Source organism: Furipterus horrens, unplaced genomic scaffold, assembly GCF_987537825.1.
Source record: "Furipterus horrens unplaced genomic scaffold, mFurHor1.1.pri manual_scaffold_5, whole genome shotgun sequence".
Lineage (NCBI taxonomy): Eukaryota > Metazoa > Chordata > Mammalia > Chiroptera > Furipteridae > Furipterus > Furipterus horrens.
In genome coordinates this window covers 163,574,379-164,570,489 of record NW_028327175.1, presented here as the reverse complement: position 1 = coordinate 164,570,489, position 996,111 = coordinate 163,574,379, and the positions used below count along the sequence as shown (strand labels likewise).

At 37.9% G+C, this 996,111-nt stretch overlaps 6 protein-coding genes and 4 pseudogenes across 8 annotated transcripts; 5 read left to right on the top strand and 5 right to left on the bottom strand.

Moving 5' to 3' along the window:
• Positions 1-113,013: 113,013 nt before the first annotated feature.
• ADK (adenosine kinase) lies at positions 113,014-761,666 on the bottom strand. Its single transcript, XM_090278245.1, has 11 exons — positions 761,483-761,666; positions 711,926-712,000; positions 664,677-664,730; positions 525,342-525,420; positions 444,815-444,987; positions 440,298-440,406; positions 313,717-313,887; positions 232,597-232,632; positions 216,078-216,192; positions 157,902-157,988; positions 113,014-114,181 (listed from the first exon to the last, which is right to left on the bottom strand). Exons 1-11 carry the CDS (start codon positions 761,545-761,547, stop codon positions 114,057-114,059), a joined length of 1,089 nt encoding a protein of 362 aa, XP_090134371.1. The 5' UTR covers positions 761,548-761,666; the 3' UTR covers positions 113,014-114,056.
• LOC150010314 (large ribosomal subunit protein eL42-like) lies at positions 165,993-166,353 on the bottom strand. The gene has a single exon (XM_090279480.1). It carries the CDS (start codon positions 166,343-166,345, stop codon positions 166,025-166,027), a length of 321 nt encoding a protein of 106 aa, XP_090135606.1. The 5' UTR covers positions 166,346-166,353; the 3' UTR covers positions 165,993-166,024.
• Positions 284,360-295,826, top strand: LOC150010313 (large ribosomal subunit protein eL18 pseudogene; annotated as a pseudogene).
• On the top strand, positions 350,918-351,616 carry LOC150010312 (kinetochore protein Spc24 pseudogene; annotated as a pseudogene).
• Positions 625,032-625,507, bottom strand: LOC150010311 (large ribosomal subunit protein uL24 pseudogene; annotated as a pseudogene).
• On the top strand, positions 696,944-699,841 carry LOC150010309 (antizyme inhibitor 1-like). Its single transcript, XM_090279478.1, has 2 exons — positions 696,944-697,821; positions 698,540-699,841. Exons 1-2 carry the CDS (start codon positions 697,530-697,532, stop codon positions 699,589-699,591), a joined length of 1,344 nt encoding a protein of 447 aa, XP_090135604.1. The 5' UTR covers positions 696,944-697,529; the 3' UTR covers positions 699,592-699,841.
• LOC150010310 (cellular retinoic acid-binding protein 1 pseudogene) lies at positions 697,825-698,506 on the top strand (annotated as a pseudogene).
• A 212-nt stretch (positions 761,667-761,878) lies between the features above and the next one.
• On the top strand, positions 761,879-780,656 carry AP3M1 (adaptor related protein complex 3 subunit mu 1). Its single transcript, XM_090278243.1, has 9 exons — positions 761,879-762,074; positions 770,575-770,850; positions 771,513-771,684; positions 773,385-773,522; positions 774,470-774,555; positions 775,223-775,356; positions 776,241-776,448; positions 777,792-777,936; positions 778,381-780,656. The coding sequence occupies exons 2-9, from the start codon at positions 770,578-770,580 to the stop codon at positions 778,479-778,481; spliced, it is 1,257 nt and encodes a 418-aa protein (XP_090134369.1). The 5' UTR covers positions 761,879-762,074; positions 770,575-770,577; the 3' UTR covers positions 778,482-780,656.
• A 1,466-nt stretch (positions 780,657-782,122) lies between these two features.
• VCL (vinculin) lies at positions 782,123-889,880 on the bottom strand. The gene is made up of 22 exons (XM_090278242.1): positions 889,577-889,880; positions 850,908-850,978; positions 823,926-824,076; positions 823,642-823,750; positions 821,270-821,392; positions 819,388-819,548; positions 811,845-811,935; positions 810,884-811,031; positions 808,048-808,201; positions 807,115-807,290; positions 805,001-805,191; positions 802,784-802,983; positions 801,576-801,704; positions 798,124-798,273; positions 796,387-796,495; positions 794,986-795,288; positions 793,631-793,755; positions 792,185-792,370; positions 789,293-789,496; positions 787,106-787,309; positions 786,602-786,706; positions 782,123-784,191 (listed from the first exon to the last, which is right to left on the bottom strand). The coding sequence occupies exons 1-22, from the start codon at positions 889,742-889,744 to the stop codon at positions 784,045-784,047; spliced, it is 3,405 nt and encodes a 1,134-aa protein (XP_090134368.1). The 5' UTR covers positions 889,745-889,880; the 3' UTR covers positions 782,123-784,044.
• Positions 889,881-966,406: 76,526 nt separating this feature from the next.
• Positions 966,407-971,405, bottom strand: PLAU (plasminogen activator, urokinase). 3 transcript variants are annotated; one of them, XM_090278241.1, is made up of 11 exons: positions 971,296-971,405; positions 970,898-970,985; positions 970,411-970,444; positions 970,144-970,251; positions 969,663-969,837; positions 969,380-969,471; positions 968,982-969,192; positions 968,612-968,760; positions 967,854-967,994; positions 967,354-967,502; positions 966,407-966,685 (listed from the first exon to the last, which is right to left on the bottom strand). In XM_090278241.1, the coding sequence occupies exons 2-11, from the start codon at positions 970,952-970,954 to the stop codon at positions 966,509-966,511; spliced, it is 1,293 nt and encodes a 430-aa protein (XP_090134367.1). In that variant the 5' UTR covers positions 970,955-970,985; positions 971,296-971,405; the 3' UTR covers positions 966,407-966,508. The 3 variants fall into 3 exon arrangements, with proteins under 3 accessions (XP_090134367.1, XP_090134364.1, XP_090134365.1); XM_090278238.1 differs by lacking the exon at positions 971,296-971,405 and adding an exon at positions 971,079-971,187; XM_090278239.1 differs by lacking the exon at positions 971,296-971,405 and adding an exon at positions 971,079-971,187 and having other exon boundaries at positions 970,916-970,985.
• Between the last annotated feature and the right edge of the window lie 24,706 nt (positions 971,406-996,111).

Sequence of the window (996,111 nt, the reverse complement as noted above, 5' to 3'; positions counted from 1 at the left end):
CCCTCTGCCTCTAGAAATGGATTGGGTCTACTCACAGGAAAGGCACTTGGCCTTATTGGCTACAGACAATGCCAATCAGAGGGCCTTTTCCCTCTCCCCTCCCCCACTCAACCCCAAACCCCCTAGCCCGCAGCTAAAGTTTGTGTGAGAGCTGATCGCTGGCGGCGGCCGCAGATTTAGGGGTGGGCGCGGGCGGGCGCGCGCGGGCGGGCACGCGAAGTTAAAATTCGAGGTTCTCAGTCGTCAGCTCCCGCCGTGGAGCGTGCGGACGGGCGCGCCGCCTAGAGCGTTCCATCCCGCCCCCTCCTCCACCCTACCCCGTCCCGTCCCGGGCGACTACTCGCCCGCCCCCTGGTTCGCATCCTTACCCCCCACACACCCCCTAACCTGCAAGCCCCAGGCTGAGTGCTGGCAGAACGATGCCTCTGCAGCCTCCTTGCTATCCCATGCCGAGGGGGAGCAAGCACCTACCCGCCGGGCGTGCACCCCCCGGCTCCACACTCGCCCGTGTCTGCAAGCACGTGCACCGTTCGCCGCTGCCTCCAGCCACCCAGGTCCCCGGCTAACCTCGCCTGCAGCCCGGCCAATCGTTTGCTGCCCTTTGTTGCTGCAGCCCGAGTCTCCCCGCTGCCTTCCTCAGCCTCCGCCTCGTCCTTTGCCAGCCGCCCGGGTCCGCAGCGCCGAGCTCCCCCCGCCCGGGACCCACCGCCGCCGCCTCCTTCTCCTCCTCCGCCTCCTCCTCCTCGTCTCCGGGCTGCAGCGCACAGAGCCCGAGGCAGCGCCGCCCAGCCCCGCTCCCCCCGCGCCGCCAGCTAGCCCGCCCGGCCCGGCCGGGGGCGCAGCCTGGACCCCGCCCGCCTCAGTCCCCGCCCCAGGGATACCTGCCTCCGCCCTGGGGGGCTCCGCTCACCGCCCTCGGGGGAGGGCGGGGATGCCGGTGTCCACGAGAGGATGGGGACGCCTGGGCCGTTTGGGGCGGGGAGTGTGCTCGCCAGGGCTGGGACTGTGAGGTGCGGTCCTCGCCAACGCGCCCCCCCTCCCGCTGCTGTGGGCCCCAAACTTCGTCCTCCTCCTGGGCCTTGCACCCTCGGGCGATCGCAGCAGTTTTGGGGTGGAGGATGCCTCGGGAGCTGTGTCTGCCCTGGTCAGGAGGAAGAGGGAGCAGTGACATTCAGCGACTGCGGACAGGGCACGGCAGCGGCATCCTTGGGTGGGAGTGGGGATGTCAGACGCGGGCTGGAGGGGGAAGCTGCCCCTCAAGATGCTCTCTCCCGGCCTGCGAGCAGCTGGAGAGCTCTGAGCTGCGTTGTAAGTGCTTTCTAGGGCGGTGCAGCCGGATGGCAGAGGTGCGGGAGGAGTTGGGGGAAGACCGCTGGGGGGCCCTTCCCCCCTCTCCTGTAGCCAGCGCTCGAAGGAAGGCTGATGGCGAAGGTCGGTTTTCCAGGCTTCCCCTGGGCCCCCCGAGTTCCTGAGGCCCACATGGGGGAGCCTGGGGGCTCCTCTGGCCGCCCAGGCAAGGCCACTCTGACGCTGCCCACATGCCTCCCAGAGCCCTCCAGACTCTGAAGAGTTCTTCCCCGGAGATGGGTGGGATGCTGGCAGGGGGCACTTAAGAAAGGAAGAAAAGTAGACTCGATGAATGGCTCCTACAGAGTTTGAGTACGAAGTTTCCCTTCCCAGGCGCCATTTCTTTGAGGGAAGGAGAACTATGGCTTTGTAAATGAACCAAGTTTCAGGCATGGTGGCCTGGGTGGAAAACCACCTGTTGACTTAAGTCGGTCCCTGAAGTCAGGGAGATCTTAGGCTTTGGCAGGATGATGCAAGGTGCCAGGGAGAGGAGGCCCCAGGCTTCCTGCCCTAGTGACATTCTGGCCATCCTGCTGCCACTGATACTGCAGCCACAGCATCTTCGACTCCCCATTAGAAACCACTGTACAAACTAGGTAAGTACTCTCTTAAAGCAATTGATCTCAGACAAACAAAACAAGCAGCACAGCCTTGTCCTCAAATACAGACCACAATACATCCTTCACTTTTTAAAGATGGCCTGCTCCTTTGGAGTGTGAGCTGCCCCTACTTCTATGCTTCTTGTCAGCAAGGTGAGAAAGGAGCTAAAACAAAGGGCACAAAGTTGGATGAAAGGATAGAAAAAGGGAAGGGCGAGCAGAAGAGTTGTAATTCTACACTGAAAACTGTCACCGATTCCATTATAAACCCCTTTTATAGGTGTTTTATTACTTGGTTGTTAGTTTTTAAAACACAAACCTCTTTAGATTAAATCTTGGCGTTCACAGGCTCGGTTCAGGGAAGCCAAACGGGAAAGATCCCCCTCCCATCATAGGCTTGGCTACTTTTGAGTTACATTACTGATAAAATAAACAAACAAACAGCAGGTTGGGTTTCCTCAAAGTCGTTCTGCTTCTTTATTATCTTCAGTAGCTGGATTAGGTGAATTTTTACAAGCCATTAGTTCATAATTCAGTCTAGTTCATTTAGATATTTCAAAGAGAAGGACATTTATAAGGTGTGCTTTTTTTTATAATGCAGGTGCTGGAATTTTTATTTTCCAAGAAGTTACTAAGTAAACTTAAGAATCCTGGCAGACACTTTAGCCTTTATGTTCTTTTTTTTTCTTTCTCCCTATGGTTTGCCCAGATGCATTTTATTTTGTCACTTAGGTTTGAGTCCCTCAGACTGCATTTTTATCTCAAGCAATAAAAATAAACCATGCCTTAATTAAAAACAAGTTTCAAAACCCCAAATCTGTACACTCAAACTAGACTATGCTAAAGAAGCAACCAAAGACAATAAAAACCAAGAAGTCCACATTTAAGATGTCTTCAGCCAATGAATTGTGGGAGATTTATGAACATTTAACACTGGTTATCCCTAATGAGTTAGCCACATAGATTTCCAGTGCATCAAGAAGTGAAGAGACAAGGAACTAGTATAAATGACCCATGGATGTGGACAGTAGGGTGGGGATTGACTGTAGGAGAGCGGACGGGGTGGGTGGGGCAGGGGAGAGCAATGGGAGAAAAATGGAACAACTGTAATAGAATAAAGTTTTAAGGAATTAAATTTAAAAAAAAAAAAAAAAAAAGGAGAAGTGAAGAGACACCTTAGAGAGAAATGGGACTTGTTTGCCTAAATTTGTGATCATGTAATCTCAGGACCTAGGGAACACAGAAGAGAAAGCTATCTTTATTTAATATCTTGATGTGTTTTCTGAGATTCTCTTCTTAATAAACAAAGTTCTCTAACAGGGACATGGCAAGGAAAGGGAATCTGTTGCTTTCCCATTGATACTCCCCTCTAAGGTTACTTGTCCTTTGAGAAACCCTGGCTCTTCAGATAAGTGGGACTGGAAAGGATAGCAGAGACACAGCCAGAGATACTTAATGCTTACTCCTAAACCTCTCTCTTATCTGTGGTATCTCAAGTCCTCTGCTGAGCCAAACAGCTCAATTAAGAAGTTAACCTAGAAATAACTTGAATTGAAAACCAAACGTCTTTGTGCAAAATTTGCAAGCTGACTATGCTGAAGGATTAATGAATTCAGGGGCTCATCTGACCAGTCCTCTATCCCCCAAACATCGGTCTATGTCCACCATTGGCCATAACTACTGACAACTAGTTATACTGTTTGATTCACAGATCACTGGCATCAGAATGATCTGGGAATGAGAGCTTAAAACAGTTCCTTTGTCCTAACCCCAGAGGTTCTGATTTAGTAGGTCTGGAGTAGGGCTCCCAAATCTACATTTTTAGCCCATGACTTTACTTGAAACTTACTGTCACTGAATTTGAGAAGCACTGGCCTTGGCTGAATCCTCCTCTTCCCCAACTGCAAAGGAATGTTTCTTCTGTGAATGTTTTAGCCAGAAGGTTCTAGTCCCTGGTACTGGTCTTCTGTGAGTGTTTTAGCCAGAAGGTTCTAGTCCCTGGTACTGGGACAATTCCATGGACCTATATGTCCTTAGTCCTGAGTAAAGATTTAAAAAAACTGCAGAGGAGCCCTGACTGGGTGGTTCAGTTGGTTAGAGTGTTGCCTCATGGACCAAAAGGTTGCAGGTGTGATTCCCAGTCAGGACACATGCCTAGGTTGCTGGTTCTATCCCCGGTTGGGGCACATATGGGAGGCAACTGATCAATGTTTCTCTTATCGATGTTTCTCTCGCTTCCTCTCAAATCAATAAACATGTCCTCAGGTGAAGTTTTTTTGAGGTTTTTTTTTTTTTTTTTTTTTTTTTTTTTAATGCATTGGAGCTAAAGGAAACCTGGGGGTTTGATTTGGGGGGGTTTTCACTTGCTCTGAAGCAAATCAGACAAACAGCCTAATAAAAGGTATTATATCCACAGATGCACTAATAAGTCCTTCTGAAGGAAATTGGGTAGGTAGGCAGCAAACAGGGACCACGATAGAATTCAGCCCATGATGAATTCTATTACATCCAATTAGTTTTAAAAAACATAAGCTCTGGCTGGTGTGGCTCAATGGACTTGAGTGCCCGCCTGTGAACCAAAAGGTCGCTGGTTCAATTCCTAGTCGGCACATGCCTGGGTTGTGGGCCAGGTCCCCAGTTGGGGGTGCGTGAGAGACAACCTCTCTTCCTCCCTCTCCCTCTCTCTAAAAAGAAACTTTTTTTTTTTTTTTTTAAATCACCCACCACCCCCTTCCCAACTGTCACATGGAATCCTCGCTCTTCATTGACTGGAAACTATCCCCACAACATCACAATATTTGGTTACATCAGTCAATGGCAGAGGGGTTGGCGAATAATCAGTAAAACCACTCATTCAAAATAGGGTAGTAAATCTAAGTAATAGCTTTACGTGTGAACAGTCTGTAGTATCTTAAATACAGGTAGTCTCACATCCCACTTGTACTTTCATGCTGAAAAACCTTTAATATCTTTTAAATGCACACTCTTTAGTCTACCTGTGAGGCCATGCACATCTGCATCCAACCAATATCTCATCTCTAGCTTCTGCCAGGCTACCAAACTCCTCCACGCTCAGCATACACTTCCCTCTACAGCCATGCCCACCCCTTCTACCTTATCTGATGAAGTCCTTCAGGAAGGATTCTTCCAAATCTTGCCTGGCTTCTGCAACCTCTGTGACGTTTTTCTGGTCTTTGAGCATACCTTCACCCCAGCCCTGGCACGTGTTAAGTGCTCTGGTAATATTTGTTGAATTACAGAATAAATAAAAGCACTTATCACACTGTGTTGTCATATTTTGCCTGTTTTCCTAATTAACTTTTCTACTGCGTAGACCAGCTTGTTCATCTCTGTAGCTGCCCTAGTGCCTAACACACAGAAGCTATTTAATAAAGAAACACCATCCACAGCTTGCTGCACCTAAGAATCACCAAAGGAACTTTTGAACCAACCTAGCACTTAGTCCCATTTGAAGCCAGTTAAATAAGAATATCTGGGAGTGGGGCCCATTCATCAGTATTTTTTAAGCACCCTGTGCAGAATAGAGAATCCATTGATTTATATAAATTAAGGAGGATGCCTTAGCATCAAGTAAAAATTTCTGAAAAAGAAAGGAAGTAGTAAAAAATCATAAACTTAGCTAAATGTTGCTGAGAGATCTGAGTTCTCAGAGATTTTTGTTTTTGAGACTCAAAGGTGTGGTGGTCTTTCATTAATCATCATAAGAGAGTATTAAGAATCAGTTTTTAGCACCAAGCTGTCCAATATTTAATTTAATGATTCTAGTTATTTGGATTTTCAAATCTAGGAGAAACTGACAGAGTTGTCAACTTGACATTTTGATGATAAGGACATTTTAAAAAGGAACTAACTGCCATTCACTATCTGCATTATTTCAAAAAGAAAAGATATTTTAATTCCCAAAATAGTAAGAACATACTCTCTGAATAAAAGATAATCCCTCCCATGAAAGTAAAGTGGTTGACTTTATATCAATTTATACATTTTTTCTTCCTCTTTTTTTAAATTTTAATTTAGACATTGAAACTTGAAGTTTGGCTATGTGATCAGAGTACATTTAGGAACCGCTGAACTATTTTGTACTTTTCCAGGAATACGGAAATGTAAACATGTTTAATCTAACCACTAACAATTTTCTCCAATATTCCTAACCCGAGGTGCTCAATTTATCAAACATGGTTTTCTTTTATTCTATCTTCAATGCAGAAAGAAAATATATAGCTGAGAGGGCCAATGGCAAATAAATATGGAAGAGAGCCCAAATTAAAGGTAGGACACCAGATTTTTATTCATCTCTGCCACCCACTAATGTGTGTCCTTGGGCAAACCACAGAGTGGCTTCCTTAATACTTGAGTTTTCTATGAGACAGTGAGCACATGTGGGCAGCTATGTCCTCAGAGCCTAGCACATGAACATGCTTGGTAAATATTTGATAAATTAATGAATAGATTAAATCCAGGGAGTAGTTTTACATCATCTATAAAGTGTTAGCCAAGCTCAAAATTCTACAATTTCTTTCAATAGTAAACTACAAATCTCTCTGTGATTCCCAAAAAGTAATTATTCTGGTATATAAAGCAGCTAAAGAGCTCTTGCTGGGTAGCTCATTTGGTTAGAGCATCGTCCCAGTACGCCAAAGTTGCACATTCAATCCCTGGTCAGGGCACATGCAAGAATCTAGCAATGAATGCGTAAATAAGTGGAACAACGAATTGATATTTCTCTACTCTCTCCCCATTCTTCTTTCTAAAAATCAGTAAAAATTTTTAAACAATAAAGTAGCTAAAGAATTGATGAAAGAAACTTCTCGATAACTTTATTTTTTCCTAATGCATTCTTTAATTGTATTTGTCATAGAAAGTGTGGATAATAAAGAAAAAGAGAGGAAAAAGGAGAAAAATTAGTTGTAGATCCTGACACTGAAATATAATATTTTGGCATGTATTGTTCAGTCAGTCTTTTTTACCCCAGTCAATATTTCTATTGTGACTAAAAGTTCAGCTAAAACTTTCAGCTAAGAAAACTAGAGTATTAAAAAATAACTTTTGAGGAAAATACTGACTTCCGGCCAAGATGGAGGCCTAGACAAACAGGCTGCATCTCCCTCCACAACTAAGAAGGAATACAACTACCTCAAAACTAGATACAACCAGAAGTTCCAGAAATTCGAGCTGCATGGAAGTCCAACAAACAAAGAAATAAAGAAGAAATACTCATCCAGACAGGTAGGAGGGGTGGAGCTGGGGCAAAGAGGACGCGGTGTGGCAGCAGCAGCGGTGGCAGCAGCAGGCCGGCGGGAAGTGCAGTCACATGTTTTAAAAAGTCAAGAGGGACACCTGGGGAGTGTTTCTAGCTCCTAATCAGACCCTGCAGCTCACAGTCCCAGTGCTGTGGAAAATCAAGCCTCATTGCTTCTGACTGTGCAACCAGTGGGGGGGGATTGGGGTGGAGGAAGAAACGGCTGGTTTCAGCAGAGTCCACTTATTTAAAGGGCCCCCCATGGTCCCAGAACATCCGCAGACCCACCTACTCTGGGAACGACAGCCAGGGCAACAGCTAGAGAGGCGCCAGTCCCATATGGAAGTGAGAGAAGTGCCTGGAAAAGGGGCGAGTGCTGAGCAAGAGGCATTGTTTCCTCTTAGACCTTCCCCACATAGTGTCACAAAGTGGTGAAACGGTTCGCTGTGTACTGACGAATACCTAAGGCTCCTCCCCTTAAACGTAACAGGAGTGACAGCTCTACTTAACACACAGAGGCAAAGAAGCCCAGGAGCCTGTCAAGATGAGGAGACAGAAGTGTGGCTCAAATCGGGGAATGGATCAAGGTTCCAGTGGGAGAACTAAGCGATGAGGAGATAGCCAACCTAAGAGACAAAGAATTCAAAACACTGGTGATAAAGATGCTCACTGCTTGACAGATATGCTTGAGTACAGCAAATGCATAAGGGGAGAAGTGAAGGCTATGCTAAGTGAAACGAAGGAAAATCCACACAAAACCAATGATGAAAGGAAGGAAATCAGGGTTCAAATCAATGATTTGGAACATAAGAAAAAAACAGTCAACCAGTACAGAATGAGGAAACAAGAATTTAAAAAATTAGGAGAGGATTAGGAACCTCTTGGACAACTTTAAACATGCCAACATCCGAATCATAGGGGTGCCAGAAGGAGAAGAGGAAGAACAAGAAATTGAAAGCTTATGTGAAAAAATAATGAAGGAAAACTTCCCAAATTCAGCAAAGGAAATAGACATACAAGTCCAGGAAGCACAGAGAGTCCCAAAAAAGCTAGACCCAAAGAGGACCACACCAAGACACACCATCATTAAAATGCCAAAGGTGAAAATATAGAGAGACTCTTAAAAGCAGCAAGAGAAAAGCAGAGCGTTACCTACAAAGAGGTGCCTATAAGACTCTCAGCTGATTTCACAAAAGAAACTTTGCAGGCAAGAAGGGACTGGTAAGAAGTATTCAATGTGATGAAAAGCAGGGACCTACAAACAAGTTACTCTATCCAGCAAAGCTATCATTTAGAATGGAATGGCAGATGAAGTGCTTCCCAGACAAGGTAAAGCTAAAAGAATTCATTATCACCAAGCCATTATTATATGAAATGTTAAAGGGACTTATTTAAGAAAAAGAAGATCAAAACTATAAACACTAAAATGACAACAAACTCACAACTATCAACAACTGAACCTAAAAAATAAAAACAAAATCCAAATAAACAAACCAGAATAGGAACAGAATCAGGTATTTGGATCATTTGGAGGGTTATCAGCTGGGAAGGGGGAGAAATAGGAAACGGTGCAGGGATTAGGAAGCATAATTGGTTGGTACAAAATAGGGGGAAGTTGAGAATAATATAGGAAAAGGTGAAGCAAAAGAACTTACATGCACGACTCAAGGACATGAACTAAGGAGGGTGGGATTGCTGGAGGGAAGGGGGTACTGGGCAGAGGGGAGCAAAGGGGAAAAAAATTGGGACTACTGTAACAACATAATCAATAAAATATACTTTAAAAAATAAATAACTTACTAGGTTTGGCCAGGTAGCAAAGTTGATTGGAGCATTGTTCTGATATAGCAAGTTTGTGGGTTTAATCCCTGGTCAGGGCACATACAAGGAGCAAGCAATGAATGCATAAATAAGTGGAACAATAATTAATATTTCTCTCTCTCTCTCCCTCTCCCGTCCTTCTTTCTCTCTCTCTTAAATCAATAAATTTAAGAAAAAAGAATTTCAGAAGACACAACTAACAAATACATTAATGGGTAGAACAGCAAGTTGATGTTTCTATCTTTCTTTAAAATCAATTTAAAAAATAACTTACTGGAATTTACTAGACTGTTGAGCCTCCCCAGTAGATTTGCATGTATCATAATCATTTCGTTTTTGGAAATTCTTCAATTTTTCAACTCAATTGCAGAAAGAGGGCCTAAATTAACCTTTCTACCTATAAGGTGCTCAATGCAGTCAACATACCATCATTCAAATTATCATAGCAAGTCTAAAACAACCCAAAGAAGGCCAAGGGGATCAGCCTGGTAAGCCATTTTACCAGCTTGATACCTCTTCTGGTATTAGGAACTAAAGATAGCTTGTGGGAGAACATGGTTGAGCTTGGTCATGACAACCCTGTCCAGAAACAATGTCCTTCAGGTTTGAGGTTGGGTTTGGTTCATCTTATATTCTACAAATTGCCTTGCATGTTGTAGTAATAAATAATGTTGTAAAAGGTTAACGATCTGTTAACTATCTGCTTATCTAAAGCCTATCTTTTAAAATTCATAAATTAGACTGTAAACCTCATAGCTTAAAGATTTCTTGTATAATGTCTTATACATCATAGGCATTCATGAATTATGATGAAAGCATGATAAAAACATTTCCTAACCACTGTAGTCGAATCTAAAACTATGTATGTTTGTTGGGGAGTGTCTTCAAAACATTTAACAGTTTAGCATTTAACCAGTTGATGTCTTTTATTTATAATATACATTTTTTTTTTCTAATGTGTATATATTTATATACATCAACTTGGAACCACTCCCATTTGTTTTTCTTTCTAAGATCAAGAGTACCATACTTTGAGGAGCTCCTCTCTCCTTCCATAACTGTTTTAGCTGTCTCTTCTGGAGTTTGTGGCCTATTAATTTGCTCCATGTGCCTTACCTCAGTGGCTGATGTGACTTGACATATATACTAGCTGGAACTGAGATCTTCGGTTTTCCTTCTACTGGAATGCCAAACGTCAAATGATAACCTTTAGTAAATAGTCTACAGTGGCCCTAGATTTTGTTTGCTGAATCATAACTAATGACCTAAAATAACAACCTCTAGTTCAGTTTATTTGGAATCTATAATATCTCAGTTTATGGCAGGAAGATTGTGTTCACCTCCCCTACATTTCACAGCCTTCCTTTCAATAGAGCCATGTGGCCAGTTTCAGCCAATAGACAATGAACCAAAGTACTAGGCTTAAGTAAGTGAAGAACCAGGGTGGTCATTCTCCATTCCTCTCTTTCTTTTCCAAAGCATCTCAGAAACCATGTGTCCCAAATGAGCAAACTACAAGTTGGCAGAGCCACTATTCAACTGGACTCCTGAGTGACCGAATGGAGCAGACTCCTCCCACCTGTCACTTGCTCTGACATATGACAGGAGAAATAACTTTTGTTTTGAAGTTTGTCTACTACAGTAGGTAGTAGTGTTGTGTAACTTAAATTAATGTATTTCCTAAATACAGTACTTAACAAGTAACTTTTTTAAATCTCTGTGACTATGTCACTGAGGTAAAAGCACTTACCACCTCCACCACCACCACTAATGAATCCCTTTTTCCAAGCCCCCTTACTGACTGCCCATTGACCATGGCTGTGATGGATATATCAGATATAGTATGTTATGTTGGAACCTTCTCTGTAGTACCTTAGTAAAACTATTGATGAAATGGAGCAGATTAAAAAGTGGATCATTTTCTCTATGTGAATAAAAGCTGTGAAATCCTGGGGCAGCAACCTCATTCTCAGGATAGAATCTACTGTCTTCTGCCCTGAAGGGGAAGAAAAGCAAGTCAGGATCACCTCAGTACTTCAGCATGACTTTGTTGGCTTCCAAATAATTAATTTCTCACCTCTCATTTAATTGCTATAAGAATATTGTATTTTGACACCCTGGCTGGTTTGGCTCAGTGGATTGAGCGTCGGCCTGCGAGCTAAGTGTCGCTGGTTCGATCTTCCAGTCAGGGCACATCAGAGAAGGAAAACTCTGACTCCAAAAAACCTCCGCTGCCTTGCGGCATACCTCTTCAGGGGAAAGGCTAAGGGAGTAAACCCTGACAGAAAATCCGGAGCCGGAGTCCCTAAGGCGGTTTGACGTTGTAGTCAACACCGGCAACTCCTGCGGCGCACCTGAAGCCAAGCTGTATTGACTCCGTCTTTCCCTTGGACCCTTCAGCTGCGAAGAGAGGGGGGGTCTGCTGCATGGGCAACAGCAGACCCTCCATATCACCCTGCCCAGGCTCTGTAGCTTCAGCTTCACTGGAGAGGACACTCCAGCGTCATCACAAGATGTCGATTCAACACAGGAGGAGACAGATACCGTGTCACTCCCGAGTCGGACTGCACAGCCATTCTCAGCGGTGCAGATAGACTCTTAAGAAGCTACACCATCGTCTCTCGAGACGGACGGCTGCCGATTGTATTTTGGAAATATGGCTGCTTCTTAAGAGAAAGAAATTCTGATTCAGTCCATTCAGTGTCCTTTTTGCAGCTTCTTAGCTTCATCTTGGAGCTCTAAGAAATGACAAATGACCTAAGAGCTGATTTTGCAAGGTGGCTATGAAGAGCACATTTTATTCCTGTCAATTAAAAGAATAAGGGGATTCATGTTGTGCATGTTGTTGTATAATCCTGTGGCTCCACTCAAAACCTCTAAGAATAAATAGTGTGGGAACTCAGGATGTTGAAGTGGACTGAGGAAGAATGTTTGCTGAACATGGCTTTAGAGTGCTTGGTGTAACAGGATTGTTAATAATAGCTACCACTTATGTAGTACTTAAAATGCTAAGTAATTTCCTTTAATTGGCTCATTTGATCCTCACAAAAATCCTTTTAAAGACTGCTATTATCCCCCATTTTACAGACAAGAAAACTGTGGTCCTGAGGTGTTGAACAGTTGGCCACAGGTCAGAATTTCCACGTAACTTCTTCGTCTTTACACTCTATCTGCCGCTCAGTGAGATATGAACTCAGAGCTGGGGCCTGAAGCCACTGCTCCCTGAGGGGGAACCCGTGGGGTTTTCAGGAGTCCAGGAAGTCACTGAGTGACCTGCTGTCCCCCATACTGCCCACATGGTGTCTGTGAACCAGAAGCAACCCCAAAGCACCCATGACCTCACCCTGGCAACTTGCCCAGAGAGGAGGCACAAAGGTGGGAGCCCAGGGAAGGAAGGCTAAGTGGCCTCTGAGGCAGAAGGAAGGAGTCCTGACCTTGGTGGAAAAAAGAGAAGATGCTGCTGTCAGTGACAGAGAAAAGAACTGTGCCAGGCCAGGCCTTGGGGACGACTGAGGCCCAACCACTTCCAGGCAGTTGATGACACAGAAATAACCACTTTTTGGCTTGCTACAAGAATATTTGATAAGAGAGACGGATGGAGCGAGGACACGACTGCTCCCCCAGGCAGATGCAGGAGGGGGGGCCCCTCGTACCAGCCAGGCGCCCTGAGTGCCCACCTCCACCAGCCCTCACGGTCCCCCGCCACCGGGCGATGCTCTGCGCCTTTTTCATTCCACATCCCACGGTGCCAGCTAAGTCACTCAGCTGTCACAATCAGGCCTGGAGCTGCGGGGTACAAAATAACTCCGAGGAGACCTCCCCAAGCCAGTGGGCGGGGCCGGAAGGCCTGGCAGGCTCTGCGCAAAGGAGCACCAGCTGCATCTTGAAAGTTGCTAAATTAGCCGAGCTGTTGTTTTGCCTTGAATTTTTGTGTGAATTCAAGAATAGGTCGTGGATATCTTGGCAGTATGTGAATGAGACCTTGCCTGAAACAATTCACCTTGCTTAAGGGCCGTTGTCAGGCGCACAAAACTGGCAGTGAGCAGCAGACTTTGACAGCCGCCTCCTGCTCACTCTCCCCTTGCCAGGTTTGCCCAGGAGCCTGCCGCACGGAACCCCGCTCCTGGGGGCCGCCATCTGCCTTGCCTCATCCGGTGCTCCGGCTCCCTTCCAACTGGTAGGCCCGGTGTGGCCTGTGGGCGTGCCGCAGTCGCAGTCCGGAGCCCACAACTGGTCTTTCTCCTCTTGTGTGGGCGTGACACTTAGGGGCCTGAGGGGAAAGAAGCAGAGAAACGGTGTAGAATGTTCTGGAAAGTGACAGCCTAGTTCCTGGAGGAGCTCTGCCTGGCCCTGAAAATGGGCCTGTTTCCCACTGGCAGCCTGATGTCACAAACCCAGCAAAAGGAAAGGGCCATTGCAATGATGAGGGCCCAGACATTGGTTGCTCTAGCAGGAAGCAATACACCTTCATGTTGGTTTTCTTTAAGCATCACACCCAACTCCTTGCTGCCACCTTTTCTCAGTCTGAATGAGCCTGATTTTTCCCACTCAGTTACGGGCCCCCTGAACTTGGATCTCCAGCCTAAAGCCAAGGACACACCAGCCAGAATAACACATCTGGTTGCCTTGGCTTCTGTTTTTCTCCACGTGAGCTTGGCATTCCTGAGACTAGATAAGAATCGACATATTCCTTTAAAAAAAAAAAAAAGTTTTTATCCTCACCTGAAGACATGCTTAATTGACTTTTGAGGGAGGGGAAGGGAGGGAAAGAGAGGGAGAGAAACATTGTTGTGAGAGAGACATCAATCCTGGATCTGTTGCCTCTTGCACACACCTCAACTGGTCACTGAACCCACACCCTAGGTATATGCCCTGATCAGGAATCAAACCTGTGACCTTTTGGTTTACCGACTGAGCCACACTATCCAGGGAGGCATGTTACGGTTTAAAGAAAGTTTGATATATTTTTTAAAATATGCAGTCCAAAATGAACACTTAACAAAAAAAGAAAAGTACAAACATGAAAAATGTTCAGATTCACTAGTTATAGACAACCTGAAAGTTGCTATTTTTTGCCTTCCAAATTAGGAAAATTAAAATATGGCATTCCCCCAGAGTGGGCAAGTGGGGGGAGAGGTGCACAACAGGGGTGGATTAAGGTTGGTTGAGGCCCTGGGCGCAGAAGAAAATATTGGGCCCCTTAAAAAAAAGAGAGAGAGGGAAAATAAAAAATACAGGCTAACCATATTTTTAAATAAATAGAAATATTATGTACTATTAATGTTTTATTTCCAATAAAATTTGAATATAATATATAATTAATAATAGCATAATAATCACAGTTTGGGTGTTTCATTTTTCTAGCTACCAATGAAAAGAAAAATATAAAATTTAATAGTCTGAATGATTAGAATACTAAAGATATTTTTCGTTAAAGTGCAATAAATTAATGATTAATTAAAATTCAAAAATTATTCATAAACTACAAAAATCCAGGCGCTGATTTAACAACAGGAATTAATTTTAATATAATTTCAACTCACCTGAATATTTATTTATACACACAGAAAACTATTTTTAAAACTGTGAATGAAACAAGTACACATCCACAAACTAATTTACATCCCTGCGTATTTATGTACATGGTAAGTCTGCACTGCAGTAGAACCTTTGTAAGTACAAAGTAGCAAATACGACTATTGCTCTGTTGAGCAGTAGCGCAGCCGCGCGGGGCCTATGCAGAGTAGTATGTGTGTAGTATGCAGCATAGTAATGAAATAATGAAAATAAGTGAATATAAACATACTATCAGGTTTTACTGCCAATTGTAAACTTGTACATAATTAAAATTGCACATATGAAACCAAACTTGGTGTCGTTAGAAAAAACTGTAAAGTTGGGGTTTTGCAGGGCCCTTCAGAAGTTGGGGCCAGGGTGCACACCTGGTGCGCCTGTCATTAAATCCGCCTCTGGTGCACAATGGTATGAGGTTTCTGTAAAATAAGAAATGTCCAAACCTGTAGAGAATTTTCACAGAATTTATTTGGGCCAAACTGATGACATATACCACCTCTCTGTCCAGAAAGTCTATAGCCATGTAATATAAAAACAAGACATTTATTGAAGACAATACAAGACACAAGAAACATTGTACATAGGATAATGACACCTCAGTTCCCTTCAAAGTAGGCACCTTGGGACCTTGCACAGTTCTCCCAATTGCCATTAGCTGCCCCATCATATTTTCCTGAATCTCATCAACAGTCTGAAATCTCTTCCCTTTCAAAGGTGATTTTAGTTTTGAGAAAAGCCAGAAGTCACAGGGTACCAAATCTGGGCTGTAGTGGGGCTGAGTCACCTGGGTAATTTGATGTTTTGCCAAAAAACTCTCTGCATGAGACGTGATGCAGGAGTGGGTACATTGTTGTGATGAAGCTGGCAGTCACCAGTTGCCCATAGCTGTGGCCTTCTAAATCATCTGAATACTTTCCGTGGAGGAATGTTCAAGCTTAATGCAAAATTTGATGCAGATCCATTGCTCTACTCACTCAATTTTGAATGCGAGGCTACACAATACACATACTCACTTAATGGTGTCCACTGCCCCCGCTGACTAGTATAGTGAAGTTGTGATTGTTCACACATGCACATTCCAGTCCATTCTCCTTAACTATTAGGTTACATTGATGTTGTGCAAACCATTATCATTATTTTAACAGTGTTTGGACTTTTTCTGGACAGAACTCATATGCTGGGGAACAAGATCTCAAATGCTCTGGAGAATAGCAGTTTTGATGTTTCTTTCCTGCATTTGAGATAAAGGAGGGAACATAAGGAAGATTACATAAAGGTGGGAGAAAGCAAAGACAACAGGCTAGTTAAACTCACTCTTTAGAAGGAGGGGTCCGAAAGGGTGATCAGTTATTAGAAAGTATTAGAAATGGTGCATTTCATAGGTGTGTTAACTTAGATGCACAAAAGCAATGGACAGGGCTTGGTTAAGGCAAAGATAAACCTTTTACTAAAAAGTTATATGCTTGAGGCATGATTACCTACCATGACCTGCCCAGTTAGGAATTTATGATCAGAACACCCTATAAGGTTACTCTTTATAAAACCCCATTTTTTAATCCACAAAGTAATTTGACAAGAGCTTTTAAAATGACCTATGCAGATGAGTGGGCTCTAAAGCAAGGACTTAGGAGCCAAGCAGATGTGAGTTCTGATCCCCACGATTCCAGCAGTGTGCCCCAGAATAAGCCACTTTGCCTCCTTTTAAGTCCCTTTACTCAAGTATGAGGAGAATGGAGGTTAACCTCTCTACCTCACAGGGCTGTTGTGAGGATGAAGAGCAAAAATACAGTCTGCTTAACAAATGGTGATAGTTGCTGCAGTGATTGTTACTATGAAGTTTCTTTGACCCAGTAATCTGGATTGTCACAGGAAATAATCTGAGATATGGACAAAGATTCATGCACAAAAGATTTCTATCCAGCATTACTTATGATCATAAAAAGCATGGAAACAGTGTACCCAGCATCAGGGGGAAAGTTAAGAAAATTATGGTACTGTTATATGTTTTATATATAAGCTCAGTCGAAAGCATATTATATGTACTGTTCTGTATCTTTCTTTTTTTCTTAACAGTATGACATTTTGCAAGTTTTAAGTGTGCCTGCAGGATTAGTGCCTAGCATTGGGATTGCTGGGTCACAGGATATGCATTTTAAATATGGACAGCTAAGGCCAGTTTGTCCCACAGGGAGGTTGTTGCAGTGCACACTCCTGGTAGAGAGATCTTGGGAGAGCATATTCCCCAGGTCTCCTCAACAGTGTAATCAACCTTTTGTTCTTGGCCAAGGTGAAAGTGGTATCCCATTGAAATTTTAATTTGCATATCTCTTATTGTGAGTGAGGTTGAGCACCTTTTCATATGTTTAAGAGCCATTTGTGTTTCTTTTCATTAATTATCTTCTCAAGTCCCTTGGCCTCCTTTTCTATTGTGTGGTAGGTTTATTTTGCATTGATTTAGCCCTTCAGCTAACATACATGCAAGTGTTTTCTTCCTCTAGTTTATCACTTACCTTTTAATTTTTGGGTGGTTTTGCTATCCAGTTTAAAAAAACAAATATATTGTCTAGGTTCTAGGCAATTGCTCTTTGCGAGCTGTGACACACTATATTATATTGTCCTAATCTACTGACTCTCCTTCTCTGAGTTCTTGAGGGCAGAGGCCATGACTATCTCGTTCACTACTTGAACCCCTGGTAGGCACCCAATAGTTCAGTGACCGTAGTTCTATTTTGTGAGTCAGTGCCAAGAACCTGTGGCCTAGTAGGTAAATTTGCAGAGTAAACAAGGAAAAAAACATTTTCGGGTTCTATCAACTACTGCCATGAAGCAATCATGTTCAACTTGTGACAAAAATGTAGTGAATTTTCAAAGTATTATTGCAACCTCAGAAGTCAGCAGTCTCAACATTCAAGGGCATGTGAGAGTCAAGAAGTCCACCTTCATCCAGCCTCCCATCCTGCTGAGTCCCAGTCCAGCCCCATGTCTGACACACTCTCCTACCCTCACAAATTCATTGTGTTCTGCCTCCCCATTCTGTAGGCTGACAGGCAAACTCTCATCCATGGGGCCTAGGCAGCTTCAGAAGATCCTCAACTTCTCGGGGGGCCTAGAAGGAAATGAAAAGTTCCTTTCTAACAGCAAAGTACAGGGTGGCCCAGATTTTGTCATGCAAATGATTAACTCTAATTGATGGAAACTTCAGAGCATTCCTGGCCTCACCAGGAAGAGCCAAGAAAATTCAAATTTAAAAAAGAATAGAGTACGGAACAACTCCAAGCCTTTAGTGGAGGTGAGCCAGGCTAGCTATTGTTGCCAAGGTCTCATATATCGCTTGCTGTTCAGGGCCAAAATTGGGCAGATACAAAGTTAAACCTTACCCCAAAGTTGATTTCATTCTGAAGTTTGGTCATTGGTATTGTTTTTCTAAGAGCCACATTCCATTAGCAAGGTGTTAGGGTGGTCGGTGTAGACAGTCCAGTTTTTATTCACTCTCCAAGAAAGGAGAGGGGCATGGTGTGGAGAGATACACCAGCATTTAGGGGTGTAGGGGCTTTGAGCTTGGATTATAATTTAATTTAAAAAGGGTGTGGGGGTTGCTGTTGTGTGGCCCTGGGCTGTTGGGGCGTTGTAACAGGAGGCTACTGTTTGTTTCAATGTTATCTTCTGCCTGTGGCTGTAGCGAGTGATTAGTCACATTCTGTTCTTGCTGTTCAGTTATTTCCAGTCTTGGGGACAGAAGCTCAGAAGAGTATAGAGGCAGTCATGTTTAACAAGGTCATAGGCTTGCTCGGCAAATGGTGCCACAATAGCAAACAAGGGAAGTCAGTGTGACATCAGAAGGGCTGTATTCAGGCACCTAAAACTTCTTTTCTCACATGGTTAGCCCCCTCTTCCCAGAAAGCAAGACAGAGCCACTCTTAGACAATGACTCCAATTGTTACAGAGCGGGGTCCCCAAGGAGATGGGAGAGGCTTTAACCATAAAATAGTGATGAAAAGCTTATGGGGCCTACGTAAAATTCTACAAGTGGTTGCAATTAGTCACCCTGCCCACTGCGTCACAGGATGCAGTCAGGGTTTTAAAAATAAGGCGGCAGGCATTTTGGCTAGAAGAATACCATGTGGCTTTGAAAGGAAAGGGAAAACTCCATGCAGTTTACAAGGAAGCTGGGAACTCCAATTCATTCTGCATTAAGAGCTGGAGAATACCACAACACAGGAGAACCTCTCCAATCAGGCTCGAATGATTGGGAGCTGCTGGTAAAACTATATTGTGTCTGGGAAGTAGGAAAACTGCACATCTGACTTTTCTAAAAGTAGCCTGGTTTGGTAGGGGGAGGCAGAATTATGTGTTTGTGGGTGTTTTAAAGAAAATAAGACTTAACGGTAAAAATCCGCCAATAATCTAAATCTGTATAACCTTTAAATAAACAATTCTTTTTCTTTTCACCAAACTCTGGTATTGAGAGTTATGCTTCTGGTGGCTGGCAATCGGGCCCCTCATAACTGAAAAGGCCATGGGTTTTGTTACACAATCATACCAGATGTCTGTGATACTGTGGTCGAAAAAGGAGCTGCAATACAAAACCTGACCAACTCAGGGGGTCCACATGGTGGGCCGTACAAACCCAGAAACCAAAGTAACCTTTTAGGGTGATCTAAAGGTAAAAATTCCTAAATCCTGACTGGTGTTGGCTCAGTGGGGTAGACATCGCCTCCTGGACAGAAGGATCACCATTACAATTTTCAGTCAGAGAAGGTGCCCAGGACCAAACCTGCAACCCAGGCATGTGTCTGACTGGGAATTGAACCAGGGACCTTTCACTTTGTGGACAACATCCAACCAACTGAGCCACACTGGTCAGGGCTCTTCAAGGCTATTTTTACTCTTAACTTTTTATGTTGAAAAACATCAAATTTACAGAAAAATTGCAAAAACTATTTGGTGAACTATGATATACTTCTCACTAAGATTCACCAATTGTTTTATTTGCTACATTTGCTTTATCACAGTATCATTAATTGTCCCCAATAAAGCCCCTTTAGTTATCTTCCCCAGACCTGGATCTAATCCTGGTTGCATTTAGTTGTTTCCTCTTCTTAATTTCCTTTAATCTAGAAGTTCTTCAACCTAATCTTTATGACCTTGATGTTTTTAAAGATTACAGGCCAGTTGTTTTGTAGAATTTCCTTTAGTTTGGGTTTGTCTGATGTTTCCTCATGATTAGATTCAGATTATACATTTTGATAAACATTTTAATTGCTCATGATTCTTGTATATTATAACTAAATTATTAGATGAGTCACATTTTGAAACCAATTTTTTCATTAGTTCACATTCATTTGTAACTACTTTCTAAAACATTATTTTCTACATTTTTACTAATCTTTAAACATGGTAAAATAATTTTTTGCATTTAGTGTTTATTCATCTGAACATAGACCAGGGACCCACTCTTGCTAGCTCATTCTCTTTTTATTAGATCTGTTTTTTGAATCTGTTTATAATATTTGGATGTTGACAGTTTATTTTGAAATTAAAACATCTTTCCTCTCAGATCAAGTCTCTCTTGTTCTGCTTTAAATCCCCTCGCCTAGTAGCAATACCTGGCAGTCCTAGGGAACCCTTCAGGAAACAATGGTTGACTCAGTGAATTTAGTGACTAAAATGCTGCAATTTTCTGAATTCAGGTTCTGTGTAGGAAATCATTTTGGTTGCTATTAATTACTGTATACATTAAGAAGTATAAGAATTTAAGTATTACAGGTTTACAAAAATTTCTTCTACTAATGATTTAGGTGTCTCAATCTTTCAAAGTCCCCATCTTTGATTGAAACCCTACTAGAGCTCCAGCACACTTAAAGGGAGAAGGCTTGGGGTGGGGGTGATTGGTCTGAATCCAGGTTTCTCTGGGGAAAGGCTCCTCCCAGAAATGTAGGCAGAGGCATGCTTTCTGGCTCTACTGGAGGACAGCAAGTCTAAAGGCAGAGAATTTGACCTAGACACTCTGGTGTGAGCTTTTTAAAAATTTATTTAAATTTTATTTATGTATTTTTTTAGAGAGAGGGGAAAGGAGGGAGAAAAAGAGGGAGAGAAACACTGATGGGTTGCTTCTCCCACACCCCCTAAGTGGGGTCCTGGCCGGAAACCCAGGCTTGTGCTCTGACTGGGAATCAAACCAGCAACCTTTCAGTTCACAGGCCAGCACTCAATCCACTGAGCCATAGCAGCCAGGGCTGAATTGCAAGTCTTTAATATGCTCCAACCATGTCAGCCTGATGCTCAAAGCACTTACCATCTAGAGCCAGCCCACCATTGTAGGCTGGTTGTTACTGAACTCAAGGGATTCACCGCTCTGTTCAAAAAACTAGACATGATTGTGGGAAGGTAGTTTTATTTACCTGAAGCAAGTAAAGGAGACAGGGAATTAATATCCAAAGCTGTGCCTCCTCAAACGGAGGCTAGCCATTGCATATACACTGGTCAATTACATGTTGATTGATTCTTTGCAGTTCACTACAATTTTCCTGTTGAGTTCCTGTCAGCTCATCCTGTTTACAGCTGCATCTACTGTGCTACATTTTAACATTTAGCAAGACGTAATTTTTTAGATCTGGCCAGGGGCTCTGCTGGTTGGAGCAGTTTTCCCGTTTTCAGTACACCTGAGGGTTGCTGGTTCAATCACAGTCAGGGCACATACCTAGGTTGCAGAGGCATCCGATTGATGTTTCTCTCTCTCTCTCTCTGTCTCTCTCTCTCTCTGTCTCTGTCTCTGTCTCTCTCTCCTCCCCCTTCCTCTCCCTCCCTTCCTCTCTCTAAAATCAATAGAAACATATCCTTGGGTGAGGATTAAAATAATAGTAATAATAATAATAATTTTTAAAAAAGAAATAACATTTAGAACTGCCAGACTTTGAGATCCTTGTCTTAAGAAGACTCTCGCTCACCATTATTTCCTCACAGTAACACAGCCTTCTCTGCCCTTCTCCCTGGACTTCTGTTTGGTTAATATATAGAAAGATGCTCAAACTCACAGAGAATTAAACAAATTTAAATTATAATAAAATATCAGTTTCAGTTTATCAGACAGGCAAAGACTGATCAATTAATTATACCTAGGGATGTAGCAAAAGAAATACATTTATATACTTTTCCTCATTTTACAGCATCTGTTTAAACTTAAGATGCTTCTACCTGTGGACCAAGCAATTCCACTTCTGTGACTCTTTCCTATATTTGCACAAGTGCAGGAAAAAAAAAAAAAAAGTTAAGATGTTCACTGCAACCTTTTTTTAAATTACTTTTTTAATTGTATTTTTTCCCATTACCATTTATCCCCCTGACACCCTCTTCCACCTTCACCCCTTGTCCCCCAACAATCACTACACCACTGTAATGTTTTTGTGACGATGAAAAGATAGAAACTCAACTGTCTACCAGTTAGGGGCTGGTTAAATAGATTATGGCACCACATGTAACATAACACAACCTGGCTGTTAAAAGAACAAGGTAGATGTGCATGATCTAATATGGCATATGTCCAAGATACATTGTTAAATGGAAAAATCAATTTGCAAAACAGATTAAATATGGTTATTAATATTTTGAAGACATTAATTAGTTTATACGATAAAATATATAGAGCAAAAAGAACCTGAAAAAACCTACCCTAAACTATGAACAAGTAATGTTGGATAATGGGAGGTTTTCACATTCTTTATTCTGTACATTTGTGATGTTTGAATTTTTTATAAGAAATATTATTTGAAAGTCATTTTTAAAAAAACAAAGATTTTAAAAGCCCATAATATAAAAAAAATGGTACGTTGGGGAGGGAGTTGGTTGGTTCCCAGATGCAACAAGATTGACCATATGCTGACAACCACTGAAGCTATGGAAGGAAAACATAAGGGTCCCTTGTATTTTCTACTTTTGTATATATTGTTTCATAATAAAATGTAAAAAACAAAATACAAAATAACCTAGGACAGATAGGAAAAGAGCAAGCACTGCCTGTATGTCAGTGTGAAAGGGTAGAATTCTTTGGAGTTCTTTAAGCATCTAAGTTTAGATTTTAGTAGATAGAGAATGAGGCTCATTACTGACTTTTTAAAAGGAGGAGAACTGATTTTTAGCGAGATTACTTTGTATAATTTGGATTGGAAGACAGAAGGATTAGAGTTGTTGACCCCAGAAGAAAGATTCATTTGATGTGAACCCTAAGACGAACTCACCATGGTCAACTAAGAGCCCAAGTTTTATAAATAATAAGAGCCTAGTGGCCATTTGCTGAAAGGGGCCTCTCATGTACTCTACACACTAGGAAGAACCTCAGACTGAACTCTCTGTTTCCTGCACAATGTTCTGGAGTCTGAATCAACAATTGCAGAGAAGCCCTGGTTTTGTCTTTTGACTAATGGACTAAGATCTGCACTGTCCAGTCAGAATTATACGAATTATATCCTCATTTGCATCTATACTGACCAATCAGAACTGCACAATTTAGACCTATCAGAACTACAATTTGGAAACCTCATTTACATGAAACTGGCCAAAATGGGAATTATGGCCAGAAAAATTCTCTATTAAAAGGTAACTTTGTTGCTCTGGCTGGTGTGGCTCAGTGGATTGGGCATCAGGCCTGCAAAGCAAAGGATTGTTGGTTCAATTCCCAGTCAGGGCACATGCCTAGGTTGCAGGCCAGGTCCTCTATTTGGGGTGCGCCAAGAGGCAGCCACACATTGCTGTTTCTCTCCCTCTTTCTCCCTCCTTTCCCCTCTCTCTAAAAATAAACTTTTTTTTTTAAAGGTAACTTTGTCTTGGTCTTGACTGAGCACATTTTTGGTTTCTGTCAAAAGCTGTGTCTGTTTGGTTTGCAAACTGTTCCTTGCTCCACTACCTTTTGGATTTCTTAACAGAGGAGACCAATTAGAAATCATTATCCTACAAATCAATGGCAATTAGTAGAAAGCAAGGTTCAGTTAGAGGTGCGATAGAGGTCTTGTGAAAAAGTCATGGCAACTGTTGGGTAGTTGGGAGGCGAGAGAAGAGTCCCAAGTAACACCTCAGTTCTTCCTCAAAGGACCTAGGAGTCTGGTGTGGACATTAACAGAATCAGACAGAGATGAGATTCCTGAGTGGTGCCACATTCCTTTTGCTTTCCCCTCAGAACTCTGAGGCAGCCCTTTAGGTGGCCTTTGCTTATTACATGGGCTTGATTCCTTATTTTCCTCTCTATTACTCCCAGAACCATTTTCCATTTCTTATAAGGTTCCCTATTTGGTTATAGGAGTTAGGAGGATTTTAAAATTTATATTCACATGTTCATCCAATATCTTTAAGTACCTACAACAAGCCCAGGTATTGTTTTGTACACACAATAATGAATAGAATAAACAGGTGACTGGTTTCCTGAAGTCCATGTATAATTCATTCTTCCACCATCACATAAACAGTTTTGTTTGTGTTCTTCTTTAAAAATGCTATTTTTATTGTGGCAAAACACATATAACAAAATTTATTATTCTAACCATATTTAAGTGTACAGTTTTGTGGAAATAATTACATTTGTATCTTGTGAGACTGAAACTGTACCTATTAAATAATAACTTCCCATTTTACCCCCTGCCACCCCCATCCCCCACCCCTGGTGACTACCATTCTTTCTGTCTCCAAATTTGATTATGCTAGGTACCTAATATAAGTGGTGTCATACAGTATTTGTCTTTTTGTGCCTGGCTTATTTTACTTAGCATATAGTCCTTAAGGTTCATCTATGTTGTAGCATGTGTCAGAATTTCCTTCCTTTTTAAGGCTGAAATAACATTCCATTATATGTACAGTTGACTCTTCAGGAACAGGTTTGAACTGTGTGGGCCCACTTATAGGTGGATTTTTCACAATAAATATATAATGTACTGTAAATATGTTTTCCTTATGATTTTTCAATAACATTTTCTTTTCTCTTACATTATTGTAAGAATATAGTATATAATACATATAACAAAAAATAACGTGTTAATCAACTGTTTATGGTATCAATAAGGCTTCCAGTCAACAGTAAGCTATTAGTAAAGTTTTGGGGGAATTAATAGTTATAAACAGATGTGTATGCGTCTGGGGTCAGTGCCCCTAACCTCCACATAGTTCAGGGATCAACCGTAAATTCCATATTTTCTTGGGTTGCTTCTACCTTTTGGCTATTGTGATAATGCTGCTATGAACATGGGTGTACAAATATTCTTTGAATCCCTGCTTTCAAATCTTTGGATATATACCCAGAAGTGAAGTTGTTGGATCATAAGGTAATTCTATTTTTAATATTTTGAGGAACTGCCATACTGTTTTTCATAGTGACTGCATTATTTTATTCTAACACATACCATAATGGTTCCAGTTTCTCCAAATCCTTGTCAACACTTATTATGTTGTTTTTATAGTAATCATCTTAATAGGTGTAAAATGGGAGAATGGGTTTTAAAACATAAAATTAATTTACAATTAATATTGCTCAAGGATATATGATTTTAAGTATATTTTATTGATTATGTTATTACAGTTGTCCCCATTTTCCACTTTTGCCCCCCTCCACCTGGTACTCCCCTTCCCTCCAGCAATCCCCCACTTAGCTCATGTCCATGGGTTGTGCATTCTTTGGCTACTCCACTTCCTATACTATTCTTAATATCTCCCTGTCTATTTTGTACCTACCAAGTATGCTTTTAAAAAATATATTTTATTTATTATTTATTTTTAGAGGCAGAGGAAGGGTGGGAGAAAGAAAGGGAGAGAAACATCAATGTGTGAGAGATACATCAATCTGTTGCTTCTCCCACACCCCCAACCAAGGACCTGGCCTACAACTCAAGCATGTTCCCTGATGAACCAGCATCCTTTTGGTTTGCAGTCTTGCACTCAGTCCACAGAGCCACACCAGCCAGGACCCAGTTATGCTTTTTAATTCCTGCACCTTTTCCCCCATTTTCCCCTTTCTCCTTCCCAGCTGATAACCCTCCATATGACCTCCATACCTATGATTCTGTTCTGGTTGTTTGGTTAGTTTGGGTTTGTTTTTTTTTTAAAGATTCAGTTGTTGATAATTGTGAGTTTGTTGTCATTTTAATGTTCATAGTTTTGATCTTCCTCTTTAAAAAAAAGTAAGTCCCTTTAATGTTTCCTGTAATAATGACTTGGTGGTGATGAACTCCTTTCAGCTTTATCTTGTCTGGAAAGCGCTTTATCTGTCCTTCCATTCTAAGTGATAACTTTGCTGGATAGAGTAATCTAGGTTGTAGGTTTTTGCTTTTCATCACTTTGAATACCTCTTGCCAGTCCCTTCTTGCCTGCAAAGTTTCTTCTGAAAATCGGCTGATAGTCTTATGGATACTCCTTTATAGGTAACTCTGCTTTTCTCTTGCTGCTTTTAAGTTTCTCTCTTTATCTTGAACCTTTGTCACTTTAATTATGATGCGTCTTGGTGTGGTCCTCTTTGGGTCTAGCCTGTGTGGGACTCTCTGTACTTCCTGGACTTATATGTCTATTTCCTTCACCAAATTTGGGAAGTTTTCCTCCAATATTTTTTCAAATAAGTTATCATTTCTTGCTCTTCCTCTACTCCTGTTGGCATCCCTATGACTCATATATTGGCAGTTTGGAGATGTCCCAGATTCTTCCTACACTATTCTCTCTTTTTTTTTTTTTTCATTCCTGTTTCTTCTTTCTGTTCTGGTTGAATATTTATTTATTCTTTATGTTACAAATTGTTTACTTGAATCCCAGCTTCCTTCCCTCACTGTTGGTTCCCTGTAGATTTTTCTTTATTTCACTTAATGTAAACTTCACTTCTTCCATTATATTGTTGCTGTACTCAATTAGTTCTTTGAGCATCCTGATCACCAGTGTTTTGAACTCTGCATCTGATAGGTTGGCTATCTCTGTTTCATTTAGTTCTTTTTCTGGGGTTTTGTTCTTTTTTTTTTTTTTCTTTTCATTTGGGCCATATTTCTTTGTCTCTTCAATTTGGTAGCCCCCCTGTGTTTGTTTCTGTGTATTAGGTAAAGCTGCTTTGACTCCATGTAAAAGACACCTATAAACTGTGTGGGGTGGAGCCTTAGTTAATCACCATGGTGGGGAAACCTGCTTCACTACTTTGTGGTTCTGTGTGGGGAGATGGCTTGGAGAAGGGACTGTGCTGCTACCTGGCTTCTGGAGATTTCTCTAGCACTCGCCTCATTTCCAGTCACTTCACCCATTCCTCATATGTGACTGGCACCCTTCCAGTGTTGCCCTAGTGTTGAATCCTAGAGTGGGTGGGTTTGCGTACGTTTTAAGACCATGTGGGCCCTTTAAGTGGAGTTTCCTAAAAATCCAGCAGTTTCTTCCACTGCCCAGACCCCCACTGTGTTTTAAAGCCAGAGGTTGTGGGCTCTGTGTTCTGACCTGGGGCGGGGATCTCTTGCTCCCAAGGTATCCCTCCTGATTTTTATCCACCACACATGAATGTGGAACCATCCATGCCTGTTCCACTGTCACTGCCTCTCCGCCCCATCTCTGTGTCTCTGCCCCTCCTACTTGTCTGGGTGAATGTGGCTTCTTTAAAATCTTGGTTGTCGGATTTCCATACAGTTTGATTTCCTGACAGTTCTGGCTGTTATTTTTTTTGAGATTTAGTTGTAATTCTTTTTCTGGTTGTGCGAGGAGGCAACGTGTGTCTACCTATACACCTCCATCTTGACTGGAAGTGTCAGATATGATTTTTAATTCAGAAGGTTCTTTCCCCCATATTAAACTATAATACTGCAATCAGAGGCAGAAGGCTTTGGGAAGGACCAGCCATTGAATAACTTCTTTTTCCATGTGCCTAAACCAAGTATACTGAATGTAGCACACCTGGAGGGTTCAATTCACTCTGTATAGGGTTACTGCTTAGATCAGTTTCCCCCTATATGAAATGAGAATAATAATAGTATCTACCTCATAGCATTGCTATGAAGAGTCAATGAATTAATTAACATAAAGCACTTAGAAAAGGGCCTGACATAATGTAAGTTCTGTATATGTGCCTGTTAAATAGAATAATAAAAAATATTTTACAATTTTGTGGCTTCTTTGGAGGTGGTAATAAAATCTAAGAATTGTGTATTGCACTAGAAAGAAACATTAATTTATCAAAACTTTACTGAAAGCCTGTATGTCCAGGATTGTTCTAGGCACTGGGAGGGGACATAGGAAATGCCCCAAGACTAACCTGGGGCTGTAGCTCCCCAGTGAAAACAACTTCTAAATTTCAAGTTTCAGCTTACCCAGAGTTAAAAACTTAACTGCTCAGCTTACACAGAGCCCTGGACAATGTCTTGGGCATTCTGTGTGCCATTTCTAATACTTACCAACAACATTATAAAGCAAAGATTATTAATACCAATTTACAGATTATAAAATTGAACCTCTGAGGAATTAAGAGATTTGTCCAAGATGGGGACCACGGTGGGAAATGAGTCCAGGAGGGAGGCAGGGCCAGTTCACCCCAGAACCTAAGACCTTCAGGTTAATGAACTTTCACCATTTACCGAGTCATACCACACGCCAGGCCCATGCTAGGCTTTCCACCTGGTACTCACCCTGGAACTCACCACGTGTGGAAGAACTCTTGCAGGGATGGACTTTTACCAAAGAGGAGCCAGAGGCAGACTGGGGCTAAATCATCAGCCATCAAGAGTGAATTTATTCTCAAGTGAGCAAGCACCTGGAAGGGTGATTAAGGACTACCTGGTAGTTCAAAAGGAGACTTCTTGCTTCAAAATCACCTGAATTACATATCAAAATGCAGATTCTTAGGCCTCACCCCAGTCTCATTAAATACAAATCTGCCTAGGCTTTGGATCCTTTAATAAATCTTTCTCTGGAACTTGGAAATAAGTGCCTACAGAGCATAGAGTTAAACCATGAAGTCAATATTAAAGAATTTAAAAATATTAAAGAATACAGGCAAGACATGTCACCATGAAAGGGACAGATCAGTCTTTCCCTTTCCTCTTATCACTAACCAGATTGATTGTATTAGCAAATATAAAAGAAGAATGAATAGAAGAAAATGTTATGACCTTGGGATGGAGAAGCATTTTTTAAATAAGACACAAAAAGCACAGCCTTAAAAGAAAAAGATTCAAATATTCAACTATATAAAAATTAAAAACTTCTGTACAACAAAAGATGTCCTTAGAAAAGTGAAGACAAGCCACAGAAGGGGAGAAGATATTTGCATTACATATAATCAACAACAGATTGTGTATAATCAACAAAAGATCAGTATCTAGAATATACTATAAAGAACTTCTAAAAATTAATTTTAAAAAAGAACTATGTCCATAGGATAATGATCAAAGGGCATGAATAAGCAATTAGAGAAAAAAAAAAGATGAAACCACAAATAAACATGTGAAAAGGTGTTCAACCACACCAGGAATGGGGAAATGCAGATCAAAACCACAGGAAACATTTCAAGGGCTGGTGAGGCTGTGCAGCAACTGAAACTTCTATACACAATGGTACCAGTGTAAAGTGGACATGCTCTTTGGTAATAGCTAATAACATTGAAGAGGCAAGTACCTCACAATCCAGTAATTTCCCTCCTAGAAAAATTCTCCCACATATGCTCCACGGGACAAATGCGAAAATGTCCCCTACGGCATTGTGTGTAATAAAAATACAGACAATATAAATGACCACCAGTAGAAATGAATAAGTAAATGTATGATCCTACAATAGAACACCATGCAAAAGTTAAAATAAATGAATTAGAGTTACATGTATCTATATTTTAAAATGTTAAGTCAGCCCTGGCTGGTGTGGCTCAGTGGATTGAGTGTTAGTCTGTGAACCAAAGAGTTGCTGGTTCGATTCCCAGTCAGGGCACATGCCTTGGTTGTGGGCCAGATCCCCAGTTGGTGGCATGCGAGAGGCAATCACACATTGATGTTTCTCTCCCTCTCTTTCTCCCTCCCTTTCCTTCTCTCTAAAAAATAAATAAATAAATAAAATCTTAAAAATGTAAGTCAGATCACATCTCTCCTCTGCTCCAAACCATGCAATGGCTCCCCATTTCATTCCAATGAAAACAAAGTTCTCACAATGGATTATAAGTTTCTCCATTATTGGCAACCCCCATTCCACCTATTATTTTTCTGACATTACCTGGAGTGCTCTCCATGGCTCCCTCCTTCACCACCATCAAGTCTTGGCTCAGATGTCACCTTCACTATGAGGCCCTCCTCAACCACTCAGTTTACAAATCACAATCACAAGTGCCTTTCCCCTTGATGCTCCTGAATCCAGCTGCCCTGCTCTGCTTTTCCTTTCTCTGAAGCAAGATCTTTCAAACATATAATATACTTCACATATATTTAATGTTTACCTTCGTCTTTCTCTGCTAGAATATAAATCTCATGAGTACAGAGATTTTGTTAGTTTTGTTTACTAATATATCCTGAACACCAAAAGTGAATAAACACGGCTAAATCTCAAAATCACATTAACCAATAAAATCATGATGCAGAAGAATACCTATGCTACAATATCATCTATATAATGTTTTAAGACATGTAAAGTAATACTACATATTGTTTATATATACACACGCATGTAGTAAAATTATAAAAACTAAAGGAGTTATAAATTTAGGGCAGTAATTATCTCTGGTTTTAGGTGAGGGGATGATTGCAATTGTTTTGTTTATAAAATTGATCTGAAACAAATATGACAAAATGTTGAGACTTGACAAAGCTAAGCTGTGAGATATGGCATCAATTCTATTATTTTTCTCTTCTTTGTGTAGACTTCAAATATTTCATAACTTCAGAGGAAAGAAATAAATGAATCTGAAAAGTTTGATTGGCTATGCTGACCTATACAGGAACAAGTGCTGGAGAGGAGCTGTTCCAGCAGGAAATCACTGCAGTTTCCTTAGCTAAGACCACCCTTTTCTGGGTGGCTACTAAATATCGAGCCACTAAAGACCATGAAGTGCTGGCAGGTATGTGGAGTGATTGACATTCTTGGAAAATTGTCAGTATTATTAAAGCTGAACAGATCGTGTCCTGTGATGCAATTCCACTCTCAGGGATAGAACTAACAGAAATGCATGTGCAAGACCACAAAAGATGTGTACAAGAATATTCATAGCAGCATTATTCATTATAGCTCCAAACTGGAAACAACCGAAATGTCCATCAAAAGAAGAAAAGAGCCCTGACTGGTGTTACTCAGTGGGCTGGGTGTTGCCCCACAAAGCAAAGGATCACCACTTGGATTCCCAGTCAGAGCACATGCATGGGTTGCAGGCCAGGTCCCCAGTTGGGGGCATGCAAGAGGTGACTGATCCATGTTTCTCTCGCACATCAATGTTTCTGTCTCTTTCTTTTTCTCTTCCTTCCCCCCCTCTAAAAATCAATAAATAAAATATTTCAAAAAATAAAAATAAAAGAGAGAGAACAGATACTAGCCCTTAGTGAATAACTCAGTTAGTTAGAGCATGTTCCTGATATGCCAAGGTTGCAGGTTTGATACCCAGTCAGGGCACATACAAGAAGCAGCCAATGAATACATAACTAAGTGGAACAACAAATCCATGTCTCTCTCTCTCTCTCCCTCTCTCTCTCTCTCAAATTAAGAAATAAAAACATTTTTTAACAAAAGAGAAGAACAGATACATAAACTGCAGTGTATTCGTGTTGGAATACTATATGGCAATGAAGATAAATTAACTATAGCTACATACAACATCACAGATTAATGCTGAACCCAAAAAGCCAGACACTAAAACAAATACTTAGTGTATTATTTCATTTATGTACATTTAAAACCCAACAAAACAAATTTGTGTTAGAAGCCATAGAAGTGTTTAGTTTGGGGAGGAGAGAGAAGGTAGTCATTGGCAGGGGTTATGGTGGGGCGCTTCTTGGAAATAGGAGTGTTGGATTTTTTGAGTGGGGGGTGGTTCCAAGGTTATATTCACTTTGTGACAAGTTGTTGAGATAAATTTTACCTGTACCTTCTATGAGTTTATCAGTGACAATAATAATCTCTGCTTGGTTCCAACTTCAGTTTATACGCTGTCAAGGGGAGTCCTGTTTATATGTTAATATGTCACTTCAAATTTTTTCAATAGAAGATCTGATTTACATAACTAACTCTCCTTGTTCCTATTCCACCAACCAACTTTCCAAGTAGGATTTAGTTTCTTAAGGGAGAGTAAGTGCTAGTCATATTATTTGGGTATTCTTTCTTTGCATGTTATTCATTCAACAACTGTGCCTCCCCTGTGTTGAGCCTTCTGCTTCATGGACATATAACAATGAACAAAATAAGATATAGTACTTGCACTTATGGGTTTACAGACCTTTTCTACAGGCAGTGCTAATGCAACATTCACACAAAGAACACTATTTTTGACACTAAACACATACTGGCTTTTGGCTGTAATGAAGAATGCTGTTATAAAGTCGACATACAAGTTCTTTATGTGAACGCATGTTCTCAGTTTTCTTCATATCTGCCCAGGAGTGGCTGTGTCATATGGTAACTGTTTTCTAAAGTGGCTGTGTCATTTACGTTCCCATCAACAATGTACAACAGTTCCAATTTCTTCACATTCTTGCCAACATTTGTTATTATCTGTCTTTTTTATTATAACCATCCTAGTGGGTAAAAAGTAGTATCTCACTGTGGTTTTGATTCACAGTCCTATGATGACTAATGGTGCTTTCATGTGCTTACTGGTCATTTGTAGATTTTCTTTGGAAAAATGTCTATTCAGATCTTTTGCTCAATTTTAGTTAGGTTATTTATCCTTTTATTATTAAGTCAATAATGTTTTATATCTTTTAACATATTATGGTTGCACATCTTTTGTTAATGTATTCCTAAGTATTTAACTCTTTCTGAATAAAATTGTAAGTTGTAAGTTTGTTTTCTGAAGTTCATTTTGGATTGGTCAAAGCCAGTATATTGATTTTGTATCCTGAAACCTTGCTGAACTTGTTTATTAGTTCTAATTGTGTTTGGGGGGAATTCCATAGGATTTTCTTTTCTTTTTTTTTTTTTTTTTTTAAGTATATTTTATTGATTATGCTGTTACAGTAGTTCCAATTTTTTCCCCTTTACTCCCCTCCACCCAGTATCTCCCTCCCCCAGCATCCCCCCCCCAAGTCCATACCCATGGTTCGTAAAAAATAACTATCCCTCCCTCTCAGATATTAAGACCCCTTGTAATCTTGTAAAGGACAATGGGCGAAGGTCTCAAGCTCCTCTAGCTGCTTCAAGCTGGACATGGTCGTCGTCCTACCTACCCTTGGGTCCAGAAATCCCTAATAACAGTGGGGGTGTGGAGGGGAGGGTGGCCTTCCCACATGGGGAAGGATTGTGCAGACTCCAGGTCAGTTGGCTGTCTCCGGACAATGGCGTGCTTGGTTTAGCGGGCTGGCATCCTTGTTGTGTTCTGGGGGCAACAGATTTGGCAAAAAGGGTTAAAAAGCATCATTCAATCCATAACTACTAGGTGGCAAAAGGCAGGGATTAATTTTTCAATGTTCCACATTAGGAGAAAAAAAAAAAAAAAAAAAAAGGGCTTCTTTGGAGGAAGGTGTGCTAGGCACATCTCTCCTGTCCAAAACCCTTTTGCCCATTTTATTTAGTTTGGGCTGAGGGAAATAGTTTCTGTTTCCCCCCTCTCAGACCTCTGGGCCCTTTCTGTCCAAGCCATTAGGATAGAAAAGAGAATTCAGTTTTAAAGTGAAGCCCACAGACCACCCCATTCTTCACCAACTCAGCCATTTAGTTCAGCCAAACTGTTGAGTCTCCGGAGGCAGCGCTGCAGAGAGGATTAAGTGAGGCTTATGCGTACAGACAATCACTCAGGTAATGCGGTCATAGGCTTATGCCCTTTGAAAACAGAAAACACATGTTAATTTATGTAACATAACCAACAAAAAAGTCTCTAAATCTGTAAGACTGTCTTATTGGGAAGACATACAGTTGCAAGGCACTTGACATTCTACTTGCCTGCAACTTGAATCTCTTTGGTGGTATCACAGATATGGTTTAATTTTCAAGTGAAACCATTTTTTAAATGAGAAGAAACTTTAAAGACGGTTAGCTGCCCTACTTTACAGTCTGCCACTGATCATTGTGATTTTCCTTGAATACTGATTTTTCTCCCTAAGATTACTCTCCTTGTCTTTAAAGGGACTACATTAAGTCCATTTTTAATTTATCCTGTTCATTTGCATAAGCATAACAAGAGCAGCAAATGATCACTTATGATCTTTAGTTCTGTTTTGCTGGAACTTACCCAAGGAACATTTAGGGTGGCCCTCAGTCTGCTCTTCAGTGCACAGAAGCTGGGCCACATACCTGGCATTCATCCTTGCCTGTACACACCTGTCCTTTCCAAGTCTTTCTGGTTTTCCATTGTGCCTTAAGGTCCCTTCTAGCCATCTTTTAGGAAAACAACCTTCGTTCCTTCCCTGGAGAGATTGCTGTGGACCGCACAACCAACCATGGCAGCAGGCCTTTTATTTCGCGGGCTTTTATTACCTTTGAAAGTCATTCCCAGTTCCTTAGGGCTTTTTGGTAACAACATGAGCCCAAGCATGTCTCCTTTAGGCTTGACATTCCAGTCAAAGGCTTGTTCAGAAAAAGGAACCTCTATTAACAACTGGTCTTATTAGGTCTATGCAAAGAAACTTAAGTCATTACTTACTTGTTTAGAATGCCAAACTCTGGAGAGATCAAATAGGGAGAAAAATATACAACGTGAAGGAAAATCTTTGTCCTAATATTCACTGAACTGGCATTTCCATTCTTCATATTTTCATTTTCCCCCACTAAAAAAAATTTTTTTGTTTGTTTTTCCATTACAGTTGTCTCACTTTTTTTTTTTTCCCCTCTTGCTTCCCTGTATCCTGCCCCTCCCTTCCCCCACATTCAGTCCCCACTCAGTTGCCCATGTCTGTGGGTCATTTATACATGTTCTTTGATTTTACACTTCCCCTTCTTACCCCCTTTTCTCCCTCCCCCCTCCCCCCTTGTTACTGTTAGTCTACTCCTTGTTTACATACCTCTGGTTCAATTTTGCTCATTTGTTTGTGTTGTTCATTAGTTTCCTGTAATAGGTGACAGCATAACGTATTTTTCTTTCGTTGCCTGGCTTATTTCGCTAAGCATAATTCTCTCTAGTTCCATCCATGTTGTTGCAAATGGTAGAAGTTCCTTCTTTCTTTCTGCTACATAGAACTCCATTGTGTAAATGTACCACAGTTTTTTGATCCACTCATCTACAGATGGGCATTTAGGTTGTTTCCAGCACTTGGCTATTGTAAATAGTGCTGCTATGAACATTGGAGTGCATAGGTTCTTTTGAATTGGTGTTTCAGGATTTTTCGGATATAATCCCAGTAATGGAATTGCTGGTTCAAAAGGCAGTTCCATTTTTAGTTTTTTGAGGAAATTCCAAACTGTTTTCCATAGTGGCTGCACCAGTCTGCATTCCCACCAGCAATGCACCAGGGTTCCCGTTTCTCCGCATCCTCTCCAGCACAAGTTGTTTGTTGATTTGTTGATTATGGCCATTCTGACTGGTGTGAGGTGGTATCTCATTGTGGTTTTTATTTGCATCTCTCTGATGGCTAGTGATGTTGAGCATATTTTCATATGTCTATGGGCCCTCTGTATGTCTTCTTTGGAGAAGTGTTTGTTCAGGTCCTTTGTCCATTTTTTAATTGGGTTGTCTGTCTTCTTGGTGTTGAGTCGTATGAGTTCTTTATATATTTTGGAGATCAATCCCTTGTCTGAGATGTCATTGGCGAATATATTTTCCCATATGGTTGGTTTCCTTTTCATCTTGCTGATGTTTTCTTTAGCTGAGCAGAAACTTTTTAGTTTGATGTAGTCCCATTTGTTTATTCTTTCCTTTATTTCCCTTGCCTTAGGAGATATATCAGTGAAAATGTTGCTACGTGGGATATCTGAAATTTTCCTGCCTATTTTTTCCTCTAGGACTTTTATGGTATCACGGCTTACATTTAAGTCTTTGATCCATTTTGAGTTTATTCTGGTGTATGGTGTAAGTTGGTGGTCTAGTTTCATTTTTTTGCATGTCCCTGTCCAGTTCTCCCAACACCATTTGTTGAAGAGGCTCTTTTCACTCCATTTGATGTTCTTTCCCCCTTTGTCAAATATTAGTTGACCATATGAACCTGGGTTTATTTCTGGGCTCTCTATTCTGTTCCATTGATCTATATGTCTGTTTTTATGCCAGTACCAGACTGTTTTGATTACCGTGGCCTTGTAGTATAGTTTGATATCAGGTATTGTGATTCCTCCTACTGTGTTCTTCTTCCTCAAAATTGCTGTGGCTATTCGGGCTCTTTTTTGGTTCCATATAAATTTTTGAAGTATTTGTTCTAGGTCTGTGAAATATGTTGCTGGTATTTTAATAGGGATTGCATTGAATCTATAAATTGCTTTGGGTAGTATGGACATTTTAATGATGTTGATTCTTCCCATCCATGAGCATGGTATATGCTTCCATTTATTTGTATCTTCTTTAATTTCTTTCTTCAATGTTATGTAGTTTTCTGAGTACAGGTCTTTTACCTCCTTGGTTAAGTTTATTCCTAGGTATTTTATTTTTCTTGTTGCTATGGTAAATTGAATTTTTCTTTCAGTTTCTATCTCTGAGTTTTTATTGTTGGTGTATAAAAATGCCTTTGATTTCTTAATATTGACTTTGTATCCTGCTATTTTGCTGAATTCACTTATTAGGTCGAGTAGTTTTTTTGTGGAGTCTATAGGGTTTTCTATGTACACTATCATGTCATCTGCAAATAATGACAGTTTTACTTCCTCTTTTCCAATTTGGATGCCTTTTATTTCTCTTTCTTGTCTGATTGCGGTGGCTAGAACTTCCAAGACTATGTTGAATAGGAGTGGGGAGAGCGGACATCCTTGTCTTGTTCCTGATCTCAGGGGGAATGCTCTCAGTTTTTGCCCATTGAGTATGATGTTGGCTTCAGGTTTCTCATATATGGCCTTTATTATGTTGAGGTATGCTCCCTCTATTCCCATTTTGCTGAGAGTTTTTATCATAAATGGTTGTTGTACTTTATCAAATGCTTTTTCTGCATCTATTGATATTATCATGTGGTTTTTGTCTTTCATTTTGTTTATGTGGTGTATTACGTTTATTGATTTACGAATGTTAAACCATCCTTGCATCCCTGGGATGAATCCTACTTGATCGTGGTGTATGATCTTTCTAATGTGTTGCTGGATCCGGTTTGCCAATATTTTGTTGAGGATTTTAGCATCTATGTTCATCAGCGATATTGGCCTGTAGTTTTCTTTCTTTGTTGTGTCTTGACCTGGTTTTGGAATTAGGGTTATACTGGCTTCATAGAATGAGTTTGGCAGTCTTCCCTCTTCTTGTATCTTTTGGAATAGTCTGAGAAGGATAGGAGTTAGTTCTTTCCTAAATGTTTTGTAGAATTCACTTGTGAAGCCATCCGGTCCAGGGCTTTTGTGTGCTGGGAGTTTTTTGATTACTGCTTCAATTTCACTAGCTGTTATTGGTCTATTCAGACTTTCTGCTTCTTCTTGATTCAGTTTGGGAAGACTATAGGTTTCCAGGAATCTGTCCATTTCCTCTAGGTTGTCAAATTTCTTGCCATACAGTTGTTCATAATAATTTCTTATAATCCTTCGTATTTCTGTGGTATCAGTTGTGATTTCTCCTCTTTCATTTCTGATTTTATTTATTTGGGTCCTCTCTCTTTTTTCTTGATGAGCCTGCTTAAAGGCTTGTCAATTTTGTTTATTTTTTCAAAGAACCAGCTCCTACTTTTGTTGATCTTTTGAATTGTTAGTTTAGACTCTATGTCATTTAATTCTGCTCTGATCTTGATGATTTCCTTCCTTCTACTTGATCTGGGCTTTGCTTGTTGTTCTTCCTCTAGATCTTGTAGCTGTAGGGTTAAATTTTTTATTAGATATTCCTCTAACTTTTTTAGGTAGGCCTGTATTGCTATGAACTTTCCTCTTAGGACTGCTTTCGCTGTATCCCATAGGTTTTGGGTTGTTGTGTGTTCATTATCATTAGTTTCCAGAAACTTTTTGATTTCTTCCTTGATGTCATTGTTAACCCATTCATTATTTAATAGCATGTTATTCATTCTCCATGAGTTTGAATGTTTTTGAATTTTTTCCTTGAGGTTGATTTCCAATTTTAAGCCATTGTGATCTGAGAAGATGCTTGATATAATTTCAATTTTCTTGAATTTGTTAAGGCTTGTTTTGTGTCCTACCATGTGGTCTATCTTTGAAAATGTTCCATGTGCACTTGAGAAGTATGTATATTTTGCTTCTTTGGGGTGAAAACTTCTATATATATCGACTAAGTCCATTTGATCTAGAGTGTTGTTCAGTGCCTCCATATCTTTGGTGTTTCTTTGCTTCGAAGATCTGTCCATTGTTGACAATGGGGTGTTAAAGTCCCCTACTATGAGTGTGTTGTTGTCTATATCTTTCTTGGAGTCTTTCAAAAGTTTCCTTACATATTTGGGTGCTCCTAAGTTTGGTGCATATATATTTATAAGGGTTATATCTTCTTGATGGATTTTTCCCTTAAGTATTATGAAATGCCCTTCTTTGTCTCTTTTTATGGACTTTGCTGTGAAATCTGTTTTGTCTGATATAAGTATTGCTACCCCAGCTTTTTTTTCATGTCCATTTGCTTGGAATACATTTTTCCATCCCTTTACTTTCAGTCTGTGTAGATCTTTTGTTCTAAGGTGGGTCTCTTGTAGACAGCATATATGTGGGTCATTCTTTCTAATCCATTCAGCTACCCTATGTCTTTTAATTGGAGCGTTTAATCCATTTACATTTAAGGTTATTACCGATAAGTACTTATTCATTGTCATTTTTCCCCTTTGTACTCGTGTTCTTCTCTGTCTCTCTCTGTTTCTTTATCTTCTTAGAGCAGACCTTTTAGCATCTCTTGCATTGCTGGTTTGGTGGAGATGTATTCTTTTAGCCTTCTTTTGTCTTGGAAGCTCCTTATTTCACCCTCCATTTTGAATGAGAGCTTTGCTGGGTATAGTATTCTAGGTTGTAGGCCTTTGTTTTTCATTGCTTGGAATACTTTTTGCCATTCCCTTCTGGCTTGTAGTGTTTCTGCTGAGAAATCTGATGATAGCCTTATTGGAGTACCCTTGTATGTTATTAGTTGTTTTTCTCTTGCTGCTTTTAGGATCCTCTCTTTGTCTTTGAATGTTGCCATTTTAATTATGATGTGTCTTGAGGTGGGCCTGTTGGGGTTCATCTTCATTGGGACCCTCTGTGCTTCCTGGACTTGCGTGACTCTTTCTCTCGTCATGTTAGGAAAGTTTTCTGTCATTAGTTTTTCAAAGAGTTTTTCTATCCCTTGCTCTTCTTCTTCTCCTTCTGGAATTCCTATGATACGGATATTATTACGTTTCATGTTGTCCTGCAGCTGTCTTAGAACCTCTTCAGTCTTGTTCAGTCTTTTTTCATTTTGTTGCATTGTCTGGGAGTTTTTGTGTAGGTTGTCCTCCAGCTCGCTGATCCGATCTTCTGCTTCCTCTAGCCTGCTTTTAATTCCTTCTACTGTGTTCTTCAATTCAGAGATCGTATTTTTCATTTCCTCCTGGCTCTTATTGATAGCTTCTATGTCCTTTTTCATGCTCACGTAATTTTCTGTGAGTTCCTTGTAGTTTTTCTGGAGTTCTTTGAAGTTTCCGCTGAGCTCATTGAGCTTCTCCATAATCCATGTTTTGAATTCCATATCTGATAGTTCGCTCCCCTCTATTTCATTTAGCACTCTTTCTGGGGATTCTACCTTTCCTTTTGATGGGAGGTTGTTTCTCTGTCTCCCCATTTTTTTGACTCCTATTGTTTGTTGGTGCTTCTTGGAATGATCTGCACTTCCTGGATCTGCCTCTGGTGGCGTCAGATCATGTACCAGTCTGGCCCTAGGCAGCCTGTTGGAGACTTCCAGGGATCTACTGCTGTTGTCTGTCTTCTTTGATTGTTAATCTATTCAATCTGTGATTAGCTGTCAGGCTTAAGGACTGTGGGTGTGGCAGCTTAATTCCTGTAGGCAGGGCTTTTGCTTCCCCTCAGGCTGACGCCACTTGGAGGGGAATGGTCTACCCGCAGTACTGGGGATGAGTCAGCACTGGGACCCAGTCAGCTGCTCCTCCAGTTCTCCCCTCAAAGCCACCGTGCCAAATTCTCCCCAAGTGTCTCCAGTCCTCTCTGCCTTCCCTCTGCTTGAGCCCAGGGTAAGTGGTGGCCAAAATATTTTCGTATGTGATCCACTTAAGAGCTCTTTTTCTCCTGCTGTTTCTCTCCGGCTAGCAAGGAAGCCTGTGGCTTTTCGCTTTTCACAGCTGATACTATTTTACTTTCCACTCTGTCACTGTAGGCTGGGAAGCCCAGCTGGGGGTTTAGACCCTGCCCTTCTCAGGGGGAATCCCCGGCTGCTGAGCTGTTTCTCAGTCCCTTCAGCAGCCACCCGTGTGAGCCCAGCCAGCCCTTCCGCGTCTCCGCACTCCCTACCGGTCACGTTGTGATGTAGCCCATAGGATTTTCAATTAATAAGATCATGTCATCTGTGAAAGAGATAGTTTTACTTCTTCCTTTCCAAATCTGGATGCCTTTTATAGGGAGAGAAACATCAGTGTGTGGTTGTCCCTTGCGTATCTCCAGCTGGGGATTTGGTCTGCAACCCAGGCATGTGCCCTGACTTGGAATTGAACTGGTGACCCTTTGGCTCGCAGACCTGCGCTCAATCCACTGAGCCATACCAGCCAGGGCAAGGATGGTGGATATTATCAAATGTTTTTTCTACATCATTTGGGATCATCATTTGTTTTTCTGTCCCTTAGTCTATAAATATGGTGAGTTATACTGGTTGATTTTCATATGTAAAACCAACCTTGGATTCCCAGGATGAACTCTGTTTGATTGTGAAGTATAATCTTCCTATGTCACTAAACTTGATTTACTAGTATTTTGCTGAGGATTTTTGCATCTGTATTCTTAAGGGATATTCTGGTCTGTAGTTTTCTTTTTGTCTGGTTTTGATAGAAGGTAAATCTTGTAGAATTAGTTGGGAAGTAATCCCTCCTCTTCCATTCTTCAGTTATTTTTTGGAAGAGTTTGTGAAGGATTCGTGTTAATTCTTTAAACATTTAGTAGAATTCACCAATGAAACCATCTGTTTCTGGGCATTTTTTTGTTACAAGTTTTTTGAGGGGGAGGAATACATCAATGTGAGAGAGAAACACCAATTGGCTGCCTCCTGCATGGGCCTCAACTGGGGATTGAGCGTGCAACCTGGACATGTGCCCTGACTGGGAATTGAACCAGTGACCTTTTGGTATGAGACATCGCTCCAACCAACTGAGCCACACTGACCAGGGCTGTTAGAAGGTTTTTGATGACTCATTAAGCCTCTTTACTTGTTATAGGTCTATTCAGATTTTGTTTCTTCTTTAATTCAATTCCATAGTTTATTCTTCCTATGAATTTGTTGATTTCATCTAGGTGGTCTGATTTGTTAATATTCAATTGTTTACAGAATACTCTTTTTTGTACAATTACTAATAGTATCCTATCTTTGATTCCTGATTTTAATAATTTGAATATTATTTCTTTTTTTCTAGATTGGTCTAGCTAAGTGTTTATCTATTTTGTTTATTTTTCTCAAAGAACCAAGTATTGGGTTGTTAATTTTCTCTGTTATTTTTCTATTCTCTATTTCATTTATTTCTACTCTGATTTTATTATTTATTTCCTTCTGCTTAGTTCCCAGTTTAGTTTGCTCTTGCTTTTTCTCTCATTCTTTTTCCTCCCAAGATAAAAAAAAATTTTAATTGAGGCATATTAGCTTCAGGTGTACAATATGATTTGATATTTGCATATATAGCAAAATGGTCACCACAATAAGTCTAGTTAACATACATTACCATACAGAGTTATAGATTTTTTTGTGTGTATGATGAGAACTTTTAAGATTTACTTACCATGGCGTATAGTCTCTGTCTCTTTAGTGGTCTTTTTCCTCTGACAATGTGTAGCTCCTCAAGGAAAAGGACCCTATCTTGTTAACCATCAGATGCCAGGGGTCATGGACATTTGCTAAAAGTCAAAGGAATGAATGAATGAATGTCCCTCTCTGGGACAAAAAGAAGTGCCCAGCAGGCGTAGGACACCGGTCTCTGCTCAATGTTTCCCTTAACTTTATAATGAGGTATGAAGATCATTATTTTACCATTAGCTGAGAGCAGACTTGCTATTATTTATTAAAAGTGTTATTTACACCCTGGTCATGTAGGTCAGTGATTAGAGCATTGTCCCATTATGCCAAGGTTGTGGGTTCAATCCCCAGTCAGGGCACATACAAGAATCAATCAGTGAGTGCATAAGTGGAACAACAAACTGTTGTTTCTCTCTCCCTTCCTCTCTCTCTAAAGTAAAAAAATAAAAATAAAAATAATTTTTAAAAAGTTTTATTTACATAAATTTTCTGTTTTAGAAATATGGCCAAAAGGGAAATTTTATATCAGTATCATAAGTAGGAAAGCAACTATTGCTTGTCTTTATCCATTAACATACACATCTTAATGTTCCAAATTCTAAAAAAGGTTCCTTTGGATATTCCCTAAAGTGATCTTGGGTACAATACTTTTGGGAAGCATTACTTTTCATTCAGTACTTTCCCTATATGATACACTGGTAATAAGAAATATGGGAATTTCTGATTTTTCCCTTCGCAAGGGCTGAGATACTGTGTCCTATGGAAAATGATTTCTTTGGTTTCATTCAGTTTGAATTTACTTAGGATCAAGTAACGGTCCAGAGGAGCCCATCAAGCCTTGATGTTCTTGGGGCTTGGCCCTTGATTGTTCTTATTTAATTGGATCCCTTTGGTGCCCACCTATGGGTGAGGCTGCCATGACCCGCCTCTGAGCACAACACATTGGATTTTTATAATTTGGTAATCTGCTTATCCAGAAGGATCAGGATAAGGGCCCAGATGGAAACTTAGACCCACCAGGAAAAAGAAACGTGTCATTCATTATTCCATACCATGTTGTTTTCAATTAGCTCAGGATTCGTGTTTTATGGTATCAAACATAAAGTGTCTCTAAACATGTTAGAATTTTTTTTCTTATAAAATATCCTTTATAATTATATCACAGCTGCAGATTTGTGATTTCCATTATAAACAAGTTTGCTGAGAGCTTTCATAACTCTATTTTAGTTCCACAAAGCGCCTTTTTGGCAGGTAGATTGTTGAATTGGATGCAAATCCTCTCTCTGCATTAAGTGAAAACTTGTTAAATCACTTTATTTAGATTGAGGAGGGATTATGGTCCATTTGTGGAGAGGGTACAGACACTTTTTGATCCTGCCACTTCCCACAGCTATAGAAGGCTATTTTACAAGAAGAACCTGGGGATGTTTGCCTTCATTCACATGGGTAAGTCTTGCTGAAAACTGGAAGGTCCCTCTCCTGGGATGCTGCAAACTGTCAAGTGCCAGAGAGCTGGGCACCATTGTCCTGTGCTCTGCTAGGTCAGAGCTGAAACTGCCTGCAGGCGTGTCCACCACCTGAAGTGTGTCCGTCACCTGCAGGTGAGGCCTGCAGAGGTCCCACCTGGGCTCTGCCCATGCTTCCTGTCACCAGAGTTCAGTTCTGGCATGAAGTAGCCATGAATGTCAGTCAGCGTCTTTGGTCCTGGCCTCCTGCAGAATTTGGTTAGAAGAACTTAAAAGGTCCTTTTGAGAGGGACAGGTTCTCTGATCAATCTGTGTGGCTGGTTACTTTGCCACTGTCCTAAATGGACAAGTGACTGTGACAAATACATCACAGTCACTAATTTTGAAATAAAAAGTCTAAAAATTCCATCCAGACTCTGTGAAAGAATATTAGCCAGAAGCATTTTTTTAGGGCTCCTGTGAAGTCAATAATAAGGTGGTTTTTTGCTTCCCAGTATAGGTCTTCTCAAGTGGGTGTGAAGGGGAGGGAAAGGGCCGCCTGATACTTTCTGTTTCAACTTGTCCTTTTGAGCATTTCTCTTCCTCAGTGACAGCACCTCAGCACCTCACAAAGGACGGCAGAGACTCTGCTTTCGATCTGAGTCATCCTCACACACTCACATTTTTTAGTTCACATGGAATAATCCCCAAAAAGAAGACTTCACTCTCCGCTTGCTAACGTACCAGTGATCCCGCTTCTCTCAACACTAGATGCCAACGTCCTGTGTTGGGATGCTGTGGTTTCCTGGGCTGGTGCCTGCTGTCATTCTGTTTCATCTCCTACCTGGAAAGCCCATCTCAAATGCCATCTCATTCAGATTGCTTTTCCATTTCCCCCTACCTTAAATATTCATAGCACTTTGTGCATTTCTTCTAGACCTTCCTTCATTCTGTAATATTAGACTACATGTGGCCTGTGATCTACCCACTGGGCTGTGTGTGTACAGCTTGAAAACAGCTTGATGACAACTGACATCCTGTATCCACCCCCAAAGTCCCCAGAAGGACCAAGTACATTATTTCTTGCATTAAGCCAAATTGAATTTACCTTTGCCACCTTATTTTCTATATTTCCCCCCATTCAAACCCTTAGCTTCAGTCTTCACTAGTTTCTGGATATACCATATTTTTCTGTTCATTCGATTTTTCATTTGTTGAACAAACATTTAGCATGTGCCTTCCAAGTGTCAGGCACTGGACTGGGGAGCCCACAGTAAACAAAATGCTATCCCAGGTGCCAAGAAGCCCATGGTCCAAGGGGGGGGGGACAAGGAAACAGGAAGGACCTGCTGCAAGGGGGACTGTTGATGCAGTTCAGGAAAGTCAGGGTCGACTTTCCAGGGCTGCAGTATCTAAGCTGAGACCCCTGGCATTTGCTCATGCATATTCCCTCAGCCTGGATGTGCCTCCTTCAACCCTTGGGACCAACTCCACATTCCCTCCCCACCAAACCTTTCTCCTAAAGGTGGCCTTCTCTCTTAACTTTCAAGATGGTCACTCTTCTGTCCCTCTGACATGCTGGTCTCTTTTTCAGCATCCAACAGCATTGGCAAGGACTTGTCCTTGACCTTTTCCTTGTCCTTCCTGGTTTGGCTCTTGCCTTGATGCAAATGACTTCTCAAGATATCTCTAAGCCCTGTCTTTTCATCTGAGGAACATACATTGGTACCCGCCTGCTGGATCCAGCCTTCTATAGACATTCTACTGTTTCCTCACAATTTGGCACATCCAAAACAGACCAGGGTATTTTTCTTCTGAGTTTCCACTTCTGAGACACTTAAGTGATGGTGGTCATCCTGGCTGTCTTGTGCTTTTGCCTTTTTACATAATGCGATACAAAGTTTACTCTTGTCCTGTTCACTCCCATTTAGAGATGTTCTTTTGTGACAGAACTATATTATTTTTTCTCTATTCACAGTTAATTGTTTATATTGGCCTACCTCAAGTAGCCCTGGTGTACTTCTTACAACCACCACAAGGGAGTGCTGTGGGCCGAGCTCTGATTGGCTGCGTTTGTTTGGGGGTCTGTTGTTTGAATACTAATCAGCTCTGATAGCTTAGGGTGGTCATCCCTACTATTCACCAAATACTTCCTGCTCTCTGCCACCCCAGGACAAGGTAGACCTGCATTTCTTGGCCCCCCTGTGGCTGGATGAAGTCATGTAATTTGCTTTAACTCATGAGGCCTGAGGGGAAGCACTGGGCTTGGACTGAAGCATTTAGTAGCCAGTTTGAGGCCCTTCGGAGAGCTCTTGCCCTTTGCTATTGTGACCGGCAATGTTTGAGATGATAGCTGCTTCCTCAACCTGGGTCCCAGAATGAGGAGAGAGGGGGCAATGGCCTGAGTCACTCATGACAGATAGAGCTCGAGTGAGAAATAAACTTTTGTTGACAGTTAGAAAGCACTAAGGTTTGGGCTGTTTGCAGTGTATCTTATCCTGACAAGTCATATTTAGCACTTTTTGTATTTCAAACATGCATTAGATTCTTATAAGTAAATAGCTGACATACCCATTCCCATAAACTGTGTAGATAAGATTCCCCAAAGTAATAGGTTTCTTTTTAAACAATGGTTGAAAATATTTTCACATTGATACTGCATATTTTACACAACATAACTTCTGTGAAAACAGAGCATGTTCCACGCTTACCAAGGGAATGAGTTAGGCAGGGACCACACTTACCCTTGAGTTCACCTTCCACCATGGCTGCTTCTGTCCCCACATCACACACTCAGTCCACTGCTCAGTTCTGACTCTGTGTCCACAGGACTCAGCTTGCGGTGGCTGCCTGGAGCTCTTTTCTTTCCACTGGCACTCACTTTGAAAAGACAAAAATGGTGTTTCTACTGGTGTCCCACCCTCTATCCAGTGGTTCTCAACTTTCCTAATGCTGCGACCCTTTAATACAGTTCCTCATGTTGTGGTGACCCCCAACCACAAAATTATTTTTTTTGCTACTTCATAACTGTATTTTGCTACTGTTATGAATCGTAATGTAAATATCTGATATGCAGGATGTATTTTCACTGTTGCAAATTGAACATAATTAAAGCATAGTGATTAATCACAAAAACAATATGTAATTATATATGTGTTTTTTGATGGTCTTAGGTGACCCCTGTGAAAAGGTCGTTCGACCCCCAAAGGGGTCGCGATTCACAGGTTGAGAACCGCTGCCCTAATCTTTCTCATCCCTGTTTCAACCTGCCCCCAGGGTTTCAAGTTAGAAGAACCCCTAGAAGTCACACATCCACATCTCAAGCCCCAGGATAGAGAAAGGGAAACCAGGTGGGACCATCTGTGAGTGACAGAGCACAGACACCTGGGTTCCAGCCAATGCCAGTGCTTACAAATCCTCCAATAGACCAGGCCTCATTCCCTGGGCCTCAAATGCTCCTCCTTCCGCCTGAAGGTGGGTGGCTGACTACCCATCATCAGGTCTGTGCTCAGATATAGTCCTCCCAGTGAGGTCTACCGTGGCGTTTAAATTTAAAATTGCAACCAGTTCCTCTTACCTTCTTTAATGCTCTGTCTCCCTTGCCTTAGTCTGTCCTCCATAGCACTCAACTCTTTGTAACAGCCATATTATTTACTAATTTATTGTGTTTATTGTTGCTTTCTCTTTCCACTAAAATATGACCTCCACAAAAGCAGGGAATTTTGTCTTTTTTCTTTTCTTTTGTTTACTCTTGTGTTCCAAGTAAACAGAACAGTGCCTGGCACAAAAAAGATACTTAATAAATATTTACTGAATTAATGAATCGGATGGGGCCAGGCATCTGTGATTTTGATAGGCTCCCAAGTGAGTCCAAGCAGAGCACGGTGGTGGTGTTCGTGTACTTCATACTCTTTTCTCAGTTTGGACCTAAGTGACCAAGCTCATTCTGGTTTATTCCTGTCTGCCAGGGGCAGCATCCCCCACAGCCGTGGAAGAGCAAGGAAATGCAGTTGGTTCCTGTGTGAGCCCCTGACAGCTGCTTCTTCAAGTGCTCCTATTCCAAATGGACACATACCAAAAAAGAACGCAAAGCATGGTGATACAGAATAACCTTTAGTGACTATTAAATTTGGGATGGAAGCAGAGGACAGGTTTTTCTTTTCTTTTTCTCTTCCTTTTTTCCCCCTCAAATTAAATTTTTGGAGCAGAGGTCTCAACTGGCTCTCTGTGGCTGTCAGGAGAGCATCTGATGCCTGCAGCACTGGTCTTGTTCTGAATATGGGAGCAGCAACAGGGAGACTCAGTGTCATGACATCGTTTGTTTTTTGTAAGGGAAGAAAAGTAAGGTGGCAAGCACACGTATTCTTAAATGCTTTTTAAATATATTTTCATTTTAAAAGTACCACTTGTTTTTTTGTTTGTTTTGCCTAATATATGTTATAGCCTTGTGTGTTTTTTAATCTGTCATCTATTTGTCGTATTCTTTTCCTTCGTTTTTTAATCAATAGATTAATTTTTAGAGCAGTTTAGGTTTACACTAAATTGAGCAGATAGTGGGAGAGTTTCCATATATGCCTTCGCAACACACAGTTTCACCTGTTATTAAGAGCTTGCATCATTGTGATATATATTTGTTAAAACTGATAAGCCAGTATTGATACATTATTATTAACTAAAGTTTATAATTTACATTAAGATTCACTCTTTGTGTTGTACATATTCTATGAATTTTGACAAATGCATAATGTCATGTATCCACTATTACAGTATCATACAGAATAGTTAACTGGCTTAAAAATCCTTTGTACTCCAGCTATTCCTCTCTCTCTTTCCCTCAAACGCCTGGCAACCACTGACCTTACTATCTCCATAGTTTTGCCTCTCCCAGAATGTCATATGGTTGGAATCCTTTAGTATGCAGCCTTCTCCAACTGGCTTTTTTTACTAAGCACTATGCATTTAAGGTTCCTTTATATATTTTTGTGGCTTGGTAGATCATTTCTTTTTACTATTGAATAGAAGTCTGTTGTATGGATTACCACAATTTGTTTATCCATTCACCTTTTGAAGGACATCTTGCTGGCTTCCAGTTTTTAGCAATTATAAATAAAGCTGTTATAAACATTCATTTGCAGGTTTCTGTGTGGACATAAGTTTTCAAGTAATCTGGGTAAAAAGCTTGGAGCACCATGTGGATTGCAATGTTAGACTATGTATAACTTTGCAAAAACCTGCCAAATTGTATTCCAAAGTGGCTATAGCATTTTGCGTTCCCACCAGCAATGAATCAGAGTTTTGGTTGCTCCACATCCTTGTTAGCATTTAGTACTGTCCATTCTTTGGGTTTGGGTCATTCTAATAAGTGTGTAGTTGTTTCATTTGCAATTCCTTAATGACATATAATATTGGGCACCTTTTCATATCCTTATTTTCCATCTGCATAACTTCTTTGGTGAGAGTCTGTTTAGATCTTTTGCCCATTTAAAAACTGGGTTGTTTTCTCATTGTTGAGTTTTAAGAGCTCTTTGTATATTCTGGGTATAATTCCTTTATCAGGTATGTGTTTTGCAATATTTTTAAATATAACAACTATATTGAGATATAATTCATACACCATAAAATTCACCCTTTTGAAGTGTATTTACAGTTGTGCAAATATTACCACAATCAACTTTAGAACATTTTGATCACCTCAAAAAGAAACCCATGGCTATTAGCAGTCACTTCCCATTTCCCTCCAACACCTCAGCTCTAGAAAACATTAACTTACTTTTTGTTTCTATGTGTTTGTATATTCTGGACATTGCATATAAGTGGAATCATAAAACATGTGATCTTTTGTGACTGGCTTCTTTCTTTCAGCATAACTTTTTTTAAAAGTATATTTTATTGATTATGTTGTACTTTTCCCCTTTGCTCTCCTCCACCCAGTACCCCGCTTCCCTCCAGCAATCCCACCCCCCTTAGTTCATGTCCATGGGTCATGCATATAAGTTTGTTGGCTTCACTCTTTCCTATATTATTCTTAACTTCCCCCTGTCTATTTTGTACCAACCAATTATGCTTCTTAATCCCTGAACCATTTCCCCATTTCTCCCTCTCCCCACTCCCAGCTGATACCCCTCCAAATGATCCCCATACCAGATGATTCTGTTCCTATTTTGGTTTGCTTAATTGGATTTTGTTTTTATTTTTTAGATTCAGTTGTTGATTGTTGTGAGTTTATCATTTTAATGTTCATAATTTTGATCTTATTTTTCTTAAGTAAGTTCCTTTGACATTTTGTATAATAATAGCTTGGTGATTATGAACTCCTTTAGCTTTACCTTGTCTGGCAATCACTTCATCTGCCCTTCCATTCTAAATGATAGCTTTGCTGGATAGAGTAACTTGTTTGTAAGTCCTTGCTTTTCATCACCTTGAATACTTCTTGCCAGTCCCTCCTTATCTGCAAAGTTTCTTTTGAGAAATCAGCTGATGGGCTTATGGGAACTTCTTTGTAGGTAACTCTCTGCTTTTCTTTTGCTGCTTTTAAGATTCTCTATTTATCTTTCGCTTTTGGCATTTGAATTATGATGTGTTTTGGTGTGGTCCTCTTTGGGTCTAGCCTGTTTGGGACTTTCTGTGCTTTCTGGACTTGTGTGTCTATTTTCTGCACCAGATTTGGGGAGTTTTCCTTCATTGTTTTCTCACATAAGTTTTCAATTTCTTGCTCTTCCTCTTCTCCTTCTGGCATCCCTATGGTTCGGATGTTGGCACGCTTAAAGTTGTCCCAGATATTCCTAAGCTTCTCCTCATTTTTTTCAATTCTCATTTCCTCATTCTGTACTGGTTGACTATTTTTTTTCTTCCTTATGTTCCAAATCATTGATTTGAATCCCAGTTTCCTTTCCTTCACCATTTGTTTCATGTGGATTTTCCTTTGTTTCATTTAGCATAGCCTTCATGTCTTCCCTTATGCTTCTGCCATAATTAAGCATATCTGTCAAGTCTGTGAGCATCTTTATCACCAGTGTTTGGAGCTCTGCGTCTGTTAGGTTGGCTATCTTTTCATTTGTTATGTTGGCTATCTCCTCATCGCTTAGTTCTCCCACTGGAACTTTGATCTGTTCCCCCTTTTGGGCCATACTTTTCTGTCTCCTCATCTTGACAGGCTCCTGGGTTTGTTTGCCTTTGTGTCTTAGGTAGAGCTGTCGCTTCTGTTATGTTGTAAGGGGCGGAGCCTTAAGTATTCATCAGTATGAGCAACCCATTTCACCATGTTGTGGTGCTGTTTGTGGGGGAGGGGTCTGAGAGGGAACAATGCTGCTTGCTCAGCACTCGTTCCTTTTCCAGGCACTTCTCCCATGTTGTATGGGACTGGCACCTCTCTAGCTGTTGCCCTGGCTGTTGTTCCCGGAGTGGGTGGGTCTGTGGACATTCTAGGACCATGGGGGACCCTTTAAACAAGCGGACTCTGCTGAGGGGCTGGCAGTTTCTTCCTCTGCCCCAACCCCCACTGGTTTGCAGTCAGAAGCAATGAGACTTTATTTTCCCTGGCGCTGAAAACATGAGCTGCACAGTCTGGTCTTGTGCTGGGAGCGCTCCCCAGGTGTCCCTCCTTACATTTTTTGTTTTTTTTAAGTTTGGCATTATTTATTTAGTTTTATTTTATTTATTTATTTTAAATATTTTATTTATTTTTAGAAAGAGGGGAAGGGCGAGAGAAAGAGAGGGAGAATGTGTGGTTGCCTCTTGCACACCCCCAGTGGGGAACCTGGCCTGCAACCCAGGCATGTGCCCTGACTGGGAATCAAACCAGCGACAATTTGGTTCACAGACCAGTACTCAATCCACTGAGCTACACCAGCCAGGGCTTCTCCCGACTTTTAAAACATGTGACTATGCTTTCTGCCAGCCTGCCACTGCTGCCTCTGCTGCTGCCACCACACCGCATCCTCTCCACCCTGGCTCCACCCCTTCTACCTGTCTGGATGAGTATTTCTTCTTTATATTTTTGTTTGTTGGACTTCCATGCAGCTCGATTTTCTGGAACTTCTGGTTGTCTCTAGTTTTGAGATAGTTGTATTCCTTCTTACTTGTGGAGGGAGACGCAGCCTGTCTGTCTAGGCCTCCATCTTGGCTGGAAGTCACTTTTAGTGTAATTTTTAAAGGTTCATCCATGTTGTAGCTTTTATCAATACTTTATTTCTTTAATAGCCAAATAACATTCCATTGTATGGGTGTACCATATTTTGTTTATTCATTCACCAGTTGATGAATATTGGGGTTGCTGCCACTTTTTGTCTATTATGAACAATGTGGCTATGGACATTTGTGTACAAGTATTTGTGTGGACATATGTTTCATTTTTCTTGGTTATGTACCTAAGAGTGTAATTATTGGGTCATATATGGTAACACTATATTTAACTTTCTGAGGAACTGCCAGGCTGTCTTCCAGAGTGGTGGCACAATTTTAAATAGCCTTTAGTAATGTATGAAGATTCTAATTTCTCCACACTCTCATCAACACTTGTATTTGTTCTTTTTTTTTACTATTTTATTTTTATTAATGGGTGTGAAGTGGTATGTTATTGAGGTGTTGATTTGCATTTCCCTGATGACGAAAGGTGTTGAGCATCTTTTCATGTGCTCATTCACATCATTTATATGCCTTCTTTGGAAAAATATTTATTCTGATTCTTTGTCCACTTTCAAATTGATTTGTTTTTCTTTTTGTTATTTAGTTGTAAGAGTTCTTTATATATTCTAATTACTAGACCCTTATCATATATATATGTATATATATTTGAAACATTTTCTCCCATTTCATTAATTAGAAGTTTTTAATTTTGAAGAAGTCTAGTCAATTTTCCTTTTGTTGCTTGTATCTTTGGTTCTATATCTAAGAAACCATTACCTAATTCAAGCCATGAATATTAATATCTATGTGTTCTTCTAAAAGTTTTATGGTTTTATTTTTTACATTTAGGTCTTTGATCCATTTTGAGTTAATTTTTGCATACAGTGCATGTGAGGAAGGGGTCCTCATTATTTGGCATGGCACTATCTGGTAATCCCAGAACCATTTGTTGAAATGACAACACACAGACTCTTAATGCAGAAGCTCATGTTACATTTGACAGAGGCAGAAGAGAGCTTCTTCAGCTAAGTCTTCTGACTCCATGTTTTCCTTTGTGGCCATATAACCAAGAGTTACTCTGAAGGCAAGTGCTAATGGTAGTCAACTCTTTTCATCTTTCAAGTCTAATCTCCATTTCACACCAATTTCTTTCATTTTCTAGTGCACTTAGAATATAACAGAATCTCCATAAAGGTTCTTACAGGTCTAGCCTGACCCACTCTCTGAAGCTTGAATAGGTCCCAAGAATCCTGTATAAATTGTTGCCCTATCTCTCTTTAGAAACCTCCAACTAAGAGAAACTCACTACATTCTGAATAATAAGTTCAATTAGTAGATGGCTTGATAATAATAATAATAACAACAACTGCCATTACTTTTTGAGCCCTTATGTTGTGGTAAGATATATCAACTAGCAAAAATCTGAGGTAGTTATTATTAGTTTATTTTATTTTTTAATTTATTCTTATTTTTATTTTTTATACTCACCCGAGGATATGTTCACCGATTTTTAGAGAGAGAAGAAGGGTTGGGGGAGAGAGAGAGAGAGGGAGAGAGAGAGAGACGCATCGATCAGTTGCTTCCCGTTCACACCCTGACCAGGGATTAAACTTGCAGTCTAGGTATGTGCCCTGACTGGTGATCAAACCTCAACTTTTTGGTGCATGGGACGACTCTCCAACCAACCAAGCCACCCAGGCAGGGCTATGATTACTCTATTTTAGAGAAGCACAGAGAAGTTATTTGTTCCAAGTCACACACACCGTTAATTTAACTGTGTGGATCTAGGTTTAAACCAGGTCCATCTGAATCCAAAGCCTCTGTTTCTAATTACTACATGCTTTCCAAATATGCTCATGGAGAAACACATTCAGTTCCCTTCTCTAGGGCATACAGGAGAACCACATTTTCTAGTACCTTTGTGATCATGTGAGACTATGTTATTATTTCTAGCCAACTGGCTATGAGTAGAACTTCCAGGATGAGGCATTTAAGAGCAAGTGTGATAGACATCAATAAAACAACAAGCAAGTGTTGGCAAGGATGTGTAGAAAAGGGAACCCTCATGCACTGTTGGTAGGAATGCAGACTGGTGCAGCCACTGTGGAAAGAAGTATGGAGTTATCTCAAAAATATTAAAAATGGCTCTGGCCAGTGTGGCTCAGTTGATTAGGCATTATCCTGCAAAGTAAAAGGTCACCTGTTTGATTCCTGGTCAGGGTACATGCCTAGGTTGTGGGCCTGGTCCCTGGTTCGGGCATGTGTGGGAGGCAACCAATGGACATTTCTCTCACACACTGATGTTTTTCTCCCTCTCTTTCTCCCTACCGTCCCCTCTCCCTAATATAAATAAATAAATAAACATTTTAAATGTTAAAAAAATTAAAAATGGACCTCCCTTACGACCCAGAAATTTCATTTCTGGGAATTTATCTGAAAAAATCCGAAACACTAATTTGAGAGAATATATGCACCCCTATGTTCATTGCAGCATTATTTACAATAATTAACATTTGGAAGCAGCCCAAGTGTCCATCAGTAGATGAGTGGGTGAAAAAGCTGTGGTACATTTGCACAATTGAATACTACTCATCTATAAAAAAGAAGGAAATTTTACCCTCTGTGACAGCATGGATGGATCTGGAAAGTATTATGCTAAGTGAAATAAGTCAGTTAGAGAAAGACAAATACCATGCTATTTCACTCATATGTGGAATCTAATGAACAAACTAGAGACAGATCCATAGATAGAGAGCAGGCTGACCTCTGTTAGAGGAGGGGTAAGTAGGGGTATAGAGGAATTGAGCAAAAAAGAAAAACAAGAGAGAAAAAACAGTGTGGTGATTGCCCTGGGGGGTGGGGGAATGGAGGGAAGTGGAAGAGGGTGTGGAGGGATAAATGGTGATGAACGGAGACTTGACTTGGGGTGTTGAACATTCAGTACAGTATACAAATGACATGTTGTGGAATTATGCACCTGACACCTGTATAATTTTGTTAACTGTTGTTACCGCAATAAATTTGATAAAAATGAAAAAAATAATTAAAAAAAAATAGAGCAAGTTTGAGTCCCCATTCTCTTTTTTCCCTGTTACGGCAACCCTGGAAGCAATGTTTATAGAGATGGTGGAGCTATAAGATGAAAGGTGCCTGAATCCCTAAGTCTCAGCATGGCCAATAGCTTCTGTGGCCCACCTTTAACTTTGCATGAGCAAGATACAAACTTTTATGTTAAGCCTCTGGGAGTTGAATGTTTGTTTGTTCTTGTAGTGCAGACTGTCACATCCTGAGTATTAAGGCTGAATATTATAATTGTCTCCATTTATTTTCCTCTTGATTGGAGTCCTGACTTCTAGGACTATACACAAGGATATGTCACATGATCTCAGTTTCTGACATTTGACATTTTTTTTTTTTTTAATATTTAGTTAATTTATTTTTAGAGAGAGGGGAAAGAAGGGAGAAAGAGAAGGAGAGAAACATCAATGGGCTGCTTCTTGCCCTCCCCCAACTGGGGACCTGGCTATAACCCAGGTATGTGCCTTAATAGGGAATCAAAACGGCAACCTTTTGGTTTGCTGGAGGATGCCCAACTCACTGAGTGACACCAGTCAGGGGGCCATTAAAATTTTTTTTTTACTGTTTCTTCTGTGTTGATCTCATGTCACTGATTAGTAATGATCTCCTTAGCAGGTAAGAGATTAGGTTTTATATTTCTTTATCCTAGCAACTCTAGGCACAAAATTAGTGCTGAAGCAACTGTACTTAATTGTTGAATCTGTAGTTCCCAGAAAAAAACTATTTGTATTTACTCTGGTTTTAAAAAGTTAATATTCATTAGACTTAGTTCAGTTGAAGGCCCAAAGTCTATAAAACTTGAGCAATTATTTTTAAGGACTTTTACATAATAATTTACTCCCATTTACAGACTCAGTTAAATACCCTCAACCATTTAAAATGGTATTTATAGCCTTGGCCAATGTGGCTCAGTTGGTTGGGTGTTGTCCCACAAAGTGACAGGTCACCGATTCGGTGACCAGTGGTTCAGTCCCTGGTTGGGACATGTATGAGAGAAGCAACCAATTGATTTTTCTCTCCATTTCTGTCTCCCTCACTTCCCTCTCTCTAAAAATAAATTTAAAAATCTTTTTAAAAATCATAAATCTAAATCAATTACTCAATTACACATCTTTGATACAAACACACTTACAGAAAAGTTGAAAACAGCACAAAGAACTTTTTCCCTGAACCATTTAAGAGTAAGGTGCCAATCTGACGCCCTCTGAATATTTTGCAGCGGTCCCCAAACTTTTTGGCACCAGGGACTGGTTGCATGGAAAACAATTTTTCCATGGACCAGGATGGGGGGATGGTTTGGGGATGATTCAAATGTATAACATACAAGCTCACCCATTGCTGGGTGGCCCAGGTCCTAATGTGCCTGGACCTGTACTAGTCCAGGCCCAGAGGTTGGGGACCTCTGTTTTAGGGTGTTTTCCTGCAAACAAGGACATTCTCCTGTATAACCACATACAGCCATTAAAATCAGGAGATTAACACTGTTATGTTACTACCATTAACTTTCAGACCACATTCAAACTTTGTCTAGAGCCCTAATGAAGTTGTTTATAGCAAAGTATCAAGTTCAGAATCACATGTCTGTTTAGTTGTCATCTCTTTATTCTCCTTTAGTCTGGAACAATTCCTCAGCCTTTCTTTGCCTTTCATGTCCTTGATATTTTTGAAGATTGCAGGGCAATTATAATATTTTGCAGAATATTCTTCATTTTGGATCCATCTGACCCTTGCGATTAGGTTCAGATTATGCGTCTTGGGCAGAAATAGCACAGAAGCAATGTTGTGTTTTGCTTATTGCTTTCTATCAATTGGCATGTGATTTTAGTTTCTCTCATTACTGATCATGTTCACTTTGGTCACTTGATTAAGGTCATGTCTTCCAGTCTTCATTGTAAATTTAACTTTTTAGTTTCTTTGAAACTAATGAGTATTTTGAAGCTATGTAAGTATTCCATTTTTGGAAAAGTTCTAATAAAACTTCAATATATTCATGTACTTATTTATGTCTATATGTTTCCTTTTATTCAGTGGATTATAATCCATTACTATCATTCCTTATTTTGATTTTCATATTATCTCTGATCACGGTGGCTCGTTTCTTTTGACATGCCCCCATAATATTTTGAACACTTCTTTACTTTCTGGCACAATGAATTGTTTCAGGTTTATACTGCATCTTCCCTGCCCTGGTGCTGGAATCATCCATTTGTCCAATGAGCCATGGAAGATTGTATTTAGAAGCCAAGACCTGGGTTTTAGGTGTGCTCATTAACATTGGGTCCTTTTAGTGAACACAAACAAAGAGAAACCTGGCTTCCATTACCTTTAATATGTTTATTATTGGATCAATACCTATGTACTTAATTAATCTCCCACCTGGGCTGCACCTTCTTTCCCCTGCTGGGACTCTGACTTTCCACCCTGATCCTCCCCCACAGGGATCCCTGCCTCATCCTGCTTGGGATCTGACACTGTGCCCTGGGCCACTGCAGCTCCTCACTCTTTCTGAAGATATAATCAATTTTCATTGGACGTAGTGGTGTTCTCAAACACTGAATTAGTGAATTCTGAACCAATGCTCCTCAGGGTTCCTGACTGGTTCCTGAGAGCCTCTGGTCACAACGTTTTTGTCAAGCAGTCAATAAACACCCTGTTTTATGTTTGTATATCTGTTTGAAGTACCTTATTTACTAGATACTATTGATTTACTAACATTGAACTCATAGCCAGCAGCGCTATATCCCAGGCCTCAGTGAAGCTCATTTAACACATGTATTTTTAAAAAAATTTTAATCGTTATTATAATTTTTCCACTACCATTTAGTGGCCCCCCCTACCCTTCTCCCCATGCCCCCCAGAATCACCAGTCTGTTGTCCATGTCCATGAGTCTTTTATCATTTTTGCTCAATCCTTCCACCCCCTAACCTTCCCTGGATAAAGCTGTCATCCTGCTCTCCACCTATGAGTCTGTCCCCATTTCCTTGTTAGTTCAGTTTGCTCATTAGGTTCCACATATGAGTGAAATCATATGGTATTCGTCTTTCTCTGACTGGCTTATTTCACTTAGCATAAGTTCTCCAGGTCCATCCATGCTGTCTCAAAGGGTAAAATTTTATTCTTTTTTTTACAGCTGAGTAATATTCCATTGTGTAAATGTCCCATAATTGTTCTATCCACTCATCTACTGATGGACACTCGGGCTGCTTCCACATCTTAATTATTATAAATAATGCTGCAATGAACATAGGGGTGCTTATGTGCTTTCAACATAGTGTTTTGGGTTCATTTGATACTCCCAGAAGTGGAATAGCTGGGTCAAAAGGCAGGTCAATTTTTAATTTTTTGAGGTATCTCCATACTGCTTTCCAGAGTGAATGCACCAATCTCTATTCTTACCAACAGTGCAAAAGCGTTCCCCTTTCTCCACATCCTCACTAGGACTTGGTGTTTGTTGATTTATTGATGATGGCCATTCTACATGTGTGAGATGACATCTCATTGTGGTTTTAATTTGCATTTCTCTGATGATTAGTGATGTTGAGCATCTTTTCATATGCCTATTGGCCATCTGTATGTCCTCTTTGGAGAAGTATCTACTCAGGTCCTTTGCCCATTATTTAATTTGATTGGTTTTTTTGTGTGTGTGTGTGTTGAGTTTTGTAAGTTCTTTATAAATTTTGGATATTAACACCTTATCAGATCTATCCATGAATATGTCCTCCCGTTCTGTGGGTCATTTTTTTATTGTTTTGATGATTTCTTTTGCTGTGTAAAACCTTTTTAGTTTAATGTAGTCCCATTTGTTTATATTTTTGTTTGTTTCCCTTGCCTAGGGAGATATATGCAATAAAATACTGCTATGAGCAATGTTCAAGGTTTTGCTGCCTAGGTTTTCTTCTACAACTTTTATGGTCGTGGGTCTAACATTTAAGTCTTTGATTCATTTTGAATTTATTCTTGTGTGTCGTGTAAGAAGGTGATCTAGTTTCATTTTTCTACATATTTCTGTCCAGTTTTTCCACCATTTATTGAATAAATTATCTTTAGCCAAGTTTATGTGCTTGCTTCCTCTGTGGAATATTAATTGACTATAAAAGTGTGGGTTTGTTTCTGGGCTCTCCATTCTGTCCCATTGATCTATGTTTCTGTTTCTATGCCGGTACCAGGCTGTTTTGATTATTATGGCCTTATAGTATAGTTTCATATTAGGTAGTGTTATTCCTCCAACTTTGTTCTTCTTTCTCAGGATTGCTATTGCTATGCGGGCCTTTTGTGGTTCCATATAAATTTTTAAAATATTTGTTCTAGTTCTGTGAAATATGCCATTGGAATCATGATAGGAATTGTGTTGAAAATATAGATTGTTTTGGATTGTATGGACATTTTAATGATGTTAATTCTTCTTAACCTTGAACATGGAATGTACTTCCACTTATTTGTATCTTCTTCAATTTCTTTCTTCAGTGCCTTATAATTTTCTGTGTATAGTTCTTTTACATCCTTGGTTAGTTTATTCCTAGGTATTTTATTCTTTTTGTGAAAATTGTGAATGAGATTCTTTTCTAAATTTCCCTTTCTGTTAATTCATTATTGGCATATAAAAAGGCAGCTAATTTCTGGATGTTAATTTTGTATCCTGCTACTTTGCTGAATTCATTTATCAGTTCTAGTAGTTCTTTGGTGAAATCTTTGGGGTTCTCTATGTACAGTATCATGTCATCTGTAAATAATGACAGTTTTACTTCTTCCCTCCCAATTTGGATGCCTTTTATTTCTCCTTCTTGTCTGATTGCTGGGGCTAGGACTTCCAGTACTATGTTGAATAAGAGAGATGAAAGCTGACATCCCTGTCCCATTCCCAATCTAAAGGGGAATTACTTGCAGTTTTTGCCAATTGAATGTGATGCTGATAGTGGGTTTGTCATACATGGTCTTTATTATGTTTAGGTATGTTCCCTTTATTCCCACTTTGCTGAGAGTTTTTTTTTTTATCATAGATGGGTGTTGGATTTTATCAAATGCATTTTCTGCATCTATTGATATTACAATGTGGTTTTTATCCTTCATTTTGTTTATAAGGTGAATCACATTTATTGATTTGTGAGTGTTGTAGCCACCTTGCATTCCAGGGATAAATCCCACATGATCATGATGTATGATCATTTTGAAGCATTGCCTTATTTCGTTTGCTAATATTTTGTTGAGGATTTTACTGTTTATGTTAATCAGGGATATTGGCTTATAATTTTCTTTCTTTGTAGCATTTTTATCTGGCTTTGGAATTAGGATAATGTTGGTCTCATAAAATGAGTTTGGAAGCCTTCCCTCCCCTCGAATTTTATGAAATAGTTTGAGAAGGAGAGGTGTTAATTCTTCTCAGAATGTTTGGTAAAATTCACCTGCGAAGCCATCTGGTCCAGGGCTTTTGTTTGTTGGGAGTTTTTAAAATTACCCCTTCAATTTTACTAGGTGCAATCTGTTTATTCAGATTCTCTGATTCTTCTTGATTTACTTTTGGCAGATTATATGTTTCTAGGAATTTATCCATTTTATCCAGGTTGTCCAGTTTGTTGGCATATACTTTTTGATAATCTTTTCTTACACTCTTTTGTATTTCTTTGCTGTCAGTTATACCTCCTCTTTCATTTCTGATTTTATTTATTTGGGTCCTCACATTTTTCTTGATGAGTCTGGTTAAAGGTTTGTCAATTTTGTTTCTCTTTTCAAAGAATGAGCTCTTAGATTCATTGATATTTTCTATCATTTTTTAGACTATTTCATTTATTTTTGCTCTGATCTTTATTATTTCCTTCCTTCTACTCACTTTGGGCTTTGTTTGTTGTTCTTGTTCAAGTCTTTTTTGCATAAAGTTAGATTGTTTATTTCAGCTTTTTCTTTTTCTTTCTTTCTTTCTTTCTTTTTTTTTTTTTTTTGAGGTAGGCCTGTGACACTATGAATTTCCCTCCTATGATTGCTTTCCCCATGTCCCACAAATTTTGGATTATTGTGTCTTCATTTTCATTTGTTTCAAGGTATCTTTTGATTTCTTCCTTGGTCTCGTTGTTGACCCATTTATTGTTCAATAACATGTTATTTAGCTTCCGTGTCTTTGTGTGTTTTACAGTGTTCTTCTTGTATTGATTTCTAGTTTCATGGCATTGTGGTCAGAGAAGATGCTTGATATGATTTCCATCTGCTTACATTTTTTGAGACTTGTTTTGTGTCCTGACATGTGGTCTATCCTAGAAAATGTTGCATGTGCACTTGAAAATATGTATATTCTGCTGCTTTGGGGTGAAATGCTCTGAAGATATCAATTAAACCCATTTGATCTAGTGTGTTGTTAAGACCACTGTCTCCTTGTTGATTTTCTGTCTGGAAGATCTATCCACTGAAGTCAATGGGGTGTTAAAATCCCCAGCTATGACTGTATTTCTGTCAATTTCTCCTTTTACATCCACAAAATTTGCTTCACATATTTAGATACTCCTATGCTGAGTGTGTAAATGTTTACTAGGTATAGCCTTTTGTTGGATTGTTCCCTTTATCATTATGTAGTGTCCTTCTTCGTCTTTTACTATAGCCTTGGTTTTAAAGTCTATTTTGTTGGATATAAGTGCTGCTACCCAAGCTTTTTTCCCTTTCCATTTGCATGAAATATCTTTTCCCATCTCTTTACTTTTTGTCCATGTGTATCTTTCGATCTGAGGTGGATCTCTTGGTGGCAGCATACATATGAGACTTGTTTTATTATCCCTTCAGTTACCCTATATCTTTTGTTTGGAGCACTTAAGCCATTTACACTTAAGGTGATTATTGATAGGTATATATTTAGTGCCATTTTATTGTTAGACTATTTGCCTCTGTTTTTTTTTTTTTTTCTTTGTCTTTTTCTCCTTCTTCTTAAAGCAAGCCCTTTAACATTTGTTGCAGTACTATTTGGTGTTATCAAACTCCTTTAACTTTTTCTTATCTGTGAAGCTCCTTATTTCTCCTTTGATTTTAAATTATAGCTTTGCTGAGTAAAATAGCCTTGCTCGTAGGTCCTTGCTTTTCATCACCTTGAATATTTCATGCCAATCACTTCTGGTATGAAATGTTTCTGTTGAGAAGTCAGATGACAGTCTAACTGGTGCTTCCTTGTAGGTAACTACCTACTTTCTTTTGTGGTTTTTAGGATTCTCTCCTTGTTTTAAAGCCTTGTCATTTTAATTATGATGTGTCTTTGTGTAGGCCTCTTTGGGTCCATCTTGTTTGGGATTCTCTGAGCTTTCTGGTCTTGTGTGTCTTTTCCCTTCACCAGCTTAAGGAAGTTTTCAGTCATTAAATAGGTTTTTGATCCTTTGCTTACTCTCTTCTCTTTCTGGTATTCCTATGATGCAGGTGTTGTTATAGTTCATGTTGTCCAAAATGTTTCTTAAGTTCTCCTCATTTTTAAAATTATTTTTTCCTTTTGCTGCTCTGCCTGGGTAGCCCCCAACCCCCGACGCCTTGTCTATCCTCTGTTTCTTCTAACCTACTGTTTATTTCTTCCAGTGTGTCATTTATTTCAGATATTGCATTCTTTATCTCTGACTGGTCCTTTTTTAATGGTTTCTTGTCTTTTTAAAATATTGTTGAATATCCTTATAATCATTACTCTAAACTCTCTATCTGATTAATTGCTTGCCTCCATTTCATCTAGCTCTTCTTCTGGGGAATTCTCTTATTGTTTTATTTGGGGTCTGTTTCTTTGTCTTCTTACTTTGGCTGCTTCTTTGTATTTGTTTCTATATATTAGGTACATCTGCAAAGACTCTGGTGTAGGCCCTTGTCAGATGCTGTTTGTGATTGGCCCTGGTCAACCTATTTTGAGATTTTAACAATCCACACTGTGTGGCTCCTCCTGCTCAGTGTGTGTGTGTGTGTGTGTGTGTGTATGCAGAAAGAACCAGGCTGCACACCAAGGCCAGCTTTTATCAGCACTGGGCCCTGGAGAGGGTCAGCAGAAGTTTCATAGAGTTCTCAGGGACCCCACTTGGTTGGTAAACTAATTAGTGATATAGCTTCAAGCTGTAATCAGTTGCCTGGCTTAAGATCCACAAGGTGGGGCAGAGTAATTTTGTGGGCAGGGCTATTGCTTCCCCTTAGGCTAATGCTATTTAGAGAGGAGTGCTCTGCTTGAGAAAGATGACCTCTGCAGTATGGAGAATGACTCAGCACAGGGATCCTGGCAGCTGTTCCTTCAGTTCTCTCCCCAGAACCACCAACCCTGAACTCTCCTCAAGTGTCTCTAGTTCACTCTGCCCTAACTCAGCTGGAGCCCAGGATAAGTGGCCGCAAACAAAATTTTGTGCATTGGCCCTTTAATATGCTCTTTGAATCTCCAGCTGTCTCACCATGGCAGACAGAAACCCTGCTGCTTTTCACAGTTGGATGTTATCTGGGTCCCTTTCTGGCTCTGATGTTGTAAGCTGGGGAGCCCCATTAGGGGTTAATGAATGTATATTCTCTGTAAGGCACATGGAGCCTTCCTGAACTTAGGAACAGTAAACAGCACTTCAGGACTACACTTGGGGGCCATTTTAAACAGCAAAATCAGAAACAAAAATATGAAAAAGTGGCACTACATAGATCAATAAAAAGACACCTGTTTAAGTAGGAGAGCTAGAATGGGAAGGCAGAGCATCACCTTGTTCAACCTCAACTGGGAAAGTGCAATTGGGGTACTCAAATTTTTTGCCAGTCTTTGCATGCTTGTGAATGACTGCAAAAGCATTGTGAGTGTTGATTTTGGGGTTACAAATAAATTTTAGTTAGTAGGCACATTTTAAAATATGGGATCCACAAATAATAAGGATTGACTGAATCTACTCTGCTGTGTCTCACCTATGGCTTTCAGGCTGACAGGGGACAGAATGGAAAGGAAGAGAGAAAGCTTGTGTGTATATTTGAAACTGAAGTCACAATGGATGGATCTTGAGAGTATCATGCTAACTGAAATAAGTCAGACAGATAAGGACAAGAACCATAGGATTTCACTCATATGTAGGGTATAAAACAGAAAAAAAAAAATGAACAAAACAAACTCATAGACAGAGGGAAGGGGTATGAAGGGAGAAAGAAAAAGGTAAAGGGAGTCAAATACATGATGACGGAAGGTGACTATGCTTTGGGGTGGTGACACACAATGCAATATACAGATCATGTGTCATAGAATTGTACACTTGAAACTTATATAATGTTACTAACCAATGTCACTCTCAATAAATTTAACTAAAAAATTGAAATCACAAAGCTAGATTCTAAATCATACCACATTTGAAAGATACTTATCCATTACAGAATTATTATATTTATTATCTCACACAATTTTTGGAGTTATCTTCTCATATAATTTTTAAGGTTGCCTCACAGACTTACTTAAGGCTGCAAATCTACCAGAGAAATTGGCTGCCAATGGGATTCTTGTTGGCGACCTTGACAGAGTTTGGGGAATCAGTGTGGGCTGAAACCACCACACAGGTTCATGAGAGCCGGCTATGCAATCTCTTCCCAATCCAATATTCTGCACCTCACAGTAGTACTGTAACTTGAAACTGGCCTAGGTGGGTGTATTTACACCAAGGAAATCAGTGATTGCTACAAGTCAGGGCTTTTTTGAACTGGTTGTTAAACCTTAACCAGCACACCACTGCCATGAACTCTATTTAGAGTTGCTATACCAATGACTTTATAACCCAAAAAGGGAATGCGCACATAGCCAGAGACCCTTCCAACCTCCATTCACAGAACTGTTCAACCCTTATGTCATTTGTTCAGATAGTGTGTTTCTTTGGCTCTTAAGAAATATAATTTCAATTTTAAGACTTAAATTTGATGGATTTCTGCATTTTTTACCTTCTTAGGGACATGCAACTCTTATAGCCATTGGAAAAAAAGTCTGAGTTTAGGCCTTACTTCTCAGTGTTGCTCAGTTCAGTCATGACTGTCAAGGTCATTTTACATTCCCATCCTTCCCTCCCAATCTCAACCTCCAACCCAGTGCACCTCCCCCTGCAGCACCCAGCCCAGAATCCTTATGCTATAAACTTTCCCCATTTCTTTTTTCTTATTTAGGGTCCATACGAGGGGCCCTTTTGCAGACAAGTCCCCTGGCCTCACAGCTGGGGGTACAGGCACCGCCTTCCGCCACCTGCAGGTCTCCTCCAGGCCAGTGAGCCATCACAGCCAGTTCCCTTAACACCTGGCACCAGCATGTGAACAAAGAACTCGTGCTTTTGTGCTGATCCTGGTGACTCAGGCTGTAAAACTACAGGCCAAGTTGTTAAACCCAGAGTCAGGTAGACAGCCAAAGAGGGCCAAGGCTGCCCTGCATCTGTGTTTTGGCAGACAGAGAAGTTTCCCATCTGTGGGAGCCTTGGTGTGGCCTTTCCCTCCAGGAGGCAATGTCGGTATAATTTATTGGACCATAATTGTTGAAAGGAACAGACCTTCAGGCCATTCAGTCAGGCCAAAAATGTTTCTTTATTGAGCATTCTCAGTGTTCTCAGCCTTGTGCTATGTGGAGTGTGTGTGTTAAGGGGTGAGTCACAAAATAGCCAAGACTTAGTCCCTATCCTATAGCTTAGCAGTCAAGCAACAATAGAAAGTAGAATATGCCAAAAGCCAAATAAGTAGTAGAAACAGAAAATGTTAAAGAATTTCAAAGGAAGAATTCAGAGTGGCCTTGAATTTCACAAGAGTTTGAAAGATGAATGGAATTTAGTCAGTGAAGAGTAAGGTGTGGGCATCTCACCTGGGAGAAGAGGTCACAGGATGGATATGGCAGACCCAGGACAGGTCCAGGGAAGTTGTAGGTGTGGAGCTCCTAAGGTGGGGGGCGTGTGGGGAGGGCCTTCTGAGAGAAGAGCTGAAGATGTGGTCAGAGGCCATATGGGAGAAGACCTCAAAAGACAGGCAAAGGAGTTTGAACTCCATTTTATAAGGAATAGGAACATTCATGGAAAGCTTTAAAGGAGAGGGGTGACATGATCTGGTTTGCGTCATTTGAAGGTAAAACTGGGATTTCTCATCTCACCTTAGAAAGTATTTTCTCTAAGAGGAGCTTTATTGATGTATTGAAGCTACCAGGCTGAGGGGGTCATGAGTGAAAGAAGAAGGCTAGGTGTGTTTCTAAGGTCATCTCTTCTATGCTCACTGGGTGCTCACTGGGCTGTTCTCATTTTCCAATTACCATTGCAGTAGATGTCATAGATGGTAATGTGGTTCTTTGAATAATAAGAACCATAAAAGTAGTAAGTATAGGTAAAATTTACTGAGTAATTCCTATGTCCTGGACCTAGAACTGAGCACTCTACACGTATAATTTTGTAAAATACATCAACTCTGTAAAGTAGATAATGTTATTATCCTCACTTTATGGATGAAAAAACTAAAGCACAGAGAAGGAAGAGATTTACCCAAGGTCACACAGCCAGGAAATAGCAGGGGGAAGATGAGAGCACGGTGACTCCAGAGCTTGAGCTTTGCTCTCCTTCACTGTATACACCCTGCTCTGAGATGCAGTGCTTCCTCTGTGGAGCAGTTCCTGAGGTACCTGGGCACGATGGCGAATGGGAGGCTAGATGTCAACCCAAGGAGGTGGTTTGTAACTGGTTGGAGGACCACATCCAGAGGGTGCTGGAGAATTAATTCAGAATGCCTTGTAGAGTAGTTTCTAGTGTAAGCCACAGTCTCTGACATTTTTGCTGCACATTTTTGTTCCATGTGCTGCTAAAAAAAAAAATAAAAAGTAAATGTTTTAAAATCAGGTGATTTTTTAAAAATCCAGAATTCTAGATTCCAAAAGTCAGCTGGAATAAGTAGCAGCTGCACTGATGCCAAAGGACTTTTGTTCCCCTGTTCATAGAACCCACATCACTCACTTCAAGTGTGCACTTACATCCAGCCCCATTGATCCATTTATGTTACCTCATTGCTCTCTAGAGGGATAGGGTTAGGGTTGATTTTGAGACTCTGTTGACAGATGCTTCCCCAAATAATCACAGGTGAAATGAAAATGAGAATAGCAAGAAAATGGATAATATCAAGATCCAGACAGATGTAATCAACAGATATGCATCTAGTAAAAGTTCAACAGAGATAATTGTAAAGTCCTATAATTGTTTATTAAATCAACTATACTAGTGAGGACACAGGAATATGGCTTAACAGTAATAAACAACCCCTCCCACACAAGTTTTAGTTGATGAAAACTTCAAAATAAATCAACAGTATAATGAGTGCCAAAAAAGGTTGTGACTCTAGGCTATATTAACACAAGTCTATGGCAAATGTTTGGCTTCCTTGTAACAGGGATTAGAAGTATACTGCGTAGTCTCCCAGGAAGAGTATGGATTAATTTCACAGGGTAGAGTCTGAGGGAGGACAGAGATTGGCAGTATAAGGAAATTCCCCAGAGCTGCCCAGAGACAGAATAGCTGCTCAGGAGGTATGTGTTCCCTGGAAGCTGGAGTGTTCAAGCATGAACAGGATGATCACTTGGTAAACAAGGTGGAGGAGCAGATGAGAACCATCAAAGGATGGTTGGTCCTAAAGACTTTCAGGTTCATTATGACCCTCACATTCCATGATTCCATGTACTAGAAGTCTCTTTGGAGAAGGGGAAATGAGTTTTAACATCTATATGTGCTTCCTCTAGTTTAGAAGAAAGAATGGATTCACTGTGAATGGCACTCCTGTCTCTGAAAGCTGAGGATTCCCTGTCTTAGTCTCGCCACCTTAGGGCCTCCATGGTGCTTCAGATGTGGGTTGGGCTGAAGATGGCATTTTGCTCCACCTCCTAGGTTTGTGGCATTGCCAACTTTTCTATGGAGATGTGGCACACACTCAGGAGACGCAGAGCCTTTGAGGAATAAGTGACAGCCACTATATAAAAATAACTTGCCAGTTACTGGGGGTCTCTGTGAAGTCTCAAACCAAATCCAGAGGTTGGCTCCTTGACCACACCTTGTAACTCCCTGGTGAGCAAGGGTCAGTAGTTCCCAGTGCACATTATTGCAGCACCAGGTGATGCTCTGCGGTGGGAAGGAGCACAGGCTCTGGAGTTGGCCAGCCTGGGTTCCGATGCTGATCCAGGCTGCTCATGTGTGTGATCACACCTACATACAAGACAACATGGAATGTGTTTGTAATTTAGGAAATGATCAACAGAAAATAACCAAAGACATTTTTTTACAATTACTTTTAGGACCAGACTTATTTTTCTTGTTTTCATCCTGCTGTGGCTTTTCCTGTGAAAATTCTTGGATTTCAGCTGCTTTAACCCTTTAAAAAAACACATGTTGAGGAGACTGGATGGAGGGATTTGAAGATATGAGTTCCAGTTATGGACAGGATCTACCTCTGTTCTTGTGGAGACATCATCACTAGCAATTTTACTAAGAAGCCTCTTACTCACCACTGAAGCCAATATCTCCTGTAAGAGGCTCCCCAGAAGTGCCACCTGTGGGTCTTCAAACATGCCAAGTGCTCCTCCATGCAGGGTCTTCTGCTTGTTGTTTCTTCTGCCTGAAACTCTCTTGTCTCAAACATGTGCATCCTTTAATCTTTCATTTGCCTATTGCCTTGTCAGAGGAAACTTCCCCAATCCAATAGAATAGCATCTTTCCCCTTGTTCTGATTTATCCTTCTTGCCCTGAACTCCCCCTGACATACCATGTGATTATTTACTATCTTTCTTGCCTCATTGAACATGTGCTCTCTGAGAGCAGGGACTTGGTTGTGAACAGAGCTCTTTCCCAGGGTCTGGAACCTGCTGGCATATGTTAGGTCTCAATGAACACCTTTGGGTTGTGTGGTTTCCAATGGTTTTCTGGATTCTCAGAAAAACTATATCCAAACCATCCTGAGTTCACTCTGAGTAATGGGTTTGCAGCCAAATGGCTGTTCCTTCAGAGAGAACACTGCCCTCCGGGTACTGGGATGGGCTGTTCCGTGGTTGGTTCCTCTATCTTTTGCCTTTCTGTTGCTGCTAAGGTTAAACAATAGCAGCAAGAGACTGAAAACGGGAAGCAGGACAAAGTGCTCTACTTCTGCTGAGCCACATAGAGTAATCCCTGGAAATGGGGAGCACTTACTAGTCCTGTATTTCAATGGCCCAATTGTCTGGCACCACATAGTTACCAAAGCTGTTTATAGGTGGGCTGTCACACTCAAGCAAGGAGAGAGTCTACTTTTGACTGTGCAGCTGACGGTAAACCTGCCCTGTGTCTCACCTATACACAACCATGGCATTTCACTCGCATGGAAGATCATGTTCACTCCTTTGGCCCTTAAAGGGGTGATCGCATTGAAGCCGTTGTTTACCAGTGGTTCTTGTGCTGTCTAAACCTGTACGTGGCATTAGAAATAAACTTGATTGGCTTGGATGGTTATTTTTGTGTGTGTTGGCATTTGGCCTTTTTGGGCAGGGGGAGCTTTTGAGCTGACAATTCAAACAGTGTCTTCTGCTGGAAAGTGGTCAGGTGGCTGAGTCTTAAATGAGGAAACATTCTTGGATTCCTGTGAATATAATTATGTTTTGCATGACTCTGATTTTAAACATCGAGATGATAAAGGTAAACAACTCACAGAGTGGGGAATTGAGGAAGAAAGAAACAACATTTAGATTGTAGTAAGATAAGTAAATCAGCATTTAGCTACATGTGGGATTCTGCATGTGTCTCTCACAGCAGCAGCATGTGCAGCAACACAGTGTTTGTCCTGTTACCAGAGCTTGCCATGAGCTGACTCTGGCCACATAGGACAGGCAGAGGCTCTCCCCTGGAAGCCCTCCTCCTTCAGGATGAGGGTGGAAATGTGCAAGTATGAGTTTGGTGACTCCTTGTATAGTCATTGCCCATTTACGGGACTACAAAATTGGCTGAGGCCCAGATAAGATACAGGCCGAGATCATGGCCTTTTTACTAAGGGCCTTCAAGCAGGTTATAAATAAACTGGAATGACATCACATGTTCATTTCCATCTTCCTGCAAATACCCTCTCCCACTCAGTGAGACAATGGGTCCTTAAACGGTGGGTGGTATCTGAGTCATTCCCCTGGGCCTGGAGGGTGCCTGGCCTAGGCTGCTCAGTGACGACTATTGAATAGAACTGAGTAATTACAAAACAGGATTTTAGAAGTGGAGGGACTTCAGAAACTGTCTTGACCAAGAAACTGATTTCGTAGAGAAGGGCCTGAAGAGGAAAAGTAATTTGCCTAACGTCCCACAAGGCAGGCAATTCACCTTTCAAAGCTATATACATTTATTTCAATATGTTGCTTTGTTCAAAATACTTTTAAAATCTATCTTTTGGTATTTCCTCCTGAGTTCTTCAATTAAATCATATAAAACGAAGGTCTCATTACTTTGTAGTCACATCTTTTTGACCTAACCCAACTTCTCAGTCAACTCCCCCATCATATTCATATTTTATTTACACCAAGATATTTATTAAATGTCTTTTGTATGCCAGCATCACTGACTTCGAGATTTAGAATCCAATCACACTACAGAAAGGAATAGTGAATATTCATTGAAGGGCAGGCACTGTGTTTATAAGCACTTCATATAAAATGATTGATTAATCCCCACAATAACTTTAAATGGCAGGTATGGAAACTGAGGCGTAGAGCAGTTAAAGCGATTTCCCTATGACGTAGAGCTGGGAAGAGATGGGTTTGAATCTGGCTCTGACTCCAGCCCCCAGTGGCTTGAACACTCTGATATTTACCAAGTCAGAACATACTCTTCAGCATGATTTTTAAGGGCTCTGGGGTATTCCATCATATACCTGGACCATAACTTACCAAAGCAGTTTTCTACTGCAGAACATCTAAATTATTTTCCTTAAAAATATTTTAAGAATTCCTGTGATGAACGTCCTCGGACATAAATCTTCACATATGTCACTTGATTTTTTCTCCAGGAAAAATTCTAGCTACAGCATTTCAAGGTTATATTTTTAAAGCTTTTACCTGCCTTCTACAGTATATGGAATCTTTACTTCTCAGTACTTTTCATATTTAAATTATTGTCAATCTGAGAGGTATAGTAAGATACCTTCATATTTTGACTTGAATTTCTTGTTTATTAGTGAGGATAAACAATTTTTTTTTCATCTGTATTCTTTTTCGAATTACCTTTTGTTCATTTTTTCCCTAGTAGAGATATGTCTTTTTCCTTCTGTTTTGCAAGAATAATTTTAAAATTAAGGACATTAAGTCTTTATCTTTCATACTGCCAACATTTTACCCTTGTTTGTGGTTTGCCTTTTCATTTTCTAATCAAATGTAAGTTTTAAATTTTTATGTAGGCAAATCTATGCATCTTTTATGATTTTTGCTGTTGGCATTATGCTTTGAAAACTATTACGATCAATTATTTTTTAAAATACCTTGAAAAACAACTAGAATTGCAGAAAAGATAAAGAACTGTTATATGCCAATTATATCTCAGTAAAAAATCAGAGGTGAAAATATTATTCAGGCAAATAGTGCTGGGACAGTTGGTTTTCATTTGGAGTGCAGTGGGAACATTAGCTTAATTTTCCCAAATGAAAACCACTAGAACTGAGAAAAGGCCCAGGTTTCCTGAATCTCAGACTTTTGAAAGAATTTATGGAAATGGAACAGAATGGAGATTTATACAACAATAAGTCAGATGACAAGAAATGTATTTCTTTTATTTTGGTCCTGTTCCCTCCTGGGGGAAATAGCAGCCTTGTTTGTTTGCTTCTTGAAAGGCCTGGCTTTTTTCCCAGCGAGGACACCAAGTACGCCCTCATCCTAGAGCGGTTCAGAGCTCTTGGCCAGTACAAGACTGGACTGATGCTTTGAGGCAGGGGTGACTGACTGACTTTGTATGACGTGAGTAGACAACTCTAGTGACAGCATGTGGAGGGCAAGAAGCAGCATCACTGCCGGCCCTTTCTCATAGAACCTCCTGACATCAGACATAATTAAGAGTCTAGTATCTCCTACTTCTTGTCTCCTTCCTCTGCTTTTTTTCTGAGTTTTTCCAACTGAAGTTAAATCTATTAGGCCAGTTCCATGCCTGCTGCAGAGTCCAATGTCAGGGCCAACCTGTGGGTTTGAAGCCCTCATTCTGTGCTATACTAATAATGTTTTTCTTTACATCCTAAATGTGTCTTCCAATTTTTTAATTTAAGCACCTTCCCTGACTAAGAACATAGGGCTCTTAAAACTCTTTCCAATACCTCTTGTATGAGTTTTCTATTGCCATGCAACAAATTGCCCAAAACTTGGAAGCTTAAAACAACACCCATTTATTATCTCACAATTCTGTAGACAGAAGTCTGGCGGGCTTGGCAAAGTACTCTCCTTCAGGTCTCAAAATGCTGAAGTCGAGGTGTCAGCAGGGTTTTGTTCCTTACTGGGAGCTCTGGGGAAGTATCTGCAAACAAGCTCATTCCGTTTGCTGGTTAAATTCAGTACCTGTGGTTGTAGGGCTGTGATCCTGTGTGGTTGTAGGGCTGTGATCCTGTTTCCTTTCTGGCTGTTAGCCTGGAGCCCCTCTTGGCCCCTTAAGGTTTCCTATGTTCCTTGTCACATTGCTTTTATGTCTTCAGAGCCAGCGCTGCTGCATTGAGTCCTTCTCATGCTTGGAATCTGACTGACCTCTCCCGCTTCATCTCTTCTGCCTCCGACTGGAGGAAGTGCTATGCTTGTAAAGGCTCATGTGATTAGACTGGGGGCACCCAGCTCATCCAGAATAATCTAATTTTAAATTCTGTAACCTTAGTTACACCTACAATGTTCCTTTTGCCACATTACATAATATGCTCACAGGTTTCAGGGATTAGGGCACGCATATCGTTGTGGGACCATTATGCTTATCAAAGCTTTCATCTTTTTATTTGTTAAACAGGATATTTTAGGCTCATCTTGTCTCTTGAAGGGGAAGTAGAAGACAGTTCCATCCTTTTGGAAAAAATAAACTGCCAGTCACATCATGCGCAAAACTCACATAGACATCATGCTTTCTGCTCATGACCATAAAGCTGTTTGATTCTGGCATCAAACTCAGTAAAATTCATTTGGTAGATGTAAGGTTTGAGGTAGCCAGTTACTGACACACCATTAGGTGGCACTTGATAAAGAAAGCTCACTTCTATCTGAACTTTCCCAGGGCAGCAATCTGACAAGATGGAAAGGAAACCCTGATGTAAATGGGGCAGAGTTGGGATGCTATCCTTAATGATTACAGCAAAATCTTTAAAAGCAAAAACTACCCAAGACTTGAAAGTACATAACTTGTACATTCAAGCTAATTTTAGAGAATTTAATTATTTGTTAGCAAATGTAAATGGAGTATTCAAAATCTTTCACTCATGATAGTTTTTAAAAATCCTGGGGGTCAAAAATTGCCTCTAATATATTTTTGTTGGCTGCAACATTTGCCCTATGTTAACAATGAGCCAATATTCATGGAGCAATTATTATACACAGGGCAGGCATTTAATGAGCACCCCTATATCCTCCTCCTTACCTCCGGCCCATATATTGCACCAAGCTGTGTTTCTCTGAGGGGGTGCTGTCCAACAGAAATACAATGCCAGCCACAAATGTAATATTTTGTAGCTTTTCTGAGATATAATTTACACATCATAAAGTTTATCTTTTTAAAGCATATGATTCGATTGTTTTTAGTATACTTATAGAGTTATATACAGCCATCACCATAATCTAACTTTAAAACTTTTTCATCATCCCCCCAAAAAGCTTATACCCATAAACCGTCACTTTGCTTTCTCCCCTCCCCTTAAGCAACCACTGGTCTACTTTCTGTCTTTACAAATTTTCCTGTTTGGGACTTTTTAATATAAATGAAATCACATAATAAGCGATATTTTGTGATGGCTCTTTCACTTAGCATAACATTTTTGATGTTTGTTTTTATTGTAGCATGTGTCAGTACTTGTTTCCTTTTTACTGATGAATAATTTTTCATTGTACAGACATAGCATATTTGTTTATCCATTCATCAGTTGATGGAAATTTGAGTTGCTTCTGATTTTTGGCTATTATGAATAATACTGCTATACATATTTATACACAAGTTTCTTTGTATAGACATGTGTTTTCATTTCTCTTGGGTAGATATGGAAAAGTAGAATTGCTGGATTAGACAGTAACTCCACATTTAGCTTTTTGAGGAACTGCCCATCTGTGTGTCAAAATAGCTGTACCATTTTATATTATCAACACAGATGTAAGTTAAAAATAGCTTTATTGAGATATAATTGACATATAATGACATACACACATATAAAGTATATTATTTGGTAAGTTTTGATGTATGTGTATACCTGTGAAGTCAAGATAATGAATGTATCCATCACTCCAAAATTTTCCTCACGACCCTTTGAAATCCAGTCTTCCCACGTCTCCCCACTCCATCACTCTATTATTCCAAAGAAATCACTGATCTGTTTTCTGTTACTATGGTTTAATTTGCATTTTCTAGAATTTTATACAAATGGTATCACACAATATGTACTTGTTTTGTCTGGCTTTATTTACTGAGCATAATTATTTTAAGATTCATCCATGTTATTAAATATATCAATGATTCATTCTTTTTTATTGATGAGTAGTATTTTATTGTATATATATATATACCTCAATTTGTTTATTCATTTGCTATTGATATCTGGGTTAATTCCAGGTTAGGGCTATTGCAAATAAAGATGCTATGAACATTCAGGTACAAGTCTTTGTATGAATGTGTACTTTTATTTCTCTTGGGTAAATGCCTGAATGGAATGTTTTGATTATGTGGTAGATATATATTCCACATTTTAAAAAATTCTAAACTTCTTTCCAAAGTGAGTGTACCATTTTATATTCCCACCAGCAATATATGAGAGTCCTAGTTCTTCCATAGCCTCATCAATACTTGACATAATCAGTTTTTAAAATTCCATTGATTCTAACAGGTGTGAAAAGGTAATTCTTTGTGATTTTAATTTGCATTTTTAATGACCAATGATGCTAAGCATCTTTTCACGTGCCTATTTTGTAAAGCATGTGTTCAAATTTTTGTCTATTTATAAAACTTTTTTAAAATTGAGTTTTGAGAGTTTGTTATACAGTATTCCCTCACTTATCATGGGTACTATGTTCTAGACCGCCCTGCGATAGGTGAAAATCTGCAAAGTAGAAAACTTACATTTATTTTAGTATTTATATATATATATAAAGGCTTTATAAACCCTTCCAATACACTTATAAACTGCTCCCAGCCCCTTATTAACCTTATAGCAAAAAATCCGTGATAAATAATTAAATATAATATTTTTTAAAATCCCGCGATACAGTGAGGCTGCAATATAGAGAGGGACTACTGTATATTCTTAATGTAAGTTCTCTATCAGATATGTGTTTTTGCTAATATATTTTCCCATTCTGGCGCATATCTTTTAATCTTCTTACCAGTGCCTTTTTTCTTAATAAAAAAAAAAAAATTATTGATTGATTTTAGAGGGAGAGAAAGAGAGAGAGAGAGATCAATTTGTTGTTTCATTTATTTATGCTTTCATTGTTTGATTCTTGTATGTGTCCTGACCAGGGATCAAACCTGTAACCTTAGTGTATCTCTCTCTAACTGAACTACCTGGCCAGGACCTTTAGCGGTGTCTGTTATTTAAAAAATTATCACCTAAGGATATATTTATTGATTTGAGAGAGAGAGAGAGAGAGAGAGAGAGAGAGAGAGAGAGAGAGAGAGAGATGAGAGAGAGAAACATTAATTGGTTGTCTCCCATATGCATTCTATGGGGATCAAACCCTCAACCTAGGTATGTGCTCTGGGAATCAAACCTGCAACCTTTTGGTGCATGGGACAACACTCCAATCAACTGAATTGCCTGGCTAGGGCCTTAACAGTGTCTTTTGAAGAGCAGAGCCCTTTAATTTTGATGAAGTCTAAATTATTATTATTTTTATATGTTTTATCGATTCGTTGTCGTCGTTGGCAGCCGTCCGTCTCGAGAGATGATGGTGTAGCTTCTTAAGAGTCTATCTGCACCGCCGAGAATGGTTGTGCAGTCCGACTCGGGAGTGACACGGTATCTGTCTCCTCCCGTGTTGAATCGACATCTTGCGATGACGCTGGAGTGTCCTCTCCAGTGAAGCTGAAGCTACAAAGCCTGGGCAGGGTGATATGGAGGGTCTGCTGTTGCCCATGCAGTAGATCCCCCCTCTCTTCGCAGCTGAAGGGTCCAAGGGAAAGACGGAGTCAATACAGCTTGGCTTCAGGTGCGCCGCAGGAGTTGCCGGTGTTGACTACAACGTCAAACCGCCTTAGGGACTCCGGCTCCGGATTTTCTGTCGGGGTTTACTCCCTTAGCCTTTCCCCTGAAGAGGTATGCCGCAAGGCAGCGGAGGTTTTTTGGAGTCAGAGTTTTCCTTCTCTGATGTGCCGACTGGAAGATCGAACCAGCGACACTTAGCTCGCAGGCCGACGCTCAATCCACTGAGCCAAACCAGCCAGGGTAATTTTATCGATTATGCTGTTACAATTGTCCTAATTTCTTTTCCCTTTGCTCCCCTCTGCCTAGCACCTCCCTTCCTTCCAGCAGTCCCACCCTACTTAGTTTATGTCCATGGGTCATGCATATAAGTTCTTTGACTTTACCCTTTCCTGTACTATTCTTAACATACCCCTATCTATTCTACACCCTCCTACTATGCTTCTTAATTCTTGCCCCATTTCCTTTCTTCTCATCCCTTCCCCCTCCCAACTGACATCCTTCCATATGCTCCCCATACCTATGGTTCTGTTCCCACTCTAGTTGTCTGCTTAGTTTGTTTTTGTTTTTTATTTTTTAGATTCTGTTGTTGATAGTTGTGATTTTGTTGTCATTTTAATAATGTTCATCGTTTTGATCTTCTTTTTCTTAAATAAGTCCCTTTAAGATTTCATATAATAATGGCTTGGTGATGATGAACTCCGTTAGCTTTATCTTGTCTGGGAAGCACTTTATCTGCCGTTGCATTCTAAATGATAGCTTTGCTGGATAGAGTACTCTTGGTTGTAGGTCCTTGCCTCCTATCACTTTCAATATTTCCTCCCAATCCCTTCTTGCCTGCAAAGTTTCTTTTGAGAAATTAGCCAATAGTCTTAGAGGTACCCCTTTGTAGGTAACTCTTCTTTTCTCTTGCTGCTTTTAAGATTCTTTATCTTTAACTTTTGGCATTTTAATTATGATGTGTCTTGGTGTGGTCCTCCCCAAGTCTAGCTTGTTTGGGACTCTCTGTGGTTCCTGGACCTTTAGTCTATTTCCTTTCCCAAATTAGGGAATTTTTCCTTCATTATTTTTTCACATATTTTTTGAATTTCTTGCTATTCCTCTTCTCCTTCTGGAACCCCTATGACTCAGATATGGACATGTTTAAAGTTACCCCAGAAGTTTCTCAGTCTCTCCTCATTTTTTTCAATTGGTTTCCTCCTGTATTGGTTGACTGTTTATTTCTTTCTTATGTTCCAATTCGTTGATTTGAACCCTGTTTCCTTTCCTTCAACACTAGTTTCATGTGGATTTTCCTTCATTTAACTTAGTATTGTCGGGGTACCCCTGGGAAAGAATCGAGACTTGGAGCACCATGCAGGCCAGGCAAAGGAAACAAAGCCTGTAAGACCTGACCGGAAAACTGGGAAAGCTGGGTGCATACATGCCTCTATGCTATAGCTAGTGGGCCCCTCTGGGAATCGGGTCATGAGGAAATGCCTTATATCCTTTGAAGCTTGCCCTGTGCTTTTACCTTGCTTGGTTGCTTTATTGTACCAGCAGCAGAGGTTTTACCTTTAACCCAAAATGAACTCACCCTCCCTATTTTATGGCCATTTGAAGTCTTTGTGTCCAACACACCCTGATCTTAGGGAGATCTCAACGTTCCTTCAATTGTTATCCCTGATCAATATCTGTTTTCTGTAATCAGCACTGTTTAACATTGATTAATGAGCTTTACATGCATGCTGTATGCCTTTAAGCTTATTGCACTCAATAAAAGACCTTGGAGGAAGGCAATTGAGACATCTGTCTCTCAGACATTTGCCGGCCTTCTCTCCCCTAGCACAAGCTGCCTGGGAAGTCTTCTTTCATCTGAGATATGAGGGGATCTCTGCGGGTTGGGGGGTCCCCAACAAGTATAACATTCATTTCTTTCCTGTCATACTTAATCTTTTCTGTCAAGTCTGTGAGCATCGTGATCACCAGTGCTTTGAATTGTGCATCTGTTAAGTTGGCTATCTCCTCATTGCTCAGTTCTCCCACTGTAACCTTGATCTGTACTCCCCTCCCCCATTTTGGGTTGTACTTCTCTGTCTCCTTATCTTGACGGCTTTCTGTGTTTGCCTCTGTGTCTTAGGTAGAGCTGTTATACATGTTATGTTGTAAGGGGCAGAGCCTTAGGTATTCATCAGTGCTCGTGACCCATTTCACCACGTTGTGGCACTGTATGTAGGGAAGGGGTCTGAGAGGGCACGGTGCCACTTACCCTGCACTCGCCCCTTTTCCAGGCACTTCTCCCCCTTCCTGTACTAAACAAACTGGTTCCATTAAGAGACTGGCAGTTTCTTCCTCTGCCCCAATCCCCCACTGGTTTTCACAGTCAGAAGCAATGGGGCTCTATTTTCCCTGGCACTGAAACTGTGAGCTGCGTGGTCTGGTCTGAGGCTGGGATTGCTTCCCAGGTTTAAAATGTATGACTGCACTTTTTGCCACAGCTACAGTCCCTGAGCATTGCCACTGCCACCAGCTGCTGCTGCTGCTGCTAGCCGTGCCGCCAGCTTCTGCCATCAATCACCATCCCCACAGCTGCTGCCTCAGTGCTGCACCCTGTTCTGTCTGTCCTGGCTTCACCCCCTCCTACCTGTCTGTCTGAATATTTCTTTGTTTGTTGAACTTCCATGTAGTAGTTCAATTTTCTGGATCTTCTGGTTTTTTCTTTTAGTTTTTAAGTGGTTGTAAATTTCTTCTTAGTTGTGAGGGAGATGCAGCATGTCTACATATGCCTCCATCTTGGCTGGAAGTCCAAGTCCGAATTATTGATTTTTCCTTTTGGGATTGTGCTTTTGGTGTCGTACCTAAATTTTTTTGTCCGATTGACCACAAAGTTTTTCTCCTTTAAAAAATTTTTTTGTAAAAGTTTTACAGTTGTAATTTTTGTATTTAGGTCTATGGTTTATTTTGAGATAATATTTTTATATAAAATACATAAGATACAGATTGTGAGATATGGATTGAAGGTTTTTCATTTCTTTGTTTTGGTATAGGACTATCCACTTGTTCCAGCAGCTTTTGTTGAAAAAAAAAACAAAACTATCCTTTCTCCACCAAATTACTTTTGGACTTTTAACCAAAATCAGTTGCCACAGAAATAAAATTTCAGAAATAACCCCATACAATTATGATCATTTTTTTGTTTTGCTTTTTGACAAGGATGCAAAGACAACTTACTCAATTATAGTCTTTCCACAAGTTGTGCTGGAACAACTGGATATTCATATGCAAAAGAATGAAGTTGGAATCCAACCTCACACTATACACAAAAATTAACTCAAAATAACTCATAGACCTAAATGAAGAGCTAAAGCAATAATACTTAGAAGAAAGTTAAGAAGTAAATATTAGTGACCTTGGGTTAGGTAATGGTGTCAGATAAAAAACACAAGTGACCAAAGGAAAAAAATAGATAAATTAGGCTACATCAAAATTAAGATATTTTGTGTTACAAATTATACCATCAAGAAAATGGAAAGACAATCTATAGAATGGGAGAAAATATTTGCAGATCATATATTTGATAAAGGAATTCCATCCAGAATATATAAAAAAGATTTACAACTTAACAATAACAAGACAAATAACCCAAATAAGAGATTATCTAAGGATTTGAAAGTATACTTATACAAAGAAGATATATGGCAAGGTTGTGGAAAAAAGGGAACTCTTGTGCACTGTTGGTGAAAATGCAGATTAGTGCAGCCACTGTGGAAAACAGTGTGGAGTTTCCTTAAAAAATTAAAAATGGAACTATCTTATGACTCAGTGATTCCACTATTGGGAATTTACCCAAAGAAACCTAAAACACTGATTTGAAAGAATATACGCACCCCTATTTTCATAGAAATGTTATTTATAATAGCCAAGATTTGGAAGCGGCCCAAGTGTCCATCAGTGGGTGGGTGGATAAAAAAGTAGTGGTACATTTACACAATGGAATACTACTCAGCTGTAAAAACAGAAATCTTACCCGTTGTGACAGCATGCATGGACCTGAAGAGCATTATGCTAAGTGAAATAAGCCAGTCAGAGGAGACAAGTACCATATGATTTCACTCCTATGTGGAATCTAATGAAAAAATGAACTAACAAGCAAAATAGAGAGCAGGTTGATAACTGTCAGTTGGAGGGAGCTGGGGTTTGGGTGAGGGTAGTGGTGGAAGGATTGAGAAAAAGAAAAAAGAAAAATCCTCATGGACACAGACAACAGTGTGGTGATTGCTCGGGGAGGAGAGGGGGGGAGCAGCCTAGGGGGGATTAATGGTGATGGACAGAAAGTTGATTTGGGGTGGTAAACACACAATACAGTGTACAGATGATGCGTTGTAGAATTGTGCACCTGAAACCGGTATAATTTTGTTAACTAGTGTCACCCCAATACATTCTATAAAAAGGAAAAAATAAATAAATGGCTGATAGTATATGAAAAGATGTTCAACATCATTATTCATTAGAGAAATACAAATCAAAACCAGAATGGGATACGTACTAGGATGGCATTTATAATAAAACAACAACAACCAGACCAAAACAACCAGAGCCAGAAAATAAAAAAACGTTGATGAGGATGTGGAGAGATTGGGAAGTTTGTGCATTGCTGGTGGAAATGTAGAATGGGTCAGCCAGATGCCCTGCAATCCCACTTTTTAAAAAATACTCACCTGAAGATATGTTTTATTGACTATAGAGAGGAAGGAAGAGAGAGGAGAGAGAGAGAGAAGAAAGAAATATCAATATGAGAGAGAAACAGGGTGCTCCCATGTAAACCCTGATTGGGGATCAAACTCAAAACTTAGGTATCTGCACTGACCAGGAATCGGACTCAAAACCTTTTGGAATATGGGATGATGCTTCAGCCAACTTAGCGAACTGGCAAGGGCATGCAGCCTCACTTTTAACTGTATGGCCGTCCCTCAGTATCCACAGTGATCGACTCCAGGATGTCCTGTGGATGCCAAAATCTGAGGATGCTCAAGTCCCTTATATAAAAATGGTATAATATTTGCGTACAACCTACAGTAACCTCCTGTATACTTTAAATCATCTCTACATTACTTATAATGCTACATAAGTAGTTTTTATACTGTATTGTTTAGGAATAATGACAAGAAAAAACATCTGTGCAAGTTCAGTACAGATGCAACCATCGTAGGCATAACATGTCAGCAACAAGATAACATGTTTTCCTAATAATTTTGACTTTCAGCTGGTTGAATTTGTGAATGTGGAACTTGCTGATACAGAGGGCCAACAAATACCCAAAACAATTGAAAGCAGGGATTCAAGCAGCTACTCATACAAAAACAATCACTGTAGCACTGTTCAAAATACACCAAAGGTGAAAAACAATTCAAGTGTCCATCAACAAGGGCATGGAGGAGGATCCAGTCAAGATGGTGATATAGGCAGATGTGGCTCACCTATTCACACAACCACATAAAAATTACAAATAAAATATAGAACAACCATGAGCCAGAACCATTAGAAATCGAGTTGAATGGAAGTCTGACAGCTACCGAATTAATGAAACCACATCCATTGAGACAGGTAGGAGAGGCACAGATATGGAATGGGCTGGTAGATAAAAAGTCGGGAGGGATATCTCAGGAGTGAGGAGTTCCATCCCCACACCAATCTCCGCAGCCCAAGTTTCCAGTGCCAGAAAGATAAGTCTCCACAACTTCAAGCTACAAAAACCAACGGGGATTGAGTCAGTGGAAGAAACTGCTGGAACCCTAAGTAGTTCCTCTTAAAAAACCCCCACACAGATTCATCTACTCAGACTCACTCCCTCTGAGCTCCAGCAGCCTGGTAGCAGCTTGAAAGGCACCAGTGGCATAAAGGGAGAAACTGAAGTGTCTGGCATCAAGGCCAGCAGAGACCATTGTCTCTTTCTAAGCACTCCCCCCACAAAGCTGGCAAGCTGTTGCCATATCTGAGACTCCATCAACCTGGCTAACACTACTGACCTGCTTTGGAGATCTCCAGAGACTCCCCCCCAGCAATTTATGGCTCAACTAAGCTTCTTTTACATATGAATGGCTGCTCTTGGCTCATGCTTTACAATTTCCTAAATCCTATCAAACAAGCAATAGCTGGCCTCAGTGGTTCCAGGTCTGGCACTGTCAGCTTAGATTCTTAGCTTGCCTTCACCTAGGAATCTCCAAGCTCAGCACAAGTAGCAGCCATCTGAGATTGCTTTATAGCTCAGACAGGGTGACCTGAGCAAAACACAGGTGGGGCTGAACTTGGCCTGCACCACCCAGGAAACCCCAGAGCCAGCACACCCAGTGGACAGTTACAGACCATGCTGGACCATGACCACCTTGCACCTGCACAGTTGATTCTCCACAGAAGGCAGAGGTTGGTGGTCAGTGGTCATAGGCAGTCCTTGCAGCTGACTGGCTTGGGGTATATCCCTTCTATTGATCTGCTAACAGCAACCAAGGCTCAACTACAAGAAGAGAGTATAATCATCCAACACAAAGGGCTCACTTCATGTACCCAGCTTAGGTGATATGGGAGGCTGTGCCACTGGGCCCTACAGGACATCTACTACATTAGGCCATACTACCAAGAACACGGAGTCAAAGCAGCTCTACCTAATACACACACACACACACACACACACACACACACACACACACAAAACCACAAAGAGGCTACCAAATTGAGGAGGCAAATACGGCCCAAATGAAAGAACAGAACAAACACCCCAGGAAAAGAACTAAGTGAAATGGAGAGAGCCAACCTATCAGATGAAGAGTTCAAAACACTGGTGATCAGGATGCTCAGAATAATGATTCAGTATGGCTACAAAATCAAGGAAGAAGTGAAGGTTATATACAGTGAAATAAAGAAAAATATACAGGGAACCAAGAGCGATGGGAAGGAAGCCAGGATTCAAATGAATGATTTGGAACAAAGGAAGAAATTAACATTCACCAGGAACAGAAAGAAGAAGCAAGCATGAAAAAAATGAGGAGAGGGTTAGGAATCTCTAGGACAGCGTTAAATGTAACAACATCCAAATCATAGGGATGCCGGAAGAAGTAGAGGAAGAGCAAGAAGTTGAAAACTTATTTAAAAAATAGTGGAAGAAAACTTCCCTAATTTGGTGAAGGAAATAAATGTACAAGTCCAGGAAGCACAGAGAGGCCCAAGCAAGTTGAATCCCAAAAGGACCACACCAAGACACATCATAATTAAAATGCCAAAGGTTCAAGATAAAGAGAGAATCTTAAAAGCATCAAGAGAACAGAGGAGTTACCTACAAAGGAGTTCCCATAAGACTGTCAGCTGATTTCTCAAAAGAAACTTTGCAGACAAGAGTGACTGGCAAGAAGTATTCAAAGCGATGAAAAGCAAGGACCTACAACCAAGATTACTCTATCCAGCAAAACTATCATTTAGAATGGAAGGGCACATAAAGTGCTTCCCAGACAAGGTAAAGCTGAAAGTTCCTCATCATCAAGCCATTACTATATGAAATGTTAGAGGAATTTACTTAAGAAAAAGAAGAAGATCAAAGCTATGAATATTAAAATTACAGCAGAGCCCTGGCTGCTGTGGTTCAGTGGACTGAGCGTTGGCCTGCGAGCCAAGTGTCGCTGGTTCGATTCCCAGTGAGGGCACATGACTAGGTTGCACGTCAAGTCCCCAGTTGGGGGCCCAAGTGAGAGGCAACCACACTGATGTTTCTCTCCCTCTCTTTCTCCTTTCCCTTCTCTCTAATAATAAATAAATAAATAAAACAGACAAATAAATAAATAATTTTAAAAAAAGACAACAAACTCACAGTTATCAACAACTGAATTAATCAATAAAAACAAAACCAAAAACAAAACCAAACTAAGCAAACAACTAGAACAGGAACAGAATCATTGGTATAGTGATCATTTGCAGGGTTATCAGATGGGAGGAAGAAGCAGAAAGAAATGGGGAAATGATGCAGGGATTAAGAAGCATAATTAGGAGGGACAAAATAGACAGGGGATGTTAACAGTAGTACAGAACGACTTCTGGTCAAGATGGAGGCCTAGACAGACACACTCTGTCTCCCTCCACAACTAAGAAGGAATAAAACTACCACAAAACCAGAAATAACCAGAAGTTTCAGAAAATAGCTACATGGAGGTCCAACGTATGACGTTATAAACAAGTGATGCTCATCCGAATGGGTAGGAAGGACAAAGCTGGGGCAGAGAGGTCAAGCTGTGCTGGCAGCGGCAGCTGCGTCAACGGTGGTGGGACGGCGGTAAGCACAGACATTCGTATTTAAGGGAAGGTGAGAAGCGCCTGGGGAGCACCCTTGGCTGCAAACAAAACCTATCAGCTCACGATTCCAAGGCCAGGGAAGGAAGACCCCCATTGCCTCAGATTGTGAGGGCTCGAGGGGGTGGGGATGGAGGAGGAGGCTCCCGATCTCTCAGTAGAGAGTGAATGGAAGGAATCCATCTTGGAACCCCGCCCCCACACAAAAGGCCACAGCGTGGTGAAAAGGGTCGTCCCGTTGTGATGAGTGCACAGGGCTCCACCCCCTATAGCATAGTAGGTGTGACAGCCCCGCCTAAGAAGCAAATGTAAATACAAAACTGTCAGGATGGCACAGATTATGATAGAGATCTCGGTGATGCAGCTGACCAGCCAGCAAATATCTAATCTAACAGATCAGCAGATAGAAAATCTTTTTGAGGCATAGTTCAGAGCTTGGGTTATATGAATGCTTACAGACCGAACAGCAGATCTTAAACAAGATGGAGAAGGAACGAAGGCTAGTCCTGCTGAAATAAACGAAAACACATATGAAACAAGTGGTGAGGGAAGGAAAACCAGGGATCAAATGAACAAATCGGAACATAGGAAAGGAAGAAACAGTAAACCAGTGCAGAAAGAGAAAACAAAAAGTGAGGAAAATGAGGAGAGGATCAGAAACCTATGGGACAGCTGTAAGCAGGCCAACATCTGAATCATAGGGTTGCCAGAGGGTGAAGAAGAAGAACTAGAAATTTAAAAATTATGTGGAAAAATAATGAAGCAGAATTTCCCTAACTTGGGGAAGGAAATAGACTTACAGGTCCGGGAAGCACAGAGAGTTCCAAAAAAACTGGATCCAGGGAGAACCACACCAAGACACATTATCATCAAAATGTCAAAAATTAAGGATAAAGAGAAAATCTTAAAAGCAGCAAGAGAGAAGAAGAGAATTACATACAAAGGGGTCCCAATAAGACTCTCAGCTGATTTCTCAAAAGAAACTCTGAAGGCAAGAAGGGCCTGGCAAGAAATATTCAAAGTAATGAAAAGCAAAAACCTACAACCACGATTACTCTATCCAGTGAAGCTGTCATTCAGAATAGAAGGGCAGAGAAAGTGCTTCCAGGACAAAGTAAAACTGAAGGAGTTTGTCAGATCCAAATCACTGTTATATGAAATGTTAAAGGGACTTGTTTAGGAGAAAGATGATCAAAACTATAAACATTAAAATGAAAACTGTATCACAACAACCAACAACGGAAGCTAGGAAATTGAAACAAAGACAAACTAAGTAGGCAATGAGAGTGGGAAAAGAATTGTAGGTATGGGAAACATTATGGGGGGAGGTCAGTAGGAGGGGGAAGGGGGAAAGGGAGGGAGATGGTACAGGAATTAAGAAGCATAGTAGGAGGGAGTGGAATAGACAGGAAGATGTTGAGAAGAACTATATGCACAACCAATGGGCATGGACTAAGTGGGGAGACAACTGGAGGGAGGGCTCTCAGTGAATGGAGGGGAACAAAGGGAAAAGAAATTGGGACAACTGTAACAGCGTAATCAATAAAGCATATTTTTTAAAAGAGAATAGTATAGGAAAGGGAGTAGCCAAAAAAACATATGTGTACAACCCATGGACATGAACTAAGGGGGGAGGGATTCCTGGAGGGAAGTGGAGTACCAGATTTGGGGGACAACTATAACAGCATAATCAATAAAATATACTTCAAAAAGATGTCACAGAAAGGAATTGTTCAACCTTAAAAGAATAGAATCTGTGTTTAAAAGTTCTACAACCTCAAGCAAAGTGGTAAGGTGTTAACGTTAACAAATAAAACAGCTAAAATGTTTGTAAACAATATAAACATCTATGCTGTAGAAAAAAAGTGACCAAAATATAAATTTAAAACTAAAAATGAAAAAATCCAGAGGAATGGATAAACAATATGTGGCATAGGGGACATCTGGCCAAGATGGAGGCCTAGACAGACAGGCTGCGTCTCTCTCCACAACTAAGAAGGAATACAACTATCTCAAGACTAGAGACAACCAGAAGTTCCAGAAAATCGAGCTGCATGTAAGTTCAACAAAGATATAAAGAAGTACTCATCCAGACAGGTAGGAGGAGTGGAGTTGGGGCAGAGAGGATGTGGTGTGGTGGCAGCAGCAGCGGTGGCAGCGGCAGGGCAGTGGAAAGTGCATAACACATTTTAAAAAGTAGTAGGGAGACCTGGGAAGCACTCCCAGCACCAGACCAGACCGTGCAGCTCACAGTCCCAGTGCCAGGGAAAATAAAGCCTCATTGCTTTTGACTGTGCAAACCAGGGGGTGTTGGGGTGGAGGAAGAAACTGCTAGTCTCTCAGCACAGTCTGCTTGTTTAAAGGGTCCCCATGGTCCTAGAACGTCTGCAGACCCACCCACTCTGGGAATGATGGCCAGGGCAACAGCTAAAGAGGTATCAATCCCATACGGAAGTGAGAGAAGTGCCTGGAAAAGGGGCCTGCTGAGCAAGCAGCATTGTTCCCTCTCAGACCCCTCCCCCATATACAGAGCCACAATGTGGTGAAACGGGTCGCCCTGTACTGAGGAATCCCTAAGGCTCCGCCCCTTACAGCGTAACAGGAGCGACAGCTTTGCCTAAGACACAGAGGCAAACAAACACAGGAGCCTGTCAAGATGAGGAGACAGAGAAGTATGGCCCAAAAGAGAGAACATATCAAGGTTCTAGTAGGAGAACTAAGTGATGAGGAGAAGCCAATCTAACAGATACAGAGTTCCAAACACTGATGATAACGATGCTCACAGACTTGACAGATATACTTAAGTAAAGCAGACACAAAAGGGAAGAAGTGAAGGCTACGCTAAATGAAATGAAGGACAATCCACACAAAACCAATGGTGAAGGGAAGGAAACCAGGGTTCATATCAATGATTTGGAACATAAGGAAGAAAAAAACAGTTAACCATAACAGAATGAGGAAACAAGAATAGAAAGAAATGGGGAGAGACTTAGGAACCTCTGGGACAATTTTAACATGCCAACATCTGAATCATAGAGGTGCCAGAAGGAGAAGAGAAAACAAGAAATTGAAAACTTATGCAAGAAAATAATGAAGGAAAACTCCCCAAATTTGGCAAAGGAAAGAGACATACAAGTCCAGAAAGCACAGAGTCCCAAGCAAGCTAGACCCAAAAAGGACCACACCCAGACACATCATCATTAAAATGACAAAGGTTCAAGATAAAGAGAGAATCTTAAAAGTAGCAAGAGAAAAACAGAGAGTTACCTACGAAGGTGTGCCTATAAGACTATGAGCTGATTTCTCAAAAGAAACTTTGCAGGCAAAAAGGGACTGGCAAGAAGTATTCAATGTGATGAAAAGCAAGGACTTACAACCAAGATTACTCTATCCAGCAAAGCTATCATTTAGAACGGAAGGGCAGATAAAATGCTTCCCAGATAAGGTAAAGCTAAAGGAGCTCATCATAACCAAGATATTATTATATGAAATGTCAAAGGGACTTAGTTAAGAAAAAGAAGATAAAAATTATGAGCATTAAAATGAGAAACTCACAACTATCAACAACTGAATCTAAAAAATAAGAACAAAATCCAACTAAGCAAACCAGAATAGGAACAGAATCATAGTATGGAGATCATTTGGAGGGTTATCAACTGGAAGGGTGGAGGGGGAGAAATGGGGAAATGGTACAGGGACTAAGAAGCATAATTGGTTTGTACAAGATAGACAGGGGGTAGTTAAGAATAATATAGGAAAGGGTGATGCCAAAGAATTTATATACACAACCCATGGACATGAACTAAGACGGGTGGGATTGCTGGAGAGAAGGGGGTTACTGGGCATAGGGGAGCAAAGAGATAAAAAAATTGGAACTACTGTAACAACATAATCAATAAAATATACTTAAAAAATATGTGGTATATACCTACAGTGTCATAATATTCAGCCATGAGAAGAAATTATGCTCTAATATATGCTATACTTTGGGTAACTTTTGAGTGAAGTAAGCTAGGGACAAAAAACTAATAATGAATGATTCCACATGAATGGGCACATTAATAGCAACAGAAAGTAGATTAGAGGTTACTAGGGCTGGGAATGAGGGAGAAAGGATTTTATTTTTTAATGCTTCTGCTTGGAGTGATGGAAAGTTTCAAAAATTGGGAGCAGTCATTGTTGTACAACATTGTGACTAATTAGAGCCACTAAATTGTATATTTAAAATGGCATATTTTATGCTATATATATATGTTTTATATTATTGCAATTAAAAAAATTAAGATACCACTTCACATTCACTATGATGTATATTATAAAAAAGGCAAGTGTTGGCAAGGAAAATTTGTACCTTAATACACTTCTACTGGGAGTGTAAAATTTTGTGGCTGTTTTGAAAAACAAAACTTCAATTCTTTAAAAAGTAAAGCATAGAGTTTACATATGATCCAACAATTCTACTCTTACATATCTGTCCAAGAGAAGTGAAAATACATGTCCACACAAAAATTCATGCCCAAATGTCTATAGCAGCACTATTCATAGTAGCTACAAGGGGGTACAACCTGGGTGTCCATCAATGGATGAACGAATAAACAAAATGAGATTTATTCTTATGATGTAATGTTATTTGGCAATACAAAGAAATGGAATCATGATGCATGCTACAATATAAATGAACCTTGAAAAAATTATGCTAAGTGAAAGAAGCCAGTCACACACACACACACACACAAAAATTGTATGATTCTGTTTACACCAAATGTCCAAAATAAGCAAATCTGAAGAGAGGTTTGTAGATTCCACAGAAAGTAGATTGGTGGTTGCTTAGAGGTAAGGGAGAGATAACAGGGGAAATGGAGACTGACTGCTAATAAGTACAGGATGGCTGGGATGGACAAAGTTTTCTACAGATTGTGGTGATTGTTTCACAACCCTGTGAACTTTCTAAAATCATTGAACTGTACATTTTAATAGCATAGTTTGTAAATTATATTTTACAAAGCTGTTAAAGAATCACTCATCCGTATATATATGGGTCTATTTCTGGACATGCTTTTCTATTTATCTATTTGTGTGCCAATGCCACATTGTTTTAATTACTGTGGTTTTATAATGCTCCTTGAATCAGGTAATATAACCCTTTGACTCTGCTCTTCTTTTGTTTTTTTAAAATTCTCACTCAAGAATGTGTTTATTGATTTTAGAGAGAGAGGAAGGGAGAGAGAAACATTGATGTGAGAGAGAAACATTGATTGCTTACCTCCCTTACATGCCCCAACACGGGTTTGAACCTGCAGCCTAGGTATGTGCCCTGACTGGGAACTGAATCTCCAAACTTTTGGTGTATGGGATGACACTCCAACCAACTGAACCATTGGCCAGGGCAATTTTGCTCTTTTTTTCAAAGTTGTTTTGCCTATTCTAAATCCTTTCATATGGGGACAACATATATCTTATCATTGTTGTCTTCTGACCCATGAAGAAGGTATATCTATTTAGTTACATCTTTTAAAATTTCTCTCAGCAGTGTTTTCTAGCTTCTATTGTAAAGGACTTTCACCTATTTGTCACATTTATGCCCAAGTATTTCATATATTTTAATGCTTTTATAATGGCATTTTGTTAATTTTAATTTCTAACTTTTACTGTTAAAATATAGAAATACAATTAATTTTTGTATGTTGATCTTGTATCCTTTAATCTTGCAAAAGTTATTTATTAGTTCTTTAGCGATGTACCACATAATGACGTTTTGTCAACAGCAGACCACAGATGTGATTGTGGTCCCATAAATTTTTAACGAAGCTGAAAAAGTCCTATCGCCTGGTGATGTCACAGCCCTCCTAATACCATCACGCAATGCATTACTCACGCGTTTGTGGTGATGCTGGTATAAAGAAACCTACTGTGCTGCCACTCGTATAAAAGTAAAGCACATACAATTGTATACAGCACATAATACTTGCTAATGTGAATAATGCCCATGTTACTGATTTATACTTTTTTCATTCTGGAATGTAAAGCTCTTTTCAATTAAAGTATAGTTGAAATACAATGCTATGCTAGTTCCAGGTATACAACATATGATTTGGCATTTATATACTTTACAAAGTGATCACCACGAAAAGTCAAGTAACCACCTGCTACCATACAAAGTTATTATGATAATATTGACTGTATTTTCTATGCTATACTGTTTATCCCTGTTACTTACTTGTTATGAGTTCATACCTCTTAATCCCCTTCATCATTTTGCTCATCTTCCTACTGCCCAACGCTCTGGCAACTGTCAGTAAGTTCTTTGTATCTATGAGTCTGTTTGTTTTGTTTATTCATTTGTTTAGTGTATTATATTCCACATATAATTGAAATGATACAGTATTTGTCTCTCTCTGACTTATTTAACTTAGTATAATACCCTCTAAGTTTAACCATGTTGTCGCAAATGGCAAGCTATCATTCTTTTTCATGGGTGAGTAATATTCCATCACACACATATGTATACACATATAGCACTTCTTCTTTACTTACTCATGTATTGATGGACATGTAGGTTTAGGTTGCCTCCATATCATAGCTATTGTAAGTAGTACTGCAATAAACATAAAGATGCATTTATCTTTTTGAATTAGTGTTTTATTTTCTCCAGATAAGGGCCCAGGAGTACAATTGCTGAGTTCTTCTTTATCTTGTTAAAGCTTTTGTTTTCAATTTTCATGAAATATCTTTTTCCATCCATTCTTTTAATTTCAGCCTGTGTGTGTCTTTTGATCTAAAGTGAGTCTCATGTAGGCTTGTTTTTTCTTTTTTCTTTTATCCATTCAGCCACCCTATGTCTTTTGAATGGGGCACTTATATGCTATACTTTTAGTCATGATTTCAGAGTTTACTCCTTCTACTTATATAAAAAAAGTTTTCAGTAAAACAGTATGCTGTGTTATGATGGCAGCAGCCTCACACATGTCATGTTTACCTTGTCTCCTAATTGCATTATTTTCTCTCATGCTTGATTTAATCTGCATTATTTTATTTGTCATGGTCCCCAAGTGTACAAAATCTACTGCTAATGTTGCCTGTAATGTTGCCAGTCAGGCATGTCCCATTCCACCAACATTATGATCTTGAAGAGTAAGAACAAATCAATGGAAGCTGGTAAAAGATCTGCCTCACTGAAGGCAACAAGTGTAACAAAAGTTTGAGAAGGGCCTATATCAGACATGAAGGAATTTCTAATGACCTAGACTGAAGAACAGATACTGAAGCATGTCCCTCTCAGTACCAGGATGATCGTGGCTAAAGCAAAAAGTTTGGTGTTGAAAGAAAAGGCTGGGTCCTGACTGGTGTGGCTTGGTTGGGCATCATTCTGCAAAGCCAAAGGTCATGGGATTGATTTCTGGTCAGGGTTCATACCTGGGTTGTAACAGCCACTGTTTCTCTCTCACATCGATGTTTCTTTCCCTCTCTTTCTTCTTCCCTCCCTCTTTCTAAAAAATAAATAAATAAAATCTTTAAAAGAAGAAGAAAGAAAAAAAGAAAAGGCTGGACCTGACCATAATGTTGAATTTACTGCTAGCTTTGAGTGGTTTAAATGATTCAAGAATCATTATTCATCACATACTGTGAAAGCGAGTGGCAAGTCTGTGAGTGCTGATGTGAAAGCAGCTGAAGAATTTTTGGAAACCGTAGATAAGTTGATTGTGGAGGATAATTACTTGCCAGAGCAAATATTCCATATGGATGAAACCTCCCTATTTGGAAATGTATGCATGAAAAGACTTTCATCCATAAGGACACCAAGTCAATGCCAGGTTTCAAGGCTTTTAAGGAAAGAATAACAGTTTTGCTTGGGGATGATGTTGCAAGCTACAAATGGAAACCCTTTTGATGTGGCCCAGTGAGAACCCTGGGACCTTCAGGCATATCAGTATAAGCATACCCTGCCAGTGTACTGCAGGTGGAACAGAAGTCAGGGATGACCCAGGTCTTCCTCCAAGAGCCCTCCTGAATTGCTATGCCAGATAAATGGAGAAGTACTATTGGGAGAATAACATATCTTTCAAGAGTTTGCTTGTTGTTGATAATGCTCCCAGACTTCCTCTTTTTTGGTATGTTCTTCATCCCAATATTGAAGTGGTGTTTCTCCCGCCAGACACCACCTTGTTGATCCAACAAATGGATCAAGGAGTTATGGCAGCTTTTAAGAGCTGCTACCTGATGAGGACTGTCGCTCAGTCTATTGCTGCAACTGAGAAGACATAGAATACACTTCTGGAAGGATTATAACATCTATGACTGCACCCAGAAATGTGCTTGTGCTTGGGATGATGTCACCAAGGAGCGTATGAATGGAAGAAGAAACTCAAGGGGTCTGTCTTTGACTTCAAGAGATTTGCCAAGGATGAGAGGTTGTAAAAATGGCAAACAACTTTAACCGGGGTGTGGATGAGGATGACATCGAGGAGTTCCTAGAGGTGGTTGCTGAGGAACTAACTAATGAGGAGTTGTTGGAACTGGAACAGGAATGCATAGCTGAAGAAGAGGCAGGAGAGAAGGAAACTGCAGGAGGAAAAAAAAAAAAAAAAAAGAAAGAACAATCCCCAAGAAAATTCAGAGTGAAGCGTTTAGCAGAAGATTTTGAAGAGCTCAATGAACTCCTTAAAAAGTTTGAAACATGCATCCCAACACCGAAAGATTTTCATTAATAGAGAAATGTTCATGGTGCATTATTTGCTTGTAAGCAAATCTATGATGAAAAACAAAACAGAACAAATCAAACAAATTAATGTGGACATATTTCTGAAAGAAGCGACACCTCTTCAAGAAGAGCCTCAGGCAGGTCCCTCAGAAGGTGTTACAAGTAGGAGGCTCTGTTATCATGGGAGATGAGCGCTCCATGCCTGTTATTGCTCCTGAAGACCTTCCAGTGGGACAGGATGTGGAGCTGGCCTAGGCTAATGTGTGTGTCTGTGTCTCAGTTTCTGACACTAAGGTTTTAAAATAGAAAAAAGCTTATAAAATCAGGATATAAATAAAGGAAATTTTCTTGTACACCTATACAGTGTTTTTTCACCTAAATGTTATTACATGAGTCAAAAAATTTTAAAAGTTACAAAGTTTATAAAGTAAATAAGTTACAGTAAGCCAAGGCTTATTTATTATTGAAGAAAGAAAAATATAAAAAAATAAGTTTAGTGTAGCCTAAGTGTACATGTTTATGAAGTCTGCAGCAGTGCACAGTAATATCCTAAGCCTTCACATTCACTCACCGCTCACTGACTTGCCCAGAGTGCCTTCCACTCCTGCAGGCTCCATTCAGGCATATCATTTTTATTTTTATACCATATTTTTACTGTAAATTCCCATATTTAGGTATAAAAATATTTACCCTTGTGGTATAATTGCCTACAGTATTCAGTACAGTAACAAGCTGTACAAGCCTAGGAGCAATAGGCTATACGATAAAGCCTAGGTGTGTAGTAGGCTATACCATCTAGGTTTGTGTAAATGCACTCTCTCATGTTCACACGATGATGAAATCACCTAACAATGCATTTCTCAGAATGTATCCATGTCATCATGTGATACAAGACTGTAGTTGCTTTTTTTTCTAGATCCCATTGAATTTCAACAGAAATAACGGTGTTGTTTGCAAATAGGGACTGTTTCACTACTCCAACATGGCTGCTTTCTTTCCTTTTTCTTGCTTGACATCAGCGGCCAGAACCTCCAGTACTATGCTGTAGAAATGAGGAGAACATATATCCTTGTCTTGTTCCCAGTCTTGGGGAGAAATTATTCTGTTTGTCACCATGAAATATGGTGGTAGTTGTCTGGTTTTGGTAGATTCCCATTTTATATATTGAGGAAATTTCTTTCTATTCCAAATTAATGAGAATTTTTATCAGGAATGGATATTGGATTTTCTTAAATGCATTTTTTTTGCATCTATTAACATGACTATATATATATATATATATATATATATATATATATATTTAGTTTTTAACATGGTGAATGATATTGATTTATTTTGAATGTTAAACTAACCTTCTATTCCTGGGATAAACCCCACTTGATCATGCTGTATTAATCTTTTAATATGTTGCTGGATTCAATTTGCTGAAAAAACATTTTTTGAATATTTTAATCAATTTTGGTTTGTTATTATCTTCTAATATCTCTATCTGCTTTTGGCACAGGCCTCACAGAATTACTTGGGAAAAATTCTGTTGTCTTCAATGTTTTTTTTGAAGAGTATATGTAGAATGGCATTCTTCTCATGAATGAAGCCATTTAGGCTTCAAGTTTTCTTTGTGAAAGGTTTTTTTTTTAACTACAAATTCAATTTCTTTTTTTAAAAATGTGCTTTATTGATTATGCTGTTACAGTTGTCCCAATTTCTTTTTCCTTTGTTCCCCTCCACCCAGTGATCCCCCTCCCTCCAGTTGTCCCCCCCCTTTAGTCCATGCCCATTGGTTGTGCTTATAGTTCTTCTCAACATCTTCCTACCTACTCTACTCCTTCCTACTATGCTTCTTAATTCCTGTACCATCTCCCTCCCTTTTCCCTCCCTGCTGACTTCCCCCCAAAATGTTCCCCATACCTTTAATTTTTTTCCCACTCTCATTGCCTACTTAGTTTACCTTTGTTTCGATTCCCTAGCTTCTGTTGTTGGTTGTTGTGATACAGTTTTCATTTTAATGTTTATAGTTTTGATCATCTTTCTCCTAAACAAGTCCCTTTAACATTTCATATAACAGTGATTTGGATCTGACAAACTCCTTCAGTTTTACTTTGTCCTGGAAGCACTTTCTCTGCCCTTCTATTCTGAATGACAGCTTCACTGGATAGAGTAATCGTGGTTGTAGGTTTTTGCTTTTCATTACTTTGAATATTTCTTGCCAGGCCCTTCTTGCCTTCAGAGTTTCTTTTGAGAAATCAGCTGAGAGTCTTATTGGGACCCCTTTGTATGTAATTCTCTTCTTCTCTCTTGCTGCTTTTAAGATTTTCTCTTTATCCTTAATTTTTGACATTTTGATGATAATGTGTCTTGGTGTGGTTCTCCCTGGATCCAGTTTTTTTGGAACTCTCTGTGCTTCCCGGACCTGTAAGTCTATTTCCTTCCCCAAGTTAGGGAAGTTCTGCTTCATTATTTTTTCACATAATTTTTAAATTTCTAGTTCTTCTTCTTCACCCTCTGGCAACCCTATGATTCAGATGTTGGCCTGCTTACAGCTGTCCCATAGGTTTCCGATCCTCTCCTCATTTTCCTCACTTTTTGTTTTCTCTTTCTGCACTGGTTTACTGTTTCTTCCTTTCCTATGTTCCGATTTGTTCATTTGATCCCTGGTTTTCCTTCCCTCACCACTTGTTTCATATGTGTTTTCGTTTATTTCAGCAGGACTAGCCTTCGTTCCTTCTCCATCTTGTTTAAGATCTGCTGTTAGGTCTGTAAGCATTTGTATAACTCAAGCTCTGAACTGTGCCTCAGAAAGATTTTCTATCTGCTGATCTGTTAGATTAGATATTTGCTGACTGGTCAGCTGTGTCACCGGGATCTCTGTCATGATCTGTGCCATTCAGACGGTTTTGTGTTTACTTTTGCTTCCTGGGCGGGGCTGTCACACCTGCTATGTTATAGGGGGTGGAGCCCTGTGCACTCGTCACTACTGGGCGACCCTTCTCACCACGGTGTGGTGTTTTTTCTTTGGGGGCGAGGGTCCAAGTTGGATTCTTGCCATTTACTCTTCTCTGAGAGACCAGGAGCTTCTTCCTCCATCCCCACCACCCCCAGCCCTCACAGTCTGAGGCAATGGGAGTCTGCATTCCCCGGAGTTGGAATCCGGAGCTGATGGATCTGGTCTGCAGCTAGGGGTGTTCCCCAGGTGTTTCTCACCTCTTTTTAAATATGGGTGTCTGTGCTGACCGCCATCCTGCCACCATCGCCGCAGCTGCCACTGCCAGCACAGCTTGACCTCTCCACCCTGGCTTCACCCCTCCTACCCGTCTGAAAGAGCACCACTTGTTTATAACTTCATACATTGGACTTCCATGTAACTTTATTTTCTGGAACTTCTGGTTATTTCTGGTTTTGTGGTAGATGCATTCCTTCTTAGTTGTGGAGGGAGACAGAGCGTGTCAGTCTACGCCTCTATCTTGGCCAGAAGTCTCTCGATTTCTTTTCTATATATGGATTTGCATTATTTTTGTTTGTTTCAAAGTAATTTCTTATTAATATACAATCCACACATCACAAAATTCACCTTTTAAAGTGTATTCAGTAGTTTTTAATACATTCAGGTTGGGCCACCACTACCATTTGTAGCCCCCACCTTGCACCTCCACCCCCCGCACCTAGTCCTCCCATTCTTTCAACTTCCGGAAACCACTGATCTACTGTCTGTCTCTATGATTCAGATGATTTCCAACTTAATTTCAATAGAATACAAAATCTTTGCTTCTATATAGCTTTGCCTTCTCCTCTTCATTATTGTCACAAATTGTACCTTTATACAATGTGTGTCCATCAACATATATTTATAATTATTGCTTCAGACAGTTACGCTTTGTCAGATAGAATGAAAGAAGACTTACAATAAAAATACATGAGGTATTTTTATATTTACTCATGTAATCTTTTATATTTTACACATGTAGTTACCCTTACCAACATTTTTTATTTTTGTGTGTGGATTCAAATTACTGTCTGGTGTCCTTTGATTTCAGCCTGAAGGACACCATTCAGTATATCTTTCAGGGCAGATTGGCCAACAATGAACACCCTCAATTTTGTTCATCTGGGAATGTCTCAATTCTGCTTTCAATTTTGAAGAATATTTTTGCTGAATTCTTTAATAGTTTTTTTCTGTTTGCACTTTCAATATGTCATCACACAACTTTAAAAAAATGTTAATAGACATTTTAAGAGAACTTTTAGATTCACAGCAAACTGAATTAAATTACCATATACCATCCTACCTCCCCTTCATGTACACAGCCTCCCTGTTATCGACATTCCTCATCAGATAGGTAAATTTGTTACAATTGGAAAACTTACATTAACACATCATTATCACTCAAAGTCCATAGTTAACATTAGGATTCTGAATGGTATTGTACAACCTATGGGTTTAGACAAATATATGACACATATCCATTATTACAGTGTTATACTGAATAGTTTCACTGCTCCCCAAATCCTCTGTACCCTGCCTACTCATTCCACCCCCAGAAACCCCATAACCTCTGGCAACCACCGAACTTTTTACTGACTCCATAGTTCTGCCTTTTCCAGAATGTTATATAGTCAGAATCATATGGTATGTAGCCTTTTCAAATTGGCTTTTTTGGCAGCCTCCCTGTGCTTATTTCTATGTATTAGGTAGAACTTCTATGACTCTCTGTCTTGGTAGCATGTCCTATAGCATCCAGTGGCACAGCTTCCCCTATCACCCAAGCAGGGAACTTGAGGTGTGCCCTCCATGTGAGCTAAGAACACCCTCCTCTTGGAGTTGAGCCATGATTGCTTTGGTAGATCAATGAGAGGGACTTACCCAGGCCAGTCATCTGCAAGGACTGGCTGTGACCATTGACCACTCATCTCTGCTCTCCATGGAGGATCAGCTGTACAGGAGCAGGGTGGTGGTTCTCTGATGCGGTCTGCAGCTGTTCACTGGGTGTGCTAGCCCTGGGGTTTCTCAGGTGGCGCAAGCCAAGGTCAGCCCTCACCTGTGTTCTGCCCAGAGCACCCCTCTGCTTGAGCTATAAAGCAATCTGAGATGGCTGCTACCTGTGCTGGGCTTGGAGGTTCCCAGGTGAAGCCAAGCTATGAATCTAGGCTGGCTGCTGCTAGTGCCGGATCTGGGGCCACTTAGCAAGAGGTATGGGGATTAAGGGTTTACTGAGGCCAGCTCTTGCTTGTTTGATAGGATTTAGGAAATTGTGAAGCATGAACTAAGACCAGCCATTCATATAGAAAAGTCATGGTTAAGAGTTTGGATGGGCCCATAAAGTGGGTGGAATGGAGTCTCAGGGGATCTCCAGGGTGAGGCAAACAGTGTTAGCCTGGTTGATGGAGTCTCAGATATGGCACCTGCCTGCCAGCTCTGTGGCTCTGTGTGGGGGAGGGCTCAGAAAATGGCCTCTGCCCGTCTTTCTGTTTGGGGAAAAAGCTGTCCCCCAGCTCCTGTCTTGGTGCCAGACACTTCAATTCCTCCCTGTATGCCACTGGTGCCTTCAAGCTGCTACTCTGCTGCTGGAGCTCAGAGGGAGTGAGTCTAAGTAAGTCCGTGAGTGGGTTCTTAAAGGGGAACTGCTTGGGAATACTGAAGTCTCTTCGACCAACTTTTGCAGCTAGATGTTATGGGGACTTATCTTCCTGGCACTGGAACACTGGGCTCGGGAGACTGGTGTGGGGCTGGGACTCCTCACTCCTGAGATACACCTCTTGAATTTTTATCCACTATGCGTGGATGTGGAACCAGCCTGTTCTGCATTCTGCCCCTCTAATGAATCTGGATGGATATGGTTTCTATAATATCGTAGTTGTCAGACTTCCATTCAGCTCAATTTATGACAGTTCTGAGTGATGGCTGTTCTATATTTTAGTTGTAATTTTGATGTGGTGTTGCAAGGAGGCGAACTGTGTTTACCTACACCACCATCTTGACCAGAAGTCTCAGAAGTTTTTATTTATTTTTATAGAGAAGGGAAAGGAGGGAGAAAGAAAGGGAGAGAATAATCAATCCGAAAGGGAACCATTGATCAGTGGACTCTCATATGCACCCTAACTGGGGACTGAACCTGCATCCCAGGCGTGTGCCCTCACCAGGAATCAAACCAGAGACTTTACACTCTGTAGAACAATGCCCAATCAACTGAACCACACTAGTTAGGGCCAGTGTATCTATTTTTAAAAATGTTTTCTATCTCCTATTGATATTCTCTATTTGGTGAGACATAATGCTTTCCATTAGTTCTTCATTTTTCTAATTTTTGTATTGTATTGTTTTTCTATTACCATTTATTCCTCTTATAAAACATCCCTCCCACAATCACCACACTGTTGTCCATGTCCATAAGTTATTTTTCCCTTTTTCCTTTTTTGTTCAATCCGTCCACTCCCGAACCCCCTGCCCCTGCCCACTAGCTGTCAGCCTGCTCTCTATCTATGAGTCTGTCTCTATTTTGCTTGTTAGTTTAGTTCACTAGATTCTACATATAAATGGAATCATATGGTATTTGTCTTTCTCTGACTGGCTTATTTTACTTAGCATAATGTTCTTCAGGTCCATCCATATTGTTGCAAAGGGTAAAATTTTCTTCTTTTTTACAGTCAAGTAGTATTCCATTTTGTAAATGTCCCATAGTTTTATCCACTCATCTACTGATGGACACTTGGGCTAGTTCCATATCTTGGTGATTGTAAATTAATGCTGCAATGAACATAGGGGTGCTTATAGTCTTTCAAATTAAGTGTTTTGAGTTCCTTCACATATTCCCAGAATTGGAATTGCTGGGTCAAAGTTTTTAATTTTTTTGAAGGAAACCCATACTGCTTTCCACAGTGGCTGCACCAGTCTGCATTCTCACCAACAGTGCAAAAGGGTTACCTTTTTCTCTACATCCTTGCCAGAATTTGTTGTCTGTTGATCTATTGATGCCATTTTGACAGGTATGAGATGACATCTCATTTTTGTTTTAATTTGCATTTCTGATGATTTGTGACATTGAGCATCTTTTCATATGTCTATTGGCCATCTGTGTGTCTTCTTTGGATAAGTGTCTATTCAGGTCCTTTGCTCATTTTTAAAATAAGTTGTTTTTTTGGTGTTGAATTTTTTAAGTTCTTTATAAATTTTGGATATTAACCCCTTGTCAGGTGTATCAGCAAATATGTTCTCCCATTATGTGGGTTGTCTTTTTATTCTGTCGATGTTTTCTTTGCTGTGAAAAAACTCTCTAATTTGATGCATTCCCATTTGTTTATTTTTTCTTTTGTTTCCCTTGCCTGGGGAGATATAGCCAATAAAATATTGCTATGAGCAATGTCCAAGATTTTGCTGCCTAGCTTTTCTTCTTCAATATTTATGGTTTTAAGTCCAACATTTAAGTCTTTGATCCATATTGAATTTATTCTTGTGTGTGGTATAGGACGGTGGTCTAGTTTTATTTTTCTGCATGTATCTGTCCAATTTTCCCAACACCATTTATTGAATAAATTGTCTTTAGCCTATTGATTGTGCTTGCTTCCTGTTGAATATTAAATGACTATAAAAATGTGGGTTTATTTCTGGGCTCTCTGTTCTGTTCCATTTATCTATGTGTCTGCCAGCATCATATTCAAGGAGCAAAAACTACAAGCATTCTGCGTAAGATCGGGAACGAGACAGGGATGTCCACTTTCACCTCTCTTATTCAACATAGTACTGGAAGTCCTAGCCACTGCAATCAGACATGAAGAAGAAACAAAAAGCATCCAGGTTGGAAACAAAGAAGTAAAACTGTCTTATTTGCAGATGACATGATAGTGTACATAGAAAAACCCAATGATTCTATCAAGAAACTACTAGAACTGATAAATGAACTCAGCAAAGTAGCATCATACAAAATCAATAACCAGAAATCAGTTGCATTTTTATATGCTAACAATGAACTAACAGAAAGAGAAATTAAGAAAACAATCCCGTTAGTTCCTTAGATATGTTTTCTTTTAGCCGATTAAACATATTAAAATGGCTGATTTATAGTCTTTGTCTAGTAAGTCCAATGTCTGGACTTCCTCATGGACAGTTTTATAATTGTTGCTTTTTTCTCCAGATATGGGCCATGCTTTTTTTGTTTTTGTTTTTTCTTTCACTGGAGTGTGGGGATGGGCGTTGGGCAAATTAAAATGCCACAAAGCTCACTGTTCTCATCAAGATGCATCTGTTTCTCTTTAGAAAATGCTTCCTAAGTTGCTTCAAGTTTCTGATTACTGACAAGAGTTCTGAAAAAAGTTGGTTCTAACCGCTTTTGCCATTTTTAGTTGCTCTCATAGAGGGGCACACTTTTGGTGTTCCTTAATCTAATCTTCACTAACGACTCTCCTGAAGTCTTAAAATCTGGTTTACTTCATACTTGTAATACTACTCTTCCAATTAGCCACATTTCAAGTGCTCAATAGCCACATGGGGCCAGTAGGTACCATATTGGAACATGCAGGTCTATCAGAAAATTTCCAAGTTATTTAAAGATATGTAAATGAGAAATGAGATTTCTAATCTAATCACTCTCTTGTACATAGGCGAGAATTGATTTTCACTGTAAGGTTAAGTACTTTGTGAACTGTAGGCACCAAATAATAACAGCTACCACTTCTTAAGCATTTTACTTAATGCCAGGTAACATTTTAAGACTTGACATGTATCAATGCTTATTCTTTACAACAACCTAACCGGGTAGGTATTTTTGTGCTTTAGAAATGCAGAAAGCAAAACATCAAGAAGTTAAGCAACTTAGCCAATGTTTCACAGCTAAAAAGTTTCATGGCTAGGATTCAAACCTGGGAAATCTGGCTTTAAATTCCAGGCTGTTAACCATCACTATACATTACTTAGCAGACCTCAAAGGAGAAATTCAGAGAAAAATTATTTTGGCTGAGAGAGGACAGGGTGGGGAGGAAACAGCCCTATACAGAATATTAAAAACATTACAAAGTCCAAAACACACTTGCAAGAAAACAAACTCATGTTTTTATTGAGTGCTATATACATTTATGTAACACATTGCTTGACACTTATAAGCAGCCAGTGAATATTTGTTGAATAAATGAATGACTGATGCATATTTATATATTGTGCTATGTCTTTATTAATGTCTCATGCTAAGTCATTTTAAAGAGGAGAAACTGAAGCTCAGAATGGTGGAATCATTTCCCCCATTGACTGGGTTAGTTCTGGGATTAGAGTAGAGCCCAGTTCTCAAATTCCAGGTCGCCTACATTATAGCTTTTTCTGAATTGAAAAAGGATTGAAGTCACAAAGGATAAAAGCTTACATCATACCACATGGTCACATTTCATTTATTTGCATGTAGATTATGTGATTAGAGAAGGGAAAAGTAGGTGGTCCAGCTGTGGCAATCTGGGTACCCTTTTCTCTTGCCCACTTAGGGGACTGACTTCCAAGAACGGAGAAGAAAGAGTGCCAGAATGCAGAATGTGAGCAGAAGTGTAACCAGATAATGTGAACAATTACAGCCGTTCTGGCAGCTAAGCTCCCTGGTCACCTGCCATTCCTAAGCCTGCAACTCACTGCAGAGATTTGGAGAAGTGTGTATGAAGTTCATTGAGCAAACATTTATTCAGCTTCTACTAAAAGAATACACCAATAAACAATTCTATGATATTCTGATTGTATAAACTACAATAAGGAAATATGCAGTGTATTTTGAGAGAGAAAAGAATGGGGAGCAGCAACTAATTTCCTGGGAGGCTCAGAGAAAATTTTTAAAGGATTTGACTTTTGAACTGAATCTTTAAACATGAGTAGTTGTAGAAGGAAAACAGTTATCTGGATGGAGTCATGAGCATGGTTATAATGTATGTTTGGGCTGCAGTAAAGGGTTATAAGGAGGGATGGCAATAGGAAGGCTGTTTAGAGGTAGGTGGTTGGGAAATTTAAACAGAGCAGGGAACATTACGTTGTTTTTACCTTAGCAAGGCATCCCCGTGCTGATGGGGGACTGCCTAATGAAGAAGAACCAGAAATTAGTTAGACGTGATAAAGGTCTGAGAGGATGAAGATGCAAGGAAGAGTTTCAAGAGAGAGAATGGAAAGAACGTGGTGATCAATAAGCTATCTGGGTGAGAAAGAGGTAAAGTCAGGAAGAATTATTTCTATTAATGAAGATGGACAAGGTAGGAGGAATAGACTGAACCTGGGTGTTCAAGAGAAGGTGAGTTCTGCTTTGATAACCAGTGTGCTTGCAGAATATCCCAAGAGGGTGGACCTATAGGTTTCAAGCCTAAAGCATAGGAGGGAATAAGGGTTAGAAACAGATTTGAAAGTTATTAAGTGATAGATGAATTTGTGGAGTCACAGAAGACTGTGGGCTTGGAGCCTCAACACTGAGGATATGGAGGAGGTGTTCCTAAAGGAAAGAGGCTGTAAAGGAGGCAAGATAATGAGGAAAACGTGGTTGTGTAAAAGTCAAGGGAATAAGAAGTTTCAAGGAAGTGTGGTCCTCAAAGTCAGATGCTGAGAAAAGGTGAGGGAGGGTGACGAATGAAAACTGGCCATTAGATTTGACAATCAGACATTTTCTGGTGGTCAGGAGAAGGGATGCTTCGGAAGAAGCAGAAACAGGTTGCAGCAAGTACAGGAACCTGGATTGGGAGAATTCTGAGGTGGTTCATGAATATTCCAGTTGCCAGGCAGATTGGAGGGTGAGGTTCTAGAAGGTGTTCCATACTCAGAAGAGGAGCTTGGCCATTGTGGTAGCCCCAAGAAACCTTGTAGCAGCACCAGATTGGCTAATTTTGTTATGGGATTCATGAAAAAAATTACATTTTGAAGTAAATATGTGGTTTTCATGCAATATGCTGTTTTATTTTCTACATGAGATGCTGCTCTCAATTAAGTTTAATAGGTTTTCCTAATTAAGTACTTGGTATTTTTCCCAACATTTGGAAAAACTTCAACCATACAGAAATGTTGAAAAGTATTATATAGCAAACATTCATCTATTTACTATCTTTCTACAATTAACACTTTGCTATAGTTGCCTTATTTATTGACTAATCTTTCTAGTCATCTTATTTTTTGATACAACTCAATGTAAGTTGAACACATCAATATACTTTATTTTCCTCAGTGTGCGTATCATTAACTGGAAGTTCAGTATTTGCTTATTTCTCTATGTGTGTGTGTGTGTGTGTGTGTGAGTTAGAGAGAGAGAGAGAGAGAGAGAGAGAGAGAGAGAGAGAGAGAGAGAGAGAGATTAAAGAAAATCATGGAATTTAAGGGAAATATTTCTTGAATTTTGACAAATTCATACATCTGTGTGAGCCCTAGTATGACAGAGAACATCACTGTCAACTTAGAAAGTCCCTTTTCCCTTCCCATTTTCCACTTCTTGCCTCTCCCACAAAATCAAACCCTTGTTTTGATTTTTTTTTTACTATAGGTTAGTTTTACCTGTTCTAGAACTTCATATATATGGAATCTTATGATCTTATGGTTTGTACCCTTCATAACTGGCTTCTTTCACTCAGTAAAATGTTTTTGAGATTGATTCATGCTATTTCATTGGTAGTTAATTTCTTCTTTTGCTGAATATTATTCCACTGCTTTATTATACCACAGTTTTAATCTATATTCCTACTGTTAGACGACTACCCTGTTTCCAGTTTTTGGCAACAATGAATAGCACTGCTATAAATACTCTACAAGTCTTTCTGTGGACATGTGCTTTCATTTCTTTTGGGTAAATACCAGTGGAATGGCTGGACCAAAGAATAGATGTGTTTAATTTTATAAGGAACTGCCAGGCCCTCTTCCAAAGTGGTTGTTCCATTTTACACCTCTACTATTGATGTTGCTTCACATCCTCTCCAACATTTGCTGTTGTCATTTGCATTTTAGTCATTTTAGTGCACTAATATCTCATTTTTCTTGTGACTAATGGTGTTGAATACTTTATCATGTGCTTATTGGCCATTCACATACTTTCTTTTGTAAAGTCATCTGCATGTTTGTTTTTTCATTATTGAGTTGTAGGAGTTTTCAACACAGTAAGTCCTCACTTGGTGTTGTTGATAGGTTCTTGGAAACTGTTCCGTTGACAATTTTACCATAGACTAATTGATATGTTAACAGTTAAGTTCCTAAGGTATGTTTGTGTGTATCAATTAGCCAATGGTAAAATTGGTTAATGTAGCAGTTTTCAAGAAACCGACAATGATGTTGAGAATTTGCTGTACCTTCTGGATGTAAGTTCTTTGCCAGATAGATGTTATGAATATGTTATCCTGGACTGTGGCCTGTTTATTCATATTCTTAATGGTGTCTTGATGAACAAAAAACTTACATTTTTTTGGAGTTCAACTCATCAATATTTTTCTTTATGGTTAGTGCTATGAAAATCCTCTTAAAAAACTTTTGGAGAAACAAGATGGCGGAGGAGTAAGTGGAAGCTACACTAACCTCCTTCCAGAACTAGTCTGAATTTACAACTTAATTTTGGAGAAATCATCTGGAATAACGAACTGAACACTAGCTGGAGAGAAGTCTTATACCCACGGAGAGACAGGAAAGGCCACTACATCACAACGTGACCGGTGGGGAGTGCGGAGACGCGAAAGGGCTGGCTGGGCTCACACGGGTGGCAGCTGAAGAGACTGAGAAACAGCTCAGCAGCCAGGGATTACCCCTGAGAAGGGCAGGGTCTAAACCTCCAGCTGAGCTTCCCAGCCTACAGCAACAAAGTGGAAAGTAAAATAGTATCAGCTGTGAAAAGCGAAAAGCCACAGGGTTTCTTGCTAGCCCGAGAGAAACAGCGGGAGAAAAAGAGCTCTTAAGTGGATCACATACGAAAATATTTTGGCCCCCACTTACCCTGGGCTCGAGCGGAGAGAGAAGGCAGAGGGGACTGGAGACGCTTGGGGAGAGTTTGGTGTGGTGGCTTTGAGGGGAGAACTGGGGAAGCGGCCAACCGGGTCCCAGTGCTGACTCATCCCCAGTGCTGCAGGCAGACCATTCCCCCCCCCCTCCAAGTGGCGTCAGCCTGAGGGGAAGCGAAAGCCCTGCCTACAGGAATTAAGCTGCCACACCCACGGTCCTTAAGCCTGACGGCTAATCACAGATTGAATAGGTTAACAACTAAAGAAGCCAGATAAAGGCAGTAGATCCCTGGAAGTCTCCAACAGGCTGCCTAGGCCCAGACTGGTACAGGATCTGATGCCACCAGGGTCAGATCCAGGAAGTGCAGATCATTCTAAGAAGCACCAACGAACAATAGGAGTCACAAAAATGGGGAGACAGAGAAACAACCCCCCCATCGAAAGGAAAGGTAGAATCCCCAGAAAGAGTGCTAAATGAAATAGAGGGGAGCAAACTATCAGATATGGAATTCAAAACATGGATTATGGAGAAGCTCAATGAGCTCAGCGGAAACTACAAAGAACTCCAGAAAAACTACAAGGAACTTACTGAGAATTACACCAGCATGAAAAAGAACATGGAAGCTATCAATAAGCCAGGAGGAAATGAAGAATATGATTTCTGAATTGAAGAACACAGTAGAAGGAATTAAAAGCAGGCTAGAGGAAGCAGAAGATCGGATCAGCGAGCTGGAAGACAACTTAGACAAAAACTCCCAGACAGTGCTACAAAATGAAAATAGACTGAACAAGACTGAAGAGGCTCTAAGACAGCTGCAGGACAACATGAAATGTAATAATATCCATATCATAGGAATTCCAGAAGGAGAAGAAGAAGAGCAAGGGATAGAAAACCTCTTTGAAAAACTAATGACAGAAACTTCCCTAACATGAGGAGAGAAAGAGTCACACAAGTCCAGGAAGCACAGAGGGTCCCAATGAAGATGAACCCCAACAGACCCACTTCAAGACACATCATAATTAAAATGGCAACATTCAAAGACAAAGAGAGAATCCTAAAAGCAGCAAGAGAGAAACAACTAATAACATACAAGGGAGCTCCAATAAGGCTATCATCAGATTTCTCAGCAGAAACACTACAAGCCAGAAGGGAATGGCAAAAATATTCCAAGCAATGAAAAACAAAGGCCTACAACCAGGAATACTCTACCCAGCAAGGCTCTCATTCAAAATGGAAGGTGAAATAAGGAGTTTCCAAGACAAAAGAAGGCTAAAAGAGTACATCTCCACCAAACCAGCATTCCAAGAGATGCTAAAGGGTCTGCTTTAAGAAGATGAAGAAACAGAGAGGAACAAGAGTACAAAGGGGGAAAATGACAATGAATAAGTACTGAAAGAAAGAAGGAACTTCTACCATTTGCAACAACATGGATGGAACTACAGAGAATTATGCTTAGCGAAATAAGCCAGTCAACGAAAGAAAAATACCTTATGCTATCACCTATTATGGGAAACTAATGAACAACACAAACAAATGAGCAAAATTGAACCAGAGCTATGTAAACAAGGAATAAACTAACAGTAACAAAGGGGGTGATGGGAGGGAGAGAAGGGGGTAAGAAGGGGAAGGGTCTAGTCAAAGAACATGTATAAATGACCCATGGACATGGACAACTGGGTGGGGACTGAATGTGGGAGAAGGGAAGGCAGGGTGCAGGGAAGCAAGAGGGGGAAAAAAGTGGGACAACTGTAATGGAAAAACAAACAAAAAAATTTTTAGTGGGGGAAAAAATGAAAATATAAGGAAATGGAAATGCAAGTTCAGTGAATATTGTTGGAAGGAAAAGAATTTTCCTTCATACTGTATATTTTTCTCCCTATCTGATCCCTCCAGAGTTTGTCATTCTAGAGAAGTAAGTAATGACATAGGTTTTTTTTTGCATAAAACTAATAAGACCAGTTGTTAATAGAGGTTTGTTTTTTTTTAACTAAGGCTTTGACTGGAATGTCATGCCTGAAGGAGACATGCTTGGGCTTTGGTTGTTACCAAAAAGCCCTGAGGAACTGGGATTGACTTTCAAAGGTAATAAAAGTCCACGAGATAAAAGGCCTGGTACCTTGGATGGATGCGCGGTCCATGGCAATCTTTCCAGGGAAGAAATGAAGGTTGTTTTCCTGAAAGATGGCTAGATGGGATCTTAAGGCACAATGGAAAACCAGAACGACTTGGAAAACACAGGTGTTTACAGGCAAGGCTGAATGCCAGGTATGTGGTTCTGCTTCTGGGCCTTGAAGGGCAGACTGAAGGTCACCCTAAATGTTCCTTGTGTAAGTTCCAGCAAAGCGGAACTGAAGATCATAAGTGATCATTTTCTGCTCTTGTTGTGTTTATGCAAATGAACAGGATAAATTAAAAATGGACTTAATGCAGTCCCTTTAAAGACAAGGAGGGTAATCCTAGGGAGAAAAATCGCGATTCAAGGAAAATCACAATGCTCAGTGGTGGACTGTAAAGTAGTGCATCTAACCATCTTTAAAGTTTCTTTTCATTTAAAATTTGTTTTCATTTGAAAGTTAAACTATGTGGCATTATCAAGGATGTTTAATTTACAGGCAAGAAGAATGTCAAGTGCCTTGCAACTGGATGTCTTTCCGAAAAGACAGTCCTACAGATTTAGAGACTTTTTTGTGGGTTATGTTGCATAAATAACATGTGTTTTCTTTTTTCAAAGGGCATAAGCCTACAATCTCATTGCCTGAGTGTCTGTACGTATAGGCCTCACTTAATCCTGTCTGCATCGCTGCCTCCTGAGACTCAATGCTTTGACTGAACTAAGTGGCTGGGTTGGTAAAGAATGGGGTGGTCTTTAAAACTGGTTTCTCTTTTCTGTCCTAAAGGCTTGGACAGAAAGAGCCCAGAGGCCTGAGAGGGGGGAAACCTAAAATATTTCCCTCCGTCAAAACTAAGTATAATGGGCAAAAGGGTATTGGACAGGTGAGATGTACCTGGCACACCTTCCTCCAAAGAAGCCCTTCTTTTCCCTAATGTGGGACATTGAAAAATTAATACCTGTCTTTTGTCATCTAGTGGTTATGGATTGAATGATGTCCTTTAACCCTGCTGCCAAATCTCTTGCCTCCAGAATACAAGGATGCCAGCCTGTTAAACCAAGCACGCCATTGTCTGGGGACAGCCAACCAACCTGGAGTCTGCATGATCCTTCCCCATGTGGGAAGACCACCCTCCCCTCCACACCCCCACTCTTATTAGGGATTTCTGGACCCAAGGGTACGGGTACGTAGGATGACGACATGTCCAGCTTGAAGAAGCTAGAGGAGCTCGAGACTTTCACCCATTGTCCTTTATAAGATTATAAAGGGTCTTAAGTCTGAGAGGGAGGGATTGTTATTTTTTATTGTTAAAATAATTAAATATTTTTTTAAAAAGAATATATGAAAGGGTGAGTCAGGAGAGCTTGTATGTACGGCCCATGGGCATGGATGGGGGGGGTATTGTTGGGGGAGGGGGGTGCTGGGCGGAGGGGAGCAAAGGGGAAAAAATTGGGACTATTGTAACAATATAATCAATAAAATATACTTAAAAAAAAAACAACCTTTGCCTACCCCAAAGCTGTGAAAATATTCTGTGTTTTCTTCTAGAAGCAAAATAGTTTTAGGTTTTATGTTATGGCCATGACCCAGCTCTAATTTGTGAGGAAGATGTCAAGGTTCAGTTTTTTACCCCCATATAGATATCAAGTTGTTACAGCATTGTCTATTGAAAAGACACTCCCTATTAGATTGCCTTGGTGCCTTTGTAAAATAACAAACTACTTCAATTTAAATTAATTTATCTCTTTATAAACTGTTTTACTCACACATTCTCTTAACACTCCCTCCTATATCACTGGGGATGGATATATTTTCATCAGTTTACAGTTGAGAAAACCAAGGCTCAGAGCAGTTCAAGAACTTGTCCAAGGGGACACAAAGCCAAGAACTGGAACACAGAACTACTACTGAATCATAAAAATGTTTATATTTTAAACCTATTTTATCCAGTGGAAATATTATTAAATGGACACTTTCTGAGAGTGATGGAGTGATAGAAATGATAAAGAGCATATTTTTATATTTCAACATGGGCAGTATTTTAGACTATCAGCCAAACACATGATTTCTTTGCAGTCTTGTGTATATCTAAAACAATCTTTATATTATGTTATCTCTGGTCTGAAAGACTAAAAAATTACAGTGCTTGCTTGGCCAAGGTTGTACTTTAAGATAAAGAATGTATTTCCCTCACTCTTATCTAAAAAGAAAGTCTTACTCTTACTCTTTCTGAGAAATGAAGCAGTATAAAGGTGCATATCAATAAGATAGATGTGAAAACTAGAAGAAAACACAATTGTTACCCTTGGTTTTTCCCTTTCTCTCCTACCCTGCTATATTAACATTCGGGCAGCAAGCCTGTCTCCAAATGCTTGGTACCACCTTCTTTTCCACCTCACAGAAGCAATTTTCTGGTAACCATGACCACTTGCTGAGACTCAATGTCCAAACTCTCTAGATCACCTGGGCCTGCTCTGTGGGATTCGTCTCCTGTGCGCACCTTTACCCAGCTGTGACATAAATGAGTGGCTTCCTTTGCTCTGGTTCACTCCTCAGGGCAGAACCACCTTTTTCCATGTACAGGGAGACAACATTGTTAAAACCAGTGGTCCATAATACAACTATACTTTAGAAATGTCACAACTATTTACATCTTGTGAATTACATAGAATAAGAATCTCATAGCTACTTGAAGCCTACCTTGGACAGAATCCACATCCTCCTGACAACTTCATTACTTTTCCCTATTCTACATGTCTTCCCTCAAATGTCTGTTAAACCAAGATGCTATAAAGTGGAACTAGGTTAACTACTACTCATTCCTAGATGGCAAAACTGAGGCCATGGAGGGGACTGCCTAACCAGTCAGGCAAGTTTCCTGAGACCCAGTCTGTAGGTTAGCCATTATTCTTTCCCTTGTCCTTTATCAAAACAGAATTTCAAAAGTATGCCATAAGCTCAAGGACAAAATACACATATCCCAATGACTGCTTCTTGTTACAAGAAACATATGTGATCTTTGGGTGGGCCAAAAAGTCCAATTAGTTTTTTCCGGAAAATAAAAGACACATTTTCATTTTCACCAATAACTTTATTGACTTGGGTATTTTGAGTATGTTGGCTGTTTCCCGCTATTGGCTTGTAGTGGGTAGAGGCTAGTGGTGCTGCTAAACATCTTCCGGTGCAGAAGACAGCCCCACAGCAAAGAATTATTTGGCCAAAATGTCAGTAGCACCAAGAAACTTCAGAAACCACTTTTGATAGGTCCAATCAGTCACAACACCTTCTCCATACACTGCACAAATAGTTTTTTTGCGTTTCAGTTGCATTTTTATCTTTCTTGAAATAGTAAAGCATAATACACTGAAAGTGTTGTGTATCTTCTTTCATCTTCAATATTAAAATGGCTGCACAAAAATTCACCAATTTTGTAAATTAAAAAAGAAAAGGATGCTGACATGACAGCGGTCACAATACAACCTAATGAAATTGTTTTGAATGAAGTTAAAGACAACTAAACATTACTAGAGTCATCGTATGGAAAAAACTAAATGAACTTTTGGCCAACCTAATAATTACTACCAAATAACATAATTTGGAACCTCCTATAAATAGTGACTATCTGAAAAGCCTAGTTGGTGAGTGCTAATGAGCAATAGTCTTGGGGCAAGATATTTTCTCATTGAAAAAAAATAAAAAAGAGTAGAAAAAGGTTTATCAGTGTCCCTCCTAATTATCTATAAGACAGTCTGTAGTAGTTTTAATATGATAAAGATATCCTAGAACTCAAACTAATTTTTTCATGAGAGACAAGTTGGAGGACTCACATTTCCTGATTTCAAAACTTAGTCAAAGCTCCAGTAATTATGACAGTCTGGACTGGCATAAGGACAGACATACAGACCAATGGAATGGAACTGAGAGGCCAAAAATAAAACCTTACATTTATGGTCAACTGACTCTTGACAAGGATGCCAAGACAATTCAATAGTGGAGAAAATAATCTTTATAATAAAGTGCAGGGACAACTGAATATTCACATGCAAGATAATTAATTTAGACCCCCTAACTTTGTATGCTTACATACAAAGTAAACGCAAAATGGAGCAGAGACTTAAATCTAAGAGCAAAAACTATAAACCTCTTAGAAGACAACATAGGTGTAATTCTTTGTGACCTTGGATAAGGTATGATTTGTTAGATATGAAACCATAAGCCCAGTTGAAAAAAAAAAAAGATAAATTAGACTTCATATAATTTAAAACATTTGTGCTTCAAAGGATACTATCAAGAAAGTAAAAACACAACCCACAGAATGGAAATACGAGTATTTGTAAATCATATATCTAGTAATAGATATGTCTACAATGTGTAAAGGATGTTTACAACTCAATAATAAAAGGACAAATGGGCAAGGGACCTAAATAGACATTTTTCCTAAGAAAAATATAAATGGCCAAAAAGCACGTGAAAAGAAGATCAATATCATTAGTCATGAGGGAAATGAAAATCAAAACCACAATGAGATATCACTTCATACTCGCTGGCTATAATGATACAGATAATATCAAGCATTATAAAGTTGTAAATAAACTGACACCTTCAAACCTTGCTGTGACAATGGAAAAAAGTTTGGCAGTTTCTCATAAAGTTAAACATGAAGTTAATATGTAACCTAGCAATTCTATTCCTCGGTATATATCTCCTCAAATTGAAAACACTGTGTCCATACAACAAATTTGTACATGAATGTTTATAGCAGCATTATTCATAATAGCCAAAATGTTAACCCAAATTTCCATCAACTGATGAATGAATAAACAAAATATGGTATATCCATACAATGAAATATTATTTGGCAAAAAAAGAAATGAAGTACTGTTACAAGCTACAAAGTGGATGAACCTTGAAAACCTGCTAAGTAATAGAAGCTAGACATCAAAGAACACACATTATATAACTCCATTTTTATGAATGTCCAAAGAGGAAAATTCATACAGGCAAAAAACAGATTAGTAGTTGCCAGGGGAAGGTAATGGGGTGAATTGGGATGTATAGGGTTTCTTTTATGGGGTGATGAAATGTTCTTGATTCAGATAATGGTGATGGCTGCACAATATTGTGAACATACTAAAACCACGATTTGAATACTTTAAAATGGAAAATTTTATGATATATAAATTCTATTTCAATAATACTCAAAAAAAGTCAAGTAAGCATAGGACATCTTAAAGTTTACCTAAACATAAAACAAAACAAAAACAAACCCTTTTCTATGGTTTAATTTTATAAATATTATCTTTTTCTTCTTCAAAAACAATAATCATTATGATAAAAATAGCAGGTATTTATTAAGCACTTATTAGGCATTGTACCAAGCATTTTATACTTGGTTTTTCTCTCTCAAATCATCTCAATGACCTTGAGCATAGGGGTTATTAACTCATTTTACAGAAAGGAAATTGAAGCTCAAAGAAGCTTTGAGTAATTTGACCAAGATCATATAAAGATAATTGAGTCTGACTCCAGAGGTTCTATTATAGCATTTTGTTTTCCTTAAAACAGTGACTTATTGGTCTTCAATACTGGTATTTTTCAATGTATTATGTTGTTCTTCTTTATCTCCAGTACCAAGTTTGGTATCATTTCAGGGCCCAGTATTAAACAATGATCTTTCTTCCTTAGCTTGTTGAGCACAAGGCAAAGACAGAAAAAACATTCCCATTAGACAAGTTTTTATTTGTATCAAATTACAGAGTACCATAAGTAAATATAAGATTATGATTTGAATATTATAACATAATTTTGCAACTTATTTATTAAAGTTTATTATACATTTCATTATGTACTGAAGAAATTATTTGGCATAACTTGGCAAGATAAATATTTCTGTACCTTATTTGGCTATTTATTATGTATATACGTGGTACATATATATATGTACACATACACATATGCACACATCCCGAATTTCAATGTACTTGTATAAAATGCTAAGGATTACTGTGTTAGGATTAATTCCTTTAAAAATATCTATTATATTAAATCGCATCTGTGGTCAAAGCAGAAATGTAAAAAAACCTGATCAATATGCTAAATACACATGAATTTACAAAGTAATTGAAAATGAAATAAAATTCCTGTTTAATTGACATTTAAGTGGCACTATCATACTATGGAAATAAACATCAATTTTTAGTTTGCTGAGAGAATACAGAGTCTACTGAGCATTACCATAACTGCTAAATTAAGAATGAACATTATATAGGAAAGGATGGCAGATAATTTTCTTCTTTATTAATATGGGAATTCTCAGCAAGGAATCAGGGCAGTGTCTGTACTCTTGGGCCTGGGTTTCCTGCTCTTCCATCAGTGGAAGTCTGGCTTCTCAGGAAAGGTGCAGCCACTCCGCTTAATTATGACATTTGCTGCATAGTGGCCAGCACGGATGCATTCAGTCAGCGGCTTGTCAGAGACCAGCTGAGACAGAAAACCTGAAACACAAAGGGAAGAACATGAGCACTAAGTAGTAGCTGAGAAAAGTCACTGCATTGTACCAAAAAATGGTCTATACACCTATCCCATCCTTCAGTCTGTTACAGAGGTCTTCCCTCAAACACTGAGAGCTTCCCCTAATATTTATTTTAGTGAGCTTAAGTTGGGACATGACAACTAACTTTATAAGGCTAAACCATCATTCTTTCCTTTAGCTTTGAGACTAAAAGATTGTAAGAAATACTAGCCAAATAATATTTTCTTGGGTTACACCTGAGAAATTATCAGTCATTTGTCTTTTTCCCTATCTCTCTGGATTCCCTGTGTACTGTTGTTATTCCAAGTATATTGTTTTGGACAAAATTCTATCATCTGGATGTCTCTCCAAGTATAAATTTGGGATCCGAGAAGTTATGAAGGACTGCCCTGACTGGCGTGGCTCAGTGGGTTGGGTATAGTCTTACGAATGGAAAGGCTGCAGGTTCGATTCTGGTCAGGGCATGTGCCAGGGTTGCAGCAACCTATCAGTTTCTCTTGCACAACAATGTTTCTCATCCTCTGTCTCCCCCTCACTTCCCCTCTTGCTAAAAATAAAATAAATAAATTACTTAAAAAAATATAACAGAAGTTATGAAGGACCTTACATCTTCCTTTCACTCCCAGAGATGAGTGAAGTGATTTCTATAGTTAAGCACCATGGACCAAGTAGATATTAAAATATACATAATAAGGCAGAAAACAGTATTGAGGACTTCTGCTTCTGACCAAGATGGTGGGAAAAAAAAGAACAGAACCAGATTTACTTTTCTCCAGAAACAACTAAAATAAAGACAAAGTATATAAAACAAATTTTTTCTAATACTGTATATCAGCCAACAATGATGCATGAAAGAAGGACAAATGAGAAAAACCATAAAATTGCTCTAGCTTACTACCAAGAGTTACCAGGCCATAACCAAAAAGGGCCAACCCACGCAGAGCTCGACAGTCTCACTGAGTTGAGAGGATGTAAGTGGGAGTCCAAATAGGACAAAATTAAATATCTAGGCAGACTGGTCAGGAAAAAAAGACATGACATAAATTACCAATGTTGAGAATAAGAGAGGTGATATTACTACAGAATCTACACCCTAAAAAGATAATAAGGAAACATTATTAACAACTTTATACCACTAGGTTTGATAAGTTAGATGAAATGGAAAATTCCTGGGAAGATGCAAACTATCAAAGCTCACTCAGGAAGGAAGATAACTGGAATAGGCCTGTATCTATCAAATATATTGATTTTGTAGTTAAAAAGTTTCCTATAAAGAAATTTTTAGGTCCAGATGGCATCATAAATATTTAAGGAAAAAATAATATCAATGCTATACAAATACTTCAGAAAACAGAAAAGGAGGGAATACTTTCCAACTCATTCTTTGAAGCTAGACTTATTCGGGTAACATAATCAGAAAAGATGCAAATATTATGAAGAAACTTTTAGCACATCAAAACCAATAGTATATTTTAAAAGATCATAAATTATGATTAGGTGGAATTTATCCTAGGAATAACATTCAAAATAACATCCATCAGAGAGATCCAAGATGGCGGAGGAGTAAGTGGAAGCTACACTAACCTCCTCCCAGGACCATTCTGGAATTACAACTTAATTGTGGAGAAATCATTTGGAATAACCAACTGAACACTAGCTGGAGAGAAGCCTTATAACCATGGACAGACAGAAAAGGCCACTTCATCACAATGTGGCTGGTAGGAAGTACGGAGACACAAAAGGACTGGGTGGGCTGTGACTGAGAAACAGCTCAGCAGCTGGGGGTTCCCACTGAGAAGGGTGGGGTCTAAACCCCCAGCTGGGCTTCCCAGACTACAGCAACAGAACAGAAAGTAATATAGCATCCAGCTTTAAGAAGTGAAAAGCCACAGGGTATTTCTGCTGGCCCAAAAGAAACAGCTGGAGACAAAGCTCTTAAAGAGATCATGCATGAAAATGTATTGGCACACACTTACCCTGGTCTCCAGCAGAAGGAGGACAGAGAGGACTAGAGACACTTAAGGAGAATTTGGGGTGGAGGCTTTGAGGAGAGAACTGAGGGAGCAGCTGACCAGGTCCCAAGGCTGACTCATTCCCCATACTGCAGGCAGACCGCTCCCCTCCAAGTGGTGTCAGCCTGAGGGGAAGCAATAGCCCCACCCACAGGAATTAATCTGCCCCACTCTCAATGCTTAAGCCTGAAGGCTGATCATAGATTGAATAGATTAACAACGAAAGAAGACAGAGAAAGGCAGTAGACTTCTGGTAGTCCCCAACAGGCTGCCTAGATGCAGACTGGGACATGATCTGACGCCACCAGGGGCAGATCCAGGAAGTGCAGATCAATCTAAGAAGAGTCACAAAAAAATGGGGAGACAGAGAAACAACCCCCCATCGAAAGGAAAGGAGAAATCCTCAGAAACAGTGCTAAATGAAATAGAGGAAAGCAAACTATCAGACCTGGAATTCAAAATAATGATTATAGGGAAGCTCAATGAGCTCAGTGAGCTCAAAGAGAACTATAAAGAACTCCAGGGAAACTACAAGGAGCTTACTGAGAATTACACCAGCATTAAAGAGGACATAGAAGCTATTAATAAGAGCCAGGAGGAAATTAAGAATACAATTTCTGAATTGAAGAACACAGTAGAAGGAATCAAAGCAGGCTAGAGGAAGCAGAAGATCAGATTAGTGAGCTGGAGGACAATGTAGAAAAAAATTCCCAGACAGTGCAAAATGAAAAAAGAATGAAAAAGAATGAAGAGGTTTTAAGACAGCTGCAGGACAACATGGAACATAATAATATACATATCATGTTGAAAAAGTAACAACAGAAAAAGTAATGAAGAAAACTTCCCTAACTTGATGAGAGAAAAAATCATGCAAATCCAGGAAGCACAGAGGGTCCCAATGAAGCTGGACCCAAACAGGCCCCCTCCAAGACACATCATAATTAAAATGGCAAAACTCAAAGACAAAGAGAGAATCCTAAAAGCAGCAAGAGAGAAACAACTAATAACATACAAGGGAGCTCTGATAAGGTTATCAGTTGATTCCTCAAGGGAAACACTACAAGCCAGAAGGAAATGGTGAAAAATATTCCAGACAATGAAAAGCAAAGGCCTACAACCAAGAATACTCTACCCAGCAAGACTCTCATTCAAAATGGAAGGTGAAATAAGGAGTTTCCCAGACAAAAGAAGGCTAAAAGAAGACATCTCCACCAAATCAGCATTGCAAGAGATGCTAAAGAGTCTGCTTTAAGAAGATGAAGAAACAGAGAGAGACAGAGAGAAACACAAGTACAAAGGGGAGAATGACAATGAATAAGTACCTATCAATAAAAACCTTAAATGTAAATGGAATAATTGCACCAATAAAAAGGCATAGAATAGCTGAATGGATTAGAAAGCATGACCCACATATATGCTGTCTACAAGAGACCTACCTCAGAACAAAAGATTTACACAGACTGAAGGTGAAAGGATGGAAAAAAATATTTCAAGCAAATGGACATGAAAAAAAAGCTGGGGCAGCAATCCTTATATCAGACAAAACAGATTTCAGAGCAAAGGCCATAAAAAGAGACAAAGAAGGACATTTCATAATACGTAAGGGAACAATACATCAAGATGATATAACCCTTGTAAACATAAAGGCACCCAGCATGATTCCAAGAAGCACCAACAAACAATAGGAGTCAAAAAAATGGGGAGACAGAGAAACAACCTCCCATCAAAAGGAAAGGTAGAATCCCCAGAAAGAGTGCTAAATGAAATAGAGGGGAGCGAACTATCAGATATGGAATTCAAAACATGGATTATGGAGAAGCTGAATGAGCTCAGCGGAAACTTCAAAGAACTCCAGAAAAACTACAAGGAACTCACAGAAAATTACGTGAGCATGAAAAAGGACATAGAAGCTATCAATAAGAGCCAGGAGGAAATGAAAAATACGATCTCTGAATTGAAGAACACAGTAGAAGGAATTAAAAGCAGGCTAGAGGAAGCAGAAGATCGGATCAGCGAGCTGGAGGACAACCTACACAAAAACTCCCAGACAATGCAACAAAATGAAAAAAGACTGAACAAGACTGAAGAGGTTCTAAGACAGCTGCAGGACAACATGAAACGTAATAATATCCGTATCATAGGAATTCCAGAAGGAGAAGAAGAAGAGCAAGGGATAGAAAACCTCTTTGAAAAACTAATGACAGAAAACTTTCCTAACATGACGAGAGAAAGAGTCACGCAAGTCCAGGAAGCACAGAGGGTCCCAATGAAGATGAACCCCAACAGGCCCACTTCAAGACACATCATAATTAAAATGCCAACATTCAAAGACAAAGAGAGAATCCTAAAAGCAGCAAGAGAGAAACAACTAATAACATACAAGGGAGCTCCAATAAGGCTATCATCAGATTTCTCAGCAGAAACACTACAAGCCAGAAGGGAATGGCAAAAAATATTCCAAGCAATGAAAAACAAAGGCCTACAACCAAGAATACTCTACCCAGCAAGGCTTTCATTCAAAATGGAAGGTGAAATAAGGAGTTTCCAAGACAAAAGAAGGCTAAAAGAATACATCTCCACCAAACCAGCATTGCAAGAGATGCTAAAGGGTCTGCTTTAAGAAGATGAAGAAACAGAGAGACAGAGAGGAACACGAGTACAAAGGGGGAAAATGACAATGAATAAGTACTGAAAGAAAGAAGGAACTTCTACCATTTGCAACAACATGATTGGAACTAGAGAGAATTATGCTTAGCGAAATAAGCCAGGCAACAAAAGAAAATTACCTTATGCTGTCACCTGTTACAGGAAACTAATGAACAACACAAACAAATGAGCAAAATTGAACCAGAGGTATGTAAACAAGGAATAAACTAACAGTAACAAAGGGGGAGATGGGAGGGAGAGAAGGGGTAAGAAGGGGAAGGGTCTAGTCAAAGAACATGTATGAATGACCCATGGACATGGACAACTGGGTGGGGACTGACTGTGGGAGGGGGGCAGGGTGCAGGGAAGCAAGAGGGGGAAAAAAAGTGAGACAACTGTAGTGGAAAAACAAACAAACAGAAAATTTTTTAGTGGGGGGGGAATAAAAATATAAAGAATAGAAATGCAAGTTCAGTGAATATTAGAAGGACAAGGATTTTCCTTCCGATAAGACAGTCCTACAGATTTAGAGACTTGTATGTGGGTTATGTTACAAAAATTAACATGTGTTTTCTGTTTTCAAAGGGCATAAGCCTACAATCTCATTACCTGAGTGATTATCTGTATGCATAGGCCTCACTTAATCCTGTCTGCATTGCTGCCTCCTGAGACTCAATGGTTTGGCTGAACTAAGTGGCTGGGTTGGTGAAGAACGGGGTGGTCTGTGGGCTTCACTTTAAAACTGGTTTCTCTTTTCTATCCTAATGGCTTGGACAGAAAAAGCCCAGAGGCCTGAGATGGGGGAAACCTAAAATATTTCCCTCAGTCCAAAATAAGTATAATGGGCAAAAGGGTTTTGGACAGGTGAGATGTACCTGGCACACCTTCCTCCAAAGAAGCCCTTCTTTTCCCTAATGTGGGACATTGAAAAATTAATACCTGTCTTTTGTCATCTAGTGGTTACGGATTAAATGATGTCCTTTAACCCTGTTGCCCCCAGAATACAACAAGGATGCCAGCCTGTCAAACCAAGCATGCCGTTGTCCAGAGACAGCCAACCAACCTGGAGTCTGCACGATCCTTCCCCTTGTGGGAAGGCCACCCTCCCCTCCACATCCCCACTCTTATTAGGGATTTCTTGACCCACGGGTAGGTAGGACGACGACCATGTCCAGCTTGAAGCAGCTAGAGGAGCTCGAGACCTTCATCCATTGTCCTTTATAAGATTGTAAAGGGTCTTAAGTCTGAGAGGGAGGAATTGTTATTTTTTATTGTTAAAATATTTAACTAATTAATTAATTAATTTTAAAAAAGAAGAAGAAGAATATATGAAAGGGTGAGGCGGGAGAGCTTGTATGTACGACCCATGGGCATGGACTTGGAGAGGGGATTGTTGGGGAAGGGGGGTGCTGGGCGGAGGGGAGCAAAGGGGAAAAAAAATTGGAACTATTGTAACAATATAATCAATAAAATATACTTAAAAAAAAAAAAAAAAAAAAAAAAGGCACCCAGCATAGGAGCACCCAAATATATAAGGAAAATCTTGAAGGACTCCAAGAAGGATATTGACAGCAACACACTCATAGTAGGGGACTTTAACACCCCATTTTCAACAATGGACAGATCTTTGAAGCAAAGAAACACCAAGGATATTGAGGCACTGAACAACACTCTAGATGAACTTAGTTGATATATATAGAACTTTTCACCCCAAAGAAGCAAAACATACATTCTTTTTAAGTGCATATGGAACATTTTCAAAGATAGACCACATGGTAAGACACAAAACAAGTCTCAACAAATTCAAGAAAACTGAAATTATATCAAGCATCTTCTCAGATCACAATCTAAGTGGATCAAAAAACTGTGGTACATTTACACCATGAAAAACTATGCAGCAGAAAGAAAGAACTCTTACTATTTGTAACAACATAGATGGAGCTAGAGAGAATTATGCTTAGTGAAATAAGCCAGGTAATGAAAGACAAATACCATATGATATCACTTAATACAGGAAACTAATGAACAACACAAACAAATAAGCAAAACTGAACCAGACGCATGTAAACAAGGAGCAGACTAACAGTGACAAGGGGAGAGGAGGGAGGGAGAGAAGAGGGGTAAGAAGGGGAAGGGTCTAGTCACGGAAATAGTATAAATGACCCATGGACATGGGCAATTGGGTGGGGATTGACTGTAGGAGAAGGGGTGGGCAGAGTTGGGGGAAGCAATGAAGGAAAAAGTGGGACAACTGTAATAGAAAAAAAAAAAAAAAAGAATGGAGCTACAGGAAAAACAAACAAAGAAAAATAGGTCTGGCCGAATAGCTCAGTTGGTTAGAGTATTGAACTTATTGGTCAAGGTTGTGAGTTTGTTCCCCGGTCATGGCAGATACAAGAATCAACCAGTGAATGCATAAATAAGTGGAAAAACAAATTGATCTCCCTCTCTTTCTCCCCCTTCCTTTCTCTCTAAAAGTCAAAAAATAAAATTTAAAAAATCAATGTTATTTACCATATTAAGAAACTCATAAGATCACATTAATCATGCAGAAAAAGCATTTGACAATCCAACATCCATTGCTAATAAAAACTTTCATCCAACTAGGAATAAAAGGAAACTTCCTGAACCTGATAAATGGCACTTATGAAAAACTTAGTTAATATTCTTTTTTTAAAAAATAATTTATTTGTTTGTTTATTTATTTTATTTTTTAGAGAGAGGGGAAAGGGAAAGAGAGGGAAACATCACTGTGTGGTTGCCTCTCACTTGTGCCCCCAACTGGGGACCTGATGTGCAACCTGGTAATGTGCCCTGACTGGGAATCGAACCAGCGACACTTGGCTCGCAGGCCGACGTTCAATCCACTGAGCCACAGCAGCCAGGGCCAGTTAATATCATTCTTAATGTTTGATGAAACAATGTTTTTCCCTTAGGATTAAGAACAAGGCAAGAATGTTTGCTCTTAAAAAAATGTACTTGAGATTCTATCCAGTGTAACAGGCATACAAAAAAAATTAATAGCCCTGGCTGGTGTGGCTCAGTGGACTGAGTGCTGGCCTGTGAACCAAAGGGTTGCCAGTTCGATTCCCAGTGAGGGCACATGCCTAGGTTGCGGGTCAGGCCCCTAGTTGGGGGCGCATGAGAGGCAACCAGATATTGATATTTCTCTTACTCTCTTTCTCCCTCCTTTCTCCTCCCTCTAAAAATAAATAAAACAAAATTTTTTTTTAATCTTAAAAAGAAAAAAAAGAAATCAAGATTGAAATAGGAGTAAAACTGTCTTTAAGTGCAGATGGCAAGATTGTCTACGTCTTTGGTTCTCAATAGTAGGCAATTTTGACCTCCCCGTCCCCAGTACAATTTTCTTTGTCATAACTGGGGCACAGGGTGCTACTGGCACCTGCAGTCCAGGAATGCTGATAAATATACTGTAATGACAATAATGCCAATATTGGAGAAATCCTGGTCTATGTAGAAAATCTTATGGAAAAAAAGTTCTAGGAAAAAAGTTACTAAGTGAGTTTGGTAAAGTTACAGAATACAAGATCATTATATAAAAACCAACTAAATTTCCATACTAGTAATGTGTATATATACAGCAATAGTATATACTAGCAACGAGCAATTAGGAAATGATATTAAAAACACTATCATACCATCAAATATGTGAAAAAACTAGGGATAAATCTAACAAAAGTTGTGTAAGACCTGCACACTGAAAATGATAAAACATAGTGAGAGAAATAAAAGAATGCTAAATAAATAGACATATAAAGTATTCATAGATAAGAGAACTCAATATTGTTATCAGGCCCTGGCTGGGTGGCTCAGTTGGTTGGAGCATTGTCCTATACACCAAAAGGTTGCACGTTTGATCCCTGGTTGGGGTGTGTTTGGGAGGCAACTAATCGATGTTTCTCTCTGTTTCTTTCTCTCTCTCTCAACGGAATAAACATATTCTCTTGTGAGGATTAAAAAAATGTTATCAGTTTGGCAGGAATTTTTCTATTGATTCAAAATATCAATAAAAATTTGAGCAAGATTTTCTTACAGATATGGACAAACTCATTCCAAAATTTATGTGGAAATGCAAAAGATTTAGATAGGTCAAAACACAGATTTAAAAAAGAAGTGTACTTGATTTAAGACTTATAGAACTAAAGTAATCGAGACACTATGGTATTGATACAAAGATAGACACATATCAGTTGTTCAATACAACTGAAAAAAGACTCCAGAAATAAATCTACTCTGTATGGTCAATTGGTTTTTGGCAAAGGTAACAAAGCAATACAATGGATAATCTTTTAAACAAATGGTCTTAGAACAGCCATATGTAAAGAAAACAAAAACTTCAACCCTTACCTCACATCATCTAGAAAAATTAACTTGAGATGGATCATAGATCTAAGTGTAAGAGCTAAAACCATAAAACTCTGAGGAAAAATAGAAAAAAACTTTGTGCTTTGAATTTACCAAAGATATGAATACATAAAAAAATACAAACTTTTATAAAAGAAATCAATAATTTGGACTTTGCCAAATTAAATTACTTTATACCTCAAAAACAAGAAATAACCCAACAAAAAATGGGCCAAAGTGTTGAAGAAACACTAACAAAAAAGGTAAACAGATGCCACATAATCACATAAAAAAGGTTCAACATCAAACTCATTAGGGGATTGAAAATTAAAACCACAATTAGATACCATTGCCCACCCACTAGAGTAGGTAAAAAATACTGACCATTCCAAGTGTTGGCAAGGGTGTGGATCAACTGGAACACTAATATACTAATTACCAGAATATAAAATGATAAGACCACTTTGAAAAATCATTTGTCAGTGTCTTAAAAAGTTAAACATGCACATATCATATGACTGAGTTATTCTATTTCTAGGTAAATGAAATCATATATCCACACAAATAATTGCAGATGAATGTTCACACACCTTTATTTGTAATAGCCCCAAACTGGAAACAATCTAAATGGGGATGAGAAGAGGCAGGAAGAACATGGGCATAATGGCTATGTCCATAGTGATGGTTTCAGGTGCAGACATTTGTCAACATTTGTAAAATTGTACACTTTAAATATGTGCAGATTTTTTGCATGTCAATTATACTGCAATAATACTATAGAAAAAGAAAAAAAGTGTTGTACAAATAACATACATCTTATTAGGCAGAATCTGTGACTACTTCCCCTCTAGAGGAAACCTGAGCTGCTGTAGCAGTACTCAAATACTCAGAAGAACAGATGATAATGAGAAACTGCTCTGCTGCCAGACTTCTAGGCTTTCCCCCTAAACTGTAGGCAGCCTTGGGGGGTGGGGGTGGGTGAAGGTTAATTGAGAAGCTGTGGTATAATGACCTGTAGAGAGCATTATAAGAGATTTATGTCCCTTCTCTTCTACCATTCTGACCACACAGGCTTTTCCCCCCATCAGATTTGGGAAATGCTCTGTATCAGATAAAATAAGTAAGTATTCCCAAACAAAGAATAAAATTAATCTGGGAAATGGAGTGATGTATTTTGAAGACGTTTGCTTAGAATGTGAAATCACTTTCTCAAGAGGTTTAGTAAGAGCATTTTATCATTGAGTTTTCAGGTAACAGTCAAAGGTTAATATTAACTTCCAGCCAAACTGTGAGACTAAATGCACAGCCCACCACGGTGAATGGAGCAGATGCCAAATTCAGAGTCAGATCAGCTTACAATGGAAACACGTCTATTAGAATCCTTATAAGCAACATCTGTTTTCCTCATTCCTCCTGGTATGATCTTTGTGAGAAAAGGAAAAGCTCATGTTTATGAAATATTTTTGTGAAGTATAAGCACCAGCATCCTCTTTCTAAGAGAACAGCGAGCTGATGACTGAAGGAAAGAACTCTGAAGAAACATCTGCTTTGACGAGTGGAAAACCTGGATGCAGAAAAAAGCTAAGACTTTTGTCCCAGGTGAATATCAGTTTTTTGATAATCTATTTTTAAAAAACAACTGAGATGAACTACAGATGTTATATAATAAATTATAAGTGGAACCTGTAGTTGATGTGAGTCTTAAAAGTTGTGTAAAATGGTTTAAATAAACAAAGGGAGCTTATAGTTAAACAATCACAGAGAACCTTTTATAATATAACTAAACAACCCCAATATGATTTTTTTTATTGTATAAAATACACACAACCTAAAATGTACCATTTTAACCATTTTAAGTATACAATTCATGCCATTAAGTATATTTTGCAATGTTGTGTAAGCATCACCACTATCAATTTTCAGAACTTTTTCATCGCTCAAAAAGAAACTCCATACTCATTAAACAATAACGCTATACTCCTGGCTGTATGTAACTGCTATTCTACTTTCCATTTCTATCAGTTTGTCTGTTCTAGGTACTGCCTGTGAGTAGGATCATATGTATTTGTCCGTTTGTGTCTGGCTCATTTCAGTTAGCATAACGCTTCCCAATATAATTTTTTAAGTTCACCTTTTTAATTATTAGCTGGTCTAAAGTGTTAAAAATACTTGGAAATAATTTCAAATTCAGAGAAATGTTGCATGAATACAAATAATATTAAAAGCATCCCTATATCTTTTATCCAGATGTTTTTATTATTGACATTTTGCTCCTTTTGGGTACATATACTTTCTTTATGAAATTTCCTCCCCCCTAAACTGTTGAGAGCAAGTCTGTATTTATCATGTCTCTTTTAAATACATCAGTCTTTCCTGAGAATGAGGTTATTTTCTTACATAACCACAGTCATCAATTTCTGTAACACTGTTATAATACTGTTATCTAATCTACTGTCCATATTGCAATGACCTAAAATGTCCTTTATAGCATTTTTTCCTTCCAGGATAGAATCTAGTTTAGGTTTTATTGTAATTTTAGTCTTCTTTAATCTTTAACATTTCCTCAGTCTTTCTTTGACTTCGGTGACAGGAATATTTTTGAAGAATACAGTCATCTCCTACTCCTTCTAAATTTAATACAGTGATTCTCATTTTGGGTTTGTCTGATATTTCCTCATGATTAAATTCAGATTATGCATTCCATTATCAATAAGGAGGCATAGATTCCAAAATACTAGAAAAATTATGTTTTGTCCTTCTCAGGGTATCATTCTCTCTTTTTTTTTTTTTTTTTAGGGCATCATGGAAGCTTTATTTTTCCCCTGAGAAAAATTTGTTTGTGAATAATTCCATCACAAAAGTGCTATTGGATGGGTATGAGTAAACTTTTGAGACAAGGGAATGTCAACCATCCTTATAACAACGTCATTTCAATTCAGAAGTGACATTAAGAAAAACATCCAATCCAGCTCATTCAGAGCTCAAAAGCACACACCAGCATGGGAGTGCTCAATCAAGTGTAGTCAGAAGATATTATTCCATTTCTAACAGAGGTGAAATTAATTTCAAAAAAGTTACCAGTATAAACTTAAAATGGGATCGCAGCATTTCTAAAAATGGTTAATCAGACGACAGTTATCAAAGTGTAAAAATTCACCAGTTTATCTGAAACAGCTCATTGTACAGGCAAGTTTGTTCTAAACAAGTACATTTTAAGGTGAATTATGATCCTGTGAGCACGTAACATTGCAAAAAGATAGAATATTTACACTTTAGTCCATTTTTTTAATACTAAGAAAAAAACAGTATTTAGATGTTCAATAAACACATTACAGATGAAATAAATTCTACCGAGAGAAAAAAATACTTGAGAAATTCAGTTTACCATGGAGAACTTCAGGGGACGTTTTTAGTCTAACACTAAAATTCTGGGAATTTGTATGGAAATACAAACATTAAGCATACATAAATAAATATAAATGAAGATACAGCATACAATTCAATAATTAACATAGAATGAGCTACTATGGCATTGTGAACAAATCTCAAGGTAATCTTGGGAATGGAAGACAGATTTTAACTCAGGGTATCATTCTTAGAGGCACATTACGCCCAGCTGTTATTCACTGGTGACATTAATTTTGATCCCTTGATGAAGCTGCTGCCTTATTTCTCCATTGTACAGTTATTGTTTTTCCTTGCATATAACAAGCAGTCCATTGATAAGACATTTTAAGACTATGCAAATATTCTGTTCTTCATCAAAAGCCCCCTCCCCCCTCCTAGATTTAGTATATTCTTAACTGAAGAAACTTATTACTGTGAAGGTTTTCCAACTCCATCACTCTTTTCTCATTTGCCAGTTAGCTCTTGGCTATCTGCTGTATGTAAGAGCTACCCCTTCACACATTTATTAGTTTTAATCTATTTGTTATCAATAAGGAGGTACAGATTCTTTTTTCATCAATGGTTTATAATCCATTATAGTCTTTAATTTGAATGTCCCAGGTCCATCTTATACCCACTCTATCTCAGCCCTGAAACCAGCCTTTCTCCCAGGACACGTGGTTTCTATTAGGGCGGAATGACCACGATGGTGGTGGTGGGTGCTTTCTTTGCTTCTGGACCCTGTCAGCGAATAGGGCTAGGAAGTATGCGTGTACCACACTCACAGATACACACGCACACTTATATACATTTATTTTTTGCTCAGTTTTATAATATACCCATAAGAGCTTCAAAATGGCCTCACTCCTAATACTACAGAAAATAAATAAATAAATCCACTAAAAGGAGTTGTTTTGGTTTGCTGTTCTCCCATGTCCTCAAATACAGTGTTTAGGGTGCTACTAATCTCTTTTTCACCCCACTTCAGAGTGGTTCCTTTTACTTAAGGTTGAAAAAAAGTTGGGTTTTGGTTTACTTTGAGTTTTAACACCCTCCTTCTATCCTTGTTAATTTTTTAAAAAGTAGGTAGAATATTAACATCTTTCCAAAAGTAAAAACTAAAAAAGATATACTCAAAGAAGTGTTACTTCCTTTTACCCTATACCCCTACATGCCCCAATTTCAAGTACCCAATTTCACTATTTTCTGGTTTGTCTTCTTGTGTTTCTTATCATAAAGGTAAGCAAATATATGAGCATTTTAAGTTCCTCTTCTTTCTTTACACAGAAGGAGGTAGCACTGTGCATATGCTCATTTGCCCTTTGCTTTTTCACTTAAAAAATATCTCTTGGAAATCATTGCATATCACTTCACAGAGATCTTCCTCATTTTTTTTTTTTTACAGCTATATAGTATCTTATTGTATGGATACACCACAGTTTACTCACATCATTTCCTATATGAAGATGTTCATATAGTTTGCAATGCTTTGCAATAAAAAATAATGCTGCAATGAATAATATTTTGCATTGTATTTTTGTGTTGTTGGCATGTATATCTTTGGGACACATTTCTAGAAGTACAGTTTCTGAGTTGAATGGTAAATATATAAGTAGTGTTGTGAGATATTGCCAAATTCCATTATATAGGAGTTGAACCATTCTGTATTTCCACCAGTAATGTTTAAGAGTGCCCGTTTCTCTATAACCTCACCAATAAAGTGCACTGGCAAGCTTTTGATTTTTTGCCAACTTGATGGGTTAGAAATGATATCTCAGTGTAATTTTAATTTGCATTTCTCTTATTATGAGTGAGGCTGAACATCTTTTTACATGTTTAAAGAAGAAATCCCCTTCTGTGAATTGTTTGCTCTTATCTTTTACTTATTTTTTAATAGAATTTTTGGTCGGCTACCTATTTTTAAAAGTTCTTTGCATTTTGAGATATTATTCCAAAAAAAGTATTTTCAGGTAAGAAAAAATACCAACAATAACAATGTATTATTAATATAAACAAACACCATGTCAGCAAGTAAACAAAGTGCTTGTTTAGATTTCAGTCACTGAATGTGGTGAATTATAAAGAACGAGACTGACAAAAACTAGCAAATAAATATGGCTTACAGATACATATTTTAAAAAGTTTTCTCTCTTTTAGTAAAAATTTTGGGCCTACCAGGAATTCAAGAAGCAAAATCTTAAAAAATTGACTTGGCGTGTATGCTTAGTATGAAAACATCTCTTAGAAGCTCTGTATGCTGGTACCCTTATGTTACGGTACTTGTCAGTACATCATCTTGAAAACTAAGGGAAAGCACTGCATATATGCCTTTCAACACAGCCAGGAGAATGGGAATAGGAAGCATAACAAGGGAGGACAAGAAATATCAACACAGGTTTCCAAATCAAGAACTCCTATGCTGAGGCAGTTGTTGTTGCCTTTCCACTTTGGTTCCTTCTCTCTGACCTCTAACTCCTCTCTGATCCTTGTACAGTGGGCTTCTCCCAGGGCCTTTCAGATTTCCCCCAACTTTAGGCCATGTCCTAGACCCTAGGCTGCAGCTGTCGAGGCACAGGGTGGATAAAGGCTCCTTACTGACACTGCATGTGTTGGCTGGCTCTGAATCTTGGAACAATTACAGATCTAGAACTCTCAAAATAAACCTCTGTCCATTAACAATTGGTACAGCTTATTTCTCTTCTTGTTAATTTCACTTGGACTTTTCTTTTACTGATGTTAAACACAGTGATTGATTTTTGCATAACTAAATCCAGTGTTTGAGATGACGCTGAAACATATATTTAAACAGTGCAGAGAAATGCTAAGCTGGTTTCCCCAAAGCACAAGGAGGTGGAATGGCTAGTGTGGGAAAAAGGCAATATGATTTTCTAACTTAAGTTGTCCATTCCATACAGTATTGTAGAAGAGATTATAATGTCTAGAATTTCTTAATGTCATTTACACATAATTGAGAAATATTGTTAGTAGGTATGGAAGCCTTAATGGAGACACTTAAGAGCTAGGGATATTTTAGAAGGAAATGAACAAAGTCTGTAAGTCACATTTTTTTCTTTTCCATATATAGTTCCTTCATGAATAGTTTTCATGGTGGCTGAAACTATAAACCCAGTAGGCTCCATTACTGCTCATTTAACATTCACAGCAAAAAGGATGACAAATAAGGAAGTTGTGCCATACCGAATGAAGTTTTAATAATCCACTTTTTATAAGTGTTAGCATCTTGCTATTCTAAAATTGTTTCCTTAATGGTACTGCCATAAGTATATATCAATAACTAAGTCGTTATTGCTTTCATAGTCTCCAAAGAATTTTAATATATAGTATATCACATATGTATATGTAGAGTCAACATTTAAAGCATATATACACATATATATGCTTTTAAAAACCTCATTTTGTACTAAATTTAAGTTATTATACATTTAGGTAGTAGAGTTTATTTACTTGGCAATATATACAAATGTATATGTGTTGAAAATGGATTTTAAGCTGTATAATTTGAAGGTCATAGAATAGTAACACTGTGAAATAGAATAATATGTCACATACGAGACCTGAAGCAACAGCAGCTTTCACGGTCATGCATATTACACCTACAATGACCTCTCAGGTCTTCACTAAGAGCTTAATTACTTTACGTTTAAGAAAGCAAGGAAAACATTTTCTTCTTATTGTAAAATAAATACCTAATAACTGTATCAGCAGTTTTAAAAACAGCAGAATTAAAAAGTAAATAAAACACACATGTAGTTCCATTACAAAGATTAATCAATGATATTTAATATAGCATGGAGATCCTAATAAGAGCACTGAGACTAAAGTAAAAAAAAAAATTGAGAAGTATAAAGAAAGATGAGTTTGTCATTATTTTTAGCTAATACAATTGCATCTAGAAAACGCTAAAGAATCTATGCATTCTTGGACTTAATAGAGTTTGGAAAGACGGTTGGATACAAAAGAAATATACAAATTTATGTATATTTATTTTTTATATACACACATGTATAACAGCAGCACTTAAAGGAAAGTAACTTGAAAAAAGATACAAAAACAACACAAGTTATGCCAGTGATGAAGAAAATAATAAATCCTTACAGAAAGACTTTCTTTTTTGATCTAAAAAAATACAGATATACGCCATGTCCTTGGATAAGAAGTTTTCATTAATGAAGTTCAATCAAGGTTTCAACAAGGTTTTGGGGAACTTGGCAAGTTGATTCTAAAATATGCATTAAAAAAATAAAGGATCAAGAATAGTCAAACACTGCTAACTATGAAAAACAAGGAAGGAAAGACTTGCCTTCCCAGATTCAACACATTATAGAACAACACAGTGTGGTACTGGCATAGATATAGATAGATACAGATAGATACAGACTTAAAGACAAAAGGAAAAAAGAAATAGTCACAAAATGCATCAATACAAATGTGGAAAACTGAGCTACAACAGGGTTAGTGCTATGACTCCATAAGGAAAGGATGATCTACTAGAAAATAGTATTTAGGTAACCAGATTTGACTTAAAAAAATATAATGACCTCATTCCATATAAAAAATAAAATTTCAGAATTTATCAAGGAATTAAATGAAAATGGCAAAACTGTAAGGTTTTTAGAAGAAAATAAAGAATATGTTAATGTTGTAGAGGTAAGAAGGATTTCTTAATTAGACAGAAATAGCACAACCTATAAAGTTAAAGATTAAAAAATTCAACTCTAATAAATCAAAAACTTGTGTTCCTCAAAAGATATCTTTTTAAGAGAGGAGAAAAACAAATCAAGTTTATTTTCTGGATACCAAGACTAGAAAAAGTAGCGAAGATCTTCATGTCCTTGAGAAATCCTCTAAGAAGAGTGACTGATTTCATTGTACTGACAATGATATTTATAAAAAAACAAGTCTCCAGAATATATAAAGATATTCAGTAAGTTAAGAACACAACCCAATAAAAAAATAGGCAAACATCTCGAAAAGGCATTTCAAGAGGAAAACATAAGATGCTCAATCTCATTAATGGAGACCAAATTAACACCAAAAAGAGATTCTACTATAAACCTCCTGGATTAGCAAGTATTTAACTCTGACAATACCACTTGATGATGAGGATGCCATGCTAGTTTTATACAGAGCTGAGTTTACACTGGTACAGGAATTAGGTAAACGATTTGACATTACCTAGTAAAGTTGACTAAGCATTTTCCACAACTAGGTATACATTCTAGAAAAACTCCTGCCACACTAGGACACATGTAAGATTGTTCATAGCCACATTGGTAATAATAGCAAAGAGCTAGAAACAACTCAACTATCCATCATCACAAAATGGATTAATTCTAGCATATTCCTTCAATGGAATTGAATAATTATAGCTATATGTAAGCACGAGTAAGTTCTCACATTGTTTAGAAATATATAACTATGTGGTAAATTTAAAAGAAAAGTAAGAAAAGAATAATTAGGAAATAGTTACAGCTGGTGCAGGGGGATCTAATTGGGGTGGGGTATACAGGGGCTTTAAGGTACCAGTAAAGGAGCTTCAAAGGCCTTAGTAAATGTTCTGCTTCTCAATCTGGATTGCAGTTAAAGACCTGCTCATTTCATTATTTGCATTTGATTATACCTTATATAAATATATTCTATATTTATAAAACAAAGTCACTTCAAATTTGTAAAAAATTTGAAAAAACCTGTATTTAACATTGCTCTGTATATTCTTCCAGACTTTTAATACATATGAAAAACATATGCATATACACATGTACATACATATGCATATTTTCTGCATGTATATATAGTATATATGCACATATTCATATGCAAATCTCAATATCATACATAGGTATTGTCTTGTAGCCTTTCTCATTAAAAAAAAATTAATTAATTTATTTTTAGAAAGAGGAGCAGGGAGGGAGAGGGGGAGAGAAATGTGTGGTTGCCTCTCGCATGCCCCCAACTGGGATCCTGGCCTGCAACCCAGGTGTGTGCCCTGACTGGGAATCAAACCAGCGACCCTTTGACTTGCAGGCTGGTGCTCAATCCACTGGGCCTCACCAGCCAGGGCTCATTTAATAATATCTTATATGAATATGCTACCAGTTTTTACTTAAGAGATTAGTAAAGATAAAAATACTTCATAGACTTCCAGCCAAGATGGAGGTGTAGGTAGACAAACTTTGCTTCTTCATACAACCATAAGAAATATCACAACTAAATTCAAAACAAAAACAACCAGAAATGCCAGAAAATTGAACTGTATGGAAGTATGACAACTAAGGATTTAAAGAAGAAATATTCATCCAGATGGGGAGAAAGGGTGGAGCTGGGGAGCTGGGGCAGAGAGGATGCAGTGTGTTGGTGGTGGGTGGTAGTGGCAAGGCAGCAGTGGTGGCCGGTGGACTGGGCCACCATTCACATGTAGTGGATAAAAGCCTGGGGAGCAATTCCAGCCCCAGGCTAGACCATGCAGCTCAGGGTGCCAGTACTGGGAAAATAAAGCCTCATAGCTTCTGATAGTGAAAACCAGTGGGGACTGGGACAGCAGAAGAAACTGCCCATCTCTCAGGAGAGTCCATTCAGAGGGCCCACATGGTCCTAGAACATACGCAAACCCCCACACTCTGGAACCACCACTAGGGTAACAGCTAGAGGGGTGTCAGTAGCATGCGGGAAATGTGTGAAGTGACTGGAAATGGGGCAAGTGCCCAGCAAGTGGCATTGTTCCTTTTCTGACTGCTCCCCCACATACAGTGACACAAACCAGTGAAACAGGTGGCTCCGCACTGACAAATACATAAGGCTCCAACCCTTACAACATGCCAGATGTGCCAAGACAGGGAGTCAAAGCAGCTCTACTTAATACACAGAAACAAACACCGGGAGGCTGCCAAATTGAGGAGACAAAAAAAAAAAAAAAAAAAAAAAAAATGTGACCCAAATGAAAGAACAGATCAAAACTCCAGAAAAAGAACTAAGTGAAATGAAGATAGCCAACCTATCAGATGCAGAGTTCAAAACAGTGGTGATAACGATGCTCACAGACTTGACAGACATGCTTGAGTATGGCAAATACATAAGGGAAGAAGTGAAGGCTAGGCTAAGTGAAACAAAGGAAAAATCCAAATGAAACCAATGGTGAAGGGAAGGAAGCCGGGGTTCAAATCAGCGATTTGGAAAAAAAATAAAAAATAAACAGTCAACCAGTATGGAATGAAGAAACAAGAATTGAAAAAAATGAGGAGAGAATAAGAAGACTGCGACATCTCCAGAAGTGCAACACCAAAATTGTAGGGATGCAAGAACGAGCAGAGGAAAAGCAAGAAACTGAAAATTTATTTGAAAAAAAAAAACAATGAAAGAAACTTCCCTAATTTGGTGAAGGAAATAGAGATACAACTCAAGAAGCACAAAGAGTACCAAACAAGTTGGATCCAAAGAGGACCACACCAAGACACATCCTAATTAAAATGCCAAAGGTTCAAGATAAAGAGAGAATCTTAAAAGCATCAAGAAGAGAGTTACCTACAAAGGAGTTCCCATAGACTGCCAGCTGATTTCTCAAAAGAAACTTTGCAGGCAAGAAGTGACTGGCAAGAAGTATTCAAAGTGATGAAAAGCAAGGGCCTACGACCAAGATTACTGTGTCCAGTAAAGCTATCATTTAGAATGGAATGCTTTCCTGACAAGGTAAAGCTAAAGGAGCTCATCATCACCAAGCCCTTACTATATGAAATGTTAAAAGGACACATTTAAGAAAAAAAGATCAAAATTATAAATAGTTTAATGACAACCAACTCACAACTATCAACAATTGAATCTAAAAAACAAAACCAAAAACAAACTAATCAAACAATTAGAACAGGAACAGAATCCTAGATATGGAGATCATATGGAGGGTTATCAGTGGGGAGGAGGAAGGGGGAGAATGGGGGAAAAGGTACAGGGATTAAGAAGTATGATTGGTAGGTACAAAACAGACAGGGGGATGTTAAAAATAGTAAAGAAAATGGAGGAGCCAAAGAACTTATATGCACAACCCATGGACCTGAACTCTGGGGTGTATTGCTGGGTGAAAGGAGGTACCAAGTGGAGGGGATAAAGGGAAAAAAATTGGGACAACTGTAATAGCATAATCAATAAAATATACTTTAAAAATACTTAATACACTGTATTGTCAAAGAGAAGTGAACATTCTTATATACTGGAGTATAAATTAGTACTCTTTTGGCAGGGCACTTTTCCCAGCAATTCTACTTCTAAGAAATGGAAGAGACCTCTAAGCCAGAGATATGCATATATGTGCACAAGGACATTCATTGTAGTATTATTTGTAAAAAAGAAAAAAGAAAAAAAGTCCAATGTAATTTTAGTATTCTAGTGTCATCTAATATAGTCTATAATAAAATACCCCCAATTGTCCCAGTTATAGCCCTCACAGATTATTATACTGGGGAATACAATTTTCATGGAGTTAGATCTGACACTTGCTTTTGACTAACTTTTGGCATCTGAATCCAAAAACGACCCCAATTTTTCTCTATCATGTCAACTTTTTAAGGTACAGGATACCCTCCCTTTGTCCCAAAAATCATACAAAATGTACATACAAAGGAAAATAAAGAAAAAATTACCTGAATATACTGTTTATTTAGTTATTTTATTCATATAAAGGCTATATATTGTTACTGTAAGTCAAATGGTGTACAAGTAGTAAAGTTCTGCTACCAAACATACATATTAAGGAATTTTATCTTTTCAAATGACAGGCTAGGAAATGCCAAAATGAGATACTTGAAACAGTCTCCTTCAGTTGGCAAAGCTTTAACAAATTGCTTCATGGAACCCAGTTTTATGTGCAGAGGTGGGAATATAATGTTCTTTCTGTCAACAAGGGGCTCATGTAGAATGTTTGGATCACCAGGTTTGAGGTCAGATCTTGGAGGCAAATTAGACTCCACCCAGTGCTTCTCACAAGCTCTGCTGTCCCACATACACAGAAAACAGGGATACTTGGTGTATCCACGATGCTGACCAAGAAGGAAGCAGACCATTTTAAGGTCAACACAGATTATCCAATTGTGCTTGTGATATTGCAACAGATCAATGACTCTCTTTATGTCTTCATATTCTTCACAAAAACAAACTGAATGGCCAACTGGGACTGCACCAAATAAATTGCCATTGTGGAGGACGACATACTTCAAGCTCCACTTTGAGCTATCGATGAATAGTCGCCATTCAGTTGCGTTCTAGATTAGAATTCCCAATTCCTCCATTAAACCATGTATGTTATGGCAATACACAAAGCCACTGTCACTTCAAAAGTACTGCAGAAATGCACTTTCTCTTGATTGAAAGTAGGATACCTTTGCTCCTTTTTCAAGCAATTTTTTCTCATGCAGTCTTGATGCTAGGAGTTCTGAAGCCTTTCTGGATAGTCCCAAATCTTGTGCCAAATCATTCAACTCATGCTGATCAAATCCCTTACAAACTGAGTCATCTTCAATTTCAAAATCTTCATTGTTGCTGTCACTTAGTCCTTCACCATTCTCCTGTTTTTCGAAAGAGGGTAGTTCATTGAAAACTGGCACTGGGATTTCAGCTGAACGAGGCACTGGGCGTATAGCTGATGGTAGACTAGGATACTCTATTTTACATTTATTTTTCTTGTTATATCCTGGCGTTTTCACTATACAAAAGTAACAGTCACTTGAATGGTCTCTGACTCTCGCCAAACCATAGGTATACAAATGGCAATTCATCACGTGTTCCCTTAGCCCACATCCGTAAACTCTCGACACACTGCTTGCACACCTTGTGAGGGGCCCAAGACTTACCTTGATCACCAGGTTTTATTTTAAAATATGCAAAAGAGGCTTGCCTGACAAATGCGGTGATGTTTGTCCTTTGACTGGGAATGGTGAAACTGCCACAGATATAACAAAACGAATCAGGGTTGTTTAGGCACTTATTACAAGAAATAGCAGAGATGATCTAAAGGAAAGGAAATAAGTATGTGTTTAAATAAAAAAATTAATTCTGCTAACTCCTTGTATACAGACAAGAACTCGGACTACACTTCGGAATATGATTCACTATATAGAGCGGCACACAACCTCTCACCACTCTTACGTGTAACTGAATAGCCTAGACAAGCATGAACCTGTCGCAGGTCTCCAAGGTCGTCCCCTACCCCTCCCCACTCAAGGGAGGTTTGCTCTCAGCCAATAGGAGAGCACTAGTACTTCCCTCGATCCAGGCTTGATCCAGCCTAGAGTGGTCACATTAAGATAAGCTGTACAGAGTGTCAGTCTGCAAACCAAGTGTTGCTGGTTCGATTCCCAGTCAGGGCACATGACTAGGTTGCAGACCAGATCCCCAGTTAGGGGCGCGTGAGAGGCACCACACATTTATGTTTCTTTCCCTCTCTTTCTCCTTTCCCCTCTCTCTAAAAACAGATAAATAAAATAAAAAATAAAAATAAGATAAAATAAAGTAAACTTGTTAATAAATTAATTTTAAAAAAGATAAGCTGTACAGAAAAACTTGACATGATAGAAGAAAACTGCAGTTTTGAAATCAGCATGCCTACTTAAATCTAAAACAGCTGAAAAATCGAACTCAATGGGAATTATGTAAAAAATTGCTCCCCTGTGTTATTTTTCTGCTGCAGAATCTAATCCAGGTTCCATTTAGTTGTCATGTTCCTTTAGTCTCCTTTATTCTAGAATTTTTGAATAGTCCTATAAATTGTTTTTGCATAATGCCCCTCAATTTGACTTTGTCTGATGTTTTCTCATGATTAATTCATTTTTAACAGTTTTGGTGGGAGTATCACAGAAGTGATGCTGTGTCCTTAGGGAATCCTCAAGGGGTACATGATGTTGGTCTGTTCCATCTTTGTGATGCTAAGTTTGATTTCTTGTTTAAGGTAATGTCTGCTACATTTTTCCTTATAAAAATCACATAACTTATAGTAAAAAAAAATTCAACAATTTGAAGAGGGGACCCAGTTAAATCCATACAATGGAATAATATAAAGCAGATAACCAAAATGAGGTAGATCTTTATGTGCGACTATAAAACAATCTCTAAAATAAGAGTAAATGAAAAATCAAGGGTATAGAACAGTAAGCAGAGTATACTCTCTTTTTATTAAAAAAACTGGGATATGCAGATATAAACAATCTTGTACAGGCACAAGATGTTTCTGGATGGATTCCATAGAAACTAGCAACTGGGCAGGGGGACCTAGAGGATTAGGGTGGGAGCAATGTTTATTTTCCATTATACATATACTACTTCATCTATATCTATATCTATATCTATATCTCCTTTTTGTACTGTTCTATTTTCTACTGCTCACAAACTTTAGGGCCCTGACTGGTGTGGCTCAGTTGGTTGGGTGTCATTCTGCACAGGGAAAGGTTGCTGGTTCGATTCCAGGTCAGGGCACATGCTTGGGTTGCAAGTTCAGTTTCAGTCAGGGTGTGTACAAGAGGCAAACAACTGATGTTTCTCTCTCACATCAATGTTTTTCTCCCTCTCTTTCTCCCTCCATTCCCCTTTCTCTAAAAATAAAGTCTTGAAAAAAGTATATTAGAAAGTTTCCTATATCTTTAAATATTCTTAAGAGACTATGCTTAAAATGTGGATATAGCGTAATTTATTTAATCCTATTAGATATTTAGGTTGTTTCTATTTTTTACTACTTTAAATAATACTGTGATGGATATTTTTACAACTTTCTTATAACATTAATCATTGTGCATATTTTAAATTTCCTTAGGGTAAATTTCTGTAAAGGTAATGAATAACTTTTAAGAATTTACATCCATATTGCTAAGCTTCTTCTTCTTCTTCTTTTATATACACAGAGACAAAAACATAAATTTGTTGTTCCACTTATTTACATTCATTTGTTGATTCTTGTATGTACCCTGAAAAGGAATTAAACCCTCAACCTTGGTGTATCGAACAATGTTCTAACCAACTGAGTTATCCAGCCAGGGCCCCAAGCTTCTTTTTAAGACATCTTATTAATGTACACTCCCAATAGCATTCTTGCTATTAAAAATTGTTTGAAAAGTTGAAAAGTGGAAGGCAAAAGCTTTAAAAAAATTATTTGTTATTAATAATATTTATTAATTTATTATTTTGTTTATTAGGAAGGTTGAAAACTTTTTTTGTTCATATGCCTACTGGCCATTTGTGTTTCTTTTTTTTATAAAGTGTTTGATGACAACTTTTACCTCTTTTTCCACTGGGAACATTCCATTTGTCTACTATATAAGTTACAAATACATCATCTTACTATGTCATTTCCCTTTTATTTTTACTATGATATATATTTACATTAAAAAAATAATTTTTCCATTGAATTTAGACTGAGAAAGGTCTTCAATACCATGAGATCAGGTAAATTTAGCCTATATATATTTTCTTTTAGTTCATTTATGGTCATTTAACTCACTACTCCATCCAAAAATTATTTGAGTATGATGATTGTTAGTGATCAACCTTCATTTTTCCCAGAGCGGTATTTTTGTTCCACTACCGTGTTAAGTAATCCATCCTGTTCCTGTTGTTCAAAAAAAATTTTTATTGTTGTTCTATTATAGTTGTCCCAATTTTCCCATTGCTCTCCCCTGCCCTGCCTCCTTCCCCAGTCAGTCCCTACCCTGTTCTCCATGTTCCATGGGTCATTTATACATGTTCCTTGACTAGATCTTTCCCCTTCTTCCCTCCCTTATCCCTCTCCTCCCTACCCTCTGGTTGTTGTTAGTCTGTTCCTTGTTTCCATGCCTCTGGTTCTATTTCGCTCATTTGTCTGTTTTGTTCATTAGGTTCCTCCTATAGGTGGAACCATATGGCATTTGTCTTTCCCCAACTGGCTTATTTCACTTAGCATAATACTCTCCAGTTCCATCCATTGTGCTGCAAAAGGCAGGAGTTCCTTCTTTCTTTCTGCTGCGTAGTGTTCCATTGTGTAAATGTACCACAGTTTTTTGATCCACTCATTTAATAATGGGCACTTACGCTGTTTCCAGCACTTGGCTATTGTAAATAGCGCTGCTATAAACATAGGGGTGCTTAAGTTCTTTGGAATTGGTGATTCCAGATTCTTAGGGTATAATCCCAGCAGTGGAATCACTGGATCAAAAGGCAGTTCCATTTTTAGCTTTTTGAGGAAATCCCATACTGTTTTTTAAAGTGGCTGCACCAGTCTGCATTTCCACCAACAGTGCAGTAGGGTTCCCTTTTCTCCACATCCTTGCCAGCACTTGTTTGTTGATTTGTTAATGATGGCCATTCTGACAGGCTAGTGATGTTGAGCATCATTTCATATGCCCATGGGCCCTCTGTGTGTCCTCCTTGGAGAAGTGTCTGTCCAGGTCCTTTGCCCATTTTTAATTGAATTGTGTGTTCCTAGTATTGAGCTGTATGAGTTCTTTATATATTTTGGAGATCAAACCCTTATCTGAGGTATCATTGGTAAATATGTTTTTCCATATGGTTGGTTCCCTTTTCATCTTGCTGATGTTCTCTTTTGCTGAGCAGAAACCCTTTAGTTTGATGTAGTCCCATTTGTTTATACTTTCCTTTATTTCCCTTGCCTTAGGAGATATATTGGTGAAAATATTGCTACGTGAGATATCTCAAATTTTCCTGCCTATGTTTTTCTCTATGACTTTTATGGTATCATGGCTTACATTTAAGTCTTCTATCCATCTTGAGTGTATTCTGGTGTGTGGTGTAAGTTGGGGGTCTAGTTTCCTTTTTTTGCATGTACCATTCCAGTTCTCCCAACACCATTTGTTGAAGAGATTATTTTTACTCCATTTTATGCTGCTGACCCCTTTGTCAAATATTAATTGACCACAGAGACATGGTTTTATTTCTGGGCTCTCTGTTTTGTTCCATTGATCTGTGTCTGTTCTTATGCCAGTACCAGACTGTTTTGATTACAGTGGCCTTGTAATATAGTTTGATATCAAGTATTGTGATCTCTCCTACTTTGTTTTTCTTTCTCAAAATGGCTGAGGCATTCACGGCAGTTTTTGGTTCTATATACATTTTTGAAATATTTGTTCTAAATATATGAAATATAAACATTTTAGCTTGAAGTAATTTTAGACTTACAGAAGAGTTGCAAAGACAGTACAGAGTGCTCCTATACCCACTGATTTTAAACCCTGACTTCATTAAATTCCTACATGTGTTTCCTTCCATTTTTAGTCTTTGGTCAGATCCATGCAATACATTTGAGAGACATGTTTATTCAAAATAGTAAAAAAGCACAAATTCTGTGGGTGTCTAAAAAGACAATATTATCATTTCCAGATTTCAGAGATGATTTATTTTCTGTTTGCTTTTCTCATCTTCTAAATATTCTAAAATAAGCAATTTACTTTTATAAAAAAAAGGCCAATAAACATTATTTTAAAGAATGGCACAGGAAATTTAACTAGTCAGAAAAATGGTTAAGTATAATTCATTCAAGAATTTCAGCTAAGTGATACTTAGTTCTAACAGTTTTCTACTTATGCCTTTGGAGTTCATTAATAACTGTAACCACTTGGGAACAGAGCCCTCCACCAAATAAAATCAGTAGGAAGTATCAGTGTAAGTAGATTGAAACGCATCAGTCTTCTTAGAAGATTCCTCAAGGATATAAAGATCACTACTTTTTCTACTCTTAGGCTTAGGGAAACATAGGCAGTATTAGAAGAAGCATCTTAGAAAGTTTCTCAGGGAACATCAGCACAGTCTTCCCCAGATGAAACCTCCATCTATGGAAGGTACAAGCCAAATAAATCAGTCTGCATCTTTTGAAATGAAAATTCAAGGACGAATGCTTTCCTAGCAGAGATTGCTGGGAGAATTCCTGACAGAATTAAGCAAAAGGGATCACTGTACTTAGATAGAGTGTCTATTATGTGATATCAACAAAAACAAACTTTTTGGTAAAAATTGAGGTCACTGGCCATAGGACACAGGTCTAAGCCACAGCACCTCAGGACACTATAATAGACAAAGTTGGGAACAGGGCACCCACACGAATTGAAGGTATTAGTAAAGTGAGATAGGTGGAAGAAAGGTTTTTCCACTTTGGCTTTAAAAAAAAAAAATTAATAGACTATTCTTTTGGAACAAATTTGTGTTTACAGAAAAAGTGAACAGAAAGTACAGAGTTCCCTTATACCTTTTTAACCCCCATACCTGTTTTCCCTATTATTAACATCTTGCATTTGTTACAACTGATGAGCCAATATATATATTTTTAACATGCATGTTTTTTAAACGATGCATGTAATTTAACAAAACCTTCACCTGAGAGAGAGAGAGAGAGAGAGAGAGAGAGAGAGAGAGAGAGAGAGAGAGAGAGAGAGAGAAAGAAAGAGAGGAGAGAGAGAGAGACATCAATCAGTGCCTGTATGTGCTCTGACCACAGGGATCGTACCTGCAACCTGGGTATATGCCCTGACTGGGAATTGAACCTGCAAACTTTTGGTGTACCAACTGGTGCTCCAACTAAAGTTCACTGTTTACATCAGGGTTCACTCTTTGTGATGTTCATTATATGAAGGAGGACTCAAAAATCTGGAGCTTATTTGTTAAAAATTGTGTATTTATTCTTCCATGTTTAAACGTCTTCAAAGTACTTTCCATTTGATGCAATGCACCTATTGAGATGTTTTTCTCCACTGTTCAAAACAATTTTTGAACTCTTAGATTTGATGCCTTTTAGTGCTTCTGCCATTTTTTTGTTTCACCTCTTCCACATTGGCAAAACATTTCCCTTGGGTTTTTGGTCAAAAACTGCAGGTCCGCTTGTAAATCACCCATTGTGAAATGGGCAAATGTGTTGACAGAATCATCAAAAAAATTCAGTGAAGCCAAATGCAGCCTCTCACAACAACACCAGCTGGCACACTGATATAGATGGGTTCCTAGAACACTTACCTAATGGCGGAAGCCTTTACTACAAGGGGCCTACCCTTGAGAAGATAATTCTATTTTTGGAGTTCCCTCTTGTATAGGATTTCAAGATTTAATATAATTATGTTATGTACCATTACAATGTCTCACTGCCCTTAAGATTTTGTATACTACAGCTATTCATCCCACCACACCTCCCATGCTGAGCCTTTGACAACCACTGATATTTTTACTTTTCATACTTTTGCCTTTTCCAGAATGTCATATAGTTGGAATCATACAGTATGCAGCCTTTTCAGATTGGTTTCTTTGATTTAGCACTATGTATTTAAGTTTCTGCCGTGTCTTTGCATGGCTGGGTAGCTCATTTCTTTTTATTGCTGAATAATATTTCATTGCATGAATGTACCACAGTCTGTTCATCCAGTTACCTATTGAAAGACATCTTGGTTGCTTTCAAGTTTTGTCAATATGAAAAGCTGCTATGAACATTTGTGCGCATGTTTTTATATGCACATGTTTTCAACTCATTTGGGTGACCAAAAAGCATGATGGCTGTATCATATGGTAAGTGTGTTTTCTAAGAAACTGACAAACTGTTCTCCGAAGTGGCTGTACCATTTTTCATTTCCATCAGCAATGAATGAGAGTTCCCAGTGCTGTACATCCTCACTACACAGGCCACGTATACAAACTCAAGATATTAGTAAAATAATATGGCTGAAAGAATAGTTTTTCCACTTTTTTATATTGGTTTTTGAGGGATGGAGGGAGGGAGGAAGAGAGAGAGAGAGAGAGAGAGAGAGAGAGAGAGAGAGATTTCTTGTTCCACTTTATGTATTCATTGGTTGATTCTTGTGTGTGCCTTGACTAGAGACCAAATCTGCAACCCTGGCATATTGGGACGATGCTCAAACTAACTGAGCTACATGGCAAGGGCCCCATTAAAAAAACAAAAACTTGATATTTACATAAAAGGAAAAATTCCCAAAACAAAATGAAGTGTTTAAAAGTATATGCATCGCATCGCCACCTCACTTATGTATTCTACTCTTTGGTAAAGTTAGTTACTTAAGTATGTTTGTTGTCTTCAGAAAGCTACATGATTCATCTCAGACGTTGCTGGTGTTCTCCATGGCTTTGGCTCAGATCCTAGAGCACTGGGTCAATGATCTAATGAATCATTTGCATTCCTGATTGCTATAATACTATGCTTTCTCTACTGTCTCTATCCCTCGCTCCACCCCATCTCATTCATTTAAGTTATCAATGTTCTTCATACTTGATTAATATCAAACTACCCACTGTTATAGTAGTGACAAGTTAATTACATAGTTATTAAGAGATAATGTGGGAGTAGTAACATAAGTTATCATGTAATTACCTTTGTTCTCAGAGGCATTACCATGTAATTAAAGCAAACCTAATATAATATTTTGCAGCAACTAACAGTGCTAAACTCTATATTCCCTCTGTCCTCCCCCTGTAACAGCAGGGGAACTCTGTGTGCAAAAGCTAAGGCCCGAAGAAAGACCAGTATAGCTAGAGAATCCAAGCAAAGGTGAGAGCGGCATGAAGTGCAGTTGCAGGGGTGGGAGATCATGTAGTTTCTCTTAGGCCACAATCAGAGTTTAGATTTTTTTTAAAATTTAACTTTATTGTTTTTCTATTACAGTTGTCTCATTCCCCCCCCATTGTTCCCCCCCCCCCACAGCCCACCCCTTCTCCCACAGTCATTCCCTATCCATGTCCATGGGTTATTTAAACTAGTTCCTTTGGAGTTTAGATTTTTAGTCTAAGAGCAACTATAAACCACTGAAGGACTGTAAGCAGAGGAATGAAATAATTCAATTTCTTTCTAAAATGATTATTTTTGGCTACTGTGTGGAGAATGGGATGGAGTTCAAGAAAGGGTGAAAGTATGGAGATCAGTTAGCAAGCTATCATAGCAAGTAGAAAATAGGCCCAAGCTAAAGTCATGGCAAAAAAGTGGATGAATTTGAGATAAGATATACATATATCCTTAAAATTGAGTCAAAAAGACTCTGAAGGTTTGGAGAGAGGTAAAGGAAGCCATCAAGAATGACTCCTACGTTTCTAGCTTGAGATATTGGGTGTTTGTATATGTGCTGCCGAAGCGAGCAATGGAGATATCAGGTGTTTGTATTTCACGTATTGTGTGATCTACAGATTATGTTGCAGGGAACATTTAAAAAGGGTGTGGACATGGCATGCAAACATGCATGTCTGTCAAGCCCATCCATTACCCTTTTTTAAAAAGTCAACTCATCTCCAGCATTGCTGGGGGGAGGGGCAGTTGATATATTTTGTCCATGTAAATCAACCCTTACTACTAATTAGACCAAGGGGAGGGCATCTGACCCAACAGCAAACAAGTTATGGCTCTTCCAGGGTCCTTCTTATGAACCAGGCTAACTTAGTATTCTCTGTCAGGAGCCAGAATGGAAAGCAATGACCAGGAAGCTGACTGTGAAGCAGGAAGCAGCAAACATGCAATGCAGCTGAGTAACATTAACCTGTTAAGCACAGGAGTGAAGATCCAGGAATAGCTGCTGTTGACGTCTCTAGAACTCATTCCAATTTAGAATTACCATGTCTCCCCTCTCAGTGAAAATTTGTTCCGTTTGGCTCTTGTCTGAGATTCCTTTTACAATAGTCAACACTTAATGAATCCTTACTATGAAAAATTATTTCATTTAACTTTTACAATAACCCAAATGAAGAAGGTACTCATTTCCTCATTTTTGTAGATGAGGAAACTGAAGCTTAGAGATGTTATTTGTCCAAAGCCCCACAACTAGTTAATGACAGTACCAGGACTCAAACCCACATCTTTTGATCTACTGTCTTAACCACTATGCTATAATGTCTTCCTTAATGATTATGTGCTTCCTTAGGAAAAACAAAAATCCTTATCCTAAGCTAGATGAAATGGGTTTTTGTTCCTTTTGACCAAAAGAATCAGATGAAAAGTGTCTTAAAGTCAAAGTATGGCTGCCCTACTATATCTTATCACGCCTGCCATGCCAACAAGCTCCTTCGCATAATTGTAATTATTAAAAAAACTGAATAGAACAAAATAACTTAATGTATTGTGTGGATTTTAAACTGTGCATATAAAAGTAGGATAATATAATCACAAATCTATATCTTTTCTTTTACCTCTGTCTTTGAATACTTTAATATAGAATAAAGATCCAAATACAACTGTGAAAAACCAATTTCCTCCTCTTTCTGAAACATTAAAACAAAGACCTCTGGTGGTGCTCTCTTATGTAGCAAAATTTTACAACCTGCTACTGCATGGCTTAAAGATTTAACTCAGGTTAAAATTTGGCTTACATGGCATTGAAAGGCAAAGAAACTCGCCCCCCAACATCTTTCACTGTTTTTTGTTTTTTGTTTAAATGAGTCTGTTATTTGTAGGGTATAGAATTGTTCATCTATCAGATATCATTATTTTTACTATCACTGAGGCAGGCTGGGGCAGTAGTGCAAGAAGGCACAAGAAGTTTACTGGAAGGCACTGAAAAAATTATTGACAATATGGGAGGAAGATGAATTTAAACATAACGGTCAAATTTTTATTTTAATAAAGTTTCACTTTTGTGTTCATCATCATAGGTGAGTGATTTTTTTTTCAACTGTGACATTTTTCTAGCCACTTGCAAGAGGACAATAGAATGTGTATATGAATACCTTTCAAGTTCATTAGCTAAATCAGTTTCTGCAAAAGGTAAGCAACTCCTCAGTCTGACCCTTGTCTTTTGCACAGATGTGCATCAACTTTTATCATTAATATGATGACTAACTTACAGCAGGTTAGAATATTTTAGATTTTTCCTTAATAAAGGAAGGTATTTAGAAACAAGGGTGGCAGTGACATTGTTATGTATCTAGGTCATGTTATGCTACAAAAATATTTAAGTTTAATAAAGATGCTAACCAGATTCCTTTCTACAAAGACACATTTTAAATATTTTATAATTGCTTTACTACTTCCTTAAAATTGATTTTTCAGAAAAATCGTGTACTTTGCTGGTAAGAGCACAAGATCATTCTCTCTTTACATTGTGTTCTAGTGTTAGCCTAATTACTGGAGTAAGAAAAAAGTCCGAAAAAAGCTTCACCATTATATTCATATATTTAACAAGTCACAACCTTGAAATCTTGCTTTACCTGAAAGCACCATTAAAAGTGTTTGACTATTATTACTAGAGGAAATTTTTAATAAAAGCTAATTAAGCTACAAAACTCCCAAGTGGTTAACTGATTTTAGGGGCTAAATTTCTGGTACTTCTAATTATCCCTGATAGCTTTACTTAGTGTTTCACGACCATGACAGATGACAATGAAAAACTGCAGCGAAATTCATCTACCCTGACACTGTGCTAACCACCGGCTTCTCCCTCTCCAAGTAAAATCAATACTCTGTTTGAGTAAACACGTTTACAGCTTTATTAGGATGTCTTGCTTGTTCTGTAACAGCTACTTGAAGCTGTGGTAACAAATCGACTCAACTCAGTTAAACCTAGAGAGCTGGGTAAGAGGCCCATCGATAAGGTTGTTATAAAAATAAACTGCAGGAGATCAGAAAGCTGGAGCAAACAGTCTGGTAAATGTCAATATTTTCCCTTTCAGAGGATGACAAAAACAGTGAGATCATGCCGAAAGTCTTTTTTTTCCCCCTCTTAGAAATGTTTCTTGTTTTAGTGGAGAAAGCACTTCTACTTTGTGTGCACAATTCTACTGAATGAAATTTTTGCTTCCTAATTCCATGTGCTTCTGGAACAGGAAACTGATATAAATACTTGCTATGTTCCCTGCCGTTTCAGTCTTTATTTTCCTTCATATTTAGAGTCTTACTTTGGTCTTCACTGACTTTATAAAATGATGTTATTTAATTTATCTGGAATGCCTGGGGTGGTTCAATCTTACCTGCATTTATTAATAAAACAAAACATTCTGTCACCTACATTGGGAGGTAATTTCAATGCAATGTTCACTCTTGCTATGACATCTGTGTAACCTGATACTGTACCTTCCAAATTAGGCCTTCCATGTTTATGCATTTTACAAGAGCAAACAGTGTTAGCTTCAGACAGGCTGCATGACCTCCTGACTAGTGGTAGTATAATACATAAAAAATGTCTGCTACCTATTAGGAGCAAGCCTCCACAGTGGCTACAGCTCTACCAAATAAGAACTTATATACCTTCTTTTAGATGTTCACAGGTTGCTCAAAGAACTAACATCTGGCAGGAAATTCCCACTTCAATTTGGCAAGCTTAGACTACCCAGATGTGACAAAGTAATGGTTTCCCCCCACTGAAAAGTTCTCAGATGTAAACTTTTTTTTTTTTTCATTTTCTATGTAGTCTAGTTAGTAAAATTTTGTTTTGTTTTGCTTTGAATTCATATTGACTATCAAACCAATAATGAACTCAAGGAACAATTCATGACCCATATGTTACACAACACAGATTTTTCTGGAAAAAGGAAATCAACAGACATTAAATTTTGAAATAACTTAAAAAGCTTCTGTGACTGCCAGGGTAAGGTCTGACCTAGCAGGTATTTGCATAATGAAAACCAAAGCCTAAGTGGTGTCAGATGGTGCAGTGACTGCCATGGACAGGAAGTCAATTCAGAGCAAAGGTTCCTCTCCAATGATAGCTCAGCACAACACTCCTCCCGCACAGAGTGAGCAACTGAGCCACACAGTATAATATACAGGCAAGCATTCAGTTGTAACTATGTGAATAACTTATTTCCTTTTCCTAGTGGCTGAAATGAAAACGTGTCAAATTCTATTAACGGGGCACGGGACATTGCACTTGAAATTTAAAAAAAAAAAAAAAAATCAAAAGAAACTTTTAATTGCCCCTAATTCAAGAAAGAAGCTCTTTAAGAGTACCACTAAGCACTGTTTTACTCATATAGATAAGATGCCCTTCTACCCCAATTCCTTTCAAAATACTGCTTTAAAGATAATTTTTTCTTATGGGACAAAAATGTACAAGATCAGGTTAAAATTTGAATTTTAATCCTAATGTGCGATCTCTTGATGTGGCTCCCAAAATGAAATTTTAGCATATGCTTCTGTTTATTGTTAAAGCCAAACATTTTGGATACACATATGGTAAAAACAAAACAAAAACAAAAAAACAAACTACATCAAAGGCTTCTCTATCCATTTGGGATATTGACTCTTGACCTATATAATTCCAAGAGGCCTATATAACAGACTGCTTAACTGACAGCTTTCATTTGAGTTATGAACATGTGTAATTACTGGATCATGAATTCATGACCCAGGAGATCAGGCTTCTAGTATTGAATATTTACCATTAACTCTCTTTCTTTGGACTTCACTTTCCTCATCCATCAAATGGGGCTTTTGAACAGAGCACAGTTTCACACATAACATCAACTCATCCCAAAGAGTTGCTTCATGAGCCACCAAAAAAAAAAAAAAAAAAAAAAAAAAAGTGTGGATAGGGCCAAATGGGGATTTGTTTAATCTCATTTCATGCTGATTCAGATATGACCTCATTTGAATATAGTTTCACTACTGAAAACAGTTTGAAAACATGAAAGCCAGAAAATGTGATCTTTAAAAATACTCACTTTGGCACTAACATTGTAAGCAGTATGTTAAAGACCCATCGGTCCAAAGTCACAGCTGCTGGATTAAGGAGGTGAGTAAATTTATTTATGCCCTAATCCATTAGCAAGATAACTAATTTTGTTCTATTTTACTCAATTCAAAAACCTGTATTTTATCAACTGACAACTCCTCACAGCAGGGTGCTTCTAAAATTTTAAGAGCATTTGATGATAGAAAACGGTTTTAATTTTCCACTTATTGGAAAATGGGCTAGAGATAAAATATATACATCTTAACTCTATAAACAATCAGTGATAACTGGGTAATTAAATATAAAATAAATTAAGAGCCTTTGTTCATAGCCCAGCTTTGGGAACTCATATATCTTAAGTGAGAATAGCTATGAATTTAGTAATTGTGCTAATTTTCATTAGTTTTATTCAGACCTCTGTTGATACTAAGCGGCCTTACAATATCAGATGTTACATTTCATACAAATTTTCATATAGTTTGGTGAGTTGTTTCTAATGACTTGTTTACCACAGCTAAGATTTCCTCTAGGTCCCAAGATTGGCCAGGCTATGCATCAGCATTACTGATATGTGATTTTATTTTTTGATTATGTTAATTACAAAGCCAATAAAGGAACATTGTAACAAATTTGAACATCATTGAAACAAAATTTAATTTGAATACATTTAGCTTTATGAAAACTTACTATATTGCTTACTTTTTTCATTTTGCTAGCAATGACTGATGAAATTTCTGTTAGGTCACAGACTGGAACCAGTTTACAGACCACTTTGGCTATTTCGCCTTACTTGGAGGGGAATATAAAACAATATACTAATGGAACGCATTATGACAAAATGATTAGGTGTAAGAACTCTTGGGTCACACTTTGAGTTTGAATTCTGGCTTTCGCTGTGACCATGGGCAAACTCCTTAATCTCTCAAACCTCTGAGAACAGAGGGAGCTGTTCAGCTGAGCCTAGGCCCAGCTGCCAATCCACAGGTTTGTGAAATTAAATAAACAATTGTTGTTTTAGGTCTAATTTTTGGGGTTATCGGGTATGCGGCAAAAGCTAACTGATATATGTTGTATGAATCAGACGGATATGGTAGGTAATAAGTCCATGTAATGGCAGCTGTGACCACACTATTGGATTCCAAATAATTGCACTTGACTCACAAATATTCTAGGCCAGGAAACTGATACACATATATTTTGTCATGTCTAAAAAAAATTAACTTCAGAAATTTTGCTTATGGCATTTCCTCTGGCCCTCTGCAACTAAATAAAATCTTATAAACATCAACATTGTTTTCGTGGAATGATCATTTCTCAATTGTCTTCAAATATAGGAACCTGAGGTTCATATTTGAATTTCAGGGTCTGATAACCTATATGGCTCAGACTGTCTCTGTCTTATCCAAATCTCCAGAAGATCAAGTCCTTTGAATTCTATTGTCTATTTATAATTGCTTCTACATGGAGGCCATCCAGGGTACAAAATCTTAAAAAATTTTTTTTATCTTTACCCGAGGACATTTTTTTCATTGCTTTTAGAGAGAGAGGAAGGGCAATGGAGAGAGAAAAACACTGATGTGAGAGAGAGACATCAACTCGTTGCCTCCCTATGCACCCTGACTGGGGATTGAACCCACCACCAGGTATGTGCCCTGACCAGTGATTAAATCTGTACCCTTTTGATTTATGGGATGACATTCCAGCCAACCGGGACACACCAGGCAGGGCCAGGGCACAAGATCTTTGAGGGAATATTCATGTTTATAAGAAATTCTAGACTTCACCCCAAAATCATTCTGTATTCCATGTGAACCAATGTTATTTCTCTTTCTTGTAATGGCTTGAGGGCCATCTTTACCTCTTTTAACCAACATGGGCTTAAATAATCTTAGGCAAAGCTCTTGAAATGTAATTCTGGTTCATCTCTGGATGTGCAGCACTACTGGAGCACTAAAGTGTCTAATGACTGTGCAAGGTGTGACTCCTTTTCCCTCCCGCTGCCCCCATATGAACTTGAGCCGCTGTCTGTTGTGAATTTCATATTCCTAATAACCAATTCAATTCTATACCTCATTTGATGGTTTTAAGGAAAATTGCTACTTAAGAAATAAAACACCAAGATGTCCTACAAGAGTTAAAAGGTGCGAAGTTACTGTTGCTATGGGGTGGGGTAGGAGTGTGCAGCTCTCATCTTAGTCATCTGCAAGTAAATCCTCTGCATACAGTGGGTCATATGAAGGTTTTGGTTTTTTAAGTGAAGAAGTGTGAGAAATGATATATTTAACACTCAGCAAGTTATTTTTAGTCTCCTGAATTGGACAGCAAAGGAAGGAAGGTGGTACAGAAAAGAAACCCACAAGAATTCCGCAGCACTTTTTTGCATAGCACAATTTTAAACAGCAATTAAACAAAATGGGAGAGTAAGCTACAAATGTTTGAGAACAAACAAACAAGGTGAGAATAGAAAATATGAAGATAATTTGGAGAATTTCTATGCCTGTCAAAAGTACAGACAGGTGCTACATGAAAAGGAAGTAGCATCCCTGTTTTGGAAACTTAAACCTTTTTTTTTCTTTTTTAACCAAATTTCTTTTCGGTTGGAGGAAGGGGGGTACTAGGAGAAGGGGAGCAAAGGGAAAAATATCAGGACAACTGTAACAGCATAATCAATAAAATATACTTAAAAAAAGAACAATGTGCATATTGTAGGTAATATCCTTTAGGGTCATATTCTTTCTCTGCCCAAGTTGTTACGAGAAATTTGAAAATAAAAAGTATTAGAGGCAGCACAGTTACTTTACTATCATCCAACATAACTTTGTCTAAGCTATGTATGGCTCTTAATCACAGTTAATTAAGCTTTTTAAATCCTAAGAGTGTTGGTCCTTGGGTAAGGTCTTTTATCTGAGAGATATTATCTATGTGCTTGGGTGTAATCTGTCCAAGGAATACTCATTTTTAGTCTAAATATGATTTGTAGGTCTACACTATATTTCTACAACTGCCACAAACATTCAACTAAGTCATATTAGATTAACACAGGCTGATATTGACAGCCTACTAGGAACATATTGATTAGGTCTCCTTTCATGTATTTGTTATGATATTTCTCTTCAGTTTCATTTACTGGGAAGACACAGGGGAAAAGGTTTCACCAGGATCAATGACAGTGCCTGTCACAAAGTGTTCTCAATGTTTCCATTTGTTACTATGGCAGTGACAAAGAGGGTTCCAAATGAAAAAGGCAGACCTGCTGTGACAAAGCGCAGCAGGACAACAGGAAGAAATTTTCTCCTGACCTGGGAAATTAGGAAATCATACTTAGAGGTTAGAGAATTTTCTCCATTTCCAAGGGTACAATGGTAGCACTTGGGTTTTTGAGGGGGAATGTGAAAAGGGTAGCTCCATCAGGGCTGGCTAGCGACAAATAAAGGGCAAATGTTATAAAGTGCTTAAGATCCCCAAACAGAACAAGGAGGCATGCTTGTAGAGGCTGAAGGGATTTGTCACTGTCACTAAACCCTTGAGATGGAACTATGAATTTAACGTACATACATTCGGGGCACTCATGTTAAAATTCTACATGAGAATCTATGATGTGGTCATATATCTCTTGTGTGGTGAATAAGAACACACTGCACTCTGATGCTAGGATATGTAATTAGGACACGGTGGGTGAAGTGATGCTTTATCCAAGAACTTGAAATTGGGACTGATACATAGTTATGCAAAGTCACAAAAGACAGAAACACTCTTAAGCCAGCAAAAATTGAAAGTAATAGGAGGCATATATTAACTGTCTAAAGATAGAATGTGTCAATCAGAAAGAAGATGCATTTATCAGGCAACAAAGCAAAGAGAAAGAAACTACACAGTAAATGTAAAAGTTGTTATTGCCCCTCCCTTTTCAAGGTAGAGGAGTATGTTTCAACAGCTGGAGTATTTCAAATCCTAATAGAAAGGCTTTCCTTGGTGTAGAGATAGGAGTAGGAGGTTTTAATCAATGGATTTTTGAGTACTTTAAACTAACAATAGCACATCTATTGTAAGATGGATGCTTCGGCCTGGTGCTACTAAACAGTTGATTTATGTAACTCCCTGTATACAGATGCCATGCTGACCAAGCAAGCTTGTGGTCTGGCGCTTTCTGTATCTCTGTAGTACAATCAATTCTACTGCTTAGCAGAAAAGCTCCTGGTTCAGACTCACTGGGGACTACAGTCCTTCGATTCTCCACCCTTTCCCTTTTGCAACAATCTTATCCTAGAGTCCTCAGAATCCTATCAGATAACAAAGGCTCCTGTTCAATAAATGAAGTCATCTATTCAGATAATAGGAAGATTTTCTTTGGAAAAGCCAGCTTTTGTTAGTAAGGCTGGCCTGTGGTTCTCGGTCCTTATGATGAGACTGCCCTAAAAGTTGAGAGAAGGAGTACACTGCAGTAAGAGCACTGACTCTGGAACCAGACTGCCCAGGTCTGCTACTTTCTAGCTGAGACTTTAGGCAAGTTACCTAAACCCTCTATGTCTCAGTTTTCTCATCAGTAAAATGGGGTTACAAATAACCCACTTCAAGGAGCTTTTATGAACATTCGTTCGTTCGGCAGCCGTCCGTCTCGAGAGACGATGGTGTAGCTTCTTAAGAGTCTATCTGCACCGTCGAGAATGGCTGTGCAGTCCGACTTGGGAGTGACACTGTATCTGTCTCCTCCCGTGTTGAATCGACATCTTGCGATGACGCTGGAGTGTCCTCTCCAGTGAAGCTGAAGCTACAGAGCCTGGGCAGGGTGATATGGAGGGTCTGCTGTTGCCCATGCAGCAGACCCCCCCTCTCTTCGCAGCTGAAGGGTCCAAGGGAAAGACGGAGTCAATACAGCTTGGCTTCAGGTGCGCCGCAGGAGTTGCCGGTGTCGACTACAACGTCAAACCGCCTTAGGGACTCCGGCTCCGGATTTTCTGTCGGGGTTTACTCCCTTAGCCTTTCCCCTGAAGAGGTATGCCGCAAGGCAGCGGAGGTTTTTTGGAGTCAGAGTTTGAGTTAATATATGTAAAGTGCTTAAGATATTGATTGACTAATAGATGCTATGTAAATTTATCTATTGCTATTACTGTATAGTTTGACTTACATGGACAGGATGTGCTAGACATGTTAAGTATTCCATTGCTAAAATGACAGAGTATTCACCTCATTGCATGACTCAGTCTTTCATGGAACTGATCAGAGTAAAGTGAGAAAAATGGCTACCTAACAGGCATTACCAGTAAAGTCCTGCCTAGTTTCAGGCTGCCTTCCACTTTACCTACACTGATTTCAACAGTGTATACTAAAATCTAGTGTTGGATTCAGGAAAACGAATAGAGGAAGCCACCATGTATTACACAAGGGGCTGGCGAACTATAGATTGAGTGTCAAATCCAGGCCATGGTCTGTTTCCGTACAGCTGGAGAGCTAAGAAAGGTATTTATATTTTAGTGTAAAAACCAAAAACAAAACAGAAAAGAAGCAAGCAAGGAAACAAACATAATAAGAAAAGTATGTAATAAGCCTCTATATGGTTTGCAAAGCTTGAAATTTTCACTATTTGGCCCTTTACAAAAAGTATGTGGGTTCCGGTTTCACAATCTTTCCTTTTTACTTACTCACTGTACCCCAACAATAAATATATAATGAGGGTAGGTAAGTAGAATGAGATTAAAAAAAAAAAAAAAAAGAAGCTGAAAATCTTGTAACAAAGAACCCAGGTGCTTTGATGGAATAGTCCACATATCTATCATCCTAGTACAATACAAGTAGGTAGCTAGGTGTTCCTAAGATATTTCAGTAACCTAAGAATGACTTCACTCTCCCTCAAAAATCTGTATGTTCTTCTGTAGTACTGGAAGCATTACAGGTTAACTAGGTGTCTGAAAGGGAACCTGTTGTTGTAGAGCCAAGGACCCCAGGGTCCCAGGGCCAGAAGTAGTGGCTAAGTATGTTACCACCATATCTGTAGTGCTCTACTAAATATTAAAGAAATAGAATACTTAATGTTTTAACTATTTTACTTAAAAAGTCAACAAGGATACAAATTTAAAAGTTTCTGTATTTATATTCCTGATTTAACCAATTTCTAACCAGCAAATCAATAATGTTTTCTTAATGTATTAAGAAGATGGCCCAATCCTGAATAAGATATTTTTAGCCTACATGGATTTATAGCTCTGAAGCAGTATGAAATAGGAAAAATAGCTGCAAAATATTCCAATCAATAATGAAGCCTTTTACACAAAGAAATAAAAGATGCAAGCTAGACAGTACAGTAGAATGCTAACTGTGGTATGTACTTTCACCAAAACATAGCGCATGGGGCATGCTACCAGTCTAATGGTTAATAGCTCATTTTTGTGGTACATTTACACAATGGAGTACTACTTGGCCATAAAAAAGGGAAATCTTACTTTTTGTGACAGCATGGATGGACCTGGAGATTATTATGCTAAATGAAATAAGCCAGTCAGAGAAAGACAAATACCATATGATCTCAGTTATATGTGGAATCTACTGAACAAAATGAACGAACAAAATAGAAACAGAGGCATAGTCACAGGGAACAGATTGTCAGCTGTCAGAGGGGAGGGGGGTTTGGGGAACAAGATGAAAGAAGTTGAAGAGATTAAGCAAAAAAAAAAAAAAACCAACATAAAACATATATATATATATATATATGGATAGACAGAAAAAGGTCTGTCCAGAAAATATCCAGCTATGTGCTATGAAAAAGAGACATTTATTGAAGAAGATACAAGATACAAGAAACATTGTACAGAGGGCAATGATGCCTCATTCCCCTTCAAAGTAGGTACCTTGAGACTTCATACAGTTCCCCAATCACCATCAGCTGCCCTGTCATATTTTCCTGAATCTCATCGATGGTCTGAAATCAATTCTCTTTCAAAGACAATTTTAGTTTCGGAAAAAGCCAGAAGTCACAGGCACCAAATCTGGGCTGTAGTGGGGCTGAGTCACCTGGGTGATTTGATGTTTCACCAAAAAACTTCATGAGACGTGATGCATGAGCAGGTGTGTTGTCATGATGAAGCTACCAATCATCAGCTGCCCATAGCTGTGGCCTTCTGAATCATCTGAATAGTTCCCATGGAGGAATGTTCCAGCCTAACATAAGATCTGACGTAGATTTGTTGCTCTACTTGCTCAGTCATTTTGAATGCAATGGCCACACAGTACATATGCTTATCCAACAGCATCTACTGCCCCACTGACTAGTACAGTGAAATTGTTATTGTTCACACATGTGCATTCTAGTCCACTCTCCTTGGATGCCAGGTTACATCCATTTCACGCAAACCATTCTCGTTATAGTAACAATGGTTGGACTTTTTCTCGACAGACCTGTGTGTTCATGGGTGTGTTTGTGTATGCACATACATATACATAGACACAGACGAGTGTGATGACAGCCAGAGGGAAAGGGGGTGGGGGGTAGGTGGAGTTGGGCAAAGCAGGGAAAAGAGGCTTTGTTTGGGGTGATGGGTGCACAAGGCAGTGTGCAGATGATGTTTTATTGAGTTGCACACTTAAAACCTGTATGGTTTTGTGAACCAATAAATGGCCCCAATGAATCTGGTTTAAAAAAAGACTAGGCACAAACATTTTCAAGAAGAAATATGAAAAACATATGTTGTTGAAAAAGACCATACACACACACACACATATATACACTCATATATATACTCGTGTATACATATGCTTGTATATATTTGTGTGTGTGTACATATATATGTACTTTAAACAATATTAAGTTAAATCCATCACACAATCTTAAATGTTTTCCATGACTCACAATTATTTTCCAAGGGAAGAAGAACAATGGTTAACTCCATTTGTCTTTTTGTTTTTCTTGTCATGCTTGATGTAAACAGAGATCAGTAGGAACTTTTCTGGGTTATCATTTAAGAATCGAAAGCTTTACATAGACCATAACCTAGTTTAATTACACTTAACTAAAAGGATTTTAGATGTATTTCAATATCAGAATCTTTGGATCAGATTTTAGATCAATATAAGTCAACCCAAGAATCTCCTAATTGTCTTAATTTTGTTTTTGAGTACTCATTTCAAAAATGATTCGGTTCTTATAAATTGTGCCAGTTCTTAGCTTGAACCAGACAAAAATTTAACCCTTCCTAATAACATGCAACTATCGTGCTAGAAACAGATGTTTTAACCAAATAATTTGAAGAAATCATCTTTAGTTACTAGCAGCATACTTTTTAATATTTATCACAACTTGTTTTAAAGAACAACAATGTGTTAACATTTAAGCCTGAAGGGCTATGACTATGCTATCTATATATTATACTTGGTGCAGCTTGTTTATGCAACATTCTGACAGACATAATTAATCATGTGAAAATGACTAGGGTATAACATATTAGCAAATTATCTTTAAGCCAAAAATACATATTTTTTCTGCAGTAAAATACCCTCTACTATCACAATGGTAGTAGCATATGGAAGGAACATTAGGAGTTAATTATTTAAAAGAAGAAATTAAAAGTTATTAAATTCACAAATCTTGGTTATATGGTAGAGACAAGGGTTAAAGGAGATGTTTAACTTATAAGTAAGTATTAAATAAATGAGTCTGTACCTCCAACAAATGCATCTCCAGCTCCGTTGGTATCAATAATTTCTTTTTGATCCTGATCCAAGACAGCAAAAGCAGTGACTTCACTTTCTGCAATTAGAGCCAAAGAAAGGCAAACTGATTTCTCTTTGTAATACTCAATATACAAACTCACCCATTAAAACTGAAGTTTCTTTATCATTCATCATTCAAAAAGATAGCACACGAGTTCCATATTCTGTATATGAGCACTTGGGAATCAAGGTGTGAAGTCATCTGTAAGCAATGATACCCTTTAAAAAAAAATTTCAGCATTCAGATGCTGTATGTATTTTATTAAGAGTCATACCTAGGTAGTTCATATTTTAGGGGAATGATAGTAAATGGTAGCAGTACCTTGTCGGACAGTACAAATACTTGAACAGAAACTATGAGCTAAAGGAAGTGTTTGTTAAGAACTGGATCATGGATCTCTAATAAAGCTTCAAGTTTGACTGCATTCTGGGAAGTGAAATCTTGGATACAGTAAAGAGCTATAAATTTCAAAAAAATAAATGTTTTATCTCAGGTGTTTCTCTACAGAAAATCACAATGGCACAATAAAAATTTAACTACTGTTCCATTACAATACTTCATGTCAACATCAAGGATTACTGATTTTAGCTGGCTTATTACAAATAGCCTAGCCTGGTCACTTTTTACTAAGGAGTCACTATTTCCTTTAAACTATATGTCGACTAACAGAAGGGAAAGCTGCCTCTGAATGCAGAGGCAGAACAAAGAGAGAGTGCGATGGGCTCTTGTCTTACAGCAATCTGGACCAGGGCTTGGTTGTTTTGACTACAGAGTAACCTAATACAGTACTTTAAACTTGGCATATGACAATGGAATGAAGTTGCGTGTGATGAAATCTGGCCTGGAGGACATCTGCAGAAGATTGGATAGTGCTTTTTATTGGGGCTGTAACTTCTGAAATCAGAAATATGTATTTCTTATGGGGACAGATGTGGTTCAAGACTTGTAAACTTCAATCTCACCTAAGACCAAGAGGGAGGGAAAGGAGATCTTGAGAACATTAAGGTCTTAATGAAGAGCCTGAAATCTCAAAAAACATATTCTGTCTGCCTTCTCCTACCTGCTACTAAAAAAATACTTTCAGTAACAGATAAACAGGGATTTGAAAATAAAAAAAAGATCCTCTAGAAAAAATTGATATTCAAGAAGAGGACTCATTCATTTAGTGATCCCTTTTGACCATATGACTGTAGATGCTAAGAAGACTGTATCAGAAGGATGTATTTAAACTCTAAGTAACTAACTTTCCACCTATTGTAACACCAGAACCTACATGGCAGTTAACAAGATTTTGATTAATTGGAAATTAAGGCATAGTTATCTAGGATTAAATTTTCTAGGGAGTATGCAGTAGATACAGGCAAAAAATAAAAAGTAAAAAATGATAAAGAGGTAAGCAGACTTTATTGGAAATAATTAGGAAAGAGCTATAGTCTGATTTAGGACAAGGTCTGTACCATAAATATTTATAAAGAAACCTGGTTTTATTACTTCCAAGTACAAGTCATACTATAAAAGGAATTAACAACCATAAACTAAGAATAAACAGGCATTAAATAAGTAAAACGAGCTAAGTTAATGACACCATTACCATTTATAATAGGGTTACATTATGTAATAATATGTCTATAAAACATTTTTGGTAATATAAGAATTAATATAAAAATTAATTAGTGGATTACAGATTTGAAAGTAATTATATATAAATGGTAAGTAAGCCATAATTAGATCTAAATTTTTGGGTTCTTTGAAAAAGTTATTAATTTTGGGTTGGATAAATCTTTATTTATATATAGAACCTAATTCCCAATGGAAGAGATTATTTTGAACTTTGTTGTTAACAATCATAATTTCTTGGTGTTAATCACTGAAAATTCTAAATAAATGCAGTTTTACTATACTTTTTTTCTTGAATATGTGTGTAGATTCTTGAGTTGCCTTATCCTGAGATGTCATATATAAGTTCAACTTCCTGAAAAATATGACAGAATTATTTCCCACCTTTTGTACTTAATACAAATAAATGTAAGAAATATCAAGAATGAAAAAGAACTGTCATAAACCAGTATAGACACAGTCCAGTCTCTATTATTTTCTGTATCTAGAGAGCTATATTATGAGAAAACCTCAACATTTGCAAGATCCTAAAATGTGTTCTAAATAATTTAAAAAGTGTTGAACAATGTTCAATAATATTTAAGTTTAATTAATTTTTTGGTATAATGTGATTTTTTTGAAATGTGATGAGCTGGTTTACAGCACTATTAAAAAAGAACCCCACACAATTAACTAAATAACTCATGAGCATGACCTATTCCATAGCCTTATAGACAATATACTGTTTAAACATATGAAATACCTCACTAAATCTTAAGACACACTTATAGGCATGGGCATTGTTCAGTCAGTGAGGCCCATGACTCTCACTGGGACATAGTTCTTTGATATGAAATGGGCATGGAATAGCTGTGGGAACAAGTAGCAAAAATATCTTTTTACTCTAGATGTAGAAAAATGATACTGTTAGTTCTGATGAAGTACTTATACTTAAAAGATGAAGATAAGTCAGAACCACTGCTTCTCAATTCTAACCAAACTTTTTATAAAGTGAGAAGGAAAAGGATTTGGCACAATTATTCTTGTTTTCTGGATTTCTATAAAACCAAAAAAATCATGAGCTTCCCCAGACAGACAGGAAACAAACAGTAATGAGTTGGCTGATACCAGATTTGTTCAGTATCATTTATTAGATAAGACCCATTCAGAAGAATGAAATTTAGCTTATTTAAAATACAAAATAGTAAAATTTCAAACATTCTCTGGACAGTTTATACAAACAAATAATTTATTCTTCACTTTATTGTGATATAAGCTCCACTATCTAATCACTTAAGAGGTTCATCAGGCTAGAATCAAAACATCTTCACACATCTATAATGCTATGACAATTATAGTAGAGATGGTTAGTTCATACAAATGATACAGGATCTAAATGAAAAATAAAAAAATTAAAAATTCAGTCACTCAATACCAAACAACTATATTTGTGGACACACAACCTCATGATAATCAAAAGCCTTAGCTATTCTGTTCAAACTATTTTAAAATGCTATGCGTTGTTACTGTTTTGTTGATGTGACCTCTAAATTGCAGAGAAGATATAGTTGAAGAAGATACACAGCAGGATGAGAAACAGGAAGGCAGGTGTTTTCAGCCTAAGGGTAGGCTGGAGTCACTGCCTCCGCCACTGCCACCAGGCATGTAAGACAGAAATGTGATGGCAAAAAAATTCACCAGGAAGTGAAAAGCATGACTAGGTAAATAAGAGTTTTGAAAGAGGCCTCTGCACCTTGGCCACTCCTTATACTGAGGTGATTTCCAGAATACTAATATTTTTGTTTGCTTGTTTTTTATTAACCTTTTATTTGGAGATTATTATAAACTAACAGAAAACTCTGAAGAAAAATACATAGAACTCCCACATAACGTTTATCTAGATTTACCAGTTTTTAATAGTTTGCCACATTTTCTCTATTATTCTTCCCACATACATGTACATAATATTATTTATTCTTTTAAGCCATTTGAGTATAAGTTGCATATATTATATCCTTGACTCCTTAATAATTCAGTGTTTATTACCTAAGAATAAGGATATTCTTTTAGGTAACCATTAAAAAACTTAATACTGTTATTTTATCTAATCTATACTCCATATTCCAATTTTGTTAATTGTCTTTTGTATAAATTTCTTTCAGCTTGTACAGGATCCAGTCCAGAATCAATATTGCTTTTAGTTATGCTACTTTGTTTTTAATTTAACCTTGTGAATAGATAATGCATACATAGTTAAAAATATAAATATATAAAAAGTTATGCTATAAAAACTCCCTTTCAGCTCTTATCTCCCAGTCATCCAGTTTCTAGTCCTTTCTACTATCCAATCAGATTATCACTGTTATTGCTTTCCTATGTATCCTTCCAGAATTTCTCTATGCATATACAAGCAAAACACATTCTTATTTTTCTCCTTAAAAAACAACAACAAAAAATATCATAATATGCAGGCTGCACATACTTTATCGCTTGGAGATTTTGCTATGTTGTTAAAGATAACGTCCTCATTATTTTTTATTGTTGCATAATAGTTCATTGTATAGATACACTAATTTATTTAAGCAGTCCTTTATTGATAGACTTTTAGGTTGTTTTCAATCTTCTGTTATCACAAACAATGTTGCAAAGTACTAATACTTTATTTTAAATACACACTACATTTAATTATTTTACTTAATAGCCAAGTCAATAATATAATTCCTACATTATATAGGTAACTGGCACAAGGAAACTAAGTTATTATACAAACAGTGTGAAATATAACAGGGAAAAAATGAGAATCCAGGAAATGCTTCTCTGTTCACTAGGATACACATATCAGGGTATGAGCAAAGACACCCTGCTCAGATTATCCTAATAAACAGGGTAATGAAACAAATGACAAATTCTGCTAATAATAGAGATTTATAGAACATTCCTAATTAACAAGGACTTTTGGGGAATGAAGAGCTCTGAATTAATTCTTTTTTGGTTAACTAAAGAAAAACAGAAAGTCTTTTTAGTTGGAAATCTTTCTAAATATATTAATATAATATAATCATATACTATGACATCCCTGCTTTAATTAGTTTAGTTTATTGAACAGAATGAAAATTTTCTTTGATAACAGAGAATCCTAGAGCACAGTTAATGTCATTATTCTGAACATCTATTCTTATTGTAGTTCCAAAGGCACAAGTGCTTTCATGAAAGTCAGGATAAATGGAATGGTGGGAAGTACACTGGATTAGGACTCAAAAGACTCATAATTTTAGTCTGGTTTTGGCTCAGTTACTTTATTCAACAAATACTTAAGAGCTTATCATGTGTCAGACACTGTATTAGAGACATGGAATACAGATGTGAATAGGACAAAGACCCTGTTCTCATGGGACCTATATTCTAGTGAGGAAAGATAATATACAAGTAACAAAAAAACGAACAATTTGAGATAATGACACAAATAAAATAAAAGAGGATAATGTGATGAAGTATCACAGCAGAAGAGTTAACAATTTTGATGGGTGTTAGTTACTTGCTCACTGAGGAGCTGATGTTTGAACTGAGATTTCAATAGCAAGAAGGACAGCCATGTAAAGATCTAGGCTAGAATATTCAAGTGCAGGGGCCCTGGGCTAGCAACAGGCTTGGTGAGCTAAGCCTTTTAAGGTTAATAAGGCCACTGTAGTCCTGGCTCATGTGGCTCAGTGGGTTGGAGCACTGTCCCATAAACAAAAGGTTGCTGGTTAGATTCCCAGTGAGGGTACATGCTCCAGTTGCAGGTTCAGTCCTCGGTTGGGGAATGGACAGGAGGCAGTCAATGTTTCTCTCTAAAATCAGTTTCTTGCTCTCTGGAATCAATAAATATATCCTAGGGTGAGGATAAAAACAAAACAAAACACCAAACTTAAAAAACAAAAGGGAAGGCCAAAATAACTGGAGTATAGTGTGAGGAGATCAAGTGTGTGTGTGTGTGTGTGTGTGTGTGTGTGTGTAGGGGGGTGGTAAGGGGGTATTGATAGAATTTCATTCTAAGTAAAATGGGAAATCATTGGAAGGTTGTAAACAGGGGGGTGATATGATCCCATCTTTAATTTGAAAAGATTATTCTGGAAGTCTTATAGAGAACAGACTGAATGGTGAGGATTGGAAGTGGAGTCAATGATGCTACTTACCAGGAGATCTTGTATAAGTCACACTGAAACTTAAAACTCAGACTTATTATTATAATTAGAAAATGAACATTATACTTGCTCTAGCTAGTATCTGTGACTTTTATGTGGATTAAGTATTAACAATGCTATGAAAGTACCTTGTCAAACATAAAGCCCTATAAAATTGATAAGGTGTTCTTAAGAGCTTATTTTCTTCAATCAAGCAACAAGAATTTATTGAATACTTGCCATGAGCTCTTATAGTCTATTAGATCCTTTGGGGAATATGCAGGAGAAGTATTAAGACATGATCCTTCTTCTCAAGGAACATAGACTCTAGATGGAAAGAGAAACCTAGCATATGTGAAAGAATCTGTGAAGTATCCTACGAGGTAATGCTTATTATAATTGCAACAGGAGTTCAGAGAAGGAAAGGAACAATGTGAGTTTAAGGAAGTGCAGCAGTTTCATGGAGAAAAAGGAACTCAAGCTAGATCTTGAAGCTGTGGATAGTGAAGAGGAGAGGAAAAGAAAGGTATATTATATGCGCATATCCCAGGAGGCATAGAGAAAGAAGAAAGTTTATATGTCAGGCAAGGCAAAAAATAATGCAAGTTTGTCGGGTCCAGCCATCTCTGGAGAGAAAAGAGCTGAGAGGGAGTTTTTCCATCCTGGACAGGATCCAGTCCAGAATCAAATATTACCTTTAGTTGTGCTAGTTTGTTTTTATTAGTAGTTGCAGCATCAAATATTTTTACAGTTGCAGGAATAATTTAAAGATCATATTCATGCCAACCCAGAGATTAAGACAAAGGGCACAATGTTATAAAGAAATGATAAAGCCTTGTTTCAAAGCAGGCCAGTCTTTGTCACCCAACATTGTGCCAGTTACTGCTAATTCCTCTCAGAGCTGGTCCTACTAATGATCCCTAACTGGTGCTTCCATTTCCTTTCCCAAAGTAGTGTTTTAAATAATTCTCAAGCCACCAAGTAATTTCACCCTTAGAAAGAATAGCTCATTAGGTATCAAGTCTTTACACTTTGCTAGTTATAATGAACTATCAATACTAATAGTTCTTCCATCAAGCAGGGCAAGGGTTATTTATGAGACTGAAAGAAGATGGGACAGAAATGGCACCCGCTAGACTTGGCCTGTTCATAGACCACAATACTATTTATACTTCCTCATATGACCCACAGACAATATATAAACTGATCAGGTCCCTGAAGTCAGCGCAGTAAGGCCGATGTCATTAATTGTGTATATATGAAGTCTTGACATTAGTTACATTGGGACAGAAGAAATTTGTGCTGTGCTAGTTAATTCTCTGAAAAGACAAGTAATGCTATCCCCCCCAAAAAGGAAAAACGAAGTCTCCATTTTTAAGGTACTAACACATTGCGCTAATATCCCCATGAAAATCTATTTAAAACCTCATTTTAGATTATATAAGTAAATGTACTATGTAAGCTGTAATACACAAGTATCAGCAATTATTTTTTATTTTACCACAGTGGCTGCTGATAAGGAAAGAGAAAAAAAGAACCCGTGTTTTGGTGAGCTCATTCCTAAAGCCTGGAATTTGAGCATCTGAGGTAAGGTCCACATTTTCTGGTACTGACGGAAACATCCTAAATATCTGAAGAGTGAAGGGAACCTAAATTGGACCACACAGATATCTTCTAATCCTTACATTCAGGTGTTTTGGTTTTAAAGGCATGGAGACATAAAGCATCTTTTACACCTTCATGGTAAGTCCTGAGTACAAACTTTCCCTTTCTTTAGAGAATAATGTGGCTGGGAAATATGAAAACATGAACATTTTATTTAGCGCATTCCAAGATTAGAAAGTCACTCTTCTTTTCTTGATTGTACCTTTACACGTTTAGCGGGAAGAAATGCGGATAATTTTTGAAACCTAGCAGAAAGCCCATTATATTAGGTACTTAATAAATACTTGGAGACTGACTGACAAAAGAATTTAAAAGATTTCTAAGCTAGCAATCAAGTATATTTTCTGGTAAACTAATTTTACATACTATTTTAACTTCCACATTCCTTAGACATTTCCTTAGTGGTTTACAATTAACATCTTAAATATATAACCATTTAGTTTTAATTGATACCAACCTAGCTTCAACAGCTTATAAAACCTCTGCTCCTACAGCTCCTCTCCCTTGGTACAAATTACATCTTTATACATGTGAGCCCATTAACATATATTTATAATTATTTCTTAATGTATTTATCTTTTATTTTTTTTAAATTTATTTTTGAACATATCTTCAAGATTTTATTGTCACATAAACCAAAAATGAAGCTTAGAACTGGATCACTTGGCCCTTTCTCTTCTTATCTCCTCCCAGTTCAAAATGCTTGCATCTCTTAATAGCCAGCATTCTCTTAGATCTGTAGTTGGGGTCAACGCATTCAAGCCTCAGAACAATCTTCTTTGTAGTTTTAGCCTTTTTTCGGAAAATCGGCTTAGTCTGCCCACCATAGCCACTCTGTCTCCTGCCATAACGCCGCTTTCCCTGCGCATACAGAGAATCCTTGCCTTTCTTGTACTGTGTTACTTTGTGGGGTTGATGCTTGCCACACTTCTTACAGAAAGTCCGGCGGGTTTTAGGAATGTTCACCATGTCGGCGCGAGCGCTGTCGGTACAAAAAGGTTAATGTATTTATCTTTTAAATCATGTATAAAAGAGAAGTTACAAACAAAAAAATACATTAATACTGGCTATTACATTTACCTAGGTAGTTACCTTTACTGGAGTTCTTTTATTTCTTCATATGGTTTTGAGTTACTGTCTAGTGTCCTTTCATTTCAGCCTGAAGGATTCCCTTTAGCATTTCTTATAGGGCAGGACTATCTACTTGCAATAAATTCCTTTAGCTTTTAACCAGAAATGTCTTAATTCGCCTTCATTTCTGATGGACAGTTTTGTCAGATATAGAACTTCTGTATTCTCAAGCCCATTTTTTTTTTTTGAGTGGAGAATTACAAATATAATTATCAAAAAAGCTAACCCACCAAGTAGATTCTCCACAATTCATAACTCATTCTATTCTATTCTATTTATTTATTTATTTAGATTGTCAAATGATCCTTAATTGAAATCTTTTCCTTTGTAGTTCTTAACCAGCTGGCACTCCACTGCACCACTGCTGATGTCACCTATGATGTCACGAGGGTGGTGGCCATCAACACTGCAGCCCACAGACTGGGCAGTCCCCAGGACCTCTTTAATGGTTCCAGAGAGTTCTCTAGCTAAAGATCGGTGCCGCATGCATCGGGCAATGTTGACAATCTCACCAAAAGTAATATTTCCACTGTGCTTAATGTTTTTTTTTTTTAACATCCTTCTCTCTCTTGGTTCTTTAAGGGCTTTGGTGATCAGGGCAGAGGCAGAAGGCACTGCCTCAGACTGCGCCTGTTCTGTTCTCAAACGTCAGATGCGGCGCCGACTTCCCTGCCGGTGCACCTCAGGCATACAGCTTGGATCTCGTTGAGGGTGAACTTTGGTGGCATGGTGGAGGCAGCTGGTATAGCATGAACCCAGGTTTGGGAGGACTGAAGAAAGTTGCACCTTTGCCTCCTCTGAGCCGAAAGCCGAAAGGCTACAATGCATTTTAATTTACTGAAGATCCAAGAAGAAAAAATTGTAGTGTGGCCAAAGATCAGTGTTGAATTCAAGATAGGAAAGCTTTTAAGAAATTGGTTGCTGATTGTACTTTGATAATTAAATACACAAACCTATGATCCTTTAAGGCTCACCTAATTAGTATCAAATGGTTTACTTAATTACAGCTGTAAATTAAATGCATAGGGTTTGCCTCATCTCAAAATAATTACATGTGCATTGTAATGTGAATTATGGAACATTAATTCGTAGTTTATCGATTACTCCCTAAACAGAGACAGACTCATTAGGACAAAGTTGTTATCATAGCACTTTAGATAAATAGTTCCCAGAAAAGGTTCCTGAATAATGTTTGCACCTAACTTCTTTAAAGGAAAGGTGTACATGTATCAGAATTGGTACTGCACATTTATTGCAAAGCCCTAGCCTAGAAAAATGTGTTCCTTGAGGTATTAAGGGAGAGGCATATATATATATATATATATATATATATATATATATATATATATATATATAAACTCTCCACTTTCATTCTGCACAGAGCTAGAAATTTCTCAAGTTTATAGTAGAGGCTATAATTATTTCTTTAAAAAGAGTCTTTTAGCATAATGAATAATTACAGGTCAAACTATTACCTCTAACAAACCAGTTCTTAACATCCCTCAGGTAGAGGAAATGATAGGTTAACTATCATGCTAAGAAAGCTTTAGCTATGTTCATTATACCCAAGGGCCACTAAAAAGGGAGCCAAAACTGTATCTTCCCCTATTCTGTGGATAGTTTACTATAGCAGCTTTTCCCCCTTTCTTATATGATATTTTTTAAAAAATGAGGAGGGAAGAAAAATTGGTGCTTGAAAAGGCATAGAGAATTATTAAAGGCATAAATACAGACTAATCATGGGGAGAAAACATTTTAACTCTGGAGGTTTTTTTTTTTTTAAATGACTATGTTGATCAATTGAGAAGAAATAGCTCAGTTAAATTTAGTACTTTTAATTGGGGGTGGGATGGGAAGAAAACTTAACCACCAATAAAAATATGTCAAATGCTTGTTTATTTTAGAGACACACTCATAGATAGAGAGTAAGCTGAGAGCTGTGAGGTGGGGTCACTGGGGGGGGCTGCAGGGATTGAGAAAAACAGAAAAAACTCATGGACATCGACAACAGTGTGGTGATTGCTGGTGGGAGGGGAGTTGGGGAGAGATGGAGGATGGTATGAGGGGGTAAATGGAGACTTGACTTGGGGTGGTGAACATACTATACAGTGTATAGATGATTTGTTGTGGAACTGTGCACACAAAACCTGTATAATTTTGTTAACTAGTATCACCACAATAAATTCAATAAAAAAGAAAATATTTCAAATGCGATTTTATGAACAAGCCTCATATTTTCCTTAAATATAAAATAGATTTCAGTTAAAATGAGACTTTCATGTTTAAAAGAGATGAAATTTTCAGAGCAGCCCCTTGCCTACTATCTTTAAATGCACCCATTGTTTTTTCTATTCCTGCTCTATTGTGAGACAACTCCCACTGACCACACCAATAGCTGTTACTGAGCTTGTATTATTTCTCTTCATTTTTTCTTGGATACAGTAGTCCCTCTCTATATCATGGCCTCATTGTATCGTGGGATTTTTAAAAATATTATATTTAATTATTTCTTGCGGATTTTTCACTATCGCGAGATTTTGCAGTTCTGTATACATATGTTGTTAAAGTTACGTAGGTTTAAGAGTGTAGAATAAATGTAAGGGTCCTACTTTGTGGGGGGTTTAGAATGTAATACCTGCGATAAGTGAGGGAACACTGTATTTTGCGTTGTGTGCCACGACAAACTCTCTGCTGCCACAGAGCTAAAGAATGAACTGTGCTGCTCACTACAAATGCTAACATAGTTAGGGATACTGGCATTACTAGGCTTCCAAACAACCGAGGTAAAAGCTGAACAGATATGTCAAGCCTCTGCATTTGGAATTTCTAACTTCGGCCACCATAGTTTTTTTTTCTCACTATACTTGTAGTTTTCTGCCATTTTCTCCCAGTAATCCTGTCTACTCTCATGTTTGATGGGTCTGTATTGGAATATAGCTAGTGGCTTCCTCTCATTTTTCACTTCTTTTCAGTCTTTTCTCTGAGTTAACTTAATCCCCAAAGTGACTGAGGAATCATAAACTGCCATTCTCCTATTATGCAAAATATCTGTATCATGCAACTCACATTTCAAGGGACTTAATGTTATTAGTTTTGAATCATGTGTTCAAATTCAGATCTTTCTCTAATAAATGACAAGATGCATGAGGGCATTGTAATCTAGGCAACCATAATCATACAATTATTGATGAAGTTCCTGTTGATAAACAATGCAAACATTAGGAAATACTATTTTGCAATTAAATGATGAAGAAAGCTGTTTATTGCCTTCCATTCTATCCTCTGTTAATAAGACTGAAGTTGCAGATGTTCCTGTATGCTGCATTGAAGTTAAATGGTGCATGATGCTCTAGGTGGTTCCCATAACCTTGCTTTGTCAACTATGAACTGACTCAATTGATATGATAATAGAGAAGAGCGCTGGGCTGAACCGGCACAATTTGCATAGCCTTGAAATTTGCCATTATCAGAGGGCCAACTGCTTCTAAAAGTTCTTGTTCAGTTGTCACTGACAACAATGTGTTAGACAAACAATATTTTGAAATTAACCACTCAGGTGGGGACATCACTTATTGAAGCTTTTATCCCATCAAACAAGGTATTCATCAATGTATTTCTAAAGCTAACAATAGGGAATTTTGTGATCTTCTCTGGGATCAATTACTATTAGATTTAGTACAAAGAGAGCAGACATCATTCAGGGGTCACAAAACAGTGTTAGCACTAGCTGTTTTTTGACACATGAATTCTGTTTGGAGAAACATCTTTCTCCTTTAAAAAAAAAAACCCACCTAATTTTCATCTCATTATTAGATAAACAGTATATTTTAGATTTAGAAATAATAGTCTTCAATGTTGCTCAATCTTGCACTTTACTAATGAAGAAAAGTATCATATAAGACCTCATACAAGAATAGTATGAAAATACTATCTTATATAGTATGAAAATATGCATGAAAATAAAATGACATGCTACAGAACCTCAAACACTGGAAAACATCCCAATATAGTCCATAAACATTTTAAAAAGTGATAGAAAAATACCACATACGTAAGAGAGAATTGAGAATCTCTAAGTTTAGAAATTATGGGCATATGACAAATACAAGGATAAGAGAGAGTAAATGTATCTTTAGTGGGTGGGCAATTAAACAATTAGGGGAAGAGAGAAGAATTGCAAATGAATGGGAAGAATGTAATTTAAAGTTAAAAAATAAAACTTAAAATTCTAGAAAGCTAATGCTAAAGGAGGTGTAATACAAAACAGGCAACACAATTGGGCTGCCCTGTAATACCTAGAGGTGAATATTAAAGATTTAACTCCCCAAAATAGCAAATTCCCATATGACTAGCTGGATACAAGATGGGATAAAGGAATTTAAAGAAACACCAGATGAGAGAAACTGCACACACAGGATTAATGTGTTATAGAAGGGCAATAAGAGTGTTTTTAAAATAAACCCTATACCTAAATTTAACTCAAGGTTTAAACAAAGTTTGTCTTGATTTTTTGTTTTTAGTTGGTTTAAGTCCTAAATTACAATGAGACCTTTCATTTTGAGCATTAGTTTTATTTCAAGAAGATTACAATACAGTATTCCCTCACTTATCACAGGTATTATGTTCTAAACCCCTCCCCATGAAGTAGGAACTTTACATTTATTCTACACTCTTAAACCTATGTAACTTTAACAACATACGTATACAGTACTGAAAATCCCGCGATAAAGCAAAAAATTCGCAATAAATAATTAAATATATTTTTAAAAATCCTGCAATATAGGCCACAATAAGTGAACTGCGATATAGAGGGACTACTGTATAATAAACCTGTTAAGGAAAACGGAGCCCCTTATACATTGTATTCACTGCCCCTTCTTACTGGGCTAATCCCTGTGGGGAAACTATAATCTGTTAATAAGGACTGTACTTCCAGTCTGATCAATATCAGTCTTGGCCACGTTGATAGGGAAATAACCGCCATGTTCTGTTTCTGTAACCATTCCTGCATATTTGCATCAGAAAACTTTTTGAACAGTTTGCCCGCAAACAATCTGCCAATAAACAGTTTGAAAATAATCTGCCAATGAGCACTGACTTCTACTTGTTCTGGCAGAATGCCATAAAAGCCTGCAAGATGTGCAGCTCGGGGCTCAGACCTTTGGAGACTACTACTCCTGGCCCGCATGTGTGAATAAAAGTTTGTTACTCTGCCTCTCTGCTTGAGTTTCTAGCAACCGGTAATTTCCCCTCAACAATGCGATGTGACTTCAGCTAATGAAATGTGGCAGGAAGTAATGCAAGAGCTATAAGAGCTACTGTGTAGTTCTTTCATCATGCCTTTTCTCCTCTAATACCACTAGCATGCTCCTGATTGGGGCTGTCCTTCACTGCTGGTCTAATAATGAAGAAAAGTGGAGTAGTAACTCAGCTAATACAGTGAAGGACAGGAATATGGGAGAAAAATAAAAATTATTGAAAATCATTAAGACATTGAGGGTTATTTGTTAGGTTTAGCATAATGTGGTTAATAAATTTTAAAGAAGGGCAGCACTGTGATTTATAATCCTAAATTATGAGCTGAAGGCTATAGAATAACTGATTATTTAAATTTGAGAATGCTTTCAATTTGTCTAAATCAAAATATTAGACTAAATATTCAAGAAGTGCTCTTACAGAGTGTCTGGATGAATGCGGTATACATAATAAAATGTACCTCTGAGGATGCCCTCCCTTGGTCATGATTATCCCTGCTCCTTAACAGTTTTCTAAGCAAACCAGAAGGTTCTAAGGGCTTTTGATAATGGTAAAGTAGGTAATTTAGACCTATTGTCTCAGTGAGAACAATGAGAACATCTGGACGAAGTATCTTTAAAATACGTGCTTGAGGGACTTCTGGTCAAGAAGGTGGCATAGGTAAACATGGCTCACTCACTCCCACAACCACATCAAAATTACAAATAAAACATATAAGAACCATCACTCAGAACAGAACAGTCAGAAATCAAGTTGAATAGAAGTCCAACAATTACTCAATTAAAGAAACCACATCCATCCAGACTGGTAGGAGGGGAAGAGATGTGGAATGCGCTCGTCCCACATCCATGTGTGGTGGATAAAAACTTGGGAGGGATATCTCAGGAGCAAGGAGTCCTAGCCTCACACCAGGCTCCTAAGCCCAGGGTTCCAGTGCCAGGAAGGTAAGTCCCCATAACTTTTGGCTGCAAAACCAGTGGGGATTGAGTTGGTGGCAGAAACTTCTGGAGTTCCAAGCAGTTCTCCTTAAAGAACCCACTCACGGACTTACTCAAACTCACTCCTTAAGAGCTTTAGCAGTGGGGTAGTAGCTTGAAAGTCACCAGTGGTATATAGGGAGAAACTGAAATGTCTGGCCTCAAGACGGGAGCTGGGGGATAGCTTTCTTCCAGACAGAAAGGCAGGCAGAGGCCACTGTCCCTTTTCTGAGCCTATGCCCACACAGAGCCACAGAGCTGCAGGTGGTTGTCATATCTGAGACTCCATCAACCTGGCTAACACTGTTTGCCTAACCCTGGAGATCCCTCGAGACTCCGTCCCACCCAATTTATGGGCCCAGCTGTTAACCATATGAATGGCTGATCTGGGCTCATGCTTCACAATTTCCTAAAAACCCTATCTAACACGCAACAGCCAGCCCCAGAAAGCACCCAGCCCCCATATCTCTTGGTGAGTGGCCCCAGGCCCAGCACTAGCAGCAGACAGCCCAGATTCATAGCTTGGCTTCACCTGGGAATCTCAAGCCCTGTACAAGTAGCAGCCATGTCACATTGCTTTATAGCTCATGCAGTGTAGCCCCAGGCAGAACACAGGTGAGGGCTGACCTTGGCCTACAACACCCAGGAAATCCCAGGGCCAGCACACCCAGTGGACAGTTACAGACCACACTGCGCCACCACCACCCTGTCCCTGCAGAAGTGATCCTCCACAGAGGGCAGACGTTGGTGGTCAATGGTCACAGTCAGTCTTTGCAGGTGACTTGCCTGGGTAAATCCCTTACATTGACCTGCCAACAGCCATCAAGGCTCAACTACAAGAGGAGGGTGTACTCAGCCCACACAGAGGGCCTACCTTGAGTACCCAGCTTGGGTGATAGGGGAGGCTATGCCACTGGACCCTACAGGAGACCTACTACATTAGGCTACATTACCAAAACATGAAGTCAAAGCAGCTCTACTAAACACAGGGAGGGTGTGAAAATGAGGAGACAAACATGGCCCCAAAGAAAGAACAGATCAAAACTCCAGAAAAAGAACTAAACAAAATGATGATAAGCAAGCTATCAGATGCAGAGTTCAAAACACTGGTCATAAGGATGCTCAAGGAACTTCATGATGACCTCAACAACATAAAAAAGACCCCATCAGAAATGAAGGATACACTAATTGAAATAAATAATTTACAGGAAAACAACAGTAGAGTGGATGAAGCCAAGAATCAAAAAGATGATTTGGAACACAAGGAAGCAAAAAACAGCCAATCAAAACAAGAAGAAGAAAAAAGAATTAAAAAAAACATCAAGGATAGTATAAGCAGCCTCTGGGACAACTTCAAGTATTCTAAGCTTCTCATCATAGGGGTGCCAGTAAGAGAAGAAAAAGAGCAATAAATTGGAAATCTATTTGAAAAAATAATGAAAGAAAACATCCCTAATTTGGTGAAGGAAATAGACATGCAAGTCCAGGAAGCACAGAGTTCCAAACAAGATAAATGCAAAGACACAATTATTAAAGTGCCAAAGGTTAAAGATAAAGAGAGAATCTTAAAAGCAGCAAGAGAAAAGCAGTTAGTTACTTACATGGAGTTCCTATAAGACTGTCAGCTCATTTCCCAAAACAAACTTTGAAGGAGAGAAAGGATTGGCAAGAAATATTCAAAGTCATGAAAAGCAGGGACCTACAGCTGAGATTGCTCTACTCAACAAAGCTATTATTTAGAATCGAAGGGCAGATAAAGAGTTTCCCAGATAAGAAAAAACTAAAGGAGTTCATCACCAAATCATTATTATATGAAATGTTAAAGAGACTTATTTAAGAAAAAAAAAAATCAAAACTGTGAACAATAAAATGGCAATAAATACACATCTATGAACAATTAAATCTAAAAAATCAAACTAAACAAACAAGAAGAATAGAGACAGAATCATGGATATGGGGAGTGTTTTGACAGTTGCCAGATAGGAGGTAGTTATGGGGGAATGGTTAAGAGGTAAGGAGCTTAAGAAGTACAAATAGGTAGTTACAGAATAGCCATGGGGATGTTAAGAACATATAAGAAATGAAGTAGCCGAAGAACTTAAACCCATGACCCATGGACATAAATAATGGTGTGGGGATTGCCTGAGGGAGTCGGGGGTGCTGGGTGGAGGGAGGTAAAGGGGGAAAATTGGGACGACTGTAATACCATATCAATAAAAGATAATTTAAAAAATTATAAAATGTGCTTGAAGGCATACAAGGCCTAACAAAAATTACCAAATTATATAAGATTGATGGGAACCATAGAGTTGAGTCTGGTGTTTGACACTGGTAGGTGAACAGATTTTGGAATCTAGCGCCTGTCAAGACAGATGGCTTGACTTCCGACCAAGATGGAGGTCTAGACAGACACGCTGTGTCTCCCTCCACAACTAAGAAAGAATACAACTACCTCAAAACTAGAGACAACCAGAAGTTCCATAAAATTGAGCTGCATGGAAGTCCAACAAACAAATATAAAGGAGAAATATGCATCCAGACAGAAAAAATGCAATTATAATTATACTACATTGTAATTTCTAGCCAAGATGGAGGCCTAGATAGACACACTGCATCTCCTCCACAACTATAAAGGAATACAACTACCTCAAAACTAGAGACAACTAGAAGTTCCAGAAAATCAAGCTGCATGCAAGTCCAACAAACAAAGATATAAAGAAGAAATACTCATTGAGACAAGTGGGGGTGGAGTCAGGGCAGAGAGGACGCGATGTGGTGGCATCAGGCTGGCAGAAAGCACAGTCACACATTTTAAAAAGTAGAGAGACACACCTGGGGAGCACTCCCAGCCCTAGACCAGACTGCGCAGCTCAAGATTCCAATGCTGGGGAAATAAAGCCTCATTGCTTCTGACTGTGCAAACCAGTAGGGGTTGGGTCAGAGAAAAGAACTGCCTGTCTCTCAGTACAGCCTGCTTGTTTAAAGGGCATCCACTCTGGGAACAACGGCCAGGGCAACAGCTAGAGAAGTGCTGGTCCCATGTGGAGGTGGGAGCGGTGCCTGGAAGAGGGGCGAGTGCTGAGCAGGTGGTGTTGTTCCCTCTCAGACCCCTCCACCACACACAGCGCCACAGCGTGGTGAAAAGAGTCGCCATGTACTGACGAATTCCTAAGGCTCTGCCGCTTACAACGTAACAGGTACGATATCTCTACCTAAGACACAGAGGCAAATAAACACAGGAGCCTGTCAAGATGAGGAGACAGAGAGGTATGGCCCAAAAGAGGGAATGGATCAAGGTTCTGGTGGGTGAACAAAGCAATGAGGAGATAGCCAATCTAACAGATGCACTGTTCAAAACATTGATCATAAAGATGCTCACAGTTTTGAAAGATATACTTAAGTATGGCAAACACATCAGGGAAGAAGTGAAGGCTATACTAAGCGAAACAAAGAAAATCCACACAAAACTAATGGTGAAGGGAAAGAAAGCGGGGTTCAAATAGATGATCTGGAACATAAGAAAAAAACAGTCAACCAATACAGAATGAGAAAATGAGAATTGAAAAAAATGAGGAGAGGCTTAGAAACCTCTGGGACAACTTTAAATATGCCAACATCTGAATCATAGGGGTGCCAGAAGGAGAAAGGAAGAGCAGGAAATTGAAAGCTTATGTGAAAAAATAATGAAAGAAAACTTCCCAAATTTGGTGAAGGAAATAGTCATACAAGTCCAGGAAGCACAGAGAGTCCCAAACAAGATAGACCCAAAGAGGACCACACCAGGACACATCCTAATTAAAATGCCAAAGGTTCAAGATAAAGAGAGATTCTTAAAAGCAGCAAGAGAAAAGCAGAGAGTTGCCTACAAAGGGATGCCTATAAGACTATCAGCTGATTTCTCCAAAGAAACTTTGCAGGCAAGAAGGGACTGGCAAGAAGTATTCAATGTGATGAAAAGCAAGGTCCTACAACCAAGATTAGTCTATCCAGCAAAGCTATCATTTAGAATGGAAAGGCAGATAAAGTGCTTCCTAAACAAGGTAAAGCTAAATGAGTTCATCATCACCAAGCCATTATTATATGAAATGTCAAAGGGACTTACTTAAGGAAAAGAAGATCAAAATTATGAACGCTAAAATGACAACAAACTCACAACTATCAACAACTGAATCTAAAAAATTAAAACAAAATTCAACTAAGCAAACCAGAATAGGAACAGAATCATAGGTATGGGGAACATTTGGAGGGGGATGGAGGAGAACTGGGGAAATGGTGCAGGGATTAAGAGGCATAATTGGTTGTTACAAAATAGACAGGGAGAAGTTAAGAATAATATAGGAAAGGGTGAAGCCAAAGAACTTATATGCACGACGTATGAACATGAATTAAATGGGGTGGCACTGCTGGAGGGAAGTGGGGTACTAGGCAGAGGAGAGCAAAGGGAAAAAATCTAGGACTACTGTAACAACATAATCAATAAAATATACTTAAAAAAAAAAAAAAAAGAAAGACAGATGGCTCTGGTAAAGCCTCCTCATCTTAGGTTGGGAACCTAAAAGCTGTACCAAGGATTAAGGGTGAATAGGAAATATATAGACCAGGGCAATGGACTATAGCTTAGCTTCCAACTATCTAAATTCTTAAATTTAGATCAATATGACTCTAGTATGACACTGTTCCTGTGTCTCCCAAAAGCGAACATGATTCATCTATGCCTAAAATTATCTAGAAGGAATTTTCCAAATACAATGTACTGCTCACAATAAAAAAAAAAAGTAATATAAGGAGGTAAGCAAGAAATTAAAACCAACAGAGGTTATACAACAGAAAGTAGCCCAAAGATACTGAACTTATCAAAGAGAAACCTTTAAATAACTATGCTTACTGATCAAGAATTAAAATTAAACTGACAATTACAGCAGAGGACTATAAACCATAGGAAATGAAAACTGGAATTAAGAAGTCAATAGGTTTCAGTGAAAATTAAACATAAGAATTCAGTGTATAAATTTAACAAAGTTAGTTTAGAAAAGAATTAGTGAACTGGAAGATAGATCAAAAGAAAATATCCATAATAAAGCACAGTAAAGTTGGACAAGATGTATTCTTCATTGTTCCTAACTTCTGACCAATGGACAGAAGGTATAAAAAGGAAAATTTCTGTTCAACAGAAGGAAGAACTTCCTCTCAACTTAAGGTTTATAAAACTGAAATGAAAAGACTGGCTAGGTAGTGAGTGTTTTAGAAAGGATTCTTGAATTCTATTGGGAATGTGATAAGATGATCCCTATCCACTTTTTTTTTTTTTAAGTATATTTGATTATGTTGTTACAGTAGTCCCAATTTCTTTTCCCTTTGCTCCCCTCCGCTCAGTACCCTCATCCCTCCAGCAATCCCATCCCCCCTTAGTTCATGCCATGGATCATGCATATAAGTTCTTTGGCTTCACCCTTTCCTATATTATTCTTAACTTCCCCCTGTCTATTTTGTACCAACCGATTATGCTTTTTAGTCGCTGCACCATTTCCCCATTTCTCCTCCTCCCCTCTCCCAGCTGATAACCCTCCAAATCATCCCCATACCTCTGATTCTGTTCCTATTATGGTTTGCCTAGTTGGATTTTGTTTGTATTTTTTAGATTCAGTTGTTGATAGTTATGAGTTTGTTGTCATTTTAGTGTTCATAGTTTTGATCTTCTTTTTCTTAAGTAAGTCCCTTTGACATTTCATATAATAATGGCTTGGTGATGATGAGCTCCTTTAGCTTCACCTTGTCTGGGAAGCACTTCATCTGCCTTTCCATTCCAAATGATAGCCTTGCTGGATAGAGTAATCCTGGTTTCAGGTTGCCTTTCATCACATTGAATACTGCTTGCCAGTCCCTTTCTGCCTGCAAAGTGTCCTCTGAGAAATCAGCTGATAGTCCTATAGGCAACCCCTTGTAGGCAACTCTCCACCTCTCTCTTGCTGCCCCCAGGACTTTGTCTTTATCTTTCACCTTTGGCATCTCAGTCATGATGCGTCCTGATGTGGTCCACTCTGGGTCCAGCTAACCCAGGACCCTCAGTGCTTCCCGGACCGGTATGTCCATCTCTTTCCCAAAATTTGAGAAGTTTTTCTCATTTTTTAAAATTCTTGCTTCTTCATTCTGCACTGTTGACTGTTTTTTTCTTCCTTATGTTCCAAATCATTGACTTGAACCCCAGTTTCCTTCCCTTCACCATTGGTATTGTGTGGTGGATTTCCCTTTGTTTCACTTAGCATAGCCTTCACTTCTTCTCTTATGTGTTTGCCTATTCAAGCATATCTGTCAAGCCTGTAAGCATCTTTAATACCAAAGTTTTGAATTCTGTGTCTGTTAGGTTGTCTATCTCCTCATCTGTTAGGTTAGCTCTCTCCTCATCACTTAGTTCTCCCACTGGAACCTTGATCCATTTCCTCTTTTGGACCATACTTCTCTGTCTCCTCATTCTGACAGGTTCCTGTGTTTGTTTGCCTTCGTGTCCCAGGTAGAGCAGTCTCTCTTGTTACGTTGTAAGGGGCAGAGACTTAGGTATTTGTCAGTACAGGGCGACCTTTTTCACCATGTTATGGTGTTGTATGTGGGGGAGGTGTCCAAGAGGGAACAATGCTGCCTCTCCCCTTTTCCAGGCACCTCTCTCACTTCCACACTGAACTGGTGCCCCCCTAGCTGCTGCCCTGGCCATCGTTCCCAGAGTGGGTGGGTCTGCGGATGCTCTAGGACAATGGGGGCCCTTTAAACAAGCGGATTCTGCTGAGACTAGCAGTTTCTGCCTCCACCCCAACCTCCACTGGTCCCTGGTTTTGGGACCGTGAGCTAGGAGGTCTGGTGAAGAGCTGGGAATGCTCCCCAGGTGTCCCTCCTGACTTTCTAAAATGTGTGACTGTGCTTTCTGCCAGCCTTCCGCCACCACTGCTGCTGCTGCTCCTGCTGCCACCACACCACGTCCTCTCCAGCCCAGCTCTGCCCCTCCTACCTGTCTGGATGAGTATTTCCTCTTTATATCTTTGTTTGCTGGACTTCCATGCAGTTTGGTTTTCTGGAACTCCTGGTTGTTTCTAGTTTTGAGGTAGTTGTATTTCTTCTTAGTTGTGGAGGAAGATGCAGCGTATCTGTCTACGCCTCCATCTTGGCTGGAAGTCCCCCCTATCCTCTTTTAAGAACTTAGGATTTTATTAGAATTCAGAGTTAATTGGGAGAAAAATTAAACCAAAGAGTCTCATGAGAAAAAGTTTGGAAAAGTAAAGTATGATCCTATCTATGTAAAGTTATATAATATATACACGTATGCACTTAGTAGAGAGATGTCTGGCAGATAATCACTAAGTAGTTGTCTGAATGAGGGAATTCCAGTGGATATTTTATATATGGAAATATGCTGAGGATGGTATAACTATGAGATCAGAGAGAGCATCGCAACTAAGGACATTACATTAGCATATGCATTGTCAAACTTTTTTTTGACTCCTATAATACTCTTAAAATTGAGGATCCCCAAATATCTTGTTTATGTTATATCCATCAATATTTACTGTATTAGAAATTAAAGCAGAGAACTTAAAAGACAGCTAGATTTTCATAACTGCTTCAGTATTAAATCTTTTGCTGTATCACACATTACAAAGTGTCTGGAAAAGTCTACTGAAATTGAGAGTCTAAAAGGCAAGTAATTTCTTAGTACTATTGTGAAATAATTTTGACTTCACAAAAGCGATACCTTGAAAGAATGTTGGAGACCTCTACTGGGTCCATACTTTGAATATTGCTGCTTAGTGGTTACCATGCTGGGATGGTTGAGCTGCTTACTCTGGACAAGCTGTAAGTGCAAGAATATGTCAGTTCTGCTATGCTCATTGATGTGTTTAGAGTTAATGCTCTGCAGCTTAGAAAGTAAAGCTACCAAGCAGTGCTTAGATGAAAGCAAGCTGGCAATAAAAATATTTTAGACTTCTCTAGGCAAATAAAGTACTACTCTGCTGATCCTGTACTCAATAATAGGCCTGAATTAATTATCCCAGCCTATGATTGCTTTGTTGTTGTAGCAAACAAAAGTAAAGTTTGATATAAATGCACTAGACAAAGTAGACTAGTTGAAACCCAACATAGGAGAGCTAACAAATGTCTCCAAAGTGAAGATAAGACTTATTTCTACATTAGAATCCTGGTCACTTAAGACCAAGATATAAACCCAACCCAAGATAGATGAAAATCTGAAAATTGCCTAGCATGGTAGTTAGCCCTTTCTGGAAAGCACACACATACACATAGTCTGCAGTGCAGCCCACACACTATCATAAATGGCATGATTTATCCTGTTTTATTAGAAACAAATTAACAGGCCATTGGATCTTCCTCCTACTAGGTTCAAAGAGTTTTGAAGACTTAAAAATCACAAATATAGACACCATTTTCTTCTTTAATCAAAAAGCATAGTTTCTCCATTGCAGAGAATTTACTACAACAGCATGGTGATAAGGGTGTTTTTATCCTTTTCCCCATGTTACTAAACGCTGATATTAAAACATCCTTTTATATTTGACTAACCTTTTAAAGAAAAACGTGTATGAGGATAGTCCCTCTTAAATAAGATTTATACCCTATCACCCAAAGAATTATTTTAATGATATTTCCATTACATTAATATCTAGACCTGGGTTTGGCCTGTGGACCAAATGTGGCTAGCTGCCTATTTTTGTAAATAAAGTTTTATTGGAACAGAGCCACAATCACTTATTTCTATATTGCTGCATATAGCTGCTTTCATACTACAGAGGCAGAATTGAGCAGCTGTGACTGAGATTGCATGTCCTGCAAAGCTGAGAACATTTACTATTTGGCCCTTTATGGAAAAGCTGCTGACTTTTGATCTAGACATATAGTCCATTAAAACTGAAAGATACATTAGAGATTTACTAGTCAGTTCTTTCATTTTACAGTTGACTAACATGAAGCCCAGAGAATGGAAAAAGCAGTACACTGAGCATAGAGAAGACAAGTGGAAACTTCCTAGCACGTGGGAGCCCCTCTTTGCTATTTTCTAGCCTACTCATTCCACATTGGGAATGCTCTGCCTAAAGCAAGAATCCTGCTGAGTCTCTTAAAAGCCACATATGGTCTTGGCACAGAAATTGTTTTTTCAACACCTGGGTAACCAGGCTGTGTAGGTCCCAGGAGCACAGCAGTGCCCTCAGCATCAGCTCTAGTCAACCCCTGAGGGGTTAGATCTGAGAGAGAGCCACTTTCAAGGCCCTGCCTCATTAGTCCCTGCTGCCACCAATCTAGCTCAGAGAAAACTGATCCTTCCCTCATGCCTGCTGTACCAAAGCCAGTCTTGGGGAAAGTGGTTTTGTTCATAGAGGATTTCTTAATTAAGTCATCACTGTACTAATGAAACCCTAGAGCTTCAGCCACTAGTAGTCTATGCTACTTTAGAGTAGCTATATTTGTACAGTTAATTAAAAGGAGTATGTTCTTTTAAAACTGATAATTTAAAATAATATGAAAATAAGATATAGGAAACACATAGTATTTATCATTTTATCCCCTAACTTAATCAATCTTTCTGTTTTGATTGTAATGGTAGGCACTTCTATATTCTGAATTTTTATACTTATAGAAAGTCCTCAAATTTTAAGCATTTAAGTTTCACAAAATGAGTAAACCCATTGCATCGGTTAATTTTCTCATCTAACATAATACATATAGTCTCAAATAGCTGCATTACTTGTAATAGTAAATAACATACTTTAACTGTTATTCTAAGGTTATTTTTAATTTTAATTTTTATATATAACATGATAAATATCTTTATATGTAGTTGCTCCTGTATTTTAAATTATTTAAATTCCATGATGTGAAATTATTCTATAAAAGGGTATAAATATCGTCACCTATTTATACTCTAGCAATGGCATCTGACTGACCAAATACTAGCATTGAATAGTAATTCTTTTAAAAGATTCTCTTATATCACATATCCCAATATGAAACCTTTAATAAAACTTCCTATGTCTTCTAATATATCTAGGTTCTACCTATAGAATTTTTTTTTTTAATAATTAGAGTTCACATAGTCTCAAATACCACGAAGATGACACTGTCAGAAAGCCAATAACACTCTGATTCTAAAAGAAAAGTTCATTAATAAAAGCAAAAGTATACAAAGGTTTCAAAAGTTTTATTAAAAGTATTTATTATGATCTGAGGCAGGTGAAACATGGATCTTTCTGCATCTCTCATAAGGAAAAAATATTAAGACTAATGTGGTATTGATATTCTAAAAGCTGCTTAAAAGCCAGTTTAACATCCAGTCCATAGATACCAACTCGTATTTGTACCTTAATAAAGTACATTATTTTAAGACTATAGTTAAAAACACTACACTCAATTCATCATAACTCAGGTAGCCTAGATTGCTTTGTGTGTATGTATAGTATTTAATATATATACAGTATTTCATATATATTATGTTTATATGGGTAATGGTGTAGGACTCAAGATAATCATATCTGACAATTCTAAGATTGAATTCATTTCTTCTGTTAGCAGCTCTATTGAGGCATGGTTGGTATACAATAACCTGTATATATTTAAAGTGTACAATTTGATAAGTTTGAATATGTATTAAGCTATGAAGCTATCATCACAAAAAAGATAATGAAGATATCCACTACTTTAAAAAATTTCCTTGTGCTAATTCAAAACTCCCATCTCTTCCCGCCTCCTAGTGCCCAGGTAACCACTGAACTGGATTCACAGTATCAAAGTCTGATTTGTATTTCTAACCAATTATTCTGTAATGATTCAGGTGACACTGCCTGTATTCAGTGGGTTTTGTCTCCATATATGAATAAGTAATTTGAACAAGAGGGGTTAGTTTCTACGAAAATTTCTGAGTTACAGATTCATTGGATGAACAGAGGCTTCAAACATTTTGCTGAGTGCCAGTCTTCTGTGGAGATTGTTAGTCTTTGTCATATATTAATACATAATTAGACTTCCAGCATTAGCTGATAATTGGTGGTTCTTGAAACAATACTCTTTTAAAACAAATATAACAAGAATTAATTTGATTACTTAGAACCAAATATTTGGAACATTTATAGCAATTTTGTTTCTTTTTCAGTTAACCTATCTGTATTTAAAGATTTTTCTTTACTTCTGAGTTAAGAAAAAAATTTGTGATTTTTTTTTTCTCTTATAGCTTATAATTTTGAAAAGAAGAACCTGGGCCAATAGTCAATAATCATTCTAGGTTGCTGGCTACTTTTAAGAAACTATGATGAGCATTTGATATTCAGAATTTCACTGAAATACACTAGTGCTATTCTTTACAAATACATAAGAAAAGGCCTCCTAGGCATTTTATGTGTACTCAGATAAAAAATGTCTATAGACTATATAATTATTTTTAATAATAATTTTTATTTTCCAATTACAGTTGACATACAATAAAATTAATACTGAGTTTCCATTTCCTTGTATTACCATTCTTCTGCTTGCTTAAATTCAAAATCTTAGGGTCATTTTTGTCTTCTTATATAGTCACTAAATCCAATTAATCCTTCTTTCATGATATCATTTATCTTTAGTGATGTGATCCTTCTGTATCTTTCTAGCTTCTTGTACATATACTTAGCTTGCACATGTTGACACACTAAACTATGTCCCTGAGTGCATTATGCTCCACTTTTCTTGCCTATGCCTCTTTGCACATGCTCTTTCTTCTGTTTAGAATATTCTTCTTGCCTTTTTTTGCTTTGCAAACTTCAAATATGCATCTAATTTTAAATCTTATATAAAGCATTTCTTAAGACTTCTCAATACAACTAGTCACTCCCTCTTCTTGGGTTCTTAACACCTTGAACATTCATCTAACTTATTTTAACAAATTGTGATTATTTCTTACATCTATATTTCATACATTGTGAATTCCTTAAATATAGACACTACCATGTACCTAGTACCTTACCTAGTGGCTGGAAATTGTAGGTCCTGCATCCTTATATATGTGGTAAATAATCAATTACCTTCTTTTTCATCAGCTTTCTACCATTCTAATTAAAATCCCTATGGGTGTATCTGGATTGTTGTTATCAATCCCTGTATCCAGAACATCTTATCTCAACATCTGCCTCACCTGGTTTTTTATTTTTTTTCCAGCCTCATTGGCTTTGCTTTTCTGACTTACCTATTTAACCAAATCACCTAGTCTCTTTCCTAGGCCATTAATCTAATTTATCATAGCTTTGGCTTGTGAACTATAGAAAGAGCATAAGAGGTTAACACCCAGAAACTTTTTGGTTGGCACAATTCATCCAGAGAGAAATTATCACCCCAAAAGTACCTATTGAATACATTTATTTTTCCATTACGTAATTCAGAATAATTTGAAGGGAAAAGCTAGCTATGCTTAGAAACTGAATTAAGATTACCAAATACATACTAATACATGGAAAGCTGAGTTACAAACAGATCTCAGATTAAATGTCAGAACTGTCAATGGTGACAAATGCCTCTATGCTTTGTAGATAAGCTTACAAGTGGTATGCTGGGTTGGGTTCTTCCTATCACGTGTCAAAGAAACCTAATGACCCCCATTATGATCTGCTTCTTATGCTGACATACTCACAAGCTGGTTTTTAAAAGTTTATGGCAGCCAACTGTTCAGTTATAGTTAAAAAATATGTATATGAATTTCTTTTCCCAAAACTGTTCTTTGTTCTTTGTATTTTCAAACACGCAATAAAAGAAATTTGTATAGATGTTCTTTATAATGTAATGTAAAGACAGAAATTGATAAACCTGAGGCCATTTCAAAAGAAAGCTTTTTGATTACCCTTTGGATCAAATTCTCAAAGTAGCTAGAGCCAAGGCTCTAAAAGGCTTAAATCTATATAGATTTACTATGAGGGCTTAAGGCCTAAATGCTTTAACAGATCCCAGAATAGCTTGCTGCAAAACTACTGTTTAATTTGAACATAACAAATAGCATTGTTGATCTTTTGCAGTAATCATGCTACAATCTCTTAATTTATGGTAGAAATAAAATGGTAAATCCTACTGTAAGACTCAGAAAGTCAAGGCTATGGTTTACTTTCTAGGACTCATGGGCATATTCAGATTGATCAGCAGTTTAAACAGAAATATAAACCTTGCTAGGGATCCATATAATTGTTCCAGGAAACTTGATGCTTTTGTTCAGGCCTCCACCCATTGTTCCTCATCCATACTTCCTTAAGACCTAGATATTTTTAAATAGTTGGAGGGAATAAGATAAGTTAAAAACAGTTCCTGCCCTGGATGGGTAATTCATTTGGTTAGAGTGTTGTCCCAACATGGCAAGAAAGCGAGTTCAATACCTGGTCAGGGTATATACAAGAGTCAACCAACAAATTAAAAAATAAATGCAACAACAAATTGATGTTTTTCTCCCCCCCACTTCCTCTCTCTCTAAAATCAATTTAGAAAATAAAAAAATTAACAGTTGCTTTATTAAAATGTGAGTCTCAGAAGAAAGTGTTTTATAAAGAATTCAATCACAATGATTTATCTGAAAATTTTCACAAAAAATTCACTTTGACTTATAGAATATAATCACATTATAGGCTATATAACGTCAACGTCAAACCGCCTTAGGGACTCCGGCTCCGGATTTTCTGTCGGGGTTTACTCCCTTAGCCTTTCCCCTGAAGAGGTATGCCGCAAGGCAGCGGAGGTTTTTTGGAGTCAGAGTTTTCCTTCTCTGATGTGCCCTGACTGGAAGATCGAACCAGCGACACTTAGCTCGCAGGCCGACGCTCAATCCACTGAGCCAAACCAGCCAGGGCGGTTTGACGTTGTAGTCAACACCGGCAAGTCCTGCGGCGCACCTGAAGCCAAGCTGTATTGACTCCGTCTTTCCCTTGGATCCTTCAGCTGCGAAGAGAGGGGGGGTCTGCTGCATGGGCAACGGCGGACCCTCCATGTCACCCTGCCCAGGCTCTGTAGCTTCAGCTTCACTGGAGAGGACACTCCAACGTCATCGCAGGATGTCGATTCAACACGGGAGGAGACAGATACCGTGTCACTCCCGAGTCGGACTGCACAGCCATTCTCGGCGGTACAGATAGACTCTTAAGAAGCTACACCATCGTCTCTCGAGACGGACGGCTGCCGACGACGACGACGATAGGCTATATAAATGCAGACTCTTTAGTGAAGACATATTCCTACTACTCAAATTTTAGTGACTCTACCATTCAGCTCTTAATCCCTAAACCAGGAATAGCTCTAGGAAATGGAGACGTTTCTCAATGTTACATACTGCTTCTACGTGAATTTAAAAATGGGACAAATATAGTTTATTTCAAATACTTTTTAAACTTCCATTTCTAAATTCAAGTCATCGTCATCGGCAGCCATCCGTCTCGAGAGACGATGGCGTAGCTTCTTGAGAGTCTATCTGCACCGCCGAGAATGGCTGTGCAGTCCGACTCGGGAGTGACAATCCCTGCCGCACTTGTTACAGGTGAAGGCAGATGGCTGTTGTTGCTGCTGTTGACGCTGCTTCCGCCTCGATCTTTTCTGGACCGCCTCCTCGTTGCGCGCAGCCTCTGCGCGTGACGTACCTTGCCTGACCGCGAGCCTCCAGGCTAGGCGGTCGTCTGCTTGAACTTCCCATGTGTTGAGATTGATGGAGCATTGTGTCATATCCTTTTTGCAGATGTCTTTGAACCGCAGTTTTGGGCGCCCTGTCATCCTCTGGCCTTCTGCTAGCTCGCCGTAGAGGAGGTCTTTGGGAATACGGCCTGCATCCATTCTTTTGACATGGCCGAGCCACCTGAGGCGTCTCTCACTAAGAACTGCATGCAAACTGCTCATGTTGGCTCGCTTCAGCACCTCGGTGTTGGGAACCTTATCCTGCCAGGCGACATGCAGGACGCGTCGCAGGCACCTCATGTGGAAGCTGTTGAGTTTCCTTTCGTGCCTTGCGTAGGTGGTCCACGTCTCGCTGCCATAGAGGAGAGTGCTGAGTATGCAGGCTTGGTAGATGCGCAGTCTGGTTTTCTCAGTGAGGCTGGAATTGTTCCACGCTCGCCGGTTCAGTTTGGCCATAACTGTGGCTGCCCTGGCGATTCTCCGGTTGACCTCCAAGTCGACTGACAGAGAGCTCGAGATGGTGGACCCGAGGTAAGTGAAGTCGTTGACAACCTCCAGGGTGTATCCGTCGATGGTGATGCATGGGGGAGTCCCCGTGCCTTGAGCCATAATGTTCGTCTTTGTCAGGCTGATGGCTAGTCCGAACTCCTTGCATGCGTGGGAAAGGCAAGTGACTAGCTGCTGGAGTCTCTCTTTGGAGTGTGATGTCAAGGCTGTGTCGTCGGCGAAGAGCATCTCACAGATGAGCACCTCTTTGACTTTGGTCTTGGCTCGTAGACGGGCCAGGTTGTGGAGCTTGCCATCGGATCTGGTGTGAATGAAGACACCCTCGCTGCAGTCCTTAAAGGCGTATTGGAGGAGCATGGAGAAGAAGATTCCGAACAGCGTGGGCGCGAGGACGCAGTCCTGCTTTACTCCGCTGCTGACTGGGAAGGCCTCAGAGGTTGCGCCGTTGTAGGACACCGTGCTGTGCATGTTGTCGTGAAAGGACATGACCACAGCAAGCAGATGTGGTGGACAGCCAATCTTCCGTAGCAAGCTGAAGAGACCGCTTCGACTGACCAGATCAAACGCCTTCGTGAGGTCGATAAAGGCGAGGTAGAGTGGTTTATGCTGCTCGTGACACTTCTCCTGCAGCTGGCGTAGGGAGAAGATCATGTCCACTGTTGATCGGCCAGCTCTGAAGCCACACTGGGACTCTGGGTAGACGCGGGAAGCAAGGGTCTGCAGGCGGGCAAGAGCGACCCGGGCGAATACTTTGCCGACGACGCTGAGGAGAGAGATGCCCCGGTAGTTGTTGCAGTCGCTGCGGTCTCCTTTGTTCTTGTACATGGTGATAATGTTGGCGTCTCTCATATCCTGGGGGATGTAACCCTCCTTCCAGCAGAGACAGAGTAGATGGTGGAGCGGCTGTAGCAGGACTGGTTTCCCGCTCTTTAGGATTTCTGGAGGGATTCTGTCGCTTCCTGGTGCTTTCCTGCAAGCGAGGCGGTCGATGGCTTTGCCGAGCTCTGCCGCAGTAGGTGGGGTGTCTAGCTCCTCCATGACTGGTAGGTCTGGGATGGCGTTAAGAGCAGTGTCTGTTACGGTGTTCCTCGTTGCGTACAGCTCGAGGTAGTGCTCGGTCCACCGCCGCATTTGCTGTTCCTGGTCAGTGATGACCTCACCTGTCTTGGACTTAAGGGGGGCGATCTTGGAGGGGATTGGGCCTGTTGCCTTCTTGATACCCTCATACATTCCTCGTGCGTTGCCTACATCGGCGGCTTCCTGGATGCTTCTGCACAGGTTTAGCCAATAGGTGTTGGCACAGTAGCGGGCGGTCTTCTGGACTTTGTTCCTGGCAGCCCGTAGAGCTTGAAGTGTACTGGGAGTGGGCATGGCCTTGTAAGCCAGTAGGGCCTTCCTCTTAGCCTCGATCACGGGTTCCATTTCTTCCCAGTGAGCCTCGTACCAGTCAGCGTTCTTCCGCTCTTTCTTCCCGTAAGCAATAATGGCGGAGTTGTATATGGCATCGCGGAGACGTGGCCAATTGGATTCGATAATGTCGTCTGCCGCCATTCTCTCACCGAGTGCATCTTCCATCCTGTTGATGAATTGCTGGGTCTTAACTGGGTTGCTGGCACAACTGGTGTTGATGCGTGGGCGACCCTTCATCTTGGAGTGGTGCAACCTTTTCGACGTTATGCGCACCTTGCTTACCACGAGGGCATGGTCCGTGTCGCAGTCTGCACTGTGGTAGCTGCGGGTGAGGAGGGTGCTGCCAATATCCGTTCTTCTGGTGATGATGAGGTCAAGCTGGTGCCAATGGCGGGAGTGGGGGTGCCTCCATGACACCTGGTGAATCTCTTTGCACTTGAAGAATGTGTTTGTCACGCACAGGCCGTGGTGACACGAAAGCTCAAGCAGTCGCTGACCATTCTCATTGATCTTTCCTCTTCCAAAGTTTCCGAGGCAGGTGGGCCAGGCCATGTGGTCGGCTCCTACTCTTGCATTGAAGTCTCCAAGGAGATAAAGAGCGTTACTTCTGGGGATCTTGGATAACGCTTCGTCCAGCGCGTGGTAGAACTGTTCTTTCTCTTCGGTGGTGGCGCAGAGGGTTGGGGCATACGCGCTAAGAATGCTGACTGGGCCGAAAGTTGTTGACAATCGGAGGGTAAGTAATCTCTCTGTGCCTCCTGTGAGTGGCTCTATGGAGTTAACAAGCGTGTTCTTCACAGCGAACCCAACACCGTGCTGTCTTGGTTGGTCCGGAGACTTCCCTTGCCAGTAGAAGGTGTAGTTGGTTTCTCTGATAGTTCCGTTGTCGGCCAACCGGGTCTCCTGTAGAGCCGCAATGTCGATGTTTAGTCGTGCCAGTTCCCTGTTGATGACGGCGGTTTTCCTGGCACCATTGATCCACGGAAGGTCTGCAGTAAGTCCGGGACACATGGTCCTGATGTTCCAGCTAGCGAGGCGAAGAGCTGGAGGCTTCTTTCTTGTTGTTTGCTTGGAATTGCCTGGTGCGAGTGTTTTGTGGCCCACTTTTCAAGAGACGCCTCTCTGATCCCCACGCACCCAGTGGGGCAGGTGAGCCATGGCGAGACGGCACCTAATTGGCTGGGGGATGCCCAGCTTGAGGCGGGCGGTAGCTGTCCAGTGAGGTGCGATGACCTCTCCCACCGTCAGAGGAGACCCCTGGCGCTCGTTTCCTTCGCCAATCGGATGAGCTTATAACCGGTAACTGTCTCCTCCCGTGTTAAGTGGACATCTTGCGATGACGCTGGGGTGTCCTCTCCAGTGAAGCTACAAAGCCTGGGCAGGGTGATATGGAGGGCCAGCTGTTGCCCATGCAGCAGACCCCCCCTCTCTTCGCAGCTGAAGGATCCAAGGGGAAAGACAGAGTCAATACAGCTTGGCTTCAGGTGCAAGTATTATCAGAATTTCAACAATTTTATTAATAGCTATAGTATCTCCTACTTTAGTATCAACTGCCAATTTTATTAATAGGTTACTAATCTTTTCCCTAAATTTAAGGGAGGAAGAAAGGCTTAATAAGAGCTAGTCCAGCAGTAATTCTTTTAGAAAGCACTTTGATATAAACTTTCTCCATGACTGAATTCATTAGCCTTTTGCATTAGTCTGTTTATCTTCTTTAAACCAAGCCAATCTTTATTAGTTTGCTAAGGCATTTTCCCTAGTGCTTTTACCACGTTTTATACAAAGCTCTTTTTCTCGACAATTTTTCTAACCCTATCGGATTGTCTCAATCTAATCCCATGGGATTGTTCATTGCTAATATTTTTAGAGGGATTATTAAGCTTTAGTATTTAATTAAAAAAAAACTTCATCTTTAGTATTTGTTCATCCTTCTGAAAAAAGCTTTATAAACAAATAGAAGTGCAGTTCCTTTCTTTTATGGCATTATGATAAACTGACCACAAAAGGTTTCGCAGCCCCAATGATCACTTCCTTCCCTGTATGTACTTTAAGCACATAATAATGTACTGCCCAGCGCAGCATTCAAACGCCTGTCACAACTTACTATTTCATGCATACCCACACCTTTTTCCCAATATTTAACATTCTTTGTGATAGAGCATACCCTTTAAGGCTTCTTTGCCTTTTGATCTTATTCTATTAACTTAGATCCCTTGGTCATCTCAATTTGCCAAATTGTAGTACTCTTCAAGGCTAGGTCAAACATCACTTTCCATATGAAACTTTCCCCAGCTTCTTGTTCCTTCTGTTCTCCTATAAAATTAGTTCCTAAAGTTATATACCACTTCTTATATGGTATTAGTGGATTATGTCTCTACTACATTTCCAGGAAAGGAATTTCTGTCTTTTTTACCTTTATAACCACAATTCCTGACACATAGTAGGCCTTCAATAAAATCAGACTGATTCGAATTCATTTATACTGTTAATTTACTCTTTTATCTATCAGTGTCTTGCTCTCCAACTTTCCTGCATGAGATTAGGGATTCTTAGACTTCTTCAAGTTCAGTATTACCTGGCACATGCTTAGAACATGATCATGAATCTTTGAGGTGTCCTGGCCAGGTAGCTCATTTGGTTAGAACGTCTTCCCCCATATGCCAAGGTTGTGGGTTGGATGCCCAGTTAGGGCACAAACAAGAATCAACCAATGAATGCATAAATAAGTGGAATAACAAATCGATGTTCCTCTCTCTCAAATCAATAAATTAAAAAAAAAAGAAAAGAAAATTGAATTATTTAAAAACTATTTTTCAGATGGAAGAAATGTTAGAAATAACACAATAAAAAACTTCGACCAATAGAAGAATTCATTTTATCAAATATGTTTAAATATATATAATGATTAGCATGACCACATAGATTGGTTTACCCAGGAGAGTCCTAGTATAATTAATGACACTCCTTTCACTCTCAAATGTGTCTGGGTTTTGATAAGTTTTATGGTTATCCTAATATTAAAAAAAGTACTTACTTCCTTATAAGTACTGGACAGCTCAACAGCCCAATTATTGCATCTTTTGAATTCTAAACCATGGTGAATGTATTGCCTATTCACAAAACATTTTCAAGAATTACCCTTTTGTAATAGGTGGGTAACGGGTGGAGTTATAGAATTAAAGGAAGTAATTATGAGTACAGGCAAAATTTATTATGATGAACTGCATAGATGGCGAAGTGCCGATTTATTAATTTGACAAAAGTTAGGACATGTTCTTAAGACTTTAGATTGCTTATTAAACCATAAAAGTTCTTAACATAAGAACTTAAATTAGCTTAATAGAAGCTGAGAAAAGCTAAATATACTTTATGGGTCAAGATTAAACAAAGGGGTGGATGGGGGGAAGCCTCAGGAATATTGACTTCTATTGGACTAATTTAAAAATCAGTGAATAAGGGGGTAGGCTGGACAAGGGAGAGCAAAAGGGGGAAAATGGGACAACTGTAATAGAACAATAATTAAAAAGTAATAAAAAGTAAGGAATCAAAACTGATATGAGCTTTTAAAGAAGTTTTAATTGGAATAAACCATCTTGGCTAAGGCATAAAAGGAATAAGGCAGGGAAGATAAGTTCTCATTTAAGTAGAAATTAAAAAATATATTTATAATCTTTTTTATTTTTAACTTTATTGGAGCGATATTGGTTAATGGGACCATAAGGGATCACATAGGTTTCAAGGGTACATTTCTATGATACATGATTTGTATATTGCATTGTGTGCCCACCACCCATGGTCTAACCAACTTTTATCACCATATATTTGGCCCCTTTACTCCCTCTCTACTCCCTTCCCTCTGGTAACCACCATACCGTTGTCTGTGTCTATTACGAGTTTCAGTTTTATATCCCACATATGAAATCATATGGTACTTAGCTTTTTTATTTCACCTAACATAATATTCTCAAGGTCCAGATTTTAATATTCAAATGTGCAATCACTTTATTCCTTTTAAACAAGGAAAGTTTTGCTGTTCACTATCTGAATCAGAACTTTTGTTACACCTCCAACATTTTATCTGAGCTGAAAACTTGCATGCAGTGTTTCAGCCAAAATAAAATTTTTCCACCAAGTTGTAATGTTCTGACAAGTAAATTTTGGAGTCTGACTGAATTTCAGAAGAACTATTCACTATATACAAACAATAATTATTCTGGAAAACATCTGACAATATATTTCTTAGATAAATATCCATTTGCATTATATTTTCTTTTTAAAAATGTTTATCCAACTACAGTTTACATTTAATATTATTTTGTATTAGTTTTGGGTGTACAGTACGAGGTCTGTCCAGAAAAATTACAGCCATTGTTATTATAAGGAGAATGGTTTGTGTGATATCGATGTAACCTGGCAGCCATGGAGAATAGACTGGAATGTGCATGTGTGAACAATGACAACTTCACTGTACTAGTCAGTGGGGGTGGTAGACGCTGTTGAGTGAGCATGTGTATTGTGTGGCCTTCACATTCAAAATGACAGAGTGAGCCATTTTGGATTAGGTTGGCACTTTCCTCCATAGGAACTGTTTGGATAACTCAGAAGGCCAAAGCGATGGGCAACTGGTGACTGGCAGCTTTATCACAACAACATACCCTTTCATGCATCACATCTCCTGCAGAGTTTTTTGGTGAAACATCAAATCACCCAGGTGACTCAGCTCCTCTACAGCCCAGATTTGATGCCCTGAGACTTCTGGTTTTTCCCAAAACTAAAATCACTTTTGAAAGGGAAGAGATTTCAGACTGTCGACGAGATTCAGGAAAATACAATAGGGCAGCTAACGGCGACTGGGAGAACTATGTGATGTCCCAAGGTGCCTACTGTGAAGGGAACTGAGGTGTCATTGGCCTATGTACAATGTTTCTTGTCTCCTGTATCTTCTTCAATAAATGTCTCTATTTTTCATATTACATGGCTGGGTACCTACTAGATAGACCTACCATGCTCATGGAGAGGAAGAATTAACATTATTAAAATGTCCATTCTACCCAAAGCAATCTATAGATTCAATGCCATTTCTATCAAAATATTGAAGGTGTACTTCACAAAACTGGAATAAATAATAAAAAAAGTTTATATGAAACCAGAAAAGATCCCAAATAGCCACAGCAATCTTGAAAAAGAACAACGTTGGAGGTGTTAGGCAACCTGATACCAAACTACAGTACAAGGCTAACGTAATCAAAACAGCATGGTTCTAGAATAAAAACAGACATATAGATTAGTGGAAGAGAATGGAGAGCCCAGAGATAAACCCTGCTATATGGGCAATTAATATTTGGCAAAGGAGGCAGGAGCATACAATAGCACTAAAGACAGTCTGTTTATTAAGTGGTGTCAGGAAGATTAAACAGGCACATGCAAAAAATGAACCTTGACCATCTTGTTATACCATATACAAGAATAAACTCAAAATTAATTAAAGACTTAAATGTAAGATTCAAAACCATAAAACTTCTAGAAGAAAACATAGGCAGTAAAATCCCTGACATTTTTTAGCAATTTTTAAAACTATAACTCCTCTGGCAATGGAAACAAAAGAAAAAATAAACAAATGGGACTACATCAAACTAAAAAGGTTTGGCGCAGCAAAGGAAATCATCAACAAACAAAAAAAAAAACCACCTAGTGAATGGGAGAACGTATTCGCCAACGATACATCTTACAAGGGGTTAATATTCAAAAATTTTAAAGAGCTCATACAAATAAACACCAAGAACACCAAACTATCCAATTTAAAAATGGGCAGAGGACCTAAATAGGCATACTTCCCCAAAGACAACATACATGGCCAACAGATAGATGAAAAGATGCTCAATGACTGTAATCATTAGAGAAATGCAAATTAAAACCATAATGAGCTATGACCTCACATCTGTCAGAATGGCTATCATCAATAAATCAACAAACAAGTGCTGTATGAGGATGTGGAGAAAAGGGAAGCCTTGTGAACTGTTAGTGGGAATGCAGACTGGTGCAGCCACTGCAGAAAACAGTATGGAATTACCTAAAAAAATTACAAATGGAACTGCCTTATGACCCATAATTCCACTTCTGTGTATGTATCTGAAGGAATCCAAAACACTATTTCAAAAGAATATATGCACCTCTATGATTACTGCACCATTATTTACAATAGCCAAGATACAGAAGCGATCCAAGTGTCTACCAATAGATGAGTGCATAAGAAAGTGGTGGTACATATATACAATGAAATATTACTCAGCCATAAAAAAGAATGAAATCTTACTATTTGCGTCAGTATGGAAGACCTAGCAGGTATTTTACTAAGTGAAATAGTCAGAGAAGGACACATATCATATGGTTTCAGTTATATGTGGAATCTAAAGAGCAAAATAAACTAACAAACAAAATAGAAACAGTCTCATAGATAGAGACCAGACTGACAATTGCCAGGAGGGATGGAGGTGAAAAAGGTTAAGAGATTAAGAAGTACAAATTAATTGTCAAAAAATATGGAGGCCCTGGCCAGGTGGCTCAGTTGGTTGAAATGTGGCCCCATACACCAAAAGGTTGTGGGCTCGATTCCTGGTGAGGGTGCTGACCTAGGTTGTAGGTTTGATCCCTGGTTGGGGCACATGAAGGAGGCAACTGATCAATATTTCTTTCTCTCTCTTTCTCTCCCTCTAAAATCAATAAACATATCTTTGGGTGAGTATTAAAAAAAATAGTCACAGGGATGTAAAGTACAACATGGGGGAATACAGTCAATAATATTGTTATAAACACGTACGGTGCCAGGTAAATACTTGAAATATTGGGGGGACTGCTTTGTAAAGTATATCATTGTCTAACCACTATATGAGAATTCTTTTCAAGTGCACGTGGAACATTTTTCAGGACAGACCACATGTTAGGCCATAAAATAAGTCTCAATAAATTTAAGAAGACTGAATTCATATCAAGCATTAATGAAAAAACTAAACACAAACACATGGAGACTATATAATGTTACTAGACAATAAATAGCTTAACAATGAGATCAAGGGAGAAATCAAAAGATACTTTGAGACAAATGAAAATGAAAACACAGCGACCCAAAATCTATGAAACACAGTGAAATCAGTCCTAAGAGGAAAATTCATAGCAATTTAGGCTTACTTCAAGAAACAAGAAAAGCTCAAATAAACAATCTAACCATACACTCAAAAAACTATAAAAAGAACAACATACAAAGCACAAAGTGGGCTGGGAGGGGGGAGCAATGGGGGAAAAATGGGACAACTGTAATAAAAAGAAAACAAACAAACAAACAAAAAAAACACAAAGCACAAAGTGGATGGAAGGAAGGAAATAATAAAGATCAGAGCAGAAAAAATGAAAGAGTCTAAAAAAATAATACAAAAGAACAATAAAATCAAGAGCTGGTTTTTAAAAAGGATAAATAAGATTGATAAACCTTTAACCACACTCATTCAGAAAAAAAGAGATAGGAAATAAAAAATAAAAAGGAAAGTAACTATGGACACCACAGAAATACAAAGGGCTATAAGAAAATATTATAAACAACTGAAACATCAGAGGACTTTCGGGTAAGACGGAGGCGCAGACAGACATGCTGCGTCTCCCTCCACCACTAAGAAGAAAGACAACTACCTTAAGGCTAGAAACAACCAGAAGTTCCAGAAAATCAAACTGCATGGAAGTCCAGCAAACAAAGAAATAAAGAAGAAATACTCATCCAGACAGGTAGGAGGAGCAAAGCTGGGGTGGAGAGGACGCAGTGTGGTGGTGGCAGCAGTGGCAGGACGGCAGATAGCGCAGTCACATATTTTAAAAAGTCAGGAGGGACACCTGGGGAGCATTCCCAGCTCCTCACCAGACCACGCAGCCCACCGTCCCAGCACTGGGGAAAATGAAGCCTCATTGTTTCTGACTGTGCAGACCAGTGGGGGTTGGGGTGGAGGCAGAAACTGCCAGTCTGTCTGAAGAGTCTGCTTGTTAAAATGGCCTCCACGGTCCTAGAACGTCTGCAGACCCACACACTCTGGGAACGACGGCCAAGGCAGCAGCTAGAGGGGCGCCAGTCTGGTGCGGAAGTGGGAGAAGAGCCTGGAAAAGGGGTGAGTGCTGGGCAGGCAGCTTTGTTCCCTCTTGGACCCCTCCCCCACATACAGTGCCACAATGTGGTGAAATGGATCACCCTGTACTGATGAAACCCTAAGGCCCCGCCCCTTAAATGTAATAGGAATGACAGCTCTACCTGGGACGCGGAGGCAAACAAACACAGGAGCCTGTCAGAATGAGAAGACAGAGAAGTATGGCCCAAAAGGGGGAACGGATCAAGTTTCCAGTGGGAGAACTAAGTGACAAGGAGATAGCCAACTTAACAGATGAGGAAATAGACAACCTAACAGATGCAGAATTCAAAACACGGGTGATAAAAGATGCTCACAGGCTTGACAAGTATACTTGAGTATAGCAGACGCATAAGGGAAGAAGTGAAGGCTATGCTAAGTGAAACAAAGGAAAATCCACCACACAATACCAATGGTGAAGGGAAGGAAACTGGGGTTCAAATCAATGATTTGGAACATAAGGAAGGAAAAAACAGTCAACAGTGCAGAATGAGGAAGCAAGAATTGAAAAAAATGAGAAAAACTTCTCAAATTTTGGGAAAGAGATGGACATACTGGTCCGGGAAGCACTGAGGGTCCTGGGTGAGCTGGACCCAGAGGGGACCACACCAGGACGCATCAAGATTGAGATGCCAAAGGTGAAAAATAAAGAGAAAGTCCTGGGGGCAGCAAGAGAGAGATGGAGAATTGCCTACAAGGGGGTGCCTATAGGACTATCAGCTGATTTCTCAGAGGACACTTTGCAGGCAGAAGGGGACTGGCAAGCAGTATTCAATGTGATGAAAGGCAAACTGAAACCAGGATTACTCTATCCAGCAAGGCTATCATTTGGAATGGAAAGGCAGATGAAGTGCTTCCCAGACAAGGTGAAGCTAAAGGAGCTCATCATCACCAAGCCATTATTATATGAAATGTCAAAGGGACTTACTTAAGAAAAAGAAGATCAAAACTATGAACATTAAAATGACAACAAACTCACAACTATCAACAACTGAATCTAAAAAATACAAACAAAACCCAACTAAGCAAACAAGAATAGGATCAGAATCAGAGGTATGGGGATGACTTGGAGGGTTATCAGCTGGGAGGGGGAAGGGGGAGAAATGGGAATATGGTGCAGGGATTAAGAAGCATAATCAGTTGGTACAAAATAGACAGGGGGAAGTTAAGAATAATATAGGAAAGGGTGAAGCCAAAGAACTTGTATGCACGACCCATGGACATGAACTAAGGGGGGTGGGATTGCTGGAGGAAAGGGGGATAGTGGGCCGAGGAGAGCAAAGGGGAAAAAAAAAATGGAACTACTGTAACAACATAATCAATATAATATACTTAAAAATATTATGAACAATTATTTGACAACAAATGTTACAATCTGTAAAAATGGATAAATTCCTAGAAACACACAATCTTCCAAAATCGAGTCAAGAAGAAACAGAAAATCTGAACAAACCGATTTTAATGAACAAAATCAAAACAGTAATCAAAAAACTCCCAACAAACAAAAGTCCTGGACCAGAAGCTTCACCAGTCCTCAGTTCCAAAAAATTCAAGAGGAAGGAAGATTCCCAAGCTCATGTTATAAGGCCAGCATTATCTTGATTTCAAAACCAGAGAGACACTATAAAGAAAGAAAATTATAGTCCAAATCCTGATAAGCAAAGATGCAGAAATCCTCAATAAAATACGAACAAACTGAGTTCAGCAATACATTAAAAAGATCATACACCATGATCAAGTGGGATTTATTCCTGGGATACAAGATTGGTACAATATCCATAAATCAAGTAAACATGATACACCACATGAACAAAATGAAAAATAAAAATTGTAAGATCATATCAAAAGATGCAGAAAAAAATTTGACAAAATCCAGCATGTATTTATGATAAAAAAAAAAAACTTTCAGCAAAGTGGGAATAGAGAAAACATACCTCAATACAATAAAGGCTACCTATCACAAATCCACAGCTAACAAAATACTCAATGGGGAAAAATTAAAAGTAGTTCCCATAAGATCAGAAAAAAAGACAGGGGTGCCCACTTTCACCACTCTTACTGAACATAGTACTGGAAGTCCAAGCCACAGCAATCAGAAAGAAAAAATAAATGTCATTCAAATAAAAAAAGATGTCAAACTGTCATTATTTGCAGATGACGTGATACTGTACAGAGAATCCTAAAGATTCCAACAAAAAGTAGCAGAACTGAAAAATGAATTTAGCAAAGTAGCAGGATACAAAGTAAACATTCAGAAACTGGTTGCATTTTTATATGCCAATAACAAACTATCAGAAAGGGAAACTAAGAAAACTATTCCATTTATGATTGCATCAAAAAAATAATATACCTAGGTACAATTTTAATCATGGAAGTAAAAGACCTATAATTGGAAAATTAAAATACACTGAAGAAAGAAACTGAAGAAGATATGAATAAATGGAAGTATACCCGTATATTCTGCTGCTTTGGGATGAAATGTTCTGAAGATATCAAATAATCTTATTTATTGTGTCATTTAAGTTCTGGGTTTCCTTGTTGATTTTTCATCTGGAATATCTATCCATTGATGTTAGTGGGGTTTTAAATCTCCTACTATAACTGTATTACTGTCAATCTCTCTCTTTATGGCCATCAATATTTGCTTTATTTATTTCAGTGCATAAATGTTTACAATGGTTATATCCTCTTGTTGGACTGATCCCTTTATCATTATGTAGAGTCCTTCTTTGTCTATTTATAGCCTTTGTTTTAAAGTCTATTTTGAGTGATAGAAGTATTGCTACCACTACCACAGCATATATATATATATATATATATATATATATATATATATATATGTCTTGTTTTCTTATCCATTCAGCTACTGTATGTCTTTTGATTGGACCATTTAATCCATTAACATTATGCACTCATTACTATTTTATTGTCAGAGAAGGAAAACTCTGACTCCAAAAAACCTCCGCTGCCTTGCGGCATACCTCTTCAGGGGAAAGGCTAAGGGAGTAAACCCCGACAGAAAATCCGGAGCCGGAGTCCCTAAGGCGGTTTGACGTTGTAGTCAACACCGGCAAGTCCTGCGGCGCACCTGAAGCCAAGCTGTATTGACTCCGTCTTTCCCTTGGATCCTTCAGCTGCGAAGAGAGGGGGGGTCTGCTGCATGGGCAACGGCGGACCCTCCATGTCACCCTGCCCAGGCTCTGTAGCTTCAGCTTCACTGGAGAGGACACTCCAGCGTCATCGCAGGATGTCGATTCAACACGGGAGGAGACAGATACCGTGTCACTCCCGAGTCGGACTGCACAGCCATTCTCGGCGGTGCAGATAGACTCTTAAGAAGCTACACCATCGTCTCTCGAGACGGACGGCTGCCGATACTATTTTATTATTCATATTTTTGGTCTTTCTTCTTAAAAGTCCCTTTAAATTTCTCGTAACATCAGTTTGGTGGTGATGAATTCCTTTAGCTTTTTCTTGTCTGCAAAATTCTGTCTCTCATTCAATTCTACATGATAGCCTTGATGGGTTAAATAATATAGGTTCCTCGTTTTCATCACTTTGAATATTTCGTGCCAATTCCTTTTATCCTGAAATTTTTCTGTTAAGAAGACAGAAATCAGCTGAAAGTCTTGTGGGAGCTCCCTTGCAGTTAACTGTCTTTTTCTCCCTGCTTTTAAGATTATCTTTTTGTCTTTAACCTTTGCCTTTTTTATTATGATGTGTTTTGGTGTAAGTCTCTTTATGTTCATCTTGTTTTGGACTGCCTGCATTTCCTGGACTTGTGTGCTTTTTTTTTTTCTTCACCAGGTTAGAGAAGTTTTCAGTCAATATGTCTTCAAATAAGTTCTCAATCTCTTGTTCTGTTTCTCCTCCTTCTGGTATCCCTCTGATGCAGATATTTTTATGCTTGATGTTGTCCCAGAGGTCCCATAAACTATCCTCATTTAAAAAAATTCTTCTTTATTTTTGGTGCTCTGATTGGGTGTTTTCTGTTACATTGTCTTCCAAATCACTGCTTTAGTCCTCTGCTTCATTTAGTCTGCTGTTGATTCCTTCTAGTGTATTCTTTATTTCTGACTGGTTGTTTTTTATGGTTTCTCTGTCCTTTTTAGTTTATTATCACTTTGTTTAAGTTCTTACTAAGTTCCTTGAACATTCTTATAACCATTGTTTTGAACTCTCTCTGGTGTGTTCCTTGATTCTATTTCATTTAGTTCATTTTCTGGGGATTTATCCTGTCCTTTCATTTGGGGTATGTTTCTTTGTCTCCCAATTTTGTCTGCCGCTATGTATTTTTTCTGTGTATTAGGTAGATTTGCTATGTCTCTCAGTCTTTGTAGGGTGGCCTTCTATAGCAAGTGTCTTGCAGAGCTTGGTGGTGGTCTCCTTGATCATCTCTCTGAACTAGGTGCTCCAGGAATGTCGCTTGTGAGGGTTATGTGAGGCCTTCTGTTGTAGTTTAGTTTCATTTGCTGTTGGTCTATCCATGGGTCGGGTTGGCCTTCAGGCTGGTCGACTATGAGGACTGACCCCAACCATAATGTACAAGCTGTTGTGCAGGGGCTGACCCCATTAAGTGGAATTCACCTCAGCAGGTCTGTTGCCTGCTGAGATCTTACTTTGGTGTACCACTTGTGGAGCTAATTGGGTCATGCTCTGATATGGTTTGAAGCCAGCTACCAGGTGTGTTGGTTTTGGAGCCTCTTGGGAGGGGCTCCAGTGCAAATCAATGTCAGATGCTACCTGTGACCAGCCCTGGGCTACCTGTTAGGGGCTACAAAGTGATCCATGGCAGGTGTTTGCCTGTGCTGGACCTCTGTGTGTGTGGCAGGGGCCAAGCTGCTTACCGATGTTGGCTTCTAGCAGTACCTGACTAGCCTGGGGCAAGACAGCAAAATGCCCAAGGTATCCCAGTTGCTTCCACCTGCTGGTTGCCTATTAGGCTCAGTCACTTGAAGAGCCCCTGGTGGTACATGAGTTGTGTGAGGCAGGTTCTGAGTCACCTAGTGGGGGCAAGTGGTGTTCACCAGGTTGACACAGATTCAAACTTGGCACCAGTCCTGGGTCTGAGGCCATTCAGCAAAAGTCTCAGGTTACACCAAGACCATCCACCATCCACCTGAGGTCTGTGGAGCTTTGTGGTGCGGTGGGGTCTCAGGGAGTCCTCAGTGTAGGGCCAGGAGAGTTCAGCAGGCTAAAACATATTAAGATTTGGATGTGTGGCATCAATTGGGGTGCACAGGGAAAAATGGTCTTTGCCCTAAAGCCACAAGACTCAGTCTCTCCCTGTGCATATCTGATAACCCCTTGGTATGTCCAGATCTCCTTGAGTCTTCCAAGAAAGACTACATCACAGGCTGCAGTCAGCTGACTCCTCTCCAGGGTGTGAGCTTGTGAGGGCGGGGCTACAGTGAGTCAGGAGTGTGGGGCTAGTGCATGCCCCCCCCACCCAGATGCTGTAGGGGGACTGTGCAGGTTGGGTGCTCGGGAAAAATGGCTCTTACCCTAAAGCCACTCCATTTATTCTCGGCCTGTGCTTGTCTGACAATTCCTGAGTCCTCCTGGAATTTCTCGAGGGCCTTCCAAGAAAGTCTGCAACCCGGGCCCAGGGTAGTTGCTACTGGCTGATTCTTGCACAGGGTGGGAGCTTGGCAGGGTGGGGCCACAGGGAACTGAGAGGGTTGGGCTAGTGCCCCCAGGTTGATATTGTATGGAGTAGAGTGACAGACCCAGGAAAAATGGCATCTGTGGGTGACGTGGTAGAGGGACTCAGCAGAGGGACATTGGTGGCTGTCCCCTCAGCCTTTTCCTCAAAGCCACACAATCCAATCTCTCCCTATATGACTCCAGTCCACTCTGCACTGCCATCCCTCTGCCGGAGCCCACGGGTGAGTGCTCACAAATGAGAGTTTGTGTGTTGACCTTGTAAGATGGCACTTGGATTTCTATTAGTCTTCCATCTCAGCGTGGCAGGCAGGATCCCCACTGATTTTCACAGCTATATGTTATGTGGGCTCCTCTTCCTGGCACTGGTACTCTGGGATGGGGAACTCAGTGTGTGGTTGAGACCCTTTACTCCTCAGAGGACACCTTTGTAGCTGGGATATCCCTCCAGATCCTCAGCTGACTCACGTGGGTGCAGGGTCAGCTCTTTGCGTCTCTGCCCTTCCCACCAGTTTCGGTGTGGCTTCTGTATATTCATGTTAAGACTTCTGTTCAGCTAGTCTTGTATTGGTTATTCAGATTGACTGTTTTAAAGTTTAGTTGTAATTCTGATTTAGTTCTGGGAGAAGGTAAGAGTAACTTCTCCTACTCTACCACCATCTTGGATACCCACCAGTATTATATTGACATTTTCAAGAGCTTTTAATTATAGAAATTGACTAACTGGAGTTTTAGAAGAAGATAAATACCTTCTCTAAGAACCATTTAAGCCAATGTAAATATGTAGGCAAATGTAGCTATCATCCAGATCAGTGATTTTAAACCTTTTTCATCTCATGGCACATATGGACTAATTGCTAATTACTTAAATTCTGTGGCACACCAAAAATATATGTTTTTTGCTGATCTGACAAAAACAGGTATAATTCTGATTTATCCACCCTGCATGTCTATTGTTATATTGTCTGCTGTCATTTCTAAATTTGAGAATCTAAGAGAAAAGAGGTCAGTGCCCCTGAATAAATAGTCAGGAATTGCATGTTTAAAAAATTTTTTGCTGCACACCAGTTGAAAATCACTCATCTAGATATCCATCCACATATACAAAATGCATTTATAAGATATGTATATATACTTCTACATCAGAATTTTCCAGTTTGAACAAATTCTAACAAAAGAGAAGTGTTAGAATTGGAGATCATTTGGCAGAAGCTCTGAGAAACACAGTTAAAATAGCTCTGGTGCTGTGCTCACTGGGTTGAACGCTTGCTTGTGACCTGAAAAGTTATGGGTCCTCGGTTGCAAGCCAGGTCCCAAGTCAGGGGCATGTGAGAGGCAACCAATTGATATTTCTCTCCCCCTTTTTCTCCCTCCCTTCCTCTCTCTCTAAAAAAAAAAATAAATAAAATAAATAAAAAACTAGTATGGACTAGATCATATATGGACACTCTTGGGTCATGGGGCCTCTGATTGTAATCCTGTAAGATTTATCCTACTAACATCTGTTGGTATTGATCTGTGGTTAAGTGTAATAAGTAAGCAGATAGTGATCCTTTAAATTATACATTCTGAGGTACATTGTAAGCCAGGGTTGTTCTAACATTGGTGCTACTGATATTTGAGCCATATAATTCTTTGTTATGGGTGGCTGTCCTGTACATTAAAGATGTGTAGTGGCATCTCTGGCTTCTATCCACTAGAACCCAGTGCAATTTCCCCAGCCCCTATCATTCACCTAGTTGTGACAACCAAAAGTGAGGGGAAAAACTGCTCCTCACAAAATTGAGAACCCTGTTATGTAAATGAGGCAATGAAACAGGGTGGGGGACCCTCCCCAAAGGTTCCCACAGCTCATGGTTTGGGGGATGGGGAAAGAAGACAGTACAGCTTTTAAGGTACTTGCATATCTATGGCAGACTGGTAGCTAGATCATAGCTGTACTCGTTGGCAGCCGTCCGTCTTGAGAGACGATGGTGTAGCTTCTTAAGAGTCTATCTGTACCGCCGAGAATGGCTGTGCAGTCCGACTCGGGAGTGACACGGTATCTGTCTCCTCCCGTGTTGAATCGACATCCTGCGATGACGTTGGAGTGTCCTCTCCAGTGAAGCTGAAGCTACAGAGCCTGGGCAGGGTGACATGGAGGGTCCGCCGTTGCCCATGCAGCAGACCCCCCCTCTCTTCGCAGCTGAAGGATCCAAGGGAAAGACGGAGTCAATACAGCTTGGCTTCAGGTGCGCCGCAGGACTTGCCGGTGTTGACTACAACGTCAAACCGCCTTAGGGACTCCGGCTCCGGATTTTCTGTCGGGGTTTACTCCCTTAGCCTTTCCCCTGAAGAGGTATGCCGCAAGGCAGCGGAGGTTTTTTGGAGTCAGATGATACAGTTTAAGATACTTTGCATGTCAGTGACAAGGAGATAGCCAAGCCTTTCCTGAAGGGAAGTAGTGCTGTCACCTGAGTAAAAGGGCAGATGATACAGCTTAAGATACTTTTCAACACAATGAGGTATGGGGCTCAGGGTCAGCATTTAAAATATGGGGGAAGCCATAAGAAAGGGAACTGTGCAGTTGGAAAGGATGAAGAGCCCCATGGTCTGCCATTGAGGTCTGGTGTGAAAGAGGGGGCCATGATGTTTGAAAGGATGAAGAAGGGTTCCTGCCTCCTATGAGAAGAGGCATGATGGAAGGAGCATGTTAGAAGAGCATGAGGGAGCAGCAGGTTACAGCAGCCATGTGAGAAGAAGTAGCTATGTAATTTGTAGTCACGATTCGGTCATGCGGCCTAGGCTAATAAGAAAGCAGGCATGTTGCTGCTTTGATTGTGCCCGCTCCAGCTGACTCCAAAGCCACAAAGGACTCTGCCTTGCAAACCCGGACTCTCTCTGGACTCGGAACTTGGGACATACAGTGAGGATACTCACTTAGGACTTGAGCCTTTCCTGAACTTCACCACAATCCAGTGTAATATGGCACATACTTTCCTGGACTATTATATGGAGGTTGATAACAATGTACTCCAGATCCTATAGAAGAGAGCTGACAGGTAAGGAATGGGGAACTATTGGGCTTGGTTTTGGCTTACAGCCTTTTGGGGAGCAAGGAAGTGTTGGGTCTCATGGGAAAACAGGGCTCTGAGCAGATGTGCTGCCAGACCCCCAAGGTTGGAATATTATAAATAAAGACCTGTTTTTCTCAACACTATTTGTGGGGTCTTGCACCAAACTGCCATGTGAATGAGCCCTGCTTTGCTTGGTAACAGCAACATGGTATAGAACAAATTAGACTAGACTGGGACTCAAGAGGCTGAGTTCTAATCCAGATGTTTTCATCTCTAACTTTGGGATATTGGAGAAATTACCTAATCCAGCAATTCTCAAAGTGGGTTATAGAGGGTAGTATTGCTAAATCAGCTGTATATAACGAAGAGATGAGACCACTTAACTTTCTTGGGCCACCTTTTTTTTCTATTTTATAATAAAAATATTGACTAGAAACTTTAATTTAGGCTCTAATGCCACAGCTTGTAACAAGCCAACACCTACACTATAAATAAGAAAAGGTGCAAAAATAAAAAATATGTACTTAAAAATAATTGAAGGTATGAGAGAGCTGTCAAGGTATTACAGAGTGGGGGTCTCCCAAAATCCCCAGAGCCTGTGAGTTGGGGGATGGGGAAAAGGGAACAGCTTTTAAGATGCTTTTGCATGACTATGGCTGGTAGCTAGTGTGTTAGTTATGCAAATGGTTTGGTTCTTCCAAGGCCCCCAGGAGATGGAAGGGGTTTTGACCATAAAATAGTGAGGAAAGAGCATACAGGGCCTGAGCAAGGTTCTATGAATGGTCAGAACTGATTACCACACCCACTATGTCACAGGACGCAATCAGGGATTTAAGAATAGAGGGCAACTAAGTAATTAAGACTGTGTAAACTGGTACAAGGACAAAGAGAAGACTGGACTAGAATAGTTTAAAAAATACACAGATATCAGGTCATTCGAAATGTGACAAAGGTGTCCATTTAGTGCAGTTAGGGAAAGGATGTTCCTTTTCATAAATAATGATGGGTTAACTGGTTATTCATATGGACAAAGAAAAAAAGAATCATGCCCTCTATGCCACACCATATATTAAAATTAATTCTAATTTTATATGGACTGTGGATCTAGATGAGAAGAGTAAAAAATAAAATATTTAGAAAAAAAAGAACAATAGGAATATATCTTCATGAGCTTGAAATATAATAAGATTTTCTTTAAAAGAACATAAAACATAGTACTCATAAGGAAAAATATTATAAATTGGATTATATAAATATTAAAGAGTTTTTATTTATCAAAAATACACAAAGAGAGTGAAAAGGCAAGCCATAGTATGGGACTATATATTTGCAATACATTTATCTAACAAAAAATTTATACACAGACAGTAAAAAAAATTATAAATCAATAAGACAATATAGTATTTCCTCACTTATCATGGGTATTGCACTCTAGACCCCTCTGCAATAGGTGAAAATCCGCGAAGTAGGAACCTTACATTTATTTTAGTATTTATATATTTAAGGCTTTATAAACCCTTCCCACACACTCATAAACCATTCTCAGTCCCTTATTAACCTCTCCCACTCCCTTATTAACCTTTTCCACACTTTTATGAACACTACTTATGTTTACTTAAACATATTCTACACTCTTAAACCTATGTAACTTTAACAACATATGTATACAGTGCCGCAAAATCCTGTGATATAGCGAAAAATCTGTGATAAATAATTAAATACAACATTTAAAAAAATCCTGCGATACAGTGAGGCCGCGATAAGTGAACCGCAATATAGAGAGGGACTACTGTATAATATGGACAAAAGGCTTCAACAGAAACTTTACAGAAGATATTCAAATGCTAATTAGCAGATGAAAAGGTGCCCCACCTCATTACAAAGATAAATTCCAATTAAAACCACAATGAGACACTAGTACATACTTGCCAGAATGACTAAAATTTAAAAGATGGACTGCAGCAAATGCTGGTGAAGATGTGGAACAATAAAAGCCATTCTATATGCTTCTGGTGGGAGTATAAATTAATAACACTACTTTGAAAAACTGAAACTGAAAACAACAGAACTATTCTGAATCACAACTATGGTGGTGGTTACATGACCTCATGCATTTGTCAAAACACACAGAACTTGATTGACACCATTGTGAATTTTACTTATGAAAAAAACCCAACCCAGATGTGAAAGGAAACCAAAATAGAATACAAGCTCTAACAAATAAGCCTAACTGTATTACAAATGAAGTGGATGGAATAAAAGAACTAACCTAAAGTTACACTGGATAACTCTATTTGACTAGATACTGTAGGGCTAAAGACAAAAAGAAGTATAAACAAACACTGTAGTCAAAAAAATTGTTTTTCACAAGGGCATGGGTAAGCAATTCCAAAATACTTTATGATGAAATAAATAAATATATTTTAGATAATGAGAGGCAGAACTGTCAAGTCTTAGGAAGAAGTTATAAATTAGGAAAGGGTGAATGCTAGAATGAACTCTGTTGGAATCAAAGATAGTAGTTTGAACTCACAGAATTTAAATGTATAAACAGAGATAGAAATAAATATAGATGGACGTATACGCACGGGCTATTATACACACATATATTGCCAATCTACTTGCTAAGAAGGTCTAGAAGCAACGACACTCAAGAACCATGAGCATTCCTAGCACTCAGATCTGGGTTTCTAAGTAACACCAGTCAATAAAAGGAATTGGGGTTATTTGAAAGAGTGGTTGATTCCAGGGCTGAGGTAAAAGAACCTACAGCATCTTATGTTGTCAAAAGTAAGGTAGTGTTCAAAAAGGATAGGAACAGAGCAAGATAAAAGGTCTATATATTGGATGATCCTATTTCAAAAAGAGGCAAAACTAATTGTTAGTAGTAGAAGCTAAAATAATGGTTACCTTTGGTGAGGGTAATGATTAGGAGGGGACCACAAAGAGTAGCTTCTAAAGTACTAGAAGTGTTCTATTTCTTATCTGGTGGTAGTGATACAGGTGTGTTCACTTACTGAAAGCTGTACCAATGTTGTATGCATATTATACTTCAAAACATACAAGATGGTCTACATTTTGGTTGTAATGGTTGTTCATTGTTATTTAGTAAAATATATGTGTATTTTACTATATGTGATCTATACCTCAATAAATCTGACTTAAAGGTCCTTTCAGAAATAAATGCTATAATAGAGCTCACATTTGCCTAGTGTAGTCTGTCTTCCATTTTGCTTTCTGGCTTTGATAGAAAGGTGGAAGTCTCATTCTTGACAGGCCTGAGATCACTGCACCATACAAACCACGGCCTACAGATGTTATTAGTTAGGAATGTGACAGTCCCACCTATGTTATTCCCTTGACTAACTAAAGAACTTTGTTTTTTGCTGTTACAAAAAATAAAAAAATGGAATATGAGTTAATAGCTTAGTTGCTTATATTCATAGTTAAGAAATATGTATTCTTTAAAATCTCACCTGGTAAGAACTTTTTTCAAGGAATGCCATACACAGGCATTTGGAAAGAATGCTACTTAATTTGTTCTATCTACACCATCAACCACCCTATGCCAATAAGACCATCATTTAAAGTTGGTTTGGCAATAGTAGAGAAAACATTTTCAAAATGATTTATAATAATATTTTGTAGTAGTAGGAATTGTGATGATGTGCTGACATTCTTTCAGTTGCTGAGATTGTTTTCCTTCAGAGTTGGCATTTTCCTATTACACTTTCTGTGCTTTATGCCTACCAGAACTGCAAATCACAATTGACCTTATCTTATACGGCAATGAGTGTTTCCAAAGAATATGAAAAACTTAACTAGCAAATAGGGTGACAAGTTTCTTTAAGGACTTAGTAACATGAATACAAGGAACTTCAAAACCCCACTTAGTTATAATAAAATAACTAAGGACATTGTAATGTGACTATTTTAAATTATAAGCTCTTCAAAGGCAGGAGACTATTTAAAGTAATATGTAGATTACTTGTCATAGTGGATGGGTCCTTGATACTTTGTGATTGATCAAGAAGGAGAAATATTCACCAAGGCCAGACTTATTGAAGTGATAGATGCTTAGCTCCTAAAATATTGTTTCCATCATACCACAGGATCATAGAACTTGAGGCAATATTATCAGATTACCTAATCCAATGGTTTTCAAAGTAAGAGATGAAGCATAGGCAGCATTGCTACAACACGTAAGTGAGCTTTCTCAACAAATAAACAACCCTACATTCCCCTTCTCCTAGAGCCCATGATCCCCATTCTCATACCTTTTCTTGAGAATGTACATTCAAATACTCCTCTCAGGAATGTAGCAAATTGAAGGGAAGGTGCTTTTATAAAGGCAGGGCTGTATTTATCAAAAGCCCACTAGGTGATTCAGATATGACAGCACCAGTCTTACAGTTGAAAACCTCTGACCTACTCTATTATTTCCCTTTGAAGAAAATTACAACTGAAACAGCCCAGAAAGAATTCGGAAAAATATTCAGAAAAGTCTACAACTTATTCTTTAGTGGACTCATTTCATGGTTGCATAAGGGCCAGTGTATGATATGCATTATTTTCCATTCAGAATAGAAGTTTTACCACTTTTCCCAATCTTTAGTGATATATTTAGTATGGAAACTTTAAGAAATTTAAATTTTCTATAAATACATTTATTATATATGTGTATATATATGTGTGTGTGTATATATATAAATATTTATTTTTTTCAGTACAAAGACCTCATTAGTACCTGCTGTGTAGTCGTCGTCGTCGGCAGCCGTCCGTCTCGAGAGACGATGGTGTAGCTTCTTAAGAGTCTATCTGCACCGCCGAGAATGGTTGTGCAGTCCAACTCGGGAGTGACACGGTATCTGTCTCCTCCCGTGTTGAATCGACATCTTGCGATGACGCTGGAGTGTCCTCTCCAGTGAAGCTGAAGCTACAGAGCCTGGGCAGGGTGATATGGAGGGTCTGCTGCCCATGCCCGTCCGTCTCGAGAGACGATGGTGTAGCTTCTTAAGAGTCTATCTGCACCACCGAGAATGGCTGTGCAGTCCGACTCGGGAGTGACACGGTATCTGTCTCCTCCCGTGTTGAATCGACATCTTGTGATGACGCTGGAGTGTCCTCTCCAGTGAAGCTGAAGCTACAGAGCCTGGGCAGGGTGATATGGAGGGTCTGCTGTTGCCCATGCAGCAGACCCCCCCTCTCTTCGCAGCTGAAGGGTCCAAGGGAAAGACTGAGTCAGTACAGCTTGGCTTCAGGTGCGCCGCAGGAGTTGCCGGTGTTGACTACAACGTCAAACCGCCTTAGGGACTCCGGCTCCGGATTTTCTGTCGGGGTTTACTCCCTTAGCCTTTCCCCTGAAGAGGTATGCCGCAAGGCAGCGGAGGTTTTTTGGAGTCAGAGTTTTCCTTCTCTGATGTGCCCTGACTGGAAGATCAAACCAGCGACACTTAGCTCGCAGGCCGACGCTCAATCCACTGAGTAGGTAATGAAAATCTGTAGTCTTAGTTTTTTCTAAAATTTATAGACACAAATGATTTCCTTAATGTGACTTCCATCATAACTAATAAGATTAGTCAACATGTACTAAAAAGATCAAAATAAATGCAATCATTTTTTCTTTCCTGTCCTTCATTCCCAGCTTCTTACTCTTAGTGCTTTCCAGTGCCTCCTGCCCCTGCAATTCCAAAAGCTTGGAACTAAGCCTGAAAGCACTAGAACAATGATATGTGACAAAACCATTGAGCTGTATGGATATAGAGGATAGATAACCAACTGAAATAGAGGTAGCCAAATAAACAAACAAACAAACAAACAAAAAAAAAAAACAGGGTAAGCAGAAAAGACTAGATTCACAGGAAACTTAGAGGAATTTGAGAATCATTTACAAAATAAGAGAAGGTGGTTTATAGACACTGTATCTCAAAAGGAGAAAGGTCGCTAGAATTAAATACCAACAAACCTGATTTTGTTATATTATTGCTAATGCCACAAACTTAGCTGTGATCATTTAAAAGTACTCGATGGTATGAGGTTTAAGGAACAATAATTCCTAATTAGTGTTTTAGTAAGTGTGTTAGCCATTATGGAATGTCACGTATGGTAAATTAAGGGACACTTTCCCTCTCCATTTTCCATTAGTATTTTAATACTAGGAAGTGGAAAAAGCTGATCCATATTCAAGAGGAAAGGAGGAAAAACAATAACAAATTGGCATCTCTTCTGTGGATTGCCCCACAGGCCAAGCATTTTTATGTTCTTAATCATTATTAAATGACTTAACATGACACCCAGAGCCTGGCGAATGATTGCATCCTGACATGAGAACGAATTACAAATGAAATGAAAGATCAAGCCGTATTAGAGGATTGCCTCTGGGAAATGAAAATCTTTAATTCTCTTTTATTATTGACATTTATTTGGCTGCCATGAATAACAACATAGCAAAGAGATTCAGCTATGCTTGTGCACTGAATAGCTTATCCCAGGGCTCAAAACTGCATTAACATTTATCATGTTTGCTTTTGTAGCTGACACCACTGAACAGATTCTCTATCCATCTTGTATTTATCATGCACTGCAGATATAGTACATCCTCTAATTTAAGTTCATTTTCATATAGTAGAAACAGCAAAGATTACCAGTGTCTTTCTTCAAATAAATTCCTGCTGGTTAGCATTCCTAAGAATGGTTTAATATATTTAATAAAAAAAACAAAACAAAATGAGTCGACAAATTCAGTCACAGAAAAAGGAGGCTAATTTTAAAGGTTTCAATTTTGGGAAATTTGTGCTAATTCACAAGACACTTGTACAATATGTATATCTGGAATAAAGCCTTAAAATAAATGTCTCCATAAAAAGCAACCAAATAGCATTTTATGAATCTGAAGGCAGAATGACAATTCTTATAAGAAGTCTGCATGGTTTCCACTTTTCAAAAGGGTGTTCACTGCTAAGACAAAAATACGTCACATACTATAGAAAGACAGCAATTAAGATAGTTATTATAAATGCAAGGATATATTTTCATGACTTATTTCTTTTTTCTCTTCTATAAATTCTTGTCACAACAATAAAAGATTATATAGTATATGGTGCCTTTGCTCAAATGATCCTCTTTGATTGGATTGCCCTCCCTTCTTTAAATTCTTCCTAGAATTCAAGGCTTAGCAAGGATATCAATGTATCTTGGAAAAACAAATCACTTAATATCTCTGAATTTTGTTTAAAAAATTAATTTTTTATTTTTACGTTTACGTCCTTCAGTTTTTTATACTTTTGATATGGAAAATTTTGTACATATACACAGTGGGTGTAATTGCACACTGACCTCTCCCCATACATCCATCACCCAGCTTCCACAATTATTAATTCACAATGAATCTCCCTTCATCTATAATTCTACTTCACTGTTTATTACTCACTGAATTATTCTGAAATAAATATTTTTTGAAGTAAATCTCTGAAGCTTGCTTTTGACAATTCTAAAATAAGTTGGAATAAATTAATTCTAGGGTTGCTACTCCCCCAAATTTGAGAATAATTTCTTCTTCTACCTTTTTTAGGCTTCAACAAAAATTTACTTCATAATCACTATAAAATATTTCTTCAAACTTTATTGACTTCCTTCTCCTAGTCAATAAAACATATAGTCTATACCAATAATTAAGAAGTATAACTATCTTTCCTGTATTCATTTATAGATATGCATTAATTTTATTTCTGAGTTAGATCTTTAGGGCCCATATCTTAAATTTCAGCATTCAGCAGAGTACTGAATAAACACAAAGGTAACAATTGCTACTGTTTATAATAATTATTAATTAACTGATTGATTTTAATCTTAATGGTTAGACAGAATTGGAAGGTTTGTATTTTGGCTTTAGTAGTAGATAGCACCATTTGACAATATTAATCATTTTAATCAATAAAATGTTTGTTGAATGAATGAAATTCCTATTTTATTACTATGAGTGCTTTAAAATAGATAGCTGTGTAAAAACAGAAGCAAGGTTTTCTTCAAGTTTAAAACTGAGAAAGTTACTTATATCTGGGTTATATTTGTTCGTAGTTGGATTAATTTTATTGGAGCACAGGTATTTGGTAATTAAAATGTATTATATTCAGAAAAGACTTTCCTAGACTGAGAATATCGCCAAAATATCAAAGTAAATAAATTAAATCAAGGTAGATTTATTCAACTGATCTTTCATAAATTATCTTTCTTGGAAATAAATTTTTTTCTACTGAGAGAGGAGGCACATATATTAATTAAAATAAAAACAAACTATAAAAGGTTCATTCTCATAGAGATAGAAGAAAAAAATCCTAAATTTTATATGGAACCATGAAAGACCAAGAATAGCCAAAGCAATTTTGAGAAAGAAGAACAAGGTTGGAGGCATCACACTTCCTGGTTTCAAACTACATTACAAAGATATAGTAATCAAAATAGTATGGTACTGGCATAAAAACAGATACACAGGTCAATGAAATAGAATAGAAAGCCCAGAAATAAACCCTGACATATATGGTCCATTAATTTATGACAAAGTTACCATAAATATACGATGGGGACACTGCAGTCTCTTCAGTAAATGGTGTTTGGAATATTGGACAGCCACATGCAAAATAAAGGAAGTGAACCACCACCTTATAACATACACAAAAATCACCTCAAAATGGATTAAAGACTTGAAAGTAAGACCTAAAACAATAAAACCTTTAGAAAAAAACAGGAGACAAGTCCTTAACACTGGTTTGGCGACGATATTTTGGATTTGGATTTGACACCAAAAGCAAAGGCCGCCAAAGCAAAAATAAACAAATGGGACTACATCAAACTAAAACAAAGCAAAGAACTTCTGCACAACAAAGGAAACCATCAACAAAATGAAAAGGCAACCTATGGAATGGAAAAGAATATTTTCAAATCATTCATCTGATAAGGGGCTATCGAAGATATATAAAGAAATCATACAACTCAGTAGTAAAAAACAAAACAAAACAAAACAAACAAAAGTCCAAAAAACAAAACAGCAAAAAATAATTGGAAAGATCTGAATGGATATTTTTCCAAAGGAGACAAACACATGAAAAGGTGCTCAACATCATCAAGCACCAGGGAAATGCAAGTCAAGACCAAAATGAAGTATCATTTCACATCTGTTAGAGTGGCTATTATAAAAAAGACAAGAAATGTGTGTTGGCAAGGACATGTATGGAGAAAAAGGAAGCCTTGTACAGTGTTGAAAGAAATGTAAATTGGTGCAGCAACTATGGTAAACAGTATGGAATTTCCTCAAAAATTAAAAAATAAAACTAGCACATGACCCAGCAATTCCACTTCTGGGTATTTATTTGAAGGAGATGAAAACAGTAACTCAGAATGTTACCTGCACCCTTGTGTTCATTGCAGCATTATTTACAACAATTAAGACACGGAAATAACCCAAGTGGTCCATTTGATGGATGAATGGATAAGAAAAGTGTTATATATGTAATATATATCTATGTATGCATATATAGTAACATTCAGCCATAAAAAAGAAGTAAATCCTTCCATTTGCAACAATATGGATAAATCTTGAGGGCATTATGCTAAGTGAAATAAATCAGACAGAGAAAGACAAATACTGTAATGTATGATCTCATTTGCACATGGAATCTAAAACGACCTTGAACTCACAGACTGGTGGTTGCCAGAGCAGTGTGTGTGAACGTATGTGTGTGTGTGAGAGAAAGTAAAATAAATTAAGGTGGTAAAAAAAAGTACATTGTTTTAAATAATTTATAATAGAGAGAATATAGAATTTTTAAAAATAAATGATCAAATTCCATAATACTGGTTTTCTCACAGTTTGCACATGTACCTGTAGCCATTATAGTGTCAGCACTCCCTTGAGTGAAAACCACGACTCGTTGCCTCTTTGAATTCACCTTTGGCAGAGCTTGTGTCTTTCTGGCTATCTCTTTAATGTCTTCAGTCTGTTAATAGAAAGGAGGAAAAAATTCTCATAACTAGTACAATAAAGCAAAGCTTTATTAGATTAAGAACTTAGCTTCTCATGTTTAAGAGACTTGAACATCTACTGAGTCATTATTTAAAAATTTTAACCACATACAGAAGTAAATATTATAGTACAACAACCTTCAAGGAGCCCACCATCAAACTGTAACCATTTTAAATTTATGATGAATCTTATTTCTATATACTCCTCATCCACCTGCCTTTCATATTATTCTAAAGAAAATCCCGGATACTATATAATGTCATCTGTAAATGTTTTAGTATGTATTTCTGAAAGATAACAACCTAAACATAACCAAAGAACTATTATAATATTTAAAAAATAAACAATAATTCCTTAATATCAGTAAATATCCAGTCAATTTTCAAATTTTGTATAAAATATTTATAGAAAGAAGAATATTTAATTATCTTAGGGGTGTATAGAGAATAATTATGCCAACTTTGGAAATAACTTACTATAATGCCATTTTTTTCAAAGAACTAAAATGAAACAGAGATGTTGTTTCCTACAGATTTAATTTTCTTTAGAAAAGATAAAGTTTAAAAAATTACAAATTAATTCTAGAAACCCTGATGCTATTTTTCATATCACACAGGCCATGAAGTTTTATCTTAAATGCTCTTGACTTGAAATGTAACTAAGATTTTTAGAATCATGCTTTCAACAACTTTAGATAATTTAAAAATCTATGTCTGAACTCAGGGGGCCTCTAAATCTGCACATGGTTTGTATTTGTTGGTTAGCACTCTATCACAATGCAAAGTTTCAAACAGTTATGGAGAGAGACACACACCAGATGGAAAATATGTTTGAGTGGCATAAAGAAAGTTAATTAGGATATATACAGGATGAAGAGATTTAGGTAAGCAAGGCATCAAGTTATGATGGTTACAAACAACATCAGAAACCATGACATTTTTGGACTTCCGGCCAAGATGGAGGCCTAGACTGATACGCTCCTTCTCCCTCCATAACTAAGAAGGAATACAACTACCACAAAACCAGAAATAACCAGAAGTTTCAGAAAATAATTGAAGTCCAACGTATGAAGTTGTAAAGAAGTAGTGCTCGTCTGGACGGGTAGGAGGGGCAAAGCCGGGGCAGAGAGGTCAAGCTGTGCTGGTGGCGGCAGCAGTGGTGATGATGGTGGGAGAGCAGTAAGCACAGGCACCCGTATTTAAGGGGAGGCGAGAAGCGCCTGGGGAGCACCCCCAGCTGTAGACCAGATCCGTCAGCTTGCGATTCCTATGTCAGGGAAGGCAGACCCCCATTGCCTTGGACTGTGAGGCCCGGAGAGGGTGGGGATGGAGGAGGAGGTTCCCAGTCTCTCAGTGGAGAGTGAATGGCAGTAATCCATCTTGGACCCCAACCCCACAGAAAACACCACACTGTGGTGAGAAGGGTCACCCGGAAGTGACGAGTGCATGGGGTGCCACCCCTTATAGTGTAGGTGGTATGACAGCCCTGCCTAGGAAGCAAAGGTAAACACAAAACTGTTCAGGATGGCACAGATCATGATAGAGATCCCAGTGACGAAGCTGACCAGATAGTGAATTTCTAATCTAACGAAGAAGCAGATAGGAAATCTTTCTGAGGCACAGTTCAGAGCTTTGGTTATATAAATGCTTACAGACCTAACAGCAGATCTTAAACAAGATGGGGAAGGAATGAAGGCTAGTCCTGCTGAAATGAGCAAAAACGCATATGAAACAAGTGGTGATTGAAAGAAAACCAGGAATCAAATCAACAAATCGAAATATAGGGAAGGAACAGTCAACCAGAGCAGGAAGAGGAAATGAAAAGTGAGGAAAATGAGGAGAGGATAAGAAACCTATGGGGCAGCTATAAGTGGGCCATCATCCGAATCATAGGGTTGCCAGAAGGTGAAGAAGAACAACTAGAAATTTAAAAATTATGTGAAAAAATAATGAAGCAGAACTTCCTGAACTTGGGGAAGGAAATAGACTTACAGGTCCAGGAAGTACAGAGAGTTCCAAAACAACTGGACCCAGGGAGGACCACACCAAGACACATTATAATCAAAATGTCAAAAATTAAGGATAAAGAGAGAATCTTAATAGCAGCAAGACAGAAGAAGAGAATTATGTACAAAGGGGTCCCAATTAGGCTATCAGCTGATTTCTCAAAAGAAACTCTGCAGGCAAGAAGGGACTGGCAAGAAATATTCAAAGTAATGAAAAGCAAAATCCTACAACCACTATTACTCTATTCAGTGAAGCTGACATTCAGAACAGAAGGGCAGAGAAAGTGCTTCCAGGACAAAGTAAAACTGAAGGAGTTCATCAGATACAAATCACTGTTATGTGAAATGTTAAAGGGACTTGTTTATGAAGAGGATCAAAACTATGAACATTAAAATGAAAACTGTATCACAACAACCAATAACAGAAGCTAGGGAACTGAAACAAAGGCAAACTAAGTAGGCAACAAGAGTGGAAAAGGAATTGTAGGTATGGGGAACTTTATGGGAGGAGGTCAGCGGGGAGGGGGAAGGGGGTAAAGGGAGGGAGATGGTACAGGAATTAAGAAGCATCATAGGAGGGAGTAGAGTAGACAGGAAGATGCTGAGAAGAACTATATGCACAACCAATGGGCATGGACTAAGTGGGGGTCAAATGAAGGGAGAGGGGTCACTGGGTAGAGGGGAACAAAGGGAAAAGAAATTGGGACAACTGTAACAACATAATCAATAAAGCATATTAAAAAAAAAGAAACCATGACATTTTTATTTTATTTTAAAAATTTGTTTTTTAGCCTCTCCCGAGGACATGTTTTCATTGCTTTTTATAGTGAGAGAAAGGGAGAGAGAGAAGTATCAATTGACTACCTCCTGTATGCGCCTAGATAGGGGACTGTATGCATCCAGAACAGAGACTGAACCAGTAACCTAGGGATGTGCCCTGACCAGGAAACAAACCTATAACTCTTCAGTTCAGGATGATGCTCCAACCAACTGAGTCACACAGGACAGGGCAAAGCCAGGACATTTTTAAAGGCATGAAAGCTTTAGTAAAATACTTGTACGTTTGTTCACTAAATACTTAAGAAATTCCAGACGATATATGAACCTAAGTCTATTATACCTGACATGATAATACCAGAGGAATGTTGTTTCTGCAAAGAAGAGTCACTTGTGGTATAACAATGCTGCTGACCTTTCAAACATGCTGACTATTTCACTTTTGGTTGCCTATTTTAGAACAGAACTAAGAAGTCAGATAAGATGAGAAAAGAAAAACCCTCAGTTTTGGGGAAAGGCTGTTACAAATGACTAGCAAAAACCAACCAATCAAACAAATAAAAAACAAAACAAAGAAATGACTAGTAACAGCTGAAAGGACCAAAAGAAAAAAAAAAACAAAACAAAAAACCGCCATATAACAATGCCTTCACTCTTTCTAATAAATGTATACATTTAATTAAAGTGATTCATATATATTCTTCCAATTGCCTTACCACACATATATTTTACTACTGTGGGATTTTTGCTTATGGTTGAGTACAGTTCATATTTAATAAGGATAAGTGGCAAACTCTAGGAATAGAGTCACTTTATTATCTTGGGTGCAGCATCTTATGCATGTACTGAATGTTTTTTAAATGCAAGTCTTTCTTCAAGGTGGTATAAAGAATAAATTAAGACTGAGATTCCACAACTGTTTTCTACCAACCCTGTGGGAAGATGTATTTTTTTAAAGAGCTTTGGTAACTTAAAAAAACCTTTCTTATGTCTCAAATTAAATCTTATAAAATTGGCAACTCAAGACTGAAATTAACTCTCCAAATATAAAACATAAATCTTTACAGATGGTTACACTTGATTCTATTTGTATCCATACAAAATTCCTTTGTTGCTCTGGGATAACTGGAGGTGAGCACCAAAACTAAATTTCTCACTATACCTCAAGAAGCCATGGCTTTGCCCTTAGTAGCTGATCCCCATCTGGTACAAAAACTTTTCTTAAAACCTTAATTTTGTGTTCCCAAAGCTGTATATGTGTATATCTAATTTTGCTGCCAGCCAGTAGATTCTTCTCTCTTATACTTGGACTAACATATCTTAACAGAATGATGAAATTACAAGGGATTTAGAGTATGACACACCTGGATTTGTGTACCTTGAGCAGATAGGTAAGTCTCTTTGTACAATATTAAATAAATATTTATGGTAGAAGAAAAGTATGCTATAATTAGTGGGCAAAATCTTGGAGACAATCAGGATATATGCACATTCTCCATAGTATCTCCCATTAAGATACTTATTTATAACATAAGAAAAAATAGTTTTGTTACAGTGGAGAAAGCCTGACAAACTATTAGTTTACCCTAGTGATCAAATTTAGCAATGCTAAAATTAGTAGGCAAAATAGTATATTTGCATAGTCCCAAAGTATTCATTAACTGCAATGGGAAAACAGCGACTTTACAGAGGATAAACTGCAAACACCATCATAACACACTGATCAAGGTTAATATCACCAACATTAAGACATTGGGACATCATATATGTCCCTGATATGATGCACTGGGAAAGGCACTTCACTTCTGTGGTATTTCTGGCAAAAATTCATAACCTCTACTTAATTATGAGAAAATATCAGGAAAACCCAAGTTGAGGGACATTCTACAAAATGACTGACAAGTACTCTTCAAAAGTATGAAGACATTAATAAGGAGTTAGAAACAATCACAGAAAGGAAGAGAGTAAGGGGACATGACAAATAAAAGCAATGTGTAATCCTGAATTAGGTTCTGGAACAGAAAAAGGAAATTGGAGGAAAAACTGGTGAAATGAGAATAAAGACTTAAGTTCAGTTATTGGTATTATACCAATGTTAATTTCTTGGGTTTGAACACTATACCTTGGTTATGTAAGATGTTAAGATTAGGGGAAGCTAAATGAAAAGTGCCTGGGAACTCTGTACTGTTTTTGCAAATTTTCTGAGTCTAAAATTATTTCAAATAAAATGTTCAAAATGATTGTTGTAAGGATAAAAAGAGGATAAGGTAAGTAAAAGAGGTTAATACAACATTTAGCACATGCTAAGTACTTTATATGCCCTGGCTGGTTTAGCTCAGTGGATTGAGCGTCGGCCTGCGAGCCAAGTGTCGCTGGTTCGATCTTCCAGTCAGGGTACATCAGAGAAGGAAAACTCTGACTCCAAAAAACCTCCGCTGCCTTGCGGCATACCTCTTCAGGGGAAAGGCTAAGGGAGTAAACCCCGACAGAAAATCTGGAGCCGGAGTCCCTAAGGCGGTTTGACGTTGTAGTCAACACCGGCAACTCCTGCGGCGCACCTGAAGCCAAGCTGTATTGACTCCGTCTTTCCCTTGGACCCTTCAGCTGCGAAGAGAGGGGGGGTCTGCTGCATGGGCAACAGCAGACCCTCCATATTACCCTGCCCAGGCTCTGTAGCTTCAGCCTCATCACAAGATGTCGATTCAACACGGGAGGAGACAGATACCATGTCACTCCCGAGTCGGACTGCGCAGCCATTCTCGGCGGTGCAGATAGACTCTTGAGAAGCTACACCATCGTCTCTCGAGACGGACGGCTGCCGACGACGACGAAGTACTTTATAAATATTAATTTCTTTCCTCTAAAACAATCATTTTAATACTATCCCAATGGTCACACTCTGAGGTTGCCTTCCAAATCTCTAAAAACGGCCTCAAGGTTTTACAGAGCGATTAAGTGACTTCCTCAGGTAATAAGGATACGAAGTGGTGAAGCTGGGTCTAGCACACACAGTGTGACTCCAGAGATTACACCCTTAACCACTATTCCATATTCCATGCTATCGACAGATTCTACTACTTCTATGAATTTTAGCAATGTGTTTTCTGTTATCACAAAACTATAGCATATTTATCCTACATAATTTTTCTGCCACATTCACAAATCATTGCTGAGCTGGTATTTAAGTTTGTTATTTTTTTCTTAAATATTCTGGCTTGTATTTTATCCTACTAAATTTCACGATATTTCTCATTGTTCAAGGTCATTTGGAAATCTAATCTCCTTTTCCAAACCATAAGAATGTGAGAGAAAGGTGTGTACTTTATACAGTACTTAGGAGAGCTGAGGGTTCCCGCTCCATTATGGATTGATTAGCTGTGTGACCTTGTACATGTCATGTAGCCTATTTTGTATCTGTTGAATTGATATGCCAATTTCTGCCCTGCCTACCTTCAAAAGTTTGTGTGAATATTAAATGTATTAATGAAATGTTGGAAAATGCTTTATAAACTATTAATCATTTTCTAAATGTTAAATTACACTTTTACTGTCACTAGTGATCACATGAACACAAATTTAGCATTCTTTCAAATTAAAGAATATACTTTCTTCATTCGATTTTTAACAAGCTGGTGGTGCAAATGTTAAACAATACTATCGGAATCTGCCTACTCCTTCCTATAGAATACCACTTATGCTGTCCCCACACATTGCCTCACTTAAGCATGCCATATTCTGTTTTGTTTTCCAGATAGAAACTCCTGTAATAATTATGGTGTCTGAGTGATGTGGTACTCTTCAGTCTTATATCATACATCCTTCCTCCTCATTCACTCTGTTCAGTGACACTGACCCTTCTGTTAGTTCTTGGAGCGCATAGTACATTATACTTTCCTTGTTTGAGAGCTTTTGTATTCTTGTTCCCTCTGTTTGAAATATGTTTCCCTGTTTATTTGTTTTGCATTGCTTTTCTAAATGTTATGGCAAGATAATTGTATTTCTCAAGTTTTACTTTCTCATAGAGTTGACCATCTCATTCAAAATAGAAACCCCGGCCATGCTCTTCTTCACAATACAGTCACTGGTCATTTCTATCTTGTCTTCAGGATTTATTAAAGTGTTATGCACATAGCTAGTGCTCAGTAAGTATTTGCTGAATGAGTAAATGATTAAATATAGAAAATTAGAAGATCATCTTAGCTCTTTCCCTAATCTGTTTTAAAACTGTCCTCTTTGAGGATTCAGTCACCTAGAAAAGCAGAATTATCCTTTTAGCCAGCAGGACTTAGTGTCTTATTTTCAGAAACTCTGGGTGATAGTCATAGCATTCTTTTTTATTTTATTTTATTTTATGTAGTTTTCTGAGAACAAGTCTTTTACCTCCTTGGTTAAGTTTATTCCTAGGTACTTTATTTTTCTTGTTGCTATGGTAAATGGGATTTTTCTTTTAGTTTCTATCTCTGAGATTTTATTGTTGGTGTACAAAAATGCCTTCGCTTTCTAAATATAGACTTTGTACCCCGGCTATTTTGCAAAATTCATTCATTACATTGAGTAGTTTTTTGATAGAGTCTATAGGGTTTTCTATGTACACTATCATGTCATCTGCAAATAATGAGTTTTACTTCCTCTTTTCCAATTTGGATGCCTTTTATTTCTCTTTCTTGTCTGATTGCTGTGGCTAGAACTTCCAAGACTATGTTGAATAGGAGTGGAGTGGACATCCTTGTCTTGTTCCTGACCTCAGGGGGAATGCTCTCAGTTTTTGCCGATTGAGTATGATGTTGGCTTCAGGTTTCTCGTATATGGCCTTTATTATGTTGAGGTATGCTCCTTCTATTCCCATTTTGCTGAGAGTTTTCATCATAAATGGGTGTTGTACTTTATCAAATGCTTTTTCTGCATCTATTGATATGATCATGTGATTTTTGTCTTTCGTTTTATGTGGTGTATTACATTTATTGATTTGCGAATATTAAACCATCCTTGCATCCCTGGGATGAATCCCACTTGATCGTGGTGTATGATCTTTTTGATGTATTGCTGGATCCTGTTTGCCAATATTTTGTTGAGGATTTTAGCATCTATGTTCATCAGTGATATTGGCCTGTAGTTTTCTTTCTTTGTCGTGTCTTGACCTGGTTTTGAAATTAGGGTAATACTGGCTTCATAGAACGAGTTTGGGAGTCTTCCCTCTTCTTGGATTTTTCAGAATAGTCTGAGGAGGATAAGAGTTAGTTCTTTCCTAAATGTTTTGTAAAATTCGCCTGTGAAGCCATCCGGTCCAGGGTTTTTGTGTGCAGGGAGATTTTTGATTACTGTTTCAATTTCCTTCTTTGTTATTGGTCTGTTGAGACTTTCCACTTCTTCTTGATTCAGTTTTGGAAGGTTATATGTTTCTAGGAATTTGTCCATTTCTTCTAGGTTGTCAAATTTCTTGCCATACGGTTGTTTGTAATAATTTCTTACAATCCTTTGTATTTCTGTGGTATCAGTTGTGATTTCTCCTCTTTCGTTTCTGATTTTGTTTATTTGGGTCTTTTCTCTTTTCTTCTTGATGAGCCTGGCTAAAGGCTTGTCGATTCTGTTTATTTTTTCAAAGAACCAGCTCCTGCTTTTGTTGATCTTTTGAATTGTTTGTTTGGTCTCTATGTCGTCTAATTCTGTTCTGATCCTGATGATTTCCTTCCTTCTTCTTGCCCTAGGCTTTGTTTGTTGTTGTTGTTCTAGTTCGTGTAGCTTTAGGGTTAGATTTTTTATTTGAGATTCTGCTATCCTTTTCAGATATGCCTGTATTGCTATGAACTTCCCTCTTAGGACTGCTTTTGCTGTGTCCCATAGGTTTTGGGCTGTCAGGTGTGTTCATTATCATTAGTTTCCAGAAATTTCTTGATTTCCTCTTTGATGTCATTGTTAACCCATTCATTATTTAATAGCATGTTATTCATTCTCCATGAGTTTGGATGTCTTTGATTTTTTCTCTGAGGCTGATTTTTAGTTTCAATGCATTGTGGTCTGAAAAGATCTTGATATGATTTCAATTTTCTTGAATTTGTTGAGGCTTGTTTTGTGTCCTATCATGTGGTCTATCTCTGAAAATGTCCCATGTGCATTTGAAAAGAAGGCATATTTTGCTTCTTTGGGGTGAAAAGTTCTATATATATCAACTAAGTCCATTTCACCTAGTGTGTTGTTCAATGTCTGTATATCCTTGGTGTTTCTTTGCTTCCAAGATCTGTCCATTGTTGATCATGGGGCGTTAAAGTCCCCTACTATGAGTTTGTTGCTGTTTATATCTTTCCTGGAGTCTTTCAAAATTTTCCTTACATATTTGGGTGATCCTAAGTTGGGTGCATATATGTTTATAAGGGTTATATCCTCTTCATGGATTTTTCCCTTAAGTATTATGAAATGTCCTTCTTTGTCTCTTTTTATGGCCTTTGCTGTGAAATCTGTTTTGTCTGATATAAGTATTGCTATTCCAGCTTTTTTTCATGTCCTTTTGCTTGAAATACTTTTTTCCATCCCTTCACTTTCAGTCTGTGATCTTTTGTTCTAAGGTGGGTCTCTTGTAGATAGCATATATGTGGGTCATACTTTCTAATCCATTCAGCTACCCTATGTCTTTTGATTGGAGCATATAATCCATTTATATTTAAGGTTATTACTGATAGGTACTTATTCATTGTCATTTTTCCCCTTTGTACTTGTGTTCCTCTGTCTCTCTCTGTTTCTTCATCTTCTTAAAGCAGACGCTTTAGCATCTCTTGCAATTCTGGTTTGGTGGAGATGTATTCTTTTAGCCTCCTTTTGTCTTGGAAACTCCTTATTTCACCTTCCATTTTGAATGAGAGTCTTGCTGGGTAGAGTATTCTTGGTTGTGGGTCCCTGTTTTTCATTGCTTGGAATATTTTTTGCCATTCCCTTCTGGCTTGTAGTGTTTCTGCTGAGAAATCTGATGATAGCCTTATTGGAGCTCCCTTGTATGTTATTAGTTGTTTCTCCCTTGCTGCTTTTAGGATTCTCTCTTTGTCTTTCAATGTTGCCATTTTAATTATGATGTATCCTGAAGTGGGCCTGTTGGGGTTCATCTTCATTGAGATCCTCTGTGCTTCCTGGACTTGCGTTATTCTTTCTCCCCTCATGTTAGGGAAGTTTTCTGTCATTAGTTTTTCAAACAGGTATTCTACCCCTTGCTCTACTTATTCTCCTTCTGGAATACCTATGATACGAATATTATTACGTTTCATGTTGTCCTGCAGCTGTCTTAGAACCTCTTCATTCTTGTTCAGTCTTTTTTTCATTTTGTTGCACTGTCTGGGAGTTTTTGTCTACGTTGTCCTCCAGCTCACTGATCCGATCTTCTGCTTCCTCTAGCCTGCTTTTAATTCCTTCTATTGTGTTCTTCAATTCAGAGATCATATTCTTCATTTCCTCCTGGCTCTTATTGATAGCTTCTATGTCCTTTTTCATGCTGGTATAATTCTCAGTAAGTTCCTTGTAGTTTTTCTCGAGTTCATTGTAGTTTCCCCTGAGCTCATTGCGCTTCTCCATGATCCACGTTTTGAATCCCATATCTGATAGTTTGCTCCCCTCTATTTCATTTAGCACTCTTTCTGGGGATTCTACCTTTCCTTTCGATGGCGGGGGGGTTGTTTCTCTGTCTCCCCATTTTTGTGACTCTTATTGTTTGTTGTTGCTTCTTAGAATGATCTGCACGTCCTGGATCTGCCCCTGGTGGTGTCAGATTGTATACCATTCTGGCCCTAGGCAGCCTGTTGGAGACTTTCAGGGATCTACTCAGTCACTGCATTCTTTATCCTTGTGAGGAACACAGGAATCTCAGAAAAACCTTGAAGAATTCTTTGGGAATCAAGACCTCCTGGATACTCTCTGTGGATGTTCTATCCAGTGCTGATCAGTGGAACTCTCTGTGATGATATGTCTGCTTTATAACTGCACTGTCCAATATGGTAGTCTTACTCAAAATGTGCCTAGTAAGACTAAGGAACTGAATTTAAAATTTTACTTAATTTTAACTTAAATAGCCACATGTAGCTAGTGGATGCCATATCGAATAGCACAAGTCAATACTTTTCTCTCTCAGTGGTGTAAGATGATAGAGTTACTATTGGTCAGAGAACAACTACAATGTTGGAATTCTATGGGTAGAGTCAGGGCTGTGGGGAAAGTTGGAAAAGGGAAAAGAATTGTTTTGTTTCCTCTATCGTAGACATATAAAACAAGGAATTAAAATTTGTTTCTTGGAGTAAAAATAAATGAATGATCCAGTAGAAAAGGTATGAATTTTCTTTCACATAATCTATTGTACAGAGAATGAAAATATCAAACAAAGAATATTTGTATTTAGGTTTTGGAGGTATTTTCTGCACTTTATTTAAATCAATTTTCAAAACAGCTTTTAAAAAGGCTTCATAATAAAACATGCTTTTAAGTACCTTATTTCTATGTAGGTTCTAAAATACAAACCTTGAATCAGTTTAGCTATAGATAAGGTAAATTTAAAAACACACTGCAGTCTACACTGATTTTCCATAATAATAAAAAGCCTCATGAAACATTTTACCTCAAGAATTGTCATTTTAAATTCTTAGCAGGTCTGTCATTTAAATGGGGTACTATGCAATTTGCTATCATATATACATATACGGGGATATATATATATATATATATATATATATGGGGAGAGATATATATGGGGAGAGATATATACGGGGAGATTACATATATATATGTGTGTGTGTGTATATATATGTATATATATATATCCTCTCTTCTGCTTTGTGCTCTCCCCAGCTTCAGTTTTTATCTCATTCTCTAGTGCCCTCCTAAGCTGCCTCTTTTTACTGAAAATTGCCCAACTCATTTTAAAGAGTAAAGATTTTTATTTTAAAAAGAAAGATTACCTAAAATTTGAAGAGAAACTAACCAGAGTATCATAAACAATGCCACTGAGGATACTTCCTGATGAATAAACACTGGTTATTTTTAGAAGTGTTTGGATTGGTCTGTTAGCAGACAAATCACCAGTGGCAATACGCAGTGGTTTTGGAAACTGATTGGGATTTATAACAGAAAATGAGTGTAGGACAGCAAAGCTGATGGGAAGAAAAAAATAGTCACCTTTCCTTTCTTTTTAATCTTTTCAGTTCTCTCCTCTCATTCATGCCCCAAATTTAGAGGTAAAGTTAAAGCTGGCAGTGATAAAATGTAGACTTTGTCTAGTTTGTCACACTACATTTGAGAGCATGGACATGTTTCCATAGACATTAAATTGTTAAGATAAAGTGATTTATTTCTGTTTGATTATTAAAAAATACCAAGTTTCAAACTTACATTTTCATATTATTGTGTAATAAACTAAAAAAAAACTTAAATGGCATTTTAAAATTATTATATTTTTCTAGTAACATCCCTTATAATTTACTGAAAATACTTATTTGGGGTTACTGTATTTATGGCTCTTATATATTCTACAAGGCTTATAATATTTTAGAGAACCCATGAAGGGACACATGAAGACACTGTGTGCTTTATTTAATCTAACATCACTGTCAACATCATCAACAGAGCGGTTTTACGGTGTCAGGAGGTAATAAGGTATACTATTATAAACATCATCACTTGGTTTACATGCTGAAATCAGTTATGTCAGATTTACGGTAAAAAATATTTCTAGAATCAAAAACTAAAAACTAATGGCAAGGTTAATATGGTGCTGGGTAGTAAAAAAAAATAGAAGTAGTAGTTTGTTGCTAGGACTGAATTTTCGGAGCATGTAGCTCAAGGAGTAAATTAAAGTATGAATTAGTCAGCATTTTTTTAAAAGTATATTTTATTGATTATGTTGTTACAGTAGTCTCAAATTTTTCCCTTTGCTCCTCTCCGCCCAGTACCCCATCTCTCCCACCTCAAGCGATCCCACCCCCCTTAGTTGATGTCCATGGGTCATGCATAAAAGTTCTTTGGCTTCACCCTTCCCGTATTATTCTTAACACCCCCCTGTCTATTTTGTACCAACTGATTATGCTTCTTAATCCCTGCACCATTTCCCTATCTCTCCCCCTTCCCCCTCCCAGCTGATAACCCTCCAAATGATCCCCATATCTATGATTCTATTCCTATTCTAGTTTGCTTAGTTGGATTCTGTTTCTATTTTTTTACATTCAGTTGCTGATAGTTGTGAGTTTGTTGTCATTTTAATGCTCATAATTTTGATCCACTTTTTCTTAAGTAAGTCCCTTTGACATTTCATATAATAATGGCTTGGTGATGATGAACTCTTTTAGCTTTACCTTGTCTGGGAAGCAATTTCTCTGCCCTTCCATTCTAAATGATAGCTTTGCTAGATAGAGTAATCTTGGCTATAGGTCCTTGCTTTTCATCACATTGAATACTTCTTGCCAGTCCCTTCTTGCCTGCGAAGTTTCTTTTGAGAAATCAGTTGATACGCTTATAGGCACCTCTTTGTAGGTAACTCTCTGCTTTTCTCTTGCTGCTTTTAAGATTCTCTCTTTATCCTGAACCTTTGGCATTTTAATTAGGATATTTCTTGGTGTGGTCCTCTGGGTCTAGCTATCTCAGACTCTCTGTGCTTCCTGGACCTGTATGTCTATTTCCTTTGCAAATTTGGGAAGTTTTCCTTCATTATTTTTTCACATAAGCTTTCAATTTCTTGCTCTTCCTCCGCTCCCTCTGGCACACCCATAATTCGGATGTTGGCAAGTTCAAAGTTGTCCCAGAGGTTCCGAGGCCTCTCCTCATTTTTTTCAATTCTCGTTTCCTCACTCTGTACTGGCTGACTGCTTTTTTCTTCTTTATGTTCCTAATCATTGATTTGAACACCGGTTTCCTTCCCTTCACCATTGGTTTCGTGTGGATTTTCCTTTGTTTCATTTAGTACAGCCTTCACTTCTTCACTTAAGCATTTCCCATACTTTAGCATATCTGTCAAGCCTGTGATCATCTTCATCACCAGTGTTTTGAACTTTACGTCTGTTAGGTTGGCTATCGTCTCGTCTGTTAAGTTGGCTATCTCCTCATTGCTTAGTTCTCCCATTGGAACTTTGATCTGTTCCCTCTTTTGGGCCATACTTCCCTGTCTCCTCGTCTTGACAGGCTCCTTTGATATTGTACAGGGTGACCTGTTTCACCACACTGTGGTGATGTATGTGGGGGAGGGGTCCAAGAGGAAACAATGCCGTCTGCCCAGCACTCACCCCTTTTCCAGGCACCTCTCCTACTTCTGCACCAGACTGGCGCCCCTCTAGCTGCTGCCCTGGCCGTCGTTTCCAGAGTGGGACGGTCTGATGTTCTAGGACTGTGGGGGCCCTTTAATCAAGCAGGGTCTACTGAGAGACTGGCAGTTTCTTTCTCCACCCCAACCCCCACTGATCTGCACAGTCAGAAGCAATGAGTCTTTCTTTTCCCCGGCACTGGACCTGTGAGCTGTGTGGTCTGGTCTGGTGCTGGGAGCACTCCCCAGGTGTCCCTCCCTACTTTTTAAAATGTGTGACTGCGCTTTCTGCTGGCCTGCTGCTGTTGCTGCTGCTGCTGCCACCACACTGCGTCCTCTCTGCCCTGGCTCCGCCCCTCCTACCGGTCTGGTTGAGTATTTCTTCTTTATATCTTTGTTTGTTGGACTTCCATGCAGCTCGATTTTCTGGGACTTGTTGTTGTCTCTAGTTTTGAGGTAGTTGTAGTCCTTCTTAGGTGTCGAGAGAGATGCAGTGTGTCTGTTCAGGCCTCCATCTTGGTCAGAAGTCCCCTAGTCAGCCTCAATAAACTATTTTTAAAAGATTATTACCCAAGTACTAAAGGATCATGATCATTTGTTATGTAAATGTTATATTTCTAAGTATCTATAAAACTGCTTGTGTTCTGGAACCCAAATATATATATTTTTATGATAGCACAAAAAATAAGATACAAATTTATGTTCCATAAGCTTTCATTGGTGGAGAATTTTGATGTAACAAGAGAGGATATCAATTGTTAATATTAAAATTTAACAGCGAAACTTTAAAACATGACTGAAAACATTTACTTATATTCTCATGATCTTAAATTGAATATTCCCTTGATTACATTTAGTCTTTTATATAAATTGCCAATTTGGAAAAGTACAAATTGATACTTAAATTAGATAAATAAATACTTGGAAATCTTTATTCCTTCTACAGGTAACCTAACCCCTACATTTTTGAGAATACATATAGTAAAACAAACAAATAAAAGAACAATTCCCAATAAATTATTATAGTTCCCAACGATCAGGCATCATAAGGCAAACTTTCCTACTCATAGTTTTTTTCATAGGCGCTTGAGAATAGAATACTTCTACCACATGTTCACTGTCTTTCTCCGAAAAAGGAAGCACTATCGTTGTCAAGTCCTATGATATAGACAACACGCACATGTATTACTTTGTGGCTCAATAATGAATCTGCCTTTCATACATTTAAATAATAGTTCCATCATAAATTTACACATCTTTCTCCAAAGAGTTCAAAGTGAGCTTACTAATATACCCAATGAATGCTCACAGCTTCTTTAGATGGTAGAAAATACTAAGTATGCAAATCTAGAGAGTTTCTATATTCCAGCTCTAGTCAGATTAAATTTTTAAAAATTACTGTTGTGCAACATTCCAAATTGTGACACAGAACACAACATTCTACATAGTTCTGGCTCAATAAATATGATAATCACAAAACTCATAAGTTCAGTTAATTCTGTCAATTAACCTGGCTTCGGTGTATTCTAACTATCAATTGGAAGATGGATATTTTATAGATAAAAAGATGGTCTTGTCTGTTATCTTAATTTTGCCAACAAAAACCACATGGAATTTTGAATGTTGACAGAATAACATTTATATCAGTGTAATAAATCAGGACCTGAAAATTAGTCTTATTGATATTTAGTTTCAGAAAATTTACGTGTTTTAATGTTATCCAAAAAAATAATAATAATAAGAAATTAGGGGAAAAGGGGACAACTGTAATTGAAAAACCAAAAAAAAAAAAAAAAAAAAAATAATAAGATTCAAACAGGAAGTTTATATGAGCAGGATTTAAATTAATCAGTTACAAACAACTGTTAAGTACAACCTTTTGGAAATTAATTTGCATAATGATAATCTACATGGGGTAGGGTTGAAATTATTTAAACGACATTATATTTCACTATTTAGTCTTGCTCCACCAGTGCTTTAGCAGTGAATCCTTATGAAATGCAATGCAGCTAATGAGGTAGCTTTTAAACTGAACAAACTGACAGGCCCCATATCTGCAGAGGCAGCTTGAAACTGTGCCCAACCTCTTGGCTTCCCAAGAGGCTTTTCAAAATTCAATAAATAACATCTGTAGGCGATGTTGGGTGCAGACCTAGCAGAGTGCGTCATAACACTGTGCTGCCAGAACAAAGAAACCATGACGACTGCCAAGTTTCCATGGCAACTGCTGAGAGGCTCTGAGAGTATAATAGCACATCAATCACTGTCCAAAAGAACTTCATTATCAGCTAGAAAAAACCTTTAGGATCTGTTTAGTGTGCAATTGTGGGTTAACTCACCTCAAAGCCTTGCTCTCTAGCAAAAGTGGCAGCTTCCTGAAATAAAAAAAAAAAGAACAGTTAATTATAAAGTGCGAGGTAATGAAGAAATAATCCATTTTGAAACTCATTCACAGTCTTCTTTTTACACAATTATCTCAATATACCCACAGAGTTCAATTTTTATTCTTACACCAAAAAAAAAAATTCTTTTTTCCTTGGCATAAAAAAAGGGCAGCATGATGTCAACACACTTCACAAGTTGGAATAAAGAAGATGTAGTGCATGTTTTTACTGTAGCTGTCACAGTGAGTTCAGGTGTTTTGACCCCAACAAAGAAAGACAATTATTTGAAACATAAGGAACATGCTGGTGGTTATGTTTTTAATTAAAACAATACCTTTCGGAAAGCTCTTCTGTAGAGAAGAATGTCTGCTAGTAAATGTATAGATTCACAAAAATCACCATTTTGCAATCCCTAATGAAATTTACTGAGGCAAGGATCATCAATGGATGCTAAATTCATTAGGTGATAGGATGATGGGGAACAGGGTATTTCATGGAATTAAAATACCAGATATTATGTGATCATGGGGAGCAAACTATAGATTTAAAATGGAAAAATCAAACTGTCATAACCTTAAAACAACGATGGATTATATCACTTATTATCATTAATAGTAGTATCACCAATTATTTTGTGCCTTCTGTTATGATGCAGTATAAAGCACACAGCATTACCTATAGTTTTCTGATCAAAAATTTTAAATATGAATTAATCAAAACTTTAATTATATAACTTGCAGTCTACAGGAAATATAGAAAATAGAAGAACAAGGTCAGTGAGTGATACAATGAGAAAGCAAATAGACAAATCCATAAGGTATGACATTTTACAGGACAAATGGTCTCTTTAGTAAGTCAATTTTGTGATAAAGTGGTTAAGGGAAAAATGACCAAGAGCAATATACAGGCCTTAACTGGATTCTGTTTTCAACAAACCAGCTATAACAGACATTTTGGGGATGACTGGAGAAATATGAATATGAAGCAAGAATTAGGTAACATTAAAATTTATCAATTTAATTTAAAGAATGTCCTTAACTTATAGCAGTTAATTCTGAAGGATAAAATAATATGATACATGCAGTTTACTTTAGAATTCTTTAAAAATAATTAAAGTAAAGCAAAAATGGAAAAATATTAATTATTAAATCTAGACATATTCAGTATTTCTACCTCTTAGACTGAAAATTAATAACAAAGAGTCCAAACAAACCCCTATTTTTCCTTGATATAAGGGCAATAAAAGTTGCCCATTAAAAATATATACTGAAAATACACAGTGTTTTTCTAGAATTAAATATGTTAAGGGAAAAATCTGATGAACACTGTTATATATCCTAATGCTCTTATAACAGACTATAAAAAGACACACATCTGTATGGTTTCCTTTCCTGTCCTCAAATTTTTGCTTTGTGCATATATTTTAATTTTAGGACTGATACAGAGAATGGAGTAAATATTACTTTTCAACTCCACTTTCCTCTGAAAATGAAAAACAACAACAACAACAAAAAACCCTGCAGACAACTGTCAAGAGCCTCTACATCTTAACTTACATTCCTCCAAATTTATCTTTGCCAAGAGATATTAATAGAAGGGTGGGATCTGCGCCCAGGCAGCGAGCAGATCCAACTCACTGAAACGACTGCTGCACCGAACCATGTACGGCAGAGAGCACAGCCAACGTCTCCAGCACGCGTTTGGGTACTGCCTACATGGTAAGAAAAACACTGGGGAAAAAAGGATGCATGCTTATAGCCCAATGCACTAATAAAACAGAAAGAACCATTTTGAGGGTTTAAAAAGGTTGAAATTGATGATTACAGCTGAACATTGAAGCTGATAGAAAGCGATAAGCTGAAAGCACAACTCCTTAGGCTGTTCATGAGAGAAGAATACGCTGACCAAGTTAGCCTTAGAAATGTAGATTTTTTTAAAAAACTGAATTATGAGTTTGACAAACAGTGCAAGCAAGGTTAGTATCTTTGAAAATTTACTTACAACAGAATTTTGTATACAACATAGTCAATAATATTTGCTGACCTAGATAACAAGGAAAAGGATAAGGTTCAAAAAAATATCAATATAGTATTTTTCCAAGTTGTCCATTCCAAGGATTATATGAAAAAGATAACTGAGAAGCTCTGCTACAACTACTTATTTATATGGAACTTTCAGAGGCATAAAAGAAGCCCAGAGGCCTATAAGACAAAGTTAATATGAAGAATTTGTATGATTAAAATTGCACTAAGACACAAAAACTCAAAATTCACATATAGTAGTTAAATTGCTCTTTTAATGTCCAGTTTTGCTCATACAAATCTGAAAAGCAATTAACTGTGCTCTGTTATAGTAAAATAGAACTGATTAATTGCATAGCACATATATAAATGTCAGATAACTATTCTTTAAGGAAACCAGGCACCAGGACACTTTCCTGTCTGCAAACGATTCCAAGTGCCAATATATTTCTGACTGAAGAGGGACACGCTGAAGAAAAGTCAACTCAATTTTCCATGCTAGCATCCCCCTTGCACAGGTTTGCAGAGCTGTGCCCCATCACTGAAAAGCTAAGCACTTGTTCTAAGGCTTAAAAAGATCTTATCTCCTGACTTCCTCCCACCTTTCTTTGATCTTGGACTGGTGCCCCCAGTCACTCCATTAGAGAAGGCAGATGGCTCACATCACTGCAGACTTTCCCACCACAGCTAACCTCTGATCTGAAGGTGTTTGCAGATACATTGATGGAACAACATTTATTTTTTCCCTCTCAGCAAAACAAATAAAACAATATAGGGGAACAGTTTGACCCAGTAAGAACTTTAAACAGAATTTCAGTCCTCAGACTCACTGCATAGAGGGACAGAAAGAACAGGCATTAGGTCAGAAAGTAGGGAACAAACAAAAAAGGGGCATAGATGATGGGCATAATAGTAAGGCACGTTCCAAATCTCAGGAGTAATTCCAACCGAACTGATCACACTAAATTGAAAAGGACTTTGTAGTGTGCCTTTGCAGTAAAAGTGAGAAAAGAAAACAAGCAAGTCCCCATCTGCGCTGCCCCAGGGTGCCACGTACTGAGTTTCACAAATCTAATGAAGCAGTCAGGTTAAAATCCAACCGCAGAGTGGATGTGACATGTAGAGAACAGCTAAGGTTAGAATAGAGAAGCAGGGCGGTTCCTAATGCAGGTGATTATCCATGTGATAATCATTATATTTACAGGCTTTCCATTTTAGATCTGACACCAAAAATCACAAAGGAGGAGGGATTAAGAAAATAAACAACCGACACAGAGGCTTTCCTGCTCCCTTGAGAGTGTAGCACTTTCATTCATGCATGACAAGCAACAAAAGCAAAATCTAACAGGCCAGGAAAGAGTATTTCTGAGAAGGCTGCATTTCACATTAACACTTCTTTCCATTTTGATAAGTTTCACTATTATTCAGTTTCTCAGACAGGTCACATTTTCAGAATCAGTTCCCATTGTTGTCTATGCTATAATATAGTATCATTTTTGGTTTACAATGAATGATACTCACATAATATGTCATTTACAACAACAAAGTCATTTTTCTTTCCTGGAATTGTGTGTTGTGAATAAAATGACATATAATTAAAGTCTTAGACTTTCATCTATACCACGCTATTTAGGATTTGCAGTAGGCTTGCTGCTGCACTGACCAGGGTAAAAGGGTGCCAGTGAAACAACAACCAAATACATATTTTTGAGTAGAGGTTTAAAAAAAAAAAAAAGCTAAAATTCATTCACGGTTAATGAAAACTATGCAATACTTATATTAAGAGCTATTTAAAGGATTAGCAAGCCACTATTAAGTAGCACAATCCTCAGATTATGCAGGAAAGACAGGAGAAACTCAAGTGCTTGCTGGAGTATATCTATAAAAGAACTATTTCCTGTATAGAAGTCCTCCCTTATCCATGGTTTACCTTTCTGCAGTTTCAGTTATGTGTGGTCTGAAAATATTAAGTGGAAAATTCCAGAATTAAGCAATTCATAAGTTTTAAATTGAGTGTCATTCTGAGTAGCATGATGAAATCTTGCACTGTCCTGCTCCGTCCCGTCCAGACGTGAATCATCCCGTTGTCCAGCTTATCCACAGTGTACACTCTACCTGCCCATTAGTAACTTGGTGGCCATCTTGATCATCAGATCAACTGCCTCATTATCACAGTGCTTGTATTCAAGATACCCTTATTTTACTTAATAATGCCACATTCATATAAACTTTATTATAGTTATATTATTATAATTGTTCTATTTTATTATTAGTTATTGTAATTTCTGCTACTGTGGCTAATGTATAAATTAAATTTATCATAGGTATGCATATACAGGAAAAATAGTGTGTATATATATAAATACAGTTTCTATATAGTATACATATATAAAGATAGTATATATGTACATAAAAATATATATATATGGGTTTGGTACTATCAATGGTTTCAGGCATTGACTGGGAATATTGGAACATATTCTCCTCAGATAAGGGCAAAATGCTGTATTCAAATGAAAATTGTTTTCTCTGCATTTTGTCTGATTATACTCCAGTTTTAATTTATAAAGAATTATTTATAATCAATATTGAACTATAGCCATACCCTTCATATTCTTATTTAATTCTAATTATTAGTTACTAGTTATACAGAAATACAATTGATTCCTATATATTGACCTTGCATCCTGGATGGCCAAATTCACTTATTAATTGTAGGAGCTATTATTTTTCTTCAGTAAAGAAAGATAGTTTTTTAAGTTCATATTAACCATACAACAAAGTTATTTTGAGAAGTTAACAAATGCCTTTAAAAAAATTCACTTTTCTTTTCTCCAGGGTGATCTGAAGAATATAACTAATTACTTTCATTACCAAAGTTCGTAATGTTTGTCCTCCCACCTCCTGCTCTGCACTTCAAGGCACTGAACCCAGTCAGAACTATTACCTGCTTGCTTATGTTACCATTCTACTTGTTAATCTCAGACATCGGGGGTCTTGAGAGTAGGCTAAAACTTCATGGACTGGAACAAGAAGAGAGAAAGGTCTAAGCTATGACCAAAGAAAGGCAACTTCTGCAGAAAGCAACCCGTTCATCCAAAATACGTAAACTATTTCTCCAATGCAAAAGGAAGCAGAACATTCACTGGAAGTTCCCATGGCCCTGACTCAAGTCATGTGAGTCCAGAGTTTTGGGAAAAGTGAATGGATAATGGAGCCACCAAAACAGTGCTGCTGTTTTACTTTGTTCATCTCTTCATCCAACAAGTTTTTAACCCCCTAACTACAGAGTTAGGCTAACATGCTATTATCTTAGAGATGTATCTCTACTATTGCTGTTTCATACCTTATAAAGGTAATTAGACTTTGACTGAATATTTGAAACAGTAACGTACTGTAAATCCTAAATGGTGTGGTATAGATGAGAGTAAGACAGAATGTTACCTATCTCTCTCCATATGAATCTATGTATAAAAATCTCCATATATAACGTAAATTCATATATCTGTATATACAATGAGATGTATAATGCTCTTTTTGAATGGCTTTAAGTGAAAGATAGTATTGGTCAGAAGGCAGTTATAGGCAAATGGGAAGAGTATAGGGCTTAGAATCAGATGACCTACAATAAAGATCACAGCTTTATAGCTCACCTGTTAGGTAATCTTGAGCATGTAACTCAGGATATCAGCTTATATCAATGAAACTGAGGCCAACAGTACCTATTATACTTCATTGGATTGTTGCTAAGAATAAATGAAATATTTAATGTGAAACTGGAAAATCATTTTGCCTACTGAATGCGAGATCTTGGTAAGATCTCTGGATAGTTTAAGCAAATGAGTAGCATTCAAAATATATTTAATGATTTGCCTAGAGTAGGTAGCCTCCAAATTGGCTCTCAATGATCCCTGACTACTAGTATTCGAACTCTTGTACAACTCCTTTTCCTTGAGTGTGGGCTGGACCTAGTGACTTGCTTGTAAAAAATATATGGCAGAAGTGATGGAATGTCTTGTTCAACCATCTTCTTGTTCACATGCCCTCTCTCAGCTCTCTCTAGGAGAAATAAGCTGCCATGTTGTGAGTACCCCTATGGAGAGGCCCATGGCTAACAATCAATAAATATGTGAGGCTTGCCAATAGCCATGTGAGTGGGTTTGGAAGTGAATTCTCCCCCAGCAGCGATATGACTACAGCCCTGGCTGACATCTTGATTACAGCCTTATGAGACTCTGAGTTAGAGGCACCAAGCTAAGTGGTGCCTGGATTCACTACCCATACTTTATACTCATATATGAGGAACCTAATAACATGGCCAAATTCAGACATTTTCTCATTCAGATGTTTCTTAAGAAAAATCCTCACAAATCAGATCAAAGCAAGCATGGTCAGCAGATCAAAATATTTAAAAAAAATTTAGATACATACTATTTACATGGTTTTTATAACTGATTATGGTTAACTATTTACTTAACACATATAAACTGGGCGATACCTTTTTAATGAAATTCACTTGTTGGCATCAAGTTTAGTTTCAATTTAGAATGTCTTTTGTTATAGCAAAGCAATGGTTACCCTTTCTGAGATTAGAGTGAGATATTTAAGTAGTGCTAAAATCCCTGAATAAGAAACATATTATTGAGTCAAAGTCTAATACCATAGTAAGGTCTGTAATAGCTGAAGCCATGATATACCTCTAAGTCATGCTGGTATTTAATTATAAAGAACTACCTGCTGTTTATTTACTTTCATACGATATATCATGAAAGACATGTTGTTTAAACCTCTAAATTGTTCCTTATGCTATCCATCAGACAATGAATTACCTTCTCTTTATATTAATCTACAAAATCATTTATATACTGTCTCATGACTTCATAGTTTTATACTATTTTTAATATCATACTATTACTGAGGAGAAAAAGTTTTAACTTGTAAATAAAGTAAATGAAGACTAGAGAAAACTGTTAAGTAAAATAAGAACCTGGGAGCCCCTTTTAAAAATAAATTTCATTCATGAAAGTATCTATACTGGCTTTTCCAAGGAATAAAACATAAAACTTTTTGGAGAGTTTCAACCTGTGCTGTGACATTTATTACCATGTGCTTCCTGTCTGCAGAATGCTGAATGGAAATATTATTTAACATTTATTGAGTGCCAAAAAAATGTGTGGGGCAATGTATAAACTATAAAGACATTCATGGCCCCTATCCAACAGGTTTACAATAAAAATTAGATAGACAGTATATAAATTATACCTCAATAAACATGAATGAAAAAAACATTAGGCAGCCAAAACACAAGCCAAAAAATTAGGTTTAGTTTAGAATGTACTTAACCCTTTCATAAAATGATTTAGTAGCTGACATGTCTATTCTAGCAATAAGAGTTGTTCGTTTCTACCTTAAACCGTATTTAATGGTGGTAACGAAAGGGAAACAAAGTTAGGAAAAGTGCTTCATCAAAATTTGATTGACTAGCTATGTGTTCTAACTTCTAGCACAACCCAAAATTTTTCAATTACTAAAGAAAGAAAAGAGAGACAACCGTGTAAGAACATTTTTAGGGTAGCAGGCCTCTTATTGGGTATTTTATACCCATTTTTAATGAGATAACATGTGCTTGGCACAAATGAGACACTCAACAAATGTCAATTATTTCTTTTATTTCATTCGATTTTATTGATCATAAAACCCCCCAAAATAAGCACTTTTCTCATTTCACAGATGGAAATCTAAAGATTCAGAGACATTAAAGTATGTCTAAGACCAAAAACAGGTAAATGTTTTAGCTAACAATTGGAACTGAGGTTTTCTGAATGGTCTATGCTGGTCAGCTACTGATGAACTCTTCCAGCCTCTCTATGTCTGAAAAAGTCTTTATTTCATTTTCAGTTTTGAAAGATATGTGTTCTGGGTATAGAATCCTAGGTTGACAGTTTTTTCTTTCACTGCTCCAAGGTCTGTCTACCTTGTGTTGTTTCAGATGATAAGACTGTCGTCATTCTTATCTTTGCTCCTCTGTATATAATGTGTCTTAAAACAAACTGGCTGCTTTAAAGACTTTTTCCTTTATCACTGACTTTATGCCATTTCATGATGTTCCTTGGTATAGTTAGTTTTTTCCTTGTTTCTTTTGCTTGTGGTTCACTGAGCATCATGGATTTGTGGGTTTATAGATTTTACCAAATTTGAAACATTTTCAGCCTTTATTAATTTTAAATGTTTTTGTTTTCCCTCCCCTTCCCCAAAACTCTAAATATGTATATCAGGCTACTTGAAGTTGTCCCGTTTACTTTTTTCCCCCTTCAAATGTAATTTTGAATAGCTTGTACTGTTATGTTGCCAAGATCCCTAATTACCATTTTTTCTTCCTCAGTGTCTAATCTCATCCAGCATATTTTTAATTTTTAGAAGATGGATTCTTTTTTGTATTTTCCATGTCTCTCTTAACAGGTTTATGCTCCTTTTTATCTTATTTAAATACAGAATATATTTAGAAATGTTAATCTTTGTCAACTAATTCTAACATCTGTGTCATTTTTAAATACATTTCTATTGACTGTTTTTCCTCATATGGATTGTATTTACTGCTTCCTTGCATGCCTGATAATTTTTGACTGGATGCCAGACATTATAAACCTTATGCTTTTGGGTATCGGATTTTTTGTACTTCTTTTTTGCATTTTTTACATTTTTGATGTTTATTCTGAAATTCAGTTAATTACCTGGAAATAGTTTGATCTTTTTTTTAAAGCTTTTTCAAACCTTTAATCTAGAGCTAAATTGGTGTCCCATTTATTAGAGGTTTCTCCACTCTGGCTACTGGGGATATAAACTATTATCAGTTTGTGTGAGTTTGGGGGATGTTCTGCCTGTTTTTTTTCCTGTGGTTTTAACTTTGGCCTTCAATAGTTTCCTCACATATATGTGCTGATCAGTATTCAGCTGAAGAGCCCAGCGAACACCCTGCAGCTATCTAGTGTGCGTGCTGTCTTGTGTACCTGTTCTTCTCTGGTGCTCTCTCTTGCAAATTCTAGCAACCTTGGCCTGCTTCAATTCTTAACTATGTTTCAATTCAGTTTGACCACGGGGTTTAATATTTCCTCTTCCTGCACTACAGACTGAAAACTCTGTTTAAGCAGAATGCTATGGCAAATGTAGGGATTCCTTCATCTGTTTTCCTTCTCTCAAGGATCACTGTCCTGTGATGCCTGTTGCCTAATGCCTGAAAACTGTTTTATAAATCTGATGCCTCTTACTTGATTACTTCTAGCAGAAGTTCAGTGTGAATTTGTTTTAAAATATAGATCCAAATGTATCTTGGCACATTCAACAAATCTCTATTGGTTAAGAAAGGTTATCTATCAGGCCAAAGGCAAGAAAGATTGACAATTTATCTCATATACCGCTTCTTACTTCTTATTGTACAAAAGATATGCTTCCTTTATTTATAGCTGCTGCATTAAATCATAAACATTCTACTTTACCAGTAATCTATATTTGAAAACCCCTGAAGAATAACTCTACTCGGTTCTAAACTTTTTTACTTTCTATATCCTATATTGTTATATTCCTGCTTTTTGTCTTATTGACTAGAAAGCTCCAGACAGCTAATAAAATCTTTCCATTTTTTTTCCTGGTCCTTTCACCAACAGAGAGCTGTACTACATGTGATCAATACATTATGCCTGGGGTCAGCAGCCTGCAGGACAAATTCAACTCACTGCCTGGTTTTAGAAATAAAGTTTTATCGGAAAACAGCAATGCTCATTCATTTTCATGTTGTCTATGTTGCTTTCATGCTATCAGAGCAAAGTTGAATAGTTCAACAGAGATCATACTATTTGACTTTTAAGAAAAACTTTAAAACTAATAGAATAATGGCAACTTCTGTATTATGCTATTAGTAAGATATTTATATGTTTCAAAACTGACTGTTCTCTTCTGCATGAAGTCACCAATGAAGAATGGAAGGCCCTGTGGAGAGCAGGCTCCATCTAACCTGCTAATCATAAGGAAAACGTACAAGGTCTACCTAGAAAAAAGTTCAGCCATTGTTAATATAAGGAGAACAGTTTGCACGGCATCGATGTAACCTGGCAGCCAAGGAGAATGGACTGGAATGCGCATGCATGAAAAATGAGTATGTCACTGTACTAGTCAGTGGGGGCAGTAGATGTCATTGAGTGAGCATGTGTACTGTGTGGCATTGCATTCAAAATGACTGAGCTAGTAGAGCAACAAATCTCATCAAATTTTGCATTAAGCTTGAATATTCCTCCATGGAAAATATTTAAATGATTCAGAAGGCTGCAGCTCTGGCCAACTGGTGATTGGCAGCTTCATCACAACAATGTGCCTGTTCTTGCATCATGTCTCACACAGGTTTTTTTTTTTTTTTGTGTGTGTGTGTGTGTGAAACATCCAATCACTAGGTGACTCAGCCCTTCTACAGCCCAGACTTGGTGGCCTGCAACTTCTGGCTTTTCCCCAAACTAAAATCACCTTTGAAAGGGAAGAGATTTCAAACTGTCCATGACATTCAGGAAAAAACAACAGGGCAGCTGATGGCAATTGGGAGGACTGTGTGAGGTCCCAAGGTGCCTGCTTTGAAGGGGACTGAGGCGTCATTGTCCTATGTACAATGTTTCTTGTATTTTATATCTTCTTTAATAAATGTCTCTGTTTTTCATACTACATGGCTGGATATCTTCTGGACAGACCTCTTATACCATTTGATGGGTTTTATTTCTTTCATTTTCCAGGGTGGGGGAACCCATAAAAATCAAATAATTTCTATTAATAAAACTACAGTAAAAGGCAAGATAAATAACCAATTCTCATGAGTTTAGATACATATTTATGTGGGACAATGAGAACAGCAGCATTACTGATCAGGCAAACATTGAAGACAAAAAGAGGAAGGGTAGACATCAGATAGGGGAGAGATCAGCATCCTTAAGCGCCGTTTTAATAATTCCTTTCTCAATTGAAGGGTGTAACAATATCCTTTATGCTTTCCATATTCTGTGCATAGTGCTTCCTAAGCTGTCAGAGTATGCTAATCACTGACACTGTAAAGCCCACCCTCCAGAGCCACTCTAATGGTCCTGATTTATTCCAGTCTGGAAGTTTTACAAAATCAACTCTTAAAAAATAAGGCAAAAACAAAATGAAAACAGTATGTAAAATACAGAAATGGACAAACATAGAGTACAGTTGTTGCTTTTAAAAAGCTTTAGTGTGAAGGAAGTGGCAAGGGTAATAAAGTGTGAGATATTGTAGAGTAATACGGATGCTAAAAGGAGCACCAGTTTAGCTGTTTTGACTCTAACTTCAGAACCTTTCACAAAAGCTCCCCTATTCTTCAAGTCTCTGGTTCTTCTGAGGGAGAAGAGGGAACAGAATTGGAAATGCCAGTAACATTTACAGTCCAAAATATTACTGGATAACATTAGAAAAGGAACTTAAAGGTCTACACAGTGAGTTATTAATATAACAAAATATAGTAAAAGCAGAAGCATCTAGTCTCCTATCTCTAGTGAAAAAGAAAAAAAAGGTAACTTCTAGGTCAGAGTTTTATGTATGTGTATATAACACATTCCACCCAAAGATTACCAATAACCAGTATTATTTTCTTTCTTCTTGCCAGCTGACTCACAATAATTACGTACAGAGAGTACTGTAATGCTGCTGTCTTTGAAACAAGTCCAACATAGACAAACTTAAAATTTTCATATTGTCCAGTGCGATGAAAATACTAAGAACACCTATGGAAGTCACAATCAACACAGGTGTCTTAAGAAAAACAAAAAACAACAATGAAACTACAAAGAAGTCAAAAAATATATCTAATGATCATGAAAACGAAATCAACCAGATATGCAAATCAGACTTAAAAAAAATCACAGAAAAATGACAGAAAACACCCAACACAGCACGTAGCAGGTACTCAATACATGTTAAATTGAAAGCATGATTCACCTACCCTTGCTGTATGAAAAAAAAAAAAGTTTGAAAAGATACTGAATACTTCTAAAAAGCTTATACTGAATTGGATAATGAAATAGTAGCCAATCATCTTAGTCTATAAACTAGAATCAAGAAATGTCTATCTTTCTACCTCTCAACCTCTTGTTAGTATCTGAGATAACACATTACCCAATCCTAGTGCTTGTCTTTAGGCGTTTTGCAGTCTCCATGACAAAAGATAAGTTTGGTTATCAACATTTTGAGACCTGAAGGTAATACAGCACAGAGGTAGTAATATAGTACTGGCATTTCTATTGTACTGAATACTATAAGGTGATTGAGCTAACGTATGGTATTTAGTTAACAACAATTTTGACTTATTGTACATGATATTACAAGTTGGCTTCCACCTAAATCCATCTCAGAAATTGTTATTTCATTGGTTACCAATACTGGCATTTCTTATTGACCTTTTTGAATAGGACTTGATCTCTTTTCTTTAGGGAAGGATTTCTGCATAATGTTAAGTTTATGAATTATCATTTTAAGATATAAAAATGAGTATTCATTTCCTTCTATTCTTTCAGAGGTTTAACTTCAATCCCTTTCCAAATGTCCTTGTATTGACAATTACTCTCCATTTCCTGAGTAAATATTTTCCCTTCTTCTGTTCTTTGGTCAATTTTTCTCACTAACTCCTGATCATGAAAATCTCTCGTTTGAATCTTCCAATCCCAATAGATAATTTAATAGGTGAGAAATAAGACTTTATTGATGTTTCAGAGTTTGAATTTTCCCACTCTCTCCTAGAAACTCTCCTCCCTCCTTTTTTGTTGCATATCTTATTTCCCTTTCTCTATCACCTTCTTGTTGCTTATCTTCTCATTTGTTAAATTCCCTAAATAGTGTTTCTCTAGAAATTGTTATCAACTTTTCAATTTTTTCTCTTTACATTTTTGTGGCAATTCCCTTTATTCCATTCATTTGATGCCATCATCAGATAGTCCCTTTGACAGTTTTTTTTTTTTTTTTTTTGCATTAGACAGCTTCCAAGTTCTGCCAAGTACATTTAATAAGCATAAGGTCTGTAACATTGACAACCTTGTTTCCATTCCTACCAACACAAACCTAGGTCAGGCCTGTGCTACCTGTTGCCTCAATTACTACTACAGTCTCTTAAAAGTCCCTGGCACAAGTTCAAATGCATCCTTGCACACAAGCATTAGATTCACCTTCCTAAATATCAACTGATTAGCCTCTGCTAATCAAGTTACCTATTGCTTCCTGATAAAAGTCCCAGTTCCATAGCCTGACTTTCAAAGGTCCTCCATAATGTGCCCCTACTTATTCTTTGTAGCCTAATCTTTTACTATTTCCTTTTACATGTACCAAATGCCACTCAAACTAGAATACCTGCTATTCTCTGAACATGCCTCAGGCTTTTTGCCTTCATGCTGCCTTGCACATGTAGGCACTAAATGAATTAGAATATCCTTCAACCACCCTTGTCAAAATTCTACCAATTCCTCCAGGGTTAGTTCAGCCATCTTCTCCTTAATGGAAGCCTTCTTGAATTGTTCATGGTCTCTCCTTTCCCTACCTCCAGAAGTGGCTTTCTGCATTGCAGAAGAATTTTGCTCAATTTGTAAAGGCTTCTCTTAACACAATTATGAAAACATAATTATTTGTAGAGACAGCTTATCCCTATTACCAGATTATAAATTCTTAGTACAGAAACACTTTTTTCACATTGTACCTTCAAAGCATTTAACATATAGCTCTGCACAGATTATAAAATCCTTGTTCATTTACCAAATGATAAGGACAAAGCACTCACATTAAGCAAAGAAGAAATACCTCTGCATTAGGTTAACAATGACTTGATTTCTTGAGGTTCATACTTTATTATTGGGATTAGAGTTGACTAACTTAGTGCTTTGTATGTACTATGCTATTTCTTAAAATGCATTTATTTACATGGTCTAGCTTCAGGAGAACTAAGTTTTACATTATATCTAGAACGGTATCTCACATATAGTATTAATTATTAAATAAATGTGCATTTGACTGTGTTAAACTAATTAGTTGAAAATAATATTAAAACGGTAAAAGTTTTTTCTACCTATATGTATGGAGATTTTTAAGAATGAGATCCAACATTTGGCTAAAAACTTAGTAAACTGCTGGCTGATGTACAAGGTCTGTCCAGAAGTTATCCAGCCATCGTCGGCAGCCGTCCGTCTCGAGAGACGATGGTGTAGCTTCTTAAGAGTCTATCTGCACCGCCGAGAATGGTTGTGCAGTCCGACTCGGGAGTGACACGGTATCTGTCTCCTCCCGTGTTGAATCGACATCTTGCGATGACGCTGGAGTGTCCTCTCCAGTGAAGCTGAAGCTACAGAGCCTGGGCAGGGTGATATGGAGGGTCTGCTGTTGCCCATGCAGCAGACCCCCCCTCTCTTCGCAGCTGAAGGGTCCAAGGGAAAGACGGAGTCAATACAGCTTGGTTTCAGGTGCGCCGCAGGAGTTGCCGGTGTTGACTACAACGTCAAACCGCCTTAGGGACTCCGGCTCCGGATTTTCTGTCGGGGTTTACTCCCTTAGCCTTTCCCCTGAAGAGGTATGCCGCAAGGCAGCAGAGGTTTTTTGGAGTCAGAGTTTTCCTTCTCTGATGTGCCCTGACTGGAAGATCGAACCAGCGACACTTAGCTCGCAGGCTGACGCTCAATCCACTGAGCCAAACCAGCCAGGACAGCCATTTACTATGAGAAATAGAGACATTTATTAAAGAAGATACAAAATGCAAGAAAAGTGTACATAGGACAATGACGACTCAGTCCCCTTCAAAGTAGGCACCTTGGGACCTCACAGATTTCCCCAATCGCCATCAGCTGCTTTATTGTGTTTTCCTGAGTGTCATGGACAGTCTGAAATCTCTTCCCTTTCAAAGGTGATTTTAGTTTGGGGAAAAGCCAGATGTTGCAGGCTGCCAAATCTGGGCTTTAGCATGGCTGAATCATCTGGGTGATTTGATGTTTCACCAAAAAACTCTGCACGAGACATGATGTATGAGCAGGCGCGTTGTCGTGATGAAGCTGCCAATCACCAGTTGGCCATAGCTGTGGGCTTCTGAATCATCCAAATATTTTCCCTGGAGGAATATTCAAGCTTAATGCAAAATTTGATGCAGATTTGTTGCTCTGCTTGCTCATTTTGAATGCAATGGCCACACAGTATACATGCTCACTCAACAGTTATCTACTCCCACCCCTCAACTGACTAGTACAGTGAAGTCATCATTTTTCACGCATGTGCATTCCAGTCCACTCTCCTTGGCTGCCAGGTTACACTGATGTTCCAAAAACCATTCTTGTTATATTAACAATGGCTGGACTTTTTCAGGACAGACCTTGTATTCTGTGAGAATATTTATGTTCTGGGAAGTTTCCATAAAGAATTTTGGTATTTGTCTCATTGCCAAGTATCACTCAAATAATCATGGCAATCGTTTTCCTGGAAGAACATTTTACCTTGAATTTTTAAACTATATTTTCAAAGATACATGCAGTATAGACATCATTGGCAGGTACTGGATATCTAACAGTGGAATACAGCACAACAACAAGGGTTACGTGCCAAAAGATTTACAATTATCTATGAAGAGCAAATTTATGACATACTACTCTTTTACTTTTCTGACATGCAAGATAATTAGGAAACATACAGCACGTGGGATAGAAACACTCTAAATAAGCTTATAACTAGCAATAACCCACTACAGTACTTTCACAACTTTAAAATGACAACTTTTTTGCCTCAAGCAAATAAATGCTAATACGTATCCAGTATAACCTATGTACAGTTCTTCACTGCCAGTACACACATCATTATAGACACCACCATGTAGCTCAGGACTCACTGCTAAATTTTCTTATTTCAAAAGGAGAGATTATATACAATAGGTTATCTTACGTGCTAAGTGTTCCAAGGACACGATCTGATTCACATAGGGAATCTCATGGAAATGGAAGCTAGGAATAATGGTAACAATCCTGAAAACCTTGTAAAATGAACGAGTCACATCTCTAATGTGCACTGCACTTCACGAAGAAAGCCATTTCTTGATTAGCCATAGAAGATTTGAAGTGGTTTAGATACAATGTGGACCTGAGATGTGCTCACCAACCCAGGAGAATCTGGTAGTGGGGTTGAAGCAAGGAGCCTGGACGTAGAAGTGGGTTGCAGTAGGGGAGGGTACTATGTTTCCCACATCCACTTCAAATAAAATAACTCACTGTAACGTTTTCATGGTTAACCTTCACCTGGACAAGCCACGCTTAATAGTGGTTTGTTATTAAACAGACTTTGTTATCAGTAACTTCTCCTTTTGCTCTGTTATCTTCACAATATCCCCTGCTAATCAACAGGCAATGGTAATCTATTTTTCTTATTTAAAGTCCAAAATCTCAAGAAAGCAATGATACATTCAGGAGAAGAAAATTATATAAAATGCATATATGAGAGAATGCCAAATAGTCTCGAGTCTATTTAAAGCTTTTCAGGCGCATCCTAAATTACTGAGAGTGTTACCAGGCACAGCGTCTGAAAACATTATCTGCCACATAAAATGGCATAATTTTCTGTGTAATTGTGTAAGAGAAATATGCACTCTCATTAGTATTCCCAAAGTAAAATACACACATTTTATACTCCATAGTTATTGCTTAAATTGTGAGACTTGGTAACTGTAAGAGATTTAGAGCAGCCGTTAAATAGTTGATGAATATTGCTATTCTCCATGTAACCACTGTGATAATGTTTGTCAGATACTACCGAGTGCTGGACAGGCATGGTAGTTGTAGAACTTGTCTTGGTTGTGATGACCTGTGCAGATTTTTGATAACCTATTGTTAGGAGAAAAGGAAGTAGCCATAACTGTCTTCTATCTCCTTCAAGAATTTTAACAACCAATGAACATATTAGATACGTTTTATTTCCACAGTTATATGGTACTCTGCTACACTCATATGATTAATCAAAATAAGGAAAGAACTACAGGGAAAACAAAAAATAAAATCAGAGTACAGTACGTTACAACTGAAAAGTAAAAGAAAACAAAAAGCTTTATGGTAGAAGTGGAAGTTGTTATATACCTTCAAAGATAGCTAAAATTTTAGGTGAGGTGCACATAAAGAAGGACACGACTGTATGGAAAATAAGCAGTGTGTCCCTGTGAAATGCTGGATCATGTGGGATAACCAGAGGAGGGAAGTCTACTAAGATTTGAAAGGTAGATTAAGTCTGTAATGGATTAGGAGATTGAATTTAATTCATTTAACTATTGGTCATAGATAAAGGGAATGAGAGATTTTAAAGTTTTCTGAGCAGGTAATCGTGATAATTAGGACTATGCTTTAGAAAGATTAATTTATCTAGCAGCAGTAAGCAAACTGGATGTAAAAGGGAAGACAGGTGAAGATTTTCAGCAGATCAGAAATAGGTGATAAGCAAAATATTTTAATTCAAAGAACAAGTACTACAGAAATGAGAAGTTCTAAGAAACAAAATAAAATGAACTTTAGGGAAACAATCAACTTGCTTTCCATGTTCCATAAAATAATGGATAAAAAGAAAGAGTCAGGTTCCTCGTCTTGATAATGAGAGGCTTATAACATTTTCTAAAGTCTTTCTACTCTAAAAAAATCATAAAAATGATTTTTTGGAAGGTACCTAACAATCATAGATAGCCTACTATTTGGGAGGGCCCCTTAAGAAAAAAATGAAAAAACTCTGTTAAGAAATGACTGGCTTAAAATCAGTGAGTGGATTTAAATATGCCATTTTCTACTGCTTATATCATTATGTAAAAGGTAAAGTTAACTTTTTAGAAGACAGGAAAAGATTCATTCCCTCTTTCTAGAAGCCAAAATTCAAGAAACCTTTTGCCTTATTCATGGATACTTAAAACAAACCCTTGCCAAGAAAAACAAATTGTAAAATATGGAGGTTGGAAAATGTGAATCATCATTGGTATTAAAATCCACTTTTAATAATTATGTTGCAGTTTCAAACTACTGCTGAATCCCATTAGGTTTAAACATAAATTCAATAAGAATTTATGATTTTATAAATGGCATTTAAATATATTCAGAACTAGAAACAAGAACCATCTGATAGAGAAGTGATTGTGGTTAAAATGAAAAGAAGGAGAAAATAAGAGACATAAGGAGGCCAGAAGGTGAAGGAGAGGAAGGATACAGAACTAGGCTGAAAGTGACTGTACTACAGTAATGATCCTATGGCTAAAGTTAGGAGACAAATGCTTATAAATTAATCTTATGTATTATACACTTTCTTACTGAATGGGATTCTGAATTAATATACAATAAAAGATGAGGCACCTGTCATTTAAAAGGCAGAAATTATTTCAGAACTTTGTGCCAAGTTCTTAAGGATTTTTAGAACATATGGAAATATGCACCACATGACTTAAAATAACAACTTGGCCTTTATTCCACATCCAATTTGGATTTGACTTAACTGTCTTCTAAAATTTTTATTCCATCTTAATTTTAATCATATTCATTAGTCTAAAAATAGAATTCTAAGTAGGGTCTTATTACACTGTTCTCCTTGCTAAAACAAGGTTTATGCTTTATTCTTGATATGACCACTTATTTAAAAATTGCCAGCATTGTAGGCAGCAATCCAAAATTCTTAAAATCTTAAATCTCTCTTTTAGTTGTTGGGGAATAGTTGTGCTAACATTGTTTCATCAACTCAACAAACACATGTTAAGGACACAGTCATATTTCTGGAGCACTGTACCTAGGCTGAATTCTAAGACGTATGTGTTGACTTTCCAGACTCTAAGTCACGCTTTCTGAACTCTTACTATCAGCCAGCCTTCTGGCTATCAGGGTTTTAAAACCAGACTTTAAATAATCTAGGGTGTCACAAAGCCTATATGCCTTTTCTCTCCATGCAACTACTACTTAGCAATTTTCTTAGGGTCCTTGGGCACAGAATAGGGAACAAAAAGAGTAAAAAGCCAATTTGAAGGGCCAACAGAAAATATCCAACACAGGAAGTTAGAGTTAAACTACTGAAGCTATCCGCCTCGACCAAGATTCTCATGCTCCAGGAAGTAGCAGAGCCACTGAACTATAAAGGTTAACTGTGGGTGCTTCAGTACAGCCAATGTGGACATAAGATGGTGGGAAGAAGAAATTCCCTAAATGTTTTACTTTGTGTAAGAACCCTGGTGAGGTAAAGGAAAGTACCCTAATAATGACATATTTAATTTTGCAGGAAAGGGATTTAAAACTATGTTTCATTTCATTTAAGGAAAATAAGAGAAATGTGACTTCTGTGGGCAAGGGCACATATGAGATTAAGGAGTAAGAACACAACCAACACACACAAAAGTCTACTTACAATATGGAATAATGTACATATGACCAAGTACATGATAAAACAGTATACAAAAGTTGAGAAATATATTCTAAAATGGAGAGAAAATTCAGTTTTGTAACGTGGGATAGGGTTAGTCAGGAAAGGTTTGTCAGAAAAAAAGGATTTTTGTGTTGGATCTTGAAAGAGCATCCTGGAAAGAAAAACAGTAAAAACATAAAAGCAAAATGTATTACAGGATGCTAAGAAAATCACAGGACCAGGGTGCACCTGTGCTATAAAAGAGACTAGATAAAATACCATTCATTTTCCTGGGTTTGAGAAGGTTTTTAGGTTTTGAAAATTAAAGGCAGAATGTAATATAGGCCCTGCCTGGGTATCTCAGTTGGTTAGAGCGTCATCCTGACACACCGAGGTTGTGTATCTCTGGTCAGGGCACATACAAGAATCAACCAATGAATGCATAAATAAGGGGAACAACAAATCAACGTTTCTCCCTTCCATCTCCTTCTCTCTCTTTCTACCCCCTCTTCCCCTATCCCTCTCTCAAATAAAAAAATGTAATATCGATGCTACTCAACTTATGATGGTTTTATGTCCAGATAAACTCATCATTAATTGAAAATATTGTAAGAGTTGAAAATAATTTTGTTTAGGATTTTTGCACTTGCATTCATCAGAGTTTTCTTTTTTTCTGTATTATTCTTATCAGGTTTTGGTATCAAGGTAATGTGGCTTCATATAATGTTAGGAAGTATTGCCTCTTCTTTATTTTTTTGGAAGAGTTTGAGAAGGAAAGGCATTACATTTTCTTTGAATGTTTGGTATAATTCACTAGTGAAGTCATCTGGCCCTGGACTTTTACTTCTGGGTATTTACTGCCAAAAAATGAAAACATTTATTTGAAAAGGTATTTGTATCCCTATATTCATCGCAGCATTATTCAGGGTAGCCAAACATGAAAACACCCCAAGTGTCCTTCAGTAGATGATTGAATAAAGAAAATGTGACATATACACACAATGGAGTACTACTTAGCTATAAGATGAAATATTGCCATTTGCAACAACATGGATGGCTCTTGAGAATATTATGCTAAGCAAAATACGACATAAAAAGTCAAGAACTAAATGATTAATGAACAAAAAAGACAAATAAACACTCAGACACAGAAAGCAGTATAGTGGTTAGTAGAGGGAAAACGAGGTGGGGGAAGGTAGTAAAGGGGCAAGGGGTCAAATATATGGTGACTGAAGGAGATTTGACTTTGGGTGGTAAGCACAGAATGCAATATACAGATGACGTATTACAGAACTGTACACTTGAAACTTATATGAATTTATTAACCAATGTCACCCCAATAAACTTAATTTAAAAAAAAAGAAAACATTTACTAGACCTAAACTACTAAATGTCATAGCTTAGCCTAGCCTACTTTAAATGTGCTCAGAACACTTACATTAGCCTACAGGAGGGCAAAATCATCTAACACAATGATAACACTGTGGAGTATTGGCTGTGTACCTTTATGATTATGGGGCTGCCTATGAGCTGTGACTTGCTGCCGGTGCCCAACATCATGACAGCGTTATACAGCATATCACCAGCCCAGGAAAAGATCAAAATTCAAAATTCAAAGTATGGTTTCTATTGAATGCATTTGTATCATCGTAAAGTCAAAAAATCATAAGTCAAGTTGGGGGACCATCTGTAGAGTGTTTTCTTTTTCAAGTGGCTTTCCTCTGAATCTTGATGGGCTCATTTAATTTATTGGTCTCTCTGTGAGGTTTTCTAAGGTTCTGGTTTTTCACTCTAAGCAAAGAATTGTTAGAAATCAAAGATGTAGACAGCAGTGAGATGCTTGGAGAAGCTGATAAGTGAAACAGGGTGTTTTCTAGACTTATTTGTTAGGAAATTCTATTGTTGTAGTGGCTTTCAAGGTTTCTTGACAGCAACTACAGTAAAATATTCACTTTACTTTGCAACTTGCTACACACACATATATATGTGTGCATACATGCATTTATATAAATGTACATTCTTATATCTTTCATACTTATTTCATTCAAAATTGCTAATTTGCCTCTTAAAGTGAAACTGTAACCAGCATTTACAAAATAACATGGTCCTTTGGAACTCAGACTTAATATATTTCCTTGAGGACTTTTTAAAGTGACTAGAACATATTAAGTGCTCAATATATTAATCTAGCCTTTCACTTAGCAAGCACCCACTATGTGTCAGGGACCCCTGGCTGGTTTGGCTCAGTGGATTGAGCGTCGGCCTGCGAGCTAAGTGTCGCTGGTTCGATCTTCCAGTCAGGGCACATCAAAGAAGGAAAACGCTGACTCCAAAAAACCTCCGCTGCCTTGCAGCATACCTCTTCAGGGGAAAGGCTAAGGGAGTAAACCCCAACAGAAAATCCGGAGCCGGAGTCCCTAAGGCGGTTTGACGTTGTAGTCAATACCAGCAACTCCTGCGGCGCACCTGAAGCCAAGCTGTATTGACTCCGTCTTTCCTTTGGACCCTTCAGCTGCGAAGAGAGGGGGATCTGCTGCATGGGCAACAGCAGACCCTCCATATCACCCTGCCCAGGCTCTGTAGCTTCAGCTTCACTGGAGAGGACACTCCAGCGTCATCGCAAGATGTCGATTCAACACGGGAGGAGACAGATACCGTGTCACTCCCGAGTCGGACTGCACAGCCATTCTCGGCGGTGCAGATAGACTCTTAAGAAGCTACACCATCGTCTCTCGAGACGGACGGTTGCCGAGACTATGTGTCAGGGACCTATGTTAGGTACTAGTAATACTGAAAAGACCGAGAAGGATCTGACTGAATTGGTGATGCTGATAAAATAGAATCTCTGAGACAGTGAGATTTAAGTTGATATTTAAGTTGAGATTTAAAACTGACTGGAAGCTAGCTGGGTGAATAATACTAAATAATAGGGTAAATATAGGTCAAAGAAGAGGAAAGAGCATGTGCAAAGAGCTGGAGAAGAAAGGAAAGAAGGAGTTCAATAGTTTTTAAAATTGAAAATAGGCCAGGGTGGCTAAAGAATAGTTGGTGGAGACATAATGTATGAATTCTGAATTTGTTCTAAGTGAAAACACAAAATACAAATACTTATAACATAACAACAATGAAAAGACATTTCTTAAATGTAAAACCAAATCCAGAAACCAAATTTAATTTTCCCTTGACCTAGTTCACAAAGAGAGTTTTAGAGTTACATAGGATAAAATATTATGCAAGTGTACTTGACATAAAGAACTTGGATTTAATTTCTTGCCAAAGCAGGCATTTATTGAAAGCACATGTACTATTCTAAAAAGGGTCCTAAAATTTTATATGCCACATTTGATAAGGGGTCTAATTTATATTCTGGCATGTAGCTGGAAGCTTAAATTAGTGATGCAACAACATAATAAGGACCTCATTTTCTCTCTTCTTTTATAGATATGTCATATTCACTTGGTCAATGGCGATTCCAATTAGCTGAAACTGATGCACCAATTTCAAATAGAGATTAAAGGTCAGGAACAAGGAATATAAGAGTGTCTCAAAAGAAATAAGACTAACTCTAAAAAAAAAATATGCTACAGTACAAGTGTATTTACAACCATTCCAATACACTCAAGTCCCTTTCATTGCTTTTCTATGTGTCCCAGTTACCCTAGTTCTGTACTGTGTCCTACAGACATACATTTAAAAAGTCTATGTTTCTTTAAGTGTCATATAGCTCTTATTTATTAAAAAAGCACTTATTAAGCATCTACTATGTGTCAGGCAGTGTGCCATAAAGAAAAATATGAATGATGTTCTTATACTTCCCTCATAATACTTCCCACAATTAATGCTGGTGTTTCCTAGTTTCACTTTCCTACTACACTATTTTGCTCAAAAGAAGTGCTTGGTACATAGCAGGCATTTCAATATTAAATAGTTTTTAGGGATGTTTACTGAAGAGAAGGTTGTGCAAATTCTCAAGAGCACCAGATATAAATAATTAAGCACAAAAAACCTCACAACCAAATTGTACTTAAACCTAATTCTATATGTATCTGAGGGTAAACTCTAGGAATCCATTATGAAAAAATTACAAGGTAAAGTTGGGAGGCAAGGCAACTGAGAAATAGTAAAACTGTGCCACTAATCCTTATGAGACCTTTTAGAACATGTTTTGAAACCCCCTTCCCCAAGGAGGACAAAATTCATTCTTATAAAACCAGCTTTGAAAAGCTTATTAAATATCCAGATTTTTAGTTTCACATTCTAAGTATTTTTTGTACATAGAAACACTTCTACATACCAGGATCTCTCATATATAACAATATAAAGTGGCAACTAGTTTAATTGAACTAAAACTGGAGGGCTTTCAGCTTTCTCTTTGTTTCTTTTTTAGTATGCTTTATTGATTATGCTGTTACAGTTGTCCCAATTTCTTTTCCCTTTGTTCCCCTCCACCCAGTGACCCCCCCTCCCTTCATTTGACCCTCCCTTAGTCCATGCGCATTGGTTGTGCATATAGTTCTTCTCAACATCTTCCTGTCTACTCCACTCCCTCCTACTATGCTTCTTAATTCCTGTACCACCTTCCTCCCTTTTCCTCCTTCCCCCTCCCTCCTGACCTCCTCCTATATGTTCCCCAAACCTACAATTTTTTTTCCACTCTTGTTGCCTACTTAGTTTGCCTTTGTTTCAGTTCCCTAGCTTCTGTTGTTGGTTGTTGTGATACTGTTTTCATTTTAATGTTTGTAGTTTTGATTCTCTTTCTCCTAAACAAGTCCCTTTAACATTTCATATAACAGTGATTTGGACCTGATGAACTCCTTCAGTTTTACTTTGTCCTGGAAGCACTTTCTCTGTCCTTCTATTCTGAATGACAGCTTCACTGGATAGAGAATCGTGGTTGTAGGTTTTTGCTTTTCATTACTTTGAATATTTCTTGCCAGGCCCTTCTTGCCTGCAGAGTTTCTTTTGAGAAATCAGCTGAGAGTCTTATTGGGACTCCTTTGTATGTAATTCTCTTCTTCTCCCTTGTTGCTTTTAAGATTTTCTCTTTATCCTTAATTTTTGACATTTTGATTATAATGTGTCTTGGTGTGGTTCTCCCTGGGTCCAGTTGTTTTGGAACTCTCTGTACTTCCTGGACCTGTAAGTCTATTTCTTTCCCCAAGTTCAGGAAGTTCTGCTTCCTTATTTTTTCACATAATTTTTCAATTTCTAGTTCTTCTTATTCACGTCCTGGCAACCCTATGATTCCGATGTTGGCCTGCTCATAGCTGTTCCATAGGTTTGTGAGCCTCTCCTCATTTTCCTCACTTTCCGTTTCCTCTTTCTGAACTGGTTGACTGTTTGTTCCTTCCCTATGTTCCGATTTGTTGATCTGACCCCTGGTTTTCTTTCACTCACCACTAGTTTCGTATGTGTTTTTGCTCATTTTAGCAGAACTAGCTTTCATTCCTTCCCCATGTTGTTTAAGATCTGCTGTTAGGTCTGTAAGCATTTTTATAACCAAAGCTCTGAACTGTGCCTCAGAAAGATTTCCTATCTGCTGCTTCATTAGATTAGATATTTTCTGTCTGGTCAGCTGCATTACCAGAATCTCTATCATGATCTGTTTCAACCTGACAATTTTGAGTTTACCCTTGCTTCCTGGGGGGAGGGCTGTCACACCTCCTACACAATAGGGGGGAGAGCCCCATGCACTTGTCACAACCGGGCGACCCGTCTCACCACGCTGTGGCATTTTCTGTGGGGGTTGGGGTCCAACATGGATTCCTGCCATTCACTCTCTGCTGAGAGACAGAAAGCCTCCTCCTCCATCCCCACCCCCTCTGGCCCTCGCAGTCTGAGGCAATGGGGGTCTGCTTTCCCTGGTTTTCGAATCATAAACTGACAGGTCTGGTCTGCAGGTGAGGGTGCTCCCCAGGCACTTCTTGCCTCCCCTTAAATATGGGTGTCTGTGCTTACTGCGGTCCTGCTGCCATCATCTCTGCCACTGCTGCCAGCACAGCTTGACCTCTCTGCCCCGGCTTCACCCCTCCTACCAGTCCAGAGGAGCACCACTTCTTTATGACTTCATACATTGGACTTCCATTTATTTTCTGAAACTTCTGGTTATTTCTGGTTTTGTGGTAGTTGTATTCCTTCTTATTTGTGGAGGGAGATGGAGCGTGTCAGTCTAGGCCTCCATCTTGGCCAGAAGTCTCCTGTGTGTGGCTTTCAGCTTTCTATCTCCTTTCTTAGATAAATGTTATAGGGCTTAAGGTGAAAGACTAAGTCAACAAAAATATATTCCTAAATGAGCACTTTCCTTTTTCTTGTATTAAAGAAAAAACAAAAATAAACTTCACAGTCTTTTAGGCTTGAGATTTTGGACCTATGAAATGAAGAAACAGATTCAGATGGCCTCTTAAGGAGACCCTTCTAGTTCTAAACCCTATTTTATGACCAGTGAGAAACCTTATTTTCTGAGTGTGACTGGGTTACAGGAGTATAATTGTATTAACTGCACTAATTTGTGGGTTACCATTTGTAGAAGAGTTATTTTTTGTGAATTAGCATTAAAAGAGAATTGTTTAAATTATTTCTAAATGACTATAATTTTTTTATTTTTCAATTATACTTTATATTCAATATTATTTTGTATCAGTTTCAATTATAATTTATATTCAATATTATTCTGCATAAGTGCTTAAACAATCATATGCTTTACAGTGGTCCCCCCAATATTTCAAGTATTGACCTTGACCCATATACATAGTTATTATGATATTATTGACTCTATTCCGTATGCTGTAATTTACATCTCTTTTACTATTCTGTAACTACTAATTTGTACTATTTAAACCCTTCACCTTTTTTTTATCCAGTCCTCCAACCCCCCTTAATGGCTTTTTTTTTTTTGACATGTCAACTTTGCTAGTTATCTAGAAAGGTCTGTTAGATAAACCTTGTCCAGGTCAAAAATGCATCTAATACACATAAGCTACCACACATCACTGCTTAGCCCAATGAACAAAATGAACTAACAAGCAAAATAGAGACAGACTCATAGAGAGCAGGCTGCAGACTTTCGGCAGGGGTAGGGAAGCAAGGTGCTGGTTGGGGAGAGTGGAAGGATTGAATAAAAAAAAGAAAAAAGAGAAAAAACCCAAACATGGACACCACTGTGGTGACTTCCATGTGGAGGTAGGAGAGGAAGTGGAAGAGGGTATGGGGGGGATAAATGCTGATGGACAGAGACATGGGGTGGTAAACATACAATACAGTGTACAGATGATATGTTGTAGAATTGTGCACCTGAAACCTGTATAATTTTGTTAACCAGTGTCACCCAAGTAAATTCAATAAAAAGGAAAAAATAAATGCTATTAATATAAAAAAAGAAAAAAACAGATGTTTTGCATATATACACTAAAATATTGCTTGGCCATGAAAAAAGAATAAAATCTTGCCAATCTAGGATAACATGGTTGGTCCTATAAGGTACTGTGCTAAGTGAAATAAGTCAGGTAGAGAAAGACAAACACTACATGATCTCACTTTTATGTAGAATCTAAAGGAAAAAAATAAATGAGCAAACAAAACAGAAACAGACCGATGATACAGAGAACATTTTGATAGTTGCCAGAGGGAATGAGGATGGGGACTTGATGAAACAGGTGAAGGGATTAAGAAGAACAAATTGATAGTTACAAAATAGTCATGGGATGTAAAATACAGCATAGGGAATAGAGTCAATAAGATTGTAATAACTATGTGTGGTCCCACATGGGTACTAGATATACTGAGGTGATGACATCAAATGTTATATAATCACTGGATTGTACATCTGAAACTAATATAATATTATTATGTCAACTAACTGAAAAAAAATTTATTTTAAAAAAGTCAGCTAGGAACCTATTACTCTAATAAACAAACAAACAAAAAATAGTGAGTAGAAAAAAAATGAACCATCCAAAAAAATTTAAAAAGGGCAAAAAAACGAAGGAGGATAACAGAAAATAACAGAGAAAAGTACAAATAGTTTGTAAACATATAAAAAGATAACTTCAACAGTAAGTCTAGAAATGAAAATTAAAACAACAAAATGTCATTTTAAATTTATCATTTTGACAAAGCTTGGGAATATCATTTGGTGAAAATCCCTGGGAGAGCAACTGGCAAATTTTATCAAAACTTAAAATTTTTATTTCCTAAGAATTAGTAAGTCTACTTCTAGAGATTGAGCCTATAGAAAAATTTACCCAGAAGTACAAAGACATACATTGGCCAATCACTATTTATTATGACAAAAAAAAAACAAAACAAAAAAAACCCAACCCAATACCCTTCAATAGGAGAATAAACTATGGTACATACATACAATAACACAACTTTTATAAGATAATAAGGAAAATGAATCTGTACTAAAAGGAAAAGAGGCCTAGGTATTTTGACAAAAATCTGTGAAGTAAAATTATAGTATGACCTTATTAAAATTAATATTTTAAATACTTTTTACAATAAAAAATAGTCCAGAAGGACCTACCCAAAATTAGTAACAGTGATTCATCTCACTATAAAATGTGATGGGATAATGAAAGAGTTTTCTCCCTGCCTTATCTATCTTTGCAATGTCCAATTAAAAAAATTTTACTACTGTTCAATTAGATTGGTCCCAATTTTTTACCCATTGCTCTCCCCTGCCCCACCTACCCCCTGCTCCAGCAGTCTATCCCCACCCTGTTGTCCATGTCCATGGGTCATTTATACTTGTTCCTTGACTAGAACTTTCCCCTTCTTTTCTGTTATCCCCTTCTTCCCTCCCCTCTGGCTGTAGTCAGTTTGTTTTTTATTTCCATGTCTCTGGTTCTATTTTGCTTGTTTGTTTGTTTTGTTCATTAGGTTCCACTTAGAGGTGAGATCCAATTTTTAAACAATGACCAAGAAAAAAAAATTAGGTTCAAATAAAGATAGCAATACTATCTCTGGTCATTTTTTCTACCTTGTAATACTATACTACATGGTTTTCAAATTGTAAAGGAGATGAAAAGGCAAACACAAATATTGTAAGTCCATATATATGCCCATCAGAAGTAGCCAAATATATACACCTATTTAGTGTCTTGAATTTACTAAGTTTTATTTGAAGATCTATGATTCACCTAATATGAGCTTGAGCCAAGAGTAGAAGGTGAGAGATCCAAGATGGAAGAGGAATAGTGGAAGCTACACTAATTTCCTCCCAGGACCAATCTAGAATTACAACTTAATTGTGGAGAAATCATCTGGAATAACCAACTGAACCCTAGCTGGAGAGAAGCCTTAAAACCATGGATAGATAGAAAAGGCCACTTCATCACAAAGTGACTGGTAGGAAGTGAGGAGACACAAGAGGGCTGGCTGGGCTCCCACGAGTGGCAGCTGAAGGAACAGAGAAACAGCTCAGCAGACGGAGGTTCCCCTGAGAAGGGTGGGGTATAAACCCCCCGCTGGGCTTCCCAGCCTACAGCAAAGGAGCCAAGAGTAAGACAGCATCCATCTGTGAAAAGTGAAAAGCTGCGGGGTTGTTTGTTGGTCTGAGAGAGATGGCTGGAGACATAGGGAGTTCTTAAAGGAACCACATATGAAAATACATTGGCACCCACTTACCCTAGGCTCCAGCAGATGGAGGGCAGAATGGACTAGAGATGCTTAGGAAGAATCTGGGGCTGTGGCTTTGAGGAGAGAAGTGAGGGAGCAGGTGATGGGGTCCCAGTGCTGACTTATCCCCCATACTGCAGGCAGACCACTCCCCTCCAAGTGGTGTCAGCCTGAGGGGAAGCAATAGCCCTACCCGCAGGAATTAATCTGCCCTGCCCTCAGTGCTTAAGCCTGAGGGCTGATGACAGACTGAACAGATCAACAATTAAAGGAGACAGACAAAGACAGTAGATCTCCAGTAGTCTTGAACAGGCTACCTAGGACCAGACTGGGACACGATCTGACGACACCAGAGGCTGATCCTGGAAGTAAAGAAAGTGCACATCTACATTATTCAAGATGTGGTGGGAGGAGTGACTCTAAGCTAGCCAGAGGGAAGGACCCACCAAAGAGTAACAACAACAATCAAAACTCGAGTACAACCAGACAGCCGAAACAAATGGCATAAAGGGCATCCCAAGAGCATCAAGTTCAGGAGATCAAGGAGACTGCACCACTGAATCCCACAACTTTCCTACCACATAAAGTCATAACATGAAGACAGGGAGTCAAAGCAGATCAATCTAAGAAGCAGAAACAAACAAGAAGAGTCACAAAAAAATGGGGAGACAAAGAAACAACTCCATATCGAAAGGAAAAAAAAAGAATCCCCCAAAACAGTGCTAAATGAAATAGACGAAAGCAAACTATCAGACATGGAATTCAAAATAATGATTATAAGCAAGTTCAATGAGCTCAGCGAACTCAAAGAAAAATACAAAGATCTCCAGGGAGGATACGAGGAACTTACTGATAACTAAACCAGCATTAAAAAGGACATAGAAAAATATTAATAAGAGTTAGGAGGAAATGAAGAATACAATTTCTGAACTGAAGAACATGGTAGAAGGAATCAAAGCAGGCTAGATGAAGCAGAGGATCGGATCAGTGAGCTGGAGAACATTGTAGGAAAAATTTTCTAGACAGTGCAACAAAATAAAAAAAGACGGAAAAAGAAAGAAGAGGCTTTAAGGGAGCTTCAGAACAACATGAAATGTAATAATATCTGTATCATAGGAATACCAGAAGGAGAAGGAGAGGAGCAAGGGATAGAAAACCTGTTAGAAAAAGTAATGACAGAAAATTTCCCTAACTTAGTGAGAGAAAAAGTCACAGAAGTCCAGGAAGCACAGAGGTTTACAATGACGATGAACCCAAACAGGTCCACTCCAAGACACATCATAATTAAAATGGCAAAATTCAAAAACAAAGAGAATCCTAAAAGCAGCAAGAGAGAAACAACTAATAACATACAAGGGAGCTCCGATAAGGTTATCAGCTGATTTCTCAACAGAAACATTACAAGCCAAGACGGAATGGCAAAAAATATTCCAAGCAATGAAAAACAAAGGCCTACAACCAAGACTACTCTGCTCAGCAAGGCTTTCATTCAAAATGGAAGGTGAAATAAGGAGTTTCCAAGACAAAAGAAGGCTAAAAAAGTACATCTCCACCAAACCAGAATTGCAAGAGATGCTAAAGGGTCTGCTTTAAGATGATGAAGAAACAGAGACAGACAGAGAGGAACACAGGTACAAAGGGGAAAAATAACAATGAATAAGTACCTATCAATAATAACCTTAAATGTAAATGGATTAAATGCACCAATCAAAAGACATAGGGTAGCTGAATGGATAAGAAAACATGACTCACATATATGCCATCTACAAGACACTCAACTCAGAACAAAAGATATACACAGACTGAAAGTGAAGAGATGGACAGAAATATTTCAAGTAAATGGACATAAAAAAAAAGCTGGGGTAGCAATACTTATATCAGACAAAAAAAGATTTCACAACAAAGGCCATAACAAGAGAAAAAGAAGGACATTTCATAATACTTAAGGGAACAATCCATCAAGAAGATATAACTTTTTATAAATATATATGCACCCAATATGGGAGCACCCAAATATATAAAGAAAATCTTGGAGGACTTCAAGAAGGATATCGACAGTAACACACTCATAGTAGGGAGGAAATAATAAAGATCAGAGCAGAATTAAATGACATAGAGACTAAATGAACAATTCAAAGAATCAGTAAAACCAGGAGCAGGTTCTTTGAAACAATAAAATAGACAAGCCTTTAACCAGACTCATCAAGAAAAAAGAGAGGGGACCCAAATTAATAAAATCAGAAAAGAAAGAGGAGAAATCACAACTAATACCACAGAAATACAAAGAATTGTAAGAAATTATTATGAACGACTATATGACAAAAAATTTGACCACCTGGGCGAAATGGACAGATTTCTGGAAACATATAATCTTCCAAAACTGAATTAGGAAGAAGCAGAAAGCCTGAATAGACTGCTAACAACTAGTGAAATTGAAGCAGTAATCAAAAAACTCTCAGCACATAAGAGCCCTGTACCAGATGGCTTCACAGGTGTATTCTACCGAACATATAGGGAAGAACTAACTCCTACCCTCCTCAAACTATTCCAAAAAAATCCAAGAAGAGGGAAAACTCCCAAACTCTTTTAATGAGGCCAGTATTATCCTAATTCCAAAACTAGGTCAAGCCACAACAAAGAAAGAAAGTTATAGGCCTATATCACTGATGAACATATATGTTAAAATAGTCAACAAAATATTGGCAAATCAGATCCAGCAATGCATTAAAAAGATCATATGGGCTGGATCTAAGATGGCAGAGGAGTAAGTGGAAGCTACACTAACCTCATCCCAGAACCAGACTGGATTTAAAACTTAATTTTGGAGAAATCATCTGGAATAACCAACTGAACACTAGCTGGAAAGAAGTCTTATAACCACAGAGAGACAGAAAAGGCTGCTACATCACAACTTGACTGGTAGGGAGTGCGGAGACACGGAAGGGCTAGTTGGGCTCCCACAAGTGGCAGCTGAAGGGACGGGCTGAAAAACAGCTCAGCAGCCGGTGGTTCCCCCTGAGAAGGGCAGGGTCTAAACCACCCAGCTGAGCTTTCCAGCCTACAGCAACAGACTGGAAAGTAAAATAGTATCAGCTGTGAAAAGTGAAAAGCCACAGGGTTTCTTGCTAGCCGGAGAGAAACAGCGGGAGAAAAAGAGCTCTAAGGTGGATCACATACAAAAATATTTTGGCCCCCACTTACCCTGGGCTCAATCGGAGGTAAGGCAGAGAGGACTGGAGACACTTGGGGAGAGTTTGGTGTGGTGGCTTTGAGGGGAGAACTGGGGGAGTAGCAGACCGAGTCCCAGTGCTGACTCATTCCCAGTGCTGCAGGCAGACCATTCCCCTCCAAGTGGCATCAGCCTGAGGGGAAGTAAAAGCCCTGCCTACGGGAATGAAGTTTCCACATCCACGGTCCTTAAGCCTGACGGCTAATCACAGATTGAATAGATTAACAAATAAAGAGGACAGATAAAGGCAGTAGATCCCTGGAAGTCTCCAACAGGCTGCCTAGGCCCAGACTGGTACAGGATCTGACGCCACCAGAGGCAGATCCAGGAAGTGCAGATCATTCTAAGAAGCACCAACAAACAATAGAAGTAACAAAAATGGGGAGACAGAGAAACAACCCCCCATTGAAAGGAAAGGCAGAATCCCCAGAAAGAGTGGTAAATGAAATAGAGGGGAGCAAACAATCAGATATGGAATTCAAAACATGGATTATGGAGAAGCTCAATGAGCTCAGCGGAAACTACAAAGAACTCCAGGAAAACTACAAGGAACTTACTGAGAATTACACCAGCATGAAAAAGTACATAGAAGCTATCAATAACAGCCAGGAGGAAATAAAGAATACGATCTCTAAATTGAAGAACACAGTAGAAGGAATTAAAAGTAGGCTAGAGGAAGCAGAAAATCGGATCAGCGAGCTGGAGGACAATGTAGACAAAAACTCCCAGACAGTGCAACAAAATGAATAAAGGCTGAACAAGACTGAAGAGGTTTTAAGACAGCTGCAGGACAACATGAAACCTAATAATATCCGTATCATAGGAATTCCAGAAGGAGAAGAAGAAGAGCAAGGGATAGAAAACCTCTTTGAAAAACTAATGACAGAAAACTTCCCTAACATGAGGAGAGAAAGAGTCACACAAGTTCAGGAAGCACAGAGGGTCCCAATGAAGATGAACCCCAACAGGCCCACTTCAAGACACATCATAATTAAAATGGCAACATTCAAAGACAAAGAGAGAATCCTAAAAGCAGCAAGAGAGAAACAACTAATAATATACAAGGGAGCTCCAATAAGGCTATCATCAGATTTCTCAGCAGAAACACTAAAAGCCAGAGGGAATGGCAAAAAATATTCCAAGCAATGAAAAACAAAGGCCTACAACCAAGAATACTCTATCCAGCAAGGTTCTCATTCAAAATGGAAGGTGAAATAAGGAGTTTCCAAGACAAAAGGAGGCTAAAAGAATACATCTCCACCAAACCAGAATTGCAAGAGATGCTAAAGGGTCTGCTTTAAGAAGAGGAAGAAACAGAGAGAGACAGAGAAGAACATGAGTACAAAGGGGGAAAATGACAATGAATAAGTACTTCTCAGTAATAACCTTAAATATAAATGGATTAAATGCTCCAATCAAAAGACATAGGATAGCTGAATGGATTAGAAAGTATGACCCACATATATGCTGTCTACAAGAGACCCACTTTAGAACAAAAGATCTACACAGACTGAAAGTGAAGGGATGGAAAAAAGTATTTCAAGCAAATGGACATGAAAAAAAAGCTGGGGCAGCAATACTTATATCAGACAAAACAGATTTCAAGCAAAGTTCATAAAAAGAGACAAAGAAGGACATTTCATAATACTTAAGGGAAAAATCCATCAAGAAGATATAACCCTTATAAATATATATGTACCCAACTTAGGAGCACCCAAATATGTAAGAAAAATTTTGAAAGACTCCAAGAAAGATATAGACAGCAACACACTCACAGTAGGGGACTTTAACACCCCATCGTCAACAATGGACAGATCTTCAAAGCAAAGAAAGACCAAAGATATTGAGGCACTGAACAACACTCTAGATCAAATGGACTTAGTCGATATATATAGAACTTTTCACCCCAAAGAAGCAAAATATACATTCTTCTCAAGTGCACATGGGACATTTTCAAAGATAGACCACATGATAGGACTCAAAACAAGCCTCAATAAATTCAAGAAAATTGAAATCATATCAAGATCTTTTCAGACCACAATGCATTGAAACTAAAAATCAGCCTCAGAGAAAAAATCAAAGACATCCAAACTCATGGAGAATGAATAACATGCTATTAAATAATGAATGGGTTAACAATGACATCAAAGAGGAAATCAAGAAATTTCTGGAAACTAATGATAATGAACACACCTGACAGCCCAAAACCTATGGGACACAGCAAAAGCAGTCCTAAGAGGGAAGTTCATAGCAATACAGGCATATCTGAAAAGGATAGCAGAATCTCAAATAAAAAATCTAACCCTAAAGCTACACGAACTAGAACAACAACAACAAACAAAGCCTAGGACAAGAAGAAGGAAGGAAATCATCAGGATCAGAACAGAATTAAATGACATAAAGACCAAACACACAATTCAAAAGATCAACAAAAGCAGGAGCTGGTTCTTTGAAAAAATAAACAGAATCGACAAGCCTTTAGCCAGGCTCATCAAGAAGAAAAGAGAGAAGACCCAAATAAACAAAATCAGAAACGAAAGAGGAGAAATCACAACTGATACCACAGAAATACAAAGGATTGTAAGAAATTATTACAAACAACCGTATGGCAAGAAATTTGACAACCTAGAAGAAATGGACACATTTCTAGAAACATATAACCTTCCAAAACTGAATCAAGAAGAAGTAGAAAGTCTCAACAGACCAATAACAAAGAAGGAAATTGAAACAGTAATCAAAAATCTCCCTGCACACAAAAACCCCGGACTGGATGGCTTCACAGGCGAATTTTACAAAACATTTAGGAAAGAACTAACTCTTATCCTCCTCAGACTATTCTGAAAAATCCAAGAAGAGGGAAGACTCCCAAACTCGTTCTATGAAGCAAGTATTACCCTAATTTCAAAACCAGGTCAAGACACGACAAAGAAAGAAAACTACAGGCTAATATCACTGATGAACATAGATGCTAAAATCCTCAACAAAATATTGGCAAACAGGATCCAGCAATACATCAAAAAGATCATACACCACGATCAAGTGGGATTCATCCCAGGGATGCAAGGATGGTTTAACATTCGCAAATCAATAAACGTAATACACCACATAAACAAAACGAAAGACAAAAATCACATGATCATATCAATAGATGCAGAAAAAGCATTTGATAAAGTACAACACCCATTTATGATGAAAACTCTCAGCAAAATGGGAATAGAAGGAGCATACCTCAACATAATAAAGGCCATATACGAGAAACCTGAAGCCAACATCATACTCAATCGGCAAAAACTGAGAGCATTCCGCAGGAGGTCAGGAACAAGACAAGGATGTCCACTCTCTCCACTCCTATTCAACATAGTCTTGGAAGTTCTAGCCACAGCAATCAGACAAGAAAGAGAAATAAAAGGCATCCAAATTGGAAAAGAGGAAGTAAAACTGTCATTATTTGCAGATGACATGATAGTGTACATAGAAAACCCTATAGACTCTATCAAAAAACTACTCAATGTAATGAATGAATTTTGCAAAATAGCAGGGTACAAAGTCAATATTCAGAAATCGAAGACATTTCTGTACATCAACAATGTAATGTCTGAGATAGAAACTAAGGAAAAAATCCCATTTACTATAGCAACAAGAAAAATAAAGTACCTAAGAATAAACTTAACTAAGGTGGTAAAAGACCTGTACTCAGAAAACTACATAACACTGAAGAATGAAATTAAGGAAGATACAAAAACTGGAAGCATATACCATATTCATGGGTTGGAAGAATTAACATCATTATAATGTCCATACTACCCAAAGCAATTTATAGATTCAATGCAATCTCTATTAAAATACCAATGGCAAATTTCACAGACCTAGAACAAATACTTTGAAATTTTATATGGAACCAAAAACGACCCCAAATAGCCCCAGCAATCTTGAGAAAGAAGAACAAAATAGGAGGAATCACAATACCTGATATCAAACTATATTACAAAGCCATGGTAATCAAAACAGTCTGGTACTGGCATAAGAACAGACATATAGATCAATGGAAAAGAATAGAGAGCCAAGAAATAAACCCAGGTCTATAGGGTCAGCTAATATTTGACAAAGGGGAAAGGAGCATAAAATGGTGCAAAAATAGCCTCTTCAACAAATGGTTCTGAGAGAACTGCAAAAAAATGAAACTAGACCACCAACTTATATCACACACCAGAATAAACTCAAGATGAATCAAAGACAGAAATGTAAGCCTTGACACCATAAAAGTCATAGCAGAAAATGTAGACAGTAAAATCTCAGATACCCCCCCCCCCAGCAATATTTTTGCTAATATATCTCCTAGGGCAAGGGAAATAAAGGAAAAAATAAACAAATAGGACTATATCAAACTAAAAAGTTTCTGCTCAGTGAAAGAAAACATCAGCAAGATGAAAAGGGAACCAACCATACGGGACAACATATTTACCAATGATACCTCAAACAAGGGACTGGTCTTCAAAATATATAAAGAACTTATATGACTCAACACCAAGAAGACAGACAATCCAATTTAAAAATGGGCAAAGGATCTGAGCAGACACTTCTCCAAGGAGGACACAGGCATATGAAAGGATGTTCAACATCTCTAGCCATCAGAGAGATGTAAATTAAAACCACAACGAGATACCTCTTCACACCGGTCAGAATAGCCATCATCAACAAATTAACAAACAAGTACTGGCAAGGATGTGGAGAAAAGGGAATCTTACTGCACTGTTGGTGCGAATGCAGACTGGTAAAGCCACTATGGAAAACATAATGGAATTTCCTCAGAAAACTAAAAATGGACCTGCCTTTAGATCCAGCTGTTTCACTGCTGGGTTAATACCTGAAGAATCCTGACACACTACTTCAGAAGAACCTACGCACCCCTGTTCATAGAGCACTATTTACAATAGCCAAGTGCTGGAAACAGCCTAAGTGCCCATCTGTAGATGAGTGGACCAAAAACACTGTGGTACATTTACACAATGGAATACTATGCAGCAGAAAGAGAGAAGGACCTCCTATTATTTGTGACAACATGGATGGAACTGGAGTGAAATAAGCCAGGTGGCAAAAGAAAAATACCACATATCTCATCTAATAAAGGAACTTAATGAACAAATCAAAGAAAGGAGCAAAATAGAACCAGAGGCATGGAAACAAGGAACAGACTGACATTGACCAGAAGGGAGAGGAGTGGGAGAAAAGGGGGAAAAGAAGGAGAAGGGTCTAGTCAAGGAACTAATATAAATGACCCATGGACATGGACAACAGGGTTGGGATTGACTATGGGAGAGGGGGAAGGTGGGCAGGTCAGGGGAAAACAATGGTGGGGAAAATGTGACCACTGTAATAAACAACAAGAAAAAAGTGAAAAAAAAAGAGTAGAATGTTATGAGGAAATAAAGCAGAGTTCCCCCACTATCTACAGCATAGTTGTTTCTATGCTATATTTAATGTTTTAATATTTTAATGTGTAGCTCCAGTGACAACAGATGTAGTGTAGCTGGCAGCTCAATTGAAATTTTTCTTATTTTATACATGTTAGTAGTTACAGAGTAGCACACATGGCATAGCACTTGAACTGTTTCAAATATATCTGAAAAAATCCACAGTATCAGGGCTGTGCTCCTGCTTTATTTCTTGATGTTTCACAGTCCACTACATACTCTATAGAATGCAAGAAAAAGGCAGAGGTAGGGACTTGACAGCACGAGACACAGAAATTTGAAGTCCTTTTCTATAGATACACCACTACCGTGTACCCTATGCTTAAATCTCACAAAGCAATAATGGTTCTAAAAGACAACTAATAGTATGCCTCCAGCTGTGCCTGGCATCCTCCTCCACACAATTCTAAAGCAGATTCCTATGTATTTTTAAGTTAATATGTAAAAGAAGACAATAGGAGAAAAGCTACGATTGGTTAGGAATCGGTCAGTAAGACTGAGAAAATGTTTCCGTGAATGTGATACACACCCCTCCCACCAAATCTGAGTGGTATTAATATTCCAATAGAAGATATTTGGTTAAATATGCAATAGTAGAATCCCTGCTGGTCAAAGCTAGTGAAGCTATTCTTTCAGTTCAGTGGCAAAGAACACATATAATATAGTACAAGAGAAGTTGGAGAATTGAAATATACTCCTGCCAATTGCTTCTTACTTTGAAAGCTTTCTAAATCAATGATAAACTGTCTGCACTGAGAAGGGTATGGAATAGCCTCAAGTTGTATATGCAGTCCTTATGTAGAAAATAAGCATGTCTCATATGGCATATTGCTGTTCTCTATTTTTGAACTAGCATAGGAACCATGTGATGTGTTCATTGCTATGGTAACTACATTTCAGTAGTGAACAGGAGAACAAACAGGCATGTAAACATGTATGAATTGTCAATATGTAAGTAATTGCTGCCCTGGAGCTGCAATAACTTAAACTTCCTTGTTGCATGACTTAATTTTTTAAATGAGGTTAATAAGACTTCACTCCTTATAATGCCTTCCTTATCCAAGAAAACAAATGAATAGTGTCTTTCATCCCCAGGTTTCAGTTGCTTCATAGAGCAGCGATTTTCAACTTGTGTGCAGCAGCAAACTGGTGTGCTGCACGAATTTTTAAAACATTCAATACCTGACTATTTAGTCAGGGGCACTGACCTCTTCTCCCTTAGATTGTCAAATAAAAAGAGGACAACAGCCAACACAACAATAGCCATCAGAGTAAACGAATTAAAATTATAACCATTTTCTTTTTTTTTTTTGTCAGATTGGCAAAAAACTTTTTTTGGTGTGTTGCAGAATTTCAGAAATTAGTTTATTAGCCATGAGATGAAAAGCGTTTAAAATCACTGTCACAGATAATAACAATAACAACAACCATTATTATTATAGATCTAGGCTTCTAAAAAAGTATGTGCAATTCCTATGTGATAAAAGAATGGAGTCTCTGCTTTTGTGAACAGGTAAAATGCTCTGTTTATGTTCTCTAGGGGTTTAAGTCTACAATATTTTTAGGTTGATTATAGGGGGAGAAATCTCTCATTTCGCACCAGAGTTATTTCAATTTTCTAGATGCTTTCTGATCAGAGCAACCAAGAAATAAGATCCTTCCAAGACTTGATTGTCCTTAATTACTTTTAGATCAGTCTCCAATTGTCCTACATTTTAATATTAGTAATGTATATTAAACTTTAAGAATTCTATGTGATGCCACTTAAGAATAGAAATCCTAACAAATTTCTTTGACAGTTCTCTCCTCTCCCAACCCCTTTTGATCCATGATTCTAACTTATGAGACAGCTGGTGGGATCTGACACCAATGACTTAAGTATAAAGGGAAAGTCCCTCAAATAATTTTTAAAAGTTAAAATCTAACACCAAATTTTATATTATCTTAAGCCTATGGTCACATTAGTAAAATGGCTTACCACAATGACTATTAACACTATATTTACACATAAAATAAACTACATTTGCATGTATCCAAAATTATGTATTTTTTCCTCTTTATTTATTTTTCCATTTTTTATTGTTCTATTACAGTTGTCCCATCTTTCCCCCCAATTATGTTTTTATACAATAAATAATTTGGGGTTCTTTTATAATAAACCATATTTTGTGGGAAACAAAACACTGCTTCACTAGATGTTCATATCAAAATGGACTCCTAAAAATCAGAATTATGGTTATTATTTATAGTGAATGACAATGTTCTAAGTTTTATCTTATCTTTTAAAATATATTTTGACTATGCTATTACAGTAGTCCCAATTTTTCTATATGCCCCTCCACCCAGCACCCCCTGTTCCCTCCAGCAGTCTCCCCCGTTAGTTCACATCAATGGTCATTCCTTCCTCTCTATTTGCCAGTGGCAGGTATGCTGTAAGTTAAGTGACTATACATGGGCTGATTTCTGAACTTTATCCTTTGTCTACTAGCTTATCCTTAAGTCAGTCCTAGAGTCTTAGTTACACTTATGTAAGATTGTTGTGAGATATTAAAAAGCTTACTTAAAAAGTAATTCAGTTACATTAAGAGTATAGCATATGAATATGACATATTATAAAGTAAGATTCAAATAGACATGAATAAGCAAAATTATGTAAATTCAAAATACTTATATTGGTAGGCTTATATTATTTAACTACTAAGAAAATAAAGTCTTTAAGAATTGTCTGCTAAACTATTCTGACTCTCTTTTGCCTATTACATCAAGTCAATCCACGTTTACTATGCCCCTGTTCCAATCTAATAAAGAAAATGTACCTATCAAAGCACGTATCTAGTAATGTTATCACCACTGTCTAAAAACCTCCAACAAGGAATCACGCTACCTAATATCAAACTATACTATAAGGCCAGAGTAACCAAAACAGCATGGTACTAGCATAAAAAGACACACAGGTCAATGGAGCAGAATAGAGAGCCCAGAAATAAAACCATGCCTTTAAAGTCAATTAATATCTGATAGAGGAAGCAAGCACATACATTGTGCTAAAGATAGTCTATTCAATGGTGTTGGAAAATTGGACAGATACGTGCAGAAAAATGAAATTAGACCACCTTTTACCCCATACACAAGAACAAATTCAAAATGGAATAAAGACATAAATGTTAGATCCGAAACCATAAAACTCCTAGAAGAAAACTTAGGCAGTAAAATCTCGGACATTACTCGTAGCAATATTTTATCGGATGTATCTCTCCAGACAAGAGAAACAAACAAACAAACAAAGATAAAATAAACAAATGGGACTATATCAAACTAAAATGTTTTTGAACAGCAAAGGAGACAATCAACAAAATAAAAAGACAACTCACAGAATGAGAAAAAATATTCGCTAACAGATCTGATAAGGGGTTAATATCCAAAATTTATAATAAACTTACAAAACTCAACACCAAAAAAACCCAAAACACTCCAATTAAAAAATGGGCAGGACTTCTGGCCAAGATGGAGGTATGACAGACATGCTGTGTCTCCCTCCACAACTAAGAAGGAATACAACTACCTCAAAACTAGAGACAACCTGAAGTTCCAGATAATCGAGCTGCATGGAAGTCCAACAAACAAAGATATAAAGAAGAAATACTCATTCAGACAGGTAGGTAGGAGGAGCGGATCCAGGACAGAGAGGACTCGGTGTGGTGGTGGCAGCAGCAGTGGTGGTGGCAGGCCTTTAAAAAGCATGGTTTCATGTTTTAAAAACTAAGGAGGGACACCTAGGGAGCACTCCCAGCTCCTGACCAGATTCGGCACAGCTCACAGTTCCAGTGCCAGGGAATATCAAACCTCATTGCTTCTGACTGTGAAGACCAGTGGGGGTTGGGGCGGAGGAAGAAACAGCCTGTCTCAGCAGAGTCCGCTTGTTTAAAGGGCCCCCACAGTCCTAGAATGTCCGCAGACCCACCCACTCTGGGAGCGTCAGCCAGGGCAGCAGCTAGAGGGGCGCCAGTCCAGTGCGGAAGTGGGAGAGGTGCCTGGAAAAGGGGCAGGTGCTGGGCTGGTGGCACTGTTCCCTCTCGGACCCCTCCCCCACATACAGCGCCACAACGTGGTGAAACGGGTTGCCCTGTACTGATGAATCCCTAAGGCTCCATCCCTTACAATGTAACAGGAGTGACAGCTCTACCTGGGATGCAGGGGCAAACAAACACAGGAGCCTGTCAGAATGAGGAGACAGAGAAGTATGGCCCAAAAGGGAGAACAGATCAATGTTCCAGTGGGAGAACTAAGCGATGAGGAGACAGCCAACCTCACAGACGCAGAATTCAAAACACTGGTGATAAAGGTGCTCACAGGCTTGACAGATATGCTTGAGTACAGAGAAGAAGCGAAGGCTATGCTAAGTGAAATGAAGGAAAATCCACACAAAACCAATGGTGAAGGGAAGGAAACAGGGGTTCAAATCAATGATTTGGAACATAAGGAAGAAAAAAATAGTCAACCAGTACAGAATGAGGAAACAAGAATTGAAAAAATTGAGGAAAACTTCCCAAATTTTGTGAAGGAGATGGACATAAGGTCTGGGAAGAACGGAGGATCCGGGACGAGCTGGACCCAGAGGGAACCACACCAGGACGAATCATGATTGAGATGCCAAAGGTGAAAGATCAAGAGAGAGTCCTGAGGGCAGCAAGAGAGAGGCGGAGTGTTGACTACAGGGGGGTGCCTATAGGACTATCAGCTGATTTCTCAGAGGACACTTTGCAGACAGGAAGGGACTGGCAAGCAGTATTCAATATAATGAAAGGCAACCTTCAACCAGGACTACTCCATCCAGCAAAGCTATCATTTGGAATGAAAGGGCAGATGAAGTGCTTCCCAGACAAGGTAAAACTAAAGGAGTTCATCATCAGATGAAATGTCAAAGGGATTTACTTAAGAAAAAGATCAAAACTATGAACGTTAAAATGACAAACTCACAACTATCAACAACTGAATCTAAAAAATACAAACAAAATCCAACTAAGAAAACCAGAATAGGAACAGAATCATAGGTATGGGGATCATTTGGAGGGTTATCACCTGGAAGGGGGAGAAATAGGGAAATGATGCAGGGACTAAGAAGCATAATTGGTTGGTACAAAATAGACAGAGGGAAGTTAAGAATAATATAGGAATGGGTGAAGCCAAAGAACTTATATGCATGACCCATGGACATGAACTAAGGGGGGTGGGGTTGCTGGAGGAGAGGGGGGTACTGGGCAGAGGGGAGCAAAGGGGAAAAATATTGGAACTACTGTAACAACATAATCAATAAAATATGCTTAAAAATAAAAAATAGGCAAAGGACCTAAATAGACACTTCTCCAATACAGATGGCCAAAAGACATATGAAAAGATGCTCAATGTCACTAATCATCAGAGAAATGCAAATTAAAACCACAATGAAATGTCACACACAGCTGTCAGAATGGCTAGCATCAATGAATCAACAAACAACAAATGCTGGCAAGGATGTGGAGAAAGAACACTTTTACATTGTTGATGGGAATGCAGACTGGTGCAGTGGTGGAAAGCAATATGGAGATACCTCAAAAAATTAAAAAGGGATCTGCCTTTGACCCAGTGATCTCACTTCTGGAAATACATCCAAAGGAACCCAAGACGCTAATTCAAAAGAACTTAAGCACCCTATGTTCACTACAGCATTATTTATAATTGCCAAGATATGGAAGTAGCCCTAGAGTCCATCAGTAGATAAATGGACAAAACAACCATGGGACATTTACACAATGGAAAACTACTTGGCTGTAAAAAAGAAGTAAGTTTTACCCTTTGTTACAGCATGGATGAACCTGGAGAGTATTATGCTAAGCGAAATAAGTCAGAGAAAGACAAATACCATATGATCTTACTCATATGCAGAATCTAATGAATAAAATAAACTGACAAAATAAAAACAGAGGTATGGATATATGGAACAAACTGACAGATCTCAGATGGATGGGGGTTTAGGGGCTTGAAAGAGATTAGCCAAAGAACATATATGCATAGCCCATGGATATAGACAACAATGTGGTGAAGGTGGGTGGTTGGGAGCAGTGCTGAGCAAAGTAGGGGAAAATGGGAAACATCTGTAATAATGTCAACAATTTTAAAAAACATGTAATAATTGACTATTTAATTAGGGGTACTGACCTCTTTTTCCTTAGATTTTCAAATAAAATAATGACAATAGCCAACACAATAGCTGTCAGATGTGAATGCCCTGTTTTGAACAATACATATATAGGTCATATAATAGAGTTGAACCTTATTGGTTATGTAGCATAAGGAGGGTGCATCTGGTTGGTTAATTCTTGATACCAGAAGTCCTTACATGCAAGTATAGGCCCATGATTTTTTAAAGTCACTTTGGAGCAAGAAGGTACATAATTACTATTATTATTTTATTTTGTAAACCAATCAAAATTATACTTATTTCTTGTTTTATGGAAAAAATATGTTTTTTGGTGTGCCACAGAATTTTAGTAAGTAGTTTATGTGTGCTATGAGATAAAAACAGCTGAAAACTGCTTAATTAGATTAAATATATTTCAATTACTTTCCTAAGAATTAGAGGTACCAAAAGATAAGTAATCAAATTAATTTATCCATCTACCCTTCTACTTCTCTACCTCACTATTCAAGACATTCTATTGTCTTACAATACAGGTAATTTTTAAAGGCTTTACCTTGAGATTGATTTAGGTATGAGCAACCTTTCCAGAAATATTCCCTGTACTTATGTTACCTATTTACAGACAGAGATATAGGGAATCTGATAACTAAATCAGTGACGTTTTAGGGGTATTTTTCTGATTGTTAAAAGAAAAAAAAAATGAAAATCCTGAGCTCAGTTAATATAAATCTAAGTGAGAATATATTAAGAAACAGAGATCAAATATTTCGAGAAAAGGCCTACTTCTTCCCATGCACTTGCTGCAGAGTAATTAACACATTATATAAACATATGCATGACCCATGAACCTGAACAATGGTGTGGGGATTGCCTGAGAAGTGTGGGAGGAGGGGGACAAACGGGGAAAAAATGGGATAACTGTAATGGAATAAAAAATAAAATAAAAAAATCACATTTTTAAATTAATCTAGTTTCATAATTCTTTCACTTACATTTGTTATTTGGAAAATAGCACTAAGTAGCATTTAGTTTTGATAATATTGCTTGGTACATTTCTATATTTCTCACCCATTTTGCAGCTGTCTAAATGTCCTCAACTATAAGAAAAAGTCCTGCTATTTTATTTTGTAGTATTCCTTGCGGTATATTTCTAGTTTCACATAACAGGAAATAAAGTCTGACTTCACTATAACAAATGTGAAGTTTAATTATAAAGGTGTAAACAAAATTCTGAATTTAGAATATCCTTCTTGGAAGAGGCAGGAACTGAAGAGGTTATTTATGAATTAATACTATGCTGAGAGAAAGAAAACGTATATTTCTTCATGTTGTAAGGAATTAATTTTCTACAAATTATCGAAGTTGGTTTGATGCTATAATAAAATAATTCTATTTATCAAATTAAAAAATATATCTTAATTTGAATAAATTACTATTAATATCCATTCTATTAATGAATGCCTCCATGTTTAATAGTTTTATTCAGGTCAATTACTGAAAACATACATTACTTCTCAAAATAAATTATTCATTATAGCTCAAAAGGAACAGTAGTTCAATAATAAATCAACAATAATGGGAATGCCATCTATATTTGGCTTTGGAAATAACACAAATCCTATAAGCAGTCAGATTTCTGAATGAACATTAGACTACCCTTGCAAAGACAGAGAATTAAAAATAAAGGAGCCAATCAACTCTTGAATACAGAAAAATGTGAAAGATTTAACTCTTATGTTTCTTAGGTAGCAAAATTTGATAATAGGGAGCTCAAGTCCCGGTCCCTTAGTCTTTCTTCTCTACATCATGCATTGAAACCAGAGAGGAAGAGGGGGCTAACAGATGCTTTTGGTGGAAACCAAAGTCCCTGGGCTTGTTAAATTAGTACAGGATTATAACAAAATTAAAGCCCTTGAAATTATTCACATTAGCTTGGACACCCAGTCTGGACCTGAACTCAATATGTGAAAACACATTAGAAACTCCTATTTTGGAAAATGACTAGAGGAAAGACTGTGATAAGTAACTGACTGTATAATAGCCGAGTTAACATTCTTCAAATACCTAGTGCAGAACACAGTGCTTGACACAGAATATGTACTCTAAATAAATTGTCAAATTAAAGGACATTAAATCTCTAAGACAGTACCTTAAGCTAAAAGGAAAAAAACTAAAATAAACTTTCAGTTCTATTCTTTTAAAAAATCTATCACCTAACAATTCTGTTTTTATTCTGATTACCAAAGCACACAATTTGGGTATTATCAAAATAGTGAAGAATATTTATTCTTTTATACTTATGTCTGTGCTCAAGAGCATATAGATTCTATTATACTTATTTTGTATTATGTTAGAGAAAAAAGTAAATAAAAATTGGAATAATTACATCACTGCCTTGTTTTTATATAGCCTTTGTGTTTCTGAAGTCATAGTCACAGACTTTACTTAATACTGAAAAAAAACCCCAAAAAACAGAGTATGCCTGTTACCATTTTTCAGATGAGAAAATTAAGGGCTATACAAGTTAAATGAACTTGCCATTGCCACACAGCTTAACTTGCTAAGAGATGAGGGGTTCCATGACTCTAATAATCATAACATGCTGAAGAATACTAGATATGGCATACAGATGAAGCATTAATATGAATCTATACCATTAACCCTTAAGAGGAAGCATTAATGTGAATCTATACCATTAACCCTTAAGAGGCTGAGTGGAAATGATAAAAATTTGGAAATCTATTATCCATAGTTGAAATCAGGACCAATGTAGATGAGTAAGCCTCAGATGTCCTACTTCATGATATTTTCCTAACTATGAAAAGGTGACAACTGGAAGTAATATGAAAATCCTAGTCACAAACAATAATCTCATATGCTATTTTAACAAGAAGATGTGGTTATCCTTGACACTTCTTTCTTTCAGTCACAGTTTCAATCTATTAGCAAATTTTGTTGGTTCTATCTTCAAAATATATCCAGAATTAAAACAAACACTTCTCACTACTTCTGCCACTATTACCTTGGTCTAAACCACTATCATCTTTTGCTTAGATTATTGCCATCACCTAAGGATAAGCCTCTAGTTCTGCCTTTGCCTCCTTGATAGTGTATTCTTTCTTATTAATGCATCAGTTTCATCAAGGCAGGTATTTTTGTGTTTTATATTCCCAGAATTTAGTAGTATCTAGCAAAAACAGTCACTGAAAACTACTTGTTAAATGAATAAACGTAGCAGCCAGAGTAATCTCTTTAAAAGGTACATCACATTTCTACTCCCTTGTTTAAAATCGCACATCCAATTTCCTTCTTCTAATTAAAAATCAAAGACAAAGCCCTTAAAATGGCCTCCCAGACTTTGAATAATCTAGCACCCCATATAGCTCATCTCCTACTAATCTCGTTTTCTAGCCACTAGTTTCACTGAAGTTATTTACTTTCTGTGCATCTGCCTGGAATGTTCCTCCCTCAGATATATGTCCTCCAGATCGTCTCTGCTCAAACACTACTTTGTCAGTAATGTGTTCTCTGAATAAATATACATATATATCTATAATTATATGTAATTATAAATAATATATAAATAAATACATATAATTATATATAATATGTATATAATTTTAATGTCTAAAAGATAAAAATAATTTAAAATATAACTAGAACATCACTACCCACTTAAAAAAAATAACAGCATTTCCCTAATAGCAACAAACAATCCAATCACTGTTTACACCTCCCCTACTGCCTTGTTTCTTTTTTCAAACAGTTTGTTTCCCTTTTATTTATTTTTTCTTAACATCAAACAGTTTGTTTCAAATTAGTATTGGGATCCAAACAAAGTCTATGCTCTGTCATTAGATAACATGTCCTCTAGGTCTCTCTTAATCTATGAATTCTCTCTCCATTAAAAAATTTTGGTTTAAAAAATTGAGACTTTTGTCTAGATTTTGCTGAATGCACTTATGCAATGTTATTCAACAAGCTCCTCTGCCTCTATATTTCCCATGGTAGTTAGATTTAGAGAGTGTATAGATTCAGGTTAAAGTACATCTCTCCCCCCTAGCCCCGGTCCAAGACTTAAAAAGGTGGTGGTACATAGTTGCAACAGAGGTGACTTAACAGAATAGAACAGAATCAAATCTCTACATACAATGACAGCATGCCAGAAAGATGGATCACAAAACAGATGCAAATTAAAACGTATTTCAAACCAAGCTAAAATACATTAATAAAATGACACAAGACATGAAAAAAAATGTCTGGGTGGAGAGAATGCTGTGTGGTGGAGGTGAGGCAGTGGTGGCAAGGCAGCAGCTATGACTGGTCAGTAGAACTAGTGGTTCTACATTCACGTGTGGTGGATAAAAGCCCAAAGGAACGCCTGAGGATGAACCTAGCCCCAGGCTAGACCACTTAGCTCATGGTCCCAGCGATGGGAAAATAAAGCCTCATAGCTTCTTGCTGTGAAAACAAGTGGGGGTAGGGGTGGTGGAAGAAATTGCCTCTAAAAAGGGTCCGTTTAGAGGGTCCCCATGATTGTAGAATGTACAAAAATACACCCAATCTAGGAACCATCACCAGGGCAACAGCTAGAGGTATACTAGTCGCATATGGGAAGTGGGTGAAGTGACTGGAACAGGGGCAAGTGCCAAGCAAGTGGCATTGTTCCCTCTCTGACCCCTCCCCCACATATAGCACCACAAAGTGGTGAAATGGGTTGCCCTGTAATGATGAATACCTAAGGCTCTGACCTTTAGAATGTAACAAGTGCAGCAGCTCTACCTAATACACAGAAGCAAACACAAGGAGGCTGTCAAATTGAGGAGACAAACATGTATGCCCCAAATGAAAGAACAGATCAAAACTCCAGAAAAATAACTGAGCAAAAAGGAGATAGCCAACTTACCAGGTGCAGAGTTCAAAACACTGGTGATAAGGACGCTCAGAGAAATGACTGAGTACAGTCACAAAAATAAAGGAACAAGTGAAGGCTATACAAAGTGAAATAAAGAAAAACATACAGGGAACTAATGGTGATGGGAAGGAAGCAAGGATTCAAATCAACGATTTGGAACATAAGGAAGAAATAAACATTCAACCTAAACAAAATGAAGAAACAAAAAATTTTTTTAAAAAGAGGAGTGTTTAAGAAGACCCTGGGACATTTCCAAAAGTGCCAACATCTGAATAATAGGGATGCAAGAAGGAGAAGAGAAAGAGCAAGAAATTGAAAACTGATGTGAAAGAATAATGGAGGAAAACTTCCTTAATTTGGTGAAGAAAATAGAAATATAGGTCCCGGAAGCACAGAGAGTCCCAAATAAGCTAGATCCAAAGAAGACCAGAGCAAGATACATTATAATAAAAATGTCTAAAGCTAAAGATAAAGAATCTTAAAAGCAGCAAAAGAAAAGAAGAGAGTTACCTACAAAGGAGTTCCCATAAGACTATCAACTGATTTCTCAACAGAAACTCTGCAGGTAAGAAAGGACTGGCAAGCGTAATTCTCTCCAGTTCCATCCATGTTGTTGCAAATGGCAGGAGTTCCTTCTTTCTTTCTGCTGCATAGTGTTCCATTGTGTAAACGTACTACAGTTTTTTGATCCACTCATCTAAGCCAAGCATCAAAAGACAAATACCATATGATATCACCTAATAAAGGAAACTAATAAACAACATAAAAAAGCAAGCAAAATTGAACCAGAGGCATGTAAACAAGGAGCAGACTAACACTGACCAGGGGGGGAGGGGAAAGGGAGAAGTTGGGTAAGAAGGGGAAGGGTCTCGTCAGGGAACTAGTATAAATGACCCATGGACACGGACAACAGGGTGGGTATTGACTGTGGGAGAAGCAGTGGGTGGAGTGGATGGGAGCAATGGGGGGAAAATGTGGGACAACTATAATAGAAAAACAATTAAAATAAATTAATTAAAAAAAGGAAAAGAAAGGACTGGCAAGAAGTATTCAAAGTGATGAAAAGCAAGGACCTACAACCAAGACTACTCTATCCAGCAAAGCTATTATTTAGAATGGAAGGGAAAACAAAATGCTTCCCAGACATGGAAAGCTAAAGGAGTTCATCATCACCAAACCCTTATTATATGAAATGTTAAAGGGACACACTTAAGAAAACAACTAGAACAGTATCAGAACCATAGATATGGAGATCATATGAAGGGTTATCAGTGGGGAGGGGGGAGGAGGAGAATGAGTAAAAAGGTACAGGGATTAAGAAGCATAATTGGTAGGAATAAAATAGACAGGGGGATGTTAAGAATAGTACAGGAAATGATGAAGTTGAATAACTTATATGCATGGCGCTGTTTGTTGGAGGGAAAGGGCATATTCTGTGGAGGGGGGCAAATGGGAAAATAAAACTGGGACTTTAATAGCATAATCAATAAAATATACCTAAAGCGTGCCTGCACACACACACACACACACACACACACACACGGAAAGAAGATATGAGGCAAAAATTTTATATCCAGCAAAACTTAATTTCAAGTAAAAAGGCTACAAATGGTTAACAACATAAGAGAACTCAAGGAATATTGTTCCCATTGAGGCTTTCTTTTTAAAATGGGAGAAAATATAGATAAAAGTAAAAAAACTAAAACTATTTTCAGTAATCATAATGGAAGTGGTAGTCTTAAGAAGATTATTTGTGAGACTGTTGTGTATGTTCTATGGCATAAACTAAATGAGCAAGTATGTGGACTTCTAATTCTAACATACCCATTATCCTAACAAACCAGCCTCTTAATGTGAAAGGATAGAAAGAAAAATATATTATAGGAGAGGTTAGGTTAAAACTATGTATCCCTAAAGTTGAACTGGTAGTAACAGCATAAATTCATGGGTTAGGTTAAAAAATTAAATATACATTACAGATGTCTATGTATATCGATAAGTATGTGTATATAGGTCTATACATGTACATTTATGTGTGTGTGTGCGTGCATATCACACACATATTTCCTAGCTCTGCCCATTGAACAGGACTACAAATAATAAACAACCTTGCAGCAATATGCATCCCTAGAAGTCAGGTTGTGGTCTTGCAATAAACTTTCTTACAAATTTCTCAGTTTCCATTCTAAATTTCACATATTTGTACTCTCTCATTTTTACTGATTAGATTATATGAGTCTACATTCCAATTATAAAGCTTGTAGAAATGACAACCTATTCATTACACCTTTAATGTGATATAATAAAGAATATATCTATTCTTCATCCTGGGTTACTGCACAGAGCTTTCAATCACTATGTTGTGAATCTGAAACTAACATAATATTATATATCAACTATACTTAAAAAAAAATCCCTTGATATTTCCTGAGGGATAGGAGTATTTTTCTAATGCTAAAAAAGTGACTCATTGTGGGCTTCTAGATAGATTCAGGATTGACTATGGGGTCAGCCCAACCTCCAAAGACGAAAGGGCTGGGAATTGAGTTTAATCATGTGGCCAATGACTTAATCAGCCACATCTATACAATAAAACTGCCACATTTATATAATAAAACTGCAATAAAAACTTTGGACACAAAAGCTTATTGGAGCTTCCTGTTATGTTAACACACTGATGTGCTAGGAGGGTAATATGCCATGACTCTAAGAGGAGAAGGCATGGAAACTGCATCCTTCCAGTTATGTCCCTATACATCTCTTTATTTGACTGCTCCTGAGTTGTATCCTTCACAATAAAACTCTAATTGTTGAGTATAGTGCTTTCTTGTGTTTTACGAGTCATTTAGGTGAATTATCAAGCCTGAAAGAACCATGGGAATCCCTGAACTTGTAGCCGAGTTGGTCAGAAGCATAGGTGGCTCGGGCACTCCCACAGATCACTGGAGTCTGAAATAGGGGCAGTGTTATGGAAAACTGAGTCCTTAAGCCTGTGGACTCTAGTGTTAACTCCGGGTAGTTACTGTCAGAACTGAATTTCAGTCCACCCAGTTGCTGTACAAACAAAAATATAGGAAAATAATAAAAGAAGGAAAAGCAAAGTATACAAACACACATTGTGCATGATGTCACCTAATGCTATTGCCTAGAGGGCAGAAAAAATATTATGTGCATTTTTAAACTACAAAAATGTTAAGGCTGAGTATTTTTCAGTTTTGCCTCATTCATTATCTACAGAGGATTTCTTCATACTGTTCCAAAAGTTATACATTTTAGAATTGTCATTCAAATTGAAGAGTCAACTGAATAGCCCATGCAATGAACTATTTTCTATTTTATGAAGGAAAAAGGATGCAATAAGTCAAAAGTGAAGAGAACATTCAAATTTTACTTAACTACAGGTTAATTTTAATTTTGCATTATTGTTACAGTTTTAATTCTTATAGAAATTGCTTTTGAAATAAGACTACAAATTTACCCTTCTAATGAATTGTATTTGATGCCAATGCCTTATAAACCAGACATTAAAATAACCCCATTGGAAAGAGACATTCATACACATTGCTGTTCGAAATGAAAATAGTTATAACTCTTTTGAAGAGGAATTTGGCAATATCTAATATAACTACATAAGCACTTATCCTTTGACTCAACAATCCCATTTGTAGGAATTTACCCTGAAGAAATACCTCTAATGACATAAAAATATGAGAATACAAGATTACTCATTAAAAGATTGTTTTCAATTGGAAAATACTAGAAACAACTTGAATGTCCATATATAAGAGTGATTGAATAAACTGTGGTATACTCACACAATGGAGTACAATGCAGGTATAAAAAATGAGGAAACTCTGTATGAGCTTTTATGGAATGATTTCCAAGACATATTTAAGAAGAAAAAAGCTGAAGTGCAAAGAGTATCTATAGTGTGCTCTATTGCATGTTACAAAGAAGGGAATATAAGAAGATATACATTTTGCCACTAATTTGCACTAAAAGAAATAAAGAAATGTGAGCCAGGGTCAGTTCTTCCTCACAGAGAATTCCAATTAATAAATATAGAAGAAATGATGGAAATAGAAAAATCACTTTTGGCAAATACCACAATAATTATTGGAGGCAAGATCAACAAATGCTAAAAGTAGTGGGTAAAAATATTATAAAAGAAAAAATATTTACATTCTCTTGTATTTTCCCACAGATTACTTATTAATTAAATTAGAAAGGAAAAATAGTAACTTTAAAGTGTGTGAACTGGGTCAACATCTCAACCCAGTGATCATAGTTAATAATATCACCAATAAATTTAAGTCTTGATATATGAAAAAAGACACAACACCAGTTGTAAGTATTCCTGCCAACACAGCATTGATCACAGGAAATATCAGTCAATCCTAACCTGAAGGATATTCTACAAAATACTGACTCTTCAAAAGTGTCTGGTCATAAAAGACATAGAAAAAATGAGAAATTGTTCCAGATTAAAGACATCAAGGAAATAAGATAACTAAATGCAGTGTAGGATCCAGCATTGGATCTGGATCAGAAAAAGGACCTTAAGTATTTTCCAAATGTGGGCATTTTATATAACTATTATAGAATCGTCAAAGCTATGAAATTACTATTGATAAATACTACTAACATACAGAACCTATATAATTTTTGACAATTATCTTCCTAATGTGAAAGATGAAAGGCACAGAAAAAAATTTGAGCTGAGTCAGAAACCAGATTTTCTAAATATAGTTCAATGCTTCTGCCACAGTCGTATAAATGTAGTTTTTATTTTTAAGGATAAGTCAACTTCATTAAATAATTTCTATAATAAGAACACTTTTAAGTATATTAAATAAGAACTTTAAATATTAACTCATTACTAGACAAACTACGCTAAAATAGTCACAAATTTGTAGCACAGCTGAAACAATCAAATAAATAAAAAGATTAATTGAAATACTGAATAATATGAAAAGGCATTACTGCATAAAATAGGATTATCTCCCTAGCAATTTAAACCATTTTCATTTATAGGGCTTTTTACCAATCACAGATCGTAGTTTGGGGATGATTTTAAAACGTATCACTTTTAGAGGTAATGTAATGGGTAAGGGGAGGGACATAAAGTGAGTTAAAGAGAAGAAGGTTATGGTGGTGAGGATCAGAAGGAAAGGAGAGAGTTAAGGAGAAAGGAGGAGAGATGAAAAGCATATAGTTAAGTAGCCTTTGGCTCTTTCTGAATCCTTTCCCCAGCACATCTTTACAACACTGCACTGACTTTAGAAGCCCCCTTTGAGCTACTGTGAATCTCTTTTTCTTTTTTGCAGATGAGTAAGAGTAAAGTGTATCAGAAAGATCCTAAGGGCAAAGTTGAATGCAGGAGCTAAGCAGCAATCTTATAATGCCATACCCCAGTCATTACTGAAATTTCATTATCCTCAACAGACAAAATAAATATGTCAGAATTTTATGACCGTACCATAAGTTTTTAATTTTATTTCTTTTGAAGGGGTTATGTATATCTCTGAAAACATTTCTTTCCACTATCCTTGGCTGATCTTAGATTTTTGTCTATATCACAGGCTCCTCTTACCGCTTACAACAAAGAAAGAGAAAATGGAAAGATCTATATGAAAAGTATCAGGAAGACGACTTCCATTTTTCCCAGAAAGAAACAAGGCACTTTTGTATACTTAAAAAGTGGAATTACAAAGAGGAAGATGGAGGAGGAGTGAGGGGATGCTGCACTTTCTGGCTCCCGAGACCCATCTGTAGTTTGGGCTAATTGCAGACAGAACATCTCAGTGAACAGCTGGACACCGGCAGGAGTCGAGCCTTGGCACTGCTGGATTAGAGAAAATCCATCTGGGAACAACCTGTTTAGTGAGGATAGCGGAGGAAAAGGGGACGAAATGGGATTCCTGACTGGGGCGGCTGCCCGAGCTGCGGCTGGAAGTACACAAAGGCTTATTGGCAACCACAGGCTTCCCCAAAGAGGAATCAGGAGGAGAGCGGGTCTCTGCCCACTGGCAGAGCCAGGACGGGGCCAGGTGGCATCTGGCGACGAAAGACAAGAAACAGCATACTGCTGTGCATGTGAGAACGTGATTTTTCTTTATATTTTTCTCTTGTGAACTGCAGAGAGGGGAGGAAAGGTCAGGGGTGATAGGACATTCTTGAAGAGCGCAGGCACAGAAGTGCGCAGGCACAGAAGTGCGCTTGCCCACTCCCCAACCCTCCCCTTGGGTCACGCTGATGCACATAGGGAAGTGCCCTCATCCACTGGCCCAGGTGCGCGGGGCTGCGCGTCTGGGTGCCCCTCGGACACACCCCAACAGACATAAGATCAGTGCCCCAATGGGCGCAGGGAGGGCCCGCTGGGCATTCAGAAGACCATGCGCAGACACCCCTGGCCAGCTCCAGTGGGCGCCAGGCTGGAGCGCAAACCACTTGCACAGGCTCTGCTTGTGCCTGCCCAGGCGGGTGCCAGAACTGCGGGCGGCTGCGGTGCAGGAACAGCGGGCGGCAGCGACTCACAGATGCTCACTTCCACTGTGCACAAGTGTCCAAGGCCTTGCCCCAAGGGGCGAGAGACCAACTCCCAGGGCGCGGCTCAGCAGACCTGAGGCTAGCTCGCAGGCCACCTTGCACGCAAACGGACGCGCGCGCACAAGCACCCTGGCTGGCTCCAACAGGTACCAAACCAATGCACTGGCCACTGCGGGTGCACACCGCTGCTGCAATGATCAGGAACCTATGGCCTGCCTCAATAGACCAACTGTGGATCCAGAAAAAGAAGACGACATACAAAGGCTGAACTGAGTAAAAACTTTCCTTTTATATATTTTTAAATTTTTATTTCTATTTTAGTTTTTTATTTGTATCGTATTTGATTTTAATTTTTTAAAATTTCTTATTTTTAATTTAAATTTAAATTTTTACTTTTAAAAAAAATTTTTTTCTTAAAAAAATATCTCTTTAATTTGTTTCATAAAATGTCTCCTCACTCTTCCTCTTTAATTTTGGTTTACTTGTTTGTCTGTCTAGTTTAGCATCCCTTTCACACTAAATAAATAGAATATAACTACTATATAAATCTAATACCATAAAATTCCACTTTCTTACTATACTCTGCATTCTACCCTCTTTTTCTTTTATTATTACTAACATACAATGTAAATATTACCTACTGTCTTGCATGGTCTCGACACTACTTGCTACTATTATTAATCTATCACCCCTCTCTCAAAAATCATATTTTTCCTCCCTAAAAACACCTCTTATCTATTCTTCCTATAGTATAAAAGCCTTAATCTCTCTACATTTATATTAATACTGGCTCATTGGCTGATGATAGCGGGATAGAGGGTGGGGGATATTTTTGAGGGGGTGGGTTTCCTGCCTGGGCTGTGTGTTTATGTTTTTAACAGCATCTCCACAAAAGAACTCAAGACAAAGTGGACAGAGTGACTCTCAATCAACTAGCCAGAGGGAATATCCTACCAAAGAGCATCTGAAATATAACCAGACAGCATAAACAAATGACATAAAGGGTACCCCAAGAACATCAGGCTCAGGAGATCAAAGAGACTGCACCATTGAAACCCCCAGATCTCCTATAAAGAATCTTATACCACAAAGGCGGGAAGTCAAAGCAGACAAATCCAAAAAACAAAAACAAGCAAGAAGAATCCAACATGGTAAGACGCAGAAACAACCTCTCAATGAAAAGAAAAGAGGAATCCCCAGAAAGAGAGGTAGATGGAATAGACATAGCCCAAATGACAGACATGGAATTGAAAACAATGGTGGTGAAGAAGTTCAATATACTCGACAACCTTAAAAACAACTACGACAACATCCAAGGGAGTTACCAACAGCTCCAAGAAAATTACAGGGAACTTACAGAGAACTACACCAGCATAAAAAAAAGACATAGAAACTATCAACAAGAACCAGGAAGAAATGAAGAACACAATCTCTGAACTGAAAAACACAGTAGAATCAATCAAAAGCAGGCTAAACGAAGCAGAGGATAGAATCAGTGAGATAGAGGACAATGTAGGAAAAAATTCCCAGACAATACAACAAAATGAGAAAAGACTGAAAAAATATGAACAAGATGTAAGGGAATTACAGGATAGCATGAGAAGAAATAATATCAGGATCATCGGATTAAGAGGGAGAATAAAAGGATCGTGGAATACAAAAGCTGATAGGAGAAGTACTGACAGAAAAAATTTCCAAACCTGATGAGAGAAAAAGTTATGCAAGTTCAAGAAGCACAAAGAGTCCCAATGAAAATGAACCCCAAAAAACCCACTCCAAGGCATATCATAATTAAAATGGCAACATTCAAAGACAAAGAGGGAATCCTAAAAGCGTCAAGAGAAAAACAGCAAATAACATACAAGGGAGCTCCAATAAGGCTATCGCCCGATTTCTCAACAAAAACACTACAAGCCAGAAGGGAATGGTCAAGCAATGAAAAACAAAGGCCTGCAACTAAGAATACTCTACCCAGCAAGGCTTTCATTCCAACTGGAAGGTGAAATAAGGAGTTTCCCAGACTAAGGAAGACTAAAAGTATACATCTCCACCAAACCAGCATTGCAAGAGATGCTAAAGGGGATGTTTTAAGAAAAAGAAGAAAAAAAGAGGAGAGGAACACACGTACAAAGGGAAATGAATAAATACATGTCAATAATAACCTTAAATGTAAATGGATTAAATGCTCCAATTAAAAGACATAGGGTAACGGAATGGATAAGAAAACAGGACCCACATATTTGCTGTCTACAAGAAACACACCTCAAAACAAAAAATATACACAGACTGAAAGTAAAGGGATATAAAAAATATTCCAAGCAAACGGACATGGAAAAAAAGCTGGGGTAGCAGAACTAATATCAGACAAAACGGATTTCAAATCAAGGGCAATAAAAAGAGACAAAGAAAGACATTTCATAATACTTAAGGGAACAATCCATCAAGAAGATATAACACTGATAAACATATATGCACCCAACATAGGAGCACCAAATACATAAAGCAAATACTAGAAGACCACAAGAAGTATATTAACAGCAACACACTCATATAGGGGACTTTAACACTGCATTATCAACAACAGACAGATCTTCGAAGCAAAGAAACACCAAGGATATACAGACATTGAACAACATACTAAACCACATGGACTGAACTGATATATATAGAACTTTTCACCCCAAAGAAGCAAAATATACATTCTTTTCAAATGCACATGGGACATTTTCAAAGATAGACCACATGATAGGACACAAAACAAGCCTCAACAAATTCAAGAAAATTGAAATCATATCAAGATCTTTTCAGACCACAATGCCTTGAAACTAAAAATCAACCTCAGAGAAAAAAAATCAAAGACACCCAAACTCATGGAGAATGAATAACATGCTATTAAATAATGAATGGGTTAACAATGACATCAAAGAGGAAATCAAGAAATTTCTGGAAACTAATGATAATGAACACACCTGACAGCCCAAAACCTATGGGACACAGCAAAAGCAGTCCTAAGAGGGAAGTTCATAGCAATACAGGCATATCTGAAAAGGATAGAAGAATCTCAAATAAAAAATCTAACCCTACAGCTATAAGAACTAGAACAACAACAACAACAAACAAAGCCTAGGGCAAGAAGAAGGAAGGAAATCTTCAAGATCAGAGCAGAATTAAATGACATAGAGACCAAACAAACAATTCAAAAGATCAACAAAACTAGGAGCTGGTTCTTTGAAAAAATAAACAAAACTGACAAGCCTTTATTTAGCCAGGCTCATCAAGGAGAAAAGAGAGAAGACCCAAATAAACAAAATCAGAAAAGAAAAAGGAGAAATCACGACTGATACCACAGAAATACAAACGATTGTAAGAAATTACTACAAACAACTATATGGCAAGAAATTTGACAACCTAGAAGAAATGGACACATTTCTAGAAACATATAACCTTCCAAAACTGAATCAAGAAGAAGTAGAAAGTCTCAACAGACCAATAACAAAGAAGGAAATTGAAACAGTAATAAAAAATCTCCTGGCACACAAACACCCTGGACCGGATGGCTTCACAGGCGAATTTTACAAAACATTTAGGGAAGAACTAACTCCTACCCTCCTCAGACTATTCCAAAAAACCCAAGAAGAGGGAAAAATCTCAAACTCTTTCTATGAAGCAAGTATTACCCTAATTCCAAAACCAGGTCAAGACACAACAAAGAAAGAAAACTACAGGTCAATATCACTGATGAACGTAGATGCTAAAATCCTCAATAAAATATTGGCAAACAGGATCCAGCAATACATCAAAAAGATCATACACCACGATCAAGTGGGATTTATCTCAGGGATGCAAGGATGGTTTAATATTTGCAAATCAATAAATATAATACATCACATAAACAAAATGAAAGACAAAAATCACATGATCATATCAATAGATGCAGAAAAAGCATTTGATAAAATACAACACCGATTTATGATGAAAACTCTCAGCAAAATGGGAATAGAGGGAGCATACCTTAACATAATTAAGGCTATATACGAGAAACCTGAAGACAGCATCATACTCAATGGATAAAAACTGAAAGCATTCCCCCTCAAATCAGGAACAAGACAAGGCTGCCCACTCTCTCACTCCTATTCAACATAGTGTTGGAAGTCCTAGCCACAGCAATCAGACAAGAAAAAGAAATAAAAGGCATCCAAATTGGGGAAGAAGAATTAAAACTATCATTATATGCAGATGACATGACAGTATACCTAGAAAACTCTATAAACTCCACTAAAAGACTACTCAATATAATAAGTGAATTTGGCAAAATAGCAGGGTCCAAAATAAATATACAGAAAGCTAATGCATTTCTGTACACCAACAATAAAATATCAGAGACAGAGGCAAAAAAGAAAATATCATTTACTGGAGCAACAAGAAAAATAAAGTACCTAGGAATAAACTTAAACAAAGAGATAAAAACCTATACTCTGAAAATTACGTAACATTGAAGAAAGAAATTAAGGAAGATACAAATAAATGGAAGCAAATACCATGTTCTTGGATGGGAAGAATCAACATCATTAAAATGGCCATACTACCCAAAGCAATTTACAGATTCAATGCAATCCCTCTTAAAATACCAATGACATATTTCACAGACCTAGAACAAATACTTCAAAAATTCATATGGAAGCAAAAAAGACCCCGAATAGCAAAAGCAATCTTGAGACAGAAGAACACAGCAGGAGGAATCACGATACCAGACATCAAACAATACTACAAAGTCACTGTGATCAAAACAGTCTGGTATTGGCATAAGAATAGACATATAGATCAGTGGAACAGAATAGAGAGCCCAGAAATAAATTCAGGAACATACGGTCAACTAAATATTTGATAAAGGAGGAAGTAACATAAAATGGAGTGAGAAGAGCCTCTTTAACAAATGGTGTTGGGAGAACTGGACAGGGATTTGCAAAAATGTGAAACTAGACCACCAACTTACACCACACACGAGAATAAACTCAAGATGGATCAAAGACTCAAATGTAAGCCATGACACTGTAAAAGTCCTAGAGGAAAACATAGGCAGGAAAATTTCAGATAACCCACATAACAATATTTTCACGGATACATCTCCTAAGGCAAGAGAAATAAAGAAAAAAATAAACGGGACTACATCAAACTAAAGAATTTCTGCTCAGCAAAAGAAAACATCAGCAAGATGAAAAGGAAACCAACCATATGGGAAAACATATTTGCCAATGATATCTCAGACAGGGGACTGATCTCCAAAATATATAAAGAGCTTATGCGACTCAACATCAAGAAAACAGACAACCCAATTAAAAAATGGGCAAAGGAACTGAACAAACACTTCTCTGAAGAGGACAAACAGAAGGTCCATAGACACATGAAAAAATGCTCAATATCACTTGCCATCAGAGAGATGCAAATAAAAACCACAATGAGATACCACTTTACACCAGTCAGAATGGCCATCATCAACAAATCAACAAACAGCAAATGCTGGCAAGGATGTGGAGAAATGGGAACCCTACTGCACTGTTGGTGGGAATGCAGACTGGTGCAGCCAGTATGGAAAACAGTATGGAATTACCTCAAAAAACTAAAAATGGAACTGCCTTTTGAACCAGCGATTCCACTACTAGGATTATATCCAAAAAAATCCTAAAACCCTGATTCAAAAGAACTTATGCACCCCTATGTTCAGAGCAGCACTGTTTACAATAGTTAAGTGCTAGAAACAGCCTAGGTGCCCGTCTGTGGATGAGTGGATCAAAAAGCAGTGGTACATCTACACAATGGAATACTATGCAGCAGAGAGAAAGAAGGAACTCCTGCCATTTGCGACAACATGGATGGAATTAGAGAGGATTATGTTTAGTGAAATATCCCAGGCAACGAAAGAAAAATACCGTATGATATCACCTAATACAGGAAACTAAAGAACAATATAAACAAATGAACTAAATAGGACAAGGAGCAGAATAGCAGTCAATAGGGGGGAGGGGGGAGGGAGAGAAGGGGATAAGTAAGGGAAGGGTTTAGTCAAGGAACGTGTAAAAATGACTCATGGACATGGACAACGGTGAGGGATATGATTGCAGGAGAAGGGGTGGGCTGGGTGGAGGTAGCAATGGGGGAAAAATGGGACAACTGTAATTTAAAAACCAAAAAATAAAATTAAAAAAAAAAGTGGAATTTCTATTTTAGATAAAGTCAATTCCCCACATTCATGCTGGGAACATCTTGGTAAGATGAAAGGAAAGACCATCTCTTCTACTGTCAGAATACCAATTTGGTGACAGATCCTAACTCTCTGAAAGTGTTAGAAAATCATGTATCTTAAGGAATTAGATTTGAAAAAAAGATTAAAAATTCAAAGAAGAATATGAGGTCTGTCTGGGGAAAGTCCAATCATTGTTAATATAACGAGAATGGTCTGCGCAACATCGTTGTAAGCAGGCAGCCAAGGAGAGTGGACTGGAATGCACATGTGTGAACAACGATGACGTCACTGTACTAGTCAGTGGGGGTGGTAGATACCAGTTGAGTGATTATGTGTACTGTGTAGCTGTCACGCTCAAAATGACTGAGTACAGCAACAAATCTGCATCAAAATTCGCGTTAAGCTTGAACATTCCTCCACAGACACTATTTGGATGACTCAGAAGGCCGCAGCTATGGCTCCTGGCGATTGACATCTTCATCACGACAATGTGCCTGCTCATGCATCACATCTAATGTAGAGATTTTTTGCGAAACATCAAATCACCCAGGTGACTCAGCCCCACTACAACCCAGATTTGGCACCCTGTGACTTCTGGTTTTTCCCAAAACTAAAATCACCTTTGAAAGGGAAGAGATTTCAGACTGTCGATGAGATTTAGGAAAATATGACAGGGCAGCTGATGGCAACTGGGAGAACCTTATGAGGGGTCAAGGCGCCTACTGTGAAGGGGACTGAGGCATCATTGTCCTATATACAATATCTCTTGTATCTTCTTCAATAAATGCCTCTTATTTTTCATAGTACACAGCTGGATACTTTATAAACAGGGGATAAAATGTGCATAGACTTGAGAAAAGAGTGTTTCTAAAAATTAAAAATAATACCTTTACAAAGAACATTAAGTCTTCCAACGAAAGACAGAATATCTGAATTGAAGATATATGCATGTAGAGCACTTATCCATATTGGGTACATATAATTTAAAGATTTAGCTTCCCAGACCTGGTGGAGCAGAAGGCGCCATCACGGCAGTTGACATCCACCACAACAAAGACGGGAAGGTTCGGCGCAGGGAGCCCAAGAGACAGGACATCTACGTAAGACTGTTGGTCAAGGCATACAGCTTTCTGGCCAGACGAATCAACTCCACCTTCAACCAAGTGGTGCTGAAGAGATGGTTCATGTGTTGCACCAATTGGCTGCCTCGATCCCTTTGCCATATGATTCAGAAGATGAAGCTTCCTGGCCACTAGGGCAAAACTGCTGTGGTTGTAAAAACTATAACCGATGACGTGCATGTCCAGGAGGTGTATGCAGTTCGTGTGAACAGCCACACCCAGAGCAGCATCCTCAAAGCTGGGGACAAGATCCTCACCTTTGATCAGCTGGCCCTGGACTCCCCCAAGGACTGTGGCAGTGTCTTGTTCTCTGGTCCTTGCAAGGGCCGAGAGGTGTACAAGCCTTTCAGCAAGGCCCCAAGAAACCCCTCACAGCCACACCAAACCCTACATCAAGGGCAGGAAGTTCGGGCACACAAGAGGCTCGTAGGCCAGCCATCGCTACAAAAACTAACTCTAGATCCCATCCTGTTATTAAAAAGATTTTGGATAATGAAAAAAAAATTTACACAGACTTTCATATTGAAATGGGAAACAACTTCCATTTTACAGATGTATAGAAACTGAGAAAATAGTTCAGAGAAGTTTATTAAAGGTTATTTACAATTAGAAGCTGTTTTCAGATTATTAACTTTTATATTGTCTTTTTAAAAAGAATCAATGGCTATTAGAAAGAGTAAAATGAATGTAACAGTGTAAACAACAAATATCAGTAAAGTCTCCTCTCAGAAAAACATGTAAAAGAAGAAAAAGTTAACTTATTTCATCTGATTTGGTAAAAAGATGATTAGGATTTACATATAAGAAGATGCAGCCATTATTCAGGTTTAGAAAACATAGATTCAAATACCTAAAGTGAAATTTTATCTTTCTTTCAAAATGTCCTGATGTGTCAAGTAGTATTCCTGTTTTTGACTGTATATCACTGTTCTAATATGATTGAAGAGCTACTCAACAATAAAACAACCACAACAAATTGCAGAATTGTTTTCACTATAATTCACTGATAAAATACATATATATAATTTTTTGATTTGAGAGAGAGATATCGATCTGTTGACTCCTGTACACACCCTGACCAGGGATTGAACCCACAACCCTTTGGTGCATGGGACAACACTCCAACCAACTGAGAATCCAGCCAGGGCTAAAATAGATATTTTTAAAAAGTTAAAACACCACTCAGGAAGGAATGGTAGTTTCAATTTTCCTGGTATGTACTAGATATTTTTAATATACTTAAAACTCTGTAGGGTCAATAAGTTTAAAATGGATTTCCCTGCAAGAATATGAACAATGTGGGAATATTGCCAGCAAAAGGACTATGAAATAGAGCAACATATAATCTTTAGAAACAGAAATCATCTGTGAGATTCAAAATACTAGGTCTGTAACAGGGAGTTTTATCTAAAATGTATCATTTTCGATCTGTATAAAATAATTAAATTGAATTCTTCTGCCTAATTTTCAAGCTGTATTTTATTACTTAAATTATCTTAAAGTGCATTATACTGGTTGATGTGATGATTCACTGTGGAATTAAGTGGTAACTCTTGACAAAGCAGTTATCATCATGAGATAATTGACCTTAGTTGAGAGTTAAGCATCCTGAGGCAAAGTTTAGTGTACTTAATCCTGGCAGGTTAATTATCTAGTGATTATGGAACCTTGAAAGGTATTACTCTTAAGAACTATTTGCAAGAACCAGTTGCAAGATGACATTATTCAAAAAAACTTAATTTAATAAAAATGAAAAACAAAATGAAAAATGAAATTCTTATGTATTGCTAGATAATGTCGACACAGCAGCTTGCATTAGCAGGCATCAATGGCTGTAACTTCCATGTCGAATGTCCTTTATTAAGCTGATTAAATGTGAGATTAACTAACAAATGGTTACTGCTGAAGATAAATGTTTTAAACTTACAAGATGTCAGAAACAAATTAAAAATACAATATAACATTTAAATAATTTATATACTAAAGCAGTTTCAAAACAACCTTAACACACCAACCAATAAGTTCAGATGTGCATTTTAAAAGTACAAAATGCAATGTAACAGGTTACCAAGAATTTTAATTGAGGCAGCATGTAAATTTGTTTCTATGCATTTCTACATCTCAGTTAAAAGTAAACCACACATATCAAAATCACAGTAAGATGCTACTTCATTCCCATTAGGATGGCTATTACAATGAGCAATACCCACGTTTTGCCTGCATAGCTCAGGTGAGGAGATATTTGCCAAGCAACCTTACAGAAGGAGGAAGCAACCCCACCCTGCCTAGCAATGGAAAATTCCACTTTTTGAACCCTTCACAAGCCCACCTTTTGGCACAAGTCCCCTGTTTCAAAAAGCCCACCTTTCCATGCAAGCCCTCTTTGTTTCAGTTTTTAAAAGCAGCCAAGCAGAGCAAGCCCTGGAGTGAGTTCAAAAGGTCTTCCTTTCCTCTGTGCTGCCTCCCCTTGTGCTTGAGTCTAAAAATTTCTCTGAGTTTACTCTCAATTTCTATCTTAAGGTACTCAAAAACACCAATGCTGGCAACAATTCCACTTCTGGGTATATATCTGAAAGTCCTCAAAGGCAGGGACTCAAACAATACTTGTACATTGGTGTTCAAAGCAGCATTATTCACTAAAGCCAAAAGGTGGCTAAAAAAGGTGCAATTCTGATACATGCTATAACATGCATGAAGCTTGAAAAATTATGCTTAAGTGAAATAAGCTAGACACAAACAGGCAACTATTGTATGATAATACTTATACAAGATATCTATAATAGGCAAATTCATAGAGACAGGTGATAAAATAGTGGTTTTCAGGGACACAGTGGGGTTGGGAGTGGGAAGTTATTGTTGAATATGTACAGTGCTTCTGCTTGGGATGATGAAAAATTTCTGGGAACAGGCAATGGTGATGATTACGCCACATCATGAGTGTAGTTAATGCCAATGAATTGTATACCTCAGAATGGTAAATTTTATGTTATGTATTTTTTTAACCACAATTAAAAGAAAAAAGTAATTATATAATTTAATAATTTGTTTTTATTACACTAATGCAGCAATGAAATTCCTGTGGTACTTCTATTTTGTCTCAGGATGTGCCTCACTGAATATTTTCCTATATTCTTTAGAGAAAAATATCCTTTACCATGGGCAAATAAAAAAAAAAAAAGTGGGGATGAGAAAAATCTAGCTTGAAAAATACTACAGTTGAGACTGTAACACTAACAGTGAAAAAGAATATCTAAAATTAATATGTTCGGCATCACATTATTTTAGGATTCAGAAAAAACTTTGCTGATTTATAATAAGGTTGGTTAGTGTTACTGAATATTATGATATGTGAGAAAATTAATCCTTGTTTTTTAAAATCACTATTAAGCTAGAAGGAAAAAATTGGCATTTGGCATTTTCCAAGATGGTGGAGTAGTAAGTGGAAGTTGCACAAACCTCCTCTTGAGACTAAATTGGAATTACAACTAAATTATAGAGAAATCATCCTGAATAACCAACTTAGAGAAGCCTTATAACCATGGGCAGGAAGAAGAAAACACTTCACCACAACTTGGCTCACAGGAAGTATGCAGGAGGCACAAGAGGGCTGGCTGGGCTCCCATGAGTGGCAGCTGAAGTGCCAGAGGGCTAGTTCAGCGACCAGGGGTTTCCCCCTAAGAAGAGTAGGGTCTAAACCCCAAGCTGGGCTCCCAGCCTATAGCACGAGAGCTGGGAAAGGAACCCAGAGAATATCAAGTTGTGAAAAGCAGTGGGATTTCTTTCCACCAGGGAGAGATGGCTGGAGACACAGAAAGCCTCTTAAAGGGCCAATGCACAAAATTCCATTTGTAGCCACTTACCCTGGAATCTGGCTGTGGGAGAGCAGAGTGGACTAGAGACACTTGAGGAGAGTCTGAGGCTGGTGGCTCAGAGAAGAAAGCTTAATAAACAGCCACTAGGTACCTGTGCTGAGTCATTCCCCATACTGTAGAAGCCATCTTTTGGGGCAAAGAACTCCCCTCCAAGCAGCATCAGCCGGAGGAGAAGCAATAGCCCCACTCACAGGATTTATTCTGCCCCACACTGTGGAGCTTAATACAGGCTGCTAAGGAGTACAGCTGGAGGTTATCTCAGTGACTAAGTTTAACAACTAAGGAGGATCTCTGTGAGCTCTGAGACACTGTGAGCTCAGTGCTGGCAAAAGCAGGCCTTGGTGCACAGCCTGGTCCTTCCTGCAGAATAGCAGGCCCAGCAGAGGGAGCCGGAAGCTGTGGATTGCTGATAGCTCCAAACAGGTTGCCTAGGGCCAGTTGCAGGCAGTGTCTGACAGAGGTCTGAGGCAGAGTCCTTGCAGATCTACCTAATACATAGAAACGAACACAAAGAAGCAGCCAAAATGGGAAGACAAAGAGACGGGTCAAAAATTTAAAAAAAAAGAAAAAAAAAAAAAAGAGAGAATCATCCAGAAGAAAAACTAAATGATAGGGAGGAAGCAATTTATCAGCTACAGAGTTTAGAGTAATGATCATAAAGATATGCAACAGCATGAAACAAACATAGAAACCATAAATAATACACTGGAAGGAATAAACAGTAGGTTAGATGAAGCAGCTATTTGGAAGACAAGGTAAGAAAAATCATCCATGCAGAGAAGCAAAAAGAAAACAGAATTACAAAGAATGAGAAGAGCTTAAAAAATCTTTGGGACAAAATGAGTGTAATAACATCTGCATTATGGGACTACCAGAAGGAGAAGAGAGTGAGCAAGGGATTGAGAACCTATTTGATTAAATAATGACCAAAAACTTCCCTAGTCTGGTGAAGGAAAAGGACACCAAGTCCAGGAAATGCAGGGTCACAAACAAGATGGACCCAAAGAGGCCCACACCAAGACACATCATAATTACAATGGGAAAGTGTAAAGACAAGGATAGAATAATAAAGGCCATAAAGAAAAGAAGTTAGTTGCCTACAAGGGAGCTCTGTTTAGACTGTAATCTTCTTTCTCAACAAAAACATTTATCCCAGAAAGGACTGGCATGAAATATTCAAGGTGATGAAAAGCAAGGACCTATAAGCGATCATTTAAAACTGAAGGAGAAATAAAGAACTTTCCTGACAAGAAAAAGCTAAAGAAGTTTGTTAATACCAAACCATTACTACAACAAATGTTAAAGGGGAAGAAGGAGAAGAAGAAGAGGAAGGAGAAGGAGAAGGACAGAGGAAAATAGTTTAAAAATAAAATGTCAGTAGCCCTGGCTGTGTGTGGCTCAGTGGATTGAGTGCCAGCCTGCGAACCAAATGGTTGCCAGTTTGATTCCCAGTCAGGGTACATGCCTGGGTTGCAGGCCAGGTTCCCAGTTGTGGGTGTATAAGAGGCAACCACACAATGATATTTCTCCCCCTCTTTTTCTCGCTCCCGTCCTTTCTCGCTAAAAATAAATAAATAAAATCTTAAAATAATAAAATTAAATAAAATGTCAATAAATACGTATCTATCAACAATCACCTTAAATGTAAATGGCTTAAATGCTACATCCAAAAGTTATAGGGTAACTGAATGGATAAGCAAACAAGACCCATATATATGCTGTCTCCAAGAGACCCATCTCAGATTGAAAGACACATGCAGACTAAAAGTAAAGGGATGGAAAAAAATATTTCATGCAAATGGAAAGGAAAAAATGCTGGGGTAGCAATACTTATATCTGACAAAACAGACTTTAAAAACAAGGCTATATAAAAGACACAGAAGAACACTGCCTAATGATAAAGGAAACAATCCAACAAGAGCATATAACCCTAGGGAACATTTATGCACCCAACACAGGGGCACCTAAATATGTAAAGCAAATCTTGATGAACATAAAAGGAGAGATCAACAGAAATACAATCATAGTAGGGCATGTTAACACCTTAACACTCCCTTGACTTCAATGGGTAGATCTTCCAGACACAAAATCAACAAGAAGATAGCGGCATTAAAGAACACACTAGATCAAATTGATTTAACTGATATCTTCAGAGCTGTTAACCCCAAAAGCAGAATATACATACTTTTCAAGTACACATGGAACGTTTTCCAGATTGGACCACATGTTAGGACACAAATCAAGTCTAGATAATTTAAGAAGATTGAAATCATATCAAGCATCTTCTTTGACAATGCTATGAAACTGGAAGTCAATCACAAGAAGAACACTGAAAAACACACAAAGACATGGAAGCTAAATAACATGTTCTTAAACAATGAATGAGTTAAGAATGAGATCAAGGAGGAAATCAAGATATGCTGAAACAAATGAAAATAAGAACATAACAATACAAAATCTGTGGGACACAAGAAAAGCAATCCTAAGAAGGAAATTCATAGTATCACAAGCCCATCTCAAGAAAAGAAGAAAAAACTCAAGTAAACAATCTAACTTTACACTTAAAGAAACTTGAAAAAGAACAACAAACAAAGCCTCATGTGAGTAGCAGGAAGGAAATAATAAAGATCAGAGCAGAAATAAATGAAATAGAGTCTGAAAAAAATGATACAAAAGATCAATGAATCCAAGAGCTGGTTCTTTGAAAAATAAACAAGAATGACAAACCTTTAACCAAACTCATCAAGAAAAAAAGAGAGCCTAACTAAATAATATCAGAAATGAAAGAAGAAAAATAACAACTGGCACCAAAGATATACAAAGAATTGTAAGAAAAGATTGTGAACAACTATATGCCAACAAACTGGACAACCTGGACAGAATTGGATAAATTCCTAGAAACATACAATCTTCAAAAACTAAATCAGGAAGAATTAGAGAAACTGAATAGACAGATTACAACTAGTGAAACTGAAGCAGTAATAAAAAAAACTTCCAACAAACAAAAGCCCTGGACCATTTGGCTTCACAGGCAAATTTTACTAAACATTCTGAGAAGAACTAACACCTCTCCTTCTCAAACTAGTCCAAAAAGTCCAAGAGGTGGGAAGACTCTCAAGCTCATTTTACGAGGCCAGCATTATCCTATTCAAAGCTAGATAAAAACACTACAAAAAAAGAAAATTACAGGCCAATATCTCTGATAAACATGGATGCTAAAAACCTCAACAAAATATTAGCAAACCAAATACAGCAATACATCAAAAAGATCAAAACCATGATCATGTGGGACTTATTACAGGAATGCAAGGTTGTACAACACTCACAGATCAATAAATGTGATTCACCACAAACAAAATGAAGGATAAAAACCTAATGTCATGCCACTAAATGAAGAAAAAGCATTTGATAAAATCTAGCACATATTTATGGTAAAAACTCTCAGCAAAGTGGGAATAGAGGGAATATACCTAAACATAATAAAGGTCATATATGGTAAATCCACTGCCAGCATCATACTCAATAGGCAAAAAGTACAGGCATGCCTCTTAAGATCAGGAACAAGACAAGACTGTCTGCTTTCACCTCTCTTATTCAAATAGTACTAATGTCCCAGCCAAAGCAATCAGACAAGAAGAAGAAATAAAATGCATCTAAATTGGAAAGGAAAAAGTAAAGCTGTCTTTATTTGCGGATGACATGATACTGTAGATGAGAACCCCAAAGATTCCACCAAAAAACGACTAGAACTGATAAATGAGTTCAGCAAAGTAGCAGGATACAAAATTAATATCCAGAAATCAGTTGCATTTTTATATGCCAATAAAACTATCAGAAAGGGAAATTAAGAAAATAATTCCATTCACAACTCCTTCAAAAAGAATAAAATACCTAGGAATAAACCTAACCAAGGATATAAAAGAACTGTACACAGAAAATAAGACACTGAAGAAAGAAATTGAAGAAGCTACAAATAAATGGAAGTACACACTGTGTTCATGGATAGGAAGAATTAGCATCATTAAAAATATTCATTCTACCCAAAGCAATCTATAGATTCAATGCAATTCCTATCAAGTTTCCTGTCATGTATTTCACAGAACTAGAACAAATATTTCAAATATTTATATGAAACCACAATAGGCCCTGCATAGCAATAGTTATCCTGGGAAAGAACAAAGTTGGAGGAATCATGCTACCTAATATCAAACTATACTATAAGGCCATAGTAATCAAAATAGCCTAGTACTGGCATGAAAAGACACATAGATCAATGGAACAGAATAGAAAGCCCCTCCCCCCAAAACCCACACCACATACAACGGGCTAAAAATAAGTTTATTCAATAAATGGTGTTGGAAAAATTGCACAGATACCTGCAGAAATGTGAAACTAGACCACCTTCTTACTCCCCACACAAAAATACAGTAGTCCCTCTCTATATCGCGGTTCACTTATCGTGGCCTCACTGTACCATGGGATTTTTAAAAATTTTATATTTATTTATCATGGATTTTTCACTATATTGCGGGATTTTGCGGTACTGTATATGTATATTGTTAACGTTACATAGGTTTAAGAGTGTAGAACATGTTTAAGAACACAAGCAGTGTTTATAAAAGTGTTGAAAAGGTTAGTAAGGGAGTGGGAAAGGTTAATTAGGGCCTGGGAACGGTTTATAAGTGCGTGGGAAGGGTTTATAAAGCCTTAAAATATATATAAACACTAAAATAAATGTAAGGTTCCTACTTCGTGGATCTTCACCTACCGCAGGGGAGGGGGGTCTAGAACGTAATACCCGCGATAAGTGAGAGTATACTGTAAATTCAAAATGGATCAAAGACTTAAATGTTAGAACTGAAACCACAAAAATCCGAGAAGAAAAGAGGCAGCAAAATATTGGGCATTGCTCATAGCATTATTTTTTTTCTGTTACATCTCTTCAGGCAAGGGAAACAAATAAAAAATAAACAAATGGGACTACACCAAACTAAAAAGTTTTTGCTTAGCAAAGGAGACCATCAACAAAATAAAGACAGTCCACCAAATGGGAGGACATATTCACCAATACAGCTGATAAGGGGTTAATATCCAAAATTTATATAGTACTACCAAAACTCAACACCAGAAAAACAAACAACTCATTTAAAATATGGGCAAAGGATATGAATAGACACTCCTCCAAGGAGGACATACAGATAGCAAATAGACACATGAAAAGATGCCCCATGTCACTAATCATTAGAAAATGCAAATTAAAACCACAATGAGATATCACTTCACACCTTTCAGATTGGCTATCATAAATAACTTAATAAACAGCAAGTGCTGGTGAGGATGTGAAGAAAAGGGAACCCTTTTTGCACTGTTAGTGGGAATGCAGACTGGTGCAGCCACTATGAAGTGCAGTATGGAGATACCTCAAAAAATAAAAAATGGATCTCTTTTGACCTAGTGATCCCTCTTCTTGGAATATATCTGAAGAAACCCAAGACACTTAGTTTGAAATAACATAAGCACTCCTGTGTTCATGAGCACTTCTATGTTCCTTGCAGCATTATTTATAATTGCCAAGATATGGAAGCAGCATTATTTATAATCGCCAAAATGGTAGCAGTAGATGAGTGGGGCATTTATGAGATTAAATTAAGGGGAAAAGGCTAAACATTTATTTATGTATGAAGATATATCATGTGCTAATATTTAAAATAGGGCCAAGATTTTCAGAACATATTTCTTATAGAATCCAATAAATCCATAACTAACAGTTTCTGAATTCCAGTTTCAGCTTCTTTAGAGTAAAAACTTAAAGACATCCATATAGCACTCCATGAGTGTAGCTACAGCTTTTTTTCCTTTAATTTTTTATATTTTTCACACCTGCATCTAATTCAAGAGCATCTTTTTAAAAGCAATTTCTTTATTGAGTTTTGTTCCTAAACTTAATGTACTATCCTAATTCTCATTCCATTTATACTCACATTTTATCAGATTATGTAATAATTAAATAATTATACAATGAAGACAGATAATATTATATTAAAAGGCTTCAGTACAAATAAATTGACTCTTGGTAAACAATTTTGTAGGAAGAGAAGAAATAAGGCAGTATACCCAAGAACAATCTCATAGCAATGAGTTTCCCTTCATTCACTCTGCCCTGCTTATTATGTTTTATCAAGCAAAGGGGGACTGCATGCTATCCAAGCAAGTTAGTTAAGTGGAACTTAATATAGGAGTAACTTCAATACTCCTAATAACACTACCAGCACTACTGATACACCTAACAAAAATGGAGTACTTTCTATGAGTCAGGCTGAAACTTTACATGCATTAGAAAACCAGCCAAAGAATTGCTGTGCAGATTAAATAGTATATTTTTTTGTGGGCACTTTTTGTAACTTTAACAAGTTGGTACTTCTTCATTTTAACACTGGTTCTTCAGAACTTTTTATTTGAACTACTCTAGGTTAATTTTCCTGTTTTTAAACCTATATAAATGAATCACACAGTATGTATACTTTACAATGTTTTATGTGATATAACTGACATATAATAATTGCACAATTTCAAATATATTAGATAAGTTTTGACATATGTATAAAGTCCTGAAACCACAATACAATCAAGATAAGAAACATCCTTTACTTCCAAAGTATGTCATATATTTTTATATTAAAAATAGTATTTTAAAATTAAGTTTCTGAGTGTTTGCTGCTAATATACAGAAATAAAATTGTGTTTTTTTGTTTATCTTGTACCCCACAACCTTGCTAAACCTACTTTTAGTTCTAATAGTTTTTTGTACATTTCACAGAGTTTTCTACAAAGAATATCATGGTGTTTGATAGAGAAAAGTTTTACTTCTTTTCTAATTTGGATGTTTTTTTTTCATGCCCTATTAGGACTGTACAATGCTGAAAAGAAGTGAAGAAAGTTGAACATCCTTGCTTTGTTCCTGATTTCAGAGGAAAGTATTCAGTCTTTCATCATTCAGTATAATATTAGCTGTACACTTTTTGTCGATGTCTTTTATACAGTTAAAGAAATTCCCTTCTATTCCTAGTATTCCAAGGGCTTTTATCATGAATAGATGTTGGATTTCATCAGATGTTTTTTTTTGTGTGTATGTGTATGTATTAAGGTGATCTTAATTTTTCTTTTTTAGTTTTACTAAAGTGAATTATTTTATTGGTTTTTAAATGTTAAACCAACCCTACATTCCTGGTCATGATGAATTTTCCTTTTTATATATTGTTGGATTTGTTTTCCTAAAACTAACAAGAATATTTGCATCTATGTATATGAAAGATATTGGTCAGCAGTTTTCTTTTAATTCTTTGGTTTTGGTAGTGCTTCTTCCTCTTCAGTTTTCTGGGATGGTTTGTATAGAACTGGTATTATTTCTTCCTTAAATGTGTGGTAGAATTCAACATTGAAGTAATCTGGCCCTTGAGTTTTCTTTTTAGGAATGGTTTTAACTAAAAATTCATTCTTTAATAGATAACCTATTTCTTTTTCTTTTTTTAAAATTTTTTCTATTAAATGAAACATTTCTTTTTTAAATTCTTATTTATATCTTTATTTTTTTTTTTTAGAGAGGGGAAAGGAGGAAGAGAGGGAGAGAAACATCACTGTGTGGTTGCCTCTCACTCATGCCCCCAACTGGGGACCTGACATGCAACCTAGTCATGTGCCCTGACTGGGAATCAAACCAGCGACACTTGGTTCGCAGGCTGATGCTCAATCCACTGAGCCACAGCAGCCAGGCTATTTCTTTTTCTATTTCTTGAGTGTGCTTTGGTACTTTATGTCTTTTAAAGAATTTGTCCATTACATAAAGATTGTTGATTACATTAGAATACTACTTTTAGAAGGGACTACAGTAGCTTCTACTCTAGACTAGTTTTGCTCCTTTAGTATTCTGTGTACTTATCTGACAGCACATGATATATGATGTTATCCACTCTGGTTAGTGGAACAAGAATGGTTACAGGCCCTGTGTTGCACTCTGAGGATTATTCCCTCTAATCTTTTCAGGTGGTTCTTTTCCCAGTCTTCATTAGTTTGCTCACAAATATATGCTGAGCAGTATTCAGCTGCAGTTTTAGGTGGGACTCTGCAAATCTGTGTTCTCTCTCTATGCAGCTCTTTGTTCTCTGGTAGTCTGACACACAAACTCTGGTTGTTTAGCTATTAGATTTCCTAAACTTCCAGCTGATGTCCTCAATTGAACAGAGATAGCCAAGAAGGGTCCCCTCTATGTGCTATGGCCTGGAAATTCTCTCCAAGCAGTAAGACTGGGTAATCTTAGGGCTCATCTCATTTATTTCTTGTCTTACAGGGATCACGGTAAAGAGATATCTTGGTGGACAAGGCATTTAAAAATATTTATTAAGGTTATCAGAAAAGCTTTAAAGCATGATCACTAGTGTATGATACTCTAAAAGAGGGTGGCATCAGGTAGAAAATAAGAGCCAACTGTATTTAGTTTTGGTGAAGTATTGATATTTTGAAAAATTAGAATAAGCACAATAGATCTGATTTTTTGGGAGGTGGGGGGAAAAAGACTAAACAATCCTATATGTATTCCCTGAGAATATACTTCATTGCAATTTAGAAATAAAATGTTCCTTTTTTCCTGGAGAACTGAAGAGAGTTTATTTTTACTAGAATAAGAAGAACAATGAGAGCTGAGACTATAAAGAAATAAAAGTTCACAATACCATATTTGCTTTTAATAATAAAAATATGGTAACATTTTTATTTATCCTTATTAAATTTCATCACTTAACCGATATTTCCAATCTATTGAAATTTTTAAGTCTCATTTGACATTCAGCCTATTTGGTATTTGTTAAAGTGCTGCATTATTTGCATTCTCTGAATTTGCACTATCTGTAAATACAGCTTTATCTGAATCATTGATAGTTTACTTCAGCAAAGCTCAGGGTAAACAGTGAAGCATAATACTAAAAATCTATCAGCAGACTTTCTAAAACTGGTTCTACAAAATACCAAGTATATCTAATTGTCCTTTAGCAAACATTTATTATTCTATAATCCATATTATGACAGATTGTCTCAAATACACTATATATCCACTGCCATAATAGGTATTATATATTTGTTGAAATAAAATCAAATGAATAGTAACCACATCAAAAAATTAAACATACCAGGCAATGAAAGACAATGAAAGACAAATATCATATGATACCACCTAACACAGGAAACTAATGAACAACACAAACAAATGAGCAAAACTGAACCAAAGGCATGGAAACAAGGAACAGAGTAACAGTTATCAGGGGGGAAGGGAGAGAGGGAAGGGGGTAAGTAGGGGAAGGGTTTAATAAAGGAACTAGTATAAATGACCCATGGACATGTACAATGAAGTGGGGATTGACTGTGGGAGAAGGAGTGGGCTGGGTGGGGGGAAGCAATGGGGGAAAAAGTGGGACAACTGTAACAGAAAAACAATAAATAAATCAAAAAATTTTTAAAATGTAAGAAATATTAAAGAAAAAATTAAACATGATTTGTAGCCGTGTAGAAGATTATAATTTTACCACTTTCTCTTCTGGGTAGGGAAAAATGATTTCTAACATAAGCTATGCAAAGTTCCAGTCAAACTTTTTTAAAAAATTATTTTTTAAAAGTAAACATGTGGGTATAAAACAATTTTTAAGATATACCTATATATTTTAACAATGGTTAAGATAATAAAATTATAAATTATATAGAATTATATAAAAATTATAATTATATATAAATTACATATATATAATTTTACCATCTTAACCATTGTAGTGTTCAAGTCAGTGACCTAAAGTTCATTTAAAATGTTGTGCAATCATCCCCATTATCCATTTCCAGAATATTTTGTTATCCCAAAAAGAAAGAAGCTTTGTACCCATGAACAATAATCACCAATTCTCTTTTTTCCCCAGTGCCTGGTTGAGGCTGAGCTGCCTTCAACACCCCGGCTCAGGAGTCTTACCAATGGCAAGCACCCTATCAGCTTTTTTAAATGCTTGACCCATGCCCGCAATATTGTGGTGATTTACTGAATGAGAGAAGCCAAAATGGTCCTTTAGTGAATGAGAGGAGACAAAGGTGAAACCAAAACCCCCACCAAAGAGCATGGTGGAAAAAAGAAAGACCCTCCCTCCCCTATCTTAACCACACAGGCAGCCTTTTCTAGAAAGAGCGTATTGGGTGCTATCCCTTACCATGGGCAGAGATGCTGAAATCCCTGTCTGTTCAGTGTGATTATTTGTGGTCAGGCTCTTAGCCCCACAGCTGTTTCAGGCGTTAATTTATTTTAGTGCCCCAGGTTGGGTGCCAGATGAGGCTGAGCTGCCTCCAATGCCCTGGCTTGGTTGGAAACTCCCTGTCCAGCAGAGGTTTCATGATCACAGTGGAAAAACGAATTTATTCAGGACACTGTATTTTGTCTTGGGGGAATGGGAGGTGGCTAATCTCTCTAGTGGAGAAGAGTGCAAGATTCCCATTCCCCGTGCCTTTTATTGAGGAGGGGATTCAGGAGATATAAGGTCAAGATTTATGAATCATCAATAAGCTTTCAGACACTTGGGTTACAGTTGATAGTTACTGATTACAGATATCAATATAGAGAACACAGTGACCAGTCTGTGTCAGGGTCTGCTAAATATCCCGATGCCATGCTTACATCAGGTGCAAGGCTTCATACATTTTTAGCTACAGGTTGTTTATAGTTAACTAAGGTAAGAAAAGCGGAGCAAGCTATAAAGCATAATATACATTCTTTAAACCCAATTCCCGTAGGAATTGAGTGGCCTTCAGTCCTGTCTGCCGCACAGCCTTTTGGTGTTCCGCTGAGACTTAAAGGCCTTCCCAGGGGGGCCTGCCTTGCAGCTTGGGCTACAATTCCCCAAAGCACAAGGAGCGGTTCCCCACACCTGGTAACCCCTATTCTAGTGTTTATATGAATTTGACTATTCTAGGTACCGCCGATAAGTGAAACTCCTATGAAAAATACAATACAGTGATACCTCAGCTAACAAGTGGCCCTGCTAATAAATTTTTCAGCTAACAAAGATTTTTTTTGCTGTTTTTGGACTCAGTTAACGAATGTTTTAGTGGATGCGTGCGCTACCATAAAGCAGCAAACATGAACGGTCAGGCCATTCCAGGAATTTATCTTTTCTGTCTGTATGTGTGTGACAAATAAATGTGCTGACTACATCACAGAGGGGAGACCCACCAACCCAACTGGGTTGTTTATGTTTGAGACAGTGAGCAGTGAGATGCCTGATAACATGAGCTGCTTCGGATTTGATGACAATGTACTGTAATAGTGTAAAGATCATCAGTTTTTCATTTTACTTTCCATTCTCCTTAATCCATTTGGGTAGCTGCTCATTCAACCTTTGGTGAGTTTTTGTCCTTTTATAGTGTGCTTTTTACTATTTTATAAAACTCATCTTTAAATAGTGGGCAGCATCCAGAATGAATTAAATGATTTTCTACAGAAACCTATAGGAAATCATGTTTTGGCTAATGAAGATTTCGGCTAATGAATGTGATTCCAGAACAAATTATCTTTCTTAGCCGAGGTATCACTGTAGTTGTTTATTGGTATATGGCTTATTTCACTTAACATAATGTTTTCAAGGTTTGATTTTGTTTTGTCATGTACCTTAGTGATATTCCTTGTTAAGGCTGAATAATACATTCCATTGTATGTACAATTGACACTTGAATAAAATGCGAGTCAGGGGTACCAACTCCCACATGTAGTTGAAAACCTTCGTAAAATTTTTGACTCCCCCAAGACTTTACTAACAGCCTACTGTTGACCAGAAGCTTTACTGATAACATAAACAGTCAATTAACACATATTTTGTATATTATATGTCTTATATACTGTATTCTTACAGTAAAGGAAGCTAGAGAAAAGAAAATGCTAAGAAGAAAATCATAAAGAAGACAAAATACATTTACAGTCCTGTATATACTTATTGAAAAAAAAAAAGTCCACATAAGTGGACCTGCACAGTTCAAACCCATGTTGTTAGAGACAACTGTATATTCCAGGTAAATTCTGTTTATCCATTCATCTGTTGAGGAACAATATTTGTTTTTTTCTAACTTTTGGCTATGTGAATAATACTGCTAAAACATTGGTGTACAAATATTTGAATCCCTGCTTTCAGGTCTTTTGGGTATATCAGTAGAAGTGGACTTACTGGATCATATGGTAATAATTTCATATTTAAGTTTTTGAGGATCCATCAAATTGTTTTCCACAGCAGCTGCAGCATTTCAATTTCCATCATCAATGCGCAAAAGTTCTAATTTCTCTACATCCTTGAAAACATTTGTTTTTTTTCCATACTTTTGATATTAGCCATCCTACTGGGTGCCAAAGGGTATCTTATTTTGGCTTTCATATGCATATCACTAATGATTAGTGATGGTGAGCATCTTTTCATGTGCTTACTGGATTTTTTTTTTTTTTTTTTTAGAAATGGTTACTTAAGTTCTTTGACTATTTTTGGATTAGGTTGATTGCTACTGTTGAAATATATATTCTGGTTATTAATCTCTCATCAGGTATGTCATTTATAAATATTTCCTTCCATTCCATAGGTTGTCTTTTTCACTTGGTTGATAAGAGTCATTTGATGCACAAAATTTTAATTTTGATGAAGTCCAATTACCTTTCTGTTTGCCTGTGCATTTGGAGTAATTTTTTAAAGTGAAGACTATTTTGATATCATTAGCACTTTCTGCAAACCTAATCATTTTATGGCCTGCATTCTACTATCGTATACCTCTGCCAAACATTTAGCACTGTTTCCTGGTTGTATAAATGCTTTAAATCTTTTTTTTACATGTGTCTTACAAATGCAAGATATTTTTAAAGAGTTTTCTGTGTGCTCTGCAATGTCTTTTAAAGCTCCTCCCATTTCATTCCTAATTAAGTTAATTTGAGATTATAAAGTCAGAATTGAATTTTTGGCATTTAATCCTCTCAAGTTATCTTTACATCCAAAGTGTGATTCTTTGGAATCATATTTATTTTTTTTAAAGTTTTTAAAGTTTGTCTTCTTAAAGTCTAGAGCATTTATTTAAGTATTGCCAGTCTGATTTTCTCTGACTATAAGGAACTCTAAACATCAATTCCCCCCTCAAATTCTCAGACTACAATGTCAATGACCAATTCTTTCATGTTACTTAAAAGGCTAGAGTAGCACTTTTCCTAGTTACTTCCTTTACTCTTCAGAAAATAAAATTGGCAATAAAAAAATCTAAAACATAGATTTTAGTCAAATGAGACTTCTAGCAGATATCTAGGAGTTCAGGCTTTTAGCAATATTTCTTGCCATTATATCAGTTTGTGAATCATCAAGAACGTAGCATCTCCTTTGATTTGTTAGTGCCTTAAAAGATACTCATACCATATTCTTACTAAAAGTCACCCATCTTGATTTTATAAATTATTCCCAGGTTAAAGTTAATGTTATTCTAGGCAGATAATACAGTCACCTGATTTAAATACAAAATCAATGATATAATCAAATTACGTTAAAACCATGGAATTAGAATCAGAAATGACTTCTGGGATTATTAATAGAACACCTTCAGTCCAAGATTCATGAAATCTAGTGTCACTGCTTAGGTCACATGAAGATACACCAAGAGTCTCTGTGCTTCCCTATTTCCTAGATTTTTAAAGTATACAGGCTAAACAGAAGCTATAATGAGCAAAGAATTATTTTCTACTAATTTAGAATTAAAGTATATTCTTGGGAAAAAGAAAAGGCTGCAAATGTTTAATTAAAATTCCATTCATCACCATCAAATATACATACAAATATTAGCAAAAATGACACTATTAATAAATAAATTTAATATAAATTACTGCATTTACTCATAATTTATTAAATTAAATAGATTCACACTTGGAAGAGGTACTTAAATTCCTAAAATATTTATTTTAGACTAGATGTCTCTTATCTTAATCCATGAAAATTGCTGAGGAAGATCTTATTTTACTGGTCAGAAAACAAATCAGTTCCTGTTAAGGGGCACTAAAAGGGGTGGTGATGAAAGTGATTTTTATCGTGGCTGTGGTCATGGTTACATGTGTTTTATGCATTTGCAAAAGCTCATAGTACAATGAAAAGAGTGAATTTTCTATATGTAAATTATAAACCTTAATAACCTAACTCTTAAAAAAATATTTTTATTGTGTAAGAAATTAGCACATATTGAAGAAAATACTGAAAATGCTGAATTAGAGTGGTCCAAACTTAGGCAGTTTTGTTGTATAATTTTCAAATATATTTATGCAAATATTTTGTTTTTATTTATATAATTCTAAACTTTTACCCAAACCAAAAATAAAAAAGCCCAGGGCTTTTTTGGGGGGTGGGGGGTGGGAGAGTAACTTACCGTCTCATTTCCAAAAAGTATGTCAACATAAGGCATAACTTTCATCAGTGATTCCTTGTAGAACTGACTAATAAATGGTGCAGACAGGTTCAAAGTGAAAATTTTGTTGCTCTCAGAAGCATGGTGAGCTACTTTTAACACCGACTCTGGTGACACGGTAAGAAAAAAGCCCTGGGTAAAGAAAATAAGAAAAAAATTAGAAACGCAATCTCCTCAGAGTCACTCCTAGTGAGAACAAAAGCAATCTACACAAAACATAAAGTATATATAATACTTTAAGAGACAGTTATAAAATACAAGGCAGAAAATATCAGCATTTGATTAGAAGAAAAACGTATCACATGAGTACTATATACTTGATATATATCATTATGCCAGAATATAACTCCTTACTTATTTCCTATCAGATCTGTAACTCAATGATAATTCTGCAAAGCTACATAAGAAAAAATATTTGAAAGGTCACATTGAAGATATCAATTACATTTAAATTAGAAAAATAGCAATGAAGGCAGATTGTATTCTTCTAGCTTCTTAGAAACACTTTGTGTTCTTGTGACATGACATTAATTTAAAAATAAAATTAATTTACTAAGTTAGTTTGTTACCTTATGAAACATCTAGAGAACCAAGATGGCAAAGGAAGCTACACTAACCTCCTTCTAGGGCCAAAATAGAATTATAACTAAATTAAAGAAAAATCATCCTGAATAAACAACTGAACACTAGCTGGAGAGAAGCCTTATACTCAAGGACTTATGGAAGAAGCACACAACCACACTGAGACTGGTAGGAAATGCAGAGGTGCGAGAGGGCTGGATGGGCTCCTATGAGATGAAGTGCCAGAGGGATAGTTCAGTGGCTGGAGGGTGCCTCCTGAGAATTGTGGGTTCTACACCCAAAGCTGGACTCCCCAGCCAAGAGTACAAGAACTGGGGGGGCATGGGGGAGGGACAACCAGAAAACATCTGACTGTGAAAAGCATGAGGGATTCTGTCTGCCAGAGAGAGATATTAGAGATGCAGAGAGCTATTAAAGGGCCAATGCACAAAATTTCATTTGCAGTCACTTTGCATGGGCTCTGGCAGAGGGCAGGCAGAGTGGACTAGAGACGCATGAGGAGAGTCTGGGGTGGGTGACTCTGGGGAGAGAGATGAAGGATCAGCTGCCAGGATCCCTGTGCTGAGTTATGCCCCACACTGCAGAAGCCATCTTTCCTGGGCAAAGCACTCCCCTACATGTAGTATCATCTTAAGGGAAAGCAATAGCTTCACCTGCACAAATCTCTCTCACCCCACCCTGTGGAATGTAAGCCAGGCTTCTCAGTATAGGTGGAGGCTATTTCAGTGATTAAGCCTAACATTGAAGGCAAATTTCTGGGAGCTTTGAGACTTTAACTGACACTCAACTGGGCCAGGTGTTGGTAAAAGCTGAACTTGGTGCATAGCCTAGTTCTTTTTGCACACACCCAGGCCCAGCAGAGGGAGCCATAAGCTATGGATTGCTGACAGCTACAAACAGGTTACCCAGGGCCGGTCACAGGCAGTGTATGATAAAGGTCTACACCTGAGTCTTGGCAGATCTATCTAAAACATAGAAAGAGATATAAAGAAGCAGCTAAAATGGGAAGACAAAGAAACAGGCCAAAAAGAAAGAACAAGAAAATTCTCCTGAAGAATAACTAAGCGAAAAGAAGGCCAGCAATTTATCAGATATAGAGTTTAGAGTAAACACACAAGAATAAATTCAAAATGGATTAAAGACTTATATGTTAGACCTGAAACCATAAAAATCCTAGAAGAAAACATAGGCATAAAATCTCGAACACTGATTGTAGTAATATTGTATCTGATATATCTCAGGCCAGTGAAACAAAAGAAAAAAATAAACAAATTGGGCTACATCAAACCTTATGAAACATCTGAACTAAAATTTTTAAGAAGATCTGAATTGGAAATTTCAAATAATGAGAAAATAATTCAGTACTGAAATATGAAAATATTTTAATTAAAATTTCATATCAGGAAAGCTACATTTTAAAATGCTATTTATATATATCTGAAGCATTAATAAAAGTCTTTAAAATATACCTATGTTTTTAGATGAAAGAAAGTACATACAAGCAAAAACATGGATGCTTGTATAGGAAATTGGTTTGTTGGTGAACGAGTTTAGGAATACATAAAGGGCAATTGATAAGAAAGTTGGGTAGGCCTGCTGGGTTACCACACAAAGGGCCTTGAGTGGCTGATTAGTAGTCTACTAGGTGGGGTAGTGATGCATGATGGGTAATGAAGTTTTCCTTGGAAGAAATAACAGCTTGTAAAAGAATTTATAGGAATGTTAATATGGACAGCAACAATTTAGCAATAGCCAATGGAACTCTACATTAGGCTTTATAAAAAGATATTATACTGTGAGTACTGCTTTGCAATTGTTTTAAGATGTGGGAGACAAATGAGAATAGAGTCAGGAGACAACTGAAATTTTGAACCTGGTTCTACCATTAATAGAAAAGTCAGAGTAAGACCTGACTTAGATGGAAATAAACAGTGTTTAATTGTGTTTATACTATATCTGAGGTGTTATGAGATCCCCTAATATATATCAGGAATGTTGGCTTCAGGAGACAGCATGAAAGGAGATGGTAAAAGTTTTATTGTAATTACCAAGGAGGAGAATAGAGAAAAAGAAGAGGACAAAGAACAGAATGGAGAAGAATAAAAATTAGGGGATAGAGGAAAGGGAAAAAAGGAAAGAAGAAAACAAAAGAAAGGCAAAGGAGGACAGCAGAAGTGATGAAAGGAGAATCAAACAAGGGAAATTTCAAGTAGATATATGAAGCTACCCAATGCTATTAATAGGTAGAGAAAGAAAAGACTGAGCAAAAGTCACAGGATTTGATGATTAGAAGAAGGTACATAGTTGTTAAAGAAGGAATGAGAAAGGAAAGGTAAGGATTTTAAATTATTTTGGGAGATTTATGAGTGAATAATAATAAAATCATCTAAGATTTACTGAGAAATTGTTGTGTTCCAGGTACTATTCTAAAAGCTTTATGTATATTAACTCAATTATTATAATTTTTTCCTTACATAAAAACTATGAGGTGGATACTGTTACTATTCTCATTTTATGAACAAAGAAGGCAAGATAGGAAAGAAAGTTAAGAAATGTCCTTCAGGTCATAATTTATTTGTAATGGAGCTTGGTTGGATTCAAATGACTCCAGAGATAATGCTCTGAGTTTGAGTAGACAATAGAGAAGAAAAGAGCAGAAAGATAATTTTAGTTGGGGAATGGAAGTGGAAGAGTCGTTTTTAAAAAAGAAACAACAAGAAAGTTTGAGCATTTTGCTTTTCAACGAAAAGGAGCTAGTGGAGAAACAGAAGAATGAAGAAGCAAGAGGCTGGAGAATCAGAGCAAGGGACCAGAGGAAGTGAGGGCAATGGGAACTACAAGGAAAGAGGAGCAGCTTACAAATGGAAGAGTAACCTTGAAAATGTAAAGAAAACTTCTTTTAAAGGTTATCAAAAAACCTATTGAGGGACTAACTATTTCCATCATGCAAACTTTAAAGTTTAAAGACAAAAAAGGATGGTTTCTATTACTTCCAATTTTTTAAAAAAGATTTTATTTATTTTTAGAGAGAGGGGAAGGGAGGGAGATAGAGAGGGAGAGAAACATTGATCATTTTCTTCTCTTACCCATCCCAACTGGGCACTGAACCCACAGCCTAGGCAAGTGCCCTGACCTGGAATTGAACTGGTGACCTTTCGCTTTGTGGGACAACACCCAACCAACTGAGCCATACTGGTCAGGGTTATTACTTTCAATTCTAAAACTGAATACTAAAAAGTTAATTTTGTGGCAGAAGTCATGTGCAATCGGATTTATCTTTGAAGGGTGTATTGCCCTTATAAATTTTGAGATAGTAACAGATAATTTTACACTATAATGGTCTTTATTATTTTAAGGTATTGCTAATAACATTCTAATAAATTTTTTTCTATCACAAAACATAATATTTTATCATCTCAAAATTCCAATACATTAATTCCTACCAATATTCAATTGTTCTAAAAGGTAACAAATCTTCATCTTAGGTAACATTTTAAAAATGTTTTCATTTTACCTTTTCAACCAACTACCACATCATTTGCAAACTATAAGCACCCAATCTGCTTCCTTTGCTATTTCTGTTACTTGGAGAATTAAAACGAACAGTTTATATAGCATCTTGTCTCCATAGTAATATGTATGTTCTTGCTTTTTAGTCTGTCATTTAATGAGGAGAATTTAAAGCCCCCCAACCTCCATTTTGCCCCACACTGTTCCAGCATGAAATAAAAACCTCCCAGAGCTAGCATTCTGCCAGCTGTGGATTAACCACAGACAGCCATAGAATGGTCTACATAAATAGTAACCTGGTCAAATAATTAGGCTTCTCACCAACTTCAGACTGAAAATTTGATCTGTGCTAAAATACATCTGATTGTAATTTACGGTTACAGAACAGTATGCCCCTGGAGTTTAAATTTGGCCTCATTCCAAATGTGTGCAAGTTGTATGTGTGTTTTACTTTAAAATGCAACACAAGAGTATTGTGATGTGTATAGTATAACCCCTATTTTGTGAATTTTATAAAGAATATACAAAAAACTGTAAGCTTTTAAATGAGGCAGAATCACAATTTAAATTAATTCCATTTTAATGGTCTCTTATTTTTCTTTAAGTAAATATTTAGTATTTAAACAATTTAGGATTTGTGCTCTGTCAGAGTGCAAAGACTTAAAATTGATGCCAACCATAATTTTTCTTCTTAGATTTATAACCTTTGCTAGGCCACATGTTCCAGACTGTAGTATCACTGAAAATAAAAACAGTACCATTATAAAAAATTTTCCCAAGTGTTAGATTTGCAATAAAAACAGGCCAATAGCTTATATGGCTATAGTTTAGAAAAATACTGTCTATAATCAAGAAAATCTTGTGATTTTTAAAATTAGGGATTTCAGTCTATAAGTTAACCTTACTACTCTTTGTCCCTATGAGCAACAAAAAGCAAGGTGATTTCTAACAATAAGAAGCTGGGTAATGTTAATCGAAATTGAGCATGAAGTGAGACAGTTTTATCCATTAAAATGGAAAACAAAACAAAAATGCAAGAGTAGGAGGGATGGGGAAAGACTAAGGCAGAGCCAAAGAACCATTTTAGCAGAGCCAGACTTAATGTTTGGAAATCTCAAATATATGGATTTGTTATTTGACCACTCTGTGGATTTTTCAGGGTAGTTTAAACACAGGAGAATGGAAGACATTAAGCTGCTTAATATATTAAAAGTATAGGAGATGAATTGCTCATTTTGCTCTTTACCAGTGTTTACCTTAATTCAAGGTGATCATTTGGAGTTCTTTTTAGCTGTCCTTAAGAGCACAAACTCTTTTTATTATTTCCATTAACAACTATCTGACAAATAGGGGTGTGTGTATGTGTATACAAACACATCTATGTAAATTTTAGGCATTTATAATCTTGGAAGTATAAGAATATCGATTCAAAAGGAAATAAAGCTATGCAGAGTAACCATGCCTTATGATGATCAACTGTGAATACTCGGTGATAGAGAAAGAAAGTCCTTTACTTAGAAAAATAATCTGATCAGAATACAACAGGGCAGAAGTACACCATATTATTTTTAAATATTCAGATCAGTGGATTTTAACCTATTTTGGCCTATCTAGACACACATGTGCATAAAATTTTACATGCAGTAGCAGTAGGAGTGGGTCAGTAATCCCTTGAGGCTCATCTATAAATAATAGGTAAGCATTGGATTGGACTGAAGGTTAAGAACTTGTAATTTGGTTTCTTTTCTTGAAAATACAGAACCACATAAATACCAGTTTGATTGAAGAGTTTTCTTAAAAACAACAACAACAACAAAAAAAAAAACAAAAACGTAGACAATCTATAATAAAAGAGAAGTAAATATCAAACTTCTGGAGTGGGAATGACTTTCAAGCCTGGAGAGAGAAGATTATCTAAAGATTACTATACAAAAATTGAAATCTTTAGTTGTCTTCCAGTCCCAGAGTGGGTGTGGAGGGGAGAAAACAAAACACCAGGGAAAATGTCTACAGTAAGTGTAGTAAAGGGTTAATATCTTCAGTCTATAAAAAACTTTAAAGTAGATTAAAAATTAAACAAATATTAGGACACCAACAGATAAACCAAGAACATGTAAATGTATTCCATTAAAGAGTAAGGGAAATACACAAGTAAATAAATATGTAGAGAAATATTCCTCTCTAGCAATTTGAGAAACAGCATGGTAGTATTAAATGATGAAGAAATGTTTGTGAAATTAATATATTAATACTACTGGTGGGAGTGCTACTAACACCGTTTTTCAGAAAATAATTTAAAAATACACATGAGAGAGAACTTTCAGCCAAGATGGAGGCGTAGTCAAACATGCTGAGTCTCCCTCACAACTTAGAAGGCATACAACTACCTCAAAACTAGAGACAACCAGAAGTTCCAGAAAATGAAGATGATGGAAGTCTAGAAAATCAAGCTGCACAGAAGTCCAACAAACAAAGATATAAAGAAACACTCATCCAGACAGGTAGAAGGGGCAGAGAGAATGCGGTGTGGTGGTCATAGCAGCGGCGGCAGCGGCAGGCTGGCGGAAAGCACAGTTACACCTTTTAAAAAGTCAGGCGGGACACCTGGGGAGCGTTCCCAGCTCCTCACCAGACCACGCAGGTCACAGTCCCAGCGCCAGGGAAAATCAAACCTCATTTCTTCTGACTGTGCAAATAAGTGGGGGTTGGGGCGGAGGAAGAAACTGCCAGTCTCTCAGCAGAGCCCGATTGTTTAAAGCACCCCCACAGTCCTAGAACATCCACAGACCCATCCACTCTGGGAATGACAGCCAGGGCAACAGCTAGAGGGGCACCAGTCCCATACGGAAGTGGGAGAAGTGCCTGAAAAAGAGGCGAGTGCTGGGCAAGTGGCATTGTGCCCTCTCAGACCCTTGACCCACATATAGCACCTAAACGTGGTGAAACGGGTTGCCCTGTACTGACGAATCCCTAAGGCTCCGTTCCTTACAATGTAACAGGAGCGACAGCTCTACCTAAGACACAGAGGCAAACAAACACAGGAGCCTGTCAAAATGAGGGGACAGAGAAGTATAACCCAAAAGAGGGAACGGATCAAGGTTCCAGTGGGAGAACTAAGCGACGAGGAGATAGCCAACCTAACAGATGCAGAATTCCAAACACTGGTGATAAAGATGCTCACAGACTTGACAGATATGCTTGAGTATGGCAAACACATAAGGGAAGAAGTAAAGTGAAACAAAGAAAAATCCACACAAAACCAATGGTGAAGGGAAGGACACCGGGGTTCAAATCAATGATTTGGAACATAAAAGGAAGAAAAAAACAAGTCAACCAGTACAGAATGAGGAAACAAGAATTGAAAAAAATGAGGAGAGGCTTAGGAACCTCTGGGACAACTTTAAATGTGCCAACATCTGAATCATAGGGGTGCCAGAAGGAGAAGAGGAAGAGCAAGAAATTGAAAGCTTATGTGAAAAAATAGTGGAGAAAAACCTCCCAAATTTGTTGAAGGAAATAGACATACAAGTCCAGGAAGCACAGAGAGTCCCGAACAAGCTAGACCCAAAGAGGATGACACTAAGACACATCATAATTAAAATGCCAAAGGTGAAAGATAAAGAGTATCCTAAAAGCAGCAAGAGAAAAGCAGAGAGTTACCTACAAAGGGGTGCCTATAAGATTCTCAGCTGCTTTCTCAGAAGAAACTTTGCAAGCAAGAAGGGACTGGCAAGAAGTATTCAATGCAATGAAATGCAAGGACCTACAACGAAGATTAGTTTATCCAGCAAAGCTATCATTTAGAATGGAAAGGCAGGTGAAATGCTTCCCAGACAAGGTAAAGCTAAAAGAATTCATCATCACCAAGCCATTGTTACATAAAACGTTAAAGGGACTTATTTAAGAAAAAGAAGATAAAAACTGTGAACATTAAAATGACAACAAACTCGCAACTATCAACAAGTGAATCTAAAAAATAAAAATAAAATCCAACTAAGCAAACCAGAATAGGAACAGAATCATAGGTATGGGGATCATTTGGAAGGTTATCAGTTGGGAGGGGGGAGGGGGAGAAATCGGGAAATGGTGCAGGAATTAAGAAGCATAATCCTTTGGTACAAAATAGACAGGGGGAAGTTAAGAACAAAATAGGAAAAAGTGAAGCCAAAGAACTTATATGCACGACCCATGGACATGAACTAAGGGGGGTGGGATTGCTAGAGGGAAGGGGGTACTGGACAGAGGGGACAAAGGGGAAAAAATTGGAACTACTGTAACATAATTATTAAAATGTACTTTAAAAAAAATACACATGAGAAACCATAAACAAATGGATAACCTTTGACCCAATAACTATACTTCTGAATTACATTAAAAAATAATCAAAAATATGGAAAAACATACATTCAAAAATGTATCAGTATACTATTTATTTCATTGAATCTGAGAGCAATGTAAATATTCAATGATAGAGGAATAAAAGTCAAGTAAGGACTAGCATACAAACTTACTCTAATCCTGGCTATTGATCATTTAAAGTGTGGCTGGTGTAATGAAGGCCTGAATCTCAAATTTTATTTAATTCTAATTTAAATATAAGGAACCACATGTAGCTAATGAAGCACATGCAATGTGGCTAGTATGACGAACTAAATTTACATTAACTTAAAAATGGAAGCAATGTAAAATATTTTTGGCTAAACACATTTTTATTGTTTTAGTAGGACCACATTTCATTTTTTGACTATTGTGAGGTTAGCATGACTGAACTGACTCTGTCATAAGTAAAACAGATACCATTTCAAAGATTAAGTATGATAAAAAAGAGGTAAAAAATATAATAATTTTATATGATTACATGCTGAAATGAGAAATATTTCAGGTATATTAAATTAAATACAATATATTATTAATATTAATTTTACTAGTTTCTTTTACCTTTTTATTTTTTAAATATATGTTTTGATTATGCTGTACAGTTGTCCCACTTTTTCCCCCTTTGCCCCCCTCTACCCAGTACACTATTTCCTCACTTATCGCGGGTATTATGTTCTAGAATCCCCCGCGATAGGTGAAAATCCGCGAAGTAGGAACCTTACATTTATTTTAGTATTTATATGTATTTTAAGGCTTTATATACCCTTCCCACACACTTATAAACCATTTCCACTCCCTTATTAACCTTTTTCACACTTTTATAAACACTCCTTATGTTCTTAAACATATTCTACACTCTTAAACCTATGTAACTTTAACAACATACGCATACAGCACTGCAAAATCCAGCGATGTAGTGAAAAATCTGCAATAAATAATTAAATATAATATTTTAAAAAATCCCGCGATATAGTGAGGCCATGATAAGTGAACCGCGATATAGAGAGGGACTACTGTACTCTCTTTTTCTCCAGCAATCTGCCCACTCAGTTTATGTCCACGGGTCGTGCATGTAAGTTCTTTCGCTTCATCCTTTACTATACTATTCTTAACACCCCCCCCCCATCTATTTTGTACCTACCAATTAAGTTGTTAATATTTGTAAGTTTGTTCTCATTTTATGTTCATAGTTTAGATCATCTTCTTTTTCTTAAATGTGTCTCTTTAACATTTCATGTAATAATGGCTTGGTGATGATGAACTCCTTTTATCCACCATATGTGAGTGTGGGACTGTCCCTTCTGCCACAGCTGCTTGTCGAAGCCACACCACCTCTCTGCCCCATTCTTCGCCTCTCTTACCCATCTGGATGAGTGTGGCTTCTTTAAATCTTTGGTTGTCTGACTTACATATAGATTAATTTTCTGATGGTTCTGGTTATTATTTGTTTTTGAGATCTAAGGTTCTGTGAGCGGGTGAAGCATGCCTGCCTACACCTCCATCTTGACTAGAAGTCTAATCTTTTTACTTTTTTTTTTTTTTTTTTGCCTTCTTCATCGATGCATGAGCTGAGTGGTCCACTGCTAAGAGTCATCTTTTTACCTGTTTAAGAAAATTTGTAATTGCATATGTGGCTTGTATTATATTTCCATTGGCTAGTGTTGCTTTAGAGAATATTTTGAAGATAGTAGCAGTATTCTTTATGAAAACTAAGTTGCAGAGTAGAAAATGTTTATGCCACATAAACATTAAATAAAGCATAAGACACACAAATAGTGTGAACAAAATAGGGTTATAAACATTGAATCAATAGGAAAAAAACTAGAAGAGAATACATCAAAAGTAAAAATGGTTAAATTTGAGTTTAAAGATTATGGAGAATTTGCCCTGGCCAGGTGGCTCAGTTGGTTGGAGCATCTTCTCATAAACCCAAAAGGTTGCAGGTTTGACTCCTGGTCAGGACACATACATAGGTTGTGGTTCTAGACCCTGGTCAGGGTACATATGGGCAGCAACAGATTGATGTTTCTTTCTGCCTCTCTCTTTCTCTTCTCTCTCTCTCTCTCTCTCTCTCTCTCTCTCTCTCTCTCAAAACCATAAAACATATTATCAGGTGAGGATAAAAAAATTATGGATAATATAAACATTTTTTATTTTATAAATTTTAGTAATGTGGTTTGATTACTCTTCTGATAAAAGTTGCTTAAAGGATGAAAATACTTTGTTCACTTAAATCTCTACACAAACAAGAGGTGTGTATAAATTGTGAGAAGCTTGCTTCAATAAGCAACGAACTTCAAGAGCAAATAAACTGCTGGGAGTAAGTCTATATTCTTCAAGTAGATAGGTGGCTGAAAAGGAACAAACTAAATATAAGATTAGTGACTTTTGTAAGTACAAATCACTATTCACAGAAGCAAAAGTGAAAATAAAGAAGGATGTGTGATAACAGAAACTATTTGGACAACCAGAGAGCCCCACCAAACCTAGACTAGCACTGATGAGAAACGGCTGAGAGTACCAGATGCTGTGTCTCAAGATATAACACTGATGTCTGATGTCTGTTCTAAAGAACATAATTAGTCTGTCTTCCATGCCATATCAAAGGTGCTATAGTAACACTAGTCACAGAATGAAGCTGAGAGAATGAATAAATTAGAAGTCAAAAATAAATTCAACATCAGATAGCATGTTTTTCTTCCTCTTAATGGGTCCTACATGTTTTGTAAGTCTCCCAGAGAATGTAAAATGTATTTCTTTGCAGGGGTGGGAATCAAAGATGAATTATGACAAAATATAGTTTGTATTTTCTTGTAAGGGAAATACTGACTTTGACAACCATTAAGATAATGTATAAGTCATTTACAATTACGATGTTATGATATGTACTACTTCGTATCAATGGCAGCAATAGAATCGTTGGAAGAAGAAAACCGGAACAAATATACTAGTGAATGCTGTAACGCTTATGTCACCACTGATGGAACGTAATGCATCAATGGAATAAAATAATTCACTTAGATCTTCCTGCCTATGTGGCTGCTTTTGGAAGCATCAATGAAGTCACCCATTTCACATATATTTTAATCTTTTAAGGACTAATATACTTGCAATCTTAACTATATGATGAATTTAGAAGTCAGCTTTTCTTTCTCTTTCATCCAAATAACTCCCTCAAAAAGCATGCAATAGGAAGCAGTAAGACGAACTGGAAAGAAGGTGGGTTGAAGGGGGACATGTAGGAGCATATATATCACAGCTTCGCTGAAAGTGAAACAGAGTGTGACACATCCTGGAAGTCCATTTCTAGGGGAAAGGATAGGAAAAATGTGGTGAATGCACACTATTCCACAGAGATTAAAAGCAATAAACTAGAAATATATACATCAGGTTGGAAAACCTATATAGTTCATACTTTTATAATATAAACACATGTGCACATATCTAAAACAAGATACATTTTCCAAGGATATAACACTCATTAAACACATGAGCATACCCTTTGTGAGGAAAGGAATAGTAGTAGGGATCAGATATGATATGAAAAATAATATAATAAAAGAGGAGCCATTCCTAAGACAAATGATAAAAATTTGACAAGATCTGAGAAGGATTCACTCAATTCTCAGCATCAGAGGGTTTAAACAAACAAGTATACTTATTTTTAACATTTTTGCCAACATGAGTATGTAACTGTGATTTTGGGCTATTTAACTTCTCTAGGCCTCGTTGTTCTCATCTGAAAACTGGAAGTAGTGATACCTATTCAAGGTTGTTATGAGAATTAAATGAGTGCTTAATACAATGCCTGGCATAGTATATGAACCCCAGACATATTTAAATGTTATTACTATTATTTCTGTAGTAATATCAAGAACATTAGAAAGTTTTGTTTTGCTTTTTTCCATGAATTTTAAGTTTTATGTTACAGCTGTTAGTTACAATGCTAAATCAAAGTACGTTCTTTAACTTCGATATAACAGTTTGGCATTTCCTTTGAAATACAAATACATAAAACAAAATCCATCATTCCCTTTACAAAAGCTCTCCCTGTCTCCTCTCTCCTTGATTTAATCATCCTATATCCTGCTGACAGATTAATCACCTTAATCACTCTTCTTTTCCTAGTAAATTAAATCCAAATGCCTCACACTCCAGCATTCAAAGCTCTTCACAATATTTCAACTTACATAGTAAACCAGCTGTAACCTCTATTACTCCACAGCATATGTCCTTGCTTCAGTCATACAGAATGATGTGCCTCTCCCAAAATAAATCCATGTATCTGAAATATCTACTACCTCTACTTGTTGGAATTTTACCCCTCCATCAAGGCCTATTTAAAATCTAACTTTCATCCCACAAAGACTTACTGGATTCCCACCAACATATGTACTCCTTCCTTTTTTAAACTCCATAATATGTAATATTATGAAATAAATAACCCCAAATATTTATTTTATTTTACTTAATATAAGCAACTTGCATTTGTCTTATCCTCCTAACTTGACTGTAACCTTTGCTACAGCACAAAGCACAGTGTACATTCTACCAATAATTTAAAAATATCTGATTAAAACTGTATTCAGACTCTGGATATGTTCCCCCGTAACTAAAATGCTATTAAAAAAAATAGGACTGCTGCATTTCCACATGCTAAAGGAAGAGTATATTTATGTTAGAGTTGGACAACTCTGTAGTTCAGAGAATCTAAAACTTTCTTAGTTCACAGCACCCTTAGTGTATAAGTAATTTTTTATGATGCCCTAAGACATACTCAACAGTTCTGTTTTTTGAGTGTTTTTTATTTTTGGTCATGGCCAAACAGGAATATTATACTATATATAATCTTAACAACTTAATACTTGGCTTAAAAAATAATACATATAGATTGAAAAAAAAATTTTTACTTCATTCAAAAATAACCACAGTATTTACTAATGGGATATGGCACTTCACAACTCTTCAAGCCTTGGATTTGAATAAACAGTGTAACCCTCGTTTCCTGTTCCACACTGCTTTTCAGGAGTGTGTGTGTGTGTGTGTTGAAATCACAGCAACTATTTCCAAAGATAAGACATTATCTCAAAGAATGTATTGCAATTTAATGATGAGCCTGTGCATTACCCTGAGATAAATATTCAATTGCACTCTTCTGAGTTTGCTGTAGTACTCTGGTGTGTCTCGGTACACAGTTTTGGAACTGTAATTTTAGTTGAAGAAAATACCTTGACAAGCATTTTTGAGAGAGCTAAAACTCTTCTTGGGTACTTGTATTAAAAAACGGAAGTAATTTCTGCATAAGCTAGCAGAACTAAATCTGAGTACAGGTCTAGCATTCTGAAGAGCAGAAGGGAGAGGATTTCATAAAGAGATGGCCTCTGACTGGACGATGCAGTGGCATGCCCTAACAACTTTAGTAATATTGATACCTAGTAATCAAGTTCTATTTGTTTCCTCTCCTATGTAGTGTTATAATTCCTTTCTATTAACTTAAACTTTCCATAAAAATGAGCTCTTCATCTCCCAAATATGTGTAAATAATTTTTATTTTTCTGCTCAATGAAGTTTGAATCTAAGAATTATTATCTTTGTCCACAAATCCAATGTCTAATGGCTTATCAATTTTAACTCTTAAGAAAAATAGAAAACAAACAAAAACTTTATGCTGTAGGTATACTTGAAACTAATATAAACTAATATTAAATTTAAACTGTAGTTGAAACAAAGTTTTAAAAATTAAATAAAAATTTAAAAACTAAAAATAAAAAAATTTTAACTCTTTACTAATTTAAAACTCTGCCATCTTTCTTATTAGCAAGACATTATTAGCATTAATGTCCTATTAATACAACCCTCATTACTTTGTAAACACTATTGTAACGGTTTCCTGTTTTGGCAAAGCTCCTCTGCTCAAAAATACTAAGTGTCTCATTTCCTAAACAATTTGTCTGAAGTTCCTGACATGGCATTAAAAAATCTCTAAACCAGACAGTAATCGCTCTTTCCTATATTATCTCTGACAATTCACCTTCATGAAACTCTTACTGTGACTACACGGGGCTTCTAGTTAGCCTACTCGTACATACATATTTTATATCTACCTATATCTTTTCCTTTGCTGGTTATATTATTCTTCCAAAACCTGATCTTAACCTCCTATTACGTCAACAAAAGCAAGGGTTGGCAAATGTTTTCTGTTAAAGGCCCAATAGGAAACATTTTAGGTTTGTGGGCTGTATGACCTTTATTGCTGTTACAGCATTTAAAGCAGCTATAGACAATACATTAAAAGAATGAGCATGGTGTGTTCCAATAAAACTTTATTCACAAGAACAGGCAGTGAGCAATCTGGCCCTCAGGGCATACTTTGCTGACCTCTGAATTAAAGGTGTAGAAGAAAATGAAAACAACCATTCAGACAAAAAGAATGTTGGAGAGGATATTAACAGGAAATCCAATGTAGGGTGGTAATGAGAACTAGCTTCCTATTAATGTTGGGTTGGCCAAAAAGTTCATTTGGTTTTTCCCGTAAAATGGCTCTAGCAGCAGCTAGTTGTCTTTAACTTCATTTGAAACAATTTTGGTAGACTCTGTTGTGACAGCTGTCATATCAGCATGCATTTAAAAAAACTTTATCAAAAATGGTGAATTTTTGTGCAGATATTTTAATATTGAAGATGGAAGAAAATATGCAACATTTTGGCATATTATGCTTTATTATTTCAAGAAAGGTAAAGACGCCACTGAAATGCAAAAAAAGATTTGTGGAGGGTATCAAGAAGGTGCTGTGACTGACAGAACATGTCAAGAGAGGTTTGTGAAATTTTGTGCTGAAGATTTCTTGCTGGACAATGTCCACGGCCAGGTAGACGAGTTGAAGTTGACAGCGATCAAACTGAGACATTAATTGAGAACAATCAATGTTATAGCATGCGGGAGACAGCCAATATACTCAAAATATCCAAATCAATAAAGTTATTGGTGAACACAAAATATGTGTCTTTTATTTCACGGAAAAAACTAAATGGACTTTTTGGCCAATCTAATAATAAAGAGCATGAAGAAATCGAAAGTTAAAGAGGATTTAGAGAGAAGGAAACTATGTAATTATATTTCCTAATGTCTTCTCTTGAAATGAGAACATCTATTTTCTGTGACTAGCACTAAATCAACGCAAGTCCTCGACATTTAGTATAACATCCTATTTCCAGAAGGTACTGTGTTATCTTGTTTTAGTTGTTGCTGCTCTCCATCTCCACCCCTCAATCCCACTCATTGCTTCTCCCTAGATGCACTTGAAGATAACTGTTAAAATAGACCCTCCAGCTCCCATGAGCAGGGCAGGATCATTTATATAACTTTTATACCTTGTGTGTTCTTATCTATTGGAAGAAACAAAAAATTGTCAAGTGATCAAATGTGATAACCAATTTTCTTGAAGACAATTTTTGAATTTTTAATTGTAGTGTATCTTCCTAAAATATTAAAAATATCAACAGATAAAGCAGCATATGATAGTTAAAACAATGACTGGACTAGAAATTCAGACATTCAAATTCTGATCTAGGTTTTAGACAAGCTATTTTAAAACATTTGAGTGCTATATTTAATCTTAATGAGTTTCAGTTTCTTCTTTTATAAAAATGAATGGAAATTGGGTGGATAATCTTGAGAGGCCCTTCCACCTCAAAAATTCTAGAACTCAGTTAGGTTTTAAATAAATGGATCTTTTAAAAAATTGATGTAAAATTCTCATAACAGCCTTAGTCATTTTAAAGCAAACAAACTCATTTAATACATTCACAATATTGTTTAACCATCACCTCTATCCAGTTTCAAAACATTTTCACCATCCCCAAAAAGAAACTGCCTACCCATTAAAAAGTTACTCCACATTGCCCCTAGCCCCTGGCAACCACAAATCTGTTTTCTGTTTCTATAGATTTACCTGTTCTGGATACTTCACATAATTTAAATCATATAATAGTAGATCTTTTAGGTGTGGCTTCTTCCACTTAGCATAATATTTAAGTTTTTCACATTGTAATACATAGCATAATGATTCCTATTTATGGCCAAATAATATTCCATTGCATGGATAGATCACAATGTGTTTATCTATCTCTCTGGTTATGGACATCAGGCTTTGTAATAAATAATACAAAGATACATGTATCAAAAGTGTACTTTAGAACAGATTCTGAGGCGAGTCCCTTTTATCCATAATTTGACAAGTCTTATAATTAGACAAGTCTTCTGATGCATACTAACTAATTCATTGAGGTTTTAGTAAAAACTTAAAAAATACAAAATTCTGTTTAATATTTAAAAGTTTATGAAATACATGGGTGAGGCTCTGAAACAGAAGTAATAGAGAACATAAGTGATCTTTAAGAACCTACACTGAGATGGTTATTCTTTTTGGTCATATTTATCTTGAAGTGATCTAAATAGTTAATGGGAAGCAAAAAGTGATTTGTCCCATTACTATTTGACAGAGTTGTTTTAAATCTGAGTTCAAGAATGGCAAAAATGCAACTATTGGAGTAATTGTTACGGATTTCTGAAGTTTGCATTGTTTATTTTTATGAAAGTATCACTTAATAAATGGAAAATGACTAAACTAAAAGCTATTGTTTTATCATATAAGTAGTCAATGTTTCAGATTTTGATAAAACCTAAATTCAAACCATTTTCTGTGTCATAGAAAAGAGCTAAACTGACAGCAAATGCATTTACATTGACCTTGATATTTTCTTCTTAGGTGCTGCCAGCACATCAAAAGAAAGGATTGACTGTACACTTGAATAATTTCTTTATTGCTGAAGCCAACCCTGACTGATGCCAGATTAGGATCTATCCACTCACAACAGTAGCACAAGGAGTCAAAAAGGTAAAGATACCCCTTCACAACCTTCATAATATTGGAAGCTCTTTGTATGTTAATTCTATTTTTCATATATCATATATTACTTAGACACCAATTGTCTTCTGGATTAAGTTGCATGATTCACTATAAATTTTAAAATAAGAAAAGTAATGAAAATGCATTGTTAACACCAATATAGGACCACAGTTCTGAAAGTGTAATTCCTGAATCAGAGGCTACAGTTTCACTGGGAACTTACTAAAAATGAAAAATTTAGGTCCTACCCTAGAACTACGGAATCAGAAACTATGGGTGGGACATGGCAATCTGTATTTTCACAAGACCTCCAGGTGATTTTGATGCATGTTAAAGTATGAAAACCACTGATATGGAATCCTTAAAACTTTTATCCAACATAGAGGAACTCAAAGTTTTTATGAAGATGGTGAAAAAGGGGGTGGCCAATTACAAAATATAAAACTTTGCTGTAGTGGAGGAAAAAGAGGTTGTGTTTCTTTGTTCCAAGAGGCAGTTCTAATATTACTGAGATCAAAAATTAGAATTACTTTCCCTGCAACTATAGCACTGGTCTGAACAAAGCCATTCTTCTATTATTTGGTTTATATACAGTATTCCCTCACTTATTGCAGGTATTACGTTCTAGACACCCCCCCATGAAGTAGGAACCTTACATTTATTCTACCCTCTTAAACCTATGTAACCTTAACAACATACATATACAGTACCGCAAAATCCTGTGATATAGCAAAAAATCTGTGATAAATAATTAAATAAAATATTTTTAAAAATCCCGCAATACAGTGAGGCTGCGATAAATGAACCGCAATAGAGAAAGGGACTACTGTATTGGGTTTCCAAGTTATTTCCCATGATAACAGGGTATGGCAGTTAAAACTACTTGATCTATTAACCCATTTTGCAGATGAGAAAATCAAAGCCCAGAGAGGCTGCTTTACTTGCCCAAGGTCATATAATCAATGATTTGAGGAGAGACTACAATTCTAGTCCACTGACTCATATGTCTGCTTATTTGTTTGTTACATACCCCTGTCAATTCCCCAATTAATAAGACAAGTTCAAAAGAAAAAGACCAGGATCAGGGAAACTGTAACTCAGAATAGGTTAAGTTTTAGGGGGAAAAGAAATACGGCACAGGGGTCTTTAGCTCTGAATTTGTTCTAAGTTTTTATTGACAGCCAAAGCAAAAAGACATCCAGTTACTTAGTGTTCATTTCTAAAAAGATGAAAAATACCCATTTCATATGAGAAACATTTGGTTCTAAAATATATTTCTCATATGGTGTTCAAAATATTAAACACTGATTAATACAGAAGATTATGTTGTCCTCAACAACTTCTCCATATTAAGGTTAGTCTATTTACTGTTTATATACTGTAGCATTCTTCAATGAAGAATGAAAGCATTGATATTGAAACAACTCAATAAAAGTAATGCAAATGGGAGTAAAGACTAAGCAAATAGCTTTCAGATGGTCCAAGACTAAAATGTGGTGTTTTTAGAGAAAAGGATAGACTACATATTCCTAAAATAATTATGAATATCAATTCTCTCAAGCAGGTGAAAAATAAGTGAATAATGGACAATTGGTGGTTTTAATGTCTATAAAATTCTTCTCATTTGGTACATGTTCCATAATACCATGCAACCCACTTTATTATAAAGGTTTTAAAATTAACCAATTTCATAGATCAATGGAACGGAATAGAGAGCCAAGAAATAAACCCATGTCTCTGTAGTCAGTTAATATTTGACAAAGGAGCAGAAGCATAAAATGGAGTAAAAATAGCCTCTTCAATAAATGGTGTTGGGAGCTCTGGACAGGTACATGCAAAAAAATGAAACTAGACCAACTTACACCATACACCAAAAGAAACTCAAGATGGATAGAAAACTTAAATATGTTGTGACACCATATAAGTCCTAGAGGAAAACATAGGCAGTAAAATTTCTGATATCCCATGGAGCAATATTTTCACCAATATACCTCCTGGGGCAAGGAATATAAAGGAAAGAATAAACAAATTGGACTACATCAAATTAAAAAGCTTCTGCACAGCTAAAAACAAAACATCAGGAAAATGAAAAAGGAACCAACCATATGGGAAAACATATGTGCCAATGATACCTCAGACAACGGTCTGACAAAATATATAAAGAACTCATATGACTCAACACCAGGAAGACAAACAATCCAATTAAAAAATGGTCTAAGGATCTGAACAGAGACTTCTCCAAGGAGGACATACAGAGGGCCCATAGGCATATGAAAGGATGCTCAACTTCACTAGCTATCAGAGAGATGCAAATTAAAACCATAATGAGATACCTCCTCACACCAGTCAGAATGACCACCATTAATAAATCAACAAACAGCAAGTGTTGGCAAGGATGTGGAGAAAAGGGAACTCTAGTGCACTGTTGGTGGGAATGCAGACTGGTGCAGCCACTGTGGAAAACAGTATGGAATTTCCTCAAAACACTAAAATTGGAACTGCCTTTTGATCCAGTGATTCCACTGCTGGGATTATACCCAAAGAATCCTGAAATACCAGTTCAAAAGAACCTATGCACTCCTGTGTTTATAGCAGCACTGTTTACAATAGCTAAGTGCTGAAACCAGCCTAAATGCCCATCAGTGGATGAGTGGATAAAAAAACTGTGGTACATTTACACAATGGAATACTATGTAGCAGAAAGAGAGAAGGAACTCCTACCTTTTGCGACAGCATGGATGGAACTGGAGAGTATTATGCTAAGTGAAATAAGCCAGGTGGCAAGGGATAAATACCATATGATCTCACCTATGAGAGGTATCTAATGGACAAAACAAACAAATGAGCAAAATAGATCCAGAGAAGTGGAAATAAGGAACTGAGAGTGACCAGAGGACAAATGGGAGGGTGATAACAGGGGAAAGAATGGGAAGGGTCTAGTCAAGGAACAAGTATAAAGGACCCATGGACATGGACAACAGGGTGTGGGAGCCGGGTGGAGGGAGGTTGGGCAGGGCAGGGGAGAGAAATAGGGAAAATTTGAGACAACTATAATTGAACAACAATACAATACAATACAATACAATACAATACAATAAAATAAAGATTCCAACTAAAACAAATAATCCAGATGATAAAGGTTAAATAACATAACAGAGGACTTAGAAAGGAGCATTCTAAACAGTATAAGTATAGCCTGGCCAGGAGGCTCAGTTGGTTGGAGTGTCGTCCCATATACCAAAAGGTTGTGGGTATGATTCCCATTCAGGGCACATAGACCTAGGTGGTGGGTTCAAGCCCCAGTTGGGGTGTGTCAGAGATTAAGAAAAACTTAATTGATTGCAGCAGTCCCTTGCTATATCGTGGTTCACTTATTGTGGCCTCACTGTATCGCAGGATTTAAAAAAATATTATATTTAATTATTTACTGCAGGTTTTTTGCTATATTGTGGGATTTTGCGGTACTGTATACATATGTTGTTACAGTTACGTAGGTTTAAGAGTGTAGAATAAATGTAAGGTTCCTACTTCACGAGGTGGTCTGGAACGTAATACCCGCGATAAGTGAGGGAATACTGTATAGCTATTTCTACCTACTGATAGATTTTAATGAGAGAGCATTGAAAAGTATGGAATTGGTTTTAAGACAGCATTTCTGATTCCAGAGTAAAGATATTCCTGCAATACTCTTCTCAAAAATTACCTCAGAACAATGTAGAGAATGAGAAACTAAAACAAAACTCCTTTATAAAAAAACTAGAAGATACTGACAATCATAGATTACAGTATGTGAAGGCAGAAAGTACATAGAGAACTGGTAAGTACAAATGCTTATAGAAGGAGATTCCAACAAGAAACAAGCTGAGTCATCCAAAGAACCCTAGGAAGTCTGCAAAATGGTAGAAGCAGGTATCAGTGGGGTTGAAAATTAGGGAAGATAATGAAGAGTTGACCTTTCAGATTCCATTCACACCCTATATAGCCAGACAAATATCTTTCTCCTCTGCAGGATAATGGAGAGAAGTTAGGGTAGGAATGAACTGGAAAGGGTTCAGACTCAGGAAAGGCAAGCATAAAGGAGGACAGAGTTTAGGATGAAGTGTTACATTGTTAACAGGCTGAGGTAATGATGTAAAAATCTATATGTCAAATAGCCAGCCTTCAGGCCCTTTCCATTCCTACTACTCAGGTTTAAATTAACCCATGCAGAAAAACTGGAGGCTCCAATCTTCTCAGGAGAAACTAAATAGCCATGGAAAAGACATACAAATTACCTCTCCTATGAAAAAGCTGTCTTTCATTCATATACTACAAGAAGATCTTGTGCATAGTCTAATCAGGTATTTAATGCATCACTCCTAAATATAAATAAACAACCAGCATTACCAAATATATGAGAAGGGTATCTAACCGAATGTGAAAAAGTGGCATAAAAAAGGAATTCCAATGAACACAGAAAATGGGGGGAAAATCAAGAGAAAATAAGAATATTAGAGGACCAATCCAGGAAGTCACATTTCTGACTAATAGAAGTTCCAGAAAGAAACAGAAAAATTGTAGGAAGAAAATTATAAAATAAATTATATTTTTCTGAAGAATTCATCAGAACTTTCTTATTGTCTAGATTTATAGAAACCAATAAGTAAACAGAATGAACTGAAGAAGACCTAGACCATTGTTGTTTACCAGGAAATTTTAGAAAACCAGAGATAAAGATAGATTATAAATGTTTTGACAAAAAGTTTAGATCACAATGGCTCAGGAAAAAATGGAGTTAGGCTTCCCAAAACAACCTTTGAGGTTAGAATATACTAGTGCAATAATTTTAAGATTCTAAACAAAATCTTCCTAGAATTCCATATGCAGCCAAATTATTCATCTAGAGTGAGAGTAAATGATGGAGATACTTTGAAATATTTAGGTTTCTAAATATATCTCTCTGTATTCTTTCTTGGAATGTTAATGAAGAATGTGGGCCTATAAAACAAAAATTTAATTAAGGAAGAACTCATGGGACTCTATAAACTGAAGATTCAACACAGATGAGAGAGATGAAGACACTTTCAATACGATAGTAAAATCAAGTCCCAGGTAAAAACTTGGAGCAGAAAATAAAGAGCCTCAGAAGCAAGGTTTTCAGGAAAATAAAAAATAAAGCAAGTCAAAAATTACTATTACTCTTTAAAAAATCCAATGCACAGAGAGTAAGAGGCAAGAGGTCAAGTATTGTAAAGCAAATCTTTTAGTAAAAAAATGTTTTAAAATTAAGATGGCAAAATATTAGTAATTGTTGAATCTCAGTAATGGGTAGATGAAGATTCATTATATTATTTTTGTATACTATTAAACAAACATACTCTGTATATGTTTGAAAACTTTTGTAATAAATTAATAATTTAATAAAAAGAGATGCACCAAGTAAAGACATTTTATTCACTCAACACTCATTGAGCATCTTTTATGTATGAAACAATGTGAAAAAGGCACTGTGTGATCTTTATCTTAAATTAGAACTATCAAGATTTTTATAAATAGCTTAAGTAGTAAAGATAGGTTTTTATTCTCTAAGTCAATTTTAAGTAGATACAGTATTTAATATTTAATTGACAAATGCTTGTATATCATTAAAATCTTACTATTAGAATTTTATATGGTCATTATTTTGGATGACTTAATGTACATTGTTGAAATGAAAAGAAGATATTCCATTCCATAAATAAGTACACAAGTAAAAATGAAAATAATCAGATTTATGGATGCCAATTTGATCTAACACCTGACACTTCAGTGTGTACAACACCATTTCCATTTCAGAAAGCAATCCATGAGTTACTAAGAGTGAAATCAACAGAATTTGCAAGATAGAAGATGCTTTTGGGATCATTTTACTCAACCCTACCAGGAGAAAACTAAGGCAGAGATCAAGTAACTGACTTGCCCAGGGATTTAAAAAACAAAAACAAAAAGCAATACTTTGTTGTCAGGCAGAGATGAATGGTATTGAAATCTTTGGACTCTTGGATCATTTCAATTAGGAGATCTAGGCTGAGCCAGTGCATTGGATCAAAGTTGTCTTTCTCTTATTTACTAGCACGTTGGGAATTAAGCTTTGAAGTTTTATTCCAAGAGTGGCATGTATTTTGAAGAATACTATGTACAAGGGGGCACCCCCCAAAATAAATTATCTTCTGCAGGGCTGCTCTCCTGTAGTACAGGTGTCCTAGGACTCCATCTTACCAGTATAACAACTGGTGTTATTATGAGAGGTTGCATTAGGATTTAGTGAATTTCTTTTGAAGACTCTTTCAACGCATTTGCCCATTTCATGATGGATGATTTATGAGCACACCTACCCACACTGCACTGAGTGTTCAAAAATTACTTGACACCCAAGCCCCACCCTCCCTGTTCACCTAATCTCACCCCTAGTGAATTTTTCCCCCACAAATGAAAAACAGTCCTTAAAGGAAAATGTTTTGCTGATGTGGAAGAGGTAAAACAAAAAATGGCAGAAGCACTAAAAGGCATCAAAATCAGTGAGTTCAGAAACTGTTTTGAGCAGTGGAAAAAACATCTCAATAAGTATATTGCATCAAATGGAGAGTACTTTGAAGATGACTGAAGTTTAAACATGTAAGAATAAGTACACATTTTTAAAAATAAATAAATCCTGTCCTTTTGAGCTCCCCCTTGTATACTGTATAAGGATATAATATCTTTGGTACCATATCAATATAAAGAGAGAACATAAAAAGAAAAAAGATTGCGTTTTCAACTCCAATTTTCTCGGTATAATTAAATTTGTGGCTGTTAGTAAATCTCTGGTAATATTTTGTGGGTTAACATAGTTCTACACTATCATTAATTATATCATATAAACCATATTGTCAAACCTTTTCAGTTAGTATGTAAGTATCTCTACAGAAACACTTTGATAAAATCAATATTGCAATTAATGCATTAAAAAGTTTTTATTTCCTCAAATATTTTTATAATTTGGAAAATATTTTCTAAGACACCTTTTCAAAGGCTTTCTTCTTTATTGAAACATTTTCTGGGACTTCCGGACAAGATGGTGGCGTAGGCAAGCATGGCTCGCCTCTTCACACAAATACATCAAAATTACAACTAAAATATAGAACCACCACCACTCAGAACCATCAGAAATCAAGTTGAATGGAAGTCTGAAAACTAAAGAATTAAAAAAAATCAGACCCATCCAGAATGGTAGGCAGGACGCAGACCTGGAAGGGGCTGGTCTCTCATCCAACTATGGTAGATAAAAATTTGGAATATATCAGGACTGAGGAGTCCCAGCCCCACACCAGGCCCCCCAGTGCAGGGTTCCAGTGCCAGGAAAATAAGTCCCCACAACTTCTGGTTACAAAACCAGCAGGGATTCAGTTGGTGAAAGAAACCGCTGGAGTACCAAGCAGTTCGCCTTAAAGAACCCACACACAGACTCACCTACTCAGACTCACTCTCTGAGCTCAAGCACTGGGGCAGCAGCTTGAAAGGCATCAGTGGAATAAAGGGAGGAACTGAAGCGTCTGGCCTCAAGGAGAGCAGAGGCCATTGTCCCTTTTCTAAACCCTCACATCACAGAGTCAGCAATCTGGTGCCACCTCTGAGACTCCATCAACCTGGCCTACACTGTTTCTCCTGCCTTGGAGATCCCTAGATGCCCCACCCAGCTTATGGACCAAACCAAGCTACTTTTCCATACGAATGGCTGGTCTTGGCTCATACTTCACCACTTCATAAGTCCTCTCAAACAAGCAACAGCTGGCCTCAGTGAGCTCCAGGCCCAGCATTAGCAGCAGCCAGCCTAGATGCACAGCTTGGCTATACCTGGGAATCTTCAAGCGCAGCACAAGTAGCAGCCATCTCAGATTGCTTTATAGCTCAGGCAGGGTAGCCATGGGCAAAACACAGGTGAGGGCTGACCTTGGCTTGAACCACCTGGGAAACCCCAGGGCCAGCACACCCAGTGGACAGCTACAGACCATGTTGGAGTACCACCACCCTGCCGCTGCACAGCTGATCCTCCATGGAGAGCAGAGGCTGGTGATAAGTGGTCACAGCTAATCCTTACAGCTGACTTGTCTGGGTAAATCCCTCCCATTGATCTGCCAACAGCAACCAAGGCTCAACTACAAAAAGTGTACTCAGCCCACATGAAGGGCGCACCTTGAGTACCCCAGCTTAAACATAGGGGAGACTGTGCCACTGGACCCTACAGAACACCCACTACATTATGCCACACCACCAAAACACAAAGTCAGAGCAGCTCTATGAAATAAGGGGATGCTGCCCAAATGAGGAGACAAAGAAACATAGCCCAAATGAAAGAGCAGATCAAAACTCCAGAAAAAGAGCTAAACAAAATGGAGATAAGCAATCTTTCAGATGCAGTGTTCAAAACACTGGTTATAAGAATGTTCAATGAACTTAGTGAGAACCTCAACAGCATGAAAAAAATCTAGCCAGAAACAAAGCATACACTAATTGAAGTAAAGAACAATTTACAGTAGAATGGATGAAGCTGAGGATCAAGTCAGTGATTTGGAACATAAGGAAGCAAAAACAACCCATCAGAACAACAGGAAGAAAAAAGAATTAAAACAAACAAAAAGCAGGGATAGTGTAAGCAGCCTCTGGGACAATTTCAAGCAATCCAACATTTGCATCATAGGGGTGTCAGAAGGAGAGGGGCAAGAGGAAGAAAGTGGAAATTATTTGAAAAAATAATGAAGGAAAACTTCCCTAATTTGGTGAAGGAAATAGACATGCAAGTCCAGGAAGCACAGAGAGTTTCAGCAAGATGAATGCAAAGAGGCCCACTCCAAGACACATCATAATTAAAATGCCAAGGTTAAAGATAAAGAGAGAATTTTAAAAGCAGTAAGAAAAAAGAAGTTAGTTACCTACAGGGGAGTTCCCATAAGACTGTCAGCTGATTTCTCAAAAGAAACTTTGCAGCCGAGAAGGGATTGGCAAGAAATAGTTAAAGTCATGAAAAGCAGGGACCTGCAGCCAAGATTGCTCTACCCAGCAAAGCAAGGGAAGGGTCTAGTCAAAGAACATGTATAAATGACTCATGGACATGGACAACGGGGTGGGATATGACTGAGGGAGAAGGGGCGGGCTGGTTGGGGGGACAACTGGGGAAAAATAGGACAACTGTAATTGAAAAACAACAACAACAACAACAAAAAGAATCGAAGGACAGATAGCTTCCCAGACACACAAAAAAAACTAAATGAGTTCATCATCACCAAATCATTATTACAAGAAATGTTAATGGACTTATTTAAGAAAAGATCAAAACTATGAACAATAAAATGGCAATAAATACATATATATTAACAACTGAATCTAAAAAACAAACTAAGCAAACAAGAACAGAGACAGAATTATGGGCACAGAGAGTGTTTTGATGGTTGCCAAATGGGAGGGGGCTGTGGGGGAATGGGTGAAGAGGTGAGGGGATTAAGAAGTACAAATAGCCATTGAGATGTAAAGTACAGTATAGGAAATGGAATAGCAAAGAACTTACTTGCATGACCCATCGATATGAACAATGGCAGAGGGATTGCCTGAGGGAGTGGGGGGTGCTGGGTGGAGGGGGCAAAGAAGAAAAATCAGGACAATTGTAGTAGCATAATCAATAAAATATAATTTTAAAATATTTCCAAATTTGGATGACATGGATTTGAAAATGTGAAATAAGTGGAAGGAATTTTTAAGTATACAGAATATTATTGGCACAATGAGTCAGTTTCAGAATTATTGGTTAAATCTCATATCACTTTAAAAAATATGGGATTAAGTATTCTTATATTAAGATAAAACTGATGTGGGCTATTTGTGATTCAAACCTATAAAAAGTCAAACCATCTTACATGATTTTGAAAATTGGAACTGTTGTAACAATATAATCAAAAACATTTAAAAAAAATAAAGAATCTCTTAAAAGGTCATTTCAAAACCCCATTATACTCTTTTTCTCCCTGACTATTGGTGGTTTCAGTAAATTAGATATAATATTGGGTTTTAGGTCTAAAATAAATAAAATGGGTATTTGTTGACTTCCGTGAATTAGCATTTAGTAGTGATGCCGAGAATTTAGGTTGAGCCACCATACTATAATCCCATTGGAAAATAATTTAAAAAATTATCCCATTCTGCTCTGAGTCTGGCACAATAACAGCATCATTTTAAGGACTATATATATATCCCTATTTCAAAGTATGTAGGAAAGAGAATGATATCAAAAACAGGATGCAGAGGGAAAGTAAATTCTGAAAATCAGGACTTAATTCAAATTTAAACATTCCAAAGAATTTTTTCCTATGGGCACACACACACACATACAGTCTAATCCAATGGATATACTACATGTGTCTGCATGCTTCAAGTCATTATCTTAGCTGGGAATAAGTCTCCTTTCCTCACTTATCTAATCTCCACCCAAAATTCATGATCTTCCCTTATCAATCTAAATTCGCTGAATTTCTCTGAGTAGTATTATTTTGACATTTATCACATAAATCCTCTGGTAAGTTATTCTTATGCATCTCTTAAACTAAAATCTACCTTTCATACTGTAGAACTCAATATCTGATTGAAAAGATGACTACACATATAAGCAAAGTGATCTATATGAACATTCTTTCAATACAGAATGTATAATTACCTTGTCTGTGAGTCAAACTAATAATACCTTGTGAACTCCTTAATGCCAATTCAGTCTTACCCTTTTTTAGCAAAGATCTAGGTAATGAACAATAAGAACAAAAACACTACAAGAACAGTAATAACAGCAGCAGCAGCAGCTACATTTTTTAAGACATTATGTATGCCAGGCTTTTTTCTAAGTGTTACAAACATATTAACTCATCTAATTATTACTAAAACTCTGAGATAGGTAGCATTATCACCCCACTTCATATTTAAGGGGACCCAGGCACAGATAGTCAAATGGCTCATCCAAGGTCACACAGTTGGTAAGTAGTTCAATGAGAGTATAAATCTGGACAATCTTAGAGAACGTCTAAGATTAGCTACTTTACCACAGTACCTAAATGTTTAATACTTATCTGTTGAGCAAAGCTAAACACTGAATCTCAGATCAATTAAATGTCTAATGTTTTAAAGGCCAGTTTTCATTAACATTTAGAAATGAAGTGAAAAAACATTTTTATATTCCTCCATTTCCCAGTATCTGAAGGTTCAAAATTATTTTTTTAAGTTACCAAGATGTACAGCATAGGGAATATAGTCAATGATATCAAGATAAATATGTATGTGGCTAGGTGGTTATTTGAAGCAGCAAGTGACCACTTCCATTCTCTCTTTTTCTTTTCTCTTCCCTTCCCTTCTCTTCCCTTCCATCACCTCCCCTTTCCCTTCATTTCCTTCCTTCCTTCCTTTCCTTCCTTTAATCCTCACCTGAGAATATGGTTATTGATGAGAGAGTAAGAGAGAGAGAGAGAGAGAGAGAGAGAGAGAGAGAGAGAGAGAAACATTGATTGGCTACTTCCCATACATGCCCTGATGGGGACTGAACCTGCAACCTAGGTATGTTCCCTGACTGAGAATTAAACCGCAACCTTTTGGTGTATGGTATGACACTCCAACCAACTGAGCCACCTGGCCAGGGCTAAAGTATGTGACTTTCTAACCACTTTGCTGTACATCTGAAACTAACAGAATAATATTTAATATTGAATGTAAGCTATTAAAAAATTTTAAAACTGGACTTCCGGCCAAGATGGAGGCTTAGGCGGACATGCTCGGCCTCCCTCTACAACTAGAGAGGAATACAACTACTTCAAAACAAAAGATAACTAGAAATTCCAGAAAATAAAAGTACACGGAAGCCCAACATATGAAGTTTTAAACCAGCGGCGCTCTTTGGGCAGGTAAGAGCGAAAGTGGGCGGTGCTGTTTGCGGTCACACCAGGGACAGAGGCAGGGAGAACAATCCCAGCGGCAGGGAGGACAATACCGGCTGCAGTCAAACCCCAGCGGCTCGCGACCCCAACGCTGGGAGAAGCAGCCACCACATCGCCTCGAACAGTGAGGCCCAGGGGGCGGGAGGATGGATCCCGGTCTCCTAGCAGAATAACTGTGTGAATCCATCTTCGACCCCGCCCCCACACAAACTGCCACAGGGCTGCGAAATAGGTTGCAGATCGCCACTGGTCGCTGGGCAGTGACAAAAAAGCGCCGGCGAGAAAGGTTGCAGATCGGCGCCGGTCGCTGGGTCGTGACGAGTACACAGGCACCGCCCCCTATAGCCGGCCCAAGAAAACAAAAGGCATCTGTCAAAATGAGGCAGACAACTATAGAAATCCCGGTGGCACAGCTCACCAGGCAACAGATGAAGAATCTGACAGATGAACAAATAAGAAACCTGTCAGAGGCTCAGTTCAGGGCCATTGTTATCAGGTGGCTTACAGAATTAACAAAAGATCTGGAAAAAGATGAGAAAGAATCAAAAAACACTCATACTGAAAGGAACAAAATCACATACGAGACAGATGGTGAGGAAATAAAATCCAGAGTTCAAATCAACAAACCAGAACACAAAGAAGGAACAAACATGCTCAGCTAAAGAAAACATCAGCAAGATGAAAAGGAAACCAACCATATGGGAAAATATATTCGCCAATGACATCTCAGACAAGGGATTGATCTCTGAAATATATAAAGAACTCATACGACTCAACACCAAGAAGACAGACAACCCAATTAAAAAATGGGCAAAGGACCTGAACAAACACTTCTCCAAAGAAGACATACAGAGGGCCCATGGACATATGAAAGTATGCTAAACATCACTAGCCATCAGAGAGATGCAAATAAAAACCACAATGAGATACCACCTCACACCAGTCAGAATGGCCATAATCAACAAATCAACAAACAACTTGTGCTGGAGAGGATGCGGAGAAACGGGAACCCTGGTGCATTGCTGGTGGGAATGCAGACTGGTGCAGCCACTATGGAAAACAGTTTGGAATTTCCTCAAAAAACTAAAAATGGAACTGCCTTTTGAACCAGCAATTCCATTGCTAGGATTATATCCGAAAAATCCTGAAACACCAATTCAAAAGAACCTATGCACTCCAATGTTCATAGCAGCTCTATTTACAATAGCCAAGTGCTGGAAACAACCTAAGTGCCCATATGTAGATGAGTGGATCAAAAAACTGTGGTACATTTACACAATGGAGTTCTATGTAGCAGAAAGAAAGAAGGAACTTCTACCATTTGCAACAACATGGATGGAACTAGAGAGAATTATGCTTAGCGAAATAAGCCAGGCAACGAAAGAAAAATACCTTATGCTGTCACCTATTACAGGAAACTAATGAACAACACAAACAAATGAGCAAAATTGAACCAGAGCTATGTAAACAAGAAGTAGACTAACAGTAACAAGGGGGGAGGTGGGAGGGAGAAAAGGGGGTAAGAAAGGGAAGTGTCAAGTCAAAGAACATGTATAAATGACCCACGGACATGGGCAACTGAGTGGGGACTGAATTAGGGGGAAGGGAGGGGCAGGGTACAGGGAAGCAAGAGGGGAAAAAAAGTGAGACAACTGTAATGGAAAAACAAACAAAAAATTTTGTTTAGTGGGGAAAAAAAAAAAAAAAAGGAAGGAACAAACAGTCAACCAGTGCAGAGAGAAAAAACGGGAAGCAAGGAAAATGATGAGAGGATCAGAAACCTCTGGGACAGCTATAAAAGACCCAACATAAGAATCATTGGTTTGCCAGAGGGCGAAGAAGATGAACTAGAAATTGAAAAATTAAGTGAAAATATAATAAAGCAGAACTTCCCAAACTTGGGGAAGGAAACAGACTTACAGGTCCAGGAAGCACAGAGAATTCCAAAAAAACTGGACCCAGGGAGAACCACTCCAAGACACATTATAATCAAATTGTCAAAAGTTAAAGATAAAGAGAGAATATTAAAAGCACCAAGAGAGAAGAAAAGAATCATGTACAAAGGGGTCCCAATTAGACTGTCAGCTGACTTCTCAAGGGAGACCCTGCAGGCAAGAAAGGACTGGCAAGAAATATTCAAAGTAATGAAAATCCAAAACCTACAACCACGAATACTCTATCCAGAGAAATTGTCATTCAGAATAGAAGGGCAGAGAAAGTGTTTCCAGGACAAAATAAAACTGAAAGAGTTCATTAGATCCAAACCACTGTTATATGAGATGTTAAAGGGGCTGGTTTAGAAAAAGGAGGATCAAAACTATGAACACTAAAATAAAAACTGCATCACAAGAAACAACAACAGAAGCTAGGGAATTGAAACAAAGGCAAACTACACAGGCAACGAGAGTGGAAAAAGAACTATAGGTATGGGAAGCATATTGGGGGGAGGTCAGCAGGGAGGGGGACGGGGGAGAGGGAGGGAGATGATATAGGAATTAAGGAGCATGGTAGGAGGGAATGGAATAGACAGAGAGAGGTTGAGAAGAACTATATGCACAACTAATGGACATGGTCTAAAAGGGGGGGACAACTGGGGGGAGGGGGGCCACCGGGTGGAGGGGAGAAGAGGGAAGGGAAATTGGGACAAATGTAACATTATAATCAATAAAACACATTAAAAAATTTGTTTAAATTAAGAAAAAAATATTTTGTAAAAATGAAAACAACCAAAACAACAAGTTACTGAGAGAAAAAAAAAACTCTACCAATCTCAATAAACAAGATTTCTGAAAAGGATAACTCAAGAAAGATATAAAAAATATATTTGGTATATTAATTTATTATTACCATATTTAAAAATTTGTTCTCTGTAGATTACTAAACTGTTCATTTTGAAAAACAACAAACACACAGAACAGTGCAATGAACACTCTTAACCTTATATTTACCAAATGCAACATGTTCTATATACAACTTTGCCCCACACTGGACCACTGAAAAATAAGTTCTAAACATCATGACCCCAAAATCCTTCAGTATGTTTTTCCTAAGACCAAACACATTTTCCTCTACAAACAAAATATAAAAGTGAAACAACATTATTACCTAATATATAATCTATATCTAAAATTTCTCAACTGTCTCAAAATGCTCTCTTTAGCAAGTCCCTTTCTTCCATTTAAAACATTTTGGATGCAGTTTAAATCACAGATCAAGTATTACATTTGCTTGTCAAATTTCTCTTCCTACCCCCTCATTTTGGCCTTTAATGACAGTGGCATTTTTGAAGATTCAAGATCATTTTCTTGTCAAATGTTTCATAGTCAAGACTGGTCTGACACTGCAGTATTTTTGGCAGGAATGTAAATAGGAGAAATTTTTACTTCTTAATTAGTAGACACATTAAGTAATTGTTAGTTAAGGTGTTATATTGAACCACTTGGTTAGGGTGGATTATGGCCACTTTTTAAATCATTATATTTAATGATGAAAAGTCCTGGTTGTCTAAAAATATATGATTTTTAGAAAAGCCAAATAATATGCTGAATGTGAAAGATAATTTTTTGTTAGGATTTCAATCTGTTCTTTTCAACTATTCTATTATTTCTTCTTACTCTGGTACCTCCTTTATTTGCATTATCGAAGACCTGATACTTTTCACCTTTGGACATTGTATAATACTGTGAGGTCTTTCTCAAAAGATCTGACAGAAAGCTAAAAATACTGTATTTTTTGAATTAAAAATATGTGACTTGTGGTTCTTATAAATAAAGTGAAAAAGATTCTTGCAAATTCTCTACAGGTCAAACAATCTCAGGATTTTCAGGAAAATATTACTCAATTAGCTTTTAAAATCAGGCTAAAAAAAAAATAATAGCCAAAATTTAAAATGACCTAATCTACCATCCCTTTTCCATTTTTAAAGTGTTCAGAAAAAACCCAAAATGAAAATTTTAAATAAAATAAATGCTAAAGATCGCTTTGTAGCTCATGATGGGTGGCCCTGGGTAGAACATAGTCAGCAGCTTACCTTGGCTTTAGAGCCAGTGCACCTGGTGGACAAATTCAGATCATGCTGAAGCACCACCCAACCACCTCCACAAGTGCACGCTCAGGGGATGACTCAACAGGCACCAGAGCCCCACTAAAGTAAAGTCCTGCTCTTTTGGGTAGGCCTCTAAACAATTGATCCTCCACGGTGGTAATAGCCAGCCCTAGTAGCCCATGTGGGAGGTAAATTCTTCCAATTGACATGTCACCAGCAATCAAGTCTTAACTATAACAGGAGGATGTACACAGCTGACAGATGGGGGTACATCTGGAGTGCCCTGCTCTAATGAATGAGGAGGCTGTGTCACTGGACCCTATAGGACATCTGCTATATTAGGTCATTCTAACAAGCCTGGGAGATGTTGCAGTTCTACCTAATACATGGAAACACACACAGGGAGGCTGCCAAAATGAGGAAACAAAAAAACATGTCCCAAAACAAAGAACAGAGCCCAACTTCAGAAGAAGAACTAAACAAAATGAAGACAAGCAATCTACTGGATGCAAAGTTCAAAACACTAGTTAGAGCCCTGGACAGGTAGTTCAGTTGGTTAGAGCATCATCCTCATATGCTAGAGTTGCGGGTTCAAACCCCAGTCTGGGCACATGGTTGGAACAATAATCAATGTCTGTCTGTCTGTCTCTCCTCTCTAAAAAAAAAAAAAAAAAAAAAAAAAATCAATCAATAAAAAAACCCACTGGTTATAAGGATGCTCAATCAACTTAGGGGAAGAGTGCATGAACTTAGTGAGGAAATTCAACAGCATAAAAAAGGACATGGATACCATAAAGAAAAACCTGTCAGAAATGAAGGATACATTAATTGAAATGAAAAAAAAATTTCCATGGAATCAACAACAGATGAGATGAAGCTGAGAATTAAATCAGCAAGATGGAATACAAGGATGCGAAGAACATCCAATTGGAACAGCAAAAAGAAAAAAGAACTTAAAAAATGAGGATAGTGCTAGGAGACTCTGGACAACTTTAAATGTACCAACATTCACATCATGGGGGTGTTATAAGACAAGAGAGAGCAAGAAATTGAAAACCTATTTGAAAAAAGAATGAAAGAAAAGTTCCCTAACCTGGTGAAGGAAATGGACATACAAGTCCAGGAAGTGAAGAGTCCCAAACAAGATGAACCCAAAGAGGCCCACATCAAGACACATCATAATTAAAATGCCAAAGGTTAAAGACAAAGAGAGAATTTTAAAAGCACCAAGAGAAAAGCAGTTAGTTACCTAGAAGGGAGCCCCCATGAGTCAGTCAGTTGATTTCGCAACAGAATCTTTGCAGGCCAGAATGGACTGGCACAAAATATTCAAAGTGATGAAAAGCAAGGACCTGCAACCAAGATTACTCTGCTCAGCAAAGCTGTCATTTAGAATTGAAGGACAGATAAAGCGCTTCCCAGACAAGAAAAAGCTAGAAGAGTTCATCACCTCCAAATCAGTATTACATGAAATGTTGCACATTTTAAAAAGAAGGAAGGAGAAGGAGAAGAAAAGATGACTTCTGGCCAACATGGAGGCATAGATAAACTTGCTGCATCAATCCTCACAAGAAGGAATACATCTACCTCAAAACTATAAAGGACAACCATAAGCTCCACAAAATTGAACTGAAGGGAAGTCCAACAAAGATATAAAGAAGAAATACTCATTCAGACAAGTAGGAGGGGCAGAGAGGAGGTGGTGTGGTGGAACCAACAGAGGTGGCAGCATAGTGGCTGGTGGAAAGCGCAGTTACACATTATAAAAGTTGGGAAGGAAACCTGGGGAACTATCCGAGCCCCAGACCAGACTGTGCAGCTCATGGTTCAGCGCCAGGAGGAAAATAAAGCCACATTGCTGTTGACTGTGAAAACCAGTGGGGGTTGGGGCAGTGGAGAAAACTGCCTGTCTTTCAGTAGCATCCACCTATTTAGTGGAAAACGGGTGAGTGCTGAGCAAGCCTCATTTTTCCCTCTTGGATCCCACCCCTACAAACAGTGCCACAACATGGCAAAACAGTTCGCCCCTGAACTGACAAATACCTAAGGCTCTACCTTTTACAACATAACAGGTACGGCAGCTCTACCTAAGGCACAGAGGCAAACACAGAAGGCTGTCAAGTTTAGGAGGCATAGAACTATAACCCAAAGGAGGAATCAGATCAAGGTTCCAGGGGGAAAACTGTGTGATCAGGAGATAGCCAAACTAACAGATGAGGAGATACCCAACCTAACATACAGTTCAAAACACTGGTAATAATGATGCTCACAGACTTGACAGACCAGATTAAGTATGACATGGAAGAAACGAAGGCTAGGCTAAGTGAAACGAAAGAAAATCCGTAAGAACCAGTGGTGAAGGGAAGGAAACCAGGGTTCAAATCAATGGTTTGGAACATAAGGAAGAAATAAACAGTCAACCAGTACAGAATGAGGAAACAAGAATTGAAAAAAAATGAGGAGAGGCTTAGGAACCTCTGGGACAACTTTAAATGTGCCAACATCCAAATTATAGAGGTGCCAGAAGGAGAACAGTAAGAGCAAAAAATTGAAAACTTAAGTAAAAAAATAACAAATAAAACTTCCCTGATTTGGCGAAGGAAATAGACATACAAGTCTAGGAAGTACAGAGAGTCCCAAACAAGATAGACCCAAGGAGGACCACACCAAGACACATCATAATTAAAATGCCAAAGGTGAAAGATAAACATAGCATCTTAAAAGCAACAAGATAAAAGAAAAGAGTTACCTACAAAGGGATTCATATAAAACTATTAGCTGATTTCTCAAAAGAAACTTTGCAGGCAAGAAGGGACTGGCAAGTAATATTTAAAGAGATGAAAAGCAAGGGCCTACAACCAAGATTACTGTGTCCAGCAAAGCTATCATTTAGAATGGAAGAGCAGATGAAGTGCTTCCCAGACAAGGTAAAGCTAAAGGAGTTCATCATCACCAAGCCATTATTATATGAAATGTTAAGGGACTTATTTAAGAAAAAGGAGATCAAAACTATGAACATTAAAATGAAAACAAACTCACAACTATCAACAATAGAATCTAAAATATAAAAACAAAAACCAAACCAAGCAAACAACCAGAATAGGAACAGAATCGCAGGTATGGGGATCATTTGGAGGGTTATCATCTGGGAGGGGGAAAAGAGATAAATGGGGAAATGGTGCAGAGATTAAGAAACATAATTGGAAGGTACAAAATAGGGGGATGTTAAGAATAGTATAGAAAAGGGTGAAGCCAAAGAATTTACATGCACAACCCATGGACATGAACTAAGGGGAGTGGGATTGCTGGAGGGAAGGGGGGGTGGTACTGGGTGGAGGGGAGCAAAGGGAAAAAGAATAGGAAAACTATAACAGCATAATCAATAAAATATACTTAAAGAAAGAAGATAAAAATGTGAACAGTAAAATGTCAATGAATACATATCTATCAACAACTGAATCTAAAAAACAAAATAAATGAACAAGCAGAACACAAAAAGACTCATGTAGAATCATAGAACATTTTGACAGTTGCCAGATGGGAAGGGCGTTAGGAGGATGGGTGAAAAGTTGAAGGGATTAAGAAGTATATATTTGTAGTTACAGAATAGTCACAGGGATGTAAAGTACAGCATAGGGAACACAGTCAACAACATTCTAATAACAATGTATGTTGTCATATGGGTATGAGATTTATCTGGATGACCACTTAGGAAGTTACGCAATGTCTAATCACTGGGGTGTACACCTGAAACTAATAAAATATTTTGTCAATTATACCATGGCGGCCTTCCGCGACATGGAAGAGTTATGTCAGGGGCCACTGAGCCTGTTGGGCGCCAACCACGCCGAAGCGCAGCAGCGGCGGCTGCTAGGGCGCTACCGGCAGATAATGGAGCGGCTGCTGGAGACGCAAGACGGTGCCGAGCAGCAGCTGCGAGAAATCCTCGAAGCAGAGAAAGATGTGGCCCAGAGCCTCCTTGATGCAAAGGAGCAGGCGTGCCAAGGGGTTGCTGAGTTGCAGCAGATTGAAGTCAAGCTTCATAAGGCCAGCAAGGAGGACACTCACCTGAAGGCCAGCCTCCTTCAGCTCACCAGGGAGCTAGAGGACCTCAAGGAAATCGAGGCTGATCTTGAAAAACGGGAGAAAGAAATGGATGAAGACACAACAGTCACCATCCCTGCAGCCACGTATGTGGCTCAACTTTATCACCGAATTAGTAAAATTGAGTGGGATTACGAGTGTGAACCAGGGATGATCAAAGGCATCCATTGTGGGCCCAGCGTTGCCCAGCCCATCCACCTGGACAGCACCCAGCTCTCCGAGAAATTCATCAGCGACTATCTTTGGAGTTTGGTGGACATGGAATGGTAGCCAGGAGCCTCATGGACCATGTCTCATACACAGCAGCAATCATTTGTGGTGTGTGGTTGGTGCCTTGGTGGTGAGATCAGCTTAAAATTAAATGTTTATACATAACTGGGATTTTTACTGGATTTCTCCCCACCAGCCCCCAATTTTGGCCTCAGACTGTCCTAGGCTAGGTAACCATAGAGAACTCATCTGTGCCAGTCCTGTGACCTCACATCTATGACAACACTGTACAAATGACACTATAGTATATGATGACAAATTCCGGGTCTTAATTATTTATTATTTAAGTTTGGCCCTTTTTATTCATTCAGGGGGGTATCTTTGAGTGCCAAAACTGTGCTAGGTACCCAGGACACAAATGAAGGTGACAAGGATCCCTTTGGCCCATGGAGGAGTGAAATATAAGCAGATGCCACCCTGGAGCTATGCCTGGTTGACACACATTTCCCAGCCTCTTTTGCAGCTAAGTTCAGGCCAATGCAATGTAAATGGAAGTGTTGTATGAGACTTCTGGAAGGATCCTTAAAAGGCAAGGGAGTAGTCCCTTTCTTTCCCCTCCCCTCTTTTCCGGAATTTGGGTGTGATGTCTGGAGCCCTGGCAGCAGTATTGCCACACACATAAGGAGAGGTACAGTGCCCTAGGGATGATTGGAACCTGATTTGCTAATGATAATAGACCTGGAATCAGCTCTGGATTTATTTAAGGGGGTGGGGAGTTTACCTGAAACTATTTTGTATGTGCCATTGTTATTATAGTCAATTGTAATTGAAAAAGTAAAACTGATTTGAAAAATAAATAAATGCTAAAGATTTTAGGGCTAAAAATCATTTTAAATACTTAAAATATTTTTATATTGAAGAACTAATAAGCTCTATATTTTTAAAACATTTTTCTAGATAACATCATTCCTAAATTGAAGCATTAATCCACATAAAAACGAAATTCTTAATAGCAAAAATTACCATTAGCATATAGAAAAATTAGGTTCTAATTACTCAGTTTAACTACTAAAAAAGAACTTACTATAAAATACTTATAGTTAACTAAATTGTTTTAAAGAATATTAATGATTTTGAGGGCTCTTAATTTTTCACAATGCTATGCTAATCAGTGTTTACATAACCACTTTCTGAATACAAGACAACAATAGGACTCATCTAAAATCACAAAAACTAATCATACTTAGAAAGACACTCTGAATAGGAATTTCATATAATAAAAGACTCAATGGCAACCATGACAAAAGATGTAATTTGATAAACTTAAAAATAAAAATTATATATGCAGATTTGTGAAACATGAACTCTAATCAGAATAAAAAGATGTTTATTGTTCCTGTAAACATAATAAGAAGTACCCAATACCAAAGGTATAGTATGTGCTAGCAGGATTACATTTGTACTTCTGTCTCCAAAATCCTAGGAGGGTAACTTTATTATTTCATGTTATAGATAAATTAAGAACCAGAATTGTTAAATAACTGCTCTCAGACCTTTAGCAAAACAGGTAGTAAGTACAGGACTGAACTGGGACCTAAACTCAGATCTGACACCAAAGGCAATAATCCATATCACTATGTCTCTCAAGGAAATAGGGTTCTTTTTATTTTAAAGATTTTATTTAGTTATTTTTAAGGAGAGGGGAATGGAGGGAGAAAGAAAGGGAGAGAAACATCAATGTCCGTGGTTGCCTCTCATGCACCCCCAACTGGGGTCCTGGCCCACAACCCAGGCATGTGTTCTGAGTGGGTATTGAACCAGTGACCCTCTGGTTCGCAGACTTGTGCTCAATCCATTGAACCACACCAGTCAGGGCAGAAATAAATTTTGATTAAAGAATATACATATGTGTATGATAAAGTTTAAACATTTATTAAAAACAGCACATGTTCCTTCCAGCCAAGATGGAGGTGTAGACATACTGCATCTCTCTCCACAACTAAGAAGGAACACAACTACCTCAAAACTAGAGACAACCAGAAGTTCCAGAAAACTGAGCTGCATGGAAGTCCAACAAACAAAGATATAAAGAAGAAATACTCATCCAGACAGGTAGGAGGGGTGCAGCCAGGGCAGAGAGAATACGGTGTGGTGGCAGCAGCAGATGCCGTGGCAGGCCAGTGGAAAACGGAGTTATACATTTAAAGAGTTGGGAGGAACACCTGGAGAGCATTCCCAGCCCCAGACAAGGCTGTGCAGCTCATGGTCCCATTGCGAAGAAAATAAGAGCCTCATTGCTTCTGACTGTGCAGGCCGGAGGAGGAGACTGCCGGTTTCTCAGCAGAGTCCGCTTGTTTAAAGGGCCCCCACAGTCCTAGAATGTCCGCAGACCCACCGACTCTAGGAACAATGGCCAGGGCAACAGGTAGAGAGGCGCCAGTCCCATACGAAGGTGGGAGAGGTGCCTGAAAGAGGGGCGAGTGCTGATCAGGTAGCAGCATTGTTACCTCTCAGACCCCTTCCCCACACACAGCACCACAATGTGGTGAAACAGGTCACCCTGTACTGATGAATACCTAAGGTTCTGCCCCTTACAACGTAACAGGAGCAACAGCTTACCTAAGATACAGAGGCAAACAAACACAGGAACCTGTCACGATGAGGAGAGAGAGAAGTATGGCCCAAAAGAGGGAATGGATCAAGGTTCCAGTGGAAGAACTAAGCAATGAGGAGACAGCCAACCTAACAAATGAGGAGATAACCAACCTAACAGATGTAGAGTTCAAAACACTGGTGATAAAGATGCTCACAGGCTTACAGTTATGCTTAAGTATGGCAAACGCATAAGGGAAGAAGTGAAGGCTATGCTAAGTGAAATACAGGAAAATCCACATGAAACCAATGGTGAAGGGAAGGAAACCGGTGTTCAAATCAATGATTTGGAACATAAGGAAGAAATAAACAGTCAACCAGTACAGAACGAGGAAACAAGAATTGAAAAAATGAGGAGAGGCTTAGGAACCTCTGGTACAACTTTAAACGTGCCAACATCTGAATCATAGGGGTGCCAGAAGGAGAAAAGGAAGAGCAAGAAATTGAAAGCTTATGTGAAAAAATAATGAAGGAAAACTCCCTGACTTGGCGAAGGAAATACACATACAAGTCCAGGAAGTACAGAGTCCCAGACAAGCTAGACCCAAGGAGGACCACATCAAGACACATCATAATTAAAATGCCGAAGGTTAAAGATAAACATAGCATCTTAAAAGCAGCAAGAGAAAAGAAGGGAATTACCTACAAAGGGATTCGTATAAAACTATTAGCTGATTTCTCAAAAGAAACTTTGCAGGCAAGAAGGGACTGGCAAGAAGTATTCAAAGTAATGAAAAGCAAGAACCTACAACCAAGACTACTCTATCCAGCAAACCTATCATTTATGATGGAAGGGCAGATGAAGTGCTTCCCAGACAAGGTAAAGCTAAAAGGGTTCATCATCTTCAAGCCATTATTATATAAAATGTTAAAGGGACTTATTTAAGAAAAAGAAGATCGAAACTATGAACACTAAAATGACACAAAACTCACAACTATCAACAACAGAATCTAAAAAATAAAAACAAAATCCAACTAAGCATCCCAGAATAGGAACAGAATCTTAGGTATGCGGATCATTTGGAGGGTTATCAGCTGGGAGGGGGAAGGGGGAGAAATTGGGAAATGGTGCAAGGATTAAGAAGAATAATGGTTGGTACAAAATAGACAGGGGGAAGTTAAGAATAATATAGGAAAGGATGAAGCCAAAGAACTTGTATGCACGACCCATGGACATGAACTAAGGGGGGTGGGATTGCTGCAGGGAAGTGGGTACTGGGAAGAGGGGAGCAAAGGGGATAAAACTGGGACTACTGTAACAACAAAATAAAATATACTTAAAAAAAACAGCACATTTAAAACATTTAACATTAGTTTCAAATACTAATTAAAATGGAGGACTATCTGTTGGTGTGTTTCTGGATTCTCTATTCTTTCATTATTTCTCATTACACCAATATCACAATACCTTTATTACTATAACTTCACAAAGAATTAACTTCTTCCTCCTTGTTTGTCTTTAAGAGGTTCTTAGATACTGTCGATCCTTTGAATTTCCAACAACATTTAAGGATCAGTTTGTCAATTTATACACATACCCTTACTTGTTAGTGGATTTTTATTAGAATTATACTGAATCTACTGATCAGTTTCAGAATTGACAAGATCAAATCTGTACAATATTGAGTCTTCTAATCCATAACATCTTAAAAATATCTTTATTTAAAATTTCTTAAAAGTTCTCCCAATATTTTTATAATTTTCTGTGTAGAGGCCTTGTGCATGGTTCATGAGATAAAAGTTCTAGATACCAGAAATAATTAGTGTCCAAAAGTAAGAAAACTTTCTGGGTTTTGCAAAACCCCTATCTTTAACTTTAACAAACAATGCAGTAGTGTTTTCCAAAGTATGTAAGAGTTGTTAATCCTAATCTCGGGCAGCATTTGAAATTGTTAAACTTTAAAACAGTGTTTTCCTTTATGCTATTTGTGTCCCGCTCAAGAAATCCTTTGTTACCCACAAAGTCATACAGATATTCATCAATGCTACTTTCTAGAAACTATTATTTTAACTTAATATTTAGATCTACAATCCACTTGAAATTGGTTTTTGTGTATAAAACAGGAATTTGGCCCCTTTTATCTTCATTAAAAAGTAATTACCCCAACACCACTTATTGGATAACCCACCATCTTCTCACTGAGCTGCAATGCTGCTCTTTAATACATCAAATTACTATGTACAATATGAGGGGTCTTTCTCCTTTCTATCCTATTCCAATGGTCCCCCACTGTGTCAAAAATACATTGTCCAAATTACAAAATTGTAAAATGTTTTACTCTATGGTAGGATATATCGCACCTCCCATTATTGTGCTTCTTAGAGTACTTGATTATTCTTGGCTTTTTACTGTTACATGGAAACATGATTTGCATTTTAATTGGAATGGCATTGACTCTATGGCTCACTGTAGGGAGAACTGATATTTTTAATAACACTAAAATTTTCTATTTATGAATATGGTATAAGACTGATCTTTTTAATATTAGACTTAAAATTTTAATAATAAAAATAAGTGTATTCCCTGAATAGCTTTAAGTGACTAAAAAGTATGGCAAAATTCTCCTGTATGCCAGCAAGGCTTAATGATAAGGAAATGCCATATTAAGTGCTTGAGGATAATTGTAAGAAAACACAATTTATTTTCTATTTGTATTCTACTGAGTTCAGAACATTAAATAAACTCGTACACATGTATGATCAGGAAAATTTCTGCTAGTATGAAGCATATCCTTAAACCCTTACTTATCTGACTTCCTGTAAAATAGCTGACTTAGAAAAAACACACATTATTCAACATAAGAAATCAAAAGGAAATCAGCTTAGAATCTGTATGTGGATACAAGAAAAAATAAAAGTACTCATGGACATGGACAATATTGTAGGGATTGCTGGAGGGAGGGGAGTACAAGGGGACTAAATGGTAATGAAAAAAAGATTAAATTAAAAAATTTAATAAAAATAAATAAAACTGTCAAAATAAATGACACATGGAACACATTTAACAGAATTATATATCAGTGGAACATATAAGAATTATAACCAAATACATAGACAAATTTTGTGAAGCAAAAATCCCTATTAATCAGATACAAAAAGCATGGAGAAGATATGGTTAAAGATATTAACAAAAGGTGAAATATAAACTGGCTGGGTTCAAAGGAGAAACGTAAACTAAAAATAAAGCCATTGCAGAAGTCAGGATTGGGTAAAGTAAGCAAAATGATTTGGGAATTAATAAAAGCAATAAAATTAGTAAGAAAATGATTTTTTAAAAAACAGGATTTTTTTGGCTGTTAAAATACTCCGTATGATAATATAATGATAGATATGCACCATTATGCATTTGTTCAAACCCATAGAATGTAACATCAAGAGTAAATCCTAATGTAAACTATTGACTTTGGGTGATTATAATTTGTCGATGTAAGTTCATCAGTTGTAAAAACTGAACCACTCTGGATTTTGATAATGAGAAAGCTATGCATGTTTAGGGGCACAGAGTAAACAGTAATCTCTGTAGCTTCCTCTCAATTTTACTGTGAACCTAAAACTGCCCCAAAACACAAAAATTTTAAATCAAGTCAGTCCAGAATTTAAAAAATTTTTTAAAAAAATAAATCTAAGTGACATAAAGATGTCCTTTAGTTAGTATAATAAAATATTAATAGAAAAAGTTTAAAATGTCTTTGAAGCTAAACAGCATTCACTTTAAACTAAAAAGGACCTTTTTGTTCATTTTTAATGAGTTCTTCACCTCAACATCTATAACAGTCCAAAGATGTCCCTAATGGGTAGCTTCAAAAATAAGAATGGCAGAGTCAGTTAAGGCACAGCTTTTGTTTTGAGGCGAAAGTGAGAGAAGGCTCTCTTTGAGAGCCACAACTGTACATCTAATCACTTTCCTAAGGGCCTTTTAATACCACTAGCTACAATACCACCTTCTCCCTCTCCCCCATCACAATCATTGACCACTGGGGACCCCTGTGTGGAAATTGTACTGAATAGAAAAGGGCATTCCAGAAGAGAGGTATAGTTGTACTTTAACAGTGTAATAAAATACAAAAAGTTAAGAGAAGGAAATTGCCTATACAGTGTAGTGAGAACTAATGAGAAAATGTGGTATAAAGGAAAAACATAGAGTACCTGGGTTTGAGAGCTGGCTGTCCGTGACTAATGTGATGTGACCTCTGTCTAGTTCCATAAAGATGATACTTTATTTAATATAAACTATTTGAAATTACAAACTCAATAACTTTATATAAATTGTGGATCTGGAGCAATACAAGATAAGTTAATGTTTAACATATAGTTTTAAACAAAAATGTAAATGAAAATTAAGTGTCCTTATGAAAAAATTATTCATCATGAAAAATGCAAATAGAGAGAAACATACATAAAATATAAAGTGAAAAGTGCCCATAGTCCCACTTCCTAGAAATGAAAACGAATAATTTTCCTACTAATGCTCAACTATCATAAAAGGAAGAGTTTTAATATATTATTATTATATTATAAAATTATCTGGGTAATTTCCATGAAAAGTTTTTATTATAATGCAGCACTGAATATAGTAAGTGAAAGTTTTTTATCTCATTTTTTGGGATTCTAAGTAATAATGACTGGCAATCCGGACTGTGAAATCAAAGACACAAAGGAATTCCTGGAGATACAAATAATCCATAACTTCAGGTTAACACTTGTGGCTTTATGTACTGTTAACTTAAGATTGAAGGATCTAGACATGGCAGTTTATTGCTTTGCACTGCACCAAGTCTTAATTACCCTAGTAATTAACAGTTTCTTTGATAGAGACAACAGCGATACAGTGTTAGATGATTATTCAGAAAGTAAAGAGAGGTAAAAACATCCATGAATTTCATTTTAATGCTAAAAGATGTCACTGTTCTTTCTTTGAGATCATTTACTTTCACTTAACTAATAAGCAAAATAATTTTTAAAAAAGAGGTGGGTAATTATGTTGCTAGATCAATAACCTATACTTATACAAGGGAAGACAATGATTTCTATCTTTTCCTTCTGCATTTTCCAAAAATATCTAAAAGTAATCATTTAAAAATACGTACATACACATTAATGCAACTATATATATTCACTTATCATACTCTTCTTGGGTACAGCTTAAATTTCATAAATTAATTTCTTTATCTAGAATTATTAAATTGGACTAAGGATTTTTTCAGTGCATGCAAATACTATTAAATCACTAAATGTCTCATGTAACAGATAAAAAATGAAGACATGACATTTCAGCTAATGAAGCAAAGCCATTTATCTTGAAATTTTCTTGCTATAGAAAGAGAAACCTTTAAACGTGGCCTTAAGTTTGCAAAAATCAGCAACTTTAATCTATCTACTTTTCTTTTGACCTTTACACTGAGCCTCAAAAAAACTGTTCAGCAACATAAATTCGAGCTCAAAAGGCTGCTGCAGATCTCATTTTCTGCTGTTTTTCCATTAGGTATTTATGGGACTTGCTAGTGTTACAAGGGACTAGTAAAACGCCAAAGTAATCCTGCAGTTCCTGTGTATGAATTCAGCTTTTCCCTTGGAGATGATAACTTTTTCTCTCCTGACAAGGCCTTTTCAGAATCAAGTATAAAACTAAGACTATAGGTGTAATGTTCTTTTTTAAGAGGTAGGATGGGCGAGTTGGGACAGGGCAGGGAGAAAGAACATTAACCAGGTTTAGCATTTCAACTATTAAAACAAAATAAAAATTTAAGCCATTAAGGTAGTTTGTTACACATTTGTACTAATTGAAATCACAGCATGATTATACAAGATAGAAACTGAAGCTAATGAATTCTGAAGTTTGAAGATCTCAGCTATGTGCATACCTTCTCGTAACTGCACAGGAAACCAGCTGCTTCTATTTATGAACTCTATTGAACACATGTGCTCCACTATACCCATGACATAACGTTTAACATTGTATTTCAAACAAGTTTGCCAAGTAGGGGGAGGGTGTACAAATATGTTAGTGAGACAAAAAACATATATGCTTATTTTTTTAACGTTAGTAAGAACTTCAAGTTGTGTTCCATTAATGTGCTTCATAATCCATTATAAAATATAAATAATGAAACCAATGAACTTAAAAAGAAATCCATTCATTATAAACATAGAAGTTTATCAAAGTCTAAATCTAAATCAAGTCTGAGACAAGAGAAATATTAAGTTAAGTCAATTATACTTGTCACTCACTATGGAGAAGGGACTATATTAGCTATAGGATACTAGGTTATGAGACTAAAACTTTCTGTAATTTATATAAAATTGGACCAGATTCTCTCCATTTCCCTATCTCAGTTAGGGGAGTTCCATCTTTGACTTACTTCCGTCTCTCATACCTTACTTCTAATCCAACAACAAATTCTAATATATAAATATATTTAAGAAACACACACACACACACACACACACACACATATATATATATATATACACACACACCTGCTGACTATATTCAGAATCAAATCGCTTCACACCGCTCCCACTGCAAATAACCTAATTCAAGCCACCATGTCTCTCACCTGAATTACTGCAGTAGTCTCCAAATTGATTTCCCTACTTCTATCTTTGACCCATTCAGTTCCTCGTTCACATAGCAGTCAGAATAACCCTACAACAGTGTCATGTTGATTCCGCCCCCTACACAAAGGCTTTTCATCTCATTCAGAGTAAAAAAAAAAAAGTCTTTACAATGACCTGTAAAGTCTTATTTAATATGCCCTTTAACTCTTTCTCACTGTATCTACTACAACTTTTCCCATTGTTCATTCCCCTCTGGCTGTATTAGCCTCCATGTTTCTTAAATATGCTATGCTCTGGCAAAGCCTTTATACTTGCTATCTATTTCATGCATTTACATTGTTTTTCTCCCTAATATCTGCATGACTGGCTCCTTTAATTTCTTCAGATTTTTATTTAAATGTTACCTTCTTGGGTGAGACTTTCCCTAATGAACCTATGTGAAAGTGTAACACCTCTTTCCAGGACCCAGCTTTCCTTATCCCCCTTTTGTTTTATTTTTCTCCATAGTTCGTATTATCATCTAGTATACTATATATTTTGTATGAAGTCTTTACCCACTAAAATGTAAGCTCCTTGGAGGCAGCATTTTTTATTTGCTTTGGTCACTGCTATATTTTCAGCACCTAGAAAAGTGCCAGGCACACATTAAGCCTTTAATAGGAATGAATCAAGCATATAAAACATTTAAATGTAAGCACATATTTAAAGATAAGTTTTTTTTCAATATTTGCTTCTGTATCTCTTGAGTAAAAATGATTAAAAGTTTACAAAATAGTCTTTCAAGGTATGATGAAAACAATTATACAGTAAAACTCTATAAAATAATATTCCATGAACTGTTTATAGATTCTTATTTTAACAGATGACATGCATATTCACATACTGTTCTAACAAAGATAAAAATATTCAGAAACTACAACACAAAGAACACAGGATGAGCATCATGTACAAAATATAGCTTACATATATTTCCGAATTTTTCTTAGCAATCATTATTCATTAGCACAAATGCTTCACATACATAATTTTGGAAGCATACAAGTAACACATGTGTAAAAGAATCTTTGGATGTCTACAAGAATACACCAATTCTGATTAATCATAAAAGCAACAGTTGTTTCTAGTTCAGTAAACATCCTTTCAGGAAGTTTTGCTTATGATTTTTCTCTTAAAATACATTTAGGATCTATATGTTCTCAAATAACAATCTGATTTCTTTCCAAGAACATTTCCTTTAGTTTTATTAGTATTTTGCTTACACTTTGCTTAATTCCTTGAGGATTAAGGTGGTTTTGAAGGGTGTGAAAAGTTAGTGGTAAAGAAGAAAACAGACTAAACCTTAAATGCATGCCATCAGCTGTACAATAGAGATTTGCTTTTAACAAACATTCTAATAAAAATGTAGTGATACAACTGAAAATCTACAAAATACTGGCAAATCTGGATAAATAGCATCTAGAGATTCTTTGTTTAAAAAATATACAGAGATAAAATAATCAAATTAGATAGAAAATTTTCAACAACCTTTATTGAAATTTACCATGTTTATTTGATGAATTTTGAGTTATCACTATCTTGGAATTAGAGAAGACAGCTTTGAGACTATGACAAATACTTAAATCCATGAAATATGGATATGCTAATTAAAATTTATGTTTTTATCCTAAATTTTAAATTTAAAAACTTTATTTTTTATTTTTAGAGCGAGGGGAACGAAGAGAGAAAGAGGAAAGAAATATAGATGTGCAAGAGAAACACTGATCAGTTGTCCCTGGCATATCCTCAACTGGGGATCTGGTCTGCAACACAGGCATGTGCCCTGACAGGGAATCAAATTGGAGACCTTTTGGTTTGCAAGCAGGTGCTCAAACCACCGAGCCACACCAGTCAGGGCTTTATCCTAAATTTTATATGGGAATCATCTTTCTTTAATGTTTATCTCAAGTTTAAAGCAAATATTTTTTTATCCCTACTATACATTGTTTTCTCTTCTCATTTAAAGGTAATTTTTCAGAAAGACAAAATTCTTATTTCAGAAGGGCAGCTGTCATTTCATAAGCTGTACAGACCAACAAAATCTCACATTGGATGCTGGGTAGTTGACTAACTCATTTACTGCCTAAGATCATATCAAATGTCAGTCAAACTATGGAAGTTACAATTATCAATGGCAAGAAACTATCCTGTTCTTTCCTTTTGAAGTGGATGGCTTAACTATGACTACACTATTGTTAAAGCCTCTATTTGATGGCCAAAACAAAAAAATGACTTGGATTTTTGAAATTAAATGTGAAATATATATCACATTGAATTCCTTTCAGAAAATTCAACAATTAATTTTATGAGGAAATGTGGTCTCTCTACACTTTTTCAAAACTTTATTTTGCTATACTTTTATCTGTATAGACTGATCTATAAAATTTTTAAAAAGCTCTTCATGTGTACTGTTCAAAAAAGGGTTTATTTTTCCTGAAAGTACCATAAGGAGAGATTTTTAATATGCTGTATATCTTCTAAATTTTCCAAATTGTTAAAAAAATTTCACGTTCTCTACAACAGGTCAATAATTTAGACAGACTTTATCTAATTTAAAAAATATATTAATGATATCATAAAACTTTCATAAGCAAAGTTTTAGATTTGTTGGTACTTAGGACTTGGAGTTCTGGTATAAAAAACAACAAACAAATAAAAAAGACACACTACAGAGAGATTAGGCTATTCTCAAAATCTGTAAGGTATTTATAAAAGATTTAAAACAGACATATGCTTTAAAGTCAAGAACTTTCAAATGCAACAGTTAATCCACATAATAATTCAACAACCAAGATAGGTTCAAAGTTCTAACAGATACCATATGCAACCTGTAATAAAACCTGAGTTAAGATATTTCAAGCAACAGGATAATTTCATTTTCCATTCTAAGTACCTAAATTTATTTTTAGTTAACAGGCTATGACGTAGCACGTGAAAATGCTGTGATTATTGCACAACAAAACCCTAGTACAGATAAAATATTTTATTATTAGTCAGGAAGCTAGGATTTGGGAAGCAATATTGCAGAAACATTTCTATGTTTACTACAGAAGATAATGCATACTGAATTTACCATTAGTTATAAAAAGCTATGAAGTCTAACAACTGTTAAAATAGTTAAGAACATAGATGAAAGAGCAGAGTTATATTTATATTTAGCCTAGACAATGTATGAGATCCAAATCATCATCCATATTATTGGATATGTAAAGCTCTACAGTAGTCACAAAGGGAATACATGTTTGCAAGGCATTATGGTACTCCAATGGGAATTACCAAAAAAATTAGTATTGGGATAGGGAAGGATCAGCAATGTATATGAAATATTCCACATTTTAAATCAGAAGGAAACAATCAACTGAAATGCAAATAGTATTGTCAGGACTTCTTTCCAAAATAAAAAATCAAAGTCTGTGTTCTGACAATAACAACATTGGAGGGCTACATTAAGCCATTCAGACTAGGATGGTGAGAAAAGTTAAAAAGGAAATTAATATGCAGATAAAGTCAGATGTTAGCTGAGTAAATAAATATATTTACAGTATTGGGCTTTTTTTTTTTTTCTTTGCTACCGGTTTTTGAGACAAAGGAACAAGTGTATAGCCGCTCAATTGAGAGAAGTTGGGAAGTTAAATGGAATTGTTAAAAGGAAATATTTTCTATTTCTGGTTTCTTAAGTTTATAGTTGGTTTACTCTAAGGACTTACTCTAAGTATTCCCTACTTTAATCACAGAACATGCTCTGTAAATTTAAAGACAGAAAATTGGCAACCCCCATCAGTAGTATTTCAGTATCACAATAGTGTCTTTTATTAGAAACTCCTAATTCATTCATCTGCTGGACAGAATTTCCTGGCTAACAGTCCATTGTGATGACATAATTTGTGACAAAGGCATTCTCAGTAAAATCAAGACTACCAGGACTAATCACTACAGTTTTACTTTAAATATTTTTTTAAGCTGTGTGTAATTTATGGAATAAAAGGAACACCATTGGAGCATCCACATCACATCATGTTACCCTGAAGGGACAAATGCACAGAGAAAAAGACACAAACAAAAAAACCTTGCAGATCTGATGTTTGCCATATTTTAGTGGTGAAAATGTTTTGACTTTTGACTACAGAGAGCTGATTTTTTGTACTAGTATTTTCCAGACAGTCCTGTTGAACCCTAGTTTCCTTCAGATGTAAGATATTTTGTCCCACAGAAATCTCAATTATTGCCTATCCTTACCATTTCCAGATAATTTGGAAATGAAATTCTTTTCTCATGGAATATAATTTGGGAAAAATCGCTTTTCATCATAATTAAGGTAGAGTTTATATGTGTATGTTTAAAGATAAAAAACTTTAATTGGTTTTGTTAAAGTATTTCTTGTTCCTTCCCATATTAAGCCTTAACTGTTCAAAGGACTCTGTGGTTAGGGAAGAACCACTAGGTGGTCTATGGGCTAGTCCTAAAGGTAAGCAGATGAGTATTTCTGGAATAAGTATGGAAAAGAAAGCAACTTACTTTTGTTTGTTTGGGGGGCTGAGACAAATGGCAGCTGGTGGGACAGGTATATATACCAAATTGGATCTGCATCACCTTACTAGAAGTATAAAATTTTCAAAGCCAAACTGGATGATAACATATAACTTTTCTTTGGAATAGGTCTTAAGAGTATCCATTTCTGAATGACAAAAAAGAACAGTAATTTAAAACTGGGATATGGCTGGTGGTGGGAACATGAGAAATCCGAGGATAAATCTTTTTTTTTATTTCCTTCATATTTATTTTAATTTATATTTATTTCTATATTTTTTGTGCATTCAGCGTTTTTTAAAATTTATTGTTTTTCTCTTGCAATTGTCCCACTTTTCGAGGATAATCTTAAGTTAAAATTTCTTAGCCTTATATTTTAAAGAACCATTGGACTTCTGCATTAAAATGTTTTCAGACAAAACTTTAAAAATTACTTGTCCCAATTTTACATCCAAGAAGATGTTTTTAAAGCTAGTTTGAAAGGCAGGGGCTTAGGTCAATCGTAAGAATAGTAATAAATAGTTTGTTTTGCCAAAAAAAATAAGACAATGATCTAGCCCAGTGTTTCAAGTATCAGTCTGTTACTCAACAAATAATTACTGATCACACATTATATGCTAACCACCGTTTTTAGGGCCACAAAACAATCCTTCCCTTCTAATCACAAAGGCAGAATTCCTGCTCCTCAAAAACATCAAGCATACTGTAGTCTGTTTCATCTACCCAGAACACTGGTATTTTGGACACAGCATTCCCTCACTTACTGTAGGTATTACGTTGTAGACACCTGCCCCCCCACCCCTGGCCCCTGCGATAGGTGAAAATCCGCGAAGTAGGAACCTTACATTTATATATATTTTATATTTATATATATTTTAAGGCTTTATAAACCCTTCCCACACACTTATAAACCGTTCCCAGGCCCTTATTAACCTTTCCCACTCCCTTATTAACCTTTTCCACACTTTTATAAACACTCCTTATGTTCTTAAACGTATTCTACACTCTTAAACTTATGTAACTTTAACAACATACATATACAGTATTGCAAAATCCTGCGATAGAGCAAAAAATCCACAATATTTAAATATAATATTTTTTAAAATCCCGCGATACAGTGAGGCCACGATAAGTGAACTGTGATATAGAGGACTGACTACTGTATATATATGACTTGCCCTTAAAATAATTTCTGTCTCTGTCAAAAATCCTTTTCTTAAAGAGATCTTCCAAGCATACCCTGTTCAAAAGAGAGCAGCCTCAATCCCTGCCAGTCAAGCTCTAACCAATTTCTCTGGTTTATTCTATAAAGTACCTACTGTCACCTGATTTCCATAAAGTACTTATTACCACCTGAATGTATATACTATGTAATTGTTTATTATGCTCACCCCCTTCTCCTGCCTCTTTAAAATGGAAGTTTCCTGGAAACAAGAATTTTTTTCCTGCGATATACCTGGCACCTAGAATATAATGTGGACTTACTTAATATTTGATGAAACTATGGACCTAGGATAGAAAATATTAAATGAAACTGACCCAGTCAGAAAGTGATGACTGAGATAAAATCTGGTGGAACTGTAGAGCTAACTAGGTAAAGGAAGGTGGAAATACTAGAGTTGTTTCTGCAGAGAAGAATAAAACCCAAAAGTGGTCCAGTGTAGCTGGAGCACAAAGAATAACATTTGAAGACAGGCAAGAGAGTAGGTAGAAACCAAGCAAGAAAAGGCCTTTTTTGGAAGTCAAAAATATTTTAAAATTTAATTCTCCCTTTTTGCAGAAGGTGAGCTTGAATTTAATGTGCTTGAATCATCCTGAAACCACATCCCCACCCCTGGTCCATGGAAAATTGTCTTTCACAAAACTGGTTCCTGGTGCCGAAAGGGTTGGGGACCGCTGCTCTAAGGTGTTCCTGAACAGCCAGGGAACAGGCAGGTGCTAGTTACTCAGTATAACTCAATCATAAATGCAAGAGTTAATGACCTTTTCAAAATTCTGAAGTTGTTTTTCATTGTTCTAGTCCAATGAACTAAAAAGACCTGTCTTTATTATACCAAATAAACTACTTGCTAAATGTGTTGTTTCTTTAATGTTCATTTTTAATGGGATTCAGCTTCTCTCTTTGACATTCCTTTGACTTTTGGAGTAAACATATATAAAATTTAACAGAGTCTGTCAAATAAAAACTATCTTATTAGCAAACATTATGTGAATGTGGGCTACAGTATGATCTAGCAACTTACATATATTACCTGATTTTATCTTTATAAGATAAGGTATTATCAGCCCCATTTTGCAGGTGAGAAAAGTGAGGTTAGAATTTAACTTGCCCAAGATCACAACGCTAGGAAGTAGAAAAACTTGGATTTATATCCTGACAGTTTAATTCCAAGGCATTCCCTCTTAACTATGGTGATATATTCTTGCCCTTATATAACATGAAGTTAAGTTCCTAATAAATACTTGTGATTATTTTTACAACTATTTAAAAATAAAAAGTATAAATTATCAAGACTGTTTCTGTAAATTAATATGACATTTCATAAACTTACTGCAATATCTTAAAATGTTTCCAAGTTGCCACAAATGACTCTACTAATGGTTTTTCTTCACAATAATCAAGTACACTAATGAAACAAATTGAATGAAGCAATGTCATAGAAACTATGATATTGACAAACACCAGGAAAACAAGTCCAATAAACAATTTTTAAATGAAGAAAGAATAAAGAAAGGGTACCGATGATTCCCAATATATATGAAGTCAAAAGATTTTATCTAATCAGTGCTGTAGCATTTCTAAAGACTTAGATGGTCTTTATTTAACATTCTTACTTCTGATGTGCTAAAGAAAGGTCCTTTCACTGGAAAAGTTAAGAAACCAGAAATATAAACACATGCTAGCCATGAGAATATTTTAAGATAATAAAGCTCTAATTTAGAAAGAGTTCTGCCTCACTAAAAATTAAAAGCCTAATACATAAAATATATGTGCATTTTTAAGTTTTATAGCAATTAGCAATCTTCTGATTCAATTCTTGTCATTCTCTAAATTCATTATGGCTTCTATAATGACTATCATAAGCTTAAATCAAACAGGTCTTATAAAACAAACTGAAATTTTTCATTAGTCCTTTAAAAATTGTTAATTAAAATATTATTGTTATTGAATTACAAGTTTATATAAGTTGTTACTCTTCTATGAAATCAATCAATGAAATAGTTGTTTCAATCCCTTTTTCTAGAATTTTATAGGATTGGGATAGGAGAGAAATAAGAAGGAAAGGAAATAACCATAAAATGATGAAGTAATTTTTAAAAGCAAAATCACTGAAAGACCACTAGTAACTTCAAGTGAAATGCCATATAAAAGCTTTTAATTGCCTCAAATTTGTGAAAAACTACCCAGGAGATCAACAAATTCACATCAATGAACTGCATTATACTAATAAGAGACCCCTGGCCTCTAGCCAGAAAGAACAAACAAAATGAACCATTCTTACATGGCCACAAATTGTCCAAAAGGAAGAGAAAGAGAGAGTCACAGTAACATGTTTGCACGGTAGGAAAAAGATCAAATATTGATCAGTCCAAACTGAAGTGATTAGAGCCACAATCGAGGAGATGAGATGCATGTTCTTAGTCCTACAGAAACACATCTTAAATGAGCAAATTAGGTATTTGCTAGTTACGACTTTTGTTTTTAAAAAATTCAGTGAAACATCTGGATGGTACCAGGTGTTTATACTTTTAAAATTTAATAACTTCTTGACCGTTTAAGAAATCATTTGTGTGCTTTTCAGAAAGATTTATAAGAGTTGCTTGAATTTTAGTTAAACATATCCCTGTTACCATGAGACTAATCACTTGCAAATATGTTACACCATGGTAGGTGCTAATAATGGGAAAGTAAAATAATTGCAAAATGAAGACAATTTAAAAATTAGTATATCCGATTAAGTATCTAAGCATATCTCTAAAGTATGAAGTTTACAAGTTTGTCTAATTTTTATTATAGTAAAATCTAGACACTTTTTTTTATGAGGATATTGTCATTATCATTGTTGAAAACTAAAGGTTATAGTAACCTTTAAAACTGAATAAAATTCTTAATAGTCCATGGCAAGAAGTAAACTAGAAATTTGTCTATTACTTGCTCAAGATGAAATTTTTACTTAAAAGCTATTCTAATTATAATCACTAAATGTATATGGTAGTTAAAATCAAATGTCTATATTAAAAATTGTGACCAGTCATAAGATAAACTAGAATTAACATAAAAATATTCACTCAGAATCAACTTGCCATGAGATTGTTCTTGAAAACACTTGGGTAGAATTCTTATTATTACTGTTTTGTAAAAATATAAAGATCTCATTTATAAATTTTCTGATATGTATCCAAAGGACTGTATTTTTATATCTATTTGTAAATTCATGGCTTTATAATGTTGAAATAAAAATAAAGTTTGGATGTCTAACCTCATTTCTTCCCATCACATTTATATGTGTTGATCAATTATAAACTGACGTAAAAAATTCTGTTAGAAACAGCAAAATTATTTACACTTCTGAAGAAGGCAGCACCACAAAGCTTTATACCATAAATTCAGTACTTTAGAAGCTGTTGATAAATAGAACGAATGCCTATTTCCATATTCTAACTAATGACATAATCCAAATGCAAATAATTATAGGTTAATCTGAAAATTTCTAATTCATTTATCTAAAATATATCTTTCATGGTTATTTGTCAACACGTTTATTAGTTGCAATTTACTAAAATAATGATTATTTGTTCAAGGTAAGGTATATCTTTCTTTTAATCATGCATGGTTATATATAGCTTAATTTTTGTGTAACATGTCATATCTACACTCTGAGCAATTACTTATAGCTGGTTTACCATGATCAAAAGAATCCACTGAAATGTTTAATTGATATATTGGTTCTGATCAAGTTCTTACAAGCTTCCTTTCAGAAAACACCAAATATAGGAAAGAATAAGTGAATAGTCATTAATATAATCATTATTTTTTATATTGCGAGTTAAATTACTATTTATTTCAAAAATAATGTATCTTTTCCACTTTCATTCTTTATGGCATTTTATCCTTTATTTTAAGACAGTTTTGTTCTATAATTTACTTCTTTGTAAAAAACAAAACAAAAAAAAACTGCATTCATTTATGCCAAATTATTAATCCCTGTGAAGCTCTGTCAGAGGGAGTGAAATACTCAAATAGTCAATGTAGAAGCTTTGCTATTATATCAGTCCTTCCACCCTCACCTTTTTTTCTTATTTGCTAGAGTACTGGATCAGGCCACCTGATGAAAATGAACCAAAAATTGGATGTCACCTCAGAAAAATAGGTTTGATTTCTAAATTTTTAGTCACATTTCAAAGAATGGCAATTATACCCATCTTTGATCATTAGCATTTTCACTATATCTATAATCATGTGAAAAAAGTTACTAGTACTCTCCAAGAAAAAACTCAGTTAGCAAAATGTTACACTGGAACACTGCTTTAATTGTCTTCGTGGAAAGAGTTGAGAAGTAAATATACTCCTTTGCATTTTGTTACCTAGTTAGGAGACAACTTTATATAAACAATAAAGCAATGTTTATTTTTCTAATAATAAAAGCCATCAGAATAAGATATTCTTTGCTTCCCCATGCTCTCCACAAGGAAATCTCTGTATGTCATTGGTTGGTTAGATATCATAAAGTCAGTATAAATTTAAAAAGAAAATCATAAACTAGAGCTAGTATTTTACTTGTTTCACAAAATCCCAGGAATAATTAATTTTAGTATGAAAAAAATAAGGAGTAGAGCTATAATTCTTACAAACTTTAAAAGATCATAAAAGAGAAAGGATGTCCAGTTGTTCCTTTGACATTCTTCTAATACTTAGAAGTGGAAACAGTGGGAAATAAAAGGAATTTCTATGTATTAATAGGCCACTGACCTACAAATGAGATAGAAAGGTAAAAAGATAGCACAGTTAATTAATCTTTAAACCCTTTATCTAATAAACCTTTAATCCTTCAAACAAATATTTGTACTCCATATGATAAAACTACAACAGTTTTCCTTTATGTTCAGTGGTTTCGCCTTGTTCTACAGAAAAGCTATAAAGATGTCTTGTTCACTGAAAGATACCAAATCAGAAAATTTTATAATGCTTTAAGACAAAATAAACATAAACTTTAAATACATAAAAGCAAGAACACTGGGGGAAAAAAAGTTTACCATTCCTTGTTCAATTACCTAAGATATTTCAAATATTTTAGTTTTTCTTAGTCTCAAAGGAGATGTATTACAAAACTAAGTTTGAATTTCTTCTATATGTTTTAAATTAATTTTGCAAGCAATGTTTATTAAGTATCTTTTAAGTGTGAAGCCATAAAGCCCTGAGAAGAGAGCCAAATGACATAATAATTCTTTTCCTCAAAGCGTTTACATCCTTGTGGGGGAAGATGTATCAGAAAATGACTTTCTCCACATTAGGAATTGAGACTGTATTAATTGTTTTTAAAGATTTTATTTATTTATTTTTAGAGAGAGGGGAAAGGAGGGAGAAAGGAAGGGAGAGAAACACCAATGCCAGAGAGAAACATCCATTGGCTGCCTCTCGAACACCTCCAGACCAAGGACCAAGCCCGTAACCCAGGCATATGCCCTGACCAGGAATAGAACTAGAAATTCATGCAGTGATATTTTGCTTTGTGGAATGACAACCTAATGACTGAGCCATACCAGTCAGGGTGAAACTGTATTTGATTCTTAATACTAACTTTGATATGGTGCTTTGACTCCAAGTACAATCAGATCTGGATGGATACAATGGATCACATATAACACAGACAGGTTTTAAATTGTTTTTGGTCATTACTTAATCTCTTAAACAACAAACAGTTGTTAAACACTTTTTTCCAGGTACTCTGTCAGGCCATGGGGGTATAATATAATAACAGCTTTTAGAAAGCTCACAGTCTAGTTATACTCTATATATTATCATCTTTTTATCCTCATAGTCACCATAGAAATCCATGCCTCAATATTATGCTTAATTGTACACTGAAATACAGAGAAGGAAAACTCTGACTCCAAAAAACCTCCGCTGCCTTGCGGCATACCTCTTCAGGGGAAAGGCTAAGGGAGTAAACCCCGACAGAAAATCCGGAGCCGGAGTCCCTAAGGCGGTTTGACGTTGTAGTCAACACCGGCAACTCCTGCGGCGCACCTGAAGCCAAGCTGTATTGACTCCGTCTTTCCCTTGGATCCTTCAGCTGCGAAGAGAGGGGGGGTCTGCTGCATGGGCAACAGCAGACCCTCCATATCACCCTGCCCAGGCTCTGTAGCTTCAACACGGGAGGAGACAGATACCGTGTCACTCCCGAGTCGGACTGCACAGCCATTCTCGGCGGTGCAGATAGACTCTTAGGAAGCTACACCATCGTCTCTCGAGACGGACGGCTGCCGACGACGACACTGAAATAGAACACTCCATTTCTGTCAATCTAACTCATATTTATAATTTAGGTCTATCTTTTCTATTAATCCTCACAATAATTTCAGGCAAAGTGTTTGACTAAACACTTTGTTAAGATTTGAAAAATCTTGTGAAACCTCTGTTTCCTTTAAATTCTTACAAAATACTAGGCACATAACAGATTCTTAAAGAATCAAAAGTTAAAAAAACCTAACATGATATAACATGCATAATACATAAAAATAAAGACCAAATATTTTAAACTTGCTATTTCTTTCACAAAAATTTATTGTCTGTGATAGTGTTTTTGACCGACAACTTGGCTAGGCTAACCAGACTCCAGTATTCAAACACTAATTTGGATGTTGATCTGAAGGTATTTTCAGATGTAGGTGAAGCTCCTAATCAGTTGACATCTAGTAAGGAAGTATCCTGGATAATTTGGAAAGATCAAACTGAATCAGTTGGAAGGCCTTAAAACTACAGCGAAGGTTTCCCTGACAGAATAAATTCTATCTACGGGAGATAGGTTCAGCCCATGCCTGTGGAGTTGGAGCCTGCTGATGATCTCCCCTTCCTGGTTGTGTGCGCTATGGTTTTTAGACTGCTGAGCCAGGTTCCACAATGACATAGGCCAATTCCTTGAAATCTCAATCTCTCTCTTAATCTCCTTCTTAGTATCTCTCTGTCTCTATCTAGCTCACCTATTGGTTCTGTTTCTCTGGTTGAACCTAGACCAATAAAATCTCATTATTCCAATTTTATAATTATTATACTAATACATTTTTAAAGAATGTGTGCCTCTGCTTTGTAATTGGAAAAGTGGACATTTTATCAATTATGGAAGTTAGAATATATTATTATATATGAGCATATGTATGCGTAAGTTGGAATTGAGCTGAATGTGAGAACCAGTATAAACCTGAGTATGGATTTTAACAACTCTTGGCCTAAACTTCAGCTTTTAATTAAAATGATCTAGTTATAGAGAAAAACTGTAGAGGAGTTCTAAACAGTTCATCAACATACATTTGTTTGCTTTGTGAACAGAGTACTCACTAGGCATTGAGAAGTGTGATAGGAAAAATAGGACATGGGTTTATGTAAAACTTGCTTAACGTTCTGAGGCAAGGCAAGGGGCCCAGAAAGTCTATACAGTAGTCCCTCTCTATGTCACAGTTCACTTATCGCGGCCTTACTGTATTGCAGGATTTCTTAAAATATTATATTTAATTATTTATCACGGATTTTTTGCTATATTGCAGGATTTTGCGGTACTGTATACGTATGTTGTTAAAGTTACGTAGGTTTAAGAGTGTAGAATATGTTTAAGAACATAAGTAGTGTTTATAAAAGTGTGGAAAAGGTTAATAAGGGAGTGGGAAAGGTTAGTAAGAGACTGGAAAGGGTTTATAAGTGTGTGGGAAGGGTTTATAAAGCCTTAAAATATATATAAATACTAAAATAAATGTAAGGTTACTACTTTATGGATTTTCACCTATTGTAGGGGGACGGGGGGTGTCTAGAACGTAATAGCCACGATAAGTGAGGGAATACTGTATTCATCATACGCCAAGCACCACAGGATTGTCCATGTCCATAAGTTCTTTTCCTTTTTTGCTGACCAATGCCCACACCCCCCCGCCACGCCACCACCTTGCCGAAGCTGTCAGCCTGTTCTCTATTTATGAGTCTGTCTCTACTCTGCTTGTTAGGTCAGTTTGTTCATTAGATTCCACATATGAACGAAATCATATGGTACTTGTCGTTCTATGATTGGCTTATTTCACCTAGCAAGATGTTCTCCAAGTCCATTCATGCTATTGGAAACGGTGAAATTATCTTCCTTTTTTATGGCTACATAGTATTCCATTGTGTACCACTGCTTTTTAATTCATTCATCTGATGACGGACACTTGTGCTGCTTCCAAATTTGGCTATTGTAAATAATGCTAAAATGAACACAGGGGTGCATATATTCTGCTGAATTAATGTTTCAGGTTTCTTTGGATAAATTCCCTGAAGTGGAAACACTGGGTCATAAGCCGGTTCCATTTTTAATTTTTTGAGAAAAACTCCATACTGCTTTACACAGTCACTGCACCAATCTGTATTCCCACCAACAGTGCAAATGGGTTCCCCTTTCTCCACATCCTTGCTAGCATGTGTTTGATTTATTGATGATAGCCATTTCATGATTGCATTTCTCTGATGATTACTGATGTTGAGCATTTTTTCCCTATGTCTATTGGCCATATGTGTGTCCTCTTTGGAGAAGTGTCCATTCAGGTTCTTTGGTAATTTTTTAATTGGATTGTTTGTGGGTTTTATTGTGTTGAGTTTATTAAAATCCACACCCAGTTATGATAAAAACTCTCAGCAAAGTGGGAATAGAGGGAACAGAACTAAACATACTAAAAGCCATATATGACAAACCCATTGCCAGCATCATACTCAATGGGCAAATACTACAAGTGTTCCCATTCTGCCTTCACCACTTTTATTCAACATAGTACTGGAAGTCCTAGCTATAGCAATCAGAGAAGAAGAATTTTAAAAAGCATCCAAACTGGAAAAAAAGAAGTAAAGCTGTCATAACTTACAGATGACATGATACTGTATGTAGAGAACCTTAAAGATTCCACCAAGAAACTACTAGAACTGATTAATGAATTCAGTAAAGTATCAGGATACAAAATTAACATCCAGAGATCACTTGCATTTTTTTAAATGCCAATAATGAACTATCAGAAAGGGAAATTAAGGAGATAATCCCATTCATAATTACTTCAAAAAAAAAAAAAAAAAAGAAAGAAAGAAAAGAAAAAGAGAAAAAGAAAAACAACAACAACCTAAGTGTAAATTTAACCAAGAACATAAAAGACCTATACTTGGAAAATTATAAGACACTGACAAAGAAATTGAAGATGATATAAATAAGTGGAAGCATACACTATGTTCATAGATAAGAAGAATTGACATTATTATAATGTCCATACTACCCAAAACAATCTATAGATTCAAAGCAATTCTTATCAGGATACCAATGACGTATTCCCCAGAAGTAGAACAAATATTTCAAAAATTTATATGAACCACAAAAGGCCTTGAATAGAAACAGTGGTCTTGAGACAGAAGAACAAAGTTGGAGAAATGACCCTAACTAGTATCAAACTATACTATAAGGCCATAGTAATAAAAACAGCACAGTACTGGCATAGAAACAGACATATATTGTAGATAAATGGAACAGAATAGAGAGCCTAGAAATAAACCCACACCTTTATAGTCAATATTTCCCCTGGCTGGTTTGGCTCAGTGGATTGAGCGTCGGCCTGCGAGCTAAGTGTCGCTGGTTCGATCTTCCAGTCAGGGCACATCAGAGAAGGAAAACTCTGACTCCAAAAAACCTCCGCTGCCTTGCGGCATATCTCTTCAGGGGAAAGGCTAAGGGAGTAAACCCTGACAGAAAATCCGGAGCCGGAGTCCCTAAGGCGGTTTGACGTTGTAGTCGACACCGGCAACTCCTGCGGCGCACCTGAAGCCAAGCTGTATTGACTCCGTCTTTCCCTTGGACCCTTCAGCTGCGAAGAGAGGGGGGGTCTGCTGCATGGGCAACAGCAGACCCTCCATATCACCCTGCCCAGGCTCTGTAGCTTCAGCTTCACTGGAGAGGACACTCCAGCGTCATCACAAGATGTCGATTCAACACGGGAGGAGACAGATACCGTGTCACTCCCGAGTCGGACTGCACAGCCATTCTCGGCGGTGCAGATAGACTCTTAAGAAGCTACACCATCGTCTCTCGAGACGGACGGCTGCTGATACGATACCGATAGTCAATATTTGAAAGAAGAGGCAAAACATACAACAGGGTGCCCTGGTCAGTTATTTGGGCATCATCTTGCAAACCCAAGGTTGCGGGTTCAATTCCCAGTCAGGGCACATGCCTGGGTTGTGGGTTCAGTCCCCAGTAGGGGTATGTACAAGAGGCAACCAATTGATGTTTCTCACCCTTTCATTCTCCCTCCCTTCCAATCTCTCTAGAAACAAGAAAAATATTTTTCAGTAAAAAACATACAATGAGTTAAAGATAGTTTATTAAATAAATGGTGTTGGGAAACTGGATAGAAGTAAAGAAAAAAATAAAACTAGACCACCTTCTTATACCACACAAAAGAATAAACTCAAATTGGACCAAAGGCTTAAATATTAGACTTGAAACCATAAAAATTTTAGAAGAAAAGATAGGAAGTAAAATCTGGGACATTTCTTGTAGCAATATTTTTTTCTGATAGATCTCTTCAGGAAAGGGAAACAAAAGGAAAAACGTAAACAACTGTGACTACATCAAACTAAAAAGGTTTTGCACAGCAAAGGAAATCATCAATAAAATCAAGACAACTCACTGAATGGGAGAACATATTCACCTATACATCTGATAAGGGGTTAATATCCAAAATGTATAAAGAACTTTTAAAACTCATATACACTTTGCCTTAAAAAATCAATATATAAATTAGAGCAAATATAGCTGATGAAACAAATTTACAATTGTCTCAACATCCTCATCCCCTGCAAAATTCAAGTAATTAGAATGAGTAAGGAGCTAGGAGAGCGAAGATTGAGGCCAAGCAGGTGGAAGATGAGCCCACTTGCTTTTGACCCCAACTCGGATACTGAACTGATCTGCCAACAAATAAACTGAACATCCAATGAGATCTTAAGTGATATGAAGTTTGGAAGCCAAGGAGAACAGAAGACATTTCACAACAGGTGCATACAAGATGTGGCGGGGGTTGTGACTCCCATTCAGCCAGCTGGAGGGGAGAACCCACCAACAAATAAGCCATCAATAATCAAAGCTCAGGTACAACAAAAGAGCCCACATAGACTGTATAAAGGGCAACCCCAGAGCATCCAGACCAGGAGATCAAAGAGACTTCACCACTGAGTCCCACAGAACTTCTATTACAGAAACCCACCCCACGAAGACAGGCAGGCAAAGCAGAGCAGCCTGAGACACAGAAAAACACAGAAAGAGTCACCTGAAATCAGGAGACGAAGAAACAACACTCGATCAAAAGGAAAAGAGAAATCCCCAGAAAAAGACCTAATGGAATTGAGGCAAGCAATCTATTAGACATAGAATTCAAAATAATGGTTATAAGGATGCTCAAGGAACTCAGTGAAAACTACAAGGAACTTTATGGGAGCTACAACGAACTTAGTGGGAACTACAGCAAAGGACACAGAAACTATGAATAAGAATCAGGAAGAAATGAGAAATACAATATCTGAAATGAAAAATACACCATAAGAAATTAAATGCAGGCTAGATAAAGCAGAAGACCAAATCAGAAAGCTTGAAGACATGGTAGAAAGAAATAACCAGTAAGGGCAACAAAACAAAACAAAACAAGAAGACAAAAAAAGAACCAAGATAGTTTAAGGGAGCTTTAGGACAACATGAAACATAACATTCGCATCATAGGAATATTGAAATGAGAAGAAAAGGAGAAACAGAAAACTAGTTTGAAAAATAATGACAGAAAATTTCCCTAACTCGGTGAGGGAATAAGTTATACAAGTTCAGGAAGCACAGAGGGTCCCAATCAAGACCAACCTAAACAGGCCTATTCCAAGACACAACACAATTAAAATGGTGAAATTTAAAGACAAAGAGAGAATCTTAAAGGTAGCAAGGCAGAAACAGCTAGTAACATATGAGGGAGCTCAAATAAGGCTATAAGTTGATTTCTCAACAGAAATACTACAAGCCAGAAAGGACTGGCACAAAATATTCCAGGTATTAAAGGCAAGGATCTACTACCAAGACAACTGTATCCAGAAAGGCTCTCATTTAAAATGGAAGGCAAAATAAAGAGCTTCCCAGACAAAAGAGGGCTAAAAGAGTACATCTCCAACAAGTCAACACTGCAAGAGATGCTAAAGGGACTACATGAAAAGAAGAGACAGAGAGAAAGAGAGAAACACAGGTATGGAAAAAATGCAACGAATAAGTACCTATTAATAATAATCTTAACTGTAAATGGATTAAATGCTTCAATTAAAAGACAGGGTAGCTGAATGGATAAGAAAACACGACCTGCATATTTGCTGCCTATAAGAGACCCACCTCAGAAAAAAAGATCTACACAGGTTGAAAGAGAAGGGATGGGAAAAATATTTCAAGCAAATGGACATGAAAGAAAGCTGGGGTAACAGTACTTCTAACAAACTAGACTTTAAAACAAAAGCCATAAAAAGGGAAAAAGAAGGTCACTACATAATACTTAAGGGAGTAATCCAACAGGAGAATATAACCCCTGTAAGCATATATGCACCCAACATAGGTGCACCTCAATACATAAGGAAAATCTCGGAAGACTTCAAGAAAGATGTTGACAGCAATACAGTCATCATAAGGCTTTTTAACACCGCATTTTTCAACAATGGATAGATCTTCCAAACAAAGAATCAATAACTATATTGTGGCACTGAATGACACTCTAGATCAAATGGACTTAATTATACATACAGAAACATTCACCCCAAAGCAGCAAAATACACATTCTTTTCAAATGCACATAGAACATTTTCAAAGAGAGACCATATGGTAGGACACAAAACAAGCCTAAAAATACTGAAGAAAATTGAAATCATATCAAGCATGTGCTCACATCACAATGGATTGAAACTAGAAATGAACCTCAAGGAAAAAACTCAAAAACATTCAAATACATGGAGACTGAATGACATGTTATTAAATAATGAATGGGCCAACAATGAGATCAAGGAAGAAATAAAAAACTATCTGGAAACAAAAGAAAATGAACACACAATAACTGAAAACCTATGGGATACAGCGAAGGCAGTACTGAGAGGGAAGTTCATAGCAATACAGGCCAACCTAAAGAAGGTAAAAAATTCTCAAATAAACACCTGACATCCAAAAGAACTGGAGGAACAACAACAATGCACAGAGCGAGTAGATGGAAGAAAATAATCAAGATCAGGGTAGAATTAAATGACATAGAGACTAAAAAAAATAATTTAAAGAACCAATAAATCCAGGATCTTGTTCTTTGAGAAGATAAAGAAAATTGGCAAACCTTTAACCAGACTCATCAATAAAAAAAGAGAGAAGAGCCAAATAAATAAAATCAGAAATGAAAGAAGAGAAGTTACAACTGATATCACAGAAATACAAACGACTGTAAGAAATTACTAAGAAACAAGATACTTGACAACCTGGGTGAAATGGACAAATTTCTAGAAACATAAATCTTCCAAAACTGAATCAAGAAACAGAAACTCTGAATAGACTGATAACAACTAGTGAAATTGACAGTAATGAAAAAACTCCCACATATAAAAGCCCTGGACCAGATGCCTTCACAGGCGAATTTTACCAAACATTTAAGGAAGAACTAGCTCCTATTCTTCTCAAACTGTTCCAAAAACTTCAAGAAGAGGGAAGACTCCCAAACTCTTTTTACAAGGCCAGTATCATCCTAATTCCAAAACCAGGTAAAGACACAACAAAGAAAGGAAACTACAGACCAATATTTCTAATGAAGCTAGATGCTAAAATCCTCAACAAAATATTGGCAATCCAGATCCAGCAGTACATTAAAAATATCATATACCATAATCAAGAGGGATTCATCCCAGGGATGCAAGGATGTTTCAATATTCGCAAATCGACATACATGATACACCACATAAACAAAATGAAGGACAAAAATCATATTATCTTATTAATAGATGCTGAAAAAGCATTTGATAAAATCCAGCACCCATTTATGATAAAAACACTAAGCAAAGTGGAAGAGAGAGAGCATATTGCAACATAATAAAAGCCATATATGAGAAACTTACAGCCAACATTGTACTTAACAGCTAAAAACTAAATGCTTATGTGAAACATATTAAAGTACAGTTAAACATTAAGAAATATTTTAAATAATTAATCCCATCGATAGTTTTAAAAACTTTATTATCACTTTAGCTGATCCAAGATGGCGGAGGAGTAAGTGGAAGCTACACTAACCTCCTCCCAGGACCAGTCTGGATTTACAACTTAATTTTGGAGAAATCATCTGGAATAACCAACGGAACACTAGCTGGAAAGAAGGCTTATAACCACGGAGAGACAGAAAAGGCCGCTACATCACAACGTGACCGGTAGGGAGTGCGGAGACGCGGAAGGGCTGGCTGGGCTCACACGGGTGGCTGCTGAAGGGACTGAGAAACAGCTCAGCAGCCGGGGATTCCCCCTGAGAAGGGCAGGGTCTAAACCCCCAGCTGGGCTTCCCAGCCTACAGCGACAGAGTGGAAAGTAAAATAGTATCAGCTGTGAAAAGCGAAAAGCCACAGGCTTTCTTGCTAGCCGGAGAGAAACAGCAGGAGAAAAAGAACTCTTAAGTGGATCACATACGAAAATATTTTGGCCACCACTTACCCTGGGCTCAAGCAGAGGGAAGGCAGAGAGGACTGGAGACACTTGGGGAGAATTTGGCACGGTGGCTTTGAGGGGAGAACTGGAGGAGCAGCTGACTGGGTCCCAGTGCTGACTCATCCCCAGTACTGCGGGTAGACCATTCCCCTCCAAGTGGCGTCAGCCTGAGGGGAAGCAAAAGCCCTGCCTGCAGGAATTAAGCTGCCACACCCACAGTCCTTAAGCCTGACAGCTAATCACAGATTGAATAGATTAACAATCAAAGAAGACAGACAACAACAGTAGATCCCTGGAAGTCTCCAACAGGCTGCCTAGGGCCAGACTGGTACATGATCTGACGCCACCAGAGGCAGATCCAGGAAGTGCAGATCATTCCAAGAAGCACCAACAAACAATAGGAGTCAAAAAAATGGGGAGACAGAGAAACAACCTCCCATCAAAAGGAAAAGTAGAATCCCCAGAAAGAGTGCTAAATGAAATAGAGGGGAGCGAACTATCAGATATGGAATTCAAAACATGGATTATGGAGAAGCTGAATGAGCTCAGCGGAAACTTCAAAGAACTCCAGAAAAACTACAAGGAACTCACAGAAAATTACGTGAGCATGAAAAAGGACATAGAAGCTATCAATAAGAGCCAGGAGGAAATGAAAAATATGATCTCTGAATTGAAGAACACAGTAGAAGGAATTAAAAGCAGGCTAGAGGAAGCAGAAGATCGGATCAGCGAGCTGGAGGACAACATACACAAAAACTCCCAGACAATGCAACAAAATGAAAAAAGACTGAACAAGACTGAAGAGGTTCTAAGACAGCTGCAGGACAACATGAAACGTAATAATATCCGTATCATAGGAATTCCAGAAGGAGAAGAAGAAGAGCAAGGGATAGAAAACCTCTTTGAAAAACTAATGACAGAAAACTTTCCTAACATGACGAGAGAAAGAGTCACGCAAGTCCAGGAAGCACAGAGGGTCCCAATGAAGATGAACCCCAACAGGCCCACCTCAAGACACATCATAATTAAAATGGCAACATTCAAAGACAAAGAGAGGATCCTAAAAGCAGCAAGAGAAAAACAACTAATAACATACAAGGGTACTCCAATAAGGCTATCATCAGATTTCTCAGCAGAAACACTACAAGCCAGAAGGGAATGGCAAAAAGTATTCCAAGCAATGAAAAACAAAGGTCTACAACCTAGAATACTATACCCAGCAAAGCTCTCATTCAAAATGGAGGGTGAAATAAGGAGCTTCCAAGACAAAAGAAGGCTAAAAGAATACATCTCCACCAAACCAGCAATGCAAGAGATGCTAAAAGGTCTGCTCTAAGAAGATAAAGAAACAGAGAGAGACAGAGAAGAACACGAGTACAAAGGGGAAAAATGACAATGAATAAGTACTTATCGGTAATAACCTTAAATGTAAATGGATTAAACGCTCCAATTAAAAGACATAGGGTAGCTGAATGGATTAGAAAGAATGACCCACATATATGCTGTCTACAAGAGACCCACCTTAGAACAAAAGATCTACACAGACTGAAAGTAAAGGGATGGAAAAATGTATTCCAAGCAAATGGACATGAAAAAAAAGCCGGGGTAGCAATACTTATATCAGACAAAACAGATTTCACAGCAAAGTCCATAAAAAGAGACAAAGAAGGGCATTTCATAATACTTAAGGGAAAAATCCATCAAGAAGATATAACCCTTATAAATATATATGCACCAAACTTAGGAGCACCCAAATATGTAAGGAAACTTTTGAAAGACTCCAAGAAAGATATAGACAACAACACACTCATAGTAGGGGACTTTAACACCCCATTGTCAACAATGGACAGATCTTCGAAGCAAAGAAACACCAAAGATATGGAGGCACTGAACAACACCCTAGATCAAATGGACTTAGTCGATATATATAGAAGTTTTCACCCCAAAGAAGCAAAATATACATACTTCTCAAGTGCACATGGAACATTTTCAAAGATAGACCACATGGTAGGACACAAAACAAGCCTTAACAAATTCAAGAAAATTGAAATTATATCAAGCATCTTCTCAGATCACAATGGCTTAAAATTGGAAATCAACCTCAAGGAAAAAACTCAAAAACATTCAAACTCATGGAGAATGAATAACATGCTATTAAATAATGAATGGGTTAACAATGACATCAAGGAAGAAATCAAAAAGTTTCTGGAAACTAATGATAATGAACACACAACAACCCAAAACCTATGGGATACAGCGAAAGCAGTCCTAAGAGGAAAGTTCATAGCAATACAGGCCTACCTAAAAAAGCTAGAGGAATATCTAATAAAAAATTTAACCCTACAGCTACAAGATCTAGAGGAAGAACAACAAGCAAAGCCCAGATCAAGTAGAAGGAAGGAAATCATCAAGATCAGAGCAGAATTAAATGACATAGAGTCTAAACTAACAATTCAAAAGATCAACAAAAGTAGGAGCTGGTTCTTTGAAAAAATAAACAAAATTGACAAGCCTTTAAGCAGGCTCATCAAGAAAAAAAGAGAGAGGACCCAAATAAATAAAATCAGAAATGAAAGAGGAGAAATCACAACTGATACCACAGAAATACAAAGGATTATAAGAAATTATTATGAACAACTGTATGGCAAGAAATTTGACAACCTAGAGGAAATGGACAGATTCCTGGAAACCTATAGTCTTCCCAAACTGAATCAAGAAGAAGCAGAAAGTCTGAATAGACCAATAACAGCTAGTGAAATTGAAGCAGTAATCAAAAAACTCCCAGCACACAAAAGCCCTGGACCGGATGGCTTCACAAGTGAATTCTACAAAACATTTAGGAAAGAACTAACTCCTATCCTTCTTAGACTATTCCAAAAGATACAAGAAGAGGGAAGACTGCCAAACTCATTCTATGAAGCCAGTATAACCCTAATTCCAAAACCAGGTCAAGACACAACAAAGAAAGAAAACTACAGACCAATATCGCTGATGAACATAGATGCTAAAATCCTCAACAAAATATTGGCAAACCGGATCCAGCAACACATTAGAAAGATCATACACCACGATCAAGTAGGATTCATCCCAGGGATGCAAGGAGGGTTTAACATTCGTAAATCAATAAACGTAATACACCACATAAACAAAATGAAAGACAAAAACCACATGATAATATCAATAGATGCAGAAAAAGCATTTGATAAAGTACAACACCCATTTATGATAAAAACTCTCAGCAAAATGGGAATAGAGGGAGCATACCTCAACATAATAAAGGCCATATATGAGAAACCTGAAGCCAACATCATACTCAATGGGCAAAAACTGAGAGCATTCCCCCTGAGATCAGGAACAAGACAAGGATGTCCGCTCTCCCCACTCCTATTCAACATAGTCTTGGAAGTTCTAGCCACCGCAATCAGACAAGAAAGAGAAATAAAAGGCATCCAAATTGGAAAAGAGGAAGTAAAACTGTCATTATTTGCAGATGACATGATAGTGTACATAGAAAACCCTAATGACTCCACAAAAAAACTACTCGACCTAATAAGTGAATTCGGCAAAATAGCAGGATACAAAGTCAATATTAAGAAATCAAAGGCATTTTTATACACCAACAATAAAAACTCAGAGATAGAAACTGAAAGAAAAATTCAATTTATCATAGCAACAAGAAAAATAAAATACCTAGGAATAAACTTAACCAAGGAGGTAAAAGACCTGTACTCAGAAAACTACATAACATTGAAGAAAGAAATTAAAGAAGATACAAATAAATGGAAGCATATACCATGCTCACGGATGGGAAGAATCAACATCATTAAAATGTCCATACTACCCAAAGCAATTTATAGATTCAATGCAATCCCTATTAAAATACCAGCAACATATTTCACAGACCTAGAACAAATACTTCAAAAATTTATATGGAACCAAAAAAGAGCCCGAATAGCCACAGCAATTTTGAGGAAGAAGAACACAGTAGGAGGAATCACAATACCTGATATCAAACTATACTACAAGGCCACGGTAATCAAAACAGTCTGGTACTGGCATAAAAACAGACATATAGATCAATGGAACAGAATAGAGAGCCCAGAAATAAACCCAGGTTCATATGGTCAACTAATATTTGACAAAGGGGGAAAGAACATCAAATGGAGTGAAAAGAGCCTCTTCAACAAATGGTGTTGGGAGAACTGGACAGGGACATGCAAAAAAATGAAACTAGACCACCAACTTACACCATACACCAGAATAAACTCAAAATGGATCAAAGACTTAAATGTAAGCCGTGACACCATAAAAGTCCTAGAGGAAAAAATAGGCAGGAAAATTTCAGATATCCCACGTAGCAACATTTTCACTGATATATCTCCTAAGGCAAGGGAAATAAAGGAAAGAATAAACAAATGGGACTACATCAAACTAAAAAGTTTCTGCTCAGCTAAAGAAAACATCAGCAAGATGAAAAGGAAACCAACCATATGGGAAAATATATTCGCCAATGACATCTCAGACAAGGGATTGATCTCCAAAATATATAAAGAACTCATACGACTCAACACCAAGAAGACAGACAACCCAATTAAAAAATGGGCAAAGGACCTGAACAAACACTTCTCCAAAGAAGACATACAGAGGGCCCATAGACATATGAAAATATGCTCAACATCACTAGCCATCAGAGAGATGCAAATAAAAACCACAATGAGATACCACCTCACACCAGTCAGAATGGCCATAATCAACAAATCAACAAACAACTTGTGCTGGAGAGGATGCGGAGAAACGGGAACCTTGGTGCATTGCTGGTGGGAATGCAGACTGGTGCAGCCACTATGGAAAACAGTTTGGAATTTCCTCAAAAAACTAAAAATGGAACTGCCTTTTGAACCAGCAATTCCATTACTGGGATTATATCCGAAAAATCCTGAAACACCAATTCAAAAGAACCTATGCACTCCAATGTTCATAGCAGCACTATTTACAATAGCCAAGTGCTGGAAACAACCTAAATGCCCATCTGTAGATGAGTGGATCAAAAAACTGTGGTACATTTACACAATGGAGTTCTATGTAGCAGAAAGAAAGAAGGAACTTCTACCATTTGCAACAACATGGATGGAACTAGAGAGAATTATGCTTAGCGAAATAAGCCAGGCAACAAAAGAAAAATACGTTATGCTGTCACCTATTACAGGAAACTAATGAACAACACAAACAAATGAGCAAAATTGAACCAGAGGTATGTAAACAAGGAGTAGACTAACAGTAACAAGGGGGGAGGGAGGAGGGAGAAAAGGGGGTAAGAAGGGGAAGTGTAAAATCAAAGAACATGTATAAATGACCCACAGACATGGGCAACTGAGTGGGGACTGAATGTGGGGGAAGGGAGGGGCAGGATACAGGGAAGCAAGAGGGGAAAAAAAAAAAAAAGTGAGACAACTGTAATGGAAAAACAAACAAAAAAATTTTTTTTAGTGGGGGAAAATGAAAATATGAAGAATGGAAATGCCAGTTCAGTGAATATTAGGACAAAGATTTTCCTTCACGTTGTATATTTTTCTCCCTATTTGATCTCTCCAGAGTTTGGCATTCTAAACAAGTAAGTAATGACTTAAGTTTCTTTGCATAGACCTAATGAGACCAGTTGTTAATAGAGGTTCCTTTTTCTGAACAAGCCTTTGACTGGAATGTCAAGCCTAAAGGAGACATGCTTGGGCTCATGTTGTTACCAAAAAGCCCTAAGGAACTGGGAATGACTTTCAAAGGTAATAAAAGCCCGCGAAATAAAAGGCCTGCTGCCATGGTTGGTTGTGCGGTCCACAGCAATCTCTCCAGGGAAGGAACGAAGGTTGTTTTCCTGAAAGATGGCTAGAAGGGACCTTAAGGCACAATGGAAAACCAGAAAGACTTGGAAAGGACAGGTGTGTACAGGCAAGGATGAATGCCAGGTATGTGGCCCAGCTTCTGTGCACTGAAGAGCAGACTGAGGGCCACCCTAAATGTTCCTTGGGTAAGTTCCAGCAAAACAGAACTAAAGATCATAAGTGATCATTTGCTGCTCTTGTTATGCTTATGCAAATGAACAGGATAAATTAAAAATGGACTTAATGTAGTCCCTTTAAAGACAAGGAGAGTAATCTTAGGGAGAAAAATCAGTATTCAAGGAAAATCACAATGATCAGTGGCAGACTGTAAAGTAGGGCAGCTAACCGTCTTAAAAGTTTCTTCTCATTTAAAAAATGGTTTCACTTGAAAATTAAACCATATCTGTGATATCACCAAAGAGATTCAAGTTGCAGGCAAGTAGAATGTCAAGTGCCTTGCAACTGTATGTCTTCCCAATAAGACAGTCTTACAGATTTAGAGACTTTTTTGTTGGTTATGTTACATAAATTAACATGTGTTTTCTGTTTTCAAAGGGCATAAGCCTATGACCGCATTACCTGAGTGATTGTCTGTACGCATAAGCCTCACTTAATCCTCTCTGCAGCGCTGCCTCCGGAGACTCAACAGTTTGGCTGAACTAAATGGCTGAGTTGGTGAAGAATGGGGTGGTCTGTGGGCTTCACTTTAAAACTGAATTCTCTTTTCTATCCTAATGGCTTGGACAGAAAGGGCCCAGAGGTCTGAGAGGGGGGAAACATAAACTATTTCCCTCAGCCCAAACTAAATAAAATGGGCAAAAGGGTTTTGGACAGGAGAGATGTGCCTAGCACACCTTCCTCCAAAGAAGCCCTTTTTTTTTTTTTTTTTCTCCTAATGTGGAACATTGAAAAATTAATCCCTGCCTTTTGCCACCTAGTAGTTATGGATTGAATGATGCTTTTTAACCCTTTTTGCCAAATCTGTTGCCCCCAGAACACAACAAGGATGCCAGCCTGCTAAACCAAGCACGCCGTTGTCCGGAGACAGCCAACTGACCTGGAGTCTGCATGATCCTTCCCCATGTGGGAAGGCCACCCTCCCCTCCACACCCCCACTCGTATTAGGGATTTCTGGACCCAAGGGTAGGTAGGACGACGACCATGTCCAGCTTGAAGCAGTTAGAGGAGCTTGAGACCTTCGCCCATTGTCCTTTACAAGATTACAAAGGGTCTTAATATCTGAGAGGGAGGGATAGTTATTTTTTACGAACCATGGGTATGGACTTGGGGGGGGATGCTGGGGGAGGGAGATACTGGGTGGAGGGGAGTAAAGGGGAAAAAATTGGAACTACTGTAACAGCATAATCAATAAAATATACTTAAAAAAAAAACTTTATTATCACTTTAATAGTTACATAACTTCAATATATACTATAAAAAATTTTAATTCAATAACCTCTTTATTGTTTTGCTTATAAAACTAGAAATAGAATAAACAGTTAACATGATAAAGAATATACATCTCAAACCAACAGCCAAACACATGCTTAAAAATAAACAAAATATTAGTATTAAAAATAAAGCACATGTAAATATATGTGTGTATATATATACATATATACATATATATGTTTTAATTAAACTTTAAGATAAGTGTTGTTGGCAGAGGATGAAAAAATCAGTACACTATTTTCATGTTACCTAAGATGATCATGTTTTGTTGTCTTTTGTACCTTTTTATTTTATTATTTTCTTCAATATGCTTTTTGAAAACATTATTGAAAATAAAAAGTATTGAAACTAAAAAAAAAAAAAAGACTAAATGCTTTCCCCTTACAATCAGGAATAAGACAAGGGTGTCTCACACCACTCTTATTCAACATAGTACTAAAAGGTCTAGCCACAGAGATCAGACAAGAAAAAGAAATAAAAGGCATTCAAATTGGAATGGAGGAAGTAAAACTGTCATTATGTGCAGATGACAAAATAGTGTAAATAGAGAATCCTATATTATCCACCAAAAAACTACTTGAACTAGTAAGTAAATTCGGGAAAATAGTGGAATATAAAGTCAATATTCAGAAATTGATGACATTTGTGTACACCAAGAATGAAATATCAGAAAGAGAAACTAAGAAAAAATCCTATTTACTAAAGCAACAAGAAGAATAAAGTACCTAGGAACAAATTTAACTAAGGAGGTAAAAGACCTATTCTCAGAAAACTACAGAACACTAAAGAAAGAAATTAAGGAAGATACAAATAAATGGAAGCGCATACGATATTCATGGATTGGAAGAATTAACATCATTAAAATGCCCATAATACCCAAAGCAATCTATAATTTCAACCCAATTCCTATTAAAATACCAATGGCATATTTCACAGATCTAGAACAAATATTTCAAAAATTTATATGGAACCAAAAAAGAGCCTGAATAGCCTCAGCAAGTATGAGAAAGAAGAACAAAATTAGAGGGATCATAATACCTGATATCAAACTATACTCAAGGCCACTGTAATCAAAACAGCCTGGTATTGACATTAAGAACAGACACATAGATCAATGGAACAGAACAGAAAACCCAGAAATAAACCCAAGTCTCTATGGTCAATTCATATTTGACAAAGGAGACAGGAGCATACAATGGTGTAAAAATAGCCTATTCAATAAATGGTGTTGGTAGAACTGGAATGGTACATGCAAAAAGCAAAACTACACCACCAACTTATATCATACACCAGAATAAACTCAAGATGGAAAAAGACTTAAATACAAGCTGTGACACCATCAAAGTCCTAGAGGAAAATGTAGGCTGGAAAATTTGATATCCCACGTAGCAATACTTTTCCCAATATATGTCCTAGGGGAAGGGAAATAAGGAAAAAATAAACAAATGGGAATACATCAAATTGAAAAGCTTCTACATAGCTAAAGAAACCATCATCAAAATGAAAAAGGAACCAACTGAATAGAAGAACATATTTGCCAGTGATACATCAGATAAGGCTTAGATCTCCAAAATACATAAAGAACTCACACGACTGAACACCAGGAAGACAAACAATCCAATTTAAAAATGGGGAAAGGACCTGAACAGACAATTCTCCAAAGAGGATATACAGAGGGCCCACAGGCATAGGAAAAGATGCTCAACATCACTAGCCATCAAAGAAATGCAAATTAAAACGCACATCTGTCAAAATGGCCATCATTCATAAATCAACAAACAACAAGTGCTGGTGAGGATGTAGAGAAAAGAGAACCCTGGTAACTGTTAGTGGGAATGCAGACTGATGCAGCCACTGTGGAAAACAGTACAGAATTTCCAAAAAAAACTACAAATGGAATGGCTTTTCTTCTTCTGTATGTTTTATTATGTTGTTACAGTTGTCCCAATTTCTTCTCCCTTAGCTCCCCTTCCTGGACTTGTATGTTTATTTCCTTCACCAAATTAGGGAAGTTTTCCTTCATTTTTTTTTCAACTTAAGTTTTCAATTTCTTGCTCTTCCTGTTCTCCTTCTGGCATCCCTATGATTTAGATGTTGGCATGTTTAAAGTTGTCTCAGAGGTGTCTAAGCCTCTCATTTTCTTTTTTTTGTTTTGTTTTGTTTTGTTTTTCTTGTTTCTTCATTCTGTACTGATTGACTGTTTATTTCTTCCTTATGTTCCAAATCACTGATTTGAACACTGGCTTCCTTCCCTTCCCCATTGGTTTTATGTAATTTTCATTTGTTTCACTTAGTATAGTCTTCACTTCTTCCCTTCTGCGTTTACCATATTCAAGCATGTCTGTCAAGTCTGTGAGCATTGTTATCACCAGTGTTTTGAACTCAACTGCTGTTGGGTTTGCTATCTCCTTGTCGCTTAGTTCTCCCACTCGAACCTTGATCTGCTCCCTCTTTTGGGCTATACTTCTCTGTCTCCTCAACTTGACAGTCTCCCGTATTTGCCTCTATGTCTTATGTAGATCTGTTGCACCTGTTACTTTGTAAGGGGCGGAGACTTAGGTATTTGTCAGCACGGGGCGCCCCATTTCACCATGTTGTGGTGCTGTATGTGGGGGAGTGGTCTGAGAGGAAACAATGCCACTTGTTCAGCAGTTGCTTCTTTTCCAGGCACTTCTCCTGCTTCCCTTATGGGACTGGCGCCCCTCTAGCTGTTGCCCTCATTGTGGTTCCCAGGGTGGGTGGGTTTGTGGATGTTCTAGGACTGTGGGGGCCTCTAAACAAATGGACTCTCCTGAGAGATGGGCAGTTTCTTCTGCCACCCCAGCCCCCACTGGTTTTCACAGTCCCCAGTGCTTGAACCGTGAGCTGTGCAATCTGATCTAGGGCTGGAATCACTCCACAGGTGTCCCTCCTGACTTTTATAATGTGTGACTGTGCTTTCTGCTGGCTGGCCACAGCCACTGCCTTGCTGCCGAGGCTGCCACACCACATCCTCTCTGCTCTGGCTCCGCCCCTCCTACCTGTCTGGATGAGTTTTACTTCTTTATATCTTTGTTAGTTGGACTTCCACGCAGTTCAATTTTCTGGCAGTTCTGGTTGATTTTAGTTTTGAGGGGGACAAAGGGTGTCTACCTACACCTCCATTTTGGCCAGAAGTCTCAAGTGTGTTTACAACAGCAATATTCATAATAATGAAAATGTAGAAACAACTCAAATGTCTATCAACTGATGAACAAATGGATAAAACTCATTATATCAATACAATGGAATATTATTCTACAGTAAAGAGGTTGGAGTACTGACATGTGCTACAACATGGATAAACCTTGAAAGAAGCCATTTACAAAGGGCCACATATCGCATAATCTTATTTATATGAAAAATCCATAGAGATAGAAGTTAGAATGGTAGTTGCCTAGGGCTGGAAAATTTGTGTGTGTGGGAATGCTGATGGGTCTGGGTTTCTTTTAGGAGTTAGGAAAGTATTAAAAATTAATGATGGCGATGACTGCACATCTCTATAAATATACTAAAAACCACTGAATTGTGTACTTCAAATGTATGTGTTCCACAGTGTGTGAATTAGATCTCTGTGAAGCTGTTACTTAAAAAAACAAAACAAAACACATGTTGTTATAGAACTTTTAGATTACTTAGACCCATGGCACACCTATGAATAAAGCATCCAAGAAATTAATCCTTAGAAGTATATTTACTTGTAGTATTAAAGGCATATTTACTGAGGAATACCTTGAAGAAATGTATACAGTGTGAAAGTATTATTATTACTGTTTTATTTATTATTTTCATCAAACATTGTGGGTTTGTTAGCTTATTCATTCTACTATGGTTCCTGTTAGTTAAATAAATTATAGGATTTAGAATGAAACACAAATGTTGCTAATCCAATGAGGAAGAATCTGTAACAGAATGTTATTGATAATTTACCACTTGCCTCTCCACTTCAGTCATCTACAACTTACCTACCTAATAATGATTATCTCTTTGGCACTTTATCAGTCCTTTGCCTGACCATCCAGTGAGAATAAATGAGAAATATGCCCAAAAATTATTTGTAATTTAGTTCTTTGGAGCTTAAGGCACATTTCCCTATAGAAATTAACCCCATGTAAAGGGTTGGTTAATTTCCTACAATATCACATAAATGCTTAACACCTAGTGTAGCTAAATTGAAACATTAATTAAGTTGGAAGCAGCAGGCCTCTAGTGAAAGAGGAGGAAAAAAGGTCTCTTCCCTGAGGGTAAATCCTGGCCAGAGGTTTTGCACTTTTAATGGGGCATATTTGTCCATTTTGTGATAAACACATACCTCAGAGTTGGTAGAGTTGTTCATCTTCTGTTTGATCCCGATCATATAGCTGATATGAATCTTTAAAGTGTAAACATCTTTTTCTTCTCTAGTCTTTCCAGTTAAAAAAAGAAATGGTTCTCACTTTCTGGAGTATTTTGAAGTGTTTATTAAAATAAGTAGACATGGAAAGTAGTGAGGGATGGAGGAAATGTACTGCAAGGCAGCTTCTCCATCTGGCAACAGTTTTCCTATGACTACAGTATAAACATATGATTTATAATATGGAAAAAAAGAAAGTTTGGTCTCTTTAAGAAGCCATTCCTTTTAAATAGAGAAGTAAGGGGTTTAGATCCCTTTCCTTTAGATCCTTTTCCTTTAGTATCCAGCAGTGAGTTCAGGAGTGATTATCAATAATATCTAGATCCATTACTTTTCATAAAATATATGATTTTTTTCTTGAAATGGTTCATTTGTCTGACTGGTTTATTTCCCACCAGAAATCAAAAAATCCATTTCTTGTGACAGTATAATAATTTTCACAACATCTGATTATAGTGGCACATAAAGAAGATTAAAGATATGGGTTAGAAAAGAGGTATTAGAAGACACTGAGAGTAAACATCCTGGTAGAATTTATTTTTTAATGTTATAATCACCAAATTAGAAAAACAAATGAAAACAATGGGGTTGTAAAAAGTTCAGTATTTTCCTAATGAATTAATGACATGCACATTTAGTTTTTACACACTTGCCCATAAATTTTTCCAAAAAAATTTTCTCTCCCAATTCAGATATGAAACTTAAGAATGTTGTGCACAGCCTCTGTTGAAAAGAACTTTTGTTAAAATTAGCTGCCCTTAGCTTGACAAATCATGAGTGCTTAGTGATTAACATGTTAATAACAAGGGTGAATGTCAATGTATCTATAGTTAATTTCACATTTAACACCTTATGTTTCTTATTATTCATCCCTCAAATGAATAGTTTCCCAATTTACAACTAAGTGGCAATTATGATATAATTTTATTTAATAAAATAAAGAATAAAATGCTCCTGATAGTATTAATAATTCTTATATTTGCTTAAACATGCTTTCATACCATTTTAAAATATATTTACCAACTTTTATGCTATACATTTTAAGTGTCTTTGAGTGAAGGCAAGTGGTTGAAATGTGAAAGAAGCTACTTGGAATGTCTGTAATATCATGTGTCTTTGTATGTTTACACCTGCTTGAAGGAAAGAGTAAATTATTTCCTGAGAACCCCACAGTTATATAGCTAGTCCCACCTCTGATCTGCTCTGAGGCATTTAACCTCTCTTAACCTTGGTTTCCTTATTTAGAGGAAGTGACTGTTAAGCCTTACCTAAATCATAAAGTGAGTGCAAGTAGTTGTTTACTGAGAATTCTAAGAAAGGGTAATGGAAAATGTCAAGTATAAATGAAAGAGTTACAACTGCTCTACGGAAAGAATTGTAATTCATTCACTGAACTTCTATCATATTTAAAGTGTTTACTTTTAAAAAAAAAAGAACATTTAAATATAAATACATATATGGATGTATATAATGTTTTGTGACTTCAGCAGCAATTTTGAATTAATTGAAACATACAGCTTAAACATATTGCTTTTTGCACTTAAGTAGTTGGTTAACCAAAACCCAGTAGATAATTTGGGAATAGATTCTGCCAGATGAATGCTAAAAAGGACTGAAACTTTTTCTTTTATTCCAATTCAAGACTGATCATTAAACTCCTTACCCATTCTTTTTTTTCTTAATTGTTATTCTATTACAGCTATCCCAATTTTCCCCCCTTTTCCCTCTGCCATGCATTCCATCTCCCTCATCACAGTCAATTCCCACACTGTTGTCCATATCCATGGGTCACTCATACATGTTCTTTAACTACTTCCTTCCCCTTCTTTCCACCATTATCGCCCTCCCACCTCTCCTCTGGTCACTGTCAATCTGTTCTATGTTTCCATGCCTGTGGTTCTACTTTGTTCATTAGTTTATTTTGTTCATTAGAGTCCTCTTATAGGTGAGATCATATGGTATTTGTATTTTACCAACTGGCTTATTTCACTTGGCATAATATTCTCCAGTTCTGCCCATGCTGTTGCAAAAGGTAGGAGTTCCTTCTTTCTTTCTGTTTCATAGTATTCCATTTTGTAAATGTACCAGTTTTTTGATCCAGTCATTTACTGATAGATACTTAGGCTCTTCCCAGCACTTGGCTATTGTAAATAGTGCTGTTATGTACAAAGGGGGGCATACATCCTTTTGAATTGGTAATTCAGAATTCTTAGGGTATATTTCCAGCTGGGTCAAAAGGCAGTTCTGAACTTCCAGCCAAGATGGAGGCACAGGTAGACATGCTGCATCTCCCTCACAACTAAGAAGGAATTTACAACCACTTCAAAACTAAAAAAACCCAGAAAATTGAGAAAACCTAAACTGCATGGAAGTTCACCAAAGAAATAAAGAAGAAATATTCTGCCAGAAAGGTAGGAGGGGTGGAGCCGGGATGGAAAGAACGAGGTGCGGTGCAGTGGCAGCGCCTGTGGGGATGGTGCTGGGCAGCAGCAACTGTTGACGTGGCCAGTGGCAGCAGGGCTGGCAGCAGCACAGGGACTGCAGCCATGGTGAAAAGTGCAGTCATATATTTTAAATCTGGGAAGTGATCCCAGCCCCAAACCAGACCGATTCCAACCCAAGACCGGACTACATAGCTTTCAGTTCTAGCATGGGGGAAGATAGAGCCACATGGCTTCTGATTGTGAAAACCAGTGGGGGATTGGGGCAGAGGAAGAAACTACTGATGTCTCAATGGAGGCAGCTTGTTTATAAAGGGAAGGGGGAAAAGTGCCTGGAAAAGGGGCGAGTGCAGGGCAAGCAACACTATTCCCTCTCAGACGCCTCCCCTACATACAGTGCCACATGTGGTGAAATAGGTCACCAGCAATGACAAATACCTAAGGTTCCACCCCTAACAACATAACAGGTGTGAAAGCTCTACCTAAGACACAGAGGCAAACATAGAAAGCTGTCAAGATGAGACAGAGAAGTACAGCCCAAAAGCGGGGTTGGGGTTGGGGGGGGGGGGGACAGATCAAAGTTCCAGTGGAAGAACAAAGTGACAAGGAGATAGTGAACCTAACAGATGAAGAGATAGCCAACTTAACAAACACAGAGTTCAAAGTACTGGTGATAAAGATGTTCACAGACTTGACAGAAAAGATTAAGCATGACAGAGAATAAATGAAGGTTATACTAAGTAAAATGAAGAAAAATTCACATGAAACTAGTGGTGAAGGAAAGGAAACCAGGGTTCAAATCAATGAATTGAAACATAAGGAAGAAATAAACAGTCAACCAGTACAGAAGAAAAAAACAAGAATTTTTTAAAATGAGGAGAGCCTTAGAAATCTCTGGGATAGCTTCAAACATGCCAACATCCGAATCATAGGGGTGCCAGAAGGAGAAGAGGAAGAGCAAGAATTTGAAAAATTATGTGAAAAAATAATGAAGGAAAACTTCCCTAATTTAAGGAAGGAAATAGACATACAAGTCCAGAAAGCACAGAAAGTCCCAAACAAACTAGACCCAAAAAGGACCACACTGAGACACATATCATAATTAAAATGCCAAAAATTAAAGATAAAGAGAGAATTGTAAAAGCAGCAAGAGAAAAGAAGAGAATTACCTACAAAGGGGTCTATAAGACTATCAGCTGATTTCTCAAAAGAAATTTTGCAGGCAAGAAGAGACTGACAACAACTATTCAAAGTGATAAGTGCAAGCACCTACAACCAAGATTAATTTATCCAGCAGAGCTATCATTTAGAAAGGAAGGGCAGATAAAGTGCTTCCCAGGCAAAGTAAAGCTAAAGGAGTTCATCATCACCAAGCCATTATTATATGAAATGTTAAAGGGACTTATTGAAGAAAAAGAAAATCAAAACTATGAACATTAAAATGACAACAAACAACTATCAACAAAAGAATCTAAAAAATAAAAACAAAAATAAACTAAGCAAACAACCAGAATAAGAAGAGAATCATAGGTATAGAGATCATTTGGAGCAGCAGTTCTCAACTTGTGGGTCCCAACCCCTTTGGGGGTCGAACAACTCTTTCACAGAGCTCACCTAAGACCATCGGAAAACACATATATAATTACATATTGTTTTTGTGATTAATCACTATGTTTTAATTATGTTCAACTTGTAACAATGAAAATACATCCTGCATATCAGATATTTACACTACAATTCATAACAGTAGCAAAATTACAGTTATGAAGTAGCAACAAAAATAATTTTATAGTTGGGGGTCACCACAATATGAGGAACTGTATTAAAGGGTCGCAGCATTAGGAAGGTTGAGAACCACTGATTTGGAGGGTTGTCAGCTGGGAGGGGGAAGGGGGAGAAATGGGAAACTGGTGCAGTGATTAAGAAGCATAATTGGTTGGTACAAAATAGACAGGGGGATGTTAAGAATAGTATAGGAAAGGGTAAATCCAAGGAACTTACATACATGACCCATGGACATGAACTAAAGGGGTGGACTGCTGGAGGAAGGGGGGTACTAGGCAGAGGGGAGCAAAGGGAAAAATATTGGGACAACTGTAACAGCATAATCAATAAAATATACTTAAAAAAATTCTTTTGCAAGTTTTTGTGCACACATAGGCTTTCATTTCTCATATATATATACACACACACACACACACACACACACACACACACACACACACAAACACCCAGGAGTGAAAGAAACAGTTTGGTCATATGGTAACTGTGTTCAGCCTTTTGAATAACTGCTAACATTCCCTTCAGCGTGCATGCAGGTTCCACTTTGTCTACATTCTTGTCAGTACCTGTTATCTGTCTTTTTGATTATAGCCATCCTAGAAAGCCTGAAGTTGAATTTTACTGTGGTTTTGATTTACATTTCTCTGATAGCTAATGATGCCGAGCATCTATTCAAGTGCTTATTAACACCTTGGCTTTGTGTATATTTGTATGTAAGCATTTTCAGAAAGTGGATGTAAGGTCTTGAGTTTGTAAAGCTATAAGATTAACTGTGATGAAATTACAGTTAATTTGTTAACTTTGACATCTTAGCTGAGGAGACACAATGCTAAGCACTTATCCCTCTAATTTATATTGCAGTAAATCTTATCCTTCCTAGAAGATTGGTAGCTCAATAAAGACAGCACCCTTGTTTTCTTCGGGTTTGTATCTGTCACATTAATGAACAGGATACACACATTAGGTAGGCTAAATGATGTTTAAATTAATAAATTTAACATCTGATCTCATATTACCTTCACAAATCCCCCTCTCAGATAGAATGAACAGATAATATAGATAATAGTTAATTCTCTTTTGAAAAATTATGATGACATACAACTATGTTTTGATTAGTAAGACCATTACAAAACTCCAAGTTTCCTAATTCCAAACTTAGTACCCAGTACACCCTTGCTTGGGCCAAATATTTTTCATGTTCAGATGATCTAAGTTTTAAAATACTCATGTATATAATAAAGCAGTGTCTTTACTTTGGTTTATGAACATAAATAGGTAGTTCAATTATTTTAAACAAACTGAACATAAAACTGGATATCATCTCATTAGGATATGATAAAGCTTAATTAATTTTCTTATTGATTGTGAAATAAGTGATCAATGAAGTCTTTTGTTTCTCTCAAATATAAGAGGCAGAACTGGAGAAACACTGTTTATAGCTATGAACCAATAACGAGAGCCTGAGTTCCAGCCCCAAAATCCACCACTTATGAATTAGGTGACCTTGAGCAAATTATTTACCCTTTCTGAGCTTTAGTTTTGGAATTTTTCAACATGACTGGGTAACAAAATTTAACTCAAAAGGCTATTGAAGGAACAAAATATGCAATGACTAGCATGTAGGAAGCATGTATTAAAAATACTACTCAACAACTACCTCAAAACTAGAAACAACCAAAAGTTCCAGAAAATCGAGCTGCATGGAAGTCCAATAAGCAAAAATATATAGAAGAAATACTCATCCAGACAAGTAAGAGAGGCAGAGCTGGGGTGGAGAGGATGTGGTGTGGTGGTGGCGGCAGCAGTGGCAGGCTGCTGGAAAGTGCAGTCACACATTTTAAAAAGTCAGGAGGGACACCCGGGGAGCATTCCCACCTCCAGATTAGACCACACAGCTCATGGTCCCAACACTGAGGGAAAATAAAGCCTCATTGCTTCTGACTGTGCAAACCAGTGGGGGTTGAGGAAGAAACTGTCAGTCTCTCAGCAGAGTCTGCTTGTTTAAAGGGCCCCCATAGTCCTAGAATGTCCGCAGACTCACCCACTCTCAGAATGATGGCCAGGGCAACAACTAGAGAAGCACTAGTCCCATACAAAGTGGGAGAACTGCCTGTAAAAGGGGCGAGTGCTGAGCAAACGACATTGTTCCCTTTCAGACCCCTCCCCCACATACAGCGCCACAACGTGGTGAAACAGGTCACCCTGTACTGGCGAGAAAACCTAAGGCTCCGACCCTTACAATGTAACAGGAGTGACAGCTCTACCTAAGACCCAGAGGCAAACAAACCCAGGAGCTTGTCAAGATGAGGACACAGAGAAGTATGGCCCAAAACAGGGAATGGATCAATGTTACAGTGGGAGACCTAAGTGATGAGGAGATAGCCAACCTAACAAATGAGGAGATAGCCAACCTAACAGATGCAGAGTTCAAAACACTGGTGATATAGATGCTCATAGGCTTGACAGATATGCTTAAGGGAAGAAATTAAGGCTATGATAAATGAAATGAAGGAAAATCCACACAAAACCAGTGGTGCACGGCAAGAAACCGGGTTTCAAATCAATGATTTGGAACATAAGGAGGAAAACAACAGTCAACCAGTACAGAATGAAGAAACAAGAATTGAAAAAACTGAAGAGAGGCTTATGAACCTTTAGGACAACTTTAAACATGCCAACATCAAAACCACAGGGCTGCCAGAAGGAGAAGAGGAAGAGCAAGAAATCGAAAACTTATGTGGGAAACTAATGAAGGAAAACTCCCCATTTTTGGTGAAGGAAATAGACATAAAAGTCCAGGAAGTACAGAGAGTCCCAAACAAGCTAGACCCAAAGAGGACCACACCAAGACACATCATAATTAAAACACCAAAAGTTCAAGATAAAGAGAAAATCTTAAAAGCAGCAAGAGAAAAGCAAGAGTTACCTACAAAGGGTGCCTATAAGACTCTCAGCTGATTTCTCAAAAGAAGCTTTGCAGGCAAGAAGGGATTGGCAAGAAGTATTCAAGATGATGAAAAGCAAGGATTTACAACCAAGATTACTCTATCCAGCAAAGCTATCATTTGGAATGGAAGGGTAAATGAAGTGTTTCCCAGACAAGGTAAAGCTAAAGGAGCTCATCATCACCCAGCTACTATTACATGAAATGTCAAAGGGACTTACTTAAGAAAAAGAAAATCAAAATTATGGACATTAAAATGACAACAAACTCACAACTATCAACAACTGAATCTAAAAAATAAGAACAAAATCCAACTAAGCAAACCATAATAGGAACAGAATCATAGGTATGAGGATCATTTGGAGGGTTATCAGCTGGGAGGGCAAAGGGAGAGAAATGGGGAAATGGTGCAGGGATTAAGAAGCATAATTGGCAAATACAAACTAGACAGGAGGAAGTTAAGAATATTATAGGAAAGGGTGAAGCCAAAGAACTTATATGCACGACCCATGGACATGAACTAAAGGGGGTGGGATTGCTGGAGGGAAGGAGGGTACTAGGCAGAGGAGAACAAAGGGGGGAAATATTGAAACTACTGTAACAACATAATCAATAAAACATACTTAAAAATATAATTCAAGGAAACATCTTGTTATGAAAAAATTATTTCCATATTATAAGTATTGGGTTGGCCAGAAAGTTTGGATTTTTCTGTAAGGTGGTTCTAGTAGCAGCTACATGTTTTTAACTTCATTGGATACAATTTTGTTAGATTGTATTGTGACAGCTGTCATATCAGTGTGCATTAAAAAAAAAACTTATCAAAATCGGTGAATTTTTGTATAGCCATTTTAATATCGAAGATGGAAGAACATACGCAACATTTTCAGCATATTGTGTTTTATTATTTCAAGAAATGTAAAAATGCAACTAAAATGTAAAACAAAAAACAAAAAAGACTGGTGCAATGTATGGAGAAGGTGCTGTGACTGATCAAATGTGTCAAAAGTGGTTTGCGAAGTTTCCATACTGGAGAATTCTCACTGGATGATGCTCCACTGTCAGGCAGACCAGCTGAAGTTGGTAGCGATCAAATCAAGACATTAGTGGAGCACAGCCAATGTTATACCTACCATGCAGGAGATGGCCAACATACTCAAAATATCCAATCAATAAAGTTATTGGTAAAAATGAAAAATGTGTCTTTTATTTTATGGAAAAAACCGTATGAACTTTTTGGCCAACCCAATAGAAGAGTTTATATGACTATAACATGAGGTACTAATACCAAACATATATGCTTACATGAAAATTTCATGCATATCTGTATAGTGAAATTAAATCATGTTGATTTATAAAGCAAATTTGTGATTATTTCTATTTAGGACATTAATTTAAACATTAAACAAACATAAAATGGTTTAACAGAGATTTAATTTTATGTGATGCCCTTAGTATGTTTACTTAACTTATTGTATATTACTCATTTTATAAACATAAAACCATATTTGCTGACTTAAGTAAACATTTTCAATATGAAGGCGAACTTTCTTTAGGAAGCCAAGACATTATAATCCATTAATACATCTTTCACAAAAAGAATGAAATCTTCCACTGGTTAGGCTGATAAACTCTTTCCTGTCAAAACTAAGCCTCTTTATCATGATAACCCAGAATAATGGTTGGCTGCTCTAGGCACTTTATCTACTTTACAGATGAAAAATCAGCTCTACTTTCATGGAATTAGATTAATGCCATAACAGGAAATACTTCTGGGGTTGAACTTGCTTCATGCCTTCAAAGCTGCCTGTAAATTTAAAGTACTTCCTGAACTCAAAAGATAAGACAGGAGAAGGAAAAAGAAAAACAGTACAGTGACCCTTTTGCTGAAGGAAAATATTGCTTCCTGAAAAAGCTGTTGAAAGCTACTTGCTAAGGGCATTATGCTCTAGAAAGCATAGGGCAAGTCTGTTTTAGTTGAACATGGGGATTTTGGTCATATATCAGACAGTTGCTACAAATCTGTTCTTTGTATAATCTTTTTTGATAAACTTTCTTTAAGTCAGTTTGGTGAAAGCTAAAGTAATAACCCCTCAGCTTTCAGTACATACAAAATTGTTCAATATTTTACATATAACATTTTATAAAGGATTACAGTTTAACATATTTGGAAAAACGCTGACCCCAAGTTCTAGAATTAAATTTTGGTTCAGAATGTATACTAAGGCAGCAAATCTAGTTTATACCTAATTGGCAGTCTAACAAAAAAAAAAAGAGACAATATTTGGAACATATTAAAGTTGTTTAAAAGGTAATCATGATATGAAGATGACAATTTTTATACAGAAGACACAAAACAAGGGAAAAAAAGAATACTGGCCATAGGTATGCATTTGAACATGTCCACATGAAACTGAAGACAAATCCAGTAAAACAAAATGATTAAATAATCTAAAAGAGAAAAGAGAAAGGAGGACATAAGCCCACTAAGGAACACAACAAAGAAAATAAAGAGAAATACATCAGTCAATGTATATATATCTGTCTTCTTACAATGTGCTCAACACTGTGGAATACACAAAAAAAGGAACATAAGGTTCTACAGATGCATACTGAACATACATTAAATACTGGGCACTATGCTAGATGCTAGAGATAATAAGGTTATTAAGACAGGCAGGGACTGACTTTACTTTCTCCTCTAGCTAATAATATTCTAGGAGGGATTAGACAAGATAATTACCATTTGAGATAACTCCATAAAGGCAACAAGCAGGGTTATATGACAACTGGAAGTGGGTTAGAGGTATTCAATGACACTAGTTCAAGGAAAAGCAAGAGAAGCAATTTTAGATAGTCTTGCTGAGAGGATATTCCCAGTGGAAAGCTTAAGGGTGTGAATGAGTCAGTCATTAACAGACTTGGATCAAGAGCATTCCAGGAAGAAGGAATAAAAATGAAGGACTTGAGAAAGAAAACTACTTGGATATTTAAAATATAGTCAATGAGGGAGTGAGTGAAATAATATATGACTGGTAAGAGAAAGCCATAACATATGTAGGGTATTATATATCATTGCACGAAGTTTGGACTTTATTCTAGGAGCAACTGGCAGCTATGCAAGGAATTTAAAAAACAAAGTGTCATATGCTGACTTTCATTTTAAAAAGATCACTCCAATTATTCTGTTGAAGACAGCTTGGAAAGAGTTAAAAAGCAAAAGTAAAGAGGCAAGTTATTGCAGAAGGACAGGAGTAATAAAATAATGTCTTAAAGTATAATGGTAATTGCTTATAAAAGAAGAATAAATGGGGTCCAGATATACTTTAAAGATAGAAACTTACTGAAGGAAAAGGAATAATCAAGGAGAGTCCAGAGAGTCCTGAGCCGAACCCTATAGTGATGCCATATACAGAGATGTATTAGACATGAGGGAGAAACAGGATTGACAGTGAACACCAAGACATCTGTTTGCATATAATCAAGTAGCCAGTTAAACATTACATTTGGAAATCAGAAGAGAGGTATAAACTAAAATATACATTTGGAAATCATCACCCTATGAATGGTATTGTAATGGGGTACACAGCAGACATCCCTGAAAATAGGGGGAAAAAACCCATAGCCCAGGGTTGGGGGAAGAGGATGATACAATGTAGGAAAGTTAATAGTTGTGTTGCCACTCCAGGCAAAAGGTGTATGTGACTTTAAGAACTGTATAGTGACTCGTGACATAGCCAGAAAAGTTGGATGTCTGTGTGTCACTGAGAACTCTTGCCCTGACTAAAGATGGCAGCTAAAAAAAGGTAAAAGATATGGGAAACTGGCAAAAGCAGCACATTATAGGAGGGGGAGATATGAGGCCACATAGAAAGTTCCAGGCTGAGCATTTCAAGGGCAGGCTGAGAGAGAAAGAAGAGTAGTCACATGATCTGAAAGGAGGTAAGAGAGGTACCCCGTCTGCCATGAGGGCTGGTGTGTAGGGAGCAGCTATGATGTTTGGAAGGGTGTAGAAAGGGGGATTCTACTATGCTGTCTGCAGTGAGAGAGGAGCTACTGCTTCTCTGAGGAATTCCTCCATGTGGCATGGTGTGTTAAGAAAGGAGGCCTGTTAGTCTGTAGTGAAGAAAGAAGTCATGCAGGAGGAAAAGATGTTAGGAGAGAGCTGATGGAACTGTACAGATACCTGCCTAACCAAGCACTGATTTGTGGGAGATGCCTGGAATGCTGAACTGTATCTGGGAATGCAGACTTCTACTTCTCTGAAGGACATACAGAGAAGCCACTCTCTTGGGATGTGTGACTTCCTGGATCCCACCATGATCCAGTGTAACACAGCACATGTTTCCCTGAACTACTACATGGAGGCTGAGGACAACGTACCACAGATCCCGAAGGAGAGGGCTGCTGCGAGAGGACGGTGACTCTGAAACCCACAAGTACACTTTCCAGAGGGGATGAAGACCTGTTTGCTCAGCCGGCTTAAGAACAGATAAGGATATGGAGAACTTCTGGGCATGGTTGGCTTATAGTCTGATGGGGAGCAAGGGAAGTGCTGGGTCTTGTGGGAGAACAGGGCTCTGGGCAGGAATGCTCTCAGCTCTGTCCCCACCCCCACCCCCGCTCCCTGAGGTTGGAATCCTGTAAATAAAAACCAGTTCCCTTCAAAACTAATTGTTGGGTCATGTATCAATGCGACATGTGTCTGGGCCCCGGTTTGCTGAGTTACAGTATTTATATAACCACGACTGTGGCTAACATCAACTATGACAATAATGCATGAATAAATGAGAAAATTCATAATGTATCAAACTTTTAAATTTATTGGCCCAAGATTCTCCTTAGAATTGTTTACTGAGTAAACATGCTTTTCATTTTTAATATTACTAATGGATCATTTTCATTTTTTCACTTGATGAATCTTATCAGCACTTTGTCTATTTGATTAATCTTATTTAAATAGCTAGGTTTTAGATTTAAGTCTCTGTCTCATTTTCTATCTCATTACTTTCTGTATTGATATCATTTCTCTTCCTTCTTTTTATTCTTAGGTGACGCCTTAAGATTTTCTATATGCAAAATTTCATCTGCAAATATAGTGTCTTGGTCCATTTAAACTGCTTTAACAAAAATAACATAAGACTGCATGGCTTGTAAACAACAGAAATTTATTTCTCACAGTTCTGGAGTCTGAGAAGATCAAGTGTTCAGTAAGGGCCCACTTTTGATTTCATAGATGCCCATCTTTCACTGTGTCCTTATGTAATGGAAGGGGCAAGGAATCTCTCTGAAGGCTCTATTTTTAAGAGCAGAAATCCCACTCTTGAGAGCTCTGCTCTCAAGACCTAATCACTTACCAAAGGCCCAACTCCAAATACCAAAACATTGGGGATTAGGTTTCAACATATGAATTTTACAGGGACAGGCTATAGTAGATACTTCCACTTAGTAGTCTTACTTCTTCCTTTCTAATCTAAATGCCTTCTATTTTTCTTGCTTAATTTCTATGGTTAGAACCTCTAGTACAAAGTGGAATAGAAATTTGCTTAGCTCTAGACCCAAAAGATTTTCTTCCATTTATTTTTGTAAAATTAGTTTGCATTTTATATTTGAAGCTGTGATCTCTTTTGATTTGATTTTGTATAAGATGTGATGTTTGGTCCATGGAGGTCCAGTTTGTGAAGCGACATTTCAAAAAGGCTATGCTTCCTCCACGGCATTGGCTTTGTACCTCTGTCAAAATTCCGTTGAGCCCAGGCTAGTGTGGCTCAGTGGATTGAGGGCCGGCTTGCATATAGAAAGGCTGCCTGTCAGGGCACATGCCTGGGTTGTGGGCCAGGTCCCCAATTGGAGGCGTGCAAGAGGCAACTGCTTGATGCTTCTCTTGCACATTGATGTTTCACTCCCTCTCTTTCTCCCTCCCTTCTCTCTGAAAATAAATAAAATCTTTAAAAAAAAAAATCAATCGAACATATTTGCATAGGTCCTGTAATTATTTTAAACTATAACTTTTAGTTATTTTCTCACTGGTCATCCTAAGGCTTACTATGTACATCTTAACCTATCATAATCTACTTCAGATTCACATCAACTTAATTCTAATAAAATATAGAAAAGTTATTCCTATATAGCTCTATTGCCTTCTCTCTCATGCTATTATTATACACATATATATCATACATGTTACAAATCCAACAATATATTTTCATATGTATTATCTTAAATAATTTTATGTCTTTCAGAGATCGGAGGGCAAATGTATATTTATAGAATTTGTTATGTTACCCTTCTTATCTAACATTCTGGTTCCATTTGTTCCTGTGGATTTGGGTTACCATCCTTTGTGCTATTATTGTCATATATATTACATTCTGATATGTCATAGAACTAACAACACAATTATATACCTATTGTTGTGTGCACATGCTTTTAAATGAGTTAACAGAAGAAGAAATATGTGATCATATCATCTTATAATTACTTACATAATTACTTTAATTGGTGCTCTTTGTTATATTATATATAAATTTGAATTACCGTACAAAAAGCTTTTTTATTTCTTCTAAGGCAGACCTGTTAGCAACAAATTTTCTTGGATTTGCTTGTCTATGAAAGTATTTTACCTTCAGAAGATTATTTGTTAATAATTTTTTTTCTTTCAGCACTTTAAATGTGTCATCTCACTGCTTTTGTCTCCATTGATACTGATGAAAAATCAGCAAAAAATCTTATTGGTGCTCCCTATTATGTGATGACTTCTTTTTCCCTTGCTGCTTTCACAATATCCTATTTTTTTGCTGTCTTTGAATGTTTAGATTATTATATGAGGGGGCACCCCCCCAAACCAGAATAATCTTCTAGAGAGCAGGTCCCTTGACAGGCTTCCCCCATTAGGTGAGTGTTCTAAGAACCCATCTGTATCAGTGTACCAACTGGTGGTGTTGTGAGAGGCTGTATTCGACTTTAGGGAATTTTTTTAAAAAACTCTTTCAATACTTTGCCCATTTCACAATGGGTGATTTATGTGCACACCTGGCTATACCTCGCTGAGTGTTCAGCAGATTTTGACCAAAAATGGGATGACCCTGTGCCCCAACCAAGCCCCCATCCACCCAGTCTCTCTCTGAGTGGCTTTTGTTGTGTGTCCCTGGATGAAAAAATTCCGCAAAGGGAAATGTTTTGCTGAGGTGGAAGAGGTGAAACAAAAAATGTTAGAAGCACTAAAAGGCATCAAAATTGATGAGTTCAAAAACTGTTTTTAGTAGAAAAAATGTCTCAATAGGTGTACTGCATCAAATGGAGGGTACTTTGAAGGTAATTGAAGTAAAAACATGTAAGAATAAATACACATTTTTTTATATATAAATTCCAGATGTTTTGGGTCCCCCCCAATATGTCTTTGCATTTATCTTAGTTGGCATTCTGTGAGATTCTGGCATATGTAGATTAATGTTTTTCATTAATTTGGGAAGTTTTCATCCTTATATCTTCAAGTATCTTTCTGTTCTTATTTTCAGACCTGATAATAATTATAGTATAGAACTAGATATCAAACTATTTCTATTCTGATTATGTGATCATAAATAAAATGCTTAATTTTTTTGTCTCAATTTTCTTACATGTAAAAAGGGATTAACTATACTAATTATAATCCACCTAACTCACTGGATTCCTGTGAATATTAAATTAAATGTTATCTAGTAAAAATAACACACATAATATTAAGCAAAACTTGCCCCCAAGGCTAAAGCCTTTATCTATATGCCGTTGATCTCATTCCTTTCATTAATGATTATCTTTCATACTGTATCATCAAACTCTACTGTTCTATCATGTTTTTCAGCCAATATACAAACTCAAATCTCTTATGTCTTTAAGTAAAACTTCTGTCCTACCCAACACTCTTTAACTCTGTTTAATCTGCCTATTATCACCATCTCTCTGGCCAAACTCTCTTTTGCATGATTTGTTCACAAATTGTACTGCAAGAGACTCATTGCAGGTGTTTCCAAATGTTGACATTGTCCGTTGCCCATTCAATAAGGAATCCAGGAATCATGCACTGTATATTGGGGGCAATGTCAACTTGCTAAAAAGTTTCTAAATACTTAACTCTAGATTTCTGTAACTGCAGATTTGAATCAAATGTTTCCTAGACTACATTTTGCTCTAGTTTTTTTGTTTGTTTTTGTTTTACTTTCACTAGTGTATCAAAGTCTTTTAGTTGGTTCACTCAGTGATGAACTCTTATCTTTCAGAACCATCCTTCCCTATCTCTTCTCTTGGTTTTAACTTCTTCCTTCACCATTTAGGATGAATTCTGCAAAATGCTGCTTTTATAATTCTTTATATGTTCTTTCTCGTTGATAACTCAATACTCCAGAAGCTTTACCAAATCCATCATACAGCTGACTCCCAAATCGGTACCTTTAGCTCTGAGAACTAGAATTGCATTTTAGATTACCTATGGGTATCTCAGTGGCATTTCTATTTCAACATGTCCCGAATCAAACTCATGTATCTAGACAATCATTTCTTCCTCTGGAAAGGAAGCCATGATTCTTTAAAGTTTTTTGAGATGGTAACCTCTTGTTTTAGTCTGCCACACACATTTCTTTCCAAAGACTCTTGTACCCTCTCCTGATTCTTTACTGATATCTTGGTTAAGGTTCTTATACCATCTTACCTTGACCTAGACTAATGCAGCCAGCACAGCTCTGATCATATTACTTTCCTACCTACTCAAAAACTGTCAACACTACCTCACTTTCTTAGCAATCCAAGATATAACATCCATTTCGAGTTTTACCAACTTACACTAATCAATTTTGACAAGTCAATAATTCCCTTAACATACCTAGCAACTCTAAACATCAGTAAATATTTATTGAATAAATAACTTAAAGTATTAAGACATTAGGAGTCAAAATAATTTTAAAGATATAGTCATTCCCTATACTGTTGATACCATTATGTGATTTTATATAACTATCCTTCTTTTACTAAAACCATTCTATAATCAATGCTATTTTCACATGTTTAACAATATTGGCTGCTGGTTTTACTCTTGGATGAACTACATTCTAACCTCCTGCTGTTACTGAGAAATGCATTAAAGCAGGTCACGTGGCTTTCTTCATGTCAACAAATGATGGCTCAATTAGGCAGATAAGTATCTACAGCCCTCAGCAAAATCTTCAGGCCATTCTCAGCAGTTTAGAAAAGCACTCTGGTTAACATTTGAGCTAAGGAAAGGAACACTTGTAATTCTTTGAGCATTCAATTAAATTTTAAAATTCAAGACTGGCTATTGAATGTTTTCAAACACAAACAGTGTAGAAGTAGACTTTCATCATGAATGAGTACTGTAAAATCTGTTGTGTATGTAAATTTCTTAATGAAATGAGATTATGACATTTCTGATGCACTGTTTGCAGTTTAAACTCTTATGGATGATCCATTTTGCTAAATTTTCTTATCAACAGAATAAATCTATGTCAGGTTGCTAATTAATGGGCAGTGTTTGCTGCACTGAACCAAAAGAGTTCCAACTAAAAGATACACAGAGCTATTGCTGAATCACGTTGTAGAAAGAAAATGTCAGGAATGCAGAGTATAAAAGAGAATCAGGAAGCTGAAAAGGTCCCAGAGTGGTCAAATGCCTAAATAACTAGTACTCAATTTATTTACTCTTTTCTTCTAAAAATGCTACCTATCTAATTAGACTTTTCATACCTTAAAAAATTGGAAATAATAAAACAAGGAGGTTGTTTGAGGATAATACATTACCAGTCCCAGAAGTGATAAAATTTTCACAAAGTATCTATATGCACACAAAATAACATAGCAGTTTTTAGCTGCTTAAAATAAAAGCAAATAAATGTATGATAGACTAGACCAATATAACAGCCCAATAAATAATACTGTAGATAATGACCTTGAGACATGAAGAAAAACTGAATTATAGTTATAGAACTGATGAAGAAAGAAGACTAGGAATCTGTAAATTTTCTATACAGCTACATCTGAAAGAATAAAATTTAAAAAAGCTCTTACTTAATATTTCATGATTCACTCCTGTACTTGACAATTCTGGGTAAGTGATATATCACTAAACAAAGTAATAGCTATACAGTCCTAAATTTATTGAAAGGAAAAAATATTATCTACAGTCATTTATAACTGTTGTCAGTACAAGGATACCATATGAGACATCCCTCACTAACACGGAAACAAGGAATATTAATTAATACTTGCCTTTTAGGTAACCATGAAACAACAAAGTGAGATAAGATGTGTGATATGTCCTGTTAGGCTATGTTAATAAATCTAGAGAAAGATTATGATGAGGTTAGGAGTAGTGTTAGTATTGTTTGGTTTTGAAAGAGAGACAAAGGCAAATGTTAATGCTACTTATTAAAGAAGAGCTCAGGAAGCCTTGATCAATAAACTTTAATTTTTCTGTCCCTATTGATGAGATAAATTTATCTTATTCAAAAAAAACCCCAAATATATTAAAGATTAATTTATTCAAGTCCCCTTATTCTAGCTCTGTGAAATCACAGAGACACTATTCAGCATCCAATGCAAATTTGTTTATATAGAGAGAATTGCTGATTAAACAAATACAAATATTTGGGTTTACGTGATAATTACATTTCCTACTACAAATGAATAAGGTTATACTGGTTTTGTATAGCATTCTAACTTGGTCTACTGATTGGTCCTTGCTTCCTCTCTTTCTCTCATATCCAACAAGCGACCCACCAGAAATTTTTGTGAGACCTGCCTCAAAATGTATCTAGAATCTGACCCATCTTTAATACCTCCACCACTAATGTAAGTAAAGATCATGCATTGTATGTACAATTGTAAAAAGCCTCCTAATTGTTCTCCCTTGCCCATATACCATCTATTTTCTATACAAAAGCTACAGTGATTTTAAAATATAATTCAGAGCGCCCTGGCTGGGTAGCTCAGTTGGTTAGAGCATTGTTCCAATACGCCAAGGTTGTGGGTTCGATCCTAGGTCAGGGCACATACAAGAATCAATGAATGTAGAGGTCTGAGAGGGGGGAAACCTAAAATATTTCCCTCAGCCCAAACTAAGTATAATGGGCAAAAGGGTTTTGGACAGGTGAGATGTGCCTGGCATACCTTCCTCCAAAGAAGCCCCTTTTTTCCCTAATGTGGGACATTTAAAAATTAATCCCTGCCTTTTGTCATCTAGTAGTTATGGATTGAATGATGTCTTTTAACCCTTTTGCTAAATCTGTTGCCCCCAGAATACAAGGATGCCAGCCTGTTAAACTAAGCATGCCGTTGTCCGGGAACAGTCAACTGACCTGGAGTGTGCACGATCCTTCCCCATGTGGGAAGGCCACTCTCCCCTCCACACCCCTACTCATATTAGGGATTTCTGGACCCAAGGGTAGGTAGAATGACGACCATGTCCAGCTTGAAGCAGCTAGAGGAGCACGAGACCTTCGACCGTTGTCCTTTATAAGGTTATAAAGGGTCTTAAGTCTGAGAGGGAGGGATAGTTATTTTTTATTGTTAAAATAATTAATTAATTAATTAATTAAAAAGAAGAAGAAGAATATATGAAAGGGTGAAGCCAGAGAACTTGTATGTACGACCCATGGGCATAGACTTGGGGGGGATGGATTGTTGGGGGAGGGGGGTGCTGGGCAGAGGGGAGCAAAGGGGAAAAAATTGGAAGTATTGTAACAATATAATCAATAAAATATACTTAAAAATAAATAAAAGAAAAGAATAAAAAATTAAAAATTAAAAAAATAAAGAATCAATGAATGAATGCATAAATAAATGGAACAAAAATCGGTATTTCTCCCTATTAAAAAAGTCAATAAAAAAATATAATGCAGAATATGTCGCTCCCTTATTCAAACTCTTCAATTCCTACCTCATTTTGGGAAAAAAAATGAAAACCTGTCTTATAGATCTGACTCACAGCGGCCTTTCAGAGCTCAACTCCCTCTGTTCTTGCAGTGTGACTCAACTGTCCTCATTTCTGTGCAACAAATACTCCAGGCATATTCCCATTTCAAGGCCTGTGCACTTCATCCCTCTGCTTCGAACGTGCTTTCTCCAAATAGCTTATATGCCTTTTCCCCTTAGTTCCTTCAGGCCTCTTCTCAATATCACCTTACCAGGAAGTCATTTCCAATCCTGTTTACTGAGAGATACAGTAGTCCCTCTCTAATCGCGGTTCACTTATCGTGGACTCACTGTATCATGGGATTTTTAAAAACATTATATTTAATTATTTATTGTGGATTTTTCGCTATATCGCGGGATTTTGCGGTACTGTATATGTATGTTGTTAAAGTTACGTGGGTTTAAGAGTGTAGAACATGTTTAAGAATATAAGGAGTGTTTATAAAAGTGTGGAAAAGGTTAATAAGGGAGTGGGAAAGGTTAATAAGGGACTGGGAATGGTTTTTAAGTGTGGGGAAGGGTTTATAAACCCTTAAAATATATGTAAATACTGAAATAAATGTAGGGTTTCTACTTTGTGGATTTTCACCTATTGCGGGGGCGTCTAGAATGTAATACCCACAATAAGTGAGGGAACAATACACTAGAATGTGGTGAATAAAATAAGCAACTCAGAAAAAATGAAAATATAAAAAAATCTTCTAGCAGTTTATTTGTAATAGCCTCAAACAAGAAACAACCTACATGTATTTCAATGAGTGAATAATTTAACAACTTGTGGCACAGCCATACCATGGAATACTACTTATCAATAAAAAGGAATGGACTAGAGAAACATGCACTAATCTGGATGACTCTCCAGATGATTATGCTAAGTGAAAAAAGCCAATCCCAAAAGATGACATACTGTATGATTACATTTATACAATGTTCTTGAAATGACAAAATAACATAAATGGAGAACAGATTAATGGTTACCAGGGGCTAAGAGGCGTGGGGGTGGGGCAGAAGGGAACAGATGTGGCTATAAAGGGTACTGTGGGCTGAATGTTTGTGTGTCTCCCATTCAAATCCATATTTTGAAGCCCTAATCGCCAATGTGATGCTTTTTATAGTTAATTATGTCATGAAGGCAGAGCCCTCATGAAGGAGATTAGTGCCCTTATAAGAAAATAAGAGAGACGATCCTATCTCTCCACCATGTAATACTACAGCTAGAAGGTGGGCCTCTGCAAGCCAGGAAGAGGACCCTCATCAGAGCTCAGCCACACTGTCATCCTGATCTGCCTCCAGAACTGAGAAATAAATTTATATTGTTTCAGCCTCCCAGTGTATGGTAAGACAATGAGGAATTTTCATTATGGATATGTGTGGTATCTGGATTCTATTCGTCGTCGGCAGCCGTCCGTCTCGAGAGACGATGGTGTAGCTTCTCAAGAGTCTATCTGCACCGCCGAGAATGGCTGTGCAGTCCGACTCAGGAGTGACACGGTATCTGTCTCCTCCCGTGTTGAATCGACATCTTGCGATGACGCTGGAGTGTCCTCTCCAGTGAAGCTGAAGCTACAGAGCCTGGGCAGGGTGATATGGAGGGTCTGCTGTTGCCCATGCAGCAGACCCCCCCTCTCTTCGCAGCTGAAGGGTCCAAGGGAAAGACGGAGTCAATACAGCTTGGCTTCAGGTGTGCCGCAGGAGTTGCCGGTGTTGACTACAACGTCAAACCGCCTTAGGGACTCCGGCTCCGGATTTTCTGTCGGGGTTTACTCCCTTAGCCTTTCCCCTGAAGAGGTATGCCGCAAGGCAGCAGAGGTTTTTTGGTGTCAGAGTTTTCCTTCTCTGATGTGCCCTGACTGGAAGATCGAACCAGCGACACTTAGCTCGCAGGCCGACGCTCAATCCACTGAGCCAAACCAGCCAGGGTATCTGGATTCTATTAATGCCAGTATAATGGTTATGATATTGTACTATTGTTTGTAAGAGTTACCTTTGGGGAAACTACATAAAGGGTATATGAGATTTCTCTGTATTACTTCTTATAACTGCATCTGAAACTTGAATTATCTCAAATTAATTTTAATTAAATAAAAAAAGGCTTGGACATTGGAGGTAACCTGATGGACTCAAATTCTGGGATGGCTACTTACTAGCTGTGAGACCTTAATTAACATCTCTGTGGCTGTTTCTTTATCTATGAAATGGTGGAAATAATAGGAACTACACTCACAGGGTTATTTGAGGTAAATTACTTAATATATGTAAATACCTTAGAATGGTGTGTGGCACTGATTGATATGATATCTATTATTAGTAATAATTCCTCAGAGAACACTGTTATGTCTATTATAACATATGAGCCTTATTCACAGCTATGTTCTGAATGCCAAAAACACTATCTAGCACATGATAAGCACTATTCATTGAATGAATAAATGAATGCCCTGCAAAGATATATTTATTTTTAAATCTCCAAGTTTGAGTACACTGCTAGTCAAACTTTTTATTTGTATTTGTGTTATTGATCCTGGTTGATGACAAAAAATTTTTCTCTGTATTAGAGAGTGTTCCTTACCCTCCTTTTTCTTACTGCCTCATGAGACATTTCTTGGATTAAAACCCATAAATATTACAGTTAAACTGATCAAAAAGCTGATGGATATATTTTTAATCTCTCTTTCTTACTTCTACTACACACATAAGTTGTGGTAATAACTGACTTGTGTGAAGATTTTGCAGGTATCTTCAAATAATTCTAACTTTTACATGCATACAAAAATTGTTCAAAATTAATTGAAAGAATTAAGATAATTTTGTTGCAATTTATCCCTATATATTAACTAAACATATAAAAACTATCTATAATTATGTTAACTATAATAACTATATATAATGTATATTAACTACATGTAATGTATAAACTACATATTAAACCACTACCATGTGTTAAATCTCAAAGATATTCTAGGTAACATAATTTAATGTTATGAGAGGCATAAAGTCAATGTAATAAGTCATTTCACAATTAACACAAAATAGTTTTCCTAATTCAATGTTGTGAATTATAGCCACTTAGACTAAGTCTACTTATATATGTTTTTCTTTTATAAAAAAAGATTTTATTTTCATTTATTTTTTAGAGAGAGGGGAAGGGAGGGAGAAATAGAGGGAAGGGAACATCAATGTGTGAGAGAAACATTGATTGGTTGCCTCTCACATGCTCCAACTGGGGACCTGGCCCGCAAGCCAGCATGTGCCCTGACCAGGAATTGAAACAGTGACGTTTTGGTTTGCAGGATGATGCCCAACCCCCTGAGCCATACCAGTCAGGGTTACTTTAAGATGTTTTTCGCCTCAATTTTTCCTCTACAACTAAAGGACAATTTATCTAAATTTTCAGTTGGAAATAATTTCAAATGTACAAAAAGGTTCCATAATAAAAGTAGTACAGGCAACACCCATATACATAAACCCTTTACCCAGCTATTCCTGCTAACATTTTTACCTCCTGTGCTTTATGATTTTTGTTTCCTAGTACTCTGTCTTGCTATGTATGTGCATACTTTTCTAATACTTCCCTGTGATTAGATTGAAAGTATGCATTCTGAGCCAGAATACTGCTTAGGTAGTGCTGTGTCCTTCTCTGGGAACCTGATCAGGAAGTATAAATGGCCCTGTGACCTTCACTAATGATGATAATTTTGATCACCAGGTTAGGTGTTGCCTGACTTCTGCACTGCATTACTGCTGTTTCTCTTCTCTGCAACTAATAAACATTCTATGGGAAGACAATTTAAGACTATGTAAACATCCTCATTAACGTGTCCTCTTAGGTGTTACATCCATTGATGATTTTTGCCTGATCTAATCTTCACCCTGATAACTGGAAAATAATGTTGTTGTTGTTGTTTTCTCCCCCCACTCCCAATTTTGGCATACCCTCCACCTCTGTCAATCAACCTTTGGCATTCTACTGTAAGCAAGATTCCTTCCCTTCTCTCTCCCTCCCATCTATTATTGGCATGGTCTTATAAAGCTCCTTGCCACCCCAGTAGTCTATAGTTCATTGCTGTATTTAATTATTTCAATGCTCAAATTGTCCCAGATTTGGCTAGTTGGGGAACCCCTCAAGTTAGCTCCCATATACTTATGTTTTGAGCACTTCATTTGTGACATTACAAGATGTTCATCTTGTTATCTACTTGACCCTAGACCTAGAGCCAGCCAATTCAATAAGGAGTCCTGCTTCCTTTTATTGGGTGCTGCAGGCGGAATTGTGTCCCACAGAAAGATATGTTCAGACTTAGGCCCTGATATCTGTGAATGTAGGCTTTTTAGGAAATGAGGTTTTTTGCAAATTATTCAAGATAAGATCACACTGGATTAAGGTGGGCCCTAATCCAATTATTGATGTCTTTCTAAGAAGAAACTTGGACACAGACACACATAGGGAAAATGGCATATAACAATGGAAGCAGAGACTAGAGTTATGTTACCACAAGCCACAAAAGACCAAGGATTTTAGGCAACACAAGTTAGGAGAAAGGCATGGAACAGATTCTCCCTCTGCCCCTCTAAGAACTAACCAACCATGTCAACAACTTCATTTTGAACTGCTGGACTCCAGAACTGTGAGGAAGTAAATTTCTGTTGTTTTAAGTTATAGCAGTCCCTCCCTATATCACAGTTCACTTATTGAGAGATTTTAAAAAATATTATATTTAATTATTTATCGCAGATTTTTCGCTATATTGCAGGATTTTGCGGTACTGTATACGTATGTTGTTAAAGTTATGTAGGTCTAAGAGTGTAGAATATGTTTAAGAACACAAGTAGTGTTTATAAAAGTGTGGAAAAGGTTAATAAGGGAGTGGGAAAGGTTAACAAGGGCCTGGGAACGGTTTATAAGTGTGTGGGAAGGATTTATAAAGCCTTAAAATATAAATAAATACTAAAGTAAATGTAAGGTTCCTACTTCGCGGATTTTCACCTATTGCGGGGGAGTCTAGAATGTAATACCCGCGATAAGTGAGGGAATTCTGTAGTGGTAATTTGTTATGACACCCCTGGTAAACTAATAACGTGGGAAATGGTATAGCTGTATCCTTACTGCTTGAGTAACTTTGCTTCTTTGCCCGTTTGGCAACAGAACTAGGAAATATATGCATTAATAATCACATATACATACACACATATACAAATACATACACATATAATGATACAAATAAGTGTATGTATTTACACAGACATCTTTAACCCAATCCATCCCCACAGTATTCTTTCCTGTCTTCCTCCATTCTATATTGCATGTCCTTTTTTCGACAGTGAGAACACAGGTTCCTAACAATATCCACTCAGTCATTTGCTCAAAATAGTTTCAGAATTAGTTTGCCCATTCCACTAAAATAAACCTTCAAAAAGAGTTCAGGATTTCTTTGTAATACTTCCTCTCCCACTCTGCCCCAAACTGAGGATAGTCTGATACTGTGTTCATAAATTACTTGGATTAGTCCTCTCTTCTTCCTTCACTTCTTCTTTATCTTCAGTGTGGTTATAGTATTTTTTTATTTAAATGCCTGATTTTATTTATTTATTTGTTTGCTTGTTTATTTATTTTATTTTTAGAGAGAGGGGAAAGGAGAAAGAGAGGGAGAGAAACATCACTGTGTGGTTGACTCTCACACGCGCCCCCAACTGGGGACCTGACATGCAACCTAACCACATGCCCTGACTGGGAATTGAACCAGTGACACTTGGCTCGCAGGCCCACACTCAATCCACTGAGCCACAGCAGCCAGGGCTTTTTTTTACTTTTGACAAAAGTTCATTTATATCAGTTTGCTTATAGTTTTAGGTCCCCTCCACTAATGATATCATTTCTATTTAACCTTTTGAATAGGTGGGATATTAACATGTTATTAACATTTCAAATGGTACCCCAAAAATATACTCTAAGAAGTGTCATGCCCTCCCCTGTCTCATTTGCCCCATATTCCTTTTACTTTGTGTAGGTTACTAATTTTATTGTTTTCTGCTTTATCCTTACTGCATATCTGAAAATTTTATTTTTCCTTGTTCTTACATAAAAAGTAGCACCATATATGCTCTTTTGTGCTTTACTTTTTGTATATTATCTCCTAGAAATCACTCCATATCTGTTCATTCAATAAAATTCCTATGACTGGTTATTTATATAATTTCTAATGTTTTGCAATTATCAATAATGCTGCAATAAATAATATTAGCAAAATTATTTTTTATATGCCACAAGAACTGGACTACTGATACACTATAACTTTTATCTGTGCAGATTTTACCTTCACGCTCGTATGAATTAGGTGTGGGGGTATTGTGAGGAATACTTAATTACATAAGCAAACATTAAATATTAAGAAACAAAAATCATATTATGAAATAGTATAGTATGGTGTAAGTTACAGAAAACTCAGAGACACACATATGCACAAAAAATAAACGTGTGAGGGGATTATGGGGATTTTAATATTCGTTTTACCTTTTTATATTTCTCAAGTTTAATGTAATCATCATGTATTATGTTTACAATAAAAAATAAAAACAAATTATATTTGTAAACAATAAGAAGGAATTTTATTTCTGGCAATAAAACTTACTTATGCACCATAACATAGCCCTTTTGCTGAAAACAACAACAAATGATGAGGTAAAATAAACAGAAAAATACTAATCTTATTTTGTTTTGAAATATATTGTTGGGTTGACACAGAACCCTCAGATGGCTAAAACAAGGTAAATATGGAAGCACAGGGAGGTAAGCAAACACTCAAATGTCTTTCATTCTGGGATATGCCAAACTCTATGAATTGAGCTTCAGTTTTCACAGCCATGTACAGAGCAGGCAGTGGTATGCTGGAGCCAGCTTGTGTAAAGCTATCTATACACATATCTTTACCCAAATCCATGTTCAGTGACTTTATGTTGGTAGCCTGAAATCAGCAATAATATGAAACTGGAAAATATTACAAATCAGGACTCTTTTATTTCTTTCCTTCCTTCCTTCCTTCCATTTCTTTCGCTCGTACGAGTCAGTTTTAATATATCTACCAAGGTTCAGGAGAGAAATCCTAGGTTTACTGAAGATGGGGAATCTAATTGGAGATATTCTCATAAAGCAAGGAGTATAAAGAGCTGCATACTTAGTATAAGAGTGGAATTGACTTATGTTAGAGAAAGAATCAGTGAGGAAATTTGCCTTTTTTAAACTTGATGCTGGGTGGAGGTAAAAGTATCTTTCCTGAAAATTTAACTACCAGCCCACCCTCATGAAAGGCTCTTGTTCTGGAATTCATGCTACCTATGCAGGTCACAAAACTTTAAGCCTAAAATTGATTTCACTGTGTTCCCAGTTGACAGTATCCCCAGGCTTTTGGCAGATTGAAATGCAAATTCTTTCTTAGCCTCAGAAATTACAACAAATAATGAATATGAGCTCACACACAAAAAATAAGGCAGCCTGAGTGAGAACTGGCCGAAACAACAGACAACAAAATCAGAACTTCAGAAGTTTTAAATACCTGATGAGGCACAAAACAGAAAATAAGTTTAATATATTTAAAGAAATAAAAGGATTGTAAATAGGAGAAAAGAGAGTTTACCAAAATAATGAAACAAGAAGCAGATTTGAGAGAAAAAAATGAAAATAAAAGATAAAGTAATGAATATTAAAACTCAAAAGACAGATAAAAGAATATTAGACACTGCTTAAAAGACAATTAGAGACATCAGAAGGTAGATCTAAAGAAATTATCCAGAATGTAGCAAAGACAACAAAGTTGGACAACTATGTAACAGGTGAAGAGATGTGGCAGAATGATTAGGGATATATAATGGTTAAGCTATAAAGAAAAGCATAGAATAACCATAAAATGAAAGATAAATGGTTACCCTTGGGGTGAAAAGAAACATGGGATCATGAGGGGCACAAAGACATTCAAAGATATTGGTACTGTTCTGTTTCTTAAGACAGGTGGTAGGTACATAGGTCTTTTGTTCTTAAATAAAGTTATTATTTGGGAATAGTTTTAGAATTACAGAAAAACTCCAAACATAATAACAAGAGTTTCTATATATCCCTCACCAGTTTGCCCTAATTTTTAACATTTTATATTAGCATGGTACACATATCCAAACTAAGAAACCAATTTTGGTGCATTACTATTAACTAAAACTAGCCGTGGCCAGGTGGCTCACTTGGTTGAAGCATCATCCCCAGCACCAAAAGGTTGTGGAGCATGCACAGGAGGCAACCAATGATATTTCTCTCTCACATCAATGTTTTTCTTTCCCTTCCTCCTCCTTTCCTCCCTTCCGGTCCCCACCTCCCTCCCTCTCTTCCTTCCTGCCTGTCTCTCTAGAATCAATGAACAACATACCCTTAGGTGAAGATTTTTTAAAAATAAATAAAAAATAAAAACAAAATCTATACTGTTGTGACAATAAATTAGAAAACTATCTTTAAGGTTATTCAATTTGCTATATCAATTATGTGATTATCTGGTATTAATAATTAAGGTATGCTAGCTGCATATCACAGAGCTAAAACATTTAATTTCAGAAGGATTGCTCCTCAAATTGACTGACAGATAAGAAAAAAATAAAATTCTTCAAGTTGCTTATTTGTACTCTTAAAAAATACAGCATGAGGTTCAGAAGTTTTCATTTTATTTTAATTTAAATAGTGTGTTAAGTGTACAGATTACACATATAATCTGAGAATCGTGTCCCCAAAGGCAGTGTCATCTGGGAACGTGGTGAACAGTAAAGGTCTAGGCAGCACAATCTACTTGCTGGAAGTATCACCATCAGTTAAGGACTTTCAGTTTAACTTTCTCCCCCTGGTGGTGGAGTCTGTATTGATAACATTTTAAAAACTGCTAGGATAGTATCTTAAGATTTATGCCTGCTACAGTCAATTATAGGTAAGCAATTTTGGGATAGAAGCAGATTTAAAAGAAACAGAAGAAGATCTCAAAACTCTTCTAACAGAAACACTTGTCTCCTATAGTTTCTCTTTTTTTCTAAAATGCAATTATAATCATTATATCATTGTAAATTACATGCTGGGGTTATCTCAGTAGGTATCTGCCAAATGTAAAACTTACAGAGGATCTTCAACGTAATAATGATGTTTTATCATTTTAATTACAAACTCTTAAAAAAAAACTCCCTAAAGTGTACCAGTTGGGGTGGTCTAAATTAACAGTATCTTTGTAGCCCAAGGGTAGTAAAAATAGATTGAACTACCAAATTTCATCATACTTACAGCAGCTGTCTTCCTGCCTCTAGGAAGCTAAGTATTTAACAAAGCAGACAGCTTGGCATTGGCACCTGATTAGCAGTGTGTGCGTATTGTCAGATAGAATTCAGAATTCGTTTAGCTCTTTTGTTCCAAGGTTTATTAGAAATCTGGAGAGCAGTGGCATCATGTAACTTTATTCTTAAGTCTTCTGAAAGGTAAATAAACTGTGATGCTTCCTCTGGTATTGTACATGAAAGCTTGATCAATGTTTTTTTGGTAATATAGTTTACCAAACCATAGAAAATTCAAATAAAATAATACTTTTTTCTTGAAAAATCACATCAAAGACTGATTAAACAAGCAGATTTAAAAAATCATTTTAATTAAGTATTTTATACATTAAAAATATTTTCACAACAGGGTACTTTCAGTCAATTGAGTCCTGTAATTAAAACACTGTTGGTGGGGAGGGAAAATGGTTATTTTAAAGCACATAATGATAAGATTCTATTTCTTAAAATATCAACAGTCTAAATGAAGATTCAGAAAAAAATTTTAAATGCATATGAACAACTTACTGGAAAAAATAACACTGTTTTATAAGAATAATACAGTTTTGATTCAGGTGCCCAAACATTAAACTAAAAAAGGATGATTCTAATTACCTTCTCTCCACAAATGTCTTGGAAAATTTATTACAAATGATTTGCTTATTGGCAGAGTTTAAAATCAGTAGAGTCCATGCAAACAATCTACTTCAATGATAAGTACATTCTTTTACTCTATCAAATCCATCGAGGTAATCAGACTGGATGTTTTATTCAACAGGGCTGAAGAAAATTGTTCTACAATAGGTTAATTCAAAATGGCAGCATAGAAAATGCATCTGTCAGTGGGGATCAAATTACAGGGCAAGCTCCTCTCAATGCTTAGAAAAACAAGTCGGCAGTTCTACAGATTATGTGCCTGTGTGTGTTTAAAGGGGTGGGAAAGGAGCTAAATATCTGAGCTAACCTCCAATTAAAGTCAATCATAAAAACAGCCAATTTAATGAGTGCGGATTTCTTTGGGTAATTATAACACCGACCACTTTTTTCTCTTTTAAATCTGTAATTCTGCCTTCTTGTTATTGCTTGCTTTGTCATTAATCGCCTCAGGACCTTGATTTCCTAGCAACAGACTGCCACCAAACATTTGGCTCCTGTTCAACATTTTCTTTGTGAAAAATGGCACTGCTGTTGCCGCCTGGGCTGCTGCAGCTAGACTGGCTGTGTAACTGCTCTAATAATGTATTCCACTGGAAAAAAAATCACATGATATGGGGTGCAATGACTGAGCTCAGTTAATTACTGAGCTGGGAAGTTTATCTACAATCTAAAAGCTGTGTTGAGGGGAAAAAGGATATAAAGATTAAAAAGGTGCTCCCTCCATTATCAATAATTTGTAGATGACAATTTACATGGAAATATTTTATTCTTGAGTTGACAGGTTTCTGTTTAAGTTTATTTAAGAAAGGGTACATGTCCTGCAAATGTAGCTGGACAAATTCTTTCTCTACAATATAGCCCCTACACACAAAGAATCATGCAACATTTAATTTCAATTCTTAAAAGCAAATTAACCTATGTATCCTGTCAGCTGTTTCTTTTCTACTTAAGGCTAAATCATGTGAATATGCAAATACTCTATGAGAAGGCAGAATGAGGTTTTCATTCACAACATGAACACCAGACACGATGAAAACAGAATAATTCACAATATTGTGTTTTGATATACTGCACACTTAAATAACTTTTATAATCCATGATAAGAGGAAAAAGATGCTTATCATTATTTCTAAAACGATTCAGTTGGGATTGAAGGAAATCAGACTTCATAATTGTAAGTGTATAAAGTGGGTATTTTGTCCTTTTTAATTGGTAGATTATCAAGATTCTCCTTGCTTTAGAAATACTACCTCCGTAGTAATAATAATTATGGAAATTAACATGGCATGTCAGATATGGTTCACTAATATCTTGCTTTAGTTCTCAGAAATATGGCTTTTTAAGACTGACATGTTTCAGAAATGCTGTCAGGATATAATAATTTAATATAACCAAGAATATACTAAGTATTGTGGAAGCATCTGTGAAACTAATAAGTCAGTGGACATTCTGATCCTTACTGTCTCCATACTTTATAAAATAACTTCCCACAAAGTACAGCCCAAATTCAGCTCATCTGAGGAAGTGAAAATTCATAGTCAACCTGAAAACACTGCAATGACCACCCTGACAGACTGAAATGAAAATGACATTGGAGGTACTTACAAAGGAGTCCTAAGCATTATAAGGACTTTGGTTACATTCAAGTAGTTAAAATATATAGGTATTTTTAAAACAGAGCAAATGGATTAAAGATATTTAAATGATTTTATAAAACTCTGCTTATTGCTAGCACTAAACCACATCTATTTCACCATTGAGTCTTGATTCCCCACTTTAATATATTTTTACAAAAACGAATTCTTGGTTGATATAAGAAAACAAAGATATATTCACAATCATAAAAATTTTAGAAATCCAGAATAGATTTTCAAAAATTCTACATTTCTCTAATACAGAATTATATAGCAATTTAATTAACTATTTACTATGACAGAGGCTCTTGACCTGGGCTCTATGAATAAACAAAAAATCTTAAGATATATGAACTTCAAAAAATTATATTAAAGTTTTATAAGTAAATAATTTTTTCTGGGAGGGTTCAAAACTCAGAAAAGATTAAAAACCACTAGGCTAACCATATCAATCTACTAGAGAAAGGCTAGTTGACATTCATAAGTAAAATAATGTTTTAAAGATTCAATTTAGTCTTTATAGCTGTCAAATGTTAGCCTTACAAGAAGCTACATATCTATAAAAATAATTATTTTTGAGGGATGAATAATGGAATATGGTGTTCTTTTACTTTATTATATGTGTATCTTTCGAGAAAAAATGAACTAAAAACTTTTGGTGGGTTATTCTACATTTTATATTTTATTTGATTGTGACTGTTTCTATAATGTCCCTTAAATTTAACAATGATATAATATAATAATACAATGTGATCTTAAATTCTTAGTAAAATGAAAAAATAAAAACTTAGAAAAATGAATACACAATGACTAGTTAGAACAGCAGCAGAACTGAACAGGGCTGAAAGGTTGGACAAAAGTTAAGATGTCTGGGTGAGGGTGTATAGGGGAAGATGGGAGTTACAGAGACAAGTATTCAAGAGTTTCTCACAATTGAAAGGAAACCTTGTGCCAAAAATCTGTATAAAAGACAAGAGGAATATAATTTGGAAAAGCAGCAAGTTATCTTTCAGAATATCTTCAATTATTTAGGATTTACTAATGTTCCTTATTAGGACAATGCCAGTGAAAATAATAGTATGACTATGTTCTAGAAGTCTAAAGGGTTCCCTGTAGCTGCCAGAAGCTATTTTCAAGGAGTAAAGAGAAGACACATGATAAAAACAAGATTAGAGTCAAATAAGCCCTATTTATATAGCTGAGAAACTGTTATATACAGAGAAACATGGATTTGTTGTTCCACTTATTTATGCATTCATTGGTTGATTCTTGAAGGTGGATCGAATCCACAACCTTGGTGTATCAGTGTGATGCTCTAACTAACTGAGCTATCCAGCCAGGGTTCAGGCAGTTCCTCTTAAAGGACCCATAAAGACTTACTTGGACTCACTCCCTCTGAGCTCCAGTGCTGGGACAACAGCTTAATAGAAACCAGAAACATAGGGAGAGAAACTGAACTGTCTGGCAACCTGACAAGAACTGGGGGGTTGGGAGACAGCATTATGATAGATAAAAGTGCTGGTAGAGGCCACTGTTCCTTTTCTGAGACTCCTCCCCAACCAACAGGCACCATATATGAGTCTCCATCAATTTGGATCACAGTGTTTGATTTACCCCACCATGGTGATTCTCTGAGACCCCACCTGACCCCACCCCACCCATCTTGTGGGCCTGTTCAAGCTATTTCCAGTGGCTTTTCCGTATAAATGGCCTCCTTGCCTCAGGCTTCAAACTTTCTTAAAACCCCTCAAACAAGCAGCATCTGGCCTCTGTGTACCCCATACCTCTTGTTAAGTGGCCCCAGGCTCAGCACTAGCAGCATCTGGCCTTGGTTCACAGCTTGGCCTCTCCTGGGTAACCTCAAGCCCAGGACAAATAGCAGCCATCTTCATATCACTTTGTAGCTCATGCCGCAGGGTCCCAGGCAGGGCACAGGCAGTGGCTGACCTTGCACCTCCTGGGAGGCCCCAGAGCCAGTGCACCCCGTGGATAGCTTCAGACCACACCGGATAACAAATCTACCACCTCCACAAGTGACACACTCAAGGGGACGATGTGGTGAGCACCAAAGCCCCATCAAAGCAAGTCCTGCTCCACAGGGTCAGCTCTTGCACAGCAGGTCCTCCACTACACCCTCCCGGTGGTGCCAACAGAAATCATGGCTCAACTACAACAGCCCACACAGGGTAAACCTGGAATGCCCAGCTGGGGTGACTAAGGAGGCTGCACCACTGAGTTCTGCAGGACATCTACTATACAAGGCCACTCTACCAAGTCCAGGAGATGTAACAGCTCTACCTAATACATAGAAACAAACTCAGGGATGCTGCCAAATGCAGAGACAAAGAAGCAGGTCCCAAATGAAAAGAACAGGAGAAATCTCCAGAAAAAGAACTAAAAGAAATGGAGGCAAGCAAAATATCAGATACAGAGTTCAAAACAATGCTAATAAGGATGATCAAGGAACTTAGTGAGCATTTCAAGAATTTAGTGAGAATTTTGACAGCATGAAAAACTACATAGAAACAATAAAAGAAAGCCAGAAATGAATCATACACTAACTGAAATGGAGAATAATTTGCAGGGAATCAACAGTAGAGTAAATGTAGCTGAGAATCAGATCAGCAATTTGGAACATAAGGAAATAAAAAATACCCAATCAGAATATCAAAAAGAAAAAAAAATTTTTTTTTTAAATGAGGATAGTTTAGGAAGCCTCTGGGACAACTTCAAGTTTTCCAATATTCACATCATGGGGGTGCCCGTAGTTGAAGAGAGAGAACAAGAAATTGAAACCCTATATGAAAAAATAATGACAGAAAATGTCTCTACCCTGGTAAAGGAAATGAACATACAAGTCCAGGAAGCACAGAGAGTCCCAAACAGGATTAATTCAAAACGGACCACATCAAGACACATCATAATTAAAATGCAAAAGGTTAAAAGACAAAGAGAGAACCTTAAAAGCAGCAAGAAAAAAGCAGTTAGTTACCTACAAGGGAGCTTCCATAAGACTGTCAGATGATTTCTCAACAGAAACTGTGCAAGCCAGAAGAGAGGGACAAGAAATATTCAAAGTGATGAAAAGTAAGGACCTATAAACAAGATTACTCTACCCAGTAAAGCTATCATTTAAAATCAAATGACAGATAAAGAACTCCCATACAAGAAAATGCTAAAGAAGTTCATCACCATCAAGCCAGAAAAGAAATAGACTCATAGATAGAGAACATTTTGATGGTGCTAGATGGGAGAGGCAATTGGGGAATTGGTGAAAAAGATGAAGGGGTTAAAAGTACAAATTTGTTGTTACAGAATAGTCATGGGATGTAAAGTACAGCATGAATGTAATCAGTGATGTTCTGGTAGCTATGTGTGGAGTCACATGAGTGGGGGATTCATCGGGATGATCACTTAAAGAGCTGTATAGTCTGGTCACCAGGTTGTACATCTGAAACCAATATAATATTGTATGTCAACTGTAATTGAAAAATAAGAAATGATAAAAAAAAAAAAAAAGACTGAATCCAGGGGCCACGGACAGTAATTGCTAATATTACAAGGTTTCATTTTGTGGGGATGTAAATGTTCTAAAATTAGATTATGATAATAGGATGTAGAACTCTGTAAATATACTAACAATAACTGAATTGTACACTTTAACCAGGTGACCTTTATGGTACATGAATATGTCAATAAAGCTGTTATAAAAAGATTAAATCCAATTTTATTTATCTAGAAGGATAGAGACAACAGAACATATGGGTTAAACCATATTGAGCTATAGAGATTCTATGTGTACAGTAAAATATGTTGGAAAAACAGATACACTTCTACAGATACTAAACCGTTTATGTCCAGTTTATATACAATTTCAAAGATATGACAACTAGCACATAAAAATGTATGTATATTGCTGTCATAATATTTATAACTCATCCCTCTCTTAATCATGTTTATTAAAAAAAGTTAGTAAACACTTCATTTTCCCAAGCAATTGCTGATTGGTCTGAAATATATAAATAAAGTAAATGAAGTGGAACCATTTCTGTAAATGGCTTGTTAATTCATTTTGGTCTCTGTATAAAGGCCTACTATCTTAACAACTAAGTGCCATACATATGTTTATTTTCTTACCATTCTAAAGCAATTAGCACATAGTGTGATTTCCAACTTCACATAAAATTCTAAGGCTTCATTATAATGCCACAAGTCTAAAACACAAAACCTTCCAATCTTTATCTTTAAGCGCACAAAGCTTCTTTAACCAATGCTATCTTACTCCTAACAAGTAAAAAGATTATGCTCATTAACTAAAAATAACTTCACTATTCTATAGATTTTCCCCATCTTAGAGTTTTACTTTTGATAGCTGCTAAAAATAAGACTTAAGAAAAATTACAGAAATATAGGAGTAAATTGGCCATTTTGAATAAAGTATTTATCTATAAAAATCACAGACTATTAGTATTACTAAAAAATGATACTGCTAGAATTTTACCTGCCAAAAAGAATTCCGGACAAACTGGAAATGAATACAAATAGAATTTCTGTAAATACATTCTCAATTAAAAACTTTTCTAGCAAGAATCGAAGACTGTCTCTGTTAAGGAAAAAGTAAGAACAACAATCATTTGTGTGACTTACTGAACATTAATAAAATATGGAAAATGGTTTAAAGGTAAAAATTGAACTCTAATGCTAATATTAAGAAGCAACATAACAAACAGTCTTTGCCTTGTTTCTCTCTATATTATAGCTGAGTCAAAGAAAGATGTCTTTACCACATTGTTTCGGGCTACACATGAAGGGGTGTCTAACTGGCACATAAAATTTTAAACCCATGCATGATCAAGATGTGCATATACTAAGTGTCAGAAATTACACAAAAACATGAAATGTTTCAGATAGGAAAAATATATATTTCTCCTCATTTTATTTTATTTTTTTGAATTTATAAATGTAATAGTTAAGGTCACCTGCAAGGACATTTTTATATAAAGGCTTAATGAAGCAGTCCAGAACAGGATGGTCAAATACTTGAGTAAAAAAATACAAGTGCAAAGTCAAATGGTGATCAATATAATAGGAATTCCAATACATAAGAGTAAAAAAATTGAATTTAAGCCCTGGCTGGTGTGGCTCAGTGGATTGGGTGCCCACCTGTGAACCAAGTGTTGCTAGCTTGATTCCCAGTCAGGGCACATGCCTGGGTTGCACACCAGGTCCCCAGTCGGGGGTGTGCAAGAGGCAACCACACATTGATGTTTCTCTCCCTCTTTTTCTTCCTCCCTTCCCCTCTCTCTAAAAATAAATAAATAAAATCTTTTTTAAAAATTGAATTTAGAACACGGGTAAAATGAAAAGTCAGAGGTAGTTCAACCATCCTACCTCCTTAAATAATAATCACATTATATCATAAAAACTAATAAATTCCAAAAATTGCTTTGAATTCTATCTAAATGTTTTATAAAGAACAGTGATATCTTAAATTAACTGTCATTCACAAAATAGCTTACATTTAAAAAAATCTATTGGTTTCCTTAGTCTGACAAAGTATATTCATTATAATAGAACAGTTTAGGAGAGTGACATCACAAGGTCTTTTTCTATGGTCTAATACACTTAAGGCAATGAGTTTAAGTAACTGTCAATATTTTATTAAAATTTCTTCAACTATAAAGAACTTTTGGGGGATGGAGTTTGATGGGGTAGTGCATCTCAAGTATATATTAAAGTAATTGATATCTTTACTTTCTTTTTATGTTATTCAAAATTTCTATTAGTTTAGCATTACAAGACAAATTCAGTCACTTTCATTAGAACCTTCTTAAAATTTTTTCATGACAGAGGTAAGAATGCCAGATGACACATACCAATTTTTGAGCATAATCAAAACCATCTTTCATAATTTCTAATCAAGTTTTATATAAGTATATATCTTTGTAAATATTATGAAAAGGTAACCAAATCCTTAAAAAATAGCAATTATATATTTTGTGATACATTAATTCTAATGTGTTATGCAACATTTTACATTTCTAACATATAATGTTTGAAATATATGATTTCTTAGACTGGATTTCTTATAGTTTATCATAACACCTCATTTAAGGACTTTAGTTATTGCTTCCAGATTACTGACAAAGATATTATATGTAACTGAGTCTAAGTACAGTTCTAATATAAATTATTACTCATGGTGTCGATACAAATTTTAGTAGAAAATCCAACCAGAGCAAACAAAGCAAGAGATAGAAAACCCAAATAGTTATTACTGATTACTACTTGTCCTTTATATACAAACACTCCTTTTTTCCCCAAGTATGAACTCTATTCCTTTCCTCTAAGGTTGTATACACTTCTCCAAACTATATTTCCTCCACCTGCCTATAATCATACCTTCCTTTATCCCAGAGGCCAACATTACTAACACTTGAAAACCCTACCCTCACAAAAAGCCTGTCCTCCCAAACGGTAAGATTCAGGGCTGAGAAGAGATAAAATCAGTCAAGATGGAGCAATAAAAAATAAATACAGACAGGGAAAAAGAAGATCTGTAATAAGCCATGGGAACTGGAAAAATCACAGAAAGAAGGAAACAGGCATAGGTGTCAAAGGAAAAGTCAAACTCCAAGTCCCATATTCTCAGACAATTATTGACAAACTAATTCACTATTCTTTCATTTACAGTAATTAATTTTCTTTTTTTTTACTTTTGACTGAATTTATTGGGGTGAATTGGTTAATAAAATTATATAAGTTTCAGGTGTACAGTAATTAACTTTCAATGAGTAAGAAAGAGTACACATTCAGCTGACTTAGTTTATGCAAAATAAGTCACAAGGCACTGAAAACATTTGTTCAACCTATTTCTTGTGCATCTGATTAATCTCCAAAGCTTAAAATTCTCCCTACAATAAGCCTCAATTTTCAAGTTAATTTGTGCTTTACAGTGTATTTGAAACTTGGGAGGAAACTTTTTCTCATGAAAAATAATTTATTAGAAATCCTACTGTACTCCAAAACATAAGTTTGACTGAAAATATTAGAAAAAAATTACTGCAATATTAGTAATTACATACAGATGAACAGCTAGATAGTATTAGCTGAAAGCTTTTAAAGTTATTTTTAAATGATAAAATGGGAGCTACAGGATTTTACAGAATCTAGAATAATATTTTGGGGAGCTTTTGAGGTTGAATCAACACAATACTAATTGAAGACTAATTTCCTACCAAAATTTGAAATTTCTGTTACTTGATTATTCTCTATAACACATTTATTAGTAATGATTTTGGTCATTCAGACATTCAAATAGTTTAAGGGAAGCAAAGTAAAATTTGGGGATAGGGAAAAAAAGATTTATCTAGGTTAACTGAGAACTGAATGTGCAGTTTAAAATAAATAACTTGTTCCAGGAAAAATCAGTATAGAACAACGGACACAGAGATAAATCACGGTAAGTTATTAACAAGTTCAAATCCAAAGAAAAAATTAGGCAAGTTTTCAGAAAAAGGGAGTAATCTAAAAAAGGGAAAAACAAAGTCAGCCTGGGGGTTTCCACTTCAGACCAAGTTAGAATAAATAAGGAAGGGATTTACACTTCCATATAAAGCAACTATAAAAATGGGACAAAATATATGAAACAACAACATTCAGATAGTGGACAATAAGTAAAGAAGGGACTAAATAAGGTGATCCCTACAATTAATCAAACTTACTCACTGGAGAGAGTTTGTAGGCTGCAGTGCAGGTAGAGAGCATCTGAACAGAGTCCAGTGGTCTCCATTCAGGAAGGCCAAGGTGCCAGTACATGCAAGGGTGGAATACTGAACAGGAGACAGCTACAAAGTGAGAACTCTGGAGGTCTGTAGGGATTTCCTATCGAGTCTTCAGCACATGTGTATGAGGAAACAACCCAATGCCAAGGTAAGAGCCAGAAAAAAAACACATATGTGATAGAATTAGTGGACAGGGACATTTAAAAAAAGTTTTTATAACTATATTCCATAAGTTAGAAATGGCAGATGGCAACATAAGATGTAAAGTAGACATGACAGAAGTAAAAAAGGCCCAAATCAAACTTTCAAAGATAAAACTATGTCCCAAATTTAAAAACCACACTACATGGGATTAATGGCAGATGCAATAGAAATAATGAGTAACTATACAAAAAGGATAGAGGGAAAAATGAAAAGAGCATTACTGAGTTATGGGATAGCTTCAATAAGCTTAATATTAAATGGAGTTCTCAAAGGTAGATGGGTATGGATAGAGAAAATTTATTTACAGAAAATTTCCCAAACTGAACAAACCACAATAACAAGAAACAAAAAGAAATCTCTACCAAGGTACATCATAACAAAGTTTCTTAAAACCACCAGATAAGAGAAAATCTTAAAAGTTGGCAGAGTAAAAAATGATCTATTAGATAAGGAGAGACAATTATAAGAATGACAATAGACTTCCTTTTAAAAATTAATGCAAGGCAGAAGAGAGCTGAGAACAGGAACTGGATTTATCCTCCGGCCTGAAACAAAAACAGACAATATGAATGAAACAATGGCTCTCAAAACAGTAAACATCAAGAATAAAAAATAGTGATCTTTGAAAGATGGGAAACAATCTAGGTGAGCCAAAAAAGTTGGATCAGCTTACTGCTTTGAGAGAGTTCCTACAGCATAAGAAGGAGGTACTGGAATAGAGCCCAGTGAGTTGAGGAGATAGAGCTGACTGGGAAGACCAGAACAGTAAGAGTTCAGAGGCCAGGACACTAGCGAAGAGCATCTTTACAGAGGTCCCTGGAAACCTGCAGAGGATTTCCCTTGAATATTAGCAGGTCAGGGCCTGGAAATGAACCATCTAAAAATATTAGAGGGAAGCCCTGGATGGGTGGGAGGCTCAGCTGTTTGGAGTGTCATCCCATACACCAAAAGGTTCCAGGTTCGATTCCCAGTCAAGGCACATCCTTGGTTGCAAGTTCGATCCCTGGTTGGGGTGCAAATGAGAGGCAATAGATTGATGTCTCATTCTCTCTTTCTCCTTTCCCCACTCCCTCTCTCTCTAAAGAATCAATAAACATATCCTTGGGTGAGGATTATATTTACGCCTATGTTGGGCTGGCCAAAAAATTAATTAGGTTTGTTCCATAAGATGGCTCTAGTAGCGCTTAATTGTGTTTAACTTAATTCGAAACAATTTTGTTAGATTGTATTGTGACAGCTGTCATATTAGTGTGTAATTTTTTAAAAAATCAAAATTGGTGAATTTTTGTGTAGCCATTTTAATACTGAAGATGGAAGAAAATTGCAACATTTTTGGCATATTATGCTTTATTATATTAAGAGAGGTAAAAATCCAACTGAAACACACACAAAAAATTTGTGCAGTGTATGGAGAAGGTGTTTTGACTGATTGAATATGTCAAAAGTGGTTTGCGAAACTTCGTGGTGGAGATTTCTGACTGGATAATGCTCCATGGTTGGGCAGACCAGTTGAAGTTGATAGCAATCAACATTATACCATGCAGGGGATAACCAATATACTCAAAATATCCAAATCAATAAAGTTACTGGAGAAAATAAAAAATAGGTCTTTTATTTTATGGAAAAAACCATACAGACTTTTTGGCCAACCCAAGGTATATATGAAGGAAAAGGATTAGAGGGAATAGTACCTGGGGCATACATACCTCTGAGAACAGTGCCTGTTTCTACCACCTAGAGCAAAAAAACTCATAATTAATGGGGCAATTAATAGAAAAGAGGAAAGTTTTGCCTCAGAAGTAGGGAATATCTAGCTCTAGAGTTTCTTAACGCTCACTCATCGGCATTTTGATACAGACAATCATTTGTTGTGCTGTGCTGTCCCATGCATTGCAGAATGCTTGGCAACAGTCCTGTCCTATATCTACTTGTAGCAACCATCAGTCATCACAATAAAAAATGTCTTCAAACTTTGCCAAATGTCCCTAAGGGGCAAAATTGCCCCTGGTTAAGAACCACTGCCATTGAATAAGCACTATTCTAGACCCACCTAACAAATCAAAAGGGAAAAAAAAAGTTGCTCTGGGAAAGACCAGGTGAATAGGGAGGTTGGGAGGGTGGGGCACGGGGGCCATGCTGTTTGGTCAAAAACTGCTGAACACTCAGCGCAGTGTGGGCAAATGAAATGGGCAAATGCGTTGACTCTTCAAAATAAATTCACTGAAGCTGAACACACCTCTCAAAACAACGCCAGCTGGTACACCAATACAGAGGAGTTCTTTGAACACTCACCTAGCAGGGAAAGCCTGTACTACAAAGGGCCCTCCCTCCAGAAGACATTTCTGATTTTTTTTTAGTTCCCCTCATAATCAAACTGATCAAGATCAGTAATAAATAGGAAATATTAACAGCAGCCAGAGTTCGGTGCATCTACCATATCACATCTAGGGGTCATGTTTGAAGATGAATATCAACAATCACATTACTTTTTTTTTTTTTCAGATTTAATGTGTTTTATTGATTAAAATATTACATTTGTGCCAATTTCCCTTCCCTCTGCTCCCCTCCACCCGGTGGCCCCCCTCCCTCCAGTTGTCCCCCCCTTTTAGATTATGTCCATTAGTTGTGCATACAGTTCCTCCCAACCTCTCTCCGTCTATTCCATTCCCTCCTACCTTGATCCCCAATTCCTATATCATCTCCCTCCCTTTCCCCATTCCCCCTCCCTGTTGACCTCCCCCCAATATGCTTCCCGTACCCACAGTTCCTTTTCCACTCTCGTTGCCTATTTAGTTTGCCTTTGTTTCATCTCCCTAGCTTCTGTTTTTTTAAACCAGTCCCTTTAACATCTCATATAACAGTGGTTTGGATCTAATGAACTCTTTCAGTTTTATTTTGTCCTGGAAACACTTTCTCTGTCCTTCTATTCTGAATGACAATTTCGCTGGATAGAGTATTCGTGGTTGTAGGTTTTGGATTTTCATTACTTTGAATATTTCTTGCCAGTCTCTTCTTGCCTGTAGGGTTTCCCTTGAGAAGTCAGCTGATAGTCTAATTGGGACCCCTTTGTACATAATTCTTTTCTTCTCTCTTGCTGCTTTTAAGATTCTCTCTTTATCTTTAATTTTTGACATTTTGATTATAATGTGTCTTGGAGTGGTTCTCCCTGGGTCCAGTCTCTTGGGAACTCTCCTTGCTTCCTGGACCTGCAAGTCTATTCCCTTCCCCAAGTCTGGGAAGTTCTCCTTTATTATATTTTCACTCAATTTTTCAAGTTCTAGTTCATCTTCCTCATTCTCTGGCAAACCAATGATTCTTATGTTGGGCCTTTTATAGCTGTCCCAGAGGTTTCTGATCCTCTCATTGTTGCTTCCCATTTCCTCTCGCTGCATTGGTTGACTGCTTGTTCCTTCTCCATATTCCAGTTTGTTGAAATGAACTCTGGATTTTTTTTTCTCACTATCTATCTCGTATGCGGTTTTGTTCCTTTCGTTATGAAAGTTTTTCGCTTCTTTCTTATCTTTTTCCTGCTCTTTTGTGAATTCTGTAAGCCACCTGATAACAATGGCCCAGAACTGAGCCTCTGACAGGTTTCTTATCTGTTCATCTGTCAGGTTCTCTATCTGCTGCCTGGTGAGTTGTGTCACCGGGATTTCTATAGTTGTCTGCCTCATTTTGACAGATGCGTTTTGTTTTCTTGGGCCGGCTGTCGGGGGCAGTGCCTGTGTACGCGTCATAAATCAGCGACCGGCGCCTGCCTGTCCGCGACCTATTTCGCAGCCCTGTGGTGCTTTCTTTGGGGGCGGGGGTCCAAGATGGATTCACACAGTTATTCAGCTAGGAGACCAGGATCCGTCCTCCCGCCCCTCTGGGCCTCACTGTTCAAGGCGATGCGGCGGCCGCTTGCTCTCCCCAACGCCGGAGTCGCGCACCGCCTGGGGCTTGACCGCAGCCGGGATTCCTCGCCGCCCGCTGCTCCGGGTGCGACCGCAAACAGCACTGCCCTCTTTAACTCTTACCTGCCCAAATGGCACCGCTGGTTTATAACTTCATATGTTGGACTTCCGTATAGTTTTATTTTCTGGAATTTCTAGTTATCCTTTGTTTTGAAGTAGTTGTATTCCTCTCTAGTTGTAGAGGGAGACCTAGCGTGTCCGTCTAAGCCTCCATCTTGGCCGGAAGACTCAACAATCACATTAAATGGGAATGGTATAAACATCCCAACTAAAAGGTCACTATTGTCACATTGGACAAAAGATCCAACTATATCTTGCCACCAAAACATACACAGAAATAAATATACAAAAAGGTTATAATAAATAAATGCACATATAGGCATGTTAAAAATAAACATACAAATAAGTTTTAAGTAAAAGGGTGGGAAAAGATAAGCCATTATATCAACAGTCAAAAGAAAGCTGGTTGACTATATCAAACCAGTGTATGAGACAGAGTAAATTTTGGAATAAAATATATTACCAGGAATAAATAAATGGTAACAGGTCTAACAGTCAGTCCTACACCTTTATGCATCTAATAACAGAGTTTCAAAATATATGAAGAAAAGTCCGATAAAATTGTGAAATTAATATACAAATCCATAATAGTAGTAGAAGGAAGACCTCTGGGAAATCTCCATATTTAGAAAATAAACAACACACTTTAAAAAAGAAAGCAAAAGAGGAAGTAGAAAGTATTACAAGATGAATGAAAATAAAAACATGGGATGTCAAAATTTGTAGGAGGCAGCCAAATCAATGATTAGAGAGAAATTTATAGCACTAAAAAAGACTATAGTAGAAATGAAAAGTCTCAAGTCAAGGAATTATTCTTTCACCTTAAGAAACAAAGAAAAGGGGGAGAGAGAAGAAGGGAGGGAGGACTGAAAGAGAAGTAAATGAAATCCAAAATAAGCAGAAAAAATATGAGTAAAAAGAATTAAATCAACCTTGACTAAGATTTCCCATTAAAAAATGTTAGAAGATAATAGAGCAATGTCTACGGAGTACTTTGTTTCACAAAATATTACATCAAACATGTTGTCATTAATGGACAAAAGCAATAAAAAGTACATAAAAATTCACAGGGGCTGGGTGGGGGTGGGCAAAGTGGTAAACATAGGGACTCTTTAATAGTGTCAACAATAAAAATAAAGTTAAAAAACAAAAACAAAACTCTGATAGGCGCTCTGACTCCTTCCTTGGAGGAAAAATTATGACAAAATGCAGCCAATCACAATAAACAAAAAAGGAATGGGGGAAACGGGGGAAAGTAATTGGAAAGCATTTAACTCACTTAAATGTAGAATTAAGACTGTATGAACTATGGTTATAGAACAGAATGAAAATGTTTAAAATCTGAAAATGTAAAAATAAAACATAAATATAACTATCTAAAATCAAGAGGCAAGTTGAAACATGGAGTGCTAATTTTCTCATTTTTCATAGGACATTTTGTGATAAAAAAGGAAATACATAGTTAGAAAAACTAATGCCTCTAATTTCCTAATCTTGTTCATAAACTTTGTAAGAAATATTTCTTGAAAGAAAAGAAATAGGATATATGCCAATCTGTTGCTGATGTAAAGAGTACTCAAGATTTATATTTTCAATACTGTAATTAGATACCACATAATCAGTGATCCCTAATCGCCTACTAACAAGGGATTTGGTTTAAACATGGAAAAACTAAGTTTACATGCCATAAATGAGACACCTGCTATAAAGGTTTAAAAAAGAAAAAGAAAAAAGAAAAAGGCCAACACTTTATTTAAACCAAAGGAGAATGCTGAAATACGCAGATTCAACTTCAGTTTATCGGGGAATTTTTGATGTAAACTCTGTATTTCAGCCTCATTGCATTATGTGACAAAGAAAATGATCACGGTTTTGAATTTTCTCAATGCTCATAACCATTACTAATTTACAGAATAGTGAGAAGAAAAATTGCTGACTTGTTGATCTGGCTTATTTTACATAATGCAGACAGATGTCCTAATTTTAGAAATTTATTGAACAGACATATTGAGTTGCTTCCTTAGATCAAGAACCTTTTGTAATTAATGAGCTCCCAGAATTTCAACTTGTTAAAATCTCAGGAGTTTATGATGATGATTTGAAAAGATTGATGACCCTATAGACTCTGAAAGTATGAAGGACTCTACCTGATTTGATTAAGTAGTGATATACCTACTGAATCTAAAATTTCAGTTTGATCCCTTAACCCTTCTCACCCAGAAAAAAAAAAAAAAAGGCTCATGGACACAAACAACAAAACAGTGCGGTGATCTGGTGGTTGCCAGAGGAAAAGGGAGCCAGGGGGGTAAGAAATCTGTACAGGGAAGCTAAATGGTGATGGAAGAAGACTTGACTTGGGGTGGTACACACAAAATCTATATAATTTTATTAACCAATGTCATCTCAATAAATTCAATAAAAATAAAAATAAATTTTAAAATAAAGTAAAATTTCGGTTTGAGAATATGCAAAAAAAAAAAAAGGGAAAAGAAAAGCAAAAAACAAAACAAAAACTAGACTGGATGCTCTGTGCTCAATGGGAATTAAAGATTTAAAAGAACTGCAGAATGGCCCTGAGTGGTGTGGTTCAGTGGGTTGGGCTTCATCCCCAAAACTGAAAGGTTACTGGCTCAATTCCAGTCAGGGCACATGCCTGGACTGATGGCCAGGTTCCCAGTTGGGGACGTGGAGAGGCAACCGATCGATGTTTCTCTCTTACATGGATATTTCTTCTCTCCCTCTCCTCCCTCCCTTCCCCTCTCTCTAAAAATAAATAAATAACCTTAAAAATAAAAAATTAAAGAACTGAAGAATGTTTTCATGGAAATAACATTATATTTCAGAAAATATTTCACAAATTTTAATAAATAAAAATTATGCTCTTAGCTATTAACAAAACAAATTATTTGTTGAATGTTCACCAATAACAAAAGCATCCCAGGTATCCAATATGACTCAATTATTTTCAGATCTATTTTAAAATAGCCAAACTCTGAGCAAATTATAGATTTACCTAGAAATGTAAAAGAACATTCCTTTGATGCAATTGCTGAAATAGAACCTAAGAGTTAACAGCTATCAGCAGAGATATGAATTGGAATCCACTTAGATATCTGTTTCTCGCTGAATATACTACATACATTTCAAAAATAATTCAGTTTTCTTTATTAACTTGACCAAAACTAATCCCTCCATACTTAACACAAAATGGCATTTACAAATAGCAATACACCTATAAAAATTCCATTCACCCAAACTTGGCTAGATGGGTTGTATGTGCATAACTGTTAAAGCTATGAGTTGTTTCCAAGTTAGTTCATAATTCAGTATCCAATTACTATACACTGAAATACAATTATAACTGTCAGTTAAAAATATTTTCCATCATAACATATTGTCATATATCATAGTCAATATAAACAATATAACATATAGAATGTCAAAATATAAACCATGTGCTCTTTGAAATCAGACTTTCAAGGGTAAGGTAGTTTGAAATAGTATACAAATCTCCCTAAAAAAGTCACACTACAAAAATATGCTACTAACTCACTAATTAACAAAGGAAAACATTCTGCAAAATAAAATAGATGATCAAGGGAAATTTTTTTAGTTTTTGAAATGTTTTTCTCATAAACTGGCAGAACTGCAACATGTTTTTCCTCTATATAATCCTCTCAATGTAAGCATTTATTTAACAGTTATAAAGGGGTAGGGTTTGCTATAGAGAGGAATCAATAACAACCTTGTAAAGCCTACGGCAGAGCACATAACCATGCAATAGGAAACATTAACACTGGACTGAAAGAAATATTTATATTTTCAATAAACATGCTCCTATTAGATAATTAATTTTTTACATGTCTTACCAGCTGTTTCACAGATCAAGCAGTGAGTGGCAGAGCTGTTATATCAAAATCATATTATTACATGTTTATGAGGTGTTTTTAATTTTTCATAGGTATCTACTATTTAAGGTCAGCCACATTCAACTCATATTAAATAAAAACAAGGTATTCATGGGGTAATTAATTCAGGAGAATTTTCAGACCAGTCTTATCTTAGAAATAAATTCTTACCAATTACTTTTATGTCAGAAGACTTATTAATTCAAATTACATGCTGCCCTTATTCCCAGATTTAACAGATTTGTCACGATCTATGTTTCTGAAATATTAAATTAAAAGGTGTCATGGTAATTGCTATGGAATAAATAGCAATTAAGATTTTTTAGGTAAATAAGCTAAAACTGTCTGCAGTGAATGTTCATTCTACTTCCCCATACAATGCATGCATCATTCACAGGTAGCCTAAAATTATAAAATGTAAATTTGAAAAATTGCTTCAAAAGATCTTAAGAAACTGACTTAATATAGAATTCAATACTTGGTTAAGAAATATCTATGTATAATATATCCAAAAAGAGGTAGATTTGAAGGTAAATAATATAAATTGTTACCACAGACTGATCATATTACTGTTCTTTATTTTTAATAGTGAACACATGCTCTGAGAGGAGTAAATAATTTGCAGGATAAGTAAAAGACAATTATTTAAAATTTTACAACAGCTAACAACTATAATTTCTAGTGTATATATATACCAGAAATTTGAATTAGGTAAATACTTACTGCTATATAATAAACTCTTGCTTTTTCTACCAACATCCAGTTTTTGTCTATATCAAGATGTTTTTCTTTTTTATAACAATTGGCAGCAGCAAGATTAGCTACAAGGGACCTAAAACAAGAACAAAAGTCAAGTAGCTTTTTTTTTTCATACATAAATAGCTTGCTTTTTTGTTGTTGCAAACTTGTGCATTTCTACACAGTTAATTAACAATGATTTTTGATGATTTGTTTTACATTTTAATTCTTAAGAACTGCTTTGATTTAATAAATGTGAATGAAATTAGTTTTGTTTTGAAAACTTTTGAGACTTCTGTATTGCCTTTGAAATAAACAGAGATGTTAATCCTTGTTCTAAATACCACCTGGTATTTTGAGAAACTGGCATTTAAGTTTTCTTTTTATATTTAAATGATAAGATTATCTACCTCTACATTTTAATAGTTCAAAATGTAGTTAAGAAATAAAAACCTACAAAAAATAAAAAAGCTACAATGCCATTATGCATAAAAATATGCAAATAAAAACTTCAATTTTTAAGTATTAGTACATTTATTACTTAACCTAATGCTTTAAAAGCCAATATGAGATTAATTTAACAAAATGCACATATATAAGACTTTACTTACTATACGTAATTAATCTGCAAAGCATTACATATGAAGGACTATAATAAATTTAGTTTCTACAGCTGAAAATTCCATGCCCTGGTACAGTTTTGCAGCTAAAAAATTTAAGCAGGATACTACATTTAAAATCTTGCTACAAATGCAACACAGAGTTTTTTATTATTGCTCAATAATTAAACTTAATAATTATTTATATTACATAAAAATTAATAAAAATATTTTCCCTCCTCATTCTGATTCAAAAATTAGAAAACAACTTGACAACTTTTCACTTTTATAATCAATGGTAGCAGTTATGGCTAAAAAAAAATGCATATATAACACCTCATCAGTTTAAGATTGGGGTAATATGATTGGCTTCTCTGTAAAGAAAAGAATAAATGAATTCTTGTCCAAAACATTTATGTTCATCCATATGTCAATTAATTACTGAGGATTACATCTGTTTATGTTCAATTAAATGAATGAAAATAAAGAGTAATATGCATCAATATATTTATATGCAAATACCTATATTACAAAGTCAGAATAAGTAGTCCTGATTTATTAAAATAGTTATGTAATCATGACTTCAGCAAAATTTTGACAAAAATAGCCACTAAACAAAAGAAAAAAACGACCCAGACCAGTGTGGCACAGTTGATTGGTCATTGTCCCGCAAAACGAAAGGTCGCCAGTTCAATCACCAGTCAGGGCACCTGTCTGGGGCAGGTTCGGTCCCTGGTTGGGGCACCTATGAGAAGCAACTGATGGATGTTTCTTTCCCTCTCTTTCTCCCTCCCTTCCCCTCTCTCTAAAAGTAAATAAATATATTAAAATCTTTAAAAAAACAAATAAAACAATTTTGGTATTGTTAGTGTAGGTAGCTAATTTGTTATTAATAGAGGAAGGGATCAAATGGAACCAGACATTAAGCCTAATAAACTAGGAAGTTGAGTCAGATATTAAGCCTAATCTACTAGGTAGGTGAATTGGACAATAAGCCTGATTCACTATGAAGCCACAGCACTCACGGGCTTTTACAGAGGACAGACACATCCTCTGCTTAGGGTACTTAAGTCCTGAAGTGGCAAAGAATAATCAGGTAGCTGGGATTACAGAGAAAGAGATCAAAACAGCAAGAGAAATTCCTTTGCTAGGTACATGTGCAGTAGAAGAGAAGATGGTGCAGGAGGAGGTAAGTGCATGTGCAGCAGAAACCAGGTGAGCGCAGCAGAACTTTGGGGCATGTGCAGTAGGAGCCAACATGGCAACATAAAGGTGCAGAAAAGGATCAGATTGGAAGGGGGTAGGGGGTGGAACCCTGAAAAATCTAAAAAAGGGATTTGTAGGGGTGAGGCTGTCCTGCCTCCAATGCCCCAGCCTGGTTGTAAATTCCCTGTCCAGCAGAGGTTTCAGGACCACGATGGAACAAATTTATCCAGGACACTGTATTTTGTCTGGAGGGATGGGAGGTGGATAATCTCTCTAATGGAGAAGAGCGCCAAACTTCCATATCCTGTGCCTTTTATTGAGGAGGGGATTCAGGAGATACAAGGTCAAGACTTATGAATCATCAATAAGCTTTCAAACGCTTGGGCTGCAGTTGACAGTTACTGTTTACAGGTATCACTATAGAGAACACAGTGACTGAGTCTGTGTCAGGGTCTATCAAACATCTTGATGCCACACTGGCATTAGATGCAAGGTTTCATACATTCTTTACTACAGATTGTTTATAGTTAACTAAGAGAGAAGAAAAGCAGAGCAAGCTCTAAAGCACAATATGCATTCTTTAAACCCAATTCCCATGGGAACCCTCTGAGTGGCTTTTGGTCCTTCCTGCCTCACACCCTTCCGGTTTTCCGTTGAAATTTAAAGGCCTCTCCAGGGGTGCCTGGCTCATGGCTTGGGCTACAATTCCTGAAACCACAAGGAGCAGTGTCCCACACAGGGGGAGTGCCCAGTCTAGCCCCAGAAAACCCCAGGAAGTAGGTTGGATAGTTTGAAAGAAAGCCTGCTCATTTCTGAAAACCAAAAAAATATATGGAGGATTATCAGGGATCTCAGGGCAGTTGCTGCTAAAGCCTGCCTGCTCTCTACACATCTCTGAGGACATATTATTTTCCTTCACCCCAATATATCTTGCCACTAAGCTTAAACTTCTCCCACGAGTGTGTCCTTTGAAATTCCTTCCTCATGACACTGCATGAACCCATTTTTACCAGCATCAACATCAACCACTAAACTCTACTTTGATAATAAGACTATTCTTTGATAGGAAACCACATAGTTTTTCCAAAAGAAAAATTTAAGTATTTGTATTATCCAAATTATTTGGTTCAGACTTTGGAGAATGAGAATCTGGATTAAGGAAAATATTGCATTATCTAAATTCTTTGCTTGCTGAGTTTTGGATAGTGGTAGTAAGAGTCCCCAGCCCTATCTAAAACAATTTGGATAATGAGCTAGATAGGGAGGGTTTCCCCAGTTTCTGATATCCAATATTACTTGAACAATACCAATCATTATAACCATAATATTAGTTTATAAATTAAGCTATTAACATCTGATAGAACTAATATTATCATAACTACTCTTTAAAACAGCAATTCAGCAACACAAATAATTTATCAATTTTACTCTAGCCTGAGCAGTATCAGAGGCAAAACTTTATCCATTTCTGTCTAGTGGGAAAACATTGCACCTGCATATTAGTGTTGGCTTTAGAAAAATTAAAAAGGGGAAAGGTCTAAATAAGTACATTTTAAATATTTTTGAACAACAGATGGCTATTTATTGAAACCTTAAAATTGCAACATTCTTTTATGCATAAAACACAAAACTATAAGAAAGGTTTGAAAGATTTTTGGCACTATTTTTGAAAGTTATATTTTAGTTATTTAATGACTATTGCCCAGAATAGTGTTATTTTCTTAACATACATTTGCTGGAAGTCAAAGAGTAAGCACAAATAAAAGGGATTAATACAGGTGCATTAAAAAAGGGCAAGAGTGGGAAGGGAAGAAAAAAGTGGCAAATAAGAGAGGGAACAGAAGGGAGACAAGAATGTAAAATTTCTAGTGAATCACATTTTCAAAGTTCACATAAAGAAGAATTTTTATTAAGTAAAATTGTATAGAAATTCAATGGGTTGTTTCTTTCTTTTCTTCTCCCCTCACCTGAGGATATGTTTATTGATTTTTAGAAATGGAGAGAAGGGAGAGAAACACTGACATGAAAGAAACATCGATCAATTGCCTCCCACATGCCCCAACAGGGGTTTGGACCCCCATACCCAGGTATGTGCCCTGACTGGGAATCAAACCCACAACCTTTACTGGTGTATGGGATGACACTCCAATCAACTGAGCCACCCAGCCAGGGCAATGAGTTGTTTCTTGAGTGGTACATTACTCATAACTGAAGTTTTTTAATATGGATGAATGACTATTAGCCAGAAATGCCTTAGATGACCTAATTCATGAGACTGGATATACTGTAGTATTTTATAAATTAAAAAAACACATATGAATATGTGTGTATTCCAATATTCCAATCTCAGGATATGGTGAAATCCCAGTTTGGCAAAAACATAACAAAACAACAACGATAACAACAATAAACCCCACAAAAATAAAAACAAAAACTAGCTACAAGACATTGAATACATGTCCTGTAGACTCTAGACTATATAATCTAAAAAATTTCATTCCATTTTACCTCATGAAGATAACCGTAGGCTCAACAAAGGAAGTATTTTAAAAGAAAAAAATGATATAAAAAAGAGCTTATTTAATATTAAAAGCAATTATAAACATGAGATCTAAATTCCAAATTTAGATTAGAATTCAGATTTTACCAGTATTTAAATAGCCAGTTATTATAAACTTTCCCTGGAATTACACTGACCTGTTGCCACCAGTGATACATGCAGCACAAGTTCCTGTCGGTTGTTCATTCTGCTCATAGTAATGAGCCTCCACATGAGCTTCAGCAGCTTTCTTCTTCAGGATCTCCCCAAATTTATCTATCCCAATGCATCCAAAAAATGTTGCTGCTTTGTGTGGCTTCTGAATCATCCACTGAAAAATAGAAGCATACATAATTTTAGCGATTCGGAAAATGGTACACCATAATTCTGTATTCTGTCATAGATAGGGTCATAAAAGGGATACTTTATTAGCAGCTGAAGCTGTTATGAATGGAATTCCAATCCTGTACTACCATTTATGATAACAAATTTGATACAACAACCACATAAAATCTCATTATACTACTTTTGGGGAGAGAAATAGAGCACATTGGTTAAGAACTCAGAATCTAGTTATATAGAACTTAGGTCAATGCTGGCTTAATACAGAAAAACAATATTGATTCCCAATAGTAGTAGTGTAACCATGTTATTCATTAAAAGCCCAGCATCTATAATGAAGACTATTTGGGTTCAAATCTTGCCCCTGTCACTTATTAGCTGTATGAGAAAGAAGATGTCATTTAGCATTTTTACACTTCATTTTCCTCATCTGCAAATTTAAAAAAATTATAAATACACCTCATAGTTGTTGAGAATTAAATTAATAATGTAAACAGGTATAAACATTACTGAGCCTAATACTCAGCATATAGTAAATGATTTATATTAGCTGTGGTTGTCACTAGTATTGCCATGTTTGTAATAATTCATATATAAATTAAACTAAACTACACTTACGTCTAAAATTTTTTTAAATTCTCAGCCATAAGAAAAGATAAAATATTGCCATTTGTGACAACACGAATGGATCTTGAGAATGTGCTGAGCAAAAACAAGTCAGACAAAAAAGGTCAAGAACCATATGATTTCACTCATATGTGGGATATAAAACAGAAAGCAACAAATAAACAAGACAAAAAAACAAACAAAAAATCAGACACAAATAACAATATGGTGGTTTACCCGAGGGAAAGAGGTGAAGGGAGGTTAAAGAGAGTAAAGGGGGCAAAATATATGGTGATGGAAGAAGACAGCTTTGGCTGGTGAACACACAACTCAATATACAGAGGAGGCACTATAGAACTGGACACCTGAAACCTATATAGTCTTATTAACCAATGTTACCCCAATAAATTTAATAGTTATAAAAACACAAAAATAAAATATTAAAAGTTCTAATTTTAATCTCATTTTTCATTAGTCTCATAAACTTTAATTTCTTTACAATAAATTAATAATAGTGGATTTCTTCTAAAATGCACACTTCCCACTGATATGATATATTATTTTTCATAAATAGCTCAAATTTCTAAGGTTTTCAATCAGCAATTATAAAGCCACCATGTATTTTTTTCTAAGACTTATAGTTAAAAAATTACTTAATAAACAAAGTCAAAAGACAGAACTATATCACATTCTCAAACATTTGGTATATAAAAGAAATGTATGTATAGCTGAGAGTTAGTTAAATGGATGATAAAAGAAACAAAAGGTAACAGAAAGTTGTAAGATAAAAGATACAGTAACTCTCTGATGATCTAGTAACCCTACTTCTAGGGATTTATCCTGAAGATATGTGTATACAAGTGTAAGACAACATATGGACAGCTATTATCTGTAATAGCAAAATACTGGAACAACTTACAAGTTCATCATTAGAAGACAGACTGAATAAACTATAATAATTCCATTCAATGGAATACCACAAAGCAATTTAAAAAGGAGAGAGAGAACAAGAAAAAGCTGTATGGACTAATTATCTAGATTAATTGTGAGAATATTTTGTGAAGTTTAAAAAAAAAGAGCAGGGTTCAAAAGTGTGATTGTGTATGCTTTAAGAATTAAGAATAAGAATTAAGAACATATATATCCTTTTAGTATATATACATATTCTTTTAGAATTTATATATAGTTTTAATTTTGCTTATTTTGTTTAAAAAAACAAACAAACAGAAAGAATACACCAGAAACTAAATGATTTGCTTAAGGGTGGGTAGAGAGAATAGAATAAAGCAGTAGGGATAGAAGAAGGACTTCTCAGAATGTAACACTTCACATAAACTTGACTTTAAAAAAATACGTTTATTGATTTTTAGAGAGTGAGAGAGAAAAAAATATGAGAGAGAAATATTGGTCAGTTGCCTCCTATTCGCACCCCAACTAGGGATCGAACCCACAACCCAGGTATGTGCCCTGACTGAAACTCAAACCCCCAACCTTCTGGTGTACAGGACAACACTACAATCAACTGAGCTAGGTCATACACTTGACTTTTATGTTTAAAAGTTTGCATTTTTGTAAATGAAATTCAATTTAAACTTAAATTCAGAATTCAAATAGGAAAAGTAAATGATAAAGCTGAATACAACAGAAATTTTTAAAAATCAAAGAAAATATCAAATTATAACTACACAGAAAAAATACAAATAACTTGTCAACATTATTATAACTTTTCAAAATACTAATTAATATAAGGAACAAAACCAAAAAACCATAAACATTAATAATAGGTTTACTGTTGATAATGCTATTATTAAAACTATTTTGCATGCATTGTAGGATAGAGCAAATGAATATAAAGCTGATGCTGTTAAGAAGTAGGCTTCCACTGTAGAAGGGCAATAAGATATGGAATGGGGCAAGGAAAGAAAGTTCCAAGCAAAAAATCAGAGGGATACAATCTTAAAACAAATTATTTAATTTAGCATAATCAATAATGGAAGAAACTAACACTATGTGCGCCTTGTGCTGCCAAAAATGTTTAACCTGAATCTAATAATGAAGACACAATAAGTCCAGACTATGACACATTTTATAAGCAACTGGCTTGTACTTTTTAAAGAAGGAAATACATAGAAAGAGCCCCACTGACCCTAAGAAAGGTGAGAGGAAGAAATGTTACAGATCAAAGTAAAGAAATATGACAAATACATGCAATGTGGAATCCTTATTGGATCCTGGATTAAGAAAATCAAATAGCTATAAGGACACTAATTAGAATTGTTGAAATTGGAATACTATTATATAAATAGAACTGTATCAATTCAAAATTTCTCAAACAGGGAATAAATAATTCAAATTTCCTGAACCATTTTGGATTATTATATATATATATTTGAATTATTATGTATATAATTTGTTTCTTTCCATATTATATACATATATAATATGGAAAGAAACAAATTAGTTGAAATTTTAATTGATAGATCTATGTGAAGAGTATAAGAAGTTCATTTTACTATCCTTGCTACTTTAAGTTAGAAAAATTTCAAAATTAAAGAGTGGGTCAAAGATATTGTATTTAAATCAATCATTCTGTGTAAAGAATAACAATATTTTAAATTCATCTACTCAATCTTTAATATTTTCAATTTATTAAAATGAGTAAATCACATGAAGCAGTTAATATTTTAAAATAAATCAATATCTATGACTAACAGATTTAAAAAAAATTTTTAAGTATATTTCAGTGTCCCAATTTTTTCTCTTTGCCCCCTTTCTTCCAGTACCCCACTTCCCTCCAGCAATCTCTCCCTCCTTAGTTCATGTCCATGGGTTGTGCATATAAGTTCTTTAGCTTCACCCTTTTGTATATTATTCTTAACATCCCCCTGTCTATTTTATTCCTACCAATTATGCTTCTTAATCCCTATAACATTTCCCCCTTTTTCTCCCTTCCCCCTCCCAGCTGATAACCCTCCAAAAGATCTCTATTTTCTATGATTCTGTTCCTGTCTTCCTTGTTTGCTTAGTTTGTTTCTGTTTTTATTTTTAGATTTATTTGTTGATAGTTGTGAGTTTGCTATCATTTTAATATTCATAGTGTTGATCATCTTTTTCTTAAATAAGTCCCTTTAACATTTCATACAATAATGGCTTTGTGATGATGAACTCCTTTAGTTTCACCTTGTCTGGGAAGCACTTTATCTGCCTTTCCATTCTAAACGATAACTTTGCTGGATACAATAATCTTGGTTGTAGGTCCTTGCTTTTCATCACATTGAATACTTCTTTCAGCCCCTTCTTGCCTGCAAAGTTTCTTTTAAGAAATCAGCTGATGGTCTTATGGGAATTCCTTTGTGGGTAACTCTCTTCTTTTCTCTTGCTGCTTTTACAATTCTCTCTTTATTTTTAACATTTGGCATTTTAATGATGATGTGTCTTGGTGTGGTCCTTTTTGGGTCAGACTTGTTTGGGACTCTCTATGCTTCCTGGACTTGTATGTCTATTTCCTTTGCCAAATAGGGAAGTTGTCTTTGATTATTCTTTCAAATATAATTTCAATTTCTTGCTCTTCCTCTTCTCCTTCTGGCACCCTTACGATTCAGTTATTAGTATGTTTAAAGTTGTCCTACAGGTTCCTAATGCTTTGTTGTCGTTGTTGTTTTGTTTTGTTTTCTTTTTCCATTTCTTGTTTCTTCTTTCTGTTCTGGGTGAAATTTATTTCTTCCTTTTATTCTGAATTGGTGATTTGAATCCCAGCTTCCTTCCCATCATTGTTGGTTCCCTGTATATTTTTATTTCACTTTGTATAACCTTCACTTCTTCCTTTATTTCGTGGCCATACTCAATCATTTCTCTAAGCATCCTAATCACCAGTGTTTTGAACTCTGTATCTAACAGGTTGGCTATCTGAGTTTCATTTAGTTCTTTTTCTGGGGTTTTGTTCTGTTCTATCATATGGGCCATATTTCGTTGCCCCCTCAACTTGGCAGCCTCTTTGTATTTGTTTCTGTGTATTAGGTAGAACTGCGTTGTCTCCATGTCTTAGTACTATGACCTAATGTAGTAGGTGTTCTGTAGGGTCCAGTGGCACAGCCTCCTCTATGACCCAAGCTGGGTACTTGAGGTGTACCCTTCATGCGGACTGAGTACATCCTACTCTTGTAGTTGAGCCTTGTTGCTGTTGGCAAATCAATAGGAGAGATTTACCCAGGCCAGTCAGCTGCAAGAACTGGTTGTGATCACTGACCACCAACCTTGCCCTCTGTGGAGGACCAACTGTACAGGGGTAGGGTGGTGCTGCTCCGATGTGGTCTGTAGTTGTCCACTGTATGTACTGGTACTGGGGTGTCCCAGGTGGTCCACACAAAGGTCAGTCCCCACCTCTCTTTTGCTGAGAGCACCCTGTTGGAGCTATAAAGCACTCTGAAATGGCTGATACTTTTGCTTGGCTTGGAGATTCCTAGGTGAAGCCAAGCTGTGAACCTAAGCTATCTGCTGCTAGTGCCAGGCCTGGAGCTCACTGAGGCCAGCTGTTACTTGCTTGATAGGATTAGGAAGTTGTGAAGAATGAGCTGAAACCAGCCATTCATATGGAAAAGCAGCTTGGGTGTACCCATAAATTGGGTGGGGTGGAGTCTCTGGCGGTATCTAAGGCAGATCGAACAGTATTAGCCAGGTTGATGGAGTCTCAGATATGGCACCAGCTTGCCAGCTCTTTTGGGGGAGGATTTAGGAAAGAGACAATGGCTTCTGCTCACCTTGATGCCAGACACTTCAGTTCCTCCCTTTATGCCACTAGTGTCTTTCAAGCTGCTGCCCTGGTGCTGGAGCTCAGAGAGAGTGAGTCTGAGTAGGTGAGTCTATATGTTGGTTCTTTAAGAGGAACTGCTTGGGGCTCCAGCATTTCTCCCACTGACTCAATTCCCACTTGTTTTTGCAACCAGAAGTTATGGGGACTTATCTTCCTGGCACTGGAACCCTGGGCTGCGGGGCCTGGTGTGGGGCTGGGACTCCTGGCTCCTGAGATATTCGCCCTGAATTTTTATCCATCACACTTGGGTGAGGGACCAGCCTCTCCCACATCTGCACACCTCCTACTAGTCTGGATGGATGTGGTTTTTTAATTGCATAGTTTTCAGACTTCCATTCAACTCGATTTCTGATGGTTCTGAGGGATAGTCGTTCTATATTTTAGTTGTAATTTTGATGTGGTTGTGTGAAGAGGTGAGCTACGCCTGCCTATGTCACCATCTTGACTGGATTCTCTATGGCTAATAGATTTTAAATACTTTAAACCAGACTTAGAGAATGTATAAATGTAACAGCCAAGAATATGTATTGTTCTATGCATTACTTTTATTCATGTAGAAAGCCTGGTTAAATGATCAGCCATGTCTGTTTTATGTATGAAAATACAAAAACAAAGTCAATACCAAATTTTTCTACGATTATTTAAATAATATGCCATAAAAATAATAGAAAAAGTCATTTAGTGAAAGTAAAGTCATTATAATGTATTTCAGCCTAATTATAATGAAAATTTACATGTTCAAACTACAGTCTAAGAAGGGGGCTATATCAACTCACTACCAGGCTTACATCTGATTTATAACACTTCCATAATCAGGATTTAAATGAATTGAAATGTTTTCATTATAAATAAATAATACTTAAACCTGCAAGACAAAAATGAACAATTAATGGAAATATTCAGCAGGTTTGTTACATACAATTCCATTGTTAAATATCACCACAAGAAACTGGCTAACACTCTGGCTATTATCTACACCAGTATACTTAGGACACTGACAAAATGGGAGACCTTTACATTTGATCAGTAATTTCAATTCAAAAGTCAGTATTAAATTTAATATTAAGAGTTTAATAAGCCAAAGTAGACACACAAAAGAAATAGAAGCCATGCTCACTGCTTCAAAGCACTTAACCTACCTAAGTGTTATAATCAATAAAGTTGAAATAGATTAAAAAATCCATTTTTTGAATGTTTATGAATTAATTTTCTAATAGTTCTATTAAAATTTTAGCACATTGCTAATATCGCCTCAAACACAATGTGTTACCAACATCTAACCAATCTGTTCCCTACCATTCTGACATCCAATCAATAAACATTTAATGCGTATCTACTAGAGGAAAATGACAGTGGCCCTAATACAAAGACACAACCACAACATTTTCAGATTCTCCAGGAAAGTGATTCAACCTTGTTCAAAACTTCTGATTATGTTCTTTCTGTTAGCTAAAACAAATTGCCTAGCCTCTTTGTTTATATTATGTATAGTTCATCCTTATATACCTATCTTTAACTTATACTCAAGCGCTGAGGGAGTAGAAGGGCCCAGAATTACCCCTGTGCTGTGAATAACTAGAAAAGAAAACTAAAATGAAACAACTACAGAATTTTCAAATATGGGACAGGGCAGAACTGTGATCTCTGAAAGAAAGATAGGTGAGCCCTGATATCATGCAGGCTCTCTGCCAGGCGGAAATTTTCAGACCATGGTGTAGGGAAGAAGAAGCCAAACAGCCTGGCATTTTCACTGAAATGAGAGCCAGAGATAAAGTGTTCAAGGAGAGCTGGAGGAATAGAAATTGTGAAAAAGACTCAGAGAGGAATGAGCTGAAATCCATACTGAGTAACTCTTAAGGCTTTGGCAGGATAACAACCTGTGCAGTGTTTAAGGAATATATGAAATCATACGAGATCTACATAAATGCTCTAGGATTACACAGTGACTTTATCAAAGTCTCAAGGATACAAGATTAGTGTACACAAATCTAATGTAATTTTATATACATATACATATATATATTATCAAGGAATGGTTGAAAATTAAAATTAAGAAACAATATCACAATAGCATTAAAAAAATGAAACACATCAGGATAAATTAAAAAAAAAAATACCCAAGACCGATACACAAAACACAACACAAATTTGCAAAAAACAGAAACAAACTAAAAAACACCTATATAAATCTACACTATGTGCATGAATTAGAAAACTCAATATTCTTAAGATAGCAATTCTCCCCAAACAGATTAATAAGATTCATTGCGACCTTAATCAAAATCTCAGTAGGATTTCTGAAGATACCTAAAAGCAGACTGTATAATCAACAGGAAAAGGAAAAGGAACCAGAATAGCTAAAGGTTAGGAGATATGTCAATGTTATGGAAACCAACATTGCTAAAATCCCAATTTCTTCAAATATAATGTTGATAATACAATTGATGATCTTGGAAGCATGTGTTAAGAATTAGAAATAGTGCACTTTAGTGAACTAAATTATACCTATTATTATAGTTGGGTCAATTTTATACTCTAAGTAACTACACCTAACTGAAGAACAAGAAAGCCACAGTTAGAATTGGTAACTTCAAATAAACACATAAACATAGTTGAATTCAATTTTAAAAGCAACAGTAAAGGCAGAATGCCACCAAGCAACATCAGGAGAGAGATTAATTACACCCGAGGGGGTCAGAAAAGGCTTTCAGAGATGGGTGACATTATCAACTAGTCTGAAGGATGGGTTTAATTTTTTCAAATGGCTATGAACAGGAAGTACATGTAAGCACAGAACACATGCCTCCTTTCCTGCCTTGGAAATTTTATCATGGCTTTCCTAAGGTGAAAGAAATTCTATTTAGTAAGTAGTTAGTTTCAAACAACTTAGTAAGTATTTATTTCCTAATTATTGAGCACCTGCTGCACACTGTAAAATTCTCAAGACATGGAATCATTTCCTGTGTCACATTGACTTTTGTGCAATACTTGATTTTTACCACAGAAACCACCAAAAATCCAGTTTTCCAAAGTATATGACACCACCAAAAGGAAAGTAGCAATGTAATGTTAAAACAGAAATATCTGGAGCTAGTGGTTCATGCTCTACCTAATCGATGTCATTTGTTTCCCTAGAAAATTTTAAATAACCTGCAGGCTCAATGTAGGTTTGTTAAATCACACAAGGGATTCTTAGCATACAGTTTGAGAAATAAAGGAGTATGGTGTTAACAAAAACAAAGAAAAAGAAATACAAAACTATTAGGAGTGTAATGACAGAGCCCAATGTGGGAGGGAAGAGACTAATATAAATAGTAGATCTAGACCAGATCATTAAATGCCATGAGGCAACATTCTGTAAGTAAAAGTGTGAAAATGAGGAATTTTGAGCAAAGGAATCAGATGATAAGAGATGATGCATCATTAAGGAACCAATAAGAGAAAATTTATAACTCAATTTAAATGGAGGCTAAATAAATGACATAGTAAGCTTCATATCAAGAGTCTTTAACAACATATGAAAGATTTCTATTAATATTAACTTCACTTCCAGATCAATTTCCTCTTTGTCATCTAAATGCAATATTTAGAACAATATAATTGATAATGATGATCAACAGCAAGTCACTTCTAAGTAATGCTATATACTTTAATTTAATTCATAATAGAATGATGAAGAATGGTACCTAGATACTAAAATAATAGCAAGATAAGCCAAACATAAGAAATTTTATATCAGAAAATCCAATGAGGCATTTCAGGAAAATCTAAAGCACGACTAAAAGAAATTAAATGTCAAAACTGGGTAATAACAGCAACAGATTGCAAAGAATGGTGAGGAAATCAAAAGTGAAGTAGTTAGGAAAATACCATATATCACATAGCTTAAAGGATTGGTTCTCTCTGAGGACTGCTATACTACCAAGTAAGACAGGGTGAAAAACAAAATTTTTATAAATATTATTAAGAATCCATTTTCCCTCAACAACTAGTATGTTATGCTTCTTTCCTGCCAAAACTGCTCCATTTCTTCTGTTGGCAAGCATCCTATAATAAAAATTGATTCCCAATAATTCTACTATTATCCCAACAATGACCAACAATGGTTCTTTTGTTACTTATATTGTTAAATACCTGTTAACATCAATTTTTCAGAGAAATTTTGGGAAACTTTGGCCTAGTAGAAAAAAAGACACTTTCAACTCAGATACATTTAGGTCATCTAGTCCTGTGATGGTAAATTATTATAAATACTCTATCAGAGATTATATTTCTTGTAAAATAATTGTGAGAACTGATTAAGATAATGTAAGCAAAGTACCAGCTAAATAGTACTGATGATGATGATGATAATAACAGGGCACTGAGATAGTAAATAATTTTTAGTGCAACTTCATTTAACTCACTGCATAAATATTTTTTGATTACCTACCATTTGGGGGGCACTATTTTAGTAAAAAATAGGTAAGTCAGCGTTTCTCTATTTTTTGTAGGCTTCTTTTCTTCTGATTTCTTAGTGTTCCACAGGCCTGAATCCAAGGATTGCCTGCTCTTCTCACCCTACACAATTTTTCTGGGTCTGATCTAATGTACTCCACTGTGTGTGTGTGTGCGTGTGTGTGTGTGTGTGTGTGTGTGTGTCACAGGTATCAGTATATGAGGGCAGCACATGTGTGTGTGTGTGTGGGTGTGTGAGACAGATCAGTATATGAGGGAAGCACATATGTCAGACTTTGGGGAGTGGCCAAAGAAAATTTCCTAAGGAATATATGCAAAACTGTCCATGCTGAAACTTGCAGAAGGAACATGGTGGGTCTTCCATAAGACAGTTAATGTTCAGAGAAAGAAGGATAACAAATAGACTCAGAAGCAAAAAAATAAAAAGGCTATTGGAATCAGAGAACCGAAAGTAAATTCAGTATTCCAAACAGGATTTTGATACCATATAAATGCAATGAATGAATATGAATAAGTGTCAAAATGCTATAATCTTTTCCTTAAATCTGCATTCTAAAGATACAGTATTTTCTAAAACACAGAATAAATTTCACGTGGAGATATTATTAATAACATAATCACTAGAAATAAGGACTTCTAGTCAAGATGATGTAGGTAAACATGCCTCGCCTCCTTGCACAACTACAGGAAAAAATTACAACTAGACTACAAAACAAATATCACCCAGAAATGTCAGAAAATCGAACTGTATGGAAGTCTGACAAGCAAGGAATTAAGCCACATTCATCCAGATGGGTAGGAGGGGTGTAGATGCAGAGAGGAGCAGAAGAGGAGTGGCACAGAGAGGCAGTAATATGTGGAAGGGGCTGTCCCACACCCATGGGTAGTGGATAAAAATAGGGATGGATACCTCAGGAACAAGGCACCCCAGCCCTAGACCAGATCACCCAGCCCAGAGTCCTATCAACAGGAAGGTAAGTCCCCATACCTTCTGACTGTAAACATCAGTGGGGGTTGGAGCAGCAGAAGAAACTGCGGGCCTCAGGAGACTCCGCTTAAAGGGCCCATGAAGACTTAGGACTTATGCAGACCCAGCCCCTCTGGTGTTCAGCATCAGGGCAGCAGCTGGGAGGGCACCAGTAGAATGTGGAGAGAAATTAAAGTGACTGGCAATAGGGCAAGTGCTAACAGTTTCTTCCCAGGCAAAAGTCCAGAGGCCAGGCAGCAGCACTGTCCCTTCTCCAAACCCTCACCCACACAGAACCACAGAGTGGTAACATGGGTTGCCCAGTCCTGGAGATTACCTAAGGCTATGTCACATACAACTTACAGGTGCTTTTTTCTACAATAGGCCACGCTACTAAGACAGGGAGTCAAAGCAGTTCTACCCAATACACAGAAACAAACACACGAAAGCTGCCAAAATGAGGAGACAAAGAAATATGACCCCAATAAAGGACAGAATCAAACTCCAGAAAAAGAACTAAACAAAACAGAGATAACCAACCTATCAGATGCAGAGTTCAAAACACTGTTTATCAGGATGCTTGAGGAACTCACTGGGTACTTCAACAGCATAAAAAAGATCCAGGCAGAAATGAAGGTTACATTAAGTGAAATAAAGAAAAATCTACAGAGAAGCAGCAGTGGAGGAGATGAAGCTAGGATTCAAATAAATGATTTGGAACATAAGGAAGAAAAAAGTATTCAATCAGAAGAGCAAGAAAAAAAAAGAATTTTAAAAAAAGAGGATAGACTAAGAAGCCTCTGGGACATCTTCAAATTAGGGAAGTTTTCTTTCACTATTTTTTCAACTAAGTTTTCAGTTTCTTGCTCTTCCTTTTCTTCTTCTGGCACCGCTACGATTCAGATGTTGATACATTTGTAAATGTACTAGAGGTTCCTATACTATCCTCATGTTTCTAATTTTTTTTTCCTTCTTGCTGTTCTGGTTGAATGCTTATTTCTTCCTTATGTTCCAACTCATTGATTAGAACCCCAGTTTCATCTCCTCCACTGTTGGTTCCCTGTAGGTTTTCTTTATTTCATTTAGTGTAACCTTCATTTCTTTCTTTATGCTATTGAAGAACCCAATGAGTTCCTTGAGCATTCTGATAACCAGTGTTTTGAACTCTGCATCTGATAGGTTGGTTATTTCCATTTTGATTAGCTCTTTTTCTGGAGTTTGGTTCTGTGCTTTATTGGGGTCATTATTTCTTTGTCTCCTCATTTTGGCAGCCTCCGTGAGTTTGTTTCTGTGTATTCAGTAGAGGTGCTTTGACTCCCTGTCTTAGTAGTATGGCCTATCGTAGAAAAGGCACCTGTAAATTGTGTGGGGTGAGGCCTTAGGAAATCACCCAGGTGGGGCAATCCGCTTCACTGCTTTGTGGGTGTGTGTGGAGGTAGGGCTCAAATTAGGGTCAGTGCTGCTGCCTGGCTTCTGGAGGTGTGCCCGGCACTCGCCCCATTTCTAGTCATTTCACTCCCTCCCCATATGTGACTAGCATCCTTCGAGCTGTTGCCCTGGTGGTGAATACCAGAGTAGGTAGGTCTGCATATGTTCTAACACAGGGAGAGCCCTTTAAATGGAGTTTCCTGAAAACCCTACAATTTCTTCTACCACCCCAACTCCCAGCAGTTTTTACAGCTTGAACTTATGGGGATTTAACTTCCTGGAGCTGGATCCCTGGGCTCTGCAGCCTGGTTGGAGCTGGGATTGCTTGCTCCCATGGTACCCCTCCTGATTTTTGTCTACCATATGTAAATGTGGGACCACTGGTTCCACCATCGCCACCTATCCATGCCACACTGCATTTCTTTTTTTTTTTTTTTTTTTTACTCTGTGGTTGCCTCTCACTTGCGCCCACAACTGGGGACCTGACGTGCAACTTAGTAATGTGCCCTGACTGGGAATCGAACCAGCGACACTTGGCTCACAGGCCGACGCTCAATCCACTGAGCCACAGCAGCCAGGGCTTCCACACTGCATTTCCTTGCCTCTCTGCCAGTCTCCATGACTCCACCCCTCCTACCCATCTGGATAAATGTGGCTTCTTTAAATCCTTGGTTGTCGGACTTCCATACAGTTCAATGTTCTGACAGTTCGAGGTGTTATATGATTTGAGGTTTAGTTGTAATTCTCTCTCAGGTGGCATGAGGAAGCGAAGCCTGTCTACATCTACCTCCACCTTGACCAGATGTCTCCCAAAATAACTTCTAAAGTTATTTTATCATTTTCCCATTATATTTCAGACATTTCCCCCAATAAATAGAGAAAAATTCTGGTAAACTAATACAAATCGGAAGTTCAGCAAAAAACAACAACAAAACTATAATTACCTGAATGTGAATTAGAAACAACAATATAACTAGCAGCTAAATTAGTAAGTATTTATTATATGTTGGGCATATGCTATGCTAGTCTTCTACTTACTACATTATCCCAGTTAATCTGAACCCCTAGCCTGAGATAGATACTTACTAATTCCATTTCACAGGTAAGGAAAGAAAGGAGGAAGATCATACTGGAAAGAGTATCATTAGACCTCAGACAAACAGCTGACTTAGAAAAGAATAACCATGTGACCATGTATAAGTAACTTCATCTCTCTAGCTATCATTGTCCTCAGTTGGAAAAGTCAGGAAATTATTATGCTTTTCTAAGAGATCCATCACTTCAAGCTATAAAATATAGAAAAAGATACTGTATATAATTTTTTTTTAAATCATGTGTAAGTTTATTGTGGCCAATTAAAACCGAGACAGAGAGTTGAAGAGAGGAAAAAAAACCGTCAGAGAAAAACTACAGTGGGTCTTTAGAAGTAAGAATGTCACTCAGATGCACTCATCCAGAAACTACAAAATCCACAAAGAAACATGCCAACTAATAACCAAAGAGCAAGAGAGAATTTGAGAAAAATCTTTCTCCTTTCCTATTTTTAGCATACACTTTATAAAAAGCAAAATCCCTTAAAGGCAGTAAACATCTGCCCATAGACAGCAACATCAAAAATATAAGGCAAAGTTTATTGACAATGATGAACTATGACAGCCTCTATTAAATTACCTCTTCCTTCAAGGTGTATGTGATCAAAGCTGCAAAGATATTTTCACTCAGTAACATAACAAGCTATTTGTTGAGATTGAAACATCTGGTCAATATCTCCTAACACTGCAATTTCATGCACAGTTAGCATTAGGGCACATTTCTTCTCCTCTTCTTACAGGGTCCATAAGGGTGGCACATCTGGTTGATCATTTCATTCAAAAAAGATTCAATTCAAGGCATTGCACACAATAGTCTGTGCTTTATGATGTTTTAAGTCTACTTGCCATCGTTTTCCATCATCATTGCGCACTGCTGTTCTTTTCTACTATAAAAGCCTGAAAATATGACAGAGCACTTAAAGCTTAACAGCTTTCCTCCACTGGAGTTGGAAAGCATTTAAGGCAAAGGAATCTATAAAGTGGCAGGTCGTTTTCTACTGTCAAAAACTCTCAATATATTAAACTATTTACCATTTTATTTATCACTTAAACAAAGACCCACTACTGGTTAGGAAAGTAATGTTTAATGTCAAATCAAATGCTTAACTATATGACAGATCTAAGAAAGTATATTCTTTTGGTACAATGTTAGTTATAACAAATAACTTGAAAACAATATAATAGAAACATTTTAAATTAATTTTCACAGGGGTTGTCACAATATTTTTAACTTGACAAAAATAATTCTGTACTAAGAGAATAGGGATGCTACAATTTTATCAGCCCCATATGATGAAAGTTTTTCAATTAAAACCCATGCATTAGTTGTCATGGTAACAGGGCCCTTTCTTAAACACTTACTGTACTAAACCTGAACTCACAACATAGGTTTCTCTTTTTTCCCTTTCTTCCTTTAAGATGATAGATATCTTCAAGGGTGAGTAGCGGACATTTTCAAAGCTACTCTTTCATATTTCCTTTGACATATTTTCATGGTAGGTAGTATAACTGTATGAGTATAGGTTTCTTCTGAAAAATGACAATTTGCCTAGATGTTAATAGCAGAATAAACTTCATGTTCAAATATCCTTCTAGTGATAGTCATTTATGACCGTCTTACCATAAGCAATATGTAATGGCTGATTAAGGAAGGAGAATATCAAAATCATGAGACTGAAATGAAATCTAAGTAAGATTAATGAATAGTTCTGCTACTCTAGTGGGTACAGTAAATATTTGGAGATCCAAAATAGTGGCAGGGTTGGTGGAAGCTACACTAACTTCCTCCCAGGACCAAACTGGAAGTACAAAATTAAAGAAAAATTATTCTGAATAACCAACTGAACACTAGTTGGAGAGAAGCCTTATAACCAAGGACTTACAGAAGAAACCACTTCACCACATCAAGACTGGTAGAAAGTGGGGGGAAGTGACAGGGCTGCATGTCTTCCCACAGGCGGCAGCTTATGTTCCGAGGGATATTTCAGTGACCGGGAGGTTCCCCCTGATAGGTGTGGGTTCCCAAGCCTAGAGCACCAAAACTTGGAAAGGAACCCAAGTAACACCCAGCTGTAAAAGCAGAGGGGTTTCTGTTCATCAGAGAGAGGACTAGAGACACAGAGAGCCTCTTAATGGCCAACACACAAAATTTTGTTTGCAGCTACTTACTCTGGACTCCAGCAGAGGGAGGGCAAGGACATGAGAGATGCATGACAACACTCTGGGGTTGGTGGCTCAGGGAAGAAAACTGAAGGAACAGCCACAAGGATCCCTGTGCTGAGTCATTCCCTCATACTGTAGAAGCCATCTTTCCTGGGCCAAGCACTCCCATCCAAGTGGCATTAGACTGAAGGGAAACAATAACCTCACCCACAGGAATACCTTTTGTCCCATGCTGTGGAGTTTAAGCTGGGTGGCTGAGAAGTACAGCAGGAGGCACTTTTACTGATAAAGTACAAGAGAAGGTGGATCTCTGGAAGCTTTCAGACTTCAGCTGACCCACCCTCAGTAATGGTGCTTGGTAAAAGTTGGCCTTGATTCTGTCTGCTCACACCCAAGTCCAACAGAGGGAGCCACAAGCTGTGGATCACTGATAGTTCCAAAAAGGTTGCCCAGAATCAGTCATACGTAGCATCTGACATAAGCCTGTACCATAATCTTAGCAGATCTACCTAATGCATAGAAACAATCACCAAGAGGAAGGCAAAATGGGAAGGCAAAGAAACAGGCCCCAAATGAAAGAACAAGGAAATTATCCTGAAGATCTAAATGAAAGGAAAGCAATTTATCAGATATAGAGTTCAGAGTAATGATTATAAGGATGCTGAAGAGCATGAAGAAAGGCATAGAAAACATAAAAAACACTCAGAGAAAAAAAAAGAATGCAATATCTAAAATAATACACTAGAAGGAATAAACAGTAGGTTAGAGGAAGCAGAGGATCAAATCAGGGATTTGGAAGACAAGAAAGAAAAAAACGCCCCAGGAGATCAGAAAAAATAAAAAAAGGAATTTAAGAAATCTTGAAGACAACATGAAGTGTAATAACATCCACATCATGGGAATACCAGAAAAAGAAGAGAGGGAGCAAGGGATCGAGAATCTATTTGAAGATATAATGACCAAAAACTACCCTGGTGAAGGAAAAGGACACACAAGTCCAGGAAGCACAGAGAGTGCCAAACAAGATGGACCCAGAGAGGCCCACACCAATAGACATCATAATTAAAATGGCAAAACTTGAAGACAAGGAAAGAATCCTAAATGCCACAAGAGAAAAACAGTTAGTTATCTACACAGGAGCTCCCATTAGACAGTCACCTGATTTCTCAACAGAAACATTTCAGTACAGAAGGGACTGGCATGAAATATTCAAGGTAATGAATAGCAAGGACTTACAACCAAGGCTACTTTACCCAGCAAGAATATCATTTAAATTTGAAGGAGAAATAAAGAGCATCCTAGACACTAAAAAGCTAGAAAAGTCTGTTAGCTACAAACCAGTATTGCAACAGATGTTAAAGGTCTTGCTTTAAGAAGAAGAAAAAGAAAAAGAATAAAACACCAGAGGAAAACAGTTAAAAAATAAAATGGTAATAAATACATATCTATCAATAATCACTTAAAATGTAAATCGCTTAAATGCCTCAATCAAAAGACACAGGGTAGCTGAATGGATAGAGAAACAAGACCCATATATATGCTGTCTCCAAAAGACCCACCTCAGATAGAAAGATACAGACAGACTAAAAGTAAAGGAATGGAAAATATTTCATGCAAATGGAAATGAAAAAAAAAAGCTGGGGAAGCAATACTTATATCCAATAAAATAGACTTTAAAATCAGGTTATAGTAAGAGAAAAAAAAGCACACTCTATAACGATAAAGGGAACAATCCAACAAGAGGCTATAAGCTTAGTAAATATTTATGTACCCAACATAGGAGCACTTAAATATGTAAAGCAAATTTTGACAGACATAAAGAGAGTAATTGACTGAAATACAGTCATAGCAGGGATTTTTAACACCCTATTGACGTCAATAGATAAATATTACAGATGGAAAATCAACAAGGAGGCAGAGGCCTTAAACAACACACTAGATCAAATTGATTTAATTGATAACTTCAGCCATTCCATCCCAAAGCAGCAGAATATACATACATTTCAAGTACACGTGGAATGTTTACTAGGACAGTCCACATGTTAAGATGCCAAACAAGTTTCAATAAATTTAGAAGATTGAAATCATACCACCAGCCATCTTCTTGACTACAATGCTATGAAACTAGAAATCAATCAGAAGAAGAAAACTGAAAAATACACAGACATGGAAGGTAACAAACATGTTATTAAACAATGAATGGGTCAACAACAAGCGCAAGGAAGAAATCAAAAGATACCTTGAAACAAATGAAAATGAGAAAACAAACCAAAATCTATGGTATGTAGGGAAAACAATTCTAAGAGGGAAATTCATAGCATTATAGGCCTATGTCACCAAACAGGAAAAAGATCAAATAAACAATCTAACTTGACATTTAAAGGAACTTGAAAAAGGACAACAAAGCAAGCCCAAAGTATGTAGAAGGAAGGAAATAATAAAGGTCAGAGCAGAAATAAATGGGATAGAGCCAAAAAAAAAAAAAAAAAAAAATTCAATAAATCCAAGAGCTGGGTTTTTCTTTTTTGTTTTTTGTTTTTTTTTGATAAACAAGATTGACAAACCTTTAACCAGACTCATCAAGGAAAAAAGAGAGAGGACCTGAATAAGTTAAATCAGAAATGAAAGAGGAGAAATAACAACTGCCACTAAAGAAATACAAAGGATTGTAAGAGAAAATATTATGAACTACTAAATGCCAACGAACTGGAAAACCTGGATGAAATGAATAAATTCCTAGAAATATACAATTTCCCAAAACTTAATTAGGAAGAATCAGAGAATCTGGATAGACAGATTACACCTCGTGAAACTGAAGCAGTAATAAAAAAACTCCCAACAAACAAAAGCTCTGTACTGGATGGCTTCACAGGTAAATTTTACCAAACATTCCAAGAACTAACACCTGTCCTTTTCAAGCTATTCCAAAATCTTCAAGAAGAGGCCAGCATTATCCTAATACAAGATAAGGACACTACAAAAAAGGAAGGAAGGAAGAAAGGAAGAAAGGAAGGAAGGAAGGAAGGAAGGAAGGAAGGAAGGAAGGAAATTACAGGCCAATATCCCTACTGAACATGGATGCTAAAATACTCAACAAAATATTAGCAAACCAAATACAGCAATACATCATGATCAAGTGGAATTTATTCTGGGGATGTAAAGTTGGTACAACATTCACAAATCAATAAAAATCAATAAATATGATACACCACATAAACAGAATGACGGATAAAAGCCACATGGTCATATCAATAGATGCAGAAAAAGCATTTAATAAAATCCAGCCCCCACTTATGAGAAAAACTCTCAGCAAAGTGGGAAAAAGAGAACATACTTAAACATAATAAAAGCCACGTATGACAAACCCACTTAACAGCATCATACTTGATGAGTAAAAAGTACAAGTGTTCCACTTAAGATCAAGAACAAAACAGATGTCTGCTTTCATCTCTCTTATTCAACACAGTACTGGAAGTCCTAGCCACAGCAATCAGACAAGAAGAAATAAAATGCATCCAAATTGAAAAGGAAGATGTAAAACTATCTTTATCTGCAGATGGCATGATAGTGTACATCACGAACCCCAAAGATTCCACCAAGAAACTACTAGAACTGATAAATGAACTCAACAAGTATCAGGATACAAAATTAATATTCAGAAATCAGTTGCATTTTTATATGCCAATAACAAACTAAAAGAGTGGTAAGTTAAGAAAACAATCCCATTCACAGTTGCTTCAAAAGAATAAAATACCTAGGAATTAAACTAACCAAGGATGTAAATGACCTGTAGTTAGAAAATAATAAGACACTGAAGAGAGAAACTGTATAATATATAAGTAAGTGGAGGCACATATTGTGTTCATAGACAGATAAAATTAACATCATTAAAATGTCCATACTACCCAAAACAACCTATAGATTTAACATAAGTCCTATCAAGAGTCTAATGATGTATTTCACAAAACCAGAACAAATATTTCAAAAATCTGGATAGAACCACTAAAGGGTCCACATAGCAACAGCGATCCTGAGAAAAAAAAACAACAAAGTTGAAGGAATCACGCTAACCAATATGAAAAGATACTATAAGGCCACAGTAATCAAAAGAGCATAGTAGTGTCATGAAAACAAACATATAGATCAATGGAATGGAATAGAGAGCTCAGAAATAAACCCAAACCTTTATAGTCAATTAATATTCGACAGAGAAAGCAAGCACATACACTGGGCTAAAGATAGTTTACTCAATAAATGTTATGGGGAAAATTGGACAGATATATACAGAAAAATGAAACTAGACCACCTTCTTATGCCACACACAGGAATACATTCAAAATGGATCAAAAAATTAAATGTTAGACCCCAAAGCATAAAAATCCTAGGAGAAAACATAGATAGTAAAAACTTGGATATTGCTTATAGCAATATGTTTCCTAATATATCTCTTCAGGCAAGGGAAACAAAAGAAAAATAAGCAAATGGAATTATATCAACATATAAATTTTTTGAACAGCAAAGAAACCATCAGCAAAATAAAAAGACAAGCCACAGAATGGGTGAACATATGTGCCAATACATCTGATAAGCAGTAATATCCAAAATTTATAAAGAACTTCTAAAACTCAACACCAAAAAACAAACAATACAATGAAAAAATGGGCAAAGGACATACTGATAGCCAATAGACATTTAAAAAGATGCTCACCATCACTAATCATCAGAGAAAAACAAATTAAAATCACAATGAGATATCACCTCATACTTTAAGAATGGCTAACATATAAATCAAAAACAAGAACTGGGGAAGATGTGCAGAAAGGGGAATCTTTTTGCACTGTTGGTGAGAATGCAGATTGGTACAGCCACTGTGGAAAGCAGTATGGAGATAACCTCAATAAATTAAAATGGTATTGGCTTATGACCCCATGATTCTGCTTCTGGGAATTTATCCAAAGAAACCCAAAATATAAATCCAAACAACATAAGCACCCCTGTGTTCACTGCAGTGTCATTTACAATAGTCAAAACTTGGAAGTACCCCAAGTATCCATCAACAGATGAGTGGATAAGGACTTTTGGCCAAGATGGAGGCCTAGACAGACATGCTGTGTCTCCCTCCACAACTAAGAAGAAATATAACTACCTCAAAACTAGAGACAACCAGAAGTTCCAGAAAATCTAGCTGCATGGCAGTCCAACAAACAAAGACATAAAGAAGAAATACTCATCCAGACAGGTAGGAGGGGGGGAGCTGGGGGCGGATCCAGGCAGAAAGGACATGGTGTGGTGGCGGCAGCAGCAGCGGCAGTGGTAGGCCTGTGAAAAGTGCGCTCTCATGTTTTAAAAACTAGGGAAGGAAACCTGGGGAGCGCTCCCAGCTCCTGACCAGATGGCACAGCTCACAGTTCCAGTGCCAGGGAAAATGAAGCCTCATTGCTTCTGACTGTGCAAACCAGTGGGGGTGGGGCGGAGGAAGAAACTGCCGGTCTCTCAGCAGAGTCCTCTCGTTTAAAGGGCCCCCACGGTCCTAGATTGTCTGCAGACCCACCCACCCTGGGAACAATGGTCAAGGCAATAATTAAGGGAGGCATCAGTCCCGTACAAAAGTGGGAGAAGTGCCTGGAAAAGGAGCAAGTGCTGAGCAAGCAGCATTGTTCCCTCTCTGACCCCTCCTCCACATACAGTGCCACAAGGTGGTGAAACAGCTTGTGCTGTACTGACAAATACCTAAGGCTCTGCCCCTTACAATGTAACAGGAGCAACAGCTTACCTAAGACACAGAGGCAAACAAACACAGGAACCTGTCAGAATGAGGAGACAGAGAAGTATGGCCCAAAATGGGGAATGGATCAAGGTTCCAGTGGGAGAACTAAGTGATGAGGAGATAGCCAACCTAACAGATGCAGAATTCAAAACACTGGTGATAAAGATGCTCATGCTCACAGGCTTGAGAGATATGCTTGAGTATGGCAAACGCATAAGGGAAGAAGTAAAGGCTATGGTAAGTGAAATGAAGGAATATCCACACAAAACCAATGATGAAAGGAAGGAAACCTAGATTCAAATCAATGATTTGGAACATAAGGAAGAAAAAAACAGTCAACCAGTACAGAATGAGGAAATAAGAATTGAAAAAAATGAGGAGAGGTTTAGGAACCTCTGGGACAACTTTAAACATGCCAACATCCAAATCATAGAGGTGCCAGAAGAAGAACAGAAAGAGCAAAAAATTAATAGCTCATATAAAAAAATAATGAAGGAAAACTTCCCAAATTTGGTGAAGGAAATAGACATACAAGTCCAGGAAGCACAGAGTCCCAAACAAGCTAGATCCAAAGAAGACCACACCAAGACACATCATAATTAAAATGTCAAAGGTTGAAGATAGAGAATCTTAAGAGCGGCTAGAGAAAAGCAGAGTTACCTACAAAGGGGTGCCTTTAAGACTATCAGTTGATTTCTCAAAAGAAACTTTACAGACAAGAAGGGACTGGCAAGAAATATTTAATGTGATGAAAAGCAAGGACCCACAACCAAGATTACTCTATCCAGCAAAGCTATCATTTAGAATGGAAGGGCAGGTGAAGCGCTTCCAAGACAAGGTAAAGCTAAAGGAGTTCATCATCCCCAAGCTATTACTGTATTGTATGAAATGTCAAAGGGACTTACTTAAGAAAAAGAAGATCAAAATTATGAACATTAAAAAAAAAACAACTCACAACTATCAACAACTGAATCTAAAAAATAAGAACAAAATCCAACTAAGCAAACCAGAATAGGAACAGAATCATAGGTACGGGGATCATTTGGAGGGTTATCAGCTGGGAGATGGAAGGGGGAGAAAATGGGTAAATAGTGCAGGGATTAAGAAGCATAATTGGTTGGTACAAAATACATAGGGAGGAGTTAAGAATAATTTAGAAAAGGGTGAAGCCAAAGAATTTATATGCAGGACCCATGGACATGAACTAAGGGAGGTGAGATTGCTGAAGGGAGGGAGGATACTGGGCAGAGAGGAGCAAAGGGAAAAAAATTGGGACTACTGTAACAACATAATCAATAAAACATACTTTAAAAAATACATGAGTGTAATTGTGGGAGAAGGGATGGGCTGGAAGGGGGGAGCAATGGGGGGAAAATGGGACAACTGTAATTGAATAACAAAAAATAAAGTTAAAAAAAATACATGAGTGGATAAAACTATGGGACAATTACACAATGGAATACTACTTGGCCATGAAAAAAAATTTTACCCTTTGTGACAGCATGGATAAACTTGGAAAATATCATGCTAAGTGAAACAAGCCAGTCAGAGAAAGCCAAATAACATATGATTTCACTCATATGTGGAACCTAATGAGCAAACTGAACTAATAAGCAAAATAGAGACAGACTCGTAAATAAAGAGCAGGCTGACAGCTCTGGCATGGAGATTAGGGAGTGGAGAGATTGTGAGAAACAGAAAAAGAACTCATGAGAATGGACAACAGGATGATGACTGCGAGGGTTGGGGGTAGTTATAGGTGGAAGGGGGAATAAAGGGGATAAATGGTAATGGAAAAAATACAACAAAAATAAATTTTAAATATGATATATCTGCAATAATTATTATAATGAAAATGTTGTGTTTGTTCATTTATTAATTCAGTCAGTCAATCCAATCTACAAGTATTTATTGAATAAATACTATGGGCCAGTCACCATCCCTTCCCAGGAACACACTGTTGAATAAGTCATACATGGACTCTGTCTCATGGAGATTCCAAACAAAATAAAATGCAAAGCAAACAAAACAAAAACATTAAACAGAGAAATAAAATAATTATAAGAAACACTATAGAGGAACAAACAAATAGCTGAGGACAATAGTTGGGAGACAGGGAAAAGGTAAAACTCTACTCTAAATAGGTCTAAGGATATTTAACAGACAAAAGATACAAATAAGCTAATCAGGCAAAGAATGAGCTTGGGGTTGGAGAGAAAAAGAAAGAAGAACCAGGTGCAGAGCTTCTGAGAGAAGTCGACATATTTTTTAAAAATGTGAAAATCAGTGTGGCTAGTGCATGGTGAGGGAAATGGAGAGAAGCTAAATAAGTTTGGAAAAATATGTTGTTTCCAGGTCATGCATACTTTGTTGGCTATGGTAAAGAGAATAAATTTTATTCAGGGTGTAATAGGATGCCAGTGAAGGGTTTTAAACAAGAAAATAAAATGATCAGATTTATATTAATATTGTATATTAAAGAAGATGCAGTAAGGAGATAAATGAGGAAGGTGGTATTCACTCCCACTTCCAGTTCCTTAGAAAAGATATTAGCTCTGAAGGGTAACAACATATGCCACCCCAAATGTGCCACTTTGGCTTGTGGATTAGTTAGCTGAAAGAAATCAAGACCCAAGCAACTAAAAACAGTACAAAACAAAACAAAAAAATTCACCTCTTCCTTAACTACTTAAATGAATTTAGATAGGTGGCCTGGCTCATTAAGGAAGTTACTACCAGAGATAACTTTTATCTGAATGACCCATGTGTATGACAGGACAAATATCTACCAAACATCTGCATTTCTTATTGTCCTGTGCATTACCCAAATCCCCTTTAAATCCCAAGTTCCTTATCCCATTCATTAGCCTCAGTTGCTTGACTTGCTCTTGGATCTCATATTTTTATGGGGCTCCTATATGTACGAAATTAACATTTTTTCCTGCTGTTAATCTAGCTTATGTCAATTTAATTATTAGATCAGCCAAAGAACCTAGAAGGGCAAAAGGGAAAACTTTTCCTCCCCAGTAGCTCTATCCTGAAATTATTTTCAGATTTTAACCACTTTTCATTAATTCCACTACTCTCACCCATCTAACTTACCAAAAACCTCTTTCCTGGTTGTTGCAATAGTTTCATAATCTCCTTGGTTCCATCCTTGACATTTTCCTTAAAAATGTAAGTCAGTGAGCTTATCATTCATTCACTTACTCAAAACCTTCAATTCTCTCCACATCACTCACTAAGAAGCAAAAATCCTTATGTGGTCTATGAGGCCTTACAGGATCAAGCCACTCTTCTTAACCTCTTGTTGCCTTTCTAACCTCAATTCCCGCTATTTTTCATATTCTTAACCCCTTGCAAATTTTTTAAACATGCCAAGCATGTGTTCCATTAGTAAATGCTGACATCTCTACTATACTAGACTTCCCCATCTCTTCCCTCATCTTGAAAGTCATTACTCAAATCTTACATGCTCAACAAAACTGTTTCACACACCCTACTTAATACTGTAAAATGCTTCTTTTGTTCCAATATATTCAACACCACAAAAACACGGTTCTACGTTTTATCCCCTTTCTTTAACACTTTCTAATTTGCTTACACACCACATTCATTATATTTCTCCCTCCCATTAAAATATGAACTCCATAAAGGCAAAACATTTAATCTGTTTTGCTCATCAATGCATCCCCAGCACTTGACCCATAGTAGATAACGGTAGGTATTTGATGAATTGTATCACATTAACATACCAATAAATCCCAAAAGAGAGATCAATAGATAACAAAAATTTATTTTTATAATATTCATCATGTTCCTAAAACATACCTGCTTGCTGTAAAACAAGAATAAAATAAGAACACAAGAATAAAATAATACTTCAATAAATATTTGCTATTAGTATTATTGAAGGATTTATGTTGTCACTGCTATTATTAAACAGTGTATAGTCAATATAATTACATTCTAAAATTAAATAAAGCATTAAAAATATTAAGAAGGTGGAAACAATGTCACAGTCTACAAAAAAGTGGGAATTTTAAAACAAACATACTTATTTTCTGCATATTATAGAAAACAACTTATTTAGTCTCCCTTTACTCTCACATACAGAAAGGGCAAATAAGGTCCCAGAACTTAAACCTTGACATTCTACCAACAAAGCCCAAGGTTGAACCACTCTCCTCTAATAGTCACTAAAAGAAATATACTAAAAAATTATTATAAGTAATAAAGTTAGGTAAGATGTTCAGTTACTAAAATATGTGCTTTAAAAACTTTCTCATATACCAATAATAACTTATTAGAAAAACACGAAGAAGACATAATGTACAACATGATGACTACAGTTACCACTGCTCTATTACATATATGAAAGTTGTTGAGAGTAGATTCTAAGAGTTCTCATTACCAGAAAAAAAAATTTTCTTTTCTTCCATTTTATTTATTGTATCTATATGAGATGACAGATGTTAACTAAACTTACTGTGGTAACCATTTAATAATATATATACATATATGGTGAACCTTTATACCATACACCTGAAACTCATACAGCGATATATGTCGATTATATCACACACAAAAATTAAGGAAAAATTCTACATACAGTAGCAGCAAGAAGAAACCATACTTGAAGCCATTAATCAATCCTAGCATCCTAAAAGTGGAACCACCAGATGTGGTATGAGATATAGAAGAAAAGATAGAGTAGCACTTTTAAAAGTGCTTGCCTAAAGAACCAAAAACTTCATCTAACCAAAGCTCAAGCTCTATGAGCAAATGTTAAATATGAAACAACTGACCAAATCCAGAAATGAAATAGTCAATAGTACAAATAACCCAGGTTTCTGTTTTTTAAAAATGTCAATAACACTTTAAAAAGGGGGAAGAAGGATAACTATAAAGTCAAAAATACAAGGTTCAAATGCAAAGTTTGAGTTCTTGTTTAGATCCTGATTCAAATAAACCCATCAGAGATGGATATTTTTGAAACAATTATAAAAATTTAAATATGAGTTGAATATTAAATAACATTAAGAAATTATTTTAAGGCAGTAGTATGGCATTGGTGTTTTTTTGTGTGTGTCATTCCCGAAGAGTTACTTCAAAGGATTTACAGAAGAAATGACAAGATGTTTGGGATTTGCTTCATAGGAGAAAGAGATATAACAAGTTTGGAAAAATATTCATGATTATTTAACCTAAATAATCAGAACATGGGGTTCATTATACTATTCTTTCCATTTCCATGTAGGTTTGAAATTTTCTATAATAAAAAGTTAAAATAAATAGTGAAAGGCACAGACACATGAAACAGACAGCTGTCAAAGAGGAGGGGGAGGGGGAACTGGATGAAAGAAGGTAAAGGATGAGCCAAAGAACATATATGCCTAACCCATAGGCACAGAAAACATTGTGGTGACGGCCAGAGGGCAAAGTGGGGGTGGGGGAGGATAAGGTGAAGAGGGGGGATAGGGACATCTGTACTAGTGGAAACCAAAAAAAAAAAAAAAAAAAAGTTTAAAAAAAAGTAAAAATAAAAATTTTGATGTAAGACAAAAATTTATTATAAAAATTTATTATAAAAATGTAATTACTCTTCAATGAACCTGTAAATTCCAATGTGATATTTTGAAAACATCAATTCAGCTACTTATTTTAATTAACTTTAAAACACAGACGGATATCCTAACCATGGCAAGAATGACAATTAATATAAAGGAAAGTACTGCTAGCTATAACTAGACATAAATGTAAGATCACTATACAAGAAAAAGAAGTTATGTATGTGGCAGGGGGGATGGAGGAAGTCAGTGTCCTTAATGGATGAAGCACTCTAAAAAATCCATAATAAAAATATCAGCCAAGGTTGTCACAATGATGGTGGTGATTGATAGTGTGATGCCCATTGACACAGGCAATAATACATATATTTCTTTATTGTAAGTAAAGAATACAAGCATTTAAAATACTGAGAGGGCTGTATATATTAAGAAAATGAGCAGCACTCTGCAAATACAAAAGCAATCTTCAATGGCTTTCAAATCTGTATTAGGAAGCTACTGTTGATGTAATTTCCTATTCACATTGTGGATGGCATAAGGTCTTTCAAAAAACTACCTTTGCCATTCTCATAGTACTGCTGAGCTGCTTTGCCATTCTAGTCCCTCCTGATTGATTCTAGTAAGAAGCTTCAGCTTTGAGCCTGCCCATCCACCAAGTGTAAATAAGTGGTAACAACTATATCATCCTCCTAAGTGCTGGTTTGTGAGGATAGGTGAACCAAAGGACAATTTCCCAGGCAAATCCTTATCTCCTGGGCCCACACTTTAGCCCACCTGTATCTATTCTAAAATGAAATAAACAGCAATGGACAATAAACATGTATTTTTGCACAGTAACATAAGATAATTACACAGTAGAATCAGATAATTAAAATGTACATTTTAGGAAAAAATTTACATGCAGAGAGCTCAAGGAGGAACTTATCAGTGGCTCAATCTTAACACTATCAAAATAAAAATGTTACTGAGCACCCACCATAGAATTATACACTTGTTAAGCTAACCAACTTCTACTGAGCTCCTATACCTAAAGTACTCTGTGAGGGATGCAATCCTGAATAAGACCTTGAGGAGTTTCAGTCTAGTGCAAGAGGCACCATGGAAACTATTCAAATTCAATGAACATTATAATATAGAGGTATATACAAAATATTCTGAGAGCATCAAGAAGTTTGGGGAATTATGAAAAAGAGAGAAAACAACTAAAAGGCTAGTTAATAAAGGTAAAGATTTTACCAGGCTGAGAACAAAATAAAGTTATGTACAGAGAAATATATGTGCAAAAACATGTAGGTCCATGGCTCACTCAGGGAATTAGTAAAACATGGGGTCCATAACAGCATATTTTGTTAAGGACCAGTGATCCATAACACTGAAACTCAGGCTGGGATCAGAGAATTACAAGGCAAAATGTATTTTAGAAAGATAATTTTGGCCACAATGTTCAGAAAGCAAACAGAAACTGTTAAGAAAATACTCGGCATGGGTCTATCATGTCTCTGTAGGTCTTTATCAGATTTTGTTCTCTTTTATCAAACATCCTTAGTTAAAGACACTAGCTTTTATCTCAGTGTAAAGGTTAGGTAGATTTCCAATAACCACCTTTAAAGATTGTAGTTTTCTAAGTTCAAGAATCCTCAACTGTGATGCAAACTCTGTGAGCAGAGCTCCCACCTGAATCAACCTCCATGCTGCTCCTCAGTGAGTGGATATACAAGCAGAACCAATGGGAATACGAAACTCACGCTACCTGTCTTAAGTAAAAAATTCCTTTGTCTCTGATCCAGGAGGTTGTTGTCTTCTATCAATACCTATAAAACTTTAACAGCCTAGTTTGTTAGCTTGCAAGTGGAGTAAAATCCAAGACACTTCATAATTACTGAAAAGACTATTCAAAAAGAGGAGAAGGACCAGGACAGAACAAAGACCAATCACCAAGCTGCGTGGAATTACAGAGAGACAAGGATCTCAACCTTAAGAATTTTGAGGAGATCATGCCACTTGCTACTCCTTACAACCTTTTTTTTAAAAAAGATTTTATTTATTTATTTTTAGATTTTAAGAAAAAGAAGATCAAAACTATTAATATTAAAATGGTAACAAGTTCACAACTATCAACAACTGGATCGAAAAAAGAAACTAAACAAACAAGCAGAACAGGTACAGAATCATAGATATGGAGATCATCCAGAGGGTTATCAACTGGGCAGGGAAAAGGGGAGAATGGGGAAAAGGTACAGGGATTAAGAAGCATAATTGGTTGGAACAAAATAGACAGGAAGATGTTAAGAATAGTATAGGAAATGGAGAAGCCAAAGAACATATAGGCACAAACCATGGCCATGAACTATAGGGGGTAATTGCTGCAGGGAATGCGGTACCAGAAGAAGGGGGAAAAGGGAGAAAATTGGGACAATTTTAATAGTATAATCGATAAAATATATTAAAAAGTAAAACCACAAATTTTTAGCTCATAACTGTCACAATGGCTATCATCAATAAATTAAGAAACAATGAGTTTTGGCAAGGATGCAGAGAAAAGGGAATCCTTGTGCACTGTTGGTGGGAATGCAGATTGGTACAGCCACTGTGGGCAACAGTATGGAGATTCCTCAAAAAAATAAAAACGGAACTGCCTTCTGACCTAGTGAATTGACTTCTGGAAATATATCCAAAGAAATCCGACACACTAATTTGAAAGAATGTATGCACACCTCTGTTCATAAAGTGATATTTACAATAGCCAAGATCTGGAAATAGCCGAAGTGTCCATCAATAGATGAGGTGATAAAAAAGCTGTAGTACATTTACACAATGGAATACTACTCTGCTGTAAAAAAGAAGGAAATCTTACCCTTTACAACAGCATGAATGGACCTGGAGATTATTATGCTAAGTGAAATAAGCCAGTCACAAAAAGATAAATACCAAGATTTCGTTTATATATGGAATCGAATGAACAAAATAAACTAACAAACAAAATTAAAAAAGAGAAAATGAGGCATTTTACATTTGCAAGATCTACATAATTTAATGAACAAAAACTTTGCAAAATGACTAATGTATTATAATAAAACTCACATATAGGTTAAAGATTCATTCAAAGAGTTAAACATATCTGTATATATTGTTTTTTAACATAATAGTTTTGGTTGAGATACAACTCAGATACCATACATTCACATTTAAAGTGTACAATGCAATGGTATTTAATCTATTCTCAGACTGTGCAAGCATCACCACATCAATTTTAAAACATTTTCAACACTCTAAAAACAACCCTCATCACTTTGCCATCACACTCCAAAATCCCTATTACCACAGCCCTAAGCAATCACTAATGTATTTTCTGCAGGTATAAATATGCATATTCACAACATTTCACAGAGATGAAATCATAAAATATGTGAACTTTTTTGAGAGGTTTTTCACTTAGCATAATGTTGGCAAGGTTCATCCATATTGTGGCATGTATCAATACTTCATTTTCTTTATTGCCAATAATTCTATCATATAGACACCCCACATTTTGTTTATACATTCAGCAGTTGACAGACATTTGGGTTGTTTCCAATTTCTTTACTATTATGTACAATACTACTATGAACACTGATGTACAAGTTTTTATGTAAACATATGTTTTCATTTCTCTTGGGCTATATGCCTAGAATTGCTGGGTCATATAGTAAATCATTACCCAGCATATCTTTTGTCTACTTTTTCACTTGGACTTTTCTTTTCTTCTTTTTTCAAAGTATATTTTATTATGCTGTTACAGTTGTCCCAATTTTTTCCCTTTGACCCCCTCCTCCGAGTACGCCCCTTCCCTCCAGCAACGACCCCACCTTAGTTCATGTCCATAGGCCGTGTATATAAGATCTTTGGCTTCATCCTTTCCTATACTATTCTTAACATCCCCATGTCTATTTTGTTCTTATCAATTATGCTTCTTGATCCCTGCACGTTTTCCTCCATTCCCCTCTTTTCCCTTTGCAACTGATAACCCTCCAAAAGATCTCCATACAGATGATTCTGTTCCTGTTCTGGTTGTTTGCTTAGTTTGCTTTTGTTTTTGTTTTTATTTTTTTAGATTCAGTTGTTGATAGCTGTGAGTTTGTTGTCATTTTAATGTTTAGTTTTGATATTCTTTTTCTTAAATAAGTCCCTTTAACATTTCAAATAATAATGGCTTGGTGATGATGAATTCCTTTAGCTTTACCTTGTCAGGGAAGCACTTTATCTGCCCTTCCATTCTAAATGATAGCTCTGCTGGATAGAGTAATCTTGATTGTAGGTCCTTGTTTTTCATCACTTTCAATACTTCTTGCCAGCCCCTTGTTGCCTGCAAAGTTTCTACTGAGAAATAGAAACTGATATATAAGCTGCTGGTCTTATATGAGTTCCCATAAGACTGATTTCATAAAAGAAACTTTCCTTCTTAATGATATCAAGAATCTAAAAGTCCTTTTATATATTAGGGAGATTAACTCTTTGTATGATATACCTTGCAAATATTTTCTTCAATTTCATCTTTGTTTATGATGTCTTTCATCTACTTTTTTGCAACGTCTCTCACCTACTTTTTGCATGTTTATGTACTTTAATCTCTATGATTTATGAGATTAAAAACAACAATGAGAAATTGACAGAGAAAGGTAAGCCAGTAAAGGGAACACAGAAAGGATCACTCAGAGGTTTAACAAGAAAAGAAAGTGCTATCTGTCCTGAAATCTAATGGAAGAAAATTTTCAAAATTGGGGGAGTAATAGACAAAGAAACAACCTTAACTGAGTCAATTAGGATCCAGATTTTTAAATGGCCACTGGGTTTGGCAATTATAATATTAGTAACTTTTTCCAAAAAAAATGTTTCCAAAGAGAAATAAGGTTGAAGTCCCACATCGCAGTTTGTGAATAAAGAATATATTGGACCAAAGTACTGGTAACAATGAATGGTTACTTCTCTGTCTAGACTTCTGACAGTGAAGAGAAGGTGTGGAAGGATAACAATTTGAAGTTCTAGAGTAAAAAGAAAAATGGACTAGAGTTAAAAAGGCAGTTATGTAAACATGTTTCAAAACAACAGGGGGTGGGAAGGTAAGTAGGTGGTACCTGATGATTTCCATTATATTTATAGAGAAGAATATGAGGTCACTTGCTAAGATTAGGGTAAAATGGTACAAGAAATTGAAAAACAATTTTTAACAAGCACAAAGGAAAATAAAAATTGGAGTAGAAACTGAAATTATTGAAGACATGTTGCATCCCTTATAATGCCTAGAAAAAAATGCCTTGCACGTAGATGGACTCAATAAATGTGTATAAATATTAATAAATTTTGGGTAATTAAAACTATAAATGCTCTAAAGTTTTAGTTTTAATGTGTTTAATATGTTTTATGTAAACTAGTATACTAATATGAGTTATTTTGTGACATGACTTCCCAAAGAGAACATATAATTCCATTTATAAATTTCTATAGTCAAATCATTTCCAAAATAAAAGCAAAAATAAAAAGTAGTAAAATGGCTAAACAATAGTAAAATTTGAATCTAAACAGTTAGAATAAAGACTTTACTAAAAATCTTCAGCTAGTAAATATACTCTGCAAATGATTTTTTTAATTAATAAAGTATGGATGAGGATTACATTTGAACTCTTAGTATGATATTTGAAATTTTTCTGTAAACACAAATTTATTCCAAATAAAAATTTTATTTTTAAAAACTAACAGTAAACTAATAGTTTTATATTTTTAACTTTTCATGTTTTTATTTTCTTTTTACTTAAAGACAGGAAGTGACTGATTTATTAAAATCACTCCTCACAGATTTACCCATGGGTGTAAGGGTAGTTCAACAAACACAAATAAGTCAATGTGATACATCACACTAATAAGATGAAAAAAGAATCATATCTCAATAGATGCAGGAAAAAAGCATTTGATAAAATTTAACATCTACTCATGACAAAAACGTAACAAATTAGGCATAGAAGGAATATATCTCAACATAATAAAGGTCATATATGACAAGATCACAGCCAACATCACACCCAAAGATGAGAAGTTGAAAGCTTTTTCTCTAATATCAGGAACAAGACAGGAGTGCCGCTCTCACCACTCCCATTCAACATGCTACTGGAAGTCCTAGCCAGAGCAGTCAGACAAAAAAAAAAAAAAGGCATTGCCGATGGCATGATTTTACATGTAGTAAATCCTTAAGACTCTACAAAAATACTGTGACTTGGGGTTACCAGAAATGGAGGATGGGGCAGGGGGAACTGGAGGAAGGTGATCAAGAGGTACAAAATCCCAGTTATAAGATAAACAAGTACTAGGAATGTAATGTACAACATGATGACTACAGCTAACATTACTGTATGATATATAGGAGTGTTAAGAGAGTAAATCCTAGTTTTCATTTTTATTTCAAAATAATTTTATATTTATATAAAAGTTGGAGAAATAATACAGAAAATTCCCAAATCCTTTCAAAGAGCTTCCCTTAATATTAACATGTTATATAGCAATAATACAATTATTAAAATCATGAAATAGCTTTTATATTTTGAAACGTTTGTCCCTCATTATCATAAGTCTTCTGCTTCATGGAGTATTTTTTATGTAGAAACATTGCTATTCATCTCAGGTGACAAATAAAAGGACACAATTTCATTTGCAAGCAGAGTGAAAAGTACAGTAGCCTTTTCATGAATCAATTCTATTCTTCAACTTTCTAGAACATATTTCTATTTTGTAAATGGGTAACCTCCAAGTAAATGGATAACACATTATTATTTAAAACTGTAAAAGACTTACATTACTCTTCAAAAGAATTTCTATAAAGAAAACCTATCACTTCCAAAAATGTTACAGGAAGAGCTAAATGAGGGCCTGAAGACCAAGAATTTGTAATAGGATGTATCCATATAATATTAATATGATTTTCACCTAACACTCCCCAAGATAAAAGAGTGGTGGATGGTTAGTTACTTAGACTGATCTAGAATTGGTGACATTGTGAAATGAAAGAACACAAAATTGAGAGGAAAATTTAAGTTCAGTCAAATGCACTAAGTGCAGAGAAATGGCAAATCTGGCAGTAGTAAAGCTTAGAGGTACAAGGGCTAGAAGTATTTTGTGAAATAAAAGAACTGAAATGACAGGAGAAAAGTCATGGAAAGGTTGCAAAGGATAAGAGTAGAAAACTAAGTTTTTAGATTTCATTTGTAGAACTGTGAGGGATAATTATGTACAGCATGTAGAAATCATAAAGTATGGTTTAAAAAAATCAAGTTCAACAAGCTTGGAAGCTAGGATGATAGCCAAATTACAACAATGAAGTCAGACCACTACTAGTTAAATTATTCTTTATTTCTTTCTAGTTGGGGAATACTCAAAAGATACCCATATAAGCCACAATAAAATTTACTTAAACATCTTTAGACTATAAAAATATAAAAGAAATTATAACAAAGACGAAAATAGGTGTATTATACTGCGCTTTAATTTTATCAGCTTTTAATCTTTCAACAATATATGTAATGTTATCATTAGCATTTCATAAATGTTATTTATCAGGTGGAGGAGGTTCCCCTCTATTGCTAGTTTACAGAGTAATTTGTAAAAAGTGAATGTTGGTTTTTGTCAAATGCTTTTTCTGTATCTATAGAAATGATCATATGACTTTTAGGTGGGAGGGTAAATCCAGTATTTGTTACTCCATCTTGCTAGGAAAAAAGAGCTCCAAATTCCTTTATTTTTGAATAATGAAAAATATAATTTGATTAAATAAATGCAGTCAAGTATGAAAATATACAGCTTATATTTATAAGAAAAAGACCTGCTTCTAACTCTTCATTTATTATGAATTAGTAGGCCCGTAGATAAAATGGCTAACCTCAGTCTAAATGGTACCAATATCCTTTAGGTGTTATATTCCAATATACTCTATGACAAGCAATAACAAAAATTAGAGAAAGAAAGACATCCCAACCCATTTAATGAGGCCAGTATTACCATATCAAAACCAGACCAAGAAATCACAAGACAACTAAAGACCAATATCTCTTATGAATATGATGCAAAAATCCTCAGTAAAATACTAACAAAATGAAATCTAGCAACATATTAAAAGAATTATATAACATGACCAAGTGAGATTTATCCCAGTAATAGAAGGATGGTTTAACATCTCATAATTGATAAATGTAATAAATCGTATCAATTGAATAGAAAAAAAATCACACAATCATCACAAAAGATACAGAAAAAGCATATGGCAAGAACTAACACCATTTCAAGTTAAAACAGTCCACAAACTAGGAGGAGAAGGAAACATCCTCAATCTGGTTTTTTTAAAAACATCTAAGAAAAAACCCCAGTAAACATGGTAAATGACTGGATGCTTTCACTCTAAGATGAAGAACAAGAACAAGACAAGGATGTCTGCTCTCACCACTCTCTTCGACATTATACTAGAAGTGTTAGTGCAATTAAGCAAGAAAAATAAATAAATAAGTCTTTCACATTGGAGAAAAAGAAGTACGTAAAATCAACTCTATTTGAAGATGACATGTTTTATATATAGAAAATCCTAAAGAATCCACTGGAAAACATTACAACATACATGAGTTTAAAGAGGCTGCAGCACACAAGATCGATATTTTAAACATCAACTGTATCTTTATACACTTACAACCCAAAAGTAAAATTACAAAAAAAAAAAAAAATTCAACTTACAATAACCTCAAAAAGAACAAATAATTGGGGGTACATTTTTTAACACGCAAAACATATTATTCTGAAAATTATAAAACATTGAAAATTTTAAAGATCTAAACAATGAAAAAGTATCTCATCAGTCTTATCTGCATCATCAGTCTTAACATTGTTGACATGGCTAGTACTAACCATATCTAAGCTTTACTCTTTGTAGAAACTGACAAGCTGATTCTAAAACTCATGAGTTGCAAGAGATCAAGAATAGGCTGGGGGAAGAATGGTGTATGTCTAGCTAATAGAATTAATCTTAACAATCATTAAGAAGCACTTCTTAGGGAAGTAGTTGGTGGTAGTTTTGTTATAAAATATTTGGAAGACAAGGTCCAACGTTCTATATGTCACACTATTCCTGGAACTATTATATTTTGAAGTTGAGCAATAATTAAATATTCATTAAAGAACTGCTCCAGCCATTTTAATTTTTCAAAATTATTTACTTAAAATTGGTATTTACAAAGCAAGTTATAAAAATGAATAAAACAGTAAGAAAGTGCATGGACAGGAAAACAATTCTCCTACAAACAGTAATTATTCCTGTTTTCCTGCACTGTTTGCCAGTTTTTATATAATCTTACTGAATTTCCATTTCTATTTCTGCCAATTTCTTCACTCTACTCTGATTTCCTGATCTATCTGTGTAGCCAGATAATACATATACATTGAAAGTATATACCCAAGATTTTCCAGAACAGTCTAGATTTCTTTCACAGTATCAAAGCCTCATTCTTCATTTTCATAAAAGATCTATTTGCTTACAGTTTTGAATAGCATCACTAAGAGTTCCCAAATTAGGTATCAGAATACATCATATAAAATCTGGCTTAGAAAATATTTAAAAAATGGTAAGTTTCTAGGTGCAGAAATGAAAACTGTCATACTACTCAAACTATCAAAAGGATATGGAAATACAGGGAAACAACCAAGGTGTTCTCATATTATATAAACAACACAAAATGCAGATAGATGATGAAAAATTGAAAACAAATTCTACACCTTCCTTCCCTTCACACTCACCAAAAAACACTACTTTTCTGGTCAATAGAGTTAAATCCTAAAATTATACTAAATGCATATAAATTAGTATGTATTTTTAAATCAAACTAATGATAATTTATAGTAATAGAATATGCTGATATTAGCTCAAACTGTTTAAATTTCCTCATATGTAAGAGGAAAATGGCCCTTCAAAATGGAAATGTATTTCATCAACTGGTTTAAAAATAACAATGAAATCAAGAGCAGAAGAGACAAGATCACTCTTGGCCTCTGGCTTCCTTCAATATAGGAGACATATTATTAAGGAAAAGAGTAAGCCAGCATTGATATAGTAAAGAAAACTCCACTTTAATAAATCATTTTTTCAGGAAAAGAAGAAGTCTGCAAAATCTGTGAAAGTGATTTATCTTCAGGTGGATAAAATGAACAGCAATTGATCTTGTACCTAGGGAGTGATTCTTCTTCTACCAATTACAAATATATCTCTGTTAAATATCACTAGAATAGGTTGGGTGGTCTCATGTTTTGAATAATTTATTGTACATTAAAGATTTAGGATGTATTCTGAAATTTTATATACAAATGTCACTGTTTCAGTTGGGTTATTGACTTACCCATTACTCGGTCACTCTGTACACCTATAAAATGAATTCAGCATGGTATAGTAGCAGATATGAGTGGCACCAAACCCAGACTGGGGAAAAGAGGAGTGTCAAAGGTAAGACCACCATAGGAGAGTGACTTTTAAGCTGATACATATGATATGGGTACACATTAGTCAAATGAAGGAAAAGAACATTATAGGCAGAAGAGATTGCATGTTTATGCCAATGTGATGGGTGACCACCAACAATTTCAATTTATATAATTCCGAAGAGACCATGAGTGTCCTCTGATTTCATCTATAAAGTGGATCATTTTGAAAATAAAACTATTTCATATATATTTGTAACCCTGGAATTCTGTGAAGAGGTTAAAAAGTCATAAGACAGGAAAAACAGTGTACAAAATTTATTTTCATGCAATTAGTCTCTTAAGTCCTTGTTTATTAATATATATATGGGAGTATTCTGTCACTAAGAAAGAATTAGCTTAGATATAAATATGCAAAGGATGTAAATAAATAGGACTTATTGAATAACCAATTACTAACTTTAGGATCATAAGAAATTGTAAAAATAGTAGCGAGGGCTCCCGTGTTGCCTTCTCCTAACTTCTCCTAATACTAATATATGACATAACCATAATCAATTTTAAAATTCAGGAACTTGATGTTGGTAGAATAATAAACTACAGACCCTATTCAGATTTCACTAGTTTTTATACACACTTTTGTTTGTGTGTGTGTACAGTCTATGAAATCTTATCAACTATATAGATGTGTGCAACCACTTCCACAATCAAAATACATTAACTGTTACATCACCACCATGAAGCCCCCTTGCACAATTCCATGGTAGTCACACTATCCCTTTTCCCCCTTCCAACCCTAAATCTGACAACCAATGTTCTGTTTTCCAAAACTATACATATTTTTTTTAAATTTCAAGACTATTATATAATTGAAATAAAAAATGTAACCTTTTGAAAAAATAGGCTTTTCTATTTCATTCAGTAAGATACCCTTGATATCCATGCAAATTGTTGTCTGTGTTAATACTTCATTTCTTTTTAAAACTGAACAGTATTCCATTATACGGATGTATCATTGTTTGCTTACTCGTTCACCTGTTGGAAGCTATTTGGATTGTTTCCAGTTTTGGGGCAATCATAAAGCTGCTATAAATATTTGTGTAGCAGGTTTTTGCAGTAACATAAGTATTCATTTCTCTGTAATAAACTTTCAGGATCGTGATTACCGAGTCATATGAAAATTATGTTTGATGTTATGAGAAAAGCCAAACTGTTTTTCAGAGTGGCTGTGTCATTTTACATTATCACCAGCATTGTATGAGAGCATTGGCTATTATCAGCATTTTTAAATTTTAGAGGGGGGAGGGTGATAACAGTGGAAAGAAGGGGGAGGGACTATACAAAGAATATGTATGAATGACCCACAAACATGGACAACAGTGTGAGAACTGACTGTGGGATGGGCAGAGGAGGGCAAAGGAGGAAAAATGAGACAACTATAATAGAACAACAATAAAAAATGATTAATACTTTTCTGGTTTAAATATATATGCACTGGTTTCTCGTGATTTTAATTTAGACTTCTCTTATGGCTAAAGATATTGAAAATAATATAGACTATATGCATCTCATATATCCTCTTTTACCATTTAACATTTTCAAACACAATTTCTAAAGAGGGAATATCCAATAATATGTCCAAGTGTGAAGTTAGTGTTCTTCTAGGTAATTAAATAGCATAAAAACAGGGCTAAGTATATAAAAAGTTAATGAAGTTGTATGAGTAAAAAGTGGAGATAAATGTAAGTACAGAAAATGTAATATGATTTATTTAGAAAATACCATTACTGGGATGGTTTTTTATTAAATTTATTGGGGTGAAATTAGTTAATAAGAACATATAGGTTTCAACTATACAGTTCTATGATACATGATCTGTGTATTGCTTTGTGTCCACCACCCCAAAATTAATGCAAAATGGATCAAAGAACTAATTATAAGATCTGTAACAATAAATTACATAGAAGAAAACATAGGTACTAAACTTATGGAACTTGGTCTTAGAAAATATTTTATGAATTTGACTCCAAAGGCAAGGGAAGTAAAGGCAATAATAAATGAATGGGACTATATCAAACTAAAAAGCTTCTGCGTAGCCAAAGAAACCAACAACAAAACAAAAGGCAACCACTGAACAGGAGAAAATATTTGCAGACAAAGGCTCTGACAAGGAATGACTTGATTGAAGCCATTTACTATGATAACCCAAGAAGGCACTTAAAAATCATAGGACATCAGATGTTGTCAGTGACCCTCTACCCTTTGGACCTAACCGTTTATCGCCTTGCTCCAGATTACTTCCAATAGCAAGTATCTTCCTTTCTAAGCCTGAGCAAGGGCTTTTCCTCTGAACTGGCAAAACCTGCTATACCATTCTGAGCACTAAGCTAATGCACAGTCCTCTCTGGACTCTGCACTCCACAACCAATAACAGGAAATAAATTCACATTTATGTTGAATTAATTCTGAAATGAATTTTCATACTGACTTCTCAAAGCTCCAGCAATTTGTCATAGTAGTAACTTAATAACATTTTATTAGCTGCATTGTCTTCCCTGTATCACCTCCTGTCACCCTTGCCAGTATTACCCACATTTTCTAAACAGGCTATTTGTTCTAAAATCCTTGTCCTAGATTCTGCTGAGAAGACCTATATAATTTAAACCACCTACCACAACAAAATGTCTCATTAAAATAAGAATATTTAAAATAAAAATAGTGATAATTAAGAAAATATATAAGCTTTCCTTTTTCTACCTACTTACTTTTTCTACATATTAGCTACTATTTCAAAACTAAACCATAAATTAACAGCACTTTCCTCTATATATTGAAACATAATTAAACGACCGCAAAAAACAAACATATCAAACCAAGGGTTAATATAAAGCTGTAATAATCAAGACAGCATGATACTGGAGAAATAATGGACATACAGATCAATGGAACAGAATACAAAGTACAGAAATACAACCATATAACTGATTTTTGAAAAAAATACAAAGGCAATTAAAGCAATTTAAAAGACTTCAGGAAAAGGTACTGACTGAAATAACTGGATATCCAAAGACAAAGTGTATGTATGTGGGTGGAGGAGAGAGAACCTTGTTCTACATCCCATCATATATATATATATATATATATATATATATATATATACATATATATATATATATAAATTAACTCAAAATATAAAAAGTAAAACAGCAAAATGTCTAGAAGAAAATACAGGCTAAAATCTTTCTGTCACTGGATTAGGCAAAGAGTTCTTAGGTATCACACAAAAGCATAATCAATAAAAACAAATGTAAACTGTTAAGAACTACTCATTGAAAGATACTGTTAAGAAAGATGAAAAGAACAGAAGAGGGGCAAATATTTACAAATCACGTATTTGATAAAAGACTTGTATCAAGAATATATAAAGAACTCTCAAAACTGAATAATAATAAAAACAAACAACTCAACTTTTTAAAAGAGCAAAAATCTGAACAAATACTTCTCCAAAGAACCTATCAAGATAGCAAAACAAACAAACAGAAAAAACTACTCAACATCATTAGGAAAGTGTAAATTAAGACAATGAGATACATCTCTACCCCTATTATAATGGATAAAAATCTAATTCTGACAATACTAAGTGCTAGCAAGAATGTGGAGACACCAAAACTCTTATATACTGCTGGTCAAAATGTAAAATAACACACCCACTTTGGCAAATATATAGCTGGGCAGTTTCTTATGAAGTTGAACACACAATGACCACATGAAATAAACATGTATTTAACACAAGTATTTATAGCAGCTTTATTCATAATTGTCCAAACTGGAAACATTCCAAATACTCCTCCACTGGTGACAGATATACACAGCTGCAGTACATCAATGTGATACTACTCAGCCATAAAATGGACAAACTACTGATACACAACAAAATAGATAAATCTCATATGCATTTATGACAACTACAAAAAAGCTGTATGATTCTACTTCTGTGTCAGGAACTCAGGTGAGTTTGAGAGAGCTGATCTGCCAGGTGTCGGAGTGGTCAATTAAGCCAAAATGAAAGTCCATAAGAGTCAATTCTTTTATCACTTCACTGTATTAGAAAGAGGCTAAACTAAAAAAAGTGCCAATTCCCACAGTTCCATTTTCCCAGCACTCTAGTGAAAGATCAGGTGGATCAGCACAGAAGTGGGGGTTGTTTTACCATCAAGGAAGCCACCAACAAAAGGCTCCTGCAGCTTTCTGACCCTGGATCCAGGAGAAGGTAGAGGGGAAAGAGCTAGGAATGGAAGACTACTGAATACTAAATCACAGTAGAAAAAGGTGTTTTCAAAGTTCCCCCTCACTTCCCCAATAAGGTTTTGATGGGGGCATCTGAGAAGACCTTAATGAAAACCCCAGATAAAAAGGTCTCCAAATGAAGGTGCTTGAGCTAGGAATACAGGTGTGTGTAAGAGCATAGCTGGCTGAGGGCACTGATTCTTGACTGCAACTCCCTTCAAAGACTGAAATGCACTGGCTTTGCACCAAGCCTAGTGTAGGGAAGACAGCTTTCCCAAGTAAAGCCCATCGGATAAAACCTTTGTAAATACTTATGACTGGACCTGAAGAAAATCACACACAGATTTTTGGCCAGAAGCTAGATTCTTCAATATGAACCACTGAAAAAGGCAAAATAAGAGAGACAGAAAACTATAATATAGAGATTTGATTTTACCATGTTTAAAAACTAACAAAAAAGTTTGTTACTAACTTATGGATGAGGACAGAAGACACGAGACTCCTAGGTTAAAGACTTTATAACTCATGGCAAGGCACAAGAACATAAGGATATTTGTACCAGTTCCCCTTCCTCCAAGTCCTACTGAGGTGAGAAGATATGGTTCAGATAGATGCTATCTATGTATGCAGTGGGTTTGTGTCGGCAGATGAGGAACATCAAGCTTGGGGAACCCACCAATTTTATAGCGAACAGTAACTAAGTCTGCTCTTTGTCTTTAGAGGCAGTAACCTCAGATCTTAAGTCTACCAGCTGTATAAATAACACTCAGAAATGTCCCAGGAAAAGGAACAGTTAGAGCCTTATAGTCTTGGCAGACAGAGCAAGAAGGACTGCCTGCCAACAAAAACACGGCAGTGATTGCTAGGAGCTAAATTGGGGAAAAGGTTGATGCTAAAGGGGCATGGGGAAATTCTGAGGTGATGGAACTATTCTATATTGTTTCTAGTATTGGTTACATGACTGTGTGCATGCTATACCTTATAGAACTATACATTTAAAAGGTCAGCTTAACTGTATGTAAATTATACTTAAGTTTTTTAATGGAAAAAAATACTGAAAAGAAGGTAAATCTTAAAAGAAAAAGAAAAGATACTTAGGACCTTGTGTTAACATCTCTAGTGGCCCTTTCTGCATAAGTCTGCTTTCAGCTGACAATCACTTAATGTTTCCAGCATTCATTTAAAGTTAATTAATTATTCTTTTAGATATACTTAAAACACATATTCAAACATTAAATCCAGATTAAGTTTCTAAATCTCTTGTTTTTAAAAAATTTTTAAGAAAGAATACAAACTAAATTTATAAAACATAATAAAAATTAATAGTTTACTGTTGTCTTTCAGCTTTCTAAATTAAGATATCCAAAAATAAAACAAAAATTGGCCAGCTTCCCTTCACTCTGCCTACCACCAATATTAACTGACAAACAGAATAAATTTTCAAAATCATTAAGTTGCCATTGTTCACATTTCTCCCATTGACCAGTGATGTAAACATTCATTTTAGTTAAGAAGGTTTTTAATAGAATGTAACATCTGTTTTATGTTACATGGGAGACAGCAAAATTCTTCCTCTCTGACTGGATTATTAATGCTCATGCCTTCTATGGAGTTATTCTTCATTCTCTTCCCCATACTGGCGCTCTAAAGTGCAACATATCCCCTGATGTAATAGATTTTTCCTGCTAACTTTACAATACTGTATATACCATAACTTTAATGTGACATGATGGTATTTCTTTATAAACCACAAATGCATTTCTTATTCTCAATCACAAATTTAAATTTCCTGTATACTCCCAGCCTGCTGGGCATTTTTCTTTTAAAACAGCTGCATAAAAATAGATGATTTCATATTTTATTTGTCATCTCATGTTTTACAGATCTCTCTTCAACTCTTAGAATGAAAAAGTGAAAAGGTATTTCTTTTTATCATTTTACTTTTAAATAAACTTGAGCTTAAGAAACACTGTGAACCACTCCTGTTTCTTAAGAGTGATGTAAATGAGTCCACAACACACATAAAATTATTTTAAATAATGTTTGCATTAAATTCAAGACAAACAGATTTAACAAAGGCAGTCTTCCAGTGTTCAACTCTAGAATTATTTTAATATGAATGTTTTTGTTTTTAAAAGTCCTCAAAATTTGACATATATTTCTCATTTTGTTTCTGAGATTCACACCTAGATTTAACTGAGATCATCTTCCACTTCACTGATTAAAATGAAGATAACATATGCCAAATAAAGGGATTTCTATTACCTTCAGTTTTTCTTACTGTGCAATATTCTGTTCATTATGAAAAGACTCTGACAAAATTGAGACAAACCACATCACTACTGTTGATTCTCATTTAGTTCTTCAATTCGTTTCCCTTGCCTAACTCTTAAGAAAACTACATATGGTTTAAACCACTGGTATTTTTTACTTTCTGCCAATACACAAACCATGCTTTTTGTGTGTTGAAAACATTCCCGTGAATAATTATAATAGTCTCCAAAGAGACCAGATGGCAATAAACTCTAGAACAGATCTGGAAGCTAACCATAAATTTACCTTTTCATAGTCTCTCCATAATAATACAGTTCTTTGTGCTATGCCATTAAAAAATACTGGTGATAGAAATGTATAAACTGTAGTTAAATAAAAAAATCATACAATCATGTTACGAGGGTCTCTTATAACTACACACACCACTCATCTTATAGTGCTATCAACAATTTTTAACAGAGCATCAGCTTGATAGACTATGGCATTACTAATCACATTACATAGTGGTTTTTACATTAGAAAAATTACTATCAAAGTAAAACTCAAAAAATATAATTCAGCTAATGGCAACAAATGATTTGAAGTTAAAGAAATAAAAATATGAGACAACATTATATGGAAAAACCACTGATTTTTACTTTGTTATTGTTCTGGGAAACATAATTAAATTATGCTGGCCTTGTTATTTCAATAGAAGTCAAATGACTTGTATAATCATTTATGACTCTTCATTTAAGAAGATCATATTTGTGAGAAATAAAAATCAAGAATGGTTTTTAAAACTAGAAGCATAATTCAAAACTTTCAAAGCACATTGTGGTATATAAACTTAAATTTTAGGAATTTCCCTGCATCTGTTAAAAACCAAAAGTTAGCCAAAGAGTAGCTCATTTTTGTACTTTTCAATTTAAGCTAGAATATTAATGTGCAACATTAGCTGTATTTTCTATATTTGTTGTAATATTGTAATCTATAATGTTTCTGGTGTTATTTTCCTTATAGCTCAAAAACTGAATATATAAAATTACATGGCAATGGGAGAAGAGAAAAAGAAAAGACTTCTGGTCAATAAGGAGGCGTAGGTAGTCATGCTTCGCCTCCTCATGCAACCATAGAAAGAAATATAACCAGATCTCAAAACTAGTAACACCCAGAACCATCATAAAATCGAGCTGTGTGGAAGTTACAAAATGAAAGATTTAAAGAAGACACATTCATCCAGACAGGTAGGAGGGGTGGAGTTGCAGAGATGGGCAGAGAGGCAGTGTGGCACAGAAAGGCAGGGGCAGCAACAGTGGAATGGACCAGAGGGATACCTTGAGAGTGAGCAGTCCCAGCCCCAGGCCAGACCGCACAGCCCAGGGTTCCAGCACTGGGAAGAGGGACTGCTACTACCTCTGACTGTGAAAACCAGTGGGGGTTGGAGCAGTAGAAGAAACTGCTAGATTTGCATTGCTTAAAGGGCCAGTACAGCCTTAGAACATATGCAAATCCACCCACTCTTGAGATTCACCACTGGTGCAACAGCTGGAAGGGTACCAGTCACTCACAGCAAGGGGGTGAAGTGATTGGAAACAGCACAAGCACCAGGCGAACCACCAGAAGTCAGGCAGCAGCACTGTCCCCTCTCCAAGTCCTGCCCACACAGTCAAAAAGCTGTGAGGTGGATTGCCCTACCCTAGCAATTACCTAAGGCTCCACCACACACAATTTACAGGTGCCTTTGCTTCACAGGCCAAGCAGCTCTACATAATACACAGAAACAAACACAGGGAGGCTGCTAAATTGAGGAGACAAAGAAATATGGCTCAAATGAAAGAACAGAACAAAACCCCAGAAAACGAACTAAGTGAAATGGAGACAGCCAACTTCTCAGAGGCAGAATTCAAAATACCGGTTATCAGGATGCTCAGAGAACTCCTTAAGTACAGCAAAAAAATAAAGGAAGAAATGAAGGTTATGTTAAGTGAAATAAAGAATAATCCACAGGAAACCAACAGAGAAGGGAAGGAAGCTGGGATTCAAACGAACAATTTGGAACATAGGGAAGAGACAAACATTCAACCAGAACAAAAAGAAGAAATAAGAATGAAAAAAAAAAAAGAGAAGAGACTTAGGAACCTCTGGGACATCTCCAAACATGCCAATATTCGAATCATAGGAATGCCAGAAGAAGAAGAAGAGCAAGAAATTGAAAAAATATTTGAAAAAATAATGAAAAATTCCCTAATTTGGTGAAGGAAATGGACATACTAGTCAAGGAAGTACAGAGAATCCCAAAAAACTTGGACCCAAAGAGGAGCACACCAAGACACATCATAATTAAAGAACCAAGGGTTAAAGATAAAGAGAGAATCTTAAAAGCAGCAAGAGAAAAGCAGCATTATCTACAAAGGAGTTCCCATAAGACTATCAGTTAATTTCTCAAAAGAAACCTTGCAAGCAAAAAGTATTCAAAGTAATGAAAAAAGCAAGGACCTACAACCAAGATTGCCCTATCCGGCAAAGCTATCATTTAGAATGGAAGGGCAGACAAAGTGCTTCTCAGACAAGGCGAAGCTAAAGGAGTTCATCACCACCCAGCCATTATTACAAGAAATGTTAAAGTGACCTATTTAAGAAAAAGAAAAAAATCAAAACCATGAACGTTAAAAGGGCAAAAAATTCACAACTATCAACAACTGAATCTAAAAACAAACAAACAAACAAACAAACAAACTAACTAAGCAAACACAACGAGAACAAGAACAGAATTGTAGATATAGAGATCATTTGGAGGGTTATCAGCTGGAAGCGGGAAGAGGGAAAATGGGAAAATGGCCCAGGGATTAAGAAGCATAATTGGTAGGAACAAAATAGGGAAAAGTTAAGAACAGCATAGAAAAGGGTGATGCCAAAGAACTTACAGGCAGCACTCATGGACATGAACTAAGAGGAGGGGGGACTGCTGAAGGGAAGGAGAGTACCTGCAAAAGGGGGTAAAGGGGGAAAAAATTCAGACAACTGTAATACCACAATCAATTAAATATACTTAAAAAAATAAAAAAATAAGTAAACAAGAGGAAGAATAAAAGTCTAAATAGAAGCAGGAAATATGAATAGTAAGTAGGGGTTAGAGATTACAGAAAATAAGAATATAAACAGTTTCTATCCAAAAAAAAGGTATTATTCTTTTTGTTTGCTAATTAAGTGACATTTATAGTCTATTAATTTAAGTGTCTGAATATTTTAATTTAAAATACAGCTAATTTATTGGTCCTTTGTTTATAACAGTTTCACTTCAACTATCAGGATATTCCAGAACAGATCAACAAAGATAGTATTTTTTTATTTTCCTATTATATCAATAAAATATGATGGTGGCACTGGAGTTGAGAAACAAATTCTATCGTGTTACGGAAGACTATATTAATTATCATTAATGGATGGTGTTTTAGCATCTCCTGAAATTATCCTGTTTCTCTTTTTATTTGTATGTGACCAAAGTAATAGATTTTGTAATACTGAACAATCTTTGCATTCTCAGATTTAACCCCACTTCCCAACTTGGTCACTGACCATTAAGAATGTGACACTAGATTCTATTTTCAAATATTTTACTTGGGATTTTTCACAATAGTCATAAATAATATTAACCTACATTTTCCTTTTTGTTTTATGCTTGCTTATTTATTTTTCTTTCTGCTATCCTTCTTTGGTTATTGTATCAGTATGAGACCACCTTGAAATTCTAAACCATTCATCCATTATCTTAGAATTACCCGCTCCTCATAGATTTGGTGTATTTTCCCAGCACAGACACCTAGGACTATTGCACTTGTGAAATGAAAGCTCTTTGATAATATCCTCTATTTCTTGTATGAGCGTTACTCCATTCAAATTTCTTGTTATCTTTTAGAGTTAATTTGGCAACTTATTATTACTATTATTTATTTTTTTTTTTTTGGAAAATAGTTCACTTAATCCCAGTAACCCTATTTCATTAGAGAAATTTAAATGCAAACTTTCAATGAGATATTATCTTTTATATGCCATATTGATAAAGAACACTGAATATCAGAGCTGGGCAAAGAGAAGGAAGGAAATGTGGACATCTATAATAGTGTCAAAATAAATATAAAGTAAAAAAGAACACTGAATATCTGAATTAGTGAGAATGTGTTAAAGCAAACATATTTCTTTAGTTCTGGTGGAAATAAAAATTGGTAAAATGTTTATAGGAACAAATTTGGCAACTTCTAAAAAAAATGCCACACCTGTGCTCTTTAAGTCAGCAATTCTATTTCTAGTAATAAATTATAAAGATATACTTTCACAGACAGAAAATTACATATTTATAAGCCATCTAAATGTACAAAAACAGGGGACTTGTTAAATTATAACACTGTCATAGAATGGGCCATCATAGCCATGAAAAAGAATTAACCAGATCTATTTTGTATTGGTATGGAGCAATCTCCAAGACATAATATTAACAAAAAGAAAACCAGGATTTAAAACGGTGTATACAGTATAACATAAGTATATATAGAACACATTAATATATATGCACATAGCTATAAAGGAATAGAGTATTTCTGGAAGCATGCACAAGAAATTCATTGCAGGGATCACATCTAATATAATGAACTGGGTAAGTGGAGTATAAATACAGGGGAAAAACCTAACTTTTCACTATACACTCTGGTACATTTAAAATTTTGGACTTTGTGCATATTAATTATCTATTGCTGCCAAACATAGTGGCTTAAAAAAGAAATATAATCTCACATAGATTTTATGGGTCAGGCATCTGAGAGTGGCTTAGCAGAACAGTTCGGCTGAAGAATTTCATTAGGTTGCAGTGAATAAGTTTGCAAGGGCTCTGATCAGCTGAAGATTTGATTGCAGCTGGCTCCTTCACATGGGTAGCACTATTGGTGCTGGATGGTGGTGGAAAGCTTTAGTTCCTCTGCATGTGGGACTCTACAGAGGCTGATTGTCCTCATGATATAGAAGTAGACTTTCCCATTATGGGTGTTCCAAAAGAAAATAACGTGGAAGCAATAATGCCTTTTATCATCTGGCTTCAGAAATAGCACAGCATTATTGCCAACACGTTCTACTCTTAAGAAGAAAGTCACTAAGTTTGGCCCATTTTCAAGAGGAGGGAAATTAGGCTCCACCTTCTAAATGAAGAAATGTCAAAGAACTTGTGAACATACTTTTAAATAACCAAAATGTGTATATTACATTTTGGAAAATAAAAGTACCTTTACAATATTAAATCAAAAGATTTACTTAATTCTGTAGTAGATAAACTTTCATCATTAATCAAAATGATGATGAAGAGTATTGGGAGATTTAACTTTTATGAAATGACAATACAATTCAATCCAAGATGAACATATGTTGACCTCTAAAATCCAACGATAATATTGTGCTTCTGACAAGTCACAGTAGGTACAGCAGAAATTTAATAAATATATAACTAAAAATAACTTTAGAAGTGTCTGGGAGTCCAAGTACAGGACTATTTTGAAACTGGCATTGCCCAGTGCAATTTATCAATGTGTGCCACCTACTTCATATAAATAATTCATGAAAATACTAAGAATTTAAATCACATAGTCCTTAATGATGCTAATTATGACACTGACATCTAATTACAGCTATTATCATAATATTTTTATGTGCCAGCACTTTATCTACTAGTACATATTGTCTAGATCCTTACTTTACACTTTACCCTCATACTCCCATTAGTACAATGTACATTTTACAGTGTACAAGTGAGCAAATCGAAGCAGGAAGGCTAAGTAAAGTTGCCCAAAGTCATATGCAGCAAGTAAGAAGTTTGTCGTGCATTCTAAAATATATGGTTCCCTGAAGTGAGCACTACACTCAAGAAATACACTATCCTTAGCCCATTTTCCTTTATTTGGAGTACTATTTTTACACCATTTTCCCTAAGATTGTGTTCTGGTGGTTCTATAAAACTACATGACAGAAACTAAAATTTATTTCAAAAAACTAAGCAAAATGTTTTCTTCCCCAAATATAAAATTATATGTTTATAAGATACAACCTCCATTTATGATTTAAAAACTTAAAATAGGTATAGAAGGGAAGTAACCTCAACATAATAAAAGCCATATATGACAAACCCTCAGCTAATATCATACTCAATGTGAAAAACTGAAAGCTTTCCATACAAAATCAGAAACAAAACAAGGATGTCCACTCTCACCACTCTTATTTAACAAACTACTGGAAGTCCTAGCCATAACAATCAGGAGAGAGAAAGGAATAAAAGGTATCCAAATTGGGAAAGAGGAAGTAAAAGTGTCACTTTTTGCTGATGACATGATTCTTTATATAGAAAATCCTAAAGACTCCACCAAAAAAAAATATTAGAAACAATAAACAAATACAGTAAAGTTGCAGGATACAAAAGTCAGTTAACAAAAATTCACTGCATTCCTATATGCTAAGAATGAAAGTTCAGAAAAAAATATTTTAAAAATTACTTTTGCAACTACAAAAAAATGAATAAAATACCTAGGAATAAATTTAACAAAAGCTGTGAAGAACCTATATACTGAAATCTACAAGGTATTATTAAAAAGATATTTTTAAAAGCACAATGAAATGGAAAGATATTCTATGTTCATGGACTGGAAAAATCAGCATAGTTAAAATGGCCATATTATTCAAAGCAATATATAGATTTCATGCAATCCCCATCAAAATCACAATGATATTTTTTAAAGAAAGAGAACAAAAAGTTATCAGACTTCTATGGAAATACAAAAGACCCTGAATTGCCAAAGCAATCCTCAGAAAAAAGAATGAAGCCAGAGGTATCACACTACTTGACTTCAAACTATACTATAGAGCAATAATAATCAAAACAGCATGATTTTGGAAGAAAAAGAGACACATAGACCAAAGAACAGGATTGAGAGCCCAGAGATAAAACCACAGGTATACTGGCAAATAATTTTTGAGAAAGGAGCATGAAAGTACAATGGAAAAAAGAAAGCCTCTTCAATAAATCGTGCTGGGAAAATTGGAAAGCCACCTGCAAAAGAATGAAACTAGATTAACAGTCTGTCCCCATGTACAAAAATGAATTCAAAATGGATCAAGGACCTAAATATAAGATCTATATAATTAGCACAGATGAATACATAGGTACTAAACTTATGGACCTTGGCATTAGAAAAGATTTTTATAAATTTGACACCAAAGGCAAGGGAAATAAAGGCAAAAATAAGTGAATGGGACTATGTCAAAGTAAAAAGCTTCTGCACAGCAAAAGGAACCTATCAACAACAACAAAAAAAAGGCAACCAAGCAAACGGGAGATATTTGCAAACAACAGATCCAACAAAGGGTTAATACTCAAAATATATAAAGAACTCATACAACTCAATACCACACAAACAAACAATCCAATTAAAAAATAAGCAGAGGACTTAAACAGACACTTTTCCCAAGAAGACATACAAATGGCCAACAGATATATGAAAAGATGCTCAACTTCACTAGCTATTAGGGAAATGCAAATAATAATTACTACAATGAAATACCACCTCATACCTGTTAGAATGGCTATTATTAACAACACCAATAATAACAAGTTGTGAAAAAAAGGGAACCCTCATTCACACTGCAGGTGGGAATATAAACTGGTACAGTCACTACGAAAACGATATGAATATTTTAAAAATTAAGAACAGTTACAATATGACCCAGCAATACGTCGTCCAGGTATCTACCAGAAAAATTTGAAAACATTTATTTGCAAAGATATATGCACTCATATGTTCACTGAAGTATTATTCATGGTGGCCAAGAAATGGAAACCACCAGTGTCCTGCAACAGATGATTGGAAAAAGAAGATGTGGTACATAAAAATAATGAAATACTACTCAGTCTTAAGAAAAGATAAAGTATGGCCATTTGGAACCTAGATGAACCTTGAGAATATTATGCTAAGCAAAATAAGACAGTCAGAAAAAGCTAAAAACCAAATGATTTCACTCAGATGTGTGATATAAAACTGTCACTAATAGACACAGACAACAGTATGTTGGCTACCAGAGCGAAGGGGGCAGAGAGGTAGCAAAAGGTAAAGGGGGCCAGATATATGGTGACGGAAGATGATTTGACTTTGGGTAGTGGGCACACAATGCAATATACAGACCCAGGTATCACATAAATGTACCCTTATTAACCAATGTCACCCAATTAATTTAAATACAAAAATAATAAAAATAAAAGCAAATAAAAATAAAGTCCTAGAACTACATTAACACACACAATGATGCACATCCAACTGAAAGAAACAAAAAAGATTATTACCATTTTTCCCTTTCTCTATTTTTCAATTTTCTTATGTGTTTAACAATTTAAATGATTAAAAATTTTAAGGAGTTCTGATACAGATGTGAGGGTAAAGTGTGAATCTGCCCCAACTTCTTAGATACTGGGTTTATTTACATGTAGAAGGGTTCAAAGTGCAGTTTGCTTCTCCACCTACTACACAGTCTCTCTAAAAGTATAAGCTCCGTCAAATCAGAAGATTTGTACATTGTCCCAAATCTTGTACATCACTTATACCCACTTCTGGTATAAAATTAAGATTTGCCCCTTAGGGGCCTAAAGGAGATGGTTAAGGTTGATAGTTCCTGCTTTTAAAAAACTGCAACACTGGCTGTATTATTAGTGACTATTATCTTTCACATGTAGTAAAATTTTCCTCAGGGCAGGATTGCGTCTAAGTTTTCCGAAGGGAAAATGACCCATTTAAAATAATTTAAAGAAGTACTCTATATACTTACAAGCTCTAAAATATTTTATTATTTAAGGCACATGACACATTTACAGAAATGCTTCACATAAATATTACTTTTTAAAATTAATTTTAGAAAGAGAGGAAGCAGAGGGGGAGGGAGACAGAGAGAAAGAGAGACATTGATCGATTGCCTCCCATAGACCTCTTGACCAGGGATCAAACCTCAACCTAGGCATGTGTCTTGACTGGGAATCGAACCTACAACCTTTTGGGACATAGGTTGATGCTCCAATTAACTGAGCCACCTGGCCAGGCCAAAAAAAAAGGTAAATCACATACAGTAAATCCTCACTTAATGTCATCAATAGGTTCTTCTACTTTACAAAAAATGACATATATGAAACCAATTAGACCACAGACTGACCAATTTATATAAATAAGAGTTAAATTTCCATGGCATCTCATCAACATTATAACAAAATGACATTATTCGAGGGCATACTGTACAGAAAAGAAAAGCAAGGAGTCAAAAAGTTATGCTAGGGGAGACTTCCAGGCAAGATGGAGGCCTAGACTGACACTTTACGTCTCCCTCCACAACTAAGAAGGAATACAACGTACTGCAAAACCAGAAATAACCAGAAGTTCCAGAAAATAAATGGAAGTCCAACGTATGAAGTTATAAAGAAGTGGTGCTCATCCAGATGGGTAGAAGGGGCGAAGCCAGGGCGGAGAGATTAAGCTATGCTGGCGGCGGCGGCAGCAGCAGCAGCAGCGACAACAGTGGCAGGACGGCAATAGGCAGAGACACCCATATTTAAGGGGAGGCAAGAAGCACCTGGGGAGCAGCCCTGGCTGCAGACCAGACACATCAGCCTGCGATTCCAATGCCGGGGAAGGCAGATCCCCATTGTCTTGGACTGTGAGGCCTGGAGGGGGTGGGGATGGAGGAGGAAGCTCCCGGTCTCTCGGCAGAGAGTGAATGGCAGGAATCCATCTTGGACCCCCCACCCCTGCAGAAAACGCCAAAGCGTGGTGAGAAGGGTCACCCAGTAAATTAGTGCACGGGGCTCTGCCCACTATAGTGTAGGAGGTGTGACAGCCCCGCCCAGGAAGCAAAGGTAAACACAAAACTGTCAGGATGGCAGAGATCATGATAGAGATCCCAATCACGCAGCTGACCAGACAGCAAATACCTAATCTAATGAAGCAGCAGATAGGAAATCTTTCTGAGGCACAGTACAGAGCTGTGATTATACAAATGCTTACAGACCTAATAGCAGATCCTAAACAAGACGGGGAATGAAGGCTAGTTTTGCTGAAATGAATGAAAACACATATAAAACTAGTGGTGAGAGCAAGAAAACCAGGAATCAAATCAATGCATCGGAACATAGGAAAGGAACAAACAGTCAACCAGTGCAGAAGGAGGAAACGAAAAGTGAGGAAAATGAGGAGAGGCTCACAAACCTATGAGACAGCTATAAGCAGGCCAACATCCAAATCATAGGGTTGCCAGAAGGTGAAGAAGAAGAACTAGAAATTGAAAAATTATGTGAAAAAATAATGAAGCAGAACTTCCCTAACTTGGGGAAGGAAATAGACTTACAGGTCCGGGAAGCACAGAGAGTTCCAAAAAACCTGGATCCAGGGAGAACCACACCAAGACACATTATAATCAAAATGTCAAAAATTAAGGATAAAGGGAGAATCTTAAAAAGCAGCAAGAGAGAAGAAAATTACATATAAAGGAGTCCCAATAAGACTCTCAGCTGATTTCTCAAAAGAAACTCTGCAGGCAAGAAGGGACTGGCAAGAAATATTCAAAGTAATGAAAAGCAAAAACCTACAACCACGATTACTCTATCCAGTGAAGCTGTCATTCAGAATAGAAGGGCAGAGAAAGTGCTTCCAGGACAAAGTAAAACTGAAGGAGTTCATCAGATCCAAACCACTGTTATATGAGATGTTAAAGGGACTTGTTTATGAGAAGGAGGATCAAAACTATGAACATTAAAATGAAAACTGCATCACAAGAACCAACAATAGAAGCTAGGGAACCGAAACAAATGCAAACTAAATAGGCAACGAGAGTGGGAAAGAAATTATAGGTATAGGGGACATATTGGGGGGAGGTCAGCAGGGAGGAGGAAGGGGGGAAAGGGTTGGAGATGGTACAGGAATTAAGAAGCATAGTAGGAGGGAGTAGACAGGAAGATGTGGAGAAGAACTGTATGCACAACCAATGGGCATGGACTAAGGGGGCAGAGGGTGGCTGACAAGTGGAAGGAGGAGGGTCATTGGGTGGAGGGGAGCAGAGGGAAAAGAAATTGGGACAACTGTAACAGCATAATCATTAAAGCATTTTTTTTTAAAAGGGAACTTTAAAAAAGTTATGCTAGGAAAAATGAAAAATACATACAAATAAGTATTTGGTATGGACTGAATTGTGCCCTTCCAAAAGTCAGATGTTGAAGGCCTAACCCCAGAATTTCAGAATGCAGCTGTATTTACAGAGCGGGCCTTTAAAGAACTCATTAAGTTAAAATAAAGCTGACTAGGTGGGTTCTAATCCAATCAGACTGGTATCCTTATAAAAATAGGTGAGGACACACACAGCAACACCAGAGATCTGCACAAAGAAACAACTATGTGAAGAGGTAGCAAGAGGAGAGGACTCAGAAGATACTAAAGCTGCTGACACCTGGATCTTGGACTTCTAGCCTCCAGAACTGTAAGAGAACAAATTTCTCATGTTTAAGCCACAAGTCTGTGTTACTGTTATAGAAGCCCAATCGAACCAATAAAGTATTTATTTGAAATTATATATTATTCTGTATTATTTACTTTTCTGTTACTAAATACTATTACTTGAACAAAACATCAGTAATGATTAATAGTGGTAACTATTAATAATTAAAAGTAGGACTTATTAAATGAGAAAATATAACAATTTTTATAATGTTTCTTTTTTAAAAAATATATACAGCAATTTATTGTAACTTTTCTTAACTCTTGATATTTAAATTTTATAGGCCATATGTGTATTCTTAACATATACAAATGTAAGATTTGTAAAAAGAAGAGTAAGTGTAGTTGGATTAAACAGATATTACCAATGTTTAGTAAAAAATGACAAAATTTTTCTTTTTGATCCATGAAACAATGGAATATTTTTACTCTGTGTGTTTCCTTTCCAATAATACTTCTCTGAACTGACTGGAACCATTAGGACATCTTTCTTTTATGTGTGATAAAACAATACAGTTAAATGTAAATTTCACTTGCACTTACAGCTCTGATCTTACCAAGTCCACATTCTTGGTGTTAGTCCAAATGTGATGACATCAAGCTAAATATCCTCTCAACCAAAGCATTTGTGCATGGAATACTTAGGATTTTACTTACTAGCAACAGCTGATATTTAGATATAAGAATTAGTTTCTAGCTCTCCAAAATATTCAGGTACCTTGAATCTAAATGTTTGTCTTCATATTCTAATTATTTATCAATCATGTCCTTTCTGTTTCAGATTCATTATATATGCTATCCATCTCTAAAAAGAATATCATTTCAAAACACTCTTAAGTATATTGCTGATTTCTATTTATGCTGTCAAAATTGGACTCCAATCCAAGTAAGTTACAGTTTTATAAAGAAATTGAGAGAGCCTTACTTAACTTGCCTGCCTTTCTGTGGTGACCTTTTCCCCCACTTAAGTTATAAAGCACTCATATTACACAAAAATGAGTCATTTGTTGTATGAGATTTTTCTAACCTCTTATGTATGGCCTATTCAAATGCCATCAAATATTAGAAAAAACAGAATATAAATTTTTGTTTTATTGTGATCTTTTTCTCCATTTTCATTTTCTATATATTACCAAATTAGACAAGGACATTCTTCTTGTCTCAGATTTAAAAAGTATTTTACTGCAGGACATCTTATCTAAGTCCAGCAACAATAAGAGCCATCTTCTAGGCACATGTCCAAGGAGGCTATTTCCTTCCATATCCTTAAAGTCAAAATCACATTAAGTACATCTCTACATATTGAGAATTGAAAAATGACCAAACGTTCACGAGGGAAGCATCAAGATCACAGGTAAGCAAATCACACACTTTCTGCGCTGTTGTATATTAGGTATGCAGGATATTTAACAGATAAGGTCTTCTTTATTTTCATTAATAAGACATTAAATGGAATTTGTCGACATTTAAATTTGTACTCTGTCAAATATACAGATGAAAAAAGTCTAGAATTGTATTGGGGTGTAATATCTATAATATTTTGTTTTATGCTGCCTGAGGTTTCATTAAAATCTTCAAGAACATAATTTAACAAATCAAAATATCTAAGAGAAAATGGGAACAGTTTCTTGCTGACATGATTTGCCACATCACTTGATATATCAAAGTATGATTGTTGGTAAGATCTGATATAATGAACTCTACATTAAAAAGTGTTGAACTTTCCTTATTACTTTCAGTTCATATTTCATAGAGATGATGATTTTTGCAAATAACATTCCCTTTTAATGCTTCTGCATATTTTTCTATACCTACCATGTAGGTTATTGCTAAACTACTGAACAAGGAGAAATCTATCTAATCCTGGTGTTGTATGGAAAAATTACCTTGAAGTACTGTTAACCTCCAAGAACATAAGCAAGCAAGCTACCCCAGAGGCCAGAGAACAGAAAGGGTCTACCAACCAAATTAAGATATGAAATCACAGATTTACCCATTTAAGACACACAGCAAGAAGCAAAGGAAGAGCTGGGAGTAGGTTAACACTTTAGGGTGCAATCAAGCACAATACTACCTGGATGTTCAAATGTCTTGTCTCTCTCTTCACCTCATCAGCCTTTCCTGATGATGATGAGGTGGTTATGAAAACAGGGTCACAATATGTAAAAGGGGCACATAGACAGTACAAGTGTACTCACTTGCTCTCTGGGAGAGACTCAAAGCCAAGGATGTTAAAGCTTGGGAAAGAGCCTGCTGAATAGTCATGGTTTTAATTGCCTTTCCTGGTACAGTGCATGTGGGGACAGAATTAGAATGTACTAAGCGTCACTAATGAGCGATCCATTTCAGAATGATATAACTGTCAGCCCAGTGGTACATAATCATGATGTATTCTTTCCATTCAGTTCTATCTATGAGTAATAATCTTGTTTGTTAAAACACAGTTTTTTCATTATATCTTTAGCAGTCTTACAGGTTACAAACTTACTTGCTATTAATATTTAACACAACTTGTCAAGTGTGCCAGTCTCCCAAGCTACTTGCTTCTTTATTATCTATATTTACATTGTCTTATGAGTTTTCCCTAATTCTTATAAGCTACCAATTTGCTACCTATGAATTTCATCAATCCTGTTTTTCTTATCTTTATATAAGAATTTAATATTTTCAAAATACATTATTACAGAAAACACATATTACACATTGTATATAGCAACAAAAATATATAGAATTATATGATAAATGAATACTTGAATGATGCCTGAATTCTTATTGTATTACAGAACTTATTCTATTTTAGATCTACAGTGCACAGCATCCACCAGGCACTCAGTGAATGTACATCTATTAAGACTAATATTTTTGCCCAATATTTTCTTCTTCAGGATTCTAAGGTGTTAGAGAAAAACTAAAGCTGTAATCCAGCTGTTTTCTGGGATGAAGGATAACTCAAATGGATAAGAAGACAAGAGCCCAAACTAACCTATCAAACACACTAACAAAACCCATCACCTTCCCTAGTGTGCTATCCCTGTCAACTCTTTTCTATTTGCCTAGACTTTACAGACAGCTTTAAAGCCCTATTTCAATGTCCTCATTCATTCAACACATTAGATACAGCCAAGACTATTTTAGGATTGTTACCTTTAAGGCTTTAAATACTTTTTCCACATTTTACTTAAAATTTAGACAGGACAGTTCAGGCTACCAGTTACTATTTAGGTTACCAATGACTAAAACAGCAGATGCTCAGTGTACAATGTTCAATCTGCTCTATGTACAATGCAACCAGTTCTTCCTATTAATGGCTGCCAATGAAAATCTGAGAAATTCTTCTTCTAAAGGAATATTTTTCAAACTATGTGGTTATCCTCATAAATTACAATTTGGCAATTATGTAGTTGGTTCATCAATTAGATGAAAAGGAAAAGTACTCTCAAAATATTAGAACTGAAGAACTAAACAAGATATTTGATTGAGGGCAAGAATGAAATAAGTATTTTTAAGTGGATGAGAGATACACACTTGGTTGTTCTGTCCTTTAAGGGGTGAATCAAGTATTGTTAAAGTGAAGAAAATTCAGAAAAATGGGAAGGGGGAACCTTCAATGTTAGTGCTTTCCAATCTGAAAAGTACTGTAAAATTTTCAACATTATCTCCTTTATCCTTAAAACTTCCACCTGAGATAAACTTTAAACTCCACATTTACATATGAAAGGCCCAGAAAAGTTGAATTGATCATGGTTTCATAGCTAATAAAGTGACAAAGCCTGATCTTACACCCAGTTCTAACGGACTCTCATGATCCCAACAGCAACCCCATCCTCTTATGTTGCTTCACTGATTGTTAAATAAGCACATGAAATCTATAAATGCATCAGGTTGATAACATTTCCTACTTAAACATTTCTAGTCTTTTTTTTTATTAATTGTGCTAAAATAGACAAAACAGAAACCTATTTAGTCATTTTTAAGTGTACAAGTACAGTGGTATTTAGTACATGCACATTGTACAATCTTCCCTACTATCCCTTTCTAGAGCTTTTTTCACCTTATAAAACTAAAACTCCATACCCATTAGGCAGTAACTCCCCATTTCCCCTACCTGCCAACCCTCGCAACAGCCATTTTGCTTTCCATCTCTATAAATTTGACTTATCCAGGTACTTCACATCTGTGGAATCATTAGTATTAGCCTTTTTGTGACTGACTAACTTCACTTAGCATTAAACATCTTCAAGATTCTTCCACGTTTGTAGCATGTCGGATTTTCTTCCTTCCTAAGGCTGAATAATACTCTATTGTGTATATACACACACACATATATACATGTATATGTATATATGTATACACAAACAGCACATTTTGTTTATTCATTCATCCACTGAAGAACCACCTTTAGGCTATTGTGAATAATGCTGTTTTCAATTCTTTTGGGTATGTAACCAGCCTTAGTCTGCTCAGGCTTCCATAACAAAATAGCATTAACTGAATGGCTTAAAACTACTGAAATTTATTTCTCACAGTTCTGGAGGTTTCGGAAATCCAATTCCAAAGTGTAGCCAGTTCAGATGCTAGTGAGAACTCTCTTGTTGGCTTGTAGATGGCCACCTTTTCAATGTGTTCTTATGTGGTGCAAAGGGAGGAAGAGACAGAGAGAGAGAGAGAGCACACTAGTTTTCTGGTGTGTCTTCTTATAAGGAGATCCCTCATGACCTCATCAAGCCCTGATAACCTCTCAAAGGCCCCACCTCCAAATGCCATCATATTGGGTGTTAGGTCTTCAACATATGTATTTAGGGAACACAAACATTAGTCCATACCATACTCAGAAGTGGAATCACTAAATGAGGTAGTAATTTTATTTGTAATTGTTTGAGGAACAGCCATAATGTCTTCCAGAAAGGCTGCACAATATAACATTCCCACCAACAGTGTACAGGTTCCTGATTTTTCTACATCCTTGCCAACACTTGTTATTTTATGTTTATGTGACAGAAGTCATCCTAATGTAGGTGATGTGGGCAGTAAAACTGATAAAAGCAAATATACAAAATAGAAAAAAGCAAAATTACTCTGCTGTTAAAGTAAAAAAAAAAAGAACAAATTTAGCATTGCCCTTGCCTCCTTATGGCAGTCTCTGAGAGGCTCCACAAACAGTTTAAAATCTTTAGAAAATAGACTGATAAAACCAGTTTTATGCTGAGACATGGAGGTTCAAGTTGGATAGAGAAAAACTGCTATTCAGGGTATCTCTTTCAGTTTTCTAAATTCAAAACTTCCTAAAATCCAGAACATGAGATAAAAACCCTACTGAAAAAATTGGAATTATTGTGATTCAACCAGGAAAAGAACATCACATTGAAGGTGTACTGGGGAAGATACATATAGTTTTCCTTCAAGTTCCCAGAAACTGAAGTATATACCATGTGAGTACCGATATTTTTATTCAGGTTCTTATAAATTTGTTTGTCCTTTACAGATAGAGAAGATTGCTCCTATAACATTATATTGTACTTAATAGTTTATAGTTCTCTCTCTCTACCCAACACTCCCATCCCCAAGTACATTTTCACCATAACAAAAGTTCCTAGAGTATGGACAAGTTGATTATTAGCTTGTCCATCACCAATGTCTAACAGACTATCTGGCACACAGGAGGAATTTAATAAATGACAAAGATAAAGGGAGAGAAAGAATAAAAAGGGACACTTCTTGTACATGTCGGCTGACCTGAAGCAAACTGAATTTCAGCTCTCCATATGATATAAAAGAAGGCATGCTAGTCTGGCAATCAGGATGAGATTCAACTACAACTTCCGGTTAAGATGAAGGCGTAGATAAACACACTTCACCTCCTTGTACAACCACAAAAAGAATTACAACTAAATGTCAAAACAACACCCAAACAGTCAGAAAACTGAGCTGGATGGAAGTCCGGCAACCAAGGATTTAAAGAAGCCACATTCAGTCAGATGGTTAGGAGGGGTGGAGACATGGAGACAAGTGGAGAGGCACAGAGAACTGGTATGGCAACGAGAGGCGGCAGAGGCAGAACGGGCAGTGACACATTCACGTAGGTAGATAAAAATTAGGAAGAATACCATGGGAGCAGTGATCCCAGCTTCAGAACAGACTGCACAATCCAGGATTCCAGAGCCACAAAGATAAATCCCCATAATTTCTGGCTGTATAAACCAATGAGGTTTGGGATGGTGAAAAAAATCTGCCAAATTTTCAGGAGACTCTGCTTAAAAGGCCCCCACAGCCCTAGAATGCCTTCAAACCCACCCACTCTGGGAACCACCAGAAAGGGCAGTCCCACATTCACGTGTGGCAGATAAAAACTGGGAGGGAGACCTGCAGACCCAGCAGGCCCAGCCCCTCTGGAATTCAGCACCAGGGCAACAGGTCAAAGGGCATCAGTCATGTATGGGGAGCAAATGAAATGCCTGGAAACAGAGTGAGTGCTGGGCAAACCTCCAGAGGCCAGGCAGCAGAATTATTTCCTCTCCAAATCCTCCCTCCACATACAGCCACAAAGCAGTGAAGGAGGTTGCCCCACACAATTTACAGGAGCCTTTTCTACAAGAGGCCACACTACTAAGAAAGGGAGTCAAAGCAGCTCTACCACATACACAAAAACAAACACAGAGAGGCTGACCAATTGAGGAGACAAAGAAATATGGCCCAAGTGAAAGAACATAACAAAAACCCCAGAAAACAAATGAAATGAAACAGAGATAGCCAACCTATCAAATGCAGAGTTTAAAACACTGGTGATCAGGATGTTCGAAGAACTCTTACGTATGGCAACAACATAAAAAAAAAAAAAAAAAAAAAAAAACAGAAAAAAGAAAGTTAGACTAAGGAAAATAAAGAAAAATCTACAGAGAACCAATAGTGGAGAGGATGATGATGGGATTCAAATTAACATAATGAAACATAAGGAAGAAATAAACATTCAACCAGAACAGCAAGAAGAAAAAAGCATTAAAAAAAAAAAGAGGATAGTATAGGAGCCTCTGGGATATTTCCAAATGTAGCAACATCTGAATCACAGGGATGCCATAGGAGAAGAGGGAGAGCAAAAAATTGAAAACTTATTTGAAAAAATAATGAAAGAATATTCCTTTAATTTAGCAAAGTAAATAGACATACAAATCCAGAAAGCACAAAGAGTCACAAACAAGATGGACCCAAAGAGGACCACACCAAGACAAAGTGTAATTAAAATGCCAAAGGTTAAAGATAAATATAGAATCTTACAAGCAACGAGAGTTACCTACAAAGGGGTTCCTATAAGACTGTTGGCTGATTTCTCAAAAGAAACTTTGCAGGTTAGAAGGGACTGGCAAGATGTATTCAAAATAATGAAAAGCAAGGACCTACAACCAAGATCTCTCTATCCAAAAAAGCTATCATTTAGAATGGAAGGGCAGATAAAGTGCTTCCCAGACAAGGTAAAGCTAGAGGAGTTCATAATCACCAAGCTTTTATTATATGAAATGTTAAAAGGACTTATTTGAGAAAAAGATCAAACTATGAAGAGTAAAATGACAACAAACTTGCAACTATTAACAACTGAATCTAAAAAACAAAGACAAATTAAACAAACAACTAGAACAGAAACAGAATCATAGTTATGAAGATCACATGGAGGGTTATCTATGGGGAAGAGGAAGAGGGAGAATGCGGGAAACAGTACAGGGATTAAGAAGCATAATTGGTAGGTACAAAATAGTCAGGAGGATATTAAGAATAGTAAAATAAATGGAGAAGCCATAGAACTTATATGCATGACCTGTGGACATGGAACTAAAGAGGGGTATTGCTGGAGGGATGGGGGTGTACTGGGAGGAGGGGGACAAACAGGGAAAAATTGGGACAACTGTAATAGCATAATCAATAAAATATACTTTAAAAAATAATGGAAGGGAAAATAGTATGCTTTCCAGAAAAGGTAAAGCTAAAGGAGTTCATAGTCAGCAAGCCATCAATACATGAAATGTTAAAAGACTTTATTTAGGAAAAAGAAGATCAAAACTATGAACACACAGACTTCGGGCCAAGATGGAGGCCTAGACTGACACATTCCATCTCCCTCCACAACTGAGAAGGAATGCATCTACTGCAAAACCAGAAATAACCAGAAGTTGCAGAAAATAAAGCTACATGGAGTCCAACGTATGAAGTTATAAACAAGTGGTTCTCGTCCAGACGGGTAGGAGGGATGAAGCTGGGTTAGAGAGGTCAAGCTGGTGGCGGCAGCTGCGGCAACGGCGGCAGGACAGCAGTAAGCACAGACACCTGTATTTAAAGAGGCAAGAAACATGTGGGGAGCACCCCTGGCTGCAGACCAGACCCCTCAGCCCATGATTCCAATGCCGGCGAAGGCAGGTCCCCATTGCCTTGGACTGTGAAAGCCAGAGGGGGTGGGGATGGAGGAAGAAGCCCCCGATTTCTCAGCGGAGAGTAAACAGCAAGAATCCATCTTGGACCCCCACCCCCACATACAAAACACAACAGCATAGTGAGAAGGGTCACCTGGTAGTGACGAGTGCACGGGGCTCCACCCACTATAGAGTAGGAGGTGTGACAGCCCCGCCCAGGAAGCAAAGGTAAACACAAAACTGTCAGGATGGCAGAGATCATGAAAGAGAGCTCAACCACACAGCTGACCAGACAGCAAATATCTAATCTAATGAAACAGCACAGTTCAGAGCTTTGGATATAAGAAAGCTTACAGACCTAATACCAGATCTTAAACAAGACGGGGAAGGAATGAAGGCTAGTTCTGCTGAAATGAATGAAAACACATATAAAACTAGTGGTGAGGGCAAGAAAACCAGGGATCAAATCAATGCATCGGAACATAGGAAAGGAACCAGTGCAGAAAGAGGAAACGAGAAGTGAGGAAAATGAGGAGAGGCTCGGAAACTTATCAGACAGCTATAAGCAGGCCAACATCCAAATCATAGGGTTGCCAGAAGGTGAAGAAGAAGAACTAGAAATTGAAAAATTATGTGAAAATATAATGAAGCAGAACTTCCCGAACTTAGGGAAGGAAATAAGACTTACAGGTCCAGGAAGCACAGAGACTTCCAAAAAAAACTGGACCCAGGGAGAACCACACCAAGACACATTATAATCAAAATGTCAAAAATTAAAGATAAAGAGAGAATCTTAAAAGCAACAAGAGAGAAGAAGAGAATTATGTACAAAGTGGTCCCAATAAGAGTCTCAGCTGATTTCTCAAAAGAAACTCTGCAGGCAAGAAATATTCAAAGCAATGAAAAACAAAAACCTATGACCATGATTACTCTTTCAGTGAAGCTGTCATTCAGAATAGAGGGACAGAAAAAGTGCTTCCAGGACAAAGTAAAACTGAAGGAGTTCATCAGATCCAAACCACTGTTATATGAAATGTTAAAGGGACTTGTTTAGGAGAAAAAGGATCAAAACTGTAAACATAAAAATGAAAACTATAGGGGAGTCCAAAGATCGTGGCGGAGTAGGTAGCAGTGTTGTCTGCTTGCTCCCATCACAGAAAGGTTTGGAGTACAAACACGGAGGCAAGTGAGTAAGAGCAGATTTCAGACAGCGCAATCAGGGAAGAGAGTGTGGGAGCAGAGTGAAAAAGGGCAGCAGGCTCGCCCACGCCCTCAAGGGGAGTCACTGGGCCCCCCAGCCCAGCGCCACTGCTGCACCGTATCCCAAAGAGGCAGCTACAGTCAGGATCGTTGGCCAGGATCTGCTTGGAAACTGCCACTTCCCATAGGCACTGGGACCAGCGGAGTCCTGGAGGTACAATAGGAAGGTTTCCTTGAAACAGCTGGGGTACGGGAGGACAGCAAGCAGCCCAGACTATGGGAAGCTATATGAACTGAGTCTAGGTGGGGACCCCCTGGGCTGGCAAATCTAGGCTAGCAAACCTGCGCCCCAGGCACATGCATCACAGCACCACTAAACAAAAAGGAACAGAACTAAGCTGGGGAGAGGGGCCCATACAGGAGAACTGCGGTGGAAATGCAGACTCAGTGGAGACCACAGGCAGGCAAGAAGTGTGCACAGGCGAACAGTGAGATGCTGCCAGCCAGGTGCTGAGGCTTGGAGCACATAGACTTCTTGGGAGGGGAAGCAAAGACAGGACCCACGCTGGGCAGGGACTAGGGACATGCACACTGGCTTGCCAGCAGAACAATGTTGCTAGAGAAGCCTGAGGATTGCTGGAGAGTGCCGCAGGACAAGTGGGGAGAGACCCAACTCAGTGTGCCTCACAGAGGAAAGTTGCAGCAGGCACATGAGTGAGAGAAAAGCAGCCACAGAAACCAGCCAGATCTCCTCACAGCCAGCCAGCCAGAAAAGATTTGAACCTCATGGAATTTTGACCAGGTATGGATCCAGAAAAAGAACACTGTGCACAAAAGTTGACCTGAGTAAAAACTTCCTTTTTCTTCCCCTTTAGTTTTCTCTTCCCTTTTGTTTTCTTCCCTTTTTTTCTCTTCCCTTTTTTTTAATTTTTCTTCCTTTTTAAAAAAACTTTCTTTAATCTGTTTCCTACCTTCTCTCCCTCCTATCCTTCTTCTTTAATTTTTGTTTCTTTGTCTGTTTTGTTTAGCCTCCCTTTAACAGTAAACATAGAGCAAATTAACTGTTACTTAAACCTAATACTATATACTTCCACTTTCTCACTTTATTCTTCATTCTTCCCTCTCTTTTTTAACATACAATGTAAATATTACTTACTGTCTTGCATAGCCTTGACCCTACTTGCTACTATGATTATTCTATTATCTTCCCTCTCAAAAATCATCTTTCTTCCATTTAAAACAACTCTTATATGTTTCTCCTATATTATAATAGTCTTAACCTCTCTACATTTATATTAATACTGGCTCATTTGCTGCCAATATTCGGATTGTGGGTGAAGGATATTTTTGAGGGTGTGGCTTTCTTGCCTGGGTTGTGCATTTATGTTTAAACAGCATCTCCACAAAAGAACTGAAGACAAGGTGGGCAGAGTTCCCCTCAATCACCTAGCCAGAGGGAACGATTCACCAAAGAGTAACTGAAATACAACCAGACAGCATAAACAAGCAGCATAAAGGGCATCCCAAGAGCGTCAGCTCTCAGGAGATCAAAGAGAATGCACCACTGAATCCTCCAGGTCTCCTATAAAGAATCTCATACCACAAAGGCGGGTAATCAAAGCAGACAAATCTAATAAACAAAAACAAACAAGAAGAATCCAACAAGGGAAGACAGAGAAACAACCTCCCAATGAAAGGAAATGAGGAACAGAGAGAGATGGAATAGACATAAGCCAACTATCAGACATGGAATTCAGAATAATGCTGATAAAGAAGCTCAATGTACTTGACAATCTCAAAGAAAACTGAGAAACACCAGGGAAATTACAAGGAACTCCAAGGAAACTACAAAGAATTGCAGGGAAGCTACAAGGAACTTACAAAGAACTACACCAGCATAAAAAAGGACATAGAAACTATTAATAAGTACCAGGACAAAATGAAGAATAAAATTTCTGAACTGAAGGACACAAAAGAATCAATCAAAAGCAGGCTAAATGAAGCAGAGGATGAGATCAGTGAGTTAAGAGGACCATGTAGAAAAAAATTCCCAGACAATACAACAAAATGAAAAAAGATTTAAAAAGACTGAAGAGGGCTTAAGAGAACTGCAGGACAACATGAGACTAAACAATATTAGAATCATGGGGATACAAGAAAGAGAAGAGGAGGACCAAGGGATAGAAAACCTGATAAGAAAAGTACTGACAGAAAACTTTCCTAACCTGATGAGAAAAAAAGTCATGCAAGTCCAGGAAGCATAGAGGGTCCCAATGAAGATGAATCCAAAAGGGCCACGCCAAGGCACATCATAATTAAAATGGGAACATTCAAAGAAAAAGTGAGAATCCTAAAAGCAGCAAGAGAAAAATAGCAAATAACATACAAGGGAGCTCCGATAAGGCTATCAACTGGTTTCTCAACAGAAACACTACAAGCCAGAAGGGAATGGTCAAAAATACTTCAAGCAATGGAAAACAAAGGCCTACAACCAAGAATACTCTACCCAGCAAGACTCTCATTCAAAATGGAAGGTGAAATAAGGAGTTTCTCAGACAAAGGAAGACTAAAAAAAATACATCTCCACCAAACAAGTATAGCAAGAGATGCTAAAGGAAATGCTTTAAGAAAAAGAAGAAAAAAAGAGAGGGAGAAGAACACAGGTACAAGGGGAAATGAATAAATACCTGTCAATAATAACCTGAAATGTAAATGGATTAAATGCTCCAATTAAAAGACATAGGGTAGCGGAATGAATACAAAAACATGACCCACATATATGCTATCCACAAGAAACACACCTCAAAACAAAAGATTTAAACAGACTGAAAGTGAAGGGATGGAAAAAAGTATTCCAAGAAAACGGACATGAAAAAAAAGCTGGGGTAGCAATACTTATATCAGACAAAACGGATTTCACAGCAAGGGCCATAAAGAGAAACAAAGAAGGACTTAAGGGAACAATCCATCAAGAATATGTAACCCTGGGACTTCCGGAAAAGATGGAGGCTTAGACTGACATGCTCGGTCTCCCTCTACAACTAGAAAGAAATACAGTACCTCAAAACAGAAGATAACTAGAAATTACAGAAAATAAAACTACAAGGAAGCCCAACGTACGAAGTTATAAACCAGCGGCGCTCATGGGACAGGTAGGAAGAGCGAAAGTGGGCAGTGCTGTTTGCAGTAGCACCAGGGACAGCGGCAGGGAGAGCAATCCTGGCTGCAGTCGAGCCCCAGCAGCTCCCAACCCCAACAGTGGGAAAGGCAGCCACCGCATTGCCTCGGATGGTGAGGCCCAGAGGGCGGAGGATGAATCCCAGTCTCCCAGCAGAGAATAATGGCAGGAATCCATCTTGGATCCCCGCCCACACACAAAGCGCCACAGCGCGACGAAAAAGGTTTCGGATCGCTGCTGGTCTCAGGGTTATGACGAGTACACAGGCTCTGGCCCCTATAGCCTGTCCCAGAAACAAAGCAAAACGCAGACCTGTCAAACTGAGGCCGACAACTATAGAGATCCCAGTGACGCAGCTCACCAGGCAATAGATGAAGAATCTGACAGATGAACAAATAAAAAACCTTTCAGAGGCTCGATTCAGAACTATAGTTATTAGGTGGCTTACAGAATTAACAAAAGATTTGGAACAAGACGAGAAAGGATTGAAAGCCACTCATACTGAAAAGAACAAAAACACATATGAGACAAGTGGTGAGGAAATAAAATCCAGAGATCAAATCAACAACCGAGAATATAGAGAAGGAACAAACAGTCAATCAGTGCGGAAAGAGAAAACAGAAAACAAGGAAAGTGAGAAGAAGATCAGAAATCTCTGGGAAGCTATAAGAGATCGAACATACAGATTATAGGATTGCCAGAGGGCGAAGAAGAAGAACTAGAAATTGAAAAATTATGTGAAAAAGTAATGAAGCAGAACTTCCCAAACTTGGGGAAGGAAATAGACTTAGAGGTTCAGGAAGCACAGAGACTTCCAGAAAAACTAGACCCAGGGAGAAACACTCTAAGACACAGTATAATCAAATTGACAAAAATTAAAGATAAAGAATCTTAAAAGCAGCAAGAGAGAAGAAAAGAATCATGTACAAAGTGGTCCCAATTAGACTATCAGCTCACTTCTCAAGGGAGACCCTGCAGGCAAGAAAGGACTGGCAAGAAATATTCAAAGTAATGAAAATCCAAAACCTACAACCACGAATACTCTATCCAGCGAATAGAAAGGCAGAGAAAAGTGCTTCCAGGACAAAATAAAAATAAAGTAGTTCATCAGATCCAAACCACTATTATATGAGATGTTAAAGGGACTGGTTTAGGAAAAGGAGGATCAAAACTATGAACATTAAAATGAAAACTGCATCACAAGAACCAACAACAGAAGCCAGGGAATTGAAACAAAGGCAAACTAAATAGGCAACGAGAGTGGAAAAAGAACTATAGGTATGGGGAACATATTGGGGGGAGGTCAGCAGGGAGGGGTAAGGGAGGGAGATGGTACAGAAATTAAGAAGCATAGTAGGAGGGAATGGAGTAGACTGGAAGAGTTTGAGAACTACATGCACAACCAATGGACATGGACTAAAATGGGGGGGACAACTGGAGGGAGGGGGCCACTGGGTGGAGGGGAGCAGAGGGAAGGGAAATTGGGACAACTCTAACAGTATAATCAATAAAATATATTTTAAAAAAAAAGAATATGCAACCCTGGTAAACATATATGCACCCAACATTGGAACACACAAACATATAAGGAAAATACTGGAAGACTACAAGAAGGATATCGACAGCAATACACTCATAGTAGGGGATTTTAACACTCCATTATCAACAATAGACAGATCTTCAAAGCAAAGAAACACCAAAGATATTGAGGCATTGAACAACACTCTAGACAAAATGGACTTAGTTGATATATATAGAACTTTTCACCCCAAAGAGTCAAAATATACATTCTTTTCAAATGCATATGTGACATTTTCAAAGATAGACCACATCATAGGACACAAAACAAGACTCAACAAATTCAAGAAAACTGAAATTATATCAAGCATCTTTTCAGAATACAATGTCTTGAAACTAGAAATCAACCTCAAGGAAAAAAAATCAAAGACATCCAAACTCATGGAGAATGAATAACATGATATTAAATAATGAATGGGTTAACAATAACATCAAGGAAGAAATCAATAATTTTCTGGAAACTGATGATAATGAACATACAACATCCCAAAACCTATGGGAAACAGGAAAAGCAGTCCTGAAAGTTCATAGCAATATGGGCCTACCTGAAAAAGATAAAAGAATGTCAAATAAAAATCTAACCTTATAGCTACAAGGACTAGAACAACAACAACAAACAAAGCTGAGGGTGAGTTGAAGGAAGGAAATTATCAAGATCAGAGCAGAATTAAATGACATAGAGATTAAACAAACAATTCAAAAGCTCAACAAAACTAGGAGCTGGTTCTTTGAAAAAATAAACAAAATCGACAAGCATTTAGCCAGGCTCATCAAGAAAGAAAGGGAGAGGATCCAAATAAACAAAATCAGAAATGAAAGAGGAAAAATCACGACTGATACCACAGAAATACAAAGAATTGTAAGAAATTACTACAAACAACTGTATGGCAAGAAATTTGACAACCTAGATGAAATGGACAAATTTCTAGAAACATATTATCTTCCAAAACTGAATCAAGAAGAAGCAGAAAGCCTGAACAGACCAACAACAAAGAATGAAATTGAAACAGGAATCAAAAATGTCCCGGCACACAAAAGCCCTGGACCAAATAGTTTCACAGGAGAATTTTATAAAACATTTAGGGAAGAACTAACTCCTACCCTTCTCATACTACTCCAAAAAATCCAAGAAGAGGGGAAAATCCCAAACTCTTTCTATGAAGCGAGTATTGCCCTAATTCCAAAACCAGGTAAAGACACAACAAAGTAAGAAAACTACAGGCCAATATTGCTGATAAACATAAATGCTAAAATCCTCAACAAAATATTGGCAAATAGAATCCAGCAACACATTAGAAAGATCATACACCATGATCAAGTGGAATTCAGCCCAGTGATGTAATGTAAGGATGGTTTAATATTCGCAAATCTATAAATATAATACACCACCTAAACAAAATGAAAGACAAAAATCACATGATCATATCAATAGATGCAGAAAAAGCATTTGATAAAGTACAACACCCATTTATGATGAAAACACACAGCAAAATGGGAATAGAGGGAGCATACCTTAACATAATAAAGGCCATATACGAGAAACCTGAAGCCAACATCATATTCAATGGACAAAAACTGAAAGCAACCCCCCTGAGGTCAGGAACAAGACAAGGATGTCCGCTCTCTCCACTCTTATTCAACATAGTGTTGGAAGTTCTAGCCACAGCAATCAGACAAGAAATAAAAAGCATCCAAATTGGGAAAGAGGAAGTAAAAGTGTCATTTTTTGCAGATGACATGATAGTATACATAGAAAACCCTACAGACTCCACTAAAAAACTACTCGACATAATAAGTGAATTTGGCAAAATAACAGGATACAAAGTAAATATACAGAAATCTAAGGCATTTCTGTACACCAACAATAAAATATCAGAGATAAAAACTTTTAAAAATCCCATTTACTATAACAACAAGAAAAATAAAGTACCTAGGAATAAACTTAACCAAAGAGATAAAAGGCCTTGTCTTGGAAAACTACGTTAATGGTGAAGAAAGACATTAAGGAAGATACAAATAAATGGAAGCAAATTCCATGTTTATAGATGGGAAGAATCAACATCATTAAAATGTCCATACTACGCAAAGCAATTTACAGATTCAACGCAATCCCTATTTAAAATACCAATGACATATTTCACAGTCCTAGAACAAACACTTCAAAAATTTATATGGAACCAAAAAAAGACCCCGAATAGCCAAAGCAATCTTGAGACAGAAGAACACAGCAGGTGGAATCACAATACCAGACATCAAACTATACTACAAAGCCACTGTGATCAAAACAGTCTGGTACTGGCATAAGAAAAGACATAGATCAATGGAACAGAATAGGGAGCCCAGAAATAAACCCAGGCCTCTATGGTCAACTAAGATTTGATGAAGGGGGAAGGAGTATAAAACGGAGTGAGAAGAGCCTCTTCAACAAATGGTGCTGGGAGAACTGCAAAAAAATGAAACTAGACCACCAACATACACCACACACCAGAATAAACTCAAGATGGATCAAAGACTTAAATGTAAGCCGTGATACCAGGAAAGTCCTAGAAGAAAACATAGGCTGGAAAGTTTCAGATATCCCACGTAGCAATATTTTCACCAATATATCTCCTAAGGTAAGGGAAATAAAGGGAAAAATAAACAAATGGGACTACATCAAACTAAACAGTTTCTGCTCAGCAAAAGAAAACATTAGCAAGATGAAAAGGGAACCAACCATATGGAAAAACATATTTGCCAATGATACCTCAAACAAGAAACTGATCTCCAAAATATATCAAGAACTTACACATCTCAACACCAAGAAGACAGACAGCCCAATTAAAAAATGGGCAAAAGACCTGAACAAACACTTCTCCAAGGAGGATACACAGAAGGTCCATAGACACATGAAAAAATGCTCAACATCACTAGCCATTAGAGAGATGCAAGTAAAAACCACAATGAGATACCACTTTACACCAGTCAGAACGGCCATCATCAATAATTCAACAAACAATAAGTGGTGGCGAGGATGTGGAGAAACGGGAACCCTACTGCACTGTTGGTGGCAATGCAGACTGGTGCAGCCACTATGAAAAACAGTATGGAATTTTCTCAAAAAACAAAAAATGGAACTGTCTTTTAAACCAGCGATTCCACTGCTAGGATTATGCCGGAAGAATCCTGAAACTCCAATTCAAAAGAATTTAAGCACCCTTATGTTCATAGCAGCGCTCTTTGCAATAACGAAGTGCTGGAAACAACCCAAGTGCCCATCTCTAGATGAGTGGATCAAAAAACTGTGGTACATTTACACAATGGAGTACTATGCAGCAGAAAGAAAGAGGGAACTCCTGCCATTTGCGAAAACATGGATGGAACTAGAGAGAATTATGCTTAGTGAAATAAGCCAGGTAATGAAAGAAAAATACCATATGATATCACCTAATACAGGAGACTAAGGAACAGCACAAACAAATGAACTAAATTGAACAAGGAACAGAATAACAGTTATCAGGAGGGGGGAGGGAGGGAGAGAAGGGGGATAAATAAGGGAGGGGTTTAGTCAAACAACATGTATAAATGACTCATGGACATGGACAATGGGGGGGATATGCCTGTGGGAGAAGGGGTGGGCTGGGTCGGGGGGAGCAAGGGGGAAAATGGGACAACTCTAATAATAAACAATATATATTTTAAAAAATGAGAACTGTATCACAACAACCAACAACAGAAGCCAGGGAATCGAAACAAAGGCAAACTAAGTAGGCAACGAGAGTGGGAAAAGAATTATAGGTATGGGGAACATATTGGGGGGAGGTCAGCTGGGAGGGGGTAAGGGGTAAAGGGAGGGAGATGGTACAGGAACAAGACACATAGTAGGAGGGAGTGGAGTAAATAGGAGATGTTGAGAAGAACTATATACACAACCAATGGGCATGGACTAGGGGATGACAACTGGAGGGAGAAGGGTCACTGGGTGGAGAGGAACGAAGGGAAAAGAAATTGGGACAACTGTAACAGCATAATCAATAAGCATATTTAAAAAAACTATGCACACAGAAGTGGCAACAAATTCATAACTATCGACAACTGAATCTAAAAATACAAACTAAGCAAACAAGCAGAACAGGAACAGAATCATAGGTATGGAAATCATTAGGAGGGTTATCAGCCAAAAGGAGGAAGGGGAAGAATGGGGGCACAAGGTGCAGGGATGAAGAACCATAACTAGTAGGTACAAAATAGATAGGGGTTAGTTAAGAATAGTATAGGATATGGATAAGCGAAAGAACTTATATCCATGACATATGGACATGAACTTAAGGGGGGGGGTGTTTGCTGGAGGAAATGTAGGTACCTGGCACAGGGGGGCAAAGGGGTAAAAACTGAGACAACTGTAATAGCATAATAAATAAAATATATATATATATATTGATTTTATTTATTTTTTGAGAGAGGGGAAGGGAAAAAGAGAAACATTGTCGTGTAAGAGAAACATCAATTCATTGCCTTTTGCACACCCCAACTGGGGACCTGGCCTGAACCCCAGGCATGTGACCTGACTTGCATCCTTTTATTTTCCAAGTCAGCATTCAATCCATTAAGCCACACCAGCCAGGGAAATAAAATATATTCTTAAAAAAAGATTTCAACTACAAGTATATCACTTATAAAATAAAAATATTTGATGAGCCACTTAAAACTTTAAATTCCACTTACTTCCTTGTTAAAGATAGGAACAAATAAATTATTAGAGTACATTGTTATAATACGATGTATATAAATTATTACAAAAATCAGAAAATAATAGTCAGGCAGTGATTGTTTTATTAATGAGACCAATATCAGGTAGAAAAGTATCAGAGGTCTTGATATTAATTATATAATTAATAAACTATGAAAAGGTAGAAATTGATGAATATGCTCAAGAAAGAACGGAATTTATTTGCGGACAGCTAATAGTCTCCCAGATCTACAAAGAGAAACAACTGAAGAGGTAGTAGAATGTGCTTTGATATACTGAGGCATTAAGAAAGGTATCTGATTCAACATAGTCTTGGAAGTTCTAGCCACAGCAATCAGACAAGAAAGAGAAATAAAAGGCATCCAAATTGGAAAAGAGGAAGTAAAACTGTCATTATTTGCAGATGACATGATAGTGTACATAGAAAACCCTATAGACTCCACAAAAAAACTATTCAACCTAATAAGTGAATTTGGAAAATAGCAGGATACAAAGTCAATATTAAGAAATCGAAGGCATTTTTATACACCAACAATAAAAACTCAGAGACAGAAACTGAAAGAAAAATCCCATTTACCATAGCAACAAGAAAAATAAAATACCTAGGAATAAACTTAACCAAGGAGGTAAAAGACCTGTACTCAGAAAACTAAATAACACTGACGAAAGAAATTAAAGAAGATACAAATAAATGGAAGCATATACCATGCTCATGGATGGGAAGAATCAACATCATTAAAATGTTCATACTACCCAAAGGAATTTATAGATTCAATGCAATCCCTATTAAAATACCAGCAACATATTTCACAGACCTAGAACAAATACTTCAAAAATTTATATGGAACCAAAAAAGAGCCCGAATAGCAAAAGCAATTTTGAGGAAGAAGAACACAGTAGGAGGAATCACAATACCAGACATCAAACTATACCAAAAAGCCACTGTGATCAAAACAATCTGGTACTGGCATAAGAACAGAAATATAGATCAATGGAACAGAATATAGAGTCCAGAAATAAATCCAGGAGCATATGGTCAACTAATATTTGATAAAGGGGGAAGGAACATAAAATGGAGTGAGAAGAGCCTCTTCAACAAATGGTGCTGGGAGAACTGGACAGGGACATGCAAAAAAATGAAACTAGACCACCAACTTACACCATACACCAGAATAAACTCAAAATGGATCAAAGACTTAAATGTAAGCCGTGATACCATAAAAGTCCTAGAGGAAAAAATAGGCAGGAAAATTTCAGATATCCCACGTAGCAATATTTTCACTGATATATCTCCTAAGGCAAGGGAAATAAAGGAAAGAATAAACAAATGGGACTACATCAACTAAAAAGTTTCTGCTCAGCTAAAGAAAACAGCAAGATGAAAAGGAAACCAACCATATGGGAAAATATATTCGCCAATGACATTTCAGACAAGGGATTGATTTCCAAAACATATAAAGAACTCATACGACTCAACACCAAGAAGACAGACAACCCAATTAAAAAATGGGCAAAGGACCTGAACAAACACTTCTCCAAAGAGGACATACAGAGGGCCCATAGACATATGAAAGAATGCTCAACATCACTAGCCATCAGAGAGATGCAAATAAAAACCACAATGAGATACCACCTCACGCCAGTCAGAATGGCCATCATCAACAAATCAACAAACAACTTGTGCTGGAGAGGATGTGGAGAAATGGAACCCTGGTGCATTGCTGGTGGGAATGCAGACTGGTGCAGCCACTATGGAAAACAGTTTGGAATTCCCTCAAAAAACTAAAAATGGAACTGCCTTTTGAACCAGCAATTCCATTGCTAGGATTATATCTGAAAAATCCTGAAACACCAATTCAAAAGAACCTATGCACTCCATTGTTAATAGCAGCACTATTTACAATAGCCAAGGGCTAGAAACAACCTAAATGCCCATCTGTAGATGAGTGGATCAAAAAACTGTGGTACATTTACACAATGGAGTACTATGCACCAGAAAGAAAGAAGGAACTCCTACCATTTGCAACAGCATGGATGGAACTATAGAGAATTATGCTTAGCAAAATAAGCCAGGCAACGAAAGAAAAATACCTTATACTGTCACCTATTACAGGAAACTAATGAACAACACAAACAAATGAGCAAAATTGAACCAGAGCTATGTAAAGAATAAGTAGACTAATAGTAACAAGGGAGGTGGGAGGGAGAGAAGAGGGTAAGAAGGGAAAGGGTCTAGTCAAAGAACATGTATAAATGACCCATGGACATGGGCAACTGAGTGGGGACTGAATGTGAGAGAAGGGAGCGGCAGGGCGCAGGGAAGCAAGAGGGGGAAAAAAGTGAGACAACTGTAATGGAAAAACAAACAAAAACTTTTTTTTAGTGGGAGAAAAATGAAAATGCCAGTTCAGTGAATATTAGGACAAAGATTTTCCTTCAGGTTGTATATTTTTCTCCCTATCTGATCCCTCCAGAGTTTGGCATTCTAAACAAGTAAGTAATGACATAAGTTTCTTTGCATAAAACTAATAAGACCAGCTGTTAATAGAGGGTCCTTTTTTTTTTTTTGACCAAGTCTTTGACTGGAATGTCAAGCCTAAAGGAGACATGCTTCGGCTCAGGTTTTTACCAAAAAGCCCTGAGGAACTGGGAATGACTTTCAAAGGTAATAAAAGCCTGCGAGATAAAAGGCCTGGTACCATGGTTGGTTGTGTGGTCCACAGCAATCTTTCCAGGGAAGGAACGAAGGTTGTTTTCCTGAAAGATGGCTAGAAGGGACCTTAAGGCAAAATGGAAAACCAGAAAGACTTGGAAAGGACAGGTGTGTACAGGCAAGAATGAATGCCAGGTATGTGGCCCAGTTTCTGTGCTCTGAAGAGCAGACTGAGGGTCACCCTAAATGTTCCTTGGGTAAGTTCCAGCAAAGCGGAACTAAAGATCATAAGTGATCATTTGCTGCTCTTGTTGTGTTTATGCAAATGAACAGGATAAATTAAAAATGGACTTAATGTAGTCCCTTTAATGACGAGGGTAATCTTATGGAGAAAAATCATTATTCAAGGAAAATCACAATGATCAGTGGTAGACTATAAAGTAGTGCAGCTAACCGTCTTAAAAGTTTCTTTTCATTTAAAATATGTTTTCACTTTAAAGTTAAACCGTGTCTGTGATATCATCAAAGATATTTAAGTTGCAGGCAAGTAGAATGTCAAGTGCCTTACAACTGGATGTCTTCCCAATAAGACAGTCTTACAGATTTAGAGACTTGTGTGTGGGTTATGTTACATAAATTAACATGTGTTTTCTGTTTTCAAAGGGCATAAGCCTATGACCGCATTACCTGAGTGATTGTCTGTACGTATAAGCCTCACTTAATCCTCTCTGCGGCGCTGCCTCCTGAGACTCAATGGTTTGGCTGAACTAAATGGCTGGGTTGGTGAAGAATGGGGTGGTCTGTGGGCTTCACTTTAAAACTGGTTTCTCTTTTCTATCCTAATGGCTTGGGCAGAAAGGACCCAGAGGTCTGAGAGCGGGGGGAAACCTAAACTATTTCCCTCAGCCCAAACTAAGTATAATGGGCAAAAGGATTTTGGACAGGTGAGATGTGCCTAGCACACCTTCTTCCAAAGAAGCCCTTTTTTTCTTTGTTTTTTCCTTTCTTTTTTTTTTCCCCCTAATGTGGAATATTGAAAAATTAATCCCTGCCTTTTGTCATCTAGTAGTTATGGATTGAATAATGTCTTTTAACCCTTATTGCCAAATCTGTTGCCCCCAGAACACAACAAGGATGCCAGCCTGTTAAACCAAGCACACCGTTGTCTGGAGACAGCCAACTGACCTAGAGTCTGCACAATCCTTCCCCATGTGGGAAGGCCACCCTCCCCTCCACACCCCCACTCTTATTAGGGATTTCTGGACCCAAGGGTAGGTAGGACGATGACCATGTCCAGCTTGAAGCAGTTAGAGAAGCTTGAGACCTTCGCCCATCGTCCTTTATAAGATTACAAAGGGTCTTAATATCTGAGAGGGAGAGATAGTTATTTTTTATTGTTAAAATAATTAATTAATCACATATTTACTTAAAAAAGAGAGAGAAGAAGAAGAATATATGAAAGGGTGAAGTGGGAAAGCCTGTATGTACGAACCATGGGTATGGACTTGGGGGGGATTGCTGGGGGAGGGAGATGCTGAGTGGAGGGGAGTAAAGGGGAGAAAATTGGAACTATTATAATAATATAATCAATAAAATACATTAAAAAAAAAAAGAAAGGTATCTGTTATGGATGGAATTGTGTACCTGCCCTGGAAATTCATAATTGAAGCCCTAAACCAGTGATTATCTTTGGAGATAGGGGCCTTTCAGAAAATAATTAAGTTAAATGAAGTGGCGTTCTCATACAATAGGAGAGGTGTCCTTATAAGAGGAAGAAATACAATGAAATACAATAGATGTCACTTTCCATGTGGGCACAGAAGAAAGGTCATGTAAAAACACTGTGAAAAGACATCCATCTATAAGCCAAACAGACCACTCCAAAAACCAAAACTGATGGAACCTTGATCTTGAACTTCTAACTTTTAAAACTGTGAGAAAATAAATTTCTCCTTTAAGCCACCCAGTCTGTGGTGTTTAGTTACGGCAGCATAAGCAAACTAATACATTATCCTTTTTCTATTAACTTGAGCTCAGAAAGTAACCAGTAAGATGTTCTAAAAAACACTACAAATCAATTGACAAAAACAAAGACTCCTCAGGCCACTGCAAACAAATGACTGCCTTAAAGAATAATTTTTACAACCAAAAATATTTTAATACAACAATTAAATGTGAGCTTTGTCAATATATAAGAAACTTACAGTGTGTCTTAATCAACTAAGATTTAGTTCAAAAAATAGAAATTGTTCAACTTTTGTCATTTCCCACTTCTCCAGTCCTTAATAAAATTCAAAGGAAAAGCATTAATCAATAAAAAATAAGAATGACTAAAATCCATCAGAATTGACCTATGACTGCAGTGAGTGGGATTGTGAGCTAGTTTATAAATCACAGAGGTAAGAACCAGAGGTATGTAGAGCTTTTTCATGTCCTTCATAATTAAAAGTTTAAACATAGCACTAACCTTCTCACTCAAGACTAGGTTAGGCTAGTGACTTGAAGAGTATATGTCAAATAAGTTTATCTAATTATCCACTGAAAGATACAGATATGGGCAGATATAGATATATAAATTTATAAATACATACAAGTTTATGTATGTATGTACATGTATAAAAGACATACCCAGATAGACACACAGATAAATACAAGCATGCCTATATTTATGTATACAAATATACATATCCATATGTAACACAAGAAAACTTGTAGTATCTTATTATAGAAATGTCCTTTCTAAGCACTATATGAAATGCAGAAGCCACAAAGTTTAATTATATTTTAAAAATTAAAAACTTCAGCACAGCAAAAGCCACTATAAGCAGAGTTAAATTACAAATAATACTTCCAATTTAAGAATAAAAAGCTATACTATCCATATGAAGAATTCTACAAACCAAACTAACATGAAAAATAATAAAGTAGTCAAAGAATTTGACAATTAAAAAAGAATAAGTGTAAATTAACAATAAACACAGTAAAAGGTGTTCGAGATTACCAATAACCAAAGAAATACCAATTAAAATTAAGTAATTTTTGTTAATTGGATGGGAAATGACTGCTAAAATCCTAATTCAAAATCAATAAAACTATTCTATAGCAACAAAACAATTATGTACAATGGCCAAAAGTATAGAATCATTTTGAATCCATTTCTTTAAAACTAAAATAATTAACCAACCTGGGCCACTTTAATTGAATTCTGGGTAGAACCACCAGCATGATATTCGACTTTGAATTTTTTTACAAGTTCATCAAACCTATAAGGAAATCACAATAGAAAAAGTAAGTTACATCTGTCAGTTTTCACAATGCAAATTTTTCTCATTAGAAGCACATTAATCACAATTAGTGGAAATTTTGAATTATATAATTATGTTGCATAAATGAATTAAAATATTATATAAAAAACTATGCTAAATATCCATGCTTAAAATATTTATCATATAAGTGTATATAATACTATAAGAATTTAAAATATGTAGGTTTTCCATTATTAATCATTAAAGTTAGAAATAAAAATTCACAATTACAAGCAATGCATACTTTCCTACATTAAGTGTTGCTCTCTAGAATCCTTATAAATATATATTCTCATAAGTTTTAAAAGTTTTAGATAGCGTGAGGACTAATGGTTTATAATTTAAAGAATCAGAAAACTACATTGGGTTGTGTAATTCTAAGCAAGTTACTTGATGACAATTTCTGTCTCTGATGAATAAAGGCATGGAGAAAGATGATCTAAGCTTTGATATTTCATTATTTTGTTTTTGGTTCCTTTGACCCTATGTGGCACAAAGGGCTCTCTATGGCATTGAACTGCTAGAAGAAATAAAACATATCTATGCTTAATATCATTACAGCCTGAAGATTCTTCTAAACTACAAAGACAGACTGGCTTCACAGTACCACAGAAAGCTTCTACTAAAGTGGCACTAAATACTTAAGGTAGCTCCTGAGGACCTGTGTCCTTGGTACAAACCTAAGGTCCTCAACAAAGAATTTACAGCAATATTCTAAAGACTATTGAGCTAGATTTGTGAAGACAATAGTGTCCTCTGAATATATACCACTGAGAGGACCAGCTCCTGTGTGCTGAAACAGGTCCATAGCTCACTGATGGGGATGTAACCTGCACTCAAAATTGAGGTGCTGTTACGGAGAGGGAATCAGTTGCAAAGCCCCACAGATATTTCTCCTTTCAGAGGAAAAATAAATCCTCATCAACCGCATATGCTTCTATTTTTTACAGGAAATCCAGCTCTGTTATAATCTTATGAAACCACTGCCATATATGCTGACTTAAAAGTCATTATGCACTACATGACTGTATTTATAAAGCACCTGTGTAACCAACACCGATAGATAAATCGATAGAAAGATAATGATATATATGAGCTTGACCATTTCTGGGCTCTTTACTCCGACTCTGTATTTCTATCTATATGTCTACCACTACACAAATTTCATTTTGCCTTATTATTATTATTACTTTCTTAAGTCTTAATGAAAGGAGAAGTGCTTTCACCTTTTTCTTCATGAGTACTTTAACTATTCTTGGCCCTTCTGCACCTCCACATTGACAAACTAAATGTCACTTTCTAAAAAAAAAAACTTGTCATAATTTTGGACTAGGATTGCATTAATTTTATTTACACACACACACACATACATATATATATATATATATACATATATATATATATATATATATAGAGAGAGAGAGAGAGAGAGAGAGAGAAGTGGTATCTTAACAATATTAAATTGTCCAATCCACGGTCACAGTATATTTTTTGAGGTCTTTAATATCTCAAATAAGTTTCATAATCTTGCCATAAATCCTGCATATCTTTTATTATTCGTGTCACTACCTCATACTTCCTGTTTTAATACTATTGAAGGTGATGTCTGTTTAAACCTAATTTGTATTTGTTGTTGGTATTTAGAAGTATAATTATTTACATCAGTTTTATTCTAGCCAAGTTCCTAGTGTCTGAAATTAATTCTAATGTTTTATATATTTTTGACATACATAAATAATTATCATTTGTGAATAATGACAATTTTATTTCCCCCTTTTTTGCCTTAGTGCAGAGACTAAGACTTGCAATATTAACAAACATGCATTGAGAAAGAATTAGTAGTGGCCTGATAAATTCCGATGAATAACAGGGTAGGTACATTTCCAAAAACCGAATGTGTCTGAGAGAAGTATTTAATTTTTCAGTCTGTTAAATTTTTACTGTGTATTTATATTGCTTCTACTACAGAGTTAATTTTTTTAAACACCACAGACATATGTACTATTAATAGTTTCAATACATTTCAATTTAGAAATCTTAAGCTATCAAAAAAATTACACTATATATATGTAAATTGCAAACAAAATTACTCAATATACATGTTGACTAAAAACAAAAACAAAAACAAGAAGAGTACAACCATGATGTTAATAGTGGTTATCTCCGAGGTAGAAGCAATTATGAACCTTGTATACATTTATTTCTATTATCTGTGTAATAAGCATAAAAACTGTTTTGTAATAAAAATCATTTTTAAGTCAATTTCATTTTATAATGGAAGAACATAGCAATTTTCCATACAGTTATTTAAAAAGAACTACATCCAGAACAAAGCTGAATAAAAAGCACAGAGCAAAAAAGTAAATTATTCTGAATGAAATAGGCAAGGGAAGTTTAACATTTGAACTTGAATTTGACAGGTAAGGGAGAAAAAATACTCAGAGGACTGAAGGTAAAACAAAAACAATGACATATTCAAAGAAACAAGTTAAACACAGACTAAAGATATAGGTCAAAATCAAAGTAGTAAAAACTAACAGAGAAAAGGAGTGTTATTCTCTCTGCCAGGCTAATAAATTTAGACATTATTCAGTAGACAACTAGGAATTATTACAGATTTGTTTACTACTAGTGTGAAAGGCAGTTTAAAAAAATGATGATGGCACTGTTTGGAGGACAGGGTGGAATAAAGAAACTAATATAACAAATATAAGATTGTAAGCTAACTATACTTAAATTTTTAAAAATAAAATAATTTTAAAAAGAGGTAGATCGCCTGACTTTAGTTCATACCAAAGAAGATCAGATGCTGAGCTAAAAGGGTTAGAGAGAAGTGATCAAGCTTGGAATCATCTCTGATGTTAAAGACATAGCATGTGATACATAATTACAAACAAAATATGCGGCAGTGGGACGACAATTCTGAGGTTTCTAGTTTCAATGACTAGTTGGATGGTGTTAGAAAAGGAAATTCAGAAAAGAAAGGTCATATGGAGCAAATGGAAATCCTAAGTAGCTGACTGACGAACCAAGAAACATTTCTGTTTAGGGAATTGACTGCAATGAAGCAAGATTTGTTCCCTTTTACCTTTTGCATGAACTGGGTACATAAGTCATATCTTGGTTTTCTTTTATAATTTCTAGCTGATAATGGTATTTTCTTTCTGTTTCTGTCTCTGATATTTTATTGTTGGTGTACAGAAATGCCTTAGATTTCTGTATATTTATTTTGTACCCTGCTATTTTACCAAATTCACTTATTATATCGAGTAGTCTTTTAGTGGAGTTTATAGGATTTTCTAGGTGTACTATCATGTCATCTGCATATAATGAATGTTTTTCTTCCTCTTTCCCAGTTTGGATGCTTTTTATTTCCTTTTCTTGTCTGATTGCTGTGGCTAGGACTTCCAACACTATGTTGAATAGGAGTGGAGAGAGTGGACAACCTTGTCTAGTTCCTGAATTCAGGGGGAATGCTTTTAGTTTTTGTTCATTGAGTATGATGTTGGCCTCAGGCTTCTCATATATAGCCTTAATTATGTTAAGGTATGCTCCCTCTGCCCCTGGCTGGTTTGGCTCAGTGGATTGAGCGTCGGCCTGCGAGCTAAGTGTCGCTGGTTCGATCTTCCAGTCAGGGCACATCAGAGAAGGAAAACTCTGACTCCAAAAAACCTCCGCTGCCTTGCGGCATACCTCTTCAGGGGAAAGGCTAAGGGAGTAAACCCCGACAGAAAATCCGGAGCCGGAGTCCCTAAGGCGGTTTGACGTTGTAGTCAACACCGGCAACTCCTGCGGCGCACCTGAAGCCAAGCTGTATTGACTCCGTCTTTCCCTTGGACCCTTCAGCTGCGAAGAGAGGGGGGGTCTGCTGCATGGGCAACAGCAGACCCTCCATATCACCCTGCCCAGGCTCTGTAGCTTCAGCTTCACTGGAGAGGACACTCCAGCGTCATCGCAAGATGTCGATTTAACACGGGAGGAGACAGATACCGTGTCACTCCCGAGTCGGACTGCACAGCCATTCTCGGCGGTGCAGATAGACTCTTAAGAAGCTACACCATCATCTCTCGAGACGGACGGCTGCCGACGACAACGACGACAAAATGTTATTTCTGTCTATGAACGGTCTACTTTGTCAAAACTATCATGTACTTGGAAAATAACAAAACACAAAGCTCAGGCTAAACATTAAAAAAAACTCAAAAATACGATTATAACCTTATAAGGAAATAATGAATTATGTAAAAATCTTTAATTTTTAAACTTGCTTAGGGATGAAAGAGCTTATGATATATTTAATTTATTTCCACTATGTGATTTTTTTCTATAGGAAGTGACATGTGGCAATTTTGTACTTTATAGATTTATTCTTACTTTTTCCTGTTGGTTGAGTTTCTTTTGTCTGACTGGATTGGGCATATGAAACACCTCAATCAAAAGACTGACAGTATTAAAAGGAAAGTAGCTGATCCATTTTTCTTCTACCAATCTATCTGTAAAGTCCAAATTAATAAACTACAGAGCTTTATGATGTTAAAAAAAATTCCAGAGTACAAGTAACTTCATGTGCTAGAGGAAAATGGAATTCAGTGCTTCTCAAACTTCTGGATGAGAGTTTACAGTTGACAGAAGCAAACAAAGAATAAAAGCAACTAATTTTGAAAATATAAAATATTTAAATGTTTTATATATTAATATTAATTTAATTTTAAATGATTTAATTAATATAACATTTTATAATTTTAATATCTTCATACAAAATAAAAATAAAATTATAACACTCAGAAATTAACAAATGAACAAGAAAAGAAAAATGACAAATGTTGAAAGCAGTCTCACTAATAAAATATACATAAACAGAGATTTAGATACATTAAATTAGTCAAAAGGATAAATTATAATACTCAGCATTAGTAGAGACGTGCAAAAGCTGACATAACCACACAATGTTAGTGACAAAGCTCTTTTGGAAAAATAATTTAACAATACATATCAAGAATCATAAAAATGTTTATGTCCTATTATCATAAAATTCCATTTCTAGGACTCTATTTTAGGGAAGTAATCCAAGTCATAAATAATGCTACATGTAAGAGCTGTTCATCCTACCATAATATATAATAAAATAAAAACAACATAAATATTCAAAACTAGAGAAATGATTAAGAAAATTATAGTAATTATCTTGAAAGAAATATAACAAAACTCATATAATAATTATATTCTACATATTGTAGGAAGGAACTGATAGCTTATGAAGATATTTATAATAAAGAGTGAATAAACACATTAAATAAATGTCTGAAAATGACATTAAAAAGAGGCATCAAATTAAGATGAAGGTGAAAGAACCCAAAATGTAAATCATGAATACTTCTAGTTTATGAAAACCAAAATACAACATGGAATATCCTTATATTTACTATTCAAAAGCACTATCAAAATATAAAATATATTCAAAATGTTTAGTTTTCTTTAGATATTTTTTAAATGACCAGAAGAAAACATATTAACATACTAACAGTATTTTTAATATAAGCCTTTCCTTTTTTATATTGTCTACAATTTGATCATGTGCTTATTTCAATTTACAATGAAAGCATTTTTGTTAAGGATAACTTTTAAATAAAAATTAATGTCAATGGAGTTTAATTCAGAATTTCTTGAAGAGTAACCTTACGGGAAATGCAAAAAACAATACACTGTTTATTTCTACATAAATTTTAATACTTTTTCTGATAGTGTATAGGAGAATTTAAATTCTAAGTAATGCTTTCTCCACTCTGATATCACAAATAATAAACAGTTTAGAATTCCTCACAATTAATATGACGGATATATACATACACACATATATCTCTAGTACATATATATCTATAGATATATATAGATATATATATATGTGCTTTATTTCTGAGAAGAAAAGTGAAAATGCAGGGAAGTGGAAAAGTTTTCGAACACTAATATGGTAGTAGACAAAGCTGTGACTAAATACTAGTCTCTGGTCCTGGTTTAGTATTAAATCTCTGGAGATACCATACCACCTCAGACTGATACTATGTACAAGATAAGATATCAAATATGGAAATTTAAAGTCTTTTAAGAGATAACACTGATTTCTGGTAAAAATAACAATAATACTGATGATCATAAGCATGTTACTACTGGCAGCAGCAAATAGTTTCTAATTGAGGAATAGCTGGGCAGTAACTAAATGACCAAAGTAAACATAGGCAACCTAACATAATCCATCCCTTAGAATAAAAAGCCCTTTTGGTATTAAAATCAAGGTACAAGTATTAATAGAAATACAGGTAAATGCAAGGTGGTATATTACAAAGAGATCACCTTTTGAAAAGTAGTAATTATTATAATAACTACAACATGGGTAGATAAGTCACAGGAAAAAAATTTTAATGGAAGAAGCTTATGATGTTATAGTGAAGAGAGATTAGCTAGAATTTGCTGCTTGTCATTAAAGTGTACTGATCATTTCATAAGATTTCCAGCCAGTTTCCACTTTATAAAATTTAGAATGAGAAACAGTAAATTTTTCAATGAGTTTTAAGAGTTAGATTAATAGCAACAGAAACACAGAGTCTAACACAACATACCCAATGAGACACTGCAATAAGTCTGTTCTGCTTTAAAAACTTACCACTCAAGAATAAAGAATACCCAGCATACAAAAGTAGAGAAAATTAGGAGTGTGAAGAGTAAGGAAAAAAGTATTTGTTGGAAGATGATAGCATAACAATCTATAGTCACTATCTTAGAAAAATAATCACAGGACTCTTAATTCCACTGACTGAAATTCATACATAAGATCAGAATTTAAAAGTTAAGTCTTACTCCTGTTACCTGATAATCAAGTTACATCTAGTTAAATCTGTAGATTTAAAAGTTTTAAAATCTAGAGCATTTTGAATTCCTATCTTCATTTGGTTTTTAGGTTAAGAAATTTCTTCCAAAATACCTCTTTTTTTTAAGCTTACAAAAATTACCCATAAATCAGAAAGACAAATGACAAAGTTACATAAATATAAGAAATTTAATTAAAAATTTAGAAATACAAACTTTTATTTTCTGGCATTTCTGAAAAAACTAAGTGACTTACCAGCTATGACATTTTTCCTGACAAGTCTGACATCCTGTGTTCACTCTGAATATGTCATAGTGAGCCTACTGACTAAGGATACTAAAGCACTGTTCATAACTTCTGACTTAAACATGATTGATCTACTATTTTAAATATGTATTTATTGTTATAGAAATATTTTAAATATTTACTATAAATATTAACTTCAAGAAGGTTATACTATCCAGAATACATAAAGAACTCTCAAAATTCAGTAATGCTAAAACAAACAATCCAGTAAAAAATTGGGCAAAAGATTAATAGAAACCTTACCAAAGAAACGATACAGATGGCAAATAAACATAGATTTTAACATCATTACTCATTACAGAAACCCAAGTTAAAACTCTAAGGAGATACATCCATTAGAATGACTTTAAAAACTGACAATACTAAGTGGTGACAAGGATGTAAAGCAACTGAACCGCTCATACATTGCTGATGGAAATGAAAAATGGTACGGCCTCTTTAGAAAATAATTTGGCAATTTCTTAAAAATTAGACATATAGTTACCAGACAACTCAGGTACATGATTGTTTATAACAGCCTTATTTATAATCACCAAACTCTTCAAACAACCCAAATGTCCCTCAATTAGTGAATAGATAAACAAATTGTGGTACATAAATACAAAGAATACAGTAGTCCCTCTCTATATCGCAGTTCATTTATTGCAGCCTCACTGTATCACGGGATTTTTAAAAATATTATATTTAATTATGTATCGCGAATTTTTCACTATATTGTGGGATTTTGTGGTACTGTATACGTATGTTGTTAAAGTTACTTAGGTTTAAGAGTGTAGAATAAATGTAAGGTTCCTACTTTGCGGGGATGTCTAGAACGTTAATACCCACGATAAGTGAGGGAATAATGTATTATTAAGCAATAAAAAGAAACAACCAACATACTGAAGAGTATGGATGAATCTCAGAAATATTAGGCTATGTGAAAGAAGCCAGACATAGAGGCTACATACAACATGATCCCATTTATTTGACAATCTCAGTAAGCCAAAGCTGTAGGGACAGAAATCAGAGTAGTGTTTACCAGCAACTAAAAGCAGAAAAGAAATGGACTATAAAGAAGTATGAATTTGGGGGGGCAACGGAAGTGTTCTATTTTGGTGATGGTTTCACAAACTGTATAATTTGTCAAAACTAATAAAATTTTTCTTATAAAAAATGAATTTCAACCTATCTAAATCATACCTCAATAAACCTGATATTAAATACACACAAACGCTCATACACACACACACACACACAAAATCTAAGTAACCAATTAGGGAAATTCCAAAAGACTACCTCTCTCTCTCTTCATTTATGTATATACATATATACATATGTACCTATCTGCCTACACAGAAAAACACAAACGTGGACACACAGAGACATATGCAAAGCACATTTGAAACTCAAAGCAATCCTATAAGTAAGATTAATACAATTATCCCAATTTTCTAGGTAATGAAACAAATTTAGAGTTACTCATTTTTAAACTTTCAATTTTGAAATAGTTTCAAAGTATGAAAAGGCTGCAAGAATAAGAGAACACCTGTACATTTGCTGCCAAGATTTACCAATTTTTGCACGCTTTTCCTTTTTCTCAATAAATATATAAATGTTTAGTTATTCCATATCACTTTGGAGTAGATTATACATACACATATAATGCACTTTTACTATTGGTAATACTCAGTGAAAACTTCCTTAGAAGATGAAGTTTGTATCTATGCAATCATTTGCTTTTATGGGTTACTATGGATCTGTCTGATTAATCCAACACAACCCAAAGCTACTATCTTACCTCAATTCTTGTCATCTCCCTTTCCATTACGTATCTCCACGCCAGTGAGATCCCTTGCTCTTAGGTCCAGGAAGAGCTCAGTGCCCCTACTGAACAAGCTTCGTACATGGCAAAAAAGAGGGCTTTAACTGAAATGTACTAGGAATGATATACTGGGAACAGGGCTGCCTCATCTTGCTCTATGTGCAAAACATGGGTCTCAGATCTCTGATGGCCTTTTTCTTTTCAGGATTTATTATGTCCGTCCTTGAACTATATTCTCCACAACTATCTTCTTTTTCACAGTTTCTTAAGTCTCCCACCCGCCTCTACACTCTTAAGGTACAGACATAGAAGCAATAAGAGCTTTACTGGAATATGATGATTCTTCTTCTATTTATAAGAAATTTAAATTCTTAGTATACTCTGTCTCCTAGCAATTTTAAAGGTGTAGGTTGTATGTGATTATATCTGTGTCCTTGTTTTAAGAAGGATGAGGACCTGGCTGGTGTGGCTCAGTTGGTTGGAGTGTCCTCCTGTAACCAAAGGGTTGCAGGTTTGATTCTCAGTCATGGCACAAGCCTGGGTTGCCAGTTTATCCCCAGTCCGGAGGCTAAAGATCCCCAGTCTGGAAGCATACAGGAGGCAGCCAATCCAAGCTTCTCTCTTGCATGGATGTTTCTCTCTCTCCCTTCCTGTCTCATTCACTAAAAGCAATGAAAAAAAAAAAAAAAAAAAAAAATCCTTAGGTGAAGATTTTAAAAATAAAGAAGAAGGAGGAGGAAATTAATATTTATTATCCTCCAAGCCCAGTTTAAGTGATGTTTGATGGATTTCTCACAATTAGTAAATGGCAGACTTGGTATGTATTAAAGAAGATCTAGCCTGGTATGTATTAAAGAAGATCTAGCCAATAATTAAGAAAATGTTAAAACCATATAAAATAAGCATAAGAATATTTAGAGTAAAACACTTTATGGCCTGAAACTAAGTGAATTACTTTTTAATAAAAGAAGTTGTTGATTAATTATTTTAAGATGCATTCTAAAAAGCCAGAAAGATAAAAGAATAAAGAAAAAGGGAGAGAAAAAAATGAACAGAAATAGCTCTTTAAATTTTAATAATAATTTTTCTAGTTAACTGATATGAAGTAAATACTTGAACTGAGATTTTATGATTATAACTTTGCATCAATAATACTTATATTAAAAAGTCCTTGTAAATAAGATATAAGAATTATGAATGGGAAAACATACACAAAACCACCCTCTACAATTTCTAGTTCTATCTTAAAGTAATTGCTTCCCACCTTCAAAATAACTAAAGCCTTTTTTTATTCCAGTCTTGGCAGGGTTAGGGGGAACAATATCAGTAGATAAAGAATATCTCGCATTGTGCTAACATCATCACAGCACAGAAACAAACATCAACGATTTTTAATATTTCATAAAGGAACACATATGAGAGATAAGACACAAATAAAATCTTAATAGTAAAACTTAACTTCCTTAAGAACACATTTTAATTGCCAAGTAGTGTCTTGGATGAAGTTCTTTCCTGAACTTCTCATCTAAGCAAATTATAAATGAAAAAACAACAGTTAATTCTAAACAGGTTACACTTATTAAGACCAAATGCTAATAGAATAACACGGGGTAGAGGTGAGTCCATAGGCAATTGTTAGATTCAAAGCTTTGAAATCTTTTACCACAAATGTTTAGGGAAGTAAGGAAAAAATTCACTTAAATGTCAGTTTGATAAAAGCCAAAAGAACATTTCCCACATGTGTTTACACTTAAGCATATTTTAAAAAGATGGAAAAAGTAACAGTCATTCAAAACTAAGGTTAAGCTATTAGTTCATAAGGTTTGTAATTTAAAGGTATTTCTCCAACCTCTAACTTTATTTTGTTTGATAAGAAATTGTTTTAAGCATGTGTTACTTACATAAGTCCTTATTCAATTCTAAAATGTTTAAAGGTTTAATTATTCTCATTTATAACACTAGAGGTGAATGAAGATTTTTGCACATGAGATTAAAAAATACTGTTTACAAGCACTTTGTATGTAAATATAGATGATTAAAATAAAATGAATTATTCCTAAATTCAGGTGCATGATATGTGCATTAGGCTTCTACCCTTTAGAAAAACACACAACAAAATTTTATTTAACCAATTAAAAGTTTTTATTAAATAATAAAATTGTTTGACATTTACTTTTTTTCTTATTTATTTTGATGTAGCATAGTTTTTTTAAAACTGTTTTTCTATTACAGTTGTCCCACTTTTTCCCCCATTGCACCCTGCCCACTCGTTCTCCCACAGTCAATCCCCACCCTGTTGTTCATGTCCACGGGTCACTTATACTAGGTTCCTTGACTAGACCCTTCCCCTTCTTACCTCCTTTCTCTCTCTCCTCCCTCCCTCCATGTCACTGTTACTCTGCTCCTTGTTTACATGCCTCTGGTTCAATTTTGTTTGTATGCTTGTGTTATTCATTAGTTTCCTGTATTAAGTGATATAATATGGTATTTGTCTTTCATTGCCTGGCTTATTTTGCTAAGCATAATTCTCTCTAGTTCCATCCATGTTGTCGCAAATGGCAGGAGTTCCTTCTTTCTGCTGCATAGTACTCCATTGTGTAAATGTACCACAGTTTTTTGATCCACTCATCTACAGATGGGTACTTAGGGCTGTTTCCAGCACTTGGCTATTGTAAACAGTGCTGCTATGAACATAAGGGGTGCTTAAATTCTTTTGAATTGGGGTTTCAGGATTCTTCCAATATAATCCTAGCAGGGAATCGCTGGTTCAAAAGGCAGTTCCAGGTGAAGAAGATGGCGGAGGATTGAGGGGAGGCTGCGCTTTCAGGCTCCCGAGACCCGTCTGCAGTTTGGGCTAATTGCAGACAGAACATCTCAGTGAGCAGCTGGACACTGGCAGCAGTCGAGCCATGGCATTGCTGGACTAGAGAAAATCCATCTGGGAACAACCTGTTCAGTGAGGATAGCGGAGGAAAAGGGGACAAAACGGGATTCCTGACTGAGGCGGCTGCCCGAGCTGCGGCTGGAAGTACACAAAGGCTTTTTGGCAACCACAGGCTACCCCCAAGAGGAGTCGGGAGGAGAGCAGATCTCTGCCCGCTGGCAGAGATGGACTCGACCAAGTAGCATTGGCGCTGAAGGACAGGAGACAGCATGCTCCCGGGCAAGTGAGAACATAACTCTCCTTTATGTTTTTCTCTAGTGGACGGTGGAGAGGGGAGGAACATTTGGGGGTGGCAGGCCATTCTTGAGGAGCGCAGGCGTGGAGCCGCGCTCACCCACTCCCCAACCCTACCCTTGGGTCCCGGGGGCGCGCATAGGGAAGTGCTCTCATTCACTGGTCCAGGTGCGTGGAGCAGTAAGTCCAGACGTCCCTCGGACACTCCCCAATGGACATAAGATCAGTGCCCCAACGGGCACAGGGAGGGACCACTGAACACGCGGCGGATCATGTGCAGATACCCCTAGACAGCTCCAGTGGGCGCCGGGCCCCAGGGCGAAAACAGACCTCTAGCACAGGCTCTATTCGTGCCCACCCAGACGGGTGAGGGAAGGCGGGTGGCTGCAGCACGGGAACAGCAGGCTGCAGCGACTCACAGATGCTCACTTCCACTGTGCACAAGTGTCCGGGGCACCACGCTAAGAGGTGAGAGACCAACTCCGGGAGCTTGGCTCAGTGGGACTAAGGGCATGAGCAAGCGAGTGCGAAAACACCTCAGCCCGGGGACATAGGCGCCAATCGCGGGGCAAGCTCTCGGGCCGCCCCACCCGCGCAGGGGCGCACGCGCAAGGACACCTCAGCTGGCTCCAGCGGGCAGCAAGGGAGCGCACCGTGGCGTGGCGGCAACCGCGGGCGCACACCAGTGCTGCAAGAAACAAGAACCTCTGAACCGCCATACTAGACCAGCTGCGGACGCAGAAAAAGAAGGCGACACACCAAGGCTAAAACGGAGTAAAAACATCCCTTTTTATTTTTTTTTCACTTTTTTTCCTTTCTTCTTTCTTTCTTTCTTTCTTCTTTTTTCTTTCTTCTTTTTTCTTCGGATTTTATTTTTTTTAATTCTTTTTCCTTCTTTTTTCTTTCTTGCTTCTTTCTTTCTTCTTTCTTTTCTCTCTTTCTTTCTTCTTTTTTTGTTGGTTTTTCTTTTTTCCCCTCCAAACAAACTTTATCTCTAACATGTTGCATATAACGTCTCCTTCTCATCCTTTCTCTTCAATCGTTGTTTATTTGTTTGTGTGTCTAGTTTAGCCCCCCCATCACTCTAAATAATAGAATATAATTACTATATAAACCCAATACAATACAATCCCACTTTATTACTATATTATGCATTTTTCAATCCTTTTCTTCTATTTTTATTAACATACAATGTAAATATTACCTACTGGCTTGCATAGTCTCAACTATTATTAATCTATCACCCCCTCTATAAAAAATTATATTTTTCCTCCCTAAAAACAACTCTTATCTATTCTTATTATAGTATAAAAGCTCTAATCTCTTTACATTTATATTAATACTGGCTCCTTGGCTGACGATAGCGGGATAGAGGGTGGGGGATATTTTTTGAGGGTGTGGGTCTCCTGCCTGGGCTGTGTGTTTATGTTTTTAACAACATCTCCACAAAAGAACTCAAGATAAAGTGGATAGAGTGACTCCAAACCAACTAGCCAGAAGGAAGATCCTACCAAAGAACATCTGAAATATAACCAGACAGCATAACCAAACGACATAAAGGGTAACTCAAGAACATCAGGCTCAGGATATCAAAGAGACTGCACAACTGAAACCCCCAGATCTCCCATAAAGAATCTCATACCACAAAGAAGGGAAGTCAAAGCAGACCATCCCCCCCCCCAAAAAAACAAATAAATAAATGAAAACAAACAAAAAGAATCCAACATGGTAAGACGCAAAAATAACCCCTCAATAAAAAGAAAAGAGGAATCCTCAGAAAGAGAGATAGATGAAATAGAATAGCCCAAATGTCAGACATGGAATTCAAAACAATGGTGGTAAAGAAGCTCAATATACTCGACATCCTTAAAAACAACTATGACAACCTCCAAGGAAGTTACCAGCAGCTCCAAGAAAATTACAGGGAACTTGCAGAGAACTACACCAGCATAAAAAAAGACACAGAAACTATTAACAAGAACCAGGAAGTAATGAAGAATTCAATCTCTGAACTGAAAAACACAGTAGAATCAGTCAAAAGCAGACTAAACAAAGCAGAGGATTGGATTAGTGAGTTAGAAGATAATGTAGAGAAAAACTCCCAGACAATACAGCAAAATGAAAAAAGATTAAAAAAATATGAACAAGATGTAAGGGAATTACAGGATAGCATGAGAAGAAATAATATCAGGATCATCGGTATTAGAGAGGGAGAAGAAAAGGAGCATGGAATTGAAAAACTGATAGGAGAAGTAGTGACAGAAAATTTTCCGAACCTGACGAGACAAAAAGTTATACAAGTTCAGGAAGCACAGAGAGTTCCAATGAAGAGGAACCCCCAAAAACCCACTCCAAGGCACATCATAATTAAAATGGCAACATTTCAAGACAAAGAGAGAGTTCTAAAAGCAGCAAGAGAAAAACAGCAAATAACATACAAGGGAGCTCCGATAAGGCTATCAACTGATTTCTCAACAGAAATACTACAAGCCAGAAGGGAATGGTCAAAAATATTTCAAGCAATGAAAAACAAAGGCCTACAACCAAGAATACTCTACCCAGCAAGGCTCTCATTCAAAATAGAAGGTGAAATAAGGAGTTTCTCAAAGGAAGACTAAAAGAATACATCTCCACCAAACCAGCATTGCAAGAGATGCTAAAGGGTGTGTTCTAAGAAAAAAGAGAAAAGAACAAGAGAGGAAAGGAACAGAGGTACAAATGGCAATGAATAAATACACGTCAATAATAACCTTAAATGTAAATGAATTAAATGCTCCAATTAAAAGACATAGGGTAACGGAATGGATAAGAAACCAGGACCCACATATTTGCTGTCTACAAGAAACACACCTCAAAACAAAAGATTTACACAGAATGAAAGCAAAGGGATATAAAAAAATATTCCAAGCAAACGGATCGGAAGAAAAGCCGGGGTAGCAGTCCTCATATCAGACAAAACGGATTTCAAAGCAAGGGCAATAAAAAGAGACAAAGAAGGACATTTCATAATACTTAAAGGAACAATCCATCACGAAGATATGACATTGATAAACATATATGCACCCAACATAGGAGCACCCAAATACATAAAGCAAATACTAGAAGACCATAAAAAGGATATCAACAACAACACACTCATAGTAGGGGACTTCAACACTCCATTATCAACAATAGACAGATCATCAAAGCAAAGAGACACCAAGGATATACAGGCATTGAACAACACACTAAACCACATGGACCTAACTGATACATATAGAACTTTCCACCCCAAAGAAGCAAAATATACAGTCTTTTCAAATGCATATGGGACATTTTCAAAGATAGACCACATGATAGGACACAAAACAAGCCTCAACAAATTCAAGAAAATTGAAATCATATCAAGCATCTTTTCAGATCACAATGTCTTGAAACTAGAAATCAACCTCACAGAAAAAAATCAAAGACACCCAAACTCATGGAGATTGAATAACATGCTATTAAATAATGAATGGATTAACAATGCCTTCAAAAAAGAAATCAAGAAATTTCTAGAAACTAATGATAATGAGCACACAACAGCCCAAAACCTGTGGGACACAGCAAAAGCAGTCCTGAGAGGGAAGTTCATAGCAATACAGGCATATCTGAAAAGGATAGAAGAATCTAAAATAAAAAACCTAACCATAAAGTTACAAGAACTAGAACAACAACAACAAACAAAGCCTAGGGCAAGAAGAGGGAACGAAATCATCAAGATCAGGGCAGAACTAAATGACATAAGAGACTACACAAACAATCCAAAAGATCAACAAAACTAGGAGCTGGTTCTTCGAAAAAATAAAAATCGACAAGCCGCTAGCCAGTCGAATCAAGAAAAAAAAGATAGAAGATCCAAATAAACAAAATCAGAAACGAAAGAGGAGAAATCACGACTGATACCACAGAAATACAAATGACAGTTAGAAATTACTACAGACAACTGTATGGCAAGAAATTTGACAATCTAGAAGAAATGGACAAATTTCTAGAAACATACAACCTTCCAAAACTGAATCAAGAAGAAGTGGAAAGTCTCAACAGACCAATAACAAAGAAGGAAATTGAAACAGTAATCAAAAATCTCCCGGCACACAAAAGCCCTGGACCGGATGGCTTCACAGGCGAATTCTACAAAACATTCAGGGAAGAACTAACTCCTATCCTCCTCAAACTGTTCCGAAAAATCCAAGAAGAAAATCCCAAACTCTTTCTATGAAGCCAGTATTATTCTAATCCCCAAAACCAGGTCAAGACACAACAAAGAAAGAAAACTACAGGCCAATATCACTGATGAACATAGATGCTAAAATCCTCAATAAAATATTGGCAAACAGAATCCAGCAATACATCAAAAAGATCATACATCACGATCAAGTGGGCTTCATTCGAGGGATGCAAGGATGGTTTAATATTCGCAAATCAATAAATATAATACATCACTTAAACAAAATGAAAGACAAAAATCACATGATCATATCAATAGATGCAGAAAAAGCATTTGATAAAGTACAACACCCATTTATGATGAAAACACTCAGCAAAATGGGAATAGAGGGAGCATCGTCGTCGGCAGCCATCCGTCTCGAGAGATGATGGTGTAGCTTCTTAAGAGTCTATCTGCACCGCCGAGAATGGCTGTGCAGTCCGACTCGGGAACGACACGGTATCTGTCTCCTCCCGTGTTGAATCGACATCTTGCGATGACGCTGGAGTGTCCTCTCCAGTGAAGCTGAAGCTACAGAGCCTGGGCAGGGTGATATGGAGGGTCTGCTGTTGCCCATGCAGCAGACCCCCCCTCTCTTCGCAGCTGAAGGGTCCAAGGGAAAGACGGAGTCAATACAGCTTGGCTTCAGGTGCGCCGCAGGAGTTGCCGGTGTTGACTACAACGTCAAACCGCCTTAGGGACTCCGGCTCCGGATTTTCTGTCGGGGTTTACTCCCTTAGCCTTTCCCCTGAAGAGGTATGCTGCAAGGCAGCGGAGGTTTTTTGGAGTCAGAGTTTTCCTTCTCTGATGTGCCCTGACTGGAAGATCGAACCAGCGACACTTAGCTCGCAGGCCGACGCTCAATCCACTGAGCCAAACCAGCCAGGGGCAGAGGGAGCATACCTTAACATAATTAAGGCTATATATGAGAAGCCTGAGGCCAACATCATACTCAATGAACAAAAACTAAAAGCATTCCCCCTGAATTCAGGAACTAGACAAGGTTGTCCACTCTCTCCACTGCTATTCAACATAGTGTTGGAAGTCCTAGCCACAGCAATCAGACAAGAAAAGGAAATAAAAGGCATCCAAATTGGGAAAGAGGAAGAAAAACATTCATTATATGCAGATGACATGATAGTACACCTAGAAAATCCTATAAACTCCACTAAAAGACTACTCGATATAATAAGTGAATTTGGTAAAATAGCAGCATACAAAATAAATATACAGAAATCTAAGGCATTTCTGTACACCAACAATAAAATATCAGAGACAGAAACAGAAAGAAAATACCATTTACTATAGCAACAAGAAAAATAAAGTACCTAGGAATAAACTTAACCAAAGAGATATAAGACCTGTACTCTAAAAATTACATAACATTGAAGAAAGAAATTAAGGAAGATACAAATAAATGGAAGCAAATACCATGTTCTTGGATGGGTAGAATCAACATCATCAAAATGGCCATACTACCCAAAGCAATTTACAGATTCAATGCAATCCCTCTTAAAATACCAATGACATATTTCACAGACCTAGAACAAATACTCCATAAACTCATATGGAACAAAAAAAGACCCCGAATAGCAAAAGCAATCTTGAGACAGAAGAACACAGCAGGAGGAATCACAACACCAGATATTAAACAATACTACAAAGCCACTGTAATCAAAACAGTCTGGTACTGGCATAAGAACAGACATATAGATCAGTGGAACAGAATAGAGAGTCCAGAAATAAACCCAGGTCTCTATGGTCAACTAATATTTGATAAAGGAGGTAGGAACATAAAATGGAGTGAGAAGAGCCTCTTTAACAAATGGTGCTGGGAGAACTGGATAGGGACCTGCAAAAAAATGAAACTAGACCACCAACTAACACCACACACAAGAATACACTCAAGATGGATCAAAGACTTAAATGTAAGCCGTGACACCATAAAAGTCCTCGAGGAAAACATAGGCAAGAAAATATCAGATATCTCACGTAACAATTTCTTCACGGATACATCTCCTAAAGCAAGAGAAATAAAGGAAAAAATAAACAAATGGGATTACATCAAACTAAAGAGTTTCTGCTCAGCAAAAGAAAACATCAGCAAGATGGAAAGGAAACCAACCATATGGGAAAGCATATTTGCCAATGACATCACAGACAGGGGACTGATTTCCAAAATATATAAAGAGCTGATACGACTCAACATCAAGAAAACAAACAAACCAATTAAAAAATGGGCAAAGGAACTGAACAAACACTTCTCCGAAGAGGACATACAGAAGGTCCATAGACACATGAAAAAATGCTCAACATCATTAGCCATCAGGGAGATGCAAATAAAAACCACAATGAGATACCATTTTACACCAGTCAGAATGGCCATCATCAACAAATCAACAAACAACAAGTGCTGGCGAGGATGTGGAGAAACGGGAACCCTACTGCACTGTTGGTGGGAATGCACACTGGTGCAGCCACTGTGGAAAACAGTATGGAATTTCCTCAAAAAACAAAAAATGGAACTGCCTTTTGAACCAGCGACTCCACTACTAGGATTATACCCGAAGAATCTTAAAACACCAATTCAAAAGAACTTACGCACCCCTATGTTCATTGCAGCACTGTTTACAATAGCTAAGTGCTGGAAACAGCCTAAGTGCCCATCTGTAGATGAGTGGATCAAAAAACTGGTACATTTACACAATGGAATACTATGTAACAGAAAGAAAGAAGGAACTCCTGCCATTTTCAACAACATGGATGGAACTAGAAAGAATTTTGCGTAGTGAAATAAGCCAGGCAAAGAAAGAAAAATACGATATGATATCACCTAATACAGGAAACTAAAGAACAACACAAACAAAGGAACGAAATAGAACAAAGAGCAGAATAGCAGTCAATAGGGGGGAGGGGAGAGGGAGAGAAGGGGGATAAGTAAGGGAAGAGTTTAGTCAAAGAACATATATAAATGACTCATGGACATGGACAACGGGGAGGGATATGATTGCGGGAGGGGGGGTGGGTTGGGTGGGGGAGAAAAGGGGACAACTGTAATTGAAAAACCAAAAATAAATAAATAAATAAATAAATATAAAGAAAACAGGAAAAAATGTAGATCTAAATGCTTATATTAGCAAAAACAAAACTGAGGGATCCAATATAAAAAAATTGGTTTTTATGGGTTTTGACACATGCATAGTGATGTGTATCCACCATTACATACAGAATAGTCCCAGTACCCTAAAAATCCTCTCAGCACTAGATTAGTTCTTGATGACTTTTTAAAATATTAAAATTGTGAGATAAAAAATTTTGATGATGAAAAATGTTCTGCAAGTGCCAAGTCTTGTTAGTTTCACTATTATGACCACTTTAGAAATCAAAAATAAAATTGCTATAATAGCAAAAAAATGTAAAATTTTAAAGATAAAAGGGATCTTGAAGGTTAGTAAATCCCAAACTCTTCAAGGCCCTGCCCGCCAGTCTCTCAGCACCCTGTGCCATTTAGCTGATGACTCCACTAGGGAGAAAATTAATAGATAAAATTTAAAACACAAAGCAAAAACCAAATTTTGGTTCTAAGTAGTCCTTTTAAGCCCAATTTAATCAAGCTTGGGTTCTTTTTCATTGCCAGTTTGCATCAGGATTATAATTACTAGCTAGGGACTAATTTGAAAATGTTCATTATGAATGACAAGTATAGTCTAACAATAGAATGGAATTCACTGGTGCTTTATCCCTGGGACAATTGTAAAACATTGTAAGATTTGTGAGATTCAGTCAGGCATTGTGAGAGTGATAAATAAGTTCTATGTATTTTTCTTCTTCAAGACCATATCAGGGACACTTTATAACCATACACTTTGGAACAATGAAAAACACATTAAACAATGACCTTGTTAAAAAAAAAAAAAAAAAGGCAGTTCCATTTTTAGTTTTCTGAGGAAATTCCATATTGTTTTCCATAATGGCTGCACCAGCCTGCATTCCCACCAACAGTGCACTAGTGTTCCCGTTTCTCCACACCCTCTCCAGAACTTGTTGTTTGTTAATTTGTTGATGATGGCCATTCTGACTGGTGTGAGGTGGTATCTCATTGTGATTTTTATTTGCATCCCTCTGATGGCTAGTGATGTTGACCATTCTTTCATCTGCCTATGGACCCTCTGTATGTCCATTTTGGAGAAGTGTTTGTTCAGGTCCTTTGCCCATTTTTTAATTGGGTTATCTGTCTTTTTGGTGTTGAGTCATCTATGTTCTTTATATATTTTGGAGATCAATCCCTTATCTGAGGTATCGTTGGCAAATATATTTTCCCATATGGTTAGTTCCCTTTTCATCTTGCTCATGTCTTCTTTTGCTGAGCAGAAACTCTTTAGTTTGATGTAGTCCCATTTGTTTATTCTTTCCTTTATTTCCCTTGCCTTAGGAGATACATTGGTGAAAATATTGCTACGTGTGATATCTGAAATTTTCCTGCCTATGTTTTCCTCTAGGACTTTCCTGGTGTCATGGCTTACATTTAAGTCTATGATCAATCTTGAGTTTATTCTGGTGTAGGGTGTAAGTTAGTGGACTAGTTTCATTTTTTTTTGCATGTCCCTGTCCAGTTCTCCCAGCACCATTTGTTGAAGAGGCTCTTTTCATTCCATTTTATGTCCCTTCCCCCTTTGTCAAATATTAGTTGACTATCTAAACCTGGGTTTATTTCTGGGCTCTCTATTCTGTTCCACTGATCTATATGTCTGTTCTGATGCCAGTACCAGACTGTGTTGATTACAGTGGCTTTGTAGTATGGTTTGATGTCTGGTATTGTGATTCCTCCTATCGTGTCCTTCTTCCTCAAGATTGCTGTGGCTACTCAGGGTCTTTTTGGGTTTCATATAAATTTTTGAAGTATTTGTTCTAGGTCTGTAAAATATATCATTGGTATTCTAATAGTATTGCGTTGAATCTATAAATTGCTTTGGGTAGTACAGTATTCCCTCACTTATCGCGGGTTTTACATTCCAGACCCCCCCCCCGCAAAGTAGAAACCTTATATTTATTCTACACTCTTAAACCTACATAACTTTTACAACATACGTATACAGTACCGCAAAATCCTGCGATATAGTGAAAAATCCACGATAAATAATTAAATATAATATTTTTTTAAATCCCGCGATACAGTAAGGCTGCAATAAGTGAACCGGATATAGCAAGGGACTACTGTCTTGACATTTTAATGATGTTGATTCTTCCCATCCATGAACATGATGTATGCTTCCATTTATTTGCATCTTCCTTTATTTCTTTCTTTAGTGTTATATAGTTTTCTGAGTACAGGTCTATTACCTCCTTGGTTAAGTTTATTCCTAGGTACTTTATTTTCCTTATTGATATAGTAAATTGTTTCAGCTATTTTTTTCTACCACAGAATCCATGGTTTGTAATGGAACCTTAGTTTCTCTGATCACAGAAAAATTTAGAAACATGTTAACAGATATGTAGAAAAAGTATTCAAGCAATAATCTGTTATTTTTTCTCTACCAAATTAAAAAAGTATATATCACTCATCAGAAACTCAAACTTTTAAATCTCTTATCACAATATAATATGGAACTTCCAATTCTAAACAGCATATATAGAGAGACACAACCAGCATTCCTACTGCCAACTAGAAAAATCATATAAATTATTCTCATTAAAGGTACCAAAGAGCTATGGAAGCAAAAATGACAAAGTGAATAAATTTCCAGGAAGATGAGAACTATTCAGAGGGCAGGCCAGACTGGCAGCTATTTATCTGACCTACCCAAATTTGTAGTCAGTAGCATGGCATCAGACAGACAAAATTTGACATATTAAACACAGCAAACATTTGACATATGGTTTACCTAAAAACACACTGGCAAAATTCTGAGAGTGAATGACAAGCTAGGAAGGACAACCAAAATCACCTAAAAAGCAGAAAGTTCTCCCCACCAGGCACTGCTTACAAAACAAAGGCCAGGAGAAAAGGAACTAAAAATGTAAGAGGCAAGACATGAAAGCCTTCGGAGGAATGGAGATTAAAAACTAAAGATAAGCCCTGGCCAGGTAGCCTCAATATGCCAAGGTTGTGGGTTTGATCCCCCGTCAGGGCACATACAAAAATCAATCAATGAATGCATAAATAAAGAGAACAACAAAGTGTGTGTGTGTGTGTGTGTGTGTGTATGCACGAGTGTCTCTCTCTGTTTCTCTCTCTCCCTTCTTCTTCCTCTAAAAATTAATTTTTAAAAAAGGAGGAAAAACTAAAGATACATAAGCACTTTTCCCTTGGGCACTGAGAGAGGACATATATCTATACTGATTACAACTTGAATTTGAAAATTCAGATTTTGGTCTTAGCAGAACACTGAAATAGGGGTGGAGGCCAAGGTTAAAAAGAAGCAAAGGGTAGGGGTTTCAGCCATTATACATTACTAAAGTGTAAAACTGGAAACTTAGGGACTAAGCCAACAAAAGGTCAATCTCTCACTTGAGATATTTGCCAAATTTTGAAGATGGATAGGGCAGAAGGATAAAGAATTAAGCTGTAAACCTCTTAGGGAAGTTCTGATGCCCTTTTCTTAGCAGACAGTTTCAGAGCTGATGAGACAGACGCAACGATCTCAATTAAAAGTCCTAGACGGTTAAGCTCTAGAAACAGAGACAGAGTAGACTGAATATATCAACTGAAAATCAACTTTGACCTACATTAATCCTTGATTATTGCCCTCATAAAGAAGAGAGTGAACACTCTAGTAGAAGATAAAATCTGAAGGATCTATAATTCTTAAATAAAAAGTATCTGGAGAACAATAAACAACTGATAGTTAAGCAAAGAGACAAAATAGACTTAAGAAAGAAAAAAATAAAAGAAATAGTTTCAAAAATGATTCACATACTGGAAATAAATAAAGGGACTTCAAAAGAACTATGGTTATTTTCAAGGAAACAAAGGAAATAATACATATCTAGATAAAAGAATGGAGAATTTCAACAGAGTTGAAATTTTAACGAGAATAAAATAAACATTTAGAACTGAATAATTTGATATATGAGTTTAAGAATTCACTCAATAAGTTTAAATTTAGACTGTTCTCTCAGCATCTTCCTGTTACTTAGCCAGACATAGACAGGCTCAGTCATGGACATGTATGGCAGAAATGGGAAAATAAAGTGCCAGTTCTCTGGCTAGAAGACCAAAAAAGAACTCCAGGGAACCACAAAGTACTAGGACTCTTGAAACAACTGGAAAAATGAAGGATTCAACAAAGAAATAGAAGTTATAGAGAAGACCAAATAAAAAATAAGTGAAATTCTAAAACTCACTAGATAGGCTCAATAGGAAAATGAAGAAGATAGATCAATAAAAATGTTTCACTGACTAGACCCTTCCCTAGTTACATGTCTCTGGTTCTGTTTTGCTCGTTTATTCATTTTGTTCATTAGTTTCCTACATTAGGTGAGATCATATGATATTTATCTTTTGCCACCTGGCTTATTTCACTTGGCATAATACTCTCAAGTTCCATCCATTCTGTAGCAAAAGGTAGGAGTTCCTTCTTTCTTTCCGCTACGTAATATTCCACTGTGTAAATGTACCACAGTTTTTTGATCCACTCATCCACTGATGGGCACTTAGGCTGTTTCTAGCACTTGGCTATTGTAAATAGTGCTGCTATGAACATAGGGGTGCATAGGTTCTTTTGAATTGGTGTTTCAGGATTCTTCGGGTGTAATCCTAGCAATTACTGTGAATGACCCATGGACATGCACAACTAAATGGGGATGGACTGTGGCAGGGGATGGAGCAGGGGAAAGCAAAAGGGGAAAAATGGGACAACTGTAATAGAAAAACAATAAAAAATAAGTTTAAAAACATAAAGTAAAAATGTTTCAGTCTGAACAACAGAGGCAAACCTGATTTTCAAAAAAATGAACAAAAACTCAGACAGCTATGAAATAATACTAAAAGATCTATTATTTATGTCATTAGAGTATCAGAAGAAGAAAATAGAATAAATCCAAAAAATCCATGCCCAGACACATGAGAAGGATCCAGAAAGTGTAACTGGGTAAACTATCAATATGTAATAGGAAAAGATACTGGCAGAAAGAAAGAGAAACAAACATCCACCCACAAAACAAAAACAAACAAACAAAAAAGCAAGAAAGCAAGGAAGAAAAAAAAAGAACCAGAAGAAAATGAAGAAAGAAAATATCCATCATCACCAAGTTCATTACTAAGAACAGATAAGACAAATTTGATATCAATATGATCAAAACATAATTTCATATTACAAGCCATCACAGTAGATGACATTTCTTAATGGTGTCAGACAGATATGGCTTTAATTTCATGTTCATCTAACTGTCTGGTCTGACATACGGCAAGAAACTTAAATTCTTTGAGAATAATTAGGTTTCCTCAGTTTTTCTTTCCTAAGGTATCCTTAGTTTCTCTCAAATATTTTTTCAAAGAATCTTACACTGATTTGGATTTTGCCTATGTCCCAGATACAATCTGGACACTAGGTATAAAATTAAGGCAAAAGAAAAAAAAACATAGAACATATTATTAGAGAGAAACAACTATAAGATATAAATTTTATGTTAACACTTAGATATGATGTTGCATGGTGAGAAAAAAAATCAAATTGTTTCTAAACAACTGAAATCCAATAAGGTGCTCCTCATTATGCTTCCCCTACAGTAGACCCAAGATGAGAAAAAAGTGTGTGTGTGTATAGTGCAGTGTGCATGTGTTGTGCACTATTTCACACCTTCATTTATTACCTCCTTATCTTTCAATTAATACAAAACAATACATTCTGTTGTGGGGATTATGCCAGGGCTTTGAAAATAGTATGCACCTATATATTACCAATTATTTTTATAATTGTGAAGGAATAACTTAATTGCTGATTTTGCAGAGAATATTCAATTTGGCTCTCCTCCTAAAAAATAAAAAACTAAATGGTTGACATCTTTACTATTTTATATTCAAACTACCCAACATCTTCAAAAACATATGATGCAAAACATTCTCAATCCCTACATAACTAAGTCATGAAGAATAAAGTACATTGCATAAACCATTAAATAATTAACCAAATATTACAGCTATAAAAATGCCTTTTAAAAGCAAGGAGTATGAAAATTTATCAGTATAGAGGTTTTATCTTATGTCTTTGCAGCAGAAGACATTAACATCAATATGAAAAGGGTGTAGATACTGAAGTGACGTTTTCTTTCATCTTCTGAATACTACAAACAGAGATTACAATAAAGAAAACCACAAGTTTGCTGAAGTTTAAAACATCTGGGGAATATCTTAAGATATTCATTTGTAAGAGCTCCATGTTAAAGAACAGCCTGAAGGGTAGATGATAAATCTGTTCTAAAAGTGGAAGTGTGTTTTTAATCCCATTGAATATAAACAGACTTAAAAAAAGGAAGAAAGAAAAGAAAAAGGAAACTATAATTCAGGAGAAAAGTGGCAAGAGACAAAAATGCACTATAAAAGGAAACTTTAAAAATAAATATTAGAGTGATTGCTGGGGGGTAAAGGGGACTATATAGTAATGGAAGAAATACAAAAAAAAATACTAGGGTTCAATTATAAAATACACAGAACTTGATTCTAAAATAATCATGAGACTACAATGATTTTAGAGATATTAGCAACTAGATGACGACTGTCAATAATTCTTTGTGTTGCTAACTTAAGAATATTGGGTGATGAGTTCAGACTGCAGATATTCTTTTATGAGAGATGTATTCCCAGCTGTAAATTCTCAGGAGATAATAAACTCTCAGAAAGCTCTTGTAAGAAATAAATGGCTTAATTTATATAAAAGAAAAATTGAAGATGTATCTTTCTTTTACAACAACTTACTATTAATACAAAAGTTTGTTTCAAAATATACAACAGAGAATGTATCAAGACATGACACATGAGATCCTACAACTCCTATTTCCCAAAGAATTTAAAATAAAGCTGCCCTGATGTTTATTAATTTGCATAAACTATTCATATTGTTTTCTAAAACAGCCACCAACACTGGACTCAGTACAATGTAAAATATAAATTCTTTTCAATAAATACAAAATTTCAGAAGTAAAAAAATTTGAGCAAACAAACCATCATCAATTTGGAAGCAAAAACAAAGCAAAAAATAGTAAAAAAAATAGGCAAAGCCTTGAATTCCGAAGTTATTCAGTTACTACATGAGAAGAGGTTTGTTGTATATTCTACAGGATATACTATACTGACATGTAATTCACAGGACAATCTCCTTTCCCAACACTTCAGCCAGTGGGGGTGGAGCTTTCGAGCAAAAACAAAAAAGGACTCAGGGACATGGACAACAGTTGGGGGAAGGGAGGTATAAGGGGACTAAATGGTAATGGAAAAAACAGAAGATTAAATTTTAAAAAATAATAATAAATAGCACCAAAAAGAACATGAAAACTATAAAACATTTGTTGAAAGACAGTAAAGAAGATGTAAGTAAACAGAAAAACATCTCATGTTCATGGATGAAAAATGTAGTGTTTTTAAGATGGCAGTACTCCTCAAACTGATCTATGGATTCAACACAATGCCCCCCCAATATTCTAGCTAGCTTTTTTGAAGAAGTTGATAAGCTGATCCTAAAATTCGTTTGAAAATTAAAGAGGCCCAGAATAGCCATAACAATCTCAAAAAAGAACAGAGTTGAAGGACTTACATTTTCCAATTTCAAAACTTACTACAAAGCTAAGTAATTAAGACAGTATTGTGCAGGCATAAGGATAGACATAAAGATCAATGGAATATAATTGAGAGTCCAGAAAAAAAAATACATCTATGGTCAAATGTTTTATGACAAGACTATTAAGTTCATTCAGAGGAAAAATAATATGCTTTTAAAGAAATAATCCTAGAGCAATTGAATATCCACATGCAAGAGAATGAAGCTGGACCCCTAATTAATACCATATATGAAAATTAAATCATAATCAGTCACCCAAAGCTAAGAGCTAAAATTATAAAATTCTTATAAGAAAAACGTAGATGTCAATCTTCATGACCTTAGATCAGAAAATGGCCTTTTAGATATAATGCCAAAAGCACAAGCAACAACAGGAAAAAATAATTAAATTGGATTTCAACAAATTAAAAGTTTTTGTGCTCAAAGGACATGATTGAGAAAGTAAAAGAATAATTCGCAAAATGGGAGAAAATATCTGCATATTATATCCAATAAGAGACTTGTAGTTAAAGTATTCCTAAAACTCAACAATAAAAAGACAAATAACTTTAAAATGGGCAAAGGATTCAAACAGACATTTCTTCAAAGAAGATATATAAATAACCTAAAAACACAGGAAAAATTCTCAACATAGTCATCAGGGAAATGTAAATTAAAACCACAAAGAGATACCACTTCACAACCAAAAGGACTGATAACAAACAAGTATTGGCAAAGATGTGAAGAAATTGGAATCCTCATACACTGCTGGTGGGAATGTGAAATGGTGCAGCCGCTTTGGAAAACTGTCTGACATGTGCTCAAAAGGTTGAACGTAAGAGTTACTATATGACTCAGCAATTCTACTTCGAAGCGTATCCCCAAGAGAAATGAATACTTATAACCACACAAAAAAATTGTGCATGAACGATCGTAGCAGCATTATAACAGTCCCAAAGTAGAGACAACCCAAATGTCCATCAACTGATGAATGAATGAATGAATGAATGAATGAATGAATAAATAAAACATGGTATATTTATATAATGAAATACTGCTTAGTAATAAATGGAACAAAGTACTGACACATGCTATAACATGGATGAACCTAGAAAACATTAAGCTAAGAAAGCCCGTCACAGAAGGCCATATATTGTATTGATTCCATTTATTTAAAATGTTCATGATAGGCAAATCTATAAAGACAGAAAGTGGATCAGTGGTTGTACAGGGCTGGAGTAGGGGGTAAGAGGTAGAGAGATAGGAAGAACAGGGAAGTGATTAATAATGGGCACAGGGATTTTTTAGGGAGGTGATGAAAATGTTCTAAAATTAATTGTCATGATGGTTGCACTCTGTGAATATACTAAAAACCATTGAATTGTACACTTTCATTAATAAAGGATATGTAAATTATATCCCAAATACAGCTGTTATTTTTTAAAAAAGATTTAAATTATATTATGTAGGCAATAAAATTTTCAAAATTTTAAAGTTTTTAGTATTTCATAAATGCAAGAACTCTAAATGAGAATAAAAGACAAGCCAACATATAACTGGTTTCTAATTAGACATACTATTATTATTTTTTCAGGAGGAGAGAGGGTTCAGAAACTTAGGTAGACCCTAAGACAGCAGCCCAATAGGTGGAAGCTGAGTGTACTTGCTCTAGCCCCAATCTTGGATTTTCAGCTGATCTTCAGACAATTAAACCTGAATGATCAATGGAATCTTAGCTGACATGAAGTTTTGAAGCCAAGAAGTACAGAAAACACTTCATACTGTCTGGTAAGGAGATGTTTTAAATTGAAGGGAAAATACCCTGTGTGTGGCACCTGCAGCAGCAGAGAGACCAGAAAGAAGTCATAGTTTTAGAGTTGCCTCCAGAAAGAAGTCACAGTTTAAGAGTTGCCTCCCATCTCGGAGCAGGGGCCCTAGTCCTACACACACACACACACACACACACACAGAGCAAGCAACACGTCCATAATGGTAGCGCGCGCACACACACACACACACACACACACACACACAAAGCAAGCAACACGTCCATAATGGTAGCGCACACACACACACAGAGCAAGCAACGTGTCCATAATGGTAGCGCCAACCTGGAGAGTTCCAGATAGACTCAATCTCCTAAAATGATCAGGTTGCTGTACCTGGGTCTGTCAGAGGCACCGGCAGGCTACAGCGGGCCGTGACCATGAGAGACATTTAGCTTTTTGGGGAGGAGGTATGCACAAAGAACCTGACAGCGACTCAGTACTGCAGTGCGGGTACCACAAAGAGACTGTTTTTAACGGAGCTGTAATGTGGCCTCTCTTCCAGCAAAGAGACCAGATTGAAAGAACAGTTTGTTACCACTGAATCCAGCTGGGCAGGGAAAAGAGAGATAGGCAACAAGGGGTTTGCTGGGCCCCTCCCAGCTTGACTAGCAGGCCGGGGGCTGTGCAAAGCACAGAGCTCTGGACTGTGTCTCCTGCAAAGGCAGTGGGCTGGGAGTTAGACAGGCAAGAGTGCCAGAGCTTCTTTGTAGCCAGGCAGACACCCCACCTGCAGAATAAAAACATGTGGGAAGAGGAAGGCGTGCCCATTCCCCTCCTGTGGAACAGTCTCACCAGGCTCAGGAGCCCTCTGCAGGATGCACATCCACAGGGGAAAAAAAGGGAGACGCCAAGGCGGGCCTTTCTGAATTTTTCTCAGCCATGACAAGACACACTGGTTCCTCAGGCCCCACTCCAATGAAACCAGCTGGGCAGAGTGCAGAAATTGGAGCAAAGGGTATTCAGGGCCCCACCTAGCCTCAGCTCTCACACAGAGCTGCCATCAGTGCCAGGCAGGAAAGAGCTGACCCTTTTACACAGATTGGCCCCTCACATGAAACAAAGAACTAACTCATCAGAAACTACATATTATTGGAAATAACCTGGGGTGAACCAAGACATGTGGCGCAGGGGCGGCTGAACACACCCACCATCTTCCCTGCAGTCTGAACAGTGCCTCCCAAGGGAGATCCCTCAGCCCCATCCTCCTGATTGCATCAGAAGCCCTCTCAGAAACATAGGGGTCAGTGGTGAGGCTAACACTAATGGCAGGACCACAGACAGAGGCAGGTGGAGGTGGTACCCGCGTTGCTTTCACATGCTAGATGACCCACCCTGGGCCTTGTGTTGATGAAAAGCCAGCAGGCAGAGCAGCAAGGATTACCCCAGATGCAGCCAAGCCTCAAGGAGATAGCCACAGAGTGTGATTGCTTGTAGCCTAGAGCAGGTTGCCTAGAAATAGACTGGGATAGCAACTAACATGCCAGAGTTGGATCCAGGAGAGGCCTGCAGGCAAGCACAGGACTCTGCTGAGACAAATTCCACCTTGCTCTTTTTCACTGTTTGTATTGTTTTATCTTACGCATAGCTTTTTAACATTTTTGCTCTTTATTCAATTTTGTTTCTATTAGTTCACTATCTTTTTTTAATTTCAAATCTCATATTTTACTCTTCCTTTTTCTTACTCCATTTTGCCTTCTTACTTTCCTTTCTTATTTTCGTTTTAAAATTAATTTTTTCCTGTTTTTTGCCTAGTTTCTGTTCCATACTCTTATTACTCCTCCCTTTATCCTCTCAAACTCATTTTTTCTTTCCTTTAGTCGTCACACATTCTTTTTCTCTTTCTTATAGTAATTGTATTCACGTTCCACTTACATTAATCTTTGCTCATTTGTCATTGATATTGCTGTTGTAGTTGATTATTCTTCAATTTTGTTCCTATTTTTCAAATATTTTTTATATCGAATCTCATCCTTTACTCTTCCCTAATCTTATTCCATTGTTTTCATCCTTCCCTTTCTTTTTTTAAGTTTTATTTTCCCCCTCCTTTGCCTTGTTTCTATTCTTTACTCATTTCTCCTCCCTCTTATCTTCTCAAAATTAGTTATCTTTCCTTAGCTCATCTCATCTTTTTTCTACCTTATAATATATTCTCTTTCCATCTTTGTTGACCTTTGCTCATTTGTTGTTGATATTGCTATGGCTGTTGTTTTCCCTCAGTTGTGTTCCTATTTTTTCACAATTTTTTAATTATCTCAAACCTCGTATTTTCCTTTTCCTTTTTCTTGCTCCATTTTTCCTTTATCCTTCCCTTTCATATTTAATTTTAATTTTATTTTTTCCCTTTTTGCCTTGTTTCTAGTCCCTATTCTTATTATTTCTCCTCCCTCTACCCTCTCAAAATCATTTTTCTTTCCCTTAGTCATCTCATATACTTTTTTACATTTCTTAAAATATACCTATTCACTCTCCACCTTTATTGATCTCTGCTCATTTGTCATTGAAAATGCTGTTGTTGCAGGGGGTATTTTTGCTGGTGGGGGTTTTGTTTTCTGTGTTGTTTTGTTTTATTCTGCCAACACCTGTACAATAGCATAAGAAATCAAGGAGACCGCACCACTGCATCCCACAGGACCCCTACCACAAAGGCCACCCCACAAAGACAGGAAGTCAAAGAAAATCAATCTATTATGTAGAAACAAACAAAAAAAAAGTCACCTAAAGTGAGGAGACAAAGAAATAACCCCCCAATTCAAAGGAAAGGAGGAATCTCCAGAAAGTGAGTTAAATGAAATTGAGGCAAGCAATTTATCAGACACAGAGTTCAAAGTAATGGTTGTAAGAATGTCCGAGGAACTTAGTGAGAACCACAAGGAACTTAGTGGGAACTACATCAGCATGAAAACAAGAAACAAAAAACCATAGACACTATGAATAAGAACCAAGTAGAAATGAAGAATACAATATCTGAAATAAAGCAAACACTAGAAGGAATTAAAAGCAGGCTAGATGAAGCAGAGGATCGAACCAGTAATTTGGAAGACAAGGTAGAAAAAAATACCCAGTCAGAGCAACAGAAAGAAAAGACTCAAAAAGAACAAAGATATTTAAGGGAGCTTTGGAACAACATAAAACATAACAAAATTCACATCATAGGGATACCAGAAGAAGAAGAAAATAAGCAAGGAATAGAAAACCTGTTAGAAAAAATAATGACAGAAAACTTTCCAAACTTGGTGAGGGAAAAAGTCACGCAAGTTCAGAAGCAAAGAGGGTTCCAATCAAGATGAAGCCAAAGAAGCCCACTCCAAGACACACCACAAAAAAGCAAAATTTAAAGACAAAGAGAGAATCTTAAAGACAGCAAGGGAGAAACAGCAAGTAACATACAAGGGAGTTCCAATATGGCTATCAGCTGATTTCTCAACAGAAAAAAATACAAGCCAGAAGGGACTGGCATGAAATATTCCAAGTAATGAAAAGCAAGGACCTGCAACCAACTACTCCATCCAGCAAGGCTCTCATTCAAAATGGAAGGAGAAATAAATAGCTTTCCAGACAGCCCCCCTTTCCCCCCCAAAAGGCTAAAAGAGTACAGCTCCACCATACCAGCATTGTAAGAGATGCTAAATGGACTGCTTTAAGAAGAAAAGAGATTGAGGGAGAGGGAGAGGGAAAAGGGGTGTGGGGACACAGGAACAAGGGAAAAAATGGCAATGAATAAATGCCTATCAATAATAACCATAAATGTAAATGGATTAAATACTCCAATCAAAAGACATAGGGTAGCTGAATGGATAAGAAATATATGCTGTCTACAAGAGACCCATCTCAGAACAAAAGATTCACACAGGCTGAAAGTGAAGGGATGGAAAAAAATATCCCATGTAAATGGACATGAAAAAAAAGCTGGGATAGCAATTCTTGTATCAGATAAAACAGACTTCAAAACAAAGGCCATAACAAGAGACAAGGAAGGACACTTCTTAATACTTAAGGGAATAGTCCAACAGGAAGATATAACCCTTTAAACATATATGCACCCAATATAGGAGCACCTAAATATATAAAGAAAGTCCTGGAAGACTTTAAGAAATTAGAGATTGACAGCACTAGAGTCTTCATAGGGGATTTTAACACCCCACTGTCAACAGTGGATAAATCTTACAAACAAAAAAATCAACAAGGATATTGTGGCATTAAATGACACTCTATATCAAATGGACCTAACTGGTATTTACAAACATTTCACCCCAAAGAAGCAAAATATACATTCTTTTCAAATGCACATAGATCATTTTCAAAGACAGACTTCATGGTATGTCATCAAACAAGCCTTAACAAAACTTTAACCAGACTCATGAAGAAAAAAAGAGAGAGGACCCAAATAAAGAAAATCAGAAATGAAAGAGGAGAAGTTACAACCAATACCACAGATACACAAAGGATTGTAAGATTTTACTATGAACAACTATATGCCAAGAAATTGGACAACCTGAGCAAAATGGACAAGTTCCTAGGAACATACAATCTTCCAAAAGTGAGTCAGGAAGAAGCAGAAAACAAGAATAGATGAACAACAACGAGCAAAATTGAAGGAGTAATCAAAAAACTCCTGGCACACACAAGTCCTGGATCACATGGCTCACAAGTGAATTTGAACAAACATTCAGCGAAGAACTAACACCTATCCTTCTCAAACTATTCCAAAAAGTTCAAGAAGAGGAAAGACACCCAAACTCTTTTTATGAGGCCAGTATTATCTTAATTCCAAAACCACATAAAGACACAAGGGAAGAAAATTACAGGCCAGTATCTCTGATGATCATAGATGCTACAATCCTCAACAAAATATTAGCAAACCAAATTCAGCAATACATTAAAAAGATAATATACCATGATCAAGTGGGAGGGATACAAGAATGGTACATTATTCACAAATCAATAAACATAACACATCAGAAACAAAATGAAGAAAAAATCATGTGATTACATCAACTGATGCTGAACAAGCATTTGATAAAATCCAGCACCCATTTATGATAGAACAAACTCTGCAAAGCAGGAACAGAGGGAACATACCACAATATAATAAAGGCCCTATATAAAAAAACTTACTGCCAACATCATACACAATGGGCTAAACTAAAAGTGTTTCCCTTAAGATCAGGAACAGAACAAGGATGTCTGCTTTCACCATTCTTACTCAACATAGTACTGGAAGGTCTAGCCACAGACAAGAAGAAATAAAAGGCATCAAAATTGGAAAAGAGGAAGTAAAACTGTCATTATTTTCAGGTGACATGATAGTGTACACAGAAAACCCTATAGTCTCCACCAAAAAACTACTCGACTTAATAAGTGAATTTGGCAAAGTAGCAGGATACAGTCAATATTCAGAAATTGATGGCATTTTTGTACACAATGAACTATCAGAAAGAGAAACTAAGAAAATAATCCCATTTACCATAGCAACAACAAAAAAAATAAAGTACCTCAGAATAAATTTAACTAAGGACGTAAAAGACCTGTACTTGAAAAACTACAGAACGCTAAAGAAAGAAATTGAAGAAGATAAAATAAATAAAAGCATATACTGTGTTCATGGACTGGAAGAACTAACATCACTAAAATTTCCATACTACCCAAAGCAATCTATAGATTGATGCAATTCCTATTAAAATACCAACATCATATTTTACAGAACTAGAATAAATACTCCAAAAATTTATATGACACAACAAAAGACCCCGAATAGCCTCAGCAATCTTGAGAATGAAAAACAAAGTAGGAGGGATCACAATACCTGACATTAAACTATATTGCAAGGTCACTGTAATCAAAATAGTCTGGTACTGGAATAAGAACACATAGATCAATGGAACAGAATAGAAAAGCCAGAAATAAACCCAAGTCTCTATGGTCAATTAATATTTTGCAAAGGGGGCATGAGCATACAATGGTATAAAACTGGTCTAACATATGGTGTTGGGAGAAATGGACTGGTACATACAAAAAAAATGAAACTAAACCACCAACTCACACCATACACCAGAATAAACTCAAAATGGATAAAAGACTTAAAAATAGGTCATGATAACAAACAAAAATCCTGGCAGAAAACGTAAGTAGTAAAATTTCAGATATCTCACATAGCAATATTTTTGCCAACATATCTCCTAGGGCAAGGGAAATAAAGGGAGAAATAAACAAATGGGACTACATCAAACTAAAGTTTCTGCAGGCTAAAGAAACCATCAACAAAATGAAAAAGGACCTGACTATATGGGAGAACATATTTGCCAATGATACATCGGACAAAGGTTTCATCTCCAGAATATTTAAAGAACTCACATGACTCACCAGGAAGACAAACAATCCAATTTAAAAATGGGCAAAGGACCTGAACAGACACTTCTCTGAGGAGGACAAACAGATGGCCCAAACACATGAAAAAATGCTCAATATCACTAGTCATCAGAGAGATGCAAATTAAAACCACAACGAAATATCACTTCACACTTGCCAAAATGGCCATTATTAATAAATCAACAAATAAGTCTGGCAAGGATGTGGAGAAAAGGGAACCCTAGTGCACTGTGGATAGCAATGCAAAGTGATGCAGCCACTGTTGAAAACAGTATGGAATTTCCTCAAAAAGTTAAAAATGTAATTGCCTTCTGACCCTGTGATTTTGCTGCTGGGAATATGCCCTAAGAATCCCAAATCATCAATTCCAAAGTACTTATGCACCCCTCTGTTCGCAGCAGTGCTATTCACAATAGCCAAAAGTTGTAAACAGCCTATGTATCCATCAGTAAATGAGTGGATTAAAAAAACTGTGGTTCATTTACACAATGAAATATTATGCAGCAGAAAGGAAGACAGAATCCCTGCCTTTTGCAACAGCATGGATAGAACTGGATGGAGAATATTATGCTAAGTGATATAAGCCAGGCAAAAGACAAATACCATATGATCTCACCTAATACAGGAACCTAATGAACAAATGAGCAAAATGGAACCAGAGGCATGGTAACAGGGAATAGACTGACAGTGGTAAGAGAGCGGGGGTGGGGTGACTGTTCAAAAAAAGGTGAAGGGATTAGTCAAGGAACATATATGAAGGACCCATGGACATGGACAATGGGGTGGGGATTGACTATGGAAGTAGGGGTTGGGCTGGGCAGAAGGGGACGAAGGGGAATTGGAATAACTGTGAAACATTAAAAAAAGAAAAAGGCCAGGTAATAAACATTTTAGGCTTTGAGGGAGAAAAAAGCCTCAAGGATATTATAGTATTTAAGTAATTGTAAAACGAGAGAGAAAACAAGTTTCAAAAAATTGCTAATGAAATTAAAATATAATTGAGTAATTTTTGTTTGGTTGCAATCCAAGTCTATTAATAAGAAGAATGTAATTCTTTTGGGGAGGGGGATAATAACACTTCATTTAATTGTTCAAAGTTACTATTCCCTATCATCAAAAATATTACAAATGTTCGTCTGTTAACACTGATCTATAATGAGATTTTATATGTTTCAACTTTGAAAATGTCTTTTCACACAGACAGGTACTGCCAAATACTGATATCTACCCACAAGCATATGATTTTAATTGAGTATATTCATCACTTAGAAGGCATTTGTAGAATTCCATTACAGTGGCCTCTTGATATTTGCCTTTTAGTATGTCACTATATTGAAGATTAATCACTTTGAACACAAGGTTAGTTGGAGTCTCTTCAATTGCACTGTTTAGAGGATTTTGAAATTAAGTTTCCTTTGCACTTCTATCAAGGTTTGAAAAATACTGCTGGAACTGTAGTTTCAGCCTGGAAAATATATCTGCTACAAATATATGTGGAAATAGAGATATCACTTCTTTTTTTAACTTTGACAAAAAGGGATGTATATAAAGTAGTCTGATTATTACTGGTTATTCAAACTACATTAGTCTCTGTCAACTACCATAGTACAGTATAAGTTTCACGTGGAAGTGCTGTATTTCCTGCCAATTAAGAAACAGTATCAATTATACCATTAAGAATCAATATAAAAACTAAAATAAAAGGTAATTTTCAAAGCCATTCAATGTTCTGTACAAGTACTTATCTAATCTAGAAAAACTTGAACCTTGACTATAAGCTAAAAATTGCAATATCAATCAAACAGATAAGTTGTAGAGCAAGTCAAATATCTCAAACTTCTGACAAAAACTTACAGAACTATCTTTATAAGATCAAATGAACTCACTTTTTAGCAGTTGAATAATAAATGACAGATTCAAGTATTTTCTACAATTTTAATTGTAATAATACAATAGCTGTAGGCTTAAAAAAATTATCATTTTCACAAACTTTGTAAATGTGTCCAACTAACTCTGTTCCACAAATTTTTACCATCAGTTTTAACACATATTAACAGATTCCTCTTCAGACTACTTTTTTTTTTTAATTTATTTCCCCACCTGAGGACATTTTTTTCATTGCTTTTTAGAGGCAGAGGAGAAGAGACAGACAGATATCAATGAGACAGAAACATCAATCAGCTACCTTCTCATACATGCCCCAACATGGGATCAAATTCACAACCTGGGTATGTGACCCAACCAGGAATTGAACTGGCAACCGGTTAGCTATGAGACAACACTCCAACCAACCAAGCCACACTAGCCAGGGTCTGTTGTTTTTTTTTTAATTAAATTTATTGGGATGACATTGTTCATAGGGTCATATAGGTTTCAGATGTACATTTCTGTGATATATGATCTGTATATTGCATTGTATACCCACCACCAAAAACCAAATCATCTTCTGTCACCATATAATTGGTCCCCTTTACCCTTTATTACCGTCCCCATCTCCTTCCCTCTGGTAACCACCATGCTGTTCTCTGTCTGTGTCTATGACTTTCAGTTTTATAGTCTACATGAGTGAAATCATATCATTCTTAGCTTTTTCTGACTTATTTCACTTAGCATAATATTTTCAAAATTCATCTGTGTTGTCACAAATGGCAGATTTGATCTTTTCTTTTGGCTGAATAGTACTCCATTGTATATATGTACCACATCTTCCTCTTACACTTCTCTGTTGAAGGACACTTCAGTTTTCTTCATGTCTTGGCCATCGTGAATAGTTACAATGAACATACAGGTGCATGTCTTTGAGAATAAATGTTTTCCAGTAGATACCCAGAAGAGGTATTGCTGGGTCATACAGTAACTCCACTCTTAATTTTTTGAGGAACCACCATGCTGTTTTGCATAATGGCTGTACTAGTATACATTCTCACCAGCAGCAGAATGAGGCATTCCTTTTTCTCCACAACCTCTCCAATTATTTGTTGTTGCCTGTCTTGTTGGTAACAGCCATCCTCACAGGTATGAGGTAGTATCTTATGGTAGTTTTGATTTGCATTTCCCTAATAGCTAGTGAAGTTGAACATCTTTTCATATATCCATTGGCTATCTGTACGTCTTTTTTGGGATAGGTGTCTGCTCAGGTCCTCTGTCCATTTTTTAATTGGATTGTTTGTTTGGTGTTGAGTTGTAGGAGTTCTTTATATATTTTGGATATTAACCCCTTGTCAAAGCTGTTGTTTGGAAATAATTTCCTCCATTTAGTTGGTTGCCTTTTCATTTTGTTGTCAGTTTTTTTTGCTGTGCAGAAGCGTGTTAGTTTGATACAGTCCCATTCATTTATTTTTGCCTTTATTTCCCTTGCCTTGGGGGTCAAATTCATGCCCTGACTGGTATAGCTCAGCTGGTTGGGCATCATCCTGCAAAGTGAATGGTCGGCATTTCAATTCTCCCCTCTTTCTCCCTCCTTTCCCTGCTCTAAGAATAAATAAATAAAATATATTTTTTTAATCATAAAATGTTCTCTATGACCAGGTCCATAAAGTTAGATACCTATATCTTCTTTTATGTACTTTATTGTTTCAGATTTTTTATTTAGGTCTTTGATCCATTATGAAATGATTTTTGTACAAGGGCACAAGCTATAATCTAGCTTCATTCTTTTGCACGTGGCTTTCCAATTCTCCCAGCAGCATTTATTGAAGAGGCATTCTTTTCTCCATTGTGTGCTTTTGGCTCCTTTGCCAAAAATTATTTGCCCATATACCTGCGGTTTCATTTCTGGGTTCTCAATTCTGTTGCTTTGGTCTGTGTGTCTGTTTTTCTGCCAGTACCATGCTGTTTTGATTATTGTAGTTCTGTAGTATAATTTGAGGTCAGGTAGTGAGATACCTCCAGCTCATTCTTTTTTTCTCAGGATTGCTTTGGCTATTCAGTGTCTTTGTGGCTCCATACAAATCTGATCATTTTATTTCTTTAAAAAATGACATTGGAATTTTGATGGAGATTGCATTAAATATGTATATTGCTTTAGGTAATATGAACATTTTAACTATGTTGATTCCTCCAATACATGAACGCAGAATATCTTTCCATTTCATTGTGTCTTTTTCACTCCTTTTAAAAAATTTATTTTTTATTTTTGTATGTTTTATTAATTATGCTGTTACAGTTGTCCCAATTTCTTTTCCCTTTGCTCCCCTCCACCCAACAACCCCCCTCTCTCCAGCAGTCCCCCACCCTTAGTCTATGTCCTTAGGTTGTGCATAAAGCTCTTCTCAACATATCCCTGTCTATTCCCCAACCTCCTACCATGCTTCTTAATTCCTGCACCATTCCCCTCCCTCTGCCCCTCCCACCTCTAGGTTGTCCTCCCTCCACATGCTCCCCATACCTATGATTCTGTTACCACTCTCGTTGTTTGTTTAGTTTACCTTTGTTCCATTCCCTAGCTTCTGTTGTTGATAGTTGTGATACTGTTTTCATTTTAATGTTCATAGTTTTGATATCCTTTTTCTTAAATAAGTCCCTCTAACATTTCATATAATAATGGCTTGGTGATGATGGAACTCCTTCAGCTTTATTTTGTCTGGGAAGCACTTTATCTGCCCTTCCATTCTGAATGATAGCTTTGCTGAATTAGAGTCATCTTGGTTATAGGGCCTTGCATTTCATCACTTTGAATATTTCCTGCCAGTCCCTTCTTGCCTGCAAAGTTTCTTTCGAGAAATCAGCTGACAGTCTTATAGGTACTCCTTTGTAAGTAATTCTCCTCTTCTCTCTTGTTACTTTTAAGACTCTCTCTTTATCCTTAACCTTTGGCATTTTGATTATAATGTGTCTTGGTGTGGTCTTCCCTGGGTCTAGTTTGTTTGGGACTCTCTATGCTTCCTGGATCCGTATGTCCATTTCCTTCTCCAAATTAGGGAAGTTTCCTACGTCATTTTTTCACATAATTTTTCAATTTCTTGCTCTCCCTCTTCACCTTCTCGCACCCCTATGATTTGGATGTTGGCACATTTAGAGCTATCCCAGAGGTTTCTAAGCCTCTCCTCCTTTTTTAAAATTCTCATTTCCTCCTTCTGTACTGGTCGACTGTTTGTTTCTTCATTATGTTCCAATTTGTTGATCTGAACCTTGGTTTCTTTTCCTTCACCACTTGTTTCATATGGATTTTCCTTCATTTCAGCCAGGATAGCCTTTATTTTTCCCTGTCCTCTTTAATCTTTGTTGTCAGAGTTGTGAGCATCCTAATCACCAATGCTTTAAACTGTGCATCTGCTGCGTTGTCTATCTCCTCATCCATTAGGCGTTCTAGCTGCTCATTGCTTAGTTGTGCTGCTGGGACCTTGATCTGACCTTGATCCGCCCCTGCTTCCACGTCATACTTCTCTGTCTCCTCATCTTTCTGTGTTTGCCTCTATAATTTGGGTAAGAGCTGTCGCACCTCTTATGTTATAGTGGGCAGAGCCTTAGGTGTTCGTCAGTACAGGGTGATCCATTTCACCACATTGTGGCACTGTATGTGGGGGAGGGGTCAGAGATGGAACAATGCTGCTTGCTCAGCACTTGCCTCTTTTCCAGGCACTTCTCCCATTTTCATAAGGGACTGGCGCTTCTCTAGCTATTGCCCTGTCTGTCGTTCCCAGAATGGGTGGGTCTGTGGATGTTCTAGGACCATGAGGGCCCTTTAAACAAGCGGACTCTGCTGAGAGACCAGCAGTTTCTTCCCCCACCCCAACCCCCACTGATTTGCAGTCAGAAGCAATTAGGCTTGATTTTCCCTGGCACTGGGATCGTGATCTGCTGCGTCTGGTCAGGAGCTATGGACATTCCCCAGGTGTCCCTCCTGACTTTTTAAAACATGTAACTATGCTTTCTGCCGGCCTGCCACTGCTGCCACCACCACACCGGGTCCTCGCCGCACCGCTCCGCCCCACCTACTGCCTGGATGAGTATTTCTTCTTTATATCTTCGTTTGTTGGACTTCCATGCAGCTTGATTTTCTGGAACTTATGGTTGTCTCTAGTTTTAAGATAGTTGTATTCCTTCTTAGTTGTGGAGGGAGACCCAACATGTCTGTCTAGGCCTCCATCTTGGTCAGAAGTCTTTCACTCTCTTTTAATAATGCTTTGCAGTTTTCAGTATATAGGCCCTTAACATACCTTGTTAAATTTATTCCTACGTATTTTAGTCTTTTGGTTGCAATCACGAAAGGAACTGTTTTTTATTTTCATTTCTTTTTCTAAAGCTTCCTTGTTAGTATATAGGAAATCAGTGAATTTCTGTACATTATTTTGTATCCTGCAACTTTACTGAATATATTCATTGTTTCTAATAGTTTTTTGGTGGAGTGTTTAGGTTTTTCTATGTATAGAATCATGTCATCTGCAGGATACACATATTAAAATAGTGTTATTTAAACTTCTTTGAAAATAATGCTGCCTGCAGTTTTTCTACACCTTTCATGGAGATTAATTTTTCAGTCACTTGAAACTCAGCATTACCTCTTTTAATAAATAAAAGCTGAGCAGCATCAGTAAACATCTGTTGACTCATCAAGAGCCAAAGAAAATCATTCAAAATCATTATCTTCTTTAATTGATTATTGCTGTTGTTACCAATGTTCTCAATTCTTAAAGGCTTATCATTGTAAACAAATTTATTTTCTATGAACATATTTCTTAGGCTGCTACAATATAACACAGTATAATTAACTCACCATTGGTAAATGGCTCTTTTTGTATGGCTAACCAAATGAACCACTCCAAACCTCACTTGGGTTGCAGCCTCATTTTTACTTTTTTTGTGTTTGTGAAAAACTTCTGTGATGATATATTTTAAATTTCCTACTTTTTATTAGGGTTGCTTTTCTGTGAGTTTGTAATACTATATGTGCTTAGCTTGGTAATGGCAATGTATATTGTATTCTTTTAATAGAGTACAATAAGCCAAATGTTTTACCATCTCCCTCAAACCTATGAGATTCAAAGTCCCCTTTCTCCCCTTTTCTTGTTTTTGACATAACGAGTATAGACTAGTAATAAAAAATAAAGTGTTATGGCACAGCAATACATGTGACACTTGAAACACTATTGAATTGCAACTGCAGCACTGAGATGTGCAGTGCATCAAGTGACAGTGTGAATGAAGTAACTACTCAACACTGCCATCGTGGTCGGTAACCACCCATAGGTAATACACAATGAACAGGCACAAGAATTTTCTAGTAAACTTGAAGCACAGTGAAATTAGAATTTAGTATAACTTTCATGTCATGGAATAATATTCCTTTTCCCCCTAATCATTAATAAGTAAAAACTAGTCTTAGCTTATAGGCTATACAAAAACAAGTGGTGGGGAAGATATGCCCCACAGACTATAGTTTGTCAACCACTGCTTTGAAAAAGTTATTTATTCACTTGGGCTCACTTCAACTTCTGTAACATGTAAATAAAATAATGATTATACCAGAGGGGCTATGGAAAAGATCATTAAAGATAATGTGTCAACAGTTTCTGAAACTGTAAAACAAATATGTGTCAACTAATTCTATTTTGCACTCATAAAATATTGATTGTACAACATTCAGTATGTACTATGCCAGGCAGTGTAGAGCACATAATGTGCATACAACATGGTCCATATATTCTATTTTCTATGAGTTTACAATATAACTGAGAAAAATGCAATATAACCAAAAGAAATACTGAATCGCCTGTGTTAAATACCAGAAGTCAATACAATTGCATAAGCATGATGAAACAAACACTTACTAAGCATTTACCTGTTCAAGATACACAGGCACTTCAGAAATTCACTGTGCATACACAAAAACAAACATTGTGCCCACAAACTCTTTTAATAAAATATATATTTCAGCAACCAATCCTTCCTAAAGCTTATTCTATAACAACTAACACCTATAGCCTCCCTCTTCTTAGTAGCTTCAGTTTCCCACTGTACAGCTGTGACTAATCTCTAGAATAAACATTTAGGTTTTGTCTAATTTTTTGGCTTTTACAGGTAATATGAACAAATTTCCTCACTCATACATACAGTTCATAAATCAAAGGGCGTTTAAGACTGTTTACAGACATTGCTCATTATTAATATGTAATCGTTGCTCTTACTGATTTCTAACTCTTTACGTATAAGAAAGAAGGACTTGGACTCTGATGTAATTGGCAATTTTTAAAATCAATTTGTGAACTGTCTTCTGACTTTATGCAAAATTTGTTGCCATGTATAAAAAATTTATATTTATATGGTCAAGAATGTAAGAAGGAAGAAAGGAAGGAACTAAGTGAGGGGGGAGGGAGAGCGAAAAAGAGAGGAAGGAAGGAAGGGAAGAAGGAAGAAGGGAGAGAGGGAGGAAGGGCGAACTGCAAATTAAACCCAAAGAAACAAAGAGTAGAGATGAACGTGTAGAAATAAGAGAGAAAATAAGCATGTTCTACAGTGGAACAACAAAACCAGACTTGGTTCTTTGAAAAGGCTAATAGAACTGATAAACCCTTACAAAAAAGGAATAACCACTAGCAGAAATGCAAGAAAGTACAACTCTATATATTATATATATATGTATATTAAAAGATCAAAGAAAAATATTATAAACAAAGGCATACCAATACATTTCAACATTTAGACAAAATGTACAAATACTTATAAATACAAATCTTACCAAAGCAGATAAAAGAATAAGTGATGATTTCAGGCCAAGATGAAGGTGTAGACAGAAACACTGCATTTCCCTCCAAAACTAAGAAGGAATACAGCTACCTCAAAACTAGAAACAACCAGAAGTTCCAGAAAATCAAACTGCACCATGGAAGTCCAGCAAACAAAGATATAAAGAAGAAATACTCATCCACACAGGTAGGAGGGGTGGAGCTGTGGCGGAGAGGACGCGGTGTGGTGGTGGCAGCGGCAGCATCAGGCCAGCAGAAAGCGCAATCACAGGTTTTAAAAAGTCAGGAGGGACACCTGGGGAGCATTTCCAGTTCTTCACCGGACCTCGAAGCTCACGGTCCCAGCACTGGGAAAAATCAAGCCTCATTGCTTCTGACTATGCAGACCATGGGAGTTGGGATGGAGGCAGAAACTGCCGGTCTCTCAGCAGAGTCCACTTCTTTAAAGGGCCCCCATGGTCCTAGAACATCCACAGATGCACCCACTCCGGAAATGATGGCCAGGGCAGCAGCTAGAAGGGCGCCAGCCCGGTGCAGAAGTGGGAGAGGTGCCTGGAAAAGGGGCGAGTGCTGGGCAGGCGGCATTGTTCCCTCTCGGACCCCTCTCCCACGTACAGCACCACAACGTAGTGAAACAGGTCGCCCTGTAATGATGAATCCCTAAGGCTCCACCCCTTACAATGTAACAGGGGCAACAGCTCTACCTGGGACACAGAAACAAACAAACACAGGAGCCTGTCAGAATGGGAGAAAGAGAAGTATGGCCCAGAAGAGGGAATGAATCAAGATTCCAGTGGGAAGACTAACTGACGAGGAGATAGCCAACCTAACAGATGAGGAGATAGACAACCTAACGGATGCAGAATTCAAAACTCTGGTGATAAAGATGCTCACAGGCTTGACAGATATGCTTGAGTATGGCAAATGCATAAGAGAAGAAATGAAGGCTATGCTAAGTGAAACAAAGGAAAATCCACACAAAACCGATGGTGAAGGGAAGGAAACCGGGGTTCAAATAAATGATTTGGAATATAAGGAAGAAAAATACAGTCAACCAGTGAAGAGTGAGGAAGCAAGGATTGAAAAAAATGAGAAAAACTTCCCAAATTTTGCGAAGGAGATGGACATACAGGTCTGGAAAGCACAGAGCGTCCGGGAAAGCTGGACCCAGAGGGGACCACACCAGGATGCGTCATGACTGAGATGTCAAAGGTAAAAGATCAAGAAAGAGTTCTGGGGGCAGCAAGAGAGAGGCAGAGAATTGCCTACACAAGGTGTCTATAGGACTATCAGCTGATTTCTCAGAGGACACTTTGCAGGAAGGAAGGAACTAGCAAGCCGTATTCAATGTGATAAAAAGCAACCTATAGCCAAGATTACTCTATCCAGCATAGCTATCATTTGGAATGGAAGGGCAGATGAAGTGCTTCCCAGACAAGGTGAAGCTAAAGGAGCTCATCATCACCAAGCCATTATTATATGAAATATCAAAGGGACTTACTTAAGAAAAAGAAGATCAAAACTATGAACACTAAAATGACAAAAGAACTCACAACTATCAACAACTGAATCTAAAAATAAAAACAAAATCCAATTAAGCAAACCAGAATAGGAACATAATCTTAGGTATGGGGATCATTAGGAGGATTATCAACTGGGAGGGGAGAGGGGGAGAAATGAGGAATGGTGCAGGGACTAAGAAGCATGATCGGTTGGTACAAAATAGACAGGGGGAAGTTAAGAATAATATAGAAAAGGGTGAAGCCAAAGAACTTATATGCATGACCCATGGACATGAACTAAGGGGGGTGGGATTGCTGAAGGGAAGGTGGGTACTGGGCAGAGGGAAGCAAAGGGAAAAAAACTGGAACTACTGGAACAACAGAATCAATAAAATATACTTAAAAAAAAAAAGAAGTGAAAAAAATCTAAAAAATCTTTTAACTATTTTTAATGAAACAATTCCACAGAGAAACCTCCAGGCCTACATAGCATTACCAATGAATTCTACCAAACATTTAAGAAAGAAATAACACCGACCAGAGGTAAAATCATTCAAAGATTTTAAAAAGGGACAGCAGAGAGTATCCTCGTTAAATGAAGAACATCTGTTCATTAAAAGATACCATTAAGACTCTCTCCCTCTGGGGAGCAAGTAGGAGCCTTTCCCTCTCCTAAGCTCCAGGGGCCTTTAAAAAAATTATTTATTGATTTGAGAGAGTCATTGACTTGCTGTTCCACTTACTTAACGCATTCGTTGGCTGATTCTTCTATGTGCCCTAACAAGGTATCCAACTGCAACCTGGCATTTTGAGGCCTGTGCTCTAACCAACTGAACCACCTGGCCAGGGCCCCAAAGGCCTTCTTTTGCTCCTGTTAACTTGTTTCCTGAGCCTGTGCATCCCCACTGGCTCACTTCTACTATCTCTGTAACTTTCTAAATAAACTTCCTCATAATTAGAAGAAGAAGAAAAAAAGAAAAAGATGCCATTAAGAGAAGGGTCAGAGAAGGCATTTGCCAATCAAAATGGGTCATAGCCTGAACATATACAGAATTCCTATGAATTCATAAAAAATTATAAAATACACAATAGAAAACTGCAATAAAGAACTTAAAGGTGTAATTTTTTAAAAGTATATCCAAATGTTCAATAAACGAATAAGAAAATGCTTAACTTCCTTGGTAGTCATGGTCAAGAAAGTACAACTAAAACTATAATGACATACCACTATTCACCCACCAGTATGACTAAAACAAAAATTTTGAAGACTAAAACAAAACCAGTGGAACAGCTGAAACTCTCAGCTCTGCTGATGGGAATACAACACTTTGAAAATCTTTTTGACAATATCTAATAAAGTTTAAGACAAGAATACACAATATTTCCATTCCTACACTTAACTCCAAAAGAACTGTGTGCATATGAATACCAAAATAAATACAAGAATGTCCATTATTATCATTATTTGTAATAAAGCCAAACTAGAAACAACCCAAATATCCATTAAAAGCAAAATATAAAAGTAAATTGAGATGGATTTACATGATGGAATAGGACACATTAAAGCAAATGAACAAAGCACTACTACAGGCAATTATGTGGATAAGTCACACAACAATGAGCCAGAGAAGTCAGAGACAACAAATACACTTATGATTCCATTTATTTAAAGTTCAAAAAACAAAAACAAAACAAAAACCCCACAAAGCTAATTTCTGATGTTATAAGTCAAGACAGTGGATACCTTTCGGGAAGAAGGGGACCCAGGGGTACTTCTGGGCTGTTGGCCAATTTCTATTTCTAGAACTATATGGTGGTTAAACAAGTATGTTTACTTTGAGGTAATTTTTTCAGCTGTACACTTATGATTTGTATACTTTTCTATGCATGTTATATTTCAATTCATAAAAACTTAATAAAAAAAGAATGAATATTGAATTTTGCGAAGGTATTTTTAGCATCTATGAAAATAATCCTATAAAATTTCTCCAAAAATCTATTAATATGATACATTGGTCTGGGTCCAATCAAAAGACTAAAACCACACAGGAAGTTAAATAGGAAAAGTTTAACATATAGTAGTTATTGACTATGATAAAAGAGTGTCTGTAAGAAATAAGAAAACTCCATATGGTAGTCTAGGGCTGGCTGAAGAGTACCCCAGGAAGGAAAAACATGTTAAGGATCAGACCTCATTTGAGAAGGTGCAGTTCAAGCCACCAAATAGCTGAGTTCACTGGTTTAGCTAGTCTGGAGTTGCTAAGCAAACAATAGAAACCTTCCAGGAAGCAGCTGTGGGGAGCATGCTAAATCATATTAATAGATTCCCTAATTCTAAACTGTACTTTCATTTGAGAATAAACCTTACTTTTACTAATCACTTGATATATGGCTGTTTTCTGTTTATACCGCTGTTGATGTACCATTTGTGGCCCTCTGTACAAAGAAAAGGATAAAACATATATTGTCTGTATTAATTTTATAATCATCTACCAAGTAAACGTTCTTCTAAATATTTTTCACTTGATGTTTTTGAGTTTTACAAAACTACAACTATTTCACCTGAAAATATTTCTTTTCCTCACATTTCTACACCTTACTTATTTTTATCAGAGTATTATAATCTGACTTGTTTTTAAAAAGTCAGCCTGCCTGCTGTGCTAAGAACATAATATAGGGGGCAAAGGTGAAAGGAGAGAAACTAGTTAAAAGGCTTTTATAATAATGCAGGCAAAGGATGAGGATGGTGGTGCAAAGCAGGGGGCAGATGAGTGCAGCGCTATAGATAAGAAGTTATTGAATACAGGATATGTTTCAAAGGTGGTTCAGTAGGATGTTTGAAAGATTGGATAGGTGCTATAAGAAAAAGAGAAGAATCAAAAATAACTCTAAAGTTTTTAGCCTGAACAACCCAGAAGGGTAAAGTTGCCATCAAGAGAAACAGAGTAGGCTGCAGATGGAACAAGTTTTGGGGAAAAGATAAGGAGTTCAGTTTTGGAAACGTTGAGTTTAGGATATCAAAAAATAAGCTCATTCGTTTAATAAATGCTGAAAGAACAAATGAGATAATCAATCTCTCAAACATGACTGATTCTCCAACATTCCAAAATTGCTATGATTAAAGACACAGAGTTATGCCACAGGACACACTCCACTTCACTGCAAAGAAATGATTCCCTGAAACCTGCAAAAAAGATAGAGACTTCACAACAGGTACTATCTTCCCATGGCAGAAACTGGTTTATATCCTCACTGCTATGTGCAGAGAGAACCAAAATTCAGGCTTTCCTAAGGCAAAACCAAAAGGCTCAAATTCTGTAGTATATTCCATACGATCTTTGTAAATGAATAAAACAAGTAAAGGGCTGGTGTCTTGGTACAGCGGGTAAAACTAAGCTCAAAATAGTTATAGATAGATAGATAGATAGACAGACGAGAAAAAGAAAAAAATCCCGCAGTCCGTGGTGCTAGGGGTATAGTCTTCTGTGACCAAGACCTGACAGGTTTACCTCAAAACAGACATTGTACATCAAAAATCTAAACTCTAAGACCTTAAAATTTCCTATTTTTCAGTACGATATATTTTCTTTATCCCATGCTACCTCCTTTCATTTCCACAAGAAGTCATGAGGAACAAAATATTGTGCAGATGAAAAAATTAAAGTTTGCAATCATTGTTGACATATATAAAAGTGGCTAGAATTAGAATTGGTATCTCCCACATCCTTTGCCAACTATACACTCTCAAAGAATTCCTTCTCTGCCTCCTTCCCCTCCTCCTTTTGAAATGAGGACATAAAGATAATAAAAAACTAACTGAGAAATAAAAATATTAGGCTTCTGGACTGTATCTATCCCTTTTAGGCTGACATCAGGTAACTTCCTGTTCCTACCCATTGGTGCAAGGGCAGGATGCTGCTGGCCCCCATCTACAGTTCCCTTCACCCATCGTGCAAACCCTGCCTTCTCTAATGGAAATTTGCTACAGTGCATGTGAAACCAGGAACATTCCAATGCATCCTCAAGGTTCTTTCTCCTACCCTTCCCACCCTCTCCTCCATCCACATTCCCTACTACAGTGACCAACTAGTTTCCCATACCCTCTCCCAAGCACTAGATCCTAGATTAGGCAGGAGACAATTAAGCCAGATGGTTATAAGCACACACACTGGAGTTAACCTCCCTTCACTGGCATCCAGGCCCCCACTGCTTACTATCTGTATTACTTAGGGTGAGCTACTTTATTTCTCTGTGTTATACTTTCTCTTTTATAAAAGGGGGAAATTAGTAGTACCTACACTGTAGAAATCTTAATAGATTTGATGAGTTAAAACATATAAAGAACTTAAGCAGGGCATCTGAAACAGGAGTTTCGTCTTTCAGGGTATCCTGTTCAATAAATAGCCAAACCGTTGGCAGACACTTTGGAAGAATACTCAGGAGTTTCAAAGTACATAGTGATTAATTTGAACAAGCTTTTAACAGAAATCATCATGATAACCTTGTATACCCATCAACTACAACCTCCTTAAATAGAGTGGTCACATTGCTCTATCTTTTCTACTGTTTCATTTGGTCATTTATACATGTGGGTTCAAGTTAAAAGGGTAAAATTTTGGAGGTGATAAAAGGGGGATACTAGGCAAATCAGAATTCATTTTTCTTAATAAAAATAATTCCCATTTTCATTTTCATACCTTACTGGTTAGGAGTACAAGTGGAAATGGGAGAAAATAATACATGGGTCTAAATTTCACTGATGAGAAGTGAAAGGGAAGAGTTATGGGGTAGTAGTTCAGTTAATGTTACTATTATTTACAATAATAATGACGATGATATCATATAGCATGTGAATGAATGTTCAAGCTCAGTACAAACCAAGCAGTGGGTTTTCTCCCCTCTAAGTAATACAGGTCAACCCATGAGCTTTTGCTAGATTGCAGAAGGGAAGAGAGTTGTTTCTGTTGTGTAGCTTCTCACAGTCCTTATTTAAAAACTGTTCTTATCTGAGGTCAGCAGACCCTTCACTGTGGATCAAAAAATTTCTAATATTGTAAAGTTTTCATACTGAATTACATATGCTGTAACAAAGAAAACCATAAAATTTAGTAGTTTCCAAAATCCTAATGACTTTTTTTCAGAAATAGAAAAAACCCATCCTAAATTCATATGAAATCTCAAAGGACCGCAAAGAGCCAAAACAATCTCTAAAAAGAAAAACCTCCACAGCTGAGGACTTACATTTCCTGATTTTAAAACTTATTGCAAAGTTACAATAATCACAACAGTGTGTCCTGGCATAAAGAAAGACTTACAGAACAATGGAATAGTATAAAGAAGCCAGAAATAAACCCTCACATGTACGAGGTCTGTCCAGAAAAAGTCCAACCATTGTTAATATAACAAGAATGGTTTGTGTGATATTGATGTAACCTGGCAGCCAAGGAGAGTGAACTGGAATGCACATGTGTGAACAATGACAACTACACTGTACTAGTTAGTGGGGGCAGCAGACGTTATTGAGTGAGCATGTGTACTCTGTGGCTGACAAGTTCAAAATAACAGAGCATCAAATTTTGTGTTAAACCTAAACGTTCCTCCACAGAAACTATCTGGATGATTCAGAAGGGTGCAGCTATGGACAACTGGTAATTGGCAGCTTCATCGCAACAATGCACCAGCTCATGCATCATATCTTGTGCAGTTTTTGGCAAAATGCCAAATCATCCAGGTGACTCAACCCAGATTTGGTGCCCTGCAACTTCTGGCTTTTCCCAAAACTAAAATCACCTTTGAAAGGGAAGAGATTTTAGACCATCGATGAGATTCAAGAAAATACAACAGGACAGCTGATGGTGACTGGGAGAACTGTGAGGTCCCAAGGAGCCTACTTTGAAGGGGACTGAGGAGTCATTGTCCTATGTACAGTGTTTCTTGTATCTTATATCTTCTTCAATAAACATCTCTATGTTTTTATGGTACATGGCTGGATACTTCCTGGACACACCTCATATAATCAAAAGATTTTTTACAATGGTGCCAAAACCGTAAACAGGGAAAGGGCAGTCTTTTTAAAATATTGTGCTGAGGAAACTGGATATCTACATGCAAAAACATTAAATTAGATCCTCTCTAACATCATATAAAAAAATTAACTCAAAATAGACAAAGACTTAAATTTTACAGCTAAAATTATAAGACTCTTAGAAGAAAGCATAAGGCAAAACCTTCACAACATTGGGTTTGGCAATGATTTCTTGGATATGGCCAAAAGAACAAGCAACAACAAAATAGACAAACTGGACTTCATTAAACTTAAAAACCTTTGATAATCAAAGGCAATATCAACAGAGTAAAAAGGCAACCCACAGAATGGGAGAAAAAATACATATTTAAAAATCATATGTCTCATAAGACATTAATATCCAGAATGCATACGGCATTCCTAAAACACATCAACAAAAAAAACCCAAACAACCTGATTCAAAAATGGGTAAAGGACTTGAATAAGCAGTTCTCCAAAGTGCATATACAAATGGCCAGTACGCACCAGAAAAGATGTTCAACGTCTTTTTTTTTTTGAAATGCAAATCAAAATTGTAACGATATACTACTTCACATTTATACGCATTAGGATGGCTACTATAAAGATAAAAAATAAAATAAAATAAAACAGAAAATACTTACCCAGCAGGGGAAATAACCCAATGAAAATAAATAAATAACAAGTGTTAGCAAAGGAAATGGAAAATTTAGAATCCTTGTGTACTGTTGGTTGGAATGTAAAATGGTACAGCCACTGTGGAAAACAGTATAGTGGTTCCTCAAAAAATTAAAATAGAATTACCATATGATCCAGCAATTCAACTTTTGGGTATATACCCTAAAGAATTGAAAGCAGAGTCTCAAAGAGATATTTGTACATCCATGTTCACAGCAGCACTGACAATTGCTAAAACATGAAAGCAACTCAAGTATTCATGGATGAATGAACACATATGCACAATGTTGTGTATACATACAATGGAATATTATTCACCCTTAAACACAAAGGTAATTCTGATATATGCTACAACATGGATTAACCTTGAGCATATTATGCTAAGTATAAAAAACCAGTCACAAAAATAAAACAAATACTATAAAATCCTAGATACAAAAAAGTAGAATGGTGGTTCCCAGTGGTTACAGGAAAGGGGGAAAGAAGACTTATTACTTAAAGAGTATAAGAGATTCAGTTTTACAAGATGAAAAGAGTTATGAGGTGGATGATGGTGATGGTTGCACAGCATTATTAATGTATTTAATATCACTGAACTGTACATTTAAAATGGTTAAGGTAGGGGAGTGTCCTTCTAGTTACTACTGGGATTCTGTATGATTCATGAAAAAAGGCCAATCAGGTCTTCAAATGTTTTTTAAAAAATGGTTAACATGGTAAATTGTATGTTATGTATCCTTAACCACAAATTAATATTAGAGAGAAATTAAGATGTAATTTTTCCTTTTTAAAAAATCAATACTTTAATATTCACAATACTTTTCCCAGTTACTGATAATTTTCATTAAGATTTGTCCACTGTTCTATATCTGTACATAAAAGAATTTCATAGAGCTTATCCCGGCTTCCCACTTGTCTATAACTCATAACTATCTAAACAATGCTAAATGCTTTCCTTTTATTATATCTGAAATTATTATTTTTTGTGTTTTTATCAGATGAAGATAATAATGAGCACAATGCTTCTATATCCTTCAGCATATATTTTACATATGGGCAATAAAATGTACTACAAAACACTTTTTTCAAATTTTAAGTTTGTTATTTGGCAGAAAATCTCTCAGTGTCTAATTTATTATTTGCTACAGACTCTTCCTAAAAGCAAGAGGCAGCCCATTTTCTCCAGATGACTCATTATTAACTAAAGACACAGCATAATGAAGTGTTTCAACTTGAAATACCAACAGCTAAATATAACCTCTTCTACATTAGAAAATTCAGTGCCTCTCTTTAGTCTAGTAAGAGCGATCTTAAGGATTCACCTTAAAAAAATACATTTAGCACATTCAGTGATCAGGAGCAAAAAAAAAAAACCTGAAACAATGTAAAGTTGTTGTATTTTTTTTTTTAAATATTAAGCAAAAATAGAGAAAACTTTGTAAATCACAAAAAAAATAGTTTTTTCTCATTCTTTAGGTACACTTATCTCCTTCATATATGTGTTTTAAAGCATCAGAATACGAATACTGGTTACAAATACTAAAATTTATCTAATGCTCTTTTGTGTGAAATGAAAGGGTTTTTTTGTTTTGTTTTGTTTTTTGGCCATTAAACAAATGAGAATCAATTCACAGTTATTTCATTTGAGATTATTCTTCTGAGGAAGAATGGTGAAATGCATAGTAAATTTCATAAAACTATTAAACCAAACTATTTTTTCTGGATCTTTATCTTGCATATAAATAAAATTTGTAAAAACACCTGAAATTACTCATTAATCAACAGTATGGATAGTTTTTCAAATGAGCAAGAAGAAAAGTTAGCACAAGACCATTACAGGCACAGTAAGTCAAAGTAAAAAAAGGAAGAAGTATAAAAATGCAGTCTGAATTGAAGATAACTCTCAGAGACAAAGGAAAGAACTGAAGAAAGAAAATTCTGACAGCTTTCGACTCCTTAGAATTCAGTCATTCTTGAGACCCAACTGTATCCATACCTGTGTGCATCTGTACAGTTTAGTGACTTGAGGTACTAAATTCCTTTTTTAGCCTAAGCAGCACTTGTTAGGTTTCCTGTCACATGTAGCCAAGAATCCTAAGAGTATAAAAATATTTAAGAAAGTGTGTACTATTAATTGTCCATATATCTTCAGAAATGCATCAATTTTCAGGTGTGCTATGACATTATGCATCACATCTTCTCTCCTTTTTCCACAAAGGAGAATATTGTTCCTTCATTTTCAGGAGAGAAGAAGGAGGCCCTTAAAAATCATTTTAAAAGATTCACTACAGGAGATCACTTCAGAGTCAATTTGTTTGAAAGGTGCCAATTTAAGTAAACTGATAGCAACTTTCCTGAAGTACTCATATCTTTTACAAATATAGTACCATTTTTAACTAGTTAGAAGGGATACAAAATAATGAAAGTATTCTATTCATGGTGAAATTACTGGTGATCTTTGTAATTTTCATTTTAATGTATTTTCTCAACAATCCATAAGAAACATGTTATTTTAAATAAGTGTACATTTTAAGTAATTTTAACCTTCATCATAGTTCAAAGGAAATGTTTGATTAGGCTTTATCTTCATATAGTTTTGACAGGTGAAATGTTTATTTCAATTAAACAAATATTTATCAAATACCTGCAATGTATAAAGCAGAGTGTCATAAGAAAAATGATATGTAGTTTATGGAAGTAGCCATAAGAAAGACTTCAGTGAATGTATATTTGTTTACACGGTTGTGTGTGTGTGTGTGTGTGTGTGTGTGTGTGTTGTTAGAGTTGTAATAAATTGGCTTAATCCAGGCTTTATGCTACAAAATTATTCTGGTTCAATTCAGCAATCAAGTATGAACTGCTTAACTCTCATATTTTCATTTCCGAACTACTGACATAATTTTCAAAGTACCCACCATCCCATAATCAGCCTCAATACAGCCTATAAAACATTACATACTTTTCATATAAATAATCTCTTCAATAATTTAAGGCAAAATAAATTCCACAGATTTAAAAAAAGAAATGCTATCAGAAACCTCTGGGACAGCTATAAAAGGCCCAACATAAGAATCATTGGTTTGCCAGAGGGCAAAGAAGATGAACTAGAAATTGAAAAATTAAGTGAAAATATAATAAAGCAGAACTTCCCAAACCTGGGGAAGGAAATAGACTTACAGGTCCAGGAAGCACAGAGAATTCCAAAAAAACTGGACCCAGGGAGAACCACTCCAAGACGCATTATAATCAAAATGTCAAAAGTTAAAGATAAAGAGAGAATCTTAAAAGCAGCAAGTGAGAAGAAAAGAATCATGTACAAAGGGGTCCCAATTAGACTATCAGCTGACTTCTCAAGGGAAACCCTGCAGGCAAGAAGGGACTGGCAAGAAATATTCAAAGTAATGAAAATCCAAAACCTACAGCCACGAATACTCTATCCAGCGAAATTGTCATTCAGAATAGAAGGGCAGAGAAAGTGTTTCCAGGACAAAATAAAACTGAAAGAGTTCATTAGATCCAAACCACTGTTATATGAGATGTTAAAGGGACTGGTTTAGAAGAAGGAGGATCAAAACTATGAACACTAAAATGAAAACTGCATCACAAGAACCAACAACAGAAGCCAGGGAATTGAAACAAAGGCAAACTAAACAGGCAACGAGAGTGGAAAAAGAACTATAGGTATGGGGAGCATATTGGGGGGAGGTCAGCAGGGAGGGGGAAGGGGAAGAGGGAGGGAGATGATATAGGAATTAAGGAGCATGGTAGGAGGGAATGGAATAGACAGAGAGGTTGAGAAGAACTATATGCACAACTAATGGACATGGTCTAAAAGGCGGGGACAACTGGAGGGAGGGGGGCCACCGGGTGGAGGGGAGAAGAGGGAAGGGAAATTGGGACAAATGTAACATTATAATCAATAAAACACATTAAAAAAATAAAAAAGAAATGCTACCCATTTTAGATCCTAGTTATCAAGGTTTCACTCCAAAGGTACAGTTCAACTTCACTGCAATATTTTTTTCTTTTTATTAAGTTTACTGGGATGACTGGTTAACAAAATTATACAGGTTTCAGGTGCACAATTCCATAAAACACCACTTGTGCACTATATTGTGTGTTCATCACCCCAAGTCAAGTCTCCTTCTATCACCATTTATCCCTCTATAGCTTCCGCTCCCTCCCTGCCATTCCACAACCACCACACTGTTGTCTCTGTCCATGAGTTTGTTTGTTTTTGCAATATTTTAATAGTTTATAAATTTGGGCAAAAGAAAATGAAACTTACAGGTGAATGAGTCTACAGTGAAGTTTTAAAAGTTTACTTCCATACATTATTGTCAGGTTTTTTTTAGCCACAATACTTATTTACATGATCTCTAGTTAAAGTTTGTTTTCAGTGCTGAGGAATATAAAAACTGGAAGTTCAGAAGCTGTTTAACTAAAAGATTCAACTAGATGGGTAAGTTCTAGAACTTCCACTCTACCCCCTCCCAGAACCCAGAATATAACTGGGCCCTTGGGCACTCAATTAAGGCTTGATAAATTCAAAGGTCTCAATGCCTACAGTTGGCCAAGGTGTTTAAAGAATTGATTTCAACAAAAAACTTGGAGATGATTTAAAGAGCAGCTTGCCTAGATTTATTCAGAGCCTATTAAGGCCTTAAGGATGTCCTACAATACATTGTACTGTATCATTATTAACATGCTTTACCTCATATTGACACAATCACTCTCTCAAGCTGAGTAACCTGAGAAACCATTTTTCTTGCTCACTTTTTTACACCACTAATTCTGTTGATAACACCTCCCAATTGCCTTGACTTCCACCTCTTTTCCCTTCAACCTCATTGCCTCATTTCTTATTTGGGCTATTCCAACAGTCTAACAGGTCATTTGCAAAAAGGCTTTTCTCTATTCCACTCTCTACACCATCTAATCAATTAACTCGCCTATTTAAAATCATTCCCATCGCATACTAGAAAACAAAACAAAACAAAAAAACTAAACTTCTAAGTAGGATGTATATATAATACAGCCTGGTTTAATGCCTTTATATCTCCTAAAATCACTCTCAATTCCCCAATTCACACACTATGCTTCAATAGTTTTTAGCTATCCCCATAAAATTCTTTATCTTATCTCTGCATGCCTCTTGCAAAAGACTGTCCACAGTATAACCAGGCCACATACATAGTTTCCTACATGTGTCTATCACTGTCTTTGTCTAATTAACTTCATAGTTTGTCTTAAAGACTTAGTTTAAGGTATCATCTTCTTTGAAGCCTGTCTTAACTGTTAATCTTCCAATCCTAAACTAGGTATCTCCTCTATGCTCTCAGTATTTTTCATAACACATATCACATGAAATTACTAGCTGTGTGACTACTCAAAATTCTCTGAGACTCACTTTGCTCATCTGTACAGTGACTTAACAGTATCTACACTGAAGAACTTCCATAAGGATAAGTGCAGGAAGTGCCTAGCACTTAATGAAAGTTCCAGTAAATGATAAATGTACTGTGTCATTAACATTTTTCTCAAAGGCAGACACCTTAGCATTCATCTTCCTTACTCCAGCAGCTAACCCAGTATTAGGCAAAAAATAAGTTACTATACATCTGTAAAGTAAATACATTCACATTTCAGAAAGATGACTCCTATAGCAGTACAGAAGATGGAACTGAGGAAGTCCTGCAACAGACCCTTTAGGACTTCCGAAAGAAGGGAAAGAATCATTTGGGGTGTTTTCAAAACCACATACACACTACACAGAAACCCAGAAGATTTGGCATCTTAATTGAGAATTACTATTGAAGGAAGCTTCTCTTAGTTAAGGGGGATGGGGGTGTTTAGATGGGGCTCTGATCCCTCACATGTTGTTGGGATAGAAAAAGGTAGAAAGAGAGAACCACTGGAGAAATGGAGGCAAATTAAGAGAGGGCTATAGTGCTTAATGCAAAACATGATGGTTAAAGCAACAAACATGAAAGTATCAAAGAGGAATGAGATTTGAGAGCCATGGCAAATGGTAATAAGAGCTAAAGAAGGTTTATTAAGGTTTAAGGAAAGGATCAAAGATGGCTGAAAATGTTTATTATGACTAAATTAATTGTTATAAAAAGTCAAGAAGCAAGGCACACAATTAAAATGACACAGATTTAGAAACTGGCAGGGTAAAAAGGAAAACAGAATTGAAGGTAATGATAAAATGTAATTGAAATAACTGACTATGCCACTCAGGATGGATAAAGAGAAATGTGAAATAGGAAGGAGCTAAACAGGAAGCAGACACAGACACAGACTTTCTGTAAAGCAATTCTGGGCAGAAACTAGGTTCAGAATATGAAAAGAGGGTTGCTCAAGTGGAATGGAGATAGAGGTAGTTATATAACGGAGTTTAAGAAAGGGTGATAACTGGTGCTGGAAATGTCATCCACATGAGAACTAGGAAGGTAGAAAATAGAATATCTGTAAAACAAGCACCTAAGTTTTCAAATAATGTGAAGAGGTTTAACAGGGTGACACTACAAAAGCTTCCCAACAGCCTTTTTCTTAGCACTACCCAGTCTTTGCCTTATTAACTAAGTAAGTTCATTAAAGCTTGCTTCTACTTCTAACTTACTGCTGTCTTCCAGAACAAGACTTCTCTGACTATTTTCTGGTATTTAGTTTCAACAGGTAATTCATAGCTTATCAAAGAGTCCATTCTACACCAGGTGACTTTCATATATTGTAAAATAAATAAATAAAAATAACCTGAATTTACACTAAACAATGCACATTTCATAATCTTATACTAGAAGATACCAATGAACAATTATTCACTCTATACGTTCTGGTAAGATAATGGCTTAAATAAAAACAACAAAAAAAGCTCATGTATGTATTTGATACAACTGTGAACACTTCTGCAAAAAATACATGTTTTCTGGAAAACCTTAACTATTCTCATAACCAGCCCTGGCTGGTTTGGCTCAGTGGATTGAGCGTCGGCCTGCGAGCTAAGTATCGCTGGTTCGATCTTCCAGTCAGGGCACATCAGAGAAGGAAAACTCTGACTCCAAAAAACCTCCGCTGCCTTGTGGCATACCTCTTAGGGGAAAGGCTAAGGGAGTAAACCCCGACAGAAAATCCGGAGCCGGAGTCCCTAAGGCGGTTTGACGTTGTAGTCAACACCGGCAACTCCTGCGGTGCACCTGAAGCCAAGTTGTATTGACTCCGTCTTTCCCTTGGACCCTTCAGCTGCGAAGAGAGGGGGGGTCTGCTGCATGGGCAACAGCAGACCCTCCATATCACCCTGCCCAGGCTCTGTAGCTTCAGCTTCACTGGAGAGGACACTCCAGCGTCATCGCAAGATGTCGATTCAACACGGGAGGAGACAGATACCGTGTCACTCCCGAGTCGGACTGCACAGCCATTCTCGGCGGTGCAGATAGACTCTTAAGAAGCTACACCATCGTCTCTCGACACGGACGGCTGCCAACGAAACAACTGTATCAATGATGGCTCTTATTACTATGTACAGCTTTAAAAGCAACAAAACAACTTCTTATTAAGGTGGTTAAATCCAACAAAGGAATAAAACTAAATCTTACAACCCTTAAAAGCTTAAGGGAATTATTACAATTGATGGCTATTCATAATATTTTAGTACATTTTAAATGATCCAACTACAGTGTCTTTTCATAAGTACGTTGGTATCACCATGCAATTTTAATCCATATGCTTAAACCTCTTTCACAGTTTACAGAACAAAGCAGTTTTGATTCACAAACAATGCCCTGCAGTCAAATACACTCATGAGGTATTAATTTACAACTTCATCTGTGATCAGTTAAACTGCATGTGAAATTTTAAACATCCTTAAAAAGCTCACCACAAATAGTTCAATAAGAGATTTTTTGGTTAACATTACTTTAACTAAAAACATGTAAGATTAAATTCTATTGTAAAATAAAACCAAATGCCACTGCTTTTAAGGATAAACCACTAACAAAACAATCTTTTAAACTGTCACCTTTGCATCTAAAATATTAATTAAAAATGCAAAGCTGTTTCGAAAACATATGCTTCAAAACTGCTGGCAAGACAAGTCACAGATAAAAAAGAAAATCTATTTGATGAAGAAAATGTACATATTTCAACAAATAAGCAGTTTCTGTAATCAGTCCTAGGAGCCAGATTCATTAAAATGTCAGGTCAACCTGAATTATATCAAAACAAAAAATTAAAATGACCAGTTTTACCTAATAACTAAAATGTCAGATCCATACAAATAAAAGAACAGGATTTAAGTTTCCAATTCAGCTGATTTTAGCAAAAAAACAATAATCACTAACTTCTCAGAAACCCACAGTTTTGAGCTTTAATATTTATGAATTTTGAGTCTTAGAATGTTTATTTACTTAGGATTTTTTTTAGCTAGCTACAAGTAATGATTATGTTGATTGCTTTTCTATTACAAAGGAGTTACGATGTCATATAACAAAATGTCCAGAGCCACAGCAGCTAGAGGATTAATTAATTTATAACTCAACATCGTCATGTACCTAAGTTCTTTCCATATTTTCCCTGCGCCATCCTTACTGTGATGACTTCTGTGCCTTTGTTACAGAGTAGGGTCCCCCAAATTCCCTAGAGCCTAAAATTAGGGGATGAGGGAAGAGGACAGCTTTCAAGATGCCTTTGCTTATCTATGGCTGGTAGCTAGTGTCTTAGTTATGCAAATAGCTTTGGTTCTTCCAAGGCCCCAAGGACATGGGAGGGGTTTTGACCATAGAATGGTGAGGAAAGAGCATACGGGGCCTACACAAGGTTCTGTGAATAGTCAGAACTGGTTACTATGCCCACTGCATCACAGGCCACAGTCAGGGATTTGAAAATAAGGCAGTAGCCATTTGTAGAGAGAACACCATGTGGTTTTAGAAGGGGAGAACACTATGCGGTTTTAGAAGGGAGAAAGCACCAGGCAGTTTTAGAAGAAAAGAGAGACCCACGTGGCTTTGAAAGGGTAGAGAGAGAACCATGTGTGATCCAGTGCAATACGACATGTTTTCCTGGACTGTTATACAGAGGCTGATGACATCGTACCCCAGATCCTGAAGGAGACAGCTGACAGATAAGGGATGGGGAACTTCTGGGAATGTTTTTGGCTTATAGCCTTTTGGGGAGCAAGGGAAGTGCTGGGTCCCATGGGAGAACAGGGCTCTGAGCAGGAATGCTCACTGTCCTCCTCAGGTTGGAATGTTGTAAATAAAGACCTGTTTTCCTCAACACTAGTTGTTGGGTTTTACACCAAGGTGCCACAGGAAAGAACCCCCTTTTGCTCAGTAACACCTTAACAGGTAAAAATATGTGCAATAGTTGAAAGTTTCACTTTATCTAATGTCCAATGATTAGAAGACAGATTGCCCAAACTTCTTCTTGGGTGTTAGTGGACACACATTACTAAATCAATCACTGGAAAAAGGAATGAAATAATCATGATTGGCTTAGATTAATTCAGATTCAGTACCTGAAGGTAAAGAAGAACCTAGCTTCCCATAAAACACATGGGTGATGAGTGATTAAAAACTAAAATATCACGCTGAATGGTGTGGCTCAACTAGTTGAGGGTTGTCCACAAAGCAAAATGTCGTCTGCCCAATTGCCTGCCCAGTTTGTTTCCCAGTCAGGACACAAGTCTGGTTTGAGGGTTCGTTCGCCAGTCGCGGCGCATATGAGAAGTGATCTATCAATGTTTCTCTCTCACATCTCACCTTGATGTCTCACTCTTTCTTTCTCCCTCCTGTCCTTTCTCTCTAAAAATAAATTTAAAAAAAAACCAAAAAACACTGAAGTATCAAATCAACCATATCAAAAGTGAAGAATCAAATCAACACTATTTTCAAGCACTGCATATGATAATATACAATATTCAATGATTCTTTACATGTTTCAAATGAATATTATATATACCAATGTGGCAAACCCTTTTTGTAACCCTTAATGTCTCAATTATGATAAACTAAGTAACTCACTAGAAAACATAATTATATAATGCAATAATTTTCCATCTAAATTAAGAAGTATAAAAGCAATAATTCAAAATATATCTCAGACTTTCAGTAAAAACCAAGGCACTGGACTTTTGATTCCTCCTGAACCCCACTAAAACTACTATCAAAGACAAAAATAACAGAAAAGGAAACAATGATGACAAAAATTTGGATACTGGAAAACAGAGTGAGGAGTAATAATTAACTCAACAGACGCAAGAAAGCTGAATCCTAAACAGCAATGCAGAAAGACAGAAGAAAGCTGGGAAGCAATTAAACTTACACTGTCATACCATCAAAAGGCACCAAAATGGTTGACATTAGGAGTGTCTAGGAATGAGAGTAAAAGTAGGGCATAAAAGTTTGTATGAAGAAGCTAGACTTCCAGATGCTGTCCTGTAACTCTGAATATCAGGGCAAATGTCCCTCTTTCTCATCCAGGCAGAATAACTGAGGTCTGTTTTCTAGAGAGTATTAAAAAGGGGTTGGAGGTTGGAAAAACATATTGAAAACATAAAGATTAACTGCAAGTTGACAAGAGTAAACTCTGAGATCCAATTTTCTTCTCCTTCTTGGCTCCAGAATCCAGGAAGTTGGAAAAGAAATCTCACTATATAATCAATCTAGTCTAAAAAACAATCTAATGATATCAACATGAAATTCTGCTACAAAAAGCCCAACCAGATCATTAAATAGTGACATAAACAGCTGACAACTCCTACCCATGCACAGTTAACTGTCTTTCATTTTCCCAAAGAGGCAAATATTGCCAGATATTTAAAGAAAATCTCTACAGCTAAAAAAAAAAAAAAAAAAAAGCCAAATTAAAAATGACAACTTGGAGGAAAGGATGACATGCATTAGAAAAACAGCTTGAGAAAAAAATTTATTTTACCATTTTTATCCTCAGACACATGAGAGAAAATACTACATCCATGAGACAAGAACAGACGCTACTAAAAAAGAGTACCAGAATAAATAAGAACCTTTTAAAATTAAAAATATGACAGTAGACATAAAATTTTTTCAACAAGTAGAAGAGAAAAAATAATTTAGAGGACCAATCTGAGATGTCAACAACTAAATAATTGGAGCTCCTCCCAAAAAAAGAGAACAAAAAAAGTTTTTTTAAATCAAATATGCAATTCAAGAAAAGAAGTGAAGGACATAATCCATAACAAAAGAATCCCCCACCAATGTGTCCAGCAAAATGGATGAAAAGAGACCTATACAAAAACATTATCAGGATGAAGAGACTAAAGTTTTTTGTAAAAAATAAAAAAATGTTTCAAAGAATCAAGAATCAGAATGACACCAGATTTCACCACAGCAACATTAAAAGCTAGAAGACAATGGAGCATTGCCTTGAAATTACAAAGGCAACTTTGACAAAAATAAAAAATGAAACACACTACTGCAACCAAAATGTCTACTTTAAGTAAGCTGGTTTTATTCTAGCCAGTACCCCAAGAGAAGAATAAGATCATTCAAATCTGAGCAAGTCTATAAATATTTCAATCAGTACAGAGACCAAGAAAAATGAAAGTGTGGTTTAAGTCAGAAAGTTCCCAAATCTCAGGCTGAAACTTCTAACTAGAACTTCTAATATTCATGAAACACTTTATTCCTCCTACTGGAAATCATGCAGAAATTAAGAGTAATTAAAACGGCACTTAATTACTGGTAAAATTAGGAGGAAAATATAGTAAGTAAATACTGCAAGTTAATAAGGAAAAGATGGAGTAATCAATGAGGGTATGGAACAACATACATGTAGATTGTAAGCTCTGTCAAAAGTAGTTGTCATGCAGTAGGAAAAACAAATACAGAGCATGGAAAGGAGGTACAGAGATGGAAATTCAGTAAGAAGAGCCTACAAAAACATACCTTTTGAAGGTAAGAAAAAACACCATGAAATGCATAACTGTGCCACTACTTTGCCAAGTTAAAAATAGGACAAGACAATCCCCTATCACCACTATCATTTAATATCATATTACCATACTAATGAACACCATTAAACAAAACGAAGAAAATAAGAGGTATAAATATTCTGAATTAAGAGGTAAATCTATTACTACATAGATAATGCATAGATAATTTTTTTTAATATGTAACAGAAAATTTACAAACAATAGGAAATGATGCTAAGGTATAAATGAGTAAAAAAAATTAATATATAAAGCCAATAACTTTCATTTATTAATATATAAACCAAAACCAGTTTTAAAGATCCTGATTCAAAAAACCAATAAAAAAATAAACTTTATAAACATATAACACCTACAAGAAAATAAATGTAAAATACTTGTAAACACATTAATAGAGGGCTTGAAGCAATTAAAGGACAAACCATGCTCTTGCTTAGTTGACTCAGTATTAAAATGTCAATTTACCTTCAGTTAATTTCTTACTTCATTGTAATAGCCATTTCAAGAGCAACAAGTTTCAGATTTCTTTCTGGAATAACTGCTGCAGATGAAACATGATAAAATGTTGAAAAATAAACAAATAAGGATAAACTAGGATGTTCAAAAAAACTAAAGACATTGAGGGAGAATAGCCCAATTAAAAAAGACTAAAACTATTATAATGCTTCAATAATTAAACTGGCACATGAATAAAAAGGCATGCCAATGCAACATGAAAGTCCAAAAGCAAATCAGAATAAACATGAAAATTCAGATGTGACAGTAACATATGGTTAAAGTGGCATTTCTCAATAATAATAATGAGGTGGAGTAGTCAACAAACAGTATGGAACAACTGAATAACCAGTTATAAATAATAAAGTAGGATCCACATCCCATACTGTGTAGGAGGATAAATTATAAATAAATATTTAAGAGTAAAAAACTTAATTTTGAAATCTTTAAAGAAATAATAATTTCCATTTATAACAATAAAAATAAAATCAGCAAAAAAATAAAAAATAAAAATTATAACCTTGTAAAAATGTTTGCAACTTGTATCACAAAGGGCATATGTTCCAATGCATATAAAGCTCCCCTAACTCACTAAAAACACGATCCATCCCCCATAAAGGGAAGCATGGGGCATAAGATTAAGATATTAAAAAAAAGCAAATTTTTTTAAGAAAGTCTCAACTTCATTAAAAAAAAAACAGAGATAGACTGAAACACCATTATTTATGATCAAGCTAACAACAACAACAAAAAAAGTTTAACAGGTCTGTTGGTGACGCTGCGGGTAAAAGGCGCTGAATTTTTTTTAAGCAAGAAAGGAGAACAAAAGAGAAAAAAGTAGGCAAATTATTTTACTCACAATTATTCTAAAAGATAAAGATTTTAAGGGAAAAACAAAAAATCTACCCTGACCAGTGTGACTCAGTGGGTTGGGCATCTTCCCACAAATGGAAAGGTTCCCTATTCGATTCCAGGTCGGGGCACATGCCTGGGTTTCAGGCCAGGTCCCCAGCTGGAGGCATGCAATTGATGTTTCTCACCTTCTCTTTCACCCTCTCTCTAAAAATAAATAAACTTTTTTTAAAAAAAGAAAAATCCAACTAATGGTTGTTATAAAAGATATATCAAAGGCATATAGACAGCCAATGTTCTAAAGTGAAAGGAGGAGAAAGATACACTGGTCAAATGTTAATGAAAGCAAAGAAATAAGGTATCAAATAGGATAGAAAAGGTCACTATATAAGGATTTAAGTTCAGTATACTGGGAAGACATAGTAATTCCAAAAGTGTGTGCACTTAATAAAATAATCTCAAAATATATTAAGCAAAAATAAACAAATCTGAAAAAGAAAGACAAATCTAGCATTTCACAATAGATTTCTACATATCTCTTCCCATTATTGACCAGTCAAGCATATAAGTAAACAAAAAAGTATATGAAAGAAATAACAAGCCAGATCATAAATAAATCATATGACACAGGAAACATGAGGAATTCTTCATCCAATAATTAGAGAATATATATTCTTACAAGTATACATAAAATGTTACAAAAACAGTTATGTACTGATATATAAGATAAATTTCAAAAAAATTTAAGAGCAGCTATCACACGGAACTTGTTCTCTAACACAATGTGTAATTAAATATACAAAACAGACTTCCAGTCAAGATGGAGGCTTAGACTGACATGCTCGGTCTCCCTCTACAACTAGAAAGGAATACAACTACCTCAAAACAAAAAATAACTAGAAATTCCAGAAAATAAAACTACATGGAAGCCCAACGTACGAAGTTATAAACCAGCGGTGCTCATCAGACAGGTAGGAAGAGCGAAAAACAGGCAGTGCTATTTGCAGTAGCACCAGGGACAGCGGCAGGGAGAGCAATCCCGGCTGCAGTGGAGCCATAGCAGCTCCCGACACCAATGCTAGGAAGGGCAGCCACCGCATTGCCTTGGATGGTGAGGCCCAGAGGGCAGGAGGACGAATCCCGATCTCCCATCTTGGACCCCCGCCCCCACACAACGCGCCACAGCGCTGTGAAAAAGGTTGCAGATCACCACTGGTCAATGGGTAGCGACAACAAAGCGCCACAGCGCAGAGAAAAAGATAGCGAATCGCCGCAAGCCGCTGGGTTGTGACTTGTGATGAGTACACGGGCTCCGCCCCCTATACCCTGCCCCAGAAGCAAAGCAAAACGCAAATCTGTCAAAATGAGGCAGACAACTATAGAAATCCCAGAGACGCAGCTCACCAGGCAACAGATGAAGAATCTGACAGACGAACAAATAAGAAACCTGTCAGAGGCTCAATTCAGAGCTATAGTCATTAGGTGGCTTACAGAATTAACAAGAGATTAGGAACAAGACGAGAAAGGATTGAAAGCCACTCATACTGAAAAGAACAAAAACACATATGAGACAAGTGGTGAGGAAATAAAATCCAGAGATTGAATCAACAAACCACAACATAGAGAAGGACCAAACAGTCACAACCAGTGCAGAAAGAGGAAACAGAAAGCAAGGAAAGTGAGAAGAGGATCAGAAATGTCTGGGACAGCTATAAGAGATCGAACATACGGATTGTAGGATTGCCAGAGGACGAAGAAGAACTAGAAATTGAAAAATTAAGTGAAAATATAATAAAGCAGAACTTCCCAAACCTGGGGAAGGAAATAGACTTACAGGTCCAGGAAGCACAGAGACTTCCAGAAAAACTGGACCCAGGGAGAACCACTCCAAGACACATTATAATCAAATTGTCAAAAATTAAAGATAAAGAGAGAATCTTAAAAGCAGCAAGTGAGAAGAAAAGAATCATGTACAAAGGGGTTCCAATTAGACTATCAGCTGACTTTTCAAGGGAGACCCTGCAGGCAAGAAGGGACTGGCAAGAAATATTCAAAGTAATGAAAATCCAAAACCTACAGCCACGAATACTCTATCCAGCGAAATTGTCATTCAGAATAGAAGGGCAGAGAAAGTGCTTCCAGGACAAAATAAAACTGAAAGAGTTCATCAGATCCAAACCACTGTTATATGAGATGTTAAAGGGACTGGTTTAGAAGAAGGAGGATCAAAACTATGAACACTAAAATGAAAACTGCATCACAAGAAACAACAACAGAAGCCAGGGAATTGAAACAAAGGCAAACTAAACAGGCAACAAGAGTGGAAAAAGAACTATAGGTATGGGGAGCATATTGGGGGGAGGTCAGCAGGGAGGGGGAAGGGGAAGAGGGAAGGAGATATTACAGTAATTAAGAAGCATAGTAGGAGGGAATGGAGTAGACAGGAAGAGGTTGAGAAGAACTATATTCACAACCAATGGACATGGACTAAAAGGGGGGTACAACTGGAGGGAGGGGGGCCACCGGGTGGAGGGGAGCAGAGGGAACGGAAACTGGGACAAGTGTAACAGTATAATCAATAAAACATATTTTTTAAAAAATTTACAAAACAAATTTTACAACACAATTCCAAAATAATGAGTCAAAGAGATATAAAGTGAAATGTAAAACACTTAGAAATAAATGATAGTTAAAACACTGTCTCTCAAAATCTGGATGATAAAACATAAAAGGTGTCTTGAGAAAAATGTATAACCTTAAATGCAAATATTACAAAAGGAAAAAAAGCTATAAATGAGTGAGTTAAGTGTTCATATTAAGATATCAGAAAAGGAACAATAAAGAAACCCAAAGAGGTAAAAGGAAGGAAATAAGAGCAAAGCTCTATGAAGTAGAAAGCAAAGATACAACAGAGGTCTGTTCTAAAACACACTCATGTAAGTACACTACAACAGACACAGATAAAGAAACGATGACCAAAAGCTAGCAAGCTACAACTCCAACTGAATTCAGCCAACAACTTAAATGAGCATGGAAGCATTCATTCATCCTTAGAAGCCCCTGAGAGGAACGCAGGCCTGCCAATGTTTTGATTTCAGTTTTGTGAAACTTGAAGCAGAGAACCAACTGAGTGAGACACACTGTATACCAACTTCTGACCTGCAGAGCTATGAGATAATAAATTGGCATTGTTTTACACTGCCAAATTTGTGGCAATTTGTGCGGCAGCAACAGAAAACTAATCGCCTCCTTGCTTCACAGTTAAGTGCTGCTCCTGAGCCTTTATTATTCCAGAGTTCTATCATATCCCTTCTTAGTAGAGAGTCCAGTTTTATAAAAGCATCTACAACCATCAACCCCTATATACAGTAAGCAGCCACTCTTGAGATTCCTCTATGATTCTGGTGCTGCCCTCATTATCACACATTTCCTTACTGCCTTTATTGATAAACAGGAGTCTGGTAGAGTAGATCCATTCTAACAGGTTCACTTCTTTGAGCCTTTTGATCCCTGGCTCCACTGTCTGCCAAACAGCTCTTGACATCTCTATTCACTTACTATGGCCATCACTTTTTCCAAGTTTCCAAGCAAGATCCATTGCAGCAGCAAATGAGTACCAGCTCCAGTGGCCTTTGCCACAGTGTTAATTGCTGTGTCACTAGAGAGGAAATGCTTCCATATTTCACTTGAATGTTGACAGAAATCACTGAAATCACTATCACTTAAATAGGTTGGGGTACACGGTGTTTACTAGGGATCAAACCCTGTGAAAGGAAGGGGGAAAGCAGGATTGTAAAGCAGGAAGTCAAGTTATGATACAGGCCTCACAAAGCCTCAGGCAACCTAAAAGGGATCTCTGGGGGTACATTACTTGTCAGAGTTTGTCTCAGCTATGAACAAAATGGCTGGACTATTATACCTCCATGTGGATCAGTTGCATAAGAGCTCCCCTGGGAAGGGCTGGACCTTAGGCAAGGAGACTTCATGTAGCAGAGAGGCCAACCTTGAAGGAGCTGCCAGCTGAAAGCTTTCTGATTGCCTTCCTCCTTGAAGGCTATCTTCCTTGAAGGAGGATCTGGGCTACATTCTTCACAACTACCATGCTTTCACTTAGAGACCTGTTTCATCCATTCTAAAAAGCCTCTCCTCTTTTATACTTCCTACTTCTGTTTTCTACTTTTTCTAAGTACACCAGTGTGCTTGCTTAAGGCAAAAGCCCAGGCGTTTGTAGCAGAGAGGATGTGTACCATAAAGACCTCACAAGCGGTGACTATAGATGATGGTCAGACTAAAGATGGACATAGGTAGAAGAAGCCCCACTCAGAGCAAGGGGAAGCCCCATGGACCTACGTTTATTTGTAAATTGCTACTAAATCTGTATGAAATAAGTAATTACATAGGAATAATTGACAAAATGATCTAACAGCAACTTTCTGTAAATAGCATAATTTTTCCACCAAACCCTACTGAAATTAAACACAGACTAGTTTATAATTTATCTACCACAACAAGGAGCAGTAAAATAGTACGCCTTGAGGGCTATAACATTAATCACTTATAATATTATCTTTTTAATTATAACGATTAGAAAATAAGCACAACATTTTTTAATGTTTTTAATTATTTAAATATAACCTTCCTTCATACAACAATATTTAAAGTCTTACTGTGTGCCAGTCAGTATTTAGAAGTTGGATATATAAGTCAACAGGATCAAAGCTCCTGCCTTCAAAGAGCTTACAGTCCATTTAGAAGAAACAAATAATAAACAAGGACACAAGATCAATTCAGATATTGATGGGTAAGTGCTATGGCAAGTGTCAGTTGAATTGAGAACTGAAAGAAACCCAAAAGAACCATAACAAAGAGCATTCTAAAAAAGAGGAAACAACATATGCAAAGGTCTCAAGGTAAGAATGAGCACCTGTTCATGAAACAAAACAGATCAGTGTCATTGAAGCATTGTGAGCAAGAATGCTCTTAGGTAAGGTAAGAATGATACTCAAAGTGTCAATAACAAGATCATCCTTCTTCCTATTTAATTTGTTATTTACATTTAGAGAATTATGTAAATGCTGATAAGCAAACATTTTCCCAGTAACTAATGCTGCTTCCCAGCATTTGTGCCACTCCCCTTGTATTATGAAAAGATTAAATCTACATTTTCACAGAAACTGAAGAAACAGAAGAGATATGAAAAACTTTCTCACATCCAAGGAAAATTAATTTTATATGTAACATTCAGTAATCCAAAAGATATTAACACTTCCCCTTTATGTAAATATTATATGTATTTTGATGGAGTCCCATTAAAGACAGTGAACAAATCATCTACACATCATAGCCTAAGTATATTCTGAATAATTAAGGCTTTCATACATGTTAAATCTCAGCAAACAATATCAGTGGATTGGCAGCACAGTTGGTTTCTACTTATAAAAAACAAGTGTTTGTCTGCAGGACTTATAAAGAGAATTGTAAGCTGATATGACAAAAAGGTCTTTCTCATACCAAATAATTACAATTTTGAAAAACACTATTAGAAAAAAACCAAATGTTATATTTAAAACAAAACTGCTTTAGGGAAACAAAAGAAAAAATAAATAAATGGGACTATACCAAACTAAAATGTCTTTATCACAGCAAAGAATCCATCAACAAAATGAAAAGCAAGCTCACTGAACAGAATATATTCACGAATGATACACCCAGTGAGGGGTTACTATCTATAAGTTATAAGGAATTCATATGACTCAATACCAAAAAAAGTCCAATTCAGAAATGGGCAAGGAACCTGAACAGACACTTCTCCAAAGAGGACATACAGATGGCCCATAGACATATGAAAAGATGCTCAACATCACTAATCATCAGAAAGATGCAAATTAAACCGCAATGAGGTATCACCTCACACCTGTCAGAATCACTACCATCAATAAATGAACAAAAAACTACTATTCACAAGTATTTGGAGACAGGGAACCCTAATGTACTGTTGGTAGGAATGCATACTGGTGTAGCCACTATGGAAACCAGTATGGAGGTTTCTCAAAAAATTAAAAATAGAACTGCCTTATGACCCAGCAATTCCACCTCTGGGGATTTATTTGTAGAAAACCCAAAACACTAATTAAAGAGAATATACGCACCCCTATGTTCACTGCAGCATTATTAACAATAGCCAAGATACAGAAGTAACCCAAGTGTCCATCAATAAGCAAGGGAGCCCTGGCTGGTGTGGCTCAGTGGGTTGAATGCCGGCCTGTGCACCAAAAGGTCACCAGTTTGATTCCCATTTAGGGCACATGCCTGGGTTGTGGACCAGGTCCCCAGGTGGGGGCGGGAAAGAGGCAACTGATTGACGTATCTCTCACACGTCGATGTTCTCTCCCTCTCTTTCTCCCTACCTTCCCCTCTCACTAAAAATAAATAAATAAATTATTTTTTAAAAATAGACAAGTGAAAAAAAAAGAAGCTATGGTACATATCTACAATTGAGTATTACTCAGCCATAAAAAAGAATGAAATCTTAATATCTCTGACAGCACAAATGATCCTAGAGAGCATTATGCTAAGTGAAATAAGTCAGTCAAAGGAAGACAAATAAAATATGGTTTTACTTATATGTGGACTCTGCAGAAAAATACAAATGAACAAACAAAACAGAGACAGACTCAGAGACAGAGACTAATGGTTGCCAAAGGGGAAAGCTTTGGGGGACTGGGTGAAAAAGGTAAAGGGATTGAGAAGTACAAATTGGTAGTTACATTTCCCCTTTTTATTGAATTTATTGGGGTGACTCTGGTTAATGAAATTATACAGGTTTCAGGTGCACAATTCTACAACATATCATCTATACATTGTACTGTGTGTTCACCACCCCAAGTCTCCGGTCATTACCATTTACCACTTCCATGCCCTTCTTCCTGATCCCAGAACCACACTACTGTCTGTGCACATGAGTTCTTCCTCCTATCTTTTTTCTCTTTTGCTCAATCCCTCCACCACCACCCCTACCCAGCACCCCCGCTGTGGCTGTTACAAAACAGTCATTAGTATGTAAAGTACAGCATAGGAAATACAGTCAATAATATTGTAATGACTGTGTATGATTCCAGGTGGGTAACTGGAAATATTAGGCGGAACACTTTGTAAAGTATATGATTATCTAACCTCTATCTTGTATACCTGAAACTAAACTAAATGTAAAGCGTAATTGAAAAAAAAATTTTTAATAGAATTTTTATTTTGTTTTTCAATTACAGTTGTCCCATTTTTGCCCCCATTACTCCCCCCTAACCAGCCCACCCCTTCTCCCACAATCATATCCCTCCCCGTTGTCCATGTCCATGAGTCATTTATACACATTCCTTGACTAAGCCCTTCTCTTACTTAGCCCCCTTCTTTCCCTCCTCCCTCCCCACTAATAACTATTCTGCTCCTTGTTCTATTTAGTTCATTTGTTTATGTTGTTCTTTAGTTTCCTGTATTAGGTGATATCATATGGTATTTTGCTTTCTTTGCCTGGCTTATTTCACTAAGCATAATTCACTCCAGATCCATCCATGTTGTCGCAAATGGCAGGAGTTCCTTCTTTCTTTCTGCTACATAGTATTCCATTGTGTAAATGTACCACAGTTTTTTGATCCACTCATCTACAGATGGGCACTTGGGTTGTTTCCAGCACTTGGTTATTGCAAAGAGCGCTGCTATGAACATAAGGGTGCTTAAATTCTTTTGAATTAGGGTTTTAGGAGTTTTCGGGTGTAATCCTAGCAGTGGTATCGCTGGTTCAAAAGGCAGTTCCATTTTTAGTTTTTTGAGGAAATTCCATACTGTTTTCCACAGTGGCTGCACCAGTCTGCATTCCCACCAACGGTGCAGTAGGGTTCCCGTTTCTCCACATCCTCACCAGCACTTGTTGTTTGTTGATTTGTTAGTGATGTTGAGCATTTTTTCATGTGTCTATGGACCTTCTGTATGTCCTCTTTGGAGAAGTGTTTGTTTGGGTCCTTTACCCATTTTTTAATTGGGTTGTCTGTTTTCTTGATGTTGAGTCGTATAAGCTCTTTTATATATTTTGGAGATCAGTCCCTTTTCTGAGGTATCATTGGCAATTATGTTTTCCCATATGGTTGGTTTCCTTTTCATCTTGCTGATGTTTTCTTTTGCTGAGCAGAAACTCTTTAGTTTGATGTGGCCCCATTTGTTTTGTTTTTTTTTTGTTTGTTTGTTTGTTTTTCCTTTATTTCTCTTGCCTTAGGAGATTTATCTGTGAAAATATTGTTACTTGGGATATCTGAAATTTTCCTGCCTATGTTTTCCTCTAGGACTTTTATGGTGTCACGGCTTACATTCAAGTCTTTGATCCATTTTGAGTTTATTCTGGTGTGTGGTGTAAGTTGGTGGTCTAGTTTCATTTTTTTGCAGGTCCCTGTCCAGTTCTCCCAGCACCATTTGTTGAAGAGGCTCTTCTCACTCCACTTTATGTTCCTTCCCCCTTTATCAAATATTAGTTGACCATATTCTCCTGGATTTATTTCTGGACTTTCAATTCTGTTCCACTGATCTATATGTCTGTTCTTATGCCAGTACCAGACTGTTTTGATCACAGTGGCTTTGTAGTATAGTTTGATGTCTGGTTTTGTGATTCCGCCTGCTGTGTTCTTCTGTCTCAAGATTGCTTTGGCTATTCGGGGTCTTTGGAAAAAAGTCTTTAATGTGAAATAAAAAAAAAATTATCTTGAGGATTAATATTCATTGTAAAGAAAAACTGCCTATGTTACATTTAATAAAAAGATTACAAAACAAAGATGCTTTATAATATGCCTAAATAAAAATTAAAAACAAATTATTTTACTCTCCAAGCATCAAGCATGGAAACATAAATGGCTAAAGCACTTTATCAGTAGTGTTAGAGCTAAAATTTCCAACATTAGAAATGAAAATTATTACAAAATACTTATCAAGGTCTGTCCTGTCTCCATGCCTCACATGAACAAGTGCTAATATAATGGTATCAAATACCTCCATAACTTGATAATGGGGTAAATATACATTATACTAAGAAAAATTCTCAGTACAGAAGCCACATTTCTAAGTAGGTTAAGTCCCATTTCTTCCTTAATCTTACATGGCTAGTCCTGTCTAATGGAAGATTACATGGTTATCCTGTATTCCTAACTTGCTGGTACATTTTTTATCCAAAATATTCTAGTGTTGTTTACATTAAAAATTGGTCATGAGAGATTTTTTTTTTCTTGATATTCTCTGCACAAGTCATATGAAACTTTTTATCAGCTACGGTATATCCATACTGACACTTACTTGGAAATCACAAGAATTTAAAGGGTGTTGACCCTACAGAACTATCTCTGCCTGTGACAAGTTTGATCAACAGCGCCTACACATTGCTTTAGATTTTAAATTCCCCAACTCTTACTCTTTTAGTATAAGGTAAATAGACATCTGGTACTGATGCTCAGATTTTGCTGTAAATTCAAAAGAATTTCTGCCAATTTCTCTTACTGATTACTTTCAATCATGTAGGATAGCAGTTCTCAAAGCGTGGTCTATAGATCACAGGGGTCCCTAAAATTCTTTCAGGGAATCCACAGGTTAAAACTATTTGCCTTTTACAATGTTACTCTTGCATAACTGTACAGCAAAGTTTTCCAGAGACTGTATAACATGTGATGACATCGCACTGGTGGGTCATAAAATGGATGCTTGTATGTTTTGTTTTCTTTTGAGAATTTTTTTAAGGAAATAGATCTAGGATATTGATATATGTGTTTTCAGAGATTAAGTTTGTTCTTGGTACTTCTACTGTGCTGTTCCTAGCTATACCTGCTATAATCTACACATCTGTGTGAGGCCACAATGCATTTATATACTTCAATCCAAACAATATCTTGCAACAGATTGAATGCAGAAGCAGATGAGACTCCACTTGCTTTCCATTAAGTCAGACTTTAAAGAAATTTGCAAAAAGGTTAAACAATACCACTCTTTTTACAATACTTTTTGGTTTGGAAAATATAGTTATTTTTTACAAAAATATATTACTTATGTTAACATATATTTATTACAATTATCTTGAAATGTATTAATAAATATTTTCAAATGTCTCTCTTTTAATTTTTGATAGGGTAAATATAAATACATATAATCCACTAAGCAATCGCTCTCTGAGGCACTGGCACACTACTTAGCTGGCTTTGTCTTCAAAATAATTACTGTTGTCACATACCAACATTTCACCATTTTCAATTTTTAAAAAATTTGTTCTACTTTTAATTAGCATCAGATTGATACCTCTTTTCCTATGAGCTCTTCATATTCTTACTGCTTTTACACCTACATAATACAATATTTTAAAAAATAAATTATAATAAATAAGTAGATTGCAATTAGAATACAAACAAAGCAAACAGAGATTAATGAAGACAATAAACAACAATAAAATGATGGGCCAAACCAGTTTATAACATTCTTTGGTATGATGTGGATTTATTTTTGTTTATAAAATTTTATATGGTGAAAATGGTAAAAATAAAAAGCTTTTTTATATTTTACATTTATATTTATCAATTTTGAATAGAAGATACCAGTATAACTCAGCTTATTGGCAGCCACATCTAAATATGCCTTATGTCAAATAATGATGTACCAAACCACTGTTATTTTATAAGGAAAATAACAAATTCTATTCCAACACTATCAAGAGTTTCATGTGTATTGCTAGTTGTTGGAAATGTGGGTTACCAAATATCTAATATCCAAATAATTTAAAGACCATTATGAAGATTCTTTTCTCAAGATTACACACAATTAAGCCTAAATGTATAAAAACCTTATCATTGGTGAAAAAAATTATGATAAATATAAGCAATGTTTTCTAATAAAGAATGGTAATTCAAAAAATAATGTTATATTTAAAATACATTTCTGAATATTGTACATAGCAATGAAGTAGTTTAATTAAAAAAGCAAGTTTAAACCATATTTAATCATTCATCTTTCTCTCGCGTTGCCAACTTCTTTCTATTCTTCAAACACATGAAACAGTTTATATTATTTCCCAAAACAATAAAGCCATTTATCATAATTTCACTATATTTATTTCTGTCTTTAAATATAATTTATAATGCCCAACATAGATTAATTACAAAAACTTTGCATGAGCTAAATCTACACATTCAATGCAAGTATAAAAATCCAAGTAAGTCACGTATAGGATGGAATCTATCAACTGTCATTTTAGGCATATAGTAGTAATCATCAAATTAAATTAATTTAAAAATTTATCATTATAAAGCTACTACCTTTTAAAAGAGATTATAGATTAATAAGACATGCAGCAAGTGTTGATAAAATTCAAAAATGTCTAGCTAATAACTACACTTAGAGGTAAGCTAATTTCTGGTATTTGACATATCTTATTTCATCATCATACTATATCAATAGATATTATATCCCCACTTTTGCCAATGAGGAAATGGATTCTGAGAAGTCACACAACTAAAAAGCAAGAGATGGGATTAAAGTAAAAACAGATTCTAGTAAAATAAAATAAAAGGAATCAAACCAGTTTTCAGACAACTTTCTTAGAGAAATGGCAGTCATTTTACAACCATTCTTTATATCTATAACAAGATGACAAATATGCTTTTGGGGAACCATCCTTCCAACACTCTTAATCCATAAATTTCCAGCAGTGCTAACTCTATCTCCAATTACAGGGGTGGGTATACAGCCCAAGCCAAGCCAAACAGACCTAACATATGATCTAATATCACAACTTTTCTTGGAGTCACTAGAACAGATGCAAAAAAGTGAGAAAGATGTAAGCCTATAGCTGCTGACAGCTACCCTACCTCCAGGAGATGAAAGCCTATTTGCAAAAGGAGCCAATACCAAGAGAAACTGAGCTAACAGCTGAAGAGGGTCCAAATAACAGTTTGAGCCACTGGATCAAGCTTCACCTGAAATCAGCCATTCCATGATCTTTTTAATTATATGGCCCAATAAATTTCCATTTTGCTTAAGTCAGTTTGAGTTAAGGTTTCTGTTACTTATTCAATGCACCCATCAGTAAAATTTTAATGGCATGAATCATCTCCAGAAATCAAATCATGTATTTAATTATTCTCAATAAAGAAACTAAAAAAATAATAATAACAACAGGAATCAAGGAGCTATTTTCAGGATTTCAAAAAGTTTAAAGGAGTTGTACACTGATCCAGGCTAAGATCACTATAGCTTATTAAAACGTGTTCTTTCTAACTGCATCATTTCAACATGAAAACTTCAGTTATCTTGTTCTAATATGCGTTCTAAACAGAAATATATTTTCATATATAATCTTTCATTTTAAATTGGAAATACATAGTTACTTTTTAAATAGTTTGGTAGACAAACTGCTTTAAGATAGGAATTTTTTCAAAATGATGACGAAGAGAAAATATCAAGAACTATCACATTATTTTTAAACATACTCAATAAAACAATTACTACCTTTAATACTTGAATACAGAAGCAACTCCTAGCCCCTTAATTTGTGCCGGCTTTTAGACTAATGGCACCACCTAGTGTCCTATACTGGTCACTATCTGACACACTTTTGCTGATGAACGAACACAGGCTAGTTAGTCTCCCATTGTTCTGTCTTTAATAATTCTTCCAAAATCCATTTCTTTCTTATATGTACATACACATTGCCCTAAATCCCCTGATCCCTCTCTCAACAACTTCCAGTTACTTTAGGAACACCTATTTAGTATGCCCTTGATCTTTGCCAGGTACTTGGTGCTTAATGTAGCGAGCACTTTGTACAGTTACTACTATGAGGACCTTTGAGTATCCCATTAACATGCCCAAAATCACAGATCACTGGACAGGCAGAATAATTCCAAAGCCCATTCGCTTAATTACTACTCCTAAGGCCCATACCACCTTTTCTTAGTTCTTCTTTTCATACTATGGCCAAACCACAAAACCAATTTATAAAACTGGCAGTGATTCAGCTGTATCTCAGAAAGAAAAAAAATAGGCCTTAAAGTAGAAATTATATTTTAAAAATTTAGTCTTAATCCACCTCTTGAAAGCATCTGGAAGTTCTGACTTTCAGAAGGTTATCATCCTTTTTTATATCACCCTTTGAAGATTAAGACAAGATTTCCTCAAATATCATCACAGAAAAAAAAAATGTTCCTGTTCACTTCTGCTGGTTGTACTAATATCGTACTTTAATATTGTGTATTATAAATAATATTCCTCTAGTTTATCATCAGTTAAATCTATTTTGGGGGAAGACTGAGACCTAACCACCATTGCTTTTTTTATTTTAAGAAAATTCTAATAAAATATTAGTATAGGAATAAATAGATGAATGGAACAGAATTAGAACCCAGAAATAGACCCCCACATAAACAGAAAACTCAATATACAACAGTGAGCTGTTCAAAACATTATGCCAGGATAACTGGTTATCCATATGCAAAGGAATTCAATCTCAAATTCTACCTGACACCACACACAAATATTATATTCAACTGAATGAAAGATTGAGCACATATAGGAAACTCTTTGATGCTGGGGTAGGAAAGAACTTCTTAGAAAATGCATAAGACCATAAAGCACAAAAGAAAAAGATTCATTATTTGATTACTTCAAATTTCTGAATACTTGTATGAAACAAAAGACACCACAAAGTTAAAGTCACACAAAGGGCACAGATATATACAACAAATACAATCAAAGAATTAATATCCATAAAATATCAATAACTTCTATGAATGAGTTCTTTTAAATATTCCAATAGGAAAAAAATGAGCAAAAGACACTAAGACACAATCACAAACGAGCTGCCTTTAGGCAAATAAGCATACAGGAAAATATGCTCAACATTACCAAACATTTTTAAAGTACAACTTACGACCATAATGAGATATGTTTCACATCTATTAAAATAGAAATAAATTAAAACTTCTATTGATACCAATCCTTAGCAAGACAACTGAGGAAGGGAATGCTCAGACACTGCTGGCAAAAACCATTCAGCAACATCTAGTAAGTGCAAGATGTGCATGACCAACAATTTCACGCACAAGTACAAATCCCAGGCAGCTCTGTCCTCAAAAGCTTTCTAGAATAATAAAAATATTCTGTATCTACAATACCCAATACATTAGCCACCAGTTACATGTAGTTAGTGCAACCAAGGAACTGAATTAATTTTATTATTTCCAAATAATTTAAATTTAGATATCCACATGTAGATAGTAGCTACTGTTTTGAGCAGTATAGCTCTAGAGTATCTTTCACATAAGCATCACAGACAACAATTAAGGTTATCTGTGTAACCTTAATTGTAGTAGTGTTTCTAATAACAAAAATCTTGTAAGTCCCCGAGCAGAGAATAAATTGTGACTATTCATACAGTGCTCAACAGGAGAAAATAAATTTACATACATACACAAAAGTATGTTAACATATATATATATATATATATATATTTCAAAAAATATAACACTGCACTAAAAAAGCAATGAGAAGGATACACAATAAACTATCACTAACATGTTTTAAAACCAACAAGTCCATCCCTCATATTGTTTATGGATATTTATATGTGTATATATGTATATGTGTATACATTACACACAGTTTCAGCACTAAAAAAGGCATTACAGCTAAAAACAACAAAAACAGGTAAAAAGAAATACCAGTGACCGTTGGAAGGAAGAATGGGATTGCAGAAAGGTTTACAGCAGCCCCCAACCATATCTGTAATGTTTTATTCCCTCCCCCCATCACACTCAAACCTTCAACAAATAAAGCAGTGTTAAGATATTTGGTACATGTGTGTTTGTTTTATTATTGTTAAATTTTCTATAACTTTATAAATATTTCATTAAAAAATACGAAAACAAGAAAACCCAGGCTACAAACTGCAGAATGCAACCACTTGAAAGTTTGAGAGTTCCTTTTATTCTTTAATTTCTCCCCATCTCATTCAGTTTATTAATATCCATCACTAAACAGAATGAAATCAAATTTGCAAAGGCCTTAATTACCCAATTGTATTTTCATGATGAAACATAGCCTGTCACTAAAAATGTATTCTACTTTGTAGTAAAAGCAGTAAAAAGCAGAGGTTTCTCTTTTTCTTATGACTTCTTAACTTCTTATTCAATTCCCCTACGAAGTATTTGTGGAAATCAAGTATTTCAGCATGAAAAAAAAGCAACAAAAAATTGTGCTATGTAAGAATTACCCTTGGAATAATTCATGGATTCTTGAACCAGGCCATTTAGCCATGAGGTCAACTATAACACATGTTTTAAATAACATTTAATCTACTTTGCTGAGCCCCTTATTAAATGTTTATGTTTTGCAACAACTGAAGAACGCATAAGAATGGCATATGAGGTCTTTCTGCCAAGACATTCTGTTCTCTCCTACTTTTAAAAGTCAAAAGAATGTGTTTATAAAAATAGAAACAAGCAGGTATTGATCGGATCAAGATGGTAGCGTAGGCAGACATGGCTCACCTCTTTGCACAACCACATCAAAATTACAAATAAAAAAAACAACCATCAATCAGAATCGTCAGAAATAGCATTGAATGGAAGTCTGACAACCACATAATTAAAGAAACCATGTATCCATCAAGATGGGTAGGAGGGGTGCAGAGGTGGAACCAGCTAGTCTCTCACCCACATGTGATGAATAAAAATTTGGGAGGATATCTCAGGAGTGAGGACCCAGTCCCACACCAGCCCCCCAGCCCAGGGTTCCAGTGCCAAGAAGATAAGTTCCCACAACTTCTGGCTGTAAAAACCAGCAGGTATTGAGTCGGTGGAAGAACCTCCTAGAGCCCCAAGCAGTTCCTCTTAAAGAACCCACGCATGAACTCACGTACTCAGGCTCACTCCCTCTGAGCACCAGCACTGGGGTAGCAGCTTGACAGGTACCAGTGGAATACAGGTAGAAGCTAAAGTCTCTGGCATTAAGGTAAGCGGAGGTCATTGACTCTTTTCTAAACTCTCCCCTCAACGAGCTGGCAAGCTGGTGCCATATCTGAGACTCCATTAACCTTGCTAACACTTTCTGTCCCACCTTGGAGATCCCTAGAGATTCCACCCCACTCAATTTAAAGGCCAACCGGAGCTGCTTTTCCATATGAATGGCTGATCTTACTCGTGCTTCACAACTTCCTAAATCCTACCAAACAAGCAATGGCTGGCCTCAATGAGCTCCAGGCCTGGAACTAGCAGCAGACAGCCTAAATTCATAGATTGGCTTTTCCTGGGAATCTGCAAGCCCAGCACAAGGAACAGCCACTCAGATTGCTTTATAACTCAGGCAGGGTAGCCCTGGGAAAAACACAGGTGAGAGCTGACCCTGGTCTGCACCATCTAGGAAACCCCAGAGCCAAGTCACCCAGTGGACAGCTAAAGACCACACTAGAGCACCACCACCCTGCCCCTGCACTGATGATCCTCCACAGAGGGCAAGGTTGGTGATCAGTGATTACAGCCAGTCCTTGCACCTGACTGGCCTGGGTAAGTCTCTCGCATTAACCTACCAACAGCAACAAAAGCTCAACTACAAAAGGAAGGTGTACTCAGTCCACATGAAGGGTACACCTCAAGTACTCAGCTTGGGTGGTAGGGGAGGCTGTGCCACTGGACCCTACAGAACACCTACTACATTAGGCCATAGTACTAAGACACAGAGTCAAAGAAGCTGTACCTAATACACAGAAACAAACTCAGGGAGGCTGCCAAATTGAGAAGGCAAAGAAATATGGCCCAAATGAAAGAACAGAACAGAACCCTAGAAAGAGAACTAAATGAAATGGAGATAGTCAAGTTATCAGATGAAGAGTTCAAAACAATGGCAATCAGTATGCTCAGAGAAATGACTGAGTGTGGTCACAAAATAAAGAAAGAAGTGAAGTTACACAAAATGAAATAAAGAAAAATATATAGAAAACCAACAGTGAAGGGAATAAAACTAGGATTCAAATGAACAATTTGTAACAAAAGGAAGAAATAAATATTCACCTGGAACAGAAAAAAAGAAACAAGAATTGAAAAAAAAAATGAGAGGATTAGGAACCTCTGGGAGAATTATAAACATTCCAACAACCAAATTATAGGGGTGCCAGAAGGAGAAGAGGAAGAGCAAGAAATTGAAAACTTACTTGAAAAAATAATAAAAGAAAACTTCCCTAATTTGGCGAAGAAAACAGTCATACAAGTCCAGGAAGCACAGAGATTTCCAAACAAATTTGACCCAAAGAGGTCCACACCAAGACACATCATAATTACAACGCCAAAGGTTAAAGATAAAGAGAAAATCTTAAAAGCAAGAGAAAAGAAGATAGTACCTACAAGGCAATTCCCATAAGACTATCAACTGATTTCTCAAAAGAAACTTTGCAGGCAAGAGGGGCTGACAAGAAGTATTCAAAGTGATAAAAAGCAAGAACCTACAACCAAGATTACTCTATCCAGCAAAGCTATCATTTAGAATGGAAGGACAGATAAAGTACTTCCCAGACAAGGTAAAGCTAAAGGAGTTCATCATCACCAAGCCATTATTCCATGAAATGTTAAAGGGACTTATTTAAGAAAAAGAAGATTAAAACTATGAACATTAAAATGACAACAAACTCACAACTGAATCTAAAAAATAAAAACAAAAACAAAAGCAAACTAAGCAAACAACCAGAACAGGAACAGAATCATAGGTATGGGGATCACTTGGAAGGCTATCAGCTGGGAGGTGGAAGGGGGAGAAATGGGGAAATGGTGCAGGGATTAAGAAGCATAATTGGTAGGAATAAAATAGACAGGGGGAAGTTAAGAATAATATAGAAAAGGCTGAAGCCCAAGAACTTACATACACAACCCATGGACATGAACTAAGGGTGGGGGGCATTGCTGGAGGGAAGAGGGATATTGGGTGGAGGGGTGCAAAGGGGAAAAAAATGGGACAACTGTAACAGCATAATAAAAAAATATACTTAAGAAAAAAAAGTAGAAATAAACATCATATTCCAATTTTTTCTTTTTTTTTTTATATATATATATTTTTAGGTTTTTCAATTACAGTTGTCCCCTTTTCCCCTAACTTCTCTCCCCCACCCAACCCACCCCCTTTTCCCTTAATTTCTCTCCCCCACCCAACCCACCCCCTTTTCCCCTAATTTCTCTCCCCCACCCAACCCACCCCCTCTCCCGCAATCATATCCCTCCCCATTGTCCATGTCCATGAGTCTTTTATGCAGGTTCTTTGACTAAACCCTTCCCTTACTTATCCCCCTTCTCTCCCTCTACCCTCCCCCCTATTGACTGCTATTCTGCTCTTTGTTCTATTTAGTTCCTTTGCTTGTGTTGTTCTTTAGTTTCCTGTATTAGGTGATATCATATGGTATTTTTCTTTCTTTGCCTGGCTTATTTCACTAAGCATAATTTAATCTCCCCTACTTTTAAAAATCAAAAGATAATAAATGTGTTTATAAAAATAGAAACAATTAGAAGACTGAGAAATAGAAACTTCAAGCCAAGATGGAGGCTTAGACTGACACACTCGGTCTCCCTCTACAACTAGAAAGGAATACAACTACCTCAAAACAAAAGATAACTAGAAATTCCAGAAAATAAAACTACACGGAAGCCTAACGTATGAAGTTATAAACCAGCGGCGCTCGTCGGACAGGTAGGAAGAGTGGAAAACAGGCGGTGCTGTTTGCAGTAGCAACAGGGACAGCGGCAGGGAGAGTAATCCCGGCTGCAGTCGAGCCCCAGCAGCTCCCAACCCCAATGCTGAAAAAAGCAGCCCCCGCATTGCCTTTGACAGTGAGGTCCAGAGGGCGAGAGGACAGATCCTGGTCTCCCAGCATAGAATAAAGGCAGGAATCCATCTTGGACCCCCGCCCCCACACAAAGCGCCATAGCACTGCGAATAGGTTGCAGATCGCCGCCGGTCGCTGGGTTTTGACGAGTACACAGGCTCCGCCCCCTATAGCCTGCCTCAGAAGCAAAGCAAAACGCAAATCTGTCAAAATGAGGAAGACAACTATAGAAATCCCAGTGACGCAGCTCACCAGGCAACAGATGAAGAATCTGACAGATGAACAAATAAGAAACCTGTCAGAGGCTCAATTCAGAGCTATAGTTATTAGGTGGCTTACAGAATTAACAAAAGATTTGGAACATGAAGAGAAAGGACTGAAAGCCACTCATACTGAAAAGAACAAAAACGCATATGAGACAAGTGGTGAGGAAATAAAATCCAGAGATTGAATCAACAAACCACAACATATAGAAGGACAAACAGTCAACCAGTGCAGAAAGAGGAAACAGAAAGCAAGGAAAGTGAGAAGAGGATCAGAAATGTCTGGGACAGCTATAAGAGATCGAACATACGGATTATAGGATTGCCAGAGGGTGAAGAAGAAGAACTAGAAATTGAAAAATTAAGTGAAAATATAATAAAGCAGAACTTCCCAAACCTGGGGAAGGAAATAGACTTACAGGTCCAGGAAGCATAGAGACTTCCAGAAAAACTGGACCCAGGGAGAAACACTCCAAGACACATTATAATCAAATTGTCAAAAATTAAAGATAAAGAGAGAATCTTAAAAGCAGCAAGTGAGAAGAAAAGAATCATGTACAAAGGGGTCCCAATTAGACTATCAGCTGACTTCTCAAGGGAAACCCTGCAGGCAAGAAGGGACTGGCAAGAAATATTCAAAGTAATGAAAATCCAAAACCTACAGCCACGAATACTCTATCCAGCGAAATTGTCATTCAGAATAGAAGGGCAGAGAAAGTGTTTCCAGGACAAAATAAAACTGAAAGAGTTCATTAGATCCAAACCACTGTTATATGAGATGTTAAAGGGACTGGTTTAGAAGAAGGAGGATCAAAACTATGAACACTAAAATGAAAACTGCATCACAAGAACCAACAACAGAAGCCAGGGAATTGAAACAAAGGCAAACTAAATAGGCAACGAGGGTGGAGAAAGAACTATAGGTGTGGGGAATATATTGGGGGAAGGTAAGCAGGGAGGGGGAAGTGGGGAAAGGGAGGGAGATATTACAGAAATTAAGAAGCATAGTAGGAGGGAATGGAGTAGACAGGAAGAGGTTGAGAAGAACTATATTCACAACCAATGGACATGGACTAAAAGGGGGATACAACTGGAGGGAGGGGGGCCACAGGGTGGAGGGGAGCAGAGGAAAGAAAAATTGGGACAACTGTAACAGTATAATCAATAAAACGTATTTTTTAAAAAAAGAAATTAAAAAAAAAAAGAAACAAGTAAACTTCACATTCCATGTTTTAAAATGCCTGTTTCTGATTCAAAAGTTTTCTTGAATCAGTCAGTACTTCTATTGTTGAAAAGCACATGTTTTATCAACTAGACTCCTACAAATCCCTGGGAAAGTATGTTCCATGAGAACAAGTATAATGTCACTACTATATCTACAAAGATAAATCAATATGATGAATAAATGAAGAATCAATGAATGAAATTACCAACTTATCATCAGTATCAAATGTGTTCAAGTTGGTTTGTTATGCTTCACAGCTAAGTAATAGAAAATAATAAAAAACACTGGAAATAAATGTTCTCAAAAAGGCAACTCTAATTCAGTGTTGGAGCATCACACCAGAATTTGAAGTTCAAGTAGTAGAGTCTCAGTTCTTCTCCCTCCCCCTGCTTTATGCACCCAACACCCCCCATCCCTCTGAGAAAACAGTGATAAACAGGATGAAGGTCAAAACCTAATTTTAAGGTTAAAATCATATGTCTTATGACAAGGTTTTCTCATTGCTCCATTTGGTTAGTGTACTTAAGCATGGGAACAATCCCTCTGTCTGAAAAATGACAAAGCCAGGAGAAAGGCTTGAAGTGAATGGTTTAGACCAGCCTGTCTCAGCCTAAAGGAACAGGGATCTTTTCCTTAACCCATTAACCCTTGTATTGATTCTCTCATATTGTTTGTCCTCATTAGGATCCTCAGATGGTGAAAGACCAATATCAGAGTATGAATGTAGAAGAAAATGGTCAAAGAGGTCCACCTGAAGCACAATGAATATAAAAGGAGCCTTTTCAAAATATGAGAATACAAATGGTCAATACACACATACCTCGGAGATTTGCCAGTTCAGTTACAGGCCATGACAGTAAAGCAAGCGACACAAATTTTTTGGTTTCCCACTGCATATAAAAGTTATGTTTATACTATACATAGTCTATTACGTATGCAATAGCATTATGTCTAAAAAATGTACAGACCCTAACTAAAATATACTTTACTGCTTAATGCTAACCATCATCTGGGCCTTCAGTGAGTCATAATCTTTTCATTGGTGGAAGGTTTACCTCCATGTTGATGGCTGCTAACTGATCATGGTGATGGTTGCTGAAGGCTGGGATGGCAATTTTAAAAATAAAACATCAATGAAGTTTGCTGCATCATATGACTCCTTTCATGAACAATTTCTCTGTAACACGTGTTGCTGTTTTGATAGTATTTTACCCACAGAACTTTCAAAATTGGAGTTAATCCTCTCAAACCCTGTAGCTGCTTCATCAACGAAGTTTATGTAATATTCTAAATCCTATGTTGTCATTTCAACACCTGCACAGCATCTTCACCAGGAATGGATCCCATCTCAAAAAACCACTTTCTTTGGTGATACATAAGAAGCAACTCCTCATCCATTAAAGTTTTATCATGAGATTGCAGCAAGTCAGTCACAACTTCAGGATCCACTTCTAATTCTAGTTCTCTTGGTATTTCCATCACATCTGCCGTTACTTCCACCACTGGCATCTTGAATCACTCGGTCATCCATGAGGGTTTGGATCAAATTCTTCCAAATTTCTCTTAACATTGATATTTTGACCTCTCCCCATGAATCACACATGTTCATCATGGCATCTAGAATGGTGAATGCTTTCCAGAAAGTTTTCAATTTACTTTCCCTGGGTCCACCAGAGAAACTACTATCTATGGCAGTTATATCCTTACGAAATGTATTTCTTAAAAAACATGGTTTTAAAATCAAAATTACTCCTTAATCCATGGACTTCAGGGTGATCATTGTATCCTCAGGCATAAAAATACCATTAATCTTGTATATCTCCATCACAGCTCTTGGGTGACCAGATGCATTGTCAATGAGCAGTCATATTTTGAAAGGAATCTTCCTTTTCTGAGAAGTAGGTCTCAACAATGTGCTTATGATATTCAGTAAACTATATTGTAACCAGATGTGTTGTCAATCCAAGCATTGTTGTTCCATTTTTTAAATCCAGGAGGAGTAGGTTTTTCCTTTTTATTGAATTTATTGGGGTAACACTTGTTAACAAAATTATACAGGTTTCAGGTGCAAAATTCTCCAACACATCATCTGTACACTGTATTGTGTGTTCACCACCCTAAGTCAAGTCTCCTTCCATCACCATTTATCCCTGACATACCCTCCACCTCTCTCCATCCACTCCCTGGCAATCACCATACTGTTGTCTGTGTAGATTTAGCAAATTCTTAGGAGCCCTGCGATTTTTGAAATTATAAATGAGCAGCGACTTCAACTTACAGTCACCAGTTGCATTAGCCTCTAACAAGAAACCCTGTCCTTTGAAGTTTTGAAGTCAGGCACTGACACCTCTCTAGCTATGAAAAGTTCTAGATGGCATCTTTTTCTATTATGAGGCTGTTCATCTACACTGAAATCTGTTGTTCAGTGAGGCTACCTTCATTAATTACCTTAGCTAGATCTGGATAGCTTACGGCTGCTTCATCTTGGCACTTTTTGTTATAGGGATGGCTTCTTTCCTTAAACCTCATTAACCCAACTCTGTTAGCTTCAAATTTTTCCACTGCAGCTTCCTCACCTCTCTCAGCCTTCACAGAATTGAAGAAAGTTAAAAAGGCCTTGCTCTGGATTAGGCTATCGCTTAAGGGAATGTTGTGGCTAGTTTGATCTTCTATCCAGTCCACTAAAACTTTGTCCTTATCAGCAAAAAGGCTGTTTCACTTTCTTAACATTCATGTGCTCACTGGAATAGCATTTTTAATTTCCTTAAAAAACTTTTACTTTGTATTCATAACTTTACTATATGGTGTAAGAAGCCTAGTTTTCAACCTGTCTCTCCTTTGGACATGCCTTCACCAATAAGCATAATCATTTCTAGTTTTTTAATTCCAGTGAGAGACATCCAAATCTTTTCATGTAACACTTACATGCCATTGAAGGATTATTAATTAGCCTAATTTCAATTGTTGTGTCTCAGAAAATAGGGAGGCCAGAAGAGAGGGAAAGAAGCAGAGCAATGGCTGATTGGTGAACACACACACTAAGTTTTCTGTCTTATATGGGCATAGTTAATGACATTCCAAAACAATTACAACAGTAACATCAAAGATCTAATCACAGATCACCATAAAAAATACAATAATAATGAAAAAGTTTGAAGTATTGTGAGAATTACCAAACATGACACAGAGACACAAAATAAGCAAATGCTATCGAAAAAAATGGTGCCAATAAACTTGTTCAACACAGGGTTGCCACAAACCTCCAATTGTAAAAAAAGAAATACAATATTTGGAAAGCACAGTAAAATGAAGTTCAATCAACTGAACTATGCCTATAAAACAAAAATGGATCAAGATAAAAGAGAGACTTCCGGCCAAGGTGGAGGCGTAGACAGACATGTTGCATCTCCCTCCACAACTAAAAAATAAAACTACCTCAAAACTAGAAACAACCAGAAGTTCCAGAAAATCAAACTGCATGGAAGTCCAAGAAACAAAGATATAAAGAAGAAATACTCATCCACACAGGTAGGAGAGACGGAGCCGGGGCGGAGGACGTGGTGTGGTGGCAGCAGCGGCGGCAGCAGAGGCGGGCTGGCAGAAAGCGCAGTCACATGTTTTAAAAAGTCAGGAGGGACACCTGGGGAGCGTTCCCAGCTCCTCACCAGACCTCACAGCTCACGGTACCAGCACTGGGGAAAATCAAGCCTCATTGCTTCTGACTGTGCAAACCAGTGGGGGTTGGGGTGGAGGCAGAAACTGGTGGTCTCTCAGCAGAGTCCACTTGTTTAAAGGGCCCCCACGGTCCTAGAACATTCACAGACCCACCTGCTCTGAGTACGACAGCCAGGGAAGCTACTAGAGGGGTGCCAGTTGGGTGTGGAAGTGGGAGAGGTGCCTGGAAAAGGGGCCAGTGCTGGGCTGGCAGCACTGTTCCCTCTCAGACCCCTCTCCCACATACAACGCCACAACGTGGTGAAACAGGTCACCCTATACTGATGAATCCCTAAGGCTCCGCCCCTTACAACGTAACAGGATCGACAGCTTTACCTGGGACGCAGAGGCAAACAAACACAGGAGCCTGTCAGAATGAGGAGACAGAGAAGTATGGTCCAAAAGGGGAAACGGATCAAGGTTCCAGTGGGAGAACTAAGCGACGAGGAGATAGTCAAACTAACAGATGAGGAGATAGACAACCTAACAGACGTAGAATTCAAAACACTGGTGATAAAGATGCTTACAGGCTTGACAGATATGCTTGAGTATGGCAAACGCATAAGAGAAGAAGTGAAGGCTATGTTCAGTGAAACGAAGGAAAATCCACACAAAACCGATGGTGAAGGGAAGGAAACCAGGGTTCAAATCAATGATTTGGAACATAAAGAAGAAAAAAAACAGTCAACCAGTGCAGAATGAGGAAGCAAGAATTGAAAAAAATGAGGAAAACTTCCCAAATTTTGCGATGGAGATGGACATACAGGTCCAGGAAGCATGGAGGGTCACGAGTGAGCTGGACCCAGAGGGGATCACACCAGGACGCATCATGACTGAGATGCCAAAGGTGAAAGATAAAGACAGAGTCCTGGGGAGCAGCAAGAGAGAGGCGGAGAGTTGCCCACAGGGCGGTGCCTATAGGACTATCAGCTGATTACTCAGAGGACACTTTGCAGGCAGGAAGGGACTGGCAAGCAGTATTCAATGTGATGAAAGGAAACTTGCAACCAGGATTACTCTATCCAGCAAAGCTATCATTTGGAATGGAAGGGCAGAGGAAGTGCTTCCCAGACAAGGTGAAGCTAAAGGAACTCATCATCACCAAGCCATTATTATATGAAATGTCAAAGGGATTTACTTAAGTAAAAGATCAAAACTATGAACACTAAAATGACAAAAGAACTCACAACTATCAACAACTGAATATAAAAAATAAAAAGAAACTTCAACTAAGCAAACCATAATAGGAACAGAATCATAGGTATGGGGATCACTTGGAGGGTTATCAGCTGGGAGGTGGGAAGGGGAGAAATGGGGAAATGGTGCAGGGACTAAGAAGCGTAATCGGTTGGTACAAAATAGACAGGGGGATGTTAAGAAAAATAAAGGAAAGGGTGAAGCCAAAGAACTTATATGCTCAACCCATGGACGTGAATTAAGGGGGGTAGGATTGTTGGAGGGAAGGGGAGTACTGGGCAGAGGGGAGCAAAGGGGAAAAAAATTGGGACTACTGTAACAACATAATCAATAAAGTATACTTTAAAAAAATGTTCTCAACCTCAGCAATAATCAGGGAAAAGAAAGCATATTAGAACTGTTAAATGTCACATATCTACTTATCAATTGGTAGCCTGTGTAAGTAAACACTAATATACTCTATTACATCTAACTTTTATAAAAAAATTTTTTTGGCATCTCTCAAAAATTAACGTTTGTATTCCCTTTAGTTATATCTACTTTAAAATCTGGCACAATTTTGTAAAAGTACTACAAAACAATGGCAAATGTGAGTAGTTTTGGTAGTGAAAAACTAGCACAATCCAAAGTGTTCATTAATAGGAAACTAGGGTAATAAAAAATAATTCAGTTTTAGAGAGAAAGAGAGAATAGTAGAGAGGAGGTTACCAAAATTGTATAACAAAAATGTACACTCTAGAATGTAACTGCCAATAACATGCTCAGCACAATGAAAATAAGAGCCATAATAAGAAAAATCACATAAAGATAATTCAAAATACCAGGGGTAAAAAGAAGATACTTTCAAAGAGTTTCCAAAGAGAAAAAACAGGTCACATAAGAAAGCTCAAAATCAGCATATCAGTCTTCTCATGGGCAACACTGGCTACTAATGGAGCAAACACTTCAAATATTTGAGGATAATTATTTTTAACTCACAATTTCATACCTAGTTGAAAATCAGTCTAGTGTAAAGGCAGAATAAAAGACATTTTAGAGTTTCCAGTACTCAAAAGTTTTATTTTCTACCCATTCCTTTTTCAGGAATCTCTGGAGGATATGCCTCAGTAAAATGAGGGAATAAAACATAAGAGGGAAAACAACCAAAAAAAGTAAATTCATCCAACAAAGGAGCAACAAAGAGAAATCACGGGATTAGAGCTGTGGAGAGTTTAAAAACAAACAAACAAAAACCCTGATTAAGGCAGAATAGAGGGTTGAAAGAGAGAAGTTTTCAGGAAAAAAAATATTAATTGAGCTTTTTAAAGCACTTGAAAAAATTAATAAACAGTACTTGGGAGATCTGTTTAAACAGAGAGGAAAATAAGCAATTCAGCCCATAGAATAATAAGCAAATGAATAAGCAAGGCAATAAATAATATGGGAGGTAGGAGGACACAAAATTTAAGTAAACAAATGTAATATAATGCATTATTATTCAATACTTATATGGTCATTAGTGTAAATATTGAGTATAGACTGCTTATAAATTTAACCAAAATTATTATACAGCTTTTCAAAACTCAAGAAGTACATGTATAATATGAATACCAAATTACTATAAAAAGGTTAGCAGATAGCATCTAAAGTTGTTTAATCAAGAAAAGCTGAATAAGCATATTATTTACAAATAAGGTACGATCAGAAGGAAGAAACTAATAGTTTTGAAAGTGGTTGCTTCTAGAGAACCGAGGGGAGGGCAGGAGACAGCTATATTTTTTTGTAAATTTGTTGGCAATAATGGGTTTTCTTACCCATATTCAATAATTAATACCAAAAAGTTCCTAGTATCAACTTTGATGGCACTAAAATTAAAAGAAGCTGAGTGACAGAGGGCAGGGAACACAGCTAATAAAATATGAAATATATGTTTCCCCTTATCATTTAGAGATACAAAATAACCAATTTAGGAACTGAAACAGTGATCAAAACTAGGAATGGTGAAGAAAAGGTAAAGGCGGTGTAAAATGAAGATTCATCTAATTACAGAACATAGAAAAGCAGAAATAAAAAAAAAACAAAAAACACAAAATCCTACTATACTAGAGGTAACCACAGTAAGCATTCAAAACAGAATTAATTAAAAGCGACTGCCTTTGGGAGAGTGGCAAAAAGAAATGTGGAGCAGGATTTCTCATGCTTTTCATTATAAGACCATCTGTTCTATTTGATTTCTAACCATGTGCATATATTACCTTTGAGTTTTTAAAAAGGGACCCTGAGATATAATGGATAACAGGCCCATGGGGTACCCTGAAACTTACCAAAAATAACTTTCTAAAAAGGGTAAAATGCATTTACCATAGTGTTCACAACCTAGAAAAAAAATCCATCCAGAACATTATTATACAGAAATACAAGGTAAGTGAACAAAAAATACTAATTTATTGCGAAGAAAGCTGGGCAGGGCAAGGAGTATTCCCAGTAATATAAACATGCAGATTAAAAATGAGTTATGAAATTTAATCTGAATCATTTAAATGAATAAATGATCAGTTAATTGGGAAAAATTATAACATAGAATTCATAATTCACGCTAAAGAATTTTGAGGCACACTAAGTCACCACCTCAACAAGAGTAAAACTACAACAAAAGATTACTTTTCTAAAAATTTTCAAGTTAATTATATGCAATCATCTATTTCTCTAATGTAATTCTGAGAAAATGCACTTGAGGACATGCTTATATGTTCAAAACAAACTACTAATAAATATTTCGTGTGGGCCATGACAAGGAGAAGGTTGAAAAGCAATGAACTGGGATAAATCCTTATGATACATGTTAAACAACCATGCTATAGAAAATAATTTTGTTCTTAACACTAATAAAGGTAAAAATTTAAGGAAAAGGTAGGATATAAACCTATTACCTTATTAAGATCTAAAGATATTATAAAACCACCATCACAGCCTTCAGCACTCAATAATGAACATAAGTGGCAGCTGTATGCCTTCATTTTTAAAGAGATGAACCACAGTATGTGAGAGTTGATATGTGAATTACTTAACATTATGATCCTTCCATTTTTCCCAGCTAAAAAAATATCTTCAAATTTTGATTACATCTAAATCTGTTGTTTCAAGTCTGAAACCCATTAATGATGTACTATACCCTGCTAAGTGGAATTAAATCAGTGTATAATTGATTAGTGTATAATTGAAGCAGTTGTAGATTTACCAACTTTAATTAGAATAGCTTATTACACATAATTTACACTACAGAAACAGGGAGTTCACCAAAACCTTATATTAAATAAGAGCTACCTGTTATGGATTAGAAAGGGCTATATGCTAATACTAAGTACTCTAAAAGTAAACCATTTTTAAGAGGTTAACCTAGATTTCTCAAGTAATTACACTATTTATAGTAATCTACTATAATAGTTGATGCTAACTCATATAAGTGAAAACGCACATCCCAATAATAGTTTGTCTACCTACAACACCCAATAACACAAAAAAAACTTATTAAAATACTTAAATGTACCTTAAAACTCCTTTAGAATGTATTTAAGCAAAATAAAATCCCATTACATCTTACTTTTAAAAAAAAATGTTTTTAAACTAATTGACCAACAAAGAAGCATGAAAGGAGAAAGATTATCTCAGCAACAAAACACAGAAGTAATGTCTTTAGTTCTCTTAATACCCTTGTGGGTGGTAACTGCAGCCCAGAAAGTTCCACATATAAATTGCTAACTCCCCTGAGTTTAAAGCCATGGTAATTAGGTTCATTATCTTACATGCTAATGATACATAGATAATAAATTTGCAGTGAATAACTCATATACTACCAGCTCTTACTGTGATGCTCATTGCTAATAGTTTATTTACAGTACAAGTTACACTGCATTTTTTCTATAGTTTGAATTTATTGCCTAAACAGGAATCATTTAGTGTGGAAATCTAATTTACTATCAGTAAATGATAAGAATCTTAAGCATATGTCGGTATGTATATTTGTAGTATAATTTCTATTCATTCATAATTAGTTATGATGATAAAACACCATAAGAATATCTTAAAGAAAGATTAAGGTACTTATACTGATACAGAAAATTATTCTAATGATACTGGGTAATAATGATTACCCAAAGTGATTAATTTATATCAGTAGATTATTAATTGCTTTAGTAACTAATATTTTCAGGTAAGTATTAGTGTCACCACACTCCTTACTTAAAACCACATATATACGGTTTTCATCTGAAGAAAAAATGTATATATATATATATATATATATATATATATATATATATATATATATATTTATTTTGGAACTTTGAATATCCAATACTAGTAAAATAGTATCAAATGTAAGATTAAATTCAGTGACCTATAGAATTGCAGTTGTTCTTGATTTTTACCCAGCTTTATAATGGATTAATATCACACTAGGTGTATTTATGCTACCAAATTAAAACTAAGGTAATGTTAATCTCTTTCAAATGACTTTCTTATAGATACTTGTAAAAATTCATTTCATAATGTACGAGGGGGGACCCCCCAAAAATGTTATTATCTTCTGGAAGGCATGCCCCTTGTAGAACAGGCTTCTCCCACTAGTTGAGCATTCCAGGAACCCATCTGTATCAGTGTATCAGTCGGCATTATTGTGAGATGCTGTTTTTGGCTTCAGTGAATTTTTCTGAAGACTCAACACATTTGCCCATTTCATGATGGGAGATTTACAAGTGGACCTGCTCACACTGCAATGACTGTTCAGTTTTTGACCAAAAACAGCATGACCCCTTTGCCTACAGTCCCTATTCACCTGATCTCACCGAGTGACTTTTTTTTGTTTGTTTCCCCAGATGAAAAACATCTTCAAAGGGAAACATTTTGCCAATGTGGAAGAGGTGAAACAAAAAATGGCAAAAGCACCAAAAGACATAAAAATTGATGAGTTCAAAAACTGTTCTGAACAGTGTAAAAAACATCTCGATAGGTGTATTGCATCAAATGCAGAATATTTTAAAGGTGACTGAAGCAGTTTAAACATATAAGAATAAATACACAATTTTTAATAAAGAAATTGCAGGGGGGGTTGGGTTCTCCCTCATACATATGGTATGTAAACTTTTACATTACTATGTGGTTTCAATACCTGTAAATCAGATAAGTCAATTTTTTCTATAAATTTTATACTTCTACAATGATTCCTTCTAAAATAATTGTATTTCTAAGTTAAAACTGTTTTAATATGCAGGTTGCATCGATGAGGCCAGGTCAGGTAAGGTCCAGGTAACAACTGCAAAATCGCAGAGGCTTACAACAATAAGGTCTTTTCTTGCTTATGCTAGATTCATGGGTCATATAAAGGCTCTACTCCATATTCAAAATGATGCAGCAATGACCACTGCAAATTCTGCCAGTCATCACAGCAGATGGAACAAGAGCTCTGGACAGTCTTCCACTGGTAATTAAATGCTCTAGCCCAGGAAAACACATTTCACTTCTTTTCCTAACTCATTAGCCCCATTATCTGAAAAAGTTAAACTTTGGAAAAGTCTAAATCTTTAAAATTTCAAACACACACTAAGCTCTACATCTGAAACTAATGCAAAATAATGCTGAAAGTAAGCTGTAACTAAAAATTTTTTTTAAATAAAGACAAAATTTCAAAAACAATTTTTTTCCCTCAAAGATATCTACTTCACTAAGTAGGTTATAAAGAAAGGTTAGAAAATATTCATGAAGGTCTCTGAAGACAAACAACATTTCAAATTCCTTTTCCTATTAATTCACTATCATATCAAAATAATTAGTTCTTGCCAAATCTGCCAAAAGTATTGCTAGGATAATAACAACAACCCTTTCAAAACTGCAAATTTGAATACTTCATGCTTAAAATACTCTAATCTTCTTAGTATCAGCCTCCATGAAATGATCCCTTGCCTGCTCTTCTGTCATCTCAGTATACTCAATACTACTTACAAAATGGTCCAGGGAGACAAAACTAATAAATAAGCTGCTTCCCTGCCTTTTCACATGCGAGATTTCTCTGCCACTTCCACTTGATGAAATCTTTTCCCTTCAACCTCAGCTTAAGCCCATCTCCACTGCGAATCTTTTCCTGACTCTAAACACAACACCCAAAGAATTTTGTATTCCCGCAAAATTGATTCCACATCTCCACTGAGGCCCACTAGATTATGAATTCCTCAAAAGCTGGAACTGTCTTACTTACCTCTGAATCCCTACCATCGGACATTTAGTTGCCATTAAACAAATGTCTAGAAAAATAAATAACATTCATAGTGCCAAATTAATAATGTTAAAAGCAGAAAGTATGTTTTAATAAATGAAGAAAAACTTGTCCTGACAGTTCATGAAGATACAGTTTCAAAAGTACGTCAGCTTTTAGTAACTTTTAGTATTTAAATGCTAGCTAGATTGAGTAGTTAGTTTGTTGGTGGCAATTCTGTAAAATTGAAGTTATATGACATTCACTTCATTCTTCCTTCATCCATTCTCCAGACCTTAATTTATTCAACTAAGATTTACTGAATGCCAGGAGCTATGAGAGGTTCTAGTAATGGCATTAAATAACTACTCATGGAGATTTTATCATAACATAGATAGCGAACAAAAATAAGTTGTTCAATATTTTGCCCACCGACATCTCATCTAATTTTTTGATTGTTCACTTTTACCATCACCATAACACATTGTAATTTTAATTTTACATCAACATAATTCATTGTAGTTACAAAATGTTTGGAACAGCTATTATTCACTGGGCACAAAAGTGTCATCTGTGTTTTGCTTTAAAAGATCTCCTGAAATACATTATAGATAAAATTTTTCAGGTTCACAACAATTTAACATTAAATATTTTAATTAAGCTAATGCAAACTGACATTAAATGAGAAAGTAAAAAATAAAGAAGCATATTCAAATTCAGTTGCTGGATCTGTGAGGGCAAAGGTTGAAAATACTGTGCAAAAAAATAATAAAAATCATAAACTCCAAGTATTATTTGTAGTACTATTTTGTAAGTGAAAGATTAAAATTTTCAAAAGTAAAGACTTGGAAAACAGCATGCTCTACATTCCCAAGATACTTTCAGAGGAAGAAAAAAAGACAAAGTTAGCTTAATTCTTAGTCATTCTTTTTTTACTTTACTGAATTTATTGGGGTGACACTGGGTAATTAATTTATACAGGTTTCAGATGCATTATTCTATAACACATCATCTGTATATTGCATTGTGTGTTCACCACCCCAAGTCTCCTTCCATCACCATTTATCCTCCCTATACCCTCTTCTACCTCTCCCCAGTCCCTTTCCTTCTGGTAACCACCATACTATGAGGTTTTTCTTTTTTTCCCTTTACTTAATCTCTTATCATCATTTAGTTGCCTCATGGTAAAAGAAAATGACTCACACAGCCATTGAACATTTTTTTAGCATTGTGGAGACAGAGAATGTATTTTCTTGAGAGTGTTTTTAATAATAAAAGTACTAGTAACAGCTGTATCTTTCTATGATAATATATTATTACATAAAATCTGTACTCTTGCAGAATATCAAGAAAGTGTTTCTCACTTTTAGTCAGGCATAAATTTCATGATCCAATATGATAGGAATTATTTCCATTTATGTCAGATTTATGTATGTAGGAAACCACTTAATGTAAGATTTTTGTATTGTAGAAATTTTAACCTCTCGTACAACTGGTGTAAATACACTTATAGAATTACAGAGTGCATTTTTAAGCAATATAAATTAAACTAAAAATTTTACAAGAATTATAAGTGATAAAGTAGCAAACATGACTAGAAAAGAACGTAATTATTCTTAAAAATTTGAACAGTTAAAAGAAAGAGTTGGTTAGTCTTTTTTTATATATAATAAAGCTTGAGCACAAAAATTCCATCAACTCCCATGGGTAAAATGTAATAAAAGCTGTTGATGTAATGAAAGAACACTCAGTGAACAGTGGACTTTCTAAAATATTTTGTTCAGAGATTGGAACTAACTATACCCACAAAGAATACAGTATTAAAGTGCATTTACTGTTTGTTAAGAAAGAAAATACTAAGCAGAGGATAGTATAAAATGTAGGAATAAGATATCCTTTTTCATTCAAGTGAATAAAATTTCATCTGGCAAATACTGTTGAAAGACTGGGGACAAAAAAGTCATATTTAATCGATTATTTCAATACTTTTAGAAAAATAAATGTGAAACTATAGGGAACAAATATAGTATATTTTAAAACATCAAACATACCCAAGGATACCAAAAGACATTAATGTTACAGTAAATAAAACTTAAAAGTAAACACCCTAGTTACTATATGTTCCTAGCATACTAAAGAGATCATTATTAATGAAAAGAGTTTTGAACTAAATGAGATGTTGTAACTTCTTCTCTGTACAAGATATTTCAAGATTAATTTCTGAAATCTGAAACATTAAAGAAAAACATTTAGAGATAAGATCCATTTTTTATGTAATTATAATTACATTAAATTGGACGCCTAAACAGAATAAATTATTTTAGATTAGAACCAGAAAGAAATTTCTATTGCTACATAGAAAGAGCATATTACCATTGACAACAACATACTAGTATGAACAAGGATTTCAACCTTGATTTAATTAAAAATATAGATAAGAAACAAGCTCCAGAGTGTAACAAACAAATATATTGCATTGTTCTTTTTTTTTTCTTTTTTTCATTTCAAGTTTTTAATGAAAGTTGTATAGAAGATTACATTATTCCTGCATCTTCTCAATTGTTTCTTCCTTGTATTTGCCTTTTCCTTTCCTACTTGGCGAGATTTGGCTTTACGTTCAAGGATCTTTTTGCGGTCTTTGTCCAGTTTTAGTCTGGTAATAACCACCTTGCTGGGGTGAAAGCCCACGTGAAGAGTTGTACCATTAGCTTTTTCCCGTTGTACTCGTTCAATGTAGATGACATATTTCTTTCCGTAAACCTGGACTACTTTGCCAATCTGCTGCCCTTTGTAATGTCCTCGTACAACCTGAACTTCATCATCCTTTCGGATGGGCCTGGATTGAACATTGTACTTCTGTCTCAGCTCTTTGGAAAGAGGAGAAGACATAATCTTCCTGCGAATGTGGGAAGGTGCATTGAAATGCCTTTTACGGTTCTTGCTCCGGTCGGAAGTCACAAAGGGATTGAACTTCATTTTGACCGCTGGCGCCTCAGCGATGGCCGCCGCATTGTTCTTATATTCAGTGAATTGAAGTGAATTTATGAATAGATAAGAATATCCACCATAAAAGTTTCCAAAATTTTGTCTTTTCAAGACAAAATATTTCTAAAATATTACTTTTACTGCTCATTTTGGAGACTTTTAAATCATATTTGCCATTAATTCTGTTATGTATTTATTTTATTAAGACTAAGACTAGACACTATGCTATGGAAAGTTAGTTTCAGTTGTAGGGATGTGTTTGTGTGTGTGGGTTTGTATGTGTGCACTGCAATGTAAAATGTATTTGTTACTGGGAATTGGTGTTCACAGTATTTTAATAAGCACTACCCTAAATAAACATTTGCACATATACAACAGCAGGCATATTTAAGAATGTTCATAGTAGTATTGTTCATAATCACAGAAAAAACTGGAAATAGCACAAATACCCAACAGGTGACTAGAAGAATAAAGTGATGTATGTTCATGAAATGGAATACTAGTCACTCAACCATGAAAATCAATGAACTACACAGCTACATGCATCAACAAGGATAAATCATAGAAATTTACAAAAATATATTAACTTTACACATTACCCCTCAGGTTCGATAATTCACTAGAATGACTCACATAATACAGCAAAGTGCTATACTTACAGTTTTATTATAAAGTATATGTACAACTCAGGAACAGCCAAATGAAGAGACATATAAGGTGAGGGATGGCAGAGTCCTGAACACAGAGCTTTCATGCCCTCCACTTGCGGAGACGAAGCGAGACACATTCCTGGCGTGCATTTTGTTCACTAACAAGGAAATTCTGCTGAGTTTCATTGTCCAGGGTTTTTAATGGGATTTCACTACAATGATTGATTAAATCATTGGCCACTTGACTGAACTCAATCTCCAGGCCCACTTCCCAGAAGTCAAGCCAGCTCCAAAACAACCCTCTCATCACACGATTTGGTCTTCCTGGGTGACCAGACCCTCCTGAAGCCGTCTAGGGGTCCACCAGAGCTATCTCATTAACATAATGATAGTCATAGTGTTAGGTAGGATAGATAGCAAATGAAGGGGAAGAAAAGGGATACATAAACACCTCCTGACTCAACAATCCTTGAAATTCTATGTATCTTTTCCATTATGTGGGAAAGAAAGTCTTTGAAACTGGGCTTTCATCCCAAGACCTGAAAGTCCAGAAAGGGTCCATAGTGCCTAATGGGAGAAGTCCATTAATACCTTTGGGTATTTAAGCCCCAACCCTGGAAATCTGGCACACGCTTTACCTGTCAATCAATATGTAACTTCTTCACCCTGCCCCATCCCATCAACTATATAAGTCCTCAGAACAAAGGACTCTCTCTCTCTCTTAGCTCTCTCTGGCCACCTGGCCTCAGACCACCCTAACTCTTGCTCTTGCCACCCCTGCTCTTGCCACCCCTGCCCTTGCCACTCCTGCTCTTGCCTCACACACCCCCCTTAGCTAGGCCTGTTCTCTTCCATGAGAACCCTGGTTGCACACCAACAGACTCCCTGATCTGTAATTCCTTACTGCATCGGCAAGAGGAACTGAGTTTCTGGGAGTTTCTCCTGTAACAGTAGCACCTGTGACCGAAACAGCTCATGAATAACAAAGATACTTCTGTCACTTGGAAAACTCCAAGAGTTTTAATTCCTCTGTAGAAGGAATCCAAGGCATTAAAACCAGACAAATTTCTTTATTATACAACAAGGAGTGATTCTGTCTGCTCTTCATTAGCTGATACTTCCTCCCCCTCACCAAATCTCTCCCATTCCAATTGCTGAAGAATTTTAATGAAGGAAATATTGTCAAGACTGCTACAGCTATGTAACAGAAATAATATGACAAAAGTATAAAGGAAAGATATCACTCAAACCCTTTATAGCTATTAAAACCCTCCAATTCCTTGTGTTCACTTCAAACTTTTTATTTCTATCTTCTTCTACCATAATACTGAAACATGGTACTTAACTGTCATTTGACTTACCTATTTCAATACTTATACAAAAAATGTCCCAGCCTTTGGTTTCTATGAGGAAGTAGTCCAGATTTTATAGGCCAGAATCTTTTACAATCTGGGTAACTCTCATGAAGAAAAAATAATACAAAATTAGGTATAAATATTTATTTAGAATGTGAAAATAACAATTACAAAATGTAAAAAGCTGACAAGTGCCACGAGTATAATAAATTCCAGAAAAAGTAACATATTTTTATCATTTAACCAACCTAACACTCCTTTGTTCCTATATTACTGGCTTTGTACATTTTTTTTAAATATATTTTATTATGTTGTTACAGTAGGTCCAATTTTTTTCCCCTTTGCTCCCCTCTGCCCAGTACCCCCTTCCCTCCAGCAATCCCAATCCCCTTAGTTCATGTCCATGGGTCATGAATAAAAGTTCCGTGGCTTCACTCTTTCCTATATTATTCTTAACTTCCCCCTGTCTATTTTGTACCAACTGATTATATTTCTTAGTCCCTGCACCATTTTCCAATTTCTCCCCCTCCCCCCTCCCTGCTGATAACCCTCCAAATGATCCCCATACCTATGATTCTGTTCCTATTATGGTTTGCTTAGTTGAAGTTTCTTTTTATTTTTTATATTCAGTTGTTGATAGTTGTGAGTTCTTTTGTCATTTTAGTGTTCATAGTTTTGATCTTCTTTTTCTTAAGTAAGTCCCTTTGACATTTCATATAATAATGGATTGGTGATGATGAACTCCTTTAGCTTTACCTTGTCTGGAAAGCACTTCATCTGCTCTCCATTCCAAATGATAGCTTTACTGGATGGAGTAATCCTCGTTGCAGGTTAACTTTCATCACACTGAATACTGCTTGCCGGCCACTTCCTGCCTGCAAAGTGTCCTCTGAGTTATCAGCTGATAGTCCTATAGACATCCCCCTGTAGGCAACTCACCGCCTCTCTCTTACTGCCCCCCCAGGACTCTGTCTTTATCTTTCACCTTTGGCATCTCAGTCATGATGTGTCCTGGTGTGGTCCCCTCTGGGTCCAGCTTGCCCGCGACCCTTCGTGCTTCCTGGATTTGTATGTCCATCTCCTTCACAAAATTTGGGAAGTTTTCCTCATTTTTTCAATTCTTGCTTCCTCATTCTGCACTGGTTGACTGTTTTTTTCTTCCTCATGTTCCAAATTATTGATTTGAACCTTGGTTTCCTTCCCTTCACCATTGGTTTTGTGTGGATTGTCCTTTGTTTCACTTAGCATAGCCTTCACTTCTTCTCTTAATGCATTTGCTGTACTCAAGCATATCTGTCAAGCCTGTGAGCATCTTTATCACCAGGGTTTTGAATTCTGCATCTGTTAGGTTGTCTATCTCCTCATCTGTAAGGTTGGCTATCTCCTCGTCGCTCAGTTCTCCCACTGGAACCTTGATCCGTTTCCCCTTTTGGACCATACTTCTCTGTCTCCTCATTCTGACAGGCTCCTGTGTTTGTTTGTTTCTGTGTCCCAGGTAGAGCTGTTGCGCCTGTTATGTTTTAAGGGGCGGAGCCTTAGGGATTTGTCAGTACAGGGCAACCTGTTTCACCACGTTGTGGCTCTGTATGTGGGAGAGGGGTCCGAGAGGGAACAATGCCGCCAGCCCAGCAGTGGTCCCTTTTCCAAGCACCTCTTCCACTACTGCACCTGACTGGCTCCCCTCTAGCTGCTGTCCTGGCCGTCATTCCCAGAGTGGGTGGGTCTGCGGACATTCTAGGACCATGGGGGCCCTTTAACCAAGTGGACTCTGCTGAGACCAGCAGTTTCTGCCTCCATCCCAACCCCCACTGGTCTGCACAGTCAGAAGCAATGAGGTTTGATTTTCCCTGGTGCTGGGACCATGAGCTGTGAAGTCCGGTGAGGAGCTGGGAACGCTCCCCAGGTGTCCCTCCTGACTTTTTAAAATGTGTGACTGTACCCTCCACCGGTCCACCACCGCTGCTGCTGCTGCTGCTGCTGCTGCCACCACACCGCGTCCTCTCCACCCCGGCTCCGCCCCTCCTACCTGTCTGAATGAGTATTTCTTCTTTATATCTTTGTTTTCTGGACTTCCATGTAGTTTGACTTTCTGGGACTTCTGGTTGTTTCTAGTTGTGAGGTAGTTGTATTCCTTCTTAGTTGTGAAGAGAGACGCAGCGTGTCTGTCTATGCCTCCATCTTGGCCAGAAGTCAGCTTTGTACTTTTGATAGCCTCTTCATATAACAATTTTGTAATATTAAGAGAATAGAAATGTAACAATCTTTCTGCTAATGCGTTTGATCAATTTTTATTATTAATAGTTTAAGAAAGTTTATATCTGTATTACACCTTATTACTGATAAGATCATGTATGTTTTTAAGAATATTGTTCAGTTTAGAAAAACCCCTATGAGGTTTCTTTAATATATGAGCATCTGTGTATCACAAAGCCACTGACACACTGGACATTAAGCTTATTCTTAGAAGTCATACCTATGCCAGAATGACTAATATTAACTGTGGTAGGCAGTTAGATAGGCATGACTAGAGGAAGGATGATGAGCCAGGGTGAAAAGTTCCAGACACCCAGTAACTGGCAAAACTGGGGCCTCGCCCTCAGGGTAATCTTTCCTCCCTCAGTATATCACTGGTCATGCAGTTTAGACCCCCGGACCTTTCATATTGATTATCATGTTGTTTGGACCTTCCCCTGACCTTTCCTCCCCTGGTCTGTGCTAGTCATGCAGGTTAGGCCACCTTAGAGAGGGAAGGGACTAGGAGGCCAGAGAATAGCCCTTAAGCATTAAGCCTCCAGGACAATGAGGTTCTGACTCTATTAAATACATCTAGACCTCAGTTGTGTTTCAGCCTCAGGCCCAGAATAGCAGCAAAACTAGACAAGCAACACCAGCCAACTTGATTGGCATCAGGACACGCTGCATTGACTTATGACCCCTGCCCTGGTGCCTGGAGCTGAACAATCAGTAGAGACCACAACCCAGAAAAGACACATCTGGAAAACTAATTAAAATTCTATTGAGATCCTCCCTCCCCCTAGAAACTCCCATAAAGTCCCCACCCTTAAAAGCCCTTAAAAGCCCTATGGAGCACCCTGCACCTTGTCTGGCTTCAATGGCCTTTCTTTTGCCTCTGTAATTTGTTTCCTGAGACTATTTCTTCTATGACTCACTTCTACCTCTGTGACTTCCTAAATAAACTTTCTCTTATAGTTTGAGTCTTAAGTCTGAATTCTTTCTTAGCCAAAACTCAAGTACAGAAGCTGCTGAACTGAGGTCTGGTCTAACTCCACAGGTCTAATACCTGGTGCCATTTCCACCACCAATAACTAGTCATAGAAACAACTGCAAACTATGTTCCAGCTAAACATATCACCTACAAAAAAATGCCACTGTTCACTCTTATGCTACCCAACATGAAGGTTTGATAGAAAGTCCAAATGAAAAGGGATAAGAGTTTTAACTGGTTAAAATTATCTAGCTTTTGCAAATTTTACAAAAATATATATATAACTATGTAAACACATTGCTTGGGGATACTCCCTGGGTCTTGGAAGGGTCCTTGTAAGTGAGGAAGCTTGAAACTTAAGTTAACTAACTACAAAGTAAATACATCTCTATTTCCCACCCTAATTTGAAGAAACTGTCAAAATAATCAGCTATTTCCTCAATGACACTTTGCTACTTTAACATATAACATCTATCTTCTAGAACATGATCATCTCTAGCTTCTACCCCAATTGCATTAGGTACATTGACACCAGAACTGGGTAATTTAGGAATGGGTAATTTAGCATCTCAACAAGAGCATTAGGATCCATTCTTGCTATCCTTTTACTCTGTCATACAGTGTTATATTTTATACTCTGCTAGCCCTCATATGGTTACAAAATAGCACCCATTAAGATGAATAACATCCAGAAATAAGAAAAAAAAACAAAAAACAATCCTTTCCTAGAAACCCTTCATCAAATCTTCCCATATGTCTCATTGGTCAGAGACAAGTCATATGCCCATGCCGTAACTAATTACTAGTACAAAATATTGGACAACCATAATTGCCCTAGACTGATCAGGATACACTCAAGCCACGTGGTAGAGGGGTAAGTGCACAAAAGGTCTGTCCAGAAAGTATACAGCTATGTAATATGAAAAAGATACAAGATACAAGAAACACTGTACATAAGAAAATGATGTCTCAGTCCCCTGGGACCTCACTCCATTCTTCCAGCATCTCTTCCACTGTTCAAAACATTCTTCAAAATCCTTTGTTGGAATCGCCATCAGATGCCCTGCTGTATTTTCCTGAATCTCATCGATGACCTGAAATCTCTTCCCTCTCAAAGGTGATTTTAGTTTTGAGAAAAGCCTGAAATCTTTTCCCTTTCAAAGGTAATTTTAGTTTTGAGAAAAACCAGAAGTCGAAGGGCACCAAATCTGGGCTGTACGGGGGCTGAGTCACCTGGGTGATTTGATGTTTCACAAAAAACTGCATGAGATGTGATGTATGAGCAGGCGCGTTGTCTGATGAAGTTGCCAATCACCAGTTACCCACAGCTGTAGCCATTTCCTCATAATCAATGAAGAACATTAAGGCAGTACTCCTTATTAATTGTTTGGCCTAGAGGGGCCTACTGATGATGGACAACACCTTCCCAATCAAAAAACACAGTTAATACGGTCATGATCTGGCTGTGACTTTGCCAGGCCTTCTTCGGGCATAGAGAACCTGATGACTTCCATTGGGATGAATGGAGAGCCACTGTTTCCAGATCATAGCCACAGACCCACGATTCATCTCCAGTTATGACCTTCTTCAGAAATCTGGTTCATTGGTAGCGATTTGAATCAAGGCATTGGCAACTGCAGCACAATGTTCCTCCTGCTCTCGTAGCAGAAGCTGCAAAACGAATTTTGCCAAAACACATTTGATGCCAAGATCCTGTGTCCAAATCTCAACACAGTAGTTTTTGGAATCCCCACATCAGCTTTTGTTCTCTCACTGTCAGTCACCTTGCTCATTTATGCTTCTCTGTGTTCATAAAGATCTCTCTTTTGGAGGCACAGGGGTAACTCCTCCTTTGTTCATGTTCATTCCCCTCATCCCAACTAATTTTTCTCATCCATCAAGGCCTGGCTTAAATATCAGCTCTCTGAAATAGAGTCTTAATCCCTTACAGCTGGAGAAATTTACTGCTCCTGTAGGGTTTTTTAAATAATTCTATCATAGCAGTTATCATACTGAACAATTATACAGTTGTTTATAATCCTGGAGAGACTGAATTTTTTCAGGGCAAGGTTGTATCTTGCAAACTCTACATTTCTGGTGTATATGTAATAAACATTTAATAATTAGCACTATCTGGATGAATAAATAGTGGCAGAATAAGAACTCAAGTCATTAGACTTCAAATTATAAGCTTTTTTATTTAACATTTTACTAGGAATACTTCCTGAGTAAGAAATTTAATGCTCATATCTGTCTTTGTCAATAGACTGTAAACTCTATGAGTGAAGGGAAATTACTGTCTAGCACTCTGAGTCCAATGCCTAAAGTAGGACTTCACAGATACTAGAAGATTAATAAATATTAGTTAAGTGAATAAGTACCAAAATTAATTCACAACTAAAACTTCAGTATCTTTAAGAATGGTGCGACCCATTAATTTGTCTAATGACAGGTTAACCAGGAAGCCCTTTTATACAGTTCTCTGGTTGTATTATTACATAAAGCAATCTTATTTACACTGTGTATCAGATGGCACTAGTCTGCAGTGTCAGAAATCTTATTGTGAAAAGAGGTTATAATCTATGTATCAATCTATATATATTGCTTCAACTTGGCTCATTTCACTCAGTTCATTCCCTACCTAAACCCTGTAGTAATTTAATTTAACTCCTATGCCAGACCTTCAATAAATATCTGATGAACAAATAAAACTCTGTGCACAGGTGTACAATAAGACATTATAAGAGCTCAAATTCTTTTGAAAGTATGAAGAATATAAATTATATATAAAGATACATGCATAGACACAGAAACACAAACACCCACTAGCAAATGAAAATAAAACCAAATATTTTGCTATCATCCATTTAATTCTAATAGTAAGAACATGTATTTCCCTCTAGTATGCCAAGAAACAAGAGTTTAAAATACTAAGCTAGATCCTTCCCTCCTCTTCCCTGCAAATACTCTGTTAAGTTAATAAATAACAAAATATGATATGTTTTAGTGAAGGCATCATTTTAGTGATTACAAAGGACCCTACTAGTTATATAAAACCACCAATAATTGAGGAGAATTTCACACAAATATCGGTTACAGAATAGTTTACTTTGATGAAATGCATGGAAAGAAGCAGAAAGGAAAAGAGTGATAGCAAGAGACAGGAAATATTTGTGACGAAAAGCAAATTAGAAAATACACCCAAAAATATTATCTATTCAATGTACAACTTCAAAATGGCTTTTATCTTCCTTTCTAATGTTTATCATCCTTTTCTCTTCCAAAGTTCTGCTACCAATCCATCATACTTCAAATAGCTTGCAGGAAAAGGAACAAACAAAATACACACTCCTTCTAGAGAATCGATTATACTCTCAAGCAAGTCCACAAATCCATAAAGTCTTTGGGTTTATTGACTAGTTGATATAAGAGTGAAATATATCTGCTAAACCAATTGCTCTATTTTTTTCTTTTTTTCTTTTTTTTTTTTTTTTAGATTTTATTTTATTTTTAGAGAGAGGGGAAGGGAGAAGAAAAAGAAGGAGAGAAAACATCACTGGGTGGTTTTGCCTCTTGCATGCCCCCAACAGGGCACCTGGCCCGCAACACAGGCATGTGCCCTGACAGGCAGGCACTCAATCCACTAAGCCACACCAGCCAGGGCCCAATTGCCTTTTAAAAAAAAAATAAACTCACCCTGGCCAGATAGCTTACTTGGGGAAGAGCGTCATACCAATACACCAAAGTTTGGGGTTCAATCTCCAGTCAGAGCACATACAAGAATCAACCAATGAATGCACAAATAAGTGGGATAACAAATCTCTCTCTTTCTCTGTCTCTCTCTCCCTCTCTCTCTCAAATCAATAAATAGAAATTCAAAAGAAGAATTTTAAATAAAATAAACTCTATAGTTAAAGCATTTTCAACAAGTATACCCAGACACATAATAATGGAACCCAATTAATCCAATTAACCCGTATCTCCTTGATTCATTACCTAACACCCAACATTCCTACCAAGTAATCAGATACACACTTTAACATTTCCTGAGAAAGGGAACTAATACCTCCAAACAAGCTGATTCTATTTTTGTATTTCTTTATTACTAGAAAGTTTTCTTGTATTGAGCTAAAATTATTCAGTCTGTGCCATCCACTTATTGGTTCTTCTATACTTGACATTTCACAAATCAATCAATAAATCTAATTTCATTTCCATATGAAGGAAGACCTTCAAGTGAAGAGGGCTATCATATATATCCTGATTCCCTTCAAGTTAAAGCTATCCAGATTTTCAATCTGCCTTTATGACATGGTTTTAAATTTCCTCAATAAATTTTTTAAAAGGAGGGAATGTTTTAGCATCCACCCTGCCAGTCACAAGTTTCAATGTGAGAAATAATGCATATCCACCAAAGGAATAATATGGAATTATTATCCTCCTAATTTTTGAAACCTAAGAACAAAATACCTTGTTCTTTTATGAATACAGTGGCGTAATTACCCAGAGAAGCTTGTAACCAATGTTTCATTGTTGTTGAGGGAGGAAAGAAAAGTAAAGAAGATAGTAAATAAGTCTCTAAAATACAATAGGCTACCTCTTTCCCCTTAACTTTATTTTTTTAACATTAAGGCTACACTATTCATGTATCAATTCTCTTTTCCTACTATAAAGTTAGTACTGTACAGCAAAGTTATACTAGACATTTTATGTGTTTTAAAAAAAACCCACCATTTTCTTAAAGCTGAAAATAAGGTCAATGTACTTATATACTTAATATGGTTAAAATATCAAACTAAAAACAGTTAGAGCTAGGAGACAGTATTAGGTTAGAGGATATCTAAAAAGAGAAACTCTAGTAAAAAAAAAAATCAAAGCAATCAGGAGTCAGTGACACAAGTATCAGCTAAGCCAAAAACTGGCCGAGTATACTCAACTAAACGACTTCTAGACCTCAGAATACCCTCATCTGTTAAATGGAGATAAAGAACTAGGATCAGGAGTTCTCAAATGTTTTGATCTCACGACCCTTTTACACTTTAAAAGAGTGTTGAGTACTTCAAAGTGCTTTTATATCTACCCCTAATTACCATATTAGAAATTAAAACAAAGTTTTGAAGTGTTTACTAATTTATTTTTAAATAATGGAACCACTGAATGACAACATAAATAACCCGTTATGACAATAACTATATTTCCAAACGAAAACAAATTAGTGGTAAGAGTCACACTGTTTTAGAATTTTTGAAAATATCTTTAATGTCTGGCTTAATAGAAGACAGCTAGATTATCAAACGCTTATATACACAGTCAAACAATATCACATTTATATAAACTGTGGGAACTATTTACATTCATGAGAGAATGAAAATAAGACAGGAAAACAATGTCTAAGTATCATTTTGAAAATAGCTTTGTCCTCCCAGACCCCTAGCAAAATCTTATGAACGTACCCCTCAGCCCTCCACCATAGAGGCCCTGACCTACACTTTGAGATCCACGTGAAGCCACACAGGTGACAAGATTTTTTATTTTTAAAAACTGAAAAATACTTATCTTCACCAGGAAAAATGCTTCACTATTATGACTAAGAGATTTCAGCGAGGGGGGCAAAGGAGGGAAATTTGGGACAACTTGTTTTAACATAAAAAATAAAAAATTGTAAGTTAAAAAAAGAGATTTCAGTATGGTTCTTTTTAAACCAACTATAAAAAGCCATCTCAGAAAAGAAGTAACAGACATAAACAATATAGAATACTGTTTGTTACTATGAAAATTCCTACAAAGAAAATAAAGCTGGGGGAAGATGGCAGAGGAGTGAGGGGAGGCTGCGCTTTCAGGCTCCTGAGACCCGTCTGCAGTTTGGGCTAATTGCAGACAGAACATCTCAGTGAGCAGCTGGACACTGGCAGCAGTCGAGCCATGGCACTGCTGGATTAGAGAAAATCCATCTGGGAACAACCTGTTTAGTGAGGATAGCAGAGGAAAAGGGGACGAAACAGGATTCCTGACTGGGGTGGCTGCCTGAGCTGCGGCTGGAAGTACACAAAGGCTTTTTGGCAACCACAGGCTACCCCAGAGAGGAATCGGGAGGAGAGCGGATCTCTGCCCGCTGGCAGAGACGGGACTCGACTAAGTGGCATTGGCGCTGAAGGACAGGAGACAGCGTGCTGCCGGGCAAGTGAGAACATAATTCTCCTTTATATTTTTCTCTAGTGGACTACGGAGAGGGGTGGAAAGTTTGGGGGTGGTAGGCAGTTCTTGAGGAGCGCAGGTGCAGAGGCGCGCTCATCCACTCCCCAACTCTACCCTTGGGTCCCGGGGGCGCGCATAGGAAGTGCCCTCATTCACTGGCCCAGGTGCGTGGGGCAGTGAGTCGAGGCACCCCTCGGACACTCCCCAACGAACATAAGATCAGTGCCCCAACGGGCACAGGGAGGGCCCACTGAACACGCAGAAAAGCGTGCACAGACACCCCTAGCCAGCTCCAGTGGGTGCCAGGCCCCAGGCCGGAAAGCAGACCACTAGCGCAGGCTCTGCTCGTGCCCACCCAGATGGGTGAGGGAAGGCGGGCGGCTGCGGCACGGGAACAGCAGGCGGCAGCGACTCACAGAAGCTTACTTCCACTGTGCACAAGTGTCCGGGGCAGGCACTCAAAAGCGAAAACACCTCGGCCCGGCGACAACAGGCACCAATCGCAGGGCAAGCTCTCGGGCTGCCCACGCGTGCAGGGGCGCGCGCACAAGGACACCCCAGCGCGAGCTCGAAAACACCTCGGACCAGTTACAATAGACGCCAATCTCGGGACAAGCTCTTGGGCCACATCGGGTGTGCAGGGGCGCGTGCGCAAGGACACCTCAGCTGGCTCCAGCGGGCAGCAAGGGAGCGTGCCGTGCCGGCCACCGCGGGCGCACAACATTGCTGCAAGGAACAAGAACCTCTGAACTGCCACACTAGACCAGCTGGGGAACGCAGAAAAAGAAGACGACACACCAAGGCTGAACTGAGTAAAAACCATCTTTTTTCTTTTTTCTACCTACCTTATAAAAAAAAAAAAGGAAAGAAGGAGGGGGAGAGGAAGGGGAAAAAAAAAAGAGGAGGGGAAGAAAAAAGAAAAAAAAAAAACAAAAAAAACCCCACTATATCTCTAATGTGTTCTATATAATCTTTTCTTTTCATCCTTCCTTTTTAATCGTTGTTTATCTGTGTGTCTAGTTTAGCCCTCCTTTTACTCTAAATAAATACAATATAATTACCATATAAATCCAATACAATACAATCCTACTTTCTTACTACATTCTGCATTCTTACATCCTTTTCTTCTAATTTTATGAACATATAATGTAAATATTACCTACTGGCTTGCATAGTCTCAACTATTATTAATCTATCATCCCCTCTATCAAAAATCTTATTTTTCCTCCCTAAAAACAACTCTTATCTATTTTTCTTATAGTATAAAAGCTCTAATCCCTTTATATTTATATTAATACTGGCTCGTTGGCTGACGATAGCGGGATAGAGGGTGGGGGATATTTTTGAGGGTGTGGGTCTCCTGCCTGGGCTGTGTGTTTATGTTTCTAACAGCATCTCCACAAAAGAACTCAAGACAAAGTGCATAGAGTGACTCTCAATCAACTAGCCAGAAGGAAGATCCTACCAAAGAACATTTGAAATATAACCAGACAGCATAAACAAACGACATAAAGGGTAAATCAAGAACATCAGGCACAGGAGATCAAAGAGACTGCACCACTGAAACCCCCAGATCTCCGATAAAGAATCTCACACCACAAAGGAGGAAAGTCAAAGCAGACCATCACCCAAAAAATAAACACAAACAAGAAGAATCCAACATGGTAAGACGCAAAAATAACCCCTCAATGAAAAGAAAAGAGGAATCCTCAGAAAGAGAGGTAGATGAAATAGACATAGCCCAAATGTCAGACATAGAATTCAAAACAATGGTGGTAAAGAAGCCAATATACTCGACAACCTTAAAAACAACTATGACAGCCTCCAAGGAAGTTACCAGCAACTCCAAGAAAATTACAGGGAACTTGCAGAGAACTACACCAGCATAAAAAAAGACACAGAAACTATTAACAAGAACCAGGAAGTAATGAAGAATTCAATCTCTGAACTGAAAAACACAGTAGAATCAGTCAAAAGCAGACTAAACAAAGCAGAGGATCGGATTAGTGAGTTAGAAGATCGTCGGCAGCCGTCCGTCTCGAGAGACGATGCTGTAGCTTCTTAAGAGTCTATCTGCACCGCCGAGAATGGCTGTGCAGTCCAACTCGGGAGTGACACGGTATCTGTCTCCTCCCGTGTTGAATCGACATCTTGCGATGACGCTGGAGTGTCCTCTCCAGTGGAGCTGAAGCTACAGAGCCTGGGCAGGGTGATATGGAGGGTCTGCTGTTGCCCATGCAGCAGACCCCCCCTCTCTTCGCAGCTGAAGGATCCAAGGGAAAGACGGAGTCAATACAGCTTGGCTTCAGGTGCGCCGCAGGAGTTGCCGGTGTTGACTACAACGTCAAACCGCCTTAGGGACTCCGGCTCCAGATTTTCTGTCGGGGTTTACTCCCTTAGCCTTTCCCCTGAAGAGGTATGCCGCAAGGCAGCGGAGGTTTTTTGGAATCAGAGTTTTCCTTCTCTGGAGTTAGAAGATAATGTAGAGAAAAACTCCCAGACAATACAGCAAAATGAAAAAACACTAAAAAAGTATGAACAAGATGTAAGGGAATTACAGGATAGCATGAGAAGAAATAATATCAGGATCATCGGAATTAGAGAGGGAGAAGAAAAGGAGCATGGAATAGAAAAACTGATAGGAGAAATAGTGACAGAAAATTTTCCGAACCTGACGAGAGAAAAGGTTATACAAGTTCAGGAAGCACAGAGAGTTCCAATGAAGAGGAACCCCCAAAAACCCACTCCAAAGCACATCATAATTAAAATGGCAACATTTCAAGACAAAAAGAGAATCCTAAAAGCAGCAAGAGAAAAACAGCAAATAACATACAAGGGAGCTCCGATAAGGCTATCAACTGGTTTCTCAACAGAAATACTACAAGCCAGAAGGGAATGGTCAAAAATATTTCAAGCAATGAAAAACAAAGGCCTACAACCAAGAATACTCTACCCAGCAAGGCTCTCATTCAAAATAGAAGGTGAAATAAGGAGTTTCTCAGACAAAGGAAGACTAAAAGAATACATCTCCACCAAACCAGCATTGCAAGAGATGCTAAAGGGAGAGTTCTAAGAAAAAAGAAAAAAAAGAGAGAGAGAGAGAGGAGAGGAACAGAGGTACAAAGGGAAATGAATAAATACACGTCAATAATAACCTTAAGTGTAAATGGATTAAATACTCCAATTAAAAGACACAGGGTAACGGAATGGATAAGAAAACAGGACCCACATATTTGCTGTCTACAAGAAACACACCTCAAAACAAAAGATGTACACAGACTGAACGTAAAGGGATATAAAAAAGTATTCCAAGCAAATGGACCGGAAAAAGAAGCCGGGGTACCAGTCCTCATATCAGACAAAACGGATTTCAAAGCAAGGGCAATAAAAAGAGACAAAGAAGGACATTTCATAATACTTAAAAGAACAATCCATCAAGAAGATATAACATTGATAAACATATATGCACCCAACATAGAAGCACCCAAATACATAAAGCAAATACTAGAAGACCACAAGAAGGATATCAACAAAAACACACTCATAGTAGGGGACTTCAACACTCCATTATCAACAATAGACAGATCATTAAACCAAAGAAACACCAAGGATATACAGGCATTGAACAACACACTAAACCACATGGACTTAACTGATATATATAGAACTTTCCACCCCAAAGAAGCAAAATATAAATTCTTTTCAAATGCACATGGGACATTTTCAAAGACAGACCACATGATAGGACACAAAACAAGCCTCAACAAATTCAAGAAAATTGAAATCATATCAAGCATCTTTTCAGACCACAATGCCTTGAAACTAGAAATCAACCTCACAGAAAAAAATCAGACACCCAAACTCATGGAGAATGAATAACATGCTATTAAATAATGAATGGGTTAACAATGACATCAAAAAAGAAATCAAGAAATTTCTAGAAACTAATGATAATGAGCACACAACAACCCAAAACCTGTGGGACACAGCAAAAGCAGTCCTGAGAAGGAAGTTCATAGCAATACAGGCATATCTGAAAAGGACAGAAGAATCTCAAATAAAAAACCTAACCATAAAACTACAAGAACTAGAACAACAACAACAAACAAAGCCTAGGGCAAGTAGAAAGAAGGAAATCATCAAGATCAGGGCAGAACTAAATGACATAGAGACTAAACAAACAATCCAAAAGATCAACACAACTAGGAGCTGGTTCTTCGAAAAAATAAACAAAATTGACAAGCCTCTAGCCAGTCTAATCAAGAAAAAATGAGAGAAGATCCAAATAAACAAAATCAGAAATGAAAGAGGAGAAATCACGACTGATACCACAGAAATACAAATGACAGAAATTACTACAGACAACTGTATGGCAAGAAATTTGACAATCTAGAAGAAATGGACAAATTTCTAGAAACATACAACCTTCCAAAACTGAATCAAGAAGAAGTGGAAAGTCTCAACAGACCAATAACAAAGAAGGAAATTGAAACAGTAATAAAAAATCTCCCGGCACACAAAAGCCCTGGACCGGATGGCTTCACAGGCGAATTCTACAAAACATTCAGGGAAGAACTAACTCCTATCCTCCTCAAACTATTCCAAAAAATCCAAGAAGAGGGGAAAATCCCAAACTCTTTCTATGAAGCCAGTATTATTCTAATCCCAAAACCAAGTCAAGACACAACGAAGAAAGAAAACTACAGGCCAATATCACTGATGAACATAGATGCTAAAATCCTCAACAAAATATTGGCAAACAGGATCCAGCAATACATCAAAAAGATCATACACCACGATCAAGTGCGATTCATCACAGGGATGCAAGGATGGTTTAATATTCGCAAATCAATAAATGTAATACACCACATAAACAAAACGGAAGACAAAAACCACATGATCATATCAATAGATGCAGAAAAAGCATTTGATAAAGTACAACACCCATTTATGATGAAAACACTCAGCAAAATGGGAATAGAGGGAGCATACCTTAACATAATTAAGGCTATATATGAGAAGCCTGAGGCCAACATCATACTCAATGAACAAAAACTAAAAGCATTCCCCCTGAATTCAGGAACTAGACAAGGTTATCCACTCTCTCCACTCCTATTCAACATAGTGTTGGAAGTCCTAGCCACAGCAATCAGACAAGAAAAAGAAATAAAAGGCATCCAAATTGGGAAAGAAGAAGTAAAACTATCATTATATGCAGATGTCATGAAAGTACACCTAGAAAATCCTATAAACTCCACTAAAAGACTACTCGATATAATAAGTGAATTTGGCAAAATAGCAGGGTACAAAATAAATATACAGAAATCTAAGGCATTTCTGTACACCAACAATAAAATATCAGAGACAGAGGCAAAAAAGAAAATATCATTTACTATAGCAACAAGAAAAATAAAGTACCTAGGAGTAAACTTAACCAAAGAGATAAAAGACCTGTACTCTGAAAATTATATAACATTGAAGAAAGAAATTAAGGAAGACACAAATAAATGGAAGCAAATAACATGTTCTTGGATGGGAAGAATCAACAACATCAAAATGGCCATACTACCCAAAGCAATTTACACATTCAATGCAATCCCTCTTAAAATACCAATGACATATTTCACAGACCTAGAACAAATACTCCATAAATTCATATGGAACCAAAAAAGACCCCGAATAGCAAAAGCAATCTTGAGACAGAAGAACACAGCAGGAGGAATCACAACACCAGATATCAAACAATACTACAAAACCACTGTGATCAAAACAGTCTGGTACTGGCATAAGAACAGACATATAGATCAGTGGAACAGAATAGAGTGTCCAGAAATAAACCCAGGCCTCTATGGCCAACTAATATTTGATAAAGGAGGAAGGAACATAAAATGGAGTTAGAAGAGCCTCTTTAACAAATGGTGCTGGGAGAACTGGATAGAGACTTGCAAAAAAATGAAACTAGACCACCAACTTACACCACACACGAGAATAAACTCAAGATGGATCAAAGACTTAAATGTATGCCATGACATCATAAAAGTCCTAGAGGAAAACATAGGCAAGAAAATTTCAGATATCTCACATAACAATTTCTTCACGGATACATCTCCTAAAGCAAGAGAAAGAAAGGAAAAAATAAACAAATGGGATTACATCAAACTAAAAAGTTTCTGCTCAGCAAAAGAAAACATCAGCAAGATGGAAAGGAAACCAACCATATGGGAAAACATATTTGCCAGTGACATCACAGACAGGGGACTGATTTCCAAAATATATAAAGAGCTAATATGACTCAACATCAAGAAAACAAACAACCCAACTAAAAAATGGGCAAAGGACCTGAACAAACCCTTCTCCAAAGAGGACATACAGAAGGTCCACAGACACATGAAAAAATGCTCAACATCGTTAGCCTTCAGGGAGATGCAAATAAAAACCACAATGAGATACCATTTTACACCAGTCAGAATGGCCATCATCAACAAATCAACAAACAACAAGTGCTGGCAAGGATGTGGAGAAACAGGAACCCTACTGCACTGTTGGTGGGAATGCAGACTGGTACAGCCACTATGGAAAACAATATGGAATTACCTCAAAAAATTAAAAATGGAACTGCCTTTTGAACCAGCGATTCCACTACTAGGATTATACCCGAAGAATCTTGAAACACCAATTCAAAAGAACTTATGCATCCCTATGTTCATTGCAGCACTGTTTACAATAGCTAAGTGCTGGAAACAACCTAAGTGCCCAACTATAGATGAGTTGATCAAAAAACTGTGGTACATTTACACAATGAAATACTATGTAGCAGAAAGAAAGAAGGAACTCCTGCCATTTGCAACAACATGGATGGAACTAGAGAGAATTATGCTTAGTGAAATAAGCCAGGCAATGAAAGAAAAATACCATATGATATCACCTAACACAGGAAACTAAAGAACAACACAAACAAAGGAACTAAATAGAGCAAAGAGCAGAATAGCAGTCAATGGGGGGGAGGGGGGAGGGAGAGAAGGGCGATAAGTAAGGGAGGGGTTTAGTCAAGGAACGTGTATAAATGACTCATGGACATGGACAACGGGGAGGGATATGATTGTTGGAGAAGGGGTGGGCTTGGGGGGGGAGCAATGGAGTAAAAATGGGACAAGTGTAATTGAAAAACCAAAAAGAAAAAAAGAAAAAGCTATCTAAATAATTTCCTTTATATTATAACACTATCAATAATACTTGGCATGACAAAATTACTCTTTTATGTAACAAAAAATACAGAGCATCTGCTATATGTAAAGTACTATGGCAACTGCAATGAAGGAAACTAAGCAGGAAGAACTTTATACTCTCACAAGAGACCTGATATATACTCCAAAACTATAATACAAAGTTTTAAAAAAGACAAATGGTATGAAGCAAGTTAAAATAAAGCAGTATGGTTGTTCATAATCTTAAGTGTATCATGAGGATGATGTTAATATAATGATTAAAATGTTCATTCACAAAGTCTAGGAACACAAGAAAATATATTATCTACATACTAGCCTATAGAGTATGCTTCATTCACTGAATTCAAAGCAGTATATGTACCTTTCCAGAGGAAAAATTCAAATGTAAAAAATAAAAGCAAGTTTAATCCCTAATTTTGCACATAGCAATAATATTATTGTTGGCATGATCAACAATGATGCTGGCCAATAATTTTAACCATACCTACATACCTTTATGCTTCAGACACACTACATCTTCAGACACACTACAAACAGTGATAACATCATAAAAGTAAATACATTAAAATCTTAGAAACACTGATTGAACCTATGAAAGTATATTTCATTAGCTAGCCATTTTAATATAGTAATGGGTGGCCATTCAATTGCAGTATCTAAATGAATAGTGGACCACACAGTTGCTTTCTTCCTAATATACAAATTAATTTACAAGAGTCATCTTTTTCCTTTGTAAAAATAATGAATTCAAGCCTAATTTTCTCTCCTTTATTTGGGAAATATTCAAGAACACATAAAATAATCAAATTGTTTCCCTTAATTTGTAAATAACTCTAACTCAGTAATGTTAGTATTGTTTATTTGAAAATGTAAAGAAAACTGAAACACAAATTTTGGTTATACACACCTCCTTTTACAAATAATTACACTTTTATGCACATAAAGTTAAGATAGTTAACAGGATTTGCATTATGTCAAGCTTTAAAAGAATATCTAGTTAATATCTTTAGCTAAATAGAAGGTTCTCTGTCATATATTCCTTTAAGGTAAATACCTTTATTAAGATAAAATACAGTAATGAAGATAAGTTTACATTATACTTCTTTCCACTGAGCTTCAATACCCCCAAAATATTAGGAGATATTCTATACACTTTTTAAAAATTCTATGCTCATTTATCCTCATTTTCACAGACAAAACAGGTGAGATAGCACCATCTGGTGGGTATCACCTTTTGAAAAACTGAATAACAATAGGGAATTATTATAGGGTACTGTGAATGAATAATGAAAACTAGCTTGATTAGCAAGCAAATGTATACTTGAAAACTGAACCCAAGTTGCAGTGTTGTTTTGTTTTTTAATAACTGACTGAGACAGTAACCATTTTTGTAATGCCATTAAGAATAAAATCTTGAAGTTTAGCTTTATGATCTTAGCTTTAAAAAGAAGTGTCAAATTTTAATACAAAAGTAACATATTTTTGATATCTTACTTTTCAATGAAGACGATAAGATGTGAACATAATCTTCACAAAAGAAGGTGTTGTCTGTTATTTATGTCTATTTTAGGGCTGATTTTGTTTTAAGTATGTATGTCTAAATAACCAACTATGATTAGCAACGCTGTTCTCAAGGTTTATTGACAATAAAAGTTTTCTAAGTCCTAACAGTGTGCTAAATAATGAACAAAACATAACTGAAGCCAATGAGCTAAAGAGATATGTAACAAATAAAAAGGAACATAGACAAACTGAAGACAAAATCAGAAATAAAGTGAATTTCATAACAGACTCTTAAAGAAAAGCAGGCTCATAAAAGAAAAACAAAATGTAGCATATTTATTAGGTGCCCTTCTATCTAAAATGATAATAATTAAATATTACATTTTTCCAGTAACTACTGGTTAAACATACACTATGTTACAAACATACAAAGCTGTAAACCCATTTTCTCTGGCGAGTACAATGTAGCTATCATATTTCCCCACTGAGCACCTTCTAGATGCAGCATTTCTTTTTGTAATTTAAAGAAAGTGAACATCTCAATTTACACAATTTTTAATTAAGGTAATAATGGGTTCATCTCTGCCCTTGCACTAAAGTGACAATAAACTCGCAAGAACAATACTTTTAGTGAAAAAGTCCATATTATGTTGAAGTCTTTAAAGTAACAAAAATATTGATGGCTGAACCAGAACACCAAAGAAAATCTAAAACCAAAGCCTGAGGAAAAAGAAGGCAAGGAAGAAAGAAAAAGCAAATCAGTTAATTTGCAGTCACCAAAAAACTCAGAATTTTCTGGAGACATGAGCTATACATCAATGTTAAAAAGCAGAGAGATGAGAATAAGTCTACACATTGAGTGGTAAAATAAACCTTGTCTCACACACATGCACTCCCCTCTTCTTTTTCCCTTTTCTGCCTCTCTATACCCTCCCCACTTCTCCCTTTGTCCCCCTTATTTGACAACAAATAATATGGAATGATGAAATCAGCATGGAAATAAAATTATGCTCTAGAAATGTTCCGATAATTAACTCTATTTTTAATAAAAGTAAATTATGAATCAAAGTCTTTTTTATATTTTACTAGACCATTAAATAGAAAGAAACCAGAATCATTTTAAATTGTCTAAAAATCTTTCTCTAGATAAAAATTAAAATACTATCATTTTGGATTATGTTTTAAAAGCTAATATCCTTTTCTTGAAATTCCTAAATCATCACTTTTTTAAAATTTAACTTCCAATTTAAGTAATACTTACTTCATAACCCATAGGCATTTAATTTGATTCAAGAACATTTAATAAGCTGACCTATGTACTACAGAGGCAGAAGTGCATATGAAATAATCACAGAAAGTTCAAGAAGTTCAGTCTAATATGGAAGGCAACGTAAACAAATTATAGTACAATAACAGAAACAAATTTATTAGAGGTGAAGGGGGAACTTTCTGGAAGATGCAGCTTTGAGAAGATTCAAAGTACAGAAAGGTAAAAGGAGGTATATATGACATATGGATAAGGTAAGGCACCTGAAGGTTCAGAGGGAAGAAGTATAATTCGCAGGATGATAAGAAGGGCAGATACTCAAAAATTAGATATTTGCTCTGACATTTAGATAGGTCATAAGAAGTTATTTCTGGCAATAACTCTTACTGTGAGCATTATGCAAACTCAGGGAAAACAATTATGAAAATGCACATATAATTTTAGAATATTCTTTATAGATCACAAGTCTAAGGTAAGAACAACAAAAAATTTCCTCATTTATAAAACTAACAGAGGACAGTAAATTATTATTATAAATTAAGATTTCAAGTCAGTCAACAAATACAAAAGCCTACTAAGTATTAGGAATACAAATGACAATTTCTGCCCCTAACAAATATTTAATGACTTTCAAATACCTGATAAGATGTCCTATTGAAAAAATAATAAATTTATACAATGCTAATCCCTGAGGGCATAATTAGAATGAATAAGAAAAACAAGTAATAAAGATGAAAAACATAACAAGAGTTAAAAATAATATGGAAGTCTTTAAGAGAGGCTAAAAATTACCCACTTCTCAGGAATATTGTAAATTACATACTATTATCTTTAAGGAATTGCTACATTAATACTTTTATTTTCCAGGTCTTATATATTAACAAAAAAAGGAATGAAAAGAATAAACATACACAAATATTATGAAAATTACATTTACAAAGTTTTTCATGTGCAAGGCAAACTGAATTTTTGTGGTTTGGTTATTATAAACTGATTCGAAAATAACTAAATTAGAATATTTTAATTATACGCTCACTACAAATATTAAACAATCTTAAACATAATAAGGAGTAGAACATAACATTTCATCTCACTTTTTCCAGAGATTACTGATTTCTACATCTATTCTTTCTTCAAGGTGGATTAAGACCCATAGTCATCTCTTTCATCCATGGCTAATCTATACCTTTTTGCATAGGAAATAATACAGTATTCTTCATTTTATGAAGACCTAATGCTACCTTTATTAAAGGACTGAGTAAAATAATTCCAAACAAGTAGTTGAGTAATAATTTATAACAGTCTGGAATAGAATTCCCCAGACTATTAAGACTTTAAATCTAAACAAAAACAAAAAAAAACCACCACAACTACCACAACTGTACAGTCAAGTGTTGCCTAATACGGAAATACATTCTGAGAAACGTGTTGTCATTGGGCAATTTCATCATTGTAGGAACATCATAGAGTATATTTACACAAACCTAGATGGTACAGCCTACTTTACACCTAGGCTATATGGTATAGCTTATTTCTTTTAGGCTACAATACTGAATATAGCATGTTACTATACTGAATATTGTAGGCAATTGTAACAGTGGTATTTATATATCTAAACATTTTAAAAGTACAGTAAAAATATGGTATAAAAAATAAAAAGTGGTATACCTGTATAGGACAGTTACCATGAATGCAGCCTACATGAGTGGAAGGTGCTCTGGGCGAGTCAGTGAGCGGTGGGTGAATGTGAAGGCTTAGGACATAACTATACACTACTGTAGATTTCATAAACATGTACCCTTAGGCTACATTAAATTTATTAAAAATATTTTTCTTTGTTCAATAAGTTAACCATAGCTTACTGTAACCTTTTTTACTTTATAAACTTCTAAATTTTTTAAACTTTTCAACTCTTTTGTAAAACACTTAAGCTTAAAACACAAACACTGTACAGCTATACAAAAACATTACCTTTGTTTATATGCTATTCTATAAGCTTTATTCTATTTTTACATTTTTATTTACTTCTATGTTTAAAAATTAAGACACGACACATACATTAGCCTAGGCCTACACAAGGTCAGGGGTCAAGATCATCAACATCTCTTCCACATCCTGTCCCTCTGGAAGGTCTTCAGGAGCAATAACAGGCATGGAGCGCTCATCTCCCATGATAACAGTGCCTCATCCTTATAACACCTCCTGAGGGACCTGCCTGAGGCTCTTCTTGAGGAGATGTCACTCGTCTCAGAAATATGTCCACAGTAGTTTGCTTGATTTGTTTCTTTTTTACACCATAGATTTGCTTGTAAGCAGATACTGTACCATGAATATTTTTCTATTAGTAAGAACTTTTAGACTTCCAGCCAAGATGGAGGCATAGACCGACACGCTTTGTCTACCTCTACAACTAAGAAGGATTACAGCTAATGCAAAACTAAAAATAATAAGAAGTTCCTGAAAATAAAGCTACATGGAAGTCCAATGTATGAAGTCATAAACAAGTGGTGCTCGTCCAGATGGGTAGGAAGTGCAAGCTCGTGGCTGAGAGAGATCAAACTGTGCTGGAGGCGGCAGCTGCAGTGGCGAACGGCAGGACCTGGAAAAGTACCCAGAGGCTGTGCACCTCTTGGAGGGGGCCTCCTCCAGCTACATGGGGATCCGGAGCACCAGCCAGCCAGGGTTTGAATTAGTCATTGTTTGGAGGATACAAATAGATGAAGATGGGAAGGTTTTGCCAAAGCTGGATCTTCTCACTAAAGTGCCACAGCAAGCCCTGGAGTTGGACAAGAAGGGAGTAATAGAAACTGCTCCTCTCAGCTTCCGAACCCTGCTGGGCATGCTAGGCACTGAAGTGCCTCTAGAAAGCCTAATAAGATTGCTTTGTACAGAGAAAAACTACTAGTTCCCAAACAATAACACCTCGGAGTCAGATGCTAAAACAAAAAGAACTTTTAGTGTTGGGATCCATGTTTCAAACTTTTTAAGGAGCTTCTTGAGGTCTGTAGAAACTTCTGCTAAACCCTTCACTCTTGAGTTTTGTTGGGGACTGTTCTTTTTCTCTCCTGCAGTTTCCTTCTCTCCTGCCTCTTCTTCAGCTATGCATTCCTGTTCCAGTTCCAACAACTCCTCATTAGTTAGTTCCTCAGCAACCACCTCTAGGAACTCCTTGATGTCATCCTCATCCACACCCCAGTTAAAGTTGTTTGCCATTTTTACAACCTCTCATCCTTGGTGAATCTCTTGAAGTCAAGGACAAACCCCTTGAGTTTCTCTTCCACTCATACGCTCCTTGGTGACATCATCCCAAGCCCAAGCACGTTTCTGGGTGCAGTCATAGATGTTATAATCCTTCCAGAAGAGTATTCTATGTCTTCCTCAGTTGTAGCAATAGACAGAGCGACAGTCCTCATCAGGTAGTAGACCTTAAAAGCTGCCATAACTCCTTGATCCATTTGTTGGATCAACGAGATGGTGTTTGGAGGGAGAAACACCACTTTGATATTGGGATGAAGACACCAAAAAAAAAAAAAAAAGGATGTCTGGGAGCATTAACAACAATAAGCAAAATCATAAAAGGTACCTTACTAACCTATGAGTACTTCTCAATTTCACTGACCTAGCAACTCAGGAGGTCATCTTATTGTTCCTGTAGTTCACTGGCAGGGTGTGCTTACTGATATGCCTGAAGGCCCCAGGGTTCTCACTGGGCCACATCAAAAGGGTTTCCATTTGTAGCTTGCAACATCGTCCCCAAGCAAGACTGTTATCCTGTCCTTAAAAGACCTGAAACCTGGAATTGACTTGGCCTCCTTATGGATAAGTCTTTTCATGCATCCACTTTCAAATAGGGAGGTTTCATCTGGAATATTTGCTCTGGCAAGTAATTATCCTACACAATAAACTTATCTACAGTTTCCAAAAATTCTTCAGCTGCCTTCACATCAGCACTCGCAGACACACCACTCACCTTCACATTATGTGATGAATGGCAACTCTTGAATCATTTAAACCACTCAAAGTTAGCCATAAATTCAACATCGTAGTCAGGTCCAGCCTTTTCTTTCAATGTCGCAAACAAACTTTTTGCTTTGGCCATGATTATCCTGGTGTTGAAAGGGATATGCACCTGTGTCTGGTCTTCAATCCAGGTCATTAGAAATTTCTCCATATACATATGACCTCTCCTAATACAGGAAACTAATGAACAAACAGGTAAAACAGAACCAGAGGCATGTAAACAAGGAACAGACTGACCAGTGACAGGGGAATGTGGGGTGAAGAAGGGGAAGGGTCTAGTCAAGGAACTAGTATAAATGGCCCATGTACATGAACAACAGGGTAGGGAGTGACTTTGGGGGTGGGAGGTAGGCGGGGTAGGGGAAAGCAATGGGGTAAAATGGAACAACTGTAATAGAAAAAAAAAACAATTTAAAAAAGTTTCTCCATGTCAGCCAGATTTTTGTTAGTCTAGCTGAATTCAATGAAGCAGATCTTAACAGCTTCCATCACTTTTTGCTCTTCAAGGTCATAGTAATGGTGGAATGGGACATGCCTGAATCACAAGCAAAAACCATCATTGATTTTCCACCTTCATCATCCTAAATCCCTCTAAATTTTATTTCCACATCAGTCACTCAATGTGGCCTCTTACTAGCAATACTAGCAGTGGATTTTATACACTAAGGGGCCATAAACATAATAACAAGATGACATCAAGCACAAGAAAAAGTGATGCAATCAAGAGATGCAGTAAACACAAGATATATAACAACATACTATTTACAGCAAACGTCTTCTATAAATAGAAAGAATAGACTAAAATAATGATAAAACTATAGTAAATACTATACTATAAACCAGTAACATAGTTGTTTACTATCATTATGAAGTATTATGTACTATGCATAGTTGTATCTGCTATACTTTTATATGACTGGCAGCACACTGGCATCACCACAAACACATGTGAAATGCATTTGCTACAATGTTACCTGGTGATAGAAATTTTCAGCTCCATTATAATCTTATGGAACCATCATCGCATATGTGGTCCATAATAGACAGAAATGTCATCATTGTTATGCTGAGCATGGCTGTATTATAATGATGTTTTCAGGAGGCAGTAGAAATGTGACCAGTTTCCTCATTTTGATCTTCCAAAAATATGCAGCATCTCTTCTTAAATGTAAATATAAAGCAGTAACCAAAGCAGCAATTTATATTGCATATAATATTTCTGAACGTATTTTTCTACCTTCCTTGGTTTAGAGACAGTAAATAACTTTGTTTATTTTTAAAGGTGTCCTGCTGTGTTGCTGAGGATGAAATCAAAGAAGAAGCTGAAAATTAAATCAAGACAAAAGAAAGCAATACTTCCCATTAGGCCTCTTAAGTATGTATACCCCCTTTCAAATCTGTAGATAACAAGAAACATCCATGCTTTAAAAAATATTCACTCAATTCCACACATCTTTATGTCAATGAATGGGCTTAGGTTTTATATTTTTTAAAAGTTTGATTTTCTTCAATGTGCACAGTAATAAGGAATAAAGATTATCACAAAAGATAGTGTTGGGAAATCTCTCACTCAGGCAGTTTATAGGCATGGCCCTGGTTGCTGTGTTCCCAGGAAAATCTGACAGGCCATTTCTTTAAACACCATAAGTATTACACTGTTAGTTCTCAAATCAACAGCCATTTCCCTTTTCCAATGGAACGCCAAATTTTCTTCAGTTATTAGAGGGTGTTGTGCTTTAGTCTATGGAATGACATTTGATTTGAATAAGCCAAATCATGATAATTCTATTTTCTTTGCCAGTCACTGGTTTAGAAAGGGGAGTATGATATAATGGAAGCCAATGGTAAATTGAGGAAATATCTTCTGGGATAATTCTGGAAAAGCCCTTCTTGCTCTTAAAAAAAGACCACAAGAAGAGATCTCCAAGATGGTGGCATAGGGAAACACGTCTCACTTCCTCACACAATCACATAAAAATTACAACTAAACTATAGAACAGCCATCCCTCAGAACCTGCACAAATTGAGTTGAATGGAGGTCCTACAACCATGGAATTAAAGAAGAAACCACATCCATTAGACTGGTAGGAGGGGCGAAGACATAGACAGGCTGAACCTACACTCACGTTTGTCAGATAAAAATTGAAAGGGATATCTCAGGAATAAGAGGTGCCAGCCCCATACCAGGCCCCCCAGCCCAGGATTCCAGTACCAGGAAGATAAGTCCCCATAGCTTCTGACTGTAAAAACCAGTGGAGATTGAGTCGGTGGAAGAAACTGCTGGAGTCTCAGGCAGCTCCTCTTAAAGAGCCTGCACACAGACTTACTCAGACTCACTCCCGCTGAGCTCCAGCACTGGGGCAGAATCTTGAAAGACACCAGAGGCAAACAAGGAGGAACTGAAATGTACGGCATCAGGGTGAGAGCTGGGGGACAGCTTTCTCCAAGACGGAACTGCTGGCAGAGGCCACTGACCCTCTTCAGAGCCCTCCCCCACAGAGCCACAGAGCACAGTGGGCACCATATCTGAGACTTCATCAACTTGGCTCACAATATTTTCCCTGCCCTTGTGATTCCCTGAACTCTGCTGCACTCAACTTACAGGCCCACCCAAGTGGTTAACAGTGCCTTTTCCATACAAATGACTTGTCTTGGCTCATGCTTCTGATCTTCCTAAATCCTCTCAAACAAGCAACAACTGGCCTCAACAAGCCCCTATACCAAGGTAAGTGGCCTCGGGCCTATCACTAACAGCAGCTGGCCTTGGTTCACAGCCTGGCCTCGCTAGGGCACCTCCAAGACCAGCATAAGAAGCAGCCAGCTGCAGACCACTTTATAGCTTATGCCAAGTGGCCCCAGACAGAACACAAGTGGGCACCAGAACCCTGATGAAGTAAGCCCTGTTCTGTGGGGTGGGCCACTGCACAGCTCATCCTCCACAGAAGGCGGAGGTTGATGGTCAGTAGTCACAACCAGTCCTTGTAGCTGACTCGCCTGGGTAAATCCCTCCCATTAACCTGCCAAGCAATCAAGGCTCACTACAAGAGGAAGATGTACTCAGCTAACATGGAGGGTGCACCTCAAGTACCCAGCTTGGGTGATACGGGAGGCAGTGCCACTGGACTCCACAGGACACCTACTACATTAGGCTATGCTACCAAGACAGAGTCATTAGCAGCTCTACCTGATACATAGAAACAAACACAGAGAGGCTGCCAAAATGAGGAGACAAAGAAACATGGCCCAAATGAAAGAAAAGATCAAAATGCCAGAAAAAGAACTAAATGGAGATAAGCAATCTATCAGATGCAGAGTTCAAAACACTAGTTATAAGGATGCTCAAGGAACTTAGTGAAGACCTCAATAACATAAAAAAGATTCAGTCAGAAATGAAAGAGACACTAATTGAAACAAAGAACAATTTACAGGGAAACAACAGTAGAGTGGATGAAGCTGAGACTCAAATCAATGATCTGGAATATAAGGAAGCAAAAAACAACCAGTTAGAACAACAAGAAGAAAAAAGAATCCAAAAAAACGAGGATAGTGTAAGCAGCCTCTTGGACAACTTCAAGTGTTCCAACATTTGCATCATAGAGGTGCCAGAAGGAGAAGAAAAAGAGAAAGAAATTGGAAATCTATTCAAAAAAATAACAAAAGGAAACTTCCCTAATTTGATGAAGGAAACAGACATGCAAGTCCAGGAAGCACAGAGAGTCCCAAATAAAATGGATGCAAAGAGGACCACTCCAGGACATATCATAATTAAAATGCCAAAGGTTAAAGAAAGAATCTTAAAAGCAGCAAGAGAAAAGCAGTTAGTTACCTATGGGGGAGTTCCCATAAGGCTGTCAGCTGATTTCTGCAAAGAAACTTTGCAGGCTAGGAGGATTTGGCAAAACATGTTCAAAGTCATGAAAATCAGGATCCTACAGCCAAAATTGCTCTACCCAGAAAAAGATATCATTTAGAATCAAAGGGCAGATAAAGAGCTACCCAGGCAAGAAAAAACTGAAGGAGCTCATCATCACCAAACCATTATTATATGAAATGTTAAAGGGACTTACTTATGAAAAAGAAGATGATCAAAACTATGAACAATAAAATGGCAACAAATACATATCTATCAATAACTGACTCCAAAAAAACAAATTAAGCAAACAAGAAGAAAAGAGACAGAATCATGGATACGGAGAGCATTTTGATGGTTGACAGATGGAAGGGAGTTTGGGGGGAATGAATGAAGAGATGAGGGCATTAAGAAGTACAAACAGGTAGTTACAGAAAAGCCATGGGGATATAACAGACAGTATAGGAAATGAAGTAGACAAAGAACTTACTCGCATGACCCATGAACATGAATAATGGGGGCAGGGGGGACTGCCTAAGGGAGTGGGGGATGCCGGGTGGAGGGAGGCAAAGGGGGAAAAATTGGGACAACTGTAATAGCATAATCAATTTTATATTATTTTTTAAAAAGAAATATTCAAAGTGATGAAAAGCAAGGACCTCCACCAAGATTACTTACTCTATCCAGAAAAGCTATCCTTTAGAATCGAAGGGCAGATAAAGAGCTTCCCAGACAAGAAAAAGATAAAGGAGTTCATCATCACCAAACCATTATTATATGAAATGGTACAGGGACTCATTTAAGAAAAAAAGAAGAGCAAAGCTATGAACACTAAAATGGCAATAAATACATATTGGTCAACAATTGAATCTAAAAAACAAACTAAGCAAACAAGCAGAACAGAAACAGAATCATAGATAGGAAGAATGGTTTGATGGCTGCCAGATGGGAGGAGGGAATGGGGGAATAGGTGAAAAAGTAAAAGGATTAAGAAGCACAAATTGGTAGTTATGTAACAGTCATGGGGATGTAAAGTACAGTATAGGAAATGGAGAAGGCAAAGAACTTATACCCAAGATCCATGGACATGAACAGAGGTGTGGAGGTTGCCTGAGGAGGGGAGCGGAGACGGGTGGTGGGGGAGGCTAAGGGGGAAAAATTGGGACAACTGTAATATCATAATCAATAAAATATAATTTTTTCAAAAAAGACCATTTGTAACCATGAGGAGTATCAGCCTAAAAGACATTGAGAATGATCAGCAGAAAAACATAAAGACCCAACTGCCTGATGATATTCCTGAAGCACTGAATTAACCAACCTTTATCTCCTATTTGTTGTGTTAAATAATAAGTTTTCATTTATAGATTATGTCATTTTGTTTTGGATGTCTCTTACAAATAAAGGCGTAATACAAATAGTATATAAATTTCCTGACTTTAGAAAGAACTAGTACTGAAAAGACTTATGTCCTCATCTACTACATATTTTAAAAGAAGAAAAAAGTCTAATTAAAGAAGCATAAACTTGGCATAAGAACATTCTTCCAGATCCAGACCTAGGAGGGCAGTCACAGACATTATCCCACATTTTATCACCAGTACAAGATGGCCACTTGAATCAGAGGCACTTATAAAGTCAATCCAAATGCTGGAAAAAAAACAAAGTTTTTTGTTCTCTCCTGAGAAATGTTTAAGTTGGTAATATTTAAGGAATAATGAAAGAGGCACCAAATTATATCTTAGAAGTCAACCTGATTTTATTAAAGGAATCGGCTGTGAAATTTGATTACATTCATAAAGAGATAACTGAGATTAAAAAAAAAAACTGACCATATCATTTCCCATATATGTGAAATCTAAAGAACAATGTAAATGAACACTCATCAATAACTTACTTTTAAATCATCTGAAACTTAAAAAAATGAAAAAATTATACAAATAATCCCTATATATTCTTCACCTGTGTTTATTTAATAGTAATATTATAACACAATTCAACTTATCTATCTCATTATTAATATGTATATAAACTGTTGATTATTACTCGTAGTTACTGCTGAACCATCTGAATGTGTTGCAGACATCAACACACCTCCTCCCAAATACCTGAGTGTTATTTCCTCAAAAGAAGACCACTGCATGACCACACAGTACATTTATTAATTCAGGATGTTTAACATTACTGCTATACTATTACCTAATCTACAGCCCATATTCAATTTTGCCAGAAAGGTCCTTCACAACACCCACCGTCCCTCTCAGGATATAATCCAGGATCTTGCATTACATTTAGTGCTTAGTTTCTTTGGTTTCTCTTATTTGGAAATGTATGTGTCTTTATATTTCACAACAGTGAATCTTAAAGAGTACAGACCAGCTGTTTCATTGAAATTGGGTTTGTCTGATGTTTCCCTCACAATCAGATTCATGTTTTTTTTAATTTGTAGGGATACTACACATGCGATATTCTGTTCTTCTCAGTGTATCACATCAGAAAAACACATGCCAACTTGTATTTGAGACAATTTCAAGTGGCAAACATTTTTTAATTTGCTTTATATTTAAATAAATGTTTAAAACTCATTATTAATAACATGAGGTTAATTTCTAAGTTAACATAAAGAAAATTTTAAATAATATAGGAAGCACTTAACATTGGAAAGCACTACTATATGTGGGACACATTGGTTAAACCAAATTCTAAATGACATGGACTTACTAAGTATCCAATAACAAAGTAAAAGAAGTCTACTCCAGATTTCTTCCAAGACTAATAGAAGATGGGTTAGTTATCCTTAAATATTGTGAAAAGGTAACTGATTAAAAAATAAAAACTGCCTTGGCCAGGTGGCTCGGTTGGTTGGAGTACTGTCCCATACACCAAAAGGTTGCAGGTTTGATTCCCAGCCAGGGCACATACCTAGATTGCAGGTATGTACAGAAGGCAACTGACTGATATTTCTCTCTCACATTGATATGTCTCTCTCCCCATCCCACTTTCTCTCTCTAAAATCAATAAATGTATCTTCAGTGTGACTCAGTTGGTTGGACGTCATCCCCCAAAGCAAAAGGTTACCAGTCTGATTACTGGTCAGGGCACATGCCTCATGCAGGTTCAGTCTCTGGTCGAGGTGTGTTACGAGAGGCAAGTGATCATTGTTTCTCTCTCACATCAATGTGCCCTCTCCCTCCTTTTCTCCCTCCTTTCCTCCCCTTTTCAAAAATAAAAATTTTTTAAAGATAAAAACTACAAGAACCCCCAAGAAAATATTTATGTATCAATACAAACATTTCACTAATATAGGAAAGCAATATTACTATTTCAAGGGCATAATATTTGTGTTAAAAATAACAAAGGGTGGATTTGTTATATTAATAAAAATGGTTCAATTCTATTTTCAAACAATTCTCTGATGTCAAATTCAATCAAGGTCAATGAATTTAAAAGGAATAAGAATCATCCTTGAATATTTTTGTGCCACCATAATGCATGCAAGTGCTTGTGTAAACTATATCGTATTTAAACAGAATAATAAATGTTTGGTATTAACAAAGGCTTTAAAGATAATTATCCTACAAAATTGTTTAAAAGTCTATTTACGCATGAGCCTAACAATGTCGTTTAATCCTACTTAGAGGGGAGTACAGTTAAATTTTTGTAAATTGAAAGAACATAAAAACTTCAGTTGTTACTTATCCTCATTATTATGTTATGTATGTACATAGTCCTTAGTTTTATCATCAGCTAGCCCAAGTTTCTAAATTCCATCTTGAAAGCCAGTCACATTTCCTCTGCCCTCATTCAAGTAGGGAACACATCTTTGAAGAGTTAATTACACTATTTAATATTTAAATATAAAATGATTTGAGAAAGAACAGAGAAAAAGTGATGGTAAAAGAAGTATACATCCACACTCCCACAAAGGGATATTGGTGGTAGAATTTGGTAACGAAAGATCTTCCTTGCAAGAACATAAATTATGCAAGTTGTATACATGACGCATATTTTCTGCATTTTTTGGGATATTGCGAAAATAGTTCTTTTGCTCTTTCTACCATGCAGTATTTTTTGTCTCTTTTCTGAAAAAAAAAAAATCCTTTAATGAACATTTTCCCATCCAATTCAATACTTTTTTTAATTCTGGGAGAAAAGGATAATTGCAAATATGATATATAGAATCCAGTTAAACTACAAAACTATTCTTTAACCAAATTTCCCATCAGGCTTTTTTCTACCTCCTATGATCTTATCCAACATGGACTTAAAGACCTAGAAATCACAAATCTCCCTGGCCTTCCCAAACAAAGCATTAAAGTAGTAGGAATGTTTAAGGAAAGTAATTAAATTTCATATATGCTATTAAAATTTAATATATGCAAAGTGAGACATTTTCATAAAGGTAATATTTTCAAAAGAAAAACACTTGGAAGTGATTAAGATATAAAGTAAAACTTAAAAGAAAATGTTAAAATCTATTCTGGATGTTTCAAAAACTTTGCTAAATAATTGAAGAGTCAAGTTGCAATCTTAATGAAGTTCTACAGAGGGAGCTAGCACCACAAGAATAAATTTAAAACACAGAGAACTTCAAGAAAATACCTAGACTGCTGGAAATACTGGATTTCTGTTCAGTAACATGAGCTCAGATTATCCTCTAAGATTTTACCTTACCCATCAAAAATACAGTATTACCTACAAACTATGGTGTATTTCTAGTAAACCATATTAAAACTTATAAAATATAATACCCATCATAAATATATTTAAACACTTTATGAAATACGTATATATGTTTTAAATAATATTCCCCTAAAAAAGTAAAAAGTATTTTTTTCCTAAGTCACTGAACTTAGACAAAGTAGAAAGCAATAAAAAAAAATCTAAAAATCAAATCACAGTATATCCTTTCCTGCTATAAGTTAGATTTTCTCCAAGCTTCAGTTTTCTATGAAATGAGAGTAATTATATCTACCTCAAAGGCTACTGTGAAAATTAAATTAGAGCATAAAAGTAATAATATAATGCTCTCTTTTCTTGTTCTTTAATACACAGTGTTATTTAATTGCTCGATATTTTCCAAAAAGAAATAATTAAGTATATTCAGTAGAGAAAGTGTTTTCAAGAATTAGATTAGTTGCTAATAGATACTAAAAGTTTCCCAAAACTGCAAAATCCACATCATTCCCCAAAAGTCTAACTCAACTACAAAGGGGATACAGACAGTGTTGGCATACTCTTACTTTATTTTTCAGGTGTATCTGTCATGGCGTCATCCTCAAAACATTCCTGTTTGTTTTAGACCAAGGGAAATAGAATTCATCATACCAGCAGTTTCTGTTCTCTCCATTCCATGTTGATTGACCCCACTGAATATTCTCCCCATAGATATCACATAGTGAAATACTGTCAAGCAAATTGTTTATAGCAAAGGACCAATGAGCTACACATGGACAGCAAAGCTCTGAATAAAGTTCCAGGAAACACCTTAATGCTTCCCTCCCCCCAAAAAATCAAAGAGGTAGGAGAGAAAAGAAGACCATTACCCTTCTTTTTTTCTAAAGAGTTTTATGCTAGAAACTCAGCAACTATACCCATAGAGAATTACTGAATAAACTAAAAAAGAAGTAGCTAATTAAAGAAATGATTTGCTAAATGGATAATAATAAATAGCAAAGCACTAATGTAAACTCAGAATGATATTTGAAAGACATCTTCTCCAAGAACAGAAGCCAGTTCGAGAGGTTTTTATAAACATCATCATACTCACAAAAACCTATATCACAACTAAGCTTTACATGATTCTTCATAATTCAAAACTTTTTCATATGTATAATTTCATCTAATCCTTTTCTAATAAAATTATTGCTATTTTACAAATAAGGATATTAATTCAGAAGATTAAGATAATAACCCAAGTGATATAGTTCTATAATGCGTTGATTAGAACTACATTTCCCAGAATTTCCTTCCCTTTGTGGTTCAGGTTAGCATTAATCACAGGATGATTTGTATATAATTTGGGAGTTCCAAGTAAAGCAGCTGCCATTTCACTGCAAAGGTAGTTGTGGGACACTGGTCTGTATGGTATTTGAAACTGACTGCTGCTTTGAGCCGGGACTAGCATAGGGGCCCATAAGCCTTAAAGACAGCTGGTTAGCATGCCCCAATTGCCACACTACCATTCCCACTCTCCAGAGGACCTTAGGAAAAAAGATATATATGCGATGTGCTCTTTGACACTAGTAAAGCCTGCTCTGCCTGCCCTGCTTTGTATAACTCTAAATCTATATCAACGGAATGTCTAACTCCAGGAGTGTAGTCTAAACTTTCGCAATGTACTCTGGCCCTAAAAGTCTGAACCAATTATTACTACATGTTGATTCTCACTTGTCCTTGCTAATGATAGTTAGGAAGCAGGCTGCCTCCTCAAGTCATGCATTTCTGCATGTAGCCAACCTAATAAAAACTCGGACCCAGGGAAGGTCTGGCAGTGTCCTCCACCGAGAGGCACTCCTTTTTCCTCAGACATTTTGCCTCTGAGTCAGTCATTTCATCCGCGTCAAGACTCTGCAGGACAGGTACCCCGCAGGTAGTTATTGCATGGAGGTGGTGAAAGACAGACACAAAGATATGGGCAGTTTGTCCTTAGTTATCCCCACTCTAACTCCAGCTCGCCTTCCCAACCAGGCCCAAGCCCATCATCACCAGAATGTCACTGAAAACCCACAGAGGTGGTAGGTGCAAAGAACCAACAACCCACCATCCCCCTTCACAGTTCCTCCAGCGGCTGAACGTGCTTACCTGCTTCTTAAAAGCTCCAATTCTTTAATCAACAGCAGAAGTGGTTAGTAACTTTTCTCTGATCATTTTTGGACCTTTACTTCCCCAGTTTTTCCCCCACGTAAATATGATTTAATTCCTATAAGACCTAGTTAAATCTTAAAATAATTTCTTGTAGCAAGTTCTTCTCCTTTATGACAAGGTTAATAATTTTAAACAATAAAATATTTAAGCAAATCTTTCAGATTTGTAATCCAGGTATAACAGATATAAAAAATAAATAAAAACTATGAAATCCTAGAATTTTAAAGTGAGAGGACAATCAAAACTTCACCAAAAGGGATGAATTCTAGTTACCTGAGAATATGGAATATGTATAAAAGCCTGAAGTAAATTCAATCAATGCTGTTTTGGATTCTCACAAAAGTCACCTAAGGGTATTAATAAAAAAGGAGCAAAGAAATCTAACACAGCCTCATAAGCAAAAATGGTAAATATTACTATAAAGAGCTTTTTAAAGATTAATTTTAAAAGCCATATAGTTAATGGTTAACTTACAAGGATCAGACTATATATAAAAGTAATCTTAAAAACTTTTCTCATGTAAAAGGCATTTATTTGTAGCTTAGGATGAAATTTCCAATGGGAGCATTATACACAGACTCAAACAACTCTGATCAAAAAGGATCATTGTGTTCTAGAGAAAAGGGCTCTAGAATGCTCAAGAAAATGAGGTTAAACAAGAAAAAAGTATTTTAAAACTATTCCACATAATATGTGGTTGTGAAATGTATGAAGTAACTACATTATTTATGGCTATAAATCTGACTTATTTCATAAACATCTCTAAAAGCTTTTAGAACCAAGTTGGCCAAAATGCTTTGTATTATAGCCTCTTCCTGGAAGAATGGAAAATGTCTTGTATTTCAAAGTCAGGAATAAATAGTATTTGATGATTGCCTTCAATTCACTCAGTAGTAGGTCTGAGGAAGTTTCTAAAACCATATACAATATTATGAAATTAACCAGTCATTGAGTCTTCATATAGCTATTGAGTTCATTTTAATGAGTTACTGAGTCTTGCAATGGGTATTAATCCCTTTTATATATATAAAAAAAAAAAAATCACTGCATATTTAGGGAGCTGCTTGGTGTAACAGAAAAAGCACTAAAATGGGAATCTGGAGACTTGATTTCTGGTCCAGCACTTGTCATTATAGTGTAATCTGTACAAGTCATCACTATAAATTTCACTCAATTTCATTACAAATTACAAATACTAGTTCTAAAGTTCAGTTCTAGATTCAAAGTTCTATAACTTAAAAGATATGGAAAAAGTGACCTTTGAGAAAGAAACCATAAAAATATTGTACTTATTTATGAATACCGAAAAACAATAACCATTTAACCTTGTTGGTCCTAGATGTTATTTCGATTTTGACTTTCTGCTTGCCAGGAGTTTTTCCTACTTTTTCATTAAGCAAATACATTTTGCCATGCACAAAATCTATTAGCTTAATAGGCAATCAGTTCTTACAAAATAACCTTGAGGTTTTCAATGAACTGCTAAATAACAACAGTATAATAATGTATATAAGAGCATATCAGATGTTACTGATTGTCTCTAACTGCTCTTAACATATTCTTAAACATGTCACTTAAAAACTTATAAATCTCCCCTGCTAGTTTAGAAATTGGGCATTGTTCTCTAAAAAGTTATAATTTTTTACACTACACCAAAGATCATGGTCTATCTAACAATGTCCCTTCCAATACTCTGGCATCATACCCCTTGCATAACTCATTTATTTTCTCCCATTTCATCATAATCATAAATTGAAAAAAATACAAATATAATTATGGCAAGACAAAATTCTAAAACTTAAAGAAGAGTAATTTTGAAAAAATAATTAATTTTGACATAAAATAGTCATTAAAGAGAATTCATTCAACATCAGAAGTGAAAATATACCTCATATCTAGTACAGCAATACATTGCTTATAAAAATTCACTTTTTATCTTGGCAGTTATCTTGAAAAGTCAAGTAAATAAATGTGAATTTTTTAGAGGTTTTCCCCATGCCTTACATAGTACAGCCAACTGAAAAATATCTTCAGCTATCAAGTTACTCCTGACTGTCTTAAACTTTATCACAGGTGTATAAATACAGGAAAAATATATAGTATATATAGTATTTGGTACTATCCATAATTTTAGGCATCCACTCGGGGTCTAGAAATGTATCTCCCATGGAAAAGGTGGTACTTCAGTATTATCAAGTGTGGTCCAACCTGACGGTATAACTAGCCTCAAATTAACCAAATTCTTAATTCCATAGTATTATTTGACATGAGTTATTTGCATAATGATTAAGATTATCAGAACTTTCTTATAACACAATGGGAAAAAAAGGTAGATTAACTAGAAAATTGAAACACAAAAAAATTTTTATCTTCCCTATTTAGACGATCTTACAATACTGAAAGATTAAGGTAAGGTGAATTTTAAAGGACTCTCACGTCAGTGATTTTTACCTAAAAACTTCACAGTTCCTGTAAGGTAGTAATCTTTTAAATACTACTGTAGGGCATAAAAATAGCAATGGAGATATACCAAAATCACATATACAATTATTTTTATCTGAAAGACAAAACCCTAAGAACATTAAAACTTCAAAAAGAAACAAAATCGTATTCACATTTTAAACTTTTTAAAGTGTTTTACCTTATGCTAAACAATAATGAGGCACTTACTGTTTCATAAGGCAACAAAAACAACAAAAAATTATATTTCTCTATCTTAAGCATGAGGGTGGGGAAGTCAACTAAATTAGAGCGAGAAATTAACAGTAACAATTTAATATTTTATCTGAACACAGAAAACAAAAGGATATATTTCCCAATTATGGTATACAATACTATATACTTCAATGTGCACACAGGAACAATTATTTCCTGGAAAATTATATAGTATAAATATTCTAGGGACTAAGGTCATAGTGTAAATCATGTCTATATATTGCATATAATCTTGAAAATTAGTTCATTTATAAACATCTATTCCAAAGACAGGGTAAGCTATGTACAATGTCGGGTTTATTGCACTTACAGTTCCTTGTGCTTGTCTTCAGCCAAGATTTGGTCATTTGCTTTAAGAGCATACCTGTAACACAGAACAAGTATACTGGTCACATAAACATACAAGTATATTTGACTCATAGACATCTGACAATAGTATCAACAGTTGACACCTATCAAGCATTACCACACCATTCATTAAAAAAATGCCCAATTCTTTGCTATTCTTAGTCACTTCCACACACCAACCCCAAGAATTGAAGAGAGCAACTTGACCATGCTTTGACAACACAAGATATCTTCAATATTCTTCAATAGTGAATCATGTGTAATGGTATTCATCCAGCAGGTCAAAATTCAAGAAATTACTCCAATGGTAAGAGTTTAAGAGTAAAAATATGCAGTTATCCATTCACTAAACACATCGTAAATATCTGCTGTGCACCAGACTATGTACTATGTAGTGTGACTTAAGAGAAAAAAATAAGTTTTGAAGTTCCTGACTGGATGGATCCTTTACTAGCTTAATGACTATAGGCAATTATTTCACTCTTCAAGTCTGTTCCCTAACTATTTCCTATCTATAGGTTGCTATAAATTTTAGAACGGGGATTTTTCAAATGATTGCTGAAGTTAACAAAATTTCTAAGGAGTACACTGCTGAAATGGGTTAAAAAACAATGGACAGCAATTGCCAGGTCTTCAATTTCCACTTGTATTCAACCCTTTTCTAAAACTAATCTACCTGACAATGGATCAGAGGTCCAAGTGAAATAACCATGTAGATCTTCCTTTCTTGCCTCCCCTTTCACAAATGCCTTTACCCACTTTATAAAAAGAATAGCATACCTACCACCCATTCCTGAATAGGACTGTATTGCACTGCCTAGTGTGTAAAAACCTCTGATGTACAAAACAAGGAATGATTCATATTTTGCATGCAAATTCTTCTTTAATATCACAAACTGACTACAGGGCTTCCTGATTTATACATTATTTCTATAAATAAATGAAGCCAGAAATTATAAACGGGGAACTGTGATATATGTTCTATTTGCTGATATATAATAAAATGGGGCAGAAGTTGATTGCAATTTTCATTTTAAAAGCTTATTTCTTTCAACCCACATTCATCATTAAGGAATGTATTATTTTTCAGGAAGAGTCCTGTGAAACAAAGGTAAGGCAGTTTTTAACAAAAATAAATAAAGACAGCATCAAATTATTTCTTCCAGGAAACAAACTTAAAACAAGGCTCCTTGCCCTTCCATTTATCTACTGAAGATTAAACATCAAAAGATGGTTGTCACAGAAACGTGAATCAAGCCATTTATTTGAATCGAAAAATGAGGTCAGGCCTTTTCTACCATGAAAATTAATCTGATTGGTTTGACAATGAAGAACAGTTTTGCCAATAAGATTCCAAGGTCATGGCTTTTGACTAAAAGACATTTAAAGTACTTGATAAAGACATTTGACCAAAAATAAAAATCCTTTTCACATAGGCATATTGAAATTAACAATATTTAATTCTTACCATCACCTCCTGAAATTTTAAGGTAAACATATGCCTATAAGAAAAACACTAATAGATATAGTTACTAGTTATTTAAAAAGCCTTAATAAACCTTTTTTAAATATATTTCCCAGAATTCATGTCTCTAGTGATTTTAATAAATGACCAAGTGATGTGGTTTCTAATTCGGTGCTTCCAACAAAATTGAAGAGAGACCTAATCAAATTACCAGCTGATAGATAAATAAAAATAACATTTGATGACAGAGAAGTTTAAATAATTGAGTGACAAAGCTGAAACAAAAATATGTCTATTACAATCCAATTAAGTATGTGAACTTTCTTCTCACCACTTACATCTCTAAAAATAGGGGGAAATAGAATGATGCAGAACTTTCCTTACTGCAGCAATATGTATTATCTAGCCACAAAATAATTGAACTAAAAACAAGTAAAGACTAGTTTCACCCACGTCATCAAAAGATGCATTTAGTTTCTTTTTCTTGTTTCATAATTATTTAACAACATTTCAATACATTTATGTTGTTTTACTAACTACATGCTAATTATAATTTAATGATTAGGAGATATTTTTAAATTCAATTTATGTACATAATTTTATGGAACAGACATATGATAGTGTGATCACTATGCATGAAAGGCTTTAATGCATATTCATAATTCATAATAGATTACATGCAAAATATAATTCTGCATAAAAATGTATTACATAAGGATAAAATCTGGTGAGGAAAAGCATAACAGAAATACAAATTTAAACAGAAAAATATGAGTAAAATTTTTAAATGTTAAAAAAGAGCAAGACTTCCAGCCAAGATGGAGACACAGGTAGACACACTGCATCTCCCTCCACAACTAAGAAGGAATACGACTACCACAAAACGTGAGACAACCATAAATTCCAGAAAATCAAGCTGCATGGCAGTCCAACAACAAAGATAAAAAGAAGAAATACTCATCTAGAGAGGTAGGAGGGGCGGAGCCAAAGCAGAGAGGAAGCGGTGTGGTGGCAGCAGCAGCTGTGGCCAACAGTCTGAAAGAACAGTCACACATTTAAAAAAGTAGAAAAGGGCACCCGAGGACTGCTCCCAGCACGAGACCAGACCGCATAGCTCATGGTTCCAGCACCAGGAAAATAAAGTCTCATTGGTTCTGTCTGTGAAAACAAGTGGGTGTTGGGGTGAAGGAAGAAACTGCTGGTCTCTCAGCAGTTCCCTTGTTTAAAGGGCCCCCACGGTCCTAGAATGTCTGCAGACCCACCCACTCAGGGAACGATGGCCAGGGCAACAGCTAGAGAGACGCCAGTCCCATACAGTGGGAGAAGTGCCTGGAAAAGGGGCGAGTGCTGAGCAAGCGACATTGTTCCCTCTTATACCCGTCCCCCACATACAATGCCACAACGTGGTGGAACAGTTGCCCATATTGACAAATACATAAGGCTCCGTCCCTTACAACATAACAGGTGCAATAGCTCCAGATAAGACAAAGAGCAAACAAACACAGGAGCCTGTCAAGATGAGAAGACAGAGAAGTATGGCCCAAAAGAGGGAATGAATCAAGGTTCCAGTGGGAGAACTCAGGAGCAAGGAGATAGGCAACCTAACAGACAAAGAGTTCAAAACACTGGTGATAATGATGCTCACAGGCTTAACAGATGTGCTTGAGTATGGCAAATGTAGAAGAAAAAAAGTGAAGGCTCTGCCAAGTGAAATGAAGGAAAATCCACCTGAAACCAATGGTGAAGGGAAGGAAACTGGGGCTCAAATCAATGATTTGGAACATAAAGAAGAAATAAACAGTCAACCAGTACAGAATGAGGAAACAAGAATTGTAAAAACGAGGAGAAGTTTAGGAACTTTAAATGTGCCAACATTCGAATGATAGGGGTGCCAGAAGGAGAACAGGAAAAGCAATAAATTGAAAACTTATGTGAAAGAATAATGAAGGAACTTCCCTAATTTGGTGAAGGAAATAGACATACAAGTCCAGGAAGCAGAGTCTCAAACAAGCTAGACTCAAAGAGGCCCACACCAAGACACAGCATAATTAAAATGCCAAAGGTTAAAGATAAAGATAGAATCTTAAAAGCAGCAAGAGAGTTACCTACAAAGGGGTTCCTATAAGACTACTAACTGATTTCTCAAAAGAAACTTTGCTGGCAAAAAGGGGCTGGAAAGAAGTATTCAAAGTAATGAAAAGCAAGGACCTACAAACAAGATTACTCTATCCAGCAAAGATATCATTTAGAATCGAAGGGCTTAGATAAAGTGCTTCCCAGACAAGGTAAAGCTAAAGGAGTTCCTCATCACCAAGCTATTATTATATGAAATGTTAAAGGGACTTATTTAAGAAAAAGAGGATCAAAACTATGAACAGTAAAATGACAACAAACTCACAACTATCAACAACAGAACCTAAAAAATAAAAACAAAAACAAACTAAGGAAACCACCAGAACAGGAACAGAATCATAGGTATGGAGATCATTTGTAGGGTTATCAGCTGGGAGAGTCTAAGGAGAGAAATGGGGAAATGGTGCAGGGATTAAGAAGCATATTTGGTTGGCACAAAATAGACAGGGGGAAGTTAAGAATAATATCAGAAATGGTGAAGCCAAAGAACTTCTATGCATGACCCATGGACATGAACTAATGGGCTGGGATTGCTGGAGGGAAGGGAAGTACTAGGTAGAGGGGATCAAAGTGAAAAGAAATCTAGACAACTGTAACAGCATCATCAATAAAATATATTTTAACAGAAAAAGAGCTTGTTCATGCATTTTTAGAAATGGATGATGATAGGTATCAGAGCACTATGTTACTCAGAGTCCACTAAAAGAATCATTTGTCAGTTTTATTTAACCTTAAAATAAAAACTCATAATTATTGATTTAATGAGTGAGAAGGTATTTGTTTATCAAAACATTTTTATGTAAGTTAGAAACTTTTAAGTCAGTTTATTTGACGATATCTATGTTTTAGCAAAGTGCTTGGTACATATACAATAGGAACTCAGTCAGAATCATTTTTCTTCAGTAAGCAAATCAGAATAAAATAACTGTTCACAGTGTTACAAAAAAGGGCAGTATATACTATTCATACCAAAAAGGGACTTAATAAGCCTCCTTCCTAAGACAGGCAAGCAAAGAACAGCTTTTATCTCTTTCCAAACTTTCTCTTCCCCCATAACATCTCTCTTCATTGCTCTTTCCCTATAAACAATCGTCCCATTTAAAGTTTCAGGATAAGAATTTGAAGGGAATAGTAAAGAAGGCCTGAATAAAGGGTCCACAGGGGCAAGAAGCAGGCAAGTATAACCTGGTTTTGATCAAATTAACAAAAGGAAGATTTTACTCTCATAATTCACACATTACATCTCTAGGTCTTCAACAATGAGTTCGCAAGATCCATTTTGAACTCTTCCCTAGGCAAACTAGTTCTCCAATCTCAAAAAAGCCTCAAAGTCACTCTTCCTATAGTATTTCTTTCTCTGATCTGATTTCCCCTGACTGCAAACCAGGTAACTTTCCATCAGATCTCAATGACCTTTATTCTTCTTCATCTTTGCTGGATTTTTCTCAATTTTCTCTTATCTCTACCTTGACTTTTGCACACATAGAAATCTAGCCTATACATAAAACTGCAAGGTTTGAGGACATAGTACTCAAGACTGCTCTCACTTCTGATATCATATGCAAGTTCAGGGGGTTCCCCAAACCACTTTCAGGTTCAGTATTTCATTGGAAGGGCTCAGAACTCACTGAAAGCTATCACACAGATTATATGGTTACAGATTACAAGAAAAGGATACAAATCAAAATCAGCTAAGGGAAGAGGCATACAGGGCAGTGTGTAGAAACATTCCAAATGCAAAATTTCCAGGATACATTACTCTTTTGGCATCAATATGACACACTGTTGATATGTGACAAAATTGTAAAGTACTGCCAGCCAGGGAAGCTCATCAAGCTTCATTACATAGGCATGGTTAAGCAACTGACTGCTTAAGTGGTTTAACTGTGTCTCCAGGTGGACTGATACCATATGACCCAGAGCCACACCCTAAATCACATAACTGATCACATTATTGGAGGCGGACAACCCCTGTCCTAAACAAAAAGACATTTCTACATGTATGATATAGATTACCTCCCAGAAGGCAAGGGCAAAAACCAGACCTCTCTTTGGGCGAAGCCAAATTCTTGACACATGCCTATATGTATGTTTATTTATTTATTTATACATCTATAAATATTGATGTGTATATATGTGTATTTCTTTATTCATAAACTTCCATCTAGATCTGCATTTTTCATATAACTCTCCTTATAAACACCTACTTTACTCAATTTTTGTTAGGTTAATAACTATATGAAATGCCATTACAATAACCTTTATTTGTTAATTATCTATCTTGCTGTCTAAAAGAATAACACTCTAATTTTTAAAATGGAACATTGATTTAGTTTGCAAATTAGAAAAAGGCAACTTAAATACCTTTCCAAAACTCATAAACTGCAACTAAACTCCATATTTATAGATACTTATTTGTAAGGGAATAAAAACTTTACAAAACTCCTTTTAAAAATGTACACCAGAAATAGTACACACCTACAATTGTAAAAATTATGTTCTTAGCTAAAATAAACTACTTAGAGTTCATTTTGAAAGTAGGCAAACTATAAATTGTAATTACAAACGTAAAGGTAAATATACCAACAGGACCATAATCCTTACCAGTAAAATGTAGGTATTTTTCATTGAAACATACAGTTAAACGTTTAAATGTGGGGTTTATAATTACACATAGTTCTCATTTTCATTTAGTATGTCCTGTTCTGCCAATCTTACTGCTGTTGGCAGAAATTAGATATAGAGCCTTTTTAATCTCTTTATCACATTTTACTTATTTTCTGAACATTCCATGTTCAATGTTAATAAGCTTCAAAAGAAAATTCAGCTTAGTAGAAAGTAGAGAGCTACACCTCGATTGTCTACCATGTCTTTCCCAAATTGATACAAAGCACACCCTATTTTTAAGTAGGGTTTTGTTTCCTAAAGACATGATTAGATAGATGTTCTGCTTTTACACCCATTTCTTAGATTCAAACAGAACATAGTCCTTTAAAAAGGAGACAGCAGAAAGGTACAGTGTTAGTTCTAAAACTTCTTTCTGTCTGAATTTACCAGAAGGAAAACACATACACTCCAATCAGCAGAAGATGAGGAAGCAGGAGGAAGCACCAGGAAGGGCCCTCCTATCCTGCAACTATCCCCGACAAGAAAACTTTTGAGTGAGTGGAAGACTGTAAAATTGGAAGTCTGAGACCTGTGTTATTGTCCAGATTCTGCCTTTAATCAGCTTTTTGAAGTGGACAAGCCATTTAATTTCTCTAAGGAAGACAAACTACCTATGTCATGGGGTTGTTATATGGATCAAATAAGGTAATACATGAAAGTGCCCGGCACATTAATTAACACACTATAAATACTCCCCTCTTCCCTCTTTCTTTGAATGTGTCCACCTCTTTAAATGAATAATTCAATTAGTTCAAAATGGAGGCGTTGGGGGGAGAAGGGCAGTTTAAAGTGTTTGCATATCTGGAAACAATTGCATGACTACAAATTTTCATTAAGGAGACCAGAGAGTTGTGCATAAGAATGCCAGGGGAGGGAGAGAAGGGTGGTAAGAAGGGGGAGGGTCTAGTCATGAAACTTGTATAAATGACCCATGGACATGGAAAATGGGGTGGGGACTGACTATGGGAGAAGGGATGGGCAGGACGGGGGGAAGCAATGGGGGAAAAAGTGGGACAACTGTAATAGAAAAACAATTAAAAAATGATGAAAAAAAAAAGAATGCCAACTAGAGCATTATTTATTGAAAAGTAAAATTGTAAACAATCACGCCACACAAAAAGTAGCAGACTGCATCGATAAATTATAATAAAACCATGAGGAAATGGTTCAACATTAAGTTTTAAAAAAATCACAATGTGCTCCCAAAAAGAATTGGAAATATATATGTAAAAATATAATATAGGATTATAGGATATTTTCTTCTTTGTGCTTTTTAAAACAGTAAATAATAAGCATATTATTTTCAAAATTAGAAAAAATTATATTGAGAACAAACATGTAACCCTTTAGAATGTGATTATGATATTCATCTGGATATAGTTTTCACTTAAACTTCACAACCAAAGAACATGGAAGTCTTCAAAGATCAGTTCAAAACTTTTCTTGTATAAAAACTTAAAATAAGTTTAATTTAAATTGTTATTGAATAAATATTGACAGCAACAGGTGACAGGTTAAATAGGAAGAAGAGGATAGAGAAAGGAGAGATGGGAAGAGAGGAAGAGAGAGTAGAAGAGAGGAGGAAGTAGCAGAGGACAAAGACGACTACTTTCCCCAACCCTGTCTCTGTTTATGTAAGACACGCTTAAAGCAAAAAAGTATGAAATCCAGTAATGGCATTCCCACAATGGGCAATGGAAAAATGCTATTGTTATTTAGGTTTAAAATTTACTATAAGAACATACAAATAAAATGTATTAGCATCATTATATATTATACATTATATCATTATACATTATAGGTAACTATTATATGCTAGAACAATAATAGTGTAATAAAGTTTGGGCCTTTTATAAGAGACTGAAACAAACATTATTTATTCAAATGTGTCTTTTCCTGGAGATTAGCATAACATAGAATTTCAGGCTGAAGGCCCTTAGAGACGGTGAAGTCCAGAAACAGCCCAGTCATATGTGAAATGCCCTACAGCAGCAGGAGGCAAACAGCAGTTGAGCCAGTGAAGCTTCAGCTGTATTTACAGCTGCTCCCCATCACTTGCATTACCACCTGAGCTCTGTTTCCTCTCAGATCAGCAGCAGCATTAGGTTCCCATAGGAGCGTGAACCCTGCTGTGAATGGTGCATGTGAGGGATCTAGGTTGCACGCTCTTTATGTGAATCTAATGCCTAATAACCTGAAGTGGAGATGAGGCGGTGATGCAAGCACTGGGGAGCAGCTGCAAATACAGATTATCACTGGCAGAGAGGTTTGACTGCAAAGAGACCATAATAAATCAATTGCTTACAGGCTTATATCAAAACCCTATCAATGAGTGGCAAGTGACAATTAAGCTGCTTCTGGTGGCAGGCATTATAGTGGCAAGTGAGTTGATGTACTTCAATTGTACAGCTGCATCTGGTGGCAGGCTTTAAGTCAGAATCCAACAATTATTTTAGTCCGTGCGCGGCCCGTCCATTACTTTATTTATCACTTCTGTCCACACCTCTTTCCCGCACTGCACGCTTGTCTCAGTCACAGTATTGGTAAGCCCACATGCTAACCCTAGCCAAAACAAGTAAAAAGCAAACATTGATTTTGAGAGCTTCTCTGAAAGAAGGAAAGACACTTCTGGTCAAGATGGTGGCATAGGCAGACATGGCTCACCTCTTCGCACATCCACATCAAAACTGCAAATAAAACATAGGACAGCCATCACTGAGAACCATCAGAAATCGAGTTGAATGGAAATCTGACAACTACGGAATTAAAGAAACCACATCCATCAACAGGTAGGAGGTGAGCAAACATAGAACAGACTGGTCACTCACCCACGTATCATGAATAAAAGTTCAGGAAGGATAACTCAGGAGCAAGGAGTCCCAGCCCCAAGGTTCCAGTGCCAAGAAGATAAGTCCCCACAACTTCTGGATGCAAAAACCAGCAGAAATTGAGTAGGTGGAAGAAACTGCTGGAGTACTAAGCAGTTCCTCTTAAAGAACCCACACACAAACTCACCTACACAGACTCACTCCCTCTGAGCTCCAGAACTACGGCACCAGCTTAAAAAGCACCAGTGGTATGTACACAGGGAGAAACAGAAGTGCCTGGCATCAAGGCGACCAGAGGCCACTGTACCTTTTCTAAACCCTCCCCTCACAGAGCTGGCAAGCCAGTGCCATATCTGAGACTCCATCAACCTGGCTAGCACTGTTTGACCCACCTTGGAGATCCCCAGAGACTCCCCTACCCAACTTATGGGCCCACCCAAGCTGCTTTTCCATATGAATGACTGGACTTGGCTCATGCTTCACAACCTCCTAAATCCTATCAAAAAAGCAACAACTGGCCTCACTGAGCCCCAGGCCTGGCACTAGCAGCAGAGAGCCAAGATTCACAGCTTGGCTACACCTGGGAATACCCAAGCCTAGCACAAGTAGCAGCTATCTCAATTGCTTTATAGCTCAGGCACGGTGGTGCTGGGCAGAACAAGGTGGGGGCTGACCCTGGCTGGCCTGTACCACCTGGGAAACCCCAGGGCCAGTACACCAAGTGGAAGCTACAGACCACATCGGAGCACCACCACCCTGCCCCTGCACAGCTAATCCTCCATAGAGAGTGAAGGTTGGGGGTCAGTGTCCACAGTCAGTCCTTGCAGCTGACTGGCCTAGGTAAATCCTGCCCATTGATCTGCCAACAGCAATCAAGGCTCAAGTATAAGAGGAAGGTGTACTCAGCCCACATGAAGGGTGCACCTGGAGTACCTAGCTGGGGTAAAGGGGAGGCTGTACCACAGCCCTACAGGACACCTACTACATTAAGCCACACTACAAAGACACGGAGTCAAAGCACCTCTACCTAATACATAGAAACAAACACAGAGAGGCTGCCAATATAAGGAGACAAAGAAACATGGCCCAAATGAAAGAACAGATCAAAGCTCCAAAAATAGAGCTAAATAAAATGGAGATAAGCAACCTATCAGATACAGAGTTCAAAATACTGGTTATAAGGATGCTCAAGGAACTTAGTGAGGACCTCAACAACATGAGAAAAGATCTAGTCAGAAACAAAGGATACACTAATTGAAACAAAGAACAATTTACAGGGAAACAACAGATCAGTGGATGAAGCCAATAATCAAATCAATGATTCGGAAGATAAAGATGCAAAAAAAAAAAAAAAACCAATAAGAACAAGAAGAAAAGTGAATCCAGATAAAATGAGGATAGTGTAAGCAGTCTCTGGGACAACTTCAAGCATTCCAACATTCATATCATAGGGGTGCCAGAAAGAGAGGAGAAAGAACAAGACATTGGAAATCTATTTGAAAAAAAGACAGAAAACTTCCCTAACTTAGTGAAGGAAACAGACATGCAAGTCCAGGAAGCACAGAGAGTCCCAAACAAGATGGATGTGAAGAGGCCCACTCCGAGACATATCCTAATTAAAATGCCAAAGGTAAAGATAAAAAGAGAACCTTAAAAGCAGCGAGAGAAGAGAGTTATCTATCAAGGAGTTCCCATAAGACTGTCAGCTGATTTCTCAAAAGAAACTTTATAGACTAGAAGGGATTGCCAAAAAATATTCAAAATTATGAGAAGCAGGGACCTACAGCCAAGATTGCTCTACCCAGCAAAGCTATCATTTAGAATGGAAGGGCAGATCAAGTGTTTCCCAGACAAGGTAAAGCTAAGGGAGTTCATCATCACCAAACCCTTATTATATGAAATGTTAAAGAGACTTATTTAAGAAAATTATCAAAACTATGAACACTAAAGTGGCATAAATACATATCGATCAACAATTGAATCTAAAAAACAAACTAAGCAAACAAAAAGAACAGACACAGAATCATGGATACAGAGAATGTTTTGATGGTTGCCAGAAGTGAGGGGAGTGGAGGAGAATGGGTGAAGAGGTGAGAGGATTAAGAAGTACAAATAGGTAGTTACAGAATAGCCGTGGGGATGTAAAGTACATTATAAGCGATGGAGTAGCCAAAGAACTTACTTGCATGACCCATGGACATGAACAATGGTGGGGGGATTGCCTAAGGGAATGGAGGGTGCTGGGTGGAGAGGGGCAAAGGGGGAAAAAATCAGGACAACTGTAATAGCATACTCAATAAAATATAATTAAAAACTAAAAAAGAAAAGAAAGAAAAGGGGGAAAGACTCAATGATGAAACATCAGAAGACTCTAAAACTACAGACTTCCAGCCAAGATGGAGGCATAGGTAGACACGCTTCACCTCCTTCCACTACTATAAGAAGGATTACATTTACCTCAAAAAAAAACAACAAAAAAAAAAACAACCAGAGCTACCAGAAAACAGAATTGCATGAAAGTCCAACAAACAAAGATATAAAGAAGTAATACTCATCCAGATTGGGGGTGAGGGCAGTAGCCAAGGTGGCGAGGACACAGTGTTGTAGCAGCAGCAAGGCAGTGGCTGCGGCCGGCTGGTGGAAAGAGCAGTCACACATTATAAAAACTGGGAGGGACACCTGAGGCATAATCTCAGTCCCAGGTCAGACAGCACAGCTCAGGGTTTCAGTGCCAGAAAAATAAAGCCTCATTGCTTCTGGTTGTGAAAACCAGTGGGAGTTGCAGCAGCAGTAGAAACTGCCAGTCTCTAAGGAGAGTCCATTTAGAGGGTCCCCATGGTCCTAGAACATACACAAACCCATCCACTCTGGGAACCATCATAAGGACAACAGCTAGAGGGGAGCCAGTTGCATACGGGAAGTGGGTGAAGTGACTGGAAAAGGGGTGAGTGCCAAGCAAGCAGCACCGTGCCTTTTCTGACCCCTCCCCCACATACAGTGCCACAAGGTAGTGAAACAGATAACCCAGCACTGACGAATACCAAAAGCTCCACCTCTTGCAATGTAACAGGCAAACACAAGTTGAGGAGACAGAGAAGTATGGCCCCAAAGAGGGAGCAGATCAAGCCTACAAGGGGAGAAATAAGTGACGAGAAGATAGCCAACCTAACAGATGCAGAGTTCAAAACTACTGGTGATAAAGATGCTCAGAGAAATTACTGAGTATGGCAAACACATAAGAGAAGAAGTGAATGCTATGTTAAGTGAAATGAAGAAAAATTCACACAAAACCAGTGATGAAGGGAAGGAAGCAGGGTTCAAATCAACAATTTGGAACATAAAAAGGAAATAAACAGTCAACCAGTACAGAATAAAGAAACAAGAATTTTTTAAAAAGGAGAGGCTTAGGAACCTCTGGGACAACTTTAAGTGTACTAATATCTGAATCATAGGGCTGCCAGAAGGAGAAGAGGAAGGGCAACAAATTGAAAACTTATGTGAAAAAAATAATGAAGGAAAATTTCCTAAATTTGGTAAAGAAAATAGATATACAAGTCCAGGAAGCACAGAGTCCCAAACAAGCTAGACCCAAAGAGGACCACACCAAGACACAGCATAATTAAAATGCCAAAGGTTAAAGATAAAGAATCCTAAAAGCAGCAAGAGAAAAGCAGAGTTACCTACAAAGGAGTTCCCATAAGACTATCAGCTGATTTCTCAAAAGAAAGTTTGCAGGCAAGAAAGGACTGGCAAGAAATATTCAAAATGATGAAAAGCAAGGACCTACAACCAAGATTACGCTATCCAGCGAAGTTATCATTTAGAATGGAAGGGCAGATCAAGTGATTTCCAGACAAGGTAAAGCTAAGGGAGTTCATCATCACTAAACCATTATTATATAAAATTTTAAAGGGACTTATTTAAGAAAAAGAAGATGAAAACTATGAACATTAAAATGACAATAAACTCACAACTATCAACAAATAAATATATATAAAAAAAAAAAAAACTAAGAAAACAACCAGGACAGTATCAGAACCATAGATATGGAGATCATATGGAGGGTTATCAGTAGGGAGGGATAAAGGGGAGAGTGGGGGAAAGGTGCAGGGATCAAGAAGCATAACTGGTAGGTACAACACAGACAGGGGGATGTTAAGAATAGTATAGGTAAAGGAGTAGTCAAAGAACTTATATGCATGACCCATGGACATGACCTAAGGGAGGGGAGGATTCCTGGAGGGAAGGGAGGTGCTGGGCAGAGGGGTCCAAAGGGAGAAAACATTGGGACAACTGTAATAGCATAATCAATAAAATATACTTTAAAAAAAAATAAGCAAAACAAACAAAAACATAAAATAAAACTGTAAATGAAAAAGAAATCTGCATTTACAAGAAAATACCAGGAGTCCTATTTAAATTATGGATTCATTGCAACAGGTGATTCACATTCTCCAAGCCCACTTTGTACAATATGTAGCGGCTGGCATCCAATGAAGCTCTGAAACCTTCAAAACTGCTTCACCACATAGAGACCAAGCACCCTGTATTAAAATGCAAGCCTTTGGAGTTTTTCAAAAGGAAAAAAATGTGAACATGAAGAACAGAATCAATTAAGAAGGCCATCATTTCATCAAATGTGGCTGCACCAAGAGCATCATCTTAGTGGCTAACTGCATTGTTAAAGCTAAGAAATCCTTTACTATTGCTGAAGATTTGATCCTGCCTGCTGCTAAGGACATCTGTCATGAACTTTTAAGAGAGACTGCAGTTCAAAAGATGGCACGTGTTCCTCTCTCAGCTTGCACCATGACTAGACAAATTGATGAAACAGCAGAGGATATTGAGGCACAATCGTCAGGGAGGATTAATGAGTCACTATGGTATGCAACCCAGTTGATGAGTCTACAGGTGTTGACAACAAGGCAACAAAACTTGTTTTTGTAAGATATAGTTTTCAGAAGGATATGCATGTGGATATGTTATGTGCTCTTTTGTTGCCAACCCACACCATAGCTGCAGAACTATTCAAGTCTTTGAATGATTACATACCAGGAAAACTGTATTGGTCATTTTGTATCAGTATATGCACAGACAGAGCAGCTGCCATGACTAGATGGCTTTCTGGTTTCACTACTCGGGTCAAAGAGCTCACTTCTGATTGTGATTCTACACACTGTGTCATCAATGCTGGCTAGCCGAAAAATACAACCTGAACCTAATGTTTTGCAGGATGTGATTAAAATTATCAACCACATTAAATTACATGCCCTTAACTCATGTCTGTTCGCACAGCTCTGTGAGATGGACACAGAGCACACATGTCTCTTACACACAGAAGTGAGATGGCTTTTTAAAGGTAGGTCCCTGACCAGTTTTTGAGTTACGAGAGCCACTCTGACAATTTCTTTTAGAAGAACAGTCACCACTGGTAGCACATTTCAGTGACAGAAAGGGTCACAAAACTTGCTTACTTATGTGACATATTCAACCGGCTCAACGAACTCAATCTGTCACTTCAGGGGAGAACGACAACTGTTGTCAAGTAGGCAGATAAAGTGGCTGCATTCAAAGCCAAACTGGAATTATGAGAGCGATGAGTGAACACTGGGACTTTTAACATTTCAAACATTAGCAGAGGTTTTGAAAGAGACTGAGCCAGTGCCTTCCCAGGTGGTGCATGATCACTTATCTCAGTTTTCAACAGAGTGTGAGCATTACCTCCCAACCACAAAAGTCCCCAAACTGGGAAGGAATGGATCCATGACCCATTTGTAAATAAGCCAGGTGAATCGACTTTGTCCATGCTAGAAGAGCTTGAGATCACAAATGATTGTGGACTTAAAAGTATGTTTGAGACAACTTAAAGTCAAGGTGGAATATCCTGAGATTGCCACGAAAGCACTGAGAAACCTGCTTCCACTTCCAACACCCTGTCTTTATGAAGCATAGTTTTCTGCAGTGACAGCAACCAAAATGAGACTGGACATAAGCAACACACTTCAGGTGTCACTGTCTCCCATCACCCCCAGATGGGACCATCTAGTTACAGTAAAACAAGCTCAGGGCTCCCACTGATTCTGCATTATAGTGAGTTGTATAACTATTTCCTTACATATTACAATATAATAATAATAGAAATAAAGTGCACAATAAATGCAATGCACTTGAATCATCGCAAAACCATCCCATCTGCCCTGGTCTGTGGAAAAATTGTCTTCCACAAAACCAGTCTCTGGTGCCAACAAGGTTGGGGACTGCTACCTACCCAATGACACACATGTAGTTAATGCCAAGCTAGAACTTGCTACACAACAGGGTGAAAATAAATTATTCCATGAATACCTGCAAGTAAGATTGCCTTCAGAGAATTAAACAAGTAAAATTCCTAGAAATCTACAAACACTACCATATAATCCAAAGAATCCTAATGGTGTCCTGCAAAATTGTATAGAATTGGCAGAATCAATCAGGTAGACCGTGTGTGTGTGACAGTAAGATTTTAAACATATTTAATTGGCTCTTGCAATTAAAAAATAAAGGCTGATTAAAACATACTAGGGAGGAAGAAATGTTAGTCACCATATCAATGTTTCCTACTAAAGAAGCAGATTAAGGGTAAATCTCAGGGTTGGAAAGAAAATAATAGCAAAAGTACAAGGATTATGAAAATAATGTTTTAAATTCTGATTAGTAAACTAAATGAGGATTAAAACTTAATTAGAAAAAGCTGAAGGAAAAAGAATTAAACTGGATTTAAAACTAAACAAACAGAATTATACTCCTTGTACTGTTACATTTTTCCTTCCTTATGCTTTTATTTTTTTAAAGTTAATATTTACTGCAAATGACTAGCCACATATTTTCATTAAAGGAATTTTTAAAAATTTGGCAAATGTGATATGTCACTGCTTGGTTCTTGGGCCACATCAAGAGAATTGGCCCACTTTATATATAACACCTCCCATTTATTTCTAAATACATTTTAATCTGCCTTCTGTCCCTATCATGTCACTGTGATTTACCTAGCTGAGGTTAACATTGACATCCCATCATAAAATCCACTGGACTCTTGGTTTTTGTTTTGTTTTTCATTTATCTTATTTTCAATTACAGCTGACATTCAGTATTATTTTATATTAGTTTCAGGTGTATAGCATAGTGGTTAGACAATTATATAGTTTAATTAATCAGTGATCTCCCTTATAATTCTGGTACATACCTGACACCACACATACTTATTACAATATTACTGACTCTATTCCCTATGCTGTACTTTACATACCTGTGACTATTTTGTAACTACCAATTTGTGCTTCTTTATGCCCTCACCTTTTTACCCATTCCCCAATACCCCTTCCATCTGGCAACCTTCGGTTTATTCCCTGTATCTATGAGTCTGTTTTTGTTTTGTTTGTTCATTTATTTTGTTCTTTATCTTCCACATATAAGTGAAATAATATGGTATTTGTCTTTCTCTTAATGACTTAGTTCACTTAGCATAATAACCTCTAGGTGCATCCATGTTGTTACAAATGATAAGTTTTCGTTCTTTTTTATGGCAGAATAATATTCCACTATATGTATGTACCACATCTTCTTTACCCACTCATCTATTGGTGGACACTTGGTCTGCTTCCATACCTTGGCTATTGTAAATAACACTGCAATGAACTTAGGGATGCACATATCTTTTCATATTAGTGTTTTGGGTTTCTTTGGATATATACCCAGAAGCGTAATTGCTGGGTCATAAAGTAACATTTTTTTTTTTTTTTTGAGGAACTTCCAGACTGTTTTCCATAGTAGTCTGTACCAATTTGCAATTCCACCAACAGTGAAAGAGGGTTCCCTTTACTGCATTTCCTCACCAACACTTGTTTGTTAATTTTTTTCCACTGGACTCTTGTAGGCCTTTTGTTATTAGACATCTATTACATCTAATACTATTAACCACCTCTGTCACAGAAATTCACTATACTTCAGGAGACCTTGTCTTAATTTTCTGCTACAAGCTCAGTATTTCATCTCCATCTCCTTTCATAATTCTTCATCTATCCATCTATTAAATGTTCTATCTTCCAGCCCATTTCTTCTTTTCTTTATACCCTTTCTCTAGAAAGGCTCTCTATTGGTTGCTTTAATATCCTCTATATAATGATGATGATGATGATGATGATGATGATAACACCCTACATTATTGAATGGCATTGTGTAAAATACAATTAAATATAATGTTTATTTACGGTACATCTCTCCAGTCATGAATCCTCTATCTATCTGAAACATAAATCAAACTCTTTCCTAAATATGCCCACTTAGTTATCTCATGCATGAACAAAATTGAACTTAATTTCTCTATCCCCTCTAACATGTCCTCCCTCAGTTGTAAATATCGCCGTCTACTCAGTCACTAAAACAAAAGTTGAAATATCATCCCTGGCTCCTTTGCCCTCTTCAGTAAATCAATCATCAAATCTTACCTTTATAGCACTAACATATTATTGAACTTTCTCCCAACCATTCTATCTTACATACAACGATCATGTCATCATCTCTCAACAGGTCTATCACTACAGCCTCCTTTTTTTTTTTAGATCTTATTATTTATTTTTAGAGAGAGGGGAAGGGAGGGAGAAAGAAGAGAGAAACATTAATGTAAGACAGAAACACTGATCGGTTGCCTCTGTGCTCCCACTGGGGACTGAACCCACAACCCAGGCATGTGCCCTGACTGGAAATCGAATGCAGCAACCTTTCACTTTGCAGGATGACACCCAAACAACTAAGCCACACTGGTCAGGGCCAGCCTCCTTTTTAATCTGTCTCCAGATCCATTGACCTACTGCAGACACAGTGGTTTACATAATTCTAAATGTGAATCCAACCATGTCATCCCCCTACTTAAACCCCATTGCCCATAACAAGGACATGAGAAACATTCTAAGTTCCTTAGAAGTCAAATATTAGCTAATACATGGCAAACACATAAATTATCTCATTCAATCTTCACACTATTCCTCTTTTAATGTATTTATTATAATATTCCTAATTTATTCACAAAGAAACTGACTTCCATAGATTAAGAAACATAACTAAGGTCACACGACTGCAAGTTGCTCCAGAGAACACTCGTAATTAACTCTATTCTATAAGCCACAGTAAGAAAGTGACTTCTTTCTACATCTGTCTTCCAGACTACTAGATGCTAAAGCGAAGAAATTTACTCAACATGTATTCCCAGGATTTGGAAAAATGCTGACCACAAAGCAGGTGCTCAAAAAAAATAAATAAATAAATAAATTTTAAAAAACAAATCCATGTTTAGGTCTCACAAACATGATTTTCCTCAATATTCAAAGTCAAGTCTGAATATCAGAGTATCTACAAGGAAAATCAACTAATGACATCTAGGGCAAACTGAAGACTTCATAAACGAATCTGTGGTCATTTATATACATAATTTAGGTCTTACTTGAGGAAGCCCCAGAGCAACTCAAGATCAAACACTTAATATGTGAAATAATATAAAGATTGAGAATCAAATACCATTTTACTTCAAATTGTAAGACTCTAGTACTCTGCCTTGGCTGGTGTGGCTCAGTGGATTAAGCACTGTCCTGCAAACCAAAGGGTCGCCAGTTCAATTCCCAGTAAGGGCACATGCCTGGGTTGCGGGCCAGGTCCCCAGTTGGGGGTGTGCAAGAGGCAACACACATTGATGTTTCTCTCCCTCTCTTTATCTCTCTCTCTTTCTCTAAAAATAAATAAATAAAATCTTAAATTTAAAAAAAAAAAAGAAAGACTGTAGTATTCTAAAAGAGAGAATCATAATAGCCAAGGACCATCTTTTTTTTAATGCAGGTCACAAGGTAAGTTAAAGAAAATATTTAAAATTCAGTATTATTTCCAAATACCAACAATTATTATACTCACGACAACAGTTATATTTTTAAAATACCTAGAATAAACCTAACAAAAAAACTATAAAACTTTACAATAACACCTAAGCTACCCTGTTTAAATTGTAATGGCTAATCACATGACTATTTAAGTTTTAATGAACTGAAATTAAACAAAATTTTAAAATTCAATTCATCAGTTGTACAACCATACTTCCAATGTTCAAAAATAAATGTGACTATTGGTTAGGTTACCACGTTGGACAGTACAAATACACAATATTTCTATCATCACAGAAAGTTCTAGTGTACAGCACAGCTATACTGATAATAACTTACCTTCGATTTTGCTTTTACGTTAATCATTTGTACATGGTTTGAATTTTTCCAAATCAACATTTATTTTTATAATTCTAACAAATTTAGCAATAATCACTACAGAATACATATAAGTTTTAAAAACCCTAACCATTTTGTAACCCTGTATTTAATGTAATTAGAGCCTATGTTTTAATGAAATACATAAAATGCCAAAAATAATGGAGAAATAAGTGTAGACTTTAAAAACTCATATAATAAAAAACTCACTTTTTTCTAATTAACCTATAAATGCAGTACAATTCTAAACAAAATTCCAGAAAGAATTTTTGTAGAATTTGACAAGGTTATTCTAAAATTTATGTACAAAAGAGCCAAAAATAACTAAGGAAATTCTTGAATAAAAACAGAAAGTGTAAGGACTTTCTCTATCAGACTTCAATAATTATTGTAAAGCTTTAGTTATAAAATAAAGATAGGGTTACATTAATTCAAGGACAAATAGACCATCAAAAAGAACTAAGAACCTAGAAACCAAGCTATAGGTAAATAAAAATTGGCATTGTAGATCAGTGAGTAAAGGTTAAATTATTCACAACATATTGATAAAATCATTGATTTCCCCAAAAGAAAAGAAAAAAATTTTTAACTGATTCCTTACCTCATAGCACATACAAAAATCAGTTCAGGTCAATTAAAGATAAAGTTCACAAAGCATAATATTAAAACTTGCAAAAGAAAATATTGCAGAATAGCTTTATAAAGAATTAACTACAAAAGTGTCAGAACATTTCACAGTTAGTTTTAAAACAATTATAGCTTTTAACTTTACATAAGGAGTATCACTTGACACTCCAAATATTGTTTCATGTTCAAACCTAATCGTCGGCAGCCGTCCGTCTCGAGAGACGATGGTGTAGCTTCCTCAGAGTCTATCTGCACCGCCGAAAATGGTTGTGCAGTCTGACTCGGGAGTGACATGGTATCTGTCTCCTCCCGTGTTGAATCAAGTGCGATGACGCTGAAGCTACAGAGCCTGGGCAGGGTAATATGGAGGGTCTGCTGTTGCCCATGCAGCAGACCCCCCCTCTCTTCGCAGCTGAAGGGTCCAAGGGAAAGACGGAGTCAATACAGCTTGGCTTCAGGTGCGCCGCAGGAGTTGCCGGTGTTGACTACAACGTCAAACCGCCTTAGGGACTCCGGCTCCGGATTTTCTGTCGGGGTTTACTCCCTTAGCCTTTCCCCTGAAGAGGTATGCCGCAAGGCAGCGGAGGTTTTTTGGAGTCAGAGTTTTCCTTCTCTGTGTTCAAACCTAATACATACTCATTTATAGAAGTAATTCATCTTAATTTATACAAATAGTTCAGTTTTAAGTTTTTGGCTTTGAATAATCAGCACTGAAATTTAAGACCAAATATTGTTGCTTTGAGTATTTTTGGAGTGAACATTGAGAAATATCTTTCATGCATGCTTACATTAATCAAGACTTACCTAAGGTTTGTATGGTTACATTATTAAAGATTCAAATCTGTGAGAAACATTTATTTCTTCAACTACTCTAGCTTCTCTTATTAAACAGTATTTTCATGTCTAATAATGGTTTTTATTTCCCAATTACCATTTTCTTAACTACCTCATTCCTCTCACCTCTATGATATGTATCTGGTGTCAGGAAAAATCAAGGCAAACTTGTCTTACAGATTCTTTCCCTCCCTTTTTCATCCCTATTAATACATCTCTCTTCATTTACTCTCCATAATTAGACCAATACTCATCCAAAAATATTTATATGTTCCACATTTCCTCCTCCCCTCACACCACTGTGGCTCTAATGTGCTAAAAAATATGATTTTCAATAGCCTACATCATGCTACAACTGTTCCTATTTACCGTATTTTCAGTTGTTATATTTTGGCAAATTGGACACATCAAAATTGACTAACTTAATTCTGCTTTTCTTTCAATTAGATAACTTAGATAACGATTCTAAATTTTTCTTACCCCAAGGGGAAAAAATTAGCTTTACAGTCTTCAAATAAATAATATGGTATTCTAGAAGAATATTAATTTTAAATACCAAATAATTATCTAATTGATATTTCTCAATGATGGCAATGCTTGCTCTATTCTAGAAACAAGTCAACTGCAGGCAATACAGTAGTCCCTCTCTATATTGCGGTTCACTAATCACGGCCTCACTGTATCGCGGGATTTTTTTAAATATTATATTTAATTATTTATCGCGGACTTTTCGCTATATCGCAGGATTTTGTGGTACTGTATATGTATGTTGTTAAAGTTACATAGGTTTAAGAGTGTAGAATATGTTTAAGAACATAAGTAGTGTTTATAAAAGTGTGGAAAAGGTTAATAAGGGAGTGGGAAAAGTTAATAAGGGACTGGGAACGGTTTATAAGTGTGTGGGAAGAGTTTATAAAGCCTTAAAATACATATAAATACTAAAATAAATGTAAGGTTCCTACTTCGCGGATTTTCACCTATCGTGGGGGAGTCTAGAACGTAATACCCACGATAAGTGAGGGAATACTGTACTATACCAACTTCACAAGATGTTCATTGTTTTGAAAACTTAGTTAAGAGAACTGTTGAATCTTTAAATCTCTCACAAGAGATTTATTAATCTACTCTAACACACTAATTAAAACTAAATATTGACAATGGGAGGGCAAATTACATGTATCTTCTCATCTATATTATACCTATAACTGAAGGAAAAATAGACTTTCATTACATTTATAAACCTTTGCATACAGTACCACAATTTACACCAAAAAATTCTGGATATATAATCAAGCTTTTCACTTTCCAATTATTATTTCCATAGTAAGGTAGCAGAGAATAAAGAATACAGGTTTTAGCCCTGGCTGGTGAGGCTCAGTGGGCTGGGCATCGTTGTGCAAACTGTAATGTTGCTGTCTTGATTCCCAGTCAGGGCACATGCCTGGGTTGTGGACCAGATCCCCGGTTTGGGGCGTGGGAGAGGCAACCAATAAGATGTTTCTCTTTCACATCAATGTTTCTCTTTCTTTCTCTCTCCCTTCCTCTCGTTCTAAAAATAAGTAAAATTTTTAAAGAATAAAAATAAATACAGGTTTTACAATGAAAACAAACCTGTCGTTCAAATCTCTGCACTAGAACTGATGTGGGATTTTTGTTTGTTTGTTTTGTCATGAACAAATTTCGCAAGATCTGAACTATTCTTTATGATGATACCTAACTCATAAAGTTGTCATGAGGACTAACTGATACCATATAAAAGCATACCTAATACATGTCAAATAAATGGTATTAACAGAAAATAATTGTTAAAATTATTTTTCCATTTACTCTTGAACATCTTTCAGATATATTCTCCATGGCCCTTCTTTATTTAATATTATTATTTTAAAGATTTTACTTATTTTTAGGGAGAGGGTAAGAGAGGGAGAGAAAAACATGGATAGTACTTGTCATGAACAAGGTCAAACCCCTAACCCAAGCGTGCCCTGACCAGGAACTGAACCAGTGTCCTTTTGCTTTGTGGGAGGACACCCAACCAACTGAGCCAAACTGGTCAGGGCGATCCATGGCCCTTCTTTAGATTCAACCCTTTGTGCTGCACCAGTCTAACTTGCGAAGACCACTAGTATCTAATGGTTCTTATTATTTTGAAAACTTAACAAACATCACAGGGGAAAAATATACCTAAAAGCAAAAGAAGGATCAATTCCCTCCTTAACTTTAAACACTGATCACCTAAAAATCTCTTTTAAAACGGTCTTTCATAAAAAATATTTTTAAGTCAGACTCTATTTACCAAGTACCTAAGGTTCCTAACAATACGCTAAGGTATTTGGCAAAAGTATAGAGCAGTTCCTCTACACCAAGAGCTTACTGCATATGTAAAAGATTCACTGAGATATTTTTCCTAATTGTCTCTCCCCTCAGCAATGTTTATAAATGCTGCATGCAAGGATTATACTATGGGTTTTTAATTATAAACCTAGTACGAAAAAGAATACTAAGCTTCCTTTCAAGTAAGAGATTACAGTATTATAAAGCAGAAGAGAATAAGGAAATGAGAGCCAAGGAAGTCAAAGGAAATTGTAAATCAAAGGAAAAAACAAAACAAAACTCTCTTTTGTTCAAAACACTGCTTACTTGAGAAGTTATAAGTTAAAATCATCACATAAATTATGTAAATTGCTCAAACTTTGAAACAAAGAATGAGGCCAGCAATCAACAAATGATTTGAACTAATGGAAAGTAAGATATTTCTTTATCTAGCAATTGCTCTATGAGGTAGAAAGCAGGCTTATTCATTTTGAATCCCCCAAATCTGGCATGTAGTTATTACTGTCAGTTTGCATAATATGTTTCAATTATCAATAACTTAATAATCTAGTTAAAAATAAAGGTAGTGTGGCATGGTGACACAGGGAACAACTAAACATCAGGAGTTACAGATTCCTCCTCAAGTTTGCACTTCTCATTGTAATTATGGGTAAAACCTTTAACTTCTCTGAGCGTGTTTCTCTGCTGTAAAATGAGGAAAGAGAACTAAATTATCTCCAAATTACAATCTTTTCAAAATTCTATGAGTCTACAGTTATATATTTCCTCCTACAATACATAAAATAACAGTGAAATATACACACATGCATACCCCTTGGACTTCCACTTAAATATAGCAGAAAGGCTATCTATCTACTCTTCCTCCCAAGATTCTATTAAAATTATAATAAAAGTACAAAAAAAAAAAAAAGGTAAGCATCTACAGTATCAACAATAATAATATGAGCATTAATGGTCAAGAAGTTTCTACACATTTTCAGTAAAAGGAGAGAAAATGAGGAACTTAGCAGAGCTGAAGAAACTAAAATCTCAATTGCAACAGAAAGAGGTTACAAATGATTAGCAAAACCTAGCCCACATGCAGAAGCTGTAAGTCTCAGAAGAAACAGATAAGGCAGGTAGCTAAAAGTTGGGGAACTGCCTACCATTTCACCATCACAACTTAAAATTTCTAAAATAGAGGGTTATTCTCTCAATAAGCCAAATGGAAGCATCTCCAAATTAACATACACCAGGCAAAATAGGAAGTAGGGAGGGACAGATGAAACTGCCGATTTAATTATGGTACCCCCTTTTCTGGCCAGTTCTAATAATAAAACATCCAGGCTTTATTTTTCAAAATAACTTCAGAAAGGAAAGTAGAAGGCTTTTCTATAAAAAAGTTGAAAAGACTCAGAAAATAAACTTCCAGACACTAATATTAGGGGTCATCCCCCCAAAAAAACAGGCTTTTAGCCTAACTAAGCCACAGTAAATTCCCATTATTAAACAAGCCCAACCCATGCATATCAACTTTTCAATGAGGTACTGAATATGGGATATGGAATGGGTAGATGTGTTTTCAAAAAACAACAAAATACTTTTTACTTATTTATGAGTGTTATTTGGCACTGTAACAAACTCACCCATCCTCAGGAGGTTAAAACAACAAATAGTCATTATCTCACAGAATCTGATGATCAGGAATCCGGGAATGGCTTAACTGAGTTTTTCTCAGTCTCTCATGAGGTTGCTACAATCTTGTTAGGGCTCAACAGAGCATGGAGAATCCACTTCTAATTTCACTTTCGTGGATATTGGCAAGTCTCGGTTTCTCCCTGTCTGTAGGCCAGAGGCCTCTTAACTCCAACCTTTTGTGCCTCTCCACAGAGAACCTGAATACGTGGCAGTTAGCTTCTCCCAGAATGAGTAATCCAAACGAAAGCGACAAAGACACAGAGAAACAGAAAGAGCAAGTGTACAAACAAGTGAGAGAGCGCCCACAATGGAAGACACAGTCTTTTACAACCTAATTTCTGAAGCAGCTTACCATCACTTCTGCCATATGCCACTGGTTTATAGATCAACCCTGGTGTAAAGTGGGAAGGGACTACTCAGAGAACACCAGGAGGGGATCATAGGGAGCCATCTTGGAGATTAGCTATTACAGTCTGTCCTCTGGCCCCCAAAGATACCTGCCTCTGTTTCTCACATCCATGTGTAGTGCCCCCCACCCCCACATTATATGAGGTATTACCAACAGCAAGCATATGGTAAAAATAATGGCATGTCACTTCCAAGATTAGGTTATAAAAAAGACTGCAGCTTCCATATAGGGAAAACGATTCTCTGTCACTCTCAAATGACTGGCTTTTAAGACACAGAGGGGCCCACGAGGTAAAACACTGAGGTCCTCAATGCAACAGTTCTGAAGAATCTGAGGCCAGCCAATAATATGAGTGAGCTTGGAAGCAAATCCATCATCCATAGTTGAGCCTTGAAATGATTGCTGCCTTGGCCAATAGACTGCTGAGACTTAATCAGAGACTGTAAGCCAGAACCACTCAGCTATGCCACACTCTCAACTTTCTAATTATCAGAAAATGTATGATACTAAATTTTTGTTATTTTTTTATAAGTATGGAATTTTTGAAAGATTTTATTTATTATTTATTTTTAGAGAGAGGGAAAGGAAGAAAGAAAGAGAGGGAGAGAAACATCAATGTGTGGTTGCCTCTCATGAGCCCTCAACTGGGGACCTGGCCTGCAACCCAGGCATGTGCCCTGACAGGAAATCAAACCAGTTACCTTTTGGCCAGTGACCTTCTCAGGCCAGTGCTAAATCCACTGAGTCACAGCAGCCAGGGCTAAATGTTAGTTGTGTTAAGCAGCCAAGTTTTGGGATAATCTGTTACACAGCAATTGGTATAACTATTATTATACTGTAAATGATAACTTTATTAAAGCTTGTTTAAAATTTATACGAGCAATTCGGGATTCTTACAAAAGTCTTAAATTTTACAAAATGTGGAAATAGAAGTACCCACTCTAGCCACCCTACTCTCCCATGACTATTAAGAGTTTTAAATAGGGACTTCCAGCCAAGATAGAGGCATAAGTAGACACGCTGCATCTCCGTCCACAACTAGAAGGAATACAACTACTTCAAAACTAGAGAAAACCAGAAGTTCCAGAAAATCGAGCTGCATGGAAATCTAACACAGATAAAAAGAAGAAATACTCATCCTGACAGGTAGGAGGGGTGGAGCCGGGTGGAGAGGACACCGTGTGGTAGCGGCAGCAGTGCCAGTGGCAGGTTGGCAGAAAAGCAAAGTCAAACATTTAGAAGAGTTGAGAGGGACACCTGGGGAGCACTCCTAGCACCAGACCAGACTGCACAGCTCATGGTTCCAGCACCGGGGACAATAAAGTCTCATTGCTTCTGACTTTGCAAAACAGTAGGGGTTGGGGCGGAGGCAGAGACTGCCGGTCTCTCAGCAGAGTCCCCTTGTTTGAAGGGCCCACAGTCCTGGAACATCCACAGACCCACCCACTCTGGGAACAACAGCCAGGGCAACAGCTGGAGAGGGACCACACCCATAAGGAAACAAGAGAAGTGCCTGGAAAGGGGGCGAGTGCTGAGCAAGTGGCATTATTCCCTCTTAGACCCCTCGCCCACATACAGTGCCATAAGGTGGTGAAACAGGTCACACGTACTGACGAGTCTCTAAGGCTCCGTCACTTACAACATAACAGCTGCAACAGCTCTACCTAAGACACAGAGGCAAACAAACACAGGAGCCTCTCAAGATGAGGAGACAGAGAAGTATGGCCTAAAAGAAGGAACAGATCAATGTTCCAGTGGGAGAACTAAGCAATGAGGAGATAGCCAACCTAACAGATGAAGAGTTCAAAACACTGGTGATAAAGATGCTCACAGACTTGACAGATATGCTTAAGTATGGCAAATGCATAAGGGAAGAAGTGAAAGCTATGCTAAATAAAACAAAGAAAAATCCATACAAAACCAATGGTGAAGAAAAGGAAACTAAGGTTCAAATCAATGATTTGGAATATAAGGAAGGAAAAAACAGTCAACCAGTACAGAATGAGGAACAAGAATTGAAAAAAATGTGGAGAGGCTTAGGAACCTCTCGGACAACTTTAAATGTGCCATATACGAATCCTCGGGGTGCCAGAAACAGAAGAGGAAGAGCAAGAAATCGAAAGCTTATGTGAAAAAATAATGAAAGAAAACTTCCTAAATTTGGCGAAGGAAATAGACATACAAGTCCAGGAAGCACAGAGTCCCAAACAAGCTAGACCCAAAGAGGACTACACCAAGACACATCATAATTAAAATGCTAAAGGTTCAAGATAGAAAGAGAATCTTAAAAGCAGCAAGAAAAAAGCAGAGATACTTACAAAGGGGTTCCTATAAGACTATCAGCTGATTTCTCAAAAGAAACTTTGCAGGCAAGAAGGGACTGGCAAGAGGTATTCAATGTGATGAAAAGCAAGGACCTACAACCAAGACTACTCTATCCAGCAAAGCTATCTTTTAGAACGGAAGGGCAAGTAAAGTGCTTCCCGGACAAGGTCAAGCTAAAGGAGTTCATCATCACCAAGCCATTATTATATGAAATGTTAAAGGGACTTATTTAAGAAAAAGAGGATCAAAATTATGAACATTAAAATGACAACAAACTCACAACTATTAACAACTGAATCTAAAGAATGAAAACAAAAACAAACTAAGCAAACAACCAGAACAGGAACAAAATCATAGGTGTGGGGATCATTTGCATGGTTATCAGCTGGAAGGAGAAGGGAGAAAAATGGGAAAATGATGCAGGAACTAAGAAGCATAATTGGTTGGTACAAAATAGACGGGGAAGTTAAGAATCATATAGGAAAGAGTGAATCCAAAAGAATTTATATGCACAACCCATGGACATGAACTAAGAAGGGTGGAATTGCTCAAGGGAAAGGGGGTATGGGGAAGAGGGGAGCTAAGGGAAGAGAAATTAGAACTACTGCGACAACATAATCAATAAAATATACTTAAAAAAAGAAAAGTGTTTAGAACATGTCATCCCAGATTTTGTCTTATTTCTATGCAAATGAATAGAATGAGCTTTGTAATGTCTTACATTCAGTTTATGTTCAATCTTTAATGTTCAGTTGATTTTATTTTTTTGTTTATAAAGCTTTCTTGAGTAAAACTGACTTGCAATACACCAAATATGTTTAAAGTATATAATTTAATAAGTTTTGATACATGTATATACTCATGAAATCATTACACAATCAAGATAAGGAACATATCCCTAAAGCTCCATCCTGTTCGTTGTAATCTCTCCTACCCATCCTCTACCACAACCTGGCCAATGCATGTGAAACCAATGATCTATTTAATGTCACTATAGATTAAACTGAATTCTGTGTTATTCATATAAATAAAACCATATATCATGTATTTTTTTTGTCTCGCTTTTTAAATTTTATTTTTCAATTACAGTTTACATTCAATATTATTTTTAGTTTCAGGTGTACAGAATACTGGTTAGACAACCATATCCTTTACAGTGATGCCCCCAATATTTCAAGTACCCACCTGGCACCATACCTAGTTATTACATTATTAACTATTCTCTATGTTATACTTTACATCTCTGTGACTATTTTAAAACTACCAATTTGTACTTCTTTATCACTTCAGTTTTTTCACCCAAACCCCCTCCTCTCTGACAATCATCAGTCTGTTCTCTGTATCTATGAGTCAGTTTCTATCTTGTTTGTTTATTTTGTTCGTTAGAGTCCACATGTAAGTGAAATCACATGGTGTTTGTCTTTTTTTTTTCATCTGACTTATTTCACTTAGCATAATACTCTCCAGGTCCATCCATGCTCTCACAAATGGTAAGATTTCATTCTTTTTCATGGCCAAGTAGTATTCATTATACATATGCACCACAGCTTTTTTATTCATTCCTCTAATGACAGGCACTTGGGTTGCTTCTATACCTTGGCTATTATAAATAACATTGCAGTGAACGCAACGGTGCATACATTCTTTCAAATTACTGTCTTGGATTTCTTCAAATATATATCCATAAGTGGAATTGTTGGGTCATAAAGCAGTTCCATTTTTAATTTTTTTTACAAACCTTCATACTGTCTTCTATAATGGCTGTAGCAATCTACATTCCCACCAACAGTGAATGAGTGTTCCCTTTTCACCACATCATCACAACACTTCCTTCTTGAGTTACTGGTGATAGCCATTCTGACAGGTATGAGTGATACTGTGGTTTTAATTTGCATTTCTGATTACTAATGATGCTGAGCACCTTTTCACATGTCTATTGGCCATCTGCATGTCCTCTTTGGAGAAATGTCTAATCAGGTCCTCTGTCCACTTTTTAATTGGATGTTTTTTTTCTTGTTGGTGTTGAGTTATATATGAATTTTGGATGTTAACCCCTTATCAGCTGTATCACTGGCGAATATGTTCTCCCATTCAGTAGGTTGTCTTTCACCTTGTTGATGGTTTTCTTTGCTGTGCAAAAATTTTTTAGTTTAATGTAGTCGCATTTGTTTTTTTGTTTGTTTGTTTGTTTCTCTTACCCTAGTAGATACAAAATATATATATATATTGCTGACATGTCAGAGATTTTATTGTCTATGTTTCCTTCTAGAGTTTTTATGGTTTTGAGTCTTACATTTAAGTCTTTAATCATTTTGAGTTTATTCCTGTATATGGTTTAAAAAGGTGGTCTAGTTTCCTTTTTTTTTTTTTTTTTTGCATGTATCTGTCCAATTTTCCCAACACCATTTATTGAAGAGACTGTCTTTATCATAGTGTTTGTTCCAGTTGTCTGGCTTCTTTCAATGAATCCAATTATTCTGAGTTTTACCTAATCAATACCCCATTCCTTTTTTTTCTGACTAGTATTCCCCTGTATGAGTAAATAATCTGTTTAATGTTGATAAACATTTAGATAACATCCAGGTTTTAACTATTAAAAACAAAGTTAACGTGAGCATTCCTGAACAACTTCTTATGTGCATATGCTTTCGCTTTTCTTGGGTAAATATCTAAGAATGGAATGCTTGGTTCAAATAGTAGATGTATTTTTAAGTTATTAAGAAACTGTCAAACTCAGTGCAGCATTTTACATTATCCTGAGCAGAAAGCCCCAGTTCCCCCACATCCTGGCCAATGTAAGGTAGATTGTTTAAAATTTTAGCCATTCTAACAAATGTATAATAGTATTTCATTGTAGCTTTAATTTACATTTCCCTAATGACTAAAGAGGTTGAATATCTCTTCAACTACGTATTTGCCATCTGTACATTTGATGAATGTCCAAATCTTTTACACATTTTCACTGAATTGTTTCTCTTTGAGTTTTCAAAGTTCTTATGGCTGCTAGTCCTTTATCAGACATATGCTTTAGGAAGATTTTTCACCCAACCAATGGCTTGTCCTTTAATTCTCATATAAGTCTTTCCAAAGTTTCTCTCTCTCTCTCCTATCCCTTCTCTTTCTAAAAAATAAATAAGTAATCAATAGATATATTCTCAGATAAGAATAAAAATAAATTTTAAATTAAAAAAAAAGACATGTTATTAGCAGGCTTTTCCCTAATCTAACTTTTACGAGGTTAAGGAAGTTCCCGTCTGTTACTATGTTACCTTTCTTTTTTAAATCGGGAATAGATACTGGATTTTGGAAAACGGTTTTTCTGTATCTACTGAGGTGATTATATGACTTTTCTTTCTTCAGTTAGTTAAGTTTGTTAACACAGTGAATTAATGTAATTACATTCCAAACATTAAATCTACTCTACATTCCTGGTATATTATTCAATTCTGCAATAAGTGATATAATACAAATGGTCCCTGACTTACAATGGTTCGAGTCACAACTTTTCAACTTTGATGTAAGAAAGCAATATACATCCAGTAGAAACAGTACTTCAAAATTTGAATTTTGATCTCTTCCCAGGCCAGCAATATGCAGTATGATAGTTTCTCATGATTCTGGGCAACAGCAGGGGGCAGCAGCTTCACATCATCTTGTGATCACAAGAGTGACAATCAATATTCTTCAGTGTACCGTGCTCCCAGCAATTTTTCTGGATATTGTGTTTTGTGTTTTCCTGTCCCTTCATGTCTACAAAACAGCAATCTGTGTCTCCTGTTTCTGGTGAGATGAGGAAGTGGAAGGAAATTACCCTTGAGATGAAACTAATATAAATGTTCTGAGCACTTACATTAAGTTTAAAGTAGGCCAAGCTATGCTATAATGTTCAATAGATTAAATGTATTTTCAATTTAGAATATCTTCAGTTTACTATGGGTTTATCAGGACATAACAGCAGAGGAGTCACAGTAATATAAATGTGGATAAATGACTTTCAACTTTCGCTATCACTTTATATTCAAAGTTGTTAAGACCTAATTATAGATAAGAGAACAAAAAACACCAACCTTAATATAAAAATAAAACATATAGTTAAACGGAAGTTAGAAAGCAGAAACAGGAAAGACTTAACAGGAGAAAGAATAGGGGTGCTGGTAACTTCATTCTACATAATGAGAAGTCAAGGGATTCTACTGAAAGTTGATAAGACAAAAAATTTTAAGAAATGTATATTATTATTTTAAAGTACAAGGTAACCAAAAGAACTAAAACCATTAACATAATTGCATACAAGAGAGTTTTCTATTTGGCAAAGTGTATTTTTAAAATTTGTATCTGAATTTTTTTTAGGATAAGACACACTTTCCAGTTTATCCTAGGCACCCCCCAACCCATTCTCTTTTATGTTATGATAGGCCAAATTTACACATTTACAAATTCTTGACTGATTCTTTGACATCCAAATTTATCCAGATAAAGAATTATAGAGGTAGGGTTTATTTTTAAAAATAGAGTTACAGAGGTAATCTCAAGGACATTAAAAACAGAATTTAGTAAAAATGGTTATTATTCCCCCAATCAGTTGTGTTTCTATATACTAACAATAGACAATCCAGACGCCCTTTACTATAAATATTGGCGTCGCCCACACCGCCCTCTCACACTCTGGTTCTTCGCTCTACAGCCGGGTTCTCTTATTTATCGCCTTCTCTGCATCTTCTCATCCTTTCTCGCTCTCCTGCTCTGTGGTGTCGAGACCGAATCCTCTTCCCACCCAGCCTTTGCCTTCCTTGTATCCGCGCTGTTCTATTTCTCTCCTTTGGCCTCCGCCGCCACTGCTGCACAGCTGGTGTCGGTGCCGCGCTTTTCCCCCCACGTCGTTCTCGCAGCTTATGGCCCAGGCCGCCTTGGGTATTTCTGCTCAAGGTAACCACATCCCTCTCTAAAAATTCCGCCGAAAAAGAGAAGACGCTTTACCCGACTCTTTGGGCCGTTATCTCACGGCGAACTTTCTGACCAAGTATACAACTACCCAGAGGGTCTAGGAGAAGGGCTGTATAGAGAGCAGTTCGACTTCAACGCTGAGCCACCTTGGGAACCTAGCTGATGATACGGGGGTTCCATCTCCTAGCTTGTCCATTTTGTTGCATATTCTAAGGACCCAGACGTAAGGCTTGGTGGCCCGTCTCTTGTTTTCCCTGGTTTATGACTTTCAGCTTTGTGGAATACGGCTGAGATGAAAGGATTTATTGTCGATGCAAACTACTTCGTTCGCCTGTTGGATGAAGGAACAAACCTTGGAAATGTTATTGATAACTATGTTAATGAACATACCCTGACAGGGAAAAATGCATTTTTTGTGGGAGATCTTGGAAAGATTGTAAAGAAACACAGTCAGTGGCAGAATGTAGTGGCTCAAATAAAGCCATTCTACACGGTAAAGTGCAACTCCACTCCAGCTGTACTTGAGATTTTGGCAGCACTTGGAACTGGATTTGCTTGTTCCAATAAAACTGAAATTGCAGGCAGTCTCGGCTGTGCAGCTCCGAGTGCGCCCGCCGCAGCCGCCGGCGCCGCAGCCGCCACCATGCCCAACTTCGCCGGCACCTGGAAGATGCGCAGCAGCGAGAACTTCGACGAGCTCCTCAAGGCCCTGGGTGTGAACGCCATGCTGCGGAAGGTGGCCGTGGCGGCGGCCTCCAAACCGCACGTGGAGATCCGCCAGGACGGGGGCCAGTTCTACATCAAGACGTCCACCACGGTGCGCACCACGGAGATCAACTGCAAGGTCGGAGAAGGCTTTGAGGAGGAAACCATGGATGGACGCAAGTGCAGGAGTTTAGCTACTTGGGAGAATGAGAACAAGATCCACTGCACACAAACGCTTCTCGATGGGGACGGCCCCAAAACCTACTGGACCCGCGAGCTGGCCAACGACGAGCTGATCCTGACCTTCGGCGCCGACGATGTGGTGTGCACGAGGATTTACGTTCGGGAGTGAAGGCGGCCGCCTTGCTCCTGCCTTGGAGGTGCAGTGCCTGTCCCCCTGAGGAACGTCTTAGGTCTGAGGTGCCAGTGGACCTCTGCTCCCCGCTGTCCGCATTAGGTGACCTGTTTCCCCATGCCGGTGTGCTAGAGCTTCCCCGAGTCCTCCACACCATGTCCCTGGCTCCATAGTTTGGCATCTGCACGGTTTTATCATGAAACTGGTTGTGCACAAAAAAAAACAAACTGAAATTGCATTAGTGCAAGAATTGGGTGTATCTCCAGAAAACATCATTTATATAAGTCCTTGCAAGCAAGTGTCTCAGATAAAGTATGCAGCAAAAGTTGGAGTGAATATCATGACATGTGACAATGAAGTTGAATTGAAGAAAATTGCACGCAATCACCCAAATGCCAAGGTCTTACTACATAATGCAATGGAAGATAATATTGGAGGTGAAGAGGGTAACATGAAGTTTGGCACTACCCTGAAGAACTGTAGGCATATCTTGGAATGTGCTAAGGAACTTGATGTCCAAATTATTGGGGTTAAATTTCATGTATCAAGTGCTTGCAAAGAATCTCAAGTATATGTACATGCTCTATCTCATGCTCGATGTGTGTTTGACATGGCTGGAGAATTTGGCTTCACAATGAACATCTTAGACATTGGTGGAGGCTTCACAGGAACTGAATTTCAATTGGAAGAGGTTAATCATGTTATCAGCCCTTTGTTGGATGTCTACTTTCCTGAAGTATCTGGCATTAAGATAATTTCAGAACCTGGAAGCTATTACGTGTCTTCTGCATTTACACTTGCAGTTAATATCATTGCAAAGAAAGTTGTTGAGGGTGATAAATTTTCCTCTGGAGTAGAAAAGACCGGAAGTGATGAACCAGCCTTTGTGTATTATATGAATGATGGTGTTTGTGGTTCTTTTGCAAGTAAACTGTCTGAGGACTTAAATACCATTCCAGAGGTTCACAAGAAGTGCAAGGACGATGAGCCTCTGTTTACAAACAGCCTTTGGGGTCCCTCCTGTGATGAGCTTGATCAAATTGTGGAGGGCTGTCTTCTTCCTGAGCTCAATGTGGGAGATTGGCTTATCTTTGATAACATGGGAGCAGATTCTTTCCATGAACCATCTGCTTTTAATGATTTTCAGAGACCAGCTATTTATTACATGATGTCATTCAGCGATTGGTATGAGATGCAAGATGCTGGAATTACAGCAGACACAATGATGAAAAACTTCTTTGTGCCTTCTTGCATTCGGCTGAGCCAGGAAGACAGCTTTTCCACTGATGCTTAAACAGGCATTAACGCTTCTTTAGATCTGAAGTTGCAGGTTAAGCTTGTCTGGTCTACATTCCAGTGAGGAACAAATTAAAACAATCTCATTCTGTTAATTTTCTTGGAAACAAACTATTAGTAATAATACCTATTTGGGACCAGACAAAAATCAGCTTTCATCTATAATTCATTGGGGGTTAATTGGGAGATTTAGATAATGTATCCAGATTTAAACTTACCAGTTTGCTCTGCCCCTTAAGCGTTTAAAATATGCAGCAAAGTGGATGACTTAATAGAGATGGAAGTCCATTAATTGGGTTCCCCATTAAATCGTTTACATACAAGTACACAGTTTCTATACTAAGGATTCGCGTTTCAAAGTCTTGTAAAGTTAATGTCTTTAACCCGGATATATCAAATGTCAGTGGAAGACCAGTGTGACTTCATTAGATATGTTTAGTGTATTTAGAATGTGTAAATTTGTGCTTTGAACTGTAGTTTAATAAATGTAAAATTGCATCATAATATTTGTTGTATTTGACCTAATGTAACCCTTGTATGATTGCAATAAAATTTTGTGTAGATTTTACTGTTTTTTCAGGCTAAAACTTTGGGAAAGGGGCTAGCTAGCAAAGGTAGTTTTGAAATAGTTGTGTATATGGACTGTTTTGAAGGTTATTTTCCTTTATAGCCCACTTAAATTTAGTTGATTCAGTATATTTTTCAGTTATTTAATTAGTAATTTAAATAAAATGTTTGGTAAATCATTGTGAAGTTAAGATGCATCATGGAGAATTGATGTGCAGTAAGCATGATGTTTAACAATTTTAACACCAAAAATGTTAATCCTGCACAAATCAGTTGTAATAATAGGTGTTTCTGTATAGAGAGAATGCATAGAGTACTTTAGTAAATCTTTGAATCACAACTCTTTTGGCTGAGATGGACAATTCTATTAAATACTTTGAATAAATCTGGGGGGAGGGAACTAAAAATAGCAGAAAACTCTGCAGCACACTAAAACTTAAAAGAAGGGCTACATGTCTATCTTGAAACCTGATGCTCTTTTGCACGGAATATTATTTAAATTCAGAGTTGGGGAGGCAGGGTGAAACACACCTATTTTCAATTTCTCAATTGCAATGATTTCAAACTTCAGGGTTTGTTTTGTTATTTAGCTAATCACTTAGTTTCTTATTTCCCATTTGTTCAGCTTAGTAATTGCTTTTAATTCTTTTCATACTAAAATTTTGGGTGATTAGGGGGAAGGGAGTTAGTGTCACTAACCTGACAGTTGTTTCCAGGAATTTGTGTTGTTCACTGCTAGTATATTAGTAATCCTAGATCTCAGAATCACAATAGTAATAAAATAAACACCAGGGGTCATTTTCTCCTAACTTACTCTATGTTCAGATGTGGAATTTCTGTCTCCCAAGAGGAAATGTGACTTCACTCTGGTGCCAATGGACAGAAAATTCTACCTGTGCTACATAGGAGAGGTTCGGGATGCACTTAAAAACTGGTTTTTACCCCTTGATTTCAAGGTGGAAAGAAAAAAAAAAAATAGACAATCCAAAAACAAAATTAAGGAAAGAATCCCATTTACAATAGACTCAAAAGTAATGAAATATTTCAGATAAAATTTAACCAAGGATAGACAAGACTTGCACACTAAAAATACTAAAATTGTTGAAACAATTCAAAGGAGATCTAACTAAACGGAAAGCCACCCACCCCACTGTTCATGATTTGGAAGAGTTAATATTGTTAATATGGCAATTCTTCCAAACATTATCTACAAATTCAATGTAATGCCAATCAAAATTCCAACTTCTTTTTTAAATAGAAAACTGATCCTAAAATCCATATGGAATTTCAAGAGAGACTCTATATAGCCAAAACAATCTTGAAAAACAACAACAAAGTTGGAGGGCTCACACTTCCTGACCTTAAAGCTACAGTTATTAAAACAGTATGGAAGTGGCCTAAGGATAGATCAATATAGATTAATGAAATAAAACCAAGAATCCAGAAATTAACCCACACACTTATAGTCGATCAACTTTTGTTAAGAGTGCCAAGACCATTCAGTGCAGAAAAGAATAATTTCTTCAACAAATGATGCTGGGACTAGATTTCCACATGCACAAGAATGAAGTTGAACCCTTAATATACATCTTATACAAAAAGTGACTCAACCTGACCAAAGACCTAACTTTAAGATCTATAACTGCAAAACTCTAAGAAGAAAACACAAGAGTAAATCTTTATGAGTTTGGATTTAGCAATGGATCCTCGGGTGGGACAGCACAAGCAAAAAAAGAAAAAAGAGATTAAGTGGACTTAATCAAAATTTACAACTTCTGTGCATCAAAGAACACTATTAAGAGAGTGAAAATAGGAGAAACAAGATGGCGGAGGAGTAAGTGGAAGCTACACTAACTTCCTCCTAGAACTAGTCTGGATTTACAATGTAATTTTGGAGAAATCATCTGGAATAACGAACCGAACACCAGCTGGAGAGAAGTCTTATAACCACGGAGAGACAGAAAAGGCCGCTACATCACAACGTGACCGGTAGGGAGTGCGGAGACGTGGAAGGGCTGGCTGGGCTCCCACGGGTGGCAGCTGAAGGGGCTGAGAAACAGCTCAGCAGCCGGGGATTCCCCCTGAGAAGGGCAGGGTCTAAACCCCCAGCTGGGCTTCCCAGCCTACAGCGACAGAGTGGAAAGTAAAATAGTATCAGCTGTGAAAAGCGAAAAGCCACAGGCTTTCTTGCTAGCCGGAGAGAAACAGCAGGAGAAAAAGAGCTCTTAAGTGGATCACATACGAAAATATTTTGGCCACCACTTACCCTGGGCTCAAGCAGAGGGAAGGCAGAGAGGACTGGAGACACTTGGGGAGAATTTGGCACGGTGGCTTTGAGGGGAGAACTGGAGGAGCAGCTGACTGGGTCCCAGTGCTGACTCATCCCCAGTACTGCGGGTAGACCATTCCCCTCCAAGTGGCGTCAGCCTGAGGGGAAGCAAAAGCCCTGCCTACAGGAATTAAGCTGCCACACCCACAGTCCTTAAGCCTGACAGCTAATCACAGATTGAATAGATTAACAATCAAAGAAGACAGACAACAGCAGTAGATCCCTGGAAGTCTCCAACAGGCTGCCTAGGGCCAGACTGGTACATGATCTGACGCCACCAGAGGCAGATCCAGGAAGTGCAGATCATTCCAAGAAGCACCAACAAACAATAGGAGTCAAAAAAATGGGGAGACAGAGAAACAACCTCCCATCAAAAGGAAAGGTAGAATCCCCAGAAAGAGTGCTAAATGAAATAGAGGGGAGCGAACTATCAGATATGGAATTCAAAACATGGATTATGGAGAAGCTGAATGAGCTCAGCGGAAACTTCAAAGAACTCCAGAAAAACTACAAGGAACTCACAGAAAATTACGTGAGCATGAAAAAGGACATAGAAGCTATCAATAAGAGCCAGGAGGAAATGAAAAATACGATCTCTGAATTGAAGAACACAGTAGAAGGAATTAAAAGCAGGCTAGAGGAAGCAGAAGATCGGATCAGCGAGCTGGAGGACAACCTACACAAAAACTCCCAGACAATGCAACAAAATGAAAAAAGACTGAACAAGACTGAAGAGGTTCTAAGACAGCTGCAGGACAACATGAAACGTAATAATATCCGTATCATAGGAATTCCAGAAGGAGAAGAAGAAGAGCAAGGGATAGAAAACCTCTTTGAAAAACTAATGACAGAAAACTTTCCTAACATGACGAGAGAAAGAGTCACGCAAGTCCAGGAAGCACAGAGGGTCCCAATGAAGATGAACCCCAACAGGCCCACCTCAAGACACATCATAATTAAAATGGCAACATTCAAAGACAAAGAGAGAATCCTAAAAGCAGCAAGAGAGAAACAACTAATAACATACAAGGGAGCTCCAATAAGGCTATCATCAGATTTCTCAGCAGAAACACTACAAGCCAGAAGGGAATGGCAAAAAATATTCCAAGCAATGAAAAACAAAGGCCTACAACCAAGAATACTCTACCCAGCAAGGCTTTCATTCAAAATGGAAGGTGAAATAAGGAGTTTCCAAGACAAAAGAAGGCTAAAAGAATACATCTCCACCAAACCAGCATTGCAAGAGATGCTAAAGGGTCTGCTTTAAGAAGATGAAGAAACAGAGAGACAGAGAGGAACACGAGTACAAAGGGGGAAAATGACAATGAATAAGTACTGAAAGAAAGAAGGAACTTCTACCATTTGCAACAACATGATTGGAACTAGAGAGAATTATGCTTAGCGAAATAAGCCAGGCAACAAAAGAAAATTACCTTATGCTGTCACCTGTTACAGGAAACTAATGAACAACACAAACAAATGAGCAAAATTGAACCAGAGGTATGTAAACAAGGAATAAACTAACAGTAACAAAGGGGGAGATGGGAGGGAGAGAAGGGGTAAGAAGGGGAAGGGTCTAGTCAAAGAACATGTATGAATGACCCATGGACATGGACAACTGGGTGGGGACTGACTGTGGGGGGGGGCAGGGTGCAGGGAAGCAAGAGGGGGAAAAAAAGTGAGACAACTGTAGTGGAAAAACAAACAAACAGAAAATTTTTTAGTGGGGGGGGAATAAAAATATAAAGAATAGAAATGCAAGTTCAGTGAATATTAGAAGGACAAGGATTTTCCTTCCGATAAGACAGTCCTACAGATTTAGAGACTTGTATGTGGGTTATGTTACATAAATTAACATGTGTTTTCTGTTTTCAAAGGGCATAAGCCTACAATCTCATTACCTGAGTGATTATCTGTATGCATAGGCCTCACTTAATCCTGTCTGCATTGCTGCCTCCTGAGACTCAATGGTTTGGCTGAACTAAGTGGCTGGGTTGGTGAAGAACGGGGTGGTCTGTGGGCTTCACTTTAAAACGGGTTTCTCTTTTCTATCCTAATGGCTTGGACAGAAAAAGCCCAGAGGCCTGAGATGGGGGAAACCTAAAATATTTCCCTCAGTCCAAAATAAGTATAATGGGCAAAAGGGTTTTGGACAGGTGAGATGTACCTGGCACACCTTCCTCCAAAGAAGCCCTTCTTTTCCCTAATGTGGGACATTGAAAAATTAATACCTGTCTTTTGTCATCTAGTGGTTACGGATTAAATGATGTCCTTTAACCCTGTTGCCCCCAGAATACAACAAGGATGCCAGCCTGTCAAACCAAGCATGCCGTTGTCCAGAGACAGCCAACCAACCTGGAGTCTTCACGATCCTTCCCCTTGTGGGAAGGCCACCCTCCCCTCCACATCCCCACTCTTATTAGGGATTTCTTGACCCACGGGTAGGTAGGACGACGACCATGTCCAGCTTGAAGCAGCTAGAGGAGCTCGAGACCTTCATCCATTGTCCTTTATAAGATTGTAAAGGGTCTTAAGTCTGAGAGGGAGGAATTGTTATTTTTTATTGTTAAAATATTTAACTAATTAATTAATTAATTTTAAAAAAAGAAGAAGAAGAATATATGAAAGGGTGAGGCGGGAGAGCTTGTATGTACGACCCATGGGCATGGACTTGGAGAGGGGATTGTTGGGGGGGGGTGCTGGGCGGAGGGGAGCAAAGGGGAAAAAAAATTGGAACTATTGTAACAATATAATCAATAAAATATACTTAAAAAAAAAAAAAAAAAAAAAAAAAAAAGAGAGTGAAAATAAACCATAGAGTGAGAGAAAATGTTTGCAAATTATATATTTCATTAGGGTCTAATATGCAGAATATATAAAGAACTCTTACACCTGAACAACTATAAAAAAACCAAACAGCCCAATTAAAAAATAGGCAAAAACATCAAGACATTTTTCCAAAGATATACAAATGATCAATAAGCACATGAAAAGATGCTCAATATCATTAGTCATTAGAAAAATGTAAATGAGAATTACAACCAAGTATCACTTTTTTTCCACTGGGATGAATATAATTTAATAAAGGGAAAATAAGTTTTGGCAAGAGAATGGAACCCTCATTCACTGCTGGCAGGAATGTAAAATGCTGCAGCCAATAAAGAAAACAGTTATGTGGTTCCTCAGAGGCTTAACACAGAATTATCATATGACCCAGCAATTCAAATCTGATATATACATCCAAGAAAAATTAAAATATACATCCACATAAAAATCTGTACACAAATGTTCATAGCAGCATTATTTATGAAAGGAAACAACCCAAGTGTCCATCACCAATGAATGAATAAACAAAATGTGGTACATCCATACAATGAAATAGTATTGTACCATAAAAAGAAATAAAGTACTGACACATGGTATAAGGTAGATAAACATTATACTAAGTGAAATAAACCAGACACAAAAGACCACATATTACTTGTTTTCCATTCATATGAAGTAAAATGTCCAAAATATGGGAATCCATAGAAACAAAAGGCAGACTGATAGTTCTCAGGAAATGGAGGGTGGGGGGTGGGTAAGGCAAGAGCAGGGGGAGATAGGGAAATGAGTGCTTAATGGATATGTATTTCTTTTGGGGGTGATAAACTGTCCTGAAATTAAATAATGGTGATGGTTCTACAACACTGCGAATCCTACACCTAAAAATAGTTAAAATTGCCAATTTTATATTAAGTGAATTTTACCTCAATAATTTCTTTTTTAAAGTACTTGCCCCTGGGCACACAACTTTGGGTATGGAAAGGAGAAGGGTTGTTTTAATTATGATCAAGGTTAAGCACCCTTAGGAATCATCTGTAGTTCCTTTATAAAGCCTGTCCCTTATCTAATCTTTTAATATTCTTTACCAACTTTTTATTTTGGCTGTTGCTTTTTGTATATAAAATAACAATGCCCTCTGTCCTGGGTAGAGATCCTTTCTAAAGTAAATATGTGAAACAAATTCATAAGCACAAACAAGAGCATGGTGGTCACCAGCGGGGAAGGAGGGTGGGGAGAGGACGAAGAGGGCAAAGGGGGTCAAATATAATGATGGAAAGAAACCAGACACAACAAAAACACACAGACAATGCATCACAGAACCTACTTCTGAAACCCACATGCTACCAACCAATGCTATCACAATAAATTCAGTTTTCAAAAATTAAATATATAAAAATAAGAAAAAAACTAGAAATAAAAAGTGAAATTAATAAAGTCTTCTTAACTGAAAGACTTTATGGCACAGGAACAGGAAAAGATATAAACGGAGTAGAATAGGCAGTATATAAACAGTCATTTATTTATAAATGACTATTTAGTATAAAATAAGTTCAGTGTTTTATATTAGTACAGAAAAAATTGTATACAAAGTGAGACAAAAGGAGGTTCACAGATATTCATATGGAAAATAACATAAAAATAAATAAATAACATAAGAATAAACTGTGTTCCATGTATGCACATCTTGTAAACCTACTTTTGCACAACTGTATTTTTTTCTTTTTCTTTTTTTAAAAAAATTTTTTATTGAATTTATTATGATGACATTGGTTAATAAAATCATACAGGCCTCAAGTGTACAAGTCTACAAAACATTATCTGCATACTGTATCATGTGTCCACCACCCAAAATTGACTCTTCCACCAAGACCTATACCCACCACAGACCTTCTCCACCTTCCCAAACGGCCTCCCTCCCACAATCATCACACTGTTATCTATGTCCATGAGTTCTTTTTCTAGTTATTTTTTGCAGTTGTACCATTTTATTTTTATTTTTTAGCGTTATTTATTTTTAAAGTATATTTTATTGATTATGTTGTTACAGTAGTTTCAAGATTTTCCCCTTTACCCCCTCTTCCCAGTACCTCCTTCCCTCCAGCAATCCCCCCCACTTAGTTTATGTCCATGGGTCGTGCATATGAGTTCTTTGGCTTCACCCTTTCCTATATCATTCTTAACATCCCTGTCTATTTTGTACCAACCAATTATGCTTTAGTCCCTGCACCATTTCCCCATTTCTCCCCATCCCCCCTTCCAGGTGATAACCCTGCAAATGATCCCTATAACTATGATTCTGTTCCTGTTCTGGTTGTTTGCTTAGTTTGTTTTTGTTTTTATTTTTTAGATTCAGTAGTTGATAGTTGTGAGTTTGTTGTCATTTTAATTTAAGTTCATAGTTTTGATCTTCTTTTTCTTAAATAAGTCCCTTCAACATTTCATATAATAATGGCTTGGTGATGATGAACTCCTTTAGCTTTTTTCTTGTCTGGGAAGCACTTTTTCTGCCCTTCCATTCTAAATGATAGCTTTGCCGGACAGAGTAGTCTTGGTTGTAGGTCCTCGCTTTTCATCACATTGAATACCTCTTGCCAGTCCCTTCTTGCCTGCAAAGGTTCTTTTGAGAAATCAGCTGATAGTCTTTTTTTTTTTTTAATAATTTATTTGTTTATCCATTTTCTTTTTAGAGAGAAGGGAAAGGAGAAAGAGAGGGAGAGAAACATCACTGTACGGTTGCCTCTCACTCGCGCCCCCAACTGGGAACCTGATGTGCAACCTAGTCATGTGCCCTGACTGGGAATCGAACCAGCGACACTTGGCTCGCAGGCCAATGCTCAATCCACTGAGCCACAGCAGCCAGGGCTAGCTGATAGTCTTATAGGCACCCCTTTGTAGGTAACTATCTTCTTTTCTCTTGCTACTTTTAAGATTCTCTCTTTATCTTGAACCCTTGGCATTTTAATGATGATGTGTCTTGGTGTGGTCCTCTTTGGGTCTAGCTTGTTTGGAACTCTGTGCTTCCTGGACTTGTATGTCTATTTCCTTCACCAAATTTAGGAAGTTTTCCTTCATTATTCTTTCAGATCAGTTTTCAATTTTTTGCTCTTCTACTCGTTCTGGCACCACTATGATTCAGATGTTGGCACATTTAAAGTTGTCCCAGAGGTTCCTAAACCTCTACTCATTTTTTTTCAATTCTTATTTCTTCATTCTGTATTGGTTGACTGTTCATTTCTTCCGTATTCCAAATTATTGATTTGAACCCCGGTTTCCTTCCCTTCATGTGTGGATTTTCCTTCATTTCACTTAGCATAACCTTCATTTCTTCCCTTCTGCATATGCTGTACTGAAGCATATCTGTGAGCATTTTCGTCACCAGTGTTTTAAACTCTGCATCTGTTAGGTTGACTATCACTTCATCGCTTAGTTCTCCCACTGGAACCTTGATTGGTTCCCTCTTTTGGGTCATACTTCTCTGTCTCCTCAACTTGACAGGCTCCTGTGTTTGCCTCTGTGTTTTAGGTAGAGCTGTCACACCTGTTACATTGTAAGGGGTGGAGTCTTAGATATTCATCAGTGCGGGTCGACCCGTTTCACCATGTTGTGGTGCTGTATGTGGGGGAGGGGTATGAAAGGAAACAATGCTGCTTGCTTAGCACTTGCCCCTTTTCCAGGCACTTCTCCCCCTTCTTGTATGGGACTAGCGCCTCTATGGCTGTTGCCCTCATTGTGGTTCCCAGAGTGGGTGGTCTGGGGATGTTCTAGGACCATGGGGTCCCCCTTAACAAATGGACTGTGCTGAGAGACTGACAGTTTCTTCCTGTACCCCAACCCCCACTGGTTTGCACAGTCAGAAGCTGTGAGGCTTTATTTGGCACTAGAACCATGAGCTGCATGGTCTGGTCTGGTGCTGGGAGCACTCCCAAGGTGTCTCTCCCTACTTTTCTTAATGTGTGACTGTGCTTTCTGCCGGCTGGCCACAACTGCTGTCACCCTCACCTTTATTGCAGCTGCCGCCAACACTGCCTCCACACCGCATCCTCTCTACCACGGCTCCACCCCTCCTACCTGTCTGGATGAGTACTTCTTTATATCTTTCTTTGTTGGACTTCCATGCAGCTTGATTTTCTGGAATTTCTGGTTGCCTCTAGTTTCAAGGTAGTTGTATTCCTTCTTAGTTGTGGAGGGAGTCACCATGTGTCTACCTATGCCTCCATCTTTGCTGGAAGTTTAATTTGAAGTATTTGATAAAAGTCTGTGGATGCATTTTTTAAAGTCTTAATGTACTATGTTCTAGCCACTTGAAATACTACTTAGCAAATAAACTAAAACCTTAAATGGGTGTCACAATTAAAATGTCTCCTAATAAAAAATTAAATAAATAAATAAATAATTGTTGTGGCTATTTGGTGACTTTTATCCTTCCTCATATAAATTTTTGGAATATTTGTTCAAGGTCTGTGAAATATGCCACTGGTATCTTGAAAGGAATTGCATTGAATCTATAGATTGTTTGGGTAGTATAAATATTTTAATTATATTAATTCTTCATGTCCATGAAAATGGTATACGCTTCCACTTATTAGTATCTTCTTTCACTTCTTTCTTCAATGTCTTATAAGTTTCTGAATACAGATCTCTTATCTCCTTGGTTAAATTTATTCGTAGGTATTTAATTTTTTTATCCAATTATAAGTGAGATTGTTTTCTTAGTTTCCCTTTCTGAAAGTTCATTATTAATGCATAAAAAGTCAATGAATTTCTAGATATTTATTTCATCTTATTACTTTACTGAATTCATTTATCAGTGCTAGCAGTTTTGTGCAAATTGTGACAATTTTACATCTGCCTTTTAATTCTTCTTCTTATATGATTGCTGTGGTCAAGACTTCCAGTACTATGTTGAATAAGAACATCCTTGTCTTCTTCCTGATCTTAAGGAAACCATTTGTGGCTTTTGTCCACTGAGTATGACATTGGCTGGGGGTTTGTCACATATGACTTTTATTATGTTGAGTCATGTTCCCTCTATTCCAACTTTGCTGGGTTTTGATCATAAATGGGTACTGGATTCTATTAAATGCTCTTATGTATCTATAGATATGATCACATGATTTTTATTCTTCATTTTGTTTATGCGGAGCATCACGTTTATTGATTTGTGAATATGGTACCAACCTCGCATCTTGGAATAAATCCCACTTGATGACGGTGTATGATCTTTTAAAGTATTGCTGGATCCAGTTTGCTAATATTTTGTTGAGAATTTTAGTATCTATGTTCATGAAGAAATATCTGCCTAGAATGCTGCCTTGTAAAATGAGCTTGGGAGTCTTCCCTCCTCTTGAATTTTTTGAAATACTTTGAAAAGGATTAAGTATTAGTTCTTCTTTAAATGTTTGGTAAAATTCACCTGTGATCCATCTGGTCCAGGCTTTTGTTTGTTGGGAGTTTTTTTACTACTGCTTCAGTTTCAGTAGTTGTAATCTTTCTGTCCAGATTCTCTTATTCTTTCGGACTCAGTTTTTGAAGACTGTATGTTTCCAGGAATTCATCTATTTTCATTCAAATTGTCCAATTTGTTAGCATATAGATATTTGTAATATTTTCTTACAAGCCTTTGTATTTTTGTGGTGTCAGTTGTTACTTCTTTTTCATTTCCAATTTTACTTACTTGGGTCCTCTCTCTTGTTTTTTGATGAGCCTGGTTAAAGCTTTGTCAACCCGTTTATCTTTTTAGAGAACCAGCTCTTAGTTTCATTTATCATTTGTATTGTTTCTTTAGACTCTATTTTGTTTATTTATGCTCTGATCTTTATTATTTCATTTTTTCTATTCACTTTGGGCTTTGTTTGTTGTTCTCTTCCTAGTTCTCTTAAGGAACTTTTTATTTGACATTCTTCTTGTTTCTGAGGTAGGCCTGTAATGCTATGAATTTCTCTCTCAGGACCGCTTTCGCTGTGTTCCATAGTTTTTGGGTTGTGTTCTCATTTTCATTTGTTTCAAGGAATCTTTGATTTCTCACTTGATCTCACTGTTAACCCATTTATTGTTTACTGACACGTTACTTAGCCTCTGTGTCTTTGTTTTTCAGTTTTTTCCCTTGTAATTGATTTCTAGTTTTATACCCTTATGGTCAGAGAAGATGCTTATTATGATTTCAATCTTCTTAAATTTACTGAGATTTGTTTTGTCTAACATGTGGTCTATCCTAGAAAACGTTCCATGTGCACTTGGAAAAAAATTATATTCTGCTGCTTTGAGGTGAAATGCTCCATCAACAGTTATTTTTAAATTTGAGGAATTTTTTAATTTGAAAAGTTGGGAATTAAGTCATTAGATAAATGATACATGCTTCTTTCTTGCAAAGAATAAAAAAATAAATTTTAAGTGAAATAGCAATGGGAATAAACAAATGTACCAAGTTTTCCCAGGGAAAATGTAGTCAATTACTCAATAAACAATGATAGTGCACTTGAAATTAACCAGCTTAAATTTCCTGAGTTTTCCTCCGACTGAAAGTGTCAGACAGTAAATTCAATTCTAAAGTTTTCATCAGTTTCTCTTTAGATATGTTTCACATAATACATATGAAGAGTTTAATACTTACTTATCAAGGAAATCCTTATCCACTATAGCAGTGATGTCAAGTAGAGGATTTCCCATTCCAAAGAGGACGTTTTCACTAAAAAAAAAAAAAAAAAAATACAAGCACAAGTTAGAAATATTCCTGAAAGTAAGCTGATGTGTAAAATGCACACAAGTATAAATGTCTTTACTCATCTTGAAAATAAACCTAACATACTCGTTTATTAAACCTCTAATATGTCTATTACACGTAGAACAAAAACTCAGAGGTTAACACTTAGCTTTTTAGAAAGCATGATGACCTTTTAACTGGATGATATAAAATATAACAAAACAACATATCACATGATTATTTCCTAATACTCAACAGCTAATGATTTAATCTAATTAATTTCAATGTTTTTTAAATCTCTTACAATAAAGTTCTATACTCAATAAACATAACAATTAACTCTAACTAGTGAGATATCCAACTACTGAAAGTAATTAGAGAGCACAGAGGAAGTCCTGCAATATTTGAGGACATAGACACTCGTGTCTCCTTCACCTTCATACTTTGCTATGATATTATGACTTAAATAAGAAATATGTATGTTAGGTGACTATTGTTCAATCTTTTCAGGAAACCTTATGAAATGTGATTCAGAGGTCCCTATCTAAAGGACAATAGAGGAAGAATTTATACACTGACTATTGTCCAGCATTGCAAGAAGTATATAGCATGGCCTCTGATGAGAGGTGATGTCAAGCTGCAATGGTCCAAAGCCTATGTAGAACCTATTGCAGCAACAGTGGCTGTGTAAAAGGTTTGGAAAATGGAATTTAAAGTAGCACATAAGAGGTGTCTTCATACAATTAGTTAAGTAAAAACTATACAATTATTTATATAATCAAATGACTTTAAACTACTCATGTCACATTTTCTTATCACTGTATATAACTGAGAACTTCTACATGACTTCATTGTATTATGACAAATAAACTCTCTTAAAAGCACTAATTCTTTAAAATGGCTTGTCTTAAACACAAACACATATAATAAACTAGTGTCTAGCCAGTAAGTACTAAAACATGTATTACCCTTCTTAAATGATGAAGACACTATATTAAGTATTTTTATCTTGTTTTATCTAGATGTGAACATGGGGTCTGCTATGGCCAAAAACTATGACTGACCTATACTGGAATTACTATTTTTGTTGCAAATGTGAGTAGCGTCTTTTTCCTGGAAAAATTGGTCCGCAACTTTTAGAAGTCTCATAATTCAGGGCTCCAGTCAATATAAACCTATACTGTATTACCTTTTGTGGACACCTAATAAATTTTACACACTGACTTGGATATTAGAGTAAAAGTTTCTGAGAAAAAAATTTCTTAGCTATTGATATACAGTCATACCTCGGTACTCATTGGCTTCAGAACTTGTCAAACCCCTGTACTTGTTGCATTTTGAAGAGAAAAAATGTTTCAGCAAAATGTTTCAGCATTCAGCACTGCTCGGGACTCATCACATTTGCCTTAACTTGTATGAGTCACAACTCTGCCCCACAAGAGAAACTGCTTCATCATTCGTTGCTTGGTTGGTACTCATTGCTTTAGGCATTCATCATGAGTTCCAGAATGAATTAACGATGAGTATCAAGGTACCACTGTATCAATGTTGACTGGCCATCTGGACAGCAGAAATGTTTACTTACACGTATGGTGCCAGAATAAATACTAATAATGAGTGCCCTTAACTCTTACACTAACCATCCTCTCTTTAAATCCAGAAACCTCAGCTTAATATGTGATTCCTCTCACTCCATCAACAAACACCATCCTACTAATAACTCCACCTTCTTGGTGGGGGCATTAGATATACATAAAAGGTTTTGAAAAGTTCTGCATCTTCCTGATTATCTAGAATGCCATATACATATGCCCAGGGCTGGGTGTATGATCAAGATCAGAAAAAGCCCTAAGCAATCACTTCTGAGCATGAGGCCCTGAACAAGCAGGAAATGAAGGCTAAGGCAGAGTTATAAGCCGACAGTGTTGAAAATATGCTTCAACAAGCACACAGGTCCTCTCAGCAAAGATTGGGAGACAATAACAAGTACTGGCAAGAATATAATCCTCATACATTACTAATGGAAATGTAAAATAATGCAGCCAGCTTGAAAAAAAGTTTTGCAGTTCCTCAAAAAAGGAAACGTAAGATTACCATTTGACCCAGCAATTCCACTCATAGCCATATATCCAGAAAAAATGAAAATATGTGACAAGACAAAAACTTAAACATGAATGTTTATAGCAGTATTCTTAATAGACAAGAAGTAGAAATAAAAATAACCGTAAACTAATGAATGGGTAAACAAAATGTGGTGTATACATACAAAAGAATATTATTTAGCCATAAGAAAAAAAGATACATGTAACAACATAGATAAGCTTTGAAAACATTATATTCAGTGAAAGAAGCCAAGCACAAAAGCACAAATATTATGTTTTCCCCTTTTGAAACATCAAGAATACGGCAAATCTGCAGAGACAAAGATTGGTAATTGTCAGGGATGGGCAAGGAAAACAGAGTGACTGCTAACAGAAATGAGGTTTCATTCTGGGATGATAGAAATGTTCTGGAATTAGAGGGTCGTGATGGTTGCAAAACCTTGTAACTAAACATAAAAATCACTAAGCTGTACATTTTAAAAAGTAGACTTTAAATATGAGAATTATATCTCAATTAAAAATAATAAATAATAATTAGCAATAATCTAAGTGGACATCAAAGAAATGAAATCATAAACAATATATTCTCTGTATATATATATGCATACATATACATACACACACATATATAATACAGATATGTTTACAATGTATAAACAACATATTCTCAAAACATCATGGAATTAAATTGAAAATCTAAATAACTAAATCCCCAAATATTTAAAAATTAAACAATGAACTTCTAAATGACCCATTGATCAGAGAAATCACAACAGAAATTAGAAATAATTTGAACTGGACATACATATTCAAATTTGCATGATGTAAATAATGTAATACTTAGAAGGAAACATTTTCTATATGTAATGGTTATATTAGAAAACAAGAAAGTTTTAAAATCAATGATTTAAAGTTCTAACTCAAAAAACTAGAAAAATAGCCATTAAACCCAAAAAGGTAGAAGCAGAGAACAAAAAGATGAGAGCAAAAATAAATAAAATAAGAGCCGTGGCTGGTGTGACTCATTGGTGAGAGCGTTGTCCTGTAAACAAAAAGGTCCTGGGTTTAATTCCTGGTCAGGGTACATGCCCAGGGTGCAGATTCAGTCTCTGGTCAGGGAGCCTATGAGAGGCAACTGATCAATGTTTCTCTCACATCGATGTTTCTCTTCCTCTCTCTCGCCTTCCTTTCCTCTCTCTCTCTAAAATCAACAGAATGTGTTGAGAAATAAATAAATAAGTAAATAAATAAAATTAAAAACATATTACCAAAATACTAGTTTGACCCCAAAATCTGGGTTTTTTAAAAAATCAATACAATTGATAAACCCCTAGCAAGATTGATCCAAAAGTTTAGGGGAAAAAAAAAGAAGCAATATGAGAAATGAAAAGGGAGACATAAAACAGTTCCTAAAGGCAATAATAAGACATTAAGGTATATCATAGGCAACTTAAGAACAATTCCACAATTTAAAATAAATTTCTTTTAAAATATAATTTCCCAAAACTGACACAGAAAAAAAAATTAAATAATCTGAATAATCATGTATCAGTTAAAGAAATTAAATTTGTATTTTTTTATTGATTGATTGATTTGAGAGAGAGAAAAAGAGAAACATTGATTTTGTTGTTCCAGTCATTTATGCATTCATTGGCTGATTCTTGTACGTGCCCTAACAGGGCATCAAACCTGCAATCCTGGCATATCAAGAAAACACTCTAACCAACTGAGATACTCAGCCAGGGCTTGAATTTGTATTTTAAAACCTTCTGACCTGTCACCCAAAAACATTCCAGGCCCAGACAGCTTCACTGCTAAATTCTACTAAAATTTAAAGAAACCATACATATCTTACAAAGATACAATAATTAAAATAGTATGGTACTGGCATAACAATGTACAAACAGACCAAGAGAGTGAGTTCAGGAGAAGATTTACATCTACCTAATGAATTGATTGAGAAGTCCTTACACCATAGCTAAAAACAAAATAGTTTAAGATGAAGCATAGACTCAAATGTAAAACCTAAAACTATAAAGCTTCTAGAAGACAACAAAAGAGATTAGTTTCCTCTTTGGATAAAGCTGAGGAAAGATTTCTAAAAAATTCAAGATGGTGGCAGAATAGGTGGAAACTACACTCACCTCCTCCCAAAATCAAACTGGAATTACAATTAATTGTAGAACAATCATCCTGAATAACCAACTGAAGACAAGCTGAAGAGAAGTCTTATAACCATGGATTTACAGAAGAAGCCACATCAAGACTGCTCCAAACAGGTTGTCCAGGATCAGTCACAGGCACCATCTGACATTGGTCTTCACCAAAGGCCCTACCAAGAGGCCCAGAACCAACACACCCAGTTGACGGCTTCAGAAAACATTAGAGCAGGATCCAAAACCTTCACAAGTGGCATATGCAAAGGAGATCTCGGCAGACATCAGACCCTGCTGAGGCAGAATCCAATTCATGTGATCACTACCTGCACAGCAGTTTGTACACCGTGGTCAGGGTTGAGCCTCACAGTTGGCAGCCTGATGGTCAATCCTGTCTATGAATGAGCCAATAGCAGACAAGACTCAATTACAACAAAAGGACCTACACAACCTACACAAGGGACATTCCTGTAGCACCCAGCTCAGGTGATCAAGGGGACTGCACCACTGGACCCCACAGGACACCTACTACAAAAGGCCATCCCGTGAAGACTGGGAGTCATAGCAGATCTACCTAATACATAGAAACAAATAAAAAGAAGCAGCAGCCCTGGCTAGTGTGGCTCAGCAGACAGAGTGCCAGCCTGTGAACTAAAGGGTCGTCAGTTCGATTCCCAGTCAGTAGTATTTACTGCATGATTCCATTTATATAAAGCTCTAGAATAGGCAAAACGAATCTCTACTGAGAGAAGTAAAGAAATGGTTGTCTGGGTGGGGAAGAGAGTAGAATGGATTAAAAAGGGGCAAGAGAGAATTTTCTGGGGAGATGAACATGTTTTGTATGTTGACCTGGGTGGTACCTACACAAATGTTTTTCAAAATTCAGTAAACTTGGGATCCATGATTTTACTATATGTAAATTATATTGTTGGCATTTGTTTTTATTTAAGTGAACAGACTAGGGAAATATTTGTATCCCTTAGACTATGGAAGGCCAATATTTCTATTTGTATCCTAACATCCTATGCCTTCTTGCATAATCAAGGAAATGATCTCATCCCTCTCTGTCCATCATCATCTATTTTTTCATTTCTACTAGATCATTCTTTTCAGCATGCAAATACACTGAAATTTCAGCCCCTCCAAAATCCACATATATCTTCAGCTACTATTATCTCTGCTCCCAATTATAGTAAAACACTTCTAGAAGACTGTCTACCCCTGGCCAGGTAGCTCAGTTAGTTAAGAGTATTGTCCTGATACAGCAAGGTTGCAGTTCTATCCCCACTCAGGACACATACAAGAATCAACCAATGAATGCATAAATAAATAGAACAATAGGTCAGTGTTTTTCTCTCTTTCTCTCCAGTCAATAAATTTAAAAAGAAAATATTGCCTATGCTCTGTTAAAATAGCAAGTTCCCCTTAACTAGGTAAAATTATTCATTTTAAATTCAATTTTCAGGAGCATCTGTGTGGCATAAAATGACTAACACATAGCAATTTGCAGCTATAAAACATTTTCATATATGTTATCACCATTAAATCTTCACAATAACTCTATAGGATAGATATTGCTATTATCTCCATTACCAGAAGAGGTTCAGAAAGGTTTTATAACCTGTCAAATGTTATAAATAAATGATTCCTAGCTTCAAAGCATGCAATTTCTTATTCAATATACTACATTTACACACTCAACTCCTTTAAGACTTCTGGCCAAGATGGAGGTGTAGGTAGACACGCTTTGCCGCCATCCACAACAAAAAGAAATACAACTACCTCAAAACTAAAAATAACCCTAACTATCAGAAAATTGAACTGCATGGAAGTTTAACAAACAAAAATATAAAGAAGCAATACTCATCCAGACAGGTAGGAGGGATGGAGCCATGGTAGAGAGGTTGCAAGTGTAGCAGCAGTGGCGGTGGCTACAGCAAGGCAGTAGCTGTGGCGAGCTGGCAGAAAGCACAGTCACACATACAGAGTTGGGAGGGACACCTGGGGAACAATCCCAGCTCCAGACCAGACTGCACAGCTCACAGTTCCAGCGCCAAGGAAAACAAAGCCCCCTTACTTCTGACTGTGAAAAACAGTGGGGCTTGGTTGGTGGAAGAAATTGCCAGTCTCTCAGCAGAGTCCATTTGTTCAGAGGGCCCCTACGAACCTAGAACATCTGCAAACCCACCCACTCTGGGAACCACAATCAAGGCAACAGCTAAGGGGCGCCAGTCCCATACAGGAAGTAGAAGTGCCTAGGAAAGGGGTGAGTGCTGAGCAAGCAACATTGTTCCCTCTCAGAACTCTCCCCCACACACAGCGCCACAACATGGTGAAACAGGTCGCCCTGTACTGACAAATCCCTAAGGCTCTGCCCCTTACAACGTAACAGGTGGAACAGCTCTACCTAAGACACAGGGGCAAACACAAGAGCCTGTCAAGTTGCGAAGACAGAGAAGTATGGTCCAAAAGAGGGAATAGATCAAGGTTCCAGTGAGAGAATTAAGCGACAAAGAGATAGCCAACCTAACAGATGCAGAATTCAAAACACTGGTGATAAAGATGCTCAGAGACTTGACAGGCATGCTTGAGTACAGCAAACGCATAAGGCAGAAAATGAAGGCTAAGCTAAGTGAAAGGAAGGAAAATCCACATGAATTCAATGGCAAAGGGGAGGAAGCTGGGGTTCAAAGCAACAATTTGGAACATAAAGAAGAAATAAACAGTCAACTAGTACAGAATGAAGAAACAAGAATTGAAAAAAAATAAGGAGAGGCTTAAGAACCTCTGGCACAACTTTAAACATGCCAACATCCGAATCATAGGGGTGCCAGAAGGAGAACAGGAAGAGCAAAAAATTGAAAACTTAAGTCAAAAAAAAAAATGACAGAAAACGTCCCTAATTTGGCAAAGGAAATAGACATACAAGTCCAGGAAGCACAGAGTCCCGAACAAGCTAGACCCAAAGATGACCACACCCAGGCACATCATAATTAAAATGCTAAAGGTTCAAGATAAAGAGAGAATCCTAAAAGCCGAAAGAGCAAAGCAGAGAGTTACATAAAAAGGGGAGCCTGTAAGACTATCAGCTGATTTCTCAAAAGAACCTTTGCAGGCAAGAAGGGACTGGCAAGAAGTGTTCAATGTGATGAAAAACAAGGACCTACAACCAAGATTACTCTATCCAGCAAAGATATCATTTAGAATGGAAGGGCAGATAAAGTGCTTCCCAGAAAGGGTAAAACTAAAAGAGTTCATCATCACCAAGCCCTTATTTTATGAAATGTTAAAAGGACTTATTTAAGAAAAAGAGGATCAAAACTATGAACAGTAAAATGACAACAAACTCACAACTATCAACTACTGAATCTAAAAAATAAAAACAAAAACAAACTAAGCAAACAACCAGAACAGGAACAGAATCATAGGTATGGGGGTTATTTGGAGGGTTATCAGCTGGGAGGGGTAAGGCGGGGAAATGAGGAAGTGGTGCAGGGATTAAGAAGCATAACTGGTAGGTACAAAATAGACAGGGGCGTGTTAAGAATAGTATAGGAAAGGAAGAAGCCAAAGAACTTATATGCACGACCCATGGACATGAACTAAGTGGGGTGGGATTGCTGAAGGGAAAGGGGGTACTGGGCAGAAAGGAGCAAAGGGAAAAGAAACTGGGACAACTGTAACAGCATAATCAATAAAATATACTTTAAAAAAATAGACAGGGGGATGTTAAGAATACTATAGGAAAGGGAGAAGCCAAAGAACACACAGGCACAACCCACGGACATGAACTAAGGGGGATGGGACTGCTGGAGGGATGGGGGGTACTGAGTGGAGGGGAGCTAAGGGGGGAAAAATTAGGACAACTGTAATAGTATAATCAATAAAATATAATTTTAAAAAAGAACTCTCTTAATACAATAAAAATGTCTTACCAATGAAAAATATCCAAAATCTATCATGTATGAGGGAGGACCCTAAAAAAACTGAAATTTACTTATAAAAAATTGTGTATTTATTCTTACATGTTTAAACTTCAGTCACCTTTAAAATATTGTCCGTTTGACTCAATACGCCTATCAACACATTTTTTCCATTGCTCAAAACAGTTTTTGGACTCATTGGCTTTGATGCCTTTTAGTGCTTCTGCTGTTTTTTGTTTCACCTTTTCTACACTGGCCAAACGTTTCTCTGAGTGTTTTCATCCAGGGTAACATTTTTAAAAAGTCATTCAGGGCAAGATTGGGTGAATAGGGAGGGTGGGGTATGGCAGTCATGCCAGTTTTGGTAAAATACTGCTGAACACTCAGCACAGTGTGGGCAGGTGAGCTCTAAATCACCAATCATGAAATGGGCAAACGCACTGAAAGAGTCTTCCAAAACCATTCACTGAAGCTGAACACAGTCTCTCACAACAATGCCAGCCAGTACACTGAAACAGATGGGTTCCTAGAACACTCACCTAGTGGGGGAAGCCTGTTCTACAACAGGACCACCCTCCAGAAGATAATTCCAGTTTTTTTGGGAGGTCCTCCCTCATACATGCCCTGACTGGTGTGGCTCAGTGTGTTGGGTGTTGTCCCACAAACCAAAGGGTTGCCAGTTCAATTTCCAATCAGGGTACATGTCCCCGGTTTGGTGTGTGTATAAGAGGCAACTGAAAGATGTTTTTCTCCTTCTCTCTTTCCTTCCCTTCCCCTTTCTCTAAAAATAAATGACATCTTTTCATAAAAAATCTATCATATATATAATTATCTTATGGTCCGATTTCGAATAACATTTCAACAAACAACATGTACTACAACAAAATTATTATAGTGTATAAGTATAGTGTATAATTTATTATCCAAATAGAACACTCCGAGAGTAAAGGAAGAGCTATTAGTAATTATGCCAGGGTAACAGGCATGATCCAGGATTGTCCTGGGTAATTGGGACATATGGTCATCCTATTTATAAGCTAGCTTTGATATTTGAAAACAAGAATCCATATTTATGGTTTATTAAATTTTTGTTTTTTTATGAATGAACATTTGTTCTGATTCAAAGTAACATGGTAGTCTTCACATTTAGGAAGGAGATCAAGGGCTAAAAGCTATCAAGAGAGACCCAATTCTGAATTTGATCAGATACACCTGGATATTGGTGCTACTAAAAATTTACCTTCAGAATATTGTAGCTAATCACTGAACTGATAAGCTAAATGTTTTAAACCAATAGTGTTCCATTAACTAAGCAGTGTTGCGACTTATAGGAATTGACCAAGGGAAAGAAAAATCATTTCATAGAACAAAGACCAGATATTGTACAGTAATGTGACTCATACTAGAAAAATATCTGAATGGATGTGGCCATAAAAATAATGTTAAAGGGGAAAAAATAAAGTGATATACTATTGCCAGTAAAAAATTAAAAACTCAAAAGAGAATATCTGTTCAGCATTTCCGATGAATAAAAGTTACCTAACAGTCAATTATAATAATCAATGGCTTCAGATAAATATTTCTAGTGTACGCCACTGCCAACCCAAACACAGTCTGATCAATGAGTCTTCCATTCACAGGCAGAGAAATAATTTTCCATGAGGTATCAGATATATAGTTAGAAGCCTCTATGGAGTATTTAGAAGATATCATTAATGGTTTAAACTCTTCACTATCTAGGAGGATATTACAGTATTTTTTTAATAAAAACTTAAAATCAAGTAATTATGAAGAGGTAAAGAGACATGATTGTTAAGCAATGTTACAGGAAAGGGTAACATTCAGTCTAGACAATCCTCTAGGTTCTGTTCTATCTTTGACAGTTCTGCTTAATGTAGCAATACTGTGGCTGGAAAGATTTGGAGTTAGAAAACCTTGTATGCTTTTCAAACAAAGATGACCTATTTATAAATATGAGCATTAATAGCTGACAACACTGCACAATTCTGTAAAAGAAGTATTCCTGTTTTAGTTCTTCAAAATACAGTATTTTATATATAGAACAATTTCATTTTATAGTAAAAGTTTGTTTGCCTCACTAAGAAGTCCCGTTCATAAAAGTTTATGCAATAATCTGAAATTTACAATTCTTATAAAAGACACAAGTCCTGAAATGAGCTTGAAAATTCTGCTTAAAAGCTCTAAAGAAACCAGTTCAACAAAGTAAGGCAGTTTCAATTTTAGCCAGATTTTAGTCTCTATACGAATGTTCTCCATCTCAATGGTTTGGCAGATCTTCCTGGACGCACCTCAAAGTCTTCAGTGTTAGGAGAAAAATACCCCAGGACCCCACCCACAGCCCACATAAATTTTCCAATGTAGGCCAACCTACAGAAGTAGTTCCAGAATCGTCATGTAGGACACAGTCATGTTGAGTCCCAGAATAGTCTTTGACCAAACTTGACCTGTCTGGGCAGGCCAAAGAACAGGAATCCTCAGCTCTACGGCAAACATTCTCCCTGTCTCCCTAACTCATTTTTCCAGTCTTCTCTGGCACAAACTTGAGCTGTAAGCAATGCCCAAAACCAGACTAGACACTGATGTTAGAGTAAAAAGGCAATATTCATAGGGGTATTTTGAAATAGTGTTGCTCAGTGAAAAATGCATAAAGTATGTGTCAGAAGAGCTAAGTTCTACCTTAAGCTCTACCACTGCCTAACTAGAAAATATCAAGGTACAGTACAAGGAATAAAATGCTCGCTAAGATTCTCTTCTAGTCCTCTCATTCTATGTTTTCCTATCCTACTGGGCCAATTAAAAATGACAACGGCATCTATTTATCAAATATATTCTATCATTTCCCAAATTAAGACCAGTTGGAGTCTTATACACATAACACAAGATAAAAGTTGTTAATCAAGGATAAATGGTTTTAGAGACTGTAAATTGAGACTCTTCAACAGTAATGATGGAGTAGAAAACAAATAATGAAAGTTCAAAGAGACAGTATCTCCAGCCAAATTCAAAGATCTTAAGTTTAAAAAACAAAAGCAGAAAGAAAAAAAAAACCCTCCTTTAATTTAAATCATTTTTTAGGAATTCCTAATACTTGAATGCTACAATGGAAAGGGTATTGAACCAGGTGTCTAGAGATCTGGGTTTAGTTAAAGATATACAACTATTTTATACAGACTTCAATAAATCACAGTATCTCTTGGCTTCAGTTTCTTCAACTATAAAATAGGTAAGTTTCTTCCCTGTTTAAGATTTAAGATTTAAACTTTTCAGATGGCATCATTCTCTAGGGGCTCAAACTGCTTTTAACAAGAAGAGAGTTCTGGCTACAATTATAAAATGTCTTAAAATTTAAAGACACTTTCATACCTTCTCAACAATACTGTAGGACATATTAATATTAACATCACCATCACTGAGTATATCGTTAAACAGAGAAGGAAAAAAAGAAAAAGAGAAAGAAAAAAAATCTGTAGTTCATGGAAGGACTCTCAACTAGAACCCAGGTATGTTAGGCACTGGTGCTCATTGGTTTCCAATCCTATATTCTGTCACATATTTAGCAATAATTGTTTTTAAGTGTGACGTAGAAAACAACATTAAACATGAAGTCAAATTTTGATAACTTGTGACCTCATTCACTCTCCTTACCAGTAAAAGTGAGTCGATAACATCTATCTTTCTGGATTACTGTTAAGAGCATAAAATGGGAACATGCCTAACATGACTGTGAAAACTAAGGTATGACATAATTGCATTAAATTCAGTCCTCATTGGAAAGTGGAGGTGATTATCAACTCATTCAAAACTCTCACTACATACATAGCTGCTTCAACTTCCATAGTAGCTCCCTGACTACTCCTGAACCTGAATCATCATGTTCCTTGAAAGACTAGAGGAAAGAAAAGTTATTACAGTTGTCTCTCACAATACTTCATAATTTTTGTGCATCAAAGCAGCTTTTTCAGGAAATTTAAATAGTATATTATTTCTATAAAGGCATCATGCAGAGCCCTAGATTATGGATATCTGGATTTAATTCCTAATTCTGCCACTACCTGATTTTGCACAAAGCCCTAAACTTGTCTTGGTCTCAGTTTCCTCAGGTGTAAAATGTGGCAGCTGGTTTGGATGACATTTAAATATCTTTATTCAAGTCATGGCACTATAGATCAAGACTATATAAAATGCAGCCTTGACCGGCGTGGCTCAGTTGGTTGAGCATCGTCTTGCAAAGCGAAAAGTTGCTGGTTCGATTCCCAGTTAGGGTACATGCCTGGATTGTATGCCAGGTCCCCAGTTGGAGCACATGTGAGAGACGACTGATGTTTTTCTCACACGTCAATGTTTCTCTTTCGCTCTTTTTCCCTCCCTTCCCCTCTCTCTAAAATAAATAAAATATTTTTTAAACTGTAAAATGCAGACTAACATCTGAAAAAAAGCATATATGTAACTTTATTAGCAATTGCCTATCCTTCCATTAATAAGTCAAATAAGGCTGGTGTCAACCTTTAAATCAGCCTTGAACACAACCATTCAAACCCATTAAAAGATGCTTCCTGTTGCCTCTTGCCAAGCAGCAGAAGCTTTAAATTGGGGTGTTTCTCCAATGAAGAGTAGCCAAGAAGACAATGTTCAATTAAAATTTTGTCCACATAAGAACTGATTCTTAATAGAGAAAGTAACTGAGCCACAACCTAATTAGCAGCAGGTTCCAATAATGGAAGCGGAGGTGGGAGTGGAAACGGGAGTTAACTTAGTTTGACAGCACACTCCTAATTCATCCTAAAATACTGTTAGCATTGAATGCTAGACTTATATGTCACAATATAATTTACTGTAAAACCTTTCCATGTGAGTCTCCATGTTTCTCCTTCCACATAATTAAGTTGTCTTTGTTAGTTCTGAACTATACAATTTAAGAAAGAGAAACTGTATCCAAATTCAGCACAATTGAACCTTACCTTATCTTACCTGAGGGTTAAGTTCTCAAGTCATCTCTTAAATATTGTGTAGTCAAAATAACCACTAAGAAAATGTTAAATCACCAGGACTTAAGACTGCTGGATGCTCAGAACAAAAAAATAACTTATTCTCTGGGACCAGGAAGGCCAAGGTCTAGCTTAAAAGAGGGAGGTTAGAACACTGAGTAAATAAGGCAATTTATCTCTTTTTATAAATAGTTGCATTAGCATAAGTTAAACATTCAATCAATGATACACGCAGAAATTGGACAGGCTCATTATCCTGTCGCCATTAACAAAGAAGAACCTTCGAAACTCTGGATAAGCACTTGGTAGGGTGGGGGGGAATCTCCTATTTATTCCTTTCATTATACACCTACTATTTGACAAAACTCATTTCACTTTTGACTCACACATAAGTAGGTAAACAGATGGTGAGTACCAATTCCAGTCATAAGCAAACATTTTAGGGACACACAATTTCATAACTTGGGGGCACTCTAACTGCATCAGAGAAGAGCCAACTTTGCAGGTCTAGTCCTGGCCACCAATGAAGTTCTGTCAGAAGGTATGGCATGCGGCATGGGCAGACACGGAGCATGTCACATTTCCTCAAGGGGAAAAGGTAGCTGCTTTTTTTTTTTTTTTCCCATGAGAAATTCAGTACAAACACAAGCAAGCTTCAAACCTTGGAATCTGGGGGAGGGTCACCTCAGTGGTCCAACTACTTACAGACTCCACCATGTGCCACAGACCCAAAAACTTCTGAAGAAAGCAGAAATGACCAAATGAAAAGTGCAGAGAGAACCTACAGCATGAGGGGGACCAGTGACACTGGGAGGCTCCGGATCACCCAAGAGAAGGGGCGACAGTGCTCTGGCAATCGGGAGGCTAACGCCCAGTAAGCGAGCAGTTTAGGCTGTCGCCCTCTCTCAGTACCTGAGAGACGTCATGGCTTCACCTTCCTGCTCCACGAAACAGCGCTCGCGTCCGATGCTCAGCGTCTGCACGGGGAGCAGCTGCAGCAGGTACCACAGCAACTGCTTCTCTGCTCAGGCACTCAGCGACCAGGAGCGCGTCCTCACACACCCCATGCGCGGGCAGCCCCCGCCCAGCCGGCCCCACGCGCTGATTGGCCGCGCCCTCCGGGGGCGGACGGTCCGCCCCCTGGCTCTCGGCCGGAGACAAGCCGCAGGCGCCGCGGGCTACCAAGTGCCGCCCGCGCGTCTTGTCTCGGCGCGCTGGCACTTGGGCTAGCAAGCTGGCGAGCGGGCGCGGTGGCCATCTTGAGCCCTGGTAACAGCGCTTTCCCCACTCCCGGGTAGCGGGGCATGTGGTCGGGTGCCCGCCTCAAAAATGGCTGCTTCACTGGCAACCAGTTTATCAGTCACATGGCCGTGGTCTACCTAGGCGAGGTCAGGTTTGTAGTGGGACCTGAGACAGGGACGCTATCTGGGCAATCATCAGAGATGGGGTATAACAGTCTGCAAAGCCCATCTTCAGAAGAAAAGCAACAACCGACTGGGAAACCTCAACCTGGATAAAATCCAACCCCAGGCAACAGCGGCACCATATGTTAAATTCTAGCTCGCAGCCTTTAAGAATCAATTGCTATGTCCGATGGTCCCGAAACGTTCTTGGATTTAAGAAACATTTAGAACAGCTTATTTAATATGTACGTGTCCAGGACTAACTGTAAACTCTGTGAATCAGGATCTGTAAGAGTGAGGCGAAGACTCGGGTATTCGTAGCGAACATTCCCAGGGGATCCGGATACAGATAAAGTATTAAACCTCTTGGTCAAACAACCCTACTCAGACTATCCTGCTGGTCAACCTTAATTGTCAGGTTACCTCACTTTTATGAAAAATGTGCGGCCCTCTGAAGCAAGGATCTATTGCCGAAGGGAAAGAGTTGGAAGGATCCTAACTCCTGGCCTTAACCTTACAATTTAGTGGGGTTAAAGGGTTAAGAAGCTGATTCTAAACCACTGATAAAAGACAAGTTAAATTAATTCCAACTGCGGGAAGGATGGAGTACAAGAAGGGGATACCAGTAAACGCTTTATGACCTAAATAGCTTTTCTTTATCCACTCTTTATTCTCCAATAATATTTCTATTAACAGACTCCAACCTTCGGTAGCATTCATTCACTGACCACATAGGATGGTGATGAATGCCATAGGTCTAAAATCGGTTACATTAGAAACACAATCCAACAACATGTCATATTGAAATGTACTATATTTTAACCAAAAGAACTTAATTTTTATTCTATTTAATTTTAATTAGTTTACATTTTAAAACCAAAGCAATGTAAAATATTTTTCCATTAAACACAAGTTGGTTTTGATTGGACTACATTTGACCTTTTAACTTGAAGGTTTCTCAACCAAATTGAGACAGTGTAAATATAAAATATCAACTTTTTCAAGACAGTACAAAAACATATAAAATGTCTCAATAACTTTTATATTGATTAGATGTTGATATAATATTTTGCCATGTTGTTAGATAAAATATATTACTAATATTAAAGTTTCTCTTCACTTTTTCAATGTGACTACTAGAAAACTTTAAATTATATGCATCTTATATTTCTACTGGGCAATGTTGTTCTGTATAAGTTAGCCTTGCTTCTTTTTTTACCCATTATTGCCCCACAACCAAATAATAATGTTTACAAAGTGAAATTAGTAGAGACACCAGTTTGTACAGATCTGTGGTTCCTTGCTAACCATCTAAAACATCAAATACTCCAAAAGCTTCCTTCAAAAATGCTTTCTTTTAAGCACTGTTCTGGAAATGCTTATCCAGAATGAAACTACAGACTATAAACCTGATGTGTTGGGTCCATGAGGAATGGCTGTTAAAAACAGAGCTGTAGCTGATTGAGACTTTGACCTAATGTCCACACGAAGAATTAGTCAATAGTTCCTCTGGATTTAAACAGAATCTGAATCAAAGCAACAGGAGGATAGCAATTTGAAGTGGTGGAAACAGACTAATTCTATAGCTTCCCTCTTCCTCTTGTGGAAAATGTTGATAACCCACAGAACTAAAAGTAAAACCAGGAATAATACTTAGAAAGGATTTCCAAACTTGAATGTAACTTTTAATATGGGGATGTAGTATGGTCCCTCTCAAATTTTAATATGCATACACATCACTCGAGATCCTAAAATAAGGGTTTCACTCAGAAGGGCTCTGTGGCCAAGATTTTGCAATTCTTTATGTACCCAGATCTCATCATTTGCTTCTGGTCTGTGAGTCATGCTAAGTAGCAAAGTTATAAAGTCAAGTAGGAAGGTTGTAAAAGGAGCAAGACATGGTTTGGAACCCCTGCCTGACTTTCTCCTAGTTGTATTGGTTCTGAAACTACCTGTCCCTCAGTTTACCCATGCTTTTCAGGATTCTGTGAAGATTAAAACTTATTCTACTAAAGTGTGTAACAGAGTCCTTGGCACACAGCATGATTATTATTTTCTTATTATCACACTAGTTAAAATTACATCTCTGGGAAGCATGATATGAAAGCTAAGATGAACTTGGCACTGTGAAAATAAAATGCACTTGGCTCATGCCTCACATACTTTAGTAACTCCCACTTTTGATTTTTAGCAATAAAGTATTTTGGTACCAACACAGCTAGAATTAAAACTTTATTTTTTAACAAACACACTAAATTGTATATCAAGGGAAGACAAGGGCCTGCAATATTCAAATATTTACTCAAACTAAAGCCATGTCACATTTAAAATTTTTTTAAACTTTATTTTTGATAAGTGACACTTTGCACCTAACTTAAAACTGTAAATAATCAATCAACACAACTTGCAAAAAGTTTATTATTTTAAAATGTATATCAATATCAGTTCATTTCAGCAAGTACAGACACAAAAATGTTATTTCGGCAAACAGGGCTCATGTGTGATTGTTCAAAGTCAGTCACTCATATAGACAAAAATAAAGACATGTTTTTTCCAGGTAAAAGCGGAAGTTCTTTCTATTCACAGCACCTTTGTTTCCTCAGTTATGTTCTTTTTCTAATCTTTCCCTACCCTCTCTTCCACCCAGTCTTTCCCAAAATACACACATACACACATTTAGTTCCTGAGCAACAAATATTTAAACTCTTTTGAACTACTTTTTTAAGCAATTTATTTCAACCCTGTTCTTTGTACTTTAGAGGAAAGCAGTCAATTAAAATTTTTTAAACTTTATTAACCTTCTTACAATTTAAATAGTTGAACCAAGGTAAGTGTGACCCAAAGAGAACAGTTTGCTCTTGGGACGGTAAGTAAATAATCTATCTACTTTCTCTAATCCTGTGGTTAGTCTGCCAATATGAAAACAAATAGATCTGCTAACCTCAAAAGGTTAAGTGTTTCTGGATATCATAACAAGTATGTGGACCCACCATACTAACCTTTTCAACAAATGCTTCACGCCCCAAAATAATAGCAAAGTCCTCTTCAAACACAATCAATTTGTTTTAAGTATGCAATAAAACAGCACTTTCATACATCATTAGTGGGAGTTTAAATTAGTACATGTCTAGAAAATTTTTTGGCAATAGGTGTCACCAATTCCATTTTTAGGCAATTATAAATAAAGTAGAACAATATAAACAAAGATTTTTATAATCAGTTATTCATGTCAGCATTAGTAATAGCAAACATTATATCCTAAATAACCAAAAATAGAACAATGGATAAATAATATATATAAGAATGTTATGGAGCTATTATAAAATCTTTCCATAGATATTTTTAAGAACATATAGAAACGCTTATAATATAATGTGAAAATCAAAACAAACAAAAGGAATATAGAAAATGATCTTGACTTTGTTAAAATAAATAAATAAATATATATATATATATATGCCATAATTGCACAGAAAAAAAAGACTGGTAAGAAACACACCAAAATGTTATTATTGGTTTCTCTGGAAACTGAAATAATGTGTAATTTTTACTTTCTTATTTATATTGATCTAGCTTATAAATTTTCTATTGTATATTGGTTTTATTAGCATAAAATTTTTGTAATTACTATTAAACTTTAATTATCCTTCTGAAATGGTTTAGAACTACAAAAATTATTCCTGTTCTTTATTAAAACATATTTCTTTTTTAATCACAACCATCAAAACTATCATTTTTAGGAAAATTGGGCTTATTTTATAAATGTCTTATCTTTTCATGTTTAAAGATTCTAAGATAGGAATAAAATACTTAAATACATTTATTATTTTCTTGGTTAATTTTAAAACTTAACTTGACAAAAATTAAAAGCATAAATACCACTTTTAGAGCTTTGCACAGCCATTAAGAGGCCAGCTGTCACAACACAATGTGGAGTGTCTTCCTTGCATGTTATGCAAGAATACATCCCCTCTTTTCATATGAATTAAAATACAGATCAAAATAATATTTTAAAACAATCTATATCATACTCCAAAAGAGAAATTTCTTAAGACTTGTCTCCCTAAAATAAGTAGTATGTCACAGCATAAATTTCAGAAGCATGGGAATAAGGAGATGAAGATTCTAATCCTGAAACTACAAAAAAATATTATGCCCTTTGACCATCAGCTTCCTTATCTGAAACATAGGGAGTTTATTACAGGTGACCTCTCAGGCCCCCTTCAGTTCTTATTGGACAATGAAAGTAAAAAAAATTCACTCATTCACTCATATCTTAATACAAACTGGGTTGTTTTTAGAGTTGATCAGTTCTAATGTAATAAAATACATGCAATTTTAGTTAGCTTTCATTATGGATACATTCACAGAAACATTACTAAATGTATTAATTCTTTTCCCCAAAAGGTATTATTAGAGGTCTACTATTTTTACTTCCTTTAATTATTATCTGTGGATTCTTATGTCACATTTCACTTTAACATAACATATTTAAACAGAATATAATCTTAAAATGGAACCTGACAATTTATTTCCCAGGAGAATTTGAAGAATATAATAACATTTGATTGACTGAACTTTATTTAGTAAGAATTCTTAGCAAAACTCCCTCCCAGCAGCACCTACACACAGTGCTTCTTTATTTGCAGTGAACTACAAATCTCTGAAACTCAAAGAAAACCTCCAATCTAAAAGTACAGGATAACAGTGTTTCCCAATGATTCATGCTGCCAAGAATATATTTTTAAATTATACAACTGAATATGACTATCATTTCATAAAAGGGCCTTTTAACATAAAAAACGTACGAAGGACAGCACAGAATAAAGAAGAGTGCTCCCCAAAATATTGCTGGTAATCTTATGAACTATATTTTCTATATAAAAGATTTTCTTATTTTTACTTCACTGTAGATCTGATCTATGGTACTTCACAAACAAGCTTTTAGAAATCATTCACTCATTAACTCAACAGTTAATGAGCATCTACTCTACTACTCAAAACACTAGAGATTCAGCAACAATCAAGAACATGTACTGCACCCTTATAGAACTTAAATTCTAGTAAGGGGATAATGAATAACCAAATAAACATATAAGAACATCAAGTGATCACTAGTGCTATGCAGATAATAAAAACCAGCAGATCAAAGTAGAGAAAGTCTCCTTTAGACTGGGTAGTCAGGGAAGGGCTCCAGCAGGAAAGAACTAACTAAATGACAAGCCAGGCAGGGGAAGGGCATTCCTGACAGACAGCACTAAAATGATAACTGGAAGGCCAGTGTGAAAAAAAAGGCAAGGGATGAAAGGTTTGTGGTCAGAGCAAGAAGCAGATCATTTAAGCTTTTATGAGCCTAATAAATTCTGATTTTATTATAAGCATGACAAGAAGCCACTACAATTAAGTTTTAAACACAGGAACAACATGATCTAATTTTGTTTTAAAAGATCACCCTGGTTATAGTGTAGAAAATGGAATACAGGAGCATAAAAGCAGAAGGACTAAATTAGAAGCTGTTATAGAAATACAAATGACAAACAATACTGCTTTGAACCATAAAGAGAAGGATGGACAGAGAGAGAAACAGGTGGACATTTTAAATGTTGAATGACAGGATCTGCTTATGGAATATATATGAGCAACTAAGAAAGAAAGAAAGAAGGAGTAACTCTTAGATTTCAGACTAAATTGGGTAAATGGTGCTGCTATTTATTGAGATAAATGGAGAAAGCAAAAGAGAAGTTCAGAAGACTGGAGTTCTGAGAGAGGTCAGGGAGGGAGATAAGACACAGAATTTGCCTTCTAGTTTTTCTACTCTATAGTGCCTGCTGTTTTCTGATAGACTAAAAAGAAATGTCCAGAATGTATATGCAGTTTCATTTGAACACTCTAAAAGGGGAACTATTCTACCCTGGCAGTCAGCTGCTAGCAGGTAGATATGTAAGTAGAATAAACAGGGAAAATGGAGTGCCTAATATGTGCCAGACACAATGATATATCTTTCAAGTACTACCCTATTTGAATTTACAATAGCCCTATCAGGAGGTATTTTATTATCACCGTTTTAAGATGAAGAAACTGAAGCTCAGAAAGGTTAAATAACTTGCCCAGAGCAGAAATTCAAAGTCTGATAGTCTGACTCCAGAACTGAGGTTAATTACCACTATACACAGTGTCACTAGAGTAAGTCCAAGATAGTCTAATGTAAGTCTGAGACTTTTACAAATATCCAAAGTTCAGAGCACCACACTATGATTTCATCCATAAAATGCAGTGATTCAGTGACAGCTTTCTGATTAGCTGGCACACCATATAAAATACTTTCAGAAATTACTTTTTATTTCCATACATGCTCATTCACAGATTAAATCTGAGCAGCCAATGAATCTGTCATTTTTGTCTTTAATTTAGCTATGACTCCTGTCACCAAGAATCATTTCTTGGACCTCTTTATTTTTTAAAATTTTAACCACCTCATTTCTGTCAAAATCAAAAGTGTTTGTTTTCAAAAAATAAAATTTTTTTTCTTTTTTACCTCTGTGCAAGAATTGAGGGCCATACAATGAGTGGCTAAATGTACTATCAAGATAAGTAAATCCCCCCCATTCCATTCATTCAGCTTGTGTGAATCAAATTTAGGCTTCAGTAAAATTAAAAATTATGTCTTAGCAAAATCTTTGAAGACTCAGATGTTGAAACCACAGATGTTCACAAAAGTTTCCACTGTAAAAAATATTACTTATGTAGTCTTGGGGTATATCCTTTTTCTAACTTCTGGTGCCTATCATTTTTTATATAAAAGTAAAAATAAATATGGTCTCAAATTGAACATGCAGTTTTATCTGAAAAAATATCCTAAGAAATATTCATTTCTACTTGGTTGTTTTATAAATGATGAAACTGGTTTCTAAAAAGTTTCTTTTATTCAATTTTTTTGTTTTTCCTCTAAGAGGGTAACAATAGACACCAATAATTCCATAGACTCTACTGATGAGGACTAACCTAGATTTGAAGATTCTATCTTCACTCCACTATATAGGCTAAGGCCCATCTTCTCTCAAAATCTGTGGAACAGGACCAAGAATGGCTCTGACCAAGAAAGGTTAATCTGAAAATGGATGCAGGATGAAATACAGTGACATGTTTTAGAGTAAAGCCCCTCCCTATAGAAATCGGGTAGAATGTTTTTCTTCAATGACTAGGTATTTAAAATTGAAAGACTTGGAGGTTTATAAGGTGGTGATGGTAGTGGAGGTGGTAGTGACAGTCTCAGCGTTACTGAGAAACATAGGAGGGAAAGAAATGTATTTGAGAGAATGTAATCTTTCAAGTCTTTCCTTATGTAGCACAACAGACATTCTAAGTCAAGAGAAATTAAAACTATGGGATGTTGTGAAGGGAGCTTACTTCACCCTGTGATTAATTGATGGGATCATGTAGTATAGTGAAAACGGAAGGATTATTAGCTTTTGGAGTGGGTCGAAATGATTTCATTACATATGTGAGAAAATCAGATATGAAGACATTAAGAACAAAAACTTTTTATTGCTTCAATGGCTATAAAAGGTAATCACTGAGAAGTGTAATGTGATAGGACTACCAATATCAAGGTGTGGTGTATGTTCATGCTACATACACATTGAAATGTATGGAAGTATGCATGTAATATTATTCCAAAAATTGTTATTTTGGTATAATCAAGCATCTTTAACTTAACATCATTTTGCCAGGAGTTGAGAAACTTATCCTCACAACGCCTATGTATAAGTTTAAAATACACTTAAGTTCTTCCATTCCCATTTTACTTCTAGGTAAGTTTTAATACTTATTTTAAAATGCCAGCATTTAAACTCACAAAATTTCATTTTAACCTCTTATCCTTTGTTCACACTTTCCTCCTTAAATATTTTTAAAGAAACCTTGACTATCTTTATGTCTTTCTTGGGCAGGGGCGTTGGGGGGTTAGAGTGAAACAGCTTGGAATAGATAAACATTTATGATGAATGTGGTTTGCCTGAAAAACAGAACATTTGTCTGCAGATACAGGCAAAGCAGAACTACTTAACAGCAACAACTGGTCAAACATCCAGCCCAACCCATTCCCCAAAAGCCAGAATTTAAACCAAAACACCGCTTCAAGATTTGGGGTTCTAAATAGCCACAGTGTATGACAAGATAAATCCTTTTTGCTTATATCTTAAGAGATCGCTGTGAATATTCAAAATATGAGCAGATATTCTGAAATGAGCATTTACTTAAAACCCTGTAGTTCTATCATAGGGAATAACACTCTTTGGAAAAGCACAAAGTCAGCTAAAGGTACACTGCATCACAAAACGTGCATTTTATGAGTGGATGAATTCTTTTTTATTTAATATAGGTAAATTACATATATAACATTATATTATCTTCAGATGTTCAATGTAATGATTCGATATTTTTATATATTCCAAAATGATCACAATAAGCCTAGTTAACATCTGTCACCATGCAATTATAAATTTTATTTTCTTGTAATGAGAGCTTTTAATAAAAACTTTTAATGTTTTTGTTTTCTTTACTGAAGAGTGGAGAGGGGCAGATTTCTTACTCTCTCAGATTTCAACACAAACATAACAGTCACAGGTTGCCTGTATGTGAAGAGAGCAATTAAATCCAAATGTAATCTTCAGGCATCATAAGAAGGCAGCTCCTTTTGTATGCCAAACACTTTGTAGGTAGTATTGGGCAATAAACTTAAGACTCCATAGAAATTTTTAAACCTTAAATTATTTTCTTCAAAAACCCAAAACCCTCCATATTTCATGGAAAATAATATACATATTTAAATTAAACTCTGAACTTTGAAACCAAAAACAGACACGTTTTCCAATGAGGGGGGATTATTAAAAGTAATCATCTTTCAAAGGGCAGATTACAGAATTAAATGCTTGATATACAATTCAGTCATCTTTTTCAAAATTATTTTACCATAACTGTGGCATTTTTTAAATGGTGACAATTTCTTGGAGACAATAGTCTCTGTCCCCTCCCCTTGAATCTAGGCTAGCTGATGACTCCTTGAATGAACAAGGTACAGTGGAAGTGATGCTGTGCCACATTCCAGGGTAGCCTTTAAGAGTTTGGCCAGCTCCTGCCTTGGTCTCTTGGAGCCCTAAAGCAGCCATATAAAAAATCCAACTACCAGAAACCAAATAGATAGGCCCTCAAACTATATGGGCAGGGAGAGAAGCCCAGTTGAGCTAAGCGTTGCAACCATCCTTTTCAAAGCACCAGGCTGGTGAATAAAGACAATTTAGACCCTCCAGACCAAACCTGTTCTCAGCTAAATACCAAGTGATCCTAGTCAACACCACATGGAGCAAAAGCTGAAACCCTTCATAAGCTAAAGTAGAGTAAGAGGAAGAAGCAATTACCTTAGGACACATCTTGCTAATAGATGTACAAAATAAACCAAGATAAAGCACCAGTGCTCACAGACATAATTCAAAGCTACGGCGCTTGATGTTGAGATGCTGAGTGTAGTTTCTAGGAAGGAGATTAGCAGTGCCACTCTCACTGTTCAGTGTGTGCTGCCTCTGTAACAGCTCACTGCAAAACAAACTCTGAACACTATATTTGCTTTTCACTTTTTTTTTTCTTGTAAAAGTAAAAATCCTCTTTGGATTTCTTTCAGTTAGCAAAACAAAAACAAAAACAAATGCAAAACAAAGGCACTAATGTAGATCTTTCATAAAGGCAAAGTGGTATTACACCAATTTTAAAAAAGAGGGGATACCTGTATCAGCGGAATTTAATAAAATGTTGCAGTCCTATTCTTAAAAGTAGATTAACTGAATGTTTCATCATTTCTTTTTAAAGGTTGCTTTTAAAAAATATTTGTATGAGGTTCAAGGCATATTCTGACTATAGATCTTATTTTTTTAATCCTCACACAAGAATATGTTTATTGATTTTAGAGAGAGAGGAATGGCGGGAGGAGAGAGAGAAACATTGATCAGTTGCCTCCCGTACACACCCCCACTGGGGATGGAAACTTCAACCTAGGAATATGACCTGGCTGGAGATCAAATTCACTAACTTTTGGTGTACAGGACAGCGCTCTAACCAACTGAGCCACCCCCAGCCAGGGCTGTAGGTCATTTTTAATTTTTTTTTAAAAAGTTCTCATTTCTGCCATCTCAGATCTTCGAGAACACTTTTGTAGGATTTTCAATTATAAATAGTATTAAAAGATTAATAGCTTTTTAGAAGACTATTAGTAATTGTTTCATGTATAATATAGGAATGCTTTTTGAAGGCCCTATTTAATTTTTTTTAATCATACAAATCACTGTTGATTCTAGTGCTGTTCTTTATACAATACCTGAACACTGCAGCTAATTACTAAAAATATTACAATAAGACAGATTCAGGTTTGAATCCTATCTCTATTATTTACTGTGTTATCTTGGACGCTTTAAATTCTCTGAAGAGTAATGGTTATCTCATCTTATTATTAAAATAATGCTAAAGTCATTAAGATTAAAACTATTAATATCAGGGAAAAGTGCAAAATCTCCAAAGTAAATTAAAACTTTCTAGAAATTGTCCTCTGGAATATTTTAACTCTTAACCATAAGCAAAATTGGTCTCCCAAGTATTTTACTTAGTGTAAGAACGGAGTCGCTCAGAAGACCATTAAGAGGCAACGAGCAGAAGAAAAGTTTATTGAGGGAATCAGCAAGCAGGGAGGAAGCCATGCTGCTAAAAGCCTGACTCCAGCCTCCTTGAGAAGGAGGGGACTGTTTTATAGGGGAAAGAAAAAAAGAAACTATTGAATTCAGTCGTTTATCTTGCAGCTGTGAGTCTGAGGGCTGATCAAGGCCAAACTGAGCTTGGGTTGACACACTCCACTATCATGGGAAACTCCCAGGCAACTGCAAGCAGGCAGAGGAATGGGGGACAGCACGGGAACCAAGGCTATCACTTAGAAAATACAATCTGCTCAAAGTTCAAGTTCAATGAAATAATCTATTTGCAAAGCATACATTAAGTATATCCCACACGGAAATATTTATTCTTGGTAGAGAAAACTGCATGTATGTAAGAGAACATGAAAGACAAAACTCTAAACAAGGTTACTTCACACATTCCCACAGATTTTCTTTACATAGTGTGTTTCTCCAGCACGTACAGAATTCACTTTGACAAGTTCTCAATTTGTATCTTCACAGTAATATAAACAGCAAGAAATGTGAGTCAGAGGTCCATAGTGTGAAATGGAAGCTCACTACTAGGAACTCAACCTCTCTGGGTCTATTTCCTCGGGTAAAGGTGGCCTGTAAGGACCAATAAGAAAAAGTGACATAGTATCCTTTTTTTTTTTTTAAGAAAGAAACCCTCCAAAGAAAACTGATACTTTATTTCTTGTTCCAGAGCATAATACAGTGGGAAGTTGTAATCAAATCTCACCTCAGATACTTAATAGCTTTAAGTAACTAGCTGTTTCACCTGGCTGCTATCAGCTAAAACTCTCTGGGCTTCAATTCTCCCAATTGTACAATGTAAATTTTAGACTCTGATTTTAAGTATCTCATCAGGCATTAATCCAATCTAAAGAGCCTAAAACACATTCAAAGAGTTTTCAAAAATCACATGAAATTGTAAAATTGCTACTTACCATTTGAAAGCCACATCTGGCTAACACTGGGATTCACTGTTATTTTCATACCCTTACTACATAATTAGCAGGAAACCTCAGCTCTGGGAGGTCCCACCCTACCTGGGAATTTGCACTCTTACCCACTCCCACCAGCAGTCAATCTTTGGAAATACCAAAGTAGGTTCTCAAAAGGAAAAACTTTAACCTGTTTCATGAATATAAAGAAGCAATATCTTGGCTAACAAGAAATCGTTTAAAGAGCTCTGAATCTGACTAACAAGTTAGTATCCTGGGATACTAATCATGATACTAACAAGACTTTTCAGGAATGTAGTTTATTCAGGCTTCACAGAAAAATGAGGTCAAAGTTCTCAGATGTGTGTGTGGTTTTATTTTCTTTTCCATTAGAGGAAAAATGTACTCCTCTTCCCTTATTTGTGCTGATTCTAGGGGAAGAACGCGACACAAATAGGGGAAGAGGAGGGCTAAAGAAGGGATTCCTGTCTAATGTAGGACGTAAGGCAAAGATAACTTAAGATCCCTCCCAATTCTAAGGATCTGTTAGTATCAGTCTAGAAATGTATATATTTCTCTACAGAGCACGCTTATGATAGTCAAACAAAAAACCTATCATATAGAAAAGAAGCTATACTCCCCATCAAAGAAGACAATTTTTTCTAAAATATTATTTTTAATATAATCATTTAGTATTACTTACTGAATTTAATAATGTAATTGTTTTATTATAATATTTCAAATCTAAACAATCCAGTTCTACACATTTGGATAAGCAAGCACTAAGTAAAACAAACAAGACGACGTAGAATTTTGTCAGCATACTTTAAAGTGTATCAAAATGCTATCACATGCTAAAATATATTATAATCAATTGTATCAAGTACGCGAGAACCTAGATATAACCATGGATGTAAGTCTGCATCACTCTGCAGCTTAACAGCTTTAACCTTCAACAAAACTAAGAACTAAAAAAGATAACAAAGGTCTCAGCTCTTGTTTAGGGAAAACAATTTCTGAGAAACTATTTTTAGAAGGAAACTAAGTCTTTCTCAGTTATGGAAATAAAACAAGAAAATGTTCAAATCTCTTAATGTGGTTAACTTCAAAGACAAAATATTTGAACTGTTTAGTTTTAAACATTTATTGTATTGTATTTCAACTTGTTTAGTTAAAAACTTGGATGTTTTTTCAGACTTCTGTGTTAGAACTCAGAGAGTAAAACACAGTGTATTTTGCTATATAAAGCTTAAAGAAATTCGAGAAAACCTAACCCATCTGAATTTGATTCTTTTGCTATGTTTTATTTTCAAGTGACCCCTCCTGGATGAGTTGATAGAAAAAAATAACTTTAAAAGACCATTTGTGGTATTATCCATTAATTATATAGTGCATTGTTTAACAAAGTATGCTAAAAAATTAAGACCAGTATCACTAGCCTTCAATGCTTTTGGAGTTCTAATTACATATCAAATAGCCTCACTAATTAAGAACTAGATAACTCAGAGAAAAAAAAAATTCATCATTCTGATATGTCACAAGAGATCTTTGTAAATTTGCTCTTTTAAAGAAAATTCCCCCACCAAATAAGCAATTCTGCTACATTTTTTTTAAGAAAAGAAAAATACTGACCACAGGGTCTTAATAAAATATTACTGTTCACATAATAGTATATTTATCCTGAGGGAACTTACCCCATGGACAAATGAAACCGAGGGTCCTTATAACTTTGATTAAATTTAGTTTTAAAAGCATAGCTATAGAAATCATCTTTATATAGATACCCCTCAGAGACCTAGCATTTACCCTGAATAATCAGCAACCCATGAGGCAGCAGAAAACAGAACCCTGAACCAAACCAAAGGTCACAGTCTGAACCTCTCTGGCAGACTGATGATAACATCTTGACCTAAGTTGTTTCAGCTCCTGAGCTCTAAGGTAGAATGAATTCCTGGCTACTTTCCTATGAAACCAGACATAGGGACCCTGGGGCAGACCTCAGAACTACCTGTATATACAACTCACCTCCAGCCAATCAGATCCTAGCATGACCCCAAAACCCTAACCCACAGCATCTTGTGATTTTGCCCTATACAACTTGTAACCTACACACTATACGGGGAGTTTGGGCTTTTGAGCATTAGCCTCCAGTTCTCCTTGGTGACGCCATTTATTACAAAATAGCTAATCTTCCTCCACCGTATTTCTCAGTGTTTAGTGTTTGACTCTGCTGACGCCAGGTTGTTGAACTCTTTGGTAACACAAATGCAAGAAATCATCATTACAGTTAAAGCTCGTTAGAGTCACAAGAACAGAAATACAATATAAAAGTGCATCTCTTGCCTCCACCGTCCCCCAGTACTGGGTTTATTTCGCACACAAGCTCACTCCACATAACAAGAAAAATTAAAGGTCCAAGAATCATTAAATATTTTCAGGTAAGGTTCTATCAACTCTTATGAATAGGTAAGAATTTATAGCTAATACATGAAATCATTTTGTAACATCTTTAAAAGTTAATAATTCATTCATTTAACAACAATTTAGAGCCTGTTATGTTGCAATAAAGTATTTTATGAGCTACTAACAGTTATACAACTGGTTTCCTGGCTTCAAGCAACAGTAATTGAGAAAAAACATGGACATACTGTATGTAGTAATAATGCAACAAACAACCAGAAAAGAAGCCATTTCCAGACTGCATGATTAGGAAAGTTTTATAGAAAAGATAGGCTTTGGCTGGACCTCGAGGAATGAGGATTTGAGCAGGGAAATTGTTTTCATAAGTATTTTCTATACATGCTATAAGGAACTTTTGCTGAGGAAATGACACCATCTCCCTCACTCTATAAGGCTGTGGAGGAGTTGGTGATTAGAGTGTCCCACTCGACATCCATCCACTCCCCCACATACATAAGGTCCACTGGCTCACACACCCACCAACACCGACACACTGGAATGCACACATGGGATGAGAAATGAGAGTATATCCAAGTCTGACCAAAATCCCCACCTCTGACACAATAATTGGCTCACTGGTGGGTATGCAGGACCAGAGTATTCTCAAAACTGATACCTGGACTTTTCTATTGGGCTCATGAGACTTTTGCTTGGGGTTGAGAAATACCATATTCCTTGTTACTTTGAGATGGCCTATGTGTGAAATAAATTCAATGCCAGAGGACACTAGAGGCAAGATATGTACTCTTAAAATGAGTCATATTTGGCTGTACTTCCCAGTTATGTTAGTAATTGAGTCTCTCAGACTTAGAAATGGTTCTACTAGAAGCCAATAGCCAAATAACCACTTCAGTATTATTTCTGATCATTCCTAATTTTGTGAGTGATCAATGATCACATGGGCTACTTTCATATTTATTATCCTTTATATGCAAGTAACATAGCAAAATAACAAGGCTTACTAAGAACTAAATGTGGCTTGCTGACAAAATGGTAAGAACCTGTTAATATAGTAACCAAACTGATATACCTTGAGAAGGTAAAAATGCCTTACACGATAATTGCTGTACATGTATTTTCATATTCTATTCAAGAGAATTTGCTGAAATCATCATACATGCAATCAATGAAAGCAAAAATGTAAAACTCAGATGTTCTCATGTTGAAAGCTAATTAATTACCTGCTTTCTAGATTAACAGATTTTTTAAAGCAATTGTGTGAAGCCACAAATACAAAAATGTACAAATAAAAACATCAGAAATAAAACATGTGAGAGCAATAGCTTTAAGTCTGCCTTGGAAAATACTCAAAATACACCTTCTTCATGTACTATGTGAAATTTCAGTTTGTGAGAACACTTTAGTGAAATAACCCTTCCAAATCTTCAAGTCCATAAGCTGAGAAGTTTTCACCTTAGTCATTTTACTATTATAGAGGAAGAAAAGCCTAATAACTCAATGACATAACCAGTACCGATACTATGATAGAGGTAGCCAAAGTGATCTCTGAACTAAGCATTTATTTAGCATCACAGAAGTGCAGAATGGGGACTGCAGAAAAAATCTCACAACTGATTCCAATGAGAAATTATTGTTTCTGCATAATAGCAAACTTTAGAAGCTGACTATTTAAATTTTTAACAAAGGTCCACAATCCTTTTGTTGAATCATTGGGGCAAGATATATTTTGGGGCCAGAATTTATGGGATTCAGAAATTTATTGATTTTAGGAAGGTAAAACACTGTACATATTATATATTTTGTAAACTACCCAGGCAGATTTCATGGAGCAGACTAGTATTTCTACAGCAAAATATATAATTTCTGTGAGACAAATACTACAGAGAGCTTCATAAAAATTCAAGTTTTGCTATCAAATTAATTCATCTCAAACTTTTTAATAAAATCTTCCAATTTTTAGAGTTTTTTGGATTTCAGAAGTATAGGTGAAAAGATTATATAACAAAATCACAATACTTATTTCACAATGTTCCAGATTTACTTAGTATCTCAGAGGTACAGTCTGTAACGGTGATATTTACCCACTCAGCACTCAGCCAAATTATGTATTCAGTTCATATCAAGTTTCTCTAACTTAGAATCAAAGAGTCCTAATATACATGTTCAGTGTAGAAAAGTTGGAAAACAAACACAGACACACACACACACATACACACACACACAAAGAATAAAGAAAACAAAAATAACCACAATCCTTCCACCTTGAGAAACTATTAAATTTTTGGTGTCTAAATTTTCATATTCTTTTTATACACATTAATATAATAATTAGGATTAAAATCTCTATAGTTTTAGTGTGGATTTCTTGTTTTTATCTTACTGTGTGGCTGGAATACCTTTTCAAGCTAAGAACTTTGGTCTTTCCTAACTCCTGAAAAATTCTGTCGTCATCTCTTCCAACATGGCCTCTCCACCATTCACACTATTTCCTCTTTTTGGAACTCACATTCATCTCTTAATTTCTATTTCTTTGTGCTACATCTGGGTGAATTACTCAGTATTATCTTTCAATTTGCTAATTTTTCCTTCAAATATGTTTGGTCTAAAGTTTACTCTATGTTTTGTTTTAACTTCAATAACTCCATTTTTTTTTCTTTTCCATAGCCATTTACTTCCTGTCTACCTATTTTTTGAGTCATAGCATGTTGTTTCTTAATGGCTATTATTCTTTTATCTTCTTAAAGATCTTTAAAATACTTAAGTCATTTTGAAATTGCTCTAATAACTCAGTTAGATTTTGAGTGAATTTATCTTCCAGTGTTTGTGTTTATTTTCTAAGTAATGGTCTTCCTCATGTTTGCAGGCTCAGACTTTTCCTTCCTTTTTCCTGAGGTAGGCTGCCCCTCTTCCAGAGCCCAATACCTCCAAGCTCAGTGCTTTTGTACTAGGTGATAGCGGGGACATTACAGTTCACAACGCTGAGCCATCTGGCCCCTCAGCCACTTGTGTCACTACTTCAGGTCCACTGCTTTTTTTTTTTTTTTTTTTTTTTTATACTTTACTTTTAGAGAGAGGGGAAAGGTGGGAGAAAGAGAAGGAGAGAAACAACAATGTGTGAGAGATACATCAGTCGGCTGCCTCTCATACACCCCAAACTGGGGACCTGGCCCGCAAACCAGGCATGTGCCCCGACCAGAAATCGAGCCAGCGATCCTTAAGTTTGCAGGCTGCTACTCAATTCACTGAGCCACACCAGCCAGGGCAGGTCCACTGCTTTTTAAAGCATCGGCTTGAAGCAGAGTATTTGAGCCTTCTTTTCATCTAAGCCTAGTTTCATTCAAAATATCTTTTGGGTTGGCCAAAAAGTCTGTTTAGTTTTTTCCATAAAATAAAACACATTTTCATTTTCACCAGTAATTTTATTGATTTAGATATTTTGAGCATGCCAGCTATCTTCCACTATTGGCTTCTAGTGGGTAGAGGCCAGGGCTGCTGCTAAATATCTTCCCACACATAAGACAGCCCCACAGCAAAGAATTATTTGGCCAAAACGTCAATTAGTACAAAAAAACTTCCCAAACCATTTTTGACACATTCGATCAGTCACAGCACCTTCTCCATACACTGCACAAATCGTTTTTTGTGTTTTGACCTTTCTTGAAACAATAAAGCATAATATCCTGAAAATGTTGCACATTTTCTTCCATATTCAATATCAAAATGGCTGCACAAAAATTCACCAATTTTGATGTTGTTTTCTTTAATGCACACTGATATGACAGCTCTCACAATACAATGTAACAAAATTGTTTCAAATGAAGTTAAAGACAGCTAAGCACTACTAGAGGCATCGTAGGGGGAAAAATGTAATGGGCATTATGGCCAACCCACTAACTCCAGTTCCCCTGCACAGAGTTATTGCTACCAGCTCCTGAACCCAGAGACTAACTGCATATTTCCTTTCCATTTTAGTCCCTGGAGATATTTATCTGTTCTTGAGTATACCTACAACTCTTAGTTTTCTTTTTAAACTTCTAATTGCTGCATTTGGAGCAGAGGGCGAAGCCAAAACCAGAAAAACAGTACCATAATAATAACAGCTAACATTTACTTAAGACTTACTATGTGCCAATTTTATAATCATTTTCTCATAAAATCCCCTCAACAATCTTTTGAGGTAGGCACCATTACTGCATCCATTTCAATGGTGAGAAAGTGGAGGCATGGGATCAGTAACCAATCTTCCTAAGATTACCAGTTAATAAGAAATGAGTCAAACCAAATGTCAGAGTCAGAGCTATGCTTTTAACCACTGCTTTACTGGCTTCCAACCTGACCCAAAAGCACTTTATAATTTTGAATTTCTCTTTAAAAAAATAAAATATTTTTATTGATTTTTAGAGAGAGGGAAAGTAAGGAGAAAGAGGAGAAAAACATTGATGTGAGAGAGAAACATCAGTCAGTTGCCTCTCATATGCACCCTAACTGGGGACCAAACCCACAACCTGGGCATGTGCCCTGATTGGGAATCAAATCGGTGACCTCTTGCTTTGTGGACGATGCCCAACCAACTGAGCCACTCTGGTCAGGGTAGATTTTCTCTCTTTTTTTTTTTCCCTACTTAACTGTGAACATTTTGCACCTAGGCAGGATTTTAAATGAAGAAAGGGAAGTAGAGCCATATTCCTTGTAGAAAGTAGTGTATCATCCTCATGTTTTATTTAGCCTAGGCCTAACCCTAAAATCAGAAACACAGTTTTCAATGCCTTTCTTTTTTTGTATGTTTTATTGATTATGCTGTTAAGAGTTGTCCCAATTTCTTTTCCCTTTGCTCCCCTCCACCCAGCACTCCCCCTCCCTCCGGCAGTCCCAACCCCCACCAGTCCATGTCCATGGGTCATGCATATAAGCTCTTCTCTACATCCCCATCTATTCTTCACCCTCCTACTATGCTTCATAATTCCTGCACGATTTCCCTCCTTCTCCCTGCTTCCCCTTCCCAGCTGACCTCCCCCAACATGTTCCCCATCCCTATGATTCTGTTCCACTCTGGTTGTCTGCTTAGTTTGTCTTTGTTTCCACTCCCTATAGCTTCTAGTGTTGATAGTAGTGATTCTGTTGTCATTTTAATGTTTATAATTTTGATCTTCTTTTTCTTAAATAAGTCCCTTTAACATGTCATATAATAATGGCTTGGTGATGATGGACTCCTTCTGCTTTACCTTGTCTGGAAAGCACTTTCTCTGCCCTTCTGTTCTAAATAGCTTTGCTGGATAGAGAAATCTTGGTTGTAGATTTTTGCCTCTCATCACTTTGAACATTTCCTTCCAGCCCCTTCTTTCCTGCAAAGTTCTATTAAGACATCAGCTGATAGTCTTATAGGACCCCTTTGTAGGTAATTCTCTTCTCTCTTGCTGCTTTTAAAATTCTCTCTTTATCCTTAAGCTTTGGCATTTTGATTATGATATGTCTTGGTGTGGTTCTCCCTGGGTCTAGTTTGTTAGGGACTCTCTGTGCTTCCTGGACCCATGTGTCCATTTCCTTTCCCAAATTAGGGAAGTTTTCCTTCACTATTTTTTCACAGTTTTTCAATTTCTTGCTCTTCCTCTTCTTCTGGCACCCTTATGATTTGGATGTTGGCACATTTAAAGCTATCCCAGAGGCTTCTAGGCCTCTCCTCATTTTTTAAAATTGTTGTTTCCTCCTTCTGTACTGAAATAAAAGTGTTTTAGAAGACGGGGTTACAGAAACTGTTGCTTGGTCACCTAAGATACTTACAGACAATTCTTCCCAGGTTTATTATGTAATTTTAAAACACAGGGTTTTTAAAGAGATAGGAGTTCATGGAAGTGACATGGTTTTAGCAAGCAATAATTTGAAAAAAGCTCAATATTTGCTGATTGGAAAATTAGTTTATTTCCTTTTTAATATTATCAAAAGTCATAAAGTAGAATAATCTTTAATTGCCAGTATCAGAGAAAGTTATGATGTGGATTCTTAGGATTGAATCCTTCCTAACAACTTCAGAGCTTACAAATATTTGCTATGATGAATAAGTAGAGCTATGCCTGAAAAAGATTAGGCAGAACTTGAGACTGGAAGTAGACAGGCTTAGTTAGGAAGCCAAAACAAAGTCCAAGCAAGATAAATCTACACTTGAGTTGTGGCAGCAGAAATTGAAAAGAAAAGGCATTTATATGAGACATTACTAAAGAAGACCAACTTTGATATTTCTATGTGAATGGAAAGATGAATCAAGTATCTAGATTCCAAACTTCTGGAGAAAGATAAGTTGCTGGTGCCATTAACAGATGCAAGAACCATGGATGAAGGTACAGATTAAGACAACAGATGGATTTAGTTTGCTATATATGAATTTGAAGTGTCAGCAAGCCACTCCAAAGGAAATATTCAGCAAACAAGTAAAATTAAGAGTCTGAGCGCTAAAGCATACAGAGATAGAAAAATCACACATGTGAAAACATCCAGTACAAAGCCTGGACTCCATATACCTTCTGCTATAAGTCCTCAAGAGGCAGCTCTCTCCCACTTCTACCTGGAAACAAACTTTCCTATAGAGCCACCCACTCTACTTCACACCTGGTTAACTCTTTATCATCCTTCAGAATCCTTAGGTATCATTTTCCCAAACCCCACTCATTTACTGATGGAACCTGGGTCTTACCTCTCTATATATAGGTACCTAGTGTTTAGCACTGTGCTAAAAATAGCAGTCACTTAAAATACTGATTGAAATAACAGACTTGGCACATGCTGAACAAGCCTTGGAAGAAACTGTATCCTCTGAGCAGTGACCACTAAAGAAATAAACTTGGATGAGATTTCCAAAGGAGAGAAAAGAAAACTATGAGGTCCAAAATATAGATAATCATGGTAGAACATCTTAATCTAGAGAGCAGTTCCCTAAAATGCTTATCGATTTTTTTCAGCCCTAAATACCTCAGCTATTAAGATAGGGATCATCACTCCTACCTCACAGGTTGTTGTAGGGGACTTCCTGTTGTAAGAAACAAGGACAGAGTGACTCCCAAACCAGTAGAAAGTCATCACCAGACAAAGGGAAAATGGGAGAAGGGAGTTGACAATAGTAACATATTTACAAATCGCAAAAGGGGCATCCTGAAGGGGGAAAGATAGTCATCACCAGACAAAGGGAAATTGGGAGAAGGGAGTTGACAGTAGTAACATATTTACAAATCACAATAGGGGCATTTAGATAATCACGTTAGATTGTACTCTGGAGTAACCAGTAATGGAGAAACAGAGGAAAAGGAGAGGGGAGGGGAAGCCAATCATGTTAGGGAGGGGGAGCTAATTTCATTACTATAAAACCAGTTTTGTCTGCTTTGCACGCATTCTCCTGGCTGAGGGTGCGCCCGACTCTGCAGACTCGTGAATAAATTCCTCGCTTTGCTGCTCAAGTCCCGTGTCCCGGTTTTTATTGTGAGCGTTTCTCACAATTTGGGGGCTCATCCAGGATCCTCCGCCTATGTGCAGGAAGGGGCTCTGAGCCGAGGCGGGGAGACACATCCTACCCACTTTTGGGTGACTTGCTTGACCCAGGGCCCACCCGCCTCAGTGTCCAGAAACAACCCGAGACTTCTTGTTGGGACAGCAGTGGATCGACGCAGGGGGGAAACAAAAGCAAACACCGCGGCAACAAGGCAACCTCGTGCACAGGCCAAGGTAAGAAAATTGAACTTAAGTACTGCCTTGGTGGTTGGGCATCCTCGGGAAGCTGATTATGTGTGTGCGGGGGGGGGCAGGGGCTGGGACATGTCTCTAGATACGAAGCGAGTGTGAAGTGCCCCTCCGCTGGGTCCGTTCTCCCATGAAGAAAATGGCCGGAGACGGACAAAGCATCTCGGTCCGTATGCAAAGGCTCTGTAAGAGGATGGAGCACATAGGACGATATACAAGAAACTTCCAGTAATGGAGGTTGAGTATACAGGGTGTGGGTAGAAATTCTCCAGTAGAGGGGGATTGAGCTCATGGGGTCTGTGTTCAATAAATCTCTGGTAGAGGAGGTTGAGAACACAACCGGATTCAGCCAGAGGGATCAGCTGAGAATGAGAAATAGAAATTCTAAGCCTAGGGAAATTAAAAGGGGTGGGGCCAAGGAAGGCTCCACAGACATTCCACCCAACAGTCCATTAGGGAGAATGTTAGAACACTGGGGAGAGGATCCCCGGACCAAAAGTAAGGAAAAACAGACAATGGTAAAATATTGTTGTCTCCTTTGGCCAAAGGAACCCATTAAGGGGAAATCTGTCTTCTGGCCCCAATTTGGGTCTGATGATTGTTGGGTTTGTCAAGCTCTGGTCTTTACATGAGTGATCAGGCATCAGCTTTTTTTTTGGTTTGTTTGTTTGTTTTTGGAGAGGGGGAAAGGAGAAAGAGAGGGAGAGAAACATCACTGTGTGGTTGCCTCTCACTCGTGCCCCCAGTTGGGGAGCTGGCGTGCAGCCTGGTAGTGTACCCTGGCTGAGAGTCAGACCAGTGACGCTTGGTTTCCGGGCCGGCACTTGATCCACTGAGCCACAGCAGCCAGGACCAGGCATCAGCTTTTAAGGAAGAGAGGGAATATGCTCTCTGCTGATCACCACCTACCAGCAGATCCACAGGTCTCTTCCCTGTAAAAGAGAAAGAAGATAAAGCCTGGGACCCTCTGTCCTTTCTCCCACTGCCTTATAGCCCTGGCCAGCCAAAAGCCAACTGGGCAGAGGCACCAGGACAGACAGTACAGACAGAAGAGGCCAGGAACACCTAGCAGATACCCCACCAGTATCCGTCCCCATGACACCTACGGCGCTGGTGGGAATTCATTCTAGATTAAGAAAGGAATTAGAACAATGTAAGCAAGACCTAAAGAACTTCCCCATTCCCTCAGAGCAGCCAATGTTTCCCCTTAGGGAGGTCTCCATGGGTCCAGGACATATTGGATAAGTCAAATTCTCCTTCAACAAGCACTGAGTTAGAAACTTCAAGTGCAATATGAAGCGCTTGGTAGAGGACCCCTTTGGATTGGCAGAACAATTAGATCAGTTCCCTGGACCCAGCATATACATGTGGACGGAATTAATGTCTATACTAGACATCTTCAGTGGGGAAGAAAAGGGAGTGATCAGATGGGCTGCTATGAGGATATGGGAAAGGGAACATCCTCCCAGTCAGGGAATTGTCCTGGCCTAACAAAAGTTTCCCAGTATAGACCCTGAATGGGATAACAGGCTGGAGGACAGGGCTCAGAGCCTCATCATCAGGGTAATCAAGGAGTCCATTCCCCAAGCACAGAATGTCTCCAAGGCATTCGAGATACAGTTCCATCAGCATTCCTACAGAAGCTCAGGGACCAGATGAGGAAGTATTCTGGTCTAAATCCAGAGAATGCTGTAGGACAAAGTCACCGTTGTAACAGAAACTGGCCAGATATTAGTAAGAAATTGCAGAAGGTAAATGAATGGGCCAGATAGATAGAGCAATTGAAAAACTCCTCAGGAAAGCTCAGAAAGTGTATGTTAGAAGAGAGGAGGAGAAGCAGGAACTTCAAAAAGCTGCAGAAAATCTCTGCAAATCTAGGAACTTTTAGCTCCCAGATACTGAGTTTGAGTCTAGTCCTTCACCATGTGGAAAAGAACAAGGATTTGGAAGCATGTTATGGTTAAACCTAAGGAAGTAAAGAGTATTTAGACAGTTTGTAAATGTTGCAGAAGGACTAAGAAAAGTTGTAATAATAAAAAGGAAAGTTAAGGAAGTTTTAAACCTGGGAAAAGGAAACCTTAGCTGCTTGTGTTATAATTTTATAAAAGTGTACCTTCATCTGCTCTGCTGTGGAATTCTCTGTATCTGTTTTTAACCAATGAGACCTAGGAAAGGTTGTCTGTAAACCAGTTGGCAAAAATTCCTTTTGCCACCCAGGACCCAGGAAGGGTCATTCAGGGCTGCTGGGTGCTCCAGCCAGGGCAAGTGAGCATGTCTCTGCCAAGGGCATGTCTCTCTAGGAGGCCAGTGGACATACTAGAGAGAGGGGGCTTACCTGTGTTTTTAATTATTGTTCTGTTTATGCTCTGAAAGAAAAAAAATTTTTGAGGTTTCCCAGAGAAATTTAAAACTTCACATGTAAGAGAGTGAACAAAAGAAAGCATAAGGCATGGAAATGCAATTTTAGTGAATATTAAAAGGACAAGGATTTTCTTTCACACTGTATATTTTTCTTCATACCTAATCCCTCCAGAATTTGGCTATTTGAAGAAGTATTACAGAAACAGAGGTGTCCAAAAACAAACCCCAGAGTTTGAGGCTGGGGGATGGGGAAAAGTAAGCAGCTTTTAAGATGCCTTTGCATGCCTGGGGCTAGTTGCTAGTGTCTTTGTTATGCAAAATGGCTTTGATACTTCCAAGGCCCAAGAAGATGGGAGGAGTCTTGAACTGTGGGATGGTACGAAGGAGCCCACAGAGCCTGCGTAAGGTTCTGTGAATGGTCAGAACTGGTTGCAACACCCACTGGGTCAGAGGACGCAGTCAGGGATATATAAGCAGCTGCGGACATTTTAGCTGGGTCTCACGCTTGCTCTCTCTCTCTCGCTCTCTCTCTCATGCCCCCTCCATGCGGCTTGGTGAAGGGGCCTTCTCCATTTGGATTAAAGAAGCTGAGTTCTCCATGCGGTTTTGAGAGGGCTCTCTAGGCTGTTTTAAGAGGCTCTCACCATGCAATTTTGAGGAGAGAAGATCCATGCAGTTTGCAGGAAGAAGGCAGTTTACAAGGAGGCTGAGAATCCAGGTGGTTCTGCATTGAGAGCTGGAGGGCACCACAGCACAGAAAGGACCTCCCCAATCAGATTTGAGTGATTGGCAGCTACTGGTAAAGCTGAACTGTACCTAGGAAGTAGGGAAACGGTGTTTCCAACTTTTCTAAGGCTGGCCTGGTTTGGTAGGGGGAGGCAGAACTATGTGTTTGTGGGTGTTTTAAAGAACATAAGACAACAGCAGAAATCCGCAAATAATCTAAATCTATTTAACTGTTAAATAAACAGTTCTTTTTCTTTTCACTAAACTCTAGTACTGAGAGTTATAAGTCTGGCGGCGGGCAATCGGGGCCCTAACTAAATGGCCTGTGGGTTCTATTTCAATCGGAGCACCCCAGAGGTTCTGTTACAGAAGTAAGTAATGACATTAGGTTTCTTTGCATAAAACTAATAAGACCAGTTACTAATGGTGATTTTGTCAGCTGAGGCTTTGACTGGGACGTCATACCTGAAGAAGGCATGCCTAGGCTCTGGTTGTTACCAGAAAGCCCTGAGGAATGGAAGTTGACTTTCAAGGCTAATGAAAGCCCATGAGGGAAAAGCCGGGCACCTTGATTGGTTGTGCGGTTCACAGAAATCTTTCTAGGGAAGGAACGAAGGTTGCTTCCCTGGTTAATGGCTAGGAGAAAACTTAAGGCACAATGGAAAGCTTGAAGGACTTGTAAAAAGCATGGGTTTTACAGGCAAGGCCAGATGGCAGGTGTGTGGCTCAGCTTCTATGCCCAGAGGGCAGACTGAAGGTCAACCTGAAGGTTCCTTGTGTGAGTTCCAGCAAAGTAGACTTAAAAGATTTATGTGATCAACTGCTGCTCTTTTTGTGTTTATGCAAATGAACAGGATAAATTAAAACTGGACTTAATGCAGTCCCTTTAATAACAAGGAGGGTAATCTTAAGGAGAAAAATCATGATTTGAGGAAAATCACAATGCTCAGTGGTAGACTATAGACTAGTGCAGCTAACTGTGTCTATAAAGTTTATTTTAATTAAAAGTTTGTTTTCATTTGAAAGTTAAACCAGGTCTGTGACATCATCAAAGATGCTTAATTTACAGGCAAGAAGAATGTCAAATGCCTTGCAACTGGATGTCTTGCCAATAAGACAGTCTTGCAAATTTAAAGACTGGTTTGTGAATTGTGTTGTGTGAATTAACATGTGTGTTTTTTTGTTTTCATAGGGCATAAGCCTATGATCTCATTACCTGAGTGATTGTCTGCACATAAAGGCCTCACTTAAGAAGCCCTTCTGCATTGCTGCCTCCTGAGACTCAACAGTTTGGCTGAACTAAGTGGTTGGGTTGGTGAAGTATGGGTTGGTTTGTGGGCTCATTTTAAAACTGGTCTCTTTTTTGCCTAAAATAACTTTAAGCAAAGGAGCTCCTCCCCCAAACTGCCAGCCTCTCCAGTGCAACCCTCTTCTTCTAACACTTAACCAGCCACAGGCCTTAAGTCAGGAACCCCATGTGGCTACCAGAGTTTATGGCCTAGGAGCTGATGTATCTGGCATATATCCAGTAGGGTGGCTAGGTCTTCACTTAGTGACAATTCCTCCTTCCCTAGAAAATCTAACTTCTCCCAGCTGGACCTCAGAAGACCCCAGAACGATCCAGCCAAAGTAAAAGTTTTTGAGGTATTAAATCTCAGACAAACCTTAGAGATAGAGACTGGGTACAGGGACTCAAATGCTTGGGTAGAATGGGTCAAATTTACCATCAAATCCCTGAATAAAAGCAACTGTTATGCTTGTACCACAGGGAGACCCCAGGCACAGGTCGTACCATTTCCACTAGACTAGGACTCTGACCCCTCGGGAATGGCCTGTATGCTCGCTCTCTACCAGGATGAGAATGCATGGGAAAATGAGACTTGCAGAAGCTTGTCTCTCCTCTTTCCCTCTATAAAGAGTAATGGGACTCAATCCCTCCCTTCATACTCAGTGGGGCCCATGAATTACTCTTCTAGCCTCTCTAGGTGGGAAGCGAATTTGGGTACCCCGTGGGAGAACTCCTAACATGCACTCATACCAGAAATGCGAGTCACCTTCACAGTGGGGCAGGCAACTATATTCCCCAGAGCAGATGTCTGGTGATATTGTGGGCAGAGGAGTCTCTGGAAAATCCTGACAGGTGGAGTGGAACCTGTGCCCTGGTTCAGTTGGCTATCCCATTTACCCTAGCATTTCCAAAACCGGTTCAGACTGCCCCTGCTAGGAAAAAGAGATCAATGGAGCCTGGTGGATCCTTCAATCCTCGTATCTATATTGACGCCATTGGGGTCCCCAGAGGAGTTCCAGATGAGTTTAAAGCTAGAAATCAGATAGCAGCAGGGTTTGAGTCAGTGCTCTTCTGGTGGTCGACCATTAGTAAAAATGCTGATTGGATAAATTATATTTATTATAACCAGCAGAGGTTTATCAATTATACTAGGAATGCTATAGAAGGAATTGCTCAACAATTAGATGCCACTAGTCGAGTGGCTTGGGAGAACAGGACAGCACTGGATATGATGTTGGCAGAAAAGGAAGGTGTATGTGCAATGCTCGGGGGACAGTGTTGCACCTTTATTCCTAATAATACAGTCCCTGATGGATCTATCACTAAGGCCCTGCAGGGACTAACTACCTTAGCAAATGAACTAGCGGAAAACTCGGGTATTGACAATCCCATAACAGGATGGTTAGAAAATTGGTTTGGCAACTGGAAAGGAATGATCTCATCAGCTCTCATATTCCTCGTGGTGGTAGCAGGCATCCTCACAGCTTTAGGTTGCTGTTTTCCATGTGACAGAGGTTTAGTTCAGAGACTAATTGAGACTGCACTAACTAAACAAATGCCAGCAACTTTTCATAATCTCCTCCTCCTAGAACCAAGGGGAATCCTAACTATAAGGAAGAAAGTCGAGAAACCCTCCTTAGATTTGAAAGGATAAATAGAATGGTTTGAGTAGTCAATTTTCCAAAAGAGACAGGGGGGAATTGTAAGAAACAAGGACAGAGTGACTCCCAAACCAGTAGAAAGTCATCAGCAGACAAAGGGAAATTGGGAGAAAGGAGTTGACAGTAGTAACATATTTTCAAATCACACTAGGGGCATTTCGCGTTAGATTGTAACTCCGGAGTAACCAGTAATGGAGAAACAGGGGAGAAGAAGAGGGGAGGGGGAGCTAATTGCGTTAGGGAGGGGGAGCTAATCACATTACTATAAAACCGTTTTTTTCATCTACATGGCGTGCACATTCTCCTGGATGATGGTGCGCCCGACTCTGCAGACTCATGAATAAACGCCTCGCTTTGCTGTTCAAGTCCTGTGTTCTGGTTTTTATTGTGAGCGTTTTTCACACTGTGCACTATAAGATGTTTAGCAGCACCCTTGAACTTGACTCACTGGGAACCAGTAGCACCCTCCACCAAAAGTGATCCAGACATTGCCAAATGTGCCCCGGTTGAAAACCACTATTCCAGAGCTAACTGAAATTCTCACAAAGGCCTAAATCCTTTCCCTGATATCTACACAAATATATCTCGTAAGTTTATTTGTCCCCCACTGAATGATCTACACATTAACTATGCTCAGGCTTTATAAGTCACCTCCTTAAAAGTTAAGCAAAACTGGTAGCTAGCCCCTGAACTGGCAAACAAGTCATCATAGATAATGCATGCAGTCTAACCACTCAGTGTGTTACAAAGCGGGGCCCGCCAAATCCCCAGAGCCTGTGTGTTTGGGGATGGGGTGAAGGGAACAGCTTTCAATATGCCTTTGAATATCTATGGCTGGTAGGTAGTGTCTTAGTTATGCAAATGGCTTTAGTTCTTCCAAGGCACCAAGGAGATGGGAGGGATTTTAACCACAGAATGGTGAAGAAAGAGCATATAAGACCTGCGCAAAGTTCTGTGAGTGGTCAGAACCAAGCCCACTGCATCACAGGCCATGGTCAGGGATTTAAAAATAAGGTGGCAGCCATTTTTGCATAGAGAGTAGAGGAAGTTCCACATGGTTTACAAGGAGGTAAAGAGAACCCCACGATTTGCAGAGGAGTGTTCCACATGGTTCGCAAGGAGAAAAGAGAGATCCATGTGGCTTTGAAAGGGCAAAGAGAGACCATGTGTGATCCAGTGCAACATGGCACATATTTTCCTAGACTGTTATATGGAAGCTGATGATACTGTACCCCAGATCCTGAAGGAGAGAGTTGACAGATAAGGGATGGGGAACTTCTAGGCATGTTTTTGGCTTCTAGCCTTTTGGGGAGCAAGGGAAGTGATGGGTCCCATGGGAGAACAGGGCTCTGAGCTGAAGTGCTCACTGCCCTCCCCAGGTTGCAATATTGTAAATAAAGGTCTGTTTTCCTCAACATTAGCTGTTGGGTTTTAAACCAAGGTGCCACGTGAAAGTACTCCCTTTTGCTCTGTAACAAGTGCATTATCACACTGTGACCCTTAAAGCCAAACTAATATAATGAAAGTAGGAGCAGCCAGTCCCAAAAGGTCTTCACACAAAATTAAGAGATTTGTCCCAGTACTCAAGTGTCTAAACTTTTACCTTCAAGTCTACAGATGGCAGTAAGTAGATAATGTATAAAATGAGTTTGGGTTGCCTAAGGACTTGTACAAGTTTGAAACAGACATTAATGACATACAAACTACATTTTATATATATATATATATATGTATGTATATATATATATACACACTTAAGAATTATTTTGTATCATCTGTCCGCATATTACAGTATCATAAAAAGTTATGTATATTAACAAAAAAAAACAGAAGTAAAAGTAGTAGAGAAACGAAAACTGAGTTAACAATTCACTAGGGTTTTTGGATAAATTGCTTGATTTAATAAGTATAGCATGGTAATTGAGAGTACAGACTTGGAATCAGACTACTGGGATCAAAATCCCAACCCATAGGTGACTTTGATAAATTACTTACCTTCTCTACGCTTGTTTCCTCCTCAGTAAAATGCAGATAATTACAATATCTACCTTGTAGGGTTGTTGCAGGATTGAATGAGTTAAAATAGGTAAACTGCTGAAGCAATACCTAGCACAAACATACTTAAGTATGAAACATTAGTTATCATTAGTTTTAATGATGCATAAGAAGAGAGAAGTATGCTAGGTGGCTTAAAAAGTAGGCACAGTAAAGTCAAACAATAAACTTAACTAATTATTTCATTTGGGCATCAGATATGCTGTGTGGGCATTGCACCTCATCTGTAATACAGGAAAGCACTTTGAAAATCATGAACGTAAGGAAAAACCTAAGAGCAGTATGTTTAGTAGGATGGTAGGGAAAAGTTGCATCTCCCACTTTGGTAAAGGAAACTTTTGGGAAGAAGGTGCCTTTTAAGAAAATACGCTAATTAGAGGCAAACTAGGAAAAGGATATGCCTTGCTGGTCTGTGCTTATAAGGTAAAGTCCTTGCTATACTCCCGTGATTTTCAACCACTTTCATCTTATGACACACAAACTAATTACTAAAATTCTGTGGCACACCAAAAATTTTTTTTTTTGCCAATCTGACAAAAATAGGTATAATTTTGATTCATTCACACCAGGCAGCTATTGTGTTTGACAGTCGAAAGGAAAAGAGGTCAGTGCCCCTGACCAATAGTTGGGTATTGCATGTTTCAAAAATTCTGCAGCACACCAGTATGCCTCGTGCACAGACACATGGCTTGAAATCACTGCTTTACTCTGTAGTTTGAAAGCTTAAAATAAAAATAGAATATCCTGAATTGTTTTTAAGTTTATCTTCTTCGTACATGGTAGGAATACTTTAACAGAGTAGCCATCCCCAAATTCCCCACAGCCCATGGTTTTGGGGATGGGGGAAGGAAATAAAACAGCTTTTAAGGTACTTTGCATATTGATGGCAGACTAGTAGCTAGGGCGGTAAAAGGGCTGATGATTCTGTTTAAGGTATTTTGCATATCAATGACAAGGAGATAGCTGAGCCTTTCCTGAAGCAGAGAGCCTTAAGGAAAGGAGACAGCCATAAGGAAAGAACCCAGCCACAAGGAAAGGAGAGAGCCATAAGGAAGGGGGAATTGCTGTTTGAAACCATGAAGAAAGAAGGGCCCTCCCTGGGTCCGCCATGAAGTCTCATGAGAAAGAATGGCCCTGCCATCCGCTATGAGAAGAACCATGATGGAAGGAGCATGTTAGAGGAGAATGACGGAGCAGCAGGTTGTAGCAGCCATGTGAGAAGCAGCCATGCAGTTTGTAGTCAGGATTTGGCCATGCAGCCTGGGCTAGTAGGAAAGCAGGCATGCTGCTGCTTTGCTCATGGCTACTCCAGCTGACTTCGAAGCCACCAAGGACTCTGCCTTGCAGACCCGGACTCTGTTTGGACTCTTGGAACTTGGGACATATGCAGAGAACACTCTCTTGGAACTTGTGCCTTTCCTTGACTTCACCATGATCTAGTGTAACATGCTTTTCTGGACTATTTTACGGAGGCTGATGACAATGTACCTCACAACCTGAAGGAGAGAGCTGACAGATAAGCAATGGGGAACTATTGGGCTTCATTTTGGCTTAATAGTCTTTTGGGGAACAAGAGAAGTGCTGGGTCTTGTGGGAGAAAAGGGCTCTGAGCTGAAGTGCTCCCAGCCTCTCCAAGGTTGGAATCTTATAAATAAAAACCTGTTTTTCTCAACACTAATTGTTGGGTCTTACACCAAGGCACCATTTGAACAAGGCCCCCCTTTGCTTGGTAACAGTTTTGGCGACCCAGATGGGACAAAAGAAACCTATAGTCATGTCCCAGCCACGTGGGACAGAGTGACCAATGGAGCATGGCTGTGGGGATTTCCCAGTCTCAGGGAACTGCCCTGCACCCCAGCTCAAGGTGTTGTGTGGGCAACCGCTCCTCGTGGTTTAAGGAACTGTAGCCCCAGCCTGAGCATGACGAGCCGTCAGCTTTCTGGCCGCGCTTGCCTCTTAAGTCTCAACATAAGGCTGTGTGGGGAACATGACTGACAACCACTCAGAGGGATGCCATGGGAATTGGATCAAAGGATGCTCATTATGCTTTAGAACTTGCTCTGCTTTCTTTATCAGTAATGTAACATAAATAATCTCTAGCAAGGAGTATATGAAACCTTGCACCTGGTCGAGGCGTTTTATAGACCCTGACAGAGACTGGTCACTGCAACCCCTATACTGGTATGTGTAATCTGTTATTGTCAAACGCCTAATGACTATTGACGATTTATGAATTTTAGCCTTGTATCTCTCGCATGTACCCTCCTCAATAAAAGGCATAAGGGATGAAGGTTTGGCTGCCGGTCTCCACTACAGAGGCAGTCACCTTCCTTCCCCCAGACATAATGAAGTGTCCTGGGTAAAAGTTTGTTCCGCCATGGTCACGAAGCCTCTGCTGGACAGAGCAACTTCCAACCAAGCCTAGGGTGTGTGTGGCACCTCCGCCATAGTGTTGGTCACCATGAATGCCGTTTAAGAAAACAGGTCTGGGGAGGAAGGGAACCCCTAGGCACTGTGAGCCAAACTCACATGCAGGTTGGGGAATGGACACTGAGCCAAATGGAGGCACCGCCATTTTGGGTGAATCACAGGAGTGCTCCACCTTGGAGGATAAATTACGTGTTTTGCCATCTTTTAAGTGGTATGTGATTACTGCAGCATCTTGGATTATGCCACATGTGAGGGCGCCACTATCTTGAATGTGGGCAAGGTGGTGGGATAGACGTACTCCTCAAGTGATGTGCTATGTGGGCATTGCACCAGTTGGGCTCTTTGTGCAACTAGGTTCTGACAGGGATGGCTCTGGTCCTGAAGGCCATGAACAAGTGTCCAGTAGAGACAATACTGGTTCTGATGGCCATGAACTGGGGTCCAAGGATGGCCATCCAAGCTCTGTATGCCACAGCCCAATGTTCAATGGGGATCACTCTGAGAACCACAAAAAGGGCTCTGACTGAGAACTACCTGGGTTTAAGGGAGCCATTGATGAAACAGGTCTAGAAGAGAGACAAACTCTAAGAGGAGGTGAGGGCTACCCAAGCCTCAGGAGGCCACTAGCCAGGTCAGTATTTAGCCCTCTGGCCCTACACATGGGTCCCCAGAAAGGCCATAAGGCCAGGATTGGATAAGGAGCATCAGAGTTCTGAAAGGTCACAGTTTGAGGCCACAGTCCACAGCATGGGTCAGCAATAGATGTGACCCCAAAGTTTGTTTGTGAGATGGGAGTTGTGGATTCAAGTTTTGTTTGCGCGTTCTCGTATTGCCTGGATTTTTCAGTTCGTTGTTTTGGGCCTGCGGTACTTCTGGTCTGAAAGAAACAGCCACAAGGAAAGGAGCCAGTCATGCGGGGGGGGGGGGGGGGGAGGGGGCTATTCTGTTTACAAGGATGAAGAAGGGCCCCGCCATCTGCCACAAGAAGCAGCACAATGGACAGAGCATGTTAGAGGAGTATGGTGGAGCAGCAGGTTGAAGCAGCCATGTGAGAAGTAGCTATGCAGTTTGTACTCAGGCGTTGGCCACACAACCTAGGCTAGTAAGAAAACAGGTATGCTGCTGCTTTGATTGTGCCTGCTCCAGCTGACTCCGAAGCCACCAAAGACTTTGCCTTGCAGACCTGGACTCTATCTGGACTCTTAGAACTTGGACCATACGGAGAGGACACTCTCTTAGGGCTTGTTCCTTTCCTGGACTTCACCATGATCCAGTGTAGCATGGCACATGCTTTCCTGGACTAGTATACAGAGGCTGATGAGACTGTACCCCAGATACTGAATGAGAGCTGACAGATAAGCAATGGGGAACTACTGGGCTTCGTTTTGGCTTATAGCCTTTTGGGGAGCAAGGAAGTGCTGGGTCTTATGGGAGAACAGAGCTCTGAGCTGAAGGGTTCCCAGCCCCTCCAAGGTTGGCATCTTGTAAATAAAAGCCTGTTTTTCTCAACACTAATTGTTGGGTCATACACCACGGCACCATGTGAACAAGCCCTGCTTTACTCGGTAACACCACCAACCCCTTGAAGGTAGTAGAAATATAACAAAGGCACTGGCAAGGAATTCGGCCCCTAACTGATCTCTTTTCAACTATGAATGAGTCATTCTCTTAGAGGTAAAGAAGGGTGGTGTTGGAAGAAATGAGATTTGTCTTGTATAATCAGGAGTGTCCCAATAGTTGTAAATCAATTTGATACGCCTGGTTTTGGATAAATCACTGCCTTCCAACAAATATTTCAAAATCATCAAGGACTCTGCACATTGCACTTTATACTTAAGAAGAAATATTTAACAAACAATTTTTTGTAAATGTTGCAACATCAATCACATGTGCAGCAGGTGTTAGGCTCAGAACTGTACCCACTACTTCCAAAAAGTGCAAAGAAAAAGAAAAAAAGAAAAAGAAAAACCAGCCTTTCCTACCCATTCAGCTGAATCTCACCCCAGCGAAGCCTCAGAAGCCGGATCTGGGTTCCCAGCCCACTGTCTGCAAAAGTGCCAGCACTGGCAGTGTTAGAAAACGTAGGTCAAGTCGCCCTTCCGCGACATTCTACTAAAAATCCCGAAGACTCCTCTGACCCCGGGCAGAGGAGTCGCTGGGCCTCCTCCTAGTTACCCTCCAAGGAACTGGAGGTCGCCTGCCTGACTTTCCTCTGGTCCGATTCAGTCCTTTGGAGTCTCACCAGCCCAGCGAGGGAGGACTCCCACCCGGCGCCCCGAGCCCGCCCCCAGCCGATAGTCCCGCCCCCACCGGCTGGCGCTCTGATTGGTCAAGGGCGGCCGGAACCTCTCCCAACCTAAGAAGACTCCGCCAAACTGGGCGGGCACCGGCGAGAGGTCACAGCCACGTGGGCAGCTCACCGAAGAGTAGGAGCTGCGCGTTGGCCCCACGCCGGCAGGAAAGACACCACCCAGCGCCAGGACCGTGCAACCACACGAAAGCGCTGGTCAGAGGCAGGCGCCGTCACCCCCACCCTGTGCAGGGTAGCGCTCACCTCAGCGCTAGCGGCGCCTCCACCTTCAGCTTCTTGGGCTTGGGCTCCTCTTCAACCGCAGCCATCTTCGCGCTCCCACCCTCTTAGAATAGAGCGTGCGCCCCACCCCTTCGGCGCTATGGCACCTCCTCCGTCCCGAGTCAACGCCTGGGTTTTTACGAACCCCTCCCTGCCCGACTCAGCCTCTCCCGCCCACAGTCATTGGCTCTATCTCTCAGATCCACTCATTGGCCAATACAGCCCCTTCCTGACCCCGCCCCCTACCATAAGCACCCGTCCCCCTCCCCGGGATTGCTTTAGGCTGCGGTTGAGTGCCTGAGTCCATATTATGAGAAACCGCCTCATTGTTTCAAGTTCTCCGTGATCTAAAAGATTTGGATCCTAAACCTTAAAAAATATATTTCTTCTCTTTCAACGTCTTCCTGCTTATTTAATCTTTCCAAATCTGTAGGCCTAGTTGGTTTCTCTGAAGCTGTTAGTCAGGCAATCTACTGGGCACTCCAACTGCGGGGTCCTCACGGCCTTCTCAGCTGCCTCAGTCTCGGTTGGGAGAAGACCCGGCGCCGAATCACTGACAGGCCCAGGTGTCGGGGTGAGTGGGGGGGGGGGGAGTCTGCGTTCTGGGGACAGCTCGAAAACTGGGGAGTAGGCTGAATATCCTGGACTATGGGAGCGTCTCCCTCCGGGTCTTCCGGGCTTTCTTGACAGCGGGGCCGGAAGGGATCGATGCACCTGCAGCCCTGGGTTCTCAGGCCGCATGCCCGAGAGGTTCATGCTCTTTGGGGTCCCCCTTCGTTCTCTGGCGCGAGAAGGTCTTGTCACCCGCGATGAGCTGGAGTACCGAAGACTTGAACCTCAACCCCAGGCTTCTGCTTTGAAGAACAAAACCTCTGACTGACCTGAGCGCACATCCTGTTTTGTTAGAGGGTGGTGTCTGGATGAGCCTGGTGTGGGGAATACAGTGAGAAGGGTGTTGCAGGTCGGAAGAGAGATTATAGGAATCTAAACTGAGGAGGTAGCAATGAGTATGGAAAAGTAATGAGAAGTATGGCTAGTTGAGCTTGGTAGATTTGGATTGAACCTCAAGCTTATAGCCTATATGATTAAGGTGGTGCCACTATAAAATTAGGAGCTCTCACATGGGGAGGAGTTCTGTGGAACTTGAGATATACCGAGTTTGAGACAGTGGTTTAGGTGAAGATGGTAGAAAGATAAAAAATATAAATAAAGCATGGGAAGTAAACGGGAAGGAAACTTTCAAGGTGAATACCAAAACAGCAGACGTTTCATATAATAGGGTAAGAAGTATTTGTTTTGTTTGGGGGAATCTTATCAGGTACATGAAATGCTGCAGCGGTCCAAGGAGTAGACTGGAGTCTGCGAATAGGATGTTGGATTTGATGATTAGGAAGTAATTGGGCCAATTGAGAGAGCTGCTTTAATAGATTCAGTTACGAAAGGAGAGGCTGCAAGTGTAGGCTTAATCCCTCTTCATTTGGAGCATGAAGCAAAAGATAATTGAGGATGGCAAGGTCCCAAAAAAGTATGAGGTTTGTTTGTTTTTAGGAACACAAGACACATTATGTTTTGGTGTAGAAAGCAAGTAACCACTTTATAACATTGAAGATTTACAGTTACAAGTGGAAGGGTTAGTTTTGGAAAGAAAAGAGGACACTTTCATTTGCAAACATAGGAACAGTGGAGAAATGATGTGAATAAAGAATTACTCAAAAGTTAAATATCTTTAGTAGGAAAGCTCTCTTTGCAATAAGACTAACTTTTCATATTGAACCTTAGGATTTTTACAATGTTTCTAAACATTCAGTTGGAGTTCCCTGCAGTCTAGATACTTTCAAGTTGCTCAATAGTATCTCAATCCGTGGGTAGCAAATGGTATTTGTAAAGAAGAGGAATTCTCTCCGTCTGCAAATTACCTTCCTTCCTATTACACAGAGAAAATGAAAGCCATCATCTTCCCTGTAACCAAATGTATGAGCCTTCCTTTTTGTTTAAAAAGGAAAAAAGTGTCCCTTCTTACGGAAAACAAATCCTTCCACCTAGTGGAACAATACCATCCATCCTCTCCTACCTTCGCAGTGTCTTTTTTTATTTTTTTTTTTTCAGTTATTCTCTCCTGTGTCATCAGTCTTTCCCCCTCTGCTCACACCTTTTCTTTAACATTAAAAAATATTTTTCCTTAACTTTATAAACTACACCCATTTATTTTCCTGTCTTTTTATTTCTTTCCCAGCTAGAGTTCTTGAATATATCATCTACTCTCCTTACGTTTTTCCCACTTCTTGCTATTTGTTTCTCAGTCCACTGCTGTGTATCTAGTTTCCAGCATTCCACTAAGCTATTACTGAAACTGCTTTTACAGAGATCATCAATGTCCTCTATATGTTAAAATCTTATATTCTCAGTAGGGACAAAGATTACCTCTGGTAAGGAAAAAAAAAAAAATCAGACTCTTTATGTATAAAGTGCAGATTTATTTACAGTACATAGAGATATATACAGGTATATAATCTGTGGTATTGAAATTTTCTAGGGGAGGTGTATAATAGGAGAGTCTGAAAAGGCCCCTTTAGCAATAATAATGGAAACAAAGTTGAGAAACATTCAAATAGACACATTTCAAGTTCTTGTAGCTTGAACTATTTTGTGGCATTAAAATGTTTAATACTCCATTCTCCTGAAACACACTAACACTGTAATTACTAAAAACCAGTACCCTCCCTACTTTTTTCTTATCCTTCAGCCAAATCTTTTTTGAGGCACACTTCCTTGAGCCAGGTGCTACTCAAATGTTGGGACTTCCTTCCACAGGCTCTCTTCTATTCACACTCTCTTTGTAATTTTATTCTCCTTACAATTATAATTCCCATCAACAAAGAATAATGATTACTTACAAATCTAACTCCAACTCGCTTTTCTCTGAAGCACCAGACCTATGTATACGATAGTCTTTTAAATATATCCATTTGGGTCAAATATAGCCAGAATTGGTCAGATTATTCAGAACTAGAGTTAAATGCCTCATTTTCCCTCTCATACTCCCCTCTGCCTCCTCCCCAACCTTTATTCAAACTGGAATGTTTCTCTTATCTTTTCATTTTACTCCCTCCCTGCTGTCAACATTGTAGTTCAGGCCATCACCACAACTCATCTCTCAACTGGGGTTACAATATCCAGTTTCCCTGTTATGCAGTTGTCACAATGAAAATCTTTCCTAAAACTGGAAATGGAATTGCATGAATCCCCTACATAAAATCATAAAAGATAATTTTACATTGTCCTGAGAACGAAGTAAGCCACTCTCTGCTTATTTCCTCCAATCTCATCTCACCATTTCCCTCCATCTTCTAAAGTTGCTAAATTTGTACTGGATTTTTGTGTTGTGTATCCTCTCACCTCAAAGCCTTGCAAGTTTTTATAGCACACTCTATTTCCCCTATCATAATAATAGGAATTACATCTTCCTGTATTAAGTTTTCTTTGCCTTATTTGTTGAACTAGACACTGAGTTCAAGGACTTTATTTTGTTCACCCCATCTCCCCATGGCTTAATGTATAAAACATTCAAAACTACTTATTGAATGAATAAATGGTCAAAATATCAGCTGAGAATCAGGTGAGCCAGATTATTTCCTGGTCTCATTCTCTCACCTTGAATATGTCTCTTGCCTTTCAAGGATGTTTTGACAATTGTAATTGCATTGCTTATGAATAGTCAGGATGTGTGTTCAACGTTTGGAAAAAGGGATTTATGAATATTTAAGCTGCAGTCAAAGCTCTGATGGAACTGCCCCTGAAGACAGTTTCTCAAGTGGCTTTAAAATAACTGGGAGAATTCTATTTTCTGACTCAAAAGTAATTAAGAGCAAAAACATAGTTGTGGTAGTGGTGAGTGTGTACCTTTCTTAGTAAGTTTATTAAAATAATAAAAAGTAACTGCAGCTACTAATGATTAAATAGCTAAAGAAACAGGCTGTGTGTGGTATTTATTTAATTGTTATATGCATTAAGCCTGTAGTCATAATATGGATAGAAGAAATGAGCTCTTTTCCTGTAACAGAAGGTTAAGATGTACTTTACACTAAGTACAAATGTTATGCTTTCATACCAGTACTAAGGATAGCAACAATAAATCCAGATGGCCAGTTTAGTTTAATTTACTATACTCATCTGAGACCTGAACTACTGCCAATGAAAACAACTTTGGTGGAAACTTTTCCTGGAAAGAATTTTTCACCAGCTTGAAAAGATGAGTAGGACTCTGGCTCCTAAAAATAAAGAAACTACGAAGTCACTTGCTTCAAGAACAAGAAGCTCTTTTAGGGTATATTGTGGCAGTAGAGTACCACAGATATGTGGGAACTATTCTTCTATAAGATGAATGGTTGAAGAAGAGAACATATCAGTGTTTTTAAATATTAATTTCTGCTCTAAATAATTTATTAGAACACATTTTGGCTTCTAACTAAGCAAGAAGCATCCCCCTTAACTCTTCCTCTCAATTATAAGCTCCAACAGCACATTTGCTGCCCAGTTCAATATGGTAACCACTAACTACATATAATTTAAATTTAAATTAATTAAAATTAAAACTTCAGTACATCAGTTGCATTAGCCACATTTAAGGTGTTTAATAGCCACATAGGATTAGTGGCTACTGTATTGGACAGCGCAGATAGGGGGCATGTCCATTATTACAGGAAATCCTATTGGACAGCATTGCTATATGTTTCAATTAGTCTCTTAAGAGGCAGGTAAGAACAGGAGCTCAGGATTCAACTGGATCTGGGTTTGACTCCTAACTCCGGTACTTAAAGTATGATGTTAAATAATTGACTTTTCTGACACTTTGTCATATCTGTAAAATGGGGGTAAGAGCAGTATTTATAGCATTGAGTTGTGTAGATTAAATGTGTTGATGTACGGCCCTGACTGGTGTGGGGTTGGAGAATCGTCCCACAAAGTAAAAGATCACCAGTTTGATTCCCAGTCAGGGAACATGCCTAGGTTGCGCGTTTGGTCCCCAGTCCGGGAGTTACAAGAGGCAACCGATCTATGTACCTCTCTCACGTCAATGTTTCTCTCCCTCCCTTTCTTTCTCCCTTCCCCTCTTTCAAATAAATAAATAAATATTTTTAAGAATAAATAAACGTAGGTAAAATAATGTAGATAAAGTGCCTAGCATAGTGTCTGGTCTACAGTAAGTACTCAGTATATTTGAGATATTATTAATTCGTCTATCCTTAATACTCTGAATGGAGTTGTAAATTAATTTTTTCAAAGGATGCCACATTTAATAGCTGGCTCACCTGAAGTGCTCAAATCTGGGTCTCATTGAGTTTATTACAGTGTTCTGCTTTAAACAACATTGTATTTCAGATGAGATTTTATTTTAAGAAAAGGTACCATAACACAGATTTAGCTGCAGATCTTATTGCTGGATATCCTGTTTCATCTGGAAAAAAAAGTATCAGCAGAGGTTATAAAGTCAGTTAAAGTCATTAGGTTGATATAGCAAGTCTGTATATTCCAACAGCAATATTTTAAACCCAAATAGAAATAAAGGGCTGACAAAAAGCTAACCTACTAAACAAAGCATCTGACTAAAGTAGAAAGTTTCAGAAATTATTTTTTTATTAATTTTTATTGTATTTTTCCATTACCTTTTAGTCTCCTGATACCCCCTGACCCTCGTAATCACCATACTGTTGTCCATGTCCATGAGTCCTTTCTCCTTTTTACTCAATCCTTCCCACCACCTAACCTCCCCTCCTTAGCTGTCATCCTGCTCTCCATCTATGAGTCTGTCCCTATTTTCATTGTTAGTTCAGTTTGTTCATTAGATTCCATGTATGAATAAAATCATATGGTATTTGTCTTTCTCTAACTGGCTTATTTTACTTAGCATTCTATTCTCCAGGTCCATCCATACTGTTGAAAAGGGTAAAATTTTCTTCTTTTTTACCAGGTTTCAAATATTAATCTGGAAAAATTTAGTAGATCCAGAACCTGAGGTTTCCTGGTTTATTGCTGCCAACAGAGATAGTTTTGAACAAAGAAACTTTTTATTGTTTCTAATAAGCAGGAACCCTAAACTATTAACAGTATTCATAACTTTATTAATACAGTAATTACTAAAACACATCTTAATAATTAGTCTTATTTACTTATAACTATTGAACATAGGCCAAATGGGAAAGGAAAATCATCACCAGATAGTCTTTTAATGACAGCTTCTCTCTTAAAACAAATTACCTCCTCTAAAAAGAACTGACAAGTTGATCTCATTTTATCCTGTGTAAACAGAATTGAATTAATCCATTTTTGGCAAGTCTTCCTTTCCTTTTTGAAATTTATCTTCATGCATAGAGACTGTATTCATAGTTTTTAAAGTCTCTTCTTAGACTACAGTTATCATACAGTACTATAATTTTAAATGAATGGACCACTACACTAACCACCTGATATTGATGTTATTCATATAAAAGAAATGAAAAAGTTAAGGTAATTGAACTTTTTCTAAGTGCCCTTCATATTTCAATATGGACCTTTTTATTTAAAGCATAACTAACCCTCATAAAAGTATACCACTCACATTATAAAGTCCAATGAATTGTCACAAAATAATCACAACTTGTAACCATCATCCAGATCAAGAAATAAAAATTACCAGCATCTTAGAAGACCACTGCATGCCCTTCTCAGTTATTACCCCCACTTTCCTCCATAAAATAAACCATCTGATTTTTCAAACAGAGTAGTTTTACCTGTTCTAGAACTTTATATTAATAAAACCATTCTGTGTGTATTGTTTTGTGTCTAGTATTCAATATTGCAGGATTTATCCATATTTGTTTCATGTATCAATAGTTTATTCATCTTCATTGCTGTATAATATTCCATTTTATAACACACTACAGTTTATTTTCCCTTTATACTATTAATAAACATGTGAGTTGTTGCAAGTTTTCACTATTACAAATGTATGATTTTGGTACACATTTCTGTTTAATCCACCTGGGAGTGGGTTTATGTGTCACACAATATTAAGAATACTTTTTTTAAATTTAGATATAATTCACGTACCATAAGGCTCACCATTTTAAAGTGTATAATTTCGTAATTTTTAGTATATTCACAAAGTAGTGTAACTATCATCTCTAATCCAGCAGATATTATCACCTCAAAAAAGAAATTCCAAACTCATAACCAGCAACTCCCTATTCATCCCCCTCCACCCGGCCCCTCGCAGGTACTAATCTACTTTCTAGCTCTATGGATTTGCCTATGCTGGACATTTCATATAAATGTGTTCATATAGTAAGTGACCTTTTGTGTTTGGCTTCTGTCCCTCAGTATAATGTTTTCAAGCATATTAGTATTTCATTCCTTTTTGTGGCTGAATAATATTCCATTGTTTGTATATTTATTATTTATCCATTCATCAGTTGATAAACATTTGGGCTGTTTCCACTTTTTGGCTCTTATAAATAATGCTGCTAGAAAACATGTGTGGACATGTGTTTCCAGTTCTCATGATACATACCTAGGAGTAGAATTGCTAAGTCATTTGGTAATTCTATCTAACTTTTTGAAGAACTCAGTGTTTTCCACATCAGCTGTACTATTTTACACTCCTACCAGCAGTGTATAAGGATTCCTTTCTTATATCCTTTGAAGCACAGAAGTTTCTAAGACTAGCAAAAAAGTTTCTAAGACTTAACACATGTTTTTTCAAAGTTTTATAGTTTTACCTTTTATATTTAGGCCTTTGATACATTTTGTGTTAATTTTTGTATATTGTGAGGTAAAAGTCCAACTTCATTCTTTGCATATGGAAGTCCAGTTATCACAGCATCATTTGTTGAAAAGACTATTCTCTCTCTCCCAGTGAATGGCTTTGGCACTGCTGTCAAAAATCAATTGACCATATATGTAAGGCTCAATTTCAGAACTCTCAATTCTATTCCATTGTTTATCATCTATCCTTGTGGCAGTACCACATAGTACCTTTATAGTAAGTTTTGAAATCAGGAAGTTTGACTCCTTCAAATTTATTCTTTTTCAAGGTTGTTTTGGCTCTTCTTGGTTACTTTCATTTCCTTATGTATTTTAGTATCAGCCTGTCAGTTTCCAGAAAAAAGGCAGGCATTTTAATAAGGATTGCATTGACTCCGTAGATCAATTTGGGGAGTATTGCCATCTTAACAATATTACGTTAACAGTCCATAAACATGAAATGTCTTTCCATTTTTGAGGTCTTAATTTCGACAGTGTTTTATAACATTCATTGTACAAGTTTTGCGCTTCTTTTGTCAAATTTAATCCTAAGTATTTTGATCTTTTTGTTGCTCTTATAAGTAGAATTTCCTCAATTTTATTTTTAGATTATTCATTGCTAATATGTAGCAGCACAATTGGTTTTTAATATTAATCTTGTATCCTGTAACCTTGCTAAAGTCATTTATTAGCTCTAATAGTGTGTGTGTTTGTTTGTGTGTATTAGTTTTACTTGTTCTTTTCCAATTTGGAAGCCTTTGGTTTCATTTTCTTGCTAAATTGCCATGGCTAGAACCACCAGCACAATGTTGATTAGAAATGGTAAGAGTGAACATTATGGCTTATTCTTGATACTAAGGGGAAAGCTTTTGATCTTTAACCAATAAATACGATGTTAGCTATGGGATTTTCATAGATATTTTTCATCAGGTTGACAAAGTTTCCTTCTATTCCTAGTATGTTATGTGTTACATGTTTTTATCATAAAAGGGTGTTGGATTTTGCCAAATGATTTTCTGTACCTTCTGAAATGATATTTTTGTTTTTTATTTTACAAATACCATGTGTCATATTAATTTTCATATGTTGAACCAACTGTGCATTCTTGAAATAAATCCCACTTGGTTAGGGATGTTGCTGAACTCAGTTGCTGTATTTTGTTCAGAAATCTTGTTTCTGTATTCTTAAATGATAATGATCTGTAGTTTCTTATATTGGCCTTTTCTGGTTTTAGTGTCAGGATAATACAAGGATACTTTTGGTGCATACTAAATTTAAACTTTTTCTACCCCCAGAAAATGATCAACAGTCTATTTCTCATAAATTGTTCCGGTGACATATTTCTAGAGAAGCACTGGAAGAGTGTTGTGAGCCAATCTGTCTGTGATTATTTCTTTGAAGCTCAAGAGAAAGCTGCTGATGTTGAAAATGTACCACCTGTCATTTCAACACCTCACCACTACCTCATCAGTATCTACAGGGATAAGCTCTTCTTTGTGTCTGTCGTACAGACTGAAGTGCCACCTCTCTTTGTAATTGAGTTCCTACATCGAGTTTTTGACACATTTCAGGTTGGTTATTCATCAAATCTTTTGAACTTAAATTACCCAAGTTAATTGGAGGTGGGTTACGTTATTATATTTTTTAAATACCCAGCTTTTGATACGTTTTCTGTCTGACTGCATCTCTCTCTCCCTCTTCTTTTAAACTAAGCATTAAGTTCATAAACCCTTTTATGTAGGGTGTACAGTAGCACACGTGGCTGCTCAATTTATTGTTTTAGGGAAAAATAGCAATCTCATGGGCATTGAAGCCTTATTTTTTTACATTTATTACAAATTATGTCATTACAAAACAACAGTGCTTTCTACATATAGTTATCTGAATGGTCCCAAAATTTTTATTGGTCATGAAATCTCCTAATGTTCAGATTGTATTATTTTCTCTCTGTTTTGCTAAATGTGCCAGATAACTTAAAACTAATCTGTGTGTTTTGGGATACCTAATCAGGACAAAGAAAGTTTATAGTTCATTAATGTTCAATGTACTTTCTGGCATAATATGTAATGGGAATTCAGTTCAGTCTAAAAATTCAAGAAAATATTGAGGTTTTTTTTCCCTGTGTTTACATTCATTGAATTATGCAACTGTAAGTTTATCCTTCAGAACAAAAAGTATTTAGCAAGCCTTTCTTCATTCCTTCCATTGTGCAATGTTATATACATTTTGTTAGGACTACTTTGGTGAGTGTTCAGAGGCTGCAATTAAGGATAATGTGGTCATAGTATATGAGCTCTTGGAAGAAATGTTAGACAATGGATTTCCACTGGCTACTGAATCTAACATTTTGAAAGAACTGATTAAACCACCAACAATTCTACGTTCTGTCGTCAACTCTATTACAGGTAAGGTGAAAACATATTTTATTAGGAATCGAGCAATTAAAACTTTGTGAACAACTCAACACCATTTCTTCTGATCTGGCAGATTCTTAAGATAGTCCAGTTTACCCAGAATTAAAGTTAGTGGTAATTTAAAAATGGACGTATATTTCTTTTCATGGAAAGAGGCTGGATCTTAAATAATAAAGAACTTTTTGATTATTACTTTTTTTTAATAAGTTTTTCTACAAGACCACAATAACATTATTTAACACTAAATAATAAGCCTGAATAAATGATCCCAGTTAATCCTAAAGTAGCCAAATACCATGATGGATGTTAACTAAACTTATTGTGGTAATCATTTTACAACATATACATAAATCACTATATTTTATACCTTAAACTTAACACAATGCTATGTGTCAACTGTAACTCAATAAAGCTGGAAAAAAATAAAAATAAAAAATAGTATTATAAAACTAGCATTATGCTGGTACCCTATATTTAGTAGAGTATAGAAAATTTAAGACTCTCCACCAGGGTACATACTATCTCCTCCAAGTCTTTGTTTTCTACATGCAAAAGATGTATTTTAAAAAAGGGAGAAGAAATTAGTCTATTTGAGAGAACCCATGCATTGTGAGCCTCAGCTTCCAATTTTGATTTAACTCTTCAGTAGAACTAGAAATTAGGTATACCCAGATGACAGTATTCTTTTGAATATATTAAGCCTTATAGAGAAAGGTTTCTATGAAATGTTATATGCCATTCTAGCTATACTATCTACCATTATAAATGCCTCTCCAAGTGTGCAGATCTAAAAAAAAAAATGGGGTGAGAGAGGCCTATAAAAAATGATCATTCCATAGCTCTTATTCATTTCATCCTCTGCACAAATGTCAGGAGACATTCAAGAAAGAAAATGGAGTGTCTGTGCTTCTTCCTAAAACTTACACTCTAGATGGAAGATGGGGGAAAAATTAAAATACATAAATAACAGTGTAAGATTTTTAAAAGCAAATTCACCCTTTATAGGTGGTGTGGTCACACTGAAAGGTATTGTTATTGTAAAGCATATACTACTTTTGAATTGTAAATTAACCAAAATGTTAACTACTTCACAATTCAAGGATATATGTTTAGGACAAACGAATTATTTTCAGACATATGTCAGTTTACCAGGGAATTAGCCAGATAGTGAACATTAGCCATATTGCAGCCAGATGGGTGTGCTGACCTTAAAATGGAAAAAGTCCAGAGTATGTTCTTCATTCCAGTTACTCCACTGAGGCCTGCTTGGCAGCATCTCATGTAGAATCTAAGCTGAATACCAAAGGACCTAGTTATCACTCTGTATTCCCAGTGGAGGTATTTTATCTGCAGAAGGTTTTGAAACAACCAGCCTCTTTTTTCATCAATGGCAGCAGGATGAGATTCTGTTGTTGAGCCACTGGAATTAGGTTAGGTTACTGTTAACACACAGGAAGCAAAAGATAAGTAAATGAATTTAACCTGGTTTGGCAGATAGAGGACCACTTGGCCTATTTCTGTCTTCTAGAAATTTGATCATGTTGGTATGGATATGTCTCCAACACTTCTGGAAACCATCTACAACTTCAATGAAGAAAGACCCAAACATTAAAGAAGCAGCTAAAGCATTCATTTATTTTTTCTGATGCCCATTTTATGTAGTTTTTTCTCTCTTCTTTTTTGGTTTCTAGGCAGTAGTAATGTTGGGCACACACTCCCCACTGGGCAACTGTCCAACATCCCATGGCGCCGGGCAGGGGTAAAGTACACAAATAATGAAGCCTATTTTGATGTCGTTGAAGAAATAGATGCAATTATAGATAAATCAGGTAATTGTGTGCATGTGATCTTATTTGGGAAGAAATCGTTTGGCTGACATAAGCTGAATAGAAAATTGAAATGCCCTGGCATTGCGGTTTCAATGGAAAGGCATTTGTTTTCTAATGATTTAAAAATCTGTTTATTTTTCCCAGAGATTACATATAATTTCCACAACCACTAGTTGAGATTGACCAAATCATTGTAAATCAGATCTTATGCTGTCTTACATTAAGCCAATTATTACGCTGTACACCTCTCTCTCTTGCCATTTTTTCATTCTAACACTTATTATATACCTACCATACAGCATACTTCTGCTACTACTTTTTGTGCAGTACTTCCAGTAAAGACCCCAGTCAAAACAACAGTACTCTGTTAGAATCATTTAAAAAAATTTTAAACATCTAGCCCAGCCCTCACATTTTATACATAAAGAAACTGAAGTTCAGAGGGTTAAGGGATCTACCCAAGGTAATACAGTGTGAAACTCAGTTGTTGTGATTGTAGTCAGTATCTTTTCTTCAGTGAGTGCCCTTTTCATTATAAAATTCCATTGTACAGAATAATAGCTGTATTATTACAGAATAATGGCTCCTATTTCTTAAAAGTTAATAAGTAGCTTAGTCCATTTCATGAGAAACTTGCCTTATTTTAAAATTCAGTTAAAAATATTTTAACTTCATATCCAGCAGTCTTACAAGTTTGACTCTATAGAGACATAAACTGGTTCGATTTTCCATAGAATTACCATATTCCAGCCTGGGTTAAGTATATGAGCCATGGCACTCAGTGAAGCAGCTCAGTGTAATGGATCTCTATGCACTGACCTGTTAATAGATGTGCAAAGCTTCAGCAGGTCTGACACCCAGGAGGTATCTCCATTACTTCAGATACAGTGATAGCTCTAGTAAAGACGCAGATTCCAGCGATGTTATCACCCTTTTTCTTTCTTTAGGATCTACAGTCTTTGCAGAAATTCAGGGGGTCATCGACGCTTGCATTAAGTTATCCGGAATGCCTGACCTTTCCCTTTCTTTCATGGTAGGTTTTGTTCTGTCCTATAGCTCCTAGCACTTCTTAATACATATGAAATACTAAACGAAAAGATAAATACTGAGATACTTTTGTATCTTAGATTGTAAAAGATTCTCTCAGAAGTATTCCTAGCACAGGTTACCAAGATACTAGCTTATATGGTAAGCACAGCCTGTATGGAAAGGTTGAGGAGAGGTCTTTGCCTAGGTGTACTAGGAGTAACATAAATGGCTGGCTGGCTTCTGAAAATCTGCAGTGTTGATTTGACTGCTTATTATTTGCTTCGCTGATATGAAAGGGCATTGATCTTTTGCATAATTTTAGTCAACATGACATACTACTCAATACAATCAAGAGAACTGAGTTCTGGTTGTCTCTGCCACTAATTTGTCCTGACCTTGAGTTCTTTGAACCTCAGATTTTTCATCTATGAAATGGAAATGGTACTACTTGCATTTTCTACTTCATACTTATAAAAATTCAAGTAAAATAATATATATAAAATATTCCCAAACTTTAAAGCATTGTGAAAATATGCTTATAAAGTGGTCATAATAAATTCTTACATGACCACTTTATCTTTAGGGAGCATACTAATTTCTCATAATATCTGAGTAGAGTTGCTGTGTTTATTATGCTCTATGAATATGGCCATGTTTCATTTTTCTGGCAGAACCCAAGGCTTCTAGATGATGTCAGCTTCCACCCCTGCATCCGGTTCAAGCGTTGGGAATCTGAAAGAGTTTTGTCATTTATTCCTCCAGATGGAAATTTCCGACTCATATCATATCGAGTCAGCTCACAAAAGTATGTTGATGCATCAACCAGATACTGCCATCATATATCAAAGTGCTGGGTAGAACTGACTTTTCCATTTCATTCTGACAGTTGGATACTTGAACTCATCATTGCTGCCTTTAGCCATCGTTAACCAGGAGACCCAAGAACTGGTGAAAATAGGTGTCTAGTCAGTGTTCTTTGAATCTAAGAGTATGGAGTAGTAGTAAATGAAACTGGAGTAAAAATAGGTACCCGAGAGCAAGCATTTGGTACTGTGTGGAAGTTGGTCAAAACCATGAACCTGTGCCATAATTTTACTATGGTTTGTAAACTTCATGGCTGCCAGAACAGAAACCCACCTGTAGCTCCCCAGGATATTCCCCAGCTAACTGGCTTCAAGTCACTGTTCTCTGCACTGAGGTTTAAATGAATAATTCATTGTGGTGGGTTATAGCTGATTCATCCCTCGAAAATATCAGAAGTTATTTAGGTAACATCAGAACAGGACTCAAAAACAAAGATGCATATTGTTTCTTGGCACTTACCACATAGGAACTACCTTATTTAGTTTGCATAATTTTAAATTACCTTTCTACGAATCTTAATTCATTTCTTTAAACTAGGGCTATTTGCCACAATTGTTTATACTATAATTAAACTTCAGATTTCTATCTTGATTTGTATACTTATTTCTCAGAAAAGGTATTATTCCTGGTGCTATACTCACCATACTCCTAGCTCTCATGCCCACCTTCAGTGCAAATGCAAAATCTGCACTTCTAGGGGTATAGGCCTTTATGGTGAATAAAGAGGCAGGGTAGGATATTCTGGACTGAGGTTTTGAGGTCACCTCCTGAGCTGTCTCATACCATTCATTGTGTGTTTGTGCTTTTGTGTCTTTATCTTTCTAGTCTAGTGGCAATACCAGTGTATGTGAAACATAGCATCAGCTTTAAGGATAACAGTTCTTGTGGCAGATTTGATATTACAATTGGACCAAAGCAGAATATGGGGAAAACCATTGAAGGAATCACAGTGACAGTTCACATGCCAAAAGTTGTGCTGAATATGAACCTGACGCCAACACAAGGCAGCTATACATTTGATCCAGTTACCAAGGTACAGCCACCTCAAAATCAAGAGTGAGCAAGTGTGTCTGCAATCTTTATTTTGTGATTTGGGGCAAGGGGTAGAGGGAAGGTTTTAGTGTCTTGGTTAAAACTGAAGTTCCTAACAAATCCTAGAGAGCATACTGTGCTGTGCTTTTGCCACTGGCTGTGAAGGGAATACTGCATCTGCTACTGAGGAGAAGAACAGAAAAGAAACTCATTCTCTCCCCCTTCAGGGTGTGCACACCTTTACTTCTCCATCGATAATCCAGAGACTGACTCATTCTCTAATGAAGAGGTTACAAAAGCTTTTTAAAAAGAGAAAAACATGTCGATATAAGGAGATATTATACTCTGTTGTTAACTCTTCTGTAGAAATCGATCATTAAGATCATTCTCTTTTTCATTGAAAAGCCTTGTTTCATACTTTTCCACAGGGGGTGTTAGCTAGGAAAGCAGTTTCCTCACCATACATAAATGTGCCTCTAGCAGAAGGTTTTCAGAGAAACTGTGAAAGGTTATTTTCTCTCAGCTTCCTGCTTGGGTCAAAAATATTCTTTTCATCAGCAGAATCATTGAGCTGCCTGGTAAATGAAAAGGCATATTCTTAAATAAAAGTCAGAGAATGTTAAAGATCATCTAATCCAGACCTGAGGATTCAAAGGACCTCCCCAAAGACTACACAGGGCTGAGAAGTGAAAGGGAGCTTCAGACCCCTGTCCCTTCACCCCAGCTTCTCTTTCTCTTCTCTTACTGAGTTCCATACTAAAGATTTCTTTTGAACAAAGGGTTCCATAGCTAAAAGTTTAAAGATACCAATTTAAGTCAGTCTTCTCATTTTACAGAAAAATAAACTGAGGCTCAGAAAAAAACAGTGAAGGTGATATAGTGGAAAGAACATTAGAAATCAGATAGCCTTTGGTTCAAATTTCAGCCTTGTCACTAACTAGCTGAGTCATCTTAACCCTTTGAGTGCCAGCATCGCTCCCAGCGACTCTTTTTTTCAATGGCTATAAAAGTAAATAAGAATGGAGTAATTCATATTTTATGTTTTGTTCTCTTTTTTTGTACCTCAGGTCATATATTGATATAACTTTTTCTCGTGTCGATCCAAATTTTGAATTACGCATGGCACTCACAGGCTTCTGTAAGAAGTGTTCAACTAATATGGGTTCTCTACTGACTCCAAAGTCACAGAACTAATTAGTAGGTAAACTCAGTGAAGATCCCAGGTCTCCTGTTTCTAAGACATTGTGCTTTATTTTGTACAAAAGTTTATGGTGTCATTTGACCTTGTCTTTGAACATTTTATTAAATGGTTCAGACTGGTTTTCTTTTTCATGTCTTTTTAAGGTACTGACATGGGATGTGGGAAAAATTACTCCACAGAAGCTCCCAAGTCTTAAAGGACTGGTAAATTTACAGTCTGGAGCACCCAAGCCAGAGGAGAATCCAAGCCTCAACATACAGTTCAAGATCCAGCAGCTTGCTATTTCAGGTAAGGATAAACCTGACTTGTGTATAAGGGCAGGGGAGTTTTGCTGAGGTGAACTATTGAACACTAGGAGCTTAGAAGACTAAGTAATATTCACTTTCTAGAAAGAGCAACAGCTGCAGTTTGTCTTTCACACCGCTGTGGGGCCGGCCTCTCAGGCACCCTCTTTCACACAGTTTCCCTTTACCCCAACCCTGATCCAAGAACCAACAGTCATTCATTCCGAATGACATTCCTTGCCCACATGAGAATCTGAACTAAAATCATACCCCCACAATGCTATAATCTGTTAATGGTAGAAGGGAGACATTGTTTTCAAATGGTGTAAGGGACACTGGTTAATGTCAGATTCACTGTGTAGTACTCAGTGTTAAACAAATATTGTATTGGTTGGTGCGACTAGGATAATAATATATTCCTTTCCTTACCTATTCTTTTTAAACACAGGCTTAAAAGTAAACCGTTTGGACATGTATGGAGAGAAATATAAGCCATTTAAAGGAGTCAAATATGTCACAAAAGCTGGAAAATTCCAAGTGAGGACATGAGAAGTGGCCAAAATTCCTCAAGATCTGTTTGTTTTCTACCTGTCATTATAGTTTATTACTATTAGGTACCAAGTGGGCGGGAGTACTTATTCTAGGTAAAGCGTTTGTGTGGAGCTACACAACACTAACAAAGTTGCTTAGTAATCAATGTAGGGTTCTTAATGCGCATTAAGCTAAGGTAACATCTGAATAACTTAGCTTATTTTGTATCTTTTCAATTAGAAGATTTTGGAGGTGATTTCCTCCATAGGATGGGCACCAGCTGGAGGTTGCACATTTTTAACAGGAAAGGCAGAAGGCTACAGTCATAACCTCTCCTAAAACAAGTGACCTGATCTCAGCCAGCAGCTGTCTTAATGTGATGTGTCAAGTGCAGCCAAATATCACACCAGATCTTAGCCATCCCAAATCAGCATCTTTCCCAACAGGAAATTCCCTCCACTCCACGAAGTTTACAAAAGAACTGCCTCTTCAAGTGTTTGCCTTATTCAGCTTTTCACTTGTGCCATTAAGCAAGCACTGTAGCAAAAGCCACTTCCACATGGCCCTGGCAGGGAGCACTGCTGCTCCATGCTCCATTCTCACTGTATTTGGAATTGTATTTTTTACAAATAAGATTTTTACGTAAAGCTCGGATTTTGATTTACAGGGACCTTGCTGCAATAAGTACCATCTCAGTTTTGCACCATTGGTTCGTCTGTTAGCACAGGAAAAATCATTTGTATCAAAGGGGCAGATGCTTTATGAAGGTAATATAGGGGAACATTATTGCTTTTAAGAAGTTATTGCAAGCACAGCTGTTTGAGATTTTAAATAAAGTAGTAAAATAAGAATGTAAGTGAACTTTTGCCATCTTCATGTTTTATAAAGCTTATCCAACACCAATTAAACCATAGTTAACCTAAAGACCTCATGCTGTATATAGTTCAGCAAAAGGAGGAAAATATGCCTGCCTCACTATCATTTTTTTTTTTATTGAATTTATTGGGATGGCATTGTTTAATAAAATTATATAGGTTTCAGATGTACAATTCTAGAACACATCATCTGTATATTGTGTGTTCACCACCCCAAGTCAAGTCTTCTTCCATCACCATTTATCCCCATTTTACACTCTTCTACCTCCCTCCTCCTTTCTCTCTGGTCATCGTACTGTTGTCTCTGTCTATATTTTGTTCTTAAGGGCTTGAATTTGCCTATAGCCCTTGTCTTCAAGGGGAACTCCCTTTTCCTATTGTGTGGTTCTCAAAAGCTATACTCCATAGATTCCTTCCTAAAACTATTGTTGTAATTGTCACTGAAATGTACCTACTGTACTAACAAAGTACATGGAAGTACATTATAGTGAGGCAGAAACAACCCCAAGTAACATTGGTGAAACCGTGAGGTCATCATGGTTGGTTGTCCGTCTACAGTTGTACTTCACTCGACTTCACTGGCTTAGAAGTCCTTGCCCAGTTATTTTGCCTTATTAGACACGAATGAGTAAAAGGCTAAAAGTTATAACAGTGCTTGTTCATGTTTCCTTGTTGTTCTTATTTATGCTATTTGGTTTCTTCTTATGACTCCGTTCTTTTCATTCTTCTCAGCTTTTAACTCCGTTTCCCTTATGGTAAAGATAGGCTTGACACTCAACCCATTCTGCTGTCAAGGACTAATGGTTGGTGCTAGTACAAGAAGCCCAGTATACAGCAGCATTCTGGCCTGAGCCTGCCTAGGGCACCCCTCCTGCCTTTCATATAAGAGGAAAAGTCACTTTATGCAACTTTGAAATTTCTAGGGTAACCAGTATCAACTTGGCAGCTAAAATCAAGATGTTGCCGAATATTTATTCTCTTTGCTTAAGGTTGGTTACCCAATTCAACTTCTTTTTATTTTTAATGTTTTACAGTATTCATATCTCAAAAGAACAATCAGTACATTTGCTTCTTTCTGCTAAATCCCTAATCAGCCATCTGTACTCAGACTATCCAATTTTCTTTCTGTCTTCTCTCTTATATACAAGAAGATTGTATGCCAAGAGTCCCTTGTCTCTAGCAATTTCTGCTAAAACTTCTAAGTAGACTATTTCCTTTTACAATTAAATTATTGTATTTATTAATTTGATTGAACCCAGTAAATCCTTTCTCTAGCTCTGGCTATACTGTCAATAAAAAGATGAAAGCAACAAGTTGATTTTTTAGCTTGACTGTTGATTGAGCATTCTCAAATAGGCATGCCTTGTGTCAGAGCAAACACAACTTGATCAGATTTTATTCTGTATTACTATCCAAGGTGTGAAGGTTGCTACCAAGCACCGCCAAGTGCTTCTCTCATAACCTTAGTATGTTAACAGTCATGTATACATTCTCTAACCATCACCCTCTTGGGCACAGACTCATCAAAGCTTCTCCCTACCACCAGATACTAATAGCAAAGATTCATTAATACTTTGGAGTATTGGGATATTTTTGAAGCACAGAATTCTAGCTACTCCCAGAATGGCCATTTTCTGAATTTTAAAGGAGTGTATCTTAAGAGCAAATGAAGTAGATGTTCATTTTCTGTGTAAGGGAGTCACCATCATTTTATTTAACCCTTTGAGTGCCATGCATAATTCGAAATTTGGATCAACATGAGAAAAAATTATATCAATATATAACCTGAGGTAAAAAGAGAACAAAACAAAAAATTTGAATTATTCCATTGTTATTTACATTTCTAGCCATTGAAAAAAGAGCCGCTTGGAGCAACACTGGCACTTCTGGGAAAATTTGTCAGCATTGCTCACATCGATGTTGGCACTCAAAGGGTTAAAGGGACTTAACATGATGATTCATTCCTTAAGTGGTGTTAGAGAAGAGCCTTTGGAAGATGCTTGTCATATTGTCCCAGAGTCATCTGATTTGAGAGGATGACTAACCTATAACAGCAGGAAGGCAGCACCAGTGAACACAGGGTGAACTGCAAAAATGAGATCATGAATACTGTTTTCACATATTGCTAAGCTAATTCAGTCCCTTTGAATATTTCCCTTTAACTCAAGTAGGATGGAATCTGTCTCCCTCCTCAGTAACTTTTCTAAATTAAAACAACACTAACTATAGCCTTTTAGTAATATCCATTTACCCCTTTCACACCTAGAAAATCAGGCAAAGACAGTGATGTCCCAGCTCTGCTCCAAGAACCTGCTCCTGCCCTTTTTAGTCAGTGCTTCCTCTAACAAGAGAATATGCCTCAAAGCCCTGGTAGAACCCTGAAAACCCTCTTGTTCTATACTGGACTTTGGAATGGGAAATACAGGCCTGCACATGGAACAGCTTCAGCTTCTTCAGGGATAGTGATAGTCTCCGTGAATAGCTAGAATAGTCTAAAATAATGGCTACTTCAGAGGAGGATTCACATCATCTGGCGGCTTTCCTCATGTTAACCTTTGTCACTTTTGCTCCCTCTAGTATATAATCCCCAAAGTTGTCCTTTATTACAAAGATCTTTGTTAGGTAAACATACTACCGGTCCCTACTACTTCCAGTACTACTGTGGATTAAATAAAACTCTAGTTTCCAGATCTTGAGGATTAGTTTCTTTGGCTATTTTTCAAAACAAAGAAGAAACCTGTTCTAAAAGTTTCCACTAAAATAACATGCCCATTATTTAAAGCATTATTTATACAAATGCACTTTATTGTTTTAAACAGAACAAAAGAAGAGGCAGAAAATATTTGCATATAACAAATCCTAGCTTATAAATGTAGTTTTTTAGTGGTGATGTCTAACCATTCAGGCATTTTTATTTTTTAAATTTTTTTCACTGATAGTTGAGAAAAGCACATCAGCATAAAGTGTAAACCAGTGTTTCAAAACACTGGAAGAATGAGAGCCAACATGATTTTTCTTATTTCCTCAATCTTTAGTAAAACAAAAGGTGATCTTTGGCATAGATTCATACTTTAAAGGCATTAATATTGCATTTTTATCAGGTAAGCAACTATACAAATATGCTGAGGGCCTTGAAAATAATCTTCATCATTTAAAAGGAAATAAAGGAAGCCTGAGTATACAGTACCAACTTAAGACAAGTTTTACATACTTCATGTTGGGATCTAACAAAGGTTAGAGGTGGGATGGAAGGACATTGGGGCCAGGGTTCTTACTCCTTTACTCATATAGTTCTGGGTTTGGGAGGAAGTATGGTTACATGTGCTGGGGAATGCTTAGAGAACAGTGATAAGTGCAAAAAAGGAAAAATTGTCTTTTCTCTCATTCTGCTAATGGGAAACTTGGGATGATAATTAAATATTATACCCATTCCTCTCTTTAACAGTAGTACTAGGGAGAGGGAAAGACTGCAAGGGGGTTGGTTCTAGTTTGTTGAGGGAGGTAGGAATTACTGAGGCCTGTTTCCCATTGATTCATCCCCAACAGCGCCAGAATTCCAGTCTGCAAGTACCACTCCCCCTTGGGTAGAAAGTGTCCTTCAGACAGGATTGCCTTTCCATTAAACACTCTTGGAGGGCAAGCACCAATTCTTAGGACTAAATTTCAAAAGGATAAACAGGATCTTTCAAAATTACAGATGAACAAAAATATCTTCAAAAATTGTGTTTAAGAAGGGTATGGGGCAAGAATATAAAAGGCAGGATAGGAGATATGACTGGGTTAAAAATCAAATGCAGCATTTCAGCTCAGAAAGAACAAGAGTTAAGAATGAATGATAAGGCCTCAGCACAGACCTCTGCAGGCAGTGACAAAGCATGAAGGTCCTGGGAGTAGCTCTTCTGGGACCATGGGCAGGGCCACTCCCAGGCAACTCTGTCCCTCCAGTGGCAGAGAGCACCAGGACACAGTGTGTTCACGGGATAGCTACCTTGGCAGGCCGAGGCAGGATGTGGGACCAAAAGTTTCCCTAGCACAGACATTGCTCAGGGACACAGTAAAGACAGAATCATGTGATTCTGTCTTTTGATTTTATACTTTGGGAAACTAGGATTAGATTGGGGAGGGGTAGGATGTGAATCCAGAACCCATATAATAGGGCTCCTCAGAGGCCAACTTCCCCTACAGCAGCGAAGCTCACTTCTGAAAGGGTTCCAGGTAACAGAGCCGGGGAAGACCGGCATGGTCAGCAGCAACATGGAAAGCCCAAAACAAATTTTGAAGGTACAGTGATTCCTTCTTAACTATCTTGCTTGGGCCCTGGGTCTTAGGAGCCTGGTGGGGAGAATTGGGTCAGGGGGCAGGAAGCAGAGAGGGAACTGTCCCCTAGGGAACAAGGTTAGAGCAGGGTGTCTGGCTAGTGTTCACTCTTGGATTCTGAGCTTAAGTGAAGTCCATGGGCTAGGAACCCAGTCTGTCTATTTGGAGAGTATGCAGGAGTATAACTGTGTTTGAGAATACAGACACATTTCAAAATGTCCATGACAAGAATATGAATGTTTCCTAATGTGAACAGGCCCCATTCCTTTCTGTTATATCAGGCCAGGATGTGGCTTTCAACCCCCAGCAATTCTGGGTGGCTCCTGGAACTCAATAATTTTTATTCTGTTTAGCAGGGGTTTCTGTGCCAGCCAGGTTCAATCAGGTGTCTACTGGTACCAGGGAGTCTTTCTAACCCAGCGCAGTGTAAATCCAGCATCTGTTCGAATTTTGATTGAAGCTGCTTCTGCTTCTCGAACAGTCTCCTTCACAGATTGCATGAGGTTCTGGGCATTGTGAACCAGCATCTCTGTAGCCTGCAAGGAAAGAGGAGCTGTCCGTTACTCAGTTCCTGATGCAGCAGCCCTGCCTCCAAAACCAGCAGTTTCCCTTACCTGCTCCTGGTATCCGCCGTACTCATCACATCACTGGTGGTTGAGCTGGATCACCAAAGAACCCAAAACTGGCCCATCACTGATCGTGTACTGTACCCTCAAAAGGCCTCTAGTGTTTACTCTTTCCTGATCTTCAAAAAGCTCCTGCCTCAGGCTCTTGCTGTTCCCTCTACCTGACATGTTCTTCCAGGTCTCCCCTGGCTCACCCCTCAGCTCCTTCAGATCTGCACTCACTTGTCACTTTATTTCAAACCATCTTCCCAACTCCCAACATTCCTCATCCTCCCATTCTTTCTTCATTTTTCTCCACAGAACCCATTATTACAAACTGATGCACTACATGTTTTACTTAGATTGTTTTATCTAAAACTTAGGTCCCATGAGGGCAGAGATTTGTGTCAGTTTTGTTCACAGTTGTACCTCTGTGTTAGGACAGTGCCTGGTACATAAGAGGTTATTTCATAAATACTTAATTAATGAACGAAAAAAATAATTAAAGAACAAACCAACCACCTTACAAATCCATGATAATCTAGTTTAGTAAGTCTCGTAAACACACAAACTCACAGGACTGGGATCACACTGGTACTCTACCATAGCAAGTCAGGGAACTTACCACTCCATTAGCCCAGTAATTCTTTTTTTTTTTTAATTCTTAACTATTTTTGAGCCACAGAACCTGCAATATAATGGAAAATGCTCACATGTCCAAAATTTGTGCATGCAGTTTCAGAGGGTTCATGGGCTCAGAAAGCCACAACTATGGGCTAGAATTCCTGAAAGTTGATTTTTTCACTTGGTCAACAAAGAGACTAAAGCCTGGAGAAGTTCAGAGACTTGCTCACCAAACTCACAATAGTCAGAATGAGGACTCAAAACCTTTGACTTGCAATCTTGTGTTTTCTGCATTCTACCACATTGTCATTTTCTTTTTTTTTTTTTTAATAATTTGTATTTATTTATTTGTTTATTTACTTATTTATTTTTAGAGAGAGAGGAAAGGAGAAAGAGAGGGAGAGAAACATCACTGTGTGGTTGCCTCTCACTCATGCCCCCAACTGGGGACCTGATGTGTAACCTAGTCATGTGCCCTGACTGGGAATCGAACCAGCGACACTTGGCTTGCAGGCCGACACTCAATCCACTGAGCCACAGCAGCCAGGGCCTATCTTTTTTATATTGGAATATTTAATAGAACACAGTAGATATTCCCCCAAGATACATTTTTGTTGTTAATTAATTAAATGATAAAGTCTGAAACTCTGAGCCTTATCCTTCCTTCCCTGTTTTTCCCATTTCCTTTTTTGGGGGTGCAGAAGCGATCACAAGACAGGAGACAGCCCAGTGCCCAAACCCTGCCTAGAATACATGGAAGTTAGGGATGAAGATCCAGTTCCCATGGTGTGGAAAGAGAGAGTTGGGGTAAGAGATGTTGGATTAAAATATGGTACGAAAGCAGCACTACTGGTACCTCTCTCTGATGTGCTCCTAGCCTCTGTCTCCTGGCCTAGAGATCAGAGATCGTCTCCCCAATTATTTGTGAGTTCTCCAAGGGAGGTCTATTTTTTTTAACTACCCTATACAGTGCCTCATTCAGTGCCACATACTGAATGCATGGTGAGCTTGTGTGGGCAGTTCAACAAAATATGTGCTACCTATCATAGAAGAAATTGGGAATCTGACTCACAGCAGAGCCTGCTAGAGAGGGGATAAGGAAAGGAAAAGGTGCTCAACTGAACGCTTTCTGAAAGACCTGGGCTACATTTCCGGGAGGCAGGGAAAGGGAACAAACTCCAAGAAGTGGCTGCCAAAGTAAAAACAAGAAGCATCACTTAAGGGAACCCTCCCACCAGCCTTATTTCAAACTCTGTCAAAGAAAAGCACCTCCTTTGAGTTGTCCTTTCAGCCTCAGCACAGGTTCCTGAAAAGCCTACACTAGTCATCCTCCCTGAGGTAGTTATCACTTGGTGAGCTAGGAAGCAGAAATTCTCTCCAGCCAAAAAATGACAGTGGGGCAAGAGTGAGCAGGCACTGGAAGCCTTGAGAAAGCCAAACCTATTCCAGGGAGGAAAAGAACTGAGTAAAATCCTCACTGTTAACTGATTCAGACCCTTAACCACCCATCTGTAAAATGACAAAAGTCGCACAGATCTTTACTTTCCCTTCCACATGTCTGATGCATCTCTCCAGCACAGGTGCCCTGCTGAGAGACTGAAGACTCATCCCACATACTGAATATTCAATTCACAGTACAACTTCCCCAAAGCTGAACTGAATTGCCATACAGCAGCACAGAGCTGCTGGCAAGAAACCAGAAGCAATAGGCACGTACCTGCTCAGACTCCTCGTCACTGATGTTGGTCCGGCCCAACATGGTGGCCTTCACTGTGGACAGGATTTTGAGCTGGGTGCTTATGGTTGGGATTCGCTCACAAACCTAAAAGGAAATTTTAATTTAGTGTTTTTCTTGCCTGCAAGTTCCTGGAGGGCCAAACTTATCCACCTGTGTATTCCCAGTGGCTGGCATGCAGAAGGTACTCAATAAATTAATAGCAGGATTCTACTTGTTTACTTCTAAGGATCAGTAGAGTCCTTTTGTCCAGAAATAGAAGCATTAAAATGCCTTTATTTGACTAGGAAGTAAACTTTCCAGTATCTGCCTTTCCCAAATACACATGTATATTTCCCTTTCTGCTATTTCTTTCCTCTCTGAAGTGCCTCCTTCTTGCTCCCCACTTTTCTCTATCCTGCTCTTCTCCCCACCACAACCCCCACCCCTGCCTGACTCCAAGGTGCACGCACACGCACACACACACACGCACGCACTTCTCAGTACCTGTAAGAGGTTGGTTCTAATCCGCTTATCTGTGCACTGCTTGGCAACCTCCTTGGCCAACCGAGTCACCTCATCTGAGGCCTTGGCGATGTCCTTGGCACACTGAATCAATGCCCGCTTGGTACCACTGCCTCCTCTTACCAGCCGAGACATCTCAGCCATCAGCAGAGCCATGCGCTTGGCTGCTGCGATGATGTCATTGCCCTAGAGAGAGGCAAACACACAGTGTGAGCTCAGTCCACACTTTGGCCAAGTGAGGGAAAGATGTAGAAGCACAGAGAAGAGAGGAGCCTGCTGCTCTAGCAGCCTCTGGAAAGGTGAAAAGAGGGAAAAGGGACTGTTTCTGAGTGACATGGACAGCACAGGAGAAACAAAGAGAAGAGATAGAGCCAGGGCACTCACCCTAGCACAAAGGAGAGAGTGGAACAGAGAGAGAGTTAGAGAAAGAGAGAGAGATCACCAGACTGAAAAAGGAAGAACTGGATATTAGTCTGAAAGGGCAACATGTGCACCCCAGGCAGAGCACTAAACAAGCACTTCAGCATCTCCACATTAATCATGTCAATAAAACGGGGATGGGCCAAGAGGTTGGTTAAACAGGCATTTTCCTTTCTGTGGGGGGAAAGCAGTAGAGGGGAAAAATACAGAGGAGCCGTCCCAGATGCTTACCCTTGTTACAGATAGCAGCCAAGGACTGTCTCTGCTAAACTAGAATTTAAAACCCAAGTAAACATTATTGGCCTTGATAAAAATATATATATATTTTGTGACCTAGACTGCTCCTACCCTCCCTCAACAGCCTCTTGTTTGTCCTACCAGCCTAAGAGAACATATTATTTTAATTTTTCACATTTAAAAAAGGCCAAGAATCAATTCTTCCATCCCCTCAGATAAGTGGCTTCAATAAAGAAACCTTCAGCTAAGAGGATGCCGAGGGAGGCTTTAGGAAAATAAAAATCGTGAGTCAAGCTGTAAATGGAATGAACCCCCACTCCAACTAGCAGAATTTGTCTTAGATTTGACATTTTGGTTCATTAAAACCTTTACGGGTCAATAAAGAAATGCATAAATAATTTACTTTAAGCCCTCAAAAGGCTCTCTTTTGGCTCATAACAACCAAAAATAACAACTGCATTGTTCAAAATACCCAAAAGGCCGGGCTGTACTCATTTTTCCCCTCATGCTTCTCAATTTCTCTACGATGCAGTGACTGACACACAAACCATGCCGCTGCGGGCGCTGTGTGAGACCTCCACAGACACCATGAGGTGGCTGAACGTTTATGCTAGAAGGCGTGTAACATCCCAGGCAGTATTTGAGGCCAGAGAGAACACAGGTATGTGAAGAAGGCATGAGAATAGGGTGTATGTTAGACAAGGCCATCTGGCCCTCCTCTTCCAGAGCAGACCTTGGATCATCCTAAGACGTCATGACTTTGGTTAGAAGACAGTGTAGTGCCAGGATTAGTTATTGCCCAATACTCTTCAAACCCCTTCTTCTTGCAACATGCCACCTTCAAAGGGGAAAAAGTGATCACCCCATCACCCACACCCCAAACTAGCTTTTTGGTTCAGTCTCCAAGGCCAAAGCTACGCTGCTGCCTGCCCTGCAGCTTTGAGCTCTCTCTGTTCCCCACTCCCACTGAAATGTGGACAAGCCGTCAATGACACCCCTTACCCTGTGGGGCTCCCATCAAGGCCAGCATCTGTCACTCAGCCAAGTGCAGGGCAGCAAGCAGGCCTCCCCAGACAGCCTGCCGTATAAAGCTGCTTCTCACCCTGATCAACTCTGCTGAGGCATCAGTGCATCAGTGAGAGGTCAGTCAGGGGGGAGATATGCAAAGCTCAATGGTCAGGCCAGATGAACTCTTAATGATCTGCAATGATTCCCATGACTTCCCAAGAAGTGTAAGATTCCAATAGTGGCCACAGGTTGGTAAGAAAGGAATCCTTTCAAAAGTGACCCCATCTCTCTGTAGCCTCCAAACATAAATGCAATCCCATTAATCTGGCATTAATAGACCTATCAAACTTGTGAAGCCAGACCTAACAACAAAGTGCAGACAGACAGATGCCCACCCTACCCAGACTCACAGGACCCGCACAGATCATAAGTGATGCAATGTGTCAAGGCTGAACATGGCTGGATGCATATGGAGCAGCCCCAACTGGGGGTGCTAATCAGTACCTTACTAGACCACTTGGTAGCTTCCCGATGCAATGACTGAGCCGCAGCCAGAATGGGTTGGTTGACCGGCTGATTGGAGGGCATTAACAGCAGCTCGGGTTCGTAATCGTCTTCCATGTCAGAGGGGACAGGGAACCCAACAGCATCGGCCGCATCTGCCTCAGCTACAACACCTATACCCACCTCAGAGGCTGGGGTACCCGGCTTTGTCGATGGCAGAAGGATGAGAAACAGGGAAAGTGTTAGTAAGCACAGTCGGACTTGAGGAACTGAGCTATGGCTGGTTTAGTAACCAAAGCTTGCCCAGGATGGGAACAAAAATGGCCTACTCCAGGAGCTTGACGAACCAGGAGCCACAGAAGGGGGAGCTCCCAGGCTGCAGCACCAGCCCAGGCCACCCTGTTCACGTTGCATGAAGGAAAGAGACCCACTCCACCAGCAAAGGTTTTCTGGAGAAATAGTCATACTAAGAAAGCAAATGGCATTCCTTTCTTATACACTTACTACCAAAATTTACCTTGCCAGAATATTTTTGAGGAGCCAAACAACCAAACAATAGCAGTTCATTACTTTTCAAAGAAATCCAGAGAGAAAAAGTAAATGCAGTGGCATAATTGGCTTTGAACAGAATGAAGTGAACACCCTGCTGGCCCATACGGATACTGTTCTATATCTTCTGGACGCAGGAAGCAACTCTGGTCAGCTCTGCCACTACCAGATACAGATTATTATTTCCACCAGGGGTTAAAAGTCCAGGAATTAAAAATGACACATCAGAGGCATGGATAGCAAACAAGGAAAGAGTCAAGAAAACAAACACAATGGTGAGTAAAAGAGGACTTATCAGTACTTATCAGTACACCAGCACCACCCAGCTGAAAGGAATCTCCAAAAGACACCTCATCCAGCTGTCCATCTTAGAGAAAACTCACACTTCAGACCAGCTCTCTCTCTATCCCCTCTACGTCTTCAGAGACAACACTTCCACAATTTCATTTTGCACCCATTGCCGGTACTGACTCAGAATGCTGTTCTTTGGGTACAGCCTAAATCTCTCCTGCTGCAAAATAGCCTTCTCACCACCCTCACACTCAATTTACATATTTCACAGACAAGACAATACATGGACTTGGCAACTGACCCAGGCTCAGCTCAGAGGAGCCCAAAATCGGTGTCCATGAGAGAACAGGACCCATGAGGGGGAGAGGATGAATTTACTGCCAGGGACAGGGATTCTGAAAGGCCAGAGGAGGCAGCAGGAAGATCAGATGCTGACAATAAACTGAGGGGAAAGAAAAGGAACTGCCTCAAAGACCCAGAACCACTCATGAAAAATAGTGAGCATGGATTCATTGTCTCAAACAGGTCTAACAAGAGGCAGTAGGAGTTTGTGTGGACTTCATCTGAGGTTGCTGTCACTCCAAAAAGTCTTACCCTGCACAAGAAACCTGTCTCTAAAAGTTGGAGGATCAAGGGGTTCAGGTACCATCTACATCCTTTCACCTAAACTTTATGTCTCAACCAGGACTCCTCTCCAGGCCTTAGAGAACAGGCCAGCTCACTGCTGCTAGGTTAGAGCCCCAAAGTGCACAAAGACAGATAAACAGACACACAAACACATACCACCACCACCCCAAGCACACACAGTTCAAGTAGCTCCTGACTTCTCGTAGCTCAAAGTCAGCAGCCTCCTGATGCTCCAAACCTCCAAGAAAGTCAAACCTGAGGACTTCTGGCCACCAGTACATAGGAGAGCCTGTACGGTGTGCCCCCAAATTTCATCTTTATCTTTACAATCCATGTGTATTTTTGCAATTTATCTGGGTTTAAAGTAAGGTAATTTAAATTCCTTTGATAATCTTTGAGTAAAACCAATCTTCATGGACACTCCCACCCCACTCCCCATGTGCCCTGGGACTCTGCAAACGGACCCAGGGGTGTGCACACCCCCATAGCAGATATGCAATTATAAATAATTCCCTAGATCAGGTCCAACACCAGCAAGGTCTTCATTCCTTCTTAGAACCTGGGCTCAAAGCTAACAGTTCAAAAATATATATAGTTTAAAAAGCCTGAAAACGAACCAGACCAGCGGCATGTGCAGGAGGGCCCTGGGGAACTGCATTCAACACAAGGATTTGAGCTGGCTGAGGGTGTGAAAAGAATGAAGGCAAATAGATGGTGGGAACAAAGATCTAGGATCATATCAGAAAGAGCTGAAAACTGCATTAGAACTGCCTTTCACTGCAAGGTCAGCAGTAACATTGAGCTCTTATCTAGAAAAGCTACCGTTCACTTTTCACCATTTAGGGGGAAAGAGGCAAAAGTTATTCATGGGGCATGACTGCTGTAGCATCCAAATTTTCACCAACCACATTAATATTTATACTTTCAAGATTGCTGAGCTGAAATTAGCCTGGAGCTGTCTAGAGTTGAGGGGTAAGATAATTTTGAGGAAAGAACATGGCTTCTAAGACACAATCTACTTGCTTCTATAAAAAATAAAAAAACACAAAATATAAACATTTCATCTAGCTGTTGTGTTGCAGAGTCCACAGAAGACAGTTTCATGTTCAGAGAGCTGATAATTAGCAAGGAGCACCTAGGAAAGAAAAGAACTTCTACAATACCCCAAATGCCCAGGGTGAGGCACCTGACACACTAATGGACAGAACCCTCCTCTCAAACCACCTTGCTCTCACTTTTGCTGCTGGGAGAAACCATCAAGCACCAGGAGCATTTCACTGAACTGCACCTAAGAAGAGGATCATACCATTAGCAACAACAAGAACCAAAATAGAGGGGGGTGGGGGTGACTTTCCAAACAGACTCTTCTTCCTGGGTGTGCATAGTTCTTCATCCTTTCTCAACAAGAAAAGCTTCATTACTTACCTTGCTGGACCATTTGCGAGCTTCATCATGGAGCTGCCTGGCAGCCATCATCATTGGCTGGTTAATCGCCTCCCCAGCTTTCTGCTCAGGGAACTCTTCATCCTTCTCCTCTGGTGGTGGGGGTCTAGGCGGAGGGACCTCGCCCTCAGGCAGGGGCGGTTTGGGAGGAGCAAGCTCATCTGTCAGCTAAGAAAGAATTACCAGGTTGTAAGGAAAGCCCTAGGAACTAGTCCCTCTTGAATTCTTTCCTTTCCTCCAAAAAGCATCCCCAGAAAAGCTACCCACATTCACTCCACATAAGACCACCCACATTGAGCATGGTAACCACCTGCTTCAATCTCAACAGAAGCAAATTTTCTTTCTTTTTTTCTCAACAAAAAGCCAGCAGCTACTGTTTTGGACATATCCCAGGGAGGCATTGCACAGCACTAGCAGACCAAGGATTCTCAAAGACCTAGGTTCTGGCCCTGGCTCTGTTGAGGGAAAGCTGCATAGGCAAGTAACTTCTCCTCTGACAATGAGGGTAGCTAGACCAAATAACTTCTTAATTCTAACTGTCACGACTCTATTGATCACACAAGCAACCATTCCAGAATAGCTGTCTCCATGGCCCTAACCAACCACCAACAGCCCAGCTGGAAGGAATCAAATGCAGCATTGGAGGCTAGGGAAACACTGTTCCTTCACTATGGGCACAATGACCCAATTTTGTCCTAAACCAACTTAGCAACTTACATCTTTTTACTGACATTAAATATGGGAAAGTAAATCAAGGAGAGTGACTCAAACTATTGCCTTGATTAAGCTACTCCCAAAATCAAGCTATTTTCAATACAAGTAAGGAAATGGCTGAAAATCATCACTATTTCCTATTCTAGGATTTGTATCTGCAACATATTGCCCAGCCAGCCCAAAGAAGAATAAATTCATGGTACTTTGGGGGGCATCAAAAGATTTTTAATTATAGTCGGGGGGAGGAGAAACCTTAAAAATAAAAAGATTGTATTGCTTATGTTACTAAAAAAAAGTTAAGTGAAGGAATGAAGAACCTCTGTAAGATATTAACCACCTCGTTTTTGCCATTTATCACCTGGGACATAAAATCTCACCACAAGCTGTGCAGGTTATTTTCGCACTCCTCACTAACTGGCCCACTAACTCCTCAGTCATGGTATCCACACTTACCGAGGCCAGCTCCTTTGCCCCAGTCGCTCCCCATCACAGCAGGCCACACCCAGAGCTCCACCCACCCAGCACACACCAGCAGAAGCAGTGGGTTGGGCTCCTCTAGATTTAGGAATGAAAATCAAGTTGTGCCTCCGAATAAGATTCAAGTAAAAGCTAAACAAAGGCACCTGGTGATTGAGGCTCCAGAACACAATCTACCTTTCTCTTGCTACAGCCCCACACCCTGCTGCTCAATTCCATCTCCCTGAGTGTACTTACACGGAGCTGTTCAAGGTCTGGCGGAGGAGGTGGAAAGTCAGGCTCCTGAGGTTGGAAGGCTTCTCTGACCTTGGCCACAGCACCCAGGATCCGATATCCCGAGTCCAGGAAGCTCTTTTGCAGGCCTAAACACAAGACGCCCTCACTTTCAGCTGGGCGGGTCAGTGCCCTGGAGCACTGTCTGTCCAGCAGAAGAACTGGTTTCCATTAACAAAAGGTGGATGTGAAGCTGCCAGCAAGCAACACAGGCAGACTAAAGGGGAAGGGAGGTGAGGCAAGGCAGACGCCCTGGGGCCTCCAAGGAGTCATAAGTGTCACTAACAGCTGTCCCCTGCAGTGCTCAGGATGCCTTCCTGCCTGTACAACTAACAAGCACTCAGGGCATTCCTGGGCGTGAACGTTTTGGGCGCAGCTGGTGTTCCTCACTTCTCTTATGAGATAAGTCTGCCCAACTCAGCACAGGGGAGATGTCAGCGGCAGATCAGCATACATTCCCTGCAGGACTTCTCACCTTTCTCCCTACTCCTCTGCTGCACTTGGCATTCAGCCTATTAACCCCTATGCTGAGTTGCTACTGCTACTGCTGAATGCCCGGTTACCTGGCATTCAGGAATGTGCTCAAACTATCAGGAACTCCAGTTAAGAAACAGCATGTCCTTAGTGATAATGGGTTGAGGATACTATCAAGATTCTGCCCAGGCTAGGGATGAATGAGCAAGTCCCTCCTCCCCACTCTCTCACATTGCCTAAACTGTTCTTAGACGAGGCTAGAAACCCTGGATGCTCAAAACAAAAGGGGACGCAGATGTTTCCAACCAAAGGACTGATAACATCCTTAGTAATTCTGAAAATATGATGAAATTTGACTGCAGAAAACCCACATTTTTTGGTGTAGAATCAGGAGACCCAAAGGTCAACTTAAGCCCTCCAGATTTGACAGAAATAAAGGATGTTTTACAGAGAAAAGGCATTTTAAGAAAAGCAGAAGAGAAGTTATGCCTATTACATAAGCTAAACAGTTGGTAGATTGGTAATCATGCATCTTTTGAGAAATTTCCAGAATAATAACTAAACAGGGCCAGGAGCTACGTTAGTTAGGTAACATCAGCAAGTGCAGAGAAGTTGGTCCAGAGAAACTAGCTTACAAAAAACCTGCCAATATTGCAGAAAACATTCTGTCCAATGTTATTTTGGACAGAAAAAGATTAATCTAGAATTCTAATCAAGCTAATTATCTGGAGTTTTTGCTCCCAGACTTTGTATGCGGTGCTTGGGGGGTGCATATTCTCTCACTACCCTGTCAGCTTCCTGAGTTAACCTCTCAGCTGAGGTGAGCCACACCACGCATTGCTTACCAGGGTCAGAAATGTTTCCAGCTACAGCCTTTGCATCCATCACCATTGGGGAGATGGTTTTGCTCAGTTCATCAGAGGCGGCTTTCACAGCCTCACGGAACTTGGGATCCTCAGAGTTCTCCACCTCCCGCTTAGCCACCAGCAGGATCCGGTTGGCGCGGCGAGCAATGCTGGTTGCCCCAGCGACCAGCATCTGAGGCTGAATGTTGGCCATGGCTACTTTGCACTTGTCCAGGTCTTTTTTAATTGCTTCTTCAGAAGCATCCAACAGAGATTTGGTATCAATGGCTTCATCCACCAGCCCTGTGAGGAGAACAGAAATGGAATTTAGTTTGTATTTTGAAGAACAGAGACTCCAAAACCCTGTTGTCCAAGTTTCTTATGTGAAAGTACAATACCTAGAATTCTCTCCTTCAGCTCAAAATCCTTCTTACACAATCAAAAGCCTCCAGGTGAATACCATAGTAAAAAAGAAGAAGATGTGACCCAGGAGACCACATAGACTCACAGCATTTACACCAGCAGTGGTCACTGGTCTTCTCTCTACCACAGACAACCAGAAATGCATCGGCATCAGGAGGAAACAAGGATTGCGTCTGAAACCTTCACCACATTATCTGTTAATAACATTTTCTCCCTTCCCGTCTTACACCGCAGCCATCTGTTGCTTGTTGGCAGCTTGTAGTGGCCAAGATGAGCCACACGGAGGACTCCAATAACTCTCACAGCCTGCGTCTTGTTTCTGTTACCTCTCTTTAGGCATCTCGGGAGCTCCACTTTCATCTCTGGCTGCTACGGACCCCTGTCACAGCAGGTGCTGTAGGGAAGCCGAAGAGCCTACATTCTCGTTTCTTCCCTTCTCTCCTATCCCTCCCTCCACAGAGAATGAAGAAGATTCAGAGGTGCCACTTCAACTGCACAGGCACAGGTTTGTAGGTGGTTGGTTTCTCCTTTTTTTAAAACTACGTAGTTGATAAGTTGGAGGAAACTCTGAGACAAGTTGTATTAAATGGTAGCTATTGTGGTTCCTTGAAATGTGAACCCACTGAAAATGACAGGGACACTTACTGTATCCACGAACACCGCCTCCCAGCCTCTGAAACCAAACTCTGGCTCAGGCTGAGCAAAGACACTATTCAAAGAGAAGATAGGAGCGGTAACAATGAACATCACACCGGGAGGGCGGCGTTAAAATAAAAAAGACTCAAAGAGTCTCTCTTCAGACAAAGTTGCAAGGCTTGAATGAGAAGCCGCTACTGCTCAGCAGCCTTAATCAGCGCCAAGTACACTGTCGAGCACATGACCGTCCCTTTATCCAATTACAGCTGAGTAACATAATCGGTCCTGCTCGGGTTTCTCAGAACTCCACATATGAGACAAGAACATTGCACACAACTCTACCTGTCATTTTTTCAACATTATCGATCCACTGGTTCTTCATGGTCTCAAAATGTTCATAAGCGGCTTGGTTTCCGGGATTCCTAAGTAGGATGCGAGCAGCTGAGACAACCTGGCAATAACAAAACAACCTTAAAACACCAGGCACCTTGCCCCTCAAATACAAACCTTTAGGGGAGCTTTCCCCTTTCTACCTACAGATGGCACCATAAGGCCAAAAATCGACAAGTCTCTTTTCAGACTGAACGAATTAGGTTTGGTCTCATAACACTTCCCCAGAATGGGCCCTGGCAAAGGTTTTACGGTTGTGGCCTTATTTTAAGAAAGTAAAAAAGTGACAAACTAAATTGGGTATTCACTTGATACTTCAGAATATATACAAAAGTACCATATATTAAGTCCTTGGTGTCAAGCCTTCCATCTTTAAAAATCACCATTGAAAAAGATACTAAAAGCTACTCAAAATTCATTTACAAACACGGTCTACAGTTAACAAAGTGCTTTTACAGCTATTATCTTACTAAAACTTCACAACACTGTGATAGAGACAGAACAGGTAATTTTTCCATTTTACAGCCACAAAAGCCAAGACTCAGAAAATTTTAGTGACTTACTCAAGAACTCCCACTTAGTAACTTACAGCACTTGCGGAAGGGACTAACATTTACTGGGTATTCATTTGGTAAGTTACAGGCTGTACACTCATCCTCTTAAACCTCAGAACAGTCCATTAGGAAGGAATTATCTCCATTTTACAGATGAGGAAACTCAAGGTCACAAAAGATTCCATATCCAGATACCGTCAAAGTCCCTGCTTCAAAGTCTACAGTTGGTGTCTTAAATCGAGTTTTCTCAACTTTTTTTTTTTTTTGTCATTTTTAGAAATCTTTTTATACAGAAAACCTCTGCTTCATATTCCATGTTTCATGGAAGTTTTTTAAGCAAGTTAGACTTTCATATTTTATGGAAGGCTTTTTAAAAAGTTGGACAAGTGTGACTTTTCAAGAGAATCAACTTGTAAACATGCCATTTGGGCAAAAGTTGAACATTTAAAAGATGTGCTTATTTTCCTCTCTTCCTGCAGGTTCCCACCAAAGCTGTATCACAGATTTGTAAAAGCCCAGCACAGTCTCTAATGTATCAGAGGCACTCAGTAAATATCTGATGAGTAAACGAATGAAAAAATGAATTCTCTATAATTTGATTAGAAGAAAAAATACACAAACATTAAACAAAATGACCTTTAACTAATATTTTTAAGAACAGCTATCACCTGTTAGAACTTTAATTCCCATCCAATTTGTTTTCTTTTGTTCACACTCTTTACTATTCACAGCATACTACCTACCTTGGTAGGTTAATTAAGTAGAAAAAAGAAAACAAGTTATGGGCACAAATGACTTTTCATTTTTTTTAATCCCTCAAAAGGATGTGGGAAAAGGCATAAGCTCTAAAATCAAAACAAAGTAAGCTCTCAAGATTATCCAAATATTTTCCTAAGTGTGCGTGTGTGGAAGGGAAGGCTTATTAGTTTTTCCTACTTTCAAAACTAATTTATTAGCATTGTAAAAAATTCAAACAATGCAAAAACAATCTTGACACTATGGATATGTGTAGTTTTTTTTCATGATGTCTTACAGTAAGTGTTCGAAAATGTACAGAAACTGTTCTATAATTAATCTTCTTTACTGAATACTACATGGTGAGTATTGAAATGGTGAAAAGGGAGCAACACTCAACCTGGGGCGTGAGTTCTCGGGCTGTCTTCACTGATGCCTGAATTCCTTCCACCGTTGATTTATTAGCAGTTCCAACAGCAGCCGCCTTCTCTGCCGTGGCACCAAGCCTCCCTGAATGATTCTCAAAGTTAGCTGCCCTCTCATCGAACACCTTGAGGGAAAACAAAGGCAGTAAGAAATTTTATTTAAATAAAATGGGTCTGGCAGCATAAGGAAAAGTCTCTCTTTAAGCAGAGACAGCAACTACTCAAGCAAAAACTTCAGAGATGACATCATACCCTAGTTAATAAGACTAGTCAAACACCAAGTCCTGGCTTTGCTATATCACATACCCTTGAATTTCAGTTCAGCTAGTGCTTACCAAGAGCAAACAGGACATTTGGCTCTGTGTATATAGTCTGTAATATGCAGTTCACAGGATGTAAAACTTAAATAATCCCCATTCCCAAAAGGCTTATCCTAGTTTAAAGAACCACTCCAGGCTCCAGGGTAGATTGCTGGGTACATTAAAAGCCAAGAATATCCAGAGTCCTAAACAGAGCTCCAGCCTCCTCAGACAGCATCCCACTTGTTCAACTACCATTAATGTTGTAAAAACTCTGCCCCTGACCTCCACAGGAAAAACCACAGCGGGTGCCCACACTCAGGCCTGACACAGGAGTAAGGATGGCTGACTTTTATTATCCCAATTGCAAAACCATCTATCATATTGTTCATTCAGCTCTCAAATATTTAAAAAGTTAACTTTTCTTTTGACATGGATATTATGCAAGGATGCATACCATGAAGGGGGCGATTTAACTTAGATAAAATAACAAAAAATCTTCTGTCATTGGTTTGGATAACATTATTGGAATTAGTGCTTGAAAGAGCAAGTTATTGCAAACAGCACTGGATCAGGTTTATATTATACACAGAGCATGTCAGAAATTGCCTAGCAGAATCCATCCTCTCCTTACCTTCCCCTGAGGGTCTACCTGCCCATACTTGGAGAGCAGCTTTGGTTCTGGCAGACAATCTCTAAAGGTCTCCTGGTTCAAGAGTGGGCTCCAATCTCATTGCCAGGGTTCTGTGTTTACCCACTCAAGTCTCTTCCCCATTCTGGCCTCTTGTTTGGACTGAGCTACCTGGGTTTATTGCCATTTAATGCTCAGAATCTCTGCCTAAATTTCTGATCCCTGTCTCCTCCACCTGGCCTCTTTCCTTGTGTCTTTCCTTGGCTGCTCTTCCACACTCTGGATCAACTTCGTTGATCACCTTGACCCCGGCCCATGTCTGCTTCTCCCTCTGATTAAATTGCTTGCTTAATTTGCTGTTCTTGTCACTCAACCCAAATTCACTCAGCACCTACCATGTGCCAGATACTGGAGTAGATACTGAAGATACAAAGATGAATAAGACAAAATTTCTGCATCTCAAGGAGCTCACATTCTAGGGGGTAAGAAAGGCCCATAAACAGATGTGTGCTATGTGCAATAATAAAGCTAAGCACTGATATCATGGGAGCCAAAAGAAAGGCATTTAACTGCCAGGAAGTAAAGGATACTAGGATAAAAGAGAAATAGGAATTAACTGAAAAATAAGAAAGAGGATAATTAGGCAGAGAGACAGAAAGAACAAAGACATAGAAGGGAGAAGGGACAGAGTACCAGAGCAATGCCTAACTATAAACAATTAGGCATTGCTGCGCATGATCTGAAAGGCAGAGGTTCATAGGAAACAGGTATAGAGACAGTATTAGAAGCCAGATTAGAGCTCTGGCTTTCTCCCCACTGAAGGGTTTAAGCAGGAAAATATGAGGGTCAGATCTGTATTTTTATTTTATTGGTGGTGTAGGGACAGATGCAACAAAGACCAACCATAGCTGAGTAGTCGTACAGACAGCTGGGGACAAGGTTCAGAACTAGAGCTGTGGCAACATGAATGGAAAATGGAAACAATTCAAGAAATATTTGTGAAATCAAAGTAGCTTGCCTTAATTTATTGGTGCAGGAAGAGGAAGGGAAGGAAACAGTCAGTGGTGACTCATAAATTTCTAAGAGACAGAGGACAAAAGGATAACATGTACTGAGGTGTCTATGAAACATCTAGAAGCAGAGGACCAGCAGAGAGTTTGATCTACTAGCATGAAACTCACAGATGTCTGAAATTTTAAAAATATATATAAATCATCGCAGTCTAAGGGGGACCATGAGCTGAACTTCCCAGTAACCTAGGCTAGAGAAAAATAAATGGGGTCGTTTAACAAACAAGAACACAAACCTTCACCCACCAGATCTACATTGTCTTGGATGCCTGACCTAATCCTTTCCCTTTGTTGCCAATACTAAAGAGGCTGAAACCAAATACTTGCTTTTCTAGACTCTTTTGCATCTGGGGTAGCCAGATGACAGAGTTCTAGCCAATGAGACATAAGCAAAGTCTCCTGGAGGATTTCTGAGAAAGCCTTTCCTTCCTTCCTTCCTTCCTTCCTTCCTTCCTTCCTTCCTTCCTTCCTTCCTTCCTTCCTTCCTTTCCTTCCTTCCTTCTTTCATTTATGCATTCATTCATTACCAACTTTATGCCAGGCATTGTTCTAAGAACCGGGAATAAAGTAATGACAAAGCAAAGTCCTTGCCCATATGGAATTTCATGCTAATGTGAGGGATACAGACAAACAAAAAATGAGGTAAATGTGTCAAATGTTGATAAACACTAAGGAGAAAAGCAGCATATGAAGATTAGGAAGTCCCTGGGAGTAAAAATGGAGTTACTACCATAGGTGATGACCCAAAAGTGACATTTCAGTAGAAAGCTGGAAAAAAGTGAGTGAATGATGCATATAGTTATCTATGCAGGAAGACCAGAGAGACAAATATGAAGGCCCCAAGGTTAGAACACGTGAACATAAACAAGGAATGCTGGGAATACAAGGCAAGGAGGTCAATGTAGACAGAAGAGCATGAGGAGAGGAGTGCTACCACATGAGGTCCGAGGAGAATGGGGACCAGATGCAGTGCTCAAGATGCCTGTACCAACTCACACCAGCTCACCGAAACCAATGTGCCCATCTCCTCCCAACTCTGCTTCCAGTGACTTCATATTGCAACAGCCACGATGGGAGTATTTACAACATGGAAACCAACAAACATTACAAATAAGGGTTTTTATTTGGGGGGCTTTTTCCTGGAGAACTAGTCTACCAACACATCACTGACATTACTGTTCAAAGGACTCTGGACTCACTCTCGGTCAGGGCAAGACTATGTAACTGATACGCTTGGTGACTAAAAAAGAGGCGTCAAGGCCTTCCCTCTTCTGCTCTTCCACCCTTCATCCACAGCATCCCAACCTGATGTACAGTGAAATCACATTTTACCTTTACAAACAAATAAATAATTACTAAATGTGTGTGTCGGGGGCGGGGGGGGGGGGGTTGACCAACAGAAGAAACGGAAGACCTCAGGTACCCACCTCTTCCCTATTGGGGGCATCAGGAGGTGCAGTAGCCGCCACTGCCAACAGCTTGATGGGAGTTGTGGTATCACTGAACACATCTGACACCTCCTGAGTCATGGCCTCCTGCATCTGGGCTTTCAGATCCTTAAAAAAATCATTTACAAATGAAAATTTCCAAAATTATCCAAAAAGCACATCTGCCAATGTCCTCACTTCACGGACACATTCATTCATTCATTCATTTTGTCTTTTATTCAGTAAACATCTGTTGAGTATCAATTATACTGAGCTAGCATGGAACAGGTGTAAGATATGCATCCTGCCCTTTAAGCAATTAATATCTAGTAGAAAAAAATGTTACTTCCTTTCTTGGTGATCTCTAAAAAATGATACTGAAAATCATGGGGTTGAGCCCAAAGAAGACCCTGAGAGAGTAAGTTCCTCACCATCCCCAATGCTGGAAGGGCCTGGTAATGACCACAAGTGACTATAAAGGTTGTTTGGTGGAGGCAGTGCCAAGTGTCTAAGCATTCCCTTATACTAAGAGGAAAGAAATCAAGAATGGGAATTTTTTTATATGTTTTTCCAATTGAGTTTCTAGAAAAACTTGATAACCAATGTATGTATCCATTTCTTAACATGGTCTAAAGACTAGAATTCTTAGAAGTCATCAAAAGCTCTTTTCCATAGTTATCACACTGAGTTCAATTTAAGTTTTCTCTATTTAGGCAAAGAAGTCTCAAAAGCCCCAGTTTCTCAAGGTGGTGGCATGTACCAGCTGGTAATACCTGAGATGATTTTAGGTGCAACATAGAAAACTTTTTATTTTAATAATTATTTGTTTCTTTTAACTATATTAGAGAAAATATAAGTAACTCATCAAGTTCATGATGTTAGGATTCTTGGAAAATTTTCTTTTAAATAAATTCTTGTTTAAAAAGGGAGTCCATTTGAAGATAAATACTGAGTAAACAGTACAGGTGATACATGGATAAAGCAAATATCATGAAATAGCTTCAACTGAGTAAAACAGGAAACACAACTTTAGTTGCTGTCACACACTGGTGAGCTTTTTCCTAAGAAGCTCTGAATTTCCTTATATCGTTGGTCACACTCTTCACTTCTCCTTGACTAAAAAATTATGCATTAAAAAAAACTCTCCATCCCTAGTTTTTCAATAAATAAGCATAAGAAATATAATGATATGTGTTTTTGAGTTCTACCTTTAAGGAGTCTTGGAGCTGAGAGGCCAGTGCTCTAGCCTGAGGACTTTCCCCTTCCCCTCGGGCAGCCAGGTCAGCCAGCTGGGCCGTCAGCTGGTCCACTCTGTCACACTTTGCAAGCAGATCTTGGCGATAAGGCCCCATCATGACATTAGCCAAACGATGCCCTTCCGCCACAAGCCCTCGGATGGCAGCCTGACCTGGACCAGGAGGAAAACACTGAAACTCACTAAGACCTGGAGAAGGCAACTGCAGTGCCATCTGGTAAGTTGTTCATTTTTTTAATACTAATATTTAGTGGGGTTTTTCCCCTAACAATAGAAAAAACTGGGGTGATACAGAAAAGTATACATAATAGATAAACCACCCATACATAATCCCATCACTTGCAGATTGATAAATTTGTCCTTTCCTTCCAGTTTTTTTTTAATGTATTGCATGTTCCTATGCATGTGCACATTTTATATACATTTCTCCTTCACAAAATTGGAGTCATACTATATACTTATTCCTTGTTTCTTTTTATTGAACATGAACATTTTTCCACATTATTAGATATTCTTCAAAAATCATGATCTAAAATCCAAGTAATATTTTACTAACCATAATTATTTGGCTACTTATTATTTAACATTTATTCTGTTTATATACATCTCTAATTAGAATAAATTCCTGGAAGTCAGATTGCTGACTCAGTGAGTATGAACTTTTTTAAAGCTCTTGACGCAGAATACAGAATTGTCATTCAGAAAGTTTGGTTTTACCAATTTATTCCTCTACCAGTAAATTATATGTCTGCTTGATTCCCCAACACTGGGAATCACCAATTAAAAAATTTATCTTTTTATTCAGTGAATACAGCAAATGAAGTAAACAGCTCTTTCAGCCTCAGCAGGCTTGCTGTCATAATATGACCTAAATTCTTATAGATTCATTCCTAAAATCTCCCAAAAGTGAAAATTTTAGGTTATTAACTCTACTAGTAACTGCATGATGCAGGAGCCCTCCCAATTCAAAATAACCTTGGTAGTAAATGTCATTTACTATTTTCAAAAATTATATTTAGCCTTGACTGGTGTGGCTCAGTGGTTGAATATCGTCCCACAAACCAAAAGGCAGCCAGTTCAATTCCCAGTCAAGACACATGCCTAGGTTGTGGGCCAGGCCCCCAGGTTAGAGGTGAGCAAGAGACAACTGATTGATGTTTCTCTTGCACATTGATGTTTCTCTCCCTCTCTTTCTCCCTCCCTTCCTGATACTCTATAAATAAATTAATAGATAGATAAGATAGAATCTTTAAAGCATATATTTAACTGTGTACTTTCTAAGAACTCTAATAACAGAAATACGATAAAATGGAAGTAATACACAAACTGAAAATAATTAGCTCGATCTCCCCTTCCGGCGTAAATCACAAAGTGAAAATAATTAGCTCGAAGCTGCAACTCCAACCTTAGGACCTTTCAATTTTCCCATAGCAAAATCATTTATTCACTAATACTTCCTGATTGAATCACAGAAATCTCAGCTACATTTGAAAATTGTGTCACACTCGTCGTCGTCGGCAGCCGTCCGTCTCGAGAGACGATGGTGTAGCTTCTTAAGAGTCTATCTGCATTGCCGAGAATGGCTGTGCAGTCCGACTCGGGAGTGACATGGTAGTATCTGTCTCCTCCCGTGTTGAATCGACATCTTGCGATGACGCTGAAGCTACAGAGCCTGGGCAGGGTAATATGGAGGGTCTGCTGTTGCCCATGCAGCAGACCCCCCCTCTCTTCGCAGCTGAAGGATCCAAGGGAAAGACGGAGTCAATACAGCTTGGGTTCAGGTGCGCCGCAGGAGTTGCCGGTGTTGACTACAACGTCAAACCGCCTTAGGGACTCCGGCTCCGGATTTTCTGTCGGGGTTTACTCCCTTAGCCTTTCCCCTGAAGAGGTATGCCGCAAGGCAGCGGAGGTTTTTTGGAGTCAGAGTTTTCCTTCTCTGATGTACCCTGACTGGAAGATCGAACCAGCGACACTTAGCTCGCAGGCCGACGCTCAATCCACTGAGCTAAATCAGCCAGGGCATGTGTCACACTATAGAATGGCTTACTCCAGTGGCTGAAGAACCCCTTCTGCACTTAATTACAGATGATACAGGATCTCTAACAACAACTAACTTGCATATTGTCACTGAGCCCAGTATAATGATGGCTAAGTGCACTGATGGCCTTACCAACTCCCCGGTCATCCACTGTGGGATTATCAATCCACCTCTGTGCTTGCTCAATCTTGCCCTCAAGGTGGACAGCTGCTTTGGCAGGTCTGCTGTTGGCCACAGCCCTATTGGTTTTGGTCTGCAAGTTCTGCAGGGCAGTGGCCACCTGTTTGGCCAATGCTCGGGCCTCTGGGGAATCTCCTTTCCCCCTGCAGAGAAAAAAACAGCCTTTCTGTCATACATAAATACTACTTACACTGAGATGGCTTAATTGCAGATACAAACGCTAATAAGATGTCAAAATGCTCATGATTATCAATTTGGTTTAAAAGAAGAGTGGTTGATCTATTTGGCCCTAAAATAAGGAATTAATAATCTAAATTCATATAGCTTTTTCCAGTCAAGACATTAAATATAAGTTTGGATCCATTTAGCTCAATCAAGAACCATTTGGTAAACTGAGCTCAATTAGTTGTCACTAGGTTAGCTGACCTCATCAGCCTGTTATCTCTGAAAACACTAGTTCCCTGAGGAACTAGGCAGGCCCAAGGAGCCCCATTTATTGTGTAGTAATAGTTAAAGTAGTTATAATGGAACTAGTAGTAGATAATAAAAGAAGTTATAAAAAAGTTTGCTGTAAAACAGTATGCCTTGTTACGCTGGCAGCGGCCTCTTATATCTCATGTTCGCTGCGCCCCTTGATTGTATCGTTTCCTCTTGTGCTTAATTTTATCTCATGTTGTTTCGTGTAGTAACATGCTATACAGGTTTACAGCCTAGGAGCAATGGGATATGTCAAACTGCCTAATGAAGTATTTCTCAAAACATATTCCTGTAGTAAGCAGGGCATGACTGCATTTGTGTGTGTGTATGTGTATGAATATGTACATATATATATGTATGACATAGTGATAGATCTGCTGTATCACCACTACCATTAATTTTCTCCTTATCATTAAGAAACACTAATGAGTGCCTGCTATGTAAGTTTATGGATTTGTGTTAGGGTGCTAAGAATATAGTCACCAACGTTGAGTGTTTTAAAATCTAATGAATGTAAACAGACTATAATAATGGGCTGATATTAATGAGCATAGACCTAGCAAGATAAACAATATATTTTACAAATGTCAAATTATGCATTTTCCTAATAATTCAAAATTTTAGCCTAAAGCAGAGATCCTCAAGTGAGTGAGCTTGATATACAAATTTCAGCTTTTACCTCAGTTGATCTCTATCACCACAGCTTCCTGCCTAAAGTACATCTATCCTGCTCCCACCCATTTCCTATTTCATGGTCCTAGGCAAGAGTTTGCTTTCTTAGCCAACATTGATTGTGCCCTTAGTCAGCACAACACTTGAAAGAACTCTAAAGTACCTCTCATTGGAAAAAGGTTAAGCACTCTCCCATGGAAGTACAGGAAACGAAACATGCAAGTTAAATGAAAAGCAGAATCCCACACATACTTATACTTGACTGTGGCTATCCCTGAAGTAGCTGGAGGACTAAGTAGAAAGAAAACCACTCTTACTTTTGACGCTGAACTCATTCTTTTAGCATGTGCTGAAGAGTTTGTTGGTTTTTTTTGTTTTGTTTTTTAAGAGAGAAAAATATCTATCAAAAGGAAAAAAGCAACACTTCTTTCTTACATAATCAAAGTTAAGTGCCATGAAAGCCTTTAAAAGAAGCTGTGGTGAGGAGGCTGCACTTAAGGATCTCTTATAATCACTACTTAATAACTTTTCTCAGGAAGGGAGGACGTATCTTCATATGATCCCCCACCCATTCTCATCCCACCCCACGAAGCTTTTCACAGCTACACACAAAAATTATTTTCCTCATATACCTGGGAAACAGATATGTCCTAACTTAGAAATGAAAATTACAGATTTCAGAAAAGGAGCTCTTATCATCCTAAATTAATTTAAAACTCTGCGATCAGCAATAAATCATTAAACTTCAATTGTGTCAATGATAAAACAGAATAATATATTACTTAGTCATGTAATACAGAATCAATGAGAATACAGTGAAGAGTATCATACATGTATGTAACCTATAGAATTTAACTATGTATGTGCTTAGGGAAAAAAAAGAAATTTAAGGACAATTTAAGTGATTAAATACATACTGTCTTCGTAAGTCTCCTAATTTAGAAGTCAGAGCAGCTATTTCTCCAAGAGAACGCTGAATGTCATCTCTCTCTTTAGGATCATCGCATAATTCTGCTATTTTTCGAGCTTCAGCCAAAGCCCCTCGAATCTGTTCTTCTCCTTCTGGTCCCCCATTTGGATCTGCAAGCCAATTCTATACACATAGAAATGGAAAAGAAGGACACTATGATCTATTCGTGAACCACATTATATTACAATTAATATAATCAGAAATATTTCAAAACTAATTACAAGGCACACCAACAGTTTTTATGATGCTCATCCTTATAGTTTTGCATACATTCTTAGCTCAGGTAAAATCAAATGAATCCCTCCCTCACCTTTTAAAAAATAATTTTTTTCCTTCCCAGCAGAATAAAATATATTCACAAGCTTTTTCTCATCTTTGAATAAGTCACACCTTATTAATTCTTCAATTTCTCAAATATTTGTGTTTCTTTGTAAGATAAAATCATTTTCTAGTACAGTAATATCAGAAAACTTTAACTCTTTAATATTGCTATGACCAAATACAGTTGTGAATTCTGAGACAGTTTTAATATACTGTAATCTATATCAGAAACTAGAATTCTCTTGGTATTCAGAGTGCTTACTTTTAACTAATCAAGTTATTCAAAATTAAGATGTTTATATTAAAATATAGATAAATATTAGTCTAAACCTGTGTTAGTAGGAGCAGTGTTAACAATGGTAACTGCTGGAAATTCATCATCACTTAGAAACATCCTTTATCCACCCACAGTAATGGGGGGTGGGGGCAGTAGGGAGAGGGAGAGGAAGAGAGAGAAGGAGAGAGAAGGAAGGAGGAGGGGAGGGATAAATAAAGGCTATTTATGGGACATTTCTCTTTCTCTTTTATTTCCCACCTTTCTAAAAATCATCATTAGTACCTGAGCAGCATCGATCTTCTTTGCAATGCTCTGCTTTGAGTTTGTCATGGCTTCCAGTTTGCGGGCTGCATTCTCCACTTTTGCTGTGAGCACATCCAGACCCTGAGACACCTGCTGGGCTTTCTGCATGGCCACGGGTGAGGCTCCTTGTCCTCTACTCAAAACAGGCAGATGCTCTTACTACACTCTCTCAAATACTTAATAGAAAAATATTACTAAAAACAAAATATATGTCATTTCTGTTAACATGCTTGTCTTTTTCTTTTTCTCCAGTAAGTCTAAGGTAGCACAAGAAAATAGAGATAAACAAAACACATTAACTTGGTGGCACTGCATAACCATTTTAAAGACCAGGGCTGCGGGTTTTGATAATAACGATTTTCCTCTTTTTAGGGAATTACATAATCAAATCTAAACTTCAGGGGGAAAATGTGCTTGTGATCTTATTGCTATGGAGGGTTTTGTTACCATAGCAATGTGCACTTTAGAAATAAACAGCCCATTAGATTGCCTTATTTATGGGCAAGCATTCTTTAAAACTGTTTCAGGAGGCAGCATGCAGTGTCACTGAAAGCACACCATACTGGGACCCAGAGATCTGTGTTCAAATCCTGGCTCCTGGTACCTGTGGAACCTTGTTTGTGATGTTTAGCCTCCTAGGGCTTTAGTTTTTTAACTTATAAAATGAGGGGTTAGTTTGTAACAATACTTGCCCTGCTTATCAAGTAAAGGAGCTGCAAGAAGGGGAAAAAAATTGAAAACATTTTGGTAATAAAGCAATACACATATATAACTATTAACCATATTGAGTTGTCATTATTATTATTATAATGAACCTAATGATAATCTTAAATATCTATCTTCTATTACTATGCATGTGGTGACAAGAAACCATTGTTTCCCATCACGTTTCTAAAGAACTAATTCCACTATTTTCCTAAGAAGTGATATACTGTTGTTACTATAAAGAAAGTAATGTGAGTTGGTAGAAACTTGTTTTCCCTTTTCACTTTCCAACTCATAACAAATTTAAAATTTCCATGTTTATACTAGCTCAGATTTCGTAATCTACCCAGACTGGTAAACTCAATGACAGGGTTCACAAATTTGTCATTTGGTAGAATGGCACGGCTGACCATTCTAATCTGAGTTTCCAATTTTAGGGTAAATTCCAAAACATCATCACTTTCCTTAATAATAGTGTGGCTGTGTCATTCATTTCTCTATCTTCTTTTTAAATGTCTCAGTTTTTCACCTATACCAATACTTTAGGTAATAAACTAAATATTTATTGCAATGTATTTTAAAGGTATCCTTTTACCTTTTACTTGTACTTGAGGCAGAGGAGTGGAAGACTTTTAGGAAAGATACTTTTCATGATTTAATTTGTGCTTCTCCTTCAAATCTAGTAATTTATGATGAGGAAACTTTTACTTTGAAAAAGTAAAAATATTTATGGGCTACATAGTTTTTCTCATTAAAAATTAAAAGTTAATTTAGTCCCATGGGGGGGAAATATATACTTGCAACCCAGAAACCCTAGGTGACGAGTTAGAGAATATCAATGAGGAAGTTGTTACTGAGTTTCAGCCATTAACATGTTAAATAGCTGGGCATATTTAAGAAAGAAGAACAGGGAGATAGCTCTCTAATCTTTCATCTTGAAAGGATATTGCAGGCTCCATTGTGAATTAGGCCCACAGCTGCTCATCCCTGTTCTAGCCTTTTTTCCTTATAGTTTAATGGTTGATCCCACAGAGCAACTACCTCATTCTCTTGCTCAAATTCATCTTTCTCTCAACACATGCAACTGTGTATTTGAGAATTCCAAGAGAAAAATTGTCCATCACACTGTGAAAAGGCTGCAGACAAAAGAGCCGACAGTGAGAAATTAGAAGAGCCAAGAATCTTGTCAAACTACACTGGAGTTTCTCCGAATGGGAACAGAACTTCTTTTTGTCCTTTCTGTAAAGTTCTTGTCATGCTCATGACAGAGGAGACTACTTCACAGCAGGAGAAAAAGCCTCATTGAGCTTAATGAAATAACACTTATTTATGCTCTTCCCTCCCCACTTCAAGGTAGCTCCCAGGACTACACTGAATCAATGAACCTCTGGAATTTCTATAGAATTTTTTTTAGAATATTTTTATATGCATTTTTTTAGGGAGAGATTAATGGCTTTCATTGGATTATAAAAATGATGTTGATCCAAAGAAAAGTTAAGAACTTCTCCTTTAAGAACTGTATTCTTAAGTCTATTACGTTCATATATTTGAGACTGGCTGTAACAGTGTGCAAATATGTCAGTGTTTCTGAGGCCGGTTTGTATGGAGACCCTATATATTCCCATTACCTCAAGATATTTCATGACATTTTTGAAGCAAAATTAAACCTCATCTATACTAGTGCCTCATCTTTAATTTTTCCCAATGTTCACACTATAAAATTCCATAAAAATTAGGATATTTTAGAACTTCATTAACTATATGAATGAGTCTGCCCCCCTCAAAAAAATAAACCTATATCTTAATAGCAAACTATATATATTTAGTTTATAGGATAAGAAGTTCTAAAGCCAAGACTTGAGGTGGGTACAAGTATTATGAAACCAAATGAATAATAATGAAACAGAAACTTAAAAGAGCCTAGAAATGACCAAGTTAAAGAAGGAAAAGTTCACTTCAATCTCCAAAGAATTAATAGAGTATAATGTCTATGTTGTCTATTAGCCAAAGATAACACAGTAAAATTACTAGACTTGCTCTCTGAATCATTGTCAGGAGCGAGATCCAACCTACTACCGACTACACTCTGGTAAGTGCAGAAGAACTTTACCTGGCGCGGAGGTCAGCCACTTGATCAGTCATCTGTCCCAGCATTTTGCAGGTGCCCAGGATCTCTCTGCGTTCTTTGCCTGCACACAATTCACCAACTTTTCCAGCTTCATCTAGGATCTGCCTAATGGCCTGCTCACCAGCATCCCCTAATATAAAGAGATATTCAATATCTACATTGTTAATACATTAATTATTTAGAGGATGCTTTACAAGTCATTTCACTCATGAAGGAACAGATGATTTCAAATGACAAAGTGAATAGAAGACAATACATCTGATAGCTAAGAGTCAAGCAGTGGCCTTACAACCATAGGGTGAGGTTCCAACCACAGACACTGCTAAAAAGGATACCCAGAACCACAGCCATACAGAGATAATAAGCAGCTCATGGTAAGAACGTGGATGATGAAAATAGGCTCTAACAATTTAATGGTACTTAGCACCTCCAACCTCCATTAGGCTTTTAATATTCCTTCAAATGTTTATCTAAAATTGAGTAAGTATTAGATTAGAAAATCCTAGCTCAATAATCTATTTGGGTCTTATCTTTATATAAGCTAACTTTAGTTTACAATTCTTATTGGTATCATTAGTTAATCTGCTTAACTAAGTACTTTGTTGACATAAATGGAAATATGCCCAAACGGAATAAAAGAAGAGCTTTTATTCAAAATAATTACTTTTCTGATTCAGGGAAGAGGTGAATCAAATATTTTGCAAAGAATGCCCAGTTCAGCTTGGTTTATTCCTTCATGATAAGAGGTGATTAGTCTATGTCCGCTATCCTTTTAAAACCCAGTAATGTTTCAATTAGTCAAAACCGATTGAATGGTGGATGCCCCTAAATGCTGCAGTAGTTATCTCAGGATTATGAGATTCTGAAAAGATGGTTTTCTTTTGCTTGCTTCATCGTTATCTTTTTCTTGTATCTATCAGAAAAGCAGAACCGGATGGTGTACCTGGGGAGGCACTGGGATCACGGAGCCAACCTTTAGCCTGGTTCAGTTTGGAGTCTATGGAGGCCAATGCTCTCTTCATGGCTTCGGTGTCCTTTCGAAGAGAAATATCACAATTATTTTCTTTGCAAAAATTGAGATACCGTGATACAAACAAAGACAGAGAAGTGATACCATTGACATACAATAGAGCTAAGGTAGTCCTACAAAGCCTTAAAAATATTCTCATCACACCATAATGCTTATTTCTGTCACAATGCAGCATCTTGCATGCAAATCTCCAGTTAATTCTATTGTTTCCTGATTTCCCTATTGCTAAACTGTGAAAACTGGTAAAATTGCTCAAGCCACAAGGTGTTTAATGTCTTCAGCAGGAAAAAGTCCTGTTGTCACATGCCTTATTATCAGCCTTTCCACTAGTCCGCATTCATCTACTAAAGCCTTGCCAAAGCCCGCCAGGCTTCAGGGAAGCTTCATGAGCACGTGGTGCCACAAATCACAGTTCTTTTACATCTTGTTTTGAAATACACACACACACTGCATAATGTTTCACTATATTTAATTAATGTAAAAAATTGGAATTACTGGTTGGGAAAAAAAATAAAGATGTTAACCTAACAATTTAGTTTTAATTCCACAAATAAACCACTAAATGCAATATATTTTTCTGGCCTTCCCTACCACTCCTAATCCTGAGTTCCCTTATCATCCCTAATCTGGAAGAAGCAGGATAAAATAAGTGGACTTCAATGTATTGTTTACAATCACAAGTTCATAATAACTAACATAAAATTAGCCTAAAATCTCCCAGAAAGTAGCATGAGAAGGTGAAACAACAGAGTAGTCAATTTAAAAATATACATATATTTTAATAAAGTTTTTAAAATACAGAAAAATGCTGAGAACAATATAACTGATACCCATGTACCCGTCCTCACAACTGACAAACTAGCCACCTAAGTCTCTACTTAACACCTTAAAAAGACAGTCCATGTCCCTTTTGCTCTAGAAAACTGACTTTTACATGTAAGAGTCCATCCACCAAACCACACAGTGAACCTCTGAAATTCTAGGCAATACCCTAAATCCCTAACTTTTTTCAATTTCCAGTCTGGCAAAACTTGCGTTCTTAAAGGTGTTGTACCACTAGTTTTCCACACGGGGGCTCCAGAAGCACCCCTTTCCAATTCCAACAACGCCAGGCACTAGCACAAATAAGGACTGGGAGCACTCATAGGCTTCAAAGGTCAAGACAGGAGCCTGATCCCAGCTTTTTCCAAGCATATATTCAAATTATAGGACTCTCAGCTTTGGGTTCTTCCTTCCCCATATAAACAGCTTGTTTTCCTGTTGCAACATTGGCTATCTAAGGTGCTAAAGAGCAAATTCACAGCCACAACTAAAGAGCAGTGAACTACACTACTGAAAAAAAAGAAAATAAAATATTTTTATCATCAAATTATATGGAATTATGGTAGCCATCTATCATAAAAAGGCAGAGTGGTAGGATCTGTTTCAAAAATCCATTTGTGATAGTACGTGTAGACAAGTGGCATTTGATTCTCAACTGGTTTAAATATCTGCTCCTCCTCTATCCCGTTCTACACTCATCTATACAGCAAACCTTGCCTTCAGAAGTAATACAAAGGTCACTTTAGCTTAATTCCCAGTTAGCATTCCAAATCCATATCTTTCAAGAGTGTTTCAGGCAACTCCTAACCTCAGAGTTAGATAGCCTTTAGAGTCAAAGACAAGTTATAGGACTTTGTCTAGAGCCAGACTTTTTTTTTAATTCACAAACTCTCACCTAGAAAGTATGTGCACCCTTTGAAAGAGAAACCTATATCCATGTAAAAATATTTAACTTAAAATCTATTAATAATCATTTCTCTAACATACATATTTTCAGTGAAAAATAATATTTATTACATTTCAAAAACTAAATTCAAAGAGAAACCAAGATCGGAAAAACTTTTCAGCATTATCCCTAGCATTAAAGGCTACTAGTTAGGAAACTAACTTTAACTGAGCATTTGCTGCATGCTAGGTTGTTCGAGGCATTTTTTTCCCTAATACTTCATTTTTAAATGTAATTTAATTTTACAAATCAAGAAACAGAGGCTCTGTCCTAGAAGTCAAATCTGATCTCAGGTTTGTTGACATCAAACCTCATTGTTTTCTATTAGATGAAATGCAATACTTTTTTTTTTTTTTTTAAACTAAGAGAGTTGCCAAAGAATCCACTAACCTTCTGTAGTAGTCAGCCTATTTTCTGCCTTGTCAATTTGGGCTTTGGTTAACACTGCCCAGAAAATAAGCTCCAGAATCAAATCAATAACCCTCACTAACCTAAATGACTGCTTTCATTCTCCCTTGCCCAAAAATGATTTCAAACACAATGGAAAGCTGGCTTTGTTCTATTTATTATCGTCAAAAATCATCACTTATTTTTCTCCCTAATGAAGTGTGATTGGCAACCACACTTCAAGGAAAGAATCTAATTCTCAGGAAGTGAGCAATTTACTCCTGAGTGGGAGATGTGACATCAAGAAGTTAAAATTAAGAGATGCTCATTTTCCCCTGAAAAGGATCAATGGCAAATTAAAATGAAGCTGCATTTTAAATTGGGAATTTCAATTAGTTACCGAAGTTTTTAGTAACATAAATTTAGACAATTTTAGAGACTTAAAAGGTCACTGAAAGGGCTGCCTTAAAATCTTTCTAGAATAGGGCAAGTTGTAAATAATCATTTAAACATTTTAATACCACATCTATTAAAAACAAAAATATCTGTGGGAACAATGACTCTGGTCTCCTAAGAATCTCAAATATACTTCTTTTGAAGGGCAGTATTTATTATGGGATTAACAGAATTCTGTCATAAGCGACACAAGTATATAAAAACTGAATGTGATATAAACAAATTCACTGAGCAACCAGGACTGTAAATCACTATAATATATAGTTATAAAGGGTGAAAATAACTGTAACCCTTGTGGTCAACTATACTATACACCACAAAGCTTTTAGTTAAACCTTGTCATGTAAATCTAAGTACCCAGAGTACAATCTGGGCATAACATAAAAAGAGAAAAAAATAGCACCTTCATTTGAGTACATTTCTCTGTAAGACCTCAAATACAGGAAAGACAAAAAAGTCACTACCAATCTCTTCTGGGTTTTTAGGTTCCTTTTTTTTTTTTTTAAGAGTGAGCATAAAAAAGACCAGTTGTAGTCTTGTAGCTTTGGGGACAGCTGGCAGGGATCTGGTCCTCTCCTCCTACAGTGCCTTTTACTGTAAAACTCTTATAGTTCATGTTTTAAATGAAAACCACAGTGCCTTGGCACTCTCCCTGGCATACCAAAAGGTGAAAGAACAAGCTAAAAGAACTCCATTTTCCATGCACTCCCAGGAACTGGAACAGTCCTGAAACTTAATATAAAGTTAGACCTAAGTAACACAGTAATACTGAGAACCACTGAGTTCCTTTTACAGGCAATCAAGAGGAACTGTGGTAGGAAAAGTAAGGTCCCACAATCACAGGCTCCTGAAAACATAAATACGGGACTAGGACTCCCTCTTTCACTGCCCAAACTACTCTCCGTTTTTCCCATGAAAACACCTCCTCTCCCTACTCTTCCTACTCCGTTCTACCCCTGATCACCTTTCCACCCCCAAATCAACATTTTAAACAAAGATGTTTCTGGAAAGAAGAGATTGGGCAGTAGAACAAAATCTTACAAACTACATTTAAGCAATGACAGAAGGTGTCTAGCCCTGAGACTTCAAACAAGTTACCCTCCCAACTTTCAGTTCCTCACCTCTAAGAATACTCGGCTCTAAAATTCTGCCACCTATGAGTACACAATCAGATTCACCAACCAGAGTGCACCTGGATCAGAAGGAAACCTCAATTCCTTTAACATTTTGGGCTTTTCTCCTGTTCACAGAGAGGGATAAAATATCATAAACACCTGCATTAACTATTTATCTCAAACTCCAAGAGATAAATCTTCTGTTGTATTAGCTGCTAAAATAAAACACTAGAAGCCTCATAAAAAGCTCACGTACAACCTTATTTTTGCAAAAATGAGATAAAAATCCCAATGGCCTGCGGTAAGGGGAAGTATTACAGGATTACGTGTTCTAACCAACATTTCCTTCTTTGGTAGAGCAATCTGTCTAGGACATCTGAGTCAGTCACTACACTTAACCACTACCAGCCTAGGCCCAGAGTGGGCAGAGACCCACCACAGGAACAAATCCAGAATAACAGTATCCAATGGCTCAAGATGCAGTTGCAGGAGCCCCCATGTGGGTTCAAAAAATTATTATCAATAAGTGGCTTTTAAATTTTTTCTCACTTCCTCTTGATTCTCAGCATGCATCAAGATACAAATAATATAAATACAAAAATATATATATATTGCTGAATTACAAGGAGCTGAATTAGAATTGTTTAATTCACAGAATCTTTTGTTTCATAATGTATTCCCAAGAAAAATGCTAAACTAATTTTTAATGATCATTTATAAAATGACTGTTAATTTAAGGAGGGGAAAATTTTTACTTTCAAAATAAAATGAAGTATTTAAAGTCAAGGTACTTTTAAGTTTATAGATCTGTAATTTGAATGTAGGTGTAGAGGTAAAATGATCAGCTATTACATTGCCTCTTTAAAATCTTAACTTATTCAGTAAGATGCACTTTTACCAAAAATTTTCCACTTACTTTCATCCCCCACTTTTCTAGAGGAACCATCACTTTCCACGAGAAAACTGCACCAATAGGGAAGCATGAAACAAGTATGGTAAGACAAAGTTAATTCTTTATTTGTAGGGGCAAAGGGAGGTAAAAGATGCCGTATGTACAATATTAAACAGAATGGGAAGCCAGGGGTCACAGACAGACGCAAGGTCTGATTAAGTCACTGCTTACAACTGAGCAATGTAAGATGCATAATGCTACTAAAACTGAAAAATAACCAAAATCCTAGTTACCAATTTGCACTTTAAAGGTAAAATTTCTTTTTTCTACATACTCTTGTAACTAATAAAAATGATTACTTTTAGGGGGTAGGAGGAGGTAAGGTGGATAGGAATGGGATTAGGAGTGAGATTTGTCATGTATATCCTTTAACAGCAACTGATTTTTTTGAACCAGGTAAATGTATAACAAAAGCAAAGTGAAGTTAAAAATAAACAATTCTTGCTTATTCTGATGCCATTATGTACTTTGAGCTTCTTTTGGCCAAGTACATATGGCATCAGAATAAGCAAGAAATATTTATTACTTTCTTTCATTCTGATAGTTTTGCAGCACCCTAACAGTCTGGTTCCTTCCAGAGCAGCATAAAACTGAGACAGCTACAAGACTGGATACAGTGAGGACCAGGTCCATTTACCTTGTAAATATATCCCCCCAAGTGCCTGAAAAACTCAACTGACCATATTTTTAAAAAAGAAGTAGCTCTTGATGACGTTTGCACAAAATAGAGCTCAGCAACACTTATTTACTCAATGATGGATGACTCTTCCCCTCCAAAAACAGGTAAACATTAAGGCTACAATGCCTGTTCCCTTCCTCCCTTTTTTTTTTTTTTAACTATTTCTCATCTGCTGGGAGCAAAGGAGAGAGAATAAGGAAAGAAATTAGGTTAGGGAAGCATGAGGTTACGGAGAATAATGGCTGATTCACAGCTTAAATAGCAGAATATGCAGTGAGCTATGGACTGAAGTTGGGAAAAACTTGAGATATACCTTACTTTTTTCCTTTTGATTTTAAAGACTAGAATTATTATGAAGGACAGATGTCCCATCTAAACTCTCTAGCCTACCCATTTTTATTATGGCTTAAAACTTTGATGACACATCTCCAAAAGCAAAATTCCAGAGCCTGCAAAGGAGACCAGTAGGAGAGGCAAATACAGAGATGACATCAGCTGGAAGTTTCCTAAAAGCAGGGTCCACAGGTAACTTAGCAGTCACCCAGTTGCCTGGGGAAAGCTACCCTTCAAATGAAGTCAGTGGGAATGACTAGGCCAGAACAGTTCTCAGGAGCCTGCTCATAGGGATGAAAGCACTCAGTAAGTATAGAAAGCCTGAAATCCCATAGAAAGGACTTTTCTTTTGCTTTCCCCAAAGAAACAGCTCGAGATGAACAAGAGTCAAACAGTTTGCCCAGCACAGCCTTGAGTCCCACATTAAATCACAATCTGACGCATATGCTCGAGCACAGTGTTACACACCGGCACACAGAGTAAGGCATGGCACACAGCACAAAAAACCTCACAGACATGCTTTTTCTCTTTTAAGTGAAAAATAAAAAAATACTAGAGGGCAAGAAAAAGCTTACCTTCTAAACGTGAGAGAAAAAAAAAATAAAACAAACAAGAGAACAAAAAAAGATGCATAAAGAAGTCATAACAGGGAAATGAAAGCTGTCAAATATGTAAAAGCAAAATTAAGTATAATGTCAGACTTAAAATGATTGTATCACACAGATTTAAAATATAGTCTTAGAACTTGTTCAAGAACTCTATAAACAAATCCATAATTAAGATAAGCTGACTAATTTCTTCTGCATATTTAAATTCATTTTCTAGGCAACAAGAAAGGACTGGTGACTTGAGTGCCCCAGCTTTGACCTTACCTTGTAGGTGACCTAGAGGACAAACAGCCCCACTGGGCACCACATAGAAGTCACACTATACAATCCCCTCTTGAATCTGCTACCAGCCTGCTGGATGGCCCTGGAGACTACCTCTGGGTCACACGTGGGGAAGCTGGATGCTGGAGATAGTGTGATTCCCCCATTGCCTGCATCTTGGGTTTCTACGAGGAAAGTGTAAACCCAAGTGTCTCTGTTCCCTTCAAGTAGTCACTGGACAGGGAGAAGCAGACCAGAGCAGCAGCAACACAAAACCACTGCTGTTGGGCTCTAGAAGGAATCCACTAACCCTTTTGGAGTTTAAGAAGAAATTCTAGACTAAATTCTAAAGAGCGCAGAGAGCCCTCAAACTAACAGACAAATGTGAAAACTAATATTTTAACTGAGCTTTCCTTAGGGAAAATGGAATGATGAAGGCACACACATAGAAATAGCAAGAGTTTTCTCTGTAGATTTCTCTGGGTCAAAGGTTGGTTTAGGAAAAGTTTTCCATAAAACTCAGTCACAGGCATACTAAGTTTCTTACTTACCTAACAACTGCCCATAAAAAGGTGGGCTTCCCACCCAGGGGAGCATACACCACACCAGAATCCCTCCACCAGCCCAATCAATGAGACTTCAGCCTGAAGGAAAAGCTACATATTTCATCCTTCAACCAACATTCACCACCACATACCTATTTATTGTTCCACCTTGGAACAAAGGAAATTTGCAAAAGGATCAAGTAACCCATGAAACAAAAGTAAATAAGATATTATTTCATAATATCTGAGTAGTCTTATACTACACATAGTTACAAGATAAAATGTGAGACAATCAAACTGCCAGAAGGGGAGAATTTGGGATTTTGCTTATTTCTCCTCCAATAAAACTTACCTTGCTGGCCCAGGCATCTTCATCCCAAGAAGTGAGTTGTAATACACGAATGATCTCATTAATTTCTGCACTCATCTTTTCTACGGTGAAATTGCGATTTTTCAAAGCTTCTTCTATTCCTTGGTTTTTTGAGTTTTTAGTTGTTACAAAAATCTTCATAGCTGTAAAAATAAACAAAAGATCAGAAACTAAGCATGGAACTGTATTTTCCCATATAACAATATTTATACGAAATGTTCTACACCTTGAACACGTTTTGGGCTTCTAAGGTCTTAAAAAATATATGAAAACAAACACTGCAAGTTTGCCAATAAAGTTCCAGTATCAGCAACTGTCACTATAATGAAAACTGAAGGTATAAAACATCACCACAACATGATCAGGGAACTAATTTAACATGCACATACTGATGACCTACAATCACAATATATCCAATATCGTTCTGAATCAGTTAGATTCCCAGCCCTAACACTGTCCCCATCTAACACAAACCTAATGGGACAAGATGAAAACAGTCAGTAAAACTGTAACTGGAGAATCCTGCTTCCCCCAATCCTAATGGAAGATCCCAAAGTGTTCAACTTATCTTCCAGGATTTCTCTCACCATATAGCAGGGACTTTCTAATCCCCAAAAGCAAAGATGGAGGAGGAAAGGGATGAAGAAGAGAGGGAGGAGGAGGGGGAGGGGAGGAGAAAGGGCATAGGGGGGAGGAGAAGTAAAAATAACATGACGCATTGGAGAAAGAGATTACCTTCCTATAAAGTAACTAAAATTGTAAAAACAAAGACTAATCAATACTTTGTTGAGTTACCTAGCTTAGAAAGAAATCCTTTTCCCAACAACTTTTCTGCCGCATCAAACAGCTGGCCTCAAAAACATATTTCCCATGGAGATTATAAGACTCTATTTATAGCCCTGGCGGGGTGGCTCAGTTGACTGGAGCCCAAAAGGTTGTGGGTTCGATTCCCAGTCATGGAACATATGGGAGGCAACCTATTGATGTTTCTCTCTCTCTCTCTCTCCCTTCCTCTCTCTCTAAAATCAATAAACATTGATTTAAAAAACCCTCTATTTACAAAATTTTGTTTTCTAGTTCATGTAAGGGCTGTCTGAACTCCTACAGTCACATCTCCTTTTTAGCTACTACTTGAAATGAGAAAACAGGAAAGCAGTAGCTAAGGATCACAATGACATGCCTCATAAGATTTTTAAAATAAAGCTGCCCTCTGAGAGTTAAACTAACAAACCCACAACTTGACTAAGATAACTCACAAAAACCATGAGGTATCTGCTACATACTAGATGCTCAATAAGTATAGATTCCTTTTGCTAGGTTGGAGAACAGTCACCATGGTGCATTTCTGGGCTCTGCCCAATACCAAGGTGGTCCCAGTTGGCATAGACGACCAGCTCTACAATGCAGAGAAGAGTTAAATGTCTTTTTTTTTTTTAAACTGTTAACACAACACTGAAATGGGCTCTAGGTTCATTTCTTTATCATATAGTGCTCTATAAGATCCAATCCAGCTCCTAACTTTTTGTAATACAAATAAAGGTGTCCAAATCCACACATCCAACCCTAGAATTCTAGAGGAGATTCCACCTCCCAGAAAAAGGGCTAATTAGAGTTTTAGAAGGCCAGAACTAGGCAACAGAAAAGGCAATTCCAAACAAAGAGCAAGATAAGAAGGGCATTAGAGAAGATAAATACTGGTTCTTAGCCAATCAGCTGCAGCCTACAGGTAATACCCAATCCATCAGGTCTCATTCTTACCCAGGCAGAAGGACAAGCAACTGAGCAGCAAAAGAAAATGAATATCAGAGTTTAGAACACGTTAACATTTTTTTTTCCGATAAGATCAAATATAGGCAGAAAATACCTGAAATGAGAACTGGCAGCAACTCTTTCACGGTGTTCATTGAGTTCACTAACATCACTCGGTGTTCCTGGTGAGTCAGTTCCTGCTGCCTCTCATCAATCATCTTGGCCATCTTAGTCATTCCTGGAGCATAACGAATAAATAGTGCAGGGTGAGTAGTGAAATGACCCAGAGTCTGGCTTTCTGAGCCTAAAACCATTAGGAAGTACTATGAAAGCCCACTTATTTAAAAAACAAAACTATCACTGAGCTCTAGCATTTATGATAGAAAATTTTTCAGGATAGTTCTAACTTAATGCAACTCTACTCTTTTCATTAAAAGTAATTCACTAGAAACAGGTGGAAAAAAAAAAAAAGTAATTCACTAAATGTAAGCCCTAAATGTGACATTACTTTTGCATTTGACATAAATACATTCACAAATATAAAAAGGTATTCAAGTGAATAAACATTTGTAAAAAATAAATTCACAAGTTGAATAGCAATATTTTGCCTGGCTACCACATGCGCAAGTTTCACGCCACATACCTGGCCCCTGTGCCTAGGTATGTAAGAATCTCATGTGAGCCTGATACTGAGAATCTAGTGGCTGAAAAAAATGTTAAGAATTACAATAATGTGTTTTGTTTTCACCTTTATGTTTTTCTATACTTTCCAATTTGTTCATAATAAGAATGTACTACTTCTATAATTAGAAACAAATAGAAATATTATAAAAATAATTATAGTGATGACAGCATTTGAAAGCATCTGGTGTTTTGGAATCAGCCTGTAAGCATTTTCTGTTTATTTTGGGTATTATTCAAAGGTTATGTGACTCTTTAAAGCTTGGATTTCTTAAGTATTTGGTTGGTCTAAACGTCTGTTTAGTTTTTTCCATAAACTAAAAGACTCACTTTTCATTTTCAACAACTTTATTAATCTGGATATTTGAGTATGTCGGCTATCTCCTGAATGGTATAACATTTGATTGTTCTCAGTTAATGTCTCGATTTGATCGCTATCAACTTCAATTGGTCTACCCGATTGTGGAGCACTGTCCAGTGAGAAATCTCCAGCATGAAGCTTTGCAAACCACTTTCGACACGTTTGATCAATCACAGCATCTTCTCCATACACTACACAAATCTTTTTTTGCATTTCTGTTGCATTTTTGTCTTTCTTGACATAATAGAGCATAATATGCTGAAAATGTTACTTATTTTTTTTCCATTTTCAATATTAAAATGGCTACACAAAAATTTACCAATTTTGATGTTTGTTTTTTAATGCACACTGACATGAAGGCTGTCACAATACAATCTAAAAAAACTGTTTCAAAAGAAGTTAAAGACAACTAAGTGCTACTAGAGCCATCTTACGGAAAAAAAGCAAACAAATTTTTTGGCCAATCCAATAGTTTCACAGCTTATTAAGGGGTACCAAAGGAAGATGGGTAGAAAAGATGTAGCCCCTTCTTCATCCAGAGTAACTCCATTTTTGTCTTTTATATATTGGGATTCTGCATAAGATTTCATTTGAAGAAATAAAATTTTTTTTCAATGCTATGAGAAAGTTAAAAAGAGTACTTGCTCTAAACTTATTTCCTGGTGATCTTCAATGATGGCTCAGAGAAATTTTTAACTGCCATAAGTTTATAGAATAACCACACCAGAACCTCATGAAAATACTGTTACTTAAAAATCATTTTACATAAGAAAAAAGAATTTTATAAGGTAGCATGTGACCTTTAATACTGACCAGTTAAACATCTGATGTGATTTGTCATTGGTCTCATTCATACTCTTAAGAAACTTCATATATTACATGCCTATAACATCAAAAGCTGCTGTCTGTTCACGTATTTTAAATATTCAGTTCTCAGATGACTACACCATCATTTCAAAATGAGATTTAGCCACAGTAGCTCTTCTCTCCTTCTAGGTCTGATTATATTATGCAGCTTTGGGGCATGAATCCACAATCGTAGGCGGGCTAATTAGCAAGCTAAGAGGTCAGAAAGAGTTGCAGGCCAGCTGGCAGACAGTGAAGGAATGCTGTATAATAATGGAATGGAGAGGTCAGGGTTCAGGGTGGCCTTAAGCATTACAGTCATAGAAAAGTATTTCCTACATTCTCCAGCAATATTTGCAATGTCTAGTTTTATTCATTAGACAGGGACAGGATTTGTAGAAAGCAGATTCAGCTTTCAGAGACAATGATACCCCTTCAATAGAAGCACAGCGTTAGCCCCATCATCAGAGTAGAGATACCTAGAAGCCCAATGCATCACTGCCTATCTTCTGCAAAAAGCAGGATGGAACGCCCCTTTCCTCTTGATCAAACAGGAACAATCCATAAAAATTATAGTATAAAAATCGGATATAACTAACCTGGTCCAAGGTTCTTTGTGTAAGTGACCAAATCTTCCATAGTTTCTACAACCTCTGCCACTGTAAGATATTCCAAAATTCCTTTGCAAACTCTAATAATTTTACGAACCTGGAAATATAGTTCAGAGTAGTCAACTGAGTGAACAATAAATATAAAACAACTGTAATTCAGATGCGTAGCTATTCAACATTTTCTCTTTCTAAATAATCATCAATCCTCCATTATTATTTTTGAGGTTAGGCTCTTGTGTGAAAGAAGTCTGCATGGGCTTCAGATTGCCTACCTCAGCCTCATCGAAGGTGAGGAGCAGGTCTGATGTGCCAGAGAGGATGCCCCTTGACCCATCAATTAGATAATCTCGAGCAGGGACTGAGTAAGGATCTGACTGAAGCATCTGGGCGGCCTGGACAAGCTTGGTGCAAGCATTTTCAACCCTGTGGGGAGAAACAGGGAGTTAACTCACTGGCAGAACCAAGCAAAATATCACATGAAAATACAAAGAAGGTAAGTGGATATAAATTCACATTGTTTTCCACATGGAAAAGAGCTAAGACCGATTTGTAATAGAAGTTTTTAGCTTGTATTTACATTAAGTGCAGCACAATCATTCGCTCATTATTCACTGCACTAAGTAAGTCATTGTTGTTTGATATTTCCTGGCCAAAAAAAAAAAAAAAATGATGAGAAAATGTTTTGGAGCTTTTACTTCAAGTTGCTATATCTCTGTATCTTCTTTGTTTTCTTATTCCTCACCCTATACACACTGTCATTAAAAAACACTATACAAAGAACTGAAATCCTTGACAACAGTTTCAGATTTAGCATCTAAAAAAAATTCCAAGGAATTATGTTGAGTGAAATTTAAAATCAGAGGAAGCAAAGGGATAGGAGGAAATAAAAAGAAAAACTATAAGGTAATGCATAAATTTCTCATTCATCTAGCTATATGGATTTGTTTGATAAATCCATTGGGCTGTTTGAGAACAATTAACTATGTTGTTAATTAAAATGTCATTGGCATTAATAACTGAATCAGTTATTAATAGCTTAGTATTAAAATAGGTTAGTAGCACAGATGATCTGGTCAGTCAACAGTGGGATCTTTTTGCAGGGGAGGGGTTCATTTAAAAGAAGAACACAAAATGCATAAACCATTCTCCTTGACCATCTTGTACTACTAAAATGCATTCATTCATTCATCTATTCATCTAGAGTTGAAAAGGACCTGATGGATCATCTCCTCTAATCTCATCCAATAAACCCATTGTGTTATCACTTTATAACTTTAACAAAATGGAAAAAATCTGTCAAAGTTAAATGTTTAGCCAAAATTATACATGCTTATTTGAAAACACAGAAAATTTGATATGCAAATAAAAGCCCTCTCACAGGTTGTTTTGAGAATCAAATGAAATACAGTATTCCCTCACTTATCACGGGTATTACGTTCTAGACGTCCCCGTGAAGTAGGAACCTTATATTTATTCTACACTCTTAAACCTACATAACTTTAACAACATACGTATACAAAACTGCAAAATCTCACAATATAGTGAAAAATCCGCGATAAATAATTATATGTATATTTTTTAAATCCCTCAATACAGTGAGGCCGCAATAAGTGAACCGCGATATAGAGAGGGACTACTGTAATGTAAAACACCACAAGTATAAAACAGTACTGAGTGGTTAATAAATTAAACCAACATATGAATTTCAACTATGTAAAATTCATTGAACATATAGGTATGCATATTAAAGATGCAAAAAACACTATTCTAACTCTCAAGATGCATACTTTACTAAGCTGAGTCAAACATTAGAGCCATGAAGCAGTACATAGTAAAGATCAGAGAACTGATGTGACTTTTGATCATTCTTAGAGAGGACTGGTTGTTTTATGTTCCTTTTTCATTTTTAAATTAAAAATTTTATGTATTTTAAATTTTACATAATTTGTATGTTCATATACATATATGACACAAACATATACACATACATAAAAGTAAAAGAGCATACAGTGAAAAAATCTTCCTTCCACTATCTCCTAGGCATTCAAATTCTATCTAAATACTTGCAACCAATGTTATCAGCTTTCTTTGTATTTTTCAAAAAAAAAGACACTTTATGCATACAGAGACAAAAATATAGGCTTCCACCTTTTTTATACAGACAGTATCATGCTACACATACTCTCTGCAATGGACATGTTCTATTAAAATTAATTTAAAAGCCTCCTCATTCTTTTATACAGCTACATACCTAGCCCATAAAAGTACATAATACTTTTAAATGTATAGATCTGTAGTATACAGTCTGGAAGTAGAATTGCTGAGTCAAAGATGTGGCCATTTTAGTTTTGACAGATGGCATATCGCCATCCACAGAAGTTATTAATTTATATTCCCACCACAGTGGATTACAGTACCCACTTCCCCACAGTCTCAATAACTCTGTGTATAATCAAAACTTATGGATCTTCCCCAATGCCATAGATCAAAATGGGATCTCAATATAGTTTTTTAATTGAGGTGAAAATTCACATAACACACAATTAGTCATTTTAAAGGACACAATTCAATGGCGTTTAGAGTATTCACAATGTTGAGCAACCACCAACTCTCTCTTGTGTCAAAACTTTTTCATCACCTCAGAAAAACACTCTGGACCCAATAAGTCGGTGATTTTCAACTGTGTGCTGTGGCAGGCACACTGATGTGCCACAAGAATTTTTAAAATATGCAATACCTGACTATTCAGTCAGGGGCACTGCCCCCTTTTCCCTTACACAGTCAAATACCAGGTAGAAATTTGGAATTACAGAAAAAAATGAAGAGCATAAAACAGCAATTATGTGGGTAAACAGAAAAATAGTTTTTTCCATACTATTTAAATACCTTTTTCTTTTTAAAAAAAAATTTTTTTTAAGTTTCTGTTCTTTTTTTCTTTCAAAGATTTTATTTATTTATTTTTAGAGAAAGGGGAAGGGAGGAAGAAAGCTAGGGAGAGAAACATCAATGTGCAGTTGCCTTTTGCACACTCCCAACTGGGGACCTGGCCTGTAACCCAGTCATGTGCCCTGACCGGGAATCGAACCAGCAACCCTTTGGTTCACAGGCTGGCGCTCAGTCCACTGAGCCACACCAGCCAGGACATATTTAAATATCTTTAAGAGATAATTAACTGAAGAATAAGCTTTTTTAAAGATAAAATTTTAAAAACTAATTTTGGTTTGGCAGTCCCGTTAGACAATGAGGACTGGCTTTGCCAATGATTATGGCAGATGTTTTCCATAAATTAAATGAGCTAAATTTACATGAAAACATATTTAAGACACGTATATAACATACAATACGGCAGAAAACATATGCTTTGCCACTAAACTTATCATTTTTAAATGTTTAAATGAAAACTTAAAAATATTCAAGAGAAGTTATTTCAGAGGCCCTTCAGGAATAGCCAGCCACCCATTAAAAACCACTAGTTGAAGAGCACCTACCTCTTGCCTCAAGGTTTTTTACAACCATGCCCTCTAACTGAAACACCTTTCTCTCTACCCTCTTTTGTTTGAATAACCCCTAATTGTTACCTTAGACTTCGCTTTTAAATGCCCCTTACTTGAGGAAGCTATCCCAAATCTTTAAGTACCTCTCCAATGTGTTCTCATGAGACATATCACACCCTCTCAGTTTAGTTTTCTGTATCTCCCACAAGACTATAAGGTCAGCAGGGCCAAGGACCTTGTCTATCTTATTCATTAATGTATTCAGACTAGAATGCCTGATGCATAATAATGCTCAATAAATATGTAAATGAATGAATAAGTTTTCAAAAGTACAGGCAATCATGAAATCACTTGGCCCACTGAAATCATTTACTTTAAAAAGTCACAAACTTGATTATATTTCCAGGTAACATGAACCTTAACAACATTATGGCAAACAAGCATCATAAGCATCATAGAATGCAACTGTTGCACTGTACCTATTTGCATGGGTCCAGTTACTGCATAAGTGTTTCAAATTTGGAAAAACAAAAAATAAACAGTCATCATGGAGAAAGAAAATACACCCCCACTCCCAAAAAAAGATAAAATGGAAAAGCTTTGCAGGAATCAATTTGATTCTCCACTAATGGTTCCCTTGTGGAATAAAATGATAGGGCCAAAACAGACACTACACCCATTTTTTTCCTATGGTAAGATATCTGATCTGTACATTAAAATTTAATGGCATTCATAAAAGCCAAACAAATCCCACCATGACTAACCAGTAGTCAGAAACAGGAAGGAGCCTGTGTTGTCTTCGGAAAATGAGATTTTATTTAAACATTCAAGTTGCCTGGCTTCTTAAAAAGAAATCTACTTTTTAATAAAAATCTGAATTCTTTAAAAAGCATTTTAGGGAATGACAGAAGGGCTAAGATCTGTTTTCTAAGTAATTATATATCTTGACTATACACTAATAACATTGACACTTTAAATCAATCAACTAGCACAGGTTAAGTCTTCCCTCCACCTTTTAGTCTTCAACCTAAACTAATAGAAAATTCTTATGGTTTAAATCAGTGGACCAATGACAGCTTCATGGGACCCATAATCCACTAATTCATTCTTCCTAGAATTACCACACGATATGACTTGATACAACTTAAAGAGATGTAAAGGCTCTAAATTCAGTTCCACATGACTTCAATTATCACTAATCAAGAAACTTAAGTTTATGCTCAATTTTTTGTTTAAGAAAAATAAGGGGCCCTGGCTGCTTTGGCTCAGTGGATTGAGCACCGACCTGTGAACCAAAGGTTCTCCAGTTCGATTCCCAGTCAGGACACATGTCTGGGTTGCAGGCCAGGGCCCTGGTTGGGGGCATGCGAAAGGCAGCCAACTGATGTTTCTCTCCCTCTCTTCCTCCCTCCCTTCCCTTCTCTCTCTAAAAATAAATAAATAAAATATTTTAAAAAGATATTCTTATATTAAAAATAATAATAATAAGGGATAAAAAAATCCAGAGATAATAAAGATTGATTGCCACAAGTCATTTTTAAACATTCTTCTAAACTGCATCCAGAAGTGAGTTACTAATCTTAAATTCCTTCAGTTTAATCCTCTCATATATTTGCTCATCTAACATATTAAGTATTTACTACATGTTATATGAGTCCTTGGAATAGATTTCTTTTTAAGTCTCTAGCTTTAAGAGGTTACAACCCTAGTAAGAAGAGACATACATGTAAACAAACAAACACAGATTAGAATTTAGAAGTATATCCAGCACATGCAGAAGGAACATAAAAGTGGGAGTAGTCATTTTTAACTGAAATATTAGGAAAGCTGTGATGGAAAAGGTGAAGACAACATTGTTCCTGCCCTCAGAAGCTCAGACTTACTTATAAAAATGATTCTCTCCAGGGCATCTCAAGTTATTTTCCCAACTGAATAATTCTCTCTCTCTCTGTCTCTCTCTGTCTCTCTCTCTCTCTCTCTCTCTCTCTCTCTCCGTCTATCTGTCTATCTCTCTCTCTCATCCTCTCTCTCTCTTTCTCATTACCTCTCCCCCCTGCCCCAAGAGTCATTTCTGTAAAAAATAACAAACGCATCAGTAATGCTCCTGGCTTAACTAGGGAGGGCAGGCTACTACGCAAAGTACAGGTAAATCACTCACCCTGAAGCCAAACAATCTCAGTCTGCTTCTGTAAACTCAATCCTTATACCCAGCTCAGAGATTTAGTCAAGAAAAGGACAGAGCTTTGGACAAAATAATATAAAGGAGACAGTCTCATGGGTCTATTTAGACATATACCGCTCCATAATTTAAAACTGAAAAGCTTTCTAAAACAGTCAATAAGTTAAACTTTCACCCCACCCTCAAAAACATGGTGGTGGGAGCAATTATCCTACACCAAATTCACTGTTTTAATAAAACCTGACCTTAGACAGTTTAGCCATTTAGGTTATGAATATTGTGTGCCGCCCTCCCCACCCCCCCGCAACACATACACAAATACATTCTGTTTTGCTAAAGACTGAAGTGCTGTGGAATAGAACACCTGAAAATCTGATTTCATGGACTTCAGGTTATCCTGGAGCACACCCAATGCAGCACGTATTTACATCTTGGGGCCTGTTCTTTCAAGAGAGTTGGTCAGGTCACAAGCATATACTGTCACACAAAGCATATACAACACTTGGTAGGTTGGAAGTAATCAGCTATTAGAAGAAAAAGAGCATATTGGCTGGAAGGTGAGGTTTTCCACATTGCGGTCAATGAGCCCAGCACCTCCATTTCTAACCACACTGGCCCAGGCAGGCAAAATTAACTGTCAGGGCTAATCCAGCTCTCTTCATAACCCTTGCTGAGACTTTCCTCCCCTTCCCATATGCACAGGGTCTCTCAGATATCAAGAAAGGCCCAGAACACTTACATGTTTGAGAAGCCCATCATATTTAAAAATCAAATGCCAAAACAGAGTCATAAATATGGTGGCACAGTATTCCCTCACTTATCGCAGGTATTATGTTCTAGACCCACCCCACCCTCCCATGATAGGTGAAAATCCGCGAAGTACGAACCTTACGTTTATTTTAGCATTTATATATATTTTAAGGCTTTATAAACCCTTCCCACATACTTATAAACCGTTCCCAGTCCCTTATTAACCTTTTCCACTCCCTTATTAACCTTTTCCACACTTTTATAAGCACTACTTATGTTCTTAAACATATTCTACACTCTTAAAATTACATAACTTTAACAACATACATATACAGTACTGTAAAATTTTATATGGGTACTCACCAGTGAAGTATACTACAACTCGAATGATGAAGATGATGAGTTAGCTGTGTAGTACTGATGACAATGAAGGTGATGAAGATGAGATGAATGTACTGCACAGCAAAGAAGAGCATTACAGCTCTTCTAAAGGCACCACTTCATCAGGCACTTCTTCAGGTGGTGCAGTAGTATCTTCGGCCTCGTCCATAACTTCTACTTCCGCTAAAGGTGCAGGCATAACCAACCTCTTCGTTCAACTGATGAACATAGTTATGGAGAATTGCTGGTGCTCCTTCTTCTTCTGATTGAGAATGTTTTTGTAATCTGACATGGCACTGTCAATTGAATTTGCAAACTGCAATGAATGAACCATATGGGGGTCCCATTCTTCAGCCACTCATTGAAGTTCTTTGGCCATTCTGACCATGGTTGCAACACAATCAAGTGTTAGGCCAACCTCCTCTTCTTCTTCAACCCGTTGTTCATCTTGTTCCTCATCCTCTTCTTCACTTGCTGACTTAGTCAGCTCCTCGAGGTCTTTGTCCGTCAATGGTTGAAAGTGCACATCAATCAGGGTATTTACGTCTTCAGTAGTCATGCCACTGAAGCCCTCTCCTCCCAGTATTTTTGCCAGCTTCATGGCCTTATCCACCGCAGAGTGATGGATTTCATCAGGAGAGAATCCCTTGTAATCATAGACCACTTCTGGCCACAATTTTTTCCAGCTGGCATTCAAATCTCACTCTTCATCTCCTTTATGGCCTTTTGAATATTTTGGAGACACGATGCAATTGTGTACTCACACCAGTACGTCTTTAGTGAGAAGTCTTCATCCAAGTCCATAGCTTCAACAAGGTTTTGCAGGGCTTTTTGGGTGTAGAGCACCTTAAAAGCATGAATAATGCCTTGATCCATTGGCTGAATGAGCAATGTGGTGTTCGGTGGCAAGAAGTCTATCTGGATGCCATCATACGTTAGGTCAACAGCATGGCCTCCAGCACTGCCCATTATCAGAAGCACTTTGAAATCAAGGCCTTTCTCTTCCAAATAAACCTTAACCTTAACCTCTGGGTTGTGCATCCAGTACACAGGCAACACATTCTTATTTTTGATTTTTAGGGCCCTTGGATTCTTGGACTTATAAATAAGCCCTGGCTTTATCATAAAGCCTGCAGCATTCCCACACATAATTAAAGTTACCCTATCTTTTGGGGGCCTTGAAACCAGGGGCTTTTGCTTCTTCCTTCATAATGAAAGTACGAGACGACATCCTTTTCCGAATAAGCCCGTTTTATCCATGTTGAAAACTTGTTCAGGCTTATAGCCTCCTTCCTCGATGATGTCTTTGAACGTGTTGTTCACGTACTCCTCAGCTGCGGCTTTATCATCAGAGGCAGCCTCTCCATGCAGAGAAACACTCTTGAGTCCAAAGCTTTTCTGAAATTTGTCAAACCAGCCCATGCTGGCACTGAATGGGGTTGGTCTTGTTGGAGAAGCACTTGAAGGTCCTGCTTCAGGGTCATTGCCGTCGTCCTTTTCTTCATTCTCATCACCATCGTGATCATCCCTTTTTGCTGCTAAACAATCATACAATTGCTTGGCCTTCATCCAGATGGTGTTTGTATCCAGCAAGATATTCTTTTTTCTGCAATCATTTATCCACACAGCTAATGCAGACTCCATCTTCACAGTGATCTTATTGCAGGAAGTAACCACCCTCTTTGCTGTTTTGTTGAAAGTCACTGATGCTGTAGACCTGATATTCTTCTCATCCTTCTTTATATAGCGAACCGCAGACTCGTTGATCCCGTAATGGCAGGCCAACAAACACATAGCTTCTTCCTTCCTTCAACATGTCAAGAAGTTCCACTTTCTCCTTTATGGTAAGCATCTTCCTCTGGTGCTTGGGTTCACTGCGAAAATGCTTAAAAGATGCAGGATGTTTGGGTGGAATCATAGGGCTTGCAATAAATTCAGCCTTTAAGGAAAATTTCACAAAACACAACAACACCACAGAGCAAAACCACGCACAGTGATTGGAGGTAGGAGTGAAGTGGACAAGGCAAGATGCTGAACGTATGCGCACAGTACGGGATAGCAGACAGACTGATGCTCTGGTTACTGAGCCAATCAGTGCCCAGGATACACAAGACAAGGCTCTGGTTGGTCACCTTCCATCAGTCAGCCAATCACGTGCTGTGTACAATCTCACGCAGGCAAACGAGCTCGAGTGTATATCTCGTTTTCAGCGTACTGTATGTGTTTGTCCACAAAAAAAATACAAACTGTAAACAGTGTGCAGTATTTTATTTCGATTTAATATTCTTTTAATGTTAGAATCATTTATTATATTTTTTATATATTTTTTGAAAATTTTTAGACAAAAATCATTAAAATCATAAATACTACACGTATACATATACAGTAACAGCAAAATCCCGCGATATAGCAAAATATCCGCAATAAATAATTAAATATATTTTTAAAAATCCCGCGATACAGTGAGGCCGCAATAAGTGAACCGTGATATAGAGAGGGACTACTGTATACTTAAGTGTTTACATTTAATAATTTTAATTACATGACAAACGTCTTCTTTTAAGATTCTCTTTTTCTCTATGGCTACATATATGGTATCATTTGAAGATAATATTAAAGTTCAAGTCCCTTCATAAATGAGGCCTGAGTGAGAGGCCCTGGGGGTGGCAGGAAGGGGGCAGGCCCTCAAACTGTCTCTGCTGTCAGCCAAAGATCTGATAAGTGACTCCTGAGGCTTCAAAAATTCTCCCTTCACTAAGTATTTAAGTATTTAAATTGTTAACCTGAGGACTGAGCTCCATTGAAATTTCCAGCACCAGCAACTGATAGTTCAGCCTTTCTAGTTTACCTCATAGGAAGTACCGCCTCTGTAATCAATTCATTCCATGTTGAGACCTTACCATGTTTATACATGTGATTAAAAAATAATAAAAATAATATATGTGGAGATTTCAAAAGACTCAGGATGTATGTAAAAATAAAGTGTTTTTTTAATATACTTGCCATTTGGCACAAATTTTACTTTAAAATAGCAAAAGTAAATTCATTCTGTGGCATCCCAGTACTAGTCAATATGCTGTGCTCCTGGCCTTGCCATTTTGAGAAAGGTCAAGGATCCACAGCCATTAGTCATCTAGAAACCGGAGTGAAGGCCATAAGTAGTTACAGTTTTTAGGAGCGAGTCAGGAACACAGAGTACAATGACCCACTTTAATCTAGTTCAACTAGCAAGTGCAAAGCACCAAATATGTGTGTGCACTGTGATAACACTAAAACATGCTGTTCCAACCCCAAGCTCCCAGATTTAATGATCCTAAAGGCCTCATCCACAAATAATTACTTACCCTGTCCTAACTCAGTGATAGTATAGGACACCACATGTGCACACCCAAAACTAAAATTAAAAACCACAATGACTCACACTGAAAACATTCAAAAATCCTTTAAGGGCAATGCAAAATTCTTTTTGCTAGGACATGTACATTTGAAATAACAAAGCTAAAACACACACAAACAACTCAGGCTCACTAAATTCTTTTATTTCAGATGACATTAGGAGATTACACAGCCAGTTTTGACTTCACCTTCAGACAAAACAAGTTCTGCCAGAACCAGGAGATAACAAAGGAAGTAGCATAATGAGAGTGAGGGAGGTCAAAGTGTCACTGCTGCCCAAAGTTACACGCTCCTTAAGTCTTGGTAGGCAGCTGATTTGAAATGTAGAGTATGAATCACAACCTTTGAATCCTTTAAAGCCTCAATGACTAGTCCTGGTCTTTCTCCCCACTTCCTTTACCTCCTGTTCAAATCTGGCCTCTGTGAAGAAAGAAGAGATTTTGAGCCCCCCGAGGTTCAATCAAGATCCCTGCTACCTGTACCTATCCACTGACAACTATGTTCCTTCCTTCATCTCACACTAGTGTTATAGCAGAAACAAGATGAATAATGTATAAGCAAGTGTGTCTTACAGATACTAGTAGTTTTCAAATGTATGTTGACGCTGTTGCACTTAATACAAAATAAAAATTTATTTTAAAACATTACAAATTCATGGCATCTTTTGTTCTTATACATTCTTAATTTACCAATAATAAAAAGACTCACTATTATTATTTGAAGGTCCTTATGCTGAAAAAGTTGATAATTCTACAGCAGAATGTAATGAATGAGTTAGAGGTGTAAATATCTAAACACAAAATGAAGTGGAATAAACACAATAACAGAATATTTTTACTTATGAAGAAAACTGCCAAAAACTAGATGTGGTTTCAAAAAAAATTCTGGAGATACAAAAAGGCTAACATCAATCAACAGTCATTCTAAAAAAGAATAAAAAACAACAAACTCATTAACAGAATTTAAGACCCAGGAAAATCAAAACTTGTTATCACTTAATACTGCTTTAAAATATATTTAAAACTGACAATTACAATGAAAATTGACAAATCGACAATTATTATAGGAGATTTTGGCATACATCAATCATAAACTGAAAGTTCAAACAGACAAAATGGTTAAGGCTATGGAAGTTCGATCCATAATATTTATATGTTGACCTAATTGATATAAAAAGAACCTTGTACCCAAAAGCAAAGGAGAATATACTTTCTTTCAAGCATGCATAGTACACTTACCAAAACGGACCACTTATTATGTGGCAAAATAATTTCCAAAAATTGACATTATACCAACCATTGTCTTTTGAGCACAAGGCAGTTAAATTAAAAATATAACAATAAAAAGATAGTAAAAAGCCCTGGCTGGTGTGGCTCAGTGGATTGAGCGCTGGCCTGCGAACCAAAGGGTCACTGGTTTGATTCCCAGTCAGTGCACATGCTTGGGTTGTGGGCCAGTTTCCCAGTTGAGGGTGCATGAAAGGCAACCACACATTGATGTTTCTCTCCCTCTCTTTCTCCTCCCTTCCCCTCTCTCTAAAAATAAATAAATCTTTAAAAAAAAAAGTAGTGAAAAGAATTTTGAAATTTTTATAATGCTTCCTAAATAATGCATATAGTTAAAGAGGATTTTACAACCAAAATTATAAAATATTTAGAGCTGAACAGTTATTAAATCACTTATAGCTGTTCCCAAACTTGTAGTGAAACTTAGAACAAAATTAAGAGCCTAAAAGATATTTACTTAAACACAAGAAAGGCTAAACATGATGCTTGAAATATTGAAATATCAAGTAATAAACTTAAGAAAATAAATGCGAGAGGAAGATTTGATGAAATAGATCTTTGGGAGAAAACTAATAAAACATACTTCTCCAAAAGTGTTATAAGAAGAAAAAAGGCAGAAATAAATAATACTGAACAAAAAAGGATAGTTGAAATGGATAACTTAGTAGAAAAGTATCAAATTATCAAAGTTGACTCAAAATTCATTTAAGACCTTTATTAGATGATAAAAAGAAACTGAATGAGTAATCAAGTTCCTTCCTCCAAGACACCAGACTCAGTGAGTTTTAGATACAAGTTTTGCCAAACTTTGAAAAACAGATAGACAATCTTATATAAACCTTATATAAACTTGTTTCAAAGACTAGAAAAAGATCTTATTTTATGAGGCCAAAACTTTGGTAACTTTGATACCAAAACTGGGTAAGAACAGAACAAAAGAAAATTATTGATCAAGATCTCTCATGAACAAAAAAACAAAATACTTTTAAAATATTAACAAATTGAATTCAGCACTGTACTTTCTTTTACAAGTCACAACCAAGTAGGGTTTATCCTAGAAATTTAAAGGTCAGAAAAATCTATATTCATGTAGCAGACCAGAGACCATCTTACAGAGTAAGATGGATAAAAATCGCATGATCATCTTGATACAGAAACAGCAGTAAAAAAATAAGCAATTATGGTGTTTTGTTTTGTTTTGTTTTTAAAGGTCTTACCATAGGAGACAATACATCAGGGTATATTTTTCTGTGAGAAAAGTTTTAAAAAGTAACTGGGTTTATTTAAAGAAAATGATTGAGGAAAAAAGCTAAGGAAGGAAACTAATAATCACAAAATGTCTTTTTCCCCCCAGATACTTTCACACACACTATCTCACTCATTTAAGCCTCACAATAACTATCACATTAAGAGATTCTTATACTGAAGGATGAGAAAGAGTCTTAGCAATTGGAATGAGCACCAGTCTGGGAGTAATACTTTCAGGGTTTGAATCCTACATCTAACATTTTATGTACTGAGTAATTTTCACCAAGTTACTGAGCTTCTCTGAGTCTTAGCTTCTTCATCCCCAAGATAAGGAGATGTTCTTCTACTAAGACAAGAACAATAAAGATTTCCAAGAGATATGGAAAAATGTTTTAACCTTGAAAATTTCTTAATTTGGGACTGGACTTATGTCAAGGTAATAATTAAAGAAATACTTGTGGTCTAATTTTAGTGTCTCTTCCTTTTTACAAGGTAGAGTTGGGGCAGCCAATGACCTCAATTCATCTATAAAATACAGCAGATGGGTTAAGTAATTTTCATAACCCCTTTTAACTTGAAAATGTTATGACTTTAACTTCTTTACAGAGTAAGAGTTGCAAGACACTGCAGTACATTACAAAGTCTATTTGTAATATTCCTTCTTCGGAAATACTTATAAAAGTGTAAACTGTTATCCTCTATGAGTGGTATAAAGTTAGTACCGCCTGGAGAGAGAGGGATGGACTACATGACTTCTTGAAAAGTCAGACTGTGGAAAGAACATGGACTTGGAAGCCAAGGGACCACCAGTAAGAAACATGTCCTGCCACTTACTAGCTGAGCAACTTTAGGTGAGTTAAAAGTTTGTCAAATCTCAGTTTTCTTATATGTAATATGTAACTTAACACACCTTTAGGTTGGTCTCCTCAGAATTACATGCAAAAATGAAAATATATAAATATCTGGCCCAAATATATGTACTCAAAAAATATGATTTCCCCTTGAGTTCATTTTAATCATGATTTTGATTACTCTGTAAACAATGGAAACTAAAGTATTACGTGTTTAAAGTTTTATTTCTTCATCACGAAGTGTACACAAAGTAAACTAAGGATTAAATTTCTGCCAAGTTGTTCTACAGGTTAATTAAATGACTCAGTTCATTATTGAGAAGGCTCAAAATGTAACATCATTTTTGTGTGAGAAAAATCTGTGAAAAACAGTAGTATCCAAGTGCATTTAATGTGGCAAATTCAAAGGTGAACTATGTAAAGTTTTGGGTGCTTACTCTAGGTCAAAAATGCAGCAACTCAACTGGCAGATATGAATGATTATCTCACAGAAATGTGGTTACCTTTGTGAAGAGACAAAAGCCTCTTGCCCTGGCCAGTGTGGCTCAGCTGGTTGGAGCATCATCCCATACACCAAAAGGATGCAGGTTTGATTCCTGGTTGGGGCATGTACCTAGGTTGTGGGTTCAATCCACAGTCAGGGAACCTACAAGAAGCAACCAATCGATGCTTCTATCTCACATCAATCTCTCCTCCCTCCCCCTTTTCTCTAAAAGCCATTAAAAAAATGTCTCCAGGGGAAATTTTTTTTTTTTAATCTCTTAAGGTAGCCAATGGAAAGGACCACCAAAAAACTCATGTAAAAACAAACAAACATACAAAGCAAAACATTGGAATCACACATTAGCCCCAGGCAAGCAATCTGTATTGAGTAGTATGCTCAAAGAATTAATTCTAAAAAAAGATATTCTGGGCACCTGCACAAAAGAGTATATAAAAATATGTACAAATTTCATCACAAATTATCCTGAGTGTTAAAGATCATAAGCAAAGAAAAAGCTAAAGATTGGTAATGTAAAAATATGTCATTACTACTTTAAAACCAAGAGATCTAAACTAAATGTAAACATGTTTTAATCCTTTTCAATTCTCTTCTTTGTACACAAATATCAATCAAGGTAAAATCATACAAATATATACTGTAATTGTGCTTAACTAATAAAGTTTAAGGCTTAAAACAAAAGTTTCTTAGAAAATATGATTAATGGCAATCAAGTAGATTGCCAATAGTACATACACCCTTCGCAGAGTATTTTAAGAACATTCTTTTATTCAATAGGCCTAGACATTATAATATGTTGCAAAAATAGTCCAAGTGGTAAATCAATCCAAGTTTTGATGGCTTCAGGCAGACTGTTGAAGAGCAGCATTGAGACAGAAAGTGGCAACACTTTACAGTTCTAAATGAAATATCGTTTGCCTGCCAACAGACAAAGCATATTATGCCCTTTTTGAAGAGTTCATGCCACAAAACTACCTCACAAGTGACGCCTTTTGATATGTTCAGATACTTAACACCCTTGGATAAGACCCAAGAACTGCCTTCTTTATCTATTTCTGCTCCACTGCAGAAATAAAAAGAAAATTCCACTGTATACTGCAATAGCAATTTTTCCAAGGCAGTTTGCCATAAACATTTTTTATCTACAAGGAATCAATTTGACGCAAATCCACATGGACAGAAAATGAATCTGGTTGGTGTGACACACAGCTCAATCTCCTCCACTAGCATCTATTTCATCCTGTATTTGGCTATGAATCTTCCTGAAAACCATTTTCACCTTTTCATTCTGCTGCTCAAGAACTGCAAAGCTGCTTCTCTGCTGCCCAGTTCCAAATTCCTCTACCTGGTTCTCAAGGGCTTTCCTCACCTGGCCCAACCTACCTATTTAAGCTCAGTGCCTACCGCTCCCAACGTGACTGTTCCTCTCCTTATAGGCCCCCATGACTGGCTCATGCCATTCATTCCACTAGGAGTATTTTCCTTTCTCCCCACAACTGTCCCCACCCAAAGCATTTCCTTTCCCCTACATCTATCATCCCAAGTTGTACTTCCTACATGAAGCCTCTTTCTATTAGTCCTATCTACAATGATAGCACCTATTCTCTGAATTTCTATTATAAAGTTAGTCTATATTACAGCTCTTTAATTTGAAACTTCTTAAAGCATTTTTTAACGATCTCTCTATAGCAGCAGTTTTCCACCTTTGTCCTCCATGATATTGTGCATAGAAGAATAAAATTCACATATGTATAAGACATACCCCCCATGAGTATACCTGGGATTATGCACAATTTCTGGTTACAATAGCTATAATTCCACTAATCTCTCTCCCACTAAAGAAAGCATAACAAGCCCTGACTGGTGTGGCTCAAAGGGTTGGGCAACGTCCCTCGAACTGAAAAGTCACTGGTTCAATTCCCAGTCAGGGTACATGCCTGGGCTGCAGGCCAGGTCCCCTGTTGGGGGCGTGCAAGAGGCAACCAATTAATATTTCTCTCCCACATTGATGTTTCTCTCCACCTCTTTATCCATTCCTTCCCCTCTCTAAAAATAAATAAAATCTTTTTTAAAAAATAAAGGATAAAAGCCAGTAAATACATTTTCCCTCAGTAAAAGTTAAAAGAAAAAAAAAAACAAAAAACCTAGAGATCAAAAATGAGAGGAATGTTATTATACACATGACCTTGATTGAATATGATCAATGTACTTTTTTAGAAAAGTAAAGCATTCATAAGCTTTGATACTTTATTACTATTAATCAATGACTTGTAATGTCTTACCAGTGATCATTCATAATACACTTGTAAAAACTGCTATTTTATGTAGCACTTAGCATGCTAAACACATAGAAGGCAATCATTAAATATTTAATTAACCAGTTAGTATATCTAGCCCATTAATCAATCAATTGCACAGAATTATTACTGCTGTTGCCTAATGATGATGGATGATGATGATGATACAAAGGCAAACATGGAGTATGGTAGCTGAATCTTTTATTGACAGTCTCTAAAGAAACAAATCATTTCTTATAGGGTGAGTTTAACCAATTTTTTAATAGTATAGTACTCCTGAAGTCTGAAGATGGAGGCATGAACCCTACCTTTTGTGGAACAGTGAGGCTATTAATGCAATCTTGGGTAAAATTAGTAAATTGTAAACTCTATCTGCCAGCATAGTCAGGGATCAGATAACATTTTCTCCCCCAAGAAAAATACTTCCTGTGATAATACAAATCTTGCTTTATATTAAAATGACTCTCACTTTTACAGTAAGAAATTCCTCAAGCACTGGAAGTCCTTCATCAACAGTTACAACTCAACGATATACTCTTAACTGATATTAAACCATTCTCCAACATTCTAACATGCCATTAATTGCCAGTAACACATATAGACAATGATTTGATTTTGAGACACACAAATCCTGAAAAGGTCAAATTTTCTAAAAATCTCATATCTTTCCCTAAAAAATATCAAACTATACATCAGGTTGCTTAGGTAGAAATTTATCTATACATCACAAGTTCTGTTTCCTCTAGTCCTAACATTCTAACATTCTAGGAGTAGAGACTGATCTAAAAATGAATGTTTAAAACTTATTTTATTCTTTAGTGTTGCCAAAGCATAACCTAAAAGAAATCCTTGTATAACTAGATGACAAAGGAAGCTTCAGTCTATAATGCCCTGGAAACTTCCAAACAAAAACTAAAGGGCCCAAAAGAATGTCCTCAATAGTTCTAAGGATGTCACTAATTGCTCCCATCTGTTTCCCCTCTTTGTCCCCTCCCCCTCCTAATCAGGATATCTACTGAAGTTATTTTCTGCTTCATTTTGCATACTAAAGAAAAAGCAGAGACACCCTGCATCTCCCTCCACAACTAAGCATGAATACAACTACCTCAAAACTAGAGACAACCAGAAGTTTCATAAAATCGAGCTGCATGGGAATCCAACAAACAAAGATATAAAGAAGAAGTACTCATCCAGACAGGTAAGAGGGGTGGAGCCAGGGCAGAGAGGTCACAGTGTGGCAGCAGCAGCAGTGGCAGGCCAGCAGAAAGCGCAGTCACAGGTTTAAAAAACTAAGGAGGGACACAGAGGCAAACATACACAGGAGACTTCCGGCCAAGATGGAGGCCTAGACTGACATGCTCCATCTCCCTCCACAACTAAGAAGGAATACAACTACTGCAAAACCAGAAATAACCAGAAGTTCCAGAAAATAAATGCAAGTTTATGAAGTTATAAAGAAGTGGTGCTCGTCTGGATGGCTTGGAGGCAGCAGCAGCAGTGAAGGCGGCAGGACGGCAGTAAGCACAGACACCCATATTTAAGGGGAGGCAAGAAGCGCCAGGGAGCACCCCTGGCTGCAGACCAGACCCGTCACCTTGCGATTCCAATGCCAGGAAAGCCAGACCCCCATTGCCTTAGACTGAGAGGCCCAGAGGAGGTGGGGACAGAAGAGGAGCTCTTGGTCTCTCAGAGGACAGTGAACGGAAGGAATCCATCTTGGACCCCTGCCCCCACATACAAAACGCCACAGTGTGGTGAAAAGGGTTGCCTGGTTGTGACGACTGCACGGGGCTCCACTCCCTATAACATAGGAGATGTGACAGCCCTCCCCAGGAAGCAAAGGTAAGCACAAAACTGTCAGGATGGCACAGATCATGATAGAGGTCCCAGTGACACAGCTGACCAGATAGCAAATATCTAATTTAAGGAAGCAGCATATAGGAAATCTTTCTGAGGAACAGTTCAGAGCTTTGGTTATAAGAATACTTACAAACCTAACAGCATATCTCAAACAAGATGGGGAAGGAATGAAGGCTAGTCCTGCTGAAATAAACAAAAACACATACAAAACTAGTGGTGAGGGAAAGAAAACCAGAGATCAAATCAACAAATTCGAACACAGGGAAGGAACAAACAGTAAACCAGTGCAGAAAGAGGAAACGAAAAGTGAGGAAAATGAGGAGAGGCTCAGAAACCTATGGGACAGCTATAAGAAGGCCGACATCTGAATCATAGGATTAGCAGAAGGTGAAGAAGAACAACTAGAAATTGAAAAATTATGTGAAAAAATAATGAAGCAGAACTTCCCTAACTTCGGGAAGGAAATAAGAGTTACAGGTCCAGGAAGCACAGAGAGTTCCAAAAAAACTGGACCCAGGGAGAACCACACCAAGACACATTATAATCAAAATGTCAAAAATTAAGGATAAAGAGAGAATCTTAAAAGCAGCAAGAGAGAAGAAGAGAATTACATACAAAGGGGTCCCAATAAGACTATCAGCTGATTTCTCAAAAGAAACTCTGCAGGCAGGAAGGGACTGGCAAGAAATATTCAAAGTAATGAAAAGCAAAATCTACAACCACGATTACTCTATTCAGCGAAGCTGTCATTCAGAATAGAAGGGCAGAGAAAATGCTTCCAGGACAAAGGAAAACTGAAGGAGCTCATCAGATCCAAACCACTGTTATATGAAATGTTAAAGGGACTTGTTTAGGAGAAAGAGGATCAAAACTATGAACACTAAAATGAAAACTGGATCACAACAACCAACAACAGAAGCTAGGGAATCAAAACAAAGGCAAACTAAGTAGGCAACGAGAGTGAAAAAAGAATTGTAGGTATGGGGAACATTATAGGGGGAGGTCAGCAGGGAGGGGCAAGGGGGGAAAGGGAGGGAGATGGTACAGGAATCAAGAAGCATAGTAGGAGGGAGTGGAGTAGATAGGAAGATGTTGAGAAGAACTATATGCACAACCAATGGGCATGGACTAAGGCGGTGGGGACAACTGGAGGTAGGGGGATGTCACTGGGTGGAGGGGAACAAAAGGAAAATAAATGAGACAACTGTAACAGCATAATCAATAAAGCATATTAAAAAAATAAAAAATAAAAAAAAAGTAAGAAGGGATACCTGGGGAGCACTCCCAGCACCGCACCAGACCAGACCACGCCAGGGAAAATAAAGCCTCATTGCTTCTGACTGTGAAAACTGGTGGGGGTTGGGGCAGAAGAAGAAACTGCTGGTATCTCAGCAGAATCCATGGTCCTAGAACATTTGCAAACCCACCCATTCTTAGAACCATCACCAGGGCAACAGCTAGAGGGGTGCCAGTCCCATATAGGAAGCAGGAGAAGTGCCTAGAAATCAGGCGAGTGCTGAGCAAGCAGCATTGTTCCCTCTCAGACCCCTCCCCCACTACAGCACCACAACGTGGTGAAATGGGTCACCCCATACTGATGAATACCTAAGGTTCCACTTCTTAAAACATACCAGGTACAACAGCTCTACCTAAGACACAGAGGCGAACACAGGAGGCTGTCAAGTTGAGGAGACAGAGAAGTATGATCCAAAAGAGGGAGCAGACCAAGGTTCCAGTGGGAGAACTAAGCGACGAGGTGATAGCCAACTAACAGACACAGAGTTGAAAACATTGGTGATAATGATGCTCACACACTTCACAGATATGCTTGAGTACAGCAAACGCTTAAGGGAAGAAGTGAAGACTATGCTAAGTGAAACGAAGGAAAATCCACAGGAAACCAATGGTGAAAGGAAGGAAACCAGGGTCAAAATCAATGATCTGGAACATAAGGAAGAAATAAACAGTCGACCAGTACAGAATGAAGAAAAAAGAATTGAAAAAAACAAGTACAGGCTTAGGAACCTCTGGGACAACTTTAAAAATGCCAATATCCAAATCATAGGGACGTCAGAAGGAGAAGAGGAAGAGAAAGAAATTGAAAACTTATTTGAAAGAATAATGAAGGAAAACTTCCCTAATTTGACGAAGGAAATAGACATGCAAGTCCAGGAAGCACAGAGAGTTCCAAACAAGCTAGACCCAAAGAGGACCACACCAACACACATCATAATTAAAATGCCGAAGGTTAAAGATAAAGAGAGAATCCTAAAAGCAGCAAGAGAAAAGAAGAAAGTTACCTACAAAGGAGTTCCTATAAGACTATCAGCTGATTTCTCAAAAGACAGTTTGCAGGCAAGAAGGGACTGGCAAGCAGTATTCAATGTGATGAAAAGCAAGGACCTACAACCAAGATTCAGAGAAGGAAAACTCTGACTCCAAAAAACCTCCGCTGCCTTGCGGCATACCTCTTCTGGGGAAAGGCTAAGGGAGTAAACCCCGACAGAAAATCCGGAGCCGGAGTCCCTAAGGCGGTTTGACGTTGTAGTCAACACCGGCAACTCCTGCGGCGCACCTGAAGCCAAGCTGTATCGACTCCGTCTTTCCCTTGGACCCTTCAGCTGCGAGGAGAGGGGGGGTCTGCTGCATGGGCAACAGCAGACCCTCCATATCACCCTGCCCAGGCTCTGTAGCTTCAGCTCCACTGGAGAGGACACTCCAGCGTCATCGCAAGATGTCAATTCAACACGGGAGGAGACAGATGCCGTGTCACTCCCGAGTTGGACTGCACAGCCATTCTCGGCGGTGCAGATAGACACTTAAGAAGCTACACCATCGTCTCTCGAGACGGACGGCTGCCGACGACAACCAAGATTACTCTATCCAGCAAATCTATCATTTAGAATGGAAGGGCAGAAAAAGTGCTTCCTAGACAAGGTAAACCTAAAGGAGTTAATCATCACCAAGCCATTATTATATAAAATGTTAAAGGGACTTATTTTTAAAAAAGAAGATCAAAACTATGAACATTAAAATGGCAACAAACTCATAACTATCAACAACAGAATCTAAAAAAATAAAAACAAAAACAAACTAAGAAAACAACCAGAATAGGAACAGAATCATAGGGATGAGGATCATTTGAAGGGTTACCAGCTGGGAGGCGGATGGAGGAGAACTGGGGAAATGGTGCAGGGATTAAGAAGCATAATCAGTTGGTACAAAACAGACAGGGGTGGTTAAGAATAATATAGGAAAAGGTGAAGCCAAAGAACTTACATGCATGACCCATGGACATGAACTAAGGAGGATGAGATTTTTGGAGGGAAGGGTGGTACTGGGTGGAGGGGAGCAAAGGGAAAAGAAATTGGGACAACTGTAACAGCATAATCAATAAAATATACTTAAAAAAAAAGAAAAAAAAAGCATTAACAATCATTATGTTTTAAGTTGCAGAATATTTATATTCCCCCAGATTTGACAACCACAGCCATACTGTTTTTGTACTCTAGGCTATTTTTCAGGTAACATTTCATAGTATGTCATATTAAGTTATATAGTTTTAAAACACTGCTCAGTAAATTTTTCAGTTATCATAACACAATATTTTCCCCTCACTCTCCAAGGAGATCAGTTTTCCCCAGGCTATGATAAAGGTTAAAGCCTCTGAATGATTTCATCCATTAATGATACTTAACAAAATCAATGGTTCCCTTAAAAGTTGTACAGTGATGGCTTTCTAATTGTCATTTTTTCCACATTTGTTGGTTAGAATCCTCCTCATCAACTAGGGCTATCAGGCTACAGTGAAATAAAGTCTGTACAGGAAAGGCAGGGTAGTTACAAATTTTGTGTGTGTGTGTGATGAGAAGTGTTAAGAAAGCAACTTTCAAATCTAGAATACAGTATTTTTAACCATAGTCATGATGGTATACACTACATCCCCAGGACTTATATATCTTATAACTGGAAGTCTATACCTTTTCATTACCTTCACCAATTTCATCCATCCCCAACTATCGTCGGCAGCCGTCCGTCTCGAGAGACGATGGCGTAGCTTCCTGAGAGTCTATCTGCACCGCCGAGAATGGCTGTGCAGTCCGACTCGGGAGTGACAATCCCTGCCGCACTTGTTACAGGTGAAGGCAGATGGCTGTTGTTGCTGCTGTTGACGCTGCTTCCGCCTCGATCTTTTCTGGACCGCCTCCTCGTTGCGCGCAGCCTCTGCATGTGACGTACCTTGCCTGACCGCGAGCCTCCAGGCTAGGCGGTCGTCTGCTTGAACTTCCCATGTATTGAGATTGATGGAGCATTGTGTCATGTCCTTTTTGCAGATGTCTTTGAACCGCAGTTTTGGGCGTCCTGTCATCCTCTGGCCTTCTGCTAGCTCGCCGTAGAGGAGGTCTTTGGGAATACGGCCTGCATCCATTCTTTTGACATGGCCGAGCCACCTGAGGCGTCTCTCACTAAGAACTGCATGCAAACTGCTCATGTTGGCTCGCTTCAGCACCTCGGTGTTGGGGACCTTATCCTGCCAGGCGACATGCAGGATGCGCCGCAGGCACCTCATGTGGAAGCTGTTGAGTTTCCTTTCGTGCCTTGCGTAGGTGGTCCACGTCTCGCTGCCATAGAGGAGAGTGCTGAGTACGCAGGCTTGGTAGATGCGCAGTCTGGTTTTCTCAGTGAGGCTGGAATTGTTCCACACTCGCCGGTTCAGTTTGGCCATAACTGTGGCTGCCCTGGCGATTCTCCGGTTGACCTCCAAGTCGACTGACAGAGAGCTCGAGATGGTGGACCCGAGGTACGTGAAATCGTTGACAACCTCCAGGGTGTATCCGTCGATGGTGATGCATGGGTGAGTCCCCGTGCCTTGAGCCATAACGTTCGTCTTCGTCAGACTGATGGCTAGTCCGAACTCCTTGCATGCGTGGGAAAGGCAAGTGACTAGCTGCTGGAGTCCCTCTTCGGAGTGTGATGTCAAGGCTGCGTCGTCGGCAAAGAGCATCTCACGGATGAGCACCTCTTTGACTTTGGTCTTGGCTCGTAGACGGGCCAGGTTGTAGAGCTTGCCATCGGATCTGGTGTGAATGAAGACACCCTCGCTGCAGTCCTTAAAGGCGTATTGGAGGAGCATGGAGAAGAAGATTCCGAACAGCATGGGCGCGAGGACGCAGCCCTGCTTTACTCCGCTGCTGACTGGGAAGGCCTCAGAGGTTGCGCCGTTGTAGGACACCGTGCTGTGCATGTTGTCGTGAAAGGACATGACCACAGCAAGCAGATGTGGTGGACAGCCAATCTTCCGTAGCAAGCTGAAGAGTCCGCTTCGACTGACCAGATCAAACGCCTTCGTGAGGTCGATAAAGGCGAGGTAGAGTGGTTTATGCTGCTCGTGACACTTCTCCTGCAGCTGGCGTAGGGAGAAGATCATGTCCACTGTTGATCGGCCAGCTCTGAAGCCACACTGGGACTCTGGGTAGACGCGGGAAGCAAGGGTCTGCAGGCGGGCAAGAGCGACCCGGGCGAATACTTTGCCGACGACGCTGAGGAGAGAGATGCCCCGGTAGTTGTTGCAGTTGCTGCGGTCTCCTTTGTTCTTGTACATGGTGATAATGTTGGCGTCTCTCATATCCTGGGGGATGTAACCCTCCTTCCAGCAGAGACAGAGTAGATGGTGGAGCGGCTGTAGCAGGTCTGGTTTCCCGCTCTTTAGGATTTCTGGAGGGATTCCGTCGCTTCCTGGTGCTTTCCCGCAAGCGAGGCAGTCGATGGCTTTGCCGAGCTCTGCCGCAGTAGGTGGGGTGTCTAGCTCCTCTATGACTGGTAGGTCTGGGATGGCGTTAAGAGCAGTGTCTTCCCCAACTATACACCTCTGGCAACTACCAATATGCTTTCTGGATCTCTGGGTTTAGGTTGTTTTCTTAAGATTCCACAATAAGTGAGATCACACAGTTGTGTCTTTCTCTGACTGATTTCACTTAGCATAATGCCCTCAAGATCCATCCATGTTGTTCCAAGTGGCTGGATTTCCTTCATTTTTATGGCTGAATAATATTCCATTACACACTCACACACACACACACACACATTTTCTTTATCATTTTATTCATTGATGGGCCCCTTAAGTTGTGTATGTGTTTTGGCTATTGTAAATAATGCTGTAATGAACATAGAGATGCAGATATCTTTTTGAGATAGTGATTTCAGTTCCTTTGGATAAATACCCAAAAGTGGAATTGTTGGATAATATGGTAGTTCTATTTTTAATTTTTTGAGGAACCCTTAAAAAGGTAGGATAAATACTTAATTCTCTTCTTTTAATTACCAATTACCAGAGTAAAGTGCTGGTGTTCAAGTAAATTTTGTTTTAAAGTTACCTACTTTTTGAAGATATCACAACTAGGGCAGACTCCTTAATTTTTCTAAGTTCCCAAGAAAGCCTATGAGAGCACATTGCATATTTCATGGGTATATATCTCTGGGAGTGAGCAGAAATGAGTTTACTGAAGAAATTCATTTATTAATATTAATCAAATGATCTTCATAGACCTGAATGTCAAGGTTGAAAGAATTTTCTGTAGGGTCATCTAGTCAACTACCCACCTGACATTAAAAAACCCAGTACACTATCTCGCCATGCTCTATACCTTCCAGGGGATGAGGGGCAAATATGTATAAACTGGAGCTCTGATTTTAATGTAAGGTAAATGCCAAGTTTAATTAAAATGTTTATTGACAGCAAAGGATTCCTGTCAATGTTACTATGGTGATGGAATGACACATAAAGTAGGCTCATCTTGGTTAGAGCTGGAAGAAACCTTGGCAGTCACTGAGTTCACTGAAAGCAAGTCAAAAATAATACTCCCACAAAACAGGCTCTACAATAAACAGATGCTTCTGATACCTTACTTCCTGACACATGAACATTTTGTGGAACTAACAGAAACATAGTTCTGTAGAAACACCCACTCAAGTAATTTAGAAATAAGAAGACATCAATATGGGTAAAAATTTGCATCTTGTTCTATGAAAATAATGGAACATAAGGAAGATAAAAATAAACACTTCTCACTTTATTTAAAAGTGTGATATATAACATATATACAAAAAACTGCACAAAACATACGTATAATATAATAATTATTTTTAAAAACCACCCACCACAAGAAGTCAACACTATAACTCAAAACAACTCAATACTTTAAGTCAAGAAATAGAACACTATTACCACTTTAGAAGCCCATATGTACTTTTCTCCCTGTGTATAACCCTCTTCCTTCTTCCCAGAGGTACCACTATCCTGACTTTTATGATTTTTATTTCCTTACTCATCTTTATCATTTTACCAAATAAATAGACATCCTTAATAACAGTTTATTTCTATAATGTCTCTGAACTTTAAATAAATGGAACCTACCTAGCTATCAATAATTCCCTCATATCCCTCAATTATTTTTGAGATTCATTTATTCTTTTTTTCCTAATTGAGGTGAAATTCATTTAACATAAAATTAATCATTTTAAAGTGAAAAATTCTCATTCCTTTATTACTGATTAATATTCCAATTTATGACTATACTATGATTGTTTTTATCCATACTACTACACATAGACCAGTGGGGTCATCAATATGTCTGTATATGGATCCTAGTGTGCATAGGCATAAGTTTCTCTAAGTAACATACCTGAGAATGGAATTTCCTATCTTCTATTTTGGAATTGACAAACTTCTTTCTCAAAGTGGCTGCACCAATTTATATTCCCAACAGCAGTTTATGAGAGCTCCAATTGCTCCACATCCTTATCAACAACTGATATTATCAGACTTATTAATTTAGGTGCTTATAATGGAATAATATGCATTTCTCTGATGACTGATGATATAGAGCACCTTTTCATACATTTATTGGCCATTTGGATTTCCTTTCTTTTGAAGTACCTATTCAAATTCTTTGCCCCCCTTTTTTTGAATAGTTATTTCATTCTTTTTTTTTCTTAAACATCAATACGAGAAACATCAATGGGTTGCCTGCCATACATGCCCCAAAAGGGGATCAAACCTGCATCCCCAGCATGTACCCTGCCTGGGAACCAAACCAGCAGGCCTTCAGTGTACAGGATGACACTCCAACCAACTGAACCACACAGGCCAGGGATATTTATCTCATTCTTACTGACTGGTAGAGGTTCGACTGTTTTAAAATACTGTGTTATGCATCAGCCTTTTACTTAGGACTTGATTGCCACATAGAACAAAGCCATTAATCAAAGACAATGTAACCAAGAACCTGGGAATTGCTTTAAAATCCTCACTGAGAATATGTTTTATTGATTTTAGACAGAGGGGAAGAGCAAGAGAGAGAGAGAGAGAGAAAGAGAGAAACATCAATATGAGAGAAACATTAATTGGTTGCCTCTCATATGTGCCCCAACTGGGGATCAAACCCTCAACTTAAGTATGTGCCCTGACCAGGGATTAAACCTTTCAGTATACAGGATGATGCTCCAACCTCCTGACTCACCCAGCCAGGGCCCTGGGAAGTTTTAACAAATCAAAAGTTACTATCTCTGCTTTTATGCAGGATAGACCAAAATGTCTGAAAATTATTTATAAAAGAATTAGGGGATATGTAAATATACCTTAAATTTAAAATGCTACTGAATTACAATAATTTTTTTAAAGTTATTCCCTTATCTCCAAGCAATGATGTATATATACAATTCAGGTTCATACATGACAACATCAGAATGTTTCTGAATCCTTTCCATTCTGGAAAATAAAACTCAAAAGTCATGGTTTTATTAAAATATAATGATGTTAAAATGCCTAACACCAATGAATAAAATCAGCAGTAGGAAAACTAAGTGTTAAAATATGAAAAATCGAAATTTCAATTGTAAACACAGTCTTATATTTTAAAAATACATAAAAGCTGCTCCTGGATCAGTTGCTTTTCTTTCCTAAGAAGAGAATTATTCTGCTTAAAAACAAAAGAATATTTTAATTACTTACTTAATAAATGCTGGTGGCATATCTCTCTTCAAAATCTGATCCTCAGTGGTTTGAACAGTCTCTTTTCCAACCTACAGAGGAAAAAAAAATTCACAATTCAAATATAAATTCTCAGATTTTTTCTTTACTTTTTTTTGTTTAAATCTCAGGCTTTTAAAACTATTACTTAAACATATTTAAAATATATAGTTTATAGTAAATCTATCATTGAAGTTTCTAGATACAAAAAAAATTCCTGGATATCAATATTTCTCCAATATATGCTTCCACAACATACCTGGATAACAATATGAAGTACAAACAAATGTATTAACCCTTATCCAGAGTACATGTAATTAATTTGAAGGCATCATTGAGCACAGTGAGAAAAAAGAAAAATTCATCATTGAGGATATATATGTGTGATATTGCATTTTTAACTGATAAACTGCTACATCTCTAAAAAAGCACATGAAGTACATGAATCAAGTTGGGTAGGCTAAAATGTCTATACAGAAAAACATGTGTTACTGAACTGGGAAAAATATGTTAAGGAATTATGACTCTGAAACTAGAAAGCAAACATGAAAATACACAAATTCACTAGTAATCAACACATTTTTTTCCCTACTAATAGAGCAAGTTAAAAAGAAAAAATATATAATGCTAAATGCTACAATGTAATAGTTTTACACCCTGCTGTTGGCAATATAAATTGGTATATTCTCTTTAGACAATCATTTGTTATTGTTTGTTAAGACATAAAAAAAAAAAAAATGTCATATCTAAGAGCTCCATTTATGAGAATATACCCTATAAGCAATAATATCAAATGTGGTAATAACAATATTCATGAAATATTCACAATCATGTTAGTTATGAAAGCTAAAACATTTTTTAAATAATGAGGAACACTTAAGTAAATTAAGATATATCTTTAGATTGAGTATTATGGGGCTATTAAAACAATGGTTACAAAGACTCAGCCTATGGGAAAACTTATGACATTTATTTTGTTAAAAGGAAAAATAAAAATAATAAATACACTATGATTAAAACAAACCAAAAATCCATATGTATAAGGAAAAACAGTGAAAGGATATAAAGTAATGTTAACAGTGGTTTTATCAATTCTTGGGAAAATTTCAAGTAATTTGTATCTATATTTCCTATTTTCTAATTTTGTGGAATGTGAATAGAGAATTTTTTAATTTAAATATTAATACTAAAATGTTACTCTGAGTTTTTTAGGTACAACTATTTCCTACCTAGTAATTTTAGTAATTATCTATCATTTTATAGAAATCTCCTAAATGGTAATGGCCAAATATTTTTAAATACTGAAATATTAAAAGCCACACTAACCAGGTTGTGTATATGTGCATGTGTTTTTATTATACCACAAATGTTACACATACTCATTTTTTTCAAAATTATTCCTGTGTAGGGCTTAGATGTCAATTTTTCTTTATCACATATCGTAAAATATTATAGAAGTAAAGTTTAATATATTGAGTGGTGAAATCTACCAATTCTATCAATATAAAGCTACCTAACAGAGTTAAATCATAAATATAAACCTGATTTTAATGCAGAAATCTGTGAAATTTTCTAAACTCAGAATGGAAAGTATCTCAATCCTACTATTTAACCATTTAACCTTTGATTTGAGTTTAAAAAAGAAAATAATTAAGAAAAATTCCTAAATGCACAGTAAAACAGCTAAAGAAAATAATACAATAAACTATTCTCAGGGATTACAAGTCATGCATAAGTTAATGAATACAAGTTTTTTCTCTCAAGTTAATAGTTCAGAAAGAGCAACACACATATACCACTGAGTAATAGCTTTTGTAGACAATAGACTGTCTGTAGCATAATAAAAGCCTTTTAAGACAGTAGCTTGTTCTGTAGAGTTTTTCAGATCAAAACATGGCAGAATATTTCCAGATGTATTGTTCACTTTATTTCTCAACTAAAATCAACCATTCAAAAAGCAGTGGGCCATGATTTCATGAAGTAAAAAATGATGTTCAGCAACAAAGTCACTAGTTCATACTAAGTATAAAGGGCCTAGAAGGATATTCACATTTAGATACATGGAGTATCCTTTTATTTTAGACACACACACACACACACACATATACACTGAGAGGGGAGGTGGCTTCTCTTATGGTTTCTTTAGGAAGTATTCAGTTGTTGAGTTTTATTAATTATGCACCAGGCACTGTTATAGGTACTAGGGATAGTACAGGGAATAAAAATAGATTTCTTGCCCTCATGGAACCTATATTCTAGTAGGAGTAGACAGTGAGTGCACGAGTAAATAAACAAACAAGATCGTTCCAGATAATGATAAGGATGACACTGTAAAGAGTAGAGTAAACACCCTCGCTGGTGGGGCTCAGTAGATTGAGTGCCAGCCTGCGAATTAAAATGCTGCAGTTTCAATTCCAGTCAGGGCACATGCCTGGGTTTCGGGCCAGGTCCCCAGTTGGAGGCACGCAAGAGGCAACTGATCGATATATCTCTTCCACATCGATGTTTCTCTCCCTTTCTTTCTCCTTCCCTTCCTCCCTCTCTAAAAATATATAAATAAAATTTTTTTTTTAAAAGAGAGAGAATATGAAGAGCCTACCTCAGAAAGAATAGGCAAAGAAGGCTTCTCTGAGGAAGTAACTTTGGAACTGAGACTTTGAAGCTGAGAAGGAATCACTCATACAAGAGCTTGAAAAGAACAATCCAGAGGGAGAAGGAAAAAAAGCCCTATGGCAGTAAAGTTTGGGTATAACAAGGAACCAACCATTGGAGGCCAGAGTGGCTGAAGCTCATTGAGGAGGAAGGTGTGGTGATGAGGTTGTGTGAGAAGGCAAAGGTCGGATCACAAAGAGGCTTTTGAGCCAGGTTAAGGTGTTTGGAATCTTTTCTAAGTTCAATGCGAAGCAAGAGTGCTAAACAGGAGATTGGCATGATCTGATTTTCTTTTTAAAAGGTCATTGTGCCTGTAATATGGAGAAGTGATCCTAGCAGGCAAGGAGAAACAGGGTGACCAGTTAGGAGGCTATTGCAGTCATTCAGGAGAGGGATGATGGTCACTTAAAACAAGTCATGAAAATGGAAATGGAGAATTATTTATTTTGGAAGCAGACAGAATTAACAGAACTTGCTCTTGTACAGACTGGGGTGGGGTTGGTAAGTAGACTGAGAGAAAGAAAAGAAAATACCTTTTTCAAAGCCAGCAGTGCTAGAAGGCTGATATATGGCAAATATTTATCATGAAAAGATAAAACAATCATAAGTACACCAGACAAAACCATTAAAACAAATATTCTGACACCAGTAGAGATAATTACTAAACAATAAATTTTATTTAATTACTTTATGTTCCTCTTGTAAGGGTGAGGGTAGGTGAGGAAAGAGAAATAGATAATAGAAACACACTTAAGGGCTACTTCTTTAAAAGCTATTTTTAAATATATAAATGATGAGCACTAAATCTGAGTTACTATTCTAAACTGTATTCATACTTACAGTGAAAGATCCAGAAGTGCTCTGATCTTCAATATACTCAGTCCAGTATCAGGTCAGATGCAATGAATGGCCCAGTTTTTAAGGCACAACACATAAAATATGCTATGTAGAGTGACTGCCATTTTCACTTGGGAAGTTCATTTTTGGCAATGCTATCCAATAGAACTTTCTGTTATGATGGAAATGTTCTACTTCAATTGTGCTACCTGATATATGAGCCATTTGCCACACATGGCTATTGAGTACCTGAAATGCGGAACTGAACTATTATTTTTATTTAATTTTAATTAATTTAAATTTTTTAATTAAAACTTCTTTTATTCACAAGTTTAGGTTCATGGCAAAATTGAGGGAAAGATACAGAGATTTCCCACACACTTCCTACTCCCATATATCTCAATAGCCATCCCCATTATTAACTTCCCCCACCAGAGTGGTATTTGTTACAATTGATGTGCCTACCATTGACACATAATCAGCAAACTTCACAGTTTACATTACAGTTCACTCTTTTTTTTAAATATGCTTTATTGATTATGCTGTTACAGTTGTCCCATTTATTTTCCCTTTGTTCCCCTCCACCCAGTGACATCCCTCCCTCCAGTTGTCCCCACCCTCCTTAGTCCGTGCCCATTGGTTGTGCATATAGTTCTTCTCAACATCTTCCTATCTACTCCACTCCCTCCTACTATGCTTCTTGATTCCTGTACCATCTCCCTCCCTTTCCCCCCTTGCCCCTCCCTGCTGACCTCCCCCTATAATGTTCCCCATACCTATAATTCTTTTCCACTCTCGTTGCCTATTTAGTTTGCCTTTGTTTTGATTCCCTAGCTTCTGTTATTGGTTGTTGTGATCCAGTTTTCTAATTTTAGTGTTCATAGTTTTGATCCTCTTTCTCCTAAACAAGTCCCTTTAACATTTCATATAACAGTGGTTTGGATCTAATGAACTCCTTCAGTTTTCCTTTGTCCTGGAAGCATTTTCTCTGCCCTTCTATTCTGAATGACAGCTTCGCTGGATAGAGTAATCGTGGTTGTAGGTTTTTGCTTTTCATTACTTTGAATATTTCTTGCCAGTCCCTTCCTGCCTGCAGAGTTTCTTTTGAGAAATCAGCTGATAGTCTTATTGGGACCCCTTTGTATGTAATTCTCTTCTTCTCTCTTGCTGCTTTTAAGATTCTCTCTTTATCCTTAATTTTTGACATTTCGATTATAATGTGTCTTGGTGTGGTTCTCCCTGGGTCCAGTTTTTTTGGAACTCTCTGTGCTTCTTGGACCTGTAAGTCTATTTCCTTCCCCAAGTCAGGGAAGTTCTGCTTCATTATTTTTTCACATAATTTTTCAATTTCTAATTCTTCTTCACCTACTGGCAACCCTATGATTCAGATGTCAGCCTGCTTATAGCTGTCCCATAGGTTTCTGAGCCTCTCCTCATTTTCCTCACTTTTCATTTCCTCTTTCTGCACTGGTTTACTGTTTGTTCCTTCCCTGTGTTCGAATTTGTGGATTTGATCCCTGGTTTTCTTTCCCTCATCACTAGTTTCATATGTGTTTTCATTCGTTTCAGCAGGACTGGCCTTCATTCCTTCCCCGTCTTGTTTAAGACCTGCTGTTAGGTCTTAAGCATTCATATAACCAAAGCTCTGAACTGTGCCTCAGAAAGATTTCCTATCTGCTGAGACATTAGATTAGATATTTGCTATCTGGTCACTTGCATCACCTCGATCTCTATCATGATCTGTGCCATCCTGACAGTTTTGTGTTTACTTTTGCTTCTTGGGCGGGGTTATCACACCTCCTACACTATAAGGGGCGGAGCCCCATGCACTCGTCACAACCGGGAGACCCATCTCACCACACTGTGGCATTTTCTGTGGTGGTGCGGGTCCAAGATGGATTCCTGCCGTTCACTCTCCACTGAGAGACTGGGCGCCTCCTCCTCCGTCCCACCTCCTCACAGTCCAAGGCAATGGAGGTCTGCCTTCCACGGCTTTGGAATTGCAAGCTGACGGGTCTGGTCTGCAGCCAGGAGTGCTCCCCAGGTGCTTCTTGCCTCCCCTTAAATACGGGTGTCTGTGCTTACCGCTGTCCTGCCACCGTCGCTGCTGCTGCCACAGACAGCACAGCTTGACCTCTCCTCCCCAGCTTCGCCCTTCCTACCTGTCCGGATGAGCACCACTTCTTTATAACTTCATACGTTAGACTTCCATTTATTTTCTGGAACTTCTGGTTATTTCTGGGTTTGCGGTAGTTATATTCCTTCTTAGTTGTGGAGGGAGACAGAGCGTGTCAGTCTAGGCCTCCATCTTGGCCAGAATTCTCCTGTCTACAGTTCACTCTTGGTGTTATATATTCTATGGGCTTGACAAATATACTCATATAATGATATGTATCCATTGCTATGGTATCATACAGAGAATAGCCCTAAAAATCCTGTGCTCTGCCTATTTATCCCTCCCTGCCTTCAAGCCCTTGGCAACCACTGATATTTTTACTGTCTCCATAGTTTTGCCTTTTTCAGAATATCATATAGTTGAAATCATATAGTATGTAACCTTTTCAGATTGGCTTCTCTCAATTAATTTTAATTGCCACTTGTGGCTAGAGGCTACCTTATTGGACAGCTCAGGTCTATGAGACTTCGTCTCCTAAATCTAATCTTCCTGCCTCTAGACGCTTCCTCTTCCTAATGCACTCTTTACATAGCTACTAGATTAACCTTCCTTTTTGCCTTTGCTACATGGTATCTTCACACACACACACACACACACACACACACACATACACACACGCAGCTGGGCCTGGAAAGGCAAAAGTTGTCAGGTAGAGAAGAGAGAGATCAGACAGCCCAAGCAGAATAGGGAACACAAGCAAAGGTTCAGATGTGTTTGAGCACATGACTGACTGACAAGAAAGATAGGCTGGTGTGGCTTCAGCAGAGGATAAAAGTTAGAAAGGAAAGTCAGCCTATGAGAGGCTGTATGCCAAGTGAGGACAGAGATGATTCTATAACTTAAGCTGCCTATTTATTCAAAGGTTATATCATCTTCTGTTTTAGATCTTTCCAAATCAGTGTTCAATCACTGAAGTATCAAGTCAAGAACTTTAAAAGAACCCAGTTTCTGAAAATACAAAGGACCAGAAATCATCTCCTTTTCATGAACTGGCAGAGCCTATCTACCGTGTTTCCCCCAAAGTAAGACATCCCCCGAAAATAAGACCTAGTGCAATTTTTTTCAAGCTTAGAAATATAAGGCCTCCCCTGAAAATAAGACCTAGCACATCTTTAGAAGCAAAAATTAATGTAAGACACTGTCTTATTTTCGGGGAAACAGGGTAGGAGAGCCAAAGACAAACCTTCACGTTTTTGAGCCATTGACCAAATCACAGGAAATGCACTTTCCTCCTTTCTCCCTACACCATAGGAATAGAAACCGTTTTTACAACTCCCATCTCTTCCAAATAAAAAGAGAATAATTAAGAAAGGGATTAACCCACAAAATGCTCTTTATTAAAGAGCAGGGATCTTCATGGCTTATGAAAACATGTATTCCTGGAGGTCAGTCTTAGTATGGGGAAGCATATGATTCCTAAAATAGGCTACACCTTTGCAAACAAGCAAGTCAATAATAATCTAGACAAATGTTTCTTGAACTGATTCAACATCAGATAATCAAAACACTTGGCTGGTTAAGCCAAATGTTTTTGCTACATACATATTAAGAGCACATACATGAGAATTTGGTGACTTTGTTTCTAGTTCTGGCCTAGCTAATAAATGGCAATGTGACCTTAAATAAATTATTTAATTACTCAAATATTTCTTCTGTACTATGTGATCTCTTTAGGTATTTTCTCACTTTTGTATATGGGTTGGCTAAATTTCATTTAGCTCTCTGATAAAGGAAATTCAACTTTAAATTTATCTTTTCTATCTTAAGTCCTCATTTACTACCTCAAATTTTTTTTGGGAACAAGACAGATATAAAATAATTAATAAATATAAATATTAAAAGCTCTAACATCCTGTCCTGACCATCATAGCTCTGTGGGTTGGGCATTGTCCTGCAAGGCAAGGGGTCGGTGGTTCAGTTTCTGGTATCTGGCCTGGGTTGCTGGCAAGGTCCCTGGCTGGGGGCATGTGGGAGGAAACCGATCAATGTCTCTCTCGGTCATCGATGTTTCTCTCCCTCTCTATCTCCCTCCCTTCCCTTCTCTCTGAAAAGACATAAATAATTTATTTTTTAAATCTCACTTCCTGTATATTTTATCTATATCTTTTATGACTGTGAGGTCAGGCTGAAGTAGATGTTTGATTTTTTTAACCTTAAAATAAGTCTTATTTTCTCGGGGGGGGGGGGGAACTATGTCTAAAAGTGTTTACACACAGACAGAAAAAGAGTGACATATAGATCTTAGTTACTGTCTAAGTTCTGAGCAGGTTTTCCAGGTCAGCATTTAAAAACAACCCTTTTGAGGGCCCAGAGGTTTGAGAAGGGGGAAACCTAAAATATTTCCCTTAGCCCAAACTAAGTATAATGGGCAAAAGGGTATTGGACAGGTGAGATGTGCCTGGCACACCTTCCTCCAAAGAAGCCCTTTTTTCCCCTAATGTGGGACATTGAAAAATTAATCCCTGCCTTCTGTCATCTAGTGGTTATGGATTGAATGATGTCTTTTAACCCTGTTGCCAAATCTGTTGCACCCAGAATTCAACAAGGATGCCAGCCTGTTAAACCAAGCACGCCGTTGTCCGGGGACAGCCAACTGACCTGGAGTCTGCATGATCCTTCCCCATGTGGGAAGGCCACCCTCCCCTCCACACCCCCACTCTTATTAGGGATTTCTGGACACAAGGGTAGGTAGGACAATGACCATGTCCAGCTCGAAGCAGCTAGAGGCACTTGAGACCTTCGCCCATTGTCCTTTATAAGATTATAAAGGGTCTTAAGTCTGAGAGGGAGGGATTGTTATTTTTTATTGTTAAAATAATTAATTAATCATTTATTTATTAAAAAAGAAGAAGAAGAAGAAGAATATATGAAAGGGTGAAGCGGGAGAGCTTGTATGTACAACCCATGGGCATGGAATTGGGGGGGGATTGCTAGGGGAGGGGTGGTGCTGGGTGCAGGGGAGCAAAGGGGAAAAAATTGGAACTATTGTAACAATATAATCAATAAAATAAACTTTAAAAATAAAAAACCCTTTCGAAATAATCTAACTTTATAGTAAATATGTTTTATTGTTTCCAAACTTTATTCCATTGCTGAAACTCAAATTTGTTGGTTCTATTCATTGCTAAAATTCTTTCTCTTTTATTTTCCCCTTCAGAAAATTGCCTCTAACTTCTTGAGGCCCAATTGCATTCAATTCAATAAACGAGGCAAGTGCCAACTATGTGTCCACTAGGTGGTGGGAAGAGAATAAGAAAAGAAATAAAGCACTCTTAGACATTAAGCTAAAATAATGGTTGTGAATGAGTAAGCGGCCCGGGGGCATTTTTAGGGGCTTGGCACAAGAGCTCTTACTTTGTTCAGGAGCTAATTTAAATATCTTTTGTTCAATATGTGACTTTAGTTCAAAATTTTTTGTGAGAGGCCCTTTGTCTTCTGCTGTTGTTATTACTCCTTTCATCACTATCTACTTGATTTGATTCGGTAATGTAGAGATGATTTCTTTCCAGCAAAAAACACTTGGCTGGTTCAAGTCACTATCCAGACTAAAGAATATATTAATGTAGATGACTCCCTTAGCTAGACTAAATGTAAGAAATCAGGAAGACAAAACACAACAGGGAGGACTTATGTCACCAATTTGTACAATGTAAGTAGTAATTATAGAGCATTACATTAAAAAAGTGGCAGGGCGATAGTAATCAACAGAAGTTCTTACTGGATGAGAAGATACAAATAATGAAAATGTAAGATTAACTTACAGTTAAAGCTACAGTGACCAATTGATTGTGACCAGACAAGGGAATGTGCATCCATCTGCCTGTACTACTGTACTTTACATCCCTGTGGCTATTATTCTCTAACTACCTATTTGTACTTCTTAATCTCCTCACCTCTTCACCCATTCCCCTACACCCAGCTCCCCTCTGATAACCATCAAAACACTCTCTGTATCCATGATTCTGTCTCTGTTCTTCTTGTTTGCTTGGATCGTTTTTTAGATTCAATTGTTGATAGATATGTATTTATGGCCATTTTATTGTCATAGTTTTTATCTTTTTCTTTTTCTTAAAAAAGTCCCTTTAACATTTCATGTAATAATGGTTTGATAATGACGAACCCTTTAGTTTTTTCTTGCCTGGGGCTCTTTAACTGCCCTTCAATTCTAAATGATATCTTTGCTGGATAAAGCAAACTTGGCTATAGGTCCCCGCGTTTCATGACTTTGAATATTTCTTATCGTCTCTCCTAGCCTACAAAGTTTCTTTTGAGAAATAATCTGCTGCTTTTCAGATTCTCTTTAACCTTTGGCATATTAATTATGATGTGTCTTGGAGTGGGCCTCTTTGCATCCGTCTTGTTTGGGACTCTCTGTGCTTCCCGGACTTGCATGTCTGTTTTCCTCACCAAATTAGAGAAGTTTTCTTTCATTATTTTTTCAAATAGATTTCCAATTTCTTGCTCTTTCTCTTCTCTTTCTGGCACCCTTATGATGCAAATGTTGGAATGCTTGAAGTTGTCCCAGAGGATGCTTACACTATCTTGTTTTTTTGGATTCATTTTTCTTGTTCTGATTGGTTGTTTTTGCTTCTTTATGTTCCAAATCATTAATTCTCAGCTTCATCCATGCTATGTTGTTTCCCTGTAACTTGTTCTTTATTCCAATTAGTGTACCCTTCATTGCTGACTGGATCTTTTTTATGCTGTTGAGTCCTCACTAAGTTCCTTGGGCACCTTATAACCAGTGTTTTGAATTCTGCATCTGTTACATTGCTTATCCCCATTTTGTTTAGTTCTTTTTGGGGAGTTCTGATATTTTCTTTCATCTGGGCCATGTTTCTTTGTCCCGTCATTTTGGTAGCCTCCCCACGTTTGTTTCTATGGAACCACCATGACTCCCTGTCTTGGTAGCATGACAAAGCCTCCCCTATTGTTACAGAGCAAGGCCCCAAAATTCCCCAGAGCTGCAGTTTAGGGATGGAAGAAGGGGACCCCTTTCAAGATGCCTTTGCAAATCTATCACTGGTAGCTAGTCTTAGTTATGCAAGTGGCTTTGGTTCTTACAAGGCCCCAAGGAGATGGGAGGGGTTTTGACCATAGAATGGTGAGGAAAAAGCATACAGGGCCTGCACAAGGTTCTGCGAATGATCAGAACCAGTTACCATGCCCACGGCATCACAGGCCACAGTCAGGGATTTAAAAATAAGGCAGCAGCAATTTGCAGTGGGGGCACCATGTGATTTTAGAAGGGCACAGAGCCAAGCAGTCTTAAAGAAGAAAAAGGAGACCATGCAGCCTGGGCTAGTAAGAAAGCTGGCCTGCTGCTGCTTTAATCGTGCCAACTTCAGTGGACTCCAAAGCCTGGACTTTGGGACTTTGGAACTTGGGACAGGCAAGAAGGACTCCGTTAAAACTTGGACTTCACCATGTTCCAGCACAGAATGGCACATGTTTTCCTGGACTGTTATATGGAGGATGATAACATCATACCCTAGGTCCTGAAGAAAGGAGCTGACAGATAAGAAATGGGGAACTTCTGGGCATGGGTTTATAGCCTTTTGGGGAACAAGGGAAGTGCTGAGTTCTGTGGGAGAACAGGGCTCTGAGCAGAAATGTTCATAGCTCTCCCCAGGTTGGAGTATTGTAAATAAAGACCTGTTTTCTTCAACACTAATTGGGTTTTACACCAAGGCACCATGTGAAAGAACTCCCTTTTCGCTTGGTAACACTATCACCCAAGCTGGATACTCAGGTGTGCCTTTAGTGTGGGCTGGGTACTTTCTCTTGTAGTTGAGACTTGGGTGCTGCTGGCAGGTCAATTAGGGGAATTCACCCAGGCCAATAAGCTGTAAGGACTGGCTCTGACCACTAACCACCAACCTCCACCCTCCAAGGAGGATCAGCTGTGCAGGGGCAGGGAGGTGGTGCTCTGATGTGGTCTGTAGCTTGGTCCACTGAGTGTGCAGGCCTTGGGGTTTCCCGGGTGGTGTAGGCCAGGGTCTGCCCCCACTTCTGTTTTGCTGGGACCACCCTGCATGACCTATAAAGCAATCTGAGATGGCTTCTACTTGTGCGGGGCTTGGAGATCCCAAAACAAAGCCAAGCTGTGAATCTAGGCTGGCTGCTGCTAGTGCTGGGCCTGGGGCCACTTTGCAAGAGGTACTGGGGGCTGGGAGCTCACTGAGGCCAGCTGTTGCTCCTTTGAAAGGATTTAAGAAGTTTTGAAGAATGAGCCATGACCAGCCATTTATATGGAAAAGCCACTGTTAACAGCTATAAGTTGGGTAGAACAGAGCCTCAGGGGATCTCCAAGGCAGGGCAAACTGTGTTAGCCAAGTTGATGGATTGTCAGATATGGCTTCCGCCTACCAGCTCTGTGGCTCTGTGAGGGGATGAATCAGAAAAGGGACAATAACTCTGCTTACCTTTCTGTCTTGAAGCAAGCTGTCCCTCAGCTCTTGCCTTGATGCCAGACAATTCATTTCCTCTGATTCCCGTGGTGCCTTTCAAGCTGCTACCCTGATGTTTGAGCTCAGAGGGGGTGGGTCTTAAAATGTTCATGTGGGGTTCTCTAAGAGGAACTGCACAGGACTCCAACAGTTCCTTCTATGAACTCAATCCCTGCTTGATTTTTGCAGTCAGAAGTTATGGGGACTTATCTTCCTGGCACTGGAACCCTGGGCTTGGGGGCCTGGTGTGGGGCTGTGACTCCTTGCTCCCAAGATCTCCCTCCCAAATTTTTACCCACCACTCATTCTGTATCTTCACCCCTCCTACCAGTCTGGATGGATGTGGTTTCTTTAATTCCATAGTTTTCAGACTTCCATTCAACTTGATTTCTGATGGTTCTTAGTGATAGTTGTTCTATAATTTACTTGTAATTTTGATGTGGTTGTGTGAGGAGGCGAGCCACATTTACCTATGCTGCCATCTTGGCCAAAAGTCTAAGGTTGTGGGTTTTTTATAAATACTTTCTTCTAGTCTGTGAGTTGTCTTTTCACTTTGAGGGTATCCTTTGCAGCACCAAAGTTTGTTATTGTTTTTTTCCAATTTATCTGTTTTTTATTTTGTTGCTTGTGCCTTTGGCATACAGTTATTTATCCCTTAATGATGGGGGTACGTTCTGAGAAACATCATTAGGCAATTTCATCATTGTGCTAACACAGAGTGCACTTGTACAAACCCAGATGGTATAGCCTACTCCACCCGTAGGCCATATTTATAGCCTATTGCTCCTAGGTTACAAACTTATACAGCATGTTACTGTACTGAATATTACAGGTAACTGTAACACAGTATCTGTATATCTAAATATATCTAAAATGGAAAACATACAGTAAAAACACAGTATAAAAGATAAAAATGTCAGAACCAGAAGGTGCTCTATGTGAGTGAGTGAGTGAGTGAATGGCGAGTGAATGTAATGCCCTAGGACATTACTGAACACTACTGTAGACTTAATAAACACTGCTCCACAGCCTTCCCCTACTTCCTCCCACAGGGTTAGAAATAGAATATCAAAGCTGTCAATGCTGCTCCATGAACAAGGATGTGGGCTAGACTGATTGGGAATAACAAGGAGAAACTGACTGGGTAAGGCACAAACCATCCTAATAGTGACTCTCAGGAGGGAGTGAAAGGTGGCCTAAGGATCAGCAGAAATAAGAAATCTAAATGTAGAGATAAAGGAACATAGGGGTTTGTACGGCAATGTGGTTTTGTCTGTTGCATGTTGGAGCAGTGGTTAGATTAAGGAACTTTGTGGTATTTATTAAAAAGGCAGTGTTTAACATGAGGGCATAGAACTGAGGAGTCAATATTTTGACTTTGGAAATGTATTTTTGGTTCCATTGACCCTGTCTGGCACAAACGGCTCTCTCTGGCATTGAATTGATGGCAAAAATAAGACTTACCTATGCTTTACATCATTGCTATCTGAAAGTATTTCTAAAGTACAAGGACAAACTAGCTCCACAGTAGCACAGAAAGCTTTTACTAAAGTGGCACTAAATACTTGTTAAGATAGCTCCTGTGGACCTGTGTCCTTGTACAAATCTGAGGTCCTCAACAAAGAATTTTCAGCAATATTCTGAAGACTACTGAGTTAGATCTGTGAGGACTGTAGTGCGCTCTGAATATGTACCACTGAGGGGACCAGCTCCTGTGTGCTGAAACAGGTCAGTAACTCACTGATGGCAATGTAATCTGCATTCAGAATTGAGGTGCTAAGTGAGAAGGAATCTATTTCCAAGCTCCACAAATATTGCTCCTGTCAGAGAAAAAAAAATTCCTCCTGAATCACATAGACTTCCATTTCTTACAGAAAATTAAGCTTCATTATAATTTTATGCAACCACCAACATATATAATCTTTTTGGTCCATCATGGACCAAAACATCATTATGGGCCACATGACTAGCATCTAAAGTTTTGCCTTACCAATGCCATGAAGAGTAACGCCTATGTTTTATTCTAAGAATAGTTTTAACTCTACATTTAGTTCCATGATCTATCTGAGGTTCATTTTTGTATATGGCTAAGGAAAGGGTTACTTTATTTAAACAGGAGAAAATCAAGCATGTTGATAGGCTGAAGAAGGCAGGAAATTAGACACTAATTATGAAGCAACGTCCCTGAAAAGGCAGGGATAGAATCCAGAGAGCAGGTGGAGAGAATAACCTTAACCAAGAGGAAGGCCACCTCTTCTCAGAGACAAGGGGGATGGTGAGGAAAACGAGTGGAGACAGAGATACAACTGTAACTGTGGAGTCTATAAGCTGTGCCTTCTTCTTAGGAATTAATAAGGCATATTAAAAGTCTAAGATAACCTACAGACAAGAAATCTATTTAATTTTGCTTAATCCACCATTTTCTAAATACAATTGAGCCTCCTCCTTCTCCTCCTCCTCCTTTTTTCACTAAGTAAATACAGGATTTTTTTTTTCTTCTGGTATTCTGCACTTTTTTTCCAGAATTCTTAATTTCTTAACAATATCTATTAACCTATGATGGAATTTGGATTTGTACAACATACTTAGAAAACAGTGATCTAAGTCAGGAGTTGCAAAGTTGGCCTTTGTGCAGAATTTGGGCCAAGGGTTTCCTTTTGTCCCCCTCTTTCTTTAAATTAAGAAATTTTACAAAGACCCAAATTTCTGATATCTCTTGAAATATCAAAGGATTTGGCCACATTAGACCTGCATTCCAGCAAGGGAACAATTGGCTGGAACCCAAATGGGAAATACAGCGTGGGGCAAAAGTAGGTTTACAGCTTTAGTAACAGAACACAGAGTTTATTCTTGTATAATTATTGTATCATTTTCCATACAGACAACTGTAAACCTATTTTTACCCTATCCTGTATACTCTCTGCTTCACTCCCTAAAATCTTAACATCCAGATCATGTAACTCATTTATGTCACTGCCTGGTTCCTGTGGGTATCTGGGTATCATTCCCATACTAGGCAACCCTCTCAGTGTTTATACAGAGTAAAAAGTTCCTGAAGCCTCTCTTAGAAATTCCTTATCAAACTCCTCTCTAAATTTTTTCTTTTACAAAAGTACTCTTCTTATGAGAACTATGAGAAAGATTTAGAAGTATTTATGTCAGGAATGACAAAATGGCAGTGTATGCCCACAGATCTATTTTGTTTGACCTGCACAGTATATTTTTTTAATGGAATATTTCACATTAAAAAAGAAATAAAGATTTCCAGATTTTAATGAGTATCAGGAAGACCTAATAACACTAGGCCCTGTTTCCATATGGCAAAAATAAGCTGGAGGTATTAGTAGTTTTCTTCAATCAGGGCCTGCATTTTTTAATTTTTCACAGTCTCTAGCACTCCTCAGTGTCCTACAACTGGCCTGATTCACTTATTACCTATTCAGCCCTGCAAGCATCTAATTTGTGCAACCTGATTTAACAAAAAGATTCAGTCTTAATTAGCATAGTACATTAGGCAAGTTCCCCAATATCATGAGTGTCATGTGAAATTTTACTTAGGTCTCAGCTATTTCACTAATAAGTAATAATTTCACAACCCACTCACCTCTAAACATATTGAAAACATGTCTAGAAGGGAATACAATGTGGAACATAGAATTTCATATGATTTATTTTCTTCTTAATCTTTTTCTGTACATTTCAGATTCTTAAAAAAAAGTATGCATTGACTTCATAATCAGAAAAATATAGACAAAAAATTTTTTAATATATCAACAATATTCTTGGTAAATAATCCATAAAGTAATAAGAACACCACCAGTGTCTAAAAGGTTCAAATTTTGAGCAACTGCCAAAACAATTTAAATGTACATCAATGAGAACACAATCAAATGGGTTAAACAGCAGATGAACCATGTCAGTGACAAATTTTAATGTCAAGGAAGCTCATCTGATGCAACATACTTCCTTAGAACTAGTGTTAAGCTGTCTGGGCAGCAGCTGTTTATTCTAACCCAACATGAGATTGAAAGTGTCAATTAAGGCTAGATAAATGTTAGCAGAGCAGCCTTCCTCATCAAATCCCTATTTATGAAAATACTTCGGCAGGCCTCCAATGTGCAAATACTTCATTCTCTCCCTCAACTCAGGATTCTTCTGCAGACTTCACAACCACTTACCCTTGTGCTATGAATGGCCACTAGTTTAACAATGAAGCAGGTCTTGAACACAGGGAACTTATCTTCACCACTCACTTTCTGCCCAGCTCTCTCAATGGAACACAAGATATGGCTCCTTCCATTTCACAGAGAATTTTAGAGTGAAAGAGAATTTGGCAATCTAATCCAGATTCTTCACTTTAAAAATGAAGCTCAGAGAGATTATTTCTCTAAGAAAGTTGCAGAACTTGAATTTGAACACAAGCCTCATGACTCTTACTTACTGTGTTCGCAGGTACACTTCCTAACTTGGAAGCAATACATTTTTAAATAACAAATGCTCCTACACTCATATACAGTATATCAAACCCTACCTAAAGTGATTTCCATTTTGGTTTCAAACATACATAAGTAAATGCTACATTAAAGACAAACACAATTCCCCCAGTTCTCATCCTTTAGTTATGATTTCGTGACAGGAATTCAAGCAATCATTATGGGAAAATAAAAGGACTGTTTTTCACTTAATCTCCTTTACTTTTTCCAATTTTTTTAGTTATTATAAAGGTTACTTAAAAGGAAACTCAGTATTAGTTCCACTAGTTTCATAATTAAATAACTACTGCATAACCATAAATACTGGGGAAGAGGAAAAGATCATTCACTATATTATCTGAATGTAATCTTTAGTAGATGCTTCAGGGAGAGAATTAATTCCTTAAGTGTAGGGTCTGAACTGTTTTGGTTTTTTTTTCCCCCTCATCGCCATGACACACAGTGACTGGCACATAGTAAGTGCTCAGAAAATAAATGCCAACTGAAAGAAATACAATGATAAAGAAAGATAATAAAATAGGTTAACATTTAATTCTACCATTTTCTTATCTTCCCACATATACTCCTTAAATACTCCATTCTAATCCCTTCTATTCCTGCACAATTAACTCATAAAAACCTTCATTTCTTTATTTTCATTCTTTCTTTGTACAACATACACTAATCCTCTATGACTCTATTAAGGTGAATAGCTGGGCTCCCACAGGCTATTAAAATAAAACCATGGATAAAAACATGAAAAAAAAAGAGAGAGAGAACAAAATATTGCTAAGGAAAATTAGGTCAACTTTCCCACCTGTCCTATGTCTCATACATTATATAAGGAAATAATGCATGTGAATGTGCTTGCTACATCACCAAAGTGTTATCAAATATAGAATGTGTCTGTGCCATAAATGTTTAATCCCTTCGAGTATCCCAAAGGCTCCACCAATATCAAAACACTATCCATCTTCTTCCTCACAATCCTCTAACCAAATTGTTTTCTCAAAGTACTATCATTTCACAGAATTTAAACTATACTTTTTGTTTGTTTGTTTTTCCACTTTAATAGCTAGAATTGCAAACACACTTGTTCTTAACAGTTCTAGTTCACAAATGTGAAAATTTTCAATTACATTGTAGAAAACTTTTGGCTGGTTATGAAACCACCATTCATAACACTGTCCCTATAGAAAAAAATAACTAAACCATTTTGCGAATGAATTTTTGAAAAGCAACCCATTTTTATCTTTAGGATAACTGGGACCTAGACCCTGTCCCCACAGATAACATGGAGTACTGCAAAAAGAATTGGGGCTTTGGAACAAATTTCACCTTGCTCTGCTGTTACAAATTCTGTGTCCTTGGGCAAGTAACTTAATCTCTTTGAGCTTCAGTTGGCTTATCAGTAAACAGGAAAAGTAAAATTTCCCCCAGGGCTAAAAGATGTAATACACATGTAAAATCACCCAAAACTGGACCTGGAAGGCAACAGGTGCTAAATAACAGTCCCTTTTTTCTTTCATTCTGCTGTTGCAGTGCATTGTAGTCATTTGTGACTTCCACTTTCTTTTTTAAAAAGGTGGTTTGGTGCGGGTTTTGTTTTTGTTTTGTTTTGTTTTGTTTTGTTTTAACACATGCTATAAATCAGGAGCTTTTCTACTATATTATTAAATCCTTATAACAATCCGAGGAGGTAGGTAACAGTGACACAGAGAGGTTATTGATTTGCCTAAAATCACTCAGATTGTGGTGTTGTCTTCAGCACACCGATGCTCTAATCCTAAACCACTTTCCTGTGTATTTGTGTTTTAGTAAGGAAGAGGGAGGGATTCAATGATGTCTTCAGGTTTGTTCTATAATATTGCATGATTCCATTATTCAGTAGAACTACTAGCTGGCAAAAAGGACAAGAAAAACTTCAAGCTCACAATAAGCAAAAATAAACCATCATCTTGCAGTCTAACCAACTGATGTCCAATTATTCTGGTTTTCCTTCCCAGAAGCTGCAAGATTTTCAGTCAATATGGGTTAGGCTCACTAGGGCTTCCAGCTGCTTCAGTTCCTTAACTGTTACTTGTTTAGCAATGATCAACTGAGTTAACCTGGTCACAATTAGAAACTAGCTTTTAAAATCCACGTAGCTTTTTTTTTTGAAACAGGTGTGGTCAAAACTTGAAATAATAACCCAATGGCAAAAGTCTCTAAGTGTTGTTACTAATGTTAAGAACACCCTGCTTACTAATTGGATGTTATTCAGCATAGTAATTGAACTAGGCTCCAGGCTGTAAATAGACACTGACCAATTAAATTAAGTCCATAAGCAAAATCATAAAAATCACTATTTCTTAGCTCAAGCTACAAACACATTTCTTACAAGCAATCAGAAATGGAAATTCAGTGTTTTGTAATATTAATGTGTTAGTTAAGACTGCCAACTAAAATGCTCATAGAAAAATAAAAAACAAAAAACTCTTTTGTTACCTATAAATCTTACAAGTTTTACCTTTAGACTTTTCCTAATGTTTTTATCTTTTCTTCTTAATTACTACAAAAGTAATTCAGTGTGACTACACATGAGCTGAGTACAAACTCGTTCTAAACTTGCCGAAAAATGAAATAAGAGAACAGCTGCAGCACATCCAGACCAAACTGGCTGAGATGCACAGACAGAAACGAAAAAAAAAAAAAAAGCTACCAACTATCCCCAGAAATACTAGTTGTGTTTGTGCCATTTGAAGATTGTATTTCATCACTGCTCTTCATGTAATATTAATAGATTAGAAACAACTTGGTATAAGCAGGAGAAAGACTTACAGAAATATAAGTTTATTTCCTTTTGTTTCACTTGCTTACTAATACGAAATATCAGTACTGCAGGAAAGATGTTGATCAGTTGCCACAGACACCTAACCCATTAGTAAATTCTGGCTCTATCATCTTAGATAACGCACTGTCAGTGGGGCAAAAGAGAGAAACATAATTAGTCAGGGTTGAAGGAATTACCCTAGAATGAGAGTCCATTCATCTATCTAGATTTTTTGTTTTGTTTTACGGAAAGTATTAAAGATAATGCTGCCAAAGCACCTAAACACTATAACTACAATCCTTTTATCTTCAGTCCTTACTATATATCAAGTTCAATCCTAATAATTCATTATAGAACACCACAAGTCTATGGTTCATAAATGGAAATAGTCCCAAATTTAGAGTTTATATAAAAGATATAACAGCAGAGAATCCTTGGAGACTGAGGGAGAATGTAGAAGGTTTTTACTGTTGAATTTGATTTTAAAGTGTAAATTCCCACTGAAGCAGGCAAGTATCTATAATCCTAGTAATTAATAAATATACTAAAGCCTTAAGTAATCATCACACAATTAGGTAATCCTCCTTAGGACAAATCCAAGTTCTCTCCCCAAGGTGTATACATTTCATTAATTGCTAGATATATATGATATAGGTAAACTCCCTATGAATTCTTCTGTATAACTGATCATACAAAAAATATTACTTAGTGGTGTTGTATTTTCTTTCTCTTTCTTTTTTAATAGCAGAGAAGTAAACTAGAGATCTTGAAGGCATCTTATATCCTGACATCTTTAGATCAACTAATTCTTTAAATCGTGTCCTCAGAATTCTGTGTGGAAGGCAATGTGCAGGTGACACCCTTTCAGGTTATACAAAGATGCACAATTAGAAAGTTTATGGCCTGGAATAGCATTAGGACTACATATATGACTCTAATTAGTGCCAACAGGAAGGTATAACAGCACAACTGAGGCTGGTGGTCAGAGAGCTCAACGAGTTGTTGGGATAAGGGCAGTCTTTGTTATCTGAGCAGAGCCTTAAAGTATGGATAAAATTTCTGGTGGGGAAAAGGTAACTTAAATACAAGGAAATGCAGTATGTGCATAGAAGAGGTAACACAGACTGGAGTTCATGAAACACCAAGCCGTCTCATTGGGCTATTATAGGCTTCATGATAGGGGCCCTATGGTGAGGTAGGACCAATAAGGATTCTGGTTTTGGCTTTTCCATTCCCAAAGGTGGAGAACATCTGAGAATACATTTTCTCATTTGTTTAAGTGTATTTTGTTGATTATGTTGTTACAGTTGTCCCAATTTCTTTTCCCTTTGCTCCCCTCTGCCCAGTACCCCGCTACCCTCCAGCAATCCCACGCCCCTTAGTTCATGTCCATGGGTCATTCATATGCTTCTTAATCCCTGCACCATTTCCCCATTTCTCCCCCTTCCCCCTCCCAGCTGGTAACCCTCCAAATGATCCTCATCCCTATGATTCTGTTCCTATTCTGGTTGTTTGCTTAGTTTGTTTTTGTTTTTATTTCTTTAGGTTCTGTTGTTGATAGTTGTGAGTTTGTTGTCATTTTAATGTTCATAGTTTTGACCTTTTTTTCTTAAATAAGTCCCTTTAACATTTCATATAATAATAGCTTGGACTTGTATGCCTATTTCCTTTGCTAAATTAGGGAAGTTTTCCCTCATTATTGTTCAAATAAGTTTTCAATTTCTTGTTCTTCCTCTTCTCCTTCTGGCATCCCTATGATTTGGATGTTGGCACTTATGGAGATGTCCCAGGGTTGTCTTCTTCTCTCTCTGTGTTTTTGGATTCTTGTTTATTTATTTTCTTCTGGGTGAATGTTTATTTCTTATTTTTGTTCCAAATTATTGATTTGAACCCTGGCTTCCTTCACTTCACTGTTGGTTCCCTGTAGATTTCCTTTTAATTCACTTAGTGTAGCCTTCATGTCTTCTCTATGCTTTTGCCATATACTATGAGTTCTCTGAGCATCCTTATCACCAGTTTTTTGAACTCTGCATCTGATGGGATGGCTATCTCTGTTTTGTTTAGTTCTTTTTCTGGGGTTTTGTCTATTCTTTCATTTGGACCATATTTCTTTGTTTCCCTAATTTGGCAACCTTCCTGTGTTTGTTTCTGTGTATTAGGTAGGGGTGCTGTGACTCCCTGTCTTAGCACACCTGTTAAGTTGTATGGGGCAGAGCCTTGGGTCTTTGCCAGGGCAGGACAACCGCCTCACTGTTTTGTGGCTCTGTATGTGGGGGATGGCTCAGAGAGGGGACAATACTGCTCCCTGGTTGCTGGAGGCTTGCTGGACACTCACCCCAATTCCAGTCACTTCATCCCCTTCCCATATGTGACTGACACCCTTCTGGCTGTTGCTCTGTGGTAATTCCCAGAGTGGGTAGGTTTGCATACATTCTAAGTCTGTGCGGGTCCTTTAAACTGACTCTCCTGAGAAACTGGCAGTTTCTTCTGCCGCCAAAACCCTACTGGTTTTTACAGTGAGAAGTTATGAGGCTTTATTTTCCTAGCCCTGGAACCCTAACCCCGGGCTTCGCGTCTGGCCTGGGGCTGGGATTACTCACTTCCAATGTATCCCTCCCGATTTTAACCCACCACAGGAATGTGGGGCTGTGGGTTCCCCTGGACTCTGCATACCATGTCCTCTCCACCCCAACTCTCTGTCTCCGCCCCTCCTGCCTGTCTGGATGAATGTGGTTCCTTTAAATCCTTGATTATTGGACTTCCATACAGTTTCGTTTTTCTGGCAGTTCTGGGTGTGGTTTTTGTTGTTGTTGTTTGTTTGTTTTTTGAGATTAGTTGTGATCCTTCTTATGTCATGCAAAGAGGCAAAGCATGTCTACCTTCACCTCCATCTTGATCAGATGTCCCATTAACATATTTTCTGTGACTGCTTTCACACCACAATAGTGTTGAGAAGTTGTGACAGAGATCGTATGGTCCACAAAGCCTAAAATATTTACTATTTTTCCCCTGGACCTAGGATCATAAATTTATAAAGTTGGAAATAGACTCAGAGATGTTCTGATCCAACTCATATTTCTGGAGAAGATGGAGGCCTAGATAGACACTCTGTATCTCCCTTCACAACTAAGAAGGAATACAACTATCTCAAAACTAGAGACAACCAGAAGTTCCAGAAAATCAAGCTGCATGGAAGTCCAACAAACAAAGATATAAAGAAGAAATACTTAGCTAGACAAGTGAGAGGGGCGGAGCTGTGTGGTGGCAGCGGCGGCAGCAGCAGCAGTAGTGGCAGGCTGACAGAAAGCACAGTCACACACTTTAAAAAGCAGGGAGGGACACCTGGGAGCATTCCCAGCACCAGACTAGACCACACAGCTCACAGTTCCAGCGCCAGGGAAAATCAAGCTTATTGCTTCTGATTGTGAAAACCAGTGGGGATTTGGGCAGAGGAAGAAAACTGATGGTCTCTCAGCAGAGTCTGCTTGTTTAAAGGGCCCCCACGATCCTACAATGTCCGCAGACCCACCCATTCTGGGAACGACGGCCAGGGCAACAGCTAGAGGGGTGCCAGTCCTATACAGGACGGGGGAGAAGTGCCTGGAAAAGGAGCGAGTGCTGAGCAAGTGGCACTGTCTCTCAGACCTCTCCTCCATATATGACACCACAAATGTGATGAAAAGGGTTGCCTGCACTGATTAATACCTAAGGCTCTGCCCCTTACAATGTAACAGGTACAACAGCTCTACCTAAGACATAGAGACAAATAAACACGGAAGCCTGTCAAGGTGAGAAGACAGAGAGGTATGGTCCAAAAGGGGTAACGGAACAAGGTTCCAGTGATAGAACTAAGTGACGAGGAGATAGCCAACCTAACAGACATAGAGTTCAAAACACTGGTGTTAAAGATGCTCACAGACTTGACAGATATGCTTAAGTATGGCCAACACAGAATTGAAGAAGTGAAGGCTATGCTAAATGAAACGAAGGAAAATCCACAAAAAACCAATGGTGAAGGGAAAGAAACCAGGGTTCAAATCAATGATTTGGAACATAAGGAAGAAAAAAAAACAGTCAAGCAGTACAGAATGAGGAAACAAGAATTGAAAAAATGAGTACAGGCTTAGGAACCTCTGGGACTACTTTAAACGTGCCAACATCCTAATCAGGGGTGTCAGAAGGAGAAGAGGAAGAGCAAGAAATTGAAAGTTTATGGGAAAAATAATGAAGGAAAACTTCCCTAATTTGTCAAAGGAAATAGACATACAAGTCCAGGAAGCACAGAGCGTCCCAAAGAAGCTAGACCCAAAGAGGACCACACCAAGACACATATAATTAAAATGCCAAAGGTTAAAGATAAAGAGAGAATCCTAAAAGCAGCAAGAGAAAAGCACAGAGTCACCTACAAAGGAGTTCCTATAAGACTGTCAGCTGACTTCTCAAAAGAAACTTTGCAGGCAAGAAGGGCCTAGCAAGAAGTATTCAATGTGATGAAAAGCAAGGACCTAAAACCAAGACTACTCTATCCAGCAAAGCTATCATTTACAATGGAAGGGCAAATAAAGTGCTTCCTAGACAAGGTAGAGCTAAAGGAGTTCATCATCTCCAAGCCATTATTATATGAAATGTTAAAGGGACTTATTTAAGAAAAAGATCAAAACTATGAACATTAAAATGACAACAAACATCAACAACTGAATCTAAAAAAAACAAAAACAAAAACAAACTAAACAAACAATTAGAACAGCAACAGAATCATAGAGATCATATGGAGGGTTATCAGCAGGAAGGGAGAGAATGGGCGAAATGGTGCAGGGATTATGAAGCATAATTGGCTGGCGCAAAATAGACAGGGGGATATTAAGAGTAGTATAGGAGATGGAGAAGCCAAAGAACTTACATGCATGACCCATGGACATGAACTACGGGGTTATTGCTAGAGGGAATGGGGTTACTAGATAGAGGGGGGAAATAGGGGGAAAATTGGGAAAACTGTAATAGCATATTCAATAAAATATAGTTAAAAAAGAAAATATGTAAATGATGCCCTGGCTGGTGTGGCTCAGTGGCTTTAGTGCCAGCCTGTGAACTGAGAAGTCACTGATTCAAGTCCTGGGGCCACATGCCTTGGTTGTGAGTCAGATCCCCAGTTGGGGGCGTGCAAGAAGCAACCAATTGATGTTTCTCTCACTCATAAATGTTTCTCCCCCTCTCTTTCTCCCACCCTTCTCTCCATCCCTTCCCCTCTCACTGAAAATAAATAAATAAAATCTTTAAAAATATATATATATATATAAATGAAAGAGCATGGCTGTATCTCTATAAAGCTTCATGTATATTGAAATATTAATTTTATATAATTTCATGTGTCACAAAATATTAATCTTCTTTTAATTTTTTAAACATTTAAAAATGTAAACACTATTTTTAGCTACTGGGCAGTACAAAATTTGGCTTACAAGCTGTACTCTGCTGTCTTCTCCACTCCATGGAGAAATAAGAACAGAAAGGGGATAGGATTTGATAGCCTTCAAGAGCTAGAATAAGACAACAATATCGTACTATAATTATGTGTATGATAAATATCCCTATAATGACAACCATATTACAATACATAAATGTATCAAAGGAACATGTTGTATACCTTAAATTTATACATTACATGTCAAATATATTCAAATTTTTGAAGAGCTAGAATAAGGAACTTAGATTAATTTAGAAGACAATGGGAGGAGGTACAGGTTTCAGAGCAAAACAATGCTGAGATCAGAACTGTACTTAGAAGACTACTTGGCAGTAATGCATAGGGGTGAGAGATTAGTAGTTAACTATCAATGAGGGATAAGATTAAAACCTAATCTAGACTGGTAGTTTTAAGGGAGGAAAGAAGAGAAATGGAAAAATCAACAAAGCACTATATAAAAAAAAAAAGAAAAGGTTTATTTATCTGGCAAACATAATTTTTAAAAAGTCAATTTCCAGACAAGGAGGGAAAAGGTGATTTTACATTTCCATTCCTCAGTGCCATCAGTACAGCCTATGACTACAGTAGACTAATGGAGGAATTTGCCTTTTCATGGAAGCTTTAGAACAGTCCAGGGTGGAGCTTCCAGTTCAACGGTAAGTTTTCTGGTATATACCCAGTAAAAGGAAGCATTTATTGTTGTGGTTTTAGAGATGAAATAGATATAACAGTCTTAGAGATGTTTATTTATTTATGGCTCCTTTTACTTCAGAGAATTGTCAGCAGCCTTTTCAAATTAGGAAAGAGTATTCATTGGTGTACATAGATATATCATTGCTCTCGGAATTTTAAAATAACTCTGCTGACTGTGACTCAGAATTTATATCTATCTTTTCTTGCTCTACCAGAGGAAAGAAGTGCAGTGTTACAAATACAACTGACTCAACATTACTGTATCTACCAAGTGCAAGTAACCCCACTCTATGGAAGCAGAACATGCTTTCTAGAATGCAAATGTAGAAGCTGGGTAGGGTCAGAGGAAGAAGGGGTACAAAGAGACATGTACATAAGTAGCTCTAATTCATGATAATATCTGATAAGAAATATAGAGTTACAAAGGGAGAGAAAAAAATGAAGGATTAGGCAAAAATTCAAAGAGATAATGGCTAAGAATTTTCTAGGATTGAAAAATCAGGGAGCCCAAAAAATCTCAAGACAAATAAATAAGATCTGAAGAACTCCAGGGAGAAAAGTCATAATCTACAGCAAACAACAATTAGACTGATGGCTTATTTGAATGCAGAAACCCTGAAACAATATTTTCAAAGTGCTAGAAAAAAATTACTATCAGCCTAGATTTATATATCAAATAAGATTATCTTTCAAAAAAGAGGACAAAATGAAGATATTTTCAGACAGGAAAAAAAAAAAAAAAACTGGAGTGTTTATCACCCAAAGACCCCACTAAAGATACTAGTGAAGAACAGACTTCAGGAAGAAAGGAAATGTACCAAGAAGGAAGATTTGTTCATCATTTCTCTTACATTTCAAAGAAAAAAAGAGTTAAGACAAAAGTGAAATCTTAGACAATCATATATAATAAGACAATAGAATTAGAAGTATTTTACAATCTTTGTATTACTGACGACAGTAGAGATGCTAATTAATTTAAGACTTTGAAGATAAATATGCATGTTAAAAATTTCCAGAAAACCACTGAAAGACTAGCAATATTGGGAATACATTCCAAACTAGTAGTTATTATAGTCTCCTGACCATGATGTTCAATTCTGTTTGTTACTCCTATGTTGCTAGCACATTTGAAAAAGATTCTAGTTCTCCTTTCAGGCAAGAGATACTAAACTCATCCAGTATCTGGCATAGAATGTAGTCATTAAATATTTGTTAAATTAATTTGGTTGTTCCAGAATAAGATGAATTCTATTTCACAAATGCATCATACTTCTCAACTCTAGCTGAAAGGCTTATTTCATCTTATTATTATTAGTGAGTGGTGTAACTGCCCCTTTAGTAATTTTTTCTTATTTAGAAAATAGAACAATGAATGCTTAGGATAAAATTCCAAATCCTAAGCCCCTTTAGTAATTTTTTCTTATTTAGAAAATAGGACAATGAATGCTTAGGATAAAATTCCAAATCCTAAGCCCCAATTCTTGCTTCTAAATTGAAAAGAAAAAAAAAAATGCACTTTTCTCTCACTTTTGCACAAAAAAAGTTAGCAATCACAAATTTAGATGTTTTCTTCTAATCATGGGAAACTGGCAATCAAAGGCTCAGGCACCCAAACTGTGAGTGATATTTTCCCTGCAGTTGGTAAAACTGTATATTCCACAGCATATGGAATTCTACTGAAAGCTTTCACTGGCATTTTGCCTTGTTAAATAAAGTTAGAAGTTATGCTTAGACATTTAAAAAAATCAACACTGCCTTTTCATTAGACTAACATTTAAAATATGGCTTAAAAATCATGGGAAAATATATTATGATGTCTAACATTCATTGAGCTCTTAACTATGTGTCAGACATAGTCCTAAACATTTTTATGAACTCATTAATCCTCACAATAATAAACTATGAGTCTGGTACTATGATTCACTTTGTTTTACAGAGGCGGACCATAAGAAATGAAGATTAAATAATTTCCCCAATGTTCTATACCTTATAGAGGTCAATCAATGGTGGGATTTGAATCCAAGCAATTTAGTTCTAGAGCCTTTATTCTCAACCATTAAACTCTACAGACTCCCAAGTCTTGTCATGTTTGTATGCTAATTTACCTTGTGTCTATATCAAAAGTTGGACTTTGTTACTTGATAACTTTTACTAGAGGCATTTTGCCAAAAATGGCTATTCTGTTCATTTGCAAAGGAACAAAACTAATAGAGTATTCCAAATCCACGTTATATTTTTACTTATACTTACATACTCTGCATAATCCTGTGTTGGGCAGGATTATCCCAATCTGTACCCTAGGACTCTGCCTAGAATGTATTCATTCAGGAAACATGAATTGAATGGTTCCACTACAGGCAATGCCCTGTGCTAAGCAATGATTTATAGCTACTTTCCTAATTGGCGATTAAATTTCACCAAGATTCACCCCACAGCGTGACATATATTTTTCCAAATAAGCACAAAACAGTTTTTGGTAGGGAAACAGCAGTGGGCTCCCATTTATTCATTCGACAAATATTCCTCAAGACTCTACTATGTGCCAAGCACCATGGTGGGTGCTAAATATTCGAGGGCAAATACAGCAGAGCCAATAATTTGTTCCTGGGACTTTGTGAGAAGAAACATGTCAAGCAGTAATCACACAAGTAATTACTAACAACTGTGATAAGCACAATTAAAAAATTACACAAATCATATGATAGAGGGCCCTCTCTGTTTTGGAGGCGGAGTCAGAGAGGGTGTCCCTAGAAAACTGATATTTAATATGGAAGTAGAGAATTAGTAGAAATTACCCAAGAAAATAAGTACAGAAGAGTTGTTCAGGCAGAGAGAACGGCACAAGTGCAGGCTCACAAGAAGCTCTGTGCTTTGAGGGAAAGGAAAACCCAGTGGGCCTGGAGTGCCACAAGAAGAGGGTAGCTGTGGCCAGTCCTCAACGGTCTCTTCCTAACTAGGGGGCCCGCCACCTGCTCACTCTGCTGCTGACTCACTCCCGTTTTCTCCATGACTCCAAGGAATAAAAACTATATTTACAAGACTAGCACACAACCCTTTAAGATGAATAATTTAAATTTTTCAATAATTTCATTGCTGGAGAAAATATAGATAACATAAATTGTTACAAGATTATAAATTTCACCTGTATTTTAACTACTTGAGGCCAGAGACCATATCTTATATATCCTACTATCAACCTACAATGTGCATAGCTAGAGTCTGATAACTAGTTTTGCTATTTGAGAAGCGATGTAGGATAATAATTTAAGTGTTACTTGCCTAGATATTTTTGTATTCTTTATTAACCCATTCATATATCCTTATCTATTTTAACTGTAGGAATAAAAAACATGTTGTCCTCTTTACAAATAAAAGATGAGCCAGTTCTCCAGGGATGGAGGTGGGGACCGAGAGAAGGCTGGAAATATAGGGAAGCTAGATAATAGAGGTACCTCACTCCTCCACTCTAAGAACAAATGTGCCATTTCTCTTCTTTCACAGAAAGCTTACTTGTAGGAATAAGTTAAGCTTACTTCAAAAGAAGAAATTACTTGGACTTGGATTGCAGCCAGGTGGAATGAAATTCAGCCACTTTCCCCTTAAAACTCATTCAACCGCAAATTTTATCACTTGGAAATTCTCTAAGGGCCACTCTATGTTCTGCAACTTAACAATATTTGTAAAACATTTTAGTTCTAAGATTCAGTACCTGTCATCCTCACTACACACACACACATCCCACACTCATACCAATCCAATTAACTGACTTCTGAGAGAAGTAACTAAGAATTTTTTGGAATCTAAAAGTCCAACTATGTAATCAACACAATACCACTTATGAATCTTTGTTTCTCTTTGTGATTATGTTGCCATTTGTATATAGTAACATTTGAGGGCAGGAAAAATATTCACCATGCCTTCCAATGGAGGCAATGTTAGTGAGCTCTCCTCACTGTCATGAAATAGCCTAGAATGACTAGCTGGTAAAGCAAGTATCAAAACACAACACACCTATGGAAGGAATACCATGAGCACAGCACCAGGAATATCAAGAATACAGCCCAGTTCTTGCCCTTCAGAAACCAAATCTTAAAGGGAGACATCCTAGGGGAGTAAGGAGAGAGGGAGAAAGAAGAAACACAATCAGATCAATCATCCTCAAACTGATGACACAATATACAAAAAACACAAAATCTACAAAGCTTTTACCAAGGAATTGGAAAGACGGCAATTAATCCCCAACTCTATGTCTCATTATACAAGTTTCCTTTTATCCGTTACTTTATCATCCTCTATCCCTTTGTCTGCACATAACGCACATAGTTAAATAGATTTAATCAACCTAAAGACCCATACTTCAATAAGTATGTTGAAATTAAAAGTTCTTTCAGGACCTAGCCCATTATTTAAGTTATTTCATTCCACACTTAATGACACAGCAATTAGCTAAGTAGAACATGGCTCCCTAACCAACACATGTCAGAGAAAGTTTCAGGATGTTTTAACAAATTGAGTTTTCTCACTTTTCTTTGAGCAAGAAAGTTAATTAAAGGGTTTTGGGGTATATTTTAATGATGAAAAAGGATAAAAGCTGGACATATGTATATAGTTAAGCTGGTTTGGAGAGAAAAGACGAAGAGAGTAAAATACAAATTAAGTTCAAACAGACTGAAAAATACTAAGAAATGTTGAGACTGAGACTTAGTATAGATTTTCTAATTTCAACAATGAAAATGCAATACTTTTGTACAGGTAAAATTTTGTTCTTTTTGGAGGATGATATGAAGGCTCAGTATGATAATAAGTGATTACTAATAGTGTACTGTTCAATAAAATACTGTACTTTTGCAGGTATCTTTGAGCTCACTGAGTAGACACCATGAGCAAAGCTTACCCTCCCAAATTAAAGTATTTATGGACAAGAAGTTATCCTGATATTAAATGGTGGCAGACATGTCCAAGGAATATTGTGGAGTTTTGATCCCTTTATAAATCTTATGATAGCTTAACGTATGGAGATGGCAACAGAACAATGTTGGAATGGTGACAATACAAGCAAGAAATATCATCATGTTAGAAGCCTTGGAACGAGCTATGAAGAATGGCTGTGTTCACCAGAGAAATCAACTGCTTCCACATGCCCCTCTCCACATCACCTGTTTTACTACAATATAAAAAATCAGGTCGTGTACATTTTCATACGAAACTTTTTTGCTAAATAAACTTCTGTAATAGTAAAAAATAAAATACTATATTATTTTAGTGTTATATGAAGGATAAAACACTTTAATTATAATGATAAAAATACAAATGAACAAAAATTCCTTACTTATCTATTAATTCAACTTCTTTCCCTAATAAACCTTTTTGTAAATTGGTAAGAAGAAAAAGGTAAGACACTCTTCCTCTCCAAAATGATCCCCAATGAAACTGAACGAGCACTAAAATGGCTGATAAAACAGGGAAGCATATAGAAGTCCTAGAGGAAAACATAGGCAGTAAAATTTCAGATATCCCACGCAGCAATATTTTTGCAAACACATCCTCTAGGACAAGGGAAATAAAGGAAGAATAAACAAATGGGACTATATCAATTAAAAAGCTTCTGCATGACTAAAGAAAACATCATCAAAATGAAAAGGGAACCAACCGTATGGGAGAACATATTTGCCAATGATACATCAGACAAGGGCTTGATCTCCAAGATATGTAAATAACTCATATGAATCTACACCGGGAAGACAGACAATCCAATTTAAAAATGGTCAAAGGACCTGACCAGACACTTCCCCAAGGAGAACATACAAAAGGCCCATAGGCATATGAAAAAATGCTCAACATCACTAGCCATCAGAGATGCAAATTAAAACCACAATGAGATACGACCTCACACAGGTCAAAACGGCCATCATTAACAAATCAATAAACAACAAGGGCTGGTGAGGATGTGGAGAAATGGGAACCCTGGTGCACCCTTGGTGGGAATGCAGACTGGTGCAGCCACTGTGGAAAACAGTATGGAATTTCAAAAAAAAAAAAAACTAAAAATGGAATTGTTTTAACCCAGCAATTCCACTGCTGGGATTATACCCAAAAAATCCTGAGACACCAATTCAAAAGAACCTATGCACCCCTATGTTCATAGCAGCCTTATTTACAATAGCCAAATGCTGGGAACAGCCTAAGTGCCCATCAGTAAATGAGTGAATCAAAAAAACTGTGATACATTTACACAATGGAATACTACACAGCACAAAGAAAGAAGGAGTTCCTTAAAGCTCACTCTGAAATATTTATAATATATAGCACTGAAGGCTTAAAAAAGCCTTAAATTTATGTTTTCTCCTTCTGGTCCTGTCTGTATATAGGTAAGGTTTAAGGGCAGATCTGCCTGAAAGCAACATGAACTGGGAAAATGACCCTTCCTCATCAAGAGTCCTGAGCATGGAGCATTATTCTATACAGAAACCATGCTAATCTCTGACATTTGCTCATTAATGACTGCTACTTCTTTTGATACAGATCTAATGCTGGTTTACAACATAAAAATATACCCCCACTGTCATGACCATTACATAAGGTTCAATGAAAAGTGTGGAGCCAGATCATCCAGAAAGCAAGAAATCAGCATCAGATCAACTTCATGATCTTTGCTTCATGCCATGGAGTTCAAGGTAATAAAGATCTTTTAATAAGGAATTCATTACTCATAGTATGATACTACACTGTAACCAGCAGGGTACCAATGAGTATATCAGCAGTCTAAATTATTAGATTTTGAAAAGATATTCCCAATTTTAAAAGAATACAAAATTTCAATGCTACTTTCTGATAGGAGGCAATATATTCTCATGTTATGAATTTATTAAGTGGCCTGCATAGTTGAAATGACTCTGAAACAGAGAACCACAACCCAAAATAGCCTGAACACTTCTGTTATCTCAAACAATGGGCAGTTAGCCAATCATTCCTTCCTCTTAGTATATATTCTACTTGTTTCAGACAAAGTCCATTATAAATTTCATGAGACTGTTCAAATTCAGCTATTCCAGGTGTTTGAAAGCTAAGGATAGGAAATATCTGCTGCACAAAAATTCTTATTACAAGATTTTGTACCTAAAAAATGAATGCTATGCTTATGCTCACTGGGGCGGGGCGGGGGGGGGGAGGGGTTATATTGCACACCTATGAACAGCCTGACACTAGAAGTAAAGGGATGACTACAACAGATACGGTCCCTGCCACTGAGGAATCTACAATCTTGTGGAGAAGACAAACACTGACCAAGTCATTGATTGTCACAACAGAATAAATACAGGCAATGCTGGACTGTAGACAGTGGATAATGATGACAGTCCCACCCTACCCCCTCGCTGAACTTACAGTAAGAGACCAGAAAGCTTTGAAAATAATGATCCTCTCCACTGACACATACAAAACATAAGCATTTTATATGTATACAAATGACTTTTTAAACAAATATACAAGAAATATTAAAATTCAAATAAGTCCCAACCCCATAAAAGGATTTGCCTTAATTCTGCCCTTACTCCTGGCCTATAACAGAAGGAACCAACTTATACTGTGGTCGATACTTAGGACTTTTGCTCTTTTATTTTGTCTGCTCAGTGTTATACCAGTGCTATTTATGAAGCAGCTTTAGAAAAGCCCAACTTTCCACTGTGTAGATATATAAATACTTAGATTGGGGTCCCATTAAAATTATAAACATAGTTGTAGAAACACAAAATCTCCAAACCTCTTCTGTTCTATCAATCACACTAGTAAATATTAAGTATCTTTGGGATATGGCTCATATCTGTCCCATTCTTATATCTCTTTTGATCTTGAGACAAAGTTTTTCAAATGAAACTTTGTGATTACCCAAAGAATCCACAAATCTACCTTAAACACTATTTAAATACAATTTTTTTTAAATCCTCCAAACCTACCTTAAATACTATTTAGTTCTAGGAGATTTCAAGCTAAGCAGCCATATATGCTGTAAAAAGCCTTTATACGTTTTGCAGGTCTAAATACTTTTGTGCTGATCTGTACCTATTCTTTTTTCTTAATTAAAAAGAAAGAAATGCTATAAAATTGAATGTTGTTGAAACAGAACCCTACCTTCACATCATTCTTTTCATATAGGCCCTTAACACAGGCCATGCCAAAACCAGGCTTTAAACAGAATCTTGCCAGCACTAAAACACATGGAAACTCTATGACTAACAGCATTCTTGTTGCTTCTGATTCTAGGTGGAAAAATTACACTGATATTTAACAACTTTGTTCTAAGTGGATGTAGAATGGTGGCGTGAAAAAAGCAAGGGATCCACAGTAAGAGAAACAGTTTGAGTCCAAGCTCCATCATTAACGAGCTGTGCCACTGTTGGCAGGTTACTTAATTTCTTTGATCTACATTATCTTCTTCATCTGTAAAATTAGGACTATAGCAATACCTGCCTTAAAGAATTACTATGAGATTATGTATACATATGAAGTTATTTAATAAACTATAAAGGATTATACAAATGTTATTACTTTATTAATTTGCCATAAATAGGAATTATATGTTCATTTTTAAAATTGGAAAATACAGAAAAGTATTAAGAAGAAAAAATCACCCCACAGGCTTATCATCCAAATATTGTTATTTATTTTAACTGAAATAAGTCTACTATCAACCAAAAGAAATTAAAGCAAAATGACCAAATTAATAGCTCATCTCTTTTTAAGGGCAAAACAGACTTTCCCATCAGTTTAAAGTAAAAACAGTGCTGCTATTTGTCCCAGAGCTGGTCCCAACAGTATGATATATGGGTGAGGCTCATAAAAGTCAAGGCCACAAAAACTCCCAAAATAAATATTTCATGAAACCAAAGAGGTAGTTACAACACATGCCCTCAGATACAATGGAGAAGGCAAAGTGTCTGAAGCCCCATTAATAAAATTGGCATGACTGTATGGTCACAAAGACTGACAGATTTCTATGGGCTACTACAGTGGGGCGGGGGGTGAGGTGGGATTTGTATATCATGCTACAAGACAGGCAGTCTAAGACTTCTTTTTCCCAATTGCTTACTGAATCCCATCCTTGGAACTTATTGTACATCTCCTCTGGTTTTTCTTTCCCACCCTTCTTCCATACCACCTCGTTGTTTTATTATTGCATTAGAATCACTCTCAATGTTTAAAATGGCCGATTCCATACAATGGAATATTATCCAGCAAAAAAAGAAATGAAGTTCTGATACATACTACACCATGGATGAACCTTGAAAACATGCTAAGAGAAAGAAGTGAAAACAAAAGGGCACATATTATATAATTCTATTTGTATAAAATGTCTAGAATAGGCAAATCCAGAGGCAGAAAGTGACTGGTGGTTGTACAGAGGTGGGGATGGGGGAGAATGAGTGGCTACTAATGGGTATGAGGTTTCTTTTTGAGGGGACAAAAATGTCCAAAAATTAGATTGTACTGTTGTTGCACACCCTGTGAATATACTAAAAAACACTAAATTGTACGCTTTAAATGGGTGAATTATATGTTACGTGAATTACATCTCAACAAAGCTGTTTCTAAAAAAGCATCTCGTTCAGGATCCTGAGTTGAAAAATGAACATGTAAACAAATATTCCCATCCTACCCTTCCCTGAGTACAGAGTAAAAGTAATGACTCAGCTGTGATAAGACAGGTATATAAAGTGACCAGACTACTTTTAACAAATATACATGAAATTACAAATACAAGCAAGTCTTGCCCCTCGATAAGGAGTTATCTGAATGATGCCCTAAGTCAAAATTTGGTCCTCAGAGTCTCAATAATTCTGTGCCTTTGTTTGGATAGTTCTTTCTACTTGCAACACTTTTGTTACCACCTCTTTAAACATTAAAATCCCACCTGACTTCAAGGCTAGTTCAAATGCTACATCTTCCATGAAGCCTTCCCCATGCTTTCATGAAAAAGTAGTTTCACATTCCTCTTAATTTCCATGGTCCTTCATTTCCTCAGGATCACTTTGGAGTTTCAATCCTTCCCAGTATCAATTTACTGCTTTGGCATTAAAGAGGGGTTTCAATAAATATCTATTTGATAAGTGGATGTTGATTACTTAACAATTGAGAATTTCATCTTCTCCTGGTAACACCCACTTTGTATATTTGACCAAAATAAAACAAGACTGATTTGACATACATGTATATAATCTGTAAGGAATTCCCAAACAAAAGCACTGAAATAAGAATATAACCTCCCAAGGTAACTGAAACATGAATCATATAAATTCCAGGATATTTACTCAAAAATCAGTTTCATTATTTTATAGTGACACCATGTTTTTTCCTGAGAGTTCTATTATCAAATTCTACTAATCCTTCTTCTACTATGTTTCTTATATATTAGTTCTAATTCCTTCTCCATTTTCCCCACCAAACCCAAAGTCCAGGCCCTCATTTTCTTAATGATCAACCAATTTTAAAAGTCTCCTAATTTATCTCCCTTCCCCACAGTTCCTTCTTTCCTACAACAATATTTACGGAGCCATCTTGTGTGCCAACGTTAAGGACAAGAACTAAGGAGCACATAAAGAAATATCAAACAAAGCCTATTCTCCAGCACCAATCTAGCTGGGAACTTGACACATGTACATAATTCACCATGACACTACTCAGCAGCATATATATAAGGACCACAACTGACAGTAGTAATTCCAAGCAATGGGTAGGTCCTCTGGCCGCCCCAGAACACAATCTGTACCTCCTTCATACACTATTCTCATCCTCTCTCTTCCACTCTGTTCATCTTACTACTGGATAAGGTCTTCTGTTCAACTGCCCACAGGTCATGCACTGACCCACCTCCAATTTCTCTCCAGCTTGCCTCTTCAGCTAATCAAGACAATCTACTTGCTGTAACCTGGAAGTGACTTACTCACAAATACCTTTTGTTCATGATTGACTATTTGTCACCACAATTTTCCCCACTTTCTAATTCATAACTACCACCAATGTTAAGTCCCTTCTTTTGTATGCAATAGGAAGTATGTAACTTTACGTAATTTTTTTTTCAACTTATAACTGACTGGTCTTATTCCTTTTGTATTTGTCTCACAATATCTATTATAGTGTTTCCTAACTAAGGGTATATATCATACCACCTCTGGAGCTTCTTAAAAATACCAAGGCCCTTACCCAACCCCCTGGAAAGCTCCTCAGTAAGTCTGGGCTGGGAGCTGGATATCTTTATTTCTAAAAAGTTCCACTGGTGATTCTGATGCCCATCCCAACCTGAGAACCACTGACTTATTACAATGCTCCTTAAACAGCAGATATTTGATTCTTATTAATTCATGCATTGAAGCTCATAAATAACTTTTCTCTAAATAGCCTAACCAGATATCAACCCCTAGACTACACTAGCTCTATTCCAAAAGCAACATATGGTTTTAAGATTTCATTTCCTGAAGTACTCCTTGGAGAGAGACACTATTACCGTGTCTCTTCACATTGTTTCCTATTTGTTGAAAAGTGGAGACCGGGAATGCAGCCATGTTGGACAACACTATATAAGAATGTACTCTGGAATCTTAGATTAAAATTAGTTATAAAAAGAACAAAAACAATGTAGAATTGGACATTTTGAATGAACTCAGTATTCTTACTAAATACATTCTTACTAAATCTATACAGAAGGCAGATCAGAAACTTGGTCAATAGTGTTTCTCAATCTTCCTACTTACCAGTGCCCTGAACTGCCTTAGACAGTTGAGGGGCCCCTGAAAACTGAGGAAGACTTTTTCAGCTGCTAAAGTGCCCCTAGTGCAGTAAAGTGCTCTAATCAGATAAGTAACCTAAGCCCCACCCAGACTCACAGTTGCCTCCCAACTACCCTGACACACACTTATTTACAGAGCTCATTCGGGGAGCAGTATGAACTTTTCCCAAAGCCGGTCAAGTTGTTCCTCACAGGCAGCAGCAGTCTGAGTCATCCATCCAGGGTGGGAAAGAAAAGTGTGATATGCCAGAGGAGTGTTCGGAGACTGGTCACAGCACCTCTCTTCCTCTTTCAGGAGAGGGCTCTTCCTCCTCCAAGAATCACCTCAGTTATTAATCACAGCTGTGGTCTACAGAAGTCTACAGAACTACTCAGCCACCCGAGAAAGTTGTGGATTGGGGAGGAGACTCCGGTCTTTCTCCCTGGCAGGGGCGGTAGCTCCCAGATTCCACAGGCCTCTCCCAGCAGCTCCATCTTGCTTCCTGCCAGGAGGAGGGGCCGGGACAGAGGACCCGGAGTCTGGAAAGGCCCCAATGGGAGGAAGCTGTTTGACAGCAGGTAAAGTCAGGTGGTAATCTCCAAGGGAGGGTAAAAAACGAAAGGCTGCAGGGTTAAACGGAAGGGGAAAAGGATTGGAGGTCATGGTTTACTACATAAAGAAATTATCCGGTGTTTGAGAGTGCCTGGGGCTGTGAGCAGAAGTAGAATGCCCAGGAAGGGAGGAGAAGACAGATGAGTAGCCAGTAAGACAAGTGGTCAAAAGGGCATGAAGCAAGGAAGCTGTAGTGGGTGAAGAAGATCTCAGGGTGAGGGACAGAAGTGTTAGAAAGAACAATGTGGCTCAAGAATCCCAGGAAGGGAAGGGAAGGAATCAGTAAGGGAGCCCATCAGCCCATAAGCCAGGCTGGGAAGGCCTAAAAAGGAGCTGAGAGTAAGACTGTCAACGTGAGGGGTGACAGCCTGCTGACGGAAAGGGGCCATCTGTGATCCAAACAACTACTATCTATTAAGCACCTAGTGTGGTTCATATGCTGTGCTAAGCACTTTATAATATCACCTCGCTGAATCTTCACAACAGGCATTATTATAATTGACCCCATTTTATAGACGAGTAAACTGAGGCGCAGAAAGGCTCAGGGGCATGCTCAAGGTCACAGCACGGGAGAGTCTGAATTAGAACCTATGGCTGTCTGGCTCCAGAATCCAGGTGCAAAGCCACAGGCAGCGAGCAGGCAAAGAGGAGCCGCGAGGCGGCCCGGGCCCATGGGGATGTCTCCTACTGGATTCCGCTCCCCACCCCAGGCCCGTAGCACTCACCCGGACGAGGTTGCTGACGGCCGCCTGCACGGCTGCCACCGGCGCGGTGAGGTCAGGAATGGCTTTGCCATCCACCTCGCCTTCCTCGTGCATGATCACCAAGTGCGAGATCTGCTGCGCCACCGGCTCCAGAATGCTCTCGATCGTGCGCGTATGAAACACCGGCATCGCGGCGGCTAGCGGGGCGGCGAACCGCGGGCTTCAGAAAACTGGGGACACTGGGACCGGGAACCCGCGGACAGACGGACTCTGAGCCGCGACTAGAGTGGGGCTTCCCTCAGCGTTACCAGCCTCACGGGCGCCCCACCCTCTCACGTCGTCGCGCCCAATGGCAGCGCCGCTCAGATCCGGGTTGCCACTCCTATTGGTTCCGCTTCGAGATGCTCCACCCCGGCCTCCGAGCCTTCAAGACCCCCGCCCAGCCCCGCCTCCATTCCCAAGGGAGGGGCCTGGGATTGGGGCTGCGCCACCAGGATTGCGACTGGATTCCCAAAGCCCAACGCCGGGCGCTCCTTATAAGGGCATGGTGGGAACGGAGCGAAAGGCTAGAGTTGGTGGCCCCGCCCCCGGGTCCGCCTACCCCTAGGGTTCTGCGGGACTCCGCCCCTCTACAGGAATCACCTCAGGGGGGCGGGGTCTCACCTCGCAGCGCTGGAGTCCGCTGAGCCTTGGGAGCAGTAGGTCTCCTGACCACGTTTCCAACTTTCCCTTCACAAGACTTCCTCAAAATATTATTTCCATTTCCTCTCAATAATACATGGAAACGTTTTTATAAACATTCAAACAACAGAAGTGCACAGAGAAAACATGAGCGTCCCATTCATTCATAAACACTCCACCCACTCCTCTCTTCAGATAATCACTGTTAACAGTTTGGTGTGTAAATCTTTGTCTATTCAATTTTTTGTACATATAGGTTTTCTAAGTAAATGGAATTAAACATTTTCCTGGAACTTGATACTCCTCTTAATTAAAATTCCCTGGTTATATTTCTTTCTAATTCTTGTTAAGGGCTTCTTTTCTAGGAATGGACATTTAGGTTGGATGCTGTTTTTCACTATTTTTGTTAATTTTTATTTATTGATTTGAGAGAGAGAGAGAGAGAGAGGAACATCTATATGTTGGTCCACTTATTTATGCATTCATTGGTTGATTCTGGTAGGTTCCCTGACTGGAGATCAAACGCAACCTTGCCTATTAGCAATGACGCTCTACCCAGCTGAGCTACCCAGTCAGGACCCATTTTTCACTATTAAAAAACAATTCTGCATGAACATCATTGTACTTGCCTATGTGTTGTGCACATGTGTATTTATCTAGAACAGGTACCTAGGAATGAAGTGAAAATACAGAAGTAAATACATTTTACATTTTGATAGATAAGATCAAATTACCTATTTCTCTCAGTGTATAAGGCATCTTCTAAATGTCTTCCTCATCTCAAATTTTCTTTTGCCCAAGCTTCCCCATTTCAAGATGAAACACTTTCACTAATACCTCCAAGCAGCAGATACTCAATTCAAATTAAAATATTTCTCAAGGGCCTACATTTTGCAAAAAACTAACCTATGTGTACATTGTCCTGTGTATTTTCTAAAGCTATTTTTGTCTAGTAGTATATATCCCTTTTCTGCTCTGCATGTTACTAAATCCTGTACTTTTCCTTTCCATACTTTTACTTTTTAATTATTTTTTTAAAGGTTTTATTTATTTAGTTTTAGAGAGGTGGAGGGAGGAAGAGAAACTGACGTATGAGAGGAACATTTATTGGCTGCCTCTCACACACTCCCAACTGGGGACCTGCCCTACCACCCAGGCATGTGCTCTGACCAGGAATCAAACTGACGATGACCTTTCAGTTTGCAGACTGGCACTCAATCCACTGAGCCACACCAACCAGGGCCAAATTTTTATTTTTCAATTACGGTTTACATTCAACATCACTCTGTATCAGTTTCAGGTGTACAGTAAAGTGGCCAGAAAAGTCACATATCCTACAGAGTGGTGCCCCACTGCCTCAAACACCCACCTGGCTCCACACATATCCATAATGATGTATTGACTATATTCCCTATGCTATAATCCACATCTCTGTGGCTGTTTTGTAACCACCATTTTGTACTGCTTAATCCCTTCATCTTTTTAACCTAGTACCCCAACCCCCCACCCCCACCTTCACTTTTTTGTTACTGCTTTGATGTCCTTACAGGCAACGGATTCCTATAACTCTATTTTAAATTAACATTTATTTGGTATTTTCTAAATTCTAGGCATTGTATAAGCCCTTTGTTTAAGATTACAAATAGGACCAACTACTCAATTTGTGGAGCCCAAAACAAAATGAAAGCATGAATCCCCTTGTTCAAAAAGCAGGAAAACAATACTGTTAAAAATACTAAAATGTAAATAAAGTTTGTTCCTTTCTTTTGGTGTTCTCTCTCAACCTGTCGTGTGTGTGTGTGTGTGTGTGTGTGTGTATGTGTGTGTGTGTTTTAATTTGCTATTTAATGTGGCACTTCCTGGGCAGGGGAATACCTTTGTGGTAAATACAGACTCCCACTCCACAGGAACTTGGGGACCCATGCAACCACTGGCTGCCTGAAGCCACCCCCACTCCCCCAGACAGAGGCCCAGCCAGGCATCTCTCCTTCCCATAGGCCTGTCTCCTCAACGAACAGCAAACAGGTGACATCCAAAGGTATCGCAATGGCCACACTGAGACTCTGTCAATTACTGGACCAAGGGAGGACAAGAGGCTCATCCTGTGGCATTGAAAGCTTGGTTTGAAAATGGCCACCTTCCTGCCTCACTCCTAGACACGATGGGTAGCACACAGGGAACCCTGCCCAAAGCAGGAGAGAGGGCAACAGTGGGCCCCGGACCAGGGCATGATCAGGAAGCTAGAAGTTGGGGGAACAGCAGCTAAAAACCCATCCAAGGGAGATGACTGGAGGCAGGACTAAGCAAAAGCTGAGGCTCCAACCCTTTAGTGCATGTTCCATTGTCCCATTGGACTAGTAAATACTCAAAGATAAAATTATTAAAAATCAAGACAATGACTGCAGAGCATTAGACCCGAATGTAAAGCTCTTCTGAGTGCAGGGCCCTGTGTAACTAACACCGATTGCACACCCATGAACCTGGCCCTAGTTATATAGCTGGTAACCCAGGTCTGACCATGACTGACTTTTAATTACTAAACAGCTCCCTAGAAACCTCCTTTTTGTGTGTGTGTGAGAGACTCTCATCAAAACTAATAAAATTTTTGTCTAGTCCTAACATGATCCCAAAGCTGTTTTCTCTGCTTTTTACTTCACGTTAGTGATACAATAGTCTCCCACTCCCACTAATCTACAGCTTTGCTTTCCACAATTTCAGTTACCCAAGGTCAACTGAAGGTCCAAAATATTAAATAAAATTTTCCAAAAATAAACAATTCATAAGTTTTAAATTGCATGTCATTCAGAGTAGTGTGAGGAAATCTCTCAATGTTTTGCTCTCTCACACCCGATGTGAATCATCCCTTTGTCTACCGTATGCACACTGTATCCTTACCCATGCCTTAGTCACTTAGTAGCTGTGGAGGTTATCAGATGGACTGTCACAGTATCACAGTGCTTGAGTTCAAGTAATCTGTATTTTACTTAATAATGTCTCATTTCAGCTCACTTCATCTCATCACGTGTAGGTTTTATCATCTCACATCATCACAAGAAGAAGGGTGAGTATGGTACAATAAGATATTGTGAAAAAGAGAGAGAGAGGGAGAGAGACCACATTCACATAACTTTTATTAGAGTACGGGGTGGTGCAAAAGTAGGTTTACAGTTGTGAGTATATGAAACAGTTTATTCTGATTGTATTACTTTCCATATGAACAACTATAAACCTGCTTTTGCTCCACCCTGTATATTGTTATAATTGTTTTATTTATTATTTATTGTTAATCTCTCACTGTGCCTAATTTATGAATTAAACTTTATAATAGGTATGTATGTATAGGAAAAACATAGAGTGTTCGGTAATATCCATGATTTCAGGCATCCCCTGGGAGTCTTAGAATATATTCTGCAAGGATAAGGAGTACCATTGTAGAAATATTTGGGTGATGGAACTATGTATTATTTTTTTCTGTAATCCTCACTCTGCCTCCACTTTGATGATCATATACTTCTGTGTAGTCTACCATGTTCTTCTGTCCTACAAATTGGCAGCAAGATTCAGAGAATTGATCATGCAATAGTTTTTTAACTGTAACATATTATCCCTGCCTCCAGTCTTCTTATCCAGGTTCCTCCTGACTGGCCATATTAACCTCCTAAAATACAACAGTTCCTTAAATAACATCATTTCATTCAATGTTGTTTCATTATAACATTGATGAGAAAAGAATCAATTATGGGTCAGGGCCACTGTCTGTGTGGAGTTGGCACATTCTCCCCAAGTCTGCATGGGTTTTTGTTTTGGGTACTTCAGTGTCCTCCCACATCCCCAAAACGTGCAAGTTAGATGACTTGACATGTCTAGATTGCCCCAGTCTGAGTGAGCATGGGTGTATGTGTGAGTGTGCCCTGCAATGGGATCTTGTCCTGACCAGGTTGGGTTCCTGCCTTGCACCTGAGCTGCCTGGATAGGTTCTGGCCACCCGTGACCCTAAACTGGAATAAGTGGGTTGGAAAATTATTATCTTCCTTGTTTTTATTAGTCATTCTTAAATATATGCAGAGTTCACATTTATTTCAATGTTCAATGTTAGAGGTGTTTGGGGTCTTTATTTAGAAGTTTGGTAATATTTTTGTGTACAAAAATGCGCTATAGAACTGTACTTCACATCAATTAGCCTATGGTGAAATTGGTTTCATTTTAGGTCTTTTCACATCAAGTCATAGTTTCCAAGAACCTATCAATGACATTAAGTGAACCTATCAATGACATTAAGTGAGGACTTACTCTACACCATTGTCCATCCAGGTGATGTGTTCCCCTCCACCCATGCCCATACGTTCACACTCACCCTCTAAAATCTTCTGTGGCATCAATATTCACCATAGTCTGGGCTCAGACCAACCTAACTTACCACCCTCTGCTTCCCCACCAGATCCACAGGCAGGTGGGTTAAATAGTGTAAAGAAGACAAGCTCAGAGCTCAAGCCATAATCCCAGCTTTACAACTTGATTGTGTAGAACTCTGGCAAGTGGTTTTTCTTCTCTATGCCTGAATTTCTTTTTTGTAAAAGTGAAATAATATGACCTTGATGTAAGGATTTGTGAATGAATTTGTGTAAAGCACCCAGTAAAAAGGAGTTGTTATTATTATTATTATTATTATTATTATTATTATAGCAATCACAAGCACATGTTTACAATCTCCAATAATCCTTGTTGGAGTTTCACTTTGGAGCTTTTGTCTACATTTTTTCATACTAGAGAGCTCTCCCTGCTTGTCTAAGTCTTACCTACCATGGTAGGTAAGCATCTAAGACATCCCTCTAGATTTCTCACCCTTGGTATAATCCCCTGGAATGTGAATATAATGGGCTTTACTTCTGTAATAAGATGACATTATTGAATTTACGAGAGTAAGAGTATCCAGGAAGGCTTGACCTAATCACATTAGACCATTTAAAGCAGAGTTGTCTCCAGCTGATCACAGAAGTGGAAATTAAAATTAGAAGCACAAGAAGGATTTGACAAGCTGTTGCAGGATTGAAGATGCGTGAGGCCACATGCCAAGGAATGCAGGCAGCCTCCAGGAGCTGAGAGTGGCCCCTGGAGGGCAGACAGCAGGAAAAATGGACCTCATTCCCACAGCAGCAAGAAACTGAATTCTGCCAACAAAAAGAATGATCTCAGAAACAGATTTTCCCCCAAAACTCAATCCATTCGACCTTGTGATACTAAGCAGAGAACCTAGCCACACCTTGCAGAACTTCTGACCTATTCAATTGCAAAATAATACATGGGTGTTGTGAGGTAATTTAAGCAATTGAAGCATAACAACAGAATACTAAAATACCTACCTTCTAGACCCACTTCTAGTCCTTTATGACTTCTCACTACAGCCTTGGCTTGAGCTCTTTGTACAAAACCTTTCTCCTTCAAAGCACTTATCCCAATTGTCCTCCTGTTATGTGACCATTTTACATTTCTCTCTTGTCTGTGATAGAGACTGCTAGATGTCCCTTAATATCTGTTCTGCTCTTTTTCCACAGAAATAGAACCTCAGATTTATAGCTGGGCACTTAGCCACATGGTTCCAATTTGACACTTGGCAAGTTAAAAGCTTCAGTTTTCTCACCTCTAAAATGAGGATAATGATGTTGTCAATCGCATTAAATACAAAGGACGTAGGCCATAATAAGCATTCAGAAAATGCTATCAGAGAAGGGTCATAGCCTATACTAGACTAAGGGTCTAGCCTATACTAGACTAAGAACCATCATGTGATGGTTAAGGTGAAGTGGTCAAGTACCAAGCAAAAGGAGATCACCATGGGCCTGAGGGCAAGATAGAGTTTATGGGACAGCAAAAATAAATCTGGTCTCAAAGGAAGAATAACATTTGGTTAGGCAGGCAAGAGGGGAGACATTCACCAAAATGAATAAGGACTGGAGGTGGGATCGTGTTCCTGAACTGTGGTTAAATTAGTCAGACAGAAATGAATATTCATACAACTCAAAGATAAGGATAAAAAGTAAATTTCCACAAGATTATAACTTACAGAGGTTAAAGACTGTGACTTTTGCTCATGGTGTGGCTAGTTCAACATTACTCTTTACCAGGGCACTAGTAATAGGTAACATTGTAGGATAGGCAAAAATTTAGCATTTCTCAGTAAGAAATAACCAGGGAGGAGTTTTTGATAATGGCAATTATTTGACACAGTGTCCAAGACATGGGAAACTTTTGATTCTTTTACATCTATAGTAATTCTCTGAGGTATGTAGAAAACAAGAAGTACAGCCCTCTTTATTACAGACTGGGAAATTGAGACAGAGTAGCAACAGTCAGTGTGAGTGCAATTTGTGGCTGTTTTAGTCCAGGATAGAGATGGATATAAAACCTGTCTTCTATATTTAGTTCAGAAGCTCAGTTTTCACTCCACATTTCAATGTTCTTGTCCTTATTACTTCTGGTACTGCTATATGTTGGCTATGTGTCAAGGATTTACTTACCCCTTCTCAATACACTCCAGTACACTAGAAGCCCATGTGAATTTACAACTTACGCAAACAGAATGCATTCCCCAAACTCACCACAAAAGTGCTGTCTCTCTCTGTAGACCACCTCACCAGCCCCTTTCCGACACAGTGGCGCAATGACTTCTTCCTTCCCTTCTCCAAATGCTACAAGTACAACTACACTCTAACTTCAACTCCACCCAAAACCACAACCACTTCCCCCATCACTTTGAAAACAATGTGGCTCCTCTCTTTTCTTTTTTCCCCCAGCTTTATTGAGGTATAATTAACAAATAAAAATTATTTATGTGTGTGTGTATATATATAGATGGTATACAATGTGATGTTTTTATAAGCATATACATTGTGAAATGATCACCACAGTTAGCTAATTAATATATCCATCACCTCATATGTTTACCATTTTTTGTGGAAATGTGGTGAGAATACTTAAGATATCTACTTTCTTAGAAAATTTCAAGTATACAATAATTATTAACTATAGTCATCATGCTGTACCATTCGGTCTTCAGAATTTATTCATATTATAACTGAAAGTTTGTACCATTTGACCAATAGCTCTCCCTTTCTCCCACCACCCCTCCATTCCATCTGTTGGTAACCACCCTTCTACTCTGTTTCTATGATTTTGACTGTTTTGGATTCCACCTATAAGAGAGATCATGCAGTATTTATCTTTATGCATCTGGCTTATTTCACTTAGCATAATGTCCTCCAAGTTCATCGATGTCGTCACAAATGGCAGAATTCCCTTTTTTAAATTTTTTAAGGCTGAATAATATGCCACTATATACCGTATTTCCTTTGTCCTTCAATGGATACGTAGGTTGTTTCCATGTCTTGGCTACTGTAAATAATGCTTTGATGAACATGGGAATGCAGAGAGCCCTTCAAGATCTAGATTTCATTTCCTTGGATATATACCCAGAAGTGGGATTATAGTTACTAAAGATAAAATCCAGATGGTCAACAGGTACATGAAAAGGTGTCAATTTCACTAATCATCAGGGAAATGCAAATCAAAACCACACTGAGATACCACTTCACATCTGTTAGGATGGCTACTATCAAAACTAAAAAAATTACAAGAAAGGATGTAAAGAAAAGTGAATTCTTATTCACTCTTGGGAATGTAAATTGGTACAGCTATTATGGAAAATAGTATGGAGGTTCCTCAAAAAATTAAAAATAGAACTACCATATGATCCTGCTTTTCTCCTTTCTTGACAATTTTTTTAATTCAATGGGGATTTAAATCATTTTCAGCTTTACACTTTTTCTAATTTTCTCACTCTTTTTTTGCATTTTGACCTATATTGTGTAAGAAAGCTACAAAGAAGTTTATTTAAAATTATGTAAAATTTCATCTCCCAGTGATAACTACTAATAACATTTTAATATATTCCCTTTCTGCCTTTTTTCACTTCATATATATTTTTATGTGTGTGTGTGCAATTTTTTTCTCATACAATTTTTTAAATCTTCACCTGAGGAGGATATGTTTATTTTAGAGAGGAAAGGAGAGAGAGAGAGGGAGAGAGAAACCTTGATGTGAAAAACATCAACTGGTTACCTCACATATGTGCCCTGACCAGGGATCAAACTTGCAACCTAGGTATGTGTCCAGACCGGGATTCGAGCCCACAACCTTTTGGTGTATGAGGAGATGCTCCAAACAACTGAACCACCTGGCCAGGGTTCATATAATTTTTTATTGAGATAATTATGTACCATAAAGTTAACCCTTTCAAAGTATAGTAGTCCCTCTCTGTATCACGGTTCACTTATTGCAGCCTGACTGTATCGCGGGATTTTTTTAAATATTATATTTAATTATTTATCGCGGATTTTTCGCTATATCGCAGGATTTTGTGGTACTGTATACGTATGTTGTTAAAGTTACGTAGGTTTAAGAGTGTGGAATATGTTTAAGAACATAAGTAGTGTTTATAAAAGAGTGGGAAAGGTTAATAAGGGACTGGGAACGGTTTATAAGTTTGTGGGAAGGGTTTATAAAGCCTTAAAATATATATAAATATTAAAATAAATGTAAGGTTCCTACTTCGAGGATTTTCACGTAGGGGGGTGCAGAGTCTAGAACATAATACCCACGATAAGTGAGGGAATACTGTATAATGTCCAATATTTATTCCTGCTATTTTCACCTTAGCATTATTATATCAAGAACATACACCGATGACATTGAATAGTCTTCAAACTTGATTTTTATAGTCAGTTTATAGCCATATGACATTTGAAGTGTGCAAGAATGATAATTTATTTAAGCATCTTCCTATTATTGGACACTTAAGTTGTCTCCAACTTTTCATTATTATAAATAATACTTTGAAAAAGTATTAGCCTTGAATTTTTATTTTTTATTTTTGTTTTTTTAAGTATATTTTATTATGTTGTTACAAAGTCCCAATTCTCTTCCCTTTTGCTCCCCTCTGCCCAGCACGCCCTCTCCCACAGCAATTCTACCCCCCTTAGTTCATGTCCATGGGTCGTGCATATAAGTTCTTTGACTTCACCCTTTCCTATATTATTCTAAACTTCCCCCTATGTATTTCATACCAACCAATTATGCTTCTTTATCCTTGCACCCAGAGGCAGGTTTTTTTTTAAGTATATTTTATTGATTATGTTGTTACAGTGGACCCAATTTTTTTCCCCTTTGCTCCCCTCTGCCCAGTACCCAGCTTCCCTCCAGCAATCCCACCCCACTTAGTTCATGTCCATGGGTCGTGCATATAAGTTCTTTGGCTTCACCCTTTCATATATTACTCTTAACTTCCCCCTGTCTATTTTGTACCAACCAATTATGCTTCTTAATTCCTGCACCATTTCCCAATTTCTCCCCCTCCCCACTCCCAGCTGATAACCCTCCAAATGATCCCCATACCTATGATTCTGTTCCTATTCTGGTTTGCTTAGTTGGATTTTGTTTTTATTTTTTAGGTTCAGTTGTTGATATTTGTGAGTTTGTTGTCATTTTAGTGTTCATAGTTTTGATCTTCTTTTTCTTAAGTAAGTCCCTTTCACATTTTATATAATAATGGCTTGGTGATGATGAGCTCCTTTAGTTTCACCTTGTCTGGGAAGCACTTCATCTACCCTTCCGTTCCAAATGATAGTTTTATTGGATAGAGCAATCCTGGTTGCAGGTTGCCTTTCATCACATTAAATACTGCTTGTCAGTCCCTTTCTGCCTTCAAAGTGTCCTCTGAGAAATCAGCTGATAGTCCTACAGACACTCCCTTGTAGGCAACTCTCCGCCTCTCTCTTGCTGCCCCCAGGACTCTGTCTTTATCTTTCACCTTTGTCATCTCAATCATGATGCATCCTGTTGTGGTCCCCTCTGGGTCCAGCTCACCCAGGACCCTCCGTGCTTCCCAGACTTGTATATCCATCTCCTTCGCAAAATTTGGGAAGTTTTCCTCATTTTTTCAATTCTTACTTCCTCATTCTGCACTGGTTGACTGTTTTTTCTTCCTTATGTTGCAAATCATTGATTAGGACCCCAGTTTCCTTCCCTTCACCGTTGGTTTTGTGTGGATTTTCCTTCATTTCACTTAGCATAGCTTTCACTTCTTCTTGTATGTGTTTGCCATACTCAAGCATATCTGTCAAGCCTGTGAGCATCTTTATCACCAGTGTTTTGAATTCTGCATCTGTTAGGTTGGCTATCTCCTCATCGCTTAGTTCTCCCACTGGAACCTTGATCCGTTACCCCTTTTGGGCCATACTGCTCTGTCTCCTCATCTTGACAGGCTCCTGTGTTTGTTTGCCTCCACATCCCAGGTAGAGCTGTCGCTTCTGATATGCTGTAAGGGGCAGAGCCTTAGGAATTCCTCAGTACAAGGTGATCTGTTTCACCCCATTGTGGTGCTATATGTGGGGGAGGTGTACGAGAGGGAACAGTGCCACCAGCCCAGCACTCGCCCCTTTTCCAGGCACCTCTCCTACTTCCACATGGACTGGCACCCCTCTATCTGCTGTCCTGGCCATTGTTCCCAGAGTGGGTGAGTCTGCGGACATTCTAGGACCCTGCTGAGAGATCGGCAGTTTCTGCCTCCACCCCAACCCCCACTGGTCTGCACAGTCAGAAGCAATGAGGCTTGACTTTCCCTGGTGCTGAGACCGTGAGCTGCGAGGTCCAGTGAGGAGCTGGGAACACTCCCCAGGTGTCCCTCCTGACTTTTTAAAATGTGTGACTGCGCTTTTGCTGGCCCTCCGCTGCTGTCGCCACCACTCGTGTCCTCTCTGCCCCAGCTCCGCCCCTCTTACCTGTCTGGATGAGTATTTCTTCTTTATATCTTTGTTTGCTGGACTTCCATGTAGTTTGATTTTTTGGAATTTCTGGTTGTTTCTAGTTTTGAGGTAGTTGTATTCTTTCTTAGTTGTAGAGGGAGACACAGCATGTCTGTCTATGCCTCTATCTTGGCCAGAAGTCCAGAGGCAGATTTAACAGCGGGTACACCGGGTGAGCTCCCTGGACCCCGACTTCTGAAGGGCCCTGCAAAACCCCAACTTCGCACTTTTTTCTAACAACACCAATTTGGTTTCATTACTACGCTGCATAAAATATGGTTAATATGTATTTTTATTTTCCTTGTCTCTCTTTTTTTTTAAGAGGCCCAATTTTTTTTTTTTTTTTTTTTTTTTTTGTGCCCCGGGTCTCAACCAACCTTAATTCGCCTCTGTCTGCACCATTTTCTCGTTTCTCCTCCTTCCCCTTCCCAGTTGATACCCCTCCAAATGATCCCTATATCTATGATTCTGTTCCTATCCTGGTTTGTTAAGTTAAATTTATTTTTTATTTTTTAGATTCAGTTGTTGATAGTTGTGAGTTTGTTGTCATTGTAGTATTCATAGTTTTGATCTTCTTCTTAAATAAGTCTCTTTAGCATTTCATACAACAATGGCTCGGTGAGAACGAACTCTTTTAGCTTTACCTTGTCTGAGAAGCACTTTATTTGCCCTTCCATTCTAAATGATAGTTCTGCTGGATAGAGTAATCTTGGTTGTAAGTCCTTGCTTTTCATCACATTGGATACTTCTTGCCAGTCCTTTCTTGCCTGAAAAGTTTCTTTTCAGAAATCAGCTGATAGTCTTATAGGCACCCCTTTAGAGGTAACTCTCTGCTTTTCTCTTGCTGCTTTTAAGAGTCTATCTTTCACCTTTGGAATTTTAATTATGATGTGTCTTGGTGTGGTCCACCTTGGGTCCAGCTTGTTTGGGACTCTCTGTGCTTCCTGGACTTGTATGTCTATTTTCTTAGCCAAATTTAGGAAGTTTTCCTTCATTGTTTTTTCACATAAGCTTTCAATTTCTTGCTCTTCCTCTTCTCCTTCTGGTACCCCCATAATTCGAATGTTGGCACGTTTTAAGTTGTCCCAGAGGTTCCTGAGCCTCTCCTCATTTGTTTCATTTCTTGTTTCCTCATTCTGTACTGGTTGACTGTTTTTTTCTTCCTTGTGTTCTAAATCATTTATTTGAACCCCAGTTTTCTTCCCTTCATCATTGGTTTTGTGGGGATTTTCCTTCATTTCACTTAAAATAGCCTTCACTTCTTCCCTTATGCATTTGTCATACTCAAGCATACATGTCAAGCCTGTGAGCATCTTTATCACCAGTGTCTTGATTTCTTCATCTGTTAGATTGACTATCTCCTCATCACTTAGTTCTCCCCCTGGAACCTTAATCTGTTCCCCCTTTTGGGCCATACTTCTCTGTCTCCTCATCTTGACAGGCTCCTGGGTTTGTTTGCCTCTGCATCCCAGGTAGAGCTGTCACTCCTGTTACATTGTAAGGACAGAGCCTTAGGTATTCATCAGTGCAGAGCAACCCGTTTCACCATGTTATTGCGCTGTATGTGGGGGAGGGGTCAGAGAGTGAACAATGCTGCTTGCTCAGCACTTGCCCCTTTTCCAGGCATTTCTCCCACTTCATACGGGAGTGGCGCCTCTCTAGCTGTTGCCCTGGCCGTTGTTCCCAGAGTGGGTGGGTCTACAGACACTCTAGGACCATGGGGGCCCTTTAAACAAGCAGACTGTGCTGAGAGACAGGCAGTTTCTTCCCCCGCTCCAACCCCCACTGGTTTGTACAGTCAGAAGCAATGAGGCTTGATTTTCCCTGGCACTGGGACCGTGAGCTGTGCAATCTGGTCAGGAGCTGGGAACGCTCCCCAAGTGTCCCTCCCCATTTTTTAAAATGTGTGACTGAGCTTTCTGCTGACCTGCTGCCACCGCCGCCGCCACACTGCATCCTCTTTGCCCAGGCTCCAACCCTCCTACCTATCTGTATGAATATTTCTTCTTTATTTCTTTGTTTGTTGGACTTCCACGCAGCTTGATATTCTGGAACTTTTGGTTATCTCTAGTTTTGAGGTAGTTTTATTCCTTCTTAGTTGTGGAGGTAGACCCAGCATTTCTGTCTTGGCCTCCATTGTGGCCGAAAGTCCCTGAATTTTTATTTTTATAGGCATTGAATTGTTTTAACACATTTAATATTTATAAGAGGGGCAAACACCATTAGTTTCTTACCCAATAGCCATTCTCTCCTTCAGCCTTAGATTATAAACCCAATGTTTTGGAGAGTTGTATTAGTTATCTATTGCTGCACATAAATTACTCCAAAAGAATATTCTTATGCTCTCTCGTGTTTCTGTGGCTCAGGAATTTGAAAGTGGCTTGGCTGGAAAGTTCTAGCTCAGAGTCTCTTCTATGGTTGTTAGTCAGATGGTAGCTACAGTTAAGGTCATCTCAACAGCTTCTTCAATCACGTGTCTGATACCTGAAGTGGGAAGACTTGAAAACATGGGAGCTTAAATGATGGGGCCCTCAAGCAACTCTGTTTCTATTTATTCCCTCCCATGGTCTCTCAAGCACACAGGCTTAAGGATAGCCAGTCTTCTTACATAAGGCTCAGAACTCCCAAAAAGACAAGAGGTAGGCAGAAGCTGTATCATCTTTTCTAAGCTAGTCTTACAAGTCACAATATCATTTCCCACATGAGTCATAGATAGACCTGTCCAGATTTCAGGAGTAACATAGACCCCACTCCTTGATGGAGAACTGTTAATGTCACATTTAAGGAGAAAACATAATGTGCCAGAGGCAAACATCCTCAGAGAAGGTGGGCCCCTACCTAAATCCAATAAATGAACCATGCTTTGTCTGAACCAAAAATGGTAATCCAACTCTTTGTTTTTGTACAAAATACATGGTTAGTTCTTCATCCAAAATTTATTTCCCCTTCCTCCTTTCACATCCCAGCAAAATATACTAAATTACCCAGGCTCTCTTGCAGCTAGAATAGTCAAGTGATAAATTCTGCCCAATGAAATTAAGCTAAGAGATCTAGGAAATCTTTCACTTGCTTCTTTCTTATGCATAAGAACACAGATCCAGGGGTAGTACTTGATAGGCATGAGCCAATCAATATAGTCTATCCACCAATATAGTGATTGGTTCAAGAATGAACAATTGATCCCATTTGGTCCTATATGAGAAAGAGTGACCCCAAGGTATAAGAGCTACCAAAGACATGCTTTCTTTTTGCCTCAAGGTGTAATGTGAAAACGGGAAGCATCTGTAGCCATGTTGCTTTCATAATGAGAATATCTGGGACTTTGAATACCATAATGAGCTTGAGGGTGGGGGGACAGAGAGAGAGAAAGAGGTGTATCTTCAGTGAAAATTTTATTTTTGAACTCAATCCTCACTTGAAGCCAGACTGACCTCAAAATTTATCAGTTACTGCGTGTGTTAGTCAGGGTTGTCCTGAGAAACAGAACCAATAAGAACTAAAAATATTTACTATAAGGAATAATTGGCTAATGCCATTATGGAGGAGGACAAATCCTAAGATCTGCAGGATGAATTGGCAATCTGGAGACTCAGGAGAGTAATGGTTTAGTTCTAGTCCAAGTCTGGAGGCCTGAAAACCAGGGTAACTGATGGTGTAATTCCTGTCAAAGGCTGGCAGGCTCAAGACCCAGGAAAAGTCCATGTTTCAGGAAAAAAGCCAATGTCCAAGTTGGAGGGCAGTCAGGCAGGAAAGAATTTTCTCTCACTCAAGGGAGGGTCACTTTTTTTGCTCTACTCAGGTCTTCAGTTGATTAGATGAGACCCATTCACATTAGGGAGGGAAATGTCCTTTACTCAGGCTACTAATTTAAATGTTGATCTCATCCAAAAACACCCTCACAGACACCCCCAGAATAATGTTTGATCAAATATCAAGGCACCACGTAGCCCAGTCTAGTTAACACAAAATTAACCAGCACACTGAGCAAATTAAACCCTCTTGTTGTTGAAGCCAGTTTGATTTGTGTGTTCTTTCACATGCAACCAAAAGAGAAAACCAGTATCATGTTAACTAGGGACATGGAAGAAGGAGGGGGGGTGTGGGGGAGAACAAATAGAATATCTAGAAATAAAAAAATTGTCTGATATTTTAAAAAATACACTAAATGGGGTTAACAGCACATTAGACACTGAAGAACTTAAAATGAACCAAAAGATATAGCAACTGAAACTACCCAAAATGACAAAAGAGAGAAATAACGCTAAAAAGAAGATAAATAGCTTCAGTTATGTATGGAGCCACTTTCAACCACTTAATATATGTGTACTAAAAGATCCTAAAGAAAATGAGAAAATGGGGGTGTAGAAGAAGAAGGCGCGCAGAAAAATATTACAGAAATAAAAGCTAATATTTTTCTAAATTTTATGAAAATTATAAAACCACAGGTCAAAGACTCTTGATGAACCCCAAGCACGAGTAACATGATAAAAACTACATTAAGGTAATGATAATCAAATTGCTTAAAACCAATAACAAAGAGAATCCTTTTTAAAAATTTTTATTTATTTTTAGAGAGAGGGGAAGGGAGGGAGAAAGAGAGGAAGAGAAACATCAATGTGAGAAATATCCTATATTCCCTGACCAAGGACCAACCCACAACCCAGGCTTGTGCCTTGACCGGGTATCAAACCAGTGACCTTTCACTTTGCAGAAAGATGCTCAATCAACTGAGCCACACAAGTTAGGGCAAAGAGAAAATCTTTAAAGCAGCCAGAGAAAAATAAAACTTTTTATATAGAGGAACAAAAATAAGAATAGCATTAGACTCTCACTGGAAACAATGAAAGTCAGAAGTTAGTAGAGTGATATCTTTAAAGTACTGAAAGAAAGAAAAAATTGCCCACTTAGAATTCTATGCCCAGTGAAAACACCTTTCAATAATGAAGACTTTTTCAGACACAGAAAGCAGAAAAAAATTTTCACTGGTAGATGTGCATACAGGAAATGTTAAAGAGCCCTGGCTGCTGTGGCTCAGTTTATTGAGCGTTGGTCTGCGAGTCAAGTGTCGCTGGTTCGATTCCCAATCAGGGCACATTACTAGGTTGCACGTCAGGTCCCCAGTTGGGGGCACGAGTGAGAGGCAACCACACAGTGATGTTTCTCTCTCTCTCTTTCTCCTTTCTCCTCTCTCTAATAAAATAAAATAAAATAAACAAATAAATTATTTAAAAAATTAAAATTAAAATTAAAAAACAAATGTTAAAGGAAGTCTTTTAGACAGAAGGAAATTTATGTTTATACAAAGGAATGAAGAGTAATGTTGGCCCTCCATATTTCTGAGTTCCACATCTGCCAATTTAATCAATCATGGATTTAAAATATTTGGAAAGCCCTTGCCGGTTGGCTCAGTTACCTAGAGCATCATCTGGTACACCAAAATGTTGCAGATTCATTTCCCAGTCAGGGCACATACAAAGGTTGTAAGTTCAATCCCCAGTCGAGGTGTGTAGGAGAGGCAACCAATCCATGTTTCTCTCTCTCTCGCTCTCTCTCAAATCAATAAACATATCCTCAGGTGAGGATTAAAAATATATATATTTGGGAAAATGTTACATTGTTGCTGATGTATACTATGGTCTATGTAGTTAGACCTACAAAGGTTGCATCTGTACGGCACATGTACAGATTTTGTTTTCTTGTCATTATTCTTTACACAATACAGTATAGCAACTATTTACATTGTGTGGTATTATAAGTAACATTTACATTGTACTAAATATTATAAGTAATCAAGAGATTATTTAAAGTATACTGGAGAATTATGTAACTTATATGCAAATACTACACTATTTTTAAAAAGGGACTTGAACATCTGAGGATTTAGGTATCCATAGGAGTCCTGGAACCAATCCTTCACAAAAACTGAGGGATGATAAATGGTAAATATGTGGGGAAGTATACATGAATAGGGGTTTATTGTCCTCATGTAACAAAAAGGCTAGAGATTGACAGTGGGCAACTTTCATTATCATACTCTATATATGGACTTTTCATCCTAATGTTTATTGCCTCAAGGAGGTTTTTTTTTTTAAGTGTTTCTGTTCATGTATTGTTACAGAAACAGGGGTGTTCCAAAAAACCCCAGAGTTTGCGACTGGGGGATGGGGAGAAGGAAGCAGCTTTTAGAATGCCTCCACATGCCTGAGGCCGGTAGCTAGTGTCTTTCTTATGCAAAATTGCTTGGATGCATCCAAAGCCTCAGGTAGATGGGAGGGGTCTTGGACCAGGGGGTGATATGGAGAAAGCACACAGCCTGCGTGAGGTTCTGTGAATGGTCAGAACTGGTTACCGCACCCACTGCATCAGAGGACGTAGTCAGGGATTTAAAAATAAGCGGCAGACATTTTAACGGAGGCTGAGGCTGACTGTGCGGATTAAACTGGGGACCGGCTGATCATGTGAATTTAACTGGGACTGACGATGCAGTTTTAAAGAAGGGATATACCTTGCTGCTTTGAAAAGGAACAGACTGACCATGTGGATTACAAAAGGACTAACTATACAGTTTACAAGGAGGCTGAGAATCCACGAGGTTCTGGATTAAAAGCTGGTGGATCCCATAACACGGACGAGGTCTCCCCAATCAGAATTGAATGATTGGCAGCTACTGGTAAAGCTGAACTGTGTTTGGAAAGTAGGGAAACGGTTTCTCTAACTTTTCTAAAACTAACCTGGTTTAGTAGGGGGGAGGCAAGGATATGTGTTTATGGGTGTTTTAAAGAACATAAGACTTAACAACAGAAATCCGCAAATAGCTAAATCTATATAACTGTTAAATAAACAATTCTTTTTCTTTTCACTAAACTCTGGTATTGAGAGTTATAATTCTGGCGGGCAATCATGCCCCTGACTAAAAAGCCCGTGGGTTCTGTTTCAACTGGAGCAGCCCAGGGGTTCTGTAACAGTATTAGTGAGGGAAAAACATTCTTAAAACCTTCTGAGGAGATTTCTCCTTACATGTTTTAACTGAATTGGGAGGCTGTAAAGTGAATAGCTTGCTTTTACAGCCTCTGTAATGGGAGGGAGAAAAGAACGTAGTTAGGAATGCTGGGAAGTTAACCAACTAATAGTGTTGCCATAGAATATTAACTAAAGTTGTTAAACATGTGTTTGGAGTTGAAATGAAACCCAAAGGGCAATTTTCTGTCATATTATGCAAGGACCATTCATTAACTAAGGCAGGGGCCCACAGATAGACTAGAGGGATAGGACCCCTGCCCCCACAACGCTAGGCGATCTTGGGACCTATAGTAGTCCAAGATTGTGTTCTTTGTGACGGCTTCCCCAGATACTTCTACCTGAGTGTTATCATTGGCTGGCCTTCAACTCAGAGCTGTTAGATGGCCCATAGAGCACTCCTTTTCTTCATCAATACTAAGTGGGGCAAGGAAGAGAAAGTAAATGAATGGTCTACTTTTTTCCTCTTTCTTTCTATCTCTTTTCTATTCTCCAGGTCAAGAAAGATAAAGTCAATAAGAGAATCATTGCCTTTGTCCTTTCTTTTCTATGTAGACTTTGGTTAAAGCCATCTGCTACTTAGAAAAGTTAAACTTGATTAGAGCTTTAAAATTAAACCAAATCCATTTTTCACAGACTTTGGATCTTAACTCTAGATCCTACTGTCTTTTTCAGTCCAAAGATAACAATTTGTATAGATATCATTGAGCAAAGGAGTCTGGAAAGAGAGCAGTAAGTTTAAATGCTATTGGTAAAAGATAATAAAAAGGATGTCATCATGTGGTTTGGGGCTAAAGAAAAAAATCTCATCAGTATAAGGAAATTGTAGTTATTAGCCCAAGAAATTGAGACATATAGAAGACCAAAGGTAGAGGAATCTATATTGATCTCTGCCTCTTATTCTCTGAGAGCTGTGGCATTGAACACTCAACATGTTTCTTCTATTCTTCTGTTAACATACATACTCACTTGCTTCAGAGAGTTCCTCTCCTACTTCATATGACCTGGTGGGACTCTTAATTATAGTTACCTCTCTTCTCTAACCACTTCCCCTCACTATTACCAAAGTGGAGTTTATATGACCCAGGATTAACCAATCATAGTATCCCACCTCTTCAATTATAGTCAACCATTCAAGAATAGGCACATCACCCTAGCAGAGCCAATCAAAACCTTTCCCTGAAATTGATACATGGGTATTGAGAGAGAGAAATTCTCTATTGGAGTTGCTAAACTTTCAAGATGTGAAATTGGAGTTGTTGGAACCATTCTCCCTAGAGGCCTATCTAGAATAGAAATAAATGAGGCCAAACCACTAAATGAAGCAGGGCACAAAGCTAGGGAGGGCAGAAAAGACTTGACTTATTGCTTGGGCCCCTGATCCAGTTGGCTTAAAGCCAGAGCCTGCTCTGAACCATCCAAATATAGGTACCAATAAGTAAAATTAAAATAGGATTCTTCCTTCTGAAGTCAGAAGAGTTCTGATTGATGCACGTTGCTATTCCCCAGTCTTATCTCTGTCTCTAGTGGGAGGAAAGGGGGAGAAAGATGATACTAAATTATTTGCACCAACTTAGGAAGAAAATCAAGGTATTAAAATCACCCAACTCTGGAACTAATTATATAGTGTTAATAACAGATGTAACCCTGTGAGTAATAGAGAAATCATGAGTAAATATTGATATTAATTAATTAGGGAGAAAGGAAAACTCTATCCTACCTAATAAATCTATAAGGAATGATCAGATTAGAAAACCCTATCTGGTAATCATCAGAGAAATAATTTATTCAGGTTGGGATCATTAATGGATGCTAAAACTGGTGAAGTTTTGATGATAAACAAGATAGTCCCATGATCTCAAATATTCTTGCCACAAAATAATTATTAATTACTTTGCAAGAGAGAACCTGGCAGACATCATCTTAACTAAGTGACAAAAGTTAACATCACCATTAATGAAAAAAAAAACTGACATCATGTGCCTCCTCAGGATACCTGGAGACTAGTACAGCAACCCTACTGTAACATTTCTGACAAAATACACAAAGAAACATCAGACAAAACCCCATAATTGAGGAACATTCTCAAAGCCATTGCCCTGTGTTCTTCAAAACTATAAAGGTCATGAAAGAGAACTGTGAAACTGTTCCAGATAGAAGACTAAAGAGAAGTCTGCAACATGTAATTCTAAAGTGAATCCTGAACCTGTAAGGAACATTATTGAGACAATAGGTGAGCTTTGAATTGGGTGTGTAGATTAGATGATATTGGATCAATGTTAATTTCCTAATTTTGATTGTTGTACTATATCCTTGCACTTAAGAAATATAAACTGAAACATTAAAGGGTAATGGGACATCATATCTATAATTTATTCTCAAATGATTCAGAAATAATAAATGTAAGATCAAGGTGAAGATCTGTGTATTATTTTTCTAACATTTTTTGTAAATTTGAAATTATATTCAAATAAAAGGTTTTAAATGTGAAACACTGGCAGTTTCTTCCCTAAAGAGCTCTAAGAACGGAAAAGCACACCAATACCTGTGGGATCAGGAGATTTAAGGGAAACAATACAAAAATATTCATTTCAGTTATTCATGGCTACATAATAAACCAATTCAAAATTTAGTGGCTTCATTGTATTTGTTATAATTCTGTGGATTGATTAGCCTCGGTTCTGCTCCTTGGGACATAAGATGGGGCTGCAGTCATTTGGGGGCTGCACTAAGTTGGAATATCAAAGATGGCACGCTGTCATGTCTGGTGCCTGGGTGAGGATGGGTGAATGACTTGGGGCTCAGATGAGCTGCTGGAATTGCAGGGCATCTTTCTCTGTGCAATTTCAAAGTCTTCTTTTCACATGGTCTCTCTAAGTCATTTCTCCACGTTATTTCTCCAACAAGGCTTCTTACATGTCACTTCAGGACTCTTCAAAAGCACAAAAGCAAAAATTGTCAAGAACAGTTTATCCTTGAATAATACAGGGGTTGGGGTGCTGAGCCCACACACAGTTTAAAATATGTGTATAACATTTGACTCCCGAAAAACTTAACTACAGTGGTCTTTCTTTTTTTAGTATATTTTATTGATCACGTTGTTATAGTTGTCCCAATTTTTTCCCCTTTGCTCACCTCCACCCAGTACCTCGCTTCCCTCCAACAATACCACCCCTCTTAGTTCATGTCCATGGGTTGTGCATATAAATTTGGCTTCACCCTTTCCTATACTATTCTTCTCCTTGTCTATTTTGTACCAACCAATTATGCTTCTTAATCACTGCACCATTTCCCCACTTCTCCCCCTTCCCCCTCCTAGCTGATAGCCCTCCAAATGATCCCCATACCTATAATTCTGTTCCTATTCTGGTTTGCTTCATTGGATTTTGTTTTTATTTTTTAGATTCAGTTGATGATAGTTGTCAGTTTGTTGTCATTTTAATGTTCATAATTTTGATCTTCTTATTAAGTAAGTCCCTTTGACATTTCATATAATAATGGCTTGGAGATTATGAACTCCTCTAGCTTTATCTTGTCTGAGAGCTCTTTATCTGCCCTTCCACTTTAAATGATAGCTTTGCTGGATAGAGTAATCTTGGTTGGAGGTCCTTGCTTTTCAACACATTGAATACTTCTTGCCAGTCCCTTCTTACCTGCAGAGTTTCTTTTGAGAAATCAGCTGACAATCTTATAGGCACCCCTTTGTAGGTAACTCTGCTTTTCTTTTGCTGCTTTTAAGATCCTCTCTTTATCTTGAATCTTTGACATTTTAATTATGATGTGTCTTGGTGTGGTCTTCCTTGAGTCTAGGTTGGTTTCTGGACTTGTATGTCTTCTTTGCAAAAGTTAGGGAGTTTTCCTTCATTATTTTTTCACATAAGCTTTCGATTTCTTGCTCTTCCTCTTCTGCTTCTGGCACTCCTATGCTTTGGATGTTGGCATGTTTAAAGTTGTCCCAGAAGTTCCTAAGCCTCCCCTCATTTTTTTCAATACTTGTTTCCGCATTCTGTACTGGTTGACTGTTTTTTTCTTCCTTATATTCCAAATCATTAATTTGAACCCCGGTTTTGTTCCCTTCGCCATTGGTTTTGTGTGGATTTTCCTTCATTTCATTAAGCATAGCTTTCACTTCTTCCCTTATGCATTTGCCATACTTAAGCATATCTGTTATGCCTGTGAGCATCTTTATAACCAGCGTTTTGAACTCTGCTTCTGTCAGGTTGGCTATCTCCTCATTGCTTAGTTCTCTCACTGGAACCTTGATCCGTTTCCATTTTTGGGCCATACTTCTCTGTCTCCTCATCTTTACAGGCTCCTGTGTTTGTTTGCCTCTGGTCTTGGGAAGAGCTTTCACACATGTTACATTATAAGGAGCAGAACCTTAGGTATTCATCAGTATGGGCGACCCCTTTTACCACGTTGTGGTGCTGTATGTGGGGGAGGGGTCTGAGAGGGAACAATGCTGCTTGCTCAGCACTTGCTCCTTTTCCAGGCACTTGTCCCACTTACGTATGGAATTGCCACCTCTCTAGCTGTTGCCTTGGCCGTCGTTCCCAGAGTGGGTAGGTCTGTGGATGTTCTAGGACCGTGGAGGCCCTTTAAACAAGTGGGCTCTACTGAGAGACTGGCACTTTCTTCCTCCACCCCAACCCCCACTGGTCTGCGCAGTCAGAAGTAATGAGGCTTTATTTTCCCCAGCTCTGGAACCGTGAGCTGTGCGGTCTGGTCTGGTGCTGGGAGCGTTCCCCAGGTGTCCCTCCTTACTTTTTAAAATGTGTCACTATGCTTTCTGCTGGCCTTCCACAGCTGCAGCTGCTGCCACTGCCACACCGCATCCTCTCCGCCCCAGATCCACCCCTCCTACCTGTCTGGAGAGTATTTCTTCTTTATATTTTTGTTTGTTAGACTTCAATGCAGCTTGATATTCTGGAACTTCTCATTGTCTCTAGTTTTGAGGTAGTTGTATTCCTTCTTAGTTGTGGAGGGAGATGCAGCATGTCTGTCTAGGTGTCCATCTTGGCCAGAAGTCTCTTAACTACAATATTATTTTTAATATGCTTTATTGATTATGCTGTTACAGTTGTACCAATTCCTTTTCCCTTTGTTCCCCTCCACCCAGTGACCCCGCCTCCTCCAATTGTTCCCCCCCCTTAGTCCATGCCCATTTGTTGTGCATATAGTTCTTCTTAACATCTTCCTGTCTATTCCACTCCCTTCTACTATGTTTCTTAATTCCCATACCATCTCCTTCTCTTATCCCCCTTTCCCCTCCCTGCTGACATCCCCCAATAATGCTCCCCATACCTACAATTCTTTTTCCACTCTCGTTGCCTACTTAGTTTGCCTTTGTTTCGATTCCCTAGCTTCTGTTGTTGGTTGTTGTGATCCAGTTTTCATTTTAATGTTCATAGTTTTGATCTTCTTTCTCCTAAACAAGTCCCTTTAACATTTCATATAACAGTGGTTTGGATCTGATGAACTCCTTCAGTTTTACTTTGTCCTGGAAGCACTTTCTCTGCCCTTCTATTCTGAATGACAGCTTCGCTGGATAGAGTAATCATGGTTGTAGGTTTTTGCTTTTCATTACTTTGAAATTTCTTGCCAGTCCCTTCTTGCCTGCAGAGTTTCTTTTGAGAAATCAGCTGATAGTCTTATTGGGATCCCTTTGTATGTAATTCTCTTCTTCTCTCTTGCTGCTTTTAAGATTCTCTCTTTATCCTTAATTTTTGACATTTTGATTATAATGTGTCTTGGTGTGGTTCTCCCTGAATCCAGTTTTTTTGGAACTCTCTGTGCTTCCTGAACCTGTAAGTCTACTTCCTTCCCCAAGTTAAGGAAGTTCTGCTTCATTATTTTTTCACATAATTTTTCAATTTCTAATTCTTCTTCACCTTCTGGCAACCCTATGATTCGAATGTTGGCCTGCTTATAGCTGTCCCATAGGTTTCTGAGCCTTTCCTCATTTTCCTCACTTTTTGTTTCCTCTTTCTGCACTGGTTGACTGTTTGTTCCTTCCCTGTGTTCAAATTTATGGATTTGACCCCTGGTTTTCTTTCCCTCATCACTAGTTTCATATGTGTTTTCATTCATTTCAGCAGGACTGGCCTTCATTCCTTCCCCATCTTGTTTAAGACCTGCTGTCAGGTCTGTAAGCATTCGTATAACTAAAGCTCTGAACTGTGCCTCAGAAAGATTTCCTATCTGCTGAGCCATTAGATTAGATATTTGCTATCTGGTCAGTTGCATCACCGGGATCTCTATCATGATCTGTGCCATCCTGACAGTTTTGTGTTTGTCTTTGCTTCTTGGGCGGGGCTGTCACATCTCCTATGCTATAGGGGGCGGAGCCCCATTCATTCGTCACTACTGAAAGACCCTTCTCACCACACTGTGGCGCTTTGTGTAGGGGCAGGGGTCTCTTTACTGAGAGACCGGGAGCCACTTTCTCTGTCCCCACGTCCTCTGGCCCTCACAGTTTGAGGCAATGGGGATCTGCCTTCCCCAGCATTGGAATCATGGGCTGACGGGTTTGGTCTGCAGCTGGGGATGCTCCTAGGCGCTTCTCGCCTCCCCTTAAATATGGGTGTCTGTGCTTACTGCTGTCCCACTGTCATCACCACAGCTACCGCCGCCAGCACAGCTTAACTTCTCTGCCCCGGCTTTGCCCCTCCTACTCTTCAGAAAAGCACCACTTGTTTATAACTTCATACATTGGACTCCCATGTAGCTTTATTTCTGGAACTTCTGGTTATTTCTCATTTTGCAGTAGTTGAATTCCTTCTTAGTTGTGGAGGAAGATGGAGCATGTCAGTCTAGGCCTCTATCTTGGCCAGAAGTTCTCCTCAACTACAATATTCTTAACGCTTACATCTAGAACCTGTTCAACGTCATTTTCACTGTATTCTATTGGTTAGAATGAAGTAAAACAAAACAAAAAAGTAGGAAAATATTCAAACATACAAAAAGTATATGAACTTTCATGTACCCATCATCTAGCTTCAAAATTTTGTATGACATTTTAAATCTAATTTAAAGTATTAGTAATTTAAATAAATGAGTCACAAGGTCTTTCCAGATTCTATTTGGGAGGAGCCTACACAAAAGCATGAATAATAGAAAGTATGCCGAGAACCATTCACAGCTAACTTACCTGCCTCCCTGCCAGAAATTTGTTATATTTTAAAATCATGTAAAGTTGGTAATTTTTAAAAGCCGAATATGAACCAAACCAAAATAGTTTAAAGCTGTGCTATAGATTCTCGTATGTTATTTCTTCTTCCTTCTATCTGAATAGTGTGTAAGTTTGTTGTTTCCTGTGCTTTTTAAAAAAATCTGCTTTCTTTTTTTATTATAACCTTGTCATATCTGAGGAGCAAATTACCTACCTTAATTTATGAAGGTGTTCTTGATTATATTTTTATTCTGTAGATGTCAAGGATAGGTTAAAGTAACAAATGATTCAATTATAATATTCTTCCACTATCATGAATTGAAGTTTTAGCACCTTTATTGAGTTATGATTTAAATACTACAAAATTCATAAATTTAAAGTATACAACTCATTGGTTATTTATGTTTACAAAATTGAATAACCATTACCACAATCAACTTTAGAATATTTTCATCATCTCCAAAAGAAACTTCTACCTATTTTCAGTCACTCCCCATTCTATCACCACCACCCCTAGTCCTAGGAACCCCTGACTACCTTCTGTCTCTGTTGATTTATGTATTCTGGATAACTCATATAAATGGAATCATACGATATGTGGTCCTTTGTGACCAGCTTCTTTCAATTAGGATAATGTATTATGGTTTATCCATGTTGTGTCAGAACTTTATTTCTTTTTATTGCTGAATAATATTCCATCATGAGTAAACCACATTTTATCAATCAGCTGTTCATGGGCATTTCAATTGTTCCTATTTTTGTTATTATGAATAATGCTTCTATAAACATTTATGTACACATTTTTGTGTGAACATGTGTTTTCATATCTTGGGTTGACATATGGGTCCGTGAATATTTTAATATAGTTTATAATATATTGCTTTTCTATATTTAATTTATATGATTAATTAATTACATGTATATATTTAATCAATTTTGTATATTTTATAATATACCTGGATCCACTAATATTTTTATGAGAAAGCTAATGGTTATTTTTCAGTTATTAAATCTCATCTTTCTAATATATAGTGAAGAGTAAATAATAGTTAATTTGGGTGAAGAGTATTAGAGAAGTTGATGGAACTTAGCTCAAAGTATAAAGGAACTCAAGAGCTTAGACAATGAAGTGTAACTACATGGTTTAAATCCTGATTTTACCACTTAAAAGCTGAGTGACCTAGCCTGGTTGGGTGGCTCAGTTGTTTGGAGCATCATTCTGCACAACAAACAGTTGCAGGTTTGATCCTTGGTCAGGGCACATACATAGGTTGTGGATTTGGTCCCTGGTCCGGGTGCGAAAAGGAGGCAAATGATTGATGTTTCTCTCTCACATCAATGTTTCTCTTTCTCTCTCTCTCTCTCTCTCTCTCTCTCTCTCTCTCTCTCTCTCTCTCTCCGCCCCCCCTTCCTCTCTCTAAAATCAATAAACATATCTTCAGGTGAGGATTTTTAAAAAAGGATATGTGAATTTAAGCAAGTTACTTGACCTCTCTGAGCTTCAGTTTTCTTATCTGCAAAATAGTGGAAAATATAATAATTACCTCATAAGATTATTGTGACAATTAAATCAGATACCTCTAAACCTCGTGCTGGGCACATTGTAAATATGCATTAATTGTTAGTAATTATTATTAACAATTGATATACTGCTGCATTTTTACATTTTTATAATGAATATATATTGCTATTGAAGTCTTAAAAACAATTTCAAATGTGTCAAGTCAATCTTAATTTTGTGTGTTTATTACTTAAAATGCCTTCTTACAATATAAAATCATGCTTTAAATTGGGAAGTAGAGGTTTGACCCTGCCTCCTTGGTGTCTGTGTTTTACATTAACTGAGTAAATGGAGACTCCTGACTTAAGATCTCAATTGTGCTTTAGTTATTCTTTTTCATGTTATAAATCAAGGAGGGAGAATTTCCTGGGCAACAAAATTCATGGAGCTGTGGTGCTATTTATACCGAAATTGATCCTGAAACAAATATGAACAATATTGAATTTCCTAGTCTACAGAGTTACTTTTATTATTCCATTGATCATTTGGATCTTTGAAGCAAAGCAATTCTAACTAAATTTATTTTTTATCCTTAAGGCTTTTTGTCTTAGTGTAAAAGAACTTTTAAAGTAATCTAGCATCTTGCCAAAGATCCTGTCTCATCTCCCTATAGCCAATTTGAGCATTTCGCTTTAATTCATTGCCTGTAGAATTAGTAATTATGTGATTTCCCTAGTGACTCCAATCTTAAATAATGATATCCCTCCAACAAACCTTGTTCTATTTATAGGGCTTACAAAGAAATTATATTTCTAAGAGGAAAAAGCAGCAACTCTAGAAATGGTTGTTAAAACGTACTCTAGAAGCCATTCCTGGTCTGATTTCTACCGCTTTTTTCATGTATCTGGTCAGAACAGGAGTACAGAATGTGGAGCTTGTGAGGTGCTCACACTGGCTCCTTGCATCCATGCTTGGGTTCCACAACTGGCTACTCACTAGGATCTCTAAATGGAATGCCAGGGCCATATTCCAGACCTCAGGAGACCTGTAGCCTTTTAACCAACCAACTCGTAAGAACCTACAAGGTAATAAGTACTGTGCTCAAGGCTATTTTTATGTATGTGTATGTAACATGTTTATTGAACTACATATACAGTTCATCTACTATGTGACTTACCCATTTAAAGTGTACAGCTCAATGATTTTCAGTATATTTACAGAGTTGGGCAACCATCACCACAATCAACTTTAGGACATTGTTATCACCCCAATTTTATTATCCTATTTTCTATTTGTATGAACTTGTCTATTCTGGAAATTTCATATAAATGTCATCATATATTGTGGCCTTTTGTATCAGACTTCTTTCATTTAGCATAATGTTTTTAAGATTCATCCATGTTATAGCATGCATCTATACTTCTTTCCCTTTTATGGCTGAATAAAATTCCATTGTACCATGTTCATTTATCCATTCATTGGTTGATGGCCATTTGGGTTGTTTCTATTTTTTAGCTGTTGTGAATAATGCTGCTATGAACATTAGTGTGAAAGTTTTTGTGTGAACATATGTTTCCATTTCTCTTGGGTATTATTACCTAGGAGTGAAATGACTCACCTGTTGACTCTATGTTCAAACTTTTGAGAAATTTTCAGACTGTTTTCCAAAGTGATTCCACCATTTTACATAAAAGTATTCTTAAGGTCTACTTGGTCTGGGGTTAATTGTTGTCCTATTTGTGTGGCCTTGGGAACAGGCCTTTGTTTTTCAGGTAAGAAACTTCTGTCAAATATAGTCACTATATTATGATCTGAATTCAGCGATTTAAAAGAGTATGTTTTCAACAGTTTGTAAAATGAGATGATTAGCATTCTTCTGTCTACAAAGAAAAAGAATAATCTTATTTATCAAATTTCCAGAATTCTATAGGCTGTTATGGAACACTGGCCACTTTCACACCTTAGCACAAAATACTTTAATAATCACACTTTCCTACTAACCCCTGGTTAAGTACAGTGGCTCAAACTAAGTTGTCCTGACAGTGGAGGAGGTACAAAAAAGAGGGATAGAAGGGGAGTAATTTTAGAGCCTAAAAAAGAGGAATTTAAAATATACTCGTCGGCAGCCGTTCGTCTCGAGAGACGATGGTGTAGCTTCTTAAGAGTCTATCTGCACCTCCGAGAATGGCTGTGCAGTCCGACTCGGGAGTGACACGGTATCTGTCTCCTCCCGTGTTGAATCGACATCTTGCGATGACGCTGGAGTGTCCTATCCAGTGAAGCTGAAGCTACAGAGCCTGGGCAGGGTAATACGGAGGGTCTGCTGTTGCCCATGCAGCAGACCCCCCCTCTCTTCGCAGCTGAAGGGTCCAAGGGAAAGACGGAGTCAATACGGCTTGGCTTCAGGTGCGCCGCAGGAGTTGCCGGTGTTGACTACAACGTCAAACCGCCTTAGGGACTCCGGCTCCGGATTTTCTGTCGGGGTTTACTCCCTTAGCCTTTCCCCTGAAGAGGTATGCCGCAAGGCAGCGGAGGTTTTTTGGTGTCAGAGTTTTCCTTCTCTGATGTACCCTGACTGGAAGATCGAACCAGCGACACTTAGCTCGCAGGCCGACGCTCAATCCACTGAGCTAAACCAGCCAGGGCAGTCTCGTGTTCCTTTTGTCTTCAATGCTAGGATTATACCTGAAAAATCCTAAAACCCTAATTCAAAAGAACTTATGCACCCCTATGTTCATAGCAGTGCTGCTTACAATAGCTAAGTGCTGGAAACAGCCTAAGTGCCCATCTGTAGATGAGTGGATCAAAAAACTGTGGTACATTTACACAATGGAATACTATGTAGCAGAAAGAAAGAAGGAACTCCTGCCATTTGCAACAACATGGATGGAACTAGAGAGAATTATGCTTAGTGAAATAAGCCAGGCAAAGAAAGCAAAATACCATATGATATCACCTAATAAAGGAAACTAAAGAACAACACAAACAAACGAACTAAATAGGACAAAGAGTAGAATAGCAATCAATAGGGGGGAGGGGGGAGGGAGAGAAGAAGGGGGATAAGTAAGGGAAGTAAGGGAAGGGTTTAGTCAAGGAACGTGTATAAATGACTCATGGACATGGACAACGGGGAGGAATATGATTGTGGGAGAAGGGGTTGCCTGGGTGGGTGGGAGCAATGGGGAAAAAATGGGACAACTGTAATTGAAACCCCCCCCAAAAAAATTAAATAAATAAATAAAAGCCATAAAAAGGGGTTAAAATAAAGTGACTTGAATCACATATACTCTAGAAGCCAAGAAGATCTTTCACTTAGTACCTCCAAATTTCTTCCTCTTCAAATAATATTCTCTTCCAGATGCCTCAGCAGTTGAAGTCATGGTCCATCTGTTGGCCCAACACGTTCTCACAGAACAAGCCATGACAATGTAGTATGGGGTGAGCATTCTCACATGCTGGGCCTTTGCATTCTTCCTACAAATGTAAAAATTCCAACATGTCATAGACTAGCTTTGCTTTTACCTTTGAAATACAATCTGCTTACTTTTTCAACTTCCTTACTTCCATGTGATCTTTCTTGCCGTGGAGGAGAGTCTCAGTGGGTGTATGCTACACCCAGGGTTTGCACCCAGTGAATACTGTTGGACGATACAGTGAGGAAGGCTTCCTCAATGCTTGGCATAAACCAAAGTTTTCATTGGCCTAAAAGTAGAGTGACTGTTTCCATTTGAACTTGGCCTGGCATCCACACTTTTTGCTCCCTCTGCCAATTTTTCATAACTCATCGTGAAGCCTGTGACAACTCAAAATGCCCTGATAGCCGAAGTAACTCCAGAGCGTGAGAGTGGGATTCTGTGAGCTGCAGTCACAACGTCTGGGAACTGGAGGCCTTTAAGATTCAAGTACATGCTCCTTTTGGAGCATATACTACATATGTTACATTTATTAGATCCTTTACTTCTCATCACAACTCCATGAAATAAACACTATTATTTTAACTTTAAAAGAAAGAAAAAAGGCTCAAAACATTAAGTAATTTACTGAAGGCCACACAGATTACATGGGGAGAGCTGAAATTTTAACTCAAATCTTTCAGAATCCAAAGAATCAGAGAATCCTCCTCATTCTATTCTGAAAAAAGAGCAGATACTAAGGGGTTGGAAAGGAGGGAATGTGGAGAGTAGGGATGTGCCAAAACCAAACTTTACCTGCTCTACAAATTTTTGTGTGTGTCCCTGATTGCCACAACTACTTACTGGCAACACCACCAAACCCCAATATTTCAGCTGTGCAATTAATGAGTCTGTGAATGCTTCCTGGCTTAGTAGAGCTACTGTGTTTGACTAACTTAGGGCTCCAGCAACTGCTGCTGCCTGAGCTACACACACTCCAGCAAAATTTCCTTATTTGGAAGTCTTTCCATCCTATTTGGGCAGAAAGAATACAATCTTACATTTAACAAAAACAAAATGCTTTCAGCTAGTTACATCAGAAGGAGCACTTGAAAAAAACAAAAACAGAAAGAAAATATTAAATATATTTCAAATACTTTGCTCAAGTGGAAGCTGTTGGGAATTTGTTTTTCTTTAACCCAGAAGCTGTTCTAGTTTGCAACAAGCTTGAAATCTCAGTTATATAAAATTTAGCACCCCTTTTACTGGAGTAAGAAAATGTAAATTTTGAAATTATTTGTGCTATTGAAGCTGGGAGGGACCTGAGTGACAGGAGAATTGACTTTCTCATATATGATTTAGCACTGCTTTTCACACCCTGATCAGAGGTTGTATTTGAAAAGGCAGAACCAAGTAGATATTTGCAAGATGGGCCAGTGGAGTTAGCTACTGTCATTCCTAGAAACTGCACAGGCAACAGCTTCGTAGAAAGATGAAAAGAGAACACTTAAGTCTCAATTCTGCCATTTAATATCTGGGTGAACTGGGCAATTTACTAAACCTCTCTGGGTGGACCCCAGTTTGCTCTTCTCTGAGGAGAGGATGAACTAAATGACCTTTCCAGGATTAACATTCTATTTTGTGATTACATCGTTGTAGAAAGGGCTTGTCTAGGCTAAAGTATTCAGTGGAAACCATGGGCTTCCCATGTCCTCTACACCCACCACTCATTTCCTAACTTTCCTCCTGGCACCTTTCCCCTCAGCCCTTCTGGAGTGCAGGGCCTTAGGGTTGCTTCCTGGCTTCCTGGAGCAACCTCCCAAAAGACCCATTGGTATGAAAGGATGATGACCCCGGTATCCACCCCAGTGCTTATCAAATCTTACCTGTCCCAGAGTCTATTCTCCCTGCAACCACCTGGCTCTGGGTGATGATGGCTAAATTAGATAAAATTCCCCTCACTAATGTTTTCTAACTTGTAACACCTCTCACACAAATACCTTATAAATAAACCAAATACACATGTCCCCCTCAAGGGTCCTAATACCTGCATTATTCATTCATGTGGAAGGAGAGTGTTGATGTCTCCTGTGCCACTCAGATTACATTAACGTTGGTCTGCCTTCTCGGATCAGGGAGACTTGGGAAAGCTGTCTTATCTTGGTAGCAAGGTTGGAAACTCAAAATGGAGATTTTTTTCTCTGCATTAATCTGAAGCTAATGCCGGTGAACATTATCCTTGTTTAATTACATTCTCTACCCGACCGACACACCTTCCCTGGGGAAGAAGCTTACCCGACTCTGACTCATGCTTTACAGCGTGTTGGGTTTGAGGAAATGGGTAATATACGCCCTGCTGGCTCTGGAATTTTAAACAGAAACCCACATGCGGCTGAGTCTCCGGCTTACTCCCAAATATGGGAGAATGTGTGCCCCAGCCGTGGTTGTAGGAGGCAAGCTCACTGTGACAAAAGGCAAAATCTATTTAGCGTGGTGAGCGCCAGGCATGGAGAGCCAGAGCCAGCATCCACTTAAAGGAAAAAGAAGTACCGCAGGAAAGGAGAGACACACCACCACCCCTAAGAACTGCGTCCCTTTTCCAGAGTTATCTTGATGATGTCATGGGAGTGAATGTCTTACTAAAAGTAAACTGCATCCCCAGCACCAGGGACTACAGAGAAGCGTTGTCAAAGAGTCAGCCTTGAGAGGCTTTTAGAGCAGTACTCACAGGCACAGCATGTCAGAACAGGAGAGTGTCAGATCATGGATACCTGGAATTTGGACTTTGGACTTTGGTAATCAACCTGGCCCTGGACTTAGCCATTCCCAAAAGCTATGTTGATGGACTGAAACTTTCCCAGCGGAAATGCTAATGGACTTAACCCAAGATGTTAACTAAGCTAGTGTGGGAGGGGGAAAGCAATGAGATGTAAATGACCTACTGAATATGTCAATAAGCAAACTCCCCCTTACCAAAAGGTGTATAAAAAAGGTGTCTGCAGAAGTGTCGGTGGCGATTCCTACAGGCCCACGAGAAGGCCCGGGAATCACCCTCCCCTATTCCCTTGCTCCTATGGGCCCACGAGGAGGACAGGGAGCTTCCCCTACCCTCTCCGCCGCCGTCTGCCTTGCTCCTACAGGCCGTTGAGTCAGTCCGGGGAATTGCCTTTCCCCCTAAGCCCCTTCCCCCTTCCTTTGTTCCCTCAATAAACCATTTATCTGTTCCCACAGCAGTCTCTGGGCGATTTCTCAGCAGGGCTACCCTGACAGAGAGGAAATGATTCCAGCCTTACGCTGAGTTCAGGTCACCTTGGACCCAGATCATGGTGAAAAATGCTCTTTTGGCCAGTGTGCTCCAGGGTTCTCTGAGAATTAGAGATGTTGCCAGGGTAAAGCCAATTGAGACAACTGCTCTCATGCCTGAGCTGAGGGTGCAGGGGGGCAGTATCCCAGAGCCTAAAGACATGGCTTCTTAGCTGCAGGCAAAAAAAAAAAAAAAAAAAAAAAAAGACTCACAATCTGCTTCGAGGCTGCCATGCCACGGGTTAGCCCCTTACTCCTGCCCACGTCCCCACCACCGCTCCACCGACCCCCCTTACAAATTCTCTTCCTCTTCAGGGCTGTCTTTCCTTTCTTTCTTTTCTTTTTTTTTTTTTTAATCTTTGTTTCTAATAAAAAATATATGTTCGTGAAAGAAATAAAACAATATAGAAACGAAACAATAACAGCTCCCATTTATGGAGCATTTACTTTGCCTAAGATACTGTACTAAAGCACTTAACGTGCATCACATTTTTAAAAATCCTCACCTGAGGATATGTTTATTGATTTTAGGGAGAGATGAGAGAGAGAGAGAGAGAAACATCAATCGCTTACCTCCCGCATGCTCCGCATACTGGACCAGATCAAACCCGGAAACTCAGGTATGTGCCCCGGCTGGAGAGCAAACTGCAACCTTTTTTTTTTTTTTAATTATATTTTATTGATTATATTGTTACAATAGTTCCAATTTTTTCCCCTTTGCTCCCCTCCACCCAGCAACCCCCTTCCCCAGCAATCCCCCACCAAATCTATGCCCATGGTTCATACATACAAGCTCTCCCACTTCACTCTTTTATATATTCTTCTTTTTTTTTAATAAATAAATGATTAATTATTTTAACAATTAAAAAATAACAATCCCTCCCTCTTAGATATTAAGACCCTTTATAATCTTATAAAGGACAATAGGCGAAGGTCTCAAGCTCCTCTAGCTGCTTCAAGCTGGACATGGTCGTCGTCCTACCTACCCTTGGGTCCAGAAATCCCTAATAGGAGTGGGGGTGTGGAGGGGAGGGTGGCCTTCCCGCATGGGAAAGGATCATGCAGACTCCAGGTCAGTTGGCTGTCCCCGGACAACGGCGTGCTTGGTTTAACAGGCTGGCATCCTTGTTGTGTTCTGGGGGCAACAGATTTAGCAAAAGGGTTAAAAGATATCATTCAATCCATAACTACTAGATGACAGAAGGCAGGGATTAATTTTTCAATGTCCCACATTAGGGAAAAAAAAAGGGCTTCAAACTGCAACTTTTGGTGCACAGGACTATGCCCCAACCAACTGAACCACCCGGCCAGGGCTTAATGTGCATCATTTTATTCAAACTTTCTAATACCTCTATAGAGTTAGGGTTATTTTCATCTTCAGATAACAATTAAAGATACAGATATAAAAATTAAAGTTCGAACAGGTGAAGTAACACCTAAACCCACATAGCTAGTAGGGTGCAAAGCTGAGCTTTGATCATAAGTATTTCATCTCCAAAGGTTGCGTACTTAAGTATGACATATGCTGCCTTAAAAAGTACCAAGAAGAGAGAAGTATCAACACCAATCCGCCACTCAAAGATAATCCCTATTATTGTCCTTCCAGACTACTTTTTACATACAAGTGGATGGTGTTTATTTTAACATGAGTTTAGGAGAATAAAAACTGGGGTTGGCTGGGTTTCTAGGAAGAGGGAGAACAAGTCACCCAATGTAATTTATTCAGATTTCTCTTACCCCTGAAAACCTATATCTAGCTCAGGGAATCTGCACTTGGCTGAGTCCTGAGCCCTCTGCTCCTGTCTCAGAGTCTCCAAGAGGCTCAAGTGTCTTGATGTGAGCATCCTGCCAAGCACACAGTAGGCACTCGATTAATTCTCCCCAGTGATATCATCAGGAACAGATTCTTCTGTGATCCTTGGCCTCTGCTCCAGTGTAGGTATTTAAGAGCTGTGGGTTCCTTCTCTCTCCAGCAGGTGTTTTTGTTAGTGTTGGAGTGAAATAAAGAAGGAACTGCCCCAATAAGCCCAGAAGCACAGACATGTCATCACTCTGGAGAGCAAAATTAATGCTACTGCTGCTGTCCTGAGACTGCCATTTAAGCCCTTGCTGAATTTGTAATCCTGGTCTTTCTCATGGCTGCTCATGAGGAAAACAGCTTTGGGAACAGAGATAGTCACAGGCAAGGTTGAATGTATGTGTTGTGGGACTAGGGGAAGCAGAGCAGGACCTAGATTCAATGGTACTTCTGGAGCTCATGGGAGCTCCTGTTATCTGGTCCAGCCAGACTTCAAGGGGCTGGAGAATCACCCACAACCAATGAAGCAGCTGACTTTGGGAACAGTAACATTTCCTTGCTTGGTCATGAGACCTTGTCTGAGCCAGCAGAGCAAATGCTTGTCACATCAAGGTAGACCATGGCAGAAGCTAATAATGACTCCAGAAACCTGTCTTTCCTTCTCACATCCCACTAACCAGCACCTGCCCTGCCACATACACAATCACATACATTCTCCTAAGAAAAAAAGGAAAAAGATATCAAGTGGTAAATATTTTTACTGAATTCATTGGGATGACATTGGTTAATAAAATTACATACGTTTCAGGTGTACAATTCTACAACACATCATCTGTATATTGTATTGTGTATTCATCACCCCAAGTCAAGTCTCCTTCCATCTTAATTCATCCTCCTTTACTCTCTTCTACCTCCCTCCACCCCACATTAAATATTCTATTCTCTCTTTATTCCTATGTCTATATACAGGGTGGAGCAAAACAGGTATACAGTTATTCATGTGGAAAATAACACAATACAAGAATAAGCTCTGTGTTTTGTATACTCACAACTGTAAACCTACTTTTGCTGCATCCTGTATTCCTCAGGGTTTTGTTTTCCCCAAGCCCTATAATACAAATTATTGCATTTGATCCCCTCAACTTGTGATATAATAAGAGTAGTTATACCAAGGATTGCTAATTTTTTCTCTTTTTTGTGGAAGTATAACATATACAAAAACGCACAAGTCATAAATATACAGCTCTGTAAAATTTCAAAAGGCAAACACCCCCATGTAACCAACACTTAAAGAAGAAGCAGAGGGACTTCCGGCCAAGATGGAGGCTTAGACGGACACGCTAGGTCTCCCTCTACAACTAGAGAGGAATACAACTACTTCAAAACAAAGGATAACTAGAAATTCCAGAAAATAAAACTACACGGAAGCCCAACATATGAAGTTATAAACCAGCGGTGCCATTTGGGCAGGTAAGAGTTAAAGAGGGCAGTGCTGTTTGCGGTCGCACCTGGACAGCGGCGGGGCGGCGAGGAATCCCGGCTGCGGTCAAGCCCCTGGCGGTGCGCGACTCCGGCGCTGGGGAGAGCGGCCGCTGCATCGCCTTGAACAGTGAGGCCCAGGGGGGCGGGAGGACGGATCCCGGTCTCCTAGCTGAATAACTGTGTGAATCCATCTTGGACCCCCGCCCCCAAAGAAAGCACCACAGGGCTGCGAAATAGGTTGCGGACAGGCAGGCGCCGGTCGCTGATTTGTGACGCGTACACAGGCACTGCCCCGGACAGCCGGCCCAAGAAAACAAAACGCATCTGTCAAAATGAGGCAGACAACTATAGAAATCCCGGTGACACAGCTCACCAGGCAGCAGATAGAGAACCTGACAGATGAACAGATAAGAAACCTGTCAGAGGCTCAGTTCTGGGCCATTGTTATCAGGTGGCTTACAGAATTCACAAAAGAGCAGGAAAAAGATAAGAAAGAAGCGAAAAACTTTCATAACGAAAGGAACAAAACCGCATACGAGATAGATGGTGAGAAAAAAAAATCCAGAGTTCATTTCAACAAACTGGAATATGGAGAAGGAACAAGCAGTCAACCAATGCAGCGAGAGGAAATGGGAAGCAACAATGAGAGGATCAGAAACCTCTGGGACAGCTATAAAAGGCCCAACATAAGAATCATTGGTTTGCCAGAGAATGAGGAAGATGAACTAGAACTTGAAAAATTGAGTGAAAATATAATAAAGGAGAACTTCCCAGACTTGGGGAAGGGAATAGACTTGCAGGTCCAGGAAGCAAGGAGAGTTCCCAAGAGACTGGACCCAGGGAGAACCACTCCAAGACACATTATAATCAAAATGTCAAAAATTAAAGATAAAGAGAGAATCTTAAAAGCAGCAAGAGAGAAGAAAAGAATTATGTACAAAGGGGTCCCAATTAGACTATCAGCTGACTTCTCAAGGGAAACCCTACAGGCAAGAAGAGACTGGCAAGAAATATTCAAAGTAATGAAAATCCAAAACCTACAACCACGAATACTCTACCCAGCGAAATTGTCATTCAGAATAGAAGGACAGAGAAAGTGTTTCCAGGACAAAATAAAACTGAAAGAGTTCATTAGATCCAAACCACTGTTATATGAGATGTTAAAGGGACTGGTTTAAAAAAAAACAGAAGCTAGGGAGATGAAACAAAGGCAAACTAAATAGGCAACGAGAGTGGAAAAGGAACTGTGGGTACGGGAAGCATATTGGGGGGAGGTCAACAGGGAGGGGGAATGGGGAAAGGGAGGGAGATGATATAGGAATTGGGGATCAAGGTAGGAGGGAATGGAATAGACGGAGAGAGGTTGGGAGGAACTGTATGCACAACTAATGGACATAATCTAAAAGGGGGGGACAACTGGAGGGAGGGGGGCCACCGGGTGGAGGGGAGCAGAGGGAAGGGAAATTGGCACAAATGTAATATTTTAATCAATAAAACACATTAAATCTGAAAAAAAAAAAAAAAAAAGAAGAAGCAGAACATCACTAGCATCTCATAGCCCCCTCTTGAGTTCTCCCAGTCACTAATCTCTCAAGGGTATCTCCTATTCATAGGTTAAAAGCATAGATTAATTTTTTCTATTTTTGAACTTGATATATGGAATAATAAGCATGTATTCTTTTGAGTCTGGCTTCTTACACTTAATATTATATTTGTGATAGTCATCCTTATTGTTGTATATAGTTGAGGACTATTTATTCCCATTGCTGTATAGTACTCCATTGTGTGAATTCACCACAATTTATTTGTTCATCCTATTGTTGGTGGACATTTGAATTGTCTCTGGTTTTTAGTTATTACAAATAGTTCCCCTATGAACATTCTCGCACATGTCTTTTAATGAACATATGTATTTCTAGAAATGTAATTACTTATTCAACTTTGGTAGATATTGCCAAGCAGTTTTCCAGAGTGATTGTACCAATTTACACTCCCACTAGTAATGTGTGAGTGTTCTGGTTGCTTCATATCCTCACCAACACTTAGTGTTGTCTTTTTTATTTTAGCCATTCTGGTGGGTGTGTGGGGATGTCCCATTATGCTTTTCATTTGTATTTTTCTGATGATTAACAAATTGAATACCTTTTCATTTATGTATTTGCTTTTTGGATCTTCTAGAAACATTTTAAAGGTTTTTTTCCTGGTTATTAAAGTAATATATACTAATTGAAGAAGGTTTGGCAAATACAGAATGAAATTATGATAGGCTTGATAGGCTTATACTATGTCAATTTAGCTAAACTGGAATTATGCTTTTCAGAATTCCTTTCCTTATCTGGTTCTGGGCTAGAGTTCACCATGAAAAAATTTTCACAAGATTTGGAAGTCAAGGGCAAAGCAGCCACGTTCATACTCAGAAGTTCGGTGCAGAGTCTGGTGCGGTTGCAACTCAAACATGTCTCAGATCTGCTGGCTCACATTGTTGTCATGGGACAGCAACTGAGCCATAGCTCCCTTATTTCCTGTCTTCGGATCTCAAGCTTCAGCTTTTAACTCCTGGACCAAGTGTGTGCTTAGCTACATGACAAAGAACCCAGCTCCCTTTGGGGTTCACCCACATCATTGAAGTTGGAGGTTTTGGAGGCAGTGAGAGACAGATGCAGGCCCCAGTGCTCCCTCGTGGGCACTACATTATTCTTGCAGATTCCAGTTTGCCTTGCTCTCCTTTACTTCATGTCTATTTCTTCTTCATGACTACCTAGTGGACTTCAGGTCTAGCACCAGAGCATAAGCAACAGTCACACAAGCTGTTTAACTAGCTCTCACAATTGTACAACCTCAAATACCTATAATAAACCTTTTACTCTTTGTCAGTCCTAGTAGTCCTACCTCTCTGATTAAACCCTGACGGATGAAGGCACTAAGAAGAAACCCAAATTCACCTGTAATTCCACACCCAGAGAGGACCACTGTCAACACCTCAGAATGCATTCTTCATGCCTGTAGTATTTCAGTTGAACAGAACGAGCCCTGGAGCGGTTCAAGGACTGCTCATGGCTTGACTAGCTGGTGGCAGAGATGGCCTTTAAGAAGGGCAGGCTCATCCCTACTGATCTGGTATTCCTTTTACTGCATCTCAGAATCCCTGCGTGACCCTGAGCACAAGCTCTGAGCCTGTGAGAGCAGGTTTTTAACACATTCTGGGGGGCTTTGCAGCCAACTGCTTTTACATCTTCCGCATTTTGTTCTGACCAAATTGCAAGAGTTCTGCCTTTCTGTTCCTATGCAGGAAAAACAAAACAAACAAACAAAAACAAAAGTCTTTTAAAACTAGAGTCATGCTGTGCCACCTACCTCTAGAGAACTGACAGAGAAGTGGTGGCCACCAGGTAGCCAGAGAGAGTCCTAATGCCTCCCTTTCAAACATAGTTCCCCAGATGTCAAAGATGTAGTGCTTTGACTTAAGCATTACTATCTGAAGAATTCTCTTTTAAAATATAAGTACTCCTGAGAGAGGTAACACATAAAATCCCTAATTTTTCAGAAGGAATTATTCCCCAGATGCAGTGATAAATTATATGGTATCATAAAACATTTTGATTGAGAGCAGATAGGGCAGGGTGGAGGGGAGGGTAGCCAGGAAGAGAAGATGCCAGATACAAACTTTGCTCACTTTGCAATTTGGCTGAGACCTCCTGGAGTCTGAGTTTTATGTGAACATGTATCAAAGGGCTTTTCTGTTCAAATCTGAGACCTGGGCCTAAGCTCTGCTCCTCATCTGGAGGGTGGGTCCATTAGGAAGACAGACTTGCTTCCCTGATAAGAATAGAACCCAAAAAAGAAGCCACTGGAGTTGGAGGGTAATAGAAACTAGTGATGATGAGAAGAAGCTGGTGACACACTCTTGCCCAGCATGTCAGTTCTGCCTGGATGGTTTCTTGAAGAGGAACAAAAAGAGTATGTTGTACAATAGTTAAGGCTTCTTGCTTTGTTTTCTCTTCTCTTCCAATGGCTGTAGACACTGTTGGCCTCCTTCCTGATATGCTCCTGTCACGATCCCCCTCCTTGTCCCTAGTAGAGGGGACATTTACCCCACACATTGGCTGCTGATCTGGGAGCCGCAGGCCACAGCCCAAAGCACAGGAGTGCTCAGGAGTAATGTTATCCTGCCAGAGCCAAACAAGGAACTGAGTGTTTAGAATAACTTCAAGAAAGTCGTGGGCGTTTCCTATGTCAGGGAAACAAGAAACCACAGTGAGATAATGGATAGCTATATTCAGGTCACAGATTGTCAGCTGCCACTGCTGCTTCCTGTTCAGAATTCTATGAAACTTCTTTCTAGTCACTGGAGTCTCCTGGACTCTGTGAATGTAACATTTAGTGATGTGGGGCTTGGAAGCTCTGCCTTGAAGGTCTGGCATAACTCAGAGGTGCAACTGTTCTTTCAGAGTGAGGATGGAGGGGCTGATCCAGGTGGAAGAAGTAGGTGAGGGACCAACAATGAGAATAACTTACTGAACCCTTAGAGCATATTTCAGACTCTTGGACTAAGAGATTTTCGTACACTCTCTCATTTGACACTTAAAACCACCTTATGCAAAAGACAAGTGTCAGAGAGGCTGGGAGAGAATGGAACCCTTGTGCACTGTTGGTAGGAATGCAAAACGGTGCAGCCTCTGTGAAAAACAGTGTGACAGTTTCTCAAAAAATTAAAAATAGAAATACTTATGCAATTCAGCAATTCCACCTCTAGGTATTTTCTCAAAGGAATTGAAATCAGGATCTCAAAGAGATATTAGTGTAACAGTGAAGAATTTTGACAGTGGGGAATTCTAAACCACCCCACTTTTTTTTTTTTTTTACATTATTTCTATAAATGCTGACTCTGGCTAATATGTAGCATTTAGATAAACAATATGTTTGTATAAGAATCCTAGGAACTAACTTGAAAAGATACAGACTCTGACCTACAGGTACCCCAGCTCTGGGAGATATGCTGACCTTCAATTCGGGAGCCAGGATGACTAAACCAGGATGATGCACAGCGGACCATCACCTGGAATGGTGCTCATCCACACGTAGACGACTTTTCAACCCCCACTCCCCACCCTGATCTCTTTGTTTTGTTCCCCTCTCCCTCCTTATACAAGATCTCTGCCTCCACTGAGATATGAAGATGGGCTTTGAGATGTGAGTCCCCCATCTTCCCAGGAGATGGGTTTTGAGACATGAGTCCCCATCTTCCAGGTGGCTGGCTCCTAAAAATAAACCACTTTCCTTTACATCAGCACCTGATTTTGTAGTGACAGGTAGTCAGACCTGTGTTCAGTTACGTTAGCACTTCTGTGTTCATTGCAGCACTATTCACAATAGTCAAGATGTGGAAAAAACCTAAATGTCCATTGAAAGGTGAATGGATAAAGAAGATGTGGTATACACATGCAATAAAATATTATTCAGCCTTAAAAAAGAAGGAATCTTAAAAATATGAAACATGGTTGAGCCTTGAGGACATTATGCTAAGTAAAATCAGCCAGTAGCTTAAGGACAAATCCTGTATGTTTCTACTTATACAAGGTATCTAAAATAAACTATAGAAGCAGAGAGCAGAATAGTGGTTGCCAGGGGCAGGATGGAGGAGAAATGGGGAGTTGCAAATCAACAGTTAAGTGTAAAATACAGTTAACAGTACTGTATTTTACACTTACTGATCTGTTAAGGGAACTTCTGGTCAAGACGGAGGTGCAGGTAAACATGCTTTGCCTCTTAGCACAACCACAGAAAGAATTGCAACTAGACATCAAAACAAATAATACCCAGAACCATCAGAAAATTGCACTGTACAGAAGTCTGACAACCAAGGATTTAAAGAAGTCACATGCATCCAAAAGGTAGGAGGGGCGGAGATGCAGAGACAGGTAGAGAGGTGCAGAGACATGGTGTGGTATGAAGTGTGGCAGCAGCAGTGGAATATGCAGGCCCAGCTGCAGGTCAGACCCCACAGCCCTGGGTTCCAGTGCCAGGAAGATAAATCTTCATAACTTCTGGCTATAAAAACCAGTGAGGTTGGGGTGGTGGAAGTAATTGCCACATTTTCAGGAGGACATGCATAAAAGGCCCATATGGAGTTAAAATATACACAGACCCACCTCCTCTGGTATTCAGCACCAGGGCAACAGCTGGAAGGACACCAGTTGCACAGGATTCGTTGGCAGCGGTCCGTCTCGAGAGACGATGGTGTAGCTTCTTAAGAGTCTATCTGCACCGCCGAGAATGGCTGTGCAGTCCGACTCGGGAGTGACACGGTATCTGTCTCCTCCCGTGTTGAATCGACATCTTGCGATGACGCTGGAGTGTCCTCTCCAGTGAAGCTGAAGCTGCAGAGCCTGGGCAGGGTGATATGGAGGGTCTGCTGTTGCCCATGCAGCAGACCCCCCCTCTCTTCGCAGCTGAAGGATCCAAGGGAAAGACGGAGTCAATACAGCTTGGCTTCAGGTGCGCCGCAGGAGTTGCCGGTGTTGACTACAATGTCAAACCGCCTTAGGGACTCCGGCTCTGGATTTTCTGTCGGGGTTTACTCCCTTAGCCTTTCCCCTGAAGAGGTATGCCGCAAGGCAGCGGAGGTTTTTTGGAATCAGAGTTTTCCTTCTATCCAGCAAAGCTATCATTTAGAATGCAAGGACAGATAAAGTGCTTCCCAGATAAGGTAAAACTAAAGGAGTTCATCATCCCCAAGCCCTTATTACATAAAATGTTAAAGGGACTTATTTAAGAAAAAGAATATCAAAACAGTGAACATTAAAATGGCAACAAATTCACAACTATCAGCAACCAAATCTAAAAAAAAAACAAACTAAGTGAACAAGTAGAACAGGAACAGAATCAGAGATGGAGATCATTTGGGGGTTATCAGCTGAGAGTGGGGAGTAGGAGAATGGGGGAAAAGGTGCAGGGATTAAGAAGCATAACTAGTGGGTACAAAATAGACAAGGGGATATTAAGAATAGTATAAGAAATGGAGGAGCCAAAGACCTAATATGTATGACCCATGGACTTGAACTAAGGGGTGGAATTGATGGAAGGAGCAGGGGTACTGGGTGGAGGGGGGGAAACAGGGAAAAATTGGGACAACTGTAATAGCATAATCAATAAAAAATATTTTTAAAAATCTATTAAGGGAGTAGTCTCAGGTTAAGTGTTATTACCACAATAAAATAAAAATTTAATTAAAAAGCACCCTATGAGGCCTTGACTGGATAGCTCAGTTGGTTAGAGCATTGTCCCAATATGCCAAGGTTGCATGTTTGGTCTCCAGTCAGGGCACATGCAAGAATCAACCAATGAATGCGTGAATAAGGGGACCAACAAATCAATACTTCTTTCTCTCTCAAATAAATAAATAAACAAACAAGTAAATAAATACCACCCTATGAAAGGGTACTATTATTATCTCCATTGTGTAGCTGAGGCAAGAAAAGCAGAAATGTTAAGTAGCTTGCCCAGGGGGTCTCAATGGTAGAACTGGGAACCATAATGAAGACTTGCTCCTCTCTCTCTCTCTCTCCCTCCCTCTTTTATTGAGCTATCACTTACATATACAGTATTCTCTCACTTATCACGGGTATTACGTTCTTGACCCCCCGCGATATGTAAAATCCATGAAGTAGGAACCTTACATTTATTTTAGTACTTATATATATTTTAAGGCTTTATAAGCCCTTCTCACACACTTATAAACTCTTCCCAGTCCCTTATTAACCTTTCCCACTCCCTTATTAACATTTTCCACACTTTTATAAACACTACTTATGTTCTTAAACATATTCTGCACTCTTAAACCTATGTAACTTTAACAACATACATATACAGTACTGCAAAATCCCACGAAATAGCGAAAAATCTGCTATAAATAATTAAATATAATATTCTTAAAAATCCTGCGATACAGTGAGGCTGCCATAAGTGAATCACAATATAGAGAGGGACTGCTGTACTTAATATGTATACACCCATGTGACCACCTCCCAGGTCAAGATTAAAACATTTTCATCACTTTCAGCAAATACCCCTTTTCAGCAAATGTTCACTTCCCCTAACTCCCAAGATAGCCAATATTATGACTTCTATTCTCATAGATTTATTTTATGTATTATTAAACTTCATATAAATGGAATCATACTTTTATATCTGGCTTTTTTGCTCAATACCATATGTCTAGGATTTGTCCACATGGTTGTATCAATTTTTTTTTCTTTTTATTGCTGGATGGTATTCCATTTTATGAATATACCACCCAACTTACTTTCCATTCTCTTGTTGAAAAATATTTAGGTTGTTTTCAATTTTAGGCCATTTTGAATAATACTGCCATGAGCATTCTTCTTAAGTAGGAATATGTTTAACTTTATAAAGTAGTTGCTCCACATCCTTGTCAACACATAGAATTGTCAGTCTTTTCACCTTAACCATGAGAGTAAGTTTGAGAATCAGCTTTCTGATTCCAAACCCTAAGCAGCATCATAAAGCTCTGGAAAATACAGTACCCTCCTACATCTATGGCTCTCTGTCTTGAGTGACCCAAGTACCACTTATATGCTGGCAACAAGGATGGAAAGTGGATCCTCAGTACAGCTGGATGCCAGAAAATCTGCCTCCTACATCATTTCTGAGGGATGCCTACCAACTTCAAGAGTGAGCGTGTGCATGCCATTTTCTTGGGAAAGTTCTCTTGGAGAAAGCTCTTTTGTGGCTTTTGGTACAAGGGTATGCCAAGAATGTGGCCAATGTGATCAGAGCCTACTGTGAGGATGGCCCTGTTCTCTGCTAACAACTTGGAGTGCTTCAAACCAGAACATCAGAAGGCTCTTAAGGATGGGACCTGGTCCAGGAAGTACTGTGGCCTGAAGATTAAAAACCCTAGAACTATTGGACTTCTGGCTAAGATGGAGGCATAGACAGACACGCTGCATCTCCCTCCACAACTAAGAAGGAATACAACTACCTCAAAACTAGAAACAACAAGAAGTTCCAGAAAATCAAACTGCACGGAAGTCCAGCAAACAAAGATATAAAGAAGAAATACTCATCCAGACAGGTAGGAGGGGTGGAGCCGGGGTAGAGAGGATGCAGTGTGGTGGAGGCTGCAGCGGCAGCAGCAGCAAGCTGGCAGAAAGTGCAGTCACACGTTTTAAAAAGTCAGGAGGGACACCTGGGGAGTGTTCCCAGATCCTCACCGAACCTTGCAGCCCACTGTCCCAGCACCAGGGAAAATCAAGCCTTATTGTTTCTGACTGTGCAGACCAGTGGGAGTTGGGGTGGAGGCAGAAACTGCCAGTCTCAGCAGAGTCTGCTTGTTTAAAGGGCCCCACAGTCCTAGAACATCCGCAGACCCACCCACTCTGGGAATGAGAGCCAATGCAGCAGCTAGAGGGGCGCCAGTCTGATGCGGAAGTGGGAGAGGTGCCTGGAAAAGGGGCAAGTGCTAGGCAGGCGGCATTGTTCCCTCTCAGACCCCTACCCCACATACAGCACCACAATGTGGTGAAACAGGTCTCCCTGTACTGATGAATCCCTGAGGCTCCACCCCTCACAATGTAACAGGACCAACAGCTCTACCTGGGATATGGAGGCAAACAAACACAGAAGCCTGTCAGAATGAGGAGACAGAGAAGTATGGACCAAAAGGGGAAATGGATCAAAGTTCCAGTGGGAGAACTAAGCAATAAGGAGATAGCTAACCTAACAGATGAGAAGATGGACAACCTAACAGATGCAGAATTCAAAACACTGGTGATAAAGATGCTCACAGGCTTAAAAGATATGCTTTAGTATGGAAAACGCATAAGAGAAGAAGTGAAGGCTAGGCTAAGTGAAACGAAAGAAAATCTACACAAAACCAATGGTGAAGGGAAGAAAACTGGGGTCCTAATCAATGATTTGCAACATAAAGAAGAAAAAAACAGTCAACCAGTGCAGAATGAGGAAGCAAGAATTGAAAAAAATGAGGAAAACTTCCCAAATTTTGCGAAGGAGATGGACATACAGGTCCAGGAAACACGAAGGGTCCTGAGCAAGCTGGACCCAGAGGGGACCACACCAGGATGCATCATGACTGAGATACCAAAGGTGAAAGATAAAGACAGAGTCCTGGGGGCAGCAAGAGAGAGGCGGAGAGTTGCCTACAGGAGGCCACCTATAGGACTATCAGCTGATTTCTCAGAGGACACTTTGCAGGCAGAAAGGGACTGGCAAACAGTATTCAATATGATGAAAAGCAACCTGCAACCAAGATTACTCTATCCAGCAAAGCCCTCATTTAGAACGGAAGGGCAGATGAAGTGCTTCCCAGACAAGGTGAAGCTAAAGGAGTTTATCATCACCAAGCCATTATTGTATGAAATGTCAAAGGGACTTACTTAAGAAAAAGATCAAAACTATGAACACTAAAATTACAACAAACTCACAAGTATCAACAACAGAATCTAAAAAATAAAAACAAAATCCAACTAAGCAAACCAGAATAGGAACAGAATCATAGAAGTAATACATCTACACTATAAGGAACTTGAACAATTCAGAAAGTACAAAGAAGTTGAGAATAACCCCAAATGTTCTTGCCAGATATAACAACTGTTGACATTTTGGTGCATTTTTGTTCTTCTGTGCACAGTTTAATATAGACAAACGCCTTAGGTGTAAAAAAAACAAAAAACAAAAACAAAAAAACCCCTAGAACTATCTTCCAACTTGTCTTTATCCCCTAATGTAGCTTTGGGCAAATCATTTAATCTTTCTGTGGCTCAGTTTCTTCAACTATTTAATGGGGCAACAACGCACTATATCCTACAAATTTCTTCAAAGGCTTCTGATGAGTCCTAGGATGTCTGTTTCTCCAGCCCATGTTCTCCTCACATCCCCTATGCTCTTCCACTCTGACGTATTTACTGTTCATGAGCAGGATATTCTCTTTTTTTCCCCCACATTTTTATAAAAGGTGTTTTTATACAAGGTATTCTCTTTCTCTGGAAGACCCTTCCTCAGCTAGTCCAACTGGCAAACTTTTCATGCTTCCAGGCTCAGCACATAAGCAACATCTACTCTCTAGAGCCTGCCCGGACACTCCTCAGCTCTCCCGGCAGATGGATAGCCTCACAACTTCCTGCTGGAACGGCACTGTGGCATACATCCTGTCGCATCACACGCTCTCTTGGGAGTCTTCGCCACCAGAGTGTGAGTTCCTCAAGGAAAACTCTTAGTATTGTGTCAGGCTGATAGCTATTGCTCAATAAACATTTATTGAATGGATGAATAAATCTTAAATGAAAAGGAAATATGGAAATAGTAAAAAATAAAATGAAGCCTTCATTAGTATTGTCTAATAGTAAAAGAAATATGTGCATATTGTAAAATGTTCAAGCAACAGAAGTAGAGGCTTTCCCTAATCTACCACACAGCCAGGGTTATCCCATCAGTCACTTTCAGATCTTTTTCTATACATGTACATGTTTCCCCAGACACGTGATCACGTTTCTTGTTATATCATGAACTTCTTCCTTTTTAAAAATATTTTTTTAATTTATTTTTTAGAGAGAGGTGAAGAGAGGGAAAAAGAGGGAAAGAAATATCAATGTGCGAAAGAAACATTGACCAGCTGCCTCCCACATGCTCCTAACTGGGGACCTGGCCCACAATGGAGGCATGTGCCCTGACTGGAAACTGAACTGTCGACCCTTTGGTCCACAGGACAGTACTCAATCCATTAAGCCACACCAGCCAGGGCATGAACTTTTTTGAATAGTTGAAAGAACAGGACTCAGACTTGGTAAATAGGTCAGAGAAAGAAACTTAAGGACTGAATTTCCTTCTTCATTCACCCCTCTCAGAATCCTAAAAAGTCCCTTGTTCATTCACTCTTCATTCATTTTAATTACAAAAGTAACACATTGTGCACTGTAACAAATTCTGACAATATGGAAATGTGTAAATAAAAACATAGATGTCTTCCACATATGCAATTTTAAAAAGAAGAAGAAGATGGTACTATATGTATTCTGTAACTTGCTTTTTTCACTTAACAGCTTAGGGGTATCTTGGTATATCAGTAAATACATATCTACATCATTTTTTTTAATGCTTGCATAATATTCCATTGAATCATGTATCGTCATATAGATGTTTTTTAATACTCATTCAATTCCTATTCAATAAATATTTATTGAGCACCAATAGGGAAAATTAAACAGTGTGTGTGGGGGGGCTATCAGTAACAGGTTTATCTCAGAATACTATGGGAGCCCAGACGAGACACGCAGACTAAAAAGTCTGTGTTTGACAGCACCCACAGCATTGACGATGGAACTGGAAAGCAAGAATCTAAACGTCAAGCTTCCCAGCAACCCCCCTCCCACCCAGGCCTTGCATTTCATTGAGTAGAAGGTGGCAGGATCCAAGACCCCCAGAGGGAACTTCTGGAATGTGAGCTGAATGGAGCAAGCACAGTTTGCTTTAGATGAACAAACTGATTTTGCAGAAACAGGAAATTTCTCTCATACTTTAAGTCCTAAAATAGAAGAAATGCTGGGATGCACAGGGATTTGGGGAATTTGGTTAATGTTGTAAAGTCAATGTAATGTACATTTTGAATCCAACAATCTCAAAGTAAGCTGTTACTTATCAAAAAAGCTTTTATTGAAAATCAACGAATGACCACAATCAAAGAATGTCACAGAATAATAGAACAGAGGGAAGAGAACACCTCTAAGTATTGCTGGTCTCAGAGGCGCAGGAAATAGAACCCTTCTTGCTCTTTTAGGGTCACTATAAATCAGGCAACCTGGACGGCCAAGTGCAGCCTGGCCCAGCCTTCCTCTTTAGCTTCGCTTCCAGATTTTCTCCCCAACACTGGCCCTGGTGTTCCTCCAGATCAGCAACTGCCCACCTCAGGGCTTCCACACACACCTTCTCTTTTTTGGAAAAGCTCCTTCTCTCCCAGGCAACTCCCAGACCCCCAGTCTTCCTAGCCTATTCCTATTCATCCTTTAATTCTCAAATTATTGGAGGTTGTCTCTGAATGCCCTGTATAAATTAGGTTCTTCTGTCTATATTCTCCAACAACCCTGTTATTTTCCTTCAGAGAAATTACCACAATGGTGATAATATATTGATTTGTATGATTATTTGTTCAGTGATAATGTCCTCCACTAAGAACTGTGTCTGTTTTGTTCATTGCTGAATTATCACGGTCTCATAAATGTCTGACACAAGATAGTACCCAATAAATATATGTTGAATGAATGAATGCTTTTAGAGGGCAATCTCTATCAGAATGATACATGCAATACTGTGTGGCTTAGCCATCCTGCAGAAAGACTGTCCTACAGAAATAGCACAACTGCACTAAGATATAGGTTCAAGTGTATTCATAAATGCATCACTTGTATTAGCAGAGTTTTAGAAAATGACTACATTATGCCTTGGCTGATGTGGTTCAGTGGACTGAGCTCTAGCCTGCAAACCAAAACATCACCATTTCTATTCCCAATCAAAGCACATGCCTGGGTTGCCAGCCAAGTCCCCAACTGAGGGCACAGGAGAGGCAACCAATCACACATTGATGTTTCTCTCCCTCTTCTCCTTTTCTTCCCCTCTCTCTCTCTATAAATAAATAAATAAATAAATAAACCTTAAAAAAAGAAAATGCCTATATTATAATACATAATTCAATGGAATATTATGTAACCATTCAAAAGAATGATAAATATATATAGTTACTGATATGAAAAATGTCAAGGAAGGGATGAATGAGCAGAGCACAAAGGATTTCTAGGGCAGTGAAACTACTCTGTATGATATAAAAATGATGGATATATGTTACACATTTTCCAAAGCCCATAGAATGTACCATACCAAAGGTGAACTCTAAAGTAAACCATGGACTTGGTTGATAATGAAGTGTCAAGGTAAGTTCATTAACTGTCACAAATGTACAACTCTGGTGTGGAATGTTGATAGTTGAGGAGACTGTATGTGAATGGAAGTAGAGAATGTATGGGAAATCACTCAATTTTTCTGTGAACTTAAAACTGTTTTTTAAAAAGGTCTATTTTTTGTCCTGGCCAGTGTGGCTCCATTGGTTGGAGCATTGTCTGTAACCAAAAAGTTGCAGGTTCAATTCCTTGTCAGGACACGTACCTAGGTTGTGGGTTGAGTTCCAGATCTGATTGCCTACAATCCCCACTCCAGGAAGGTATGATAGTAGGTCAGGGAGCATCTGGGAGGCAACCAATAGTTGCTTCTCTATTGCATCAATGTTTCTCTCTCTCCCTTCCTGTCTCTATAAAAGCAATGAAAAATGGCCTTGGAGGAGGATTTAAAAAGTCTATTTAAGACCTTCTTGCACAACCACATCAAAACTACAACTAAATTATAGAACAACCATCACTCAAAACAATAAAAAATTGAGTTGAATGGAATTCAAGTATGGAATTAAAGAAACCACATCCATTCAGACTGGCAGGAGGGTCGGAGATGCACAATGGACTGGTCCCACATCCACATGTGGTGAATAAAAATTTGGGAGGGATATCTCAGAAGCGAGTCCCAGCCCCACACCAGGCCACCCAGCACAGGGTTCCAGTGCCAGGAAGATAAGTTCCCATAACTTCTGGCTGCAAAAACCAGTAGGGATTGAGTCAGTGAAAGAAACTTCTGGAGTCCCAAGCAGTTCCTCTTAAAGAACCCACACTTGAACTTACTCAGACTCATTCCCTCTGAGTTCCAGCATCAGGGCAGCAGATTGAAAGGCACTAGTGGCATACAGAGAGGAACTGCAGTGGCTGGCATCAAGGTGAGAGTTGGGGGACAGCTTTCTCTCAGACAGAAAGACAGGCAGAGCCACGGAGGTGGCAGGGGTGCCACATCTGAGACTCCATCTACCTGGCTAACACTGTTTGCCCCGCCTTGGAGATCCCCTGAGGCTCCTCCCCAACTAACTTACAGCTGTTAACAGTATGAATGGCTGGTCTTGGCTCATGCTTCACAACTTCCTAAGTCCTTTCAAGCAAGCAACAGCTGGCCTCAGTGAGCCCCCAACCCCATACCTCTTGCTAAGTGGCCCCAGGCATGACACTGGCAGTAGCCAGCCCAGATTCACAGCATGGTTTTGCCTGGGAATCTAAAGCCCAGCACAAGTAGCAGCCATCTCATATTTCTCTATAGCTCAGGTAGTGTGGCTCTGGGTAAAGCACAAGAGGAGGCTGATGTTGGCCTGCACCACCTGGGAAACCCCAGGGCCTGTGCACCCAGTGGACAGCTACAGACCACATTTGAACACCACCACCATGTCGCTGCACAGCTGATCCTCCATGGAGGGCACAGGTTTGTGGTCAGTGTTCACAGTCAATCCTTGCAACTGACTGATCTATGTAAACCCCTCCCATTGACCTGCCAAGAGCAACCAAGGCTCAACTACAAGAAGAGGGTGTACTCAGCCCACACAAAGGGTGCACCTCGAGTACCCAGCTTGGGGATAGGGGAGGCTGTGCCACTGGACCCTACAGGACACCTTACTACATTGGGCCACAATACCAAGATAGGGAGTCATAGCAGCTCTACCTAATACATGGAAACAAGCACAAGGAGGCTGACAAAATGAAGAAACAAACAAATATGGCCCAAATGAAAGAACAGATCAAAACTCCTAAAAAAGAACTAAACAAAATGGAGATAAGCAATCTAACAGATGTAGAGTTCAAAACACTGGTTATCAAGATGCTCAAGGAACTTCGTGAGGACCTCTACAGCATAAAAAAGACCCAGTCAGAAACAAAGGATTCACTAACTGAAATAAAGAACAATTTACAGGGAAACAACAGTAGAGTGGAGGAAGCCAAAAGTCAAATCAATGATTTGGAACATAAAGAAGCACAAAACAACCAATAAAATCAACCAGAAGAAAAAAGAATCCAAAAATAAAGGATAGTCTAAGCAGCCTCTGAGATAACTTCAAGAGGTCCAACATTCATTTCATAGGGGTGCCAGAAGGAGAAGAGCAGAGCAAGAAATTGGAAATCTATTTGAAAAAATAATATAAGAAAACTTCCTTAATTTGGTGAAGGAAATAGACATGCAAGTCCAGGAAGCACAGAGAGTCCCAAACAAGATGAATGCAAAGAGGCCCACTCCAAGACACATCATAATTAAAATGCCAAAAGTTAAAAGAAAAATTTAAATCTGTTTATTCTTTTCATATATTTTATTGATTATGCTATCACAGTTGTCACAATTTTACCCCTTTTGTCCCGCTCTACCTGGTACCCCCATTCCTTCCTTAGTTCATGTCCATGGGTCATGCATATAGGTTTTTTGGCTTCTCCACTTCCTATACTATTCTTAACATCCCTCTGTCTATTTTGTACTTACCGTTATGTTTCTCAATCCTGCACCTTTCTTCCAACCTCTCCCTTTCTTCCCCCAGCTGATAACCCTCCAAATGATCTCAATGTCTATGATTCTGTTCCTGTTCTACTTGTTCATTTAGGGTTTTTTTTAGACATAATTGCTGATAGTTGTAAACTTGTTGCCATTTTTCTGTTCATTGTTTTAACCTCCTTTTTCTTAAATGGGTCCCTTTAACATTTCATGTAATAAGGGCTTGGGGATGATGAACTCCTTTAGTTTTACCTTGTCTGGGAAGCACTTTATCTGCCCTTCCATTCTAAATGATAGCTTTTCTGGATAGAGTAATCTAGGCTGTAGGTCCTTCCTTTTCATCACTCTGAATATTTCTTGCCAGTCGCTCATTGCAAAGTTTCTTTTGAGAAATCAGCCGACACTCTTATGGGAACTCCTTAATAGATAACTCTTCTTTTCTCTCACTGCCTTTAAGGTTCTCTCTTTATCTTTTACCTTTGGCATTTAATTATGATGTGTCTTGGTGTGGTTCTCTTTGAGTTCAACTTATTTGAGATTCTCTGTGCCTCATGGACTTGTATGTCTATTTCCTTCACCAAATTAGGGAAGTTTTCTTTCATGATTTTTTCAGGTAAGTTTTCAATTTCTTCTCCTTCTGGTACCCCTATGATCCAGATGTTGGTATGTATAGAGATGTCCCAGAGGCTCCTTATACTATCCTCATTTTTTTTAAATTCTTTTTTCTTCTCCATGTTCTGATTTAATGCTTATTTCTTCCTATGTTCCAAATCATTGATTTGAATCCTAGCTTCAGCCCCTCTTCTGTTGGTTCCCTGTAGATTTTTCTTTATTTCACTTAGTGTAACCTTCATTTCTTCCTGGGTCTTTTTTATACTGATGCCATACTTGATGAGTTCTTTGAGCCTCCTTATAAACAGTGTTTTGAACTCTGAATCTGATAAGTTGGTTATCTCTGTTTTCAGTTCTTTTTCTGGGGGGTTTGTTCTATTCTTTCATTTGGGCCATATTTCTTTGTCTCCACAATTTGGCAGCCTCCCTGGCTTTGTTTCTGTGTATTAGGTAGAACTGCTTTGACTCCCTTTCTTAGTAGCATGGCCTATTGTAGAAAAGGATCCTGTAAATTGTGTGGGGTGGAGCCTTAGGTGCTTGCCAGGGCAGGGCAACCCGCTTTCACCATTTTGTGACTCTGTGCTGGGGGAGGGCTCAGAGAGGGAAAAATGCCACTGGCTGGCTTCTGGAGGTCTGCCCTACACTGGCCCTGTTTCCAGTCACTTCCTGGTGCTGGAACCCTCGGCTGTGTGGTCTGGCCCAGGGCTGGGATCCTTCACTCCCAAGGTATCCCTCCCGATTTTTACCCACCACATTTGAATGTGGGACTGTCTGTTCCACTGCCTCTCTGTGGCAAACTGGGTCTCATGGGTCTCTGCCTTCTCCACATCTCCACCCCTCCTATCCTTCTGGATGAATGTGGTTTCTTTAAATCCTTGGTTGTCAGACTTCCATATTGCTCGATTTTCTGACATTTCTAGGTATTACTTGTTTTGAGGTCTGGTAGTAATTTTTTCTGTAGTTGTGTGAGGAGGTAAAGTGTGTTTACCTATGCCTCCATCTTGACTGGAAATCCATAAAAAATTCTATTTTATTTTAGAAGTCCTTGAGCCATGTATGGAAATTTCTACCTTTTTTTTACACATTCGTATTTCCTGGATTTGTTATAGTACACATATTTTAATCACTTTTGTAATTAAGAAATACTAAAAAATTTTTAAAAAGGAAAAATACTATCAGTGATACCTAAAGTCCCTACTATACAGAAGCACACATGCACAGTAACAGGTAGACATGCAACATGCTCAGAGCTCTCTGACCACCAATAATAGTATCCATGCTTTCCCCTGAACCACTGCAGACTCACACATTTTTGTTGGTTGTGGACCTTGAAGAGGGAAAATAAAACTTGCTCCTATCTAAGAGATTAGCTCAAACCTTTCCCTGGATAGGATGAGCTAAGAACACAGTGGGGATTGGAACCTGAGCAAGATACCAGGTGTCTTATGAGGCTGGCACCATGTTCTTTCAGGCAGGCCCCAGTGAGTTTCCTTGTCATAACTGACAACACTTCCACATTTTTACTGTGAAATAGTCATACAACACAAAAAAAGTATAAAGAAGAGAACCAATCACATAATAACATGTTGGCATAAATCTCTCAAACTTTAAAATTTACATATATATAAACACATGTGTAACCACATCTTATATATTATATATACCAGTTGGATATATTGACCTATTTTCATTTCTTTTTCAATGTCTTTGGGCTGGAGCTGAGTTTTACTTTCTTTTTTAACTTGTAATTTTGGAATAATTTAAGATTTACCAAAAAGTTTCAAAGATAGTACAGCTTGCCTTAATATTAACACCTTACACCTAAAAACGGTCCATAGCCTCTGTCACTAGCTGTGGCAGTTGCACGAAGCTGTGGGCGCTCGTGTGTTATTTTTATCCCAAATAGTCACTGGGACCCACTTGGTCATCAGTATGTTCAGAGAAGGTTCTGGGGGCCTGAATGCTACCTTCTACCTCACAGGGATAAAATGCCACATGGTCAAGAAGAAGCCTTTGCATTTACTGTCACTGGATAAGGCTCCCTTGTTCCCTAGGAACAAACTTTTTTAGTAAAACCCAGATCAGAGAACTCATGCATGGATGGCAGGCCTCAACAAGACTTCCTATTTCCTCTCTGTCATTCAGAGAGGTCATGACCCAACCAACTGCATAGAAGGATGACTGCCCTCCTCAGAGAGGCCAGGTTCTTTACAGTCATTGGTCATCGCATAGAGACAGGATGCAAAAGAGAAGAGACTGGGTCATTAATCCCCACCCAGCAACAGAATGTTTTTCTTCCTGGGCTCAGTCATCTTGCCCTCAGAACTGGACTTGTCTCCATTCCTCAGCACCGCTATCAGAACAATTTCTTAAACCTGAAACGAGGCATAAATAACCCTGGAGTAGTTGGAGCCTGTCCTCTTTGAGTCCCTTCTGACACCAAGGTCCTCATACTGCCCAACAGACCATCCCACCCAGCCTTTCCCAGACAGTTCTGGGCACTACTCCATCCTTGGTCGCCTTTCACCACCAGCCCAGCAGAGGCCGCTAGAGTGATGCAGATGAAACCAGAGCTGGTAGAAGCAGTGAAAGAAGGGCCAGGGACAGCCTTAATACCCTGTCCTTCAGAAGCTCTGTGTCCAAGCACCCAGCCAACACAGGCACTCTGAGCCTCCTACCTGGAGCTCCCTTTATCCTTCTCAGAGGTGAAGATAGGGAGAGAGTACATTCATTATATTATTTTTTTAAATATGTTTACTACTTTCATTTTTAAGGCCTCTGACTTCTTTAAAATGTCAAAACAAAATTACTAAAACTGTGGTCTATTTCAAATATTTATACTTAGAAAATTAAAGCTGGTAAACCCCCATACACACACACACACACACACACACACACATAAGGCAACATAATGCTGCAATTTATAAACTCTATGAAAATAATAATAATTTACGGCACACTAACATTGGCATGCTCTGGTAATGAGAGAAGTTGAGATGTATATGTTCTGCTGATCCTGGTGAGCAAGGGTATGTAGCTCCGTGATGGATACATAATCCCACACATTTAAGGTCTGTAGCTGAGGCCCTTCTAGTCCACAGTCCGCACTCTACGCCCAGCTCCATTGACCAAGTCTCAGTGAAATATTACACCAAGTGCAGAGTGGAGGGGAAGAAGGGGGGATTCAAAAGTACTGCCCCCCGCTTTTCCAGATCCCAGCCTGTCATCCCCAGTGGAGAACTGCTCTCAGCTGGCTTGAGGAAGACAGCTGGAAGATGAAAGGGCGGCTCCCCTGCTCCTGGCTAGTCTCTGTATTAGCCTCATCCCCAAAGTCTCCATTCTAGTCCATTATTCCCTTCCCTCAGGCCCCCGAGTTCTTCCTGTGTTTGTGTTGTTTTTGTCAGAGAGGAAGTCTTACTGGAAATCCTCCAGAAATTCAACATCCTCCTCCTGACCCAGGGGACACTGGCCTTAGGCATGCACCACACCCCACCTACTCCACCTCAGTCCTGGGCTGGGACAAGAGGCCAGAACAAGAAGCCCTCTTCCCAGGGCCTCAGCATCCTGCTCTCAGGAGGAGCATCTCCTGGGCCTGCCTCCCTTCTTCAGCACCACTTAGAAGAATCACTCCTTGCAGTAGAAAACAACAATAAGGGAGAAAAAAACTGAAAAAATTTTAAGAAAATTTGAAAAATGTGTGAGAGCACCAAGAAAGAAAAGATAATAACCCGTATTTTCACAATGCTGTTCTTCTTTTTTTTCTTTTTTCTTCACCCAGGGCCTGAAGGCTGAGCATGATGATTCCCCAGCCAGAACTGCTGTTTCTGGTCATTGCTTGGTGGTCTCAACCTCTTCCTCCTTGTTCAACTGTCAAAATCCCATCTATGTGTCACAGGAGGTATCAAGGCCAATGTGAATGGCTAGAGCTCCTGGAAAGGCTGCATTATAGACTAACAGTTCAGGGCATCCTGAAGAGATTGTGGAATGCTAGTCCTGCTGGAGGCTCCTGGAAAAGGGGGTTCTGTGGGAAAATATGTTTGGGGATATCATACACAGGTCTAGAATCCTTTATCCACAATACTGAAGTCTAAAAAGTCCTGGAAACTATGTTTTTTTATAACTCAAGGGCAAAACCTGACCTAAATCAATGTGTAGTTTTTCAGATTCTTTATTTAACCAACTTAGTGTGACTATCCATATGTTCTGCTACAGAAAATATGTGATTACAGGGCCTGTCCCACTCTGCTGGGGATGCTATGGGATAAAAGCATATTCATCGTATTTCCTCATTAAAAATCATGAATTCCAAATACATCTGCCCCCAGGGATTTTGGGTACTGGATTGTGAACTGTATAAAATTCCCTTAATGGAAATGCATCCTGTCCATAACATTTCAAGGACTCTGAGAAGTCTTGTTATAGGAAAGAAACTAACCTCACAAAGCATTCCCCCAAACTTGTTTGCCTACAAAATCCTTTGTTCCACTTAACAACAATTAACATCTCACAGAATTTCCATGTGGACAGTTTGGGTAACATGGGATGTTTAAAGAATTTAATTCCCTAACAGATGTAGGAAAAGGGTGGCTCTTCATGAGAGCTCTTGGATCCTAGGCCCTAGGGACCGTTTTTTCTTATTCTCAGGGCTATGACTGTGGGAAAGACAAGAAGCTAAAAGAGGGAAGACTGAGGCAAGACTTTGATGGCTCATGTGGGCCTGGGACAGGGACAGGACATGCTGAAAAACCCAATTAGGACAGACATATGTCAAGAGTAAAACCAGAGAGCCAGACAAGAGCCAAGAGGGAAACAGTTAAAAGTTTAGCTAAAGATCAGAAACCAAGAAATCTGCAGAATGTAAAGCATTCAGGAGTCTGAGTACTCAACACAAAGAATCCTGCAAATTAAGGCAACCTTTTGCTTGATCCTACGAGCTTTCATATACTTCCTGTGAAGATCTCCACCCATGTCGCTCAGTTGGTTAGAGCATTGTCCTGATGTGCCAAGGTTGTGCGTTTGATCCCTGGTCAGGGCACATATAAAAAACAAACAATGAATACATAAATACATAGAACAACAAAGTTGATGTTTCTCTCTTTCTCTCTCTATCAAATCAATAAATTAAAATTTTTTTAAAAAAGATTATAGTACTTGGCACAAAAGAGAATTCCAATACCTGTGAGTTATTATTAATTCCTGTCCCCCAGCACTCTACACCTTCCTTTAAAGTGACCACTAACTGACCTTAAACTTGCTCGTAAAACACTTCATGACTGACCTTCTCCAACTTTATTCCTCCAACACTGAATTACAAACTCAACATTCCAGGCCTATTGACTGCTTTCAATGTGAGGGAAGCAGCCAAGTTTTTTATGGCCCCTGCAGCCTTTGTACAGGTTGTGTTGTTCCCTGTGCTTAAAACTCTCTTCCCCTCCCCCACCTACCCCCTAGTTACCCTTCAAGCCTAAGCCTGATTAGCACCATGTCCAGGGAGGCTTCACCTCCCTGAGTATGAGCAGAGGAGCCTCACTTGCAGCTCCCTGGTCTCTGTACTTCCCTGTCTCCATGCTTCTGATGCTGTGTGGCCATTGCCTGGCTCTCAGTCTAAATCAGTCTCCTGACTGGGGTCTCTGTGAAGCAAGGGATGCAGTGTTGCTCCACACCAAGTGTCCAGAACCTAGCATCGTGCCTCATGTCCAACAGGGACTCCTTAGTGTGTCCAGTCAGTAACTAACTTTATGAACTGCTTTAGAACTAATATGGAAAAAGATTCTTTTTCTCTTCCTTCTCAGGTGACCGTGTATTCTTTCTATTTGCTTAGGTAGCATTTGCAAATGGAACTAAATTTAAAAGTTATCAAACATTCCAGAGATAGACCAATTATGAATTTTAAATGGAGCCTTTGTAATTTAGCATCAGGACTCCAGTCTGGTCAGTCTGCAGAGTGCTCTCCATTCCCCCAATTTCACTTTCCATACCAAAGAATGTGAACTCATCAAGCCAGGAAACAAACTTTTGACTCTCCTGAAAGGCAACAAAGTAGGAGATGGGGGAAGTCTCTAGATCCCAGCATGCTTACTATCCCCAAATCTCCTAAACTGTCTACACACACGCACACACACACGCGCGCACACGCTGAAAGCAGAGGCTGTTGAACATGCCCTGGAGAGTGGTCACCTGCAGAGTCCCACCCTTCCCTCACTGCTTGAGAAATCTAAGGGGGGAGGGCAGCCAGGTCCAGCTCCAGGCTTCCTTCTCCCTCCCCAACAAGAGGAAGCCAACTGCAGTGCTTAGTCATTTCCCATAGGTTGGGCTTTACCTGTGAATCTGAGTCACCAACCAGATGTCAGGGAGGGAGAGGTGCTGCCCAACATGACACATCGGACTGCCCAAAAAGGTTAGCCATTGGGGGTTACAGGGACCACCACAAACAAGTCTGATCCTAGATGCTGAGAACCTCTGCTGCTCTGTCAGGGACTCTGGAGTCCCAGGCCTAGGGTAAGGCCTTGGGGAAAGAACGAGAGTACAGGGATCCTTTGCTTGTCTAACAGCTCTTCCTTTCTCCTCTCTCATCCCACTCGACCTATGCGGAACCAGTCATCTGGGCTCAAATCTCCCAGTAACTCAGTAGGCGAAGCCACAACTTTCCTGAGAGGACATGGGTAAAGTCCCCCACGGTCTCAGGTACTTGGTGGGGTCTCAACAAATGATATTTCCCTTCTCCTCTCTCTGAGTTGAGGAGAAAGCCTAAAGCCTGAGCAGCAGCAGTAAGCATGCTGATCCCAAGGCAGCCTCAGAGGCTGAGCAAACATCTCAGCTATGCCAGGGGCTTCCTGGAGCTGCCAAAGGTGACCAGCCCTTCCCTGGGAAAGGCTAGACTCTAGACTGGGAAGCTTCACCTCCATTTGACTTTTACTGTCCTTGAAGCAACCATTTCCATTCCCATTATGTTGTGCTAACGTACTGGGCTGAATAATGGCTTCCCAAAGACGCTCACCTCCTCATCTGTGGGATCTGTGGATATGTTACCTTATATGGCAAAGTAGACTTTGCGGATGTGATTAAGTTAAGGATCTTGAGATGGCAAGAGTATTCTGGATTATCCAGATGGACCCAATATATTCATAAGGGACCTTATAAGTGGGAAACAGAAGGACCAGAGAGAGAGGAGGGAATGTCATGATGGAAGCAGAGGTCAGAGTGAGATGGGATCAGAGCCAAGGAATGTGGACAGCCTTTAGAAGCTGGAAAAACAAGGAAACAGATTCTGCCTCCAGCTCCTAGTCCTGCTGACTCTTATTGGACTGTTAACCTCTGGAACTATAAGCTAATACCTTTGTGTTGTTTTAAGTCACAAAGCTTGTGGTCCTTTGCTACAGCAAGATAGGAAATACACAGATTTTGATACCAGAATTAGGGTGCTGATGTAACAAATACCTGAAAGACCAAGTGGCTTTGGAATTGGGCAGTAGGCAGTGGATGGAAGAATTTTACTTAATTCTTTTTTCTTTTGATGGAAGAATTTTAAGAAATGTGATAGAAAAAAACCTAGATTGCCTTGAACAAATTGTTAGAACTATGGCTGTTAAAAACTGCTGAAAAATGGCAAGGAAGTAAGGAGCACAGTGAAGAAAACCTATATTGTCTTAGAGAATACCTAAATCATCATAAACAGAATGTTAGTAAAAATATGGACATTAAAGGTGCTGCTGGTGCTGGCTTAGAAGGAAGTGAGAAATCTTTTGTTGGAAACTGCAGGAAGAGGGGTGGTCTTTGTTATATTGGTGTCAGAAAACTTAGCTAAATTCTATCCTACAGTTATATGGAAAGCAGAATTTGTGAGAAATGAGCTTGGATATTTAGCTTAGGAGATTTCTGAGCAAAGTGTTGAAGATGCAGCCTGATTTATTTTTGTTCTTTATAGTAAAATGTGAGAGGAAAGAGATAAATTGTGGGATGAACTATAAACAGAAAGTAAACAGGACTTGGTGATTTGGGTAATTTTTAGTCTATACAGATTGGAAAAAATTGAAACTGGGCAAGCCAGCATTCATGCTGCCTGTCACCTACCAGATGCAATAAGCAGAGAGAAGGATTGAATCTTTTGGGGCATTTTATTCAGATGGTCGGAGATCTGAAAAGGCAGGGGGTTTGTACCCTAACAGACCATCTTAAATTTATTATATCAGACTCCTTTTATAAGGAAAAGTATAGCTAAGGGGTTTGGAATTTAGAGAAAAAACTAATCAGATAAAAGTTGCAGCATTCTTTCATCTGTGTCCTGTGCGGTGGCCATTGTCTGTTCCCTGGGCAGTGGTCATCTCACCCTGGAGTACAATGGCTCAGATACCATCTTGATTTGCTTGCAGTCCTTCTGAGGCACAAAGATGAAATTGCTTGTGGTCTTTTGGAGTCGAGGTGTGTCATATCTTCAGTTCCTGAAATAATATCTTTTTACGTACATTGATTACCAAGCTTATTACCAATTACCTGAAACTAAACTTTTTCCAACATTTGGATCCCCCATCAAATCCAGAAACAGAGATGGAGTCATAGAGGAAAAGTCTATGGCAGAGCCTCTTGTCTAATGGAGTGAATGCCTCTGACATACATGGAAGGCCCACAAGGTTCTGAGAATTTTATACCAGCAGAAACACTGCCAGCTTGGACTGAAAGAGACAGAGAGAAGACAAAGTGAAACAAAGCTGTCAGACTTCCAACATTCGATAGCAAGGAAACAGGATGATAAAATTACTCAACTGCAAACTTGAGTTACCCTTCAAGAAAAAGGAAGAGTAACTGAAAGAGGAGGGGCAAGCCCAGGGGCAGAGCCTCAAGCCACAGAAGTTTATTCTAGGCCCTGAAATATAAGGAGTTCTCGCAGCTGTATTTTGAACTTTCTTGGAACCAATGACTTCTTTCCTTCCATTTTCTCCCTTTCGAATAAGAATATCTATATCTATAATCCTATGTCTGTCCTTGGGAACAGATAAGTTGTTTCTTAACTTTTAGAAGTTCACAGATAGAGAGAAAAAAGGCTTCTGGGTGGATTGCATACCATGCCTCACCCATACTTTATTTAGATGGTGAGATTTGGATCTTTTGAACTAATGAGATTTAGGTGAGATTTTAGACTTTGAGTTGATGCTCTAATGGGTTGAGATTTGGAGGAATTTTGGAAAGGAATGAGGGTATTTTGTATATGAAACAAACATGAATCTTCAGTGGCCAGAGAGCAGACTGTGGTAGGCTCAATAAATGACACCCTGCCCTAACCAGCATGACACAATGATTGGGTGTCATCCTGCAAAGCAAAAGGTCACTGGTTCAGTTCCTGGTCAGGGCGCATGCCTGGGTTGCCAAGTTCAGTCCCCAGAGGCACACATATGAGAGGCAACCGATCAATATTTCTCTTTCACATAGATGTTTCTCCCCTCTCTTTCTCCATCCCTTCCCCCCTCTCTAAAAATAAATCAATAAAATCTTTAAAATAATAATAATATATGACACCCAAGAATATCCATATCCTAATTCCTGAAATCTGTGAGTGTGCTAAACTTACATTGCAAAAGAAACTTTGCAGTTGTGACTAAGTTAAGGATCTTGAGATGGGAAAATTAACCTAGATTATCTGGGTGGGGGTCAGTGTAATCACAATGAATAAAAGGATCCTTATAATAGAGAAATAAAAGTGTCAGAGTGTGAGAAGGACATGTAATGACAGAAGCAAAGGACAGAGTGATGTGGAGTCATGAGCCAAAAAAATGTGGTAGCCTCTTGAAGCTAGAAAAAGCAAGGAAATGGCGGCTCCCCTAGAACCTCTAGAAGGAATGTAGCCCTGCAAATCCATATTGGACTTCCAGAATTGTGAAATAACACATTTGTGTTATTTTAAGTCACTAAGTTTGTGGTAATTTATTACAACAGTAATAGGAAACTAATACCCTAACCCTCTTCCTACAGCAAGTTCCACACCACTTAAGCTAAACTACTCAGTCTCCCATCTGGGCCCCTTCCACCTTTCTATCTTCTCTGGACTTCCAACTTTACATTTCTAACTAGCCTCCCACACAGGTTTCCACCATTTATTTCCTTGGCACTCCTTCACTTTCTCCTGTTTCTTGACCCTTCCCAGATCTGCATCATCCTTTAACATGTTGCACACATTAAAGTAACTTGGGTAAGGGTGAGGGATGGTATGTAAAAAAAATTGAGGACTTCCGGCCATGATGGAGGCGTAGACAGACATGCTGCATCTCCCTCCACAACTAAGAAGGAATACAACTACCTCAAACTACATGGAAGCCCAAAGAGATATAAAGAAGAAATACTCATCCAGACAGGTAGGAGGGGGTGGAGCCGGGGTGGAGAGGATGCGGTGTGGTGGTGGCAGCAGCGGCGGCAGTGGCAGGCCAGCAGAAAGCAGTTACACATTTTAAAAAGTTAGGAGGGACACCTGGGGAGCGTTCTTAGCTTCTCACCAGACCGCATAGATCACCATACCAGCACCAGGGAAAATCAAACCTCATTGCTTCTGACTGTGCAAACCAGTGGGGGTTGGGGCAGAAGTAGAAATCACTGGTCTCTCAGCAGAGTCCATTTGTTTAAACGGCCCCTACTGTCCTAGAACATCCACAGACCCACCCACTCTGGGAATGATGGCCAGGGCAACAGCTAGAGAGGTGCCAGTCCCATACAGAAGTGGGAGAAGTGCCTGGAAAAGGGGCAAGTGCAGAGCAAACAGCATTGTTCCCCCTCAGACCCCTCCCCCACATACAGCGCCACAACGCGATGCAACAGGTCGCCCTGTACTGATGAATCCCTAAGGCTCCACCCCTTACAACATAACAGAAGTGACAGCTCTACCTAAGACACAGAGGCAAACAAACACAGGAGCCTGTAAAGTTGAGGAGACAGAGAAGTATGGCCCAAAAGCAGAAACGGATCAAGGTTACAGTGGGAGAACTAAGTGAGGAGAAAATAGCCAACCTAACAGACTCAGAACTCCAAACACTGGTGATAAAGATGCTCACAGACTTGACAGATATGCTTGAGTACGGCAAACACATAAGAGAAGAAGTGAAGGCTATATTAAGTTAAATGAAGGAAAATCCACACAAAACCAATGGTGAAGGAAAGAAAACTGGGGTTCAAATCAGTGATTTGGAACATAAGGAAGAAAAAAACCAGTCAACCAGTACAGAATGAGGAAACAAGAATTGAAAAAACTGAGGAGAGGCTTGGGAACCTCTGCGACAACTTTAAACGTGCCAACATTCGAATCATGGGAGTGCCAGAAGGAGAAGAGGAAGAGCAAGAAATTGAAAACTTATATGAAAAAATAATGGAGGAAAACTTTCCAAATTTTGCAAAGAAGATAGACATGCAAGCACGGAGAGTCCTGAGCGAGCTGGGCCCAGAGACAACCACACCAAGACACATCATAATTAAATATGCCAAAGGTTAAAGATAAAGAGAGAATCCTAAAAGCAGCAAGGGAGAAGTGTAGTGTTTCCTGCAAAGGGGTGCCTATAAGACTATCAGCTGATTTCTCAAAAGATATTTTGCAGGCAAGAAAGGACTGGGAAGCAGTATTCAAAGTGGTGAAAGGCAAGGACCTATTACCAAGATTACTCTATCCAGCAAAGCTATCACTTAAAGTGGAAGGGCAGATAAAGTGCTTCCCAGAAAAGGTAAAGCTAAAAGAGTTCATCATCACCAAGCCATTATTATATGAAATGTCAAAGAGACTTAAGAAAAAGAAGTTCAAAACTATGAACATTAAAATGACAACAAACACAACTATCAACAACTGAATCTAAAAGATAAAAACAATATCCAACTAAGCAAACCAGAATAGGAACAGAATCATAGGTATGGAGATCATTTAGAGGGCTATCAGCTGGGAGGGGGAAGGGGGAGAAGGGGGGAAATGGTGCAGGGATTAAGAAGCATAATCGATTGGTACAAAATAGACAGGGGCAAGTTAAAAATAATATAGGAAAGGGTGAAATCAAAGAACTTATATGCATGAACTAAGAGGGATAGGATTTCTGGAGGGAAGGGGTGTACTTGGCAGAGGGGAGCAAAGGGGAAAATAACTGAAACTATTGTAACAATATAATCAATAAAATACACTTAAAAATATATATTTTTTGAAGCTTCACCCCAGACCAATTAAATAAGACTCTGTGGAGGTGGGGCTCATTCACGAATCAGGTTCATTGTTAAAACTCCTCAGTGCATCTATCATTGAGAACACCTGCAATCTGTGCACAAGTGTTGTCAAACATTCACATGTGTAAGAGTCACCTAGAGAAATCTAACTGTAGGTGCCAGCCCAATCCCTCCACCCCCCTTTTCAGGGGTCTGCAAATTTCACTTCATTTTCATACCCTGCTTGCAGAACTCGGTTATGTACTGAGTGCATATTATGTGCTCAAACACCAGAAGTTATGTCTCAGTTCTAGGAATCCAGAGGCAATCAACTAGGTCTAGTGTCTGCTAATCCCCTTATACATACCACAGGCCAGCCCACTAATTTACCAACAGTACATTACAGGACTGGGAGGTTTTGGAGAAGTTCCTGGAGTCAGAACAATTGTCACAGGGCTGAATAGACATGGGGTGTTTAGAGAAGAAGCATGGACCCCTGGAAGGTTTGTGTGACATCACCATTTGGTGATTATGGTGAGGGGGACGTTCTCCAAATGAATGCACAGAGTCACTGTGGTTATCAGCAGGTCTGAGTTGCCCTGTAGATACTGATTCCTAAAATTCCACCAGTAGCAACTCTGGCTCAGCCAACAACCTACTAGATACGGCCTTAGAAAAATTATTTATGGTGAAAACTCCTGTCTGAAGCCAGGACATCAAATGAAATGATACTCTCCTTCCACCCTCAGCCAGGCACCAAGTCTATCCTAGCTCCACAAAATATCCCATATCTGTACCTTCCCCTTCTACCCAATTGCCGCTGCTCTGGTTCAGACACTCTACAGCTCCTATCTGGTTAATTGTAGTAGTCTCTAAACTGGTATTCCTTGCCCATAGTCTCATCTAGGACCAAAAATCTTCTTTTAATCAATCTCTCACACTGCTACCACATGCTCCAAACTTTTGAATAACTCCACATCACAATAAAGTCTAAAGTCTTTCATGTGGCAGGCCAGGTTCCCAAGGCCCGTAGGTTCTAGCTCTCACTGATCTCACCAGCCGAATCACCTCTCCAAAGCTGGCCCTATACCCCATCCACTTGAACAACCTGCAGTTCCTTGAGTGTCCCATGCTTCCTCCTTTACCTTCGCACATGCTGTTTCATCTGCTCAAAGTGCTATTTCTCCCTTCCATATTTGCCCTTCAGGACTCCACTCTTATCCCTCCATGGCCATCTTCCTCACAGCAATGGTCTCACTGTATCCACTTGTCTGTTCCCTCACTTGACTGTTAGCCCACTGAAGCTGAGATTGGAGCTTTCTCTTCACACAGCACAGTGCCAGGCCCATGACCAACTCTCAATGAGTGTTTGTTACATGAATGAGTGAAGGATGAATCAATGATCAATGAATATCCTGAATGCCTTCTCAGCCCCTAAACTTCATCAACTTGGACTGAATACCTTTTAGAAGTCCTTTTAAAAAATGCAAATCTCGTTGGACTGATAGCATATTAGAGTTAATAAGTTATTTTAGATGCTAACTAGATGAACAGGCAGAACAAGGGCATTGAAAAATACCCAAGGGAAAGAGGCATAAAAGCAAGGGTAGAGGGGGCACCAGGGACAAATTTCACCAACAGTTCCTTTTATTTATTTACTTTAAAATTTTATTTATTGATTTTAGAGAGAGGGAGGGAGAGACATTGATTTGTTTTTCCACTTATTCATGCATTCATTGGTTGCTTCTTGTATGTGCCCTGACCAGGGATCAAACCCACAACCTTGGCATATAGGGATGACACTAACCAACTGAGCTACCTGGCCAGGGTGAGCCACATTTCCTTTTAAATGCAAATAGTGTCTTACATGTACATGTAGTTTACAAAGAACTTTTGCATACTTTACCTATGATGCCTCAATCATAAAGGTAGGTTGGATGAGTGTTATTAACTACATTGTATATATAAGGTTTGGAGATATTTGCAATACCATAGGAAAAGGCTTGTGACAAGAGTCAAAGGATAAGGATGTGAGAAACACTCACAATAAAAACTGGGACACAGGACTTGAGCAGCAAAGCGAGGCATTTATAAACGAGTCTGCAGAGTCGGGCACACCCTCAGCCAGGAGAATGTGCACCCAAGGCAAGCAAAGATGGCTGGTTTTATAGCAAAGTGCCCCACCCTAAAGTGAAATTGATTAGCTCCCCCACCCCTTTCCTTCTTCCCCATTTCTCCATTACTGGTTACTCCTGAGTTACGATCTAACTCGATCACCTAAATGCCCCTATTGTGATTTGTGAATATGCTAATGATGTCAGGTCCCTTCTCAGAGATCCTCTAATTACATTTGCCCTTGAGACCCTTTAATTACATTTGCCCTTTGTTACTAATGACTTTCTACTGGTTTGGGAGTCACTATGTCCTTGTTTCTTACAAGGACAAGATACATAATTATATAGAGAGTGTGAACATAACTATGTAAAAAATAAGCGGAGGAAACAAATGAAAAGAAATACATCAGAATGCATTCATTCAATAAATACTTATTAAATGTTTGCCATATTCTAGACATCACGTCAAGTGCTGAAGATACAGTAGTGATCAAAAGCACACTGCCCCTCACTGAAGTTACAATTTGGTGAGGAAAAGTATGCATTAATCAAGTAATGATGCAGCAAAGGTAAAATTGCAACAGTGACAAGTACATCAAAGAGGTAATAGTCTCAAACAATAATGAGACTGTAGACAAAATAGTGGAATTCTAATATAGATATAGTCAACCTAGAAATGATTTCCTTGAAGAAATTATCTCTGAAGCAAGAAGAACTTAACTAAAGAAAGTCCCAGGCTTTTTCCGGCTTTTGGCTTGGAGGAGGCTTAGGTGCAGCTCTCTTTAGTCGTCCTGAATCCAAGTTCATCCAACACCAGCCACCTCCATCATGCCTCTGAAGTTCGACCCCAACAAGATCAAAGAATATACCTGAGGAGCACCAGCCAGGAAGCCTGCAGGGAAGTTGGTGCCACACCTGCCCTGGCCCCCAAGATTGGCCCCCTGGGCCTGTCTCAAAAAAGGTTGGTGATAACATCACCAAAGCAAACAGTGACTGAAAAGGTCTGAGGATTACAGTGAAACTGACCATTCAGAGCAGGCCCAGACCGAGGTAGTGCCTTCTACCTCTGCTCTGATCATCAAAGCCGTCAAAGAACCACCATGAGATGGAAAGAAGCAAAAATCATTAAGCACAGTGGAAATATCACTTTTGTTGAGATTGCAAACATTGCCTGACACATGCAGCACAGATCTTTAGCTAGAGAACTCTCTGGAATCATTAAAGAGATCCTGGGGACTGCTCCATCCCTGGGCTGCAATGCTGATGTTTGCCATCCTCATGACATCATAGATGACATCAACAGCTAGTTAAGAACTACAAAGGAAAATATTTCAATTAAAGATCATTTGATGACCAAGAGAAGAAAAAAAAAAAGGAAAGTCCCAGCTAGAAGGAACATCATACCCCAGGGCCCTGTGTTGATAGAGGGACTGGCGGGTAAGAGAACCGCTGAGCAGGGAAAGACTGGGAGAGCTTGATTCCAAGTGGAGCTAGAGAGGAAGTAGGGGCCATATCCTGCCCAAGCTATGATCAAGATTTCAGGTGAATAGAATGGATTGGTGGGGCTGTGGGAAGGTGTGGAAGAAGAGATAGAGTCACTGGGGAGGCCCACTGGGAAGCTATTGTGGTAGTCCAGGCAAAAGTTGATGGTGGTAGTAAAAATGGAGAGAAATGAATGACTTCATGAGCTTTTAGGCAAATTTTCAGGATTTGGTGATGGACTGGATGAAGGGGGCAAGAGGAGAGAAGCATCAGGGTGACTTCTAGGATTCCAGATGTGAATGGAGGTGGTGCCATCACCTGAGGCAGAGTGATGAAGGAAGTCCTTCAGGCTGGAGGTCTGAACACAGGGCCAGTTTGGGGCAGGCTGAGTTTCAGGTGCCTTAGTTGTGACAACCAAAAGCTGGTAGCAAGTAGACAATGGGAAATAAGAGTCTGAAGTTTAAAAGAAAAGTCTGGCCGGAGATAAGCATTTGTAAGTTAACTATTTTTTGCTGGTAACTTAAGCTTGGGTGTGAATGAGACTGTGGGAGAGGATTTCGGATGAGTGGAGGAAAAGGTTGTCAACAGAGCACAGAAGAGTCAGGAGGCTTTGGTTAGAAATAAATAGTAAAGATTTATTCCAGGATCTTTGTGTATGCACACCAAAAACACAACTAGGCAGTGCCCAGAGTATTTTAAAGAAGAAAGAAAAGCTGAGAGTTCTTATAGTATGAAGTACACTCTTGAGAAGAATCAGTCCTGCATTCTTAGCTTCTAAATGGGTCCAGGATGATAATCTTCCAGGTGTCTGGTGGTCTAGATGATGAATGTCAGGAGGTCTGAACATATGAACATTGTTTCCTAAGTCCTTCTAAAAGTAATCAGAGTGTTATCTATAGGAGATAGATAGAGATATAGGTGTACTTACAGATAGAATTGAGAGAGAGAGATATCTTCAGGCATAACTGGAGAGTTCAAAAGCTTACATTACCAGGCCAGTTGAAGCAAGAGTAGAATAATTTCCTTACGTCTCAGCCTAGTAGATTTTAGTAATTTAGCAGCTTGACTATAGTGCCTCCATTTTGTTCTTTATTCTTTCCTCAAAGTGTAGGATCAGGACTTAGGAAACTCAATATTGAGTCAAGTAGAGGAGTTTGAGATTGCAAAGGAGACCTAAGAAGTCAAAAGTGTTAACAATGGCTATGGAATGCTATGGAAGCATTCCAACTTGGTGGGAATTTTTACAATTCGGTGGGAATTTTTACAATTCGGTGGAAATTTTTAATTAAGGGAAAAAAAACTTTTTATGACTCTTTGACATTAATTAACTTTCTAGATTTTGAAAAATAGTACCTGAGGGCAAGAGGTGGTATTGTAACTATTTAACAAGCAGGACATCAGAATACCAACACTTTGATGGCAGCTGGAGGAGGGAGGAATCTTGGGAAAGCAGCTATTTAGTGACTGAGTAGTACTGGTACCTGCTACTGAATATCAGCATTGCCTAAGGGTCCTCACCACCTGGGTCCCACCGGCAACTCCTTCCCTGCCTCCACTCTTTGCCTGCTCATTGCCCCTGGCCAAAACTCTTTTACCTACCACAGCAATTTTTCATCGTTTCTTGTGAGTGCCTTGCCTTTTCATGCCTTCATGACCTTCCCTAGAATGTCTAGAATAACTTTCTTCTTGTTGTTTGGCAAATTTCTTTGCATCCTTGAAGACCAAGGTAAAATATCACCTCTGTAAAATCCTCTTTGGCTTTCCAAGGCATAATTAATTGTTTCCTCATCATTGTTGCATGCACTTTATAATACCTTTATTATAGCATTTATCACTTTGAATTATGGTCATGGTCTGTCTCCCTCACAAACTTGTGAGCTCCTTGAGAACTAAAACTATGTCCCATTTATTTTTGTATCCCCCAGCATCTAAAAGAGTACTTGGTATCTAGGTACTTAAATTTTTTTTAGGGATTGTTAAATGAATCTCAAAGGGACTGCAAGGTCAGGAGGCCTAGGCTATCTTATCTCTCAATTTGTTACTTAAAATTCAACAACAGTACTGATACCTGCTATGACATGGATGAAATTGAAAAACATTATGGGAAGTAAAAGAAATCAATCACAAAAGACCACATGATATATGAGTCTCTCTATATGAAATGTCCAGAATAGGCAAACCCATAGAGACAGAAAGTAGATTAAGGGTTGAGGAGATTTAGGTGAAAAAGAGTTGACTGCTAAGGGGTATTTTTTTAATCCTTACCCAAGGACATGCTTATCGATTTTAGAGAGAGGAGGAGGGAGGAACAGGGAGAGGGAGAGAAACATCGATGAGGGAAAACATCAAGCTGCTGCCTCTTGCATACCCCTGACTGTGGACCGAACCCACAACCCAAGCATGTGCTCTTGACCAGAAATCAAACCTACAACCTTTCAGTGTATGGGACGATGCTCCAACCAACCAACTAAGCCACACTGGCTGGGGCTAAGGACTTTTTTTTTGAGGTAATAAAAATATTTAAAATTGATTGCGGTGGGTGTTGCACAACTCTGTGACTATACTAATAATCATGAGTTGTACACTTTAAGTGGGTGAATTTTATGGTATATGTGTTACAGAATCCCTGGGCTGCTCCAATTGAAAACAAACCCACGGGCTCTTTAGTTAGGGGCCCGATTGCCCACCGCCAGAATTATAACTCTCAATACCAGAGTTTAGTGAAAAGAAAAAGAATTGTTTATTTAACAGTTATATAGATTTGGTTATTTGAGGATTTCTGTTGTTAAGTCTTATGTTCTTTAAAACACCCATAAACACATATCCTTGCCTCCCCACTACCAAACCAGGCTAGTTTTAGAAAAGTTAGAGAAACCGTTTCCCTACTTTCCAAACACAGTTCAGCTTTACCAGCAGCTGCCAATCACTCTTCTGATTGGGGAGGTCCTTTCTGTGCTGTGGTGCCCTCCAGCTCTCAATGCAGAACCGCCTGGATTCTCAGCCTCCTTGGAAACTGCCTTCTTCCTGCAAACTGCATGGATCTCCTCTCCTTCTCAAAACCACATGGCGAGAGCCTCTTAAAGCAGCCTGGAATCCCTTTCTCCAAGCCACATGGAGAACTTAGCTTCTTTATTCCCCTTCACCAAGCCGCATGGAGGGGGCGAGAGAGAGAGAGAGAGAGAGAGAGAGAGAGAGAGAGAGAGAGAGAAACAGAGAGACAGAGAGAGAGACAGAGAGAGAGAGAAAGACAGAGAGAGCGCGCGCTAAAATGTCCGCAGCTGCCTATATATCCCTGACTGCGTCCTCCGACACAGTGGGTGTTGCAAAGAGTTCTGACCATTCACAGAACCTTACGTAAGCTCTGTGTGCTTTTTCCATACCGTCCGTCCTCCCATCTACCTGAGGCTTTGGATGCATTAAAGTCATTTTGTATAAGAAAGACACTAGCTACCAGCCTCAGGCATGTGGAGGCATTCTGAAAAGATGCTTCCTTCTCCTCATCCCCCAGCCACAAACTCTGGGGATTTTTGGACTCCCCTGTTTCTGTAACATATGTATTATATCTCAATAATGGTGTTATTTTAAAAACAGCTCAGCAATATTTTTCACTGTGTGATTCAAAGGGAAGGCTCAGAAGTTTTCTGCCAGGGAGGAAGGTGGACACACTGTGGCGAGTGTGGAGGGATATATGCAGGGCTGTGGCTATGGGGGGAGTTGATCTGAGAAAAGCAGAGGATAGTGAAAATCAAATTGAGTCCTGATAATAGAATGGGACACAGAATATTTCAGAATGAGGAGTTCTGGTGAAAACGGAAACCACTTCAATGAAATCAGGTTTCAACAAAAAAAGGCTGAAGTTAGCTTAAGAAGGTGGTTTTACTTTGAAACTGGTGGCTGAGTGTGGGATCCTCACTTGGCCTGGGAATCTTTTAAGAGGAAAGAACTATAATCTGGGTAGAGGTTGAAATACTGATACACTTACCCTAGATACTCAGCAACCCTGAAGTAGGGACCTCAAAAGGAGGGCTGCTCTCCTTTCCTCAGCTGGGCCCGCTGAAAGGTCATATGTCATAGTGCTTGGCTTGTGCACTCTGGAACCAGCTGCCTGGGTCCAAATGCTGGTTCTGCCACTTACCACCTGCATTGCTTTGAGCAAGTCACTCAGTCTCTCTGTGCCTCCATTTTCTCCGCTGTAAAATGGGGCTGATGATAACACTTTTCTCCTAGGAGTGTTGTGAAGATTAAGAATTTAGCACAGTATCCCGTGCCTGGTGAGCAATAGAAGAAGGCAGTCTCTAAAGTGAGTGATAGGGTATTATCTGGAGCTGTGAAACCGGTTGCCAGAGAAGTGGCTGATCTCTGCCAGCCCTGAGTAAGGCAATTCAGAGAAGAGGCAACAGCTAGCTGGGGGTCGGGGTGGTGGCTGGGAAGTGATCTGAAGAGAGCAGTGTCATTGCTCAATCCTGCCAGTGGAGCTCCCACTTCCTGTTTTCAGTGTCTGTGAGCCCTGATGCTAGAGCTGCTCATGTTGGAACAAGATCTTTCTTGGCCCCTGGTGGGGAAATGCAGAGGTTGAGCAGCAATTCAGGCTGGGCTGGGCCCCTCAGCTTCACAGCGCGCCTGTTCTTTCTTAGCAAGTTTCAGCTCCCACAAAACACATCAATGCAATCCTGGGGAGGAAGGGAGGAGGGGGTCTCATTCAATTCTACAAGAATTGAAATGCCTTTGAAATAATAGTCACCATTTTTGTGCCTTTACTAGGTGCCAGGATTATGCTGAGAGATTTATGAACTCATGAATCTTTACAATAATCCTGGGAGGTAGATATTATTATCTCTTTTACAGATAAGGAAACAGAGGCATAGATAGGTTAAGAGTCTCCCGAGTCACACAGCTAGTGTCAGAGCCAGGATTCTAGTCCAGGCCACCTGACTCCAAAATCCATGCTCTGAAACCACTGCATCATACCGAATAAGACAACATGCTAGATTGTGGGCATTAAAAACTGAATACTTTGGGTCCTTGTCCTCCTGGGGCCCATGGTCTAGGGACCGCTGAACAGGAAGCCCAGGAGAACTTGCACCCCCAAGCCCCACGCAGAAAACTGACTGTTCATGCAGAGAACACATGCCGACCACATCTTGAATTTACTGGGCACTTCACATAATCTGGCCAATTGTCCCCAAAATATATTCAATCAGGGTGCTTATTAGAAACACTCGAGGAGCTTTCCAAACCACAAAACCTAACACCAGCCCTGACCTGAATCACAGTCTCTGTGGGTGGATCATAGGCATGCATATATTTTTAAAAGGCTCTCAGGTGACTTGATTAAGAAACACTGCCAAAACCCATTAAGATAGTTTGGGAACGCCAATATTTTGGCACCCCACTATATCTACCAGCCTGCCTCCTACACCCCAGTTCTTCAGAAGCTGATATTTGGTTCAAAATATATGCTCACCTTCATTATGATATCAAACAGCTTTAGATTCTGAGCCACCTGGTCTTAGGGATAGCAATGGCAGGTCATGAGCTCCAGTAACCTATTGAGAGAACTCAGCACCACCCACACACAGACATTGTAGATAAAAGAAAATTATGTTTTCTGTTCTCTGAGTGCCACAGACTCAAGCCATGGTGGGTTTTGGACCAACAATTTTCGCTCACACAGATGTTCTCCTTGGTTGAGATCAGCCCAAGGAGAATATCATGAGACTAATGCTAAAAAGCGCCACCATGCAGTTGTACAAGGTGTGCGTTGTGCAAAAGCATCAGACCGAGGAGGCAATTGGGAGCTGACACCCAGCCGGCACACCATTTACCAAGCCAGGGGCCCCTGGCTTACAGCATCTTTTTGTACCGTATGTGCTAGGAAGGGCCTCACCTATCACTCTCCTAGCCTCTGCTTCCCAAAGCCCCACTAAGTCTAGGGATGCAGCCCCACAAGAAACTCTGGTGTACCTGCCACCAGGGTCACTTTCTCCTTTTTATGATCCCCAACTCCCTTCCACACAAGCACCAGAGAAGAAACAAAGTCTTCAGAAAAATCACATTTTATCATCTTTATTCACAATTACAAAAATAGATATAAATAAAAATAGCAGAATATAATTATTAAATATTCAGTGTATAGGAGTGGCCCTTACCCCACAGAGTGAGGAGTGTATGGACTCAGCTGGAAGGTCAGAAGGGATAACTGGCCAAGAAAGGGACATTTATATGAAAGTGAAACTGAAATTTTAATGCTGGTCATGGGCCATGCCCCAGAATGATACATTCATAGGCATCAGGAATGACCCAAGACCTCTCTTGACAGACCATTCTATGTGACATCGTGGTCCACACAGTTTAGAGAAATATCTAGACTTATAGTCAGACACAGGAACACCAGCTCTTACTCGCGCTGACTACTCACCGCCTGTGCACAAGTGTGCAAACATACATATGCATATATAATATTTCCTGATACATTCATGGAATGTCACAGTCCTTCCCTCAAGGTATTAAGTGTCCCTATTCCCCAAACCACTGTTCCCACATTGGCCAAGCTCCATCAAGAGACCTCAATTCTGTTACATTTCCGAAATGGGAAATTATTCATTTCCCAACAGTAGGCTTCATGGATGCCCACTGCAGGGGGAGCTGCCTCTTTTTCCCATCCGCGGAGATGCCATTTTATCTCCAGGAGACTTTAATCCAGAAAAAGACAGACTACTGGTCAGTACCATCCTGGATGAGGACCACCCCTCCATCCTGGCCAGAGGGGTTCTGGGCGCCCAGCACCCAGGCCTGTAACTGAGGGTAAAGCTATTGCTGCTCACCCTGGTGGGCAGCGCAAGCAAAACCATCTCTGCAGAGCCTATCTTCCTCAGTCTCTTCCTTATATATAGCTGGTGCAGATGGACCTACTGCAAAAATGACGGTCACCATGGGTGTGGGTGTCTCCCTGGGGGCCATTCACAGGGCTCGGCCATTCTCTTCCAGGGTGTTAGTATGGATCCAGGACAGGAAGCTTGAGACCTTTGTGTAGACACCTGGCTTGTCCTTCAGGGCACATCCACTGCCCCAGCTCACAATCCCAGTTAGAGTCATGCGGTCTTCGATGGAGCAGACCAGGGGCCCCCCTGAGTCTCCCTGTTTAGCCAAAGACACAAAAGGTGAGCCCTGGAAGAAGTTAGGAGGGAGCCATTGGATCCTACCACCCAATCATGCCTGAGAGAGATGGGAAAGTTTCCCAAAATCAGAGTCCTTAGGGACTACCATTTCCTACAACATCAAGTTTAAAATCCTCTGCTTGGCTTTCAAAGCCCTATTATTTGCCACTATTGCACCTGCATTCTCAGACCCTTCCTCTTCTCCCATCCTGGAATATGTTGTGCTCATTCTCATTTTTATAGCTTGCAACTGAAATGCTCTTTTTTCTTTCCTCTGCCTCCTTAAACCCCTACTGAGACACATTCTCTTTAAAGCTTCCCCTCGTGGCCATCTAGTTGGCATTCACCTCCTTCTCCTAAATATCTGATCATTTATAACTCCCACCACATGCTGAATGCTGAGCTGTATGATTTTCTATTGTTTCTTCTTATTCCTCTCTCTCCCCCAGTCTGTGCCTAGCACAGAGACAGGCTGATGCTAAATGTTTGGTAAAGACATAAGAATTGGTTTAAAACTTCTAAGACTTGAACTCTTGACTCTGGCTTCTTGGGGCTTCGGCTGGAGAGAGGCTCCCCAAAGCTGGCAGAGACATGCCCAGGAGCCCTGGAGAGATTTGAGGATGATGGAGAGATGCTTAGAACTCTCACCTGGCAAGAATCTGTTTTCCACTGTGGGTCGGCAGCACACAGCATTTTGGTGGTGACTTCAGAGCCATAGTAGTGGGGCTGCTGACACTTCTGGTAGGAAACCAGTGTTACAACAGTCATTTTCAGCTGCTCTGGATAGAGATAGTCGGCTGGATGGGAGGAACATGAAGGAATTTATGTTAAGATGTGTCTGTCCAGCCTTCCCACTGGGACTCTCTGCCAGGGAGGGTACCAAAAAGTATTCCTAAAAGGAAAAGCCCCTATTCCTTTTCCGCCCAAATTTGAGTTTTTATCCCAGCTATAGTCCCTCACCCCCCACCTATTTACCTTTATGGTCCACCATTCCCTTAAAAATGGTCCCCACCCCATCCTTAGACCCGTCTGCTACCTCCACAGTGCTCCTATCTCTATCTCCACAGTCCTCCTTAATCAAGCTGAGTTCACTTCCAGGTGACAACACTCCTGCAGGACCCTCTCAGCCAGCCCCAAAGGTCACCTACCGCTATTCTCTCTTCCAAAGCCAGTGATCTCACAGCTTGTGCCAAAAAGAGCATCATCAAACGTTGTGGGCAGGCAGATGGTCTGTATGAACCGGGATGGTTGTGCACACTGGCCCAAGTTGGAACGGATCTTCAGCAAGGCTAGGGGAGGGGGAAGAGATCAGAAGGGAAAGGTTGCCACCTGGTCAGGTGGTCTCCATCTCTGTGCTCCAAATGCTGAGGGAGCAGCTGTCTATCCCAGGTCAGTTAGGGTCAGAGGTCATCCTGGGAGGTGTGCAGGTAGGATGAAACAAGCCTCCCCTGCACCATGCCTCATGGGCTTTGTTCCGGCTGCTGACAAAGGCTTGGACAGCCAGGGCTACTGCATACAGCTGTATGAGGTTTTTTCTACAAAAAGCTCTGGCTGAGGATAGCTGGGCTGAAATCCAGCCCAATGCCCTCTCAAAGGTCTACATCCTGGGACAGACAGAGCCTGCATCTAACATAGGAAGGGTCATCCCAGGCCAAGCCACCTGCCTAGAGGGCCACTGCCACCCAGAGAAGGCTACCTATTTTAAAACTCAGGGACTTTACAAGGGAGCACCAAGTCCCTCATATATGTGTGTGTCACTCAGAACCCTTCCCTACTTCCCCCTTTGTTGTGTAAAGTAGGGCCTTCAAGTTCCCCTGCATTTGCCACCTCCCTCCCACTTGAGTGTCTTTTTGAACCCCTCCTTTCCAGCCATTGTCATGATGGCAGATAAGAGTTTTCCGCTCACCTATATCATTGTGATGAGCAAGTGTGTCAGCGCTATAGTCCTCGTGCAAGATGAGCTTTTCCACCTCAAACTTCATCTCTCCACGTGTATTGGAGTTAAGCCTTGACCGACCCAGGTAGACAATGTAGTCCTCCTTCTTTTGGTGATTGCTATGGGAGGGGAGACCTGTCAGACAGTCTGACCTCATGAGATCCTGTTACTTCCTCCTTCCCACCACAGTGACCTCAGAGCATGACTTGTGCCCAAGGCTATGGGCTGCATGGTAGGGCTGACAGGGTATAATTCAAGTGGAATCCTTTTCTGGGAAAGAGAAAAGGAGGTGCTTTGGGGTAGGGTAGGAGGGTCAGGGAGAAGAGACAGAGGCACATACATGAAGCAATGTGTGGCGCTGACCACCCAGCAAGGACTGATGAGGCTGCCACCGCACACATAGGTGACAGAACCTCCACGGTGCCTCCTGTAGATGGCTGCAAACCAAGGCTGTTTCTCAATGTTGATGAATTCTCCCTCGACAATCTTAAAGCGGGGCCTCAGAGCCTTCTGACCACACTGAAATTCTGCTTTTTCAGGAGAATATTTTCCTGGAGGAAAAAGAGAGGGATGTCTTGGGAAGATAGGTAAGATAAAGTGTTCCTCTCCTCATCCTCTGACCTCCCAGTTTTGGGGGGCCAGAGAGACCTCCATCCTCATCCCTCCTGTGATGGAATAATGGGACTTAAGAATTTTCCCCTTTTCACCAACTATCATAAACAGGTTGGTGACACTTACCAAAAGAGCAGTCTTGCACATTGCACTGTTGGACAAGCTGCTTCAGGCCAACCTGCACATAGCACCAGGGCCTTCTCTGGTTATCTGGGTTCCTGGCAACAAAGAGGGTAGAGGGATGTCATTTCAACACAAAAGGTCGTTCCTGCAACCTCCCCTCCAAGAAAGAGACAACCAGAGGCCTTGCCTTTCTCCTACTATGGCCAGCACTTTGGGAGCAGAAGGGGATGTTAACAAGGGCTTCTGTGAGGCCATGGGCGACGTCCTTGCTGCCCACCCCCCTCACCTGCAGTAATTGTGTTTCCCCAGGCCCAGCCGAAGAGCATCAGGTCTTTGGGCATGGTACTCTTTCAGAAGAACGTTGGCAGAGTTCCAGGCCAGGCAGGGCCGGTCCCTTAAGTCGGTGTTGGCCTTCCCTCGGTAAGAGAGACCATTTCCCTCATAGCAGGTTTTTGATGTATCTATGGAAAGATGTGAGGATAAGAGAATATCAGAAAGAGGAAGAAGTTCAGACAGGCATTTTAGAAATGCTGTCATGCCTCACATGTCTCCAGGCCTAGCTAAAGACACCAGAAAGGGTCTCCTTCCATCATCTGTGCAGCCACAGCTTCACAAGACAATGTGTGTTTATGTGTTTGACTTGCGTATCATATTGCATAGGGATGGTGTCCCCCACTCTAACCTCCAGTCCCTAACCCCTACCTGCCCTTGCATTCCACTCATCTCTCCCTGCCCCCACCTCCCAGTTAGAGCCGGGATCCCCATACCTATCTCACAGTGCTCCCCCTGGAATTTCTTTGGGCAGTTGCATCGCTGAATGTTGGAGAAGTACTTGTAGGACACACAGGTACCTCCATTCAGACAGCCGCAGTTTGCTGAAAAGCACAAAGGGGAGGGGGGTAGGTAAGCAAGGAGCAGGAGAGGATGAGGTAAGGGAGGAGCCAGCCCTGCATCAGGGACAGGGAAGGGCTGCCTCCTGAGGCTTCTCCAACACATCTGTGCAGCCAGATATTGTGCAAGGGGTGGATACTCACATGCACCAGACACTCGATGAAGGTCACGGCTGCCCTGGAAAAGATAGAGGGAGGGGGAAAGTTCACTAAAGGTCCCATATTCCTGGGGCTCCAGGGTGTGGGTAAACTGGCCCCAATCCCAAAACTCACCCTTCCCTACAGCTCCCTCTCTCCTCACTGAGTCACATGTAATTAGCCCCCAAATGGAAGATCATAATAGGTTTCCAGAGAGAAGAAATGGATTGAGCCAAGTAAGCTCCACGTATCAGATGACAGGAGGCTGGGGCAATTCCAAAGCATTTTTCCTCATTGCCTGCAAGTGCGACCCCCCTGGTTCTCAAGGTCCCCGCTGCCACACCTGTCCTACTTCGCTGGAGGGCCTGGCCCTGCTGTGGATGGGATCTGGGGGACTCCAGCTCCTACGCAGTCCCTTCCTTCCCCTGATGCTGTTCAGGGGTCCTGCATGCCCCCTTCCACCCCTACAGGTCAAAGCAGGGAAGCCGCTCACTTCGCAGTTGCTACCAACCAGGGCACAGAGGAGCAGGTACGCCAGGGGGACTCTCATGGTGGCGAGGCTGGGGCTCCAAACAACGGCCCTGTAAGGGAAGGAGAAGTCAGGGGAAGAAGCGGAGGAGCGCGAAGGCGAACCGGGTGGGTTACTGCAGTTCAGGGCAGACCCTAGGGGTCACCTGCGAGGGGAGCCCGCGGTCGTCTTCCCTCTCTGGGATTCAGGGGTCTCGGCACAGCCTGGACCCGCACCCGCGGGGAGAAGCATAGGCACGGGGAGCAGGAACTCGGCGCGCAGCCGCTGCCGGGCCGGGGCAGCCGGGGTTGGGGGAAGGGAAGCCCGCAGGAGTGAGGGCCGGCGCGCATCAGCTCAGCGCTCTTAGCGTGGCCTGCACTCACCTGCAGCTGCGGCGGGAGGGGCGAGGGGCCGCGACTTGGCTGGCAGGTTGACACCCTGATACGTGGCTGGGTTCTGGGGCTCTAGCTTCCCCGCTATGCTGCAAGCCCGCGGCGCGGGCTGTATATTAAGACCCGCCTAGGCCCTGGCCCCGCCCCAGCCCGGGATCGCCCGGTCCACTCCCTTTCCTCTCCTTCTCTGGGTAGCGCCGTGACCTGGACCCCTGCGAATTTCTTCATCTATGACTGAGAGTGAGGAGCGGCGTGTCTCAGGCGGAGGGGACCAACGAGGTGTGAACTGAGAGATACAGAGGCATCTAGATTCCCCGCCCCTCCTCCCATTCATCTGGCCTAGATCCCGTCCCAGTGCAGACCACCTGTCCACCTGCACACCCAGTTGGTGAGAGGAGTCACTCCGGAGACTCTCTCCCCTGTTCAGCTCTGACGCCTCCCTCCAGGTCCCCTAAATCAGCTCTTCAACTTTCCACCCTCGGCCCCCAACTGCTTCGGAGAGTGAATGAGAACCCTGGGTACAGGGGCACAGTTCGCAGTTCGCATAGCCGCTTCTCAACGTGAAAATGCACACGGCACATGCTCGCTGAAAACACACATAAAAACCTGCTAACGGGGGCTGCTTAAGTCGGATGCCGGCTCTTCCAAACTCATCAACACAACCTGTGCATAAGACAAAACTGAGATAATTGCTTACCAAGGTAAGGGAGTTTGCTAGTGGATGGGGAAGGCGGGAAAGCGAGGTAGGGTTTTATTGAGAATTTCCAGTTCGGTTTAAAGGCAGTCTTTGAAAGTGAGGGCTTGATGAGAATTAGATAAGGGTCGCGTTACAGTGTTGCAGAATTGTGAGAATGCAGTCTTAGGGCGCAAACTGTCAGATGCTTTCTATCGAAGTGTTGACGGGTCTTTAAGGAAATTCCTATAATGAACAGCTCCTTTATTTGCCTGGGCCAGAGTATAGTTAGTTAATAAAGACAATGAAATAGCAAAGTCTTATTAATGTAGAGAGAAAGCCGTAGAGGGGTAGGAAGTTCTGTTTTCACCTCTGAGGAGAGGAATTGGGGAACTGGAGGACAAGAATGAAAAGAAGATTAATTTTACACTGTTTAAGTTTTTGAAAACGTCTTTGTATCATCCATTCCAAGAAGATAATTATAGCTTTTAAGTGCATGTTTATTTAGTGTTCTACTTCATCACAGGGCATTGTTTCTAATAAGATAAAATTATTACTTATCAGATAAGACCAAGCTCCAATAAGACTGACTGCGTGCGCATAAAGGACTTAACTACTCTTCTTGCCAAGGCAAACAGTTGTGTAACATACATTTGCACACGCACATATCCCTCAGGTGTAGTTGAAGGAGCACAGTGGGGACTCTGAGGTTCACTCACCCCTACCACTTTCCCTTTGTGTTGGGAACCTTGGGGTCACTTCGATTCTACCCACCAGGATAGTCTCCTTTAATAGAGGGGAGAGGTCTGAGTCCCTATGATTCACTAGGTTTCCAAGGCCAAATCCAAGGCTTGGTCCTCCTTCCTACCTAGACCTAATGCATTTTGCTGCCTGGAGAACCTGGATGTTGAATCTGGCTCCACTTGAGAGGGACAGGAGGATGAGGGCAGGGAGAATACCAGGATGGTAGAAAAGAAGAAAGCCTCTTTGCTCTGTTATAGCCAGAGGTCTCAGGTTGCCGGCCTCTGCCTGGGGAAAGTGTAAGTTAACCATCCAGCTTTAGGGAGGCAGGTGAACCATTGCTCTCCAGAGAGAGTTTTCTGTGCACAACAAGCTAAGCTGCCAGCCGCCCAAGGGATGGACTGAGTCAGAGGTGCTATAGGTTTCAGAGCTGGCCTCACTACTTCCTCTAGAAGATTGTGGCATGCTTTGTTTGGATTTAGAACCCATTAATTGTAAATAAACGTGATCAAAATGTAAACAGAGGTGTTACAGCCGTAGGACTTACACCGAAACTCTTAGGTTAGTTGTCAGGAAATTCCCAGCAGACTGTCATGATTCACAGAGCTCCCAGCAGCTCTCATGACTCTAGATTACTTGGCTGGAGGCTGTCATGCTGATTTTGGAGGGCCTGATGACCTCATTTCCTCCCCAACAAAGAGGCTTGGAGACCGTTATGCAGCGTGACACCCCTCTCCTCCCTCCTTCCTTCTGTGTCCTCTTCACCTGGTCGAACAATGCTCGGGACTCCAACTCGTCACAGAACTTTCTTTCCATTCTGTGATGTTTGGCACTCTGTGAAATCTCCATGTCCATCTTTTGGTGCATAGTCTGCTCTAGTCTTTCATTTCTTTGAGGGCAGAGACTACATCTTAACTCTCTTTGTCTCTCCCCCAGCATTTGTGCATCCCTTGTTCACCTAGGTGCTTTATTATGACTGAATCAGTGAACATGTGGGAACAGACTGCTTCAGTGCGCCCTAAAGGTTTTCCTCCTCTCTGTCTTTTTTCTTTATTTTTCTCTTGCCATAAAAAGTGGTACTGGCACTGTTTCTGTCTTGTGCTAAAAAGCACTTTAAACTCACAATTGTCTTGTGATGTAGTTGGGAATCATTATACCCATTTTGCAGGTGAGGAAAATGAGGTGGAGAGAAGATACATAGTTGATGAATGGCAAAACCAGCACTAGAACCCAGGTTTTCTGTTCCTTATTGCTGTGCCCTGTACCTCACATTCTCCATAAGAGAGGGGTCTAAGACAGCATGCTGTGAAAAAGACAGCCAGGTGATGTAAGATGTTGCAGCTCAAGGGAGTCCTCCTGCTGGCTTTGGAGGCCTCCTTCCAGAAACACTCCTCAGAGAATGGGCTCTGAGTTCCTGGAAAGGCCTGGCTATATGTAATATGAGTTGTTCACTTGCCCGAGTTCCAGGAACTAACTTGGTGGTCTAGGTTATCTGAAGTTTCTGTCAAGAGTGGGAGAATGAAACTAAATGTGTGTGATTTAATTCTGTTCCTGACTCTCACAGTAAAGTCACCAGCCCCCTGCCTCCTGAGTCAGATGTGGGAGCGGAGACTAATGGAGGGGACTCCTTTCCTAGAGCTGCTCATAAAAGAACAGGCAGACGCCAGGTGTTTAAGGAGGACCAGGATGTCAAAACTTAGCCCTGAGACTGTCCAAGAAACTGGGTCCCTGCAGGGCTATTTTCTGACCAGCATGACCCAAAGCAAAGTTCACGTCAAGTCACAGGATGTATTTCTTGGTTGCTATACATAGTACTATTGAGAGAGTGCAGTACCTAGCCTCCAGTCTGCCACATCCAAGTTGAATGACATTAGGCAACAGCTCCTCCATCCACAAAATGAGGCAATGCCTGCCCTGCTTGTGCCTCACTTTGCAGATTAAATGAGATCATGCTTGTGCGGTGAAAGCATTTCTTCATTGCTTTGTTCACTGATTTGATATTTATCATGGACCTACTATGTGCCAGGCATAGTTCTAGATGCTAGAGATAGAAGGATGAACTTTGTAAACTATAATTCCTACCCGAGTGCATGCCTGCCTTGTCTTCCTGACTATGGCTGTACTGACCCAGAAGACCAGACCATTCTCTGGAGTCCATCCCAGGATTCCAGTTAAGTGGGGACGCTGTGTCCTTAACAAACAGTTCCCAGCAACTGGCCAACTGCATGTGCTGCTGGTCCCCACAGCCTCAACTCCTACTCCCTCTCCTCTCCTCTCCTCTCCTCTCCTCTCCTCTCCTCTCCTCTCCTCTCCTCTCCTCTCCTCTCCCTTCTGTGTGGCCAGAGCTCTTCTCTTTCCCACCTATACCTGGGCCAGACAGACTCCTCTGCAGTTCTGGGAAGGAGGCACTGAATGCTGGTCATATAGCTTCCTTGGGTCTGAGAACTCCTTTTCCCTGTGTGTTTGCTTAGTCCTGAGGGGAAAGATGCTGATCTCACTCACAGGAGGCACTGAAAACCAGGTCTTGGGCCTGTAACATGAGAGGGAAGCTGCTGAAGCTGCTAGGCCTCCAGTGGGTGTGGAAAGAATGGGACTGGGGAAGCCACATACTTGCCTCCTTACTCATGGAAAGCAAAGAGCCCAGGGGATGCACCCTGAGGTTATACTATCTCAGTTGCAGCATGAATGGAGGAGCCAAGTTGGAGCTTATTACCTTAAAGGAATGTTGTTCATTGATTTCCAGACTTTCTAGAGTCTGAGTCCCCACCAGGAACAAAGCTAGACCCAGGCCCTAGCTTTGCTTAGAGCCCAGGTTATCATGTTGGATGGCAATGGCTGCTTGACTGGAAGCTAAAGGGTGTACCTAGGAACAAAGGGCTAGAAACTGGTGGATTTGCTGAAAACTGCCAATAAGTCAAGGACATTTAAGGAAATATGTTTAGCCAGGAGCTAGTATTCTCAAAAATTTGTTCATAAGAAAACCAATATAACATTCATAGCCCATGTGATATATAATTTCATGTGCTCGTGGCTCTCCCAGACTAGATTCTATATGCTACTCTGCCTTCAAAGCAAGTGTACACACCTCCCTTTCCGTTACACAGAGAGGAAAATAGAGGGCTAATAAAGGGAAGTGAATCATCTGAGTTCATTCACTGAAAATGATGAGATTCAGAATTCACCGATTTTGAGGAACCTCATGACACATTTCCACCCTCCGTCCTCCTATTCTTAATCCTCACTCCTCCCTTCCTGAGCACCCTCAATCACCACCCTCAGTCTCTTTGTCTTCCTACTTCCTACCCACCTGCAGAAAGTGCTCCTTTACTCCAAGGAGTGACTGATAGCAGTGTGATGAGGCACCAACCAAGTGCTGTGGAGAAGGTCAGTCTCCGTTTTGAAGGTATCACAAGACAAAGTAGATGCAAGTCTGTGGGAAGAGGGAGCAGGGACACAACACAGCAGGGATCCCCTGAGATAGGTGTGTATGCAGAGTGAGTGGATGGAACAGTATACAGGTAATCTAACCAGGAGGCTCTTGCTTACTTTGAGAACGGTGGTGGTAAGAAGTGTGATAGGAATGAAAGAACAGAAAGTCTATTCTTTCCAAGGGGATATTATAATCTACCTCTTATTAAAGACAGATAACAATAGCCAACTTGTATTTGCTTTACATTCATTTTCTTTTTTAAAATTACCAACAACCTTTAAGGAAGGCACTACTAATATCACCATTTTATGGGCGATAAAACTGAGGGTAAGAGCTTAAGCAGTTTACCTAAGGTCACTCTATAGGTAAATGGTAGCATTGTGCATCAACAAGACCTAGTTGATTCCAGGGTTTGGAGAACTATCTCTGAGGCAGTATCATCTTCAGTCAGGAAGATGGGGTACCTGTCTTTATATCTGGTAATCATCCTTCTTCTAACCCGTGGTGCTATCTCAAGGTAGCCCAGATGTCCAAGTAATGTCTGTGTTGATTGCTGCCTACCCAGCTCAAGCCAGAGTTTGATAAAAATGGTCTTCCTTTTGCTTAATATAACTAGCCACCCTTGGGTCTGCTGGGTCTAGTCAGAAAAGTGAACATTGGGTCTTCTGGTTATGCTTATACATTTGTGTGGATCCCTGGAACCATCAATGGCTAGTCTTCCTTTCTCACAACAATTATTCACCCATATTTATATAGTTGGGATGCCCTAGGGTTCTTTTGTGGAGAAATAAAAATAGCCCCTATTTATTGAGCATGCGTTTTATTTGGCAGGAATTAGGTAACAGTATGCATTGTCTCCTTTAATTCTCAGTGAGAGAGATGCAATATCATCCCCACTTTATAGATAAGAAAACTGAGACTCTTAGAGGTTAAGGTCACACAGCCAAGTCAATACCTGGCAGGTCACACCCAGGTTCCAAATGCTGTGTTGCTAATCATAATGATAGTGTTGTCACTTTACCCCTCCCTGAGAGAGAAAAAAGTACCCTGTTGAGTAGGTGTCAGAATCTGTAGTAAGAAATATTCACTAATGTTATTTTTTTCCAGTTTTATCTGATGATAAGAATCACCTAATTTGAAGGTTTAAAAGTATAAAATTTCAGGTACTTCTTTGGAAACTCTGGTTCATTAGATCTAGGATGGGGCCTAGGAACCTGATTCCTAAGATGTATTCCAGAGAATTCTTATCACTAAACAAGTTTGAGGGAAATTTCAGCCAATGCATATCTAGGGAGTGTTGATTTATTTTTTCACCTGGGAATGCCCAGTGAAATTACAAACTTTCTTTCTCCTAGGGCTTCTACTCCACCCCCATCTTAGGGATGGAGGCCAGAGAACACAGGTGGGAAAGGTCCCAGACTAGAAGGCCAGCTTGTGGGCACATTTCCCAGACTCGTGAATCAAGGAGGGGATGTACACCTGAGAGCCTTGTGCCAACCCAGCCACCCTGAGGTGGCTTTTCCAAAGATGCTGTTCTCCAAACGTTAATTGCTTTAGCACTTTTAGACTTTTTCTCTTTTAGATCCTAGTGATAGTTTCATTTTTAAAATGTCAAATGGATGGCTCATGAAGGGACTTTTTTATAGAGAGACTAAAATAACTTGGAGAATCAGATAACCCTCAAAGTCATGGCAGTGAATGAAAAACTGGCTTCCTAAGGCCTCAGGAAAATTGGGAGAAACTGAGCAGAGGTGAGAACAAAGCAGAACTGAGTAGACCTGTACTTACTAGTACCTTTCTATCTGTGATATTTCCTCACAGTGCTTGTGCTGCTCCCCTCCTAAGCTTCAAGAAGACCTTCTCTAGTTTCTTATTTTTCCACTCAGATCTTCTGATTTCACCTGAATAGAACTGGATTTCCAGAGCATTGTCCCTGTGCAAGGAGAGTGGGAACTACCTCCAACAACACTGGACCTGGCAGATTGTGGAATGACCACAACATTTGCTTTTTCAGTCTAGAAGAAAGCAGCAGTGACATTCTCCCCATGCTGTATGTATTCAGTCAGCCTCTTCTATTTGTAAAGAAAATTCTACTCCAAGTTACTTCCAAAATACCTACTTCCAAATACCTAAGGCATGCCTAGCATTGTGCTAGGCCCTGAGGGCACACAGAATAGACGTCATCCATGCCCTGAAGAAGTTTAAAATCTGGTAAGGAAGACAACAAATATATACATAAAACAGTTAAAAAGCCATTAAGTGAGCTGGCTACTTAAAAAAACAAACAGCAAATAACAAGTGTTGGCAAGGATGTGAAGAAGTTGGAATCCTTGTGCACTGTTGGTGGGGATGTAAAATTATACAACTGCTTATGGAAAACAGTATGGCAGTTCCTCAAAAAAAAAAAAAAAAAACTAAACATACAACTATCAAATGACCCAGCAATCCCACTACTGCATATATATCAAAAAGAATTGAAAACAAGGGTTCAAAGAGATAGTTGCACACTCATATCATTATTCACAATAGCCAAGATGTGGAAGCAACCCAAATATCCATTGACAGAAAAATGGCTAAGTGAAATGTGGTCTATACATACAATAGAATATTATTCAGCCTAAAAAAGAAGAAATCTTATCACATACTACAACATTGGTGAACATTATGCTAAATGAAATAAGCCAATAAGCCAGTTACAAAAAGGCAAGTATTGTATTATGCCACATGTATCTTTAGATATAGAGGTATCCAAAGGTCAGCAATCCCCCTCTTATCCATGGTTTCACTTTCTGCAGTTTTAGTTACCTGTGTTCAACCATGGTCCAGAAACATTAAATGGAAAATTTCTGAAATAAACCACTCAGAAGGTTTACATTGTGTGCTATTCTGAGAAGCATGATGAAATCTCATGCAGTCCCACTTTGTCCCACTGTCCCACCTGGGTTGGGAATCATCCCTTTGTCTAGAGTCTCCATGCTGTATATGCTACCCACCAATTAGTCACTTAGTGGCCATTTTGGTTATCAGATTGATTGTCAAGGTATCACAATGCTTGTGTTCAAGTAACCCTTATGGCCAGGTCTGTACAGTAGTCCCTCTCTATATTGTGGTTCACTTATCGCGGCCTCACTGTATCGCGGGATTTAAAAAAATATTATATTTAATTATTTATCATGGATTTTTCACTATATTGCGGGATTCTGTGGTACTGTATATGTATGTTGTTAAAGTTACGTAGGTTTAAGAGTGTATAATATGTTTAAAAACATAAGTAGTGTTTATAAAAGTGTGGAAAAGCTTAATAAGGGAGTGAGAAAGGTTAATAGGGGACTGGGAACAGTTTATAAGTGTGTGGGAAAGGTTTATAAAGCCTTAAAATATATATAAATACTAAAATAAATATAAGGTTCCTACTTCACTAATTGTCACCTATCGTGGGGTGGGGGGTCTAGAACGTAATACCAGCAATAAAGGAGGGAATACTGTAGTAGCCTAACTTCACATTACAATGCCTATGTCATCCACCTCACTTTATTTCATTGTGTGGACATTGTATCATCTCACATCATGAATCAACAGAAGAGGGAGTACAGTACAGTAAGATATTTTGGGCTTGGGCTCGAGGGAGCAGGGGATTGATAAACTTCTGATCCTGGATATATTGGTGAGGGTGAGAATTGAAATGAGAGGACACCAGAGCGGAAGTGACGATGCAGAGGAAGAGATTAGGACTCCTACAGCTGTCTTTGTTCCTATTCTTTAGGGGGTTTTGTTTTTCCAAACTTTCAGGGTCATAGGTTTTGCTTTACAAAGAGCCTTAGAAAGTTCTATTACTAAAGGGCTGAACCAGGAAGTCCATATTGAGGGTAGAGAGTCTTACTGCCCAATCCCAGTGGCACCTGTCAAGTACAAAGGCCATATCTCTGAGCATGAGCAGAGAGCTTTTTCTTGAGGAAGAGGTGACTGTCTGTGATGAGGGATGTGGTTTTCAGAGTCAGAGAATGAAGCCCAATTCCCTGTTTGGTTGCTGACTCCATCTGTGAACCTTGTTGAGTCACTTCCCTCTGTTGGCCTCTGTTTTCTGTTTTGTGGAATGCAGAAGGACTTTTTTCCACCTGCTTTTGAGGAGACAGAAGTGGCCAAAGAAAAGGAAATGTACATCAGGTACCTTTAAGCAAAAGTGTGAGACTTGGGCTGAACCAAAGCCCAGGATTCTGAGGACATGGGGGCCAGGTTTGACACACCCTGCTCTTGACCTCAGAAGTTAATGGAGAGGACGTAAGTATTAAACAAGATAAACAAATATTGCTGCAGAGAGCCTGGGTTCTGGGAATATGAATAGGGAATCTTGACCGAAATTCCAGGTCTCCCAGTTTCCCCATGGAGTCATGAGGCTCATACAAGGGGTGAATCACCCAGCCAGGATCTGTCTTAAGAGACCTAATCCACTGAATACGAACCTCAGCAAAGGAAGGGGCTAGAGAGGGGCTTGATTCAAACAGCTTGGGGGTTGTAGCTAAAATATAAGCTGTTCCCCTGAGTCCTGATGACACCGAGAAACAATTTTGCCCATGGCTCTGGATGCTGTTTTAGTTCTGAGGTCAGTGGCAGGTCAAAGCCATAAAGTCAGTCCCCATGGAGTCAGTACAATTGTCTCTGGTCTGGAAGACTACATGGAAAAAGGAGCTCAGAAGATTGTTGATCTAAAGAAATCAAATTTGTATTCTTCCCAAAGTCTGTGTTATTTTTTAGTCCAATTCTCCATAAGCAAAAGGCAGAAAATAAAGTAGCTTTTCAGAGCCTAAAAGAGAGACCAGAGGGTACTGGAGAAAGAAAGTGTTGGCTGCTGATCAGCAATGATGGTTTCTCTGCCACAGGGAAATGCCAATCCTCAGAGCCAGGGGAGGAGCAGGCCCTAAAAATCTGGAACACTTGAACTGGGGAGCAAACAGTGTGTTCACATACCATTTCATATCTATTAGGATGACTATTACCCAAAACGTGGAAAATAACGAGTATTGGTGAGGATGTGAAGAAATTGGAACCCTGTGCATTGCTTGCTGGTAATAATGTAAAATGGTACAGCTACTGTGGACAATAGTTTGGCAAATGCTCAAAAGTTAAATAGAACTCACATATGATCAAGCATTTCCACTCCTAAGTATATACCCCAAACAATTGAAAGCAGAGACTCAAACAGATACTTGTACACCCATGTGCATAGCAGCAATATTCACAATAGCCAAAAGGTGAAGCAACCCAACTGTCCATTAACAGATGAATGGATAAATGAAATATGGCATATGCATGCAATGGAATATTATTCAGACTTTAAAAGAAATGAAATTCTGATACGTGCTCCAACATGGATGGACCTTGAAAACATTATGTTTAGTGAAATAAATAAGACATAAAAGGTCACATACTGTGACCTTTTTATGATTCCATTTAAATGAGGTACCTAAAATAGATGAATTCATACAGACAGAAAGTAGAATAGAAGTTACCAGGTGTTGAGGGGGAGGGGTTGGGGAGTTATTGTTTAATGGGTACAGAGTTTCTGTTTGGAATGATGAGAAAGTCCTGGAAATGGGATCTGGCTGTGTAGCTGTCAGTTAGAGCATTGTCCAGATACGCCAAGGTTTCATGTTCCATCCTTGGTTAGGGAACATACAAGAAGCAACCAATGAATACATAAATAAGTGAAACAACAAATATCTCCTTCTCTCTCTCTCTCTCTCTCTGTCTCCCCACCCCCCCCCCTCAAATCAATAAATACATTTGTTTTTTTAAAAATGTTCTGGAAATGAATAGTAGTAATGGTTGCATGACAATGTAAATGTACTTAATGTCATGGAACTTAAAATGGTTAAAAAGCTGATTTTATATTTTGTTTACTTTTCCACGATAAAAAATAAATTAAAATATTTTTTAAATGGTAAATGTTATGTTATATATATTTTACCAAAAAAATAATTGCCAAAAATGGGGGAGCAGTAGGAATCCCATAACACAGGGATCTACCAGGCACTGAGAAACACAGGACATGAGAAGATGGCAGCAAAGATATTCAAAGTCATGGGCTGAGATGGGGCTGGGGACTGGGATGGAGACAAAGAAACCCATCCATGAAGGAAAAGGATAATATGAGAGTCAGAGATGAAAGACAGAGAAGTTGAGACCAAAATAGAGCCCTATTAGGGGGTAGGGCTAAATATGGAGAAAGAAAGAGGATTGGAGGGTCTTATCTTTTAAAATAAGTCTAAAGTCCTTGGCAAGTACATGGGTTTCAACATCTGATTGCCGCAGGGCTTATGGTGGGTGTTTCTGGGACCTTCATCCACTCCGCAGTGGTCAGTTGGCAGTCATTGTCTGAGGCTTCCTGTCTCATTTTAGAGCTCAGAGACATCACAGTGAGTCAGTCCTACCAAGAATTGACTCATTTTTGACCCAGTTTTGGTAATCAAGCACAATACCCTGGAATTTAGCACTACAGCTCAAAAGGTATGGCGGGAGCATGGTTGCAAGACTGAGGTTCCCAGCTGCTTCCTGTCACCATCCCACTTCTTTGTAAAGGTTCAAGTGAACCACATTTAAAGTCAGAGAGACTTGCCTGGCTGGTGTGGCTCAGTGGATTGAGCGCTGGCCTATGAAACAAAGGGTTGCCAGTTCGATTCCCAATCAGGGCACATGCCTGGGTTTCAGGCCAGGTCCCCAGTTGGGGGTGTGTGAGAGGCAACCACACATTGATGTTTCTTCCTCCCTCTCTCCCTGCCTTCCTCTCTCTCTAAAAATGAGTAAATAAAATCTTTAAAAATAAAATAAATAATAAAGTCAGAGAGACTTGGGTTCACCTTCTGGCTTGCCTCTACAAGTTGTGTGATCTTGGGCAAGTTACTTAACCTCTATAAGCCATGATTTCCTCATTTGTAAAATGGGGTTACAGAGCTCTGCAGCCTTTGGGGGGGGCAGTTAGATGAGATAATGTATGCAATACAGCATTGTTGCTTATCACCACTATTATTAGTACTCTGAGATTTTTGGTTATGTAGGACCACTTGCCACAAGGGCAATGGGAACCTAAATCTGGAGTTTCAGTACCCAGATCCCTATGGTCCTGGATTTAGAGCAGCAAGACCTAAATCTGATCTGGGCTCCCCAATTTACTAGCGATGTGACCTTGCAATGTGATCTTGAGCATTTTTCCTTTGTTTTTGTTTTCTTTCTTTTTTAGAGAGAGGGATAGAGAGAGAGAAAAAGAGGGAGAAAAACATTGATTGGTTGCCTCTAATACATGCCCTGACCAAGGACTGAACCCACAACCCAGGCATGTTCTCTGACCAGGAATCCAAATGGTGACCTTTTACTTTGCAGGACAACACCCAACCAAGCCACACCAGTCAGGGAGAGAATTTTTCACACTGAGTCTCAGTTTTCTCATTTGTAAAATGGAGATAATTACATAGAGTTGTAAATGTGAAATAAAATAATATATATCAGAGATTTATAAATAACAACAAAAGTACAGATGTATATGTACAGAAGCGTGTATGTATCTGGGTAAAGGTTAGAGTCAAGAGGGGAGTCAAGGTTGGGATTGGCACCAGGGGTGTAAAAACAATTGTGATCAAGATCGGGGTTGGCACTAGAGTCAGAGCAAAGTTTTGGACTAGGAGAGCGAGTCATGAGCAGGGACACAGCAGGGAGTTGGCTGGGGTTTTGATTTGGGCTAGGAATCCAGGAGGATAGTGTGCACTGTCTGAGCCCTGAGGGGTATAGCAACACTGTGCAATGACTCACAGTGCAATGACTGCACTGCCTGGCATAAGGTTCTAATCCAGAGATCTTGCTTGGAGAGAAAGTAGAATGTAATACTTAACAAATCCTGAGAGACGTGTAGACATACAGGCATTTAGGGAGACAGTCCAATGGCAGCAGTCTAACCACCTCATTTCCTTCATCCTTCTCCCTGCAGGCTGGTAGGTAGCTAAGCCACATTAAGTATCAGTCCCTCTTCAGTTGCGTCCCACACAGCATGGCTTCTCACAGCTCTTACAACCCCTCCGCCATCATCCATCTATCCTTTACCCATCATCTATCATCATCCATTCAACAAAGGTTTACTGAGTACTAGTAAGTGCTTTGCTGGACCCAGAGGATCCAGCAATGATGGAGGTGGACCTATTGTCTGTCCTCAGGGAGCTTCAATCTAGGAGAGACAGATAATGCAGCAGATTTGGGTATTTGTAGGGGTGGTAGTAGATTCTAAAATCAGTTCAGAGGCAAAGGTCATCAAATTATTCTTGAAAACCCCTTAAGTCAACAGGACCTTGACATTTAAAAGCACAGAAGCCAAGAAATAACATCAATTTCTCGTTGCACTTTGGGTGTGATCCTGAGGCAGTAGAGGTCAAGATCCAGTTTTTAATGGTGGAATGTAACTTTAAGTAAAGGAATGTCTTTGTTTTTGCTCTTTTAGCTGAGTGTGTGTAATTGGGTTTGCACTAGGTTAACTGCATTAATGATGGGAGTCCAGTGTAAATACAATTACATCAATATGTTTCTAATTATTATAAATATGTTAAGGAGGAATACAGTGTGAAAACATGCACCCCTTGTAAGGGTTGACAGAGAATGATATGAAAGGGTTCACTGAGGAGGTGACATTTAAACTGAGTACTAAAGGGTGACTATGAAGTTGCCTGTCATAAAGGGGAAAAAGAACTTCCCAGACAGAGGAATTGACATGAGGCAGAAAGGAACTAAGTGCATCTCAGGAACTAAGAGCCAATCAGGTTGGAGATGTTGAAGAGATAACAAAGGGCCTCCCAAGTCAGTCCCCCAAGTGAGGACCTGTTCCACGTGTTCTGATGCCTTGTGTATAACAACATGGGAGTAAGGTGGTCTGAGACTCAGGGAGTTAAATAATTGAGAGTACAGGGCTAGAGAAACAGAAACAATTAGTCAACATGTTTTGGAATCACTGGGCTAGCTTACCTGTAGGATGCAAAGAAGAATTAGAAACAAGTTACTGGAAACAGGCAGTGAGATCCACAGCAAGCAATAGTGGAGTGGCCTACACGTAGGCATAAACCGAGGGTTACAAACGCAAAGGCTAAGCAGGTAATGTAAAGAGTAGAGTAGGCTGAGTGCAGGACAATAGGCAGTAGTAGGCACTATGGCAGACTTAAGAGCTCTTATCTTGTTTAAAGGGGCAACTGCTACTCAACTCCTGCTAACTGTTAGCAAGTGGGAAGCGAGGACCAGTTTGCTAGATCTTCCATATTGTAGCAGATGCTGTCAGTTCTGGCTCCCTCTGGCCTTTGGAGACAACTTTTTGCTACTGTTTAATAGGCTAGATGTTCCCCCAGGAATTAATGCCACATTACCCCTCCTCTCCCACATTGTAGAAGCTCCCAGCCAATGACTGATGGATTTGGTGGATAAATATGCCAGTACCTTTGCCTCTCAGGTGTGACAACTTTGAGACACGTGTTCTACACTGTTTCCCCAAGATCCCCAGGAGAATTAAGCTCCAGGTGCCCATATGATAACTATCTTGACAACTTACCCTTATTGGCCCCTCTCTTCTCTTCCCTATCCACTTCCCCTCTCCCTAACAGGAGTTTCCTAGGATCACCTACTAAATAAACTACTTGCAACTGAAGCCTGTTTCAGGTTCTGCTTCTGGGAGAAACTCATCTAAGGTCGAAAAATGTTAAGAAATCTTTAAAATCTAGATTTCTTTTTTTTGGGGGGGGTGAAAAGTTTTCTTTTTTTTTATTGTTTTTCTGTTACAATTGTCCCACTTTTTCCCTCATTGTTACCCCCCACCCAGCCCACTCCTTCTCCCACAGTCCATCACGACCCCATTGTCCATGTTCATGGGTTATTTATATTATTTCCTTTGCTAAACCCTTCCCCTACTTAGCCCCTTCCCTCCCTCCCCCCTCCCCCCTGATAACTGTTACTCTGTTTCTTGTTCAATTTTGTTCATTTATTTGTGTCATTCATTAGTTTCCTGTATTGGATGATAGCATATGGTATTTTTCTTTCATTGCCTGGCTTATTTCGCTAAGCATAATTCTCTCTAGTTCCATCCATGTTGTCGCAAATGACAGGAGTTCCTTCTTTCTTTCTGCTGCATGGTATTCCATTGTGTAAATGTACCACAGTTTTTTGATCCACTCATCTACAGGTGGGCACTTAGGCTGTTTCCAACACTTAGCTATTGTAAACAGTGCTGCTATGAACATAGGGGTGCATAAGTTCTTTTGAATTAGGGTTTCAGGATTCTTCGGGTATAATCCTAGTAGTGGAATCACTGGTTCAAAAGGCAGTTCCATTTTTAGTTTTTTGAGGAAATTCCATATTGTTTTCCATAGTGGCTGTACCAGTCTGCATTCCCACCAACAGTGCACTAGGGTTCCCGTTTCTCCACATCCTCGACAGCACTTGTTGTTTGTTGATTTGTTGATGATGGCCATTCTGACTGGTGTGAAGTGGTATCTCATTGTGGTTTTTATTTGCATCTCTCTGATGGCTAGTGATGTTGAGCATTTTTTCAAATGTCTCTGGACCCTCTGTATATCCTCCTTAGAGAAGTGTTTGTTCAGGTCCTTTGCCCATTTTTTAATTGGGCTGTCTGTCTTCTTTGTGTTGAGATGTGTAAGTTCTTTATATATTTTGGAGATCAAACCCTTGTCTGATGTATCATTGGCAAATATGTTTTCCCATATGGTTGGTTCCCTTTTCACCATGCTAACGTTTTCTTTTGCTGAGCAGAAACTCTTAAGCTTGATATAGTCCCATTTGTTTATTCTTTCCTTTATTTCTCTTGCCTTAGGAGATGTATCAGTGAAAATATTGTTACGTGGGATATCTGAAATTTTCCTGCCTATGTTTTCCTCTAGGATTTTTATGGTGTCACGTCTTACATTTAAGTCTTTGATCCATCTTGATTTTATTCTGGTGTGTGGCGTAAGTTGGTGGTCTAGTTTCATTTTTTTGCACGTCCCTGTCCAGCTCTCTCAGCACCATTTGTTGAAGGGGCTCTTCTCATTCCATTTTATGTTGCTTCCCTCTTTAGATTCCTTTTTATGTTAAAACTTTGCAATTCAAGTGGTACATGTCAACAGAAAGAGGTTTGAAGACTGGATTTGGCCAACAGATCATCAGTTTATTTGATAGGTGATGTAAATTAAGACTTCATCTGTCTCTCTTATAGCAATATCAACCCAGAAAGGAACACATTTGCTAAAGAAAAATGTTTAAGGAAGATTTGGATGAGGAAGTTCTAAAGGTAGAGGAGACTCGTGCCACATGGAAACCACTGCTTAAAACAGAGTGAGAGAGCCACTGAGCAACGATGAATGCTCCGCTAGAATGGCAGCTCCTACTCATGGCTCACTGCTGCAAGGCCTCCTGTGAATCGGGCCTCGGCAGCCACCACTCCCACCAGGGTAAGTCACCTGGGAAAGTCTCAGAACCAGGCAGGCCCAGCAGCTGCCCACACCAAACTAGTTCTGCAGCAAGAGTGACGAGCCAGGACCTGCTGGCTGCAGGGTCCTCAGAATCAGACACTCCTGGTTCCTACTCCACAACCCTCCCTGAAGCCATGACACAGCTACTGTTCTGCACAATCTTAGACCAGCATGTCTGGCCTGTTGGTGCAAGAAAAGGTCCTAAGAGTGTGGGTGTGAGGAGCTGGTTTGGGGTACCGTGAGCCCCCCTCCCACACCTCTGGCCAAGCCAGCTTTCTAGGTAGTCATCCAATTCAGCCACCCAAAGTGCTGACAGGAGGCACTGTCATCCTGGTGCTGCAGAGAGGAAGGCATGCCAGGCCCTGGAGGATGGAGGGCTGCACCTGGCTGGGATGCCCAGACAGGCCCACAGGTGACAGGCAGCATCTTATGCCCCAAGCTTTCTCCAGCAGTGTTTACAGAGCCTGTGCTATTTTAGGTTCCTTTGTCATCACTGCAGGCAGACTGGACTGAAGGAGTCTGATTAGAAGGGAAAGAACCAGTTTTACAGAGCTGGGGTGTTGGGAATTGCTTCCCTGAGTTGGCACCAGAGCGCCAGGCAGAAGGGCCTGATGGCCATGCTTCTGAGGCTCAGGATGGAGTTAGGATTCTAGCACTGGCTTCAGGGCAATTCGTCAGACAAAAGGGACAAAGAGAAGGACGTTTAGGTTCAGGGGCCAGCAGCTATAATTCTCAGGAATAAGCATGACAATAATAGTACCTTATTATAAATGTGCTTTATAGTATATAAGATGTCTTCATAGAAGTGATCTCATTTGATCCTTACTGCAGTCCTATCAGGCAGGCAGATGTTATTCATCCCACCTTAGATATAAGAAGTCTAGGGTACACCAGAGTAAGCGACTTGCCCAAGGTCACAATCTTAAGAGAGTCACAATCGCAGAGCCTGAATCAATCGCAGACGGGGGTTTGGAAACCTAGACTTGCACATCTAGAAGTCTTTGATGGAAGTGGGGAACTCAGGGAGAGAGGGAGAGAGGGAGAGCCTTTGCCTTCTACTGGTGGCTACCGAAAATGTGGAGCTTCATGGGTCAGTGGCTGAGGAATGGCCCCACCCACAGACCCACAGCGGTCAATCACAGTGGGCAATCAGGGCAGCTTTACCTCCTCTCTTAGTGGGTGTGAAGGGTTTTTCTGTTCCCCTCATCCCGCCCCTTGAGTCAGCTTTCTGGCATTGCCCTGGCATGTCCTGGGCCCACGCCCAGGCAGTGAAGAGATGCTGGCAGATTGCCCGGGGAATGCTGCTGTCTTAACTCAAGCCAAGTCCTGGTTAAGACCCCTTCCCCAGAGGCAGCCCAACAATGGCTGCATTGGGAGCTGTCACTTGTAGGCACAGGCGAGTCTCCCTCACCCCTTGGGCTTCCTGGCATAGGTGGCATTGGGCTCAGGCCTTTACCTCAGGGCTGCAGCCAGGAGGGGATGCAGGGACCAAATTCATTTTATAGAGACTAGCTGAGCCAGACTCCCACTCCAGAGCCCTGCTTGGGTTTCTGGTCACATCCAAATAGCTGTGGAGGGAGTAGCTCTTGGACTGAAAAGGGGAAAAGAGAGCCAAGACTCCAGCCTGAAGCTACCTCAGCTGTTTCTGGGGCTCTGACTCAGAAGCTACTTCTCAGGAATGTTGAGCACATGGGCCTCTGAGCCTCTTGTCCAGGCACAGTGGAATGAACAGCTGGGGCATGGGGGATGTTTTACCCTCTCTGTCTCTTCTCTGAAAATACCTCTTCCAGAGAAATCCCACCAGGGGGCAGATCAAAGGCTCGTCTTGGAAGGCCCTGCTCACCTCCTTCAGGAAGAAAACCTTCCCAGACCAGCTCAGCCCTCAGGGATCCACTCCAGCAATGACTGGAGTGTCTATCTGTCTCTACCCCTCTCTCTAGTTATTTTATCTCCCCAACTCTGTTGTAAATAACTTCCTTGACATCATGTTTCTGGGTTTAAAAAAAAAAGGTGCTTCGGGAGAGGGAGGCCTTGAATATAAAAATTAATAAATACATCGACTGACTGATAAGCTGTGAAAAAGGAGCAAAGAAAAGGACAAGGCAAAGAGAAGCAGTGAGAAAGCCAGCAGTCTGGGTCACACTCCTAAATCTGGGGAATCTGCTTCCGTTCCCAGGCAAAGCTCCTAGACCACCTGGAGAAAGAAGAGTGGAGAAGCTGTGCAAGGTGGCCTGGAATTTCCTTGCCGCCAGCCCCCATCCAGTCCCCAGATGCCCTCGGATATGCCAGGAGCCTCTAGGAATCCTTCTATCTCAGAGAGCAGGGGCTCTGCAGAGATTCGCCAAATGTGGGCAAAGTTCTTTTTTTCTGCCTCTCGTTTTTATTTCATTTCTCTAAAGCAGGTAGATAACCTATGGGATAATCCCAATGAAATGAGACCCAAGGAGAACTAACCCTGGAACAGAACTCATGTCAGCACTTTATCACATAATAAAATAATTTTCGATTAATTGTCTGCATACTTCCTTAGATCATAAGAGCTGGGAAGGCAGGAACAGGATCTGTCTTGTTCACTGAGCTAGTCCTAGAGTTTAACACACTACATGGTACAGAGTAGGGTTTACCATCACCGGCTTTTATTCTGGAGCTAACTCATCCCAGGTCCGGGAATCTGGTGATCTATTGGAAGAGATTAAAGCCACAGATACTGATAGGCTATCCCTGGGACCTTAGGTTCTAGGACAGGCTTGGAAACGATTCTTGGGGTGGGATCAGCTGAGTAATCCACAACCCTGTTGGCTCTCTAAAACCGGACCTACTGCGGCCTCTAGTGGACAAGAAGAATCACTGCCCTTTTGGGGTGGAGGTCCAGCTTCCTCACCTCTTTGCCCCAAGGTTCTCCATGATCTCCATCCATCCTTGGGTTCAGGACCTAAAGAATACAAGATGTCACCGTCAGCAAGATAATGGAGAATGTAGAACAACAGACCAGCCATCCAACAAACCAATCTATTAAAAAGCGCCTGTTATCCTACTCTGATGAAAGCTATGAGGAGAGGGGAAATGGAGATATGAGTAAGACAAGGGCCCTTTCCGTTAAGAAACCTACAGTCTAATTGAGAAGGCAAAACTAAATTTAAAAAGAAATCAAACAGCAAGCCGGTCATTAGCTGCCAAATATTGCAAGAGCTGAGGTCGGTGGATCAGCACTTCTCTGTGCCTCAGTTTTTTCACCTGTGAAATGGGGCTTATAAAACTTACCTTGCAGGCCCTGGCTGGGTAGCTCAGTTGGTTAGAGCATTGTACTGAGATGCCCAGGTTGCAGGTTTAATCTCTGGTCAGGGCACATACAAGGAGCAACCAATGAATGTATCAATAAGTGGAATAACAAATTGATGTTTCTCTCTCTCTCCCTCTTTCTCTCTAAAAATCAATCAGTAAAAAAAAATTCTTAATTTTACATTGTGGAGGTATATGAAAATTAAAGTAAGATGATGGGAAGAAAGTATGCCATTATTGTTGCTATTATTCAGGAAACCTATGTTCATTATTTAAAAATTTAGAAAGAACATTTGAGGAAGAGAAAAAAATTCACCCTAAAACCACTGTCAAAGATAAGTACTGTTAATCTTACAATGTACATTGTTAAGCATGTTGAGCATGTCTGCAGAAGCAGGGGCATTCTGGGAGTGGCACAAAAATCACAATATTGACTAGAATTGCAGAGGATCTAGAAAGTTATACATCATACTTAATTCTGAAAGAAACAGCATTTCAGCAAAGATGTGACTTACTAAAAGTGATTTATTTCCTGCAGCTCTCTGCCTATATGTTCACCTTAGCAGAGGCGTCTTCCCTGACCACCCTATATTAAATAACACCTCCATCCCCTTTTCCTCTTTTCATTTTCTTCATAGCACTTATCACCAACTCATACATTATATATTTGTTTGTTTGTAGTTTGTCCCTCTCAAGAGAAGGTAGCTTCTTAAGGGCAGAGACAGCATCTATTTTTGTCCATTGCTCTTATCCAACACTGAGTGTCCGGAAAAGAGTAGGTAGTCAATTAAGAGGGGGTGGAGGGAGGGAGGAAAAAATGGAGGGAGGGAGGGTGGGAGGAAGGAAGATATAAAATGGAGCCAACAAAGTTAGGAGGGCTACTGCAGTAACTCTGGAAGGTAAGGCAGGCCTTAGTCTAGGATGGTGGGAGGGAAATGGAGAAGGTGGAATGAATACAAGGACGTTTAAGGGAGAAAATGTACTTGTGTTGGTTCCTAATGATATAGAAGATGATAATAATAACAACTACCATTTATTTAGCATCACTCATTGAGCCATTCACCTTTTTATTTTTTATGTATATTTTATTAATTATGTTGTTACTGTTGTCCCAATTTCTTTTCCCTTTGCTCCCCTATTCCCAGTACCCCCCTTTCCTCCAGCAATCCCACCCCCCTTAGTTCAGTCCATGGGCCGTGCACATAAGTTCTTTGGCTTCACCCTTTCACATATTATTCTTAAGTTCCCCTTGTCTATTTTGTACCAACCAATTATGCTTCTTAATCCCTACACCATTTCCCCATTTCTCCCCCTTCCCCTTCCTAGCTGATAACCCTCCAAATGATCCCCATACTTATTATTCTGTTCCTATTCTTGTTGTTTGTTTAGTTGGATTTTGTTTTTATTTTTTAGATTTAGTTGTTGATAGTTGTGAGTTTGTTGTCATTTTAACGTTCATAGTGTTGGTCTTCTTTTTCTTAAATAAGTCCCTTTAACATTTCATATAATAATGGCTTGGTGATGATGCACTCCTTTAACTTGACCTTGTCTGGGAAGCACTTTCTCTGCCCTTCCACTCTAAATGATAACTTTGCTGGATAGAGTAATCTTGGTTGTAGGTCCTTGCTTTTCATCACTTTGAATACTTCTTCCCAGTCCCTTTTGGCTGCAAAGTTTATCTTGAGAAATCAGCTGATAGTCTTAAAGGCACCCCTTTGTAGGTAACTCTCTGCTTTTCTCTTGCTGCTTTTAAGATTCTCTCTTTATCCTGAACCTTTGGCATTTTAATTATGATGTGTCTCGGTGTGGTCTTCTTTGGATCTAGCTTGTTTGGGACTCTCCATGCTTCATGGACTTGTATGTCTATCTCCTTTGCAAAATTTGGGGAGTTTTTCTTCATTATTTTTTCACATAAGCTTTCGATTTCTTGCTCTTCCTCTTCTGCTTTTGGCACCCCTATGCTTTGGATGTTGGCATGTTTAAAGTTGTCCCAGAGGTTCCTAAGCCTCTCCTCATTTTTTTCAATTCTTGTTTCCTCACTCTGTACTGGTTGACTGTTGTTTTTTTTCTTCCTTATGTTCCAAATCATTGATTTGAACCCCGGTTTCCTTCCCTTCACCATTGGTTTTGTGTGAATTTTCCTTTGTTTCACTTAGCATATTCTTCACTTCTCCTCTTATGCGCTTGCCATACGTAAGCATAGCTGTCAAGTCTGTGAGCATCTTTGTCACCAGTGTTTTGAACTCTGCGTCTGTTAGGTTGGCTATCTCCTCGTCACTTAATTCTCCCACTGAACCTTGATCTGTTCCCCCTTTTGGGCCATATTTTTCTGTGTCCTCATCTTGACAGGCTCCTGTGTTTGTTTGCCTCTGTGTCTTCAGTAGAGCTGTCGCACCTGTCCAGATGAGTATTTCTTCTTTATATCTTTGTTTGTTGGACCTCCATCCAACTTGATTTTCTGGAACTTCTGGTTTACTCTAGTTTTGAGGTAGCTGTATTCCTTCTTAGTTATGGAGGGAGTTGCAGCATGTCTGTCTGGCCAGAAGTCTGAGCTATTCACCTTTAAATATTATCATTAAATTATTATAACAGTCTTATAGTGAAAGTTAAGACATCTTTATTTTACCATTGAAGAACATGAAGCTTAGGGAGTTCAAGTAACTTCCCCAAGGTTGCACAACTAGTTAAAGGCAGAATTCAAACCCAGCTCTGGCCCCTAAGTGAGATAAGGGATGAGTCAAAGTTGACTCCAAGAGTCTGAACCTAGATCATTGGCAGGATAATCATGTCACTCTCAGAGCCAAAGGAAGTGAAGAAAAAGACTAGTCAAGGATGGCTTGGGGAATAATTATAATAATTAATATTGGCCCTGGCCAGGTAGCTCAGTTGGTTAGAGCACTAACCCGATACACCAAGGTTGTGAGTTCAATCCCCCCACTCAGGGCACATATAAAAGGCAACCAATGAATGCATGAGTGGGTGAAACAACAAGTTGATGTTTCTCTCCCTCTAAAACTCAACTAAAAATAAATAAAACTCCTGGCTGCTATGGCTCAGTGGATTGAGCGTCGGCCTGCGAGCCAAGTGTCACTGGTTTGATTCCCAGTCAGTGCACATGACTAGGTTGCACGTCAGGTCCCCAGTTGGGGGCGTGAGTGGGAGGCAACCACACAGTGATGTTTCTCTCCCTCTCTCTCTCCTTTCCCCTCTCTCTAAAAATAAATAAATAAACAAACAAGTAAATAAAATTTCTATCAGCTTAAAATAATATTTAATATTTATTGAGCTCTGATTGTGAAAACACAGTTTTACTCTTGTTATGTACTAATAATTTATTTTTCATAAAACTATGTGAGATGAGTAATATCATTATCCCTATTTTGCAGATGAGAAAACTGAGGCACTGAGAAGCTGGTTCCCACAGTTAATAAAAGACAGAGCGAAGATTTGGCTTCAGTGCTCTTAACCATCATGTTCTACTGCTTCTCAGTTTGACTACTTTGGATTTGGGTCATGTTGAATTTGGATATTCAAGTGAGAATATCTAGTACGTAATATCTGTAGTTCAGATCTGGGACCTAAGAGCCTCTGGACCTGCTCAGGAAACCAGAAAGTTGGACATTGGTCCTTCTGAGGCCCATTTCTGTGTGGCCTATAAGCCCACCCACAGCCAGAAACTATCTATGTCTGGATGGTCCCCAACTTTATGCTCTGTTTCTTCCCTCTCCATACCCTTCCCTCCAGTTCCCCTCACCATTTTCCAAACACTTGCCAAGTCCTCAGTATTTCAGGGCCTGATTCACACTCTCTTCTTCACTTCTCTTACCGTACTTCCACCTCCATTTGCCAACATCCTTCCCCTCCTTACATTTCCTCCATGAAGTCTTTTCTGATTATTCCAACTTACCTGATGGTTCTCCCTTTATAGTTCCCATAGTACTTTGCTTTTATCTTCCATGAATTTATTGAGTATTGTGGGGGAGAAAGAAGCTTTCCCCTACCCTCAAGATTCTTTCTACTGATCTAATAATTAAATTTTTAAAAATTCATAAAAGAAAATGACCAAATTTAATTACATGTATACATTTGGAAACCCCACACACCTGAGTCAGAGACCCCAGCCACATACAGAGACAGAAAGTTAAAATGAGGTACATAAGGCATTCTGAGCTAAGGTTGAGTGAGGTAAGGTGACTTGGAGCTTCATAGGGTCATTGCAGGAGACAGATGTTCAGATGTTCAGTGTTCAGAAATTTGTCTATCTTATAAGTATGTCAAAAAAAGGTTATCTCTGGTAATCTCTCATTATGGGCGAAGCCCATAATAAGGAGTAGGGGCAAAAGTTTCTCTTGAGCCTCAGTTGCCTTTAGCTCAAAACAGTCCACATACCACAGAGGCACATCTGGGGGTAATCCATTCTGAGACCCTATAGTACCTACTACACCCCAAGAACTTTAGGCACTGAGGATACCAGCATGACCATAAACAGACACAGATCCTATCCTCATGGGCAGTGTTTTGAAGAAGATGTGGCTGGCACTCTAAGGGCTGTCATTATAAGGATTTGACCTGGTCAAGATGCTAGGGAGCAGTACTGTAACAAAGTGACACCTGAGCAGAGAACTGGAGGACAGGCAATAGGGAGGGAAGTATGATTCAGGCAGCCATTTGTACAAAGATCCAGAGGTGGTCTATGCTACTAATCTTTTGTCTTGTATCATTGTTTTGTTTTCAGGCTTATCTTCTTGCCCCCAGTGAGTAAAGCTCCTTTAAAACAGGACCTATTTCTGGCTCATCTTTCGTTCCCCTATGGGAGTTAGGACTGAAGCTTAACCAGAGCAGGGAGATAGTTGTCTGAAGGGACTGAGGGGACATTAGCTGTTTCTGCAGAATCCCTCAGCATACCACCCCCACAACCCCTGCAGCTCTGAGAAGTCATCCTGTGCCCGTCTCCATTATCCTCCTCTGTGGTAGCCAAGGAATAGCATCATTTCCAGCTCCAAGCCCAGATTTATGTCTGCCCTTGGTAAAGGTATCTTCTGGCATTGAGCTGGGGTTTCAGGTCTCATGCCTTTGTGAGCATGGAGGCAGCGTGCCCTTGTGGACTCCTTGTAACCTATCAAGTTTGGAAGGAGCACTAGGGTGGCTGTGCCAGCAGAGTGGGGTGTACAAGGGCCTCTAGGTCCTATTCTACTGCTTCC

Bases quoted from the DNA above. Each gene is read 5' to 3' on its own strand.
- PLAU (XM_090278238.1), bottom strand. From the start codon at position 971,164: ATGCTTCTCCCCGCGGGTGCGGGTCCAGGCTGTGCCGAGACCCCTGAA. The intron at 968,761-968,981 runs GTATGTGCCTCT...CCCCTCCCATAG, and splicing joins AGCGCCACACATTGCTTCAT to CAATCACCAAAAGAAGGAGG. The intron at 967,995-968,611 runs GTGAGCGGAAAA...CCCCTCCCCTAG, and splicing joins TGCTCATCACAATGATATAG to CCTTGCTGAAGATCCGTTCC.
- AP3M1 (XM_090278243.1), top strand. From the start codon at position 770,578: ATGATCAACAGTCTATTTCTCATAAATTGTTCCGGTGACATATTTCTA. The intron at 773,523-774,469 runs GTAATTGTGTGC...TTCTTTCTTTAG, and splicing joins TGCAATTATAGATAAATCAG to GATCTACAGTCTTTGCAGAA. The intron at 777,937-778,380 runs GTAAGGATAAAC...TTTTAAACACAG, and splicing joins CCAGCAGCTTGCTATTTCAG to GCTTAAAAGTAAACCGTTTG.
- LOC150010314 (XM_090279480.1), bottom strand. From the start codon at position 166,345: ATGGTGAACATTCCTAAAACCCGCCGGACTTTCTGTAAGAAGTGTGGC.
- LOC150010309 (XM_090279478.1), top strand. From the start codon at position 697,530: ATGAAAGGATTTATTGTCGATGCAAACTACTTCGTTCGCCTGTTGGAT. The intron at 697,822-698,539 runs GTCTCGGCTGTG...AAATTGCATTAG, and splicing joins TAAAACTGAAATTGCAGGCA to TGCAAGAATTGGGTGTATCT.
- ADK (XM_090278245.1), bottom strand. From the start codon at position 761,547: ATGGCTGCGGTTGAAGAGGAGCCCAAGCCCAAGAAGCTGAAGGTGGAG. The intron at 157,989-216,077 runs GTACATGTGCAA...CTCTAATTGCAG, and splicing joins TGACACTATAATGGCTACAG to AAAGTGAAGTCACTGCTTTT. The intron at 114,182-157,901 runs GTACAGACTCAT...TTTGTGTTTCAG, and splicing joins TGGAGATGCATTTGTTGGAG to GTTTTCTGTCTCAGCTGGTC.
- VCL (XM_090278242.1), bottom strand. From the start codon at position 889,744: ATGCCGGTGTTTCATACGCGCACGATCGAGAGCATTCTGGAGCCGGTG. The intron at 850,979-889,576 runs GTGAGTGCTACG...TTTCCTCTGTAG, and splicing joins CCGTCAGCAACCTCGTCCGG to GTTGGAAAAGAGACTGTTCA. The intron at 811,936-819,387 runs GTAAGTTTTATT...TCTCTTCGAAAG, and splicing joins AAGATGCCTGGGCCAGCAAG to GACACCGAAGCCATGAAGAG.